The sequence below is a fragment of the Sus scrofa genome, chromosome 8 (assembly GCF_054392235.1).
Source record: "Sus scrofa isolate SSC_HxYL_T2T_F1_AM1 chromosome 8, Sscrofa_HxYL_maternal_Yorkshire_Landrace_v2.0, whole genome shotgun sequence".
Lineage (NCBI taxonomy): Eukaryota > Metazoa > Chordata > Mammalia > Artiodactyla > Suidae > Sus > Sus scrofa.
The window spans coordinates 96807563-97861500 of NC_139390.1; the positions used below are offsets into that span (position 1 = coordinate 96807563).

The 1053938-nt window shown below is 33.7% G+C and overlaps 4 long non-coding RNA genes and 1 pseudogene across 17 annotated transcripts; 2 read left to right on the top strand and 3 right to left on the bottom strand.

The window, feature by feature from the left end:
• Positions 1–2241: 2241 nt before the first annotated feature.
• On the bottom strand, positions 2242–60705 carry LOC110262156 (uncharacterized). Of its 4 annotated transcripts, none has more exons than XR_014812972.1 (3): positions 60540–60705; positions 60111–60217; positions 2242–5171 (listed from the first exon to the last, which is right to left on the bottom strand). It is a non-coding gene; the product is annotated as an uncharacterized LOC110262156 (long non-coding RNA). The 4 variants fall into 4 exon arrangements; XR_014812970.1 differs by having other exon boundaries at positions 60111–60460; XR_014812971.1 differs by lacking the exon at positions 2242–5171 and adding an exon at positions 39050–41522.
• A 16318-nt stretch (positions 60706–77023) lies between these two features.
• On the bottom strand, positions 77024–331724 carry LOC146400953 (uncharacterized). 6 transcript variants are annotated; one of them, XR_014812973.1, is made up of 7 exons: positions 331357–331724; positions 283290–283374; positions 225147–225317; positions 108748–108867; positions 84323–84496; positions 80651–80815; positions 77024–79962 (listed from the first exon to the last, which is right to left on the bottom strand). It is a non-coding gene; the product is annotated as an uncharacterized LOC146400953 (long non-coding RNA). The 6 variants fall into 6 exon arrangements; XR_014812978.1 differs by lacking the exons at positions 77024–79962; positions 80651–80815; positions 84323–84496; positions 108748–108867 and adding exons at positions 188628–189999; positions 192862–192938; positions 227240–227298; XR_014812976.1 differs by lacking the exons at positions 77024–79962; positions 80651–80815; positions 84323–84496 and adding an exon at positions 102507–106765.
• A 136-nt stretch (positions 331725–331860) lies between these two features.
• LOC102163618 (uncharacterized) lies at positions 331861–832952 on the top strand. Of its 6 annotated transcripts, XR_014812954.1 has the most exons (26): positions 331861–331974; positions 362009–362086; positions 362942–363019; positions 363121–363217; positions 366741–366845; positions 402092–403348; positions 413814–414296; positions 417025–417089; positions 418792–418824; positions 418922–419039; positions 425099–425391; positions 427951–428038; positions 428812–428857; positions 440359–440496; positions 487528–487710; positions 488707–488924; positions 495934–496180; positions 517896–518046; positions 561958–562029; positions 633510–633627; positions 680173–680211; positions 695234–695312; positions 706214–706406; positions 761204–761271; positions 808391–808442; positions 832466–832952. It is a non-coding gene; the product is annotated as an uncharacterized LOC102163618 (long non-coding RNA). The 6 variants fall into 6 exon arrangements; XR_014812955.1 differs by lacking the exons at positions 362942–363019; positions 363121–363217; positions 428812–428857; ... (5 more) ...; positions 808391–808442; positions 832466–832952 and adding exons at positions 410237–410306; positions 513012–513117; positions 567727–567781; positions 569086–569206 and having other exon boundaries at positions 413814–413837; positions 414183–414296; XR_014812956.1 differs by lacking the exons at positions 331861–331974; positions 362009–362086; positions 362942–363019; ... (9 more) ...; positions 808391–808442; positions 832466–832952 and adding exons at positions 513012–513117; positions 752346–756488 and having other exon boundaries at positions 416195–417089; positions 440355–440496.
• Positions 478310–478852, top strand: LOC100627728 (translationally-controlled tumor protein-like; annotated as a pseudogene).
• Positions 832953–871433: 38481 nt separating the features above from the next.
• Positions 871434–913933, bottom strand: LOC110262157 (uncharacterized). Its single transcript, XR_014812979.1, has 3 exons — positions 913853–913933; positions 910870–910954; positions 871434–873559 (listed from the first exon to the last, which is right to left on the bottom strand). It is a non-coding gene; the product is annotated as an uncharacterized LOC110262157 (long non-coding RNA).
• Positions 913934–1053938: the final 140005 nt, after the last annotated feature.

A 1053938-nucleotide genomic window follows, 5' to 3' on the forward strand; every position in this document is an offset into this window, starting at 1 on the left:
CAGGCTAGGGGTCCAATCGGAGCTGTAGCCACCGGCCTACGCCAGAGCCACAGCAACGCGGATCCGAGCCGCGTCTGCAACCTACATCACAGCTCATGGCAACGCCGGATCGTTTACCCACTGGGCAAGGGCAGGGACCGAACCCGCAACCTCATGGTTCCTAGTTGGATTCGTTAACCACTGCGCCACGACGGGAACTCCTCTGTCTCTTTTTTCATTCAGCCATCAGAGGCAGCTGAAGCCATTGCTGTGCCTGTGGAATTTTCACAGCAAAGTATATGAAAGTGAAATACATTATCCATGCGTTTTCGTGACTTTCAGTGAGTCTTTTTTATCCCTAAAACCTCCAGGAGATATGCCAAGATCTTTCAGTGTATTCTCTACTCCTTTCCTCTGGAATCACCAGGGCCAGCCTAATCATGCATGCAGCGCAAAAAAAACTTATGGGTTGAGAGGTCAATCTCACCTTCCTACAAGCATCACCATGCCCTAAACATGCTTTTCTTGGAACCTAACCAGATAAAGGAGAATAATTCTACTTTACATGATGTAATTTATAAGAAGGTGCTCAACTATTATTAAGTAATGGGAACTTTAAAGTTTTGAACAGAATAGTGACATAACCAAAAGCATAGTTTAAAAATATTAATTATCTCTAGTATTTCTACTTACACTTTTCTAAATCAATAAACTCAACCTGTTTTTGGGTGAAGAGTAGCAGTTTGTTATTTTTGGTTGATTGTTGGGTGATAGTGAACTATGAGATATAAAAACAGCAGAAGTGGTACAACACAGGAGAAAATTCTGTGACCGGACATCTTATTTTCTGAAGAGGATGAAAGTATTTATTTTCATGTCTGTTTTAATTTCTGGTTTAATATAGTTGCATTCATCTAAATGTTGTGACTTGCTACAATATCTTCCTTTTTCGGAGCCATTGGATTTTGCAAGATTTTATTTGCCAGAGGTTAGATTTTTTAATGTTTTAATTATATTTGCTAAAATATTCTATTTTATATGAACATTATTGAATTGACTCGCTTTCTAAGATTATTAGCTTTGTCTGTAATCCTGCATTAAAACCTTTTGATTTTAATCTCCAGAAAGCTTGAAAAATAATCAATAAAAGCAAGAACTCTTATGGCTTGGGTTTAAATCCTTTTTATTATAATTGAATTAGTTCCCCTATCTTGGCCCAGACAAGCCTTTGTAATTTTCTGTTACAAAGCTTTCAAAAGTGGTTTGCATTATGTAATCAGAGAGATAAGAAATAAAAAAGACTCTTTACTTTAACAATATTTTTAAAAAGCACCACTGATTTAGCCTATAATACACTGTTGACAAAATAAATTAATGACAATGAGAATGGCTGGTCTGAAAAGAGTGATTGCTGAGCTTTCATTTAAATTTAAATTTAGACAGAAATAGCTAAAATAGTCTTGTTGCCTAAAATTACCTTGTTCAAGTCTTTCCCTTTAGAAAGAATATTTGCAAATCAAACAGATGAGTTTTTGCAGCTCAAATAGATGAGTCCTCTTCTTTGAAAATTTCTCATTATTATAACAAGATGATACTGTATTTAAACAAAGCAATGGAATCCCACTTTTCTGTTTTTTACTTGATGATGGAAAATTCACTATTGTATGCTTCTCCAGACTTCAAAAGTTGGTAGAAAAACTAAATTAGCCCCAAGAAAATCAGGTTAAAAGTGGTATTTTTTTGGATCTATCTGTGCCCGACAGCGAACGCTATGTCAGGTTGGACTTAAATTGGATATTACAATCTCCACGGATTTTTCTCTAATTCTCAATTTTTTTTTTTTTTTTTTTTTTTTTGGTCTTTTAGGGCTGCACCCGCAGCATATGGAAGTTCCTAGACTAGGGGTCGAATTGGAGCTGTAGCCACCTGCCTATACCACAGCCACAGCAACGGGGGATATGAGCTGCATTTGCCCTCTACACCACAGCTCAGAGAAACGCTGGATCCTTAACCCACAGAGAGAGGCCAGGGATGGAACCTGCATGCTCATGGATGCTTATCACGTTTGTTTCTGCTGAGCCACAAAGGGAACTCTTCTAATTCTCAATTTCCTGACCAACTACATAGTGAGAGGGTTGAGTCAGGCTATTACACAGCCTTGGAGGAAGTTCTACCTGCAAGATGCAGAAAGATGCACATATACAAACATTATGAGCCAAAGAGTTAATATTTGGGGAATAAGATGGACACAGGCAGTGATCATGAATTTTCATAGATGTTTTACTGGGGGGAAAAAAATGTTACCTACCACTTTTCAGACACATTAGATAAGAAAAAAGGCCTTGGAAAAATCCCTCTATTCAAGTTAATGCAATTTGCTAACAATCTTTTATGGACCAGACCTGTATGGTTATTTTAAAAATCCAAAGTCAATGAAGTTAATACATGCCCTCTAAGTATCAAAATGGGTTGAAACAGTCAGAGAGGTTTATTTCATAACATAGAATTGAACTGAGCATTGAAGGAGAGAAAGATATGAGCAAGAATCTGACTAGAGGAGTGCAGCGGGCCCCTCTGTGGCTCTCTGCCTAAACCCCTATCAGTAGATGCAAGTAGACATGTGGAAATTGAACATGTTAGGAGAACAATGAAAAGAGTAGCTTTTAGGGAAAAGCATTCATCCTGGAGAAGTATGGATAATGTGGTTAAATATGTCCAGTGGAGAAAAGACCTCAGGATGCTTTAGTCAGGCATGAGACAGAAGGAAGAATGCTGGTGCCTATATCATGTATCAACACATTCTGAGGCTCTGCAATGGTTCAAATGCATAGTGAGAAACAAAGGTGAATCATCTCATTTCATGTCCTACTACCTAATAGAATAAGAATTGTTATTATTTCATTTTATTAGTGAGGAACAAGAGTCTTGGGCATAGGTAAGTATTTTCCGAAGGTGTAATGTTAGTATATGGTCAGGTATGAGCTCAAGATACTGTCTAACTCACCACTTAGAATTATACTTTGGACACATGGTCGATAGTCTTTGGCACATGGTAGACATTCCATCAACAGTAGTTTTCTTGTTATAATTAATGCCATTATCACTATTACTCCATTGCTACTTAGTGATGCTTAGTGGCAAAACAAGAAACAAAGTTTTCTGTCTAATATCCTCTCCACAGAATGAATTTCCACTAGCAACAAATACAGTTCTCTACAATCAAGACTGCTCCTATGTAAAGCTACAATAATTTTAATACATTTTTCACATATTATAGGAAATACAAATTACATAGAGGGTGTTATATAAAAATTATTATATCGACCATGTTATTACCTACATTTAAAAAAAGAAAACTATAACCTTTACCGAGTACTTATCAAATACAAGGCACTGTGATAAGTACTTCATATGCATGTTCTATCCTTCTAATAGCATTGTATCCTATTCTTTTACAATGACAACTAAGAAAGATTTAAATTCTCTCCAATATTATATTGCTAATAAAGGAATAAACTGAGGTTTAGTAAAATTACATATATGGCCTAAATTAACATAGCTATAAAGTGAATTAGGATACTGAGGCACAGAGACGAAGTAACTTCTCAAGGTAGAGAGAACAAATAGAAAACATAGCTAGAATTCAAACTGCTAATAACCTGGGAGATTTGATGGTGAGAATAATAACAAAAATAATCAAATGAATGGCCTTAGAGTCATGAAACTAACAGGAAAGTTGTTGGGGCAGTTTTAAATCCAATAATCAAACAAATAACCATAAAATTACATCACAATAGTAGAAAGAAGAGAACTATGGTTCTGTGAGATGTTTCGGTGGGGGTGTACACTTAATCAGTAAGGTCAGGGGAGGAAAGGGTGAGTCAGTTTTGAGGGAACAAATAAAATAGGCAAATGGCTGGGAAGGAGATTTGATGTTTCCAGTTCTCAACTTCGGAAAAGAACTTGAACTGAGAATGTTTAGTTTGTTCCATCCCACCATAATAGTCTGCCATTATTTGAGTTAAAAAGAAAAAGAACTCATGTTGTTCCAGAAATGGGATAACTAAGTGGAATTAAAGCCAGTGGAGCATTTCTTTGTTCAATATGATGTAACACATTTTTGTCCCCAGGTGAGTTCCTATTTAGCAAAATACAAATTTGTCAGATTACGAGTCTGTACAATTTGCCAAAATATATATTAAAAGAACTATATCCAGAAAGTGTGTCTCTACTTTCAGGGTTAGACAGGGAAGCTTCTTCAAACTGTATTTTCAGGAGGGATTTAACAAGATATCAGTCAGAAACTGGTCAGAAGAACACCAAGAACCCACTCTTGACATTTCATGCACAGAAATTTAATGAATGAGTTGGGTGACAAAATTTTCGGAAAAGATGGAGGGGTTAAAAAAAGGCCTAGGGTGGTCTTACCCAAAGACCAGGAAATGTATGAAAGAAGGCCTTACTACTGTTTCAGGAGGCCATAGACATCTGCAAATGAGATCAAGGTTTTTTTTCACTGTCACGGCAGAGGAGCCAAAGCAGTCAGTGAAGGTTTTAGAAGTAGAATGAAGTTGTCTTTGCTCCAGCTCTCCAACACTGCACTGGAGGTTCCCACTGGGAGCCAACAGGACACTGCTGGCAAAAGATTGTACCCTTTTCCATGTCCCTGATATTTAGGTTAGCAATAGCACTGATTATTAACAATTTCCACTGAAAACACCTGTAGTCTAAAAGCAGAGATGTTCTTAAGGAACAGATCTTCTACTCATCATAAAACTAAAGTTTCATATGATTCAACATTATTTTTATAAATTAGCAACAAGGAAGATTTTTGTGACATAATGGTATTTCAACCATGTTGGTAGGCATTTATCTACTTATGATACCCTAAATTGGACTAGGCTGAGCTTGTAAGTTTTTCTCCTTGTTTTGCTTACAGCTGCAGTCATCTGATGAATTGATTTGTGCTACATGATCCAAGGTAGCCATACACATGTCTGGCAGTTAACTGGGTAGGTTGGCTGGGACACTTGTTCTCCATGTGGTTTCTATATCAGGATAGCTCTGGAACCTCATACTTTGCAGGTGAGAATATAAAATGATACAGCCACTTCAAAAAAAGTTTGACAGTTTCTTGAAATGATATACATACATTTACTACACAACAAACCAATCCCATCTTTAGGATCCACCTAAAAGAAATGAAAACGTGTATCTACATAAATATCTTTATGGGAATGTTTTTAGCAGCATTACTCACGAAAACGAAAAGACCAGAAATAACTCAAATGTTCATCTATTGAATAGATAAACAAATGTGATATATCCAGACAATGAAATACTATTCAGCAATTAAGAGAAATAAAGACATCGACAAACTTTAAAAACAAATTTATGAAAGAAGCCTGACATGAAATACCACTTATTGTATGATTGCATTTATATGAAAAAAAAATTCTCAGATACATAAAATAGGTTAGCAGATTCTTGTAGCTGAGGTGGGAACAAAAAATAAGTGCAAACAGGCAAAAATATCTTCTTAAATGATTAAATATTTAAAATTGACTTTAGTTCTGGTTGCACAACCCTAAATTTGTCATTATACTCATAAAACCAGTGAATTTTTGGTGTGTAAACCATATCTAAATAAATCTGTTTAAAATGGTTTAAAAGTTAAAAGACTGGTTTGAAAAAAAATCAAAATTCATTCTAAGAAGATTTAAATAATTTGATTTAGTATTTAATAGGATTCAGTTAGGCCTTTTACATACCATGAAAACTGAAAAAAAGTAACTTTAATTTTCTTACTATCACATAAGGGAGTGAATGTATAAAGCTGTGTGATTATAATGGCTAGATTGAGCCAATCTTAAAACATGAGGAATCACTGCTGCAGGGGTCTACTTAACGGCATTTCATAGGAAATGTCAAGGTCCCTATGGTGTGTGAACAGTTGGAAACCTTCTCGGATTTAAAGTAGTTCTTCCCACTACAATGTAATCAGAGTCTTGGCATTGTTACAGAAAGCAGCCATCTGGGGACTAAGGTGCAAGAGGGTGAACAACATTAATTGGTCTGTTTTATTGGTTGGAATTAGAGCAACCATCTATGATGAAGCTCCAAACAGATATGTGGGATAAAATAGAATGGGATTCTGAAGGGAGGATTTAGGCTGGTTTGTTAAGATTATCTTAAACTCTAAGAATTAAGGGTTATACTACACATACACACAAACACACGCACATGCACACTCATGAAAGCAATACATCGTTAGTTTGGAAGAAAAATCTTTCAATATTTTTATAACACACTAATTTAGAGAAGTCTTCTAGAGTTACTGTTACATACTCTCCTAGACCAGGTAAACTGATTGTGGTGTCAAGATTCTACTGCCTAAAGCAAGAAAATTGAAGAAAGCAGTGCAATTACCAACTTCGTCTTAGGGAGTCCTATTTCCTCCAGATCTATTATACTAATAGGGAGCTAAGTATTCAGTTTGTGCCATAGGCAGTAATGTTTGTTGTAAGCTTGTGCTTATGCTGTGCAACATGTCAGGCATACAGAGACAGTATACTTGATGCTTTTCTTTTTTTTAAACCAAGATATTTATGGCAAAGCATGTATCTATTTCTTATAGTTTTCATCTGAACTAAATTGCTAGTCATCAATTTAGTGAAAACAGTGAAACCAATAGTTCATGCTGTCACATCCAAGTATTGAACTGTAGTAAGATTATTTCAGTCATGTTTTGTAGAACTACCCAAAATCAGCCAGAACTTAAACATAACATATAAAACATCCCATCAAATATTTGACAGAAATATTTTGAATAAAATAACCTAATTTTCTTTAAAGTATTTTATCAAGTTGAGACTACCAAAATTTCACCTTTAAAGGTAAATCGTCTTTCATTTTAATACAATTTAAGAATTCTCTCTTCATTGGCTGTTTTTGCTTCATTATGAACAAAAACAAAATACAATTTTAGATTGTGACTGAAATAGCATATACAATGTGAAATACAAAGACAGAAGGGAATTTTTTAAAGTTAAAATTCAAAAGGTATTTTAGAAATAGAGCTAGAAATACACTAGAGAGTTGGATGCATTCACTTAGAATCATTTTGCGGAGACCTTCAAAAGTACCGAGCCTCTATTCATATTCTATAGCAATTAAACAAGAACTCCTAAAAGTATGACCTAGGCATTAGAATATTACAAATATTGTCAGAAGGATTATGATGTGCTAATTGGGTCCAGACTCACTCAATCTAGATCATACTGTATATAACAACTTAGAATGACACAGCAAACTAGACTTAATTTATGTACATTTTACCTTGTAAATCTTATTATCTTTAATGCTTACTTCTTTGCATATTTTGATATATTGCATTGCCTTTTTATAGGTAACTATTACCTATTTTCATGATGGGTATTTTGAGATATCACCCTACCTGACATTTCAACAAGAGGCTATGAGGCTGATGATATATTTCTTTCATCTTTCAAAAATCTAAGTTTAAATTTTATGACATTGACAGCAGTAATTCAATTTTGTGACAGAAATAAAATATAATTTGGGAAATATTACTTATTTCATTCAAAAACATTTATACAACACTTAGTTCTACTTCTAAAGATACAGAGATGAATGGGACAAGTTTCCACATCTACTTTTTATTCTTGATGTGACATAGTGCCAAATTGGAAATGGTTGGAACACTACCAGCAGGAACTCAGGGAAAGACATTTATAGAGAAACAGCCAAAGCAAAACAAGGACATTATTTGATGAAGCTGTTATAGTTTGGGGGAAAGTCAGGTTGACTATTTGTGATTGGTTCTCCTTAGATTTTCATTTCTTAACCTTGAGTCATTTACCTTGAGTCATTTACTGGCTTAGGTTTTATTTTACTTATGAAGGCTACAAAGGCATTAAACCCACATCAACCCATGTCAATCTAAAGGCCTCTTTGTTGAATTAATTTAACAGTGTGTGACTAGGGAAAGCCCATCTGAGAAGGTCCTATTTGATCAAAGTAGGTTAACTATTCTACTTCAAAAAACTACTATTCAAAAGAACTATCCAGGAGTTACTGCTTGGTGCAACAGGTTGCATCTTGAGAGCCCTGGGACACAGGTTTGTTCCCTCAGCCTGGCACAGTGGGTTAAGGAAGAAGCATTGCCACGGCTGTGGCATAATTTGCAACTGCAGATCTGATTCCTGGCCTGGGAACTCCATATGCCATGGGGTGGCAAAAAACAAAAAGCAAAATAGCTATCTGGTAAATTCTGAGTCTCTCTGTGTAGCTTCAGGTATCCATTGATCTGGCAACTATATTCATGTATTATTATTAACAACCACAATATGTACTTTGATTGCCATTGTCTTGGTCAAAATAATAGCAATCTTTCAGAAAATGAATTTCACTAGTATTTTAAAATATCTTTGACATCAAGACAAAGCTATTTTGATGGATTCTAAGCAACATGTTAATAGGAAGTTAGAGTCTTTGTGCTGATCCGAAAATTATAGACCATGGTAAGCTTCAATTTGCCTTCCATACCTTTCAATCCTACTGCAGAGTAGAATGGCATTAGCCTAATTTCCTTATGCCCTTTCAATGGGCAGTTTTCAAACAGTGGTAGTAAACAGTGAGGAATATGGGAGAGATGATGAAGTGAAGACTGAAATATAGTCATTCATATTTAAGCAGTTATCCTATTCCATGAAATCTCCCTAAAAATATGTAGCCTATGCTAGTCTTAGGTGGTATAGTTTGTGCTAAAAGTAAAATGGAAAATTGTGCTGTCATATTATGTCCTTACATTCTTATGAAAACAACTATATTAACACACACTGATATGTTCAAATTTGCATAATACAAATTTGTAGAACACAAGGATACATGATCCATCTAATTCAAAATATAGAGATTACATTTTCTCCCTATTTTCCAAATGATTTATTTTCAAATAATTTACTTGGTGTCTTTTCTTATAAATTACAGAGATAAATCAGACAACTTTGAAAATTTAGCATAATTTAACTTTCCAATTTAAGGTTCTAATAATTTATGCTTTGAGCAAGTAACATGGTATAACAAGCTGCAGTCTTCAAAATAAAATGCAAATTTTTCTATAATAATTAAATATTTAAGAGAGAGGAAGGACCATAATAACTATTGCTAAATTTTTTTGAGGTGGATATTTTTGAATCAACAGAAGGGTAATGTTTAGATCATGTCAGTAAAAAAGGTAAGTATACATAGACAGACATGAAATAGTTTAATAAAATAATTTTTTAAAAAAATAGTGGAATAAAAGGAAATTGGCTACTTGTGAGCAAGCTGATTTAGAAGGTGGGAGAGGGGAGGGAAATTAGGTCCATGTTTGAATGTATTCCATGTTTGGATGAGTCCATGTGCAAATGACCAAGGCAGAAAAAAATTCAGGCTGAAATTTGAGGGAAATGTGGTATTTTGTGATTTGAGTGTTTGAGTTAAAGACAAAAAATGAAGTCTGCAGTGTTACAAAAGCAAAGAGTAGACATTGAGAATGATGTGCCTCTCATCATTAGGAAATGGGAGAAATAATAACTCCTCAAAGAAAAGGGACAGGATAGTCTTTGAAGCAGGGGAGAACAAGGATAATTTGCTGCTGGAAAAACCTAGGAGGAGAGGGTTTCATGAATGTTGTGGCAGTTAAAAATGCACCCAAAAAGCAAAAGGAGAAAAACAATCAGAAAAATTAGCTACTTCAAAAGTTATTTAAGTGACATCAATCATTTATGTGTTGCTATGTAAGAAACACAAAATTAATTTTGTATAGTAAATTCAGCCTGCCTTATTCTTAATATTTTATTTCAAATAACTATATACAATAGGATAATTCATAACCCATATTATAACATGTCCTGTGATAATGATTTTTCCTTTTTGGAACACATTTCTAAGAACTAACTTAAAAAAAAAAAGGGGGTAGTTCCATTTGTGGCTCACTGGAAACAAATCTGACTGGTATCCATGAGGATGATGCAGGTTCCATCCCTGGCCTTGCCCAGTGGGTTAAGGACCCGGAGTTGCTGTGAGCTGTGGTGTAGGTCACAGATATGGCTCTGATGCCACATTGCTGTGGGTGTGGTGTAGGCCATAGGCAACAGCTCTGATTCGACCCCTAGCCTGGAAACCTCCATATGCCACAAGTGAGGACCTTAAAAAAAAAAAAAATCACTAACTTAATTACCAAAAGATTTCCAAGAAAGGACAAACATCTAGGTAAGGTATAAAGGGAGGGAAGAGCCAGCGTATTGATAACTTTGTTCTTCATCTTCTCCTTCTGAAACATTACAAAGTAAATTACCTATATTTTTACAAATTAAATATATTATCAAGATTTATGAAATCTCTATTATTGTATATGCATAACCAGTAGTTATTACATAGTACAGAATATGATTAAATGTGAATAAATAGTTGAGTTTGGGTCAATATCTCACAAGATTTTTAATCAAATTAAAGAAGTTACTATCAGAATTTGGAAAAAGTCCCTGTATCTAATGGCTGGGAAAATGGAGCCTAAGCAGAGGCATGAACTTTAATTGCCAAGAATAAAATGCTTATTTTATCTACTATGTCAATTATTAATGGCACAATATAATGCTAAACGAATTTCTCCTCTCCAACCCACCTTTGGCTTTGGATTCAGATGTGAATTACCTATAAACTTGAATGAAGCCATAGATAAAATTCCCATTAGTTATAAGTTTCTTCCCAAATCATAACCCTCATCTACCATAGAATAACCAGTTAATATGCCAGCAAATCACTGTATAATTATGTTTATAACTTCAATCTAATTGCAGTGGTGACAGACTTAATTGGCAAAGAAATTACTACATGGTTTATTTCTAAGAAAATTTCAGTGGTGGCAATTCACTGTCAATGACAAACACAAGCATCAAATTCTGATTTACTTCTGAAAGTTAAAAAGTAATATTTAATTAAAATATGATCTGAAAAAATCCATTAATTTGAATATTTATTATGAGTCTGCTGTATTTCATGAGCTCTTAGTAGTATTTAAAAATAAGCATGAAAAAAAAATTCACCTTCAGAACCTGTTTTCAAGGAGCCCACTGTCTAGTGCATTCTCTGCATGCAGCTCTGCTGAGAGGCTAACAGTGGCCAGTAGCATACAAATTTTGAGGTAAAATTTTTTCACTGGGCATGAGAATTAAATTGATGTAAGAGAGATCAACAAGAGGAAAACTTGCATACATTTAAAAAAATTTATTATTAAATATAGTTGATTTACAATGTGCCAATTTCTGCAGAACAGCAAAGTGATTGGGTCATACATATACATACATTCTTTTTTTTGTATTATTTTCCATCGTGGTTTATCTCAGGAGATTGAATATAGTTCCCTGTGCTATATAGAAGGACCCTGTTGTTTATCCATTCTAAATATAAGAGTTTGCACCTAGCATACATGTTTTACTTGACATGTGAACTTGAGAATGAACCATATGGAATGAAGACCCAAAGAAATAGCAAAACATGCTTGCTTTTGTATTGGGTTGAACAAACAGAGTCCATGGTGGAGAAGTAAGTAATCTAGTGAGGAAGATAAGGATGATAATTCTAGAAAAATCTGTTCATATAGAATTCTCTTAATCTCAACTTAAGGTCCTTGATAAGAATATTATTTTCCTTCTGATATACGGAAGGCATCTTCCATAGGGGGTTTTTCCTCCTGCTTTCAGGAAGGAAAAGAGGAGAGTCAGTGTGTTTCCTGCACCTGCTGGGTTCTCTCTTTAAGTGTCTTTGCTCATAATTTTTATGTCAAAGAGGCATTATTTGGGGGTAACATTCTGAATTCAGCCATCATAATTTCGTTCCATCTAACAAAGTAGAAAGGAAGAATAAATAATTGTGCCTTCTTTGTCAGGGATTTTTTTTTTTTTTTTATAACAGCCTATCTCCATACAGCCATTTGGACACTATTTAACCATACGCCTTCAGCTCTATAATCTTTAACCACACATCTACATGGATGTTGGAAAATAGCATATTTATTCAGGCAACCCAATCCAAGATAAAACCCTGGGTTACCTTCTCAAAGAATAGAAGGTACAGTGACTACTAGAGACAATGAGCAGTCTCTGCTTTGTTTTCTAATGCAAACTACATTTGAGGACTATGAGTCCCAAGAGAAAAGAGCTTGACAGAGTAAAGGAATGAGGAAGCAAAGAGCCATTGTTGCATTAGCAATTCTTTTGATCTTTTTGACATTTGACATTCGAAATGATATTTAATGTCCTTAAAAGACACCAACATTAAATTTTATTTCCTGAGAATCTATTCAACTCAATATCATGCTGACAACATGGAGAAGAGTCTTTCTCCAAGCATGCAGATTCCTGGTGATGTAAGAATCACCTGAGTTCCCTGATAAAAAATTCACATACCTCATCCCCTCCTGTGGAACTACTAAACATGAATCTTTCAAGGCAGGGCAAGCTCTCGAGGTGACTTTTACATATAATTTTTTAAAGAATAAAAGAACTAAGGGAGTCTCTGGGCAAGATGAGCATGAAAACTTTGGATTCTAGAATTTTGTTAATTATACTCCAAAAAAAAAAAATTAGTGAATGTCATTCATTCCTTCATAATCTGGTTTTACAGATATATTATATACAGAAAATAGGATATGGGTGTTCATGGTAACTATCAATTTACCTTGCTCTAAGGGAAAATGTATTCAATAATTTCAGTTTCCTGAAGTACTAAAAGATGTTTACCTTTAAAAATAACAATATGTGAAAGATAACTCACTTATGAGAAATGGAAGTGGCTAGTGCATGATACAGAACATAAATTTATCAGTTTTCCATATGCCTTCACTAAAATCTAAGGTCTAAGTAGTTTTGAATGTATCTCACCTCTGTGAGCTTGTAACAGAAATTTGAGAAATATAAAGGTTACACCCAAAGTGTTCCTAGAATACTAGATAATTGCATTGTTAGAAAAATCTACCCTTTCACCTCCATATTTGGATTCACCTAGGTTTTTTGAAATGGCGTCTTTCTAAGCTGTACATTTGCCTTAAAAAGATGCACTGCTAGCCCAACTGCCTTTTAAGATAAGGCCAAAATGGACACCTTGAAGCTGCTGGTGCCAGCAACATGAACATCCTAATTGAGTGCCTTTGTTCCTTTTCCCCAATGAGACAGGTGAGGTTTTGTTGATGTATACATGCACATAAAGCCATTTAGGCTCATTTATAGCAATTGTTAGAGGCAGGTATTTGTGAAATACTGTTGATAATATTTAAATATAATTTATCTCATGCCACAGATGACCACAGTCCTTGTGGAATCCTTTTAATCATTACATTGACTTAGCTTTTTATTCATTCCTCTTGCTAGACTAGATTTCTTTTCATTCCTATAGCTAGACTAGACTTCTTTGATAGTAATTTCAAATTCCATTTAGGGAATAATACCAAGGGGTATGACCAAGATGAATAAGACTTCCTATTTATACTCTGAAGAGGTTGTATTTGGATGTGGCTTTGAATGAAGAACATGTTTCCAGAGAGTTACTAAGTCATGGGGTACATTTATAATGAAACTTTATAAAGTTCTTAAGTAAAACAAACATTTCAAAATCATTATGAAATTTAACTTGATTTTTTTCCCCTTTTGAGCAAATAGTCTCTGCTGTGAAAGGAATGAAAACCTCACTTTTATTCTATGTATCTGTTACCGTAACTTTTATCTGGATGAGAAGAATAAGTGATAATTCTACAGAAATAGACTTCTAACATAACCAGTCTACTAGGTAAATATTTGTGCAAGGGTGGAATCAGAAACCAACAGAGTAATCAGGTGAAATAGTCAGTAAACAACTTTAGCTTCACCATGTGGTATCTCCCACTGGTATGTTATTCACAAGAACTGTCAAAATAGGGACAGTTTAGGAGGTGGGACCAAGACAGCAGAGGGGTAGGATGTGGAACTCACCTTCTCCCACAAATACATCAAAAGAAATCATAAAAAACCCAAAAAGAGACTACTGTAAGCAACTATAGGCCAATACAATGAACAACCTAGAAGAAACGGACAAATTCTTACAAAGATACTACCTTCCAAGATTGAACCAGTGAGAAATAGGAAGTATTAATAGACCAATCACAAGTACTGAAATTTAAACTGTGATTAAAAACTTCCAAAAAAACAGAGTGGGATCAAGAAGGCAAAGGAGTAGGATGTGGAACACCTTCTCCCACAAACACAACCCCCCAAAAAACTACATGTAGAATGATTCTCATAGAACATCTACTGAACACTGGAAGAAGACCTAAGACTTCCAAAAAGGGTGAGAAACCCTCCACACAACTGGGTAGAACAAAAGGAGAGAAAAGAGAGAGAGAAAGAGAAAAAAGGAATGAAGGCAGGACAGAACTCCTGAGAGGGAATTGTGAAAGAGGAAAGGAATCAGCTAGGATGGAGGGGGATCCTCAAAGCCTCAAAGAAAAGCACACCAGCTTATCTGAGGAGAGCAAAGCAGGAGACACACAGACCATTGATACCATCACCTAGCATACCATAGTGGGAGTTCCTCAGGTGGAGTCTAAGTGCTGAGGCTTGGGCTTCCGAGGTAAGTCCCAAGGAGAGGACTAAAGTTGGCTGTGGAAACAGCCTGGAGGGGCCAGGTAGTAGTGCATCACAGCCAAGGAAGGGTGGGAGGAGGCCTGAGACCTCCAGGGAAGCAAAGTGCCATTGTTGGAGAGTGTGAGATGAGGGAATGTGGGACTGTCTTAGAAACTTCTTTCTCTGCACATGCCCTGACTCTCAGGTGGCATGGTGCCTCTCGTGTGGGATATGAAAGCAGGTTCAAACCACTGCATCCATCTTGGACTCCAGAGGTGGGCATTTCCCACCAGAACTTCAGGTTCTCTGAGCAGGCACCTTTGACCATGCAACCAGGTGCATGCAGCCTGCCACCTCCACATCCTCAGGAGTCACCACCACTGCCAAAGGCCTGGTAATCAGGTGCTACCTGCAGGCACCACTCATTGCCCCCACCTCCGTGGAAGTGCATGCAGACCATAAACCCACATACCCACTATCAAGGGGATAGCCACTTTATATGTGGGAGCATCCCTGGGCTTACGTGAGGGTTGATTTTGACTCTTGAGTAATCATACAAACCAAAATAAACCATCACGTAAGCCCAGGGATGTTCCCACATACAAAGTGCCCTCCAAGATTATAGTAAACAATTGTTTCCCCTAAACTCATCAAGTAAGAAAAATATATGCAAAATAAAGATGCACAGGAACCATTCCAGTTAAAAGAACAAGAGAATCCCCATGAAGGAGCAAATGATAAAACAGACCACTGCAGTCTAACAGACACCAACCTCAAAAAGAAGGTAATTAAAATACTGAAGAAATTAAGAATGGCTCTCAACCATAATATAGATTAATTTAAAAAGGAATTAGAAACTGTAAGGAGAAGCCAAGAAAAATTAGAAAATACATTTGCCAAGATGGCAGCTGAGCTAATGGCACTGAACAGCAGAACGGATAATCCAGAGAATGAAGAAGACACTTGGAAGATAGAATAATGGAAATCACCCAATCAGGACAATAGACAAAAAGCCAAATTAAAACAAAATGAAAGACATGTAAGAGATCTATGGGATAATATAAAACATGCTGATCTATGCTTAATAAGGATCCCAGAGGTGAAGAAACATAAAAGGGGATTAAAAATATCTTTGAAGAGATTATGGCTGAAAACATTCCAAATCTAAATAAGGAAACAGATACTTAGATACAGGAAGCACAGAAGGTTCCAAACAAGATGAACCCAAACAAACCTATACCAAGACATAGCAAAAATGTCTAAGTTAAAGAGTGAATTCCAAAGACAGCAAGAGAAAAACAAAGATTTAATTATAAGGGAACTCCCATAAGGCTATTGGCTAATCTCTCTACAGAAATGCTACAGACCAGAAGAAAAGTGGCAGGATACATCTGAAGTTCTAAAAGGGGAAAGCTTGCGATCAAGAATACTCTACCAGTAATATTATCATTTGAAATAGAAGGATAAAGAATTTCTCAGAAAAGCAAAATCTAAAAGAATAGAGTAATACTAAACCTACCCTAGAAGAAATATTGAAAGGTCTAATATAGGATGTAAGGATAAAAGATAGAGGAAATCACAGTTGGAAAATAATCACTTAAATAAGCCAGTATACAGATAAAACAAAAACAAAACCTATTTTTGCAGGTGATAAACACAAGGAATAGCAAAAGGATAAACATGAAGTTGTAAAATAGGACATCAAAATCAAAATGTGGGGACAGAGAGTAAGAAAATCTAGACTCTTTTAAAAAAATGTGTTTGAGTCTATACAACTATCAGTCTAAATCAAGCAGATATTGGGAAGAGGACACAAGCATAAAATAAATCATGTAACCTCCCCAATAACAAAGAAAAGGAGAGGAACAAAGCAGAACCATAGACTCAGCTAGAAAAGAAGTTTTAAAATGACAATAAAAATATCAATAATTACCTTAAATGTCAATGGATTGAATGCTCTAATCAAAAGACACAGATTGGCAGACTGGATAAAAAAAATAAGAGCCTACAATATGCTGCCTACAAGAGAATCACCTTAGGACACACATAAACTGAAAGTGAAGGGATGGAAAAAGATCTTTCATGTGAATGGCAATGATAGGAAAGTGGGAGTCACAATATTCTTTTCAGACAAAATAGACTTGTAAACAAAGGCCATAAAGATAGACACTATTTAATGATAAAGAGATCAATTCAAGAGGAGATATTATACTTATCGACACCTATGCACATAATATAGGAGCACCTAAATACATAAAACAAACAGATATAAAAGGAGAAATTGATGGGAATACAATAATAGGAGATTTTAAAACCCTACTCACATCAATGGACAAATCCTCTAGATAGAAAATCAGTAAGGCAACAAAGATCCTAAATAGCATGATAGAACAGTTAGACTTAATTGATATTTTCAGGGTATTACATCCAAAAAAACCAGAATATATATATATATATATTTTCAAGCAGACATGGAACATTCTCTAGGATTGACTACATACTGGGCACAAAACTAACCTCAACAAATTTAAGGGTATAAAGATTATTTCAAGCACTTTCTCGGACCACAGTGGCATGAAACTAGAAATCAACTACAGGAAAAGAAATGAGAAAAAGCTGACTACATGGACACTAAACAACATGGTATTAAAAAACCCATGAGCCAATGAAGAAATCAAAAGGCAAATTGAAAATATGTCAAGACAAACAACAATGAAAACACAACCATACAAAGTCTATGGGATTCAGCAAGATCAGTTCTTAGGGGGGTGTTCATAGTGAGATAAGCCTTCCTCCAAAATCAAGAAAAGACTCAAATCAACAACCTAATCTACCTCCTAAAATAATTAGAAAAATAACAAACAAAATCTAAAGTCATCAGAAGAAAGGTAATAATGAATATTAGAGAGGAAATAGAGATTTAAATAAGAAAAAAATTGATGAAACCAAGAGATGGCTTTTTGAAAGGGTAAACAAAATTGACAAACCTCTTGCCAAGCTCACTAAGAAGAAAGGTGAGAGAGCCCAAATTAACAAAATAAGAAATGAAAAGATCGGAGTTCCTGTTGTGGCACAGTGGTTACTGAATCTGACTAGGAACCATGAGGTTGCAGGTTCGATCCCTTGTCTTGCTCAGTGGGTTGAGGATCCAGCATTGCCCTGAGCTGGGTTGTAGGTCAGAGATGCCGCTTGGATCTGGTGTTGCTGTGACTCTAGTGTAGGCTGGTGTCTACAGCTCCAATTAGACCATTAGCCTGGAAACCTCCATATGCCATAGGAGCAGCCCTAGAAAAGGCAAAAAGACAAAAAGAAAAAAAAAAAAGAAAAAAATAAATCTTCATGAATACTACAGAAATATAAAAAAAGAATACTATGACTATCTCAAAGAAATAGACAACTTTGTAGAAACACATAGCCTATCAAAATTGAATCAAGAATAGATAATTTGAACAGAGCAATCTGTAGAAAAGAAACCGAATATGTAATTAATGATAATAATAAAAAGCTCCCTGCAAATGTCCAGGACCAGATGGCTTTACAGACAAATTCTACCCAACATACAAAGAAGAAATTATAGCTATTCTTAAATTTTTTCAAAAGATTGAAGAATAAGAAACCCAGAGATATCTATGAAGCTACCATCACCCTAATACCAAAAGCAAAGATACTACCAACAAAGAAAATTATAGGCAATATATTTGATGAATATAGATAAAAAATTCTCAACAAAATTTAGAAAACAGAATCTACATATAAGTGATCATACACCACAACCAAGTGGATTCATTGTAAGTTCAGAGAATCGTTCAACATACACAATCAATCACTGTCTTACACCACATTAAAATAAAGTCAAAAATCACATGATAATCTCAATAGAAGGACAAAAAAATCATTTAACAAAATTCAACATGTATTTATGATAAAAACTCTTACCAAAGTGGTTGTAGAAGGAACATATATCAACATAATAAAAGCTACTTATAACAAACCCACAGCCAATATAATACTCAATGTAGAAAAATTGAAATCCTCCCCACTAAGATCTGGAATAAGACAAGGATGCCCAGTTTCACTAGTTTTATGCAATGTAGTATTGGAAGGTCCAGACACAGCAATAATACCAAGAAAAAAAAAAAGAAATAAAAGGTGTCCTAATTGGAAGAGAAGAGGTAAAATTTTCACTACATGCAGATAACATGATATTATATATATAAAACCTTAAGGACTCCACACAAAAACAACTCCAACTGATAAATTAATTCATCAAAGTAGCACGATAAAGATTAACATTCATAAATCAGATGCATTTATATATACTAAAAATGTGATATTAGAAAAGGAATATTAAAAAATACCTTTTAAAATCACACCAAAAAAACCAAACCAAAACAAAACAAACACACAAAAAAACCCTAGGCATAAACCTGACCAAGGAGCTGAAAGACTTATATTCTGAGATCTATAAAATATTAATCAAGAAAATTAAAGAGGATTCAAATAAACAGAAAGGTATCCCATGTTCCTAGATCTGAAGAATCAGTATTGTTAAAATGGCCATAGTACCCAAAGAAATCTACAGATTTAATGCAAACCCTATCAAATTACCCATAACATTTGTCATAGAATCATAACAAATAATCCAAAAATTTATATGGCATCATAAAACACCCAGAATTGCCAAAGTAATCCTGGGGTGGGGGGCAGGCAGCATAACTCTCCTAGAATTGAGACAATATTACAAAGCTATAGAAACTAAAACAGTGAGGTATTGGTACAAAAATAGACATACAGAACAGAATAGAGGAGCCCAGGAAAAAACCCAGACACCTATGGTCAATTAATCTTTGACAAAGGAGACAAGAATATAAAATGGGAAATAGTCTCTTCAGCAAGTGGTACTGGAAAAACTGGACAGCTGCATATAAATCAATGAAATTAGGACACACCCTCACACCATGAACAAAAATAACTTCAAAATGGCTGAAAGACAATTAAACATGACACCATAAAACTCCTAGAAGAGATATAGGCAAAATATTCTGATATAAATATACAAATGTTTTCTTAGGTCAGTCTCCCAAGGCAATAGAAATAAAAACAAAAATAAACAAATGGGACCTAATCAAACTTACAAGCTTTTGTACAGCAAAGGAAACCATTAAAAAACAAACAAACAAAAAACCCCAAAAGATTGGATTTCCTGCTGTGGTACAGTGGGATTAGTGGCATCTCAGGTGTGCCAGGATGTAGGTGCGATCCCCAGCTGGCCCAGTGGTTTAAGGAATCCAGCATTGCTGCAGTTGCATCAGAGGCCACAGCAGCGTCTTTGATCTTTTCCCTTGCCCAGGGAACTCCATATGCTTCAGGACAGCCAAGGCGGGGTGGGGGGGGGGGAGACCTACAGAATGAGAGAAAATAGTTGATTTGCAAATAATTAAACCAACAAGGGCTTAACCTCCAAAATATACAAACAACCCATACAACTCAAAAATAACCAAACAAAATTAAAAATTGGGCAGAAAACTGGATGGCCAGTAGGCACATGAAAAGATGTTCAGCATCACTATTTATTAGAGAAATGTGAATAAAAACTACAATGAGGTACCAATTCACACCAATCAGAATGGCCATCATAGTAAGTCTCCAAAGAAATGCTGGAGAGGGCATAAAGAAAAGGGAATCCTCCTACACTCTCGGTGGGAATGTAAATTGGTATAACTGCTATGGACAACAGTATGGAGGTTCCTCAGAAAACTAAATACAGAACTCTCATATGATCCAGGAAACCCACTCCTGGGTATATATCTGGACAAAACTATATTCAAAAAGATACATGCACCCATGCACCCCTTTGTTCATAGCAGCACTATTCACAATAGCTAAGACATGGAAACAACCTAAATGTCCATGAACAGATAAATGGATAAAAAAGATGTGGTACACATACATAATGGAATACTACTCCACAAAAAAGAATGAAATAAAAATGCCACTTACAGCAATGCCACTAGAAAATCTATTAAGTGAAGTAATTCAGAAAGAGAAAGATGAACACTCTGTTATCACATATATACGGAATGTAAAATATGGCACAAAGTACCTATCTACAAAACAGAAGCTTATTCATGGACAAAGAGACTAGATTTGTGTTTGTCAAGAGGGAGGGAGGAGATAATGAGATGGACTTGGACTTTGGGGTTAGTAGATGCAAACTATTACATTTATAATCGATAAAAAATAAGGTCCTATTGTATAGTACAGGGAACTGTATCCAGTCTCTTGGAATAGATCATGGTGGATAGTTATATTAAAAAAGAATGTATGTGTGTGTATGACTGAGTCACTTTGCTGTAACAGCAGAAACTGACACAACATTGTAAATCAACTATATTTTAAAAAGTGACAGTTCAAGAAAGATTCCAGCATGTTCAGAAGGCAGCTACCTCATTTTTATTTTCATCCAGAGATATTCCCACCAAAAACATATGAGAATATAAGATAGTCAGAAAAGAAGGAAAAATGGACTTCATTATACAGGCAAAACAAAACAAAAACAAACCTCGATTCTTAATGGAAATGTGCCTCATTTGCTTTCCATGATGTATGTTCTGAGAGAATTCATTTTATATCACATTTTAAAAAGTTTTAAAAAGTTTTTAAAATGTAGACAGGAAAATTACTAATGCTTCAATAAGGTTATAAATTAAGTTTTCAGCAAATATTTATCAATCCACTGATCATATGAAAATATCCTTACCTTGTTACAAAAGGATGCCTATGCAAAGAACTCTAAGAGGCAAACAGGAAATTCAGAGATAAGAGATTCTAACCCATCTCTTGAAAACTACTTTGACTTATTTAAATTTCAATTGATCATTGCAGATATAGTGTTAGTTCCCTCAACAACCTGAACAATGAGTTGCAAGAGGAATTCAGCAAAACCCTAGAAAGAATATCTTTAACTGACACATTATTTAAATACCATACATTTCCTCTGATAAATAATAGGCCCTAAATGAAGTCATTGTGCCAAGTCCTACGGCTGCAAGTCAAGACCTAATGTTACCCTGATCTCCTAGGAATGTTAACTTTAACCAATTATCTGGTCATCATTAGTGAGATAATCTGTAAGGTAGACTCTGTCCCTATAGGGAGGTGACTTTGAAACAATCTATCTCTTGTTAGAAATTTCTTTTTCCCACCCCCTTATGCCTATAAAAGCCTTCCAGTCTGTACAGCTCCTTGAGCTCTTTCCTGTTTGCTAGATCGGATGCTGCCCAATTAAGGAATCATTGAATAAAGCCAATTATATCTTTACCTTCATTCCGTTTAACTTTTTTTAAACACAAATATTTTTGGCATCTCTCATGATTATTATTGTTGTATCTATCTCACATATAGACTAAATTTTCTTAAGAATACCCAAATGGATTGTTTTCTGTTCCTTAACTATTCTTTAATGCATAGTATATGTAAGAGAATCTTAAAATATTTTCTTGAATTAAGATAATCCAGGAGTTCCCGTCGTGGCTCAGTGGTTAATGAATCCGACTAGGAACCATGAGGTTGCGGCTTCCATCCCTGGCCTTGCTCAGTGGGTTAAGGATTCGGTGTTGCTGTGAGCTGTGGTGTAGGTTGCAGACGTGGCTCGGGTCCCGCGTTGCTGTGCCTCTGGTGTAGGCCGGTGGCTACAGCTCCAATTCGACCCCTAGCCTGGGAACCTCCATATGCCGTGGGAGTGGCCCTCAAAAAGCAGAAAGACAAAAGATAATCCAGATCCTGAAGTAATGAAAATATTGTTCAGAAGCTTAGCTTCTCGTTTGTAAATAACTGTCAAACTTCTTGACTCACTATTCATTCAGAGTTAATTATTTGTTTTGAGTAATGGGATTAACATTTTATCAGCACAAGTTATAGAATACTGTATTCAATGGACATTTTCAATTTCAAAATAAATCTTTTCATGGTATGCAAATGAGTCCAGCTGCATACTTTTAAAACTAATTTTTAATGGATATTAAATGTACATTTCTTACAGGAATGGTTTTTTGCTTTTAAGTATAGCTAGTAATAATTTTACCATTATAAATCACCTGCCATGTATCAGGCATACTTCCAAACTCTTTATAAATATCATTATTAATGTTAGGTCATATATACCTCTCTGGTCTACCCTCTTGAGGCTATAGAAAGGCATAGGTGTTCATTTCTAAATTTTAGAACAGAATTTGCTGCTATGTCACCAGAACATCTGGTATCTAAACCATATGGATTATTTAAAATAAAAAAAACCAAAACATGTGTATTTCAGCCATGCATTAAAGGATTTAACTATTAATTATTTACAATTAAGACATAGAAAGAAGCCCTAATTATTTATCTGGCTATTTATTCTTGATATTTTCCAATCCACATACCTAAAACGAGTTAATATCCCTTACAGGCTCAGCTATATCCAAGATTCTGAAATAAATCCCTTTCCTAATCCTGAGAGATTTAATTTGTTCTACTTCAGATGACTGACATTTTAGCACTTGAAACTGGTGTTCTAATTTCTGTTACTATATTAAGTTTTGTAAGAACAACAAAAATCATTTTAGTTCTCTATAGAAATACTTTTACTCAGTTGAATTAATCTTACATTTTCAATATCTACAAGCTTCCACTAAAGAAAATATCTAATTGTTTTGTCAAACATAATGAAAAACTTTTGCCTATTATCCTCCTGTGCCCTTTATATAAGAATGCCCTCTGTGTCCATTATATAAGAATCACAAAGAACATTTTATCGCTATTCAGAGCTGAATTGTGTTGCATTTTATTTGATAACATAAGCTAAATGTAATAAGGTGTTTATTTTTCCCCATAGAAAAGAATTTATTTTTCCTTATTTATTGACTCTACAAACACCAGTTACTTCATAATAGTTCCTACTATGTGCCAGGAACTATAGTAGTCACTTGAGAAGCAATCGAAATAACAGATACAGACCATTCTCTCATAACTGTGGTGTAGTATAATACATAAAAATAGAATGTAAAAGTTCCATGGGTGAAAATTTATAAATGTGTAAGTTAATAGAGGCTCAGATATCTTTACAGTCTTGTGGGCAGGGAGGAGCTCTTGATTAATATAAGGCAGATATGTAAAAAAGGAAAGTTAAGTAGGAAAATGAGAGAGTAGAGAAACAATAGAAAAGTCTTTTAAGCAGAAGAAACAATATAAAAAAAGAAATATAACATTTTCGGGTAAATTTATGAAATACTATCTTTCCCGCTCTGGTATACAGGGGCTTCATGTAGACCAGTTAGAAGATAAGTCAATTGTAAGAATGAGGAGAAGAAGGTGTGATGGCTACTTGAACTAGCATAGTGACAACGGAAAGGAAATAAAATTGTTTTTAGCAGAATTTTGAAGATAAACAGACCTGACTTAGTGAGAAATAGAATATAATATGTGAGGGCAAGTAAGTGTGACTTCTCAGTATCTTTCATATTTATAGAAATGAATAGTGGTATCAATCGCTGAGATTAAAAAAAAAACAACACTGGAGGAGACACAGTTAATTTTCTTGGGGAGGAAGACATGGGGAAGAGACTGAGTTTATTTGGAATATGTTCAATTTGAGGTAACATTGGCCTTTAACATATTTTTTCATTGCCGTGTGACATATGGAAGTTCCCAGGCTAGGGGTCAAATCAGAACTGCAGCTGCCAGCCTATGTCACAGCCATAGCAATGCCAGATCCAAGCCATAGCTTGCAGCAATGCCAAATCCCTAACCCACTGAGCAAAGCCAGTGATCGAACATGCATCCTCATGGACCCTAGTCGGATTCTTAACCCACTGCACCATGGCAAGAACACCCTATTTAACATATTTTTAATACTATACTTTTTGTGAAGAAAAGTGTTAGTTCTTTTAGGTATTAAGTGGACAATTAGATATATGAGTCTGGAGCTCAACAAAGAAGTTTAAAAATAAATTTGCAAACAATTTGTCTAACATGGTATAAAGATAACAATGGAAGCTGTAACATAAATGAGATGAAAGTAAGAAAAGATACTATGAGTTTTGAGGAACTCCTGTGTTGAAAGGGATGATGATGATCCTGGAAAAGAGAGCATGAAACAGGATCCAGACACAGCATAACAAGATAAATACAGCTTGAGTGGCAAAAATCCAAGGAAAATGTTTTGAAAAGGAAGGAATTCACCAGACATTTAAGAAGCCTAAAAATATGCTTCCAAATTAACCTCCAGAAGGTCCTGAGTAATTAGAGTAAGTGTTGTTTTGATGGAATGATTGGAGCACAAGACAGTTGAATAGGGTTGAGGAGTTTAAAAAAAAAAAAAAAGTTAGCATATGTCAACCACTCTAAAGAAATTTCATTGTGAAGGAAAGAACTGATGTGGTAGTTTTGGAGGTTATGTATGGTCCAATAGATTATTTTAAAGATAGTTTGACAAGCATGCTTCATTGCCCATTGAAAAGTTTTATTATAAAGTAAGTAGCTGACAAAATAGATAGGATTACTGATGGTTAGAGAAACCATTAATGAGGCTCTGAATGGTATGTGTAGTGCTTCAATATGTCCAGTGCCTTTTCTGCAGTAGGACATATGACCATGTTTGGAAATGGAGAAAACAGATGATCAAGCTTTAGAATTCATCCTTGAGTGCAGTAAGAATAAAAAAGTAACCAAGGTTTAGGATATTTGCGTGAGAATTATTAAATAATGAACCATGGAGCAAAGACTGAATATGGAAAGGAAAATGGTGAGGGCAATGAATGGAGATTGGAAATATAGAACAGTTGAGAGTCACATGAGATCAAAGAGTGTATGGATGGAAGTAATTCACAAGTGAACTGATAAGGTTGGTATAAAGAGCACTATTATGAGAAGCAAAGGTGACTGGTGGGAGCAATACTGGGTGGAACAACATCTAGATGATAATGTAGAATTATGTGGTTGAGGAAGGAGAGGAGAAAAATCATTGGAGATGAAGAGATTAAAGAACAGAGGCTGAATGTTGGAATGGTCATCTATATGGAAAGTGGGGTCACCCAGAATATTGACAATAATTGGGGTAAAGAAGAATACTGAAGTTAGATGCTAACATGTTACAAATAATAGCAAGAAGAGGAGTATTGGGTAGTATAGCATAAGAACACATGCCTAAAATTGCAGAATATTTACAAGATTAGTGAGTACCGATCTGGAACTTATAAGGAATAAATGGAACATCAAGCAAAACAAAATTGAAGTGCATGTGGGGTGAGTGAATAGTCTACCAGGTGGGGTTATAGATGAAAGTAGTCCTCAAGGAAGGGGACATGCTTCAGGTGAGGCATGAAACACTTAACATTAATATTGCTTAGTGAGTAGTGTTCCAGAATGTATAGTGGATAGAATATGTGAGCCTTGTCCCTGTAGGATTTTGAACCACTGAATGGAATGGAATGGAAAATGGATTGTAACTTCTATTTAAATTTTATGCCTACTACCAAAATCTCGTACCTTCCCCATATCTTACCCTCGTAAGATGGACTGCAAATTCATCTCAAAAGGTTAATTCGATATTCTTATTGCCCTTCACCTAAACTTTATATTCTTCTAAACTTTGTATGTTCTACTTTTGAATTTTTAAGTTACTTTCCACCTCCCAATTCAAGTGCCTGACCTCCTTGGAGGAGGGATTCAGCCTTTGCTGTCTTGGTATCAAGCATATATTGACTTAAGCATATTTTTCTCCAACTTGGAGTCCTTAATAGTGACTGAGGTATATCATAGGTTAAGCAACCTTCTTGAAGCAATAGTGCCTTGCCATTCCAGACTCAGATGTACATGGGGCTTATGTGTTGTATGACCCATGAGTAGCACTCCCTCTGGCTACATCACGTGTACAAAGTCCATAATGTCTCGGCTTAGAATTCTGACAAGTTCTAGGTTTCAGCCTTGGCATATCCTTTGTTTGAGATAATTCAGAAAATTGTCTACATCTAGACAGAATTAATAAACAACATACTATAATAACAGTGCTTAAGAGTTCCTGTTGTGGTTCAGTGGGTTAAGAACCTGACATAGTGTCTACAAGGAGACAGGTTTGATCCCTGGCCTCACTCAGTGGGTTAAGGATCTAGCATTGCTGCAAGTTGTGGCATAGTTTGCAAATATAGCTTAGATCCGGTGTTGCTGCAGCTGTGTTGTAGGCTGGCAGCTGCAGCTCTGATTCTATCCCTAGCCTGGGAACTTCCATGCACCGCAGGTGTGGACCTAAAAAAAAAAAAAAAAATAGTAATAGTATTTAACATTCTAGAAGCCAGGCAATACCATAGGCATTCCTTTTGAATACCATTAACCCCATTTTACAAAGAGGAAATGAGATTTAAGAGCATAAAGTTGGTGTTTTCCACTGTTCTATCTGGATTATTCAATTGAGTACTGAGCCAGGCAATGTTAGGTCCCATGAGTACCACAAAATATTGACTGTGATAATCAGGCTTTTTGTTTTGTTTTTCTTTCTTATACTTAACAGAGGTAAAGACAATTGCTCAATGTGGTAGCAAACCCTTACTTGCTGCTTACAAGCATATTTCCTCTTCCATTATTTCAAAAATTGTTGATTATTTTATGAATACATCAGATACTATATTTGGGTACTATAAGACTGGAGCAAGTTAAAACCCAGATGAAATCATCTGTGCATATTCATGATCACTTCTCATTACTGGAAGCTGCCCATCACTGTATTTTCAAACACATCAGCTCGAAACATTTGGTATTTGCATAAATAGTGTTCATCATGAAAGCATTCGCATTGTGTTTGAAGGTGAAATAAGTGCAATAAATGCATCTGTTTTAACATTATGATCCTTTAATTTATGTTAATTTCAAGATATAAAACAGTATCTTATGCATCTGAAAAATCTGTATAAGGTTGTAATTTTAATTTATCAGTGAGTGTTTTTACATTAATTAAATATGTGCAGGTTTTTAAAATAGAGATTAAAATATGAAAAGAGATCAGGCTATTTACAATCTAATTAGCTCAAAATTGATGAGTAATATAAATGCATAATTACTCTGGTTTGACTGTGACAAACTTGAAAGGGAGATTATGGAATTAATAACAAAAAAAGTGCTAAAATCTTTGTAATTAAAGTCAAATCAAGAGGAATTTCCTGACTTTATTATATAATGATTTTTATTTTTTTCTGTTATAGCTGGTTTACAGTGTTCTGTCAATTTTCTACTGTATAGCATGGTGACCCAGTTACACATAAATGTATACATTTTTTCTCACATTATCATGCTCCATCACAAGTGACTAGACATAGTTCCCAGTGCTACACAGCAGGATCTCATTGCTAATCCATTCCAAAGGCAATAGTATGCATCCTGACTTTTTTTTTTTTGTCTTTTCAGTCCTTTTAGGGCTGCACCCATGGCATATGGAGGTTCCCAGGCTAGGGGTTGAATTGGAACTGTAGCCGCTGGCCTATACCACAGCCACAGCAACTTCAGGTCCAAGCCGAGTCTGCGACCTACACCACTACTCATGGCAATGCAGGACCCTTAACCCACTGAGCAAGGCCAGGGATCAAACCCACAAACTCATGGTTCCTAGTTGGATTCATTTCCGCTGCACCACGATGGGAACTCCTGACATTTTTAATATATTCTTCCATACCGTATTTTCTGGAAAGTTTCCTATCCCATACTGGTGAACAAAAAACAGAGTGAAACATGGTTTTACTTCCTATAGAATTCTTGGAAAAACAAAAAACAAAAAAAAAACCTATAGCAAAATACTTACAAAGTAGATAAATAAAAATTTTTATATTACCTCAATTGCTATGTCCTTTGCTCACCTTCTCTCCTTATCTTTTTCTTTCACTCTGATCTGGAAGTTGTATATTTCATTGCCCATTATCCCTAATACTTAGTATGCATTTTCTAAAAATAGCATATTCTTTTATATAACTATAGTGCAATTATGAACATGTAATACAACTATAATACTTTTACCCAAATTGCTCTCCATTCCATTTTGCCAATTGCTCCAATGATGTCCTGTGTAGCAATTTTTTTTTCCTCCAGTAAAGAATGCAGTATTGGAGGTTCCCACCATGGCACAGCAGAAACGAATCTGACTAGGAACTAGGGGTTGCGGGTTTGATCCCTGGCCTCGCTCAGTGGGTTAAGGATCTGGTGTTGCCATGAGCTGTGGTGTAGGTCACAGATGCAGCTCAGATGGGGCATTGCTGTGGCTCTGGCCTAGGCTAGCAGCTATAGCTTCCATTAGACCCCTAACCTGGGAACCTCCATATGCTGTGTGTGGTTCTAAAAAGCAAAAAAAACCCAAAAAATCCAGAATAAAGGAATCAGTTTAGTATATTGAGTTGTCATTTCAGTCTCCTTATATATGAAAAAAAGTTAGCTTTTCTTTGAATTTTATGAATTGATATTATTGAAAATTATCACCCCTGTGGTTGTTGTTTTAACTTTTTTTTTATTATGTCTTGCTTCCTTATGATTAGATGCAGGTTTTATAGTCCTAGCCTGGATATTCTACATTTTGTCCCCCTTAGTGTAAGTATCACAGCTGGAGTCACACAATGTCCATCTGCCCTTTGTTGATAATGTTTTTATCACACTGTAAATGTGTTATCTCATATGTTCACTATAAACATGGTCCTCAGACTATGGGCAAATACACCCTAAGGTCCTATGATGAGCACATGGGGTGACCAATGATAAATTTTCTAGGGATATACAATAGCACTTGTTGTCTGCCAGAAACTGCACAAACATCTGACAAAAACTGCCAGAAATTAGCTTGAGGTGAGCTTAGAGTTAAATTAGATCATCCTATGTTATTTCAAAGATGTTATGACATTGCAAACCGAAGTATTTGATACTCACTCTGATGAAACCAAGAACACACACAAAAATAGAAGCAATGCAGATGGTCAGTGTCCAATCTGATTCCAAATTTGAAAATTTGTTCAGTGCCCCAAATGTAAATATATTCCATTAGATTATTTAGGAATGAAAATAAAATGGCTTTTAAAAAACGTATTTGTGGAGTTCCTGTCAAGGTACAGAGCAAACAAATCTGACTAGGAACCATGAGGATGCAGGTTCGATCCCTGGCCTTGCTCAGTGGGTTAAGGATCCAGCGTTGCTTTGCGTTGTGGTGTAGGTCACAGATGTGGCTTGGATCTGGTGTTGCTGTGGCTCTGGCATATGCTGGCAGCTGCAGCTCCAACCAGACCCCTAGCCTGGGAATCTGCATGTGCTGTGGGTGTGACCCTAAAAAGACAAAAAAAAACCCCCAAAACCAAAACATGTTTGTGGGGTTTTTTTAATGGTTATTAAGTCTTTTGGATGTAACTGTTATTCAATTGTTTGAATCTCTTTAATAAACAGAACTGTTTGGCATTTCTTTGAATCAGGAGAATTATTAAAAGATTTCTCAGACATTTTATTAATTTTTGTAAAGTTCTCCACTGTATGGTTACTGCTTTTTTCCATTATAATAGGCAATCTATGCTAATCTATACTAAGGTACTCACTTTTACCTTCGATATTTAACACATGGTGAGACACTTTAAGGTCCTACCAACATGCACCAGTGATGATTAGGGTTAATTTTACTTCCATCATTGCTTCCAAAATTAATTTTCCACACTTAGCCTTTTTACTGAGTCTACTTTTTCTTCCTATTCATCAGTATATCTCTCCATCTAGTCGGCATTTGTTAAAAGTATGATCTCATGAATTATATCTTATTTCAAATTTTATAATTCATCACTTGTCTTAATTATTTTGTTCATCAAATTGCCCCAGATTTTACCATTAGAAGCCTATTCAAGGTGGTGCCTGTGTCATTGTGACATGCACTTTTATTTTTTAAGTGCTTCTTTAACTTCTGGCATGGTAAGAGATGTCCTAGTGTCATCTTGTACTTCCCTCAACCAGCCCTTCAATTAGCTGTTTCTCCAAGCAATCTAATTCATGTACTTGAAATGTTCATGCAAATGCATATTTTAGAAGTCCATCCATATAAACATCTCCAATTCAACATGGCCAACAGTTTTCTTTAAACCTTTCAATATTTGAACATTTTCTTCCCAAGTAAGGTCAGTGACTCCTAATCCATCAAAATATTTATCTTCTAAATGAAAAAAATACTCCATTTGCACTTCAAGTAATTATTTCCACTTGGCTATCTTATTCTTTTGAAATGCAGTTAGGTTAATTTAGTTTTTAGTTTTTTTCCCTCCTTTCCATTCTTATTACAGTGTGAAAAAATATCAATGGTATCACATGCTTCCAGAAGTCAGTACTTTATAAAGATTATTTATAGAAGTGTCATACTTATACACTTTCCTAACCCCACCTCCTGTTAGTGACATCATTTTTTGGAGCTTTATCCTTTTTGTGCTTCTTTTCACAGAGACAAGCAGAAATATGATTGCTATTTTCTATTTCTCCTTACAGCAATTGTAGCATATTATGTATTTTATTTTGCAATTGTTTCTCACATAAAAATATCTACTAGAAATTATTATATTTCAGTTCACTGATACTTCTTCATTCTTACAGTTGTGTAACATACTTATGTATCATGATTTGTTCAATTATCTTCTGTATTTGGACATAAAATAAAAATTTTTAAAAAATTATTTATTTTTTTATTTTTTGCTTTTTAAGGCTGCTTCTTTGGTGTATGGAAGTTCCCAGGCTGGGGGTGAATCAGAGCTGGAGCTGCTGGCCAACAACACAGCATCTTGGGATCCAAGCCGCATCTGTGACCTACACTGCAGCTCATGCAACTCCAGAGTGTAAGCCAGGGATAGAACCTGTATTCTCATGGGTACTAGTAGGGTTCATAACCTGCTGAGCCACAAAGGGAACTCTCAATACAGGTAATTCTTAATGGTACAGTTAGTAAACTTGTACATATGTTTTTTTCTTTTTTTTTTTTTCCACCATTGGGGAGTGTAATTCAATATATTTTCCTAGAAGTAGAATTGGTGGCTCCAAAGGTAAATACATAATTTTGTAGAGTATTTCCAAAATCTACCCCTTTAGGTATATCATTTTGTATTACCAAAGAATGAGACTATTTCCCCAACTTTACCAGACAACTAAATTTATCTTTCCATTTTCTTGGCTTTGCATTGTCTACATTTAAATTTTTAGTCATCTTATTTACTTCTAAAATAATTGTTTCTTGTACAGGACATAGAGTTAGTTTTACATTATGTTGCAATTTGAGATATCTTTAAATAGGCAAATTAAGTTCAGTTTCCCATTAAAAGTTTAATTTTCAGTAGATTATATTTTATACTAGGGACTTCTGTGCTATTTGATTCATAGTTATTCATAAATATTATATCAATTTTGAAAAGATCGTTTTTAGCATTATACATTATCCTTCATTATCTTACTTATTGCTTTGGTTCTGAATTTTATTTTATCTGCTTTCAGGATTATAATCTCAGTTTCTTTGTTGTAAATTTGTCAGAGAAGTTGGCCTCAATTCTGTACTATATGCCTTCACAGGAATAAATAAAGATACTGATTAAAAAACTAAATACACATGGTAAAATTGCAAGTTATGATTAAAGAGAAATGAAGATAAGATTTTTCACAAACAGAAGAGGGAAATTTAGGGATGTAAATAGAAACCCTCAACACATCTGAAAATTGTTGAGAGAAAGTAACAGCCTGAGAGTATAGGAAATTAAAGCAAAAATACAATGGCAGAAGTAAAACTCAAGATATAAATTATCACAATAAATTCAAATGTTATCTACTTCCAGTTAGATACATGCAATTGGACAGTACAAGTGCAGAATATTGAAAATGCATTTGAAATAATGATACCATCAACCTAAAAGAATCCTATACATATGTAGACTGTTATATCAAAACCTCATGGGAAATTTAAACCAAGATAACAATAGACACAGACATGAAAAAGAAAAAAGCAAACCAAATACAATACTAAATATAGGCATCAAATCCTAAGAGGAAAAAAATAATCTAAAATAACAAATCTAAAACAGTTAAGAAAATGTCAGTAAGTACATACATGTTAATAGTTACATTGAATGTAAATAAAGTAAATGCTCCAGCCAAAAAACATAGACTGGCTGAATGAATATGAAACCCAAGACCCATCTATATGCTGTCCACAAGAGACCCACTTCAGATCTAGGGACACATACAGACTGAAAGTGAGGAGGTGGGAAAAGGTATTCCATGCAAATGGAAATCAAAAGAAAGTTGGAGTAACAATACTCATACCAGACAAAATAGACTTTAAAATAAAGATGGTTACAAAAGACAAAGAGGGACACTATGTAATGATCAAAATATCAATCCAGAAAAAGATAACAATTGCAAATATATATGCACCCAACATAGGGGCACCACAATATATAAGGCAAATGCTAACAACCATAAAAGTAGATAACAACAACAACACAGTAAGAGTGGGGAGCTTTAACACCCCACTTGCATCAATGGACAGATCAAATAGACAGAAAATCAACAAGGAAACATAGGCCTTAAATGACACACTAGACCAGATAGACATAGATGTTATATTAGAATATTCTGTCTGAAAGCTGGAGAATATACATTCTTCTCAGGTGCATGTGGAATATTCTCCAGGATAGATCACATCTTGGATGACAAAACAAGCCTAAGTAAATTTAAGAAAATTTTCTAACATCTTTTCCAACCACAATTCTAGAGACTATAAATCAGCTACAAGGAAAGAAACCAGCAAAACCCCCAAACACCTGGAGGTAAAATAATATTCTACTCAACAATGGATCAATGAAGAAATTAAAGATAAATAAAAATATACCTAGAGACAAAGGACAATGAAAACATGATGATGCAGAAGCTATGGGACACATCAAAAGCTGTTCTATGAGGGAAGTTTATAGTAATATAATCTAACCTCAGGAAACAAGAAAAGATCACAAATAAACAACCAAACATTAAACCTAAAGCAACTAGAGAAAGAAGAAAAAAAAAACAAAGTCCAAAGGTAGTAGAAGGAAAGAAATCATAAACAGAGCAGAAATAAATTAGAGACAAAGCAATAGAGAAGATGATAAAACTAAAATGTAGTTCTTTGTAAAGATCAACAAAATCAATAAACCTTTATTCAGACCCATCAAGAGAAAAAGGAGACCTCATATCAGTAAAATTAGAAATGAAAAACAAGTTACATTTAGAGAAATATTTAGAGAAAAGTTAATATCTATTCATCTGAAATTATTCCAAAAAAACTGCAGAGAAAGGAACACTCCCAAGCTCATTCTATGTGGCCACCATCACCCTGATATCAAAGCCAAAGATACTGCACACACAAAACAAAGTTACATGCCATCATCACTGTTAAACATAGACACAAAAATTCTCAACAAAAAAATTAGCAAACTGAATCCAAAAATACATTGAAAGGATCATACATCATCATCAAGTGACATTATTCCTATATACTAACAACAACAAAAAAAAATTAAGCAAACAATCCCATTTACCATCATATCAAAAAGAATAGGATACCTATGATAAACCTAACTAAAGAGACAAAAGACCAGTATAAGAAAACTATAGACAAGGATGACAGAAATTAATGAGAACAGATAAAGACATAGCATAATCTTGAATTGGAAGAATCAATATTGTCAAGATGAGTATACTATCCAGGGCAATTTATAGATTCAACGTAATTGTTATCAAATTACCAAAAGCATTTTTCATAGAACTAGAACCAAAAAAAAAAAAAAACTTAAGTTGTATGGAAACACCTCAGACCCTGAATAGCCAAAGCAATATTGAAAACAAACAAACAAACAAACAGAACTGGAGGAATCATTCTCCCTGACTCCAAACTAGCTACTGTCATCAAAACAGTATGGTACAGGCACCAAAACAGAAATATTGATCAATGGTACAGGATAGAAAGCCCAGATATAAACCTATGTACCTATGGGCAAGTAATCTATGACAAAGGAGACAAAAATATACAATGGAGAAAAGATAGTCTCTTCAATAAGTGGTGTTGGGAAAACTGGACAGCTACATGTAAAAGAATAAAATTAGAACATTCTTGAACATCCTCTAACACTGTTCATGAAAATAAACTCAAAATGGATTAAAGAAATAAATATAAGGCTGGACACTATAAAACTCCTTAGAGGAAAACATAGGGCAGAACACTCTCTGATATAAACTGCAGTGATAGCTTTTTTTTTTTTTGGTCTTTTTGCCTTTTCTAGGGCTGCTCCCATGGCACATGGAGGTTCCCAGGCTAGGGGTCTAATCAGAGCTGAAGCCACCAGCCTACACCACAGCCACAGCAATGACAGATCCGAGCCTCATGTGCGACCTACACCACAGCTCAGGGAGATGCCGGATCCTTAACCCACTGAGCAAGGCCAGGGATGGAACCCGCAACTTCATGGTTCCTAGTCGGATTCATTAACCACTGGGCCACAATGGGAACTCCAGTGATATCTTTTTTTATCCACTTCTAGAATGATGAACATGAATCAACAAATTGGATCAAATTGAGCTAATTTGATTGAGCTTAAGGAAACCATAAATAAAAGACAACTCTTACAATGGGAGAAAATCTTTACAAATGAAGAGATGAAAAAGAGGTTGACTCCAAAATACACAGATATCTCACATCTTTATATATATAGATAGATACAATCAACAAATGGGTAGAAGATCGAAATAGACATTTCTCCAAAGGTGCTCAATATCACTATTAGAGAAATGCAAACAAAACTATAATGAGGTATCACCTCACACCAGTCAGAATGGCCATCATCACGAAGTCATAAATACTGAGAAGGTAGGGAGAAAAGGAACCCTCCTACTCTGTTGGTGAGAATATAAATTAGTACAAATATTATGGAGAATGACATGGAGGCTCCTTAAAAAACTAAATATAGAACTACCACATAATTCTGCAATTCCTCTCCTGGGCATGTATCTGGATAAAACCATAATTCAAAAAGATATATGCACCCCAATGTTCATTGCAGCACCACTTACAATAGCCAAGACATGGAAGCAACCTAAAAGTCCACTGACAGAGGAATGGATAAAAAACATCTGGATGTTTATATGGTAGAATATTAGTCATAAAAAGAATGAACTAATTCCATTTGCAGCAACATGGATGGGCTTAGAGATTATCATATTAAGTGAAATAAGTCAGACAGAAAAAGACAAATATCATATGTTATCACTTACATATGGAAAATAATAAAATGATACAAATGAACTTACTTACAAAACAGAAACAAACTCACAGATTTCAAAATCAAACTTATAGTTACCAAAGGAAAACTGTTGGGGGGGGGAAATTGGGAGGATGTGTTTAACACATACACACTACTGTATATAAAATAGATAACTATCAAAGACCTATGTATAGCACAGGGAGGTCTACTCAATGTTCTGTTAATCTATTTGGAGAAAAGTAATGGATACATGTAATTGTATAACTGATTCACTTTGCTGTACACCTGAAACTAGTACAACATTGTAAATCAACTCTATGTCAATAAGATAAAAAATAGCAATGTCACATTTCCCCCTCTCTAGCTCCCTTGCTGTCTTCTTCTAGCTTTTCCTGTAATATCAGGAATAAAGCAAGGATGCCTATTTTCACAACTTCTGTTCCACAAAGTATTGGGAACCCTAGCCAGAGCAATCAGGAAAAGGAAAAAAAGGCATCCAAATAGCCAAATAGGAACAGGAATATGGGAGATTTTGCTTGCAGTGTGTACGTGCACACAAAACACTTGTTACAACTAAAAAAAAAAAAAAATCAATTAAGTGAAGATGTAGCATACAAAATTAACATAAAATTCAGTAGCATTTATATATACTAACAATTGACAAGCCAAAAAGGAAACTAAGAAAACAATTCCATTTATAATAGCATAAAGAATAAAAATAATTAGTAATAAATGTAACAAAGAAGGTGAAAAACTTGTACACTGAAAACTACAAAATGTTGCTCAAAGAAATGAAATTAATCACAAATAAATGGAAGACATCCAGTATACAGTCATTAAGAGACTTAACATTAAGATATCGATGCTACCCAAAGCAATCTACAGATTCAACAGAATCCCTATCAAAACCCCATTGTCATTTTTTGCAGAAATATAAAAAAATTCTCAAAATTTATATAAGATTGAGGGGCTCATTATAAACCATTTTGAAAAAGAACAAATTTGGAGAACGCACCACACAATTTAAATAAAAATATACTATGAAGCTACAGAAATCAGAACAGTTTGGTGTTGGTGAAGATAGACCGTTAAAACAACAGAATGAAATAGAATCCAGGGATAAACTCTTGTGTATTTGGTCAAAATATCTTCAACAAGGTTGCAATCACTATTCAATGAGGAAAAAAGTTTCTTCAGCAAATAGTTCTGGGCAAATTGGGTATCCATGTGCAAAAAATGAAGCTGGATACTTATTACACTAAATACAAAAATGAACTCAATATAAATTAACATGATCAACGTTAAACGCACCAACATCTGTATTACAGGGGTGCCAGAAAGAGAAGAGAGAGAGAAGGGGACAGAAAAAATATTCTAAGAGATAATAGCTGAAAATTTCCCTGACATGGGAACGGAACCCCTCACTCAAATCCAGGAAGCACAACGAGTACCATATAAAATAAACCCAAGGAGGAACACACTGAGACACATATTAAATCAAACTAACCAAAATTAAAGACAAAGAGAAAATCTTGAAAGCAGCTAGGGAAAAGAAACAAGTAACATACAAGGGAACCCCAATAAGGTTATCGGCAGATTTTTCAGCAGAAACTCTGCAGGCCAGAAGGGAATGGCATGATATACTTAACGTGATGAAAGGAAAAAACCTCCAACCAAGATTACTTTACCCAGCAAGGCTTTCATTCAGATTTAAAAGAGAAATCAAAACCTTCACAGATAGCAAAAGTTGAGAGAATTCAGCAACACTAAACCAGCCTTACAACAAATACTAAAGGAACTTCTCTAGGCAGAAAGGAAAAGACAGCAACAGGAAACAAAAATTCCACAAATGACAAGGCTCACCAGTAAAGGTATATATACACTAAAGATACGAAATCATCCATGCACAATTGTACCACCAAAATTAGAAATCGTGAGAAGAGGTGGGTACAAATGCAGGACACTGGAGATGAACTTGCAATTAAGAAAACAACTTAAAACAATCTCATATACATATAGACTCTTATATCAAAACTTCAGAGTAACTGCAAACCAAAAATCTACAATTGATACCAAACAAGGAATCTCTGGAGAAGAAATATATCTCATAGTAAATAAGTGCATAATCCACCATGTAGGGGGTCATTTGACATCATTCTTGGAATGCTGAAGTCTTCTTAGAACTGATTCTGATTTCTTCTCCATCAAAGAATTTATGATAATTATAATTAAATAATGCAACTGTACAATTAAATTATACAGTTCTACAATTGTAGTATTAATAATCATTTCTCTCCATGGTACAATGTAAGGTCTATAATGTCTTGTTTATCACATCACCTAGAATGGTGTAATGCCTATATTGAAGAATCAATAAGATGTAACAGATTGTGAGGACATATTTATATAGTTACACTGTTTTTTAACCAATTTATTCATTTCATATTTTACTTATTTTCAGAGGGTATATTATTTTTGTTATTCTTACCAGTTGTTATTCTTATTATGCTATATAAAATATTTAATGGTATATAAGGCTTTCTTCTTTATAAATTTTAGTTGCATAATATACACAATATAATGCTAATTTTTAAAGAAAAATTGAAATGTAATAGATAATACTAAATAGTAAGGATGAAAGCCCTACAGGATGGGATGGAGTATAGAATAAATTTCCTATTTGTCTCAGCATATTTTTCATTCCACTTCTCCAGAGGGAGTCGCTTAATCTGTTTCTTAAAATCCATGATATAATAATCTGTGTGAATGTAATTGTGTTTAAATGTATGTATTTTATTCTGAAAAAAATAAATAAAAATTATCATAAATGTATGAGATCAAAATATAAAATTCTTAGAGGAATATATAGAGGGAATTTTCATGATACTGGTTTTGATAGTGATTTCTTAGATATGACACCAATGGCACATGCAACAAAAGCAGACATAGACATGAAACTACATCAAACTCTAAAAACTTTTGTTCAAATGACTTTAGCAACAGATTGAATAGCTACTTAGGGAATGTTCAAATCTGCAAATTATATCTGATAAGGGATTAATATTACATAAACAACACTTGAAACTTTTACCTATTTAAAAATGGGCAAAAGACAGATATTTCTCCAAAGACGATATACAAATTGCCACCAATGCATATGGAAAGCAGCCCAACATCGCTTTTTAATCACATAAATGCAAATCAAAACCATAGAGATATTACCTGATATCCATTAGGATGGCTACTATAAAAAAAAAGAAAGAAAGAAAACAAGCATTGGTGAGGATGTGGAGGAATTGCAACACTTATGCACCATTGGTGAGATTGTAAAATGGTGCAACCACTATGGAAAACATTATGGAGTTTCCTCAAAAAATTAAAAATAGCACCACCATGTGATTCAGCAATCCTACTTCTGGATGCACATTCAAAAGAACTGAAAGCTGGATATTGAAGAAATATTTGTATGTTCATATATACAGCAGCTCTATTCACAATAGTTATGAGATGGTTCCAATCAAGATACCCATTAACGGGGGAATGGGAAAACAAATTGTGGTATACATAGGAAATTGAATTATTCTTGGTTACAAGCTACAGCATGGATGAACCTTGAGACCATTATGCCAATTGAAATAAGATAATCACTAAAGAAAGAGTGCTATATTATTCTGCTTTTATATGGTAAATAAAGTAGCCAAATTCAAAGAATCAGAAAGTAGGATTGTGATTACTGGGGGCTGTGGGTTGGGGGAAAAGATTAACTGTTTAATATGTGTCAATTTTTAGATTTTTAATGTGAAAAAGTTCTAAAGATCTTTTCCACAACAATATGAATATACTTAACACTGTTAAACTGTGTACTTAAAAATGGTTAAGATTATAAATATTAATATAAAAGATATCAGGAAATCCTTTAAGGACCACTACACATTGATATCAAACAAATACGACTCTAATGAAATATGTATTATTAGAGGCAAAAGAATATACGTACAATAATTGAAAATAATCACTCAAATAAATATATATGCATACATATTCATTCCAGCACTATTCACATATCCAAAAGGTGGAAAGAGCTCAAATGTGCATCTCTGGACCAATGGATAAACATGATATATACATACAATGTAACTGAATAAAATATGCAGAATGATACATGATACAATATGGATAAGCCTCCAAAATGTTATTTTAAGTGCAGTAAGCCAGACAAAAAGGTCATACATTCTATGATTCAATTTACATGAAGTATCTGAGATAGATAAATCCATAGATGCAGAACTCAGACTGGTAATTGCTTGGGCTGGAAGGTGGGGAAGGAAAATGGGAAGAAACTTAATAGGTAAAGGGATTAATCAGGCAGTGCTTGAAACAGTCTTCATCTATAGAGTTGGTAGTTGTTCAACATTGTGCATGTATTACACCTCATAAACTTTGTCATGAATTTCATCTCAATAAACTTAAAAAATGGAAACAACCAAACACTGAATACATAAATGTTTTATAGGATTTCTTACCAAATTATAAAGAGATAAATTCAAACTTATACAAACTATTCTAGGGAATATTTCTTTTTTTAAGGCTAGTAAATTTGAAAGCAGATGAAAAGATGAGAGTGAAAGGAGAGATATATATTAGGAAGCTTTTGTGAGACCACAGTTCTCTCACAAGACCTATGGCAGCAGAAAAAGAGGTGCCAAAAATTTGGTGTATTTTGGAAACACAGTCAATAGGAAGTGCTGATTGACTTCATGAAACATGAAAATAGCTTTCAAGGCTATCTCTTGGTTTTTAATGTGTATAAACTTTTGGGTGAGACAAGCTTCAGGAAAAACCCTTTGATATTTTTAAGATCAAGCTAATAGTTAACTACTTCCCTCTTAAACTTGTTATTGTAAAATAGTAATGCCATTAACTCTGATTCTACATGTAAGTGTAGGATTTCCCTTTAGAACAAATGCAAATTAAAGCCTAGAAGTCTGGAATACAAAGGTCCCTTTTACTCCACCTGCCTTATCAATAGAATTTTAATCATTGAGAAAAAAATACAGGAAACCCTCAAAATATAAAATAAACAAAAGCATTCATCTTTTTAAGGTTGGATTTAATTTGATAGTTGAAAATTTGCTGATGACCTACAGCTTTAATAGTTCTAATTAATATTTGCTAAGAACAGCAGACCAGTCTTGATTAGATTTGTTTTTAGTTTCTTAGAAATGCCTAATAAAGAGCATTACTAGAGTAACACAGGAGCAAATATAGACATTTTTAGTCTAAGTTAAATATATTTATTCAATATACTTTTTGTGATTTCAAAAAATCACATAATTATAATCAAAGTAATAATCTTTGGTAGCATAGCTTCTGGCTTAATGAGGTAAACTTGTATATTTCATCCATGCCAAAACAAGTTCTGTGTTTTAACATCAAAGTCCTATATAAATAAGCAGGTGAAGTTTTGTACTTTGTAACTTTTCTTTTAATCACTCAAAAACTGGGCAAACCATCCAAGACAGCTGGCAGTAACAGCACTTAATTTTTTTTGCAGGGGCTACTTCCCCCTCTTCTGTTCTTTGTGCTATGATGAAAAGGAGACATGATTTTTGAGTTAAATTTCTCTTGAGTTAAAATGTTCACACCTCGGAGACCCATAGAAATACATATGCTCCCCTACCCAAGTAAATATTCATCTGTTTCAACATAAAGGCTGTGTCTTCTTTTTCTATCTTCCCCATGCCCCACTTCCTGCCCTTGTTTGGGAATACATTTGGGGCTTAGAATTTTTTACAAGTAATTTGTCCTCTCTTACTCTCTTGATCTCTCCCTCTCTCATTCAGAATCTTATTCAAATTGGAAAAGCTGAGACAATGAGACACAATTAGTCTTCTACAGCAGCTGCTCCATCATTACAGAGCAATAACTGTGTTTCTTTTTGTCTGTGGCATGATCCAAATGGTGCCCTTCACTCCATCTATGCAAAACTGCAATCGACAATAGCCAATTCTCAATGAGCACTGAATGTAGCAACATTTTTCATTGAAATGATTATATTGCTCTTCCCTGATCTAAGTGTTTCTGTATATAGCAATCTAAAACTATCTTGCTGTCTTTATAACAGAGTAATTCAAGATTTAAAGTAATAATATTATTTCAAAATTTTGAAAACTTTTTGACATGTGGAACCACTGTAATTTCTACATCACCACACCTCCTTACCCTCAGTTATACACAAACAACTTTTCTTCATATACATGGTTTTAAACCATTTATTAACACAGCTACTATGTGCCAGGTTCTATTCTAGGTACTGGGATTTTGACATTAAACAAGATAAAGCTCTATTTTAAAGGAAGTTGTGTTCTGATGGAGTTGAAAAAGATTAACCAAGTAAAACAACCAGTGAAATCTGCAAGCCCTACAAATAAAAGAAATAGATCTTAAATAAAAATCACCTAAAGAATAAGTATTACATAGTGTCTTTAGAACTACTCTTTGATAAGGTTGATAGTTGAATCATTAAGCCAAAGAAAGAAGTATATCACATTTAATTTGAAGAAATTTATTTATTTATTTATTCTTTTTGCCATTTCTTGGGCCGCTCCTGCAGCATATGGAGGTTCCCAGGCTAGGGGTCTAATCAGAGCTGTAGCTGCCAGCCTACACCAGAGCCACAGCAACGCGGGATCCGAGCCATGTCTGCGACCTACACCAAAGCTCATGGCAATGCCGGATCTTTAACCCACTGAGCAAGGCCAGGGATCGAACCCGCAACCTCATGGTTCCTAGTCGGATTCGTTAACCACTGAGCCACGATGGGAACTCCCCAAATTTATTTTTTTTAAAGTCCAAATCTTTTAGCATATGAAGGAGCTTAGCAGGTTGAAGGGAAGGTAAGACTAGTGTGGTTAAGGCATAAGACAAAGGTAATAGTATAATAAGCTTAGAGAAGTCAAGGGTCAGACGCTATAGGCCTGGCAATGGGGTATGTGCAGGTACCATTGGGTAAGATGGTGATTGTTGGGGTAGTTGTAAAGTTTGTACAAGGGGATTAGAAATAGTAACCAAATGTTGCTGGATACAATGAAACAAAAAATAATGGAATAAATCTTGTTTACTAATTACAATCTATAACATTTATGAATATTCAAATGTATAAAACCTGGCCATATTATCATCTGATAGAATAGTGAGAACATTAATATCACAAAAAGCTCATTGCATCACGTAAGCTTGTCTTACTGTCTTGCAGCACGTCAAGAAAAGTAATTATATGTCTATATAATAGGGAAGAACAAATCTGACTCTCTATCAGCACTATTGTTGTCTATGCTTAGTCATGCTGGCGCCACACCTTTTTTTGTGAAAGAATGTTGCCTGCAGTCTGAAATATAGAGGATAGCCTATTCTCAATGCTCTGACCTTTAAGAATCCATCCTCATAAAGATAAAAAGTTGCAGAACAAAAACAGCATTGCTCCTACTGGAGGTCCACAGGAACATGGTGACCTAACCTATGTGGACAGATGCAAAAAGGAAGGAATCTGACACTAAGAAGTTTGTAACAACTAACCACACTCCTCCCTCATCTTGCCTTTAAAAGGACTTTGCTGAAACCCTTCAAGGAGTTCAGGGCTTTTTTAGGGAAAAAAGCCAGTCTCCTTACATGGTCCTGCAATAAACCTTTCTCTGTTCCAAACTCTGATGTTTGGGCATTGTTCAGCCTCACACAAACTTTCATTTGTTAACATCTACAGATGACAAAAGTAAATACAATTGGCCTTTGACCAATGAGGTTTGAACTGCACGGGGATCCACTTATACAGGGATATTTTTCAATAGTAGATGCTATAGAACTACACGGTCCATGTTTGGTTGAACATACACATATGGAGGAACTGAAAAGATGGAGGTCCAACTATAAGTTTTATATGAAATAACCCACCCTCACATGGTTCAGGGGTCAATCGCACATGAAATGAAAAGTATCAGTACCCCTAGCTTGATATTTTCTAATTATACACAATATATAAATATATATTATTAATATATAATGTTTAACATTATATAGCATATGTTAAGTTTTATGCTCCAAAGCAGCTTTAGAACCCATTTCCTGTAATGATATAAGGATAATTTGTGCTTCTAGGAAGTCTTTAAGATTCCATAAGACAGAATTTCAGTGAGCAGCTTATACAGATTTATTACATTTATGGAATACATAAAATCAAGCTACATATTGTATGGAAACATCTTTTAAACATTTATGATGGTAATGATAAAATATGATTTATTTTAATCTAAAATGCATATGATACTATAAAGTCATTATTTCAATAAGCAATAATCAAACTTTATTATAGCAAGCCACTCTTTAGAAATAATAAACTTGTAAAAATAAAAAAATAGAAAAGAGCATCAATATCTCCATAATGAAAAATGGAGAATGTTATTTATTTAGAAGCAAATTAAAAAATCAAAGTATTTAACAGCACTTGTAGGAAAGCTTATGTGTTAAAATTTCCAGATAAAATATAGTTGTATATATTTCTGATGCTATCCCACTGAGGGTTTGGCTGGTATGGTGATTAAAATCAAGAAAGGCTTTGTTAAATGAGTGGTCATTGATTTGCTTTTTAACATCAGGTTAGATTTAGACATACATTATTTCAGAGAGGACATTTATAGGAACAAAGTCATGGAAACAGAAATGAGAGCACAAACTGAAAAATAGAGCAATGCAGTTCATTCGTTTATGATACACAGTGTGAGTGGGGTATACATTACAAAAAGTATCTAAGAATCATTATCTTCAACACTTTGCAAAATAGAATTAACCCTTATTTCCTGACTCCTTATCTCCTTTCTCTATTCATTCCTCCTCCTCCTCGCTACTTTATTTTCCCACATATCTGATTATTTAAAAGAATATCACAATATTCAATAATATGTATGATCTTTAATGTTGTTGTTCTCCTGTAATTACAGTTCTTAATTGCCTTATAAGCATTTCCTTATAAGTGCTTATGAATGTATTTGCCAGGGTAAACAAATAAGTACATAGGTTTATTTAATTCTCCTGTGCATTGAGCTAAGAATTAAATTAAGGATGATCTATATTGCCAGGCACCCATGACCCAATCTGAAATTAATCAGAGATTCTTTGTATCAGGGGAATCTAAGGCACAAGAGCTATATTTATGCTAATTTTTGTTAATATGGCTGGAAGGCATCCGAATATAATAGAACACAGAGCAGCCTTGAAGTCATTAGAATTCATTTCTACACTTTACCAAAGATCATTCATACTATACAACACTAAAAAATTCCTTTTGTCTCCTGACCATATAGTATGAACATCTTTGTGGGTCAGCAATTATACTTAACTTGATTCCAACAGTTGCCTTGGACTTAACTGTGTATTGGTACAGGATGTATACAAAACATTTTCCATTGTCTACTTATGTTTTTATACTTAAGTTGATTTTAATGTTGTATGCTATTAAAAACTGATATAACAAGCATCTGTTGATATTCTTCCTTGAACACATATGAATATCTGTACATTTAAACTTGTTATTGACAAGTTATATTTTAGTAATTTATTATCCTAACATTTGAAGTCAAGGACCTGGGAAGTTGTAAAACATTAACTGTCCTTCTATTTTTATTACTATTCCATGGTCCCATGTCAAATATCTACATTGGGTCATTTATTAAAAAGAAGTGCTTGGAGCATTGACTATATTTTTTTTGGTGTGGGTGCATATATTTTATAATTCCAACAATAAGAGGTTGTGTATAGAATCATATTAGTTCTACCATAAACTGTTATAATTTCAATCCCCAAATATAGTAGGTGTTTTATCTAATTTAATGTATATTGATATTTTATAAAATTGTACTGGAGTATAGTTGACTTATGATGTACACTTTTCAGGTGTACAGCAAGTTGAAACCATGTATACATATAAATATATCCATTGTTTTCTCCAATATAGGTTATTTCAAACTATTGAGTAGATTTTCCTGTGCTATATGCTAGGTTATCATTAATCATCTACTCTGTTTGGAATATACATGTCTATTATGTTGTCTATTCAATGGTGTATTTATTTTAGAATATAATAAAACTTCAAGAATAACATTCGGCCATAAAAAAGAATGAAATCTTCCCATTTGTGACAACATGAGTGGACTTTGAAAGTATTATACTAAGTGAAATAAACCAGACAGAAAGATAAGTTACATATGATTTATTTCATTTATATGTGAAATCTAAATATAAAAAACACAAACTCCCACAAACCCCAGAAAACTAAATATAGCTCATAGATACAGGAACAGATTGATATCTGATAGAGGAGGCAGGAGTTAAGGGGTGGAAAAATGGGTAAAGGTAGGCAAAAGGTACAAACTTCCAGTTAGTATAAATAAATCATGGGGGTATAATGTACACCAAGGTGACTATAGTTAATGACACTATATTGCATATTTGAAAGTTGCTCTCAGAGTAAAATTTAAAAGTTCTCAGCACAAAAAATTATTAACTAGGTATGATGATGGATGTTAACTAGACTTACAGTGATGATAATTTTTCAATATATACTAATACAGAATCATTATGTTGTGTATCTGAAACTTTGTGTCATACATCAATACCTCAATAAGACTGTAAAGATCACTATTTCAAATACATAATTCCTGCTCAAAGTCACATCTGTTCAATTAACATTTCTGATCGATTTTTTTCTAGGCAATTGATAACAAAGATACTCTTTTCATCATAAATCTGTAATAAGTTAATACAAAGTTAATTCTAAAGGGAATAAGCACACGTTATCATTTAGTACAGAAATATGTCCCAGTCAGAAAGACCAGCACAACCATCTACCCATTCACTTAAGCAAAAAAAAACAAGGACTACACATTTTCTGCTTCTTCCATCTACCCAAAGCTGATAATGAACCAGGACACACTGGTACTACAAAGCAGCTCCTTTCTGTTTTGCAGATTCAACATTCAATTTAATTGACTGGTACTTATGCTGTGTGGGTTTTTAAATACTAGGAATATTGTACCTGATTACATTTCAGTCCATATATAATCAATCTCCAAGAATGCTAATTTCCACCTCATAAGCCTCTTGCAGTATATCTATTTCTCTCCATCTTCACATAAAGATGCATGCAAATATTCTAAAACAGGACAGTACCATTTCTATGAATACAAAAATAAATCCAAATTCCTAAATCAAAGATCTTGCAAATATTTGAAGGTTTTAACTCTTAAGGCGAAGTCCAAGTTCATTTACATTACACAAAGCATTTTTTTTCTCATATGATGTAGTGGAGCCAACGTACTACGTTGTGATCTTGGTTCCAGAATTTTTAAATTTTTGCTTTGGGGCAAAAGATTTAGTAGTTCTTTAAGTTTCTTTCTTTTCCTTCCTTCCTTCCCTCCTTCTGTTGCACCCCTGGCATATACAAGTTCCCAGGCTAGGGCTCCAATCAGAGCTATAGCCTCTGGCCTAGATCACTACCACGTCAATGCCACAAAGCAAGACCAGGGATTGAACATGTATCCTCACGGTTGCTAGTCAGACTCATTTTTGCTGAGCCACAGTGGGAACTTTGCTTTTTCTATCTATGAAGTATGTATGAAGTTTCTATCCATGAAGTAGGTATTATTATCTATTGTATAGATATTTTAAAGATTTTGGCATATTCCTCAGTTTTTAAATAAAAGTATATCTCCATAATCTATCACCATCAGTCATCATAGTCATCATCAAACCTCAGTATTACAAATAGTTCCCACCCCATTGTAACTTCATCTGGTGCTAATCTACAAATTGAAATATAGATACTGATATCAATATTTAAATGCTCAGATAATCCCTCATTCTAGTTTTAAGTGCCCATCTCTTGGAACTCTTACTTTACCATACAAGGGCACTGGAGGTAGAAAATTCAGTTTAATCTTCTGTCGTGAGACATGTTTCTACAATATTTTTTTAGTCTATTTGCTGAAAGCTCCATCTTGTCCTGCTTTACTTTACCCCATTTTCCTGCTTGAAAAACAGTCACAGTGCTGGTGAATGACTTAAAAGCTTAAGAACAAAGACCTAAAGGCATAAGTTATTCATATGGTCAGCTGAAAGAGGACATAATGTATTGGTCTAGGCATGCCAGACCTGTGCAGATTGGCACGTCGTTTGCACAGCATATGTCCTCTTAAGAGAAAGAAACCTCATGGTCCCAAGTGGTTTATGAGCGGTTGTTAGAATATGCATTAGCAAAGAGAACCAAGGTGCAAACCTAGGCACGCAGGGGTGCCGCAGACAGGCATGTCCTTTGAGGAAGCACAGTGATGATTCTCTAGATGCTGTGCATAGTTAATGCCAAGCTTCCTCAAATGCTACTGATTGTTAAAAAAACAAAAAAATAAAAAAACAACCCCCCCCATATCCTGCACCTATAGCCCCCTCCTCACTTGATGTACTCCCAAAGAGCACAATAAAAGCAGTGTGATTTCTTGAGGCAGCACTCTTGGTCCCTGAGATCTTGAGTCCCCTGTTCACACCTTTAATTAAGATAAATGTCTCTGTCTTGCTTTATATTAACTTTTCCCTTAAGTTCCACAGCACCCGTTCTTCAGCCCTAACCTCCTGAGCTAGCCTCGGCAATCTACCATTCTCATGATATAATTTTGTTCCCAGTTCTCAACATAGTTTGCCTCATAGTTGTAGGAAATGAATGCGTCCGCCATCCAAGCCCTCCTGTTCTCAAGGCATGCTTTATAGGGTCATGTGAACATATAATTCTCTTCGTAAAAAATAAGTTTTATTGTAGTTGATTTACAAGGTTGTGATAATTTCTGCTGTACAATAAAGTGACCCAATCATACATATACACATATACATTCTCTTTTTCCACATAGATTATCACAGAATACTGGGTAGAGTTTGCTGTGCTACACAGCAGGTCCCTACCAGCCAATAATTTTATACACCTCAGTGTGCATATGCCAATCCAAAGCCCCTTTATTTGACCCCTTAGTAGGCAGATATACACCATCTTTAAATATTACACTCATGTCATTCAAGTTAGAGCTCCTGCATAAACCAAAGCTTCCCTTTCAATATGTGGCTCATTCTAATCTACTGCAGGAGATGTTACAGCATTACAGGAGTTTTCACCATTTCACTGACCATTTGCTCTTGTTTCAATCTGATTAATGAAAGATCCAGTTTGAGATTAATTTTTTAAATGTCTCATTTTTGTATTCATGCCTTTTTTTAAATAAAAATTTTATTTCTATTTTGTGGATGTAAAAACTAGCGTATTGAAATGGCACCATCTGGTTAGTTTATAAAGTTGCAGAGCTTGGAACAGGACACAGGCTCCCTCATAGTGGCCTTGGTTTTCAGTTTCATACATTGGTGGCTAGAATTTATAACCCTCAGAGAACAGGGGTAGCAAACATATATCCAGACACAGGTATGAGGCTTGCTCACATGCTTTTTGTAATATATACTTTCATGTGAAGGATTTATAGGAGAGGAAATATATAGTGTTGAGATGGGATCATACTTAGAACATAACGTAGGGTGAAAATTAAAAAGTGGGGTGAAAATTAAAAAGTGGTAGCATTAATAAGGTTTGGATTTTAACATGAGCACCTCACAAGTTTGGAAAAGATAGGTCTGATAAAAAAACTCAATGAACATAAAGAAACTCAATGAACATACTGTTAAGAGAATGGGAGCCAAAGTTTCATGTTGAGTGAATAGATTGCACATTTTATTGCTTGTGTCTTATGTCTGACAGTGAAATAGGTGAAGTGTGTCTTTGTACTTATAGAATTGTCAGTATATACATTCTACATGCCTTTAACTTTACAGAGAATGTAAGCATTATCAGTGAGTTCGTAGAAGCTTAAGAAATGGGGGAAAATGTAAAAAGAATATTGCCACTTAATATTCAGCCAAAATACAGCCTTTCCAGACTTTTTGGGGAATACTTTAAGAGCAGTTTCAGGTTCACAAAAATATTAAGAGAAGGTACAAAGACTTCCCAGATATGGATGCTGATTTGTTGATAGATTGGGTGGTAGAAAGACAGATCATTAAATAATTATTGAATGCTTATTTATATATTCTCAATTCATTATGAGGCAAATGCATCAGCTAAGAGTAAGGAAGAGTTCAAGGTGTGTTGGAGTAGTCAAGAAAAATGTGAAACAGTCACTTAGGAAAATGAATATGACAGGAAGTAAAATAGCCTTATCAAGAATATGTTTAAGATTAAAAAATAGGGAGTTCCCGTCGTGGCTCAGTGGTTAACGAATCCGACTAGGAACCATGAGGTTGCGAGTTCGATCCCTGGCCTTGCTCAGTGGGTTAAGGACCCGGCATTGCCGTGAGCTGTGGTGTAGGTTGCAGACGTGGCTCGGATCCTGCGTTGCTGTGGCTCTGGTGTAGGCCAGCGGCTATAGCTCCGATTAGACCCCTAGCCTGGGAACCCCCATATGCCGCGGGAAGCGGCCCAAAAAACTGGCGAAAAGACCAAAAAAAAAAAAAGAAAGAAAAAAAAGAATAAAAAATATATCTCATATTCTGCAATTTAAAATGCGATCTATCAGTGCCATCATCATCAGAAACAAACCAGAGTTTCTGTACATGCATCATAAATATTTGTAAAAAAATTCATGAAAATGTGGGTATGTGTGAAATGGCGGGGGAGAGAGAGAAGGAGTGAAGATTATAATCTGGAGCATTTTTGAAATACAAGATATCCTTGAGTGGTAAAATTAGAAGTTAGCCTTACTTTTTTCTTTATCTACTTTTGGATTCCTTTGATATTTGAAAATGAGAAGTACTTTACAATAAATATGGGTGAGAGAAGGAGAGGAAGAGAGAGCTTTCTCAATGCTTCTGTGCAATCCTCCATCACAGATTTAGTATCAGACACATTTCCCTTCCTGATATACAAATTATTTCAAGCATGTTGTCAAATTATTTCAAGCTTTCACATACGATGGGACGAGGTCAAATCTACTATAGCGAAAGTGTCCAGTCACTTGCTCATCTGGACTTGAAAGTTTCACCACCGTATCTTTTGGAGTTGTTTTCAGCTTTAATCATGAGTTTGTGGTGATTTCTACCAGCACAGGGTGTATACAATTTTTAGAAGTATTAATTTGTATTTCCTGAGACCTGTGGAAGTTACTTTATGAAATAGTTTTCAAATATTCCATATTTCCATACATAGAGAATACTAGGTATTTTGTTCATTCATTTGTTTCATCTCCATTGTATTGGTCTTTCTGAAAATGATTTTATATTTTTTAATATAAGTAAAATTCCTATAGTTTAAATGAAGTTATTACTTTAATGAATAGATCTTTGAAACAGCCATTATTTTACATTTTTTTTCATAAATAAACCTAAAGTTATATGGAGGAGCCTAGAATATTTTGGATCATATGAAAAATACTAATACTTAAAAATTATTTTGCAAAATAATGACAGTAACTAATCATTTATATATGTAGATAGATATTATATATAGATTTATAGGGAGATATAACTAGTCACATATATATGTAGACATAGATCCTTTTCCATATACTCCTACTTTATTTTCATGTAGAAAAAACTTATATTGATTTGATTTTTAATAGTTAATTATTAAGAATGTATTTTAAGCAAACAATAAGAACAAAAGATCTCTTTTAAGAGGTTTGTCTGAATAAAGATTAAGCATTTGAACAGGGGAGGTCAAGAAAACATGATATATATTTTAGTAGCTAGGTGAATAACTTCCCAATCTCTTCAATTTTTCCCTTTCCTTTTTTCCCCCACCATACTACTTCACAGCCTTAAAAATATGCTAAACTAATTTAGAGAGCATAATCTTATTGTTTAGATGTTAAATATACAAAGCTTATTTTCATTATCACTACCAAAATCTAAAAAAATTTAAAATCTGCCCTCAGTTGCATTCAGTAGATAATAGTTCAAAGTCGCAAAGAATTAGTGAGGAAGTTTCTTGGAAGAGGAATATTTAAATAAGGAGGTAGAGGAGATAGATGTGTCTGTTATTTCAACCACAGTTGATTCTATCACGTCATTAAAATATGCTTTACTCAAGTTGAACATTCTTTTAAAAGCATTATTTTAATATGCCAAAAGAACTATCCCTTTATAAATTTATACAATGATCTTTGTTTGCATATCAGCATAAATGATAAAGTGAATATAAAAAAAGACTACTGATTGGTATCCAGGACAGCAAGACTATTACTGGAGTCTATATAAATCATCTCTCCTAAACTACTGTATGACTTGGAGCTATAGTCAACTTGATAAAAGCTAATTTGGAGAAAAGGCATTTTATATGTGTCCTTGATGCTATAACTGTTACTCTATTCATCACAAAATAATAATGACAGTGTTTTGAATATGTGGAAATCCATGAATAATGAATTTTGGTCTCACCTTTTTATAGTATCTTAAAAAGATGAACATGTAACATTTTTCCTGATCTTATTTGGGGACTTTTCCTTATGGAGTGCATGGTCTATCCAATCCATATATCACATATTTTAAAACATTGTATTTGTACCTTTTAAATAATTTTATGATGAGTTAATCAAAATTATTATTCCTTTATATTTTTATCCTTTGGTATTCGCTACAAAATTAGCCATTATATAGGCATAAACTTTAATTCACTCTCAATTAAAATTTTAAAATATTCATTCATTATCTGATAAAGCAGTCAAATTGCTTAGTTATTGTCAGTGAATCCCCAAAAGGAATTCTCGTGGAACAACAAATGGGTTTTGGGGTATATTCAGTTTCCTGGCAACAAAGGCAGATACTTAAAATTATTCTGGTTTCCAATCTTATTCACCTATTTTTCCTGCCTATTTTCTAAAAACAATGTTGCTTTTTCTGGAGACAGGAAACCCAAAAGGTAAAACAAAGGCCACATGTACAGGTGAATGAAATAATTAAAAGAACTAGGTTTTATTTATTTTTTGCTTTCTAGGGCCACACCTGAGGCATATGGAAGTTTCCAGGCCAGGGATTGAGTTGAAGCCACAGCTGCCTGCCTGCACCACAGCCACAGAAACATGGATCTGAGCCATGCTGGCGACCTACACCACAGTTCATGGAAAAGCTTGATCCTCAACCCAGTGAGCAAGGCTAGGGGTCAAACCCACATTCTCATGGATACTAGTCAGGTTCATAACCTGCTGAGCCACAGCGGGAACTCTAAGAATAGGTTCCACATTGTGGCACTGTGTCTAGTATGCCATTTCCTATCTCTGATGTCTTAATCCATTCTCATGGATACTAGTCAGGTTCATAACCTGCTGAGCCACAGCGGGAACTCTAAGAATAGGTGCCACATTGTGGCACTGTGTCTAGTATGCCATTTCCTATCTCTGATGTCTTAATTATATAAAACAATTAAATGCTTTTAATAACCACAAATCTGTCAGTTTATAACCCAAGTCATTCCTAACTGGTATATTTCAATATTTGACTTGATCTTAAAACAACATATAAGAATTTCCTCCATAATCCAAACTGACCACTCGCAGGATTGACTCTGCAGAATGCTGAAGTAGGAGGTCACATGATTATTGGGCAAACTGTCAAGTTACTATGAGTTTCACATTCTCGCATGAGCAAGAGTACAGGGATTGTTCCTACCGATTAGCTGTGTGCTACTTCAGTAAGAAATGTCCCACAGATGCCTTGAATCAGGTTTAAGATTACCAGAGGCAAAAGTAAAAACTTAAGACATGAAAAGTAGAAAGGCAGTTCTTCATACCTAAAGAAACTCAGTGACCAAGCAGCTGAAAAACATTCAGCCATATGGATGGGCAGTAAGTGAGCTCTCCTGTGATGGTCAGGTTATTTTCACTTGAAATCCATGAAATGCCAAAAGCACTCCAATGTCAAGTCAAGCTGACCATAGCAATAAAATAGAATTTTTCTTGAAACTTATTTCACTCTTTCCACACTAATTTTAGATGATTAAATGAGGGAGTGTATTAGTTTCCTAATGTTACTAAAAATTACTATAAACTTAGAAATTTAAGATGACACAAATTTATTATCTTATTGTTTGCAGGTGAGAAGTTTGACATGCATCTCACTGAGCTAAAATTAAACTGTTGCAGAACTGTTTTTCTTTCTGGAGGCTATAGGGGAGAATTTGCTTCTTTGCATTTTGTAGCCTCTAGAGTTCTAGTGCATTTCTTGGCACATGACCCCTTTTCCATCTTTAAAGCCAGAAAAAGTGGGTTTTTCTGACCCTTACTCAACATTTCCCTGTCCCCCCCATTCCCTAACCTGCAAATCTCTACCTCTAAGATTTTTACAATGCAATTACAATTGAACCTCATAAAATACATTATAAAGCAGTAAATTAAACCTTGGGAAAAAAATTTAAGGCCTATATGATTGACTTTTTTTAAATACATTTTATTTAACTATCCTTATCAAGTGCACATTAAGCCTAACATTAGTTATTTGCAAGTATGCATTTTGTATATTTGTGCAAGTACTATATTCATATAAAGACAAAGCCATAGCTTAAAAATTTCAAACATTTCCTTTCACAGAAACTTATATTAGAATCTGTTTTTATGGTGTAATAGATATTTGGGAAAAAATGTTTCTACCTTTTTAAGAGGTTACAATAAGGTAAAATGGGCTTGAAATATATAGGAACTCTATTTTCAAAACATTCTAAAATCTGACTATAGGAAAATTTTAAAAAAGCTTATTAAAAAGAAAATGCAAAAAAAAATCAGTGAGGTAAATATGCAAGTATCTATATAGAAGTGGGTTTAATAAAATATTAAGTAAACTTTAGGAGAAGGTAATTTGTGATTTGGTATTCAAATACTTATCAAAGTGTTTTAAATGCAATTTCTTAAATTTTAAAGAATGATTCTTTGAAAGAAATTGAGTTTGCTTCTATTATTTTAATGCCTTGTTATAATTTCCCACTGGACTCTATTAGATAGAACACTTGATGTTTAAACTTTAGTTCTAATGCACAAAGTTCAATGAGCTGAAGAATGGGAATATCTAGAGACAGTAGTCAAGATTATTTTTCCTATTCACAAATGGTGGTTATATGAATGTCTCTAAATCAGTGACTGAAAATAATAAACATGTAATGATTCAGAACATGATATGTCATAAATGCACTCTTACAAATTAGATTTTTTTGAATTTGACTTTGTTGCAATGACTGATTAATTATGTGTCTAGGCACAGATTTTTTCATAAAACAATTAAAATGTTTATATAATTGACTACATAATTAACTAATGACTGTCAATTAATTATTGGCTAATAAGTGGTGCTGAGTATTGTACCAATTTTAGCAAATTATGTTTAATGAATATGTATGCATTACTTACTCTTTAGAAGTCTCGCATTCTTCTGCACAAGAGACTAACACTTCAAAAACTGGAGAAAATGCCACATTAGATCACTCATTAGAAACTAACAACTATAGAACAATAAAGTGGTACTCTAGCCATGTGAATCAAGATGAATATAGAATGGAATAAGATTCATGAAATAGGTTAGGAATTTAGATTAATCCTGAAAGAAAATATTAGAAAAAATAAAAAGATGAAAAGAATAATGATAGGGAAGAGAAAGAATGTAGAACATGTAACAGTGATACACAACAGAAATTAAAAGCATACATTTGGATTAATAAAAATATGTTTTGGGAACAGCATATGAAGTTCCTGGCCAGGGATCAGATCTGAGCTGCAGTTGCCACCTAAGCTGCAGCTGCTGCAAAGTTAGATCTTTATCCCACTGTACAGAGCCAGGGATGGAACTTGCGTCCCCTGCTCCCAAGATGCTGCCAATCCCATTTTGCCACAGCAAGAAATCCAAGAAAAATACGTTTTGACTGTTATTAATATAAAGAGAATTGTGAGGAATAAGAATGATTAGGTAATATGAGGCCATAGAGTAGTCCTGAGTTGATTCAATAAAATAGATAAAAGCAATAGAAATATTGTTAGAAGTGCTATGGTGGTGTCTTTACATAAAATGTGCAAAGTATTAATCTCCATTGTAACGACTTGGTCACTGTATAATATATCTGAAGAGAAATAGGATATTTCAGCTAAGCTATCATTTCAAGTGAGTCAATTTTGTAAAAATCTTATGAAATTAATATTACAGTGTTAACTGTCATTTCTTTCTTTAAGTGAATGGAACTTGGTATTTGTGATTCTTCTAATTTGCATTATGTTTCCATGTAAAACAACCTAACATTAAAAAGTTAATAAAAGCACATAATTGTTACATATTTAAAAAATTCTCTATTATATATAAAGCCAATATTTAAATTTTTATGAGCATTAAAATCACCACGGGACTATTTAATATTTACTGATTTATAAACAGACCGAGAGTCACTTTAGTATGAATTCTGGATGAAATCCTGAATTACCTCAAAAGCCTTTCAAGGGGAGTTCCCGTCGTGGCGCAGTGGTTAACAAATCCGACTAGGAACCATGAGGTTGCGGGTTCGGTCCCTGCCCTTGCTCAGTGGGTTAACAATCCGGCGTTGCCGTGAGCTGTGGTGTAGGTTGCAGACACGGCTCAGATCCCGCGTTGCTGTGGCTCTGGCGTAGGCCGGTGGCTACAGCTCCGATTCAACCCCTAGCCTGGGAACCTCCATATGCCGCGGGAGCGGCCCAAGAAATAGCAACAACAACAACAACAACAACAACAAAAAAAAGGACAAAAAAGACAAAAAAAAAAAAAAAAAAAAAAAGCCTTTCAAGGGACTGCGGTAAGGGATCAAATGACCAAAATGCATAGGTAGTTTCTGTCTAGAATACAGAAAATTGGAAAGAATATCATTCCCCACTTTGAAACAAAATCAGAGTAACATAAAGTTAGTGCTTTTCTTGAAGTCATCAAAATGCTTGAGTTCTAGGACAAACATTTGCCTCAATTCCAGGAAGAAACAAGCTTTCAGGTAGAGACCATATTCACTTCTACACAGTGTGGTCAACAGTGATGTAAGGCACCATCCAGGAGGGAGAGAAGTCAGCTGAAGTTTAGACAAAATGCTAAAAGCTAAGTATGGGACACTATGACATCATGCAACTGCTTACAATTCCTCACAAAAGGACTCTGCATCTTCTTCTCCTTAAATGCCCATTTGGTATTCAGGAAAAAAGTCAGGGGAAAAGCAACTGACCATAGCCTGCTTCCATGGAATAGGTATGTGGGGGTGATTGGCTACAACAGCAGCAGCAAAGGTGCATCACCTCAGCCCAGCCTGGATGTTTCCTCACAGGAGGAGAGGAGATACAAACAACTCTGCTGCACACTAGGTCCATCCTACAACAACATCGTAAGCACACTGCAAGTAGCCTGAATAATCAACAAAATGCAGACCTAGCCTGATTTCTGCCTGGATTGATTCCAATCTACCCCCCATCCCAGTTAATGATCGGGCCGAAGTGAAAGACAGGTGCCGGGTATAGGCTGTGTTTGGTGAGGAAGAACTGAGTATTGATAAATAAGTATACTGTTAGTAGGAAATTCATTGTAGTTATTTATATTTAAATTTTAAAAGTAGTTTAAACAACTGAATATATGAATTTTATTTTTGTACTTATTAGAGAGTCTGGATTCAGACATTCACACCAAAATCTTTGGTCACCTTCATTTTTAGAATGCCTCTAAAGCATCACTCCAGGTATTGCTACATATAAATATCTAAGCTACTTCATATTGACCAGCCTAGCTAGTAGATTTTAAATGAATGAGAACAAACTGGTAATACATTACAGTACGTTTAGAAAATTAGTTCTAAATATTGTCCTATCTTCCTAGTATAGACCTTGCCTTTTTCTGCCAAATGTGTGTGGTGTGTGGGTTGGCGGACGGGGAGAGGGTTAGGAAGATGGCTGGTAAGAAATTTCAAAAAGTCATTTTACTCATTCACTACTAAAAAAAATATAGTTATTCCTATATTGGTTTTTGAAAGCATGTAAACACACTATTAATCAAAAGTTGTGTTCTTATGGGTTTAAAGCAGCCATATGAATGAGACCATGCCTTATACATTTACATTACTAATTCTGTAGTGAATCTTCATTAAAGTATGTTATATTGCTCAACTATGCTCTGACACACAGTGGAACTCCCTTCAATATACAAGGACTAGTATTATTTGATGCATTACTCCATCAGGTGTTTACTAAAAAAAATGTGACATTTACCAGGGAACTTTGATATCAAAGATACATCAGTTCCTTGTATTTGCAAAGATGAAGGTAAGCACCAGAACAAAAAGCCTTAGGCAAGTGTGATAGGTTATCTGCTCTAATTACAATCAGTATTTAGTGGTTCTCATTTCAGAATAGGTACAATGTCTAATTTATTGGCAAGAGTGTAGGTGCTAATTTTTCTTGTAAATGAAAAGAACAAGTGTTTTTGAATTAAATCAAGCAGCTGCTTCACAGTCAGTAATACTAATAGCCACCAACAAAACTCCAAGACATTACTCTAAATTGTTTAATGAACTGCTTTTAATAAGTAGTAAACTATAACCTCGATGCCCTCAAAATGCTGGACTGGGGCTTAGTTATTCAACTTTAATTGACCTCTCAGTGGCTCCCTGCATTTATTATAGTAGGGCAGAGCTGAGCTTTAAAAGCAACATTGCACAGAATTATTTATCAGTATATTTTAAATACCTGAATTCTGGCTATCTGATTGGCATTTGTATTTATAATCTGTTATATGTTTAGGTATTTTTTGCTATTCTGTCTAGGATTTTTTTTTTTTTTTTTTTTTTTGCTGTATGTTTAACTATAAAGGACACTGCTAGCCTACTCATTTTTGTCTATTCATTGTTCCCTAAATAACATCCTCAGTTGCTAAAGTGATAGACAATGATACAAAACAGTTAAACAAAAAAAACCCCTCAATTTTAATAGATAACTGGACACTTCACACCTTGGAAACTGTACAGAAAACTGTTCAGAACTTAATTTTATAATCTGGAAAATATTGAAAAGTTTTGATGTCAGCCTATGTTTTTATATTAGGACGCTTTCCTTCTTTTTGAAAATATTAAGATCCAGATACTGAGTCTAAAATGACTAGGACTACATGTCACAATCTTGTGTCATTATCAGAACTACTAACCACCCTTGCTTGCTTTCAAGCATTGATTTGAAAATTCCAATTTCAAATAGGATTCAAAAATACTCTGAATACATAAATACAATGTATGCTAGCATCTCTCCCATCACAACTGTTTTTGGAGGGTCTTCCAGTAAAGTTTGGAAACTCCATCTTTCATGTGTCTTTCATAACAAGAAGTCTGTAATTTCTATGCGGCATCCATGACGAAACAGTACATTTAAAACAAGTCTAATACCTGTTATCACCATATTTAAAATTAAATCTGAGCAATAAATAGGTATAATCATAACACTGAGTACCATTAGTATAAATTCCATCTACAAAACATGCAGAATTTTGGATGAAACTATCAGCTAAACACAAGAAGTGTATAATTTATATTAAGTCTAAAATTTTTCTTACTATTTTTTCTGTCCAGAAATTACACAGTAAAGGAATTGAGGCACAGAGACAGAAATACATTTTAATTGCAGACCCAAAATAGTCACCTGAAAACTATTACTGCAGATTTATCAGAGAAGATCCTCCCAGGCATTCTTACCAGCCATCAGGTGACTTCCATTACATGAAAAACGCTAAAGCTTGGAATTGTTTTGGTTTTTCTTCCAGTGGTTACAAAAATAAAAGGGCTAAAAGCAATTCAGTATTTATGATAACATTTAAAGATGCACATGAGGAAAAGATTAAGTCAACTCTAATATATTAATATAGTGTAATAAATAACTAAAACAGTGTTCAAGCAATAAACATACAAAGATTTTGCTAAAATTGTTTAACTACCACAAGGTCATCAAGATTTATAATGTGGCTATTACTTAAAAACTTATTGTTTACAGGGCAGTAGGCCGACTGAATGTTAGATGTGTGTGTGTTTTTATGACTTAGTAACAAATTACCACAAATGTAATAGCTTAATACAGCAAAAAATTCTTACCTCACCATTTCTGTTGGTCAAAAGACTGGTACCGCATGGCTGGTCTGCTCAGAGTTAACACAAATCTGATTCAGAGGAGTCCCTCCGGCTGAGTTCTTCTGGAGGTTCTGGGAGAAGTCAGATTCCATTCCATGTTTAATTTCAAAGCATTTATATTTCAAGAAAAATTCAGTATTTTTACAGGTTTAGGACTGTGGTCTCTGGTTTCCTTTCTGACTGATAGCTGGGGCTGCTCCCCAGTCCAACATTCCACCAGCATCACTTGCTGCAAGGCCTTCTTCATCTCCAAGCCAGAAACGGTGCATCAAGTCAGAAAGTGTACATCAAGTTCTCATTACTCTGATTCAGACCTAGAATTTGTGTGATTAGTTAACACCCACATGGACAATTCTGTTCTTGTTTATCAGTGATTTCATAACTTAATTGTACCTGTGGAATTGCTGCTCAGGAGTGTTGCTTAAATTCGGCCTCTGCACACCAGCAAAAAACTGAATCATGGAGACAGAGTTTTGGGTGAAGTAGAAACGAACAGCTTCATTTCTCTGCCAGATTCAGGAAACCACAGCAGGCCAGCGCCGTATAAACTGTGCCCCCCACTCTGAGGCGGTAGTGAGGAGTCTTATAGTGTTCATGGAGTGGGGTGTGGTTAGCTCATGGGCATTCTTCTGATTGGTTGGTGGTGAATTAATTGGAAGTCAGCATCATCAACCTTCTGGTTTCAGTTGGTTTGAGGTCTATTTGTTTGTGGGCATTTAGTTAACATCTTTTACCTGATGAGAATTTCAGTCTGCAAAACAGCTTGAAAACACATGGCCCAGAGTATTATCTATGTAGTTCTTGAGGAAGAACTAAAGTCCTTGACTTTGTTGAATGACTAAAGTATTATTTTGTCTTGCTTGACTGTTTTCCTTTCTTTGGGCATTTTCTCACTTCTATGATTAAATTTATTTTTTGACTGAGCTTTTTCTGTAGACAAAAGGCAGGTGGAAGATGTAGGTGGAGGTCTATCCTGCGAAGGCCCCATTGAGTCCTGCTCAGTAATAGGAGTACCTAGATTACTATTTAATTGAATAATTGAGAGAAGATGTGTATACACCAAGAGTCTGGGCAATACTGTATTTGAGAACATCTTAGAAGTCTGTCTATAGATAACAGCTCCATTTCTCACAGAATGAATTCTTTCTGGGGAAATAATTAAGTAAATCTACTTAAGAAATTGTTCTGATGTCAGGAAGGAGGATAAAGAAACCAGTCATCCCTATGTGGAAACTATATTTTTTTATATTTAAGAAATAACAAGAAATCTCTTGAACTGATGGGAACTGAGGAGTGGATAGAAGAGGAAAGTAGTTGCTTGGACTATGGATTTAGGTCCTGGTTAGGATTTGCGAGGTTTTCAAATTTAAAAAAGGAATTTATTTTTAATTGTCTTTCTCTGATCTAGTGGGTACATCAGTGGTGTCTCAATGTGTTTTCAATTTACATCTCCCTCATGACCAACTATGTAAAATGTCTGTTTATATCATTATTAGCTATTTACATATGCTCTTTTGAGAAGGATCTGTCCATGTCTTTTTTTCCACTTTTTAAAACAATGGAAATATTTTTTCTTTATTGTCAAGTTATAACAGATTTTTGTGAATATAATTTGCCAAACATGTTTTGCTGATAGTCTCCCCAGATTAATTTGCCTTCCTTAACGCTGTGTTTAACAAGTAAAGTTATTTTTTATTTTGATGAAATGTGTTTCTGCCATGCTTTGATTGTATGGTTAATTTCTTTCTGTGGCCTAAGAAATCTTTGCCAATAAGAGCTGCACTTTCTATTCTCTTTCCATAATTAAATAATACTCCTCTCCTCATATTTATTTCTCAATGCCACACCCATCTCTTCAGCAGTGCCCTGGAGTGCCTGATACAATTTTTATAAAGAACATCAGCTTTCAAAAATGCTCCCCAAATGATTATCTTTAGGCAGCTTCTGATCTTACACATGCCCAAATTACCATGGAATAAAGTTATTATGAGTCATGCTGACTTCTTGGAAAGGGGAGAGGAAAATTAATCCCATGGAGACAAAAAACCACAATAGTTATCTCAGCACATTATCCTGACCTGCTATTCCTCTGGAATATATTTGCATGTAGGAAAGAAACTGTATTTCCCATCATTCCATCTTGGTGTTTTACTTTCCCCCAACATGCCACCATGAGATGTGGAACTTTTTGTCTCTTTGTCTCAGCCTTCTCACATTGGTCAGGCTCTCTATCAATGGGTGACCACATGTCCTATTTGCCTAGAACACTCCTTGTTTATACTTTTTGTTCTATCAATCTGTATGGATTAGCTTTTTGTTACCATTTTACATTTTTGTATTTTAATTATTAATATTAGCAATAATCAGGGATGAGTTTGGTAGATTGTTACTTTGTCCATTAGAGTTCTTCCATGGTCTTAGCTGTTAACATATGAAATGACTGTGCCCTGTGCCAAATTCTCATTTTAATACACAGTCAAATATGAATAACTACCAGCAATATGCCCTCTCTTTTCCCAACTCTTCGCATAATTATCTAGCCCTTCTCTTTTAAGGATAGCTTGGAAACTGGATGATAAAATTAATTAAAGAGGGCACATGTGAGTAGGGTTAACTAATTCTTTCTGGTTATGGCAGGAGTCAGGTTAAATGTGATTGTTACATCTTGCAATTTGATAAAACAGCCAGGTGTGTCATCGTTCATGATGAGTTATTTTTTTTTTAACATGGAAGATATAGACAGGCTATTAGTCAGTGGTGTCTGTAGAAAACACAGGACAATAATAACTTTTGTAAATCACATAGAGGAAATTAAGGCTGATCAGAGTATAGAACATAGAGAGCTCATGTTAGAATTTTTAAAATTTTATTGGTGTAAAATCTCACCTTTATATACTTTTTTCACTTTGTAACACATTAAAAGTTATAAAATATATGCCTTTTAAAATACTAATCTTAAAAGAAAAATGTTCAATTAATAAGTAGTGAATTTCCATTTCTTAGGAATATTAATATTTGATGATGTGTGTGTAATCTGCAAAGTAAATGGAAAGAAAGCCTTCATCATTGACTATGTGGAAACCAGAAGAAACAAATCTTAGAAGATGCCTGGCCCACTTCTTGAAAGTAATCTTCATATTAGAAATTCTATGCCTACCGAAGATAATTTAAAACATTCAGCTGCGAAAAGTACATACATACACCTGCTATTCTATAAAACCTTTTTTTAGGTCAAAATATTCCTCTAAAACTGTGGCACTAATTTTCAAATCAAAATTTTCTCCTTGCAAATACTAAAAGTGAAACAATATTTGTATTACGTCAACTCCTTTAGAAGACAAAAATGCAAATGTTAAATGATGTTCAATTTAAGCCATGTCATCAGATGCTTCAAATAGAAAATCAGTTACTTTCAATGATGATTTGAGTTATTCACCTACCTTACAGAATCAAACCAAAATATTCGGAAGTTCATTCTATCAATATGTAACATATTAAATTCTTATAAATGTGATTGAAAATAATTTCAATTTTGAAGGATATGTTAATGTGCAATCATCAAAAGCAATGCTAGAGAAACTTTAAAATACAGACCAGAGGAGTTCCCACTGTGTCACAATGGGATAGGTGGCATTTTGGGAATGCCGGTACACAGGTTTGACCCCTGCCCCCAAGCAGTGGATTAAGGATTCAGTGTTGCTGCAACTTCAGCCTAAGTTGCAACAGCTGCTCAGATTCTCAGATCCAATCCCTGGCCTGGTCTATGGAACTCATATACTGTAGATGGCCAAAAAGGAAAAAAAAAAAATACAGACCAGAAATTTCAAGAGAGAAAGAAACAAATAAATTGAGATAAAAATATGTGTTGCAGTTTTTTGTTTTTGTTTTGTCTTTATTTTGCCATTTCTTGGGCCACTCCCGCGGCATATGGAGGTTCCCAGGTTAGGGGCCAAATTGGAGCTGTAGCCGCTGGCCTACGTGGGATCCGAGCTGCATCTGCAACCTACACCACAGCTCATGGCAACGCCGGATCCTTAACCCACTGGGCAAGGCCAGGGATAGAACCCGCAACCTCATGGTTCCTAGTTGGATTCGTTAACCACTGAGCCATGACAGGAACTCCCTGTTTTGTTTTATTTTTAATTTGGAATTTTATAAATTCACCTTGGTAAGTAACTTATTATTAAACAGTATGATTTGTTGATGAAGATTCTGTATTTAATTGATTGTTTTATTGTATAGTAGAATAAAATGGAATTTAGAAAGGTTTTGATTTTATAATAAAAATTTTATAAAATATTCTAAAGAATCATCAATATTATATGATTTGTTTTATTATAATACTATTTGTCCAAGAAAGCTGCTCTGAAATGAGGCAAAAATAAATTTGTGAAAATAATTTACTTGAAATATAAGTAAATTTCAATAAAAATAGAAATTGAGAATATCTTTTACTTTCAGAATTTTCTCTAAGCTTACCAGAGACTTTAGCTACTGTAGAGTGATGTTCCAATTAAAATAGTATTATGGTATAGAGTGTGGCTTATTAAAATGTCCAAGAATATTAAGTTTATTATTCATTAAATATAACTTTGGAGATATTATAGGTAATTTTGACAAAATTAAAAAATAATAAGACTTTACAAAAAAATAAGTTCTAGAAAAAATATAAATAATAAGATATTAAATGCCGAAATGGTGAAGAAGTTTCTGTTACAGGAATATATTTCAGGAAAAATTTCCTACTAAGTTACTTTAAATGGAAAAAATGATTTCATATCTATTTTGTATACTGATAAATCATTTTATTTTTAAATATAATTTAAGTAAACCTATTCTAATTATTATCAATAAAATATAACCTACTTATTGGCCAATAAACTAGTACTTCAAAATTTAGTTATTAATTATTCTTAGCATACCCTTTCCATCTCAAAATCATCCAAACTTGCCTTCCGGTATCTCACACAAGGTTTTGTTTTGTTTTGTTTTGTTTTTTGTCTTTTTAGGACCTCATCTGCAGCATGTGGAGGTTCCCAGGTTAGGGGTCAAATTGGAGCTACAGTTGCTGGGCCTATACCACAGCCACAGCAATGTGGGATCCAAGCTGTGTCTTCTACCTACACCATAACTCATGGCAACGCCGGATCCTTAACCCACTGAGGGAAGCCAGGGATCAAACCTGCATCCTCATGGATACTAGTCTGATTAGCTTTCACTAAGCCATGATGGTAACTCCTCACACAAAATTAGGGTTATAATTTCCTCATGCTCTCCAAGAAAGAAAAAGTGAACTCTTTTCCTAAGTTTGAGAGACAATGTTTCTTAGAGTGTCTTTTTCCTTTGGAAATGAGCTCAGCTATCCAAGTTTCTAAACATTGGACAGACTCCACTCTGAGTTTACATAGATGTTGTATCATTTCTCAACCTTGACATGAGCCTGAAGATGATGAGCTTGGTGGAAATTCCATGTGGATGAGTCATGTGAATTGGTTTTTCAACTCATCTCCATCAATGTCCACATGGTGCTTCAAGTTGTCATTTCTGAGGTTTCCACTGGGGGATGTTTCTGGCTCTGCCCGTAATCTCAGGGCCAGCAATATTATAGAAAAACTCTTCTGATGCTTGTTGAAACAGTAGGGAAGGGAGTTCCTATTGTGGCACAGTGGATTACAAACCCAACTAGTATCAGTGAAGATGTGGGTTCAGTCCTGGGCCTCAAAGAAGGAGGAGGGATTAGGCTCTATTTTGAGTAGGTCAAAGACTCATTGGGGCAAAGACAATGAACAAAATGAGGGGGTCAAGGAGATGGAAAATTAGACATCAAAGATAGGATTCTTACTAAACCAACTAACTTAACCAAGGACTTATATATCAAGTGTGAGGAATAAGGAATTTGAACAGATGTCAAAGATGATCAGACATCAAAGGTAGCATTCTTTCTAAAATAAATTAGTGGAATTCTTGCTAAAACTGGTCTAGGCATGCCAAAGACAGAGGGGAGCTAAGCGAGGCCTAGTTGGGAAGTGGGCTCAGAGAAGCCTGCCTACATTTTTGTTAAGGAGCAAAGTTAATACATTACTAAGTGATACTGGAAAAAAACAGAGAGGCAAAGAACACATTAAAAAGATAGATCACATATGTTTTTAATCCTTGCCAGACCAAAGACAAAATAGTTATAAATCAAATAATTTTAAAATAGAAAATTATTTTCAGGATACTTTATTAGACATAGATATAATAAGTAGTATATTCTAATTTACTGAGAAGTGATACATTTAAAACTGAATATTTCAAATTACTGAATTTATGATTCAGAAATACTTAAAAACCCATCATTATGATAGGTAAAGGAAATGTGATTTCAAAATAACTATATACCAGCTCTATTTCTAATTAAAGCACTAAATGATTATGTGCTGGTGGTCACATTTCCCTAAAACTGTATGCAAAAAATTGTATATTTTGCAATGCCAAAAATATAAATCAGTGAAATAACACTATTTTCATCACTTAATGCTAAAATAGTAAATCATATTTATTTTAACTGTTAAATATTGAAACCAGCGTGCTTATTATGGAAGAATTTCATCATTTTTAAAATGGAGTGATGAGAGACCTTTATTAGTATCCATCTTCTCCAGGCATAAGAACTTCAGAGTCATAATGGCATGCCCTACAATGTGCTTCCAAGCAGCAGACTGCATTCCCAACATGCCATCTGATGAGGGTTGAGATAAGGACATAAGACAGACGTGGAAAACAATTGCTCATGCTACACCCCCATCAGATTCGTGGAAAACAATTGGCTACATCAAGCAAATTTCTTCATTTCCTCTCTTTCCTTGGTATGAAATATTCTCTTTTCCTTTCTTTCTCCCACCCTCCACTTTTTTTTTTTCCTGGTTGTTGAATAGCTTTTCATAATGGGAAAACCAACATATAAAGTATTTATATAAAATTTATCTCCCACATTTTTCCCCTCTCAAATACATGCCTTTCTTCTTCACAGGTTTGCCCAAAATGTTAATCAACATCGCTTAGAGTTTTAACAGAATATTATGGATGTGACACACAAGATTACCTCAAGTAGCAAAACTTAAATCTCCTTTGAAAGTGATATTCACTCTCTCTTATTTTTACCTCACCTCAAATAATCATTTACAATTTCCAGAGGTTTCACTCAAGGAGAGTACATAAATTGGAGAAGAAAGAACCCTGAAACAAATAAAGATTATTATTACTTCCCATATTCACAGTATCTAAATGCAAATCTTTCCTTTGCAAAGGGTTTATACATTCACTTGCATTAAAGTATGAATGACTGATCAGTCTAAATTTTTGCTATAACCCGATAACTACATTTAATGAGCTCAGAATTTTATCCAAAAATGATTCTTAGAACATGAGGCATTGATGAATAGGGTGAATAGATTTATGGTGCTTTTTTGTGGATTGAAAACAGGGGTCTTTTGGAGGCTTTTAAAATAACATTATGCACATACTTATCTATTCATAATACTGACATTGTTTGGAAATGGAGTAATTGGTCTCCTAATGGAATTTGCATTGAGAAATACATTCCACATTAATATTTGTCTTTTAGGTCAATATATAATACTTTTCAGGTAACCATATCAAGAATTATTGTATGTCATTTTTTGCAAAATGAATTTTTTAGGGATGTACCTTTGTAATATGTAATAGTCAAAGGAGAAATGAATCCTTAATCATTAATAAATTGTGTGTGCTTTCTATAGATTTTGATGTCCAATTGCCTAACTAAACAAGTACATGTGTAAAAAAATTAAAATTATCCTGCCAGTGCTACTGATCATTACTGAATTAATGTTATCACATGGAAATTGAGTAAATACTTCCATTGGATTTCTTTTTCACTCTTTAGTTAACTTGTTATCTAATAGGAATAATTATTAAAATAGAAACCTATTTTTGTTACCATTTTCTACTTTTAAATTTTTTAATGAGAAATAGGAATTTGAAGATATTTTGGCTGAATTACTTCTATTATTTCACTATTATTTTGGGAAATTTGATGATTTTTTTTTTAATTTTCCTTTAGGATTTGAATTTATAGGTAAGATTTCACCTGAAGGCATAAAGCCTTTAACAAATTTAATTTTAGAGCGAGTAGTCATGCCCTTTTTCTCTGACATATTATGAATTTTCACATCTTTGTGAAAATGATTATGAATGCATGCCTACATATCCTGTGTTTCCAACTTCCAAATTCAAATCAATAAGAGGCCTAATTGTTCTAACACAAGGAGTTCTGCTACCTCAAAATAGGAAGTTAGCAGAATGACCACTGGGGCTATTGGGAGATTGCAGTCCAGATAATGGAAGGCAGTAATATCACAATTAATTGTGACTTTAAAATGAAAAGAGAGTTGGTTTGGGTCTCATTGTTAGTTAGATGGTGAAAAGTTGCAAGATTCAGTGAGTAACACGGACACTTCCTTGATATCTGACTGATTATAAAGCCAGAGTCTGCTTACGCACCTTAGAGAAGAAATGGCAACTAGGTTTCACCTTTTTCCTAAGTGGTTCTCAAGTGCTTTCTCCCTTTCCTTCCTCTCTCTCTCAATCAGTCATCTACCACTTATCTATCTTTTCTATTTATTTCTACCTGTGCTGACGTGTTGCCTGTGATACTGTCAATGATAAACACAACAGAGCATTAAAGGGGTGAAACCGATTTTATCTAGTAACTGCTAACAGTAAGGGAAAGAGCTGAGGCTCCATTCTGATTTCTGCAAAAGTGACTAGAAACTTCACAGGGAGAACGAGGGAGGGGAAGTTTGGGTCTTCGTAGAGTTAGAAAGGTGAAAAAGTACAAAGGTTGGTCAGTGTAAATGTGCTTAGGCCCATTGTGTGTGCTGGCTGGCAGTTATCCAAGCCAGGATTCTATCCTCCCACAGAGACTGGGATGCAGAGACCTTCTTTTCAATGATTATGTTTCAAAAGAATGATTTCCAGGTCCTGGAGGGAGAGGCTTCTGGTTGCAAGAAACACATACTCAAAATTTCAAGCCCTTTTTTGTAAATATTCTAAGAACGGAGGTTGGGAGTTATCATGACAGTTGGCTAGAACAAATGGCTACAATAGTCAGTTTTCCTGGCAATGCTGGGCTTTCTCAGGCAGGCAGTTTAATGAGGGGCTACTGTGTCATCTTAGGGACCCAGCCTCCTGCAGCTGGGAGCCTTGTTAGAGTCTGATGAAGTGTCTTGGTACAAGGGTTTGGACAGAGCTGTTAGGTGCTCAGAGTTCTGCAATTTTCAACCTTTCTGATTCTCTTATTTCAAATATAGAAGGTAGTATATTCCCTAATTTCTGTCTGCCTCAATGTATATGTAAAAAAGAAAAGTGTTGATTGGAATTTTATTAAGAAGAAAAGTCTATTGTCCACAGGTTTATCTGAAATTTGGTCCATTTATAATCATACATTTTCTGGAATATCTAAACCTAACTCTTAGCCTATGATTATATCTAGAAATCAGTGCAGTCAGACACATGGCCTTTCCTTATCCATTTCAGTGAGGTATATTGGGGGCAATATTTTAATTTTCAGATTTTTAACTCACAATTTATATAAATGTATATGTGTGTTTAAATATGTTTAATGTAATTATGGCTAATAATATTAAATCATCATGTGATATGTTGCATACTAAAATTTGCATTTAGAGAATAGTTTCCCCTTTCATTTAAATTTTAATAACAGTGAGTATAAAGTATAATAATCAGACTAACAGGAACACATCATTACTATACATAGAATTTATAGTCTTGCTTTATTATTTTTAAAGATAATCTAGTCACTTTAATTTTTTTACATTCTGATGCTTCTTTTTTAAATTATAGTTGATTTACAATGTTGTGTCAATTTTTGCTAAACAGCAAAGTGACACAGTCATATATATTCATCTACATATGTCTGTCTGTGTATATACCCAAAAAAAAACCATTCCCTTTCTTATAGTCTTACATTATGCTCTATCCCAAGAGAATCCAGTCACTTTAAATGTTAATTCTAAAACTTAACTTTTAAAACTTATAAAAGGAATGATGTCATTGATTAGTCAAGTAGATTTTGTATGGGAAAGATTCACTTATCATTTTAGTATTTTGAGATATTGACCTGTGATGTCCATTTCAGAGAAATATTCTATAGCTATAGATTGGATAACATGGAAAATAAAAATAATATTTAAAAATTAACTTAGCTGGTGCTGAATGTGAACTTTGGATTAGATTAGAAAATATGATCTCATCTATTCAGTGAACTTTCCATTTGGGAGGGCTTTTCTTACCTTGGCTGGCTAGAATAGCTCTCACCAAATCCTCCTTAGGTTAGCATCTCTTCCAGATGCTGCCACAAATCTCTTACTGCTTCATATTTTTCCTTGATACTGATTGTTTCTCACTTACTCATCAGCCTGTCCTAGATTTAGTCAGCAAATCCATGTTTGTGTTTCATCTGTTCACCACTTTCTTCATAATTATTTACTTTATGAAATGTTGTTACTCTGATGTGATGGGTGGCATTATTGTACAGTTTTAATACAAAGGTTATCCTATAGGATTTCTATGCAAATCATTTCATAATGCATTCTATTTTCTCATTATAGTCTTTATTGAATAATTAATTCATCCCTTTTAAAGCATGATGACAAATATCTTTTGCTTTTTGGCAGGCTAGCAGGCAGTGAGAACAATGTGAGTCAAATTCTACATAATGCCTCTGATTCATTAGAATTTAGCATTGTGAATAGTATGATTCTAAGTGTTCTGCATTGCTGTTTTACTCATTACATCTGTAACTTTGGCAAACTCATCCTTAATGTTATACCAAAGAATGAGAATACAGTGTATTGATATTATCAAAACAAAAACAAAAACAAACAAACCAAGGAATGAGGATTAGTGCTCTAAACTAAGGTAGTTAACTGGAGAGTTTGCTTTATAATCTAGAAATATCACTTAAAAGACTATATCAATTTGAAAAACCATAAGTATAATGCTGTTTTCTATGTTAGATAAATATTATAATGTGCAATTTGATATCTTCTTACTTTTTAATAAAAAATCATATAATTAAAACATTCTTTGTGGAGTTCCCGTCATGGTGCAGCAGAAATGAATCCGACTAGGAACCATGAGGTTGTGGGTTCCATCTCTGGCCTTGCTCAAGTGGGTTAAAGATCTGGTGTTGCTGTGAGCTGTGGTGTAGGTCACAGACGTGACTAGGATCCCATGTTGCTGTGGCTCTGGCCTAGGCTGGCAGCTACAGCTCCGATTAGACCCCTAGCCTGGGAACCTCCACGTGCTGTGGGCGCAGCCCTAAAAGGAAAAAAGACCAAAAAAAAAAAAAAATTCTTTGTATTTTTCAACCTTGTTCTTTTAAAAAATTTCAGTGTTATATCTTTGTGTAATAATTTGTAAAGAGTAATGTCTAATGGATGTAATAGCTATACATACACACATGACTATAGCCTTTATCTCACACATGAACATTAGGTACGAATACATGATATGAATTATACATACTGAACTGGGTTGTCCATTGTTAAATACTTTTCATTGGTTTGAAATCATTTGTGCGTTATACATGCTTTATAATAGTGGTTCCCACAGTGTTTTCTGGGGTTCTAAAGGGATTTTGAACTCTTTTGTGGCTTAGTGAGGCCAAAACTATTAATTTCCTTATCATACCTTGACATAATTTACCTTTATCACTCTCATTCTCTTACAAATGCCCATTTTCAGATGCTGCATCATATGTGACATCACAGTGGTTTAAATGCAAAAGTGGAGATGAGAGTTTATCTGACTTCTCGTAAGCCAGATATCAGAGAAGATTTGTAAAAATACGAAGTCATGTCACTCTTCTAAATTTTTTGCTATCTACATCATTATAGTTATTTTTCATTAACTTGTAAGAGGTTTGTTGTTTTTAACAGATTAATACATAAGTGGTTTTAAATTTCTCAGTTTTTATTTCTAGAGCAGTAAATATTAGTCACACAAAGAAAAGCTCTTTGGCAGATTTGATAAATTTTAAGATAAAAAAGAGGTCTTGAAACTAAAAGTTTATGAAAGCTGATTGAGAAGACAACATGGAAACTTATTTTTTAATGTTTCAATTTTCTTTTAATACCTAAAGAAATGCACATGATTTAGTTGTAGTTCACAAATAATTTTTTCTTGCTGATTCTAATATTTGGCTCAGTCAGGAAGAACATGGAGTGCTTTCTTTCGGATTTGAAGTCGGCTCTAGATTTGACCGGTGTTGTGAAAAGTAAGTCTGGTTTGTAGCAAACAATCTGTTTCCATAGCCCCTATCTCCATCATGAATGCAAGAATTCAGGCTTTTCTGAATATCAGTATTCCCATTACTAAATATTTTCTTTTTAAAGAGTAAGACATGACATATTTTTTTTAAAGTGCTTCTATTTTAATCAGCAAACTTAAATATACTCCATGGCATTAAACTCAGAAAGCAACCTGACTAAATATTCTGATTATATTTTCTAAGTTTAAAATATGGAGTATTCACTATTGATTATTCATACATAGCAGAAATACTGGCTACTCACACATATACTATAAATGGCAGATTTATATATTCACAGAATCTTGAATTTTCCCTATTTTCTGACTAATTAAAAGTAATTGAAAGCGGGGAGTTCCTGCCGTGGCTCAGTGGTTAACGAATCCGACTAGGAACCAGGAGGTTGTGGGTTGGATCCTTGGCCTTGCTCAGTGGGTTCAGGATCCGGCGTTGCAGACGTGGCTTGGATCCCATGTTGCTGTGCCTCTGGCGTAGGCCAGAGGCTGCAGCTCCAATTCGACCCCTAGCCTGGGAACCTCCATATGCTGCGGGAGCAGCCCCAGAAATGGCAAAAAGACCAAAAAAAAAAAAAAAGGTAATTGAAAGCCATTAACTAAGCAATTTATTCTGATGATAACCTCCTATGGAATTGCATTTTTTTTTTTTAACTGGCCCTTTCAAATCAGAATAGTAAGTAATTCAAGAGTAACTGGTTATGAGAAAGAGATACAGTGTAAGTACTTTTCCTTTAAGCATTAATAACATCAATTAAAATAGAGTTTACGGTCTTTTAAAATGTTTAACATTAAAAAAATCCTAGGCAAAACAAAAAAAGGACAGCTGGGAATATGATTAAATACTGATAACAGTAGGTGTTGGGGACATCTGGAGTTGCTAAGTGATGCATGAATTCTTTTCTTGTGACGTCTTCCACTCTGGACATTGAGGAAAGTGTTGAGTTTCACTGGAAATTAAAAAACCATGAAACTTGCATCTTATATAATTGGTTCATTTGCTCACCATTTGATATCGAATTCTATGATACAGAATTTTGCTCGAGATAAAGAGTGCTGGTTGATATAAATGAAGTATAAATAAGCATTGTATAAATATTTATCGATTATCTAAGTATAGAAGTTATGTTTAACATATAAGTAATATTTATTAAGATTAAGCACACACATGTACCTGTTAAGATATATATGCACATTAAAACTGAATTCAAGTGAGGTTATTTTTAAAAACTTGATCATGATTTTTTTTTCCTATTTTAAGTATGTAACATGCTTATGTTATAAAAATGATATAAACTTTCTTATGTGACAATTTCACTTTTCTTTATAACACTCATGTCCTGTGTTTGAAAAATAAATATCCTAATAAGCTTTCTTCTAATGCTATTTTGGTTTCCTTATTCCAGCCACAAGAGCTATATTGTCTCCCATAAGTGAAGGAATAAACAGAGAAAGAAATTAGAAAACACATTAGTTTCTATCATATGTCTTATATTGTGCCTGATAATTCTCTTTTAAGTAAATCAGATTACGGAAATTACATTTACATATGGATCAGAAAAGAGACACAAACTTCTGACTTTACAGATGGGTGTTTTTCTTAATTATACGGATAACAGTTTAGAAATAACTAATTGGTCATGCCTGACAAGTAATAGCAGTTTTTCCAAGATAAACAAATGTTCACATTTTTCATACTTAATCAGAGACTTTATGTGCAAAAATGACCAAATGTATCATCTATTCTAAGCCTCCTGTGTTGTTTTGTAATAAACGACCATCTGTACTTTGATTTGACTGAGTTCGTCTGCGTGTGATGACCAGAGAATTTGATTACATGGCAGATGGTTTTGGGAGAAGAACTTGTCTTTTTAGAAGTAAGCAGACAAGCACTTCTCAATATTTTGTACATAGTCTCCCAACTGGCATCTGCTACTTTTGACGCAAAGGTAAGATCCAAGATATCACTACCTTGATGTCATTCCTTTTGCTTTCTTAAATCATAAAAAATATGAGGAAGAGCTTGGACCTAAATAGCTACTGTCACAGGCATGCATTTGTCAGAATGTGCTTATAAATTAGGGCAAACAAAAGTGTGTGTCCATGTTCTTGAGTTTGGTAATTATTAATGTGGGAACTTATGTCTGATTCTGCTTCTCAGTCACCAGAAAATACTTTGCATTCTCTTAGGTATTTACATTGTCCTTGCTGCTGACCCTCTTGTCAGACACTTTCTAATGCAAGACTAGATTAGAGTGAGAAATTGTTTAGTCAATTAAAGATATATTCATTTAATAAAATCATATATGCTTTGGCACAGTATCTTGACATATTTGAAGCTGACATATAATCCTTACCTTTGTGCTTTCTAGTTATCTTAGGCAGGAAGAACAGACTCACTACATTTTACAAGAAGCTAAGGCTTTGAGAGATTGAGTTACTTCCTAAAACCATCATTTACTAACTAGCAGAGCTGTAACTACAACTCAGGATAAAAAGAATTACTGTTTATTCTTCTATGCTTCTCTCCCACCAGGTGATGGTCTTTTGGATGAAGAAATTGGTGTGTGACTTTTGTTCATTTCAGTTCCTAGCAGGTGCTTTATAAAAGCAAAAGCTAAAATGCCGAAGTTTTACTCATTTCAAAGGTGATATTTTCATGTCCTAAAATAAAATTTTAGATTGCTCTGAAGATTTGTGGAGGGTGTCCTCGTGGAAATGCTGCTGGTCTAGAAGACCATTTCCCTTCCTCTGAGTTGTGTTCTAAATCTTGAGAGGCCAGCATTGAGGATCTGATATAAATGTGAACGTATTTTATCAATAAATAATCAATTTAAAGAAACAGAACTGTGTACCAGTTTGATTCAATGCCAAAATAAGACTATTTCAACAAAATCTAGGCTTTTTAGACATTAGAATATTAGGGTGCTTATATATACCTCAGATAATGGTTAAAACATCTGATTTATTGGGGATATTAATTAACAAACAGCCTAGAGAGTTTAAGATGTATGTAAATGTATAACATTTTAAAGTACATTAAAAGTTATTGAAGATAAAAGATTAAGGCTTCATATCAGGAGGTGAGTCTTAAATTCATATTTTATCCTCTTTATCAATATAATAAATGAGACAATTGAAAAATATGAAAATAGAAATTAAACCATGTGATCACTACAAGTAAGTAATGTGTCAAAGATGATCACAATTTTAATCACATTTACAAGTCTTAAAGCAGTTGGAACAAGAGTAACAAAATAGAGCAAAGATTAAAAAACAGAGAGAGGTAAGCTGAGATGGTTGATTTATTTTCCCTTAAAAACACTGACAATATAAGAATAACAAACCAAAAACAACATAAACCATCAGCAAGTTACATAATACTTACTGCAGTGATTAAGTTGGATAAAGAACTAACCAGAGTTTAATTGATGTACTCAGAGGATGCAGCTGTAGTTTTCACTCCAAACTGTGTAGTTCCCTCTGTGCACTGGTGTCTGCCATATAAGTGCCCAACTCAGGTATTGTGGTGATTAAAAAAAAAAAAAAAAAAAGCCAGACAAAGCAGTCCTATCTCATCACAGTAACCAGAGATAGAAGAACAGATTCTAGATGCTGAGTAGAGTGAAAAATTCATAAATTCTTATACTGTGATATTGTTGCCAAAACAGCTGCTGTCCCCCAGCACTGAATAGAAATGCGGAGACAGAGTTTTGGGTGAAAGAGAAAAAAATAGCTTTTATTGCTTTGCCAGGCAAATGAGGCTACAGCAGGTTAATGCCATAAAGACTGTGCGCCGCCCCCCCCCCCTCCCCCCCCGCCCCGAGGAAGAATTGAAGGGAGTTTTAATCTAAGAGAACAATAGGTTTTCAAATAAGGTTCAGGATTGGGTCAGACATGCACTCTTTTTAATTCGGGGGAATTTTAGTCATCCAACCTGGCATCAGTATATCTCAGCATGATCCGGATGGTGGTCTTCAGGATTATTGCCTAGAATAACTGCAAAAAGCATTTTGATCATAGATTAGAACAAACTAGGAACATTTCTGAAAAACACCACCTGCTAATAATCTTTAACCCACAGGCAGTTGTGCTCAGGGTGCCTAATTTTAATTTATAGGTGATTGTGTTTAGGAATCAATCAAATGAGGGGGAAGCACAAGGAAGGGCCCCCAGCTGCCCAATGTTAAAGTATTCATTTCTAAAAGAAGCATAAGGAATATAACTTTTCTCTTAGGTGTATAAGATGCCTACGTCATTATATGTATCCCTTGGTGGGCAGAACCATGATTTTGCCCCAAGGCTGCACTGCTGTTGCTTGACTGTTCCTCCCTTGCCTTTGCATGCCCTCCCTTCCTCAATCAGCAACTATCTGAACCTGCCCTGTGGAACTCAAAAAAGGCCATGGAGGCTGAATGAGGCCCATTTCCTAAAAATAAGAAAGGGGTGAAACAGAAAGCCTTTTGTGCCCAGGAGCCCCACAGGAACCTGCTCAGTTACCATAACAATTTTTTTTTTTTTTACTTTCTCAGTTAAAGGCTATTGTCACTCAACCAGTCTGTTCTCTACACAGTATGAGGAAAAGACCACATATTCAGGCAAATCTCACAGAAAGAAGGGAGCCCATCCAGAGAAGCCCTGGCAGTCTCAGGTAGGTACTTGCTGTTCTTTGTCTCATTGAGCAAACATAAAGATCTAAATCATAAGATAAAACTGAGCAAATCTTTAATAGGATTTTAGAAAAATATAACATAGAAACAAGAAAAAAAGGGCTATCATAGAAACAAGGGTAATTTCCCTGAGCTGATTTTGGATCTAAATGTTCTACTTCGTGTTGAGTAAAAATATTAGAGGAAAAAAAAAGGGACACATAGGTACATAAAAACAAGGTTACTTGAATATGCTGTTTTGGCAAAGTGACCATAACAAGGATTACAAAGAAAATAGCTATATTAATGAAACTATTATGTTCTATATCTATAGTATTTATACAGCAAAAAAACTGACAGACTGTAATATGCATGCTTATGAACTCCAATATATTAATCCTCATTAATCTAACTGAGTTTGAAAGATATTATGTTCAATTACATACTTATTAAATTTTGAAATCTAGATGGAATAGAGTTTGAAGAAATAAATGAATTATGCAAATATGCATAAAATTATCTTAGAAAGGCTAAATTAGCCAATACATGTGAAATAGGAAAAAAAACTAAACCCACAAAAAACTAAAATGCCCAAGTATCTCAAAAGTCTTTTAATCCACAAAGGTATATGCATAAATATTTTCTGTAAAAACTGAAGTAAAATCAAGCACAAAATGATTTATTTTCCTCTAAAAATTTCCAATGCAGAGGTAAAAGTTATAAAACTTCTAAATCCATTTTATCTTATTGTTATATAAAGAGATAGTTTATATGCAATGCAAACCCTGAACCAATTTTGCTTATCAGCATGAAAACAATCATTCCAAAAAAAAAAAATAAATGTGAATCACCAATGGTATGGCATTGCAATAATTAATGAAGTATGATATTATATTTAGTTATTGATTCTACACTGCACTTTTTCCTTTATTTTTTTAGCCAATTGGATCAACTCTATTTTGGTTGTTCTCCTACCTCTCAAGTATAGTATACATCAATATTCAATCATTAGAGATTTTTCCTAGGTTGATCTCTATTTTCTCATGGTATTAAAATCTAATGTCTTAATTTTCCATATTTACCTCTAGAGTTGCTATTCCTATCCCCTTCTCCCATGCAGCTCCATTTGACATATCACAGACAGATTAGTTGTTCTAGAAAGTTTTTTGCCCATGGCACTTCTCTACATCAAAAATTTTCTACGTTTCTCATTTGTTTTAAAAACAAAACCCAGGATCCTTAGCTTAACGATCAAACTCTTTTTTAATGTAGCCATTATTAGCAAACTTATCTTTCCATATGCTTTTGTAAAAAATATTTACTCATCCAAGCCGACTTATTTCTGCTCCTCATCTGCTTCTCACTCATATGACACTCTCCTCATCTGCCTACAAGTTCCTTCTCACTAGATAGTTACCCTCTTTTGCATTTCCATTTTATAATTTCAACTTCAAGCCCAAGTTGATAGTTGATTCCCTCTAAAATCTTCCTAAATTACCAACTTCTTTATGACATTCTCTTCTAATTTTTTCATTAATAATATGCAAATGCAGATAAGTTTTGGATCATAAAATTTGCCTAATTAGTTATTGAATGCATGCACACAAGATTTTGAAGGTATAAAATTAATCTCCATCCATAAAATGACTCAAGTAAAAGTAAAGGAAAATCATAAGCAAAGGGAAGGTGTAGAGATGTTTTGGTTGTCATGGCAATATATACTTAGAAACAACGGCCTATAAAATACTTCTTAGTAGATTAAAGAGGAAAAAGAAATGAAGTAAAATGAGGATAGCAGAATCTATTCAGAAGAAACATTTACAATGCATGTGACTGCTATTTAGACCTGATAAAGCAGAATCAAATATGGTATTTGAATATTAGTAGATAATTCTGAAGCATCCAAATATACAATAATTACTTTCATTTCATTCCTTTAAAGAAATTATCTCAGCAATATTAATATTTTGGATGGATAATTCTTTGTTGGTAGGCACTCTCTTGTGCCCTGTGGAATGGTAGGTACCATCCATGCCTCTACCCACTAGTTGCCAATAGCATCACTCCCCTCATTTCCAGTACAGTTGTGACAACCGAATATGTTTCTTGAAATTGCCAAATGTTCTTTGGAGGAAAAAAAAATGACCATGTTTGAAAACTATTGCTTCAAGAGGAGTTCCCAGTCGCTCAGTGAGTTAAGAAACCTACTTGGTGTCCAAGTAGATTTGACTCCTGGCCCCACTCAGTGGGTTAAGAATACAGCATTACCTGTGTAGCTCACAGACACAGTTCATATCTGGCGTTGCTATGGCTGTGACATAGCCTGGGAATGCCAAGCCCAGGAACTTCCGTTTGCCACAGGTGCAGCCATAAAAAGAAAAAAAAAAAAAAAGAAAAAAAGAAAACTATTGCTTTAAAGAATTTTTAGGAGTAAGATACAGAAGGGGGGTTTGTTTTTCTAAAATTCCTTTGGTTCATTTGCTTAGGTAATAGCTATTATGGTAATAAAATGGTATAGGGCATTCTTTAGTACTTTTCATCACTTCGAAAGAGAAATTTAAACTGTAAAAAATTAAATAGCAAAATTTTATACCATATCTTATGTCCTATAACAGATCATGTGATTATCACAGAAACTGAAAGCAACAACGTTTCTACATTTTTAAAGTCATATTCTTGCTTTGATATTGGGTGTCAATGATCTATTTTTAATTATTTCACTTATCTGTTTTGTATATAAATTCTTTTCCTGTATGGTTTAAACTCAAGTCCAAATTTATATTTCTGAGGGGTATTTCCTGTAACAAAATGAATATAGAGAATTGCATTTTGTATCATCTCATAGAGGGAAAATTATTACAAATGGTAGGAATAGCTTATGCCTTTTCTAGGCTTAACAGGGCAAATCTCCCTTTGACACAAAACAGAGGAAATTCTTTTCTCGATCCTTATTTTCCAAGTCTACACAGCTATTTTAGGAGACCTCAAAAAGATTTACTATTAGCTAGAAGGGATGTTTAGCCCTTTGGGGGTAATTTGGGTTAGATTAAGGTACATGACTTCAACTGAAAATCCCATATCTTCTTGTGTCAAAAAAAATGTTAAGAAGAAATCTTTTATATTCATACCACAGGCACCAAAGAAACATGATGTGGAAAAAACTCCCTGTCATAAGACTCCATATTAATTTGATGTACTGAATCCCAGAGTACTAGCATAGGGCATAGTAACCTGTGAGTTAACAGCAGTGCCCTTCCGTTCTATGATATTTCATATCCAATTAAGGGCAAAAGATGCAGTAATTATAGCAAAATTTCCACATGCTTATAAAGAAGCTCCCCTCAAACTTGTGAAGTTGTAGAGAAGCTAAAACATGTGTTTCCTTTCCTTTTGTAATTGTCTTTCATTTTCAACTATGAATTTTACTGGACCCCTTCATTTTTCTCCTACTTCCAAAAACCCAGTTTTCTAGTATGTTTTTCTTACCTGAAAACTGTCTTGAATTCTACACCATTACACTTGACAAGCTTAAATTCTTTCTCTGCCATACAGTATCTTGATGTAATACATATTTATTGGTGCATCAAAATAAGCATTTTATAAATAATAAACTATAACTATGGTAAGGCTAGAATGACAGTTAAATTCAGCCTGAAAAAAAAAATAAGGATGAAAAGTTAAAATAAATTGGGCTTAGAAAAGTTACCTTAAGTAGTGATGGTTACACTTGCTCTTTTGTATGATTTCTAATGAAGTATAATATGGAAGTTCTAAGGGGATACAGTGCTAAGAAATGTTTAAAGATCATATACATAGTGCCTTATTTTATAAATTAGGAAAAATCTCCAGAGATATATAATTATTGTGCAAATGTTGCAGTGACTTTCAGTTGTGTATATCAATTTGGATAGGCTAGAGTCTCCCAAAATTCAATCAAACACTAACTATAAGCTTCATGAAGATATTTTCTAGATATTATTAAAGTTCATAATCAGTTGACTTCGAGTGAAGGAGATCATCCTAGAAAATATGAATGGCTCTTATACAACCAATTTAAAGGCCTTACAAACAGAACAGTGGTTTCCACTCATGCTGAGAATTTCATCTTGCCTTTCCTAATGGCCTACTCTGGATTTGGAGCTTGTCTCCACAATCACATACATTGATTCCATCTAATAACTTTGCATTAACAGTTTATAAATAAATGCAGGGGCCTTCTACTTTAGTTAAATTTCTGGGAGTTCACTGGTATGAGCCTGTTATATATCCTTTCTAGGGTAAAAGATAAGATATTGCATTTGGCCCAATTGAAAAAGAGACTTTGAGCTCAGTGTGCTTCTTTGGATTTTGGAGGCAACGTATGCTTTTCTGGCCCATTACTAAGTGCCCTGAACATTTGCTACTTTATAGTCAAAAGAAAGGAAGGTTCTGTGGCAGTGGCAAGTTTCCATGAATTCTGTTCTGCCACTTGAGTCATATGATCCAGCAGATGAAATAGTGCTTTAGGTGTGCGCTCCAGATTGAGATGTTGAATTGAGCCTTTGACAGGCACTTACAGGTAAATCACAGAGAGGATTCTTAGGATTTTGGAGAAAAGTGCTATCTTCCTTGGCAGATAACTACTATCTCTTTGAGAAGCACCTCTTGGTCTGCTCCTGGGTTTTAGTAGAAAATGAATGCTTGAGCTTCAGCCACCAAGTTACAATGCAAACTGAACTGTCCATCATAAACTGAGTATTTTCTGACCCTCCACACCATAAAGTTGGGCATTTTCAGCAGCACTCTAGTTTTTTTTCTTTTTATTTATTTATTTTTGGGGGTTAAAAAATTATTGGAGTATTGTTGACTGTTGACTTGCAAAGTTGTGTTAATTTCAGGTGTACATCAAAGTAAATTAGTTATATATATATATTCATATATCCATTCTTTTAGATTCTTTTCCCACATAGGTTGTATTGACTTAAAAAAAAAAAAGCCAAAACCTAAAAGTTGATGTTGGGAACAATTAACTCATACTAAGAATGATCAGCCTAGCCTAGTAACATTAGGAAATTAATCTGGGCCCGCTATGAACAATGCCTTCATATTACTACTTTTAGAGATAGTGGCTGGTATGGAACAGACTGGGTGAGATGACTGGAGATTCACTGAGTCACACCTAACAGAATTCACTAAATTTCTAGTATTAATTTATGGCCTTGGCTACTGCCAGGATGGAGAGGGAGATGTACTCTAGGATTCCCTTGGACTCAAGGCCATTTTCATAACAATCTAAAGATGACCCCAACCAGTATACCATTGGTAGGAGCCAAATGGGTCAAGAGTTCTGTATTCAGCTAGTATGATAATTTAGCAGCTATTTTTGTACCTTAAATAGGATTGGAACATGTAATCAGCCATATCAAAGACTTACTGAAATTCACTCAACAGATTTTATATGATAGTAATCAGACTTAATATTAGCCTACTGAATTCTAAGGTCTCTATGCTACTTTAAGTGACCCAGTCCCTAGTCTTAATGACATCTTCAAACACTGGTTTGATGTAAGAAGATCTTGGCTTAACTATTTACTTATAACTCTATTAATGTTATTAGCTATATTGTTTGTATTTTGACTGTTTTATAAGATTACTGTTTCTTGTATTACCATATGTATAACTGTGCCTCCAAAAAAATAATTATTCCTAGGTAATTAATATTTATGACTTGAATAAATTGATCAAATATATAGTTTTTTACCAGATAAATGATTGCAATAGCATTCTAGTATCAAATGGAAATGATATCTATTATTGAATAGAGCAAGGCCTGAAGAAAAGTTACGTAAAGAAGTGGTACAAATGTTCATAGCTCCTATACCTGCTTTTTACCTACTCTTTCTCAGCCCATACCACAGCCTGGGTAGTTTCCTATAATTAGTTGGCTGAGGAAGAGAAAACTCAGAAATGTTTTATAGAGGGTCCTTGTATGGCATGTAGATACCACCTGAAGGTGGGCAGCTGTAGTGCTCCAGGCCCTTCCTGAGACATCTCTAAAGGACAGTGGTGATAGGAAATATTCCCAGTTGGCAGAGCTTCAACCAGTGCAGCTGGTTGTGCATTTTGCTTGGAAGGAATAAGTGCCAGAGGTATGAGTATATATTGATTTATGGGCTCTGGCCAAAGATTCGATTGAATAGTCAAGGACTAGGAAGGAATGTAATAGGGAAACTGGTGACAGGAAGGTGCTGGGAAGAGCTATGTGGATGGACTTGCTGAATGGGCAACATTATAAACATATTTGTGTCCCATATGAATGAGCATCAAAAGGTGATCTCTACAGAGGAGGATTTTAATAATGAAGCGGATAGGATGACATATAAGCAGATACCAGTTAGCCTCTTTCCTCTCCTGCTATTGCTCAGTGAATTTATGAACAAAGTGGGCATGGTAGCAAGGATGGGGATAATTCATAGCTCAGCAACATGGCCTTCATTTCACTAAAGAGAACTGGCTATAGCCGCATCTGGATGCCCATTGCCAGCAGGACAGACCAACAGCACTACTTCCCCGTTATGGCACTGCTTCCCAGGGTGATCAGTCTGCTACCTGTTGGCAGATTAATTGCCCTGAACCATTTTTCTCATGGAAGGGGTAGCGCTGTGTTCTGTGTGACACTTATTCTGAATATGGATTTATCTGCCTTGCCCACAATGCTTCTGTCAAAATTACCAGTGGATGCATAGAATGCCTAGTGGTATTCCAAATAGCGTTATTTCTTTTATTTTTATATTTATAGGAACATTGCTTTGATTTATCTATGTATGTATTTTTTACTTAATTTTATTAGAGTATAGCTGACTTACAATGTTGTGTTAGTTTTAGTTGTACAACAAAGTGAATCAGTCGTACATATAAATATATTGTTTCTTTTTTCTCATATAGGTTATTACAAACTATTAAGCAGATTTTCCTTTACTATACAATTGGTTCCTGTTAATCATCTATTTTATACAATAAATTGTACATGTTATCCCCAGCCTCCCAATTCTTCCTTCCCCTCCATGGTTTTAGCTATGGTAAATATAATATTAGTTTTGAAAATAAGGTCTTTTGTATCATTTTTATTAATTCACATATAAGTGATATCATATAATTGTCTTTCTCTGTCAGACTTACCTCACACAGTATGATAATCTCTAGGTCCATACATGTTGCTGCAAATGGCATTGTTTCATTCTTTTTTATGGGTGAATAATATTTTCATTGTATATGTGTACCACATCCTCTTTATTCGTTCCTCTGTCAATGGACATTTAGGTAGCTTCCATGACTTGGCAAATAGCATTGTTTCTGGATCAATGAAGTAATGACCATTGATTAGTTTAGCAATGGGTCCATGTCCACTGTATTTATCACTTATACTATGTCCCCTATCCTCTAGTATCAGTTGGCTTGACAGAACAGAGCTGTGGCCTTTTGAAGATTCAGTTACAGTCTCAGATGGGTGATAATACCTCCATGAGGCTGTATATACTCTAAATTAATGATCAATAAATCAAAATTTTTTTCCATAGACAGTATCATGTCTAGTAATGAAGGGGTGGAAATGGGAGGGGTATCACTTGCTACTACTACTAGCAAAATATTTACTTTCTGTCTTATGACTTCATGCTTTGCTGGTTTAGATGTCTTAGTCCAAAGGGAGAAATGCTTCTACCAGGAAGCAAAACAATGATCCCATTGAACTAGAAGTTGAAAATGTCACTGTCTGTTTTGTTTTCCTAATATCTCTGAAACAACAGGCAAAGAAAGAAGTTCTGTACTGACTGGAATGTTTGATCCTGATCATCAAAGGGAAACTGGTTTGTACAAATTTCAATTTCCATTATACAATGGAAGTAAGAAATAATATGGGTGGAATACAGGAGATCCCGAACGCATTTCCTAGCATTGCCAGTCTTGTGATTAAATTAATGGGAAATTACAATAACCAAACTAAGGTAGGACTACTAATGGCCCAGACATATTTGCAAGTAATATTTGGCCACCTCAACAGGCAAAGAACCATGAGCAGCTGAGGTGCTGGAATTGTAGTAGAAATATGGTTATAAATATTAGCTATAAACTTATGAATAATTGTAGAAATGAGTACTATAATATTTTAATTGTTCCTTATTTTTTATGGATATGTTTGTGTATAGATTAGTAGAGTTATATTAAGCAATGTTTTCTTTTTCTTCCTATTTATTTTTAATCATCCATCATAAGATATATTAATAATAACTAACTTTACATCACAGTATTTAAGACAAAGGATATCAAAGAAAAGTGCAACATGACCCATTGACTGTGCATCCTCTTCCAGGGAAATGGTTGGTGCCTTTTTTGTTGTGCACAGGATAGCTGTATTACGTTACCCGGAAAATATGACTTTGTGGTTGGTTTTATTTGGAGAGTGAATATACTTTAAGAAATGTGTCTGGGTGCCAAGGTTGAGATATATTGGACTTCAATGGCCAATTTTATGTGTTAATTTGGCTAGACTATGGTACCCAGTTATTTATTCAGTCAAACACTAATTTAGATGTTGCTGTGAGGATATTTGTAGATGTGGTTAACATTTATGATCAGTTGACTTTAAGCAAAGGAGATTATCCTAAGGTGATCTGGGCAAGACTTTAATTACTTAGTTGAAAGGACTTAGAACAGAACTGAAGTTTCCTGGAAAAAATTCTGTGTACTGCATCTTTAATTCAGCCTGACAGCTCCTCTTTTTCCCTTCCTTTCCCAAGATTTTGGACTTGCCTAGGCAGCTCTCACAATCATGTACACTAACTCCTCATAATCATATAACCCCTTCAAATATAAATACTACTAATTCTGTTTCTCTGGTTGAATCTTACATAAAATGTCTCTTCAATGTTTGGTGGCACATGAAGGACTAATATAACACAGGAATATCATGAAATTAACCAAAATATTATTTCATAGAAAAAAATATTAGACTGAGTTACAGAGATCAATTTTCTGTGTGCTTGCTCATTTAAGTTCGTTATAATTATTTTATACCAGAAAACCCCCACTAATTCATAGATCAAAACAAAATAAAATAAACCTCAGCTAGTTACTTTGCTTTAAAAAGTGTTTCTAGAAAGGTGTCACATTTTACTGAATTATGGCAACTGAGGATTATTTGGAAAAAAATCCATGCAAGCTAAGTGACAATCTTCAGTGGTTAGGAAAAAAAGTGAACCACTAAAAGGTAGCACACATAACACTAAGAATGATAACTATGTAATATCACTTCTGAGATTAAAAAAAAAGACAATAGCCTGAGAATAAGAATTAAAACTTGAAAGAATAACACAAACAATATTTTGAATATCTATGGCACTTGTATGAAAAAAAGAACTGATGGGCTGATATGCATGGTCACGTGCCCACATTTATTGATGCCCATTAATCTCATTCAGTTTGAAGGATATCAAACCAAGAACATCTCAAGAAAGAAATGCTAATCTCCTGACAGTCTGTGCATTTTCTGAAATTTTATATTAATCAACAGAGGAATTTGCAAAATGCAATTCCATCTGCTCTTCTGATCACAATTCAATATGGAAATAAGAGAAAAAAAGAAAGTAAAGAAATTGAACCAGAGTAATAAATAGAAACAAGGTATCATCCCCAGAAACAACAAATACATCTTGAAAAGCAATACACTGATTCTTTTTATACACTGTTCCTTTTTTTTTTCTTAAAAAATGTGAAAACCGAACCAAATGATTTGCTTTATGCACCTGGCACCAGACACAATTAGTCATTTTTCAGTATCCTTGGGAAAGCACAGCTTTTCTCATGGATGTAAATGCTTTCAAATCATTCCAATAAAAGGTACCTCTGTCCTGTAGCATTCCTTTTTGAGACCATGTATTTGGAGCACTTAGATAAAACTAAATTCCCTATGCTCAGAGTGTGATTACAGCTGCTGTGTATAGGCTGAGAGCAGAGAGCACAGGACCCTGGACATCAGTCTGAGCCTTGTGATGTGCTCTGAGTTAACAAGCAGAAGCCCAGGTAATGCTTCTAGATTTCACAGACTGGTTGGTAGAGATGGAAATCATTCAACAAATTGGGCTGCCTTCATTCTCAGTCATTTCCAACAATAGCGTTAGGCTGCAGACCCAACTGAACTGAGTTGCTAATTAAGTTACTAACAAATGGGAACTTTCAGGAACCTAGGTTGTCTGGACTAAAATAGGGGAAAATCTTATGAAATTAGAGAAGCTTCTTTCCAAATGATAAAAATAGAATTTTTTTGGTCTCTGCTGTCTCTGAATTATGAAAATAGCATTCCCAGTTTCATGCATTATCTACAATGTAGCACATTTTACTCAAGTTCCTTGTTGTTAGTACAACCTTGAAACTAAATTTTGGCTGTTCTTCTTCTTTTTTTTTTTTAATGTGTATACTTCAATTGTAACAATCTTCAGAGGAAAGCAGTCTTTGAAATCTAAGATCATATTCATATAGACAAGCTGTTTCTACTTCTTCCAAAGTTAAGTATAATGTTATAATCAATAATAGAACAAGTGGTTTGTGCCTGATTACCACAGAAAAAGTGATATGTTAGCTGACATATCTCACAAAATAAATCTCATAACACTTTATTAATCTAAAGCAAAAAAAAAAAAAGGGAAGGTGAAAGTTGTTATGTAAAGCAGTAATGGAGGGGAAACAAAATAAAAAGAGAATGTGATAAAATATTTGAAATTTAGACGTACCAGGGCAGATCTTCACAAACTACATTCTCAAAATTACACTAAAATTTGTACTTTAATATTTCTTCTAGCTTTCTCCCAAAGGGACAGGTAGACATTTACCAGGGTGATTTTGCTTTGGAAGAAAGAAAAATAATCAGATTATTTGGGGATACCCTCTCTCCACAAAGAAGGGGTATCCTCAAACAGAACATGCAAAATCACACTGTGGGAGATTCACAATGTCCAGTGGCTTATTAAAGGCTCTGATAAGTTCTGTAATTAAAAAAATATAAAATGAAAGAAACCATCAACCAAACTGTGCTTTAGTTTGGTTAAGTCTGTGAACCTCAAACTTATGTGACTACTTATGTGATATCCTTTTTTTTTAAATGAAGACCTATTTCATCAAAACAAAATATTATTCTGAGCATTTTTTTGAGGAGAGGTTCACTAGATCATTTATTTCATATTCTAGATTTATTCAGAAAAAAATCAATTTTTTTAAGATTATTATCATATTTGTTTGGAAATCCCTCAAATCCAACACAATTGTCTCTGTCCCTCCTTTGCCAATTGAGCCCTAACCAGTTTCTGTAGAAATTCACAATATATAACACATAAATTTATTATTTTATATGACATTATTTTTCAAAGGCTATTTTATACCATTTCATACCTGTCCCTTCTCTCTCAAGGCTGGTAAATTTGATTCTTCTTGCACTGAGAAAATGGGAGAAATAAAAATAGATCTACTCATCTTTCCATTAACAAATCTATTAGTCTATCTGTAGTCAATATCCTAATTTCCTATGTATTATAAACAATAAGATTGCGAAAATGCTTCCAGTTTGAAAACAAACAAAACCCTCTTTGGTTCACCAAATCTTCACATAACTGGTTGTTACCACATCCATGTTTGCCTGTTCTTTTTCAGCATAGTCAAATTCTAATTTTGACTGAGTAGTTTGATACTATGGAGAAATTACTACTACTGCTGATGTTACCAAAACTTTCACTACTGGCCAACCCCAATGATCAATTTTAACCAACATTATACTTGAAGTTAAGAACCATTTTATGCAATACACCATACCTTTTTTCATGAAAACTTTTCTCTGTCGATTGCCAAACAGAAACCTCTACTGAATTTCTTTCTTCTTAGTGAATCCCTTCAGTCTAATTAATGACTCCTCCAATTCCCAAAGTCTACATGCTCACTCTCAGATCTTCTCTCTTTTGAGTTGACTACACACAGTCCTATGGATTTGAAGATGTTTTATACACTGACGATCCTCAAATGTATATGCTGAATTTATAATTTTGTATTTCTGCTTCTAAGCATCTTCATTTAAACATGAATTTGGCATGTAAAACCTAACATAGGTAAAATGGATTTCCTGGCTCAAAAACCTGCTCCTCCAATATTCCCTGTATCAGTGGGTGATACCAAAACCCCAGGATTTATCCTTGATCTCTCTCATTCTCTGAAATTATACATGCAGTCCATCAACCATCTTTTTGCTCAGCCATCTCTAAGTTGGTTGCTTACTGTCTGTAAGAATAACCATAAGCTTTCAAATATGATTTCTAATTACTTACACTGTTACAAGTCCAAACCATCATCATATCTTTTCCAAATTACTTAAAAAACTTATTAACAAAGTGGTCTCTGGGATTTCACCTGATTTATTTCCTATATTCTACACAGAATCCAAAGTAGCCTTTTAGAAACATAAATCAAATCATATCCTATCATACTAAAAACCCTCCAGTGGCTTCTTATCAGAGTAAAATCCAAATTCTCTAGTTTACAAGGCAGTGCTTAATATGACAACTGCTTAGGTCTCTGGCCTTGTCTCCTACTTTTTGTTTTACTAATATTCTGATTCAGCCTTTCTGGCCTTGCTACTCTTAAACACACTTAATTCATTTCCATCCACACATCTTGTCAGTTATTAATTTTTTCAGCAAGGATATCTTTCTCCACATCTCTATTTGACTGGTCCCTTTACATTATTCTTGTCCATTTTCTTTTGTCATCATCTCAGAAAGGTGATATCTTCTCGCCAGCTAACTTCCCCCTTCCCTTCACTCTTTATTCCTACATCCTGCTTTAATTTTGGGTACTCCATTTCTCATTAACCTGAATATATAATTTAGACTTAGGAATGTGTTTATTTCATTTAGCCTCCACTATAATGGAAACTGGATACTAATCTGCTAGTTTCTTTCCTGTCTTATCATTGGGTAATACCTGTCGCAAAATAGATTCTCAGAATATTTATTGAATCAAATGCTTCCTTTGTCACATGCATTGTGCTGTATGCTTATGTTATAAATGAATGTTCAGCATAAATTGGCATAACATTGTAAATCAACTATACTTTAATAAAAAAATTATAAGTGAATGAAATATGGTCCCTGAAGGAGCTCATACCTAGCAGGGAATCCTGGCGGGAATATAGTTAATTATATAATTTTCTCTTTTTATTTTACTTAAAATTTTAGCCTAGTAAAACACTGTCATGTTATATTGGTTTTTGCTTTAAACATTTTAAAGCCTTAGTTAGTAAATAATGAATTATGAGGTCATATAGGATTAGGATAATTGCTAACAGTCATAACTTATTTGGTTAGTATAATTATAATTATTTTAAATTTATTTTTTAAATATTCTTATTTTAAGATTCTTCTCTGTTTCAAGACCTCTGCATCATGGTGTTTCAAAAATTATAGAAATATGCTCTGAATTTGCATTTTATGAAGAAAAAAGCCATTTAAAACATTTGCCTAAAGTAACAAATTCTATTATACTTTTTGTCACAATGTTATAAAAAATGAGAAGGCAAATAATAATTAAATGCTGCCTATGGAAGTGAAGCTGAGTTTCACATATTAGACAATGGGGCTCTTGAAGGGAAGTCAGGGGTTGGTGTTACAAGCAGGATGAACACAAACTAGCAGACATCCTTTGTGCTTCACCTGTATCTGTGTGGTACTAGTGTTTGTATACTTCAAATATATCACTTCATTATAGGAAATGGATAAATATTTCTAAATACACTTAGGTATGATAAACATGGTATGGGTTTATAGGATTAGACTTATTTGTGTCAGATGGGTCTAGAGAAAAACTATTAACTTCTGAATTCAGACACTAAAATTTGCATTTTTGTAGACATCTCTGTCCTTGGACCTCTATCAACTCCCTTAATGATCTCATCTAATTTCACACCTTTAAATGTCTCCTATCTGCTGCTGATTTTCTCATTTTCATTTCCAATGCAGACATCTCCTTAGCAGTCACCAGCATGTATGTTCAATGGCTTACTGAAGCTCTCCACCTGAATGTCTAAAACTTAATATGTATAAATCTAAGTCCTCTCCAAATTCTGCTGGCCCTGTACCTTCAGTCTCCCTGATCTCAATAATGGAAATGCATTCTTTGTAGTTGTTTGTCCCCCAAAGCCATCACTCCTCTTCCTCTCTCACACCTAATATCCATTTGTTAGGAAATACTTCTAGCCGCCTGGAATCCAGTGACTTCTCACCAACTCTCCCTTTCCCCCTTGTTTAAGGCACTGTCACCTCTTGCTGGAGTTTTTGTTGAGTCTCTATAATATTTTTCTCTTCTTCTAGACTCATAATAGACTTGTTCCTCTCTATTTCCTTTGAAGTTAGACATAACTGTGTTACATTCTTTGGCTAATAAACTGTAAATAGCTGTGACAATAGAAGCTTTAAGAGCTGATATATGTTTTCCACATCTCCTTCTCCTAACTTATCTATTGTTGAAGGCACCGAGACAGAGCTTCTGCCTGTTTGAGCTCTTTAATGACCATGATGAGCAGAAAACCCTTGTAAACTTGAGTTGAAAATGCATGTGTGAGATATAAAATTTATTGAGGTAATTCACTGAGGTGATAGGATTATTTGGTACTTCAGTATACAGGATTATTGCAACTAGGATAGATTTTTAACCAGAGCACATGCCTCCACACAGACTTCTCTTAGAAGTGCGGCTATGAATGGATAAAGATGTATTGTATACATATACACAATGAAATATTACTCATCCCTAAAAATCATGCATTAATACCATTTGAAGCAACATGGATGGACCTAGAGATTTTCATACCAAGTGAAGGAAGTCAGATAGAGAAAGACAAATATTATATTGATATCACTTACATGTGGAATCTAAAAAAATGATACAAATGAACTTATTTACAAACAGAAACAGACTCACAAACATAGAAAACAAACTTATGGTTACCAAAGGGGAGAGGGAAGGATAAATTAGGAGTTTAGGATTAAAATATACACACTATTATATATAAAATAAACAACAAGGATCTACTATACAGCACAGGGAAATATACTCAATATCTTATAATAATTTGTAAGGGAAAATAATCTAAAAGTGAATACATATTTATATATCAAATATATCTGAATCACTTTATTATGTACCTGAAACTAACACATTATAAATTAAGTATATTTCAATAAAAATGATAAAAAAGAAATGTAGCTAGAGCAAACATGATACAATGAAAACTAAGACTTGTCACTCTTCTGCTTAGAACCCACTCATGACTCCTTATTTCTTATTAATTAGAATATGGTTGGAACATTAATAAAGCTGTGATTCCCAAATAGGAAAAATAGTATAAGCATCTCTGTGTAGGTGAATGTCTGCTTATTAAAGAAATGTGTGTTGAAAGATACATTTTAGAAAATATCTCTTTGCCCATATTGAGTGATACTAAAAATCAGGGCCTTACCATGGGAGCGTTAGAGGATATTATTATGCATGATCTGAGAAAATAATTGAGAAAAAGTAGTGCTGAAAAGATAGCATAAGGAGTGAAAATTGACTCACAAATAATATAAGTAGAATAAGCATAACCTATCTTATCAATTGTGAATTTATCTTATTAATCAATATTGATTATGATTAATACAAATTAAGTATTTCAAATTCTACACAGCTAATACTTCCAGACCATCTGTCACTGCTTACAGTATTCTCGTTAAAGCCTTGTGTAAAGAAACCACATTTAGATGGTTATATGATCTTCCAATTTTTTTAGTATCTCCAATTTCTCTTTTCTTTTGAGAGGAAGTGTATAGTTATTGGGAGAATTGTTGGCACGCACATCAGATGGTAAGTGGAAATAATAACCTATCCTTAGGTGGAACATGTCATTCAATCCTTAGTTGTCTCTAGGTGTTTCTTAGACTAGGGAAAATATTTAGTGCAGAAAAAAAATTGGATATTCCCCTTTTCCTTCATAAAATCAAAATCATTTTCTAAAAATGTATGACACTATTATGAACTGAATGTTTATGTGCCTCCCAAATTCATATGTTAAAATTCTAACCTCCAATGTAATGATATTAGACGATGGGGCCCTTGGGAGATAATTAGGTCAAGGGTGAAGCCCTCATAAATGGGATCAGTCCCCTTATAAAAGATACATAGAGAGCTCTCTCACTCCTTGGACTGAGTAAGGACACAGAGTCATGTGGTCTATGGCACTTTTGGTGTAGCAGTCTGAATGAACTAAGACAGACACTTTTGAAAATGTTAAGGTAAATTATTCAGGTTCTATAAATAAACTACTTAAACATTAGTTCCATGTTGTATTGACCAACATATAATCTTTTAATTATAGATTATCAATATGAGACCCAATTAGCAAACTCTTTAACCAATGGTAATGACATCAAATTTCAGTGTCAAAATTATGAATAGCACCCAAATTTAATGGACTTCTAGTGCACAATTTACCATTTTTTTGTACTGGCTCTTAAAATTTATTAAGACAAAAAAAACTTGTGGTTTTGTATGAAAAGCCTTATTTTTACTAACACTATTAATAGACATCTTTTAAAAACCAAGTTTATTGTTATCTAATAGAATTTTAGAGCTAAAGGTGATTTTTTTTTTTTTATTACCAAGATGAATGCACATAGTCTCAGAAGCCACTTAGGCCACCAATCATTATACAATGGACACTAAAACTTTAAGATATGTAATTTCAACCCCAATTTTATAGAACTACTCAGTAAACCTTAAGAAAATAAAGACATTCACTAACCAGTTTCCACAAATTACATAATTGCTGAAAGCTAGGATTTAATTTGGAAATTAATTACTAAACCATGAAATATAACATAACTTACATTTATGGTTAATTATTAAAATTTTAGTTAAAACCATTAAAGATAAGTAACTAATAATCACTTTTTTCTGTCTTGAAGATGTATGTACAGTTAAACCAAGAAAAGAATTTGTCATGATGTATCTGTAAATTTAACTAGTCTCATACAAATTATTGAACATGTTGGCTTATTTATTTATGTTAATTTTAGAGCAACATATGTTTATAGAGAAATATTCCAGTAATAATATTTCAAAATAAGGTAACTTGCTTTCAGTTAAATAGAACTATGGGGAAGAACACATTTTCCATTCACATAAACTGATCCAAAATGGAAAAAAATTTCAAGATAATAAAAGTAAATTTTTAATTGTGATAGTTTTGTGACTTTCCTTTTAGCAAAAGAAACTGAGAGATTAAAAAGAAAGTAGAAATATATTCTTATTCTGTTATTTTTTTTGCATATGCAACCTCTTTTGTAAAATTTATAGAGGAGAATTTTCTTCTATTTGCCTATTACTTGGTTTCTCAGAGCTGGCAACCAAGAATTCATGAATGTTGTTTAAACTTACCTATTATTCATATAATGCTGTCCTATATATTAATTAGGGTAATTTGCGATTTAATCAGAAATCTTCCCTACAATGGTAGCTACAAAATAGTCATGAACATGTATTTATTTAATAGAGGAAAAGAAATGCTATTCTAATAGATTTCTTCCCTCCCCAACAACTCCTGAAATCTGATCCTTTTATTCTCTCAGCAGAGGTAAGAAAAAAATAACAATGTTTCAATTCATTGCCTCAATTTTTGTCTCCTTTATTTGGGGCCTTTCATACTTTTTGCCTTCTTTGGTTTTAACTGAACATTTTCTTATTCCACTTTTCTCCTTCTAGTATCTATTGTAGTTCTCTTTTAAAATTGTCATGGTTGCCCTGATACTTGCAATATATATTTTGACTAATCCAAGCCCATTTTTCAAATCACACTATACCACTTCACAGGCAGTACAAGTGCCTTATAACAAAATATTTCACTTTCATCTCTCTCACCCCTTATAGCCTTGCTGTTATTCATTTCACTTATCCATAAGGTATAATCAACAAATATATTGTTGCTATTATTTTTTGAACAATGTTATCTCATAGATTAATTATCAGAAGAATAAGGTGTTATTTTACTTATATTTGTTCCTGTCTAAAGCTCTTCCTTTCTTAATATAGACCTGAGTTTTAGACCTTTATCATTTTCCTTCTCTCTGTAGAATTTCTTTTAAGATTTCTTGCAAGGCAAGTCTCTTGGTAACAAATTCCCTCAGTTTTTTTTTGTCTGGAAAATAGTCTATTCTTAAAGCTTAAGTTTTAAAGGATAACATTGCTGGATACTGAATTCTAAGCTGGTAGGGTTATTTTTTCTTTTTAAAAATGCTTTAAATTTGCTCAGTTCTTGCTTGCATGTTTTCTGAAGAGAAGTCTGATAAAATTCTTATTCTTGTTCCTTTATAGGAAAGGTATTTTATTCCTTTCAAAATTTTTTTTTGTCTTTGATTTCTCACCTAGCTATGTTTAAATACGATACACCTAGGAGTTCCCATCCTGACTCGGTAGAAATGAATGTATCTATGAGGATGCAGGTTCAATCCTTGGCCTGGCTCAGTGGGTAAAGGAACCAGTGTTGCCATGAGCTATGGTGTAGTTTACAGACATGGCTTGGATCTGGCTCTGCTGTGGCTGTGGTGTAGGCCAGCAGCTATAGCTCCGATTCGACCCCTAGCCTGGGAACCTCCATATGCTGCCGATATGGCCCCCAAAAAAGACAAAAGAAAAGAAAAGAAAAGAAATACGATCTACCTAGCCGTAGATATTTTGGTAGCTCTGCTTCTTGGTGCTCTCTGAGACCACTAATTTGTGGCTTGGTATCTATTATGTTCCTGTCTCTTCTCTTTCTGGTATTCCCATCTCCCATACTGTACCCTTTTTATAATTTTCTCACAGTGCTTGGATATTATATTAAGCCATATCTGTTAGTTGTGTTTTTTTTTCTTTGCATTTGGTTTTGGAAGTTGCTATTAACATACCTTAAAGCTACTGATTCTTTTTTCCACCTTCCATGTTCATGGTACTGATGAACCCAACAAAGTCATTTTCATTTCTATTACAGTGTTTTTCATTTCTAGTATTTACTTTCCTTTTTACATTTCCATCCCCCTGCTTAGCTTATCCCTTTGCTTGCTTATTATCCACTAATCCATTCAAGCCCTTAGGATAGTAATCAATAGTTATTTTATTATATTTTTATCTTTTCAGGGCCACATCCATGGCATATGGATGTTACAAGGCTAGGGGTCAAATTGGAGCTGTAGCTGCTGGCCTACACCACAGACACAGCAATGTGAGATCTGAACTGCCTCTGATCTACACCACAGCTCATGGCAACACCAGATCCTTAACCCACTGATCAGGGGCAGGAATCAAACCAGCATGGATTCTAGTCAGATTCGTCACTGCCAAGCCGTAGTAGGAAATCTCTCAGTTATTTTAAATTTTTGATCTTATATTAAAAAATTTCTGTCATGTCAGTGTCTGGTTCTGATGGTTGGTTTGTCTCCTCAGACTTTGACTGCTGCCTTTTAGCATACCTTATAATGTTATGTTGAAAACCAGACATGATATGTATCAGGTTAGAAAAAATGAAGTAGATATGCTTTTAGAGTGAGGTTGTATGTTTATCTGGCTAGCAACAATACTGTGGTTACTGTTTGCTATAGCTGTTGTCTCAAATGCTAAAATTTCCTTCAGTGTTCTTTTCAATCCACACCCCATCCCACCATTGTCTTTAGGTATGCTTCAAATAGGATTTGAGGCTTGACCTTCCTTTAGGTGTCATTTCTTTTATTATATAGGAGCTTTATCATCATAAGATGGTGAGGGAAGGGAGTGGGATAGGAAGCATTCTCCCCAATCCTGCAAATAGTCTTTTAGTGAGTCTCAATTGGGTATTTTCTATGTCAGTTGGGTTTTATTAAAATCCCAGTTGATTAGGTTCTGATAAAATAGTTCCTCTTGAGGGCAAGTCTTATGAAAGGGAACAGAGAGCTCTGGGTGTATTTTAAAATGATTCCCCAATACAATTTTTTTTCTACTATACAACATGGTGACAAAAAAATTAAAACAAATAAATAAATAAAACAATTCCTTTTCTCTTCCCTCTGTTGGAAATGTGAAGGGATTTTTCTCTGATCTTCAAAATGAGAACCAGGTAGGGATGCTACAGGAAAAATTAATACATATGGGAAAGATCCCCTTAGGATGGTTTCCCTGTGGAGTTTTAAAATCTAAAATTATTCTACTCTGAACTTCTGGCAATTGGTCAATTACAGTTTAAAGTCTTCCTTTAATATTGACCTCCTTTAATACTTCCTTCAATACTGGCTTACACTGTGGTTTTCCACCCCTGACCTGCTTCAGTTAAGCTGTGACTTTTCTGTAACTGCCTGTTTGTCTCCAGTTTGGGGGGACACTGAGTTTGCCCTGTGACCTCAATGCTGTTATGCATCTAGGAAGAGTTGTTGATTTTCAGTTTATTCAGCTTTTTTCTTGTTGTGAGGAATGCAGTTATGACCTCTAAGCTCTTCACAAGTCTAACTGGAAACTGAGACGTTTTAACAATATTTTGACTATTTCCTTTGAGCAGAAATCTTTCATTAATTTATGGAGATGGAGGTAACACAATACATGAGAAGGAAGAACATTGTCTAAGATGACTAGAGCTGTGGTCATAAGATTGTGTGTCAACTCAGGAAGGTCAGTACATATCCAGGTCCACATTTAAACTCAGGGAAGTCACATTATGTATACTTTATTATTCTGAAGGCCATGGGGAAACCACTGAAATGTCTTTAGAACTGTAGTGACAAAATTCAAATGCCCTTGTTATGAAAATCACTTTGCAAACCATACAGAGCATTAATTCCTAAATGTTTTTTGGAAGATTATGATGATGAAAACTAGAGACGAATCATCTAGGGAGTTTGTTAAAAAAAAAAACAAAACATTTTGTGGGCCTACTCCTGTTGAACTTTATGTGTTGTATTTGTGCTTATGGATCTATGATTAAATAGTACTTTCCAATGCATGTATTTTTTTTCTGTACCATCTGTATTGCTAACACTATTTACATATTTATTTTCTCCATCCTCCCTAATAGATGGTATGTTTTTTTTGGGGGGGGGGGAGTATTAAAGTATTATCCTTCTTTCTTCAGCATGTAGATTTTATATTTTTTGAAAATATAAAATAAATTGTAAGAATATTTATATAAGTTAATATGAGTGGTAATTAGTAGCCTTTCCTCTGTTGTCCAGAGAGAAATCTAGGAACTTGGTATTTGAGAGCTCAGTGAATGTGGTAGTTGTTCTGAAATAGACAAAGAAAGGATATTTACCCAGACAGGCCAGCATAATAGAAAGAGGTCATACAATTTTCTGGCCAGAGGAGGTGTATGGAATGAAAAGTGTAAGAACTCAAACTAAGTTCATTCCCTTTTGCATCACTGGGGTGGTGGAGAAATCCTCATATCTCCATCCAAGTAGCATGTGGTTAGGGTTGCCTTACCTGGGATCTCCTATTTCCGTACATAAATAGATGAGTACTTATGAAATGATCCTATATATCTCACCTAATTTCCCCTTAAAAAACAAAACTCAACAGTGCTTAGAGTTTAGCATTAGTATTCTGATAGACATAGAAGGGCACTTTCCTTAAGGTCATTTGATACACAGTTAGAGAGCTTAGGAATTTCTTCCACCTTTAGGATTTTGAAACCTCTTACTTCTGCAGTTTTTATTCTTTCTATTGTCTGAAATGTTTGGATCCTCCCAAAATTCATATGTTGAAATCCTAACTTTCTAAGGTGATGTTATTAGATTGTGGAGCTTTTGAGAGATGCTTAAGTCATGAGGGTGGATCACAGATTAATGCCATGAGTACCTTATAAATGAGGCTCCAGAGAGATCACTGACTTCTTTTACATGTGAAAATATGATGAGAAGTCTGTGATGCTCACTTAAACACGCTGATATCTTGATCTATACTTCCAGCTTCCATACTGTGAGCAATAAATTTCTATTGATTGCAAGCTCCTGAGTTACAGTATTTTGATATAGCAGCCTAAATGTAATATGACATATACTTTGTGTGCCCTGGCCATAGTTAAAATGCTCCTAATGTCATTGAGGTATTATAGATGAATAAAATCTCAATCTATATTAATGGCTTGCTTCAATAATAAGAGGAAATTTTCCCAAGGGCATATGCTAGTGATGGGACTTTCTTTTTGAGCTAGTTAAGTTCCCTGACTTTGAAGCTGACCACGCTCCTATGTTAATTAGTTATAAAATACTTAATACATTACTTTTGAAGATTGCAATAACATTCTAAGTCAAAAAATATTACTCTTAGAGAGTATTAGAATATTCTGATTTCTTGATGGAAATAGCTTTTTTTGAGGAATGTTGCATACGAATGAAAAATTGAACCAATTTAAATTGTCAAAAATGGGAGTCATATTTGAGTGAAAAAATAAGTAAAGCATTTTTATATTTTAATCCATTGTAAATAAATATGTACATTATTATCCACTGTAAATCAATCTGAGATTACGATTCAGAGAATATGAATCAGAGTTATGTTCTAATGCTGAATGGAATCATCATATTTATTGGCAACATAATACTTATAATGTAAAATTCATTAATTTGTCCCTAAATTAATTGAGAATAAAAATACAATTACAGTTTTTAATGTAAATAAATGTTTTGTCTTACCTCTAAATTTTCTACTATTTTATAGCAGTTTGAATTGTTTAATAATGAGTCTTGCTAATAATATTTTGACTAATGATGAGACTCAGTATTTTTTGTGATTTCTGTGGTTTTCCATAAAAGAATCAAAATAAGCAATTCTATTTTTAGTATAAATATTTACTCCCTCAATAACAAGATTTTTAAAAAATTTTTGAAATAAATTCCATGTAGCTACTTTTTATTCAATCATTATGTTGAACAGATTGCACTGAGACTAAAAAAATTCATATTTATACCAACCATCAATTGAGATTTTAAACCAAGAGTAAGGATATTGTTTTCAATAAAAATCTTAGAATAAGTTTTTTAAAAAAATATGTTGCATTTATTTCTTTTATCTCCTGAAAGTGTCAGCAAACAGTCTGCAATACAGCAAAGCAATTGGAAAAACTCCAAGAATATGCAAGTAAACATTTTTTCAGAGCAGGGTTTTAATTAGCTAACACACAAGAATTCCTTCTAAAAGCATCTTGCATAACTTAAGAGATTTTCTCTTAAAGCATACTCATTCCTGCAGGTAGAGATCTGCCTATAGGTGTTTATCTGCCTGTCTTCAATAAATATGAAAGAAAATTAAGGCATTTTTTTTTCTAGCAAAATATATTAACCTGCTCTTACCTGAAAGAAAGAAAGTCTTAAAGCATATGTACCTGCAGATGGGAATGCACTGGCAAGATTTTTATGCTGAAGGCCAGTATCAGTAAAATAGACTAGACGTAATATTCATATTAAATAGCAGAGCTCTGACTTCCAACTCAACTAGCAACATTTGGTTGGGAAAGGTTGTCCATTTTTTACTCCTACTCATAAAAGCTAGGGCTTGCTTTTCAAAATCATGTTGTAAATTACTTAGGAGAGAAGTGCTCTGTGATTTTACTCTTGAAACATTCATATCTCAACATAAAATATTAGGATATCTTTAACTGGATATGGAGCTGGCTGGCCCCAACAGGGAAGTGGGGAGTCAATAGGAGAGAGCTACGGCAGAAAAGCAAATTGAATTGAAGGGGAATAGAAGCTGGTTCTAGGAGATACTCTACTTTTATACTTTGGCTTAAGGTCCTCTTTTTCTTTCCTCTCCTCTCCTCTCTTCTTCTCTCCCTCCCTTCCCCTCCTCTCCTCTCCTCTCCCCTCTTCTCTCCTTTCCTCTCCTCCCCTCTCCCCTCTTCTCTCCTCTCCTCTTCTCCCCTCCCCTTCCCTTCCTTTCTCCTACAAGTCATCTGGGCATTCATGTTGCAGTCTGCTAGACTGAATTTTGGCTGAGGCAACTCTGATTCTTATTTTTCTAGAACTAGTGAGCTTCCAAATATATGTACTTCCACAGAGAAGTCTAAAGTGTAAGAAAGAAAACTCTACCACATGAACACCTTTCAAGCAATTATAAATGCCTATGCTACATCACCTGGCAACCACTGGCTAAATCAAATTGCATGTATACCTGTGTGTTTGTGTGTGTTGTTGTTGTTGCTGTTGTTGTTTCTCTGTCTCAGTTTCTGTCTTTATTTTTTTCTCTCTTATATGTAAAAATGAGAGAAAGAAATGTAAAAATTCGTTTTATAGTTATAGACATCAAGTTGCTTAGAGAATTTTACGCTGTGTGTAATGTTTCTATGACTTTCTTGTACCTGTTTCCTAGGGCTGTCTAATTTAGGGGGTCATTAAAAAATGAAAATTCAGGGCTTCTTTTCCAAAATTATTAAGAATTACAAGATGATGACAAAAGGGCATTAAAACAAAATGTGGAGCATAATATGACTGCACAGGCTGTGCACCCAGGAAGCTGGCCCCATTCCTAGAACATATATACATGATATTTCATTGGATTAATCTAGAAATGGATTTAGTGGGTTGTAGACTTATTAGATAATGCCAAAATATTTTCCAAAGTGGTTATAAAAATATACATGCTTATATGCAATATATAAGATTTGCTGTGGCTAACACTTGGTACTATCGGAGTCTGAAATCAGAAAGCCATGGATCACTGGAAGAGTGGTCAACCTCCTCCTTTTCAAGTCTTTCCTATTTCTGTAAATGTCATTTTCATTCTCCCAATTACAATTTTCAATTTCTCATTTCCTATAGTGTGTTATTTACCTAGGTAAATAAACTCAGCCACTATGGTAAACAGTATAGAGATTCTTTGAGAAATTAAAAATAAAACTACCATATGATCAAACAATTCCACTCCCAAGTATTTATTTGAAGAAAATGGAAACAGTAATTCAAAAGGTAATTCTCCTCTATGTTCATTGCTGAATTATCTACAAGATATAAAATCAATCTGAACGCCCATCAATGGAGGATGGACAAAGATGTGATATATATGAATATTAATAAGCCATAAAAAAGAAAGAAATCTTTCCATTTGTGACAATATGGATGGACCAAGAGGGTATTATACTAAGTGAAACAAGTCAAATAGAGAAAGACATACACTGTATAATGTCTCTTTATATGTGGATTCTAAAAAACAAAACAAATGAACAAACATCAAACAATTATAGATAAAGAGAACAAACAGGTGGGTGCCAGAGGAGAGATAGTGGGGAGAGGAAAGAAATAGATTTTTTTTTTGGTCTTTTTAGGGCTGCACTAACAGCATATGGAGGTTCTCAGGCTAGGGGTAAAATTGGAGCTATAGCTGCTAGAGCAACACCAGCTACAAGCTGTATCTCTGACCTACACCAGAGCTCATGGCAATGCTGGATCCTAAACCCACTGAGTGAGGACAGGGATTGAACCTATGTCTTCATGGATGCTAGTCAGATTTGTTTCCCCTGAACCATGATGGGAACTTCAGAAATAGATTTTAAGAGGTCAAACTTCAGTTGCAAAACAAATGTTATGGGTACGAAATGCACAGTGTGGGGAATATAGTCAAAAACTCTGTAATATCTTTGGCGACAGACTGTAACAAGGCTTATTGTGGTGATCATTTTGAAATGTATAGAAACATGGAATCACTATGTTGGGTAACGGGAACTTACAAAGTATTGTAGGTCACTTATAACCTCAAAATCAACCATCCAACCAAAAAACTTATTTGAAAAAAGAGATCAGATTCCTGGTTACCAGAGGCAAGGGGGTATGGGGAGGGGGAAATTGGATAAAGGCATTCGAAAGTACAATCTACTTAAAAGATAAATAAGCAATAGGGATGTAAAGTACAACATGAGAGATATAATTAACCCTCCCATATGTTATGTATGAAAATTATTAAGAGGGTAAATCTTGAGTTCTCATTACAAGGATTTTTTCCTTTTCTTTAATTTTGTATCAACATAAGATGATATTTACTAAACTTGTAATAATCATTTCAGGATGTTTGTAAGTTAAATCATTATGCAGTACACCTAAGATTTATACAATGCTATATGATAATTATATCTGAGTAAAACTGGAAAATAAAATACTGGCACTATTTAAATTATAGTTTTCCCCGACAAACTTTTAATTCTATTTTCTTCTTCTCATAGCACATTTACTGACATTATACATATTGCTTTTTACTTGTTTGTTGTCTGTGACAACTCTAAAACAATTTATGTACTATGCTGTCTTATAGCACAGAGAACTATTACTAGTCACTTGTGATGGAACATGATGGAGGATAATGTGAGAAAAAGAATATATATATATATACACATATATATGTATGTATGACTGGGTCACTTTGCTATACAGTAGAAATTGACAGAACACTGTAAATCAACTATAACAGAAAAAACTAAAAATCTTAAAAAATATGTACTATGATGATTTTTTAAATCTTTTGTTTGTTGCTATATATATATAGCTCCTGCAAAGATGTTTAGTACATACTAATAGCTCAATAAACGATCACTGAGTGAATGAACTAATAAATGCATATGTAGTTAGTCAATTAGCTTAAAATATAGATACTTAAGAATATATAATTATGTAGAATAGATGGTATGATGGAATTCAGAAATGGCTCCAGTCCTTTATTACCTTAATCACATCCTTTGCAGTGTGATTTTGTGATGTCTACAATTCTAACTCCAGTTTTAGGTATGCAATTTTCTCTGGTCAATAGGATACCAGCAAATTTTTACACAAGCAAGACAAAAAGTATTTCTGTGATTGAATTTGCTTTTTCTTATGCCATCTACCTTTTATATGATAATACATGTGAGCTAGCTTGATGTGAAAACATTTGGAATAAAACTGGTTGCCTCAGTTGCTTCTGTTGAAGTCATCCTATGTCAAACAAGAATTAGCTGGTGCTATATATGCAAGCTAATCTAATTAATATCAGCAGATCTGCCTTACTGAAATATTGCTGATTATAGAAGTATGGAAAAAGACAAATCAGATCAGGCAAGCCCAGCCCAGATCTACTGAATTTTATTGACTATTGAACTAAATAACTGCTTGATGCTGTACGTCACTTCTCAATGAAGCTCCAAGCTGAAGTTTCTTTACATGCTGTTAGTAATCCCTTCAAATAGCATGAAGTTTGTTCCTTATAGAATCCAAGAAATAATGCCACTTGACGTGGCTGTCTGAGGACATTTATCTCGTGGAATACTAAGAATACCATTTCATGTCTATGAAATGTCATTCACATAGTGTGGCCATTCTAGAATTCTCAAATGAGCTCAAGTCTCTATACACTAGGGAACTGGATTACTAATTTAAATTTTATTGAAACTCATCATCTAAATCTTTGAATTGCTCACATGCCTGGATTCTTTACATATAAGCCTCTGTAATTAATTACAAGTCATTCCCACACTGCTTAGTGCAGTGACACATCTTTTGAATTATTTTTACCCTTTGAAATTCTTCACAATGCCATCTACAACTACCATTTATTAACTAATAACTCTCCTAGTTTCTTAACAATATTTTCAATAATCATTAGTATTCCCAAACACATCTGATAACTATTTTGTCCAAATTTCTGCTTCACATGTACATTTTTCAAATGGAAGTTTTTCATCCCCCATGCTATACAGGTATGAGTTCAATTTAAGGTCTCTTCTTCCCTCATTTGGAAGCTAGTCCAAAAATATCTCAAGAGGTGAAAGAAAGGAAACTGATTTGAGGATTTATGGTGATCAGAGGGTGGGTCCTGCATGACGATTCCCTATGTACTCTGTATGGTGCTTACATGATTAAACTTTCCCACAAAGTCAAAGGAAGAGGTACCCAGAATTCTTTATTAGCTAGGCAGATGTGAGATAGAAAGAAAGAGAGAGGGGTGCAGCCTAAAATCTGGCAGTTTAACATCACTAAAGGGTCAGACCCTTTGTCACATCTACTACTGCTGCTCATTATTATCTGCTTGGTGTTCTATTCCCCATAATATTCAGAATGTTTGCATTCATTACAAATGTCACAAGTCTTCATCTGCTCTTTTAACTTACTCCTGATTTTGAGAAATCTGAAGTTATAACATGGAGACCCTTTAAAGATCTTGCTCCCTCTGGCTCCTAAATACATCTACTTGCCTTCATTGTTGCTTTTTCTTTCCTTGTTCACCTTGCCTCTGATTGCAGCCCCTTTCACACTCTCAAATCAGGGACCCGATTTGATTATCTCACCTGTCCTGTCGGTAATTATAAGAAGTAGATTTTTAAACTTTCACTTGAAGCATAAGAAAAATAGAAAATCCATAACTGGTGTTTGTAAACCACTGGCAATATCAATTAGGAAATTCTTCTATATTATCTTTAATTCTATTCTTGACCTGACATTGATTTATATGTGTGGTTTGAGATTGGGTCAATTTTTAGATGACAGAGCTCTTAGTTGCTACAAAAATACATAAATAGAATGGGAAAAAAGGAAATGACTGTTACAAAAAGGAATGAAAAGATATAATGAGATGGTAACTTTTGATTTAAATCATGATTCCTCAGGAGATAGTTGGCAACAAATAAGGATGGAGCCAAGAACTCGAAATAGTGAGAATCATTTTCCTGACTCTGTGTGAGAATCATTTCATTCATTCTATGTGCTATCAGAGGGAAGAGTATTATCAGAAGAGATGGTCATAGAATGAATCAAAGGGCAAAATAACTATCACAGACTATAAAGGAAATAATAGGCAAATGTGCAAAACTTGGGAGAGACTTCTATATGGGAAAACCGAATGAAGAAGACTTCTTGAAAGAATGGTAAATATAGTCAATTGCATGAAATGACTGACTGACCTATTAAACCAAGCCAAAATATGAATAAGGAAAAAACTATGTGAAGAAAATCCAGATAATGACAGAGAATGAAAGAGTTTAAATGTATAAAATCCAAATTATATGTTTTACATGTTACAAAATATAACATTTATTGATATTTATCTAAATCATATTTGAGAAATTCTGATTGGTATGGACTGTATTAGAAACAAGAGCAGCAGAAACACTATGAAGACCTCTAATGTTATTGTCCAGGCATGAAAAGATTGTCGTCTGTCAAGGATAATGGTTAAGAAGTGGAAAATAAAAACTGGGAAGAAATTCGGGAGGATAGAAGTATTTGGTTTATTTAAGGTATTGAAGTGGTAGGCGAGAAAAAAAAGAAACAAGTATTTTGGAGTGAAAATGATCTTTTTAACTTTTGGATAAGTCACAGATGAACCTGAATATAGAATTGTGACAGGAAGATATCTGGGCTAGAGGCAGCTTTTGGAATTGGCTCTTGATAGATATGCAGTCAGAGTGCACAGATTCTCTAAGGGCCTTATTAAAAGATATATCAACATAGGGCAGAGACTGAACTTACCGAGGTGTTCACAAAGCATGGAGTCCTGAAAACTCCAGTGAGATGATAGAGCAGTCAATGTTGTCAGATAATGCTAAGAATATTTTTTTAAAAGAATGGAAAATCAGATGATTTTCAAAGGGTAATAACTGATTTATTAATATACTCATAAATTTAAGTTTGTATTAATTTTTTAATTGAAAAATATTATTCTGGTTTAGCCCCTGCCCTCATGGAGCACGTGTAATAAATGGAAGATTAATATATAAACAAATATTATAAAATACTGTCTTGGAGTATTTCCTTGTGCTTTGTATTGAAATTAATAAATTGCTAATTTAAAAAGAAATATTTAAGATAAATCTACATAATTTCATTTTACTTATTTGAAATTTACACTTTCAGATAACCATTCTCATATTTATTGTAGCTATTTGTGATAATAAAATCAGACCCAGTGTAAATTGAAAATTTATAGCTGACTTATGTACTTAGGAATAAATTTTCACTTAGGAGTTTTTTGAATAGTGATACCATCTTAGTAATAACTAGACATATAATAAATCACAGCAAATCTTATTGTTTCAAAAATAAAAAAGAGAATGTTGATAATTTAAACAATAAAGAATGTGATTACAAAACAGGAAATTATTGTGTTGGCCACCCTTTAAGTTACTGATGTTACAAAAGTTCTGGGCATTAAATGGCAATAATAGACGGCAATTTTTAATTTCAATGCATGTCACAAATGATAATTCTCAATATATAAAATTAATATTTTCATACATTTCTCAGCATTCCAGTTTCAAATAGGAAGTGATACTTTGTCTTTATTTTGATGGCAAAAAGCAAGAGGTGTTTTGTTTTTGTTTTTATTTTTTTAATTACCTGATAGTGTGCACATACTTATAGAAATATGGATTACAATTTAGAATTTCTTAATAAGAAATACATTGCACATATTTTCATGGAAAGGTGATAAAGACAAAGTATTATAAACTATGGGAGCAATGAAATTAAGATGATAAATACAGAATTTGTTTTCTTAGGAAATAAACCATTGAATGACGTAAATTCTAGCCATCATTTTCTCTTCCCTGAATACCTCTTGTTATTAATCCACATATTAAAAATATTCATTTAAAATTAAATTCTATTATCTTCTTTCCAATTTACTATCTACAAACTTCAGAATTATCAGAAATATGAAAACTGCACCTTAGTTATCCCCAGTAATTTTAAAAAAATGTTTGCTTAGAAATATCAAATAATAAAATACATTTTAATATCTTAATATAAATATATAGATGCAAAAATATATAGGATATGGTATTATTTTGCTAGATAAAGATTAGAATTTATGAAATTGTTCTCTACCTTCAACTATTTACTTGCAGTATTAGTGGTAATTGCATAATTATTTTTGCTCTATAATTTAAGTGAGGTGTAAGGAACTTAAGGAAAATTAAGCAATACTAAATTGAAAGTATTTCACTAAATGGATTGAGGACAATAATTTGATTTATCCAGTCTCTGATTTTTTAATGCAGATTCTTCAACACTCAACTATATTCTGTGTCAATACATGACCTTTCTACTCCCATTTTCTTCAAAGTATTATTTTAGAAATTACTTTTCTAAAATTACTTTTCGTAGTGTATTTTTCTTATGTGTATTTCTTTTCCTCACACCGAGTTCTGTTTTCTATGGTTTACAAAGTATTATGCTGCCAAAATAAGCTGATGTTTTGATGTATAAAAGAGTCTTTCATCATTAAAAATAATTTGTTATTGACTCCAAGGGAAGCATTAGAATAGGGGATAAAAAAAGGATAAGGAATATATTAAAGATAATTTCCCATCTGACTGTACTAAAAGTGTGCAAGCTAGCTTCTGCAAGTTAGAAGTTTTTTGGGTTCAAGTGTGATGGCTCACAGTCAAAATGGTGGCAAAGGAGTTTATGCATGTAAGAAACTCTGATGTTCCTTTGTGAAATTTTTGCCCTACTTTGTAAGAAGTCTGAATTCTTCACCATACCTAAAATAGGGTGTGCAAGCTCCAAAGCAAGTTCTCTTACCTTAGTCCAAGTTTCGTAGAACTCTACCTCTTCTATTTTTCATGGATTGTAATTTGGTGGTATAATTCTCTTTCTCTTCATTTTGTTTCTCTCTGTGTTTCAGTGTTTCTCTCTCTCTCTCTGGAAAAGTTTAAAATACCTTTAAGGATGTGGAACAACCAGAACCTTGTTACATTGATGGTGGCTTCATAATTTGACGTAATCACTTTGGAACAAATGTTTGGAAGGACATACTTTCAAACATTAAAGATAGGTACTTTAAATGAGCTAACTAATCTAAACTACTGCTAGATATACAACAAAAAAATGCATGTATCTAAAAAAAGGAGTCTCTGATGTATAACAAAAATGTACAAAAATGTTCATAGATGATTATTTTAATAGGCAAAAACTAGACACAACCTAATATCCATCAACATTAGATTGGTAATTTTATTTTATATTTTTTACAGAGGAATACTACTCAGCAATGCTGGCACACATAAAAGCGAATACGAACATAATATTCATAAAGTATTCTGTATGATTATATCCACGTGGAGTCAGAAACAGGCATCACTAATCTATGGTGATAGCAGTCAGAAGAATGGTTACTTTAGGGCTAACACTAACATATGTCAAGGAGCCTGCCAGGAGAGTAGGGATATTGTATAACCTGATCTGTTATATAAAGCCATATGCACATTAAAATACAACAATTAGTATGCTAAAGATTTGTGGATTTTACTATAAAAAAGATACATTTTGTATAAAGTCAATCAAAACTGCACTAATTTGGACTATAACCTCAGAAAATTGCAGGTCCTTTAGATAAGTCAATACATATAGCATGGTCTCAGAATAAAATATTTGTTTTCAATCCCCCCTCTTCTTTTGAAGATCTATAATGGCTATAATTTATAAATCTGATGAAGTTTTCAGATTCAAAACTCATCTGAAGTCAAGTTTTCCAGTGTGGTGACACTATGACTAGCATACTTTTTCTGCTTTGTGTTCTTTCACTCATGCAAATGTCCATTCTATTAAAATCCGATTTTTCTTACAATGGAGAGAGTGCCTCCTACAGCAGAAATCACTCATAACTGGCTCAGGGGAAACAATTTATTTATACTTCTAAATGTATGTTTAGAAGTGACCATATGGTGACCAAGAGAAAACTGTTAACAGTTCGAAGCCATTGGTCAACTGTGCCATATTCTCTGGTTTTATCAATGTCTGAAATATGCTCTATTGCTTTTCTCGCACTGGATCACTCTTATGTACCTGGGCACTAATCAATCACAATATATTGTTCTGATAACAAGTACACACCCATACACTTTCTACCTTTAACTCTCTCTGTTTAGAAGAAAAAATAAGGATAAGGTGTAATTGGGGGCCATGTAAATGCACTCTGAAATATATTCCCCAAATATATTTGCCTCATTTCTGTTTCTTTTCTTATAAACATTGTCTGTTGCCCTGACATTCTATTTGGCATAGTCTGTTTATGCCAAGGTAGCTGGGTTACAATGAGAAAATAATGTAGTACTGCTATACTTTATTTTAGGATCTTTGTAAGAGCTGGGTTAGAAGCATCTATCAGAAAGGTTCAAATTTAATATCAAGATTTGAGAGGTTGACTGAGGTTTAGTCATTAGTAAATACCACAGGCTTTTCTGCAAATACTTTTTATTCTGATGTTGGCACCATTACTTAAAATGGGATTACATAACCAAAGCCAAGAGTGCTCCTTAGTTCATCCTTTTATTGTTGTACCTAATAATAATCCTCATTTTCTTGTTATGACAAAAAGCTTTTCTAGGTTGAAGAAAATGCATATTATATTATGCATTTAATGACATATTATATTCATAATGTATTTTTTAAAAAAGGATTCCACTGAGAAGCTGAACATTTTCAGGTGTTTTACCAAAAATAAAATAGTAATAAAACAAGATATTTCAAACCTATTTTTAAAATGACTGCAATTGTGAGAAGCCTCTCCCCTACAGACACACCTCCCCAAATCACTTGTATAAATTATAGCCATTATAGATCTTCAAAAGAAGAGGGGGGATTGAAATCAATAATTTTTCTCCTAGATGTTATTAAAATAATGTAGGGAAGTCCACCAGCTGCCTACAGAAATAGAAATACATTTATTTTTACTTAGGTTCATTCATGACATTTAACTTAGGTGGTTAATATCTTAAAGCATAAAATAATTTTGTTTTTGTGTAAAATTTCCACACAGATTGCTTTAATCTTTAAAATATCATTTAAAACATTTCTTACGATGTTAACTTACGCATATATAATACATAAATTAAGGAATATTAATTTAATATTCTAGGACTTTGTTTTGAAAAAGCATGTAAGTTTGACAAATCCAAAGAGGTACCTTTAAAAGTTGGAGTTCCTGGTATGTCACAGTGGGCCAATAATCTGGCTTGTCTCTGTGGAGGTGCTGGTTTGATTTGGCATTGCATAGGTTACAGCCCCAGCTCGGATTTGATCCCTGCTCTGGGAAATTCTATATGCCATAGATGTGTCAAAAAGAGGGAAAAAATCAATAATATACATAATGAATCAGATCCTTCTTTTTTTTCTTTCTTTTTTTTTTTTTTTTTTTTTTTTTTTTTTGCCTTTTTAGGGTTATACCCTCAGCACATGGATGTTCCCAGGCTAGGGGTCCAATCGGACCTATAGCCGCCAGCCTGCACCTCAGCCACAGTAACATCACATCCGAGTTGCAACTGCATCCTACACCACAGCTCACGGCAATGCTGGATCCTTAACCCACTGAGTGAGGCCAGGGATTGAACCTGCAAACTCATGGTTCCTAGTTGGATTCGTTTCCACTATGCCACGATGGGAATTCCAGATCCTTCCTTTCTTTCTTTCCTTTTCTTTCTTCCTTTATTTAATAAGCCTTACTGTGTATTTGCTCAGAGTGAGGCACTGGATATGAAATGATAAAGCATGGCTGATATCTTTGGGAAGATCATAGTCTAGTAAGGGAGCTCTAATGAAGTGTACAATAGAAATCACATTGCCACAGGAATACTTTTCTTACCCAGTTACAAACACAAAATTTCTAGAGAGAACAAACCATCTTTAGAAAAATTTCTCAAAATAATTTGTCTACATTTCTTCCACAAAATACAACATTAGCTAGCACAATTGTAAATATCGACCAAAGGAAATTATAAATATATCATTCAAAAATCTGTGCTAAAAATGACTGGAAACCTGGAACAATAGGAATAATGAAGTCATGTGGGAAAGTTGGCAGTCAGGGGTATCTATGAGACTATTGGGTAGTCTTATAAATATCTGGATACTATAAAAATATCTATTTTTATGAAGAAATAGAAAAATTTTTGCTTCAATGACATTTGTCTATACAAGATGTGATTTAATAAATTTTTATTATTTCTTTATAAAGTCACTAGGTTCTTTCTCTGAGGTAAATATTTTTAAGACTAATATAGTCACAGAGACTAACAAAAAATGTGAAATCTTTCATGCTGTCTTTGGTTGTGTTGCTCATTAAGTTATAATTTTTCTTATTATTAAGATATGAAAAGCCTATCTTAAAATCTGAACACTATATTACTTGAGAGTGAATCTATCAAAGGGCATGACCTGAGAGTCTATGCTGATAATTTTCACATAAGGCCTGGAAATGACAAGCTATTTTTATACACTGTTTATGTACATTACTTTGGATATTTTTAAGGTTGATGGACATATTGTCCATTAACTATTCTGGTTACCATATTAACTGTATCTTAAAGTTTAAGATTCTGAGATTTATTAAATAGCTACATCAATTTAGATAATCATTTTACCATAGAGATAGACATATAGATCAATGGAACAGAACAGAGGATCTGGAAATTGACCCATGCAAACATGGTCAACTTATTATTTTTTTTCTTTTTATGGCTGCACCTGCAGCATATGGAAGTTCCCAGGCCAGGAGTCTAATTGGAGCTACAGCTGTGGCCTATGCCACAGCAGCACTGGATCCTAGCTGCATCTGTGACCTATACTGCAGCTTATATCAATGCTGGATTCTTAACATACAGAGTAAGACTAGGGATCGAATCTGCATCTCACAGAGACAACATGGGATTCTTAACCCACTGAGCTACAATAGGAATTCCCTAATTTTTTTATTAGAATTATTTTTTAGAGTAGTTTTAGGCTCTCAATAAAATTTGGTGCAAAGTACAGAAAATTTCTATGTACAACCTGATTCTGTACATGCACAGCCTCCCTCCCTCTCACCATCTTCCAGGAGAGTGATACTTTTGCAACAATCAATTGGGACATATGATTATCACTCAAAGTTGACAATTTGCATTAGGGTTCACTTGCAATGATATATATTCTATGGGTTTTGATAAATGAATAATGGCAATGTAACCATTATTTTAGTATTATGCAGAAATTTTCACTGCCCTATAAGTCCTATGGTGATCTGTCCAACATATTTTTGATAAAAATACAAAAGCAGTTCAACTCAGGAGGGAAAGTCTTTAAAATAAATGGTACTGGATCGGAGTTCCCATTGTGGCTCAGTGGTTAATGTATCCGACTAGAAATCATGAGGTTGCGGGTTCGATCCCTGGCCTTGCTCAGTGGGTTAAGGATCTGGCATTGCCGCGAGCTGTAGTGTAGGTTGCAGAAGCGGCTGGGATCCCGCATGGCTGTGGCTCTGGCATAAGCTGGCAGCAACAGCTCTGATTAGACCCCTAGCCTGGGAACCTCCATATGCCATGGGTGTTGCCCTAGAAAAAGGCAAAAAGACAAAATAAATAAATAAAATAAAATAAATGGTACTGGATCAGTTGAATATCCACAGACAAATAAAATAAACTTGATCTAAACTTCTCACACACACACACACGTCAAAATGAATTGTGGAATTAAATATAAGATAAAAATTTTGAACTTTCAAAAGAAAGCGAAGGAGAGAATATCTTTAGGAATGAAGACTTAGAGAACAGTTCTTATACTTGATATCAAAAGCTAGATCATTAAAAAATCAATATATTGGACTTTATTAAAAACAAAAGAAAACAAGATTTGCTCTGCAAAATACCTTGCAAAGAGAAAGTATTTATAAATTGCATCTCTGATGTGGGCCTCATGTCTTGAATATATAAAGAATTCTCTCAGAACTCAAAAGTAAAAACAAAAAATCCAAGCTGAATAATGGGCAAATGATATGAAGAAACATTCTACTGAAGGGGATATGTGAATGGCAAATAAGCACAGGAAAAGACACTAAACATTTCTCTACATTCTCACCAACATTTGGTATTGCAGTTTCTTTCTTTTTTTTTTTTTTTTTGAGTTTGTTCTAATAGGTATGTATGATATCCATTAGGGAATTGCAAATCAAAACCACAAGGAAATATCATACATACCTATTAGAACAGTTCTGAAAAGCCAAAAAGCAATGGCAATACGAAATGTTGAAAAGAACATGGAGAAACTGAATCTCTTATACATTGGTGTTGGGAATGCAAAATGATAAAGACATTCTGGAAAATATTTGTAGTTTCTGTAAAAAATAAAATATAAATGTATTGCATGGCTGGTCTTTTAGGACTTTAATTCTAGAAAAATTAAGTTATATCCACACAAAAACCTGTAAATGTTTCTTCATACAAATTTTATTAGTAATAGCCAAAAACTGAAAACAATCAAATTTTCCTACTATAGGCGAACTGTTAAGCAAGCTAGTATATTCATCCCATGAACTATTACTTACTAAAGAAGACCAAATTACTGTTTTTCTTTTTGCTTTTCAGGCTGCACCTGCAGCATATGGGAGTTCCCAGGCTAGGGGGCAAATTGGCGCTGCAGCTGCTGGCCTACACCACAGCCATAGCATTATGAGATCACAGTTGTGTCTGTGACCTACACCACAGCTCATTCAATGCTGGATCCTTAGCCCACTGAGCAGGGTGAGGGATTGAACCTGTATCTTCATGGATACTAATTGGGTTTGTTTGCACTGAGCCACAATGGGAACATGAAGACTGAATTATTATTACACATAATAACTTGAAGGGATCTCAGGAGAATTATGCTGAGTATAAAAAGCCAATCTCAAAAGTTTAAATACTGTATGATTCCATTCTTATAACATTTTCCAAATGACAAAATTATAGAGATGGAGAACTAATCAGTCATTCCAGGGTTTAGGGACAGTAAGGTAAGAGGACAGACGTGACTATGAAATGTGAGCATAAGAGATCTTTGCAATGATGAAATAGTTCTGCATCTTGATTGTAGTGATGGTCACAGAAATCTACACATCTGATAAAATGACTTAGAACTAGTTATACACATTGTACAAATATCAGTTTCCTGGTTTTGATATTGCACTACAGTGAGACATAACCATTGGAGGAAACCGAGTGAAGAGTACATGAGTGTCTCTGAAACTTCCTATGTATCTAAAATTATTTTAAAATATAAACTAAAAAATTAAAAGTAATTAATTTTAACCCAATATCCAAAATATTATTTTATTGTATGATCTAGATAAAAAGTATCAACTGAAAAAACAACTTCCCACATTATATTTAAGTCTATTTTTTAGGTTTTTATTTTTTCCATCATAGTTGATTTACACTATGTCAATTTCTGCTGTACAGTAAAGAGACCCAGTCATGCATACATACACACATGCATATATATATATTCTTTTTCTCATATTATCCTCTATCATGTTCCATCACAAGTGACTAGATATGGTTCCCTGTGCTATACAGCAGGATCTTATCCACTCCAAATGCAATAGTTATTAAGCCCAAACTCCCAGTCCATCCCACTTCATCCTCATCCCCCTCAGCAACAAGTCTGTTCTCCAAGTTCATGAGTTTGTTTGTTTTCTGTAGAAAGGTTCTTTTGTGCTGTAGTTTAGATTCCAGATATAAGAGATAGCATATGGTATTTATCTTTCTCTTTCTGACTTACTTCACTTAGTATGTCAGTCTCTAGTTCCAACCATGTTGCAGCAAATGCCATTATTTTGTTCTTTTTTATGGCTGAGTAGTATTTCATTGTGTATGTATACCACATCTTCTTAATTCATTCATCTGTCAGTGGACATTTAGGTTGTTTCCATGTCTTGGCTATTGTGAATAGTGCTGTAATGAACACACAGGTGTATGTATCTTTTTCAAAGAAAGTTTTGTCTGGATATATGCATGGGAGTGGGATTTCTGGGTCATATGGTAGTTCTATATTTAGTTTTCTGAGGTACCTCCATACTGTTTTCCATAGTGGCTTTATTAGTTTACATTTCCACCAAGAGTGTAGGAGGGTTCCCTTTTCTCCACACCATCTCCAGCATTTGTTTTTTGTGGGCTTATTAATGATGGCCATTCTGACTGGTGTGGGTGGTACCTCATTGTAGTTTTGATTTGCACTTCTCTAATAATTAGTGATGTTGAACATTTTTTCATGTGCGTGGTGGCCATCTGTATGTCTTCTTTGGAGAAATGTCTATTCAGGTCTTCTGCCCATTTTTCAATTGGGTTGTTGGGCTTTTTTGCTGTTGAGTTTTCTAAGTTGTTTGTATATTTTAGAGATTAAGCCCTTCTCAGTTGCATCATTTAAAACTATTTTCCCCCATTCCATAGGCTGTCTTTGGGTTAAGTCTATTTTTCATCTCCTTCACTCTATTAGTCTGCGTGTGGATACTCTCACTAATACCACACTGTCTTGATTATTGTAGATTGGTAGTACAGTTTGTGATCAGGTAGTGATAGGTCTTCAGCTATAGGTGGACCTTTTAATAATTTGATCAGAAAACTTTAAAATACTCAAGAAGATTTATTATATCTCCTCAAGCATATTCTGTACCAAAGACTTCAATTTTACATTTTTTTCTATTTTCTATCTCTGATTTCATCTAACCAATTTGTCCAAAATAGCTCATTACAAGTTCTATTATGAGACTAAATGGCACATTTACATATTTCAGTAATAGAATAAAAAAAAGTTGATAATAAAATTATAATAATGAATATATTCACCAAATTTTAAGACAAACTATTTCTAATTATCATACATATAAGCAAAGGTTAATGTGAAAAAAAGAAGTTAAAGAAAACTCCGTATCCATATTATCTTTCCTCTTGTGAGTTATATTTAAAGAAATGTGGGCAATGTGGTCATATGTACCCTGAAACACCATTGTGATATTGCTTAGTACAAATTGATATTTAGTATCATATATGTAAATTTTGAATATTATCCAAGAGAGTGTAATCACTAAAGTCCCCAAAGAATTCAATGTATTGGACCTATAATGTACTCACAAGAGGATAATTAAAATAATTTTCAATTTCTTTTGAATTTAAGTTTAAAAAATACATCAAATACATTGAGTATTTTATAAACACTCAAATATAAATTTTGAGTAAACTAATCTGATGTAAAAATTCATGTGTGAATGCCAAAATAATAGTAAGAAATGGGATTATTTTGTTTTCTTTCCTGGCTATCTCCCTTTTCAACTTCCAGTGACCAGAGACTCATGGTTGTGATGGATTGTGATAAAATTTCCTGCCTTTGAGAATGTTCACCACATAGTTATGGAGCTCCATAATTATAAATTAAAATAGATTTATGACATCATTAAAATTATAGTACCCTTTAAATATATTTGCTAACGTCTTTGAAATTCTTTCTTCTGATGAGGTAGAAAGCTAAAGGAACAACACTTGCAATGTGGTAGAGGATGGTTTTACCACAACGAAACAAAAACAAAGATGATACTGAGCCCATTGATCTTGGAATGTTACACATTTGTGTATTGAAGATGCTGTGTATGACAGTTTTGACAAATATTTGAATAATTATTCAATACTCTTATTATTTCATTTATATTTAGATCACTGGAAGATAAGAGAACCCATAGGTAAAGACTCACAAATAAGCCCAACTAACTTTTGACCAAGGTACTAAAGCACAATTCAGTGGAGGAGGAAGAGTAATTATTTCAACAAATAGTGTGAAAGCAATTAGACATCCACAGACCAAGAAAAATGAAACAAAATTTTGACCTAAACCTCACTCCTTATACAAACATAGACTCAAAATGAATCACTGACTCATGTGTAAAATATAAAATTAAACATTTTAGAAATAAATATATAAAATATTTAGCCTGAAGTTAGGTTAAGAGTTGGTAGAACTGGCATCAAAACATGACACATACAGAAAAAAAGATAAATTAGACCTCGTCAAAATTAAATTTTTGCTCTTCAAAAGACCACTTGAAGAGATTGAAAAGACATACTAGAAATTGGAGAAAATATTCTCAAGCCACATATCTGACAATGGTCTTATATTTAGAATATATACAGAGCTCTCAAAATTCAATGTAAAAAAAGATACAATTAAAAATGGTCAAAAGACAAGAACAAATATTTCACTGGAAAAAATATACAGAAGGAAAATGTTCAACATCATTAACTATTTAAAAAATGCCATTTCAAAGCTCAGTGAATGAGATGACTACACACTTTTCACAAAGGCAAAAAAATGATAATACATATGTGTGTGCATATACATATGTGTTTGTGTGTGTGCATATATATATATATATATATATATATTCCTCTTCTCTATATATAGATATATGTAGAGAGAGAGATTGAACCGGGGAGAGACAGAGAGATAAAGCAAGGGTAGTAAAATGTTAATTGGGGAATCTGGGTAAAGAGTAGTTAGGATTTTCTTTAATGTTTCTCCTAAAATTTAAGAACTATTTCAAAGTAAAAATTTACAAATATTAAAAACAAAACAAGACAAAACACTGGTGAGGATGCAGAGAAACTTGATCACTCATACATTGCTGGTAGGTATGTACAATGGTGTACAGCTACTAAGGAAAAATCTATGACAGTTTCTTACAAAACTAATCATGTAGCTCCCATAGTTCTGAGTAGTTTTACTCTTGTACATTTATCCCATAGAAATAAAAACTTATATCAACTCAATACCCGGAAATAACTCAAATGTCCTTTAATTAGTAAATGTTAAGCATTTGTGATACATTCAAATCATGAAATGCTACTCAGCGATAATTTTATTTTATTTTTTAATTTTTTTTTTTTTTTTTTGTCTTTTTGCTATTTCTTGGGCCGCTCCCGTAGCATATGGAGGTTCCCAGGTTAGGGGTCTAATCAGAGCTATAGCTGCCAGCCTACGACAGAGCCACAGCAATGCCAGATCTGAGCTGCGTCTGCGACCTACACCACAGTTCACAGCAATACCGGATCGTTAACCCACTGAGCAAGGGCAGGGACCGAACCCGCAACCTCACAGTTCCTAGTCGGATTCGTTAACCGCTGCGCCACGACGGGAACTCCACTCAGTGATAATTTTAAAAAAACAACTATTAATACATGCAATACATTGAATGACTCTCGGAATTATGTTTTAAGTGAAAAAGCCAATTTCAAAATATTATACTAAATGATTTCATTAATGCAACATTCTTGAAATGACAAAACTATAAAATGGAAAACAGAGTAAGGAGATTGGTGGGGCAGGGTTCATGTTGTTACTATGAAAGATAGCACAAAGAATTCTTGTAATGCAACTTTTCTGTATCATGACTTTGGTGGTAATCACAGGAATGCACATAAGTGATAAAATTACATGGAACTAAACATGTGCACGTGCACATGTGCATACATACATACACTCACACAGGAGTGAGGACATGTGAAACCAGTGAAAGCTAAATCAGGTCTGTGAATTATACCAGTGTCAGTTTATTAGCTGTAATATTATAATATAATTGTGCAAGATACCAATATTGAGGAACACTGGGTGGAGAAAGTATTTGACCCTTATTATTTCATACAAACGCATTTGAATCTAAAGTCATCTCAAGGAAAAAAATTTAAAGGCAGATGGAAATTAAAATTAGAAAAGTAAGAATCAGTGTATCTATTAAATATGTTATATATCTGGTCTTTTCAAATGTTTAGAAAAGATTTTTTAATATAATTTTTTTAATTTTAAGGTTAATTTAAAATGTTAATACAATTTTTCTCAATATATTACTATTAATTCTAGATAAAAAACTTCAGTCTAAGACACATATTTTTCCAACTGTTCTTTTTAAACTTAAACATACTGTAGTGTATTTCCTACTAGGTTATTTGTTTACACCACAAGACTGCTTTCAATGCATGATATTATTTGATATAATTTAATATAGAAATACAGAAATTTGATAAAAGTGTCAAAATATTAGGTCCTATACATAACAACATTTTTGTATTTATAATATAATTGCCTTTTTTCAAATATATAAAGAAACCATTAAAGTAGCAAACATGGCAAGTTTTAGAAAATTCAAAATATATTCTAAATTAACATAATGTTATAATATTCAGAATTTTAATTAATAGGAGCTATAATATAGAAATGAATATTAGAAAGTGATCATTTAAAACTTCAATTATTGAATGGATGTTCATAAAACTTTTTAGAAAGTGTCCATTAACAATTAAATAATAACTTCCTGGAGTTTCCGTCATGGTTCAGTGGTTAATGAATATGACTAGGCACCATGAGGTTGCGAGTTCGATCCCTAGCCTTGCTCAGTAGGTTAAGGATCCGGCGTTGCTGTGAGCTGTGGGGTAGGTTGCAGACGCAGCTCAGATCCCGCGTTGCTGTGGCTCTGGCATAGGCTGGTGGCTACAGCTCCGATTTGACCCCTAGCCTGGGAACCTCCATATGCCTCGGGAATGGCCCAAGAAATTGCAAAAAAAGAAACACACACAAAAAACAATTAAATAATAACTTCCTTTTGTCACTCTGTATGCAAAAATGTCTCTTCTTAAATGAAATGAAATTGTATGCTAAATTCTGGAAGGTAAAGCCTCTTTGCAACCCAATATCCAGGGCTTACTGCAGTGTCTGCATGTGGTTGTCACATAATTAGTATTTGTTACAAATGAGTGAACAAACAGATGTACATATTTAGGTTCATCCTTACTGAATATTTGAGATCTTCTACAGATTTTCCAAAAAAACAATCTCCAATATATTAACTATATTTCAGTTATTCCTTGTCCTCTTTTAAACTAACCATTCTTTTTACTTGTATCTAGTTTAAACCTTTATTTGTAAGATAGTTGCATTTTCTTCTACAGATGATACAGGTGGACAAGTAATGCTATTTGTGTTTTAATTTACTATTTATTGACAATTACCTCGCATTTAGTTGCACTAACAGAAAATGCAAGTAAATCATCTTAAACAAGAGGATTTATTGGGTCATCCAACTGAAAGGGCTAGATGTATTTTGGAAACAGACATAGTTTGATCTGGAATCTGACTTCATTTTCCTCCATTTCTCAGCACCTGCCCCCCATGTGGATACTGGCTTCATACTCAGTTTTGATCCTCATAGTTGAAGATGTCTAGAGAAAGCATTTACTTTCACTACAAAAGAACAAATTTCAATGCTTTGTGCTTATTGTGCCACTGTTCATCCAATGTGTGTTATCTATGGAATGACATGGAGTAATTAGATGGGTTCTAGTTACCTTAAAAATCTGACTGGCTCAGATCCCGAGTGATTGGGACCCCACATCATTCTTAAAAATCAATGTGTAACTAATTCTGCCTAACTAATTGCATGTTGTATTTATAAGGAGGGAGTTTAGGAGTGATAGTTATAATGGCATTTGCTGGATGTTTTCTATCTGTTTCTCAATCAGAGAGACAAAGTGAGCCATGAATTTGGGGCAGATCATTGGTGTGATTTGGTTGCCGCGTTATAGCTCTAATCCTTGAGCACTTGCTTGGATAATGGGGTTTTCTCTGTGAAGAGTTAAGAAGATATAAACAAAAAAGAAAAAGGAAAAAAAATGATATGATTGAAAGTACTGTGTACCTCAGTTGCTGATGCTGTCAGGATTTTGTGAAGAATATGATACTTTTGTTTATGAATATTTGATACTTTATATGAAATTGTACATTGAGACAGTACATGGAGACTCTTAGAGCAAATGAAGAATAAACCTAGCAGAGACTGAAAAAGTAAATGCTCAATTCATCTGGGTTTCAAAAATAAGCACTCAAATTTCAATAAGATATGATATTCCTCCTGATTCCAACTATTCCCCTGCTAAGAAATGTAAGTACAAATTGCAATAAAAATTGAGGATATGGAGTTCCTGTTGTGGCTCAGTGGTTAACAAATCCGACTAGGAACCATGAGGTTGTGGGTTCAATCCCTGGCCTTGCTCAGTGGGTTAAGGATCCCACGTTGCTGTGGCTCTGGTGTACGCTGGCAGCTATAGCTCCAATTAGACCCTAGCCTGGGAACCTCCATATGCCGCAAAAGCGGCCCTAGAAATGGCAAAATGACAAAAAAAAAAATTGAGGATATACATTTTGGAATAGCTACAGAAACAATAATGCTTTTATGATGCCTGGTATAAAATATTTAAATAATTGCTCATATTAGAAAATATCATGAAGCTAGAGCAGGGTCTAAGAACCAAACTGAACATTTAAAAAGGTAAGGAATTGGAGTCATAATTTAAATTATGTCTCAAGTGGTAATGACACATTCATTCTCAGAAATGAGAATGAATGTGTTATTAAGAGGGAGAAAAGTCAGAAGGCACCAAAGAGGTCAGAGAAACCAAATGGCTAAAGAGACATTTAACCTCGAAAAATTCCAGAGATGCAATTTGTTTTTGACAAGTTTCAGTGAAAAGACATATTGTGAATAATGACATCTGTCAGATGATATGTATTTTTTAAGTGGACTGAACATATGCCTCAGAAAGATTTTCTCCTTCCATCGCCCAAATGAAGTTCTCAGTTCTCTTTGTCTCAGCTGACAAACTGTTTCTAAGATGTTTATGAAAATAATAGCTGAAAGTTCTTTGAAAAATAATAATTGAATGTTGCTACTGGATTTCAAAACTTCCTATAAATCTATAGTATACTAATGGTGAAAGGATAGACAAATCTACTAATGGAACAGAGGGGCATCCGGAAAAAACTTACATTAATATGGTAATTTTTTAAACTAATGTGCTAGGCTAATTTAATGGGGAAAGTTTAAATTTTCCATCAAGTTATAATAGGTAAATTGAATATCTGACATTATTTTAAAAAAAAGTCAAACAATGTGGACCAGCATCTCATAACATCCAAAAAATTAAGTTCAGATTGATCATATAGCTAAATGTATATTACAGAGATTTCAGAAAAAAAATATAAGGTAATGTCTTAGGATAAAGGTACTAAATAATACAAGAAACAGAAATAATGAATTTGACCTTATCAAAACTAAAAACTGTTTTTCAAAAGATACTTTTAATTTTAATAAAAGAAAAGAAACTCCATAGCCTATGGTAATGTATTAAAACATCTGCCATATAAAGAAATGATAAAAAACTGTACTCAGAATAGTGTATCTATATCTATATGTATCTTAAAAACTTCAATAAAATGATAGTCCAGTAAACATACAGAATTACTTGGGAAAAAAGACTTTAAAAAAGAAAGTGAATGTATAAATGACTCATGAAAAGACACCTGACATGGTTAGTCTCCAAGGTAATGAAAATTAAAGCCATGATAAGATACAACTGCAAATCCCCAAGAATTAATGCCAAGTATTTAGAGGATGTAAGAATATAAAATTATACAAATTTGGAAAAGAGCTTGACATTTACTCATAAAGATACATATATACCTAAAAATGACCCAGGATTTCCATTTCTAAGCACTTACTCCAAAGGAATGAAAATATATGTACAGAAATGTTCACAGCAGCCTTAAGCATAATCACTAAAACCGAAAAGACTGTTCTTCTTTAGGTAATGGATATATTTATACAATGGGATACCACCTACCAATTAAAAAGAGCAAATTACTGCTTTTCTAAAAGTATAAATAAAGAACACAGTTTAGTTGAGTGACAGAAGCCTGCCATCCAATAAAATGTACAGTGTGTGTTTTCTAGTTAATATTAAGCCTTGAACAGACAGAACTAAGATTTGATGAAGAGTATAAAACCAGTGATCTTGCTGGGTTGAGGAGTAGAGAGAGATATCAATGGTAGTTGAGAAATTTGGGGGATAAGAGATTTCTGTATCTTGATTGTGGTGGTGCTTAAATAAAGACGTATTTATCAATACACATTGATCTGTACACTTATATTTTATGAAAGACATAGCTCAATGAATTGATTACAATAAGACAAGCAAAAAATTATTTTATGAACACTTAGACTTCGTGAATTACAGAGCTGCCATTCTGTATCAAAGACTAGCCTAACAGAGTCTTACAAAACCTAAACAAATTGGGAAGCTTGAAAACAATGAGGGTTAGAAAAAAAAAAAGATTTCACTCAATTTATAAGAACTTTAAAAATATTTTCCAACGTTTTAATTTTATGAAAGAGTTTTAGAAGCTTGTAGGATATTGTTGTTGGCAGATAGAAGCAGAAGAAAAAAGCATATGCATAGGATGCATCTTTGCTTTATAAATCATTTTGGATTTGAAAACATACAGGATATATTAATAAGAATGTTGACATCTTTTGAGTATTAAGATAGAGCCAATTTTTTTTTTACTTCAAATGTGTCATGCTTGACCAAGGATAAGTGAACTCTCTAGCTAAATAATCAAGTTTAGTTTGAAATTATGACCATGTAACAATTATGAATTTTGTTAAATGTCTTCTTTCAGATAGACATCTCTTCCTCCATCTTTCATTCTCACTCATCCTCTTTTCCTCTTTTTACCAATAGTATAAATTCTTATCCATAAATCTGTGTTTTCTTTTTATATATAATACCATGCTGTTATTTTTTAAATGAAAAGTGATTCATTGTTACAAAGTATAACATTTCTTGTTTATGTTCCTGGAAATTGATTTTTGTTATAAGGATTTTGTCCTGTTTTCTTCCTGACAAGGCAAGGCTTACAGATGCAAATACCTATAAGCACATATCTTGAGAAAAGTTTCTGCCTCTGGGCAGATGTCCCAGCAGCTCTGCTCTATGTACAGTTAATGGACCATATCATAAAGACACATATGCTGCTAGACAATAAAAACTGATGGGTGTACAAATGTTTGCAATATTTAGGTAGAATTTCAGTCACATGTATTGTGACCCTGGCCATCTGGGAACAACTTAAAATATGTATACAGATTATTTTTGTAAACATATTTTGCTTTTTTGATGAAAGGTAGGTATGTTTTCAGCAGGAAAGTTATTCAAAAATACACAGTCTGCTTCCCTTAAGCACTACCAATATAATTTGCATTTAAGTTGATTATGCGCAGTCTTGAGCAATAGATTCTAAAAGCTACAACGTTTTGATTGAAATTAAAAATAGCTTTAATTTTATTTTGGTGCTGTGTGTGTGTGTGTGTGTGTATGATTTTAGAATGTCATATTTTATCTGAGAATACACTATTTTTTATTAGAACATTTTGAAGCTAATGATATTGTGAGAAACACCAGTTATTATATAACTACTGCACAATGTGTTTTTATAACTAAATGAATAAAGATGTAATATTTGAAGGTATGGCATAAACAAACACTGTGCTCTCTTATTCTATGCTATGAAGGATGTTTATTTTTAAGGCTGTCACTTTTGAATTCCACTGAATCTCAACAAAACAAAACCATTGAAGGGATACTCTTTCTTCACAATTGTTAGTATCTGCTCAAAAGCTATGTCTTCCATCATATTTAAACAAAACTGTCACTTTGTAAAATTAGACTATTAATTTTCACAAGGCATGAATCTCAACCTTCATGGTACTTTTTCAATATAATCATTAAGAGAAAGTTCATGAATACTTAATGAAAAAGAGGCATTTGCATCATATAAATACCTTCAGTCTCCTGTTCTGTATGCAGTAGTTGCACTACCATCTGTCAAAGGTTTCAGTTGACTGAAGTTAAAGCAATAAATTAATACAGTAAAAGATGCTACCAACAGTTTTAAACCAATTAAAATACTTGAGGCAGGCTCAATGCATGTTAAAATGTTATGTCTGCTTCTGCCATTAACCATGTATAGAAGAATTATAATAAGCCAACAACAGCTGAAGGAAAGTTAGTAGGAGTCAAGGGTGCTTTTCACTGTGGGCACTTCTAGCAAAGACTCACAAAATTAAAAAGTCAATCCTGGCATGTGCCCGCCCCACTCACTATACCTTCCCTACATCTCAGGCAAAAGTGAAACTTACTATTATTTTTATTAAACATGTGAATACCTTTGTATTTCAATTGACATAGTTTGATATTTCATGTCTCTGAAAAATTACTACTAAATGGGATCTATTAGTGGAAAACTAAAACTTAATTTCCCAAATTTCCAGCTATCACTATTGGACTAAAGAGAAGACAGAGTATGGCCACCAAATAACTTTGAAAAAAAGTAGTTTTTCCCCAATTTATTTATTGTTTTTTTTAAGGTACTTTTTATTTTTAATGTAGATGGATAAAAGAAAACAAGTGAAGATTTTATAAAATCCTTTTGATATATATGAGATACCAATAAGATCACAAGATTGGAAAAGCAACAAGATTCTTATGTTTCATATATGAGATAGTAAATATTATCTCCAATTACAATTTTCATTCTTTGCAAACATGAAAAACAAGATTGTAACTTCACGTTTCTCAGGCTGGTAATATGTACCCTAAATTCTGATTATTAAATAAAATGAATGAGTTTTAATGGTGGGAGTTCAGTTCTATAATTTCTCTGAGAGTTGTGGGTTTTTTGATGGCTATTTGTCCTCATTATCGTAATTTAACTATAATTATTCTTAAATCCCAATTTGTTGATTCAGTCTTTTAATTGTGTTGGCAGTTTTAGAGACACTAATATAAATTAAAATAATTGGCAATTCCTATCTATTTATCTGTCTGTCTATCTATCTATCTATCTATCTATCTATCATCTCCTTACCTACCGATCATCTATCGATTATCTATCTATATGGGCAGACCTTAGAAATACTGCATGTTTGGTTCCAGACCACCACAGTAAAGTCAATATCATAATAAAGTAAGTGTAGTCTGCTAGGTGTGCAGCAGCATTATGTCTAAAAAACAGTATTCATATCTTTATTAAAAATACTTTATTGCTACAAAATGTTAACCATTATCCTCATATTTTTTCTGGTGGAAGGTTTTGAATTTTGTTGATGGCTGCTGACTGATCAGGGTGGTGGTTGCTGGAGGTTGGGGTGGCTGTGGCAATTTCTTAAAATTAGACAATAATGAAGTTTGCTACATTAATCACAAATGATTCTTCTGTATTATGCAAAGCTGTTTTAGCCATAGTAGAATGTCTTACAAGATTGGAGTCAATCCTTTCCAAATCTACCACTGTTTTATCAACTAAGTTTAGGTCATATTCTAAATCCTGCATTGTCATTTCAACAATCTTCATTGCATCTTCATCAGGAATAGGTTCCATCTCAAGAAACTGTTTTCTTTGCTCACTAAAAAGCAACTCCTCATCCTTTAAAGTTGGATCATGAGACTGCAATAATTCAGTCACATCTTCAGGATCCATGCATGATTCTAATTCTCTTGTTATATCCACTACACCTGCAGTTAGTTCCCCCACTGACTCTTGAACCCCCTCAAAGTCATCTATGAGGGTTGGAATCAGCTCCTTCTAAACTCTTAATGTTGATATTTTGACCTCTTCCCATGAATCACAGATGTTGATGGCATCTAGAATGGTGAATCCTTTCCAGAAGGTTTTCAATTGACTTTGTCTAGATCCATCAGAGGAAGCACGATCTATGGCAGCTATAGTTTTATGAAATGTATCTGTTAAATAATAAGAGTTGAAAATTCAAAGGCTTATTGATTCATGGGTTTTAACATTTTGGTTGTGTTAGCAGCAGAGGCAAAAACATTAATCATGTTGTACATCTACATCAGGGCTCTTGGGTGACCATGTGCACTGTCAACTAGCAGTAATATTTTGAAAGGAATTTTTTTTTCTGAGCAGTATGTCTCAATAGTGGGCTTAAACTATTCAGTAAACCATGATATCAACAGTCATGCTTTCCTGTTCCAGTCATAGAGCACAAGTGGAGTAGATTTAGCGTAATTCTTAAATGCCTTAGTGTTTTTGGAATGGTAAATAAACATTGGCTTCAACTTAAAATTATCAGTGGCATTAGCCTCTAAAAAGAGAGTCAGCCTGTCCTTTGAAGCTTGAAGCCTGTCACTGACTTTTCCTCTCTAGCTGAGAAAGTTCTAGGTGTTATCTTCTTCCAAGAGAAGGTCATTATATCTACAATGAAAATGGGTTGTTTAGTTTAATTATCTCACTTAGATCTCTTGGATAGCTTGCTATTTCTCCATGTGCTGCTTCACCTTACACTCATACAGAGATGTCTTTTTGGATTTCCCATTGTGGCACAGCAGAAAAAAATCCGACTAGGAACCATGAAGTTGCAGATTTGATCCCTGGCCTTGTTCAGTGGGTTAAGGATACAGCATTGCCATGAGCTGCAGTGTAGGTCACAGATGTGGTTCAGATACCACTTTGCTATGGCTATGGCATAGGCTGGTAGCTATAGCTCTGATTCAACCCCTAACCTGGGAACATCCACATGCTGCTAGTGTGGCCCTAAAAAGCCAAAAAAAGTCTTCTTTCTTTAAACCTCATGAACCAACCTTTGCTAACTTCAAATTTCTTCTATAGCATCCTCACCTCTATCAGCCTTCACAGAACTGAAGAGAGTTAGGGACTTACTTTGGATTAATCTTTGGCTTAAGTGAATGTTAGTAAGTTTGATCTTCTATTCAGACCACTAAAATTTTCTCCACATCAAAAATAAGGCTGTTTAGCTTTCTTACCATTAGTGTGTTCACCACAGTAGCATTTTTAATTTACTTCAAGAAGTTTACTTTTGTATGCACAGCTTGGATAATGGGACAGGAGGCTGAGCTTTTGGCTTGTCTCATCTTCTGAAAAGAATTCCACACTAAGCTTAATCTTCCCTAGCTTTTAATGTAAGTGAGGGACATGTAACACTTCTTCATACTTAAACACTTAGAGGTCATTGTACAATTATTAATTTACCTAATTTCAACATTGCTGTGTCTCAGAGAATAGGGAGGCATAAGGAAAGGGAGAGAAAAGCTGGTCAGTGGAGCATTCAGAACACACACAATATTTATTGATTAAGATCATCATCTCAGGAGTTCCTGTTGTGGCTCAGTGGTTAACGAATCTGACTAGGAACCATAAGGTTGTGGGTTCAATCCCTGGCCTTGCTCAGTGGATTGAGAATCCGGCATTGCTGAGATCTGTGGTGTAGGTTGCAGACGTGGCTTGGATCCCACGATGCTGTGGCTGTGGCATAGGCTGGCAGCTACAGCTCCAATTCAACCCCTAGCCTGGGAACCTACCTATGCTGCAGGTGCGGCCCTAGAAAAAGGCAAAAAGACAAAAAAAAAAAAAAAAAAAAAGATCACCATCTCATAGAGTTTTGGTTTTCCCCCAAACAATTATGGTAGCAACATCAGATATCACTGATGACAGATCACTGTAAGAAATAAAATAAGTTAGAAGTATTGGGATAATTAGATTGTGGGGGCATAATTAATGTGGTTGAGTAAGACGTAGTGCCCATGTTCTCTCAAAAACATGTCAAAAAAAATCTATATGTGGGGAGGTGGGATTAAGATGGTGGAATAGAAGGACTGGAGCTCAACGTCTCTCCTAAAAACAACAAAATTCACAACTAAAGGATGAGAAATCTTCAACCAAATGGACTGTAAACCTTAAAGAAGACATCCTACTCCAGAAGACAAAGAGGAGCCCACATCAAGAGATACAAGATATAAAACTTATGCAAGAAGAGATGTAAAATACAACAAATGAAATAAAAAATTCATTAGAAGCAGCCAACAGAAGAATACAGGAGGCAGAAGAACGAATAAGCAAGGTGAGGGATAGACTAGTGAAAATCATTGATGCAGAACAGAAAAGAGAAGAAAGATTGAAAAGAAATGAAGAGAGTCTCAGAGAACTCTGGGACAATATTGAACACACCAACATCTGTATTACAGGGGTGCCAGAAAGAGAATAGAGAGAGAAGGGGACAGAAAAAATATTCTAAGAGATAATAGCTGAAAACTTCCCTAACATGGGAAAGGAACCACTCACTCAAATCAAGTAAGCACAACGAGTACCATATAAAATAAACCCAAGGAGGAATATCCCAAGACACATGTTAATCAAACTGACCAAAATTAAAGACAAAGAGAAAATCTTGAAAGCAGCTAGGGAAAAGAAACAAGTAACATACAAAGGAACCCCAATAAGGTTATTGGAAGATTTTTCAGCAGAAACTCTGCAGGCCAGAAGAGAGTGGCATGATATACTTAATGTGATGAAAGGAAAAAACCTCCAACCAAGATTACTTTACCCAGCAAGGCTCTCATTCAGATTTGAAGGAGAAATCAAAGCCTTCTCAGATAAGCAAAAGCTGAGAGAATTCAGCAACACTAAACCAGCCTTACAACAAATACTAAAGGAACTTCTCTAGGCAGAAAAAAAAAAGACAGCATCAGGAAACAAAAATACCACAAATGACAAGGCTCATCAGTAAAGGTATATATACAGTAAAGATATGAAATCACCCATGCACAATTATACCACCAATCAGAAATCATCAGAAGAGGTAGGTACAAATGCAGGACACTGAAGATGCACTTGCAATTAAGAGAACAACAACTTAAAACAATCTCATATACATATAGAATCTTATACCAAAACTTCAGAGTAACTGCAAACCAAAAATCTACAACTGATACACACACACACACACACACACACACACACACACACTCAAAAGCCTCAAATACAACACTAGAGATAGTCATCAAACCACAAGAGGAGTGAACAAGAGAAGAAGGGAAGAAAAAAGATCAACAAAAACAAATCCAAAGCAATTAATAAAATGGCAATAAGAACATAAATATCAATAATTACCTTAATTATTAATGGACTAAACAAAAGTCATAGACTGGCTGAATGCATACAAAAACAAGACCCATATATATGCTGTCTTCAAGAGACCCACTTCACTTCTAGGGACACATACAAATTGAAAGTGAGAGGATGGAAATAAATATTTCATGCAAACAGGGCTCAAAAGAAAGCTGGAGTAGTAATACTCATATCAGACAAAATAGACTTTAAATTGAAGAATATTTTAAGGGACAAAGAAGGTCATTACATAATGATCAAAGGATCAATCCAAGAAGAAGATATAATAATTTTAAATATCTATGCACCCAACATAGGTTCACCACAATATGTAAGGCAACTGTTAACAACCTTAAAAGGACAAATTGACAATAATACAATCATAGTGGGGGACTTTAACACCCTGCTTACAGCAAAGGAGAGATCATCCAGACAGAAAATCAATAAGTTAACACAGGCCCTGAATGAAGCATTAAACAAGATGGACTTAATAGATATTTATAGCATATTCCATGCAAAAGCAACAGAATACACACTCTTCTCAAGTGCACATGGAACATTCTCTAAAATTGATCACATCCTGGGCTACAAATCAAACCTCGGTAAATTTAAGAAAATTGAAATCATATAAAACATATTTTCCGACCACAACACTATACACCTGGAAATCAACCACAAGAATAAAACTGCAAAAAACACAAACACGTGGAGACTAAACAACATGCTACTAAACAACCAGTGGATCACTGAAGAAATCAGAGGAAACTAAAAAATACCTAGAAGCAAATGACAACAGAGATAAAACACTCCAAAACCTATGGGATGCAGCAAAAGCCCTTCTAAGAGGAAAGTTTATAGCAATACAAGCCCACCTCAGAAAACAAGCAAAAGCTCAAATAAACAAGCTAACATTACATCTAAAGCAGCTCGAGACAGAAGAACAGACAAGACCTAAAGTTAGTAGAAGGAAAGAAATGATAAAGATCAGAGCAGAAATCAATGAACTAGAAACAAAGAAAACCATAGAAAAGATCAATGAAACAAAAAGCTGGCTCTTTGAAAAGATCAACAAAATTGATAAACCCCTGCCAGATGTATCAAGCAAAAAAGAGAGAGGACTCAAAACAATAAAATTAGAAATGAAAAAGGAGAGGTAGCAACGGACATCATAGAAATACAGAGGATCATAACAGACTGCCATATGCAGCTATACACCAATAAAACGGAAAACCTAGAAGAAATGGACAAATTCTTAGAAGAGTACAATCTTCCAAGACTAAACCAAGATGAAATAGAAAAGATGAATGGATGAATCACAGGAACTAAAATTGAAACTGTGATTAAAAAACTCCCAACAAACAAAAGTCCAGGGCCAGATGGCTTCACAGGCAAATTCTTTCAAACATTTAGAGAAGAGGTAACACTTCTGAAACTATTCCAAAAAATTGCAGAGGAAGGGACACTCCCAAACTCATTCTATGAGGCCACCATCACCCTGATACCAAAACTAGACAAAGATACCACAAAAAAAGAAAACTACAGGCCAATTTCACTGATGAACATAGATGCAAACATTCTCAACAAAATACTAGCAAAACACATCCAACAATACATTAAAAGGATTGTACATCATAGTCAAGTGGGATTTAAACCAGGGATGCAAGGGTTCTTCAATATCTGCAAATCCAAGAGTGTGATACACCACATTAACAAACTGAAGAATAAAAACCACATGATCCTCTCAATAGATGCGGAAAAAGCCTTTGACAAAATCCAACACCCATTTCTGATAAAAACCCTTCAGAAAGTGGGCATAGTGGGAACCTACCTCAACATGATAAAGACCATATATGACAAACCCGAAGCTAACATCATTCTCAATGGTGAAAGCTGAAGAATTCCTGCTGAGATCAGGAAGAAGACAAGGATATCCTCTCTCGCCACTACTCTTCAAAGTAGTTTTGGAAGTCCTAGCCACAGCAATCAGAGAAGAAGAAGAAATAAAAGGAATCCAAATTGGAAAGGAAGAAGTAAAACTATCACTATTTGCAGATGACATGACACTATACCTAGAGAATCGTAAAGACTCTACCAGAAAAGTGTTAGAGCTCATCCACGAATTTGGCAAAGTTATGGGATACAAAATCAATACACAGAAATTGATGGCATTTCTACACACTAGCAATGAAAGATCAGAAAGAGAAATTAGGGAAGCAATCCCACTTACCATCGCATCAAAAGAATAAAATACCTAGGAGTAAACCTACCTAAAGAAACAAAAGACCTGTACTCTGAAAACTACAAGCCACTGATGAAAGAAATCAAAGATGACACAAATAGATGGAAAGATATATACCATGCCTGTGGACTGGAAGAGTTGATATTATCAAAATTACTATACTACCCAAAGAAACCTACAGATTCAATGCAATCCCTATCAAATTACCAAGGACATTTTTCACAGAACTCAAACAAAATTGTTTGAATCTGTTTGGAAGCACAAAAGACCCAGAATAGCCAAAGACATCCTGAAAAAGAAAAATGGAGCTGGAGGAATCAGGCTCCCTGACTTAAGACTATACTACAAGGCAACAATCATCAAAACCATATGGTACTAGCACAAAGACAGAAATATAGATCAGTGGAACAGGACAGAAGGCCCAGAATTAAACCCATGTACCTACAGCCAACTAATCTATGACAAAGGAGGCAAGAATATACAATGGAGAAAGGACAGCTTGTTCAATAAGTGGTGCTGGGAAAACTGGACAGCCACATGGAAAAGATTGAAATTGGAGTACTCCCTAACACCATACACAAAAATAAACTCAACATGGATTAAAGACCTAGATATAAGACCAGACACTATCAAACTCCTAGAGGAAAACATAGGCCAAACACTCTCTGACATAAACGACAGCAACATCTTCTCAGATCCACCTCTTAGACTAATGACAATACAACAAAAATAAATGAATGGGACTTAATTAAACTTCAAAGTTTTTGCACATCAAAGGAAACCCTAAACAAAACGAAAAGACAACCCACAGAATGGGAGAAAATCTTTGCAATGAATCAACTGACAAGGGATTAATCTCCAAAATTTACAAACACCTCCTGCAGCTCCATTACAAAAAAAACAAACAACCCCATCAAGAAATGGTCAGAATATCTAAACAGACATTTCTCCAAAGAAGACAAACAGATTGCCAAAAAACACATGAAAAAATGTTCAACATCACCAATTATTAGAGAATGCAAATCAAGACCACTATGAGGTACCACCTTACACCAGCCAGAATGGCCATCATCAAAACATCTACAAACAATAAGTGCTAGAGAGGGTGTGGAGAAAAAAGAACCCTAGTACATTGCTGGTGGGATTGTAAATTGGTGCAACCACTGTGGAAAACAGTATGGAGATGCCTCAGAAAACTAAAAATGGAATTACCATTTGATCCAGCAATCCCACTCCTGGGCATCTATCCAGAGTAAACCATGACTCACAAAGACACATGTACTCCAATGTTCATAGCAGCACTATTTTCAATTGCCAAGATATGGAAACAACCAAAATGCCCATCAACATAGGAGTGGATCAAGAAGATGAGGTACATATATATGCACAATGGAATATTACTCAGCCATTAAAAGGAAAGAAATACTGGCATTTTTAGCAACATGGATGGACCTATAAATTATCATGCTAAGTGAAGTCAGCCATACAATGAGACACCAACATCAAATGCTTTCATTGACATGTGGAAACTGAAAAAAAAGTACAGACAGAAATTCTTTGCAGAGCAGATGCTGACTCACAGACATTGAAAACCTTATGGTCTCCGGAGGAGACAGTTTGGGGAGTGGGGGGATGTGCTTGGGTTGTGGGATGGAAATCCTGTGAAATTGGATTGAGATGACCATTATACAACTACAGATGTGATAAATTCATTTGAGTAATAAAAAAAATCTATATGTGGAACGATTCATGCAGAACATCTACTGAATGCTGGCAGAAGACCTTAAGCCTACAAAGGGTGGCGGGGGGGAACCTTCCACATATATGGGTATAACAAAAAGAAAAAAAAAAATTGAGAGAGAGAGAAGAGAAAAAAATGAATCAAGATTGGACTGGCACTCCTAAGAAGGAACTGTGAAAGAGGAAAGGAATCTGCACCCTGGGAGGCCACCTAACTGACAAGGAGCTCAGCCAGAGACAGAGAGGGAACTTCAAAGCATTGGAGAAAAGCATAGCTGCTGGACTGAGGAGGGCAAAGCAGAGAGAAAGAGCTGCACAAACCATTGGAAACACCACCTCTGAACACCACAGCCTGAGATGCTTGGGTGGGGACTGGGCACCAAGGCTCAGGCTCTGGAGGTCAGTTCTAGGGAAAGGACTAGGGTTGGCTGTGTGGAGAGATCCTGAGGGCTAGGGAGTTGTGTGCCAAGGGCTGGGGAGTAGAGCACAACAAATACTCTTTAGAGTATATTTGAACCTATGTGACTATCAGGCTAAAGGAAGCAGATATAGGAAGGTGTTAACATACTTGAAAAACAGGGCAACCACAAATCGAAACCAAACCTTACATTCACAAAATTAAAAAGAAGAGGACACAAGCATAAAATAAAAGGAAATCATCCAAAAAAAGAAACAAAGGAGAAACACAGAGTCAACTGGAAAACAAGATTTAAAATGGCAATAAATACATTTTATCAATAATTTCCTTAAATGTCAATGGACTGAATGCACCAATCAAAAGACATAGAGTGGCAGACTGGATTAAAAGAAAAAAAAAAAAAAAAACAAGAATCTATAATATGCAGCCTGCAAAAGACTCACTTTAGGGCAAAGAAACATAAAAATTGAAAGTGAGGGGATAGAAAAAGATATTTCATGCAAATGGAAAAGACAGAAAAGCAGCAATTGCAATACTCAGACAAAATAGACTTTAAAACAAAGGCCATGAAGAAAGACAAAGAAGGATACTATTTAAAGATAAAAGGATCAGTTCAAAGAGAAAATTACACTCATCGATATACATGCCACTAATATAGGAGGACCCAAATACATACATCTGATGCTAACAGCCATAAAAGTAGAAACTGATGGGAATACAATATGAGTAGGAGACTTTAGCACCCCATTCACATCAATGGACATATCCCCTAGCCAGAAAATCAATAAGGCAACAGAGATCCTAAATGACACAATAGAACAGTTAGACTTAATTGATATTTGCAGGACATTACATCCCAAAAAATCTAAAATACACATTCTTTTCAAGTGCACATGGAACATTCTCAGGTTTTGACAACATACTGGGGCACAGAACTAACCTCAACAAATCTAGGAGTATAAAAATTATGTCAAGCATCTTCTCTGACCACAATTGCATGAAACTAGAAATAAACCACAGGAAAAGAAATGAGAAAAAACTGACTACATGGACACTTAGCAACATGCTACTAAAAAAACCTAATAGGTCAATGAGGAAATCAAAAGGGAAATTAAAAAATACCTTGACACAAATGATAATTAAAACACAACTATTCAAAATCTATGGGATGCTGCAAAAGCAGTTCTTAGAGGGAAGTTCATAGCTATACAGACCTGCCTCAAAAAAGAAGAAAAATCTTAAATCAACAGCTTAATATACTACCTAAGAGAATTACAAAGGAAGAGCAACAAAAAAAGCTAAAGTCAGTAGAAGGAAGGAAATCATAAAGATTGGAGAGGAAATCAATAAAAGAGAGATTCAAAAAAATTGAAAATAGGAAATCAACAAAACTAAGAGCTGGTTCTTTGAAAGGGTAAACAAAATTGACAAACCTCTGGCCAGACTCTCCAAGAAGAGACAAAGAACCCAAATAAAGAAAATGATATATAAAAAAGGTGAAATCTCAATGGATACTGCAGAAATGAAAGAAAGAAAGAAAGAAAGAAAGAAAAAAAGAAAGAAAGAAAGAAAGAAAGAAAGAAAGAAAAAAAGAAAGAAAGAAAGAAAGAAAGACAGAAAGAAAAATACTATGAACAATTATATGCCAACAAAATTGACAATCTAGAAGAAATGGATGACTTTCTAAAGACACACAGCCCACCAAAACTGAATCAAGAAGAAACAGATCAACTGAACAGACTGATGACTAGAAACAAAATTGAATATTTAATAAAAACATTTCCTGCAAACAAAAGTCCAGCATCAGATGGGTTCACAGGTGAATTCTACCAAATATACAAAGAACTTAAACCCATCCTTTTTAAACTTTTCCAAAACGTTAAGAGGAAGGAACAATCCCAAAGACATTCTATGAAACTACCATCACTCTAATGCAAACACCAGGCAAGGATACTACCAAAAAAGGAAATTATATGCCAATAGCTTCAATGAATATAGATGCAAAAATGGGCAGAAATGTAAACAGACAATTCTGCAAAGAAGACATACAGATGGCCAAAAAACACATGAAAAGATGTTCAACATCACTCATTATTAGAGAAATGCAAATCAAGACCACTATGAGTGACCACCTTACACTGGCCAGCATGACCATCATCAAAATGTCTATAAGCGATAAACACTGGAGAGGGTAAGGAGAAAAGGGAACCTTTTTACACTGTTGGTGGGAATGTAAATTGGTGCAACCACTGTGGAAAACAGTATGGAGATTCCTCAGAAAAATAAAAATGGAATTACCATTTGATCCAGCAATCCCACTTCTGGGCCTCTATCTAGAGAAAACCATGACTCAAAAAGACACATGTACTCCAGTGTTCACTGCAGCACTCTTTTCAATAGCCATGACATGGAAACAACCTAAATGTTCATCGACAGAGGAGTGGATCAAGAAGATGTGGTACATATACACAATGGAATATTACTCAGCCATTAAAAGGAATGAAATAACAGCATTTGCAGCAAAATGGGTGGACCTAGAAATTATCCTGCTAAGTGAAGTCATTCACACAATGACACAGCAACATTAAATGCTCTCACTTACATGTGGAGTCTTAAAAAAGGACACAATGGACTTCTTTGCAGAACAGATACTGACTCACAGACTTTGAAAAACTTATGTTTTCCAAATGAGACATGTTAGGGGGTTGGGGGAAGCACTGGGGGTTTGGGATGAAATGCTATAAAATTGGGTTGTGATGATCATTGTACAACTATAAATGTAATAAAATTCATTGAGTAATAAAAAAAAATTCTCAACAAAATTTTAGCCAACTGAATCCAACAACATCTAAAATAGATCATACATCACAACCAAACGGGATTCATCCCAAGTTCAAGGATGGTTCAACATATACAAATCAATCACCATCTAGAATATTAACAAGAGAAAGGTAAAAAAAATTATACATGCCCATCTCAATAGATGCAGAAAGAGCATTTGACAAAATCCAACATCCATTCATCATAAAAATTCTTACCAAAGTGGGTATAGAGGGAACATATCTTAACATAATAAAAGCCACTTATGACAAACCCACAGCCAATATAATACTCAATGGAGAAACACTGAATGCCTTCCCACTAAAATCTGGGAGAAGACAAGGATGCCCACTCTCACCACTTTTATTCAACATAGTATTAGAAGTCCTAGCCACAGCAATCAGAAAAACAAAAGAAATAAAAGGTATCCAAATTGGAAGAGAAGAGGTAGAATTGTCACTCTATGCAGAGGACATGATACTATATATAGAAAACCCTAAGGACTCTACACAAAAACTACTTGAACTGATCAGCGAATTCAGGAAAGTAGCAGAATACAATACTAACATTCAGAAATCAGTTGCATTTCTGTATACTAACAATGATATATTAGAAAAGGAATATTTTAAAAAATACTTTTTTAAAGTAGCAGTCCAAAAATTAAATACCTAGAAATAAACCTGACCAAGGAAGTGAAAGACTTATATGCTGAGAATTAGAAAAGATTAATCAAGGAAATTAAAGAGGATTCAAATGAATGCAAAGATACTCTATGCTCCTGGATTGGAAGAATTAATATTGTTAAAATGGCATACTACCCAAAGCAATCTACAGAGCAAATGTTGTAAAAATAGACTCAATAGACTTGCTTGACACAAGGTTGCCACAAAACTTTAATTTGTGTAAAACAGAATATCTGCAAAGTGCAATAAAGTGAAGCACAATAAAATGATGGATGTCTGATACAGATTGATTCAAATGTCAAGTGGCTCTGAAAACATGCCTAGGCCAGTTGCTTGCAGGCTTCCCCACCTGAGTAGTAGAGTATCGTGAAGAATCCCACCGCAGTCATGTGCACACAGAACCAAAACAAGGGGTGAGTAGTAGAAACTCCACCAAAACATAGGAACTACTATCTTCTCTCCAAAATGGGGAAATATTATTCTGGGAAGATAAAACAATGTCAACTGCAACTTTAATTTGTAGTCCTCTTTTCTGCTCACCTTGTTTTTAATTTCTTAAGTTTATCTCAACATATGATTAATTTGGCCAAAACCACACTATTACATTTCTATTACTGAGTGAAACAGACAAGATGGCATCACACCCCTATGACAACTCATAAGATGAGGACCAGTACTGGGGCCACACTGCTGATAATGGTTCTGTAGTATCTATTACAATCAGAATAACTGGCAAATATAAATAATATCTACTATTTATTGAGAGCTATGTTCCACATATTTTTATAACCATTTTATTATTATAAAAATTTTTATATTGATTAAGATCTCTGGAGAAAGAATGATTTGGGTTTGAATGGTCCTTAGATGGAAGCTTAACATTCTAAGCTTTTATTTTCTTATAGAGATTATAGCAGAACATATTTCATTTCCTTGTGATGATATTTAAATGAAAAAAATACATAAATAAATTATGCATAATATCTGGTATCAGCTGAGGTCTCAATAAATGTTAGCTATTCATTAATGTTGGATATGAATCCAAGGTTTTTTATGACTGTGTTGCTTGTTCATTGTCACATTGTTTATTTGACATGTCACATTGTCAAAGATAACATGGTTTAAACCCTGTTTCTTCAACTTCAGAATCCTTATTTTGATGACATTGCATCATTTTTCTCCAGGTCCCCATTATTAATACAATGGCTTTTCTCTTACATATTAAAAGTCACAGAATTTTTATACAAAAGAGACAGTAGAATGCATACAGCTTAGATGTTTACATATGATGACATTATAGCCAGAGAACATTTAGTTCCATGTGAAATATCACAAAATTGTATGGTATTTGTAATACCATATGATATCACTTATAACTGGAATCTAATATCCAGCACAAATGAACATCTCCTCAGAAAAGAAAATCATGGACTTGGAGAAGAGACTTGTGGCTGCCTGATGGGAGGGGGAGGGAGTGGGAGGGATCGGGAGCTTGGGCTTATCAGACACAACTTAGAATAGATTTACAAGGAGATCCTGCTGAATAGCATTGAGAACTATGTCTAGATACTCATGTTGCAACAGAAGAAAGGGTGGGGGAAAAACTGTAATTGTAATGTATACATGTAAGGATAACCTGACCCCCTTGCTGTACAGTGGGAAAATTAAAAAAAAAAAAAAAAAAAAAAAAAGAAATATCACAAAATTGGTTAATGGCCTAGTTGAAACTAGAGGTTAGTCCCCTTGACTCCCAATTCAGGGCTTTAAAATGAGGTTATGTTGAAAGAATGAGGAGAAAGTACATAATACAAATGTGACTTCTCTATCATCATGGTAACATGAAAAAGAATACCAGAGACTCACCACCAATTTTGGAAAAAGCATACGTCCAGTAATATGAAATTATCAACTCCCTCCATAATAAAGGTCATTCATCATTTTCCTGAATTTTTCCAACATTTTTGTCTTAAAAATTGTTTGCCACATATATATTTATCTACTTAATATTTAGTTTTGCTTATTTTTCTTCTTTTTCTTTTTTTTTTTTTAATGGATGCATGAAAGGCATATGGAAGTTCCCAGGCTAGGAGTCAAATCAGAGCTGTAGCTGTGGTCTACACCACAGCCATGGCAACACTGGATCCAAGCTGCATCTGCAACCTATGTGGCAGCTCGTGACCATGCCAGATCCTTTACCCATTGAACCAGGCCAGGGATCAAATCCACATACTCAATAGAGACAGCATCAGGTTCTTAATCTGCTGAGCCACTGTGGGAAATCCTAGTTTTGCTTGCTTTCAAACCTTATAAATTTGTATCAAACTACTAAATATTACTAATCTATTACATTTACATAGAATCAGATACATTACCCCTACATTTGGAACATAGTATATATAGGGAAAAAAGCTTATTAAAAGAGCTCTCTTTAATTGATGCTTCTTGTATTTGTCACTCCTTGAGCATCTGTCAAGTGCCAGAATCAGTCAGGAAGAGAGGACTAAGATATTTCTCTATACCAAGAGTATCTTAAGATACTAAGATATTTCTCTATACCAAGGAAGATGAATATAACTCCTTAAATATGACAACCTACTTTATGGAAATATCCTATTGGTTAGGAAAAATAACCATGAGTACCAACTAAATGGAAACAGGTTCCTTGAGTGAAAAGTGAGGGTCTATTAAAAATAAAATATAGGCAGTGTGACTGTTTTATCTGGATACTGGTTTGATCAAGAAACACAGGCAGAACGTTAAAGCCATTGAAATCTCCCTGGTAACACACCTGAAGAAGAGTAGAATTATGCTTTCAAACAGTTTGTGACCCCCATGACATGCTCTTTACTATTTATCCTTTAGACTCAGCCCTATGCCCCCTACCAAATCCTCTGCTTTTCAATCTCATATCAATTTTCATATTAAATTTGTCAACATTGCTTATTCATTTTAGATAATCAAATAACAAAATAATATGAATAATATGTTTTTTTTCTCTATTTCACTACATTTATTTTGTTCTTTGTTTCTTTTTTTTGGCTGTGCCCATGCTCCTGAAAGTTCCTGGGGCAGGGATAGAACTGCACCACATTAGTGGCCTGAGCCACTGCAGTGACAATGCTGGATCCTTAACCCATTTGCACAAGGAAACTCCTCGATTTCATTGCATTTAATCATATATAGTGAAATCAAAACTGCAAAAGATATGCAAGTATAATATCACTAATAAAAATAATTGTTTTATTTCCCTAAACTTTTAGCTTCACATAGAGGAAGCCCTCATCAGGGTCAGCTGGATAACTACATGTATTCACACATGCTACTCCCACCCCTGCCTGGGTTATTTACTCCCATTCAAATATGCTTTACTAACTCTTCAAAACTTCAGTCCAAGCACCACCTTCTCTGGAAAGCCCACCTGATCTGAGTCAGAGAGAATCCCTTCCTCTGTGTATCCAAAGCACCTATTCACACCACTGCCATGAGTCCTAATTATTTTGGACCAGCATCAAAAGAGAGTTGCCTGCAACAGCTTTAAAGACATACACTAGGTCTTACTCATCCACTCTCAGCATGAAGCAGACTATCTTGTAGATGAAGATACATTTGACTGAAAGAATGAACTAGTGGGGATAGTTTGTTAGCAACTCACCAAGAGGGGAGTTTCTATATAACAAGGGTCATGTGTCTCTTTTTCTTGTCTTTCCCAGATTTTGCTAATAATCCAAATGCTTCTTAGCTGTTTGGATTAGATTACCAGTTTATAAACCATGAGGGCCCACATTAGGAATTAGGAATTTGCCCCAAGATTAGTATCTTCAAATAGCACACACATTATATGGATATCCAAGCTTTTCTTTGAGTTTAGCAATAATGCTTTTACGATATGAGCTATATTTTGCTTCTATTATCCTCTGTGACTATTGAGCATATCTTGTTATCCTTTGTCCACATTTGGCAAAACTCATGGCCAACATGGCAAAAATTTACCATACTTTAAATAAAAATAGAATTAATACAATGGGGTATGGCAGCCCTCCACTAAGAGACAATAATCAAATGACATAAATTCGATATTTGGAGGGGGGTACACCCATGGCATATGGAGGTTCCTAGGCCAGGGACTGAATCTGAGCTGCTTCAGCAACCTATGCCACAGCCACAGCAATGCCAGATCCTTAACCCACTGTGCTGGGCAATGAGAGAACAGGCAATGCCACAGAGATAAACTGGATCATTAACCCACTGAGCCACAGCAGGAACTCCAGACTTGATATTTTATTTTATTTAATTATTTATTTTTGCCATTTCTTGGGTTACTCCTGTGGCATATGAGGTTCCCAGGCTAGGGGTCGAATCGGAGCTGTAGCCACCGGCCTATGCCAGAGCCACAGCAATGCAGGATCCGAGCCGCGTCTGCGACCTACACCACAGCTCATGGCAACGCCAGATCCTTAACCCACTGAGCAAGGCCAGGGATCAAACCCGCAACCTCATGGTTCCTAGTCAGATTCGCTAACCACTGAGCCACAGTGGGAACTCCAGACTTGATATTTTAAAGTTTGTGATTATTAAATTGGGAGAAGAAGCTGTTAATGTTTTTTTTTTTTTTCTTATCATTACTCATCCTCTTTATATAAAGCATAATATTCTGTACCTACATTTCAATTAAAAGTCTCCTATAATGGAGTTCCCGTCGTGATGCAGTGGTTAACAAATCCGACTAGGAACCATGAGGTTGAGGGTTCGGTCAGTGCCCTTGCTCAGTGGGTTAACGATCCGGCGTTGTGGTGTAGGTTGCAGATGTGGCTCGGATCCCGCGTTGCTGTGGCTCTGGCGTAGGCTAGCGGCTACAGCTCCAATTCGACCCCTCGCCTAGGAATCTCCATATGCCGCGGGAGCTGCTCAAAGAAATAGCAAAAAGACAAAAAAAAAAAAAAAGTCTCCTATAATGACATCCCTAACATTAAATGTGTGAAATAATTATGTACATAAGTTATTTTTAAAAAGAATAAAAAGTGCTTTACAGATCAGGAAATAAAAGTTTAATCACAATCTCACATTTTTAAAGTTAGAAAAACATTATTTTAATTTCAAATAAAGACATTCCATTGAATGCTAAATGATTGACATTATGCAAATTAGATATAGACCACTATAATAGTGCTTCACACAGGTGTACTATATTTCAAACTACCGTCAGAATAATCTACTCAATTCATATTTGATAAGCATAGAAAACTGTATTGCAAGCTTGCCATGCTTCAAGATTTATCACTAAAAAGCTATCTTTAAAGCATTTCTGGGTTGCAAATTAATTATAATGAAAGCACCCTTATGAAGTTATTATTTTCAGTGCATTTTCTTTGCAGAGTGGTTTTACACATAGTCATGTTTTTAGGCATCATCAGCAGACACATACTTTGATTGCCAAAGAATGAGTAAAACAAATAGAAGAGCCAATTATATTTGGAATAGAATTGGAATTAAGTACAGAAAATTAACATATATTTTATGGTGTGTGTGTAGATTTTGCTAGTACCATAATATTCTTGATAATAGTGATTACTATAATATTTATTGAAAGTGTATTGAATGTTATAGGCATTGTGATTAAGAAAAGATAGACCTGAATTTTCTTAGTGTTTTTCAAGTTACTTAAAAACCATTTGTGTTTGAGTTCCCACTGTGTAGCAGTGGGTTAGGGCTCTGGCATTGTCTCTGTGGTGGCTGAGGTTACTGCTGAGGCATGGGTTCAGTTCCTGGCTGGTGCAATATGTTAAGGATCAGGTGTTGCCACCCCTGTGGCTTAGGTTGCAGCTGCATCTCAGGTTTGATCCTAGGCCTGGGAACTTCCATGGGCCATTGATGTGGCCATAAATAAAATAAATAAATAAATAAATAAACTAAAAAAACTATTTGTGTCTTTTTTCACTAATGATGCATATCAAGGCTGCACATTTGGAGACAGATTGATAGAACAGGTCAAGATATAGATTAGATTAGATAGATAGATAGATAGTCTCACTTTGCCTTGTGAATATATTTAAATTTCCTAGGATGAGAAATATACACATGCTTTTTATAATGTATTTCTCATCAGTATACACCAATATACTAAGTATGCATTAGGGAAGATGAATTGTTCTCTGATAATTCATTTTACTCTACAGTGTAGGTATAAAAACACAATGCTAATACATGGATGGGAGGCATACTTTACTATTTTTGTTTTTTTTTTTCTGCTTTGAAGTAAATATACTAAAATAATCATAAGTGTGTTATAACAAAATACATGTAATATCCATTTGTTTGACCACAACTGTAAGAAAATACCCCAAAATAAGACACTAATAAAGCTTCTTTATTACTTGTATCATTTTTATATTATTGCCTAACAAAACCCTCTCACACTTAGCGGCCTGTAAAACAAACTTGCTTTTTATACAATTCTGTGGGTTGGGAATTTGGTCAGAGGTCAATAGAGATAGCTTTCTCTGCTTCAGGAAATGTGGGCAAAGCTTACCCACAGTCAGATGGCAGGTTGGCTGAGTGCTATCTTGTCCAGATTTCTTTATTTATAGGTGTGTCATTTGACCGAGACTGTTAACTGAAGTACCAAAACATTCTCTACCTGACCTCTCCACAGCTAGCTCAGGACTCATCATACAGTCCCTGAATTTCAAAACAAGTGTCAATGAATGAGGGTATCAAGGCTTTACATATGTCACAGTTTCTAATGTCCCATTGGTCAAAATAAGCTAAATGACCAAGCTTAGAGTCAATATGAAAAGAGACTACACAATGATCAGGATAACCATTAGGCATAATTCATTGCTAGATATTAATGTAATAACATACCATAGAATGTGGCTCTAATGATTCCTAACATTACATCATGAAAAACATACATAGCCCCTTCTAAGATATCTGAAATCTCAAATGGTCATTAAGTCTAATTTCTATGATCTCAGGATTTGGATTACATCAGGTTTCAGATGAAGTTTCTTGATATAATTCCTTGAGTATTTCTCCTCTTTATACATAGACTTTATAATTAAAACAAAAAGATACTTTTAGACATCCCACATGAAAAGTTAAGACAGGGATAAAGTAACAGATTTTTTTTTTTTACATTCTATTCAAAAACTGGATATAATGAAATGCACATAGGAACACTGGATCACAGCAATTTTAAAATTCAGCCATACACACATTTTTAGGTCTCTTGTTCTAAAGACAGAAAACATTCTCAGATTAGGGCTCAGCTAATTTTTTTTTTTTTTTTTTTTGGTGGAACTCCTTATCTAATTGTTCTCCATGATTCTTAGATCTGCTGTTTGAACTGTTGGTTCTGTTCTCTGAGGGATTTTTTTCTTTTCCATAAACAATGGGCTGTGTTCACAGCTGAACAACTTTCATGATGTTCCTTATCATAGACACTTGGAAAAGCAGAGGACTTTTTTTTTTTCTTCACTTTGAATCATCTCAGTCCCTTAAAGTCTAGTCTTTAGGTGATCTTTTAAAATAAAAGTATCTTAGGAGTTCCCATTGTGGCTCAGTGGGTTAAGAACTTGACATAGTATTCATGAAGATGCAGGTTCAATCCCTACCTTGCTCAGTGAGTGAAGGATCCAGTGCTGCTGCGGCATAGGTCCCAGATGCACCTTGGATCCAGTATTGCTGTGGCTGTGGTGTAGCCCAGCAGCTCCAGCTCCAATTTGACCCCTAGCCTGGGAACTTCTATTTTCCACAGATGTGGGCCTAAAATAAATAAATAAATAAATAAATAAATAAATAAATAAATAAATAAAATTATCTTAAACTCTTTGGGTGTTACCCATGAATCTTACTGATATTTACTCCATAAATAAATAAATAAATAAATAAATAAATACAATAAAATAAAATAAAATTATCTTAAACTCTTTGGATGTTATCCATGAATCTTACTGATATTTACTCCATGATTCAAAAGTCACTTTCATAATTCTTTTTAAGACAATCTTTTTCTACTTTGGGTTTGTCAGGCTACTGAAAAATTGAACACAGATTCTTATAAATGCTTTTTTATAAATGAGAAACACCAACTTGAAAATTTCCAGGGTCTTATGAAAGGGTGTTATAGTTTCAAACCTCAGATCATTTCTTACTTTGAGAATGGATAAGCTAGGTAAAAGGTACACACAATTTTATTTTCTAATCCACTATGTACTGAGTTTTCAGTTTCCTCTAAATTCTGCATATAAAGTGAATACCTACATTTTTTTAGTAATTCTTGAATGTAGTGCTATATCACAACTGGAAACTCATAATTTATATTTCAACATTTTTTCCTAGAAATTAACCTAGCCTGATCCACAATATCTTTAGGTTATTATTACTATTTTTTAATCTTCTGGGTTACTGAGGTGATACTATTTACCTTTCTTTCTTCTACTACATGAGTCTCCTTTCTATCAGGCTCCAAAAGTGGTTTCACAACTTCTTTCTGGTTTTATCTAGACATTATAAACTGCCTTCTCATGTATTTACAGTGTTGAATGATATATATTTTTTAAGATGACAGGACAGAATTTCTAAAGAGTTTGAATGTGCAAGAAGAATATAAGTGAAGGTGAAAAAGCTTCCAGTTTTCTATAATACACTGATAATATTGTGGTGGATTTGTATCAAGTCAACTTAGCTAAGATGGAACCATATTTCTCAGACTTTCCTTCCCTGCCTACTTCTGGGTTAGCATGAGCCATGAGAGATATTTTCCATAGAAGTCTGAAGGAATAAATGAAGTAATGGCCATCTTCTTCTTGTGCTCAAAAACTTTGCAGTGGGCACAGACTGTTGTAGTAATCATGCATGTCAATACTTATCTGTTGGCTGGCCTGGTGAGCTTGGACTAGTAGGTAGGCCCATAGCAGTTCCAGCTCCTGTTGAATCTCTCATTTTAGTTTCTCTAGGCCAGGTATGTATTTAATTCCATAATGAAGGGAGATTGCTTTTCTTGCAGACAACCCATCCTCCAATTGGAGATTTGGAGGTGGTGAGACAGTATACTAAGTTCCAGTACATCCTCATGGTTTATAGTTCAGACTCACAGCTTTCTGCCTGTCTCCACTTTCATTTTACCTCCATTTCCCTTTCTGACTGCCTATCCATCAGACCTCAGTCTCCAGCACTGGAAACAGAAACAGCAGTCTCACATAGACTGTATGTCCCCCAAATTGTGAAAGGTGAAAAAAATCCTTATAATAAATTAGAGATAGTAGATATGTTAATAGACTGACAACCCTTATAATAAATTACAGATAAAATTTATGTAGACAGATATAGATATTTATAATGCATATATATGTAGAAAGAAATAGATTATTAAATACTTATTTTTAATGCATCCTAACTGTATTTCTATCCTGATCATAACTTGTTACAATTATTAACTGGATAGCAAATGCAAGAGGAGGTTTGGTTAGTAGAAGAGAATTACTGAGTATGGTTTTTAACGTGCTATTTTCAGTTGCCTGGAATGGATCCAGGGAAAGATCAACATTAGATCTGAATCTTAGACTATAAGGCTGGGCTGGAGTTAAATATTTAGAAGTAGACAGCATATCAGCTATAGTGGTAGCCATTGGTATAAATGGAACTTGAGAAAAACTGAGGGCAAAAAAACTATAAGTTAATACTAACAGTTAAAAAGGAAAAAGAGAGAAACCCACAAGAGACAGAGAAGGAATGAAGAAATTAAAAGAGTAGCATTCTGTAAGTCAAAAAAGGAAAGCAGTTAGGGAAGAAGATCATACACAGCAGAGTATAATATCACAGTTGTGCCAAGTAAAATCAGAACTAACGTAATCCATGGATTGGACAGTTTGAGGGACATTGCTCACTTTGGCAATACTAGCTTCAAGGAAATTGCAAAGTAAAGTCCCCAGTGGATTAGCCCAAATAATAAATGGGAAATTGGAAAAGTGCTAATGATATGTAGAATCCTTGGAAGTATAGGTATGAAGGAGGAGGAATAATAATACTTAGCTAGAGGGCATTTTGAAATTAGGGTTTTTATTTGTTTGTGTTCAAGATGAGATTGAACTAAAGGCAAAAACCCATGGAAATAGAGGTGGTAAATGGATGAGGATAATTAAATCTAATTTTCAAATGGATATAAACCCAGATCTAAATTATTTAACAAACTTGGGGTAAATGTATACTGAGTTAAATTGATGAAAGAATTAAGGTTAGATTTGCTGCAGATAAGTTTATAAAGGTGTGAAAAAAAAAACTGAGGAAAAAGTTGGAGGATTTCAACTTTTTCATCTTTTTAGTGGTTTGAATAGTATTTCCTGAAAAGATAAGACCAAGTCCTAATTCCTGGTCCCTGTGAATATGACCTTATTTAGAAATAGGGTCTTTGCATGTTACCGAGTTAACGTAAGCTCATAAGGTGCTATGATGTTGGAGACCACATTTCTGAGTCTCTTTGTAATTAGGTGTGAGCATGATACTAACTATGGCAAATAAAAAAATCAGAGTGATGTGTGTAATCCCTGAGTGCACATTTGTAATGATATCCTTTGTCTTCTACTTCCTCCCTCTTACCTTTCCTTCAGGCTGGGATGTGAACATGACAGTGGGAGCAGCATCTTCTGTGCACCTGTGGACAGCACCTCCAGGGATGAGAGAGCAACAAAATGGAAGGAATTGGGATTCCTGTGTGACAGGTGATATAGAAGCCTCTACTGAGACAAACTACCACCACGGCCTTTTCCATAAGAGACCAATAACATTCTATTGTATTTGTGCCACTTCATTAAAGAATATTTTTGTGACAACAAAATTATAGCTCACAAAATAATGAGCTATTTAAACATTTGTTGAATTATATTCCTAAATAATATGTGAAACAATTGACTCTGATCTCTTGAAAATTCAGGAATTTATGCCTATGTTGGAAATTATTTCTAATCAAATTTATAACTACATTTTTTTGAGTAGCAGAAACACAGACAATTTAAAGACTGGAAGTCACAAACCTGCTGAAAAGTTAATGTGGATCACTGCTTCAGACAATTTCTTAAACAAAAAGACATGGCTTCAAATTAGATGGTGGAATTCTTTTAGAAAACAGGAATCAGAGAAAGGCAAGGGTGGTAACAAATTAAGTAGAAGGTGGTAATACATTACTATTGTGAAAAAGGTCAATGTTATTCTCAAACGTATACACCAAGTAGTTTCTTGTAATGGAAGGGATTTAATTTTTGTGAAAACAGCCTTGTTCCAAGGACATCAAAAGCTCACTATGATACATTATCGTTCTGTTGAAGGAGATAAAATAAACCTCAAAAGAGGAATATAATTCTAGGTTTAAGAAAACATACTTGCTATATTTATAATAGATCCATTATACAATTATCATATTCAAACCTATCAAATATATTTTCCTTGCTTAAAAGAATCCTTATTTTTATCATATATGTAAATATTGTCAATAAAACCCTGATTTCTAAGGAAAAAAATAGTATCTAGTTTACTTGTGACATCAAAATTACATACTTACTAGATGTTTACCATCAAACAATCAATGTGGCCAAATATTAGAATGAAATTAAGGATACAGGACAATCTTAGTATTTTATACTATACAAAGGAAAAAAGCATTAAATGGAAATTGTTGAAAATGCTTATTACAAAACCAAGTATGAGTACTCTTAGAGAAACTTGAATTGAATCCTAATAGGGCTTAGATTTCAGAGGAATATTGAATGAGGTTACTTGTATATACAACAAGTGGGGAAGGAAGATGATTAGCTAATAATTTACCCACAGTCCTTCCTTTCCCTACCCCAACTACACATGCACTCACAACAGAGAGAGAAGGGGTACTCTTTTCCATATCCATTAGAGATTTGTCATGAATCTTTCTTTCTCATTTGAAAGAAGCATTTGTGTAGATGACCTCATGCACCAACACAGGCAAGAAATAGCTTCTCCATCTCCCTGTACAATCCTCCTGCTGAGAATCTGAACAGGATTGCTGTCCATTTACCCCAGGGGAGTTTCCTTGTTAAAAATATATTGCCTCAGTGCAAAAACTGTCAAGTAATACTTTTTTTTTTTTTAACAAACAATATATACTCTACACATATCCTGCAAGCCTAGAATCTTTCTTGGAGAGTTCTAAGTGGTGGCAAAAACTAATTGAAGCAGTACTAGTTTCATTTCCCATATGCACTCTGCTCGAGTTTCCATTGCTTTCTCTGATGCTCCTTTCCTTATACTACTATCATTTACTCCTCAAAGTAAATGGAATGACTTAAATTGCATGCCTCACTTCACAGCCAAAATACTACCTTCCACAAAACTAGAGAATTCTATAGTCTTTGCTCTTTTAACTAGAGGATGAGCTGGTCATATCTGCCATTAATGTGGGAAAATTGAAGCAAGCGGGGTTGAGAACATCATGGCACCTATAGCATGGGGCAGGTTGCTAGAACACCATTGAAAACTGGGAGAATTGCATACAAACTGATTTATTTATTTACAGTTTATCTCACCAGAATATTTAAAACATATTATATGGTGTTTGGAGGTAAGAAGAGAACAGGGGATAAGACTGGGCACAGTCTGGTCTGGTATTCTCCCTTAGAGGGCCCAGTGCCAGAAAATGAATTCTTTCTAGACAGATGGGCTAGGAAAATCTTTTTTAGTACCTCCACTCCTTTCTTTTATCCAGGTATTTGTGAACCACACATTTTTGGATTTTTTTCTTGCTTGTTTTGAATATGTATTTGGAAATGTTTTAAATAGCATATTTAATTTGAATGGAAACTTAGAGGACACAAACATTAAGACCAGCATCATGCTCAAACTTTCCTGGCAGTTATTCTTCTGTGCAACTCTTTAGTGTACACTAATCTGCTTTCCCTTAATGCTGCTGCATAGACAGGCCGTGCAGATACTTCTAGACTCAGCACAAAAAACCAATGACACTGGCAACTTGCAATATTATTTTCCTCCAGATTGGGTTAGATGCATGTCACTTACATCCACAGATAGTATGTACACCTCTGTCATAGCAGTACTTCCCAGGGGTTGCAATTATCATTTTATTTCTCAGTCTTCATTATTGAATTGCAGGTTTCTTTCTAATCTCAGAAAACAGCAAAAGTGTTGGACCCTCCGCGTCCTCAGCAAATTTTTATCAGATAATTGAATAAACTACTTATTTTACAGGTATTAAATTGTGGCTCCTATTGATTTGAGGGCTCATCATTATTAAGTTACTTGCAAAGTCAAAACATATCATCTATCTCCTGGGCCAAATTTTTTATCATTTCAAATTATGTCCACTCAAAATCAGTTATGTTCTCCTTCAACTTCCTTATGCTGTATTAACAGCTCTTTATGGCTAGGAGTATCTTGATCAAGTAAATCTCTAGCTGGGGAAGTTAAGTGCATAAAGAGCAACTGCTTAAAAAAATACTTGCTTTTTGTTTTATTTCTCAGTTATTTTCTACAGCAACTGTTTATAAGTCTGTGCTCACTTGCTCTGTCACATCTGTAGGAAATGGCAGGCAGGAAAAAAGGTGCAAACTACATTTCTCAGTTTGGTGCACAGCATTCTGATTAGACAGCATTGAGGTGCACTTTGGCTCTGTCATAGCAAAGCCTGGGAAATGCCTCAAGAGAATTATTAGTGCAAAAGTATTAATGAATTAAACATCTGCCAATTTCTCAGTCTTTCTCTTTCTGATTCATAAAAAGATTACAGAGTATAGAACTTAAAGAGGTTTACTTTTTTCCTCCTAAGACTCTTTTTCTTACCCCCCCAAGATGGATATTTTTATATTCAACCAGCCAGAAATATGAGCTTTTCTGATAAAGCTGTTATCTTCAGTATAGAATGAATTTTAGGACAAAAAAAAAGAGATCCTTTAGAATAATCCTTCTTTTAGGTATATGGCAATTGAGGCTTGGAAACAGGAAGCCATGTGCTCATGATCATACTACAAATTAGGGGCAAATATAATTCTGTGTTTCTGCTGTTAAGCCAAAGTTCTTTTCACTATAATAGTTCATAATTTCATAAAAATAAAATTACCATATATTTTTAAGAATTTTTTATGAAAAAATTTGAAAGTTATTACTGTGTTCATACTATGACAATATGAAAATTAGAAATTTAAGTTAGTGGTTATAACTTAATTTAGGATGAATAACATATTTTTGATATTTTTCCAAATAACATATATAAAAATATGAAAATTAGAAATATAAGTTAGTGGTTCTAACTTAATGTTGGATAAAAACCATATTTTTTACTTTGTTTCAAAAATGTAAAAAATAGGAGGTCTCATTGTACCTCAGTGGAAATGAATCTGACTAGCATCCACGAGGACTCAGGTTTGATCCCTGGCCTTGTTCAGTGGGTTAAGGATCTGGCATTGTCATGAGCTGTGGTGTAGGTCACAAACAGCTCAATCCTGTGTTTCTGTGGCTTGTGGTATAGGCTGGCAGCTGCGGCTTCAATTCAACCCCTAGCCTAGGAAACTCCATACAAGCAGGGGCAGGCCTAAAAAGAAAAAAAAAAGTTTTTAATGTAAAAAATAAAATAGGTAGAATTCAGTTTATCATTTCAATCTCCATAATTATTTCTACTTTTGTCATGTAGTCAGTTATGATGCATAAGCAACTCCGTTTGTAATTTTCAAGTTTTATCTGATCTGCCCCACACAACAAAGTTAGTTTTATTTTGTTGGTTGTTTCATAAAAAGCATTTTTCAATGTACATGGGAAATACTTCCCCTAATCTAAGATAGTGAAATCTTTTCACATCAGATTGAATGTTTTGATGCAAACTCAGAGTTCTGCAGAGAGGTTAAACCTAAAACGTTAGCATTGAGAATTCTATCACACAATGTACACCGTCTTGCATAATTTAAGCAGTGAATTACTTTTCTAGGACTACCATAATAAAGTACTACAGATCGGGTGGCTTAAACAACAGAAATATATTTCTTCATAGTTCTGGAGGCTGGAAATCCAACATCAAGGGATCAGCAGGTTTGGTTTCTTCCGAGGCTGCTCTCCTTGGCTTGCAGATGGCCACTTTCTCCTATGCCCTCACAAGGTCTTTCCTCTGTGTACATGCACCCCTGGTTCTCTTTGTGTGTCTAAAGTTCCTCTTTTCATAAGGACATAAATGAGTTTGAATTAAGCTCTATCCTAAAGGCCTCAGTCTTAATATAATCACCCCTTTCAATGCTTTGTTTCTAAATACAGTCACATCCTGAGATACTGGGGTTAGAACTTCAATGTAGGTTTTGGTAGGGGACAAAATAGGCAGCACATATTTCTAGTTGATATTACAAACTAAATTCTGCAGTGTTAAGAGGCAACAATACTATGGAAAGCACACTGATTTAAGAGTTAGTAGTTCTGAGTATTAGATCTATATATCTCCATCTACTCTTGCACAAGTCAAACTCTTTCTATGCTTTAATAACCACAATAGCAAAATGAAAAGATAGGGCCAAAAAATTCTCATGGTCCATCTCACTAAAGTTCAATGATCCATGAAATTTTTAAGTATGTAAAAATTCATTTTGATTTCATACTACCTCTGATATTTTCCATAATATGAAATAATGAAGTTCCAATTTCTCAAGGTTCCTAGGCTATCTTTTAAAGTAAGAACATAACTCTTTCCACTTTGTTGCCTTCAAAGTTTTTCTATCAGGACTGTGTTAAAAATGCAAAATGAATTTTTAACAGAGCATTGACACTTGCATTGTTAATGTGCCTTCAGGCATGTAATTAGCTGAGAAGTTTAATCTTTTATATTCCAAAGTTTGATCAGAATGCATAAGCTCAGAAAAGCTATAAAGTATTGACCAGCATCTTTGATAAAAAAAAAGTTCTAAGAAAGCACTTGAAGGTACTTTCTATAAATTCAAACGTTCCTTGTTGCTTCTTAATAAGTATATTGAATATAATATGATGATTTTTTCTGTTTATATATCAACCAGAAACAAAAATGTCTACTCTTTTTCCTATTTTAGATTTTTGAGAGATCGGTTTTGCTTATGAATATTTGAAAAGTCACGTGTACCTTTCTGATAAATAAATGATTTATTCTTTGGATGATTCACTTTTAACAAAGCATATCCAATTAAGGAAAATAAAAAAGTCTTCCAGGTGAATATATAAAATGAAATTATAATCTAGGTAATTTAAATAAATTAATGTTACCCATTTGTTTATGCTGAGTAAATATGAACACACATTTATTTCTGTGGCATTCAATTTCATGTTTGAACACAACATTTATTTGATATGAGATTAAGAGCAGACATTAGGATTGCACTGGAACCTGGTAGTCTGGTTGTGTAAGGAACACAAAAAGGAAATTTCCATAAGAATCAAAAACATATTTAAGTTGGAGAGAATCAGAGAATTAACCACATCAGATTGGAGTTAATTTTCTTTCTTTTGAAGCACTTGTGCATAGGTATATACTTGAATTGTTCAGAAGCTTTCTCTTTAATTACTTTTATATCCACTCATTGTTCAACAGAGAGTAGGTGGTAAGTAAATCTTGTTAATTAAAAGTTGCACAGGCCTCAGAAGAAAATCAGATTTATACAGTGCTTCTGCTTTAGGGGAAATGTGAGATTAATTCTGGTGTGAGTATGTAGTAGTCAGGTAGGAGAGGCTAAAGTGTGGAATAGAATAATGCAGACCATGACATTGAGACATAATATTATCACAATTTAAAGTAAACAGTAGTGACGAGAGAATTAGGAAAAATAACTCTCTTGGGAAAAGGTCATTCCTATTGCTGAGATAATCCTGATATCATTATTTCAAAAATATTTTATAATGATAGTTGATTTACACCATGTTTTCAGAAAGCACCTATCCATAGATTAATGAAATACTACAATTAATTACTTTACAAGTGAACTTTTTGGGATCTAGTTGGAGACAGAAATGAAGAAAGGTGATCTGGTTCTGTTTCTCTGCTCTCATAATATTGTATACAGAGCATTAATATGGTGGAGACTGATTACATCCTATTTCATATTTATCTATGGGTATAATCATCTTATTCACAACTTTGTGAGTTTTTTTAGCCATGACTTTATCTCATTTGTATTTGTATTACACACAGCACCATTCATTTTTCCAACAAATATTTATTGCGTCTTCACTATGTGCCAATTATGCGACTATTCAAAATAAAAGAATGGAAATGTACTCTTTCTGGCATCAGTGAACACTGTAATCCTGTGGTCCATGGACAGACAGACACACACACACACAAACACACATGCATGCACACACACATACTATACTATTACCAATACTTGATGGATTTAAAAAGGAGTAGGAGTATTACAAAATGTATGCAAGGATCACTCTGGAAGTCAGATAAGGGTATCTAGCTGTAGAGTGCTTCACATGAGATTAGAAAGATGAATAGGATTTTATGTTTTGGAGAATGGAGGACAAAATTTGCAAAGCATGACATCTGTGAGAATCACCAGTGTTTGCAAGTTACAGAAATTTTATTTTAGAAAACTCACATGTGAGTCCTAGGGTATATTATCTCAGGAGAGGTGATTTATAAAAGGAACGATGGGAGAGGGCCATCAGGAAGAAAAAACATAGGGGGTGCGGTTGATCAGTAGAAAAGGAAACCAATCATAGAAGGATATTGTATCATGACAGAGTGTTTGCAGTTTATAATAGAAGAAAGACTCATTGAAGAAATTTAGCAGGGGAGTGCCTTAATAAACATTATATATCAGTAAGATTTTTTCGCAAATAAAAAATAAACTCTTGAAAGTCACAGAAGTTATTTTGGAAACATCTGAAAATGATTAGAATATCAATGATTCCAAAATAACAGGGAACAGTGGAATCATCTAAGGTTATCCTTTAACCACCAACTCAAAGGTCTACTCCAGACTTTTAAATTAAATTAACTGGGAATGGTCCTGTGTATCTGCATTTTAGCAGGCACTGCCAGGTTATTCTCATGTAAGTGGGAGCTGAAACATATCTTGATAATATGGCTTTACAGACAGCTCTCAGTGTTACTTCAGTAGACCAAATCAGGTATAAGGGGAAGTTGGTTTAAAATCTGGCTCCTGAGATTAATTATGATAATAATACATAAGTGTATCTTTGTGTACAACACATGTGTGTGAAGGTGGGTTGCCTCCAAACCTTTAAAAATACTATCCTATTTTATCCACCCAGAATGCAATGATGAATGCAGGTGAAGTATATTTTCCTATTTTAAATGAGAGAACTAAGACTATAGCAGAGAGGTGACTTATTTCAGTTACACTGAAAGTAAGAGGTAGAGGAAAAACCCAAACTAAATCCACATGATTCCCTTGGTCATTGTAATTTCTTCTCCTATTCACTCTAATTCAGGGGCTATTTAGGAGACACCAATAAGATTATTCATATTTTGGATTCTCATAAATAAAATGATAGTTCAGGAGTTCCTGCTGTGGTACATCAGAATCAGTGGCATCTCTGGAGTCCTGGGATGCAGGTTTGACCCCTGGCCCAGCACAATGGGATAGGGATCCAGTATTGTTGCAACTGTGGAGTAGGTTGCAACCGCGGTTTGGATCTGTTCCCTGGCCCTAGAATACATATGCTGCAGAGTTGCCAAAAAAGAAAAAAGAAAAAAGAAAAAAAAAAAAAAAGATGGTTCCAATGTGATTCTCAACTGGAGGTGGTTCTGCCCCAAAGGGGATATTTGGCCATGTGTTTCACTATCACTGCTTTGGGCTTGGAAGTGCTACTGATACACAGTGAGGAATACTGCTAAACAACCTACAGCGTACAGGACAACACTCTACCCCCAGCACCAAAAATGATCTGGGCCAAAATATGAATAGCACAGAGGCTGAGAAGTCCTGATTTAGATTAATTACATACTCAAGTTCATTCTAGCTCTAAAATTCAATGACTATTCAATTACTTATGCCTCCAATGCAACAAACAGAACAGATTTGAGAAGTTGTCAGAGCTGTAAGTCTTGAATTTCTCTTTTGTCTAAATACTGCCAGTAGTTTGGTTCTCTTATGTTTCATCCTGATAACTTTTGGACTCAATAGTTTTTTTGGTTTGTATCATCCTTTATGTAAAGAGGACATTAACATTCACTGATTTCCTACTATGTGTCGGGCACTTTCTTTCTTTCTTCCTTTCTTTCTTTCTTTCTTTCTTTCTTTCTTTCTTTCTTTCTTTCTTTCTTTCTTTCTTTCTTTCTTTCTTTCTTTCTTTCTTTTCTTTCTCTCTCTCTCTCTCTCTCTCTCTCTCTCTCTCTCTCTCTTTCTTTCTTTCTTTGTCTTTCTGTCTTTTCTAGGGCTGCTCCCACGGCATATGGAGATTCCCAGGCTAGGGGTCTAATCGGAGCTGTAGCCGCCAGCCTGCGCCAGAGCCACAGCAAGGAGGGATCCCAGTTGTGCCTGAGACCTATACCACAGCTTATGGCAATGCTGGATCCTTAACCCACTGAGCAAGGTCAGGGATGGAAACCACAACCTCATGGTTCCTAGTCAGATTCGTTAACCACTGAGCCACAACGGGAACTCAATTTTTTTTTTTTTGTCCGGGCAATTTCACTATGTTGACTTATTGGATCCTTGAAACAGATATTTTTAAAGCCACTGCCCTTCTTGTATATAATTAGTCCCATAACACTGAACTTAGAAATAATTGTTTGATTTTCCTTGGCAAAGAAATTAGCTAATTATTCTTTTCTACATATCTTTTTAATAGAAGGATCTGGTTAAACAGTCTGAACCTCAGCACCAGTTCATGCTGTGCAGGCTCTCTACCATGCTGTTGAGACTTACAGGGAGAAAGGCAGATCAGTGTATGATTCATAGGACTCAGCATGAACATTGCACAGAAGAAGACAAAGCTAAAGTCCTTTTCATTTTTATGAGACACTATCAGTAGCAAGCAAAGGGCTTGGTTGGCCAGTGAGAGGAGTCAGCAGATTTAGCCTATAAAACAAGTATTTATAACTCCAATCTTGTCACTAATTAACTACGTGATTTGGGGAAATTCAGTATCTTCAACTGTAGAGTATATGGTTGGAACAGAACTTTTCTAGTGTCCTTTTCAGCTTTTTAAAATAAATTTTGCTTTTGTATATCACTCATTTGGAATTCACTTGAAAAGTCTCATATTTATTTGGAAACCTCCCTTATAGAACTTAGAAAAAGGTATATGTGTGTGATGTTTGTTTAGATTTCCCACAAGTGTGGAAAGGTGTATTTTAAGATTCAAAAAATTGAGTCTATTTTCTGGTCTGAAAATATTTTCCTCCGAGGTGTTCCAGCTTCAGTGGAAATATTGTCAAGTTTTTAAATAATTTTTTTTTTTATTTTTTTTTTTGGCCACGCCTGGGATATGTGGAAGTTCCCAGACCAGGGATCAAACCTGCATCACAGCAGCAATCCCAGCCACTGCAGTGACAACACCAGATCGTTAAACCACTGTACCATGAAAGAATTCCTTTAAATAATAATTTTAAGTAAAAGTTTTAATTAGAGCTAGAGAATAAAGCATATATTTAACAGGAAAAAGAGAGATTGACTTGGTATAGAAACATATACTTGGAGTTCCTGTTGTGACTCGACAGGTAAAGAATCTGACTAGTATCCATGAGGATGCAGGTTTGATCCCTGGTCTCGCTCAGGGAGTTAAGGTTTTGGCGTTGGTTTCCATGAACTGTGATGAAGGTCACAGACTCGGCTTGGATCCCACGTTGCTATGCTGGTGTAGGCCAGTAGCTGCAGCTCTGATTGGACCCCTAGGCTGGGAACTTCCATATGCCGCAGGGGCAGTCATAGAAAGCCAAAAAACAAAACAAAACAAAACAAAAAACAACAGCAAAAATCATATACTTGAATATAACTCCATTAGGAAAAGACCAAATCCAAAGAAACTAGGATTTCCAGAGATTTTTCTAATCTGTCCCTCTATAGATGCTTTTGGTAATTGTCTGTCCATGCAAGTATGTTGAAAGGATTAAAATAGGAAAAAAATGGAAAGATTGTATTTTTATGACAAATTCAACAGCTTTTGCTTACCTTATGGAGAGAAGGTATTGTGTTTTGATTAGTTTCTCTTTCTCTGCTCCTTCAACCAGCTGGAGCCTCAGCTATGATTTTAAAATGTAACTTTATTTGGAAGAAGGATCTTTGAAGATGTAATTAAGGATCTTGAGATGATATACTAAATTTAGGATGAATGTTAATCAAATGACTGATGTTCTTATAAGAAGAGGAGGGGATCCAGGCGTACAGAGAAGATCATTTTAATGTGGAAATAGGCAGAGATTGGAGTTATGCTACCACAAGCCCAAAGCCACTTGGGGCTATCAGAAAATGAATAGGAAAGCATGAAGTCTCTCCTAGAGTTTTCAAAGGGAGTATTGTCTCTCTGACACCTGGATTTCAGACTGCTATTTTACAGAACTATGGGAGAGCAGATGTTTATCTTTTTAGACCACTTAGCTTGTGATACACTACTATGGGAGCCCTAGAAAACTAATACATGTTTTGGTACTTAGAAGTGGGGTGCTTCTTTACCAAATACTTTTAAATTTGGAAATTTCTGTGAAACTGCATAATGAGTAGAGACTGCAAATACTGAGGCTCACGATAGAGAAAGCTTTGGTTGCCTTGAAGAGACTATTGGTGAAAATGTGGACATAAAAGCACTTCTGTTGAGGTCTCAGAAGAAAAGGAGAAACATGTTATGTGACACAATAGAAAAGGTAATTGCTGTTATAAAGGAGCACAAAATATATTGACTGAATTGTGTATTACTGTTGGGAAAAAAGCAGACCTTGTTAGCAATGAACTTGAGTATTTAGCTGAGGACATTTACAAGCGAAGTGTTGAAGCTGTAGTCTGGTTTCTCTTTGCTGTTACCATAAAACATTGAGATGAACGAGATAAATCAAGGAAGAAACTCTTACGCCAAAACTTGATGTTTTGGAAAATTTTTAGTCTATACTTATCTCAAAAGATGCTCAATCATACTTTGGAGAGAGTGCCAAAGATGAGGACAATCTGTTGCTGAAGATATTAGGTATGTGACTTATGGATCTAATAAGTCACCAGCAGAAGACAAGAACAGAGATGCAGTTGCCCAGAAAGGATCTATTGAAAACTCTTGTGTCTAAAGGCTCATATGGATCCCCTTGACATACATGGGCAATGAAAAAGGTTCTTGAGAATATCAATCCCGCAGAAACACTGCAAATGGACAATACCCAGACTTGATTTAGATGATGTGATTTGGAACTTTGTGAGTTAAGAATGTTGAGATGAGATGTTTTACTTAGAGAATTTTTTGCTGAAATGAACTGACTTGATAATGTTGGGATGGAATGAATGTTTTGCATGTGGAATGAATATAAATTTTGGAGGAACAGAGTGTGGACTACCTTAAATTGTACCTCCTTAAATTCATGTCCAGTCACCCAGTCTGTGGTAGTTTGCTATGCAAATTTGTTGATAGAAGGACACAGGAAAGGTCTGCAGAAAGATTGTCTGAGTTTATGGATCTTTATGGTGTCCCACACCATACACACCTTTTGGATACTACTCTTCACCATTCCCCATCTATCCCAAATAGGCAACATTCCTCTCAATAAAAATAACAGGACTTAGATTCACTTTTTTTCTTTTGCATCTTTTTTAGGGCCACACCTGCTGCATATTGAAGTTACAAACTCTAGATGTCAAATCAGAGCTGCAGCTGGCATGCCTATGCCACAGCCATAGCAGCACAGGATCTGAGCTGCATCTGCAACCTACACCACAGCTCACGGAAATGTCAAATCCTTAACCCACTGAGCAAGGCCAAGAATTGAATCCACATCTTCATGAATACTAGTTGAGTTCATAACCAACTGAGCCACAATGAGAACTCCCTAGATTTACTTTTGAGTTGGTAAATGGTGGAAGACTGTCCTAATGAAGACCACACATGGTGCTAACTTGTTACAGATAGTCAAAATTCAATGCTGGCTCCCAACAGAGCATAAGCAACGTGTGGAGTATAGTCAAAAATATAAAGTTTTGCAGGAGCAGATTTTTTTAATATTTTAGTCTTAGCTGAAATTTTAAAGAATAAGAGTTAACAAAAGACTCACAAAGAATTGTTCATGGCACATTATGCTTAATAACTGGTAATTTTTAATGTTTATAACTTATGTTCATTTCTCCACCTCAAGAAAGTTGAAATCATTCTCAATTCCTAACTTAAAATAATTACTTAAAAATGGTACACATCTTGGAGTTCCCATCATGGCTCAGTGGAAATGAATCTGACTAGAATCTATGAGTATGCAGGTTCGATCCCTGGTCTCGCTGAGTGGATTAAGGATCTGGCCTTGCTGTGAGCTTCGGTGTAGGTTGCAGATGCGGCTTGAATCTGATGTCGCTGTGGCTGTGGCATAGGCCTGTGGCTACAACTCTGATTCAACCCCTAGCCTGGGAACTTATATATGCTGTGGATATGGCCCTAAAAAGCAAAAAAAAAAAAAAAAAAAAAAAAAGGTACATAAGGTACATATCTTCTTTGATTACTTCTGTAGATGCTCACCTAGTTCTCAGATAATACAGCATAGAACTGAATACTTAGTATACCTGATGAGTAATTCTGAAAAAAACAATCATTTATTCTTCGAGTATACAGTTTCTTAAACTGTCTTTCATATGTATTTAAAGCAACAGGTAAATGCATATTTTTTTCCCCTTTACAATTGTTTTCTTTGTGCTTTCCCGGGTAGCTGAAGGAAGCTAAAAATATTCCCTTTTTAGCTCATGCAGAACAACTACAGGCTGTTCTGGGACAGAAAACAAATAATGAAATAGATGTGAAAAAAAGAGTTCCAAAGCACAGAAAGAGCCAAAATAAAGAAAATCATAAAAGCAAAGTATATTGTATAACCAGTACTGTGAATAATAATTCTCAGTACGCTGAGAATAGAGTATACTTCTTTATTCCTTCAAGAAATCTTGGTGTCATTAAAAATCAGGAGATCCTGAGGCTAGCTTTGCATATGTCTTAAATCAACAATAAAATATAAGGTAACTTACTGACATAGTGGCTCTTATTTTTTCATTAATTGGCAATAGAGAACAGGTATTTAGGTAGATTATGTAATGAATAACTGACCAATATTTTTTAACATTTTATTCTATTTTCAAATAATCACTTGAAATAAACTGTATGAAAAGATACAGCCTGTTATAGATAGACACAAATAAAAAGTGAATCATGAATATTACTATATACATATTTAGTTCCTTATTCCAGAACTTAAAATGTCTTTTCAAACACATTTCTTGGCTCTTATCTCATGCCAACTCTTGCTAACTAGGAGGCATTTTAATTACTTACCTGCATATAGAAAGTGAAAGTTTGTTATTACAAATATGTACCTCTTTCTGAACAACTTGAAGGCCATAACAATTGTAAATATAAATTATTCAACTACTTATCCCATTTTGAAACATTTCATAGTATGTTAATAAAGATAGAGAAATGTATGAATACAATTTAACTGTAAGATAGATAGACAAATAGATATTGATGCCTTCATGACTGGAAGTAGAAAAATCAAACTTGGTATTGGTCAAGGTAACTATAAACAAAAATAAGAGGGAAGAATATTTCTGTCTTCATGACTCCTCTTCCTCCCTGTAAAGTCTTGCTTCTCAGCTAGTTTTGTATTGTTTTGAAAGTTTTATGTTTTCTTCTTAATGGAAATACAGACTCAATATGTGTTAGAATCTGTAACAATTCCAATAATGCTAATGTAAAAAGTAGATAAATTCCTATCATTAGTAAAGTATTATTTCATAGAGGTTCAGTTCATAAAACTGACATGTATTAATTAGTTGAATTATTTGATATTCTAACTGTGGGTAAAAGTTAGATTCTGGGTGACGTTTGAAGTTTCTAGCCAGGAGCATTTATTGCAAACATGAAAGTTATTTTGAGGTTTTATGTTTGTATCAATATTAAATATGTGTATGCCCTCATGTATAGATATACATATCAACATATACATATATACACATATGTATATAGATATACACATACTTATATCTTGGGGACTTAAGCATAAATCTCAAGTATGTGCAAGAGATTTGCTTGTGATTTAGTTGAGGATGAGATTTCCAAAAGTGGTGAGTATTCTTACCTGAACATTTTATTTCATTTAAAATTATACACATTTCTAAAATTTAAATGATGGACAATGGAGGGTTAACTTTTGGGAAGTCTGTCTCAGATTTGTGAAAGCTGCTATAAAATGAACTACTCTTTCTTCTTTTCTAAAGTTTTTGTCAGTTAGATTTTTACTTTAGATGGTTTTTACATAACTTTCCATTGATTTATTTGCCAAAATTGAGAAGTTGTATGACTTAACAATACTACATGTATTTTTGTTAACCTGATTTTGGGCACGGGATTTGCTCAAAATGGCTTGTGGCTTAAAAACTGAGCTGGAACATGACATTCTTAACATAAAAAATTAAAAATATTTGAAAAATCAGTAATTCATCTATGCAAATGGTTTTCAATAAATAAAATCCTTTGTAAATAACTATGTAATTGTCTTAGTACTATCTGATGTTCTCTCAACCAGTTTGGTTGAAATTAATTAATTAATTAATTTATTTATTTTTTATTGTTATTCCCCCAGTGCACTTTTTTTTTCCCCACTGTACAGCATGGGGACTCATTTACACATACATGTATACATATTTTTTCTCCCATTGTCGTGCTCCGTTCTAGTCATAGTTGACATTTAATTACATAATATTCATGGGAACTTTAGAATGTATACCATCCAAACCAGCAAAATATTCAACATGGATTCCACTGATAAAACACAGCCTGCATGATTTAGAGGTGCACTTGTTCTGCAATTTTTCAGCAACAAGAAATTATAGACTAAGTAGGAGGTTTTGGCTTTGGTCAAAATACAGCATAGGACATATCTATAATTGGAAAAATTACTAATAGATTATGAAATAAAATAAAACAAATGTAAAAAGAAAAGAAAATTTATAGCTCAGCAGTGGTATAGTAGGCAATTTGAAAGGGAAATCAGTAGATTAGATTTCATTTTAGATTGGATAGATATAAATAAATATGTGTATGAATGCATATATTCACATACACACATGTATGTGCAGAGGAACCAAGAATATGGTGGGCTGAATATAAATTATACAAGGCTTTTTGAGTGTGTGGATAGTCAGTGCCCATTAATCCCGTATTATTCAAGAATGAACTGTATTTACAAACTAGCCAAACTTTGAGTGATACATATCTTAGCTCTCTGAAGTGCATTTCATTCATGAAATATTGAAACATTATTAGTATAATTTAGCAATGTGAATATAAGGCATATATTCTCCTGATGTCCATCATTGGGAAATTCACACACACACACACACACACACACACAATTTTTACCCCACTTACTATATTAGGGTAAAAAAAAAAAATTAGCTTCACTTATCATAACATTCTGGAGCAATAAATTTGGATTAAGCACAGATATCTAAGTGTTCAAAGGACTTAATTTATGTGTATACTTTAAAACATTTCTTTAGTACTGTTCTACTAATTTTTCCCTGCTATATTATATTTTAATTTTTTGAGTTAAAAAGTTATATGTTATACATATCAATAGTGATATCAATAAATTGGTGCTTAAATCTTCAAATTAATCAGAAAAAAATTAAGAGTTCTTGTTTGAAGTTACTAAGCAGTAAGATGCATTCCTGATAGTATAGATAGATCTCAATTACTCAGAATTGATTCTCCAGGTTGCAGATATTTCAATTCCTTTGCTCCTCCTTTTGCCAGTTCTTTTATTTGTCTGTTTCTAATTTTACTAGTTTTTTAACTTCATCACAATGTGGGACTGTATAAATTGAAGTAGCATATACCTGTAATACTTGAGAATTTCATTAAGTAGAGTGGAACAACTATTGATGCTGACTGAATGTCTTAGGAGAATGAATTATTACTGACATCTCTTTTTCATATTTCTCAAAAATCAGGTCTATTACTTTTTTGCAAAAATGTGCTCCCAATATAAACAGTATTTAGGTATAATTCCTAAAATTAGAGATTCAAATTTTTCAAATTAAGAATTTTAAGAGTTCTTTAGCCCATGCACCCTGGTTACACTTTCCATCAATTATTTGCTAATAAAGATAAAGGTGCTTTTATTACTATTCTAATAAGGTTTTGTTCATTATTTCCAATAAGTTAAAATTCTATATACTTACATTTTATTGGAAAATTAGAAGGGACTAATGACAGCTCCCCAAAATTAACTATGGCAAATCTTCATTTGCTACTTAAATCCATTAACATTTGGGAGATAAAATGATTGAGTGGTGATTCACTTCCTATAATGACAGTGACTAAGAAAATAAACACATCTATAAATAAGCATACATTTTTTACTTGTATTATAATTTTATTACAAAAGTAAGTATTGGAAATAATATATTTAAATTAGTTTATGTTTATGAATAGAAATATTAAATAATTTGATATATTATCTTTCATAGAATAATTATCATCAGATTGTTTTTTTGTACGTGTCCCCTTTATACTATCTGCAATTAACCTAACAATAACCAGAATAGGGATTTGTACTTTTCCTAATTAGAAGCCTGGTCCTATGAGCAGGTAGAAAAATATGAAAGTTTTGAGACTCATACTGAAAATAATATGGACATATTTATTAATGAAAATTTAACTGAGATATGAAATACCCTACTCAACAGATTCCTTAGTCAGAATGTGGTATAATCAAACTGCACATGCTAAAAATGTTTGACTTTGGGTTAAACAAGATAACTTTAAAGTGTTTTATACCTGTATCTGAGCAAGGGAGTAATACAAACAGACTTTTCAGGGAACTGATTGTGGTCTAGATCTCTGGAGAATAAAGTATAGTGGTTTCTGGAAAAAAACGAATAAAATGTATGTGGGTGAAAAATTTTGGATCCCAGTGGGGGTCGTTCCAAAATGCATAAACAAGAGATGACTGGCAGACACAGGTAGCTTTTTTTTTTTCACAAATGGAGAGGACAGTAATTGTTGAATAAAATGTTCCTCTTTTCTTTGTTTATTAAGCAGACCTGCCTCTGAATTTGGCCTTGAGGTGGGCTCTGCAACAACACTCAAGGCAAGAATTAGCAAAACATTTCTTTTTCAGAGCAAAATCTCTAAGCAGGAAGCAACACACATTATTAGGGAATTTTTCAAATAAGCATGAGGCTAGGCAGTTCAGGTTAAGTTTGTTTGAAGTCTTAGCCTGTTATTCCCCTCAATGAACTGATAACTTGCTTGGAATTACAGAAATAGATATACTGCCACTTCCTTTTTAAACTGAATGCTAATGTATTCTGCCTGCTGGAGTAACATTCGAAACCATCCACAAAATGAGCTATCAACCCATTTCAAAAACAGTTTGAAATCTACTCTGAATAATTTTCTACAAAATATAAATGCAAAATCATATGGCTGCCAGGAACTTCCAAAGGTCATTTAACTTTCTAGCTTGTACATATTCCAAACAGAAATGAACATGTCTCATTCTTCATCAGTTTACTCAAGAGCATCAATGGATAAAACTCATTTCTACTATAAATTTCTTTTGTCCAATGAGTCAGGGAGAATAATAGAGTTGACTATTCATTTTAAAATATTTTTATTTGATGTGATAAATGCCAATTTTGAAATGACTACAACATGATATGAGACTGCTTTGAAAGGAAACAATTCTATCTGAGAATTGGCCTAAGTTTCACAAATTTGTTAGCTGGATCTTGGCAGATGTTACCATTTACCGGGAAATGGGGTACTTTTCAAAAGGAAAAAATTGGGGTAGCAGTCTTGTTTTATTGCTATTTGACAGTAATGCCACAAAGGGATCCATCCCACTCTCTGCAATATATGGAATTTTTATTTTTATGGAAATTAGTTGGACACTTGCTCTATGGTTACACGCATGTACCTGAACATAACATCATAGACTTTCCCTAACCCATTTCTTCCATTTCTACTGTGGCCAGATAATTATTTCAAAATTTCATTTTTTATCACTTCTCTTTCTCCTTTGACACTTCCTCCACAATCCACACTCCCAACTTACAACTTCACTTTCTGTTTCACGGAAAAAATAGAAGCAATCAGAGGATAGCAGATTAACTTGTACTGATATAACAAATTACCTCCCACTTCTGCTTCCATATATGCCACTCTTTTTTCCTGTTGAAATGTATTAGCAGACCATGTTCCTAACTAAGGCCACTCCAAACAGCTGTTCATGGGTCACATTCCTGTTAATTGCTCAAGGACATTTCTTAAGGTGCTCTCCTCATTGCTTTGTCTTATATCATCATTTCTCTCTTTGTAATATTTCTTTTAGAATGCATATATCATTTAACCATATAAATAAATGGCCTATTTTTCTCTCATCTTATTAAAAGTGACTAAACCTTATTGCCTCATTTATTTATAGGCAAAGTTGAGACTATGGTGATGCAAATGACTGACTCATCTTGAGCACCAAATTTAAAGGAGTGCCAAAAAGCTTAGTAACAGAGTTAAAATTATTTCAATATTTAAAAAAAAATCATGCAAAAAAACCCATGGTAAACAAAATACCTAATTATAAATAAAAACAGAATCAGTATTATCAATTTTTATTTTTGCCTTGAGCCTCAATATGGTTAGGAATGGCATTGGTGCCAGGGCACAATCCTCTTTGACCTTGTTTATTTTCTGTCTATGCACTCCTTACATAATCTTAATCTCTCTTGGTTTAATAAAGCATCTATATTTGTGAGTGGCAAGATTATATCTGCAGCCAAAATTATTCCTCTGAAATATTGTATATCTAACTGCATATTCAACATCTCAACTTTGATGAATGAACATATAATCATAATAATTATTTTTTTATATTTTAAGTCAGTTTATTATTACTTATGTTATTAATTTTTTATTTCAACACATTCCATTTGGAGTTAGCTAATGAAATGTATTATGATTTGATACACAGGAAACCCATGGCAATAGATCACTGAAACAAGTTTAAAGTGATCTGAAATGGTATAGCCACTATGAAAACTGGTATAGCCACTATGAAGAACAGTGTGGAGGTTTTTTAAGAAACTAAAAATGGAACGACCATATGATCCTACAATCCCACTCCTGGGCATATATCCAAAGAAAACTCTAATGTGAAAAGATATATTCACCCCAATGTTCATAGCAGCACTGTTTACAGTAGCCAAGACATGGAAGCAACCTAAGTGTCCATCAACAGATAAATAGATAAAGATGTGGTATATATATATTCTAATACTATTCATCCATAAAAAAAGAACAAAATAATGACGTTTGCAGCAACATGGATGGAGTTAGAGATTATCATACTAAGTGAAGTGAGCCACACGAAGACAAGTATAATACGATACCACTCATATAAGAAATCAAAAAAAAAGATACAAATGAATTTATTTACAAAACTAAAATAGACTCGAAGACATAGGAAACAAATTTATAGTTTCTAAAGAAGAGGAGGAGAGAGTGTTTAGGAGATTGGGATTAAAATATACACACTAACATATATAAAATAGATAGACAGTAGGGACCTACTGTACAGCACAGGGACATATACTCAGTATCTTATAATACTCTGTGATGGATGGTAATGAAAAACAAAAGAATATACACATTTATATACACATGTGTAACTGAATCCCTTTACTGTATACCTGAAAATTAGTTTATTCACAATAAGAATAATGGATCAATGGAAGAAAATAGGCACATTTTCCCAAAAATAAATAAACAGGCACTCAGTTTCTGTCAGAGTGGGCATTTCAAAGTGGGAAAAGGAGAAATCATTAAATGAATCATGAAAAAAAGATTGCTTAACTCTGTGGCAAAAATTATATGTAATCACTGAAATTAAATGTTTTTAGTAAAGAACACCGTAAGATACCACTAGGCTAATAACTGTACATTTTGTATATAACTAATTATTCAGGGAGGTGATTATGTAATATAGTATAGTAAAATTTTTTGGTAATATACACAATGTAGGCAAAGCTGTATATTCAATTTCATTAATTATGCCTTCTCCATTCTCCTTGAAGAAGAAAAGAAAAAGTGTGCTTTGGTGTCTATTTGCAGCTTACTATATTTAATAAATGTTTGGAAAATTTGGAGTTTGGTGAATACTCCGCATAGAACCTACGGTAGTCATGATAACAGAGATTTCAGTTATAATGAAAAAAACAAAAACAAAACCACAGGAGTTCCCTTCACAGAGCAGCAGAAATGAATCCGACTAGGAACCATGAGGTTGTGGTTTTAATCCCTGGCCTCGCTCAGTGGGTTAGGACCTTGCGTTGCCATGAGCTGTGGTGTAGGTCACAGACTTGGCTCAGATCTGGTGTTGCTGTGGCTCTAGCATAGGCTGGCAGCAACAGCTCCAATTAGACCCCTAGCCTGGGAACCTCCATATGCTGCAGGTGTGGACCTAAAAAGACAAAAACCAAACCAAACCAAAACAAAACAAAAAAACCACAGAAAATGAATAAGTTGATCAAGGGTAAGTTCTGATGAGGAAAATCTAAAGTAATTGACCTTGGTAAACTAATTGAGGACACTATAGATAATTCAATAAATGTAAATATGAATATGAATACAGAGGTAAAAAGTGGTAACTAATTCTTGCCATATGGTTACAATTATGCTGGCATATTCTTAAAGTTTTCAAATACATGATGATTTTCAAAGCACTCTAGTAGCTGGACCTATACATCAATACTACTAATAGATAAAACAGAATGTTACTTTAGATTATAATTTTGACTTCATCTATGTTAATACCATAAAACAGATGTCCTAGCAGTAAGAAGCAAAACACTGGCCCAGTCATTGACTGAAAGCAAGAAGTGTTCTTTATGGAGAGAGGGGTAAAGTGTTAGATATAGGATAAGTAACCTTTCCATTGATGCTACTCATTCTTATATAAAAAGCACGTCTTTGCAGCAACATGGATGGAAATAAGAGCCTCTCATACTAAGTGAAGTAAGTCAGAAAGAGAAAGAAAAATTCCAATATCTCAGTTATATCTAGAATCTAATATATGGCACTAATGAACCTTTCCACAGAAAAGAAACTCATGGACTTGGAGAATAGACTAGTGGTTGCCAAGGTGGAGCGGGCAGGAGTGGAATGGACTGGGGATCTTGGGTTAATAGATGGAAGCTATTGCATTTGACATGGATAAGCAATGAGATCCCTGCTGTACAGCACTGGGAACTATATCTGGTCACTTGTGATGAAACATGATGAAGGATAATGTGAGAAAAAGAATGTGTGTGTGTATGTGTGTGTGTGTGTGTGTGTGTGTGTGTGTGACTGGATCACTATGCTGTAGAGTAGAAAATTGAAGAACACTGTAAACCAGCTATAACAGAAAAATATACAAATCATTTAAAAAAGCACATCTAAATATTTTCTTCAAATATTTGTCTCTTCTCCACACTTTTAAGGACAATGAATATATCATTCCATATTTTTCATTTGTTCCACTACCTACTTCAACTGAAAGAACTTTTAAAAATATTCTTTATGTTGTGTTTTTTGCATCTTGAAGTTCAAAATATGTCACTTTTCTGGAGTTCTCCCCCAGCAAGACTTGATTTTGCTGGCTTCACCTAAAGGTATAAATTTTAGGCAAATTCATTTGCTTGCTCTGAATATTTTTTTACAGTTTTTCTATGCTTCCAGTATCATTTTCTTCCTTTGATTTTTGTGCCATAGCTTGCTACACTCTGGTTTCCATATCTTTCTTGCTCTATCATCATTACAGCCTCAGTTATAATTACTTCTAAAACACAAGTCCCTATAGTTATCCTTGAAATACTGCAGTAGTATTCTTTTTTTTTATTATTTTGTATCAAGTCCAAATACTTTTTTGTGCCTTATTATGAAAAGAACTCTACCTAAATAGCAATTTTCACCACTTAAAATCTTTTTCATCTCACTCCCAGCTACTACCATCTCATACCCATGTTGTGTTGTTGACATTGTCGAAGCTATTTCAGTTTTTATAACATTTCTTATTTATCTGCCCTCTTAAAATTTTTGTATATTGCATTATCTCTCCAAGGAAAATTATCACTTCTTTTTCTGTTCATTTTTCGCTTCAACTTTACATACTTGCCATGTCTTCTGCATGTCTACTCTTCATTTGCCCAGTATTATCGTCTTCACATATTTTATTCCATCACATATCATTACTGATTAAGTAATAACAATGCACTTTGTATCTTATTATTATCATTTATTCATCTGGTTTCACCATTATACAGAGAGAGAGATGAAGATAATGTGTACTTTCATTTTATCATCATTGAACATAGTGCCTGAAAAATTGTGTGTTTAATAAACATTTGCTGAACGCTGTTAAATGGAAAGGATAAATTTTAAAATATGTTTGTCACAGAGAGTTATGAGCGATATGTCTGCAATAAATTATTAATACTTTGTATCTAACTCTGAGGACACAGCTTTAATTTAATCAAAATATGCTAATCAGTAGTCAAGATAGGATACAACAAGGTCTCTATAATGATACAGAGAACTCATAGGACTCTTAAGTGGATCCAGGTGCATAAAGCCCTTAGTGATCACTTACTATTGTTCCAAATGAACTCTCTACAGTGTTATATTTTACTTTTTCCTATAGATTAAAATTCATTCCCTGTGGTTAAATTCATAGGTCGGCCTCATTGTTACGAGAGTGGAGATAACTTCTATTTTCCAGGTCTGTCATCACACTAATTCTGGTGATGTTCATCTGCTATCTACACTTCTGCATTAGCTTTGTTATTGGTTCCTCACTGTCTTGCAGAAATATAAATCTGATCCTGTTACAGATCCCTGCTTAAAAATAGCTCTAGCTGTTCTGTCTCATAGAATGTCGTCCATTTCCTTCAGACATTTCCTGCACATCCACTTCAGAATGTGCAATTGTATGCCCATGTGCTTGTGTAATTTATTAAAGTCTCCACAGCTAGACTTTAAGCTCTATCAGAACAAAAGCCTCATCTATATGACAACTCTATGCCCAGCAATCAACACATAGTAGGTGCTCAATAAATGCCATTAAATTAATTTACTGGATAAATTAATCTTAATCTCTATTCCCAGCAAAGTCCTAGCATGATGAAAGTTCTCCATATCTTTGGGTAAATAAAATAAATCCACTTTTATAAGGTACATCAGCCAATAGTCAGGAAGTTCAAAGTGATGCTAAAGAATGTTCCATTCTATTCTCACTCCCCCGAAGCCACTTCCCAAGAAAGGATGTTTAATAATAATGCTAAGCATCTAAAACTGGTGGCTGTGGGAGTTCTGGCAGCTCTCACTGTGAACTGCAGTTTGACTACCCTGGGTTCCTGGTGCAAGACTAATTCTACAGATAGTTCTAGTAGAAGATTTTTCAGAACCAGTTCATATCAAAGGTTCTATGTTTGTTGTCAAAAATTGAAGACTATTTCTCACTGAGACATCTATTTTTGACTCCTTCACCAAAAGAATTTATAGCAACATAGGGATAAATATACATATTTTCAGTTGCTAACAAACCTAGTTTTCCTTGATTTTCATGAGGGCAACATCTGCACTTGAGAATAGTGATTAATTTGCTGCTCGCATCTTCACTCATCAAGATCAGATCAACACTAACCATGTATTTAAAAGGAAAGATTTTAAAGAATTTAATATTTTAAGTGCAAATTATCCCTTTGCATAGGGTAAAATATAAAAATCTTAATAGTATATTATATGTTAAAGCAAGTTAAAATTGTTCTGTACATGTAGTACGGATAATTGAGCTGCTGACAAAATACCTGAATGAAATCACTGAAAACAATGAAAATACATTGGAATATTTTCCTTTTAAAATCACCTATGTTTTTCCATGATAGCACTGAATTATTTTGTATGATAAAAGCTCTTCCTCCATTTGGCTTCAGGAAAAATCCATTTGATAGTTGTTTGGACTATTACTGTGTGTCCTTGAAGACTTTTCTAAACACATTTGGCCATCTGGTTATTCCTTGGTTATTATTAAAGGGCGAAGTCTATTTTGTCTCTGGTACCATATTATAATCTTTATATTATAGGACTTAGATAGGGATGTGCTTTAAGGTGAGGGTAATTCACTTATCTTGCACCTTAAATTTTTATACCCCACCCTTTTCTCTTTTCTCACTTATTCCAGCTAGACTTCCTCAAAACAGAGGAACTGTATTCTGTCTTTTAGTCCACAAACTTTCTCTCTCCCATCTTCATAGAAAGAAGTTGGCCTTTTGTAGTCAGTGGCTGTAGTTTAAATCCAAGCTCTAGAATATAGTTTTACCTTGGAAAGCTGCTTTAAACTATATATATATTTCTGCTTCCTCTTTTCTAACTGGGATACTGATGTCTACCCAGAGGTTGTCGTGAGATCTAGATGATAGTATATATAAATCAACTAATGTAAAAACTATCATAGAGTAAGAGCAAATGGATAGAAATGGTTTTTAATCTTATTTTTTTAGGTGACAACATTTTTCAGACTATCATATAAAGTTTCTATAAGCTCACTCTTAAATCTACCCTGAGGACTTCACTAAGTTTCCACTATTAATCCATGTTGGATCTTCCAAAACAGACCTGTGCAAGGCCATTTTAAATCTCTGTGGATTGGTTTCTCTGGGCTCTGATACTCCATCTGGTTAGTTACCTCCATCTTTAAACCTCTAGCATTTTTTTCTCCTTTTAAAATTTTAATGTTCTCATCATTCTATACTTTAAAGTTAAGAGGACTACATAGACAAAGTAATACTTCTTGTGGGGAGCTGAAAAGATACAAGGAGCCAAGGAAGGGAGCTTGCCTGAACGGTGCAAAACCGAGGGCAGGCTCCTAATCAGAAAAAGGGGGCTGCCTAAACGGTGCAAGCCGAAGGTGGGCTTCTGGTCAGGATAGAAGCCTGCCTGTACAGTGAAAAACCGAGGGCAGACAGAGGCCTGCCTATATGGTGAAAAACCGAGGACAGGCTGAGAGGCCTGCTTGTACCGTGCAATCTGAGGGCAGCCTCAGGTTACATGGCTCTCATGTTGATGTTGATGGGGAAGAATTGGGGCTATCATGGGAAAACAATTTCCATGTTTGCGCTGGAGAACATGGATTGTTTCTCAGGTGACGTAGTCTTTCCTGTTGTTTTGTTATTCAGTTTTCCTCAGTCTTTCCTGATTATTTGCTTATTATTCTTATTTCCCATTCTTATTTTCCTGCGGTGATTTGTGATTTAACAAAATTACAATAATAATATAATAAGAATGTCATCCTAAAAGACTTTCCCCTATTTAAATCCAACCTAATTAAAACATAGTGTTTATCTACTAACTAGTTATACAGTAAACTTTAGAGTTAGGATTTTAATGAGGTTTATAGAAGTTACACTAATATTATTCATGATCAAAAGAAACCTAGCTGTGAGTTTTGTCCTTGATTTTAGAAACTACTATAGCAGCTAGCTAAGTTGATTTGTATTTTCTCATGCTGTTTCCCTGCCAAGGACACTTTGCAGATAGACACTAGTCTGAAGATAAGATTTTTTGTGTCTATAACTTCTTCAGCTTGTGGGAATTGGCTGGCCATGAGATGGTTTGTGCTGAGTCTCCTCTTTCCCACATGATATGTTGTGCCTGTTTGTCCTTGAATTGTACTCATTAAATTTAGTTAAACTGGAGATTTTAAAACATAATGTATTGCTACTGTACCATGTGATCAAAAAACAAAGCCTAATAATTAACCAATGTACTTTTAACACTATGATGTAATCTGTAGTGAAAAACTGTCTATATAATCAACCACTTATGCCAATAAAATTTGAGCAGTCCAGCGCCAAAGAAGGGACAAAGAGGCTGTCTCCATTACAAAAGCTGACGCTGTTCATCTCCTCTCCCTGGCTGCTAGGGAGCTGGTTGTTGGAGCTGGACTCCGGCAACTTCTCCCATGCAAACTGCCTTTTAGCATGCAATAGCCCATGCCATAATCCCAGGTATTCATTTTCACATAAACACTTTGAATTACACATTAAAAATTTAGGGACAAACAAGGACACCTCCTAATTATCTCAAAATAGGAGAAAGTTGTGGTTTTATTCTCAGTACAATTTTACTTTTTTCCCCTTGCAACAGAGAGAAAGAGTAAAATAAAAAGAGTCCATCATAAAATTAAAAGAAATTGGTTGTAATAATGCTTGGCTTTTAAATCTAGGGAAATAGCAATGAAGAATCACAGTAATCAAATTTGGCCTGAATCAAGCTTTGTGTAATTAGTACATTACACATAATGATAATGATCTTGTATTTTATTTAATTTTATTTATTTATTTATAAATGACTACCATACTGCACCTGGATGCTGTGCAATAATTAAAATAATTTAAAAAGTAAAAAATGAGTTAAACTAAAAAGGCACACCAATTTCCCAGACTGAAAAACTAAACTAAACTATTTAAAAGACAGAACTCTTATTTTCAGCTTACACTGGGCTAAGAATTATGGTACATCAATTTATTTCCAAGTTAGAGTGATGTTCACATACATAAAGATTTCACTAATAATTCTATTTAAAGAGTCAAAATTCTAAGTATTAGCAAATTTTATCCCTAAGAATGTGATTATAGGAAAATCATAATAAAGAAACACATTCCTGAGTGTTTTAAAAGTAACTCTATTAATCAAATGTATTTTCAGGACCCGCTAAATAAAAGGCTAGGGTCTCAAGAATACAGAGATCTTTTTCATCTGGTATATGTTTCTTGACTTTTGGATACTTAAACTCTTGTAAGAAAGATAAGTACATTAAAAATTTACATGTCAGAATAACACAGATGGTGCTAGAAAACTATGAAATGACTGCATATTTATAGGAGGAAAACATTGCCTGCTTGGATATAAGAACAAAAAGTTTGTGTTTTTCAATGAGAATGAAGTAAATCTTACATAATAGCTAGTATTCAAATATCATTATACACTGTATAAGATAAAATAATGATTAGAATAGGGCAAGAAGGGAGAGATTACAATCCATAATAAAATATAAAATTGGATTTTGTATATAACAGTATACAGATAATATACTATTAAAATTCATAACAAAAAATATTGTAACTGACTTTAAAGTGGTGATCCCATTCATTTGTATCATATCTTATATGTCTTATTTTTTATATTTTTCAAATCCGGTCTTTTTTACCTAGAGAAGCAAATAAACCTCTGAGGTTAGTGATTCTTAGAGAAGGATCACAGATGTCTTCTGGGGCAACAGCACTGTAAAAAATTTCTCTGATGAAGGATCCTGGTATAAAAGCTTTTAGGACAGAAACAACATTGAAAACCACTGGTGTAAAAAAAACAGTTCATACACTATTTAAATGACAAGGCACCCAAAGTGTTAATAGGGAATAAAAAACATTTATTCCAGCAATTGTTTCCTTACTTTGTTCTCAAATTATTTTTCAAAGCCAAGTCAAATTTGCTATTGTAGATTTATATAATTGTCATGTTTGTAAATTTTTCAAACATGGTTGAATTGCTTGAATTAAAACCTAAAAATAGTTTTGTCTCTTCCACTAGTTTTTGACTTTTGCTACTTCTGATTCTTGTTCATCATTTTAAAAATGCAAGCAAAAATGAAATCCAAAGTGAGCAGAAGAAAAGAAATAAAGCAAAAATTAATGAAATTCAAAACAAGAAATCAATAGAAAAAAATCTGCAAAACCAAAAGATGATTCTTTAAAAAATAAATCTTAACCAGGCTAAGAAAAGGACAGAGGACACAAATTAAAAATATCATAAATAAAAGAGGGGGAATTACTATAGGTCATGTGGAAATTAAAAGTATGATAAAGGAATACCATGAACTATGCTATGCCCACTAATTTGATAACCTACATGAAATGGACCAGTTGCTCAAAAGACACAATTTGCCACAATTCACACAGGAAGAAAATAGATAATTCAAATAGACCTGTACCTATTTTAAAAATTGAATCAATAATTCATAACTTTCCAAAACAGAAAGCACCAGGCCAAGAGGGGTTCACTGATGAATTCTATCAAACATTTAAGGAAAAATTATACCAATACCCTATAATCTCTTTCAGATGATAGAAGCAGAAGGAATACTTACTAAGTCATTCTATGAGGTCAGCATTTCCCTAATACCAAAACCAGACAAAGACATTTGAAGAAAATTATAGACCAATATCTCCTATGAACATAAAGGCAAAAACTTCAAAAAAAAAATGGTAAAAAATTGAATCCAGAAACATAGTCAAAAGAATTATATACCACAGCCAACTGGGTTTTACCCAGATATGCAAAGCTAGTAATACATTCAAAAATCAATTAATATAATCAATCTTATCCCTAGAATAAAAAAGAAATTCACATGATCATATTAGTTGCAGAAAAAGCATTTGACAAAATTCAATGTGATAAACCTCTAAGGATATTAGGGATAGTGGGAGACCTTCTAAACCAGATAAAGAACATATATAAAAAATCTAAAAGTAACATAATACTTTTAATATTTTTTGTTAATTCAATAAGACAAGAACAAGAGGTTAAAAGTATACATATTGGTAAGAAAGGCATAAAACTGTCCTTGTTCACAGATGACATTACCATCTATGTAGAAAATTTGAAAGAATGTTGTATCCTGCTAAGTTGCCCATTTTATTAGGTCTAAAAATGAAAAGTTACATGTAAAAAAATGAAAATACTGTCTAACACCATTACTAAAAGTAAACTCAAAGTCAATTAAAAACTTAAATATAAGACTGGACACTATAAAACTCTTAGAGGAAGATGTAGGCTGAACACTGTCTAACATAAACCTCAGCAATATCTTCTCAGATTCATCTCCTAGAGAATTACTACTAAAGTACTTTCTCACTTTCCCTTTTATTTCCTCTTTGATCTATTAATTATGTAGAAATAATTTTTAATTTCCACATATATTTAAGTTTCCCCAATGTCTTTCTGTTATTAATTTCTAATTTCATTTCATGTGGTCAGAGAACATTCTTTGTATTATTTCTGTGCTTTTAAATTTACTGAGATCCACTTATGTCATAGCATATTGCCTATCCTGGTGAATGTTCCATGTGTATTTGAAAATTATTTATATGGCACTGTTGTTAAGAAGAATGTTATGTAGATGTCTGTTAGGCCCAGTTGACTTATAATGTTGTTCATATCTTTTATCTGCCTTTTGAAGTTCTGCTAAGTATTTCTATCCATTATTGAATATTGAGGGTATAGAATGCTTCAACCATTATTGTTGAATTTTCTATTTCTCCATTAATTTGTTAGTTTTTGCTTTCTGATTTTTATATTCTGTTGTTATATGCATATGTTTCTAATTGTCATATCTTCAGGATGGAGGGACACAAATTATTTTAAAATGCCACTTTTTCTTTTTTCCTTTTTAGGGCTGCCCCTGCAGCATATGGAAGTTCCCAGGTTAGGGGTCAAATTGAAGCTGCAGCTTCCAGCTTACATCACAGCCACAGCAAGCCAAATTGGAGCAACATCTGTTACTATGTCACAACTTGTGGCAGTGCCAGATCCTTAACCCACTGAGAGAGGCCAGGGATTGAACCACCTGCCTCCTCATGGACAATAGTCAGGTTCTTAACCCACTGAACCACAACAGGAACTCCCAAACTCTATTTCTATTAACATTTTTATAAGACCATTTTTTTTCAAATATTAGCATAGCCACTCCAGCTTTGTTGTGCTTGCTCTTTGCATGGTATATCTTTTTCCATATTTATACATTCAGTCCTGTAAACAACATATATTCGGACAATATATTTTATTTAGTCTGATAATCTCTGCCTTTTGACTATGTTGTTTAAATCCATTCAAGTGTAAGACTATTATTCACATGGTGGGAGTTAAAATATTTGCTATTTTATTCTTGTTTTCTGTATAGGTCATGTCTTTTATACTAGTTATACTTTACCCTTATCTTTGGCATTCAATGCATATTTTCTAATGCAGAATATTGAGTTTTGTATTATATTTTTATTTTTTAGTGATTGCTATAGTGATTGTTGCATATATCTTAACATAACAGAATCATTTTCAAGTTTACACTAACTTACTCCAATAAGATAGCAAAACATTACTTCTGTATACTTCTATTTCCTTTCTGTATAATTCTATTTCTTTTTCCTCTTTCTTGTGGTACTATTTATATTATACACATATATATTATAAAACTAAAAGATACATTGTTATAGATATTATATAATTTTATGATGTTTAAAGAAGATGAAGGAACAAAAGAAAATATATATTTATAGCTTTTATTATATTAACTTCCTATTTATCATTTCTAATTCTCTTTATGTCTATGGATTCAAGTCATTATCTTCAGTAATTTCTTTAGGCCAAAATAGCTTTGCTCCCACTCATTTCCTTTGCACTCTTATTGGGTAATATTCTATATCCATATGTTATAGACCCCCATATATATTGTATACATTTTTTTTTTGTTTTTGTTTTTGTCTTTTTGCCAATTTTTGGGCCACTCCCATGGCATATGGAAGTTCCCAGGCTAGGGGTCAAATCGGAGCCATAGCCGCCGGCCTATGCCAGAGCCACAGCAATGTGGGATCCAAGCCACGTCTACAACCTACACCACAGCTCATAGCAACGCCAGATCCTTAACCCACTGAGCAAGGCCAGGGATCGAACCCTCAACCTCATGGTTCCTAGTCAGATTCGTTAACCACTGAGCCACGATGGGAACTCCAGTATACATATTGTTTTATGTGATTGTTCTTAAAACTCATTGGGAGAAGAAAGGAGAAGAAATATGTATTTAATTGTCCTTATAAATGCATAATTACCTTTACTGATGCTCTTTGTTTTGTCTGTGGATTCATATTGCTGTCTGGAGTCAATTGCTATGAGTCTGAATAAATTTCTTTGGTGTTTTTGTAGTTGGGTGAGCTAAAAGCAAACACTCACTTTCATTTATCTGGGACTTTATTTTTAAAAGATAACTATGCTGGATTAGGATTCTAGATTGATAGTTTTTTGGGTTTTTTTTTTTTCACTTCAAATATATTTCCTCACTGCCCTTGGACCACTATTATTTCTGATGAGAGGTTAGCTACTAATATTTTGGGGATTACTTTGTAAAGGTAGTAGTTTCTTTTTACTGTTATCAAGATCTTCCTTTTTCTTTGACTTTTAGCATTTTAACTTTGATGTTTCCCTTTGTTTATCTTTTTGTATTTATCCTATTTGGAGGTCACTGTGCTTACTGAGTTAATGTGAAGATTAATATTATTTTACTAAATTTTAAAAGTTTTCTTAAATTGACAGAACACTGTAAACCAGCTATAATGGAAAAAATTAATTATATATCAAAAAAGTTTTCTTTGAATTTTTATCCTTTTATTCTCTCCTCTCCTTTTTATATTCTCATGTATGTTTAAGCCTTCAAAGCTATTTCCTATTTCTCTTAGGCTCTACTCATTTTTAAAAACTCTTTGGTTCACTATTCTCCAGATATACAAACTCTTTTAATCAATCTTCAAGCTTGCTTGGTCTTTTTTTTTTTTTTTTACATGTTCAAATCTACTGCTGAACACTTTTAGTGACTTTTCCATTTTAATTATTGTATTTTTAATTCTAAAATTTTCATTTGTTTCTTTTTAAATAACTTGTATTTCTCTACGAATATTTTCTGTCAGTGGAGCATTTTCCTCATATCCTCCTTTACTTGTTTAATGACAGTTTCCTTTAGTCATTTGAACATATTTATAACGAATATTTTGAAATCTTGTGTGTTAACTCTGTTATCTGGTGACTGTCACAGGCAGTGTCTGTTGCCTGCTTTCCCCCCTGTGTATGAGTCATTCTTTTCTGTTTGTTAATTATCTCAGGATTTTTTGCTAGAAATTTTAGGTAATATATCATTGGAACTTTTGGCAAAGCCACCCTCAGAGGCTTACTATTCTTATTTTCTTGTTAAATTTTTAATTACCATATGAATTATTAGTGGATCTACCTTTCCCACCATCCCTTGGGGCATTAAGCCTCTGATGTTGCTAATGGTTTGTGGACTTGGATATGTCCACTATCATCCTGGAAAGACAGTGCTTTTCTTAGGACTTATTTCTTTTCCTGACCACAAACTATCATTATATTCCACAACTTAATTTAAGTTGGTGTCTGATTGTTATATTTCTTTCAATAATAATTAGAGGCACAGATTACTCTACCAACAAACCCAATCAAACTCAGACTTTGAAAAAATAGTCCCTAAAGTCGGTGTTTGAGATTTTTTTCTCACCCTTAGTAAGTCTCTTCCCATCTGTCTCTTTCCTTGTGTCTCTCCTGTAATCTAGCTGGCCTACACTTTAGCCTATATCATCAACACATGTATCAATTTGGTCTCAGTTGCCTTTAAACATAACCTTAACAATCCTTTGTTTTGAACTATTCCACACTCTTGTAAATGAAGAGTGTGGAAACTTTGGGAAAAGTTTAAAAGATTTCTGTTGTAAGTTCTGCTTCTCTCCCCAGGAAAACTCTCTGAGCTATAACTCTTGAGCTATGGGCAGGGGTACAATGACATGCTTTACTCTGAGTGACAACCCCACTTTAGGAGCTGGGTGTAAGACTGAAGATAGTTGTCTTAGATCTTCCCATCTTTTGGCTCATGGCTTGAAACTACCACCTTACAGGCCAGAAATTTTGAAAATTAATGCTGAAGTTATAGTTGATATATTGCCAGCACTCTAACTAGCTTGGATGTGTGAAGCCCAAACAGATCAGAGGGATTATAATACAAGTGAGATTATAATTCTTCAACCACACTCAGTTCTCCAGCATAGAAAATGATAAGATAACATAAGTACAGTGTTTACTTACTTTAAAAATGCTAGTATTATATTTTTATATGTCCCTTTTGAATTATGTAAGGCTGCATTATTGTCATTATACACATTATTACTATTATTTGTTTTACCTTTTTTAGGACCACAGCTGAGGCATATGGTGGTTTCCAGGCTAAGGGTCAAATCAGAACCATAGCTGCCAGCCACAGCCACAGTCACAGCCACAGCCACAGCCACAGCCACAGCAACACAGGATATGAGCCACATCTGCAACCTACACCACAGCTCATGGCAATGCCAGATCCTTAACCCACTGAGCAAGGCCAGGGATCAAACCTGCAACCTCATGGTTCCCAGTCAGATTCGTTTCCACTGTACCACAATAGGAATTCCGAAACCGATACTGAGTTTTAAATTGCTTTGCTTGTTTCCCAGAATTAGTAAATGACAGAGTCAGAATTCAAATATAATCCATCTATTTACAAGTCCTTTATTCTTTTCAGTAAAACTTGCTACTTTTGGACAACTGTTGAACAATCTAAGCACTTTTTAAGAATGAAGAGTGATATCAATTTCATGTGTAGTCTTAAAAGATAAAATCTTTGCTTGTGAAGAAGGGGAGACATAAAATATCATTTGGTTCAAACATATTAGAGGTATAGAACAATAAACTTCTAAATATCTACTGGCTCTAATGTTCTAAGACCAGCTTAAATGACAAACTTTGAATTTCACAGTACTCCTCCAATTTAAATAATTAATAGATATTTGAGAGTTGGAAATTATAGAAATGATGTCTCCATCCCTTCCAGTTTAAGATCAATGTCCCTACTTTTGTACTCATTCTACATCTAAATAGTTTCATACTATAAATTTCTGATTGATTTAGAAAGCAGCACAAGCCCCTGCACTTAACATATTGCCCAATCAATTGCAATAAATGAAGCTATATATGAAATAAAATTTACCAACTGGTGCACTGATATTTGGTGGGCAAACGAAATTAAGGTAGAATGGATATATCAAAACAATCTCAGGAGCCATCTGACCCATTCCCATTTGAGATCCTGGAACACTCACTTACCCATACGGAAAAATCCTTATAACTCTGAGAAAGGGAACATTGAGAACAAATCTATTAAAATGGTCTCAAATGCTCTTCCCACTCCATACTCCTCCCTTTCACATACACATCCTTTGAAAGCCATCTGAATATAGAGAAAAGAATCAATAGTGATCTTAACTTTTGGATCTATATTACAGACTTTGTCTTGATGTCATCCCCAGCACCAACACAAACAGGAGAGCTGACCGAATACAAAATGTATTTTGAGTGAAACAGTGAGTTTCAAGTTTGAGAAAAGTGAGTCATTGAGAAAGGAATCTGCAAGAATTTGTATGGAATACCTGCCAAATGATCCATAATAGCAACCCTTTGTTAGTTATTTTTTAGATCATAAATTAAGAATTTTCTTTTTAATCTATTGATCAATAAATGTTGAAGTGGTCTGTTTGGGGACAGGAGCACTACAAATATTGGCCAAATACAAATAAAAAAAATTTAAAGTTAGACCTATATATGAATAGAAGGCTTTATTTTTTCCTTGCTTTGTGAGCTAATATTTCTATATTATTTGGTGATATGCTAGTGTACATGGTTAATAGAAGCGATATTTCTAAAGAAACAATTTATAAAAGATATAAAAATAGGAAAACACTGCAAGGTATTGAAATAGGAAAAAACTTGAAAATAAAATAAGATAAATCATGGATATGGATGACAGATATGTGTGTGTGTCTGGGAAAGGAAACACAGTTAACCTGTAATTGATGGACAGAAAACACTGACAAAGTCAGTATCAAATTGTGTGGAGATCAGAACCTGTTATTCAGTTCTTGTAATAGAATACCTTTTTTTTTTCCATACAATTTTGGAAGTTGCTAATAGAAGATAAAGAAATAATTCCCAAGAAAGGATATCCTCCTTCTTTTCTTGCTTTTCCTTCCTTCCTCACATTCTTTTCCAGAGAGTGTGTTAGGCATACAGTCTCAATCCTTGAGGAAAGTTTGATAGGGTGTGTGTGTGTGTGTGTGTGTGTGTGTGTGTGTGTGTGTGTGTGTGTGTGTGTGTGTGTGTGTGTAGGGGCTGCTTAATTACAATACAGAATAAATGTTTTTATAAAGCACAGAGGGAGAGTAATTAGCTCTTCCTTAGGAAGTCAGAAAATGCTTCCTTCATTAAAGAGGTGATCAAATGTACTCAATAGCTGAATTTAAATTAATAGCAATCATAATACTTAGCACTCTCACACTCAATTGCCTCTTTCCATCTTCTACTTATATATACTATTTATGAGATCCTCACAGAAGCACATAATATCTTGTTCAAGGCCACATGCATGGCTTGTAATGGGAGCAGAACCAGGCACCAGGTGCCCAAACTTAGTTCAACAGCACAACTTTTGGTTTACCACAAGGACGAAAAGTTTATGCACTATTCAACTACAACTAAAAGTTCTCAATTAGAAGTAATTAGGAATAATTAGGTAACATACATTTTCAAACACAAAATGTGGATGTGGAAAGAAATGATGTTAATCCATCTTATTGTATTTTCCATTTAACAAGGTGTTTTTCCCGTATGTAGGTGATAGTTGTTTATTAGTAGGAGCTGTACTATTGAGCAAGATGTCAGAAAATCATTATTCTAGCAGCTGGAAATTCACTTGAATTGGAGTTTGTCCAGAGAAAACAGTATACTAAATAATGACCTAATCTTTCCCACATAAATTCAGTGTACTAGGCTAGAAAAATGATTATTTCCTAAATTAAGAGTCAGGAAAAATATGAATTCTATACCTGCCATAAATTAACCTAGTGTAATTTTTTTTTAGAGATAACGGATAGTAATTTATATCACTTATTTTTTACTAGTAGAAAATAAAATTCCTAGTTTATAAATTCCTTTATATTTAAACCGAAACAAGTTTAAGAGAGATTATATAAGAAGATAATTCACTTATAAAATATATACAAACTAAATTCAATTTATTTAGGCCAATGTCAAGATATATACTATGTTTGCTTATTTATAGCATCTAATGCTGTAAACAACACACTAAAAGTGGTAACTACTCACTATTTCCATAGCACTGCCCAATTGCTTAAAATAATGTCAAGTTTTTGACTACTTGACAAAAGCATTTCAACACCTTCTTTATTATTACTACACATCCAATAAGAATGTGGATTAAAAATGAGCAAAAATATATTCGGTTAAATTTAGAGTATACTGTTCAGTATTTTATGAGAGCAATAAAAAATAAGTTTTTACTATTCTCTAAAGTATTGTACAAAGTACACTAAATTCTTCTTTAAAAGCCCAACAATCTTAATTTTATTATTGACTTAATACATTTTTCAGCAGAATCATGGTTGTGTGTATGTTGTGATACATGATAAAATTTCAGTTTTCTAGGGAATATCTCACCCCACAAATAATCTGTTCCCTTTTACTTTTTCCCTTTCCTAACTTCCTGATAGCATCAATTCTAATAATCATTACAGTAATCATTACTTTGTTTAAGCTGGATATTTTGCAATGAAGCTGTTGTGTCTACTCTGCTCTTCCCCACTTCTTGGTGCAGTAATGGTGTCAATTAACTTCTGATTTCAATTGCTTGAGGTCTTAAGCCCCAGATTCACGCAGATACCAGGAGAATAGGTTTTCAGTGTCTTTTGTAGTAACAGAGTGGCAAAACAGTCATTGCTGAATGGTAGCTGGCCTTGGTTAACTGTAAACTCTGTGGAGATGCTAGTGCACATTACCTACTGCCATCATCATTGACATGATAATTGCTTTAATCATTTCTTTCCTTTGTCTTCAGTGGTAATAATAATTATCTTTGTCCTTCCTAATCTATGCCAGAGATTATAGAGATTACTTTAATGAAGTATTACTATATCTAGGATGAAAATTATTCAAGAATCTATTTTAGTCACAGAGCTCACAAAGAAAGAAATGGTGTATTAGTCAGGATCCTCCAGAGAAACAGAAATATAATAGATGGATGGAGAGATATATAGATAGACAGATATACAGACAGACATGGAGAGATTTATTATAAGGTAATGTCTCACATTATTGTGGGTGGTATCGATTTTAAATTCTGTAGAGCAAGTTCACCAGCTGGAAAAGAATTGATGTTGCTCTTAAGACTTTCAACTCATTGGAAGAGACTCAACCACATTATGACATGAAATCTGCTTTACTTAAAATCTACTGATTGTAAATGTTAATCATACCTACACGATAATTTCATAGCAACATCTAGATTAGAATTTGACCAAACAATAAGTACCACAGCCTAGCTTAAATGACACATAACATTAACCAATACACATGGTATTTTTTCTGTTCCTTATCCCATCTCTTTGTCTTAAATCTGCATTATATATCATAGTTCAGATCTCTAGATGATGCAAAATGTTATGAGTGCTTAAGAACAGTCTTATTATTAATATTTAAAATCAGTAACATTACAAATTACACAATATATACAGAATAAAAATTACATATATGTGAGTTGTATTATTAATATTTCAAAATCTGCATTCATAAGGGCTATGTGCCAGTTTCCTTTGCTGGTAATATCTTTGTTTGCTTTGGGCGTCATGGTAAGGCTATTTCTAGAGTGAATTGGGAGGCATTTCATTCTCTCTGACTTTTGAGATTTTTTTTTGGTAGAATTGGTAATATTTCTTCTTTAAATTTGTGTTAGCATTCACCATCTGTCCTTTGAGATTTCTTCCTAAAAGTTTTTTTCCCTATAAATTCAAGGGTTTTTTTGCATACTTACTATGATATTAAAGTTATGTCTTTTTTCTTGAGTGGATTTTGATAATTTGAATCAAGGAATTTGTAGATTTTAGCTGTTCTTGAATTCTTGACAAAGTTTTTCATAATAGTTACATAGTTCATTTTTATTATCTACATGGCCTGAGGTGGTGCCACTTCTCTTGTTCCTAAATACCAGTCTTTTGAATCTTCCTCAATTTTTTTTAATAATAAGTCTTGCTAAAGATTTATCAATACTATTTTTCCTCAAAGAACTTGCTTTTAGTTTCATTGCTTTTCACTATTTTCTGTTTTGTTTTGCCTTGATTTCTGCTTAGGACTTTATTACTTACTTTCTTCTAATTACTTCGTGTTTAACTTGCTCTTCTTTCCCTGATATCTTGATTTGAGACTTTTCCTTTTTAAACATACACATACAGGGCTAGAAATTTTTCCACTAAGTCCTGATTTGAATTTCACAAATTCAAATATGTTGAATATCCAGTTCTCATATGAATTTTTCTTTGTTCCACAAGTTATTTATAAGTGTGTTAGTTTTCAAATAGCTGATATTTCTATTAATGACTTCTAATTTTATTCTATTGTATGACTCAAATCCTCTTAAATTTTGGAATCATTTTTATGTTCCAGAATATGGTCTGTCTTAATAAATATTAGAGTTCTGGAGTTCCCGTCGTGGCGCAGTGGTTAACGAATCCGACTAGGAACCATGAGGTTGTAGGTTCAATACCTGGCCTTGCTCAGTGGGTTAAGGACCTGGCGTTGCCATGAGCTGTGGTGTAGGTTGCAGACGCGGCTAAGATCCCACATTGCTGTGGTTCTGGTGTAGGCTGGTGGCTACAGCTCCAATTCGACCCCTAGCCTGAGAAACGCCATAGGCTGTGGGAGCGGCCCAAGAAATGGCAAAAAGACAAAAAAAAAATAAAATAAAATAAAAATAAGAAAATAAATATTAGAGTTTCTTTTGATTGAATTTTCTCTTTATTACGGGTTGCACAACTTGAATTTTCTCAAGTCAGATAATTTGTTTTTTATTCTCACTGAAGTACATTCTTCAATAATTCTTACAGTGAAAGTCTGTGAGTGACAAATTCTTCTAGCATGTTGCTATGTCTTTTTGTCTGTTTTCGCACCCACGGCACGTGGAGGTTCCCAAGCTAGAGGTCTAATTGAAGCTGTAGCTGCCAGCCTACACCACAGCCATAGCAACACCAGATCCAAGATGTGTCTGCAACCTACACCACAGCTCACAGCAACGCTGGATCCTTAACCCACTGAGCAAAGCCAGGGATAGAACTGGCAACCTCACGGTTTCCAGTTGGATTCATTTCCACTGCGCCACGATGGGAACTCCAAGTTAGATAACTGCTGATGTGGTTCCAGACATTGTAAATTTCTCCTTGTGGGCTGCTGGATATGTTTTGTATTCCTACAAGTATTCTTAGCTTTCTTCTGTTATGCAATTAAACTACTTAGTTTTGTTTGGTCTTTCTGTATCTTATTTTCAAGATTTTTTTACTTAGAACAATAACATTACTCACTTTACAGCTAATTATTTCTAACTTATGAAGAAAGGTCTTTCTGAACACTCTAACTAATATGTCAGTCACTAGGAAATGTCTTTGTCTCCTCACGTTGCCATAACAAAATACCATCAAGTGGGTACTCAAATGACAGAAATTTATTTCCTTCGGGTAGTGGAGGCTAGAAGTCCATGATAATAGTGCTGGCATGAGCAGGCACTGGTAAGGGCCCTCTTTTTTAGCTTGCAGATGACCACCTTCTTCTTGTGTCCTTACATGGCAGAGAAAGAAGGAGGGCAAACTCTCTTCTATCTTTTTTATGAGGGCACTAAATTAATCAGACAAGAGTCCTACCCTCATGAACTCATCTAACCATAATTAATTCACAAATTCCATCATGTTGGGAGTAAGGACTTCAATGTACAAATTTGGGGGAAACACAAATGCTCATTCCATAGAAGTACTTTTTCCAGCCTTTCTTGTGAGAAGTGACAATGCTCTTGATTATGTATGAGCACTGGTTACTACTATTTCTAATCCTCTTCAATGGTTATTACCCCGGTCTCTGATGATTTCTTCATGGGTATAGGCTGTTCTTCACAGGTATAGGCTGATCAGTATTGCATTGAAAATTCAAGGATGACCATCTGGAAATCTCAGATTCTCATTCTGAAGCGCTCTCCTCTCCAGAACTCTCTGATGAGAACCTTCATGGTCTTGGTCTCCCAAAATTTAAGCTTCTTTTCCTCAAAACAGAAAGTCCATTGGACTCCGCTGGGGCACCCTTTCTGAACTGCATCCTGAAAGCTGTCAAATCAGAAAGGTGGGGCAATTAGAGAGCTCATTTTGTATTTTTCCTATCTCTCAGAAATCATTATCTTCCATTGCTTGATGTCCAATGTGTTGAAGATATTTCTTTAATAAATTTTACTTTTTTTTTTTGAGAGATGTCGGGATTTTTTTATTTTTAATGGAGAAGAGTAAATCTCGTACCTATTTCTCTATTTTCACTATAAGTGATTGTTTCAATTATTTAAATAATAAAATAACCTTATTATTTAATGATTGCTTAAGTAATATTCTAAATAACTCAAATACAACCAGAAAGTACAAAAAAGAAGTTCAATTGGAATTCCTACTCTGAGAATTACTCACTTACTATCACATTAACATATTTTGGCTTTCCATTCATGTATAAAGTTAAGTGAGAGTTCCTGTCATGGCTCAGCAGAAACAAATCTGACTAGCATCCATGAGTCCCTGGCCTCACTCAGTTCGTTAAGGATCTGGCACTGCTGTGAGCTGTGGTGCAGGTCACAAATGGGGCTTGGATCTGGCACTGCAGTGCCTTTGGTGTAGGCCACAAATGGGGCTTGGATCTGGCATTGCTGTGGCTGTGGTGTAGGCCAGTGGCAGTAGCTCCAACTCAACCACCAACCTGGGAACCTCCATATGACGTGGGTGCGGCCCTTAAAAGACACACACACACACACAAATTTAAATGTGTATGTGTGTGTGTGTACATATAAAAATTACTTTACATAAATAGAGTTTTTAATTTTTGATTTATAGTCATGGAATTGATCTTCTATAATCTTCTGGGCTATGTTTTCCACATTCAAAACATATTATGAACATCTTCAGAGTTATAGCTTGAACTCATTTTTATGATTTTATTTATTTGTTTTATGATATTACATGGAGCACGATTACGAAGTGAAATTATACAGTTTTTCCTGTACTGATGGGTATTTACTTTTTAAAATTCTTGACTCAAGCTAAATATGAAGCAATAATCATTATTTTACAAGTATTCTTTTAAAAGGGGATTTTTTAAAACAATAAAGTCTGAGAAACAGCTGTGGGCCACTCCATTATTGAAGCTATTCTAAGGATTTTTTTCTTTTATTCTGAATCAAATAAAATACTGTTAGAAGAAAATCTACACAGTCTAGCTATGAGTTCTTGTCCTATGGTTGGTTTCTTTAAAAGGAAAAGTTCACTGAAAAAAGTTTCTAGATGATGGATTTAAGGGAAAATTCTATCAAAATTGCCATGTTTGAGGAGTTCCTATCATGGCTCAGGGGTAATGAGCCCAACTAGTATCCATGAGGATGCAGGTTTGGTCCCTGGCCTTGCTCAGTGGGTTAATGATCTGGCATTGCTGTGAGCTGTAGAGTAGGTTGCAGACACAGCTTGGATCCTGCATCTCTGTGGCTATGGCATAGCCCACAGCTGCAGCTCCAATTCGACCCCTAGCCTGGGAACTTCTATATGCCATGGTGTGGCCCTAAAAAGAAAAAAAAAATACTATAGCTACACATTATAAAGCATCTCCCTCAGCTACAGAAGACAGTAACTAAGACTCTGAACTATTCGGAAATTCTGGTTTGTTTAGGCAGTCGAACTCTGTTGAGTGGAGGTACAGAAAAACATGACAGGTAGGTGATTCCTTGGGTTTCCGGAGTGCCCTAAGGAACCAAGGTTGAAATTGTCACTTGGCAAGTGTCAGTTTTGCAGCAACTCAATAAATTAGATGGAACAGTGATTTCATAGAAGAGATTGAGTCCAATCTGGATTCCTGCCTTCCTTTACTTGCTCTATCCTACAAAATTTAGGGAACTAAATATATTCAGTGTCTTAGAGCATACTGTAGGCAGTTTGTCAATGACTAGTCCAGTGTTGTCAAGCCTTTCTGCATTACTTCTCATGGCCACTCTAAAACCTTGCACCACCAAGCTCATGGTCACAGCCCATGGCATCAGTTGTGACCCAGGGATCCTGGCTCACTGATTTGCTTAGGAATGGTGATGTCAATACTCTATGTATACTTGAAGAATATCGGTAATCTGACAACTTAATGTTAATTTTTCAAATTCACATACAGTAGACTTCACAAAGAATTAACATTATTATACTAAATAGTATTATATTTAGGAAAATCACAAGAAAAATAAACCATATAATTCACCATTTGAAGGTTATCTGATAGACTGCTCTGGTTATTATTGCTGTATAAGTAATTGCCACCAAACCTAAGTGCTTCAGACAATCATTTTATATTGCTCATGATTTTGTGGGGCAGGAATTTGGAAGGGTCTCAGCAAGGCTCAAGAGGAAGGATATCCAATTGTCTTCCTCTCATGTCTGAAAGCTGATAATGGCTACTGACTGCTATATGTGGCACTCAGTATGCTCCTCTAAGGGGAGTTAGGCTTTATACAGTGCAGTTCCATTCTCTTAGAGAAAAAAATCTTTAGACAACAAGTTGGAAGCAGCAGTGTCTTTCTCTGATCTAGCCTTGCTAGTCTCATACCATCACTTCTGCTAAACTCTGTTGTTCAAAGAGGTCACAAGGTCTGCCAAGGCGGGAGAGATTTCAGCATTTGATGTAGAGTGGGAAGATCACATTAAAAAATATATATATATTTATACACTGCTGTGGCTGTGGCTGTGGCCGGCAGCTGTAGCTCCGATTCGACCCCTAGCCTGGGAACCTCCATATGCTGCAGATGCGGCAGCCCCCCAAAGAAAGGCCAAAAAAAAATGTGATATGAGAGATAAAATTATGGTTATATTTATTACTAAATTGAGCTAATTTTATCATTATCACTCCAAGAATGACAGAAATCATCATTCATTATTAGAGTATTGATTTAGGTACATTACCCCTACACAGCTTATATGGCAGACAGTGATGTCTTCAAAACACCAATCCATAGATCCACATATACTATATGATGAATCTGGATGTAGAAGAAACTAACATTAGGACAAATTACAGGGTAGTTCTTCAGGCTATAGGTTTGAACATACAGTAGATGAAAGCAAACAAACTTGATATTTGTGTCTAAAGCATACAGTAGCAAATATTGCTCATAAACCCATAATATTTAAAGCATTTCTATTCAAAATAACTTATACTTACCTAGCTTGAATTTATTTATTTATTTACAGTCTCAAGGTTTAGCATAATGGAATTTTATTTCATTACTCAGTGAATTTTATTACATTTATAGGTGTAAAACAATCATCACAACCAAATTTTATAGCATTTCCATCCCAAACCTCCAGTGCATCCCCTCACCCCTAAGCTGTCTCATTTGGAAAACATAAGTTTATAAGTCTGTGAATCAGTATCTGTTCTGCAACGAAGTTCATTGTGTCCTTTTTTTAGATTCCACATTTAAGTGATAGCATTTGATGTTAGTGTGTCATTGTCTGACTTCACTTAACATGATAATTTCTAGGACCATCCGTGTTGCTGCAAATGCAGTCATTTCTTTCCTTTTAATGGCTGAGTAGTATTACATTGTGCATATGTACCTCATCTTCTTTATCCGCTCCTCTGTGAATGGACATTTAGGTTGTTTCCATGTCTTGGCTATTGTATATAGTGCTGCAATGAACACTGGAGTACATGTATCTTTTTGAGTCATGGTTTTCTCTGGATAGATGCCCAGGCATGAGACTGCTCAATCAAATGATAATTTTGTTTTTAGTTTTCTGAGGAACCTCTATACTATTTTCCACAGTGGCTGCACCAATTTACATTCCCACCAACAGAGTAATAGGGTTCCCTTTTCTCCACACCCTCTCCAGGGGATTTATTGTTTATAAACTTTTTGATGATGGCCATTCTTACTGGTGTAAGATGGTACCTCACAGTAGTTTTCATTTGCATTTCTCTAATAATTAGTGATGTTGAACATTTTTTCATGTGTTTTTTGGCAATCTGTATGTCTTCTTTAGAGAATTGTTTGTTTAGATCCTCTGCCCATTTTTTGATTGGGTTGTTTGTTTTTTTTGGTATTGAGTGGTAGGAGGTGTTTATAAATTTTGGAGATTGATCCCTTGTCAGTTGATTCATTTGCAAAGATTTTTTTCCCATTCTGTAGGCTGTCTTTTTGTTTTGCTTAAGGTTTCCTTTGCTGTGCATAAACTTTTAAGTTTAATTAAGTCCCATTTGTTTATTTATTTTTTTCTTATTTCTTTACTCTAGGAGGTAGATCTGAGAAGATTTGCTGTCAGAGAGTGTTTGGCCTGTTTTCCTCTAAGAGTTTTATAGTATCTGGTCTTATATCTAGGTCTTTAATCCATTTTAAGTTTATTTTTGTGAATAGTGTTAGGAAGTGTTCTAATTTCATTCTTTTACATGTGGCTGTCCAGTTTTCCCAGCACCACTTATTGAATGGGCTGTCTTTTCTCCATTGTATATTCTTGCCTACTTTGTCATAGATTAGTTGACTGTAGGTGTGTGGGTTTAATTCTGGGCTTTCTATCCTGTTCCACTTATCTATGTTTCTGTCTTTGAGCCCGTTTAATACAGTTTTGATGACTGTAGCTTTGTAGTATAGTCTAGAGTCAGGGAGTTTGATTCCTCCAGCTCCATTTTTCTTTCTCAGGATGTCTTTGGCTATTCTGGGTCTTTGCGCTTCCAAACAAACTTTAAAATATTTTGTTCTACTTCTGAGAATTCTACCAAATTCACTGATGAATTCTAATTGTTCACTGGTAGCATTTTTAGGATTTTCTAGGTATAGTATCATGTCATCTGCATCTTCTTCCTTTCCATTTTGGATTCCTTTTATCTTTTTTTTCTTCACTGATTGCCATGGCTAGGACTTCCAAATCTATGTTTTTGAACCCTCCTGATTATTCAAACTATTCAACTCACTGAACCCAGGCACATGTCAATTGAATCTAAAACCTCCATTGTAGAAAAAAGATGTAGAGAATGTTATAGCCTTTTTATAGATTCTCTACTGGGATCTAGTCTTATTAAAGGAACATTTTTCATTGCTTGCCTAATGTGGGAAATATATTAAGAATTTAAAATATCTGAACCACTCTCTAATATCTTCTAAGGGATCTTGACTAATTTAAAAGAAATTTCAATCATAATTAGAACTCCAACAGAAGTAGAAAACGCAGAACAGGCACTGGGTTTTCAGCTAGATGCATAAATATTTCCTAGAAGAACACTGCTCTATCTTGCTGGCTATCCCCCACCAACTCTTTTAGAGAATAAGTGGGATGATAAGGATAATCTTCTACAGAAATAAATCTTTTTTTTAAGTGTGGCAATATTCCAAAGTTCAATATAGGTAGAATTTACTTAAGAATTTTGACAATATATTATTTAATTCTCACAATAACTTATGTGGTAGATATTATTATAATTATTTAACAAATTATAAAATTGAAGACCAGAAAAATTAAATATCTTTCCCTCATGTACAGTTACTCTGTGAGAACCCAGTATATGAAAATAAGCAGTATGTCCATAGACCATCCCACATAACTTGTCACTGGTGGTTGCTGCCTCCCACTCAATCTAACTGTCTTAAAACTTCGTTAGAAAAACCTCAGCTTCTGCTTTTACCTGTGCTTTATCTCTTCTTTAGACAGTTGGCCACCAAATTTCTCAGTCTCCAATTAATTAGACTGTAGTCATTTGAGAGCAAATATATTTGCAGTTGAAGACACATTCTAGAAGAAAAAAAATCCTTGTACTGTGCTTTTGCAAATAGGAATTCAATTGGGAGAGAACTATTTTAGTTTAGTTCTTAATGGAAAATGCATTGTCATATGTTATAAAGAGTTAAAATTTATATAAAAATCTATGCCTGTATGGTATGTAAGGGGCATATTGTTCCACATTATTTTGTCTCATATTTATTTGGGGGGTTTAGTCTGCACACATGACCTACTGACACCATTGATATAAGAGACTATAGACTACACTGGAGCAGATCTAAGAAGTCATAGTTATGACCACGGAATAGAGGGCAAAAAGCACTGCCATTTGTATCTTAGGGAGTAATTCAAGTTGGGTTTGCCTGGTAGCAAATTCTGAGATATTAGGACTTATAATGTTTGTTAGGGAATGCCCTTTGAGTCACTATCTGTGGATAGAAAGAGAAGAAAACAAGAGTGGTCAGAGAAAATTGTTGATGTGTGATGACATGTCAAAGGAAGCCGAGATGGACCTAATACAGAGCTTGGAAGCTGGAATGGATAATGACTCAGAATTGAGACAAGAGGTGAATCTTTATAATTATGCTCACCTTCTAATTCCTTGAAATTCAACAGGCATTGAATTTGGGCTGCCCTAGGAAGGGAACCTGACTTTGGACTAAATTATTCTCTTCATTCAAGGCAAAACCCAAAGCAAGCCGATGGTTAAATTCCATTTGCCAATAGCACAAAGTACCTGGATAAGTAAGTCCTTTATATTTGAAGTAGGATCTAGGCAGTTTATCACAGACTAACCTAAGAAGACAATGGTTAGGACAGGAAAGAAGCTGCTTATACACACTGTTTGATAAAGGATAGCCTGAGGCACAAACTAGTAACAGACATCACCTTAGCCCTTGGGGACTGGAACCAAAATTCTGATAAAGTGGACTGGTAATGTGAAAGACAAAAGGAGGCAAATACATTGCATGATTTACAAGATAAAAGTCCCAACTACAGACTTTTAAGAGAAAACTATTAAGTTGAATCAGCTCAACTGGAATATGGCAGTTCTTCCAAAGTGTGACTATGAGATGGATAGATGTGAGCAGTGATGTGTATTGAGCTACGGCAAACTGAATACAAGACTATAATGTTTTCTGCTTATTTGGGGTTATTCTTTGAGTTACATGTAGCAGGAAAGTGTCTGTTAGATGAGGTTTATCATCTCTCCCAAATAGGAGAGCAGCTTTAGTCAAGAACAAGATTCTGTCTTAAGTTTTCCTAGATTAAATAGGCTGAAATAAATGTCAAATTCTAATGGTCCTCTTGAACCTTTACTATTTTTGTCTTAAAATTATCAGAACAAACAGGTTATGTTATTTGAAGACTATTATAGCAAGCATTGACTTAGGTATTTATTATTAATCAAGAAAAAGACATCCTAACACAGAATTCAAAATGATCTTACTGAAGTTGATTTAAATTGAATATTGAGATATATCTCCTGCAATTCAAGGTTATGTGAGTTCCTTTCAATATGACACTGCCATAGAAAAGGGGGAAATACACATTTATCTTTTGTTTTCACACAATATATAAAATGATTCAGTTGAAGAACTTTTGATTAAATAGCTAAAACAGAATACTACCTGAATCAAACATAAATTAGTTGAAAGAAAAATGAAGATTTCTTACTTATAATAAAGATTAAAATTTAAATATATAAAATTACTCTACTGCTTGTATTCTAATATAACATAGAGAGACATTTCATTACATTTTCAGATTAGAAATTACAGGGTTTCCGGTTTTACATTAATGGGTATAAACTATATCACCAGATTGAATGTCACCAGTCACTTCCTCATCTTTGGAAACTTTGCAGTGCCAAAATTGGGAAATTTTAATTAAGTCAAACGTTCTTTTCATATGTAGTTTTCAATAATGATAATCTCTCATTTAATAATTTAATAGTTCCAAGACAATTTGGGGGCATTCTTTCTATTCATTGAATATTTTATCCTGACCCAAATAATGAAGAATTTTTAAAATATAGGGATCCTGTCATTGCTACTTCTAATAGAATATACTCCAGTAAGAAATAAATTATTTCTCATACAATATCCAGGAAGTATGGGAGATTTATTTGCTAATATATACTATTATATCACTAAAGAATTATATCATTATATACATATAATGATATAATTATAATTTAATATATAATTATGTCATGGCTCTTCTTAGAACACTGTATATTTCTTTTAGATATTCTGACAAGAATGCACAATATATTGAGTGTATTTTGCTATTTTCCAAACTGCTTAGGGTTAATATTAATTATTAATATTAAGAAGCAAAAATACTATCCATTTTATTTGGCTCACTAGAAAGACTGTAGAATCAGAAATCACATACTTCTGATCCTACCACTAACCACCTTTGTTTAAACATTGGAAAATCAGGATAGATCTTAGAAAATACATTTAAAATTGGGCTTTGTCCTGGATATTCTAGCAGTGTGCCCTTTACTCTGAGTGCATTAGAGACATGAATTGATGGTGCTACAAGTCCTCCACTCTTGGTCTCCCTTTAACCAGAAAAATATTCCCATATATTTTTAATAACATGAGATTCTGAAGGTTATTCCTTTTGAAGAAAGGTCTCTAATATTGGCAGGAAAAAGCCATAATGTGGTTGTATGTTTTCCAGAAAAAAAAAAAATAGACTAATTTAGAGAGGTTTAGAGAAGGGAGAATCTTTAGTGATTTCATTTAATAATTTCCACTCATAAAGAGTCATCAGACTCAATGGAAATTTTCATAAAAAACCATATATCCCAGGTCTTCTTCCTAGAAATCATAGCTCAGACTGAATTTGGAGCTAGAAAAACCCCCTTGACAAACTTTGGTTGATCATAACAACTGATCTAGTCTTGTCCCTAGTTTTAGAGATGATAAAATTAACAATCAGAAAAGAAATGAGGAGTTCCCATTGTGGCTCAGTGGTAAGGAACCCAACTAATATCCATGATGACAAAGGTTCGATCCCTGACCTTGCTCAGTGGCTTAAGAATAGTGTTGCCATAAGCCACAGTGTAGGTCACAGAAATGGCTTGGATCTGGCATCGCTGTGGCTGTGGCACAGGCTGACAGCTGCAGCTCTGATTCTATCTCTAGCCTGGGAATTTCCATATGCCACACATGTGGTCTGAAAAAAAAAAAAGGAAAAAAAAAAAGAAAAGAAATGATACTTAGGTGACCATCTCTTGCCCCCAAGCCTGTGCTACAAAATGTAGAATTTTCTCTTCATATTTGATTATAGTACATATAAAATGAATATGTTAATTTTTCACAAGTTATATAGATGCTTCAGTATTGCCAGATGTAGATTTTATGAAGTAGTTTTATAATATTCTTGATATGCATCTAGTGCAAGAGCACCATCCATGTACAACTCTTGGATGCCCTCAGGGTGTTTTTGACATTCCAGAATTTGGTCCCCTTCCACTTTCCCCTATTGCTATATGCCGACATCAACTTCTATGAAACAACATAAAATCCGTAGAGAGAAGACAAGTGTAGGCTTCTAAAAGACCTATCCATATAAACTTACAATATCTGCCATTTTTTCTGCCCTCAGATTTTCAAATATGTTTATATTCAGTATTGCATTTTCCAGAAAAACTTCATGGGGTACATTGACACAAATTTAAAGGTACAATAGCAAAAGGCATGTAATTGTGTGTGTATGTGTATTTTCCTTCTTTTGGAAGATGATAGATAGATAGACTAGATAGATATCTTCCTTCTTTTGGACAGGTAATAAGTGCAAGTGCTCATAGATACATTGTAGGAAGATCAGAGGTTGTGACTTTGTGGTGTGACAAGCAGGGTTTTCAAAAAATGATTCTGAGCATAGTATGGTTTGCTAAGAAATTGGAGACATTCTTCTACTTAGGGAGACTGTACCTAAGTATTTACAGGACTGAAGACTTCATACTCCTGGCTAGAGGAATTACAACTCTTTAGATTATGGGAATCTGGTTTTTGGATACCTTTTGTATACAGCAGGTACTTAAACTCCAAATACTTAGTACCCCAGAAGTCTTTTTTTTTTTTTTTTTTTGGTTTCCCAACTGGAATGGCTTTCATACCTGTCCTAAATGGAGGGAGAAAAACAAGAGAAACCATTCATCCATTACAATGTAAAACTCACTGTAGGTCAAATAGATGGCTCATTTATGATGCTAATAAAAGAATTGGCAACCACATGCCTCTTTACCTCTTCCTGATCCTTTAATGCTAAGTAGATCCATTGATCCATGCCAAATGACAAAGTTAAATTCACCCCAAAGTCTATTGTTAGACAGCTGCCTCTACAAAGGAATCATCTTTCCTAGACAGATGTATTTAACTTTCTCACCCTTTAGTACATATGAGAAAAAGGACTTGAACTTTCAGAAGAACAAAATGGCATGGGGAAATTCTCTCTTCTCTTTAACTTAGAACATAATCTCCCACCAGTTCCTATGCAGCAATCTATTTCATGCTCTATAATTAGATTTTCCTTTGTCAGTTCTTTGGAAAATCTGACACTTTTTCACAAGAGAAAGTCTACCTTCTTCTACTAGTAAACTGTAGCAACAAAGTCTTGAGTCAGAATCAAAAGATGGTCTTCTGTTCAGGCTCAGTTTTCTTGAGTGACTAGAATGGAGATGTGTAAAGATTTTGGAGAGTAAGAAATTCTGTGCTCTCTCTCTGTTTCCCTAATAGCAAAAACAACATTTTCTTCATTTAATGATTTCCTTCTAATTACTAAAGAACCAAAGAAACCTTACTCAATTGATGATTAAACTTTCTCTACAGTTAATAACCTCCCCCCTTTTTTTTTTCCCTGAATGAGTGTATTGGCTTTGACTTTTGCAGTGTCACTATTTAATTTTCATGGTTAATTGCAAATATAAAAATAAATACCATTGTCTATTATTTAAACAAATCAGGCTGTTGGACATTCTGGGGCAGCAGTTAACAAGCAGATGGTAGACAATACATCATTTTTACTCTTGTGAGTCTGTATGAATGAACTCTGCAAACTCTGACCTTGGCCATCGCTTTTTCCATAGGCCTCATTGAACATAAGCCAAGAAGAAAGAGTATTAATTCAAGTATATGAACCAGTAACAATTCAGTCCCCGAGTTTAGTCCCTCTTTGGTCTTCTGGGTTCATCAAAATCAGGACACTCTCTAAGGTTAACACACCTAGAGACAGGGCAGCCCCTCCTAGAGAACCCCTTTGTGAGTCTCCCTGTTAGAGATCTCCTGTTAGAGATTTAAGAAAACCTGTCTCAATTCCAGGATGCCAGTTGACAGAGGTTTTTTTCAATTGATCTCATTGAATATAGCAGAGAATAAAACTCAAGATTTTTTGCATCCCCCCAAGATCCTGGGAGAATTCTGAGTCTCCAGTTCATCCTCTATAATTCAGAAGCTATGTCACATTTCTACTATGTTAAACTTAGATAAATCAGGCCATTTAACATTAAAGTAAGCATCAGAATACTTGTTTGGAATCATGCTGTCTTAGCCATTAACTAGATGTATAATTTTAGAAATCACTGAATGTCCTTTACATATCCTACTCATTTGTAAAATAAGAGAACTAAATATTATTACTAACTAAAGGTTCATGTTAGGCCCAATATTATTACTAATATCCATTTTAAATCTAATATTACCACTCATATCTCAATAATCCATCAATGATTTCATAGGTTCAGCCTATCCATATTTCCCATCCATAATTGTAACAGTATCTTAAGAGTCACCTGCTCTAGCTTTCTCCCTTTCCAATCTGTTATCACAGCGAAGTCAGAACTATTTCTATCGGGCAATTCTGATTATTCCATTTTCCTTGAAAATATTCGTTAAGTCGTTGGTTAAGTTTTTTAGTCTCCAGAGGTAATCAATCTCCAAATTCCTTGCTAATCAATGCCTGATTATATTCACAGACAAATTGCTCAGTGATTACATCATCTCTCTGTCCCTTGCTCATGGTCTTTGAGGCAGCTTCTGATTGTACTAAGAATGTATTTGTCCTTTACCCTTTATTTGCCTAAGTTACACACTTTCTAGGGATTCATTTCAATGACTATTTCCTATTGGGAATAATGGACTTCTCTAAAACCTTTCAAGTTGGAGTTTGGAAGTCCCCCCCCCCCTTTTAACATTGAGCATTATTTTTATTTTTTCTTAAAGTTTTATTGAGATATAATTGACATACGGCACTTTTAAGCTTAAGGTGCACAGCATAATGACTTGACATACATATATTGTGAAATGATTACAGCAATACATTTAGTTAGTATCCATCACCTCATATCATTAACATTTTTTTAGGATTTACTTTCTTACAAACTATCACATACACAGCACAACAGTGTTAACTATAGACATCAAGTTGTACAGTGTACTCACAGGGCTTATTTATCTTCCATTCCACACTATACACCATATTTTCTTTTTTTTTTCAGCTTACTTTTATATTTATTATTTTTTATGGAAATATGATAACTCACAAAGGTATATCAGTTTTAGGTGTACAACACAGCCTACAAAATGATTACCAGGATGAGTCTAGTGTATGATATTCCTATGGCCTCATGGCTTCCTCCCAGGGATCACTACCCTGGGCCTTCACCCTCTGCCCTCTGTGACATCCTGGTTTTCCTCATAATTTGCAGACCCCAAATTTTAAACTCAAGAAACAACTTAAGATTATATGCTGTCATACATAGTGACTTATATTCTGTTTCATTGGTTTACTAAATAATAATAATACAAAAAAACCAAATATGAATAAATTTAGAGATGGACCAATTAAATATGCCAAATGTGTCTTCAAGAACTTCTATAATAAAACATACAACTGGACTTCCCCTTGTGGCACAGGAGAAACAAATGTGACTAGTATCCATGAGGATGCACCTTGCTCAGTGGATTGGGAAGCTGGCGTTGCCTTTGCCGTGAGCTGTTGCATAGGTTGCAGAGGAGTCTTGGATACCACATTGATGTGGCTGTGGCATAAGTTGGCTGTAGCTCTGATTATATCCCTAGCCTGGGAACTTCCATATGTTTCAGGTGCAGCTCTAAAAAGCAAACAAAAACAAAAACATGCAATTATCTCTTAGATAGAAGACTGAAGGGTGGAAAAATCAGCCTTACCAAGGGCTCAATGCATAATAGAACTTTATCTCCCTGATTCAAAATAATTTCAAGATAAATAGCACAATGTTGCCAGTACAACTACAGGTCCAAATGTGGTTTAATTTAATTCTCAGCAGTAAGTCCTCTAAGTTCATCCAAAAGGACAACAAAGCAGATTCCCATGAAACCAACACTTTTAAAAGGACTTGGTCATTTTTTAAAGAGGTTACATCTAGCTATAGCCAAACTCACATTCCCATACTAAAATAATTCAAATTATTCTAAAGGTGGCTAAATCACAGAGTAGAATTTGAAATTAACTTTTAAATGTTCATTTTCACCAGTGATCACCTGCTACTATATATGCAATAAAACCTATTTCCTAAAATCAAAGGACAGCATACTGAGAGGTAAAACTGGAGTATTAACTCATCTATAACACCGAATTCTACAGACTATGAACAGCAAATTAAATTTGTGTTTAAGGTCAGAATAATAAGGAACTTTTTATTTTTGAGAAAATTCAGTTATTAGTATTTGTATTGTTAGTAGTTACATGTAGGTTTTCTTTAAAGGCTTTTTTTTTTTTTTTCTTTTGAATAATGTTTACACCTGAGAAGACCTTATGGTTTGGTTTCTGAGTGGTTTAAGCGCAAACAAGTACAAGTGATTTTCATTATTCTGATGCAAGATTGAAAGTGGACATTTCATGTTAAATTTTTCCATTTAACTTCTTTTGAATAAAAGGAAGTTTGGGTAGAAGTCTGATGGAATGTTATGCTGTGATTTTTTTGTTTAGCTACTATTATGGTTTAATTGAAAGAATAAAGATTTTGAGGTCAATAACACATGACTTTAACTCTTTCCACTACTTACTATTTATGAAAATTTGGGCAAACTACTTCCTTTTTCATAAATGCCACATCATCTTTTGGAAAGTAATAAAAGACTTACTGTAATTTATATTGTTAAAAGACATAATGTGTGGATAAGCCTAATACAAAGTAGCTCTTTAAATGTTAACCTACCACAGTAAGTTCCTCTTTGATTATGACCTTTAAATTCATCCAATTCTATCCTTTCAATTTGCAAGTAAGTTAACTTCAGACCAATGAATTATATTCAGCCAGCAAAAATTCATAATACACAAAATGTGGTTAAAAAAACAACTGAGTACCTAGGAACCACTGTCCTTGGGAAAAATGATTAGGTAGGGTAAAATTATTTTGATTTAAGGATAGTCATACTGTGCTGAAACCATTATAACATAATTCAATTTTTTTTTCATTTTCACTTTCCTCATCTATCTAATGTTCCTAATAAATAGTAACTTTCTTATGATTTCCATGATAACATACCTTAATATGAATAGCATAAATAAATGAGTAAATAATATAGAAAATTTTACTTGAATTTAATTAAAGCAATGGCAAAATGATAAAAAAGAAAAAACTTGGTGCAAAAAGTTTTCAATCACATGATTTATACCCCTACTTAAAAACATTTAGTTGGCACCTAATCCTGGTGTTTTGATTTCACTTGAGAAAAATTATGATAAAATTTCTTTTTAGGTTAGAACCTCATTTCATCTTTACCCTTCATTATTGGTATACTTTTCGCATTATTATAAAGGTCAGCAGAACCCACAGAGTGAAAGGAAATTAATGGATTTTGAATCAGGGCAAAAAACATTGAACTTTACTCAGAATTCTATAGTGGCCCTTTTTAGTATAGTGTTTCAGGAAAGAACTTGCTAGTGAAATTTGCAGAAGAACTCATGTAAATAAGGGAAAGTACTTTTTATGAAGTGGGTTTTAAACATTAGCTTTCTCTTCTCTGTAGTTCTATGTTGAGATAAGAGTTGTTAACTCTCTCACTCACTCACATATTCTCTCATATGCATATTCTACAAAAAGAAAATATGGTCACTATGTCTAGACATTCACTCTTAAACAGACAGAAACACATGCATATATATGTATCTATACATATATACACACATATGCGATACATATATATCAGATATAGATGCTCCATTATTTGTTTATCTTAGGAGAAGATAACACTTTTTATTTGTGCAACATGTTGTAGTGTTCAGTGAAAGTAAAGTCTATCTTCAACCACGACGTCAATTATTTTGACAAGAATGTCAGTTAATTATAAACTATTTATATCATTCATTGATTCTATTTAAATACTCTTAGCTGTGTTATACACCACCTGCACCACTTTCTCACAATCTTTGTATATTCATATTAACACTATTTTTTAAAGTTCAGTGTATTATAAACATTGATTTTTTCTTTTCATCTTTTTCTCTTGTATCATTACATTTCTAAAAGGGAAACATTAATGGAAAAATGCAATTTAAAATGCACATGTGGAGTTCCCGTTGTGGCGCAGTGGTTAACAAATCTGACTAGGAACCATGAGGTTGCGGGTTCAATCCCTACCCTTGCTCAGTGGGTTAACGATCTGGCGTTGCCGTGAGCTGTGGTGTAGGTTGCAGACGCAGCTCGGATCCCGCGTTGCTGTGGCTCTGGCGTAGGCCGGTGGCTACAGCTCCGATTCGACCCCTAGCCTGGGAATCTCCATATGCTGCGGGAGCGGCCCAAGAAATAGCAAAAAGACAAAATAAATAAATAAATAAATAAAATAAAATAAAATGCACATGTGCTCTTTAGTTTTTCTTAAAAATATTTCATGCTAAAAAGTACCAAATATGACATTTATTTTCTATAAAACAACTGCAGAAGTCAATATTTTATTGCTAAAAGCCACAAATCTTGTATGCATAAATTTGGTGAGACTCTTGTGTTTAAAATCCCTATATGATTTTTAAAAAGTAATATTCTCTAAAATAAATATAATATTAAATAAGTTTAAAAATGCCTGGAACTATTGTTCAATAAGAAGACTTTAGATAGCTTTCTACATTTTTTCTTAGAATTTCAAAATTGATCCAGTCTATCAATACGCATAGACTAAAATGTTGATTCCATAAAAATTTTTACATTAAATTATAATTTAATAGCAGTTAGGTATTACTTTGCACCTTAATCTTATTTTAAGTGAAAACATGTAAATTTACCTACAGTTTTTGCAGATCATTATCTCTAAATTAGAGATGCAAAACTTATACTGAATATTCTAAGGGCAAAAAAACTTAATTTGTTTATTAGTACTTCTTATTTATTTTTTCAGAAGTGTAATACAAATTCCACAGACATAATTAAAAGAAACTGTAAATTTGGTCCCACTGCTCTTTTAAGATATTATTTCTATGCTTACTTAAATTCAAAGTATGTGTTGCAATACCAATTTCTTCATCATTAGCACTTAATGGCTAAATATACACTTGATTTGGATTAGTGACATGGATGAAAAAGTTTTCTTTAAACGTGTGTTTAGTTTACTGCCTGAACTTTAATATCTTTAGAGACACACATACATAAACATTCTTTTGATCTTTCTGTATCAGGTAAAGGGAGAGAATATATAATTTTTCTACTTAAAATATTTATAATTCCTTGACAGCTACTAAAGTTGACAGGATATTAACAAAAACTATTAAATTGCATTGTATAGCCAGTGTTTTAACAAGGATAATATTATAGGTTCTAGATAATTTAAAAATATAACAGAAAAAATGGTCATCTATGTGAATTTATAATCAAGGAACCAAAAAAAAAAAAAAAGTGAATCCACATTACTCCTGGTTTTCTCTAAGCTCTCAAGCTACTTTTTCATGATGTTATTTTGCCACCATCCTTTACAATGCTAGGGTCACTTTTTTTTTTTAATCAAACCACAATACTAAGATGAAATGGGCAGTTTTACATTGCTGCTATTTTTTGGATAATCATTAAAGCTTTTCATTTGCCTATGATACTTCAGCTGAATTATATAATTTTGGGGATAAATTGGCATAATGGCCTCCTCATTAGCTGTTGCTAAGTGATATGATTAGTGAGTCTCATCTCAGTCTTGATGTCAGCATTCATTAACAGATTTTTTCATGACTGATTCCAATTTATGTACAGCCACAAGTTGGCTATAATTTTGCATGGGCAAATATCTCACAATCAAAGACACAAATATTTAGGGATAAATATCTTTTTCAAGTTTTGGGAATGAATATAAATTTATTGTCATTTATATTACAATGAAGGATACAAAGTATTATAATTAGTTTACCTTTTTTTCGCAAATAATAGCCTCAGCATATTTTATTTTACTTCTTTCAACTCATTTATTTTACCAGCATTATATTTCCTTAACTTGTCAAAATTTTATTTTTTTATACCTTAAAGTTATAACATCTGAAATAAATAATAATAATTAACTAGAGTCTATAATCATTAAGATAAAAATAAATTCAAATTAATCAATGCATTTATGTTTGAGAGATTTTTGCAATTTCTTTTTTTTTTTTTTGTCTTTTTGTCTTTTTGGGGCTGCTCCTGTGGCATATGGAGGTTCCCAGGCTAGGGGTCTAATCAAAGCTGTAACTGCCAGCCTACGCCAGAGCCACAGCATTGCAGGACCTGGTCTGTCTGCGACCTACACTACAGCTCACGGCATAGACCCCTAACCCACTAAGCGAGGGCAGGGATTGAGCCCACATCCTCATGGTTCCTAGTTGGATTTGTTAACCGCTGATTCACAACAGGAGCTCCTATCTTTGAAATGTTTTGACAAATATATAAGTTTACTATTATCCCTAATCAGCCAGAATAGTAAACAAGAGTAAGAAGTTAATACCAATATTAAGTTTAAAATTTCTAAATGGCCTAAAGTACGCATACACACTTTTGAGTTTTTTTTGTTATGATATTGATTTTTGCTTTCTGCTATAATTTAGCCAAGGTTTAATTAGAATTTGAACACAATAAATTAGCTGATAATTTAATTATGTGGTCACACTAAATACGCTAACTCTGAAAATGCCATGAAATGTATAAATATATACATTTTTATAAATCAAGTTAACATTAAAGGCTATTGGATGAAATCTCCTAGTGATCAGAAACTGTAAAAATTAGACCAACCATGAAAATTACCTGCTGGAAGAAATCGGAAAGCCAAAAATTATATCTTTAAAAACACAAAAGGGGAAAATAGAATGATTACCTAAAATGAGAAGAAAAATTAGACATGAGGCTCACACTTGGAGCCCCTCTTCTGCTGCTGCCTGCTCAGGAGAGATTTCTGAGAAGCTGATGGAGTATTACTTTTTCTGTGACTAAAGGGAGATATTAAAGAACAGAAACAAATATAAACAGTCTTGGAGGTGAAACAACACATCTATTTTAAGATATTGAGTTAAAATCATTTGAACAATATCAAAATCAACAACAGGAAACAGCAACATGAATGAAAGTAGAGACTCTCATACTGAGTGAAGTAAGTCAGAAAGAGAAAGACAAATACCATATGCTATCACTTATATCTAGACTCTAATATATGGCACAAATGAAACTTTCCACAGAAAAGAAAATCATGGACTTGGAGAATAGACCTGTGGTTGCCAAGAGGGAGGGCGACGAGGGGGATGGATTGGGAGCTTGGTGTTAATAGACTATTGTCTTTGGAATGGATTAGCAATGAAATCCTGCTATGTAGCATTGGGAACTATGCCTAGGCACTTATGATGGAGCATGATAATGTCAGAAAAAAGAAGGTATACATGTATGTGTAACTGGGTCACCATGCTGTACAGTAGAACAAAAAAATGTATCAGGTGAAAAAAAAATCAAGAAACCCCTCAAAAACAGCAACAAATTCAAATTATACTAGATTTTGATAAAGTAAAGGTGAATGTTTTAATCTCTAGTTAACCATTTAAAGAATATGGTTATGGTTATAATGTATGGTTATAATATCAGAAAAAAATTTAAAATGGAATAACAAAGCATGATTAAAATGAGAGCCAAAGAGAAAAGAATTAAAAAAAAAAAGATTGTGAAAAAATGAAGACCAGATCTTAAGACAATATTTGCAAAAAAGTATATCAATTTTATATTAAATGTGTTATAGTTTACTTTAGAATATAAAGATTACTATACTGGTTTAACACTAACAAAATTAAATTAAGTTTCATGGGAAAGGGTAAGTCATAAGTGTATGAATTAGCTAGCAAATTAGGTGAGGAAGGAAGAAAAGGCACTATAGGATATTATTTGATGTTGATATTGCTCCTCTTTCCTCTAGTGTTCATAGTATGTTCCCTTTTCTGTAATGCAGGAACTTTGTAAGAATACATTCTTTATGGAACAAATGTGGTTCTTCACTATCTCATTTACTCTATCACAGATATGAATTAGCAGGATAAAATTTCACAAAGTTCAAAGTGCATTCTAAGATAGTCTAACATAAAGTCTAGTTTATGTCATATATGTGTAAATTTACATTAGTGTACTAAGATCATCTTATAAAGTAATATAATAAAAAAGGAATGTATGAGTGCAGCTAAAACAGAGATGCAATAAAGACTTGACATTGTTGATTCAGTCTCATCCTTAAAAATGAGTTACTATCTGTATTCACAAAGATAGAAACATCATATTGTTGCTATAAATATGCAAATAAAAGTTTATCACATAACATGTTTGATAGTGTCATTGTATACTCTGGGTCATAGAGTTAATACCAGTAGGTATTTGTTTATTTTATGAGGTCTCATGAGGCTTCCAAATAAACCTGTGAGGCCAGTCAGTTGGAAATAAAGGAAATAAAATAGCAGAGTAGAAAAAGTTTATACAATAAGGATATTATAATACAGAAACAATACTTCCATTGCCCAATCAAATTTGTGAAGTATTCAAAGATATCAAAAGACTTATAAATCCAATTACTTGCAGTTACTATGAATATTATGTCCTTGTCTCACAGTTATAATGTATCCATATGCTAAACTGTATCAGTTTCTAATATTTTAAACATATTATTACATATATCTTTTTACTTTTGTTCGCATACAATGTATATTGGATTGATTTTTTTTTTTTTTCTGCTTTTCACGGCCACACTCACTGTGTATAGAAGTTCCCAGGCTGTGGGTCGAATTGGACCTACAGCTGCTGGCGTTCACCACAACCATAACAACGCCAGATTGGCAACACTAGATCCTTAACCCACTGAGCAAGACCAGGGATCAAACCTGCATCCTAATGGATACTAGTCAGATTTGTTTCCCCTGATCCATGATGGGAACTCCCTGGATTGAAAGATTTTGAAAGTTGTTTTAAAAGTTAGACAGTAAATTATCTCTTCATAAGATGATTTTAAGCACATAGAGAAGATTCATACAGTCCATATTTTAAATATGATCCATAGGAAGATAAAATCACAGGACTAATCATAATTGTATGTTCAAGTCATTACAAAATCTATCAGTCCAGGGAGTAACTATGATACTATGTTGGGTTCTTAACCAGCTGAGCCACAAAGGGAACTCCTATATGTTTATTTTTAATTTATTATCAAATTGATCATTGCATTTTCATTGATTTTTTTTTAAGGTCAGTGTGAATGAAAGTATACAAAATAACTATGTAGGTGATAGAAACATAGCAAAAGAATAGCATAGATACCATACTTGAAATTACAGACTTGAAATTACATGAAAATTACTGTAACAAAACTGTTAAAGAAAATTTAGATTGCTCTTATCAGAACTGCTGGAAGCTACTTTCATCACACTGGTTAAAGACAGACCAATTAAGAAAATGCAAAGTTGTTAGATGTTAGATAAAGAAAATTCTTCTGATCTAATAAACACATTTCAAGATAATGGTATTCAGATTTGAGGTTTCTGAAAAAGGAAACATTTGCTCAATGGACACAGGAACTAAACTACTTACTACCACCAAATTAATCTCAGAAGAGAAAATCTTGTTTATGTTGATTCATTCTGTCCTTCACATCTTGTCACTTTACTTGTGAAAAGAGGAATAATGTGAAGATAAGCTCTTATGTCAAAATATATCATGAAAGTGTAGAAGAGAGGCTGAGCGAAGAATTAAAAACTCTGGAACAAAATCATCAATTTTATGTATGTGTAGATTAGTGTAGGTGGAACATCATCACATCTGGAAGAGGAGCATTGTAAACGAAGGGGAAACCAGCGTTGAGACCAACTATCTGGATGGCGGGAGAAAAAGTAATTATTCTTAGACTATTAATTGTCTGGGACTTTCTATTCCAATTTTATTAAACTGAAAAATATGGCAATTTTAACCTATATGTATCAGTTCTCTTTTTTTACCTATTCATTAATGAGTCTCAACTTAATAAGACTGCATTATTAATGCAATGTACATACTTCTGGCTTAAGATATATATAAATATATAATTTGCCACTATTTTATAATTATTTACCAAAAATAATTTAAATATGAATAATTTTATATTGAATCAATGTCTTTTTCTAAAAGATAATATAAATACTTTCCTATTTGATATAAAACAATGTTTGGTTACTTGTCTTACATAAACGTATGGGGAAATAAGATTCTATATTACTCAGCTTAGCATGGAATTAATTGCTTCTCAAAATCCAGTTAACACTTTCTTAAAATCTAAGAAAGTCAATGGCTAAATGTATAAAATCTTTTGGGCATCTTTATGCTGAATAAATATGTCTTTATTGCCATTTTATTTATTTGACATTTCATTTAACATTCATCTCCAAGATTATCTTTCTTTAGCTAAGAGAATAATCTGATAACTTTTGTTACCTTCAGTTGTGGAACAAAATGACTATGGGATGGAGTAAGAATGATGTATACATACAATGCTATATTATAATAATATAGTATAGTATATTGTAGTACAGTACATGGCACCATGTGATTTAGTGGTATGATTATGATGATTATATTTATTTCATTTTACTCAAAGTATAACTCATTAGTTTCTTCTTATGGCTCTCTGTCACTATCTGTGCACTTTATTCTCATGTTCTTTGAAACCTGGAAGATATGTAATTGTTCTCTTATTTTTGTTACCCATTTTATATCAATGATTGCCTCCACATGTACGCACATATTCCTTTCTCTATAAGAGGCTCAAAAACTTAAAGGTGAAAATGGATCTTTTTGTTTACCACTTACTTGTGAAGAAGTATGATAGGTACTTCACATGCCAATATTTTTCTGTAGCTATAAAACTGAGTAGTTAGGGATACAGTATCCATTAGAGAAAAGTGAAGAAAATCATTTTAACATATTGCCTCTAATATTAAGGCTGCCCAGATAACTGATTACACAGAAACACATACACACATTAATAGGATACCCAGTACTATTCATATAATTACATGAGTTGTGGATTCAGTGATAAATGGTTAAGGAATGATAAAAAATCAGTATTTTCTTGTTTGAGTTTTCATTTCTTAATTATTCATGAGGGTAAGTTAGTTTTTTTGTTTGTTTTATTAACTGTGCTCTGTAACTTGTGTATTTATGTCTTTTGTAAATTTTTAAATTGAGATAATCCTCTTCTGTAGTTTTTATTTATAGGGAGTCAAATTAGTATTATAAATACTACTCTCTTTTCTCAATACTAGGGATGATTCCTTCTACCAGCAGTGGTTGACCTCTATACCTTAGTATTGGCTTTTTTGTCTTACAGTCATATATTCCTTCCTAGTTAACAATGCACTAGTATAATGCATTTTTTCTTTCAAATAATTGGTGTGACCTCTTACTCCTATTTGATTGATATAGACATGTTTCTAGATTGACATATTGATAAATGTCTCTCCTCTCTCTTCAAATCTATTGAATTATCTAACAAATTCTCTTGTGCTATTCTTATATTTGATGGCCAGCTTTATTGTGATTTTCACGTGGACAAATGACTTTACCAATCCATAATCAATTGCTGATTTTTATCCTGTTTCCTCAACATATTCTTGAAAGCATATAAAACCACAATAAACACTGCATTTTTTTAAAAGCAGCAAAATAATTTTTCCTTATCCATTCTTTCAGTGTCAGCAGTGTCACAGTAGTAACTTCTGTCACCATATGAGATGAAACTCTTCACCAAAACACCCAAAATAAAATTCAAGATAAAGGAGCTGCAGTGAAGGGAGTAGGATATGATGCAGAACACACGATTCATAAGGGAAAGAATATTATACAACCAATATATAAAGAAACAAAATGATTTCAATGATAATGAAATCAAGAAAAACTTTGGCAAGTTGGTGGGCATCAGAATCAACTATACGTAAAAGTAAGGGCTGGAAGAGATTGGGTAGGCATTTACCATTGCAGACATGTATTATGACACTACTACTTTAATTTTAGGTGCAAAATGGAGCTTTACAATAAGGAAAAAGACCACAAGTTCTATTTGAAAATGTTTTGTGTGAGAGGTGTATTGAACCTTCAAGCAGAAATGTTAATTTGGCTTTTAAACATAGGTTTCTGGGGCGCATGACAGAGGTCAAAATTGTATATACACATTCCATCAAGTAGTTAACAAAGCATAGTTATACAAAATGACCATAAATAACATATAATGCATTTCTGATATTGATTTCCAATGCCTTGCCAGAAAGAAACTCTTAGCTTGGTTCTGCTCCAGTGTAGGTAGAATCTGTCTTTCTTTGCTTATACTTGGCAGTTTTCTTCCTAGGTATCCTATACTATTTTCATTTATATCAGCTTTTGAATCTTTGTTTCTTTGAGACAGAACAACTGTTGTACTTGTTTAAAGAGAAAAAAATAATTTTGAGAAGTAGAACTAATAGCTTTAGTCGAAGATCTTTCTTCTGATAATACAGTATTAAAACTTTTACTGAGTTTTAGATTTTATTTTTTTTTATAGGACCAGCTTGTCTCCTTTATGCTTCTGGGTTTTCCTCTGTGCTAAATTACAGAGTAAGATTATGAACCTATCTAGGGTAGGAGAAAGCAACTTTTTGACTGAATCTTAACTGAAAAGCAATTCCTGTTATTGACCAGGAATATGGAGGTAACAATATTTTATCTCTTTTATTATTTAAATTCCATGCATGCAGCCATCTTGTATTTTGCTATGTAATCACTTCACATAGTGAAATGTGGGTTCTATTACCCACAAATCCAGGGCAAATATCTCTCGGTGGTAGTTATGCAAATTTACATGGTGATGGTAAACTTGTAGAACTCATTTCCCATTACTAGTGACCACAGTTTAAATATTCAGAGAGCCTGTTTTACTTCCAGGTCTTGAAAGAGGCACTCTAAAAAGATTTCTTGAGGATGTAGGAGAGTTAATAGGCTCTCTAATAAAAAAGATGTGTTATTTCCTAATAACAGCTTACTGAAAAGAGTCAATAGCTTTGGTTTATCAGGTTTTTATCAGTTGAAATTCCTTAGTCATAAGTTAAAAGTTAAAAATCTTGGACCTAATTATGAAATACAGACATGCACACATCCTAACTCCACTGCAAAGACACAATTTTGTACTTGTCTATTTAGTTACCATCAGGTATAAATAAAGTGCTTTCTTTCCACTTTCATTAATCAGGATTTTTAAAAATTGGCAATAAACAACTAAGCTTATTATGTCTTGGCTAATTTTCCTTGAAAACAAGATTGTGTACGCAAACACATGCTGCATTTGAAAAATTGATTCACAGCTGCAAATAGGGACTTAGTGCCTATGAGTTCTTTGTATTTGTCAAAATAAAATAAGGAAAATCAAATGATATAGTGTTTGTTGTGATTACATTTATTTTATTAATATAATTCATTAAAATAAATATGAGTATAAATCCTGTTAATTAGGGTGTCCCTTTTTTTTTTTTTTTTTTTTCTTTTAGGGCCTTACCCAGGGCACATGGAAATTCCTAGGCTAGGGGTCCAGTCAGAGCTACAGGTGCTGGCCTACACCACAGCCACAGAAATGCAGGATCCCAGCCACGTCTGCAACCTACACCACAGCTCAGGCAATGCCGGATCCTTAACACACTGAGCGAGGCCAGGGATCTAACCCACAACCTCATGGTTCCCAGTCGGATTCGCTTCCGCTGCGCCACGATGGGCATTCATTTTCATTTTTCATTTTAAGTCAAATAATTACAAATCAAAGATTTTATTGAGTAGAGCACACTGTAATTTTCATTCATTAAACAGATGCTACAGTGGGTTCATGAGAATCTTTAGTGAAACATGGTCCTTCTATGTGTATAAATGAAAGTATGAATGAAAATATTGTCATGACCATCAGAGTAATGGGTATAGATGCCTGGATAAAATAGATACAGCACATTTGTATCTTTGTAACTTTCAAAAAAAAAATTTTTTTTTCCCCCTTGCCAGAGCTGCACCAGCGACACATGGAGATTCCCAGGCTAGGGGCTCAATTGGAGCCATAGCTCTCAGCCCACACCACAGTCACAGCAACATCAGATCCCAGCCGCGTCTGCGACTCACACCATAGCTCACGGCAACACCGGATCCCCAACCCACTGAGTGGGGCCACGGATAGAACCAGCAACCTCAAGGTTACCAGTCGGATTCATCTCCACTGCACCATGACGGGAATCCCTAACTTAAAAAATTTTGGTCTTGAATTGAAATTGTTTTGAAATGTGTTGATTTATTTCTTTCTGATTTTGAATAGCTGGTCATTGCAATATTCTGTTGAAAATAATAGGAAGCTTTTAATTCATCAGACTGTCCTTGTGATAAGAAAGACACCCTTTCTTTTTATTAAAGATAACCTCTTAAAATATTACTCACTATTATTTGGTATCATTTATCTGCTCTGTTCAGTGTTCTGACAATTCTGGCATTTTCCGCAATATTCATGCTACTTTTCACTAAGGTGGGATGTTGAAGAGAAAGGTACTAGTTGTCTAGTTTTGATTCATAAAAAATTAAAAAAAAATTATCACGTCTAAAACTTTATTTCATAATAGATTTCAAATTATTTTAAGGGTTATCTCTAGAATTGAAGAATGAAGCAATAACATTGTGTCATTAATTTCAAATCATATTTGTAAGTGGAGAATGTCTAGTAGTTTTTAAGAAATAATTTACTTCGGGAGTTCCCATCGTGGCGCAGTGGTTAACGAATCCGACTAGGAACCGTGAGGTTGCGGGTTCGGTCCCTGCCCTTGCTCAGTGGGTTAACGATCCGGTGTTGCTGTGAGCTGTGGTGTAGGTTGCAGACGCGGCTCGGATCCCGCGTTGCTGTGGCTCTGGTGTAGGCTGGCAGCTACAGCTCCGATTAGACCCCTAGCCTGGGAACCTCCACATGCCGCGGGAGCGGCCCAAAGAAATAGCAAAAAAAAAAGACAAAAAAAAAAAATTTATTCAAAACATCCTATTAAAATCCTTTATTTGTTGAATAAGACAAATAAACATTAGCTAAATTTCTTTTAAACATGAGTTGGTTATAGAAATTATACTTAATGTAATGAAAGAATATTAGAATATTATAATTTGCCCCAAAAGGCTTTTTACAAATGTGAAGATATTTAAACCTGTTTTATTTAAAATATATAAAATATATTAGAAATATTTAGAAATATTTATAGAAATATATTAGAAATATTTTATATATCTGTCCTATTTAGAAATATATTAGAAATATTTTAGAATTAGAAATGTATTAGAAATATTTTATATATCTGTCCTATTTTAAATATGTGCTCTTCAAATTTGATGATTATACTTAAACTGTGTTAATAAATAGGCTAGTAAATTCTCCTTAACTCTCCAAATAGTCACTTTTCTGTGTTTTGTCTTTGTAAATCACTACAAATGTTGTTAAAATTTTTGTCTTGATTTTGGTAAAAATGTCAATTATGTTCTGTGCTTATTAGGAATCAGTTACATCAACAGATGCTAAATTGTGGAGTTCTCAGTAGAGGAGTAAAGGCTAAGATGAACTCTAACATCTGAACTTGTTAAGGATCTAAAAGGTGGAGCATATACGGGAGGGCCATATAGTTACAAAAAAGGATTTTTTTTAAAGCATCTAAAAGCCATAGTCTAATATTTTTACTTAAAAATTAATCACATTGGAATTCCCACTCTAGTGCAATGGTATTGATGATGTCTCTGTAGCGGTGGGGATGTTTGATCCCTGGCCTCACTCACTGGGTTAAGGATCTGGCATTGCCACAGCTGTACAGTAGGCTGCACCTTCAGCTTGGACTGGATCCCTGGCCCAGACACTTCATATGCTGTTGAACAGCCAAAAAAAAAAAAAAAAAAAAAGGAATATTATAAACATTTGAAAAATATAAGAAAACTGGAAATACAGGGGAAATCTCCAACTCTATAGCACTATATAGCAGTTGCAAATGTTTTAACATATCAAAAAAAATTTTATTCCAATAACTGTCAGAAAAATAAATGTCCTGACCTCAATGGCTTTGTCTCAGGCAACATGTTAATTTGTTAGTTTTGCTGTAGAGAAAGAACACACTTATTTCACAAAAACCATATTTTATAAATGCATGAATTAGCTACACTGTGAATTATCTACATGTGTTGAGAACTCTCCTTCAGCAGTAGGACATCTGATTACAGACATCACATCATCTTAAAAGATTTAATTAATGGTGACTTTGGTAGGTAGAATTCTAAAAGATCTTAGGGGAATCTTGTAAAATCCCCTACCATTTTCGAGTGTGGATAGCCCTCTGGATCTGATCTCACTTCTGTGATTATGTAACATTATAAGCAGAGCTGGCTTTAAGAAAGCAAGATTATCTGGATGGGCCTAGTATAATTCTATGAGCCTTTTAAAAGCAGAGGGTTTTCTTCTACTGGAGGCAAAATAAATAAGTAAATCATCATTTTGTGGAAAATAAGATATTTTGAAGCCACTTGATTAATATTACATCCTTGTGTAACTATTATAACTCAAGTTGCCTGTGTAGAACATTTTGTCATTTATAGCATGCAGTTATAGTATTAGAGCTCATAAATGTTTATGATATCTAATTTGTATTTCCCAAAGGACCTAGTAAAAATCTACAAAAGTAGCTGATGATTATATTTCTGTCAAGTTATTATGAAATAAATATAACAAGTATTTTTTGAAATGTGAATGTTTATATATAATATAGACTACATATACTTCCAGAATAATCTTGATACAAATTTTTAAGTTTAAAATATTTAGAATTATATGCTATATAAGATAAACTCATATAAAGGATACATGTGTTTATATACATGTGAGTATAAATATATATGTATCTATATTTTAGATGAAAAATATATATGCCTTTAATTAATTTTCTCATCTTTTCTGTCTATAATTTCCTGTTGAGGATTGATGTTCCTGTCTCTCACTAAATACTGCCAGCTTGACAGACTCCTATTCTGTTCCCTTTCTGTTGATATGATATACAGTGGCATTCAGTAGCTCGTAGCCACAAGATTGATGATTCTGTTATTCAGGATTTTTTGGAAGCTTTTAGGTTATATGGTAAATGGGAAGGACAAATCCACCCAGTCTATTACCTCAGTACATGTTTTAATAACTATAAAAGTCATCATATTCTCCAAGAGGCCATGTTCTTTTACAGAGGCTGATTTGACAAGCTGCAGAGAATTTTCTATGATGTCTGGATTTCTGCTTTCAAGCACTGAGGTGGACTTTTAATAGTTTAAATAGTTTTTTTTTTTCCCTTTCCTTAGTATGTTTAAGATCAATCTATTTCTAAACTGTTAATATTTTATTTTGTGAATCCTATTCCATTATAAATATTTCTCTACTTTCAGAGATTTTTTTAATATTTTCTATACATATGTATAATAGTTTATGATAATTACTATCATGTTACTCTTTCATTCCAAAAACCCTTGACTTGATATTGAAGTGATAGCAATGAACTTGAGATTCCCTGATTTATTGCTTTTTAATCTGTGTTTCTTCCTACATTCAAAAATAGGTTTAGGAGTCTGAGATATTATACTAGCACATATAATATTCATTTTCCTATTTTGGCTTTCTTCTACTCTTTGTTACATCATTTTCTGAATTAGATCTTATACCTTTCTCCTCCTTTCTTTGCTCAATGTTATAACAGTGCTACAAACTTATTTATGTCCTGATTATCACAATTATATTTCCCAAATTATCAAATGCTATTTGTTTGGTTCATCATATACGTACTGATTACAGGTTCAAAAATCTTTGCTCTATATGGCATCAATACAGAACAAGAGTCAGCTTTAATTATTATTATTATTATTGTTATTAAATATCTAGAATTCTTTACAAGTTATTCTCCCATTTATTTTTTATTATTCTTGAACAACATTATCTTCTAGTCAGTCCACTTTGGCTACCTCTCATACCAATAAAATTTCTTTGCTGTTGCCTTCTTCTCTCCATTACTTGCCCTTCGTCTTGATGTTCTCTAACCTTTTGTACATGTTACCTATCCAAATAGTAGGCAGTCAGCAAAAGCAAGCATCATACATAATATCTCATTTCTTTAGGAATTGATTGTTTCATGTTAATTCATGCACCCAAATGTCTCCTTATTTCTTATTTCTAAAATCAATGTATTACATATTATGTTTTACTGCCTAAGACATACGTGGCCTTTATGTATTATATATTTATTTCATGTTATAAATTTTATCCCAAGTCTCTATTACTCCCTTCCTTCCACCCCATCAATAAATGAGAGCTTAAGAAAACCATCTATATATTGTGGGTGTGCCTCTGTTACCAGAACAAAGCAAGGGGAAATCGCATATTCTGAAATAAATATCAAACCAATTTTCTCCTAAATAAAGCATGACTTTATTCATGATATATTGATCTTCCTAATTTTTTCCATTGAGACTTTTCTGCATTTTTAATTTGAAATTTAGACAAAAATTTTGGGGTGGGTTCAATACCTTTCATTCCATAATAGAAGAAACTTTGCTACAACTAGATGATAATGGGAAAATATATGATAAAAACATTTACAATTTTTGGTAATAAAATTAATAGGGACTTTAAAGTGAGATTAACCATGGGTTTTAAAGAAATAATACTTATTGCATAGATACTGTGTCAAGTTTAATCAAAGAACAGACTAATCTTTTTAAAAGCCTTTACCCTATAAAGTCTATATACTGTGGTGAATTTTATAAAGTTTACTAGAAATAATAAAAATCAATAAAATTATCCTCTTGGAGGGCTATCACCTAATTCACAAATGGTGACATAGTTAAAGATGTTGAACACTATTTGAATTGAATCAGAGCAGTTCCAAGAATGTCTTCTCTGATTCAAAATCTTTATTCTAAAAAATGATTAAGATGTTTTACAGAAACAACCATGAAAATTAAGAGTCGTCAAATAAGGTATTATTAATTCTGAAGTTTAATAATAATATTTTTGTTTAACAGTTCTGTCTCAAAGAAACAACACTAAATTGAAGCAACAAAAAGGTTTTTTGGTATTTTACTTTGCTATTGCTCCAGTTAAGTTTATAAATTCCTTGAGATGGTATTTTTTAAACAAAAATGTTCCTATCTTGAGAATATGATTAGTTTCCCTGGGGATATTAAGGATCATTGATTGGGAAACTCATAGTTTATTTTGGTCTAATGAGTAACAGAGATACAGTAAATATTAGATTAACTGCCTGTGGTTTCAAATAAAAATATAACATCTTAATTTATGGACATTAATTTCATTTTTGATCTAAAATATAAAAATTATATTTATTAGAAAAATAAAAGGTATGAGGACAGGAGTAGTTAAGGTGGTCAGAGCATGTAAATAGCTCTACCTTAGGGAAGATAATATATCCAGCGCCACTAACTTTCAGAATATTAATTGCTGATAAATGTTCATGAATTTATGTGTCAGATTCATGTACTTGTTTGAACATGCACAAATTATTCATTATTCAACTGCCAATAATTATGTTGCAGATTTTTCATTCTATACTTCTGCATATTATGTAAACTAACCAATTTGAGGTCTTGTCATTGATTCAGAATTCTCCATTTAAATATAAGGAAAGTAGTTACTATAATATTTGTAATACACTTATTCTTTATTTTCAAAGTGAGGAAGAATGGAAGATGTATTAGAAGATTTGTATGCAATCAGTGATAAATATGAATAAATTTAAATTTTTCCTGTGTGGACAAAATTATTTAAAATTTGTATTTTTCCTCATTCAATAGCATTTACACGGTTATTATGAATGCTTAGAGGGCAGATATTGAAAAAAGGATGTTCATTTACATATATAGGAAAAAACAATCCTTTAAACTACTAGGAATACTTGTTATACATTTTGCTTCCACACATACCAAAAATTGTTTAAATTATCCTATTATTTTAAAAACCTCTTATGTATAATTAAGTGTTTAAACAAAAAAGAGTTTGGAAATGGATAAAAATAAATATATCAGTATTTATGCTTGCTTTGTCAGTCACATATAATAGTAGATATAAACTTAATAAGAATTACTCACATTTATAACATCATTTTAGCAAGTGCATTGTTCACAATGTATAAACTACCTAAAAGGCTTTTTTATTGAGGGGGTAGTATTGTTTTTATACATTGTGAAAGACAGAAGTCTTTGGGAATCTGAATTTGAAACTCTCTAGGAACCACAGAACTGACCAATCTGATGACCTCTGTTCAGAAGAACTCTGCTAAAGAGAATAGTGCTATTCTACATCATTAAATTATAGCCACATGCTCATAAAGGTTTTATTCTACATGCTTTGAAACAGCAGAGTCACATACCATATAGTGAAGGTATATCTTTGATTAGTCTCTATTTTTCCTATCTTTAGCCTCCTCAAACAGAAGCCTGGTGACCTCTGGTCCCTTCTATGGTAACTACTGTTCTAATAAAAGCAAATGCATATCAAGGAAAGCTATATGAAGTACAGTTCCCTGTGTTTTCATTAAAGACACTGAATGTTAAAAAGTCATAAAATTTTATTTATGGACTAATTACACATAGAACAGGTATTTATTTTGTATTAAAATACTTTGAAAAGCACTTCTTATGTTATTCCATTGCCTCCCATGTTAAAAGACATAAAGGAATATAAGCTTCTTAATTAGCAGATTTTGTTTTTAAAATAGGTTGCCAAGTAGAATATGCACCATCTAACAATTAATATTTATTTTTCACTTTCCCAATTACAATAAAAATTCCTCGAGGGCAAAGAATTATTCTCTCTTGCTTTCACAGTATTTCTAATACAGTGTATGCAAACTATTTCTGAATTAAGTAATTAATTCCATTATGCTAATATGTGCTTCTGATATTTACATGATAGTGTTACATAAAACCTTATTCTGTCAAACTTCACAAGTGCTATGGTATGAATGTTTATGTCCCCCCAAAAATGTATATGTTGAAATCCTAATACCCAATGTGGTAATATTGGAAGGTGAGACCTTTGAGAGGCCATCATACTGTGAGAAAGCCCCAAAAAATTACATGGAGGGACTTACATAGTGAGGGCTGGAGACATGGAAGATTGCCCAACCTCTTGGTTGACAGCCAGCATGAATTTACCAGCCTTGTGAGTGTCTAACATTGGAAATGGCTATTTCAGTCCTAGTGTGATAAGCTATCACACTGATGCTTCATGAAGCAGAGTTAAGACAATACTGGGTCTCACCCAAATTGAAGATTTGTGAATAAAATAAAACTAACAATTTTGTTGTAAGCCACTATATTTTGGAGAAACACAGCAATGGGTTGTCGACACCTTTATCACATCACCTTCATAATCCACTATTATGACTGCCTGGTTTTGGTGACATGTTAATTACATGATGAGATTAGTATGTTTAGAATTACTATTTATTAATGCCAGTAATGGATCTAATTTCATTTTCTTTAATGTAGTCACCTATTAAATGGCTACAAGTACTTTTGAGGAAAGTTAGGGAAAGAATCAAAATATAGACTATTGGTTGCATTGCCGGAGAGATCCCGCTTTCCCTTTAACTGAGGGATTCTGGGAATGCAAACCAGCTTGCATCTGAAACAATTAACAAGCCATAAATCCTCTATGTCAAGTCACATTCAGTATCTATTCATCAGATCTAGACTTTATCCATCAATATATGCCAAGAGATTTCTTAATAAATTGCCCGTCCATAAAAATACTTCACTCATTCATTTATCCTTGATTTGCTGTGGTACTGAGTCCAGGATTATCTGTGAATGTTAAGCACTATCACCAACCTCTGTAATACTCGAATCCAGCAATCTCATTGAGGTAAGAGCAACAAATCTCCATGTCAACATCTTCTACTATCTACTCTGAAGGCAGCCATCACAGAGATTTCCAAGGATGCTCAACTACATATCTATCAATACCCCGATTAAAGACATACCCGCTGTACCTCTCAGATTTAAGGTGAAGAAGTGGCTAAGCAATCTGTACATTCTACAAGTCCATGTCCCTAATCTCTAGACTCCTTCCTTTGCATTATTCAAGGAAGTCCTGACAGTTCATCCTCATAGACCAACATCGAATATTTAGTCCAAGCTTTACAACCAAACTGGCAGAACGTTAATGCCACTTTGAAGTGCTCATGCCAATATGCTAATATTAATTCTGGATGAATAAATCCATACTGTTAAGTTGTTAAGTTACAACTTGAGGCAGACAGCTGTCCACAATCCTGTGACACTCTCTACCTTCTCCATAGTTAGCCTATGAGAGTTTCTTTAAAACCAGCAAGGAAAAGCTCTTGTGTTCCAGTGGGCTAACTTGAATTTTCTCAAAACACAACCTAATCAAAGGTAACACCCTGTCATCTTGGTCAAATATTATTGTTTTAGACACAAATCACAGCTACCTTCCACATTCAAAGGGAGAGAATTTTATATAACTGAGTCCTAGGGGGTCACCTTAGGGTGTGGTTGCCATAATATTTGTCAATGAAAGGTTCTCCTCTTATCTAGAGTATAAGTCCCATGAAATAAAGAACCTTGACAAAAACAAAATAAATTCAACAATATACTATAGTCTTACAGATTGTATTATGTGTGTGTGTTTTATATCAATGTGGACATTAAATTTGTAATTATATAGACATTTGAGGAAAACTGAAGTGTATGATTTTCTGGGAGAATAATGTATGGAGTTTTGTCTCTTTTTTAAATCATTATGTGTTGATAATATATAAAACACAAGAACAAAAATGAAAATCTGATTATAATAGCAGTTACCGATTTCTATCAAATTTTATCTGATATGAGTTCCAACATTATATATCTCTCTAGCTCCTGACATAAACTTGATTTCAATCCTAAAAAATCACATATTTTAGCAGAAGTTTAAAATAGTTATCTTCCAGTTAGAATGCAGGCAGTGATGGATGCAAGTTGGTTCCCTTGAGACCTTGTTAGAGAAAATCACTCATATGTTCAGTGAGCATTTGAACAAATGGACCTGCTGTTCTACCTAATGCTAGTGCAATTCCTTGATATATGACCACTTTGTGTGGCAACTGATACTGTCATTTAGTTCAGAATCACATTTCTAAACTCAAGTCATAAAAGCTACATATTAATGCTTCCTTAAGAGGTTATCACAAATAAGGCAAATTAATAATTCTGGTCCAGGCAGTTAGTCAATTAAAAATAAATGCATGTCCATTGTTGAGGAAATTAAGATAGTATTCCATATACATTTTTTTTTGTATTAAAGCATTGTGGAAAACTCTTGTTGAGTATGCCTGCTGATGGAGTATATTTGTTAGGCAACAAGTATTTCATTAGAGGACTCTGCTGCTGTAGGTAGGATGGTTTAACCAGCAGAAAGCATGAATCTGCTTATGGCTTGTATAAAGCCACCAACAGTAACTTTAATCTGGACTCCATGACTTAAAGCATTTAATTTGATTTTTATCAACAAAATTCTGAAGACTTCAGGTGGTATCTTTGCAGATTATGCTTAGAGGTTGTTTAGGCATTTAATACAAAAGCTAAAAATAAATATTAATATACATTTATAACAATACACAATTTCCCTAATGGAATTCATTTAATGGATTCAAATTACAGTTAATCTGATCTGAAAGGAAAAGTTTTCCAAAATGTATTTTAAAGATACTCTCTGGCTATTTAATACCACATTCAGCATTCAAAAGGAATCATAGAATAATTTAATTTTTTTCACATGAAAAAAAGAGAATAACAACTGAATAATCCAGAGACTTAAAACATTTTAAAAACTAACTGTGTTTGGCATTAAAATTTGATTTATTAACTTAATTTAAATAAGTATTATTTGAATTCTAGGAATTGAGTACATTACCATAGATTGAAGTCAAAGCTGATGAAGAAATTGCCTTTGTATTAACTGATGCGCTGTTTTTCTCTCACAATCAGAACATTGCCGTTATTGTCACAAACGTGGACACTCCAGTGGGTTCAATTGGTTTTAAAAACCTCTCATAAATGTACTCATCCAATAGATTTCAGTAACCTATAATATTAACAAATAAGTAGTTATAAAATTGTAAAATATAAAATAATCATGAGGCAAACAGACAAATATGACTAATGTCATTATTTAGAATATTACATACACATTTTTCAACCTGATTTTTCTAAATTTCTAATTTAATAAAAAAGAAACATGATTATTCAATAATAAAAATTATTAAGTACTATTTGAATATTAAGGTACATATGTAATTTAGGAGATTTACATATATTTAAATAGTGCATGTGACTATATAAGTATAAAACTTACACATATTTAAATGTAATAAAATAGAATGAGTAATGTATTGAGAACATCAATTACATTACATTTGTCTCATTATCATTACTTTTACTGTACCCCTATTACTGATGTTTATTACAATTCCTGCCATGGTGCCATGATGTTGGGACATGTTTCTCATAGTTCATTATATTCCATCTCTCTTCCTTATCCAACTTACATACATGTTATGCAGAATATTTTTATCTGACAATTTGATGCATTCATAAAAATATCCCAGGAAAAGTAGACAAGGAAAATATTTAAACTTCATTATCAGTGTAGAAGGTATGACACTTCAAGTTATAATGTGGCTAGGTAGAGATTCAACTAAAAAAACTTAAATTACTTTACATACTAAATTAATAGTATTTTGAAACAAAAAACTGATAACTCTGGAAGTTGAGATTACAGAACAGGTTTCTGATTAGAAAGAAATGGACCCCAAAATATGGTGGGGTGGCTGAGGCCAGTAAGAAAGGGAGCCAGGGAGAATTTACTGATAAAGGAGAAAGTCCAAGAAGTTTTCAGGGAAGGCACAAGATTGAGAATAAGCTTTATCAGAACTTTTATGGTTCAAGGAAGCAAACACTGTTTATTGCAATCAAGTATGTAGTAAAGAAAATGGTTGTCAGGTAAATTATTACTTAAAACCTTGAAGTTACATAATTTATATAAGATACCATAGCTAAAGAAATAATGCAAGATTTATAAATTAGAATGTAAATCTCTAATCCTTCCAACATTCCCGAAGTGAATGATGTTAGGAGCACGGTATCCATTTCTGTAATTTTCTATTTTTATATATGTATGCACAAAACAATTTAAAATATATATTTTTTTATTATTGGTTGTTTTAGAAAATATAAATGAATCATGTTTCAGGTCCACTACTGCACATCTGAAACTCTTGGGACTATATATGTTTCAGTATAAAGAATTTTTATTCAGATTTCAGAAGGGTGGTGTAATGCTGGTAATGACCAGTTCAGATAACTGGTCAGAGTTTGCGCAGTATACCTTAATCAAACACATCAATATATCTGCAGTAAAGCATATGGAAATCCACACTAAGTAAAGTAAAACAATATTAGGAAGAAACTTGTATCAGTTCAGGCTAAATTTAGATGCCAAACGAGTTTAAAACAAATTACATTACTGGAAAAAATTCAATTTTCTGAACTTTGCAGGGGAGAGTTTCTGAAATGCAAGTAAGACATTGTGAACCTATAAGATGTACAGTCAGCTCTTTTGTATGTGCAGGTTCTGTGCATCTGCAGATTCAGCCAACTGCAATAAAAATTATTTGGGGAAAAATTTTAGAAAGTTCTAAAAAGCAAAACATGAATTTTCAGAGGCAACTCTTTATATAGTATTTACATTGCATTTACAACAATTCACATATGGTATTTACACTGTATTAGGAACTATAAATAATCTAGAAGTGATTTGAAGTATGATGGAGGATATGCTAGATTATATGCTAATACTACTACAAATACCCATTTTATATGAGGGACTTAGGTGTGATTAGATTTTGGTGTCTAGGGGAATGCACGGGAGTGAGAGTGATGTTCTGGAACCAATTCCCTGAAAGATACCAAGGGACAATTGCATTACTCTCAACTGGCTTTTCTTACACAATGAATTATGGAAAATCCTTCAGCCTGGGAAGCTCCATACGCTGTGGGAAGCGGCCCTAGAAAAAGCAAAAAGACAAAAAAAAAAAAGTTATTTATACTACATGACATAAAAAATGATACAATGCCACATAATGTTCATAAAAGAATTCTATTTGTGAATTCATTTCATAAAATAAATGATAGCATTAGTGAGTCGAAATAATTTTAGAGAAGCTTTCATTAGGAAATATGATTGAAGATTTCATGTTATTAATCCAAGTTTTTATTGTGAAATAATCTCTTCTTTAAAGAGGATATTAAACTAAATATAAAACTTTTCATCAGCCATTTAAAGAGGAAGAACTTACATTAACAGGGCAGGTTTTTTTTTCCCATCAACTTTATGGGTTATAGTTTATAGTAATAAACACATATTGGAATTCCTATCCTGGTGCAGCAGAAATGAATCCGACTAGGAACCATGAGGTTGTACGTTCAATCCCTGGTCTCATTGGGTTAAGGATCTGGTGTTAAGGATCTGGTGTTAAGGATCTGGTGTTGCTGTGACCTGTGATCCAACTCAAGCTTGGATCCTGAGTTGCTGTGGATGTGGGGTAGGCTGGCAGCTGTAGCTCCGATTAGATCCCTAGCCTGGGAACCTCCATATGCCATAGGTGCGGCCCTAAAAAGCAAAAAAATAAATAAAAATAAAAATAAAGAACACATTAAAAAAACAAACAAACACATGTTAAGTGCATATTTTGATAAATTTTGACAACTGTATTTATCCACTTAATCATTAACAAAATCAAGATATATCAAGTTCTCTTGTATCCCTTTTCACTAAAATTCCCCACCTCTACCCTGGGCCACCACTGATCTTTGTTCACAAGACCATTTTTTAATGCCATTATTGGATAGTTCATGTGAAAGGCATTGTATTTTCTCTTCCATTGCATTGCTCTAAATACTTTGTTAAACAATATCAGATATCAATCACTATAGTTGGTTTTTTGACATGGTGAGACACAATTCATTGCAGTATATTTTTGCTATTTAATTGCATTTGATGCTTTAGAAAGGTCATAAGTAGATGAGATACTTATACACTGAAAAACAAATAACAATTTCTTAAAACATTTTTTCTTCAAAGTGAAGTATAGGCAGCATGACATTTCAACTTGTGACAAAATGAATTCTTAAACTTTCACAAATGTCCCAATCTCAGTAAAACAGATTTCAAAAATGGTAAGAGTTTTCTTTTTTTTTTTATAACTTTGTCCCAAATCTCAATAGAACAAAGCCAGAATAATGGGTTGTTTTCACTTCATTTTCTGATTATATTATATAACTGTTTTCTAGCATTTCCACTAAGATATTAACTAGAGGAGAACCTGCTGACTGTAAAAAGCAAGCAAAGTTATTCCATTTTTAACGGCAAAAATGGAAACCTTTATAATGATGAAATAGTGCTCTCAATGTTACTATTTCCAGTGAATGACCTGGTCCAGTGCATTGAAATTTTAGAAGTACATCTTAAAACACTGTACTCAGTATATTAGCCTTTTTCATGAGGTAAGGGTGGTTGTAAAATTTAATAGCAACCTTTTCAAAATATAAAAATATTATTTTAAATAATTCTCTATAATCACATTAATTAAATCATTACATAACAAAGATATTTCATAAAGCTTCAATTACTTTCTATTTTACGCAAAAATTTATAAGTCCTAAGTGAGTGGATGATAAAATTTAGAAGGTTCATCTCTAAAACTTGGCAAGATAAAACAAATCATTTCTTTGTATGTCTGAATTACTCTCTTAGACAAAGTCAATTTATGGTAAATTGAAAATATATGACTTATAAAAGAAATCCTCATTGTTAAGTCTCAAATAATATGATAAAGTGACAAATTTTAAATGTTTCATGAATATAACAGGAATAATTTTAAAATACTTTTGAAGTATTTGGCAATCTCTTGTTCAACATAGTGGGAGTAAGTAGCATTAATCCCTCAAGTGGAAAGAACTACTTATAACTACCTAAACACATTTGAGTTTCAAAGTTGATTTGTCTGAGTCTCTAGAGAGTCAAGGGTCTTAAAAACTAGACTTGGTTACCTATGAAAGCAAAGTTTGAAATTTTGAGTAAAGAGCTTAACATAAGCAATAACTTAGGAAAGACAGAGGAGGCATGTAGGAAAATTTTTTTATCAGACTGAATTTTTTTAATCAGACTGAAGGGGACTCAGAACCTTTCAGCTAGAGAGTTAAAAGAGTGGACTCAAAAAAGGGGAATCATCAGTCTTCCCATTTTCTATATTTAGTGGATTGAAATACGGTAGGAAAGGGAGAGAGAAAAATCTCAGGTGATTTCAATAAAAGTCAAAGAAAGTCTGTCTCCACCTTTTAAGACTAGGACATAGTTTACTGTGTTTGATGGACCAACTTTACCTAGGAAAAGCAAAGTAAAATTGGCAATTTGATCAGTCAAAGAACCTAATACTTCAGGTTCTTCAGGTAGGTCAATTCCAGTAAAATACAAAATGTCCTGGAATTTTCCACGTGTTCTCCAGTCACAGATATAAAATATCACTGACATTTAAGAGTCAATGAACCTGTGATCAGTTTCTGTGGTAAGAAGACAGTGATCACACAGCACAATTTATGACATATAAGGTCTAGATCTGGGATTAAATAAAGGGTGCAACTGAAATTGAGAGGGTGAGAAATCTCTATTAGCTTCAAGTGAGTACTCCATTGGGTCATAGCAAAGTGAAGAGATCGCCAAGACTTGGTAATGCTAAAAAGACTGAACATGAATTACACTAGCCTCAGGTATTTAGTGACAGAGTCAGTAAGGGAAGAGGTTGCTGCCCAATCAGTGAAATGAGTGAAATGAGTGAAATTAATAAATATTTATTTATAAGCATCAACATAAGTACAAAGCATCCAAATGCACTATGGAAATTTATCCTTTTTTAAAACATTTATTTACTTTTTAAATTTTATGCCTGTCATCATTTAGAGGTACTTTCAGTAAATAGTAAATAGTTAATTGCTTATTGAAAAATACACTTCATATATAATTTTCATATATGGATAGTGCATTGATTTCACAGCTTGTGTCTAACTGTATGAAAATATAATGTATCAGGTTTATATCATTAATTGATACAAAATCATGTTAGACAGTTCTGCTAAGAAATCCTTCTTGCAACAGGTCCAAACGTTATTGAAAATATAGTAATCATTCAGATATACGAAGTGCTGAATTCTTCTTTGAATTTAAATAGCATATTTATGAGAATTCTCTAAATAAACTAAACTGCACACATAGTTAAATCAGTTTTTACAAATGTCATTGGATAGAACCAATGATTAAATTACTTATTTCTTCTTTAATATAAATTATGAAGACATGGTTTGTAATTCTCTATGCAGCAATCTCATACCTGAACATCTTGTAATAAGACATACTGACAACTTTTTGTTCTGCAAACTTCCTTAGAAGACAGAGATAGTGCTTCCATACAGAACAGAAAGCAGGGTTTTGTTTTTTGTTTGTTTTGCATGATGTAAAGAAAACATCTCTCTTAGAGACAAATACTAGGGAAATTTTGTGATTCATTACAAAAAATTTGTGGTTTTCCTAAGCTTGACATTCCTTAGCCAGGGAATAAATCCCCTTGAACATTATCCTTGTAGGTCCACCTGAATCATGAGAGCCCCATGGGGAACCAGGGCAAACATGAAGACAGATGTAGTGCCACAAATTCTTGGTCTGATTCAGAATTCTCATGTCTTCTACCTGCATCTTGGAAACATGCTAGGCTAACTTACAAGCATGCAGGCAAGATACAATCTCAAATCCTTCACAGTTCTTGACTAGGCACAACACTAGGCTCTAGGAAGACATAATTTGGACCAGAAATGCATGATTCCCAATGTCCAATAAGTTTATTATCCAATTTAAAGAGATAAGCACATATGTCTATGGGTCACACGGTGTCACGAGACATGTTTCTACAATATTTTCTTAGCCTCTTTGCTGAAAACTCCATATTGTCCTGCTTTACTTTATCCCATCTTCCTGCTTTACTTTATCCCATCTTTCTGCTTAAAAAATGGTCAGTGCTGGTAAATGACTTAAGCTTGAGAACAAAGACCTAAAGGCATAAGTTATTCATAGGGTCAGCTGAATGAGGACGTAATGTGTTGGTCTAGGCACACCGGACCTGTGCAGATTGGCACGCTGTTTGCACAAGCATGATATGTCTTCTAAGGAATAAGAGAAAGAGGAACCTCATGGCCAAGTGGTTTATGAGTGGTCCTTAGCAGAATATGCATTAGCAAAAGAGAACCAAGGTGCAAACCTAGGCATGGAGGGTTGCCACAGATAGGCATGCCATTTGAGAAGGCACAGTGAGGAGTCTCTGGAATGCTATGCATAGATAGCTAACTCAAATGCTAATTATTATGTGCCTAAAGGTCAGAGTAAAAGCTTAACCTTCTACCAGCTAAGTGACTTTTAAAATAATAGAACTTATAAAGTAATAAACAAACCCTATAACTTCCACCCATAGCCCCCTCCTCACTTGAGGTAATCCTAAAGAGCACAATAAAAGCACGTGTGGTTTCTAGAGGTGGTGCTCTCGGTCCCTGAGACCTTGAGTCCCCCGGTTCCCACCTTTACTGAAGATAAATGTCTCTGTGTCTTGTTTTATATTAACTTTTTTCCTTAAGTTTCACAGCACCCATTCTTCAGCCCCATCCTGTTGCGCTGGTCTTGGCAACACAGGAGAGACACATCTGTACAGCAGCCTGAGGAATGTGGCATGTCTAGTGGTCTACTCTGCATTCCACATAAATTCGGCCTAACAATAAGAGAAAAAGAAGCAGGACTGGCAATGATGAGATAATGAGGACATCAGTGTTAAGACCTAATAAGGAGATAAAGATCATTATCTAACGTTTAGGACATATTTCAATGTGCAAAGGACTGATTTTACTGTAGGAGATCCTAGCTCAGTTTACTTTTCATTCCATAGTTGGTGACAGAAAGGAGAATATGAGTTTTGACCCTCTAGGTTACTTGTATTGTTCTTAAGTAGTATGTGATAAACTTTCCACAACTTACATGAGCAAAGACAAATAAAATAAAGCATGCCATGAAAGGGCATTGTGTTAAGAAGGACATTAAAATATAAAAATTGATCTTGCTGAAAAAAAAAAACAAGGTCTGTTATTGAATCAAGAATTATAACACATCCTCAAAAGAAAGCAGGCAGAAATAATTTGATGAGCAAAAGAAACCATAGGCTGAACATGCACTGCTGTCAAAAGGGGTAAAATTTAACTTGGGAGAAATTTAACTGTTCCAGGCAGTAGTCAACAATGACCCTTTGCTGAGGCAGAAACAATGAATATGAGTGGGATTGCTGGGTCATATGGTAGTTCTAGGTATAGTTTTCCAAGGTACCTCCATACTGAACTCCATAGTGGTGATACTGAGTACTCGTTTTTACCTGGTTTCCCAGCTTCCTTTCCCTCTCTTTATAGTGTGCCTCATGCAACAAACTTTTTCACACTCATCATTAGTTGTATCTGATTGAAACATAAAGTAGTCAATGCTCATTGTTAAATGGATGCTTAAATGCTTAAAAAAATACTAACAAATACAGAGCAGAAACATAATAGCTTATTATATGTAACAATACATAACATTAAAATTTTAAACAATGAAAAAGTGACATCAAATTCAAGAAACCAAAGGACAGATCTGGTATAAGAGAACTAACAGAACAGGGAAGATGCTATTTAAAGAAAATAATTTTCTCAGAAGTTTGATAGGATATATCATCCACAAAGTAAGTAAAGATTGTAAGTTATGTAATATACCAATAATTCCAACAAAGATTAGCACATCTGAAAATGAAATAGTGGTACACATAAATTAACATGTCATTGGCTGAACATATGAATTAAAATAATTAAAAATTCAATTACTTAGGGAGATGATCAAGCTAAGAAAGTGTAAAAATGCAGTGACAAATGTCAGAGTGAAGAACTATGAGAGAAAATGTAAAAAAAAGCCCAAATCCACCCAAACTGGTGAATATTCTAGAATTCTCCACAACAGAAGTTTTAGGCTGAGAAAATTGAGAAATTGGAGGAAAATAAAAGATAAAAAATAAAAACACTTTTCAAGAATTACAAAATAAACACATCCTTAAAGAGACTGGAGAATGTCAAGCAAGATTGCTTAAAATAAAATAATTAAAATAAAAAAAAACAATGATCAACTCATTTGATGGAAATAAACAAAATGGAAGACTCTCCTTACTAGATTATAATACATATTATAATCAAAACACTGATTGTCTTGTCTAACATTTATCTCATGCACTTTTAACTAAACACTGTGCTTAGTTTCACTTATCACAGTAATTTCTCAGTATGGTGTTGAAACTGCATATATTTTTTTCAAACATACTTTTAAATCTAATAAGCCAATACTCTCATTTTCAATTTTCTGTTAATAAGAAGAGAGAGAAGGAATAAAAAGAGAAGACAAAAACAATTTTTTCAAGATTGTCATTGTAACATGACTGGATAGATAATTTTCTTTTCTAATGCTTCTAGTTTCTGCAGAACTTCTGTGTCAGTTTAATAGTCTTGTTTTTAACTTCTGTATTGTAAGTAGTAACTATTCTTTCCCAATCTCTGCTATTTAATACGCTTTCTACATATCTTGCAAAAGCAAAAGGCATATATCCATTTTTTGAAGCATACATGACAAGATGCACACCATTACATGAAAAGAATGTATTCTATTTTTCAGAAACAAATATGTACACTATGTTAAACTTCTGTCAATTATTTTTTGAATTTTTATGTAATTGAGAGAATAAAATATGATATAGATTGACATTATTTTATATAAGTAAAAACAAACATTCCTACCTCATTTAAAATGTTACAAGCATCATTTTAATTACTATATATTATTGTAATAGTGAATTTCATAATGTTTAATGATAATTCTTAAAATTTATGTTTTCATTGTTATGTATAATGCTACAATGAATGTCTGTATGATGTTATATCTTTTTAAAATGTTATTAAAACTGTCACAAGTGGGATAATTACTGGATTAAAAGATGAAAACTTATTATAGACTTCTGATATACATTGCTAAATTGTTTTCCAAGAAGCTTTAACAATTTACAATGCTCCAGATATTTTATAGTTATATTTGTTTAAGTGTACAATGTCTAACACTGGATATTCTTTTATTACAAAAACTCTTTCAAGTATATCAATAAAAATGCATATCCTGGTTTTAAGTTTTATTCCTCTCATTATCAGTGAGCTTGCTGCATCACAAATATTTGTTGGCAATTTTCATACACTTTTGTACATTCTTCAATTTAGTGATTTAGTTTGAGTTTGGAGTCAAATAGATGTAGGCTTTCCACAGCTCCTTACTAATTATGTCACTTTGGAGACTTAATTAACTTTCATAAACCTCATTACACAATGGGGGCATAATGGAGGATGTTGTGTAATATTGAAGTTACAGAGTTTTTGGAAAAGTGTCACACAATGATGAAATAACAGACTCTATAATGGAACATTCACTGGTGTTTTATGGTGGGTATAGAACCAACAGCACATTCAACAGTATTTGGCTTTAGAGATTCCAGCAACTGTACCAAGAGTCACCTATACTGAAGGGCTGTCAAAATGGAAAGCAAAGTGGCAGGTCTTACTGATAAACCCAGCTATGCTTCATAATACCTGTAATCAAAACAAGGAAGTGACCAAGAAAAGGGGGTGGAAGTCATCAGGGAAAATACTATGAGTTATTTTCTTCCTCTGCTCCACAGTTCAACTATTTTTTTACTCCTGAACTCAATGGGCCCACCCTTTTGCTATCTTAGACGAGAGTACATTGAGAGAATTATTGAGAGAGTCTGGAGTTTGTCCCTGGAAGTTTATAATTTGTGAGAAAGGAGAGAAAACTATCTGTGTCCTATATGATTTCTTAAGTCAGAGAAGCCTCTCCAGAGTAGAGAGGTACTAAGGAATCTTTGCATAGGTTGTCACAAAGATGGTTGATTGAACTACATCTCAATTTCCTGCAGACTTTAAAAACACTGAGGGTGACTTCAGTGGTGGCTGCCACATCTCACAGGAGGTGTCATGAGGCTATTGAGTTAGCTGCAGGGTTAAGTGAGGCATCTCTCTAACAAGGAAAAGCATTGTGACCCAGAGTATTCTTAGTGATTGAAAGGGCTGGGATAAATCAAAACACAATTTTTTTTTTTTAAAGTAAGAAAACACTAGCTGACAAAGGAGGAACAAATTGCAAATGTTTCTTCATTCATTTATAATAGTGGACCAGTTGCCTCTGCTTCATCTCTATCAGCTACTCTCCCCAGCCTCCCAAAACCTGAAGTTAGAGGAAGTGGAAAGGCAGGGAGATATTTTGAACAAAATTGCTTCCTTGAACTTTGTTTCAAAGTGTTAGAAGTGAAGACTAAAAGAGGAGTTTAGTCACTGTTCTCACTTCAGGTATCCAAGGCCAGAAATTAAACCTGCTCTTGGAGAGGGGAGAAAATAAGGTTGAGTGTGAGATTTTATGTTTAAACTCAACTGAAGCTTAATAACTAAGTGACCAGAAATCAGTGGAATCTGCTAACGATGTCATTAAAGGTTTTGAAAAGGAGCATTACAGAATATTTAAGGTCATTTTTGATAAAAAATGCATTGATTAGAATTTATTTCAACTGAATTTATTTGCTCAGGAAGTCAATGTTGTATTTAATGTTCTAAAAGGAGTTACCAATATGAAACAAATGCTAAACATATCCTTTTGTTGGTTATAGCATTACAAGTATTGTGTGTGTGTGTGTATTTTGTCTTTTTTTACTCAGTTTAATGATTTATACCATTTCATAAATCTGTCCCAGTCTAAGTTATCAAATGTGTTGACATAAGTTTGTTAATTTTTCTATATTTCTTTTAATTTATGTTGAATTGGTATTTGTCACATTGGCTGCTCATATCCATATTTCAAAATCTCTGCGTTTCCTATCACTACTGTAACAAATTACCATAATTTAATGGCTCAAAACAGTATCAATTTATTACCTTATGGCTCTAGAAGTCAGAATTCCTAAAATCAAGGTGTCAGCAGGGCTGTACCCCTTCTTGAGGTTCAAAAGCGTACCTGAGTTCATGCCTTTTTTAGCTCCTAGAGGTTACCTGCATACCTTGGTTTTTGAACTCTTCTTCATGGCCGGCAATATAGCACCTTCAATATCTTTCTCTTTCTCTCCCATCTCTCTCTTACCTCTGCTTCTGTTGTTGATCTCCTTCTCTAATTCAGACCCTTCTTTCTTCCTTTTAGGATCCTTGACTATACAAGGCTACCCAGATAATCCAACATAATCTTTCAATCTTAATGTCCTTAAATTAATCACTTTTGCAAGGTGTCTTTTCTTATTCAATATCTTGCAATAACCTACAATGGAGAATAACCTAAAATTTATATATATTTGCTGTTTGCCTGACACTCTTATAACATTGTAAGTTAACTATATTTCAATAAAATTGTAAAGAAATAAAAAAGAAAAGCATAGCACTGGGATACAAAAGAAAAAAAAGTAAAAGCCTATTAGACATTCAGAAAAAAAAAGAAAGAAAGGTATGGAACTGAGTAATGAGTTAGAGAACAGGTCTTACATCTTCAGTAGAAACTTGAATATTTAATGAGTAGGGGAGGATAGGTTTCAACGAAAATTGAGAAAAAATATGTGGAGCGGTAAAATACGGGAAGCTGTATATGACAGGCAAAATCACTGTAGGCCTCATATCTCTGCCCCATTGTTACTCCTATTGTTATGTGTCACCATAAGGCAGAAGTAATGGATGAGAGTCTCTTGTTTACATTATCTTATATATCAAAATGGAAAGAATTTTTCAGATATGATAAGTGTTCTTCATAATCAGTTAACTATATGAAATCAAAAGGGAAATTATTCTGGGTGGTCCTGGCCTCATCATGAGCATACTGCAAAAGGGACCCATTTAACTGATGGCCTCAAAGAAGCAAGCAGCCATATAATGAATTGCTTATGGAAAAGAGCAGCCTTTGGGAGCTAAGGGCCTCAGTCCTATACCAACAAAGAAACTAATTCTGCCAACAACCTAGAAACTTATTTAGAGCTTCAAAAAGGAGCTCTAGATGATGAGCTCCTGATGATGACACACTCTTATCCACAACTTGACAGACTATAGACAGTTGGCGAGAGATGATTTATTTTAAGCTTGTCAATATTTTTCTTTTTCTTTTCTTTTTTAACACAAGAGGGCTGGAAATGTTTAAAGCCTCTTTAAAGATTTAATTGAGGAGAGACCAAAGAGTAAGGTGATTCCCACAAGAGCTTCAATTCCATCTTAAATCTTTTCTTATTAGAGCTAACATTTTCAGTGATTATTCACTTAAATGTAAGCCTCTGAGCATAAAATTTTAAAAATATAAAATAAGCTTCTATTTATCTTTCTTATAGGAAAGTGTGATTTTATATACTTTTGCATTTGATACATTTACAAGAACCAAATTTTGTTTAAATGTCTATCATGATGAATTAGTTTTTTAATCTTTTATTTGTAGCTCTTTCAACTGATGATATCACAAAAATGATGCATTGCCCTGTATCCAGGGTGATCTGAAATACATTTTTAGAAATTCAAATATTTTAATCAATGCATGATACATTTTTTCTCTCAGCTATTGGTAACTCTGATAAAGGGAAAAACCTTACTTGAAGCAATTACTTATTTTTGAAAAGAGGAATGTGTAAAGTATAATTCCTAAGGAATTTATCATATATTCAATAGCAAGCATTTGGACATTAGTAACATGACAAGGCAATTACCTATATGTTAAGAGTTATTTAAGGTATTACGAGATTAAAATACACTTTTATACACTGAACCTACAGGCCTCAAGTATTTAAATTTCACATGTAATGAGAAATATATTTTGAGCCTTCAAGCATATTTTCCCTCTGGTAATTACTTGTATAAAAAATAATCATTTGCATGACAGAAATTTCTGTATCCTGTAATACATGGTGATTTGTAATAATTTAGAAATTTACTGTAGTCATAAGAATAAAATAATGACATTTGGTATTTTTGTTATAATAAATATCTATGTTTATATAAAAGAGAATTAAAAAAAGAAAGACAATTCCTAGAATTTCATCTTATCAAAGTGATATTATGGGAAGGAATGTGAATAATCTTTATAAATGTGTGCTAATATACATGCATATTAAGTAACTAGAGAAAACTTTGTGAAATAAACTTACTTAAAAAATATAAAATAAAACTTGAAAAATACATAGAGCTGTTGTGTGAGCTTATAAAGATACTGGGATAGAATGGACAATGACTATTGCTTTAATGTTTTTTTTTTTTTTTTAATTTTAGGCTTCACATAATGTCACTAGAAATCTGATATGTTTCTTCCACCTAATTAATTGTTAGGTGTCATGTATCTTTCTTATTAAAAATTCTAGTGTTTTGCATATCAGCAGAATATGAAAAAAGTTATGCCTCACTGTACTGTTTAATGTTACATGCCATAAACTCCGAAAAGAGGGTTGGAACGTACCCTTATGATGATATTTGTTGAAGTAGGAAATATTATAAAATAAGACCCAATAAGGGACATGTCACAGTTTGATGTCATTAATATTCAGATAAACATAAGCAGAAATATTCTTGGAACTGACTGAAGATGCTTATTCCACAGCTTATTATGTGGAATAAGCACAATGGGCTCCCAAAGACATATTCTTAAGTTGCTGGGGTTTCTTTTGCTTTTTTTTTTTAATGAAATGAATGCTTACTGTGGTATATGGCATGAACCAGTGGGGACCTGCTGTACAGCACAGGGAACTCTACCCATTAGTCTGTGATAATCTATATGGGAAAAGAATCTGAAAAAGAATGGATATTTGTACATGTATAACTGAATCACTTTGTTGTACAGCAGAAATTATCACAACATTGTAAGTCAACTCTACTTCAATAAAGCTTTAAAAAATGAAAAAAATAAATAAAATGAATGGTGAAGTGTCCCTCAAGTTATGTGAGAGTCAGAACGACCTATATATGATTATTAATACTTTTTAACACACCCACACACAGCAACTGGTTAAGCTGGTTTCCGCAGAGATAGGTCTATCTAATATCAGGCTTTAATATGAGGGTTAATTCTAGTTTATTAGAATCCCTAGAAATACAGAAATATTTTAAATTCAAGCAATTATAATCCATGAGTTGTAGCAGAGCTACCACTAGAAATACAAAAATATTATTTTCAAAATTTCAGAACTTTTTATAGCAAAACTACAGTTATTAGTAATAAAATATCAGTTATTAGTAATAAAATAAAGCACAAAATTATTACAGATATGGAATTTGTTAATTTATCTAGTGTCCTTATCTTTTGTCAATATAAATACCAGATGCTCCATTGTGTTTAGTCAATATATTTATTTTTAGTATATGCAATAAAAAAGAAAACTTTTTTTTATATTGATGTCACTATTTACAGATGAATGATAAAGGTGTGGACTTGGTCTGGCTGGCTGGGAATGAGTCAGCATTCTTACCAGCTGGTGACCTTGAATTAGAAAATCTCTCATTGTCTCAGTTTTTTAAATGTTAAGTTGGATATAATGATAGTGTATAATTTACAGAATTGTTGTGAGTAACGAATGCTTTAATATATGTGAAGTACTTAGAACTGAGCCTGGAAGGTACTGAGTGCTTTAAAGATATTGGCTCCAAGTAACAAGGCTAGTGAAAGTATTTCCTTCCTTAGGCAATAAAGAATGCTTTATCCACATTTGAATTGTCTAAGTATTCTCCATGTCATGATCACAGATGCATAAATTAAAAATTAAAAATATTTAAGAAGTACCTAAGATATACTAGATTCAGATTTGAGAGGTGAAAAGCTTTCAAAACTATTAATATTTTTGGACTGGCAAACCATGATTTTCCTGTATCTATTCAACATTAATTATGTGGAACTTTATTTCTGAGGAATGCTTCAAAAACATTTAGCAGGTGTTTTAGTGGTACATGTTCACATTAAAAAAAAAAAATTTAGCATATAAATGCAATACAAAATTAACTGAATAAATAAGTAGCCAAATTAGTAGTTCCCACTGTGGTGCAATGGGATCAGCAGCATCTTGGGAGTGCTGGGATGCAGGTTTGATCCCTGACTCAGCACAGTGGGGTAAGGATCTGGCCTTGTCACAGCTGCAACATAAGTCAAAACTGTGGCTGGGATCTGATCCCTGGCCTGGGAAATCCATATGCCAAGGGGTGGCTAAAAAAGAAAAAAAAAGAAAAAGAAAAGCTAAATTAATCAAACAGTAAATATGACAATATATAAGAACTTTAAAAGAATATGTATATTTCTCCATGCTAGTAAAACTAAATTAACAAAAAAATTTTGTATAATTTTGTTTTGCCTCAAGCACAGATTTTTAGTAAAGGTTCTCATTTTTACCATTTCTGAAATCTATCATTGATCTGATGTTTAGCCCTGAGATGAGTGTAAATTTCAAAGAACTTAACGCTCAGAAGCTTGGATGGCAATAGTAAGAACTGAAGAAGAAAATTTATAAAACCAAAAGTGTATCAGCATTATGGACCTTTGCAGCCATTAACAGACTGAACTGATTTGAATTCTAAATAGAAATTTTTAAAAAGGGACTCAAACATATATATGTAGGAAGCAGTTTTCTTTGCTCAGACTCACACCGTGTGGAGCAGCCCTCTCTCAGGGAAGCAGCAATCATCTTCTAATGTAGACATACACAACTCAATGCATTTTAATAACTCTTTCCTCAAAATGTTGAATTTTATGAGTTGAGTAGTTTTTTCATTTTGTTTTGCTTTCTTTCATATTATACTTTGCTATTTATTATGTTTGCATGCTGATGTAATTACGAAAAAAAATTTCAATACAGTACATGGAGTGTTTAGAACAGTTCTGAGAACGTTTTGCTATAACTATTACAACAAATCACTTTTGTGTTGATTTTTTGTTTGTAATTTAGAAGAACACAATTTGAAATCTGAAACCACTGGGATAAAATTAGATGCTCTATGTATGTTAAACTTGCATACTCTTTTTAAAGATAAAACATTTATTGAAGAAATTTGCTCTTAGGTGGGACAAACTTAAATGTTAATGCATCAAAGAAAACCCTGTTTTTTCTTGACTAACATGCATTTATATTTCTTCTTCTTAATGTTTCTCAGTTTCTTCTGAGGCACAGCATCCTCTTTCACAATAAAGTAAGTGGATGTGGACTGATATGACCCTGTGCTCCAGAATTACACACAAGCTTTAGCTTGGCCACTTATACCACATATTCCTAGTCATATTGACTGTTCATGGTTGCACATGTTACAAACCAAACACATTTACTGGAAGTATTTGGAGGAAGGTTTTTTGTTTCTGGCATTGCTAAGATGGAGCTCTTGGTTACAATGTGAAGAGGGCATGGTTTCAAAATAAAACCACTTTAAAAGAAGATAAAGGTGAATGTTGGGGAGATTAAACGGGAAAGTTTTCTGATGTCATTCTTCATGTGGATCTGTCCATGTCAAAGATTAGAGTGCACCTTTTCAGTTAGGTCACCTTTATAGTTATGTAAACAAATCAGTTCTCTTTAGTTTTAGCCAATTTAAGCTAATTTATAATCTAATTAATCTTAACATATATTTATATATATGCCTTTCCTTTTTGGGGGGGCCTTTTTTTTTTTTTTTTTTTTTTTAGGGCCGCACCCACAGCATATGGAAGTTTCTGGGCTAGGGATTGAATCAGAGCTTCAGCTGCTGGAGTATGCCTCAGCCACAGCAACATAGGATCCGAGGTCCATCTGTGAACTATGTTACAGCTTATGGCAACTCCAGATCTTTAACCCAGTAAGTGAGGTCAGGGATCAAACATGCATCCTCACGGATAATAGTCAGGTTCTACTGAGCCAAAATGGGAACTCCTTTTCTTTTTTTTTTTAATTGCAGTAAAGTATGCATACAATATATCATATTAATCTTTTTTTTTTTTTTTTTTTTGCTTTTGCTTTTTTTTAGGGTTGCACCTGCGGCATATATGAGTTCCCAGGTTAAGGACTGAATCCAAGCTACAGCTGTTGGCCTATGCCATAACCACAACAACACAGGATCCAAGCTATGTCTGAGACCTACACCACAGTTCACAGCAATGCCACATCCTTAACCCAATGAGTGAGACCAGGGATTGAACTCTTATCCTCATGGATACCAGCTGGACTTGTAACCTGCTGAGCCACAATGGGAACTCCCTCATCTTAATCATTTTTAAGTATATAGTGGAACTAAATATATTGACACTGTTGTGAAACAGTCACCACCATCCATGCCAATAAAGCTTTCATGTTGTAAAACTGAAGTTCTATACCTATTAAAATTTCTTTGTAGTGAAACAGAGATTCCATAAAACATTAAAATTCAAGAATGTTCGGGCCGTATGTTAATTACATGGACAAACTGATGTAACATGCTTTTTCTCCTTTCTTTGAAAAAGTCTATTATAATTTAAATAATAAAGCAAATGCAATAACTTATCCATACTCCATGACTTCTTCCCTTATTTTGGAAATATCTGAGGTAATTTCTCTTAGAAAAAAAATCACAGAAGAAATTAACTGGCATTGAAATATCAATTCTGTTAACTCGTGAAAGCCTAGACAGAACTAAATCTCATAAATTAATCACTCATGATTAAAAATTATTTTTTTTCTTTTTCTTTTTTTACTTCTTAGGGGCACAACTGCATATGGAAATTCCTCGGCTAGGGGTCTAATTGGAGCTACAGCTGCCAACCTACGCCACAGCCATAGCAATGCCAGATCTGAGCCGTCTCTGTGACCACAGTCCATGGCAATGCAGCATCCTTAACCCACTGAGCAAGGCCAGGGATTGAACCCACATACTCATGGATCCTACTCGATTCGTTAACCACTGAGTCACAAAGAGAACTCCCTATTTTTTAAAATCAGATATACAATAGGGTCACCAACAACATTCATATATTAATATTCATCCTTTTTTGAGCCTTTAAACATTTTTCCAAAACCTCCTATTTTGCTTCAAATAGAAATGCTTCGTTTTCCCTACAGCATCTGAAGGTGAATGAGTTTCAAACCTTCATTCTAAAAAGAAATCCTTCTACAATCTTGTTATGAATGTAAATTGGTATAGCCACTATGGGAAATAGTATGGTTTCCTTTAAAAAAAACTAAAATTAAGAGTTACCACATTATCCTGGAGTTCCCGTTGTGGCGCAATGGTTGATGAATCTGACTGGGAACCATGAGGTTGTGGGTTCGATCCCTGGCCTTGCTCGGTAGGTTGGGGATCTGGCGTTGCCCTGAGCTGTGGTGTAGGCTGCAGACGCGGCTCGGATCCCTCATTGCTGTGGCTTTGGCGTGGGCTGTTTACTACAGCTCTGATTAGACCCCCTAGCCTGGGAACCTCCACGTGCCGCAGGAGCGGCCCTAGGAAAGGCAAAAAGACAAAAAACAAACAAACAAACAAACAAAAAGAGTTACCACATTATCCTGCAATCTCAGTCCTGGGCATATATCCAGAAAACTCGAAAGATGCATATATGCCAATGTTCACTGCATCACTGCAGCACTATTTACAGTAGCCAAGACATGGGCACATCCTAAATGTCCACTGATAGATAAATAAACAACTGCGTTTGTTCCTGGAACTTGAGTGACCTGCCATGAGAACAGTATGCCCCAGGGACTGTGTACCCTTAAACTTGGGCTACAAAATGAAACAGATATGAACTCAATGCAGTTTTGAAAAGAGCAAAACCACACTGCTGACTGAAGCACAGCCATCTACCCAATTTGCTCAACTACAGTGACTATCCTGCAGAAACTGCATGAGATAAATATTGTTGTTAAGTCACTGAGGTTTGAAGAAGCTTTTTAAACAGCAGTATTGTGACAAGAATGGGCTTATATAGATATTAAGACTCAGAGGCAAAAAATAAAATATTTAACCTAGGCTTTGGATTGACAATAGACAGAAAGGAAACTCATGGGAAAAATTATTTATAGCATTTATAGAGAATAACAGCAGGTTGTAAATGAGGTAGGGTTTCTCTGGTACAACCTCTAGGCAGAATTTTTTCCTCAAAAAACACAACTTTTAATTCTTAAGTTCCTCAGCTGAGTGGATAAGACCTACCTATATTGTGGCAGGTAATCTCTTCAAGGCAATTGATTGTAAATACCAATTGTATTTATAAAAGACTATGGCAAAATCTAGAATATTGTTTGCCCAAATGATTAGACCAAACACTCAATATATCCCGGCCAGGTTGACATAAAATTTTATCATCACAGTAACTATAACTAAAGAAAGAAAGAAGTATGTCTTGAAAAGGACTGTGGTTGTGATCTTCTGGACATGGAGTTGACTGGGATGAAAAGCATTTTAACTTTAAAAATTAACTCTACACATAAACTGAATAAAGGAGAATGATTATGTGATAACATCAATGATTTAGAGAAATAAAATTGTTCAATAAAATTCATTGCCCATATTATATAAAATAATTTCTGTTAGTTAAAATAGTTTTAAGTTTTGACATTGGCCTGCAGCTTTCTTTCTTCCAATATCCTTTTCAGCTTTTGGTATCATCATTTGGTTACCAAAAAAATGCATTGATGGTATTGTTAATATACCCACTTTCTGGAGGAATTCCTGTAATTTTGAAATTATTTTGTAAAGTTTTGTTAGAATTCTCTGTTGAAGCCATAATGCCTATAGTTTTCATTGTGGAAAGGGTTTTATTGAAACCTTCACATTTTTGCATAGTTAAATAGATTTTCTATTTAACTTTTTTTCAGGTCTCTAAGTTGTATTTTTTAGTAATTTATGAAATTTAAATGTTCATTTTTTGATGATTTTTCATAATAATTTATTGGCATTTAACATCTGCAGGATTATAAAGATGTCTTCTTTTATCTAACGATGATTACTGGACCTTCATTTTAAATTTTCATTAATATCAGCAGAGTTAAGATTTCAATAATCTTTATAGAAAATCAATTTTGACTTTATTATATCTATTTTATGTGTGTTTTTAATTTCTCTTTATTATTCTTTCTTCCATTTTCTATGGAGTACTCTTTTTTTTGTTTGCTTCTAGAAGTATATCCTTAGGTTTTTTGTACTGTGCCTTTCTTCTACTATAATATATTCATGGCTGTAAAACTTCTCTCTGAAAATGGCTTAATTTGCTTAACACAATTTTGGTTTGTAGTATTTTCCTTATCACTCAGTCTAAACTGTGTTCTAATTTCCAGAGATTTTCTTCACTGGCCCATGAGAATTTATTTTAAATATTACTTATATGTCATGAATGTATTCTATATTAGTTTGTAAACATAAGGGAATTCTGTAGGTATCTTTTAATTATGGATTTCTAGCTTTGTCTATGTGACAATTGCCCCTTTTTGCTTTATCTAATAACTGTATTACTGAAAGTATAAATGTTTAGAATTGTTATATACTCTTGGTGAGAAGATCCTATTATCACTATCGCACATCGCTATTTATCTATAGTAATGCTCATTGGCTAAAAGCCCTTCTTATTGGTTATTAACAAAGCCATACTAGTAGTTTTACTATAGTTATTATGCTGATTTTTGTTTATTTATCAGTTATCTGTTGCTAAACAACAATTTATTGCAAAATGTAGTTGCTTAAAAACAACAATAGGAATTTACTATTTTTAGTTTCAGTAAGGGAGAAGCTTAGCTGATACTAAGGTTATTTGAAAGCTTGACTGTGGCTGCAAATCTTTTTCAAAAGTGATTCTCTAACATAGTTGGAATGCTGCCATGACCCTTGTTAGAAGGCCTCAGTTTCAGCTCAAATTTGCCTTTCTACAGGTTGCTCATGACATGAAGCCTGCCTTTCTCCAGAGAGAGAAATGTGGAAACCTCAATATATTTTATGGCCTAGACTCTGATACACTGACATTGCCTCAGGATTCTCCAGACAATGCAAATCAGTTGTATTCTATATGATGATACTGTACTACAAAATTCTGTGAGTATCAGGAGGTGAGAACGGTTGTGGCTTATCTTAGTGGTTGTCTACCACATGTAGTCTATGTTGTTCCATCATTCTACTTCCAAACTATGTTCTTCCATTTTAAAAAAAGATTTTTCTTATGAATAACATAGTTTTACCCCAGAAGTCTATTTTTCTTTAAATTTTAGCATTTGTCAATTTACATTTAATATAATTTCAGATTTACATTAGCATAATTCTGCCAACTTACTGGGGGTAATTTATTTGTCTTATTTTTTTAAATATTTATTTTTTCTGTCTTTCTTTTCAGATTGATATGTTGATTACTCTATATTGCCCCCTATATTAGCTGGACAATTTTGTGTTGTGTGTGTGTTCAACATTTTATTTTTAATGTTGCTGTTAAGAATACATAATCCTTGGTTAAGTAAATTGTAATCTTTGATCTTTTATCCTTTTCCTAAATGACACAAAGTCTTTTTTAAAATTTTTTAAAATTCTGTTTACAAGACTTTTAAAATTCATCAATTATTTTGGTGGTTTTAATCCTAACATATGCATTTGTTATTTTATCCAGTAAACATTCTCTTAGATTAGCCCATATATTTACCTTCTTCAAACCTTCCATTTATCTCTGTGCTACCATAGGGATTATTCTTTTTTCCCTAAATTATACCATTTAATAATTCTTTTTGTCTGTGCCTGTTGGTGATAAATTCTCCAAACTTCTCTCTCTCTAAAACATTTTTTCCACTTACATTATCATAAAATATTTTACACTGAGTTTACATTTAAAAGTTGGCAATTTCATTTCTTTAGATTTTGAAAGCATCATTCCATTATGTTCTGACTTCTTTTTTTTTTTTTTTTTTTCTATTTCTATTATTCATGTGGCAGCTGGAAATCTAATTATAGCTCCTGGTTATTCATGAGATTTTTTCAATGTTTTCACTTTTCAGCACTTTTATTCTGATGTGCATTATAATGGCATTTGTACATTGTGGTGAGTCTTCCTTTGAAGTATGGGCCTAAAGAGCCCATTTTTAGGAACTCCTATGGATTTGTGTCCATTGTTTCCTATAACTCCTGATTTGGATCATTGTGCATTTGCCTAGTTCAGTTTGACTGAGTGACTGAATTGTTATATAAGAAAGTACGGAACAATGAGAGGCATAGTATTATATAATTTTTCTCAAGAAAGGATTTACATTTGTTCCCTGGGATCTTTATTTGAATTTCAGAAATTAAGATTTAAAGTTAAACTTAATTCCCCTCAAGGGTTGTCTACTTCTAGCAATATATGATTTCTAAGTGTAGCAGTCAAACCAAAAATAAGAGAAATTAAGATAGTCCTACTTACTTTGACATATTCTTCCTGAAATTGTCTGTGATTTGGGTCTATGTCTCAAAGGCAGCTTTCACCTTTTTATCCTAATAGACATCTCTTTGAGAATTGATAGAACTATTCAGGGAAAAAGATAACTCAAAATTCCTGACTACACTATCATTTTTTTGATCTTATGAGACTTTATCTTGCATTTTTTTCACTATTTAATTGAGTCTTTGCCTCTATGTGTTTGTACATACATATAATTTTTCAGCTTTTCTTTTGGCCATATGCCCTGAGAGCATGGTTGTTAGAATGACATAACCTTATATTATCCCACTTAATTTACTAAAGAAATACACAGATGTCTCATATAGGTTGCTTTATATTACCAATGTTTTCTTTTAAATAAATATGCTTACTCCTTCTCATTTAACATATACATATATAGAAATTATCAAATTAAATGTTTTTCCTAATTTTTAAAAAATAAAATTAGAAATACAAATTGGAAAATTTCAGATGCAGGACTCATAGGTTTTATTTTTAAAGTAAAAATATATTGTGATTTAACTCAACTACTTATTTAAATAACTTTAAAAGGTGACTACAACTATCCAAGGACTTTTTACCAAAAATTTGTATGACTGTATTAAGACATGATGAAACACTTTATACTATTATACTATAATATCATTAAGGTTAAAAACATTTTTTATGATATTATGTTCCTTCTCCCAACTACCACAAAACTCATCCTTTTTCTCCAAATTCAATTATTAATCAATAAAAATAATTAACAATATCTTAGTGGTAGATTTAAAACTTTATTACATTACTTAACATTAACTCTTCTGTCATAGATTTTGGCTGCATATCTAATTATTATGGAATCTTAACACATTTATACTAGAAAAACATAGTGTACATAAATTCATGTACATATTGAAATGTATTTAGTTATCAATACCATCCATTTCAGAGAACACTACATTTTTTCCCTATTTTTTCCATTATCACAGTAAACTATGGATATATAAAAACAAACATTTATTAACTAATGTGTTAGCAACATCACACATCAAATTCTTTATAATTACTAATTAATCCAATCCAATCCAAATGGAGTGCTTTTTTAAAAAGAAAGGAAAATATGGATCTTTTGGTCAAAACATGTTTTCTTCTTTAATGTGCCTGTTAAAAAATAGAACCAGCAGAAGCTGTTTCTCAGTAACATTTGGTGAATTAAATTTTAATGATGAATTATGATATGCACAATCTAGCACATTAGGTATGATATGAAGCTTGTTATTTGATTAAAGTAAAATATTTTTCTTTTCTAAAATAAAATTTTTGATTTACATTTATCTAATAATTAGAGATGGGCATCTTTTCATGTGCCTGTTAGCTATCTGTATGTTTTCTTTGGAGAAATATCTATTTTGGTCTTCTACCCATTTTTTGATTGTATTTCTGTTTTTTTCAATTAAGCTGTATAAGCTACTTGTATCTTTTGGAAAGTAATCCATTGTTAGTTGTGTTGTTTGCAAATATTTTCTCCCATCCTTATGTAATTTTTCATTTTATTTATGGTTTACTTTGCTATGCAAAAGATTTTAAGTTTAATAGGCTTCATTTGCTTATTTTTGCTTTTGTTTCCACTACTCCAGGAGATGGATTGAAAATACATTGCTGTGATTTATGTCAGTGAGTTTTTCCTATGTTTTCTTCAAGTATTTTTGTAGTATCTGGTCTTACATTTAGGTTTTTAATCAATTTTGAGTTTATTTCTGTGTATGGTATTAGAGAATGTTCTAATTTCATTATTTTTAGCTGTCCAGTTTTCCCAGCACCGCTATTGAAGAGGTTGTCTTTTCTCCATTGTATACTCTTGCCTCCTTTGTTGTAGTTTAATTGACTGTAACTGCATGTGTTTATTTCTGGGCTTTCCATCTTATTCTATTGATCTATGCATCTGTTTCTGTGCCAGTACCATACAGTTCTGATGATTGTATCTTTTTAGTATAGTCTTAAGTCAAGGAGCATGATTCTTCCAGCTCTGTTCTTTTTTGTCAAGATTGTTTTGGGTATTTGAAGTCTTTTGTGTTTCCACACAAATTTTTTTTTTATTCTAGTTTTGTGAAAAATGTCATTGGTAGTTTCACAGGGGTTGCATTGAATCTGTAGACTGCCTTGGTACCAACTCACACTGGTCAGAATGGCCATCATCAAAACGTCTACAAATAACAAATGCTATAGAAGGTGTGGAGAAAAGGTAACCCTCCTTCACTGTTGGTGGGGATGCAAACTGGAATAGCCACTATGTAAAATAATATGAAGTTTCCTTAAAAAACTAGCAATAGAGTTACCATATGATCAAACGATCCTACTCCTTGGCATCTATCCAGAAAGCACTCATTTGAAGATACATGAACCCCAATGCTCACTGAAGCACTATTTACAATAGGCAAGATATGGAAGCAACCTAAATGTCCACTGACAGAGGAATGGATAAAGAAGATGTGGGGGATACACCTGTGCATACACACACACACACACACACACACACACACAAACACACAATGGAATATTACTCAGTCACAAAAAAGAATGAAATAGTGCTACCTGCAGCACCTTTAGTGTATCATACTAAGTTAAGTAAGTCAGATATTATATGATATCACTTATACAAGGAATCTAATAAAAAAGATGAAATGAATTTACTTACAAAACAGAAACAGGCCCACAAACATAGAAAGCAAACTTATGATTACCAAAGTGAAGAGGGGTGAGGGATAAATTGGGAGTTTAGGATTAACATTATTATACGTCAAATAGATAAATAGCAAGGGCCTACTGTATAGCATAGGGAGCTATACTCAAAATCTTGCAATAAACTATAATGGAAAAGGAGCTGCAAAAGAATATATATTTGTGTGTGTAACTGAATCACTTTGCTATATACCAGAAACATTGTAAATCAACTGCACTGCAATAAAAATAAAATTAAATTAAAATTAAATGTTTTAATTAAAAAAAATAAAATATATATTTTGAAGAACAACATCCCAACCTACTTAAGTATCATTTAGTTTCACTGTACATATGTGGTCAGCATAAAATGACATTTCTACTGCAAATATCCTTGGTAAGGCATTCTGGCTAGAAATTGCTAGAAGGAAATATTGCCGGAAGTATAGAATGTCAGCACAGTAAAATTGTCTCACATTATGGATTACAAATGTTTCTCTCTCTACCTCTATTTATTCACTTGTGATTGGAAACATAGATTTTCTAAATGTATAAAATATGAATGAATTTATGGATCAAGTCTAGAAGTTTGATTATTACTGTGTGTGCAAGCTTCACTTCAAAGAAGAGAACCAAAATTTGTCCATGCAAGCTGGTATAATGATGTCTTGAAGCAAAGAGCTATTTTCATAGCACATTACATAATAGACTAGGTGTGAAATTAGTTTTATGGTGAATGGATATCCTGAAGGTTGTTAGCTTTTTATTATGTACAGCTCTTTGTACACTGGATGCATTAGCATTTCTTCTTAGAGATAAAAAAATTAATATGTTTAAATGAACAAATAACTCTTAAAGTGCACTCACCATTTCTAGGTACCCAAACCCTAATTCTGCTTTTATTTTAAGCTATAACTCAAAGAGAGATTTGCTCCTGTTTCAGCAATACATGTACTTTGTATAATTTAAGGAATGAAAGAAATTAAGAAAGACCACACTTTCCAATGTGTAGGCTATGGAATTTAATTTTGTTTGTTTGCTTGTTTTTATTCAAAGATGACAATAGGCTATGTAAACTGTAAGACTGTATTTCTTTTACAGTTTCATACATGTTAGATAATTGGTAAAACTGTGTTTAAAAGTATAAATGTAGCCAATCCCAGTATTTATAATGTGTGGGTTTTGTAAACATTTAGCACACAGCTATTAGAATTAAGTATTTAAAATTCTATGATACCCTTACAGTGTAAGATGGTATTATATTCCTAAATTTTATCTTCAAAACAATCCATTTATTAAAAAAATCAAACTCTGATTGGAAAGAAAGGAATCTCTAAAGAGATTACTTAGGTTTATACCATCATGTATATATACACTACTGAAATACAAGCCATTAACTTAAATCCAGCTCTCATTCCTCTTCAATGTCATTCAGGTAAATTTTCCTGTAAATAAGTCACATATATGGTCAGAAAATTTTTTTTTTTCTGAAGCAGTTTTATAATGCATAATAGTTACAATCTTTTCAACTATCTTACCAGGAGATTTAGAAAGTTTGGATACACAAAATATATTTTATTTCACCCCAGATAACCAGAGAGTTATTCCAATCCACTCCCAGATATCTGTTTTCATTCATTTAAAAACATCCTTTATCACATTAGGTATCATCAACCCAAAAATACACACAGAAGGAATAACTAAAGCTCATGTAATTCTTAATTTGTATCCATCAACTGGAATACACACTTTAGATAAATTGTCTATTTTTGTCACCAAAAATAGAAATAGGCTCTATAAATAATTTGAATTTACATATAAGACAACTGAGGCCTAATGCAATCAAGTAACTGGCCAAAAATTACATGAACACCACGTGTTAGGAGAAGATACAAAAAATTTTATAGGCTGTATTATATTGATATGAGTATAAACTCAAAGTGGAAAGTCCAACAGAAAAGATAGTAGTAAAGAAATACATAGGACAGTTAATAAAAAGGCAAAAGTAAGATTCATTGCACGTTAAGATTTTTTTTTTTACATTTTTTGAATGAGATTTTATTTCTACTTGAAATAGGCACTTAAAAAATTGTAATTTTTTTTTAGGGCCACACCCAAGGCATATGGAGGTGCCCAGGCTAGGGGTCAAATCTGAGCTGCAGTTGTTGGTCTATACCACAGCCACAGCAATGAAGGATCTGAGTTGCTTCTGTGACCCATACTCAGCTCATGGCAAAGCTGGATGCTTTAACCCACTGAGCGAGGCCAGGGATTGAACCTGTGTCCTCATGGATAATAGGTTTGTTACTGCTGAGCCTCAACAGGAATTCCAAAATAATTCACTTTAAGTATCATGCAACTAAATGATAATAACAATAAGTGTAATATTCACAAATACGTAAAGGTATATTTAAGAGGGTCAGCTAAATACTATTTACATAACCAGCTTTTTTTACATAGTTTGAGAGCAATGTTACTTATAAGTCCCCAAAGCAAAAATTTAATCATTTGTATTATCTGAAATGCATTTTTATATATGCAGTATTCACCAAAGTAATATATCTGAATTATCCTGAAATGCTTTAAAGTATAACAGCATGAAAAAGCTATCCATATTTAAAAATTTTTTAGGATACTATTAGTATCAAATACAGAATATGATCACTTTTCAGCGTTCCTACTTGACTTCCAAGTGCTCCTATCTATCAACAATAAACTAAGAAATGAGTGACTGTGTAAAATTTATGTAGACTGTTGGCCCTCAATCATTTTTCTAACCCTTCAGTTGTACCAGTTAATTTAATTTGCTTGCAAGCTACAGAAACCAGCTTTGTCCAATTGAAGCCAAAGGAGATTCACTGGAAATATATGGGATATATCTTAAGAAAGCAGGCTTTAAGAGAGGGCCATTCATCTAAGTATTAAGAGCTTAGCAAATTCCTACTTTGAGTGCCTCTGATAGAATTGTTGTTTCTCAGAGGGAGAGAGAGGATAAGGGTACTTACTGATTAAAATTCCATGAACACTGTGTACCATAAGGAAGAGGTATTTTGCCAGATGAAAAAATCAGGGTATTAAGAAAGGAAAGGTTAGTACCCACACATGTTAGACGATATGTCTATTCATTTAACTGTAGCTTTTTTTTTTTCAAAATAGTTTTCCTACTTAAAACTAGCACAGCTAGTCTATTATGAGGCATTTCTCATTCATTGTACATTTCACAACAAGAAAATCATCTTTAAAATGAATAGCTATGAGGGATGTCAAATTACGTCTTCTCAGTTAAATAACCATTTTTGAATACTTATTTCAATGAAATTTTAATGCTTACTGAGATTTTTAATAGGATTTAATTGTGATGTTCAACATATTGAATTTCAGAGCCATAAATCCTGAGATCTAGCATTCTTTTTGTGTGTGTGAATTTGAAACTCCATACTTCACTATCATATTTATGAGCACACTTTGGGTACAGATCTGATTTCTTATTCTATATTCTTATTCTCTAATATGTTCTTAATTTCCTTTCCTGTTAAAACATATTTCAGTAATTAAAAGTATATATATGTATATATAATATATACTAGTTATGTATTCAGTCAATTCAACAATAAAAGAGAATGTGAACAACTTGGATATCAGATTTAAGGAATGTAATATAAATTAGATATAATGGCCAAAGCTAGCTTCTAGGTTTCACTTAGACTATATCCCTGTGAATGTCAAAAGAGTATATCAATATAAGAATCAATAACCTTTTTGCTGAAATATATAGAAATTGCAAAACATATAGATTATAATTACTGCACATTGTACTCATTTCTAGGGAAGAGCAGGTTAAATATTTTCATGACTTCACAAATTTAGTGATCTATTGTGTGAGAAAAATCTACACTTGATATCATGTATCATTCCTAGCTGAAGTCTTAGCAGTAACATGCAGTATACAGGGTGAAATAGATTTTAAGACTGTACAATTGATAAATATTCATTTGGAAGTTACCACATTTGGGATGAACTATTTTAAATAATGTGAGGTTCAGTGTTTAATTTACTCATTTAATCAGATAACTTAAGGTGACAATTTCCATATTATTACCTTATTTCAGCTTCCATTTTTATAAGAAAAATGGTCTAAACAAAATGTAAAGCTTTGATACTCAAATAGAAGAAAGATAACAACTATAAACTTTCTTTTATTAAGTTGAGAATATCTGAAATTAATACAATAATTCTGCTTCATTTACCTGGCATCATTGGCGGATAAGCTATTTCACAAACATGAATTATCCAGATGACTAAAATTCTCTGCTGCTAACTGAAACTTTTTACTATAACTGTTCTATTAGAAATCTTTCAGTAACTTATGACACACTTTTCTGACTCATTTTATAGTACAGTGACTATAATTCAGCCTTCTCTTGTTGATTCAGTCATTTTAAATGTTATTCATTTATTCATCAAACATTTACTGAATACCCACTAATTCAAAATCTACAAAGTACTGGGACTAGAAGGATGGATCGCAAACATAAATTATATGCTGAAAGTCACTGGATCACAGAAACTAAAATTGTTCTCCTTTCTTTTATAATTGGCCCTCTTATGAGGAAGAGTTTGGATTTTTCCTTTAGATTTTTTCAAGGATCTGAATAGTTTCTCCTCAATTTTAGCATAAACAAAAACACTACCTTTTTTTTACCATTTAAAAAAATTATTGAAGAATGGTTGATTTACAGTGTATTAATTTCCACTATAAAGCACAGTGACATATATATATCACATATATATAATATATACCATATATATCACATATCACATATATCATATATATCACACATATCATACACATCATATATATCATACACATCATATATACCACACATATCACATACATAATATATATAATATATATCACACATCACATATGTCAAATATATCACATATATGATATATATCACATATATACATATATATAACATATGATATATATATCACATACACATCATACATATGATATATATCATATATACATCATATATATATATTCTTTTTCATATTCTTTTCCATTACAATTTATCAAGGATATTGAATATAATTCCATGTGCTATATAGAAGGACTTTGTTGTTTATCCATTCTACCATTCTATATATAATAGTTTGTATCTGCTAATCCCAAACTCCCAATCCTTCCCTCCCCCTACTCTTGGCAACCACAAGTCTATTCTCTATGTCTATGAATCTGTTTCTGTTTTGTGGATAAGTTCATTTGTGAGTATTTTAGATTCCACATATAATTGATATGGTATTTGTCTTTCTCTTTTGTCTATGAATCTGTTTCTGTTTTGTGGATAAGTTCATTTGTGAGTATTTTAGATTCCACATATAATTGATATGGTATTTGTCTTTCTCTTTTGTGAAGTAAGTCAAAAAGAGAAAAACACTACTTTTTAAAATCTATTTTGCAATGGCTTCTCCCTGAGAGCTGAAATTCCATCTTGATCCCACATCTAGGATACTTTTGCAGTTTCCATGACCTAGATTATGGAAACATTATTTTATAAATGTTGTCATGAAATTAAAATGTTAAGAATTAGCATGTTGTGTAGATTTATTTTCCCTTCTTTTAGATTTCCCATTAACTCTTAATTCAGGAATTCTGTGTTTCTAAGGGATCTTCTCTAGTATTATTATTATTATTATTATTTTTTTTTGTCTTTTTGCTATTTCTTGGGCTGCTCCCGCGGCATATGGAGGTTCCCCGGCTAGGGGTCGAATCGGAGCTGTAGCCACCGGCCTACGCCAGAGCCACAGCAACGCAGGATCTGAGCCACGTCTGCAACCTACACCACAGCTCATGGCAACGCCGGATCGTTAACCCACTGAGCAAGGGCAGGGACCGAACCCGCAACCTCATGGTTCCTAGTCGGATTCGTTAACCACTGCGCAACCACGGGAACTCCATCTGTATTATTTAAATGAGTGATTATTCCTTGTTCTGCCAAATCATATGAGTAATCTTCACTTTGTACCTTGTCAAGAACAGGGTAATTAAACATTTGGCATTCCGTCACATCTCTTTTTTTATGAGCCTTTCTACAATGGAAAGTTCTAAAAGCTCAAAGATTCCAAGAATCCCTTACAGTTAGTGCTATGTATGGGTAAGTTCAGTCCCAAACAATTGCATGCACCAGCATAAACTGTGGAGACATTGCTTTGGACTTTTTGTGTTGTTTTTATTTTTATTTTTTTACATACACATATATATACAATTTTTGGGGTTGTCATCCAGTGTCTGGTTTCTGATTTTTCCAGTTGAGGGAGAGGTCATTGCAACAGCAATGACCCTTTGGTTCTAGGTAGTTACAAGGTGGTATTTCCTGACTCTAACTTTCTGCGTACTATACCTCAACTAAGGTGTTATCTGACATCTGTATTCCATTGGTAGCCCCTCTTCTAGCCCCTAGTCTAGTAGGTTTATTTTTATTTACTTTGTATTTATGTATTTTAAAAGTTCTATTATATTTGGTTCATTCATATACTTCAGATGGATAAAATAACTTGAATTGCAGCTTTAATTCAAAGTAGAAGTTACTAAAAAGTAAAAAAAACATTGGGAAAATACTCTCCTAGGAAAGGAGTAGCTTATTGAATGGTAGGCACAAGGGGTAAAGAAATGAAATTTTGAAATGTAAGGCAGAGATTTTCAGAATAACTTTCAGTTCATCAGTTCATGTAAAATTCTGAAAGGCTTAGGCCTCACTCTGCTGGTGAAATTGGAAACTCTATTCTAGTAGAAAGCAAAAAGAAAATTCATGAACACGGAGAAAATGATGACTACAGACTGCAAAATAGCTTTAGGTAATAGGAAAAATCAAGGTAATAGGACCCCGATTAAAAACTATATTTGAAGTTTTGATTGGACACATGCTTACAAATCTACCTAAGTTTTTTTTTTTTAACCTCTATTTATTCTTAAAAAAATAAAAAATAAAGGACTCTTTTATTCCCAATTGAACTTGACCAAAACTGAAGTAACATCAGTTTCCTGGGTCCTTTAGTAAGTAGGATCAGGGATTAAATTCTGTATCCTTAGAAAAACTAAATTCACTAAAAGAATCAATTGCAATCATAATAGACTCATCAAAATCCATGGTAAATGTCCATAAAAATAAGTCAGTTTGAAGTTTAGAGAATATAGAAATGCTTGCACATTGATCAGAGATAATGACCTTATTGGAAGCCAAAGGACACTGGTGTTTGTTGAGAAAGTAATGTCTAGGGAGTTCTGAGTTCTTCCTGAGAACTGTCCATTTTGAAATTTTAAGACTTTAGTAGTAGAGATACTTAAAGGGGTTTTATTTTGTTTTACTTTTGGGCTTCTTTTTTTTCCCTTTTGTCTTTTGTGTTTTTAGGGCCGCACCCACAGCATATGGAGGTTTCCAGGCTAGGGGTCTAATTGGAGCGCTTGCTGCCGGCCTACACCAGAGGCACAGCAATGCCAGATCTGAGTCATGTCTGTGACCTACATCACAGCTCATGGCAGTATCGGATCCTTAATCCACTGAGCAAGGCCAGGGATTGAACCCACAACCTCATGGTTCCTAGTCGGATTTGTTTTCGCTGTATCACAATGGGAACTCCTTGTTTGTATTTTTTTTAAATCAAGTTTAAGTTTCTTTTTGGTATTTGAAAGCAATCTGTGAGGTAACCTAAGACCTTTCATTTCTTTCTGTTACATTTTTGCTCAATTAACAATAAAACACACAGATAAATGTGATGTGGTAGAAAATGTAAATATGCACAGAAATGGCTAAGTTTGCATCTGTTTCAGGGCTGTACATATTTAATGAGTACAACTTGATAAATGTGGAGATAAGTATACACCCATTGAAGCATTACCACCATTAAGGCCATAAACATATCTATCACCTCCTAAAGTTTCCTCCTGCTCCTTTTATAATTACTATTATTTCGTGTGCAACAACTTTTAACATAAAATCTACCCTCTTGCAAATGTTAAGTATGTAATACTTAACTGGGGTTTTATGTACAAGTCTTCAGTTAATAAATTTGTATTACAATATTCTTGTCAGAGATACTCCTCACATCAATTTTTTTTTCATAATGCTTTCAATTAAATGGCATAAATGAGAAAATGTTCCATATAATTCCTCCTTGGAAAATAATATCTCATATGAAACTCTGAATACTGTACTCCATAGTCTGCACTGATTCATTGCTTTTGCTTATAATTCTTGTAAGTATCATTTGACTGGGGCAGAGACTTGATTTGAATTCAGGAAGATTACATTGAAAGTGGAAGCCTAGAAATAAAAGCTCAGAGTTTAATTAAACTCATGGATTAGGGATGAGGATGAGGTTATTAAACAAATGTGAATGTGTTACTGAATGTCTCTTTGAATTTGGTTCAATCAGTGAGCTTGTTTTCTAAGATGTTTTACTGTAATTGGCAATAGAGATTTGGAAAAAGCAATGTTAAAGGAAAGATATAAATGAGAAACAATCCAAAGACTCAGAGCCAATAGTCAATAATACAGTTCAGAATGAAAGAAAAAAAAGTACCTGTTGAAAAATAAATTTAAAAGAGTGATATTTTGCTGGTACATGTCAAGAACATTTCCACTCTGCTCAAAGCTACATATTAGTATGCAGAGCAGCTGGGGGTAAAGTTTTATCTCAATGTCTTGTGATTTATCCACATATGAGATATAGATAGTTGGAATATGCCAGAAATTAAAGCAATATGAAAGGATCCATATATAAAGCAGATATCAAAGTGTGGATTATTACTGACATATGCAGAGGGAAGAGAAAATTGAAGATGTAGGAAGTTACAAGCCAGGGGAATATGACATATTATTGTGTTTGAATATTTTTTATGTCACCATACAAATTTTATATCTACCTTTCTATGAGGATGCATTTAATAAAAAAATTTGTAAATATCTGACAATCCATTCAAATCTAAATTATAAAATAATATTTAAAGTTAAATTCTAAATATTTTGTGAAAGCTTTACAAAGAATAAGTATTTTATAGAAGTACTATAATCATATTATCCAATATCTTCTTATTAATCTGATAAATCTTATATTTTAGCAGAGATCATCATGATCCATTTTAGGGATAACTAACAATTATGAAAAACTGTACAAATTATTTTCTGTATGTGTCTTAAAGCTGCAAATATTTTTGCATTCCCTTACAATTTATATACTGTTGTCATCTATCCTCAGGCTAGTTTAGATCATGAGTAAAATATAAACTAAATCTAACGACATATGCACAAAGATATGAGGGTTGATTCTAGTTGTAGCGACTATAATCTTACATCAGACAGTGCCTGGGTCCTTAGCTTTATTTATTATCAATTTTATTGAAAGGCAACCTTCAGGGAAGTAATTCACATTGAGGTTAAAATTTGCTGGCCTTAATGTCTTGGGAATTCTGAGCATTGTTAAATTACTATTTTATTTTAAATAATCAGTGTCATTTAATCTATTTGTTTAGAATTTTCCAAATGGAGTTAATTTTTCTGGGGAATCTTTGGAATTCCCACTATGGTACGGTGGATTAAGAATCCAACTGCAGCAGCTTGGGTTGCTGTGGAGGCATGGTTTCGATCCCTGGGTTAAAGGATTTTGTGCTGCTTCGGCTACAGCTTGGATTCAGTTCCTAGCTTGGAAACTTCCATATGCCATGGGTACAGCCATAAAACAAACAAACAAACAAAAAAGACAAATATTATGAGGAAACTTATGTTCATACTTTTTAAAAAAACAGTGGATTTTCTTGCATCCATCTTTATTTACTGGACTGGTATTTTACCATATCATTGGGTAAGAAAGAAAAAAATCCCTTAAGTCATTAAAACATGTATGAGAAATATTATTTCATATGTACTTATGAAGAATTAAACTGCCATTTTTTAAAAAGTTTTTGGTTTTTTGCATTTCTGACAAAAGGAAGGAAAATACTATTCACTCTAGGGATAGCTAAATTTTATATATATTCAGATATGCTGTAGGCTGTATCATATTCTGTAAATGAAGAATACTGTGTAGGAAGTGTGTGATTTAGCAGGCAAAAATTCATTCTTTGCATCAGCTAATTTAAGTGGTGTGCGTGTATGTACATGTGTGTGTGTTTGTATGTATCCATTTATCATACATCCATTGCATGGCTCTTTCATGCTAAACACAGTATCTTCTGTTGAGGGGCTTATTGTTTAGTAAAGGCAGCAGAAAAATAAACAGGCAATTTTATAGGAATGAGATTAAAGCTATAATGAGGAGAGATGAAGGGAAAAAATTAATAGGTTAAAGGAATGAAGATTTGACTGGAGCAATATCAGCTGCATGAAACACTCAAGAATAAGTAGCCAGGTGAAGGATGCTAGAGAGAGGGGTTTGAGAAGCGACAGCTTTTAGAAAACCTTTACAAATAACATTTTTAATAAAGACAAACTAATAGCAGCTTTGTTTAAAGTTAAAAACATATTTTGATGATACCAGTAAGCTATTAATTATCTCCAGATTAATTTAAATTTATCGATGACTTAAAGACATTTTCGTTTTTTGATCTCTATCATTAAAATGCCTGAGTATTTAAGTTCCTTGCCTTGTTTAGCAACGCATTTTCAAGGTGTGCATTGCATTTTGCTGCTCTGGCATCAGCACAATAGCAAGACTGAATCAATCTGAAAGTCGTGATGTTTTTGTTTCTTTCATCTTGCGGGGTCAAATAATAACTATATCTAGGATTCATTATAGTTATAGTTTCATTAATGTCATTTTCATATCTATTATTCATTAGATTTGAATTAGATTTGTCATTGCAGTTGGGTGTTTTATATTTTATCTTCTGTTGCAGGCACTTAATTTTTTGACTGTTTTTGTTTGTTTCAGACACTTCAAGTCTGCACATAACTAGAGATAATTTATGATTTACCATTCAAACCAGTACACTTTGGAGAAGAAAAAAGGCAGTATTAATAACTCATCTATGGTTACAGGTGTTCTGTTAGACTGTCTGAGGGTAAAGCTACATCATGGTATTTCCCAACTTTAAGTAATAGTCTATATGAAATATTCAATCCTCACTTTATATATATGGACTTTAAATAAACTTTAAAAGAACGTATGCTTAAAAAAATAAAATAAAAGAATGTATGCTTATGCTATTACATAATTAAATGATTTCCAACTCTTATTAATCAAAGTAGATTTTGTTTTTAAATCTATAAAAAGTGCCCTTAAAACAGAAAGAGATTTGAATAAACATAATTACTATAGTTTATTAATATGAAAGTGGTAAAACTAAATCTTTTGGGGTTTATTTGGCTTTAAGAGAATATGTTTTATACATAAATTAGTATTTGAATCTTAGATTCACAACTGCTTAGCAGTGTGCTCTGGAGAAAATGCTTAAAGTATATGATGCCAAATTCTTCATTTGTAGAAGGACGACAGCAAAGCCTGCCTTGTTGTTATTAAATGAAAGATCAAGAAATATAAAACAATGTACATGGTGCCTTCCTCATTATGGATGTGCAATATATATTACTTTATTTCCTTCCAATCATAAACGTTAAACTGACAGAGGTTTTGGTTTTTTGCTTTTTAGGGCCTCGCCCACGGCATATGGAGGTTCCCAGGCTAAGGGTCAAAACGGAGCTATAGCTGCTGGCCTACGCCACAGCCATGGCAACACAGGATCCAAACTGTGTCTGCAACCTACACCACAGCCCACGACAACACCGTATCATTAACCCACTGAGCGAGGCCAGGGATTGAACCTGCAACCGCATGGTTCCTAGTCGGATTCGTCTCTGCTGCGCCATGATGGGAACTCTGTGACAGAGATTTTAAGACCAAAATATTGATAAATTACATGAGATAATTTTGCTTTATGTTTTTATGTTATTTTCATGTAGATTTTTATAGACTTGTAAACAATAACATTATTATTTGAAAGATATACAAAGTGGTTCTTCACTTGTTCTGTTTCACCTTTATTCTTATTTTCATTTATCAATTTGTTGGACAACTTTTGCAAAGGTATTTTTACCCTTGAATTGCCAGATGAATTTCTCCCATAATTAAATATTACTTGCTTGAAAGTGCATGGATTCATTTGTAGAAACACAATAATAAAATCCCCCTTCTAACTGAAGAATATATGAGATTAAAAATCAGGGTTTGCTTTTAAAAAGGAATCAGATTTCTTTCAGGAAACATATGGTGGAAAAATCATATGAACCCCAAAACCAATGTAAATATTTTATTTTTCAGTGATAGTGATGCTCCATTTCCAAAAATAGTTTCTTAAAAAAATAACCTGCATTATACACCTAGTCAGGCTTTGGAGATGGTAACTAACAACCTTATTAATTATAACTATATTCAGTACTTTATGAAAAGTGAAAAAAAAACTTTTTTATAATTCTCTTCCCAATGTAAAGAGATAATGACTTGCCTATTATCAAGTTATTTTATATGCCTTTCTGAAATGAACTTCTTATTTTCCAAAATTTAAGTTTTGTACAGCATGTCTTGGATGAACATGCAAAGTCATAAAATTTGGCTACTCCAGGAAAGAATGATAATTAATACATCATAGTTTTTAGATGCAATTGACATTAAAAGGAAATGATTTATCATCAACATTATGATAATCAGTATATGTTTAAATTAAACCTACTGTTCTTCAGCATGAAAATGAAAGCCAGTGTAGTTAAATTCTGACATTGGGTATATATTGCTTTTCTTTATAGTTGTTTTTTTTTTTAAAGGTAGGTTTCTGAAGTTTCTAAACCTAAATGAAATCTTTTTAATCTCTTTATTCTTGGAAGCTATAGCTATTTTATAATCTTGCATAACAGTCATCTAATCACCCTATCTTGTTTCTCCCCTTGTTGAGCAGTTCTAATGTCTTATTTATTTGGTGATGCTGTACATAGCTGGATCATTCACTAAGAAATTATGTGCTATGTTCTCTAATCTAAATTAGTTTTCATATTCTTGAGCCCAATAATATAACTGAAATTGTGTTTCCTTTTCTACAGGAACATCTGTTTGCAGAGCCAGAGATAGAATTCCTGAGAAATAAGATGGCAGTTCTCCAATTACTGCTTGTTTTTGATTGGGGAAAGCTGACATGATTTAAGGTATATGATGGACTAAGGATGTGGAGATAGTGAGAGACTGATGACAATGTTTATTTGTGAGAAGAATTAATCTTCAGAGGAAAAAGCTGAGAGAATCCACTATATGACATCAGGGTGGATAGGATATCGTAGATCACATGAGTACAAAGTTCACATAAAAGGAAATAAGCAGAGTTTTATGAAAGTTTGGGAGAAATATTCTATTCTAGGTTTGGGTGAGGTCAAGAAAGAGTTAATTCAAACAGTTTTTAAAATTGGATAGGAGTCAGTGGGTAAAGATTAAGAGGCAGAATATTCTAGGTAGTGGGAATAAGGTAAGCAAAAGAGTAAAGGTAAAGAGTGTGGGGCCTGGTTGGCACAATGGCAAAATCTTCAGTGTGAGGGATGGCAGGATAACACAAGAATGAGATTCATCTTGAACACTTAATAATTTTATTTTTGAACTTGTGTATGATTGAAGTCTGATGGGACAATGGAGCACATTCCTTGCCATTCTATCCACAATAGCCTTAGCACTGCCTCACGAACACAGACTTCCAGTGAACCCACAGTGTGTGAGAGTTCAAGCAATCTCAAAGCAAGCTTAAGGTAAGAAAGTTAACAATACCTGACTGAGTAAATGGGGCACTGAAGGCCCCTAGAGAACACATTTTTCATCTGAACCAGAAATTTCTTTGAATACAGAAAGAAGTCAGTGGCATTTTATGAAACAACTAAGAAACCTTGGGGTATTATTTTTATCTGTGGAATGTCTAGTACCTAACTTAAGTTGAGAGTGAAGTAAAGAAAAAAGGTATAGATAGAATATGCATGGATCAAGAAGTGAAATGTAAACATCTCAGGTAATTTTGCACAGTGTTTCTACTCTTCTGATAAGAACAAAGTATATATACAAGTACTAGCTATAAGATACAAATCGTGTAAATTCAGTGATTCTACATATGAGATAAATGCTCATATAGTTGCATTTAAAACACATGACATTTCACTCTGTAAAGATGTTCAGCAAATTTAGAACACTAAGTAGAAAACACATACACATACACACACGATGACAAGTCAAGAATGAGATAGTGGAAAAAAAGAAAAAAAAAAAACATGTTTTATATTTTAGCACTTTAACACTTGAATTTGCAGTAGGTTCGGTAAATTATGTAGCCCAGTCTGCTTGCACAACAAACATATACTTATAACCACTGTAGACTAAACATCAGGCCTGTTCTTATAAATTCAGGAATATGTAAATTTCTCAGAACCAACACAAGGCACTGGAGTGGGAAGGGATTAACACTACTTGCCGAAATTGAATTTCGTTCCAACTAGATAATGACTGGATCTCAAGGCAGGTTTCATTTAATGTTGGAAGAAATATTTGTTCCAAGCACCTGTGGTTTTGGGTATTTTTCCCAGTAGGCTTTAACCTTCTTGAATGCTAAAAAGATATTTCTCTCTTCTTAACCTATATTTCTAAGCAAATGCTCCTGGAGCTCTTTACCCTTTGTGCGGTTCACTGGTTCCCAGTATGTTATAAAGAGTGCGCAGGCTTATCAGACACAACCTAGAATAGATTTACAAGGAGATCCTGCTGAATAGCATTGAGAACTATGTCTAGATACTCATGTTGCAACAGAAGAAAGGGTGGGGGAAAAACTGTAATTGCAATGTATACATGTAAGGATAACCTGACCCCCTTGCAGTACAGTGGGAAAAAAAAAATGTTCTATAACAAAAAATTGAAAGCAAACAAGAAATATTATAAATTAGTACCAGCTTTCTAAAGAGCACTGAGAAGTCCTATTAATGCATACATTTAAACCGTCAATTTCATATCTAGAAATCATGAACTTGAGTCAAAATTTTTCTTGTATTTATCGTATTATTTTTATGGTAGTAAAAAAATGCAAATAATGTAAATGTTCAACTCAGATACTAATTAAATAAAACTTCATCCTTAAAAAAAAAAAAAAGAGTGCCCAGGAATATACCTCTCTTCCATAGATACAAGTTAACCAATGACTGGTAGGTGGGGGACTATTAACACTCTAACTTCTTTGCAACTGATTGCCTCCAGATATTAGCCGCAATACCTTCAGAGATTCCCTGTGCAGTTGAGGTGAAATTATTCCCTTTGTGATGTTAGATCACTTATACTTGCGTGGCTCTTTCCTTGTTCCTGACTCACTTTCCCATTATTCTATTGATTGTTTTTGGAAAATATCCTACTAAATTCCTTTCACACAAATCTTTTCCTCAGTCTTCTTAAAAGGAAAGTCAACTTAAGACTCTCAGAGAAGTTAAAATACTTGACAAGAATTAAAGGAAACTGATATTTACCAAATTCAATTGAAAGTCGTATGTGTGAGGATGCATAAAATTCTCTATACGATTAAGTAGTCTATCATTATAAGTTTTCTTATGAACACTGTGAATAACAGGAAATCTAATCATTTAAAGTGGTTCATTTTATATCAGAGTTCATTGTGAATGCATGGGCTAAATTAACAAATTATTTAGGTCTCATTTTCAATTATCCCATATCCCATGCATATAACCTTACTTTTTATGTTATTAGTGAATACGAATGAGTTCTTTGTGTAATTCTGAAGAAAATGTAGGCCATTATTATTCAAAGGCTTCATATAATTAGTCACATTTAGCCATAAATAGAATAATTTAACATCCACATTCCATTTTTAACAGTTTGTCTCTTTTATAATGTTCACTCTATATAATACAAATTTGTAGTATCTTTGAAGAGTGAAATGAATATTGAGATGAGCAACTATATAAACATCTTATGACAGAAAATAAGTTTAGGCATGAAGAAGGAAACAAAATGAGAACAATCAATTGAAATTATTTTAAAATTCAATACTAGAATTACTTGACTGGAAATTTATTCGATAATTTTAAGTGGCTTTATTTTGAGAAATGCTAGCACTGCAACTGGATATCAGTCAAATAATCAAACTGTTTCTCAGAAATCCAGATTATGAATCTTAAGTGATCTATATTGAATTTTAAGTTTATGTTGTTGTCATCATGTCATTTGAGAAGACTAAAATTGTAATGCTTTGGCAGCTTTACATAGCATATTAAATTTTTTTTCTCTTGTAAAGTAACAGTCACTACTGAGTACTTTTTATGAGTGTATATTCATATTTGTAAGAGGAGGGAATGAGAATAATTGAGAGCACACAGAGAATATACTTTGAAAGTTACCAAAAAGTTCTAAATTTTTATGTGAGTGTCTCCACATTTTTCCAATTCAAAAAATACAGAAACGTGTAATATGGTCACATAAACACACTTCATAAAGCATTTTAAGGATAAAATATTTTTAAATATAATTATTTTGTGAATATGTCTATTCTGATATATATTTCTTTTAGCAACATGAGTTCAGAGATCATTCCTCTATTTTTTTCCTACTTTTATCATAGAGTTTAGCCCAAGATCTATAAAATTGGCTTAATTAACAAAGTAAGGGCTATTTCAGGTCTTGAGTGTTTTGCTCAAATTTTAAAAAAGTCATCCCAGTGATACGTAGGAAAATAGGTATCATTTTCATACATTCACTTATTTAACAGATTTTTATTAAACATCTAATACATTCCAGGAGCTGCTCTAGTGAATAATGGTTAATTCTCCTGAATGATGAGAAATAAAAGGGGTTTCAAAAATGGCATGATTAGTGAGGGGCCATGCTATTCTTCCTAATTCCCAAATTTATTTTTAATCCATAATAAAAACGAATTAAATTTTATTCCCTTAGCTCTAAGTCTTACTAGTTTTTAGCACTTTAAATACTATAAATTCTTTATAAGATACTTTAAATACTATAAATTCTTTATAAGATAAAATATAAAGCATATAGTGAATAATATAATGCTTTACTCATTTAAGACTAGAAGGTGAAAAACATTACCAGGAAATTAACAGAATTAAAATGGAAAATAGGGTGTTCCTACTGGGGGTCAGAAGGTTATGAACCTGACTAGTATCCATGAGGATGTGGGTTCAGTCCCTGGGCCTGCTCAGAGGGTTAAAGATCTGGCGTTGCCATGAGCTGTGGTGTAGGTTGCAGATGTGGCTTGGATCTGGCTGTGGCATAGGCCTGCAGCTGCACTCTGTTTTGACCCCTAGCCTGGGAACTTCCATAATGCTACATGTACAGCCCCAAAAAGAAAAAAAGAAAAAAAAAAAGAAAGGAAAAAAGGGGGTAGTTTATATCACAGGTAAACTTTAATCAATTTGCCACTTGGCCTGTGTGCAGCTCTTCCTTTTCCAAGGTTGTAGTGTGTTTCTTTGTATGTGTGTATGTAGGGCAAGAAAACTATTCAACTGTAATGTAAAATATATTTTATATATTTAAATTTTGTTGATATCAACTCATCTCATTTGATCATTTGCTGATATATGAGTTAGAAGTTAAACATGGTAAACAACCTTAGTATTATATAACACATATTATCTTTTCCCTATAGATCTGAATGTTTTCCACAATGTGTGAAGCATATCTTATACTTTTCTATTAAGTAATATGGTTAGTAAACAAGTAAAACCATTAAAAAAAAATGACCTTTAAGAGTTTCCAACAGCTTTAATTCATTGGCAGTACAATTTATTTAACCTTTTAGAAAGTAGTCATTTTTGACAGTGACTTGACTTGACTTCTGAAAGTTATACAATCAGTATGTTAGAAAATGTACTTTTTATGTATTCATAAGCTAGTCTACACAGTGCAAGTTTTTAGGTTATAGTCGATTTAAAATCTGGACCAAATCACAGCTTATGTATATAATATTCATTAAAATATATATACAATATTTACATCGTGTGTTATACTGTTGGTACATACATATGTATACATATGTTATTCATGTTACATATATTTTCTTTTTTTTTTATAATGATGATAACAATCTAATCTCACAGGATTTCCATTGCACAGCCCAGGCACATCCCCCCACCCCCCAAACTGTCTCCTCCAGAGACGATAAGTTTTTCAATGTCTGTGAGTCAGCATCTGTTCTGCAAAGAAGTTCTGTCTGTCCTTTTTTCAGATTCCATATGTCAGTGAAAGCATTTGATGGTGGTGTCTCATTGTATGGCTGACTTTACTTAGCATGATAGTTTCTAGGTCCATCCATGTTGCTAAAAATGCTGGTATTTCGTTCTTTTTAATAGCTAAGTAATATTCCATTGTGTATATGTACCACATTTTCTTGATCCACTGCTCTGTCAATGGACATTTAGGTTGTTTCCATGTCTTGGCTATTGTAAATAGTGCTGCAATGAGCATTAGAGTACATGTGTCTTTGCGAGTTGTGGTTTTCTCTGGATAGATGCCCAGGAGTGGGATTGCTGGAGCAAATGGTAGTTCTATGTGTAGTTTTCTGAGGAATCTCCACACTGCTTTCCACAGTGGTTGCACCAATTTACAATCCCACCAACAGTGTACTAAGGTTCCTTTTTCTCCACACCCTCTCCAGCACTTATTGTTTGTAGACTTCTGGATGATGGCCATGCTGGCTGGTGTAAGGTAGTACCTCATAGTGGTTGTGATTTGCATTTCTCTAATAATGAGTGATGTTGAACATCTTTTCATGTGTTTCTTGGCCATCTGTATGTCTTCTTGGAGAAGTGTCTGTTTAGACCTTTTGCCCATTTTTGGATGGGGTTGTTTGTTTTTTTGGTATGGAGCTGCAGAAGTTGTTTATAAATTTTGGAGATTAATCCCTTGTCAGTCAATTCACTTGCAAAGATTTTCTCCCATTTTGTGGGTTGTCTTTTTGTGTTGTTTAGGGTTTCCTTTGCTGTGAAGAAACTCTGAAGTTTGATTAGATCCCATTTGTTTATTTTTCTTTTTATTGTCAATACTCTGATAGGTGGATCTGAGAAGATGTTGCTGTTGTTTATGTCAGAGAGTGTTTGGCCTATGTTTTCCTCTAGGAGTTTGATAGTGTCTGGTGTTATATCTAGGTCTTTAATCCATTTGGAGTTTATTTTTGTGTATGGTGTTAGGGAGTGTTCTAATTTCATTCTTTTCCATGTGGCTGTCCAGTTTTCCCAGCACCACTTATTGAACAAGCTGTCCTTCCTCCATTGTATAGTCTTGCCTCCTTTGTCATATATTAGTTGGCTGTAAGTGCATGGGTTTAATTCTGGGCTTTCTATCCTGTTCCACTGATCTATATTTCTGTCTTTGTGCCAGTACTGTGCAGCAAATGAAAACGAAGATACGACACTACAAAACCTATGGGATGCAGCAAAAGCCCTTCTAAGAGGAAAGTTTACAGCAATACAAGCCCACCTCAGGAAACAAGAAAAAGCTCAAATAAACAAGCTAACTTTACATCTCAAGCAGCTCGAGACAGAAGAACAGACAAGACCTAAAGTTAGTAAAAGAAAGAAATCATAAAGATCAGAGCAGAAATCAATGAAATAGAAACAAAGAAAACCATAGAAAAGATCAATGAAATGAAAAGCTGGTTCTTTGAAAAGATCAACAAAACTGATAAACCCCTAGCCAGACTTATCAAGCAAAAAAGAGAGAGGACTCAAATCAATAAAATTAGAAATGAAAAAGGAGAAGTAACAATGGACACCACAGAAATACAAAGGATCATAAGAGACTACTATATGCAACTATATGCCAATAAAATGGAAAACCTAGAAGAAATGGACAAATTCTTAGAAAAGTACAATCTTCCAAGACTAAACCAAGATGAAATAGAAAAGATGCGTGGACCAATCACAAGAACTGAAATTGAAACTGTGATTAAATATCTTCCAACAAACAAAAGTCCAGGACCAGATGGCTTCACAGGCAAATTCTAGCAAACATTTAGAGAAGAGCTAACACCTCTCCTTCTGAAACTATTTCAAACCTGCAGGGGAAGGGATACTCCCAAACTCATTCTATGAGGCCACCGTCACCCTGGTACCAAAACCAGACAAAGACTCCACAAAAAAAGAAAACTACAGGCCAATTTCACTGATGAACATCGATGCAAACATCCTCAACAAAATACTAGCAAACCACATCCAACAATACATTAAAAGGATTGTACATCATAATCAAGTGGGATTTAAACCAGGGATGCAAGAGTTCTTCAATATCTGCAAATCCATCAGTGTGATACACCACATTAACAAACTGAAGAATAAAAACCATACGATCCTCTCAATAGACGTGAAACAAGCCTTTGACAAAATCCAACACCCATTTCTGATAAAAACCCTTCAGAAAGTGGGCATAACGGGAACCTACCTCAACATGATAAAGGCCATATAGGAAAAACCCACAGTGAACATCATTCTCAATGGTGAAAAGCTGAAAGAATTCCCGCTGAGATCAGGAACAAGACAAGGATGTCCGATCTCACCACTACTCTTCAACATAGTTCTGGAAGTCCTAGCCACAGCAATCAGAGAAGTAAAAGAAATAAAAGGAATCCAAATTGGAAAGAAAGAAGTAAAACTATCCCTATTTGCAGATGACATGATACTATACCTAGAGAATCCTAAAGACTCTACCAGAAAACCGTTAGAGCTTATCTACAAATTTGGCAAAGTTGCAGGATACAAAATCAATACACAGAAATTGATAGCATTTCTATATACTAACAATGAAAAAGCAGAAAAGGAAATTAGGGAAGCAATCCCGTTTACCATCGCATCCAAAAGAATAAAATACCTAGGAGTAAACCTACCTAAAGAGACAAAAGACCTGTACTCTGAAAACTACAGGCCACTGATTAAAGAAATCAAAGATGACACTAATAGATGGAAAGATATACCATCGTGGATTGGAAGAGTTAATATTATCAAAATGACTATACTGCTCAAGGCAATCTACAGATTCAATGCAATCCCTATCAAATTACCAAGGACATTTTTCACAGAACTTGAACAAAATATTTTAAAGTTTGTTTGGAAGTACAAAAGACCCAGAATAGCCAAAGACATCCTGAAAAAGAAAAATGGAGCTGGAGGAATCAGGCTCCCGGACTTCAGACTATACTACAAAGCAACAGTCATCAAAACTACATATATTTTCTTATTGTAGTGCACAAACATATACAATAAGAAAATATTATATAAGCATAAAAACATAAATATAATTACCTACTATATAAAATAAATACAATGATAAAAATATGTATCATATAGATAAATTTACATGTAAATATAGTTTTCTTATTAAAAAATACCTGTATTTTCTACCATAGACTGTGAACTCCTCAGTCAAGGACCATGTCTTATTTCTATGTTAATTTCCACAATACAACACTATATCCAGCTTTAATAGGAACTTACTAAATGTTCAAAGAACTTATAAAATTTGAACTGTCACGTCAGTTAGCTTATATATTTTTATATAATACATGAGGAGAGCAGTGATTTCAAGGGGTTTAGATGATAGTAAGAAGAGTTTTAAAAAGTCCATGGTGAAAAACTTGAGGGTAATGCATATCAGGTTTTAAAAAATAATGATACATTTATAATATCTCCTAGATATATTTAGAATATATTTTACCTCAAAGAAATAATTAGCATTTAAAGTGTATAATGTATATGTAATTAATATATACTTATATCTTTATGTAGTCCATATAAAACCGGCATAGTGAAATATTGAAAAAATACATGATTTACCTATGTGAGTGGCAATTTGATAGATATTGAAAATGTTTTTTAATTTGGATAATAATTTTAAAAGCTATCAGCATAATCCAAAAAATGTCTGTAGCTTTAATATTTACTTTGATGTACTTAGATGATCCATATTTTTCTCCACTTTGTTAATATTTTCCCCTAATATTTAAAATAATTAAAATATATCATAAATAGTACAAAAGTGACAGGAGATATTTTCTCCTTAAGTCCTTCTATAATTTTGACATATGACTTAAATTATTAAATTAATCATAAATATTCTTTCAAGTTGCATTTTACCTGATTTTTTTTAATGCTCCAGAATTACTGCATATGGTAAAGATGACTGAAATCTTCGATGTTTAAGATGATTTTTATTTCTGTATTTGCCTCAGGTTGCACTTTAAGCTTATCATTAAATTGTGTTTGAACATCTGTACTATTGATTTTTTAATGCAGAAAATTGATATTGCACTCATGAGGAAGGGAAGGGGAAAAGAGGAATCTAAGACATATATACTCTAAGCAAAAATGTCCCATGATTCCTCCTCAATATTATAGGATGATTATAATCAGCACTTTAGAACAAAGTGCCATTCTCTTTATTTATCATCCTTTTATTTATTTATTTATTTTTTGTCTTTTTGCCTTTTCTAGGGCTGCTTCCCAAGGCATATGGAGGTTCCCAGGCTAGGGGGCTAATCAGAGCTGTAGCTGCTAGCCTATGCCAGAGCCACAGCAACGCGGGATCTCAGCTGCGTCTGCGACCTACACCACAGCTCACGGCAACACCGGATCCTTAACCCACTGAGCAAGGGCAGGGATCAAACCTTCAACCTCATGGTTCCTAGTCAGATTCGTTAGGAACTGTGCCACGACAGGAACTCCTCTTTATCATCCTAATGGAAATAATTATTTTAAAAAATAAATATCAACTTTTAAAATTATTCCAAAATATATGAAATAATTCTTTCTGTATTTACTCTTCTCACTATTTTAAATATCATTCATTGAAATATTTCAAATATCATTAGTTTAAATCATCAGTTATCAATGGAACACGTTTTATTACATTTGCTACTTTTTAAAATATAAATTTAATATGAGTAATTTTAAAACAATAAGATTGGAAATTACTAGAGGATGTCATAGTAGAGAAGCAAAATATTTTTAAATGCAGTTGGTACAACTCATCCTCTTTTCCTCTGTAACAGGTGGGTGGACTGTTCTAGTTTAACCTTTGCTCCACCATCACTCAATGCTCACCTGGCACTTGAGATATTAATTAGACTCAGTCAGAATTAGTCTTTTCCTACCTAGACTTCAGATAGTTAACATCAATTTGGTTTGAAATGCGTTAGACCTAAACAATTCTGAACATTTAGCATCATGTTCAGAATTTTCATTGATTTATCTTACAGTGTAGCCATCACTTTTCCCACTGAATTACTTCATCTCTCAAAGTTATACTGTCTTTTCCATTTGTATTTACTTTCCAAGGGACTCTTGGCATTCTTCTGAAGAAACTCATGTCAAATCTTGCCTTTTCTTATAATGTCTTGCTATTTCTCTCTCCACAGAGAGTCTACAAGCTTTGGAGGCAGGGACTGATAATAGGTCTGACTATACAGTGAAAGATGAGGAAATAATATGTATCAAATTTGTCAAAGAGATAAAGCAAGTCTATTTAGCACATACAAATAATACAAACACACACGTACAACTGCCAAATTTAAAAAGTAGACATGCATAATAAGGACATTGTTTCAGGAGGAATTCCATTAGGGTTTACAAACAGAAAACTAGATATTGAAACAAGGATATTAACATAGGTTTCTATCTATTTTAAACCATGCAAAGATACACTTCAACAAAATTACATCTCCTTAATTTCCAGAACATAAAACAATTTACTTTAAAAAGTCTGTTTTGTTAATCATACAAGTTACCCTCTCAGTAATTCTTTGACCAGAATCATTGAAATAACTGTAGAAGAAATTTCTACAGTGATTATTAAACAATATCAAAATGAAGTTATTTCTGCTCATGTTTTTCTTTATTCAGTCATCATTTACTAACCATGAATTTGCATAAAGTTGCATGTCAAACTTCTACTGGTTGAACACCTACTATGTGTAGCAAGATGTGCATGCTAAGTGCTGTACTTGAATGACAGAAAAGCAAAACCCAAAATTTCTTACAATCTAATAGAGATATACACATATGTACATATACAGAGAAAGATGTGTGAATATTAAAACATGCAACACATACGTAAATACATTTAGATATGTATATACAAATGAATTTAAGTGGAATACACTTTGGAACTCAAGAAAGGCCACCTCGAAATATTTAAGATGAGAATTAAAGAATGAATAGAACTCAGCCAGACACAGATTTGGGAGCTGGGAAGAGACCTGGTCTACCTCTTATCTCAAAGAAACTGTAAAATTAATAATACTCACAAGTTTCAAGTGTTGGAAACCATTTTTGGCAACTATATTGATCTCTTTCTAAATAAATGAAGACATTATTAAAGAAAATAGTGCTCATAAATGCTGTCAGAAGAATATTAGAAACCTTAGCTTTATGTTAAGTATAAATCAATCCTTTCAACACTTATATCTTCCAAAAATCTCCAAGGCAACACAAATCCATCAAAAGTAATAGTGTCAGTGAATGCCTGGAGGGCAGCCATTTTATTTTGTAGTCCCAAGGAGGAAACTGCAAGTGTGTAAGAGAAATCTGACTTACTCAGCACTGACAAAATAAGACCAATAAAAGTTATACATCTTCATGCTCTATTTCAGATGACTAAATTTCTCTGGCTTCAAGCTCTTAGTAGGTTTAACCAGATGTGTCAATGCTCTTTTCGCCTGCTGTTTCTGGCAGACATTTTATTGCTGCTCCAGATGTTCAGTTTTTCTGGCTGTGTCCATCATACACAGCATGGGTCTCAAAACTATGGATCATTTTATACTAATGACTGTGTTATCTGTTCGTTTGAATTTCAGATATTTAATTCATTGCTTTAAATAGCACCTAAGCTTTATTCATGAATAAAAGGAAGCTTGAGGAGATGAAAGGGACAGAATTATACAAATAAATTGTAAGAAACGTGCATCAGTCCACAATTATAATATGTTAGTGCTGGAGAAAATTTAGAGACAGTCTAATGAGAATCTTCTTATATAATATAGATAAGTGTCTCATGCCAGATTAGCAAAGTGTTGGATAGTTGAAACAAGATTAAACCAAGTTTGTGGGGATGTGCCCCATCCCACAACAAGTGTATGACTCAGGGGTTAACAAACTATGGCCTGTGGACCAAAAACACTTCTGCCTGAATTTGTATGTGCACTTTTTGTTTTGTTTTGTTTTGTCTTTTTGCCATTTCTTGGGCCGCTCCTGCGGCATATGGAGCTTCCCAGGTGAGGGGTCGAATCGGAGCTGTAGCCGCCGGCCTTCGCCAGAGCCACAGCAAAGCGGGACCCGAGCCGCGTCTGTGACCCACACCACAGCTCACGGCAACGCCGGGTCCCCAACCCACTGAGCAAGGCCAGGGATTGAACCCGCAACCCCAGGGCTCCTGGTCGGATTCGCTAACCACTGCGCCACGAAAGGAACTCCTGTATGTGCATTTTTTGATTGGAGCACAAGCGTGCCTATTTATATCCATGTCTTACCTATTTTCTAAGGTTCTTTTCAATGACAGTTTGAGTAGTTGTGACAGCAGCTAAATGGCCTGAAAATCCTAAAATATTTACTAATAGTCCTTCACAGAAAAAGTTTGCTGATCCCTGATCTAACTCATAATTCTTATATAAATAATTGTGCTCAATATCAGCTTTCCCCAAAATTGTTTGAAATATGTTGTGGTCAGAGTAATTGCTTTCAATTTTCATGATTATTATAAAATCACAAACTGTTATGGTTGGAAAGGGCTATATAGGACATTTAGTTCAACTTCCACTCAATGAAAAATACCTTTATTTCATTTCTGAAGATGCTCATTTAGGCTTTGCTTAAATAATTCTTCTAAAGGGAATTAGAGTACCTCCTAGAGCAGCATATTGTATGGATGGACAACACTTAGTTGGAATAAATTTCTGTGTTTTGAATCAGCTCTGACATTTGTAAATTTTACTGATTATAGTCTAGTCTGCACAAATATCAGTGAACATGCACACTGGCTCTATATGACAGTCTTTCAAGTGATATAACTTTTTACATGAGAAATCACAGTAATCCTGCTATTCCTTGGGAAACATAATCCATTCACTCTCACTGTCAGTCCACTTAACATCCTGATCATGTTCCCTGGATCCTCTCTAGCTGGCAAGATTTGTACTTTAAATGTAGTACCCAGAATTGGAAAGAGCCCAGCTCTGTACAATATGTAGACCCTATCAGTGATATTCGACAAATTATATCCTAATATTCCTGTATTATGGTGATAATACATTTTCCATGGTAGTATTTTAAAATTAAAGTGACTTAGAGTATCCTCTGTGCTCAGACCACTGATATATAAACATAGTAGGCATTCAGCCAGAACAAGGTCTTACTCTAGCTTCCCCCTTTCTTTTTAGGAATTAGTTTGCATATAAAAAAATAATAATTAGAACATTTGCCTTGTTCCAAAGTAGCTCGTATTCTATTAGGGAATGTTAATACCTAACCAAATAATTACAATATAGCAAAGTAAATTCTCTATTATGAGGTTCTAGAAAACATAGGAAATTGGTTTTAAAATACAAAGATTCAGATGAGTTTTATGGAACAGTTTTGTTTTAAAGATCTATGATCTTTCAGAAGTTCCTAAAATAGGTAGCTTAAAAATTCATTTTGTAAAGTATTTCAGAAGAAAAAATCAGTTTTTTATGTCTTGTTCAATAAATATTGTATTGCCTCTGGGGTCTAATGAAAATTGTATATTATAATCATTTGTTTGATGACAGTGTAAGTGCAGCTTAAGATGTAGAATGGCTTTTTGATGTGGCTTCCAGCAGCTTGTGAACTCATTCTTACAATAATTAAATACCTTTTAAAGTGATAATAGCTCTTATAGTGATTATAGTTTTTCTTTAGACAAGTAAAGTTATTTGCTGAGTATCCAGGACCTTCAAAAAGCTAATGAATTTTTCAAATATATTAAACATATTTTAAGATTTATGTTCCTTAGTGAAAGGAATGGCTCTGGTAGCAAATCACTTTCTTATTATTTAACAATTACCATTTCCTCAGTTCTATTTTTTTCTTTTACTTTTTAAACATTTTAAATTATTAAAAAATACTAAGTATATTTATATGTAATAGTTAATCCACTTACAAAGGTGGAATCCTATAAGGTTGCTGAGTGCTTTTATATGTAACAATTATATTCAGGGGATGGAAGAAAGTGAGTAGGAGACAAGGAGAAAGGGAGCATAGTAAGTGGAAATTCCAATTTTATTTCAAAAACTGTTGATTGTTTTGCATGTTTGATAACACCTGACCAAATCATGAATCTTTTCTATTTACTGATAGAATTTTTTATAATATTCACTATGGAGTGGAAACTTCCCCCAATCAAACAGTAATATTGGCTGTGTGTGAGGAAAAAAAATAGGTAAAATCCTATAAATTATTGTTATAGCATAAAGAGTAGTTATCCAGCCAAAAAATAAATTATTAATTTTCTATGTTTCATTGAAAAGAAATCCTGCTTTTATTTCAGGAATTTTATAAAGTTATGCATTATTTTAAGAAAGAAACTAAACTGAAAAGATTGGAGGAATTTTAGATTTTACTGAAGTTATATTAAGCAGGACTCATAAGAGTAAGGCTATGGATGTCTTCCATGGAGCTCAACTATGCATTTTGATGAGTACTTATTTAGAATAGAGAAATTTTGTGTCCTTTTCTTATTTTAACTTTCCTCAAAGTACTTCCACTTTTATTTTCCTCTACATATCATAAAAAGGTGGCATTATTAGCAAAGATTTAATCTGTCACAGGTTTTTTTTTTTAATGCCTCTAATATATTGTTATTTATCCATAAGAGCTTTTCCTGACAGTTCCTTTTAAGCTGATATCTGGTAACATCTCATTGGACAAAGTGGCTTTAACTAAATCACCTAGTTTCTCTGTCATGTCCAACTTCAATAGAACAGATAAAAGCCTGAAGTGAATTAGTTCTATATATCAAAATATCATACGCACTGGGAAGTCAGTAGATATTATTTTCTCTTCTTCTGGGAAAGAAAGAAAGAGAGATAATATATACATTTTACTTTTATTCTTAGATATTTTCTGTCATCCTAAGATCACTTAATCACAGCTGGAGAAGATACTCAATAGATTTAGCAATCTTCATGGCATAGAAACTGACCAATCAGATTGAATGTGTTTCCATCAACCAAACTTAATGTCAACAGAAAAACAAAACAAAACAAAAACTTGTTATATGCTATAGCCAAACTAGCTAAATAAGAGCCCTGCCCCTAATCTAGGAATCCCATTTAAAATCCTGATTTAGGAAAAAGATGAAAGCCATGCAGTCTAACATTACATAACATTCCCTAAATAAAGAAGGAAAATAGATAGCCGTATTAACATTTCCAAAAGCTGGAAATAAGGAAATCGTACTCCAGGTTTGAGCCCTTTATTCAGAACACCAAATTTCTTGCTGAACAAAAAACAGATTTGATGACAAAAAACAAACAAACAAAAAAAAACAAAATCAAACAAACAAACACATTTAACGTGTACAGAAGGACAACGAACAATTAGAATATATACTGGAAGAATTCTGAAGCAGGAGTTAATGACTGTCTTCATGGCAGATAATATACTTCTAATAATTGGATTATAAGAATGTCTGGGATGTTTCAAAAGAGTATTTTAAGCAACTGAGAAAGTTAATGTGAGCCTTGGGGCCTAAGAGCAATAGCTATATATCTATATCTGTATCTATAACTATATCTGTATCTATCTATCTCTATCTCTACACAGTTGTCACTTGAACAGTGGAGCTCAGGGACACTGTCCTCTGTGCAGTTGAAATTCCCTGTATAACTTTAAGTGGACCCTCCTACCCATGATTCCGTATTCATGGGATTCAACAAAGCAGAGATTTTGTAGTACTATAGTAGTATTTAGTGAAAAAAGTCCAAGTATAAGTAGACCAACACAATCCAAACCCATGTTGTTCAAGAATCGGCTGTACTAAAAATCACAATGGCTGTAAAAATACCAGTCATATTCTCAGAGTTTATTACAATACTTAATTCTCACGATCACAACTGAGAGCTAGATAATAAGAATTTACAGGTAAAATACGAATCATAAAGAAGGCAAGTGACTTTACCATGTGTTACCATGGCCACACAATGGTGTCAGAGATATAATTTAATTCCCTATTATTCATACTCTAAAGTGAGAAGAAAAATTATTCCAACTAATTTTCCAGTTTTAATAATGTATTTATTTCTCACCCATGGAAAATTAAATTTAAAATTAGCTTGTAAGATTGGAAAGGCATTAACTTTTATACTAATAATGTTCACTTTTGAATTACAGGATCAATGGCATCTTGTGTTTCTTATGCATCCTTTTTTTAAAAATTTTTTTTTGCTCTTTTTAGGGCTGTACCTGCAGCATGTGGAAGTTCCCAGGCTAGGGGTTGAATAGGAGCTATAGCTGCCAGCTTACACCACAGCCACAGCAACATGGGATCCAAGCTGCATCTGCGACCTACACCACAGCTCACAGCAAGGTCGGATCCTTAACCCACTCAGTGAGGCCAAGGATCGAATCTGTGTCCTCATGGATACTAGTCAGGTTCGTTACCACTGAGCCACACAGGAACTCCTCCTGTATTTTTTCAAGTATTCTAAATGGATGCCATTTTTACTAACCATGAATACAAAATATATAAAATTTGAAGTTGCTTCAAAAGGGAGACAAAGAAAGAATATGTTGGTTATATATCCATTATTGAGACCAATAACAATAGTTATGTTCAAATAAAAAATATCACTCCTTCCTTTATTCTGAGTCATGGAACTAAATCTTATCCATTCTCACATTAAAATAACTACAATTATTATTTATTTGAGGAAAACTTTGGCCAATTTTAGAGTACTGTCTTATTAAGAAATAATTCATATTTGGCTTTTTGTAAGTGAATAAATCAACAACATGATTTTAAAAATATAGTTTAAGGTCATTTGTTTTGTCTTGAACTCGATGAAATTATTTTAAGCCAAGTACCTTTGTCAAAATCTATTGTCCATATGTATGTGGATCTATTTCTTGACTCCCAATATTGTTCTATTTATGTATATGAACGACTTTACATCAATGCCATGATTCTTATTTTCTGTCAAATTATATTAATTATTATATTAATTATAAAAACAGGTACTGAAAGTCATTCAACTTTGTCTTTCTTAGTCAACATTATTTGGCTATTCAAGTTCTTTGTAATTTATACAAATTTTAGAATTAGACTTTTGTTTTCTACAAAAGTCCTACTGAGATTTTGATTTCTGTAACACTGAATCGATACAAAAAAATTTTGCATGAATGAACATTTTAATAATATTAATAATATTTTAACAATAATAAAAAGCCATGATTCAGATATTTATTCAATTCTAACAAGAATGATTTTGGATGTACACACATGGGTGTACATGTTTGGACATGTTTTGATAAATTTTTATCTATTTGATAAAATTTTATCTATTTTTTTTATCTAATAATAAAAAAAATAAAAAATCCTCAAATTTATTTTATGGATAAAAAAAAAAATTTTTATCTAGGAATTTTATGTTTTGATGATAGTTTTCATTGCTTTTATTCATTTTTAGTTTCCATCTATTTGTTATAAGTATATAAATAAACTCAAAATGGATTAAAGACCTAGATATAAGACCAGATACTATAAAACTCTTAGAGGAAAACATAGGCCAAACACTCTCTGGTATAAACTACAGATACATCTTCTCAGATCCACCTCCTAGAGTAATGACAATAAGAACAAAAATAAACAAATGGGGCTTAATTAAAAGTTTCTGCACAGCAAAGGAAACCGTAAAGAAAATGAAAAGGTAACCCACAGAATGGAGAAAATCTTTGCAAATGAATTGACTGACAAGGGATTAATCTCCAAAATTTATAAATACCTCCTACTACTCAATACCAAAAAACAAACAACCCCATCAAAAAATGGGTGCAAGATCTAAACAGACAATTCTCTAAAGAAGACACACAGATGGACAAAAAACAAATGAAAATATGTTCAACATCACTCATTATTAGTGAAATGCAAATCAAAACCACTATGAGATACCACCTTACATGGGCCAGAATGCCCATCATCAAAATGTCTACAAATAACAAGTGCTACAGAGGGTGTGGAGAAAAAAATAACCCTATTACACTGGTCATGGGATTGCAAATTGGTGCAACCACTGTGGAAAACAGTATGGAGATTCCTCGGAAAACTAAAAACAGAATTACCATTTGATCCAGCAATCCCTCTCCTGGGCATCTATCCAGAGAAAACCATGACTCAAAAAGACACATGTACTCCAATGTTCATTGGAGCACTATATATAATAACCAAGATGTGGGGAGTTCTCACCGTGGCTCAGTGGTTAGCAAATCCGACTAGGAACCATGAGGTTGTAGGTTTGATACCTGGCCTTGCTCAGTGGGTTAAGGATTTGGTGTTGCCATGAGCTGTGGTGTAGGTCACAGATGTGGCTTGGATCCTGCATTGCTGTGGCTCTGGCGTAGACCAGTGGCTATAGCTCTGATTCGACCGCTAGCCTGGGAACATCCATATGCCGCAGGAGCAGCCCTAGAAAAGGCAAAAAGACCAAAAAAAAAAAAAAAAAAAAAAAAAATCAAGATGTGGAAACAACCTAAATGTCCATCAACAGAGTAGTGGATAGAGAAGATGTGGTACATATACACAATGGAATATTATTCAGCCATTAAAGAAATAAATAATGCCATTTGCAGCAACATGGATGGACCTAGAAATTATCATGCTGAGTGAAGTCAGTCAGACAGTGAGACAGCAACATCAAATGCTGCCATCTACATATGGAATCTAAAAAAGGAACACAATGAACTTCTTTGCTGAACAGATACTGACTCACAGACTTTGAAAAACTCATGGTTTCCAAATGAGACAGGTTGGGGGGTGGGAGGATGCACTGAGGGTTTGGGATGGAAATGCTGTAAAATTTGCTTGTGATGATTGTTGCACACCTATAAGTGTAATAAACTTCATTAAGTAATTAAAAAAGAAATTAACACAACATTATAATCAACTATATGCCAATAAAATAAAACATTTAAAATATAGTAAAAATTATATAAATATGTAATTGATTTTGTATATTAAGTCTACTTGTATTCTGAAACTTGCAAAAATTGATTAATAATTTTAATGTCTTTTGATAGATTCTTAAGGACTTCCTATTTAGACACAAGTTTCTTCATAGTGGCACTATTGACATTTTGGGCAGGGTAAGTCTTCGTTGGGACAAGCTGTCCTGTGTATCGTAGTGTTCAGCGGCACCACTAGCCTGTGCCTACTAGTTGCCAGTAAACACCCATCAATTGTCACAAGAAAATTCAATCAAAAATATCTCCAGATATTGCCAAATGTCCTGGGTGGTGGCAGAGGGAGGGATCTCTCCTGAGAACCACTGATGTAGACAATTTCATTTCTGTAAATAAACCACTTGAATAAAGATACCATATATTTTAGTTCACGTCTGCTATAAACCCAACAATACGTCATTATTACTGCTATAACCAATAAATTATTTATTATAAATTTTAGACAGTTTTTGGAAAAAGAAAGAGAAAGAGTTGAGTGAGAGAGATTCATGATGTATTTACTCACCTTTTGACCACTTCTGGGAACTTCTAATTCTTTTAATGTAGATGCAAATATCCACTTAGTATCATATTCCTTCTGCTTGAAGAGCCTGCCAGAGACAGATTATTTTGGTTTCTATCCAGTATTAAAACCCCTTCTTGATTGTTTAGGTTAAGAATTTGATACAATATGGCAACACTTTAAATGATGAGATAATATATTCGGTAGCACTTCTCTAGTGCATTTTTTTAACTACTATGTGTTACCTAACATGTGCATTAAGAGGATGCTATTTTTTTTTCTAGAAGGAGTTAGGCACTTACATTTCATGGGTGTTAAAAGTGAGAATTATAATAGAAGCAGCATTGTTTGTTCTTATTTTAGTAATGAATTTAGATAACTAACAAGACAAAAATTATTTTAAAGAACATCCACCCTTTCTGCATATGGTGACTGCAGATGGCCAGCCAGTGGGCACAATCAAATTTGAGCTGTAGTTTCAAAGAAGCCTTTTGAACTTCCGTCCTCACATAGAATGCATTTCTTCATTCCAGCTCTCTTATATTGAGAGAATATTGGCATTGGAAAGTTAAAATCAGTTTCCTTTCTAGAATCCCATTAAAGGAAAAAACAAAGATAACTTTGATCTGTGGAGTTTTCAAAACAGTAAAATTGTGGTTGCTTTAAGAGCTGAAAGCAAAAGACTCTAAGGCTTAAGGCAGTGGATTGCTGGTTTACTCAAAATGATGAATTGTTAATTAGTATTTACATTTGACCTGTGCATGCTCCCTGTGTTCCTGGAGATATAGTGGGAGGGAAACCTTCAGTTAAGGGTGAAAATTGTTCTATAGACAGAATGAGGGCTCAGAATTATTTTATTTAAATAAAGTGGAAGTAATATGTATACTTTGGTCTTTTGTGGATTGTTTTGTTTTTATTTCATGGATTCTAGTTAAACATCTACTTACCGTTGTGAAAAAAAAGAAGGAATGTAAATAAATAAATGAATGAATAAATAAATATGGCTAGAACTATCAATGAAAATTCATGCTTCCTTTATATTTTATTCTATAAGGGAGAGAAAGCTTTGGTAAGATCAGTTATGATTTAGATAACATATGTTCATGTTGAGTGGTGTTAAGATATTTTCAAGTGCTGTGTATATGGGCTCAATTAGTTTTTAACATTTTGGTAATTTTACATGGCAAATTTATCTCTTGCATGTAAAATATATGTTCTCTACTAATACAGAAATATTGCTCTGGTATTAAAATTTTATCTAGTTTGCAATTGTCTGCTTTGACTTTGGAGAAGTACCCAGCTAAGAGGTACAAGCAGGTGTGGAACACGTACATTTACTTGATGCTTCAACATAGACAACACGCTACAGATTATAATCCTATTAAATAAACCATTTAAAAACATTGAAAATCAATACCACCAAAACATAGTAGGTATTATATGTTCCATTAAACACTTGGATTTTATCAACTGGATTTCATAAAAATTGTGAGACATGACACATCTAGTTCAGCCTTCACTCTCTACTCATTAAGCAATGTGAGCACTGAATTATATGATGAGAAATTTGTGCTACTTGCACATTAAACTTATCTCTCATTATTGTTAACATGGATTCTCTTGGTTTTGTAAATCAAAAAAGTATTAGCTATAAAGGTAAAACCGTTTGTTTCTTCCTGGAATATAATCCACTGTTTCCCTTCCATTTCCTGGTTTTCAGACCTAATACCCAGTTTATAATTCTCTTTACAATAGGCTCTATTTTCAATCTGCCAGAATTTGGGGACTTATCAAGGTCAAATTTTGCAAGCAAAAATTTAGTTGCACGTTTCAATAATGCTTACAAAAGTGATAAGCTATCTGCTCCAGTACACTTGTGTTTCTCCAATCTGATGTGGCACTCAACAGCAACAACTTTTTCTACAGTTACAGATGGCCTCGTAGGATATGGTGCATTAACTCCTTCAGTTTATTTAGTAACAAAATGATGGGAGAGAAGAAAAAGTGAGGATATTATTACTGTTATACTTACATGTGCTATGTGTAAAGTATTTCAAGAGTTATTTATATAAGAAGTATGAATCAAAATAAAAAAGTAATATTGAAAATGGTTTTTAAATTTGAAGACTTAAAACATGTTAAATGAAAATAATTCAAATGTGAACAGACTATTGACTACCACAAACTTTTCATCTTTTTCTGAGATGACTTGTGTGACTTTGTCTACCCTTATATTCCTATGGGCCTTTTAACATGGATCATGAGGAAAGATCTCAAAATACTGGTAGTGGGAACCTACTTGAAATATAATACCTGGCAAAAGTTGTCTTTAGTTTCATAATTTCAAAACAGACAATACATATGTGAGTTATTGGGTAGAAAGAAGAAACTAGTACCATGATCTGATGTTTAAAATAGTCCTGAGTTCAGAAAATATGAATGCAAACCTTTAGAAGTATGAATGAGAATCCTTAAAAACAATCTTGCAACTTTCATTTTGGTTCCTTCTTTTCATATTAAAGTGTGTCAAGTGAAAAAAAAAAAAAAACTTCACCAGGAACCCTTAACTCCAAAATCTGAGGTTTATAGGGGACCTTCTATTTTATCTCTGTCAAATCTTCCTAGGAAAAAATATGTCATATAGCTGTCCAGACCTGTGGTCATCTTATTGGGAGTTACTAGCTTTAGTATCCACAGATTAAAATTTGACACATCTGTAATTGTCCTTTTATTCATCTTTCACTCAATCTCAGTTTTCATTGCTTTAACTTCTAAGAACTTCTTGTTTCCATGGAAGAAACTAGTCTCCCTTTGACATGACATTTTACCCCAAACTGGCCATATTAAAAGTAAAGGCCATCATATACCCTTCAGTTTTTTTTCCCCATTAATAATTGAGAGTTCCATTCCATTTTCCCCTGTGTAATACTTTCCTCAAATTTGAAGTCTATTTCTTCTACAAGGTACTGTTTTAAGCTTTGAGTCATTATCAAATACCATTAAAATTAAGTTAAAATTTAAAATAACAACCTTTTTTAAGAGAGTAACTGGCATTTTGTCATTTTCATAATTATATTTCTTACATTTTATGAATCATTAATTAGGGTAGCCTCAAAAAGTGCTTTAAAATCTAGTATCTATGAAATAGGGAAGTAGGTCAGATAAGCCAGAAGGTGAGTTAAATGAGAAAAGCACTTAAAGAAATTCAAAATAAAAGAGCAAAATAATAGTATCATAAGAATGGGAAAATCCATCTTTTAAAATTAACATAAAGAGTAATACTAACAGCAGACTCAGGAAAATCTAATCTATTGATTGCTAAAATATGAACTGAGTGAATCTGTCTCAGCATGGGAGGAGAGAAGGAAGAGCTTATAAACCAAGGATTTTAAGTCTTAGCAATATATGTTTCTTACGGAAATACACAAATCCATACATTATTGGCACTATTTACTCTTCCTAAAATAGTTTCATTAAGAGTAAAGCTGAAATGCACTCACAAAAAGCACAAAAGTAGTATAAAAGTGTGACTTTATAATTAGAAAACAATGCAGAAATAAAAGAGTACAATACGCTCCACATCCCTGTAGATATTTCCATGCTGCTCTACTAAAAGAGACATCACCTGAGGCTTAGCCAGGGTGGAAAGATGAAATTTTAAATTATTATTATTTTGTTAATGTTATTTTATATCCCTCCCTAAATGTAGATTTTTATAATGGCATTCTATGATGAGGAAACAAGTGGTGACTTGGTTTCATAATATGAAGAGCATGTCATATATTTTTCCTCAAGTTAAAATAGAACTTTCTGAATAGTTCCCTTTATTACATGTGAAGTATTTTCTTAATTATTAAAACTAATTTTAAAGTCTAAATAGGATTGTATATAGTTGTAACAACTAAGAATACAAATTTTAACAATTAAAAATTAAGCTAACCCCTACTAACTAGTGAAGTAAATAATCACAGTGTTAAAAAAACAGGTTGACAAAGCAGGTAGATGATAGGAGTAAGGCTTCTTTATTGTCTCATATGAGAAACATTACATGTAATGAATTAAGACAAAAATTAAGTATTTTTCTGCATTGCATCTGTAAGCTAACACAAGTGAGTAATTGGGTCTCTTACTCCATTTAAGTTATGACAGTAATATGATTTGGCAAGCAGGCAAAGCAAAGCATAATTTTTCTTTGCCCAGAGGCTATTGTTTTTAAACAAATGTTATTTCCCAAGGCTTTACATTTATTTAATTTAAAATTACTAAATCTTTGATTTAAAAATTAGTGTCAGATAAACATTGAAATTATCAATATATGATTTTCAATCAAGACAATAGTTGAGGTCAAGGAAAGTCACAAAGGATTCATAAAGAAGTTGAAATAGAGCAGATTCTTGGTGCAATTAGTGTCCAATTTTCAGGTTATGTTTGATCCCGGTTAGTTTGTTAAGCAAGAAATTTCACATTCCACTTAATTTGGGGCCATGGTTTTAGATCATATATTTAGTATTAAATAGAAAACAATGATCCTTCAAATAATTAAAAGTTTTACCTCATATTTTCAATTTTATGATTAATCAAGTGTTAAAAATCAATTCTAGAGATTGCCTTAAGAATTCCTGAGATGCCATACACATTTCAAAAGGACCAAAATATGTGAATATTTTACAAAAGAACTATCTTCACTAGCAGACTGTTTAGGAAAAATATGTGTCACATTCCAATAATCCACTGACTCATCTTTTCTAATGCATGATCTCTTGTGGGTCAAGATCTTGATCAAGTTTTTTGAATCGCAAATGTCTTAGGAATCTTAAGATATTGATAGATGAATGTAAGAATTTTCTCAATCCTCAGGCTGTTCTATGAATCTCAGGTTCTATTCTCTTTGTGTGTCGATTACACTCTGAGATTTTACCCAGATAAATAGAATTTTAAGGAGACACTTGCCTATCAGGCAGCATCGGAGATTTTCACACAGTATAAGGACAGCCATTATTTTAACACGGGTTGGACCAATGAAGCCTTTTTTTCAGCTCTGAAAGGTGTACTGGTCTTTGTTTTCCCAGGGCATTTTTATTTTTTTTTATTACACAATAAGGAATATGTTACCAAAGCCCTCCTAGGAGAGAACTTCCACAGTGCACATTGCAATTTACTAATGTTGCAGAATTCACAGAGCAGAATGATTTTTTAACTAAAGTAAGAAAGAACAGACTAAAATACAAAAGTCAACATTAGAAGATATCACCTAAAGTAAGTATGGTTTTTATGAATTCTGGGTCATAATAAAAAAAATTATCCTTAAAGTTGCCAGTAGAAAAACAGAGACAAAAGTAAAGCCATCAATTTAGAACATGTACTGAAGCGATCTAGAATATATGCTGAGAAGAACTTCTCACCGCAATCAAGGGTGCATACACACACACACAAACACAAAATGATACAAAACTATCTAACAAATCACAATTGAAAGAATTAAATTAACTTTCAATGAGTATCTACCTGCTAGGGATCATGCTAGATGCTTTCATGTAGTCATCATAGTCATCTGAAACGTATTATGCAATCTATGGGCATGCCCCCCCGAACATGCCTAATCTCATCTCACAAATTGCTTCCAGTATTTAAGAATGAGGCAGAGATTCAGATAGTTTATGCAGGTCCCAGGCTTCCTAATTTTCCAAGTTGGGACTTGAACCCAGGGGTGGCTCCACTTCCCTTATCATACTAGTCTGACATCCACAGCATTTATTTTCTGCCAAGAGCTTTTGTTTTTTTTGGCCGCCAGCCCACAAATGCCTCTAATCTGTGCCTAATCAGTTGGTGGCCACCAGGATCACTGTCTTAAGATGCCTTGCCTCTCCCAGCAGATGCCTCTGTTTTAATGAAACAAAGTTTACACTTATCATATTTTTTTACTAAGAAACATATGATTTTCAGTGATAATAATTAATAGTACAATTGTTTTTTAAAGTTCAAGTAATATCATTACACAGTGAATTAAATATCTGCAAAGTACTTAGAAAATTGCCTGGCACCTAATATATTAACAATAAAGTTTTCTTCCTATGCAGTCTTTTACACGTAATAAATTCAGGTTAAAAAAAAATAAGTAGTTTTCTGTCTGTTAACTATAACAAACACAGGAAGTAACAGGACTTATTATCCATTTCAAATTTTGATAATACGATCTGGAGAAAAGGCTTTTTCTTCTTGTTCCAGTAGCTATTGTCTTTACATATTACCCATTTTAAAATGGCTTATGCATACTTCAAACTGGAGTTTTACCTAGTCTTTAGTTAAGAAAAAGAAACATTTGAATGAAATCTGAAGTGAAACCCAAAAGACAAGTATCATATTAAACTCAGAATTTCCCTTTATTAATTAGAGAATTGTTCTTTGACTAAATTTTTGCATTGTCTTCTATCAACAGGATAATCCATATACATGCCCCAGGAGGAAATTTTTTTCCTTAGGCAAATAGACATCTAACTAGATAGAAGGGCCACCCCAGGGTGGGATTTCAAGCTGCTGGACACCTTATCTCTTTGCCTAAATATCCATTTAAATCAGAGGCTCCTTGAGAACAAGGATGGTTTCTTATCATCTATGTATATTAGAACTAGATTATACTTTTAAAGAATTTTGAAATAAAGTAGCCAGTTATTACTGTCCCTGATATCACAAACACTTCTTCAATCCTATCAGTCCTATCAATTCAAAATTTTAATGTAAACAGATACAGCAAAATCAATAGAGTATTTTACACGCATAATTTTAAAAAGTCATCTGTATGTCTATATGTGTATATACATATATACATAAACATGTATATATATATGCAATCTGATTTCATTCTACTTAGATTAAACTACAATCAAATTGCAACTTTAGTTTAAATTATGAGAGTCATCACTATAGATGTGGGCATATCAGGGTGATTGCTCTGATTCTGCTATTAAGGGAAATGGCACCTGCTCTAATTCAGAGAAGTATCAGGTAAGAGCAGAAAGGGGATCCACCACGTGGTGGTAATTAGCACCTGAGGAAGGCAATCAGATAGGCTGCATTCTAACCTCAGCGAGATTGAATTTAGGGCAACACTGTCTAGCTCCTCGCTTCTGCATTCAATCCACCCATTTTCTTGAATAGAAGGTGTTTTTCTATTCCCTTTAATCAGATCTCTCATTTTTAGAAAGAATGCAGGTAAAAAGCAATTCAGAACATGTTTGATATATAAGGGAAATACTTGTGAATTAAACTGAGCTTAAAATCTGCTCAATTTGGTCCCTGAAATGTAACTCTTCTGTTATTTATTCTCCATGTTTCCTGCCTCTTGGAGGTTTTTTTTTTTTTTTTTTTTTTTTTTTTTTTTTTTTTTTTTTTACCTCGTCTTCCTTGAAAACTACAATGAAGATATCAGGGAATATGACCACCTTGGGAGATGATTTTTCAAGTTGATTTCTTGCTTATTGCTGATAGTCCAAGGGTAATTTTATCTCAAATATTCACGGTCATTTTTCCAATCTGTGAGTATTCTGACAATGCAATTCTCACAAAAATATAGTCACTTCTTATTAATTTTATTGAAATTAGCTCAATGTGCTAATTATATATCATATTTATCAGTTCTTTATGGTCATAATTCTTGCTTTTGCTATATTTTTATTGAAACTAGGCACTCTCTCAAATTAACTATAGGTACCTTAAGAGGATCTTAAGGAAGAACCACATAATTTTCCCATTTTACCTAAGCATATTTTCAATTTAATAGATTTACCGGTTGCCTCAACCTTTAAAGGACATTTAATCTCTAACGAACTCCAGGTCTCTAATATTTGCATGCAGGATTTTTGAGGAATATTCTCAGATCTGGCATTGCTGTGGCTGTAGCATAGGCCAGTGGCTACAGCTCCAATTCATTCCCTAGCCTGGGAACCTCCATATGCCACAGGTACAGCCCTAAAAAGACAAAAAAATAAATAAATTTAAAAATTAAAAAAAATTAAAATCAGGGTAATATTCTCCCAACCACAGTAACCATCACCACTGTCACTTCAAATATTTTATTCATCCATCATGATCAAAAGCCTTCTCCTTTACAGTTCATGCCATTTGGATAGTATGCCATCATCTCCTCTTCCTAATGCTGTCACCTTTGAACTTAGAGTTTTTATCTTGAGTTGAACCAAACACTTTGATAATTGGTCTAAAGTCTTCCTTCACAATTTGGCACCTGTGTGTGTGAAATAATCATAACATGGCAAACTATGACCTTTCTGATGAATTCCTCTTCTCCCTGCCAGCTCATCCATTTTCTCCCATGGTTAAATTCTTAAAGCAACTTCCTAGTCTCAGGGAGTTAACTATATAATTTGTATAAAAGAAGAAACAGAAGCCATCACATAGGATGTTCTCCAGCTTTCAAAAACTAGGTGAGATCCATCACGTACTTCCTCTTTCCCTTACAAAAAGAGAAACTGCTGCTCTCCTAAGACCAAAACAAAATTTGCTCATGTAATAAACTTGCTCTAATTTCAAATCTGTATAACACACACACAATTTTACACTTATCTTTTTCTCCGCTTCATTTACAGCACACCTAATTCTACCTACTTCCATGCTTCTATTCAGATCATGCCTACTAAACTATTTTTTGGCCAAGAGGCTCAAGGTCCCTAAAGCCAAGATATGTTTACCATTCCTAAACTTTTTTCTTTTTTTTTTAACTCTCAAGTGCATTTAACACTATTGTCCAGTATTGTTTTTGGAAATACTGTTATTGAATTTTGTATTATCATACTCTACAAATTTCCTCCTATCTTCTCAATCTACTTTGTGTTCTCTCCCTTCCTGTCCTGGCCATTAAATATTGGAGTATTTCAGTGATTAGTTCTAGGTACTTTTCTCTGCTTTCTCATATGCTCCCTACAGGAAATATAAAACAATCTGTAACTTGACTGCTTACTGATATCAAATTTCTAATAAAGATATTTTACCTCTAGTCCCGAATTGATGTCTGAGTTTTGTATAAACCCGTCTACCTAGACAAACTATTAGAGTATTTCACAATCCTCTTGATTCTCATTCTATCCCCAGCCAGTACTGGCTCTCTTCCAAAGTCTTCCATAACATTGAATTTTACTACCGTGCATGCTGTCAAGTTTAGCTATATATTTAGGATGATCTTTACATTGATATTATTTACCACTTTACATTTTAAATTCTCTGTAAATACCATTACATATTACGTATACATATTTCAAAGCCTAAGTATATATAGTATTTGTAAATATTTATGTCTGGTGTTGGAATTATATGATTTTTAAAACCTTATGTAAATATCTGAATTTAAAATGTTATCTACTGTTATATTACTTTTACAACAAAAAATATTTTAAAACATAATGGAAAGTGAAATTTAGAAGTTTTTTATTTTAAAGAGAAAGAATTGTAGCTTTCAAAATCTATGTATCTATGTTGAAGTTTAATAAGTAGTTTTACATGAGATATATTTAATAAATCTTTTTTTCTTTATTTTTTAAAGATCTTTAGCAGTACTGGAAAGTTTAAGGACAACAATAGTTATAGTAGATAATTTTGGAAAAGAAAAAGGATTGTACTATTATAAAACAATATTTATGTACCATAAATATAGTTTATGTAAAATACTGATCAACTGGTCATATTTTTGAATGTGTGGAGTGGGACATTTTATTACTCCTTACATTTTTCAGAAGTACAGTGTGTATATATATATATATATTCACACATACACACACACATATATATATATATAATATTTAATTGCTCTGGAGATTCATGGCTCTCTTTCTCTGAAATATAGTCAGCAACTCATGGAGAAAGATTTTCATTAATTGAATTATTAGTCACTCTAAGTAACTGAAAAATTATTCAATAAGTATTTATGAAAATTGAAATCATAGTAAAATTGTTAGCAGTATATGCATACTCTGAACTTGGTTGTGTATTGGATGGCGGTTGATGTTTTTTATTCCACTCTTCATCAGAAGAGACAGAAAATTACTGCTGCCAAGAAAATAATCCATTTTCATTGGGCCTTCCTTATTTCCCCTGTATCTGTGAAATATATTTTGAAAATCTAAAACAATTTGTTTTATGCAAAGGCAAAGTATGAATGTTGTTGCTTTGATTGCTTAATGAGATGCCTCTGCAAAGGGACCACTAGACTATCAATAATATTCTGCATTCTAAGACTCAACGACAAAGCAGAAATACAAGTTTCTTATTTTTCTGAGGCTAAAAAATTGTATTTACTTCTCCTATAATCCAGTAGAGATTTGCCTTTGCCAATATTTATTCTATATAGATATATTTTTAATGTTAAGTCTCCTTTCAATGGTCTATAATTTTTCAACCTAATGATCATTTGGCATATGCCATAGTTTGTGTGTAATGAGAATGTATATTACTTAATCCAGTATTCTATAAACAAATTGTTACTTTTTCCCAAACCACAATACAATTCTAAACAATATAATAGGAAGGATCATAATACAATTAAATAATAACTTTAAGAAACTAATGGAATTTTAATTACACCATTAAGAATTATTTTGCAGGAAGCTTTCTAGATTAATCTGTCAATCAACTTCTTAAAAAAAAATGAGAACAATAAGAAGGTTGAGATTTACTTAGGCTCAATATGTGGCACATAAATTTTTGGAAGCTAAAAACTTTCCCAGGCAGATTTAATGTATAGATGCATCTATGCATGTATCTTCATACATATGAATTAATTTTTGAACATACATTATTATATGATTATAGATTATCTTTAACCAAATTATACTAATTAGTCATTTTTTTATTTCATTACATAGGTGGGAATATATCAAGTGAATTATAAAAAGTATGATTTAAAATACTCATATTTTTAATTTATACTTTATTAACTATAAAAATCTCACCATATCTTAAAACTTAATCATTGCAACATATATATACACAAACACACACACACATAACCATCATAAGTTTTTTTCTGTTACTGTTATTACATGAACTATTTTTAAATATCTTTGTTATAATATAGACTCATGAAGTACTGCAGGGCTAAAAATAGGAAAAAAAAATATACTATGTACATGAAGCTAGTTGTAAATTTAAGAGATGCAGTGATTAAAGTATGTTTCTCAGAACAAAAATCCCCTGAGATGTACTTAGAGAAATATAGTTTTAATATCAAAATGCTTCAGAGAAATGTTTCTCAGAATAAGTAAGAATGCAGACCATCATATCAAATATGTATCACAGATATTTAGGAGGTATGACAACTATAGTTTGGTGTCTGATTGATTGTCTATGGTGGTTCTTAGATGATTGGCTTGAGCAAAATGACACAAAAAATTTTTGTCTATGAATGAAGAAGAGAGGAGATAAATGCTGGAGTGGAGAGGAGGGAAGGGTTAGAAGGATAAGATAAAATGCATTCTTTAGAAAATGTACATTCTTGAACATTATTGCTTTATGTCAAATCCAAGAGAAAGAGACCATACCAGAAATTCTGACATTATTCATATCATTAAATATCAAACATAGATTAAATACTACTAAAAAAGTCAAATAATCCCTGTTCCTAGTCTAGATTTTGTCAAATTTTAAGTTATACTATCATATTAAATTTACTTTGCAATTAAATGATTAGCTACATAATTAATGGATACAACAGGGACCCTTACAACATCTAGACTTCACCCAATCTTCTCTATTTAAATATTCATGGCACCAATAATTGTTTTAATAAATTTTAACCAATTATAATAAATACAGACCAGTATCCCAAAATACTATATTTTCCACCCCATGTGTGCCCCTCATCACATTTTTTTAATCCCTTTATTATTTTTTTTCTACTGTACAGCCTGGTGACCCAGTTACACATACATGTATATATTCTTTTTTCTCACATTACATGTTCCATCATAAGTGACTAGACAAGAGTTCCCAGTGCTTCACAGCAGGATCCCACTGCAAATCCATCCCAAAGTCAACAGTCTCCATTTATTAAGCCCAAGCTCCCAGTCCATCCCACTCCCTCCCCTTCCCCCTTGGCAACCACAAGTCTATTTCCCAAGTCCATGATTTTCTTTTCTGTGGAAAGGTTCATTTGTGCCATATATTAGATTCCAGATATGTGATATACGGTATTTGCCTTTCTCTTTCTGACTTACTTCACTCAGGATGAGAGTCTCTAGTTCCATCCATGTTGCTGCAAATGGCATTATTTCATTCTTTTTTATGGCTGAGTAGTATTCCATTGTGTACATATACCACGTCTTCCTCATCCAATCATCTATCAGTGGATATTTGGGTTGATTCCATGTCTTGGTTATTGTGAAGAGTGCTGCAGTGAACATGCGGGTGCATGTGTCTTTTTTAAGTAGAGTTTTGTCTGGATATATGTCTAAGAGTGGGATTGTTGGATCAGATGGTAGTTCTAGGTATACTTTTCTAAGATACCTCCATATTGTTCTCCACAGTGGTTGTACCAGCTCACATTCCCACCAACAGTGCAGGAGGGTTCCCTTTTCTCCACATCCCCTCCAGCTTTTGTTATTTGTGGGTTTATTAATGATGGCCATTCTGACTGGTGTAAGGTGGTATCATGGTAGTTTGATTGGCATTTCTCTGATAATCAGTGATGTTGAGTATTGTTTTAAGTGCATGTTGACCATCTGTATATCTTCCTTGGGGAAATGTCTCTATTCAGGTCTCTTGCACATTTTTCAATGGCATAACTCTCCCAGACTTCAGGCAATATTACAAAGCCACATCAAGACAGTGTGGTACTGGTACCAAAACAGACATAAAGATGAATGGAAGAGAATAGAGAATGCAGAAATAAACCCAGACATCTATGGTCCATTAATCTTTGACAAAGGGGGCAAGAACATAAAGTGGGAAAAAGACAGTCTTTTCAGCAAGAATTGCTGAGAAACCTGGAGAGCTACATACAAATCAATGAAACTAGAACACACACTTATGCCATGCACAAAAATAAACTCAAAGTGGCTTAAAGACTTAAATATAAGACAAGACACCATAAAACTCCTGGAAGGGAACATACACAAAACATTCTCTGACATCAACCTTACAAATGTATTCTCAGGTCAGTCTCCCAAAGCAACAGAAATAAAAGCAAAAATAAACCAATGGGACCTAATCAAACTGACAAGCTTTTGCACAGCAAAGGAAACCAAAAAGAAAACAAAAAGACAACTTACAGAATGAGAGAAAATCATTTCAAATGATGCAACTGATAAGGGCCTAATCTCTAAAATATACTAACAACTTATACAACTCTACAGCAAAAAAGCCAACAACTCATCACATTTTTCAAAATGACATTATCAAAGCATTACCATGGCAGTAACTATAGATATTATAAAATTATTATAAAAAGAAATACAGGAGTCTCACTGTGTCTCAGTGGTAACGAACCTGACTAGTATCCATGAGGAAGTGGGTTATCTCTGGCCTCACTCAGTGGGTTAAGGATCTGACATTGCCATGAGATGTGGTGTATGTCACAGAGGCAGCTCTGATCCTGTATTTCTGTGGCTGGGCATAGACTGGCAGCTGTAGCTCTGATTTGACCCCTAGCCTGGGAACTTCCATATGCCACAGATGTTGTCCTAAAAAGCAAAAACAAACAAACAAAAAACAAACAAAAAGAAATACAAGGGGCAAATTCAGAAGAACAAATGACTTCCATATATTGTATTAACCAGGATTAAAATAACCCATCCACAGACACGATAAAGGGAAAAAAAATTTTATAAATAAAAATTTAGGAAACCATGTAGTCTGAGGAAAAGAAGGAAAGAAAAGCTATCAGGGATCTGTTTTGTTCCCAGGGTCCACTTCATTTGGGGTAAGATCTTCCAGGGACTTCTAGTAATAAAAATACTCTTTGGGATTGAGTACAGAACTTTATATATTATAAGCACAAAATTTTAGCTACATAAACATTTCACCAAAATCAGTCAGAACCAGGAACAATAGAATTTAATTACCCCTCTGGCAGAAACACTTGCAGCTATAAAAAACTTGGGGGAAATAAACTGAAAACCACCCCTACTCCAAAGACTACCTATACTCTGACCACTTGCTAACCAGTGAAGAACAAAAACAATAAATGCATGTGTTTTAACAATGTATAAAAGTTGTTTGCTCCTGAGTACATCTGCAAACATGGAAATATTCTGACATGATGTTTGTTAGTACAATATTTAAAAATAGAACAAGCAGTGTGAAAGTAAGACCCTGGGACATATAAAGAAGGCAAGCAAGGTTTTCCTGTCTTCTTTACTCAGCCTCTCTATTCCAGCTTCTGGAACTGTTGTGAGAGCATGACTCTTTCCCTCACTCAAACTCCCAGAAGAAAAGGATAACCTTTTCTCCTTTTATTATATCTAATCACCTGAAATGGTATCTCACATGTAGAAGACAATAGATGAACCTTTGTCCAGTCAGGCAGAAGGTAATGCATTTAGAAAATACTAGGAATGAGTTAGGAATGAATAATGAGATTCAGGATGAGTTAAGATATAGGAAAATCTAGTGTTAATTATGATGCACAATGTGAACTTAAAACTCTTAATGTAAACTTAACACAAATTTTAAACATCCAAAATCTAAACAGAAAAGTTGTTTGTCAGACATAATGTTTGCCATGATACCATAAAAACTGTAAAAGATCTTGCATCTATCTGATCATAGTCTTCTAATTTATAAAAAGTCAATCCTACTAGGTGTATATGTGTAGAAAACCTCTCTTATGATCCCAAGAACCCTTCACTACGTATACATGAATCAAGAGAATATTTTAAACTTCCTGTATAATACTATATAATCTATTTATGTTTTAATCTATATTCTAAGATATTTGACTACAAAACAATAGAATAGCTTATATTTTTAATAGATGTGTTTGTAATATTTACAAAACAAAAACACTTTGCACATTATAAAATAGAATGCTTCTAAGTAACTTTTTAAAAACTGAAACATATAGTTTTCATTTCTCATGTCTGTTCAAAATGTCAGTGCATAAATAACTCATTCTATAGAAAACATAAAATTAAATTATATAAACACCAATATAAACATTTTATGCATGTGTTAAATCTAATATTTTCACATTAAATTAAAGTTAAAAATTAAATGAAAAATTAATAATTTTAAAAATTACTGATTAATAAGTCTAAATATTAATTTGAGATTCATTTTTCAATTTTTCCATATAAACTATTTTAAAATCATTTCAAAGTTTAATTTTACCATCAAAGGACAATGACAAAATAGCATGGAGACATTAACGTGTATAAACGAAAGAATGCATAAAAATCTCCATAGCTAGAACCAGGAAACAAGATATAGCTAAGCCTTTATTTTGATAATGACAGTCTAATCATCATTGTTATTATGAACAGGGACATAGACTACACACTGTGTAGTTTAAGAATATTATACTTTAATCTTGATATGTAGTCATTAGCATAACCCTACTAAAGAACACAGTAAGATTTGGATAAATTGTATTTTAGGAATATCACTTCGGTTTCCTTCATTCAGGGAATTTATTATTCATGGAACATGATTTGGAGCTTCTGTGGTATTTGTAAAGCAGTTGGCATATATTTGAAATAAGTTGCCGAGTTTCTTACTCTAATTCTGACAAGCAAGGCTTATGGAAATAAAGAGCCATATGCATACACACACACACACACACACACACACACACACATATATTCCCCACATTAATTGGCTAATTGGAGATTAATTTATGTTAAAAAAGACATTTTAAAGCAACTAGATGAATTTGGAGGAGAGTATCAATTATTCAAATGGTAATATGAATACATTTAATTAAAATTTTAAACACACAAAGTTCTAAATAGTGAGGTCTGATAATCATAGGAGGTAGAGTAAATAATCTCCAGGAATAATTCCTTTAACCATTTGTGTTAAACAATTTCCATTCGACAGAGATCTTCTTCACATTGCTTTCCATACTCAGATTATTAAGGACAAGATAAATTGGAGCTGAGTATCTTTCAAATTTGGGATACTAAGCATTCCTTTACTGTAGACACTGGATATTTATAGGTTTTGGATACAAATTGGATTTTGTCAATTAGATGCATTTGTAAAAGTTTTGGAAGGTAGAAGTGACACAGAGGAATTTTTTGGTTTTGTCTGTTTCCTGCTGGCAAGCAAGGTTTTGGAGTCATTGGGGTTTTCTGTAGCAGTGTTTTGGTATTCAATTTTTATTGGTTTTATGACCCCTGAGAGTGTTCAGGAGACAGCAGCTTCCAGATCTTGAGATTACAGCTACTGTAATGTGCTCCCAAAGTCTGTAGCACCAGGGGTTGCTCTTGACTCCCACCTCCCCTATAACCCAGCTTCTGTGGAAGGAGGTATTTGCAGTACTGCTGTGGGAGTCATTGCTGAAAACCAGACAAAAACCAGTTTCCCATCCCTTCCAGTGATTTTGTAAAAAACTAAATTCATTTGTGTTTCAAATACTTACAGCAGTTTTTATTTCCTAAAAATAAATACTGATGATTCTGACATAGTTTAATTAATAGGAAAAACTAGACTCTAAGGAGGCTTGATAGGCAGTTGAGACTGCTCAGTCAGTGCAGAGAATGCCTTTCACAGACTTTTACCAAAGCACAAAGATTTTTTGCCTTCTCTGTTCCATATACTTCTATATAGTCCTAACTTACATCCCTCATGGCTTCATCATTTTCTATTCCATATGTAAGTGCCATCAGATTTGTTTTATAAAGTCATGAAATAAAATTCATTTATAGGTTTAACATTGAATGAAAGAGCTAAATCAACATACTAATCATGATGGTCAAATGATTATTTTAATTTGATTTATTTCTTTATTTGGTTTTTCAAAAGGCATAACTATCACATATGAAACAACCACAGAGTCACTAATAAGTGACAAAGATAGAGAAAACCATTTCATACATCCAGAAACAATGTGAGAGAAATCACTTCAGCTGGTGGGTAAAACCCATATACTGGAATGTGTCTGAGTCAATTTTGGCTGCTATAACAAAATACCATAGACTGGGTGGCTTATCAACAATTGAAATTTACTTTTCACAGTTCTGGAGCCTGAAAAATCTGAGATCAAGGTGCCAGCATGGTCAGGTTCTGGCGAGATCCTTCTTTCAATTTGCAGATTACTGACCTCTCCTAATATTCTCACAAGGTAGAGAGTAGTGAGAGGAAGCAAGCTCTCTCTTGACTCATAAGTGTACTAACCTCATATACAAGGACGCCAATCTCATGACGTCATCTAATCCTAATTATCTACATCTCATCTCCTAACACCATCACATTGGGGGAGGGTTTAAACATAGGAATTTGGGGGGATATATAAACATTATGTCCATAACAGGATATGAACTACCTCAGGGAAATTTATTTTCCTTCTGTTATTCAATTCTGTATACTTAAAACCCTGAAATGAATGTGGTATGAAATAGTACTTAGTTATTAGTTGAACACAAAATGACAATTTGGTGACATTCTCTTAGAGCATTGTTATTCTCTTAAAGGATTTCTAAGGATATTGCCAGGCCAGGATAAATAGAGCAGCCATTGCTAAACAAGCATAGAATATTCTTGGCTACTGCTTGAGACCTGATGAAATCAGAATATTTGCACCTGGGTCTTAGAAAGCTATATTTTAAAAAATGGTGGAGTCTGAATATTTATCATTATAATGAAGCTTATACATACTGGGTCTTTCATCACCACTATCATCTTCATTTCTAAAAAGTAAAATTCCTCAAATAACCAGTTTTCTAGTCTTTCCAATGATTTTGTAAAAACCTGAATTCATTAGAGTTTTCAATAGCTAAAGGGTGGGAAGAAGTGACATTCCTAATCTCTCTATTCATTTCCCCTCAGGCTTGTCTTTAGCTCCTTCCTCCATGAAACTTAATTTTCAAGCCATAGATAGGACAAATATATCATTGGTTCTCCTCTTTCATAGGCTTATGTCTGCATAGTCTTATTTTTTAACTTGTAGTTTCTCCCTTTATATTTAAAAATGACATGTTCTGCTAAGCCATAGACCATAATGCTCATGAAAGCACTTTTACTACCAACAAATTTAGTAAAAATACAAACTTCAAATCCACAGTACTTTTAAGTTTCATGTATCTGCTAAAAGGCAGATATAAACAACTTATAAAACTCAACAACAAAAAACAAACAACCCAATTGAAAAATGGACAGAAAACCGGAATAGACATTTCTCTAAAGATGGAGATGGCCAACAGGCACATGAACAAATGCTCAACATCACTAATTATTAGAGAAATGCAAATCAAAACTACTATGAGGTACCACCTCACACTGGTCAGAATGGCCATCATGAGCAAGTCAACAAATAACAAATGCTGGAGAGGGTATGGAGAAAAGAGCACCTTCCTATAGTGTTGGTGGGAATGTAATTTGGTACAACCACTATGGAAAAGAGTATGGAGGTACACTAGAAAACTAAATATAGAACTACCATATGACCTAGCAATCCAACTCCTAGGCATATACCTGGACAAAACTGTCCTTGAAAAAGATACATGTACCCATATGTTCATTGCAACACTAGTCACAATAGCCAAGACATTGAAACAATCTAAATGTCCATCAACAGATGAATGGATGAATAAGATGTGGTATATATACACAATGGAATAATATTCAGCCATAAAAAAAGAAAATAATGCCACTTGGAGCAACACGGAATGGGTTAGAGACTCTCACACTAAGTGAAGTAAGTCAGAAAGAGAAAGACAAATACCATATGGTACCACTTATATCTGGAATCTAATATATGGCACAAATGTGCATTTCTATCTATAGAAAAGAAACAAACTCATGGACTTGGAGAACAGACTTGTGGTTGCTGAGGAAGAGAGGGAGGAACTAGGTTGGAGTAGAAATTTGGTGTTAGTAGATGTAAAATATTACATGTGGAGTGGATAAGCAATGAGATCTTGCTGTATAGTACAGGGAACTATATCTAGTCACTTGAGATGAAACATGACAGGATAAAATGGGTCACTTTGCTGTACAGCAGAAATCGACAGAACAAGGTAAATCAGCTATAATAGAAAAAAAAAAACCTAAAAAAAAAAGATACAGTGCCATGCAATACCAAATACATTTTCTGAAAATATGATCATTAGTTAATAATTTATTTAAAAATATGCAAATGTAATGCTTATAAAACTTCTATAGAAATTTATTAATATCATGATGTTTTCCAGTAGTGAAATTTCATTTGCTTGATTGGTTTTATGTACATGTGTGGCTCTGGTTTTCAAGAAGTATACAGTGAATGCAAGAATAATTACAATACAATGGGAAATTTAAGTAACTTCCTTTTTAAATATAAGCTTGTCAAATTTCTAATACATTGTGAAATATGTATAAATCTAGGTTTTAATTTCTGAAGTTTCAATAGAACTTGCATCATAAATTCAGTGTATATATATATATATATGTATATGTATATATATATGTATAACTGGTCATATATATATGTATAACTGGGTCACTTTGTTTTACAGCAGAAATTGGCAGAACACTGTAAATCAACTATTATAAAAATAAATTTAAAAATTCAACAGAAAACTAAATACCTTATACTTTATCCTGAGTATGTGAGTTAATGGCATAGGTAAAAATATTTTGGTCCCCTAACAGATTGGAACAAAAGTTATAGAAACACATAATTAAAAATTTGTAGCTTTAAATAAATAAATAAATAACATATACAACCCAATCAAAAATGAGCAGATGATCTATATAGACTTTTTACCAAAGAAGACAGATGGCCAATAACAGAGGAAAAGATGCTTAACATCACTAATTTTTAGAGAAATTCAAATCAAAACTACAGTGAGGTATCACCTCACACCAGTTAGAATGGCCATCATTAATAAATCTATAAACAATAAATGCTGGAGAGGGTGTAGACACTCGTACACTACTGATAGGAATATAAATTGGTTCAACTATTATGGAGGACAGTATGGAGGTTCTTAAAAAACTAAATATAGATTTTCCGTAGGATCCAACAATCCCACTCCTGGGCATGTATCTAGAGAAAACCATAATTCAAAATATGCATGCATTCCAATGTTCACCACAGCACTATTTACAATAGCCAAGACATGGAAGCACCCTATTTAAATATCCATTAACAGAGGAATGATAAAGAAGATATCTTACATATATACAATGTAAGATATCTCAGCCATAAAAAGAATGAAATAATGCCATTTGCGGCAACATGGATAGACTGAGGGATTATCATACTGAGTGAAGTAACTCAAAGACAAATATTATATGATATCACTTATATGTGTATATGTGGAATCTAAGACAAATGATACCAAAAAAAACCCGCTTATTTATAAAACAGAAACAAACTCATAGATTTCAAAACCAATCTTATGGTTAACATATGGAAAACATTGTGAGGTGGGAGGAACTAGAAGTACAGGAATAACATATACACACGATTGAATTAAACAGATAATTAACAAGACCCTGCTGCATGGCACAGGGAAATCTACTAAATAGTTCGTAATAACCTAATGGGAAAAAAGAATGGATATATGTATATGAATAACCAATTCACTTTGCTATATACCTGAAACTAATACAACATTGTAGGTGAACTATACATCAATAAATATTTTAAAAAAAGAAGGAAATATATGAACTTTAAACTTGTAATTTCCTTAAAGTTTGAGGTGATGCCTTTTGGAAATTTTCGCAATAACTGTGGATTGTGATTTTTTATTCTATTTTATGATGAATCTTCTTAATAAAATGGAAAAGAGAACTGGAAAAAATACATTTGCCAAATGACACATTTCAAATTTAAAAACATTTCAAAAAAAAAAAAAAGCTTGATTGTTCTAAGGAAGGAAATTAAAACATCTCAGATAACATCAGATCTCTAATCTGGTTCTAAGGCAAAAAATATATACGTACACAGTGACCTTAGTGACAGAGAAAGCAAGTACATATCATGGCAACCGCAGCTGCCAACATCCTCTATTTTAATAAATTTTCCGCTCCCAATTTCTCTTTCATCCCTTATTATTATATTGTTGAGGATTTTATCAATGTTGTTCATTGTTTGCCCCTTTACTGATGATACTGCATGGTTAATTACATCAATGGTGCCTTTACTTTAAAAGCTAAGGATATTATATCTGTAAGGTTTTTTTGCATCAGCTTGTATAAGTTATTAGGTTACAAATGATAATCAAGAAAATAGGTCAATTTTTGCAAAAATGGAAAATAATCCACATAATTACATTCAAAATGATAATATATTCAGAGATTGAATGAGGCATGATCAGAGAGCAAGGGGATGTATTATATGTATTTAAAGCCATGTGCATTTTCTTAACATTTTCATGTTATTTTAAGCCAGTTCTTATAGTCTACATTTTGTACTCTTAAGTTGTAAAACTATGTTAATTATTTTCCTTTACTTTTGAAAGTGATGGTTCACATGTGGTTTCTTTTACACTTTGGCTTTCCAAATTGGAAATGATCTGAAGGGAGCAGAGCTGTGGTATCATATGGCAGGTTGAATGACCTGGTGTAAAATAATGGAAGCTGGCAATGAGAAATCACCAGAGACTCTGCTACCTGAAGGGAGAGACATTGCAATAATCTGGCAGGGCTTTAAGTTATGGGCAATAAAGTTTACACCAGAGCCAAATGAAAATATTTTTACTACGTTCTTTGGAATGTATGACAGGGTTCCTTCGATGAATTTTTCTTTAAAGTCTTGAGAACAGCTGGCCCCAGCAGTGCATTCCTGCCTGGAGCAGCATGATTCCTGGCAGCATTTACCTTGGCATATATGAATTGCTCTGAGTGGTCATTACATCCAAATTTAATTCAATATAATAAGAAACTGGATAGTAGGCAAAATTTTAATATTCAAAAGAAAATATACACAATTTAACTTGAACATTTATTGTGGGGTTTTTATTTTGTTTTTTTTTTTAGGTCTGCACTCACATCATATGGAATTTCCCAGGCTAATCAGAGTTACATATACCAGCCTATACCACAGCCACAGCAACACCAGATCTGAGCTGTTTGGGACCTACGTCACAGCTCATGGCAATGCCAGATTCTTAACGGGGACAGGGATCGAACCCACATCTTCCTGGATACTAGTCAGGTTCATTACTGCTGAGCCACAAAGGAAACTCCTATTGTGTCTTTTAAAGGTTGTTAAAAAATGGTACTGTATATATTTTAAAGTTTAGAGATTTGCCAGTAATTACTATCAGGATAATTTATGTTAATCAATTCACATATTTTATAACATAATAATCACTATTTGAGAAATTAAAATTTTTAAATGTAAAAAACTATATTAAAGGACTAAATTAATTATCCTCTTAGATACTGGATACTGTTCTTTTTAAATAAGCAAATCAATGCCTTCAGTAGATGAAATGTATCTACTTACCTATCACTACTTGTTATGTTCTACCTAATGTGGAAATAAGGTTTTATATGTATTAGGAAACTCACTTTAATATTTATGCATGTGATCTCCTTTTTTTAAAATTCTTGGTAAAGAAGAAAGGTGATGGGGGTAATAGAAAGGCCACTGAATTTATGGAAGAAAAAGAAGTAGTAAGAATTATTTTTATTCTTAATCTTTTAAACTTTGGAACAGATATACCATTAAAAATAAAAATATGGAAAAAACTCAAAACCTTCATATCTTATACCATAAGTTATCACAAAAAATATGATTGATGTTCAAATGTTACTATAATTGGTACCCAGAACTTGCAAATAAAATTATACATGTAAATGATCTATCATATACCATGGAAATTTTAAAGTTGAAAATAATGTGTTTCCTAAATTGAGGTCAATTTATAACTGGCAACTGACTGTTCACACCCTGATTTCAAATATATGCCTGCTCAACTCACAAAAATTTCTGTCAAAATTTAAAATTAGAAGCAGTAAATAACACATCATGAATTCATAATAGGGTAACACAGTTGGAAGGCTAAATTTTTATCTAAAAAAAAAGACTGTAAAGGTCTTATATTTGTTATAAGCACATTCACATTTTTTAAATTTAGGAAAATGTCACTTTTAAATTAATATTGTAAAGGACTATATGTCAAGGACAGTGATACTGAACATTTATAGAAATGACAGAGTGCATTGATTGCTTCTCTCTCCCTCCCTCCCTCCACCTCTCTCTTTTTATTTCTGCCTATCTCTCTCTATTTCTCTACCTCTCTTTTTATCTTCTTTGGAAACTACACAAGATAAATAGAAAATAAAATTAGGTATTAAAATATGTTAATCTTTTTCAAGTGAACTATTTTTTCAAAAATAGGTAATAAAGTCTCTTAGGTAAGTTTGAAGTAAACATAATTAAATACTACCATATAGTCACTGGAGATTGAAATTACTCAGTTTGGTCTTTCAATAATAGAATACTCCTAAAAAAATTTCGAAAAATGCCATTCTTCCTGTCAATGCAAAACTTTGCACCAGAAAATGTTACACAGGTAAGGAAGGTTTTATTCAAGGCTATTGTAATAAGAAAGAAAGGCAGAACTCAGAATCAACTCTACTGAAACAAAAGGTGGTAAGAATTGCTGGATTAAATGGTATTTTGAATTTTAATTTTTTAAGGAACCTCCATACTGTTTTCTATAAGGAGGCTGCAGTAAAAGAGAAATCATAGGCTGTGTTTGCTAATTGGCTTTACTTAATAGACAACTAAATTTTCTCATATTTTCATAACAGGAGGCATTTTTACAACTTAAGAGTAAGATGCCTGCTAATGTTAGGTCTCTACCCTTTTACAAAAAATAGAAATTTGAGGCATAATCTTTATAGATGATTGCATTTTAAAGGGATGGCCCTCAGGTTCTTAAGAAAGATATTCCTGGGTTTTAAAGCTGAGGAGAGGCTGGGAAAAGATTTGCATAGCTGAAGAGGAGAGAAAGAAATTTCAGTTTCTGTAAATTCTCTAAGAAAAGGAGATCAGAGACCAAGAGAAAGGAAGAAACTTGCTTTAAGTGTAGTCAATGGTACTATTAAGGCTTTCTTGGTCATTTCAAACTGTTTTTAACTTTTTTTTTCTTTTTTGTCTTTTTAGGGCCGCACCCACAGCATATGGAGGTTCCCAGGCTAGAGGTCAAATGGGAGCTACAGCTGCCAGCCTATGCCAGAGCCACCACAACTCAAGATCCCAGCTGAGTCTGTGACCTACACCACAGCTCAAGGCAACACCGGATCCTTAACCCACTGAGCGAGGCCAAGGATCAAACCCTCAACCTCATGGTTCCACGTTGGATTCATTTCCACTGTGCCATGACAGGAACTCCTGATTTTAACATTTTTAAAGCAAATTTCTTATTTAATTAAAATTATCTAGTATATTTTTCATAAAGATTTAGTCATTAACAAGACTGTAATTGTTTTTTTTGTTTGTTTGTTTGTTTTTTTGCAGTGTGAAAGATTAAATGTGGGCATTTCAGCATCTATTTTAGAACCTATAGATGTAAACTATTTATGTTTTACTTTTTGTGGGAATCACAAATCCCCTGAATCAGTTAAAGTGTACTTAGTCCAACTTATTATTCTGCCAGAAAAAAATAAAATTAAAAAAAAATCAGTTTAAATATTTTCAAACTTTAATTTGTTCATACATTTTTTTTTTAATGTCATGTTCTTGTCATAATTTGTTTAGTTCTTCCAATGCATTAAACTACCTCTTGCCTCTGAACCTCTACACAGGGCTACCCCTAGAATGTGACCTGCTCAATAAAATATTTTTTATGGGACCCTTTCCTATATAAACAATTTGAGCCACCCCAAATCAGTATATTTCTGGATTTCATTTTTACACCATCCTACAAAAAAAAAAAAAAAACAATTTGTACAGGACAATATAGTGATTTGTTCACCAGGCTGCCCTTTGAGAACTTGGACCAGCCTCTGGCTAGTGAACTAACCCCATAAGCAGGAGATCTAGAGCTCTTTAGGACATATGAGTGACCCAGGAACAAGAAAAACAGAGAGACCCCAGGGAAGAGACACAGAGCTCACGTGAGTACTTATCCAGGAGAACCTACAGACCCCCAGGGTTCTAAGAACTTAGACTATTTTTAGGAAGGCACATTTAATCTTGGGTAGCTGCTTTTCTAAAAGCAGGTTGCCTCTGCATGCCCTTTCCACTACAGGGAGGCTATTCTCCAGTCACTTAGCCAAATCCCATTACATCTCAACCTTCAGCTTATGTTCCATAAGATTCTCCTGACTCTGCTAACTAGAATCACTCTCCCTTTTTTCTCTCTTTTATAAAATTGTTCCCTTCTCTTTCACATGGTTAAGCATACTTACATTTAAATAACAATCTTTGCAATTGTTTACCATATATCTTCTCAATATGTTGTAACTATAATGAGTTAGATCTGTCCTTGGCACTCCGAACTCTACCCCATTCTCTAGTACACAGCTTAAACCCTGTAATACAGGACATACTTCTTTATGAATGAACAGTCTTAAATTTTTTCCACCCCTATGTTAAAAAATTCTACATGGTTCCTATATTAGTCCTTGTCCTAATTATATTATTTCATGATCGATTGATCTTAATATATAGACCTTTAAAATTCATTTAGCCTGAACTAATTTCAAACTTCTAGTTATTTACCCATCCTTACACTGTTTTTGACTAAGTCAATATGTAGAAAAAAATTATAATTATAGCTAATAATAGTATAAAATCTGTTCACTATTACACATTTTACTTTCTCATGTTAAAAGCAATTTGGATAAATAGAATAATTATTATTTTGAGGAGGTGTATAATGAAGATAACAAATTATGCTATTACTTGTCAAAGGTAATACGCTTTGTAAGTACAGAGTCAGGTTCCTACCACATGCTGTTTACTACCCAGCTTGCATCTTTATGTTATCTTAGTATATCTTAAAATGCTACAGAAATCTTAAAATGCTACAGAAGCACCAAGAAATTTCCAGAGATTCCTTTACTCAACACATTTGTTTGATGCATATGGAGTAGCAGGCTTAATATAATAACAATAAACAGTACCATGTACTCAGTAGTTAGGAAACATTCTAGATGGAAAGATAAACCAATTAATAGATCATGTCTATAAAAACAGACAAAGAAATATCCATAGAATAGTTTGGAAGTCTAAAGAGAAGTTAGCAAATCTAATTGGAATGGAAAATAATTCATAAACTCTATCTTAAAAGATGAGAAGGATTTAGGCATATGAAAGAATGGGCAAAGAGGTACACAAATGCAAAAAAAAATGCCTACAAGTAAAAAAGAGATTGGAATGCTAATATGTAAATATAATTACTTTTCAATTTTCTTATACTAGGAAAAATTTACCATCATGCTTATGATATACATAATAAATGGACGAGATGGGTGCAATTTGAATCTTAAAGTTTAAGATAAATTTACCTAAGTAGAGGAGCATTAAAGAAGGGTGAGCATGTACAGAACATTTTTATGTGGTACTACTGACTAGTTGACTAGTTAGGCAACATGGACTTATTTAATTGACAGAATGATTTAAAGAAAGAGATGCTCTAGAAATACTATATACACTTACATTGTATTAAATAGTTTGAGTTAAGGAGACTAGCTACTGGTACTACAAAATTATGAGTTTATTGGTCTTCATATTGGATTGGAACAAGCAAATGTAATTCAGTGAAGATTCATCAATCCATGCATTGATAAACATTAAAATTACACCATGTGAACTTAGAACTTTAGAGAGATAATTGATATTGAATTCCCAAGGTAATCAAGGTATATAATGGAATATGAAAATACGCATATTTCAAAGAAATTAGGGGTATAATATTTCTTCATATAAGTGTTGACAATTCATGAAGAAATAAATTATACAATGACTATATTCCAGGAAAGCATTTTTTTGAATTTTGTATAAAGATTAAATTAAAATGAAATATAAATGTATATGTTAGTGTAAAACAGGATACTGAAAGAAAAAGTTCTGGAATTCTGTATAAGCTAACTACCAAAAGACATTTTCTCTAGCTAACTTGTTAGGATCCAAGATAGAGGAGCAGAACTTGATAAACTCAGCTCTCAAAATTTAAGGAAATGGAAACATGGAAGAACAAAGTATTTTATATTTTCTAAACAAAACAGGAGGAACTTTACATTTCAATGAAGATTAAATTGAGTATTTGAAAAGATTGAAACTGTGGATAATTCATAATTATCTATCCTCAAGGGAAATAATGGATCCATCTTTTGAAAATACTAGCATAATTTTATCATGAAATCTTACAATTTTTATTGAACATATTTTTGGCTTTGAAAATATATGATGCTGTCTGCACCTCTAAAAACAAAATATTGTAGGTAGAACAGGGAGAAGGCACCTGGAATAGTCCAGGCATGAGAGGTGGTAGTTTCTCTCTGAGAAAATTTTGCCAAGTGACTAAAGGCTCAGGAGAAATGAAATGGGTGGGAGGGATGTCTGGAGATTGCCAATCTTACTTAATTCTAAACCTGCTTATTTCTATTATGTAGTTTACATGTGCTTTTCCACATTAATCATCCTCTATCAACAGGTGCTGAATTTATGTTTTCATTTATTCAACATTGTTTTTATAAAGTAGCAATTATTGTGCACCAAATGTTGAAAAAATGACAGAATGATTTTTGAAAGGTAGGTAGGGAGCAGGGGAAAAGGAATATATTTCCAAGAATATTACTATAAAAAGGAGCCTCTGAATTTTGTAGAGTACCCATTGGATTATTTGTGGGCAAGCTATTATTTTAGCAGTTTCAGGTTCTTAATAAAGGAAAGAAATACAGGTATATTTTTTAAATGGGAGAAAAATACCATGTGTCAATTTCTGTTGGTATTATGTGAATTTATGATGTAATGTTAAATATTATTCTCAATAATAAAATATAAAGGAAAACCAGTAAATGCTTCTTTTTCATAAACCTTTACTGTACTAGCTTATGACAATTATACTTATAAAATTGTATTGAATTCACCATTCTCTTTTTTTCTGCTCCTCTGGCAATACATAGTGCTAATAATTTTTCTAAGTCTTTCAAGGTACTGCTTAGTTTGAAATCATTTTAATTTCTATCTGCCATGCTGAAATTGTAATAAATGATCTATGAACTATTATTTATTCTGAGAACCAAATAGTTCATCTGGTTCAGCATTTTAATGCTTAGCTGGATTCAGTCTCTTACTGGAATATATTTCAATATAACTATAAAAAGTGACAACATATCACCTCTGTAAATCTAATTATTTCAACAGATATCACATGAAATTGAAACTCACTAAAAGATGAAAACTGAGATAAATTTTAAAAATACTAAAAACTTTAATTTAAAAATTTTGCTCCTTTACCTTCCAATTGTGAATTTAAATTCTTCTGCCATCATTTTCTATATACTACTTAATTTTGGCATTTCATTATCAGTAGTAATAAACTGCTATCTTAGAAGCATAAATAAAATATACTGTTAAAAATTGCCTTAATGAGTACAAATGAGACTAATCTATTTACTATACCTACTTTTATACTGAAATTATAAATTTTAGAATAATTAATTTAGTGGTTCAAAAGATATCAAAAGTAGAATAATCTAACAAAGAAATACATCAAAGATAGATATTACCTAAAGAAATTATTTTCCTATATTTTCATATTTTTGGAGGTAAACCAAGTGCTTTCAATTTACAAGGTTTTCAATTAATGGTAAACTAATTAATGGTTCACTGTACCAATAGACTGTTTTCTATGTGCATTCATTAACAGTCATTACATGCAAACATAAACAACCTTTACTCTTATACTCTTACAGGTAACATATATGAATTGCTTATTATAAAGTATAAGTTTATTTTTTTATAATCTAAAGGTAAAAATAAATCAGACTATTACTTCACTTTATCTTGGTAATAATTTCCTAGCCCCAGGAAAAAAGATATCTGAACTATATAGAACTATTTTTTTTGGGGGGGGGTGGGTCCCAACTGTGGCATATGGAAGTTCCTAGGCTCGGGGTTGAGTCAGAGCTGCAGCTGCAGGCCTATACCAAAGCCACAGCAATACCATACCCAAGCCACATTTGCCTTCTTACGCTGCAGCTCATGGCAACATCAGATCCTTAACTCACTGAGCAAGGCCAGGAATTGAACCTGCATCCTCATGAATACTAGTCAATTTCTTAACCCTCTGAGCCACAATGGGAATTCCTATAGGAATTATTTTTTGTTAAGCTCTGAGCACTTGAATCCTGGTAATTTCAAAGAATGATAACAATGTGACTCTACATTGCTATGCCAAGATATTGATATAATAAGATTTACTTAATACGTTTTATTTCTATAACAACACTGCTAAAATTGGTTTTACATATTCTCAAAATGCAATGCTCCTCTTTTTTTTTTTTTTTTTTTTTGGCTTTTTTCTAGGGCTGCATGTGCAGCATATGGAGGTTCCCAGGCTAGGGGTTTAATTAGAGCTGTAGCCACCAGCCTACACCAGAGCCACAGCAACAGCAATGCTCCTCTTTCTAATTTAAGTCACTACCTAATGCAGGGCTTGGTCTTGAGTTGTGTGTTGTTTTTACCCTTCTCTTTTCCCCATAAACATAGGCCCATTCCTAGAATTTCTCATCTTTATTATATTTCTCCAAGATGACTCTTTTCAGATTTGGATGACAATTTTCAGAAATTCTCATTCATTCCTGGTGGTAATGAAAAAAATGGTACAGCCAATTTGGAAAATTGTTTGGGATATTTCTTACAAATCTAGGCACACACTTACCATAAAATCCAGGATTAACACTACTAGATATCTATTCAGATGAGTTTAAAAATATTTATGCAGTGACCTGCACAAATGTTTATAGTAGCCTTATTCATAATTGCAAAATTTGGAAACTACCAAAATGCCTTTTAATAAGTGAATGGATAAATATTTATACAGTATATTATTCTTTTGTGATAAACAGAAGTAAACTATCAAACCATGAGAAGATATGAAGGAAAAAGTACATGCATATTACAAAGTGAAAGAAGCCAGTCTGAAAAGGGTACATACTCTTGATTTCAACTAATGAAAATCCGTAAAGGCAAAACTCTAGAAACAGTAAAAAAACAAAAACAAACAAACAAAAAACACTAGCAATTGCCAAGGCTTCAGAAGGGTGGGAGATAAGTAAGTGGAGCACAAGGGTCTTTCGGCAGTGAAACAATTGTAAATGACACTGTAATGGTACATACATTACATTATACATTTGTCAAAATTTATATAATTGTAAAACATACTGTGATCTTTAGTTAGTAATAATGTATTATCAATTCATCCACTGCTACAAATGTAAGGCAAGATGTTATCAATAGGACAAAATCTATGATGTAAAGAGGGTGGATATGGAAACTCTACTTCAGATTTTTTTCTATCATTCTAAAACTGTCTTCAAATAGTTTATTAAATATAAACATATCAATTATAGTGATATTTTGTTATCTTGTTATCTTTAATTACAATGCTATAGGAATAGATATAACTTTATATAAGATTTTTTAGGGAAATGGTTGGATTAGTGACTTCTTGGCACTAAGTACTGTCAATGGGGCAGTCAAACTGGGATCAGTAAAACCTGGTAGAAACCAGTCCAGGTGACTCACTTATATGCATGGTCTGGCTCAGTGGAGGCTTCATGCCTCAATTCTCTTTCAGGTTAAGTCTATCACTATAGCTTCCCCAGAACTTAGTGGTTGCTTTCCTACAGCAAGGATCTGAAAGTTGACAGAACTTCTGAATGCCTTCCTTGGAGTTAACTAAAATTAAATTTGCTTTCAGTCATCAAGACAGTTACTGAAATAACCTAAATTAAAACTCAACTTTTTAAATTTTCTGTCTTTTTAGGGCCATACTAACAGCATATTTAAGTTCCCAGGCTAGAGGTCAAATGGGAGCTACAGCTGCTGGCCTACACCACAGCCACAGCAATATGGGATCTGAGCCACATCTGTGACCTATACCACAGCTCACAGCAATGCCAGATCCTTAACCCACTTAGCAAGGCCAGGGATTGAACCTGCATCCTCATGCATGATAGCCAGATTCGTTTCCACTGAGTCAAAACTCAATTTCTTAATTGAAGGAATGAGATGGGTGTGCAGGAAGACACATAATTGATTGGACTATATTGGAAGACCTGTTACCATCACAATGTGCCGTTGGTACAACAATTGAGATTATTTAAAAATCTATTTCACCTCTTCTAAGCGGCATGAACATGACTACCGAGAACTATGAAGGGACCTGGGATTTTACCTTATTTGCAATCTAACGAATTCACCTATCACAATTATTTTTTTCCTGTCACATTTTTATGGATACTGGAAAAAGACTTGTTATAAGAAAAAAGGATGATTTAATACTCTTATCAATAGCATTAACTTGGGGTATCATCATTTTTTCTGTTTTTAAGTCCTAACTTCTTCAGGGTAACATTACTTAGGACAAGATAATGTCGGCACACTCAGTGGTTTGCATTACTGATCCATACCCAAGGCCAAGGGCTTAACACTTTTTGAGAAAGCAGCAAACATCCTATAAATAGCAGACAATCCAGCCCAGTCTCTTCCCCACATTCTCACCTCCAGGAATTAAGAAGCTACAAACAAGTTCTGCTGTGGTTGTCTTCACCTTCCTAGCTGCTTATGTATCTACAAAAACTTCTTAGTATAAGGAGACATGTAAGTCATGTCCCCTGGCACACTCAAAATTATGCACACGGATGCTCAAGCCCATGGCAGACTGCTTCTCCCAATATGGCTGAATCTATTATTTTAGTATTTGCTTAATTTATAGATGTTTCTGTGGTACAAAGAGGTTTTGAATTTGCTTCAGATCCAAAAAAGCTTTGCTTCGAAGAGATTTTGTATTTTAATTTACTGAATTTAATTATCAGATTGAAGTTCATTGGACCACCTTAATGTTGTGATTTGGGCATGTTTTAATGCCCAAATCTAAGCAAAGTATGATACTCATCACTCGGCACTTAAATTTATGATAATTAATTTTTCTTGCTCTCTTCCTAGGCAGGGGGCAGTTTTATTATGTATTGTCAGAAAGGTCATTTGGAATCATACATTTACCAGAGGTAGAACTCCTATTAGACTTTGCACCTAGCCTCAAAGTTCTATCTCCTTTTTTTCATGCCCTGTGAGATGTAAACACCAAATTTCAATTTCACTGATTTTACCAGTACCCTCAGAGATAAGTAAGCTGCTTATCTTTCTTAGTTCTCAACTTCACTGATTTACTTATTTTATTAGTTTGTCTAACAATTATTTAATATTTTGCTAGCTTATTTAAAAGTACATTTCTTTTAAATCTTTTAGTCGTCAAAGGGAGAGTCATTTCAAGTCTCCCATATATCATAATATTGGAAATGAAGGCCTTACTTTCCTTATTGTAATAAGATATTATAACATAGAAAGCCTAAAGAACTTCTCATGACAGCGTGAGATTTAAGACAAGAGATTTTATCGTTTTTTCACTTCGCCTGTTATAACTTACATAAGTGATCCCATGAGAATGGAACAATATTAATTTTATTTTATCCTGCTCTGTTGCTGACAGTTTAGCAAGGCCATGCATTAATAGACAAAGGAAGTATTATAATGTGGCATGTGGCCAACAATATTCCTGGACTTCTTTCACAGAATTGTCCAGAGTTCCTTGGCATAACTTCATAATTGTCTGATCATTTTTCTCCTATAGCACAGGCTGTTCAGCAGTTAGAATGTGTGTTTAAGCACCTGTAGGAAAATAAGGCGCTAGGATAATGGGAAAATCAAATCATTTATTTTAACATTGGAACAAAATTTAGTAAGAATTTTCTTAAAAATCTTCTATCTATTACAGTTATTTTAGGGGGAAGAGAGAGATGTCTTTAAAAATTTAGTCTCCAAGCTCTTTGGTGTTGAACACATGGATTCAGAAATGGAGTAACTGGAGTCTGAGAACTTGGGTTGATGGTTGACTTATAGTATGCTATCAAAATAGTAAATGATTTCCCTTTGGAAAGCTTTACAACAACAAGTCCAACAATGAACACCTCAAAGTCAATGCTACGCAATGAGTTGAGAAATACCTCAAAACAAACAAACAAACAAAAAAAAAAAACACTCAGTCTACCCTCTCCAACTCAATACTTTTCCCACTTGTGCAGAAGGTAAGAGCATTAGCTCACCCTCTTTTAAGATATGGATTTAGCACGAGATTGGACTTCTTTGACAACTGCATTATTATGGCAGAAAGAAATTTCTTCTCTAATTATAGTCCTAACTACAGAGAGGGGGAGGAGGATCTCTATTAGCTATGAAAAATAAGGAAGTTCCATCAGTGCATCTAAAAGTTCCAAGGGAGTTCCCATTGTAGCACAGCGAAAACAAATCCGACTAGGAATCATGAGGATGTGGGTTTGATCCCTGGCCTCGCTCAGAGGGTTAAGGATCTGGCGTTGCTGTGAGCTGTGGTTTAGGTCACAGATGCGGTCAGATCTGGTATTGCTGTGGCTGTGGCGTAGGCTGGCAGCAACAGCTTCAATTAGACCCCTAGCCTGTGAACCTCCGTATGCTGCAGGTGTGGCCCTAAAAGGACAAAAGACTAAATAAATAAATAAATAAAATTTAAAAATAAAAGTTCCAAGAAACAACTGTAAGAAGAGACTTCCTAATCTAAATCTTCTGGAGAAACACATGGAAGAACTAGATTATGTATCCAAAGCCCAGGCATGCTAGATAAGATTATCCAAGATTAGAAGAGATAAATCAAAAAATAATGTTTTGTATTTAAATAATATTCATGTTTCCTTTCAGTATTGTATCACCTAGTTTTATTTTATAGAAATATATGAGAATTGGTTGTTTTCATTTTTCTGTGAAATTATATACTTAATCACCATATGTGAGCCAAAGAATATTAGCTCTAACTCAGTAACTGTCAAAGCTGTTCACTTTTGAACAAGACAATTAACCCAATTTTCTTCAAAAGCACATGGTGTTTAAGATGGGAGTGTTTGAGATCTCAACAAAAAGGCTTGGGATCTTTGATTCATGCCTTATGAGCAAAAAATATAAACTCTTTGAAGCACAGTTTTCTTACATTTAAAATGTGAATAAAAATTCCTACCTAATAGTTTTGTTGTAGGTACTTCTTATAGTAATATGCAAATACTTAGTAAAGTTAAACACAAATTAAGAGCTCAGTAAATAGTAGCTGAGATACTTTAATATTTAAATTATTATTAATATCTATCCAATAGTTTTTTGGAAGGGCAAAGAAATGTATTTTTTGAGGTATACCTCACAATTTCTAAAAACAAAATTAGTTTCTTTCCTTTTATTATCCTAGTCTGTCTACATTTATCAGTAACAATATATTATCCTCTATAATAAGCAAAAAAAACAAGAATAGGTTAAATCAGGAAAAACATTATTTAAATGAAATGTATTTGATTTGTTTTAGGTGGAATCTTATATTATTGCATACATTAGGACCAATTCTATTGGTTCATTTTGTTGAGTCACAGAAAACTTAGGTAACTTGTACATATGTACAAAATTAATATGTGGAAGATGTGGGGGACAAACCTGGAAAGATTGCTTACAGAGCTTGCATCATTAAACCAAAGTGTTATAGCTCTCTTGGCTTACAAGCATCCAAATTGAGGAAGTAAATTATAATGAAATCTCTCGTAGACAGAACACAGTCATTAGCATGTTCATGTCAATCTGGCTTAAAAAAAACTTCCGCTAATTCATTTGCATATTTTTGCTTCCTCCAGAATTTTGTAAGTTCCTCTCATTATTCTTGAATAATTTCTTGATGGTGAAAAACAACTTTTAAATTTATATATATATCTATCTATCACAATTCCACAAGATTAAATGTATAGCTATTATTGCAAGACATTTCTAGGTGAGATATTTAGTCATATCGTTAAATATTTTCTAGATCAGTAATGGAAACTAATCTATGTACTATTTAATGATTAAGTTGCTTCTGGTGTAAAAGACCTTATGTAAAATTGCCTTTTTGTGAATACTATTTTTGAGGATTGCTATTTAATAAAATTAGTGACTAGTGCATATATAATATATGCATATAAGCACATGCTTCATTCATTAAGTGATACTAATAATGATCAAGGTTGAGATACGATACAATGTGTCTAGCAAAAAACTGTGGAAAGAAATTTCTTGAAAAGTTACTTCACAATTAACTTCTTTGGTACTATGTACTACCATAATTTTGCTGTTTGGTAATGTTACAAAAAATTAAAACTGATCGTATTTCCAACACATTAGAAGCACTTCAGTAAGCCATGGTAGGACAAGGGCAGCCCACTGGCCATAAAAAATGGCAAGAATTATCATATGGAACTCATTAATGTACTCTTATCTCCACAAAACATTTAATGAGTTCGTATATACTGTGTCATTGAGACTGACTAATTGAGTAACCAAGAATGATAAGGCAAAATGCAAGATTTTAGAAAAATACAAGGGTTGTGAAAACATATTTTTTACTTTGTTTTAAATTTTTTGTTTATTCTAGTGATCCCAATAGCTAATTTATTACTGATATGAAATATCTTGTGATCTTTACCTTTAAAGACAAGAGCTAACTATTTGCATCTTTCTGGGACAGTTTGATTAGCTTGTTCCATTAGAGCAGGAAGTGTCTCTCAGATTTTTATATCATAACTGGAGAAATTCAACGTACAATCCAAAAACTGGTAAAATATTATTCACTTTTTTTTGTTGTTGTTATAGCTTTTTAAAAAATATTTCTCACTGAGATATTAGTATAGTTGTTCACATTCTCAAAATTTTTTCTGATGTAAATACTGAGAAATTCCTTTATGGTCAGAAAATGGTTTCTCGGTGAGATAACCTTGCATTTGTTTTAAGCTAGGGAACTTGCTTCTTAGCTTACTCAGGAGATAATAAACAAAGATTTGCATAGGCTAAGCCATCTTGAGGAAATTTATGAAAGTCTAGGGGTAAGCATCTGTTTACTTCCTCTATATACAGATAAGTGATTATGTTTTTTTTTTTTGAAAGGTATTTTTTAATGTAAGTAAAACGAATTTCTAAGTTGGGGATAGGAAATTACTCCAAATTTACAAAATCCTTAAAATATGAAATTTTGAAAAATTATTTGTTTTTTTGCTATTTTAAATAATGATAATTAACATGTTTAATATTGTGCTATTTAACTTAGTATAGCCATTATCAATAAAAAGTAAATACATTTTATACTTGTACATTATGTTTCAAAAACAAAAAATTACTGAGTTCAAAGCACATAGAAGTTATTCTAGGATTAACTTTCTTGGGTGAAATAAATAAATATGGTGGTGAAGCCACAAAGAATACTTTAATGACTACAGACAGACAATGTGGTTGAAATACAAGTGAGCTGACAAGTTCTCTTTCTCTTCTTTCAGTTGCTAGTTAGATATCAAAGGCTCAGGAAACTTCCAATAGATGCAAACTATTACATTTAGAATGGATAAGCAACGAGGTCCTATTGTATCATGCTATATCCAATGTCTTGGGATAGGCCATGATGAATATATATATTTATATATGACTGGGTCACTTTACTGTACAACAGAAATTGACACAATATTGCAAATCAACTATATCTTAATTTTTAAAAAGTTTAAAAAATTAAATATTTTTTAAAAAGGCTTAGTAAACTTCCAGCTGAGAACAAGTATAATTATTTATAAATGTCAACTCATGAGATGGGAAGAATCCCAGAAGGGGAAAACCGAGATATTACAGATTTAGAAAGTCTTCTTTGAAAGGAAATATTAGTAATAAAAAAATACTACTTGATAGCTGATTTTTTTAAGGAATTTAAGAAGTTGCTTCATTCTCATTTTGAATTTAATAAAGCAACTTGATAAATATATTCTTGATATTTTAATATATGAAAATTTGTTAAAGTTTTGAAGCTCAGATCAGAACATTCTAACATCAGAAGGTGATGTGATTTCTTATTTATATTTAATTTTGATGGAATGATATTTGACCATCTCTAAATTAATATTGAATTTAATGAGTGCCCATTCCATGAATTGGGCAATCTAGAAAAGTATAAGTACAGTTTTGGCTTCCAAAGGCTTAAAATTTAGGTGGGGAAACAATATAAATGTCAAACAAAATTTTAGAAAAGGAGACCTGATTAAAATTAAAAGATATTTATTTGAGGTTGGCTGGATTCAAGAAGTACTTGAATTGTGTTCTATTGGACTACACAAGTGGAAGGGGGGTTGTAAAATGGCAAAAAACACAATTTTACAGTTAGTTATATGGATTTTTATCAAGAATTATAATTGGAGCTGGCAAAAAGTAACGATGCTTGTTAAGTAAGAATCATTCAGGGCCCAAAATGATCGCATTGTTCCAGAGGGAGATCTTGAGACCAAATGGTTGCAGCTGGCAGGTGTGATTCTGAATACAGTTGGTGGTATCCTACAGTTCAAAGAAAATTCAGGTTTTCAGTGGGCAGATACATATCTGAGACCCAATATATAATGCCACTCAACTCCATTTTTGTATGCCTAAATGATGGTTATTCCGTTATAATTTTAATATGTCATAAATAGACAGGAAGGAAAAGAAAAAAAATAAAAAGAGCTAAAATATGTTACAGTTCAAATACATTATGAATTAATAAAGGAAGATTTTTTAGAGACATTTTTAAAACAATTTTGATATCAAAATACTGCTGAAAAATAATCCTGTTTTGAGGAAAAGAATCAGAGATGATCTCTAGAAAACAAAGACTATAAACACTTTATTTTGACTTTTTTGAATTTTATCAGTGGCAAAATATTACTTTTGAACAAAATTTAACATGAATCAATTTGAGAACCACTGCACCTATACAATGAAGGCTCATGTTTTCCATTAAAGTACCTCTAAAAAAATCTTGTTGCTTAGGGATAAAAAAATTAACAGAAGGAAAAAAGAAGTGAATGGTCATATTGACTTTGAGTCTTTCAAACATTTGATATATCATAGTATTTGTGTGACAGCCAGTTCTATTAAGAGGCTCTTGAAAATTTGAATTCAGTTTAATTAGTCATGATAGTGCAATTTTGGGTACATTCCAAAAAATAAATAAATAAATAAAGCAGAAGGGCTATTCAAATTAATTGTAGATCTTCCCTCAAAGTAAGAAATATGTATAGAAGATCAAGAGATATTTTTGTATGCAGACAATAAATATTTATGTATTAAATAAATAATTACATTGATATGTGCTTCTGCCATTTACATATTTGGACACAAACTTTTATTCTGTCCACCTTAGACTTTGTTTAGCAAGTTCTGTGGTCTAAATGTTTGTGTCCCCTCAAAATTCATATTTTGGAACCATAAAGTGATAGTAGGGGGCTTTGGAGAGGTTATTATGTTATAAAGGCCGAACCATCATGAATGGAATTAATGCCCTTATAAAAATGGCACAAGAAATTTTTGATATAAAAGTCAGCAGCCTGATGAGATGAGAGCCATCACAAGAATTGGACCATATGGCACAATCATTGAACTTCTAGACTCCAGAACTGTGAGAAATAAATTTCTGTTATTTATCAGCCACTCAATTTGTGGTATTTTGTTATAGCAGCCCAAGCATGCTAGGACATTAAGTGATCTACAGATTCAATGTGAATGCCATCAAAACCCCGATGTCCTTAGTTATAGATGTAGGGAAAAAAAAAATCTCAAAATTACTGTGAACTACAAAAGCCCCAGAATAGCCACAGCAATTTTGAAAAAGAAGACCAAATCTGGAGACATCTCATTTCCTGATTTCAAATATATTACAAAACTACCAAAATTAAAACAGTATGGTACTGGAAAAGAGACATATATACAGACCAATGGAACAAAATAGAAATCCCAGGAATAAAGCCTCATATATACAATCGAATAACTTTCCACATGGGTGCCAAGAATACACAATAAGGAAAGAACCCTCTCTTGAACAGATGATGTTAGCAAAACTAGACATTCGCAAGTCATGTTCTGAATTTGGACTCGATCTTACACTATATTGAAAAAGTCAACACAAAATGGATTAAAGGTCTAGTTGTAAATGGTTAAAAAAATATATTGTTCTATTTTTTCAGTGACTCATCACGTAGCAATGCTAAATAAGTTGGTAAAACAATGAAAAACCACCATGAACGGATGCTCAACATCATTAATTACTGGAAAAATGCAAATCAAAACTAAAATGTGGTATTACTTCACATCAGTAAGAATGGCCATCATCAAAATTCTGCAAAAAATAAATGCTGGAGAGTGTAGGGAAAAGGTAACTCTCCTAAAATTTTGGGAATGGAAAGTGGTGCAACCACTATGGAGAACAGTATGGAAGTTTCTTCAAACATGAAATATCAAGTGACCACAAAATCCAGCAATCCCACCCCTGGGCATATGTCCAGATAATACCATAATTTTAAAATATACCTGCATCCCAAAGTTCACTGTAGCACTATTTACAATAGCCAAGATGTGGAAGCAACCTAAATGTCCATCAACAGAGGAATGGATAAAGATGCAACACATACACACAATGAAATATTATTCAGCTATAAAAAATAATGAAATAATGCCATTTGCAGCACATGGATAGATAGACATAGAGATAATCATACTGAGTGAAGTAAGTCAGACAGAGAAAGACAAATACCATATGATATCACATATGTGGAATCTAATAAAAATGATACAATAGAACTTATAAAACAGAAATGAACAAAATCAAACATTATTAAAATAGAGGAAAACTTGGGGACAAGGGATAAATTAGAAGGATGGGAATACATACTACCACATGTAGAGTAGATAACTAAAAAGGACCTACTATATAGCACAGGTAAATGTACACAATAGTCTGTATAACATATATGAGAAAAGATAATGGATATATGTATATGTATAACTGATTCACATTGTTTTATATGTAACTAATACAACATTATAAATCAACTACACCCCAATAAAATTTTTAAAAAAGAGACACAGATGGTGATATGTGTGGGAGAAAAATATAGCCTAAAATTTGCAGTTTATGATAGAGATATAAATTTTATTGAATGCTATTTCAGCACATACGTACAAAATAATGATTTTATCCTATATGTGTTAATGTTATAAATTATATGAATACCTTCTAATATTTAATGATAATTAGTTTTAGGAATAAACTGCTGTGATAGTGTGTTATTCTTTATTATTTTTGGGTTCTATTAGTTGACATTTTATTTTAAAATTTTGTCTAATTCATAATTAAAATTGGTGTGGAGATTTTATTGTGTAATTTTTGTCATGTTACCGTCAATATTTTATATACTTAAATAATATTCTTTTTCATTTTTATTTTTATTAAACTATAGCTGATTTACAATGTTCTGTCAATTTCTGTTGTATAGTATAGTGACCCAGTCATACGTATAGATATACCTTTTCTCATATTATCTTCCATCATGTTCTAGTACAAGAGATTGGATATAGTTCCCTGTGCTCTAGAGCAGGACCTCTTTGCTTATCCACTCTAAATGTAATAATTTGCATCTAAAAACCCCAAACTCTCAGTCTACCCCACTCCCTCCCCACCCCTTGGCAACCACAAGTCTGTTCTTCATGTCTGAGTCTGTTTCTATTTGTAGATAGGTTCATGCCATATTTTAGATTCCCCACATAAGTGATATCACATAGTATTTGTCTTTATCTTTCTGAGTTACTTCACTTTAGTAAAACAAAATTTCTAGTTCCATCCATGCAGCTGCAAATGGCATTATTTTATTCTTTTTTTATGGCCGAATAGTATTCCATTGTGTATACATAGCACATCTTCTTAATCCACTCATGTGTCAATGAACATTTAAGTTGTTTCCATGTCTTGGTCGTTGTGAATAGTGCTGCTATGAACATAGGGGTGCACGTGTATTTTTGAATGAAAGTTTTGTCTGGATATATGCCTAGGAGTAGGACTGCTGGATCATATGGTAGTTTTATATTCAGTGTGCTGAGGTACCTCCATAATGTTTTCCACAGTGGTTGTACCAATTTACATTCCCACCAATGGTGTTGGAGAGTTCTCTTTTCTCCACACTCTCTTCACCATTTGTTATTTGTTGACTTGTTAATGATGACCATTCTGAATAGTGTAAGGTGGTACCTCATAGTAGTTTTGATTTGCATTTTTTCATATGCCTGCTGGCCATGTGTGGGTCTTCTTTGGAGAAATGTCAATTTAGGCCTTCTGCCCATTATTCAATTGGGTTTTTGTTTTTTGTTGTTGTTGAGTTGTATGAGGTGTTTGTATATTTTAGAGATTAAGCCCTTATCATTTGTATCATTTGCAACTATTTTCTCCCATTCTGCAAGTTATCTTTACATTTTTTAAAATTGTTTCCTTTCCTGTGCAAAAAAAGAAATGAAATAAAAATTATGCAGATTGGAAGAGAAGAGGTAAAATTGTCCCTGTATGCAGATGACATGATTCTATATAGAGAAAACCTTAGGGGTTCCCCACAAAAATTACTTGAACTGGTCAATGAATTCAGCAAAGTAGAAGGATACAAGATTAACATTCAGAAGTCAGTTGTATTTCTATATACTAATAATGAAATATTAGAAAAGGAACATAAAATACAATACTTTTTAAAACTGCATTCCCTAAAATTACACACCTAGGAAGAAACCTGACCAAGGAGGTGAAAGACATATACACTGAGAACTGTAAAACATTAGTCAAGGAAATTAAAGAGGATTCAAAGAAATGAAGATATTCCATGCTCCTGGACTGGAAAAATTAATATTATTAAAATGGCCATACTATCCAAAGCAATTTACATATTTAATCCAATCCCTATCAAATAACCCATGAAATTTTTCATAGAACTAGAACAAACAATCCAAAAATTTATATGGAACCAGAATTGTCAAAGCAATCCTGGGGGTGGGGGGAGGCAAGCAGGAGAAATAACTCTCCCAAACTTCAGACAATATTACAAAGCTACAGTAATCAAGTCAGTGTGGTTGGTGCTGGTACAAAAACAGACATACAGACCAACGAACAGATTAGAGAACCCAGAAACAAACCCAGACACCTATGGTCAATTAGTTTTAGACAAAGGAGGCAAGCATATAAAATGAGATAGTCTTTTCAGCAAGTGGTGCTGGGAAAACTGGAAGCTGCATGTAAATCAATGAAACTAGAACACACCCTCATGCCATGAACAAAACTAAACTGAAAATGGCTTGAAGATTTAAACATAAGACAAGACACCATAAAACTCCTAGAAGAGAACATAGGCAAACCATTCTCTGACATAAATGTACAAATGTTTTCTTAGGTCATTCTCCCAAGGCAATAGAAATAAAAACAAAAATAAACCAATGGGACCTAATCAAAATGAAAACTTTTTCTTTTTGTTCATTATTAGAGAATTGCAACTGTTTCATTTCTTCTCTTTGTACAGTGTTTTTGAATTTCTTTTTTATTCAGTTTTAGTTTAGGCACACTCAATAGAAAGTGATTCCTGAATTTTAGGACTCAGAATTCACATTTAAGGAATCACTTTTATTCACAAATTCTTATAAATTTTCTGTATTTATTTTATATTTTATATATATCATGTATAATGTCATATATAAGTATATATTATATATTTATTCTTGGTGCTTGTTCTTTTGATCTTATTGTCTGAGAAGAGTGAATTAAAATTATTATGTTTCTGTTTATTAATCTTATTTCTTGAAATACTATGCTTTATGATAATAGGTATTAGATAATTTGGTTTGTAAATATTCATAATCTAAGGTCTCCCTACATATTACTTTTTAGCTTTGTGGCTTTCTTTAAACCTGCATTTCACCTCATTTGATGGACTACTGATTAGATAATAATGGTGTATCAATATCAGTTTCCTGGTGTTAATTGTTCTGTGATTATTTATGAGACTATCATCCTAGAATATACACTTAGAGATATTTAAAGTCACATTAAAGAGTCACATTTTCTACAAATTACCCTCAATGTTTAGACGTAATCTTCACATATATATTATTATTATTGATTGTTGTATAACTAGATGATAGGTAGATAGATACATAGATAAAAGTATGATAAAGCAAATAAACTAAAAATGTAAATAATATGTAAATGTGGATAAAGGACATAAGGTACTTTTTTGGTAGTATACTTAGAACTTTTCTGTAACTTCTACATCATGTTTAATAAAACAAACCACAAGGGAGGCTTTGGCATTTGCTGCAGTTTATTATGCTTGTGAACCGAAGCCTTCTTATCTTTCCTTGACACTGATGCTTTTGCTGTCTTGCCAGCCCTTTGGGTATTTATTACATCATACTCCAAAAATGTGAAGTTAAAAGTCTGATTTATAACAGTGGCAGTTGAAACTAGTAGCTATTTAAGTGAAATACTGAAATATTATTTAATAATCAAATTATATTCTGCTATACTCCCTTTAAATATTATCACCATTTCAGAGTTTAATATTATAATGGGTTATTTTTTAATCAATCTCTTTATGAACTAAAATACCTTTAAAGAGTGTTTTTTTTATACAATAAAATTATACATGTTAGTATGAGGCTAAACTATCTTAGAAAAGAATAAGATTGGCAAATCAATGTAGTATTGTTTCATACATTATTTGGTACAAAAATATGATTTATTATTAGTATTTTTCCTCACCATTTGGGACCCCAGTTTAATAATAAAGAGCCATTGTTAACTTCCCTTATTTATCCTTGCCTCATACAAGCAAAATTAAGTAGATTTACTAAATATCTGAATAGATAAAACCAAAGATTTGATCACAGAGTAGGAAAAGGATCATGAAGAATTACAAAGTTCAAAAGGAGGAGGAGAAACATGTAGCCACAAATATTTGCCCAGTTTTTCTGAGGGTATTTCTTAATGTTAGCTAGTCCTCTGAAATAAAGTGATTTAAATATATGGTAGGGAAAAAAAAAAACTTAAAATTATAATTATAGGCAAAATTGTCTAACATGGCAATTTAATTTGTACCAACAGTCTTTGTTCACTAATAAATCACACATAGAATAGAAAGTATTTGTTTGTGAAGATTTAACTTCAATCCTTAGATACTGTAATGTGCTTTTTGCTACTTGACTTCAGAAATTATACTGAGAAAAATGTCACTGATTGAATTTTGCAATGTATTTTTGAAAATAAACTCAGTATACTTGTACATTTTCTCATACCAAAGTTATTTTTCTTACATAATTAATCATGCAAATAATAACATGGATAGAAAATTTATATTTTTGTTCACAGTTTTACAGTAAACAGAAGTATATTTTTGACTAAACATGATTTTATGTTTCAAAAATCATGAATTTTCATTACTGCAATGAGAAAATAAGAAAAAAATTGAATTGGAGTCTTCCAAATATTGCATTATTTTAGCACTGATTTAAAATATTCAAGGTCATATGATAAAGGATACATTACATTCTACACACATACAAACTTCTGGAAAATAATTTTTTAAAAAGAGTAAAATTTTTAAAAGTATGTAAATCCTTCTATGAAAAATGAAATTATTGACCTACTTAAAACAAACACTTTACTGACAAAATAAAAAGTCTTTGTATATAAAATTGTAAAGCCTTTTCTTGTTTCTTTTTCTAATGTAATTTTCAAATATATTTCCATACACTGACTTTAGCCGGCCTGACTTACTTAGAAAGGCTTATAAATGGAAATTGCAGTACATCTTTATTGAACAAATAAAAGCACCCTGGATGAATTATTTTTTTCAATCAAAAAATTCAGGGAACTCCCAGAGAACAAGAGAAGTACTTTTCTTGAACAAACCTTCATTTAACATTGCCTTTTAAAGACCAGAGGGATACTCTTTCCAATAATACAGGTAGATAATAAAATACAAATAGAAATATCACTCCAAGCTGTAACAAAATATAGCAGCATGGAGTTATGTTGTTTTCATATACCTTACAGAAAGTCAAAGTCCACTAATTTCAATTTTTTCAAAGACTTAGTAAAAATCAACAAAGTCTGTTTAAGTTGATCTCCTCTATATTACCTCCCACAATCATCACAAACTATAGTTTTCTAGACTCTAGATTTGAAGAACAGAATTCTGCAACATATATACTTATAAGTTGAGAAATAAAATTAACTGACAATTCATAGCCTATCAAATGGATCTTTTTTAAATCTGTTGGTTTTTCTATACTTTATACAAAGCTATAATTTCTGTGCAAAGATAATGAATATATGTGTGTGTGTGTGTGCACGCACACGCAATGCAATGCTTATTGTGTAATTTTATGTATTGTGAAAACATCACAATATATATAATATTTAGAAGCAGAAACTCAGCCATTCATATTGAGACAAGAAAATATTATAGCTAAATACAAAGTTGCCAAAGTCCATAGTAAAGATCAATGTAAAAATATTATCGGTGAAACAGAAGTTTGTATATAAGATTTAGAGGTCAGCTTTATAATGTCAGGCAGAGTTCAGGAGAAATTATGAACAAATGCAAACAGAGAGAAGACAGAAATCAAGGGGGATAACAGTGTTTCCACCTACAGATATCTGATACCTCTGTATTAGAAAGTAGAATAAATGTAACAGAAAATACAAATAAGCAAACCCCCCACAGCGATTACAACAGAAAATCTATGAGTTAATTAAAAATGTACTCTGCTTTTAAGAAATATCTGGCATTGGAACAAGGAGAGAGCAGATTTTGCACCTTACAACCAGAGGTCAAGGCAGGGCATATTGGCCTCTGCAGGGGAGGAGGCAACAGGGCACCCTAAAGACTTACAGGAGAAGCATAGGACACAATCAGAGGCTAGGGAGGTGGCGCACCTTCCGCTAATGCTGCCATTACCTTTAAGCTCTTTAAACCTGAGATGATATTGCAGGGAGAAGAAAGTAATAACAACCTAACTCCAGAAACTATTACTTCATTGGTAACATTACTGTACACAAAATTGGATGTAAAATATTATAAAGAGTAGTGAGAAATTTTGAATGATATGAGTCAGAGATGGGTAAGAACATATGAATTTCAGAAGAGGAATTCCACTGAGAGAAATAATATTGTTTCCACATAGTAACCTTGCACTCCTCTGTTCTATTTTTCTTTGTTGTTGGTCTTTTAAAACTAAAAGGCCAAAATAGCTTTTAGAGCTATCTATATAACTATTCAAGGACATATTATATTTACTGTTTACATTTATGTATGCACTTAAAGAATATGAACTATTTCGGAGTTCCCGTTGTGGCTCAGCCAGTTAAGAATCTGACTAGTATTCATGAGGATTCAGGTTCATTCCCTGGCCTTTCTCATCTGGTGTCACTGCAAGCTGTGGCATAGGTCACAGAGGTGGCTTAGATCTTGTGTTGCAGTGGCTCCAGCATAGGCCAGTAGCTCCAATTCGACCCCTAGCCCAGGAATTTCCATATGCTGCTTGTGCGGCCCTAAAAAGAAATGCATGTGTAGACATATATGTATGTATATATAGTTATAGAAATATATACAGTATACATACATAAAACTAAATAGTGGGAGAATAGGTACCCTTGACATTTGGAATTATGATTGAAAAGTGAAGGAAGGCTTGAGTGCTGTGGCATCTTTCTTTCTTTCTTTTTTCTCTCTGAAGCTCATTCTTGAAAGTTTTGTAAATTGATAATAATCTTTTTCACTTATGTGTAATAATATTTTTCAAACAAAATAACTTCCAACTTAGTTCTTTGAGATATACTTATTTTTCATATGCATTTCTAGCAGTTCCCTGATAAATCAATTCAGCATACCCTAAGTCTGGAGGTGTTGTCTTATTTTCACATTAGGTTTGCTTAATCCATCACTGATACATTTATATAAGAGCTCACCCATGTCTTTCATTTTTTATAGCAATTCATCTTACATTTATAGACTATCAAATATGGAAATTAATTGAGAATGTCTTGTAGGCATCTCTTTTTTCTATAAGGCAGAGAGAAGAATTTATATCCATATACTATTTTAGCAATAACTTTCTGAGATGGCTAATGAAATATAAATTATTTTTGAAAATTCTTATATTCTCACTTTTGTGATCTAAGTGGCTTTTTTCCTCTGTGACTAATATTTGTTTAATAAGATGAAGAAACATCTGTCTCATTTTGATTTTGTTTTCTGATATAAAATGGAAGTTTCAAATACATTAAATAGAACTGATGAACTGGTGAAATTATTGCTGAATAAGAGGACTTGCTGAAGCTCCCCTTAAATCTTGTGCTGCTACTATAAAATTAAAAAAAGAAAAGTGGAGATATGGACATGTTTAGTGAACAGCAGCCAGTGACTTTTGGAACAAATGTTTTAGGAGGAGAAGGATGCATTTAAGAAGGAATAAAGGCATCGGAGCCAAAAAAAAAAAAAAAAAGGTGTGTGGTGTGAAAAAGTATCCTGCTACAGAACATCTATATTCTAGGTAAGATGCAATCCATATCACATTACACATATGTTAGAGCTAAAAAAAAAGTTTGAGGAAAACCACATAAGCCAGTCATAAGAAGGAATGAAATTCAGAGTGCTGGGTAGAATTTAATTTGGGGTTTGCACAGCGAGAGGGAGACAAAAGATAAGAACTTGACCTGTTTATGATGGTGAATTGGAAATGAGATTCCTGAATGAAGTCAGAGCTCCAAAAATATATCTTAAGAAGAGGCTTAAGAATTAAAAAAAAAAAAAAAAATCTACTTACCTAGCAGAGCAGGTGAGGAGAATCTTTCCTGCTTCAACTTCAGCAGTAGATGAGGAAAACGTCTCTGAGAAAGTGTAAGTGTTGTTTTACACTCACATGGTGTTCTGACAGAAATTTCACGATCTCTGTGATCCAGGAATCCACAAACAAACTAACATATGAGGGGCTCTGAGGTGGTGGTCTTTTAAGGCAAAACGCGAAAACGAGCCCATGTGCTCTTTAAGGAAAAGTCCCTCCATTATGTTTCATCAGGATTTCCATACAGAATGGTGAGCTTTATTCTGCCATGAAAGAATGGAGAGGTACAAGCTCCTGCCTTAGGCAACAGGCTCTCCCATGTTTGTGGGCAGGGCTGCTTTATAGAGTTCTGTCAGCAGGGACGGAGCAGAATTCTCACGAGATTACTCGGGGGTAACGCTTGCTGCAGATTGCTGGGGCTGGCGTGGGTGCAGGCGTGGGCGCAGGCGCGGCATCTCCACACCGCCCCTCCTCCGGAGCTGAGGCGTCCGCCCAGCCATTTTGCACTAGGAACTCGGTCTGAAATTCCGGGAGGAGGCCTCTGCGTGCGGCACCCTGTGATCCAGTGAAACTAGACTAAGCACAAACCGAGAAATGAAGGTTAGACTTTATTACTCAGATTCTATTTTTATTTCCTGGGAATTGTTAATGGGCTTTGCCGGTAGCAGTTGTTGGGTCACAACCTCAGGAGCTTCCCAACATACTGTGAAAATCGCTTGCAGACTGGGAGCACAGGGCGAGACTGAAGGAAGAGGTGGGCCACTCCACACTGGTAGGGGGCAGGTTTCTTAAGCAAGGGACCCTACTTGGGAGGCTTGTCTTGAGTGGCCTCTAGATAAGAGAGATCTCTGCACTCACCTTCCAGAATCTGACAAGTTTCTACCAAGGCTTTCACTGCATCTCCTGTATAACCAGATGGTCTCTACTTCTTTAGCCTTAATCTCAAGGCTTGAGCAGCTTTGATGAGGGGAAAACAGGTGGACTACACATTCCAAGGACTAGGGAGGGCGTGAGTTTCCTCCAGTTGCCTGGGTCCAGTTCAATGGATTCAGGATGGGTGGTCTGATTGGGACTTGTGCAGATTGATTTGTTTATTAGTCCCTCCTAAACGAGTGACATTTTTTTTATTTTATTATTTTAATTTTTGCTTTTTAGGGCTGCACTGGCAGCATAGGGAAGTTCCCAGGCTAGGGGTTGAATAGGAGCTATAGGGGCCAGCCTACACCACAGCACAGCAATGCCAGCTCTGAGCCACGTCTATGATCTACACCACAGCTTAGGGAAACACTGGATCCCCCCACCCACTGAGCAAGGCCAGGGACTGAATCCGCACCCTCAGGAGTACTAATCAGATTCATTTCTGCTGAGCCATGATGGGAACTCCAAGGAGTGACATTTTTTAAATGATTTTTATTTTTTCCCTGTTATAGTTGGTTTACAGTGTTCTGTCAATTTTCTACTGTACTTCAGGGAGTGACATTTTTTGTTTGAAATACATGTATTTTGTTTTGCTGTTGAAGCAACTTTGTTACTTTTAAAGAGATTGGTTTTATTTTTATTTTATTTGCTGATTCTTGGTCACTAATCTTGAAAATTAATAGCAGATACCTACTTATTTGAGATTTTCCTGATAAAACTGTATTATTTTGTTTTGCATTTGCAGAAAGCATAAAATTGATATTTTTGAGGTAATTATGATATTCATATATGCAGAAATGAGTAATTACACATGTCAGAAAGATGAGAAAGAAGAGTGTAGATAATTGTTATAGTGTCCTTTGAAGATGTCCCTATGAAATCATTTCCTTCTCGTTTGGGATAAGGATTTTAAAAACTCCTAGAATTTCACCTGATGCTTTCCTGATAATAAGGATCTGTCATTAGAATAGTTAGTTATCATTTTAGTAAGAAAATATCTAGCATGTGTAGATATTTTCAGTGGATGCACCTGTCTTATAAGTGTCTTCTAAAGAAAATGAAAAGGACACCACTTCAGGGATCTTTTGGTTGAAATATTTTTTCCAATTATCTGTGTCAGCACAGAGAGAAATAATGTTAATTCTGACCTAAAGATATGGTTCAAGAATCTTTTCTTCATGCACTCTCACTTAGAATTCTTATTGATTTTTTTTTTAAGTGAAGGCCACTTAGCAAAGATTTCCTCCAGTAAGTTCGTATCTTTTTTTTTTCCCCAAGTGTTCAAATTCTTGTTACATCTTCTCTGTTAGTAATATTGCAAATACAGGTAAATGGCATTGTTGCTCTTGTCCTCATTATCACTGTAGATTTTAAAAAACAATCTAGCAGAAGTGCAAGTTTCCAAGTTAACTGTCAATTATATTCTTACTGTACAGAAAGAGCATCTGGCTTTCTAAATTCCTGATTATAGTCTTAATCCTCAGATGAATGTTTTAAAATACATTAAAGTTTCATAATCTTGAACAGAATATTAAATGTAGATACAATATCAATTTGTAATTTCTTATACAAAAAGCTTTTTGTGGGGAAAAGAAACAGTTTTTTTTTTATTTATAGAGAATCATTGTTACATGAAAAATGCATGGAAATACTAACTTTGGAATGACAACTTACATACGCTCTAAGATTTCCCAGATATAATAGAACCTACAAATGCCATTTCTTTTGCATCTGTAAACATGAGGCCATATGTTGAAGCTGACTATTCTAGTAAATTAAAACATTACAAAACCCAGAGGGCAATTACAAAATCTTTGTCAAAAGTCATAAAAACTAGCATACTCTCTAATTCTCCAAAAAATAAAAATGTGCATAAAAATACAGGTCTAAGATATTTCATAGTATCACTAACAAAAGTAATATTTGGAAATCAATAGGAAATGATTACATATGAATTTTAACACATCTGAATGACAGAGTGTATACTTTGTTTAACATTACCTTAATTTATTTTGTCTAAGTACATTTATTGGCATAAAATAGCAACATGATACATTGTGTATAAAATGTTACAAAATAACATGTAAAGAAAAATGTTCCTTAGCATTTCTGTATTCAAAATATAGAGTGTTATATGTAAAATATATTTTCAGAAGTAGCATTATTATTGATTTTAATCTTCCTTTTCATTTATATGTGTTTATGAATTTACAGTGGGTTAAAATAAGATGCAGTAATAATGAAAATAATCATTATTATTACTGTTATATTAATGGTAAGCACACAGTTTCAGTGCTCTTCCCAGTCATTTTTATGAAATGTGCATGGATAAAAAAATAGTATTTTTTATAAGATCCTTAGCTAAATTGTAATCTGAACATCAACATAGGGCAAGGTGGAAATTTCTCTTACCTTTTCATAATTCTATTGAGATTAATTAAATACATACTTCAGGCAAGATATTAATATTGAGTTTATAAAATACCTCAAAATAAAATATTTTCAAATCTTAAAATGATAAAGTTGAGCTTATGTGTATAAATACACACAAACACACACATACACACATATATAGCTTTTTAGGGCTGCACCTGCAGCATATAGAAGTTTCCAGGCTAGGGTTCAAATTGGAGCTCTAGCAGCTGGCCTACACAATAGCCATAGCAACGCCAGATCCAAGCTGCATCTGAGACCTACACCACAGCTTATGGCAACACCAGATTCTTAAACTACTGAGTAAAACCAGGGATTGAACCCACATCCTCACGGATACTAGTCAGGTTTATTACCACTGTGCCTCGACAGGAAGTCCTAAACATATGTTTTTAATATCAAATTTTTAGTTTACAATGGTCACACCTAGCTGCTGACTGAGATTTTTAAAAGATTGTTCACATTCTGAGAGTCTAAGTTGGTATGAAACTGTCTGTAGAGATAGGTGGTACCAAATCATAGGAGAGTATTACATAGGTTTTTCTCTGATTGACAGAAACTGTTTTTATCTTTATGAAGTAGGATTTTGCCATGTCAATTTTTTAAAACAGTTTTGCAAGGGTGAAATTTTACCATAGTTTATCAGTCTTTCCTTTTCTTTAATTGAATAGTATAACGATAAAGGTAACTATGATAACAATAATTAAAATATGAATAATTTCCACCAAAATGAGATAATTATAATGAATATTTTTATTGTCCACATATATACTACTCTATTAGTTCTAATAACTCATCTTTAGTAAAGTAACACCATCCAAACAATAATACTGGAGCATTTTTATGCACTTTCAAGGTTAATTGTTGCCCTAAATCCATAAAATATGTCAGGACATATTCCTATATTTTAACACAGTGGTCATAATTATCAACTACCTTCTCGGTTAACAAATATTTTTGGGGCACAAAAAATATTCCTTCAAAAACCTGCAAAATCAGAGTGCTCACAGTATTTTAAAGTATTTTGGGATGGCAGGTTCATAAATATTCTGAGATGCTATGCAAAATTTGTGTTTTATATGGGTATAGGATTTTTTCAGGAATATGTCATTCTTCAAGATAAAAAAGACAAAAATTAGTAAAAAGGCAAGGGTGTTTCTTCTGACCACTCTTTTTCAACAAAGAAGTAGAAGACCTAGGAAATCCAGCAAGAAAATAAAGAAAAAAAGTATGTAAATTGGGAAAAATTGGTATTGGCAAAGAATGGACAGATTAATGAGACCAGAATAATAGAATAGAGAGACCAGAAATTGACCTGAGTAAATATAGTGAACTGATCTTTGAAAAAGGAGTAAAGGCAGTACAATGGAAAAAAGATCATCTCTTCAGCAAATGGTACTAGAACAACTGAATGACCACACTCAAAAAAATGAATCTAGATATAAACTTTATAGTCTTCACAAAAATAATAACTCAAAGTGGATAATAGACCCTAAATATAAACCACAAAACTTTATAACTTCTAGAAGATAACATAGAAGAAACCTTAGATGGCCTTTGGTGTGGTAGTACCTTTTTTAGATAAAACACCAAAGGCACAATCCATGAAAGCAATAATTGATAAGCTGGACTTCATTAAATTGTAAATGTCTACTCTGTGAAAGATTCTGTCAGTAAAATGAGAAAAGCAATTAACACAGTGGGAGAAAATATTTGCCAAAGACACATATGATAAAAGACCATTGCCCAAAATATACAAAGAATACTTAAAAGTCAATAATAATAAAACAAACAACCAATTCAAAATAGCCCAAAAATCTGAACAGACACACACCAAGGAAGATACACAAATTGCAAATAAACATATAGGAAAATACTCCACATATCAGAGAAATGCAGTATAAAACCCCTGTGACATATTACTGCATACTTAACTTGAGTGGCAAGAATCTGGAACACCGACAGAAAATGCTGGAGAGAAGGTAGAAGAGGAACTCTCATAGACTTCTAGTAGAAATACAAAATAGTACAGCTACTTTGGAACACAATTTGACAGTTTCTTATACAACTAAACATTTTTATTGTATGATCCAACACCACCAATCCTTGGTATTTACGTGACTTGAAAACTTACATCCATACAAAAATCTTCACATGGATGTTTACAGTAGTCTTATTCATAATTGCCAAAACTTAAACAGACCCTGTATTTTATACATATATATATATATAAACAGTATATAATGGTATCATATATATGTATAAATTTATCATATATAAACATACTGCCAAATTCTTGCCATTTTGAACATAAAAAAACATTTCTACATATGTAACATCTAACAGAAATCATAATACACAGTAGGTGCCTAACACATTAAAAAAAGTTATCGCACTTAATCTGCGGCAGGTATACCAGTGCTGTCATAGAAGGTGATCTTACTCAGTACACATCCCTGGGAAGTTAATAATTATTAACATCATTCTCTACTTTATCTCCAGTATGGAATGAACTTAACATCAGTTATTGCTGTGCTCTCCCAACAGTTTCCTCCAGTACTGGAAGATAGTAATGTTCAAAATCTTCACAGCTTCCTCTTTTAAAATATGTGCTATGAAACCCAGTGAATATATTTAAAATTTGAACAATATAAGCAACATAAACACATAACTTTAAAATTACAATTAAAAAAACTTCAAATTGTATGTCTATACGTAAAAATAATTCATCTAACTATAATATTCCATGTCTGACAATCATAGAATCTTAAAGTTGTATGGATTTCAGAGTAATTATTGCTCATTACCTCATTCATATAGATACAAAGCCAATAAGATTAAATGAAGTCCTCAAGATCGCATAGCTCATTAGAACATGATCTTTGACCTACATCATTTGGCTCTTTGATGAATAATGTTTCAAAGTCAAACTATTTTGTAGCACTAAGTAATTGTTCTCATTTCATTTTCTATAATTGAATTATATCCAAACATTTCTAATTTATCATAAATAAACTAGATATGCCCAACAAATTATTTATATAAAAATTACAGTAGAGCATAATAGTATATGTTACGTACAATGTGATTACATGCATTTCATTTGTATTATATTTCTTCCTATGTTGTTCTATCACTCTGTTATGAGATTGAAAGCTCTAAAGTTAAAGGTAACTTATCAAGAAGTTAAGCATCTTTATTACATCTATTACAGACAGTGATTCTTTAGAACTGGACTTATTAAAGAGAATAGTCATTGGAAGCCATTATGTAGAATCTGCTTTTCCCATGTTGAAACTTATGTAAAATTATTATTTTTCACAGTAAAAGCAATATTATAGCCTAGAGTTTCAATTTACTAAATAAATAAATAAATAATTTTCAATATATCTATCAGATGTGATGGATAGATTTACATTAAAATGATTCATTAAGGGAAAAACTTCTGATGGCTGAGGAAGGCAAATTAAAATGGATAATAAAAAAATAAATTGCCGCTACAGGTATAGTAACCTGATAAAGCTTCCATAGAGAAATATGGCAGTCTAGGTGACTTAAAACATAGAAATTTATTTTCTTACCATTCTGGAGGCTAACAGACTGAGATCAAGTTGCCAGCACCTTTGATTTTCCCTGAGATTCTCTCTCCTTGGCTTGCCAGACACCACCCTTCTTGCTATATCCTCACATGACCCTTTCTCTGTGTTCCAGCCTCCTGATGTCTCTTTCTGTATGTCCTAATTTCCTCTTCTATAAGGGCACAAGTCATATTGAATTAGGCCCACCCTAAAGATTTTGTTTTAGCTTAATTAAATTTTAAAAAGTCCCCTTTCCATATACAGTCATATTCAAAGTTACTGGAAGCTTAGGATTTCTGAATACACAATTCAGTCTATAACAACTAGTAAAATTGTTCTTTATAATACAGATGAGAAAAAATGTATCCTGTATAATAAAAATAAAATGTACAATATTATCTAGTATTATCCAGGTTATTTTAAATCTAAGTTAGCCTTATTTTTAAAATTTTTTTTTATGTTAAAAAACCAGCAGGTGCATATGGAAATAAGAAAGTTATTCCAGAAATAAAAAGCTTGTAGCATTGACCCATTTTCTAAAACGTTTAACCTGAAAATGCCAGTGTATCATTAATTACATTCAGCTCAATGGCAGAACCATAAAGGCTGTAGAAAATGATAAGGACTTTGGAATTTCCACTACTGCTTTTGATATAAATTAAACTGTTAAGCAAGGAAGCATTTCAAAGTTATATTTTTTCAAGCAAACAAAAGAAGTGATAAATTTTTGTATTGTATCTGATATTGTCAGAGAACAAAAAAAATGACCTGGAAACTGGAAAAACTGAATAACTAGAAACTGAATAACTTTTATCATATTTCTTTTGGCACATTTTTCAATACGGCATTTCAGAGATAGGTTTGTTTCCTGTTACACTGCTTGACCTAACCCAGATCATAATGCATAAGAATGTTAGTATTTCAAAAGTGCTTTGAATTTCAGATAATATATTGGAAAAAAGTAAAATTTTTAAAAGATGGTCACCTTTTGATATGTTTCACCAGTAATCCTATATTTATTTAATCAATAGCCTAAATATTATTCAAATAAGTTCATATCTGAACACTTCTTGTTTCTCCCACTGTTGTGACTATTCCTAAATATAAAATTACGGAAACATTTTTGAGCTTCAGGTGAAGAATAGTTGCTCATTTTATAATAAATATGAAAATATGTTACCATTTGATATTTGATATTTTATTTTTATTAAAGCATAGTTGATTTACAATGTTGTGCCAATTTCTGTATTACTCTTTGATATTTTAAAATCAATATAATTTTTATGAAGTAGAAAAATGTATAATCATCAGATTGTATTTATTGGCTTGTAACTTATATTTCAGTAAAATCACTTCTCTATAACTTTCTAAATGTTTATTGGGACATCATTTTCAAATGATGCATTAATCATTTGATTCTGTAGAAAAGTCATAGTAAAATTGTCTTTATAAAAATATATTCTGCTAAACAGTTTAATGGACCTTATATGACTTCAATAATTCTCATGAAAGTGAAGTAAAAAAATTACTATTGCCTTATGTTGATAAAATATATTTTGGTGAAATTATCTACTCAGTTCTCAGGAATCTATAAGAGTAATGATTCTTGGAGTTCCCGTCTTGGTGCAGCAGAAACAAACCCGACTGGGAACCATGAGGTTGCATGTTCGATCCCTGGTTTTGCTCAGTGGGTTAAGGATCCGGCGTTGCTGTGAGCTGTGGTGTAGGTCGCAGATGTGGCTCAGATCTGGTGTTGCTGTGGCTCTGGTGTAGGCTGGCAGCTAGAGCTCCAATTAGACCCCTTGTCTGGGAACCTCCATATGCCTCAGGTGCAGCCCTAAAAAAGACAGAAAAAAAAAAGAGTAATGATTCTTTTGGAGAAGCAATTGTGATCTCTGCTGCCTTGGTTTATTGTTTTAAGATGTTTTAAGAAAAAGTACCAGTATTTTGTAGGAATTTAGTTCTGTCATTTTCGAAGTACCACTCTGTGTACAGTTTTGTATTTTTTAAAATTAAAGCATAGTTGATTTATAGTGTTATGTCAATTTCTGCTGTATAGCATAGTGACCCAGTTATACATATACATGCATTATTTTTCTCATACTATCTTCCATCATGTTCTGCTCCAAGAGATTGAACATTGTTCCTTGTGCTGTACAGTAGGACCTCATTGCTTATCCATTCTAAATGTGATAGTTTGCATCCACCAACCCCAGACTCCCAGTCCATCACACTTCCTCCCCCGTCCCCCTTGGCAACCACATCTAGCTTCCATGTCTATGAGTCTGTTTCTATTCTATAGATAGGATCATTCGTGCCATATTTTAGATTCCACATACAAGTGATATCATATATTTGTCTTTCTCTTTGTGACTTTGTTCACTTAGTATGAGCTGCATTCATGTTGTTACAAATGGCATTATTTGGTTCTTTTTTATGGCTGAATAGTGTTCCAAAGTGTACATGTACCACATCTTTTTAATCCATTCATCTGATGTTGGACATTTAAGTTGATTCCATGTCTTGGCTGTGTGAGACCAGCTCAGCAGGTCAGTGCTGAAGAAGAGGTGCTGTGAAACTTAAGAAAAAGTTAACATAAAACAAACACAGAGACATTTATCGTAATTAAAGGTGGGAACTGGGGGACCTCAAGGTCTCAGGGACCTCCAGTGCTGACTCAAGAAACCACATTGTTTTTATTGTGCTCTTTAGGATTATGTCAAGTGAGGAGGGGGTTGTAGATGCAGGATATAGTTCTTTTATTATTTTAAAAGTCACATAGCTGGTTAGGCTTTTACTCTAACCTTTATGCATTTAACACTCATTAGCATTGAGGAAGCCTGGTGTTAGCTGTCTGTGCATAGCATCTAGAGAATCATCATGCTTCTGCAGATGGCGTGCCTATCTGCCTATCTGCAGCAACCCGGCATGCCTAGGTTTGTACCTCTTCTCTGCTGATGCATATCCCACTAACAACCCCTGGGGCCATGAGGATCCTCTTTCTCTTATTTTAACAGGACATATCATGCTGTGTAAATGGCATGCCTAGACCAATTTACCAGCACTATGACTGTTTTTCAAGCAGGAATATGGGGTAAAGTAAAGCAAGACAAGAAGGAGTTTTCAGCATAGAAAAAAGAAGCAAAGAGGCTAAGAAAAGATTGTAGAAACATGTCTCCCGATATGGCTATTGTGAATAGTGCTGCTATGAACTTAGGAGTGTATGTATCTTTTTGAATGAAAGTTTTGTACAGATATATGCCTAAGCATGGAATTGCTGGATCGTATGGTAGTTCTATATTGAGTTTTCAGAGGTACCACCATACTGTTTTCCATAGTGGATGTACCAATTTATGCTCCCACCAACAGCGTAGGAGAGTTCCGTTTTCTCCACACCCTATCCAGCATTTGTTATTTGTCGACATGTTAATGATGGCCATTCTGACCGGTGTTAGGTGATTTGGTATCTCATCGTAGTTTTGATTTGCATTTTTATAATAATTAGTGATGCTGAACATTTTTTCATGTGCCTACTGGCCACCCATATTTCTTTGGAGAAATGTCTATTTGGGTCTTCTGTCCATTTTTCGATTGGGTTGTTTGGTTTTTTTTTTTTGTTGCTGAGCTATTTGGTTTTTTTTTTTTTGTATGAGCTCTTTGTATATTTTGGAGATTAGGCCCTTGGCTTTTGCATCATTTGCAAAGATTTTTCTCCCATTCTGTGGGTTGTCTTTTTTTTTTTCCGTAGAAAATACTGGATATTAGAATTTTCTCCATATGTTTTATCATATTATAATTTGGGAATAAGTTTCTTTTTTCTTGAGTTATTTCATTTATTTCTGTGGTTTGCCTTTAAAGTAACAAGATGATTTTGTTAAACAGAAAGAAATTGATCTCATAATGTTAAAACCATATTCCGTAGCAGACTAGTCACTATTAGGACTTGATGCTGTAACTATCTGAATCTTAAGTCTAATGCAGATTTGTGAATAATAATAAACATTTTGTTATCCTCTCCATCAATAATTCATTCTACAATAAGAGAATACTAAAGGTATACACATGAATAGTTAAAATTTTTTGTTAACAATATTGTTTCAGAAGAAAAATCATTATCACATGTATTCAGATAAAGGCAACTATCTGTATGTAAATGAAATCTCACATTTTTTTTCTCTCTGTCTTGTGCTCATTACCTTTTGTCTCGTTATTCTTCAGATTTTATTTTCAGTTATTTACCCAATTTCAATTTGTTTTTCCTCACAGATTCTGTTTCCCTCAGAGAAAATATGTTATCTTGGCATATTTCCCCTGTGTGTCTCTGGCAGGTTTTCTTGCTGTCTCATTTGGGGAATCTAGTTTTTCCCCTGGGCTTCCACTTCCTCATTACACTTTGCCAAGATTTTCTGTACTCTTCCTCTCCTCCTCTCACAGGAGAAACTGCTTTTTAACCTATTTTCTTTTGTTTAACTCTAAACAACTGTGAACCAAATGTTTTTTTAGCCATGTTTAAATATACAAATAAGAATATCAACTTTGAGATCATAGGGAGTAGAGTTTCAATAGTCCACTCCAACATGTGACTTAGTACTTGTCACTTGGGAGAATTCTCCATCAGTTTGAGATGATGAAATGCTTCCTCATCCTTCCTACTACATTCTAGTGTCTTCCTGAGAAAACCCCAAAACATAATCTCACATTTGTTTTTGAGTGTATATGTGTCAGTTTGTTTATATGAAAGGTACACATATCTCAAGGATAAACATTTCATCTCAGAGGCCAACACAATCCAACACACAAATAGAGAAATTATTCACATAGTTAAGCAAAAGCATTATAATTTGCTTCTGTCACTTGAGAATACTTACAAGGTTCATAGGAGGTCAAAGAAATAGTCTCTGAAATCATTTAGAATGTTCTCTAAATGGGCTTCTTGTAATTGTAAATAGCAGTTCCAATCTTGGACATTTTCAGCAAAATCATAAGATGAGCTCACATCCATGGAAAAATAAACACATCTTGGAGGTTTGTCAGAAATCAGAGGACTTCATAGAACTAAAAATGGGAAGTATAGGAATCTGCCTCAAAAAGAGTAATTTGATCCAATACTGAAACTCTCATTCTCCAAGATCCATCTGATTTCCACACAGATCAAGGATGTGGGTTGAATGAACATATGAAAAGATTCACCTGCTCTGCATCTCAATCTTGCACAATCTTTGAAATCCCTATAGTAGCACAGTATTACCTTTCATTGACTATTTTAATCAATAGTGGAAGTATGATGACTTCTAATTGGCCTTTACTGCCAATAGTTTTTACTCTTTGGATCAGGGATTTGTCAGTTTCTGGGTATATTTATTTCAATTATGCATTACAAAATTGGGAAATAACCACAGATGGTATTCAGGATCCCACACTAAGCTGGACCCAAATCAAACTTTTTTGATTGCCTGATTTTTTTTTTTTTTGTCTTTTTAGGGCCACACTAGCAGCATATGGAGATGCCCAGGCAAGGCGGGGAGGGGGTCCAATCTGTAGCCGCTGCCATACATCATGGCCACAAGCATTGTGAGTTCCAAGGTGCATCTGTGAGCCATGCTGGGAACCCCACTGATTGCCTGACTTCTATAAGCCTCTACTCTGAATGGTGGACTCTAGTGACATCTGGGGTCTCAGTTTAGAATCAACATCGGGTATCCCCAAATATTCTGATTGTTTTCTCTTTCCCAATACACAACCATCCTGGTAAATTGTGTCAGATCCTTCAGGGGAAAGCCAAGAAAAGATTTATAAATTTTGTCAGTGAAGAAAGTACTTATTCAAGAGGACTAGGCTTCCTCTTCATTCAAGGATATCTGTGCTAGAGTTCCCTGGTGGTAAAATGGGCTAAGGATCCAGCGTTGTCACTGTTGTAATTTGGGTTGCTTATGTGGCATGGGTTCAGTCCTGGACCTGGAATTTCACATGCCATGGGCATGGCCAAAAAATTAAAAAGAAGAAGAAAAAAGAATCTATGTGGTGTAAATTGCCTTAAATCTAGGAATATTTTGAGGGACTATGACTCTCCATTGTAGTAATTTTGTCATACTTTTCAATGGCTCTTCTAGGGACATCATGATCGTTTTAGCTAACATCCCCTTCTGCAGTTCAAATCATTATGGCTACTGTTTGTACATACTTAACATTAAAGTAATCACAACTACCTTATCTTTAACAGTTAAGTGTTACCTTTTGACCCTCACCATTCTGGTGCTGATCCTGATTTGAATTCAAAGAGTCAGGTACTTCAATGACAGATCTTTCACTATGATTTCTGGCCCACAGACAAGAACTCACACAAAGTTTTGAGAATATAGGGCTAGAGACTCCCCTTACACATTTGTTTACCAGAAACTTCTTAAAGCAGTAGTCTCTGGACTTTTCCAAGGGACATAGTTTGGAGGTATTGCATGGTAATCTATTCTAACATTCAAATGCCTCTAATCTCTGGATAACATTATTAATTGTATACCTTAAGAATTTTCAGCACTTTAGTATCATTTAGTATGAGTTGCCTTTGAGTCTAGGTTTAACTCAAAAAACAAAAGTGTTCAAGAATTTCCATTCATCTTAGATAACTTTTTAAACCTCTAAGGTCTTTTAGTGTATCCCTGTCAATGACACAGCCTGATAAAACGTTGTACTTCTTTCATCCTAACACAATACTCATGGGATCCCTTCCAAAACATTTTTCCACATTTTTATTGATGTAATTTCACATAATATTGACATTTAGGAGTGTATCTGGCCTTCTTGTGAGTCACACTCTTTACCTTTCCTTCTTGGACATAGTAGTACTTGAGTCTGGTTCTAGATCTGGAGACAGTAAGGAGCTGTAGGAATGGATCCTGAAGATGACCAGAAGTCTCCTACCAGACCATTGCCCCAGGTAAGGCAATTAAAGCTTTTTCAGGCAAATGAGAGACTGCATTCCTCAAAGAATCAGAAGGAATTTGGGAGTTCAGCATCTCCAGCTTTCTGAGATTCTGCCCATATGCCACCATTCCAATTTCGAGGGTCCCATTAATTCCCTATCTTTATAATAATGGACCTTTTGAAGCTATGCATTTCATTTTTGTTGTAATTCAGCTACTAACAGTATTTAGACCCTAGGTTTGTTTTTCAGAAATAGCAGCCCTATGGCTACTGAAAAAAAAAAAAAAAAAAAAAAAAAAAGATTATTTTGTCAGGATCATGGAAGCTTTTTTTTTTTTTTCCCCTGTATTTTTGCAATTTCTAGAGCTGCTTCTGCAGCATATGGAGTTTCCCAGGCTCGGGGTCTAATAGGAACTGTAGCTGCTGGCCTACACCAGGGCCACAGCAATGTGGGATCCGAGCCACATCTGCAACCTGCACCACAGGTCACTGCAACGCCAGATCCTTAACCCAGGAAGCGAGGCCAGGGATTGAACCTGCAACTTCATGGTTCCTAGTCAGATTTGTTAACCGCTGAGCCACAAGGGGAACTCTGCTTTCTTGTTCTTTATTCAAGCCTTTAACCTTGAAGTTTAAAGCACTAAGCTTAGGATTTTCTTTCTCTAAGTTCTTAACTGCACTTAGAAACAACAAATGGTATTATATTCAATATTTTAACCAAATTGTTTTATGGCGGTGACTGTTTGTTTACCCAAAGTTTTACTTTAAATGATATTTATTTATAATTGAGAAGTTATATATCACTACTGTTTACTCTAATTTTGTTGCCTAATCATCCTGCTTCACCACTGGCACATTTCTTGAGCACAATTTTATGTCATTATAAAATTATTTACAAATTCAGGATGAATATACAAACGGCAAAAGCTAATATCCAATTACTCTATGTCTGAAAAAGAAAAGCTCATTAGTGAGGAGAATATCCTACCAAAATGATGAAAAATAAAATTATGAACTCTTCATTCTATTTCTCACATATTTCACATTTAAATCTTTTTTGACTGGTATTTCAAGATTGGAAAATGAAATAAACTACTCACAAATTATGATTTGATATGTAAGCATGTAGGAATTGGCACTTGAAAACTTAGTTCTACCTAATCAGTGGAATTTGATAGAATTATAAATCCTGAACTCTTTTTCCGTGATGATCATTATAATTATAGGGTTTCTAAAACTAGCAGTACATTGAAAGGAATTTCACAAGTATTTCCGGACAACATAGTAAACTCAGGCAACTCATAGACACCTAGATGGTGATAGGTCAGTGATAATTGATTATGCCTTTCTACCTCCAAAAAATGAAACAAGCAAACAAACAAAACCCTCAGTTTTGATTCCTTCTTCAGAGTATTAACTACTAGTTAATTACAAATTAATTACTATAGGCTGTGATGACTTCATCACAGTTGTCCTTCATTGTTCTATACAAACACAAATCCACATGTAGTTATGGGTCTGATTTAATGGACATGAAAGTAAACTGTTTAATCTGAAGTTAGGCAAGTCATGTTGTAAAGGTGCCAACTGAAAAACTTAAAGCACTCTGAGTATACTTTCTTTAATAATATTTTTATAATATATTCAATCATTTATTGTGTTACCTTCTACCAATGAGAGATTTACATTGGAAGTTAGGTCTTGTTCAGTTTCTGCACTTCAATTAATTTTTTATTAAACTCATCACTGCTGTTTTCCTCAATGTTTTACTAGATTTTTGAAGACTGTCCAAATGGCTGAATGCATAATAAATCTTATATTCAAACACATTTCACATAGATAATTATACTACCTTATAGACTATGTTCTTCCCAAACCAAAGAAAATTTCAGGTTATTCTCAGAGTTGATTATTATTATATTTCTGAACTTTAAAGACTATATTATCTACTGCTATTGAGGTTACAATTCCAATCTTTGATTAGAATTTTGATAAAAGGAGCTATAATAATCTTTAGTTACTTTTGCAATCATACAAAAATTGTGAAAATTGGAGTTCCCAATGTGGCACAGTGGATTAAGAATCTGACTGCAGTGGCTCAGGTCCCTGAGGAGGTGCAGGTTCAATCTCTGGTTCGGCTCAGTGGGTTAAAAGATCTAGCATTGCTGCAGCTGTGGCTTGGATTCAACCCCTGGCCCAGGAGGTTCCATATGCTGCAGGTGCAGCCACAGAAAAAAAAAAAAGTTGTGAAAATGTACATTATTTTAATATTTAAGCTTTGCCTTCTGTTGTTTCAGCCATCCAGCATAGGTTGTTGTTATTACTAATGAACTCTTTTTCCTGGAATGAAAAGTAAAGTATATTTCCTAAATTGTAACAATGTAAAAACTGAAAAAAAAAACCATTAAAAACTAGAAAGTGAATGGTCTCTGTGATCCAAATCTCCTCCTATCTGCAAGCTGTGAATATAGATTGTGTTATTTAACTATATAACCAGTAGGCATCTAACCCTTTTGCCATATTCAAAAAAAATGCAGTTCAGTGTGCAGAGGTACAGCTGGAGGCTTAAATTCTGTCATTTGAATTATATTTACCTTCAAGCCTCAAATCAAATAATTCAAGATGCCACTGTTATTGATATTTCCTCTTTTAAAATGTTTCTTTTGGTTTTTTTGTTGAAGATACATACTTCTAAATACTTTAAAAATAGTCACACTTGCAAAAAGTCCTCTGAGAATCTTCTCAGTGTGTGCAACATCCAGCATTGTTCGGTTGAAACTAGGACAAAATTTCATTGATTGTTGTTTGTTTTAAATTTTTATGCAAGCAGTTGGATGTTACAGAATACCTTACATACAAATGAGTCCACTCCTAATAGAAACCAAGAATTCTATCAATCAAAGGGTAGGGTGAAAGGGAAAGATTTCATATGCGTTGGTTACCCTCAACTGGATTATATAGTAAGTAGTTGCAGAATGTGAGAGGAAGTAATAACAGCCTGAATAGAAACCAGTGTTAGGTAACAGAGTTATTTGTGACATTATCAGTGAATGGCAGTCAACATATTGGATAATGTCATGAATAAAATGTTTATGTAGACTTTCTGTTATTTTTTTCCAAGTCTCTCAAACAAGCTACATGGAATTATGTTATAAAGTTATCTTACTGCATTTTTAAAAAAAGCAGTTCTTGAGAAAAAAATTTTAAAGTAAGCTATTTCATTTTCTTAAAATCCATAAAGGTGAGTAAATATGCCAAATGAATACATGTATTTTCTTAACATTACAAAATATATATTAATAGAAATTTCAAACATGAATATACGATGACTTTATTAAATTTAGTGGTATACAAGAAAAAGAAAATTGTGAATTTCACTTTAAAGTAAGGATTTATGTTATTATATACTTAAATAATAAATGAATTATAAAATTAATTCATTTATGTAATTGAACTAAATATGTAGTTAATTGAAAACAAAATGTGAAGATTTTCAAGGAAAAGTCATTATCATACAAGTAAAAAGCACTAAAAGTATTTTTAGAAAATATAAATAAAATTGGTATATTCTTTAAATTTTAACCTAGAAAGAGGCTTTCTGTAGAGGATTACCATTCAAAGGACAATAGAAAAGATCCTGAACAGAGACTAGCACATAAGCTATATAGAAGGAGGAATAAAACCTGTCAAGGAAGTTTTCAGGTACATTGAACCAGGGCGTTGTGAACTTCATATGTAACTGCAAGATGCCTGTTGATAAAAGTGGTCTTAGTGTCCACCATCTATTATAATTAGAAGGTATTCTTTTTTATTTGCCATATATTATTCCTTTGTTTCCATCTTTTTCTTTTTTTGTTATAAGCTAGCCTCCAATTGGCAAAAACCTGTTGTTTGTGGGCTGAGTTAGAACTTGGTAAATAGAAAGTAAGGTTAACTCTCTGAGAAACAATAGGAGGAGATGAAACCTCATATCCCCCCTCCCCCAGCCCCTGCCAGGAAAGCTGAGTTCTTCATTATGTTACTCTACATGTCTCTTCCATTCAATTATTTACTGTTAGAACTTCTGAGATATGGAAGTTAAATTTAAATGCTTGAATAAAGTTCATGTTATTGTCAAACAGAGGCATGAATATAAACATTGAAAACATACTGCATTTCAGTATAACTGAACTGTAAGATGTTAACACCATTAACAGTAAATCATGAAATCCAAAAGCATGCTGATAAATAAAATGGTAATATTTATGTTTGCCTCATAAATTGATCTACATAACCTCGTTTTTTTAATTTCCTCAAAACACATAGTAATAAATTTTCTACTTAGCAAAATGAGAGATTTGCCAAGGATATAGAATTGAATAAAACACTACCTTGTTTTGTTTTGTCTTTTTTCTTTTAATGGAGGTTTCCTGGCTAACGGTACAATCCAAGCTGTAGCTGCTGGCCTACATCACAGAGCACCTTAGGGCAGTGCCAGATCCTTAACCCACTGAGTGAGATCAGGGATCAAACCCACATCCTCATGGACACTATGTCGGGTTCTCAACCTGCTGAGCCATGACAGGAACTCCGCTTTCCCTTTTTTTTTAATGCAATAGTCTATAATAAAGAGGCAGATATGCTTTAAAATAATTCTTTTTAATAAATTATAAGAGGATAGCAAGGCTATACACTAGATAAAGTGTGATGAACAAGAGGAAGTGATCAGCTCTGGGGCAGGTCTGGGCAGTGGTCTTCAGATCTTTATTTATTTATTTGAAATAAACTGTAAATAAATAAATAAATAAAATAAAATCTATTTGAATACCTTCAAATGTTAATGGTGGTTATCGCATGGTGGAGGGAGAGCTTACAGATGATTTTGTTGTTATTTTATATGATATTTCTAAATGTTTGGTGTGAGTTTTATAATCTGAAAAGATCACAGTGTTGCCAATGACATGACCATGGAGATTTCGGTTAGGTAACAACCACAAGGCCCCAGTTGTTTACCTTGGTTTGGCCTGCGCCCCTCTACCAGCAGTGGTTGGATGTTGGCTGCCCCTTCCCTTTGACTGTTGTATGGCTGTGTCATTATGGCTACTTTAACTGGGCTCCAAACTCAGTCTGGACTTTGGCCCAGGAGACTGGAGCGAGCTCCAAAGTCATTAGCATCTCTAAAGGCAACTTCCAAGGCACCACAGTCTGTCCTCCTCTGCCCAGGCCCCTGAGCAGAGTTGGAGCATCACTACACCACTTACTCAACTATGTAGTAATTTGGATAAATAAACAATAATTTTTTTTGAGAAGATTGAATGAAAAGAGCAAAAACAGATGAAGTATTATTTAAAAGGAGACATTTAAGATGAATTTTGCAGGATAAGTCTAAGCAGTGGGATTAAGGGAAATGGGAGCAAAGAACCTGAATTTGGGGCCATCTAATACTTGGGTGCCAGTTCTTCCAAAATTTTAACTAATTTGGTAGTTTTCATCAGTACTGAATAGGTAATCATTGTTTTATATATATATATATATGTGTATATATATATATATATATATATATATATATTATCCATACTGATTCCTAATGGCATAAGGACTTCAACATATAAGAGAAATCAAGTTAGAAACCAAAAATTGCAAAGAAGATTTATAAGAGCCTTTGAATTATTTGCCAAGAAAATATGATTCAGTTAAACTAAAAATAGTTGAAAATGATTCTCATTTTTTAGATATATATGATCTTAAGTATATTGGTATGATATAGAAATGAATCTGTTCATAACTGATTAAAACCAGAATTCAAATAATTGCAGTCAAATAATTTTTTTCAAGATCTGTGGTAGTTAGTGTTTAGTTTAATAATAGATGCAGAGCTGGTAAAGGTAAAAGAAATTCTTGCTGGGATTCCCATCGTGGCTCAGTGGAAATGTATTTGACTAGCGTCCATGAGGATGCAGGTTCAATCCCTGGCCTCAGTCAACAGGTTAAGGATACAGTGTTGCCCTGAGCTGTGGTATAGGTTGCAGATGTGGCTCAGATCCTTTGTTGCTCTGGCTGTGGTGTAGGCCAGTGGCTACTGCTCCAATTCAACCCCTAGCCTGGGACTTAAATATGCTGCAGGTGTGGTCCTAAAAAGATGAAACAAAAACAACAACAACAACAAAAAATTTCTGCTATCCTGAGACTTAGTTATATTGGAAAATTATAGAAATTAGCTATTTTAATAAAAACTATTAAATATGTTTTATAAATGCTACCAAAGATAACAATATGTTGTTTTGAGTGTATATAATATAGAGGCCTAGCTAATCCTGTGTAGATAGAAATGGTTGCTCAAGGAAGTCTTGATGGATAAGACTCATAAGGAAAGAGAAAGCTGGATAATAGAGACCTGTAACAGTGTGCTGTTTTTGCAAAGGTCTTTGGGTAGAAAGATGCTTAAGGCTATTTGAGGATCTGATTGGGTTTGTTCTTTAGGAAGATTATAGAGAATCTAATACCTCAGTCAGAAATAGTACTTAACCAGCAAGACAAAATAGCTCAACCAAGAGTCACCTTAAATTATTTGATATTATCTTTCTTGACAAGTGCCCTTGAAATTGCCGCTCCTAGAGCTCAAATATTGTAGTCAGGAAAAGAATTTTGAGAACCACTTTTTAAACTTTAGCTCCTGAGTTGAAGAATACATTTTGCATAGATAAGCTACATTTTACTTTATTTTGCATGATAAATGTATTAATTATTTATTAATTTGTATTTAAATATCATATAAAGTTTGTATCTTAATTCATAAGAGAAAATATTGAAACTGACTTCTTTTTCTTTATTAAATATTAAAATTTCAATTTTAAAAATGGGAAATATTTTACTTCATAGGTTGAATTTAAGTGTAATTATAAAGTAGTGTTTTTATGACTTCTCCTTAATTGTCATTTTTACTGATTTTGTAATAGGTAGCTTAAAAAACCATCAGTGCAAATTATACACTTAATATTTTGAAACAATGTGTTTTTAAGATAAATTGATTTCTGAGTATTCTTTATTTTCTAAGTTCTCTTTATGCATTAGAATTTTGGCAAGTATTCTTTTATGAAATTCTGATCCAATAGATTAAAATTTAGCATTTCCAAACTCTGTTTATTTCTTTTTCAACCACTAATTCTGTAAGGTAAGCTTACCTCAGAAATTATATAATCTGGTACAACCACTATGTAAAATAGTATGGAGGTAACTTAGAAAACTGTATGCAGAACTGTCATATGACCCAGCAATCCCACTCTTAGGCATATATCAAAACTTTCCTGGAAAAATGTGCATGCACCCATGTATTCACTGTGGCACTATTCAAAATAGCCAAGACATGGAAACAACCTAAATGTCCATTGACAGCTGAATGGGTTAAGCAGATGTGGTATACATACACAATGGAATACTACTCAGCCATGAAAAGAACAAAATAATGCCATTTGCAGCAATGTGGACGGAACTAGAGACTCTCATGCTAAGTGAACTAAGTCAGAAAGAGAAAAACAAATACCATATGATATCACTTATATTTGGAATCTAATATATGGCACAAATGAACCTTTCCACAGAAAAGAAACTCATGGACACAGAGAACAGAATTCTGGTTGCCAAGGGGGAGGGGGAGTGAGTGGGATGGACTGGGAGTTTGGGGTTAATAGATGCAAACTATTGCCTTTGGAATGGATAAACAATGATATCCTGCTGTATAGCACTGGGAACTACATCTAGTCACTTATGATGGAGCATGATATTGTGAGAAAACAGAGTGTATATGCATATGTGTGACTGGGTCACTTTGCTGTAAAATTGAAAATTGACAGAAAACTGTAAATCAGTTTTAATGGAAAAAAATCATTAAAAATAAAAGATAAAGAAATTATATAATCTTAGGCATTTCAAAACTCTAGAAAACAATATGATTGGTATTTTTAAGTTGAAGAAAAATAGGCTAGGCTACCTCAAATAAAGACAAGATGGACTATTAATACAGTCAGCAGGGTCATTTAGTCTTTGTAGTACAGTTTATCTTATTCTTTGCTTTATTAAAAAAAACTTCTTTGGACAAATTAAAATTCAAAGTCCATCAGGCCAATTATATTAGACTTTTTATTTGTTACTTTAGGTTAAATTTCCCACTTGTAAATTAAATATTAAGTTGGTCCACACATTGCTGTCCTAGTTTAGCCCCATGTTATCTAATAATATTTAAAGAAAGAAAATCATGGTATAATATAATTTACATTTCAGCACAGTTATATCCTAAATATTAAAAAGTAAATAGCTTTTACTTTCAGACTTTAAATTTTGAAATCAAGTGCAGTAAATTACAGGAAGATGCAAAGGGTCATTCACTATTGCTGGTTAAAATATGCATGGATAGGAAAATCTTATGCCTTTTTAAAATTACTTCATTAACCAATGTCAGTTATTCTTTGGTATTATTGTATGTAAAGTGAGATTTAACATGATAAAAATAGTACTTCTAGCATTTGGCAAAATTACTGAATAATAAAAGTATAAAACATAATTATTCAGGATATAAACCTGATTACTAATTTTAAAATAGCAAATAGTAAAATATTCAAAACTATCCTGTGTTCATAATCCATATCTCTGTAAAGTACCACCTTTCAACCTGTAATAAATTTACCAAAAACATTATGATTTCTGTGAAATCAATTCTAAATTTGACTATTTGTTATACTATTTTATATTTTTAAATTTAATTTGGACATTGGTCCTCCTAACAAGTGAAGAAAGCTGTGTTTCTAAGTATATATATATATACATATATATATACACACACATACACACATACATATATATTTTTATATATATATATGTATATATATTTGTCTTTTGCCTTTTTAGGGCCGCACCTGTGGCATATGGAGGTTCCCAGGCTATGGTTTTAATTGGGGCTCTAGCTGCCGGCCTACGTCGGAGCCACAGCAGCGCCATACCTGAGCCATGCCTGCAACCTACACCGTAGCTTACAGCAACACCAGATCCTTAACCCACTGAGTGAGGCCAGAGATTGAACCCACAATTCCTAGTCGGATCATTTCCACTGCACCACCACAGAAACTCCTCAAAGTATATTTAACAAAATATATGTAAGCAACACAAATAAATTCATTTGGCAGAGTTTCTCCTTGACATTTAACCCATAAACAGTAATAAAATATCAGCATATTAATCATCTGCTGTTTATGAGTGTTATTAATGAATTTACCTGATAAGAGTAATTATATGCTTACATATGTCAGGAATATGTGTGTGCGCATGTTAGTGTGTTTCTGGATGTACACAAGACTGTCTTAGAAGCTGTTTCAAAATCAAATTAGTGTCAGCAGCCCTTTCTAGGAAACATGATCTGCAACCTGTTTCACAACTAATCATATGTTTGTATTGGAAACATTCTGCTCTATCTAGAAAAATGATCTACTTCAAAATAGAGTTAAGCACAGTGATTACATAATATCTTTTTTTAAAATTAGGAATTTATGGAATTCCCGTTGTGACTCAGTGGTAATGAACCCAACTAGGATCCATGAGGATGCAGGTTCAATCCCTGTCCTCACTCAGTGGGGAAAGGATCCGGCGTTGCCATGAGCTGTGGTGTAGGTCGCAGACACGGCTCGGACCCTGAGTTGCTGTGGCTCTGGTGTAGGCCAGCGGCTACAGCTCCGATTGGACCCCCCCAGCCTGGGAACCTGCATATGCTGTGGGTGCGGCCCTAGAAAAGACAAAAAGACAAAAAAATAAAAAATAAGAAATAAAAATAAATGAAATTAAGAATTTATTTTTTAGATAGTTTTATGTTCACAGCAAAGTTAAGTGGTGGTTAAAGAGACCTTCCACATCCGTCAAGCCCCCCACACTTATAGCCTCCCTCGTTATTGATATCTCATACCACAAAGGCACATTTCTTATACTTAATGCACCTACACTGACTGACTGTAATCACCTAAAATCCATAGTTTACATTAAGGTTCACTCAATGTTGTACATTCTGTGGATTTGGCTAAATGTATAATGACATGTTTCCGTCATTACGGTATGAGGCAGAGTGTTTTCACTGACCTAAGAATTCTCTATGCTCCATCTGTTCATTCCTAACCCCCAATCCTGGTAACCACTGAACTCTTAACTCTTCTCATGGTTTTATTTTTCTAGTATATCATACATATAGTTGGAATCACAGTGTATGTAGCCACTTCAGTTTGACTTCTTTCACTGGGTATGCAACTAAATCTTCTCCATGTCTTTACATGGCTTGATAGCTCATTTCTTTTTAGCAATGAATAATATCCCATAACCTGCATGTACTACACTTTTATCCATTCACCTACTGAAGGACATCTTGATTACCTCCAAGTTTTGACAGTTATGAATAATGCTGCTATAAATATCCATGAGCAATTTTTTTTGTGTGTGCAGATATGTTTTTGACTCGTGTAAATACCAAGGAGTGCAATTGTTATATGGTAAAAGTATATTTAGTCTTGGAAGAAACTGCAAAACTGCTTTCCAAAGTAATTATGCTACTTTTCATTCCCACTGGCAATGGATGTGAGTTTCTGTTGCTTCACATCCTCTCCAGCATTTGGTGTTATGAGTATTCCAGATTTCAACCATTCCAATAGATGTATAGTGATATGTAACTGTACTTCAATTTGCCTTTCACTAATGACATATGATGTGGAGCATCTTTTCATGTTTATTTGCTGTCTTCTTTGGTGAGTATCTGTTCAGATCTTTGGTCCATTTTTAGTTGGTTTGTTTGTTTTCTTACTATAGAGTTTTAAGTGTCCCTTGTATATTTTGGATAATGATCCTTTATCAGATGTGTCTTCTGTAAATATTTTCTCCCAGTATGTGTATTTCTTTCTAATTTTGTCGACAATATATTTCATAAAAAATTTTTAATTTCAATTTTAATGGGTCTAGTTTATCAGTTATTTCTTTCATGGATTGTACCTTTGGTTTTGCATCTCAAAGATCTTTGCCATACCCAAAGTCATCTATGTTTTCTCCTATGTTATCTCTTGAAAGTTTTATGCTTTTGTGTGTTACATTAGGTGTGTAATCATTTTAGGTTAATGTTTGTGGAGGATGTAAGGTCTGTGTCTAGGCTAATTTTTTTGAATGTGCACGTTTAGTTGTTCCAGCACTATTTGTTGAAAAGATTCTTTTCCCTCCATGGTATTTTTTTTTTCTCTGTCATTGACTATATTAATGAGAATCAATTTCTGGGCTCTATTCTGTTCTATTGATATATCTATTCCTTCAGCTATACCATACTGTCTTAATTACTGTAGCTTTATAGTAAGTCTTGCTGTCAGTACTCAAATTTCTATTTTCCTTAAATATCGTGTTCACTCTTTTAGCTCTGGATCTTTTGCTTCTCCACTTTAAACTTTAAAATTAGTTTGCTGATACCCACAAAACACATCACTGGAATTCTGATTTGGATTTCACTGAACAAGATCAAGTTTAGGAATGATGGTTTAAAACATTTGAGTCTTCCTATCTATAAACATGAGATATCTCTCCATTTATTGTTATGATTTCTTTTATTAGAATTCTGTAGTTTATCTTACATAGACTTTGTACTTATTTTGTTAGACTTGTGATGAAATACCTTTTTTTGCATGCTAATGTACATGGTCATGTGTTTTTAGTTTCAAGTTCTGTTTGTTTATTGCTGGTATATAGGAAAGTGGTTGAATTTTGTATATTAACCTTGGATCCTGCTACCTTGTTATAACCATTGTTGGTTTCAGGACTAATTTATTTTTATTATGAAATCCCAAATGCAGATGATTGTTTACTTATTCTAGTAAGTTAAGAAGACAGTATTTGGCATCTAGAGTTCTCTGGATTTACAGCTTCCTTTAAAGAAAATATAAAGGGAACTGAAAAGTACTACATTAAAATGCTTATTCTTAGCCAGATATTACTGAAGCCAGCTATAGAACTAGTTCAGTACTACATTTCTTGGTTGCTTTAACATATAACAGTGTTTGTCTTATGTAACCAGTGAATCAATTGAAAACCAATGCAATATTATAAAGATTAGAATAAACTTCTAAAATTAAAATACAATATTACAAACCAATCAAAATATAATGAAGTAAACAAAATATAATGAAGTAATAGAACTGGACACATTTCAATGATGAACTCTCAATTTTTGCCACATTTTTCATAGAGAAATTACACTCTCTAGTTCAAGTTCTAATTCAAGTTCCAGGTAAATAAACTTTAGGTGGAATGAATTAAAATAGAGGTTTTCAGATTTGGGGGGGAAGATATGAACTGAGGGCTTAGCATTGCATACATTTAGTTTATCTATTGTGCTTTTATCTTGTTATCTTGCTGTGGTTTTATATTAAAATCCTGTAGGCTTCAACCTGCTGCTGTCATTATTGTAGATTTGACGGTGTAGGTGACAGTCTGGTTTTAAGCACAATGTAAACATAAAGCAAAATAGGAAAATATGAGCATAGGCTAATAAGGCTAATTCAAGTGTAAAGTAACTTTCCCATATATCTATTGGTCTTAGAGTATGTCATATTTGTGCAATCACTTTCTAGAATTATTATTTAATAAATTAATTATGATTAACAAATAATACTAAAACACACTGTTATATCCCACGGGAAAAAGTAGCATTTAAACACTTGCATTTAAATTTTTTCCATTAATGGAAAAGACAGGATTTTTTTAAACTGAGGGCATGTCTCTTTTTTAACTTACACATTTATATGTGCTTTTTGAAGGTCTGATTTTATTTCTTCTATAGGCTATTATTATTCCTTTCTTATTCCTTTCTTCTATGAAAAAAGAAAAATATTTTGTAACTATAATTTACCCACTACTGAGATTTGTAGCTTACTTTTATATCATTATTGATGTTTATATTTGCTTGGAGATCAAATGTACTCATGTATAATTATTATACTTTTATGAAAATAAATTTAAAAAATGATACTTCCTAGCCTGAAAATAATTTATAATTCAATTTAAATATCTCTCAGAGATGCTAGTAGGAAGGCTTTTCTATGACCACAGATAATGTAGAAAAAAATAATGCGAAGTATAAAGAAAAATATTGATTTGCATAATGAGTAACTGATTCAATAAACTATATTGTGCTCATTAAAATTTAAAATATTAAGAAATAAGAGCTGTGTAATTCAGGCAACTGAAGATTGGCACTCTCATAAAATATTTCCAACTAAATTGCTTGGGAAGTTAACTATAAATATGAATTGTGGCATGAACATGTAGGTTTGGAAATTACAGCTGAAAGGTGATAGGTCCTTTAAATTAAAATCTGCCTGAGTTGAATGTTATAGACTGTTACCATTCATTTTATTGACTGAAATACTTTCACAATAACAAAATATATAACATATGTTGAACAAGTTATTGGACCAACATTCACATTGAACAGAAAATTTTCAGGAAATTTTATATGTGTGTCTAATTCATCACATATAAAAGTTGGATTTTAAAAAGGGGGTGACTTCCCTGGTGGCTCAGCCAGGTAAGGATCTAGTGTTGTCACTGCTGTGGCTCAGGTAGACAGTGTGGCCCTGGTTCCATGCCTGGCTCAGGAACTTCCACATGCTGTGGGTATGGCCAAAAAAAAAGTTAGATTATTAGAATACCAATGAATTTCGGAAGTAGTCATTAAGCACTGAATTTAAAATTTACCAGAGGATGGAGAGGAATTTACGGTCTATAAAAATATAACAACCAAAACTGGAGCGACCCATAAAATAGAAATTTAAATTAAATAATACAGGAGTTCCCATTGTGGCCCAGTGGAAACAAATCCAACTAGGAACCATGAGGTTGCAGGTTCGATCCCTAGCCTCTCTCAGTGGCTTAAGGATCAGGAGTTGCAGTGAGCTGTGGTGTAGGTCGCAGACGTGGCTTGGATCCCACTTTGCTGTGGCTCTGGCATAGGCCGGTGGCTACAGCTTCGATTAGACCCCTAGGCTGGGAACTTCCATATGCCACAGGTGTGGCCCTAAAAAGGACAAAAGACAAAAAAATAAATAAATAAAAAATATTATGTGTGTTTAATCAAATTGTTAGTAATAATAACAAAAGTACATATTTTTTGACAGTGAATTTTAGATTTTCTTAAATAAGTTGATAAAATGGCATGTAATAATTTTTTCTAATGAAAAATCCAAAAATCTAATAAATAAGAACTAGAACGAGTAGCCACAGGCCAACTATTGCTTGATTTCAAGGCATGTCGGTAAAGAGATATATCTAACCTATAACGTACTGAGACTTTCTTTATGTCCTCCTCAAAGTACTAGCAAATGATACAATATAGTTAAAATGAGGTTTAAAAATCAGCATGTATATCAAATGAAATTAATAACAAATACAGTCATCTACGGAAATTATTCTAGTCTTTTGGCTATTCAAATTTTAAATAACAAAATGCTTAACTTCAAATTAATTTGGAATTGCCTTATTATTGAATTTTAGCTTCTATTTAGTACTTGTTTTAGTTCCAAAAGTTAGGCCAAGAAGCAAGGTATTTAAATTGGACTGGTCTTAAACAAAGTTTTGTTGTATTCTGTATAATCTGATATTTAATCAGTTACTTTCCATATATTTATTTTAAATTTCTTTATGTTCTTCTGTTGAAAATATATGATTTATTAAGGTAATAATTCATACTGGAATCTCTCCTAATAAGAAATAAATCCATTAAGAATATCCAATCTAAGCTTATAATTAATATTTTAGATACTTTCATTTTAGTTAAATTTATAGATCCTTCATTAAATCCAATACATTAATTGAACAAATCCAATCCAATATTTTAGTGGAATAAATTCATCAAATGCTGGTCTGTGGTGCAAATTTCAGAAGTGACAAAGTCTAACTTTGTATTTTCTCCTTGGAACCTTCAAATACAAGGGAAGCAATACCTTAGATTAGTTTTCATTACTTCATAAGTAGGAAGAACAATTTGCTTCAACCTGACACTAATGGAAGAGAACGTCTGTATTTTTTAAGTGAGAATATAAGAATAAATGATATTGGTGATACATATAAAACATTGTGTTAGGAATTTATTTTGGAATTAAGTATCATTTTTAAAAAGCAAAGTACTGTATTGAAAAAGCATGTTCTAATGATTTGTTAGGCCAAATTAATACATTTTTATCACAATATTTAGACTTTTTTCTCACGATAGTGGAATGACCCATCTATACTGGTCTTCATTCACCATTTGGAGGCCAATGAAAAGGAAATAGTATAATAACTGAGGTAAATAATACTAAGAAACGTTTGGTTAGTTGTGCATTGTAATTATAGATAAACTTTTACTTGGAAAAAAAAAAGATAGTGTTTAGAAGTTTGTATGTTTAAACTACCTTTTTTTTTCTTCCCCAGCTGAAGTATCTATTACGATAACATGTATTATTATGTACACTTTTGGTCTCTGTTTCAATGGTTTATTTTTTTCTTCTCTCTAAAATAACATTCCTATTATAAAAGAAGCTCTAGTTATAGTTATTTTCCTTTCTTCTCCCAAATCTTATTTAATGATTTAGGGCACTTAGAAAAATATGTATGTAAATAGACCTTTATATTTCAATGGATTTGTTTACATTAAAACTTACCTACTTACATTAAAAAAAATGTAAAAAATCACCATAAAAAGATAGTAAAGAACTCTGCATAAACTAATATGTACTATAAATAGTCTTTTAGATAATAATTTTGATGCATTAAAAAATTAATCCCTATTAAACTTATTAACATTCCAAAATAATAGTTTTTACTTATTTATTTTACATTTTAGAATTTAAGATAATTATGGGCTTTTCAAAAATATTTTAAAATTTAATTTAAAAATTATGTTGGCCTAAGACTTAATTATATTTTTTTCAATTTAAGTATGTCATTTCTGTATTATAATGGAAATTTTAAGAGATAAAATCACCAACATTGATTTTCTGCATTAGAAGATGGTAATGAACTCTTTATGTACACAATTCTTCTTTTGTAGTCATTCTACCTAAATTCTGAAAAAGATGTATAATATTGATCAATTTCAAACTTTTACTTCATTGTGAGCTATATATCTCCCATATCATTTAGAGATACATATTAATGGTGTGTGTGTGTGTGTGTGCATGTGTGTGTGTGAGTATAAACATATATGTATGCATGTATATACACACACACATTGAGAAATTCAAAGATATTTACAGTGATTTTTGCTATCTGTTCAAATTTAAAATTTTTGTATGTTCTTTTGATTTCTATTAAGAATAACCAATCACTACCAACACAGCACTTAAAGCGACACATATTTATCTCACTATTTCTAAAGGTAAGGCAATGAGACATGGATTAGCTGAATCCTTTGCTCAAAGTTTTACCAGAAGTACATCAGTGTGTTAGCTGGGGCTGTGATCTCATCTAATGTTTGTGCACCTCAAGCTCATTTAGTTTTTGGCAAAATAATTTCTCTGCAGTTATAGGACTGAAGTCTCCTTTTTTTTCCCCTAACTGCTGCTGTGAGTTACTCTCAGCTCCTAGACCTAGCTACTTGACTGTCTCACCACAAGGCAGCTTACTTCTTTAAAGACAGGAGAGGACTCTCTCTCCTGCCTGGTATAATGGACAGGAGTCTTTGTGATATAATAATGAGGGTGACTACACCATCATCTTTGCCACAAATGGTAATAATCAAAGAAATGTCTATTTCATTATATTCACAGGTTGTCTTCATATTCAAGAAGAGGAAATTATGCATATCATGTACCCTAGAGGAGAGAAATCCCGGAGGCCACCTCAAGGTACACCTATTTATATGGCTGGAGATATCTTTTTGCATAGAACCTGAGGAAAATGGCTAAGTTAATGAGATAATCTTTTAAAACCTTCCTGAAAATATTTCAAACCATTTTATAGATACCATTTTATACTATATTTGGCTGTATTATTGCACATTTGTCTATTAATCATCTACACAAAAGAAAATGAGTGATAGTTGATAGTTGGGGCTACCTGAAGTTACCCTATTTTTCATGGATTCTACAGTGCAAGATCAAGTGAATTCAAGAGAACAGATGAATAGGGTTATTTTCCCTTGCTTTTTGTAAAAATGAAAATGCTTTCCAAAATTCCTATGGCAGATTCTGACTGTGTCTTTTTCTAAGCCCTCTATAATGGAGTCGATTTAAAATTCTTTTGTGGCATCAAATCCCAGCTGCCTGAAACCACCTGCCTTTATAGAAGAAGAGAGCTTAAGTGAATGAGAAGATACCTGAAAGGAATGTTTTGTTATGAAAATGCCAATAATTTTAATGTAAAATGATTTAAAGCTATCCACCCAATGGTATCATATAGAGCATGTGAAAATTTTTAAAAAGACAACTAGAAAGTGCTTATTAATATGTAGATACTTTTAATTCATGCTATTTCAAGGGTAAAGCATCATATATTTCTATTTTGTATTGCCTTTTTAAGGGGATAGTAATTATAGTTTCATTATGACAAAAATTGACTAAAAATATGCTGCTATCAAAATAAGCCTAGTTATTAAGTATATATAATATAATTAAAATAGGATAATAGGTTAAAAGCACCATCCGTAGTAAGTATAATGATCACTACTGCTATTTCTAGTTATAGAATATCTTTTTTTTCAGAGTTAATGTCCTGATTCAGTAAGAAATGACCAGAGAACTCCAAAACAATTTGAGGCATAGAATTGTAAAATTCAACAGGTTAGTAAAATGTAAAAGCTGCATGAAAGTTTATAGATTTTAAAAACCAAATTAATTTAGTAATCCAAAAATCTACTTGTTCTCCATGTCCCTTTATTTAGGTACTATGAAGATAGGTAATGAGAGAGAGAGAGAGAGAGACAAAGAAAAAGTTTGAGAAAATAATCATGTGTTTGCATACCTAATTTTGGAATTCAGGTGAGATGGGACAGTACACATAATTTCCACTAAAGTAGCACAAGTTTATTTTGAATGTCTTTGCATATTTTGATATGTTATACCCTTCGTAAACAAAGTATTGTTTGAGTTTATTATTCTGTTCTTCAGACAGCATTGTGTTATACATGATCAAAAAGTATCTCATTAGAAGAGTGACAGTGCTTTGCATTAGTTGTACTCAAGCCTCCTTGGGCATTATACCAAACAAAAAGCAGATGACAGTTGGTGTCAACTCTAAACAGCTTAGGGCAAACTATTTTCTCAAAACCTATGTAATTTAATTGAAATGCAATATTTCATGAATATTAGAAAACTAGGCTTTATTAAAAATGGCAAGGAAAAGTGAATGCATGACTGTTTAGAGTAACAAGCAATACAAATTTATTCATTGGGCACATCACTGAATTATTTAAAACTCAGCCTAACCACAAGGTCATGGAATAATTTTGGCAAGTAGACATTTTGCATGATGCATTTCCATAATTCCCCTGCATCTATAAAGTTGATCACAACTTTAGCATGGAGACATTTTCCTTGTAGTTAGAGAGACAGATTAAGTCTTTGATTCAAAATTAGAGTCAAAGCAAATTATTAACATTTGACATAGAAAAATTATATATATGTGAAAGTCCTAATTTCATGATAGCTTTATATTATTTTATGCTATAATGTTACTAGCAATCCTAAGACTTATAAACAAAGTAAAAAAATTGAAATCCCTTTAACTCTTAATTTTAAATTTACCCCAAAATAAAAGTGATACATAGAATAAATTCTCAGATCAAACTTTCAAACAAAAGACTTTAAAAATAGTCTTTTAGTTAAGTAACTGAAGTAATAATTACAATTCTTCATTTCTGTTGCAGTAGTTTTGACTTAGATCATGTTCTTTTGATTGTAACTTACTGTTTCCTCTCTGCCCACATTACCCATCTGTTCTTACATGGTGCTACTTTTTCCATTAGAGCCTTTTGATATTAATGATAGTTACTTTAAATTCCTGGCCTGGTACTCCCAACATTTCAGACATATCTGTATCTGGGCTCTGATAAAATAGTTTCTTTTGAGGGCAGGTCTTTTTAAGAAAAAGAACAAAATGCTCCAGGTTTGCTTCAGAACAGCTATTTTCCTCCTACCTTTGCTGAAAACAAAAGGGGATTTTTCTCTGATTTCAATCTGAGAACCTGGTAGGGTTCCTGGAGGTAAAACTCCCAAAAGTCTGAGGAACTCCCCTAAGACTGGATGCCCTATGGAGTTTTTAACCTCTCAAACTTATTCACAGTGGATCTCCAACAATTCATCAACTACAGATTATATATTCAACCACATACTTGTTTCCATGGAGATTTCTGTTTCTAGGATTCTGCTGTGGTAAATTGTTATTCCTTGTATCTGGCTGTTGTCTCTCCAATTTTGGCAGGAGGAGTGGTTTGTACTGTGACTCCATTTCCTGATGAATCATAGAAATGTTGATTTCTAGTTTTTTCGACTTTTCTTTGTGTGAATGGAAGTGATGACCTGTAAATTCCTTACATGCCAGACTGGAAACCACCAGCAATGTTTTTAACTTTTTAAAATTTATTTTCCCTCCTCTTAGCTGAGACATCAATGCTAGAAGGGATGGGGATTGACTAATTGTCCTTCTGACCATTCAGATATTCAGATATGGTTCTGATAAAGCAGTTTCCCTAGAAGTGTTGGCATTTCTTATGGAGAATGTTCTAGAAGTGTTTCAGAATGATCACTTTTGCTGGAAATGTGAGGAGAGTACTCTTAGACCTCCAGCATGAGACCTCCACCTTGAGAAAGTGTGGGGGAACCTTGAGATTGGGACCAAGAGTTCCTTATTCTGAAACTAGTCCACACTCAGCTTCCAGAAAGTCATTAAATTACCATTTAAGTGTTTCAATCAGTGTATGGCTCCAGCACTTCTGATTCAAGTAGGATCATCTCAACTGTGATTCTCAGTATTACTTGTCTCCAGATTTTATAGTGGGATTTTGCCTTGTGATCTCAAGCCTCTAAGCACTAAGAAAAACCACAGACTTTAGTTGGTTCTGTTTTCATTTTGTTATAAAGATGGGGGTAATAATTTTCAAGCTCTTTATATTTTAAAGCTGAAACTACAGGTATACATTTGTAGGTAATTTATATTAGATTCCTGAGCACTTCCCATTTATGTCCTTTAACAGTGCCTTCCTGGCTTTTTCATATTTTGTTATTCATTTTTAAGTTCTTCACACCAACTAAATTAGTTATAATGAAATACATAAATAGTTTCAAATTGTTTTTTGGTTTTGAAGTGAATCTGTGTGCAAACTATTACATTTAGAATGGATAAACAATGGAATCCTACTGTACAGCACAGGGAACTATATCCAATCTCTTGGATTAGAACATGATGGAAAATAGTATTAAAAAAAGAATGTATATATATGTCTGACTGGGTCACATTGCTGTACAGCAGAAATTGAAGGAAATTGTAAATCAACTGTACTTTAATCAAACACCATTAAAAAAGAAAACAAAAACAATGACTCTGAAAATATTTGCTTATAATTTAGGATCAGCCTTTATATCAGTGTCTCTATTACAGGATTATCATGCATAACAAGTATTCAGAATAGTTATCTTACAAAGTATATATGTATATTTGTTGTCCATAAGTTGCAATTACCACTGTACTATATGCATATATTTTGCACGTATATATACCTAAATACACATAAATATATATTTTAAAAATTTTATGACATTTGTGTATTATATATTCTGAAAATCTAGTATTTAAACTATTCATTGTAAGCTAAATATCATATATTGTCCAACAATATCAGTGTGTTATTGAGGCTGCCCTTTCTAATAAACAGCTGTCTAGGTATACTTACATGGAGTTTGAAGGAACATACTTAGCTGCAGTATTTTTAAAAAGCAATATAAATTAATAATAATATACATATTTATTTGTAAAAATATTGAAAACTTCGCATGGTGATAAGTATTTACTTGCCTAAAATATAAGATAAGATGATGAAGATATTCAGAACATGTCACCCCAAAATATGTCAACATGTCATGTTGATTATCTTGACCTAAAGGCACTTGAGGAATTACAGATGTAAGAAAACCCTCCTTTTCTTCATGAAAGAAACCTCTCATATGAATATTGCCTTACTTGTATAGGAAGGAAGGGAGATACTATCATTACCAGAGATGGGGTATTGGGGCTGAGAAGTCAATTCAAACAAACCTTGTTAAACCTACCTTTATCTTCCTAGTTACTACTCTAAACTTTACTACCCCTACCCCAAACACGTTTGTCTTGTAATTTCTCCTCAAATTTATTATTCTTTGTTGGTGATGCTATGTAACCTGAAATTCTAAGCCACTATTTTGAGTTACTTTTGGTTTAGGTTTCTTCTGTGTGGGGTGTGTTGGCTGCATATAGTGATGAACTGAACTTTTTAAAAAAATTTTTTGTTAACCTGTCTTTCTGTTATAGGGGTCTCAGCCAAGAACTCAAAAAGGTAGTGGAAAATTATTTTTCTTCTCTACAAGGGAAAATCCACAAAGGTGGGCAGAGAACCAGAGACAAGTTTGCCTTGAGGTAAGTTACAAAATCTGCTTTACCCTTTGGTTTTCTTTGCTTTATAGACTTCTGGGAATAAAGAGCAAGTCCCCAAACCAGAAAAAGATCAAATAAGAGACAAAACCCTAATAACTGAAATCCCAAAGGTGTATCCACTCTGGAAGTAAACAAGTCCTACCTCAGTCTTAAGAGACTGCAATGCAAGTGTTATTGCATAGGCATGGAGTTAAATTAATTATCTTTGTGAGGTTATCATCATAAACATGTCCTCATATTAATTTGCAACATAAATTCAAATTTTCTCTGTTATGGAAAAATAAAAATAAGACAAAAGAACACCAAGCCATGAATTTAATTAAAATGATTTTGGGCTAGTGGTCACCTAGTGCCTGAAAGATGCAAACACCTATCCATTCTGGAGGAATAATGTATTATTGAAGGCTTGAAATAATTTTCACAGACACTTTTCCATTGAAAGTCATACATGCAAAAGTCTGTATATTCATGTATGTGTCCGTTGTCTATAAGTGAGGAGGGAGTACAGGTGATGGAAAGGGACATGATGTTACACAACAAGAAAGATGTGTATATTATCTAAAATGGAAAAAATCAGGAAATAATAAAATCACATGCATAGAGAACACACTGAATGAGCTAAATTGAATGTAATCAACTCAGAGGGGAAAAAAAGGCTATTTTCTCTTTGTATTTCTCCCTATATATGTTGAAGGTTATTTCTTCTTCACCACTCTAAAAAGAATTCTTTGGCAAGTCTCACAATTTTTGTGTAAAGTATCATCAGTTTCATCCACTGGAAGGGTCTACTCTGTTAACAAATGTCCACTCCAGTATCATAATCATATAACTCTATACTCTTGTTTACTTTAACTCTTATCTCCTCTTCCAAGGCATCTTAAAGCTATAAATCTTTGGTAGGAGTGAAGTGATGCAACAATTGACTTTCAGTCTCATGATTGTACCTCCTTACTATCCTTGCATTCTGTCCTCTTCTCCATAATGCACCTTAGGGCTCTATTCCAGACTATTGTCATCTCTGGCCTGAAACTGTAAACCATTTTTCTTACCTCAAGTTTAACCCCCTTGAACTCATTCTCTGTGATACATCCAGGGAAAATTATTATCTAAAGTCTTTTTCTTTGGGAAATAGGAGTGCATCTTACGGACAAAAGTGAAGGGGAAAGTGGTAGGTCCAGGAATGAAAAGAACCAAGAAGGTTTAAAATGAGCAAAGAAGGTTGAAAAAAAAAAAAAGTAGCAGGGAGTGGAAATGAATAAAGGATGAGTCAACGACCCCCTCTCAGAAACCTATCCAGAACACAAATGCCCTGAAAAAAATCTAGGTTACTTACTTGGTTATAGTAAGGTGACTCACACCCTAGGGAAAATTAAGGGACATTTTAATCAGGAGAAGTCAGGAGGGGCTTAAGGAAGGATTTTAAATAGGGGACCATTTTTTAATTTGAAGGAATGTTAGTTTGATAGTTGGGTATCAATCTTTATTCAAGGGCAGTGATTTTAAAGCATGGTGAGGTTTGCCATTGATAAAGAAGCAGGGATCATTGTAAAATGAGGGTGGTATGCATTGGGTGGAGAGAGCCTTTTGGTGATTGTACCTGTGCATGCCAATCTTCATGTTAGATTGCTCACAGGGCCAGTTTCTGTTTCTTTCAAAGGAAAAGAGAAAGAAGGTTTGACCAGAAGCATTAATCACCTAATTGATCTATAGATCATAAATTTACAGTGTCACAATTCTGTCTGCATTTATAATAGAGGCAAAATATTGAAAAATCTTTGATTAATCTTAAACAGATGTTTTTGTCAACTAAGATCACTGAATTGAATGGATCAAAAGAACTTACAGTACTGACAAGATTTAGGTAGATCAATGATATACTAAACATATTTATCAAACATAGAAGAAAATGAAGACAGGAGGAATCGTAGCAGAAACACAAAAAGGTTTGAGTTCTTTGGAAATTTGGCAATACATACAGCAGCAAAAATGATGCTGTGCAGGAATGGAAAAACAGCATTAATATTTTACAAATGGGAACACTCTGGGTGCTGACTAGGTCTGTGCTATAGCTGTGCTAAGGGTGGGAGCGGGGCATGCGTTGAGGAAGGTGAATTGCACATGAGATGATATCTAGTCATGTTCAGGTTACCCAGATTGTTCTTAATATGGAAAAAGCGGATATAAGCCCAGTGCTTATTGATTTAATGAATGAAAAAGAATGAAGGGGATCTAAGTACAAGTATAATGATGAAAATAAAATTGAGAAATTTTATTTTCTTAAGTCTAAAGAAAAATGAAAAGTATTGGCAACATATGATCCTGGGCCAGGCAAAAAGAACATTAGTGGGACAACTGGCAAAAGTGAAATAAAATCTGTATATTATATATAATAGTATTTTATCAAGGTTAATGTGATATGTATTACTGAACTGTGATCATTAACGGGAATGTCTTTTCAAAAAAAAAAAAAAGCGCCATTAAATAGGCAGTTATTCCAATTTAAAGGAGTAACACATTTACAACTTACTCTCACACAAGTGTGTGCACATACATTCATAAAATACATAGGTCGAATATGCATGATATTTGTAAGTGTTTTGTTTTTAATTTTTCCAAATATATTATGAATTTAAAATATGTCAGAATAAAGATGTAAAAAACCTGAAGAGTACCTGGTGTGTAGCATGCTAGCTTGGAGCCTCAAATTCACAGATTCACTTCCATAAGTGTGAAGAAGTCATATACAAACAACTCATACAACTCAACAACAAGAAAACAAACAACCCAATGGAAAAATGGGCAGAAGACCTGAATAGATGGTTCTCCAGAGAAGATACAGAGATGGCCAATAGGCACATGAAAAAATGCTGAACATCACTAATTATCAGAGAAATGCAAATCAGAACTACAGTGAGGTACTACATCACACTGGTCAGAATGGCCATCATTAGTAAATCTTCAAATAACAAATGCTAGAGAGGGGTGGAGAAAAGGGAACCCTCCTACACTGTTGGTGGAAGTATAAATTGGTACAACCACTATGGAAAACAGCATGGAGATACCTCAGAAAACTAAATATAGAACTACCTGAGTTCCCATCATGGCTCAGTGGAAATGAATCTGACTAGCATCCATGAGGATGCAGGTTCAATTCCTGGCCTCGCTCAGTGGGTTAAGGATCTGGCATTACTGTGAGGTTGGTAAAGGTCACAGATGTGGCTTGGATCCTGCTATAGGCTAGCAGCTATACTCCAATTCGACCCCTAGTCTGGGAACCTCCTAATGCCTTGGGTGTGGCCCTAAAAAGAGAAAAAAAAAAAAAAAGAATTACCATATGATCCAGGAATCCCACTCTTGCGTATATATATATCAAGAAAAAACTATCATCGAAAAAGATACGTGCACCCCCATGTTCATTGCAAAACTATTCACAATAGCAAAGACATGGAAACAAGCTAAATGTCCATAGACAGATGAATGGATGAAGATGATGCGGTACATATGTACAATGGAATGCTATTCAGACATAAAAAAGAACAAAATAATGCCATTTGTTGCAACATGGATGAAACTAGAGACTCATACTAAGTGAAGTAACTCAGAAAATATAAATACCATATTATATCATATATCTGGAATATAATATATATGGCACAAATGAACCTATCTATAGAAAATAAACTCATGGACCTGGAGAACAGACTGTGATTGCCGAAAGGGAGAAGGAGGGAGTGGGATGGACTGGGAATTTGGGGTTAGTATATGCAAACTATTGCATTTGGAGTGGATAAGCCATGAGATCCTGCTCTTTAGCCCAGGGAACTATATCTAATCACTTGTGATGAAACATGATGGTGGATAATGTGAGAAAATAAATGTATATATATGTATAACTGAGTCACTTTGCCATACAGCAGAAATTGACAGAACATTGTAAATCAACCATAATAAAAAATTAAAAATAAAAAAACGAAGTCATGATTTAGAAAGAGCACCATGAGAGCAGGAGTCAAAAAGGATGCTTACATTGCTTCCTGACTCCTAATTTTGTAGGGTGTGGGAAATGAACAACCTCCATTTGAGAAGCTTAGATGAAGTACTGTATTCAGGAAAATTGTAAACTAAATTATTTATTATTATTGGAATAGAGACTAGTTTCTCAAGTAAAGATTCTTATTTATGACTACATTGATTTTTTTCCAGTTAGTATTGAAATTAAAGATACATTATGTAGTTATTTTTTCTGTGTGAACCTAAGTGGCTCCTATTGGGACTGGGCATAGATCCTTGGCCTCATTAGGAAAATATACTAACCAAATGAGCCAAATGCCCAGATCCAGTCAACCTGCACTCCCACAAACTGAGTGATTAACAATGTGGAACTGCAGAACAGAAATTGATAAATTAGTGAAGTAGATCCCAGTTTGGAAATCATAACCCAGTAAAACTAAAATAAATATATACTGATCTCAACCGAAATAGCTATATTCTTTTCCAATTAATTTAGTTTTCCATCTAAGTTTTATGAATTCAATGTCATGATGACTATGAAATATTATGAAGATGAAACAAAATGTATTTTATTTTATTTATTTTTTTTATAAATTTTTTTATTTTCCCACTGTACAGCAAAGGGGTCAGGTTATCCTTACATGTATACATTGCAATTACAGTTTTTCCCCCACCCTTTCTTCTGTTGCAACATGGGTATCTAGACAAAATTCTCAATGCTATTCAGCAGGATCTCCTTGTAAATCTATTCTAAGTTGTGTCTGATAAGCCCAAGCTCCCGATCCCTCCCACTCCCTCCCCCTCCCATCAGGCAACCACAAGTCTCTTCTCCAAGTCCATGATTTTCTTTTCTGAGGAGATGTTCATTTGTGCTGGATATTAGATTCCAGTTATAAGTGATATCATATGGTATTTGTCTTTGTCTTTCTGGCTCATTTCACTCAGGATGAGATTCTCTAGTTCCATCCATGTTGCTGCAAATGGCATTATGTCATTCTTTTTTATGGCTGAGTAGTATTCCATTGTGTATATATACCACCTCTTCCGAATCCAATCATCTGTTGATGGACATTTGGGTTGTTTCCATGTCCTGGCTATTGTGAATAGTGTTGCAATGAACATGCGGGTGCACGTGTCTCTTTTAAGTAGAGTTTTCTCCAGATAGATGCCCAAGAGTGGGATTGCAGGGTCATATGGAAGTTCTATGTATAGATTTCTAAGGTATCACCAAACTGTACTCCATAGTGGCTGTACCAGTTTACATTCCCACCAACAGTGCAGGAGGGTTCCCTTTTCTCCACAACCCCATCCAGCACTTGTTATTTGTGAACTCATTAATGATGGCCATTCTGACTGGTGTGAGGTGATACCTCATGGTAGTTTTGATTTGCATTTCTCTTATAATCAGCAATGTTGAGTATTTTTTCATGTGTTTGTTGGCCATCTGTATATCTCCTTTGGAGAAATGTCTATTCAAGTCTTTTGCCCATTTTTCCATTGATTGGTTTTTTTGCTTTTGGGTTGTATAAGTTGTTTATATATTCTAGAGATTAAGCCCTTGTCAGTTGCATCATTTGAAACTATTTTCTCCCATTCTGTAAGTTGTCTTTTTGTTTTCTTTCGTATATTTAAGTCTTTCAGCCATTTTGAGTGTATTTTTGTGCATGGTGTGAGGGTGTGTTCTAGTTTCATTGCTTTGCATGCAGCTGTCCAGCTGTCCATTGTTTCCCAGCAATGCTTGCTGAATAGACTTTCTTTTTCCCATTTTATGTTCTTGCCTCCCTTGTCAAAGATTAATTGACCATAGGTGTTTATTTATTTATTTATTCAGGGTTTATTTCCGGATTCTCTATTCTGTTCCATTGGTCTGTCTGTCTGTTTTGATACCAGTACCACACTGTTTTGATGACTGTGGCTTTGTAGTATTTCTTGAAGTCTGGGAGAGTTATGCCTCCTGCTTGGTTTTTGTTTCTCAGGATTGCTTTGGCAATTCTGGGTCTTTTTGGTTCCATATAAATGTTTGGATTGTTTGTTCTAGTTCTGTGAAAAAATGTCATGGGTAATTTGATAGGGATTGCATTGAATCTGTAGATTGCTTTGGGTAGTATGGCCATTTTTACAATATTGATTTTTCTAATCCGTGACCATGGAGTATCTTTCCATTTCTTTACATCTTCTTTGATTTCTTTGATTAATGTTTTATCGTTCTCGGCATATAGGTCCTTTACCTCCGTGGCAAGGTGCATTCCGAGGTATTTGATTTTGTGAGGTGCAATTTTAAAAGGTATCGTGTTTTTGTATTCCTTTTCTAATATTTCATTGCTGGTATACAGAAATGCACCTGACTTCTGAATGTTAACCTTATATCCTGCTACTTTGCTGAATTTATTAATCAGTTCAAGTAGTTTTAGGGTTGAGTCCTTAGCGTTTTCTAGGTATAGTATCATGTCATCTGCATACAGTGACAGTTTTATCTCTTCTCTTCCTATATGGATGCCTTTTATTTCTTTTGTTTGTCTAATTGCTGTGGCTAGGACTTCCAAAACTATGTTGAAGAGCAGTGGTGAGAGTGGGCATCCCTGTCTTGTTCCAGATTTGAGTGAGAAGGCTTTCAGTTTTTCCCCATTGAGTATTATATTTGCTGTGGGTTCATCATAAATGGCTTTGATTATATTCAGGAATGTTCCCTCTATACCCACTTTGGCGAGGGTCTTGATCATGAATGGATGTTGAACTTTGTCAAATGCTTTTTCTGCGTCTATTAAGATGATCATATGATTTCTGACTTTTTTTTGGTTAATGTGGTGTATGATGCTGATTGATTTGTGTATGTTGAACCATCCTTGTGAACCTGGGATGAACCCAACCTGGTCATGGTGTATAATTTTTTTGGTATGTTGTTGGATTCGGTTGGCTAAGATTTTGTTGAGAATTTTTGCATCTATATTCATCAATGATATTGGCCGATAGTTTTCTTTGTTGGTGGTATCTCTGTCTGGTTTTGGAATGAGGGTGATGGTGGCCTCGTAGAATGTCTTTGGGAGTATTCCTTCTTCTTCAACCTTTTGAAAGAGTTTAAGGAAGATGGGCACCAATTCCTCTTTATATGTTTGATAAAATTCACCTGTGAAGCCATCTGGTCCTGGACTTTTATTTGTAGGGAGTGATTTTATGACCTCTTCAATTTCATTTCTAGTGATTGGTCTGTTCAGTTGGTCTGTTTCTACTTGATTCAGTTTTGGCAGGCTGTGAGATTCTAGGAAATTGTCCATTTCTTCCAGATTGTCAAACTTGTTGCCGTATAGTTGTTCATAGTATTCTCTTATGGTTTTTTGTATTTCTGCTGAATCCGTTGTGATTTCTCCTTTTTCATTTCTAATTTTGGTTATTTGGGTTCTTTCTCTCCTCTTTTTAGTGCGTCTGGCCAGGGGTTTGTCAATTTTGTTCACCTTTTCAAAGAACCAGCTCTTGGTTTTATTAATTTTCTCTATTGTTTTTTGAGTCTCTATTTTATTGATTTCTTCTTTGATATTTATAATTTCCTTCCTTCTGCTGACTTTAGGTCTTTTTTGTTCTTCTTTTTCTATTTCCTTTAGGTGGAGGGTTAAGTTGTCAATTTGGGATCTTTCTTCTTTTTTGAGAAAGGCCTGTGTTGCTATAAATTTCCCTCTGAGCACTGCTTTTGCAGCATCCCATAGATTTTGAGAGGTTGTGTCTTCATTATCATTTGTTTCAAGGTATTTTTAAATTTTCTTCTTGATTTCCTCATTGACCCATTGGTTTTTTAGTAGCATGTTGTTTAGTCTCCATGTAGTAGGTTTTTTCTCTTTCCTTTTCCCATGGTTGGTTTCTAATTTCATGGCATTGTGCTCAGAGAAAATACTTGAGATAATTTCTATGCTCCTAAATTTATTGAGATTAGCTTTGTGTCCCAATATGTGGTCGATTCTTGAGAATGTTCCATGAGCATTTGAGAAGAATGTGTATTCTGCTTTTTTTGGATATAGTGTCCTGAAGATGTCAATTAAGTCTAACTTTTCTATTGTTTCCTTTAGGATCTCTGTTGCTTTATTGGTTTTCTGTCTAGAGGATCTGTCCATTGATGTGAGGGGGGTATTAAGGTCTCCTACTATGATTGTATTCTCATCAATATCTCCCTTTATGTCTGTTAATATTTGTTGTATGTATTTGGGCGCTCCTATATTTGGGGCATATATGTTGACGATAGTAAATAACATCCTCTCCTTGGATGGATACCTTAATCATTAAGTAATGTCCTTCTTTGTCTTTCTTTATGTCTTTTGTTTTAAAATCTATTTTGTCTGATATGAGCATTGTGACTCCTGCTTTTCTGTCTTGTCTATTGGCATGAAATATTTTTCCCCACCCTTTCACTTTCAATGTATATGTATCTTTTGTCCTAAGGTGAGTTTCTTGTAGGCAGCATATTGAAGGTTTTTGCCTTTTTATCCACTCAGCCACTCTGTGTCTTTTGATTGGGGCATTCAGCCCATTGACATTTAAGGTGTTAATTGATAGATGATTATTTATTGCCATTTGCACCTCGTGTTCCAGTTGATTCTATTGTTGTCCATTGTTCCTTTTTTTTTTTTTTTTTTGTTGGATGGTCTCCTGTTACTATCTGCTTGAGTGTATTTTTTTTTTCATTTTTTGCAAATGCAATATTTGCTTTTGGCTTGTGGTTACCCTGTTTTTTAAGTATGCTAACCCCTTCCCATAATTGTGTGTTTTAGCCTGATGGTCCTGTAAGTTTAGAGAGTTTGTAGAGTTTAGGTTCCTCTGCCAGCAATTGGTTGCTGTTCTGTGCGAGTCATTTATTCTGTAGATGTGCTTTTTTTTGTTGTGTTTGTGGGAGAGGGCGAGCGTGTCCCCCTACTCCTCCGCCATCTTGTCCTCCCCCCCCCAAAATGTATTTTAAATGCTTTTCCTGCTTATTTTTACTCTGCATCAACTATTTTTAAGGACAAAATTTAAATTTAATCTTATGTAAAAGGCAATGAAATAAATTTAGAAATAGTGCAAACTCCATATTTGTCTAAATATAGGGAACTTAGTAATTAATAGAAATATTTAACCATTTATATTTATTTTTAAGTGCAATTATGTGGAGTTAGATGATGTGTTTATATGGAGTTAGGACACTTGACCATTTTCTAACATTCAGTAAAGTATTCCTGTGGCATAGATCAAATTATTAACTTTTAAATTACTTGTTAAAGAATGCTTTGTTTGTAAGTGAGAAACCCAAATTGTTTTTACAGTTTTATGCGCTGTGTCTTGTGGCTTCTCCTTTATGAATGGTAACATGTTATCAAGTGGTATCTTAGACAAAATTATTAGGTGACTATTAAAATTGTCTTAGATTTCAAGTATATTGATGTACCTTAAAGGACATGCTATATAAAAGATGTATTCTATGATTCCTAAAATGTATCAGTCAGGTTCCCAACTGGAGACAGATGACATTTGCAAATTAAGATAATCTGAAGAAGTTTTTTTATATAAGGATTCGCTGAAGGGTACAAGTGAGGTGTAGTGGAACTTTAAATGTCAGTGCAGATTCCAGCACTAGCATAAATGGAAAAATGAAGGAAGGGTGGGGTTATAGATTATACAGGAAAGAAATGGCTTTGAGGATTTGTAGTCAAGGAATATAGCCAATCTGTGTTGACTCTACTGAAAAGGAGTTTGAGGATAATTTTTCTAACTTATCTCTCTTTTGTACTTCATATTTCCTACTTGGAATTCTTCATTGCTACAACTCAACCAAAAGGCAGAGTGCATGGGAGTTGTATAGACATAAGCCCACATGTATTATTGTCTTGGGTCAAGAGCAGGACTGGCAAAGCAGGGAATGGATGCAGAGAAGCAAGCAAAAAAAGCTATATTTAGATGTTTGCATTGGCTGCAACAAACATTGATGAACCACACAGTAAGAATCATTTGAGCTAAGTTTGATATTTATTTGCAGATAAAAACAATCAGTATATGTGCACATGAAGAACAGAGTGAAAAGGAAAAGTTCAACTACCTGTTTTCATTTATATCTTAAATCATAACTGTCTTAGTCCACTGGGGCTGCTCTATTGAAATACCATAGATTTGGTTGTTTAGAAACAACAGAAATTTTTTGCTCATAGTTCTGAAGACTGGAAAGTCCAAACACAAGACAAAATTGGCAGACAAAAATTGGCAAATTTGGTGTCTAACGAGAGCTCAATTCCTGGTTAATATATGGCTGTCTTTCAGCTGTGTCCTCACTTGGCAGAAGCAGGAAAGGCACTCTCTGCAATCTCTTTTATAATCCCATTCATTAGGGTGCTGCTCTCCTGACCCAATCACCTCTTCTAGAACCCACCTCCAAATAACATCACAATGGGGACAGTTCTTGACCTATGAATATTGGAAAATACGAATATTCACTCTATAGCAATAACTAAACAACAAATGCATTCTAAAAGATAAATGGTGTAATAGACAAATACAAGTTTCAGTTATCTGGGCTGGAGTGTTGGGGGCCTGTGTGAAGTCTTTCACAGTTTGCATACAAAGGATGTGTGTGTGTGCACACGTGTGTTTGTAAGTACATATTCTGTATAATCCACACTTTGCACCATGCATAATATATATTTGCACTGATTGTCACACAATACTCAAGAAACAAGATTTCTAAACAATGCATTCCAGAGAACCATAGTAATTAATCCTCCAAGATAAGGTCATTATTCCAAGTATTCCAGTTAGGGCTGGTTGTATTTGTTAACCTGAAGCTATAGCTATAGGTATTAGCAGTTTGATATAGGACAGAGACAGTCACTCTTTTCTGTAACTACATTCTAGAGTTTACAAATCTATAAGTTAAAAAAGCATAAGAGAGCATTCTCATTATATATTTTTCTATAATTGGTATTATATTAGGTTATAGATGCCTCAGTTTGGGAAACCAAGGAAGAAAATATATTTATTACTGTATATACTTTATATTACCTAAACTAAAACTCAATTTTATATGATATCTATAGCAATTGTGGCCCTAATTTTGTTTTGCAATATTTATATGCAGCATTCAATTACCCAAGGTGAGAACACTGCAATTAATTAAAATTTAAGTATTTAGTTCATATAAAGAATTGCACACATCATGTATCTATTTTTAAATAGATTATACTATAGAAAGAATTATTGATAAGTCACCTTCTAAAAAAATTCAAATATGCTCCCCTTTGACTGTTCTAATCAGCCCACAAGAGGAAAAAAGGGAATATGTGAGGGATTCCCAGAAATGAGTGTGAAGATGAATGGTAGTCAAAATGGAAAAATATATAGAAGTTTCAGGAGAATGTTGAAAATGTACTTATTTAATACTTCAGGAAATATTTTTATTTCTATAATTCAAATTATATTTATATATCTACTAGCCAACAATAAATATTCAGAAAACAGAGGACAAATGATAAACAAATCTGTTGTGTATATTAGGAGATTGTATCGCAGAAATATTTTCATTATTTTGTGCTTTAAAAAACCAAGATCATAAGTAAATACATACTATAATATTATTTGAAAAATACCTAATTTCTCATTGGCTCACATCTATCATAGACCATATGACGCCATAATGATTAGGTATTTTTTAAAGAAAAGATAACAAAGGAAATAAATATTAACTAACAGATTTCTAATAAAAGAGTTTATAAATGCAAGTTTATACAGCTAGAAGTGATTTCTGAATGTAAGAATGAGAGCATTAGAAGTTATTCCATATTTAGGGAGTGAGAAAACATTACATATGTATCATGAGTTTTTAAAAATCATTAAAATCATTTACCTGAAACAAATCTTAATAGACTTTATTAATTGGCTTTGGTTGGTTAGTTTGTTGTAATTTCATGAGCTGGTAAATCCCCTTTAGAAGCTGGTGATTTGCCTAACCTTTCAGCTTTTTTTATTATCTTTTCACACATAGTTTGAAGGGAAGGTTCTTTCACAATGTACCTATTTACATTGGCTCTGGTAATTATCTTTATTATTATTAGTCTTATTTATTTTGTGTGTTTTCTGATTGCATTTTGTTACTATTACATAGATCTGTTTATTTTCTTATTTCCACCATATCTTACTTTCATTATTTTTTTAAATAAAATATACCTTGTCTGGAGATTTCAAAAATTTAGTAGCTTTTTGTGTTTTTTTGTAATGGTAATTATTGCAGGAATCTTAAGCCAGAACAAAACCAAAATGGAGGTTGTAAAATAATGTAATTACTTAAAAGTGGGTTAGTCTTGAGATATCTTCTCTGGGATACTTGTAGGTACCATTAGATGATGTCCTTACACAGTAGTAGAGAAAAATCCTGGTCAAAGAGAGTCCTCTCCTTCGAAATTCTTCCAGGGTTTGGACTTTGCATACCATTACCTCTGTAGCAAAAAACCCAAAGCAAAAAACCAAAAAGCCTTCCTGCTTAACTGGGAGCTTTTTCTTCATCCTCTTATTTTATTTTGACAAATAATAACCTTTAAAGAAATTCAAAGGAGTTTCAGGAGTTCCCGTCATGGTTCAGAGGTTAATGAACCCGACTAGTATCCATGAGGATGTGGGTTTGATCCCTGGCCTTGCTCAGTGGGTTAAGGATCCGGCGTTGCCATGAGCTGTAGTGTGTGTTTCAGATGTTGCTCAGATCCTGCATTGCTGTGGCTGTGGCGTAGGCCAGCAGCTACAGCTCCGATTCAACCCCTAGCCTGGGAACTTCCATATGCCGTGGGTGCAGCCCTAAAAAAACAAAAAGTGTTTCGTGCTTTAGAGGCAGAAAGGAAAAAAAAAAAATGAGAAAGTAGATTAACTTCTATAGGAAGAAACATATTAATACAGCAGGAAAGAAAAGGAATATGTTATCTGAAGAAAAATAGAGTTTGGTACATGTAGGAAGTTGATAGCATATATTATCAATGAAAGCAACAGTTTTTTCTCTCTTCTTAAAGATGATCTACCCAGATTGTGGGATCACTCATAAATATCAGAAATGCGGTGATCCCTCTTCCCATGCCAGGGTTGCAGAAATGCATTCAAGATGCTATAGTTTAGAGGTTGAATTGGATTTGGGCAGAAGCTTATTAGTTTTTATGGCACTATTAGAACTAATACCAAATTACAGATGGGAAAAAAAATCATGGTTTTATCTAGGAGTGTAGGAATATTAAATACTGTTTGTGTGTATTAATAGGAAAATACATCCGAGCTGCAAAGAATCTCTTTAGAAAGGGTACTTGAGATATAGCCATTTCGATATTGGGGGTCATTCAGTACCAACTTTCATTTTATCTAATAAATAGTCCAGTGCTCTAGCTGGAACTATACAATAGTTCTATAGATTTTTGCATTTTGGCTGCCGTTCATCCTCACACTCATTTCTGGGAATCCCTCATATATTCCCTTTTTTCCTCTTGAGAGTTGATTAGAATAGTCAAAGGAGAGCATACTTGAATTTCATTAGAAGATGACTGATCAATAATTCTCTCTTTCTATAGTATAATCTATTTATAGTTTAGACTATAAATAGTTCTTATCAAAATAAGAACTTGAAAAATAAATATTCTCGTAGATATTTTACCTATATAAGTTTTTGAAGACTTTACTGTAATTTTAAATTGTGAATTTATGAAAAAATACAAATATAAAATATATATATAGCCTTGCAATTATATTTCATTATTTAATATTAATTATTTTTATAAAAATAGGAAATTAAATTTCCACAGTTTTCTTCAAATATGAATATTTCAGTCAATGATATAAATGTTAACTGTTGTATGAATTATATATAGATTACAATAAATCATATGTACATATAATTTTCTGCATATAAGGGAAAAATATTCCCTAATGTTCTGATAAAAGAAATCCTTAAAAAAAATCACATTTGAGGTCTAATCAACCTCCTTTTGAATAGCTTATTTCACAAAAAATTAACGAAAGTCTCAAACCTATTTATAATCTCCAGTCAAATCTTTGGATAACACCTGAATGGGATGTCATGGAGTTCAGTGGAAAAATACATCTCAAAACATGAATAAGTTGAATAGAAATTTAACAGCTACTTAATGCAAGAGACACAACTAGTAGTTTGAATGTCTTCAACATAGAGGGCCTTGGGAAACAGATGATTCTTTCCAGTGAAATCATAGCAGAACTTTGAGTAAGTGAAGACTGCCTTAAAAATCTATGAGTTCAATGGAAGAGAAAGGACAAAACTGAAACAGACCCACTCTAAAGCTCTAAGTTCAAGACTCTACAAAGTAAAGGTGAACAGCCCAAAGTCTCACTGACTACTGGAACAGAAATCAGTTATCTTCCCTGAAAGATGAGAGAAGCAAGAGTCAACAATACATCACCCAAAATGTCCAATAAGCCATAAAAATGACTAGAAATATGATGGAGTAGGAAAATATGACTCCTGGACAAAGGAAAGTAAATAAACACAGGTTCCAAGATGAACCAGGCATAGAAATTAGCAGGCAGAGGTTTTAAAGCAGTTATTGTAAATATATTCAGATGCCCAAAGAAAATCTTAGTAAGTTAAGAAATACTTTGAAACAATAAGACTGAAGCTTTAAGAAATTAAAATTTATTGAATTGTACTAATAGGATATTGAGGATGACAAGATCAGCTCAGTGACCTTAGAGACAGAGCAATAGAAAATATCTAATGTAAAATGCAGAGAGAAAATTATGTTAAAAAAATGCATAAGTTGGATGTCAGTAACCAGTAGATCTAATACATGTGTAATTAGAGTCCTAGCAAAGAAGAGAGAAAAATAGGAGAAAGAGAAATAAATAAATATATATTTGAAGAAATAATGAGAAAGATGTCCAAAACATGAAGGAAAACACAAATATACTGATTAATGTAGTTCAGAAATCCTAAAGCAGACTAAATTAAAATAAAATCACACCCAGACATATTATAATTAAATTGCTTAAAAGAAGAGATAATAATAAATATCTTAAAAGCATCTAAAGAAAAAGTGTCACATTAAATACAGAAGAATAAAGATAAAAAAATAACAGTGGAATTCTCCAGAATCAAAAACAAAATAATGCTAGTACACAGTGGACCAGTGTCTTTAAGGCACATAGAAGAGAAGCAAACAAACAAGCAAAACACAGAAATTGCTGTGAGAAATATTCAGAGAGATACATATGATTTCAGATGGAACTTATCAAAGGATAGAATGAATAGATAGATAAGTACATTGGATAAATGAGAAAGACTAACTTAATGTTTTTTCTGTGATTAGTTTAATATTCAGCTAATAATTAATGCAAAAATAGAACATTTTATGGTTAGGTTTATAGTATATGTAGATATCAAAACATGGCCATAGCACAACAAAATTGAGGTAAATGAAGTACTATTATTACAAGGTGCTTACATTTTGCGTAAAGTGCTGAAATATTAACTCTATACTCTGATAAATTAAGGATATATAAAATAATTCCAAAAGCAAAAACAAAATAGGTACTGAATGGTATAGCAAAAAGGAATTTAAATGGAATGTTAAAAAATAATTGATCTAAATACCAGAGAAGGAAGGCAAGGTGATAACAGAAACAGAAAAATAAGTGAACACATAAATATAGATAGATAATAGGATAGTGGTAATATAAGTCCGATTACATTGCAATTACATCAGATAGAAATAAGAATTAACGATTCAATTAAAAGTTACATATTGTAAGTCTGAATTTTAAAATAATAATAATCATTTAAGCCAGGCATAATTATTATTTTCACTAAGAGATATGCACTTTAAATATAAAGTAATAAATGGTTTTAAAGTAAAAATGATATAAATTCCATGCAAACATTAAACACAAGAAAGCTAGTGTGTCTAGTAAAATAAACTTCAAGGCAAACCATATCATGAGGACTAGAGAGGGACATACAGTTAAAAAAGAAAACCTTCTGAGGACTATTTTTCAATCGAGCCTTATCAACAATTATCAGTCACATATTCAGAGTATCTATTATTCCCGTACCAGAAAATGTTTCCTGATCTAGGATTTGTATGGATTCTGTATTTTAAAGTATCTGATGTTCAAACTGTCATTATTCAAAATACCCGTTTGAGCTTGAGCTGTGTAGTTTTTAGCTGCCATTTATTTGTAGGTCAATGTCATAAAAGATAAGAGGTAATATTAATGCTACATGACAGATACTAGAGAATTCTTGTTCTGATCTGCACAAGCTCTTATGGAACAATGGGAAATCAGAGAAAGAACAAGAGGTCATCTGCAGCCAAACCTGGTCAGGAAGATATAGAATCTTTTCATCTTTCTTTTTGTTCCCTCTATCCTGCTTTCTTCTTTCAATTGGAAGTAGTATTGTGAATAGATTCAGCAGAAAATAAATGAAGCTATCAAAAATTATTTTTTTTTTCAGAATCATTCCCTGAATTTCAGGACAGACATTAGTATATGAGCTAAGGTATATCAGAAGACACTAGGAAACTAAAGTATTAATAAACTTTAATGTGAAATCATTGATGTGATGAGGCTGGAATATGTGCACCCTTTTACATAGTGAAGATCTGCTAGACAAATTGTTACCTCTTGCTATTCCCAAAACTAGTCTTTTCAAAGAGCAGAGAAAGATACATTTATCTATCCTAAACCATGTAAGAAACAGCCTCTTCATAACATCCAGTAATATCCAGTAATCCTAAAATATTTATTTGAGTTCTTACCTTTAAAAGAAAAAATTGCTCTTTGAACAGATTATATATGTATATGCATACACATTCACACCATATGTATAATATTAATACAATCAGTACAGTCATCTTCTTCATACTTGGTAATATGAATTTATTGGTTAGAGTGACTCTGAAATAAAAGAATAAAGTGATGTATTCTCTAAGATACAAAGAAAACTAGAGTAACAGATTATGAGTGTTGGCTGTTCAAATACAAGTTTAAATGTTTGCCAGAGGTTGGGGAAATCACGTCAACAAGATTTAAAATTACTGTCACATTTTCAAACTGAACAGTTGAAAATATTTAAGGATTGAATTTTCTTGTTTTATGGAAGAAATATAGCTGTATACCATTAAACATTAACATTTGTCTAACTAATATAGAGTTTCTTTCCTTCGCTGTATTTGAAAATAATAATTTTAAGTTCATAACTTAAAAGAAAAGTTTATATTTAAAAATAATGTTCCAAACAGTGTAAAATATGCCACCTAAAAAATAGCTAATAATTGTTTTGAATCAGTTGTGAAAATAAAATTCCAGATTCTGTTGTTAATGAATTTTATCTTTAAAAAAATTTTTAATAAGAGTATAGTTGATTTATAATGTTTCTTAAATTTCTGTAGTACAGCAAAGTGATCCAGTCACCACTTTCCCCTGACAAAACAAGTCTGATCTCCATGTCCCTGAGTCTGTTTCTGTTTTATAGATAGGATCACTTGTGCCATATGTTAGATTCCACATAAAATAATTAGCTATAGTCTTCCAGTATGCTATGTACGTGGTTGAATCTGTAACATTACTTTGAATCAGACTGATAAAACATTTTAATATATTGCTTAATTCAAAATATTACCTGGAGTTCCCATTGTGGCTCCTTGGAAATGAATCTGACTAGTAACCATGAGTTTGTGTGTTCGATCCCTGGCCTCATTCAGTGGGTTAAGGCTCCTGCGTTGCCTTGAGCTGTGGTGTAGTTTGCAGACGCAGCTCAGCTCCTGCACTGCTGTGGCTGTGGCATAGGCCGGCAGCTGTAGCTCTGATTAGACCCCTAGCCTAGGAACCTCCATATGCCACGGGTAGAGCCCTAAAAAGAAAAAAAAGAAAGAAAGAAAAGAAGAAAAAAAAATTCCCTAATTTACTTAATTTTTTGAAATATATAATCAGATCCAGTGATTTTACTTTCATTAAACAATGCATTGTTTAACACACTTCTGTTTTGTTTTCTTTTTTTTTTTTTTTTTTTTTTTTTTCTGCCTCCTTTGCAGCATATGGAAATTCCCAGACCAGGGGTCGATTCGGAGCTGCAGCTGCTAGCCTATGCCACGGCCAGGGCAACATTGGATCCCAGCCACATCTGCAGCCTATCCCACAGATTATGGCAATTCCAGAACCCTAATTCACTGAGCAAGTCTGGGGAATGGCCCTGCATTTTCATGGTGACTACGTAGGGTTCTAACCCACTGAAACACAATGGGAACCCCAGAGTTTTCTTTCTTGACTAAGGTTCATTATGGTAAAAATATTGAAGATGTTGTGGGCACTTACTGCGTGAAGCATGTGCCCACAAATCTACTGAGGTCAGGGTAGAAAAGACTACAGTGAAGGCACGGATGGACTTAATTAGAACACAAGTGATACAGACCAGAAATCCAAAGAGATGAAGCATGCATCACCCTCCAGAGTGAGTATTAACATAACCTACACCCCATTTTTTCCCATGAGGAAACATGAGTGATGTTCTGTGGAATACCTAAACGTAATGGACTATGGAGCATCCACATACAGGGTTCATGTCTGCAAAGAGGGATACGGACAAGAATCTGAGTCCTTGTCATGATTAGTTACCTTTGGGTAAGTCATGTCCTTCACATTCAGTACCTTAAGTACTTTTACACATGTTGGCAGGGTTAGGAATAATGAAGATAAGGTGACCTGCAGAAGACATTCAAAAAGGCAGAAATTCATTGTTATTATCATATTCATTTCACAAGGTAGTGAGAAATGTATCTAATGGGGAAAAATAATAAATAGATATATTTGTATTTCAACAAGTTAAATGTTAGACCATTCCTTCTCAATCCTATCAGAACCAGTCCCACATACATTGCAATGAGTCTCTTATTGTGTAATGATGACTAGAGAAACTGTAACCTAACTTCACAGACAGCTATAAAAGTAATGTAATGCTCTAACTGTATTATTAAATGAATATAAAAATGAATTTAAAATTAAAAATAATATATGCCTCAATAATCAAATTCTTGGCCATACCTTTGGTAGAAGACTCAATGAAAAAGCCCAAGACCTTTGCATTATATTAATATAGAAAATTGCAACTTATAAATGTAGTTCAATAGTAAGAGTAGCACACCATTGGTTATGTGGATTTTGGAAATTATTTAATAATATTATTTATTATATTAAAAATATTATTTTCTCTCCTTGCATAATTGTCAAATAATTGGAAAATTACATTAATAAAAGGTGCTCCCAAAAACATCGGGTTTATGAAAAAAATTATAGTTCTAGGTTGAAATCTTTTTAAGTAATTTTTTATCTTATGTAAATATGTAAATATATATCAGATCACCTTAGTATGTGCTGACAAAAGTCCATTTTTGGAATGGTGTGGCCTTGGCCGATTTTTATTAAATGCCAATGGCTCCTCATTCCCCTACGACACTGAAAAGTCCTACAGATTTCCAAATGCCTCACTGGATAGAATTTTCCATCCCTAAGGTAGTCCATTTTGGATAATTCCCACCATGATAACTTAGCAAAGAAAACCTTCTTTTTATTGTTTGAGCTTCCTCAATAAAGGGATATTGAGGGAGTTCCACATCAGGTTAAGGACAGCATTGTCACTGCTGTGGCTTGGGACACTGCTCTGGCTTGGCATGGGTTTGATCCAGGGCCCAGGAACATCCACATGCCACGGGTGTGGCAAAAAAAAAAAAAAAAAAAGAAAAAAGAAAAGAAAAAGAAAAAAAAGAGAAAAAGGAAATAAAAAATATATATAAAAAAATAATGACACCATAGGGAACTATATCTACCCCCTTGTGATGGAACATGATAGAGGATAATGTGAGATAAAGAATGTGTGTGTGTATATATATGTGTATATATACATGACAGTCACTTTGCTGTACAGCATAAATTGACAGAACATTATAAATCAACTGTAATTAAAAATTTTACCAAAAAATGACACCAAGATTTAAAATAATAATAAAAAATAAAGGGATATTGAAATGAAGCTGGACCTTGGTAAGCATCTACATACCATGGGATTCAGATTTTGTAATGTGTTTCTTTTTCTTTTTCTTCCTTTTTTTCTCTCCTTTCATTGTTTTTTTCCCCTTGCTTTCAAGAGGTACTTATAATACATTTACCATATATAAAACACTATCCTGGTGATAGAACCATGAATGAGTAAATCACACTCCTTGTAAAGCTTTTTCAAATGAGGAGGGTAGAAATGAAAAGGAGTAACTCAAACAAAGGGCTTGTATGTGTGAAATAAAAGTTAAAATATTAAATATGAGCACTTGAATAGAAGAGCAGGATCTGAGGGTAAAATGGGGACTGGAAGAAGAGAATATAAAAGAAGTTTGAGTTGAGAGAGGCTGATTAGGCTGGTGACTGTTCTACATGGGAAAGTTATGACTGATATCTCTGAGAAAGCACCATTTGAAAATACTTATATGAGACAGTGAGAAGATATTTGAGAAGAGTTTCTCTGGTGAAGACAATGTCAAGAGCAAAGTTCCTATGTGAAGTGCATGCAGGACACTGTAGAAGTTTAGAACTTACTCTAACTTCGATGAATAGCTGTAGGAGAGTTTTGTACTTTAAAAGGATCACTCTATAAGAACTCCCTGAAATGAGAGATTGCATGATTGAGGCTGTATTTTGAAGGTAAAACTGACAGTATTTGATGATGGATTGAAGCAGTAGAAGGAAGATAATCAAAGATTTTCATGTTTGGCAATGAGCCCTGGATGAACAGTGGTGCAATTTACTATGATACAAAGGATAGGGAGGAGCAAGCTGGCACTGGGACATGGTAGAATTTAAAGCAAGGCATTTGGAGACATTATATCTGAATTTACTCTTAGATTCACAAATAAAAATCAAGAAGGAGGTAAGGGCAAGTAGAATATATGAATTTCGAGCTCAGGAGAGAGCCATGAGTAGAGAAATAAACATATTTGTCAGCAGCAGCTTGTCTATGTCATGTGGAACTTAAATGAAGATAGAGTAGAAATTAGTGAAGGGCTTTGAATGCAAAAAATGTTATTTTAAGAAACAATTAATAAAGAATTCAAATTTTTAAAGCATACAAAATTACTAAATATTTTATGATTTTGTTAAACAAGTATTTATCACTATCTAAACAGTATTAGTTTCTGTCATTGAAATATATTTCTACAAAATTATGTGGAAAGAAACCTGCACAAAGGAGATAAAAACGCCTCTCTGTTGATAGGATTTTAAGCTAAGCTTATTGTTGTCATTTGTTCTTTCACCTAGAAGACATGCATGATTTTTTTAAATTGGCAAATATACCATTTGTAAAATTGTGCATTAAAGGCATTAATTTGCTAGCAGTGTACAGGATAAATTAGCATCAACTAGGGGCAGTGTGAGACACTAGTTAGAACATTATTTGGAAGGTATTTGCATCAATGTATCTTGCAATAAAATAGAAAAAGCTCCCAGTTAAGCAGGAAGGCTTTTTGTTTTTTTTGCTTTGGGTTTTTTGTTTTGTTTTTTGTTGTCAAATTTAAATAAATTATATCTTGAAGAAAATCCCCATACAATCTTGAATTTTGATGTAAATAAATACAGTACTGGCCCTTGATACCTCTGTGTTTTGCCTTGCATATTGGCACACTAAATAAAAACCCTGACTAAACACATTTATTCTGCCCTTTCACACATGCAAATATGTCATTAAAAGTGACATATATATATAACTATGTTGATTGATATCAATTAAATTCAGGATGACAATGTTGAAAAAAGCCCATAAAGATACCCAGGCAGAGGTACACTGTAGAACTTGTTCAGTCGCCTCCTCACCCCACCCCACCCCCAACTATGGGAGTATTTCGTATCTGCTTCTTTATTTGTCAAACCTCCTATATATTCACACCTACTTACACTAAGGTAGTGGCCCCACTTCCTCCTCCACTGTCAAAATAGAAGCAGTAAAAAAAAGAGTCTACACATTTCCATTGCCTCATGTTCCTACTTACCAGTATCTTAAGATAATGTCCCCCAGCATATCATCATACTTCATCTATCCATGATTCTGCCTAAGTTAAATAATTTGTTTTTCACACACTATGTCCCCTTTATACTTTGTACTTCAGTACAGAGCCCCAGGAATACTTTTGGGATCTCTTAGTCAAAATTATTTTCTACATGTGGGCAGTTTCCATCATTATAAAAACATAATGTTACTGTTGCATCTTTAAAAAACATTATTGTTTTAAATTCCAGCTGTCACAGCAGTTCCCATTTGTTGTAAAATTCTAAGAAAAAATTGTCCTTGTAAACATCCTCAAATTCTCACATTTTTTTCTCCCTTAAATCCAATCCAGCTGAAAGTTTGCTCCTAGTATTCCACATAAATATCCCCAATGATTTCTACATTGTCAAATTCCTGTCCATTTTTTCTTCTTAATTTAATTGATCTATCAGTATTTGACACAGCTGACATTCTCAACCTTGATGCACTACTTCTTTTGGATGTCAGGATACCACTCTGTCCTGTTTTTTTCTCTCTCACTGTTAGATCCTTCTCAGTAATCTTTACTGGTTCCTACTTTTTCTCCACCCCCTTAACATAGGCGCAACCCAGTCCTTGGTCTATCTATCCTGGCTTTGAATGCCATGTATTTGCTGCCAACTGTCATTCTTATTTCCTGCTTAGGTCTTTTTTTCTGAATTCCAGGCTCAGATATATAACTACCTTTGTTACATCCCCATATTTCATTGCTATCTCAAAATCAGCATGTCAAGGAGTTCCCATCGTGGCTTGATCCCTGGCCTTGCTCAACGGTTAAGGATCCAGCGTTGCATGAACTGTGGTGTAGGTTGCAGACTTGGCTCGGATCTGGGCGTTGCTGTGGCTGTGGTGTAGGCTGGCGGCTATAGCTTCGATTAGACCCCGAGCCTGGGAACCTCCATATTATGTGATTGCGGCCCTAGAAAAGGCAAAAAGACACACACACACACACACACACACACACACACACACACACACACACACACACACACACACACGTCAGCATGTCAAAACTAATGCACCACTTCCAAAATATCTACTCCTCCTACATTCTTTTCTATCTCAGTATTCAAGGGTAGGGGTACTCCTGATTATATTCCTAGTTGTTTGTGCCAAAAACTTTTAGACAATTTACTCCCCTTTCCCTCATCATGTTTCTTATCCAATGCCACTCAAAGATATCTATAGTTACCACTTCTCTCTACTTCCATTTCTATCATTAGGGTCTGAACAGTTTCATCTCTGGACTCTATTCACCACTAGGTAGTCTTTCTTCCTTCCTTCCCTTCTTCCTTCCTTCTTCCTACCTTCTTTCTTTCTTGCTTGCTTTCTTGCTTCCCCTCCTTCCTCCTCCTTTTGTCAAATAAACAATTAGTGAAGTTGATTTGAAATGTAAATCAGTCCTGCAGTGACATCTTATTTTATTAAGGGTGAAAACACAAATCCTTACAAGGACCTCTAAGACCAACCAAAACTGGTTCTCCATTACTTTCCTGACCTTGTCTGCCACTCCCCTCTCACACACAGTCCTTGAGCTATTATTCCTCTTTTCTCTTTGGCAAATGCTTTAGGTGTACTCCTAGCTTCACTCCTTGGCTCCTGTTCCTTCTGCTTGGAATTCTCCACTCTGGATATCAAATGGCCACCCTCCTTATATGCTATGGATTATTACTGAAATATTATTTTCTCAAGGATATTCTTCTTAAGCATGCCCTGATTAACCTATTTAAAATTGCAACCACATCTTCCCCCAGAACTCATAAACCTATTCTATTCTGCTTAAAAAAAAAAAGTTTTTCTCCAGCATTTAAGAATGTTCTAAGAGTACAGTCAAGCCTCATTTTTAGAGAATTTTTATATTTGAGATTTCATCTACTCCCAAAAATGTATTGTAACCCTACCCAAGTCATATACATGGTCCTCTTGAACATATGCAAAGAGATAGGAAATTGGGGTCACTTGGCATGCAAGTTCCTACTGAAGTTAATAATACTACACTCAGACCGTTGATTTCAGCTTTCATTCTGTAAACAAGTACACTTCTGGAAAGTATTTTAGTGCCAGATTTTTCATATTTTTGTGTATTTTTGTGATGATTTTCCTGCTTTAAATTGCCCTGAACTATAGTGCAGAAGTGCTTTCTAGTGTACTGAAGTGTTGGTATGCTGTCGTGTGCCTTATGGAGAAAATTTGTGTTAGATAATACTGTTAGTTTTCAGGCTTGAATTATGGTGCTGTTGGCCAAGGGTTTAGTGTAAGTGAATCAACAGTGTATATTGAATAAGGTGTCCTTAAACAGAAATACACGTAAAACAGACTATGTATTGATCAATTGACAGAAATATGACAGAGGCTCACAGGACCCTAACTCTAGGAACAATGATTAAGTATTCACTAATTCAGTCTTCCCAGTGATTTTTTTAGAGTTAACCACATTGATTAATAAGAATTCTTTGTATTTTTTTTTTACTGAATAGAATGTAAACTCCTTGATGCTAAGTACATAAAATATCTAGCATTATTTAGTTTCATAATGTATTTAATTTTAAATTTATAAAAACAAATAATGTATACACATATTCACAGGCACACAGCAAAGAAAGCCTATAAAATTATATTAGTCATAGTTATTATCAGCAGGTTACAATGTAAATATGCTCAAAATAAATTGTGTGGTGGTTGAATGTATGGTATAATTCACAAATTCTGATTTATTGAACATATATGGTAATATATGAAGAGGCTAGTATGATTATCTATCTATGAAATTTTCTATCAATCAAGCATTGCCTGGCATATAATGTGTGCCCAATATTTTTTTACAGAAGAAAAGAATAAATTTGTTGTTTTTCAGTCTCACTAGGACAGGAGTAAAGACTTAATTTCATGAAAAAAAAAAGCCTGTTATTTTGTTATGCTTTAATAAATTCACAGCATTTCAAAGGAATAAAAGTAAAAACAAAATGAAAGTACTGCCTTATCACTTGTCTTTCAAAACAAGCTTCAGCATATCTAATCAAAATGCTTCTCTTCTCATAGTATTAACAAATAGTGTTCTAAAATAATCCAATAACTGTTCTCAACAGCAGACATGCTACAAAGAAAATATCTCCATAATATCTTTTTAGAGTGCTGAAAAATTAATCAAAAAATTTGTAGGCTGTTGCAATGACAAGTACATTAATCTCTAAGCAGCTACATTGATATTTCAAATAATATATTTTCTAAATATCTTTCCATGATGTTATACATTTATCTTTTTAAAAAGTCTTTTTGTTGTCCTTAAGCAAAGAAGAAATAAACTGTTTTAATGGACTAACAAAGAACATTCAGGGAAATGCCACAGGGACCTCACATATCAAATATATCAAATTTCAAAGACCACATTCCTAGTCAAAAATATAATGCATAGCATGAAATATGTAATTCGTTGCCAGCTAGGTACTATTTTCTTTGAAAATAAAATATTCTTTAAATGTTCCAGGATATAAACCAGAATGTATAGCTCTGAAAGTAAAAGTTTAATGGACTTAGTATATTCCATAATGGCCATTAGTCAATTATTAACTTTCACACCACTCGCATAACACAATTGGTCCTAAATTTAAACAGTACTTTTCACATTCTCTTCTATTCTTTTTCTACTAGAGGAGTTTTATTATCAATTCCCTTACATAACTCATGGAAAAATATTGCATGCTAATTTATATTGATCGTCTAGTAACATGTACCATTTTGATTAATTTCTCAGAGTTCCTTTTATTATAAAAAGGAAAAGTATTTTTTACATATAAAGAAGGTTATACATAATTTTATTTCATGGTATGTTTAAAGAGCAAGGATTTTTTTATTTATTCTTTACTAATAAGAAAGTACAATTTAGTTAAAATTCACATAAAATTTAATATGTCCTGAGAGAGATGAGATTTTTTTTTTTCTCTTTAGTGTGGCACCCGTGGCATATGGAGGTTCCCAGGCTAGGGGTCCAATTGGAGCTGCAGCTGCAGGCTACATCAGAGATGCGTCTGTGACCTACACCATAGCTCTCGGCAATGCTGGATTCATATCCCAGTGAGGGAGGCCAGGGATCGAACCCGCAACCTCATGGTTTCTAGTCTGATTCGTTTCTGCTGTGCCATGATGGGAACTCCAGAAATAAATTTTTAATGTATATTAACCATTGAATTAAAATAGAATCTAGATTAACTATTAATTGATCCCAAACAGGTATATTTTCTTTATTTAGTAAATTTATTTGTCCTTTATTTTGGATCTAGGAAAGACTTACAACTGACCAAATAGCTGGCAGTTTTCATGACTGAACAGGTTATTGGCAGGGTAGGCAGGATGTCTACGTTACCCACCATTCTGACATCATGCTTGTCCATATTAACTTATGTATGAATCATGAAGCATGTATTTAATGCCTATTGTTTCAATAACTTGTGTGACACTCTAAGACATCTCAAGCACTTAGAAAAGTTAAAAATTAATCATCCATCCAATGTTTTTCAAAATTAGTTAACTGTATATTTAAAAGATAAATTTATTATCCCTTTGCCAATATTTCCAAAATTATATTGTTGTATTTAATTTACTAAATAAATTGTGCTTTCAGTTCACCCAGGTTGTCATTTGTATGTAGAGAGCCATCTGTGCTTACTTTTCCCTTGTCTCCATTTATTCTTTTTGTTGTTGTTGTTGTTTGATTTTTTAGGCCCACACCTGGAAGTTCCCAGGCTAGGGGTCAAATCGGAGCTGCAGCTGCTGGCCTATGCCACAACCACAGCAATGCAGGATCTGAGCCACATCTACAACCTATACCACAGCTCATAGCAATGCTGGATCCTTAATCCACTGAGCGAGGCCAGGGATCAAATCCATATCCTCCTGGATACTAGTCGAGATTGTAATGCTGGAAATCACTTATACTTCCCTAATTTTTGATAAAAATAACCCTTGTCATTTTTCTTTCAGTTTAGGGACAATTATTGATTTGATACATACATTTTATGTTATACTAAGACATGTAATATATAATATATAAAACAACTGATAAAGTAATTCAATATATAAATCTATTCATAGAATTTTAAAAGTATGACAACATAATTTTGTATGCAAATATACCAAGTCTTATATATTTTAAACTTTGTATCAAATAAAAAATAGAAGTTGTAGCATGAAATATTCATCAAAACATTTCAATACTTTTAAACTTTTATTGATCACCAGAAATTGTTGATTTAATCTTTTGACACAACTTATCATTGGCTAAATGAGCTATAATGTGATCAAGAGAAAAGCACCAGACTTTTCCAAAATCTTCCTTATTAAGTTGACGCTAAAGATTCTTCAGGTGCCTGAGAGGAGGTTTATGTCCCTGAAACAGGGTGCCACTGGCTTGTAACAAGTAGTCTTTTCCCGTGAAATTTCTTTTCCATTAGAGAGAAGAAATTATTTTGGCTGACAGAAGCTGACTTATTCAAATAGGGCTCCTCTTCACAGATTTATTAGCTGTCACGGGCTAAAGATTTCTTGTTACTTGCTAGGGTCCATATTATAAAGACAAAATAAAAATAAGATCTAATTGACTCTTTTCCCCAAGACTACTTGATATTGCATAGGGACTACTGCCTCATATTTTGGGAAGTTTTTTTCAAATATTACAAATCATTAGGAATAGGCCATCAGACAAACATTTGTCTGCTACCATGGATCTCAGTAAATTCTCCAGAGATAATCTGCATCAAATCAAGCTTTCCACTTAGGCATTACATCAAAAATTTGCATAATATATTTCTTTCAACTTAGCATGGTAGGTCCCCCTTTCCCCCCAAAGCTTTGAACCTTAGGCAACTCCAGAAAACTGAAATAAATAAGATGTCTACAGCAGGATCTCTACCTTTAATGTCAAATTTAAGAAAAAAGAAAAAAAAATCCTTAGATTTTCAGTGGAACTCTTCTGGTATATTATATGGGTTATATACCTCAACATTCTTGCCTTTACCAGCAAAATATCAACCCGACCTATAAAGTATTCCAAAATTTCTGTTTACTTATATTTTTTTAATGGCCTCACCCATGGCATATGGAAGTTCCTGGGCCAGGTATTGAATCCAAGCAGCAGCTGTGACTTATGCCACAGCTGTGGCAACACCAGATCCTTTAACCCACTTTGTGTTACCAGGGATTGAACTCAGGCCTCCTCCGTGCCAGAGCCAGTGCAGTAAGATTCTTAACCAACTGCACCACAGTGGGAACTCGCCAAAATTTTAAAACTTTTTATTGGATAGTTTATGTTATTTAGCAAATGCCTTTGGAAATATACTGGTTAATACACAAGTATTTAATTTTAATTAAATTTTAACATACAAGTCTTAGACACATAGTATTATACTAATAGATGTCATAATGATTGTATTCATGAAATAAAACCTATATAATAATAGTATATCATTCACTTACATTTTAAAATATTTAATTTAGACATAGATTTAAATGTATAACCAGATGTCCTTCCTTTTTTACCCTGCCTCCCTTTTTTCCTGACTTCCTTCCTTCTCATTCCATAAAATTTGAGTTAGGAATAAATTAGGCTTTTGTTACTGAATTAAGAATATTTATACTTTTTTTTCCTCTTCTCTGAGACAATTCGTGCACAAAATACTTTTGTTCTTTGAAAGGCTGACCCATTAAACTTTGGGAAAATACATCAATCATTTGTCAAGATAGACTTTTTAAAGTACATTGGTTATATTTCTATTTATTCATGTTTATCACTTTATGAATATATAATGCTGGTTTAGTGTATCATTCAAAGTTTGGACCATAAGTAATTATTGTAGTAGATGCTGTTACATTTGTGCCAAATGCTAGAGCTAGAAGTTCATAGGGCAGGCAGTCAAGAAGAGAAGATGGATGTAAAGTAGGTAGAACATACAAGCTTGTGTCCCAGAAGATGAACTAAAACCTGTGTAAGTTTTATCACTCTTACTTTTTCAGTATGAGTGTCCTGCAGAAGCAATTTGCTCTTCATCCTAGAGCTTTGCACACAGACACACACAGACCCAACACATACATGTGCTTTCACAGAGAGACATAGACACATTCACCTGACCTAGAGGACAGAGAAGATGGAAGAGAATCTAGGGGAGGATAGAGCAGTTGCAGGGCTGACCACTGCCTAACACCAACAAAGTGAGACAGCAGGTAAACAATAATGTATGCTAACTATGAAATGACTGGCTTTTTTTTTTTTTTTTTTTTTTTTTTGTCTTTTTAAGGTTGCACCTGCAACATGTGGAAGTTCCCAGGCTAGGGGTTGAATCAGAGTTGTATCTGCTGGCCTACACCACAGCCACAGCAACATCAGATATGAGCTGTGTCTGTGACCTACACAACAGCTCATGGCAACACCAGATCCTTAATCCACTGAGCGAGGCCAGGGATCGAACTTACGTCCTCATGGATACTAGTCAGATTCATTTACGCTGAGCCACAACAGAAACTCCATGACTGGCTTTACTTCCAGACTCCAAATCTCCCAAAAAATAATCTGTATATTTCAGCTACTGCAGGGTATAAATTTTAGCTACTGCAGTAGCTAAAATATGCAGATTAGTTCCCACATTGGTAGGAAGTAAACCAAGGGAGCACGCACATCTGCACTAGTGGAAACATCAGGTAAGACTAAGACAGGTAAATTATCTGGACCTGCAACAGATAGGAAATAATCTGTACAAGGAGGCCCTGCTGTCCTAGAACTGTATTCTCACTCTCTGCCCCCAGCCTCTTCCCTTACCTTCTTATCTCCACTTCTCCACTTTCCTCCCCATGAGAGCTATGCTGACCTCCTTGCTTTTCCTGGAGCTATTCTCTGATTGGGCAATTTGTATTGTTGTCCTTTCTATGGGAATATTCTCACCCCGGATATTCTGAAGTTCCCTCGTCATTTCCTTTGGACCTTTTCCATGAGTCTCTCTGCCTGATATTTTGGCTGAGAGTAAAACATTTCTATATCTGCATTTCCTAATCTGCATTTGTAATACACTTTTTCTTTATAATATTGATCACCATCTAGCATAGTGTACATTTTTATTTACCTTGTCTACTATCCATCTCCACTTATTAAACTCAATGAGAATAATATTTTAGCCTATTTTTAATTCCTTTCTCTACACTGATTTCTATAAGACAGGCTAGCACTTAGTATTTGAGTAATATTTTTGTTGTTGAATGAATATATGGCTTGACGGCATGCAAACTATAATTTCTAATACCAGTGATCGTTCATGAATTTAACTTTAGTAAATAATTATTTTCTGCGAAAGCAGGAATTGGAAGCACTTCAGTCACTGTGCATTATTTGTATGAATAAAGTAGCTTAAACAAATTATAACCAGGTTTACTTACATATTTAGATCTGTAAGCTCATGTGGTGTGTGAGGGTGTAGTGAAATTCAATATTCTGTATTCTAAAGAATTACATATAATTAAAGTCTGTGTAATTGTTTTGACAGGAATTTCTTTTTAATTTTATGTTATTGGACAATGGCTTTTGTGCATACCTGTATACTTGCAATTTCCTTATTCTATTTTTAATTTCATTGCAGTTATCTTATTATTCATAATGTAAATATTTATGCCACCATTTATACTCACTTTAGCGTAAAGGTTTTTTGTTTTGTTTTTTTTTTTTGTATGCAGCAGTGCAGCACTATTTAACCAATACTGTTTGCTCTTTATTCTTTATCATACAGTATACAGAAATTATTTGACATTCAGGATAAGACTGAAAATCCAATCAACCTCATTAGTAGCCTTGTATTTTGAAATTTTTTATCAAAATGAATTACTCTCAAATGCACACCTGCCTATCTTAAACACTTTGCTGAAAATGTGTGTGTGTGTGTGTTTTCAAGAATTTATAAAGCTGAGGTTAATCTGTGATGGTTCCCTAACTAATATTCTACCACATATGTATTTCATAGCTAATTCTACTGAATTTGATTTCTGATTACATCTTTAGATGTAATGCTGAATATAAAAAATGGAAGATAAAATAATTGGAGGAGATAATATACAAAAGTCTACTTACATATAATAATATGAAATAACTATGAATATAATAAATATATCTTTCTCTTTCAAGAACTGGATAATATTAATTAAAGTATGTTAAAAGATATGACCAAATTTGGTTTCACTTAAGATTGCTTTTATTGTGAGATAGAGAAAATCCTATTTTTTTAATTCAGATACACAGAGTGGCAAGAACTAAAGCAGTTATATAATCTCATCCCTTTGCCTGTACAGCACTCCATTAAATTTTTATTGTTTTAAACAATATCTTTACCTCTATCCTCAAGCTATCTTTTCTCATTTTAACATGAAGGAAAAAATACCTAGCTAACAATACTGGGAAGAAGTTATTAACTGAGAATGTAATAGGGCATCTTTCTATGTTTCCTACAGAGACATGTACAATGAAAGCAAAATCAATTGTGAGATACTAAAGCATTGTTCTACAACTCCATAATTTCTGAAGATTTGTTGTTTATTTGTTTTCAGAGGCAAGTTCAGTAATGTGTTCTCTGAGAAACAGGAGTGCAGGGCTGTAATTATGCTTGAATAAAGTTAGTTTTGTGGAATGAGATTTGCCTAAAGACAAACTGATAGAAATCAACTTTAGAAAGGAAGGAAATATATTTTTAAAGAAGGAATTAGAGGAGCAGAATTTTATTTAAATAAGTATAACTTACTAGGAAGAAATAAAAAGGAAACGATATCAATGATAAGTAGACTATAGTATATGATTGAATGGAATCTGAAAAATAAATTGATTCAGGACTGTTGTGTTTCATCTTGAGAAGATGAAAGTCTATATGGAGAAGGTAAGATAAGGAGTAACAACTTTCCAATAACATGGTTGCAAATTACTTTTTTCATCCCCCAAATGAAGATGTTTTCCCCAAAGGTGTGTAGTTATTATTTATTCATTCATTAAGGTGTACACACAACAAGCATTTGCTGTCAGCTAACGGTATGCCCGGTGCTGAGTTATGTGTTGGCCATAAAAAAAGGAATAAAACTTCCTGCTTTTGTGCCAAATAGTGGGGAGAGTGATAGAAAAAAACATATCAACAAATGAAGGGAGAACACTTCACATGTGATAATGTGTGCTATATATGTCAGGCAAAAAGAGAATCATGAAGCGAGTTGAACAAAAGCTTTTCTCATTTGTTGAATTGTAAATTTACACATATGTATGTTATATAACATTAAATATATATAACTTTATACCAGTGTGTATATGTTGATACCAATATACTGACATATATGTTTTTATATTCATTAAATTGATCACATCAGCTAGTTTTTATAGTGATCATTATAGCATAGGATAAAAAACACTAGAGATGAGAGACATCGAGAATTAAGAATTTAGTATTTCAAGCAAAGTCACCAGCTTTTTCTGTACAGGTCCAGATACTTTACAGAAAAAAAAAGAATTTTTTTGCAAATATCCAACTCTGCCTTTATAAGAGCTAAACCAGCTATATATAATATAAAAATTAATGGGTGTGGCAATATTCCAGTGAAACTTTACAAAAACATGTGGAACAAACCGTTATAATTTTTGAGGTATGGTTTAAGAGTTGTGTTCCCTCTCAAATAACTCCCTATTTCTTGGCAACATGATATGCCTACAAACACTTTATATAAAAACGTATTCCCTAGAGTTCTTCAGGAACACATAACAACTATGAATTCAGATATCATGCCCATGTGAAAATTTTTGTTTCTGAATTCTTAAGAAGTTTTACCCTGGTGCACAGTTTGAAACAAGGATATTTTCTTGACATTCTCTTTTGTAGGATGGATTATTCTTTAGTCTACACTTATTCTAAGAGAAAAGCCATTAGGTCACTCACCTTTATTTGTTAAGGCTTCTATCAGATTTCCCATAAAATCACACCTCAGGCTTTGATTTTTCCTGCATGGTAGCATAAATTGAAGATCACATTCAAAAGGATTTAGCAAATAACCCTTCTTGACTTTCTGGATTTATTTGACTTTGTTTTTGGTCTCTAAGAATTTTTTTTATTATTACATTTTCTATCTCAATGCATTTCATGAGATGCTTTTATTTTTATATGGTTTCCTGGCACTTTTAGGTTTCTTTGCTATATATATTTGGGTGTATCATTGTTTTATAGCAGTGTTGATCAATATTCCTTCCCATTACACTTTATTTGAAGTAGTTTTTATTTTCATTATCTTATATTGCTGTCTTCATAAAAATCTTCTAACTGATTAAATCACTCCAAATACCACTTTTCAAAATTAACTTTTCACTCATCTGAAGCTTAAACAAATTTCTATAAATTACAACCTCATATTCACCCCTACTTCGCAAAATACTGTCTGTTATGGGTTGCATTGTTTTCTTCTCCAGAATATGTTGAATTACCTCTGAATGTGATGTTATTTGAAAATAGGGTCATTGTAGGTGTAATTAGTTAAGAGAGGTCATATTGGAATATATGGGGCTGTTAATGCAATACTTATAGAGACACAGACACACAGGGAGAAGAATGCCATGTGATAATGGAGGCAGAGGTTGGAATAATGTGTCTATAAGCCAAGGAATGTAAAGACTCTTTGGTAACTGTCAGAAACTAGGGGAGAAAAACCCGGGACAGGTTGTCCTTCTGAGCACCTCAAAAGGAATCAGCATCGCACCACCTTGTATTGGATTTCTAGCATCCGACTATGAGAAAATAATTTTCGTTGTTTTAAGCCAACTGGTTTGTGGAAATTTGTTAAGGCAGCCCTAGGAAACTAAATACTTGCCAAACCTAATTTCCAGCTATATTCTTTCAGAGATTATGAAAAAAACATCTAAACAATTCTCTCATCTTCTGAAATACACATTATAAGTAAGCTATTTTTTGACTTTCTTTCCTTGTAGTTTCAATTTTTACCAGTTTGTTTTCCCTCAGCCAATCCATTCTGCCATAATATCTTCCTCATCTATTTAACATGACACTGATTGCTTCTTTTCCTAAACTACATCATACATTTTTTCTCAGAATTCTTCATATATATATATACACACACACATAAACGTAATTTTTCATATTCATATTGTATTTTTATACTTCACACAGTATAGTACTGTACTAGACTCATTCAATATATTTAACTTATTTAATTTTATTTAATGTGAGCACATGTCTGTAAAGTGACTCTCTGAACTTTTGGTAAATTAAGCCCCAAATAAAATACATTAGACATTTTCCAAATAAAAGATTGCCCCTCTGTTAGGAATGCAAATAATAATAGTTCAAATTTAATTTTGCAAACTGCACTTCAAATATCTGAAAACAAAAAATGACTTCCTCATTTCAACACTTCCAGCGTCTAACAACAGGTGGTTAGAGGCAGCATTTATTCTTTTTTCCTACCTATTGTGTGTGCTCTGGCACTGTTTGTCTCAAGCCACAGAATTCTTCTCAGATTTTAACTAAGACTAAGCTATAAATAGTAAAATATTTTTTGAATATGCATAATCTTTGAAGAAGGCTGCATGTTTGTAACTTTATTATGACTGTTTAAGTATTTAAATTTAATGCTAGATGAGATTTTTTTTTAAAAGAGCATTCTAAGGCATTAGCACTGTCTCATTAATGTGTGACAAAATCTAATTGAATTTTTAATATCTACCTGAAATATATTTGATTTTTAAAGTTTATAAATTTAATTTTGTGGTGTTGTTTATTGAATAAAGCTGTTGTTTAGTTCTTTAAAATACCTTAGGTCTAAGATTCCATTCCTTGATTTTTTTTGTTTTAAATATTATACATGATTATTGAGACCCAAATAAGTTATTTGTCCATGATTACACAGATATCCAGTGAGAAAATAAATCATTAGTTTCAGTATTCCAACTACTTATGTTTTCTTTCTTGGTCGCCAACATATTTCATTAAATAATATATATTTGTGTGTATCTACAGTTTGTTTAGCACTATTCTGAAAGCTGAATAGCTGTTTGAGTATTAATTATCTCCAGGTTTTGTTGTGTTGTGCTTTGTATTTTTCCAAATTCTTAATTTTGCTTTTCACTTTTTCTCTCAAGGTAGTGTATCTAATATACCTCTGAAAATCCCAAGGCAAGAAGTTCCTGTCCACTGTTCTACAAGGGATAAAATCCTGTGTTTGGTGGTGAGTGATGTTGACTTTAGGCTCAGAGCAAGATGAGGTACAATCTCTCCTCAGCCTCCTCTGTTTCATTCCATGGGTACCTGCCTGACTGATTACGTACTCTGAATGGATACCTGACCAAAAAAAATTTCAGGGCAGTTCAATGTTTTATGCCTCTGATACTGCAATTCATCCTGAGGTCTTATTCCAAAAATTAAAAAAATATTATTTCCAGGTCATTGGAACTTAAAATTCTGAAACAGTTAAAACAAAAAGGACAAAGAAAATAAATACTAATATTCTAAAAAGCTCTTCCACAAAGGATTTAGATAGTAGTCTAAACTGAATAGTCAATGAATGTTAACAAACTAAGATTTATTGAATTATATTTAAGATTGTGTTGTATCTTTATTTAATTTGATTGTACTATAGGTTTTAACAGGTATGTAAATATTAAAACAAGATATGCATTGTGAAATTGAGTAGGCTAATGGATTGATCATTTTGCCCTACCAAATTATTTCATATTATGTTTGCCCTCATCTCAGCAGAAACACACACATACATCCTACCTATACACAGACACACTTGATGTGTTTCATAAAAGCCTTGAGTCAGAGCATGCAGAACAAATAAAAATCCCTGTTTTTTTCTTAAATCCTGGGGACACTGTAAAATTTATTAAACTTCATTATACTTCAATATGTTGTTTGTTGCAGATTCTTCAAGATTTGAAGGAAAAGGTGATGAACATTTATTAAATCAGTTCACTGAGCACTGAGCAATGGCTTAAGGGAAGGTGAACTTGACCTGAAAGACAGTTTTAAAATTATGACCAATTTGTTTTCTGTCTCAACCCATCTTTGTACTATCACGTGATATGACATTATGCAATATGAAGAATTATTAAAAATAGCTTTAATATTAAGGAATTTTCTATCTCAGCACATAATGCAAGAAAAAATATAATTTAGCACATACCTATGTCCTTTGTATTAAAAAATTGCAGTTACTACCTATGTATATGATGTGATACAAAAATCAACTCATGTGCATAGTGTGACTGAAAACATTCAATGTGTGAGATTCAGTCATCAGCTGCCATCTTGTATATAAACTTAATCTGTCTAGTGGTTAGCCTTTATTTTCAGACCCTGAAGTTACATCAGAGACACTATCTTCTGCCAAAAAGGTAATGTCACTTGAATTTAAAATGAATATGACATATCTGGTTATTACATGGATATTTTATCTGACAGTTGCTACTACCGAATTGTGAAATGACTGTGTGTTGATTTTGGTTTATGAGAAAAACATCATATAGTTGTCATGTTTGTCTTTAGTTGTGCAGTGGCTTTGAACTTGTTATTTTTATAAGTTTCGTGTTAAATCATATTAAGTTTTGCTATGCATCATTTTATATTTCAAAGTGATTCCACATATATTCATAATAAACCCTTAACTTAGATCATATTATATCAAATCTAAGACTACTGTGAAGCCTAATGAGTTTGTAGGGACCCAAGCCATATTATAAAATGAAAACCTGGGATCAGAGAGAATTAGAAACATCAATAACTATCACTTACCAGAATTTCCCATTAGAATATTTTATGAGTGTTGCAAACTAAAGCTTGAGCTGGGCCCAGACTTCTAAACAAATGGATTTGTTCTAGGGAATGAGGCATGACCAGTACATTCCTTAAATATACAGACATATAATGGGACACTTTAGATTGTGTCAGTAAGAAATGAGGAAAAGTATTGCAAGAAATAGAGAAAATAAGGTTTAGCTAGGTAACCATATAGGATGTGGGTGTTGAAATGAACCCCAAGAGAGGGAACTCGAAAGAAACATAAATTAACATGTGCAATGGGTAAGAAAAACAAGACAGTAGGAGAAATGGTATAATTTACTGAGCTGAAAATTACTAAGGACTCAACAGAGATCCCCTTAAGTTAGTTAAATTTAATACAGAAAAAAAATTCTAAATACATAAATCCATGAATCTGAACCTATCTGCGTGCACCTGGCTTTTTTTTCATTTTAAAGGATTCTATCATGAATAGGATATGCTGGATTGAAAATAATTTTGCTGTGGTCCAAAAATAGGCAGAGACTCTCACTCAAAACAAATGTTATTTAATTGATGGAGTTTACTTCATTTTTGTTTAACATACAAAAACTAATTGCTGATAGAACCCTAGTTTTATAATTCTGATATGTTACTTTAGGTACACTCTCTCTGTTTCACACTATTTCACCAAAACATGACAATACTAATTGTTTGACTCCACTGCAGGGGTTATTTTCCTCAGTTTTGTAATTCCGATTAATAATATTGTTTTAAAATGCAGATGTTACAAAATAACTATCAAAACTATGGTCATTTTTTGTAGCTGCAATAATCAGAGGTTTAAAAAGGAGATTAGATTGACAAATGATTAGTAATTCCTCCACTTGACCCAAAGCACATATGTTTAACTATATCTTGCTAGGACAATCGACTCAGTAGCATTTCATGAAAGGCAATTTCTGTATATTTTTATATGAGGCATACTGGGAATGGTAAATGGGTTCATTCTATCCCTCCTAGATTTTGGGTGTCTGATTCAGATGAATCAGATGATTAAAATGTTCTGTAGTTGAAACTATTTTGAAGCTACCTGTGGAAAAATTTAAGAAGAGCATCACTCATGAACCAGTTATACAAAAATTATTTTGGAACCCACTGCATTTGCCCATAAGAGTACATCTTGAAAAGAATTCAGGGTGGGAAAAAACAAAAAAGAATGAGGCACTTTGCGCTTTGGATAAATGGGCACCTATATAGTTAGATGTATATCTCAGGAAGAATATCCATGACCCCAGATTATTGTATCTTCCCATATGGTCATTAACATGAGATCTCTGTTCTTTGTAGTTAGCAGTAATTTTTAACTAAGATGCAAGATGGACTACATATGTTTCCCAGCCAAAAAAATTATATATACACTGGTTCCTTCCTATCTCTTCAGAGCAGTTCCTTAGAGATACCCAAGAGGCTATAGCCCTCAGTAAAACCTGTAAAAAATAAACTCACAACTCTCATGCTCTGTGTTTTTCTTTGATATGCCATTTTAAATTGAGAATACATAAAATGATGTTTGGATATCTATTTTTTTTTTTTTCAGGGCTGTAGTTGCAACATATGGAAGTTTCCAGGCTAGGGGTCCAATGAGAGCTGCAGCTGATGGTCTATGCCACAGCCACAGCAACACAGGATCCGAGCCACGTCTGCAACCTACACCACAGCTTATGGCAAGGCTGGATCCTTAACCCGCTGAACAAGGTCAGAGGTCAAACCCATGTCCTCATGGATGCTAGTCAGGTTTGTTATTGCTCAGCCACAATGGGAACTCCCATGGATGTCTTAATATAATCTTTTGTTGCCTTATCTGTATGCTGAGAAGATATCTGCAATTTATGAGATCGTTCAGCCATATTATATAATAAAATATATTTATTTCATAATTGTCTTTGAACAGAGAAAATAGGATTTTTGTTTGTTTGTTTGTTTGTTTGCTTTTTAGGGCTACACCTGCAGCATATGGAGGTTCCCAGGCTAGGGGTCTAATTGGAGCTACAGCTGCCAGCCTACCCTATAGCCACAGCAACACAGGATCTGAGCCATGTCTGCCACCACACCACAGCTCATGGCAATGCCAGATCCTTAACCCACTGAGCAAGGCCAGGGATCGAACCCATAACCTCATGAGTTAGGGTTTTTGGGGTTTTGTTTCATTCTGTTTTTCTTGTTTAAGTAAAAGCAGAGAACTTCAGACATAAAGGTTAGGAACATGTACCCCCAAACCACTTTAGTGGTTACCTGCAAAGTAGAAAGTAGAAGAGAAATCAAAAAACTCCCAACTCTTGGCACCACACTCTCTTTTTTTGTATATTGGCTCATTACTGATGAGGAAAGTACTTTTATTATACTTATTTTAAACATGAGGAAGCTGAGATATAAATTCATGCAGCAAATAATTATTATAATCAGGACTCAAACTAAGGCAGTGTTTCTAAAAATTCTCTGAATTTTATTGCAATGCAGTGTGTAATCTAAAATTAGAAAATTAAAAAAAAAATCAGTAACTAAATATTTGAAAAACATATCAACAATCATGAAAAGTAAAGCCTCAAGTATATTGGCTTTAGGAAACCACTTAAATGCTACACTGAAACAACTGAGAATATCGTAAGGACATGATATATGTACATATATATGATATATGTACATATATATAATATATGTGCATACACATACACACATTTGCACACTCAAGAGTTTTACATATATATGTATACATGTACACATTAATTTCACACATGCACAGACACACATATAAATGAGGAATCCGATATCTTTAAAGAATAACTGATACAGATCTTCTTAGACAACTGATGTCCTCTTCATTATAGGTTTCATTAAAACCTAAATAGTTTAGTGCAAATTGAATTTAACATAATTATGAAGTAGCAAATTCGCACCATGGTAGTTTTAACTTTTCAAAAGTATTCAAATTAGAAATCTAAAGCAAACAGATATTCACTTTAAAAATAAGGAGAATGTCTGCATTTGTGTTTAAGACTTCATTGTCAGTGCAGGTCTTCCTCCTCCTTTGTGGGAAATGAATGAAGAAACATGGAATTTCTTTCATGATTGCTAAATACATATGCATACATACATATGTAAACAAATTGCAAGGTGGCAAAGGATAATAGGGAAATCAGTTCCTCTGGATAACATAATAGCCTAAAATACAGTCTTTAAGGAAGTGTCTCAGAGGAAAGCATATTATTAAAAATAAAACAGCAGATTCAGTACAATGATTTCATTTGTTGACAGCAAAATCACTGGTACTGTGGATATCACCTTCTTTCCCCCACCATCAACCCATCAAGTTTTGAATAGCTATTAGTTACTAGTAGTTATCTAGTAATCTACAAAATCTACAAAAGTGGCCTAAAAATGAGTTTTTCACCACATGGCATTATTTAGTAGAAGAATATCCAATATCTCTATATAGGTACATAATCTACATGAACATCAAGGAAAAAAAAATTAAAAGGCTTAATTCTCTCTGTTGAAAATAAGGGAGGATATTTTGCCCCCTTCCTTTCCTTGGAGTGTTTACTTTAGAAATTGTATATTCTCAATGGAAACATTTTTGCTGAGAAACATCAACTTTTCATCCCACAAAATTTGGACCTCCAGTGCTTTTTAAATAATTAATTTAAATAAGTACTTGGTTTGTACTCGATATTTGGATTAAATTGCTAAGTATTTTTATTGCAAAAATATGAATTAGACCTATAAAACAGAATAACAATTGCTTCCTTTCTCCCTCAACTTCTTAGTGATACCACTTATATTGTTTTTTAGCTTAACTGTGATGTTAAAATGCTCTTATATCTTTCCTGGGTCAAGACAGGGAGCACTGAAGCAGAGAAAAAGGGAGAGGTTTCCACAATCCAGCTGTGCTCTACTGCTCAATGCATTTGACATACTTCATGATGAATGAGGGATACAGACTACTGTACACAGCCTTACTGCAAACAGGTTTAGTTACATCAGTGAATGTTTGAAATTGTGGCTGTTTGCAAGTTTGAAATCCATGTAACTAGATAAAACAATTTCCAAAACCAAAATCAAAGTTCACTTTGCCCTATAACTGTTACCAATATTGATATTTATAAACTTTCGGTGAAAAATATACGGCCTTTTAAGAAAATTACTTCTTTAATTTGACCTAAAATCAACACCGCAGCACAACTCTGATGTTATTATTAATAAAATTATCAGAGTACATCTAGAGTTAATCTTCCTTATGTTTTCTGTCATGGAGAATTGGCAAAATAATTAATAACTTAATTATGAAACAATACACAGGTTTTGAAGAAGGTGATCTATTAACTTCAGTATAGCCTAGTGGTGTTAAGTAACCGTGAAACTGAGCAGTCATTTAACCTTTCTAACCTTCAGAGTCTACAACTGTGAAATCAAAGGAGTAACAGTACTTTTCTTTTTTCACCCTGATGTTCCTTTCTTTATTCAATCATTTTTATTGTTTTCTTTCCACTGAAAATCAAATAAGATGCTATATTGACAGCAACCTGTAAAATTTCAAGTATTATACAGGCACTGTTACTCACATTTATCCCCTTTCCAAGACAATTGGTACTTAAAGACTAACACCCATTCTTGTTTCTTTTGCAAGTACTTCAGATTTTCAGTGTTTAGTAGTTCTAGACTTTTTTCAGAACTTTATTGGCTCTAAGAGTTTGACAGGAGACTGACCCAAGAAAGAGAAATGTAGAACAGTCTGCATTTTATTACTGCTAAAAGAGCTTGCTTAAAAGCAGTTTGGGTTCCCCTTTTTGGCTCTACCGTCAAATACCTTTCCTATCCTTCCTAACTTGTCTATTCCTTCTTATGTTAAAAACTTGGGTGTTTTTTCTGTTATAATCCAATATCTTGCCTATAGGCAAGAGTTTACACATTAATGCACGATAGGACATACTAGGCATGAAACAGTGCAATTAAAATTAGAGACAGTCATCTGAGCCACTCCAGGAAATTGCTTAAGTCTCTTTTATATACAGAGACATATGGAGATGAAATCTTAATATGGCACATAAATCCTCAAGTAAGTTTGAACATATACAAAGTCAGTCCAAAGTCCCCAATCATATAGGTAGAGATGTTGCCCACAGACATGAGGAATGAGAATAAACTTGTGAGCAGTTTGTTGAACAATCAGCTTTAAAATTGCTTCAGTGAATCTTTACATGTATCAATTTTATTTGTGCAGATATTCATCTTTCCCAAAAGCAGTGAGAAAGGTAACAGTAATAAAAAAAGGTGAAATATAAATTAAAACAGAATATCAGTAGAAGATATACATACACTTATCTCCTAAGGAGAGAAAGGAAAACCACACTAATACTCCATAACTGAGTTTATGATTGTTTACTCAGTTTTAAAGCTGTCAAGAGGATAGGGTGAAGCACAGTCACTTGTAGAACTTCCATCATCTGAAAGGAAAAGAACATTAGTTCCTTAGGGGAAGTAGGTTATACCTTGCATACTTCTACCAAAACCAAAACAAAACAAACTTAAAACTTCACCTGGGGTTTTTCTAAAGAGGCCAGAATGATTGTTTGTTTGTTTGTTTGTTTGTTTCCTATAATCACCTTACAGATAATGAAGTCACAGATTTGAAATAGCTAGATTATACAACTTTTTTAGATAATGACCAAGGGTTTAATATTAAAATAAAGCTCAGAAAGCTTATGTTTGTGTGGTGTGGATTTTAGGGATAGCCAGAAAATACCTAGAGGAGTGGCCAGATTGGCTATCATCCAAACCATTTGACCAAGATAATTTCTCTAATCCTATATATTTATTGAGACTGAAGAACGATGCAAAATAATATATTCTCACTTGAGAGCACTGACTTTCTGACATACTGATGGAAGGTTCATTCATATGCATTAAAATTCAAACAATGAATAAATACAATCAAGTATTTCTCAAGAATTGATGGCTGGTTCAATTTAGACTCATTGAAGGTACAAAGCAGTTGCTGAAGATCATGACAAGCTTTATTTTAAGTACAAATTTCTTTTGTAAATGCAGATTTAATTAGGTTAGCATCAAAACTCAGGAAAGTCATTTCATAATATGCGTATTTCTTCTTGATAACTCAGATTTCAAGACAAATATTATAATTTCTAAACAAAAATAACCAAATCTCTCTACCAAGCTTGTAATTTTGTTTATCACCAAAAGTATGATAATCAGATAAAGAAATATTTAAAGTAGTGCTTTTTCAAAAAGCTATATAAACTACAGGTATTCTGTAGGAACAGCTTACACCTAATTTATTAAATGGTATTTCTGGTCTTGCATACTCCCGAAATAATGAAGACGACAAATTATTTCTAATATAGACAAGAGTAGCATGATCCCCAAATTTAGAAATAAATCATTGTAGCAGAGTCTATTAATACGTCATCATTTCCACTCTTTCCTAGATTGTATATCCTGGCTTCCCTTCTTGTTAGATATGGTCATGTGATTGAATTCTTTTCAAGTAAGGTGAATGTAAGTAACTGATACCTCTCCTACCCCTGGCCCATAAAAACAGCTTTTGCTCATGACCCTCTGTGTCCTTTTCCCTCTGCCAGCTGAAAATTATTGCCGAGGGCTATCTGGGAGGACATGTGTCTCTGATATCTTATTACTGAATTACTGTTAGAACAGAACACTTCCACAAACCTGCATCTGCCTTGATCTAAATACCTGAATGAGGAATAAAAGTCTTTTGTGTGGAAATGTTGCACACATAAGAGTGTATTTATTCCTGATGTTAGCCTTTTTAAGTCTATTAATATTAAGCACAATATCATGCTTCTTTTTGAGATGGATTTTACGTCTTTGTATATCTATGTAACTGTGAAAGCCAGTCTTTAAATTTTGTTTACACGTGTAGTAGTTTCATTGCAGCTTATGTTCTCCACTTTCTTAGAACTCAGATGTTATCCCTCTTTATGTTTCAACCGCTCTGGTTGTCTTTCTGTTCCGCATACATTCTGGGCTCGTTTCTGCTTTAGAGCTCCTGCACTAAATTTTCCCTCTTCGATTTTTTTTTCCTTTCCCTTCTTTTTGCGTGATGATTTTCTTCTCATCTTTTGTGTGTTAGTTCAAATATCATCATTTCTGGAAACTTATTGCTCACTAATGGAGACCACCTACCAAACTTCCAAACCCTGTTAGTCTGCATATCATGATAGGTACTTTGTTTCTATATTGATTTTGTTTTGGCTCTTGTATGTATGAATGTGTATGTGTTTTTCTCCCTCCTGTAAATTTAGCTTTCAATATGCTAAAGACTTTGTCTTTTTTACTGCCCACTTTGTCTTCAGTGACTTGGATGGTTAATTCCTGGTACATAATAGTAGTTCAGTAAATACATTTTTAATTCACTGTGAACTTTGTTCAAAGATAGATGAATTGTTAAAGCCAGTAGATGCTCAATGAATATTTGTAGTGTGGTCCTGGGAAGATAAAGAAACAAATATTGACTCTGGCTGCAATCCCATAAAAGTTTTATGGGTGCCTATTTAACGTTTCCTAAAAATTTAAATGAATCTATAGTGCTTTACATATACCATAACCTCATAGTTAATAGAGTTCTGCTTCCTTTGAAGAAAGTAATTAAAATGTGACTTATTCATTGATTTTCTTACGTTTCAATGAGCTTTTTTAGTATTACTGAATTTTGAAATTAATGGAACTGTAAAAAAAAATTTAGCTTATCTAAAAACAAAAATGATGGGCGTTCCCGTTGCAGCACAGCAGAAACAAATCTGACTGGTATCCATGAGAATGCGGGTTCTACCCCGGCCTCATTCAGTGGGACGAGGATCCAGCCTTGCCGTGAGCTGTGGTATAGATGTGGCTTGGATCCTGCGTTGCTGTGGCTGTGGTGTAAACCAGCAACTGTAGCTCTGATTCTACCCCTATCCTGGGAACTTCCATATGCCACAGGTTTGGCCCTAAAAAGCAAAAAGAAAACAAACAAGAAAAATGACGTCTTTTATTCAAACCTGATAATTAAATCATCCATACCCTTAGGAAAATCTATAAAGTTGCATTTAATATATATTATATATTGTTGCATAAATGGTTTATGGAATGAATGACAGTGCAGTGTTGAGCATGAGGACAGTTTAAATCTGATTTATTTACAATTGCTTCATATTTACTAGTTTAAATGAAATTATATTATTCATAAGACAACAATTTTAAACTACAAAGCATATATTTAGAAAATCAGTTTTCTTTTATTTAAGTAATACATGTGTTAAGAATGTTTTAAAGAGATCAAAAAATGACGAAGATGATTTCCTTAAAAAGGTATAGAAAGGGAGTTCCCGTTGTGACTCAGCTGGTTAAGAATCTGACTAGGATCCATATGGATTCCAATTCAATCCCTGGCCTCACTCAGTGTGTTAAGGATCCAGCATTGCCACAAGCTGCAGCACTGGTCGCAGATGTGGCTTGCATCCTGCATTGCTATGGCTGAGTTGTAGGTTGGCAGCTGAAGCTCCAGTTCAATACTTAGTCTAGGAACTTCCATATGCCACAGTGCGGCCCTAAAAAAAAAAAAAAAAAAAAAAGTGGAGACAGTCAATAAGGTCATTAAGTGTTTCCTTTAATGTAGATTTTATTTCTATTTTTTTGCAACAATACAAGAAACCAAGAGATACACACTTCAATAACACTTGTTTTATGTGAAAAGATACTGTTTTACCACCGTCTACTTTTTTTTCACATATTTAAAATAATTATATATCTATATATCTATATCTATCTTCTCAAATTGAAATATATACTGGGGAAAAATATATAGATTCCTTCACTCAAGGAAGTTACAGCTGACTTAATGAAACTATTGAATAGACAGGATAACATACGTAATTAATGAAATATGGTATTTATATGTTATTGAGGATGTGAAGACTATGGACCAATATATGCATTTGGGTTATTGAGAAAGATTTTACAGTAATTGACATGATTCTATCAATGAGAACTATTATAAATCCTTTTTTGAGAAAGAAAAATTTATCAGAAATACGTCTCCCTTTTCAAAATTACTACCGTTTATTAAGGTAATCTATTTTGAAGCACTATTTTTGAACTTAAAAGTATTTTTTTTAATTCAGGTAAATTACTTAGCTTCCTTATTGAGCTGAAAAAAGAATTCATAACCAAATGAAGAATATAGATTCACCAATCAGTTTAAGAAAAATTCTCAAGAAGATTGTTTTATTAAACTCTTTTCTCTATCATAATTGATACATTTCGCTATTTCTATTCCTGTGTTTACTTTTCATTCAATAAAAATGAATAAGAACTTTTGTTGACTAGTTTTATTAGAGACTGACTTGTCTAAATTGTAAATGTTTATATTTTTATGAATTTCGTAGCTGGTAAAATAAATTTTGAGTTATAGAAACATAATAAACCATGGAAAACACAGTAAATAGTGAGTTTATAAATGTGAACATTGTTACTCACTTCAAATATAAATGAACTTAAAATGATTTTTTTCAGATATTAGCACCTTAAATTGAATTAGTTTCTCCCAGATATTATTAAAAACCCCAAAGTGATTTATGGTATTTAAAAGAGCTGCTCTCTCCTGTATTCATTCTGTTTTAGTAAAAATAGAAGAACTTTAGGAAGTTTCAAAATCTATTTATGAATTTATGTTTATTTAAGTGCTTACTTGTTTTCTAGTAGCCCCTTTCTCCAAAGAGCTCATAGATTAATGTGGAAATAGATACAATGTTAAGGACAATTCAGTACCTTAAAAGTTTTAAAAGGAGTATGTTTAACATCTAATGGCTGGATCTTAAAGAAGTATCTAATTCTGCTCATTTTTTTTTCTGAATTTATGATAATATTCTTTTATTGACTTTTACGAACATCTTTAGTGAAGGGAGCTGAATGCCCCTTATAGGCTTGCAAATGGGGACACATTAATGAATATGAAAATAACTTTCATCATTAGTTTTGCCTCTTTTTTCTCTTTCTTTCCAGAGCTTGAGTAACTCAACTGCTTTGGTAGGTATATATTCTTCTTGGTTTACATAATGACTGAAGAACTGAGATTTGACCTTATTTTTTTTACAGCAAAAGTTAATTCATTTTTTGATTGTCTGACCCTCCCTGAGGAAACAATGTTAGAAACTCTTTTCCTACTTTTCTTCTCTATCCCTAGTCGCCAATAATGAATTTATTCTTATAACTGATTTTGACTTGCATTCACTCATTCTTGTGACTAAAATGCATAATATCCAGTAAGTCTCAAAAATGTACCTTATTTTTTTACTTTGTGCTTTGGCAACCTTCCTCATGGGCATTGATGGCTGGTTATACTGTTTTGATAACATTTTGATTTGTTCCAAGAATTATCATCCTACACCAAAATGTAGCACTTTTGTCAAGGTCCCCAAGGTCCTGAAGATAGGAATAGTACACATTCTTCAAAAAGACTGAAGTATTCTCCCAGAAACTACTAAGGTATGAACTATCTAGTTTATATTGTCTGCTTGATCAGGACCATATTCATATATTGTGTGGCCCAGAATTTCCACTGTAATTCTTCCTAATTCTTTGAGATGTCTTCTTGCTTTGCTTGACTTCCTATTATAGAAGATGTACCTAAAAATTGAATAGATTTATGGCAGCCATTATACAATGTGTTAATTTATACACTGAATATTTATTATCACAAGTCTTTGGGTCTGTTATTCCTTTGGTTAGAATTTGTATGAAATACACAATCCTTAAAATGAAATTGTCTCAAGAGTTACCAACATGGCAGAATAGGAAATCCCTGAACTCACCTCCTCCCACAGCATACCCAAATTCTAACTATTTATAAAGCAACTGTTTATAAGAATAATCTGAAGACCAGCAGAAAATATTCTCTGCATATGAACATATAAAGAAGAAACCCGAGGGATACGGGTAGGAGAGGTAGAGAGGTAATGTAGTCAAGACCCACACCTCTGGTAGATGACCCCAAAATGGGAGGATATTCACAAGTGCAGAGGTTCTCTTAACAGAGCAAGGGTCCAAGCCCTACACTGGGCTCCGTAGCCCAGAGGTCTTGCACTGGAAAGATGAGCCCCCAGAATGTACAGCTTTGAAGGTAAGTAGGCTTGTGTTTGGGACAGCCAGAGGACACTCTTAAAGAATGCACAAAATCTCACACACTCTGAGGTCTAGCAGAGAGGTGGAAATTTGAAAGAAGCCTGAGTCAGACTGACTGACTATTCTTGAAGAGACTCCAGGAGAGGCAGAAAGCAATGGAGCCTCCTCCTGGGGATATAGATGCAGACAACAGCCATTCGGGGGAGCTCATTCTACTATAAGGATACTCCCCTAGCCTATTAGTTCCAGAGGCTCATGGACTCACCAGTGGGTGAACACGAGCACAAGCCCTCCTCCCCTAAAGCCCTGCAGCCACTTGTACCAGGACCTGACCCTTCCCATAAGTGTGATGATAGCTATTGCAAGAGGTACACTCTGATAGCCAGATGGGTCAGGGGCAAGCCCTGTATACCACTGTGCCCACAGTAGTTGGCCCTGCCATAACAGATAGGCCTAGACAGCCTTTAGAGAGGGCACCTGTGGTGATCAGAGATGAGTATGCTTCTGGGCCCCATAGGACACCTCCTATATAAAGTCACTTCTCTAAGACTGAGAGAGGTAAGGCACAAGACCCAACCTAATAGCAGAAATAAACACAGAGAATTAGGCCAAAAAAGTAACAAGACAAAATCCAGAGGAAGAACTAAACAAAATAGAGATAAGCAGTCTACTCATAAAATGTTCATGGTAGTGATCATAAAGATGGTCAGTGAACTTGAGAGAAGAATGGATGAACACAGAGAGAACTTTAGCAAAGAGTTGTAAAATATAAAGAGGAACCAAAGAATAAAATAACTGAAAAAATAGGTACTAAAGGAGTCAACAGCATATTAGATTATGTAGAGAAACAGATCAGCAAATTGAAGGACAGTGTAGAGGAAATCAGTTAAGCTGAACAAAAAAAAAAATAATTTTAACAATGAGGATAATTTAAGAGAACTCTGGAACAACATTCAAACTATGGAGAGGAAGAAGAGACAGGGTGACAGGGAACTTACTTGAAGAAATAATAACTAAAAACTTCCCCAGTGCATTTCCCTGTGCTGTACAATATATTCTTACTGATTATTCATTTTATACATAGTGGTTTGTATCTCTTTATCCCACACTTCTCTCTCCTGTCCTCACCCCACTGGTAACCACGAGTTTGTTCGCTATATCTGTAAGTCTGTTACTGTTTTGTTATATACATTCACTTGTTTTATTTTTAAGATTCCACATATAAGTGGTGGCATTGAATATTTGTCTTTCCTGTCTAATTTATTTCACTTGGCATAAAACTCTCTAGGCCCATCCATGTTGTTGCAAATGGCATAATTTCATGATTTTATTACTAAATAAAATTCCATCGTATATAGATATCACACCTTCTTTATCCATTCATATGTCTGTGGGCAGTTAGGTTGCTTTTATATCTTGGCTGCTGTAAGTAATGCTGTTATGAACATTGGAGTGAATGTATCTTTTCAAATTAGTGTTTTCATTTGTATTCCTGGATCATGTGGTAGTTCTATTTTTAATTTTGGGGGGAAACACCATACAGTTTTCCATTGCGGCTACACCAATTCATAATCCCACCAACAGCATACTAGAGCTCTCTTTCCCCCATTTCCTCACCAGCATTTGTTGTTCTTAGACTTTTGGTGATAGCCATTTTCTTAGGTGTGAGGGGATACCTCATGGTGGTTTTGATTTGTATTTCTCTGATGATTAGTGATGTGGGGCATTTTCTTAAACATGCCTGTTGGTCACCTGTATTTCTGCTACGTCTATTCAGATCTTTGTCTCATTTTCTAATAGAGTACTTTTGAGTTCTTTTGAGTTTTCTACAATAGTTCATCATATCTTAGAAAAATTATGATTCTTTTTTGTCTTTTCTAATCTTTAGGCCATTCATTTATTTTGCTTATTTCATTATGCTAATTAGGAATATTATCACAGTGTTTAAAATAAGCTATGATTGTGAAGACCCTTGTATTATTCATTACTTTAAAAGTATTTTCCCAGAATTTTGCAATTTTTTTAAGATTGGTATTGTGCAGTGAGTCTTGTAGGTAATCATCATATTACAGAAGTTTTCTTTGTTTGCTAGGTTTTTAAAGATTTTCTTAATACTGGGAAGACACATCAGACTTTGATGATATTTGAGTCTGCCAGGTCTGTTTTTTATTACATTTACTATGTTAATGCATTAAATGGTATTTATTTATTTCATTTATTTACCTACCCTTGTCCATTCCCAGGATAAAATCAACTTTTAACTTTGAATTAACTATTACTTAGATTGCTAGAATGTAGCATTAATAGTTTATTAAAGATATTGTACTTTTTGTTGAGGAAGAAATTGACCATAATATTCCTTGATAAAGTTTCTATCTCCTTTAGATATAAAGGGAATCTGGCACAATTAAATGAGATGGTTCGTATACCCTCTTAAACATTATCTTGAAAATCTTGGCTACCTTTAGAATGATATGTTCCAGGAACAATATGCCGCATTTTGTTTTAAAAATCACCTGGGCCTTGTGTTTTTCTTGTGAGTTTTATTAAGAATATTTCCATTTATTTAGAGTTTGTAGGGTTATCCAGGTTTTCTGTGATATAACACGCAAGATATACTTTTTTTAGAAATTTATGTGTCTTTTCCTCTTTGTTTCTTGCTCAATCTAGCCAGAGAATTTTCTATTTTATTTTTTTCAAAGATCAAATCTTGCATTTATTGTTTTTCTCTATAGTATGTCCATTTTCTATTCTTTGCTTTCTAATCTTATCTGCTTTCACCTTCATACTGTCTTCCTTGGGTGAATTATTTTGTGTCTGCAAAACATCATTCAGTATACCAACTCACTTTTTGGTAATAAAAATTTCAAATACAATAAAAATACTTTTATTTTGAAAAATTCTGTCCTTAGCTCAAATTTGTATTTTTATACCTAATAGTACTTGCCAATTAGTGAGATTAGTAATTGTATTATATATTTTATTCAATTAAATAATTATATATTTATTTAAATTATTGCTCTCAGGTATTTTATGGTCTTATCTATTGGCTTTTACTAACAAGGCTATATAATTACTCCCTTTAAGTATAAACATGTCATGTTAGGCATGTGTTCTGATCTGCCAGGATAGTTTTGGATTACGAGCCTTTCATCTAAAGTATTACTCTTTGTTATCTGTAAATTGATTACAATGTTCTTTAAGTTACTGATAAAAATTAAATAGTATAAAAGCAAAGGAGGCAATCTTAAAGATATCTGTGAAATTACATTAATTCCTTGATTTTATTTTTTTATGTATGGTCACTCATCTCATTAACATTACTCATATCTCAACTTTCCATTGATAAGTTTCTTAAAATTGGGTTGTGATGATCATCGTACAACTATAAATGTAATAAAATTCATTGAGTAATTAAAAACAAAATAAAACAAAATTAAGCACCTAACTAATTGTAAGAAATAATGGTGTAAATAATAAACTTAATGAAACCAATAAAAAGAACTTAAAGGAAAAAAAATTCAGAGCTGGTGTTCAAGTAGTATTTTTTAAGAAAAGCCAGTGTAATGGCATATGTTTGTGTGTGCATGAGATGGGAGAAAGTGTTAATAAACATTGAGAATTGTTATTTTAAAACTATCGGAATTATTAAACACCAACATTGTTCTTTACAATTAGATATTAGAGGAAAAGTTGGTAGTTCATAACTTGGTTAAAATTTTGTCTAGTCCTTTTATGACATTTGAAGGATAGTATGTATCATTTACAAATGACAATTATCCTTCTTTACCTATATCATGCTCATTCTTTCATTTCTTCTCTACTCAATTATTATGTATCTTACTTTGCATTTCTTCAGATACATCTGTGAGTACTACTAATGAAGGTCAAGGTCAGTCATATTCCTGGGGAGAGATGCAGTGAAAGAAAGAACTGTCCACGTGCTCTGCTGGTGTGACGTTCTGACCTCGAACTACTTGTTCACATAGGCACTTGCAGAACTCTTGCAACTAAATGACTGGAAAAAATTATTAATTCAGGTCAAAGAAGAGAAACAAATTATTCAAATGAAGGAAAAAGAACAAACTTTATTACAGGCCCAAGCAGGTACCATCTGTTTGTTGAGTGTGTGTTTAACGAGGCTTTGGAATATTTTTTATTGAAATGTAGTTGATGTACAACAGTATATAAGTTAGGGGTGTCCAATATAGTGATTCCCAAGTTTTATTTTTTATTTTATTTTATTTTTTGCTTTTTAGGGTTGAACTTGCGGCATATGGAGGTTTCCAGGCTAGGATCCAGTTGAAGCTACAGCTGCTGGCCTATGCCACTGCCACAGCAATGCAGGATTCAGCCCATGTCTATGACCTACACCACAGCTCATGGCAACACCAGATCCTTAACCCACTGAGCAAGACCAGGGATCGAAGCTGCAACCTCATGGTTCCTAGTCGAATTCATTTCTGCTGCTACACCATACAAGTTTTAAATGTTATACTCCACCTGTAGTTACTATAAGATATTTGCTAAATTTCCTGTGTTATACAATATATCCTTGTAGCTTATTTTATACGTAATGGTCTGTACCACTTAATTCCCTATACCTATGAGGCTTCAAAGTATTTTAAATGCAGACATGTTGAAGGCAAATGTAATTTATTCCAGTGAAATAGCTGATTATTGATATAATGCAATTATTTTCTTAGTATTTATTAAAATATATAATTTTTCAAAATTAGTAAACTCTAGTCTCTTCATTTCTTATTTAAACATAAATGTGGATAGTAATGAGAAATGTTTAAGAACGTCTATCACTACCAGTAAAATGAAAACTTCCTTACTTGTAAATATGATCCTTTAATGTTGTTAGCAAATTTCCCCAAGGTTGAATCTGTATTTACACATTTCAAAATATAACTTTGACTAATTTAAATGAGCAGAATAACATGCACTCACCTACAATAAACTGACATTAAATAGCAACACTAGGAACAAGGCGTAATAGCTTGTGCTTCTAATCACAAAAGTCTTGACCCTAATGACCAAGAGCACTTCAATTAAGTTTCATTGCTCTTCATTAAATTTCCTCAATATGTGTCTGATGTGATTGTTTTTGCTCTCACAAGAGAATGGGACTTTTGATAAGGGTTAGAGGTAACTTTGGATTTTATATTATTTAATTCTAATGGGAAATCTCTTCAGAGATTTTAGAATCAACTATTCAGTAGTATCCTTTTTTCTAATTTGAATTATTATTGCTTCCTATCTTTGCACAGAATACATAATTAATTTTATTGTTCATTTTATTCTCTATGCTAGATGTTCTTTTATAACATAGGAATGAAAAATGATTGTTTTTGTAGCAAAAACAGAGGATGAGAAACAGCAGCAACCTAAATTAATAAGGTTATATTCACACTGCCTTTCACACCTTTTGAAGATCTTTATGTTAAAGTGTTAAGTGGCTCATTTAATAGAAAAATATATTTATTTCATACATATCAAAAGATGTGAGTCTTAGGTAAAATATATCCAGGGGGCATAAGCTACTGGCGAAGAGATATTATTCTATATATTACTTGTACAGCAGAGAGACCAGGTGATTGAGATTTGAAAGACCAGCATATTCCTGCCAGGTAGAGGGAAAATGTCAGCAGCAAGAAGAGAAAATAAACAACCAGTGTGGATGAGAGTGACATGAAAACATATATACACACACACAAACAAACATGTGCACACACACACACACACACACACACACACACACACACACATCCAAACACTGAGAAGTAATGTGCATCTTGGTAAATAAAATTTTTAGATGATATGGCACAATATCAGGTGTCAGAAGACAGGAGCAAAAAAACATTAGCCTCTTCTGAGGAATCCGAAATAATTAAGATGGTAATTGGCTGTGTTGCTCATTGTTGCTAGGTCATAGAAACAAGTTCATATGATTCTACTAGTGAGTGCAAGCAGGGAAAAGAGTTTTTATTAAATAAAATATGATCTGTTGTTTAGCCAGGTACATGAAATATAAACCAGGAAAGACGTAGGGAGATATAAAATATTGATACATAGAGATGAAATTAAGTGAAAGTTCATATGATTACTATTTATACACTGCATTTTACCTGCTATATAGTTTTATTTTTACCTAAAAATAGTTTTAAGGCTTATTTATGTTGATATGAATAGGTCTAGTTCACAGTTGTTCAGAGTACAGATAAATTTAGTAAAATATAATGAAATGCAAGAGGATATTAAACACAAATTTAGAAATTTAAGCACCTATGTAGAAGAGGAATACAATCAGTAAAGATTTAACTCTAAATTCTATTTGTTAATAGTGGTGTTAGGGTATTTTTATATTCTTTATACTTTCTTTATATCTGAAATGTTTCAAAATAAATTAAAACTTTCTCCAAAATTTTGACCAGACAGCTAACAGATTAATGGTAATGGTACACATCATAGTTATTTGAGGATGGGGATGGAGCAGGAATGCCATAAGGTACAATTTGAGAAGAGTCTGATATTAGAACTGAAAGCACTGAAGCATGGACGCATTATACTTCTGCCCCTACTGAGTGTGTAAATATATATAGATATATATAGATAGATAGATATATAGATATATAGATAGATAGATAGATCGATAGATAGATAGATAGATAGATACAGTATGTTTTACCTTCTGTCTCAGCCAGAAGGAAAATCTCTTTCCATAATAAAACATTCTTTAACTGTGAGGGATCAATACTAATGGATCTTAAATATTAGTATTGTATATATCTTAGTTTTTCTTACACCAAAACTTCTTACACAGCCTTCTCACGATTTTTCAGGTGCAGCTGTGTCTGTATTTGTATAGTCATTGCACATATAAAAGTCCATACTAAGTGACGGTTTGTATGGGTATGTGTGTATAAACATACATACTTCCATCCATGTTCAGTTCTACATGTGTTTGATTTATATATCCTCCTAAATTATCTGCTGTCATTCTTTTTTGCCAATTATTTCTAGTAAATAGAGGCCCAGAATAGAATGTTACTATGTTTTTTAGTCCATAGTATACAATAGATTATGGGGGGATTCTTAATATTGTAATATACTATAATGTTGTTTATGTAATTGGCAGTCAGTAAGGACAATTCATGTGTGATGGAAATAACAGTTAACCTTAATCAGATCAAGGTTTAAGTTCTTCCATTATCTGTGTAATTTTGGAAATGTCTATTAACCTTCTTGATCTTTATTTTTTGAACCTGTGAAAGAAAGATACTCAACTCAAAAACCTTGAAGCCTCCTTATGGTGGTGAACATTTTGTGGTCAGTTCTTATCAGTAAAGATGACTGAAAAGAAAAATAATAAAGCTGAAGGAGATAGAAAGATTTACTTAGCATATGATATTGAGGTAGCATTCTTAATTTTCCCTGGTATCCCTCCTTATATAGTTACTGAATTGAAATTCATGGAGTTTATATACAAAAATACAGTTTTTGGTTAAAGTCAAATAAACTTCCAAACTCCAATATCCAAAGTTAACAGTGCATGTCTTTTGATTTTAAAATGTACTGTTGAAGGAAGCACAAATGTTCCTTTTGAAGTATGAGATACAATATTTAAATAAATTTTTCATCAGCCAATTTGCAGCTGTGAAATCAGTTAGTTAGTCACATAAAAGCTATGCTATATATTAGAACTGCCTTTACTAAAGCCAGCCTAAGTGAAAGAAACAATGAGAAATTGAGTGTGAAAACCTTAGAGAAAAAATATGTCAGTACAGGAACTATCTGCTTAAACTTTAGTCTAAACTGTGAAAAATTTATTTTCCTGTCTCCATAATATTGCATGTACATGTGTCCAAAATTTCTGGATGCTTAATACTTTAAATGCTTCTGAAAAAATGAACTTAATTGAAAGTCATCAAGGAATTTGCCATCTGTTTGCAGAGCAGCAATGTCAAGGCAAAGTGCTAGCCTATGGTACATGTCTAAAACCCTAACAGAAATGTACAAGGCACATATGCTTGCAATTGTGATTTTAAAATCAGAAGCCAATTAGTGTACTCACTGTCTCCAAACTTGATCTGGATCCGCTTTACTTACAAATACAGCAGCTGCAGTTTCAAGACTCAAAAATGATAATTTAAGGTAGAACCTAGTACTTGTTCTTGCTAATACTCAGCACGTTAATTGCCATCCACGACTCTTAAGAATCAAATCTCTCTTAAAGCATTAGTCATTGGTTTGGATTTTTTCCTAGTTTGGAAACTTCACTCCAGTTATTTAGGTTCTCTAAGCATCACTTTATTTATGTCTATTTAGAGTTTTTGAAAGAATTAACTTATACGAAGTATTGAGATTTTCTCAGCGTATATTGTAAACTCAATAAAAGATCACTATTTGTATCATTGATATTATTACTCATCTGGTCTAGGTCATATATCATTTAGAAAAAACAATAAGCTAATTATTAGAATTCCATGAAATTGAAATCTGTGTCATGCACTTAACTTAGTACTAACTTTCAGTAACTAATTTAAACCTAGAAATTACTTTAGGAAATATGAATTGCTAGCAATCCCATCTGAGATGAGGCAACTGAGGTTTAGGGTATGCATAAATTTTTCAAGATCTTGCAGCTAGAACACACTGAAGCTAGAATTAAATCTTGTGTTTTATAGCCTCCAGGGCTTGTTCTCAAAAAGTATTAAATAAACTGCCATAAAAGTAGAATACTACTTTAGAAATTTAGTCATTGAAAAGATTGGTGTTAAATTGTTTTCAATTATTTCTCTGGTGGGAATTTAACTGTGTCTAGGTTTTACATTTTTACTGGGTGCTTTCTTCACTCAGTGAGATAGTTCTTAGAAATCTCATCCTCCCCTATATTCCCACTCTCCCAGTGGTTTTGTTTTGAGCAGCACAAGCAAATCTCCCATTATCTCAAGAGTCTAAAGCTAGTGCTAAACTCAGAACCCAACCTCACTTATCCTTTGAAATATCCTGTCTTTCTCTTCTGGTCCTTAGCCCTGTTTATGACTGAAAATTAGACCTAGGTCTTAGGTCTTAAAATTAGCTCTTAAAATTTTTAGGTCTTAAAATTAGCTCTTAGGACTAAGAGTTTCTTAAGAAAATAGGAAACGGATAGTAATCAATGTTTACATCTCCATAAGGATAAGAATTGACCTTCAGGTATAGTAGAATGAAAATAGCTATCACAGAGAGGTTTCTAGTAAATACATGTGGATGAAACTTTAATACAATGAATAAAACCAAAATCAGTATAAATTAAATATTCAGTTTAAATGTGCTAACATCCCATTACACATGCCCTAAATCAAATCTGCAATAAAAGTTTTCAGATTAATGATTAAAATCAATCATATTATTGTATTATAATTCTCTGGATTAAAATACATTTTAATATAAACATTTGAAAGAAATAAATGTCATTCTCTTTGACTTTATGCTTATGTTTTCGATTTATACTTGAAAGTTTGAAAACAGAGAAATAAATTATGTGGCTGCTTCACATTAGTGTGAAAACTCCTCTGACACTGTAAAAATAACAACAGCATTAAGTTACTTAAATAATTTGTGGTGTTTGAAGAAAGCTCATTAGCACCTTGTAAATTTTCACATAGCCTGTGTTATAACATCATTTCCAGAAGAGCTATCATAGCACAAAAACAAATCCCATGTGCAATTAATAACTGAAAGATTCATTGAATGATTTTGAATAGACGACACTACATAATAAAGAATAAATTCTCAACATGCCATGTAGGGCTGACACATTAATATGTTACACTAGTAGAAGTTATTCCTGCCTTGACTTTTTAAAAATGTGTCCACCCACTTGAAAGATTATCTCTTTACTATAGTTTCTGCAATTTACTAGACAATGCTATTGAAAATAAACTCATATTATTTTATGGTTTTGATCACTTTCCTTCAAAATTTCCATGCATTATATTCCTGAAAATATGGATTTTGCTTTTTTATTCTTATATACAAATACTATAAAAGAATATTTCAGAATTCAGTGTATCCTATCAGTAGTATTGAGATTTAATATTCAACAGATAAGCTTTTGAGTAAGAGAAAGAACCTCTTTGACTCACGTAACTGCACTTTTACTCCTGTAACCATAGGCTAAGCAGAACTTCCGCCGTAGAAATTAAGACACAGCTGACTGGAGAAGATGATGTGTATGATGTGTACCCAGCTCTAAGAAGACCCTTACCTTAGGAACTAGTAAAGAGACAACAGAATTTATCCCTGCTACAACCATTACTTCTGCCACAAATCTAGCTCTCCAGTTCTCACCATCAAACTTCATGGAAACATAACTATTGGGGAAGAAAAGGAGTCAAAACTGAGAGTCACTGACACCATTATTGTAAACAGGGGAATGAACTTGGAAAGGCTACTCCCATGCACACAGGTAAGGGGGCCTCGAACGTGTTAATTCATAGAGAACTGAGGTAGTGAACTATCAGCCCTTCCTGGGCACTTGCTGAACTGCAGAATCCTCAGGACTACCCTTCCACTACTTTTTCTGCTTGATGAAAGAAATCATGTGTATATGCAGTTTGAGGGTGTAAGTGATAAAAGAGACTAATGACCTCTAATCCATTTTAAGGGGATTTTAGATCCAGAAGTGGTTAAGTAAAAAATGTCTCTAGAAAATTATATAGGAGAATATTAACCTGACAACGAGTAAAGATACTTAATCTTAAAAAGTGCTAACCGTGAAGAGTGCTATGTTGTATCACAGTAATTAAAATATGTACATGAAACACACACATATATGAAAAGATTAAAGAGGCAAACCACATGGTGGAAGAATGTATTTGTAATACATAAAGCTGGTACAAATTTTTATGCAGAATATATAAAAAACTGCCACAAACCAATGAGAAAACAGACAATTCAATAGAAATGAGTAGACAAAACTTTAAGAGAATTATATTGGCAGAAAGTGTGCCAGCTTTAACCAAAAGAGACAGAGTAAAAACTCAAAAGAGGTTTTTGGAAATTCAAACTTTTACAGAGAGAAAGTAGGCTAAGAAAATGACTCAGGTGCAAACAAGGGTTATTCTGCTAGAAATAGGGAGGATGACTTGAGGTGAAATCAAGAATTCTGAAATCCATAAGGCAGAGCCAAGAATCATGGAAAATCATTTAATGATAAGTGTATTACTGAAACTCAAGGAAATTCAACATTGACCTTGCAGGATTTTAAAAATACTGAGGAATATTTATTCCTGGGTACTGCATACCACTCACCTCCTTTTGTAAAGGAATGTCTGTAGTTGTATCCTAGACTGTCTCCTTTGTTATACTGTGTGTATTTGTATTGAGAAAAACAGAAAAGTTTTCTTTTCGATATATAGGTCTTCAGGTTGAGAAGAATTATACTTAAGGAGTTACACATAAAATTTAATGTGAATAATAGATTCTAGAATCTTCACAGAATGACACTTTTCAGAGTAGGGGAAGAGAGGGAGTTTATTTTGCATATGCAAGGTTCATCAGTGTTTGGTAATTAAAGGGAACAAGACTGTAGCCAGCCTTTGAGATGGCTTTCAATGGCCTGTTGTTCAGGCCATTGGTATTCCCCTCCCACACTGAGTAGGGCAGATTTAAGTGACTAATAGGATGTCTTACTGCAGGAATGAAGAGTGCAACTAGTCATTTTTTTTTTTTTTACAAAAATGCTGAATTACTTCTATAATAAAAAAAAAAAAATGAGAGCCATGGAGAGGATTTTTTTAAGAGGATTTCTTTGGATAGAGTGATGCTGTGAAATCTTACCCTTCCCCACTGGCAAGATACATCCTCTCACAAAAGAGAAGGTTCTTAAGGAGGTCACTTGAAGAACTCAGTACAAAGACAGTGAAGTTTAGAGTACAAAGCGAACTGGTATCTAAGTTATGAATAATAATCAAAATGGTATGAGATAAACAAAATAGGGGTATAATTTAGAAATACCTGTTTTCAGTCAGAGCAGGGCTGTTAAGGTTTTTCCATGGATTGAATGTAGGCCATAATACAAACACACCAAATAATTGTAGTATTGATTTAGGACCTCTCCAAGAGAGCCTTCCTAAGTGAAAACAAATCATAGCAGGGAGAAACAGAGGTATGTCTGGATTCTGAGTAGCTGGGGAAGTAAGGAATGGACAATCAAAACAGAGACACGCTGGAGTTCCCTAGTGGCTCTGTGTGTTAAGGATCCAGTGTAGTCACTGCTGTGGTTGTGGTTACTGCTGTGGTGTGGCTTTGATCCCTGGCCTGAGGTACTTCTGCATGCCACTGAAAGGACCAAATGGAGATGCACTCATCTTCATGAAGGAAATTGTAGGTTAAATATTACCAGCATTGTGGAATAGCTGGTGAAGGGGAAGCATATCCATCAGAGACAAATTGAAATGCTCTCCCAATCCAATAAGTACTTTTTTTTCTTTTCACCTGTGGCATGTGGAAGTTCCCAGGCTAGGGGTTGAATGGGAGCTACAACTGCTGGCCTATCTCACAGCCACAGCAACCTAAGATCCGAGCCATGTCTGCTCTCTCTACACAACAGTTCGCAGCAAAGCCAGATCCTTAACCCACTGAGCAAGGCCAGGGATCGAACCCGTGTCCTCATGGAAACTAGTTGGGTTCATTACCACTCAGCCACAATAGTAACTCCTTCAGTAAATACTGATAAAAGTTCTGGCCCCAGTTCATGACAGTATCAGCCAGACGAGAAATTGACTGCCTCACTGACTCTCTTCTTACATACGATCTCTGGAAGAGTGAAACTCTTTGGTTAACAAGAATAACTCCAGTCATATAACTTTCCTGGACAGCAAGCTTCTTCTCTACAACATCCTGTTTTGAGTGAGGAGAGTCCATTTTAATTCATATTTGGAATTTTTAATATTTTAATATTATAGTTGTTTTCAAAGTAGCTATAGTATTTTGTTTGTTATTTTTTTGTTTTGTTTTGTTTTAGCTTCAGTGATAGGAAAATTCATGAGGTGCACCTAAGATTTCATCCAGCAGCAGAGGAAATCCAGTACCCATTGGTTATGTTTTAAAAGGTAATCAAGGACCAAAATAAAATTGTTTTATGATAATGTTCTTACAACTGTGTCTCTTCAAAGTACTAGTTCAAATGACATCTTTCTCTATATGAGCTAATAGGATTCATTGGAAATCAAATATTTCAGATTTCCAGATTTCCTTTACATATATATCCATCTCCCATTTCTTCTCCCCATACTCACCTCATCACAGAATTACAAATTCCTTTAGACAAAAGATAAAATAATAAAATAAAATATAAGAATAAAGTAAAATTCAAGTTTATCTCATGGGGAGCAACTTAGATAACAAGGCTTTCAAATGGGCTGTGTATGGCAGGTTTTTCATTTTTTTTTCCCTCACCATTTGATTCTGTAGTTTACACACTCTGAATTTGCATTGGCTATACCAATGTGACATAAACCATTTCTACATTATGTGGAACAAATGAAACATTCAATTGTTCCAGGTTCATCTTGGCTGTGTTCATTGATAAGAAGGAAAATTTTGTCTGTTTCTTACTTTCTGCCAGATATGGTTTTAAGGGCTTTACGTGGATCAATACATTTATTTTTTATAGGGTTGTCGCTATGTGGTAGGTACTATTAGTCATTCTGTAGTTAAGAAAATTGAGGAACACAGCCTTAAGTCACTTAGAGTCTACAGGTAATATGTGACAGAAATCAAATATAAACCCAGGTACTGTGGCTCTGTAGGCTGTGTCCTTATCTACTGCATTGTATCACCTGTAAGTCTAAAATTGTACTTTACGTATTTTCTTTTATCCAAGCTATTTCTTAAAAAGAAGACAGAAGATAGAATTTTATCAGATTCAGGTAATTATAATAATCATAATAAGCAAGAATATAAATTATTGTTTTTATTTCTCAAGTTCAGATCTTTAAAATATGCCTGAATTTTTAAATTACTTATAAATAATATATCTTTAGGTGTTTGGAAAAGTATGCTTATACTTCTACAGTCATTGACTGAATATTAATTATGAATCACTGTGTTTTAAGACTATTTAATCATAAATCATTTTACTGAAGATTAAAAATGGCAAAATATAAACATTTTAGAAGAATTCAAAATTGTCTCTCTTTTAGAGTATTTATTTTTATTCATTTTTCCTCTTTCTCACACAGCACTTACATCTATGCTAGCTCCATTCATTTCAAATGAGTATGTTTCTTATGAGTGGATGGAGACTTAGAAGCATCACTCTCAGATTTATGTCATGCAAAGTTTTGATCTATGTAAAGAAAAATTTTCATTAAATCTTCAATAAAAGAGTGACATTAATATATAAGATAGGTCTTTGTTCTCACGAGAATGTAAAAACTTAAAATTTTTACAAAGATAAAATAACTTCTATAAAATTGACTTTAAAAAAAAAACAGAAAAACTTCAGCATGTGTTGTGTGTAATGTAGAAAATGAAATGAAGCAGTACCATGAGGTTCCTAGAATTGACGTTCCTGACATTCCTCTTCCCAAGCTCTTTAATTTCTATTACAATATTTACAGCCATACCAGAAGTGTAGAGAAGGGAAATCTATTGTAAAATGTTCACTCAGCCCATGGACTATGTAACTCGAATTATTACCCTCAGAACAAGTTCAGAAAGAGAAAGGGCCAAGGATGAAAGACACATTGAACTAGATTACTTTTCTGTCCCTAATTCTAAGTTGTACTGACTACACTGAAACAAGAATGGGGATCCAATTATTCACTTTCATTGAACCAGTCAGAATGAGCCTCCCATTGATTTTTGCAGTATTTAGTCGCTCAAGGAAAATAATTCTGAGGAATGATGACTGTAAACAAACATGTTATCAAAAAACGTGTCCTGTGAATTATTTTTGCATTATGCAGAGAAATAACAATCTGAATTTCAAGATTCTTAATCATGGTCTTAATGAAACACAGAAGTCAAAAGGAAAGAGACTAATGTACTCTAAGAATAAACCAAGAAAATAAAAATTAAACCAAAAATATTATGACAATAAATAAGCATCCCTTAATATACAAAGATTGTGAGACATTCTTAAAAATAAAATATGTAGAGATTATAAGAAAATATCTTATAAATGACACAAAGCAGAAACATTTTTAGAAAAAAGGTAATTTGATATAACAGAAAGCAAAATAAATAAGTGGGGAATGGTAGATCTTTTTTGACTGAAAGGATTATTGTAAGATAAAATTTTATAACACTGAAACTAAGCCTTGATAACAATTCTTTAGGCATAAAAGTTAATCTATGAGGTTGTGAGAGGAGTACTATTTAGTGTCTATTCATAGCACACAGTTCCAATGTCCTTGCATTCAAGTCTGTCAGCTTTGGTTGATAAAAAGTAACAATTGGCTAGACTGTGAGAGCAATACCCAAGATTGATCTCATTCTTTTAGAATAGAACTCCTCCATTCTTTACCAGTTTTCAGTGTTTCTTTGGTTTGGGGAAATATATACAGGTTGCCTTTCAGAGAGTGGTAAGTTCAAAAGCATTCCACTCTCTCCCACAGCATCAGTCCATAGTGAACAGGAGAAAAGCCATCTCATGTCTCTAAATGCTAGAAATGTTGCAAAGCCTACCCCCTCCCAAGCCACTAACTAGAGACCCACTGTGTTAGGGACTTGATATGAATAAAATACACAAAACCTTGAATCAAGAAGTCTTGTTTGTAGCACATGGAAAGGACTTTAGCATTAATTGAGAGAGAAATGTCCTTCTCCTCATTAGGGGTACTGTTGGTGCCTATTAGAGCCTGAAAAACATGTCTCTAATCAAAGAAAAGACTGACAAGCTTATTTGACAGCAGCTTGAAAGTGTTTCATTGGTTTATAAGATTCATAGAATATATTGGGTAAAAGGGAAAATAGAGGAGCTTCTTGGGCAAAACAAGACTTTGTTATTCTCAACCAAAGGACATTGGAATTTTTGAAAAAAGTAGAAAGACCAATGTGAGAATTGAGGATAACAGAGGCAGAATATGTCTGAAAGTGAGTTGTTGGAATCACAAGATGAAAATCATGACAATATCAAAAAGTCTGAAAATTTAATACATACTCTCAAATTCCTACTTTACCAATTTTTTAGACTTCTCTACAATAACTGAGCATGCATTAACATGATAAATATTAATAAAAAGATGTATAATGTTAATGTTATTTTTATTCATGTATAATTCACAAAATTTTGGTATGCCAAAAAGGGTGTGATAGTGAGCTATGTAAGGGTATGTACTGAGTAGGCTACACAGCACAAGCTTCTCTCTTGATTTTCTCAAGTTAAATTTAAAAATTCTTGTCAGATGCACTATCAAAATATTGAAACTGTTTAGAAGATTTGGTAAACAGAAGGCCAATCATGCCTGTTAATATCTGCCCAAATGAACTGAAAACATGTTCACATGAAACCCAACATGCTGACGTTTATAGCAGTTTTATTCATAATTGCCAAAACTTCAAATGAGCCAACACATCTTTCAATAGGTAAATGGATAAACAAAAGTACCATACAATGGAATATTATTCAGTGATAAAAAGGAGCATTAAGCATTTTCAGAACATAAAGGAATCTTTAATGCATTTTGCTAATTAAAAGAAGCTAATCTGAAAAGGCTATATACATACTGTGTTTTCCATCTATATAACACAGAGAAAACTGAGGAGATAGTAAAAAGATCAGTGATTTCTGGAAGTTCAAGGGAGGGAAGAGGAGAAAACAAGATGAGGCATAGAGAACATTTAAGGTGTGAAAGTATCCTGTATGATACTGTAATGGACACATGTCATTAAAAAAAAAAAAAAGAAAACTTACAGAATATATAATACAAAGGTGAACCTCAATATATGGATTTTTGTTAATAGTTTTGTAACAATATTGACTCATTAACAAAAACAAATATACCACTCTAATGCAGGGTATTAAGGATAGAGGAATCAGTGGGGAAGGAAAAGGTCAAAGTATATGGGAACTTCCTACATTCAGCTCAATTTACTGAGTTTTGTGGCAAACCTAAAGCTGCTTTTAAAAATGTATTTATTGGGAATTCCCATTGTGGTGCAGCAGAAAAGACTCCGACTAGGAACCATGAGGTTGTGGGTTTAATCCCTGGCCTCGCTCAATGGGTTAAGGATCCCGCATTGCCGTGAGCTGTGGTGTAGGTCACAGACGCGGATGGGATCTGGTGTTGCTGTGGCTCTGGCATAGGCCGGTGGCTACAGCTCCGATTGGACCCCTAGCCTGCGAACCTGCATATGCCATGGTTGCGGGCCTAAAAAAAAAAAAAAAAAAAAGGGGACAAAAAGACAAATACACATATATATTTACTTAAAAAATATGTATTTATTAAAAAACAAAATAAAACAAAACCTCTGTGTATAATGGTTCTGGCCTGGATTTCTAAAACACTGCTTGGGAGGCAGCAGAAACTAAAAGGTCAAAACCAAACTAAACATTGGCAAATTCAAAAGAGACTTCTGAATCCTAAATATGATAGGAAAAAAACTTTTGGAGCCATCCACCATGTGGATGGATAGTCTCACTCACTATTTGGACCAAACACTCATGAGCTGTGGAGCTCTCCTCACCCCACTCTCAACCTACCCTCCTCACACACCCCTGTACCCACATGGGGTGTGCACACACACTTGATCTCCAGGATTACATCAGACCTTTACCTCCTCACAATACCCTTTGGAGAGGGCATTATGTCAAGAATGATGAAAGTTAAGTTTTAGCGTATGTCAGGAAAGTAAGAGGACTCAAAAATGAAAATGTGTTTTCAATAAAAAGTAAAGAAATCCTGAACTGGAGCACTGAGATTCTTACCTCATTTCAAGCTTTTATGGATATGTATGAAATCAAACTCTATTTCCTTAACCAGAGCAAGTTGTGCTCAACAATTAACTGCAGTTTGAGTCTATATACACACTTACATGGAGTCAGGATGCTAAGACAGGTGCAATAGGAGAATCAATGGGCTTTTTACTCAGAACACTCTCCTCATGACAAAAATAGAAAGACACTTCTAAATATGTGACAGTATGCATTAAGGCAACATGCATTAATTATTTTGCACTACATGTGTATGAATGCATGTGTGTGTGTGTGTGTGTGTGTGTGCTGAATTTCTCATGACGGCATAATTATATGTGACATGTTCATAATTACACTTGCTTGTGTACCCCACTCCTCTTCTACTATACTCTTTTTCATTTGTTGGCCTCCTTTATAGAATTGCCCTTCATTCATCAGAGCAGACCTAATCCCAGTTTCTGTGCTTCCTCCGAAGTTTGCCACAGTCTCTGTTAATGAAAATAACAAACTGTTGTATTTACCTGTTAAAATATTACAATATCCATTAGAATATGAAAGTCTTAAGGATGGGAGCTTTATCCTCTGTCTTGTAACACTAGTTTCAAAAAGCAGTTTAAAAAGTATACATCTGATGTGTGTATGTTTCTTGGTGTGAGACAAGGCATTTCGAGTCATCAGACCAAGTGTTTCTTAAAATATTCCTTTGAGGAAGATGTTTGCCAGCTTTATGACACAGAAATAGGAACCCAAAGAAATTGTGACATATACATAATCACAACACTAGGAATACTGAATTAAGTCATGTCCAATCCAGAGCATATTTTTGTTGAAAAAGAGAAAAAATTATTGATTAACAGCACCAATAGTAGTGAAAAATATACAAACACAGACATATGCAAATATATTTCAGGGAAATAACATAGGTGGCAACTTTTAAAACTTAATTAGGGAGTAGAAAATATTAATACTGGGAAACTAATATCACTGCCATAAAATTACATATATTTCATAATCTATAAGTAAAATCGTTACTCTTATTTGTTGTATAGGTGCTATTCACCTATTGTTCAAAATTTTGAAAAAAAATTATAATGTAGAAAGTGTAGTACTATGTAGAACATAGATTTAAAAAATCACATCTACACACAATTCTATATCTTGATCTTAATAATATTTTCAGAAGCTTTCTAATTATAACAAATATTTTTGGAAAACATTTTCATGACGTAGCAATAATTATAATGATGATACAAATAACTGGTATTAATGATAGCCTATTTTTTGCCAGACTTAGAGCTAAGTGTTTTATATATACTATTCTTACGTAGGATTTTAAAAATTGAGGTATAATTGACATATAATATGATATTAGTTTCAGTTGTATAACATAATGATTTGATATTTGTATACACTTTGAATTGATCACTACAATAAGTCTAGTTATCATCTGTCACCATACATAGTTACAATTCTTTTCTTGTGATGAGAACTTTTAGGATTTACTCTCTTATCAACTTTCAAATATGCAATACTGTATTATGAACAATAGTCACCATGCTGTATGTTTCATTCCAGTAATAGCAGTTTTAATATTTTGATATATCAACTTCCCCTAACTGAGAAGCAGCCTTGTATAATTGTTGGGAGTCTGGATCACTTCATAAGGATAGCTAGACTTCATGTCTTAGAACTTTCAGTTCAAGTAAATTAAACTCTGTGCAATTCAGCTTTCTCAGATTTGAAATAGAAGTAGGTATCTCAAAGAGTTGTTAGCATTAAATGAGCTAATACATTTAAATCACTTAGAGAGTACCAAGGACAAAATAACTCACTTAAAAGAATTATAAGTCTGTGTTTTTGCCATAATGAATAATGCACACCAATATACAATAAAATAGTTTAATGCACATTTTATATCTACTCTATATATAGTGCTGAGAATGGAATCACTAGAAGAGATATTTTGCATATTTTCATGGCCTTTGATTTATACCACCAAAGTTCTTTCTCAAATTTATGCTCCGGTAATTTCCATTCAGCATAAATAAAACATACTGAAATGTTCTCTTTTTTTCTTATCAGAATTATTAAACTCTGTGATTTTGTTTCAAAATCAATAGCTTAAAAATAGTCTATTAGCATTTTAAAATTTTACCTATTTTCCTAGTAAAGTCCTAGTGAATTGCTCATCAGTTTGAATAAGTATTTTATATGTTAAGACTATTACACTTCTTTGGTTTATTGTATTTTTTTTTCACTTTGACACATTTTGTCGTATGGCTAGAAGAAAGTTTTAATTTTTTTCTGTAGTCAAAATGGTTAACATTTAACATTTTCATTGTGATTTTTTTATTTTAATACCATACCATGTGATAAAATATACCACATAAATATAGTAAATATGGTATATAATATGATACCACATTCAGTGTAACATATTTGCATATAATTTCATCTGGATATATACATATATATTACACTGACTCCATTCTAACAATATAATTTGGAGCACTATATATTCTTCAACATTTTGCAAATTCAGCACCAACATATTACAGAAAAAATACATTACAAAATAATATAATTGAATATATAAAATCATGAAATGGAGATTTCACTTTCACAAATTCCCATCAAAATAGGAACCTTTAAAACATTCTTACACAAAAAAAGCAAGTTAACTCTGAAAGCATTTTCATTTTTGAGGTTTTTCTGTGTGAAAACATACCCTAGCCTATTCATTTTGATCCCATGAGAACTGCAGTTTTGGTAAATATAGACTTTCTTATGTGAGTAAACCACTGCCTTTGTGGGGGTCACATTTTGTAGGTTATCTCTTTTGGATTAAGCAGATATGCTAACATGAGTGTTTGAAGTAGCTGGATTTAGTGGACAGTTGTCAGCCCAAATAAGGGAAATATACTGCATATCTGAAAACTTTTAAAATGTAATCTTGCAACCATAAGAAGGAAAACATTTAATTAAAACATTCTTGTTTCTCTTGGAGCCCAAGTAAATATTAGCGGGGCCACCTGCACTAGGAGGTTTCTGCTTCTGTGGTGCAGCTGCAATACAACATGTTTAAAACATAAATCCATTAGATGCTTCATTCAAACTCATAATCAGTATTTATTAAGAGTTAGTCTTTAAGGGTAGTTTTACTCAGTTTTCTTAACCACTTTAAGCAGTTTTTAGTCTTTAAGGGTAGTTTTACTCAGTTTTCTTAACCAATTTAAGCAGTTTTGTTTTTTGTTCTTGTTTATGAAATTGTGTTTTGTTTCTTACCCCCAGAGAATTAATCTTATTTCTATAAATTAGCTAAAAATAGGTCATTCCCTAAAAAGAAAAAACATTTTATATATGTAAATGACAAATAATTTAAGTGTTTTTCTTCAGTACCACTGCCAGCTATAGTACCTAGGTTAGAATTCAGTACCAGCCTTATTCAAAAAGGAGACATTTAAAATATACATAGAACATAAGTCTCAGGAAATTGTGCATTTAAAAGTCAGTATTTAATACTATATGAAAAACAAAGATTTGAGGGGCCATATTAGCTGTCTCTGGCATTTAATTTAAGTGAGACATTTAATTGCTTAAAATATTTTTATACTTTTCTGAATAAAAAGCAATTATGAATATACCATTAATCCTAGAGTCATACATTTTTCATATTTGATATTGTAATATCTCAGGTTTTTAAAAGCCATAGGAATATGCTGACTCCTAAAAAAGGCTCAAATTTCTATTGGGGTATTTTTTTGCTTATTCATGAATCATACCTTAATTTGTTATGAATATCAAAAAAAGGAAAGAAAAGAAAATGATAGCTCAATAGGAACTAAAAACTCCTCCTTGTGTATATTTCCCAATAATTTCTTCACTTTTCTCAAATCTTTGGTATATAAAGAAAGATTTGTGGAGGAATGGATCTTTGCCAATAGAGATTATAACTTTAATACTCATAAAAAGTATATCTTGAAGTCTGCCAGTCCATCATGAGCATTGAGGTCTATGCTAATGGTGATATATGCCATGCCATTTTTATTTGAGTAATAAAATGTTTCCTATTTATACAACACATAAGAAAATTTAAAATGTCGTGATATTTAAAATAAAATAATATTTTTAAAGTCAGTGTATTGTAATAAAGTGATCAGTTCTTTGGACAGATTCTGCACCTTATAGGAATGAGATTTTCGATAGAGAAGGAAATGTAAGTCAACTGCTATATTATATTCACCTGTTCACACATTGGTTAATACTATTTGAAAACCTACCATGTACTGGCCCTGTTTTATGTATTTGGAATACATTAGTGAAACAAAACAAGGACCCCTTTGTTTTTGGAATTTACATTTTCGAATGAAGGAAAAAATAATGTTAGGCATGTAAGTTGGTGCATGTGCTAGAATACATTAAATATTGCTAGTAGTACTTAGATATTGTGACACATCAGAAAATAGGTAAACCATTCTTTATCCTCATGACTTAGTAATTAAAAGAGGATAGAAAAGAGTAACTTTTTTCTCTACAATATTTTTTTTTATTTCTTAAAGTTTTATTGAAATATAATTGTTTTACAATGTTGTAATTTCTGCTATACAACAAGGAGTTTCAGTTATACATGCACATACATTCTTTTTTAGATTCTTTTCCCATACAGATTCTCAAAGAATATTGGATAGAGATCCCTGTGCTATACAGCAAGTCCCCATAATGAATTAAAGAACTGTTCAATAAAACACTATCTGAGAATTATTTGTAAGTGTCCTAGTGTGATTTGGTGCAAGATATGCTTTTTCAGTTTAATAGAGTCCATTTTAATATATGTGATTAACACATTTTAGACATATGTCCATGTATTATAAGGCAAAAAATTACAATATAGTTCTCAGTAGATTCAAAATATTGATCAAACATATAGTTGATTGCTACTAAGAAAATACATTTATGAAAAATCTGTGACTAACCGGCATCAGAGAAAAGCTAAAACAGTATGCTACAACTTTTTCAGGATAAAAGATAAATCATATTTAATGAAAGATTTTCTGTAAGAATCATATTCTTTATGCAGCACTCTGCACATAGTTGTATTATATTTCCTGTGTTAAATGTTTCCACTTTCACTGTTAGCACAGAATAGTTCTGTGTTATTACTCCAAAAATTCTTAACTATAACTGAATATTAGATGTTTGCTTGGGCTTAATTTTTAAACATATGGAAGAAGCCCTCCCCACAGTGATTTTTCTTTATGGACCTGAGTTGGACCTGTGTGTAGGTACATTTACAAGCTCCCTAGTGGATTAAAGTGTGTAAGTTTGTGAACCATGAAAGTTGTTTGTCTTCTACTGTTCATTTTTCTCTTCAATTTCTATATCAGTTTTGGTTATCATAATCATACCAATTCTTTATAGTGTTCTATTCAATTTGATTTCTCCCATAATTCAATATTAGCATTTATTTTGAGTTTTCCAAGAGTTTTAAAAATAATTTGATCAATTTGTGTGATTGATCAGACTTGTGAGTAGGTAAATATACCTTAAACATGATTATAACTATACTGTGGTTATCAAAGTCTTGTCTGGGTGGCCTCTTAGGGGTCCTTGAGACCCTTTCAGTGGTTCATCAAGATCAAAAAACTATTAAGCAAAATAGAGATATATGCCTTTTTCACTTAGATTCTCTCATGGATATAAGTAGAAATTTGTAGAAACTATGTAACATTTTTAAAATTTTTCAAAATACAATTTGAATTAATTATACATTATGGAATATTTTCAGTTTAAAACAGTATAACAATAACTTCCATCATGTTCCAGTAATGTATCCTGAGAAAAAATAATTGGTATATGGTGTCTTATATCACAATAGTTTGAATGTGGAACCAGACGTAAGAATTTAGTTGTCTCCTAATCAGCCAGCCATTACAAGTATTCCCCAAAAGGTACAAGTAGGACACAAAGGTATCGCACTGTCACTGAACTATTTGGGAAAATATAGCTAATGATCAGAAAATATCTAGTAATTTTTATTAACATATGAGTTTATTTTTGTTATTGTTAATGAAATAATTATTACTAAATGAAGTAGTATACCTCTACATGTGAAGGTGAAAGTGGTTTTTATCTTTGGTAAACATTGGTATCACTCCTATTACAATTCCTAATACTTAACATTGTGAGCACTCACTTGCCTGCCTTGCTAAGTAATTTTATTAATTTTGTCTTTTCTACTACTGCCACTCTCAATTAATCAATTAACTCAAAATACCAAAGTACATATTAAACATTTTAAATATATTAAATATATATACATGTATATATATACACATATATATGTATTTAAAAGGAATCTCACATCTATAGCACTGAGACTTCCTAAGATTATAGTTTGAAACATTAAATATGATAAACATAATGAATTATGCTGTAAACAACTTTTGCAATGTGAAATGGTGAGGGAGAAGGCCATGGCATACTTATTTTTAGATTTTAAAAACTTCTATTCAGTCAGTTTCAGGGCTTGCAAGTGTATGTCATCTTTCTGGCAAGCTTCAGGTTGTAAACTGGACCTACAACCAAGTAAAAGTTACAGTGGAAGTTAAATTAATTATAATGTGTCTGTGTCATAGACACCAACAGAATTTAATATTATTGAGGACTGTTGTAAGCATTGCCTGCTTCTTTATCCTCAAATATAAAAGTCAAAAGTAGAACTATGAAGTATATAAAATACAGCAGCAAAAGCACAATTGAATTTTCAAAGTACTGTTGGCTTAAAAAAATGATAAGTAATACACAGTCCCAAGAGTGACTCCTAAGGTAAACTGTGGACTTTGAGTAATTATGATGTGTCATTGTAGGTTCATCAGTTATAATAAATATGCCATTCTGGTCATTGATAATGAGAAAAACTATGCGTGTGTTTGGGCAGTGTGTATATGGGAAATATCTATACCTTCCTCTTAAATTTGTTATCCAAAACTGCTATAAAAATACTATTTTTAAAGTGATAAATATAATTAACAATAGTTTTGGTAATGAAATAGTCTTATTTTATCTTTTCATTGAGATGTCTCTTTACTTCAGGAAAATATTATTTTAATTGAAATTTCCAGAACATTTGCTAATATCTCAAGAATATTGCCATAGGTAATTATATATATTTAGCAAAATCAGGCTAAAAATGCATATTTAATAAATTTACTGATGTTTTTTATTCATAAAAAACTAAAATATATAAATGAAAGCATATATCCAACACAGAGATGAGAGATTTTCATCTTTGAATAGAATACAGGTTCCACCTTAAAATAAAAATAATGTGAAAAATTAAAAGAAAGCTCATACATGACATAGAACTTCAATTCCTTTACACTGAAATATGACATTGTTGAATATACCGAAAAATCTGTCAATTACTTTTCTTTGAAATATAGATTGCATAAGGGAATGAAAGCATTGCTAACACTGAATCAAATTTCTATCCAAAATTCCATGAGGCAGAGAGCTGTGATTCCACTCAGTCAATGAATCCTGATACTGAAGGAGGCACAGAAATGATGGGAAAACTGAAATCAACTGTCAGGAAGATGCAATTGATCAGAATCTGTTAATAAACGAAGTCAACTGCTCTTCTTTCTGGTATGTGCCCCCAAGTATGTCACAAAAAATTGTACTTTATCTTTGCTCTGTGGGACTTCAGAAGGTGGTTTGTGTTTCTCTATATCCTACCATGATATGGTAATATTAAAAGTATAGAAAGTTTACTTGAATTTTCATCAGATGAATCCAAGGCAAATTGGGTGCAGTCTATTAGCCATATTTGACTGATAGTGAAATCAAGAAATTAGTAGTTTAAATACCTTGGTGAAAAGTCACAGGGCTAGGAAAGGTAGTCCTAAGACTAGAGACCCAGTATTTATTCTATGTTCTTTAAAAAAGTTTTTCTTTCTTTTTGTTTCTCTTTTTAGGGCCATACCCATGGCATATGGAGGTTCCCAGGATAGGGGTCCAGTTGGAGCTTTAGCCACCGGCCTACACCTCAACCACAGCAATGCAGGATCCAAGCCAAGTCTGTGACCTACACCACAGCTCACCACAACCTCAGATCCTTAACCTACTGAATGAGGCCAGGGATCAAAACCATGTCCTCATGGAAGCTAGTCATGTTCATTAACCATAGGGCCATGATGGGAACGCATAAAAAAGTTTCTTTAATTGTAAGTTTTATAAAAGCAGCTAGCAGTTACAGGGTGCTTATTTTATGGCAGTGCTCACACTGCACTAAGTCATCTATTTGCTAAGTAACTTCTGTCTCAAAAAAATTCTATGTGCCGATGAGAAATCTGAGGGATATGTTCACAGCTACCAAGTATTAGTAGATATTAAATTCGATGTGAGTGGTGGTCCATCTAATGGGCAATGGGGAGGAAGACATTCTGATCAACAAATTCAAAATGTTTTTAAAAGAGCATAAATTCTCTGATAATAAAACATTAAAAGGATGCAAATAAACAATGTGAAAGTAGATGGTACTCTAAGGAAATGCAATAAAGAGGCATTCTGAGAAAAATTTTTCTTCATTCATGTTGTGCATTGTAAAAACGTTTGGTTTTTAGTTTCTCTTTCCTTTCTATCCTTTCCACATCCCCTGCTCTTCCCTTCGCTACTTACTGCTTTTCCACTGCTACAATAGCTGAGGACACAACTTCTTATCCCAAAGTAATTGCTTACTCCAAGTAGATACTTAATAAGTGGGTAAAATGAGGTTTTGAAAATATTAACTAGGCATCATCTCACAATTTAATTGATTCATTTATTAAATAGCTATTTATTCAAGGCATTATACTATACACTATAAGTAAACAGAAGTGGCTTTCCTCTGATGAAGTTTATTAAATATAAGTGTAAAATTTAGCTTTTATCTCTAAATTTATTTAACTTTGTGATTATTTCCTTTTTTAACCCATTTCCCATTCCCTATTGCCCTCCATAAACTGTTAGTGATTTATTTTGATGATATTCTGTCAAGGATAATACAACCAGGCCTGTATTATCTTCTATGACTTGATTCAGTTTTATGGAAAGGGATTAGAAAATGTTTAGTGTTTCATTCAGATGGTTACTTTTCAAAAATACTTATCAAAAAGTAGAAGTTCCATCTGGGGATAAAATCCTGAGAATGAGTAGAAAGTTTTTTTGTGTCTTTGTTTTAAAGTGCTAATGTGCATTAAGTCTAAATTGGTACCCTTGGAGAACAATATAGAAAAATGAAATAAAGGCAAACGTAACTTAGTAAGTTAATCATTCATTTCAAAAGTAATAAAATTCTTCATAAATAAAGGTGTAGGGTTTTATTTCTAATTGTATATTAATCATAAGGAAATTTTTCCAATATTTAAATTTTGTTTAAAAAATATAAATTATCTCTTGATATGAACTAAAATATCCTTTTTACAAAATAATAATTTTATACTGGATATACTGGATATAACAAAATAATAATTTTATACTGGATATAACAATGATTATCCAGTTATTATTGAGACTTCGCTATGAGAAATTTAAGATATTTTATATGTAAAAAGCAAATAGATTAATTTTATATATTAAAATTTTTTTAATATATTTTTAAAGTATAAGAATTTTTAAAATATGGTTTGTGTATGAAAAAGGAAATTAAAACTTTATAAATATTATTACACATTAATAAAAGATAAAAACTATTACCTAGGAGTTCCTGGTGTGGCACAGTGGTTAACGAATCTGACTAGGAACCATGAGGTTGTGGGTTCGATTCCTGGCTTTGCTCAGTGGGTTAAGGATCTGGCATTGCCCTGAGCTGTGGTATAGGTTGCAGACACGGCTCGGATCCCACACTGCTATGGCTCTGGTATAGGCAGGCAGCTACAGCTCCGATTGGACCCCTAGCCCGGGAACCTCCATATGACGCAGGAGCAGCCCTAGAAAAGGCAAAAAGACAAAAAAAAAAAAAAAAAGTATTACGTAAAATATCCTTGAAATAACACTGTCGTCTGGCATCTTATCTCCACTCCCCATCCTTCCCAGTTTTTACTAAAGCAGATTTTTCAAATTATAATTTCCCATCCACAGGATATAAAATCACTTTAGTTGGTCACCATATAGATGTAAAGTGAACAGAAATTTCAAGAATGTGGAGTTCCTATCATGGCTCAGCAGTAATGAACCTGACTAGTGTACATGAGGATGCAGTTTCGATCCCTGGCCTCTCTCAGTGGGTTAAGGATCTGGCATTGCTGGCAGCTGAAGCTCTGATTCAACCCCTATCCTGGGAACTTCCATATGCCACAGGTGTGGCCCTAAAAAGACCAAAAAAAAAAAAAAATTCAAGAATGCAAAATAGATTTAGTTTTAGTTTGTAATTTGTTTTCTTTGATTTTTTAAAAAAAATTTCCTTTTATGGCCACTCCTGGATATTCCCAGGACAGGTGTCAAATAGGAGCTCCTGGCCTTTGCTATAGCAAAAGGGGATCTGGGCCATATCTACAACCTACACAGCCATTTGTGGCAATCTGGATCCTTAACCCACTGAGCAAGGCCAGAGATCAAACTGCATCCTTACAGAGACAATGTTGGGTCCTTAACCTGCTGAGCCATAATGGGAACTCCTCCTTTGATATTATTATATGTGTTTGTATTCTGAGCTGTGGTATAATATCTTTTTCTTACTGTTAATACAAGTTAATACATGTTTGAGAATCCCTACTCTTGAATCTGAAAAATCTGCCTGCATTTCTTCTCTAAAACATTTGTGATCAATTTTGAATGAAAATCCCTCATTCTTTCACCCATTTTCTTTTCTGAAAATTCTTGAATCAGTGACTGTAGGATTAGGTACACACTGCAATGCTCTCTACCATTTTTCAAATAGAAATCCCAGGCTTTTAGTGTGGAAAGAAAGACATAAAAATATGCTTTGGTTTCTTCTACTACTGAATCACAGAGAATAAAGGTCTCACTTTCTACTTTGTTTTTTGTTTTTTTGTTTGTTTGTTGTTTTTTTAATTTTTATTTATTTTTTGTCTTTTTTTTTGCCTTTTCTTGGGCCGCTCCCGCAGCATATGGGAGGTTCCTAGGCTAGGGGTCTAATCAGAGCTGTAGCTGCCAGCCTACACCAGAGCCACTGCAACGCGGGATCCCAGCCACATCTGTGACGTACACCACAGCTCATGGCAACGCCAGATCCTTAACCCACTGAGCAAGGGCAGGGATCGAACCCGCAACCTCATGGTTCCTAGTCGGATTTGTTAACCACTGCGCCACGATGGGAACTCCCTCACTTTCTACTTTGGATCTCACTTCCTTCACTATATATTTCTTTTGAGAAAATGGGAGGGGTTATGCACCGCTCTCCATAAGCAACATTTTCCAGGTATCTGCCTGAAGATATTGCCAGTGGAGATTTTCTTAAGAAATTCCCACAATTAAATACACTAGGAGAGAAAACCTAAAGCATCCCCTTTCACACTTCATATGCACCCATTGTTTCTAGACAAGTAAGAATTATGGTATAAAATATTTCACCTACACCACCCCATACCCCCCCACTCCAAGCAGAAGTTATGACAGAAAAGTGGCACAGGTAAGGGATTGGAAAGAGTATAAAGCCCCATTTGGTCTTGGAGACATGGTAAAGGAGGCAAAAAGAAATACAAGGTGAGATTATAACAGGAAACTGAAGTGAAAAAATGCAGTCCTGACCATGATGAAAGATCAAAGGTATCTTCTGAGAAAACACAGGATTCATACTATATATGAGCTGAATTGAATACAGATCTCTCATTGAAAATCACAACCTCAGAACATTCTATGGACAGATATCAGTAAGTGTAGTGATTAATTTGCAATTTATTTCTAAATGCTTATTTGAAAGGAAGGATTTTAAACTGATGTTTTACATTAGAATAACAAAATAGAAGAACATAGTAACTATTGGAAATGTGATATTCACCCATTATTACCTCTTCCATACATTGTCTATTTGGAATCCTCCTATTTTAATCTAACAGATTCATTAGCTTTTTTTTTTTTAAACTTATGCAGTTATAAGTTGTATATCAATTTTAAATTGTATTTTTTTTGGCTCAGTTTTAAAAAAAGTGAAAATAGAAGCAGAGTAAAAGAATTCTATGACAAAAAAAAAAAAAAAAAAAAAAAAAGATAGAGAAAATCTCTCTGGTATTTTGTCAGCTTGGCATTCAGTAATCCTTAGGGGAAGCTTGACTTCTGAATTCAACTTAATAGAAAAGCCCCTATGAACCCTGTCATGGGAATAACTATTACAGAATTTGACACAAGTGTAGACAAGCAGGATCATTGCAGCAGAAAATCCTATAGCAATAAAACAAAATTTTTCTTGACACAAGAAATCTAAGTTTGGCGATTATCAATTAGGCAGCTAGAGAAAGCTGATGGGACAGTAAGCTTGAAGTATAATTCTCCAAAGTTGCGGGAGAAGGAAAATATTTCCATTCCTGTGAGTAATTTGAATCATATATAAGAAAAATTATTATTAGACTACTAGGATCATTATTTCAGCTTTTCAGCTTACTAGAACAATCATTTTTTGTGATGAAATACATGATGAGTTAGAAAAACAATATACTTTTAAAGCATGTTGTTATATCTAGATAATGTATTATAAAACAATAGACAATAAAAATTCATTTTTTATTTGCCTTTTTAGGGCTGCACCTGCAGCAGATGGAGATGCCCAGGCTAGGGGTCGAATCAGAGCTGTAGTGTCTGGCCTACACCACAGCCACAGCAATACCAGATCCAAGCCACATCTACAATGATAGATCCTTTAACCCACTGAGTGAAGACAGGGATCAAACCTGCATCCTCATGGATGCTAGTCAGATTCGTTTGCACTGAGCCACGACAGGAACGCCAATAAAACAATTTACAGCAGTTTTAAACAATGTTAATGGCACAAATATCCTGCATAGAACTTATAGACTGGTTCAAAAATATCTTTTAGATATGAGGAAATTAAAATGTTGAAAATATTGCTCTGTGACACATATAGGTAATGATTAAACTATCAATTCTTCTTATGTCTAATGCAGCAGAAAACCAGTATCATGCTAAGATCTATATTGACAAAATAAATTGTTTACATGTAAGAAAGAAAATCCTATCACACTATAGGCAAATTGAAAGCAAATTTCTAGAATTAAAGTCTTACACTGTTAATAAATAAAATCTCTAAGATTTTACTTGGCATAGAAGCTAATGAGTTGGTCCGTCCCAGAATCATGGATTCTGGCAGAAGACCTGAGACATCTGTGTCAAGGAAAAAGGGGTTTTCTTAGTTAAAACAATAGAAGTAGCTATGGAATCAGCAGTTTTTTAAAAGATACCCTTTTCTATGCCCCAGTATCCACAGAATGAAACCAAAATTGCCAAGCGACACATGCACACAGAGTTGGCTAGAGTACAGGAGAGGGACTTGAAGCAAGTATGTTGGTCCATTGCTTAGAAAGGAGACACTCCATTCTAAGGCTGTCCACTATCTATATATTATTGAAAAGATAGAAAAAAATAGCCAATCCACTTCTGTTTGCAAAATGTGTAGAACTACGGAGACCCATTTATTTGGTAGTATATTATTTATGTTGAATAATTAATGAAAATAGAAGTTTTGCCTTTAATATGTCCCACACTATTGGTCAAATCAGAGCTGTAGCCACTGGACTGTACCACAACCTCAGCAACATCAGATCCAAGCAGCGTCTGTGACCTTCACCACAGCTCAGGACAACACCAGATCCATAATCCACTGAGCGAGGCCTCATGGATACTAGTCAGATTCATTTCCACTGAGCCATTATGGGAACTCCTTAAGATATTTTTTTAATATAATATCATCAAATTTTAAAGCAAAGAGTATACTGTGCATTTGCTTTTGTATTACATATATATTTGTACTTACTACATAAAGATAATAAGATTTTTTTACTCCTGGAGATCCAATTTTTATTTCTTTGTAGGTTATATTAATGCTCAACAACACATGTGTGCTAATAAAAAATTACCCATTATATTGTGTTCCACTAGTGAAAATTAATGATCAACATTTTAGGAAATTTCTACTCAATTCTATGTAAATTCTAATCCTTAACCTAATATTTTTTATAACTTATTCATAAGGAATTTCTATATTGGTAATAAATAAAATATGTTATTTCATTGACTCTTGACATAACTGTTCCAGTTACAGGATATCATCATCATCATCATCATTTAACCTCTGAAGGAAATGAGGGACAATTTCCATATTTTCTATTTCTTCATCCCTAGTAAGTTGGCAAGTTAGAGGTAGTAGGATCTAATCCAGAAAGGCTAGTCCATATCCCATAATCTTTAAATTATGTAATTGATCATCCAAGCTTATTCTCTTAATTAGAATTTGTCATTTTGAAGTTCCCTGTTGGCCTAGTGGTTAAGGACTTGGCATTGTCACTGCTGTGGTTGTCTCTGCTGTGGTCTGGATTCATTCCCTGACCCAGGAACTTCCATGTGCCATGGATGGGAAAAAAAAAAAAAATTGTCATTTTATGCTAAATCTCAATCTGATACAACTTCCAACAAACATAAAACTGCCCAAAAATTTATTTTAGGGCAGACAAAAAAATAAAAGACTTAAAAACACCGATAGTAGAATATATATCAAAAAGCCAAAAGAGAAATTTTAAGTTTTGTTGACTTTAATATCAAATTAGTTTTTAGGTTGTTTAAAATGTTATGGCATATCTGAGTTCCTCCTCTCCCTTAGAAGGGAATCTTTTCTATAAAATTTTCTCTAGCCCTCTTTTTGCCACTGATACATCTTTCTCAAAAGAGTTCACCTCTTTTTGCAAATAGTGACATTATTTCTTGAATAATAATTACTCTGTGTGCTTCTTAACCTCAAAATATTATCAAAAATAACATTCTGAGTAAGCATTACCACACACTATGAAAAAGAGAGATACCATTTAAAATCTTTGACAGCTTTTAAACTAAATTCAACCTTTCATAATATTTATAAACTTTCCAATTTTTTCAATATATTTGTTTAGAAAGATTAACACTTCAAAAAATGAACAGGTAGAGCTTAGCACTATTTTCCTACTCATAAACATCTGACCACTAAAATAAATAGAAATCTGTATTATTGAGGCAGTATTAAATAGGAAGAAAAAAAAAAAAAAAAAGGCCCATGAAAGCATTTCCTTTTCCCTTACCTAAGAGGCACATAGATGTTTTCCACACATTTCTAATAATGCTTGTGTACTCTTTTCCTTCAGCTTGATTTTCATGAATTTCTTCCTAAAGAAATGAGAGAATAGGCATAAAAGAAACAGTTTAAACAAAGAATCAGCATAGGGAAAGATGAAAAAGCCATGGAGAAAAATCTGACAGGAACTGCTGTTAAAAAGTGTCTAAGCTGTCAGAGCTGACAGCGTTGAGAATCCCTGTGGAGTGCTGTATCCTCAGGAATGTCTAATAAAGGTGATGCTGTTGGGCTTATCAAAATTGTTGGGCTTTTCCCCTTGGCAGTAAGCCAAGTTAATGCACCTTTTTACACTGTGTATTAACTTTATTTTACTAAATTATAAATGGTATTATACATAGGAAATAAGGTATACAGTGCCTGTGAACAGGGAGAAAATACAAATAAAATAAATACTAAGTTGCTCTTCACTCAGCTGAAAAAATAGAATATGATCGATACCTTTGAAGTTATTTATATTTACCAGACCCCCCTAAAGTAATATAGCAGGAAGATAACTCTAGAAAAAGAGTTGTAGCATTTGTCGATCTAGCTCCATCTAATTCTATTATTTACTTAAAAAATGTCAAGGTCATAGGTTTGGAATTGAAGTAAGTTAGTATTAATACATCTTTAAAAGGTATGACAAAACCTTTGCTAAATGGAAGGTAATAATTCAATAAACCACAATATGGAGGCTCTAAGTTAGCATGGAGTAACTGTTCCATTGGACCATAATTTGTATATGAAATATAACTCTTTCCTGAGCAAAAGAGATACAAATATTATATCTGCAGGCCTAGCTCTGCTGACACCATATTTAGTAAAAGAAGGCATTGAAGGTAACTTCCTTTAATGTGAAGAGCATGGACAACATGCTCTGTGTCAGCTGTTTCCGTTGCACCTATGCATCTTTGTATTGCCCAAACTCTAAAATGGCTATTCTGTGGAGCTAAGTAAATGTTTCAACTCCGGAGATTGTTTTGAGGTATTGACAGAAGAAGGAAAAGTACAAAAATTAAAGTTGTGGATTCACTACTCTTTGTGCTAAGAAAAAGCCTACTCTATGAAAAGCAGATACTCTGCCCAAACTATTAAGTATAATATAAGAGTATAGTGTTCTAGAGTCTAGATATAGATGTACACAAACAAAAGAGAAGATGATGTGACGATGGAGGCAAAGGTTGGAATGATGCAGCCACAAGACAAGGATTGCCAGCAGAAGTTGAAAGAAGCAAGAACTCCTGCAGAGCCTCCAGATTGAGGGCAGTTCTAGTGCACTCTGTTTTGGCCCACTGATACTGATTGTGGAATTTGGCACTCCAAGGACTGTGAGGTAATGTATTTCTATTGTTTTTAAGCTACCAAGTTTGTGGTAATTGGTTACAGTAGCCACAAGAAACTAAAGCACTTTTTTTTTTTTTTTTTTTTTTTTGCTTCTCATCACATGCCATCAAGGTATGCTATTTTTGAACATTTCAATACATAAAATGAGGATTTTAATACATTTTTACCATTTTAATACCAATTCACCTCTAGGCCTGAGGGAAACTCTCAATTTATATATACACTTGTCATTAGTTAACACCTAACTAAAACGATTTAAATTTTCTTTGATTTTATAAAGCAATCAAAATTTGTGTATTAAAGATTTGATTATAATAAAATAAAAATAAAAGACAAAGGGTACATTTTCTTATCAATAAATAGTCACAGGTACTCTAGATTTTTGCTCTTCTGGCATGGCATCATGTGTTGATATAAGGAATTAGGCATGTAGGACTCTCTAACCAGTTTGACTGATGAATGATCATGTTTTTGTTCAAAGAAAGAAATCATAAAGAACAATCAGTGAGTTGCATAGAAATTAACCTTGTTTGAAGTTCTGCTTCATTTTCATAGTTTATAAGATATATTTGGAGTAAATAAAGTTTTCTATCAAAACAAATCCCCAGGCCAAAATAAAAAACAGTGTTTACTTGTCAGGGAAGACATCCATTCCTATGAGAAAAACTGCTGAATTTTCAGTGTGCTTGATTGTACTATTTTCAGATCACACATTGACAAGCATTTTGCCCTGAAGATGGTATGGTCAAGCCTGTTTAAAATTCATAGATATTTTCTCCTTACCAAGATGAATAGCTCAGCTTTTAACACTTTATATAGGTTAAAGCACCCCTCCCCAAATTTTAAATGTTCCTGGCACCCTTCTTATCATGTAACCTGAATAATTTTGACAACATTTCCTACTTAACCAGAATCTCATTACTACTGACCAAGGTATAGCATTTAATTTAAGATTTGAGGACTGTGCTGGTCTCTTGCACATAACTTTCACTTTCCTGTAAACTTGTGGACTGGAATTCATTGATCAAAAGGTAATTTTTTTATACTTCCCTGTAAATACATACATTACAAAATATTGATCTAGAATATTGATTTTTAAGAATTCAAATTGTATTGTTATGAAGTTTAAGCCCTTCATCACATAGGTAACGTTGTCTTCCAAACTTATAAGTGCTTTAAAATTTAACATGGAAAATGCTGTTGTAAGAAGTATCGTTTAGCTGATTTTGCTGACTCTAAGGAAAGGTAGACACTTTTTCTGCCTTTATTTATGAAAGAGGAGTCAATATGTTTAGATATAACAGGACTTGTCTTTTTGAAGATTATTAAATTTTATGATGCAAACTTTTGGTTTACACTCTGGAAATAGAACTTTATAGACCATATAGATTTAACTGTTTATTAATAAGTGTATACATATACATCTACTAAAGGATATTCAGCAAAGTACTACAATGAATTTTTTTAATATATAAAGGAAAAGGTAAGAATCAATATAGTTTAAAGAAGAGATGAAAACCCCAATATTTACATGTTTAGCATAAATGATTAGAGTCCAGGGTGGAACTGTGAGGACTGCAGGGATCATTTTTCATTTACTGTGAGCTGCCTATTGTGCCATGCAGAAAAAAAGTCCAGATTCTCCAAGTAAAGACAACATTCCTATTTTAAAATTAAATAACATTATTGTGTTAGTTTCCTATTACTATATGAGAAATTAGCACACAACCTAGTGCCTTGAATAACACACAGGCATTAGTTATCAGTTCTGTAGGTAAGAAATAAGTTGACTCATGCAAAGTTCTCTGCTTATGGTATCATAAGACTGAAATCAAGGTGCTGATGAGACTTGGCTCTTATCTCGAGGCTCTGGGAGAGAATCTGTATCAAAACGTGTTTAAGTTTTTGATAGAATTCCTTTCCTTGTAATTATGGTATGCAGTTCTTGTTTCCTTGCTAGATGTCAGCTTGGGACTGTACTCGGCATGCAGTGGCTATCTGCTTTCCTCATAATATGACCCCCAGCATCTGTAAGTGAGCAACAGCTGGTCAAATCCTTCTTTCTGACTTCCCCTGAATGGAATCTCCCTGACTTCTCCATCTGCCAGCCAGAGAAAATTAGAATGTTTAACATTCCTTCATGTGTTTAGTTTGTACCCACCCAGAGAATCTCCCTATGAGATTAGTGACCTTAATTACATCTGAAAAACTCACCTCTGGAAAAATCTCTTTTGCCATTTAAGGTAACATACAATCATAGCTGTGATAACTATCATATTTCAGTCTTGTGGATTAAGTGGAAAATTTGAGGAGGGGGAATGCTGTTTCAGATTTCTGCCAACATCACAATTCCCTAGGACATTTTGTGCATCAAAACAACACACTTTTTGTGGAATGTGAGGTATAACTTAAATCTCTGAGAGCAGAATTTTTGCCCTTGTCTAACCTTAGTTACTCTTGTAAGTTGCCCTGATACCTATTACTATTCTTCTGGGATCTTACATTGTTCTTGATCAGCATCATTCTCTCTTTACAATGTTTGCAGTGTTTTCAGCATTTACAATGTTGTCTGGCTGCTTTAACTTTCCACTTAATGAGCTTACAATCTTTAAACGTTAAAACGTCTAATCATCACTTTTGTTTCTTAAGTATGCATATTTTTAATGCTACTCTGTGATAAATATTTAAATATTACTCTGTGATATGTGCTATAAAGAGTAGGCTGCCTGGACTTTTGGAAATTCTGGAAATAGCTATTTCCTGTTTCTTTGTTTTCCCAGTGTTCTTTCTGCAAAAGAAATAATTATTTTATTTCTGTTTTCTGCCATGTTGGTCTTTCTTCCAGAGCAACTAGGAGTTTTACTTGCGTTTTGACATGAAAGGTCACTTCTGATTTAAGAATTAAGTGAAAATAGATTCCTTTCTCCCACAACCCCTCACAACCTTCACCATCTGTTGGTGACCTTGTTTTCTATTTCTCAGAAAAAAAAAGAAAAACAAGAATCCATCAGTTGGGAAACCCCTAAACTTGCTATCAGCAAGTTTCTCTGTCTCTCCCTATATTCCCTACTTAGAATGAATGACTCTTGTGTGTCAGGTACTGTTCAAGTCCATGAATATAAAACTGTGGCCAAAATATTACCCTCTCTCACTGTTTCAAGGGTTGCAGAAGACAGCTGACAATAAATAAATAAATTCTGTTTGTATAACGTCAAGTTAGAGAAATATATGGAGAGAAAAGATAATAAAGTAGGAAGAGAAAGGTAATAGTTCATGGTGAGGTGAGGAGGGTTGTTCTTTTAAATTTGGTGTCAAGAAAGTGCTCTTCAAGAGTAATAATTGGGAGAATTCTTGGGTAGATTATTATTGAGCAAGTGTCTAGTTGGTCTTTCCATCATCGAGTCATTCTTCTGAATAGCAGAGAGAATGATTCTTCTAAACCCTAAACTATTTCTCTATTTAAAATTTTCAAGAACATACCTGGTCCTTTCCATATAAAATTTCAACCCTTTAAAATATTATATATAATCATTCATGATCTTATCACTTTGCTTGATGAATAATTTTACAACCTCCTATTCCTTCCCTGGTAGCACCAATTAAAATAAATGTTTTCTGTTGAAAGTATATGTTTATTCCTGAGGTATATTAGAAATATTATAAAATTATTCTGAGTAGGCCAAATGAATCATTGTATATTTATATACGTATGTAATTAAATGGGTATTTATATTTACTTATAGATAGTTCTAATTCAGCAGATATATAATTGTTTACATTACTATACTTAAAGCTCTTTATATGCTAAAAGTTAAGTATGCATTTGTTTCAAACTATATACTAAATACAGTAGAGAAAATAGATTAAACTCAAGTGTACTTTTAAATATTCTGTGTTAAAAATATGAACACGGAAAGCTGATTTCAATATTTTTCACTATCAAATTAACAATATGAATTTGACCCCTTTTAGATCAAATAGAGGAGAGTATATTACTAACATTAAAAAAAAAAGCCATCATTATGATTTGGCTTTATCTTCAAGGCAAGTGCATGCTGGACTTTGGAGGACAAAGTTAAAATCTGGAGTACTTTATAATGCATCAAAAAACATATTGGGATTTATTTCATCAGAGACATTGCTCTTGTCTACAAGAAACAAGCATAGCTGAGCTTATTCTATTACAGTCCTGAAATAAATCGTTGTGACCCACATAACTTAAATTCCCTTTCAGAAATGTGCGTAATTTCTCAAGGGATCTTGTGAAAAGCTGCAAAGTGCCAAACAGCATTATATGTCTAGATGATAATGTCTATAGATTCATCCAGAAAAAATATGATACAGATATGATGAGAAGGGAATAATAATAATGGCAAATAATAATAATTATGGGAAAATACCAAATATGGAAATGAAGAAATTTAAATAAAATGGACAGCATTGCACCATTAAACTCTTTAACAGTATTTAAAAAAAAATAACCTCTGTTATTTCTCTTCTCTCCTTGAAGAATGTCTATTAGAAAGATATTAAGATTCCTGGATATGTCATTAGTGTCACTTAATAATTGACTCATATATTTCCTCTTTTTCTCCCTTTATATCCTGCGTTTTGGGGAAATTTTTAATTCCATTTTTCCAGTGAATAACATTGTGTATTTTGGAGACTAAGCCCTCATTGATTGAGTTGTTTGAAAATATATTCTCCCATTCTATAGGTTGTCTTTTTGTTTCATTTATGGTTTTCTGTGTCTGTTCTATTATTTAATCTAATTACTAGTCCAGTTTAAAAATTGGCATTATGTAAACCTAACCAAGGAGGTGAAAGACTTATATACTGAGATTTGTAAAATATTCATCAAGGAAATTAAAGAAGATTCAAAGAAATGAACAGATATTCCATGCTCTTGGATGGGAAGAATAAATATTGCTAAAATTGCTGTACTACCAAAAGCAATTTAGAGATTTAAAGCCATTCCTATCAAATTGCCTATGACATGTTTTCACATAACTAGAACAAATAATCCAAAAATTTGTATGTACCATTAAAGACCCAGAATTTGTAAAGCAGTCCTGAAGACAAAAAATAAGGCAAAAGGCATAACTCTCCCAGACTTAAGACAATACTTCAAAGCTATAGTAATCAAAACGGTATGGTACTGGTACAAAAACAGACGTATGGATCAATGGAACAAAATAGGGAGCTCAGAAATAAACACAGACACCTAAGGTCAATTAATCTTTAACGAAGAAGGCAAAAATATAAAATGGGAAAAATTCTCTTCAGAATGTGTTACTGGAAAAACTGGACAGCTGCATGTAAATCGATGAAACTAAAACACACCCTCATACCATGCAAAAATAAACTCAAAATGGCTTAAAGACTTAAACATAACACATGACACCATAAAACTCCTAGAAGAGAACATAGGCAAAACATTCCCTGACACCAACTGTACAAATGTTCTCTTAAGTCAATCTCCTAAGACAATAGAAATACAAACAAAAATAAGCCAATGAAACCTAAAAAACATACAGGTTTTGCACAGCAAAGGAGACCATAAACAAAACAAAAAGACAACATACAGAATGGAAGAAAATATTTGCAAGTGGTGCAACCAGTAAGGACTTAATCTCCAAATTACATAAACAACTCATACAACTCAAGAGCAAAGAAAGAAAGAAAGGACAAACACAATCAAAAAATGGGAAGAAGACCTAAATAGATATTTCTCCAAAGAAGACATATGGGTGGCCAGCAGGCACATGAAAAAATGCTCAACATCACTAATTACCAGAGAAATGCAAATCAAAACTATAATGAGGTACCACCTCACCCCACTCAGAATGGCCATCATTAAAAAGTCTACAACTAACAAATGCTGGAGAGGGTGTGGAGGAAATGGGAATCCTCCTAAACCATTAGTGAGAATGTAAACTGGTACAATCACTATGGAAAATAGTATGGAGATTCCTCAGAAAACTAAATATAGAACTACTATAAGCTTCAGCATATATCCACACAAAACTATAATTCAAAAAGATGCATTCACCCCTATGTTCATGGAAGCACTATTCCCAATAGCTGAGACATGGAAACAACCTAAATGTCCATGGACCGATGAATGTATTAAAAAGAAGTGGTACATATAGAATGGAATACTATTCAGCCATAAAAAAGAACAAAATAATGCCATTTGCAGCAACATGGATACAACTAGAGATCCTCATACTAAGTGAAGTAAGTCAGAAAGAGAAGAGCAAATAACATATATCATTTGTATCATTTAAAGAGACAGCAAATACCATGTAACATCACAAATGAACCTATCTACAAAACGTATGCCAAATAAAAACAATATATATTCCTTTTCTTTGATTATTGTATTTATCATATTTGGCAAAAAATGTAGTATTTCAATTATCTAAGAAAAATATTTAAACATTTAACAAAAATGATAATTTTTGAAATATTTACAATAAAAATTTAAGAAGGCTGTTAAATATAAAGCAGTAATATAATAATATTAATAATATAGTATGCATTTTTTCTTAGGCAACAACAATTAGTTGCAAGAGATTTCCCTAGACTATAGAGCATTCAAATATGAGTCAGACAAATCCCCGGTTATAACTAGTTCATGACTTAGGAAGTAAATTATTCATTGAAATAATGATATTATATAGGGTGTTGGATTATAAGAGAATATCCTTGAAATACAAAGAAAAGATAGATTAATTTAACCATAGAGAATTGGAATGTCAGGTGGACTTGATAGTGTCAGTTTAGCTCAAGTTTGACAAACTATAAAATATTTTCTAGGACTATAAAGTACATCAGTTATAGAAAATGACTTAAGTAAAGATTGAATTGTGGAAATGCAATTCCTATCCATAAAAAGTAGTTCAGGGTGAATGAGTGTAGAATTTGTGAAATGAGAGTGGAGAGAGAAGGCCAATTAGATTATAATCAGTTCCTATGGGGCAGAGAAGAAAAGAATGGTGGTGAGAAAGTAGAGGCTGAATAAGCAGGAACTGATGGAGACCTCAGGAAAACCATAGACCATGCTCTGGAGTGAGGGATCAACAAGGCAAGTTAAGAAAGCCTCAATAGTTTACATATTTGCATATGCAGCTGCCAAAAGACTACTGGTCATTATAAATGGCTATAAAGTTAATTTAAGGAAACAAAGAAAAATCAACTCATTATTAGGAGTAATTCTATAAAAATCTCTTTGGGAAGATGTTTTTTTGATAGCTTTTCCTAATCCGGGAGAGATAGGGAATAAAATACAGATAAAAATAGAAAAGATTATGGTTAGATAGATGAAAAAGATCTTTGGAAAACATCAGAAACTTTTCATCATTATAACTTGTTAAAGTGGAAGCTGATGGAAAAGTGATATATTTTAAAAGTCTATCAAAAATGTTTTCCTAATGTTTCATAATGTTTATCAGCAATTCCCAGCAATCTGTATCAGCAAAGTATAAACATGAAGATATCACAATCATCTTTAAAAGCTTGGAATAACTCACTGATTTTTGTTTTATTTGACACTAAATCATGAAGTTTATTTTAACATTAGTAGTGCCAAGCTTTTCTGCAGGCAGATGAGATAGTATTATGTATTTAATGATATCTTGACAGTATATTGATGATTGTGTAGCAACATTTATATGGCGAGATAAGCATTTTTAATCTGCTGTCAGAGTAAACCAGTTGAAGAAAAATGTGTTTGAATGTTCCACTGTTACTTTCTATGTCTTTGACATCAAGCTTCTGAACAGCGGAATTCAGTGACTTATAGCCTGCTTTATTTTAGATGTTTGTAAAGAAATATATGATTCAGTTAAGTTTTCCAAGGCTTATTTCTATAGGTAAAATACATTATATATTGCTGGATGTCTGCTGACACAAATATGAAATCATAGTTACGGTCCATTCTTACTTACACATACCAGCTCTTTTGTTTTTTTAAAAGGATTTTATATTTTAGAGCTGTCTGAGGTTCACAAGAAAATTGAGCTGAAGGTATAGAGATTTCCATGTACCCTCTACCTCTGCCCATGCATAACTTCTCCCATTATCCACATCCCCCACCAGAATGGTCATTTGGTACAAGTGATAAACCTGCACTGACACATTCAACCAGAGTCCATAGTTTACTTAGGGCTCTCTCTTCATATTGTACATTCCATAGGTTTAACAAATGTATAGTGACATGTATCTACCATTATAGTATCTCACAGAGTACTTTTACTGCCCTCAATATCCCTTCCTCCACCTCTTCATGTCTCTCTCCCCTGTATTAGCTCCCTTTAAATAGTGTCAAAAATAACATAATCTTTCATACAGCAGTAGTACAAAAGTGAAAAAGTACAATGGATAAAATAAACAAATGATAGCCATTCTTATGAAATCTGTGAATTAGTGAAAGTGTATCTTAACAAATGTTAATGAATAATATTTTATAGATCAACATATCGTGATGATCTCATGCTTTATTAAAATGGCAGTCCTAGAATTGTAACTCTTTGCCACCATTCTTATTGCAGAACTATGAATATGTAGAATGCAATCTGAAATAATGATAGCATATATACAATAGTATATGCCATTACCATTTTAACAGTAGTACCAGAATTTCAGATATTTCTCTTGTGTTAGTGAATGAACAAGTCATTTGAAGCATCAGAACAGTTAACTCAACTGCAAACAATGTTGACATTTATTTTATTTTGAAAATGAGTATTTATTTTAATGTAGATTAGAATTAATTTTCATTTCTGTTTTAGCCATCCATAAAGCCATGTATGAAATATGGTAATAAGAACATGGTAGTAACTCAATGTCATATAATCTGTCTCAAACAGATATTGTTTATTTAAGTATTTTTTTTTAAACATTGCCATTGGAACATAAAGCTGTCATGAGATGAATTTTCCTCAAATTTTCATCATAGTTTTTTCAAACACCAGAGTTAAAAAAACTGCTATTTTTTGTATTCTTTTAGGCCTCACTGAATTCCACAAAGTAGTGCATGTGTATGTGTGTGTATGTATGTATATATGTGTGTGTGTGTGTATATATGTATATGTGTGTATATATATATAATCTGAAAGAGAAATGTAGACACAAAATTAAATATGTAGAGCAAAGGGTAAATTTTGTTCTGAGTCCTGTTCAGTGTAAAATTTGAGCAATGATGTTTGATTCTCTTCCTTTAAATTTTTAAAGCAAAACATAAATTCTGATAATTTATAAGATTAAAGTTAAATAAAATGAAAATCATGCCAATTCAAAGAGGGACCTTGAAAGAGTATCTAATCAACTTTGTTCTCTCTCTGTTTCACACTAGCACAGGTCACAAGCATCTTGCATGTGACTATTATTTGTCTTCCACTTTTCACAAAGTCTTGCACACATACATAGGATCTTCTCTACACAGAAGTTTAGTTCTTTAAGAATGAGCATATGCCATTTCTTCCCAGCAAAACCAAACCCTTAGGATAAAATCTGAACTTCTTACTCTATCTAGTGTATCCACATATTACTTGGGTATTGAAGGTCGCTATGGCTCATCTAACAGTTGTCTGATCTCTTCTCCATCCAGTTAACACTGACATTTCTACCGTTCTTGAACACTCACAAAGGCTCTTAAATCAAAGACCTGATACTTGCTATTCCAGAAACATGAAACTCTCTTAATTCTGATATGTGAAGTCTTGCTTTCTTGTCTCACATCTGAAGGGTCATATGTCTTATGAACCTGCATTTTTGAAAAGCAACCTCATTTGAGTTTTGTACAAATGTCACCTTCTCATTGAAGGCTTTGCTGACTCCCTTCCGCTCCAGCTTCCTTGATTTATTTTTCTCCATGGCATTCACTCCTTCTAATATATTATTTCATTTATTGTTTTGTTTTTGCCTGTCTCTTCCTAGAATAAAAGGTCTTTGAGAATGAAAGCAGGAAATTTTGTCTCCTTTGTTCAGCACTCTATCTCTAGTGCCTAAAACAGTGTAGGACACCTTGCAGGTGCTCAAGAAATTTACTAAATGAAAAAGTAAATATGATTTCAAAAAAGCAACCTCTCTCTTTTTCTAGTCTATCTCTACCCTAGTTAAGTTTTCTATATAGCATTTATTATCTGTCATTGTATATTTATTGATTTTATGTCTCTTCACTGGAATTAAGCCTGGTAAGGTAAGGTGCTGTTTTTGTCTACTTTGAGGGAAACACTGGATATAACATCGTATCCAGGACATATTGGGAAGTCAATAAAATTTTGGCCAATAAATGGAAAAGTTAGTAATTAACATAAAAGTATAGTTTTTTCCTTGTCACCCATAAACTGAATTTACCAAAGGACTCTTCTAAGGGTAATACAATGTCATTCAATATCTACAACAATTTACCTAAATGGTAGAATAATCCAGTTTCTAGAACTGTTTAGGGTTTAAAAATGTAATTAAGACATAATTTCAAAGCATAATTCAGGAAAAGCCCTTTTGTGGTAACACATGAGGGAAGGACATGCAAAACAACGTGATCTAAACTGCAGCCTTATGCAATTCCACCTTGGTCCTTGCATAATAAATTAGAAGAATGAAATTAGAACCCTCTCTAGCCCCATACAAAAAATAAACTCAAAATGGATTAAAATCTAAATATAAGTCCAGATACTAGAAAACACTTCAAGGAAAACATAGGCCAAACATTCTCTGACATAAACCACAGCACTATTTTTTTGGATCTACCTCCTAGACTAATAAAAATAAGTTTAAACCAGTGGGACCTGATTAAATATAAAAGCTTTTGCACAGCAAAGGAAACAATAAACAAAATGAAAAGACAACCCAGAGAATGGGAGAAAATAGTTGCAAATGAAGCAACGGACAAGGGATTAATCTCCAAAATATACAAAAAATACTTGCACAGCTGAATATAAAAAACAAAACCAAAAAAAAAAAAAAGAAGGGAAAACAATCAAAAAGTAGGCAGAAGATCTAAATAGACATTTTTCCAGAGGATACATACAGATGGCCAAAAAAAACAAACAAACAAACAAACAAAAAAAAACTGCATGAAAAATGCTCAATATCACTAGTTACAAGAGAAACGCAAATCGAAACTATGATGAAGTACCATCTTAGAATGGTCATCATCAAAAAGTTTCTAAACAATAAATGCTGGAGAGGCTGTGGAGAATAGTGAACACTCCTTTGCTGGTGGGAATGTAAATTGCTAAACCACTATGGAAAATAATAAGGAGGTTACTCAAAAAACTGAAAATAGAAATACTATATGATCCAGCATTCTTGCTCCTAGGCATCTATCCAGAGAAAACCACAATTTGAAAACATACACACACCTGAGTGTTCATTGCAGCACTATTTAAAATAACCAAGACCTAGAAGAGGCCTATTTAAATGTCCATCAACAGAAAAATGGATAAAGAAGATGTGGTACATATATACAATGGAATATTATTCAGTCATAAAAAAAATGAAGTAATACCATTTGAAGCAACATGGATGGATCTAGAGGTTATCCTGCTAAGTGAAGTAAGTCAAATAGAGAAAGACAAACATCATATGATATCACATACATGGAATATAAAAAACTAAACAAATGAACTCATTTATAGAACAGAAACAGACTTACACACTTTTTAAACAAACATATGGTTACCAAAGGTGACAGGTGTTGGGGGAGGGATGGATTGGGGTTTTGAGACTGGCATATGCACATGAAGATGTATGGAATGCTTGGCCAGCAAGGATGTGGTGTACAGTAGAGGGCCCTCTACCTGACATGTAATCATCTATAAGGTAAAATAATCTGAAAAAAAATGGATATGTGTATATGTATAACTGAATCACTTTGTTGTACAGCAGTAATTTTCACAACATTGTAAATCAACTATACTTCAGTAAAACTTTAAAAAATGGAAAAAATAAGTTATCTAACAATAACAACCAAAAGAATAGTTGGTGATTCCCTTCATCACCATCCATAAATTTCTTTCTAAGGGGATTTTTATCAAAATTTGGCAATAAAAATCTGAGGCTACATTTTATGCAAGGACTTGGAAACTTTAAATATAATATTAAACCCACTCCAAGAAGAAAATAAATTATAAATCTCATAAATATGTAATATTTAAAATTTTTCTATAGTTTTGAAGTTTTAAATTCAAACTTGAAAATGCTTGCTATCTTTCTAATTGTTTATTATGGTTGAGAGTATTCCCTATAGATGTTAGCTGACTTTTTAACAGCAACGACATTTCTGGATGAAAGACAAATATTAAAAAGATACAGAAGTGTAGAGGCACTGTAGACATTACTTTATTCCATGTTGGCAACTGCTTCAGAATTTTAAATTTAATATTAAAAGTCCCTTAAGATTCTATATAAATGTAGTCTCTAAATATCTTAGTAGAGATGTTAATTATTTCAAAATTTGATTATTAAAGTTAATATAAAACTTAAAATTATGGATTTTATAAAAAATATTTCTCTTTCCACTCTGCACTTACACATTTTTTCATGATTCTTTTTTTTTTTTTTTCTTTTTACCATTTCTTGGGCCGCTCCTACGGCATATGGAGGTTCCCAGGCTAGGGGTCGAATCGGAGCTGTAGCCTCCGGCCTACACCAGAGCCACAGCAACATGGGATCCGAGCCGCGTCTGCAACCTACACCACAGCTCACAGCAACGCTTGATTGTTAACCCACTGATTAAGGGCAGGGACCGAACCCGCAACCTCATGGTTCCTAGTTGGATTCGTTAACCACTGCGCCACGACGGGAACTCCTCATGATTCTTTTTAAATATTGCAAAGCTTTGAAGGTCAGCATAATATTTATTATGCTCTAATTTTCTTATTGTGGGGAGTAAAGAAGAAAGATGTTATTTTTTTCCAAGTGGCCCCGTTTCTGGTTTGGCCAAAGTAAAGAATATAAAGCTTTGGAATTTATTCTGACAGTTAAAATGATTATGCTTTTAAATCTTTATTAGATAAGAAAGTTTTCCTTAAAGTAGGTTATTTATTTTATAAAATAATCAATGTTACAATAATCCATCAATATTTAATGATGGATTCCAATGATCTAAAGAAACAGAAAAGTAATGGTAATATGTGCTGAAGACATCATGGATTAAATCATGGCTTTAAATCTCTAGTCTAAACCATCACAATACTAACTTGATGTTTTGTTAGTGTGTTACTTTTAAGTAGTATTATTTTTAGTTAAGAAAAATACTGAAAATGATTGTATTAACATTTTGTTATATTTTAAAGAGCAGTTTTGTTTGTATTATACATTAAATGTAACAGCAGTTTCTTGAGATGTATTTCAAAAAGGAAGTGGTAATATGCATACTGTATTCCTCATTTTGGATAGTCATCTATACATTAACATGTTAACTGTTACAAAAAATGAAATACTGAAAGCAGACAACCCACTTTACATTTCATAAAAGTTGTTATCTTCATTGGAATGCAAACTGGGAAATGGAGACTAAGAGAGTCTCTCACATACATTTTTTTTTTGAAATGTTCAGTTTCCCATTGAATAATGCAAATATTGGGGATGTGTTAACTCTCCACTCACTGGAGAATCTGTGTATAATTTTACATTGACTTTCTATGTTCAGAGTTCTGCATCCACAAATTCAACCAACTTCAAACCAGGTAGTACCATAGTATGTATTTGTTTTTAAAAATGCATATAAGTGGACCTGTGCAGTTCAAACCCATGTACAACAGTTCAAGGGTCAACTGCATGTACACACACTCATTATACTTGCTGAATTCCTTCTCTCTTAAAAATTAAAACTAAATAAAATTGCTTTCTGGAGTTGCTATTGTGACTCAAAAGTAACAAACCCAACTAGTATCCATAAGGATGTATGTTCAATCCCTGGCCTTGCTCAGTGGGTTAAAGATTTGGCATTGCCATGAGCTGTGATGTAAGTCACAGATGCAGCTTGGATCTGGCATTGCTGTGGCTGTGGCTTAGGCTGGCAGTTGCAGCTCTATTTCAACCCCTAGCCTAGAACTTCTTTATGACACAGATGCAGCCCCAAAAAGCAAGAAATAAAAATAAAAATTAAAAAAAACCTAAAAAGTAAAATAAAGTTGTCTTCTAATAGAGATTATATTTGAAATGTATAGCTAACAGTAAGAACAGCTACTTCTTAAAGAAAATTCAGTATGTATTAGATATAAAGCAAAGCTCTTAAAATGTGTATCATGGTTTAATATCTTTACAGATCTAGCAAATGGAGGAGCTGAGGCTTCAAAAGGTACACCCATTGGTGGAGACTGGATTAGTTGATATGAAATTATTATTTCAAAATGCTACAATATGTGGTCTCTAAGATTGCAGGTTAATCCATTAATGTATCAAAGTTTATTGAGTGCTTACTATGTACCATGTACTGTTCTAAGTGCTGGTGAAATAGCAGACACTAGCTTAAAATCTAATAATAAAACTGTAAACAAAATAAACAAAAACAAAAACAAAAAAAACCCACTAGCTTTTGTGGAGCTTAGTGGGGATAAATATAAATTACAATGAATAAATTCATTGTAGAATATTTTAAGAAATAATAGAAGCTCTGGAAAAGAATAAAGCTTGGTCAATGGGGATTAGAAATGAGAAGTGAAGGGTATGAGTGGGAGGGTTGTAATTTTGACATAGGAAACATTTTTCTAATTTATAGAATGGGAAACTAGAGGTCATGAGTCATTCAGTTTTACTTTTATTATTATATTTCTTATTCTGATAGTTATCTAATTTGTGAATCAAAGAAACAAAATTCATTGTTACTTATTTTTTACTAGTAATATATATAAATTCCCAATTTTAAACATTTTTAAGTGCACAGTTCAGTCATGTTAAATACATTCACATTGTTGTGTAACCATCACCACTATCCATCTCTAGAACATTTTTTATCAGAATACTTTTATTATCACACAAATTCTGTGTCCATTAAACAATAATGGCCTATTTGCTGTATCTTCAGCATGTGGTAACAACTATTTTACTTTCTGTGTCTGTGAATTTGGCCTATCCTAGTTACCTCATATAAGTGGAATCATAAAATATTTTACTTTTGTATGTGGCTTATTTTGTTTAGCATAATATCATCAAGTTTCAGGTATGTTGTAGCATGTATCAGAATTTCATTCCTTTTTAAGCCTGCAGATGTTTTGCTTTTTTTTTTTTTGGCAACCCCAAAAATGGATTTCCCAGGGCTGGGAATCAGATCTGAGCAACTGTTGTGACCTAAGCTGCAGGTGCAGCTGAAGCAACACCAGATCCTTTAACCACTGTCTGGGCTGTTGATCAAACCTGTGTCCTGACCTTGTAGAGATGCTGCCAATCCCTTTGAGATACTGTGGGAACTACTAAGCCTGAAAATTTTTCGTGGTGATTTTCTTTTTTATTTTCTTCTAAGAGTTTTTTAGTTTTAGATATTATGTTTAGGGATTTGCTCTTTTATTAGTTAATTAGTAAGAGTCCAACTTTATTCTTTTGAATAATATATCCAGTTTTCTTAGCAACAGTTGACTGTCTTTTCCTTTTTTAGTTGACACCCTTGTCAAAAATCATGCAGTTGTGTTATGTGGGGATTTATATCTGGGTTCTCTATTCCATTCCATTCATCTTCACATTTGTCTTTATGCCAGTACCACACTCTTTGTATCACTGTAGCTTTGTAGTACGTTTGGAAATCAAGAAGTGTGATTGATTTCACTAACTTTGTTTTTCCTTTTCAAGATTATTTTGGTTATTCAGTGTAACTTGAAATTCTATATAAATTTTGGAATAAGCTTTTCTGTATTGAGATTTTGATAGGGATTACATTGAATCAAAAATTGCTTTGGGTAATTCTGACATCTTGACAGTATAGTCTTCTAGTTCATGGGCATGGAATGGCTTTCCATTTATTTTTACACTTAATTACTTTCATCGATGTTTTGCAGTTTTCAGCAGACAAGTCATTTACTTCCTTAATTAAATTTATTTCTAAGTAGTGTGCTCCTTTTGATGTTCTTGTAGGAGGAATTTTCTTAATTTTATATTGTTTTAATTTTATATATTTTTTTTGTATTTTCACTGTTTGTATAGAAACGCAACTGACTTTTGAGGGCTGATGTTGTATCCTGAAACTTGTTGATTTCATTCCTTATGTCTAACAGTTGTGTCCATGCATGTGCATGCATGTGTAATTATTAGGTTTTTTATCTATAAAACCATATCATCTAAGAAAAGATATGATTTTGTTTCTTTCTTTCCAAAGTTGATGCTTTTATTTATTTTTCTTGCCTAATTTGTCTTTTAGAAATTTCCAATTTTAATTGTCATGAAGTTCTTGAGGAAATCATGACTCAAATGCTTCCTTTGTTTTGAAAGATGCCCAAGAGCCCTGAATCAGACATTTATGGATATGTTCAATGGGCAGGTATTTTCTGAGGGTCCTAAAGATAAAAATGATGGAAGATGTCAGAGAGGTTCAGATGGGGGAATAAGGACTTGTACCTGAGAGGCCAGCTTAGTCCAGTGGAAAGTTATGCCTGATGACCCTCTTCTGTGAAGCTCCACAACCCCAAGCTCTGTGATACTATAAGATCAAGAACACTGCCAATATGATCCCAAGAATTCTGTGGTGGAAATTTCCTGTGGAAAGTCTTTTCACACAAAAGAGATGGATTTTTGCTATTAAGATAGAGGGAAAAGTTTACTTTTGATTGGAGGTTAAGAAAAGGATGGAAGAGGCTGTTGCAGTAAGTCCATTGGCAACCTGTGACTAACAGAACCACTGTGATTTTAGAAGCATCTGTGATAAGAGTGTCTCCCAGATCTGGAATACACCTATTATGAGCACTTACCCATGCTGTTAAGAACCAGAGATTCCTAGAGGGAATAACTGGACAGCAGCATCCCCCCCAAAAAAATAAATAAATAAAAATAAAAATTTAAAAAAAAAAGCTTCTTGGTGATTAAGTAGGTGTAGATTCCAAGCATTCAGAACTAAATAATTCAATTAAATGTGAACAATTTGTAAGCATTATGATGTAAGCAAATAAAGACCAGGACATACAGTTTAAGTTTACAAAGAGAGGCATTCTTAAGAAGGAAGTATAACCATTTTTTTTTCCCACAAAAAACTGAAAAATGCCCTAAATCTCTGTGATAGTTAATTTTATGTATCAACTTGGCTGGACAATAGTACTTAGGTTTTTGGTCAAATGTTATTCTGGATATTTCTGTGAGGTTGTTTTTTGTGTGAGTCTTTGAGAAAAGCAGATAACCCTCCAGAATGTGGTTGGACCTCACCCAATCATTGCAAACCTGCATAGAACAAAAGACAGACTTTTTCCAAGCAAGAGGGAATTCTGCCAACAGACAGACTTCAGAATGAAATGCAATGGTTGCACTTCCCTGAGTTTCAGCCTAACAGCCTGTCCTGTAAATTTTGGATTCTGCCTCAGTAATTGCATTTGCCAATTCCTTAAAATTAATCTTTCTGTATATACACGTCCTATTGGTTCTGTTTCTCTGGAGATCCCTGACTAACACAAGCTCCAAATCTGGACTGGAGTCAAAGTGGACAACATGACAGCTATTTCAGGGAAAATAGTAAATGCAGAGATTAATTTTGGGAGGCGTGGTGATGTTAATGTAAAGAGCAAGAGGTAATAGTAGTAAACTCAGATTAAGGTGAGAAGGGATAGAAGGCTGTGTAATGTTGGCTATTGCTGCCGCAGGAGACTAATGAGTGAACTTGTGGTAGTACTACTCAGTTTAAGATATAGGGAAAAATCAGTATCATACATAAAGCAGTGTTATCAAATAAAATAGAATAGGAACTTGCAAATTTGTTACAGCTGGAAAATGAATAAGTTTATTAAATGCACAGCAGATAAGTTCTCCTATATAAAAAAAAAGATATTAACAGGAGAAATAAAATGATGAGAAACAAAGGGTACATCCAGAAGATCCAAAATGAATATGACATAAATTCTGGAAAGAAAGCACAGTGGAGATGAAAGAAAATAATTATCAAGGTAAAATTAAAAATACAAATTAATGATCTGAAAACCCCCACAAACCTACAAAATGAGAGTCTACAAATTAAAAGACATTTATTGAAAATAACAAATCCTCCTCTGTACAACTTCCTCACCACCATTTACACACATGCTCAGTGCTAGAATTTGCTGACAATTTTATTTTTAATTTTAAGTATAAAGGAAAAATCTATAAAGGTAAATATTCACATAATGACATATTTTGTATTGAGATAGTCACATTTATATATAGAATTAATAATATATACTGACTCCAGAATCTAAATATTTCTATAGTAGTGTTTTAAAAATTGTATTGTTTTTTATTTGTCTAGTTATAACTACAAATATATTTATTTATCTATCTTTGCAGTTTATTAGTCATTCTGGGAGTTCCCATCATGGCTCAGTAGAAACAAATATGACTAGTATCCATGAGAACACAGGTTCAATCCCAGCCTCCCTCAGTGAGTTAAGGATCCAGCATTGCTGTGAGCTGTGGTGTACGTAGCATATGCACCTCAGATCTGGCATTGCCGTGGCTGTATCATATGCTGGCAGCAATAGCTCCAATTGGACCCCTAGCCTGGGAACCTCCATATGCCATGAGTGCAGCCCTAAAAAAAAGGCAAAAAAAAAACCCAAAACAAACCCAGTCATTCTATTTCACTTTATTTTTCTTTTCTATTAAATTCCTGAAAATTATAATGATATTTAGCATTTAGTAAATATATATATGTATATATATATATCACACCCAAGAATAATCAATATAGGCAATATTCATGAATATTGTCCCCTAAGCAGATAGAAAGGACCTATTTAATTTCTTGTTATACTTTTCAGTATTACTTACTTATTATTTAACATTTTCTTATTATTTTACTTATTATTACTTACTTTTTTATTTTAAGCATTTGTCATTTGTAAAAAGACAGTTAAGTCATTATTCTATGGGAAAAACGCCTTATTAGATAAAACCAAAATTTTACTCAGAAGTTTTACTTAAATTTCAAAAAACAGGGCTTTAACAATTCCAAAAGAAAAGGCTAAGTCTGAAACTTGAGAAGTTAATTTTTAAAGTAACAAAGTAGTCATAATAAAAACATAAATGATAATATGATACATAAATATCATAATAAATTATTTAAAGTACAACAAAATAGCAAATATAAAACAAATCCTACCACTGTGTCTAAAAGAGACAAATTTTCTCTAAGAAATCATAAACCTAAAATGTAATAACTATAGGAAACATTAAAAACAAGCCATGTGCTAATTTCTTCCCAAAAAACTAAAAAAAGTCAGTGATTTTAATGATTCAAGAGTATAGTCTTTGGAGTTCCCGTGGTGGCGCAGTGGTTAACGAATCCGACTAGGAACCATGAGGTCGCGGGTTCGATCCCTGCGCTTGCTCAGTGGGTTAAAGATCCGGCGTTGCCGTGAACTGTGGTGTAGGTCGCAGACGCGGCTCGGATCCCACGTTGCTGTGGCTCTAGCGTAGGCTGGTGGCTACGGCTCCGATTAGACCCCTAGCCTGGGAACCTCCATATGCCGCGAGAGCGGCCCAAGATATGGCAAAAAGACAAAAAAAAAAAAAAAAAAAAAAAAAAAGAGTATAGTCTTTGATATTTTTAATGTATAAATCAATCCTGAAGTCAAATTTTAACAGTGACAAATCATAATAGAAGGAAGGAAAGCATTCTTTTCATTTTAACATAGCATAACTACTTCCAAAACCTGTCATATACTGTGGAGACAGATAAATAGACGAGTTACAGAGAAATACCCTAAAATTTTTCAGTGTATATGGAACTACTAGTTCCCATATGATCTATTTATATAATTCTTTACAAGATCAACAGAGAAAAATAGCATGATTATCTTAAGAGGTACTTTCAGTGACGGTCATATCTGTTCTGTGAAGCCAGCTACTTACTGGCATTAGTAACGATTTCTGTGACGATGCTAAAGGAAACGTCATTTTGTGGAATTTTCAGATAAGAGTGAATAGAGAAAAGTTTGTAATAAGTGAATAAAATGATTTTTCTACATTGTTAACATAAAGTTGGATCAGTGAAAATATTAAAGTCAAAACTAAGATCTAAAGCTCACTTAGGCAAATCATGTCAGGTAAGAATGATCTGATCTGGGGTATAGCAAGGATTTTTTTTTTTTTCTCTCCTGAAATGGTATTCCATTTCCAGTTGAGACCTCCTCAGAATGACCTTTATTGCCCATATTTCCCAGCATTCTGTTCACAACCACTTAGGTTTTACCAAGAAGCCTGAGGCTTTCTCTATAGCTCTCCTCCTCTGTTTCTCACCCTATATGGCAATCACCTTTTACATTTTATTTGTGGCATTGTAGGCTTTTCCTGCATGCATCTCAAAACTCTCCCATTCTCTGCCCATCACCCAGTTCCAATGCTGCTTCCATGTTTTTGGGCCTCTGTTACAGCACCTCCACTTTTTGACACCAATTTTCTGTCTTAGTCTGTTTGGGCTGCTACAATAAAATACCACAAACTGGCTAGTTATAAACAGAAATTTATTTCTCACAGTTCTGGAGGCTGGGAATTCCAAAAGTCAAGGCTGCAGCATGGTCACATTCTAGTGAGGGCCCTCTTCCTTGTTCATAATTGTTCATAACTGTTCATCTCTTTACTTGGAGAAAATAGGTTAGCAAGTTCTCAGGGCCCCTTTTATAAGGGCACTAATCCCATTCACGAGGGGTCTACCCTCATGACCCAGGCACCTCCCAAATGCCTTACCCCTTTATCCCATCCTATCACATTGAACATTAGGATCTCAACATATGAATTTGGGGGAGACAGAAACACTCAGACCATAGTACACAGTGAATGTATCACAAGTCATCACTCCCTTGTCCTAATGATGGAGTTATTGTTGTTTTCAAACTGAGACATCTGTGAATTATACAGTTATAAACATTCTAGGTCATTTCTCCTATTTTGTGTAAGAAATTGCTGGTTCCTCAAGTATACAAATGTAAAAATTAGTAGATAATGCCAAAAAATTCCCCAAAGTACCTATATCAATTGACACTCTTACTACTTTTCATGAGAGTTATCTTTTTCTACTTTTGGTATTTCCAAGCTTTTTATTTGGATATTCTGGTGTATATAAAGTTATAGCTCATTGTAATTAATTTGCATTTCCTTGGTGACCAATGAAGTTGAGCACCATTATCATACCTTTACTGACCATTTGCTCATGTCTTTTGTTCATTTTTTTTCTGTTGTTTTCCCCTTTATTGATTTATAGGTGTTCCTAAAGAGGCTGGATTATATTTTGTGCACACATTCTTTTACATTTATTTATATATAAAAATATATTCTCCAAAATATACTTCTTACTTTTATACTCTAATGTCTTTAAATAGGAAAAGCTTTACTGAGATATAATTTATATAATATGCAATTCACGTTTTTAAAGTGCACAATACAATTTTTTGTAGCATATTCAGAGTTCTGAACCATTACAACCTAATTTTAGAATACTTACATCTCAAGAAACTTCTTATCCATTAATAGTCACTCCTCATCTACCCATCCCAGAAGTCTTAGGCAACACAAATCTATTTTCTGTCTCTACAGATTTGCTTTTTCTGAACATTTTATATAAAAGGAATAATAAAACAAGTGATCCTTTTTTTATTGGCTTCTTTTGTTTAGCATAATGCTTTCTGGGTTCATTCATATTGCTAATGTATCAGTATTTTATTGCTTTTAATTGCCAAATGGTATTAATTGTATGCCTTTGCCAGTTTATTTATCCACTCATCAGTTGATGGTCATTTGAGTAATATATGATTTTTGGCTATTATGAATAATGTTATTATGAACATCTATGCCCACATATTTTTGTGAATATATAATTTCATTTCTCTCAGGTTAAACTTTTAACTCTCACTTTTTGAAGAATTGCCAAACTCTTTTGAAGAGTAAGTGCACAGTTTTGCATCTCTACTAACAATATATAAGATTCATATCCTTCTCAACAGTGATATTTTGCTAATGCATTCCTGGTAGGTGAGAAGTGGTATTACACTTTGATTTCAGTTTGCATTGTGCTAATGACTAATGATCATCAGCAACTTTGTATGTTCCTATTATATACCCTTTTTGGAGAAATGTCTATTTGTATCATTCCTCATATTTCTTTGTTAATTTTTATAATAGTTAATTTACAATGTTCTGTCAATTTCTGCTGTACAGTAAAGTGACCCAATCATACATATATACACATTCATTTATCATATTTAATTAGGCTATTTATCTTTTTATTTTCGAGTTATAAGAATTTTTATAAATACTGGTTACTTACTTCTTATCAGATAATGTTATTATCTTCTTCCACTCTGGGAGCTATTTTTCAGTTTTTGGTGGTACCGTTTGCAACAAAGAAGTCTTTAATCCTGATAAAGCCCATTATATATATTTATATATAGCATACACATATATAATGTGTATATTTGTTTTGCTTTTGTGTTTTTTTTCCAAGAAGACTTTGCCTAAGGTCAAAAATATATACTCCTATGTTTTGCTCTAAGATTTTTATAGACTTAGTCCTTACTTTTCTGTGATCCATTTTGAGTTATTTTTTTGTGTAGGGTGTAATTTAAAGGTCCAAATCTATTCTTTTGCATGTAGATATCCAGTTGTTCCAGAATCATTTCTGAAAAAAGGTTATTCTCATTCATTAAAATGTCTTGGCACCTTATCAGAAATCGACTGTCCATAGAAGTAAGGATTTATTTCTAGACTTTCAACTCTATTACATTAATCTACAGGTTTGTTCTTATGTCACACAGCCTTAAATACTGCAGCTGTGCAGTAAGCTTAAAATCAGAAGTGTGAGGCTCCAATTTTGTTTTTCTTTTTCAAGGTTGTTTGTGCTATTCTATGTTTATTGCATTTCCATATTAATTTTAGGGTGAGCTAGAGATTTTCTGCAAAATTGGCACATATTTTAATATGGCTGTTATTGAATCTGTAGTAATTCGGGATATATTGCCATTTTATAACATTGTCCTCTGATAAACATAGAACGTCTATTTATTTAGATCTTTTTTTTTCATTTCTTTCAATAATACTTTCTAGTTTTCTGTGTAAAGTTTTAGACTTCTTTTGTTAAATTTATTCTTAAATATTGTATTTTTAGTGCCATTGGATATAGAATTGTTTTCTTTATGTTTAGCTTTTTCATATAAATAGCTTTTTGTATATACATTATGTATCCTACAAGATCCTTCTTTGAAACCACAATTCTACATATCCAAATCTGGACATCATATCCAGAGCTTATGCCCAATTTATTGCATGTATTATTAGTAGAGTTTCTTTTTGTGTGTCTTCAGTAAGTTAGCTATTTTGAGTTTATCGCTTATATAATAGGACATATGTATCTGCATATGTAAATTAATGATGAAAATAGAAGTGTGAATGAAAAAATAGAAAAAGGGAACCATGAATTAGTTGACAACCTGAGGAACAGTCTTACATGTCTCAACTGTAAACATTCTAGCTTACGTCTTCCATTCTTAGCATCAACTACTTCCTCTAGTCAAATGATTCTGTAAGCTAGATTACATAAAAATAATAAGTTGATTTTTAAGTTTTCTATATCATTACAAAATAAATCAAGGAGGCTGACAAATACATAACCTATATTTTAGTTACTTATTTCTCCTTCAGAGCTCACATTCCACTGATTTATTTTTGGGACAAGTTGGGACTCTGTTCTTCTCCTGATTTGCTCGAAGAAATGGCTCTCCCAACTCTGACTGACCTACTTGGTGCTGCTCATTACACCAGTGATGATACTATCTTGAATCCTGAAATAAAATCCACTCCACAGGTTGTCATAACTCCTTCCACAATAGAGCAGCTGATACTGAATATGTGAAAGCCCAGAGTTGCTCGTTGCTGTATTGTTCAGACTCTTTAGTCCCACAAAATGAATGCACAAGAATGTTCTAATGTATAATATTTTACTAAAGGTTTAAATAATGATATACATTATACAGAACAAGATTGTAGTCATCATATTTTAAAAATATACTATGCCATACCTCAGAAGTGAAATCTTTTATAGGAATCAAATTTCCTAATTTAGCTATCTTAACCTAAGTTGTATATTCTCCCTGGGTGATTATCTTCTTTTAAACTCTGCCACTAATAATCATGACTTTTGACCTCTGTAGATAAAAATTGAGCTCATCTCAGGATTATCTCCCTATCATTGAGTCTATGTTACTCAGTATAGATTAAAGAATAAAGAGGTTCAAATTAAATGATGCTTGATAGCTTTTGGTATAAAAGAGAGGGTCATAACGGAGGGTCAAGCTATTTTCACTCCCTTCAGTGTCTACTCATCTTTGGTACAGAGCAGGAAAGAAAAGATCTAGAGAAGGACAATGCACATTTCCTCCTTAGCAAGGAGTTTTTGGGAAATGAATGACCTGATCAGACATCCATCCCTTGGCACACAGTAGTGGTAATTACAAAATAAAATGCTTTTATCAAGTTATACAAGTATCTATTTAGATCATTTATAGAAAACCAACCTAAACTTAGATTAATGGAGTAGGTAAGAAGGGGGTAGTCACATAGGCTGTGTGATTAATGGAGAATAAAATGAGGATATTTCAAGACCAAAGTGTCTCCTTTATAGGTGTTATCTATGCACTTAATTTAAAAACTTGTCTATTTTTCCCCAAGTTAAAAGAATGCAGAGGAAAAAGATGGATTTTTGAGGGAGCTTCAGCATACTTTTTGGGGATTTTCCAGGAAAAAACATATTACATCTGTTCATGATACATTCCTTCAACTTTTGAATTAGTAGTAAAGCTTTATACAGGGTGAGATCTATAATTTTCCCGAGTTAACTTTAACAAATCAACTCTTTTTGCCAACACACAGAGATGCGTTTCCCATTTTTCATGTTTCTTTGAGTTAATGTTAAGTCAGCTGTAAACTCAGATGTACCCTCTCTAAGAATAAACAGAGTTCCATGATATTCTAAACCCAGTAAAGCAGAGAAAGGATAGCAACTTTGTTTAGAGATACTTGAGTTAAAGCACATACACAATCATCCTCTTACCTGAGAAATCCTAGCACTTGATTGTAATGGATACTGGCAACAGTAGTGGTGTCAGAAGGAGTAAATATATATTTGTTATATTAATAAAGACAGATTCTAGATTTTAAAGTTGGCCTCAAGACAAGTCTGGGGACCATAATTAGTCTACTCTAACCTGTGGTGCCTCAGATAGCTGCTGGTGAACTGAATTAACATCTCTTGCTTTGTTATTACAGCATAAACATGGAATGATTTTTAACATAATAGGTATTCGAGTTTAGTGCTATTTAATTAGTGTATACACTTGCATTTGATTAAACAGAAAAATTTAATCTGAACCAATACACTACTAAGGGCCCTTGAATAGTTGAAAATACAAGATCACTAGCCAGAGAAAAAGAGTATCACCTTCTAGATATATTCATGATAAGACAATTTTAAGAATTGGTGGGTGTATCAGGCAGTGCATAGTATGACAAGTAACAACATCTATATAATCTCTAAACACAATATCAAGCACCAGTATCTTTCCCATGCTTTTTGCCAATTTGTGTGCTTTCCTTCCTGCAATGTAAAATTCTATAAACATTTCTATTGACTCTGTGACATTTATAGGAATAACAAAATTAAATCAAATAGCTTTGAGAGTTTAGGGGTAATAAAGCAACTATCCATTTGTTGGGCTCTTGACAACTCCTTTTAAAGGATAATAGTAGAGTTTTTAAAATTAGTAATATGACAAGACAAACATCTTTCATACAAGCCATTCTTTTGTTAGATATTTCATTATACCTAGTGCATATATAATTTTAAAGAATGCATTTGTAGAAGTAGATATATTACAAAAGATACTTAGAATTATGTCAGTGGGTATAAGAACCTATTCCAGTTGTGATGCATTATCATTAGAAATTCTTGTAAAAATGTATACATCATCCACGTGATAGTTGAATAGAATTGCAGATATTTTCTCAACTGATTACATTAACATAGTTAATAGAGGACTTCCTTTGTGGCTCACAGCATAACTATTCAGTGTTGCTTCTACAATGGCTGTGGCTCATCCCCTGGCTTAGGAACTTCCATATACTGCAGGTGTGGACTCATTTTTTTTTTTTTTTAGCAAAAACGTAGTTAATATAAACTTCAGGTTTTTTTCTGTTGGTGGAATCCAGATAGGTACTCAATTAGAATTTCAGGTATTTTTTTCACTTAGCATTACAATGATTTATATCTTTTGCTTTATTTCCCAGTGAGCCATCAGTAATCCAGCCACAGATTTGTGGACTATTTCTGAAGAAATACATTTTCATATAAATGAAACAGAATTCTTTAAAAGCTATAATAAATATTTCTGATATTCCTGGCCTCGCTCAGTGGGTTAAGGGTCCGGCTTTGCTGTGGCTATAGTGTAGGCTGGCAGCTACAGCTCCGATTAGACCCCTCACCTAAGGACCTCCAAGTGCCACATGTGCAGACCTAGAAAAGACAAAAAAAAAAAAAAAAAAAAAAAAAAAAAAAGTCATGTATGTAAATAGAAAATGCAGTAGTTAGTATTACGGTCCTAATTTTGCATAAGAAGATTAAAACAAAAGAGGATAAATTCCCTCAAATCACATGTGTAATAGCCAGGATTTGAATCCATGGCTACTTCTCCTAGAGTCTAGAGTTTTAACCATTATACAATACAGCTTCTGCATGAAATTTGCCTAACATATTCCTCATTTCAGTAATAGAATTTTTCTGTGCAACATTACCTTTTATTGGTTACTTATTATTCATGATAACACCTTCTTCTAAACTTTGTTTCCCAAAGTTCTGTCCAAAATTCCATTTTTTAAAGTGCTTTTTAATCCATCATAATGAATAAAGTACAGATCAAATACTCTGAATTTTGTTAGAATATTAACCTTCCAATTATAATACAAAGTTTTCCATCAAATCCTGTAGTGCCTAAGGTAGTTATTTCAAGCAATAGCAGATCTGAGTCAGGTGATCTAAAGCATCTTGAGAACATGCCATGTAAGTCTTTAAAGAATATTGTCAACAGACTGTGAAAGTTATACATTCATACATTCTGGAGAAGACACAGGGTGATTGGCCATGTTTATTGGTTGACAGCTGAAGGACAGTAAATTATATTTAATGCTATTCTAGAAAAACATAGCTCTGGAAATTTTGGTAGGAACAATGGAGATTCCTACCATAGAAATATGCTTGTCTGGGAATATTGCATACAACATATGGTCATTTCTATAAAAATAAAAGAATAGAAAATGCATAGACTCTGGCACATAATAAATATTCAATATATGTTAGCTACTCTGATAATGATGGTATACAAATAAAATTTGAATCTTTTTTCAAGTGTCTAAATTGTTCCAAGTAATACATTAAATCTGTAGAGAAATTTTGGAGATGATTGTGATTTTTGTGCTGGGTTATAGCTGTTTTCTTCTGTGTTGAAAGTCATATCTTGTCTTGCCATACAACCTTTGCAAAAGGTGGGCCTTGATAGCTGAGCTTCATATATGGTCAATATAATGATGCCTCTTTATTCTCATATATTTCCTACCTTCCAATTAAGTGGAACAAATGCATTTGTATGAAAGGTTTTTAACTGGAAACAAAACAATAAGTCCTTCCTTGCTTGTATATATAAAATATTTCAATACATTAAGCTTAACTTCTAAACATAATAGCTATATTATCTTAGAAAACATGTCAAAATTGGAAGAGAGGGGAGTTCCGTCGTGGCTCAGTAGTTAGCGAATCCGACTAGGAACCATGAGGTTGCGGGTTCGATCCCTGCCCTTGCTCAGTGGGTTAAAGGATCCAGCATTGCCGTGAGCTGTGGTGTACGTTGCAGATGCGGCTCGGATCCCGCGTTGCTGTGGCTCTGGCATAGGCCAGTGGCTACAGCTCCGATTCAACCCCTAACCTGGGAACCGCCATATCCCGCGGGAGCGGCCCAAGAAATGGCAAAAAGACAAAAAAATAAAAATAAAAAAAGAATAAAGAAATTGGAAGAGAAACTGGGAAGGATTCCAATGTTTCTTGAGTTCTGCTCTGTGCCAGATGACTTTCATAAGTTGATATGTTCTATCCTAACAGCAGTTTTACATTATAGTTACTCCTATTTTTGACATTAAAAAAAGGACAAGGAGTTCCCGTCGTGGCGTAGTGGTTAACGAATCCGACTAGGAACCATGAGGTTGAGGGTTCGATCCCTGCCCTTGCTCAGTGAGTTAACGATCTGGCGTAGCCCTGAGCTGTGGTGTAGGTTGCAGACGCGGCTTGGATCCTGCGCTGCTGTGGCTCTGGCGTAGGTTGGCAGCTACAGCTCCGATTCGACCCCTAGCCTGGAAACCTCCATATGCCGCAGGAGCGGCCCAAGAAATGGCAAAAAGACAAAAAAAAAAAAAAAAAAAAAGGACAAGATTAACTATTGCTTTTTAGCATTTATAATTGCCTATTGAAAATTAGTTTTCAGCTTTTCTGACCACTTCTCCCTCCCCCCTGAGTGCCACCCCAGCTGCACTGCTGTTGCTCTAAGCTCCCAGCTCCTGCTAAGCTAACGCCGTGGTCGTCTGCCTCCAGCCACCACCATGAGTGTCTACCAGGACCTCATCAGCCATGATGAGATGTTTTCCAACATCTATAAGATCCGGGAGATTGCGGACGGGCTGTGTCTGGAGGTGGAGAGGAAGATGGTCAGTAGAGTAGAGGGTAACACTGATGACTCGCTCATTGGTGGAAATGCCTACGCTGGAGGTCCCAGGGCCAAGGTACGAAAGCACAGTAATCACTGGTGTCGATATTGTTATGAACTACCACCTGCAGGAAACCAGCTTCACAAAGGAAGCCTATAAGAAGTACATCAAAGATTACATGAAGTCAATCAAAGGGAGAAACTTGAAGAACAGAGCCAAGAAAGAGTAAAACCTTTTATGACAGGAGCTAGAGAACAAATCAAGCACATCCTTGCTAATTTCAAAAACTATCAGTTTTTTATTGGTAAAAATAGGAATCCAGATGGCATGATTGCTCTGCTGGGCCACCGTGAAGATGATGTGACTCCGTATATGATTTTCTTTAAGGATGGCTTAGAAATGGAAAAATGTTAACAAATTTGTCTGTTACTTTGGATCTATTGCCTGTCATCATAACTGGCTGGCCGCTGTTTTTCATCCACAAAACACCAGGACTTAGACAAATGGGACTGATGGCATCTTGAGCTTGTTATTTTGACATTGATTTTTTTTTTTTTTTTTTGAAGCAAGGGCATTGTTTTTGCAGGAAAACAAAACAAAACATGTCATGTAGGTTGTCTAAAAATAAAATGCATTTAAACTCATTTGAGAATGCCCCTTAGTTTAATATGTAATATCTAAATCATGCTGTGTAGCCTTCCTGGAGAAGCTAGAACCTTGTTGTAGACCACAACTGGAAAGTATAAGGCCATCTTCAGATAACTTCTGCAGTTGAAAGCCACTTCCTGGACTTGGAATATAAACAAGAATCAAAATATTTGAGTCGAAGGGAAAAACCATGCTCAGAGCAGTGCCAACAGCTGAAGTGGATTCTTTACACTTTCATCACCTACAAATGGAAGAGATTAACCAAAAGAATAAAAAGACTAATACAGTTGCAAAAACAAAAATTAGTTTTCACTCTCACCATTTAAAGAACCATAAGAAATGGTACATGGTCTGTTTGTATATTTTCCCAGAAACTTACATAGTGTTTTCCACGTGTAGGAAGTCTAAATATATTTATATATGGACTGAATGGATAAAAGTCATGTGGCAGAATAAAAATTTAAACCTAAGTTTATGCTCATTTCGATAATTACTGGAAGTCAAAACTTTATGGGCTTGAGATGAAATCAGTTAAACATGCAATGCGAGTGGATATTTTCTATGGTTTTGATCAGTGAAATGATAAGCTGATACTGTTCATTCCATAAATTCTCCACTCCCTTGTAAAATTACAGCTGCCAGCATAAAACTTAGTATCACTATCTCCAAAGTCTACATGCCGTCATTCTCTTTTTCTTAGTAAGTTAGATTTCTAGGAAACTAATTCTGGGATTCTGAGATTTTTGCTTTGAAGGTTAGTTGAAATGTTCTCTAGGGAAAAAAAAAAATCTGTGAAGGTTTAATGAAGCAACCAGAGGGAGAAGATGAACTGTGATAGAGTTGCATCTAAAAGGAGCTCTGGATCAGTTGGGATACTCTTGCAGGGTGACCTCAGTTGTGAAAAGGGTTCTGTGGGTTTTTACAATCTACTATCTACAAAAATCATTTGCTGTGAGTTGTCTCCAAGAGGGGAGCATGACCTTTGGAGAGGTGGCTCGCTTGGGCAGAGGATAACTCCTGGAGAGGGATTTGACTAGAATGAAGTCTATGTGCCATAACACAGCATAAACATGGATTTTTCGTAACCTGTTAAATGATAAAATTTGTTGATCATATCAGCAAGTCCAGTGGAAATAATGTAAACTCTTAGGGCATAGGCAGATATCACTATTTCTGGGCAGTTCTTATAAGAAGTGCAGACAAAGAAAAATGCCTCATCATCTCATTGTGGGAAAGAGTTTATGTAGCTGCCTGGGTTATGTATATGATAATCTCTCAAAAGAGTGCTTGACAGTTTCCAGGAAACATTTCTCAACTTAATTGCTAGCAGTTGACCAAGGAAGCATCCTCACTAAAGTGGAAGCTGAGTGGTCTGTTGGTGATGATACCAGACTTAGATCCAGAACACTGCCTCTTGTGTTTTGTCTTTGCTACAAGGTCCCTAATTCCTATTCTGTAATTTAGCATTTCTTTCCCTATACTCTGTGTACTCTATGTACTGCTCACAATCTAATAATTCTTATTGTTGCTATTAATAATAATAGTAATGAGTAAAACCATCAAAAATATGTGACTAGAAATTTTCCAAATGATTTTCACATGTAAGAAGATGTTAATTGGAACAAAGCTAAGCTGCTATAACAAAAGACTTCAAATTATAGCCGCACAAAGTGAGTTTATTTTTCTCTTGTGTAATGGTGAGTATATCAGTGTTCACCACCTCAGAAATGTTTCTGGTCTTCATAGCTATTCAAAAGGTTAGCTTCTTTCTAAGGCATTGCTCTACCATACCTGAGAGATTAGTCATTGCTGTATGATTGACGTTCCATTGCCATTATCTCCTCACAACTGAAAGAGGTATGGGTGGAGGATTTACTCCTGAGGTCATTTCCAGGCCAGAAATGGCACCTATCACTTCTGCACAAATTCCATTGGCAGATAATTATTTGCTCATAATTAACTGCAAAGGAATCTTGAATTGCCTAACTTGGCAGAAATGTATCTGGCTATAATTGTAATGAAAGACACAAAACTGATTTGTGTGGAAGGCGAGCAACTCGACTGGCAAATTCACTAATAGCTTTTCTAATTTCATTTTCTGCACTTTTTCTTCTCTTTACCCAAGCTCAAAATAAATGTTTTCTAGTTTCTAAGAGAAAACACATTCTCTTCAAATGATAATTACCACAAATACTTTTCTCTGGATCTCATCCTTGGTATTTCCATCATGAGAAGAGTATTGGGAAACCAAAATCAGACTCCTGTTTCATGCTCTCTGTGACTTTATTCTGAATTAGTGATTCAAGTTTTTAAATGAGAGAGAGAGTAGTAAGAAGAAAGAGGTTGAGACAAATGGCAAAAAATATCAGTATTACAAGTGTATTTTCCTGCTATAAAACTCCATGAGTTCCCAAGATTAGAGATGTAGTCCATTCAACCAGTGATTTTAACCAAGAGTGTGGAAAGAAGAAAATGATGGGAGAGAGGCTCCTACCAGTAACCCGCAAACTACCTCTCTGCAACCCAAGAAAATTGAGTGTCTCCCATTCTGACTCCTGCTTCTTTCCCTTTTATTAATTTATCTTTGGCTTGACTAAACTTACACATATGGAATTCTCTTTATTAGAACATCAAATCCATAATTCATAAAAAGAATTAACTTTGCTTAAGTCTGTATTCCATGACTGGGAAAATATTAATTTAGACCTTCTTATCACTCTCTATGAGCTTGTTCCAGTGATTGAAAGTATTCAAGTTAACTTTAGATAATAGGAGAGATCTTGGAGACCTTTCAGCTAAGCGTCTTCATTTGAAACATAGCACAAAGTGTTAAATAGTTTGCGCAATATCACATACCTTATTTATTTGGGGTGAGGACTGGATTCTTAGTCTACTGACTCATTCTTATATTCATCCTAGTAGAATTCACTGCCTTTCCATTCTCTTCCTCTCCTCTTTTTCAACATGATTATCCTTGTCACTACTTTATAACCATCTGACATTTTAATTAACTTTTCTAAGATCAGAATCCAGAAACTGATAAGTACTCCTTTTTCTTTTTTCCCTGTTAGTCTGTTTTAAAGTGGCATTTCATGAAGTATGTTCAGCTCAACTCTAGCCTTGTAGAAATGTACTGTGTAAAATATATTTCTAGGGAATTAGTTTGAGAAATGTTGTGCATTCTGACTTCTCTGAGATGTATAATAGGCAATAGTGCAACACACGCTCTATGAAATAAAACTTTGAAATAGAAATTGGTTTAACTTTGCTCATGTAACTATTTTCAAATTTATATACACAATCTCGTTCCCCGTCTGCTTATCCTGCTCAACTGCTCTGTGCACTATTTGGGAGAGTTGCCTTGGAGTCATGTCCCATTACTCTTAGAAAGTTTCTCATATTGAAAGAATGATCAATTTGGGAATAATGTTTCAGATATTGAGACTTCCAGATAGAAGCTGTGGTCAGAATTTAAGATGTCTGTTGAAGACATAAATCATTGATTGAATAAAAAATTTTATGTCTTCTAACAACAACTACTAAATCAGAATATCTGGGTTTAGGCCTATTAATATTTTGTTAAGCTCCACAGATGATTGTGATTAACATGTCTGAGAAATGATACTTGGCAATACGTAATTTTCTCTATTTTAATTAGAAATATATTTTTAACCAATTAGTTAATTTTAATATGAATTAAAATGATCCTTTTCAACTTAAAATTCTAAATGGATAAACACCTATTAACAAACCAGATGTCTTTGTTTGTAATAGATAGAAAAATATTTTGTCAGTGTTTCTCATATTTTATTCAACATTTTTTTTTCTCTTTCATGCCATTTTAGCATGTTATTTCTAAAACATAAGTACAATTCATATTCCTGATTGATATTCACTATGTTTGAAGACTAAACTGCTTAACCGGATCCTTTCATTATCTGATGAGCCTCTCCCTCTCTAACTTCCTCTTTTGTCCCATCCTTCTTTAATCAGTTTCACTGCTTCTGTAATAGGTAGTTTCTTTCAGTTTTTCTGATGAAATATTTTCTTTCTCTTTTACCCCATTGGAATACAGTTTTTATTTTTAATTTAACAAATAGTAACAGCGAATTAAATCTGCATATTTTTATGTGATACAACAAACAAGTATATCAACATACATGCTTTAGAGATAAACCAACAAAGCAAAAAGTGAAATAACTTGTAAACTATGTAAATGTAATTTATTTTAAAATTTAGCATATTTAAATATGCATTGATTGATAACAATGTTGAAAAGTTTATGTGATATTTGAATAAATTAGGCTTTGGTATTCTGTTTCGGTGTCTTAAAACCTGAAATATTTTAATGTGATTTTATCTATATTTTCCTCAAGGCGTCTTCTGTTGGTTTATCTACTCATGCTGAAAAGTGAATTTGAAATAAGAAATGTTACCATAGCATATACTCAAGATTTCAATCACATATATCTTTATTTTCCCCTAGAGCATCTATCATATAAATAATGCTGTGGTAAAAACAGAAAAAAAATTAAATAAAACAATAAATATTGAAGCTTTGTTGTTTGTATTTTGAAATTTTATTTACATATAGAGTAAATAGAATTAATATTTTTCAGCTTTCAAATCCAATTAAGGCTGAGAAACTATGAAGCCAGTGATTATTTCCTTCTATGTGTTTCTAGATAAAAGTTGTTTCATGAAGCACATTTACACATTTACTATATCTTTTAAGGAATATAAGGTTAACTTATTCTAAAACTTGTCCAATGTCTGATATCTTAGATACTTTTTAAAGAGCAACAAGGCTGGTGGAAAAGATTTTATTTATTCAAATGTCATTTCTGAGTGCACATAAGATCAAAACTTACGAAAATCATTTACTGAGAATTTATAGCTGGAGATGCTTTAAAGTTAAAGGATGATCAAATAAGTCTTCAGGCACAAACATTAAATTACCTGAAGAGTTTTTGTCCACCATTATTTTCAATTCAAGGTAAAAACTTGTCATTGCTGAGTCATAAGCCTACCACCCAATCTTCTCTTCATTTATAATAACCTTAGGAGTAAAATCAAATGTCAGTTACAATTTAGGTAAAATTTAAAAGACTTTTCTTGGAGCTCCCATTGTGGTTCAGTGGAAATGAATCTGACTAGTATCCATGAGGATACAGGTTCCATCCTTGGTCTTGCTCAGTGGGTTAAGGATCCAGTATTGCCCTTAGCTATGGTATAGGTTGCTGATGTGGCTTAGATCTGGAATTGCTGTGGCATGGGCAAGTGGCTATAGCTCCAATTTGACCCCTAGCCTGGTGACTTCCATATGCTGTGGTGTGGCCCTAAAAAGACAAAATAAAAAACAAAAAAAAAATAAAGATATTTATTATGTAAAGGATGTAGAAATTTTCTCTCTCTCTCTCTCTTTTATGTTCACACCTGTGGCACATGGAAGTTCTCGGGCCAGGGGTCTAATTGGAGCCACAACTGTAGGTCTACACCACAGCCAGATTGAAGCTGCATCTGTGACCTACACTGTAACTTGTTGCAATACCAGATCCTTAACCCCCTGAGCAAGGCCAAGGATTGAACCCACATCCTCATGGAGACTATGTTGCATTCTTAACCCACTGAGCCACAATGGGAACTCCCAGAGAAATTCTTACCAAGACCATTTTTGAAAGAGGCTTAATTATAATCCAAGTTTTTCTGTTACATTTCAAATTAAAATGAGTCTCAACTTAATTTAACTTTCCTGATCAAAATAATTTTCTTTTTACCCTTCCATCTAAACACTTCTTTATTAATCTATAAGATGCAGCTTATTTCTGTCTTCCCATTGTCTATCTGTGTCAGCCGTATTAGACTCACTGACCTCTTAATTTCTATATTCAGTAGTCATATTGCATATGAAGTACACTCAGCTTTTAAAACTCTCCTTTTATTTCATGTTCTTAATCTTCTACCTCCAACTATTAAGGAGGAGTTTTAATGATAGCAATTGTGTCTCTGATCTTTCTCTAATCCTAAAGCTACCTAATAGAACTAAATAAGTGGCAGACACGTGGCATGATGATTGGGAATGTAATGCAAACAATACTTTTATAGTGAGCATCTGAAAAATAACTATGGGTTGCAATAAACCTACTGCCTTTTACATGCTTTAAAATTCTAGGTAATTTTTCTCATTCTTATTTTATTTTTCTATTTATCTTTTCTATGACATCACTGTAATTCAGACAAACATATCCATTTGTTTGATCAACAACATCCAAGGCTAAAGAATTTGCTGAAATCTTGATTTATATACTTCAAATTGGGTAAATATGTCAATAGAACATATTTTATATTATCTATATTATGATGCAAATATAAGGAAATACAAAATATAGCCATTAGAATTAGTTCTTTTTAATTGCTCCTTTTGCCTTTTGTGCTTTTTCTCTCAAATTACTTCATGTATTAAAATATTATGTCAGTTAGGCTGTATTTGTTAAGAAGCAGGTAATTAGCTTGTGTTAGTATTGTGATCAATTTGAACCAATGTACATTTAGATTAGAACAAAATAATGTGATAATTAGGTAGCATCAGGTTTGATTAAATATGTGCCTATTTAAGTAAATAAAATAGTTCATGTAGCTCATTTATTTTTGTGATTTCTAGGGATTCTATGATATAGAATTGGCAATCATCTTGAGCCTTTTTGTTCTCTTCAGATATTTTTAAATTATGCAGTGATTTAATTTAGCTGCCTTTGATAACTATATCCTGGAACTATGTATACATACTTCATATTCACCATTTAATCTCAAATAACAAATATGTGTGTATCTGTAGTTTGAAGGGGTGAGCAGGAAAAAAAAAATTACAACTTGAATGAAATTGGTTTATGTTTCCTAGAAATTTTATAAATAGTGATTTTAGTCATATATAATGAACCAAATTCTTCTGAGAAGGAGTGTTATTTTTTTGGAAATGAGTTCTTGGGGAGGCATCTCTTCGGTCACTAGAGTACTATTTAGTTCAATAGAATAATAACACTAAATGAGTGTACTCTCCTAAAGAGTGGATGTGCTTTCTTAAACATTTCATTTTTCATGGTATGCATGGTATATGTGGAGAGTGAGTCATTCACCTCTGATGGTTTGAAGTTTTCCAATAAATATATAACCCTATGTTTTGTGTTGGTCACAGCCTACTAATAGGATGCTATCGACTAGGAGTGCCTGAGGGTGCTCGCTAAGCCCCTTTACTACTTGCAGGAAGTCCCCAAGCCCCTATAGACATTTCCCTACCTGGAGCAAATATTATGGCTGGACCAACCCTTATGGCTTTTATAGTGACTGCAAGACGTACCTTAACAACAACCATTTAGGGACTTGGAAAAAATAAGGTTCATTATTTATAAGTCCTGGAAGGTACACAACACACCTGGGGCCACACAGTGTGGTTACAGATAAAGAGAGAAGATTGTGGACCTGCCTTTACTGGGATAAAGGATGGGGTATCTAGGGTTCCTGAATTTATTACTGATAGGAGAATTAAAAACATGAAACAGGAATTCTATACAGAGGTCTATACAGAGGTCACAGCTAGGTCACCCAGGGCTATCTATAAAGGGGAACTTCTTAGGTGGGGTGGCCAGGATCTTTATCTAATTTAGGAACTGGGAATGTGTTTATTTAAGATGAATAATTTGAAATGGATGCTTTGGCAATCCAAAGCTTAATGTCAAGCACTTACATATAAAGAGAGAGAGCTAATTGTCAGGCACTTACACTGTGCTTTTTGGGTGCCTAAAATTCTTTTAGTAATATAAAACTTCCTTCAACCTCTACAAAGATATGTTTCCTAATGTAAATATCTTTGCAACAGATAGTACATTGAAAGTGCATGAGTAAATGTAAATGATATATCAAATGGGCTTATGAGCACATTTTCTTAGTAGAGGTGATGGAAAAGGGAGAGGTAGAGAGATCACGAGAACCTCAAATACTTGAAGGACAAAATAAAGGAGACCCATGTAAAGAACATACCGTAAAGGAGTTGAATTCATTAAAGATCTATCACTCCAGTTTAAAATGTTATCTTTGGTAGAGGAAATAATGTAATTAAAGTTTGGAGAAATAATAAAAATGACTTATCTTTCAGAGAATTGGTGAAGCTAATAATCATTTTTTATCACTGTAGTTGTATTTTTTAGTGTCGACTGTATGCCAGTACTATGCTTTGTGTTTTGAATAAATTATGTAATTAAATTCTATGGCATTCCTGGCTATAGGTCTTAATACTATTTTTACTATATCGATAAACATACTGGCCTTTAGGGTTCTCAGAAAACATATATTATTATTTAGTAAATGGCATAGCAGCAGTGCAAAATAGGTAGGACTAATTTCAAAGATATACTCTTTACTTACTATGCAAGTAAACACTTCCTTTTTTTTTTTCTTTTTTCTTTTTCTAGCCACACCTATGGCTCCTGGGCCAGGGATTGAATCTGAGCTGAGGCTGCAAACTAGGCCACAGCTGTGACAACACCAGATCCTTTAACCTACTGGGCCAGGCCAGGGATCAAATCTGTACTTCCACAGCGATCTGAGCTGCTGCATTTGGATTCTTAATGCACTGTGCCACAGTAAGAACTACAGTAAGCACTTTTTAAGAATAGTTTTTATGGGACATTTAGAAAAATGTATAAAAAGGGATGTTGTAAAACCTTCACATATCCTTTATGAAGTAACAAAAGTGAAGAGGATACAGTCACTAAATATTCTTCTAGGAATGTGAATCGTCATCAGCATACTATCCTTCAGTATGTCCCAAATCACATATTGGTTTTTAGACTCTAAAAGCCAAGTATGCATAATCCTGCACTAGGCCCCTGGGGATAAAGCTTTTCTGAGATCCTGGTGTTCTGCATATATGAAGAGACTGTCCTCCAGAATAGAAATCCAAGTTGTTACCAAAGGTCATTCTTTTCTGTAAGATAACAACAAAAGTGTTATCTGACTTTTGGATAAAATACAAATAGAAATGTTCTAAAGAAAACAAAAACAGGTGTGTTACTTATGGTTTTGTAACTATGTTATTTTCAGGTAAAAACTGAAGTCCTGAATCCCTTTCCCAACTAATTAAAAATGGCTGCTAGAAAGCTAAAATCCATTCCAAGCTTTGTAACACCAGTCTTAAAGAAATTCTTTAACCTCCCATGTCAGATCATAGCTCTCTTTCAGGAGATGGAGCTGTGATTGTATTGAAATGACCCAGATCAAAAACGGCCAGCCGACAAGAAGGGTAGAGCTTGGATTTGTCTTTTGTCACTTCCTCTGTGAAGGACAAGTCCTATTTATTTGATCACAATACATGTAGGTTGAGTTTCCTCAAAAACAGATTTTGAAGCTAGTATTTGCATTAAAAATGTTTCTTGGAGAGGGATTTGGGGGAAAAAAAATTGTGAAGGAGCAGGAAAGAAGGCCTACACAGATGGAGAAGTTGAAAGTAAGCAAGGATTCCCATCCAGCAATGCCTAAAATTAAAACATGGCTGATAGGCCTTTAACCTAAAAGGACTAATCATTAGATGAAGGCCACACGGAAGAGGTTGAGGGGAAGGTCATCCTGAACAAGGTAGCTTTCTCTTACAGAGTGTAACTGAATGCAAGTTGGACCACTCACTGCTCCAAAGCCAGTATATCAAGGGGCAAGCTTCAGTAGGGAAGAAAGGTACTTTATTCAGAAAAGCTGGAAATCTGGAGAGATGGTGGACTTCTGTCCAGAGACCAAATCCCAAGATTCTGCTCAACCATGACAAGTTGTAAAGGCCAAAAGGGGAAACAATCTCAGTTAATCATTAAGGCAGGAGGTAAGAGTCTTTGTCATTTTTCATTGCACCAGAACTGCTGACTTCTGATCTTCCCTGAGGCACTATCTTGCTTGAGGTGGTCCATCTGCAGATTTACTGAGGGGACTGGGTGTAGAGGGTCAGCAATTATTTAACTGCTTAATTCTTCATTCTTATTCCTTCTAGTCCAGGAAAGGAATCAACAGGTTAGTTGGTAAGCTGTTGTGTATATTTAAAAAAGCAGAAATCAGGATTAAGTTAAATGTTACCTGATGATCTCATCCTTATGATTAAGGTCTAAGAGAAAGAGGGATGAGAAAACAGATAAGGCAAAGGAGCTGCTTATCAGAGGATAGTCTTAGGGCAACTCTCAGCTGTGAGATATCAGCAGCCAACACTCCACCACCCAAGGAAAGGCCTTCTGAAAAGCAATCTGTATGGTCCACCTAAGTACTCGCAACAATGAAGAACTACCAGGTGTGTGTGAGTGTGTGCGTGTGTGTTTGGGATGGGTTTATATAAAGATCTAATAGTATCTATTGGAACCCTATCCATTATTTTTAAAAGCTGCTTCTGTTGTCATATTCCAGTTGATTTAGACTGAAAAGATGACATACATAAAAGTAAAAGTAATTTACAGTGAGCATGGCTACCAAATAAACATTGAAAAATCAAATCTCTGAGTTTGTACCAAAATGGCTCAGTATTGCCAAATAATGGGGTTTGTGGATTATTTGTTATCATAGGTCCCTTGACTGTATCTGCAGTTTTAATTTCCCTGAGGTGAGTTCTTCCAAATCTTGCTAAAGTTCAGGTTGTGCAAAGTGTGCTGGCTGCCCTGAGGCAAAGGGTGAAAGAGGTGAACTGAATATGAAAATGTCTACAGTCGTCAGTTTCGCTGCTTATCAGTCTCTCTTGGAAAAAAAAAAAAAAAAGCAGAAAACAACAATTGCTGAGGCTCAGCAGTTAAACTGAGGAATCAGCCATATTCGGATGTAGAGTAAATTATATTCTGGGATTTGGGTAGATATGCTAATTAATGGCTGTCTTAAAGTATCTCCATTCCTTTCTCCCCCAAGGCATTTCACCTATTCAGTTTATCTTTTCAGTAATGTCTATGAAATAAGTTTTATTCAAAATGAAAAATATTGTACCTATCATTGGCTCCAGACCAAAGGGATTTTTTAAAATGTCTTAGCCATCTCATACATGTCTGTTTATAGAAGACAGAAAACATACCTACACTCATGATTTTTTTCAGGAATGACTAGTTTTATTTTCTCATATTACAATTGCAAATCCCCCCATAGTCTTTAAACATACCCATACTATTGGAACTGAGAGCACTAACAGCCTGAACCTAGCCGGAACACAGACTGGGATTTGAACCCATGTGCTGGGACTCAAACCCAGCCGAAGCCAGACTGGGATTTAAACCCACAGTTTTTTGTTTGTTTGTTTGTTTTTGTCTTTTTTGTCATTTTAGGGCCACACCTGCAGCTTATGGATCTTCCCAGGCTAGGGGTTGCACTGGAGCTACAGCAGCCGGCCTACACCACAGCCACAGCAACACAAGATCCAAGCCGAATCTGCAACCTACACCACAGCTCACGGCAACACCAGATCCTTAACCCACTGAGCAAGGCCAGGGATCAAACCTGCAGTCATGGTTCCTAGTCAGATTCATTTCCCCTGAGGCGCTACGGGAATTCCAAACCCTCAGTTTTAAATTCAAATCGCTCACCCAGTGTCTGGACTCACTGAGGTTCAGATTCTTCATGCCTCTGTGCAGAAGGAATTCATCGAGAGACAAAGTGATAGGCAAGAAATAGATTTATTAGGATAGGATGCTTGTGAGAGATGCATGGGGGGACTCTACATTCAGGTGGGCTACAGTTTTATCATCCAAGGGGAGTGGGAGTGGGAGTGGGAAAGAACCTCTCTTCTTTCTTTGAGCAGTAGCTCCTCCTTAGTCTCCAAAAGGTGTTTTATTCAAATCACCATCACCAAAGGGCAGTCCTCAAACTCCTGCCCAAGGTCTAAATCTGAATTCAGGCCTCATCCCATCCCCCACCCAATGACCTGAGGCAATTCTCACACCTCCACTAGTTAAGCAGGTCTGTCTTGTTCTGATGGCCTTGAACTTACAGTGGTTTCCCAACATCCTCTAGGTTTTGCTCTTATCTATTGTCCCTTATTGGGACTTTTACAACTATCTGTGCCTACTCCATCCCTATCAGTATCAACGAAATCACAATGCCCAATGTAGTTAATTTACATTACCATTCTGTACATTGGAATACTTCATGCATGAATGTAGAGCAAATGTATGAACCATATTTTTTATATTCATATACATTACTCTGTGCTGAAGAACATCTGTAATATCCATGTCAGCAGTGGGAAGCACAATATCTTGGACAGAAGAGACATAATAATTATTGAAGAGATAACACTAGATCAAAACTTTCAAGAGAAAATAGAATGAGTCATACAATAAATTCCTTGTAAAAAAAGTAAAATTTTCCTAACCATTAATTTTAGGGAGATACTTAGCTCTGCCTATCTGTTAATAGGAAATAGCTTAACATTTTATAATTTTTAAATGTGTTAAGTTTTGGATAGACACATAACAAAACCATTTTGCCTCTGTGTATATTCCCATCACTTCAAAAAAATGGACTTCTAGAGATCTCATTGAATCTTATGACTAGGATTTGTTAAACTCCACAGTAGAACTCACTGCTGTGTTCTGGATTTAATTTTCTTGAAGGGAGTGTTTGTGACAGCTTAGGGGCTTGCTAGTTGTAAATTAATTCCAAAAGGTTGGCATCTCAGTGACATGGAAACAATAACTTCAGAAAAACATGGTCATAGACAATGACATCCTAAAACTGTAAACCATGCAAATACATCAGCAGGAATAAAAAGATACATAGGGGAGGCCAAAAGAAGGAAATGTACTAAGAAAAGACTACCGGGGCCAACTGTGATGGCCAAGGAGAATTATAGTGGACACTAAATTTAAAGATGACATTGTAAGCATATATATGTGTGTGTGTGTATGTGTATTTTCAAAATAGTTTACTTAAAATAATATTGTAGTATTTTTATAAGTATTGAGAAGTAAACATACAGGAGTTCCTGTTGTAGTTCAATGTTAATGAACCTGACTAGTGTCCCTGGCCCTGCTCAGTGGGTTGTGCCCGCAGCCTCTACATGGAGTAAAACATGAGCCACCAGAGCTGACCCGCAGCACCCCTGAGTGCTCAGGGTGGAAACTGGGAGTGAGAAAACTGGAAGAACAGGTCTTCAGATGTCACATATTTTTAGGAGAAGATTTTATGAGCCCAGTTCTTGCATCTTCCATGAAAATCCTTCAGTGATGACTAATGTCCGTGATTAGTAGTAACTTTCACAAGACCAGCAGCAAACTTCTGTAAAATGGGTGTGTGACTTCATGCACCTCCCACTTCACCTTTATTACTTGTATTATTACTTGCCCTTTCTTCTTATGGGCAGTATTTCAGATCTATCCTGGGCTATAGTTAAGCAACAAAACAGAAGATGTCTTGGTCATCTGTGAGAACAGCCACTCACAAGGATGGGCCTGTGAGCCCTATGAGAACTCAGGAAAGAAAGACTGGCCCACAGCTGAAATGCATAACTAAGCAGTGATTTGAGTAACCCCAGACCTTTACATCTTCCCATAGAAACTGTTTTTCTGTAAATCTGGTTATCTCTAAATCTTTTGTTCCTACTGCTTTCCCTTTGTTGCAAAAAGTCATATATCCTAGCTTTCCCCCCTTCTTGGAGTGATTTCTCAGGGCTACCTGAGATGCTGTTTCTCAGGCTTAAGTCTTTTTTTTTTTTTTTTTTTTTTTTTTTGGTCTTTTTGCCATTTCTAGGGCCGCTTCTGCAGCATATGGAGGTTCCCAGGCTAGGGGTCGAATCGGAGCTGTAGCCTCTGGCCTACACCAGAGCCACAGCAACCCAAGATCCAAGCCACGTCTGCAACCTACACCACAGCTCACGGCAACGCCGGATCCTTAACCCACTGAGCAAGGCCAGGGATCGAACCCGCAACCACATGGTTCTTAGTCGGATTCGTTAACCACTGAGCCACGACGGAAACTCCTTAGGCTTGTCTTAATTTTGCCCCAAATAAAATCTAACTTTCAGCTTTCAGGTTGTGCATTTTTTTAGGTTGACAGGGTTAAGGATTGGGCATTGCGGTGGCTGTGGCATAGGCCAGCAGTTGCAGCTCCAATTCGACCCGTAGCCTGGGAACTTCCATATGCCATAGGTGTAGCCCTTAAAAAAAAGACAAATATATTACTTTAAAAATTACTGTTTTCCTTTCACAGACATAGATCCATTGACATATTTTTTTCCTTTATGATAAACGTTAAATATTTGCGCATACCCATATTTTTAGGTATTGGCTCCGATATCAGTTTTATGTATTATATATTTAAATGAAAAGTACTTTAGATTCTCTAAATGGTGCCAAAAACCCCAAGAAAAATAAAGAAAATCTGTGTGATATACATTTGAAAATATTCATTTATCTGGTGTTATACAACCAATCATCTAAATATTTTTGATATTTTCAATAGACACATTTTGTTGATTCAAATAGTCTTAATATATTAATATTATTTTAATACCTTGAAGAAGTCATAGGTTAAATGGAAAAATATGCATACATATGTTTTATAGATTTGGCTTCCCAAACTATTATTTTTTCACAGAGAAAAAAGTATTTTATAATTTATTAAGCTTTACTTAGAGTGAAAATGTAAGATACACATAAAATTCTAAAAGCTCAAGAGAGGATTTGGAAAAAGATATATGTATTCAACTAATTATGTCATTTCAAAAGTCTGCAACACTGATTGTCCTACTATCATGTAGAGAAAATTTACATTTGTCATATGTTGGGATGGGCTACCGACAAAGGCTTCAGTCATGCAGAAAGCTGTTTTCAAATTTCCATTAGGAAAAAAAATGCAGGCACCATTTACATGATAAATTACTCCTAGACAAGAATCTTAGCTGACTACCCAAGTGCTTGATTCTGTTATCACTGATTTGTCCTTCAGTCTTTAAGAGAATGAAAATGAAGGACTTATAACTAATTGTGCCAGGAAACAGAGCTAATTTCCTTATACTGCCAAAAAAAAATGCATTGTAAGCCATTAAACTTGATAGCAAATAATTTCATGTGCAATAACAAAGTATTATTAATGTCTTTATTGTCCTACAAAGTGTCTTGATTGCTGTTCTTAAGTAAATTTCCTTCTGAAAAGTTCTGCAGATTTTCCTAAAGAACAATGAAAAACATAGGTTTCAGTTAATAAAGTTTAAAAAATTATGCAGGAACATTAAATTTTTTTCATTTCAATTTAGAAATCAAAATTCTTTTTCTATAGGATAAACACAGTTTACCAGCATATATTTTAACCCTTTATTTAAAGATATATGTATAAAACATTTAACTGTTACTTTCCTATGGTTTAACCTGATTAATCATCAGTGAAATGAAAATTGAAATCACAGTGTGAATCTATTTTACATGTGCCAGGTTGTGAATCTATTTTATATGTGCCAAATTGGGAAAAGTTAAAACTTAAGTAAAGATAATATATTCTGAGTAGTACAGAACACTGGGGCTTCTCATCCACTGTTGGTGAGAGAAACCATTTAAAAAATGTTTTGGCAAGCTAAAATGGGGTAATTTATTCAGGGACAGAATGGAGACAAGTCAATGCAGGCACATAAAGGAAACTTAACCTACCTTACAGAAATCTACAGCTCTTTTCAGAAATCGGAGGACACCAGCCACTCCCCAAACTCCAACTCTGTTCAAGACACCTGTGGACTTTCTTGTTCCTGTGACTCAGCTACCCAGCTATCCAAATAAGTAGGAAGACCATTAGGCAACCAACCAGCTAAAAAAGTCTTCTGTATTTACTCCATAAAAATCCCTTAACCTGTGAGCAGTTCCGAACTCATTGCTCTTGTAGCCTGGATTTTCTCGGTGTGCAGATCAAGACCCTTGCCATAACCTCATGTTTCTGCTTTGTTTTATTCTCTGTGGAGAGTTTGGTTCTTGACAGCATTAATCAGTGCAGTTATATGTGACTTAACCATAATTATTTCCCTAGAAAGGGAACCTAAAGAATCTCTGGAGCATATGTAGAAGGAGATTTGAAATATAAAGTGTGTTTTTGTGTGTCTGTTTTTTAATATTGGGCTGTGGCTATAGAGTTTTTGTGTTGATTTCTCTTTAAACTAGTCAGATAATTTTCACATACATAGCATATGTATAACACATGTAACAACACAGGCATTTTATTTTCCTTAACTTTTCGTTTTTCCTTTATGCTAGAAATCCGGTTTACTGTAATCTTCCCAGTGAAAACAAGGGTAACTGGCCTCCAGGAATTCTCTCATCTGTAAAAGTGTCCTTGATTAGAGGGGAATAAGGCAAGACACTATACACCTCTGCTTTAAAGTTTTAAACAATAACCATTTTTATTTTTAAAATACCATCTGCTTTAGATGTTGAATATATTTACACTCTTTATTACTTAATGCAAGCATAAGTATTTATGATGGGTTGTATTGCAACATTAACATTATTTGAAATTTTGTTAATACACTGAGAGAGAAGTTTCTGTAAAGAAATTTGCCTACATCCATTCCTATATCTTAATTTTATCCCTATCTATTATGCCCACCACAACCTTGCTTCATGATTGTTTTTCTAGAAGCTAAAGTGAAATGGCACAGCCCCTGACATACATACTGGTAAAAACAACTTCTTTCCCAGAATCTTTTCAGCTAGGTTAATTTGTCTAAAAGGTTCTCCTTTATAAGGAAATAGAGTCAAAGATCTCTTATTCATGAATGTTCCTATCTCTACCTTCCTTCAGATATACTTATTGTGAATTATACATACAACCTACTCAGGATGTCTATCTCAAAGGCAAATATAACTGAGTGATATCCTTTCTCTACATAGATAACTCCAACTTTACTTATATGATCTCCATTTATCATCTGTGCTGTTTGACCTGTGACAACAACATCCACCGGGTGACAGCCTGTATTCTTAAGGAGTTTGGATAGTATCAAGTTTCCTTATTCCTGAAGACCTATGGTGGAGAGAGGGAGCATTCCCTGGAATACTGCTACCCTGCTTCTAAGATGGTATCTATTACCCATGAGCGACGTCTTCATCATAGCTTCACTGGGTTATTATATAGCAGGTAAACAGCAATACACTTCTCAGTATTTTTTCAGTCATTAATTTGTTACTTTTTAAATATTTATTGGCTTTGCCTGTGTGATATCCTGTGTGCATTTTTTCCCTATGTTCTTTTCTTCCTCTCTTCTCTCTTTTTCTTTCTTTCTTTCTTGTTCTCTTGCATCCTTGTTTACTGTAATTCTACCTATTTCTCTATTCAATTAAATTCATTGTTTTCATAATTTTTGTGGTTCAGTTCTTTATATATTTATTACTGTATTACTTTGGGTTCTATAGGGAAATAGAAATGTGTGTGTATATATATGTAATTGCTTTTGAATTTGAAAAAATTATGTGTATAATTATATATATATATGTAATTACTATATACTATAAGAAATTAGCTAATGGGATTATGGAAGCTGAGAAGTTCAAGATCAGATGGAAAGCTGGAGACCTGGGAGAGCCAATGGTATAATTCAGTCAGAATCTTAATCTGAAGGCAGAAGACAACAAGGCAGAGAGAAATAATTATTTCTTACCCAGGCTTTTATTCTATCTCGACCTTCAACAGGTTGGATGAGGCCCACCTACACTGGGGAGGACAATCTCTTTTACATATTCAAATTAGTTATTTAGATGATCATTATTCATTCAAATGTTAATTATTCACATGCAAATTCAAATTGCTTATTCAAATATTAATTTCCTTCAGGAACACCCTTACAGACAAACCCAGAATATATTTTAACTAACTATCTGGGCATCTAGTGACCCAGTCAGTTTGACATATAGAATTTTACCATCACAGCTATAACATCTGACTCATAAAAGGTGAAATACTTTCCTTGCTCTCTTTTTTAGCTTTTAACTTTCAGCTTTTAACTTTATGTTGCTTTTTGCCCAAAAGTAATTTATTTTTTAATCTAATAAAATATTTCAGCTATTACTTTATGACTTCTCTAATTGCATTCCTTGCTTAAGAATATCATAAATTCTAACTACAGTTTTGGATTAGCTCTGCATATTCTGTCAGTGCAGTTACATATTATAAAACTAGAGAGTTGTAATTTGGAATTTATTAAACTGTGTTGCATATTATTTTTCTTATTCCCCAATCCCTTTACTTTCTTTTTATTGTTTTTCCTACTGTCCCATTAAGGTGAACATGGATATTGTTCACTCTTTGAGAAAGACTTCGAGCTAACCTGGGTTTTAGCTAAGTATATTGAGTACTCAAAAAAATGGAGAAATTTACTCTTATAAATAAAAGTAAAATATAAGCTTTTATTATATTTGCTACTAAAGAATAATGTTCAATGAGTACTTCTTAACTGGTGATTTATGAAGACACTGGGGCTTGTAATGATTTGAAAATATGCCACAGGCCAATTACTGTACATACTCTTATGGCATTCACCAAGCTACAGTAAATGCAGGTTATTATAATTTCTTTCCAGTAAATGAAGTCCTGATAAATTCTAGTAACATTCTCTTTTCTAAATAGCCTTCATTATTATCATATGCATAAGATATAAACAATTGAAATCAGATTTATTTTGTAGTCTGTCCTTTTTAATAAATCCAGAATAAAAGCTATAGCCAAACTCAATACACAAGCATGTCAATATTTTAATATATATTTAGAGTCAGCAAAACAGTGATTTTGTTATAAAAATATGACAGAAGTCTTTAACACTGTGACCACTGGCATTCAGAGCAATTAGATATTCTCCTTAGTTTTACTGGCTAAAACAATAGAGTATTTTTTTCTCCATTGCTCAGCCTGAGTCCTTACTCTATTGTGCTTAGGAAAAGACAACTATAAAGAAATAAAAAGTTGGGCCTTCGCATTGTTTGGTTATGGTACATATGTTAATATATTACTGAAATAGAACTAGGAATGTAGTTGTGAATTAATTTTTCTGAAGAACAACTGTTTATTTTTTTCTCCCTTTATGCTTTCCCTAAGTTTTCACCCCATTGCCTAAAAAATTAAGGGACCATTCAGCTCTATAACTTGCATGTTAAGGAAATTCTGTACACCTCTCATTTTATTTCTCACTAAATAACTTTATAATACTTATGATTGCAATAAGCAAAAGTATCCAAATACATGATTCTATTCATTGCTTTTCTGTCTTTGCTCTTTGTGTATTACAAGTAACATGGCAATGAACTTTTATATACAAGTTTCTGGGTATACAAATATTTTTATCTTGGATATATACATAGAAGTGCAATTGCTTCTGATGTGGTAAATCTCTGCTTAATATTTCAAGAAGTTGCCAAACTATTTTCCAAATAAGCTACACCACTTTATATACCCATCAACAATATATGAATATTCTGGTTTCTCCATATACTTGCCTACACTTTTTATTGACTTCACTTTTTTAAAAACATTATTATTATTATTTTTTTTTTTGGCAACACGTGCAGCATATGGAAGCTCTCAGGCTAGGAATCAAATCTGAGCTGGAGCTGTGATCTACACCACAGCTTCAGCAATGCTGGATCCTTAGCCCAGCCTATAGAAACTAGCTGGATCATTAACCCACTGCACCACAGTGGGAACTCTTATCTTACTTTAAAAATGTATATTTTATTTTTTACTACAGATTTAGATTCACAACAAAATTGAGGAGGTACAGAGATTTCTCATATCCCCTTTCCTCTACACATGCATAGCCTATCGCATTATCAGCATTTCACAGCTGAGTGAAACATTTAGTACAGTTGGTGAATATACATTGACAGATCATTATTACCGAAACACCATAGTTTACATTAGGGTTCACTCTTGGTGTTTTACATTCTATAGCTTTGGACAAATATGTAATTACATTTATCTATCATTACAGTATCATATGGATTATTTTCCCTGTTCTAAAAATTGTGCTCTGCCTATTCATCCCTTCCCACTCTCCAACCCCCAATTCCTGGCAACCAATGATCCTTTTTACTGTTTTATTGGCTTGCCTACTCAAGGATATTGAAATCCTACAGTTTGTAGCCTTTTTACATAGGCATCGTTCACTTACTAATATGCATTTAAGGTTCCTCTATGTCTTTTCATAACTTTAATTCATTTCTTTTTATCATTGAATAATATTATATTGTCTGGATTTATGACAGTTTATTTTTCACCTACCGAAGGACATCTTGATTGCTTCCAAGTTTTGGTGATTATGAATAAAGTTCTTATAAATATTTGTGTGCAGGTTTTATGTGGACATAAATTTCCAACTCCTTTGGGTAAATACGAAGGAAAGGAGAAGGATTGCTGATTGTGTGGTAATAGTATGTTTTCTTTTAAAAGAAACAACAAATTCTCTTCCAAAGTGGCTATACCTTTTTGCATTAGCACCAGCAGTAAATGAAAGTTACTCTTGCTCCATGGACTTGCCCACATCTGGTAGTCAGTGTTCTGGATTGGACCATTGGAATTGTGTATAGTGACATAACCTAATGTGTTAATTTGCATTTCCCTAATGACTTGTGTGACAGTTTAAGTACAAACATTCTAATAGGTGTGAAGTGGTATCTCATTAGGTTTGAATATACCTTTTCCTAAAGATTACTGATTCTGAATATTTTTTCATGAGTTTTTGGCCATTTGTATGTATGTCAACTTTTATGAAATGAAATGACTGTACAGATTTTCATGCCAATATTTATTTGTGTTATTCACATTGTTGAGTTGTAAGATTTATTTATATATTCTGGATATAAGTCCTTTGTAGCCTATATGATTGCAAATATTTTCTGCCAATGTATAGCTTGCCTTTCCACTTTCTTTAAGATGTCATATGAAAACAAAAAGTATTTTGATGAAATCTAATTTATCAATTTTTAATTTTATTTCTTGCCATGTTCATGTAATACCTAAGAAATATTTGCTTAAGCCCAATTCAAGAGGATTTAATCTGAATCTTAAAAGCACAGACTTCCTTATAGTTTTAGAGTTTTATCACTTATATTTAGGTATATGATTTATTCTGAGTTAATCTTTTTGTGCAGTGTGAAGTCTAAATTCATCCTTTTGAATTGCATAGCCAGTTGTCTTAAGATGATTTATTTAAAAGACTATTCTGTCCTCATTAATTATTTTTGCGATCTTTGTTGAAAATCAATTGATCATGTATGAAATAATTTATTTTAGAATTCTCAACTGTGCTTTACAAATCTACATATCTTTTCTTATGTCATAGCTACATTGTCTTCATAACTGTTGCTTTGCACTATATTTTCAACCCAGGAAGTACATTTGTTCTTATTTTTAAGATTGTCTAGGTAATTGAATCTTTCAGATTTCCATATTACTTTACAGTAAATTTGCCAATTTCTACAAAATATATTAAAGGCAATTTGGGTATATAATCATTGAATAGGTTAACTTAAGAATTACTGCCATTTTAAAAATATTGTGTCTTCCTAACCTTGTTTATAAAGGTTTTCCAGTTTACTTTTATTAGCTCTTGCTTTATTTTCTTTAAACCTTGTTTTATAGTTTCCAGCATCAAATAATTGCACTTTAGTTAACACTATTCCTGAAAATTTTATTTTTAATGCTAGTGTAGAGATTTTCTTGGTTCTACTAAAATTTGTATTTAATATTTTAACTTGAGACTGGTGGAACACATAGTTGTGTGTGTGTGTCAAAGAGTATAATATATTCCTTATTATTTTCTCTGTACAAGATCATGTTGTCAGTGTTTAAATCAGTTTACTTTTTCCTTTTCAATTTTCCATATTTTATTTCTTGCTCTTTTTTTTCTTTCTGGTCCAAATATTGGAAGATACCTTCCATAGCATATTGAGTGCATGTGCTGAATGGGCAGAATAATGTTGAAGATCTTAAAAGAAATATATTTAGTCTTTCATCATTAAGTATCAAGTCAGTTGTAGGATTTGGGGGGTAAATTTTCAATATCAAGTTGAGGTATTTACCTTTCATTTCTAGTGAATTTTTTTTAAATCATAGATGGGTTTTGAATTTTGTAAGTTTTTTTATGTATCTATTGAGATGAAATTTGTTCTATGTCTTTTATTCTATTGCATGATATATTACATAATTGGTTTTAGGGGATTTTAAACCAACTTTCCCATCTGAAGATATAATTCACTTGTCATGGTATATAATCCTTTTTTATATGTTGCTGGATTAATTTAGCTAGTATTTTGTTGACAATTTTTGAAATGGTAATCATGAGGGATTTGGATTGTAAGTTTCTTGATTTGTAATATTTTTGTCTAATTTGAAGTCTAGGTAACACTGGCCCTATAGAATGAGCTAAGAAAGTGGTCTCTCCTGCTATATTTTGTGGCACAGTTTGGGGAGTATTGATATTATTTTTTCTGAAATGTTATTCTTGTAAATTATCCTTTAGGAGCAATGAATTTTCTCAGGATTTGGTATTTGTGACTATCTTCAATTCACTTTCATTTTTGAGGGATAATTTTTCCACATATAACGTTCATGGTTGATAGTTTTCTTGTTTGGTTTGCTTTCTTTGTTTTTGTTTTGTTTTGTTTTGTTTTGTAAACTAACTTTGTTTTGTAAACTAACTTTATTTAATTGTACTTCCTTCTGGCCTTCATCATTTTTGATGAGAAGTTAGCTTTTATAATTTATGTGATTCACCTGCATATGGTCCATCAATTTTTACTTGCTGCTTTGAAGATTTTCTTTTTGTCACTGTATTTCAAGTGATTGACTATGTGTGTCTCTGACTATCTTTGGTTTAATCTACTTAGAGTTTGCTGAGATTCTTAGATAAGTAGACTAATGTGTTTAATAAAATTTGGAAAGATTTTAGCCATTATTTTTTTCAAACTTTTTTTCCGTCCTTTTTTTTTCTTTTCTTTTCTCTTTTTGCTTTCTTGTCCTCCTTTTACATGTGTGATGATCTACTTCTTGGTGCTTCACAGGTTTTTGAGTCATCATGTCTCTTCATTTTTCAGGTTTTTAGACTCTGATATCTATTGATCTTTCTTCACATTTTCTGGTGTTTTCTTATGCCAGTTAAATCTACTATTGATCTTCTCTAGAAATTTTTTTTTTCATTTTAGTTATTGTACTTGTCAACTCTAGAATTTAATATAATTAAATTATATAACACATTTATTTATTGAGATTTGTATCTTATTAATCATCATCATATTCTTTAATTCCTTAAAATTAAGTCTCTTTAATTCTTTGAACATATGCATACTGGATGCTTTGAAGTCTCTTTCCACTAAATTCATCATTTAGGTCTGGCTTCCTCGGGATTGTCCCAGGTGTTCCTAGCTTGGTGGGCAGCCAGTGATTGGTCAAAGGTTGTGTTTAAACCCTGAGTCATAAGACTCTGACCCTTCGGATTAGATCTTTGTAGCTTTTGGAATACTTTCTTTTTTTTTTTTTTGTCTATTTAGGGTCATACCTGTGGTATATGAAGGTTCCCACACTAGGGGTCGAATCAAAGCTGTATCTACTGGCCTATGCCACAGCCATAGCAATATCTGATCTGAGCAGCATCTGTGACCTACGCCACAGATCATAGCAATGCCAGATCCTTAACCCACTGAGTGAGGCCAGGGATCGAACCTGCATCCTCATGGAGGATACAAGTCAGATTAGTTTCTGCTGAGCCATGATGGGAACCCCAGGAATACTTTCAATTTAGGAGATATTAAAAGTCTGTCTACATTTAGCCAGAAGCAGTTACTCACAATTTTTTTCTGGTGTCTCCTAAACAGGCACAACAATGCACATGTGTGCAGACTTCCAGACAAACATGTTGGGATTTGATGTTAGGAGAACTGTATCTATTCCCATCTCTCTCTTAAATTTCTGGACAGTCTGCCATTTCTTTTGCCCACACCTGCATCACAGTGATATCAGCTGTTTCAAACTGTTCACCACTGTGGGTTCTACATGTTGTCCTTAGAAATGGATTTTTCTGTGCTCTCTTCTACATAACATCAAATACTCCAGGTGGGTCCAGCAATACAATTTCCTCAACATAGATCTGGTGATGAGGATAATGTGAAATCTCTACCCTCACAGCCGCAGAATAGAACCTCTGTGCACTGGACCTACATCTGCATGTAGGAGGAAGTAGAAAAGAAATTACTGCTTTTTGTGTCCTTTCCTTCTTTCCCAGAGCAGATTCACTGTGACAGAGAGGTAAAGTTATAACATGATGGTAGAAACTGAGAGCACAACCTAACATCCTCAACTAGTTACCAGGAAATAGAAAGGAGCAGCCCCTCGCTTACATATCATAGATTCCAATTGTTTTGACTGAAAATCAGTACATTTTCTTGTCAAGAAATGTTAAACTTCTTGTATTCTCTAGTCAATTTCCAGAGATTTTTAAATGCTTGTTTTTGATTATTTTGTCCACTTTCATTGTTGCTTTATTCTAGAGGGAATTTCTTGAGCTCCTTACACAGAACATTTCAGAAGTTCACCCATATATTACTTTTTAATAATAAAAGTGCTATTTGGGAGAAAATATCCTTATAAGCATCAATGTAGAACATTATTTGAAACTAAACCGGTAGAAGAAAACTGAGTGAAAGCACAATTATTTTAACTTTAAAAGTTTTCAAAGAGTATTATACTCTTCAATTAATTATTAAAGTTTAGAGACCATACAGTTATTTTACAACATATAAAGACTGAGAACATCTCATAAAAAAATTAAAGACATGCCCTAACAATAGTTGAATTACAATAATAAATTCAATGCTATCCATTTGAGAATGGTTAGATAAATAAGACACAAAGGGAACATAGATTACTACTTGTCTTAGAGATTTACACATAATCATTACAAACCCTATTCCAGGTCTGTGAAATATTCAATATTTTTCTCTGAAATTTACTACTTATTTTCCTTGCATATATGCCACCCATAAATGCTTAATGTCACTCACACATCCTCATCTTATCTCTCTACAATGAAATCAAATATGGGATATATTCAATTTATTTCGCTTACCTATAGGCCTGCCATGTGAGGTAAAATTTTATTGGAAATCTGGTGCATAACAGTGAAATACATTACATTAAAGCATAGCAGAAAAGTTAAAAGATATAAAAGACTTCGGCTATCTTCAACACGTGTAATTGCACAACATAAAATATCTCTCTAAAAGTGAAATGTAAATCCAGAAATGTATAAACAAAAGAGAAATGACCAATGGAAAGAATATTTTAAAAGTTTTAAGCAACAAGCATTAAGCAATATAAGGCATTATATGAATAAAGTTAGAATAAAGAAAAAAAGAGACCCATTATAAAGATTATGTGTCTACAATGGAATATCTAAATATAAAAATCAAAACTTTTTAAAAGGAAAAATAGAAATTGAATCATAACCTACATGGGAGACTTTCATAATCTGTTTTGATGTATGTAGTGTACAGAAAAGAAGTGCTCTATGGATGATTTTGTAATAATTTATATGCCTAAGACAACAAAATGTCTTAATTTTTATTTTGGAGTTCTCACCATGGATTAGCAGAAAGGAATCTGACTAGTTTCTATAAGGATGCAGGTCTGGTCCCTAGCCTCAAAGAGTGGGTTAAGTACCCGGTGTTACTGTGAGCTATGGTGTAGGTTGCAGACATGGCTCTGATCCTGCATTGCTGTGACTATAGCTTAGGCTGGCAGCTGTAGCTCTGATTTAACCCCTAGCCTGGGAACTTTCACATGCCTTGGGTGTGGCCCTAAAAAGCAAAAAAAAAAAAGAAAAAATTTTTATCTTATTCTCAACACTTTAAGGCAATGGCCAATGTGACCTTAATAAAACACGAAGATAATCTAATATTTAGCCTGAGAATATGTCTCAGGTGCATTCATTTTTAGTGATTTTTGTCTAGTCATTATAGATTTAGGATTTATAAAGACATTAATTATTTTATGAAATTGTGAAAAGCATTCATTTTTATTTTATTAATTTTAGAATATTTTGTTTATTTTTCTTTTGATCTGCACCACGCAGAAAAAGTAAAGGAGCTATTAAGATTATGTTCTATGTCAGTGATTTGGTCTCTTGTGAATAGACTTCTCCAAGGCTAGGAGCTCCCAGTTATTCACCCATTGACTCATATGTAAAAGGAAGTAGGAAAGCGTGCTTCTACATTGCCAAAATATTTCCCACTGCCAGGAGTACACAGCCAGTGGTACCGAAGAAACCATAGGGTAGTGCTTGAAAGATAATTCAGAATATGTCCTTTCTACATTCTGATGTGTATGCTGATATTTCCAAACACAAAAAAAATCACAAGATTGAAATACATGTAAAAATTAAGTTTTTCATATAGGATTTAATTTTTGAAGTTTTTAAAATGCATTGTGTTTGCCCATTCCCAAAAGGAGGTTACTAGGATCCTAGTGAGGGAAGCGTAAACTCTTTTTTTTTTTTCTTTTATTTTCCCACTGTACAGCAAGGGGGTCAAGTTATCCTTAGATGTATACATTGCAGTTACAGTTTTTTCCCCCACCCTTTCTTCTGTTGCGACATGAGTATCTAGACATAGTTCTCAATGCTATTCAGCAGGATCTCCTTGTAAATCTATTCTAGGTTGTGTCTGATAAGCCCAAGCTCCCGATCCCTCCCATTCCCTCCCCCTCCCATCAGGCAACCACAAGTCTCTTCTCCAAGTCCATGATTTTCTTTTCTGAGGAGATGTTCATTTGTGCTGGATATTAGATTCCAGTTATAAGTGATATCATATGGTATTTGTCTTTGTCTTTCTGGCTCATTTCACTCAGTATGAGATTCTCTAGTTCCATCCATGTTGCTGCAAATGGCATTATATCATCCTTTTTTATGGCTGAGTAGTATTCCATTGTGTATATATACCACCTCTTCTGAATCCAATCATCTGTCGATGGACATTTGGGTTGTTTCCACATCCTGGCTATTGTGAATAGTGTTGCAATGAACATGCGGGTGCATGTGTCTCTTTTAAGAAGAGCTTTGTCCGGATAGATGCCCAAGAGTGGGATTGCGGGGTCATATGGAAGTTCTATGTATAGATTTCTAAGGTATCTCAAAACTGTTCTCCACAGTGGCTGTACCAGTTTACATTCCCACCAGCAGTGCAGGAGGGTTCCCTTTTCTCCACAGCCCCTCCAGCACTTGTTATTTGTGGATTTATTAATGATGGCCATTCTGACTGGTGTGAGGTGGTATCTCATGGTAGTTTTGATTTGCATTTCTCTTATAATCAGCAATGATGAGCATTTTTTCATGTGTTTGTTGGCCATCTGTATATCTTCTTTGGAGAAATGTCTATTCAGGTCTTTTGCCCATTTTTCCATTGATTGATTGGTTTTTTTGCTGTTGGGTTGTATAAGTTGCTTATATATTCTAGAGATTAAGCCCTTGTCAGTTGCATCATTTGAAACTATTTTCTCCCATTCTGTAAGTTGTCTTTTTGTTTTCTTTTGGGTTTCCTTTGCTGTGCAAAAGCTTTTCAGTTTGATGAGGTCCTATGGGTTTATTTTTGCTCTAATTTCTATTGCTTTGGGAGACTGCCCTGAGAAAATATTCATGATGTTGATGTCAGAGAGTGTTTTGCCTATGTTTTCTTCTAGGAGTTTGATGGTATCCTGTCGTATATTTAAGTCTTTCAGCCATTTGGAGTTTATTTTTGTGCATGGTGTGAGGGTGTGTTCTAGTTTCATTGCTTTGCATGCAGCTGTCCAGGTTTCCCAGCAATGCTTGCTGAATAGACTTTCCTTTTCCCATTTGATGTTCCTGCCTCCCTTGTCAAAGATTAATTGACCATAGGTGTCAGGGTTTATTTCCGGGTTCTCTATTCTGTTCCATTGGTCTGTCTGTCTGTTTTGATACCAGTACCACACTGTTTTGATGACTGTGGCTTTGTAGTATTTCTTGAAGTCTGGGAGAGTTATGCCTCCTGCTTGGTTTTTGTTTCTCAGGATTGCTTTGGCGATTCTGGGTCTTTTGTGGTTCCATATAAATGTTTGGATTATTTGTTCTAGTTCTGTGAAAAATGTCATGGGTAATTTGATAGGGATTGCATTGAATCTGTAGATTGCTTTGGGTAGTATGGCCATTTTCACAATATTGATTTTTCCAATCCAGGAACATGGAATATCTTTCCATTTCTTTACATCTTCTTTGATTTCTTTGATTAAAGTTTTATAGTTCTCGGCATATAGGTCCTTTACCTCTTTGGTCAGGTGTATTCCGAGGTATTTGATTTTGTGAGGTACAATTTTAAAAGGTATCGTATTTTTGTATTCCTTTTCTAATGTTTCATTGCTGGTATACAGAAATGCAACTGACGTCTGAATGTTAATCTTATATCCTGCCACTTTGCTGAATTGATTAATCAGTTCAAGGAGTTTTGGGGTTGAGTCCTTAGGGTTTTCTATGTATAGTATCACGTCATCTGCATACAGTGACAGTTTTATCTCTTCTCTTCCTATATGGATGCCTTTTATTTCTTTTGTTTGTCTAATTGCTGTGGCTAGGACTTCCAAAACTAGGAAACATAAATTCTTAAAATAAGTAAATTTAGAAAGAAAATCCATTTAAAAATATACATGAACTTATAAGATCAATTCAACAATAGGGAACAAAGACAAAACCCTTATGGAAAAATGAGATGTCAGGAACATGATAAAATCAACACACTTTCAAAACAATTTGGATTATCATAGTGTATAATTTAAGGTAGCCCAAGCTTCATGTGTAGTAAAAGTCATGTATATAGTATATAGTAAGTTCATTAACTTAGAATTACTGGGTTATTTGAACTGAGAAGCATGTTTATTAATACTTCTTTACAGAAGTAAGTACAATTTTTACACCTTAAATTTCAGTACTGAGGAAGTAAGCATTTCAAAAGTTGTGACGAAATTGCTAAGGAGGAGGAAGGGGCTTCTGGATCTGAAAAGCACTACAGAAACTCTACCGGACTGGGTCACAGCAAAGCTTCCAAATGCCATTTTTAATATGTAGGAGTGGCAGTTCTAGGATCCTTCTGTGATCCCTGAAGGTAACTCAGCAGAGAAGAGATTAAGAACACTGGAATCAAGAACTGAGGCTGGACTAGGTGTTAGTGACTGGCCTGTTCTTATACCCCTGGTTTACTCCATACCAACCATACTCAACCCCCTCTGTTTCTCAGATATGCCAGGCAAGCTCAAACCTATGGCTTTACACTGGCTGTTCCCATGCCTGGAATATTCTTCCCCCCATATATCTGTTGGTTCAGTTTTATTCTGCCTCCAAGTCTTTGCTCAAATCCCATCTTCATGTTGACTTCCCTGTAGAATCCTGCAGCCTGCTTCCTACCCGTACCAGGGGACCTACTTTGCTTTACCCCACCATCCCGTACATTTTAGATTTATAATATGCTTTCCTCGTGATATAATTGTGTCTTTGCAGTGAACAATTTACTTACTATTTTTATTGCTGCCTGTTTGTTTCTACCCTCTAGGATATATGCATCCTGATGTCAAGTAACTTAGTTTTGTCAACTGAGGTTTACCATGTAGAACAGAGTCTGACACATGATAGGTACTTGGCAGATATTTTTTGAATGAAGGAATAATGAGCACATGTTAGGAACTGAATTCTAAACAACACAGTAAGCCACCAGTAGTATAATTGTGTAGATCAATGTACAAATATTATTATAAATGGGCTTTTTATTCCTTAGTTTTTATTTATCCAAGCATTAGTGGAAACTATATTCAGGAAAAATTTTAATTTCATCCCGGTTCAAATTCATTCTCACCCTTTTTTAGTTTTCTAATATTTTCCTTTATCCTTACCTCAAATATTTATTCTAAATAATTTATATCTCTCATATCAGTAAATCAAAGATCTTGAAAGGTAGGTATCCTCAATGGAGTTTTATAAGTTGGTTATTTATGTAAAAGTTTTATTCTGCTCTAATGTGTATAAGTGTTAGAGAAGATTTGTCAAAATTAAGAAAGAAAAAAGTCTGCTATATACTCACCTCCCCTAAAGCATTATAAGGGTTTTATTGATTCTGTGGCATTAGGTGGGACAAAAATAATTTGTGTTGATCAATAACTGAATAAATTTCCTTCTTACTAATTCTATTTTGGATATTTTTAGTCTCTTTTCTAACATCCTGTGGACTGTTTGCCAAATCATCCATACCCACCCTCTCCAAAAGTCCTTTTCTTTGTTTAGTATATGAGATGAAACACTGAGGTATTGCTATCTACTTGTGAATTCTGATATATGATATGAAGACATAGCATTGTTCCTCACTAGGACAGTTAACAACATTGGGCATAAACTTTTGACTCTAATTGTTTTGTCCTGTGGCTTAGGTTAAGTCACTTAATTCATCATTTTTTCTGTTTTGCTTTCCTCATTTTTAACTGAAAGAAAATTAACCCAACTCATCTTTAAGACCTTTCCATTTATCCAGCCTTCTCTAATTCCAGCATTCCTTTAAATATATGAAATGCACCCTGGTAACATTGTCTTCTCTAAGGCCTCATTCAGTCTTTACTGGTCAGCAGACCCCATACCTGATCACCCTTATTCACAGGATGTTGTCTTTTTAACTCATGTACACAGACTCAGAAAGCAATTTCCTCTATAGTATTACAAATAGCAGGCACACAGACAAACCAATCTACCTACTAATTTAATTAAAATAAGTTGCCATAATAATATCTTCAAATATTTTCATATCTAAAATTTTCCAAATCTATAAATTTCACCTGAACTAAACCAACATGAAGATCTGAAAGATCCAAATCCTAAGAATCTAAGACTTTAAATCACAAGTGTAAGGAGGCATATATGTATGTGTGTGCACATAGGTGATATGTATGCCACACATATTTATAGCTAGTTTCTATTTTGAAGTTTGAGTAGTAAGTTTTATTTATATATCATACATTGCCATTTATATTATCACATATTTATCTAAGAAATAAGGGAGTCTAACTGCAAACTCTTCACTTAATAATGCTAATTATCTAGATATGTCAGCCTCTGGCACTTTCATCTGTGCAAACCAGCTATCAGTAGTAAACTACAAATTGCAAGACTTTCTGTTAAAATTAAATTGTGCATTTATTTGTTTTAATCTTTGGATATTAAAGCAGTCTACTCCACTATTGATTAAAAGTAAACATTTAAAATTACTGTGGTTGGCATAGAAATGACATAATATTTATAGAACATAATAATGGAAAGACTTTAGGTAGCTTATAATTGTAGCCAAGACATTTTATAATGTGTTGATTATATTTTAATCTATTGTGGTGAAAATGGCATTTTAAAATGACTTAATATGTTTGTTTGTTTCATTAACTTTCTTTGATTTCAGAAAAATGTCCAAGATCTAAGAGATAATTTATCCCTTTTTCTTTAAATTATAATTTGTAAAAAATAAACTAAATATAGCTTAAACAATATTAAAATTAAGATATTAAACCGTGTTATTATATATTCAAACTAATTTCTGTGACTTTTGCCGTAGGTTGGAGAAATATGTCTATATATATATATATATATATATATATATATATGGTATTGTGTATATTGTTATACACACACACACACACACACACACACACACACACACACTGTTCTTTGGCAGGCTCAAAAGACCATCCTGCTAGGTGGGCTCCTAATATTTATTTTTGAACTAGATGTTTTATTTATGAACAATAGTTATAATCTTTTCTTTCTCTTGCAATGTGCTGTATGATGTTAGATAATGTGATCAAAAGGACATGATTAAGGACTGACCCCCCCCAGCTGGACCCAGGCAATCGGAGGCTCCCTCCTCTGTCCTTTGAATGTACACTCTGTCTACTGTTCCCACACTGGGAGCTGTTCTAAGGACACAGCCTCGGGATAGCAAGGCACTGGTGAGACCATCTGGACTGAATATGTGATTGAACATAATTGGGGTCTGCTTTTAACTTTTAAGATTCTGGCAGGCATGTCTGAAGATCTGCTCATCTGTGGTCTCTCAAGATAAAGAGCTCCTTATAAGTAAGCTACCACCTGCCAATCTGGAGTGGTCTGCCTCTTTCTTTCTTTTGTCCTTCCTTCCATGTATGATGTCAGTTTGTGAACAGATGCATGGGTTTGCTTGAACATTGTATGGACCTTTTTTAAATTTCTATTCTTGCCAGAAGCAAAAAGAAAACATATTATTCCTGACACATCAAAAACTAATAATATGTTTGGAGACAAAATAATGTATGAGTTGCTCTTCAAATTTATGTTAATAAATTAACGTTTGCTAATTCTGTTTCATTTCTTGTGGACTTTATATTAGATCATACAACATAGGATCCTCAAGTTAGGAACATCATTAAGTAATTTATCTTAAATATAATAATTAATCCTATCTTCGGGGTCAAAAATATAAACTATGTTTTTAAAGTTTATGTATTTTGAAGTTTTACTAGAATCCAAACATTAAAGTGACAAAAAAGAAATAGAATCAAAACAGAAATAGCAAAATCAAAGCAACACAATAAGGATGGCATGATAAAGAATCAAAATAAAATGAAATGTCATGAGGAGGTGAATGAGTTACAGAATCTGACACAATAGGTTAAAAATTTACTCAAATTATGATGTTATAAATATTTTCACTTGGGACAAATTATGGTGTATTTTACATATTTGTAAAATTACTGTAATTTGCTGGTAATTGTCTTGATGCAAAATAAGATTAAATTAAATCAAACATTGGGTTCTGCCTATAGTTCCAAGATTGGCTCGTAAGCTAGGAAAATCTGTAAATAGATAAAATTAAAAATTATTAGTTAAATGGTCTTTTAATTTCAGCTCCAAGATGTAAAAAGTCTAGAGGTTGTCATTAGCAAATGTTGGACAAACTCAAAATCAATTTTTCTTGGATCCATCCAAGAATTGAGGTTGCCTGGCCAACTGCCATCCCAATATTTGGAGAGATCAAGCACACCCAGAGAGAGAGAGCAACCAAGATCTGCTTACCTGAAGCCAACACTGCTGTTTCTGATAATTGCCTGCGTTGAAGTTGGCGTATGTACCCTACCCAGAATATTAAATGCTATCACACATCCATTTTCAAGTTTGAGTGTTCATCAACTCATCCTAACATAAAAGGAGCAGGAGACCCAAATATCAATACAATCACAGTCTGCATTTTCTGAATAGTTTCCTGATCAGCAAAATTTTAGCCATGGTGAAAATCTTTATACCAGAGATTCACATCCTGTAGCCTAAGTTCATCTGTCTTTGGATGGAAAAGAGAAGGATATACAAAAATATAGCTGGAATTGGCCTGTTGTTGCCAAGAGCTAATCTGCCATTCACACCTAGGTAATTTCGGCTAGTTTTTGTGTTGTACTGAATATAAAAATTATCAGAATACAAACAATAGATAAGATCACTCTTTGATCTTGATGAGTTGAGACAAAAACAAGACAGCTCCATAGTCATGGAGTGAACTCATATAAAATAACTGAACTTATATAAAAATGAACTAAAATAAGGACCAAATATTCACCTATCTTGACTAGTATAAATGGCCATTGCTTCTTCACCAATTAAATTTCATTGGTCTGTGGTTTCCCTTACATAATTATCCACACTTCATTCCTATCATTTCCTAAATACAGCTTATTTAGATCTCCAATCATAGAATTACCACCACTTCCAGATAACATCTATTCCAGAGCAAAGCACCGCTTTCTTTATATCTCCTCCAGATCTAATAATACCTCCTAACAAGGACCCCTGTAGTTCTCCATGATGTTTGTTTTCTTTCATTGCAATGAGTTAATAGTCAACTTTTTAAAACTATATGTGTGTTCACAGTGATCGTCAGCTAAAGAGAATTGACACCTGGAATAAGAAAGATTTTACTTCGACATGAATAACCAGCTATTATTTCATTGAAAAGAAGCCATCTTCCAATATGAATGTAATTATAATTTTCATTTCAATTGTAGTCTTTCCTTAAAGTTACCTACAAGTCTTTTCTTTAAAATTTTATGTCTCCAAGAAGTCCGCATGTGTGGTTTGGTCATCCTGCCCATACCCAGAGATCCCAAAAAGACTGGCTGCCTGGTTGAGCCCGGAGTGCGGCACATGCGTGCCCAGTTGCAGTTCACTTGCAGCACACCTGCCCTCAGGCATCCAAATTTTTAGGCCTTTGTGCACAGGAGCCACCCCAGTCCAGAAGGCTGCTTTCTTTGCATGTTGGTTCCTCACACTGCACTCCAGATGCAGAGCTTAGTAGGTCCTTTGAGCCAGACCTCTTATGGCCCTGTGGCAGGAAGATACACAGGGTGTCCTTGGGAGTTGATTTTCCCAAGTTTCTCTAAAGAGTGGACTCCATGGCACAGCCCACATTGGCAGAGCTAAGGAGTTCCCTTGAGATCTGGTTGCAGGGGAACAAAATTCTATGTAGCAGAGGTCTGGACTTTTAACAGGGCTGTGTTCCTCTCCACAAAAATCCCAACTGTGGCCCAGTAGAGCCCTACATTGCCAGGAACCAGGAACAGACCCCATGGAACTTGGATGCTTAGTCATGTACCTTTACATTTTAGAATGGGTTTTCATTATTTCGCTCTATTTTTATCATCTTCCTTATTTAACTTATCCTTATACCCTGCACAATCTTTCAAAATTCACCTCTTCTTGTTTTTTAATTTTTCTTCAAATAACAAAAATGCATTTGGTATCTCTAATATTAATTTAACTAAGCTTTATAAATTTAGATACATTTCAATACTTCCTTTTTATCTTCTGCTCCATTAAATTTGTTTTCAGTCTTTGTATCTCTTTCTGTTGCTTCCTCATTTTCCTCCTTTCTCTGCAACCTGCAGATGTTAATTCTACTCATTATGTGTTTATTTTATTCTTTTGAGAATCTTAACCATTGCCTTTTTTGATTTTTTTTTTCTTAGAGAAAATCAGAATAAAAATGTTTGTGTGTTCTTTCTCTAAGTCTTCAGAATGGAATTTCTACTTCCACTGGTCCACTAGTCCTTTTCAATTTTTATTTCATATGTTATTTTTATTCTGTAAAATTTACCCTGGTGCATGTCTGTCAAGAAAGTATGAAAAGTTTTCCTTAAGTGTGTTCATTGATTAGTGTATGATGGTTGAATTTTCTTTTCATGGTTGTAGTGTGTAGATTCTGATATAATTTGGGGGGTATGTGATATTTTATACTCTGGTTATGCTATGTTAAATTTGGCTCCTGACCTACATCAGCTCTCTGTTTCTGTGAAGATTCAGAAAAGATTGATTATTTGAAATGCTCTGTGCTCTCGGCATGCATTCTATCAGAGGCTTTGTCATCATACTAATATTCTTCCTAATTGAACTCTGTATGTTAGCATTGAACCTTAAAAAATGCATGCTTCATCACCACCATTTCTCCTCATTTCCTGGTTTGTGTGTTCTGGGCAGTTTTAACCCTCTACAACGTGTGTGTGTGTGCGCGTGTGTGTGTGTGTGTGCGTGTGTGTGTGCGCGCACACGCACGCACCTCATTGGAAGAAGAATGGTAGGTATGTCTCTCAATCAATTGATTTAAGGCTAATTCACCAAAATGCAACTGACCCAAAGTCAGTTCACTGAGTGGTATTATTCAGTAAATATCCAATTTTTTAACAACACTTTTGCTAAGTAAACAAAGCTTTCTTCATATTATTTGCATGAAGGCTTATAGCAGTTCATGAAAAAAATGTATTTTCAAAGTACATATGTAAAATGTTTTTTCTGGCTATATATTTGATGCTTTGATTTTATAAAAATTGCCTAAATTTAGTGCTCTTGTATGTTTTTAAAAAGTTATTATAGAATGAACAGTTTCAAAGTCACAATAAAGAGTTGAGTGAAAGCGTAGTAACAGTAGATAGAATTATGAATAGGTATTACAGCACATTGAGTAGGTAAATGCAGTGTGTAACTTCATAGTAGGGTTTGTCCTTTGGATACTATCTTTTTCTACGTGTCCAAGCACTCCTCTCCCTTACTGTCCATTAATTTTCCCTAAAGTAAAGAACAACACTTGATTTTTTTTTTCCCATCTTCTCTACACTGAAATATAAGCTTTCTAAAACAGGGGCTTTTTTTGTTCCCTGCTGAGTTCCTAATGCCCAGAAATAGTATGTGCTTAACAATAAAAATATCTGTGGTAGATAGTGATTCCAGTATGGATTCACTTTTCCCTCAGCACACCCTCTGTAGGAGAATGATACTTCCTTACTTTCTGATATTGGATTTAGTCACATGATTTGCATTGGCCCAAAGAATGTGAATAGATGTTTGGCTGGTCCATTCTAAAAGAGGTTTTAACTAATCCATGGGCCAGTGAACAAGGATACATATTTTTTGTGGTTAGTCAGTGAATTGGAGATTGTTTATTACATGGAATTATCACAGTAAAACATAAGAAATACTATAATTCATACATATAATGCTTCCTATAACCCAGATGCTATTCATAGTACATTACATACTATACACACACATACACTTCAACCCGTTAGTGAGGTAGATGCTATTACAAGCTAAGTTTTAAAAATGAGAAGTCTGAGGCACAGAGTTTAAGTAACATACTGAAGTTCATACATACTACCCTTTGTAGAGTTAATATCTGAACTAAGACTTTTGGCTCTGGAATTAGGGCTGTCAGATTTAGTAAACAAAAATTTCAGGATGTTAGTTCATTTGAATTTCATCTAAATGGTGGATAACTTGGGGGTTTTTGTTAGTATGTTTGTTCCAAACATTGTAAAGTTGTCTGGATTTTATCTGTAATCTTATCCAAAGTCCTTTCTCTTATCCACAATGTGGTATTATTATAAATACATATATGTTCTATTTAGTCCTTCTAAGCTGCTATAACAGAATACCACAGACTGGATATCTTATAAACAATGGCAATGTATTTTTCATAGTTCTGTAGCCTGGTAGGTTTGAGATCAAGATTCTGGTATATTCAGTGTTTAATGAGGTGCAATTTCCTGGTTCATCTGCTCATTTTGTCCTTACATGGTGGAAGGGACAAGGGAGCTCTGTGCAACCTCTTTTATAAGGGCGTTAATCTCACTCAGGAGAGTTCCACTCACATGAAATAATGACCTTCTGAAGACCTTATCTCCAAATATCTTCACACTGGGGATTACGTTTCAACATATGAATTTTAAGGGGACATAAACATTTAGTCTATAGCCTATTCCCCCTCACCCCCAAAAAAATTCTGGCAAAGTCTCCCAACTGATACCTATGTAGTACTTTCCCATATAGAAAGAGATAATAATAATTATTCAAGAGGTTTTTTTTGCATTTGCAAATTCAAGTTATTTAGTAATTCAAAATCAGATATAAAAGAAAAAAAATACCCAATTATTTTAGAGGCAAAAAAGTGCTCAAGAAAAAACATGTGATTGTAATAAATTTATATTGTTATTAACTTTTTTTCTGACGTTGGATAACTGTGTGCAACTAATAGGTTAGGTCTGAGTATAATTTTATGTAGTACATTTGCAGAAGTAAATCTCACTAAGTAATTCATAACTATTTATACTATAATCACTGCCTATAAACCAAAAAATGAACACACATAATTCACGTTATTGTTTCATCCAAAAAAAATTTTTTTTGGCTATACCTGCAACATGTGGAAGTTCTAGGGCCAGGGATCAAACCTGAGTCACAGCAGCAACCTGAGCTGCCACAATGACAATGCCAGATCCTTAACCTGTCTGTGATGCAAGTGAACTCTCAAAAATGTTTTTTAAAAAGTATTTTCTATAGGCAAGGTTCTATTTCATATGCTGAAACCATATCTTCCTGTTCTCAGAGAGTTCTAAAACAATAGTCATATTACATACCTTCAAAGACTTGTCTTGGAAAAAAAAGTGTGCGTGCATATCTAATTATGTTAAAATGTATCATATGGTAAAAGAAGTATTTTCAGAGAAATTTGGAAAATGGGGCAGAACTAATAGTCTTAATTATTTAGAAAACACTTTACTGATTAGTTGATCTTTGAATTTTATGTTTAAGGTGCAGTAGGTGTTAGCAAGCAGACACAGTTGGTTTTCAGAAGTATAGAGAAGTTATACAGCATAAAATTGTTACCAAATGAAAGTTTGTGTGCCTGATGCCCAGTGAGGCCAAATAAACCAAACCATTGGAGTCTGGAGCAGAGATAGGTTTATTGCAGGGCTAAGGAAAGAGAGCAAGTGATTAATTTTTTTAAAAAATCAGAACTCCCAAAGGTTTTGGTTTAGAAAATTTTATAGGCAAAATTTGGGCTCAGAACTGCAGGGCTGTGGCTTTCTGTGATTTCTGGATGGTCAGGTAATAGGCAGTGCTTCAGGAATCTTGAGCTCAGTCTGAAGTTACGGTCCTATACCTGAATTAGGGCCTTAGTTCATACAGAAGAACTCAAGATATTGTTATGTTTATCCCTTGATGAGCAGGAACCAGGATCCTGCCTTAATCGTCACACTATTTTTTCTTTCTTTTGTTATACCCAGTAATGTGGAATGTTTCTTACTCTTTTTCGAAATCTGAGTTCTTATGCCAGCGTTCAGTGGATGTTCAGTGCTAATTGTTCTATATGTTATTTTTCTTTTTACATGTTTGTGGGAGAAGGTGAGTACCATGTCTTACTCTTCACCATCTTGATCCTGCTTGATTCCCACCTCTGCACTATTGTTTCTTGATTGCTGATAGGATTAAATCTGTGGCCACAAGTTTTCTGAAGACACCAATAATCTCATTAAAGACTATGAGGACGCCCAATGATTTGCAGCTGTGGATGAATCTCTGCGTGAGGAAACTCAGTAGACCAAGCATTATGATTCCTCAGACAACTTCTGGGAAGGTAATAATTTAAGAATTTTTATACCATCCTTATGGAAAATTATACATAAGGAAAAAAATTTCTTCTAAAATAATTTTTAAAACTCAGTTTCTAACAGTTCGGGAGTTCCTCAAAAAGCTAAAAACAGAATTGTCATATGACTTAACAGTTCAACTCCTCAGCATATATCCAAAAAGATTGAAAACAGAGGAACAGACACTAGTACACACAGTACATCATATAATTCACAATAACCAAAAGGTGAAAACAATCCAAATATCCATCAACAAATGAGTGTATAAACAAAGTGTGGCATATACTACAATGAATGAAAAACTATTCATCCTGAAAAAAAATGAGGTTCTGATACATGCTACGACATGACAAACCTTGAAAACATTATGCTAATGAAATAAGCCAGACACACAAAAGGATAAATAGCATAAGATTCCACTTAGATGAAATATAAAGAATAGGCAAATTGATAGAAACAGAAAGTAGATTTGAATTTTTCAAGAGTTGAAGAAGAGGAAAATGGGGAGTTATAACAGTGCTTACAGTTTCTATTTGAACTCATCGAAAAGTTTGGAAAGAGCGATGATGCTTGTGAATGTAATTAATGGCACTTAATTGCAAGCTTCAATAAAGTTAAAATGGCAAGTTTAATGGTATATATTATTTTAATTGTTTAAATAAAACAATTTAAAAATAAACTCAGTTTCTGGGAAAAAAATTATTGCCCGAGTTTTGCAGTTCTGTATACCTAATATTATGTACAGATGTTTTGCATAAATTACTAAAAGTAAGATATTGCAAAAACCTGGTTTTGCTACCTTAGCCTTGGATTGTTAAATGTTTTTTTTCTTAATGATGGTCAGCGTTATTTTTGGAAAAGAAAATAACCTTGAGTTATGTCTGTCACATCTGAAACTAAGCCAGAGCACTGGTACTACTAAAATTTAGGAGCCCTAGAACCCAATAGAACCATTTGTTTTATGGATTTATTCATTTAGAATTATGGATTCCCCTATTCTTTTATTAGTATCTACTTTTTTTGTAAGTTTGTTAGTTTTTTATTTGGATAAACAAAATCAAGCCAAATTGAGTTTTTGTATCCTTCTCTGGTTTTCCTGGAACAGATTAATGACCTTTTAAAATATCATGAAAAGGATGATACAGATCATTTTAACTACAAGTAAAAGATAAATCCTACAAGGCTTCCTCCTCCAAAAAAAAGAGGAAGAAGAAAGGAAACTACTTATTTTTAATTTGTGGCTTCATTGCAGAAAAAAAGATATATATGCTTACCTTAATAAAAACCATGATCATGTTTTGGTAGATACATATCTATAATCCTTTATTCCTAATTCCAAATCTGAAAACTACAAAAATGAACATTTTTTCTCTGTAAACTTATACAGATTCATTCAGTGTGAATCTTCATGTGTTTTACTGCGGAAATATTTATGGATCTGATTAAAGCTTGCTGGTCCAGTCCCTCCTGTAATAATATTCAACATCTGTTACATTTACTGTATTACGTTTTTAAAATCTGCAAAGTTCCAAAACACATTTGTCCCAGGGGTATTGGGTAAGGAGCTGTGGATTTATGCCTAAATTTAGGCCAGGAGAGAAAGGGTAATAAAATGCTATCCCAGCCCTAACTTTGCCACCTTTTCTGCCTGGAGTCAAAATTGCAACATGAGATAAAATTAAGGAAAAAAAAAAAAGAATAAGCAACACCCTATTTGTAAAGGGATAGGTAGGTACTTAGGTAGATATAAACATTTAAATGATTTTTTTCTAGAGGTGATGGGAGGCACCATAATTCCTTATGATATTATGTGTCATTCTTATATTTGTGCTTTGGAAGGAAAATGTCAAATTTATTCTTGTATCTCATTGCTTTCCCTCTGTGAAGATGTGAATCCCGGAAGGTAAGTGTTAAGTTTGCCGAGGGAGGAATGCCCAAGGCCAAGTGGGTAAAGCAAGAGAGATTTATTAAGGCGTCAGAGGCGGGTGGGCTGAGGCTCAAGATGGCGCCAGCCCTGACTGTGAGGAGATGCTACACTTATAAAGGATCTGTGGCGCGGACCTGTGGCTGGAGTTTATGATGGGAACTTGTGGCCCCAACAATGAAGTAAGAAGAGGGGAAGGTCAAGGGAGGGGTAGAGGGTTGAGTCCCATGACAGAGGGCAATTTATCCTTATAGGTGGTTAATCTATGCAGGCAGTTGTTTTCCATAGTCCGTTGTTTCTTGCTGCTTCAATTTGACCCTCCATATTCCGGAAAAGGGTGTAGATCTTGTGCTAGGCCATACCCCTGTCTGCAGAATGGGGGGTGGGGAGTCTGTCTCCATCTTCCTAGAAACATATCAATAAGGCATACAGGAGTCTTCCTAATTATATCAGCTTATTCTGAATACAGTTTAATGATGAAAAAGATACTTCTTCAATTGATAAGCATATTTTAATTCTGCAAAGACTGGAATATTCTATGTGATATCACTAAGAGGAATAAAGGCTTTTCATGTAGAGGTAAAGTATAACCAGTGATGTGGCTAGATGAATGCATTCCTGGGGTGGTATCCCTTCTAGAGTATATAGTATTAGCTGTCCTGTGCTGTTGAGATTTCTCAGGTACTCCTAACGTGGGTATTGATTTTATCATGGGTGTTAAAAGGTGAGGATGAAAAATCATCACTCTGAGTAAATGTGAAATATCCTTTTGATTATTTTAAATATTCAGTTGCTTGGATTCAGTCAAAGAAGAGGGTGAAAAAAAATACTCTTACCTCCCATTCACATTTTATGAAAACTTTAAAGGAAAAATGAAAAATTATATATTCATTTAGAGTACTTCGCATAGAATAAATAATGAATGAATAATAAGTAAATTAGATACATCTTCCTTAAATATATTTACGAGTTATGCATTTTAAAATGTAGTTACAGTCTTTGGGTTGATCATGTAGTATAAAGACATTTCTTATCCACTCCCTTCTCTGAAACAAATTGAAAACCAGAATATCATGGAAAACTAAAGGAATAAGTTAGCTTCAGTGAAACTAGAATGCATCTCAGATTCCAAATTTTGAACTAAGAAGAGTACTTTAAATACAATTCTTTGTATTTAATATTACAATGCTTACTCTGATTCAGGTACTTTTTTGGCATTTGTGAAATATGTGGGTGGGAGGAGAAAAGCAGGTAAAGATTCCTACACTCGCAAAGGTTGCGTTTTATTAGAAGCTAGACCAATAATGAACAATAAGCATTAAAAATAAGTAAATTATATAAAATAAAGAAATAAAGATGTGAAACAGAGGGAAAATGTAGCAGGGTAAAACTGGATGAAGAATTCCTAATGGTGTCAAGGAGAAATTTTACCTGACAGTTAAATAGTCAAGGAAGACTTTATTCAAGACTATTGCTGGCCATCACATCCTCAATAGTAGAGGCAGATTGAACTAAATTATGCTGAAACAAAAAGTAGGAGAGTTTTTAAGAGCTAAGATGAGCTAGTGGAAAAGTGCTGGAGGATATAACAGGGGATCTTGGTCAAAGTGATTAAGCCGTCTGTGTTTGCTAATTGGCACTGATTGAAGTTAGGTTCCTACTCCCCTACGGAGACTGTTAGATAGAGGCACTATCTTTCTTGATCATTATATTTCAAGAAGATAATGGTTCCCAGGTCCTTGAGAAAGATATTCCTGCATTATAAAACTAACAAGAAGCTGGGTGAAAATACACATCTCAAAGGGGCAGAGAAAGAATTTACAAATGTAAGATTTCTAAAGTAAATGCTCAAAGGAAAGGGAAGTAAGAGCCTCCAGTTAAAAAGAAAGTCCAATGTTTAATCAAGCTGAGGAGGACTTTAAGACCATCTTGGTCAGTGGTGGAGAGGTGGGATCCAGGTTGTAAACAAAACTAACAGGAGAAACACTGACAAGAATATAAATACATGACCCCAGAAGAGAGGTCTCATCACCTGTGGCAGGGAAATTTGGAAAACATCTGTAATAAAGATGCCTTTGGGGTCTGCTTGCTCTCCCTGTCCTGCCTGCCCTTACGCTTTATGATAAGCAAACCAGAAGCTCTGGGAGACTTGGCTTCAGACAAGGATGAACAATAGTGAAGAAATAGCAAGGGCCATGTGTATAGACACTACAAAAAGAAACTGCTTGCAAGCAGTTTTTAAGCCCTTCAACTGAAAATAGAAAAAATGAAAGAATAAAAAAAGAGGACTTTAACATGAATTTACAGAGATCAAAATAAAAACAAAAGTTCCAAATGCAGAGTTATACTTGGAGAGAACTATAATTAATATCAGAGTTAAGAAAAGATATTGTAACCATGGGGGGGGGGAAGTGCTATAAGGAGTTTCCCTTGTGGCTCAGTGGTAATGAACCTGACTAGTATCCATGAGGATGAGGGTTTGATCCCTGGCCCCGCTTAGTGGGTTCAGGATCCAGGATTGCCATGAGCTGTGGTGTAGGTCACAGATACAGCTCAGTTCTGTCATTGATGTGGCTGTGGTGTAGGCCAGCAGCTATAGCTCCGATTCAGCCTCTAGCCTGGAAACTTCCATATGCTGCAGGTGCTGCCCTAAAAAGTAAAACAAACAAAAACAGTGCTATAAAAAAGGAAAGGGAAGTATTTCAGGAAATAAATAATTCCTAAAAACGAATTCTGATATTAATACTTTTGAAAAATCACAATAATAATTGAAAATAGGCGGGTAAAATGAAGATATTTTCAGCCATAGGAAATGCTTCATACTTCTGTTCATTTAAAACTGATGAAGGAAGTGTTTTATTGAAAGATAGAAGAAGAACTTGTATATTTATATGATTCAGAGAAAAAAGTTCAGAAAAGAGTCAAGAGCATTTCTTAGGGGAAAACATATTTTTATGTTCAAATATGTGTCTGCGGAATTGTGGCTATATACATACTGAAGAGTAATTTAACCATATATTTTGATTAAAGTCTTTTGAGTGGTTTAGAAGAGTATAATTGTTTTCTTCAAGTGAAGGTTAAAGTTTAAAAAAGTTACATCCTCATTTAACATATTAGAAAAAATATATGTCTATAAAATGGATACATGTGTATTACTCTAAAATGTATTTATTTTTAAAAACACATTATTCTACAAATGTATTTATTTTTAAAATAAAAATGTATACTAGTCTACAAATTTTTTATTTTTTAAAAAAGTAAAAGAGCAGACACATTGTTCAAGATGAATTTTTTCCTTGTTTCTAATTTTTAAGTATATTGCAATGAATTCTGCCTTAAATTCCTGAATATTCTATCCAAAGTTCTAATTTTACTTAATGATTCCACACATTCCCACACACTTCCTACATTTTTTAGTATTGCTCCAAAATTTAAAAAAAAAAATATGTGGAGTAATCATCCCTAACTTTTTGATCCAGCTGGCTCCAGTACCATACAACCTTTAAAAATTTATAAAGAATTTATACTCATGTAGAGTGTCACTGTCAGTATGTGAAATCTGTGAGACAGAATAAGTCATACAGCATGTTCATTCATTGAAGTTGGCTTACAAAGACCTAAATACATAAAGTAATTTTTAACTGTAATGAAGCCAGCCGACTAATATTGCACAATGCAAAAATCTATGCAGAAACTATGTGCCCTCAGTGACTTTATATGTACTCCTTAAAGAGTGTGCATGCAATGAACCCAACTATATATATGTCCATATTTCCTTTGATTAGCATGAATTTTAATTCCCTCATAAATGATAACATTGCTATTTTACTTAGCTAAAGTGTTCATTGAGCAAAGTAGTTGGATCTGCAAAAGAATATATACTCTCCAGGATGACAGATTCCCCCGTTTTCAGAAAGCAGAGCTCTCTTATGAAACATTTTGTAAACCAAAATGATAAAAAACAAAGAAGTGATTACCTCAGGCCACATGTTGATAATAGATGCGTAAAATAAATATGTTTTTTTAAAATTTTTATTATGATTGATTTACAATTTTCTGTCAATTTCTGCTGTACAGCAAAGTGACCCAGTCATACATATACACATGTAATTTTTTCACACATTATCCTCCATCATGTTACATAACAACTGATTAAATGTATAATTCCTTGTGCTTTACAGCAGGATCTCATTGCCTGTTCTCTTCTAATGCATGTAAAGACCCCAGACTCCCAATCCAACCCACTTCCTCTCTCTCCCTCCAGTAAACACAAGTCTGTCATCTTTTCTGTTTTGTAAATAGATCATTTGTGCCATATTTTGGATTCCACATATAAGTGATAACATATAGTACCTGTCTTTGTCTTTCTGACTTACCTCACTCAGTATGAGAGTTCTAGTTATATCCATGTTGCTGCAAATGGCATTATTTTGTCCTTTTTATGGCTGAGTAGTATTCTATTGTGTATATGTACCAAATCTTCCTAATCCATTTGTCTGCCAATGGACATTTAAGTTGTTTCCATGTCTTGGCCTTTGTGAACAGTGCTGTGATGAACATACTGGTGCACGTATCTTTTTCAAGGAAAGTTTTTTCTGGATATATGCCCAGGAGTGGGATTGCTGGGTCATATGATAGTTCTATCTTTAGTTTTCTCATGTATTTCCACACCGTTTTCCAAAGTGGTTTTACCAATTTACATTCCTACCAACAGTGTAGGAGTGTTCTCTTTTCTCAACATCCTCTCCAGCATTTGTTATTTTTTGATTTGTTAATGATGGCCACTCTAACTCCTGTGAGATGGTACCTCAATGTGGTTTTGATTTGCATTTCTCTAATAATTAGTGATGTTGACCATTTTTTCATGTGCCTATTGGCCATCTGTTTATCTTTGGACAAATGTCTGTTTAGTTCTGTCCATTTTTCAATTTTTTTTTTTTTTTTGGTGAGTTGTATGAGTTGTTTGTATGTTTTTGAGATTAAACCTTCATTGGCTGGTTCATTTGCGAAAATTTTCTCCCATTCTGTGGGTTGTCTTTTCATTTTTTTTAAATGATTTTTATTTTTTTCCATTATACCTGGTTTACAGTGTTCTGTCAGTTTTCTACTGTACAGCATAGTGACCCAGTTACACATACATGTATACCTTCTTTTTCTCACATTACATGTTCCATCATAAGTGATTAGACATAGTTTCCATGGATAAACAGTAGGATCTCATTGCTAATCCATTCCAAAGGAAATAGTTTGCATCTGTTAACCCCAAGCACCCCATCCATCCCACTCCCTCCCCCTCCCCATTGGCAACCACAAGTCTATTCTCTAAGTCCATGATTTTCTTTTCTGTGGAAAGGCTCACTTGTGCCGTATATTAGATTCCAGATATAAGTGATATCATATGGTATTTGTCTTTCTCTTTGTGACTTACTTCCCTCAGGATGAGAGTCTGTAGTTCCATTCATGTTGCTGCAAATGGCACTATTTTGTTACTTTTTATGGCTGAGTAGTATTCCAGTGTGTGTGTGTGTGTGTGTGTGTGTGTGTGTGTGTATGACAATTTCTCATTCAATCATCTGTCCATGGACATCTGGGTTGTTTCCATGTCTCGGCTATTGTGAATAGTGTTGCAATGAACATGCGGGTGCATGTGTCTTTTTTAAGGCAAGTTTTGTCTGGATATATGCCCAAGAGTGGGATTGCTGGGTCATATGGTAGTTCTATGTATAGATTTCTAAGGTACTTCCATACTGTTCTCCGTAGTGGTTGTACTAGCTCACATTCCCACCAATAGTGCAGGAGGGTTCCCTTTTCTCCACACCCCCTCCAGCACTTGTTATTTGTGGACTTATTAATGATGGCCATTCTGACTGGTGTGAGGTGGTATCTCATGGTAGTTTTGACTTCCATTTCTCTAATAATCAGTGATATTGAACATTTTTTCATGTGCTTGTGGGCCATCTGAGCATCTTCCTTGGAGAAATGTCTATTCAGGTCTTTTGTCCAATTTTCCATTGGATTGTTGGTTTTTTTTTTTTTTACTGTTGAGTTGTATATGTTGTTTGCATATTTTAGAGATTAAGCCCTTGTCAGTTGCATCATTTGAAACTATTTTCTCCCATTCCGTAAGTTGTCTTTTTGTTTTCTTGTTGCTGTCCTTTGCTATGCAAAAGCTTGTCAGTTTTATTAGGTCCCATTGGTTTATTTTTGCTTTTATTTCTGTTGCTTTAGGAGACTGACCTGAGAAAATATTTGTAAGGTTGATGTCAGAGAATGTTCTGCCTATGTTCTCTTCTAGGAGTTTGATGGTATCTTGTCTTATATTTAAGTCTTTTAGTCATTTTGAGTTTATTTTTGTGTATGGTGTGAGGGTGTGTTCTGGTTTCATTGCTTTGCATGCAGCTGTCCAGTTTTCCCAGCAATTTCTGCTATAAATAGACTTTCTTTTTCCCATTTTATGCTCTTTCCTCCTTCGTCAAAGATTAATTGACCATAGATGTCTGGGTTTATTTCTAGATTTTCTACTCTGTTCCATTGGTCTGTCTATCTGTTTTGGTACCAGTACACACTGTCTTGATGACTGTGGCTTTGTAATATTGCCTGAAGTCTGATAGAGAGCGATGCCTCCTGCTTGGTTTTTGTTTCTCAGGATTGCTTTGGCAATTCTGGGTCTTTTGTGGTTCCATATCAATTTTTGGATTGTTTGTTCTAGTTCTGTGAAAAATGTGGTGGGTAATTTGATAGGGAGTCATTGAATCTGAAGATTTCTTTGGGTAGTATGGCCATTTTTGCAATATTAATTTTTCCAATCCAGGAGCATGGAATATCTTTCCATTTCTTTATATCCTCTTTAACGTCCTTGATGAATGTTTCATAATACTCAGCATATAAGTCTTTTACCTCCTTGGTCAAGTTCATTCACAGGTATTTGATTTTTTGGGGGTGCGATTTTAAAAGGTATGTTTGTACTCCTTCTCTAATATTTCATTGTCAGTATACAGAAATGTGACTGATTTCTGAATGTTAATCTTATATCCTGCTACTTTGCTGAATTTGTTGATTAGTTCAAGTAGTTTTTGGGTTGAGTCCTTAGGGTTTTCTATATATAGGATCATGTCATCCGTATCCAGTGACAGTTTTACCTCTTCTCTTCCTATTTGAATGCCTTTTATTTCTTTTGTTTGTCTGATTGCTGTGGCTAGGACTTCCAACACTACGTTGAATAACAATGTTGAACCTGGGCATTCTTGTCTTGTTCCAGATTTTAATGGGAAGGCTTTCAGCTTTTCTCCATTGAGTATTTTATTTGCTATGGATTTGTCATAAATGGCTTTGATTATATTAAGGTATGTTCCCTCTATACCCACTTTGGTAAGAGTTTTTATCATGAATAGATGTTGGACTTTGTCAAATATTTTTTATGCATCTATTGAGATGATCATGTGGTTTTTGACTTTTGTTAATGTGGTGTATGACGTTGATTGATTTGCATATATTGAACCATCCTTGTGCACCTGGGATGAATCCCACCTGGTCGTGGTGTATGATCTTTTTTATATGTTGTTGGATTCAATTGGCTAAAATTTTGTTAAGAATTTTTCCGTCTGTATTCATCAAAGATACTGGCTTATAGTTTTGTTTTTTGGTGGTATCCTTGTCTGGTTTTGGAATTAGGGTGATGGTGGCATCCTAGAATGTCTTTGGGAGTGTTTCTTCTTCAAACTTTTGAAAACATTTAAGGAGAATGGGTATAAATTCCTCTTTGTATGTTTGGTGGAATTCACCTGTGAAGCCATCTGGTCCCAGACTTTTATTTGTAGGGAGTGTTTTTATGACATATTCAATCTCATTGCTAGTGATTGGTCTGTTCCATTGATTTATTTCTTCTTGATTCAGTTTTGGCAGGTTGTAAGTCTCTAGAAGGTTGTCCATTTCTTCTAGGCTGTCAAATTTGTTAGCAAACAATTTTTCACAGTATTCTATCATGATTTTTTGTATTTCTGTAGTACCTGTTGTGACTTTTCCTTTTTCATTTCTTATTTTGTTTATTTGGGTTTTTTCTCTCCTCTTCTTGGTGAGTCTAGCCAGAGGTTTGTCAATTTTGTTTAGCTTTTCAAAGAATAAGCTCTTGGTTTTATTGATTTTTCCTGTTTTTTTAAATCTCTATTTCATTGATTTCCTCTCTGATTTTTTGTCTTTTTGCCTTTTCTAGGGCTGCACCATAGCATATGGAGGTTCCCAGGCTAGGGGTCTAATCAGAGCTGTAGCTGCTGGTCTACACCAGAGTCGCAGTAGTGCAGGATCCGAGCCACATCTGTGACATACACCACAGCTCACAGCAAAGCTGGATCCTGAACCCACTGAGCAAGGCCAGGGATTGAACCTGCAACCTCATGGTTCCTAGTCGGATTTGTTAATCACTGAGCCACAATGGGAACTCCTCTCTGTGATCTTTATGATTTGTTTCCTTCTGTTGACTTTGGGTTTTGTTTTTTCTTCTTTTTCTAATTCATTTAGGTAGTGGGTTAAGTTGTCAATTTGAGATTTTTCTTCTTTTTTGAGGAAGGCCTGTATTGCTATGAATTTCCCTCTGAGCACTGCTTTGCAGCATTCAATAAATGGCTGTGTCTTCATTATCATTCATTTCAAGGTATTTTTTAATTTCCTTCTTGATTTCCTCATTGACCCATTATTTTTTTTAGTAGCACGTGTTTAGTCTCCATGTAGTCCAGAAGGGAGTGGCAAGATACATTTAAAGTGCTAAAAGGAAAGAATTTGCAACCTAGAATACTCTATCCAGAAAGAATATCATTTAAAATAGAAGGGGAAATAAAGAATTTCTCCAACAATCAAAAGCTAAAAGAGTACAACAATACTAAACCCATTCTAAAAGAAATACTGAAAGGGCTTCTCTAAATTAAAAAAAAAAAAAGAATTAAATGGAGGAAACCATAATTGGAAAGCAGTCAGTTAAATAAGCCAGAATACAGATCTAAACATGAAGATGTTAAACAACAACAACAATAAAAGATATCAAAATCATACAATGTGGGGAAGGAAAGTAAGAAAATATAGATTTTTTTTTTTAATTTTAATGATGTGTTTGAGCCTATATGGCTCTCAGGCTAAAGCAAGCAGGTATAGGAAGGGGTTAACATACTTAAAAAACAGGGCAACCACAATTTAAAACCAAACATTACATTCACAAAAACTGAAGAGAAAAGTACTCAAGCATACATCCAACCCAAAAAGGAAAAGAAGAATAGAGAAACAAAGAATCAACTGGAGTCAAGGTTTAAAGTGGCAATAAATACATATCTATCAATAATCACCGTAAATGTCAATGGACTGAATGCTCCAATCAAAAGGCACAGAGTGGCAGATTGGATAAAAAATCAAAAACCTTCAATCTTCTGTCTACAAGAAACTCACTTTAGGGCAAAAAACACATATAGATTGTCTTTTCATTTTTTGAATGGTTTCCTTTGCTGTGCAGTAGCTTTTATGTTTAATTAGCTCACATTGGTTTGTGTCTTTATTGTCTTAATTCTAGGAGATGGATCAAACAAGATGGTGTTGTGATTCACTTCAAGGACCATTTTGCCTATGTTTTCTTCTAGGAGTTTTACAGTATCTAGCTTTACGTTTAGGTCTTTGATCCACTTTGAGCTTATTTTTTTGTATGGTGTTAGAAAATGTTCTAATTTCATTCTCTTACATGCAGTTGTCTGTTTTTCCAGCACCATTTATTAAAGAGACATTTTTCCTCCCCTGTAGGTTCTTGCCTCCCTTGCTGTAGATTAATTGGCCATAGGTGTTTGGGTTTATTTCTGCCCTTTCTATCCTGTTCCATTGATCCATATTTCTGTTTTTGTGCCAGTACTATACTGTTTTGATGATGTAGCTTTATAGTAGAGTCTGAAGTCAGGGAGCTTGATTCATCCAGTTCCATTTTTGTTTTCAATATTGCTTTGGCTACTCAAGGTCTTTTGTGTTTCCATATAAATTTTAAAACATTTGTTCTAATTCTGGAAAGAATATCGTTGGTAATTTGATAGGGATTGCATTAAATCTTTAGATTGCCTTGGGTAATATTGTCATTTTGACTATACAGATTCTTCCAATCCAAGAGCATGCTATATTCTTCCATCAAGTTGTGTCTTCTTTGATTTCTTTCATCAGTGTCTTACAGTTTTCAGAGTACAATCTTTGTCTCTTTAGTTAGGTTTTGTCCTACGTATTTTATTCTTTTTGATGCAATGGTAAATGGGATGGTTTCCCCAATATCTCTTTCTGATCTTTCATTTTAGTATATTGAAATGCAGTTGATTTCTGTGTATTAATTTTCTATCCTGGGACTTTACTAAATTCATTAATGAGCTCTGATAGTTTTCTGGTAGTGTCTTTAGGATTTTCTAGGTATAGAATCAAGTGATAGTTTTACTTCTTTTTTCAATTTGGATAGTTTTACGTCATTTTCCAATTTGGATTCCTTTTACTTCTTTTTCTGCTCAATTCTCATGGCTAGGACTTCCAAGTCTATGTTGAATAATACTGGTGAATGAGGAAATCCTTGTCTTTTTCCTGATCTTAGTGGAAATGCCTTCAGTTTTCCACCATTGAAAATAATGTTAGCTGTGGGTTTTTCATAAATGGCTTTTATTACATTGAGGTAGTTCTCTTCTGTGCCCACTATCTGGAGAATTTTTATCAGGAATGGGTGTTGAATATTGTCAAAAGCTTTTCTGCATCTATTGAGATATCATATGGTTTTTATTTTTCAGTCTATTGATGTGTTGTATCATATTGATAGATTTGCGGATATTGAAGAATTCTTGCATTCTTGGGATAAATCCCACTTGATCATGGCATATGATCTTAATATATATTTGTATGTGGTTTGCTAATATTTTGTTGAGGATTTTTGCATCTATATTCATCAGTGATATTGGCCTGTAATTTTCTTCTTTTAATTTTTTTTGGTAATTTTCTTTTTTTGTGGTATCTTTGCCTGGTTTTGGTATCAGAGTTATGGTGGCATTATAGAATGAGCTTGGGAGTATTCCTTCCTCTGCAATTTTCTGGAAAAGTTTCAGAATAAGTGGTGTTATCTCTTCTCTGAATGTTTGGTAGAACTTAGCTCTGGAGACATTATGTCCTGGACTTTTGTTTTTTGGAAGTTTTTAAATCGCATTTTCAATTTCAGCACTTGTTATTGGTCAATTCATATTTTCTATTTCTTCCTGGTTCAGTCTTGGTAGGTTGTACCTTTCTAAGAATCTGTCCATTTCTTCTAGGTTGTCCAATTTATTAGCATACTTTACTCAGAGCGGTCTCTCATGATCCTTTGTATATGCAGTGTCAGTTGTAACTTCTCTTTTTCCATTTCTAATTTTATTAATTTAAACCCTCTCCCTTTTTTCTTGGTGAGTTTGGCTAATGGTTTTATTTATTTATTTATTTATTTATTTATTTAATCTTTTCAAAAGACCAACTTTTGGTTTCATTGATCTTCTAGGTTGTTTTCTTTGTTATTAACTTCTGCTCTAATCTTTATTATTTCTTTCCTTCTGTTAATTTTTGTCCTTGTCCTTCCTTCTCTACATTTTCAGGTGTAAGGTTAGGTTGTTTATTTGACTTTTTTCTTCTTTCCTGAGATAAGGTTGTATTGCTGTAAACTTCCTTCTCTCTCAGAACTGCTTTTGCTATGTCCCATAGATTTTGGATTGTTTTATCTTCATTGTCATTTGTCTCTATGTATCTTTTAATTTCCTCTTTGCTTTCTTCAATGATCCATTGGTTGTTTAGTAGCATATTGTTTACTGTCCATGAATTTGTGTTTCTTGTAGTTAATTTCTAGTCTCATAGGATTGTGATCAGAGAAAATGCTTGAATTAATTTCAAATTAAAAAAAATTATAAAGTCTTGATCTGTGGCCCAAGATGTGATGTATCCTGGAGAATATTCTGTGTGCACTTGGGAAAAACATATATTATGCTTGTTTGGGGTGAAAAATTGTATAGATATCAGTTAAGTCTATTTGGTCTCGTGTATCATTTAAGGCATGTATTTCCTTATTGATTTTCTGTCTGGATGATCTGTTCATTACTAGAAGTGGTGTGTTAAAGTCCCCCACTATTACTGTGTTCCTGTCAATTTTTATGGCTATTGGTAGTTGCCTTATATATTGTGCTACTCCTATGTTGGGTGCATATATGTTTAAAATTGTTATTTCTTCTTCTTGTATTGATCCTTTTATTATTATGTAATGTTTTTGTTTGTCTCTTTTGACCTTTATTTTAAAATCGATTTTGTCTGATATGAGTATTGCTATACCTGTTTTTCTATAATTTTCATTTGCATGTAATATTTTCTCCATCCTCTCACTTTAAGTCTGTATTTGTCCTTAAATCTGAAGTGGGTCACCTGTAGGCAGCATATATATGGGTCTTGCTTTTTAATCCATTCAGCTAGTCTTTTTCTTTTAGATGGAACGTTTAATCCATTTGCATTCAATGTAATTGTGGGTAAGTATGTACTTATTGTCATTTACTTAATTTTTTTTTTTTGGATTGCTATTTTGAATCTTTTTTTTTCTTCCTTTCCTCTTTTTGTTGTCTTTTCTTGTGATTTACTGATTATGTTTAGTGTTACGTTTCGCTTGGCTTTTCTTTTTCATGTGTGTGACAGTTATAGTTATTTGACTAGTGGTTCCCCTTATATTTTGTTATGTCCATCTACATGGGTACAGAATTATTTCTGCTTGCTGGTCTCTTAATTTCAAGTGCATTTTCAGCGTTCTACATTTGTCCTCTCTTCTCATTCTTGCTAGTTTATATATAATTGTCAATGGGTGATTTCCTACTTTTAAATTATCTTTTCCTTTACCAGAGAGCATTTTCATTTGTAATATTCTTGCTTGGAATTACAGCTTTCCTTTTTCTACTTAGAGAAATTTCTGTAGTAGTTGATGTAGAGCTGGTTTGAAGGTGCTGAATTCTCTTAGCTTTTGCTTGTCTGTGAAGCTGTTGATCTCTCCATTAAATTTGACTGAGAGCTTTGCTGTGTAGAGTATTCTTGGTTCTAGGTTGATCCTCCTCATCACACCAAATATATTTTCCACTTCCTCTGGCTTGTAGAGTTTCTGCTGAGAGATCAGCTGTTATCCTTTTGAGAATTCCCTTATATGTGATTTGTTGCTTTTCCCTTGTGGCTATTAATATTTTTTCTTTGAACTTAATTTTTGTCATTTTGATTAGTATGTGTATTTCTGTATTTATTCTGGGGTTTATTGTGTATGGAATTCCCTGTGCTTCCTCCACTTGAGGGAGTGTTTTCTTTCCCTTATTTGGGAAATTTTCAATTATACTCTCTTCAAATATTTTCTCTGGCCCTTTCCCTCTCTCTTCTCCTTCTGGAATCCCTATTATGTGAATGTTGGTACATTTAATGTTATCTCAGAGACCTCTTAGACTCTCCTCAGCCTTTTTCTTATTCTTTTTTTCTTTATTCTTTTCTGTAGCAGTGATTTCCACCACTCTTCCACCTCACTTATTCATTCTTCTGTCTCCATTAACCTATTTGTTCCTTCTAGATCACATTTCATTTCATCTATTGAACTATTCATTTTGCTCTATAAATCCTCTAGCTCTTTGTTAAACATTTCTTTTAAGTTCTTGATCTGTGTTTCCATTATTTTTCTATGATCTTGGATCATCTTTGCTATCATCACTCTTCATTCTTTTCCAGGTAGACTCCTTATCATTTAGAGGGTTTTTTGTGTGTGTGTGTGTGTGTGTGTGTTTGTCTTGTTCCTTTGTGTGAAAGCTGCTGCTTCTTTGTTGGTTTAACTGCTTCAGACCATATGTTTAGAGTTCTTCCTCTGTTTTTGGCTTATCTCTTTGCTGGTTGAGTAACTTCTCAGGGAGCAGGAATTTTTCTTCTTTCCTTCTGCCTCTAGGGAGAGCAGATCCCATCCCATTTCCTTTCACTTATTTTTCCTTATTCTTCTTTTTCTTATATCTTATCTGTTTTTGTAATATTTTTCTTGTTCTGTCATAATCTTGAGGTCTTTTGGCAGTTTTTCACAAATTTTCTGTGAGAATAGTCCCACATATAGTTGTATTTTCAATTTATATGTGGTAATAGATGAGCATTACATCCTGCCACTCTGCCATCGTAGACCTCCTCTGCCTAAAATAAATAAATTGAGGTAAAACACAGATACTCATAGATACAGGTCAAAGCTATGGTTTGATGCTGAGATGCTGAATGTTGTTCTCAGGCAAAAAGTTTTGTAGTGTCACTCTCACAGCACAGGGTGCCAACTGACTCTATAATGACTTGTGTACAACAGGTGTGTCATTAGATGGTGGGCTGAGTTGGGCCTTTTGGGATATGAGGCAAGGGGTAGCTCAGGTGGTCCTGTGGCAGCTGGCCAGCTGTTAGTTGTGGCTATGTCCTTGCCTACCTAGTTGTCTCTCTTTGGGCATTCCAGGACTGATATAGACTAGTGTATGGGGCTGAATCCTGACAATAAGAAGCTAGAGGGAGAATATCAAATTGATGCTTACAAGCACCACTGTCCCAATGGTGGTGTGATCTCCCCAAAATGGTTGCTGCCAAAATCCAAGTCCCCAGAGTGATTTTCAGTTTCTCCTACCTCTCTGTGAGACTCCTCAAGGTCAGCAAGTGGTCCTGATCTAGGCTCCTTTATTTCTATTTTTTCCTCTAATTCTATTTTTATTAAAGTATAGTTGATTTTCAATGTTGTGCCAATTTCTGCTGTACAGCAAAGTGACTTTGTTATAAATTATTTTTTAATATTTTTTTCCATTATGGTCTATACCAGGAGATTGGGTCTCTAGTTCCCTGTCTTATGCAGTAAGACCTTGTTGTTTATCCATTCTAAATGTAATTACTTGGCTCCTTTCAAATCATTGCTTCTGTCCTTGGTCTCAGAGCATGTTCAATGGCATCTGTGCCTTTGAAGGATGGAGCTCTGTATCCCAAAGCCCTCTGGCTCTCTTGAAGTAAGCCCCATTGGCTTTCAAAGCCAAATGTTGTGGGGGCTTGTTTTTCCAGTGAATCCTGGGCTGGGGAGCACAATATGGTTCTTGGCCCCCTTGCTCCTTGGGGAGGATCTCTGCAATTGTGATTATCCTCTTTTTTTGTGGGTTGTGTACTCACATATATGGGTCTTGACTGTTCTGGGTCTCTGTTCCTCCTCTCTGTCTCATATTGACTCCTTATTTATATCTTTAGATTTAGAAGATTTTTTTGTGTTTTTCTTCAGGGAAATTTCATGGATAGTTGCTCTGTGAATAGTTGCAATTTTGGTATGCCCGTGGGAGGAGGTGAGCTCAGGGTCTTCCTACTCTGCCATCTTGGCTGCTCCACATATTTCATTGTCCTTATATAAAGATCATCAATAAGTATGATTGTTGCTAATGAACATCTCAGATTGTAACAAGAACATCAGAGTACATTTAGTGTTAATGCCGTATAAGGGTGAAAATAAATTTTGTGAATTTCTATATTTTTAATGTATAATTCGAGAATAGGATATTTAGGGTATTTTTCTGAAATGGAGGGGAAAAAGAAACAGTGGTCCAATCCAATCCAATGATCCCACACAGTAAAATACACAATTTATTTTGACTTTCTTCTAAAAATAATACAACTGTGATGGGATATTTGTGAATTATTTAGATTGTCCTACAAAAATAACAAAATAATCCTTCAAATTTTTACTGACCAAAAAGGATCTTACTAGGTATCATATAAATTAATTGATAAAGAAAATTTGATATGTGAAAATTTGGACCCATTATAATTATTTTTCTTTATTTATGCTTTTTTCCATATGCATTTCTTAAACATAAATAAATTGATATTTATCTTCTATTCTAAAAAAGATAAATATAAGTACCTCTCAGGGCAGTGGAAACAAGAGATTTATATTTTTGCTAAACATATATAATAATTCGACCAAATCCAGCTATTCCTCTTTGTGTCTTATTTTGAATCTTAGTAAATTAAGTAAAAATATATACTAGGGAGTTGTTTACAATTACATAATAATAATATATTATAACTGTAGACCTAATATATATTCAAATGTTTTGTTTACAGTCTAAACTAATATTACTAATTAACAATTTTTTGGGACACATTTTTCCATATTGCTATATTTCCCCAGAGGAAGTTTTGTATCTCTTTTCTGGAAGTGAGGGTGTGATCAACCTCTCTTTTGTTGTTGTTGTTATTGCTGATAGGAGAAGAGGCATATGTAGTCTTTAATACATTATTCTGTGTTTGTAGTAATAGCCTTGCATTGTGACATCTACCACCTTACAGTACAAAGAAGGTAATATCATTGTGGGCACAGGAGTAAAAAAAGGTACAAAAAATATCTCTCAATTACCATCTTCAGAAGGAAAAACAAGGATGAGGCAAATATGATCTTGAAAAGTAAACAGTTAGAAAGGTTTTATTTTTAGTGTGGGGATTAAATGCAAGGACTCTGGAACCAGACTGCCTGAGTTTATGTTCTTAAGTCCAACTCTTATTTAATGTGTGATCATAGTAAGTCACCATATCTTTGTTGTTTCCCTTTCTTTAAATGTAAATAATAATAATAATGCCAGTAGTAATTTAAGCATCTGTTTGTTTGTGGTGCCATGTAGAACCACTTTGAATTTGAAGCCAAAAAAAAAAAAAATCTGTGATACTGATTTTTGCCTGTATTTTAAATGCTGATATTTTATTTATCTTGAATTTTGGATTTTTTTTTTGTCTTTTTTTTTTTTTTTGTCTCTTTGTCTTTTTGTCTTTTTTAGGGCCACACCTGTGGCATATAGAGGTTCCCAGGCTAGGGATCAAGTCACAGCCGCAGCAACGCAGAATCCATACCATGTCTGTGACCTACACCACAGCTCATGGCAATGCCGGATCCTTTACCTGCTGAGCAAGGCTAGGGATTGAACCTGCATCCTCATGGATGCCAGATTCTTTTCCACTGAGCCAAGAACGGAACTCCCAAATATTGCTATTTTAAATAATTCATCAGTAAACAAGTTTTTGTTATTTCCCTAGATTTCACACCAATTTGTAGAATTACTTTGATAAAGGATTTGGAAGTTTTAAGATCTTTAATATGTATTGGTTTATTGCCCAGCAGAAAATGTAGGTCCCACCAAAAGTTTATAAAGTGTGTTTTTCCTTGGTTCTTTGCAAAATAGTTCTTACATAAAATGTCTTAATTTGTTGGAAAAATATCAATTTCAATTTATGTGTTTACTGTATTTTTCTTTAAGTTTCTTTTCTATTTAATAGATTGGCTTATTTCTATTTTTTTCCTCCCTGTGCTCTTTCATATTTAAACACTTTTAAAAGTCTTAGACCTGTAAAATGCCTTAGTTCAACAAGATAATATTTATTTATTTATTGTGAAATTTTATTTTATTTTTTTACAAAATAAAATACGTATATTTAAACACAATTACTTTCACACAGATTATTATATCATGGATCTTAAGAAACAGATTAAGTGACTCCTTCTGGAGAAGTGGAATGGAAAAATATGCTGAGACAAATAGGAAGTTTATTCTATACTCCATCCCATCCTGTATGGCTTTCATCTTTACTATTTAGTATTATCTATTACATTTCAATTTTTCTTTAAAAATTAGCATTATATTAAAAATGTGTATATTATGCAACTAAAATTTATAAAGAAGAAAGCCTTATATACCATTAAATATTTTATGTAGCATAATAAAAAGAATAACTTAACTGGTAAGAATAACAAAAATAATACACCCTCTGAAAATAAGTAAAATATAAAATGCATAAATTGGTTAAAAAACAGTGTAACTATATAAATATGTCCTCACAATTTGTTACATCTTATTGATTCTTCAATATAGGCATTACATCATTCTAGGTGATGTGATAAACAAGACATTATAGACCTTACATTGTACCATGGAGAGAAATGGTTATTAATAATACAATTGTAGAACTGTATTATTTAATTGTACAGTTGCATTCTTTAATTATAATTATCATAAATTCTTTGATGGGGAGGAAATCAGAATCAGTTCTAAGAAGACTTCAGCATTCCAAGAATGATGTCACATGACCCCCTTCATGGTGGATTATGTGCTTATTTACTATGGGATATATTTCTTCTTCAGAGACTCCTTGTTTGTGTATCAATTGTAGATTTTTAGTTTGCAGTTATTCTGAAGTTTTGATGAGTCTATATGGATATGAGATTGTTTTAACTTGTTCTCTTAATTGCAAGTTCATCTCCAGGGTCCTGCATTTGTACCCACCTCTTCTCATGATTTCTGATTTTGGTGGTATAATTGTGCATGAATGATTTAATATCTTTACTGTATATATAACTTTACTGGTGAGCCTTGTCATTTGTGGAATTTTTGTTTCCTGTTGCTGTCTTTTCTTTTCTGCCTAGAGAAGTTCCTTTAGTATTTGTTGTAAGACTGGTTTAGTGTTGCTGAATTCTCTTAGCTTTTGCTTATCTGTGAAGCTTTTGATTTCTCCTTCAAATCTGAATGAGAGCCTTGCTGGGTAAAGTAATATTGGTTGGAGGTTTTTTCTTTTCTTCATGTTAAGTATATCATGCCACTACCTACTGGCCTGCAGAGTTTCTGCTGAAAAATCTGCCGATAACCTTATTGCGGTTCTCTTGTATGTTACTTGTTTCTTTTCCCTAGCTACTTTCAAGATTTTCTCTTTGTCTTTAATTTTGGTTAGTTTGATTAATATGTGTCTCAGCGTATTTTATATGCTACTGTTGTGCTTCCTGGATTTGAATGAGTGCTTCCTTTCCCATGTGAGGGAAGTTTTCAGCTATTATCTATTGGAATATTTTTTCTGTCCCCTTCTCTCTCTCTTCTCCTTCTGGCACCCCTATAATACGGATGTTTATGCATTTAACATTGTCCCAGAGTTCTCTGAGACTCTCTTCATTTGCGTTCAATCTTTTTTCTCTTTTCTGTTCTGCATCTATAATTTCCACTAATCGGTCCTTCACGTTGCTTATTCATTCTTCTGCCTCCTGTATTCTGCTGTTAGCTGCTTCTAGTGAATTTTTTATTTCAGTTATTGTATTTTGCATCTCTTCTTGTTTAAGTTTTATATCTTGTATCTCTTTGCTCAGTGTTTCCTGTAAGTTATCCATCTTTGCTTCCAGTTTATTTCCAATGTCTTGCATCATCTTCAGCATCAACAATCTAAAGTCTTTTTCCTAGAGGCTAAGAATCTCTTCCTTGCTTAGCTGTTTTTCTGGGGTTTTTTCTTTCTCCCTCATCTGAGTTATAGTCCTCTGTCTTTTCATTTTTATAGGTTTTTGGTGTGGTGACCTTTTTACAGATAATAGAGTTGTAGCCTCTCTCACTTCTGGTGTCTGCTCCTCTTGTGGCTGAAGTCTGTATGGGGGCTTGCTGTAGGCTTCCTGATGGGAGGGGCTGATGCCTGCCCACTGGTAGGTGGAGCTGATTCTAATCCCTCAGGTGGGTGGGGCTTAGTCTCTGGATGGGATCAGGGGCAGCTGTGCACCTGAGGCTCTTTAGGTAGCCTGTTTACTGAGGGGCAGGGCTGTAATCCCACCTGGATTGTTGTTTGCCCTGAGGCTTCTCAGCACTGACTGACCAGATTTTCCCAAAATGGCCACCTCCAGAGAAAGGCAGCTCTGAATATTCCCAAGAGCTTTGCCTTCAATGTCCTTCCCTCACAACAAGCCACATTCATCCCTGTTTTCCCAGGAGTTCTCCAAGAACTGCAGTCAGGTTTGACCCAGATTCCTATGGAGACCTCACTCTGCCCTGGGATCCAGTGCATGTGGAAGTCCCTGTGCGCCTTTTAAGAATGGGGTCTCCGTTTCCCCCAGTCCTGTGGAACTCCTGTGCAGAAGCCCCACTGGCCTTCCATGCCAGATGCTCCAGGGGCTCTTTCTCCTAGTGCCAGATGCCTGCACATGAGGGTTTGATGTGGGGCTCAGAATTTGCACTCCTGTAGGTGAATCTCTGTGAACCAGTTAGTTTTCAGTCTGTGGAGCTTCCCACCCAGGAGGTATGGGGTTGTTTATATTGTGGAATCGCCCCTCCTACCTCTTGATGTGTCCTCCTCTTTTTCTTCTGATGTAGGGTATATTTTTTAAGGTTTCCAGTCCATCTGGGTGGATATTTCTCAGCTTTTAGTTGTGAATTTTGTTGTTTTTAGGAGAGAAGTTGAGCTCCAGTCCTTCTAGTCTGTCATCTTCAAGATAATATTTATTAAGTGCAAAAGCATCAACCTAATAACAAACATCTTTTGAAGCCCCTGGGAGTACCTATCCATCAGTCATATGAAGGTGGTAGAGCAGGAGAAGTGCTCCAAGCAGCAGTTAACAGATTATGAGCACATTGACACTATAACCCAAAGAAGTAAAAATACTGACTCTGTTTTTCAGTATTTCTCAAATTGTGTTGCCAAACTATCAGCCTTAGAATTTACAGACTCATCTGGTGCTCATGACCCAAATCAAAAGTCAAGGAACTCATGCTAGACTTTGTGAATCAAACATTTGTAAGCACGGCACACATATATTTTAATTTTACAAAATCTCTCAGAAAATCGGATGCATGCTAAGTTTTAAAAACTACTTTAATAGTAGATACATTTGTAGGCTGAGATGCATCATTAAATAAGTAACTAATGGTAATAGCTAAGTAGTATTTTTGGAATAATTTCAGTAGATTCAATATATTAGACCACAATCAAATATGTGATATGGTTTCCTTTTGAATGCATTTGTAGAAAGAGGCCTTTGATGGTAATGCAACTCAAAAAATTACACAATGGGAAATTATGTGATTAAAGGAATATTAATTATGCAATCAAATAAGCACCATAAAATGTATCTATATTAAAATGCATAAGGGGATTATTTATTTACAATTATCTTGGTATAATTATACTATTTTTCTATGTGAAATTATCTGCAACGGTTGAGAATCACAGATTTCCTTTGATATAAAGAGGCATTATTAGGAGTTCCTATCATGGCCCAGTAGAAAGGAATTTGACTAGTATCTATGAGGATGCTGATTTGATCCCTGGCCTCATTCAGTGGTTTAAATATCCTGCGTTGTCATGAGCTGTGATGTAGGTCTCAGATGCAGCTCGGATCTGGAGTTGCTGTGATTGTGGTATAGGCCAGCGACTGCATCTCTAATTCAGCCCCTACGCTGGGAACCTCCATATGCCACAGGTGTGGCCCTAAAAAAGAGAGAGGAAAAAAAAGAGGAAATACTAGAAAATTCAAAGCAGAAGCATTTAGGAAAGGACTTAGAAAAGTAGGAAAAGACGTGGAAATTTTTTTTAAAACAGGAAATAGCATGTGAGTAATATCAATATTTTCTTCTATATTTTTAGAGCCTCTTAGAGAATTACTATGGACAGTTTACAGTGATGAGCTTAATTCCCATACGCAAAGGTAGAATGATTATGGTCAGGTTAGCTTTTTATTATAAAGTCAGTAACTACACAAAACTAGAAAATCTTGTTGATCATTTTGTATAAGCAGGTTTTTATAAGACTGTATTTTGACCCCTTGTTTTATGAACGTAGTTTACTGGTTTAGGTCTATTACAAACTATAATAATAGTCATAATGGCATATTGAAATCATCTAAACAATTTTTTGATAACAGTATTTATGAAAAAGATAAAGAATTAATAAAAATGCTAAAATTATAATTTCAGAGCAAATAAACATTTTACTAAAGTACTAGATTATATTTTGACTCTATTTTATCTTCATTGTCTTAAAATACAATCTGCTACTTTGAGTTCTGACGCCTTGTAGTCTTACTTAGCATTTTGGCATTGTATTTAAGATAAAAGTTTTTAAAATTATTACTGTATTGCTCTATGATCCCCAAGTTACAAAATCTCAAATAATTACCACATATGAATGATTTTTTTATCTAAAGTTTAAAAAAATACACTTTTTGCAACTTTCATACTTGTTAGTCAATTATTTTATATAGAAAAAAATAAAAACAATGACATAGGTATTAATGTTCTGTGCTCTGTGAGTAGAAACCAGGAATATCAATAGAAAGTTGCATTATTAAACATTAAAATATCCATGGCAAAGAAATGTTATCTAAAAAAATTTTTTAATCAGTGAAATAAAATTTTTAATATTTTCTTACACCAGTTCTTACCCAATGATTCCCTCATATACTAGCATGACCATAGAATCCCCTATGACAAACATACTTATGCTCAGATGGATTTTAAGCACATGTCTTGAGTTGACCAAGAAAGGAGCTTGCCACACTTGTCCAACTATAAACTTCCTCTATTACCATAATTTTAAGAAAACAATTTTTTTTGCAGTGATTATGTTAAGAAGGATGGGAATGTCCTAAATTATTATACTCATTTTTTTCTGTATTGTATCTCTATTTGTGACCTCTAAATTAGCCCATATGTTGCTTTTATTTTGTTCTACATCAACAGCAGTTTCTACAGCATTACCATGTTTCTCATTCTATTGTTGTCTTCATCATCCTAACATGAAGGGTTTTTAAAAATCTGTTTTCCATCTGCGCCATAAAATCTTTAAAATTTTTCTCATTCTCTGCCCTCTCTGTCCAACTCTGTCTCTCTCTCCCTGTTCCCCCTCTCTCAATTAAACCATCAGTACTAGGTTTGGGACATATTGTTTGCTTATCCAGCAAATATTTATTGACTGCTTACCACTGTTTTAGGTGCTAGAAATATATCTATAGAAATATAGACCCATATATTCATGGATTTTATAATGTATAAGGAGATAAGCAAAAGCATTAAGAAAAATATGTTGCCATGTGCTTCAAAGATAAATTCTAAAAGGGAAGAAATAAAGGGAATACTATAGATGGAAGGGGAGTTTTGGTTTAACTTAGGGAAGGCCTCTTTTATAGGGAGGTAGCTATAATATAAACACAAGTGTTGCAGCATCACACAACTCTAGAGAGCATCATTCACACTGTAATCTACAAGAATAATGCCTTCTGAATTGTGCTGGCCACAAGCTCTGCAGCCCTCAGTAGTGCTGGTAAAGACCTAAAGGAGTTAGAGGGGGAAAGACATGCTGGTATCTGGGGAAGAGAATTCTAGGCAGAAGATACACATACCTTTAAGACAGAAGCATGTTTAGGTATTTGCATATCATCAAAGAGATCAATATGCCTGAGAAGTTTTCAATGAATATTTGGATACAATTTAAATATTATCCACAGTCAATTATGTTGGTTATATATTGTTCCAATTTGACATTTCTAAGGTCCTAAAACACTAAAAAGGAAATTATTCTTAGTTTACCTTTTTTGTATTATATAACTCAAAATTTTTCACAGTTGAATATTTACTGTCACAAAGTTTCATTTTTGAAATAAAATATAACTAGACAAAATAAATACTGATGGTGAACAAATACCATGTATAGATTGGCATTTATATAGTATTCCTTTTAGTACATGAGAACCAAATTCTGCAGATTAATATTTATTGTGTGATCTGTGTGAAGAAGTTGCACAACACATGGTGAATTAGTTTAGGCATGCTGAAATAATAAGAACACACACTTTGTTAATATTAGTGACTTTGGATTTCTTTCTAGATATTTACATTGTGAAGAAACTTATTAAAAATTTTTCCATGTTGTGAAAGAATGCCCATACTCAGAAAAAATCCAAAAGCATCTGCATAGTGGTTGAAAAATAGAGCAGTAGTTACTTTTGAGTTGATGCCATGCTTCTTCCCATCTGGGACTCTTAGCTCAATCAAAACAAAAGGGATGTTTTGGAGAGAGAATAAAAGAAGTCTTCTGAGCTTTTGCAGATACAGTGTCTGTTTTAACCCTTTTCAAGTTTTTCAAGTTTTAGATCTCTCCTCCCCCAACCTAAGAATGTTCTAGGGAAATTGGAATTCTTTGTTCCAGTCTCAGAATTTTCTGTTTTCCAAAGAATGCTTTAAATGTTAACAACACAAACTAAGCCAGCAATTTTAAAGCAAAAATAACAGCCAGCCTCTCTAGCCTACACTTTGGGATATTAAATTCTAAGTGTATTGTGAGCAACTCATTTCAGCAACCAATTACTGCTTCAAAGACACAAGGAAGACTAAGTAAGAAAGTATCATCCACCTCACATTTCTGAAGTATATGTGCTCTGTGTGAGCCAAGCCCCATGAAGCGTTGAACCAAACAACCCCAGCAGGTTCCTATCCTCTTGGTTATTCAGCATTAATTTCTTAATGCCTGGTTGGGCTTGCTGATGAGTGGCCTCTATCTCTCAGGTATTCTGCAACATTGATTTCCAGCCTTGGAGTGAATTATTTGTTCGTTTTCTCTTTGCATGATTTAACACAGTTGGATTGCTATGAAGAGAAGGGGAGGAAAAGAAAGCTCTTGAATAGATGTGCCCTACTTGAGTCTTCTGTTTAGTAATACTGATGTGAATGTACATGTTTTTTAAAAGACTGCAAACATTTCTTCTCGCTACAGAGTTCTAATATTTTGCATTTACCTACCAAATGCTTATAATTAAACATCTTCATTCCCCCCATATGCAATTTACAATTAAAATCACTCTAATAAAGTATTTTCAGTGGATATAATAGATCTGTCCAAACAAATACTATTTTTTAAATTTACTAGCAGAAATGTCTTATTAATGTATTTTTCCAAAATATTTCTGAAGCCAGTTCAAATGTTCTTTTGCATGTTTGCTATTTTATAATTAGTGGAATTGCTTTGAGTGAAATTGTCATCTTTTCAATTTCTTTTGTATTCCTTTTACTAATATAACACTAAGTGAATGCTGTAAATTTTTGGTTACTATATCTGAACAGCATTTATGCATCAATAAGTGTTTTAATATCTGAAAAATTGCCATATATACAATTTTTTAGAAGTGAAAACAGTACACACAAAAAACAGCATCTGAGTCATTGCCCCTTGTATTATGAATGTTCATATTTTCATCATCCAGTCATCTTATCTTTACCAATGTTACAAAATTTTGCAACTAAAAATAAAGTTATTCAGAATTTCCCACCATGGTATAATGCATTAAAGTCCTACTGGACCCACTGAGATCACTGTGGAGGTGCGCTTTCAATCCCATGCCTGATGCAGTGGGTTAAAGGATCAGGTCACTGAGACTAGGGTTCAATCCCTGGCCCAGGACGTCAATATGCTGCAGATACAGCCATTTAATAAATAAATAAATATCCATTATACACTTTAAAAATGATCTGTGCTCAATATTGTACGTAAATTACTGTCTATACTGACATATACAAACATACAAATATATATCTAAAAATCTTCTTAAAGAGATATAGAAAAAAGATTAGTTCTGAAAGAAACTCTTTACTGGAGGATACATGAATTTTTATATCAATATTCAACTAGTTACTTTCCCAATGTCTCTCCAAATATAATTCTACTTTCAAATATGTCAAAAAAATCATTAAATGGAAATGTATACTTCTGAGCACCAGAAAGAGTATAGTGAGACTTAGCTTATATTTTAGAGTCAGAGAATATAGAGTCTACAGATTCAGATAATAAGAGCTTCTAGTTAAACAAAAATTAAATTTTCATAATGGCTTCAGACATGTGTCCCCATATTGGAATATTCATCAAAAAATGTACTAATATTTCATTCTAAAGTCAGTGTCAAAATATTTTTAACTGAATCAGTTTCAAAATGTTCCTGATATACCAATTCAAAAAATTCACATGTTGTCATGAAGAGATAGAAATTGAATATAATTGGATATTATGCTGAGAATATCAAATCCATCACATACTCAATTGGTCAGTGAATTCTTTTGAATTTTCATGCAGTATTGTAGTAGTCAAAAGATGGAAGAAAGACTTTGTCTTCTGGTGAACAGTCTAAAATTAATTCTTAGTCTTAAAGCAGAGAAAAATATTGTGAACTATTAAAAAGACCAACATATATAAGATTAAGATGTCGAAAGCCTCTGCATATTTGACCATTTTAATTAATTTTGCATATTTTATATCACTTAAATGGCAAGTATGCAAACATGTTTAAATTAGTATGAATTTTAAATGGCCAATTGACATATTTAGGCAGAGTTCCTTTTTCCTCCAAAATATTGGTCAGTACACTTCTGAATTCATATCACAACACAGATTTTCTCATAATGATTAGATCATTGACATTAACAACAGCAACAACATTATCAAGAATAAGAAGCCACTAAAACTAGAAGCACCTTTGTGCTTTTCTGTCTGTGAAGGACATGTTTGCATGGGTGCAGAGATGAAAGAGAACGAAGCTCATAAACAAATCCATCATAGCACAGTATCATAATTATAAACTTATTAAAATGAATTTTGTCTTTAATGGTCAGTCAGTATGCCAAAGAGTAATTCTAATTATCCTGTAAATTGTTTGCATCTGTGACTAATCCTACTGTAATACATCTTTGCCAATCAACTCACACCATTTCTAAATACTGCTTATTTATATCTTTGGCATTTTTCAATGTGATTTTACACTGGGTATATACATATTTCTTCTTTATAATTTTTTTTTTACCTTCCTTACATACATATCTATTGTTTTCCTACTGAGAAATCACACAGGATTTTAAGCGTATTTTTATAACCAGTGAAATAAAGTCGTGTTCTGCTTTGTTTACTCTTGTTTGTAGCTTTGGAAGCATAAGTAGAGACCACTTATACGTATCCAAACTATAATTAAAACATCTATTAAAATGGTAGATATTTGAACATTGTTAAATCAGCATGTCAAGGAATTGAACAACTCAAAGTTCTGAAATTTATCATCCTCTACAATACTTGGCAATGCTTTTTTGGAAGAGAAAGGCATATTTTTAGATTAGCTCTCTAAGGTCCATTGCAAACCTGAAATTCAAAAAAAGGAAAAGCAAATTTCATTATTAATAAAGAAACAAAAGCTTCCTGCGGGTACTTCTGCTTTCAAAAGAGGAACAGAAGGATAGTTTTGTACTAGGCAAGACAAATCTCTAAGTGTTCTCCTAGGCCTATAAAGAATAACGGGAAAAGAAGCCGCACTCTTCAAACTTGCTATTTGCTAAGAGAAAGATACATATTTTAAAATTTCTGCCATTTTTTGGTATTACTAATGTAAAAGTAGAGAAATAAACCATAGTTAAGCTTCCTAATAATTTAATGTTTGGGTTATGTAAAGAAAGGTCCAGAATTATGTGTGACTGAAAGGAAAGAGAGACTAGAATAAATTAGTAAAGCTAGGAAGAACTTTCTACTTCTGACACAACCAAAGTGAAACAGTTGAAAAGAACAAACAAAAGAAATTCCAAGTCAGACGTATCCAGTTGGTAGGGCCATGAGACTTTTAAGAACAAGCTCATATATAATTCAATTTTACTTTATTTTTTTAAAGTTTATTTATTTATTTTTTAATTTATGGCCATACCTGCAGCATATGGAAGTTCCCAGGCAAGGGATCATATCCAAGCTACAGCAGCCACCTATGCCACAGCTGTGGCAATGCTGTGTATCCTTAATCCACTGCACCAAGCCAGGGATTGAACATGCACCTCCACAGCAACCCAAGTCATTGCAGTTGGATTCATAACCCACTGCACCACAGTGGGAACTCCCATTCAATTTTATACTTTTAAAATCAGTTGTTTATGATAATATAACCCTTGCATTCAGCCAGGGCAAGTCATTAGCAAGGCTTTCACAGAGAATAAGCATTGGAAGTTATTTTGGAAGAACAGGGAGGTTTCCAATGGCACAAAGGGTGGTTTCCAATGGCACAAAAGATTTAGTACATCTGGAAGTAATCTACAGTAAGCATGGAATATTCGCTAGAAGTAGAAAATTAAAGTAGCAGTCACTCTGTGAAATAAAATTACTCTGACCATCCTTGAGAAATGAAATATGGACTTTCATTTAAAAAGTAAAGGAAGCAGTCTCAGGACAATGGCAAAAATGAGGGGAGTGATATTGTTCTATAATTTTTTAGTTTGCCTTGAGAACAAATAAACATTTTTTGTTTCTATCATGAATAATTTGTGTAGAGATTCACCAAGAAGCTGCTCCCAAGCTTTCAAACTTGGGTGTGCTGGTATTTCCCAGTTATATATTCTTTGTTACAATATTATGGACTAAGGCTGTAGAATGGCTGTAAAAGAAATTTCAACCCTAGACAACGTTTATAGTTAAGACAGTTGTAACTAGCAATGATCTCAAATAGTAAAGAGTTGTCTTTGAGATCTAATTCTATAACCTCTTCTCTAGCCATGGTCTCCAATGCTACTCTGCTTTTGCCAAACTGACTCTTTTCTTAAATCACAAGAATATGCACACTGCCACTTATGACTGCATGTTGTTGAACAAAGCAAATCACAAGGTCAAGCTTCTACAGTTGTGCAAATGCATCCTTGGTGAACAACTATTTAATCTACCTTCCAACAGAATATGGGTTTGGGGGTTTCCTTTTAAGAGTGTATAGCATATGCATCTTATTGGTATATTTGATTCTGTGTATCCCTGAAAGTTGAAATTTCAGGAGGAACTCTCATACCATTAACTTACTCTCAAGACCTATTCAGACTGACCAGGGCTATTTATTTAACTGCTTTTAGGGAGAAAATTTTTGCTTAATTGTTGTCATAATTTGTATTGTCTATGCTAACAATACAAAATACTTCTAACTACAAATTTTCATGTGAGTATACTTAATATCTATCTCTAAATGGTTACTATGACTTTGTTTACCCTTTTCCTAAAAGAAAGATCCTGTTCATGTTTTTGTAAGAAAATTTTCACTCATAGGCTAATATTTGCATTCATCTTACTATAAATTAGGGTGATTACAAAGAGCTTTCAGAAATATCTTATTCAGGAGTTCCCATCATGGCTCAGCTGTTAATGAATCTGACTAACATCCATAAGGATGCAGCTTTGATCCCTGGCCTTGCTCAGTGGGTTAAGGATCCGGCATTGCCATGAGCTGTGGTGTAGGTTGCAGACGTGGCTCAGATCCTGCATTGCTATGGCTGTGGTGTAGGCCAGCAGCTACAGCTCCAATTCAACCCCTAGCCTGGGAATCTCCATATGCCATGGATGTGGCCCTAAAAAAAAAGAAAAAAAAAAAAAGAAAAAGAAATACTTTATTCAAATAAAAATATATAAATTTAATTCATACCATTAAAGCAAGTTATTATTACAAAAAAATATATATTGTTATATATATATATGCTTAGGATGATAGGGGTTGCCACGGTCAGCAAATCACATATCTGGATTTACTTCTGTTCCCCAAACTAAATTTTTGACTTTATGTAAGGCAACATAAAATTCTCAACAGTTAGTTGTCTTCATTTACATAATTGTAGCAAAAATATCTATTTTATGTTACTGATATGAAATAGAAAAAAAGATGTAAAGTTCTTAGCGCAGTGCCTGACACAGGTCAATGTTGCTGATGGCTTGCCTGGTCATGGTAATTATAACAATTAGCATTTATTGATTCCTTAATTTTTAGGTACTCTGCTATGCAACTTATGTTAGTTTCATTTATACATCACATCACCTCTCTTTTCAATAAAACAAACAAAAATGCTTTGGTAAGTATTAGTATTATCCCCATATAAAGAAATAGGCACAACAGAGTTAATTGACCAAGTTTACACAGTCATATAGTATTTTAAGTGGATTCCCTGATAGACCTCATTAGAATTTCTCCAAGGCATAGTGTATGAATATTTAGTTCAGGAACAGCCAGTATGATACTTTGTGTCCTTGCATATATCAGTAAATTAGCCAAGGAGTGCTTATTCATTTAGCCTACAAGTGAAAGTTTTCTCAACCCACACCTCTAGGCAGCCACTACCAATTAATCAGAGTTTGCATTTAATTTGAAGTATGTTTATCATCTGGCTCTAAAGGATATAATTCTGTTAATTAACACAATTGTATAATGAGTAACTAGCCCACTAGCTCCAACCAAACCCACTTGCACCCTGCATTTAGTCTAGTTCCAGGTGGGATTTTACAATTAAATTTTGTTTAGAGTGGTAAAAGAAGGAACCAACTTGGTCATGAATAAGTGCAATGGGATCATTGCTTTCATATTTTAAAATAATGCTCTCTAGTTATTGATTTTAGGTGGAGCTGATAGACCTCATGATCACCTTTGAATTAGGAAGATTTCTGATGGAAAAAAAAAGTTCAAACTTTTTTTAAAAGTAGATTATTTATGGAATTATTCTGTACTAATTAAAAGGACTAGAAGTAAAAAGTAAGTTAATAATGTCTGTTTCCAAAAAATAAGATATTTTTTTTGCAGACAATCAGATAATTCTGGGTGGAAAGCGTGACTTGCCAAAGGTTGCAGAGGAAATGAGTCTATGTTATCTATCAAGGCAACTCTGACAACAGCATCCTTTTGGGCAATTTTTTTTCCTATTTGTTCCACTTTAGCCCCACTTCTTCGGTTCGTTTACCGAATAAGCTACTTACATCTAAACTAGCTGCTCTTTTAGGAGAATGCAAACTAAATCAAAGGGTTGTATATATACTTGAGTAACCAGTGAGTCTTCTTTTTTCATTTTCTACTCAAGAACAAAATGAAAATGTTTATACCTTATTATCACAATTTTGTTTTCTAGTTTCTATCTCAAATTTGTATACCAATAAATACATGTAAATTATTTTTTCTAATAGAAAAAATATCTTCATTTAAATACGTGATATGCTAAAAATGGAATATATTGGGATGCATTTATATATAATCTCATTTCTCCACCTTTTGCCAGCCCTCCATATGCTTACTTGATCTATTGAAGCATCAATAGCTACATGGCCTGTATTTGAACCTTCTTCTGTGCCCTAAAGCACAGAATAATTTCATACAACAGCAAACATGTTTGTGGTGTTCTAAAGATGTTTTTTTCAATAGACAACTTTTCAGAGAAAACACGTTTGGCTTCCATATGTCTTAGAAGGGAATTGCCATCGGTTGGTCAATTTCTACCATTGGTCATGTATAGTAACAACAAACATGTGCAGAGAACATAGTACATTATTCTTTTTTTTTTTTTTTTTTGTCTTTTTTTTGCTATTTCTTTGGGCCGCTTCCGCGGCATATGGAGGCTCCCAGGCTAGGGGTCTAATTGGAGCTGTAGCCACAGGCCTACGCCAGAGCCACAGCAACGTGGGATCCGAGCCGCATCTGCAACCTACACCACAGCTCACAGCAACGCCGGATCGTTAACCCACTGAGCAAGGGCAGGGACCGAACCCGCAACCTCATCGTTCCTAGTTGAATTCGTTAACCACTGCGCCACGACGGGAACTCCATAGTACATTATTCTACATCAGTAGTTGCCTGGCTATGGTCCATGGACTATAATCTGGCCCAGGACTATTTTTGGAATAAGTTTTATTGGTATACAGCCCCAGCCATTTGATTATATATTGTCAATGGCCGCTTTCGCATTGCAAGGGCAGAAATGGGTAGCTATGCCAGACAGTGTGGCATGAAAACTAAACATATTTATTATCCAGGCTTTTAAAGAAAAAGTTAGCTGACCGCTGTTCTACACTATAACTCTGAAATCTCTTTTGCTACTCATTTTGCTCCTACCAGTCAATTTTTATGTTTTCTTGTAGGGAGTTGAGGATTTATGTCTTATTATCTAGTTGTAAAACATAAACATCACCTTATATTTAATAATAACTTTCCAGGATGGAAACATTTGAAACATGTATGAAACAGAGGATATTCCAAGACAGGTGTAAACTGTGGCTGCTTAAGTATCTTTGCAAGTTTCACTATCCTTGTTTCAGCAATTCTGTGTGTGTTCTGCGTGTGTTCTGCTGAGATCTCTCAAAAGAGAACTTGCTTTTCAGAGTATCTAGCTGACCTGCTATATATGCTACATATATGGGATCCCACACAGCATGCAAGCCAAGTCTATGTTCTCTTGCGTCAGTGGCTGAAATCATTTGGGCATAGAATGGGCTTCCTCTATTGATAATCTTTGCTCTGGGACTCCTCTTCAGGTTGGATGGGTATTCCTAAGAATCTCACTGCAATCTGAGTCTCTTCCTGTCGAGCCCTCTTTACCTCCCTCCACTCTTTTACAGGAGCCAAATGGGCATTGTTTTCTGAAAGCTCTCTGGCCAACTCTGCTCTTTTCCTCCTTTACCTACAAAAGCCTTATCTCCCAGCAAATATCTTGCATGTGTAATTCTATCTTGGCATCTATTTTTGGAGAACCCAGTTTTATATACCTGCTCTCTTCTTGGTTCCATTTGTTATATGTTCTTATTCTACTTGAAACAAACAAATGAAAACAAAAGGAAAGTTAAAAATGATATCAAAGTAAAGTGTATCTGGAGAGTGACAGTTTCTGAAAATTATCAGAGTATAACTTGGAAAATCTGTTGGGAGAGAATTTGTATTAGTCTCTTGTGTTTCTACACGTCTTGTAAGCAGAGATTTAACTCTGCCTTGTTTTTCTGAACTACTTTGCAAGGTTGAAAATATGGATAGTTTCTTCATGTAGGGCAGACAGCAGATTTGATTGCTCTTCAGGATAGTACAGATAATCTGTCTCTCCCTTCTGGGGCAAACATTAGGCAGATTTTTAGTAGATTCTATCAAAGATTGGGGTTTCCTTAGTTTATATTGCTCAGTTGTAATCCAAACCACTGGTATGGGCAGAATCCACCTGGGTCACTCCACATTGCCCCACAGGACAGAGAGAACAAGGGGAACTGATGCAGACATGCTGCGCATGTCATATGCTGTGCCATGCATAATAAAATCTTTTGTCTCTGACCTAGGAGCCTCTTCTGCCTCCCTGAAACTATGACAGCCTAACTTGTTAGCACACAAATGGCAAAATCTCAAAACCTTGCCATTTCTTGAAAAAGTCTGATCAAGAAATTTAGTTAAGAGGTTAAAAAAAATTTTGGAAAATTAATGAATGTGAAATAAATAATCATCAGGTCCTTTTGCCAAATAAAAGTTTTGCTAGCTTACTTCTGTGATAAGGTAAATACTATTTTTTTTTTTTTTTTTTGCAAATTAGAATTTAAAGTTGAGTATACTTGTGAAAACTACTTTGGGTCACTACTTGAGAATTCAGGAAGGAAAGAAAAAGCATTTGCCAGCAAACCAATAAAGACATCATTTAGTTGGGATTGCAAAATATTTTTATCAAGCATTATGCCCACTGATTTAGATAAATAGATCACTTCAGTATTTTTATTCCTTCAAAATCCACACCATTACTTTAGATGGAAGCAGATTTCTGGTCTAAATTATAGCTCTATCAGGCATGGGAGAAATGAATGACAGGACTAAACATCTCCTGCAGAAGTCTCCTCAATTACCCTTCAGCAGTCTAGCTGTCTGTATGTTCAGCTCATGTTCAGCTATGATGATTATTTTATGCTAATAAAGTAATATTATGTAGTTTTTACCAAGACAGGAATAAGCAAAATGAGCCTGGAGAGGACTCTACAGCTGTGTGGATTGACTGTATATGGTCCTTGGGGGATGTGATTATCAGACGACTGAATCATCATTAGGATAATTAGTGTACTTGGCAACTGCATTAGTGGAATTATTATCATTGCTCACAGTTTGTCAGTGCAGCATTTTTTGATTTGGTCAGATTCATTTTTACAAGTGCAACTGACCACATGAATGAAATCAAGAGAAGAAAATACTTTTTGTTATTACTATTCAGTCAGTTACAGAACTATAAATAAAAAGTGAATATATTTAAGCCTAAAGGATTATATTTTTCTGAAATTAAATGGTTATCTTGTAGCTGTCCTAGATGTAAACAGATAATTAAAACAAAATATATTACTGTTTAGGAACAGATTATTTAAGTTAATTTTCAGTACTCATTGTGGGTCAGTTCTTAAAATATAAATGCTGAGGCCATTCTTACATATCTGTCTTGGTTTTCATTTTCTCTGATGCTCTTTGGGCCTGCCATGACTATTCACAAGTGGCTTCCACTCTGTAGATTCCATTTGGGAAGAAATCATACTTTGAAAAAGCACAAAAGAAGTATTCACATGTAGTTAGTGCTCAGTGATGCCATATTTATTTGTTTGTTAGATAAGCTGAATTTCTGATTAAGATTAACTGATCTCTGATAATTCTGATGACCCAACCACAAGGGAGCACTGACTGTTCAGGTTTGGCAAAGTTATCTATTCTACCCTAGAGAATGACAGCTTTGGTCCACATGATGTTTATGATTCTTTTCATTGGAGTGAATCTTGGTCCTATTTGTCAGCAATTTTGCTTCCTTCATGGTATTGATTGGGCAAGTACATACTATATGGAAGTCAGTCTTTTCAAGTTCTCTTTTCACCAAGTTTTTCTAACTTTGCTTGATAGGAAAGTGAAGGCCCAAGTGTTTGACTTACTTCCAGAGTATGAAACATTGCGGGAAGTCTTACTATTTTTATTGTGTATATTTATTATTATTTTTGTTGTGTACATTTGGGTCTGACATTGTTTTAGGGACCCCCTTTTCCTCCATTTCATTCATTTCTTTTGTCTCCATAAGAGTAGTCACTCTTGGCAAAAGTCAGAGTTGGAGTTCCCATCAAGGTGCAGCAGAAATGAATCCAACTAGGAACCATGGTGTTGCAGGTTCGATCCCTGGCCTTGCTCAGTGGGTTAAGGATCTGGCATACTGTGAGCTGTGGTGTAGGTCATAGATGCAGCTCAGATCTGATATTGTTGTGGCTGTGGCATAGATCAGAAGCTTTAGCTCTGATTCAACCCCTAGCCTGGGAACCTCCATATGCTGTGGGTGTGGCCATAAAAAAAAAACAACCAAAAGTCATAGAGCTGATTTCTGTTCAAGAATGGAGGAAATGGGAGAGTTCTCCATTGTGGCTCTGTGGTACTGAAACCAACTAGTATCGATTAGGACATGGGCTCAGTCCCTGGCCTTGCTCAGTGAATTAAGGATCTGGTGTTACTGTGAGATGTAGTGTAGGGTGCAAATCCATATCAGATCCTGTGTTGTGCCTGTGGCTTAGGCCATCAGCTGCACCTCTAATTTGACCCCTAGCCTGGGATCTTCCATATGCCCTGGGTGCTACCCTAAAAAGACATAGTAAGTAAGTAAGTAAATAAATAAATAAAATACAGGGAATGGAAAGAAGCTCCTTGATATTGGTCTTGGCAGTGATTTCTTTGCATATGACACCAAAAGCAAAAACACTGAAAGCAAAAATCAACAAATGGGACTATATCAAACTTAAGTTTCTGCACAGCAAAAGAAACAATGAACAGAATTAGAAAGCAGCCTACAAAATGAGACAAAGCTTTTGAAAACCATATTTCAGCTAAGGGATTAATAACCAAAATATATAAAACACTTATACAATTTAATAACAACAAAAATGCAATTAAAACATGAGCAAAGCAACTAAAAAGATATTTCCAAAGAAGACATCCAAATGGCCAACAGTTACATGAAAAAATACTCATCACTAATCATCAAGGAAATGCATTACAAAAACAAGATATCACCTTTTACCTGTGAGAATGGCTATCAAGAAGACAAGATATTAAGAATGTGTAAGGATGTGGAAAAAAAGAATACTTATACGCTGTTGGTATGAATGTAAACTGGTGCAGCCACTGTGGAAAACAGTATGATGTTTCCTCAAGAATTATAATAGAACCATCATATGGTCCAGCAATTTCACTTCTGGGTATGCACTCAAAAAAAAAAAAAAAAAAAAAAAAGGACAATCACATATCTAAGAGATAATGGCATTCCCTTCCCATGTTTATTGCAGCATTTTTTTTTTACAATACTCAAGATATGGTAACAACTAAATGCCCATCAATAAAGAGATCAAAGGATAAAGATGTGGGTGTGTATATATTTGACCTTTAAACAAAGTGGAGTTAAAGACACCAACCCTCCCAACAGTGGAAAAACAGAATATAACTAACTTTACAGTTCTCTGTTTCCATAGTTCCATATCCTCAGATTCAACCAAACTTGGATTATGTAATATGTACATACTTAGTGAAAGAAGACAGCTTATAAATTGATCCAGGCAATTAACCCCATGTATATATATACACATACACATTGGAATATTATTCAACCATAAGAAAGAAAGACATCCTGCCTTTGCAAATAATATGGATGGACCTTGAATATATAAGTGAGCTAAGTCAGACAGAGAAACAAACATACTGTATGATATCACTTATATGTATAATCTACAAATGTCAAATTCATAAAAACAGAAAATTGTGGTTACCAGGAGATGGGGGTAAATGCATAGGACAGATGTGGTTTAAGTGTGCAGACTTGGCAATGAGTGATAAATAAATCCTAAATGCACGGTATCATGAATATAGAGAACAATATTGTATTATAATCACCAAACTTGCTAATACTCTAGAACAACGATTTCAACCACTAAAAAGGAATTACAATTATATAATTTAATAGAGGTTCTAATGATCACTACAATGGTAATCACATTGCAATATATTAATATATCAAATTAACATGCAGTACATCTTATGTTTATATAATGTTGCATATCAAATATATTTTAAAAAATGAATTAGGGGAATCTTACAATGGGACACAGGAATATCAGAACTCACTCCTCAAACTTGCTGCCCTTTTTATGAAAGATAAAAAATAATTTATTGGATTTTCTCCTTTAAAAGGCAAGCCAGGATGTGTACTTTGAAAAATACTTAAATTTTATCCACCAAATAAGAATCACAACCCACCAATGTATAAAAGGTAAATATTTAGAGAACAAATTCAGACATGTATAAAAGCTTGTAATAAGAAATTACATTTTTACTTATATTTATTTATTTTTAGAATTTAAATTTCTATTATTTATTATTAAAAGGGAATTTATGTTACTATATATCAATGCAAAATTTCCCTGCTCCATCTTAGCCTGCAACAGACAAACTAAAATAACAGGCATAACATATCAATTTTCTATTGTTGCTGTTTCAAATTATCACAAATTTGGTGGCTTGAACAGTACAAATCTGTAGGTTAGAGGTCCAACAGAGTCTACCTGGGTTCAAATCAAGGCTTCTCTGGGCTCCCTTTTGGGTTCTGAAGGAAAGTCGTCTTCCTTGCCTTTTCCAGCTTCTAGAAGTATTCACATTCTTTGGCTCATGATCCTCTTGCTCCATCATCTTTATGTAGCCTTCTCTTTGTCTTCTGGAGTAGGATATCTTTTTGATAGTTTGCAGTCTATTTGGTCGAAAGTTATTCAGCATTTGGTCATACTGTTATTGCTTTTGTGAGAGAAGGTGAACTCCAGTCCTTCTCTTCTGCCATCTTAATGAGAAATTATATTTTTAGACGTAAGAAAAGTTAAAAGCAAATGAAACACTGAAAAAAAATATTTAAAATATAATCCACAGATGACAAGCGTTGCAACTCATAATAGAATGGATTTGAAAGTGAACATATAATTCTGTGCTCCCACACACAGCAAAAGTGTACATCCCTAAAGAAGACTTTCCCTGTTTCTTCAGGCATTATTGAAATACAGCACATTTTTACCTTCTCTTTTTAACTTCATCTCCTTAATTCTGTCATTCTTTATAAATATCTCTGTGCTAACAGCTTTCATAATACTCAATTTATTGCACACAATAAGAGCTTACTAAAGTGAAAAGAAATTAAAGAGCATTTAATAAACAACTACACAAGTATAAATAACTCTGATTGATTCAGTTCTACATAAATTAATACTGGCTTTGAAAATCTAACTGTAGCTAAAGCCCAGATATTTTCTCAGCACAAACTATTTTAGTAGGCATATCAATATTAAAGGGTAAATGATTTGAAAATTATACTGACCAAGTCACTGCAGGCTACTAAATATTCTACTCAGAATATCTACGTGTTTCATTCTAAACCTTTCATTCTTGTTATCATTAAGAGTCTGCTATTCAAGAAAAGTGTCTTTTCATTAGAGGAATTATTCCTCTTGATAAATTCCTCTTGTACTTCAGATACTTGGGCACTGTAATTTTTATTTTACCTAATCTTTTCTTTACTGTAACTGTTATGTGTGATGGATGAGGTTAGACTTTTTTCTTTGCCTTTAAGTCCAAATGGATCTAGACATGAGTAGCTTAAATGTACAAGATATATTTCCCTATGTTATATTATATACTGCATTAGAATGCAAGTACAATGAATTTCACAAACTCATTGTTTAATTGTAAAATATAATTTAGGGATAACACATCTATACATTCTGTTAGTTTATCTTAATTCAGATCTCATTGATAATTGTGCTTGAATTTGTTGCACATTTTTTTCCATTTTGTTCTTCTAAGAATTCTTTAATATCTGAAAAGGCTCAAAATACCTTGACATTTCTGCTAATTCCCTTGTCTGTCCTTGAGTGATTGAGCTCTTCATACTATAGCTCTCCCAAAAGGCAAAACTCTGTCATCACTGAATTCTTCCCACCCATAGACAAAGACAACAATATGCATCTGTATCTGAAACCTAGACTCCTAATTATAGAAACCAAAGCCCTTACTTTTTAAAAAAAAATGCATGTTATTTCTAAAGTGCCATTTTGTTAAATATTTGAACCACATTCAGGTTCACAATTGATATAATTTTAGGCTTACTTTGCAGATAGAGAAAATCTTAGAGTTAATATCATGTAGCATTTATGTTGCTTATCTACTCAGAGCCAGATATTATATACATTATTTATTTATTCCTCATGTAGTAAAGTGTTATTATATCCCCTTATTCAGCTCAGAGATATAAATTATATAATTTATGGTAATGCCACTAAAATTGATAGAAGTGGAATTTAATCTTATTTCTGAAATCATTGTCCATTTTGTGTAGATATTTTGATATTAAACACCTACATGCTAATATTTTACAATATGTTTTGATATCCAGAAGAATGTACCTGGCAGACCTCAATTACAGGGAGTGTTATTGATCAAGGGTCCCAATCACTGGACCCTGAAACCCACTGAGACATTGTCACCAAGGCATCCCAGTCTAAGAATAAGCATGCCAGGGATACCAAGGGGAATCCATTCCTAGGAGACACAAGTCTTTTCTGATGGCTGATCTTGGCTTGAATACTCCTCAGTGCCTTATTTGACCTTTCTTAGACTGCATAGCAACCTAGGACACATTCACCTCATTTTCTCTTCCTTTTCTTTTCACTGGGTGTGTTTGCTTTGCAGTCTTGAGGTGGCTCTCACAGGCATTTTCCCTAGTAAAATCCTTGCACATTAAAAAAAAAAAAAAAAAGTAGGAATCCATTTCCATGAAACTTTAAATGTTCTAGTGATCAGGAGTGTACTAAGATATCCCCTCCAAAGTAAAATATGCTAAATCTTGCATCCCCCATCATAGAGATTGCCTGGTGGGCCTTTTTATGGTTCTAAAACTCCCAAGTCAAAACTTAAAACTGTGTGACAGTCTAGGAGGATTCTTCCTAAATGTATTCCTCTCTTCCACTTGGTATCATGCTGAGACCAGCTCAGCAGGATGGGGCTGAAGAACGGGTGCTATGGAACTTAAGGGAAAAAAAGTTAACATAAAACAAGATACAGAGACATTAATCTTAAGTAAAGGTGGGAACCCCCGGGACTCAAGGTCTCAGGGACCAAGAGCCCTGCCTCAAGAAATCACACTGCTTTTATTGTGCTCTTGAGGATTACGTCAAGAGAAAAGGGGGCTGTAGGTGCAGGATATAGGTATTTTTTTTATTATTTTATAAGTTCTTTTATTATTTTAAAAGTCACTTAGCTGGTAGATGGTTCAACTTTTACTCTAAACTTTAGGCATTTAAGAATCATTAGCATTTGAGTTAGCTATCTATGCATAGCATTTCAGAGAATCCTCACTGTGCCTCTGCAAAGGGCATGCCTATTTTCGGCAACCCTGTGTGCCTAGGTTTGCACCTTGGTTCTCTCTGCTAATGCATATTCTGTTAACAACCACTCATAAACCACTTGGCCATGAGGTTCCTCTTTCTCTTATTCTTTAGAGGACATATCATGCTTGTGCAAATGGCGTGCCAATCTGCACAGGTCCCGTGTGCCTAGACTAATGTATTGTGTCCTCATTCAGCTGACCCTGTGAATAACCCATGCCTTTAGGTCTTTGTTCTTAAGCTTAAGTCATTTACCATCACTGTGACTGTTTCTCAAGCAGGAAGACAGGACAAAGTAAGGAAGGACAAGATGGTGTTATCAGCAAAGAGGCTAAGAAAATATTATAAAAACATGTCTCGCAACAGTATCACAACTGTGTCTGAGGCTCTCTTAGATTTACCTCTTTCCTAATATGCCTCACATAGGCATTTCTCCAATTTGAAACCTGTGCATTTTAATCCTGTCTTGGCATCTGCTTCTTAGAAGACCCTGACGTACATATATGTTAATTAAAAACTATTTAAACTGTATGACTTTTACTGATGAAATGATTAGACTAGGCAGTATAGGATTAATTTTACTGATAAAAGCAATTTCCTATTTCATAATGCTGATTACAATTTGTTATGAATTAGTTAAGCCAGATCACTAAATCTTGAAAATGACAGATTAATGGAAATTCTGTTTGCTACAAATATAACTACCAATTAAAAACATTGTTACTAAGTAATCTATATAAAATTAAAATTATGAGAACTGTAAACTGTAAAATTTCTAAGTGGAAAAGTAAAGGAAATAGAATTTTTTAAAATATGGAGGCCAAGTCAACTCACTAGAAATAATTAGAGAATTAATAAAAAGGTCAAGAGACAATTTGTTGGCTAACAGTTCATTTATTAACTTTCATTCCTGGCTAGTATGCAGTGAGATGGACATTCTCATAATATTTATCAGATTGTACTTTCTTGTTAATAATTTTAAAGTATTTATTAAAAACTATAAAGGTTCATATCATTTATCTCACCTGCTTTTTTTCTTTGAAAACCCTTCAAAATTAATTTAAAATGCTCATCTGAGTTTATATAAGTAGGTATGTAGCACTAAGTATAATCAAAATATTAAAAACAAAATAGATGTTTCTCAGGTAAAATGTATTGTTTGCAACAAATTGTCAAGTGTAAATTCCATCTGGGCTTCTGGGTATGAGGATCTTATCTATATTTATTTACAATAGGACTACATAAACTGGCACAGTGCCTGAATTTTTATAAGCATTCAATAAATATTTACGGAATAAATTTACAAATTTATAAATTATTAATGACCAATTAATGCACATGTGATAATATAAATGGAAATAAGTAATAGAAAGTGGTATAAACTATGACTGCTTTATATTTAAGCATATATATATACACGCACACATATATACACACACACACACACACACATATATACATGTGACATGCAGTAACCAAAAGTCATTACTTCTAAGTTAATAACCTTAGTTTCTAATATATGGATTATTTCTTATAATTTCCTTTGCACTAGTCAGAATTTCTTTTTTTTAAAGCAAAATTGTGTTATCTTAAGTTGGAAAATAAAGTATTGGAAAGGGATAAGTTAAAGAAAAGCTTTGAGACACAACTTTTGGCAGACAATAAGGAACAAAGAAACAGTCTGCTTAGAATACCAACATTGGTTCCTTTGTCAATGACAGAAATTCCTTAACCTAAGCTCCTGCAAAAAAACCTTTAATCTTGCCAGAGCCCCAAACATAAATGTCCTAATACCAAGGGCTGTTCACAATATGACTTAAAATCCACTAATTCACTGTATTGATATTCCTTCTGTACTGGTCTTCAAGGTTTGTCATAATAATATATCAGACGATTGGGTGGCTTAAACAACTGAAATTTATTTTTTTCACAGTTCTGGAGGCTAGAGGTCTAAGATCAACATTACGGAAGATTTTGTTTCTCCTGAGGCCTCTCTCCTTGACTTGTAAGTAGTCATCATCTCACTGTGTCTTTACATGGCTTTTTATCTCTTCACATGGCTTTTTATCTCTGCATCCTCTCTCTTTTATAATGATATCAGTTCTACACACATGACCTCATTGAACCTAAATTATCTCCTTAAAATCTGTATCTCCAAATACAGCAACACTGGGTGTTAGGACTTCAACATAAGAATTTAGAGGGGGACACGATTCACCCCACGATACTTTCCAACTTCTCTTTTGTGTGATTCTCTATATAATCAAAGTTATTAATTCTTTGATAATGGAGCTTCACAATTATGTGTGAAAGTAGACCTCTTAAAAGTTTTAACCCAAATTTCCTTTCCTAACTTCAGTTCAAACATAACAAAAAGATTTTATCTGTCTATCCATACTTCCAAACTTCAACTTGAGATTTTTGCATATATGACTCACTTTGTTTCTCAGCAATGACTTAATTTTGTATGTAAATTTTGGAGGCCCTGATGGTTTATTTGACCCTAATGTATTTTAGAGCACTGTATCATTTTGTATTTAAAAAAATTTGAGGAGATGTTGGAAAAAACAAACATTATTTCACTTCTAAGACGTTGTTGCCCTTGAGGATGAGAGATTTGAATGAGGGAAAAGCTAAGGAGTTGATCATAGTCTAATACTGTCTGCAAATTCATGTTGGTCTGTATATTCTATTAAAATTCAGAACTTTAGGCTATATCTTACTATATTATAAGGGCAAAACGGCCTTCTCAGAGTAATTTAATATTCTGAATTCTAGCATAATGAGCACATATTAGTATGCTATTGTGCTATTGATTTCTTCATGTTTTTAGGTCATCTAACAGGATACATCATAAAGAAATAGTCATCAAAATTGCTATGTACATATATATGTATATATAAAGACAAATAGGTGGGTGATAGAAAAATGGGAAAAATTTTTTTTAAGCAGGAATTTTGAAAATTAAGAACTCATATGCAAATCATATGTTACCACTAAACAGAAGAACACTCTAGCTGTCATTCTACTCAGTTTAATAGCATGATTCCCCACCCCCACCCCCACACTGGCCCTTTTATAACCTGTGAGAATAATTAAAAGAACCATTGAATAAATATTTCAAAGTAATATATATATTTGCCTCCTCTATATTATCTCCTGTTCATCCTTACCCAATAAACTAATGAAAACCAAATCCAAGTTAGAAAGCAGCCTAAGTATATGTTTCAAAAAGAAAGCACATGTATATCCAAAATACTTCTTTAAGTGTGTGCAAAAAGATAATTTTTATATGGCTCTTCAAAATAAGCTAAATATAAAGTATAAAAATTACAGAGTAGCAAGTCCAGCAATGTTATTTCCTCTTTATACAAGAGAAAACTAATAGAATAAAAGGAGAGTATCTCAGAGTTCTCCTCTGGTACAGCAGGTTAAGTCTTCAGCATTTTCACTACAGAGGCTTGGGTTACAGCTGTGGCACAGGTTCAATCCCAGGCTGGGAACTTTCACATGCCACAGGCATGGCAGAAAGAAAAGAAAGAAAGGAAGGAAGGAAGGAAAAAAGGAAAGAAGGAAGGAAAGAAGGAAAGAAGGAAAGAAGGAAAGAAGGAAAGAAAGGAAAGAAGGAAAGAAAAGAAGTAGAAAATTTCTCTAAAGTAATCAAACTCTTAAATACAAGGTAGAAATTTTGGTAGAGATGTTCAGGGAAAATGAACCAAAATGAAAAATGAGAAAAAAGAATGTATACATATATGTTTAACTGGGTCACCATGTTGTACAAGAAAATGTATTGGGGAAATAAAAAAAATAAAAATATAAAAAAGAAAAATAATATTGATTAGAGTAGAATTTTTTTTCAAGGAAAATCTGGAAGTTAAAAGTAGATCAGTTGGACATGTCAAGTGAAACATAATTACTATATAACCAGCTATTTATCTTATAAAAGTAAAAACATGCTCACATAAAAATTGGGCATGAATATAGCTTCACAATCACTGTAAAACTACTCACAATCTTTTAACTAATGAGTGAGTAGACAAACAAATGATGGCATATCTATACAATGGAATAATAACCAGCAAGAAAAAGTAATAAATTATTGATAAACCCAGTATCAGAGGGGGGTGGGAAGGAATATTGTTGCATGCTAACTTGACAAAAAGTAGAAATACTTCCCTAGTTATTCTAATGAAAATTTCTAAGAGGCACTGGTTTGCTTCATTTACAACATCCAGTGGTTAAAATAATCCAGTCTTCTAAATAAGATAATGACAAAATCTCTGTTTTTACAGTTTATATTTGGTGAGAACTAAGGTATGTTAGCAATTAATCACAATATAAAAATTATGTCTTTTATTTTATAAAAATAATTTGAAACTGAGACTGATACTCATATAAGCATGATAACAAATAACTTTAAAATTACAATCTTTTAATAATTTCCCTGTTTTTATATTATAATCCATATCATTATAATACTCTTAACATTCTTTTAGTAATTCTCATAAAATATCATCATACTTTTGAAGAGTTAGTTATTTGAATTCCATAATTCAATGTGACACCATTGTATTGAGTATTGATATAAAGTTGTTATTGTTGTTGAGGAGTTACCATTGCGGTGCAGCGGAAATGAATCCGACTAGAAACCATGATGTTGCAGGTTCGATCCCTGGCCTTGCTCAGTGGTTTAAGGATCTGGCATTGTGAGCTGTGGTGTAGGTCACAGACATGGCTCAGATTTGGGGTTGCTGTGGCTGTGGTGTAGGCCGGCAGCTACAGCTCCAATTAGACCCCTAGCCTTGGAACCTACATATGCCATGGGTGCGGTCCTCAAAAGACAAAAGACAAAAAAATAAATAAATAAAATAAAATAGTTACTGAGATTTTAGGCTCAGGAAACAAAAACCCTGATGTGAAACCTGCCTTTGGCTTTACAATATAGTATGTTGCCCTAAAAATATAAATTCCTAGAGCTTAGTTCCCTTATAAAACATGAGTTACATATTTTAGAAAAGGAAAAACTATAGGAACAGAGATCATTATGCATTACAGTCATGTGAATTGATCAGGTTGTAAAGTTAAATAGCTCCTATGTGTAAAACAGCACATTTCTTGGCAGATAATAAATTCTCAGTTATTATGATTGTTCACAAACACAGCTATTTTCAATAAATTAAAATATGAATAAATTCCCTAAAATTATTAAAATCTTATTATTTCATCAATAATAATATATCACCTACAATTAAAAACATTCAATAACCTTTTATCTTATACTTAAGTATGCAATTTATGTATGTGACAATTGAATGTGTTTTACCATGTATTTATTTGCATCAATGAGCTGAGAGTAATTATTTCAAATATTACAGTGCTCCATGGAGAAAACATACATGAACTTCATAAGTTTTATTATTTATTATTAAAAACATTTTTATTATTGTTTTGAAAATGTAAGGATTGGTATTTTGTTCTGTACCACTAGAGGCCATCATACCCTTTCTTAAACAAATAAGTACATATGCAAATCAAAAACCTAATTTGAGAGTGAGTCATTTATAAATAGTCTAGAAGAATTCATATATTATGTAACAGAATGGACCCCCTGCAGATTCATGGTGGATCGCTCTAGTCTACTCCACTACTCAACATAACTTGATTTGATTGATAGCTCTAACTGAAGGCAACTTGATTTTCTAGTAGAAAGACTAACTCTTGTTATTGCAAATTCAAATAAATAAAGTAAAAATAGCATGAGAGTATTTCACAATTAACCAAAGTTTTGTAATGGAAATTATTTTTGTTTGCTTTCTCTGTAATTTAATTTTGAAGGATAATATTCTAATCAAATGAATGAAAAACATTAGAATTCTTGAAATATATTACCTAGCATTTGAAGTGATGATAACATATTATGGCATTTATTTCTCTTAGGGAAAAATGTGTGAGATATTTTTAAAGAAATACATAATAATATCATGCATATGAGAAGGGAAAAAAAGTATGAAAATACTGAAATAATTCCAAAAGTTAGCATGTGGCTCTATCATAAAATTTTCATCTTATTTTTAATTTTAGTGAACTTAGATTTTATGGTTTGCATAATCTCTCAAGCTGTTTTTCTGAATGTAGGATGCAAAATCAGAAAGTTTATTGCTATTATACTTTTATCATTAGGTGATCTTCGAGAGCTAATCTAGGAGTTATGTAAATAAATTATTTTCTATTTTTTTTCCTGTGTTTTTGTCTTTTTAGGGCCACACCCACAGCATATGGAGGTTCCCAAGCTAGGGGTCTAATAGGAGCTGTAGCCACCCAGCCTATGCCAGGGCCACAGCAATGCATGATCCAAATCGCCTTAACCCACTGAGCAAGGCCAGGGATCAAACCCTCAATCTCATGGTTCCTAGTCGGATTTGTTAACCACTGAGCCATGATAGGAACTCCTTATTCTCATGACATATTATTTTTTTGTATTATGCAATTAACTCTTCCCAAAAATACTAATGGGAAAATAATACTAAAAGCAATATTCGTATTAACAGAATATGTATAGAGTGTGTTTTGAAGATCAGGTTTAAGAATTAAACTATAAAATAACTTTTATAACAATTACAGCTATCTTCTGAGCATTATCTATATTATTCCCAAAGTATAAAAATCATTTGAAATCATGCTATTATTTTTAGCAATTAAAGAGTAGTGTTATACCTCAATGACCCCAATAAAGTGATACAGAAAAATTAGTTATCTCCACTGTAATTTTACATCTAATTTTTTGTAGAACCACAGCTGTAAAATAGCATTGCAGCACTCTTAGATTATTAAAAAAGAGGTAAGAGATTTTCATAGGCAAAAGGACTTGGTCTTTAATTCAGGAAAATATACCAAACCAGTTAAAAACAGAAGCTGAGTCACATGTTTTGGGGATACATGACATATCGAAAAAGCCGTATCTGTGCTGATGGGGAAAGCTCAATTATAAGTCATTTTACAGCCCAGATTAACAAGACTAATGTGTTATTTTAGTAGCTTGTAGATAAAACTTTTCTAAATGAAATCAATGATTGTCTATAATGGTACATCTGTTCATTAAAACTGAAGAAATGTAATTTCTTATGATTTCACTGAGTTTGACAATAAGTCTAAACCCTAGATGTTAGGAAGCACTGTGGTACATCATGTTGGTTGATTTGCAGATGCTGAACCATGCTTGCATTCCTGAAATAAATCCCACTTTATTATGGTGTTTCATTCTTTTATTATAGTTGAGTTTGGTTTACTAGTATTTTGTTGAGGATTTTTGTATCTATATTTATAAGATTTATTGGACTGTAATTTTCTCTTAGTGTCCTATCTTAGTTTTTTCATCAGAATAATACTAACCTCATAAAATAAGCTTGGAAGTCTTCCCTCCTCTTCTATCTTTAGAAGAGTTTGAGAGATTTGGTGTTAAATGTTCTCTTAACATATTGTGGAATTCACGAGTGAAGCCATATAATGCTGAACTTTTCATTTGGGGGAGTCTTCTGTCTTTCTTTCTTGCTTGCTTGCTTTTTAGGGCCACACCTGTGTCATATGGAAGTTCCCAGACTAGGGGGTCAAATCAGAGCTGCAGCTGCTGGCCTATGTTGCACCCATAGCAATGCAAGATCCCAGCTTCATCTATGACCTATGCTTCTGCTTGTGGCAATGACAGATCACCAACCCACTGAGCAAGGCCAGGGATCAAGCCCGCATCCTCACAAAAACTGGTAAGTAACCTTCTGAGACACAGCAGGAACTCTTTTTTTATGGGAGAGAGGTTTCTGATTACTAATTCAATCTTTTTTCTGGTAATTGGTGTTCAGAATTTCTAATTCTTAATGATTAAGTTTGGTAGGTCATTTGTTTCTAGGAATTAATCCATTTCTTCTAGGTTATCTAACTTGTTGGTGTATAATTATTCATGATAGTCAATGTTCTTTTGTATTTCTGTGGTATCAGTTGTAATGTCTCCCTTTTCATTTCTAATATTATTTACCTGAGTTCTCGCCTTTGTTTTCTTAATAAGTCTAGCTAAAGATTTGTCTATTTTGTTTAAAAAAAAAACCCAGGGCTTTGAGTTCCCTCATGGCTCAGTGGGTTAAGGATCTGGTATTGTCACTGCTATGGCTCTGGTTAGAGCTGCAGTGCAGGTTTGATCCCTAGTATAGGAACTTCTGCATGATGCAGGTATGGCAAAAGAAACAAACAACAACAACAAAAAAACAGGTCTTAGTTTCACTGATCTTTTCTATTGGTTTTCTATTTTCTATTTCATTTATTTCTGCTCAGATTTTATTATTTTCATTTTTCTACTAAATTTATTCTTGTAGTTTTCTTTTTCTAGTTCCTTGAGGGGTAAACTTGGATTGTTTATTTGAGCTCCTTCTTTTTTCTTAATCTAGGCATATATAGCTGGAAATTTCCCTGCCAGAATTTTTTTGCTGCATTCCATAAGTTCTGGTAGGCTGTATTTCCATTTTCTTTTTTCTCAATATATTTTCTTGATTTCTTTTGATTTATTCTTTAAATCATTGGTTGTTTAGTAGCATGCTGTTTAGTCCCCATATTTTGTGAATTTTCTAGTTTTCTTCTTGTAATTGATTTCTAGTTTGATACCATTATGCTTACAAAAGAACTTGATATTTCAATATTCTTAACTTTATCAAGACTTACTTTGTAGCTTAACACGTGATCTGTCCTTGAGAATGTTCGATATGTGCTTCAGAAGAATCTATATTCTCATGCTGTTAGGTAGAATGTTCTGTAAATGTGTGTTTTCTTGTTAATTTTCTATCTGAATGATTTATCCATTATTGAAACACCCCTACTAATACTGCTGTATTAGTATTGAAGTCCCCTACTAATACTGCTGTGTATTTCTCCCTTCAGATCTGTTAATATTTGCTTTACATATTTCTGTGCTTCTATGTTGAATGCATACATTTTTGCAACTGTTATATCTTGTTGGATTAACATCTTTTTGTACTGACCTCTTTATCATTATATAATTATTATTCCTTCTTTTAATTAGACTTTTATATCAACGATGGCTCCAAATAACAAAATCAACTCCATGATAGCTCTGAATAGTAAAATCACATTGCATATCTTATAGAATTTGTATGGCTCAAATAAACATCACTTTTTCCTACTCTAATACAATAGTCTTTATTATACAGTACTATATTTTATGTAGCTGTAATGAATTAATTCAATATGTAAGATACTTTGAAGTTATTTAAACTTAAATTATGCTTTAAACTTTGTATTTGTAGTACTGAGCCAATCAATTGTAACTATAATGTACTAATTAAATATGTGCAGTAAAGATACCAAGGAATAATTTTAATTTGGAAATTTGTTGAAAATTAGATAAAAAGTAAAATTAAACAAAGCTAATAGTTTTAACACAAAAAAGAGCCTTACATATATTAAAAAGCAAACTTTATACCACTAAAACTAGCTCTTGACATAGATATAAACAGGTGGACCATTTCCTCAAATGCTTTTTAAAAACTATCTTCAAGTGTATGCACATATGTTTCTGGTTTGTATCCTGGAGATTTTTTTCTAAAATGATCAAAGTAGTACTTCAGAATTGTATTATTTCTTATATACAATCTAATTTAAATGTCTGTGCTTTGAAGTAAGAACTTAAAGTTAGGCATTCCTGTTGTGGCTCAGTGGGTTAAGAACCCATCTAGTATCCATGAGGATGCAGGTTCAATCCCCGGCCTTTCTCAGTGGGTTAAGTACCTAGTGTTGCTGCAATCTGTGGCTTAGATCTGGTGTTGCTGTGCACCTTTGGTTGGACCTCTGTCCTGGGAACTTCCACATGCCACAGGGGTGCCCCTAAAAAAAAAAAAAAAAAAAAATTAAAATTAACATAACTTGTTTTTAATTTTTGCTATATATAAATACTCCTTGTTATTACTAAATAAGTACTTATAACTTAGCATAGGGTCTGTGTCAGTACATTTATAATCTAATAACAAAGATATATATCTTAGGAAGTTTTTTTTACAACTCTTTTACATGACTAATGAATAGATTTTCACAAATCGAAAGATTTGTGTAGATAGCATTTTGTCATACTTTTAAGCAAATTTTGATCACCACAATTGAACTCTTTTTTGATTCTGAAGTGAATCTGAGATATCCAAATGGAGAGAGAGAGAGAGAAAGTATGAAAAAAACTCATATGTAAACGTGTTTACCTTTACTGATATGTAAATGTGCTTTTTCTATTGAGGTCTATTTATTTTTTCATTGTTCTCTATATTTTACAACACTGTAATTTTTGATACTGTTGTTAAAGTGAAAACACAATTTAGAAAAGTTTCATGTGATAACATGATGTATTGATGCTTAAGTAATTGCTATTTGCCTTGAATTTTAATTTCAATTGTAAAATATTTCTCATATTTTTAAATGTTATAACACAAAATAGTCTTGTTGGCTAATAAAAATCTAAGATATGTTTATCTTAAAATATTAACACTGTGTAGTGTGCTATAAAGTAAATGCTGTCTTCCTTATTTAGCACCTTTGATTTAGCAAGTAGTTTCCTTATACATTCATATATTCAAGATTATTTTAAAATGCCATTCATGAGGTCACTTTCCTAGCTCTATAAAAAGAGATATAACTCTTGAGGATATATATGTGATCAGTAGTGTGTACATTTTGGAGTTCCCATTGTGGCACAGTGGAAACAAATCCGACTAGTTACCATGAGGTTGTGGGTTCGATCCCTCATCTCACTCAGTGGGTCAAGGATCTGGAATTGCCCTGAGCTATGGTGTAGATTGCAGACATGGCTGGGCTGGGATCCTGTTCTCCTGTGGCTATTGCATAGGCAGGCAGCTGTAGCTCTGATTGAACCCCTAGCCTGGGAACCTCCATGTGCTGCAAGTGCAGCCTAAAAATAAAAAAAAAAAAAAAATAGTGTGTACATTTTAAGAATAAGGAGATTTTAATTCTTGGAAAATGGGTTATTTCACTTTACATGTCAGTATGATCTTCTTCACATATTTTTTTACACATTGATATTTCATTTTCTTGCTAGATAATCTAAATTAGCTTAATGGGGATTCTACTTGGAAAACTACTAGCTGAAACTTTTAAGATCCAGATCCAACTAGACCAAACAAAGTAACTACAGCAAGAAAGGCAAACAATAAGGCAAGTACTGAAAGATAAAGAGAAGAAAATATACATATATTTAAGCAGTTAAATGAAAAAAAAATCAAAGTAAAAGCAACTTAAATTTTAATTTTAACTATAATTAACATTTTTTAAAACCAGAAAAAAAGCAGAAAGTTGATTCATGAATGCTGTCTGTAAAAATTACCAATTAATAACACATATAAACTAACCCATTCAGTCAGCAAATTATTTACTGCATGCTACATTTAAGTCAATAATATTTCAATGATTTTGCATCGTAAAATTTGCCTTCAATTACTACATGGAGTATGAATTGTATCCATTTTTCCCTTCACTTTTCCCTTTATTTTAGTGGAAAATGGGTATACATAAACACTTTGCTCTGCTGAATTTTTCTGTTCAAATAAATAGTTTAGACTGTTGATCTAGATGATCATGATTTTTACAAAACTCTCACATTTATTCTGTGAGTCAAGTTGCCAATTATCTTTTAAAAATGTCTGAAAGTCTCTTCCCTTCCCACTCTTATACTTTATTTCTCTTCAGAGAACTGGAATAATTGTTTATTTTTGACCTAACTTGATATAAGGCTTCAGGAGATTTTTCTCAATATTTTCTCAATATTAGGAAATAAATCTGATTTCATCAATTGGCCCAACTGAAATATGGTTAAAGTCAATGGTATCTTCCAAAGAAGTAATTAAAAATGTTCAATAGCAATTGTATTGATTTCTGCCAGCATCTTTAGCCATGTATATGACTTTGTGTAGTCATTTCAACATATTTCTCTGAGTTACATAGCCCCAAGTATAAAGAGTAGATAATATTTTTTAGTAATATTACAGAATTTTCTAATCTAGTCAGGTATGATTCCAGATGGAAAAAGAAATGACCTAGTCACCATCTGTTGCAAGCCTTGTCATTCATTATCTCGGGGGTGGAGTGGTCTATGCTCTTTTATGGATTTGTCTACATGACAGCAAACTAACACTTAGGAAATTAATTAACATGAACATATGGAAGTGGGTGTTAGTTTCATAACATACAAACTGGTTCAGTTTTACAAAGTGTTTCACCCAAATATTTCTTCCAGTGAAGATAAAACAGGCTCCTGGAATCATTTGGAAACTTGAAGGAAAATATGCATTAGTGCTTCAGACTCATTGATTTTGATGGAAAATTATACATCTACTTGGAAATCTTTTCTATTTTAGAGGTTATCTATAATTTTCTATTATAGAGGTTATCTATAATTAGAGGATATCTATAATTTTCTATTATAGAGGTTATCTATAATTACTCAGATTTACTTTTATAGACCAACTCTCAATTCTTATATTAATACATTTATTTATGGCAAATAATCTAGTTTAAATTTTGCTTCTATTTATTTTAGAGTCAAAGCTGTTAAACTGTATTAAATAAAACATTTTAAATTAGTGATATAACTATGAGATATGTTTACAGCTGCATGGTGAGATTGATAAATGTGGAAGTTATAAAACTATTACAGAATATCATTTAATTGGACACTAGTTATGCCTATACAACAGTTCAATCCAATTTATTCACAAACCTTCCTTTAAACATATTTGTGGGAGCCAATCAGTACTTTACCTCTGCATGAATATAGGCTATATTCAACCACAATGATCTATGGTCTGTTCACAGCAAGTTTCATGACAAGAACTGCACTAGCATGGTATTATTTTCAGAGAGATTTCAGAGATTTGTATGTAAAATATAACATTTTAAAATAGGATGTAAATTGATAGAGATAAATGCATTTTTTAAAATTTTTTACTATCTTCAAATATCCGTGTATTAGTTCAAATGTACTCTTTTTAATGTATTTTCATTTGAAGATAGAAAAGAGTTTTTCTTAAGTGGATACTTTGTCTCAGAAATAATATATTTTAACTTCACCATTAGAAAAAATGTTTTATTAAATTCTAAAATCTTTACTTTTTAATGCATTTAAGGAAAGACATAAACAAGCTTTAAAAAAACTTTTTGACACTTGCTTATTTTTATAGAGGCCAGAATCTATGTAATATACAAGAATAGTTTGTTTGCTAGAACTACCAAAAATGTGATTAGTTTAAAATTATTTAACCTGAGTTGTTTTGTAGCGCATGCTGTGTTGTATGTATAACAATACTGTAATTATGCTTACATAATATTTAGTATATCATACAAAATTAATGTTAACTATTTATGCATGACTAGCATAATTATAGCAAATTGCTACCCCAAAATAATTTTTCAGAAACAAATTCACTCTTGACATAACCAGTGACACAAGGAGCCTTTAACAAAGGTTCAACTCCATAATCATTTTCTGTGAAAAAGAAGATATACATATATATGTAACAAAATGGAAGTGGAGGTTCCACTATAAAATTCAAATTTCATTTGTACATTTACCAAGGAAAGAATAAATAAAGTTGTTGAGGAAGCACTTATTGCATATAGAAACCCTCGTGATTATATAGCTATAATGTGATGGACTACAGGGTGCCAAACCCCGGGGCTTCCGCTTGTCCTAGACTGAGCATGGCTGAAGAGACTTGGGGAATTTGTAACTTCAGTCTGCAGTCAGACAGCGTGTACATCAATCTACATTAGAGTTACATGCGTATCTTCTATCTCACTCTCTTCTACCCTCACCTTGTTATATACATATATGGGCATGTATATACCATCCTTTATTATTAAGCATATATTTCTGCTGCACTTTTAAAGTCATTTTGTTTGAAATAAATTTTTATTATTTAGCTCTATTTTAGATTTACAGACAAATTGAAAAGATAGTATGGAAAGTTTCCATCTACTTCACACCGTTTCCCCTATTGTTAATATCTTATATCAGTATAGCATATTTATTATAATTATGAGCCAATATTGCTATATTATTATTAACTAAAGCCCATACTTTATTCAGATTTCCTTTATTTTTGCCTAATATCTTTTTTCTTTTCCAAGTTTCCATCCAGGATACCTCATACTTATAGTTATTCACATCTCTTTGTGTCAGCTATACTTGGCTGTGACAGTTACTCAAATTTCCCTTCCTTTTGATAATGTTGACAGTATTGAGAAATACTAATCTAATATTTTGTAGGATAGCCCTATAGTAGAATTGGCTTGCTATTTTTCTCATATTTAGCCTAGGATTATAGGTCTTTAGGAGAAAAAAATCACAAAGAAAAAAATCCCATTTTTTTTGCCAATATTTTTTTTATTTTTTTATTTCCCCAATACATTATTTTTTTTTCTACTGTACAGTATGGTGACCCAGTTACACATACATGTATACATTTTTTCCCTCACATTATCATCCTCCATCATAAGTGACTAGACATGGTTTCCAGTGCTATACAGCAGGATCTCATTATTAATCCATTCCAAAGGCAATTTTTATCACCTCATATTAAGAGTAAATACTATCAACATGATTTTCACTACTTATGTTAACTTTGATCACCTGTCTGAGGTAATTTTTGACAGATTTCTCCACTGTGAAGTCAATTTACTCCACATCTTCCTCTGGAAAGTTAAATATTCCCTTTCTAAAGTATAATTTTTAGAAGGAAATTACTCTGTGTAGCCCACATTTATGAAATGAGAAGTTATGTTCTGCTTCCTTAAAGGTAGGTTATCTAGATAAATTATTTAGAATCCTTCCACATGGGAGATTTTGTCTCTTTGCTCTGATTATTTATTCAATCATTTATTTATATCAATGGGAATTCATGGGTATTCATTTTATCTTTGGGTTATAAATGAATACTAATTTATGTCTTTGGTTGGTCAGATCATTCTGGCTGCAGACATCAACAGTTCTATTCAGTTGTCTGTTTTATGACCTTTTGACTTGATCCTGTCTATGTAGAATAATCATGAGTCCATAGTGATATAAGGAAATCAAATTGATAGATGCAAACTATTGCACTAATCACTTTGGATGATTATAATCTGTCAATGATAGTTTATTTATATAAAAAGTGTACCATTTTTTACCATTTTTGTGGATAAGGTTGTTAATGTCAGAGGTTATACATGTGTGGAGGCAGGAAGTGTGCAGAAATTCTCTGTACCTTATACTCAATTTTATTGTAAACCTAAAATTTTTCTTTAAAAAGTAAAATCTATATAAAACAATGATGAAATGACTGGAAAGCACACTTTGCTGAGAAAAATCATTTTATTAGAAAGTGCTAAAACTTGCAATTTTAGGGACCTTTACCTCACAAACATAATAGGAAATGCCGGTATTAATTATGTTACTAATGCTCCAGATATTCAATGTCTGACTGAGGTCCTTTGATAAGCAGTAATGATAATAATAGGTGAATGATCTTTTCAATTTTAGAGTCACTAGTGACAGATAAAATGTGAAAAATTAATGATCTATTTCAGTGAGTACCTAATTTATCATGATTATTTATTTAAATTCATGTTTGATAATGTAATTAGGATATAATAAAAAGTTTATTTTTGTTAGGTTTTTAAATTGGTAGTAAGTAGGAATTATAGGAACGAAAGATTATTATTATTTTATCTTTGTTAACTTTACCTTAAAATAACTGATGCTTTGACTATTTAGATACAATATATACTTATATATTATACATAATATCAACCTATATTATATATTTTTTATTTCCAAAGCCAATGCTAAGAAACACTATCATTTGTGAATAGTTTAAAAGTATGTTTGTATTTTCCCAATAATATCTTAACACCAATGATCGATTGAATTGCTTACCTGAAAGTCATTTTAATAATTTTATTTTCTCAAAAAATTGACACTCCAATATAATGTTATTGAGAATATGAGTACCATGATGAGATAAGTTGTATTGTAAAAGGCTACTACTGATACTGATAAAATATAAAGATAATCAACCTTACCTTAGCTACCATAGCTCTTCAGAAATTATTCTATCTTTAAAGAAAGATGGCTAAAGCAAAATTTAAAAATATTTTTCAAGTTTTAGATTATTATAATTTTGTATTTTTTTTCTTTTTACTGATCTTTTAGGCTTAAATTCTTCCTTTAAAATTCATGATGAAAAAAGTAGAAATTAATTTGAAAGAACTTTGGTGTCATTTTTAGCTAAAATAATAATTTCCTTGAGCTTAATAAAATTGTTTAAAATGCTCAAAATATTACTAGGCATATCATTTAAAGAACTCAGATGAATCTTTAAAGCACTAATCTTATGAGATTTGCAAAATTAACTTCGTAATTACTGTGTCACAAAACACAGTGCTGACAGGCATTTTCCAACTGAATGAAGCTCTCTTTAAAGCAATGAAAGCTATGCACAGCAGAACATCAGTAAATAATTTTGACATCACCAAAACTTGCTTGTATGATTGCATCAGAAAATAAACATTCAAAATTTCATATAAACTCCATAAAATGTATATATTTCCTGACTCAGATATTCCACTGAAATATCTACAGTAATTAAATCAAGTTTATTATATGTGCTTTGAATAAAAAAAAATTTCATGTCCTTTTTGAAATTTATTTTATTTGTATTTGAATTATGACATTAAAACTGTCTTTAGATACATTTTGTTTATATTGATTAGTGTATTACTTTTTATTTATTAAGCAGATGACACATAAGCAATTATAGTTCAATGAGACTTTGCTTATTACTCTGTAATAAACTTGAAGCAAGCAAAAGATTATAAGTTGAAAAATGTATACTACATTTTACGATATTAATGTTTTTATTGTTTACTACAAAAGTACCCACTTTTCCTATATCATTTTACAGTACTACTTATCTTAAAAATGTCATAACAGAATAACTATTTTCCTATTTATAATCCTGATTTCAATCTTATATATTAAAATAGGGAATCTAATATCATGACATGAAAATAACATAAATTTTAAAAACTAGTCATGAAATGGGGTTCAGATTGGGTTATTGAAGTGAAATCAAGTGATTCAACATTATTCTGCAGACTCAACTTATTTTACCCTGTTGGATTTTTGATGTTTTGAAATAAACTATAATTCTGCCACATAATTTTTTCACTGTCCATGTCATTCCTAATCAACAAGTTTGACTTTGCATTTTAGTAATGGTTATTAGCATATATAATATCTTTAAAATAACCTTTAGTTAAAGTTCTGATATGAGCTCTGTAGATGCTTTATGTGATCCTGAAAAGTATGATTAATATCAGGGGATTCAAATAAGACTCTGATGGGTAATTACCATGAGAACACCTTAAATAAGTTATTCTATCCTGACTCACATCAGAAAAATCCAAGTATACCCCATCTTTCACTAAACGCTCAGGACATTTGTGGAATGTGCCTGTCGAATTTAAAATGACAAAACATTTTTAATAAAACTTTAATTCCTCAGACTTTTCCATTACTCTTTGGAATTTACAGACCTAAACTTTCATAATTGGTATAATAATGATTAGAGGTATGTGGTTGAAAACTGAGGCAGCACAGGGTTAGTGTGGGCACATAATATGATCTTTCATGAATTAAAAAATAATTATAATTTCTTATGTAAAAATGATTGCTAAAACATCATGTTGTTGTTCTTAAGTCCAGAACCTGCAAATTCAAAAAAAGCATGTGGGAACAGTTATATTTTTAAAGGGAGGGGAAAAGACAGATGAACATTGTTTTTTTTAACGTTGTGATCATATATGCATCCTCTCAGTGTGTGGTTCTCCCTACATTTTATAAAATGAAGTTCATTTTGACATATGCCTTCCGCTAGGCAATAATTACCTCTAGGCATGTTTTGTTTAGAAGAAACAGCTACACAATGAATAGAATGAACTGTAGAATTAACTAATTTTAAAATATTCTTCTGTTGTAATTCTTCTCTTTTCTAAAATCCTTCTATTTTTTGAATAAGTGCTAACAGATGCAAAGTTGCAAAGGAATGTTCTTCAAATAGATTTATGCAAAATTTCTGCGACGGAAACAGTAATTCATCTACTTAGAGAAACTTTTTTATTAGTTAGGATTTAAAATGTGTTGTTTGGAGTGAGCCCTTTCAGGAACGAGAAAGGGAGCAAGAAATCAGGAAGACTTCTACAAAGTCAGAAAACATGACTTAAGGAATGAGATAGGAGAAAATGAGATAGGAGAAAAATTAATTAATGAGATAGGAGAAAAATTGCAGGTGCAGAATCAGTAGACAAAAAAATCATGTAGTTTCTCCATCTCCACAACATCCGATGAAGTGATGTGCTGGGGCCACAGTCTCAGCTGCTGTTGGCTGTGGAGGAACTCCATGTGAGTCTGTGGGTGTCTTTTTTTTTTTTCTTTTTTTCTTTTTTTCTTTTTTTAGGAGTGCACTTGTGGCATTTGGAAGTTTCCAGGCTAGGGGTTGAATGGGAGCTGCAGCTACCAGCCTCCGCCACAGCCACAGCAAAGTGGGATCCAAGCCTTGTCTGCAACCTACACCACAGCTCCTGTAATACTGGATCCCCAGTCCACTGATTGAGGCCAGGGATTAAACCCACATCCTCATGGATACTAGTTGGATTTTTTCTGCTACACCACAACGGGAACTCCCTGTGGGTCTCTTTCTTGGTGAAAAGTGGCCTGCATGACAGCTTTGTGCCTTGTGTAAGGGTTGTGAGCTACATCTGGGAAGATGTAGTGTTGTTCTACTTCTTCTCTCCCCCAGAGGGGAAGATACATTGACTCTTCAGGCACTACCTGGGCTGCAGGGGAGCTGATGCACACCAAAGCAAATTAGGCAGCCTTTATGTCTAGTCATATTAATCCATGCTAGAGCTACCTGGAATCAACCTTCTCAGAAGTCTCCCACCAGAGACCCAAGTTAGGAGTGGGCCAGGAACTTCTTTGCAGAATCTCCTGTTTGCTTTGCTGAGAAATACACTAAGCACTATGTCTTTTTAGCTTTCCCAAATCTCTCTCTGTGCCTTTCATGTCCCCCTGTCTTGAAAAGTCTTTTTTTTTTCCAAAAATTTTGACGAAATGCTAACATTTCACATGTACTTAATAGAAAAAGAAAAAAAAAGTTAGCAAGCAAATCCCAAAGTTGAATTATTTTTCCTCTGATAGAATAAGTCAATATACTTGCTATGTTAGAGAAGTAAGAAGTCAGAGAAAATCTAGTCTGGTCTAATGACTAAGTTAAAAAGAAATGAAGACCTCATGCATCACCTTCCTCAGAAAAGTAAGAGATAGTCCTGAAATCCATATCGTTTTTATTACAGGCCCAGTATTTTCCCCTGACTCTCAAAAAGTTCTAGGATAACATTATAAAGAACTATTAGCAGTTTCCAATGGGGAGTGCCAGGAAGGGAGAAGGAAAAATAGAGGGATGGGGAATAAGAGGTACAAATTATTTAGTATAAAATAACTTATAAGGATACATTGTACAACACAGGAAATACCTAATATTTTTTAATAACTAAAAGTGGAGGATAAACTTTAAAAATTCTGGATCACTATATTAATACTTAGAGTATAAAATACTTTATATCAACTATATATCCATAAGAAATGTTTGACAGTATGCTAATAAAATATTTTTATATTTATTTTTTTAATTTAAGTATAGTTTATTTGCAGTGTTTCAGGTGTACAACAAAGTGATTTAGTTTTATGTATATATATGTATTTATAAATATATATATATGTATATATATATACTTTTCCAGACTCTTTTCCATTATACATATTATAAGATATTGAATACAGTTCCCTGTGCTATACAGTAGAACCTTGTTGTTTATATATATAGTAGTTTGTATCTGTTAATTCCAAATTCCTAATTTACCCCTTCTCTCTTTCTCCTTTGGTAACCATATGTTTATTTTCTATGCCTGTGGGTCTGTTTGTTTTATAAATAAGTTCTTTTGAGTCTTTTTTTTTTTTTTTTTTTTTTTTTTTTTTTTTTTTGCTTTTTTAGGGCTGCATCTGTAGCATAGGGAAGCTTCCAAGCTTGGGGTTAAATTGGACATGCAACGAACAGCCTACACCACAGCCACAGCAGTGTCAGATCCAAGCTGCGTCTATGGCCTACGCCATAGCTTATGGCAACTCCAGATCTTTAACCCACTGAGCAAGCTCGGGAATTGAACCCACAACCTCATGGATGCTAGTCAGGTTCATTACCACTGAGCCACAATGGGGACTCCTGAGTCATTTTTAGATTTGACATATATCATATGATATTTGTCTTTATCTGACTCACTTCACTTAGTATGTAACCTCTAGGTCCCTCTATGTTGTTGCAAATGGCATCATTTCATTCTTTTTATGGTTGGGTAGTATTCCACTATTTATATGTACCACATCTTCTTTAGCCAGTCATCTATCAATGGACATTTATGTTGCTTCCGTGTCTTGGCTATTGTAAATAGTGTTGTGGTGAATATTGATTGGGGTGCATGTATCTTTTTGCCTTTTCTGGATATGTGCTCATGAGTGGGATCACAGGATCATACGGTAACTCAATTTTTAGTTTTTAAAGGAATCATACTCTTATCCATAATGGCTGCACAAATTTACATTCCTACCAATAGCATGAGAGGGTTCCCTTTTCTCCACACCTTCTCCAGCATTTGTTATTTGTAGACTTAAATTTTTTTAAAAAGTTCTAGGGTCCTATAGACTATACAGATCCTCAGGTTGTAAATCTTTGAAAACATTTACATATGAATTTTCAGCTAAATATATTCCACAGGTGAGTATACTTAAAAAACACTTGAGGAATGCAATTCAAAGTTATATATAGCATTCTGCAGTTAATCTCAGAAAATGGCAACAGAATCCTATGCAACATGACCAAAACAATGGAAAAAATGGAAAAATCATAGTCATCAAAGGAAATACTTTTTCCTCTTTTGAGAAATCAAAAGTCTAAAGCATCCATTGGCATGGGAGTCTTGAATGTGTTCACCCTGTTATTAATAGTAAATAATGAAAAATCCATTCTTACCTATAAAATCACAAATGTATGAACCTTAGCATTAAGTACAAAATACTAAAATTACAAAGAGAACAAGATTAACTCACAATACATATTTTCTCACACTATCTTTAAAATCTCATGATATATTTGATTTTCCATATTTGAGAAATGACCTATCAAATATTTTTTTATTTTAATAAAGTAAAAACTAAAATATATAAATATATTAGCAGTAAAATACACACTTCACATTTTCACTCCTTGGAAAGACTTTTTGGTTTCACTGTTCAACATATTCATAATTTTCTTATTACTACTAAAATCCACTTAAATCCATAATTGTCTCATTTGAACTCAGCATGGTTACCATTTAAGGGCTTTTTAAAGGTGTCCATACTGCTCTAGTGCATAATAAGCTGTTTGCAATTTTGTGATAACATGATGAGACACTCACTTGAGCCTAGAATGATTAAATCTTAGCTCAGTATGAATGTTGTATTGGTGCTTTGTATTTCACGCTTTGAAAAGAAGAAACAATAAATTAAAATAGCACTTGAAACCTAATATATCATTTCAGATTTCAAAGCACAGGTGCTCTGTGTGCCTTAAATATGAAGCGCTAACTGAAAGTTTATTTCATCTCAAGAAAGTCATGTGATTAAAACATGTCATTAATTAGGACATTATAACTGTTACTTGGTTTAATCTTAAATAATTTATTGGTTATTCAGTTAAGTATATTTGAAATGTTAGGTGTAGTACCAGAGTACTTTAAATTAGTTTTTTAATGGAGTTTCAAAGGAAATATATTATTAAAACATAATGTAGTTAATGAAATGTAATAGTAAATAAAGCAAGAACTTTGTGTTAACATATCTGACTAACTATAGCTACATATTGGCATCATTTTATTATTCTACATTTTAAAGTAATTTTAATTTTTCACTACAATGTGATTTTCAAGTCAAATTTTAAAATCGATTTTATTTAATCAATGACTAAAATAAATTCTTTCTTCATACAATAACTATTTAGAGGATAGAAAAGATGGGGAATGGGAAAAAACATATTCCACTACCACTACTTGTTTGACAACTTTTAGTTTGTAGTTGGCTTATGTTTCTTGAGTAAATACTTTTACGGAATGGCAATATCTAAAAAAAACCCAAATAACATTATTTTAGTACTGTGTAAAGTTGTCATACAAAGGAAAAATTGGAGTTCATTATTTAATATTTTTCTTTTAGATCATTAAAATGGAAAGTAAATGGAAAAATCTATTTAGGCTACTTCCTTTATCTGGACCTTGTTCATGGTGTGACTCAGTGTATAACTTAAAAAAGATAAAAATCACCTCAGGAGGCTTACTTAACCCAAAAGATTGTTTTAGAAGCACTGAATATGAAAAGACACTTTCAAGATAATAAATTTTATGCAGTATACATGTAAAAAATTTCAGCCTGTCAAAACAAAAGTGTAATCTTCTGTTTTAAGATAGTCAGCACATCAGTTATTTGGCATAATTTTATTCTGCATAATACATCTTTTTTTCTCCTTTAATTGCCTTATGTTTATATTTTCATAACTCATAATTTGCTCCTCCTCCCCTTGTCTTATCAGTTTTTAGTACATATAACTGTACATTTCTTACTTATGTGACATGTAAAGTGGTAAAATTAGTCAGCAGGGGAATCTTACTATATAGATAGTTAATACTTGTGCTTCTAAACTATACGTAATCAAGTGATATTTTATGATACACATACAAATAGTATAGGGATATGATTTAAAGTAATCTATAACCTAAAATTTCTGAAGGTTAAGGATGTTTAAATGGAAAGAATACCCATATATTTTAATGGAAAAAATTTAGATATTGGAGTTCCTGTTGTGGCACAGTGGAAACAATCCAACTAGGAACCATGAGGTTGCAGGTTTGAACCCTGGTCTTGCTCAGTAGTTTAAGGATCTGGCATTGCCGTGAGCTGTGGTGTAGGTCACAGATGTGGCTCAGGTCTGGGGTTGCTGTGGCTCTGGCATAGGCTGGCAGCAACAGCTCAGATTGGACCCCTAGGCTGGGAACCTCCATATGCAGGGGGTGTGGCCCTAAAAGGACAAAAGACAAAAAAAAAAAAAATTAAGATAAATAGCGGTAACTAACTAATTCTTCCTTTTCCTTCTGTTAAATGCAACATTAAAATACTTTTGAAAATTATTGAATGAGACTATGTACATTTCATTCAATGTGTGAATAAAAGATGCTTCACTTAAATTTCCTTTGCAGTTTCAAAAATGTTTATAATGGTCTTCATTCTAAACTAGAGATCATATTGATTAAGTAGCTGTTTGATATTAATACTAGAACTATAAAAGTTTTAATCTTTCAAATACATAATTTGTACCATAACTTAAAAGCCAAAAGGAAAATAAAGTTTAGCTAACATTCTTTCAAAATAGATTAGTAGCAAAAATGAGATGTTTTATTATGGAATTGATTATATTTTATCAGGGTGTTTTGCAATCTTGCTTTCATTAAAATCTGTTGACAGTATAAAACAAACAAACATGTCATTATTTCTGAAAACACTAACCCCAACAAATCCGTCAATATGTTCCAAGCACAAAGAGCCTTTTCAGGTATCACTTAAAGTTTTTTTTATAAGGAAAGTAAAATTAAAAGCAAAACCAACATTTCAGGTGCCCTAACACATTTCTTGTTTAAGTATATTGTATGTAGAATGATTGTTATTTTCATGAGAGAACACTTCTTATGGTATATGAATAATATTTAAAGTGAAATATATTATGAAATTACTTCAGACTCATAAAAAGTTAAAGCTTTTTTCATATGTTTGAAAACGATTTATATTTGTAAAAGATTTATATACAGCAGTTTAGATCTGATATGTTCCAGTGACATCACAAATAAAGTAAGATCATTTTTAACTACATGCCTCATTATTCTGTTTAATTTTAATTCATGGTTAGTATGAGTTTCATAATGTGTAGCATAAAGAATTAAACCTTATACAACATATCAGATGTAAAACAGTATTTTTCCTCATTACATTATAGTTTATATGCACATTTTATTTCCTGATTAATAGAGAACCAAAATTCCTATGCATAATTTCTGCATACTATCTACAATTGTAATATTAAAAACTGACAATTCTATTTTATGGCTAAAGTAAAATATAATTCGGTCATACCAATGGGAATGAATATAACTATAGATATATTTTCAGGTGATTTTGGAAGGGATAGAATTACATAAGTCATACTAAAATATAACTATTTCTAAATTTGTATTAAGAAATACATTCTTTTTGTTATACTTAAATATGTATAAATATATCAATAAGCCAACTTTTCCATCCAAAATGAGATGCCTCCTCCAGTCAAGTTTTAATGGTTGGCTTCAAAATTGTGTTTTCCTTTTTGATATTCTACAGTTCCTGAAATTAAAAGGAGTGAAAACAGAAATGGGAGACTAAAAAGTTAAAAGATAACCTTTAAGTTTTTTGTAAAATAGGAGACATAAAACACTAAAAAGGAGGAGTTAAGGGGGAAGGTGAAGTAGGAAATAATGTTGTTACAGAAATGAAAATAATTAAGAAGTTCAAGTTGGAGAAAATGGTCATCAGTGCCAAACACTAAAGAGAGATGAAGTAACATGTGACTCAAAATGTGACATTGGGAGTTCCCGTCATGGCGCAGTGGTTAATGAATCCGAGTAGGAGCCATGAGGTTGCGGGTTCAATCCCTGCCCTTGCTTAGTGGGTTAAGGATCCAGTGTTGCTGTGAGCTGTAGTGTAGGTTGCAGACGCGGCTCAGATCCTGCGTTGCTGTGGCTGTGGCTCCGATTCCACCCCTAGCCTGGGAACCTCCATATGCTGCAGGAGCGGCCCTAGTAAAGGCAAAAAAAAAAGAAAAAAAAAAATAGTGACATTGTATTTATTTTGAAAGTAATCAGTACCAATTGTAAGATAAATCAGGTTATTATTTGGCTTTATTATTCTTAGAAAAATGGGATCTAAAACCAGAAAGAAACCAGTTTTAATCTGCCACCTCACTTCAGTTTAATTTTATTCTCTTATCAGGAAGCAGAGGCATTTAATAGTTTTCTTACATATGTACATAATTTTAAATTAGCATTTATCCAGTTTTTCAAAATGGAATTCCACTTAATGTAAGAAAGCACAGACAAAGATATGTTACTGTTAATAATAACTTACCATTTGTATGTTGTATATACATTAAAAAAATAGATGCAATTTATTTTTTTTTTTTGTCTTTTGCCATTTCTTGGGCCGCTCCCGCGGCATATGGAGGTTCCCAAGCTAGGGGTCTAAAAGAAGCTGTAGCCACCGGCCTACACCAGAGCCACAGCATCACGGGATCTGAACCGTGTCTGCAACCTACACCACAGCCCACAGCAATGCCGGTTCATTAACTCACTGAGCAAGGCCAGGGATCGAACCCAAACTTCATGGTTCCTAGTCAGATTCATTAACCACTGAGCCACGATGGGAACTCCAAACTAGCAGCATTTTAGAATGAGACTCCTTGCAGTTACTGTACTTCCCATATTTCAATCACCTAATAATCTCAATTCATGAAAACTAAGCTCTCTAGGTGTAAGATTCAGAAGTAGTAAGCTGAGTGGCCCTACCCATAATACAATGAATATGTTAAATCCCTCTTCTGACAGGTTTCCTTACTGTGCTTACTCATGGTCTACCTTACTTCATTGTTGATTTCACCTTAGTTCTAAAATGACCTTATTTTGAATTTGCAAAATGACTTATTCTTGTCATTGATGATCACATTGGCTTGTTCCTTCCCCAATAAATTTCTAAAACTTCATGATTTCAGCCCACAAAGTACAAAGGTAGTTTCTTCCTAAATATATGTCCTCATTTGTAATACTACTTGAATTGGCAGTTTTATATACTAAATGGCTTAAGTTTTATGAAATCCTGAACTAAGAGTCAAGATCTTGATTAAAATAAATGAATGTATTTATGAATAGATAAATGAATGTAAAAATGCAAATTTCTGTGCATTAAATAGATATTATTATGATATTATTTATGTGCTCAATTTGCATGCATTAAATAGAAACCCATTTTTTCCAATTAAGCTATAGTATTAATGTTTCATCTCTATCATGTCGAGTATTTAGAGAATTAATGTTGATGGGAACCTATTTTATAACAGGCTATACATATAAATACATATTAAATTTTTTTAAATGAACAAAGATATTTGGGTATTGTATTAAACTACTTTTACTGTTTAACTAGAGTTGCAGGTTTGAAGGACTAAGGCAATTCATTTTATTATTTCATTAATTTTATAGTTTGGATGTAGTATTATAATACTTATCTACAAAATCAAATGAGTTTTTGCTTCCTTATTGTTTTGGTTATTAATTGTTATGTAGCAAACTATCCACAAAATTTTTGAATTAAAATAACAGTCACTCTATTATATTTCATAATTTTATGGATCAAGAAATTGAGCAGAGCTCAGCTGGACAATTTTGCTCCTCATAGGAAAAGCTAGATTCACCTCATGGTAATCAGCTGGTGCCTGGTGTGGTCTGGAGAGTTGAAGACAAATTAATTCTCATGTCCAGTGTCTTGGTGGAAACAATTGAATGGTTAGGCTCAGTAGGGACACTCTGTCTCTTGTGTAATCTCAGGGCCTCTATGTACATTTTCTCCAGGGTACTCAGACCTCTAATAAAGCTTCTCAGGGATACATGAGTGAGCTTTCCAAGAGGGCTATGGAGAGACAGCAAGATTCTGATGCCTGAAGTCCCCAAATATCTTACCTACCATATTCAGTTGACCAAGCAAATCCCTACTCAAACTCTGATTCAAGAGAAAGAAATAGATCCTGCTTCTTGATGGAGAAATGACATACATGTTTAAGAAGGGAAAGGTCTGATGGCAGTCTTTTTGGAAACATTGCCATAATCAGTTACCCACAGCAAAAAACCTGTAATAGTCACAGTCCAATTAGTCTAAGATTCCATGAAGATTATCCTAAAACCTTATTTTATTTTCGTGTCTAAAACTATGCACATATTTTAACAGTTTTGTTATATATGCATATACATATTATATTCAGCAAATCTATTAATAGAAAATTTCCCATAAACACATTATTGCAATTTTCTCCTAAAGAACAGACTTAAAATTTAGCCCACATAAAATAAATGATATTATTTACGTGCTCAATTTCTATTTGCAGCCAAAACTCATTCTTTGTTATCTGTACTTCTGTTCTCCATCTCTTTGGGACACAGATGGCTCAAGTTTCAGGGACAAAAATTTTAATTTTTTTTCATAAACAAATGTGAGCAAATTTGGAATTAAGTCTGGAACAGCAAAAAGTTATTTTTTTCCATCTTTTCAAGTACTAAGTCCAAAAATATTTTTGGCCACTGAAAATATGTCGAGGATGGTTAGAACATGACTGGAGTGCCTTCCTAAAACTCCTCTCTCTGTTTGCTTTTCAAAGTTTATCGCATTCCCCATAGTGTTAGCTTTCATTTGCTGTGTTCTTCAGTATTTTCAGCTAAGGGTCTTAGAATTTCTTTTATTGATACTGTTTCAAGCAGACCTCATTTTACAGTTAATATAATTTTCATTTTTTTCAGGTGAAGCAAAATATTGGGTAATTCTAGAGTACTTCTCCATCAATAAATTGCATGTGAGGAAAAATCATACCATAAACAATTATTTTAGAGTTCATTGATCTTGGACCCTTGATTAAATCAGAGATCTACCACTTAGTAACATTGCAAATTTTAGTTTAAATACTAGGGTCCTTAGTTGTGTGGAAAAAAAAAATGCTAATATCAACAGGATTACTTTAATAAAAATATTTATTTTAATATATTTCCATTGTATCATTGTACTACTTGGATAAATCCACCTTGATCAATATGATTTTTTTTTAACTTTAAGAGTGAATTCAATATGCAACATTTAAAAAAAATTTTTACCCATGCATCTGAGTGAGATTGTCCTAGTCAGGATTGGTAGCAAATTTATATAAGACTTGTAAAAAGATGGGAGCTATTTCCTCCTTTTGTATTATCTTCAAATGCTTGAATAATATTGAAATTATTCATATGCTCAAATATGTAATAGAATTTAACAGAATCCTTCCTTTGTCCCAAGTTTTATTTGTGGATGTTACTTACTGATCCCTTTCTAATGATTATTGTAATTTTTAGGGTTTTTAAATCTTCTATTTTTCATCTCAGTAATATTTTTAAAGAAAATAATCAATTTTATACATAAGTAATTTCTAAAAAGTATTGAATTAAAATATTTCAATGGATTATAGTTTTATGGTTAAGTTGTTCATACATACAAAATAGAAATGTACAAATAATCATCATTTAAAGAATAATAATAAAATAAGCAGCACGAGTCCTATCACCCAGTTAAAGAAAAGGAGGATCGGAGTTCCCGTCGTGGCGCAGTGGTTAACGAATCCGACTAGGAACCATGAGGTTGCGGGTTCGGTCCCTGCCCTTGCTCAGTGGGTTAACGATCCGGCGTTGCCGTGAGCTGTGGTGTAGGTTGCAGACGCGGCTCGGATCCCGCGTTGCTGTGGCTCTGGCGTAGGCCGGTGGCTACAGCTCCGATTCAACCCCTAGCCTGGGAACCTCCATATGCCGCGGGAGCGGCCCAAGAAATAGCAACAATAACAACAACAACAACCAAAAAAAAGACAAAAGACAAAAAAAAAAAAAAAAAAAAAAAAGAAAAGGAGGATTACCAAAATCTAGGAGCTACTTTATTGCCATTCTTAACTCACATGGTTTTCTCCCTAAAATCATAAAATGTATTATAAATATTGAGATCATATTGCTTTATGTTGTTTTATATTATTAGCACATATGTATGTAACATGTAATTATATAAAATTAACAATGGTTTAACTTTCTCTCATTTTGGACTTTTCATAATTGAAATTATATAGTTTGTATGAAGCCCATTATATTGTACAAAATTAGTTTTGATTGTGTGATATTAATGCAGATTGATTTATGATGATTTGTATTTCTGTGCATAATTTATTTCACTGATGAATAATATTCCATTTTGACAGCCCTATAGTTTACTATTCCACCATTACCATGCTCTTTTTTCATTTACCTACTGTGAGGAATAATGCATCTAAACATATTTGTATATTTATCCCTGTATATGTATATGGATATGTTTATCAATGTATATATCAAAGTGTTTTTCTAGGATATATAGAAGAAAGGAACTATTGATGATAGATTGTGCCTCTATTAAACTTTATATTTCCTAATAGTATATAACAGTTTACATTCCCATCTTTATACCAGTAAACTTGCCTATTCCCTCACATTTTCTGGAACAACTATAGTGTCTTAACTTCAATTTTTTTGTGTGATTCTTATATCTATGTAGTGGTATCTTGCTCTTATTTTAATTGTTTTATTAATTACTAATCCAGCTAAGAGTATTCCTGAGAAATGCCTGTATACATAATTTAGCCCCCCCATAAGAATTAAATTTTATTCTTACTGATTTATATATTCTCCTAAATATTCTGGGTTACAGTCCTTCTTTTCCAGGCATTATTATCTTCTCTGTGTTTGTGGTTTGTCTTTTAGTCTTTTTATGAAATATTGGATAAACTGAGAAAACTATTATAAATTTTAACAAGGTAAAATGTATTTATATGTGTCAGCTTGCATATGTATTGCAGCAGAAAGATAATCTCTGTTGTAAAGTAATAAAGTTATTCTTAAATAAATTTTCCTAAAAGACTTACAATTTATTTCACACTTAACACATTCATCTATCTGGATATGGGTGATTTTTATGAAGCAGGGATCAATTTCCACCTCTTGGAGTTCCCACTGTGGCTCAGCAGAAACGAATCCTGCTAGGAACCATGAGGTTGCGGACTCAATCCCTGGACTCGATCTCAAGGAAAATTTCTATTGGAATTTATGTATTTTAGTAAATTTGATGTACTTACAATACTGGGCCTCTCTTTCCATAAGCACAGTTTGTCTTTTCTAAATAAAATGTGTTAAGTATTTTAATGAAATTATACTTTCCTAACTCCTAAATTATTTTTGTGAAATATGGTTTTAACATTTTAAAATCACAGATGCTATTTTTATTGTATTCAGTAATTTAAGAAATGTACTAGGTGCTCAAAGGTTTATTTCATCACTATTTCCTCATACATCTCAGAACTTTCTTCTTAGATCATTTTCTCTTTGTAAAGTATATCCTAGTAGTTAATTTAGTTAAATGTTGTTGGAATATCCTCTGCACTCTGATCTATTTTTGAATGATAATGTACCAGAATTAAGTTCTGTTTCATGAAGCATTTTGAAGTTACTTCACTGTCTTGTGTGTTTCAGTGCTGCTGCTTATTTGACTGCGACCAGTTGAGCTGATACTTCTTTGCAAATCAATGGTCCTTTCCACCTAAGTGCTTTTAAAATGCTCTTTCTCTTTTGTATTTAGCAATTTTCCTATATTGAATGAAGTTATGGCTTTCTCAGTGGCATAGTGGTAAACTAACTCTCCAGATAAAAACCTTTGACCTGTAATGTTAGTCGATTTCCATTGTGTAAATCATTCTACCATGGCCAATTCAAGTTACCAATCTTTCAAAGATCAGCTGGAGCATCCCTGAGTATTTAACAAATGATTCTTGTAGGATAATATGGACTACTTCCAGCACCTGTAATGTGGCAATTTACTCACTTAATCTGAGGCTTCATGAATTTCATCAATTTTGGAAAATCCTCTATATCTATCTGTTTTTAATCTGTCGAATCCTGAAACTTGGATTAGGTGTATATTATACCTTTTCATTCTGTCCTTCACATCTCCAATACTCCTCCCCTTTAACAATTTTCTGTGTTGCATTTTGAATGATATATTTGGATTTATCCTCCCATAAATACATTTTTAAATTTATCTTATTTCATTTTCAGTCCCTGAAAATCTTATGCCAATTTTTATTTGCTTTTCTTAGATGACTTTCCATAATAAACAATTATATATTTTAATTCACAATTTAGTGTACAGTGTACAACTTTGTGGCATTTAGTGCTTTTGCAGTGTTGTGGAACCATCAGTTCTTATTTAGTTTCAAAATTTTTCACTATTGTAGAAAAACACCCTGTCAGTTAATCAGTTCATTCTTTATCCTCCTCTCCATACTCTGCTAATCACTAATCTACTTTGTAAATCCATGAATTTGCCAATTCTGAATATTTAATGTAAAAGTAATCATGCAATACATGGACCTTTCATGTCTGGCTTCCTTCGCTTTGCATCATGTTTATGAGGTTCATCCAAGTTGTACAATGTATCAGTATGTTATACATTTTCATGGCTGCATAATACTCCATTGTATGAGTACCCATAATTTTTTTATCCATTTATCTCTTTTTGGAAAATTTTTTTGCAACCAATATCTGGCTATTGTGAATAATGTTGCATGAATATTTCTTTTCTTTTCTTTCGTTTTTTTTGGCTGCACCTGCAGCATGCAGAAGTTCCCAGGCCAGGGATTGAATACATGCCACAGCTGTAACCAGAGCTACAGCATGGACAACACTGGATCCTTAATCCACTGTGCCACAAGGGAACTCTGCTATGAACATTTCTGAATATCCATCTGAGTATCTGTTTTCATTTCTATTGGGCATATACCCAGGAATGGAATTGCTGGATCATTTGGTAATTCTTGCTGTAATTTTCCAGAAACCACCAAATTGTTTTCCATAACAGTAGCACCATTTTACATTCTTCCCATCAAGTCAAGAAGGTTTCTGTTTATCCCCATTCTTACAAATTGCCATATTAATAATATTAAAGTCTTCCTATTGGAGTGAAGTGGAATCTTATCCTGGTCTTGATTTAGATTTCTTTAATGGTCTTTTTTTTTATTTCTTTTAATGGATACACATATGGCATATGGAAGTTCCCAGACCAGGGCTTGTATCAGAACTACAGCTGAGACCTATAACACAGCCCTGGCAACACCAGATCCAAGCCACATCTGTGACCTCTCTGCAGCTTGTGTCAATGCAGGATCCTTAACCCACGTCCTTATACCAATGATCGAACCTGCATCCTCAGAGATAATGTCACGTGACTCACTGAGCCACAACAGGAACTCTATATTTTTTTTTATTTAAATGGCCACACCTATGTATATCTTGGGCCAGGGATTGAATCCAAACCACAGTTGCAGCAACACCAGATCCTTTAACCCACTGGACTGAACCAGGATTTGAACCCCAGTGTCCTCAGGGACCCAAGATGCTGCAGTCAGATACCTAATCTACTGTGCCATGGTGGAAACTCCCCTTAAAGATCATCTTTTCATGGGTTTGTTGGCCATTGGCATATCTTCTTTGGAGAAATATCAAAGTCATTTGCTCATTTTAAAAATTAGATTGTCTTCTTTACTGACAAGTTTTAAGAATTTTTAAAATATTCTGGATACTGAACTCATGAGATTTATAATTGCAAATGTATATATTTTTTCCATTCTGTAGGTTTTATTTTCACTTTCTTGATAATGTCTACTTTAGGCTGAATGTTTGTGTCCCCCCCAAAATTCATACATTAAAGGTTAGTCTCTAGTGTATTGGTATTTGTAGGTGGGGCCCTTGGGAAGGAATTTGGTCATGAGAGAAGAAGCTAATGAATAATACTAATGCCTTTATAAAAGACAGCCCGTAGAGTTTCTCTTCCTCATTCAGCCTTCAGCTGTGTGGACACAGCAAGAAGATGAATGCCTGTGAACAAGGAAACAGTGTTTCATCAGAAAACCAATCCATTGGAGCTTTTATCTTAGACTCCTCAACGTCTGGAACTGTAATAAATTTCTGATGTTTATAAGCTATGCAGTATTCTGTTTTTTGGGGTTTTTTTGATTTGTTTTTTTGTCTTTTTTTGTCTTTTTAAGGCCTCTCCCACGGCATATGGAGGTTCCCAGGCTGGGAGTCTAATCAGAGCTGTAGCTGCTAGCCTATGCCAGAGCCACAGCAACTGGGGATATGAGCCATGTCTGTGACCTACACAACAGCTCACAGCAACGCCGGATCCTTAACCCAGGAGCGAAGCTAGGGATTGAACCCACAACTTCACGGTTCCTAGTTGGATTCATTAACCACTGTGCCACGATGGGAACTCCTCTGGTTTTCTTTTAATTTTTAAAAATATTATTTGAGTATACTTGACTTACAAAGTTTTCTTTCAGGTGTACAGCAAAGTGAATCAGTTTCACATACACATCTATCCATTCCTTTTTGGATTCTTTTCCCACATAGGTTCTCACACAGTATCTAGTAGATTTCCCTGTGAGATACTGTAGGTCCAAGTCACCTGTTTACTATTTATTTTATGTAGTGTGTATATGTAAATCCCAATTTCCTAATTTATTCCTTCTTGCCCATGTTTCCCTTTTGGTAACCATAAATTTAATTTTAAACTCTTGTAGTCTGTTTCTGTTTTGCAAGTTCTTTTTTGTATCATTTTTATTAGGTTCCACATAAGAGTGATTTAACATGATGTTTGTATTTCTCCATCTGACTTACTTCTCTCAGTATGCTAATTTCTACATCCATCCATGTTCCTGCAAATGGCATTTTTTTTTTATGGCTGAGTAATATTTTGTGGTATATATATATTACATCTTCTTTATCCATTCCTCTGTTGATGGACATTTTGGTCGCCCCCATGTCTTGGCTATTGCAAATAGTGCTGCAGTGACCATTAGGGTGCATGTATCTTTTTCAATTATGATTTTCCCTGGATGTGTTTCCAGGAGTGAGATTGCTGGCTCATATGGTAGTTCTATTTTTAGTTTCTAAGGAATCTCCATACTCTTCTCCATAGTGGTTGTACCAGCTTAAATTCCTACCAAAAGTATAGGAGAGTTCCCCTTTCTCCACACTCTCTCCAGCATTTATTTTTAATAGACTCTTTGATGATGGCCATTCTACCTATTTGAGTTGATACTTCATTTTAGCTTTGATTTGCATTGCTCTAAAAATTAGTGATGTCTCCATATGTCTTCATTGGAGAAATGTCTACTTAGATCTTCTGACCATTTTTTTAATTGAGTTGTTTTTTTGATATAAAGCTGTATGGGATATTTGTGTATTTTGGAGATTAATCTCTTGTCAGTTACTTAATTTGCGAAGTTTTTTTTCCTATCTGTGGGTTGTCTTTTCATTCTGTTTATGGTTTTCTTTGCTATACAAAAGCTTTTAATTTAATTAGGTCCCACTGGTTTATTTTTGTTTTTATTTTCATCATTCCAGGAGGTAGATAGAAAAAGATATAGCTGTGATTTATGTCAAAGAATGCTCTATGTTTTCCTCTAGTTTTATAGTATCTGGCCTTACATTTAGGTCCTTAATCAATTTTGAGTTTATTTTTGTGTATGTTAAGAGAATGTTCTTTTTTTTTTTTTGATCTTTTTGCTTTTTCTACAGCCACTCCCGTGGCATATGGAGGTTCCCAGGCTAGGGGTCGAATCTGAGTTGTAGCCACCGGCTTACGCCAGAGCCACAGCAACTCAGGATCCAAGCCGTGTCTGCGACCCTCACCACAGCTCACAACGCCGGATCCTTAACCCACTGAGTGAGGCCATGGATCGAACCCGTGACCTCATGGTTCCTAGTTGGATTTTTTAACCATTGAGCCACGATGGGAACTCCTAATGAATGTTCTAATTTTGTTCTTTTACAGGTAGCTGTCCAGTTTTCCCAGCACCACTTATTGTAGAGATTATCTTTCTTCCATTGTCTGTTTGTGCCTTCTTTTTCATAGATTAATTGATCATAGGTGTGTGGATGTATTTCTGGGCTTTCTATGCATTTCAGTGATCTGTATTTCTATTTGTGTACCAGTACCAACTTTACCAAATTCACTGATGAGCTCTAACATTTTTCTGGTAGCATCTCTAGGATTTTCTATATATAGTATCACATTGTCTACAAATAATGAGTTTTACTTCTGCTTTTCCAAGTTGGATTCCTTTTATTTATTTTTTTTCCTTCTCTGATTTCCATGGCTAAGGCTTTCAAAACTATGTTGAATAACAGTGGTGAGAGTGGACATCACTGTCTTGTTCCAGATTTAGAATGAAGTTAGCTGTGAGAATGAATGAAGTTAGCTGTGAGTTTGTCATATATGACCTTTATGATGCTAAGCTAAGTTCCTTCTATATCCACTTTCTGGACAGTTTTTAATCAGAAGTGTCTGCTGGTTTTTGTTAAAAGCTTTTTCTGTACCTATTGAGATGATCATATGGTTTTTATTTTTCAGTTTGTTGGTATGATGTATCACATTGATTGATTGTAGATATTGAAAAACCCCTGCATCTATGATAAATCCCACTTGATCATGGTGTATGATCTTTTTAATATACTGTTGGATTCAGTTTGTTCATACTTTGCTGAGGATTTTTGTGTCTATGTTCACCAGTGATAACTGGCCTATAATCTTCCTTTTTTGTGGTGTCTTTGTCTCATTTGTGTATCAGAGTTATGGTGGCCTCTTAGAATGAGCTTGGGAGTGTCCTTCCTCTGAAATTTTTTGGAAGATTTTCACAAGAATAGGTATAAACTCTTCTCTGAGGGTTTGATAGAATTTGACTGTGAAGTCATCTGGTCCTGGACTTTTTTTTTTGGAAGTTTTTAAATCAGTTTCATGGATTCCTGTTATTTCTTTCTCATGCCTAACTGCTCTTACTAGAACTTCTAAAACAATGTTGGAAAGCAGATATTTTTGTCTTTTCTTGATCTTAGAGGGGAAGCTGTCAGTATTTCACAATTGAGTTTGATGTTAAATGTGAGTTTTTCATAAGTGCCATAATCATGTTAAGGAAATTCCATCCATCCCTGGTTTTCTGAGTGTTTTTATCATTAAAGGTGTTGAATTTTGTCAGATGCTTTTTCTGCATCTATTGAGATACTCATGTACTTTTTTCTCCTTCATTCTATTAGTGTATTTTATCAATTTGATTGATTTTATTTTATTGAACCATTATTTCACATCTGGGATTAAACCTCCCGTGATTAAAAGGTATATCTCTTTCAATGTATTATTAAAATTGGCATGCTAATCTTTTGCAACTATATTCATAAGAGATATTAGCCTGTAGTTTTCTTCTCCTGTCTTTCTTTCAGTGGCTTTGATATCAAGGTAATTCATACAATGGATTAGGAAGTGTTCCTCTATCTTCAATTTTTTTTTTTTTTTTTTTGGTCTTTTTGCTATTTCTTTGGGCCGCTCCGTATGTTAAGAGAATGTTCTCTTTTTTTTTTTTTTTGATCTTTTTGCTTTTTCTACAGCCACTCCCGTGGCATATGGAGGTTCCCAGGCTAGGGGTCGAATCGGAGCTGTAGCCACTGGCCTACGCCAGAGCCACAGCAACGCAGGATCCGAGCCGCGTCTGCGAGCTACACCACAGCTCACGGATCGTTAACCCACTGAGCAAGGGCAGGGACCGAACCCGCAACCTTATGGTTCCTAGTCGGATTCGTTAACCACTGCACCACGACGGGAACTCCTTCAATTTTTTTTTGAAAGAATTCAAGCAGGATTGATTTAATTCTTGTTATGTGTTTGAAGGAACTCACCAGTGAAGCTAACTGATACTATGCTTTTATTTATTGGGAGGTTTTTGCTTACTGATTCAATTTCTTACTAAAGGTCTGTTGAGATTTTGTACTTATTTTGATTCAGTTTTGATAATTTTGGGTTTCTAGGAATTTTTCCATTTCTTCTAGATTATCCAAATTGTTATCACACAGTGTTTTGTAACAGTGTCCTATTATTCATGGTATTTGTATAACATCACTATTTTTTCCAATTTTACTCTTGATTTTTGTTTTTTACTTTTTAACTATATTTTTCCTTAGTTTAACTAATATTTGATAATTAGGAATTATCAGTAATTGGGCTGAGGAAGCCCAATTACTAATTAAAGAGTAACTGTATTAAACATGCTCAAAGAGCTGTGGTAATAATAGAAAATGAACTGAAAAAACAGGAAAATTATATGGATTATTAATAAAGAAATTACAAAAGGAAACTAAATAGATATTATAAAGTTGAAAATTACAATATCAGACCTCAGAGAAGATCACAAGAAGGAGTCAGCAGCAAATTTAAGCAGGAACAAGAAAAAAAATCAACAACATTAAATATAAGACAGTTGAAATTATACACTATAGTGGCAAACATTTTAAAAGAATGAATAAAAACTGAATCTAAAGGAACTATAGGATATTATCAAGCACACCAATATATGCTTTTCTGTTATTTAGAACCTATTAATTTTCTACTCTATTTCTATTCATGCATAAGAAATGATTGCTGGATGAGAGTTCCTAGCTCTATTCTCTGCACTTTTAATATTTATGATTACTTTCCTTTCAATCACAGAAATACGTACACATTCAAAACAGATGTTATAGGAAATAGAAAAAAAATTCAATAATCTTCTGATAAGAAGGAATAGTATATAATTTTTCTATTGTACAAGTGTCAGGTCTGGTAGCAGAGGATGGTTTAGCATGTCAGGTCTCTCTGTATTATTTCTCTGATTTTGTCCCAGATGCAACAAAGATTTGGAGGTGCCATCAGTCTGGCTGGGGTTGTTCCACCTGGGAAGTGCTGCAGCGGCAATGGGAAAGCGCCAGTGGTCTCGCTGTGCAGGGATAGAGGCAGGTGGTCTCTCCAGGCAGGAGCGTCTCTGGATGCGATCCCACCTTATTTCCAAAGTTACAGCTCTTTTGATAGGATAGTCTTAATGGGCCATTCCCAGTCAGTTTCTCTGAGCAATCAAAAAACGCTCCAGCCACCGGTTACCTCTTGATCACAATTAGGAACCAAGTTCCTAGCAGTGTACAGCAGATTTTATTTACTCTCTCAGAGAGAGCAGGCAGTCCTAGGGAAGGGACTGGCCCTGGCTGCAACTTGGCCTTTTCTTATATCTCCGTACAGAGAACATATTTGGGACACCAATTCTCCTGCCCCAGGCCCATCAATTTTCCTGCCCCAGTACCCCTGCTCAGTGCAAAAGAACTGAGTGTTGTTTGATCTCTGTATGGAGGGGTACATTTGATCCTCTGATGGCTTCTGGGCAGGGATGAACTATTTGCATGGAGAACAGGTTATATAGAGGGAGGGTGAGAAATGGGCAACATTGCTTCCCCGGTAGGGAGTGAGCAGACTGCTCAAGGTGGGGGAAGGGCATTACAATGAGATATGGCCAAAGGCTTTTGGGTTTAATCTCCTTGAAGAGGACTTGAAGCCTACAATACAAGTAAACCTAAATATTCATGATCAAACAAATAACCTGAATAATTTTTCAATATTTATTTATTAAAACTATTCAATGAAGATAAATTTCTGAGGTAAGAATCTAATATAATTAACATTATATGGCAAGGCCTATATATGTAATTAATTTATTATTAATAAATTTTAATTGTTAGTAACACACATTTGACATTTAACATATAAGCTACCATGCTATTTATATCAATTAACTCATTTATCTAATGTCAATTAGCAGTTAAAAATTAATTATGATGAAATCAATTTGCTATAGACAACTATTTAAATGTTAATGTGTCAAATTTTTTGCAATTATAAGGCAAGTATGCAATTTAGTCAAATGAACATTTATTATTTATATTACGTGTGAAATAACCAATAGCAAAGTCATTTTCTGAATATATATGGATCAGTAGCAAAAGTTGTTTTAACAAATTTTATGTCTATTTTAAGGAATCTACTAATAAATAACATTTCAGAACTTCTTTTTAATTATCCACTATGTACTATGCTTTTATTACTGTAATTATGTTAAGAATATTTAGAATAACAGTAAAAAATAGTAATACAGAGCCAGAGATAAGTTTACCTAGAAATCAGTTAATGAGAAACAGAATTTAGGATTTAACTTGTAATCTTTTTACTCTGTTTATTAATAGCCTAGATAACAGCTGCTCGATATTGAGATTGGCATTGCATTGAAACTGTTTCCACTGCAGCAACTGATAAGAACCCTAACTCAGACTGGCTTAGATGAAAAAGCATATGTGTTGTCTTACATAAAACATAATGTTGCCTGTGTTCAAGGAATAGCACAGCATCAGAAGATTAGGAACTTCTCTCTCTCTCTCTCCCTCTCACATCTTGGTCCGGTTTTCCTCTAGGTTCACATCACTGCTAGGCAGGCTCTCAACCTGATAGCTGTTTCCTAACTCAAGCTTAAATTTTTCTGGGTTAAAAACTGTGCATTTCCTTCTCTAATTAATTAAATTTTTTCACATAGAGTTTCATTAATGTGGATTAGGTCATATGACCATCTCTGAACAAAAAAATTATGGTCAGTGAATAAAATAAAACACTCATAAATACTTATGAGAGCTAAGTCATATGCCTATTCCCAGTGATCTCTGAAAAACCTTAAATTAAAAAAAAAAAACACAAAAATGAGGAGAAAATGAAAAAGGAAAGAAGAGGAGAAAAACAAAGCAACATGTAAAATATCTCCTGCCAATCATAAAACCAAATTATTTATTTCCTTCTGTATTATATCTTTTGTCCCATGTATTAATTGGTTTATAACTCACATTGTAAACATGAATACCAATCAAGAAGTGTGTTCAGGAATATTTTAAACACTTTTTCCAGAAAAAAGAAAAGACTCTGGGCAAGCAAAAACCACAGATATCCACTGTGAGAACATATCTCTCCTAGGCATTTCTAAAGCCATAATCCAGGAGAAAGAAAACTCAGCTCTAAATTGAAACAATATAGAAATACCCCATAGACTAATAAGACTCAGTTGCAGGCAGAAAACACTGTGCCACCTGGCAGTTTGTGATTGTGTCATAAAAGTTGTAGGAGAAAAGCATATATAAATATATACTTTATTTTTTCCTATAGTAGAGAAATAGACTTCTAGACATCTAAATATCACAATGAAATAAATTAAACCAAAGAATACCTATAAATAGGGGAAATGTTTAGTAAAATGTTGGTATAAATAGTAGGTAGAATACTGCTAAAAGATCTGGATTGTATTAGATCCATTCCAGACAGATATCCTCAAAATTATTTGTCGAAATTAAAGCAGGGTACAGAAAACTTACAACTAAATAACATTTGCATGAAACAAAACATAAGCATATGATATAATTTGTACAGTGATGCAATTGGTTAGAAGATTTGTTGCCTCTGGGAGGAAAACAAAAGAGGAGACTAGGACAAATGGAAGTGATCAGATAACATCTGTACCATGTGGAATATTCTACTTTTTCAGAAGAACAATTTTTTTTCTTCTTCTTTTTATGGCTGCACCTGTGGCATATGGAAGTTCCTGGGCTAGGAGTTGAATTGGAACTGCAGCTGCCAGCCTATGCCATAGCCATAGCAGTGCCAGATCCAAGCCACATCTGCAAACTATGCTGCACCTTGTGACAAGCCAGATCCTTAACCCACTGAACAAAGCCAAAGATTGGAACTGCTTGCAGGTCACTACGGTTGCATGGTTTGATCCCTGGCTGGGGAACTTCCACATCCCCTGGGCACTACCAAAAAGAAAAAAAAAAAAAGAATAAAACCTTAGGGAAACTCAGACTATATGAAAGTGAAAGTGGTGGGAAGAGGACACAGAAAAGGTAAGAGATCAAGGTAGAGAGGTAGAGAGACAGGAAGAAGTGGATACAAGAGATGCAAGGAGTAAGATCCAAGAAAGTGGTCCACAGTGACTTACATTCTAGAGGAGGAAATCTGTGAGAACTGAAGATCCAGGACACCAAGGCAAGAAATTGAAGTAACCATGACATGACAAGTCACATTACTGGCATTTTAATTAGAAAGGCGGAAAGTGAGATAGTTTAATATTAAGATAATTTTAATTTCCTATACAATACTTCACATATGCCAGTTATTGGCCTTTGACTTATATATATTTAATCCTTCCACAGTGAACATTGGGAGGTTGGCACTATTATTATCACTGTTTTTAAACATGTTTTAGACAAAGATACAGCAAGACCAAGTAACTTTCATAAGGTCTTGGAGATAGCGCTGGTGCCACATAGGATCAGTGTTTATCACTATGTTATACTGGAAGATGTCAAATGCTAATTGAGATAACTCTTTAATTGGAGTTGGAGGAACATAAATTCTAATTACAGACGAAAGAATTTTGTCTTAGTTTTATTTGTTTTTGTGAAGGAGAATTTGGTTTTGGTCATGGTAGGCTAAAGAAATGATTCAAAGGAAAAAAAAGGGGATCCAGAACATTTGAGTAAAATCTAGGATGTAGGATAGGAGAAGAAATAAAGGTTGTAAGTAGTGCTATAGTGCTATTGGTTTTCTAGAAGTGGAAGAATAAGTTTTGAGGTAAGACAAGGGAGTAGGAGATTCATGTAATCATGAGCCCTATAAAGAGGAACTGAAGGTTTTCACTGCTACCTTCTTCACAAAATGGAGCGCAAATTTGTCAGCAGTGAATGAGGGGAAAAGGTTGAGGTGAATGGTTCATATTTAAAATTTGAAAAATATCTATGAGAGCCAATTAGAGATTATTGTCATTTGTTAAGAATAAAACCTTTGGATTGAATAGCAATGAATGTATAATGAAATCAATCAGCCTGCTTTTGTTATTTTTGCCAGTATCCATCCAGAATACTACAGTGTTAATCTTATAAGAATATTCAGTGAGAAACAAAAAATAGACTAAGTGTATTAAACGAAAAGGATGTCATTTTCAGTAATTTGTAGGTTTTTATGCAAATGATATTATTTTCATCTTATATGGTATCTCTTGTTTTACTGCATTATTCAGTCTTTGCATTCTGCCATATTATTTAAACTAAACACATCTTAGTTTCTTAATGCTCTGTAACGTATTTTAGCAAGATGGAATTAAAAATTAACCTTGCAAATAAAACAGTTGAAGTTTTATCTTTATAATAATGTGTTTTGATGTAGTAAGGAAATAGATTTACATTTTCATATATATTTTTGGAAATATTAAAAAGAAAGATATTATTAAAATTGATTTTTCTTATAAATTTCTTTTTGAAATAATTTAGTTACATTGAAAGTTAAATAATATTTTTATACTGCTGTATTTTTCAAAATCCTTCAGGAAAGCTTCACTAATACATGCAACCCTAAAGCAAATTTATATCTAGGAAATTGAAGATATTGCATGCATATGATAGTTCAAAGTAAGAATACTTATCATTAATTAAGGATTATTATAACTTTAAAAATGTGTATCAGAAAACAAGATATAGAATATCAGGTTATAAGCTATCTGTAGGATTGCATTAAACCTCATCTCACAAATTTATTATTATGCATCACATACAAATTATACTAAAAATGGCCAACAATGTAATATATTGACATATGGATTGATACATAATTTTTTGATAAAGTATCAAATTGAGGAAATAGAAATTTTATAAGTATACAAATACTTAAACACTTTATCTGAGAAATAATATTAATTAGATAAACATTTGTACATTTTAGCCACTAAACAAAATATTTAACTCTGAACTTTCTGTTCATATAATATGCTTGCCAGTGAAGTTCTGTCCATCTCCATGGCAGAGAAATTGTACAAATATTTATCTTCAAATAAACTTAAATACACACACACACACACACACACACACACACGCTGCTTCCCGACTGCTTTCATGCCACAACCAGATTACATTAAACTGGGCAAGCCAAGTTATTGGCTACTCACCTATTCTTGCCATCCCAGCCATCTCCTGCTAATACTGTGTGTACCTGACATTTCATTTATTTACTTATTTATTCTCTTAGCAATCATTTCCATGTTAAAACTAGATGCTAGGTGCTATTAATTCAATACTAAGTAAAAATACAGAGACTTTGACTGAAAACCAGAGTCTATGATAAAATAACTCTAGCCAGCAATTAGAAAATGGCAGGCTTTCTGTAAATGCTTTGCATACAGTAATTTAGGTATCATCATAGTAAGCCTCTGAGTTGTATTCTATTATCATTGTTTTACACTTGAGATAAAATAAGTACAGTAACTTGCTAGCCTTACAGTACCAGGAGATGGTAAAGAGGGAAAGTGGGTTGAGGCAGCAAAAATTTTCAATGGTTCCACAAAAATATACTTTTCACCCTTTTTTTAATGTCTTCCTTCTGCCTAGGTTGATCTCTTATATCCTCATACAGTCATTCTCAGCCTTTATATTGTAGGCTCAATACATATTAGTAAAATGAATGAAATATGTTATATCTGCATATAAACATGAAATGAATTACCTATTCTAGGCAGTGTCTCAGGCTCTCTCTAAGATTGCATTTCCTTTCTGTCCCAAAGGACCCTAATAATTTGGGTCCAAACACGTAATCCTCCAATGCATGGGTCTTGGAACTTCTTTAAACATTTTTCCTATCAGTACAATAAACTTTGAGCATACCCATCTGTGTGTACATATAAATTACATGCATGTTAAAACTGTAATGTAAATGCAATAATTTTTAAAGACTGAGATAAAGTTGAAATTCTTAAAAAACATATATTTAAATGATTTGAGGATTGTGAAGCTTGATGTCATCATAAACTAATTCTCAAAGGCAAAGTGCACTTGGAATGAGGTTCATTAACAATAGTGGACATGTTTTATATCAAAAAGTTTTCTGAATTCTTTGAGTTTCAGATCCCAATAGATCACCAGTCCTTTCACCTTATAGAAAAGACTGATTATGAACCCATTGTCCTCTTTTCTTAGATATTATTATCTTCAACCCAGAGTTTTAAGATTTAAAGTTTTTTTTTTTTTTTTTTTTTTTCTTTTTTTTGTCTTTTTGCCTTTCTTGAGCCACTCTGGCAGCACACGGAGGTTCCCAGGCTAGGGGTCTAATCAGAGCCACAGCAACTCGGGATCCAAGCCTCATCTGCAACCTACACCATAGCTCACGGCAATGCCGGATCCTTAACCCAAGAAGCAAAGGTAGGGATCGAACCCGCAACCTCATGGTTCCTAGTCAGATTCGTTAACCACTGAGCCATGAGGGGAACTCCAAAGGTTTAAAGTTTTATAAAAATCTTTAAAATCACCTTTGCCTTTTATGGAGTTTGCTTTCATCTAATTGAAAATAGATAGTTGGGAGCTCCCCTTGTGATTTAGTGGAAATAAATCTGACTAGTATCCATAAGGATGCAGGTTCAATCCCTGGCCTCGCTCAGTGGTTTAAGGATCCAGCATTGCCATGAGCTGTGCTATGGGTCACAGACATGGAAGATCCGAAGTTGCTATGACTGTGGTGTAGGCTGGGCAGCTATAGCTCTGATTTGACACCTAGCCCAGAAACTTCCATATGCTGCAGGTGTGGCCCAACAAAGCAAAGCAAAAAAAAAAAAAAAAAAAGGTGTAGTGTATGCTGTACGCTAGTATGCTTATATGGGTGATGCCATTGTGCCATTGTCAAATCTTCACTGAGGAATTCTCATTCTTCTCTCAAATTAGCCTGAGTATCTCCTGAAACATGATTATTTGAAATTCAGGTCATTTTCAGAAATCTGTGTATTAAACTTTGAAAAGTTTAGTTTATTTTTTATTTGAAAATTACTAGAAATACAAATTGTTTTCTTTTGCATCCTAAAGGCTCAGCTTGCACATCCCCTGGTATGTACATGCTGCTTTGAAGTCCAAAACATCAGGAAAGCACACTTAGAAGTCTGTAGTCATGGATTGTTAGGCCCATTTCTACATTTTCTGGGCAGCATTTTCATTTTGCCAGTGAAGGAAACGAGGGAGATTAATTGACCTAGTCTGTGTTAAAAAAAAAAACTCTTTGCTTACGGTGTTCATGTTCTGTACTTTTGGGGTCTGTGGGCTACATTCTGACAAAAGCTTTTATCATGACTATCTGTCCTCATCCCTTGGGTCTGAATTTATTAACTTGTCTGTTTTACTACTTAACTTTTTGAGTTCCTGACCCTGGCACACCTGTTGGTCTGTGTGGAAATCCAAATACTCAGGTGGAGGGTATGGTGGTAGACTAGCTCTCTACCACTGTAACTCATGAAATATTTCACCCTTTTTTTTAACAGCCATTTTGGTGCTTTTCTTTTGTACCTATGGTTTAAAAAGATTAATAGTTTAAAAAACTCTCTTTATATATTGTCACAGAAAAAAATTCTAAAATGTTTATAAGCTGGCTTAAATCCTTGGATTTACAGGGTATTCCATTCAGGGCAATACAATTTAGACTTGGGGAGCTATATAAAGAATTTAATGATATCATAATTGCATTACCAAGAAGTATTCCTTCATAAAAACTAAAGCTAGAGTTATTTTTATTAAATAATCAAAGTATAATTAAATGTAAAATTTCTAAATATTAGCAACAAATTGTTTGACCTATTTACTTAGCGTATGTGTGTGTATAGTTTGTATATATACTCATATAAAATACTAATGTCTGTGTAAATAAATCAAGTAATACAATTTAAATCATACATATATACATGTATGCATATGTACACATACATAGTTATATGAATATAGATATATATGAAGTATATAAGAAATATGAATATATAGAGAGTGTATTTTCATATTTTAGGTTAATATGGCTTTTCAATAATTATTCTGCTCAACACCTCATGATCAGGTCTCTTGTTAGTATATCTAATATAGCAAAGATGTACTCATCTTTTACCTGGACTGGATCCTACTTGTCTGAATTCGGTAAGCCAGATGGTTTATCCTGGCCTTCAAGAAATGAATATAATCCAAAAATGAGTAGAAGAAAAGATGTAAGATAAAAAGCAAGGTATAGATCTGAGCTGGATTTTTTTTTTGGGGGGGGGAACCAGAAAATATGTTTTGTATATTTATATGGGGATATGGCTTTCAGGGTGGATTAGCCTGTTAAAATAATGGAGTCGGGGAAGAAGGCCTTTTCTAAAATACAGCATGGCTATAAGCAAAGCCTCTTTCAGGGACTTCTTTTCCTGCTACCTGCCTCTTTATCCACTGCTTTTCGTTTTGTTGGTTGTATCTCCTATGAGCTTCCTTAATTGAATCATTTCACTGTTCTCTGTCTCTAAATCTTAAATATCCATGGTGACAACAGATTCTATTCTATCAAGCTCATGTTTATGAACAACTTCCACGCTTTCCATAAGTACTTTTTGAAAGTCTATATATCTCAGGAATGTACTGTAAATATTTTATGTATTTTATTTTCTTCAAGAGGTAAACTCCTACTGAATCCATTGTTAAAAGTAAAAGGATGCCCACTCTCACCACTATTATTCAACATAGTATTGGAAGTCTCTAGCCACAGGAATAGGACAAACAAAGGAAATAAAAGGCATCCAAATAGGAAGAGAAGAGGTAAAACTGTCACTGGATGCAGATGACATGATTCTATATATAGAAAACCCTAAAGACTCAACCCAAAAACTACTTGAACTAATCAACAAATTCAGCAAAGTAGCAGGATATAAGATTAACATTAAGAAATCAGTCACATTTCTGTATACTAACAATGAAATATTAGAAAAGGAGTACAAACATGCAATGCCTTTTAAAATTACACCCCCAAAAATCAAATACCTGGGAATATACCTGACCAAGGAGGTAAAAGATTTTATGTGCTGAGAACTATAAGACTTTATCAAGGAAATCATAGAGGATCAAAGAAATGGAAAGCTATTCTATGCTCCTGGGTTGGAAAAATTAATATTATAAAAATGGCCATACTACCCAAAGCAATCTTCAGATTCAGTGCAATCCCTATCAAATTACCCACCACATTTTTCACAGAACTAGAACAAACAATCCAAAAATTGATATGGAACCACAAAAGACCCAGAATTGCCAAAGCAAGCCTGACGAACAAAAACCAAGCAGGAGGCATAACTCTCCAGGACTTTAGGCAATATTACAAAGCCACAGTCATCAAGACAGTATGGTACTGGTACCGAAACAGACAGACAGACCAATGGAACAGAGTAGAGAATCCAGAAATAAACCCAGACACCTATGGTCAATTAATCTTTGACAAAGGAGGCAGGAACATAAAATGGGAAAAGGACAGTTTATTCAGTAAGAATTGCTGGGAAAACTGGACAGCTGCACATAAATCAGTGAAACCAAGAACACACCCTCACACCATGCACAAAAATCAACTCAAAATGGCTAAAAGACTTAAATATAAGACAAGACACCATCAAACTTCTGGAAGAGAACATAGGCAAAACACTCTCTTACATCAACCTTACAAATGTTTTCTCAGGTGAGTCTCCCAAAACAGAAATAAAAGCAAAAATAAACCAATGGGACCTAAGCAAACTGACAAGCTTTTGCACAGCAAAGGAAACCAACAAGAAAACAAAAAGACAACTTACAGAATGGAAGATGATGCAACTGACAAGGGCCTAATCGCTAAAATATACAAACAACTTATACAACTCAACAGCAAAAAACCAACAACCCAATTGAAAAATGGGCAAAGGACCTGAAGAGACATTCTTCAAGGAAGATATACAGATAGGCCAACAAGTACTTGAAACAATGCTCAACATCACTGATTATTAGAGAAATGCAAGCCAAAACTACCATGAGAAACCACCTCACACCAGTCAGAATGGCCATCATTAATAAGTTCACAAATAACAAGTGCTAGAGAGGGTGTGGATAAATGGGAACCCTCCTGCACTGTTGGTGGCAATGTAAGCTGGTACAACCACTATGGAGAACAGTATGGAGGTGTCTTAGAGAACTACACATAGGACTCCCGTGTGGTCCTGCAATCCCACTCTTGGGCATATATCCAGACAAAACCTTACTTAAAAAAGACACATGCACCCACATATTCTTTGCAGCACTATTCACAATAGTCTAGACATAGAATCCATACAAATGTACACTGATAGATGATTGGATTAGGAAGATGTGGTATATATATACAATGCAATACTACTTGGCTATAAAAATGAACAAAACAATGACATTTGCAGCAACATGGATGGAACCAGAGACTCTCAACCTGAGTGAAGTAAGTCAGAAAGAGAAAGACAAATACAAATACTCATCCTGAGTGAAGTAAGTCAGAAAGAGAAAGACAAATACTTTTATCTGGAATCTAATATATGGCATAAAGAAACCTTTCCACAGAAAAGAAAATCATGGACTTGGAGAATAGACTTGTGGTTGCCAAGGGGGAAGGGGATGAAGTGGGAGGAACTGGGAGCTTGGGGGAGATAGATACAGAATGTAGCCTTCAGGATGGATTAGCAATGGGATCGTACTGTGTAGCATTGGAAATTCTGTCTAGTCACTTATGATGAAACACTTAATGTGAGAAAAAAGAATGTATACATATATGTGTAACTGGGTCACCATGCTGTACAGTAGGAAAAATATATATAAATAAATGATAAAAAAGTAAAATGAGCCATATGTTTTTTTTTTATGTTGGAAAACAAAGAAACATTGTGGTTTCACAACTATGATTTTACCTTCATAATATTCTTCAATGGAAATTTTTACTTCTACAAATCAATCTCACAACTTAGAGTTTTGGTTGCAATAGACAGTGTTGGCAAGTCATTCCTATGCTGGGGGATTTTATTTTGAAAGAGCTAAAAGATGTGTGTGTGTGTGGGGGGGTAAAATCATAAAGCTATACAGGAAGCTATGAAATATGGAAACAGATCACAAAATATGGGGAAAAAAAAGAAGCTGAAAAGAAGGAAATGGAGAACTTACCCAAACACTATTGAAGCAGCTGAAATGGAGTAAGTCTCCATTGGCCTTAAAGTGTGGATGGTTTGTGCATAAGAGCTGTGTTTCTGAGACCAGGGGACTAGGTCTCAAATGTCAAGTAATCAAAACCTCAGACAAGATTCAAATATTTGGTTTAAGGGAGAAACAGATAAACATAAGGCCTGAACAGAGGTAAGACAACTTTATTAGAAAATCAGTGAAACTCGAAGGAATATAGACCTTAAAACAATTTTTAGTGAACAATAAATTACAAATCTAATTACAGATTCAAGATGCCAATTTGCTCACTCTTTGATTATACTATAGTAGCTTAAAGATCACTTATATAGTATTACCATAACTTTATGAAAATAATCTCATTCCTTCAACAGTATCTTTTTAAAGATCTTTTTAAATTAACAAAAACCCTTCATACTACTTAAATTCATATGTCTAATTCACCAGGACCTCTAGACACATACCTAGAAAAGGAATGGAATATGGACTATAATTACTTTATATCTAGTCATTCTTAATTGTAAGATCGAAGAGAAATTTTTCTTATAAAGATTTTATCACCAATATATTTCATGAGATCAATAATTCTTGCATCCAGTGCATGTTTCACATATAAGTTTGAAGTGTTTCTCTGTGCCCTGAAACTTTCATGGATTTAGAATCCATTTAGTAAACAAAAACTTGTTTTGGTGAGCTCTGGGTCATGTACTGGGAATTTCTATGTTGAACATGCTAGACGTGCTACCTGCCATAAAGGAACTTAGAAACTACTGGGGGAATTGCTTCTATTTCTGAAGTAAAAAGGCACTTATAATACAGGACGCTGCCAGGGCTCATAGCTCCCAGGAAGCCCATTTGGTGGTTAATAATGTCATCTGGCAGGAAGTAGTGTCTAAAATAAGATTAATCTAAGATGAGGAAGTTAGGAGGGATGATAGGTTAGGAGAAGATGAGAATGTTCCTAGTAGAAGTAAGAGTCAGAGCAATATTGCTTATATGTGGAATCTAAAAAATATGACAAACTAGTGAATATAACAAAAAAAGGAAGCAGGCTCTAGATACAGAGAACAAACTAGTGGTTACCAGGGGAGAGAGGAAAGAAGAGAGGGAAAATACAGGGGGAGGGAATTAAGAGGTACAAATTTATTATGTATGAAATAAACTATAAGGATATATTGTAGCACAGGGAATATAGCCAACATTTTTCATAACTATAATTGGAGTATAAACTTTAAAAATTGTGAATCACTGTATTGTACACCTGTAACTTATAAAATATTGTACAGCAACTATAGCTCAATTAAAAAAAAAGTTTGTAGCAAAAGCAAAGTTTACAAAGGAACTTAAAGTTTTGCCTGGGTGAAGTAGAAAGAATGTAATGAAGAATTTTCTAATCATACATATTGAGATATCTTGTAGGTACTTAGATATTTCTTCCTGGAAAAAACTGAACTGGAAGGAAACATTTGTCACTCATCAGCAAATAGATGGTAACTGAGTAATGTGTGTAGGAATATTTTTGCATGGGTGCTATAGAGAATAAGACTTAGGGTGAAATATACACAATACCAATTTTACATTTGATTTTCCGGTACAATTTGTTTGAAATTTAATTTTGATAATGAGACTATATTGCTAACATTCAAGTATGAATTCAAACATTTTCTTTTATGCTACTATTGATAGGTCCATAGTCCCACAATTTAATAAAGATAACTTTACCTCATTATACTAAAAATATAGTGGGCTTAGCAAATAGGCATGAATTCTAAATAAATTTTGTTTGATACTGTATATTTTTCACTAAGGATTTTTTTTTTTTTGTCTTTTTGCTATTTCTTTTGGGCTGCTCCCGCGGCATATGTAGGTTCCCAGGCTAGGGGTCGAATCGGAGCTGTAGCCCCTGGCCTATGCCAGAGCCACAGCAACTCAGGATCCGAGCCACATCTGCAACCTACACCACAGCTCACGGCAATGCCGGATCCTTAACCCACTGATCAAGGGCAGGGACTGAACCTGCAACCTCATGGCTCCTAGTCGGATTCATTAACCACTGCGCCACGATGGGAACTCCAGGATGTTTTAAAATTAAACAAAAGTTGTTTTAGTTTAGCAAGATATTAGTAGTTTTGATAAAAGTAAATAGGAATATCTAAATTTCGGCTTCAAACTCATCTTGCAAAATGACAGGGTAATTTCTTTAGCCTGAATCATTCATGTAATTGCTTCATCTCTTCAATTTACCTGTGTAGAAATAGCTCTAGTTTCTCTGTGTGCTAGAGATCTAAGGATTAAGCCAAAGCCTCTTTCCAATTCCAGAAATCTCTAGATACAAATATAGTTTCATTGTATCTATTAGTTTAGTGAAACAGTTTGATTGTTATAAATGTATCAAATATATTATTGTGAAAAAAGTGCACCCCACTGCTATAAAGCTAAGGAATAATATTAAATCTTCAAATCCACAAAGCTTTGTGTCCAGCATATTAAAAGTATGTTTCATCTGTACTCTTGGGTTTTTTTTTTTTTTTGGAAATGAAAAATATTATGACACAACTAAAATTAGATACATTCAATTGTAAAGATTCAAAACCTAATAAAGGCCAAATAATATGGTGAAGAATCAAAGAACATTTTTTTTCTACTCCAAATAAAAAAGGTAGACAAAATAAGCAGCAAGTAATAATTCAGGTTTTTAAAAAATAGTATGGTTACTAACATAGAGGTTAAGGCATATGCATCTAAAATAATATACTTGTTCATGCTTTATTCTATAAAGAAGAATATAGAATAGATATATATATTTTTTTTTTAGGGCCACACTTGCAACCTATGGAGGTCCCCAGGCTAGGGGGTGAATTGGAGCTACAGTTGCTGGCCACAGCCACAGCAGTAGGATCTGAACCACATATGTGACCTACAGCACAGATCATGGCAATGCTGGATCCTCAGCCCACTTAGCGAGGCCAGGGATTGAACCTGCAACCTCATGGTTACTAGACAGATTCCTTTATGCACGTGCCATAATGGGAACTCCCCAGAATATATATTTTTAAATTTAAGATTTTTAAAAATTTTTATTGGAATATAGTTGATTTTATTTGAGTACAGTATAGTAATATTGTTTTAGTTTCAGGTGTACATCAGAGTGAATCTGTTATACATATACATATATCCATTCTTTTTTCCTATAAAAATTATTACAAACTATTGAGTAGATTTCAGTATGTTATACAGTAGGTTCTTATTAATTATCTGCTTTATATAGTGGTGTGTATATGTTTTTCCTATCCTCCTAATTCTTCCCTCCCCATATAGTTTCCCCTATGGTAACCATATGTTTAATTTTGAAATATCTGTGTTTGTTTCTGTTTTATAATTAGGTATTTTTGTATCATTTTTTACAAGATTCCACATATAAGTGATAAGATATGATATTTGTCTCTCTCTGACTTACTTAACTTAAATTTAGACTAGGTTTAGGTTGCTCCAGAAATACTCAGGTCTATATTTATAACAACCTGAGTATATTAGTAAATATCATAACATGATGTAGGATAGATTTTAATTTTCTATGTAATTATATAGGAGTAAATAGAGAAGTGCCATTTCTTTATGTGCAAATTTTAAAATTCATATAATTGGAGAATATTTGAGTAAAAATAGTATTCATTATTTTGTGCCCATACATTGTACTATACTGGAATTAAAATTTTTAATATTATTTATAGGAAGTTATACATCTAAGTATTAATAATACATTTTTCTTAGATAACATTATCTTGAGCATTTTATTAGTGAAATAAATATATGGCAGTTCTAAAATGTATTTTAATTTCATATCATAGTGGCACATTAGGAAAAAAAGCTGCATGTAGTTAATCAAACAATCAAGTTTGATTCATTGAATACAATTTAAAGAGTCCCTAATTTTAAAAACAAATTGTGTAACTAGACTCTTGAAAGAAATGTCTTTTTTAAATTCCTAAGGGAAGTTGTACACTGAGCAACTGTATTTCCCATTTCTCCTATGTATTTTATTGATCAAATAATAAAAGAGTACATAAATTTGGTTTTAGTATAGGTTTCCTCAAAGTTATAAAGTTTATCACTAGATTTAGTAATAAACTTCAAAGTACTAGAGGTATAGAGAGATATCATACACAAACTCTAAAAGAGTCTAAAGTTCAAACTTTTATTTTACTCTTTATTTATAGTTGTCACAGAAATAAGTATAGTCGTTCTGGTGGTATCTAAAAGTGTCATGGAGAAATATCGAAAATAAGTTATTTATACTTTCAAAAATATTCACGCTGCAACATACTTATGTATGAAACTTTAAGTAATACTGTAGATATAATAGTTAAGACTGTTGGCGGCAGAGGACTCTAATGTGTATATGTATGTGTGTGTGTATATATATGTATATATACACACATAAAGCAAAGTCCTTTATCATGACAAAATGTATAAGAATGAAGTTTTATAAGTTTCAGAATTCTTTAAAGTAAAAAGGATGCTTCTGAGGTCTTGTTCACAAGATATTATTCACAATGGTTTAACAAAATAGGTATTATTTATGGTTGAGTATTTAAACCAAATTATCATATTTTCATTAACTGCATTTATAATTTCCTCAACAATAGATTTAGGTTAATTTATTGAGTTTGCAATGTTTTCCCCTTTCTTCAGATTTCACAGTTAGCACCACTGAAGGCAAAACTGAGACTAGGGAAGAAGTACAGGGATTTCATATAGGGTATGTTACATGCCAAAATTTTCATAAATTAATTGCTTTTCAGTCATTTTGCTCTTATCTCTTCCATAAAAAGATGGAAACTTAATTTCACTTTTGTCTTTCACATAAACCACCCAGGTCTTTATAGTCTAGATTTAATATTTTGTTATTTTATTTTACATGGAAATGTAAGCATTGTATCAAATTTTTAAAAATTTATTGTTTACATTTTAAACTGCGCATTAAATATTTAACATAGATAGTTTCATTCAATCTCCACTATAGCCTAACATCATACTTTCCCCATTCAAAATGAGAAAACTCAGACTTATAAATTTTATAAGATTTAACTACAGTTATTCTCCAAAGAAGCTATAAAGATAGCCAACAATCACGTGAAAAAAATTCTCAACATCACTAATTATTACAGAAATTCAAATTAAAACTACTATGAGGTACCACTCCACACCTGTCAGAATAGCCATCGTTAATAAGCCAACAAATAACAAATGCTGGAGAGGGTTTTGAGAAAAGGGATTACTCCACTGTCAGTGGGAATGTAAATTGGTACAGCCACTTTGGAAAACAGTATGGAGGTACCTCAGATAACTAAATATAGAACTACCATATGACCCAGCAATCCCACTCTTGGGCATATATCTGGACAAAAACTTTCATTTGAAAAAGATACATGCACCTGTATGTTCTTTGCGGCTCTATTCACAATAGCCAAGACGTGGAAACAATCTAAATGTCTATCGACAGATGAATGAATTAAGATGTGGTGTATATACACAATGAAATACTACTCCGCCCTAAAAAAGAACAAAATAATGCCATTTACAGCAACATGAATGGAACTAGAGACTCTCATACTAAGTAAAGTAAGTCAGAAAGAGAAAGACAAATACCATATGATATCACATATCTAGAATTTAATATATGGGACAAATGAACCTTTCCACAGAAAAGAAACTCATGGATATGGAGAACAGACTTTTGATTGCTAAGGGGGAGGGAATGGAATGGACTGGGATTTTGGGGTTAATAGATGCAAACTATTGCATTTGGAGTGGAAAAACAATGAAATCCTGCTGTATAGCCATGGGAGCTATATCTAGTCACTTGTGATGGAACATGATAGAGGATAATGTGAGAAAAAGAAGACACACACACACACACACACACACACACACACACACACACACACACACACATATATGGCTGGGCCACCTTGGTATATAGTAGAAATTGACAGAACACTATAAAACAACTATAATATAAAAAATAAAAATCATATATATGTACACATATATATATAAACATTTTTCTTAAAACAGTATGTTCAAAAGCAAAAAATAAAACAAAAACAAAGTTATACTGCTTCCTTCTTATCAACTTCATCATTTTATTTATCTTCATCATTTTGATGAAAGAAATTAGATAATATATATGTGTTTTCATGATGCAGTGAAGTGTATTTTTAAACACAAAATGCATGCTTATTCCTGCAAATGGCTAAATTTAGAATTTTGGAAATAGATTAGTTCTTTTGACATCTTTCTTGTTTTTAAGAGAAACGCTGATAAAGTACTATGAGAGAGAAACTTCCATTGTGAAAATAAGATAACTTCTTGAAAAACAGAGTATTTGGACTGAGTCTAAAAGATGGTAATGAAAGAGAAGAGGGTTGTATATAAGTGTATGTCTAAATATGAGAGTTAAACAACTGTGAGGACTGAGAGTATCCAGCTGAGTGACAGACTTGGGTCCAGAGTTTTCATTAATCTTCATTGCAATTCAAGAGCATGATGTTGTGGTTGAAGGGAAAGTGTCAGGATATATAAACCAGGGAGAATACTGGTAAGTAATGGGAAAGTCACAGTCAGGAGGTTCCTAGCAGTCTGTTCCAGTGTTCCATCAACTGGGCTGCATTGTAGCAGATTCCTTACACAGAGGACAGCCAAACCAAACAGAGCTCATTTCAACATAGAATAATCATGTTTCTATAATAGGAATTTAGTAATAGGGTTAAATCTTAAGGCAACAGTGAATGAAATACCAAAGACACATGAAGCTAAATTCATCTTTGAAAGAGTTTCCTTTGAGCCTTCAAATGTCTTCTGCTCACATCTCCTTCACCAGAATTGACTACTGCCAGCTGCAAGGGGGTGAAAATGAGTATTTCAACTGGCCAAATTACTTCCTTAAAAGATATTAGATTTCTTTTATAAGAAAGAAGCATCAAAAAAGATACAAGCAGTTTCTCCTACATTGGGATATGAAGGACCTTAACAGTTCGGAAGAGGAATGAGAAAAGAAATATAATTCATAATATTAGAAAAACCCTGAAGTATGGCAAGTCAGCCATCCTCATTTAAATGCTCCAGTAGCATTTAAAGCTAATAAAACCTAAGTTTCAGGTTCCTCACTTATATAGTAACTTCCAAGGCCTTAGGGAGCTTAGTAATGTTTTCTCATGATCAAATATTTTTATAAAATTTGCAAAATTACAAATATTTTGTAATTTATATAATTGGTTGAAAATATTTAATCTTTCTATCACAATTTTTTTCTCTTAAACTTCCTTTTGTAAAGGGTGGCATTTTTAGTATTAAGCAAAGGAAAATTTTTGTAAAAAACATGCCATAGCAAAAATGTTTTGGTACATCTTAATAAAACACTAGGAAATTATACACTCCTAAGTGTTTGTTATAAAAGAATACTTATTTAGTCCCTTTTGAAATTATTATATGATCAAATCAGGAGAAAATAATTATTTAAAGTGGAATAAGGAGTAATAAAGAAAAGCAATGGCATCAATAGATATTTGGAAATCTGGTAAATTGTTATGTATAAAATAGTTAAGAAGCAGCAATTTACTAGGTGGAAGAGAAAATTATTTAAAAGATGTTAACAAGAAAACTTGAATTATTTGATAAATAACTATAAAAGAAATTCATCAATAAAAATCTGGAAAAGCAGATTTAATTTTCTTGCTGACTTTATAGAAATTCAAAATTGATGAAGTTTACATGAAACTGTAAAACATTGTAATGAAAACACTGACAACAAACTGGTTATTAAAACTAAAACAGTAAGACTTGCCATTAAATAAGAAAACTCAAAATGCCTGAAATCTTATGCCTGACATGTGAAAGGAGCTTGATTTTTCCTAAATTTCACAACATTACTAAACACTTACCAATTATGACTTACAAAGACAATAAAGAATGTGAATACACTCATTTAATAAAAATCAAATTTTGAATAGTAGAGGCAAAAGAGTTGTGATTTTTTTATTAAAAAATCAGGAAATACTTGTCTTATTAGGAAACTTTCAGAGAGTATGTAGCTAAAAGTAAATGTTGAAAAAAAGAAAAGGGTATTAGATAATGTATCAACTGTGAATGTTGGTTCTGCTCCTAATTCCTGCAGAGTGATGGGTACTATATGTAATCTTTCTGAGCCTCAGTTTGAGTGGGACAGTATTTGTTTTAATTAGCCTTCAACTGCTGTCATTGCCGTGGGTGTATTGTTCTGTGACAATTGTATAAGGGAATATATATGCATAAATATTAATTATAATATAGATAAATATATATTAAAAAACATAGCTCAGTGGTATCTATCATGAGCAGTGGTGTTCTAAATGACAGTATATTACATATGTGTATTAAAAGTAGGACCTCTAATCTTATGCTCAATGCCATTTCTCATTTCACTGACTGTTGTACAGTGCCTGGGACTTGTGTACCTTTTTGAGCGCATCAGCTACTAAGTCCTCGATGGGGATCACAGCTCACTGATGGCAGGTATTCAAGTTCATACTGATTCCTATTTTCATAATGTACCTTTGAGGGCACTGGTTCAGGAGGGTGGCCATTCACTCCTGTCTTATGCTATGTGTAGGTCAAGTTCGAGACTGTGTTGCTATAAGAACTTCATAGACTCTCATATCATGTTCAGCAACTGAAGAACAATAAGTCATTGCTAACAGCTGAGGAGAAATAGTTGTTGTTCATTAAAACCTTAGAAACACAGGCTCTGTGATATTTTAAGGACATTGTTAGGTATTTTATCTAAAGAAATCTAAATAAGGGGAGTTTTCATAATTTGTTAAATATAAATAAAAATATAATAAATATGATAAGCCCAACTATACATCCTTGCTATGAGGGGCAGGATGAAGGAGAAAAGATCTGAATTAGCCAGGTGCTGAGCTCTGTGGTATTTTTGGCACTTACTCTACATTAAGTAGGAGTAACAACATGACTGATTGTACTTTATTTTTCCACAAGTGTTTGTAAAATATTTATTTGCATAAAAATTAATTTCAGTTATCAGTAAGACATTATTAATATTTATTGATCAATTTGAAAAAGAATTGCAATTTTCACTGTAGGTGACTAAATAATGTAAAACATTTATTTATTTAACTAACATTAAATAATCTATGCCATAAACCATAGTATATTCAGAGGATACAAAACAGATTAAATAGGAATTCATCTTCCATTAATGTATTATTTGGTATGTTGTGATCATTTTAAAGCATACCAAAAACAGATGTAGTCTACTTTGCACTCCTTTTTGTACTTTTTGTATTCCTTTTTTTTTTTCTTAATGACTGCACCCATGCACCTGAGGTATATGGAAATTCCTGGGGTAGGGATTAAATCCAAGCCATAGCTGCAGCAATGCTGACCCTTTAACCCATTGCACTGGGCCAGGGAATCAAACCTGCACCTCCACAGTGACCTGAGCTGCTGCAGTCAGATTCTTAACCCACTGTGCCATACCAGGAACTCCAACTTTGTATTCTTTTAATGAGCAGTTATTTCCTAAAGGTAATTTTTTGATCTCTAAATTCTATTACAATTGTCAGATTTTATCCAGATTTTTTTGTACAATACATATAAAATTTTAAGGTAAGTCCATCTTTAGTGAAAGAAAACGATAAAAAAAAAAAAAAGTGACAGCTAAGAGACATGAATACAAAGAAAAATGAAACTATGCCCGGAATCTGTTTTTGTGTGCTTGATATATTTACCTGCTTGTGATTTCAAACTCTTGCCAGTGTTTCCAATTTCATTCATTTGAGATTTGGTACAAACAGAAATTTTAAATTGTCTGAAGTAAAAGTTTCTTCAAATGTTGAGTAACAGTCAAAGCCCAAATGAAGGAGTGATTTCTTTTGCACTTCCTGGTGACTTTCACATGGGTGGAACATTTTACGATCTTAGGAGGGAAAGAGATATGTGTAAATCTCAAGAAGACCAGTGACCTTAAAGTAGTTAGAAATCCGGTGTCAGTAGCATTATGTTAAGGTTGTCGTAGTTAGTAAGTAATATACAGGACATTCTATTAAACTTGAGTTGAAAATAAACAACAGATAACTTTTAGCATTGGGATGTCCCAGGCAATGTTGGGGCATCCTTATACTAAAACAGGATTTGTTGTTCGGTAAAATTCAAAGATATCTGGATGTCTTATGTTTTATCTGGCAACCTAATCATGTTTCATTTAGAAATTTCAGATCCTGGACTCCCAAAAGTTCTTTCACCAAAGAATTACATATTCCAAAATTGGTAATAACATTAATGAAAATACTTACAACACTATTACCCCATGATGCATTTTTAAGTCACATGTTCATTATATCCTTCTATGAATATTGCTATCACTTCCCACAGTATGGTGAGGAAACCATGAAAAAAAGAGCTATGGAATTTACCAAAAGTCTTAGTGCAATCAATATTGTAGGGACACTCAATATATCCAGTAGCTTTGAACAGGGGAGGGATTCAGAGAACTAATCAGGAAATCTGACCCCAGAGGCTACTCATATGAGGCACTGCTTAAGCATGGAGGACCTGTGAGTTGAGCAAAAGGCCAATTCAAACACCTAAGTGATGAGAGAGGACCCTTCCCTAAAGCTTAGAACTTCCTGTCATCCTAACATTAGGACATAGCTAGAGAACTCATCCATAAATGCTAGAAATTTAGTACTATGAACTATTTACCTAGTTTTGGAGGATGCACTTTCTGAAGTCATCATCAGTTCCTTGTCAATGAATTGTCTCCAGATAACATATGATTGTGGAATCTCAGCAGGCGCTCTTGATGTTAGATATCTCATTGAGTTGTGAAAATAATTAATTTAAAATGACTGCAGACACTGGAATGCTGGACAAATGGAAGACAGTCAATAGAAGAAAGTGGAAAGTATAGCATTGTTTGAATCTAACAAGTGTCATTTCTCTGAGATTCCTAAAGGATTATCAGAATCATCTATCACATTTCCCCCCTGGATGGTGTTTGGACTGTAGTTATCTTATGTGAGAACTTTCTGTATTACCTCATATTGAATTGGAACTTTTGTCACCAAATAAGAATCAAAGAATGAACAGTTGAGGGAGAGAAAATACATGGCTCTAAATACATACATACACCAATGAAAACCCTTGTTAGTTTAAATCTATTTAGGCTTATAAGAATGTAAAAATATTAAAATCTCTGGATTTAAAATATATACCTCTAGTGTAAATTGATGTAGGATAATATTTAGGAAGATTTTTTTAAGAGGATCAAAAATGGGCAGTTAGAGAAATGAATGATTGCAATGTAACAACAATTGTGATGTAATATACATAATAAACCCATGACATTAAAATATTTACCCTTTAGATTCAAATTCAATTTAAAACATTTTAATGTATATGATATGGTTTACAAAAGAGAGCAAAAGCATGGAAACATTATCTTAGAATTTTCATGAAGGCGCTGGTTTAGAATATCCTTTGTTTAATAATCTCTGATATTGTTTCTCAATTTTTCACTAAAGTATTAACAAAGTATTAATAAAAGCAGACAAAAGATGTCAGTCTGTAGAAATATTTAACATTTTAGTCTATGTAGAGATAGTTCTCACAGCCTAAAATAAATGAACAAAAGGCTTCAATAAGTGATTTGCTTATGCTTCGATGACTTTTTTCCAGACATAATATAATGAGAGTTAATTCTCTCTCTATTGGCCACATGGCTACCAAAAATGTAGACCTATTTTATTTCTAATCTCCTCAGTTTGGACTGCATTATTGTATATCACTCTCTCCCCACACTCAACCAGTGCTACTATTTTTATATCTATTCAGAATTCAAAGAAATCAGTGATTTAAAATAGTGTGGAAAAATCAACTCTGGAAATGAAATTTCTATTAGTAAACTTTTAAGAAAAAGAGTCCTGAGCCCACAGAGGAATGAATCTTAGAGTTATAGATTCATATGTGTTTGACTAGTTCAGAGGGTCAGCCATTAAAAAACTTTAGACATAGAAAAAAATTCTAAAGGAATTTACTGAATAAATTCTTGCTAAGTATTGGAAATTAGTCTAGAACTTATTCACTACAAATTTCCTTTCAGCTATAGATGAGAAAATCACATTTAAACAGTACTAAAATATAAAGTGAGCGTAGCAAATATCTGAAAGGTTTTAAAGCACAGTAATAATTATATACAATTGTTTTTGTATTCTGGAGATTAAGCCCTGTCAGTTGCATCTCTTGAAAACTATATTCTTGGAGTTCCCATCGTGGTTCAGTGGTTAACGAATCCGACTAGGAACCATGAGGTTGCGGGTTCGATCCCTGGCCTTGCTCAGTGGGTTAAAGGATCCGGCGTTGCCGTGAGCTGTGGTGTAGGTTGCAGACGCGGCTCGGATCCCAAGTTGCTGTGGCTCTGGCGTAGGCCAGTGGCTATGGCTCCATTTTGACCCGTAGCCTGGGAACCTCCATATGCTGTAGGAGTGGCCCAGGAAATGGCAAAAAAAGACAGAAGAAAAAAAAAAAAAGAAAGAAAACTATATTCTCCCATTTGTAGGTTGTCTTAGGTTATGGGTTTTTTTGTTTGTTTGTTTGTTTTTTAATGGTTTCCTTTGCTGTGCAAAAGCTTGTCAGTTTGACTAGGTCCCACTGGTTTATTTTTGCTTTTATTTCTGTTGTTCTGGGAGACTGACGTGAGAAAACATTTGTAAGGTTGATGTCAGAGAATGTTTTGCCTATCTTCTCTTCCAGGAGTTTTATGGTGTCTTGTCTTATGTTTAAGTCTTTAAGCCATTTGAGTTCATTGTTGTACATGGTGTGAAGGTGTGCTCTAGCTTCACTGATTTACACACAGCTCTCCAGTTTTCCCAGTACCACAGGCTGAAAACACTGTCTTTCCAATTTTATATCTTTGCTTCATTTCGTAAAGATTAACTGAACAGTGTCTGGGATTATTTCTGGGTTTTCTGTTCTGTTCATTTGGTCTGTATGTCTGTTTTGGTACCAGTACCACACTATCTTGATTACTGTAGCTTTGTAATATTGTCTGAAGTCATGTTGTTGTTTTTTTTTCCTGCCTCAGGATTGCTTTGGCAATTCTGTGTCTTTTATGGTTCCATATAAATTTTTGGATTATTTGTTCTAGTTCTGTGAAAAATGTTATAGGCAATTTGAAAGGGATGGCATTGAATCTTTAGATTGCTTTTGGTAATATGGCCATTTTAATGATATTAATTCTTCCAGTCCAGGCATGTGGGCTATCTTTCCATTTCTTTGAATCCTTTTTAATTTCCTTGATTAATGTTTTATAGTTCTCAAAATGTTAAGTCTTTCACCTCCTTGGTCAGGTTTATTCCTAGGTATTTAATTTTTGGGGGTATGATTTTAAAAATGTATTATATTTTTATATTCCTTTCCTAATATTTCATTATTAGTATATAAAAATGCAACCAATTTCTGAATATTAATCTTGTATCCTACTACTTTGTTCAGTTCATTGATCAGTTAGAGTAGTTTTTGTGTGGAGTCCTTAGGGTTTTCTATATAAGTATCATGTCATCTGCATAAAGTGCCAATTTCACCTCTTCTCTTAAAATTTGAATACCTTTTATTTATTTTGTTTGTTTTATTGCTGTGGCTAGGACTTTCAATACTATGTTGAATAAAAGTAGTGAGAGTGAGCATCCTTGTCTTGTTCCAGATTTTAGTTGGAAGGCTTTTAGCTTCTCTTCATTTAGTATTATATTGGCTGTGGGTTTGTCATAAATGGCTCATACAACTCAACAGCAAAAAAAATAAACAACTCAATTGAAAGATGGGCAGAAGACCCGAATATACATTTCTCTAAAGAAGACATATGGATGGCTAACAGGCACATGAAAAAATGCTCAACATCGCTAATTATTAGAGAAATGTGAATAAAAACTACAAAGAGGTACCAATTCACACCAGTCAGAATGGCCACCATTAATAAGTCCACCAATAACAAATGCTGGAGAGGGTGTGGGGAAAAGGGAACATTCCTGTCTGTGGGAATATAAATTGGTACAACCACTATGTAAAACAGTATGGAGGTACTTCAGAAAACTAAATATGGAACTACTACATGACCCAGCAATCCCACTCCTGGGCATATACCCACACAAATATTTCACTGAAAAATATACGTGCATCTCTATGTTCATTCCAGAATTATTCATAATAACCAAGACATGGAGACATCCTCAATGTCCACCAATAGATGAATGGATGAAGAAGATGTGTATGTATATACACAATGGTATACTTTCTCAGCTATAAAAAAGAACAAAATAATGCCATTTGCAGCAGCATGGATGGAACTAGAGACTCTCATACTAAGTGAAGTAAGTCAGAAAGAGAAAGACGAACACCATATGATATCACTTATATCTGGAATCTAAAATAGGACACAAATGAACCTGTATAGAAAAGAAACAAACTCATGGACATGGAGAATAGACTTGTGGTTTTCAAGGGGGAGGGCGAGGGAGTGGAATGGACTGGGAGTTTGGGGTTAGTAGATGCAAACTTTTGCATTTGGAGTGAATAAGCAATGAGATCCTGCTATGTAGCACAGGAAATATACATCTAATCACTTGTGATGGAACATGATGGAGGATAATGTGAAAAAAAGAATGTATATAAATGTATAACTAGGTTACTTTGTTGTACAACAGAAATTGAAGGAACATTGTAAATATAGTATGATAAAAAAATTAAAAATAATAAATGAGAACCCAGGTCAAGCAATATAGTATTACTCCTTAGAAGCCCCTGATACATTGTTTTTCGCCTGGATCTCTTGAGATAGCTTAGTCTTTGCACTTTCATAATATATTTACCTTGGAAAATTTGTGATTTTCTTTGAAATTATTTTCATTTATAGATCAAATTGAGAAGAAAAAGCTAATATAATAATGGTATTATTCTTCCTAGAAATATGTTTCTATTTATTTCTGTTTATAAAAGTCATTTTTAATGGCTTTTAATGAGGGAAAATATGTACTCATTATATTCATTATAAAGGTTGTGCATTTCATTTTCTTATTTTTTCTATATCGTATAGATTTTATGATTATTTTAAAAATATTCAGGATTCTAGAAGTTCCCATGTAGTGCAGCAGATTAAGGTCACAGCTTTGCTGCAAATGTGGCACAGCTTGCATTCAATCCCTGGACTGAGAATTTCCACATGCTGTGAGTATAGCCAAAAAAAAAAGAAAAAAAAGATGACAATTGCACAAACCCCTTTGCTGTCTATAAATATGGAGCTGATTCAACTTATTATAGCACATCATGGAATAATATAAAATTATAAAAGAAATTTCAAACTATCTTGGTATACTGTTGAAGAAAGATCTCTAAAATAACATTACGTGAAACAATGAAGAGCAGATTTAATGATATGCTATTATTTTGTGAAAATATTTATGTAATTTTTTTCCTTTTTTATGTAAAATATACCTATGTTACCTCCAGAGAGAGAAACTGAGTGACTTTAAAACAGGGTTGAGAGAGAATCTTTTCACTATACTTTTTCCGTGCTTCCTAATTTTTGAACATACGGATATTTTCCCTATACAAAGTATGTTTTTGTCCAATTAAGCTTCTGTTGAAATTATTTTTTAAAAATTCAAAGATGAGTAAATAATAAGCTGAAATAAAGGAGAACATAATTATATAAAACATCTGCATCAAGAAAAGAAAAATATTTATGGAAAAATTGAAACCCTACTGGAGCAGCAGAGAACAGAATTAATAGTGTAAAATAATATAGGAGGGATATAAAGGACGCATTTTTTGTACTGTTTTAAAAGTCTGAAAGGGCAAAGTGATAGAAAAGGTAAAACATAACAACTGTTGAAGGTAGAAACTAGAAATATAAACTAAAATTTGTGGACATTCACAATTGTAACCAGTTATTATCCAAATTTTTTCATATTCTCCTAAAATTGACAATGAGGATTCAAAGCTGAGGAAAAATACTCACTGCTTATCCCATATCTATGAGAAAGCTGCCAGGAAGCCATTAAGAAGCAGATACAGAGGGCTCTGTCAGGGTCTATTACAATGTCTTCCATTGAATTCCTAAGCCATCACCCCTATCTTCTATATACATAGGACACTGCAGTGGGGCTTGTTGAAGAACATTTTTGGAATTGTGTCACTGGCCCAGTTGGAAAGGTTATTGAGCTAACTTTTCAGACATGTGAGCATGGCTACTTTCCAAGAGAAACATGTGAAGAGATTAAAGTTGACTTGAAGAATGAAGCCCAGCAGTTCATTTCACAGTTGGAAGTCTACTTACTCAACAGCATTGATTAGCTGCTCTATACCTATTGGACAGGCTGGAGAGATAACTGAAGAGAGATAACAGGATAAAAGGATAATTTGCATTGGAATGTCCTGCTTTCTCACTTATTGTCACAGCAAAGATGCAAATTTCCTCATGGGTTTAGAGATACTGCAGAAGACGACCTAACTGAGTTATCTTGCTGGTTACCCAATTCAGGAAGATGGCCTCCTTTGTGAAAGGGGAGAATAAGCAGTAGAATTAGGCCTAGATTTTTCTATTTCAGGGAATTGTGCTGTTTTACGACCCTGTGGTGTCACCTGAGAGAGAATTTGAATACCTGCTGTTCAGAAGACATTGACTGACAAGTGTTAACTAGGAATACAAGAATAACAATCAAGAATATAACAAAATCCAAGTTAAGTGAAATAGAATTTGATTTTGTAATTGAGACCTTGAGAAAGGAGGGCATATAGGTTTTCCTGAGGCAGTCTGTACACATCTCCCTCCGACACTTAAAAGGATTGGACAAGGTGGACTGAAAGGTGGAAATAAAGCCCCATTCATATCTCCAAGTCCCCAAGATTATACATGTAGCTGGAGCTTGGTAGGAGGAGACAGGAGGGACTGATTTTGAATAGAACATGAATTTGGCATTTTAAAGTATTTCGTCATTGAATGTAATCAAAAAGTGTGCCATCTGCCTAAAATAGCTCTAGGGGTCAGCAATTAACATTCTGGAGAGCATGCTTGAAAGCAGTCATTAGAGAAATATAAAACTATTTCAAGTGTGTATTCCAATAAGTTTAGACTGCTAAATAAATTAGCTACCCAAGGAAGCAATAGGAACAATTGGAGCAGAAAGGGTAATACAACCATGCCTGAAGAGAATAATTCAGACTTGAAAAAATCAAATCACAAGTTTACTTTGTTGCAAAGGTCTGGGATTTCCTAAAAAACAGTGTACAGTGGTAGAGATGTGCCTTTGGGTTGTCATAAGCCATGGATATGGATATGAAGCCACCTAAGAGAAACTTCAGGTGAGAAACAAAAAGAGTTAGAGAAGGTGGATTAAACACAGAAAATATTTGGTAGAGACCATCTCTGGGTAGTCGAATCTATGAAACTGACAAAACTTTACCTTGTGGTGTGTAAGCAAACTGTTAAAACTAAAATTTTGTTATCTGAAATTTTTAAAGCCCCACAGCTAAAAATCTTGAAAGCTAAATATCTTGCATTCCAGATGTCACCTGAGGGAACAAATCTGCTTATATTATCTTGTGTGAAGATGCTCAGTCAGTGTATTTGAAAAAATAGAGTGACAGTTACGGAAGTTTGAAGTCTGGTTCACAATTTTAGGAAGGGACTCTGCTCTGCCTTTTGACTTCCTTCTTCATCTTATCCCCCTGTTGTAGATACCACGTTAAGGGAGGCTCTCAGAGAATCAACTGCAGAGAGGAAGTTTTTGTCAGGAAGAAGAAACTATCACGACCAGACTTATGTGACTATCTGTGTGAGGAATATCCACTTGATGATTTTCTCTCTATTCCTATGTAGGGACAGGAAAGAAACCTTTTAAGAAATTTCAGGGCATAGAAAAGAGGCAGCAGGGCAGAGGAAACTGTCCCAGGCAAAAGGACAGTATGAGATAAATGTTAAATGAACAAGGTTACGTTAGAAGCTAATATGTAAATGATGGGGAGGTGCACAAAAAGATTCAAAACATCTCTTTCATATCCGACAATCATGCAGTGAGGATCCCCTGAACCCGTTCTGGGTGTTTTGTTGGGAAGGACATAGGCCTAGAAGAACTGCAGCCATTTTGTACCTTAAGAAAAGACAGTTTGAGAATGAAACTAAAACTTAGAAAAAGTGTAAGAGCATTAAAAAAAAAAAAAAAGAAAGAAAGAAAGAAGGAAAGTAGAGGCCCTGCAAAACAAATAAATGAAACAAAACAAACAACAACAAACATCACACAAGAACCTTCCTAAAGCCAATGATGTACTGGTCAGAGTGGAAGGAAAAATGCCCTGGTTTGCAGCCTTTACCATTATCCTAAGTATAAGTACTCTTATTGCTAATTTCAAGATACCAACTTGATGTTCCAGAATATGGAGTTGGAAAGAGATGAGAACAAAGCTATCTCACTAGCTGATAAGAGCTGCTTCCAACACATCACTGCTTCATGATAATTAAAAAATATATGAAAAATACCACTCAAAACTGAGAAAGTTCTGAGAATGACAGTGATACTATTGTTGATTTTGATGAGATGCAAGGCCTAAATTTGGGCTTTCCAGGCAAAATGAGATATTTTACTATCTGAAGGAGGACAGTTTGAGTTGTGTGCTGTGATGATAATTACAGAAAATATCTTCATTGATATTTATAATTATGTAAGCTAAATGCAGCTATATTTCATCTGGTATGACTGTAAATACAGTGTAGTAAAGATAAGAGTTGAGAACTTAGATGTGAATCTCTTAATAGGAGATTTCAAAAATTACTTTTCTTTTGCACTGAAATATTTTCTAAAGTAAAGATCATACACTGGTAGTCCTGTAGATCACTTATCAAATAGATATGTTCCCTATGGTCAATAAAGTGTTAAAAAATTTAAATATATATTTATTGCTGTACCTTTATTAAGCACATGTATTATAGGAAGCTCAAAGATCAGATACTACTGCTTGTTATATCTGCTAATTTTCTCTTACCGTAGATTTGATTTCTTGAATGTTTTATAATTTTGGATTATAAGCTAATCTTACCTATGGAAAACCTGTCCCTCCAGAGGCAGTTTGCTTTTGCTACTGCCTGAATTCTAGGCATATCACTGGACTGGGATCCCATTTTATACTGTTTCTGGCAGAAGAGTTTCTGATCCCAACATGAATCCCAATTTTTATGTTTATTGTTATAAATTGTAAGGGGCAATTTCAAGATCAGAGCTGACAAAATAGTACAGGGAAAATGCAGCAGAAATTTACATACTTCTTCTCTAGGTTTTGTTTTCTTCTTCCTTTTAATTAGGGTTGTGATTTTTAAAAATTCATTTTTCACTTGCTAAATGATACTTTGACTCCTTTATTTTCTTTCAATGTCAGAATAATAATTAAAAAAAAAACCTGGCCAGGCTAAAATTAGCTATGCATTTTTTAATTTATAACGCATCTTTCATTCACATATAATCAACAACAGTGAATATCAATGATGTTGTTACATATCCACAAAGGCCATTCAGCTTATATTTAAGAAGAAAAAAGCCAGAATGAGTTGCTCCCACCCTGACAATAAGAAAAAAATCTGTAAAATCATAATCCATAATTTTCTTTAATCCATCAGTTCACTGAGATCACGGAGCACTCAGCCTGGAGTGTAAGAAAAGACAAGTGCTTACAATGAAAGAGAGAATAAGACAAAGAACAAAAGGAAGATAGGGCCACCATATAAGTAAAGTGAAATTCAACTAAAATTTTTGACAAATTGCTAAGGGCTGAGTGTGTGCTAGCACACAAGGAGAGTCTGTGTCTACTTGTAGGTTCTTTTCCATGGTCATTTACAAAGTGCTCATAAGAAAGACTGAAAGCAAGACAAGATCCAAGAAAGAGCTTTAATTTGTGAATTATATACAAATGAACCTGATTCAGTCATGCAAGAGGGGTGCAGCAGCTGCTATAGGAAAAGCGCAAAGCTCTACCTGATACTTTTCCTCTAGGGAACTGAAGATTTGAGAAGCTATGGGAGGGCAGCAAACTGTCACACACAGAGCAAGGACAATATTCACCATGGAAAAGAAGAGGAAAGCCACCCCTAACATTCAAGGAGGAGCAGAGAACCATATTGGGCCCAGACCCATAGGAGCTATCCCATCCCTAGGGAAGGGATAGGATCATTGAAAAATTTCTCATCCTGAGACCCAAGAGATGTTTAAGACTGAGATGATATGGGACACCAAAGGACACCCCCTCTCACCACCCATTACCAAGCTAGCAAGCATTGCGTAAAGAGCAAGAAAATATAACTGTGGCAGGGACGAATGTGTGGAGGGGGACTCACTCGAAGGAAAAGATAGACGGCAAGGTGTAAAACTGTGGGAGGAGCAGATATTGAAAAAAAAAAAAAAAATTGGAAAACCAGTCTTTGGCCTGAGCACAAGGAAACACTAGAGGGATTTTAATCAGAAGCATTAAAAGTTACAAAATCCACAATAAAATAGAAGCACAATTGGACTCCCACAAACTAAGGCTTAGCAGAGAAGAGTTATAACAGTTTGCAGGAAAAACATATTTGTCTCAAGTGTCCTACATGTGATGTCTGCATCTCAACTAAACGTTAAGAAATAAAAATGCACATATACTCCCAAAAGACAAAAACATGGAGTTCCTGTTGTGACTCAGTGGGTTAGGAACCCAACTAGTATTCATGAGAATGCAGTTCCATCCCTGGTCTTGCTCTGTGGGTTGAGATCCAGTGTTGTCACAAGCTGCAGTGTAGGTCTCAGAGGTGGCTAAGATCCTGTGTTGCTGTGGCTATGGTATAGGCAGCAGCTGCAGCTCTGATTTGGCCCCTAGCTTGGGAACTTCCATATGCCACAGGTGTGGCCCTAAAAAGAAAAGAACAAACAAACAAAAAAGACAAAAACTCTGTCCAGAGAGATAAAACAATCCACAGAATCAAAGCCAGTATAGCCCAGGTGTTGGAGATAACTGGGAGAAATTTTAAAACTATGATTTATATGTTAAAGGCATTGCATGATCTGATAGTGAATTTCAAGCAGAGATGTAACATTTAAGAAAGAGTCAAATTGAAATGCTAAAAAAATGTGCCAACAGAGAAGAGTAACTTTGATGTATTCATGAGTAGACCCTAACCAAAGAAAGAATTACTGAATTTAAATATAGGTCAATATAAATTACCAAAACTGAAAACCAAAGAGAAATAAGAGTCAAATGACTGAAAAAAACACAAATTGCAAAGGATGATGGGCTGCAGGACAAATCCTAATGACTTAACAAATGTGGGTTTGGAATCCAAGAAGGGCAGAAGAAATCCAAGAAAAAGAGACACAGAATGGGCAGAAAAATTTTGAAGAGATAAAGATGGAAAATTTTCCAAAAAACAAAATAGAAAAATGTCAACCACACAAATTCAAAAAGTTAGAGAATATCAGGCTTGATAGATAACAAACACATCTCCATGTATAATATACAAAGTACTTAAAATCTAAATTAGTTATTTACGTATATATATATATATGTCCATACACACACACACATTGAAAGAGGCTAGAGAGAAAAGCAACATCCTAGAGGAAAAGAATAACAATTATAAAAATTATAAACAAAGTGAAAGAAAAGATTATGTCTCTTATTATCTAACACATAACCTCAGTGAAACGAATTTTACAGTTTTTCTTTAAAAACATAAATTGCTCAAAAGAGAGATTTATAATCATTTTTTTCTGGCATTATGGTATCTTCAGTGATTTTACCAGCTAGTTGAGATTGAGCCTATGCTAGAGAGGAGATAAAATACCTCCTAGTAAAAAATAATAAATCTACAAAATTCTGATATATTTTCCTATAACCTTAAACCAATTTTTAGTGTGTACTCTCTGACATGTATATGAAGCAATTATACATATAATCACAAGAACTCCTGTAAAACAGCAGATTAAGTTGATAGCATAATTTCTATTCTATAAAGACTAAGCTCAGAGAAATAAAACAAGGACACAGCCCCAAACCATAAGTGGCAAAGGAAGGATTTATTTCCTGGCTTTACCTGTAACATAATCTTGCTCCCCTTCTGCTTGTGAAAACTTCTACAAAAAAAAATATTGTTATGGGTTTTTTATTTCAATGTATATCTTAAGATAAATACATTATTATAATAGGCAATTTTAAGGAATATTTTCCCTTTTTTGAATTATTTTTTAAATTGAAGCATAGTTGATTTATAATATTGTATTAGTTTCAGGTATATAGCATAGTGCTTCAGTATTTTTGCAGATTACATGCCATTATAAGTTATTACAAGGTAATGGCTACAATACCCTGTGCTATACAATATATCCAATATTGCTGGTTATCTATTTTACACATACTTGTTTGTATCTGTTAATTCCATACCCCCGATTTGTTCCTCCTCCCTTCCCCCTCCCCTTTGGTATTATCAATATATAATTTGGACTATGTTTCCCACTGATGCTCTTATAAATCTGTGCAATTAACAACTATGAAAACAAGTTACAAAAATAATTTTCAAAAACACAAACCATCCTAAATTCATACCGCTTTGGATCACTTCCCATCTGGATGTTGTGGAAGTGGCTGTCCATCGGGCACTAGTCCTTTCTGAGTTTAGGATGGCCTCTATGTGTGTATGTCAGATAACATATGCTCTGCAGCACATGAAGTTTCTGCAGAATTATAAAGAGCTCCTTAGAGGTGGCATAACTTACTTTGTTCCTATTACTTGGTTAAAATTTTGGGGTTCACAATTACCATCCTAGAATCAGCACTCCAAATAAATTAAAAGAAAAATCTTGTCACAGATATTTGCATTTAAAAATATTCCATTAGTGATACTTTTTTATTACATGATGAAACACAGTGGCAATTTTAATTATAATATTTAGATATTCCCCCAAATAATGGAACATTAATTATAATTTGAAATGAAGTAAAGAAATAAGAGTTATATTTAGAAACAATGGAAACTGCTGAGTGATGCATCTAAAATTTCAGCATTATATGTAGATGAAAGTATTTCCCACTTTTTTAAAACTTAACTTCTCATTATCTTTGCAAATGTAATAGAACATTAAATTATATTGAGTGAATAGAGTATGAAACATTTTCATAAGGATATGAAATGTTGCCAGTTGTGTACATGATAGGTTACTTATCATTTCAAAAAGTGGAAAATAACATTTTTCAAATATATAATTAAGAAATAAAGTTAGTATATAATATTGGATATAATATATATGCAATTAATATTTTAAAACATTTATTTAATACTCTGTGCCAGTTACTAGAAAACCATTACTTAGGTATTAGTTGAAATCCTTCTGAGACCCTGAGGGGTAGAAATTACTATACCCATTTTATTGATAAAGGAACTGAAGAGGCTATGAAACCTGTAAACTTTTCCAATACACCCAGGATGTAAAGGAGTTACATGTGTAATCCTAAATCCTTTAAACATGTATATATATTGGAAAGATATCTAGGAACATGGAAATATCACACTAGCATACAAATTACTAAATTTTATAAGAGGATATATTTTTATATAATAGGTGTGTGTATATACATATAGTTAGGAGAGCAGCCGCTTATGTTGTAGATTCAATAACATCTTTCCTCTGATACCTATTTCATCCCATGCTAATTATATCTTAATATGTTGGGTTTACAGATGATTTTCCTTATCCATTTGTACACCCTTAGAGTATTTTTTAAAACTCTGTGATGATGAGCATGTGTTACTATATAATCATTAAAATAAGCATGTTTACAATGAGATCCCATGCATCATGATTTAATTGTCTCTATAATTCATCATAATTATCAGACTTGGATTATTATTCATTTTAGAATCACTTTTTTAGCCTTCAAATTGAAAAAAAAAAAAAAATCCTTAAGCGTAGCATTGCTCTGAATACAATTAAGTGACGGCCAGTTAGAAAATCATGAGAACATATGGGACCAAAGGGCTGAATTTCAGTGAACTCTTTTCATTAACTTTTAGGCTTAAACTATGGCATTGACTAATTATGCCATGCAATTCAATTGCAAATATGCCTGGAAGAAGAGACCTTGATGCCTCAGTCCTCAAAAACACTACCGAAAAGCTTACTCTAAGCTTTAGCTTTATGTATGAGTTAGTAATAGCATATCAATCTGAAAGACAGGAAGTGCTCTAATTTAGATAGATTTCACATTTCATTATAAAAATACTTTTAAAATTGTATTTGTACTTTTTTTCTTAAAGAAAATCTTTGAAGTTTTAAGAGATGCTGCACTTTACATCATCATTACCATTGTTATTATTTACTGTAGATGAATTCCGGTGAAATATAAAAGAGAAGATACCCAGAATCTCAGTGGAGAATCTTTCAGCCAGAAGCAGGAAAAACTGTCTGCCGTTTTCACAAGATTATTTCACATAAGTTTCATGGTAGGTATAAATTCAAACAGTAACATGAAAATATGGTAGTTTTGTTATTCTGGACTGTCTGTCATCCCTTCCTTAGGGATTTGCCTTTGCCTTATTCTTGTCCCAAACACAGTGGAAGCAGCCAAGTAAGGCTGAAGCTATTATACTATATGTACTATAATTTGAATCTTATCCGAAGAGGCAAAGAGACCCAAAGGAATTGGCCTTAACAATCAAATGAAAGTCCTCTCCTACTTAAGATTCTCAGGAAGTACCCTGACTTCTGTTTGGCCCTAAATTGCTTATTTTTTCTCTTCCATTGATTCTGAGCTAAATGTGCCATCCTTTTTTATCTTACCAGATTAGTCTATGTTTGCTTCTATTTTGCAAATACATTGTCTGAATTATTTCATATTCAACTGTATATATAACATAAACTCACACACACACACACACACACACACACACACACACACACACACACACAAAACAAACACACAGGGCAGGATTTTTCTCTAGGGTACATGAAAAATCGAATTATTACAAAGCAACAATTAACTCACAGTATATAGTATAGATTATAACAATCACGTTGCCCTGTGCTAAAATAGAGATTGAGTTGGACATCTAGTAGAAAATCCATCAGAGTGTAGGTCATAAAGAACTGCTCCAAAGAAAAGAGTGATATACACTAATAATTAAACTCTATCAAATTTTATCCATTGTTATGTTGTAATTATTGACCAGTTAGCTAGTGTTTCTATAAATTCTTCATTTTTGGAAAATGCCAATGACATGATTATACTTGTGAATGTAATAAAATTTAGACAAAATATAGAACAAGTCTGTGAAAACATTGCTCTTTCAGCAATTCAGGCTCTCCCTCTGTTTTTAGTTTTTCTCTGACAAACTCCCTTTGACGTTTGGCTTTTAAGAACTGCTTGTCTTGACTAAACAAACACACTGGAGTACCAGATATTTCTAATAAATTCTTAACAATAATATGTCTGATTTAATTACACTTTTAGCATTCCACAAGCGAGTCTTTAATTCTTATAAAATAAGTCAAGACTTTACTATTGTGCCATTTTCAACTTATTTGGATTTCATCTGCAACAGTAAAAGACTTTTTTCAATAAAAGTCATTGCCATTTTCCTTATTCAGTTTATAATTCTAGCTTAAAAAGGTATTTCTATTGGATTTTTCTACTTGATAAAAATAGAAGATTTATAATTAGTCTGTTTCAAAGAATAAACACATCTATAATAAATTAACAATTTATGTAAATTTGATTTTGCCATTTTCATAAAATAAAATTCAGTATTTAAAAAAAATTCGGTATCTTTAAAAGATGACAAAAATGTTATTTTCACTTATCTTTTTCAGAAAATTGACAAATACTACAAACATTTTATCAACAATATTGTACACATACTAAATTGTATTACTAAATTGCAAGCTTATTAAATTACTAATTTTAATACTTTAAGCACAAACATGTAGGAAAATAGGATATTACTAGATCATAAATCCTATCTGTGAAATGATTTCTTATAGAAGAGTTATTCCATGTAGCGATGGAAATACATGAATTTGTAGATATTTGGAAATTTTATTTTTTTTCTTAAAAGTGCTTTTGATAAAACATCTCAGTTAAAGGGATAAATATTTTAAAATATTGCAAATAAATACTGATTATGAAAAACATTTTTGTTTTTAATTTTGAATATTATTAAAATGAAAACATTTTATCAAATAATTTAAAAATAAGAAAAATTATGTATTAAAACAAACTGTTCTTTCAAGGTGTTTTCAAGAAGGCATACATGTAGATCTAGATTGTGCATTTTTATTTTTATTTTTCATTTTTTATTTTTTCTTTTAATGATTTTAATTTTTTCAATTTTATTTGGTTTACAGTATTCTGTTAATTTTCTACTATACAGCAAAATGGTTTACATTGTTATGTCAATTTTCTACTGTACAGCAAAGTGACCCAGCCACACACACACGCACACACACACACACACACACACATATACACACACATTCTTAGATATATATATATATACCTTCTTTTATATATATATATACATACATACATATATACATTATTTTTCTCACATTATCCTCCACTATATCCCATCACAAGTGGCTAGATATGGTTCCCTGTGCTATACAGCAGGATCTCATTGCTTATCCATTCCAAATGGAATAGTTTGCATCTACTAACCCCAGATGCCCCGTCCATCCTATTCCCACCCCCTCCCCCTTGGCAACCACAAGTCTGTTCTCCATGTCCGTGAGTCTCTTTTCTGTGGAAAGGTTCATTGCGCCATGTATTAGATTCAGATATAAGTGATATCATGTGGTATTTTTCTCTTTCTGACCCACTTCACTTAGTATGAGAGTCTCTAGTTCTACTTATGTTGCTGCAGATGGGATTATTTTGTTCTTTTTTATGGCTTAGTAGTATTCCATTGTGTATATATACCACATATTCTTAATCCATTCATCTGTCTATGGACATTTAGGTTGTTTCCATGTCTTGGCTGTAGTGGATAGTGCTGCAGTGAACATATGGGTGCATATGAAAAAGACAAATACCTTTTTTAAAACAAGTGGTCACAAACAATTCGCATGTGGGTGCATGTGTGTGTGTGTTTTGGGGTGGGGTAATTAAATAGCGTATGAAAAAAATTTATGGTCCTATAAGAAAATTAATAATACAATTGATGAGGCAAATATGCATTAAATGCCTAATGGCAGCAGCAGATTAATATGTCATTGAATATACTATTTAACATACTTATCTCAGAAACATACAAATTAATCAATACTTGATTCATAATATGTTATTGTCATTGTACTTTGCATAGATGGATTTTAGCTTTTATATGTGATTAATTAATATATTCATTCATTTTTAATTGTGTGATGAAGACTTCTGAACCCAAGGCCTACAGCATTACTAATAGCTTATATTAGCCTGTGCTTTCCACCATCTGTCCTAAATTATCTATTATTTGTTTCCTTGATTTATGTGTAATATTTTAGTATTTACCTAGCTATCTATCAATCATATAATTATTTAATTATTTATTTTTGCTAGCTATTGGACATTATTCAGATAATTTCATATTATATGTAATCATTTGTGATTTACTTTTTATATTCAATGTTATGTTACAAAGATCCATCTGTCTATCTATTTATCTATCTATCTAACTTTATTTTGTTGTGGTAAGAATTCTTAACTTGATACCCTTCCTCTTAACAAATGTTTAAGTGTATAACACATTATTGTTGACCATAGGTACAAAGTTGTACAACAGAGATCTCTAGGACTTATTCGTCTTGCTTAACTCATCCATATATTTTACATGGTGTCAGCTTATAAACATCATTTCTGTATATCATTCACTGCATGAATATATTACTTTGTATTTGTTCTTTCTCCTATCAATGATACTTTGGTTTCAATTTTTTTTTCAAATAAAAACTGTGTCGATAAAACATAGTCACATACTTTATAATGCACGCGTATACAATTATGTCTCTAGGTGTCCATAAGCAGATACTGTTGAGTCCTGCAGCTGGAAATATTTCAACGGTACAATGACAGTAACACTGTTTTCCAAAATGATTCTAGAAAGAGATCTTATTCACATTCTCTCCAATATTGAGTATTTTCAGCTTACTGAACTTTTACAAAGTGAATGAATATTAAATATTTTATTGTTAAACAATATTCAATTCTCATTTTCCTAATTTGAAAATATGAAGCTAGGGAATTTATTCTTGGTGCTTTATTTTCTCTTCTTTGTGATGGCAGTTTCTGTTTTTGCCCATTGTTCTGTTGGTGAACAGTAATATAGGACCCCTTCCAATATTCTTAATACAAATTCTTTGTCAATTATATATTTGAAAAATATGCATGAGTAGTTTCAAACTTTGATGTGCAACATGTTTCTTAAATAAACGCAGACATTAACCGTGAAGGAGATAAATTGAAGTGCAGGAGAAAAAAGAAATTCTGTTTACCAAGACAATTTAAAAAGGTAAAATGTAGGAATTCCCATTGTGGAGCAGTGGATAACGAATCCGACTAGGAACCATGAGGTTGCGGGTTTGATCCCTGGCATTGATCAGTGGGTTAAGGATCCGGTGTTGCCGTGAGCTGTGGTGTAGGTTGTAGACATGGTTCGGATCCCGTGTTGCTGTGGCTCTGGTGTAGGCTGGTGGCTACAGCTCCAATTAGACCCCTAGCCTGGGAACTCCATATGCCGTGGGAGCGGCCCTAGAAAAGGCAAAAAGACAAAAAAAAAAAAAAAAAAAAAAAAGGTAAAATGTAGAGAGAGTTTTGGGGGGCTTAGTGGTTAAGGACCCAGCGTTGTCACTGCTGTGGCTCGAGTTTGATCTCTGGCCAAGGAACTTTCAGATGCTGTGAGTGTGGCCAAAATAAATTAATAAAATAAATAAAATGTAAAAGTGAAAAGGTAAGCTTTATACTGTGATATAGTATTTTCCATGTATGTGATTAACAAACCATGTGTATCAAGACTATTAGAAAGACTTCCTGAACTATCTTGAGAAGTGGTAGGAAAGTTAAATGTAAGTCCCTGCGAGAAAGGCAGAACTGATGTGACACATTGAAATCCTTCACCACAGTTTGGATTCATGGCATATTTATGGGGAAAAAGGCTCACATTTTTATTATTGTATATGGAAAGTAAAACAAAAAAAAAGAGTGGAGTTTCTGCCTGTCGATGGAACTCACAAATAATGCCAATAAAAGGAAGAGAAGATGGTTTTAAAGGGATGATAATAAGTTCAGTTTTAGACATATTGATTTTTCTATACACTAAGGGGCATTCAAGGGAAGATGCAGGATGATATTTGGATAAAATTGAAGTTATTATTGATTTGTGGGCTGGTGGAGAGATACAGCTAAATTTATAGCAGTTGTAGAGTTTGCCTAGGCCAACTAGGGTGAATGTTTATGGTAAAAGCAGAAAGACACAAACAAACATGAGAAAGAATGCTGAGGAACAAAAACACTTCTCAGCAAAAAAAAAAAATTTAGTAGAACTCATGAGAACATTTGAAGAGAGAGCAGGAGAGTTGCAATGTTAGAAAAGCCAGAGGGAGGATAAATGTCATAAGCATATATCCAGCAGTATCACCAGTGCAAAAAAAACTGTATGTTTCTACTAGTTTAGCCATGAGTAGGGGGTCTGTACCCTTAATAAATCACCTGCAATTTCAGTTGGTTAAGAATATGCTCATTCTCAGAGGTGAAGGGATTGTAATTGTTTCACTTGTTAAAGTCTTTAAAAGAGTAAATATGCATAGTATATTAAGTCTTTTTTCAGAGAAATGTGAAAAAATAGGATTCTCTGACTTTCAACTTTTCCTGAATTTGTTTCAAATTATTAATTCTGATTCTGAAAAGTTATTTTAATATAGGTAAGTATGATGATGGTGATTTTAAAAGCATATAACTTTATTTTAATAATATACACATAAATAATTAATGCAGTGTAAATATCTTAGCTGAATTATTTTCTCTGCTTACTTAGAACTCTTTATGTAGTTAGGTAGCAAACAGAGGAATAGACAATCTATTTATTATTAACAAATTGTGCAGTCCCAGCATTTTGAGATTCTAATTTAAATTCATAGGAATAAATAACAGCTATTTATAGTTTCAAATAGGAGAAGTAATAACTTCATAGGTTCAGCTGAATATTTGTTTGGATTATTCTGCAACCCTACTTATTACTTGAGAATTAGTATAAAATAATGATAGTGGAATTTATTTTTTCATTTAACAAATATTTACTAAGCACCCACTTGTGTTCTAGGCACTGTCCTACTTCCAGGGTTAAAATTATGAACAAGGAAAAAATCCTTCCTGGCATTTATAATCTTATGTTGGATAGAGATAAGAGAGAAACACACTTATACATGCACATATTCACACTCACATCTGAACATGTACATGCGCTCATAGACTTACATATACATGTTCTGTGACACATGCCATAAAGAAAATAAAGTAAGACAAGAGAAAAATGAATGATGTGAGTTCATGGTAAGACTGAGATTGCCTTTGTGAAGATAGAGCATTTGAGTAGAATATTGAGGAAGTGAGAAGAATGTTTGAGGGAATGGAGATAGACTTTCAAAAGTCTCAAGACGGAAACAAACTTTACCTGTTTGAGAACTGCCAAAGCAATCAAAATTTTTAAAGCACAATGAACAAGAGCAGGAGCCGAAGGAGATGACATCATTATGGTAGGTGGGAGGATGTTACTAGAGACAACCATGGAAGGATTGTAAAGATGTGATTATATTTTTATTGTGAAGTGCTTTATAGCATAGTATGGGAATTAAATTTAGAGAAGGTGATTACTGGGGAGGTTTGCAAACCTCTAGGCAAAGTTTTATGGCTTAAATGAGTGTGGCTGTGGTGTCAGTAGCAAAAAGTGGTAAGGTTTAGAAAATATTGAAGTTAGAATAATAGCATCTTCTAATAGACTGGAGGTAGGTGTGGTGAAGGATTCCTAGATGTTTGGGTAAGGATGATGCCATTTACAATTATGTGTTAATTTAGATAATAAATGTTTTTAAGAGAACTATCAAGTGTCTGTTTTAGACATATTAATTCTTACATATTATATTCCTAGGGATATGTTGTTACATTTCAGTGGTTAATTGAACAGCCTCAATCTTAATATTTTCACACTATGTTAAATTTTTCTCACATGTGTTAGACGATCAGTACAGAGCTTTGCCCACGCAGGTTGAAGCAGACACCATCTTTTACACTCACAGAATTTTTTAAATTTACATTATTGTATTCGTTTCAGATGTACAGCAAAGTGAATCAGTATCCATTTTTTATTCCCATATATGTTGTTACAAACTATTGAGTAGATTTTCCTGTGCTACACAGTAGGTTCTCGTTAATCATCTATTTTATACAGTAGTGTGGATGTGTTATTCCCATCCTCCCGATTCTTCCTTCCCCAGGTGGTTTCACCTGTGTTAACCATAATATTGGTTTTGAAATCTGTGAGTTTGTGTTTGTTTTTTAAATAAGTTCTTTTCTATCACTCTTATTAGGTTCCATGTATAAGTTATATCATGGGATATTTGTCTTTCTCTGTATGACTTACTTCACTTAGTATGATAATCTCTAGTTCCATTCACATTGCTGCAAATGGCATTACTTCATTCTTTTTTATGGCTGAGTATATATGTACCACATCTACTCCACTGTATATACATACCACATCTTCTTTATCCATTCCTGTGTTGGTGGACATTTAGGTTGCTTCCATGTCTCGGCTATTATAAATAGTGCTGCAATGAACAGTGGGGTGCGTGTATCTTTTCGAATTATAGTTTTTCTCTGTATATATGCCCAGGAGTGAGAATTGCTGGATTGTACAGTAGTTTTATACTTAGTCTTTTAAAGGACTCTCCCTACTATTTTCCGTAGTTGTTGTACCAATTTACATTCCAACCAATAGTGTAGAAGGGTTTCCCTTTCTCCACACCTTCTCTAGCATTTATTGTTCTCTGAGCAGAGGAAATAAATACATGGAGATTTTATTCTTTCTTCTGTGCTTAGTCTTTAAAAGTCACATGCAAATCTTCTCTCTGACCATTGGCTGAAAGTACTCATATAGGCTTGCCAAAATGCAAATGGATAGGGAGTATAGTCTTCCATGTGTTCAGGCGATAGACACTAGGGATTCATTAGTAATATTTACTACAGATGCTTTTTAAGTATACACACAGAGGAATTGAAATGAACTCGATTAGTATCCATGAGGATGTAGGTTTAATCCCTGGCCCCACTCAGTCGATGAAGGATCTGGCATTGCTGTGGCTGTGGCATAGGCTAGCAGCTGCAGCTCTGATTCAAACCCTAAACTGGGAACTTCCATATGACGCAGGTGCAGCCCTAAAAAGCAAAAAAAAAAAAAAAAAAAAGGTTTACACATGGAATTATATAGTATGAAATTGGATGAAAAAGTTTTGAGCAAGGGTGTGGTTAAAGCTAGAGATATGAAGTGTAAAATAATAGCATATAAATATTTTTTCCTTGATAACTTTAGCATGTGTTCATTTATTATTTTTTATTTTTGCATGTACACATTCTATTTTCTCACATTATCATACTCCATCATAAGTGGCTATACATAGTCCCCAGTGCCACACAGCAGGATCTCATTGCTAATCCATTCCAAAGGAAATAGTTTGCATCCATTAACCCCAAGCTCCCCATCCATCCCACTCCCTTCTCCTCCCCCATGGCAACTACAGTTCTATTCTCCAAGTCCATGATTTTCTTTTCTGTGAATATTATTAAATATAGGGTATTAGGAAACTATCCAAGGGTAGCAAATGTAGATAGAAAAGAGGAGCAAAGACTCATTTCCAGGTACTCTCTCCTTTAAAGCTGAAAAAAGAAAAACAAATTTCCAAATTAGACAGAAACCCAGCTGGTGAGGAGCTGGTGAAATATAAGGAAAACTAGAAGTCTCTGGAATCCCAGAAACTATATGAATAGAGAATATCAAAGAGGAGAACATAATTAATAGCATCAACTACTGCCTGCGTTCAAAAATTGAAGATATGTTACAGCAAGTTGGAGATAACTAAGGGCAGTGATAATGGGCAGTTCAGTAGAGGGTTTGGGAAGAAAGACAGATATAGTGTGTTCAAGAGAGAATGTGAGGTAAAGAAGTGAAAGAACCAGTAGGGACAAATGTGTCAGAGGATGTAAAGTAATAAAAATTGCCTGGAATCTGCTATAAAGACTCAAAAAATGTAGGTGTTTTTATTATTAATAGTGTTATTTAAGTGTGTTATTTTAAAGGTTAGGGAGAATCACAGCAGTAGCTAAAAAGGGATATGAAGTATAGGATATTTTATCCTTTTTTTTTTTTTTTGTAGGAAAATTCTAAGCATATTTGTGTCCTAACAGAAAAGGCCAATAAAGTATAAAAATAGATTATTATGATAGATATGAGATAATTGCAGTAAAAAATAAATTTAAATAAGTGAGGGAGGATAAGTATCATCCAGTACACAATTGGAGGGACTAACTTTAGGAGGAAACAGAAAATTCATCAGTTTAATAAGAAGGTATGTGAAATATACCGATAAAGTTGTAGTGGGTTATAAGATGTTTTAGATTATATTCATTTAAATGAAAGTTTTTAAAGGTATGTTAACAAATTTAAAATATAGGAAAATGTGATTTTTTAAGTTTAAATTAGTATTTTTTTGTTCTACTCATATTTAACCATACTAGGCCAAAAGTAAAATAAGAAGAACTTGGAATCTAAACAGCACTCAAATTTACTAAGAACACTGATTGAAAGAGGGAAGGAAAAAGGAGTCTAGAATGCTGCAAGTGGGCAACTATAGAGGTGGACAATGGTTTCTTGGGTAAATATAGAAAGTCAATCATGGGGAGATAAAGGAAAAAGAAAAATGGCAGCATCAATGAATTTATGGTTATTAGTAGCAACTGTGTCTGGAATATAAAATATCTAATTTTATGGAAGCATAGAAAAGGCATTTAGAATTTAAAAGTTCAAGAAACTGAGAGGCCAGTGTTGAATATTTTTTTAAATTGATAGGATGGTGAAGTCACTTATTGTTAGATAGCATATTTTAAAATGTTAATAGTTGCTATAGTCTGAATGTTTGCATCTGCTCAAAAGTTCATACCTTGAAATTCTAAGTCCCAACAGTGCTGATATTAATAGGTGGGCCTTTTGGGAGATGATTAATCCCCAAAACAGTTAGATTAGTGCTTTAATCTCATTATAAAAAAGATCCCACAGAGCTCCTTAGTCCTTTCCTTCACCGGAGGATATAAAGAGAAGCCTGAAACCCAGAAGAGAGCCCTGGTTCATCTGTGCTGACATCAACATCTTGGAACTTCTTGCCCCTAGAACTGTGAGAAATTCATTTCTGTTGTTTATAAGCCACACAGTCTGTGGTATTTTGTTGTAGCCGCTTGAACTGCAGTTTGAATTAAGGCAGTAGAGATGGAGAATAAGGCATAGAACGAACGGGAGTGGAACCCTAACTAATGATAAATACCCTGTGGATTGGTAGATAGCAACAGAATGTGGGTGAATCATGTACTCGGATGGCTTGTCTTTCAGTGCAACCGGGTTTTATTTTGATGGCGGGAGGAAAAAATGGAGCATGCTACTATGAGCAACGAGATGTCTACTTTCATTCCAGGTCTTGTGTTAATTTACCTTTAGGGAAGTTAAAAGAGGTAATTCCAAAGGGAAGTTCAGGAGAGAGCCAAGCTCACCAAGGATGAGAAAGAAAAGAAACCATTATGAGAAGTAAAAGGTGATTTTGTTAATGAGATACTGTAAATTAAAAAATGCATGTGTGAAATATTTTTGGTGACAACTTGAATTGGCTAATGATTTATAAAGAGTTGTGTAATACTAAGATTATAGATAATGAGTACTCACCTGAAAGACTTGGGCTTCTAATTTCAAATAAAGAAAATGGAATGAGGATAAAGAGTGAATTACAACTTACATGCTTTGTGGAATTTTGTGGTAAAAATTCTGAGGGTGTCCTCTTTTTTAGACAGGTGAAGTCTGACTAGTGATAAAGTAGAGGAAGCTGGGGTCTGTTGGAGAAATATATAGAGGTTTTATTCGGCCTTGCTATGGGAACAGTGCTCATAATCCTGCCAACACCCTGTCTCCTTCCAGGGTTGTAGAAGATTTCCCAAATTTTAAATCCAACTGCTTCCATCTCCTACCTTTAAGCTTATGCATCTTATGCTCTTTTTCTGGCACAGCCTTGCATATTCTCTGAAGTGTGCATTTGTACTGGCTTCTTAACATGATTATTCAAGAAAGAAAATGAATTATGTTAGCCAATCAATGTTTATCTCTTCCCAAATCACCCTGTTGCATGTACCTGTGCGTGAACTTTGTATCTCCTTTGTCCTGAAGTAACTTGTTTATAACTGCTTTTTAATAAATATCTATTAAATGTTTGAATGCTTCTTTTCCCTAATCACTTAACATTTGTACAGCAAGCCAGAATATCTGAGTTGTGAACATGAATAATAAAATGGGCTATATGGTAGCCAAGGGAATTAAAACATGTGATGTGGAAAGTCATTGCCAAGACAGAAAGACCATCATATGTCAAAAAAATATAGATTTTTTCTTATGTAAGCAAAAAAGTAATGTCAGGTTGGAAGTGGCAGCTTTATGCTCCTTTGGGTATAACACAAGTTCTCTAAAGAATTTTGAATCGTCTTTAGAAATATCTCCTAGTTTATTGCCTTCCCCAAGGAGTAAGGTTTATGTAGCATTTTGGTAATAAGAGATATTTTATAATTGAATGTGTTTTAATGAATATAAAATTGCGGTTTAGAAAATAATGAAGAACAGCCCCCACAAATGCTAATGATGCTTAGTTGTATTCTTCCCAGGGGCTCAGAAGATTTCAATCTTTTTTTAATAATTAGTTAGTTTGTTCTTTACTCGTGTCATATAAATTAAAGTAGATATAGTACATATTTTCACTCATAACTTTTGGTACTTGCAGCTATTATTTTAAACTCACATACTAATGTATTATAGAATAAAAATAGTTTAAATTTTAAAATATCACCCAAATATTTTAATTGACAAAAAAATTTTTCATGAGACCACTCACACACAACTTAGTATAGTAATTTGAAGTGTCCTTTTTCACACAAAATCTACAAGTGTACATTTTCTTTCCAAAAATTAATTGGCAATGTATAAAATGTTAGCTTAAGGACTGAATGGCATAGAAAAATAGGAACGAAGAATCTTAATTGTTACTGTATTGAGTTTATGGTTAGCCAGTAGGCTTTGGCACACCTCTGTCAATTGACACAGTACCGAAATAGTTTAGTAGAGGAGAGAAATAGTCACTCACAGGGCTGAGTCCTCATCCCTCCTTCCAAAGAGGCCCCAACCACCCCAAATCCTACCAAAGGATACCCCAACTTTCAAACAAACTTGCCCCGTTAGGTCACTCATTCATGTGCTCTAGGGTTAGGCTAGCTTTGATTCCTATTGGTTAGTCTCATGAAAACTTTTGAATATTATCATTAATTATATGGAACATGTATCAGAGAAAACCAAAATGACATTTGAGTCCCATGATCACTGTTGTTTTCCTATAGATTCTAATAGCACTATTAAAATTTCTCTATTATGTCCAGAAGAGACTCTTCATTAACTTGATGTTACTGACGTCAAGGCTTTGTACTGTATATCATATCTAACACTCCTTTCTAATGAGTACAATGTCACAGAGTTTATAGAATCAGGAAGCAGATGGAAAATTCTGTGATTAAGATAATGGAATGAAGAGATCCCTTTTCTTTGTTTTCTCAGAGTTTATGAGAAAAAGCTGCCAAGTGCAAGATCAAATCAGAGTGTAGAAAGAAACCTAAAGAGAATGTCTCATGGTGTAGTTGTCTGCTTCCAAGTGGATATCCTCAAACGTTTGCCTAGAACAGTATATTTTTGTGTGTATGGTGTGGGGACAGAAGCTTTTTTCACCCCATTTTGTATCCTAGTAAACAGGGAGATGGGGGAAAAATACATAACTCATGTCACTTTGTAAACATTTTATTATTTCCTTGCTTGATATTTCTACTGTTAACCAAAAGAAATTCAAACAGATGTCCCTATAGGACATTGTGTTTTAGGATTAGAAAAGCTTACTCTAAAATTTGTAAGAAGTTTATAAATAAAATATTTAAGAAAAAGTCGGAAAGTTATGAAAAAGTAAGGGTAATTAATTTATTAAGGATTATTTGTCCTTTCAATTATTAAAACATGTAAGTTAGTTGTAAGACTATCTGATATCTCATGTGCCAGGTTAAGTGCCAAGTTCTTTTTATGGCAACTGTCCTTAAGGGTTATCTCTGTTTGAATGGATGATTTGGGATCATGTAATAACTCCAGGTCCAGTTAGTGAGCCACTAGTAAAAATAAAAGAGAGATGCTGTTTTCTGAGTAGATGTTGTATGGTTTGAGTATGGTATTTTACCAGAAAAGAATTTGAGATATCAGCTCACAATTTTGCTATGTTATTGTTCAATAAATATTATTTTGCATTCTGAATAAGAGGAATTATATGTCAAAATATCCATGCATACACTACTGAACTTAAAATTCAAAATCCATGTTCTCTTCCCAATTCAGAATTCCTATTGCCATTTTTTTTTCCTCAAGCAGAGGAAAAAGGCAATCTTTAATTGAGGTATATCATTTAAACATTTTTTTTTTTTTTTTACATTTTAAACCCTATATAGATATATCTTAAGAAATACATTAAACATTTAGTGAAACCTTATGTAACTGGAACAGGGCTCTGGAAATTCTTTTGGAAATTGTGTTTTTCTCCCCTCAAAAATTATTTGGGCTATATACATATTGATATGTGTGCCTCTATTTCATTAATTTTGCTGTTATATTTCATTGTATCCATTCCTCTGTTGCTGAAGACTTGTAAGAATTTCCCTAATATTCACTCTTAGGAGTAAAACAAAATTATTTTAGTAGTAATAAAATAAATGATGCTTTCAAATTCAATAGATCTTGTCTAAAAGTTGTCAAAACTGGCTATACTAAATCACATTCGTATTAGCAGTTTATGAGCATTCCCATTATTGTAGAAACAAACTGTGCCACAAACACTATTTTCAGGTTTTTAAAGAACCATCCATGTCTTGGGTGTAAAATTTTATCTCTATAGTTTCAAATTTTATTTTCCTCATTTGATATCATGATTCATTTCACATATTTATTGATTAGTTTTTCCCTATATATATCTTTGTCATATCTTTTATCTGTTTTTCTATCATATTTAACCTATTGATTTATAGATGTTCTTTATATATTTTATGTGAATTAAATATATATATATTTATCATTATTAGCACCAATCTTCTGCGATATATTTTTCCTAAATGTAACTATCTTTACTCTTCTATGGTGTCTTTTGATACCCATGGTTTATAATTTAATGTTGCCAAAGTTTAGATATCTTTCTATTATTAATACTTTTTATAAAGATATTCCCTTATAATTTACTTGTATAATATATATAATGCTTTTTATATTAAGGCATATGTCCAATAGAAACTGACTTTTCTGTATGGTGTGATATAGGGATTTTTTTTCACATGAATAATTAAACATTTCTAAATTGTTGACCAGGTATCCCTTACCCATTGCTGTGCAATACTACTTCACTTGCATGTTAAGCCCCTGTTGGGGCCTGGCTTTATGGGCTTTTTATTCTGTTCTGCTGATCTACTTGTTCATAAGTAAAGCAGCACCACATGCCCGTTATTGCTGTAGCTCTTAAGAATAATTAGGATCCTCTTTTGGACTTTACAGTTTGTGTTGAAGGAGACAATTCTTAACCAATCAGCTTAGTTTGGGTTTCTGGGTATGTTTGCTGGTAATGTCCTTGGGAAAGTAGAGCCTGCTATTATGGCCTATTTTGCAGCAAGGCAACAGTTCAATCTCTGAGGATGGGAATGTGGAGGGCGTGTCATTGGCTGAGAACATTTGGATAGGACTGCTGGCTTGGTTATCTCCTCAAGTGAGGCTAAAGAAGGGGCTGTATAGCTGCTTGAGTTCTCTAGTCAGGCTTACTAGGTGATTGGGACTGGGTACTATTATCACTAGTAGATGGGGCTATGAATTAACTTCTCTACTCTCACTAGGCAGCAGGATGAGGTCCACACCCCATACAGCTCATTGTTTGGGGACTCATGTTAATCCAGACTATGCACTGTATTTCCTGGTCAGATGAGGCTAGCAGTTTTGCTCTGCAGATGGGGCACTCTCTGTTCAAGTGCCACTGCATATAGGGCTGTTGATTGGAAAATGCAGCTTCCTGTGTTCTCTGGGTAGTTTCCTTGATCAGATAGGCTGAAGGCTGTATTCAGCAATGAATAACACTGTGAATTAAATTCCCTACCTGGGCATAGCAAACGAAGCAAGTGGTAAAGCCAGTAAAATTTTTTGTTGTCTTAACTCAAGCTGACCTCAACCTAAAGTTTCCCGACTGAACAGGCCCTTTGGCTTTGCACCACAAACTCAGATCTGCCCACCTCTGTTTGCTGTGTCTTGGCCTAAGCACCACTGGGCTGCACAGCTTTCAGAGGTCATCATCAGCCCTTCTAGGAAAATGGGACTGAAGACACTCTGCATATAGGGTGGGCAGAAATTCAGCTCCTTGCCTGGGCATGGCCAAATCCTTCATTTGAAGATCCTAATAAGGTAGATCTACACCCCACTAAGTTTCTTGGTTAGAGTGTACCCCTAGCTTGGTTCTGCAGATGAGCAAAACCTCTGATTGGGATTACCCCTTGGGCACTGCAGGTGTGGACTCAGTCTTGCTGGTTTTTACAAGCCCCTCTTCCCCCTTCATCACAATCAGATGAAGAGAGCACAATTAGCATGATATGTGCAAAAGATACTGACCTTGGCAGTGTAGTTTGGATGTGAGATCGCAGGAGAATATGGCAAATACTAAGCAGGGAGAGGAAGGCAGGGGTCGGATCATGTATGGGTTTAAGGTGGGCTGTCCACATAATTCACAGCTCCCATGGGTAATTCTGAACAAGAGGCACAAGCCATGACTGTCTTAGGTTGTCCAGGTCAAATTGCTGCACTTACTACAGACAAGATATAGAGTTTGTATTTTACCCTAAGTGTGATTGAAAAGCTTCTGAATATTCTCTGTGGAGGGTTTATGTGAACTTATTTAGTATCTAAAAGACCACTCTGGTGTTCCATTCATTTATTTTATACTCTGGAACTGAATATGTAGAAAAAGACCTGAGGAAATAGAAGAGGAAACACCAAGGGCAATCGAGAAGCCCAGGAGGCCATTCAAGAGGGAGAAGATGACTATTCAGGTAAAGAGGATCACTGCTGATTACTTGCAGATTTGGAAGTGTTAAGAATCTTTAGGAGTAGCAAGTAGTAAATTTATTTTAGTAATGAAATAAATATTTTCATGTGTGTTTTTTTCAATTATAGATAATATTTACCAAGCTAAATTATTTTAGCAGGTTATATACTCAAGGTTAATAAAGTTAATTTTTTTAAGATACAATATTTTTCTTCAGATTAAAATTATAATCTTTGCAAATTAAGTCATATATTAACTATGACCTTTATATGGTATAATATAATTTTTATTTTTTTTTTTTTTGTATGAACTCATAAGAAGTTAAGGATACTGATACACTGCAAATAGTGTGAATTCTGGAGTTAAGATAAACTATTTAAATTGTGTCTCTGGTCACTTGCAGCTATGTAATTTTACATAGTCTCTAACATTTTTGACCTCAGTTTATTGTATTTAATCTATAGCTATATAAACTGGAATGTGGTTAAGAGGATTTAAAGAGCTAACAGATTTAAAGAACAAAATGTAGAGATTGTTTCATCCTAAACACCCCAGAAAATGGTAACTTTATCATCATCTTCATCATTATCTTCATCATCATCGTTACTATTCATTGAGATCTGGACCATGATATTTATGTCAGCACCAAATTTTGAAAATTGCATAGTTTATTCACCCAAGTAAATGAATGGGATTCTTATACAAGTATCTACCAACTCAGCTTCTTGAAGGCTCCTAAAAATAAAATTTAGTAATTTTAAAATTTAAATCAGAGCTGTAAATGTAGAAGAAAATTCCAAACAAAAATTTTCTTTAAGATATTTTTAAAGGAAAAAAGTATGTGACCATAATGATCTTGCCTATTTTTCTTTTAAATTTCTAAGTGCTAGTAGAGAGAGTGAGGAGAGTGGGCACAAAAGAAAAAATGGTGATGAGCAATATTATTATATTTGTTCCTGTTATTATTACTAACATTATAAATAGATTGTTTAAAAACATTTCCATATTTCTTATTGTAGTGAATATTAAATTCAGTAAAGCAGTATTTATATTAATTGTTTTGATTATTTCAATTAATTATTATTTACTTAATTAAATAAGATTTATTAACATTAAATAATATCAATAAATAGTATTAATATAAACAATATTAATGAATTAATAATTAGTTATTTATTAATTATTTACTTTTATAAATATAATAATTAATATTATATTTAATAATAATTCAACTATTTTATTGGACAGAATATGTAATCATAGAGATTATTTTATTTGCTCAGGATTTTGCAGTAAATTAATGGTAGAAATTGATAACAGTGTATATTATACAGTCTCACTCAAATTCTTTGAGCTGTTAAGTCACAAAAGCCATCCATGTAATAAGGGTTGGCTTCTTTATAAAATTTTGCATATTTAAAAAAATACTTCATCAACTCCCTTTATATATATTTTCTTATTTTATACCATCATATTTCTATTTCTACTGTATTTAAATAATAGTACTTTCTTTTCATCTCACTTTTGTCCCCTATCTGTAATACTTCAAAGCATATCAAGAATTAGGCCTGATAGGAATGTTCTAATGCCTGTATGACTGAAAACCTGGTGATGTAGCATTCTTGTGAAATTATTTTTAATCTTAAAAAAAAATTGGGTTTCTTAATTTTTCAGCTTAATATGGAAACTGCAAAGTAATATGTTAACACACGTGTATATACACAAATATATAGGGAGATATGCAAATATATGTCAGATTACATAAGGCACATAGATTACTAGTTAATAGCATAGACATCATTTATATTAATATTCATTTTAAAAGATAGTTACATTTGACCACTATATGTCTAGCTTTAATTTACTCATTGAAAAACAGATCACTGTTTCTGTGGACCATTCAGATTTTATGGGACAAATACATATAAATACATACACTCTGTGCTCTTTTATTCCCATATTTGTCATCGAGTATGTACTCAGGAATCAATTTATATTTTTGAAAATCCTAATTTTTTTTTTTTCTTTTTAGAGCTGCACTTGCAGCATATGGAGGTTCCCAGGCTAGGGGTCTAATCAGAGCTACATCTGAAGGCCTATCTCACAGCCATAGCAATGCCAGCTCCGAGCCGCATCTGCAACCTACACCACAGCTCACAGCAGCGCTGGATCCTTAACCCACTGAGTGGGGCCAGAGAGCGAACCCGTAACCTTATGGTTCCTAGTTGGATTCGTTTCTATTGCGCCATGAAGGGAATTCCGAAAATCCTTAATATTCTGAATGTACATGTTCATATAGCCTCCACCTCATCTCATTTTTTAATATTTTAAGTTCACTGTGATTGTATTTTTAAAATCAATGATCATGTATGATTTCATCATGGAAACTTAAATTGATATGTTTCATAGTTTTTAATACATTTCAAATGTTAAACAGAAAAAATAAAATCTAAATAACCATTTTTAGAAATATCATTGTTATCATTATCAGAAAAAGAGTTGCTCTGGAAAAAATAAAATATAGCATATATTTACACTAGAAAATACATAATTGAAATTCCATATTGTAATTAAAATATTGATTAAATTTGTGAACTACTAGAGCATTAAAATACTGAAATGTACTGTGTTTAAAACTATTAATAATACTCTATTTTTAAATTCCGTGGCATTATGCAAAAAAGCATTTTAATTCAAAGTTAGGATATTGCTTTTTCAAGATCGAACTGGTCAAGACCTTATCCTCGTGGAGATAGTGTATTAATAGAGCATGACTTAAAGAGCACATAGTACAGATTCTTTCATGGTTCTGAATAGCCTCATTTAAAAATTTTTTTTTCAAATTTAACTGTCTTCTATTATATATATTGAGATTTTTTCTCAAATTGAGGGTGAAAATTGGTTTATAATAATGATATCTCTTTTAACCTTAAAACAATATTAAAGTAATTTTTAACACATCACTTAGGCATCTGTCATGATAATAATATTATTTTTTCTCTCACACTGCCTAAAAGTTAACTTTAACTTTCATATCTCAATTTTTTATTATTTTTAAAATGGAAAAGGGTGAGGGATAAACTGTATAAGTGAAAAGATACCTTTTAGAAGTTTTGAAAAATAATATGAATTTAAAGTGTTTGGCAAATCTTTCTCTGAATAAAATTAAAAAATTATTTTAAAGTGCAAACTATCATAAACAAAATGCTAACTAAAACACAAAATGTAACACAATTCAGCTGCATTTATATAATTAATTCAATGGCAAGTTATATGACCTAGTTTCATGTGTGCAATTAGCAGTTCAACTAAATCTCTTTCTCTGAATTCTGGAAATATGTTGGTGCCCATGAGAACCAGCGGGGTACTGTCTATTTTAAGTTTGCCTTAATAGCAGGTTATGATCAGCTTTAGGGTATTTTTATTCATTTAGTAATTTATCAATTTTTGAGAACAGTAAAACTGGGTCTAATGCATGGCATAAATCACAACCTCATTTCAAATTTGTAGTAAATAATAGGCAAGGGATAAAAATGATTTTTTTTTCTTTTCTCTTAAATTCCTAAGTTAAACTTAACTGGTGAAGAAGCATAGACTAAATGACCTGTTTTCTATAAATGAAAAATAATCACTTTCTTTTAATTTATTTTTATGATAGAAGGGTTATGTAGTTTTCTGCTGTAGCAGTATGAGGTTAAGGGAGAAGATTTATACCAGTACCCAGTCCTTTGTCTCATATATTAAGTATCTCAGTTGGATACTTAAAGAGAAATAGGTGAGATTTTAAATTTTGGTCTTAAGTGTTTAATAACTTAGAAATATTCAAAACATCTGAATTGGTCACAGTATTTAAACAAGGAAATTGGAAAATAGATAGGGTAAAGCATATTTCTCAACTCTCTTTGTTACTACAATTCTATTTAGTAGGTTTTTATCAAAAATGTTAATGTAGTTTTCAGGATTTTTGTAAACCAGATCCACATCTTTCTGTAATAAAACAAATTGGCAACAATTTTACATTTTAATAGTATGTTTTCAAATCTTAAAAATTTTGCATCTGATATTTTCCTCCTAACACATAAAACAGGTATTTTTACACAAAGTGCAGTTGATTTATATTAAAGAAACTTTATAATTATTTAAATATGTTATTTGTTACAGTCATAAATGCACTCAAATAGTTTACTTATGTTTTACCTTAATAACTAAGTTATTCCATACTTTTTCTTCATAAATGAAATAATGAATATGTTTCTTCTGTGGCATTAAACACTATCAGAGTGCTGGCTAAAATTATTTATTTTTAGAAATTTTGCTACCTCATAAAACTAATTGATGGTTTGTTTATATTTATTAAGGCTAATTAAGTAGACAAATGTTAATTCATTCAGTAGTGAATCATTTCTCCCTCAATGGTTTATAATCGTTTTAGTACTTTACAACTGGAGGGTAATTTTTTTTTTTCCATTTTTCAAAGGCCATTGTGATCATCAAAAGTACACTTATTGAATAGTTTGATTTAGCTCCTCAGAAACATACATTCTCTTCTCAGCCACTCAACATTTTAAGACATAAAACAAATTCAAGCACAGATGTTGCATTTAAGCTTCCCTCTTATTCTCTCAAATTTTGTAGTTTCCTAGTTTGATATTTTGTGGATGTCAGGCATCTAACATTCCCACCCCTACCCTAAGACTTAACTTTTCTATCCATGTCTTCTTGAAGGGAGGGTGTGTCTACTATCCACAGCATAATGGACCAAATACAGTTGCACAGCCCTGCTTCTACTACCTGAGGGCCAGATACGTTATTGTGCTCAGCCATCTGAGCACACATCTCTCTCCCACATACCCACACATATGTCAGGAGTTACTGAAGAGAGGATGCGTGGATGTTATAGGCTGTGAGCAAATGTTTCTGTGACTGGTCTTTGATATAGTTCCCGCTGCCCAGACTTTAGAGCATTCTTAACTTCTATATTTTTACCAAGCCCACACCTCAAAACAATTATCCATCTGGGACTCTGTGTTAAATCCCAAGTGAATTCTACTTTTCCTAAGGAGCCTGAGTTACTTAATGTTATATTTTACTAGTTTACCAATAAGTGCCTTTTTGACTTGTATTTTTCCCATATTTTATGTTTAATACTGAGACATAATTTTTCTCTTATGCCGTTTTATCTCTTTGGAATTTGAATTTTTAGGAAAAAATATAGTCCTGATTCTGCAATGTTTTGAGGAACAAAAAAACTTCTGTAGATAACATTATATTGAAAGGAAAAAATATAATTATTTCCCCTAAGTTCTGAAACAAGAAAACAATGTCCATTTCATGACTTCTATTCAACATTGTGCTGAGATCTAGTCATTGCAATCAGGCAATAAAATGAAATACATAAAGTCAACTAGTTCGGAAACAAATAAGTAAAACTTTTTATCTGTAGACATGATCAGCTATGCAAATAATCTTCCCTTCATGATATTCTGCCTTATAAATTTCTGAGTTGCATAGCCAGTCCCACAATTGCATAAGTCATTTTCTTGTATTAAATCTACATACAGTTGAATCTTGAACAACTTGAATTTAAACTGTGCAAGTCCACTTATTTGTGGATTTATTTTCACAGATACTGCAATACTATAGGATCTCTAAATGGGTTGAATTTGCAGATGCAGAACCACAGATAAAATTTTACTGTCTCTGATTCTCTGTATGAACACTGACTGATATAGACATAAAACTCCTTTGACATCTGTATTACTACTTTATTTATTGTAATATGTTCTAATTAAATAGGATTCCTATGATAGTCAACAGCAGTTCCAAAGATTACTTTTTATTATACTCTCATAATCTACTGATACATTAATGAATTTCCTCATTTAATGCATATTTTCTAGGATTTAGTAGACTACCAAGAACTCAGACTTCATCTGGAATTGGGGTAAAATTGAAAAGTTTTGAGTATTTTAAACACTGGTAATTCTACTTTTCTAATTATACTCAGATTCCACAGTGATATGATTAGCATAGGTGCCAACTTTTATCAAAGAATCTGACAGAAGATGGCATGCAAACTTCTTGATTTGATCGAGGGCAGAGAAGAATATATCAAGGAATTTCAAAATAAGAGTACATGTAATTAGAAATCTTGACAATGATGGCTGGATTATTACTTATTTTATTTTCTGGCCACACCCACAGCATGTGGAAGTTCCTGGGTCAGGGATTAAACTTTCAACATCAGTGACCCAAGTTGCTACAGTGACAGTTCCAGACCATTAACCCACTGCACCACAAAAAACTCCTAGTCATTTTAAGATCAGTTCCTTTTTATTTATTTTTTATCATTTATATATATATATATTTTTTTTTCTACTGTACAGCATGGTGACCCAGTTACACATACATGTATACATTCTTTTTTCTCACATTATGTGTTCCATCATAAGTGACTAGACCGAGTTCTCAGTGCTACACAGCAGGATCCCATTGCTAAACCATCCCAAAGGCAACATTCTGCATCTATTTACCCCAAGCTCCCAGTCCCTCCCACTCCCCCCCCTTTTCGCCTTGGTAACCACAGGTCTATTCTCCAAGTCCATGATTTTCTTTTCTGTGGAAAGTTTCCTTTGTGCCATATAATAGATTCCAGATATAAGTGATATCATATGTATTTGTTTTTCTCTTTCTGGCTTACTTCACTCAGGATGAGGGTCTCTAGTTCCATCCATGTTGCTGCAAATGGCATTATTTTGGATTAGGAATATGTGGTATATATACACAATGGCATACTACTCGGCCATAAAAAACATCAGTTCCTTTTTAAAGGTAGTTCTTTGTCTCCTCTAAAATGAACAAAAGGCTTATATATTTTGTTCTGAAAAAATCCTTAGATAACTTTTTAAAAATGATATATGAGGAAGATATATCATTTTTCTTAGATGACCTTTTAAAAATGATATATGAGGAATATAATACGATTCTCCAGATTGGACCAAACTTTTGGGGTCCCCATTATATTCAAAATTCTGTAATAAATATTGTGAAGATATCAGAATATATTTATAATGCAAGGTATAGTATAAAGTGATTGTTTTCTCAGAAAGTAGTTATCTGTTTTAATGTAGTTGTTATTACTGAGGTGTGTAATCAGTTATACATTCATGAATGTCCACACTTATGAATATTAACTGCCAAAATCTCTATTACTTTTTACATCAGATGTGGATTTAAAGTCTATATGCAATAAATTTAATAAAATCTCTACAGAACTTAAATCATCATCCACTAATTCACGCAAAATTATACACTGTACATATAAACTTTCTAATCAGACATATAGATTAAATCCAAGTCAGTATTTTGCAAATTCTATTTTATAAACTAAATAATAAATGTCATTATCTATATCATATTAATATAAACTTAAATCACACTGAAAAATGTATAAACTTCAAATGAGTCAAATGATCACAAAAAAGCTCGTGATTTTCAAAGCTTCTAACAGCATCATTAAAATGGATAAGATGTAGTACAAAGCAAACTTTTAAAATGTTTTCACAATTATGTATAAAACAATGCCTGGGTAATTATGAAATGTCACAATTAATCTAAATGTTTAGTTTTCATACGACATTAATAATTACAAAAAGCCTAAATTAGGCTGGATACAACTTGTTATTCTGAATAACTTATTAAGAAACAAGCAATACATGGAAAGAAGCAGGAGTAAGAAGTATTTAAACATCTGTCCTAATCACATTTTACCAGTTTCCTTTTACTTCATAGAGTTATATGTCCTGATAAAACCTATGTTGGAATTATGACAACAAGGAAGTAAATTACCTATGTGATGTTATCTGAAGAAGCATTAAATGCTCTATCAGATCTAAGCCTTACCCATTACCAGCCTCCCCAGAAGCTTTTTTTTTTTTTTTTAGCATTTAAAAAATTTTTTAAATGGAAAAGACAAATACAGAAACTTACTTTTAAAATCATAAAATTAACTAGGGGAGGAAAGGATACTGAACTAATCTTCTTCCATTTAACAGGGCACCTCAGATTAACTTATTAAATTGGGAAATTGCTAGTTTTGAAAGTTAGGAGAAGGTGAGACAGTTAATGTCTTGAGGAAGGTAAACAAATAAGGTGAGTTTGATCATGAGGCAGAACAAGTGTCAAAACTTTGTACTGCTTGAAGTATGCTGATGGGAAAATTAAATGGAGCAAACTGGATAGGAGACACTTAGTATGTTTTATATACTCTGCCAGCCTATTGATGCCCTAAGTTCCATAGTGGACTCAGACCTTACTCTAACATCTATCACTAAAGAACAAATGTCAGGCAAAAGGCATGAATATATGAAAGTCCAAATTCTGACAGTTTCTCAAATACAATAAATAAATGATAAATATTTCATTTTATATATTACTTTTTAATACTAATCTTTCTTCCTGGAGCAATATTAATTTAATTTATGAAAAAAAATTTAAGCCATCTACTTCTTCTGGTAAAGGTTAAACAGTTTCTTGTCAAATAAAAGCATGCTGTTTCTTAAATAAAAGGGCAGATTTGTTAATATAACTTGGATTTATTTGCACATATGTCTTAAGTCTTACTACATGATTAGATGAGATGACCTTTATGTCCATCAAATTCTAAGATTTTATGATTTATGATTAAATAGCTTCCATTTATTTCTATACAATAGGAAATGTGATATATCACCAAAAATTTTAATTAAGTAGTTCTTGTCTAATCATAGAGATTTCCATGCAAAGGACACACTCATAAATAAGAATAACAGGCTTTTTTGTGATCATGCTAATGGGTAGCATGGTTGGTACTTTAGGTACCAGGGTCAGAAGTTTGCAAACTAATTGGAAGAATAGGTGAAAGACTCAAGACAGGCATGTTGAGATGGAGCAAGAATTCATCATTCTTTTCCTTTTATTAGTTCTGTAACTTATGGCATATCTTCTTATAGAAAAGGACTTTATAAATATTAAAGAAAATATTTTAGGAGTTCCCATTGTGGCTCTGCAATGACAAACCCCACTAGTATCCATGAAGATATGGGTTTGATCCCTGGCCTCACTGTGTGTTAAGGATCTGGTGTTGCCATAAGCTGTGGTGTAGGTCACAGGCACAGCTCAGAACCGTGTCGCTATGACTGTGGTGTAGGCCAATTCTGATTCAACCCCTGGACTGGGAACTTCCATATGTCACAAGTGCTGCCTTAAAAAGCAAGAAAAAAAATTATATGGCTCATCACTTCACCAATTATAAGTTTTGGAAAAATTTGAACATTTTTACTCTTAAAGATTTTAATCATTTTATGCTTGCATTCATGTTCTAGAAGTATGTATAAATAATTTTTCTATACTTCTGTTCCCTTTTAGCTCCTGTCCATGTAATACTATAGGGGGAAAAAGGCCTTTTCTAGAAAAAAAATATGGTAGAGGACATGAAAGAAACATCCTTCCTGGGTTTCTAGACTTCTAATATTCTTGACCATATGCAGTTGATGTGCGAATCTTTCAGCTTTCTACCTTGTGCCTTGTTTAAAGTTTTCAATCAAAGTAATCATATACTTGTATAAGATCTAGAGAAAGAAACTCTGGAAATTGCAAATACATACTTAGTGTTTAGTTGATAGAAGTTAATGGAGAAATGGAATCAGTGTTCATTTAAAGGATTTTTTTTTTTTAAACCTGTCTTCAATTCTTCAGTTAATCTTCTTATCATTTTAGTGGCCTGTCCCTCTCTGTCTCTTTTTCTTCATATTTAGTAATTAAATGTACAGGAATATTTCTTATAAAAAATGATTATCTAGAATCAAGTTTTACACTTAATATTTAGTAGCTTCCCTTGTGAACTCCATTGTTTTTGTGAGGTTTGGTCCCTTTCAAATTATATTGCATTAATTAATAGAACCTTCAAGATAACCAAAAGGAGCTTCTAAAAGCTAGGACTTAAAGAGGAAACCTTTTTACAGTTGGTGCAAGGAATTTTCAAAATTTAATTTATGCAACACAGTGCTGTTTATATACAGCTCAGACTGAATAATATTAAAATAGTGTATTGACTTTTTTAGACAGTCCATAATATTTCAATCTGATTACTAAATAGGCCACTTAGAATATGATAGCTACTTGTTAATCATCATGTAGCAAATTTTTAAACATATTTGTCACGTTTAATGTGAAATTAAAAATATTTTTCTGAGGTATATATAAATCAGAAAAGATAATTATTGATTACATAAACTAATTTAATCACAAAGGCACTGCAGACTCATGAGATATTAGCATTCCATAACTGTCTTCTGTGATTATTGCACTGAGTTGGGAAGACAGTGATTCTTATAAAATTATTGTATGTTCTGAATTCCTGATGTTAAATTGTAATAGACAGAGGCCACAATCATGAAGTATATCTCCTAACTGTATTATCTTGCCCTTAATAACACTGAAAACCAACGGTCATTTCTATTTACTTCGTCCGAGAGATGTTCAATGATTCATGATTTTCAATTGCAATCTAGATCAGTGTAATCAGAATGTTTGATCATTTTATGTGTTCTTCATCTGTTGAATTACATGATCCACAATTTCATCTCCATAACAAGTCACATAATTTCTCTATAGCATGTAGTGCTGTCAAACACGATGTTTGTTTGATTTCCCCTCTAAATTGTGAGTTCCGTATTAGATTTTTGTCTGTTCTGTTCACTATTGTGGCTCAAGCCCTAGATGAGTCCAGATATTAAGTGTGTCCAAAAAGCATCTGTTGAGTGAGTGAACAAGAAATACTAGTTTCCAGGAAATAATTTTATTTGCATATTTTACATCCAGAGATGTGTTTATTCATCCCTACCCTTTGTATGATAAATGTTTCCTCTTGACACATGACAAAATTGAACAAATACTAAAGCAATTCAGTGCTTTTATCCACCACCTTGAACATTATACAGATTTGGAGAAGAGTAAAATTTACTTCTATTCCTGGCAAATTTAGACACACCCCACATTTCTTCTTACACAATAAATTGTTCAAGTAAAATTCATTACACTTAGTTATTTTCTAAGTAGTAACATGAAATGCTTAAAGCTAGAGTTGACTTAATTTCAGCAAATAAGTTTTATTTTAATAACCCAGATAATTAAGCAAACATTTTTCTCAGGGTTTATTTAATATTGGAACTGAATTTATATGTTTAGAGGAATTTTAACTTTATATAATAAGAACTGGCTATTTAGACAGTTTGGAGGATAAATATAGATTTGTGTTTTCACAGGCACCTCATGTATATACTGTGATTTTGATGATCAACACTAAATAAGATTTTGAATTGTTTTATGTTCATAGTGGGCCTAGTAAAATGTTTAAATTCGCATGCAAATTTTTACTTAAAATACATAAATTATGTTGATTTCATTATATATTTATTTAAGAAACTTATCTGTTCAAGCTCAATCTTTTTTGTGTTTCCTGATAGTGAAACATAAAACAAAACGATAACCTTGTGGGGTTCTAATGAACCAACGCAGGCAAGGCAAAAACTAATTCTAACAAGACTTTTAGCTCAAGTTTCCTTCATTTACACTTTTTATCCTTTATCAAATATTTATTGAACTTCATCAAGTGTCAAACACTAGTCTAATCATTAGGAATTCAGCAAATGCAATTAATAATCTTATGAGAAAATAAATATGACAAATAAATGTATAATATTTGGCCATAGTGGGTGCTATAAAATAGAGTAAAACGGTACTGACTGGACTTCAGTATGTAAGTAGATTTAATGGATGGGAAAGAGAAGTCCATTGAAAAGTTACTTAGACATCTTGGAAGATAATTACAAGTAGAGGCAACAGCAAATTCAAAATCTTTCATAGGGAATAAAGGGAGTTCCCGTCGTGGCGCAGTGGTTAACGAATCCGACTAGGAACCGTGAGGTGGCGGGTTCGGTCCCTGCCCTTGCTCAGTGGGTTAATGATCCGGTGTTGCCGTGAGCTGCGGTGTAGATTGCAGACGCGGCTCAGATCCCGCGTTGCTGTAGCTTTGGTGTAGTCCAGTGGCTACAGCTCCGATTAGACCCCTAGCCTGGGAACCTCCATATGCCGCGGGAGCGGCCCAAGAAATAGCAAAAAAAAAAAAATCTTTTATAGGGGAATAAAGGCCAAGGCATAAGGAATTTTGCTCTTTTCAAGGACAGAAAGGACGGTGTGGCTGGAGAGTGTTAATTCCAGCAGGAGAATGGTAGAAGGTGAAGTGGGAGAGAAGGCAGGGACAAATTCTTATAAAGCGTGCTGAGTGTTGTCTAAAAAAGATACCCAAGGGCTACACAGAACTTCTTGTCCCTAATCTCACTCTAGCACTTCCATAATCAACAAATTACATTGATATTTTTCTCTAAAGTACAAATATATTGACTTTTAATTGTAGCTGACTTCGTAAAATTATATACTGCATGGATACTAAACATAAAACATATAGATAGGTGTCATATCATTTCATCAAAATTATTTCCAGTGATTTAAAAAATAGCAGGTTTTCCACATCTCAGAGTAATAATGCTGTTCACTGCACATTCTAAGTTAACAGCAACACTGGCTATGGTTTTAGATATCACAATGTCTGAATTTCTAAAGGGCTTTGTATTGCTGGACTGTAAATGGCAATCCACATAAACTTGTCTATGTAAGAAAACAAAGATTCAGAGGTGGATAGTGGTCAGTTACACAAAAAGAATTAGTGAGTACCTCTCCCTCCCCACCCCCTCCCCACCACCACCCTGCACCCTGACCTTCCCCATCATAATCTTGGAATTGGCTTTAAAAGTAGGGAGGATACATGTGTCCTTGAGAATTCAGAGTTTCATCTAAAAAGGAAAAAAAAAAAATGGGTAGTGCTTATTTCTTCTCACATAAACATGTTTCAAGATGCAAAATTTACTGGACTATCCAACATCCAACATACACACAAACCAAATGGCCACCACAGGCACTCAGAGAAGTAAAGGATGCACCCTGTCTTTCCTGAGACTCTTTGAAGACTCTGGTAGTCAATGGTGGCCTGAAATGGCAGCAGTATCTGCGACAGGGAAATGGTCAGTTGCGGTTGGTGTGATGCAGGTGAGAGACAAAGGAACATATGGCTGCTCCTTTGTAGTCCTCAGCAATAAAGAGCCAGCTGCATGAGAGTACTGCGAGAAAAAGCCAAATATATCTCACACACTGTGCACAGGCAGGTCTCGGTGTAAATACCACCCAACTGGCTCTAAATCAGGCTGGAACCCCAGGCTGGCACTGCCCTATTTCTGTTAATGAGCCCTAAATTGTGTAATCAGAATCCTGCTTTTAGTACCTACTCCCAGGCAGAGTCACACCCTTTGAAAAGAAGCAGGACAGATGACCAGTTTAAGAGAGAGCTTAATACACTTGAAGAAAAGCCTTGATATTGAAATAATTGGGCAATTGGAACAGTTGACAGCAACTGGAATTTTAATACAAGGTTAGGCTTAGCAGTCATTGGTCAGGATTGAGAAAATCAGGTTTTCTCCAGAAGTGTTCCCCAAGATTAAATTCAGTGCAAGGAATTTATTTGAGAGGTGAAATGAGAGGAATGGAGAAGTGAGAAGGGTACATTATCCTGCCAGCTGCCAGTGGGAACGACTGGAGGCCACTGGAGACATTGAGGAAACACATGGCAGAATTATTTCATATGATGGATGAAAGAGCTGGACCAGCCCTGTCAGTTCTGTCTGAGTGTGAGGGAGGGGGTGTTTATTCTACAGAATGTATAGCCTGCTGCATGGGTGTTAAAGTTGGAACTAGGGGCAACAGAGCCCAGATACAAAGCAATGCTGCTGGCATTTGGAAGTCAAGCTAGTGTCCCTCAAGTGCTGAGGCTGTGGTTGGGGCGCTGCCAGTGCATTGGACCAGAAATGGCATAGGAAAAGTTTTGGTCCAATACTGAGACAGACATATGTAACCAAAAATAAAATAATTTCAGGTATGCACTATTTAACCGTAACTGCCTAATCATACTTGTTGTACGTATTGTTGTGACTAATTAGATTCTAGTTTTAAGTGGGGAAACTTATTATGAACCAAATATGTGCCTGGCATGCTACTGAAAAAATTACTCCATTTATTTCCACTATAATTCTTAGGACATTATTGTCCATATTCAAAAGAAGAATTCAGGTTCAGAAAAGCTAACTTTAAAAAAAAAAAAAACTATTGGAACATGGATGATTTACAGTGTTGTATTTGTTAGTTTCAGGTGTACTGTAAAGTGAATTTCACTTTACATAAAGTGAAATATATATATATCTCCAGTCTTTTTCAGATTATTTTCCCACATAGGTTATTACAGAATATTGAGTAGAGTTGCCTATGTTATATAGTAGGTCCTTCTTACATATCTATTTCATACATAGTCATGTGTATATGTCAGTCTCAAACTCCTAATTTATCCCTTTCCCCTAGGTTTCCTCTTTGGTAACCATAAGTTTGATTTTGAGATTCATGAGTCTATTTCTGTTTTGTAAATACATTCATTTGTATCATTTTAAAATTAGATTCCACATATAAGTGATATTGTATGATATATATCTTTCTCTGTCTTACATACTTCACTTAGTATGATAATCTCTAGGTCCATCCATTTGCTGCAAATGGCATTATTTCATTCTTTTTAGGGCTGAATTATATTCCATTCAATATATGTACCACATCTTCTTTGTTTATTCCTCTGTTGATGGACATTTTGGTTGCTTTCTCGTCTTGGCTATTGTAAATAGTGCTGCAATGAACGTTGGGGTACATGAATCTTTTCAAATTAAGGTTTGTTTCAGGATATCTTCCCAGGAGTGGGATTGCTGTATCATATGATGGTTTTCTATTTTTAGTTTTTTAAGGAATCTCCACAGTGTTCTCCATAGCAGTTCTACCAATTTATATTTCCTCCAACAGTGTAGGAGAGTTCCCTTTTCTCCACACCCTCTCTAGCATTTATTGTTTATAGACATTTTGATGATGGCCATTCTGACTTGTGTGAGGTGATAACTCATTGTAGTTTTGATTTGCATTTCCTTAATAATTAGTGATATTGAGCTTCTTTTCACAGGCTTCTCGGCCATTTGTATGTCTTTGGAAAAATGTCTACTTAGATCTTTTTCCCATTTTTGAGTGTTCTGTTTCGATTTTCTTCTCAGAGTTATAAAAAGTTATAAAAGTTATATAAAGTTATATAAAAGTTATAAAAAGCATCTTGTCTTAGATTTAGGACTTTAATCTATTTTGAATTTATTTTCATGTATGGTATTAGAGAATGTTTTAATTTCATTCTTTTACAGGCAGCTGTTCAGTTTTCCCAACACCACTTATTGAAGTGACTGTCTTTTCAAATTTCATGTGTCTAGTACATGATAAATATGGGATTCTTTTTAGTGTGCAATGCTATATTTGGCACCTAGCTAATAAGTAAAGATATAACAAAATGATCAACAAGAATGAGTGAAAAACAGAAAAAAGGTGTTTTAAAATATGGACATTGCACAGCATTCCCACTGTGGCACAGTGGACTAAGAATCTTACTGCATGGAGTTCCTGTTGTGGTTCACTGTTTTAAGACTCCTATATATTGTCCCTGAGAATACAGGTGTGATCCCTGGCTTCGCTCATTGGGTTAAAGAATCCAGCATTGCTATAGCAGCAGTGTAGTTCGCAGCTGGGGCTAGGATTCAATCTCCGCCCCAGGAATTTCTGTGTGCCACAGGTACAGTCTTAAAAAGTTAAAAAATATATGAACATTGCAATTAAAATACTTTAAATAGATATAATATTTTTGAAATGTTCTCATTTATGTGAAATAACATTAAATTCCCCAAGCCATAGTGATTTCAGATTTTAACCATGTTTGTATCCAAATATGCTGGCTAGAATAGCCTATTCTCAAGTAAATCTTCTCATTTGGGGGATTTTTTTTTTTTTTTTTTTTTTTTTAGTGAGTAATTTCTTTACTTTTTTGTCTTTTTAGGGCCACACCTGCAGCATATGGAGGTTCCCAGGATAGGGGTCTAATCAGAGCTACAGCAGCCAACCACAACCACAACAATGCGGGATCCAAGCCTTGTCTGTCACCTACACCACAGCTCACAGCGACGCCAGATCCTTAACCCACTGAGCCAGGCCAGGGATCGAATCTGCATCCTCATAGATACTAGTCAGATTCATTTCCACTGAGCCATGATGGGAACCCTGGATTTTTTGTTTTAATATCTGCACGCTGCTCAGTGGAAGCCTATCTCTCTCCAATGTGAAAACTTTGCTTCTCTCTGAATACGTACCCCAAAGTCTACCTTCATCTCCAGCTCCATTGAGCAGCAAAACTCTGCTCCAGGATGTCATTTTGTCATGCGCCAAACATGGAAACAAGAGAAAGGAAATCCAGTTGTCTGCATGTAAGGAGTACATCTACTGTTTTCATTCCATACCTCTCCTGACTTAACTGTCTCTTCTCTCTATCCCATTCTTTTATTTTTCTCTTGATTTTTTAAGAGGAATATCTGCACTTTAAATATTGACTGTGCCTTTTTTGTGTTGATTTTTTTCATATTTCTTCCTTTATATACTTACAACACTTCATAATGTCAGAGCATGAAAAAGGATTTATTATACTATATTTAATAATGTTTTACATCTCAGAAGCCTGACCAAAGATATGATAAAACAACACTTTCAATAATTAAATGATAATAAAAATCTTACTGTACTTAATAGTCTTAAGTACTGGAGTTTCCATCATGGTGCAGTGGAATCAAATCCAACTAAAAACCATGAGGTTGTGGATTCGATCCCTGGCCTCACTCACTGGGTTAAGGATACAGCATTGCGGTGAGCTGTGCTGTAGGTCGCATACGCAGCTCCTATCTGGCGTTGCTGTGACTGTGGCGTAGGCCAGCGGCCAGAGCTCCGATTAGACCCTTAGCCTGGGAACCTCCATATGCTGCAGGTGCGGCCCTAAAAAGACAAAAGGCAAAAAATTTTAAAAATTAAAAAAAAAAATTTCAAGTACTGAGTACTATGTGTTTATGCACAAAGTAGCTGGTATAATTTAATAATTTCATAATTTGTTATTATTCTTATGAAAGATCAATGGTATATCATAATCCTATTTCCTGTACATGGCCTTATCATCCTGAACAGTAGAGAGGGATATTGAAATGATTTGAAGAGTAAAACTAAGCTTTAGCATACAAATATTATAATCCTATATGCCATTTAAAAAACAATATCCATAACTCTGTTAATCATAAAATACATACATTGATTTAAAAAAAAGAAATGGGGATAAAAGAAATGTAATTGGCTAATTATCACATTTCAGGTGATAAACATAGGCACAACTACCTGCTATCTCAATCATTATAATAATTCTATAATATAGGTATAATTACACCTGTATTAGAGAGAAGAATCTGAACTTCTGAAGGTTAAATTAACGAAGGAATAGGAATTATGCAAAGATTTCTTTGTAACTCTGGAAAATAGAAGGAGATTTATAAATATCTTCAGAGATCTCAGTGATACTTCTTAATACTAAATGTCAATCTGTTTTTTCTAAACGTGGGTAACAAAACTAGAGGATGACAATTAGAAGATCACACCTGATACATACAATTACTGAATGAATAAAAGCTGGAATCAAGAAAACTAGAAAACCTATTCTATCTTAAAAGAGAGTGAAAGGACAAATTAAGGAAGAGAGGGAGGAATGAATGGACAAAGAGGGAGGGAAAAATAAAGAAATTTTGCCAAATGAGATATACGAAATGCCATGATGGGAGTACAAAATGTCTTAACTCGTTAGTAGCCAATATGCTTGAGATTAAAACAAAGTGCTATATGCTGTTTAAAAGAGCCACATCTTGGAGTTCATCATGGCTCAGTGGTTAATGAACCCAACTAGTATCCATGAAGATGCAGGTTCGATCCCTGGCCTTACTCAGTGGGTTAAGTATCCAGTGTTTCTGTGAGCTGTGGTATAGGCCACAGATGCAGCTTGGATCTGGTGTTGCTGTGGCATAGGGTGGCAGCTGTAGCTCTGATTTGATCCCTAGCTGGGAATTTCCATATGCCACAGGCGAGGCCCTAAAAAGACAAAAGACCAAAAAAAAAAAAAAAATGGCCACATCTCAAAGTAAAAATGTTAAAATGATAAATGATAAAATTTTGATAAAATAAATTGTTGTTCAGAATGTAGAAAAATTTTAATATATCCAACATCATGGTGGTTTATATTTTAAGCCACCTCAAAAATGTTTTGTAAATTGAAAATGAATAGAACATAAAATATATGAATAATTTAAAATCTGTGTTCATAATTAACAAGGCCAACCACATATATTATGCATTACTCAGCAAATTAGAAATACACATTTTCAAGTATTTAAAATTGATTAATTTTAATTAATGCCCCAAATTTTCAATATGAAGTCTAAATTATATTCTAATAATACTATAAATTAAGATTTAAAGGAAAAATATTTCAAAATATATATGTGATGTTGAGCAACTTTGAGGTTGTTTCTAAGTACTAAGTAAGATTCCTTAAGTAATTTATTGCACTTGTGTCTAAAAATTAGGTATAAATATGCTCAGTGCAACAGTGAAAACAACCCAGATATTTGTCATATGTGAGAGTGTGAATAAATTATATGCTATTTAGGCTATAGATATAAAATCTACTGTATAGAATACTATTTTACAATTTAAAACAATTTTAGAGAGATAGAAACAGTTTTAGAGAGATCTGCAAAGCGAATATTAAAAATATCACAGATACATATGTTTATTTCCTCTTATGTAAACCTTGTGTAAATGACATTGATATATTTTGGGGTTATCTATAATAAACATGTTGAAACAGGATGAAGATACACAGATACCAGAGTTCATGGTACTTTTCCCTGGGGGACAGAGGAGGTAGTGGAAAGGAAACTTTCACATTTATCTGTATTTCCACGTCTGTAGAATCTCTTACAACAAAATGATGTGTGTATTATTTAGTAATTAAAAATCTAAAACACATATACATGCACCACATAGATGTATAATTGCCAGCTACTTGGTAAAGACTGACAACACTAGAGTTACTTAATGGTACTCATCAACTCATTTGGATATCACATAATTTATTTATTTATTTTCTTTTTAGAGTGGCACCTGTGGCGTATGAAGTTCCCTGGCTATGGGTTGAATCAGAGCTGTATCAGCAGGCGTATGCCAGAGTCACAACCACAGCAACACCAGATCCAAGCCACTTTTGCGACCTACACCACCACTCACAGCAATGCTGGATCCTTATCCAACTGAGTGAGGCCAAGGATCAAATCCACATCCTCATGGATACTAGTCAGGTTAACTACTGCCATGCCACAACAGGAACTTCTCATATAATTTATTATAACAAAATTGTTTCTTTGGGAGAGTATTTTTATTTTTATAATCACTTTTACCGCTCCTTTTTTTCTATTTTCATTTCAAATTCAAAAGAAAAGCAGATCTAAATATGCTGCTTATTATTGCTGGAAAAGATAATAGAAATCTAAAGCATCATGTGATCAAAATAGGCCATTATTTTAGCTTCAGGGATGATTGGCAGGGGCAGAAATGTGGTCATCAATAGAGGAGTTAAGTGTGGACTGGGTGGTGAGAGAACTAGGAAGAAATACTCTTTCGTTTGAAGCAGTGGAGAGGAGAAACTCAGATATAGAAATGGTCCTCGAGATTCTCTTGTGGCACAGCGGGTTAAGGATTCAGGCTTTGTCACTGCAGTAGCTTGTATCACTGCTGTGGTATAAGTTTGATTCCTGGCTCAGGAACTTTCATATGCTGCAGGCATGGCCAAAACCAAACCAAACCAAACCAAAACAAACAGACAAACAAAAAACAAAACAAAAAGAACTGGTTCTCAAACTAGATCATTTCAGCCTTTGAAGGTTGATGGATACAGCATGATTTTTACCTTCTATAACACAGATTCTAGACAGGGCTTCTGTAACATAATGGGGTTCTTACGAGTATTATCTCTACGTGTTGGAGATCATTGTGAAAAATGTTCATAGCCCCTATGAGGTACAGTGAGGTAAGAATTATACTACTGCCTAAATGAATGACCAGACCCTTCATTACCCTGGAAATTACCTGCAGAACAGCTCATGACCCAATCCCTGCTTTATGAATTATTTCACAGAGAACATCATTTTTACCTCTTCTAAATCTTCCACTGTATGTTCTTACACCACAGAGACACCTATATTAACTATAGCCTCACAGAAAAAAAACAATTTTATATGTGTTAATTTACTCTTGTTTTCTAAAGCCAGGTTAGGAAGTTCTCATTACAATTTAAATTTTAGGAATTCACCTAAATCAATGGTTACCATCATGAACAAATAATTTCACTTGACTATTTCCAAGAGTTTGATAAACATCTTAGAATAAGACTATTGGTCTATATTTTGTTTACAGTAAGTTGGACGTTAAGATTTCTTTACTTTTTAAAATTTAGTTCCACATTTTCACTCTCATACATGTATACTTCTAAAAGATATATCAGTTATTTATAGAATTTTAATGAACTGTAAAATAGGTCACATATGTTCCTTTTCAATCAAATATATTTAACCTAATTTCATGGCAAATATTTATCCAAAATAATACATACTGACTTATTAAATATAATCAAGATTTATAATATGTCAATGAATATTGAATTTTTAAGCCTAGAGTGTTTTCTGCCCAGTGGGTTTAGTTCTTATTGAGGACAGTCATAAATAACTTTAAAATATTCCAGTGTGATAAGAAGGAGCTGTAGATTAGGTCATTGTGGAATTATAGTTCCCTTGCTTAATGATTGTAGAAAATTGCCTGGCAATTGAACAAAGAGAAAGAGGGCGATGTGGAGAATGCTGGCTAATTAAACCAATAATTGCTTCTTGTTGTGTACCCAGATAATGTGCCCCTGATAATTTTAAGTGAAGTCTTGAAGCAGTCTTCTTGAATGAAATGCTGTGCTGGTTATAGCTCTACTATATGTAATTCTCCTTGTGCTTAGATGGTGGCCTATTTCTCAGAGTTCTTTTCACAGCTTGATTAAAAGAAAGAAAAAAACGAACAATGGCATGGAAGACTCTTGTATTAGAAATGTTTATGTCAGATAATATCTTTGTATTGATATTTTCATTCCTTATAATCTATTCATGTCATGCAATATATATAAAATTGGCAATTAATTGCTCTAAAGATGCCACATTCATGTAATTTTCTGGGAAGAATTCTAGACATTAAAATGTGTTGATCTCCAAAATCCTACTGTATTAAGCACAACACATTTTATATACTTGACCCTATATAATAAAAAATTAGCAACAAAATATTAAGACTTTCATTTTATAAATATCTTTAATTAATTTGTTTATCATGTAAGATCATTAATACTGATTCTAAGCCTATATCATTCAACAATTCTGGGTTAGATATAGTACATTGGTGTCCTCAGGAAACTAAATTCAATTTTTTTACAAAATATTATTATTTAATATGTATATTTTTATAGCAAACTTTTTGATTTCCTATAATAACCACATTTTTACCATCTATGGAACTAAAATAGAACCAAAATTACTTTTTAAAATGTCTCATATAAGGGAAAGTAAAATGATGTGGGATTCATTGGATACTATATATAGTAATTCTTAGCTTTTTGATATTTCACTATGGATTGTAAACCTTTACTATTATCTACTTGGTTACCATGTCATTTTCTTTCTTAATAGTTCATTTCCTGCCACCTTTCAAGAATGAACACTAACACTGAGGTTTCAGCATTCATACTTATCAATATTTACTTGTTTTCTGGATTTTATAAAGATAAGTGCTTACATGAGTAAAGTGAGATGTTCTAAATGTAATTATTTGTACATAAAAATCAAATGTTTTATACAAAATTAATATATCTCTAGGTTTTAGGGGCTTCCGAAAATAAGGAGTGTCCCATATTTGGTAATGTAATTTTGTTAAAAATCAGAGTTACTTCAGAATATACCGTATTTAGATAGTAAACATTTAAATGCTATATGTACCCCAGCATCAATAAATGTCACATGGGAATACTAATTGTGAATATTTCTAAACTATCCATATTTTTATTCTTTCTTCTCTAAAAAATTCTGAAAATCCAAATATTTAATCTTTATCCATAAATGAATTACAATATGTTTTTTTCAGTCATTTGAGAACTTTTCTGGAAAAACATGTAGAAGGAAGTAATCATATCATCTTTGTTTAGTACCTTGCTTGACATAGTTTCATGAATATAAATACTTACTAAATGGTTTGGGGGCATATTGCATAAGATGATCTATAAGTTTATGTCATTCCATGTTTTATTCAGCTATATGTGGACAATATCAAAAAAGAATTTTTAAAGGGATAAACTGGAAACTATAACAATTTATATATTAAATCTAAATTCTTAAAACTTTTCATCAATTGGATGTTAAATAGAACATTAAATAAATGATATTAGAACAATTCATTTTAGAACTATAGGAAATATTAGATGATTTAATAATATCCTTGGTGTCAAATTAAAATCATGAAAACAGGGAACCCTGTCTCATTCTGAGGGCTTACTTTTGATCCTTGTTTTGCCATTGTTTTTCATACACAAAGGCATCTCCTGAAGCCTACTGCTTTTAACACAAAAAATAATCTTCCTTGTTACAATAAATTGGCCTATAATACAATACTATACTGTGCTCATCCATTTTGCTCCAATGCTATCTAAGAGGGACAAATAAATATAGTTTCATTCTATCTACCAGTTATTTGAAAGGCTTTTGAATTTATTGAAGAAACCATTCTAATTCGAAAGACATGCTGTACCTGTTAGAATTAAAATACACACACACACACACACACACACACACACATGCACATACACATTTGTTTGCTTCCAATTGCTTATTAGTAGAAATTAAACGAATTTAACATAAAGCCTGAATAAATGATTTTTCATGTTTGTGGTGGTGTTTTTAATGTTTTTACCAGGTTAATGTATCAAAAAAACATGTAGGAGTTCCTATTGTGGCTCAGCGAATTAAGAATAAAACAATGTCCAATGAGGATGTGAGTTCAATCCCTGGCCTCCACAGCAGATTAAGGATCCAGCATTGCCACAAGCTGCAGTGTGGGTCACAGATGCAGCTAGGATCTGGTGTTGCCGTAGCTGTGGTATAGGCTTGCAGCTGCAGTTCCAATTCAACCCCTAGCCTGGGAATTTCCATATACCACAGATATACCTCTAAAAATAAAGTAGATAAATGAATAAATAAATAAATAAATAAATAAATAAATAAATAAATAAGCAAGCTTGTAATACTGAATAAGTGACAGAAATCTAAAACATTTCCTACAGTATACTATTTGTTCCTTTTATTTTTATGCAGACATTGCCTAAAAGCTTTGCAGTTTTTGTTATTTACTCTCTACCTTTTTATGACAGAAAGCCTTTCTTCATTATGCTTCAATTATGCTTACATGAGACCAATATTTCTAAGCATGTTTTTCAAAATATTCTATCACCACCTACTTTTTTTTTTTGATGAAGCATTTTACAAGCAAGGTCGGTGCTTCCTAAGAAGTTAATAGGTTTCTCTATAAATGTCTTAATTCTTTAGGAATCATAGGATATTACAACCAGAGAATAATTTAATATCATTTAAGCTCAATTCTTAAATTTTAGAGATTCATAAGATTGTAACTTTGTAAAGCTTTTGTTTAACTGTAACATAGATAGGGATTTAACTTTCCTAATTCACTTATATAGTAGGTTATTATACTATGTTCCTTTATCAATATGCAAATTTTCGCTTTTTTAAAATTTTTTTGGGGGGCTGCAACTGGTGGCATATGGAAGTTCCTAGGCTAGGGGTCCAATTACAGGTACAGCTGACAGCTTACGCCATAGCAACATGGGATCCTAGCCATATCTCTGACCTACGCCACAGCTCATGGCAACGCCAGATCCTTGACCCACTCAGCAAGGCCAGTGATGGAACCTGAAACTTCATGGATCCTAGTCTGGTTCATTAACCACTGAGCCACAAAGGGAACTCCCACAAATATCCCCTTTTTATGATAGCATTTCACTGGTCTAATCTAACCACAGGTTACATCTTGATACTGTACACTCAGCACAGAACTGAAGACAAAGGTTTAGTATTTTCCTAACAGCCTACAATTCAGTCAGAAAAATAGACATTCCATGGTGAGTTCCCATAAAGAAAATTCTTGCAACCTATTTTTTTACAGTAATTATCCTGAAAATTCATGTGAAATATTTTAACAAATTGGTTATCATAAAGAATCAGTGTTTTAAAGTGTGTGATGCAGTTGGAGTTTTTGCAACTGACATATATGCATCTCTAAGTTGTAAAATAAAATTTCAGAGAGAAATACCCTCAATATGCTTGAGTTTGCAGAAATTCACACAGTGAAACACAGTTTGGCCAAAATAACTTATTTCTGTTTGTTCTCTGTCTTTACAAAAATTTTTGATATAAAACCATCTGTTTAAAACGTGTAAAAATAGTCTTCCAATGCGTGTAATTCTAAGCATCGTAAATTACGATGCCAAAACTCTGCAGTGTTGTGCTGATATAGATGATTCTCGATGATGAATGAATATACAGAAAGACAAAGTATGCCTGTTGTGAGTGAATAATTGTATATCATTAGTGTTTTATATACAAATCATCCTACTCTCTCATTTCAATTCTAATTTATACAATAATCATTTTGGCTTACATCAGAGTGTTTAAGATTACCAAAACCACAAGAAGCATTGCTCCATTTATAACACAAAAGCTCAGTATAATGAAATATTAAATCAATGTCAGGAGAAATTAAAAGAACACTGTACCTGAGAAAATAAATTTTACTTAACATATTATTAGGTTAAATATTTTTCATATTAACAAACCAATATATAGCATATTAATGGTATAAAAACAAATGACAGTGATTATAATTCGCTATTTAAAAAAGAAGACATCAATATTATATCTAGGGAGTAGCAAAAGTATGCAATATGATATAAAAGTCAAAGTGCTAAGCAAAATCCTTTTAATATATGAATATACATTTAATAATACACCTATGTCAATGTCAGATATTTGTCTTACCCAGAAAATAAAATAAGAAAAAGCAAAAAGACAACCCACTTAATGGGAGAAAATATTTGCAAATGACGTGACTGGCAAGGACTTAATCTTTAAAACATACAAACAACTTATACAACTCAACAACAACAACAAAAAACAAGCAACCCAACCAAAAAATGGGCAGAAGACCTAAATAGACATTTCTCCAAATAAGAGCTATAGATGGCCAGTAGGCACATGAAAAGATTCTCAACATCACTAATTGATAAGTGCAAATCAAAACTATAATGAGAAACTACCTCATACCTGTCAGAATGACCATCATTAAAAAGTCTACAAATAACAAATGTTGAAGAAGATATAGAGAAAAGGGAACCCTCCTACACTTTTGGTGGGTGGGAATGTAAGTTGATCCAACCACTACAGAAAACAGTGTCGAGGTTCCTCAGGAAACTAAAGGTAGAACTATGTATGATCCATCAATCCCGCTCCTGGGAATATATCTAGACAAAACTATATATATATATAATTCAAAAAATATGTGCACACCTATGTTCATAGGAGCACTATTCACATTAGCCAAGACATGAAAGCACCCTAAATATCCATCAACAAGATTAAGAAATTGATTAAGTGGATAAAGAAAATATGGTACATATATACAGTAGAATATTAGTCATAAAAAGAACAATATAACGCCATTTGCCACAATATGGTTGAAACTAGAGATTCTCATAAGTGAAGTGAGTCAGAAAGAGGACAAATGCCATATGATATAACTTATATGTGAAATCTAAAATATGGCACAAATGAACCTAGCTACAAAACAGAAACACACTCATAGACATAGAGAACAGACTTGTGGTTGCCAAGGGGTAAGGAGAGGGAATGGGATGGACTGGGAGTTTGGGGTTGGTAGATGTAAGCTATTATGCTTAGTATGGATAAACAACAAGGTCCTACAGTATAACACAGGGAACTATATCCAATCTCCTGGGATACACCATGATGGAAAAGAATATAAAAAAGAACATATATATATATATGTATGTATATATATATATATATATATATATATATATATATACATACATATATATATATATATGTCCACAAAATTGTAAATCAACTATAATTTTAAAAATTAAAAAATAAAATTTAGAGGAACAAACAAAACAATCCAAATTAAGAACACAGACATTAGTAATTAGTGCTTCTGAGAAGCTCAAAAGCCAGTCATAATACATTCATGGCAGAAGCTCATCCATATTAAGTCATAAGAAAAAGAACCCTTCGTGAGTCATATACTGTCATCCTTTGCTGTGAGGTAGAATTGCTCAGTGGTGTCCTACAGGGACACTGTGTGGAATCCTGGCTCTTCTAACTTCCAGTTGTGTGTTCTTGCCTAATCACCCAGTCTCTCTGTTCTTCATATGTTAAATGGAAATTTAATACGATCAGTCTTATAGGACTATTGGATAAATTAAATGAGTTAATATAAGAATGATCATTAATCTTATAGTTAGTTTATTCCTAAATAGTGTTTTCTTTCCTAGTGGCATAACGTTAAATAGAGTTATCCTCTCTTGGATTTTAATAAGCCTCCTCTTTCCATCTCAGTATTACAACATATGTTCTTCATTTACTAGAGAAGTTGGGTATATTTGTAAATATTTCAAATATGGAAAAGCTAAAGACTTGACAGCACATGTTATTTTCTGTGTAAGATATGGAATATAAATATTATCTTTAATTTGCAGCAATATACATATATTTTAATTCAGTTAAAATGAAAATAGCTGTCATAACAAACATAGATTATTTTAGTAAAGATAAAGAACATTAAGTAACAGCAAAATAGCAATCCTGAATCCTGTCTTTAAAAAAGATAAACATCTATGAGAAAAAAATTTAAAGTAATGAAAAGTTTGAAAATAAGCAACCAACAGAACTGTAGCAAATACAAACAAAAATCAGCATGAAAACCAAGTGTCAGAGAGAGTAAAACAGGTCATAATATTGAGAGATCAAAATATAGTATTGTATAATTATCAAACATATCTTGTAATATATACCACTATGATAAAAAGTTATACTGAAAATAAAATAGTACAGATTATTCTTTTTTGTCAGTATTGCTAAGCACAGGACAATAAAGTTGTGCTCCTCCTGCTTAAATAATAAAAATTGAATTTTAACATTTTCTAAATTACATTGGATTCTATTGTTTAAAATATGAGTAGAAGAACATGATGTGATGGACTCTTACTCAGAATGCTATAAAACTGGTAAGCAGTATCAAAGTTCTATGAGGGCAGCGTAAGTAAGAAATGGTGTTCTATAAGGCAATACAAAATTCTCAAAACTTATGCTTACAAAATTATTTGGGAGCCAGATTTAACAAAATAATAAAACTGACAGAATTTGATCTCACCTTAAAGATTTTTGTGATAATTTATAAATTTTTCATAAAAATATTCTTAAATAAATGCAACTTAATAATTTCCCATTTTCCCTCTATCCTTTCATCCTTCTCTGAGCATCAGTCATAAGACCCATCAATTATATCTTTTAAATATTTTCCCCTTTCTCTTTATCCTAACTTCTATCATCTTAGATTAGGCCAAATCATCTTCTAAACCAATCACAGAGATAAAGACATGACACTAGTATTTCTGCTATTCTAGATTTTTAATCTATAGCCACCTACTATGTTGATACAAAGTAAATAAATGTTTAACTATGGGGAAAAAAAACAAACCTTCCATTCTTCCCCTCCAAATTGCTTTACCCTGTTCCCCATCTCAGTAATTGGCAACTCCATCCTTTAATTCCCTGAGACCAAAATCCTTGAAATCTCATTGATTAGACATTTCTTGCCTTACCCTACATCCAATCCAACAGCAATTTCTGCTGACTCTCTTTAAAATATATCTAGAATGCAAATATTTCATCTCTATGTCTGAGTTCTGAGCCATCTTCCTCTCCCATCTGGATTAATGTATTAGTTCCTTATTTGCCTCTGTGTATTCTATTGTTAAAACATTCAACAAGAATGGTATTTTAAAAATAAATTTCTAAGTCATGTTGCAACTCTTCCCAAATCCCTGCCATGCTGTCTCTCTCTCTCTCTTTCTATCTCTCTGTCTCTCATAACAAAACCTCAGATCCACTCACTCCAACCAAAGAGTGACATTTGTATTCATGAACATATCAAGAAGTTTCCATTTACCAATTAGAGGTCAATGTTCCAGGTTTTCCTTCTGCCTAGAATTATTTTCTCACAGCTATCACATGAATAACTCCCTCATTCCCTTCAGTTATTTACTCAAATATCAAATTCTCAATGAACATCCTAAGACTCTGTTTACAGCACCTTGACATGACTGACCAGCACTAATTGAGTCCATTTGCTATATGTGTAGGTTCATATTGGTGCTCTCATTTCGTTTATTCTTTCTAGCCAATTTCAATGCAGTTTCTTCCATTTTTGCCTAGTTACATGAATTTAAAAATTTCATCACCGCAAGTAGCAGACAATGACATCGTGGTTAGGAGCTTTGAAGTCTAATTGCTTGTGTTCAAGACACTGGCTTTCAGATGACATCTGTGTGATGTGGGAGAGTTAATATACCTGTATGTGCCTCAGTTTCCTCATCTCCAAAATAGGGATGATAATAGTACCTATTTCATGTCCTGATGTCAAGATTTACTTCCTGTCGTGGCTTAGTGGTTAACAAACCCAACTAGGAACATCAGGTTGTGGGTTCGGTCCCTGGCCTTGCTCAGCGGGTTAAAGATCCAGCGTTGCCATGAGCTGTGGTGTAGGTTGCAGATGCGGCTCAGATCTGTCATTGCTGTGCCTCTGGCATAGGCTGGTGGCTACAGCTCCAATTAGAACCCTAGCCTGGAAACCTGCATATCCCACGGGAGTGGCCCTAGAAAAGGGAGAAAGACAAAAAAAAATACTTAATTTATAAATGTATGGTACTTAGAACAATACCTGGTCTATGGTTGGGTCTCAACTCATATTAACTTTTTATATTAAAAAATAAATATAACATGATAATAAAATTTCATGTACTTTAGTGGGGTTGATTGGTGATAAAATTTCCAAATATTAAGGATTTCTCAATTTTAAAATTTAAACCATATAGCTTTATTTAAAAAAAGAAAGACTGTTCTAAATTTTTTGTATTTCCTGTACTGGAAACTATGTCAATATTTTGCTACCTAGCAGACTTAATATGAAAGACAAGAAAATTATTCTAAAATTCTTCTGCTCTTACTAGCAAAGTTTATTACATATATTATTGTCTTACATTGTCAATTGTGTTTACTTTGTGTGAGCTATCTACAATTCAGTAATTTCTCACTGTAGCCTGATTCCAAATACGGAATATAGATAACCAATATTTAAATATAATTGTGTGATTATTATTTGCTGTAATTATGCTACCACATTTAATTAAAATATCATTACTTAAACTATTATATATAGAATGGATAAACAACAAGGTCCTACTGTAAAGCACAAGGAACTATATTCAATATCCTGCAATAAACCATAATGGGAAAGAATATATGTATATAAACTGAATTCACTTTGCTATACAGCAGAAACTAACACAATGATGTAAGTCAACCATACTTCAGTAAAATAGATTTTAAAAATAAATATATAAATATCATTTACATATATATATATAAATTAAAAATAGGAGTTCCTGTGGTGGTTCAATGGTAACAAACCCAACTAGTATCCATGAAGATGCGGGTTGATCCCTGGCCTGACTCACTGGGTCAAGGATCCAGCATTGCCATGAGCTGTGGTGTAGGTCACAGACTCGGCTCAGATGTAGAGTTGTTGTGGCTGTGGTTGTGGCCTGTGGCTACAACACCCATTCTATCCCTAGCCTGGAAACTTCCATATGCTGCAGATATGGCCCTTAAAAACTGTATACACACACACACACACACACACACATGTTGTGTGTATAAATGTATATTTGCTTAAATGAGGCTCAATTAAAAAAAACAAGATTTTATTAATACTGCTTTACTTCATCTGGGTAATAATCATCTTATTTTTAATTTTTGTTTCTTGGTTCCTGCATCCTCCTCCTCTTTTGATTACTTTGTCACTTTGTTGAACTAATTTAAATATTTCTTTCTAATTGAAAATATGTGTGTGTGTGTATCTGCTTTAAAGGCCAATATGCTTTTATTGGCTCTTAGACTTAGACTAGTTTAAGACTAGGAATATTTTTTTTTCTTAATATTTGAAAGTATTGTTCCATTACATTTTAGAATGTTGTGTTGCAGATGGAAAGTCTACAATCAGTCAGATGTTTTTCTGTGAAGGTAGGATGAGTATTTTTATGTTTTTATTTTTCTTTCCATTCTGAAAGCTTTACAAAATATTTTAAAATGTTACTTGGTTTGTACTGAACGTGGATCTGATTTCAATCTCAAATATTGGATCTCAGGTGGAATTAATTCTCTCAGGTATTCTGTGTTCTGTAATGAAAGATCTACTGCAATAATATTCCTTTGCCCCTTTTTCTCTAATTAGTTTGTATTGACTGCAGGTTCAGAATTTCTTAGCTCTCTTCTATCAGTGGAATGAAACATATTTTTAAACAGAAAGTCAAGCTGCACTCATAAAAATTATTTTGACACTTTCACATAAAATATTATTGCCTGAAGAACAGAGGAATAAAAATCACTATAAACTGTTTTACAGAAAAATTGTGTGTTAGTATAATCCACCTGGTCAAACACAATTAAGACATAATCTGTAATATGTTAACATAATTTATCTCCAAGTTTGAAGTTATGCAAACTTACAAAGAGGTCATAAATTCTTTCCCTTATCCTAAGACAAATAAGATAGAAAACATAATTATGAAAGAGTGATGAGTAGAGGAGTGGTTTTCTAAGTGATGCAAAATTTCCTGTGGAAAAAAACAAGAATGAACATTAGACCCATTAAAATCTGATCAATAATTTGTTCTCAGTAATGTGTTGCTAAAATCTATTTATTCCTGACCGCTTATTCATGTTCATGCTTCCCCCCCACACACACATACACAATAAAGTAGGAATTGTTGGAGAGTGCATACTATATGTAAGTCCTATATTAGTGACTTATTTCTCTTATATCCATTTTGCAATTTAGTAAAATAGATTATACTCTAGATTCACTAAGGTCAGATAGTTTGGGATTTGACTTTAAGCTCTAGTACTTAAAGCTTTACACCTTGATCTGTTTAAACTCACAGTCTGACATCTTTAGAATGCAGAGTGAGGAAAATGACTCCTTACCACAAGCGGCAATGCTAAAATGAAATACTCTTCATAAAAACCTTTGCATTTAGTGGTTATTCCATAAATATTCATTCTCTCCATCCTCTTTCACCTGCTTCCTCTCTACATCTGCTGGGCTAATCCAATGGAAATTTTGACTGTCTTTGAAACATCTTTTCTCTTTTTCAGTTTATTAATTTACTTCTTTTAGTTTATTTTTCTTTAGTAATTTTTATTTACTTTTATGAAATGAAAGAGGCACAAGCATGATGTTAGCTTTTTAAATGAACTTGGAGATGTATGTGTCTGGTGGCTGAAGTTGTGGGTAAGTATAATTGCAGAAAACTTCCGGATGATGATGAGATCTCAAGTGCAGTCAGTACCTAGAGATGTTGTTTAGCAATTAGAATCAGGAGATGCTATTAGGATGTGTATTAATAAAATGTTTGTATATCCTCAATGTCTCACTTTTTAGTTATTTAAGGAAGCCATGAAATAAAAATGCTAAATTGGCAAACTGCAGCATTTAGTGATCTAATACAGGATTGTGAGCTAAGGATTTAAATTAGAGCATTCTTCTTTGTCTCCATACAAACACTATTAATCTGAAAGAAATAAGTTTAGCTTCTCTTAGGTTAAACTCTTAGACCTGAAAACTATTATAAATTGCTCTTCATGCTCCTCAACATGTTACTTTCATCTTTTTTCTTTACTGAATGGACAGTTTATTTAATTTTGTTTCTTTTAAATGTATAATGTATATGTATAATGTATGAGGAGGGTCTGTGAAATTATTTTTAAATATGCAGAAAAATGACAAAGGCAAATATTTATAAATACATACTATGAGCTGGTAATCTTATATGTAGTCTCTCTGAGAAGTAGGTACTATAATTGTCCCTATTTTAATATGAGGGATGTCTGCTTCTGAGAGCCTAAGTTACTTCCTCAAAGCCACACACTTGACAAATGGTGTGGTGGGAACAAAGAGCAGACCAGACGATTGCATGGCTTTGATAATTTCTAGTTTAATATTCTGCTAATAAAAAGGTGCTTGATAGTCATTTTCAGAATATATGGACCTTTCTTGGCCTTGACATAGAGCAGGAAGGAAAATGTGTTACTTGACTCTGAATGGGCCAGTGTCACCATGTGCAAATTGTGTAACTATAGAAAAAATAAAAATAAAAAAAGAGAGAGAGGTGCTTTTCTCTACAAATGAAAAAATCAATTGCTGGAGTTTTTATTTCCGAAATTTTATTCCAGTAACAAATATGACAACGGTCTTTCTAATATTCAACTTTCAAATTAGTATTTCACCTTGAGTTTTTAATATATATCACACCTTTGATATGTCTAAAGCAGAAATGCTAATGCATTTCCCGGTAAAGCGACCTCTCTCTTACTTTTCCCTACCTGAGTAAACTTCACTATTATTTGTCCAGTAGGCCTGGCTTGAATTACATTTTTGATTTTTTTCCTCATTACCTCAGCAAGTTCTGTTGGCTGTAAATATTGTAAATATGATCACATATCATGATCCCATCTTAGACATCACAGTCTAAGACATCATCATCATTTTTACCTGGATTGTTAAAATTACCTAGTCTTATTTTTTCTCTACCACCTCTTACCTAGTCTATTTTTTCTCTACCTAGTGTTATTGTTTCTCGAAATTATCTCTTACCTAGTCTTATTTTTTTCTCTGTAGGTTGAATAGTGCTCCCTCCCCCAATATATCTCCACCAGGAAACTCAGAATGCAACCATTTTTTGGAAATAGTTTATTTTCATATAAAATTGGTTAAGGATTTATAAATTAAATCTTTCTGGATTTAGGACTCCAGTGATAGATGTCCTTGGGAAAAGCGGAGAGGACACAGAGAAACACAAAGGGAAGAAGGCAATGTGAAGGTAGAGGTAGAGATTAACATGAAGGATCTGTAAGCCAAGGATATCAAAGATGGCAGGCAATACCAAAAGCTGGAAGCGAGGCATGAGAAAGTTTGTCCTTCAAAACCTCCACAGTAGTCAACCTGCTGACGTCTTGATTTTGGATTTTTAGCCTCCTGAACTGTGAGACAATAAATTTCTGTTCTGTTAAGCCACTCAAGTTATAGTAATTTTTTATGCAGCTCTAGAAACTAATACAGTACCACTCCACTCTCATTTCTTCACTAAACACCCTAAGTGCTTAAAACAACAACAGCAAACATGATATTACTTTCCTTCTCAAGTCCTTCTAGGTTAAGCCATCATATTTAGAGCAAATACTTAGTGCTGGTCATGACCTACATTTCCTACAGAATCTGGTCCCTAGCTTCCTTTTTGACTTTAATACCCCCTCCTATCTCTGCTTACTGTCTTAAGAAACAACAATCAGAAAAGTGATTACATAGTAGATATTTAATAAAATAAATTCATTTGATTGACCAATTCATTAATTTAACATTAATCATTGAATATAATTAATGATTTATTGAATCAAGATAAATGAAGATTTTAGTTCAAAATGAAAAATGGCCTAGCTTATCATATCTTTGTCTCTAAATGAATAGGTGTAAGAAAAAAAGCAGATACCATCTGAAGACTTTTCTGAAATGTTATGCTGTTATTTCACCTGTAAGATTGCTCATATTATTTGTGTTTGGCTCTGACGTACATTAAATATTACTTTTAGAAGCTTTGCCAAAGTACCAGGATAATTCCCTTCCCTTTGCAAAGATCGCTTTAATAATTTGGTATTATATAAAACATGATATGAATATCCATAACAAAAAGAAATAGATACCAGTCCAAAGAGTTTTTAGTTTACATTAAATTTTATTTAAGATTATTTTTTATTTTCTACTAAATGTAATATTAAATCATAGTCAAATATTACCTAAATTGGTTTACCTTTTAATTTAAAAAATAGAGCATTTCTGTCATACAACCTGGAGTGAGGAAGGAGCAAAAATACATTTTGCTTATGTTGTATGAGTACTTCTATGTTATATGACTGTGATTAGTAATTCCTTCTCAAGTGAGGAAATGGTCTAATACCCTCTTTTATAATCTAGATGACTGAAGTTATGACATTTCATTGAAGCTTTTCTCCTTTGGGACCCAAATGGTCAACTTTACCTTTTACCTGACTGAGCCATTACAAAATAACCAAGTATGTGTATCTATCACCCCCACCCAGAGATTAAGGCATAACATTTTTGAGGCACATAGTATATTTCTACTTACCATTTTCTTTTGTGATGACTTAAATAAATCATCTCTTGTGATAATACTGTAAGAATCTTGCAGTGGCAAAATTTGGAAATACTGAGCCTATCAAACACGTTGTCCCAGGGAAAGATCAAAAACCCTAACATTGGCAGTGTGGAAGAACTGGGATTCAAAGAAGATTGTATGTAAAAAAAAAAAAAAAAAATTGTTGTTTAACAGTGCAATCCCTAGCAACATTAAACAACTAAGTGTCATCATGTGGTTTCCAGGGAATGAGCAAAGTTAAAACATTTACACTTTAGTCTCTTGCTTTTCACTGAGTCTCCTACTTGGTGATATGGAGCCAAAATCCCTGTCAATCATAAAATGTCCTTCATTCTTCTTTCCTGTTTATGAGTATTATCTTCCTCATCATCGTGATCAAATATATTGATAAAATAGTTTATGGTTGTAAGCCTCATTTTTTCCACTTTTCATCATTCAATACAATTTTACTTCCACCATTAGCTTTCAACAGAAAATTTTCTACAAAACTCATCAATGATCTCTTACATCAAAGTTAAATTTTATAGATTCACATCCTTCTCTATTTAATTGCATTGTTTTATCTCCACCCAGTATTCTCTCACTCTTCACACTGTTCCCTGCTTTGTTGTCTCTTTCCTTCCTTTGCCTATGTCTTTCTTTCTCCTCTGTCCCTGATTATATTTCCTCAGGCTACTGAAAATATTCCTCACCCTCTGCTCATTTCTTAAACTTTGGTAACATTCTGTATTCATAATCTTTACTCCAGCTATAAATTTTGAAAGGTCATTTCATACATACACAGACTAGATTATAAATCATATTTTACATTTTCATTAGAATAATTGTTTAAATAGGCATTTTCATAAAGAATAATTTTGTAAATAGGCCTGTGAGCCCCCACCCACACACAAACCTAAGAGAAGCTTCTCCTTGGAAGGGCCCCTTTGCATTGTTTACATTTCAGTGTTTAGGAGAGTGCATGCACATAACCATTTTTTAAAATATAGGTAGACAGGTTAATAAAGATAAAGCTATTTTTCTGTATATTTTTCTTTATCAACCTACACTTAAAATATCTATGAATTTCTTTATTATTCCTTCTCTACTTCTGTAAGCTAAGCAAGACTAATTGCCAAGGAGAATAGAATTCAGGGCGCAAATAAAGAGTTGATTATAATAAAAAGCATAGAATTTCAGCAGAATAAAAAAAAAAGTGGTGCAGAGAATGTGATAGTACAAAGGGTGTAGGATTGATAGTTTTCAATGTCACCTTGCGTGTTTAATAATTTATAGGAATAGGAATATTGAGTAGAGTGAGGTCTTAATTTAGGATATTTGAGAATGAGGTAGTTTGGAGTTGAGATTTAGGTGGTAGAGAAGTTATTGGTAATAACAATATCTAGCATATAACCTCCAACCCCACCACCCCCTTGCCCTCGAGCATACACACATGCCTATTCCTACCTGAGTCTAAAGAATGGCCACTCCATCCTAGAGTTGCTGGGACCAGAAACAGAGTCATTCTTACCTCTTTCTTTTGCATCCCATATCTTACCTGGACTGAAAATCCCATCACCTCTGCTAACTAAATATGTCCAGCAACACTTGACTCCTCATCATCAACACTGCTTTCACTTGTTTCCAAGGCACTGTCTCTTCTTCTTAAAAGTAGCCTCCTAACTCATTTTCCTTCCATTTCTGCCCCCCACCCCAATGCTTATACTATACACAAGAATGCAAGTGTTATTTCATTACTGTGTTATTGTGTTATTTTGACTCAAAACTTCCAGTGGCTTTCTATCCCATTCAGAGAAAGTAAGATCCTTTGACAACTGTGTATGAAGTTCTAGAAGATCTCAATCCTGTATTATCTCTATGACCACACTTCCCCTTCCACACACTGCTCCAGCCAGTTCTTTGTCTTCCTAGAGCGCTACATACATGCTTCTGCCTCAAAGTCTTTGTACTTGTTGCTTCTTCTGCTTGGAATGTTCTGTGAGATATCTGATGGCTTACTCTTTTGCTTCTTTTAGGTCTTTGCTCAAATTTTACCTTTTCAGTGAGCTCTTCCCTATTAAAAATTCCACCTTGAGGTTCCTGTCGTGATGTGGCAGAAACGAATCCAACTAGGAACCAGGAGATTGGTTCAATCTCTGGCCTTGCTCAGTGGGTTAAGGATCTGGCATTGCTGTGAGCTGTGGTATAGGTCACAAAGGTGGTTCAGATCCTGCGTTGCTGTGGGTGTGTGTCTGTGGTGTAGGCCAGCGGCTACAGCTCTGATTCAACCCCTTGCCTGAGACCTTCCACATGCTGTGGGTGCAGCCCTAAAAAGACAGAAAACAAATAAAACAAATAAATAAATAAATAAAAATTCCACTTCATCTTGCTCCTTTATCAGGACTCTATGTACCTCATATCTGCTTTGATTATTGTCATAGCATTTCCTCACTGTCTGACAGACTCTGTACTTCACTTTTATTTATTTTTGCCTCTTCCTCTCTGTGATACAGAAGGTAAGATTTACAAGAGAAGAATATCTGTTGTGTTCAGGTAGAAGTGCTTGACACATAGGCATTCCATACTGTTGGCTGAGTAAATAATAAAATTGATAAATAAAAACTAGTAGACATTCTTATTGATGGCTAGGTCTATACAGTAAATGTCTCTAAATATCATGGAACTCTTTTAAACAATCTGGGTACAATGTTTCAAATCTGGGAGCACAATTAGTAAAGATCAGATGAAAAAAAATGTTACTTACATCTTTAATACTGCAGCAGATTTTAGGTGCCTACCTGTATAAGTTTGCTCTTAGTTTAATTTTGGCTTCATTTAGGGTGAAACATTGGAGAAAGCATTGATAGATATTTGTATATGTTGTCCAAAACAAAATTTTTAGGTGTGTTATTTCAGATCCTCTTAGAAATAAATATCACATTAGGATTAAATATGCAAAAATTGCATTAAGAGAAGTATCTGTGAGAGAAACTGGGAAGAGTACCTGGAGAGCCTGGGAGAGCCATGAGGCCAATTAAGTTGGTCACCAAGAAAGGGAGGAAGGAAGGAAGGGAAGAGAAAAGGAGGGAAGATTAAGTGAAAGCATCTTAGAGTGCCATCAGCTGCAAAGTAATTTTAGCAAGGCCATTAGGAAATTCATAAGACCAAGACATCCCTCAGAGGAGTCCTACTTCTGCCAAGCTCAGATGTGCCAAGTGCCATGGTATCCCTGCTGGCTAAGGCATCAACAGGCAACAGACTATGGGAAACTGTCTCAGCCTTCAGTGTCAACGTAGATTCCAGAGAGCAACAGCCGTGGCTTTTGATCAGTAAACTCAACTACCTTTAGAGATGTAAGAAGCATAGTCTCTTTTAAAATTGCACCCAAAAGATATAATACCTGGGAATAAACCTGACCAAGGAGGTGAAAGGCTTATATGCTCAGAAGTATAAAACATAAATCAAGTAAATTAAAGGTTTGAACAAGTAGAAAGATATTCCATGCTTCTGGGTTGGAAAAATTAATATTGTAAAAATGGCCATAGTACCCAAAGCAATCTTTAGAGTCAATGCAATCCCTATCAAATTACCCATGACATTTTTCAAAGAACTGGAACAAACAATCCAAAAATTATATGGAACCACAAAAGACCCAAAATTGCCAAAGCAATCCTGAGGAACAAAAACCAAGCAGGAGGTGTAACTCTCCCAAAGAGCAGGCAATATTACAAAGCCATAGTCATCAAGACAGTGTGGTACTGGTACCAAAACAGACAGACAGACCAATGGAACATAATAGAGAACCCAGAAATAAACCCAGACACCTGCAGTCAATTAATCTTTTTAAAATGGGAAGAAGACAGTCTTTTCAGCAAGTATTGCTGGGAAACCTGGACAGCTGCATGCAAATCAATGAAACTAGAACACACCCTCACGCCATGCACAAAAATGTACCTTATTTTTTACTTTGTTTTTTGGCAACATTCCTCTCATGCACTGATGGCTGGTTATACTGTTTTAATAACATTTTGATTTATTCCAAGAATTATCATCCTACACCAAAGTGTAGCACTCTTGTGAAGTTCCCCAGTTCCTGAAGATAAGAATTGTATGACCACTATGGAAAACAGTATGGATGTTTTAGAAAACTATACATAGAACTGTAATATGACACAGAAATCCTCTCTTGGGCATGTACTCAGACAAAGCTTTCCTTGAAAAAGACACATGTACCCACATGTTCATTGCAGCACTATTCACAATAGCCAAGACATAGATACAACCCAAATGTCCATCAACAGATGATTGGATTAAGAAGATGTGGTATAGATACATAATGGAATATTACTCAGCCATAAAAATGAACAAAATAATGCCATTTGCAGCAACATGGTTGGGACTAGAAACTCTCATACTAAGTGAAGTAAGTCACAAAGAGAAAGACAAATACCATATGATATCATTTATATCTGGAATCTAATATACATTACAAATGAACCTTTCCACAGAAAAGAAACTCATGTACACGGAGAACACACTTGTGGTTGCCAAGGAGGAAGAGGAAGGAGTGGGATGGTCTGGGAATTTGGGGCTAATAGATGCAAACTATTGTTTTGGAATGCATAAGCAATGAGATCCTGTTGTATAGCACTGGGAACTATGTGTATTCACTTATAATGGAGCATGATAATATGAGAAAAATGAATGTATACATGTATGTGAAACTGGGTCACCTTGCTGTATAGCAGAAAATTGACAGAACACTGTAAACCAGCTATAATTGAAAAAATAAAAATCATTATAAAAAAAGAAGCATAGTCCTATAGCCACCACGTTTGGTCAAATCTTTGAGATTACTTTATATTATGTAACCTTTTAGAAATTCTCATCTGTAGTCACTACTCATGAACAGGAAAATTCATATGCAGCAAATAGCCTTAAAATAGTCAATTAAATAGACTTATGCTTTGTGAATATTTTAGTGCCTCTTTGCTTGCATTATATTTTTGTGTTTTTTTGGTTGTAACTATATGCAAGTCTAGTAAAAGAAAAACTAGACACTATTTTGAGGGACTCTTTGGAATTACCTGAATATTCTTATCTGTAAGAAAATGATGTAAACTGTCCCAAGATGTGTCAACATGATATAAAATTATGGAGGCAGATATATATTTACATTGGGGAATCTCCCTCACTTATTAAAAAAAAAGAGTTTATACTCAAGTAGAATTATATAATGCATGGGAATTTTGAAATGATTTTGATTTTGAAATGATTTTGATTCCTATTCTGCTTTAAGGGATTGTAAATAATGAAAAATATTTTCTAAGTGATTATAATTTAATAGGGTTCTGTTTTCAAAAATAAAAAAAGGTGTGATCATAATTCTCTGATTCATGGGTATGTTTTCCATTTGCTTTCACTGCGTTGATTTGCAAAGCATGTGCATTTTGATGTATAATTTTTTTGAACTTAAATTTATAAATTCAACCCTTTAAAAATATTAATTCACTAAAAAAGAGAAATCTCAAGTAGGGAAGGGAAAACTTTGTAGCTTCCTAATAACATTGTTTTTTTGTACCAAAGCATTGACCTGAATTTACATCTTTTATCTAGTAGCTAAAATTCGCTCTGCTGGTAGGAACAGCCATTATATTCTTACCACAGCAATGCTATTCACCCATGCAGAATCTTAGAGAGCCCTTGAATCAGACTGCCCCACAGTATCTATATTTAACCAGCTTCTCAAGAACAAGCTATACCATTTCTTATAAGAATGCCTGATTGTTGCCTAAAGATAAACTAACACAATAGGAGGCAGCTTTTTGTAACACAATACCTCACTTACCGGAGAAAAAGAGGATTGCAAAAAAAAACCCCACCTTTTTTTAAAAAATTTAACTAATCCGAAATTCCATTAAAGTATTTATATTAACAATCTGTCATTTACTTTTGTATTATGAAGACACTATGGCCTATTTAACTTAGTGATTTAAGCCGCAAAATGATCATCTCATGTGTGTAGTAATCAACCTGGAAAAATATTCTGAAATAATTAAAGTTATAGGCTTCTCATTCCAGCTCTGCAGAATGTGAATGAATTGGTCATTTTTTAAGCCTCTTATAGATGCTAATTTGAATCTATTAAAACAAGATCCTAGGCCTTGGTATTCATTTATATTGAGATTTCACATATTTTTCTCATCCTCTTTCTCTCTACGGTGACACACACAATGGTTTTCACACTGATACAAACACAAAATCTCTGAGGAAGCTTCTCTCAATGCAATTTGGTCGCTAGTCCATGACAATCATCTGTATCCTGCCACAAGACTAGTTTCAGGGGAGAAGGGCAGTATTTTCCAAAGTGTGAGCTATGGGAACACAATTTCCTACACCAGAAACTCCACAGGGTCTTGTTAAAAATACAGGTTTCTTGAAGTCACTTCACATATACTAAGAAAGGAATCATGGCATCATCGAGGAATTATCACTTTAAGCCATTAACCCAAGTAAATATTTTGCTCAAGAAAGGTTGAGCTCCACTGACGTAAGGTCTGAATTCAATGTTTAGATAGTCGATTAAAATTTTCAAAACATTTCAAAATATGAATTATTTGGTTAGTTGTTAGTATGGCACCAATAATGCTAAAATGTCATTAGAATATTTTATATATATATTACTATGCATTGGTGACTCCTTTGTAATTTGAACAGCCATAGTTTAAATGCTGTCTTTCTCGAACATATTACCTCTGAGAATATGCAGTGATACAATTTTTAAATGTAAAATATTTGTTTCAGAGAAATTCATTGCAAACTTGTTGATATTTGGGGGGGAGTCGTTTGGTAAATTTATCACTATTTTTGCAAAGTTTGGAGAAAGAGAAGTATTCTACTGATTGATGAGGAATATAGCAGACTCCACATTTGGCTTAGCTGCCACCAACAAATTTTTTCTCCATGTCATCTATAATAGAGTCGCACTATGTAATAATTTAATCATTTTTGCCTCATTTAAAATATCATTAAAAATTAAATTTTAATAATTTCCAGATTTAAATAATCAAAGACAAATATTTTAACACACCATTGTTAAATTATTTACTAATGGATGTAATTTCATTTTTTTTAGTTAGGTTTGTTTTTTGTTTTTTTTTTTTTTTCTGGATAGCTAAACTATCCCTGTAACTGCTATTTGTGTAAATGAGTACTTAGGGATTTCAGCAAATCAAAACTCATTACAAAGAAAAATCAAACACAGTATTTGGGTCAGTTGCTTGCATTTCATGGTGGTGCTTTGTTTAAGGGATAGCACTCTCCACATGTATGTTTTCAAGAATTGATGGGGCTTCTATAGGTCCCACCATCACCTTTACTCCCATTTAACATGAACATAAAATAACCTAAGAGTTATGTGCAGACATGTGAATAACTAAAAAGCATTTCCAAACACACTCAGCCAATTTCCCCTTATATTCTTAGAGTAATACCTAGCAATGTTGAGCAGGAAGCAATGTGTAAAATGTGTTAAATTCTTTCATGATTTTGGATTCCAGAAGTACTTTGAAAAGACTGAGAAGTTGAATGAGATATCTTAAATCACAATCATGAATAGAAAAATCTATGACAGATATGCTTTGTAAAAAATATGTTGTGTGGATGAACTAACATTCTTTGAGAATTGTGCCAGGTACTGAGTTGTTCCAGGCGTGTATATATCATCCCACTAAACCTTATTAAAGAAACACAAATGCACATACTGTACTAAAACATTTCACCAAGAAAAATAACTTCTAAAATAATCTGTTCATTAATGCACTGATCCATGAATTATTTGGTCTCTGTTAAACTTACCTAAAATATTTACATAATAATAATATAGCAAAAATGAAAGTAAAATTATTTTTTATTTTTATAATGATTTTTATTTTTTGGACTATAGCTGGTTTACAGTGTTCTATCAATTCTCCCCTGTTCAGCAAGTTGACCCAGTCACACACATATATATACATTCTTTTTTCTCACATATCATGCTCCATCATAAATGACTAGATATAGTTCCCAGTGCTATACAACAGGATCTCATTGCTTATCCATTCCAAAGGCAATAGTTTGCATCTAATTATTATCCTCAAATTCCCGATCCATCCCACTCCCTTCCCCTCCCCCTTGGCAACCACGAGTCTGTTCTCCATGTCCATTTACACACATATTATCTGTAAATATATCTCCATAGATGCAAAGACATATAGAATTTAGTTAATGACTTTTTTAAAGCTCCATTGGGTTATAAGAATCTGGAACAATTCTTCAATGAAACATACCACGGAATCAAAATATAAATAGTTCAATTGTACCCCCAAATAAGCAAACTTGGATGTTTTTAAATTGTAAATAAATGTCTCCAATAAAAAATTTTGTCTTGGAGTTTCCATCATGGCTCAGTGGTTAATGAATCCGACTAGGAACCATGAGGTTGAGGGTTCAATCCCTGGCCTTGCTCAGGGATTAAGGATCCAGCATTGCCCTGAGCTGTAGTGTAGGGGGCAGATGAGGCTCAGATCCCACATTGCTATGGCCCTGGCATAGGCCAGTTGCTACAGCTCCGATTAGATCCCTAGCTTGGGAACCTCCATATGCTTTGGGTGCGGCACTAGAAAAGACAAAAAAAAAAAAATAGAAATCTTGTCTTAACACAGTAACACAAAAATGATCATAGACATTGACATAATGACTATTATGATAGTTTAATCCATTTTTCTGCTTTGAACAGTCTGTCTGTAACACATAAACATATCTATACAGTTTCAATAAAAAATGTAAGTATTACAAATATTAAAAGGCAGACATAGTCATCTGACATTGATTGCCTATATTAAATTTTTAACGTCTAGTATTCTACTTAATAAACACATAAACTAAATTAGCCTTAATATTATTTTAATAATTTTAATAAATCATATTAGAGACACACAAGAACTTGAATAAAATAATAGTACCAATTAAAATACAGGGGGATATTTGGGCAGGAAAATCAGGATAACCAATGACTTTAATATAGTTAACTTTTAAATCACTTAAAATTCATTCATTCATTTATTTAAAAATTCTCATTGAGTGCCTATTGTATACTTTACACTTTTCTAGATGCTAAGGATAGAGTAGTCAACAAAATAGATCAAATATCTATTTTCATTATTCCATGGAACATACATTCTAGTTCGGGGCCAGTGTAATTTTAAAATACTTTAAAATTAACTAGTAGGAGATCCTGTTGTGGCTCAGTGGGTTAAGGACCTGACTTTGCATCTGTGAGGAAGCAGGTTCAATGCCTGGCCTTGCTCAATTGGTTAAGGATCTGGTGTTGCTGCAAGCTGGAGCATAGTTCACAGATGTGGCTCAGATCTGGTGTTGCTGGGGCTGTGGCATAGGCTGGCAGCTGTAGCTCCAAATCGACCCATAGCCTGAGAACTTCCATATGCTGTGGGTACAAACTTATAAAGAAAAACAAAAAAAAAATAGAATTAGTAAATATGGAATATGTTAGGTGATCAGAAGTGTTTTAGTCTGGAGGTGCATCATGATAACTCTAGATTCGATTATTAATTATTATGTTTTCAGTAATTTTGCAAGCTGTTTCAAGTTTCAACCACCACTAGTAGCTTAAATAAGTTTTAATGAGAATATTTTACATTATAGTGATTTGCAATTGGCAAATCTACATATCAGGAAGCTCTCTTTGCTTTCCCCCACATTTACCACTGGAAACAGATGTACTGGGTAGGGGTGGATATTAAGTGAAATAAGAGAGTTTTGCAAACATTCTTCAATAAAAACCCTAACAAAATTTTTCTCTCTTCTCAGTCTGTCATATGATCACATTAATTGTGATTCTGCTGTGTGTGTGTGTGTGTGTGTGTGTGTGCATATACAACTAGTGTGATGAGGAAGAATAGTATAGTTATTAAAACCAAGTACTGAAGAAAGTTTTCCTAAGGTTTTAATTTGAATTTCTTTCCCTTTAACTTACTATTTTGTCTGTAAATTTCTATAGTCTTATCTGTGAAATGGGGGTATAAATATAAACCACTGCAAAAGTTGGCTTGTAGTGATTTAGGGAAACAAAGTAGTTAACTAATTGTTAAATACAAGTTAAATATTATCATCCTCATTAATGCTATTATTATTTAAATTATTACTCTTATTAATAGCAAGAAAACAATTGTGTATTTGAAAGTTACTAATAATATATCTTAAAAGTTCTCATCACAAGAAAAAAATTGCAAGTATGTAAGGTAATTCATGTTAACTAAACTTACTGGGGTAAACAGAAGTTTATATACATATGTATACATATAATATATACACCTTAAATCATTATGTTGTACACTTTAAATTAATACAATTTTATATGACAATTACATCTTATTGAAACTGGAAAAAATAGCCAAAAACACATGTTCAAGGATACGGATTGATTTTTCTACTGTTGCCAAGAGCTATCAAATTTCCTTGGCTCCTTTTTTCCTGAATAAATATAAGAACATAAAATTTAATTTTAATAATTAATAATTTAGTAATTTATTTGATGCCACTATGGTCAAGCCATTCAAGGTGGCTTGTCTCTTGCATCCCCTGCCCAACCAGTGCCTGCTTCACCTATACCCTATTCACTCACTGAACTTCCTAAGTACTTGCCCCCACCCCAGATGGTGATTATTCTTACCAAAGGGACATGGAGGCACATGCTCCTCTGCTGGTTTCCCTGGTAACTAATGAGCCAACCTGATGTCAATTCCCCCTATAACTGGCAATCTCCCCCTTCCCCTTAGGTGTGAAGGCTGCCTCCATATCCTGCCTGCCTTCAGCCATACACAGTGGGGTGTTTCTCCAGGACCGTGCTTCTGATGTGTAAGTTCTCCCATCAATTAAACCACTGATGGCTTTGTTGACTCTAGACTTTTTCTTTGGTCTTAACGCAGGACAAGCACAGGCTTTGCAGGCCTGCTAGGTGCAGCCCAACAGGCACCATGCAAAGTGATTTACATCATTAACTCATTTAATTATTACAACTTACCCAAAAGATAAGCATTAATGTTATCTTAATCTTACAGATGAAGAAACTGAGCTTAGAAACATTAAGTCAATATCTAGTCTCTTGAGAATCCTAAAGCAGTCCTGAGGGATTTCAAATCCCGTGCTCTAACAATCTGCATGGAATGTTGGTTCAGACATTTAGTTGCAATAGTACTTGGTAATATTTCCTTTAAAAATTAGAAATATTGATTATTGGACTTAGAGCAGAAAATAAATGAAATTAAAAATATTTTTAGTATTTTTCATCTATTAAAATTTTCTAAATTTGTGGGTGTAAAATATTCAGTATACGTAGCAAAAATTTTGTATTGTGTATTAATGAATATTTACCAAAGGATAAGGAACTTATTACATTATATAAATATTTCAAATGTATTCTAGATCTGACCTAAATTCAGAAATGTTTTAAGTAAAAAAGAATTTTAAGGACAATATTAGATTGATTGGCGTGATTGCCAAAGCTTTGCTTTCCTTCATACCACTTGCCATCTGCCTCTACATGGAATGACTCTTGAGCTGCAGCTGCTGACCCTCAACACCCCCTGAAAGGAGCTTAGGGTGGAGATCAGGAGTGAGGCACTCTGTGTTCTGGGAAAACTAGCAGAACAAGTCTTCAGATAGTTAGGTATTTTCAGGAAAAGATTTTATGAGCCCAATTCTTACATCTCTTATCTAGAAAAGCACTTAAATTCTTCATGGTGATGTCTGCTCCTTGTGACTAGCAGTAATCTTCAGGAGACCAGCAGCAAACTTCTATAAAACTTATGCGTAGTTACATGTACCTCCCCCTTCACCAAAATCACACGTATACTGACCTTCCCCTTTCACCAAAATCACAAGTATACTGACCTTCCCCTCTGCATGTTTGGAGAAGTATTTCAGAGCTCTCTGGAATTCTGCCTCCTGGGCTATCATCTTTACTTTGCCCAAATAAAACTTCACTCATAACTTTCAGGTTGTACATATTTTTTTAAATCCACAATATTCTTTCTATTTCAAGAAAATTAGCAGTACTCTTAATCCCTCAAAGAATGTAGCCTTAATTTAGACTGAAGACATTATTTTTAAAATGTTTGCACTTAAAATTTCTAGATTTTAAAATACACACAAACAGAAAAATACCATATAAATCACTTCTTAAATATCTTAAATTCAAATGTGTATTTCACAAATCACCCTACTCTATAGGTGGGTTTTTTAAGACCAGCTGCATTTTGTCATATAACATTTTAAGAAAATACTCAAAAAGTTCAGAAGACGTTACAGTAAAATTTACTAATTTTTATACATTACACCTTGTTTTTTTAGATATATACACATAGAAACCCTTGTGCAAAGTCACACAGAACTTTACTATTTACCGTAGATTTGAAAGATGATATTTTTCATATTGAATTATTCATAAAATCCTAAGGCCAATTTATACATGAAAGAAAAGAAAAATATAACTCTTGCTCATAAATCTTTATTTATGGACAGAAATCTAAAATATTTATAATTGCTATGTTATGGCAAGTTTCTGTCACATGATGTATTAACTTGCAATCAGACTCTTAAATAGAGAGGTCCTGTGGTGGTAAATAAATCACAAATATTTGGTTTCGAGAAAACCTCTTGGGAGTAATCATATTTACAACAGTGGCAGTGAGGGTGAGGGGTCCCAACCCCACTAGAGTTTTTAATGAGAATATATTAGAATTTGTCTTTGTGTGGTAGCCCCGCCACCACTCCCTGTCCTTAAAATGATATCTCATTGTAAGTCATTAGTATAGATAGACAGATTTAACACTTGAAACTCCACAAAATATGGCGGTGATTTATATCACTAATGTGTATGAATTCCTTCATGAATTGAGGTCCAAGAAAAATTGTGGTTCTTGGAGCTCCTGTTGTGACTAAGTGGTTAACGAATCCGACTAGGAACCATGAGGTTGTGGGTTCAATCCCTGGCCATGAGGTTGTGGGTTAAGGCTCTGGCGTTGTCGTGAGCTTTGGCGTAGGCTGCAGACTCAGCTCAGATCCTGAGTTGCTTTGGCTCTGGCGTAGGCTGGCGACTACAGCTCCGATTAGACCCCTAGCCTGGGAATCTCCATATGCTGTGGGAGCAGCCCTAGAAAAGGCAAAAAGACAAAAAAAAAAAAAAATTGCGGTTCTTTATTTTTTAAAATATTTTAATATATTTAAAGTCTCAGTAGTTCTATAACTTACTTGCTGTGTGATCTTGGGCAAGTTGTTTTACCTCTCTGTGCCTCAATTCCATAATTTTTATAACAAAAACAATCATAGTCATCACTGTATAAGAATATTGTAAAGATTAATTATTTAATACATGGAAAGAATTCAGAAAAACTATTTTTGCAAAAAAATATGCACTGAATAAACATTCGCTATTTACTCATCAATGGTAGACCAACTTGCCAGAATCCATTCCCTCGCTACCAGCTTTGGACTAAGCTCATGGGTTTATGATGCTTAGATATTATTTGTCAAGTTTCCACAGATTCTCTTCACAGATTCTCCTACAATTGTGGGTGGAGAATAGTAGTCAGGTCTAGTTTTTTGTTTCTCAAAAACCTTCCCCCTGCTTTCAAAGCTTTGCATTTTTCTAACCTTTCTATAGTTTCTCAATTATTTGCTCTGCTATATAATATTTACAATATTATCTATTTTAAATTATTAAGAAAGCTATGTAAATTGTGAGAATGTATTACATCTACAGTTTTCAAAAATACAGTATAGTTATAATACTTTTCAAGAAGATAATTCATAATTACAAAGGAAGCGCTAAAGAGGTAAAATGTTAATAATGAATTGTCTGTATACGGCAGTATAGTTGTTCACACTAACTCTGTTAAATGTTGTATGCAAGTGCTTTTTTAATAGAGGTAATATCCTAGAGACATTGGTTTATAAATAACATAAATATAGTCCATTTTCATTTCCTCAGCCTTTGAGAAACATGATTTTTACAGTTCTTCACAATGTGAAGATAATAGAATACCTTTGAATATTTTATCACGGGTAACCAGTTTCTTTTTCTTGAAAGATGAAAATTACTAACCCACAGAGAGTGTTCAGGAATGAATTTTTACCATTGTTCTTGTCTTAAATTCCTTCGCTCCTCATGAACCAACTGCACAGAAGTGTGATGACTCTGGTCTGCTTCTTAGAAGCCCCCTATTCTTAATCTCCAATCAAATTCTGTTGTTGGTCTATCTGTCTTGCCATGTTCCCTCCTCCAAGAGAAACTTCCCAAACTATAATGGGAATTATTTGGAGTTCTTTGTTGAAAGACCAGGTAGCTTTTAGCATATCTTCACAGTGATGACAATCATTGAAATGGGTGTCACACTGGGTGAGATGCTTTCTGATTATAGACACCATTTTTGTCTCTATTATCTCTCCCTTTTCCCCAACCAAGTTCCTTCCTCCTCATGAATCCCATCAGTTCCTTTATCACTCTTCGTCTCTTAAAAACTAAGCTTTCCAAATGTTGCCCAGAAGCTACAAGTAGCCCTCTTCTAATCACCTGCTCAGTCACTTGGGCATGATGGAGACAGTGGTTATCATTCCACAGTTAATGCAAAAGTATGTTCTCAGGAGTTTCCATTGTGACTCAGCAGGTTACAAGCTTGATTAGTATCCATGAGGATATGGGTTTGATCCTTGGCTTGGCTCAGTGGTTTAAGGATCTGGCATTGCCATGAGCTGTGGTATAGGTCACAGATGCAGCTCAGATCCCACATTGCTGTGGCTGTGGTGTAGTCCAGCACCTGCAGTTCTGATTCTACCCCTAGCCTGGGAACTTCTATATGCCCCAGGTAACACTGTTAAAAAAAGAAAAGAAAAGAAAAGAAAAGAAAAGAAAAAGTGGCTGGAGTTCCTGTCATGGCTCAGTGGTTAACAAATTCTTCTAGGAACCATGAAGTTGAAGGTTTGATCCCTGGCTTTGCTCAGTGGGTTAAGGATCCAGTGTTGCCCTGAGCTGTGGTGTAGGTTGCAGATGTGACTCAGATCCTGCTAGCCGTGGCTGTGGTATAGGCTGGCAGGTACAGCTCCGATTAGACCCCTAGCCTGGGAACCTCCATATGCCGCAGGTGTCGCCCTAAAAAACAACAAAACGGTGGGTACTTAAAGATAACTTCTGTCTCTTTAACTGATAATAAATTTTCTTAGTTTTTCCTTTAAGGATAAGCATACTTTGCTAAGGTAAACAAATTAATTTCTCTTGAGAAAAGCAAACAACCAGACCATCCCCCCAAACTGCAGGTTAATTATACATGAGGAATAAAGTTCATTTTCCCCCATCACCTTGGCTTTGGCATTGGCCCTTCTGAAACAAAAAATTTCATGTAATCATGTGGAAGAGTGGTTATTGGACCCTTCCTAAACTCAGCTCCATTTCAAGAGTCTCTGCTGTCTGTAATTGGTTCTCCTCTTTTATCCTGGAAGTGTGGTCCAAATTTAATTCAGTTCTTTTTATTTCATCTTTGCCTTGTTGATGAGGTGGAACAGGTAAAGGAGGAATATATACAAACTACAAAATTAAAAATATGATTAAGAAAACATTCATTTTATACAGCTTGTATACATACTGTTTTTAACTCACAAACCCTCAAAGACATTCTTAAGAACTGTGTGCAGTTAGAAATCATTTGCTTCATGACAAAGACTGTTAAAATCTTCTGAGGCTTGACATGATTGAGATTTCATGTAAAAATATAGTTAAAAAAAATCAAATGCAGAGAACTTCATGTCAGTTCATACCAAATAAAATATGTAAACATACAATTCTTGGTTTTATACGTGGCAAAGATAATTAAAGTTAAATAGACTTTGCTTATTTATTTATTTTAAAATGGGAATGGAGTATATAACTCATCCTCATAAGTAGTGCAAGAGATTAGACAGGCCATGAACCTAGGAATAAAATATCTTCTTTACATGTACTTCAGAAACACAGCAGAGCTCTCTTTAAGACAAAGACTACCTTCAGTGTGAGAATGTTAAATGGGATTTAGACACATTAATTTCTGGTTTACTTTTATATTCAGTGAATCCACAAGTCTTCCCCACATGAAATAATCAAGATCTCAAATTGATTTCTTCTCATTTTCCTAGTCTTCCAATTTGTGTCTTCCTCCATATTCCTTTTTCTAAACTTACTGTAGTTATTATTGACTCAATTTGATCTCTTATAAATTACCTTTGAAGCTAATAAACAGTTTTTTTGTCAATATATCATAGATTTTTTTTCTGTCTGGGGTTGAAGATAATCTGTAGGTATTGATAAACAATTTTCAAACATTTCAAAAATTGTAATGTAATGCCCAGGAAGGAAAATACTCTATGTTGTCTCTATACTTAACACAAACACACATACCCACACATCAAATGTATGTCTGTACGTGGGTGTATGTACATGTGTGTATGTTTGTGTACACGCATATATTAACTAAAACAAAAAAGTAAAGAACCCATGTTCACTCTTATATCTTCTTTGTTTTTTAATCAAATAGACTACAGAAGTCTATTTGACTTCTGTTGTTTGGGAAAAAAAATGCATAACCTAAAATTTGAGATTTACATTTTGTTTTGGGCCTTACTAAGGACTATAGCCCAGAAATAGCCTCTTGGATATATCTGAGAAACTATTCCAAAGATGTAAGGAAGAAGCCAAGATACGTAGAAAATTTTTTTGGGGGGGGTGTGGAAACACATGTAGTTGGACATGAAAATATTATTGCTAATTACCAAAAAAAGACATCTCAAGTTAATGATTTTAGTGCTTTTTCTGTATATAAGATGCAAAAATGTAAGAGTTTGAGCTTATTGAATTTATTCATTTGATATAGACCTTAACTATTTAATGAATAAATTTAAAGTCACTGATTCCAAGTTCTTGTTGAACACTTAAATATTTAAACAGAAATTAACATTTCTGATCAATGCACAAAGCTTCGAGGCAGGGAAAGTAGGGATTGCAGTAGCTGATGGCTTCATGACTGAAACATCCTTTGTTTATTGAAATGGCAGGCAAAATTCTTGGTCCATGCATATCTAGTCTAATATATTCTTTTACATTCTGTATTTTTAAAAAAATATTGACCAGAATTCAGTACTTCAATTGTATAACCTATTTGTCACAACCTATTTTGAAAAACCACTATTAGTGGTCAAATATGGTAGAGAGAGAGAAAATGTTAATTTCTGTTTAAATATTAAGTGGGTTCAACAAAAACTTGGAGTCAGTAATTTGAAATTCTCTTAGGATGATATGTAAAGGAATGAATATTATAAAATAATAAATACCATAAAAAATCAGTACATAAATTTTTAAACATCACACCAATATAACAAAAGTAAAAATATGCAATATTTTCATCTTACAAAACAAATAAAAACTAGAGTACACCATTTTATGAAAATATAGTTATAAGGTTAGTTATTAATAAGAGGTGGGAAAATTTTACAATTTTGTTAACATATTTCTCTTACTGTGAAGAGTCCTTAAGCAGCTGTTTTGGCCACCAGATTAGGTTATATAGAAAAGTAGAGCCTCTTTTCAAGCCAAGGCCTAAGATTATTTTCCTCTGATCCAAACTCCTTCCTCAACACATATTTAAGCCACTCTGGACATTATACTCTAGTGACATGAAAACAGGTGAATGATTCTGAATTCATTGCTTCCTAGACCATTATGATATTGACAACTAATTTAGAAAAATATTTTGACAATAAAATAAGATACTGACTTGTAAAAGTGTTGCGAAGAAGTTAGACTTCAGAAAGAATAGTACATCAAGAAACTGAAAAAACAAATAGGAAAACAAAGAAACATGGACATTTTGTTGTAGCATTATTTGTAATGACCAAGTTATGGAAACAACCTAAGTGTCTGTGGAGATTAATGGATGAAGAAGTTGTGGTATATACACACAATGGCAGAATATTATTCAGCTTTTAAAAAGAAGGGAATCCTGATATTTCTAAGAATATAGATAAAACAGGAAGGCATTATGCTAAGTGAAATAAGATGGCGATTGGGGGAAATAGGGAGAAGTTGACAAAAATATACAAAGTTTCAGCTATAAAATGAATAAGATCTGATGCTCTAATTAATAATATGGTGACTATAGTTTATAACACCATATTGTATAGTTGAAATTTGCTGAGGTTAGAACTTAAATGTTTGTTGCCAAACCCCAGTTTGTGTGCCAGATGCATGGTTAAGCCAAACAAACCAAAATGTTTGAGTTTGGAGCAGAAAAAGGTTTATTGCAGGATCATGCAAGGAGAACATGTGGCTAGTGCTCAAAAGACCTGGTTGTCAAGGAAGAGTTTCTTTAGGCAAAATATGAGGGTAGGACTGTAGGGTGTGTGAACTTTTTCTGACTGGTTGGTGGTGAGCTAAAAATGGTGTTCCAAGAATCTCAATCATCAGCCTGCTAGTTCCAACCAGTATGGAGTCCACATGCTTGTGCTCAGCCTGAAGTTTCCATTCTCCACCTGGTAGAAGAATTCAGAGGTATGTATTAGATTGCTATGCACATCCCCTAGGAGGAACCAGGACCTTGCCGCATCACTGCACTATTATTTCTTGAACAACTTTTCCTTTGTTTCTGCATTCCCTAAATCCTTTATTTATTAACTGCTTGAATGTGACCTTTGGAGCTCAGAGAAGTCTAGGAAGCTGAAGACTTTTTCCTACAGCAAGAAATGAGGGATACAATAAGGTTTTTGTGCCTGGGAGGATCCCACAGTGTCCTGCTGTGTTTCTTGTTCTCACCAAAACATATGAACAAAGAAAGGTAAATATGTTAGGTGATGGATATGTTAACTTGATGGGGAGAATCCTTTGACGATGCATGTGTATATCAAATCATCACACTGTATACCTTAAATATTTTATAAATGTATTAGTTATAGCTCTATAAAGTAAAAAAGAAACCAGCACACGCATGCACGCGCGTGCACACACACACACACACACACACACACACACACACCCAAGGTATTAAAGAAATTACAGGTTTCTAAGTTTACCTGTAATTGAAATTGTAATTATTCTCTTTGTGATGAAAAAAAAAACTCAGAATTTAGTATTATGAAAGAAATAAAATCACTCTGGGAATCAATAACTTATGGGAAATCTTCCAAGTTTTATGTTTTTAGTAAGACTAATCCTAGATAGAAGAATCTAGTTATTTTTAGTTTATCTTAGCGTAACTTTGTTTTCTGACTTTGGAATGTGATGAGTATGCTTATTTTGGGCAGATTGAAGTTTTTCCCACTTGTCTGAACTACCTGGACTAGGGGGCGCTCCTGCTTCCAGGCTCATTTTTGCACACAATGTGTCCAAGCTCTTTACCATTAATGGGAGGTTGTGGAAGTGGTTACTGAGCAGGGCTGCTAAGCAGAATATTGCTAAGTGGATATTTGAAGACAGAAGGGTTACCTGCCATTGGCTGCCTGTATTCCTGGAATTCCTAAGGTTCCTGCACAGCACTTGGACTCAGTCCTGAAATCCAGCTTTACTGTTACACAGGAGGCACCTGGACTTCCCTCTTCCTTCCTCATTTGAGTCCTCCCTCCTCAGCACAACCCAAACAAGTTTCATTGATCCTCTTCTGTGTTCTTCTACATTTCTCTCTCATTTCAAAAGATTTAAACAAAAATTGTTATTTTCTTGAAACAGGACATCCACTGTTATGAGTGAAAAAAATTATTTATGAATTTATATTTCCTCAAAGGACACTTTAACCAGGACATCTTCATCATTATTATTTTTAAACATGTTTACTTTCCTCTAACATGCTCTTCAAAATACATTTCTCCTTCTCCCCCAGTTATTTTGCTATATTGCTACAGTAAAGTGTTTTCTTTTCTTTTTTCCCTTGCAATATATATACTCTGTGTCCATGGCCTTGATCTCTAGTAGGGTTATTCATTCTTTCTGAATTTGTTTTATATTTCCTCCACAACAGTAAATGTAATTTCCAAATTAAAATCCCAGTCAAGATCAGATTTCCTTCTTCCTCTCTATATATTCAGAAATGTGCAGAAATATGACTACCCTGATTATTTTCTGAGTTCTCACTTCTCAATATGCCATTTCCAATCTCTTTTTAGTTCAGAGCCATAATACATATATCATGTGTGTTATACTTTAAAAATACATTTTAGTTTATTTTATTCATTTAGATAAGACTTCCCCCCTCAGCCACAATTGTTTTCAAAGAGTATATCTTAACCTCAATGTATTTTAACGTTAAATGCTCTCAAATGAAATGTCTTGAGGAGTCTGTATAAATCAGTATAAGTCACTGCAAGAATCTCTAAAAGGTGTAAATAAAATTCATATTAATATTTATGTACATCAAGTACGTCATAAAATTTAATAAAAGTCGTGATAAAAATAACTGTCATAAAGGAAGATGCTCTAATACTCAACAGATTTTTATTTACGGATTTATAGAGCAGTGAAACCCAATGGGCAGATAGTCAATATAAATATATTTTATTACATCGTCTTTTTAGCAGATTTGTTGCTAGACAATACATTTATATTTACTGATAGTACTAAAACGAAATGGATAAATAGAATGTGAAGACATTTTAACAAGTTTTATTGCTTTATATAACATTTGGAACTTTAAAGTTGTACCATTTTATGAGTACTGAGCTCAAATTTCCCCTACAGCATTGTAAATATTAAACAAAGTTCTTAAAATCACGCACAGAAATTAATGCTTATTGGTTATTGAAATATAATATTTGAAAACAGTAATTAAAGAAGATATTGGTATTCTTACAACCACTTATGAATCTTATTTCTTATTTTTTAATATTGACTTACATTTGATTCTTATGCAATTATTTTAGAACCTTAAAATTATAACCTTAGATTTTAGATGGTTATGAAAAAATATGGAATAATGATGGCTAGCGCTTCCTGATAGTCATATTATAACTCTCAATCTCTCCCTCTCTCTCTCTCTCTATATATATATATATATACATATGAGATTTTCAACATAGGCAAATGCCTTTTCCAAAATTTGGGGTGAGAATGTGGAATAGCAGACAAGAATTTTAAGTTTACTCAACTCTTGAATTTTTTTGGAATAAGATACTGATGGAAAAGAATAGTGAGAAAGAGAAATCAGAAGAAAACAAAATAAAACAGGTTCTAGTTCCTTTTGCCTCCCCAACCCAGAAAACATGAGTAACTCATTTATATGTGAGAGACAATAAGATTTACCTACTAGCACTAGAATTGCAGCAAGGACCCAAATCAGAGGACAAGGGCCCTTAATATTCAGACCCTAAAAAGAGGAGTCAAGGAGGTTCCAAAAAAGTAGAGCCATTTCCCCACCCAACCCCAACTGCCCACCTCCTAGGTTGTTATCCACCATGCTGCCAACTGCCTATCCTGTCCTTCCTGTCCTCCTTGTGTCAAGCCCCTAAGCAAGAGCAAAAGACATCTTTGTGTTTAATGACTTAAAGAACAGAGTATATTTATTATGTCAGAAAGATTAAAAATAATAGCAATAGTGAAACTACTTTATCATTGATCTGCTGCATATTATTATGTATTAGGGGAAAAAAATCCCTCATTAAAAACATTTTGAAGGAATCGTAGGGGAAAAGTTAGTTCATGATTACACCTTACAAGTAATCTTCTAGAACCTGATACACATGTCCTCCTACAGGGAACACACAGCATCCAGAGAAGCAATATAAGCATCCCAGAAGGAAACTGACAGCACTGCAGATGAGACAAGGAGACAGCCCCTGGGCACCAGCACTGTATGGCTGCTCATGTTTGCAAGAGGAGTTCTGTAGTGCCTTTTACCCATTCTGGACTATACCATGGGATCAGAGACCAGGAAGTCTCAGAGCCAGGTAAGATGCCCCTCCATTTTAGAGGAGGCTGTGCTGGGGAGACTGAGTAAATAAATTCTGAAACATATTTAAGATTGAAATTTTAAACTGGACTGGACTAAGTTTTAATAAACAACATAACCAAAAAATAATGGAATTTAAATACTTAAGAGGACCATACTTCTTGGTGCAAATGAAAGGTTGACATTAGCATAAGAAAGAACGGTTTATAGAAAATGGCATTTTTATGATACTTCACTAAGTTGAAACTACCTAATAAACTGATTATATACATTTTGAGCTTCAGAATTCAAAGTGATTGAATAGATGTCTCTCTGATTAAAATTTCTTTGAATATCATGTATGTCTCTACTCAAAACAAAAATGAAAGTTAAAACTTTCATATCTGGAGGTAAACTTCCCCTGATGTTTTGCATTTACACATTTCTTTTGACTTAAATAATGATGTTTGCTTTAGCTATTTAAGTAGAGTATTGCCCTTCCTCAAATGGAAAAAAAAAAAAAAAGGGAGATTTATGACCCTCCACATATCATAAGCTAGTTCACTTCAACTTTGATTATAATTTGTAACAGCTAAAATTTTAAGTAAATATTTTATTGTACTTCTCCAAATTTATTTTTGAAGCAGTGTTTTGTGAGGATTATTTCTAGTTTTGAATTGTTCTGTCTGATACAACTTGCTTCAGCTTATTTGCAATCAATTTTATTGAATTGCTGAACCATCTAGATATGTTATGTTTGACTATAGCTAGACAGTGTCTTTGTTGAAAAACCATATTTTTAAAGTATTACTTACTGTTTTCCCAAGAAAAAGCAATGCCATTTATATGATATATATGAAATAATATAAGCCAAAGTTACAAGCCTTAAGTTATACTAGACATTTTACTACCCTCAAGACATCTTATTTTTGATTCACTGTTTTCATTAAGTTCCCTTTTCAACAATAGTGTTTAACTTTAATGCTATTTATTTTTACTTCTGTTTGCTCTGAAGGGATTCAATTCTAGTTGGTACCTAGCATATAGTCATCTGACAGGTTTTTTTTTTAAACTTTACAGAATATGAGGTTATTTTCTTTCCATTCTATCTTGATGAAAAGTAAACCTAAGTATATTTTATCATCCAGAAATTTTTATAAAAATATATTGGGGAAGAAAAGTGTGGTATACAGAAATGTCAATGTACCATTTCATTATATATGAAATTATTAGAACAAAATATTCAATATATACAAAAATTATCTCTGTTTATTCATAAGTAAGAGTAGTGAACTAGACTGATTAAAAGTTTCATTACCTTATTAAATAATAAATTGAAATTATTTTTGCTTAAAACACTTTATTTCTCTGCGTAAGATTATTTTCTACAAATATAGCATATATATTTCAAGTATATTCCTTGTATGTTTAGAATAAAGAAGCCATATTAAAATGCATGTTAAGTGAAAATATGTTTCAATTTAAAATAACAATATAGTTTGGGGAAAATATTGTATTTTAAGTAATAGCAATTCTACATCCTTTATTCCTGTTCATATTTTATAAAAGCTAATTATAACTTAAAATGAGCAATTGATGAGACCAGATGATTGATTGCTATGATAAAATAAACTCTATTCAGAAATTAGGATGACATTCTCAGGTCCTTAATATTCAGTTCTTGGACTCATTTCTTAAAAAGCACTTGTGAGTAATTTGCAGGTATAGGGAGCAAAAGAAAGGATCACCAATATAATTTTATTGTTATAGCTGGTAAGGTAGATACTCTGAATTGCTGGCCCAACAGAGACATTACAAACTCTTGCTAGCAGAAAAGTGTATATAATAAATTTTTAATGTGGGGGTGGGGTGGGAGCATGGGTATTCAAAAGCTGGAAATAGCTCCTGCTTTCTAGTTATTCAAAATTGTCTTTAGCCCCTTTGGTAGATCCTGGTGATTAAACTTGAGAGGAATTATACTAGAGAATCTAGGAAGGATTTTGTCTTCATATAAAAGAAATGGACTTCCAGGGAGACAGTAGGCAACTGGAGTTCACCTTGGGGACGTAAATGCTTCCAGCAGCCATTATTGGAAATATCTTTTATCAGGACACTGGTGCTGGGAAGCACCACTTTGGAATCCTCCCTTTAGCCTAATAGCTCCAGAACCAGTCCAGCCATCAGCCTGTCAGCACCAGTAATAGGGCGCCTCAGACCCTGCAGCTAGCTGGTCTGGGACACAGCCCTACTAATCAGTAGGCCTACTGCTTTAGGAATCTTGGAACCTCCAGCCACTCCAGGACTAGCCCTAGAATACCCTAGGGATCTGTAGCCAGAAAACCCAGATCCCAGCTCTGACCATCACCAGCTCTAAGACCTGCCGGGCTCAGACCTCACTCATCAGGGCACTGATGCCAGCTCTGGAACCCTCAGGTCCCTGCAGCCAGTGACCCCAGGACCAGGCTCTGCCCATGAGCCAGCTGACACTAGTCCCCAGGTCCCTTGGGCACTGGTCATGTCCAAAAGAGAGCTAACACAAGCCCCAGGAGGACCACAGCCCATAAGACTTATGTGTCAGGACCTGGCCCCACTCACCAGCAGTCCAACACCAAACTGCAGAGCTCTGCAGCCAGAGACCTCCAAACATGTCTCTGCCCAACATCAGGCCAATACTGCCTCCAAGATACCCTGGCCCCTTTAGCCAGCCACCCCATGGTCTGCCGTCATTCACCAGCGGGCTCACACCAACTTAGGGACAATTCAGACCTCACAGCCAGCCATGTCAGGAACTAGACCCTCCCATCAGCAGACTAACACTAGATTTTGTGCTCCTGGCTCCACGACTAGTCAACCCTGGACTTGGCTTCAACCACAGATGGGCCAGCATTAACCCCAGGATCTGACAGAACTCTGAAGCCAGTGGCCTCACCACAAGGAAGGGCCTGACAGCCATTCAGAACAAAGGCCAGTCATGCCTACCAGAGCACACACAGTAGTCATACAAGTAAATAAATAAGATAATCCAAAGTGGGAAGGAAGAAGGAAAACTGTCAATATTCACAGACAATATGATACTATATATAGAAGATCCTAAAGATGCCACCATAAAACTACTAAAGCTCATCAACAAATTCAGTAAAGTTGCAGGATACAAAATTAATATATATAAATCTATTGCATTTTTATACACTAATGATGAACTATCAGAAACAGAAATTAAGATGAGCCCAGTCATAATTGCATCAAAAATAATAAAATACCTAGGAATAAATCTAAGTAAGGAGGTAAAAACTCTCAGGAAACTATAAGATGCTGATGAAAAAAAACCTGAAGATGGGACAAGCAGATGGAAAGATAGAACGTGTCCACAGATTGGAAGATTTAGTATTGTTAAGATGACCATACTACAGAAGGCAATTATAGATTACATGAGCCCTATCAAAATACTGAAGATATTTTTCACAGAGTTGGAGCAAATAATCCTAAAATTTGTATGAAAATACAAAAGGCTCTAATTAGCAAAAATATTCCTGAGAAAGAAGACAAAGCTAGAGATATAATGCACTGTGACTTCAAACTGTAATACAAAGCCACTGTAATCAAATCAGTATGGTATTGTACAAAAACAAACATACAGATAAATGGAACCAGGCAGACCAGAAATGTAGCCTCTTATATTAGCCATTAATCTATGACAAAGGAAGCAAGAAAATACAATAAAGACGGCCTCTTCTATAAATGGTATTGGGAAAACTAGACAACTATTTGCAAAAGAATAAAACTGGACTACTTTTTTATGCCATGCACAAAAATAAATTCAAAATGGATTAAATAATTAAACTGAGAAAATAAAATTTAAAGAATTAAGCATAGACAGTTTTCTCTTTGAAACTGATTTTTAGCAATATTTTTTGAATATGTCTCCTTGGGCAAAAGGAAACCAAGCAAAAGTAAATAAATTGGACTATAACAACTAAAAAGCTTTCTGCACATTGAAGGAAAGTATCAGCAAAATAAAAAAGCCGCCTACTGAATGGTAGAAGTTATTTACAAATAATTTATCTGATAAGGGGTTAATCAAGATATACAAAGCACTTATAATTCAATGTCCCCCCAAAACCCCAAACAACCCGATTAAAAAATAGGTAGAGGATCTGAATATACATTTTTCCAAAGAAGACCTAAAAATGTCCAACCGGCACATGAAAACATGCTCAACATCACTAATCATCAGCAACTAAGCAAATCAAAATCACCATAATATATCACCTTGTACCTGTCAGAATGGCTATTATCAAAAGACAACAAATAACAAGTGCTGGTGAGGATGTGCAGAAAAGGGACCCTCCTTCAGTGTTGATAGGGATGTGAATTTGTATAGCAAGTCTGGAAAACTGTATGGTCAAGAAATTAAAAATAGAACTACCTTATGATCCAGAAACTCCACTCCTAGGTATTTATTCAAAGAAAATTATAACAGTATTTTGAAAAAAATTGGGGCACTGCTATGTTTATCGCAGCATTATTTACAATAGCTAAGATAACAAAGCAACCTAAGTGCCATCAATAGTATGGATAAAGATGATGTGGGAGATATATATATATATGTGTGTGTGTGTATATATATATATACACACACATATATATACAGGAATATTATTAAACCATAAAAAGTATAAAATCTTGTCATTTAAGCCATGATTGGACTTAGATTGGACTTATTTGATCTATTATGTTCAGCCTATTATGCTGAATGAAATAAATCTGACAGAGAAAGACAAGTACAATATGATTTCATTTATATGTGGAATCTAAAGAACATTGAACAAATATAACAAAACAGAAAAAGGATCATAGATTTAGAGAAAAACATGTGGTTTCCTCAGGGGAAGAGCAGGAAGGGAGAAGAGAAGTAGATGAGGGAGATTAAGAGGTATGAGCTTCCATTTGCAAAATAAATTAGTCACAGGTATAATATGTACATTTTACAGGTGTGAAATATACAAAAATGTACATTAATAATTATGTAATATATTCCTATGGTGACAGATGGTAACTAGACTTATCGTGATGATCATTTTGAAATGTATGGAAATGTTGAGGCATTATGTTTTACAACATGAACTAACATAGTGTTGTAGGTCAAGTACCCTTCAAAATGCAAACAAACAAGCAAAAAAACCCCACATAGAATATTTAATCAGATTTGTGATTGCCAGAGGTAGTGGATGAGAAGAGGGGAATTGGATAGAGGCAAAAGTTAGAAACCATCCAGTTGTAAAAAAATAAGCGTAGGGATATAATATACAACATGATATATATAATTAACATTATTATATGGTACATATGAAAGTTCAAGAGAGGAAGTCCTAAGAATTCTCGTCACATGGAAATAATTTTTTCCTATAGCTTTAATTTTGTATCTATATGAGATGATTGATGTTCACTAAATTTATAATTTATTATTATTATTATTTCATGTTTGTAAATCAAATCAGTAGTTGGACACTTTAAAGTTACACAGTTCTATATATCAATTATATCTCGATAAAACTGGAAGACAAAAATTTCTTAAAAAGATTGATTAAAAAAAAGAAGCGATGGAGTTCCTGCTGTGACACAGTGGGTTAAGAATCTGCTTGCAGCATCTCAGGTCACCGTGGAAGTACAGGTCCCATACCCTACCAGCACAGTGTCGTAAATGATCCAGTGTTGCCGCAGATGTGGTGTAAGTTGCAGCTTTGACTCAGATTTGATCCCTGGCTCTGGAACATCCATATGCCACAGATGCGGCCATATTTTTTTTTTTTTTTAAAGTAGATAAATTGATGCTACCACCATTTCTTCATTTCTATACAGCAGAATTTTGCCTGCAGTTACAAAAGCTATAGAATAAACATGAAGAATGAATGTGAAAAACAAAAGTCAATATGTTACATGTGCCAAATACTTAGAATGAATCAGTCTTTAGTTGCTTCCTCAAAATTTCAACTGAAAAAAGCAGAACGATCTTGATCATGATTGCCATGAAATTTGAGGGCAACTACAATGGGATAACTAGTAAGAAAAGGCAATATTTCTTTGAGTTGAACTGTGTCCCCCAAAATAGTATGTTCGGTTACTATCTTAGTACATTCAAGCTGATATAGCATAATACCATAAACTAGGTGAAATATGGGAATAAAGAAAGAAAAAAATTCGTTCTTTCTTTTTTTCTTTTCTTTTTTTTTTTTTTTTTTTTTTTTTTTTTGGTCCATGCCCACAGCAGGAATTTGGAAGTTCCCAGGGCAGTGACCCAAGAAACAAGACATTGCAGTGACAATGCCAGATACTTAACTTGCTGCATTCAAGAAGACTCTGAAAAACATTATTTCTTAATGTTCTAGAGGCTTTAAGTCCAAGATGACAGGGCCACTGGATTCAGTGTCTTGTGAGAGCCCACTTCATAAATCATCAGTGGCCCTATTTTGGCTGTGTTCTCACATGGCAGGAGCAAGGGATCTCTGCCTGGTCCCTTTATAAGAGCACTAATCCGGCTTATAAGAGCACCACCTCATGATCTAACCACTTACCAAAAGTCCCACCTCCAAGTACAATTACAATGAAGATTAGGTTTCAGCATATGAATTATGAGAGGATACCTTCAGTTATAGCAAGTCCTAAACCCCAGTACCTCAGAATGTGACTTTATTTCAAGATACTTTACATATAGAGATAATCAAGTTAAAATGAAGTCATTAGAGTAAGCCCTAATCCAGTACGCCTGGTGTATTTATAAAAGGGGACACTTTGGACATCAACACAGACAGGCAAACCTGAAGAACTCATGTGAAGACTCAAGTTATGCTTCCACAAGCCAAGGAACCACCAAACACCAGGAGAGACCTGGAAAATATCCTCTAGGGAGCATGGGCTTACCCATGCCTTGATTTTCTGGTCCCCAGAACTGTGAGACAATATATTTCTATTGTTCTAAGCCTCCCAGTTTTTGGTAATTTGTAACTGAAACATAGGAAACTAATGCAATATTTAAGTATTAAAAGTACAATAATTTTTATTTAATCAAATAATAGGTAAGGTGAAAAGTATTTTCAAAAAATCTTACTAGTGGAATTCCCATTGCGGTGCAGCAGAAACAAATCTGACTAGGAACCATGAAGTTGCGGGTTTGACCGCTGGCCTCTCTCAGTGGGTTAAGGATCTATCATAGCCATAAGCTGTGATGTAGATTGCAGATGCGGCTCAGATCTGGCGTTGCTGTGGCTGTGGCATAGGCCGGCAGCTGTAGCTCCAATTAGACCCCTAGCCTGGGATCCTCCACATGCCGCCAGTGCAGCCCTAAAAAGACAGAAGACAAAAAAAAAATTTTTATTAGAAAAAATTATCTCATTGGGCATATTATTCCATATATAATGAGGGTAATAGATATAATAAACTTTCTAAATGAGTGCTCACATTAATTCTCAAGTCTTATGACAGTAATAGAAAATCAGCATTTGTTCATTAGATTCCCAGAGACATAGATATCAATATAATATATTTGAATTTCAGTCCATTCACAGTCCATTCACAAACTTTAGATCAGTTTGCTTTGATGTTTTTATAATGCAATCACCTAATCTAGTCTTGATCCATGCTTTCTTATTCATTTGGCGTAATGATATCATATGATTTATCTTCTGAATAAGGTGATACTTTTCTCAAATTGTATATGAATCACAGATTGCTTTCTTCAGCAGAGGGAAATGTGAGTTCATTTCCTGCCAAACAAAGTAACTGCCTAAAAAAGGAAGAAACATATTAAGAATGTGGAAGATTTACTTTTTATAAAAAAGGATATGGCATTAAAGGCCTTTTTGCTATGAAGTTTGAAAAGGCAAAGGTCTAATGTTCTATTCAAGGATGACAGGCTAACAGTTAAACAAATAGTGAAGATATCTTTTCTGTTCAACCTTACCTAGAATAAATTCTGGGGGAGTTTAACAACAAATCACGTGATTCTATATAAATCAAAATTTTGTACACAGAATATTTTAAGTGAGTTTTCTTGCCAGTGAAAAATTCTACTATATCATATTAATATAGTAAGCATATTAAATTAATAGATATGGTTGCAAATGAATTATTAAATTATAGCAAATGAAAGCTAAATAATCAGAACAGATATATTCCAAAATTGGGATAATCAAAACTACAATGATATTCATAAAAAATTTAAGGATTTTACTAATTGGCTATATGCTATTTTGAACTGTACAGAAGAGAAAAAAATGGCTGAACCCTCAAAGGCTTTTACTTCCCTTTTAAATTTTTTATGTCCATTATAGTTGTTACCAGGCAGATCCCACAGAATACAACATAGCATAAACAAGACTTTGTGATTAAATAAAGTTAGAAATGCAGTGTACAACACCATGCACTGAAAATTCACAAAACATATAAGCATATTAAAAGCAAGGAAATATTCTACAATGAAAACTTCTGAAACTTCATTTAACCCTGAGTTTTTCAAACTTGCTCTGTTAGGAAATGCTTGTTTTCATGAAATACCTATCAATATATTACTAAGAACTGCTTCCCAAAATTTGAGAATATGATATATAAAACTTTAAGAAACTGGAGTCTTAAAAAAGTTCTTTGTATTGAGTAATAACAGATCATCCCTATGTTTTACCAAAAAAAAAAAAAAAAAAAAAAACACCCAAAAACACCCTTAAAGTGATGCATTCCATTCAATAAGAAAAGAATTGGATAGATATTTCCATAGTATATTCTAGGAAAGGGATAAGCAATCTTTTTCAGTAAATGGCCAAAGAGGAAATATTTTAGACTGTAGTGGGAGTTAATCAATTGTCACAACAACTCAACTTTGCCATAGATGATATATGTACATGAATGTATATGCTAAGTTCTATTAAAACTTTATTTGTGGACAGAAAAAATTGAATTTCATATCATTTTTATGTCAGTAAATTTTAATCTTATTTTTTTCAACCATTTAAAAAAATTCTTAGCTCATGGATAGTACAAAAAGTGGTAAAAGGTGAACAATATGCAGGCTGTATTTCGCCAACTCTTATCCTAGAATTTTGTGTGTGTGCGTGTGTGTTATTATTCTGCATATGATAAAATGCTTCAAGGCAGTGTCAAAGGATGTGTTTGATTATCATCTTTTTTTTTAATTTTATTATTTTTTCCTTCTGTGAAGCATGGGGATCAAGTTACTCTAACATGTAAACATTTTTTTCCCCACCCTTGGTTCTGTTGCAATATGAGTATCTAAACATAGTTCTCAATGCTACTCAGCAGGATCTCCTTGTAAAATCTAAGATGTATCTGATAACTCCAAGTTCCCGATCCCTCCCACTCCCTCCCTCTCCCATCGGGCAGCCTCAAGTCTATTCCCCAAGTCCAAGATTTTCTTCTCTGTGGAGAGGTTCATTTGTGCTGGATATTAGATTCTAGTTATAAGTGATATCATATGGTATTTGTCTTTCTCTTTCTGCCTCATTTCACTCAGTATGAGAGTCTCTAGTTCCATCCATGTTGCTATAAATGGCATTATGTCATTCTTTTTCATGGCTGAGTAGTATTCCATTGTGCATATATACCACTCTTCCAAAGCCAGTCATCTGTTGATGGACATTTATTTGGGTTGTTTCCATGTCCTGGCTATTGTGAATAGTGCTGCAATGAACATGCGGGTGCATGTGTCTCTTTTAAGTAGAGCTTTGTCCGGATAGATGCCCAAGAGTGGGATTGCGAGGTCATAGGGAAGTTCTATGTATAGATTTCTAATGTATCTCCAAACTGTTCTCCATAGTGGCTATACCAGTTTACATTCCCACCAACAGTGTAGGAGGGTTCCCTTTTCTCCACACCCCCATCCAGCATTTGCTATTTGTGGACTTATTAATGATGGCCATTCTGACTGGTGTGAGGTGATATCTCATGGTAGGTTTGATTTGCATTTCTCTTACAATCAGCGATGTTGAGCATTTTTTCATGTGTTTGCTGGCCATCTGTATATCTTCCTTGGAGAACAGTCTATTCAGGTTTTTTGCCCATTTTTCCATTGATTGATTGGCTTTGTTGCTGTTGAGTTGTATAAGTTGCTTATATATTCTAGAGATTAAGCCCTTGTCTGTTGCATCATTTGAAACTATTTTCTCCCATTCTGTTAAGTTGTCTTTTTGTTTTGTTGTTGGTTTCCTTTGCTGTGCAAAAGCTTTTCAGTTTGACTAGGTCCCATTGGTTTATTTTTGCTCTTATTTCTATTGCTTTGGGAGACTGACCTGAGAAAATATTCATGATGTGGATGTCAGAGAGTGTTTTGCCTATGTTCTTTTCTAGGAGTTTGATGGTGACCTGTCTTATATTTGTCTTTCAGCCATCTTGAGTTTATTTTTGTGCATGGTGTGAGGGTGTGTTCTAGTTTCATTGGTTTGTATGCAGCTGTCCAGGTTTCCCAGCAATGCTTGCTGAATAAAGTGTCTTTTTCCCATTTTTTGTTCTTGCCTCCCTTGTCAAAGATTAATTGACCATAGGTGTCAGGGTTTATTTCTGGGTTCTATATCTGTTCCATTGGTCTGTCTGTCTGTTTTGATACCAGTACCACAATGTTTAGATGACTGTGGCTTTGTAATATTGCTTGAAGTCTGGGAAAGTTATGCCTCCTGCTTGGTTTCTGTATCTCAGGATTGCTCTGGCAATTCTGGGTCTTTTGTTGTTCCATATAAATGTTTGGATTGTTTGTTGTAGTTCTGTGAAAAATGTCATGGGTAATTTGATAGGGATTGCATTGAATCTGTAGATTGCTTTGGGTAGTATGGCCATTTTACAATATTGATTTTTCCAATTCATGACCATGGAGTATCTTTCCATTTCTTTACATCTTCTTTGATTTCTTTGATTAAAGTTTTATAGTTCTTGGCATGTAGGCCCTTTACCTCCTTGGTCAGGTGTATTCCGAGGTATTTGATTTGTGACGTGCAATTTTAAAAGGTATCGTATTTTTGTATTCCTTTTCTAATATGTCATTGTTAGTATAGAGAAATGTGACTGACTACTGCATGTTAATCTTATATCCTGCTACTTTGCCAAATTTATTAATCAGTTCAAGAGGTTTTGGTTTGAGCCCTTAGGGTTTTCTATGTATAGTATCATGTCGTCTGCATACAGTGACAGTTTCATCTCTTCTCTTCCTATATGGATGCCTTTTATTTCTTTTGTTTGTCTAATTGCTGTGGCTAGGACTTCCAAAAATATTTTGAATAGCAGTGGTGAGAGTAGGCATCCCTGTATTGTTCCCGATTTGAGTGAGAAGGCTTTCAGTTTTTCCCCATTGAGTATTATATTTGCTGTGGGTTTGTCATAAATAGCTTTATGTTCAGGAATGTTCCCTCTATACCCACTTTGGCGAGGGTCTTGATCATGAATGGGTGTTGGACTTTGTCAAATGCTTTTTCTGCGTCTATTGAGATGATCATATGATTTTTGACTTTTTTTTTTTGTTAATGTGGTGTATGATGCTGATTGATTTGCATATGTTGAACCATCCTTGTGAACCTGGGATGAACCCAACCTGGTCATGGTGTATGATTTTTTTGATATGTTGTTGGTTTTGTTTGGCTAAGATTTTGTTTAGAATTTTTAAATCTATATTCATCAAAGACATTGGCCGATAGTTTTCTTTTTTGGTGGTATCTTTGTCTGGTTTTGGAATGAGGGTGATGGTGGCATCATAGAATGTCTTTGGGAGTATTCCTTCTTCTTCAACCTTTTGAAAGAGTTTAAGGAGGATGGGCACCAGATCCTCTTTATTGTTTGATAGAATTCACCTGTGAAGCCATCTGGTCCTGGACTTTTATTTGTAGGGAGTGTTTTTATGACTTCTTCAATTTTATTTCTAGTGATCGGTCCATTCACTTGGTCTGTTTCTGGTTGATTCAGTTTTGGCAGGCTGTAAGATTCTAGAAAATTGTCCATTTCTTCCAGATTGTCAAACTTGTTGCCGAAGAGTTGTTCATAGTATTCTCTTAGGGTTTTTTGTATTTCTGTGGTATTGGTTGTGATTTCTCCATTTTCATTTCTAATTTTGTTTATTTGAGTTCTTTCTCTCCTCTTCTTAGTGAGTCTAACCAGGGGTTTGTCAATTTTGTTTACCTTTTCAAAGAGCCAGCTCTGAGTTTTATTAATTTTCTCTATTGTTTTTTGAATCTCTATCTTATTGATTTCTTCTTTGATCTTTATAATTTCCTTCCTTCTGCTGACTTTAGGTCTTTTTTGTTCTTCTTTTTCTAATTCGTTTAGGTGGAGGGTTAAGTTGTCCATTTGGGATCTTTCTTCTTTTTTGAGGAAGGCCTGTATTGCTATGAATTTCCGTCTGAGCACTGCTTTTGCAGTGTCCCATAGATTTTGAGAGGTTGTATCTTCATTATCATTTGTTTCAAGGTATTTTTTAATCTCCTTCTTGATTTCCTCATTGACCTACTGGGTTTTTAGTAGCATGTTGTTTAGTCTCCAGGTAGTAGTTTTTTTCTCATTTATTTTCCTGTGGTTGATTTCTAATTTCATGGCGTTGTGGTCAGAGAAGATACTTGAGATAATTTCTATGCTCCTAAATTTGTTGAGGTTAGCTTTGTGTCCCAATATGTGGTCGATTCTTGAGAATGTTCCATATGCATTTGAGAAGAATGTGTATTCTGATTTTTTTGGATGTAGTGTCCTGAAGATATCAATTAAGTCTAACTTTTCTATTGTTTCCTTTAGGATCTCTGTTGCTTTATTGGTTTTCTGTCTAGAGGATCTGTCCATTGGTGTGAGTGGGGTATTAAAGTCTCCTACTATGATTGTATTCCCATTGATTTCTCCCTTAACGTCTGCTAATATTTGTTGTGTGTATCTGGGTGCTCCTGTATTTGGGGCATATATGTTGACAATAGTAACATCCTCTCCTTGGATGGATCCCTTAATCATTAAATAGTGTCCTTCTTTGTCTTTCTTTATGTCTTTTGTGTTAAAGTCTATTTTGCCTGATATGAGTATTGCAACTCCTGCTTTCCTGTCATGTCTATTGGCATGAAATATTTTTTCCCACCCCTTCACTTTCAATCTATATGTATCCTTTGTCTTGAGGTGAGTTTCTTGTAGGCAGCATATTGAAGGTTTTTGCCTTTTTATCCACTCAGCCAGTCTGTGTCTTTTGATTGGAGCATTCAGTCCATTGACATTTAAGGTGATAATTGATAGATGATTATTTATTTCCATCTTAAATGATATTCTTGCTGGATAGAGTATTCTAGGTTGCATATTTTTTTCCTTTTAGCACTTTAAATATCTCTTGCCATTCCCTCCTGGCCTGTAGTGTTTCTGTAGAGAAATCAGCTGATAACCTTATGGCAGTTCCTTATAGGTAACATTCTGCTTTTCTCTTGCTACCTTTAGGATCCTCTCTTTATCACTAACTTTTGCCATTTTTATTATAATGTGTCTTGGTGTGGGTCTATTTGGGTTCAACTAATTTGGGGCCCTCTGTGCTTCCTGTATCTTGAACTCAGTATCCCTTAGATTTGGGAAGTTTCCAGTGATAATTTCTTCAGATATATTTTCCGTCCCCTTATCTTTTTCTACTCCTTCTGGAATTCCTATTATGCATAGATTGGCCTGCTTTATATTATGCCATAGGTCTCTTATATTGCTTTCATGTTTTTTCATTTGGTTTTCTGTCTGCTGACCTGATTGGGTGATTTCCATTATTCTATCTTCCACATCACTGATTCATTCTTCTGCATTATTTTTTTCTGGTTTTTACTGCCCTTAGTTCAGTTTGTATCTCTGCAAATGAATGTTCTAGTTTTTCTTGGCTCCTCCTTATATTTTCTAGTTCCTTTCTGAGGGTGTCTGCATATCTTCTCTTAATTCCTTCAGTATTTTCACTGTTTCTCTTTTGAACTCCAGGTCTGTCAGACCACAGAGATCTGTTTCATTTTTGACTGCTTTAGGTGAGTTTTCCTGTTGGTTTTACTGGGGGTGGTTTCTCAGCTTCTTCATCTTGCTTGTTGTTTTCTTTTTCCTGGTGGAGTTGTATTCTCCGGGGCCAGGCAGTGTTTGCCTTGTCACTGTCGTGGAATGCTTCCTGAGGGCTGGCATTGTGGATCAGTCTTCTTTGAGGCAGCATGGCTTTTCAAGAGGGTGTACGGGGCTGATAGAGTCTCTCTGAAGCAAAGGAGGACCTCTTGGGGCAGACAGGACTGGGAGGTCCCCACCATGATGGAAGCAGGTTTCACTTGGCTGGGCAGAGCTTGCTCTGGTGTTTTTGAGCTGTGGGGCTCTTCTAGGGGGCTGGCAGTGCTGGGCAGCTGTTCCACGGGAGTGCAGCACCCCCCAAGGGCTGTAGCGGCTAGTTGGGCTGCTGAGAACCCAAGAAGCTCTTCCCCAGGGCAGCCCGACTTGGAAGAACTGCCTGAGAATGTAGGCAGATTTTTCACAGCCCGGTTGAGCTTGTTGTATCTTTTCTAGGCTGCAGGCCTTTTCCCAGGGGCTGGCGGTGTTTGGTGCTGCTCCATGGGGGTGTAGCCCCTCCAGAGGGCAAGCAGACCAGGGCAGGGAAAGCCCCTGAAGTGGTAGGCTTCCAGCAATTGTTGAGGCCAGCCCTCCCGGATGGCAGGCAGCCCCATGTCTGGTGCATGTCTGAGGGGTAGGGGGAGGGGGAATGCATTGGGAAGCACAGCTTTCCAATAGCTGGTGGGCCAATGAGCTCTCTGTGGTGTGGGGAGTATTCTATGGGGGCCCACTCCTTCTTCTCTCCCCTCCTCAACACTAGCCCCTTGGCTCTCCTGCAGATCCAGCTCTTCTCCCAGGTTCCCTCTGATATGGTTTTCCACTTCCCAGCCCTTAGGGTATTGCTCCGTCCCCCCGCAACACTCTGCTTTCTAGTCTCCCAGGCAGTCTCTGCCCTGTCAAACCTGACAGACCAGTTCCTAGACCCCCCCAAGCAGTTTCCGCACTGCCCACCCAGCCCATTCCCAGGGACTAAGCTCCAGAGTGGAGGTCTTGGTGCCCAGCCCCGACCCAAGCGTTTTGATTTTTGGTGTCTGTGCCTGTAGTTCAGATGATCTGTTCAGTTCTCGCTCTGCTTTTCAGAACTCCAACTTACTGCTGCACTCTTCTCTGCATCTGGAGATTCCTCCGATTAGGTTGATCTTTCGGTGGAGTAGGTAACTTTCCAGAGTGTGGGATCCCTTTCTCCTCCACAGTTCCCTTTCAGGAGCACCTGTCCAGTTTGGATTCACCTTCTCTCACTCTCCTCTTTTCTCTTGTTTTACCCAGTTATGTCATGGAATTCTTGCCATTATTGGAGCTTAGGTTCTTCTGCCAGTGATTGATTGCTGTTCTGTGCGAGTCGTTTAACCCATAGATGTGTTTTTTTGTGTGTGTGTTTGTGGGAGAGGGTGAGCGTGTCCCCCTATTCTTCTGCCATCTTGCCTCCGTCTCCCTTATCCTAGAATTTTAACCCAGTGGATTTTATATCCTATTTATTTGTGCCTTTGAGAAAGGAATGGAACATTCTTCCATTCAGGCTTAGATTATTTGGGACAAAAGTTCATCTTCCTTTAGGAAGAACGAAGAAGAAAAATAGGAAAAGGAAAAGAATAATATGTGATATATAAATCTATATTCAAATCTTAATTTTGCTATGCCATACTTTTGAAATTATAGTATAGTTTAATGGATTGCCTATTCTATGCTAGGTATATATTTGGACAAGATCTCATTTTCTTAACATGTGTGCAATCTCATGATTTATGAAAAATAATACATTGTACCATGGAAAACAAAAGCAAAGGAAATATAATCTGTGACTTTATTATAATCATTTAAAATTATGAGAACAGCTACTTATTACATGTTAGAAAAATCAGTGTGGAAAAAATGCATTAATTAAATTATAAAACCTGTGTATTTTTCTGGGACTTGATGCTTTATCTCTACCTTATGTTTTAAAAATAATCCAATTTGGAAACTCCATAGGCTGGTGGCTACAGCTCTGATTAGACCCCTAGCCTGGAAATCTCCATATGCTGCGAGAGCAGCCCTAGAAAAGGCAAAAAGACAAAAAAAAAAAAAAAAAGAAAGAAAAAAAAGAAAACTCCTTTGTAGTGTGTTCATTAATTGCTCTATAGTATTCCAGTATTTATCCTTTCTCTATTTATTTATCCTTCCTCTATTATTAGGACTTGTTTTGGGTTTTTTTGGTGTTAATATTCACAATATTTCTATGAACATTTTGTACATGGATTCCAGTATATCTATGCAAAAGTTCCTCAAACGTGTGTAGCTAATAATGAGACTAAAGGAAATGCATACAATCCTTGCCTGCATTGGAAGAAATTTAAAATAAAAGTAGGAGTTCCCATCATGGCTCAGTGATTAACGAATCCGACTAGGAACCATGAAGTTTCGGGTTTGATCCCTGGCCTTGCTCAGTGGGTTAAGGATACAGCATTGCTGCAAGCTGTGGTGTAGGTTGCAGACATGGCTCGGATCCCACCTTGCTATGGCTCTGGCATAGGCTGGTGACTACAGCTCCGATTAGATCCCTAGCCTGGGAACCTCCATATGCTGCCGGAGAGGCCTAAGAAATGGCAAAAAGACAAAATAAAATAAAATAAAATAAAAGTTTACCATAATTGTATGAAGTTATACTGACAAGATTAGCAAATGCATCTATTTCCTTGTAGCTCACTCACTAACAATCAATTTTTTCAGAATTCATAGTTTTAATAGTCTCTCTCTACATATATACTTTATTCTTTCATCATATATATATGCACTGCATCATATATATATATATATATATAGAGAGAGAGAGAGAGAGAGGCATTTCCTAAGTTCTAGGCACAGCTCTACATAGAGATCTTACCAGCTTTTTTTCATATGAACAACATTGTAATGAGACATGAACCATCCTTAACCATTTTAATAGAAGTACCAGACTAAAATAAAATTTCAGTGGGGAGAGAGTGCTTAGCAATATCAGAAAGCTCTAGGCCCAGAAAGATGAAGTCTGAAAAGAACCCCTTGGCTTTGGCAACAAAATTTTGTTGATCTTTGTCGAAGCCTTTTGATGAGAGTGAAACCAGATTGTAGGGGGCTAAAGAAGGAGTGGAAGGGAGAAAGTGAGCATGTAGCTGAAACTTTGAAGTAAAGCCATGGGGAAGAAGAAGTAAGAAAATAGACTTTGGCGGGGGTGCGGGGTGGGGAAGGGTTGGGTCTATTTGTCTCTTGATTGAGGTATGGTTCACTTATAGTGTTTTACACTTATAAGCAGCTATATAACCAATACCCAGATCGACATATAAAAAAATATTGCCGGCAGCCAAGAGAACTTCTACTGCTCCTTTGTAGTCCATACCACCTCAAAGGGTAACCATTATCCCAAAACTTTATCACCGTAATTATTTTTTGCCTTGTATTTTTTTAAACTTCATATTAATAGAATAATCAAAATGCATACATTTTGTCTTATTTAACTCCCTATTGTTTGCATGATTTGTCTATGTACCAAGTGTAAGAATTGTGTCCTTTTTTACTTACCAGACTAGTCTTTATTTTTACAACAGTTTTGGTATGCAAAAAAATCGAACATTTAGTATAGATTGTTCTCTTTTTACTCTCCTGTCTCTCCCCACCCCGACCAACATACGGTTTTCCTTTTTGTTAACACTTTACTTTAGTATGGTACACTTGTTACAATTAATGAACCAATGTTGATATGTTATTATTAACTAAATTCTGTGGCTTATTCATAATTTCTTACTCTTGGTCTAATGTCCTTTTTCTGTTCCAAGATCCCAACAGGACACTACATTATATTTAGTTGTCATGTCTTGTTGGTCTCTTCTTGACTGTAACAAATTCTCAAACTTTCCTCTTCTTTGGAGTGGATTATCTACATCACTGATTTGGAATTCTTCTGAATAGGGCATTTTTCTCTCCCATTCCATTTATTAATTTATTCAGTCATTTATTAATATCAGGATAGACTCATGACATCATTTTTTTTATTTTGGGTTATAATCCAGTGCTTCTTATTTTGTTGTTCAAATTGTTCTGGCTTTGGTCACTGGAAGTTCTTTTAGTTGGTTTTCATGCCCTTTAACATATTTCCATCACTGATATTTTGTTTGTTTAAAAGTTTGTTTTTTTAAAGATATTATTTATCTGTGTTAGAAGATGCTGCAGGCTAATCTTGCATATTTCTTGTCCTAGTCCTAGAATCACCCATTTCTCCCAAGAGTGCTGTTCCTTTTATTGGATAATGGTATTAGACGCTATCTTTAAGGCATGCTCATGGCTGTTGGTTGTCATTTCTTTTAGATTCTCTCTTAGTTGACGGAGCAAGGGAATATACGTGTGTACAATAACTCATGTATATATACATATTTGTAAATGTGTTAATATATAACAATCTGTATCTAAAGTTAAATATGGACTCTTACAAATGTCTTCAGCTCTAATATATTACCCTATGAAAAATTCTAGCTTTTTCCCCTTGCTTTTCTATAAATCCCCACTCAGCAGTGGGAATCCTGATTCTTAATATCTGCCCTTGATTTATTTAATTGTTCATTTTCAGCATACCATGTACATTAATGTCTGGATTGTTGACTCATAAGGCCATGGAGAACAACTTTATCCAGTAAAGTATGGTGTTTGTCTACATTTCCTTTTGTCTTTACTCTTACTGACTCCATTTACTTCGAAAGCTAATTATGTCAGCATGTTGCTTTCTGACCCCTTTGGTGAGGTTGTCCCATATACTTATAGCATGGTTAGATTCTCTTGTCCTAGTCTACATACTTCCCTGGGATCCTCTAACCTCCTAAATGATTTTTTTTTAAATTTCATATATTGAGTGTCACTCTTTATGTTGTAAAGTTCTGTTGGTATTTGGAAGTTAATAATATCATGCATCCATAATTATATCATACAAATTAGTTATATACCTTAAAATCCCATATATTCCAAACTTCATCTCTCCCTCCCTCCCTTTTCCTGAATCTCTTGCAACCACTGCTTCTATAGTTTTGCTGTTTTTTTTGTTTTGTTTTGTTTTGTTTTTTCTTTACTGATTCTATAGTCTTGCTTTTATCAGAATGTCCTGTAGTTGGAGTCATACCTGAAGTACACTTTTTCATACTGGCTACTTTCAATACAAGTATGCATTTAAGGTTCATCTATATTTTGACCTGGCTTTATAGCTCATTTCTTTTATTTCTCAATGATAATTTATTATATGGATATATTACAATATTTTAAACATTTATCTACTAGAAGACATCTTGGTTGCTTCCAGTTTTGAGCAATTATGGAAGAAGTTGGTACATTCATTCTAATTTTAAGGAGTTCCAGTTGTGGCACAGTGGAAACCAATCCAAATAGGAACCATGAGGTTGCAGATTTGATCCCTGGCCTCGCTCAGTGGGTTAAGGACCCAGCATGGCCATGAGCTGTGGTGTACGTCGCAGACACTGCTTGGATCTGGTATTGCTGTGGCTGTGGAATAGGCAGGCAGATAGAGCTCAGAATCAACCCCTAGCCTGGGAACCTCCATATGCCACAGGTGTGGCCCTAAAAAAGACAAAAAAAAAAAAAATTAGGAGCCATTTTAGTTTTAGGTTTTTTTTGTGTGTGTGGACGTAAGTTTTCAATTCAGTTGGGTAAATACCTAAGAGTTTGTTTATTGGGTCATATGATGAGACTATATTTAGCTTTGTAATTATTTTCCAAAGCATCTGTAAAATTTTGCATTCCTAATAGCAATGAATTAATGTTCCTGTTGTTCTGAAACCTCAGTAGCATTTAATTGTCAGTTTTTTGGATTTTAGCCATTCTAACAGGTATGTAGTGGTATCTCTGGTTTAATTTGCAATTACCTAATAATGAAGGATGAACATATTTTTGTGTTTTTGCTATATGTATGTATATATATAATATATATATATATATAATTTGGTGAGATTTCACTCATTTTTAAATTCTGTTGTATTTTTTCTATTGCTAAGTTTTAAGAGCTCTCTGTATAGTTTGGATACACATCCTTTATCAGATGTATATCTTACAAATTTTTTTGTCTTATGCTCCCAGATAAAGGCTGCCTTCCCTCTCTAAATGTACTTAAGGAACAAGAAGGACTCAATAGATATTTCCCTAAACAAAATGGTCTATTCCAAATGACTGTAACATCTATCACTGGATATAAAATGGGGGCAACCATTTAATATGTATGTACAGGAACTAACAGAAGTGGGGGAAGAAAATGTTTAAAATAAGTATTGATAAAAATCTTTATACTGAATGCACCATTCAAGTGTTTTTTGAGGGACAGAAAACACAGCTCTTTGGGGAGAAATGTTACAGGCTTAGTTTTTAAGAAGATAATAGATCTATGTGAATATGTTTACTTGGTATTTACATAAAAGTAGGGAAGCTCAGAATGTGATAATTTAGAAATGTACATTAAGTAATCATCCCTTTATAGGTGAAATTTTTAACTCCCTTTTAAAATTTTTGAAATCTTAGTTTACATCATGTCTTAAATTTCTTCTCAGGTCTACTTAAAAAAAGAATAAAAAATTAAAGCTTCTCAAACATCTTCATTCACTTTTTTAACTTATATTCTATTTTCCATGGAATATAAGTTAAAAAACATCACAGAAATTGAGTCCCTCTTTTTTTTTTACTCATTTTGATAATTTTCATATTATGAATCGTAATAGCATTCTATTTTTAAATATTTCTTTTTCACAAAGTAATACTCTTTTCATAAAGACTTATATGTATACTGGCATATTCATTTGAGCCAAAAGGGAATTATATCAATTTGTACTTAGTTTAGATAATTATTTCATTTACTTTAGGCTTATTATTTTTGAGTATAGAATGTGCATCATCCAAGAAAAAGTTAAAGCTCATGAAATTCAATTATCATTTGAGCTTCAGATATGCTGCAGCTACTGGATTGAAGCTGTTTTCTATTTTATGTGTGTGTGTTTAACTTTGAATTTCATAGAGAGAAAATACTAGCTTAGTACATGTTAATTCTCTTTGTCTTGTTTTCCTAATGATAATTTCCTCAAGGAACACATAGAAAAATGCTGGCATTTCACAATATAAATAATACAATAAAATGAGAGATATAAAATAAAGCTACAGCAGTATTTTTGAAAATGGATGCTATCTTTATGCACTGTACCATATTAAGTACCAACCCCTTGATTTGACAAAGAGAATTTTAATATAGGAAATACAAGAAAAATTATATTCAGTCCCTTTTCCACTGCATTTAGGGGTTCTCAAATGCCCTCAGATATGTTTTATTTGGCTAGGAAAGTAATTGTGTGATTCGTTTTATTATTGCTATAAACAGGTTGAGACTGTATATCCAAGACCTCCAATGGTTTGAGCCTTCTTTTTATCTCTGTGAATTTTTCAGGCATAAACTTTGTCTTTTTGACTCCTAGAAAATTGGAAGAAATGTCCCCAAGTCCCACTTGGGAAGTTTTCATTTTAAACCTCCTCTATATTAACTTAAGTCTTTTTTTTTTTTTTTTAAGAAGTACATTTTTAAGAAGAAATGTACTTTTATAAAATTAAGATTTTGGTTATATTCTATCTTTCACCATTAATTAAAGCATTTTTTCTTATTTTCTATTATCTTTATATTGCCTCTTTCTTTGCAATTTCTTATATTGAAATGAATCATGCAAATATTTTCTTAGCAACTTCTTACCCTTCTCTCTACTATATTGTATTTTTACTTCCTTTAATGAAATTGCCAACCCCTCTAAGTTAAAAATTTACTCCCATTTTTTTCCCATTCCATGGGTTTTGGTGGTATATTATGGTGCTCTCATAACACCAACACAAATCTTTGACACATGGAAACATTAACAAGTTTTGTTTTTATATAACTTGAATTATAATGAAAAATTTTATTTAAAATCCATAAACAAGAAAGGTTAGAATAAGCAATTTATAATTTACCTATTTACCATGTCACTGATGTGACTGGTATAATATAGGCTAAAGATGCAGCTTCTACCTGTGCTTCCTGCCCAATGATATTTTACCATCCATGAAACATTAAATGTACAATGAATACAACCTAGCACTTTTCCTCTCACTCATTATAAACAAGTCTATTAAATTAGAACAAAAAACCTCCTTTACAACTATATCCTCCTTTGCACACCCAGTTTCCCTTCAGAGCTAACCCCAACCTTGTTCTACAGAGGGCAGGTAAAATTACATACCTGACACCATTCCACACCTCAGTCAAGGTTGTTTATAAGAGAGGTGCCAGATTCAATCTGAGTAATTCTATCTCATGGGAGTATGAAGTCACTAGATAAATAAAATGGGTTTGAATGCTGTGGGTTCTACACAAAAAAAAAAATCATATAGACTTAGGGTCTAAAGCTATAATTTTGGTAAAACTGGAATAGGCAGGTTCATTGGCCAAGAAGTTATGCAGAGAAAACTAAAGGAAACAAACTTGCAGAGAGAATGAGAACAAGCAAGCAAATTTTCTTTCTAATCTACTTCCTTCCCAGTCTAAATGTTTCATGAGAGTTACTTGTAATTCCTTCCCATATTTGGAGTGGATATTTATTAATTACTATAAATTCTCTAGTAAGAAAGATATCTGACAAAACAAAACTGTCTGAAATAGGTAATCACAATGCTTAATTAGTTTGAAATTGATAGGCACAATTGAAAATGAGTAATAACACTTTGGAAAAAATTGATATAGATAACGATTATTAGAGTTTGTTCCATAACTCTAGTCCTGAAATATGTCCTTCCTGAAAGACTGGGCATTTGCTTAAATCAATTATGAAATATTCCATAGTCTATGTCACTCCTAGAGACTGTAAAAGGGACTAGCACTGACATGATGGGAGAGTTATCAGTTGGGAAAACTCTTTTTACCTTCAGTCATCACCTCTTTTTCTTTCTTTTTGGCCATGTATTTCATAAAATTCAGGGAATTTTGACTAGGTAACAAACCACAGAACTTGCCAAAACTGCTCTCAGAAAAACATTGTTCTGATGCTTACTGAGATCTGAAGCAAATAGCATGAAAACAGGAGTTATCCTAAACCATGGTTTAGCTTAAAGTCAAAGACAAGTGCCTAACTAAAATTGCAAGGATATGTACTTACCTTCTCCTCATCCTATAAAGACCTTGCTGAATTTGGTAATTGTTTGCAGTTATTTTCATTTTTTTTAATTTTGTGTATTCCTTATGGCTTCTAAGTGTCATCAAAAAAAAAATAAGCCTTTATTTATTTCCCAAAATGATGCTACACATAAAGATAGACATTTTAATGATGAAGGGTATTTAAGTGAGTTAAATGGTTTAATAGTAAAAGGGTTATCTTTTAGTAAAATGATAAAATAAAATGACATTTTATGAAAAATATACACAACTTTGGTGGACAACACATTATCCTTGCTTTTTAAATATTTTCAATTATGTTTAACAACTTGTGATATGCTGCTAATATGTACAAAAAGAAATCCTAAATGTGTGTAGTCCTTTTTATTACTTTAAACAAAACAAAAAATATCAAGAAATGATTTTATTCAAAAATTAGAAACTAAAGAAAATACTTACAGAAGTTAAGTAATTTGAGAAATAGACAGTTGCAAATAGATCTATTTCCTATACTGAATCAGAGATAAAAACATTATCATCTATGATTCCATCATAGGAAACCAAAGAGTCGACTTGCTAGATAATTCTAATAGTTTCTAAGTAGACTTAAAGTTATTCCTTTTTAGGGTACTATATTTTGTTCTACAAAATGCAGTTCCACTGAAGAGCAACAATGGGTGATAAGGACACTCCAAAGGTGAAGAGTAACAGTCTCCCCTCTCCCTCACTGCCCCATGGTATGTTGCCCTGTTGTAAAAATGCGAATTGTCTTTTCCCATCAGGTCACTTTTTATGGGGTCTCTCTTTGAGAAAGACTGATTCCTAGGCCTGATGTCAGGCCTGAGCATGTGACCTGCTTTGGGCAGTAAAGAGTGAAGCCAAATGTGCACTTTGAGCTGAAGCCTCAGCACATAGTTGGCCCTCATGTTCCTTCTCACTCTGCTGTTTTTCATAAAAAAAGTTGCTGCCTTAGCTCTAGGCCTAGCCTGCAGGTGATGTGAGGCAGAGCTGACACTTAACCACAGCCAATTTTTGTTGGTATACCACTAAGACTGTGAGCTTAAACTACAACAACCTGGAGTAGGGAAATCCCCACGCCACTTAATTATTTTTGTCTTAGCAGCAATTAGTTTATGAATCCAGATCTGATTCCATTCAGGAACTCTGCAGGAAGCCCTCTGGGAGGATTTCGTTGTTCCAGTTAGGAAACTCTGAAGATAAGAGAAATAAGTTCCCTTTCCTTTTTCTGATTCTTGATGTAGAGCCTGGAACTACCCTAGCTGTCTCACAATGATCCCAGAGGAAGCTAACACCCAGAAAATCCTAGAAAACCAGAAACAGAGCCCCAATTTGCTGGCCCTGTGGTCCATTTTATCTCTAGATATATTTGAAGTAAAATAGTCAATCCTTTTATTTTTAAGGCCAATTCGATTTCAGTTTGACATTTTTTTCTTAGAGTACAATATGAGAATTACATGTATTCTAACTACAGTAATAGAAATTTTTATAAGTGTGCAATAGAATACATCTTTAAAATGTCACTTTTAGGTCTATCGTAATATGTCATAATGTAAAAATAACAAAAAAACTATTTTCACAAAATACCACTTTACATCAGTCCTTATGGTTGAGGGTCTCTCGTTTCCATTGTAATTGGGTGCGTAAAATCTAATAACTACGAGAAAGCAGCTTTCAGAGAAGCTTAGCAGCATTGCCAGATAATTTACTTCTGAAAATAATGTGCAAAGTCACTACGTCTTTCTTTCTTTTTGTTCTGTTTTGAGGTAAATCACTTTAAAGGTGTTCCTATTTCATAATCAGAGCATTAAGGATTTTGTTGGTGGAACTCTTTGTGAGGATTTTCAATTTTGCAGCAGCTTAAAAGTGATTGGCAATGAGTCTTGCAGAACCCTACAGCTCTGAGAATATACAGGGTTGCACTTGGCAGAGATAGATGCTATACTTCAAAAAATTTCATGAGTTAAAAATGCAAATTAGCATAACAGTTTTCTGACTTCAAATTAATTTAACAAGTTGTTGAATAATCAAAAAACAGATAAAGTGAACTTTTTTTTAAAAAGCACAAAATTTATCTAAATTATATATGGCTTCTTATACAACATCTAATTTGTTTTATATTTATATCACACATGGTTGCTAGTGAAGTTTGTGTTTGCATTTTATATACTCACACATCCCCTATGGGAGAGTGAAACATGAGTAATTTGGGCATTCTTAAAGACCTTGGAGAAATACAATGTAGTTCTTTATGAAAGGATGCTTGTTCCAATTTATTTGGAAATGGGTTGCAAGGAATAGAGTGCTAAGAAAAGGCACCTTAGAGGCAATTAGCACCAGTCATCAGCAGCCTAGGGAGCCTCCAGAGGAAAAGAGTGTGCTGTTCACTGAGAATAAACTATGATTATGACTGTCCTAGTCCATAACCATGAAGCTTCAATGTCAATTTCAAGGGTGTGTAGAGTGTGTTCTCAGAAGGCCTTATGTGTGACTTAATATCCCACTGTTGCCATCTTGAAATTCTTAACACTTTTTGTCCGTGGGGCCCCACATTTTCGCTTGTACTGGGCCTCTAAAACTTTGTAGCTAGTCCTGCCCAACATTGACATGCTTACATTTTAAAATGTAATGCTCAAGCAATATCATCAAAGATAATATTTTATGGTCCAAAGGGTAAAAGAGGTTATACATTCAGTACACTCCATTAAGTGAGACACAGGTTAATTAATGTGATGTGAACTTTTTTTTTTTTTTTTTTTTTTGTCTTTTTGCCATTTCTTGGGCCACTCCCGCGGCATATGGAGGTTCCCATGCTAGGCATCGAATCAGAGCTGTAGCCACTGGCCTACACCAGAGCCATAGCAACGCGGGATCCGAGCCGCGTCTGCAACCTACACCACAGCTCACAGCAACGCCGGATCGTTAACCCACTGAGCAAGGGCAGAGATCGAACCCACAATCTCATGGTTTCTAGTCGGATTCATTAACCACTGTGCCATGACGGGAACTCCAATAATGTGTGATGTGAACTTTTAAAAAAGCATCTATTGCATGTTCTTAGATGCCATTCTGGTCAAGAGGATTTATAGGTTTACAAAAGGTATCCTGATTTTCTTTTTTTCCTGTCACACATATTTACAGTAATAAACTTACTTTTTTTTGATACAGAGATCTTCTTTACTCAAGAAAAGATTTTTAGTAAGCATTTTTATTAACTAAATATTTATTAGATTTTTTTGTATTAATGTGTTAAGGTTACCATAACAAAATACCACAGATTGAATACTTTAAACCACAGAAATTTATTTTCTCACAGTTTTGGAGGCTGGAAGTCCAAGGTCAAGGTGCTGGCAGGTTTGGTTTCTCCTGAGACCACTCTCCTTGGCGTACAGATGGCTGCCTTCTAGCTATGTCCTCATACAATCTTTCCTCTGTGTGCAAGGGGCCTTGGTCTCTCTCTGTGTGTCCAAACTTCCCCTTACTATAAGGACACCTGTCAGAGTGAATTAGAGCACACACTAATGGCTTCATTTTAACTAAATTTCCCCCTTAAGAGCCTAATTTCCCAAAACAGTCACATTCTAAGGTATGGGGTGCGGACTTCAACATATGAGTTTATCTGGGTGGTTGTGGGCTGTCACAGTCAGCTCATAACTACTTCTGTGTGGCAAATACTTTTGTATGTCCTAGAAATAGAAAGAGAATAATAGTGGAAATTGACCTATAAAATAATCATGGCTACAAAAAGTTTAAATGCTCTCTGAGGTGGGCAGGCAGTGGAGGAAATAATTCTTTTTCTTGGTATATCTAAACAAGATGATTCCTGAAGATGGATGAATACAAATGCTTGGAATAGAAAAAGCATCCATATAGTAGAATTTACAGGAGAAAAAACAGAGTGTGAAAATGTTTGAGCTTTTAAATGAGTGGCATTAGAACCTCTCTGATTAAAAATATCCTGCTCAAATATATGTATAAATATAATGAGATGAAAAACAGGTAAGGAATAAAACCTAAGTTAAAGTCATAATTTATTCTAAATTTATTGGGAAATAGGAGATTACATGCTGTGTACTCAGAGCAATCTAAATTCACAATGAATTGCTTCCACTCAGTAGTGTAAAGTTGCACAAATATTTGAATATCTATGAAACTTGATTTTCTTTCTTGAATAAAGCAAACCAGTAGTACTCTGGCAAAGGTGCCACTCCTTTCCAATGTCCTTTCTCCTACTTATTCAGTAAGAAGGACTTTATTTTTTATGATAAATAATCACTGCCCAAGTAAAACACTACTTTCTCTAGTTCTCTTGCAGCTAGTCTGCTCCATGTTTAAGATTCAGCTGTTCCTCTGAAAGTGCTTTGTGCAGTTTCCTGGAAGAGCTCTTAAAGGAGAGCCTGTGCTCTTCACCTCTGCTTCCAACTTAAAGCATAAAGCAGATATGATGGCTAGTACTCCAGTAGTCATCTTGGACCATGAGGATGAAAAGCCATATTTTAGAAGTCATACAGTGGATAACTGAAGTAAGGGGGATCCTTAAACAACAGGGTTGAACAGTTCAGATCCATTTTTGGGCAGATTTTTTCCAATAGTAATTACTACACTACAACATGATTGACAGCTGGCTGAATTCGTGGATGCAGGACTGTAGATTTGGAGGAAACTTAGATACAGAGGGCATTATGAATTATGTGGGGATTTTTCATGGTGCAGAGTGTTGGTACTTCAAGTGTTTGTTGGTCTAAAGCTGTTCAAGGGTCAATTATAGTTTAAGACTGATAGAGTTTTTTTGGTGACAATCCACAATAATACATTTGGCTTGTGTACTTCTACACTTCTTTTCTGTGTAAGAAACATAATTTTTATTTGTAGTAAGGCTCTGTTATTTTGCATTTTCAAATGTTTCAGTAGTATTGAATCTGTTTGGGGGCTCACAGTGTTGTTACAAGGGCGCATTAATAATAAAAAAAAATGGCTAGTACACAACAAGTTCATTTAGTGTCCTTATTGGTAAAAGGGGCCATCAACTTCTGATCTTTTTTGAAAGTGGGATAAAAGCATGATAGTAAATCAGTTAAAGAAAAAAAGCTTTTGTAATTTTCAAAAATATATACAAGTGGGAAAGAGGGGACAAAGATACATTTAGAATATCTCAGAGTCTAAGATATAAAAATCTAGAATAACATATCTTTCAATGGATCACTTAAGAGGTGAGCTATTGCAACCAGATGATGTGGAAATAAGTAAGTCAGTTGTTAAGCAAGCAAAAATTAAATGCGGAAGCTGAATGGACAAAGGAGGGGAAATACTCAGAAGGAACCAGTAAAAACTTTTACTCCTCAGGCAGAAGGAACAAAGATCAGGTCAGGGAAACAATAGCATCAAGACCAAAAGTATCCATTTCAAATTCAAATTTTGTAAATAGGTTTATGTAATTTAGACTATTACAGGGACTTGAGGCCTATAACAAGAAGACGTCATATTTAAGAAACAGTAAATGGAGTTCCCATTGTGGCTCAGTGCTTAATCAATCTAACTAGCGTCCTTGAGGATGCAGGTTCGATCCTTGGCCTCTATCAGTGTGTTAAGGATCCCGTGTTGCTGTAAGCTGTGGTATAGGTCACAAACATGGATCGGATTCCATGTTGCTATGACTGTGGCATAGGCTGGCAGCTGCCAGTTTGACCCCTACCTAGCCTAGGAACCTCCATATGCCATGGGTGTGACCCTAAAAAGCAACAAAAACAACAACAACAACAACAACAAAAGTAAATGTTTTTTAGTCAAGTTGTTTTTTAAAATATTTATATTCATGATTTTCTAACTAAATAATAGTTCCTTTTTGGTGATCCAATATTATGGAAGCTCTCTAATTATCATCTTCATTACACCTTGATTAATTAATATGACAAAAGTAATACTCTCTGTTTGATTAGAAACTCAAGATGAATTTTGTTTTATATGTATTTCTTTAGATGCCTGGGTAATTTACTGTTAATAAATAACTCCTAGATTGCCCTAGAAATAATCCACAAACAACTCACAAAATTGTTGATAGAATCAAGAGAGACAGTGAACTTAGTAAGCTGGAAAGTACTAAAGCAAGTTAAAATACCCTATTACTGCCTCTCTTTCTGAAATGCATTATCCTCATTGTAACAACTGACTAGTCCAATCCGTGGGATGTTCATGATTGTCAAACTAGTCAATGCTTATTAAAGTGCCATGAAATAGTATGAGATGCTATGCAAATGCTTGGAATGTTTTAAAATATGTTGACTATGATTTATTATAGTAAAATATATATCAATAATATTTGTTTTTTAATGCATTATGTTAAATTAACCCAGCTTGAAAAGATAGAATGTGAACTAATCTATTCAGTGATAATGATTTATAAGATTTAGAGTAAAATGCAAATACTAATACAGTATTACTATTAGCCTTTGGTTAAAATGAGAGATTTTATCAACCAACCAAAAAAAAAGGGATATACTTTTTCTTTCTTTCTTTCTTTCTTTCTTTCTTTCTTTCTTTCTTTCTTTCTTTCTTTCTTTCTTTCTCTTTCCTCCCTCCCTCGCTCCCTCCCTCCCTCCCTCCCTCCTTCCTTCCTTCCTTCCTTCCTTCCTTCCTTCCTTCTTTCTTTCTTTCTTTCTTTCTTTCTCTCTTTCTTTCTTTCTTTCTTTCTTTCTTTCGCTTTTTAGGGCCACACTTTCAGCATATGGCTAGAGTGGAATCTGGAATCAGAGCTACAGCTGCTGGCCTATACCACAGTCACAGCGACACCAAATCCCAGCCACGTATGCGACCTACACAATAGCTCACAGTATTGTGGATCTTTATCCCACTGAGCAAGGCCAGGGGTTGTACCTACATCCTCATGGATACTAGTCAGGTTTGTTTCTGCTAAGCCGCAGAAGGAAATTCTAAAAGCGATTTTCTATCATTCGTCAAAGGAAAAAACTGATTACATTTTCTGTACTTACTGAACAAAAGAAGGAATCATTGAGAAATTATTAGCAAAACAAGCAGGAAGATTACCCTCTGCCCATTAGTAATAGGTAAAAGGGATATTTCACCAAAATAGTTCCATATTTGAGAACTCTTTAGGAAAATGAAATGGAAAAAAATCAAGACATAACATCAATAAACTTCATAAAGCTATGATTCTACACAACAACTATTAAAATAATTTTCAGAAATGCGAAGGACACAAAAATTAGATCAATTGGACCTCAACAAAAATAAGTTATGTGCTTCAAAAAAAAGCCGTGAAGAAAGTAAAAGGACAACCCTCAAACTTAAAGAAAATATTTGTAAATTGTAAATATGCTAAGGTATTTGTATCTAAATCATAATAAAGATTCTTACAACTAAACAATAAAAACAAAAATAACAATTTTTTTGAAGGGGTAAATGATTCAAGTAGCTATTTCTGCAAAGAAGAAACACAAATGACCAATAAGCACATGAAAGGACGCTCAACATCTGGAGCCTCAGGGAAATGTAAGTCAAAACCACAATGAGAAAACATTTCCCACCCACTAGAATGACTGTAGTCAAAAAGGCAGATAGTAACAAGCCCTGAAGAGGATATAGAGAAATAGGAACCCTGTTGGAATTAAAAAATAATAATAATAAAGTAGGTAAGATTAAAATTCTAAGCATTCAGTGAAAATAAAACAAGAGGGTGATCTTATTTAAATGTGAAACATTAGTAGAAATACTCAATTTTAAATGGCTCTTTCTAGGAAAAAAGAATTGGCAGCAGTTTGGAAAAAAAAAAAAAAGAACGGTTTCAATTTGAAAAATAAGATAAATAGTGGAAATGATACATGATGAGTATTCAAACTAAAGATTAACATCCTCCCCAAAAAAATGCAGGATCAGAAAGGGAACATATTTAAGGCCTATGCAGTAGAAATTAAAGGAGAATCAATTCAGATTACTCCTATCTGGAGAAGAGGGATTTGAAAGGAGTTAGGCAGTTGTTGATAGAATGTTGGTTTACTGAGATGAACTGTTGGTAACAGGCATCTGTACATTTGGTGAGACTCTATAAGGTAAACTTCAGGAACATGGTAACAAAGATACTGGCAGGATACTGTTGTTCCAGTTTATTAAATGGATGTTTTTAAATTGAACTTTCCAGCCGTCATTTTCAATAAATGCTCATTTGCAAGAAAGCATTGTTTTTCTAAAACTGTCTCATCTTTAGCCAAATAGAATATTGGTGGATTCATAGCTTCACAATCTATCCAGTCTTTCTGCCTGCTTCTTGGTTATATGTCAATGGCTCAGACCTAAAAATGGAATAATAACTAATGAATCATCTTGACAGGTAGAAACACATACAGTGATTTATAATGGTATTTGTTTATGACAAATTCTTTCCAGATTTGTCCCTTACTCAGTTGTTTTGATTGAGTGTCAAATTTCATGAAGAAAAACAGCACTGCTTAAAAACATTAAGTTCCTTTGTACAGAATGTTGTCATCCAGTACTTTGTTACATAACTCAAAATATCTAGAATTTATATTACTTACATCTTGATTAAGAGGTACAGTTCAAGAAACTACCTTCAAAGAAAAGGCACTAATACTTTTTTTAGTTTATTAATATATCATAGTAACTAAGAAAAATGGAGTATTTGATCATGCTACAACTACTATAGTATAATTAAATTTGAAGTACTTTGGACTTGAGTGTTATTAGTACTAAACAAAGATGTTGTTCTTCACACTTTCCAGGTACCAAATGAAATAAATAATGAGATAGGCACATAAGGGACATCCTAAGAATATGCTTATGTTAACGAGAAATCCTTGTTTGACAAAAACTCATCTTAAACTAAATTAAGCAATAAAAAGGAGAGTCGAGTGGCTCAGCAAAACTAACCCATAAAAAGGTAGAGCTGAATAACACTCAGGTTCGAGTGACTGAGAGGCTGTGAGCAGTTACAGGATTTCTTCTTTGTTTCTTATCTATGTTGTTCTATGTTATTTTATCATCTTTCTCTCCTATAGTTCAGTCCTGTTTTACATGTGAAACAAGGGCAACTGGTAGTAAGCCAGCTTAGGGGCCCAAAGTCAAGTGCTTTCTCTTGAAGCATTGATATAAAATTCTGAGGATTGACTCTGATTACCTTTGTAGGAGTCATGATATTCAGCCTGTGTCAATCATTGTGGGTTATAAAGTTCAGTCAGAATAGATTATATGGAATTCATCTGAAAAGGCAAGAGACCCAGAAAAAGAAAGTAAAATTGGAGGACTTATGTTTCCTAGTTGCATCACTTATTACAAAGCTACAGTAATGAAGACAGTATGGTACTGGCATATGGACAGACATATGATCAGTGGTATAGCATTGAGAGCCAAAAAAGGAGCCCTTACATTTATAGTCAGCTGATTTTCAACAAAGATGTTAAGAAAATTCAATAGGAAGGAAATTGTCTTTTCAACAAATTATGCTGATACAATTGGTTTCCACATGCAAAAAAAAAAAATAGGTAGAAATTGAAATTGTACTTTATTACATATGTCATTTGTGGCACTAAAAAGAAAAAAAAAGGAGTTTCCACTGTGGCTCAGCAGTAATGAACCTGGCTAGTATCCATTAGTTTGTAGGTTTGATCCCTGGCCCTGATCAGTGGGTTGAGGATGCAACATTACTATGGGTTCCAGTGTAGGTCACAGATGCGATTTGAATCTGTCATTGCTGTGCTGTGGTATAAGCCAGCAGCTGTAGCTCTGATTCAACCCCTAGCCTGGGAACTTCCATATGCTATGGGTGTGGCCCTAAAATAAAAAAAATGAAGTACTTTACACTATACAAAAAAATTTAACTCAAATTGGATGGCAGACCAAATATAAAAGCTAAAACTATAATTCTTAGAAGAAAATATAGACGTGAATATTTATGATCTTGGGTTTAGCGATTCTTTCTTAAATATGACACAAATAGTGCAAGCAATAATAGAAAAGAATGAGACAATAGAATTTATCAAAAAGAAATATGTTTTCTCTTTAAAATCCACCATCCAGAAAGTTAGAGAGTGGAAAGATGACCCACAGACTGGGAGAATATAACATATAACATATTATAATATATATTATGCCCCCCAAGTCAAAAAAAACAACAGCTTTAAAATTTTCATTGGGAAGACAACAAAAACCACAAATTAGAGCCATGGAGGTAAAATACAAACAAAATGGAAAACATTCTTTTGTCAAAGTCTCCCCCTTTTAAATGCCACTTTACTGTGGAAGTCCCCCCCCCCCCCGGGACAAAAAGAAGATTAAACACTATTTCTTTAATCATTTTGGAGTCTCCAACTCTTGCTAAATGGGAAATACAAAATTTGCTAATCAATAAACAAAAAAAGCAGTAAAAAATCACTGGTAAAGCTCCACATTGCCAATAAAAGACGGTAAGGGTGGGGGAAGATAACTAGAAACTGGTGGCAAACTGAAACAAAGGATGAAGCCTTTGATGCTTTTTCTAAACTTCTGTCCTAAAGTAATGTTTTTCAGTATTTTTCAAAATAAAGATTACGATGAATTTGACTGCTCATTTCAGTTTATCTTTTCCTGTTTCTCTCCACTTTCAAGACTTAAGAGGGAAACAATGTTCTGTCTGATGTCTGTCATGTGATATATATATATCATAATTTAGTATATCCAGATTCAAATAACTCTTACAACTTAATACAAAAGTCAGCTCAAAGAAAAGAGGGCAAAAGATCCCAAGAAACATTTTTCTAAAGAAGATATGCCATGGCCAATATGCACATGAAGAAGATACTCAATTAGCAAAACGAAAATCAAAATCACAATGAGGTATGACTTCACATGCACCAAGAAGGCTGAAATAAAAGGAAACCAATGGCTGGTGTTGGCAAGACTGTGGAGAAATCAGAACCCTCATACACTGTTGAAGGGAGTATAAAATGATTCTGCTCCATTAGAAAACAATCAGAATGGTAAACATTTTCTTGTCACAAGACTCAGCAATTTTACTTCTAGTCATATATATAAGAGAAATAAAGAATGGGTCCACACGGAGATTTACACATGAGTTTCCACAGCAGCATTATTCATTATAGCCAAAAAGCAGAAACAACCCAAATACCCATCAAGTGATGAATAAACGAAAGATAGTATACTTGTATAATGGAATAATAGTAATCAATAAAAAGCAATGAAATATTGATACATGTTACATGGGTGATCTTAAAAAACATTATGCTAAGTGAATGAAGTCAGTACATGCAAAAAACCCCACATAATTTATAATTCCAATTGTATAAAATTAAAAAAATATATATAAATAGTGATGGTTTCCTAGGGATTTAAGCATATTTTTTAGAGTGATGGAAATGGTGTGTAAATTTAGATTATTGTAATGATTGAGATTTTTCATTCAGTATTACAATAATACATCCACTGAATGATTCATTTATTCATGAATTCCACAAATATTATGGGATATCTACCATGTTTCTGGCATTATGTCAGGATCTGGGTCATGAACAAAACACACTTAGCCCTTTACCTCATGATGTTTATAGCTGTCTCTTAAGGGATAAATAAAAAGATACTGTATTTGTTTAGCCAGAGAGGCTTGACTTTCAGCAAAGGATTTTTGTTAAGTAGTATCTCAAGGAGGCCAACACTACTTACAATAAAGTTGTAATAATAATTATATATGTGTATGTATGTGTGTGTATATGTGTGTATATATATATATAATCATAATAAGCCTTTAATAATAAACATATATTCAAAGTAATAGTATATATTCCCAAATTTATATATTCCCAATCAAATAATTTTAACTTCAGAATTCTATCTCTTTTGGGACTTGGATTGGTGTTTGCATCTGATTCTGATTAAAAATTGGATTAAAATTTACATTTGCAATAATTTTATTTTTATCGGTATCTTTTTGTAAAATATGTATTGAATGTCTGCAAATAGTACTTAATGTGATATAAGTGAACATTTTAACTTTATCATTCGAGCATCTAGTATAATATTATGACATCTATATGTTTTTTTCTGTATTTTTTTAATTGAAGAAATGAATGACCTGCCTACTAGACATAATTTTGACTCTTAACACTGATGAAATTATTTATTATTAAAGCAGTGAACTAAGGTCTCCTCAGATCTTCATGCCTATGGCTACATATCCACGAAAAAAGTGAAATCTAATCTAGGAAGTAAATTAGTTGTTTCAAGGTTCCAAGAGAAAGTAGCTTTGTTCTTTCATTTCATGATCCTTGCAGAGTTCTCTTCTCAAATAATACCACAGGAGGTCCCATTATGTGGACAGATTCCTTTTTGAGCAATGCCCTAGGCATTGGATAATTGCTCATAAGATAAAGATCCACATTATGACCACTACATAAATCTTTTGTGTAATGTTTTACAAATTATATTTTTGTGCTTTATTATCTTTAAGCACCCTATGGATATTTTTCAAAACCCTTACCTCCCCTTATATTTTCTGGTATCTAAAATATATAAAGGCTTCTCTGTTGGATGTCCTCTATACAATTCTCATTTAAAAATATTTTCCAGTCCTTGTTTTGATTTATTTCAAGTCACCTATGTATCAAATGACAAACCAGTTGGTTGCTGACCTTTATAAATTCACAGAGCTTTAAGAGAAAACTGCAGGGAACCTGTCCAAAATATAGCTCATTTTATTATAAAACTGCAGCAGTTTTCTTCTGCAAACAATTTGTAAGACTGCAAGCATTTTCAAAACCATTGTATAACTGGAATATGTACTATTTTGTTAATATATATATTTTTTATATATTCCATATATCCTTCTTCTACTTTTATATGACTATTTATGTATTTACATGTATTTATGTGTATTTATCTATATGTAAATGAAAATATACAAAAGCAATATTGTTCGTTGATAAACCATATTAAAATGAACGTAGGTAGTGACATCCTAAACTTGAAAAAGTATTTTGTTTAAGAAACAAAATGAAGAGAACGAAGTGACTTCCAGAATGACGAGATAAGCATCTCTTTCAGAGATGTGATCCGTTTTCTTACGAAAATAATGTAAATACTGGCAAAATGACTAAAAATAAACATTTCAGAAATTTGTGAATTGACTGAACAATAGGAAAAGATAACGAATCACTGATCATGCTATAACATGGATGAAGCTTCAAAGTATGATGCTTTGTGATAGCCAGCCCCTAATGAAACCACATGTGTTATGGTTCCATTTACATAAAACGTCCAGAACAGACAACTTTATTGAGACAGTAACTTATTGGATTCCTGGAGCTATGGGTTGGGAATGGGTATGAGAATGTGAAATGTCTGCTAATGAATATAAAGTTTCATTTCAGAATGTTGAAAATGTCTCAAAAGTAGATTTCGGTGGTAGTTGCACATCTTCATGAATAAAATTTTTAGAAATTATACTGTATATTTTATATAAGTGTGCTATATCCTATATAAATTTTATCACAATAAAACTGTTAAAACAAAAGGAAAAAGCAAAATGACAATCCTATACTAGCAGGACTTTTAGAACTCTATCATATCAGGAAATGATATGCGTATGCATATGGACATGCATATGAATATTCCAACTTTGCAATATAGAATGGACTGCCTATTGCAATGTAGTCTCATTTCTATAGTAACTATTTATATTCATTTGATATTAATCCTTTGATAGATGAACCTATTCGTACTTTCTTCTTCCCTTGGTAGCCCTAATGTCAAAAAGGCACTGATTTTGTTGTTGTTTTAGTCTCGACCTGAACTGTATTGTGGTGCTCTCATTTCTGTAGTTACCTACCTCAAACCTATTCACCACTGAGATTCTTTTGAAATAATGCTTATAAAGATGGTATTTTCAGCAGAACTTATATATAAACTACTATTTTATTTCTATTCCTAGGCAATAAAAGGAGTAAAAGAGAATTATGGAATTATAGAATCTTAAGGAACAATATTTTATACTCCAGATACAGACATTTTTATACAATATATATATATCATTAGGCTATGTTACATGGTTGGTTTAAGAAGATCACAACCACACACACAAAGCTTTGAATACAGTGTCAAAGTGCTGTTCGACTAGATAATTTTTAAGCTAAAGAAAAAGTATGCTAGGCTTAAATGTGTTTATAAAAAGAATGGATTAAAAAAAATTGAAATGCTTTTGTCCTTGTGGATTCAATAATTATCTAAATGTACCGAAATGAGTTGTGACTCTCAAAAAAGTATATAGTAGTTTACCAAATATATTTGAACAGAGAAACCTCTCTCATAAACATCAATATTCATAGATGTTATAAAGTACACTTTCAGAAACTTTGAAGAAATAATTTTCTTAGTAAGTCATGTAAGAATTCAGGAGTTGTAAATTCCTTAGTATCTAAGAAGAAGTCTATGATTTCATCACTTCAGTTTAATGCTAATACTATATTTGACTTTGCTTTATTTAATTTTACTTGTATAAGTTAATACATGTACATTATTTTATTGATGTATAAATACAAAGTAAACTGGTAAAACAAAGCATGAAACAGCAAATTTCACCTTGTCTTTACCTTTTATTTGTTTATTCCTACTACTCGATAACAACTACTAGCAATTATTTTAGCTCTTTACTTTTATATTTCTAAAATGCAAGTTATATACCTATCCTGTTTTTCTTTTTTCTAAAATTTGGTTATTTATATTGACCTTTCTAGTTCTTATTTTCACACTTACATGCACACAGTTCTTCTATCTCTACTCTGTGATTATTGTTATTTCTGAATATGTAGTCAAATAAATATCCACTGCTTATATTATTATGACTATGCAAATTCTTCTTATTACTGAGCTACATAGTAAAATAAGATTGCATTTTCTTTCTTATAGATCTTTTTGCTCATATCATAGTTAATGATTGTATTTGGGGAGGTGTTTGTGTGTTGCTTATTTATCTGTACACTATTTCCCTGTTCATTCAAAATTTTAAGCTGAGCTGGAAAATTTCTCTCAATGTATTTAAACATCCAGTATTCCATAAATCCTTCTTATCCTTTTGTCAATCCTCATTATTTCTCTAGAACTGCCAGGTTGGTAAGCATTTGGTCTGGCTTTCTGATTTTGTAGGAAATAGTTTTACAAATTGTTTTGCCCAATATGTGTCAAGCATTTTCCAAAGAGGAATTTAGGGACCCAAGCTCCTCTATCTTTGGTGCTATTGTCTTTAATTATATGGCCTGCAAAGTCATTCTTAAATGAAAACTGAGAAGGGAAAATCACTTAACAGGAAGTGTTTTCTAAGCCAAAAAGTGTGGTGTATCATTTGTAGCTACATTCTGTTTGGTACAACCCAGTTATACAGTCCAGCCAAACTACAAGAGGGTAGGGAAATACATTAGAAGTGGTCCAGGAAATGGTAGGAAAACAGATCTGAGCAGAGCACCAGCCTCTTTGCCATCCTGAATTTCAATGATAAAAAAAAGAACAATACAAGCATTCTAGAAAATTAATCAAGTAATTTAAAAGGTGATTGTGAGGAAGACTTGATCTTCTTCAATTCTGTAATTTAAATCAGAACACAGTGAAAAAACATCTGTAGAGTCTGACGTATAAGAGACTGGGATACAAGAATTTCATAATAAACTGAAACTAAATTGGAAACCAAAACCCATTTTCAAGCACACAAAGACTCCAAACTCTTTGATTTGCTCTTTTGGCAAAAATTCATTTGAAGATGCATACTAACTAAAGATGAATTAAAATAAGGAATTCACAAAATGGGAGACCAAAAGTAAGAAATAAAACACTGACAATGTTGGTACCAGTTAAATGTGTAATTAAATTAATGAGTGTTATATAGTTATTAACTAATGACTTTGTTTTACTTAATTAAATATAATAATATCACTTTGAAAATAATAAACTCAGCTTGGATTTGATACCTGGCCCCATGAATTTTGGCATGCTGTAGGAATGGTCAAATAATAATAATATTGATAATAATAATAAACTTAGATTAAAAATCATGGAAAAATATGAACAAACATGTTAAAAATTGTGAAAGACAGAAAGCAAGCTGTGATGGTATACCATTTTTCTTATCATTCACATGGGATCAATAGATTGAATTTCCACCTTTGTCAAAAACATAGATTTAAGCTTACTATATGATGTTAAAAATGTTAGCACTTACAGAACTACTGCAAACTATGTGTTTAGTAAATCAGGCTGTGTTTTAAAAACAAAAAAGATGTATACGTAACATACAATATAGAAAGCTATTAAAATATATTTAATAAAGGAAATAGAAAGCTATTATCAATAAAGAATAAATATTATAATTCAGATCATATACCTCAAAGTCAGTTAAACCAATTAAACATGTTCCACTTTTAACAGGTAAAAATAAACTCATAATATTAAACACACATACACACACACACAGAAATGGAACTGAGAGCCATGCTTAGAACAAAGGGCCTCAAAAAGCTGAAATTGAATAATGGGCAATATTCAACCCTGAAATGCAAAAGCAAGGGAAACTAATCATTTTAAAATATGAAATTATTGAATTAAAAGATAAGTGAATGTTTATCAGAACAAAGAAGGTAGCTTTATAATGATAGAAAATCGAATAGACTGTGAATGTAACTGTTTTTCTGGTTACCTGATAAATACTATCTATAAAATGTATATATAAATAGTATCAAATTTACATGAAAGAAAACTTAAATGAAATAAAAGGTTAAAAAAAAGCCAGTCAATTTTAATTTGCCTCTTTCAATGTATGACAGATTGAGAAATATAAAACAGTGAGACCATAAAGTGCCCATTTGTTTTTTCCCTATACATTTTTTTTTAGTTCTCACACTGTGTTCATTACTGTCTATGTCAGGATGATGCAGTAAGCATTTTATTTCATGGAGCATATTGTCTAACTGGGGAGATGAACATTAGTGAAATAAATGACAAATTGCCGGTATACTTTCAAAATCGTATAAGAGCCACAGAGGAGTGGAATGTGGTTAAATGAGAACAGATAACAAAAGCATCTGACTCAGAATACAGAGTCTCACAGGTGCTTTTGTTTATATCTGTAAGATGAATAGTAACTAAAGGCAAGAGATGAAGACTCTTTGCAGTCAGAAAGAAAAGACCTGTGAGCATAAGTTCCACATCTGAAACAAATGTACAAATATATCCAAGGAACAAACAAATAAATCCAAGGAGCTGATGAAAGGCTGGAGTCAAAAGAGTCATCAGATAAGGCAGCAAGGTGAGCAAGAAACAGTATTCAGGGCCTCACAGCTCTTGTTAAATTCATTTTTCCTTTATCCTCAGAGCCATGAAGAACTTGAGGAAGGAAGAGTGATGCTCTACTTTGCATGTTGAAAAGATCACTGAATAATAGCTAGTTGGGAGAAGGTCATGATGTGTGCAGAGACTTAAGTAGGAGGACAACATAATAGTGCAGTGAATGATGAGATATGACTTCTCAATAAAGATGAAGAGATATGGACACAAATTAGACCTTCTTTTAGTGTAATTGACAATGCATTGTGTTTTGGAGGCAAAGGAGAGATGCCTGTCAAAGAATGGAGACTATAGTAATCTGTTTTTGCAACTCAGAGATCTACATCAAACACTGTGGATCTGTCCTAGAAGCTCCCATCTATCTGGCAGAGTGAAAGGCTCTGCTAAGAGCTGAGAACATGCAGGAAGTGGACTGAATTTGATTTGGTCCACTTAGACAACATAGAAAGTGTAAAAAGGGAAATAAATACCTAAAATAATGTGGTAAAGAGTAAATAAACAACTAAGTATAACAGAAAAGAAAATCAAGAATTGGAATTAATTTTGTACAAGAATTTAGTATATCATAAATATGTAATTTCAAAACAATAAGCAAGATGGCATATTTAAATAGCAAAACTCCCATAATTAGTTAAGAAATTCATTTGCTGAGAGAAGAAGCATTGAGATACTTGTACTAGTGTAATTTCATTACACTTTTAAATACAAGAAAAAAAATTCCCCACAATTATTTGGAAAAAAATGTCTACAAAATAAAGTTTTCTTTATATGGGAAAGGTCTTTGTGAGCAAGGCACTTAGAAATTAGAAGGAAGACTTTTTCTTTTTCTTTTTTTCTTTTTTTTTTAGGGCTGTACCCACAGCATATGGAAGTTCCAAAGTTAGGGGTCAAATTGGAGCTACAGCTACTGGCCTACCCCACAGCCATAGCAATGAAGTCTCTATGCCACACATGCGACCTACACCACAGATTGCTTGTGGCAACACCGGATCTATAACCCACCGAATGAGGCCAGGGATAGAGCCTGATACTAGATTCGTTACCATCGAGGCACGATGGAAACTCTTGAAGGAAGATTTTAATACATAAGAAATACTTAAAAATATATATATACAGAGGTTCTGTAACAAATAACAAATATAGAGATCTAATGGAAAATCTAATTACTTTAATAATAATGTAATTTTTTCAAAAAACATCAAAATAATTAAAATACAATTAAAAATAAAATCATAAATATATATATATATCTCCTCAAAATTTTTTTGAAAAATAGTGACTTGGCTAGCTATCTTTTGAAAATTATATATGAACAATTTAGCAATGCAGATTGTGTATTACAGTGGAAGGTGGAAAATACTTAGGGCAGCATGAATATTTTCATAGAAATTTCATGGGTTTTCTAGCCAAAGAGACACATTTCCAGGCGGTTTGATTGTAATTTCTGTGAAACCAATAATTATACATGTGTGCCTGTATAACTTATTTGACACTCATCTCTGTAGTAGAATATGTAAAGAGTTTTATAAGTAAACATTTCACTTGCTTAAAAAATTAATTCAGTGTGTATGTAGCTGAAAATACCATAAGCATTTCACACCTCTAACTTTAGCTGAGGGTGTGATACAGGAAAGAACTCAAAATGATGACTGAAGATTTAGGAGGAAAAAAAATGGTTATTAGGAGATCTGGCTCCTTTTCCTCAATTTATCTTTTTGTAACCTTGGCAAAGTATTTATCTTCAGTTCCAACAATAATCTTGCAAGATGAAGGATCAAAATACACTTTTTTTTCCTAAAGTCACCAGCTGTAGCAAAGCTCAATAATTTTCTGGAGTTACTTAGGGCCTGTGTGACTTAAGCACCTGCTGCTAACCTACAATTTGGGGTTCTTTCTCATGATTCTTCCAGTTTCCAGAAGTTGATAGAATTTTTTTCTTTGATTTTTTTTTAATTTTAAACTTCTGTTGTGTGTTTTTAGCCTGCAATATTCAAAATTATTTGTAAATTAATAATAGTCTACAGGGAGACCATGCTATGTAGGTTAAAATTCCATCAGTTGGAGTTTGGCTAAGTGGGTTAAGAACACAACATAGTCTCCATGAGTATGCAGGTTCAATCCCTGGCCTTGCTCAGTGGGTTAAGGTACTGGCATTGCTGCAAGGTGCACTATAGTTTGCAGATATGGCTTGGATCTGGTGTGGCTATGGCTGTGGCGTGGCTGTAGCAGCTGTAGCTCTGATTTGACCCCTAGCCTGAGAACTTATGTTAGGTAGAATAGGACAGGGACCCGGACCTGGGTGATTCAAAACAGGCCATTTATTGTTACCAAAAACAGGGGGCCTGTGATCAAACAGTGAAGATATATGCAGGTACCAGAGCAATGCTCTTTGGAATATCTCCGTATAACCTTTTCCCATGCAAATAAGGCAACCTCACCCAGGACCAATCAGAGGATCAAAATGTGGGGGGTTGGGCCAGGTAATAAGTGGGCTTGGGGCAAGAGAATAGGGGTCCACAAACAGGGACACAACATAGGGATATAAGGAAAAACACAGTTTCAGCCAGGGCCAGTCCCTACCTGGGGGAGCCCTCTCTGAGGGCATAAATAAAACTTGCTGTACACTGCTACTTGACTCTTGATTGCAGTCAAGATTGCGACCTCTGAAGCAACCAGAAGGAATGTTTTTCTGCTTGGGACAGTGGACCTGAACAGCTCATTAAAAGAGCTCATGTCAGAGCTGGCACACTGCCGTGTCAATTTCAGGGGAAATTCCCTTCAACCCAGAACTGCTGCCATTCTGAGCTGATCTCTCCTGCCTGAAGAGACAACTTGCCTCCATCCCTGGGAGGCGAGACTACTAGGTCTATTCTGGCACTGCCGCAGTACCTCCCAGCTGGAACAACCTCCTGTCAGACCACCTGCCTCCATCCTTGGGCCACAAAGCCCACTGGCTCTGTCCTGACACTGTTAACGTGCTTCTCAGCCTGCACCTCCAAATCCTTATTTTGTGTAAGCAAGGACCAAGAGAGAGATACTGAGCAGATGAATCTGACATTTCCATAGGCCACACATGTGGCCATAAAGAAAAACAAAAAAATTCCGTCATGGGAATTCACACTGTGGCTCAGCGGTAATGAACCCAAACAGTAACCATAAGGATGTGGGTTCGATCCCTGGCCTCACTCAGTAGCATTCATATACAGCATTGCTGTGAGCTGTGGTATAGGTTGCAGACATGGCTTGGATCCTGTGTTGCTGTGGCTGTGGTGTAAACCAGCAGCTGCAACTCCAATTTGACCCTTAGCCTGGCAACTTCCATATGCCGAATGTGCGGTCCTAAACAAACAAGCAAACAAAAAAAAACAATGCCCCAACATGATTCTCTTTTGACAGCCATTGCAAAAATTCATACACACTGGGAAAACAAGGGCAACAGCCAAGTAGAACCCAGAGCAGGCCTGCTGGAGCAGTGGTCATTGAAAGCAACCCCAGGATGCATAAATGGTCTCAGGTTCCAAGCCCCCTCTCTGCCCATCATTCCAAAGGAGCATACAGGAGTGTAGCTGAGCTAGGCTACTAAGCCTTTGGAGGAGGGACTCTTAGATGTTGGGATGAATGCTTAGGTTACATGAAAAGTGGAGCAATGCACCAGCTCCTCCCCTATTTTGACCTGACAAATGGATATATTGGCAATACTTTGTGGAAAAGCCTTGGCCTGTGCTCTATCACATAGCTCAGTGATTGTGGTTTAAGTATGAGCCCTTCAGCCACAACTCATTTCCAAGGAATTTTCAGAAGAACAGCTCCTTTGTGTGTTTGCCCATATGCACATTGGACTTTCAAAATGTGTATCATGGACACATGTGTAGCCACACTATGTATGCAAGCATAGTGTTGTATGTTGGGGTAGGAGGGGTAACTAGGAAACTGAAACTTTCCCTTCATCCTTAGAGACACTGGAGGTAAAAATGGTTTTCTCTGAGAACTTGAGGTCTTTTTAGAGGTAATTCTTAATTCCAACAAGGACACTGCAATTACCTTATCGTAGCTATTAGGTTAGGGGCCTATTAGTTGTGTCTTCATGTCTATTCCAACATCACTTTCAACCACCCATTTCTCATTCATTTTACTTGCAGCCACACTCACTTTCCTCTTCTTTTTCTTCCTCCAGTTTGCTCTTTAAAACTCCGAAACTTGAAAAACTCTTTGTACCATCTTCATGTGCTTCCTTCTGCTTGTCATTTAATTTTTACCTCATATGTCAGCTTCACAGGAAATCCCTGCCAGTCTCTCCAACCTCTCATGTTCTTCATTGTGCTTTTTGCTATCTGAAATAATCTTCAATACTTATACATTTTATATCTCACCTCGAAAAATAGTCATTTCATGAGGAAAGGGATGATGCTCATTGTTTCATCCCAGAAGAGTGCTAAGTCTCAGTAGTTCTTCAATGTATTATTTATCATCTGAACTCAGAGAAAGTTTTCAAGGGCACACTGAGGGGCTGGGCCTCAAAAGAAGATGGGATGACCTCAACTGAACCTACATAGTGGGGATCTTTACCAGCCAAGAAATACTAGACAGCATGAGGGTGACAGCTGTCACCCAATTTTGGAACCCACAGGAGGCCAGCACGACTAGCTAGTGAACATAAAGGAAAAGGGGTCTAGTGCAGAGCCTTGGGATAATTGGAGAACGTCCACCCTTCCAACTTCCTTTAGGGGGAGGCAAAGTGGGAGCTGAGGGGATCAGGAGCAGAGGTTACAGCAGGAGGAGCCAGTGGAGACATCAATTTTCTTTCCTAGCCAAAGAAGTAAATTAATAATAAAACTGTTCTCAAAACAGAGAAGTTTTTCAGTTATTATCTTCTAAGTTCACTAAGCAATGCAAGAACTATTATTTTAGTTATAGTTTTTTTTTCCTTCTCTTGGTGATCTTTAAAACAACATTAAAAAATCAATTTAAACAAAAATATTCAAGCAGCTGAACATAGATAGCCATATACTCTCTTATTTCCAGTTAAAATTAGTGGAAGTAATTAATTGCTAGGTAAGAATTATATATTTACATCATCATTTTTTAAATCACCATTTGATTATTAAAGTTCCTAAATGTGGCACAGTGCACTTAACATTTTGGTAGCATCTTTGGAAGATAGCATTTTTATATTTATGGCTATTCAATGAATCCCTGATCAACCAAAGCTAGGTTGTATTAGCCAAAAAACACTAAAAAGCAAAATTATTGTAATGTAATTAGGAGAAATTCCAAATACTTAGTTTGCATATTAAGTATCATTTTAGTGCAAATTATAAGGTTTTACCTTTTAAACAGGATTGTCTCTGATTCAGTTTTATTTATTTACAGAATCCTGTGAGTAATTAACTGAGCAAATTTTGCAACCGTCAAATTTGGGGAAGAAAATGCAACAGAAGAGAGAAGAAAGAAAAGACTAAGAGCCAAGTTGATTAAAGAAAAGCAGCTTGAAACAGAAGCTGAATATTATGGTTCCTTACAGCAACAATTTCATATTTGGTTAAAAATTTTGGAAATGCCATTTCTATCATTCTTAAATAACCTGTTTGCTTTCTATGAAGATATAAAATAAAGATCGCCTTTATTCAGGTACCTTGGGAATGGAAACCATGTTAGTCTTTTCAGCATTTAGTACCTAGGGTGCCTAGCCTGTAATATATATCCAAATATATTTATGGAACTAATTTAAAAAAAAACTCTTGAATGAATGGATAATTAAAGAAAGAAAAGGAAATCCAGAAAGTATTGGAAAGACAAATACTTTTCTTCATCTCAATTTATCAAATTTCCAGTGCCATAAATCAGCCAATCTAGATAATAGGACACCCTTATGGATGTTCCATGGAACAATTATTTTATTATCTAGGATTTTGTAATCCAGCATTTCTATTTGTTTGATCAGAAGAGATGCTATGTATGAGCTTTGTACTTTATTTTAATACTCTATTTAACATAAATAAGATGATATTTACTTAGTAAGAATCGAAATGGCATGCCTTAAAAATAAGAGGATTTGCTAAAAGCTTCATTGATCTTGAGTCCAATATCTGGCTACATGTCCTGGCTCTCCCAATTAACTCATTATGTGTCCTTTGATAATATTTTATCATTCTGAGCCTCAGACTCCTCATCTCTAAAACAGGAAAACAAATACGAACTACTTAAGAGGGCTGTTGTAGGAATGCATGTGATAATACTGAAAAAATAAATAAATATGATACATATATATGTGTGTATATCAGGAGTTTAAATACAAAATAGTCTTGTTGCTCATTTTAAATGTCCATGTGTGAGATAGAGTTGATTAATGAATATTTGGCTTTTAAAAATTATAAACTTATAGACATTTCCATTCATGTTTCATTTAAGTGGTAAAAAACTTTTAAAAAGTGTGATGATTCTTAGATCATTATTTTCTTCCTAATTTCTCCATTCGTAAGTGTTAAAATAATGTGAACCTTCAAATGTCTAATGTGAGGGAACAGGTATAGTATTTAAAAGTAAGAATATGGTCTAAAAATCATACTGTTAAAAATTTATCTAAAATGCTGTCATGAAATGAAAAATTACTTTTACAAATCCTGTGGTTCAGTAGGATTTGTAGAGGTAATGTATCTTCAAATAATACTTTGAATGAATTACACCCAAATAAATCTTAATATAGTGTAGACATGAAAGAATAAAACTGCATCCCAATTAAAAGAACATTTTTATTTTTTTTTAATTTTTTTTGTCTTTATAGGGCAGCATCTGCTGCATATGGCGGTTCCCAGGCTAGGGGTCAAATCAGAGCTGTGGCTGCCGGCCTATACCACAACAATGTGGGATTCCAGCTGTGTCTATGACCTACACAACACCATATTGCAAGGCCAGATCCTTAACCCACTGAGAAAGACCAGGGTTCATATCAGCATCCTCATGGATGCTAGTCAGATTCGTTTTGGCTGAGCCACCATGGGAACTCCAAAAGAACATTTAATTGTAGAATGGGTAAAACACCACTTTCAAAAATTTTTTATTTTTGAAAAACTTAATTCAAAGTTCTAAAATAGCCCCACTTCTCAAATGTGATGATTTTTCTTCTTTAGAAGTTTATTTGCTTTGCACATCAAGTGTCCAGTCACCCTAGTTTTACAGTCACAAGGACCTCATAGGACCCACTGCACATTAAATGGTTGTAATTGGTCTGTTCCTGTATGTATCCTAAATTCCTATTTGATCTAAACTATATACTTCATCTAAAAAATTAATCTTAACAGTGCATACTTATTATTGTTGTAGTCTCAGCGTCAATGTCCTTTATTTTGTATTATAAACTAAAAATTTAATAATTGTAGTATAGGTGATAGACTTACTTTAAATTTCGGTCTTGTTCAAACCTCACTTTATAATTCATTCATTTCAGTTATTGTACTCCGTGTCTGTAGCTGTTCTTTACATTTTCTAACTCTTAAAAAATTTTAACTTCTCACACTGCATCCATTCTCCTCCTAAGTCTTTGATGATCTTTATGATCATTCCTCTGAACCCCTTCTGAAATAGACTGCCTATCTTCACTTCACCTAGTTCTTCTTCTGGGGTTTTATCTTGTTCTTTTATCTGAAACATGTTCCTCTGCTTCCTCATTTTGTCTAGATTGCTATTTGTATTTTTAGGTATGTGGTAGATGAGTTACATTTCTCAACCTTGGAGAAGTGGCCTTCTATAGGAGACATTCTGTATGTCCCAGCAGCACACTCCCCTCTGGCCACCCAAGCTATACACTCTAGGGTTTCCCCTTAAGAAGGCTGTGATTATGAGCTGACTATGTGGATGGTCTTGTTGGATCCTAGTCCAGCTGGTTGTCAGTCCCTGCCTTGTGTGGATGCTTCTGGCTGCTGCTATTTAGTATGACCTGGTCACAAAGTAGCTGGTTGCAAATCCTAGGGGGCCCTTGGGGCTAAATGCTGGCTCACTGATGGGTTGAGTCAGCCTCCTAAACACTGGAGATGTTGCCCACATGCTCTCAGGTGAAGCCAGATACTGGCAGGCGGAGCTAGTTCCTTCATTATGTCTTTAGGTGTAGAATGCCTTTTCTGATAGAACTTCACCATAGGCTTTCACCTCTGGTCTAGGCCGTCAACTAGTTCACAGTCTAAATTAGAAGCAGAAAGGCTAAAATTAAAGATTACAATAGAAATTTAAAAGGCACACAAGTTTATGCTTAAAGCAATAGTCTTCATATATGAAAGAAAATGAGCTGTGACCTGGGTCTTACAGGATGACGGGCATTCTCCACATGGATAAGAAGGGCATTTGCATGCCAGGGGTGGGAGACATACTGTGGAAGACATATGCAGGCATATGTTCCATGTCAGAGTAAATGTCAAATATGGTATGAACTGAGAGCAGAGGAGGGTTAGGAGAACCACCGGGTGCCATGACATAAAGGTCTTTATGATCCATGCAAAAATACATGCTACACAGAACAGTAAACTGGCAAAGTCTCAAGATACTAGCAAAAGAAATGAAAAATGTTTGTATTTTTATTTTCCTTTTTTAAAAAATTAACAATCAAGAAATACTTTATTATTACTCAATTGGCAACAGAGTGGATGGTTTGATCTACAAGTGAGATAAAAGTAAGACAAGGCAACTGTTCAAATAAGAAATTGAGGCAATTGCAAGGGAGATAAAAGGAAAGTAATAGGATATAGAGCAATTTAGGCTGTAAAATTAAAAGGATGTATTACATCAATTCTCTATAGGATTCTCTGTGAAAGCTTGGGAAGGGTCTTGAGTTGCTCGGAGGTTTCTAGTTTGAATGGATATTTGTATCAGGAATATAGAATAAAGATGTTTTGGAAAGATGATAATTAGTTAGATTTTGAGTTTGGGAACCTTACATTTCTAGAGTAGATAAGCATGCAAATGTCAAATACATAGCAGGAAACAAGTTTTGGAGCTTAGGAGAAATAAAATAAGAAAAAAGTTGGAGATTTTGGAATAATGGTCTATACGTATATTATATACAAAGCTGTTATGTCACACATAGAAACTAATAATTGTGATTACTAAAAAAAATACCATCACCCTCTATTTAGCATGGACTGATAAATTATCCCCACGAAAGAGCTATTTTACTTTAACAAATCATTTAGGTTGAAAAATAGGTGATGATTATTGAATTTTATCTGAGCCTGCTGTTTCTGGAAAGTAGTGATGGTCAGGAAATGCCCTTACCCGTTTGCATTCTGGAAAATAGCTAACAGAAGGACCATCCTGTCCTGGTATGTTCTGTAAATTAACTACTTTCACCCTTCAAATAAGCATAGTTCTTCATCATTCATTATTACTCCCATAAGACTCACTGATGACTCCCTTGTTTATCTGCTCTATAAACCCCAGTCCTTCCTCATTTTCTTTGAAATGATACTTAATATCAAGAGTGCTGCCTAGTGTAACAGTCTGAATAAAGTCATCTCCTTAATTGTTTGATGTTTTTCATCTTTTACACAGCAGACAGTCAATAGTGATTAATTCCCACAGAAAATAATGAATCGGGATCCACCTCCTAGTTTACCCATTTATTAGCCATGTAGCACTCAGAAATTATTTTCTTTCTTTCTTTTTTCTTTTTGTCTTTTTGTCTTATTAGGGCCATACCCATGGCATATGGAGGTTCCCAGCCTATGAGTCAAATCAGGGCTGTAGCTGCAGCCTATGCCACAGCCACAGCAATGCCAGATCTGAGCCGTGTCTGCGACCTACACCGCAGCTCATGGCAACACTGGATCCTTAATCCACTGAGTGAGGCCAGGGATCAAACCCATAATCTCATGGTTCCTAGTTGGATTCATTTCTGCTGCACCACAACGGGAACTCCTGGAAATTATTTTCTTTATTTCTGAATGTTTTTACCTGAAAATGGAGTTTTTACATGCTTCATGTTTAATGTTTATTTTGAGATTTCAAGTCAAATCATCTACACTAGAGAGCATGAGTAAATCCTCCTCAAAAGAGGAGCATATTATGTCCAAGCCAGTTTCTATGCGGTAATAAGACAGAAAATAAGACATCCCCATTCCATCAATTTTGAAATTTCAAAATCTAATTTTAATCTTTGCTTCCTCCATTCATTAATCACTCATTTTTAATGTCACCATATCATGTTCATTCTTCAGTTCATTTTCAGACCTAAGGCAACAAATCTTCGTAAAGTGCTCATAATTTTTGGTTTATCAAATTAGCCTTCTAACTGCTATTTCTACTGGAAATAGCACCCCCATCCCTATCTATCTTCACATTGTTCCCAAAGATGATTTTATTTAAATGGTAATGCAAGTTTGTCACTCTCCTGCTATGTATTTTTATGTCCATTAACACTTAGGAAAAAGTTGACAGTCCTTAACATAGCATTAAGCCTTTCATGATCTGGTCAATATTAACATATTTAACTTCAATTTTCACTGTCTCTATGCCCATCCTGTCTAGTTCTGCAAACCTAATCAATCAATCCTATACTATAATCATAATAAACCACTCTTGAGTTAAGTGAAAATTCTTATAAGTCTGATTTTACAAAGGAAGGAAACAGTCCTTTCCAATATACAACTAGCTAACTCTTATTGGTCCTGAAAATTTTGCAAGAATAAATTACTCCTCTCCATTTACACACTTATCAAAATGTACTGTTATTTTTTTTGTTTGTTTCTTCCTCCCAATAGACCAAATGTAGAACATTTGCTTTATGTATATTTAAACACATATTTGATTATTAACATTTGCTTTACGTATATTTAAACACATATCTGATTATTAACACACCTAGTTGATTATCACAAATAGATGCAATCTGTATAAGGAAAGATGTCATGATCTAAAATAACAGGCTAAGCAGAATAAACCTTGATCTATCTTCCATTAATCAATAAGTAAATTATCGAGTTAATATTTTTGACTGAATAAGATATTGAGAAAACACCACCAAAATCCTTTACTACATATATGAATATTAGTCACTATGTAAGAAAACATTCAAATATTTGTTTTGTTTTTAGCCTACATGCAGAAATTGCATATGTTTTTAATTTATGTAAATAAAATTACATTCTCTGTTTGTCTGCACCGTGTCACGTAAAAGACACCAAATGGATTTAACTAAATTTGGAGGCCATAGTTGATATTCTCTGACTTAAACTATATATTGAATTAATTACTCAGAATCCAGCTGTTGAATATATGAATAGAAACACACATTTATGTCATCATGATTGTCCTGAGAACAACAGCAGCTATTCATTTGACGTATGTTCAGTAACCATCTACCCTATGAGGCAACATATCATACAAGTTCTTAGCAGGCTTCTGCTAAGTTCTACAGACTTTCAGTTCAAAACTCAAATCGCCCATTTACCAGCTTTGCAGCCTCCACAATTTGGTTGCCTTCTTTTTGCCCCCAATTCCTCATTTTAAAAATGATAATAATACCCACACTCAATTTATATGGATTTATTGTGTAGGCTACATAAAATTATATAGCTACAGTGGAGAACACAGTTTCAATGGAGAAGAAACTTTGTATTTTATTACAAGTTAACCGCTAAAGGGGTGTTGCCTATAAGCTTAAATTATACATAATGGGCTATCTCTGGGAACCCTGCCTCCCAGGTAATGAGCATTAAGCTAAAATACCTTTTTTAGCTCACAAGAAACATCCTGACCCAGCCCACCTGTGAATGACTGCAGGCAGGGAGAATTCAACACATCCCTTAAGAGGCTGACCGGAACCAGGAAACGCAAGAAGCCTGAATTCTAACTCAGTCAGGATTGTTCTTTGGGATGCTAGTTCACAATATTTGTCTGCTGGCTTTCTGAATGAAGTCACTGTTCCTGGCTCTGAAAACTCCTTTCTTGACTTATTGGCCTGTCCTGCAATGAACAGTGTGAGTTTGGACTTCAAAACATAGTTACTTATTGTTATTTTTGGCTTGGAATGTTCTAGGGGATGGGTATCCTGAAAAAAAGTCCATCCCTCATTTACTATATCCCTAAAGTAAGGTCAGACAGTAATAACATGTTTGAATATACTCATGCAATATTTTAATGCTGAAAAAGAGAACAGAGTTCTATGGAAGCTTATACTAAGGTAAGAGATAATTAAATTCCAAAAATGCTCCTCTGAGGAAAATCTGAATGACCTGAGAATTTTATGTGATGATGAGAGAAGGAAAAACATTCCACAGAGAGGGGACACCATGAGTAAAGTTACTGTAGTGGGAGGGAGACAGATGAAAACTAAAGACTCGAGTGACTGGTGGGGAGAGAGCAAAGGGAAAGTATGGTACTGGATGAGGTTAGAGAAATAAGAGCCAAAAAAATGCCATTTTCATCAGGGAAGTGTGCCAAGATCAGATTTGATTTATTTGAATGATTAATCTCACTTCACTGTGGAAAATGGATTATAAAATGGCCAGAGGGAATATTGATAACCCATTTAGAAGGTTATTGCAATAGTCCAGGAGAGAAATGGAAATTTGGGGATTAGATCACAGGTACTAATTATGGAAATAAATGAATGGGTTGAAGAGATATTTAGGAGGCAAAATTTATTATCTGTTAATGAATTGTACTTGGAAGAATAGAGGGAACAATCTTAAGTGATGCAGGCAGTAAAAAAAAAATTGCTACAAGAAAAGATGTCGCTTCCTTTCTAAAGTATAAATTTAAGTACTGGTATAGTTTTACCCATATGTTTAAATAAGAGAATTAAAATGTATTCTTCTTATATGAACTTTGAGATGTAGGACACAGGTTTTCACATAGAGAATATATTTGATTATTTTAGTCATGAAATTAAAAAGCTTGAAAATCAATTATCTAAACATGAAAGGAATGGCAATGTTTTTGATACACAAAAAGAACCAAAAGGCATTAATTACATTATCAGTGGCATTCAAATATGGATGGAAGCATATGAATGTAAATATCTGACTTAATTCTTTTAATAGTAGCTATGCCAATCATCATCATGATTCTGACTCAGAATAATGCTTTTTCCAATTCATTTTAATGCAGAGTGATTTTCATTAAAAGGATATAATGGTTTGAGAAGTAAGTGATCTTACACAGCTAATGTAAGTTTTGCAGCCCACTAAAAAAGCCTACGTATATCAACTGGAAAAAGTTAACCCATCCACATTTATGTCTCATACTAAATATAAATTCAGTCTAAATGTGGTATATTTAATAAATAATGAATATGTAACATTAGGGTAATAATTTATAATTGAACATTGTACTTTCACATTATTTATGTCAAAACAGTATCATAAATAGATATTTTTATGTAAGTGTAAAGATTAAAGAATAAAGGATCAACGAGAATTAAAACCTCCAAAATCGAAGACAAAATCGAAGAGAATATTGTCCCTTGAAACTAAGCCTTCTGGTTTAGATTATTATTATTAACTTTGCTGTACCAAACTAGAACAAGTGATATCAACAGGAAATTGTAGGCTGTCTGTAAAAATCCAAGTGAAAATGCAAATAAAAATATAAGTTCAGGAGTTCCCGTCGTGGCACAGTGGTTAAGGAATCCAACTAGGAACCATGAGGTTGAGAGTTCGGTCCCTGCCCTTGCTCGGTGGGTTGATGATCCGGCGTTGCCATGAGCTGTGGTGTAGGTTGCAGACGCGGCTCGGATCCCGCGTTGCTGTGGCTCTGGCGTAGGCCAGTGGCTACAGCTCTGATTCGACCCCTAGCCTGGGAACCTCCATATGCCACGAGAGCGGCCCAAAGAAATGGCAAAAAGACCAAAAAAAAAAAAAAAATATATATATATATATATATATATATATATATATATAAAAGTTCATGATTGTTTACAAGGCTAACAAATGCATGACGCTATTTAATCTTAGACATCACTACTTAATGATCATATTCTCTTCTGCTAAACCTGAAAGAAGCTGTGTGCCCACAACTTTTCTTGTTGCAATTTTGTTGGCAACTATTATTGGAGGGGAGTTGGTGAGGATGGAGTTTGTCTTCTGAACCTCAAAGAAGGTTGAGAAAATTTCAAGTACTGCATAAATTTCATCTTTGCTCAATTCTTAGAATTTTAATTAATTTGTTTTGATTTGAATGATTAAGGGCAATTTAATGAGATTTAGATGAATCTTTCATTTTTTTTCCATTTTATTTAACAGAAAGAAGAACACCAAACTGATAAAGATCCTGATCTCATCTAACATTATGCAGTGTTGCAGCAGCAAAGGTAAGACTTGCACTCAGTTCTATTTGACATAGGAATGATTCTGTAATTTGCTTCTTACTTCAGCTACAGGAGGAGCAGAAGAGTAAGAGAACAACCACAGCAGTTCTGCAGTATGTCTTTTGGATGGTTCTTTACACCTAGTAACATTGCTTCATACCAGAAGTGTGTAGACCATGGACTTGGCAATATTCACCATAGTTCATCCCAAATAATGCAGAACTGATGCTAAGGGTAGTATATTCAAACAAAAACAGAAAGTTTGCTATGTTCTAATAAGACAAAGAATACCTATACTTCTCAGTTACAAATAATATGATTTCCCTTGCTTGCATTTTATTTAGAGTAATGGGCAGGTTAACTTTACTGCAAATTTTAATAGAATATAAGATAAATGAAATCTTAAACATTTAATGCCACTAAACTGCTCTTCAGTACTGCTTTTTTCATTTACTGCTCTGTGAATATATTTCAGGTTAAAAAGAAATAGTTATTTTTCAGTTCACTTTTTTGTTAGTAATACCTTTCAGGGCTTGGCTTAGTTCCAAGAATCAAAATTAATTCTAAGAATCTTTAAATGTTTTCTACAACTAGATCAAGTTTATAGAGGTATCCATGACTAGTGCCTCATGTATGTTTAGTGAAACACAAACATAGAGATTGTGTTTCCTTGTGTACCATTTACAAAAAAAATGAGTGTGAGACAGTAGGCCAATTGAAGATCAAAAAATTATTTCATAATGCTAGAATTATAAATCAATACTTAAAAAATTCTATTTCAGCACTCATAATCTAAATTTGCTTGTCTTCTTTCCCTTTCCCAAATGATTTTTAATTGCTGGTAAAAGGAAATTTGAGAGTTGCCACATTGCACTTCCTTTCATGTCTTTAAAATTGTGTTGTATATAGTTGCATTGTTGTTACCATTATTAGCATTATTACTCATGCATTGCAATAACTTGTTTGATGCAAGCACATACGCAATGACCAGTGACTTTTAATCTAGGAGAATAAGAAATACAAATGCAAATACTCAAAGCAATATAGTTCATATTTTGTATTCAAAAATAGTACTGCTGATGATGTTAGTGTGCATGTCCACATCAGTAAAATTAGGGGTAAAATTACATTGTGTGAACTATTCGCCTTTCCAAAGAACACTGTCCTTTATGAGAAAAAAAAAAAAAAGAAGTCAGTATCAATAAAGAATGGCTGAGTGGGCAGTATTGAACAACAGAGGGGCTGTTTTCAGAGAGGGAATCTACCATGCGCAGAGAAACTCATTGATGAGGCTGTATCAAAGATGAAAAAGTAATCAACTGCAGAGTATCACTACCTGGCCAGAATTGTCAACTGGAAAATTGTAGACCATTCTCTTTGTGTAAGTGGCAGGGGCAGAAGTGGAAAATATGCTGGTTACCACAAGATTAAATGACTCCTATTCTCTTACTATAGTCCAAGAGGGTTTGAAATCCACTGGGAGACTGAGTTAACCAAAAAGGGACTAGTGGAGCTGAAAACTCAGAGAATCCAAATTCTTATATAGTTTAGTATTTTAAAGAAATAACTGATTGTCTCCCCACCTCATGTCACCATTAATTTTTAATTTTAATTAATTTTTAATTTTAATTAATTTTATTAATTTTAATAATAATTTAATAATAATTAATTAATTTAATTAATTTTAATTAATTTTTAATTTTAATTAATTTGATGTGGCCTGTACTATTTCATATTATGTAATTCTGGGGGTAAAATTCATGGGCATAATAGAAATATAGAATGTACTGTTTTATCTTCGTCATCATTAATTCTTATAGGACTGGCCACCATTTTTCAAAGTTCACTCCCAACCCCATTTCTAATCTATACTCAGTGGTGTTGTAATGACATTCACAATCAGCCTTCTTAGACACTGAATGATAGTCACTCTTTTCCTTCTCTTCTGCTCTTGTAGCTTGAGGGGACCTAATGCCAAGGTCCACAGTGCTCACATAGATGGGTCTTATATGCTACAGTTGCTGCTGCTCCTAAAGAGAGGCTGTATAGCCAAATACTGACTTGAAGTTGAGCTAATTTGTTAAAACCAATCCCCAAATCTATGTCACTGTTAAACTGAGCTCTCTGTTAATAAACTCATACAGTATTGTGTACTTCTTCATACACCCAGCTTCTCAATGAAAGAATTGTAATCATTATGTTTCACTCACTCCTTTCACATCATTAGAATAAAATAAAAATACTTTAGCAATTCATAGAGTTCTTCAAGAATTTCTGCCTAGCTCTTCAGTCTAAGTTCTGGCTAATTGTATTTAACAGGATAAACATACTAAACAGCTTTTAAGTTCCCTTATATACCATTTTCTTTAAGTTTTTAAAGGCGGTTATTTTACTAAAAACATCTTCTCAACTGTTTTTGTGCTGTATCTTTCAACATATTTTATTTTTAGCATTGTTTTAGGTATATAGAAAAATTGGGAATATAGAGAGTTCCCATTATCCAATAGCATTTTTTTAAAAAATTAAAATGCTAAAAATACAAAAATGAAAGCCATAATCTTGTGAATCTTCACCATTCAGGATTAACCCATATTGATATTTTATTTTTTCTTTAGACTTTTTAAAAAGAAAAGTAATTCTAGTTTCTGCTTTTTTCGTTAAGTAGGATACAACATCAACAATTATTTAAGCAATTTAGAAAATACAAATTCAAAAGTAAAACATAAAATAACACTCAAAATTGTAGTAAAAGTGACCAGCCTTAACATTAATTGGACTTCACTCTATGTTTTTACTTCCAATGTAGTAGATACTAGCCATGTATGACTATTGAGTACTTGAGTTGTGGCTAGATAAAGTGAAAAATTGAATATCTAATTTTATTTAATGTCAATTTTTTTTGAAGTGCAGTTGATAGTTGATTTACAATACTGTGTTAGTTTCAGGTGTACAGCAAAGTGATTCAGTTACACACACACACACACACACACACACACACACACGTTCTTTTTCAGAGTCTTTTCACTTATAGGTTATTACAAAATATTGTGTATTACTCCCTGAGCTATACAGTAAGACCTTTTTGGTTATCTACTTTTATACTAGTATGTATATGTTGATTCTAAACTTCTGATTTTTTCTTCCTTCCTTCCTTTCCACTTTGATAACCAGAAGTTTTTGGGTTTTGTTTTTTGTTTTTTCTTTCAGGTCTGTGAATCTCTTTCTGTGTGAATAAGTTCATTTGTATCTTTTTTTTAAGATTCTATATATAAGTAATATCATACGATATTTGTCTTTCTAACTTACTTCACATAGTATGATAATCTCTAGATCTATCCATGTTGCTCCAAATAGCATTATTTCATTCTTTTTATGGTGAACGATTATATATTATCATACACACACACACACACACACACACACCTACACACCACCACATGTTCTTAATCCATTCATCTGTCAATGGGCATTTAGGTTCCTTTGATGTCTTGGCTATTGTAAATAGCGCTGCAATGAATATTGGAGTGCATGGATCTTTTCAAATTATAAGTTTCTCTGAATAAGCCCAGGAATGAGATTGCTGGCTCATATGGTAGTTCTATTTTTCAGTCTTTTAAGGAAACTCCACATTGTTCTCCATATTTGCTATATTTATATTCTAATTTATATTCCCACCAATAGTGTAGGAGGGTTCCCTGTTCTCCACAACCTCTTCAGAATTTATTGTAGAATTTTTGATGATGGCCATTCTGACTAAAGTGAGGTGATAAATCATTGTAGCTTTGATTTGCATTTCTTTAGTAATTAGCAAAGATGAACATTTTTTACATATGCCTGTTGACCATCTGCATGTCTTCTTTGGAGAAATTTCTATTTACATATTCTTCTCACTTTTTGATTGGGTTGTTTGTTTTTGTTTTGTTTTTTGATATTGAGCTATATGAATTTTTTATATGTTTTGGAAATTAATTCCTTGTCCATAGCATTTTATATTTTGCAAAAATTTTCTCCCATTCTGCAGGTTTTTTATGTTTATGGTTTCCTTTGCTATGGAAAAAATTTTACATTTAATTAGGTCCCATTTGTTTATTTTTGTTTTTATTTTCATTGCTCTTAAAGACAGATTAAAAAAAATATATTGCTATGATTTATATCAGAGAGTGTTCTGCCTGTGTTTTCCTTTAGGAATTTTATAATATCGGCTCTTACACCTAGGTTTTAGTCCATTTTGAGTTTATTTTTGTATATGGTGTTAGAGAATGTTTTATTTTCATTAATTGTAATTTTAATTTAATAGCTAAATGTGGCTATCCCTACAGACATAGACATTATTCAGTGTATAAACTCAGATGAAAGCAAGGAAACACTTCTAAAAAATGTTGTCAATGTTATTTCGAATATTATAGCATAAACTTTGTTTGATAAAATGAAAAGTAGAAAATTATTGGTATTAAAATAATGTTTGCTAAATAAAGAATACCGCTTTCTGACAGATCTCACTAAGGTTACTGACATTTGAAAGGCATTAAGGTGTTATAGTCATTACAGTTCTTGTAAGCATTGTGGTTTAATTGACTCTTTACTAAGAAAAATGATGATAAATAGCAATTGCCTAATTCCCCAACCTCCTCTGTCCTCACTATCCATTTTGCTTAGTTATGTTATTATTGTGACATTAACCAAGTTCATATAATTTAAATTCCATTTTATATCAGAAGTAAATTTTCAGTAGCATCATTATTTCTGAATAAATGTAATGCTTATAACTAGTAATTTTTATCACCATTTTTCTAAGTGTTTTAATTCAATCTTGATTGGATAATAGTTTTACCAAGAATGATTAACAGGTATTATGTTCCTTCATTTAAAAGACAATAGCTGAGAATGTCTGTTTGTCGCTCTCATTTTTAAATAACATTTAAGTAAACAGTTCTAAAGATCCATTACTTTATAAACAGCCCTAAAACTTAGTGGCTAAACAACCCTAAAACTTAGGGGCTGAAAACAGTAAACATTCTTTCCTTACCATTCTGCGGACCTGCAATATCTGGGGTTTCACTGAGATGATGGTAACTCCTGAGGCTGGAATACCTAAAATGATTATTCATTCACATATCTCTTGATTCACATATCACTTGATCTCTTTCTCTCTGAGGTAGCCTATACTCCTTCATTTCAGCAGAACACTTGAAGAGAGAACAAGTAGTAATGTCAACACTTCTTTAGGCTAAGTTTAAATCTGATACAGCATCACTTGCCTTCTTGCTCAAAAGAGTGATGGTAGACTCCACCTAGAGGAACTAGCATTTGTACACAGGGAAGGGATTGAGATATACTAATTTTACAGATGCTCTCATGTATACTCCTAATCTCCTGTCACATTTTTCTTCAAATGTCTAGGCCTTCTCATGTATTATTTCATTGTATGAGGTTAAGAAAGTGTAAGTCAAACTGAATCCTTCTATCATTCCATGCCCCTCATACACATCCATTGCATTTCTTTTATTTTTTTTTTAGTATATGTATTTGACGAATTAGTCTTTGATCCTTAAAAATCAATAGGTCAATTAGTATAGCTAATTCTACTTATTCTGGAACTCTGAGTACTTCTGCTGTCTGCAAATTTGTTATTTCCTTACATATTGGAAAGTTTCCTGCATTATATCTTTGAATAGATTTCTATTCCATTCATTGATTCCCTAACTCAGGGCATCAACTATTAGTAAGACGATATCTCTAAATTCTTTATACTTTTTGTCTTTTTCATATGTATGTTATTATTATCTTAATCTGGTCCTATATGATTCAATTATAGGAATATTTTCTTTTTTTTATTACTCAATGGATTTACTACATTTATAGTTGTACAATGATCATCACAATCCAGTTTTATAGGATTTCCATCCCACAACCCCAGCTCACGCCCCCACCCCTAGAACTGTCTTCTTTGGAAACCATAAGTTTTTCAAAGTCTGTGAGTCAGTATCTGTTCTGCAAAGAAGTTCATTCTGTCCTTTTTTCAGATTCCACATGTCAGTGAAAGTATTTGATGTTGGTGTCTCATTGTATGACTGACTTCACTTAGCATGATAATTTCTAGGTCCATTCAGGTCGCTAAAAATGCCAGTATTTCATTCCTTTTAATGGCTGAGTAATATCCCATTGTGGTGGTATTTTCAATTTATTCATTAATAGCACAATCATGCTCTTTTGGCCCTCTATTCTATTTGCAATCCCCTCCTTATTTCACTCTGCTGTTTTATCATTTCCTCTTATTGCTCTTCATATTAAGATTGTGTTCTAATTATGTCATTCTTTGTATCATGCATTGATGTAGAATTATCTTCTCTATATTGAAATGTATTTTCATCTAGTTTTCATTATTTATTTATTGTAGGCAGGGTAGTTTACTTTATTGCTGTGGAATGTGTGCATTACTGCCAAACTATTTATATTCATCACATTCAGGTTTACCTCTTCCCTTAAATATTTGAGAACATCTCTATTGTTTCTCAAGGTGTTATTTAAGAACACTTATTTCTATTCTATCAATTTTCTGTTGCCTGAAGGAATAGCAGAGGAGAAATTTGGGTCAAGTAGTGTGCTCTATTCTTCAGTTCTGCTTTCCCTTCTGATATTTTTGTTAAGGTTTTTATATAAGTGGTCATACTAATTATTTGGTAGATAGGTGAATAATTTCTTGCGGGAGAGTCTGGGCTTAAAATCATTGCATCATTTCATTCTGCAACTATGGAATCTCCTCCATTGTCCACATTCTCTGTTGTCTTCTTTCACTAGGTCTCCTTTGAGATTTTTCTACTTTTCCTATGTAAAGATAATATGAACACACTTTACTCCTTAGACTTTAGATTTATCAGCTATATAAGTAAGAATTCTGAGTGTTGTGTTGACTTACTAGTACAGGTTCTGATGTATGGAAACAGACTAGAGTTCTTCCTCTCTTCTGTATTCTCAGCTATACAATCTTCTATTTCTTTACTTGTTAAGCTGGAATAATATCCATTTTCTTGTACAGCTGCTATTAATTAGCTATTGGGGGAAGAGAAAGGCAATCCTATAGGAAATTTTAATTCATTATTTTAATCCAGAAAAATTTCTCCCTCTATTAGCTAAGGAACTTTGGACTAACTTTAAAAAATAGTGTTACATCAGATTCTGCTTAATCTGGATTGCAGAGCCCCTTTATCTTCCCACAGTACAGCCAACCACTGATTTCATATTTGTTTATCTATCTCACTCTGAATATCGTGTGGCCTATGTCCTATTTGTCTTTGCCAATGCCGACTATGTAATTAAAATTTAGAGTATGATAGTTTTTTTTTTCTCTCTCTCTCTCTCTTTCATTTGATCTCTTCCTACCTATCAAGGGGGTGAAAAAAAAAATGGGATGACTGATGGTATGGCGGTGTTTGACTCTGTCCCACCACTCTGCTTCTGAGGTCTTCCCTTGGAATTAAGTCATGTGCCTTACATTTTTGTTTTCCAAAGATGGTGGGACATTCCCATATGACTAATAAGCTTTCCTCACAAAAGCCTGGAGACATACCCTTTATACAAATTTTGGAGTTTATAAAAAATATTCAAATCTTAAATAAATATAGTTAACTTTCAAGCTGAGATCATTATATTATATACATATACATATCTTTTTCTGAATAAAGAATTTAAATTGAAGAGTCTTTATAAAGTAAGCTTCAAAGCATTGCTAGGAATTATAATAATCACCCATTATAATTACTTGTCATTATAATATTAAAATTATATTATATTATAATTAATCACCCATTAATATGGTTTTCATTGCCTCTAGTGCAAAGACCCTAGTGGTAGCAAACAGAAAGAAAGAGGTAACAAATAACATCAACTTCTCTATTCTTTTTTTTTGCCTTTTTGTCTTTTTAGGGCTGCACCTGCAGCATATGGAGGTTCCCAGGCTAGGGGTCTAATCAGAGCTGTAGCTGCCAACCACCTAGCCAGAGCCACAGCAATGCCAGATCCCAGCCGCGTCTGTGACCTACAACACAGCTCATGGCAACACTGGATCCTTAACCCACTGAGCGAGGCCAGGGATTGAACCCTGCAACATCATGGTTCCTAGTGGGATTCCTTACTGATGCACCACGATGGAAACTTCAACTTCTCTATTCTTTAAATTGGATTCCAAGTTTCCTGTCTGTGTACCAGTCCTGATATGAATGAATCATGCCTCTGTTTGATTATTTTGACCTACTTTTTTCAGCATCACACCCTCAACTCCAGGCTAGATTCTCCCTTCCCCATGTGAAAACCACTCTAGATTTTTTTCACTCTTTCTACCTATCACATATATCTAAGCAAAAATCTATCAGCTGCAGCTGTTTCCAATCAGAATAGTTGCACATTTATTAAGAGAGAGGTTGCTTTCACACACGTAAATGTGTAGCAGTTAGATATAATCTTTGCTCTGCTGACTGGGGAAAAAAAAGACAAAAAGCTTTTTGCACAGTTTTAGTGCTTTGGCTATAACTATGCACATATAAGATGTCAGACAAAATCACCCTTGTAAGTAACAATAAATGGGTCTGAATCATTTTATTAACCTTTTTTTTCTCTTGCCGTTTATTGGAAAAGTGACCTTTCCAAAGCTGTTTAATTCATTTAAGTTATTATAACTTGGAACAATACTTGGGAAAGAGAGGCATTTTATTACTATTTATTACTATAAGATTTTCCTGTTAACAATCAAAGCACTTCTCAGGATAAATTGTATATGGAAAAATGCTGTAACTGACAGTCTTCTTATTTCCTATCTCTGTTATACTAGTAAATAATACTTATATATTCCATGATCCTAATATCCTAATCTTTCAAAATCATAAAATCAGAAGTGACCTTAGAAATAATCTAATCTAAATGCCTTATTCTTTAATTAAATGAATTGATATCCAAATAATTAACTAGATCAAGTGATTTGGTCTTATAAGATCACAAAGCTGCTTAATAAAGTATTAAGACTAGAACATGAATTATCCAATTTTCCACTCCTGTTTTCTCTCCACTAAGTTAAGTCACCTTCTAAAACCCTCAGGTTAGAAAATGCTTAACTTTATTCCTATGGAATAATCATAAAGAACATAGACTCTGGCCTCTTACTTGGTGTGTGACTTTGGAGGAGGAGTTTGTCAACCACCCTGTGACATAATTTCCTCATTAGTGAAGGGGACAGAAATTAATCTTTTAACTTAAAAGATAAGAAAAATCAATTGTAGTGACAGTGTATTTTAATATGCTTTAATGAAACTTTTCCATATATCTCTAGATATATCAACCTCTTACTTAATTTTAGCCAATTTTAGCCATGATTTTATTTCACAATTAAAATATCAGTTAAACAACGAAAGCACTCTCATTCAGTTGTCATAAGACCTATAAAGTTATATTCACCTGGAATAATTTTATTTCATCTGTCCCTTTTCTTACATCCATCCATTTATTTATTTATTTATTTTGCTTTTTAGTGCCACACCCATGGCATATGGAGGTTCCCAGACTAGGGGTCTAATTGGAGCTACAGCTGCCGGCCTACGCCAGAGCCACAGCAACACCAGATCGGAGCTGTGTCTTCGACCCACACCACAGCTCATGGCAATGCCAGATCCTTAACCCACTGAGTGGAGCCAGGGATCGAACCCTCAGCCTCATGGTTCCTAGTTGGATTTGTTCCCGCTGCACCACAACAGTAATTCCCATTTATTATTTATTGAATTTACAGCCACATCTGTGGCATAGAAGTTCCCTGATGAAGGGTGGAATGAGAGCTGCACCTGAGGCCTACACTACAGCAACACCAGATCCAAGCTGAATCTGTGATCTATTATCACAGCTTGTGGCAATGCTGGATCCTTAACACATTATGCAAGGCAAGAGATAGAACCCATATTCTCACTCTCTCTCTCTTTTTTTTTTTTTTTTTTTTTTGTCTTTTTGTCTTTTTAGGGCCATGCCCATGACATAGGGAGGTTCCTGGGCTAAGGGTCTAATCAGAGCTGTAGCTGCTGGCCTATGCCACAGCCTCAGCAATGCCAGATCCAAGCCAGGTCTGTGAACTACACCACAGCTCAGGGCAACGTCAGATCCTTGACACACTGAGGGAGGCCAGGGATCAAACCCGAAACCCATGGTTCCTAGTCAGATTCATTTCTGCTGCATCATGATGGGAACTCCAGAACCCATATTCTCATAGAGATATCAATCAGGTCTTTAACCCAGTGAGCCACAATAGGTACTCCCCTTATCTTACACTTATTTATTTATTTTATGATTTTTATTTTTTTCCATTATAGTTGATTTCAGTGTTCTGTTAATTTCTACCATACAGCAAAGTGACCCAGTCATATCATATATATATACACACTCACATTATCCTCCATCACGTTCCATCACAGGTGACTGGATAACATTGCCCATGCTATACAGAATGATCTTATTTCTTATCCATTCCAAATGCAATAGTTTGCATCTATTAACCTCAGACTCCCAGTACATCCCGCTCCTTCCCCTCCCCCTTGGCAACCACAAGTCTATTCTCCAAGTTCATGAATTTCTTTTCTGTGGAAAGTTTCATGTGTGCCATATATTAGATTCAAAAGCAATATCATATGGGATTTTTCTTTGTCTTTATGACTCACTTCACTTAGTATGAGAGTCTCTAGTTCATCCATGTTGCTGCAACATGGATTATTGTTATTTTATTTTATTTTTTTGTCATTTTGCCGTTTTCTGGGGCTGCTCCAATGGCATATTGAGGTTCCCAGACTAGGGGTCTAATCGGAGCTGTAGCTGCCAGCCTACTCCAGAGCCAGAGCAACACGGGATCCAAGCCACGTCTGCAACCTACACCACACTCACGGCAATGCCGGATCGTTAACCCACTGAGCAAGGCCAGGGATCGAACCCGCAATCTCATGGTTCCTAGTTGGATTCGTTAACCATTGTGCCATGACGGGAACTCCTATTTTGTTCTTTTTTATGACTGAATGGTATTCCCTTGTGTGTATATACCACATCTTCTTAATTCATTCATCTGTCAGTGGACATTTAGGTTGCTTCCATGTCTTGGCTATTGTGAATAGTGCTGCAATGAACATGTGGATGCATGTATTTTTTTCAAGGAATGTTTTATCTGGGTATATGCCCAAGAATGGGATTGCTGGGTCATATGATAGTTCTATATTTAGTTTTCTGAGGTACCTCCATAATGTTTTCCATAGTGGTTGTACCAATTTACATTCCCACCAGCAGTGTAGGAGTGATCCTTTTTCTCCACACCCTCTCCAGCATTTTTTATTTGTTGACTTGTTAATGATGGCCATTCTAACAGGTGTGAGGGTGTGAGGTGGTATCTCATAGTAGTTTTGATTTGCATTTCTCTAATTATAAGTGATGTTGAGCATTTTTTCATGTGTTTGTTGGCCATCTTCTTTGGATAAATGTCTATTCAGGTCTTTTGCCCATTTTTCCATTAGGTTGTTGGCTTTTTGCTGTTGAGTTGTATGAGTTGTTTACACATTTTAGAGAATAAGCCCTTGTCAGTGCATTGTTTGAAACATCTTGTCTGATTCTGTTGGTTTCTTTCTTTCTTTTTATTTATTTTTTTTTGTTGTTTTGTGGTTTCATTTTTTGTGCAAAAGCTTGTCAGTTCGATTAGGACTCATTGGTTTATTTTTGCTTTTATTTTTATTGCCTTTGGAGACTGGCCTGAGAAAACATTTGTAAAGTTGATGTCAAAGAATATTTTGCCTATATTCTCTTATAGGAGTTAGATGGTGTCTTCTCTTATGTTTAAGTCTTTAAGGCACTTTGGGTTGATTTTTGTTCATGGTGTGAGGGTGTGTTCCAGTTTCGTTGATTTACATGTAGCTATCCAGTTTTCCCAGCACCACTTAATGAAAAGACCATCTTTTCCTCATTCTATATTCTTGCTTCCTTTGTTGAAGATTAATTGACCCTAGGTGTCTGAATTTATTTCTGGATTCTTTATTCTGTTGCATTTGGTTTTTGTATGTCTATTTTGGTACAAGTAGCACACTGTCGTGATTACCATAGCTTTGTAATACTGCCTGAAGTCTGGAAGTGTTTTGCCTCTGGCTTGTTTTTTGTTCCTCAGGATTGCTTTGACAATTCTGGATCTTGTATGGTTACATATACATTTTTGGATTGTTTGTTTTCGTTCTGTGGAAAATGTCATGAGTGATTTGATAGGGATTGCATTGAATCTGTAGATTGCGTTGGGTAGTATGGTCATTTTTAAGATACTAAGTCTTCAAACAAGGAGTATGGAATGTATTTCCATTTCTTTGAATCCTCCTTAATTTCCTTAATTAATGTTTGATAGTTCTCAGCATATGTGTCTTTCATCTCCTTGGTCAGGTTTATTCCTAGGTATTTAATTTTGGGGGGTGCAATTTTAAAAGGTATTTTTGTATTGCTTTTCTAATATTTCATTGTTAGTGTGAATATATGCAACTGATTTCTTAAAGTGTCATGTATACTTCTGCTTTGCTGAATTCATTGATCAGTTTGAGTAATTTTCCTGTGGAGTCCTTAGGGTTTTCTATACATAGTATCATGTCATCTGCATAGAGTACCAGTTTTACCTCTTCTCTTCCAAATTTGGATACATTTTATTTCTTTTGTTTGTTGGTTTGCTGTAGCTAGTTGGAATATAATGTTGGATTTTAGTGGAATGGCTTTCAGCTTCTCTTCATTGAGTATTACATTTGCTGTTGGTTTGTCATAAATAGCTTTTATTATGTTCCTCTATACCCACTTTGGTAAGAGTTTTTATCATGAATGGATGTTGGACATTGTCAAATGCTTTTTCTGCATCTCTCGAGGTGATTATGTGGTTTTTTTCGACTTTTTTTTGTTAATGTGGGGTATGATGTTGATTAATTTGCATATGTGCACCATCCTTATGAACCTGGGATGAATCACACTTGGTCATAATGTATGATCTTTTTTATACATTGTTGGATTTAGTTGGATAAATTTTTTTTGAGGATTTTTGAATTTATATTCATCAAAGATATTGGCCTATAATTTTCTTTTCTGGTAGTATCTTTGTCTGGTTTTGGTATTAGGGTAATGGTGGCTTCATAGAATGTCTTTGTGAGTGTTCCTTCTTCAATCTTTTGGAAAATTTTAAGAATGATAGGTATAAATTCTTCTGTGTATATTTGGCAGAATTCATCTGTGAAGCCATCTTTTCCTGGACTTTTTTTTTTGTAGGGAGTTTTTTTTTTTTAATTATATATTCAATTTCATTTCTAGTGATTGGTCTGTTCAGCTGATCTATTTCTTGATTCAGTTTTGGTAGGCAGTAAGTCTCTAGAAAGTTGTCCATTTCTTGTAGATTGTCAAATTTGTTTACATATAATTGTTCATAATATTCTCTTTTATTTGTTTTATTTTGTATTTCTGCAGTATTCATTGAGATTTCCCCTTTTTCATTTCTTATTTGTTTACTTGGTTTTTTTCTCTCCTCTTCTTGGTGAGTCTGGCTAGAGGTTTGTCTACCTTTTCAAAGAACCAGCTCTTGGTTTTATTGATTTTTTTCCTATTGTGTTTTTAATCTCTATTTTATTGATTTCCTCTCTGATCTTTATGATTCCCTTCCTTCTGTGACCTGAGGATTTGTTTTGTTCTTTTTTCCTTTCATTAAGGTGATGGGTTAAGTTGCCGATTTGTGATTTTTTTTCTTCTCTTTTGAGGAAGGCCTGTATCACATTGAATTTCCCTCTAAGCACTGCTTTTGAAGCATCCCATAGATTTTGAATGGTTGTGTTTTCATTACCATTTGTCTTGAGGTATTTTTTAATTTCCCTTTTGGTTTCTTCATTGACCTATTGGTTTTTTAGTAGCATGTTATTTAGTCTCCATGTAGTCATTTTTTTCTCATTTCTTTTCCTATGGTTGATTTCTGGTTTTGTGCCATGGTGGTCAGAGAAGAAACTTGAAATAACTTCTCTACTCTTAAATTTCTTCAGGTTAGTTTTGTGCCCCAGTATGTGGTCAATCCTTGAGAATGTTCCATGTGCACCTGAAAAGAATGTATATTCTAACTTTGGGAGATGTAATGTCTTGAAAATTCAATTAAGTATAACCTTTCTATTGTGTCATTCAGGATCTCTGTGGCCTTCTTAATTTCCTGTCTACAGGACCTATCCAGGGATGTGAGTGGAATGTTAAAATCTCCTCCTATTATTGTATTCCCATAAATTTTTCCTTTTATGTCTGTTACTATTTGTTATATGTATCTGGGTGCACCTATATTAAGGGCATATATATTGATGATTGTAATATCCTCTTCTTGAATGGATCCTTTTATCATTAAGTAATGTCCTTCTTTGTCTTTCTTTATGGCCTTCATTCTATAGTCTGTTTTGTCTGATATGAGCATTGCAATCTCTGCTTTCCTATCTTGCTCATTGGCATGAAATATCTTTTCCATTCCCTCACTTTCAATCTATTTTTCCTTTGCCCTAAGGTGAGTCTCTTGGAGACAGCATATTGTAAGCTCTTACTTTTTTATCCAATCTGCCACTCTATGTCTTTTGAATGGAGCATTCAGTCCATTGACATTTAAGGTAATTATTGATAAATATGTATTGACATTTTAAACCTTGTTTTCCAGTTGATTCTATGCTTCTCCTTTGTTCCTTTCATTTTTTGGTTGGATGATTTCCTTTTATTATATTCTTGTGCCCTTTTCTTTTTAGTTTTTGTGATTGTGATAGTTGGTTTTGATTTGTGGTCTCCCTGTTTTCCAGGTATTTTAACCCCTTCCTATATATTCTTGCTTTGGCCTGATAGACATGAAGACTCAAAAACATCTAAAAAAAAATGAGTCTAGATTTTCTTACTTTCCTTTCCCACATTTTTTTTTTTGAAGTCCTTTTTTTAACATCATCATGTTTGTCCTTTTGATGTTCCTTGTGTTTATCATCACTTTCACAATAGTTTTCTTTCTTTTTTTCCCTTTAGATCTGTATACTTGCTTATTTAAATAATTGCTTTCTAATTGTGATTTCCCCATCCTATTTCTTTTTATTTTTTATTTAGAGAATCATTTTCAGTACTTCCTATTGAATGGGTTTAGTATGGCTGTACTCTTTCAGCTTTTGTTTATTAGAGAAATTCTTTATTTCTCCTTCTATTTTAAATAATGTTCTTGCCAGGTGGGGTATTCTAGTCTGCAAATTTTTCCCTTTTAGAACTTTGGATATATCCTGCAGCTCTCTTTGGCCTGTAGTGTTTCTGTAGAGAAATCAACTGATAGCCTTATGGGGGTTCCCTTATAATTGATGATTTGTGTTTCTCTTGCTGCCTTTAGAATCCTCTCTTTATCATTAACTTTTGCCATTTTTATTACAATATGTCTTGGTATAGGCCTGTTTGGGTTTGGCTTGTTTGGGGCCCTCTGTGCTTCCTACATCTTGATATCTGTTTCCTTTAGATTTGGAAGTTTTCAGACATAATTTCTTCAAATATATTTTCAATCCTCCTTTCTTTTTCTTCTCCTTCTGGAATTCTTATTATGTATAGATTGGACCATTTTATATTGTCCCATAGATCTCTTATTTTGCTTTCATGTTTTTTTTTTTTTTAATTTGGTCTTCTGTCTGCTGTCCTGAATGGGTAATTTCCATTATTCTGTATTCCAAGTCATTAATTTGCTCTTCTGCATTATTCATTCTGCCCTTTATTGCCTTTTACTTGGTTTGTTTCTCTGCAAATGAATTTTATAATTTTTCTTGGTTCCTCCTTATATTTTATATTTCCTTTCTAAAGTAATCTGCATTTATATTTATATATGCTCTTAATTCCTTCAGTTGTTTCACTATCTCCCTCTTGAATTCAGTTGCCATTAGATTACAAAGGTCTGTGTCATTGTTTGTTGCTTCAGGTAAATTCTCCTGTTATTTAACTGGGAATGGTTCCTGAGCTTTATTTTGTTTATATTTTTCTTATTCTATGAGTTTAGGGAAACTAACTGCTATAGTTTTGGAGGGCAATTTCTATGCAAGAGTGGCCTTTCTTATTTTGTGGGGGGTACTGTTTAGTTTTGGTGTAGGAGTTTGGTTATTTGCTGCCTCTTTTTTTTTTTTTTTTTTTAGCGTGAGCAGGCTGCCATCCACTGAATATGTCTCCAGAGAGAAGGAGGCATTGGCCAGGGTTTGTAATCTTGGCCTGGTTGCTGGGCTCTTGAAAGTAGCAAGGACCTGCCAAAAGGTTGCCGGGCCCTGGAAAGTGGTGCTGAGCCTCAGGAAGATTTAGGCTGTGCTCAGAATATTTGGCAGTGGCAGTGGCAGGGTGTGTGAGTTCCCAAGGAAGTGAGAGCAACAATGGGTGGTGTTTGGTCACAATGCCCTTTTCTGTGATAACTTCTGAAGTGATTGTGGCCACAAATAGTGCCTGTTCATGGTCCCCTAGTGGTGGCGGGCCATGCACACATCTGGAGTCAAAGATAACTGTGGTGGATTGCCCCTACCACCTATACACCATGCAGAGGGCATCCTGTCCCACTTCACCTATGCAAGAGGTGCTACACAGACTACTCCTAATTGCAGGGTTCTGGAAAGTGACAGTGATCAGGCGTGTGTGGGAGCTCCCTAGAACATTTATCATTGGCACCAGCAGGGCGGGTATGTTCCCAAGGGAGTGAGAACTACAGCAGGTAGTGCTCATTTGCAGTGTCCTCTATTTTGCTGATTTCTGAGGTGACTGTGACTGCAGGTGGTGCCTGTCACAGATCCCTGGTGGTGGCAGGCCATGCCCCCCTCTAGTTTCTGAGATGACTGCTGTGGTTTGCCCCTGCTGCCAGTGGATTATGCAAAAGGCACTGTGTCATGCTTAGCCGCTCCCAACCCCTGCCCTTGGCTCACACAAGAGGTTCCTGGCCACACTTAGCCTGCACAAGATGTGCCCAGTCTCCCATAGCCTGAGTGATTGGCCTCTTGCCACCTGTAGCCTGTGCCAGAGGTGCCTCACCCCTGAGATTTTGAACATGCTCAGGGAAAGAGATTCCTATGGTGATCATCCTCTCTTCTTCTTGTCCTCCCCAACAATGGCACCTTACTTCTCCTGCAGGACCAGACCTCCTCCTGTGTTCCTTCAGCTGTGGTGTTCTCCTCCCCAGCCCATGGCACCACTCCCTAACCCCTCAGGCTGTCTCCACACACCCAACCCTAGTCCTCTCCCTGGAGCTTACCTCCAGAGCCTGAGTATAAGCACCCAGCCACCATCTGAACATCTCAGGCTGTGGTGTCCATGGCTGTGGTGCACATAATCTGTGGTGCACATAATCCTTAGTCCAGCTGCTGCACTTTTCTTGGCAACTTTGAGGTCCCTCTGTCTCAGCTGATCTCTCCATCTGTTAGGTGGCTTCCCTGGGTGTGGGTTCCTTTTCTATTTTACAGCTCCTTCTCAGGAGTGATAGTCCTGTCCTGATTCCTTTTCTCTCTTTCTCTCTTTTTTTTTTCTTCTTCTTTTGTTCTACCCGGCTATGTGGAGGGTTTCTTGCCCTTTTCGGACGTTTAAGTTCTTCCAGTGTTCGGATGATTCTGTATGAATTTTTCTACATGTACTTGCATTTTTTTTTAATGTGTCTGTGGGAGAAGATGAGCACAGCATCTTACTCCACCATCTTGATCCTTCCCCTTCTCTTTTGCATAGTCTTGGCTCCTTTGTCAAATATTGATAGGCTGCAGGTATTTGGTTTTATTTCTGGACCCTATTCTGTTCCATTTGTCCATATGTCTATTTTTGTGCCAGTATCATGCCATTTTGATTACTGTAGCTCTGAAGAACTGTCTGAAGTCTGTTTGATTTAGTCCTCCTTCTTCATGTTTTATCAGGATAGCTTTGGCAATTCTGTTTTGTTTTGTTTTTAAGATCCCATAGAAACTTTAGGATTATTTGTTCTAGTTTCATGAAAAATATCATGGGAATTTTGATAGAGATTTCATTATATCTATAGATTGCTTTGGGTAGTATGGCCATTTTAACATATTAATTCTTCTAATCCAGGAGCATAGATATCTTTCATTTATTTGAATCATCTTTAGTTTTTTGACTATGTTTTATAGTTCTCTGCATATAAGTCTTTCACCTCCTTGGTCAGGTATATTCCTATATATATACATATATATATACATATATATATATATATATATATATATATATATATATGTGTGTGTGTGTGTGTGTGATTTTCAAAGGCCTTTTTTACATTCTATTATTTCTATTATTTCTGATAGTTCATTGTTATTACAGAGAAATGCAATCAATTCCTGTGTTTTAAACTTGTATCCTGCTACCTTGCTGAGTTCATTTGGTAATTCTAGCAGTTTTGGGGTTGAGTCCTTAGAGTTTTCTAAATATAGTATCACGTTATCTTTATATGATGACAATTTTACCTCGTCCCTTCCAATTTGGATACGTTTATTTCTTTTTCTTGTCTAATAGCTGTAACTAAAACTTCCAGTACTGTGTTAAATAAAAGTGGTAAGAGTGGGCATCCTTGTCTTGTTCCAAATTTTAGCAGGAAGGCTTTAACTTTTCACTGTGGAGTATTATACTGACTGTGGGTTTGTCATAAATAGCTTTTATCATGTCAATAAATGTTCTCTCTATGCCCACTTTGTTAAGAGTTTTTATCATGTGGATGTTGAATTTTATCATGTGCTTATTCTGTATCTTTTGAGGTAGTCATGTGGTTTTTTTACTTTACTTTTTTAATGTAGTGTGTGAAGATGATTGATTTGCATATGTTGAATCATCCTTGTAAACTTGGAGTGAATACCATTTGTTCATGGTTTAAGATTTCTTTCATATGCTGTTGGATTCTGTTCACTAATTTTTTTGTGAATTTTTGCATTGACATTTATCAAAACTATATAATCGTATTGGCTCAAACACATTTTGAAAAAAAAATCTATACTTTCTTATTCTCTTACCCCACATTTTTTGATTATAATGTCCTCTCTTTACATCTTCATGTTTATCCTTTTGCTGTTCATTGCTGTTATCATTTTCACATAATTTTTAAAAATTTACTTATTTATTTTTAATGTGTACCAGCTTATTTAAATGAGTTATTTTCCAATTGTGATTTTTCTCTTTTCTGTGTATTCTTGCTTCTTTTCTATTCAGAAATAATCTTTCAACCTTTCAATATTTCCTTTAGAGTACATTTAATATTTCTGTATTCTTTTAGTTTTAGCTTTTCTGAGAAGTTTTTTTTTTTTTTCCTTAACCTCTCCTATTCTAAATGATAGTCTTGCTGGATAGATTATCATAGGTTGCAGATTTTTCCTTTTCTGGACTTCCAATATATTTTGCCACTCCCTTATGTCCTGCAATGTTTCTGTAGAGAAATCAGCAGATTAGCCTTATGGGGATTTCCTGTAATTAAGTTGTTTTTTTTTTTTTTTTCCTATTATTGCCTTTAGAATTTTCTCTGTCTTTTACTTTGCCATTTTAATTATAATATATCTTGGTGTAGGTTTGTTTGGGTTCATCTTGTTTGTTAATCTGTGTCCTTCCTGTCATATATACCTGTTTCCTTCTTTAGGTTTGGGAAGTTTTCAGCCATAATTTCTTCAAATATATATTTGATGCCCTTTTCTTTTTCTTCTCCTTATGGAATCCCTATTATCATAGATTGGAATGTTTTATATTATCCCATAATTCTCTTATGTTTCTTTCTTTCTTCCTTTTTTAATTTGGCTTTCTTGTAGCTGTTCTGATATGTGATTTACATTATTTTACCTGCTGGATCATTTATTCATTCTTCTGCATTATTCATAATGCTATTCATTGCCTTTAGCTCAGCTTTCCTCTCAGCAAATGAGTTACCTGATTTTTTTTGTCTCTTCCTTATAGTTTCTATTTCCTTTTTAGTAATTTGCATTTCTGTGAATATCATTTCTTAATTCCTTCAGTATTTTCATTATCTCTTTTTGAACTTGGTGTCTATTAGAGTGAAGAGGTCAGTTTATTGTTTATTCTTCCAGTGGAATTCTCTTATTCTTTAACTGGGAATGGTTCTTCTGCTTCTTTCATTTTATTTTATTTATATCTCTCACTCTGTGAGTTGAGGAGAAATGATTATCTACTGTGGTCTTGGAGTGCCTAGACCAGCTCAGCAGGATGGGGCTGAAGAAAGGGTGCTATGGAACTTAAGGAAAGAAAGTTAACATAAAACAAGACACAGAGACATTTATCTTAAGTAAAGGTGGGAACTGGGGGGGACTCAAGGTCTCAGGGACCAAGAGCCCTGCCTCAAGAAACCACACTGCTGTTATTGCACTCTTGAGGATTACGTCAAGTGAAAAAAGGGGTTGTAGGTGCAGGATATAGGTTTTTTTGTAATTATTTTATAAGTTTTTTTATTATTTTAAAAGTCACTTAGCTGGTAGATGGTTAAACTTTTTACTCTAAACTATAGGCATTTAAGAATCACTGGCATTTGAGTTAGCTATCTATGCATAGCATTTCAGAGAATCCTCAAGTCATTTACCGTCATGTGACCATTTCTCAAGCAGGAAGATGGGACAAAGTAAGGAAGGCCAAGATGGAGTTTTCAGCAGAGAGGCTAAGAAAATATTATAAAAACATGTCTCACAACATTGGAGGACTTTTTATGTGGGAGCATCTCTGTAGCTTGTATGGGATTAATATTTTTGGTTTGAGGACTGTTTTTAGTATACATGCTTGCTGCATCTTTTCTCAGCCTGTATTGGCCTTTATCCTTTAGGGGGTTTGCAGACAGTGTCTGTTTTCTATTGCTCAAGCCTACGGTAGAGATGGGGATCTTGTTTTATTTTTTTGTTTGTTTGTTTGTTTTTTCCATCCATTCAGCCTCTCTACATCTTTTGAGTGGTGAATTCATTCAATTTGCATTCAAAATAATTACTGATAGGAATGGAGTTATTGTTGCCATTTTGTTAATTGTTTTCTGTCTTGTAGTTCTTTTGTTTCTCATTTCGTCTTTTAGATTTTTTTGTCTTTTGTTAGGTTTTTTTTAATGTATATTGACACATTTTGATTCTTTTCTCATTTTCTTTTGTGGATATTTTATAAATATTTTCTTTATGTTCACCATGAGGCTTACATAAAATGTTATAATAAAAGCAATATATTTTAAGATAATAACTTCATGTATAATTATATACAAAAACACCACACTATTACTTATCCCTCTCCATACTTAGTTATACATATCCCAAATTACATCATTTTATATGTGTATTCACTAACATATAATTATAGATTGTTTTCATTTTTGTCAATTAACATATCTGTATTAAAAGTGATTTGTGCAGTAACATTACAGTATTACAATATTTTATTTGTGTGTGTTTACTTTTTCATTGAGATTTATACTTTGAAATGTTTTCATATTGGTATTTAACTACACTTTCTTTCAACTTGCTTGACTTCTTTTAGCATTTCTTGTAAAAAATATCTAGTGGCAATAAACTCTCCCAATTTATATGTAACTGAAAAGTGATATCTCATATTCATTTTTGAAGAACAGTTTTCCTAGTTAAAGTATTCGTGCTTCACAGAGGCTTTTTGTTTGTTTAATTGTTTGTTTTTTTTGCTGTTATTTCCTTTCAGCACATTGAATTTCCCATTCTATTTACCTCTGGCCTGGTAGATTTTGTTCAGAAATTTGCTGATAGTCTTATAGGATGTCTTTATCTGCTTGATCTTTTGCATAGATTGAGTAGAGTATAAACAACAAAAATGCATTTTTCACATTGAGAGGTTGGAAAGACAGATAAAGGCAGAAGAAATGAAGGATGTCCCTGGGGTCTTTTTTATAAGGGCTCACATACCATCTGTGAGTGCTTTACCATCATTATCAACCACCTCCCAAAGGCATCACCTCTGAATATCATCACTTAGAGAATTAGGATTTCAACATATAAATTATGGGGTGACAAATAGTTAATTTAACACATGGGGGTTCCCTTATAACTGATAATGCTTTTTTACTACTTTCAAAATTCATTGTCTTTGATTTTTGAAAATTTGCCTATAATATGTACTGGTGGGGATTTCATTAGTATAATATTTTGATGTTATTACACAACTATCAATTTCCTTTGGTGATTGGTTTTATTCTATTTTTTTAATTTAAATTTTTAATTTATTTTATTTTTTAAATTAAGCATAGTTGATTTACAATGTCATGTTAGTTTCAGTTGTGCAGCATAGAAATTAAGTTATAAATAAATTTGTATATTTATATATACATTTTATGTATTTTTTATGTAGGTCATTACAAGATATAGATATAATACCTTGTGCTCTACAGTAGATTTTTCTTGGTTATCCATAATATGTATGGTAGTATTTATATGTAAATCCCAATCTCCTAATTTATCTCCCTCTTCTCCTTCCCCTTTGGTAACCATAAATTTGTTTTCTATATCTGTGTGTCTCCTTCTTTTGGAAATGAATACATTTGTATCATTTTTTGAACCCACATTAAAGCAGTATTACACAATATTTATCTTTATTTTACTTCACTTAGTATGGTAATCTCTAGATCCATCCATGTTGCTACAAATGTCATGATTTCATTCTTTTATAAGGTTAAGTAATATACCATTGTATATATACCCCACCTTCTTTATACATTCTTCTGTCAATGGACATTTAGGTTGCTTCCATGCCTTGCTTATTGGAAATAGTCCTGCCATTAACTCTGGGGTGTATGTAGCTTTTTTAATTGTGGGTTGCCCTAGATATATGCCCAGGAGTGGGATTGCTTGCTTATATATTAGTTCTATTATTAGTTTTTTAAGGAAACTCCATACTCTTTTCTGTATTGGCTGTACCAATTCACCTTCCCAGCAACAGTGTAAGAGGATTCCTTTTCTTCCAAATTCTCTTCAGAGTGTATTATTTGTAGATTTCTTTGATGATGGCTATTCTGATCAATGTGAGGTGATAGCTCATGGTAGATTTGATTTACATTTCACTAATAATTTATAATGTTGAGGATTTTTTTTTCATGTGCTTTTTGGCCACTTGTCTGTCTTCTTTGGAGAAATGTCTACTTAGCTCTTCTGACCATTTTTAAAAGTTTTTTAAAAGTTTTATTGAAGTACAGTTGATTTATAATGTTGTGATAATTTCTACTCTGTAACAAATTGATTCAATTACACATATGCATGTGTATTCTTCTTCATATTCTTTTCCCACATGGATTATCACAGATTATTGGGTAGAGTTCCCTGTGCTATATGGCAGGTCTCCATTGGCCAATCATTCTATATACCACAGTGTACATATGCCAATCTCAAATCCCCAATCCATCTCTTCCACCTACCATTTCTCTAATAATTAGTGATGATGAATTTTTTTCTTGCTTTTTGGCTAACTATATGTTTTCTTTGGAGAAATGTCTATTTAAATCTTCTACACATTTTTTGATGGGTTGTTTGTTTTTTTGACTTTGAGCTTCACGAACTGTTTATTTATTTTGGAAGATTAATCCATTTTTGGTTGTTTAATTTGCAAATATTTTCTGTCATTCTGTTGGTTGTCTTTTCATTTTGTTTATGGCTTCCACTGCTGTGCAAAAACTTGTAAGTTTAATTAGGTCCCTTTTGTTTATTTTTGTTTTTATTTCCATTAATCTAGGAGGTGGATCTGAAAAGATAATTACTGAGGTTTATATCACAGAGTGTTCTGCCTATGTTTTCCTCTAAAAATGTTATAGTATCTGGTCTTATATTTAGGCCTTTAAACCATTTTGAGTTTATTTTTGTGTTTGGTTCTAGAGAGTGTTCTAATTTCATTTTTTACATGTAACTATCCAGTTTTACAAATGCCAGTTACTGAAGAGACTCTTTTCTCTATTGTATATTCTTGCAACCTTTGTCATAGATTACTTGAACATAGGTGTGTGTATTTATTTCTAGGATTTATATCCTATTATATTGATCCATATTTCAGCTTTTGAGCCAGTACCATACTGTTTTAATGACCGTAGCTTTGTAGTATGATCTGATGTGAGGAAATCTGATTTTTCCAGCTTTGTTTTTTTGTTTTGTTTTGTTTTGTTTTTTTTTTCTCAGGATGCTTTTGGCTCTTTGTTATCTTCTGTGTTTCCATGAAAATTAAAAAAAAAATTTTTATAGTTGTGTGAAAAATGCCATTGATAATTTCATAAGAATTGAATTAAATCTGTAGATTGCCTTGGAAAGTATAGTTATTTTGACCATGTTGATTCTTCCAAACCAAGAGACTAGTATATCTTTCCATCTGTGTCATCTTCAATTTCTTTCAATGGCATCTTGTTTTCTGAGTATAAGTCTTTTGCTTCCTTAAGTAGGTTTATTTCTAGATATTTTATTCTTTTTTTAATTCTTTTTGTCTTTTTATGTCTGCAACTGTGGCATATGGAATTTCCTGGGATAGGGGCCACAGCCACACTGGATCTCAGCCACATCTGCAGCCTACTCCACAGATTGCAGCAATGCTACATCCTTAACCCATTAAGTGAGGCCAGGGATTGAACCCACATCCTCACAGAGACAGCATCAGGTCCTTAACCCACTGAGCTACAATGGGAACTCCAAAATTTTATTCTTTTGGGTGAGGTGGTAAATGGGCTTTCCCCCCTTAATTTCTATTTCTGATCTTTTGTTATTAGTGTATAGAAATGTAAGTGATTTCGGTATTAATTTTGTGTCCTGCAACACTACTGAATCCATTGATGAGCCCTGGTAGTTTTCTGGTAGTATCTTTAAGATCTTCTATGTATAGTATTATGTCATTTGCAACTAGAGACACTTTTACTTCTTTTCCAATTTGAATTCCTTTTATTTATTTTTCTTCTCTGATTGCCATAGCTAAGACTTAAAAAATATATTGAATAAAAGCAGTGAGAGTGGACATCCTTGTCTTGTTCCTGATCTTAGTGGAATTTCTTTAAGCTTTTCACCACTGTGATGTTAGCTGTGTGTTTGTCATATACGGCCTTTACTATGTTGAAATATGTTCCCTCTATGCCCACCTTCTGCAGTTTTTATGTTAGATGGGTATTGAATCTTATCAAGCACTTTTTATGCATCTATTGAGATGATCATATGTTTTTCTTCAGTTTGTTAATGTGGTATATTACATTGATTGAGGATATAAAAAATCCTTTTCATAACTGGGATAAATCCTACTTCATCATGACATATTCTTTTAATGTACTGTTGGTTTTGGTTTGCTGGTTTTTGTTAAGGATTTTTACATCTATGTTTATCAGCGATATTGGCTTGTGATTTTATTTTTTGTGATATATTTTTAGGTTTTCATATCAGGGTTGTGGTGGCCTCAAAGAATAAATTTGAAAGTGTTCCTTCCTCCACAATTTTTGAAATAGTTTAAGGAGATAGCTGTTAATTCTTATCTAAATGTTTGATAGAATTTTTTGTGAAGACATCTTGTCTTGGATTTTTTTCTTGGGAATATTTAAATCACAGATTGAATTTCAGTAGTTGTAATTAGTCTGCTCATATTTTTTATTTCTTTCTGATTGAGTTTGAGAAATTGTTCCTTTATAAGAATTTGCACATTTCTTCTAGGATATCTATTTTATTGGCATATAATTGATTGCAATATTCAATTTTGGTCCTTTGTATTTCTGTGATATCAACTGTAACTTCCTTTCATTTCTAATTTTATTGATTTAAGAGCTCTCCTCTTTTTCTTGATGAGTCTGGCTAAAGATTTACCAATTTTGTTCACATTTTTAGAGAATGAGATTTTAGTTTCTTTGATCTTTTATTTTGTTTTCTTCATCTCAATTTCATTTATTTCTGCTCTAATTTCTTTCCTTTTATTGACTTTGGGTTTTGTTTTCTTTTCCTAGTTACTCTATATATAAAGTTAGGTTGCTTATTTGCTATTTTTCTTATTTGCTGAGGTAAGATTGTATTACTATAAACTTCCCTCTTAGAACTGCTATTGCTGCATCCCATGAGTTTTAGATTTTTGCCTTTCATTTTCATTTGTCTCTAGGGTTTTTTTTAAAAACTCCTCTTCAATTTCTCAGTTACTATTTGTTTAGTTGCATATTGTGTAGGCTCCATATTTTTGTTTTTGTTTTGTTTGTTTGTTTTTATTGTGGTTGATTTCTAATCTCATAGCATTGTGGTCACAAACAGTACTTGATATGCTTTGAGTTTTCTTAAATTTAGGCTTGCTTTGTGGCCCAGAATCTGGTATATCCTAGAGAATGTTCCCTGTGTGCTTGAATAGAATGTGTATTTTGATGTTTTGGGATGGGATGCTTTATAAATATCAATTAAGCCCATCCGGCCTTCAGCATCATTTAGGTCCTGTGTTTCCTTATTGGTCTTCTGTTTGGATGATCTGTACATTGATGTAAGTGAAGTTTTAATGTGCCCCACAATTATTACTTTACTGTCAATTACTCCTTCTATGAATATCATCATTTGTCTTATATATTGAGTTGCTCCTATGTTGGGGGCATATATATTTATAATCATTATATTCTTCTTGGAGTCATCCCTTGATCTTATGCATTGTCCTTGTTTGTCTCTTTTAACAGTCTTTATTTTAAAATCTACATTGTCTGATATGAGTATTGCTAGGCCAGCTTTCTTTTGATTCCTATTTGCATGGAATCCTTTTTTTGTCCATCCCCATATTTTCAGTCTGTACATGTCCCTAGATTTGAAGTAGTTCTCTGGTTTATACCATATATAGGTCTTTTTTTTATTCTTTCAGCCAGTCTATGTCTTTTTGATAGAGTATTTAATCTGTTTATATTTAAGGTACTTATCAATATGTGGTTCCTACTACAATTTTATTAATTGTTGTAGATTTATTTCTGCAGGTCTTTTTTTCTTCCTTTCCTCTTCTCTTCTGTTGTGAGTGGATATCTTTAGTGAAGCATTTGGATTCCTTTTCCCTTTTTTTGGTAATATATATATAGGTTTTTATGCCCACATCCACAGCACATGGAGGTTCTCAGGCTAGTGGTCAAATTGGAGCTGTAGCTGCTGGCCTACACCACAGCCACAGCAACATCAGATCTGAGCCACATCTGCAACCTATACCATAGCCCACAACAATGGTGGAACCTTAATCCACTTAGAAAGGCCGGGGATTAAACCTGTGTCCTCATGGATACTAGTCAGGTTCATTAACTTCTGAGCCACAACAGTAACTCCTGTTCATATATTTATTATAGATTTTTCATTTACAGCTACCATGAGGGTTTGATATAGCAGTCTATATATGTACATGATTGTTTTAAGTTGCTGGTTTCTTAATTTCCATTGCATTTCAAATATCCTGCATTTGTATTCTCATGATAACTGGCTTTCATAAGATATTTTGTGTGAATAATTTCCTATCTATAGTTTATTTTTGCCTTTACAGTTGTGTTTTCCTATTTTTTAAATTGTTTTTCTAGTTGTTGCCTTTTCTTTTCCACTTAGAGAATTTCCATTAGAATTTGCGTATAGCTAGTTTTGTGATTCTGAATTTTACCCTTTGCTTGCCTGCAAAACTTTTGATTTCTCTGTCAAATCTGAAGAGAGTCTTGCTGGGTGGAGTATTCTTTGTTGTAGATTTTCCCTTTTCATTACCATAAATATGTTGTAGCACTTCCTTCTGGCCTGCAGAGTTTCTGATGAAAAATCAGCTGATAAACTTATGGGGAATCTCTTGTACATTATTTGTTTCTTTTCACTTTTTGCTTTTAATAGTTTATTTTTGTCTTTAGACTTATCAATTTGAGTAATATGTGTCTCTGTGTGATCTTCCTTGGTATTATACTGTAAGGAAATCTCTGCTCTTCATGTTCTTGGATGAATGTTTCCTATTCCACGGTAGGTAAGTTTTCAGCTATAATCTCTTCAAATATTTTTCTCAGGCCTTCTCTCTCTCTTCCTCTTTCTGAAACCCCTATAATAAGAATGTTGATATGTTTAATGTTGTCCCAGGTGTTTCTTAAACAGTCATCATTTCTTTTCATTCTTTCTTATTCTTCTCTATGGCAATTCCACCACTATGTTTTCCTGCTCACAAATTTATTCTTCTGCCTCATTTCTTCTGCTATTAATTCCTTCTAGTTTATTTTTATTTTCAGTTCTGTAGTCTTCAACTCTGGGTGTTTTTTTATGTTTTCTGACTCCTTGTAACTTCTCACACCATACATCCATTCTTTTCCTGAGTTCTTGAATCATATTTATGATCATTACTCTGAACACTTTTTTGGGTAGATTGCCTGTCTTCACTTCACATAATTGTTCTTTTCTGGTTTTGTCTTGTTCCTTCATCTGGAACGTATTCCTTTGCCATGTCATTTTGTTTAAATTTCTCTTTGTATTTTTTTTTTTGTAAATAGTAGCTTAATTACATTTCTCAACCTTGGAGAGGTTGCTCTATGTAGGGGATATTGTATATGTTCCTGAGGTACACTACTCTCTCATCACCCAAAGGCTAAGGACCAGCTGGTCTCAAGGTAGGTTTTGAACTTGTTTGCAGACTGACTTCCACAGGTGGCATGATTGGAGTTTTCTTGCTTCTAATGTATTGCTCCTGGTGGGTGAGACTGGTCTAGAGGCTATTGCAGGCTTCCTAACAAGAGGGAACCAGTTCCAACCCTATGGTAAGTGGAGCTGGGTCTTGGCCCTCTGATGGGCAAGTCCATGTCAAGGGGCATGTTTAGAGTTGGTTGTGAGATCAGAAAGTCTCTATCAAGCATGTCTGCTTATGGATGGGGCTGTGTTCCCATCCTGTTGGTTGTTTGGCCTGAGCCATCCCAACATTGTAGCCTACACAGTGTTGGTTGGGACCAGGACTTGGTATTAAGTACCTGAGATGTCTGCTTCCAGCCAGAGTTCATGTAGGTCACTTCTATTTCCACCATCAGGTTTTATTATCCCAGATAGAACCACAGCCATCCCTGTATCCTCAGGATACCCTTCAAGATGAGCAGATAGGTCTGGCCCAGGTTCCTATGGAGTCACTGCTTTCACCCTGGATCCCAGTGCATGTGAAAAATAGAAACTCCGTTTCCCCCAATCCTATGGAGCTCTTCTAATCAAACCCACTGGCCTTCAAATCCAGGTGCTCTGGAGGATTCTCCTGATGCCAGACCCCTAGGGTAGGAAGCCCATGGTGGGGCTCAGTGCTCTTACTTCTGTGGAAGAACTTCTATGAAATAATTATTCTCCAGTTTGTGGGTTTCTCATCCAGGTGGTATGGGATTTGATTTTATCAGGAGGGTATCCCCTTGTATTATCTCATGTTTTTTTTTTTTTTTTTATGTCTTTTGGATGTAGATTATCTTCTACTTTTTTGGTAGATTTCAGTCTTTTTTTTAAAAAATTTATGGGTTTTTAGTGGTTAGTTGTAATTTCTGTGTGTTAGGGAAAGGAAGTGAGCACAAGGTCCTTCTGCTGTACACTTTTTCTTGATCCTTGTTTTCTAAATAGTCTTTTAAATAACCAGAAAAAGCGATGTATCTTAGACATACTCTGATTGAGGAATGAACATTGAGAGTTAAATATGTCTGGGCCTAGATCTTTCATAGAAGGTCTAATTATGCATATAAAATCCATTGCTAATAAAGGAATAATAATGATGAATATGGTTCTACTGTATAACTCCCCGAATTAGTATCCTCCTGCCAGCTGTTTGTTTCTAATTGATTTAGATAATTCTTATTTAGTCATAAAATAAAGGATCTATCCATCATTTACTTATCTACCACTTGGGAGAGTTACTTATTTTTTTCAAATTATCCAAGTTAGGAGATTCTGTTGTGGCTCAGCAGTTAATGAACCCAATTAGTATCCATAAGGACGCAGGTTTGATCCCTGGCCTTACTAAGCGGTTTAAGGATCCTGAGTTGCCATGAGCTGTGGTGTAGGTCGCAGATGTGGCTTGGATCCAACGTTGCTGTGGCTGTGGCATAGGCCAGTGGATACAGCTCTGATTTGACCCCTAGCCTAGGAACTTCCATAAAAAGACAGACAAAAAAAAGAAAGTGTCCAAGTTATATTTGATCATAACCCTCTTAGTCCAAAGGCTTAGTCCAAACTACTGTCATGTATAAACTTAGTTAAAATGTAACATCTATCACGGAATTCACTGATTGAAATGTTTAGAGCACTAAGCCCAGGGAAAAATTCTTAGAATATACTCTGACTCCATGTTTAATTTTGAACCAATTACTATAAATGAAATGACCTTCACCTTTTTTTAAACACCACACCATGGAAACATGATTGAATTAGATTTTTATTAATGAGTGAACATATTTAGGACAAGTCTGGCTTTTTCTGATCATGGTTCCTTCTTAAACAAAATTATCAGCTACTCTCAATGAAGTAAATATATTATCAAATTATGAAATGTTTGAAGGGCTTTTTTCTTTTCATGGTATCTATATAGCACTGGCTAATGGAAGTTTAAGAAATTGACTTTATACATGTTCAAGGAGCTGGCTGAAATTGCCTTTTCCTGGTTTAGGTCAGACTACTTCTCAAAATCTTTGCTTTTCTTGTTTTTCTCTATAAAAACAAGATTGTCCTTGGCTGGTAATACCATATGGTAAACAGAGAGCCTATTTAGAAATGTAATTTCTTTCTCAGAGGGAGAGTACAAACACAATGCCGTACACTTCCTTTTCACAAAATTGAGCACATTAAATTATTTTCCAGGAAGCCTAACATGTGAAAACATATATTCTATAATTATTTTTCTCCCTACAATCGGGAAAAATATGTATAAAATAATCATTATAAACAAGATTTGGAATAGCTCTGAAGATAGATATTAATTTTAGCTATACATGTTGAAGTTTAATGAAATCTTACACAGAGTAACAGTTTTTGAAGCTCTTTAAAGAACACATGAAATCCTCTTAAAAACCTTTAACAGATTTGAATTTATTTATATCTAGTAAACTTTTATTTTCTTAATTTCCCTGCAATGTTTTTTTTCTTTTATTAGTACTGAATTTGTTTCCTTTTCTCCAATTTTCATTGAAAATATATAGAATTTTAGCCACTTTTTTGATAAATTGCCAAACTGGAAAAACTAGAAATCATATAATCTTGCTTCAATGTCAAAATGCATCTTGATATTCAATTACCCAATTTATGAGTACAGTTCAAAACATAAATCATGCTTTAATCATATGGTAAGATTTATATTTCTCCATGACTTTATGTAAATTGAAATTAGTTTCCCTAGTCTACAGATGAAGAAATTGGACTTATAATTTTAGGTGCAATGTAATTGGTTGAGACCAAAACATTGTTCAGTCATGGCTTATTAAAACTGTGTGCTAATCGTATTCCTTAAATGGCCAGAACTTTGACCTCATAGATAAAATCAAAGATGACTACTACAGACACTTGAAGCCAGAGAAAGTAAACTCATTAAAATTAAATGGTAAATAAAATAAAGCTAGAAGTTTGCATGTATTTGAAATTGAGACAATATATCCACATAGCATAGCTTTCTCCATAAAAATATCAAGATAATTTTTCTGAAATTATGGTTCGTATAACAAATATTTTATGTTCTAATATATGGAAATGTTTCCCCAGTTGTTAACCTCAATTCTGCCTTTCAAAATATTAAATAATATTCTTCCTAAAGTTACTCTAAAATTTCCAGAAATGCTTGAACCCACTATCTTTTTGTCTGTGTAGTGTTTGAGAAAAAGATTTTCAAATTCCTAATAATGTTCAAGTTATCTGCAGAGACAACTCTAAATTAGTAGGTAAATGGAATCAATTGTAATCTGAGTTTCATAGATAGCCTTGCTATTTCTGGTTTTCTCTACCATGGACTGTTCCTGAGTATTATTTCTGAGTTTTTTTCATGAAACAGAGCATTTTCCAGACAGTTCTACCAATGCTCAGGTAGAGGAACATTCTTCCTTTCCACTTAAAGCAATGTAGAGACATTTACATATAATATGATTTTCCTCCCCATCTAGAGGAAGAAGCAAGCTTTTAGAATAAGAATAAACTTATACACTATACACATCAAAATTAAGCTCTGGGCAATATATCATTAATATAAAACATTAAGAAATATTTGTTTTGCCTCTGATGTGTTTTTTCTTTCTCAGAATCTTTGAAACAGACAGGAAAAAGTTATAATTAAAACTGCATTTATTGAACACCAACATATGCTAATTCTGAATTTATTCCCATTGCATCCTAATTAAAATACCTCTTTTATCTTCAAAGGGAGATGAAATCAGAGAAAAGGAAAGAGTAATAAAATATTGAATACATCATATTGGCATTCTATTGAATTATTTTTAATGCAAAGAGGAATAGTTAATGGTAATGAATGTTTAAGAAGGAAACATTAGGTCTTTCTGAATTTTTTCTTTAGGTTTTAGTTTCTGCCCTGTGAAATTCATTACTAGTTTATATTTTTTTGGATTATATCCTAGAAGGGTCTGGTGTAGGCTTATGTAATATTTTCAGCTGTCAGCCTTAACACAAGACATAATTTGTTACTGGCAGGAAATCTACAACCAGAATTTTAACTATATTCACAAAAGCATCAATGACAGCAGTCAAATGTTTCAGTAAAACTTCGCTAATAGCAGTTAATTTTCAGCAGTATTTAATTAAGCTGATAATAAGAAAGAAGCACAGAAGTTTACTGTAGGGTGAAGAATTTTAGTTTCAGAAGCAAAAGTGCTATGATACTGACTTCAACACTAGATTGATCGATAAACATCAGTGAAAAATTTAATATACATAAAATTCTTTTAATTTTCCTTTAGTCCAAAGTGAGTTTAGGCTAAATTCAAATGATATTTTTTTTCTTTTGCCAATTATTTTTCAATGTATAATATCAAGAGCAAGACAATTTTAAAATAGTGAAAACCAGGTTGTGATGAAGAGGCATGTGTAGCCAGTGCAGACATATTGCTGGGTTCTTGCCTTCACTGGGGTTTGTTCGTTTTTTTCAGTGACCACGTTCAAATTAAGAACTCACCTGATTTACTGAAGGTTTGGCATCATTTAATTGTGCCTTCCCCTATTCAGAAGATGTTCTCTACTAATCTCACTTTGCATAACACCCCCATTGACACTTTCTTTCTCATTATAACATCAACTAACTGATAATGTTCTTTATAATCCCCCCCATCATTTATGCAGGCAGTACTATTCAACATTTACTCCATGATTTTAAATTTAATGAGTGTTAGTGAGAGATCTCATTATCAAAGAAAATTACACTGCAATGTCATGATACTTTATTAGTCCACATCTATTTCTCTTTCTTCATTTCCTTATCAAAGAGGGATCTGATGTCATTTTTCAATACAGATCATCTCTGAATGGCTAGGTGATTACATAATGGACTTGCTTTGGTTGTTTTTTCTTCTCAGTTAATTCCTTTGAAATATTGCTAATGTATTCTGCTTTTTCCTCACTCACAAATATATTCCATCAACAGGATTTAATGATTATGTATTCTGCAGAGCTTGTCCCTGTTGCTGTGGAAAAAAGGATGAGCAAAATCATTAAAACAAATACTCTCAGTTAGGAATCTAGTTTTCTTTTTTCTGATATGTAAAATTTTAGATGTTTTAATCTGATAATGTAAAACTTATGTAGGTTGATATGTTTAAAGTAGATTTTTTAAAATAAATATAGGCAATAGTAGGAGTTATAGAACAATTAGAATTTTTGGATATTTCATTTAATTACAGATAATGCTATATCTCAGAGACTAGGAGGACATATGTTATATCCTGGAAAAAAATCAACCCCCCTCCTTTTGATATTTCTTCTGGGAGACTTTTCTGCAACATATATGACAATAAAGCTCTATCTTTTTGAGTTAACTTGAGGTGTTTAATACATGCTTTTATATTTTCTATTACTTTATGAAATAAATAAAAGCACCAAAGGTATTGCAAAACACATTTTTACTTATCTCAGTTACATTTATTGTAAATGCTCAGAGATATTTTTTGAGAGTTGGGGTACTAGTCATGTGGCTAATATAATGTGTTCTATAAAAATCCCAGTGACAACTGGATAATGTTTAGCAATGTTGTACATCATTTCATGTGTCTGTAGGCCATCTGTATGTCTTCTTTAGGAAAATGTCTATTCCAGTTATTCTGCCTATTTTTAAACAGTTTTATAATATATTTTTTATATTAGAGTGTACTTGATTGACTATGCTGTGTTGGTTTCAGGTGTACCTCAAAGTGATTCAGTCATACATATACATCTATCTATTCTTTTTCAGATTCTTTTCCCATAAGTTATACACAATATTAAGTAGAGTTCCCTGCGCTATACAGTAGGTCCTTGGTGATTATTTTATATATAGTAGTGTGTGTAGGTTAATCCCAAACTTCTAATTTATCTCTTCCCCCTTGCCTTTGGTAGCTATAAATTTGTTTTTGAAGTCTGTGTGTCAGTTTCTGTTTCTTAAATAAGTTAATTTGATATCATTTTTATTAGATCCCACATAAAAGTGATAACATATGATGCTTGTATTTCTCTGTCTAATTTCATTTAGTATGATTATCTCTAAGTCTACCCATGTTGCTGCAAAGGCATTATTTCATTCTTTTTTATGGCTAAGTAATATTGCATTGTATATATACCACATCTTCTTTATCCATTTCTCTGTTGATGGACATTTGAGTTGCTTCCATGTCTTGGCTATTGTAAATAGTACTGTAATGAACATTGGAGTGCATATATATTTTCAAATTATGGTTTTATCCGGATAGACACCCAAAAGTGGGATTGTTGGATCTTATGGTAGTTCTATATTTAGTTTTTTGAGGAAGCTTCATACTGTTCTCCATAGTGGTTGTACTAATTTACATTCCCATTGACAGGGTAGGAAAGTTCCCTTTTTTTACACCCTCTCCAACTTTTATTGTTTGTAGATATTTTTGATGATGGTGATTCTGACTGGTGTGAGGTGGTACCTCATTGTAGTTTTGATTTGAATTTCTTTAATAATCAGTGATGTTAAGCATCTTTTCACATGCTTTTTGGTCATATGTTTTCTTTGGAGAAATTTCTATTTAGATATTCTACAATTTTTTGATGGGTAAGTTTTTCGATATAGAGCTGCAAGAGTTGTTTGCATATTTTGGCAATTAATCCCTTGTTTGTTTCTTTGTTTGCAAATATTTTCTCTCATTCTATGGATTGTCTTTGCATTTTGTTTACAGTTTCCTTTACTGTAAAAAAGATTTAAAGTTTAATTAGATCCTGGATTTTTTGTTTGCTTGTTTTTGTTTTGCTTTTACGTTTATTACTCTAGGAGGTGAACCAAACAAGATAGTGCTGTGATTTACATCACAGCATGTTCTGATTTACATCAAAGTGTGTTCTGCCTGTTTTCCTTTAGGGGTTTTATAGTATCTGGCCTTAAATTTAGCTTTTTAATCCATATTGAGTTTATTTTTGTGTATGATATTTAGAGAATGTTCTAATTTCATTCTTTTGCATGTAGCCATCCAGTTTTCCTAGCACCACATATTGAAGTGACAGTCTTTTCTCGATGTACATTCTTGCAACATTTGTCATTGATTAATAGATCATAGATGTGTGGGTTTATGTCTAGGCTTTTTATCTATCTGTTCCACTGTTCTATATTTCTTTTGTGTCAGTACCATTCTCTTTAGATGACTGTAGTTTTGTAGTATAGTCTGAAGTCAGGGAACCAAATCCTCCAGCTTTGTTTTTCTTTCTCAGAATTGCTTTGGCTATTAGGGGTCTTTTGTGTTTCCATACAAACTAAATTTTTTTTCTTTTAAGTCTGTGAACAATTGGTTATTTTTTGATATTGGTAATTTGATAGGGATTGCATTGAATCTGTAAATTACCTTGGGTAAAATAGTCATTTTGAGAATATTGATATTTCCAAATCAAGAACATGGTCTATTTTTCCATCTGTGTCATCTTCAATTCCTTTTATTAGTGTCATAATTTGTAGAGTATAGGTCTTTTGCTTCTTTAGGTAGGTTTATTTTTAGGTATTTTATTCTCTTTGATGTGATGGTAAATGGGATTAATTTCCCTAATTCCTCTTTCTGAACTTTCATTTTTAGTGTATAGAAATGAAGATATTTCTATGTATTCATTTTTATATTCTGCAACTTTACTAAATTCATTGATGAGCTCTAGTAGTTTTCTGGTAGCTGTTTTAGGATTTTACATGTATAATATATCACCTGTAAACTTTTTTTTTATACTGAGTTGTATGTGGTATTTATAGCTTTTAGATATTAACCCTATCAGTCATATCATTAAATTTTTTTTCTCCCATTCAGTAGGTTGCCTTTTCCACTTTTTCAGTGGTTTATTGTACTATGCAAAAGCTTTATATTTTAATTAGGTCTAATTTTCTTTATTTTTTGCTTTTATTATTTTACCTTAGGAGAGGTATCTCCCCCCCAACAACAAAAAAAATTGCCATGATGTGTCAAAGAGTCTTCTGCCTAATTTTTTCTGTAGGAGTTTTATGATTTCAAGTTATCACTAAGGCCTTTAATCCATTTTGGGTTTATTTTTATATATGGTGTGAGAAAATTTTCTAATCTCATTCTTTTGTGTGTAGCTATTCATCAGAGAAATGTAAATCAAACCACAGTGATGTATCACCTCATCCTGTTAGAATAGCTATCATGAAAAAATCTACATATAATAAATATTGGTGAGGATGTGGAGAAAAAGGAATCCTTGCACTCTTGGTGGGAAAGTAAATTAGTACAGCCACTATGAAAAAGAATATGTTGCTTCCTCAAGAAGCTAAAAATAGATGTAACATGTGAGTCAGCAGTTTTACACTGTATATATCCAGAAAAAATAAAATAATAATTTGTAAAGATACATGCACCCCAATATTCAAAGCAGCCTTATTTATACCAGCCAATATGTGGATGCAACCTAAATGTTCATCCACAGACAAATGGATAAAGAACATGGCATATATAGGCATGTATACAACAGAATATTAATCATAAAAAGAATGAAATTCTACCATTGGAAGCAATGCAGAGTATTATGTTTTGTGAAATAAGTTATATAGAGAAAGATGAATACTCTGTTAATACTTGTATGTTGAATTCAAAATCTAATACAATGAAAATATGTAACAATGAAAAATAGACTCGCAGATGTAGAAAACAAATTAATCATTACCAGGGGGTTACAAGTGGCAAGGGGTTAAAATAGGGGTATGGGTTTATTAGATACAAACTATTTATAAAATAGATAAGCAACAAGGATGTGTTATACAAAAGAGGGAAGAATAGCCTTTGTTTTTTAATACCTTTCAATGGAATATAATCTATAAAAATATTGAAATGCTGTTGTACACCTGAAACTAATATTTGTAAATCAACTATACTTGACATCTTTAAAAAAAAAGCCAAAAAATTATGTAATGATTGGAATTGAAAGTCTTGATATATTTCTAAAATACATTGAAATGTTTTTTATATTTATCCTATTTATATTATGGAGTTATTTATTAACATAATAAACAGGTACTGGAGTTCTTGTTGTGGTTCAGCAGGTTAAGAACCTAACATACTGTCCATGAGATATGGGTTCAATCCCTGGCCTCCCTCAGGGGGTTAAGGATTTGGCATTGCCTTAAGCTGTGGCACAGGTCACAGATGTGTCTTAGAACCCTTGTTGTTGCGGCTGTTGCACAGGCTGGTAGCTGCAGCTCCAATTCAGTCCCTAGCCCAGGAACTTGCATATGCTGCAGGTGTGGCCCTAAAAAGAAAAAGATAAAATAAACAGGTACTAAATAGGTAATATATCCTCACCTTGTACTGTATATCTTGGGCTAAATTTCTCTTCCCTTGGACATCTGAACTTATGTTTCTATTTATTAGCAATCAATGTCATAGAAAATAACTATTATAAAATACTGATTTTATTTTCATTGCAGGCAAAAGTTCTAACATATTTCATTTCTCTTCCCATTGTGAATATCTGTGTGTTTTATTTACCTAATAAATTTGAGGTTCAGAAAAATTTTCAATAGTACTAAGATCAGGTCTTTCTTTTCATTAGCACTGATTGGCACCCACCCTGACCTTTCACTATATTAAAGAAAGAAGTTTTTCTTCAAGAAAAAAAAAATATTTTTTTTTGGAATGCCAATTCAGATATTCTGGTAGGTGTTTTCTCTTAGCTCATTGTGATATAAGTAAGACTTATTTCTTCACTAAGTAAGTAGTAATAGTATATTTTATGGGCTTATATATCCATTTAGTTTCCCACAGAATTTTGTTGTAGACTAGCTCCTTTCCTTATTCTACATCCTTTTCCTGTGGTATTGTCATCATTGTTTCCAACATATCCTTTAAAGAAAATATTTTGTTTCCCATTTTGGGCACCTGCACATCAGTACAATACCTGGCACAGGGCCAGTTACATACAAAATTTAAATAACTGTATGTTGAGTTGAGCTTCCAAAATATGAAATGCATTAAAGGTATTGAGGTAGGTCACTTATTTAATCACTTTGGCAAAGAAAATTAGTGTGCTAATTATGAGATAAATAATAGTCAAGTAAATTTTTTAAGACAGAGAACACCTGTGTTAAGAAATGAATTTAGCAGGCATTATTATTAAAGGAAATCAAATCCACTTAAAACCTAAGAAATCTAATCAATGCCATCCAAACTATTATGTCCAGGCTAATTGTTATTTGCCAGTTGGTGATTTTATTCACTACACAATATCTGAAATTTTATTAGGGCTTTAATATGTATTTACAAGTCCACATGATATCATGAAGTTTATTAAGATATTATTGATACTGTACCTTAAGTACAATTCTGAGTCCAATATTTTTTAAAAATAGTATGTCCAGTAAAGTAAGTCAAAGTAGAAAAATAAACATTATTTTTGATTAGAAACACAAAGGGGGAACAATGGGAAATTAAAATTGATACCATCTTCACACACAAAAAATCATTTTCTTAATGATTAATTTTCCCAGTGAATTATTGTAGTATTTATGTATCTAAATTATCTGCCTGCTATTCTCACTTCTGTCTCCCACTAATCAGCTATTGTGGTCATGCATAACAGTTGTGGGAAGTATAAACACGCAAACAATTCTATAAATTTATCATTAATGAACACATATGTATTACTAATGACTGTTAATACTAAAATTACTTTATATATAATAATGAAGTGTGTAATAGTGTATATGTATATTTATTTATATATTTATTGTACATAATAGTATATTTTATTTGTATATAATATATATTAATGTATACAAATAGGAGTTCCCGTCATGGCTCAGTGGTTAACGAATCCTACTAGGAACCATGAGGTTGCAGGTTCAGTCCCTGGCCTTGCTCAGTGGGTTAAGGATCCAGCGTTGCCGTGAGCTGTGGTGTAGGTTGCAGACGCAGCTCGGATCCTGCGTTGCTGTGGCCCTGGTGTAGGCTGGTGGCTGCACCTCTGATTAGATCCCTAGCCTGCGAACTTCCATATACTGCTGGTGCAGCCCTAGAAAAAGACAAAAAAAAAAAAGTATACAAATACCCATGTGCATACATATGCATAATTATATATGAAATACATAATCAACAAATACATGTATTTCAAAACAAGGAAGACTATAAGCAGTTCTCATTTCTTTGTCATGCATTTATCAAAATTTGGTATTATTTCTGTGTTCCATCACAGTTTCAGTTTCCCTTTGTACTCAGCCTGCCCTCAATCACTTTAAAATTATTTGACTTATCACATAAACAAAATGTTTACTGCTGAAGTATCTATGCATTAGTGGTCCTGTTTTGAGTTGTCATTTTCCACAACCTTTAATTACTGGCAATGGAAGTACTAAGAAGCAACTCACAGCATCTCCCTGCATTTCATACTTACTAATACTTAGTAAGAAGAACCATTTTATATATTGCCCTTTAATTTCTAGATCTGTGGCTGAATGGCATATATTATATGCACTATGTATGTATAAAATATCAGAATATAAAACATACTTCATAAAAGAGCCCACAAATTTCATACAGTATCATCACAGGAGGGCTGGCTTTGTAATTGATTCTTCCGCGGGCTATTCCAATGGTAAATGAAGCCAGCTGCTTCAGGATGACTGGAGTGTGGCAAGAGCAGTGAATTTCATGGGCATGAGAACACTGACATACTTTTTCTTTGTGAAATTAGTTACTTGGTCATAAATGATTCTATGTGATATCCTAGAAGATAAATGTCCCTTAAACTACAGATGCTATTGCTAGTAGAAGCATTTTAGGCAAGAAATGCTAACCAAACTAAAAATTTACTATTTATTCCAGTCAGGGCCAACTGCTGTTCCTTCCATGACGGAAGGGATGAAATATTTGGTGGCTGGCTTGTTCCTAAGTATAGCAATTATGTCAGGAGATCCGTGTTAATCTTTCTTTTTGGTACCTAAAAGCTCTTTTCATTCACTAACTTCATCCCTTACTTCTTAGGCTCATTGAAGAAGGGATAGAGAGAATAGTAAAAGAGGGTATACTAAATTATATAAGAGTGAATAGTAAAGAGGGTATTCATAATCAAAATGGGTTATCCTCTGCAGTGGTTGCCTTAGAGGAAACCATGTGAACATTCACACATTCAGAAATATCCTCAATTTCCTAGCTTATTTTCAGAGATCTAAACATATATCATCCCCAGATCTCTTTATCAAATTTTTTTACATTATTTCTTCTTTGAACTCCTAGACAAACTTTTGGCTACTTTTATAAGTCCATTGTAGATCTTTACTTCTAGCCATCTTGCCATTTAGGAAAGGGGTACCGCTGAGGGAACTTTAAGAAAGTCTGTCAACTGATTAGGACTTCTTTTTGCTAAAGGCTTTCTGAGCCATTCTTGAGTGAAGCTGTAATGCCACACAATTCACATTAAATTCATGACAACATAGTATTTTAAGTCACAGGTAAACTAAGCCTTCACTTTTTCTTCTTTCATCAATGAGTCCTAATAACCTCAAATTAAGGTTATAGGTGTGAGTTATAAAGGAAGTCAATTGTAGCTGGAGTTGTGTTATGAGATTATAAGAAGTGTCTCTTCGAACTTATTTGTGCGTTCAGAAACTGCTCAGTACCGATCTGATATATACTAATTTTATGTGATTTTTGTGTGTAGTGTACACAAAAGTTATGATTTGATTCATGAGACTTGTGTTTACAATACATAGGAAATTTTTTCTCACATACAAATCAAGTAAAGTTTAAGAATGTTGCCAATTTATTTCACTTTCAGGATCAGTTGGTAACTGCCAAAGATCTGTTTGTTTCAAATCATTCTGATTACTTCTTCAGGCTGCTTTCCATCATGGTAACCACTCATGTGTCTGGTGGTTATTTGCTATGTTATGACCCACGTTGCTCCAGAATCTCACCCTTGCCCACTTAATTCAGAAAACCTGTTTCAATAGCTGTGTCAGAGACATTTTAGATAGATGGTATGCCTACATAAAATATTAAGGCAAGAGATAATGTATTTAAGGAAGTAAAACTTTTCTACTTATACGTTAAATCATTATGTTAAAAGTACATAGAAAGAGTGAAGGGACATGATGCTAGACAGCAGACATGAACATATCTTGAAGAGCCTCATGTGCTAGATTGAATCCTGTTTCAGAGTTCTCAAATTTTAGAAACATATGTGTGCCCTTGATGCCAGATCCAGTAAGAAAAACTACGTTCTTGTTTTTCAGCACAGAATTAAAGGAATCTCATGAAATATATATTGCGGGGAAGAAACAAAATACTTTGTGAAATAATTTATGCTAATTTACATAAGAACAGCTATTTACCTAGGTCCAAGAATTATAGGAATATATACATTTCAATATTTTTGTGGTTTTTATTTGTTGGAGCAAAATGCATATTTCTTAGAATTTTAATAAATTTGTAGCTCTCCAAGGAAACAAAATCATAAACAAATATTGGCAGTATCAAGTATTTGATAAGTGGATATCTCAACATATTCAGTTCAAAACACTTTGTAAATTACTTCACTATTCATTGACTATACTTCAGTAACAAGAAAAATTGAGCTTTTATTTTAACATTCCTGGCATATAGGGATTACATTTTACACATGTATCAAGAACAGCAATTATGCAACTGTCTCCATGCAAACAGTAATGGAAAAAAACAATAGTCAAATTCGCTAAACCATTGTTTATTTTGAAAATAGCCATTTGCTATTGCTTGACTGACAGCCATTTTCATGTAATTAGCTGCTCAATTAAGCACAATGTGTTTTTATTCAAATTGGTTCCAAGTAAAAGAACAGTAAAAACAATACATTTCAGGAAGACAGAAGACATAGTCTAACAGAACATAAGAACTATAATATAGGTTAATATTTAGTATTCATAATTTATACTGATGTAAGTGCCTTGTCTTATGATATTCTATATCCATAATGTTTCGTATATTAGAGAAATATTGAATAGTTTGCTATCTCCTACGTTACTGCATTTTATGCATCTAGAAGCATATTTCAAGGAGTATTTTTACTAAAAGTCATTGATGATACCATTTGCCTCAGATTTATGTTTTGGTTAAATTCACTTTTGACCTAATATTTCCAACACTATTTGCTCAACTTTACTGACAAAAATGTTTAAATGCACTGCATTTTTTTGAAATACTACCATTTAAACAAAATTCTTATTTGATTAGTGGCTCCTAATATTTTTGAGATTATACTGGTGTGTATGTGCAAGCATCAGTGGTTTACTCCCTTCTTGATTACAAGTGCAACTATAAAATGGAATGAAATAAGTATGGAAGATTACCAATTGCTGTTGGCATCCAACTCTATGCTTAAAGATGTTTTCATTTATTATCAAATTATTACATCCTGCTAACATTTAAAATGAGAGGCAATGACAAATGAAATGGGAGAATTTATTACTAAGAAGTGGCAGGCTGCCCCTACTGGTTAGAAATCATGCTTGTACTTATTGGAAGTCCAAGATGATTATTGCACTTAATTTGCTACAAGTGGAAAAATTCGCATGCTATCATTGCTTCCACCCATGCTTCTTGATGGTGATTTTAAATCATAAAACAAGGTTTTCAAGTAATAGAACAGTTATAATAATTTGCTTGAATTTTTTTCAAGCTTGTGCACTGTGATTTGGTTTACCTTTACTGGGCAAGTTGTCCTTGTTTTTAGGTTTTGCAGCTATTGATACCATAGTCAACAAGTCAATGGTATATAATGTTATCTTGATTTTAGTGGAATATTCCATAAGTAAATATTTTTACCAAGAAAATTGTCCAATTTTCTCTTCATAATTCAAAATGTATTCTTTACACAAAACAACATTTACTAGAATTGTTTCAGTTAATGTTTGGCCAACAGGGACTTGCTGTATTGCACAGAGAACTCTACCCAATATTCTGTGATAATCTATGTGGGAAAAGATTCTGAAAGAGAAAGGATGTGTATACATGTATAACTGAATCACTTTGTTGAATAGCAGAAATTATCACAACATTGTAAATCAACTATACTTTAATAAAACTTCAAATACTACAAATAAATACTTCAAAACTGTCAAAATTTAAAAAGTGAATTAACGAGATTAATTCTAAAAAATTCTAGTTGAAGTTTGAGGTAGTTTTTTATAATAAGGGGTATTATCTGATTGTATATATTTTACCTCATGGATAGATTTTTATACAGAAGTTTCTATGCTTATATTTTCTTGCTTATACATAACTTTAGGAATAGTTTTTTTAATAATTTAATTTCCCATTAATTCTATTCATTGTTCTGGAATTATTTATCTAACAAATATGTATCTATCTCTTTATATGTACCAGTAACTGTTAAGTGCTTTACAAATATTAACAGATTTAATATTCCACCCATTTTCATTATCCTGCAAAATTTGGTCCCATTGATTATTTTCTAATTTGCAAATGTTTATTTATTTTCCTTCTATTTGGAATCTTTTTCTATTTTCATATCAAAAAACAAACAGTTGGTATATTCCACAGCTCAATTGTCTTGCACTGACCACTACTTCATGTGTTTTTTCACTTGAATATTTACAAAGATTTATGCTTAAAGAGTTGAGAATCCTAATAATTAGAATAATTTGTTTTATATGCCTAGAAAATTGCTGCTCTGGTTTAGTCAAGAAAATAAAACACTTTTATCTTTTTTAATTTTTATTGAAATATATTTGATTTATAAAGTTGTGTTAGTTTTAGGTATACAACAAAGTGATTCAGTTATACACACACACATATATTCTTTCTTGAATATTCTTTACTATAGGTTATTGTAAGATATTAGGTATAGTTCCTTGTGCTGTACAGTAGATCCTTCCTGATTATCGTTTTCTATATAGTAGTGTGTATAGGTTAATCCCATACTCCTAATTTATCTCATCCCCATCTCCCCTTTGGTAATGACAAATTTGTTTTTGAAGTTTGTGAGTCTGTTTCTAATTTGGGATAAGTTCATTTGTATCATTTAGTTAGATTCCAAATATAAGTAATATCATATGATGTTTGTCTTTCTCTGGCTTACTTTAGTTAGCATGATAATCTCTAGGTCTGTCCGTGTTGCTGCAAATGACATTTTTTCATTCTATTTATGGCTGAGTAATATTCCATTGTGTATATATACATATTTCTTTTTTGTTGTTGTTGTTTTGAGAGTGCTAGTAAAATAAACTGATAACTAGGGAGTTCCCGTCAATGGTGCAGTGGAAATAAATCCAACTAGGAACCGTGAGGTTGCAGGTTGGATCCCTGGCCTCACTCTTTGGGCTGGGGATCTGGCATTGATGTTGGCTGTGGTTTAGGTTTCAGATCTGGCTCTGATCTGGCTTTGCTGTGGCTGTGGTGCAGGCTAGAGGCTGTAGCTCTGATTCAACCCCTCGCCTGATGTGGGTGAGGCCCCAAAAAGACAAATAAAATAAAATAAACTGATTACTAGAAAAATTAGTTAATAACAATTTAATTTCAAAAATAGCTAACCAGTCATAATTTGAATTTTTTCTTTACATGCAAGTATGCATATGTGCATATGCATACATGTACATATATGGATAATACATGTATGTTTTTTAAAGTTAGTGGATAATATATCAAAAATGTACATATTAAAATTACATATTTATACAGGATTAAGTTGTATTAGGCTAACCAACTCCACATCAAATAATTAAATATTATAATCATATATTACATGTATATTATTTTGTATTATAAGTATCTCACACACACACACACATACACACACACATGCACACACACACACAAAACAGGATTATAAATATAAGGCAAGTGTTACAGCATGTTTAAATAAGATTCCCTTCCATTTTTATTTTTTCTATAGGGAAACAAATTGTTTCTCTTAAGGGAGAATAAACAGATGTACCACCTAGTAAGATTACAGAAAGCACATTAGATGTTAGCTCATTAGTAAGACTTAATTAACTAAATGTATACAGGATGTTTATTATTACTAAGAAGTTCTTCTTATATACTAATTTCCAAACACAATGATAGATATCATTTTAATAATTTGAGTAATTTTAAAATAGTGTTCTATATTTTAGTCAATTTACTGGAAAAATACAAATTTCAACACTGTTCTGAAACAGCTTCATTCTGGTACATATGATAAGCAGTTTTTTGAAAAAAAGCTTTGCCAATCAGAGGTGGTATCCAAAAACACACACATGATATTCCAAGCTATTAGTAAATACATACTCTAAATATAACTTTTAGTTATAAAATTATTTTAAAAGTTTCAAGATTTTAATTATTTAAAGTTTTTCTAACCAATGTCAAATGAGTAAAGAATGGGAATAAGACATAGGGGCAGTCTTTACTGATTTAAATGATTAAATGATGAAATGATCAATGATTTTTGATTCCTCAATATTCTTTGTCTTATTCCTAGGAATCAGTTATTTATAATATTTTTTTCTTTTAATATTTGAGTAAATTATTTTGACATAATTCAAACTAAACTGATATTGAATATTAGCACAATCTAAAGTAAAATAGTCCAAAATTCATTAGAACTAGTATATAACATATAATTTTAACAGCTTAGCAGCCTAAAGTACTGAGAATACTTAAAAATTTTTATCTAAAGAAGATTCCTCTACAATTTCCAGAAATAATACTAGTTTGTCACAAAAATATTTAATATTTTAAAGTGACATATATGTTTACATATATAGATATACTTTCTTCTCTATCATTTTTAAACTCCCACATGCTTATTTTGATCAAAGCAAAACCATTAGATGCAGATGTTTAATAATCTCGTATACTGGGTTACCATAGAAGTTAAGGTGGAATAAAATATCTCACCTTCATTAACTCCATTGATCACTCTGAAGTACTTATTTCTAATAAATAAATACATACAAAAAAGTAGAAATATAAGATGGAACTCAAGATTGTCTCTATTGAAATCATGCCTAGATTTCTTTGCTATTTTATTAAAATTCTTAATTTTATCAAAAATGATTATTTTTGGCTATCAATAGCTGCTAACAAACCATCCCAAATTTTGAACTTTTAAATGATTTATTATTTCTCATGATTCTGGGGTTGGTGGGTAGTTTCTTTTTTGCTTTCAGCTAGGCTGGGGGCAACCTCAGCTGGAAGGATAGCCAATGTGATTGGGTCTCTTTATCCCTGTCTATTAGACCTTTTTCATCCTTGGTTCTTCATGGTAAGATAGACATAGGGTGGTGTTGCAAATGGGTACAAAGTGAAATTTTGAAACTTCTTGAGACCTAGGCTCTTAAACTCATGCAATGTCACATTATTGGCCAAAGCAAGTTACAATGATAGCTCAGATTCAAGGGACAGGGAAATAGATTTCACTTACTGTGGGTAGGTCTGCAAAGAAATTGTGGCCATATTTAATGTACTCCTGTAAAACTAGGTTTTATTGTGGTAATACTACCTCTTCACTTTTACTTCTCTTTATGTCTGAAGGTTGAAATCTGAGAGAGAGGCCCACTGCTGCCAAAATAACTGTGTGATATTGGTGAGTTAATAACCTTCTCCAATTCAATTTTCATATCTGCAGCACTATAGATATTAGCTATATACATCTCCTTGAGTTATTTTGTAAATGAATGAAGATAATGCACAGAGTGCCTATCTCAGCACCTAGCATACCTGCGCTAGATAATGGTCCTTAGCTATTTCTAATAGCCTTTCTTTCAGTTCTCAAGAAATTGTACTCATAAAACAAACATGTTATGAACTATATGTTTGTCTTTACCTGGCATGTAGAAGGCCTTCTAATAGAAGGAAAATATTTATAAATTAATGTTAATGTTTAAACATTAAGTGCGCTTTTCCAATTTGCTTAATAAAATCAACTAATATTTACTAAGTACAAATGCATTGTTTACTTACACATTTTAAATATGAACCTGCTTGAGTCTTACCCTCCATCAATATAATCTTCAGAGTAATGAACTCATCACCTGTAGGCTCATCTCTACCCTGTGCTGTATCTTTACCCCAAACCCTGTGATCAAGAATGTTGTGGCATTAAATTTAGGACCATCAAACCATTGCCTCTCTGGTTCTACTACTTAATGATTAATTCCATTACTGTGGATAAGTCTGACTAAATTCTATCATGTTCTTATAGACCCAACTCCCAAAGATTAAGCCTCTAGATTATTCAGATTGTCAGTAATTATATACTAGTATACTTTCTCATCTAAACCTACTTTAATTTTTTTTTTTTAAAAAAGGACCACGAAGGTGTTCCCATCATGGCTCAGCTGTAATGAATCTGACCAGTATCCATCCGTGGCCTCATTCAGTGGGTTAAGGATCTGGCATTGCCATGAGCTATGGTGTGTAGGTCACAGAGGCAGCTTGGATCTCATGTTGCTGTGGTTATGGCATAGGCCAACAGCTACAGCTCCAATTTGACCCCTAGCCTGGGAAGATCCATATGTCATGGGTGCAAAGCTTAGGAAAAAAAGGAAAAAAAAAGGGATCACCAAATCTGCACGCCTACATACAGGTATAGTCTTTGACTGTCTGGTAAACTTCTATTTTTATTTTTTAAGAAAAAGCTTAGATATTAAGTTTTGGGATGCCTTCTTCAGATTTTTTTAGTTTCCCACTCCTAACACTTTCAACAAATACCACACAAGGAACTTGAGTATTTCAGAATCAATGCTATAGTAGTTGTTTTTCAACTGCCTATTTAGAGACTATATAACACCATTTAATAAATCTGCTTTCTTCACTGTGATAATTTGTTTATAGAAATATAATTTTATTTACCTTAAATCAACATTTCTTGGTCTAAAACTTTTTGCAAACTATAAGCTTAATGAAGGATTAAAGAAATAATGGTTCTATTAGCATTTCATTTATCATTTTAAATGTTGTTAGGTAAAACTTCTAGTTTAATCAATATCTACTAGAAATTAGACTTTTTTTGAGTAGGAAATACTTTATCATTCCCCAATTCCAATAATGGAATATTTGAGAAAACAAAATGAGAGTTAAACTAATTTGACTATCCTAAAGGAATCCAATTGCTTTGTTCTAACCATTGCTGAGTAATTAAGACATATTTATTGTTGCTAAGTAGTGAACTAAAGGTGCATTTTTATTTCAAAAATGTATTTTGAAATTTATAATATAAGCCATCAGTTCCAATTTAAAGTAAAACTATTGTATATATGCAAAAGTATAACTTTTGTGGTAGAAATCAGGAATTATTCATTCCCCCCCAAAATATATTAATTCATCTCCACTCACTCTGATGTGCTAGGAAATTGTTTTTTACAGAAGTATGAAATTCTAAATCACATGATACAGATAATGTGGTAGTGAATTAGAGTGCACAAAATAAAATACTCACATGTTTAATATTTCAGAATAAACAATCTAAATATGCTCATTATACTCAAGGATATTCAAATGTCCTAACTAGCATAAAACTAATCTATGCGAAGACTAAATGAAAAATAAAAAAATAAATCATATGCAAAATTGGAAGGGATTAATAATACTTAATTTTAACCATTTGGGTTCATTAATACATATATTTTTAACAAAATAAATTTGAAAAACAATGTTACATGCAACAATTTGGATAGATTTCACAAACATTATGCTGAGGGAAAGTAGTTGGACGTAAAAAGTACAGAATACATAATTCCATTACATGAATTTATATAGATGAAACTAATCAGTGATTAAAATTTAAAAAATTATTTTTCTTTTTCTTATTTTTTGGGGTGGGGCACACCTAGAACATATGGAATTTGCCATGCTAAGGGTCTAGTTGGAGCTGCCATCCTATACCACAGCCACAGCAATGCCCAGATTCAAACCACATCTGCAACCTATGCTGCAGTTTGCAGCTACACTGGATCCTTAACCCAATAAGCCAACCCACATCCTCATGGATACCAGTTGGGTTCTTAACCCGCTGAGCCACAACAGGAACTCCATGAAAAAAATTTTAAACTATTTCACAGCCAAGAGGTATGAGGCATAAAGAAATGGCATGTAGGGGTGAATGAATTCACTGGTTAGAGGGAATATTATGGTTTAGCGCAAGAAAAATTATATATTAATAGGGATAGTATTCACATAAGTGAATCCATTTGTATAATTAAACAGATATGCATATTTTATCATACAGATATGTATATAAACAAAAAGCATATAAAATAACTTATGAAGGGTTAGAAGTAAGGTAAAATTATAGGAGGTACAAGAATGGAAAATACTGATAATTATAGATGGTTGATGGGTATGTGTGGGTTTTATTAAGTTATTTTTATATGTCCAAGTTTTTATATAAACTTGAAAATGTTTTTAAAATTAAATATTTAATTAAATATACACATGTTGACTTTTACTCCCCACTCTGAGACACTGCCCAAGCTTCGAGAAATGGTGTTGTCCCTCTTTGAGGTAGGTAATAGACTTTGTCTTATCAAAAGTTTGTGTTAGTAATGTTTGGGAGGCCAGTACTGACATGATGCATCATAGGTATATAGTGAGTACTGTTTTCTTCCCTGCAGGCAAATAATTATAATCTGACTGGGAATATGGTTTTAATTTTTTTTAATTGTTATAAATTAAAACCCAGTAACAGCCTTTAAGACTATTCACAAAATCCAGGATTTGAGTAAAAGGTATGTTGTTGGGAAATTAAAGCATTTTAAGTATCCCATCCTGAAGCACTGGAGGAAATGACATATTTAAAAAAAAAAGTATATAAAATCTGAAAGTAAAATACTGGAATTGAACATTTAATTTTGTAAAAATAAACATCAAGAAGGAAAAATAATCTAAAAATTTACTATCCTCATAAAGGGAAGTTTTCCCAAAGATAACAATTATATAATTGTGATAATGTAATTATGCTATATAGTTATTGATAAAATAATTAGGAAATATGACAGTTTGAAAATACAAGCAGAAAATTAATAAATATAAGTCAATTATTATCAGAATAAAGAACAAGGAAAACAAAAACAGTAATGAACATGGTAGATTTTAATCTGATTATGACCATGATTGCAGTGAATATTGGTGGCCTAAATATACTAATTAAAAGACAAAGGTTGTCAGAGTATACATCACAAGGTATTGCCTAACTATATGTTGTCTACAGGAAACCTACTTTAAGTATAATGATACATATAGATTAAAAGTAAATAGAGAAAAATATACCAAGACCACACTAATCATAAGAAAGCAGGAATAACTCTATTACTTTCAAAAAGAGCAGATTTCAAATAAAGGTAATCAGGGGTGAGGAAGAATATTACATAATAATAAAGTGGCCAATTATCCAAGAAGATGTAATACTTTTTTAAAAAAATCAGTTTATGATTTTCATCTAGGTAAAAATTGATAGGCACTGACATACACAAATTTAAAATTTTCCTTTCAATGAGTTTTGAAAAGTGTATACACCCTTGTAATGCCAATCACATGGAGGTAACTGATAACTCTGTTTTTTCTTAACAAGACGTAATTATTAATGTGCATATGCCTAAAACAGAGTGCCATACTACATGAGGCAAAAACTAATAGACTACAAGGAGAAATTGATGAATCCACTATCACAATTGGAACGTCAGTACCCCTCTAGCAGACATGGACAGATCCAAGAGGCAGAAACTCAGCAATGATGTAGTTCAACTCAACAATCTCATCAATCAGTTGGATGGAATTGAAATCTATAGACTACTTCACCCAATGACAGCAGAACACTTATTCTTCTCAACCTCATCCAAAACATTCACCAAGATAGACTATATAATATACCATAAAACACAGTAATCCTTTGAAAAGATTAGCAACATAGGCTATCTATGCTCAGACCACAATGTAAGCTAAAAATCAGAAAGATAACTGAAAGATTCTAGAATATGTGGGTAATAAACAACACACTATTAAAATGACACATGTATCCAAAAAATTTAAAGGGAAATTAAAAAAATATTTTAATTAAATGAAAATAAAAATATAAATTTATTAAAACTTGTGGGGTTCAATGAACAATTAAGCCAAGACTAATTAGACTCAAGAGTTAATAAATGTTTAGTACTATATACCACTTAGATTTTACAGTCCTTTACCATGCAGCTTTATTACAGTAGCAGATATCAGATACATACAGCACATTGCTAAGTCCTGCATTTAAGTGTTAAAAATCCTGGAAATCTCTAAAATCATGTATAAATAAATTGTCTTTAACACACTGCTTCTAAAGGACCACTTTTATCTGTCAGGCATATTTTTCTTCAGTCTGAAATCTCTCCATTTATTTTTATGTCTGCCTAACTTTCTTTCTACCCAATTTTTTATCTCTCTTACATACAAGAAGCCAATGCAGAATTTAAATCATTATTTTCTCTACAACTTGACTTTTCTTGCACTTTCTCTTTAAGAAATTTATGTGGAGATTTAGACATTTGAAAGTTTCTCTAAGAAAGTAAAACTATATATAAATATACATTTAGTGAAAGCTTTATGTTCTTTTCATTTCACAATACTATAAATAAAGAAAAAAACATATTTTACTCAGTTCTAAAATGAGTAAGATTTAGTATGGCAGAAGGCATTCTATTGCTTGTGGAGGTTATCTAAGCATTCGATATACTAGCTGTAACAGCTACAGCTTGATAATTGTGTATATAATACCTGTGTTTGCCCTAAACATTATTTGTATATCATTCATTCTATCTGAAAATAGTTTTATAATATATTAAATTTTCATAATATATCTTCTCAGAAGTGTAATTAAGTAGTTTTAATTTGTGAAAATTAGGCCATAAACCTGCTATAATAAATATATTTAATAAAATTTAATACATACACTTTGTAGGGATAAGTATCATTTTCATTAATTTTAAATAACCTATCTAGTCTTATATCTAAAATGGCCTGGTGTTCTACCAGTTTAGGATCTTCATTGCCACTATAAATGTGTGACTGTATGGTATGTTAAGTATTACATTTCAGTAAAGCTGTTAAAAACATCTTGGGGTAGGGGGAACTGCTGTAGCTCTTGTCATTGCCATGGCACGGGTTCATTCCCTGGTCTAGGAACTTCTGCATGTGGCAGGTGTGGCCAAAAATAAAAATTAAATGCCCTTTATTATTTATCTTTTTGCTTTGTTATAGAAACAAATCCCTTCTCCTGCCTTAGTTTCTGTATATTGAAGGAAAAGAGTCACTTTTATAGCAAAATAATAGTGATTGTAATAGCATTCATTTATACCATTATGGACCATTGTGTTGGAGATCTGCACCTATTACATAACATTTTTATTGTACTTCATCTTATTTTGAATCAACAATTAAGATTCTGTATTAACTCTAAATAATTTCTATATAGCTTTTGAAGTGAATATAGTTTAAATATATTATGTAATGTATTATTTTAATCAATTTAAAACAAACGAAAAAGGTTAGTTTTAATATTCATTCAGAGCACTAACTCCTAAATCTTCAACTATAAGGATATAAAGAATTTCTGTAACTGCAATATTTCTATTTAACATTGAAGAATTAACCTTGTAAAAAAAAACTGTCAATTTTGCATCTTACATTTCCATATAGCCTCATATTTATTTTAAACAGAGAAATTGGCATGTAAAGAACATAAGTTGATAGTAGCATGCACCATGAAATAAATGCAATTGGAGAATACAATTTGCCTTTGGATTCTCTTGCCTAAGCTTTTCTAGTTATAGTGTTTCCACAACATCTGAATTTACTCTGATCTGCCCAATTGCATCTCTTACCTGTTGTAGGAAATTTTTGGATCTCAGCAAGTTCTCATCTATTGCAATGGAATTCAAAATATTGTGAAACATATTAAGAAAGATAAATGGTTTCAATAGGCCTTCTGTGCCAAAACCTGTACCATTTTGCTAATTTTCAGGACCAGAACTATGTATTTTGTATATTTTGACAATAAATGAGATAACTATTTATAGGTTATATATGCTATACAGAGATTCAATATACTTCTGATGTTTAGAAGAGAGATCCAGACTCACTTTTGGAACATGTGGAGAGTTTGTTATTTGCTATCACCTCTCACCCCAAAGATTTACCAGCTTTTTTTCTGATGTTCTTTTTACTCTGTCTTTTATTAAAATAACATATTTAAGCAAGAGATCAGATCTTTTAAAACAAAATTTACAGTAATTCAAATACTCTTAAAAGATACTTGCAAATATTTCCTAATTGTCCTGTTTTTCATGTTTTTCATGGGTTGGGACATATATCTAAGAAAATAAATTCATAGGTTGAAGCCATAACTCCTCTTACCTCAGAAAGTGATTGTATTTAGGGATAGGGACTTTAATAGTGATTCAGTTAAAAAGCACTTAAGTTAAATTAGGTCATTAGGGTGGACCGTATTTCAGTTTGGTGCCTTTATAAGAAGAAGAAATTTAAACACAGATTCCAGGGGTACCCTTGCACAGAAGTGTGGCCAAGTCAGGACACAGCAAGTCAATAGGAGAGGGCTTAGGAAAAACCCCAAACTGCTAATACCCTGAATTTGGACTTCTAGTCTTCAGAACTATGAGAAAACAAATTTCTATTTAAGCCACCCAGTCTGTGGTACTTTGTTATGGCAATCCTAGCACACTCAGACAGATATATATTTCTCCTTTAAATAAAACAACTTTGACTGCAACTTCATGGTAACTTATAATTCTAAGATTCTTCCACCTCTAAGAGGCTTTTATTAGAATTTTAACATGTAGGATTATATTTAATTAATTCTTGCACTCTCAAGATAATCAATTCTTCCATAGAGTGGGGGAATATTAGATCAGGTCCTAAAGATGAATATTTCTTTAGCATTGGTGAATATCCTATCCTTTTTATTAATACTTTTTTATATCTCACAAGAACATCACCGTTGTCATTGTTCCAGATATCATATTCAGGATATTGTATTTTTAAGCAAAATGATAAGGAATATTACCAAACACAATAAAATATAAAGAGTACTTGAACTACATTATTAGTGATAAGATTAAAAACATGGCAAATATTTAGTTATAGGTGACCAACACTTAAAAAGGTAATTCAAATCCTAAATCCTTCATGTTATTCCCAGTAAGAATGCAAGATCTAAAAATTTGTTTCAGGTAAAATATAATTACATATTTCAAATCATTTATTTTAAGAAATACTGTCCCATATTAGTATTAAAATTTCAGAATAATATTAGTGGAGATTGTAATAATATTCTTTAGCAACTTCCATGACTTCTACAGAGTTTTGAAAAAACTCAGAAGGGTAAAGTAAGTGAAGCAGCATTATTCATCACTTCTGCTTAATCAGGACAAATTCGACACATTTTATTTCACATTTCTGTCTATTCCTAACAGCACAGGAATTGTGGTTATAAATTTTCTCACTTGATTGACAGTTTTAGTAGTTTTCATCTATGTAGTAAGTTGTCTGTCTTTTGTTGGAATTGATTCTGTGCAGAAAAAGAACCTTATTCATCTAGATTTGCAATGGTGGTAAATGACAAAACTATCATTTAGATTAATGCACTTTTAAATATTCTAACTTGAATTATAAAACACTTTACTCTAGAAGGTATTTTAGAAGTAGGCAGTTAAATTATTTATCCTCTGAATAATAGACCCTTTATTTATCCTCCAAATAATACACCCTATATGTTAGAAGCAGATGGATTTCTAACCTGTATTTATTTTTTCAATTTGTTTAACTTCTCCTTTGAAATTAAACCAAAACAATTTACAATTTTAGATACTCAAATTTTTCCAGTCAAGGGTCATTCTTAGGTTTAACCTTTCCTAATGGACAAAAATTTCTTTTCATTTAGTTATATTTACTTGATGACAATTCTAATTTCAAATCGTAATCTGGACAAATCAATTTTTTTGCTTACATATCTTTGCTCAGTTTCTGCATCAAGTCTTCTTATAGGTCAGTCAATCAAACAATATCCAGATACTTACATAGGTTAGAATAATATGTTACTGCCAAACTTAAGACCATTGCTTGGCATCTAAACTGTGAAATATTTTGATGGCATCAAGGAGACTTGGTTTTTGTATGCTCTTGACGACCTAGATAGTGATTTCCATCTGAATGGCAAATTAGTTAGAGGTTTTAAATATAGAACAATTATTCTGTTGCACTATATTCAATAGTACAATATTCTATTTCAGCCAATTAGGATAGTCAGAAGAACAAAGCTCCCCTCTGGAGACAAAATTTAAATTATTTTTGCTATTCTCTTGTTGAGTAAAGCAGAGTTGCTCACACAAGAAAGTATTATGTTTAAAATAATTATATAGAGGAATATTTGCAGTAATATTTAGTAAATACAGATTAAGATTATAAATTCTCACTTGCTTCTAAGAAATTGTCAAAAAGAAAATGTTACAAAAATACAATCAATTTTAAATAGGTAATATTTTTAAATTAAAAATGAAATTTAGAAGAAAATATACTTTCTGAAAAAATAAGAGCCATGGCGTTAGTTAATGCTATGTTGCTAATAGTGTTACTATGTTTATAATATTCTCACTTATGAAAATCAATATTTACACACCTAAACTTTTATTTTCCTCCCCATAGAAACCTATTTTTTCTTTGAATATATCATTTAAAAGTCCCAATTCTATAAGCATAACTGAGCAATTTCGAACTTAATGTTTTTGTTTTATTTCAAATATGTGGCTGCAAATAAACTTTAGAATCTGAATGACCTTTCTCTTAAATAAATACCAACATATGACTATCTCTTTTACTACATTTGATTACTTTTAGAGGTAGTTCCCAAAACTCTTATACAAAACTGCCTAAAACAAATTAAAAATCTATATAGTTCTGCCACATTGCAAAAGATTAAAATAAGACAAAATTATGTTGTGATACTGAGATTGTTTTAAAGGCAGCAATTTTAGTTACAACCTTGAATAAATGAATTCACCAGATGTACTGTGTGAGTGTGTAGTGAAAATGGATGATATTATAAAACAGTCTAGTCAGGTCAGTTTCTTGGTATATTTTTCATCTCTTTTAGACTCCCTCAGTTGCTAATCTGATTATGTAGCCTCTGAAATTGACAGATATGAATGTAGCGCAATTCAAACTTCATGTGCTCTTTCTTGTTAAGTGACATTGATGGATAAGTAAACAATAATACTTTTACTCACTACTTCATTTAAGCACCCTACATATACTTAAGTATTCTTAGCCACTGGTTTTCCTTAATATATTCTGAACTCTTGGTGACTAAATATTTCAATTAACTTCTTTCACTGAGGAATATATTCTACCTCATATACTGTTATATTAGAATATTCTGACAAAACTAGTTTACTTTTTATTTTCACATGAACAAAATTATCCATGTATTGTGGAATTTCAAGTTGAGATTTATGATGGCAAAGGAGTAGGACATGGAAATCTCCTCCCAAAAATAATAAAAAAAACTACATATAAAACAGTTTTCACAAAACATCTACTGAACACTGACAGACGACCTCAGACTTCTTCATAACTAGGTAGGAAGAAAGGAAAAAAAAAATGAAGATATAAAAAGTGAGTAGGACACCCTGGGAGGCTCCCTGACTGCGAGGCAGATCAGCTGGAGCACAGGGGACCTTCAAAGCCTCTGTGAAAAGCATAGCACCCAGTCTAAGGAGAGCAAAGTAGAGAGAGAGCCACACAGATGATCAGTCCTTCTGTCCAGAAAACCCCAGGCTAAATCACTGCTCTGCTGGTGCTGAGGCTTAGGCTCTGGAGGTCAGGCCCAGGGAGAAAACTAGGATTGGCTTTGTGGAAACAGCCTCAGTAGGCCACGGTGTGGTGCACCAGAGCCAATGGAATGCTGGAGGAAGCCTGGGCCTGCCAGAGATACAAGGTACTATTGTTGGGAAGTGCAAGAGGAGGAATGCCTTAGGAACTTTTTTCTGTGCATGTAGGCTCTCAGTCAGCTGGATTCCACTTGCACAGGCTATGGGGGTGGGTGAAAGCCATAGCAGCCATCTCAGACTACAGAGGTAGATGTGGCCCTTGCCACCAAACACCCCATGAACAGGCACCACTGGTCTTCACCACCTCCCTGGTATTTGCCACTTCTGCCAAGAGTCCTGCAACTGGGTGCTACCTACTTCCCTCCAGGGACTGCCACCACCACCACCCCTGAAAAGGGTCTTGTGACTAGGTCCATTCCCCACCCTTACTTCTCTAAGGGTTGCTGCCACTACCAAGGGCCCTTCACCTGGGTGCTAACTGCCAACCCAACTTCCTTGGGAGCACACACAGACCTTTACCTGCACACCCTCATCAAGGGGATAACAGCCCATGTATACTGAGGTAAGAGACAGCAAGCAACCAAACCAAAAGCAGCCCTCACACTAAAAAAAAGAAAACCCACACAAGCTACTCCAGGATGCTCCTGCTTATAAATAGCCCTCCAAGGCTACAAGTAGATATTTTTTTTCCCCATAAACTCAAAGAGTAAGAGAAATATAAGTAAAACTAAGAAGTAAAGGACTCATTCCCAGTTAAAAGAATAGGAGAAATCCCCTGAAGGAGTAAACAATGAAACAGACCAATTTGATCTAATAGACACTGAGTTAGAAAAGAAGGTAAAGAAAATACTGAAGGAATTAAGAAATGCTAGACAAAAATGCAGATGACTGTGAAAGGAACTAGAAACTATAAGGAGGAGCCAAGAAAAATTAGAAAACTCATTTGCTAATATGAAATCAGAGCTAAAGTCAATGAACAGCACAAGAATAATGCAGGGGAACAAATAAGTGACTTGGACTATAGGGTAATTAAAATCACCCAATCAGGACAGCAGATAGAAAGCCAAATGAAAAAAAAAAAATAAAAGCCATATAATAGATATATGGTATAATATAAAGCATGTCAATATATGCATAATAGGGATTTCAAAAGGAGAATAGAAAAGGGGATTGAAAATGTATTTGAAGAAATTATGGCTGAAAACTTCCCAAATCTAAAGAAAGAAACAGATATCCAGGCACAGGAAGCACAGATGATCCCAAACAAGATGAACCTAAACAGACCTACACTAAGACATATTAAAATAAAAATGGCAAATGCTAAAGGTAAAGATAGGATTCTAAAGGCAACAAGAGAAAAACAAAGATTAATTACAAGTGAAACACATAAGACTATCTGCTGATTTCTCTATAGAGACATTGCAGGCCAGAGGGTACAGCAAGATCTATTCAAATTTCTGAAAGTTAAAAATATGTAGCTTGGAATACTGTACCCAGAAAAATTATCTTTTTGAATAGGAGGAAAAATAATGAATTTCTTAAAGAATCAAAAACTAAAAAAATATAGCAATACTAAACCTATCCTAAAAGAAATATTGAAAGGTCTCCTCTAAAGAGAAAAGCAGCAAGAAGACATAGGAAAGAGGAAATCACATTTGGAAAGTATTCACTTAAATAAGCCAGTATACAGAGCAAAAAAGAAAAAAAAAACCTATTTGTGAAAGCAATGATAAACACAAGGAACAGAAAAAGGAAAAACATGAAGTTGTAAAAACATGACTTAAGTGTGGAGAAATATAGTAAGAAAATGTAAACAGATGCAGAATGTTGTCTTTGGGATGGATTAGCTGTGAGATCCTGCTGTGTAGCACTGGGAACTCTGTCTAGTCACTTAAAGTGTAACATGTAATGTGAGAAAAAAGAATGTACACATGTAAGTGTAACTGGGTCACCATACTGTACAGTAGAAAAAAAAAATGTATATATATATATAAATAAATGATAAAAAAAAGAAAATGTAGACTTTTTTAGAATGTTTTTGAGCCTATATGACTGTGAGTCTAAAAAAAGCAGATGTATGAAGGCATTAGCATACTTGAAAAACAGGGCAACCACATATCAAAAACATACAACAGATTCACAAAAAAACAAAAATAAGAACACATAAGGTGACATTTAGATACATCACTCCCATGAGTAGAATTTTCATACTGCAATGAATTATAACCTATGCCTTATTCCTGTAATAATAGCAATATTTCACATATATTTTATTATGGTTTTATTTGTATAATATATCTCTGTATTAGCAACTGAAGTGTGGAATCCTTTATCCTGATCACTCAGTAAATAATTTCATTTAGCTATAATCTGACAATTCCTAGCTATTAAGTAAAATACTATTCTTGGACATTAAATAAAATAGTATAATTAAGTACTTGAACACCAAGGAGCAGATTGCTAAACTATCAGTTTGCCCTGTTGAATATTATTCTTTGTATGCTATGTTCACATTTCAAAGGTGAGTAAATTGTAAAATATTCATAATATCTAATACTGATTTGACTACTGCTTTCACTGCTACAAAATATAGCAGGGTCCCCTCTGTCAGAAATCTGGTTAACTTTGACCAGAGACAGTTCTGATTCTTTTTTGGGTCCCAGCACAAAGCATACAAGAGCACCCACAACAAACAAGATCTTACAATGAAGATAGAATATCACTAACTTTTTTACTCTGTTCGTGTTTATGTCATTTATATAAAATTCCTTAATTTATCAAGGCCACTCTGATTCCTATCTGCCCCCCTCCTTCAGTTTTGAAGTTTACATTTGAACCTTTTAACATCATCCAGCTTACATTTTTGAATTTCCTCTGTTGCATATAAGGAATCCCATGACACTGGTTCTTTAATTAAATGTACTATCAATAAGGAAAGGGCATTTTCTCACCAGCCCCATTTTAAAACTTCTAGGGAGGAATTTGTATTAATATGGCTTAGATTATCTTTATATCCTTGGCCTAAAATATTGCAGAGACTATACTAAACTGTGGATAGATTCTCTCACCCCTCGTGAGGGTGCTGTAATAAGCAGCTCCACCTGAAACTTCTGTAAGGAGTGGAGAAAGAAAAGTTGTTCAAAGAAAGGAAGCTATATTTAAGAAATGTAAGTTAAATGGAGTTGAATAGACCAAAACATATTTCTTTGCTACAGTATTCATCTATAATTTTATGTTAAAAAGTTATTAGAGATGATAAATGCCTTACTTTAAAGATGAGTGTCATTCTTAAATATATGTAATTCATATAATTTCTAAAATGTGGATTTAATTAAGGGAAGAAGCTACTATGCATTTGGTGATATTATTAGATGGTACTTTTTAAATATCATGTTTTCTTCTAAAATTGTATATAGTTTAGTTTCGTTTTTCTTTTTCTTTTTTTTTTTTTTTTTTTTGGCTTTTTAGGGTGGAACCTGTGACATATGGAAGTTCCCAGGCTAGGGATTGAATTGGAGCTACAGCTACCATCCTACACTGCAGCCACAGCAGTGAGGGATCCTTAACCCACTGAGTGAGGCCAGGGATTGAACCCGTGTCCTCATGGATATTAGTCGATTTTGTTAACCGCTGAGCCACGACAGGAACTACCTAGTTTACTTTTTCATCAACTAAAATTATATATAGTTTAATCTTTTGCAGATGTTAATACCTCCTAAGATCCATGCTGTTCACTTTATATGTATTATATTATGTAACCATAACAGAAAATTATGAGCACGTGAAATAGACGCTGACATTGATTTTTTAAATACATACAGTGAAATATAAACACCATATCAATTTGATGCCAATTATCATTCACTTAAAAATAATAAAATTTTTCATTAATAGTTGATTATTTTCATTTTCCCCTTAAATCATGTTTTTATTTTTCTCCACAGAATTTAATTCTACTCTTTGATATTTGATTGAAAGTCCTATCAACCACTATGTTGTAATTCTCTGAAACACACAAAAACATACCTAAGTTGCAATTCATGTTTAATTTTGCTACCAGATTTAACTTTATAGTAACTATGAATTTAATTATTCAAATATGTATGCATATACTGCCAATTTGTATAAATGATTATTTAATACAAGTATAAATGTTATTCTAAATGCATATCTTAATGAGAATAAATGGTGACAGATATGGTACCTAAATTAAAAGAGGCATCAGTATTTACCACTCTGTCATTTAATGACCTGAAGTTTTTGCACCCAAGTTCAATACAAGGAAGTAAGATTTCTTCCGTATTAGTAAGGAATAGTAGTAAGAAGTTTGAATTTATCTTTTAAGGTGTAAGAAAGGTTATTGTAAAACAGAAGATAAGAAAGGAAAATAAATAGGTGAACTTAATCACAGGAACCCATTTTCTCAGCCAGACCAGTTTTCAGAAAGAGTACATCAAGGGATCAGCATTGGAAACTGCTTTCTTTGCAAAAATTCCTGGTTGAATTTCCCTTCAAATGACTTCATGTTTCCCTAGGGTTACCTGGCATGAGGACTGCTATTATAATCATCTCAATTTGTCAGATGAGGAAATAGGTAGAATTTAAGAAAATTTCCCAAAGATACTCGTTTGAGCATTTGAACATTTTAATTCAACATTTAAATTAGCATATCTGACCCCTTATCCATTCATGTACCTAACCACTTAAATACATTAACTCCCACACAACTACTTGTAAAACTATTAATGTTTCTATAACACAGAATCATTATTAAGAGTTAAAGGAGGAGGAGGCAAGATGGCAGAAGAGTAGGGGGACACGCTCACCCTCTCCCACAAACACAACAACAAAAAAACATATCTATAGGATAAACGACTCGCACAGAACAGCAACCAATCGCTGGCAGAAGAACCTAAGCTCCGATAAGGGCAAGAATTCCGTGACATTACTAGGTAAAACAAGAGAAAAGAGGAGAGTGAGAGAAGGTGAATCCAAGCTGGATGGACACTCCTGAAAGGGAACTGCGGAGGAGAAAGGGATCCCACACCCTGGAAAGTCACCTAGATCAACAGAAAGATCAACCCAACTGGAGGAATCTCCAGATGCAGAGAAGAGTGCAGCAGTAAGTTGGAGTTCTGAAAAGCAGAGCGAGAACCAAACAGATCATCTGAACTACAGGCACAGTCACCAAAAATTGAGACGCCTGGGTGGGGGCTGGGCACTGAGACCTTGGCTCCAGAGGTTAGTCCCCAGGAAAGGCCTGGGGGGCGGGATGGAACGGAGACTGCTTGAGAGGTCTAGAAACTGGTTTGTCAAGTTTGAAGGGGCAGAGACTGCCTGGGAGACTAGAAAGCGGAGTGTTGCAGGGGGAGGGAGAAATATGCTAAGGGCGGGGAAGTGGAAAGTCACATCAGAGGGAACCTGGGAGAAGAGCCGGGTCTGTGACAGTGTTGCAGAGGGGAGAGAAGAAGGGGTGGGCCCCCATAAAATTCTCCCCATGCCACAGCGAGCTTACCAGCCTGCTAGCTATCAGAAAGTTGTGCTTCCCAGTGCATTCCGCCCCCACCCCTGCCCCCCCAACCCATTACGTACACGCCAGACCTGGGGCTGCCTGCCATCTGGGAGGGCTGGCCTCAACAATTGCCAGAAGCCTACCACTGCAGGGGCTGTAGCTGCCCTGGCCTGCTTGCCCTTTGGAGGGGCCACACCCCCGCAGAGCAGCACCAAACACCAACAGCCCCCAGGAAAAGGCCTGCAGCCCAGAAAAGCTAGAACAAGCTTGGCCAGGCCGTGAAAAGATCTGCCAAATTCTTGGAAAGGCATTGAGTCTGGCTGCCCTGGGGAAGAGCCTCTGGGGTTTGCAGCGGCCCAGCTAGCTGCTCCCTCCCTTGGGGGGTGCTGCACTCCCGAGGAATAGCTGCTCAGCACCCCAGCCCACTGGAGGAGCCCCTGCAGCCCAGAAAAAGCTAAAACAAGCTTGGCCAGGCAGTGAAAAGATCTGCCAAATTCTTGGAAAGGCCTTGAGTCCAGTTGCCCTGGGGAAGAGCCTCTGGGGTTTGCAGTGGCCCAGCTAGCTTCTCCCTCCCTCAGGGGGTGCAGCACTCCTGTGGAACAGCTCCCGAGGATCGGCAGCACCCTGCAAGAGCCCCTGCAGCCCAAAAAAGCTAGAACAAGCTTGGTCAGGCTGTATGTAAAGATCTGCCTACATTCTCAGAGAGTACTTCTGAGTCAGGCTGCCCTGGGGAAGAGCCTCTTGGGTTCTCACTGATCCAGATAGCTGCTCCAACCCTGGCGGGGGCACTGCACTCCTGAAGAACAGCTGCCTGGCACTGCCAGCCCCTTGAAAGAGCCCCACAGGCAAAAAAACCAGAGCAAGCACTGCCTGGCCAAGTGAAAACTGCTTCCATCACAGTGGGGACCTCCCAGTCCTGTCTGCTCTCAGGAAGAACTCCTTTGCTTCAGAGAGACCCTGTTAACCCTGCCAACACTCCAGAAAAGCCACACTGCCTCAAAAAAAGACTGACCAACACCACCTGCCCTCAGGAAACATTCCACGGCAGTGACAAGGCAAACACTGCCTGGCCACGGAGAGTACAACTCCACTGGGAAAAAGAAAACAACAAGCAAGATGAAGAAGCTGAGAAACCACCCCCAGTTAAACCAACAGGAAAACTCACCTAAAGCAGTTAACAATGAAACAGATCTCTGTGGTCTGACAGACCTGGAGTTCAAAAGAGAAACAGTGAAAATACTGAAGGAATTAAGAGAAGATATGAACAGTAATGCAGATACCCTCAGAAAGGAACTAGAAAATATAAGGAGGAGCCAAGAAAAACTAGAACATTCATTTGCAGAGATACAAACTGAACTAAGGGCAGTAAAAACCAGAAAAAATAATGCAGAAGAATGAATCAGTGATGTGGAAGATAGAATAATGGAAATCACCCAATCAGGTCAGCAGACAGAAAACCAAATGAAAAAACATGAAAGCAATATAAGAGACCTATGGCATAATATAAAGCGGGCCAATCTATGCATAATAGGAATTCCAGAAGGAGTAGAAAAAGATAAGGGGACGGAAAATATATCTGAAGAAATTATCACTGGAAACTTCCCAAATCTAAAGGATACTGAGTTCAAGATACAGGAAGCACAGAGAGCCCCAAACAAGTTGAACCCAAATAGACCCACACCAAGACACATTATAGTAAAAATGGCAAAAGTTAGTGATAAAGAGAGGATCCTAAAGGTAGCAAGAGAAAAGCAGAATGATACCTACAAGGGAACCCCCATAAGATTATCAGCTGATTTCTCTACAGAAACACTACAGGCCAGGAGGGAATGGCAAGAGATATTTAAAGTGCTAAAAGGAAAAAAAATGCAACCTAGAATACTCTATCCAGCAAGAATGTCATTGAAAATAAAAGGGGAAAAATTTTTTTTTCAAAAAAAAAAGCTAAAAGAATATAATAATACAAAACCCAGGCTAAAAGAAATAATGAAAGGGATTCTTTAAACCAAAAAGAAAGGAAGGAAAGAAAGGGAGGAAAAAGGAAAAAAAAAAAAAGAAGAGGAAGAACTAGGATTGAGGAAACCACAATCAGAGAGCAGTCACTCACATAAGCCAGAATACATATTTAATCATGAACATGTTTCAAACAAAATAAAATTAAAAAGAAAAAAAAACCGTCATCAAAATCATAAAATGTGGGCAAGGGATTTTTGGAAATAAATAGACACCTTTTTTTTTGTTTCTCTTCTTAATTTTAATATAGTAATGAAGTGTTTGAACCTACAGGACCATCAGGCTAAAACACACAATTATAGGAAGGGGTTAGCATAATTAAGGGGTTAAAAACATACAGCCAAAAACAAACACTGAATTCACATAAAATGGAAAACAAAACACTAAAAAAAAGAAAACAGATAATAACTGGAGACCATCCAACCAAAAACAGAGAGGAAGAATGGAGAACCATAGAAACAACTGGAACATGAAGTTCAAAATGGAAATAAATAATCATCTATCAATTATCACCTTAAATGTCAATGGACTGAATGCTCCAATCAAAAGACACAGACTGGCTGAGTGGATAAAAAGGCAAAAACCTTCAATATGCTGCCTACAAGAAACTCACCTCAAGACAAAGGATACATATAGATTGAAAGTGAAGGGGTGGGAAAAAATATTTCATGCCAATAGACATGACAGGAAAGCAGGAGTTGCAATACTCAGACAAAATAGACTTTAACACAAAAGACATAAAGAAAGACAAAGAAGGACACAACTTAATGATTAAGGTATCCATCCAAGGAGAGGATGCTACTATCGTCAACATATATGCCCCAAATACAGGAGCACTCAGATACATACAACAAATATTAACAGACGTAAAGGGAGAAATCAATGGGAATACAATCATAGTTGGAGACATTAATACCCCACTCACACCAATGGACAGATCCTCTAGACAGAAACTAATACAGCAACAGAGATCCTAAAGGAAACAATAGAAAAGTTAGACTTAATTGACATCTTCAGGACACTACATCCAAAAAAATCAGAATACACATTCTTCTCAAATGCACATGGAACATTCTCAAGAATCGACCACATATTGGGACACAAAGCTAACCTCAACAAATTTAGGAGCATAGAAATTATCTCAAGTATCTTCTCTGACCACAATGCCATGAAATTAGAAATCAACCATGGGAAAAGAAATGTGAAAAAAACTACTACATGGAGACTAAACAACATGCTACTAAAAAACCAGTGGGTCAATGAGGAAATCAAGAAGGAAATTTAAAAATACCTTGAAACAAATGATAATGAAGACACAACCTCTCAAAATCTATGGGATGCTGCGAAAGCAGTGCTCAGAGGGAAATTTATAGCAATACAGGCCTTTCTCAAAAAAGAAGAAAGATCCCAAATTGACAACTTAACCCTCCACCTAAACAAATTAGAAAAAGAAGAACAAAAAAGACCTAAAGTCAGCAGAAGGAAGGAAATTATAAAGATCAAAGAAGAAATCAATAAAATAGAGATTCAAAAAACAATAGAGAAAATTAATAAAACTCAGAGCTGGCTCTTTGAAAAGGTGAACAAAATTGACAAACCCCTGGCCAGACTCACTAAAAAGAGGAGAGAAAGAACCCAAATAACCAAAATTAGAAATGAAAATGGAGAAATCACAACGGATACAGCAGAAATACAAAAAACCCTAAGAGAATACTATGAACACCTATATGCCAACAAATTTGACAATCTGGAAGAAATGGACAATTTTCTAGAATCTTACAGCCTGCCAAAACTGAATCAAGAAGAAACACACCAAGTGAATGGACCGATCACTAGAAATGAAATTGAAGAAGTCATAAAAACACTCCCTACAAATAAAAGTCCAGGACCAGATGGCTTCACAGGTGAATTTTATCAAACATATAAAGACGAATTGGTGCCCATTCTCCTTAAACTCTTTCAAAAGTTTGAGGAAGAAGGAAAACTCCCAAAGACATTCTATGATGCCACCATCACCCTTATTCCAAAACCAGACAATGATAACACCAAAAAAGAAAACTATCGGCCAATGTCTTTGATGAATATAGACGCAAAAATTCTCAACAAAATCTTAGCCAACCGAATCCAACAACACATCAAAAATATTATACACCATGACCAGGTAGGGTTCATCCCAGGTTCACAAGGATGGCTCAACATACGCAAATCAATCATACACCACATTAACAAAAAAAAAGTCAAAAATCATATGATCATCTCAATAGACGCAGAAAAAGCATTTGACAAAGTCCAACATCCATTCATGATCAAGACCCTCGCCAAAGTGGGTATAGAGGGAACAATTGTGAACAAAATCAAAGCCATTTATGACAAACCCACAGCAAATATAATACTCAATGGGGAAGAAATGAAAGCCTTCTCACTCAAATCTGGAACAAGACACGGATGCCTACTCTCACCAATGCTATTCAACAAAGTTTTGGAAGGCCTAGCCACAGCAATTAGGCAAACAAAAGAAATAAAAGGCATCCATATAGGAAGAGAAGAGATACAACTGTCACTGTACACAGATGATAGTAAACATAGAAAACCCTAAGGACTCAACCCCAAAACTACTTGAACTGATTAATAAATTCAGCAAAGTAGCAGGATATAAGAATAACATTCAGAAGTCAGTTGCATTTCTGTATGCTAGCAATGAAATATTAGAAAAGGAATACAAAAATACAATACCTTTTAAAATTGCACCTCAAAAAATCAAATACTTCAGAATACACCTAACCAAGGAGGAAAAAGATTTTATATGCCAAGAACTATAAAACTTTAATCAATGAAATCAAAGAAGATGTAAAGAAATGGAAAGATATTCCATGTTCCTGGATTGGGAAAATCAATATTGTAAAAATGGCCATACTACCAAAGCAATCTACAGATTCAATGCAATCCCTATCAAAGCACCCATGACATTTTTCACAGAACTACAACAAACAATCCAAACATTTATATGGAACAAAAAAACCCCAGAATTGCCAGAGCAATCCTGAGAAACAAAAACCAAGCAGGAGGCATAACTCTCCCAGACTTCAAGAAATATTACAAAGCAAAAGCCATCAAAACAGTGTGGTATTGGCATCAAAACAGACATACAGACCAATGGAACAGAATAGAGAACCCAGAAATAAACCCTGACACCTATGGTCAATTAATCTTTGACAAGGGAGGCAAGAACATAAAATGGGAAAAAGAAAGTCTATTCAGCAGGCATTGCTGGGAAACCTGGACAGCTGTATGCAAAGCAATGAAACTAGAACACACCCTCACACCATGCACCAAAATAAACTCAAGTTCGCTGAAAGACAAATATAAGACAGGACACCATCAAACTCCTAGAAGAGAACATAAGCAAAACACTCTCTGACATCAACATCATGAATATTTTCTCAGGTCAGTCTCCCAAAGCAATAGAAATAAGAGCAAAAATAAACCCATGGGACCTAATCAAACTGAAAAGCTTTTGCACAGCAAAGGAAACCCAAAAGAAAACAAAAAGACAACTTACAGAATGGGCAAAATAGTTTCAAATGATGCAACGGACAAGGGCTTAATCTCTAGAATATATAAGCAACTTATACAACTCAACAGCAAAAAAGCCAATCAACCAATGGAAAAATGGGCAAAAGACCTGAATAGACTGTTCTCCAAGGAAGATATACAGATGGCCAGCAAACACATGAAAAAATGCTCAACATCGCTGATTGTAAGAGAAATGCAAATCAAACCTACCATGAGATATCACCTCACACCAGTCAGAATGGCCATCATTAATAAGTCCACAAATAACAAGTGCTGGATGGGGTTGTGGAGAAAAGGGAACCCTCCTGCACTGTTGGTTGGAATGTAAACTGGTATAGCCACTGTGGAGAACAGTTTGGAGATACCTTAGAAATCTATACATAGAACTTCCCTATAACCTCGCAATCCCACTCTTGGGCATATATCTGGACAAAGCTCTACTTAAAACAGACACATGCACCCGCATGTTCATTGCAGCACTATTCACAATAGCCAGGACATGGAAACAACCCAAATAAATGTCCATCAACAGATAACTGGCTTTGGAAGAGTGGTATATATACACAATGGAATACTACTCAGCCATGAAAAAAGAATGACATAATGCCATTTGCAGCAACATGGATGGAACTAGAGACTCTCATACTGAGTGAAATGAGTCAGAAAGACAAAGGCAAATACCATATGATATCACTTATAACTGGAATTGAATATGCAACACAAATGAACATCTCCTCAGAAAAGAAAATCATGGACTTGGAAAATAGATTTGTGGCTGCCCGATGGGAGAGTGAGGGAGTGGGAGGGATCAGGAGCTTGGGCTTATCAGACACAACTTAGAATAGATTTACAAGGAGATCCTGCTGAGTAGCATTGAGAACTATGTTTAGATACTCATTTTGCAACAGAACAAATGGTGGGGGGAGGAAAAATGTATACATGTAAGAATAAGTTGATCCCCTGCTGTACAGTGTGAAAAAAATTAATTAAAAATAAATAAATAAATAAAAAAGAGTTAAAGGACTTTTATTGCTACTATTATTCATCAATAATTTGATAAATAACACTTCACACCTTGCTCATAACAGAGAATAGTGGAATAATGGGAACTAAATTTCAGAGAGGTGAGAGGTGTGCCAATCAAAATGAGTCCATCACTCTTCATCAAGAATATTTCCTTTTGTCATTAAACAATAACAATGAAAAATGCACATGCACAAACACACATAACACTTGCATTCTTTATCCAAAATGCCATATAGGAAAGGGAGTGTGCCTATGTGTGTGAACATGCATAAGGTCCCGTATCTAAGGAGAAAGACGACAGGAAGATTTAGATGAGGAACTGTCTTTAAATGTTCACTTTAAGACTTTTTGCCTCAATATTTTTCTATAACAGAAACTATAGTATTCACAGTAGCCATTTTGATTTCTGGTCTGGGTAGCCAAGTTGTTTCATAAATCTGCATGAGTATACTAACTGAAAAGTGCAAGACCTTGTAGCTCTGTGGTCATTGAACACTCCCTGGAAGACCATTAATGTGAAGAGTGAGGTAATTAAAGCTGTGGTTCCATGGCCAAAGGTTAAATTCCCCAAAGCCCTGAGGATTATTAATGAGTAGCTGGGCAAAGTAAAAGTGTAACACTGAAACTGAGACAAGAGGCAAAGAGAACCAGAAATATGCCAGATTAATATTTCAGCATTACTATAGCCAGGAGATTTATCAAATGGTTGGAAAATGCAGGCTTTAGGCATGTGAGGTAACAAGGAACATGACAAAGACTGCAAGAACCTACAAACATGAATACAGATATAAATGAATAGTAAGAATAGCACAATAGATGTATTTATTCAACAGAAACTTATTGAAGATTACTGTGGACAAAGCACCAAGGAGAGGCTCATACTGCAAAATCAGTCAAGATATTCAGTCATTCTAAGAGTGAATGAATCAGAGTGAAAAACGATCAGGCAGCTCCAGGACACTGGACAATATGGTTTAGCTAGGATTAAAATAAACTAACAACAACAACAACAAATTATGCACCTTTTGTGGGAAAAAAAACTAACAACAACAACAAATTATGCACCTTTTGTGGGAAGTATGTTTATTTTTGGTGACATTTCAGGAGTTTTAGGATGAGTTAAATTAGATATAAGAGAGCCAAATGGTCTTTCTCTGTGAGATCTGCATGCAAAACTCATTCATGACATGAATGAGAAATTTCAAGTAGTCTGATATGACTGGAGTAAAAATGCATTGTGTTGAAATGGTGGACTGGGTTAATTAAATTAGTTACTCAAATGGTAGATTTTATTATTCTATTAACCTATTATTGAGGATTAGACATCTGTTTTAGATGTGGGTCAATGATTAATACAGTTTTGTACACCATATCCAAAGAGTTAAGTTGTTTCTCCAATCACTCCTCATCCCCATAAAACTTACAGATGTATACTGAACCAACATACTTCTTTTTTGTTTCCAAAATCCATATTTAAAATACGTGTGTGTGTGTGTGTTTGTGTGTGTGTGTGTGTGTGTGTGTAGTGATTACCTGGACTTGTGTCAATTACAGTAGATTTAATTCATTCATCTCTTATTTACCTGCTCTTTTTTTTTTCCCTTTATCTAGTTAAGAAGACAAAATAGAAGAAAGCCAAATTCAGATTGCAAGTATAAATATTTTTCACATTCATTCTTTTGGACAAGAAAAAAAGTAGATAAAGAGAATAGTCATGAAAGATAGCCTTGCAGTTCTTGCTTTGGGATGAGACAGAATAAAGCTGCCACGTCCAACCCCATGGTCTCTTTGAAATGGCAATAGAGATTTGCAAAGGGAATGCTTTCATAATAGCCAAGAATCTGAAAAAAGACCTAAGGTGAACAAAGCTCTTCCTGGGTCTCTGAAGTACTCAGCATTCCAGATCAGGACGAAAGATATGTATGGATATGAATGAATGTATGCATTTATATTTATATTCAAGAATAAGTCTAAGGAAGGCTACAGAACATGTAGAAGTTGGTCTTTCAGGCTGAGCCTATAGACTACTGTATGAAATACCTACATCAATTCTAAAAGAAAATGAAAGTGTATCATGGAATAAAATTGAAGGAATGTCTATGAAACAGCTGGACTGGTTACCTCCTCCCTTTTTGTCCTTTTCTGCCCTCCTTTCATCTATAAAAGGAATATTTATCAGTGTGTATTCTTTTCTCCATGGTAAGCAGAACTGCTCAGACTCTGCAGAGGATTAGGCTTTCTGCAATGGATATTGTTTTCTTGGTGTAAAGCCCTTCTTATTTTTTACATGACTGCAAGCAGAGGCCATTACTTTTTCACTGTAAAATGATGCTTGCTAATCCACATACTCTGTGAACATACACAAATTATCACCTACTTTGACTACTCCATGGGAAAAATAGGCCTGCCCAACTGAGGAGGAAACTCACCACCTACTGTACAAAGATTTGAATACAAAAAAAAAAAAAAAAAAAAATCAAGATTCATCAGCCTTTTGGGGGAAACTAATAGCTCAAAAAGTGACCAGAAAGAAGTGTTCCCTTTGTGGCTCAGCAGTTAACAAACCTGACTAGGATTCATAAGGACACAGGTTTGATCCCTGACCTCGCTCAGTGGGTCAAGGTTCTGGTGTTGCCATGAGAGCTGTGGTGTAGGTCCCAGATGTGGCTCAGATCCTGCATTGCTATGGCTGTGGTGTAGGCCAGCAGCTGTAGCTCTGATTTGACCCCTAGCTTGGGAATTTCCATATGTCGCAGATGAGGCAATAAAAAGGTAAAGGAAAAAAAAAAAGAGCAGAAGGAGAAAAAAAAATCTAAGGAAAAGAACATTTAAATACAATTACATTTGATACCTCTGGTGAGATTAGACATTTTTCCCTGGGGGGGGGAGATTACCTCTATACTACATCAAAAAGAAAAACCATCTTTCAAAATAAAAATCTGATTATGGAAAAAAATAGAATAATCCTATTTCTCTGTCTTTATACTTGTGTCCATAAAATTCTCCAAAGTCACATAAATGGAGAATATTTTTAAAAACTCAAAACATATTCTAGTAAGTTTTGAAATTCATAAATTATTTTATATACTTCTAATTACTGTGAAAATAAATTATTATTCAATAAATTGTGCTATCAAAAAACTGTTTGGTATTTATCCCATACTATATATTTAAATAAATCTATATTATAATAATAATGATAATACATAAGTTAAAAGGAACGTAAAAATGAGGATAAACTATACTTTAATATTTATGTGATAGTGGAAGGAGAATTTCTTTTAAACTACAAATGTAGCCAGAATTGTAGAGTAATGAATAAAAATTTTTAAGTAAAAGTTTAAAATTTTCTTTAAAGTAATAAGGAAAGAAGCCAAAATTTAGCTTAGAAAAACACTGCAATATTTTATGAAAAAATAGACATTTATAACAAGAAAATGATTAATATCATGATACATGGATTTTTTAAAATAAAATATCAATAAGAAAAAGGCTAATACTATAAAAGAAAAAATTTTAAAAAGAAAAAGTCAGTCACCCCCCAGATCCCATGCCAATCTTACTTTAGTAGCTAGCATATATTGCACTTTTTCTGGTAATGAAATATATTTTTCCTTGGGTACTTTCCCCTTGTCCTATTATCCTCTCATATGTTTTTAATCTTACTTATGATTCAGAAAAAAAGCTGTAATTATATACATCAGTTAGATGAAACCCTTTTCGAATGGTTATTTTCTATTGAAGAATATCAATCCAACAATGTAATTAAAAAGAAGTTTGACATAAATTTTTTTCTTATTTTTTCCCTTAAAGCTTTTCAAATTCCAAAATATGTTAGCCTTAAAAAAATTCTAAACTAACATCTCAGGTATTCAATTTTCAGAAGTTTTTTTCCCCTTTCAACTTCCTTTTGGCAACTTTTATTTTTAAAGTCTTTTAAATCACCCTGCACATTTTAAAACGTGTAAGCAAAAGGATTTAGAGCTGTCATTCGGAAATGTCATGTCTGTTGTCAGTGGTTCATGAATAATTGACACTGAGATTACCTAGGGAAATTTACAATTAGCCTCCTCATTAACATAAGAACGAACACTAGGCTGCTCAGAGGATGCTAGATTTTAACTTAGGTATTTACTCAAGAGATAAAAAAGTTTATAATAGGATCTCTAATGAAAAATTCATTAGTTCAATTTGATATCCCAAGGGTTTCCAAGTTACTTCATGAATCAGTCATTGAGAAAACCAAGAGTACATATTCAGTTATTAATTTATATTTAACTAACTGTAAAAGTCCAAATAACAAGAGATCAATCTACAGGTAACTTATGATAAAATGATTTCAACAGCAGTGATGCAAAATAAATACCATATAGATCATTGCTAATCTTGTTGATTACTCAGAGTTGAAAATTAAGTTCTAAGAAATGTACATAATATTAATAATATGATATCTAAATATTTATTTGTAATTGTTCTGGAATGAATTTTAAATATATAAAACTCATTCAGATAATAATAAACAACTTTATGACTCTGTTCTCTTTAAGGCTGATGTTTAAATCTCAGAAGTTATCAACTATACTTCAATAAAAAGTTAAACAATTATTACAAGAGCATTAATAAAATTAAAAAAACACTGATTTTTGTCCAAATACAGTAATGAGAGGGAAAAAAAAACAAAACAAAATGGGTAATGTTCAATAATATGCACATAAAAGTACAAAAGTCTCTTCCCACTCATTTGTACATAGATATATTCATTAGGTAGACCACTTTGGAGGTGTCTTTAAAGATGCACACATTTTAGGTTCAGTTATAAGCAGCAAGGATTTTAAAGTATTATTTTTTAGTTCAATTTTGGAATTGAAATTATGGAGAGTGAAATAAGACACTAAAGATGTTAGAAAATATTACAATACAATTTTTAAAATTCTAAAGAAATGTCTGTATAGAGTATAGGGGGAGGCATTTCTGGAGACGTCCTACTCTATATAACATGTGTTGTGGCAATATGTCATTCAGACAAAATCACACATACACATGAAGAAATTATCAAGAGGAAAAAAAAATTCATTTCACTTGAAGTGTTTTGTTTTAAAATTACAAGAAGTACTAGGAATCAAGAGATCCTTTTGGGACTGAATAAAGTGGCCAAAAAAAAAGGAAAAAAAAAAGCCAAAACAACAGGGATCAAGTAACTAAGTTTTAACCTGTCCATTGTTATCCATTTCTAACATTGTTTCACATGATATGTCATTTCCTGATTCCAAGAGAATATGGAGTAAAATTAATAAAAGTTCTCTAGAGAAACAGAACCAATAGTGTATGTGTATATCCATGTACTGTACATATATATGTAATACAAAAAAACATATTATAGAAGTTCTGTTGTGGGACAGTGGGTTAAGATTCTGCAGCCACTAGTGTTGCTGTGAAGGCATGGGTTTGATCCCTGGGTTAAAGGATCCAGTGACATAGCAGCTGTGTCACAGTTTGCAGCTATGGCTCAGATTCATCCTGGCCTAGGAAACTCCATTTGCTGTGGGTGTTGGCATGAAAAAATATTATATATGTACATATATTTATGTATATTTATATATACTTTTTTATTTTTTAGGGTGGCACCTGTGGTATAAAGAAGTTCCTAGGCTAGGGGTCAAATTGGAGCTATAGCTGCTGGCCTACACCACAGCCACAGCAACACCAGATCTGAGCATCATGTGCAACCTATACCACAGCTCACAGCAATGCCAGATCCTTAACCCACTGATCAGGGCCAGTAATCAAAACCTGCATCCTCACGGGTTGAGGATGGGTTCATTTCTGCTGAACCACAACGGGAACTCCAAAAATATATGTTTTAATGAGACTTCTTAGAAGTCTTATTAGGATGCACTATAAAACACAAATATTTTGTAAATTAGTTTTGTGAAAGGTAAAATATTGTCTTTTGTTAAAGGTAAAATGTTATATAATTTAGAAATTTCAAGAGTCCTGTATTTGAACTCTGTTCATAGCTTTTTTTTTTAACAGTTTATACAAACTGCTAGAAATTGGAACAACTTCCTACATTAAGCTGAGATAAGTATGACTATAGCCCTTTCCCTTCCATTTATGTGTATTTATGACAGTAGGTATAAATAGCCTGGAAGTACATATATACCATAACAGCCAGATTATGGACATTCAATAACTATTATATGGAATGTAGATAAAAATTAAAAGGGATTAATTTCCTAGAAAAAAAATTAAAACAGGTATTCAAAAAATACCCCCCCCCACAAGATGGCAGAGGAGTTGGAAATAAAATACACTTTCTCCAACTAATACATCAAAAAATATCTACATGTGGAACAATTCTCACAAAACAGCTACTGAACACTGTCAGAAGATCTCAGATTTCCAAAAGGCAGGAAAACCTCCACGTAACTGGGTAGGACAAAAGAAAAAACAAAAAAAAAAAAAAGAGAGAGAGAAAGGAATTAGGACCTGTGCCCCCAGGAGGGAGCTGTGAAAGTGGAAATGTTTCTACACACTGGGAAGGCACTTCACTGGCAGGGAGACCTGCCTGGACAGAAGGGAAGTTTCAGAGCCTCAGAGGAGATTGCAGCACCAGTTTGCAGAGGCAAAACCAGAGAAAGATCTGCACAGTCAGTTGGTGGCACTACCCAGCACACCCGAGACTGAGTCACTTGTCCACTGAAGCAGGCAGGGGTTGGATGTTGAGGCTAAGGTTTCAGAGGTAAGAACCAGAAAAGGGATGGGGGGTTGGCTGCCTGGTGACAGCCTAATGGGCTAGGGTGTGGTACACCATAACCAAGGAAATGCAGGAAGAAGCCTGGGCGCACCAGACAGGCAGGGCACCATTACTTGGGGGCACAAGTGGGGAGGGGTGGGACCACCAGAGGTGCTTCTTCCTCCAAGTTTGTGTTCTCAGGCTGCAAGACACTACTTGCATATACTCCTGGTGGGGGTGCAAGCCGTCTCTGTTATCTCAGACTCCAACTGCCTCCACCTAGGGTCTAATAAGCATGTGACAGTCATGGCTCCTACCTTCCCAGGAATCCACTGACAGTCATGGCTGAGCACCTCTGCACCTCTGGGAACATACTTGAGGCCTGCTGCCACTGCTGTCACCAGTGAGGTTCCCATTAATGGGCACTGATCTCTGCCTTCACTTTCCCTGGAGCATGCATAGCTAACAGCTACCCCCAAAGGCCCTGTGACTGGTATCGGCTGCTGGCCTCTATTAGGGTCCAGAAGAAGTTACACAAGCCATTGCCACCTCTCTTGTGGACTACATTCCTATCCTCTGCCCAGCTCTGGGTACATGCATGAGCTGCTACCAATACCAAGAACTCTAAGACTGGACAGTAGTTGCCGCATCTGGATACCTACTATCATGGAGATAGCATCCAGCATAGGTTGAGGAAAGAGATCACAGGCACCCATGCTAAAAACAGTCCTGGAACTAAGGAGGAAGAGCTGAAATTTCTCCTCCTAGCTGTGGTAACTGTAGATTTACACTTCTACTGCCAGCCTTATAAATTCAGAGCTGGTGGAATATCCAAATGGATGAGTGCTTCCACACCTGAGATGAATCTGGTTTTTGCTGCTGTGGGCTTTATGGGCACATACATGTTTGGGTTGGGCCAGAAGAGAGTCTGAACTGCCTCCATATTTCCCACAGTGGGTCCAGGAGCACAAAACTGTCTCTCAGCTTTATCCAGTAGTGTACCATAAGAGAATAACTGTAATTCATAATTCAGCATCATCAGCTGGAAATCTCACTTAGGTGGCAGAGTATATGCCTATATGTCTATCACTCTATCTATATCTACCTTTTCTCAATTCTCCTTTTACTTCTTTACTAATCCATTATTCCTAAATTAAAGCACTGAGGCCTTTCTAGACTCTTTGCCCTCAAAAAGACATAAAGCAGAGAAAAAAAAAATGTACTCTGAGATTTTATTTCTATAAGCTTTGATTCTCAATGTAAACTGAGAAGACATGAGGTTTAAAAATTGGGGCATTTTCAGCTATTATAGCTTCTATCATCCCTGGCACTGTAATGACCTCAAAACTATAATGGCTTCAAAGATCAAGTTCAATCTATTTCTTTTTTGTTGTTGTTATTGTCTTTTTAAAGCCACACCCACAGCATATGGAAATGCTCAGGCTAAGGGTCAAATCAGAGCTGCAGCTGCCAGACTACACCACAGCCAGATCCAAGCTGCTTCTTCAAACTTCACCATAGCTCACAGCAATGCTGGATTCTTAACCTGCTGAGTGAGGTCAGGAATTGAACCTGCATCCTCATGTATACTAGTTGAGTTCATTACTGCTGAGCCACAGTAGAAACTCCAAGCAAAACCTTCACAAATATGGCAAAGGAAACACTTGCTTAAGTCAAGGAAGCTTAGAATCCCATACACAAGGAGAAGCACACCAATGTAAATATGAATTAAGCGAACAAAAATTAAATGCAAAAAAAATATTAAAAAGAAACAAGGGAAAAGCAAAAAACATACATAGGAACCCCCATAAGGTTGTCAGCTGATTTTTCAAAAGAAACTCTGCAAGCTAGAAGGGAGTGGCATTATATAATTAAAGTGATGAAAGGGAAAATTCTGCAATACTCTACCCAGCAAGGCTCTTATCGAGATTTCATGGAGAAATCAAAACTTCATATCCAAGAAAAAACTAAAAGAATTCAGCACCACCAAACCAGCTTTATGACAAATTCTAAAGAAACCTCTCTAGTCTGAAAAAAAGTAGGAAATCATCCACAGATAAATATGGTATCACAACTAGCAATTATGAGGAGAGTACAAATGAAGAATATTGGAAAGGCATTTGAAATTAAGTAACCAGCAACTTAGAACAATTTTTTATAAATATAGAATGCTATATCAAAACCTTATAGAAATAACAAACCAAAGAACTACAATAGACACACTTATAAAAAAGAAAAATCAGCTTAAATACAACACTAAAAATAGTCATCAAATCACAAGAGAAGAGAACAAAAGAGGAAGGGAAGAAAAGTCCAACAAAAACAATACCAAAACAGTTAAGAAAATGGCAATAGGAGTTTTTCTGTCATGGCTCAGTGGTTAGGGAACCTGACTAGCATCCACGAGGATGTGGGTTCAATCCCTGGCCTTGCTCAGTGGATTAAGGACTTGGCATTGCCATGAGCAGTTGTATAGGTTGCAGACAGGGCTTGGATTCCACGTTGCTGTGGCTGTGGTGAAGGCCAGCAGCTGCAGCTCCTTTTCGACCCCTAGCCTGGGAACATCCATATGCCATGGCTGCAGTCCTACAAGAGACAATATATATATATAGAAAAAATAAAAGGCAATAGATGCATACCTAATTATAACTACCTTGAATGAAAAGGGATTAAATGCTCCAACAAAAAGATATAGACTAGTTGATGGATACAAAAACAAGACCTTTATATATGCTATCTATAAGAGACCCACTTCAGACTTAGGGGGGAACTACAGACTGAAAGTGAGAGGATGGAAGAAGGTATTGCGTGCAAATGGAAATCAAAACAAAGCTGGAGTAGTGATACTCCTATCAGACAAAATAGACTTAAAAATAGTCACAAGAGAAAAGAAGGACACTACATAATGATCGTGGGAAAAATCAAAGAAGAAGATATAACAATTACAAATATATATGTACCCAACATAGGAGCACAACAATATAAAAGGCAAATACTAACAGCCATAAAAGGAGAACTCAACTATAACACAATAATAGTGTGTGAACTTTAACCCTTTTGGTAGCAGACAGATAAACAAACAGAAAGTCAATTAAAAAAAAAAAACCCACAGGCCTTAAATGACATATTAGATCAGGTTGACTTAATTAGTATTTATAGAACATTTCATCTGAAAGCAAAATATACTTTCTTCTCAAGTACACATGGAACATTCTCCATGATAGATCACATCTTGGGCCACAAAAATCCTCATAAATTTAAGAAAATTCAACTCACATCAAGCATTTTTTCTGGCCACAATGTCACCACTGTAAGACTGGAAATCAACCACAATAAAAAACTGCAAAAAATACAAACACATGGAGACTAAACAATATGATACTAAGCAACCAATGGATCACTGAGGAAATCAAAGAAGAAATAAGAAAATACATAGAGACAAATGACAGCGATGATACAATGATCTAAAACCTATGGGATGCAGCAAAAGCAATTCTGAACTTCAAACTTATAGCAATAAAATCTCACCTCAGGAAACAAGAAAATTCTCATATAAAAACCCAACTTTATACTTAAAGCAAGTAGAGAAGAAGAACAAACAAAACCCAAAGTTAGTAGAATGAAAGAAATCATAGAGATCAGAACAGAAATACATGAGATAGAGACAGAACAATAGAAAAGATCAATGAAATTAAAGTTGGTTTTTCTAAAAGATAAATACTTATTAAAAAATAGGGCACAAATCAATAAAATTAGAAATGAAAAAGGATGAATTACAATGGACAACAGAGTAATCCTAATCATAAGAGACTACTCCAAGCAACTATATGCCAGTAATATATACCATATAGAAAGATACAGTGTTATAAGTCTGAACCAGAAAGAAATAGAAAATATAAATAGAACAATCACAAGTTCTTAAATTGAAACCGTGATTTTAAAACTTTCAGCAAACAAAAGTCCAAGACTAGACAGCTTTACAGGTGAATTCCATCAAACATTAAAAGAAGAGGTAACACCTGTTCTTCTGAAACTCTTCCAAAAATTGCAGAGGAAGGATCACTCCCAAACTCATTTTATGAGGCCACCATATCCCTGACACCAAAACTAAAGACACGGAGTTCCCGTCGTGGCGCAGTGGTTAACGAATCCGACTAGGAACCATGAGGTTGCGGGTTCGGTCCCTGCCCTTGCTCAGTGGGTTAACAATCCGGCGTTGCCTTGAGCTGTGGTGTAGGTTGCAGACGCGGCTCGGATCCCGCGTTGCTGTGGCTCTGGCATAGGCCGGTGGCTACAGCTCTGATTCAACCCCTAGCCTGGGAACCTCCATATGCCGGGGGAGCGGCCCAAGAAATAGCAACAACAACAACAACAACAAAAGACAAAAAAAAAACAAAAAACTAAAGACACCACACACACACACAAAAACTACATACCAGTATCATTGATGAATACACACGCAAAAATCCTCAACAAAATATTAGCCAATCAAATACAACAATACATTAAAAGGATCACACACCCTAAGTAGGATTTATCCCAGGGATGCAAAGATTCTTAAATATGCAAATCGATCAATGTGCTATACCACATTAACAAACTGAAGAACAGAAACCCTATGTTCCTCTTAATAGATTCAGAAAAAAATCTTTTAACAAAATTCAACATAAATTTTTGATAAAAACCTCTCTAGAAAGTGGGCATAGAGGAAGCCTACCTCAACATAATAAAGGCCATATATCACAAACTCACTGCCAGCATCATTCTTAATGGTGAAAAACTGAAAGCATTTCTGCTAAGATCGGGAACAAGACAAGGGTGTCTACTTTCACAAATTTTATTCAACATAATATTGGAAGTCCTAGGCATAGCAATCAGAGCACTTTCTTAAAAAAAAAAAAAGCAACCCAAATTGATTGGAAAATAAGTAAAACTGTCAAGCTGTCATTGTTTGCAGACAACATGATACTGTAAACAGAAAAACCTAAGAATACTACCAGAGAACTACTAGGTCTCATCAATGAATTTGGTAAAGTTGCCGGATACAAAACCAAAACACATAAATCTCTTGTATTCTTATACACTAACAATGTAGGACTGGGCAGAAAAATAAAGGAAACAATCCCATTTACTAGTGCATCAAAGAAATTAAAAAAACCTAGAAATAAAGATATCTAATGAATAAAAGATCTGTACTCCCAAAACTATAAGACACAGTTGAAAGAAAGTGAAGATAACACAAACAAATGGAAAGATGTACCATGCTCTTGGATTGGAAGAATCAACACTGTCAAAATGGCTATACTACCCAAGGCCATCTACAGATTCAGTACAATCCCTATCAAACTACCAATGGCATTGTTCACTGAACTAAAAAGAAGAAAATAAAATTTGTGTGGAAACACAAAAGACCCTGAATCTTGGGAAAGAAAAACAGCTGGAGAAATCAGCCTCCCTAACTTGAGACCACAAAGCTACAGTCATCAAAATAATATGGTAATAGCACAAAAACTACAATATAGATCAGTGAAACAGCATATAAAGCCGACAAATAAACCCATGCATCTCTGGTCAATTAATCTGCAACAAAGGAGGCAAGATTTACAAGGGGGAAAAGATGGCTTCTTCAATAAATGGATTTTGGGAAAACTGGGCAGCTACAGGTAAAGCATGAAATTAGAACATTCTCTTACACTATGAACAAAATAAACACAAAGTGGATTAAAAACCTAAATATAAGGCCATATATTATAAAATTCTTAGAGGAAAATATAGGCAGAACACTCTTTGACATAATTTGCAGCAATGCTTTTTGGATCCACCTCCCACTACAATGAAAATAAAATCAAAATAAACAAATGGGACCTAACTAAAATGCTTTTTCAATGCAAAGGAAACCACAAATAAAATGAAAAGAAAATTCACAGAATGGAAGAAAATCTTTGTAAACAAAGGAAACAAGGGGTTAAAAGATCTAAATAGACATATTTTTCTAGGATGACAGAGAAATGAGTGAAGAACACATGAAAAAATGCTCAACATCACAAATTATTATAGAAATGCAAATCAAAACGACAGTAAGATATCACCTCACAGAGATCAGAATGGCCATCATCAAAAATTCTACAAACAATAAATGCTGGAGATGGTGTAGAAAAAAGAGACCCCTCCTACACTACTGGTGGGAAGTAGGTTGGTGCAGCCACTGCGGAGAGCAGTGTTGAGGTTCCTTAATAAACTAAAGATAGAACCATATGATCCAGTGCATATACTTGGAGAAAACCCTAATTAAAAATGATACATGCAGTCAATGTTCATTGCCACATTATTTACAGTGGCCAAAACATCAAAGCAACCTAAATGTCCATCAACAAAAGAATGGATAAAGAAGATGTCAGACTTAGATACAATGAAATATTACCTGGCCATAAAAATGAAATAATGCCATTTGAAGCAACAGAGATGGATCTGGAAATTATCATACTAAATGAAGTATGTCAGACAGAGAAAGACAAATATCATACGAGATCATTAATGTATTAATTCTAACAAAAATGATAAAAAAATAACTAATTCAAAAAAATATAAACAGACACAAAAGATTTTGAAACCAAGCTTATGGTTACCAAAGGGGAAGCATGGGGTGAGGAATGGATTGGGAGGTTGGGCATAGCATACGCATACTACTATGTACAAAATTGATCAGTGACAAGTAACTACCATACAGCTTGGGGAAATTTACCCAATACTCTGTGATAGCCTACTGGGGGAAAGAATCTGAAAAAGAATGGGTATATATGTATATGTATGGCTGACACACTTTGCTATGCACCTGAAACTAATACAGCATTGTATATTGCCTATACGCCAATACAATTTATTAAAAAATTATTACGGACACAGATTTTTAAAAAACATTATTAGATCACAAAAGTGTATATATATATATATATATACACATATAAAATATATACACATTATATAAAATATATGTTGTCTATATATTTTAGATACATATGCATACATGTGTATCTAGAGAGCCAAGCAGTCATATAAAATTAACAATCACATTTAATATAGAAATATCTGTAGACCTCTTTTCAGTTTATTCCTCACCTCCTTATCTAATTCTGCATTTCATTTTATATGGCACCATAAGTTGACAAACTTCAAAAGGAATTTTAGTTGGTATTTAATATTATTGTTGTCCTTTAAGACTGGAAATAAAATCTTAAGTTCAGTCACAGAAAGGAAATTTCCATAGATGAAGACATTGCTAGTTACTATTAAGAGCCATCATGGATCTTTCTATTCAAAGTTCTCACAAGATGTATTTTTCCAAATAAAAAATGTATTTTAAAAATTAAAAGTACTGAAATTTGAAGAAATAACTGTAAACTTCAAATTAGGCACAACTGTGTTGAGACAACAACACTGTATTCACCCAGTTGTCAAAATTTGTAATTTTTTCTAAGCAAATCATGCCACTTATGATACCTCACTTATTCCTTGGTTATAAATTTGTTCAGTGTGATTGTTGGAGCATTTAAATGTGGTGACATGGGGGCTATGTATTTGAACACTTTCTTTCAATCTTGAGAATGTGATAGATTTAAAATCCTCCTGTTCTTACCCTTTATTAGACAAAAGCTGTGTTTTAGGTTACTCAAGTAACAAGTCACATCATTTTTTCCCTATATGAGATAATTTGTATCTGAAATACAAATCATACAAATTCTGCTTTGAGAGCCCCACTCCTCTACTAGAGCTTCTCAATTGAGAATGTAAACACTTGCTTTATAATTTGGAACTAATTAAATCAGCCTAAACCAGAAAGTCTGATTATTTACCATAATTTTGTTCTATTAACTAAATAGGAGCTATAGTCACCATAATTTTGTTCTGTTAACTAAATAGGAGCTATAGATCAACACATTTACTTTCAACCAGTATTTATCTCTTTAGGTCTAAATCCAGAGGCAAAAATATCCCTTAAGATCTGCATTATAAATGTACCCTTAAGTGGTGTTACTTTTACTCTTTATTTTTTCCTTTGGATAGATAAAGAAGCTTAAAAAACATACCAGTAACTTTATTTAAAAATTTTTTTTAAGTATAGATGTTCCTGTATTTATCCAACTACATTTTGCCAGTAATTCTTGAATAAATTGAAGTTTTATTTGGAGTTTCCTGATACAGATAAAATCCAAGGGATTACATTTAGCAGCATTATTCTGTTGATTACTACCACCTTCCAATATTAATTATCAGTTGTATATTAAGTGTCATATTCATTAACTTGAGGTTTATTAACTAAAATTTCCTGATAATTGTTTTGGACTTCACTGAATAAGTTTTTGCATTATTATCATTTTTTTAAGTTGGCTGGGGTTATTTTAAAATACATATGCAGAATTAATTACCATAAACTATTTTAAAACTTTAACTTTAGATTAAAATAAATATGTAATTTAGTAGTTTTATTTAGTGTTATTTATACTATTACTTACTCTAGGTTACATTTTATGATCTAAAATTTTCTTCTGCCATCAACATTGTTCAAACTGTCACCAGTCCTCACCTGGGTGATTGCAGAAGTTTCTTACTCTGAGCCAATAATTTTCCCCCATAATAGATAATTATATTAAGAAACCATAAATAGATCATGTAATGTCCTTAAATTTCGTTAATGTTTTTTATGCATTTAGTGGAACTATACTTATAATTAAACCGTAATCCTTAGCAGGGCTTACATGCCTCAACCCCTGTTTATTTTTCTAACCCTACATCAAACAATAGTCCCTTGATTAATACACAAGTGTATAGGTCTCCCTTTTTGTTACTGGAGCAATCCATGGTTATTTTTAGCTTAAATATTTCTTGTTGTTACTTCTGCTTCAGAAGTATAAACTCTTTGCCAAGTCCTTCTTTTCCCTTTACCTAAGTTTACCACCTTCTGCCCTATTATGATTCCCATATCTATTCCAGACACTCACATTTTCTAGCAGGTTCATTCTTTGAAAATATCACATAATCAGGAGTTTCCATCATGGCTCAGGAGAAATGAGTCTGACTAGCATCCGTGAGGACACAGATTTGATCCCTGGCCTAACTCAGTGGGTTAAGTATCCAGTGTTGCCATGAGCTCTTGTGTAGTTTGCAGACATGGCTCAGATCTAACATTGCTGTAGCTGTGGCATAGGACAGAGGCTACAGCTTCAATTCGACCCCTAGCCTGAGAGCCTCCATATGCTGCAGGTGCAGCCCTAAAAAGACAGACAGAAAGAAAGAAAGGAAGGAAGAAAGAAATACCACATTATCATTTAATTGCATACAAGATTATTTTTCATTCTGCCTTAAAGACAGTAAGTTCTATGACTTTGCTACCCTCATTTCTGTATATTTAGAGCCTAGCACAGTGCTTCAGATACAGTGTAAGTCCTTAGAAGTATTTCTTAGAAAAATAAAATTAAATTGCTGAAATGATATTTCATAAATTTCAATAATTCTAGATTTTGATTTATTTCTAAGTATATTTGGTAGAACAATTTATTTCATGTAGTTAAAAGAAATGATGGTAATTAAAATAATGCTTTTTATGCATTTAGTGGAACTTGAGTTACCATTATTGAGCATTAAATTGGACTCATATTTGTGGAAGCCAAAACAAACTAGAGAAATGTTATGTTTTTTGTCTCTTATTAGTGGACAAAAGCATGCCAATTCATCATAAGAAGTACTTGTCTTACTTCAAGTAAAATTTGATAGAAATTGCCATGTCAGTGATTACCAAAGTAGCACAATAAACAAAATGTTCAACAATGTTTTCCAGAAAAAGCAGACAGCTTTCATATCACTAATACAGATAATAAAAGCATGGCATGGAAGATTAAAAACAACTTACTAAACAATTCTAGGGGGATAGGAAACTAAGAAGGTTGAAAAATAATTCAATAAATACTTATGTTTATTAAATGCTTAAGTACTGCAGTAAACAAAAGTTGACAGGAGTTCCCGTCCTGGCGCAGTGGTTAACGAATCCAACTAGGAACCATGAGGTTGCGGGTTCGATCCCTGCCCTTGCTCAGTGGGTTAACGATCCGGCGTTGCCATGAGCTGTGGTGTAGGTTGCAGACGCGGCTCGGATCCCGTGTTGCTGTGGCTCTGGCGTAGGCCGGTGGCTATAGCTCTGATTTGACCCCTAGCCTGGGAACCTCCATATGCCGCTGGAGCGGCCCAAGAAATGGCAAAAAGACCAAAAAAAAAAAAAAAAAAAAAAAAAAAAAAAAAGTTGACAAAGTTATTCTTCTCCCGACACCTCAGTGGAAAAATCAAGATCAAATTATTGGGGCAGAGGGTATTAATTCACTTACCGCTTTTCCACCTTCAGTGAAAAATCAGTGTCATCATCATTTTGTTAAGTTTATTTTTTAACCCTATGAAGTTTGGGGCTAATAGAAAATAAAGCTTTAATAAGCATGGAAAAAAATAAAGAATACCAAGATCTGTACTTACATTATCAGTTTCAACTCGAAAACGCAGATATTTGATAATTATGAGTTATGGTATAAGCTTCTATACCACAATTCTGTTTTACCTAGGCCATAATCTCAGTAAGAGTATCTTGAAATCTATTCTCATTAATTATTTGCTCTGTATTAGTCAACTCTAGCCACAATAAGCCTACATAGAAAACCTCTCTAAAAGAAGTGGCATGCAAATCAAGCTTTGATTTCTCACTCTCGTGCATGTGGTTTGGCTGGAGTTAAGGTCATCTAAGGCTATGATTAATTCTTGACCATGAGTTTGGTTCAGGTCTGTTCCTTTTATTTCTCATTCTTCTGGGAGCAGTAGGTTTCCTGGGGCATGGTCTCTCACAGCAAAGGCGGAAATTGAACAGGGCAAGCCCAAACACATATATACACTTCAAGCCTCGCCTTCCATTTCTTCTATCAATCCATTTGACAAAGCAAGTCATGTGGCCAAAGTTCATTAAGGCAAGAGTAAGGGAAAAAACATTTGTGGCAAAATGATCTAATTTACCACAAAACCTAATAGCCCAGCTAATGGACTGTTGCAAATATTTCATGTACCTTACAATCTATATTGCCCTGTTCATATAGTTCCTATTACTTCAATAAGCTAACAAGTTTATGAGTATCTGGGCAGCCTAAAATGTGTAACATTTCCTAAGTCATAAATAAGCCTTCAGAGAATTCATTTTTGCTTCCTAAAAGATGTATTATTTAAAAATTTTATTTTGAGATGTTCAGATAAACACACAGTTTAATATTGTAAAAATGGCCTACTACCCAAAGCGATCTACAGATTCAATGCAATCCCTATCAAATTACCCATGACATTTTTCACAGAACTACAACAAATAATCCAAAAATTTATGTGGAACCACAAAACACCCAGAATTGCCAAAGCAATTCTGAGGAACAAAAACCAAGCAGGAGGCATAACTCTCCCAGACTTCAAGAAATATTACAAAGCCACAGTCATCAAGACAGTGTAGTACTGGTACCAAAACAGACATACAGACCAATGGAACATAATAGAGAACCCAGAAATAAACCCAGACACCTATGGTCAATTAATCTTTGACAAAGGGGGCAAGAACATACAATGGGAACAAGACAGTCTATTCAGCAAGAATTGCTGAGAAACCTGGGCAGCTGCCTGCAAATCAATGAAACTAGAACACACCCTCACACCATGCACAAAAATAAACTCAAAATGGCTGAAAAATGTAAATATAAGACAAGACACCATCAAACTCCTGGAAGAGAACATAGGCAAAACATTTTCTGACATCAACCTATGAATATTTTCTCAGTTCAGTCTCCCAAAGCAACAGAAATAAAAAGCAAAAATAAACCAATGGGACCTAATCAAATTGACAAGCTTTTTCAAGCAAAGGAAACCAAAAAGACAACTTAACAGAATGGGAGAAAATAGTTTCAAATGTTGCAAGTGACAAGGGCTTAATCTCTAAAATATACAAACAATTTATTCAACTCAACAGCAAAAAGGCCAACAACCTAATGGAAAGATGGGCAAAAGACCTGAATAGACATTTCTCTGAGAAAGAGATACAGATGGCCAACAAGTACTTGAAACAATGCTCAACATCCCTGATTATTAGAGAAATGCAAATCAAAATGACCATGAGATACTACCTCACACCAGTCAAAATGGCCATCATTAATAAGTCCACAAATGTCAAATGCTGGAAGGGGTGTGGAGAAAAGGGAACCCTCCTGCACTGTTGGTGGGAGTGTAAGTTGGTACAACCACTATGGAGAACAGTATGGAGGTACCTTAGTAAACTACATAGAACTACCATGTGACCCAGCAATCCCACTCTTTGGCATATATCCAGACAAAACATTTTTTCAAAAAGACACATGCACCCTCATGTTCATCGCAACATTATTCAAAATAGCCAAGACATGGAAACAACCCAAATGTCCATCAACAGATGATTGGATTAGGAAGATGTGGTTTATATACACAGTGGAATACTACTCAGCCATAAAAATGAACAAAATAATGCCATTTGCAGCAACATGGATGGAACTAGAGACTCTCATACTGAGTAAAGTAAGTCAGAAAGAGAAAGACAAATACCATGTGATATCACTTATATCTGGAATCTAATATACATCACAAATGATCCTTTCCACAGAAAAGAAAATCATGGACTTGGAGAATAGACTTGTGGTTGCCAAGGGGAGGGGGAGGAGTGGGATGGATGGGGTGCTTGAGGTTAATAGATGCAGACTATTGCCTTTGGAATGGATTAGCAATGAGATCCTGCTGTGTAGCACTGGGAACTATGTCTGGTCACTTATGATGGATCATGATAATGTGAGAAAAAAGTAGGTATACATGTATGTGTAACTGGGTCACCTTGCTGTACAGTAGAAAACTGACAGAACACTGTAAACCAGCTATATTGGGAAAAAATAAAAATCATTATATAAAAAGAAACAATCAAAAAGATATTCTTAAAAATTTCAATATAACATTGTAATGCAAAACAATGGAAATAAATGCAATGTTTGTTAGTAGGGAATTGTTTACATGTAAGTCATAAGCTAAATAATGAAATATAGTGCAACAAATGTAAAGCTATATTATGGAACAGATATGCAACATATTATTAAGCTAAAAATAAAAATCTGCTTGTAAAATAGAAAAAAAATAAAAAATAAAAAATAATCTAAAAATTTTAAAGAAAACCAAAGTTGTAGGAAACAATAAAGATTTCACATAACTTCACCTATTTTCTCCCAATGGTATCATCTTGCAAAACTACAGCACAATATCACAAATGACACTGATACTACCCAACATTATTCAGATTCCACTAGTTTTATGTGCATTCATGTGTATTATGTGTCTATGTGTGTTCATGCAATTTTATGTGTAGATTCATATAAACACACAGCAAGATACAGAATAGTTTCATCACAGCAATCTATTGTGATACATTTGTATAGTCACAGCCAACTTGTTCCTTACCAACTCCTGGCAACTATTAATTGGATCTCCATTTCTATAATTTTATTTAAGAATGCTTTATATATTTATAAATGGACTTATGTAGTATACAGCCTTTAAAATTGGCATTTTTCCACTTGGAATAATTCCCTTGAGATCTATCCAAGTTGTTATATGTATCAATAATTTGTTCCTTTTTATTGCTGGATAGCATTCCATGGATTATATGTCAGTCTGTTTAACCATTCACCTGTAAAAGGACAAAAGTGTCTACAGTTTTGACTATTGTAAATCTACTATTAACATCAATTATACAGGTTTTATGTTAACATACTTTTTTGTTTCTCTAGGATAAATGCTCAATAGAACAACTCCTGGGTCAAATGGAAAACACTTATTTAGTTTTGTCAGAAATTTCCAGATTATTTTTCCAGAATAGCTATACCATTTCATATTATTATCAGGAATGTGTGAGTGATCCAGATTCTTTAACAACCCAATATTTTAAAATGTGCTGAGATCATGAGCCATTATTATCCAAAATATGGGTAAAGTTTCAGTTTAACACTCATTTTATAGAAATTGAAATATTATGCCTTTTTTTGGAAAATATCTCAAACAGGGCTTTAACAGTGTTCAGGTAGTAGGAAATTTCGCACAAAACTCAAGAACACTGCACTTTAATTCTATCCTCTTAAAACTATAATGTTGCCTTTTAATGTAAGGAATTATATGTTTAATTATATGTTTCATTGCATAAAATAATGAGATTAAGTGGTTTCACATGGTTATACACACAGAACCTGATAATTTGAGGTAACTGGGATATAATAGGTTTAACTAATCCATGTGCATTTTGAGAAACTATATCTCCAAAAGGCATGGCTCTATAGTTGATATTAAGTAAAGAAAACACAAACTAGGCTATATATTTAATGTTAAAACCCTTAAATCAATCTGTTCTCTCAGTTGAATGATTGTTGTAGTATGGGCATCTAGCTTTGATATAACAATCAAAGAATCATGTTTTGTCACTTCTCTCATATAGCAAAATACAAGTTTGTATAGTCTTCATGTATTGGATAGAAAAGTAACATAATTGCTTTTAAAAAGTATAGAATACACCATTGCCTCAGGCTGAGCAAAACCTATTTCTCATCTTCAGACCTTAATTTTGTTCAGCAAACCAAATCTTGACTCCTGGATTTGTTTTCTAACACCAGTTTACCTCATTTGGTTTTTATCTGATGGCAACCTATAGTCTCTATGATGCAGTCTAAATTTCTAGCCAATTCTGTTTTCAAAAATTTTTTATTCTGTATTAAGATAGCTAGAATACCTCATTTTTCTTTTGCCCTTCATGTATTAACGAAGTCCTCACAGGGAACAATATTCAATATCCTGTAAACCATAATGGAAAAGAATATGAAAAGTAATGTGTGTGTGTGTGTGTGTGTGTGTGTGTGTGTGTGTATGTGTATGTGTACAGACACAAATATATATATATACACACACACATTTATTTATTTATGTATAATCTGAATCACTTTGCTGTACAGCAGAAGCTAACACAACATTGTAAATCAATTATATTCAATAAAACTTAAAAAAAAAAAACACAAAAAGTCCTCAAATCTCAATTCCATTAAAAAGGGATTTTAGAATCTATAGTAAGGAAGTTTAATTCCTCCCTAAATTTAGTTGTGACCTAGGATTGGGTACAGTATGCTTACAGAAGTGAGCTTTTTACATGTAATTGACTAATTGTCAATTCATTGCTTAGTTCATCATTTTATCAGTGTAAGGTTTTATTGAATGTTTCACCACTTTCAAGTGAAAAATGCAGATTGGCAGATCAGAAGACTTTTGGACATTTTCCTATTCTGAACCAATGGTTCAGGCTACAGTCTCCTAAATTATTCATAAGGGAGATTAGAAGATATGACTTTTAGTAGCCATTAATCAACAGCCTTCCTGGAGTAACTTGCCAGCAGTAGCATTATAATGTTTACTATCAGATATATTCCTAGGTTGGTAACCTGGGCCTTATCAAAGGAAATGAAAAATTCCAAGGAACAGTAAATTTGACCTTTAAAGCAGAATGTTTTCCTCAAGAGAATTACACAAAACTAATCAACCAATATTACCCTTACTTTTTTAAAAAGAGGCTTTTTTTCCATATGTATGTTTCTCCTTCCTTGGCCCTGTCCCTGGGTCAGTGGCACACTTTCAGTTGCCTTAAAACAATAACGAGGCAAACACACAAGGATTCTTTTAGTTTAGCAAAAATAAGCTCATAATAAAAATTAAATGTGACAGTAAAATATATGGCTTAGAAAAATAAGCATCCAAGTCCCCTTTTTACTACCGAAATTCTGATAATGACATTTTGGCTGTGCCATTAATAGCTTCAGCATAGCTAAAAGAATAATATTATTAATATGTAAACATAACTGTAACATAATTAGAGGTAAGGATTGTTACATCAGACCATGATTATAAAGAAATTGACAATAATTCTAGTATTTGCACATCATGTTTATCTGAACAGCATACATATATGCCAAGAAAAAGAAAATCTATTTATAAGAATGCTTTAGCAAATTGCAAATTTGGCAAACTATGGAAGAGGTAGATTTATTCTCCTTTATTTTAGTAATTTTCTGTATGTGTGTGTAATTCATTATGTCACATCCCCTTCCATCTTTTACTAGTTTTTTTCTCTGAATATTACTTGTCTGGGGCTAGGTTAAAGGTTAATCTGAAAGACATAGTCTAGTCCCTGAAATCTTTCCAAGACATAGTTATCTGCTCCCATCATCATGTATCCTTTGTTCATTGTTGAAACTGAAGATATGCCTTCAGAATCAAATTCAAAAGACGAAAATGGCTTTACACAGCAGGTATACTAGTAAAGTTGTTTAAAAATTGTTCCTTAAGAGGATAATGGAGATAAGGTGAGTGAAACTGTTAACCTAGCAATCAGAAGAAGGTACAATTCCCACTTTATAGTTTGTAAAAGGAAAATAACTTTTTAAAAAACCTGATTTTTAAAGTGATGTTTTTAGAAGACTAATCAACATTCTCATACTGACCTCAATCTGTAAGAAGGTGACAGGTTTTTATTGGGAAAGGAGATTTCTCCCACTATTAAAAAAAAAAGGTGCCAATGATATTAACTAATTGTTATATAGAGGAACTTAGATGGCAAGGGATGAAGAAAGAAATTCATCACAAGCATTGGGATAAGGGCCTCAGGGAAAATTGGTGTTATCTAGAATTAAAATATCTAATCCACAAAGATAATTTGTATTGGTCATTTAAATTGACCCAAAGTTATAACAACACTTTTTGAATGGGTCCAATCTATCCAGACAGGAGGTCTTGTAAAACGTCTTGTACAAATCCTTGACCTGCCCCTGTATTATGTTATCCTTGAATGCAAAAAAAAAGAGGGAGGGGAGAAGTAAGCCTGTATTCACTTGATACTATTAACTTAGGATAAATTTCTAAAAAGAGATGTGCCAAAGGGAATTAATACATCTAAGGATTTTGCCAACAGTATTCTCAAAAAATGTACCTTAATTTGTGATCCCCTTTCAATATAGAAACATTACTGGGGAGAGTTTCCTGCTCCACTGAGTAAGTTAAGTTCTAAGGTAATTAGTCATCAAAGAACGATAAAAGATAGTTTTGATTTGCTTATCATAAGAATCTTGGTAGTGCTCCAGGATAGACAATTGCCAACTGTTTATGTCTCTGCTACTCCACTTTTTTTTTTTTTTTTTTGTTTAGGAGAACAGATAACATTTCTCACTTCTGTTTATAAAGCTGGGTGAATGGCAAAAGCTGAACCAATCAGAATATCCAATTTTTCAAAATTTATGAACAAGGAAAATACAACCCAGTCCGATCATACACCTTCACCAGATTCCTTCACCCTTTCACCAAAGCTAGAAGAAATACTTATTCCTCTCCCATTATGAAAGACTGAAAGAGATTCAACCACAGAACTGCTCGTAGTCTCATTTTTCAGTAAAATATAGAAATCTCAGTTTCAGCAGAACAGATGGAAGCTATGAAGTAGACATATGCCAACATGAAATACAGAGATGGAAAGTGAGAACAAGAACAAGAGCAAAAGGGAGGGAGAGGGAAACATGGTTTCAGTGAATGGATGCAGTCATTTCAAGGCCAACATGTTTCCTAATTTTTCCAGTCTGGTAGCAGGAAAGGGTGCGTACCAGTGTTTTTTGTTTTTGTTTTTATTTTAAACTTTCTGTATTGGTCTGTTGATGGGTTCCTCCAAAAATAATTCTAAAAATCATTCTTTTCTTTAATGAGTATGATTTCCTACATAATTATTACTTGCTATTTAGGTTTGGAAAATACACATATACATGTTAGGAGTTTAGGTTTGTAGCACCAATTTTATATTTTAATGTAAGTTTTCTCCTTTCTTTTTGAAATAATGCAAAAGTTCTGTTTTCAAGTTTTATTTCTTAGCATAAACAAAATTCTAGATTAATTCACATTTTCTTCAACATTTTAAATCATGGTACATTTTAATAAAAATCTTGGAAACGCTATCAATGAAGTATGTGCATTATGTCACTAAAATATGAAAAATATAAAAGTGTTTTTGTTTTGTCGTATTGCATTTTTGGTTTGAAGCAGTTGGCTATCTGGAGCACCAGAAATGGGTTTCACCTGGAAAACATGTAGGAACTTCAATGTCATCTCAATGAAATCAGGACATCCATGAAGCTTGAGAAACAGTGACTCTACACCATATTGTTAACTAGATATTACACTTGATCTTTAGATGTTCATTATAGAATTATATCAGATTTAACTATAAGAATATGTCTTGGCTTCCAAAAATTTCCCCATGACAAAATTTAGATATACAGATCTGAACTGGTGTTATATGGCAGAGTAAACAATATATTTCCTTTGAAGCATCAATTTTTTAAAGGGATAGGAATAATTTTGAACTTATGTGAACTTAAAAGATTCTATTTTTGACTCAGATATATGAGTCTTGATGGTTTGGCTGAAAGTCTACAGGGACTATTTTGATAATTATGTCTTTTTATTGAATATCTTCAGTTTATATAACTTTTGATTTTGCAAATGTCTATTAGTTTATATACATGTGATTATGCATTGCTGCCTTCCCATTCCAGTAAATTTTTTGTTAACATATGATTTTTGGAGAAAAACTGGCTTTGTTATTATTTTTAATTTATATTTTGATGTATATTTAAATGTAAATTTTTTAAGGTAAAATATACTTAAGAATATTTGAAATATTAAAATATACTTAAAAGAAGAAGTTTCAATGTATATCAACAATAAAGTGTTTAAGGAAAATGTAAAATATCCTGAAATATTTGTGAGGTTTGACAGACATACTCTGTTTTCCATACCACCCTGACAATGAAGATTATTATTGTATGACTTCAATTACAGTTATTAAATGAGTAGTAAGTAATAAACACTATAATAGTATAAAAGGTTTTCGCATTCTTTCGAATGATTTTTTTTTTTTAATTGGCAGACACAAATGATCTAATCTTGGTATGTGTTCCGAGTAAGAGACAGCTTAGAAAAAGAAAGTTCTGAAAATATTATTCTTACAGTAATATTTTACAGTGATTGCTAGCATTTCCTTTCAACTGAAGGGAGGACAGTGAGTTAAGCAACACAGGAACATCAAAATCACCGGATCCAACAAAAATTGTTTAAAGCTTCCTTGAAGATTAATCTAACTGCCTTGAATAGTGAGTCTAAGATCATGACACTTTTGATGGAATTTTCTATGCAGAGATGTCAGATCTTTGGGTCAGTACAGTAACCAAGTCAATATCAAGAAACATCATTAAAATATGTAACTAAAGGCAATAAAATCTATTTTATTAATTCTTGGGTAAAGTGAAAACAGTGTTATTTTTAAAACAGAAGGCTCAGATAAGTATTTAGCCATATTACTTTTTGCTGTATACTTTGAAGAAGATATTTCTGAAGGATACATCTAAAAATCATGTTAATTTTTCAAGTGCTAATAATCAAAACTTACAAGAAATTTTTATTTTAATGAATTCAGCAGAACTCTTTTGTCTCTTTGCTATTTCATCTTTCTGGGATCCCTTTATCATCTATTTGCTGTTTTATCTTTCTAGGACCCCCTTTCATCTGTTTTTGTAGTCCCTGAATTCCTTTTGGGAAATACCTTTCTTCTCTTCCAGGGTATGTGGAAAGTTTTTCCAATGAGGATGTCTTACAACTTCCTGGCTTAAATAAGCTATTCAGATATATTCTCCTGTAAACTTAAGTAAAATTCTATTTGTTTCCTGTGGAAGTGGTACCAAATTAGAACAAACTGGTGGCTTAAAACAACAACTAATTCTCTCAAAGTTATGGGTCATCAGTCCAAAATCAAGGTGTCACCGGAGTTGTACTCTCTTCAAAAGCTCTTAAAAAAAAATCAAATTCTACTAAACCTATGTGCTACAGGTTATAGAGTACAAAGAACAATAAAGTTGCAGCAAATGCAACAATTTAAATTTTCTAAGCCAAGCAATGACAAAAACAAAAATTGACCCTGTTTGGGCTGACTGTGACTAGGAAAGTACTCAGAGTGAAAATAATGGCACATTTTTCACCAGAATAGGGTTGGTTGGATATTGACAGTGTAGAAGGGAGTGGAGTTATACACCAGTTGTTCTATCCTTCCAGGTGTGCTTGGGAGGCAAGGAGATGAATGAAATCTTAAATTAGCGCACCCAGAGTGCCAGTGCTCTTTTTTTTTTTTTTTTTTGATATAGACAGAAGTATTCCTGCTGCTAATATAGACTTCCCCACTAAACATCATAATTCTTTTTCAGCCCGTACTATTTCCTTTGCATAGAAAAAATTACCTATACACGAAGGTAACTTAGGCATTATACTGTCATGATTTAACTTTTTATCAATCACACATGTGCTAATTAGACACACAAGTATTGTAGTAAGTGTATAAAAATCTATATAAAAAAAAAAACCTTCATTTTTTTCCTTCCCCATGTCTAATTGTTTAGCTTTTTGTTAGAAATTCTCCATATATTTCTAATATTTATGCAATTTTGCTTTCCTCCTTGGAACCAAAGAACACTAGCTTAAACTAAAAATAAATATATATATATGAGAGAAAGGAGGAGGGAAGGAAAGGATTGTTCTCAATGCTCCACCAGATCTCTGAGCATGTTTTGCACCAAAATTTTCTCTATTGATTCTTGTTTGCTTGTTCAAAAGGGTAATGAATGTGAATAATGCATTTATTAAAATTAAGTACATATATTTTTAATCAACAATTCCCCTTTATAGAATATAACCATTAAATAATATGAATGTTCATTAATAGGGAACACTTTAACAAGTTGTATTATATTAACTATGGAATGGTGAACAGGAATAAAAAGAATGAATCATATTTTATACACTGAATAATTTGCATAAGCATGGAGAAAGGATGTTTAAAGATACATAGACTGTTCATAGTGTTTAGCTTTGAAGTGAAATGACAAGATGTAGGTTTGGAAATGACTTAAAAACCATCAACCATAAGTAGTGTACATTTTTAATTGGTTACAGTAAGGACACATTTTGATAAAATTAAAACAATCCATTATAAAGCATCTAAAAGGCGAATATTTGTAGTAGATCTATTTTATGTGAATGCCTTCCAGATTTATATTAGAAATTTATTGAGAATACTAAAAATATATATCCAATTAATAACAAGTTTTGATTGTATGTTTGTCATTCATTTATAAGATTATCTGGAGGAAATGACTTTTTGAATTGGTAACAATTTTCATATTTGTATGTCAATAAAGAGAGGAGGCTACATAATTATGTAGGCAGAATAATGGTTTCCAAAGATGTCTGAATCCCAATCCCAAGAAGCTATGAGTACAGTTGCCCTTATAAGGCAAAAGGGGCTTTAAAAATTTGAGTAAGCCAAGTATCTCAAGATGGGAGATTATTCTAGATTACCAAAATGGGGCCAATATAATCACATGAGTTATTAAAATTGTAGCCTAAGAGCCAAGGGGTGCAGTCTATAGAAACTGAAATAGGCAGAGAAATGAGTTCTCTCCTACAGTCTCCAAAAAGAAACCGTGACCTTCGAAAGTCTTGATTTTCAGCCTGAGACCTACGCCAGACTCCTAACATACAGAACTCCAACACAGTATATTTGTGCTGCCTTTTTTTTTTTTTTTGTATAATGATTTTTATTTTTTTCCATTATAGCTGGTTTACAGTGTTCTCTGTCATTTTTCTACTGTATAGCATGGTGACCCAGTTTACACATACATGTATACATTATTTTTTCTCACATTATCATGCTCCATCATAGGTGACCAGACACAATTCCCAGTGCTTTAAATCATTCAATTTATGATAATTCATTGTGGTAGCTATAGAAAACGAATGCAATTTCTAAAATCGCTTTCAAAAATATTTTAGTAGAAAAATCCTTGCCTTTTTCCAGCTTAAAATTGTCTTTTCTGGAGGAGAGGACAAGATGGTGGAGGAGTAGGGGGACACGCTCGCCCTCTCCCACAAACACAACAAAAAAAGCACATCTACAGAATAAATGACTCACACAGAACAGCAACCAATTGCTGGCGAGGAACCTAAACTCCAATAATGGCAAGAAGTTCGTGACATTACTGGGCAGAACGGGAGAAAAGAGGAGAGTGAGAGAAGGTGAATCCGAGCGGGACAGGCGCTCCCGAAAGGGAACTGCGGAGGAGAAAGGGATCCCGCACCCTGCAAAGTCACCTACACAGGGGAAAGATCAAATGAACAGGAGGAATCTCCAGATGCAGAGAAGAGTGTAGCAGTAAGCTGGAGTACGGAAAAGCCGTTCAAGAACTGAACGGACCATCTGAACTACGGGCACAGTCACCAAAAATTGAGATGCCTGGGTGGGGGCTGGGCACCGAATCCTCGGCTCCAGAGGTTAGTCCCTGAGAAAGGGCTGGGGGACGCCTGGGTGGGGGCTGGGCACCAAGACCTCAGCTCCAGAGGTTAGTCCCCGGGCTGGGGGGGGCGGGACGGAGCGGAAACTGCTTTGGAGGTCTAGAAACCATTTGACGGGGCAGAGACTGCCTGGGAGACTAGAAAACAAAGCTGTCGCAGAGGAAGGGAGCAATACTCTAGGGGCGGGGAAGTGGAAAGCTGCATCAGAGGGAACCTGGGAGAAGAGCCTGGTCTGCACCCGTGCTGGGGAGGGGAGAGAAGAAGGGGTGGGTCCCCATAGAATACCCCCCATGCCACAGCAAGCTTACAGGCCCGCTAGCTAGCTAAAAGCTGTGCTTCCCAGTGCATCCACTCCCCCCACCCCCACCACCCCCTACACTCTCGCCGAACCTGGGGCTGCCTGCCATCCAGGAGGGCTGGTCTCAACAATTGCCTGAAGCCTACCACCGCAGGGGCTGTCCCTGCACAAGCCAGCTTGCCCTTTGGAGGGGCTACACTTCCGCAGAGCAGCACCAAACACCACCAGCCCCCGAGAAAAGGCCTGCAGCCCAGAAAAGCTAGAACAAGACTAGCCAGGCCATGAATAGACCTGCCTAATTCTCGGATGGTTTTTCTGAGTCAGGCTGCCCTGGGGAGGAGCATCTTGGATTTCCAGCGGCCCTGCTACCCGCCCAAGCCCCCAGGGGGTGCCCCACTCCCACAGAATAGCTGCTCAGCACCACCAGCCCCCTGGAAGAGCCCCTGCAGCCCAGAAAAGCTGCAACAAGCTCGGCCAGACTGTGAAAAGATCTGCCTACATTCTCAGGCCGTCCTTCTGAGTTGGGCTGCCCTAGGGAAGAGCCTCTTAGGTTCTCACTGACCCAGATAGTTTCTCCAGCCCCCAGGGGGTGCTGCACTCCTGAGGAACAGCTGCCCAACACCGCCAACCCCCTTCAAGAACCCCACAGCCTAAAAACACCAGAGCAAGCTCTGCATGGCCAAGTGAAATCTGCTACCATCGTGGTGCGGACCTCCCAGTCCTGTCTGCCCTCAGGAAGACCTCCTTTGCTTCAAAGAAACACTGTTAGCCCCATCAACACTCCAGAAAAGCCACACTGCCTCAAAAAAGACTGACCAACAACACCAGCCCTCAGAAAATATTCCACGGCAGTGACAAGGCAAACACTGCCCGATAATGGAGAGTATAACATACTCAGGAGAAAGAAAACAACAAGCAAGATGAAGAAGCTGAGAAACCACCCCCAGTCAAACCAACAGGAGAACTCACCTAAAACAGTCAGCAATGAAACAGATCTCTGCAGTCAGACAGATCTGGAGTTCAAAAGAGAAATAGTGAAAATACTGAAGGAATTAAGAGAAGATATGAACAGTAATGCAGATACCCTCAGAAAGGAAATAGAAAATATAAGGAGGAGCCAAGAAAAACTAGAACATTCATTTGCAGAGATGCAAACTGAACTAAGGGCAGTAAAAACCAGAATGAATAATGCAGAAGAATGAATCAGTGATATGGAAGATAGAATAATGGAAATCACTCAATCCGGTCAGCAGACAGAAAACCAAATGAAAAAACATGAAAGCAATGTAAGAGACCTATGGCATAATATAAAGCGGGCCAATCTACGCATAATAGGAATTCCAGAAGAAGTAGAAAAAGATAAGGGAATGGAAAATATATTTGAAGAAATTGTCGATGGAAACGTCCCAAATCTAAAGGATACTGGGTTCAAGATACAAGAAGCACAGAGGGCCCCAAACAAACTGAACCCAAACAGACCCACACCAAGACACATCATAATAAAAATGGCAAAAGTTAGTGATAAAGAGAGGATCCTAAAGGCAGCAAGGGAAAAGCAGAATGATACCTACAAGGGAACCCCCATAAGGTTATCAGCTAATTTCTCTACAAAAAACACTACAGGCCAGGAGGGAATGGCAAGAGATATTTAAAGTGCTAAAAGGAAAAAATATGCAACCTAGAATACTCTATCCAGCAAGAATATCATTTAAAATAGAAGGGGAAATAAAAATTTTTTCCAACAAACAAAAACTTAAAGAATACAGCAACACAAAACCCAGGTTAAAGGAAATATTTAAACCAATAAGAAAGGAAGGAAAGGGAAGAAAAAAGAAAAGGAAAAAAAAAAGAAGAAGAGGAAGAACTAGGACTGAGGAAACCGCAATCAGAGAGCAGTCACTCAAATAAGCCTTATAACAGATTTAATAATGAACATGCTTCAAACAAAATAAAATTAAAAAGAAAAAAATAAAAAAGAGTCATCAAAACCATAAAATGTGGGCAAGGGATGTTAGGAAGTAAATAATCCTTTTTGTTTGTTTGTATATTTCTCTTCTTAATTTTAATATAGTAATGAAGTGTTTGAACTTAAAGGACCATCAGGCTAAAACACACAATTATAGGAAGGGGTTAGCATACTTAAAAAACAGGGCAACCACAAGCCAAAACCAAACACTGCATTTGCAAAAAATGGAAAAAAAAATACACTCAAGCAGATAATAACAGGAGACCATCCAACCAAAAAAAAAAAAAAAAGAAGAAAGGAAGAATGGAGAACCATAGAATCAACTGGAACACGAGGTTCAAATGGCAATAAATAATCATCTATCAATTATCACCTTAAATATCAATGGACTGAACGCCCCAATCAAAAGACACAGAGTGGCTGAGTGGATAAAAAGGCAAAAACCTTCAATATGCTGCCTACAAGAAACTCACCTCAGGACAAAAGATACATATAGATTGAAAGTGAAAGGGTGGGGAAAAATATTTCACGCCAATAGACATGACAGGAAAGCAGGAATCGCAATGCTCATATCAGACAAAATAGATTTTAAAACAAAAGACATAAAGAAAGACAAAGAAGGACACAACTTAATGATTAAGGTATCCATCCAAGGAGAGGATGCTACTATCGTCAACATATATGCCCCAAATACAGGAGCACCCAGATACATACAACAAATATTAACAGACATAAAGGGAGATATTGATGAGAATACAATCATAGTTGGAGACATTAATACCCCACTCACACCAATGGACAGATCCTCTAGACAGAAAACCAATACAGCAACAGAGATCCTAAATGAAACAATAGAAAACTTAGACTTAATTGATATCTTCAGGACACTACATCCAAAAAAAGCAGAATACACATTCTTCTCAAATGCTCATGGAACATTCTCAAGAATCGACCACATATTGGGACACAAAGCTAACCTCAGTAAATTTAGGAGCATAGAAATTATCTCAAGTATCTTCTCTGACCACAGTGCCATGAAATTAGAAATCAACCATGGGAAAAGGAAAGAGAAAAAACCTACTACATGGAGACTAAACAACATGCTACTAAAAAACCAATGGGTCAATGAGGAAATCAAGAAGGAAATTTAAAAATACCTTGAAACAAATGATAATGAAGACACAACCTCTCAAAATCTATGGAATGCTGCGAAAGCAGTGCTCAGAGGGGAATTCATAGCAATACAGGCCTTTCTCAAAAAAGAAGAAAGATCCCAAATGGACAACTTAACCCTCCACCTAAACAAATTAGAAAAAGAAGAACAAAAAAGACCTAAAGTCAGCAGAAGGAAGGAAATTATAAAGGTCAAAGAAGAAATCAGTAAAATAGAGATTCAAAAAACAATAGAGAAAATTAATAAAACTCAGAGCTGGCTCTTTGAAAAGGTGAACAAAATTGACAAACCCCTGGCCAGACGCACTAAAAAGAGGAGAGAAAGAACTCAAATAACCAAAATTAGAAATGAAAATGGAGAAATCACAACGGATACAGCAGAAATACAAAAAACCCTAAGAGAATACTATGAACACCTATATGCCAACAAATTTGACAATCTGGAAGAAATGGACAATTTTCTAGAATCTTACAGCCTGCCAAAACTGAACCAAGTAGAAACAGACCAACTGAACAGACCAATCACTAGAAATGAAATTGAAGAGGTCATAAAATCACTCCCTACAAATAAAAGTCCAGGACCAGATGGCTTCACAGGTGAATTTTATCAAACATATAAAGAGGAATTGGTGCCCATCCTCCTTAAACTCTTTCAAAAGGTTGAAGAAGAAGGAATACTCCCAAAGACATTCTATGATGCCAACATTACCCTCATTCCCAAACCAGACAGAGATACCACCAAAAAAGAAAACTATCGGCCAATGTCTTTGATGAATATAGATGCAAAAATTCTCAACAAAATCTTAGCCAACCGAATCCAACAACATGCCAAAAAAATTATACACCATGACCAGGTTGGGTTCATCCCAGGTTCACAAGGATGGTTCAACATATGCAAATCAATCAACATCATACACCACATTAACAAAAAAAAAAAGTCAAAAATCATATGATCATCTCAATAGACGCAGAAAAAGCATTTGACAAAGTCCAACATCCATTCATGATCAAGACCCTCGCCAAAGTGGGTATAGAGGGAACAATTGTGAACAAAATCAAAGCCATTTATGACAAACCCACAGCAAATATAATACTCAATGGGGAAGAAATGAAAGCCTTCTCACTCAAATCTGGAACAAGACACGGATGCCTACTCTCACCAATGCTATTCAACAAAGTTTTGGAAGGCCTAGCCACAGCAATTAGGCAAACAAAAGAAATAAAAGGCATCCATATAGGAAGAGAAGAGATACAACTGTCACTGTACACAGATGACATGATAGTAAACATAGAAAACCCTAAGGACTCAACCCCAAAACTACTTGAACTGATTAATAAATTCAGCAAAGTAGCAGGATATAAGAATAACATTCAGAAGTCAGTTGAATTTCTGTATACCAGCAATGAAATATTAGAAAAGGAATACAAAAATACAATACCTTTTAAAATTGTACCTCACAAAATCAAATACCTCGGAATACACCTGACCAAGGAGGTAAAGGACCTATATGCCGAGAACTATAAAACTTTAATCAAAGAAATCAAAGAAGATGTAAAGAAATGGAAAGATATTCCATGTTCCTGAATTGGGAAAATGAATATTGTAAAAATGGCCATACCACCCAAAGCAATCTACAGATTCAATGCAATCCCTATCAAATTACCCACAACATTTTTCACAGAACTAGAACAAACAATCCAAACATTTATATGGAAACACAAAAGACCCAGAATCGCCAAAGCAATCCTGAGAAACAAAAACCAAGCAGGAGGCATAACTCTCCCAGACTTCTAGAAATACTACAAAGCCACAGTCATCAAAACAGTGTGGTACTGGTACCAAAACAGACAGACAGACCAATGGAACAGAATAGAGAATCTGGAAATAAACCCTGACACCTATGGTCAATTAATCTTTGATAAGGGAGGCAAGAACATAAAATGGGAAAAAGAAAGTCTATTCAGCAAGCATTGCTGGGAAACCTGGACAGCAACATGCAAATCAATGAAACTAGAACACACCCTCACACCATGCACAAGAATAAACTCCAAATGGCTGAAAGACTTAAATATACGACAGGACACCATCAAACTCCTAGAAGAAAACATAGGCAAAACACTCTCTGACATCAACCTCATGAATATTTTCTCAGGTCAGTCTCCCAAAGCAATAGAAATTAGAGCACAAATAAACCCATGGGACCTCATCAAACTGAAAAGCTTTTGCACAGCAAAGGAAACCAAAAAGAAAACAAAAAGACAACTTACAGAATGGGAGAAAATAGTGTCAAATGATGCAACTGACAAGGGCTTAATCTCTAGAATATATAAACAACTTATACAACTCAACAGCAAAAAAACCAACCAATCAATGGAAAAATGGGCAAAAGACCTGAATAGACATTTCTCCAAAGAAGATATACAGATGGCCAACAAACAATGAAAAAATGCTCAACATCTCTGATTATAAAAGAGAAATGTAAATCAAAACTACCATGAGATATCACCTCACACCAGTCAGAATGGCCATCATTAATAAATCCACAAATAGCAAATGCTGGAGGGGCTGTGGAGAAAAGGGAACCCTCCTGCACTGTTGGTGGGAATGTCAACTGGTACAGCCACTGTGGAGAACAGTTTGGAGATACCTTAGAAATCTATACATGGAACTTCCATATGACCCTGCAATCCCACTCTTGGGCATCTATCCGGACAAAGCTCTACTTAAAAGAGACACATGCACCCGCATGTTCATTGCAGCACTATTCACAATAGCCAGGACATGGAAACAACCCAAATGTCCATTGTGACAGATGATTGGATTCGGAAGAGGTGGTATATATACACAATGGAATACTACTCAGCCATAAAAAAAGAATGACATAATGCCATTTGCAGCAACATGGATGGAACTAGAGACTCTCATCCTGAGTGAAATGAGCCAGAAAGACAAAGACAAATACCATATGATATCACTTATAACTGGAATCTAATATCCAGCACTGTTGCAAGACATGTTTCCTTGAAAACTCCATCTTGTCCTTCTTTACTTTATCCCATCTTCTTGTCTTACTTTATCCCATCTTCCTTCTTGGAGAAACAGTCACAGTGCTGGTAAATGACTTAAGCTTAAGAGCAAAGACCTAAAGGCATAAGTGACTTAAGCTTAAGAACTGTTATGTGCCTAGAGGTCAGAGTAAGAGCTTAACCCTTTACCACCTAAGTGGCTTTTTAAATAGTAAAAGACCTTATATAATAGTAAACAAACCCTGTATCATCCACCCATAGCCACTCCTCACTTGATCTTACAATAAAAGCAGTGTGGTTTCTTGAGGCAGGGCGCTCTTGGTCCCTGAGACCAAGAGCTCCCACCTTTACTTAAGATAAATGTCTCTGTGTCTTGTTTTATGTTAACTATTTTTCCTTAAGTTCCACAGCACCCGTTCTTCAGCCCCATCCTGCTGAGCTGGCCCCGGCACAGCAGAAATGAACATCTCCTCAGAAAAGAAAATCATGGACTTGGAGAAGAGACTTGTGGCTGCCTGATGGGAGGGGGAGGGACTGGGAGGGATCGGGAGCTTGGGCTTATCAGACACAACTTAGAATAGATTTACAAGGAGATCCTGCTGAATAGCACTGAGAACTTTGTCTAGATACTCCTGTTGCAACAGAAGAAAGGGTGGGGGAAAAAATGTAATTGTAATGTATACATGTAAGGATAACCTGACCCCCTTGCTATACAGTGGGAAAATAAAAAAAATTATTAAAAAAAATTGTCTTTTCTACTTTCTTTCTACTTCTATTTGCAGCAAACTTTATGGGATATAACATGTATATTTTTCTTTACTGACCTCAAATTGTACAAATAAAATGCAAATACAATGTATCTTTAAGAATACTGATTCAGACTATTGCCTTTGGAATGGATCACCAATGAGATCCTGCTATGTAGCACTGGAAACTGTGTCTGGTCACTTATGATGGAGCATGATAATGTGAGAAAAAAGGATGTATACATGTATGTGTAACTGGGTCACCATGCCATATAGTAGAAAATTGACAGAGAACACTGTAAACCAGCTATAATGGAAAAAAATAAAAGTCATTATAGAAAAGTATTGATTAACCCATTTATAAGCAAAGCTAATTTTTTAAATTTGTGTAAACATAAATTCCTGTATGGAGAGTTTTAAATCTTGGATTCTTTTATAACAAGGTAAATTATCCTGAGAAGTTAATATACCACTCCAGTGTCCTCATTAACATATAAAATGAACAGTACATTTTGCCAGCTTTGTTGTATACTGCGGACAGTGAATTTGACTTTTAAGTAGTTTGTATTTTTGATATAGTTTAAGCACATGAATGCAAACTTCAAAAATGCAGGTAGTTCATTTATCTTTATTCCTGGTTGCTAGGACAATACCTGGCATGAGTTAGGTAATCAGTAATTAATATGAATAGTTCACTTATTATAATGATCATTATCTGTATAGCTATATACTTATAAGTAGATGCATATAATCTGGAATTTGCAAGAAATACAATAAATACTTGATTATTTTATAATAATTTAATATTTGATATATTTTTTCTATATCTTTATGAAAAATTGGATGATGAGTATTACAACACTAATAGTATTGACTATGCACAAAATTTTAGTCAAGGTTGTATAGAAAGGATAAATGAAAGAATTACTTTAATTTTAGCTTTTTTTTCTAAAGGTCTAGTCATTTAAATTTCCCCCTTTTAAAGAAAATCTTTGTGAAAAAATGTTTCATATATTCAAATACGAAATCATTGTATTAAGAGAAATTTACTATTGTTGCAAAAACTTTTTTAATTTAAATTTTATCTCCATTAAGCTGTCAGAACTATGCTAATATGTTTATTCTAAGGTGGATTTAATTTGATTTTTTTGCTTATCAGTCAATCAAGCAATTATTACCGTACAAAGAAAAGTATGCTTTCAAGTCCTTTCTATATTTATTTTCTTTGTTAGTTATCATAAATTGGGTTACAGGTTAAAACAAGTGTCAAATAAAAAGGAACCTGCCAGGCAATCTTTCATGTTCTTTCCCATCTTCTTATATTGTTGTTTTACTTTCCTTTTCCAGCAATGGGCAGGTAGGTGAACTAAAATTGAACATAGAGAAGAAGCTCTGGAAGAATAGCTAGAGGGATGAGGAGCTGAAGAAGGGGATCCCTTCCCTTCCTGCAGGCACTGCTCTAGGTCATCAAGATGCTAGTGCATCTTTGTTTTGCTCCTTTTTAAGTTTGATGAATTGCCCTCAACTGAGGGCACCTATTGAAACCAAGTAAAAATAATTTTCTTATTAGTGGCTAAAGGCAACTGGTATACTTTACAACTGTCTCCATTATCGGTGCAGTGGTTTTGAAATTCTTTAAGGTTTTATAAGCCTTCTGCATTATACATTAGTACTTGTGCAACAGAAGACTATTTAAAGATCTCATGGAGCACAAAATTTAAAGTTCAACCATTCTGAAGCACTGCAGGGAGTATGGAGAAGAAGGGAAAATGATAAAAGAGAAATGCACAAATTTCAGGTAGAGATAACTTTTAAAATAAGCAGAAAATTTACATTTTACAGTATTTTTAAGTCTCTAAAGCACTTTCTTATTTTATTGTATTACAAATTTGTAAAGTAAGAAAGGGCTTGGGTCATAATACTCATTTAAAATTTATATTTGAATATTGATCATTCACACTGGGAAAGTAAATAACACTGATTCAAATACTGATATCTATTTCAAAGAGTAAATATGTATGAAGAGCAAAAAGTTCCACTCAGACCTTCATAAAGACCTCTATATAGAAGTTTATGTAGAATCTTTCTTTACAGTGAGTTAAAAACAACTCTGCATGGTGTTTTGCAAATATTTAAATGTTTTTCTCAAAAAATTAAATAAATTTCAAAATTCCATTGACATAATTTCTTAGGGTTTTGCACACATTGGAAGAGTGTCCAAATAAACTTATTTCATCAATTTGTTTATAGAAAAAAAGATACCTTAAATCATCCTGAGGAGAAAATGGTCTACTGCATTTAAAACTGAATATTTCGATTCTGACATATTAAAATTTTAAATAAGGAGAGAACATTAGGTTGATAGTATATGAGCTTGGAACAGTTATTTTGTTTCCTCATCAAACAACAATTTCTTCTCTATTGGATTTAAGAAACTTACTTCTTTACAGAGACAATGGGCAACTTTCAGGTTACCTAATTACAGAAAATAGAGGGAGTAAGACATATGGTAATGGGTCTTTAAGGTAGAGAGTCTCAAAATAATTAATTCTATGATTACCTTATAGATAATTATAAAATGATCATTCATAGAATTAATTATAAAAGCATTTATTTTCGTAGCTATTATTTACTTTCAAATCTGCCAATATTTTTCAAAGAAAAAAATCCATGGAGTTATAAAATAAATTGATTGTGTACATAATTCAATTCAATTCAATTATTGTGTACATAATTCAATTTTTTTCAAGTATTCCATTGTGTCTAACTCAGCTCTATCTTAACAAACCTCAAAAATGGGGACAAGTTTTTCATAATCCTTTTCCAAAACATTTTTTCCATATTACATGGTATGTAATGAAAAGAAATAGAGCACAATTTTGAAGACCTATTTTTCTTCTCAATTGTTGATTAAAATCTCTTAGTATTGGTATAGTTTATTAACACTAAGTAATTTATTTTGCATTGTTATTGTAAACATTCTCTGAAGTGAAACAATTATTAAAGAAATTTTAAAGACAAATAGAAAACTTATTGGATGGACTAATGGAGTCAAAAAAGATGGATAAATCCCTACATTTTATATATTTTATTGGCCATATCTCCAGGTCACTTTAATCTTTGCCTGAACTTATCACTATTCTATCTCCAGGAAAACACCTTACTCATCATCCATTTGTATTCTTTTAATTCAATTTAGAGAATTTAGGAATAAATGGTAAAGCTAGATATGACAGTTATGGACTACAAGGGTAGTTTAAAAGTAGATGGCTATGTCAGTTCCTCTCTGTAGGCCCTGCCATTAATATCTAAAAAAAACAATCACCCAAACTACATTGAAAACTCTTTTCTCTGTCTGGGAATACATAATGATGGTATTTCAGTTCTGAAAAATTTTTACCCAGATAATGCCATTTAAGAATCAATGTTGATATTGGTGTATCTTATATGACATGAGTTTTTTTTTTTTTTTTGGTCCTGTTGTTCATGGTCATAAACTCTTATGTTGTATTTTGAATATCCAAAGAACTATATTCCATTTTATTACTAGGGATTAAGCTGTAGAAGTATTCTATACATCAGAGTTTCAATTTATATTGCATTCTACCATGCAAGTTCTGGAGCTGATGGGACATATAACATCATGCAGACTCCATAAGGAGTATCCAGCACTTCCTGGTACATAGCAGACACTAGCTCTTACTTATGCAATGTGTAAAACTATAGATACCATTCAAGATTTGTATTTCTGACATTGTATCTGACATCTACCTTTTGCTGTAGGTTTTATAAGGTTGCCTTATTAACACCAGATAATGAGAGACATCCCTTACCTGCTTAAATGGAGTGACTTGAAAATTCAAATTAACTTAATATTATCTATGCTCATTTGTGAAGTAGACATCAAGAAAAATGGGTATTGACCACCCATATAAGTCATCTCTGAGGAATAATTATAAAGATATGTTTATTCTAGATATGTTAAATGAGGGGAAAAAAGCTATATAAATATATTTCAATTCAATTTCCAAGCATGTTTAGCAAGTCTGCTAGTAAAAAAAATATATACATATATCAAACTGTAGGAATGAGATCAAAACAGAACTAATAATTTAATAGTAAAAAGTTAAATACCAGTATATATGAAATAATAGAAATTAACAGAATAAAACATTTTCATTTGTGCAAATACGTGAAGAAAGAAAACCAAAAAGTAACTGAATACCTTTATATTTCTTCCCAAGTCCTAAATCACCATTATAGAAGTTAGGTATTTTCCTTAATAAAAATATTTTATTTGAAAATGTGGATTCTAATTTCCCTTTCTCACCATCTGTTCCATGGCAAGCTGCCTGGATTACATAGAATTGTGTCTTTCACAGAGCAGAAATCATGCCATGACCTAATTAGCTTTTACAAATTGAGAAACAATAAGCTATATTGCTGCTTTGATGAAAAATATTTTTTTAAAATCCTATATACTTGATGATTATATTTAGCAATTAAATACTACCTTATTTTATTTTATTTTTATAGACTATTTTTACTGTCATCACTGGTGAACAAGACTAAAGAGGGACATGGGAAAGCAAAGATTAAAGAGAGCTTGAAAGAAAAGGGAAGTACAGACAAATAAGAGTTGGAAGGAAAAGTCTAATCCTATTTTAAAAATCACATTTTTTTTTAGAAGTACCATTTTCACTCTCATATAACAAAAAAAAAAAAAAAAGAGCTATGAGAAGGACCATTTAGAAGACAGGTTTAGAACACATGACCAATAAAAACAACGTTTTCTCGTTATGTGAACAAAATTGCATTGACTCTAACTGTAGAAGAGTATTTTAGTTTTTATAGTAATTTCCTAAACTCAACAATAATGAAAAACATACTTTTGAATAGCCCATAAAATAAGGTATATTTTCTTTAATAATCCACTATAAATTTCTTCACAATTTGGAGGCAAGCACAAATCTGTTGTTTCTCATTCTATATTTGATTTGACATTGTATATATGCTTTTTCAGGAACATTATAAAAAAAAAGTGAATAAGAATAAGATCCAAAACATAGAGTGTACCAGAAGAAGAGTTTTGTGAATAAAGGACTAGATTGTTTCTGGGTTGAAAAAGCATATATCATCCTCTTGTAAATCTATTCATTATGTTGACTGTTTTATAACAACTTTTCTGCAATTTATTTGACCATGGATGTCTTTTTTGAATTATAATGCATTGATAGAAAACCCACAGGAGCTCACATGATATAATGCTTTTTTCTAATAAAGTAGGTGTCCTAATGTCATCTTACAGATGGATTATAATTACTGCAAGAAATTATCTCAGTTGGAATTTATCAGTTAAACATTGTGGACCACAATCTATCCTAGATCTATACTCCACCTGCTCCCTGTAGCTCTTAGTGTTGAATTGTATGAACTATAACAATGGACTGTATTGCTCTCTGTGATTCTTCTGACTCATCTCTTTTAAGAACAACCACACATATGAGATAATATGAATAAACCTATTAACTACAAATTACTATGTAATATTGTATTAAGTAATCACATTTGAACTACAATGTTGTTAACCTGTTTCACAAATGCTTGTTGCCCTCCCTCCTCCCACCAATTTGTGATTTGCTCAAGAAATTAGTTTTTGCATTTCCCTAATATTCATAGTGCTTGATCTTTGACAGTGGTATTTATAAATCTAGAAATATTATCTTTATGGGTATGCTTGACTGAAAAATACAACTCAGGTTGAATTTTGGGTAATATCTCTTCACATGTAATATTTTAAAATTGTGGTTGCAGTTGTAATAAAAGGTAAATCCAGTGTTGAAATAATTTCAACATACATGTTAAATTATACATATGTATATATATATATATATACCTATACACACACATATATATATATATATAAAACATTTACACTCACTGTAAGAAAGTCATTTTAATAATAGTAATTGATCTTTTGGATTAGCAGTTAGGATTTCCACATTATTCTTCTATGATAACTCTGAATTCTTTATCCTTCTCCTGGCTGCATTCCAAGGTGAGGAATCCTATTCCCTTAAATCTTTAATGTAGTTTCAATTAGATGTCACATGCTTTTTTTACTTTCAGTCATGTACAGTTGTGTAGTGTTGAGCATTTTATTTCTGAGTATGTCACAGTAATCCCTTTGTTTGGTTTGTCTTTCAGGATATGCCTAAAAAAATATTATAAATCTTGTTAGAAGCTTCCAGATGAGAGATTATGAAACCATGAATGTCAATGTCAGAATCCATTATCAAGTGACTTAAAAGGATTATGTTTATTGTTGATGGGTTTAGCATTTATTGAACCATAGAGGAATTACAGTTTATATAAAATCCCCACTTCATCATCAGTTTGTCAATAAGCAAATGTACTTTTGTTGTCATCAGACTGTATACAATTTTCATTTCTGCTTATATTTTTCATGGTCAGATTAATGATAACATTTCTCCCTACAAGGATTTAGTATTTATGTATAAATTATACGGATGTTTGAGTCAGCAAATCCTTATTCAGATGTTTCAGATGCTGCCCACTGAAGCCTACAGGAAGTACCTTAACTAGTAGTGGAAATTACTCTCAAAGGAGGGGTTTCCTATGCACTACCAGAGTTTACTTGCTAGAAAGTGAAGGTGAGATTTCTCCAGGTTAAAATTAATTCTTCACAGCATTTTTTCACCTGTACAAGACACTTCCATCAGAGCTGCAAATTAAAACCTCAATACTAGGAATCTGCCCTGAAGAATCACTTCCATATAAATTAAATGATATATTTACAGTTTTTTTTTTTAAATTATGGGATCATTTGAAATAGCTAGCCACTGGAAATCCCTTAAATAATCATCTGTTGGTGGCTTGAAGAAAAATATATTTAAGCTACGTGTGAATAAATATAAATAAGAACATATTTAAAAGGAGGTATAATGCAGGCATAAAAATGAAGGTCTTTGCCAACTCATATGCAGTGATTTCCAAGATTTATTTTATATTTATGTATTTTGTTAAGTACAAAAGTAACATGTAATATGTTTATTATGCTGCTTTTTGTGAAATTAAAGAGTGATAGAAGCCTATATACACAATATACCCCCACCTTTAAATCTGGTCCAAATCCTATCTCTAGCACATGGTTCTTATATAATCCTCAGTAAGTTTCTGTCATTCTTTTTCCATAAATTAAAGTGGCTTAAGTAAAAATAATTTAAAAATGATTTTTGTTTTAAAATTCTGGAATATAATGATATTTTGAGGAGAATCTTGGCTAGTATAGAGGCAACCTAGAACTAAGAAAAAGTACAGACAGGATTTTATCCTCAGTATTCTTAGGAGAGCACCAAGGTTACAGGAAAAATAAATTTCTTTTAATTGTATGCAAAATAAATTATTCCAAAAATATTATATATGTCAAATAAATATTAAAATTGATTTTCTATTGTTGAATATTGGAAATCATCATAAGACCTAGCATTTTATTTTCATTTTTTTCCTCCCAAAACATCATATAAGAATGACTAGAATAGGAGTTCCCTTCGTGGCTCAGTGGTTAACGAATCCGACTAGGAACCATGAGGTTGTGGGTTCAATCGCTGGCCTCGCTCAGTGGATTAAAGATCCGGTGTTGCCGTGAGCTGTGGTGTAGGTTGCAGATGCGTCTCGGATCTGGCATTGTTGTGGCTGTGGTGTAGGCTGACAGGAACAGACCCCTAGCCTGGGAATCTCCATATGCTGCAGGTGCAGCCCTGGAAAAAGACAAAAAAAAAAAAAAAAAAAAAAAAAAGAATGACCAAAATAATCAGAATTCTGCAAATTGAGGTAAAGTTTCACATCAATAATACATTTTAAAAGTCATATATTCCTCTTTTATAAGATAATAGAAAACCCACAGAATATAGAGGAGAAAAATCAAATTTTGAGTTTTGAAAGAATTCTTTGGTGATTAAAACTGTTATGCAAACTTCACTCCAGTTTAAGAGAAGCTTAAGATCTATCAGGAATAAGACAAGTCTATAGCTTCAAAGCACGCCATGCAAACCTGAATACCAAGTGGAATGCACAATTGGAAGGAATGACCTTGGCAGAATAAAGGAGTACCTGATTTACCTGTCAATGTGGGTCAAGCCAAGAAACACAAGACACTCTTTTCAATTCCCAGAAGGTTTACTTCTCAAATAATTATTATCACACATCAAAATATGTTTTGCTATAATTGCTGCAAACTAAAATGTGAGTAATAACTTTAGCATAAATGTGCATCTAATCAATATTTTTAAATGAGAAGATTTTCATGTGTAGAGCCATGATTAAAAATCTATTCCTTATTCGTTACTTGTAGCAGACCATTTTCTAAGTGATACAAAGTCATCTTATTCAAATATTACATATTAATTATGTAATATTATCCTTAGTTCACAGATGAGTAAATTAAGTTTTAGGGAATTTAAATAATTCCCAAGGTCAGACAGGCAGTAAATAGAGCCAAAATTCAAATAGTTCATGACTCCAAAACCCAAGTACTTTAAAAAGATTTACTATGCTGAACACATTTATAGCATAATACATCATGGTCTAGCACAAAGGGATAGCCATTTTCTAAAGAACATTAGGAGAAAATTAGTGTTTCCTATTTAAGATTAAAAATTTTATTTTTAATTATAAAGTGTATCTCACACCCCTCCCCTCAGCTGTCTGGGCATATATCAGGAAATTTGTTAACTATTTTTTCTAAAATAAACAAAAATAATTTATTGATAATAATTAAAAATTACCTTAGCAAAATTATACAGATGCAAATTATACATTAACCTAAACGCCTACTCTACATAGAAACTCAAAGATGTAATAAATTTACCTATTTTTCTATAAACTTCCCATTAAGTGTCAGATAATAATGGATAATATATAACGATTTATATAAATTCCTCTTCATTTGGTTCTTTATAAATTCAAGTTCATGTCCTATGTGCTATATAGAATCTTCTATAGCTATCCAGCTCTTCCCCCAAGTACTAATGTCTTTTAGAGTCCTTTGATAAAGGTATGAATAGTCTCTAATCTTTAACTTTATAAAGGTCCACATTTGTCTTTTAATCATAACATCACTCTCTTGAAATAGACTTTATAAAGTCTAGCTTAGAATAAATTTTATTTGTCCAGCTATTCTGTGACTTAAATGTTTGTTTCTTTTCTATTTTTCTTCTGTGATCTGCATTTTTGTCATCCTTCATCAAAGAGAATGGTATTATCCCATTTCATCCAAAAGAAAGGTCATTTGTGTTTTAGGATATGAGCTAAAAATAAAATTCATTTTGTCATGATCCTCTGAGAAAAATCTGTACACCTCCTTACACCTTCCTCAAGTCCAGAGGAGCTTCAGGTGTTGGCTGCTGCCCCTCATTATTAAAGAACTAATATACCATGAGCCTCCCCAAATGACCATCCTCAGTAAAGTCAGAATGTGAATTAACACTAGAGGTGGTGCTTATAAGGGAGTATAAGGAAAGGACTCTCAAATAATAGGCATATATGAGTAACTAATTTGTTAGAAATTATTTAAAGAATCAATACTCGAATAAATTCATGAAATCTTTAGACTCTATGGAAGTACTGCCCCATAAAAACTATCTTTTTTTTTTTAATCTTTTTAGGGCTGTGTCTTTGGCATATGGAAATTCCCAAGTTAGGGGATTAATTGGAGCTACAGCTGCTGGCCTACTCCACAGCCACAATGTCTGTGATCTACACCACAGCTCACAGCAACACCAGATCCTTAACCCACTGAACAAGCCAAGGATCAAATCTGCATCCTCATGGATACTAGTTGGGTTTGTTTTTGCTGAGCCACAACAGGAACTATAAAGCTTTCTGTGGTGATGAGTTGTCCTATAGTATACTCTGTTCATTTGGTAGATACTAACCATGTGTGGTTTCATACATGACTAGAGTGACAGGAATTTCTAATATTATTTAATTATTATTAATTTAAATTTAAATAAAGCATATATGGCTATTGGATATGTTATTGGACAGTGACAACACTAGAGGTTCTTATAAATTACTTCACTAACTCTCAATTTACAGAGGTTATATATTTGTAAGTATTCTGAAAGACTCTGAATTATAGATATATATGGGGTATTAAAAATCTTTATTAAATATGATATTTATTTATTCATTTTCTTACAATGGCTACCTCTGTGGCCATGTATTCTTTAAATAAACATAAGGGGAAATTTCCTTCTAAAACACGTTATAATTTTTACATGAAAAAACACTTTTTTGTGTTTTTATGTATTGCATATGGAAACAAAAATAACAAAAAGTTACCAACAAAATCAGTTTGAAATAATAAACCTGATGTAGGCACTAACACATCTATTAACCATGCTATAATTGTATGCAATTGCAATCACTGAAATTTAATGTCTCTTGTCTTATACTCTCAGGATTTATGCTTCTGATAATAATCAAATATATTGTATATAGATCATGTGTAGCATGCAGACTAATTTTTCATGAATCAAATAAAGAAAGGTTGCCAAAGTGAGAGACAAACATTTGGACCTTAACTCACATTTTCAAAGAAAATGTCAGGATATATTAAACTTACGTGCCTGATCAATAGTAACATTTTTCTCTGTAGATATGTGATACTAATTGATAGCAGACACACATCAGACATAGAGGAGCCAAAAACAACAATTATTATCATAAAAATTCTTTAGAGACAATGGCTTAGGGGGAGCTAATGGAGCAGTTAATGTATTTGCTTGTCACTCCCTCCCTGAGCCAATTTGTAAGATCCCATCTGCTGGGCAGTTGGGATTTGCAGTGTCTTTCTACTAGCCTAAAGGTTAAGGAGAAGAAATAAAAAAAATAAATAAAATCATAAGAATTATGGCTTTTAAGTATGTCAGATCCATGGGTCCAGGAAAACATGAACACAAGTCTATTGCTACTAAGCAGGTATCTCATTCCTCCTTTTGGGGGGAAAATTACTAAAGAATATGCACCAGATCAGGGACAATTACACTAAAAACATCCTTATACATGGAAATAAGGGATATTATGGGTTCAATTGTGCCCCCTGTGTCAATGATGACATCCTAATTCCCAGTACCTCAAAATATAGCCCTATTTGGAAGTAGAGTCTTTAGAGTGTGGCCATTAGAATGGGCCCTAATCCAATATGATTGGGTCCTGATAAAAATGGGGAATTTGGACACAGAAATAGACACAAAGAGAGAAGACAACCTGAATGACAGAGCAAGTGCAAAATGAAGATTCATGTTATGCTGCCATAAATCAAGGTATATCTGAGGCTGCAAGAAGCTGCACAGGGCAAGGAAGTACCCTTTCCCAGCACATTCAGAAGGCACATGTCACTGCCTACACCTTAATAGTGGATTTTAGCCTCCAGAATTCTGAGACAGTAAGTCTTTTGTTATACAGAAGCCCTCAGATACTAATAAAGAAGTCAAGCCCAACTTCCCTATGGCCAAAGAAAAATGTTATACTTTTTGAATAGTAAACAAAACATAAACTAGGTTGTTCAAGATGCAAACATTAAATACTTTTGGAAGCAACTTTATCGAAAGCATATTTCAAACAATTTTCACTAGGAGTTACTTTGATTCTTCTCTTTGCTGTCATGTTTTTATGAAGCTTGCAAAAGGTATAATGGTTGTAGCCTGGTCTCTTGCTTACCCATGAATTAACCACCATGATTACATCTTTACCCTTGGAAATGCTAAAAAGAGTTAGCCTACCAGAATGATAGAGTGTAACTCATTTGTTTGGAGTATTTCAGGTAGAGTTGAATTATGCTGCTCTAGCCTATGGGCGCTTTCTAAAGATGGCAGAACAAGTGGTCCCTACTTAATGACGTCTCATCCAATCAGAGAAACAAGATGGTAAAAATGGAAGGAATAAGAGGAATTATGGCAATTTTAGCAGTCTTTAAGTTTTGAATATTCTCTAATGTCTCACATTCTAAATTATATCCCCTTGACCCCATGTAACTTTCTAGTTCTTGAACCATTTCTCTAGTGCTCTTCATAGTTAAACTAAAAAGACTATTTGCCAGCACATGCTGTCCCCACTTTCAAAATTCCAATTACTATATAATTGAATGCAATCAGGCCTGTGCCATGACAACTATTGAAACTATTTGTCAAAATCACAGTATTGTCAAGTAATCTTTCCTTATGATGGACAATAAAATATGGTAAGATTTAGTTCCCAATTAAATTAACAATCTCATTTCATCCCATTGTATTTCTCATTCCTTCAAATCAAATACACTGGACTCCTATTTGTTTTATCTAACATAAAAAAATTTCTCTTCTGTTTCTAAAATGGACTTCACATGGAGGCTCTTTCTCAGCTTTCAGATTTGGCTCATATGTCAGTCACTGCAGTGAGTCCTTACTAATCAATAGAAAATTGAAGGCCTTTTCTTTCTTCCTTTTCGTCATTGTTCTTTAATCATTTCCTTCCCTTTTACTACAACTTGCAGTTATATATTTGTTTTCTTATTAATATTTTATGACTCCTATTATATTGTAAACCACACAGGTTCAGAATGTACATTCTTTCAAAAAACAATATAACCCTAGTTCTTATCCCATTGGATGGTATATGATATAGTAATATTTATTTATTAAATAGGTATATGCTCTTTTCTTCTAGCTGCCATTAACTTATGTTAGTTCTATCAACTGCCATCTCTGTGTTGCTAAATTACAAATTTCACATTTGGAGGGAAGACAGTTCTATGTAATCTATTATCAAGCTGTGTGGTCAAAGGGTACAGTTCACGTAAAGGGGATGTGACCTACATGTTAGGTTCTTCTGGAGAAAAGAGAAATGTTGCTAGCCAGAAAGTGTCCAAAATGAGTGATAACAAATACAGTTTGGAAATTTTCTACAAGAAAAGATTAAATGTAGGTAAGGACCTACCCCTACCTTTAAAAATGACTATCTGGGAGTTCCCGTTGCGGCGCAGTGGTTAACGAATCCGACTAGGAACCACGAGGTTGCAGGTTCGGTCCCTGCCCTTGCTCAGTGGGTTAACGATCCGGTGTTGCCGTGAGCTCTGGTGTAGGTTGCAGATGTGGCTCGGATCTCGAGTTGCTGTGGCTCTGGCGTAGGCCGGTGGCTAAAGTTCCGATTCGACCCCTAGCCTGGGAACCTCCATATGCCGCTGGAACAGCCCAAGAAATTGCAAAAAGATAAAAAAAAAAAAAAAAAGAGTATCTGATGGAATATTTTTCTGAATATTAAGAATTACATGGTGAATAGAAATAACACTGCCCAAAATATACTGTGCTCATGTTTCAATTAGAAGTGCAAAAAAAGTAACTTTCTTCGCTCTCTAAAGATTTGTATCCTGTTATTGGTGATACAGGTGGAATTCATGAGGGAAGGAGAGGAATAGAACATTTACTTTCACTAATGAAAGGTCATAAAGGATGGAAATGTATCTAAGAGCAAACAGGCTCAGAACACTGCTTGATAGGGAGCAGAACCACCCTTTCTGTTTGCAGTTTCCCTGTAACTAAAGGTTTTTGTTTGTTTGTTTTGTTTGTTTCATGGTCCTTCCACCACCAACATACACAAACTTATATCTAAGTTTATGAGCAAACTCGTGGGACCCAGAGAGCATCCTACTTCCGTTCTTTTCTCTCTCAATCACTCCCTCTACTCACTCACTGGCTGGAAGGATTTTTCTGGCTTTCTCTAAGTTGGTGGATATTCTATTACACATCATAACCTGTACAATAATGATACATAGATAACATAAATATATATATAGTTGCAGACACAGTATGAAACCAGAAATGGTTTCATTTCAAATTCCTATTTTTGAAATTAAAAGCTTAATATTCAATGTTTTTATTGTTATTTCCCCAATATAATTATTTTCTACTGTACAGCATAGTGACCCAGTTACACATACATGTATACATTCTTTTTTTCTCCCATTATATGCTCCGTCATAAGTGACTAGACAAAGTTCTCAGTGCTAAATAGCAGGATCTCATTGTTAATCCATTCCAAAAGCAATAGTTTGCATCCATTAATCCCAAACTCCCAATCGATCCCACTCCCTCCCACTCCCCTTTCCCAGGCAACTACAAGTCTATTTGGCAAGTCCATGACTTTCTTTTCTGTGGAAATGTTCATATGTGCTATGTATTAGATTCCAGATATGTGATATCATGTGGTATCTGTCTTCCTCTTTCTGACTTACTTCACTCAGTATGAGACTCTCTAGATCAATCCATGTTGCTGCAAATGGCATTATTTGGTTCTTTTTTATGGCTGAGTAGTATTCCATTGTGTACATATATACCACATCTTCCTAATCCAATCGTCTGTTGGGGTTGTTTCCATGTCTTGGCTATTGTGAATAGTACTGCAATGAACATGAGGGTGCATGTGTTTTATGAAGGAAAGTTTTGTCCATATATATAATGAAGAGTGGGATTGCTGGATCATACAGTAGTTCTATGTATATTTTTCTAATGTACCTCTATCCTATTCTCCATAGTGGTCGTACCAACTTACATTCCTACCAACAGTGCAGGAGGGTTCCCTTTTCTCCACACCTCCTCTAGAAATTGTTATTTGTGGACTCATTAATGATGGTCAATGTGACTAGTGTGGGGTGATACCTCATAGTAGTTTTGGTTTGCATTTCTCTAATAATCAGGGATGTGCATTTTTTCATGTGCTTGTTGGCCATCTGTATCTCTTCCTTGGAGAAATTTCTTTTCAGGTCTTTTGCCCATTTTTCCATTAGGTTGTTGGCTTTTTTGCTGTTGAGTTGTATAAGTTGTTTGTACATTTTAAAGATAAAGCCCTTGTCACTTGCATCATTTGAAACTCTCTTCTCCCATTCTGTAAGTTGTCTTTTGGGTTTCCTTTGCTGTGCAAAAGCTTGTCAGTTTGATTAAGTCCCATTGGTTTATTTTTTCTTAATACTCAATGTTTTTGTCTCTGCATTCCAATTCTCCCTAAACCAGAGGGTATTTCTAATTGAATGTGAGTACAACATAAAAATATGTAAACCATACATTAATATATTTAAAAGATTTTACCTTTTAGTAAATATGTGCATTGTAGTTTTTAAAAAATTATAAAATTCAAGTTGATTTTTATCTTAATTTTTTCTTTAATATAAAATAGCTTTTTAAAATGTGTTCTATTGCAAGGTAAATAAAAAACATGAATCATTTACTCATTTTCTGTGTTACAATGAACACATCTGTTAGACTATGTTTTGACTACTTACATAGATCCATTCCTTATTGTAACTTGTTTATCCTGAGGGTATATCACTGACACATTTTGTTTTTAAAAGTGTATTTTGTTCAAACATTTTTTGAAAATCTTGCCATAAAGTAAGACTAGAGATATAACAAAATCTAATCAACTTTCTCGACTCTATAGCTTTATCCTCCATTTCCCTACATCTTGAAGGACCTATCCAGTAAGATCAGCTCTAACTGACACTTAACATAATCTAATAACCATTCATGGATCCTTCTGGACAGAAGTTCCCTCTTCTTTCATTGAATTCTTTACTATGCTTTACATTATTCATATGCTTCTTCATCAGCATAGCTTTGCAATATATTTAAATTCTACTCCCATTATTTTAGTAATAACATCTGCATGGAGCAAATGGTTTCATATCCTTCCATAGTGCCTAGCAAATACCACGTACTAAATACATGTTATACTTAATGGATTATATGCTTATTAAGCTACATATTTTAAATCTGTAACATTTTCCATTACATATTAATATGAATAGGAATTGTTTCAAATATGACACCTTTAATTTCTATTTAACTGCAAATTATTATTTCTAAACCTACAGTTATGAAATAGAGTTTTATAATTAAACTTTTACAGTTATCAAATTACTAAAAAAAGATATCAAGTAAATGCAATTGTTGGGATAATTGAGTTTTCAATAAGTAATTGCTAAACATTAAATAAATAAACACTAAATAAATACACTAATATTTAATTATATTTTAGAATGCATTCATTAAACTAGGTTCTAACTTACACTTAAAAATTAAAATAAGTGACAAATAACAGGTTACTTTATCTTCAAAACATCTTTAAGTGTATTATATTTATCTGAAATATGAAAATATGCCACCTGCCTTTGCTTTGTTGGAAACATTATGTATTAAAGAGAGTGAAATAGAAAAATATAATCCAAAATTTTATATTGAATACCTGTGTTGAAAATCTTATATAAGAGAAATTTAACAGGAGTAAAAGCAAAAGGGCAAATTCATAAATAAAAGGCACTTCTAGACCTAGAAGTTATAGTTGGCTTTTAAGATCAGTAATGCAAGGATTTAACCTTGCCACAACTGCATTTCAAGTTACATAATTACATTGTTTGAGTCCACATTTTCACCTTGGTAAGCATAATAAGGCCATGCAGATGCAGGCCAAAACCGGTAATTTCTGCATTCTGCTCTCTCTCACATTGATGATAATAAGATACGGCAGTGGAGCATGCATGAGCCTCCATTTAATTGTCAGTACAGTCTTTCATTTAAACTACAAAATAGTAGTGAACTTACAGATGTGGAAAGCATGCAAAATAGAAACGGTAAGTCTACTACCTTTAAAAACACCTCACGTAGAAAAGGTCACGCATTTAAAATCTGTTTCTAATACCCTCTCAAGAAGTCAAAACCAATAGAAAATACATGACTGGAAAAGATAACTGGACCTTTCTTTAACGAGAATGAAAACAGTTTGCAAAACCATCTTTAAATGAATAAATTTTAAAATTTTGAATATGTAGTATAGAATAATGTGAGAAGTCATTTTAACTTGAAATCAACTTGTACTACTTTATGCAGATTGCCTGTTAGATTCATAAATGTGTGTTAAATAGAACTGGGCTTCATTTTTAGTACAACACTACCAGTAAAACAAGTCTTAAAAGATAAGCTCTTGTTAAAATTAAGAATATAATAATGGCTCTAAATATTTTTTTCTTTAATGGATAATGTATTTCTCTTTCAAAATTCAAGAAGAATAAAAAAGGTTTCCACTTAGAAGTCTTGCACCATTTCTCCCTACTTCCCAAAACATAGAGATAACCTTTTGTTTAAAAAAAATTAATTTCTCATTTAAACTTCAAGAAAATACAAGAGCAAATTTGTCCTTAAAATATCATTAAATACTTTATATATTCTAAACCATTTTATGAAATTATATGGAAATCTGCATACCAACACACATAATATGTCTAGAATGTTACTTAAAAATAAATTAAAGCATTAGGAATAAGGATTAATCTGGTAATACTGGCTTAAGAGCAGGATTTAATAAGTTTCTTTTACTGCCTCCATCCTCTTTATATCCTCAATCTCTAAATACTGGAAAACTCAAGGTTCAGTCTGGGGGCCACTTCTCTTTCTATCTTACTTCTTATGTGATCTCATTTAAATTCTGCTAAGTTACACATTTAGATTGTCTGACAAGGTTTTCCTCATGAAACTTTACATTGGAATAGTTATCAGCATCTTTGAAATGTCCATATTACAAATTTTGGCCTGCACTCAACTAAGCTATATTCTCCTCCCAACCAACACCACCTCTAGCCTCACCCATTTCCATTTGTGCCAGTTCAATTCTTCTTGTTACTTAGGCTCTCATACTTTGCTGTTATCTTGATGCTTTCTTTCTCTCTTGCACCATACCCTTTCTTGCTTTACTTGGCCCCTGTTATTTCTCTGACTTCATCTCTTCCTAGGCTCCCAATATTCAGCCATGCACTTGGCTTCCTGCAGCTCTTGGACTGTAAGCTCATCCCCACCTCAAGGAACTGAATGCAGACATGCCCTCTGCTTGGAATACACCTTCCCTAGACATCTACATAGCAAGCTGTTTCATCTTGGTATGTCTTCATTTAAATTCTGCAGGCTATCTTTATATACATATCCAGAATTTCACTATCTGTCACTATCTTGGCCAAAACCACATTTTCACACATTCGGTGTTATATAATACTCTAGTTAGAATACCATTTCTAACCCTGACTGTCAATTCTTGTATTTTCGACATAGCAATTTCAGTGATTTTTGTTAAGTTATAAATTAGATTAGAATATCAGAATAGAGGTCAACGCTCTTTCTGTGAATTACATAATCTGGCCCTTATTGTTTGTCATTCTGTGACTATGTCAGTCTTGTTTCTCAAACACTCCAGGTATGATTCCTTTCACTTTAGAGTATTTATGATTGCCGTTCACTCTGTCTGAAATTTCTTTCCTCAGTGACATTGGGTGTTTATATATTTTTAATACACACACACATATATATATATATATACATTTTCTGTTTTGAACACTGGAGATTCTCATTATGGCATAACTTTGTCTCTTCTTCCTCAGTGCACAATATTTCCAGTGCCAAGAACAGTGTCTATTAGTTGACAGTCGATAACAATTTTTTGAATCGGGATTTTACATAGAACCTGTGCTTATATGTATATAAGATAAAATATATTTTATTTTTTTCCTTCTTCATGTGTCAGTTTAATAGCCTTATGAGGAGTTATACAACCACAATATATGGAACAGTTACATGTTGTTAAAACTGGTACTTTTAGCATTTCCTAACTGCCATAGTATGGGTAAAATATATTTTATAGTTAATCTGTAAAACTGACAAAACATTTTGCTTTTTTATAAATTTCCATAAATATTATTCACTTGCATTTTGCTAAACCAGTAGGAAAAAGTACAAAAGTCTATTCTGAAAAATCTAGTACTCACATCAAAAAAGAAAAGGCAGATTTCTTTTAACAAGCAAACCCATCAAAGGTTTGTTATCCTAGTGGCTGATTCAAAGGGCTTTAGAACTGAGCCATTGTTATTCTGTATATTTAATTAGCCTTACACTCTATACAAAATTTCCAAAAAAAAGTTTAACTAAAAAATAATATTTGTAAAATATTGCAAAACTGCAGAACTAAGATTCTTCTTCCTTTAATCATTTATGAAAAATAGACTAAAACAATGACCTTTTGTTGTTTATTTTTTTATGTCTTTACAGAAATGCTTTATGGAACACTGACAGAAAAAGAATTTTGAAAAGGTCAGTGACGTATACCAACACTTTTGCTGCATAATTAACAGAACTTTCTTTTTACATCTTGATGGGATATCTTTGCTGCTATTTGGTAATAACAACATGCTAAAATTAAGGAACAGTCTAAATGAAATTATGTTCTGAGACACTATTGATCCTTTTGATCTGTCAACTTGATAACTGAGTTCATTAGAGTCTTACAACTATTTCAATGCTAAATCTTAGCAGCTATTGAAGTAATAATGGTATTAGTATTAATTGAATAAAAATGAGGAAATAAAAGTTTGCAAATTTTTAGAACTATGTTGCGCAGATGTTTATCACTGAGCAGCATAGCCTTTCTCTTCAATTTGTTTTCTCTTCAGATTAGGCAATATCCATGTAAGAAAACTATGACAAGATAAATACATGCAAACACTGATGCATGAACATCCAAGTCACAGTCTGGAGGCCTTAGAATAAATTCAGTGGAAAGAATAATTATGTAGCAGATAAATTCAATAAATGAACATTTAAAGATTAGAACACAGAGCCTAAAAATCTAGACTTTTGGTTACTATTGAGAAAAGAAAAGGCTTGAAAACTGACCCTTTTTCTTTTATGGTGACAAGTGGGTAGAGCTCTGTCTAATTTGGAGTCTCACTGCTCAGTTCACAATAAGCCCTCGCCACACCCCACTAATCTTGCAACAGTGAAAATGTCCATTATTTATCATCTCACCTGCTTTGCTATATTTCTGGAGGTAGATTAAAAAATACATTTTATTCATATATACGTGTATTTTTTGTTTGTTTGTTTTTGTTTTTGTTTTAGGGCCGCACCCATGGCATATGGAGGCTCCCAAGCTAGGGGTCAAATCGGGGCTATACTTGCTGGCTTACACCACAGCCACAGCAATTCCAGATCTAAGCCCCATCTGTTACCTACACCACAGCTCATGGCAATGCCGGATCCCTGATCCACTGAGTGAGGCCAAGGATTGAACTTGCATTCTAGTCAGATTTGTTTCCACTGCACCACAATGGGGACTCCATTTTGCTTATATATTTATTGAAAGAGAATTAGTTAAACAAATGAGACAAAGATAGATATATTAATTAAGCCACAAGTTAAAAAAATTTTTAAATAGAGTTGAGAACTTTTGAGTTTTTATTTGCAAATATGAATTGTAACAGCTTATCACAATATGCAAACAAAAGTGTGCTGTACCAAACAATATAATTTATTTATAAATAAAACAATCATTGTGAGAAACATTATACTATCTAGAAAATAAGTATAATTGAAATTTGTTTCACCAAATAAAGGAGAGAAATTTCAATTAAGATGTTTATAGACATATCTACTTTGAATTTAACATTGTAGTAATTTTTGATATATGTTCAGTATATTTACTCCCTCTTTTCCTGGCCTTCAGTACCAGCAAGTTTACTCCCTGATACTTCTCCCTCAGATAGTAGTGTATGTCTCACTCTGCTATAAGTCCAGGTTTATGGGATTGAGCCTTATGTAATTGAATAGCATTATTTAAAGGATAGTAATAAGCACCATGGCTACAAAGTAAGAAACAAAATAAATAATATGAAAAAATAACCCAAAATATTAAGCTCCAAAAATTTGATAATTCCATGGGCAACAATAAAATCTAGAAAATATTTGTATTACCTGCCCATTACCTCTGCAATACTTTTTTCTGCCCTCCTTCCTTTCTTTCTTTCTTCCCCTCTCTTTCTTCTTTTCTTTTTTTTTAAGGGCTACATATTCAGCATATGGAAGTTCCCAGGCTAACAGCTGAATCAGAGCTGCAGCTGCCAGCCTATGCCACAGCCATAACCATACTGGATCCAAGCCACCTCTGAGACCTACACCACAACTCAAAGAAACCTTGAATCCTTAACTGACTGAATGAGGCTAGGGATTGAACCCATATCCTCATGGATACTAGTAGGGTTCATTACTGCTGAGCCACAATGGGAACTCCATTCACAATTTGTTCCTAATAGTGAATTATTTTAAAATCAGGAAGTAAAGTCTATAATTTAAAAAAATGAAATAACCTTAGACTCATTTTCTACATGTCCAAGTTCTAAAGAATGTATTCTCAAAAATAGAAAACAAATAAAAGAACTTATTTTATAATTAAATGATGTATCTCTACAATAGCCCTTTCATTCTAACTCAAGTAGTATAGAGAGGAGTAATTGAGAGAATGTACAGGAGTCTCTTGTGTTGAGAAGATAGAGGGTACAATTTTGAAAGAGGAAATCTTGCATTTTTAGGGCAGAGTGCCATAGTGGAGGGAACGACATAAAGAAGAGCTCCAGAATAATATTACAGAACATAGATTTGTGCACATCAGCATAAAATTCTAACAAACTTAGAAAAAGAATTATCAGGAAGTAATAAGCTAAATAATTTCCAGAGTTTACAAAGGGCTAGAAGATATTCATGTTTTGACCATACAGACTAGAGAGGTTTTGCTGGATGATGGCAGGATTCAGTAGAAACTGCTGAAGATATGCTGCAGTAATTGGACTAAATTGTCCTTAGTGTAAACTCTGCTTTGGATATACTCTAACCAAACTTAAAAAAAAAAAGTCTCCAATGGTTAAAGCTTAAGGGAAAAACACTCAACTGCCTGCAAAAGTAAACTGGCTCTCCTTAAAGAAAAAGTCCATGCACACACAAATATAATTATTCACAATGTCAGAATCTAATTATATATTACTACACATACAAAGAAACAAGACAATGATAGACAAGCTTTCAAAAACAGCTATAACAAATATGCTCAAGGATATAAAGGAAAACATGAGCATAATGAGGAGAAAAATGAAACATATGCAAAAGAAGCAAATGGATTTTTAGAGTCAAAAATTACACTGTCACATACGTAACATACATTAAATAAGATTAACGTCGGGTCAGTAAATTTGAAGACATAGCTAAGAAAATTCAAAATGGAAACACTAAAGGGAAAAAATATACTAAAAAATAAACATAAGCTCAGTGGTTTAAATATCAATAGAACATGCCTAACATAAGGGAAATTAGAGCCTTTGAGGAACAGAGTTGGGGGAATAAAGAATACATATATTCTTTATACATATAAAAATAATATATAAATAATTATATATAACATATATAAATATATTTGTAAGAAATATATTTATATACATGAATTATATATCATATAATTATATATAAAGTATTTTTAAATATATATATATACTTTTAAATGATGGACTATATTTCCAAATTTTATGCAATCTCATACTTCCTAATATGGTCAAAAAATCTCAAGTTACATGAAGAAAAAAAAATGAAATTATATCCTAATCAAATTACAGTTAAGACATGAATAAGAGAAAAATCTTAAAGAAGTTAGATAGGAAAAAAGACATTAAACACTAAGAAACAAAGATTAATATGATCAAAGTCTTCTTGTTGCAATGAATATAAGACACAAACAACCCCCCTCTAAGAACAACAACAAAAAAACTTTAAAATATTAGGGAAAGGGAGAAGGGACAAACCTTTAATTTAGAATTACAAAGCTGGCAAAAATATTTTGGAAAAAAATCAAGAAAAATAAATACCATTTAAAATAAAACAATTAGAAAGGCAAATTTAAAGTACATATCACTTACTTACTAAAAAATATAAAACAACATTTTTCAGAATGAAATTAAATGATGCTAGGCGGAAATTTAGTACTTTACATAGCAACGAAGTCTAACAGGATTCATAAACGTGAATAAGTATGATTTTTTTTCCCTCTAAATATTTCTTTGATTCTAAAGAAGAAAAAACAACAATGTATTGTATTACTTAAAACACTTCATAGGTAAAATGATTAAACAATAATGCAAAGGACAAGAGGGAAGAATCAAAGAATACTTGTATTAAGGAAGGTATATTAAAGATAAATATTGTAGAGGGAGATCAAGATGGTGGAGTAGGAAGAAACTGAATTTACTTTCACTCATGAACACATCAAAAACACATCCATACGTCGAGCATTTCTCAAAGAAAACATGGTATTAAATTAAATTAAGAAGGTACAGAGATGTGGGGGACAAGAAGAAGTGGAACAAATAGAAACCAAATAGCAAAATGGTAGACTTAAAATCAACCATATCAATAACTGCATTAAATATAAAAAGTTTAAACATAGTTAAATGGTAATGATTGTTGATTGAATAAAAGAAGGAGAAAGAACAGGAATGAAGGGGAGGAGGTAGAGGGGAAGGAGGAGGAAGAAGGAAAAGGAAGAAAGTGGAGTTCCCATTGTGGTTCAATGGTAAGGAACCTGACTAGTATCCATGAAGATATGGGCTCAATCCCTGGATGTGGCTCAGATTTGCCATTATGTGGCTGCGGCTTAGGCTGACAGCTGCAATCTGATTAGATGCCTAGCCTGGGAAACTCCATACACTGCAGGTATGGCCCTAGAAGGGAAAAAAAGGAAAAAGAAAAAAAGGAAGTAGAGAGAAGATAGAAAACCGAATTGTCAACCAGATATGTAAGGTTATAGATATGATATGTTTAAAGAAAGAAGATGAAAAAATGCATACCATGCAAATACTTGTCAAAATAAATTATATCATAATTAGGTGGGCACAAATAAAACAATCTAATTATTTGTAGTAATTATGTTCCACAAAGCTACCACCAACACTGAACTGCTGAATGCACCAATGTCGTAAAGCAAAATTTAATACATAAAAACATACATACAAAAACATGTCACATAGATTATAATCTAAATTCTAAAAATCAACATTTGATTTTTATTTTCTTCATTTTATAAAATAGAAAATGTTCAGAACTGTTAAGAAACCTGACTGAGGCTGTCTAATAAAGTGTCTAGGTTGGGACTCAAAAACCCTATCCAACTATCCTCAGAAATGTTCTTGAGCTACTGCCCTGCTCCCTTCTATCTCCATCCTCTGGTCATCTCCATATGAAAGACGAAACAAGAAAACAGATGTCAGTTATAACTGGTAATGCGGGTATCAGGCAACTCAATTCTTATGAAACCCTGCACATATCTGCCAATGATAAAGAAAACTCTTAAGTATTTATTTTGGGATTTAAAAAAATATTTGAGTATTTTGTAAATACAGAATACACAAATAATTTGGATCAATTGTATTAATAGTTACAAAATGTATTAACAGTTACAAAATTTCTCTTTTTAAAATAATAAAAACACAATTCATTAAGAAGCTATGACATCATTTCAAACTCTTTTCTCCCATTTTGTAGGTTGTCTTTTTAACTATTTTTTTTATGGTTTCCTTTGCTCTGCAAAAGCTTCTCATTTTGCTTAGGTCCCATTGGCTTATTTTTGCTTTTATTTCTGTTGCTTTGGGAGACTGACCTAAGAAAACATTTGTAAAGTTAATGTCAGAGAATGTTTTGTCTATGTTCTCTTATACGACTTTGATGGTGTCTTATCTTAGGTTTAAGTCTTTAAGCCATTTTGAGTTTATTTTTTATCATGGTGGGAGGGTGTGTTCCAGCTTTCCCATCATAACTTTCTGAAAAGACTGTCTTTTTCCCATTTTGTATTCTTGTTTCCTATGTCGAAGATTAATTCACTGTAGGTGTCTGGGTTTATTTGTGGGTTCTTTATTCTATTCCATTGGTCTGTATGTCTATTTTGGTACCAGTACCACACTGTCTTGATTACTGTGGCTTTGTAGTATTGCTTGAAGTCTGCAAGAGTTATGCCTCCTGCTTGGTTTTTGTTCCTCAGGATTGCTGTGGCAATTCTGGGTCTTTTATGGATCCATATACATTTTTGGATTGTTTGTTCTAGTTCTGTGAAAAATGTCATGAGTAATTTGATAAAGAATGCATTGAATCTGTAAATTACTTTGGGTATTATGTCCATTTTTATGTCATTAATTTTTCTAACCCAGAAGCATGGACTATCTTTCCATTTGTTTGACTCCTCTTTAATTTATTTGATTAATGTTTTATAGTTCTCAGCATAAAAGTCTTTCACCACCTTGATCAGGTTTATTCCTAGATATTTAATTTTTTTAGGTGCAATTTTAAAAGGTATTATATTTTTATATTCCTTTTCTAATATTTCATTGTTAGTATACAGAAATGCAACCGATTTCTAAAGGTTAATCTTGTACCCTGTGACTTTGCTCAATTTGTTGATCAGTTCCAGTAGTTTTCCTGTGGAGTCCTTAGGGCTTTCTATATATAGCATCATGTCATCAAGTGACAATTTTACCTCTTCTCTTTCAATTTGAATACCTTTTATTTCTTTTCTTTGTCTGATTGTGGCTACGAGTTCCATACTACGTTGAATAAAAATGGTGAGAGTTGGCGCTCCCATTGTGGCTCAGCCAAATAGGAACCATGGGGTTGTGGGTTGATCCCTGGCCTTGCTCAGTGGGTTAAGGATCTGGCATTGCCATGAGCTGTGGTGTAGGTCAGAGACATGGCTCAGATCCTGTGTTGCTGTGGCTGTGGCGTAGGTGGCTATAGCTCCGATTAGACCCCCTAGCCTGGGAAACTCCATATGCTGTGGGTGCGACCCTAGAAAAGACAAAAAGACAAAAATAATAATAATAATAATAATAAAAAGTTATAAGAGTGGGCATTCATTCCAAATTTTAGGGGGAAGGCTTTCAATTTTTCTCCTTTGAGTATTATATTTGCTGTAGGTTTGTCATAAGTGACTTTAAGTTATGTTCCCTCTATACCCACTTTGGTAAGAGTTTTTATCATGAATGGATGTGGGACTTTGTCAAATACTTTTTCTGCATCTCTTGAGATGATCATGTGGTTTTTGACTTTTATTTGTTAGTGTGGTGTATGACATTGATTGATTTGCATATGTTGAACCATCTTTGTGAAACTGAGATGAATCCCACTTGGTCATGGCATATGATCTTTTTTATATGTTGTTGGATTCGGCTGCCTAAAATTTTATTGAGAATTTTTGCATCTATATTCATCAAATATATTGGTGTATAATTTTTTTGGTGGTATCCTGGTCTGGTTTTAGTATTAGGGTGATTGTGGCTTCACGGAATGTCTTTGGAAGTGTTCCTTCCTTCTCAACCTTTTGAGAAAGTTTAAGGAGGATGGGTATAAGTTCCTCTTTGTATGTTTGGTAGAATTCTCCTGTGAAGCCATCTGGTCCTGGAATTTTGTTTGTAGGGATTGTTTTTATTACATATTCAATTACATTTCTAATGATCGGTCTGTTCAGTTGATTTATTTCATCTTGATTCAGTTTTGGCAGGCTATAAATCCCCAGAAAATCATCCATTTCTTCTAGGTTTTCAACTGACAAGGGCTTAATCTCTAAAATATACAAACAATTTATATATATACAACTCAAGAGCAAAAAAAAAAAAAAAACAAAAACAAAAAAAACAACTACCCATTTGAAAAATGGGCAAAAGATCTGAATAGACATTTCTCCAAATAATATATACAGATGGCCAATAAGCATATAAAAAAAAGGCTCAAAATGACTGATCATTAGAGAAATGCAAATCAAAACTACTATGAGGTACCATCTCACACCCTCACATCTGTCAGAATGGCCATCATTAACAGGTCAACAAATAACAAATGCTGGAGTGGGTGTGAAGAAAAAGGATCATTCCTACACTTTTGATGGGAATGTAAATTGGTACAACTACTGTGGAAAACAGTATGGAGGTACCTCAGAAAACTAAATATAGAACTATCATATAACCCAGCAATCCCACTCTTGGGCATATACCCAGACAAAACTTTCCTTGAAAAAGACACATGCACCTATATGTTCATTGCATCTCTCTTCACAATAGCTAAAACATGGAAACAACCTAAATGTCCATTGACAGATGATTGGATTAAGAAGATGTGGTATATATACACGATGGAATACTACTCAGCCAAAAAAAGAACAAAATAATGCCATTTGCAGCAACATGGACGGAACTAGAGACTCTCATAATAAGTGAAGTAAGTCAGAAAGAGAAACAAATAAATACATGATATCTCTTATATGTGGAACCTAATATACAGCATAAATGAATCTTTCCACAGAAGAGAAACTCATGGATCTGGATAACAGACTTGTGGTTACCAAGGGAGAGGGGGAGGGAGTGTGATGGACTGGGAATCTGGGGTTAATAGATGCAAACTATTGCATTTGGAGTGGATAAGCAATGAGATCCTGCTGTGTAGCACTGGGAACTATGTCTAATCACTTGTGATGGAGGATAATGTGAGAAAAATAATGTACATATATGTGTGTGTGATAGGGTCACTTTGCTATACAGTAGAAAATTGACAGAACACTGTAAACCAACTATAATAGAAAAAATAAAAATCATAAAAAACAGACTAAAGTGATAATTCAAAAAAGAAAATAAAAAAAAGAAGCTATGACAATTCTCAGTGTGCATGCACCTGATAAAGATTCAAATCACATAAAACAAAAATGGAGAGAACCCTTAGGAGAAATATAGCCAATATTATAAATGATAGTTTAAAGACTCTCCTCTTAGTAAGTTATAGAATAATTAAATGGGAATAAATATGAAGATAAAAATCTTGAATAAACCTAGAGCTCAATATGACCTAATCACTGCTTTTTGAACAACTTAATAACAATATGATTATTGTATTGATGCTTATCTCAACTACTTCTTTGATAATAATTAATGGAACTTAATTTTCCTGGAACTGAAAGGCAGTGGAACCCCAGTGGAAATTGGAAAATGATGTTTATTATAAAGTGATGTTTGTTGTTTGTAGACTCAGAGATACCTTCCTCAAATTCATTACTCAGGATATTGATATAAACTTCATGCACAGGAATGGATACATAGGACGCAACAGTCATACAGTACTCTTTTCATGATAAATAACTTATAGAGTTATTTTCTAAACTGAGGTATTCATCTATAAATGTAGGTTATCTTTCTTGGGATTAAAAAAAAAAAAAGAAATGAAACATGAAAGAATGAAAGATCTGCTCGCCCCCCACACCCGTAAACTAACAAAACAAATTCATCAAAATTGTGGTCTGCCTATTTATCTCAGCAGCAAACTAATTAAAAGAGTTGGAGTTCCCGTCGTGGTACAGTAGTGAAAGAATCTGACTAGGAGCCATGAGGTTGAGGGTTCGATCCCTGGCCTTGCTCAGTGGGTTAAGGATCTGGCATTGCTCTGAGCTGTTGTGTAGGTCGCAGATGCGACTCAGATCTGGTGTTGTGGCTGTGGTGTAGGCTGGTGGCTACAGCTCTGATTAGACCCCTAGCCTGGGAACCTCCACATGCTGTGGGAGTGGCTCAAGAAAAGGCAAAAAGACAAAATAAAATAAAATAGTTGAGAAATAAGAGTGCAAAGCAGTAACTAGGGAGAAAGAAGAAGGAGCTAATTTTTAGGTACATTTTATCTGCTTTACTGAAGTCTACTTTGACAGGTATTCTAATTGTATTTTCTTGTTTGTCTGCTAATTTAACATACTTGTTACTGTACCAGTAGTATAATTGTTTCTCTTGTGTGATATGAAATGTGTTAAAAAAAAAAAAAAAAAACTTTGGAAGACTACATTATCTTTAATACCTTTCTACTATATATATATTTTTTTTCCTGGTAAATCCCAGAAAAGTACCTGGGTACCTGAAACCACAGCTAGGTGGTACATTTTTCAGCCTCTCCTACAGCTATGTTAAGACTAATCCCTATGACTACACTCAAATAATGGGATGTGAAAAAAAAATCCATGTAATTTCCTTGGTGCCTTTAATAGGAAAGAATATACATTCCTCTTCTTCCATATTCCCCATTTCCCTTTGACTGAAGACATCACTGGCCATGTGAATCTGAGCAGCACTTGAAGGAAAGTAGAACCACACATCAGGAACAGTCTGAGTACATTATGAATATCCCCCCAGCACCATGGCCTCCTTATTCTGTCCTTGTGTTCAGGAAGGAGAAGAAAATGAATTTTCTATCATTTTTTGGGGTAATTTTTGTCATTATGGCAACAGGGCTAAATCTTTATTATAACAAATGATAAACTACATATTTTTTGCTGGATTCAAATTTTTCCTATAAAAATGCTTATGTTATTAAGCAGTTCAATTTCAGATGAAACCTTATTAGTATGCCTACTATAATTTGTTTTAAATCACATGGTTATTTGTTAAGAACCACAGACTCGTTTTGGAAAGTTATTTAAAACAAATTGGGTGTCTGCACAACTTGTATTGCCTCAACAAATGAGTTTTAACCTTGTAATAACATCGCCTTACTATTTCCAGTGGCATTTTATGATACTTTCTAATATGTTGATCTAATTTTACATTGGTGTTTATAAGAACAAAACCATTTAAAAATATTAAAAATATACTCTTTATGAAGTTTGGTTTTTTATTTGATAATAAATTTGATCCAAAATTATACAGGCTTTTAAAATTCTCTTTAGAAATCCATGCTAACATTTTAACATTTACACTAGATGAAAACAAAAAATATTGGCAAGTATAAAAGACAAACAGGAAGGACAAAATATTTCACTAAGTTCTCAAACTCAAGTATTACTATAACGGCACAGTAATGCTTTTACTTGTTACTTACCGCACAAATGATATTTTTATATGATGACAGCATATCCTAAGAGGTTATTCCTGAGTCATGTCCAGCATTTAATTGCTCATCTTGTCCATTTGGACAGTCATGAGCTTTCTTATCAAATTTAGCTTAAGCTTGTATATTCATGCCAGTAGTTTTTAAATAAAGATCAACTTCTTTATCATTAGGATATTTAAAAGCATAAGGTTGCATGAGATTTTTCACTAGATGTATTTAGAAAACTTTTCTGGAATATTTTTGCAATTTAAATTATTCGCATTAGCCTATAGGTTTTGACTTTAAAAAAATTGATTCTTAGTTATAAAATTAATTCTCATTTTAAAATTTAAAATGTGAGTAGAAAAATTTTTAAATTATGGGTTAAAGATTATTTTACTCTCTACCTACATTAAGCTATATACTATTTAAATTTCATATACCATAATTTTAAGGAATTTAAGTATTTATAAATATAGTTTAAATAGAAAAAAGTTAAAAATGTGCATCTATAATTTCCTGTAAGTAGTGTATACTCACTTCAAATAGGTTTTAGAAAAAAATTTGTTTAAATTCTTATTATTTTTAGATTTTCAAATGGATAAAAATGCTTTAAATCTTTATGATGGATGCTTATATTTTTACTGTTTATTGGGTACCACAATGAATATTTTGTACTTATTATCTTTGGAACAAGTACAAGTATTATTATAGAAAATATTCCTAGAAATTCAATGTTGATGGATATTACCAAAAAATAATGGATAAAAATGTTAAATGAATAATTGCATTTATTTAAAATTTCATCAAACATATAAAAGTGTCCATCCCTGTACCATCATACCTGTACTATCTGGTCAAAATTTTATATTATCATTCCACCTTTTTAGTGTCTTTTTTTGACATAATTACTTTTTCATGTGTTTGTTCATTTGTTCGTTTTTTTTGACACACCCACATGATGTAGAAGTTCCTGGACCAGGGATTGAACCCATGTCACAGTTGCAGCTTGCACCACAACTGTGGCAGTTCCAAATCCTTAATCTGATGACAACAAGGGAACTTCCTGATATAATTACCTTTTAGTTTTTCCCACTTCAATTTCACATTCCGTATGTTACCCTAGCTTTCTAGAATAAATAATTTTTAATGAGTCTAAATCAAATAAAATTTTAACTAACTCTTATAGAATAGGTTCTGCCTAAGTATTTATTTTCCTTTTGATACCAGAAAAACTCAAGCATTAAATATCTTTAAATTAAAAATCTTTAAATATCTTAAATGTTTTTATTTTATTCAAAGATGCTTCTCAAGGCCGAGAAGAGCACCTGGCCTATAGTAGGCATGCTAAAAAACATTTGCTGAGTGAATAAATCGTTTTGTTGAATAATTAGATTATTTTCTGGTTCACTGACGTAAATTTCACCAAAAATGCTTAATTGTGGTTGTTAGTAACTTGCTAGTAACAGTTCATTTATTCTGATTGTTTATTAAAATTATTGAAGGCATTTAAATATTTGTATTTCATCTAGGAACAGACTTAGTATTCTCCCTTAGGTTTTCTTAAGAGATGTTTTCCATTGTACTTTCTGCACAATTAGACATTTTAGTTCTGATTTCCCCTTTGGTAATACTTCCTAATTCCTATGAAGTAACTTATAATTTATTTCTGTTAAGTGGTTACTTAGGAAAAACTTTGGCTTTCATGAAAATGATTTCTGTGACAAGTATTATTATTTTTTTTTTCTAGAATAATTTTATCACCATCAGAATATACAGCCTCTAAATTGCTTTTTTGGTTTTTTTTGTTTTTTTTTTTTTGTTTTTTTGTCTTTTTAGGACCATACCCATGGCATATGGAGGTTCCCAGGCTAGGGGTCTAATCAAAGCTGTAGCTGCCAGCCTTGACAAAACACAGCAGTGCTAGATCCAAGCTGTGTCTGCGACCTACACCACAGCTCATGGCAACGCCGGATCCTTACCTCACTGAGCGAGGCCAGGGATTGAACCCACAACCTCATGGATGCTAGTCGCATTCGTTACCACTGCACCATGATGGGAACTGTAAATTGTTATTTGGAGTAATTTATTAACAATTTATTCTCGGCACATATATGATTATTTTTTATAAGTGGTCCATAAACACACAAAAAATATATTCCTGGGATTGTTAAAAAGGTTGTGCATATATATAACTATGTTTATTGCCTATTTTTACTTCGTTTGGTCACACAGTCCAAAAGATATATAAACATTTTTTTTAATATAACTGCCTGATTATGTTAATGTTGCTTGAAGTTGAAAAAAATAAAATGCTGGATTTCTAGGATTTGGCTATACAAATTTAGGGGCCATTTTTCTTTGTCCATAGACACTACGTGTGTTCCATCTTCTTCCTTAATAATTTTTTAAACTCCATATATTTTCCTGCTTTTTGTCTATGAAATTTTTTGTGACTCCAATTTTATTTTTGCTAAATATTCTCAAGATTTATTTGTTTGTTTTTAATATAACCCCTCATCTAAATCTTTTTCCCTCACTTTTCTTCTTATAAATATAGAGCATGGTTTGCATTTTCAACAATTTGGGGATCTCATTCTCTCTGTAGAGGACAGATGTAGAAGAGTGCTGCCTGGTCACTTTATGAAATAACTGACATACAGAGTTTATTACTTTTGTTTTAATATGTTTTACCTATTTTTTATTTTTTTATAGTTATCCTTTACTTTTCTCACTATACTGGTTATATTCTCAAAATAGAATTCTCAAACATAGTTTGGTTTATATGTTCAAAGAATACTGGGCTGTTTTACTTTCCAGGAAGGAAATGGGCATTAATTATCTATCTATTGTAACATCAGAGTTATCCAAATTATCAACAGTAGTGGTGGGAGTTGCCATTGTGGTGCAATGGAAACAAATCTGACTAATATCCATGAGGATGGGGGTTTCATCCCTAGATTTGCTCAGTGGGTTAAGGATAAGGCTTTTCCGTAAGCTGTGATATAGTTTGCTGATTTGGCTCAGATCCTGTATTGCTGTGGCTGTGGTGGCAGCTGTAGCTCAGATTGAACCCCTAGCCCCTATATGCTGCAAGTACAGCACTAAAACAAAGGAAAAATTAAAAAAAAGGAAAGAAACCCAAATCCAAACACAACAGTAGGGGCATGGGGATAAAGTATAGACGGAGGAAAATGACTTTGGTGGTCAAGGATCTTTGGTAGTTAGTTCTTATGGGGAAAATATAAATTATACTGATTATACTGTCAGATGACTTCTTTTGATTATAACCATGAATGCATGTGAAGAAAAGAATTTCAGGCTATGAATTTCTGACTCCAAAACTCAGATGAAAAATGAGAAGCCATCTGTGACATATTTTGAGGAGTTTTTTGCCTTCTATATTCAAAGGATCAAATCCAGGGTTTAGCTTAACTATTGTGAAGTTAAAATAATAACACTTCCAGGTCTTTTACTCTAAGGTGAATGTCCTAGTGATAAAGGAATATCTAGAATTACATATATTAAGATAAGAACTCTGAACACCTTTTAACCTGCCTTACCAGTGGAGGTGTTAGGTAGGATAGGATAGGAAAATGGACCCTGCTGAGTCAGAACGGGACATTAATCATCACCAAAAACAAGATGCCTGCAATTAAACACACACAGGCACAATGTCAGGTACTCTCATGGGAACTTCCCTCTTACACCTCCCCCATGCATATAAGATACCCTGCCCAAGATCAATCAGAAGATCAAATTTGTCTCATGCAGGGACCAGTCAACACTCAGCCCTCACGCAGGCACAGTGGACTGGCGTGGGCAGAATCAAGTCTTCAGTCTGGTCAACAGCATGAGGCTATAAAGGGAAACCCAATTGTAAAGCAGGGCCAGTCCCTACTGGCAGGGTGGCCTGCTCTCCCTCTGAGTATACTTTCACTTTAATAAACTTGTAACACTTTCACCTTGGCCAACTTGCTTGTGCTTCCTAAAGCCTCCAACTGAGCTGTAAGGCTTTCAAGCTGCAACATTTTCGTTTTAAAGAGCTGGCTTACACTTTCTAACGTGGCTGCCCCTTCAATTCTTTGCCGCGCGCAGAGGTAATGTTCACAGACAACGCAGAACATAGATATAGACAATGTATGAACGGAGGCAGTTTGTAGTGCCTCTTTTGAACATGTTAACTTTCCTCCATATAAAAAGCTCTTTATTGCTTTACCAAGTGTATTTCCCTCTTAAGGGGATTCAGATATTCATAGAGATCCAAATCTACCATTGATCCTGTTTCCAAGAGTCCCAACACGCAGCAGAAGGTCCCGTCACAAAACAGACATGAAGTCGACTCTGGAGGTGGTTAGCCTCAACATAGAAATACATATGGAACTTACTGAAATGTGTCAACAGGAGTCTAGGGAGCTTGTATTCAAATGATTTCTAAGAGTATTGGGTAAAGAAGATGAAAATAAAATCTTGATTTGGGCTACAGATATTGGCATGGGATTCAGGGTTTGATGTACTGGCTAATAAACAAGAGAATAGTAGCTCTGCTAGGTAAACTATTATAATCTGGATTTAAAAGTTACCTCGAATAAATGGTGTATTTTGGTATAATCTATATGAAAGAATCTGAAGCCTCAAGAATGCAGGAAGTCTTGACCATAACTGTTGTACTCAGTCTCATTAGCCACTCCTAACTGTATCCTTTGGGAGGACGTGGAAAAGACACATTTTGCCTAGTCATTAACATATTAATTGTTGAGTGCATGAATGAACATCTGCACTTTGAAAAGCTGTGAAGAGAGTTTACAATTTAGGAAAGATATCATGGTGGCAGAGATTAAAATGAGATTCATTCCATGATATCAGCAGGAATATTGCAAGCCCAAAGTAGAGGACAGGTGGAAATATCAAGTCAGAGAGAAAAGTGGGCATAGCAACCTCAGTAAAATGGAATTATAAGCAAAGTATTTGACCAGCAGAGATTTGTGATGAGACTGAAAAATAATTTCCATTCAGCTGACAGCTAAACTAACAGTTATATTCTCTGTTGAACAGAAAAAAATAATTTGAACATATCAATAATATCAGACAAGATTACCCCATGACCATGATAAAGCAAGACAAAATAATATCTGAACATGAACAAATGCAACTATATTACACAGCTACAAAATAACCAAACATCTCCTGCTTTCATCTAACATGATTGGATACTGCTTCTTTTCTAGTAAAAACTTATTCTGCTTTGGTTCTTACTACTAGACAAAATTTATTAAGACAACCAGTCAATCAGTTGTCTTATCCTCAACTCATTTTTACAAAGATGCTCCATATTTCCTCCAGTATGTTCTCCTTTGCTACAGTGAGGTAATGAATCAAATTTGTTTATTACAGGCATGTTTCTAGCAGTCTTTAGTCATGGGGCTTTATCAGATAGAGTTCCAATAAACTTCAGCTGGAATATTTAACACAGCTGACAAGGTCCCTAAACCTAGAAATATTAAAAAAAAAAAAAAAAAAAAAAAAAAAGGACAACAGCTGGAGATAATTAAGTAAATTTTACTGAATTAATATGTTTCAGAGTATATTAAATAGAATAACTTTAAGGAACTGTATTGCATTTTTTTTTCCGTTAAATATAGATTGACAGGACTTCCTGTTATGGCTCAGTGGAAACAAATCTAAGAACCATGAGGTTGCGGGTTTGATCCCTGGTCTCACTCAGTGGGTTAAGGACCCAGCCTTGCTGTTAGCTGTGGTGTAGGTCTCAGACATGGCTCAGATCTGGCATTGCTGTGGCTCTGGCACAGGCCAGCAGCAACAGCTCCGATAAACCCCTAGCCTGGGAACCTCCATGTGCCATGGGGGCGGGCCTCAAAAGACCAAAAAAAAAAAGATTGACATTAATCCAGTTCTGCAAATAGCAAAAGGGTAAATCCACAGAATTAATCATAACCATGAGACAGTCTTTAGAGATAGCCTGTGATGCTGATTTTTTTTCGTGGCCCTTTCCACCTTTTGGTTGATAGCTTACTAACAGAAAAGTTCTGGTATATAAAAAAATAATTGGCTGGTAGATTGCTTCAGTACATGAATTTTGGCATTTGCCTGAACAGTATTAAGAGACTTTATAAAACCTTTTCTAAATACAGCTCAAAATAAAGTAATAGCTACAATAAAGTAGCTTAATGGATCTGCTTTTGTATCTGCTCCCATAAGGGGCAACAAACAACTAAAATAACAACATTCTTTTTACAGGAAAACTTGCTGACATTAATAAAATGGTCAAAGGGAAATTAATTTACTCATTCCAGATCAGTAAGAAAAAGTAATAGAAATTCATAATCCTCAAGGAATATGAACACACTCTTTTTTTTTTTTTTTTTTTTTTTTTTTGCTATTTCTTTGGGCCGCTCCTGCGGCATATGGAGGTTCCCAGGCTAGGGGTCGGAATTGGAGCTGTAGCTGCCAGAGCCACAGAAACGCGGGATCCGAGCAGTGTCTGCGACCTACACCACAGCTCACAGCAACGCCAGATTGTTAACCCATTGAGCAAGGGCAGGGACTGAACCCGCAACCTCATGGTTCCTAGTCGGATTCGTTAACCACTGCGCCACGACGGGAACTCCTGAACACATTCTAAGTGGAACTCTAGTACCTAAGGCCCACTGATTCTATTACAACAACGAATCATTTTCCAAAAATTCTTTTTATCACTTCCTCTGAGTCATAAGATTGAAGTGACCCTAAAACTATCACCTCAAAAAAACCTGTAATTGTAACTCTTGGCCTTCTCACTTGCCTACCTAAGTTCCTTCTCTGTGATACCACTCCAGAAAATTTAATCAGCAGAAACTTAAGTGGAAATATGTCAGTGAAATCAAAGGTCTTCACAGACTCTTTCTAGAAATTCATGAGGACTCTTCCATACATGAATCATTAGGACATCAACTGGCTCCAAACAGAAAGGATTGAGCTGATTGTGAAATATTTCATTAAAAAGTGGGACTTGTGGTTGCCAAGGGGGAGAGGGAGGGAGTGGGGTGGTTGGGGATCTTGGGGTTAATAGATACAAGCTATTGCCTTTGGAATGGATTAGCAATGAGATCCTGCTGTGTAGCAATGGGAACTTTGTCACTTAGGATGGAACATGATAATGTGTGAAAATAGGATGTATACATGTATGTGTAACTGAGTCACCACGCTGTACAGTAGAAAAAAAAAATGTATTTGGGAATAACTATTAAAAAATAATAATAACTCCTAAAAGAAAATTAAAAAAAAAAAAGGGTACTTAGAATGCTTTCCATTAGAACACTCCTACGTGGCCTGTCAAAAAAGTTTCAACAAGGTATAAATAAGATTGAACTCTTTCATTTTTGGTGCATCCTAACCCAGATGGTCTGTCTTTGGTAGTTCCCATGGCCACACCATTCACTTTTTTTGCACTGGTACATTTTTTTACTCCTCTAGTTTTCACTTTGATCCATGCAATCAGTATTTGTTTATCTCCTGATAGGAGATCAGCAATATTCTTGAACTGAAACACCTCTAGAGTTTACTGAAACTCTATTCCAGTCAGTACTTAATCAATATCTAAGAATTTAACATTCTCTTATGACTCTAATATAATGCATAAAAGGCCTATCCCTAACCTCAAAAAACAATTTCTATTACTCTTTTTGTTAAATACTTTGTATCAGAAAGAAAGACTCAAAAGAGAAATTGAAATTCTGCTGAGAAAAAATTCATTATTTGAAACATAGTATATCCTGCAAAAAAATATAACATCTAATCTTAGAGATTATAAGCTTTTCAAAATTTTCCTAGGTCAATGATCAAAAATTAACTTTGTAAATGACAAAGACTAGCTAAGCATTGCAGATTTTGAGTGCCAAATTTGTCTGAGGACACAACCTCTTTAAATAATCTAATTAATTTTTGTTAAAGAACCACAACTCTATGAAAATAAACAAGAAAAAGACTTGTTGCCTAAAGAAGGCCCTACAACTGATGGCATAAATGGCATATTTGTTTCCTAAAATGATAGAAATATAACCTCTTAAACAAAATTATATTTAACAATAATTATGGAGTGATAATTACAACAATGTATAGAAAAGAAATACAGATAATGATGATCTTCTTTTGCATAAGTTTATGTATATATAATAATGCCACTAAAAATATGAAAACATAAATATAAACAAAATAAAAATTATTATTTCAAAAAGTAATAATTATTCTTTATTGCAAAGGGTAGAAGTCACCTAAAATTTGGTCTATTAAAGTAATACACAGAAATATTAATTTTTTTACAACTTCTACAAATTTATAAATGGCATTTTCACAGTTAATTTTATTTGCACAAGCATGTTTAATAGACAATATAGCCAGAGTAGTCAATCTATCTTCTCTCATGATTGATGGAAATATGTTCTATAAATTTTATTTCTCAAAGATTTCTTTCATATAAAGCAACAGGTACACAAATAGGAAAAATCTCAAACATGGAAATAAGTTTGTTGGTGTCTCTAAGAATTTTATTCAACAATAAATTCCTAAAATTGCAATATTCTCCATGTTTATGTTTCTTTAAAGTAAGAGAAGTTTTCAAATATCTTTATAATTGAATTTTTCTATTAAAGTAGATTCACAAGAAATGATAATAAATTTATTTTTGATTAAAAATTCTAAAATTTCCTTATTCTTCAAAAGTAAGATAAAATGGCTCTGTAATAGTGAACTTTGGCATTCAATTGATTAACTGCTTTAGCACAAGTGTTCAGTGCTTTATGTGAATAATTGAAGCATCCAAATACTAATATTTGAATTTTTTTTCTGAAACTGTAAGTCCATTTGGTTCTAAAGTAAATTTTCCTTTCATTATATGCTGTTTTTATATTGCTAATGATATTCTGAACATTTCTGCACATCATTTCAAGAAACCATGTAAAACTTGTTTCACTCTGTTATCTAAGATTGTCTGGTTATTGAAAAATATTTTGAGACTATTTATCTTCATCTAAACTTCCCCACTGGAGGAAAAAAAATCTCAGAAACAAAAAAAAATTACAATAATACAGAATAAAATTTGAGCTGATCCTCTTGTAGCTACATTTTAAAATATATCAGAAATTGACAGAACATTGTAAATCAGCTATAATTAAGAAATAAAAAAAATATATCAGATGGTACATTAAACACTGAGATGTTCAGAACATACCTTTATTTGAACATAGCCCTATAATGATCACTACTGCTAGTCTGACAAAATATATTCATAGGTATTCCCTACATTTTGCATCAACATTTCTCATTGATTAGGTAAAAACTGAAAATTGATTTTTTTTCCTTGCAAAGTTAAGCAAGGTCACAAAGGAAGAAATATTTTAAAAAAGAACGAACTCCACAAAGAAATAAATGCACTATCATTCTGATTTTGAATCTATTACATAAAAATGGATACGTAATATTACATAGTTGTAATTATTTGTAATCCATGAAGAATACAACTTGATGAACAGAAAAGTACTAAGATGAACTAATTTGAACTTTTTGCATATAATATATATTTTCATAAATACATATCTTTGTTAGGATATCCATCTATATTTATATTTAAACACACATGTATATTTAAATTTATATTGCATTATATATTATATTAACATATTGTGTGTGTATATATATATATATATACACACACACATATATATATATATATCACCACCAAACTACTTAGGGCAAAAAAAAAAAAAAAAAATTTTTTTTTTCCCTAGGAGGGATTTTTATCACTCATATTGTTTATAATTACTAGTTTCTCCCTCTGGAACTTGAAGGCTATACATTTTTTAGTTACAGGATACACTATGCATTTGTGAGCTTCAACTGTGATGCTTGTTCTTTCCCCTTCAAAAGGTAATGTGACTAAATACTGAAAATGACACTCAGTCCTATTACCAAGTATTAGTTTTCCAAAATTGTCTACCTAAGTAGTCTCTACATGTCCTGAACCATGGAAGCTTATTTTCTGATACAGACAAAAAGGAAAAACCTTCTTTAATCATCTGTGGACATGACCATTTAATGTACTGTTAAGAACAAGTATAACTGTACATTTTTAACATACTAATCCTTAAATTTATACATTCTTATTTTTAAAAAATATCACTGCTTTGTACTTCAGTTTCTTTGGAATACTTAAAGTTGAGAATTCTTAGGAAACCCTCTGGGTAGATTAAATTCAGAGGACAGCCGACTCAAGATACTCAGATTACGAAAATTATCTTGAAACAAACACAATTTAAAACAATATATCAAAACTTTGGGGATACAATAAAAGCAGTTATAAAAGGGTTGTTTATAGTGATAAAGGCCTATATTAAGAAAAAATAAACTTCTATCACCAACATAACTTCACACCTTAAGGAATTAGGAGAAGGAAAAACAAAAATTAAGAACAAATGTTAACAGAAAAAAGATTGCAAAGATCACAGCAGAAATGAATTAAATAGAGAATAGAAAATAGAAAAGATGACTAAAACTATGAATTGTTTTTTGAAAGATAAACAAAATTGATAAACAATTGCCTGGACTTACCAAGAAAAAAAAAGAGGACATAAATAACTAAAATTATAAATGAAAAATATAACAACTGACACCACAGAAACACCAAGGATCTAAGAGAATATCATGAACAATTATACATCAACAAATTGGGAAATATAAATATAAATTCCTAGAATCATATAATCCACTAGGATTGAATTATGAAGAAATAAAAAATATGAGCAGAATAATGAATAAGGAGAGTGAATCAGTAGTCAAAAACCCCTTAAAAAGAAAAGCCCAGGACTGAAGAGCTTCACAGGTAAATTCTACCAGACATTTTTAAAAAAAGAATTGATACCAGTCCTTCTCAAACTCTTCCAAAAAACTGAATTTTACAAGGTCGCACTTATTTTTTAAGATCATCACTATGCTGACACCAAAGCCATACAAAAGACATTACAAGAAAACTATCAGCCAATATCCCTGATGAATACACATGCTAATTCTAAACCAAATACTAGCAAATCAAATTTAATAGCATATTTACAGCATCATACACCAAATTCAAAAGCATATTATTGTAATTCAACATTATACCACAATCAAGTGCTATTTATCCCTGACATGAAAGGATAGTTCAATATATGGAAATCAATAAGTGTGATACATTACTTTAACAAGATGAAAGATAAAAATCATATGATCATCTCAATAAATAGAAAAAAAATTGACAAAATTCAACATCCATTAATGACAAAACTCTCAACAAAGTGGGATACCTCATCATAAGAAAGGCCATCTATAACGAACCCATAGACATCTATACTCAAGGGCAAAAGCTAAAGGAATAAGACAAGGGAACCCATTTTTACGACTCTTAATCAGCACAGTATTGTGCTCTGTGTTTCTTGACAGAGCAATCAGACAAGGAAAAGAAATAAAAGGCATCCAGATCATAAAGGAAGAAGTGAAAATGTCTCTATTGGTAGATTACATTATCTTATTTATAGAAAATAATAAAAAAGACTCTACTCCTGACACCAAGAAAAAGGTTATAACAATCAAGTTCAATAAAGTTTAAGGATACAAAAACTAATATATCAAGATCAATTAGTTTGGAAAAATAAGTAAAGGATACAATCATTTACAATGGCATCAAAAATGATAAATACATAGGAATAAATTTAACCAAGGCAGTCAAAATCCATACACTGAAACCTCTAAGACATTGATAAAGAAGTTAATTAAAACACAAATAAATGGAAAGATAGTTATGCCCATGGGTCAGAATAGTTAATATTATTAAAATTTCTATGCTAACCAAAGCCATCTATAGATTCAAATACAATTCCTATCAAAATTTCAAGAGAATTTTTCCACAGAAATAGAAAATAAAATCCTAAAATTAGTATGGAATAACAGAAGATCATGAATAACTAAAGAAATTGAGACAGAACAACACAGCTGGAGGCATCACACTTCCTGATTTCAAACTATGTTACAAAGTTATAGTAAATAAAATGGTGTGACACTGACATAGAGTCCAATGGAACAGAATTGAGAGCTCAGAGATTAACGTGTGTGTGTGTGTGTGTATTTATTTATATATAATCAAGTAATATTTGACAAATGTTCAAAGAATACTCAACTGAGAAAGGATCGTCTATTCAATACATAATGTTTAGAAAACTTGATATTCACAGACAAAAGAGTAAAATTTCAACTCTATTTTATACTATTCACAAAAATTAACTTGAAGTGGATCAGGTACTTAATGCTAAGACATGAAACAGTAAAAGTCCTAAGAAAAACATAAGGGAAAATGCTCCTTGATTTGGCAATGATTTTTTTTTTTGATGTAACATCAAAAGCAGAAGCAACAAAATCAAAAATAAAAAGTTGAACTGCATCAAAATAAAAAGCTTCTGCATAGCAAAATAAACCTTGAACAAATGAAAAGGTAATTACAGAATATAAGAAAATATTTGCAAATCATATGTTTGATAAGGGGTTAATATCCAAAATACATAAGAAACTCATACAATTAGCAAATAAAACAATCTGATTTAAAAAGGGGCAAAAGACCTGAATAGACATTTTCCCAAAGGAACAGCAATTAAAAGGTGCTCAACATCACTAATCAGAGAAATACAACTCAAAACCAAAATAAGATATAATCTCATAACTATTAGAATGGCCTTAACAAAAAGACAAGAAATAACAAATGCTGATGAGGATGTGGCAAAAAGTGAACTCTTGTATACTACTGATCTATTTCTAATATGGAAATATTCTGGGGGGGGGGTCCCTCAAAAATTAAAAATAAAACTACCATATAATTCAAAAATCTCCCTTCTGGGCATTTATTGGACAAATGAAATCACCTTCTTGCAATGATATCTGCACCTCCACATTTATTACAGAATTATTCATAAAGACATGGAAACAACCTAAATGTCCATTGGTGGATCTATGGATAAAGAAAATTCAGTGTGTGTGTGTGTGTGTGTGTGTGTGTGTGTGTGTGGTGTAAATGGAATACACATGATTGAATATTATTCATCCATAAAAAGAAGGAAATTCTGCCATCTTCCACTATGTGGATTAACCTTGATGACATTATGCCAGGTACAATAAGGCCAGACTGAGGAAGAGAAATACTGTACAATCTCATTCATATGTAAAATCCAAAGAACTGAACCATAGTAACAGATAGTAGATTCATCATTGTTTAGAGCTAGTGGGAACTGGGGAAAGTGGGAGATATTGGTCAAAGATACAAACTTATATAAGAAATAAGATATGTAATGTACATCATGGTGATTATAGTTAACGATACTGAATTTTATACTTGAAAGTTGCTAAACATGTAAATCTTAAATGTTCTCACTTAACAATGAAAGGTAATTTATGTGAGGTGAAGGATGTGTTAAATAATCATATATATTTATTATTCATTAAATATTTCACTATATATACATGTATGAAATCTTCACACTGTCCATCTTCTACTTACATAATATGTTAATTATATAGAAATAAAGTCAGTAAAAAAGTTTTTGTATCAAGCACACGATGGGACAAGGCAGATAGCTTTCATGCAAAATGATAACACAATTTTCTGTCGATCTGCTTATTTCCCTTTCATTTGCTACTTATTATAGTTATTATTGTATTTCAGTACCTCTTTGTGATCACTTGGCCTCTGACAGTTGTTTTTACATAACTTTGCCATATTATTCTTCATCTCTTCTGGCTTTCTCTGTCACCTAAGGAAAAGAAAGAAAAGCAGTACTTGTTCAGTTTTTCTCAGATTATAGTTTATGCTCTAAACCTTATTGATGCCCAAATTCTTCATCTTCCATGTGATTCTTATGACACAAAATTAAGTTATTTCTTTCACCACTCATAAAATGTATTTTCTTTGTAGTTTCCTTGTGATATATAAATTATCCTATCATTATTCACCACCTCAACTTTCACTCTCATAAAAATTGGGTTTCACCTCCACCCACAGTCAAGAAAATACTTTCACTGAAATCATATTATAATTGTCAACAGAACACAGCTCACCAGAGGAAACAAATATCAGGGTTATCCTTGCTGTTGTATTCCCTTTGTTCTCTTCAGAGACTTTAGCCTTATTGGTAGATGCTATTTATATCTACTCAGAAAGAAAATCAGCCTGCGTTCCCATACCATTAATTGACTTGCTCTCACAGTAATGAGCAATACCTATAGTCCTAATTATTTTCTGTGCCTACCAGGATACTACATCTTATGTGAAAATGAGGCACAACTTGCCTACTGAATACACATCCATCCTGTGTATTTGGGCAATTTTAAAGCTTTTCATATATCTAAAGACAATTTAATATATTTTCCTGAAAAAGGTATCTCCAGATATTCAAAGTGTGACAACTGTAGTCAGCTCATCTACCCACGGGGTCTGCACCTGAGTTGGTGAAATCCCCAGTTGCAGAATCCTTCTGCAGAAGGTTGATATAGGAGGCTGACTCTACTACACCACTTATAAAAGGGACTTGAGTATCTGTTGATTTTAGTATGTGAGGCTGGGTCCTGGAACCAATCTCATGGATACTTAAGGACAACTCTACCATCTATTCAGGAAAGTTCACAATTTCACTTTTCACAATGTATGCTGAATTTTCAATGATGTAGTAATGCAACTGGAAAAAACAGTCTAAATTTTGTCTCTGATCTTAGAAAAAATCATCAATAATGGTATTTGTTTTGGAGATCCCCCAAATTAATTTACATTGATTAACTGGGTTGTCATAAACTAGCATGTACCCTCTGATTTCTCTTAAAGGAAAAATGTATGCTATATAACATTCTTACTGAATTTTGTAAAATGTGACTTATCTAAAATAGAAGACCAACAAACGATAAAAGATTCAGCTGGGAGTCTGAAGATATTTCCACGACTGAGATTTGTAGTCTAGGTCCTGGCTTCATAGCTCCTTAAGTGGCCAAATAAAGTTTTCTTTTTTTAACTGCATGTAATGTAGCTGGCCAATGCAGCCTGTTCAAAGCAGCAATAATAGTGGGACACCACTGTCATATCAGATAATTTAACATACCATAGAATAAATAGGAAAGACAAATTCTTATCCAAGTGAAGACAACAACCTTTTGATCAACCAAATCTTGAAAAGTGTGTGGATCTGGGCTGAACAGATTAATACTCATTAGTTTGACTTCACCTGCCATTGGCCAAATGAGTGACCGGAAAAGAAAGAAAAAAAGCCCTCAGAGGATCTATTTGGCAACAAGATATCAAGTAATTCCCTTCTACTTGCATTCCTTCCAGTGGAGATAAATACACACACACACACACACATCCCTACACATCTCTACTGGGGTATGTGGACATTGCTCACATTTTATATACTATATATAATACCATAATGAGGTGGCCTCAGACCCATGAAAACATCATACTAGAGTCCCAGTGTGTCTCACCAGAAATGTTACTGCCCTAGGACCTGTGGCTTCTTGGAAGGCCATAGCTTTGTCTCTTGGGCGTGCAGAGTTCACCATCTCATTTTGGCTTTCAGAGGTCCCTCTCCCATTCAGCCTTTGGGGCAGAGGTTCCCTCCCAACCAGGCCAGGCACCATGAGAGAGACACAGAGGTCCTGTGACTCCAAGTTGGGGCAAGGGTCGAGGAGGATTGCAGTTTTCTTGATAGGTAGCATGAGCTAGTCTCCCTAGGGCAAGACTGAGATGAGGTGCTTCAAGCACCTGAGTACCCAGGTGTTCTCATTCCAGGACCACCCTGTCTAGACTTCATAGAATTCTTGAGAAATGCGTTATCTAGCATCTTCTAGGGAGAGCAGTGGCCACAACAGAACCTCATTGGATTTTGCTAATCTCTTGGCTGCCCCTGACAATCAAGACATTCCAGCCCATGGTCTTCTGCCCCATTAGCAGTTCGTGTAGTTACTACCCTTGCACACCTGAAGCCACATAGTGCACCCTGTGGATGCAATTTTGCCTTGTTTGCCTTCCTGGGAAGCCCCATACTCCACCCAGCCAGATCAGGCCTTGCCCTGGCCCACATGTGTCTCCTGCTAAAAAAGTTGTCTGTCCCCCTCTATCCCTGTTAGATCACAACCTATAATTTCCTATCCTTAAAAAACATTTCATGATTCCTTCAATTTTTTTTAATTACCTCAGCAACACAATAAACTTACCTCTCATTGACAACAGTTGTGTTTTTTTTAATCTTTGGCTCCTGCATTTATCAATGTTGATGACTAATTGAGATAATATCCCCGAAAATGTAGTGGATGAATATCCCTGTAAAGTGGTGTTAAACATACATGGGGGAAAATATCCAAGTTTGCAGAAACCTAACAGCTCATACTCACTGCTCAGACCTAAGCCAGTTTATTGACAAGAATATACTCAAGTGGACCTAAGTCTCTGAAATAGAGGCCTAAGATGTAAGCATAATTACATATATTACATTTTTCTAGGAAAATCTGTGGCTATTTTTCTGGATGTATATTCAATAGGAAAGAAATAGCTGTTAGCCTGCACACAGACCTGCAAACTTTGTAAATGCCCAGTCTAGAAACCAAAGAAAGAGCCCAAAGACAGTGAAAGAGATACCAATGGTTCATTGGGTAAAGGATCTTACATGTCTAGAAGAAAAGGGTCCAGGAGAAACATCCCACTGTGTTTGGCAAACGACAAGAAGGACGTATCAATAATCTTGACTACTCGAGGGGAGAGGGAAGCTACAATTTATAGGGGGAATTGACGTCAGTCTGGCTCATCAGTTACCAGGGAAACCAGTGGCTGGGGCAAGGGGTAAGCATACAGGTAGTTACTGATTAAGCCCTATAATTAACACAATTGGATAGTCATGTGAGTGGCATAGGGCGTTGTCAGGGAGGGAAGGAACAGAGAGCAAGAGAACAGCCATCTTGGATAGTCTGAACATACACTGTCATTTTTATATAGGACGCTCTCTGTTATGGGTAATGCAATGATTTTTTTTTTCCTCCCTTAAGAGAAAGATATTTGATGCAGAGGTTATTTTAAATCCTGCCAAGAGGGCTTTTGCCAGAAGTTCTTATCCACTGCCATGATTTCTCATTAAACATCATCTTTGGTGAAGGGATAGATTGTTTGATAAAGAGAGCCTGGTCAAAGAATCACACCCACAGAATATTTTTATCATGTGCTATGTAATCCAAAAGCAGCAGGTTTGACAGAATTATATTATAACCCACAGGATGCTCAGTTATAATGCCGGCTGGCACAAAACAGCTTACAAGATTGAATGCTTGCCTAAATTATTAAGTTTATAACATAACCAGTAGCTATCTTTTCCATAGTCAAAAATACAGATCCACAGACCAAGGGATGTGGGTGGAAATGACCCTTCTTAATCAAATAAAATAATTGATTTCACATGTTTGAAGGTTCTACTGTATAGGGAAAAAAAATGCTTTTACCATGGAACAGGTAATGATCTCATTCACTGGGAAGCTGAGACAAACACTCTGGCCATTTCATGTTGCTTATGCCACCAAACCAATAAGTAAATAAGACGATTGTTATATTGGGTGGCAGCTCGCTAGTCATAATTCCTAAGCAGAAAATGAGCTACCCTGCTCTGTAATGGTACCAAGATGACCATGAATGGAACCCAGAGGATTCATTAGGGCACCCCTCACTGTCTCTTGCCCAGAATCTTTTTCAATGGAATCGTACTGAGACTACATAAAAACAATGCAAATAAGGACACAGATCTTAAGTTGAGGTATTTAGCTAGATAAAGACTCAGGTCCATTTGTTAGTGGCAGAGGGTAAAGGAAACAGAATGTGTGGTAGAAAAAGCAGCTATGAATATCAATTTAAGCTTTATAATCAGTTACAGAAGGTTTTTTAAAATGTTTTTTTCATTCATTTCTTCTCTTTTTATTTATTGCTTTATATGATTGAATGATATTTTTGGTTTCCTTTGAAAATGCAACTCAGCCACCAACACCCCACAGAATAAGGTAGCTCAAGAGAATTTGTGTATACTCTGTTTTAGGGATACAAATTTTCACCCAAATAATGTGACCAAAAACGAGACTGAAGAGAATTACTTGAGAGTCATCCTTTGCTCTCTGCACCCTGTTCTGTAACTGAGAAGCTGAATGTTATTAGCCACACCAATAGATGCCCTTACTTCTCAGCTTATGATTTAGTTTTAACAAAAAAGACATGCTGACTGGAGATCCACAGAACAAAAAGAATGTTAGAAATATTTGGTTCTCTAATTCCTATAAAGTCAGATCTCTTTGCTTTGGTTGTGTCTATCAAAGGGAGAGAGTGCCTGCTTGGTGGCACTCTTCATCTCTCTGCCTCTTTTTTTCTCTTTCTCATCCTCGTCCTTTCCCACTTCCTCTTTCTGGTTTTTCTCCCCTAGTCCTTTAAGTATCAGGGCCAAAATTAACTACTTGTTATTATTATACCCTGGTATTGCATTAGCTTTTGCTTCTTTAAAAAAAAAATTTTTACCCATACCTTTGTAAATGCTTTATTTCCCCTTAAATTATTATACTTCTCTCTTTACCTTCGAACTATTTCAAAATTTCTGAGACTTTCCAGTATAGTTTATAATCCTTTGTTCTAGTTCTTCATTTGGTTTTGCATTTGACACTATCAGTTCTCTTTCAAGAATATTGAACATATACTCAAATTTGCATTTGTATAGTCGACAAATATTTACTAGGCATTTATTACAGGAAAGAAATTGCTTTAGGCACAACAAATACAAAAGTAATCAAAACAGGAGTTCCCGTGGTAGCTCAGTGGTTAATGAACCTGAATAGCATCCATGAGGACGCAGCTTTGATCCTTGGCCTTGCTCAGCGGGTTAAGGATCCAGTGTTGCTCTGTCTGTGGTGTAGGCCAGTGGTTGTAGGTCCAATTCAACCCCTAGCCTGGGAAACTCCATATGCCATGGGTGCAGCCCTAAAAAGACAAAAAAAAAAACAAAAAAAAAATCAAAACATAAAGAATCTAATCCTAAAACATGTATCGGTTCTTTTGACCAGGATCTCTGGATAAAAGGACAAGAAACTAATGCAGGAATCCAGTTCAACATCCATGTCACAGTAAGGAGATAACATTTTTAGAGTGTTACATTAAAGCTGCATGGGATAATAATTTCTAAGTGATTTTTAAGGAATAAAAATCGGTTCTATGATTTGTATCTCCTTTATCTTCTCTTAATTTAAGTTTTTATTGTTATAATAATTTAATATACTAGTTAAGAATTTTATCCAACAATGAATAACAAAATATAGTGTCTTCAGATAGAAATATATTCCTGGAATTCCCATTGTGGTTCAGTGTGTTGAGGACCTGACATAGCCTCCAAGAGGATGTGGGTTCAATCCCTGCCCTCACTCAGTGTGTGAAAGATCTGGTTTTGCCACAAGCTATGGTAGAGGTCACAGATGCAGCTCAGAACTTGTGGCTGTGACTTAGGACCCAGTTGGAGTTGTGGTTGTGACGTAGGACCCAGTTGGAGTTCTGATTTGACCTCTAGCCTGGGAACTTCTATATGCAGCAGGTGCAGCTTAAAAAAAAAAAAAAAAAAAAAAAAAAAAAAAGAAGAAGAAGAAGAAGGAATATATCCTTGTGTTAGGAAGGAAAAAATTCTGAACTGAGTAACCCTGTGTGATAAAATGAACTTGATGATTATTGGGGACCTACTCTTCCTTCACTATCCTAGCATGTGGTTTCTTTTATCAAGGCCAGCTATGTCCAATATGACTGTGAAGCTTAGTCGTGAACCCATGCTACTCTGTGAAATTAAGGAGAGGAGAAAAATAGCAACAGCAACAAAAGCCTTCATTCTACCTGCATCAACTCTCTTTGGGCAGCCTCCTCAGATGCTCTACAGACACTTTTATTTATACATCATTTTCAAGACCTTAGTCATAGGGTCATGTGGCTTTAGGAAGTCTAGGAAATTTACACAGTTTTTTAGTTGGATGTGTGTTAACTCAGAATAAAATTGTGGACCTCCTAAACTGAACACGTACCCATGATTTTTTATGTGTCTTAGACCTGAAGATATGACAATGAACCAAGTAGACAGGATGAATCTGCTTCAATTTTAGGTGAGCTCACCCCGTGGGGGAAAAATAAATTTAAACATTGTATGGAATAAAATTGTGTATGGAAGATTTTATATATGTGTGTTTGTGTATTTGTTTCAGAATATTTGTCCACATACATAAAAGTATACTTTTAAATATATATACATAAATGTATATGTACATGTATATAAACACATGTACATTTTTATAAATATGTTTATTCATGTTCATCTATAATAAGAATTTTATATGATAAATGTGTGTGGCAATTATAAAATGATTGTAGTAACTATTAAGAGCAATGGAGAAAGTAAGAGGAAATGATTAGAAAGTGACTGAAGGGCTGATTTTGTTCAGGCAAGCATGGAGGCCTTTCTGAGGAAATTACATTGAGTTCAGTTATAAATACCAAGAAGGTGGGAATCATGCACAGATTTTGGAGAGGATTTTAAGCCAAAAGTTTAGTGAGTATAGAGGAACTGAATTTGTCCCACTGAAAAGAAATAAAGGCCAGACTGGCTGGAGTTTAGGGAACAGGGATGTGAGAGGAGTGAGATGACATCACAGCAAGGTGGGATAGGCAGACCATGGAGGGGGCTTGTGGAAAATGATAAATATTGGGCATGATGCTGTAGGAAGGTTTCGAGCAGAGGCGTCATTATCTGAGTTATCCTTAAGAAAACCCGAAAGCTTGTACTAACTACTCTGGGTCTATGACAGAAGAACAAGCATGAACAGAGACCATAAGGAGGCAATTGCAGTAGCCCACATCAAGGACACATCAGTAAAAAGAGTTAGGAAACATATATTATCACCTCTAGGACTTTTTCCAGAAATAGGTAGTATACACTTTATTTTCCCCTACATCTTCAAAATGAATATTATTTTACTTAATATTAAAAAACAGTAAGATAAATATTTTCAAGTTTATTTTTTAAGAAATCAAACATACCATTGGGGACCCAGGTTCTTTCTTAAGTTTATATTATTATAAAATATTTTAAAAACACAATGCAAGGAATAATACAGTGTGCACTCAGGTATCCACTGCTCATCTTAATAACTAAAATTTTAAAAATATATTTGAAGACTTTTTAAACATATTTTAATGATATTCTTTAAAAATCAACTGAACAAAAACTATCAAGAATTGTAGTCATGTATATATACAATACATATGCATATGTTAATCATGTATATGTAGTTTATAATATGTGCATTAATTACATATATTTCTAACAAAAATAATGTAGGTATATATATATATATATATATATATATATATATATATATATATAATGCTTTAGGTTATTTTATGCATACAAGAAGCTTCCAGAAAATGGAAGTGGTTACCACCAGTGAGCCAACCAAAGTTTATATTCCCCTTCTCTTGACAAGAAAGTCTCTGCTATTTCAAATAACTAGAACTTGCTACTGAATAGTGACTGAGACATTGTATATATTCTTCCTTTCACCAGTAATAATTTTGTGTAGTTCATACATGAAAATGCATGAGCTATAGCCTTTTTATCCCAACTAATGGCCAGTAATGTTCTAGCAATTTTTAAGAACCAGCTATCCTGATAGATGATAGGTAGATAGATAGATAGATAGATGGGTCACGGGCAGATAACAAGTGTCTTGATATTAAAGATGCATAGCACATGATTCACAAATAATGATAAAATATGAATATATTTTATTGAACATATTAAATAGTAGATTTTTACAAAATATTGCTGTTGATTTCAGCCAAACTCTCATAGCCACAAAGTTTGCATCTAATAAACTGGTGTAGCATTGACATGAAAATTGTTATTTTCCTTATGTTAACAAGAGAAAGTGAAATAATTAAGTATACATTAGAACTTCCTTAGTTTGTTAGCCACATGTGGATTTCTTTGCTGAAAAAGATTATAGTTTGCAAATATTGGAAATATATCCCCTCAAAATTTGTTGTGCCATTCATAATGGAATGGTCACGGACATGAAAGAGCTTTAAAATGAATCTATATTAATGCATTATTCATGTCAAATTCAGGTTTCCAAACTAATATGTTCAGCAACCAGGATGGGACATCCATGAAAAGCATGGAAATAATTCTCTCCAGTGATGGCTCAGATGGGGCCACAGAGAAAAATGTACACGAAGAAGCTTCCAGAAAATGGAAGTGGTTACCACCAGTGAGCCAACCAAAGTTTATATTCCCCTTCTCTCGACAAGAAAGTCTCTGCTATTTCAAATAACTAGAATTTGCTATTGAATAGTGACTGAGACATTTTATTATTTCCATTTCTAAATGGATGTTTTCTGTGGCTACAGAATTGTGTGTGTAGCATACTGCAAGGAGATAATCTGAAGTTCACACATGACCTAAGATCCTGAACTTTGAGCTGTATGCAGCAAATAAAGAAGGTTCTGTATTTTTTCATACAGGAAGTGGGAAGTTTTATATTCTTTAAAAAGAAGAGATGAGTATGCAGAAATAATTGAGAATGGAATGGGTTGGACTATGGAGGTTTCTAGTTGCAACAAAAAACACATTTCATTTTTCTTTGGCAATTAAGCTCTCAAATGTTTTGTAAAGCATATGTTCACACACACACACACACACACACACACACACACACTCCCCAGACTCTCTCCCATTATGCTGCTTGGAACCAGTTTTAGAATGGAAGTATCATAGACCATATGGATAAGGGCAACATCCTAGAGTTGGTTCAACTCTTAAGCACTTAGAGAGAACCTGCCTAATGGGAGGAAGCTGACTCCACAGTGTATATTCCAAAAGTCTTGCCACCTTATTTCAGAAGCAGTGACAGTGAATGCCTGAGGGCAACTGGTCATTAAATGCTGTCTTCAACTTGTCAACCAATCACAGATTTTGTGCTACACTGATATTACCTGGAGGAAACCAGCAAGCTTGTCAAAGGGAACATGGAGAGAAGAAAAACATATTAAAGTTTTTCTCCAATCTGCTACATATACCTCTAAAATCTCTTATCTGTGTTATAGCAACTCAATTCTTCCAAATATACTAACTCAAAACAGCCTTTAATATCCCCAGAGATTTTTCAAGTTTTTGGATTCTGCTGGAGTTCCTGGAATTCATGTTTATTTTCTACTTCTATATTACATTCAGTAATGATTTTGAGGGAAGGAGCTAGCAGCCTGCCAGAGATTGTCACTACCTTAACAGGAACCAGAATAGACAGGTGTACATATTTTCTCTTTCTTAAACAAACAAAAAGGAATTTGCTTAAGAATTCAAAGAAAGGAGATGAGTCTGCCATACTGACACTTCAACTTGAGATTACTTTCATCATAAGGTTTTGAGAGATGTTTCAAATACTGAAATGATCCAACTTGCAGAGGTACCTGATTATCAGTTTGATCAAATAATCCAAATTTCTGTGAGTCTGCTTAGGCCTGAGAATATTATAAATCTGTATGAAAAACAGGACTTTAGATAATATACTAGTAAGTGAGTCATAAAAACCAATAAATATTAAGGCATTTAATAAAGACATTCATATAGTATCACCTGAATTCTGTTATGGTTAATTGAAAAACTATAAGTGCTATGGTTTTTCTGGTTAGTAAAAGACTAATCACTTCAGATATTAAGGTTTCCTAAAAGTTATCTGGACTTTATGAAAACTGAAATATGTGATTTCATTTATTCATGTTTATTTAATATAACTAAAAGCTTAACTCAAATATTAAAATATAATTTAAAAATTAGTTCTTAGTTATATACAATTGTCAAAATTTTATATTGTACTAGTTTTCCATTTTATAAATCCAAAAAGTAGTTTATTACTTCCAAGTTATTTTGGTGCCATATATGCCCAGAAAGAAAGTCTCCCATCTAAGTTAAATATGATCTTTAATAAATGTCTCTAAGTGTTTCTGATGCCTTTGGATTTACCTCACTTGCTCATGGAGAATAAGTATTTCTTCTAATACATGAGAAAAGTAATGGAGTTTTTCTATCATAAGTCTATGAGAGAAATAAAAACTAAATCATCTTGTGAGTGGGTTTTAAATTTGGTAGTCAACAGGTTTTTTTAACATTATTGGGTCAGGATATTTTATTAGATGTTTCCGCCCTTATGTACATGCTTAAAACAAATTCGTCACTACCCTTTCCATCTGAAGACGTTTTACTGACTGTTATTTTAGTGTATATAGCAAGATCCGGTAGGGCCCGAACATTTTTTGTTCGTGAGTTAGTTAACAATACAGTTTTATTCATATTTCTTTTAGCTTCAAATGCATGCTCAATTTCACTGAAATGAATAATTAAGTAAGTAAACTATTTGGCTTCCTGAATTACAAAAGAAAAAATACTATAATGTCTGTTTGTATTTATAACCACTCCAGCAGTCAAGTATTGTACAAGTGTTAAAAAAAAAGTCGTGAATAAATAAAAGTGCATGAATAAATGAGTGTGTTTCAACATGTTTAAAGAGTAGAGAGAATAACTCTTCTATTTTGGATACTGAAAATAATGATGAAGAAGTAGAATAAACAGTTCAATTTTTTAGTTGTAACTTTTAATTATTGTTGCTTTTGTTGTTTTTCTTCCTGTGCTCAGCATCAATAGTGAATATTTAACAGTTGCCAGTCTTGCATCTGGCAGGCTCAATTTTTAAAGAAACTAAAGCTGTCAACTTAATTTTTCATAAAGTGTGGTTATTCTAATAAAGACATCTTAATAACCTTTTTACAGAGAAACTATTTAGTTTAATCCCACTGAATTCTGCTGCATTTCTATACAAGCATGGAACTCACTAGCTCACTCTTTCATCTGTTAAACAGGAGGGCTGACTGCAAAAAGCTGGGGAAACACCAAGGAGGTGAAGGTGAATGAAAAAGGATTACTGTTCTTGAGGTTTATCAAGGAGGGCCTTTATTGCGGTTGAAAGGACTTTTGAAACATCATACCCAAATCTTTACTTCTCTTTAAGATTTTCGGTGCATTTTTTCCATTAATAATGTTCTTATTAATCTCATGTTCCATTTTATTAATCTCATGTTCCAATTACTTGTTTCCAAATCTATACAAAGCTGTATTCAATTGTATGGATTATAAATAAGTTATATTTCTTTCAATCTTATAACAGTGTTACTCTCTTTTTCCACCTGCCTCTCTTCATGGCCTATGAGTTTTCTGTTTTTATTGTTGCTGATGTTTCAAAGATATATATATGTGTGTGTGTGTGTGTGTGTGTGTGTGTGTGTGTAAATATATATATTTACATTCAAGATAAGTGAAAGTGAAAAATTACTGGCTAGGAAATTTTCCAAAACTTGTAAGTTTTTGCCTACTGCTAGGCTTATGGTTAAATTTAGATTCATAAGATTTATTCTTAGGACACATGACCAAAGAGGGGGGCAATGGTCCACCTTTAAGTAAAGGCAGAAATCTGAAATCCTAGAGGCAATTATTATTATTTTGAACACTATTAATTTCTTATGCCTTCAAGATACATGCATCAGGTTTTCCCAAATGTATTCAATTATTTGTGTTACTTTCGGTGTTTAGAAAAAAATAAACTTTACTGAATGCCTCTAATACTGCTTAGTTTATTTATGCAAAATTGAACTTAATTGACTCTTTACAAGAGATTTGTGGTAAGATTCCCCATTTCAACAAATGAAGTAACTGACACACAGAGAAATAAATTAGACAGTTTCTCCGGCTGGAAAAAAAGCTGAACAGAGGATCAAAACCCTTGTGGTGGTAGAGTGAGTCAATGAGAACTACAACTGCCTACGTGCCTTCTAGGCATCAGGAAATGTGATAGCAGGTTTGACATACAGTGCAGTCAACTGGTAATTCCAGTGAGACTGAATTAAAACTCTGGTAAATGTGTTAAATTTATTCACAAATAGAAAAATCTGTCTCAAGAAAATAAAACAGTGCAGCATAGTGTAACTGATAAAAACAAATATAAATGTTCCAGGTCAGGTGCCCGAGTTCCAATCCTGTCTCTGCTTCTCATTTACTGTGTGATTTCCATTTAATTTACCTCTCCCAAATTTAGCCTTTTTATCTTATACTTATTAAATGTTGTACCTATATAAGTTGGTTTATAGAACTAAATGAAAAAGCATATAGCATGGAGTTTATGGCATGTACATGTTCAATAAATATTAATTGCTGCTTTCCTTTATGTTAACTATATTGCAATAAATTAAATGTCTTTTTTAATAAATTTTGTAAAATTAAGTCAAAGAACGAAATGTTAAAAAATACAGTTCTATCAATGTGTAAAAATGACTTGATATACAGGCTCCTAAAATTTTCCTTCAATAGATAAATGATTTATCGAAGTCAGTTCAAAAGAATTTAATGGATCCCTACGTTGTGCCAGGCAGTAAAGCCAAGTAAGAGTATGAGATGGAAAATGTATCATCCTGAATCTCTAAGCAATAATGGATATGTGTGGGAATCAGAAACATCTGAAAACTATTACATCCTATCCTAATAAAAAGACAGGTGCAGCATGAAAAAGAAGCAGGAAGGAGCTATGAAGGATGTGTGTGTGTGTGTGTGTGTGTGTGTGTGAGAAAGAGAGACAGTTAAGTGAAGGATTCAGACGACATGTAATGCCAAAGAAATAGCCCAAAGAAATATAAGGGGATGAGTAAGGAGAGATTGTGTTTAGATAATCCATAAGCATAAAAAGAGGCTTAGGTAACTAACAAGTCCAAGGACCTTTGTTCAGACCACTCATCTCTGAGCTCATCTTTTCCCTGCATGGCCTCATTTTCATGCAGGATTGATAAGATGTGCGAAAATGGTACTAGAAAATCTAGGCTTATATAACTCAAGTTCAAGAAAGAAGAATTATTTATTTCCTAATCATTGGTCACATTACTGAACCAATAAATGTGACACGCCAAATGAAACTTGGAGATTTTCCAAACTTAAATGAGAACCTTATACCTAGTTCTGCAGTATGGCCCAATCAAATTACTTGCATTTAGGGAGAGGAGATGAGTGGTACTCCAAACACAATTGATGATATTGCAAAAAATTTAAATATATGCATGATTGTTTAAAAACCAATGAACCAAAAAATTAAAACAAAATTAAGTCAGGGAGAGTCATTGCTCTTGCATATGCCTAATAGATGAACTTAAAATGGACTGGACCAGAGAGTATTACAAATCTTGAAATAATAGATGCCAGTGATCTGTGAATTCAGACACAATAATGAAGAAGAGAGAAGCTTAAAATTATAGTGAATGGATAAAGATATTTGATGAATAAGAAGATGCAGTCAAAGACCTGGAGTTCAAAAGAGAAATAGTGAAAATACTGAAGGAATTAAGAGAAGATATGAACAGTAATGCAGACACCCTCAGAAAGGAACTAGAAAATATAAAGAGGAGCCAAGAAAAACTAGAACATTCATTTGCAGAGATACAAACTGAACTAAGGGCAGTAAAAACCAGAATGAATCATGCAGAAGAACGAATCAGTGATATGGAAGATAGAATAATGGAAATCACCCAATCAGGTCAGCAGACAGAAAACCAAATCAGAAAACAGGAAAGCAATATAAGAGACCTACGGGATAATATAAAGCAGGCCAATCTATGCATAATAGGAATTCCAGAAGGAATAGAAAAAGATAAGGGGACGGAAAATATATCTGAAGAAATTATCACTGGAAACTTCCCAAATCTAAAGGATACTGAGTTCAAGATACAGGAAGCACAGAGGGCCCCAAATAAGTTGAACACAAATAGACCCACACCAAGACACATTATAGTAAAAATGGCAAAAGTTAGTGATAAAGAGAGGATCCTAAAGGCAGCAAGAGAAAAGCAGAATGTTACCTACAAGGGAACCCCCATAAGATTATCAGCTGATTTCTCTACAGAAACTCTAGAGGCCAGGAGGGAATGGCAAGAGATATTTAAAGTGCTAAAAGGAAAAAATATGCAACCTAGAATACTCTATCCAGCAAGAATATCATTTAAAATAGAAGGGGAAATAAAAATTCTTTCCAACAAACAAAGGCTAAAAAAATACAGCAATACAAAACCCAGGCTAAAAGAAAAACTGACAGGGCTTCTCTAAACCAAAAAGAAAGAGACGAAAAAGAAAAAAAAAAAAAAAAAAAGAAGAGGAAGAACTGGGATTGAGGAAACCACAGTCAGAGAGCAGTCATTCAAATAAGCCAGCATACATATTTAATCATGAACATGTTTCAAACAAAATAAAATTAAAAAGAAAAAAAAAAGAGTCATCAAAATCATAAAATGCAGGCAAGGGATGTTAGGAATCAAATAGACCCTTTTTTTGTTGTTTGCTTGTTTCTCTTCTTAATTTTAATATAGTAATAAAGTGTTTGAACTTACAGGACCATGAGGCTAAAACACACAATTATGGGACGGGGTTAGCATACTTAAAAAACAGGGCAACCACAAGCCAAAACCAAACACTGCATTAGCAAAAAATGGAAAAAAAAAAACCAACTCAAACAGATAATAACTGGAGACCATCCAACCAAAAGAAGAAAGGAAGAATGGAGAACCATAGAATCAACTGGAACATGAAGTTCAAAATGGAAATAAATAATCATCTATCAGTTATCACCTTAAACATCAATGGACTGAATTCTCCAATCAAAAGACACAGACTGGCTGAGTGGATAAAAAGGCAAAAACCTTCAATATGCTGCCTACAAGAAACTCACCTCAGGACAAAGGATACATATAGATTGAAAGTGAAGGGGTGGGAAAAAATATTTCATGCCAATAGACATGACAGGAAAGCAGGAGTTGCAGTACTCATATCAGACAAAATAGACTTTAACACAAAAGACATAAAGAAAGACAAAGAAGGACACTATTTAATGATTAAGGGATCCATCCAAGGAGAGGATGTTACTATCGTCAACATATATGCCCCAAATACAGGAGCACTCAGATACATACAACAAATATTAACAGACGTAAAGGGAGAAATCAATGGGAATACAATCATAGTTGGAGACATTAATACCCCACTCACACCAATGGACAGATCCTCTAGACAGAAACTAATAAAGCAACAGAGATCCTAAAGGAAACAATAGAAAAGTTAGACTTAATTGACATCTTCAGGACACTACATCCAAAAAAAATCAGAATACACATTCTTCTCAAATGCAATGGAACATTCTCAAGAATCGACCACATATTGGGACACAAAGCTAACCTCAACAAATTTAGGAGCATAGAAATTATCTCAAGTATCTTCTCTGACCACAATGCCATGAAATTAAAAATCAACCACGGGAAAAGAAATGAGAAAAAACCTACTACATGGAGACTAAACAACATGCTACTAAAAAACCAGTGGGTCAATGAGGAAATCAAGAAGGAAATTTAAAAATACCTGGAAACAAATGATAATGAAGACACAACCTCTCCAAATCTATGGGATGCTGCGAAAGCAGTGCTCAGAGGGAAATTTATAGCAATACAGGCCTTTCTCAAAAAAGAAGAAAGATCCCAAATTGACAACTTAACCCTCCACCTAAACGAATTAGAAAAAGAAGAATAAAAAAGTCCTAAAGTCAGCAGAAGGAAGGAAATTATAAAGATCAAAGAAGAAATCAATAAAATAGAGATTCAAAGAACAATAGAGAAAATTAATAAAACTAAGATCTGGTTCTTTGAAAAGGTAAACAAAATTGACAAACCCTGGCCAGACTCACTAAAAAGAGGAGAGAAAGAACCCAAATAACCAAAATTATAAATGAAAAAGGAGAAATCACAACGGATACAGCAGAAATACAAAAAACCCTAAGAGAATACTATGAACAACTCTTCGGCAACAAGTTTGACAATCTGGACGAAATGGACAATTTTCTAGAATCTTACAGCCTGCCAAAACTGAATCAAGAAGAAACAGACCAACTGAACAGATCGATCACTAGAAATGAAATTGAAGAAGTCATAAAAACACTCCCTTCAAATAAAAGTCCAGGACCAGATGGCTTCACAGGTGAATTCTATCAAACATATAAAGAGAATCTGGTGCCCATCTTCCTTAAACTCTTTCAAAAGGTTGAAGAAGAAGGAATACTCCCAAAGACATTCTATGATGCCACCATCACCCTCATTCCAAAACTAGACAAAGATACCACCAAAAAAGAAAACTATCGGCCAATGTCTTTGATGAATGTAGATGCAAAAATTCTCAACAAAATCTTAGCCAACTGAATCCAACAACACATCAAAAATATTATACACCATGACCAGGTTGGGTTCATCCCAGGTTCACAAGGATGATTCAACATATGCAAATGAATCAACGTCATATACCACATTAACAAAAAAAAAGTGAAAAATCATATGATCATCTCAATAGACGCAGAAAAAGCATTTGACAAAGTCCAACATCCATTCATGATCAAGACCCTCGCCAAAGTGGGTATAGAGGGAACAATTGTGAACAAAATCAAAGCCATTTATGACAAACCCACAGCAAATATAATACTCAATGGGGAAGAACTGAAAGCCTTCTCACTCAAATCTGGAACAAGACACGGATGCCTACTCTCACCAATGCTATTCAACATAGTTTTGAAAGGCCTAGCCACAGCAATTAGACAAACAAAAGAAATAAAAGACATCCATATAGGAAGAGAAGAGATGAAATTGTCACTGTATGCAGATGACATGATAGTAAACATAGAAAACCCTAAGGACTCAACCCAAAAACTGCTTGAATTGATTAATAAATTCAGCAACATAGCAGGATATAAGATTAACATTCAGAAGTCAGTTGCATTTCTGTATACCAGCAATGAAATATTAGAAAAGGAAAACAAAAATACAATACCTTTTAAAATTGCACCTCAAAAAGTCAAATACTTCGGAATACACCTGACCAAGGAGGTAAAGGACTTATATCCCAAGAACTATAAAACATAATCAAAGAAATCAAAGAAGATGTAAAGAAACGGAAAGATATTCCATGTTCATGGATTGGAAAAATCAATATTGTAAAAATGGCCATACCACCCAAAGCAATCTACAGATTCAATGCAATCCCTATCAAAGCACCCATGACATTTTTTGCAGAACTAGAACAAACAATCCAAACATTTATATGGAACAACAAAAGACCCAGAATTGCCAGAGCAATCCTGAGAAACAGAAATCAAGCAGGGGGAATAATTCTCTCAGATTTCAAAAAAAAATTACAAAGCAAAAGCCATCAAAACAGTGTGGTACTGGCATCAAAACAGACAGACGAATGGAACAGAATAGAGAACCCAGAAATAAACCCTGACACCTATGGTCAATTAATCTTTGACAAGGGAGGCAAGAACATAAAATGGGAAAAAGAAAGTCTATTCAGCAGGCATTGCTGGGAAACCTGGACAGCTGCATGCAAAGCAATGAAATTAGAACACACCCTCACACCATGCACAAAAATCAACTCAAGATGGCTGAAAGTCTTAAATATAAGACGGGATCCACCATCAAACTCCTAGAAGAGAACATAGGCAAAACACTCTCTGACATCAACATCATGAATATTTTCTCAGGTCAGTCTCCCAAAGCAATAGAAATTAGAGCAAAAATAAACCCATGGGACCTCATCAAACTGAAAAGCTTTTGCACAGCAAAGGAAACCAACAACAAAACAAAAAGACAACTTAACATAATGGGAGAAAATAGTGTCAAATGATGCAACGGACAAGGGCTTAATCTCTAGAATATATAAACAACTTGTACAACTCAACAGCAAAAAAGCCAATCAACCAATGGAAAAATGGGCAAAAGACCTGAATAGACTGTTCTCCAAGGAAGATATACAGATGGCCAGCAAACACATGAAAAAATGTTCAACATCACTGATTGTAAGAGAAATGCAAATCAAAACTACCATGAGATACCACCTCACACCAGTCAGAATGGCCATCATTAATAAGTCCACAAATAACAAGTGCTGGATGGGGTTGTGGAGAAAAGGGAACCCTCCTGCACTGTTGGTGGGAATGTAAACTGGTACAGCCACTATGGAGAATGGTTTGGAGATACCTTAGAAATCTATACATAGAACTTCCATATGACCCCGCAATCCCACTCTTGGGCATCTATCCGGACAAAACTCTACTTAAAAGAGACACATGCACCCGCATGTTCATTGCAGCACTATTCACAATAGCCAGGACATGGAAACAACCCAAATGTCCATCGACAGATGATTGGATTTGGAAGAAGTGATCTACATACACAATGGAATACTACTCAGCCATGAAAAAGAATGACATAATGCCATTTGCAGCAACATGGATGGAACTAGAGACTCTCATCCTGAGTGAAATGAGCCAGAAAGACAAAGACAAATACCATATGATATCACTTATAAGTGGAATCTAATATCCAGCACAAATGAACATCTCCTCAGAAAAGAAAATCATGGACTTGGAAAATAGACTTGTGGCTGCCTGATGGGAGAGGGAGGGAGTGGGAGGGATCAGGAGCTTGGGCTTATCAGACACAAGTTAGAATAGATTTACAAGGAGATCCTGCTGAGTAGCATTGAGAACTATGTTTAGATACTCATATTGCAACAGAACAAAGGGTGGGGGAAAAAATATATACATGTAAGAATAACTTGATCCCCATGCTGTGTAGCAGGAAAAAAATTTTAAAAAATTAAAAAAATAAAATAAAAAAAAAGAAGATGAAGTCAAGAATAATTCATAGGAATTCCTATTTTGGCTCAGCAGGTTAAGAACCAGACTAATATCCATGAGGATGTGTGTTTGATCCCTGGCCTTGCTCAGTGGGTTATGGATCCAGCATTGCCTTAAGCTGCACCTTTAAGCTGCAGATGTGGCTTGCATCTGGTGTGACTGTGGCAGCTTCAGCTCTGATTCAGCCCGTAGCCTGGAAAATTTCATATGCATGGCTGTGGCCCTAAAATGACCAAAAAAAAAAAATGTTCCTAGATTTCTAGATGGGCCTGATCTGGACTAAGGAACAAAGAAATGGAGTAGTTGTAGGAAATGAGAGCTTGATATCTCAGAAATTATGCTAAGTGCTTTGTCACATAAATTATTTATATAATATGATGAAAACAGTAGTGAAATAGAGTATTTGGCCTATATGACAGAAAAGTATACTATGCTTTATAAATTTAAAGAATTTTTATAAGGTCCCTCAGTAAGATTGGAGCTAAAACTCACTTCTAGCCCTCTTTCTCTGATAATATAAGAAATATACCTATACTTCCAATGAATATATTTAATATACACAGTGAGTAACAGAGGTATATTTAAATTACCCTGCACAGCACAGAATATTTTGGAAAATTATGTTGAGAGAAGAAAAATAAAATATTGAAACAGCATTTAATGCATAGTAACTTTATTAACAATACCATTTCTTCAATTCAAAAAGGCCATGTTTCTCAATATTGGAAACTTAAAAAAATCTTTGTCTATATATCAATATATATATTCATCAAATTTGCTAGTTTTTGCTTCTTCCACATGTGTGTGTGGATAACTGATGTGTAAAACACTGGTGCATATTTTAATTAAATCAATCTTAACTGAAAATATGTATTTTGGTCATTCTCAACACCCTGCATTGTTTACAAGGATGTGAAATCATAGTTATCATTCCATAATCTTTTCTGAAAAAAAATTTGTGACTAATTCATGGGCAATTCTTACATGGTTCTTCTGACTCTTAAAAATGGAACACCTTGATATTAGTTTTATACTCCTTCTCTTCTCTTCATATTTTAGCTGAAATTGCTTTTAATCAGATGGTCAAACTCCTGACAGATTCATTCTTTCTGGGCCATGTGAGAAGTGTCCAATCCCTGCCAAGCTCCCAAACCAAATCATTTCTTCACCATGATCCACCTAGCCAACACTTCATTTTCTTCAATGGGAAAATGAGATAAAAACACCATCTGTGTCCCCCTGTAAATTAATTCAATTTACTAGATAAGACTGCAGGTTTATTTTAGCAAGATCACTTATTCCTGGACCAGTCAGAAGGGAGTAGGGGTTGACAGGTTTGATAAATTTTGGCATGCTGTCTGTCATTTCTTGGTAAAACATTTCTGAAAATTGAGACATTTCCAGATTAGCATCATACAGTTGTTGTCTCCTAAAATTCTGACCTTACTTATTGGAAACTGTCACTAAATCTCCCAAAGAGTTAGGAGATTATGCTATGATTTACACTAAATTAGTGATTTCATTGTTATTGTTGTTTCTTCTGTTGTTGCTGTTTTTATTCTTTGCCTCTGAATGTCCTAAGAACCACAAAGATAAGGAAGCGTCTTAACTATTCGATAGGCTATTAACTTCTGCTCTTTTAAGCCAAGTAATATCAATTCCTTGTCAAAAATAAGGAAGGTTTTTCAATACTGTTTTTAAATCACTATTATTCCTTAAAAATCACTTAGAAATTATTATCCCATGCAGCCTTAATGTAACACTCTAAAAATGTTATCTCCTTACTGTGACATGGATGTTGAACTGGATTCCTGCATTAGTTTCTTGTCCTTTTATCCAGAGATCCTGGTCAAAAGAACCTCAGTAAAGTTTCTGAATCCCAGTTTTCTTATATCTAAAATAGGTGTATTTTGTATATGCCAATGACTCTTTAGAAAATTAAAATAAAATATGTAAATAAATTATGTGAGGAAATCCATAGTATGGATTTATTTTTATTTAAAACTAGTAGGAAGAGGAATTAGAGTGCTACATTTCTGTATAATGTGTTATATTTTTGACAAATTTTTGTCTGAAGAGGGGACTACTTGTAAAACAATGTATTAGCCACTTTTAATATTTAAAAACAGATGATGATGTTATTGAATAATATCTAAGGATATAAAAAAGATTTATTCATGACAAGGTGGTTTGTGAATGTCCTGGATATTTCCATTGAAAAAATGTGAGTCACTGAAATTATTGAACAATAAATAATGGCAGCAAGATGATATTTACACAAAGAAAAAAATGTTTACACTCTCCTTTTTAAAATAAGGTATTTGGAAATCTTCCCATAGGAATAATTACATATGGTCAGACCATACTTTTTTCATACATTGATAAGCACAATGATAAATTCATTCAATTAATGACAAGATAGGCAGAAATGAGTATTTTTCAATTAAAAAGACTGAACTATAAGTTAACAAAAGGAAGATGGTTGTCTAGCTCTCCTGCTGATTGCAGATACACCTGAAAAGGTTCAGTTGATCATTAGGAGGAAGGACATCCATAGATTAAAATCATAGAAGACTGTTTTACATATTCAACAGCAGTTACCGATCTCCATGAAGTATAGATCGACAACTTGTTGGCTCTTTTTTTTTCTTTTCTTTCTTAAAACATATTTTGTTAAAGCATAGTTGATTTACAATGTTCTGTCAATTTCTTACTCTTAATCCTTGGAGACATCAGTTTGTTTAGAAAGGGATAACCTCTCTGCAACATTTCTCCAATATATTTCATACTGAGAGAGGTAAGTATAAGAAAGGTATTATGGCATAAGGGTCACATTCCTTTGTCCTGGCCTCCTGTCCATATTAAATTTGTTCTAGATTTTAAATTTGCAACTGGATATTTTTATTAGTGGTTATATTAAGTAAGCCAGCATGAATTTAGTAGACTTGTAATCCTTGCAAGGTTATGAGTAGTAATATCAGAGAGGTATTTGTAGTGAATTGATTTCTCATTCTGATATGAATTTACTTTGAAAAAATAATCAGTGATAATCCTTTGCTTTTTGGCTATAATGTAACTAATAGTATTCCATTCATTGTACTCACTGATAAAATAAACATGGACTGCTAAGGAGAACTGGCAGAGTTAATGCTGTTGCCCCTGCTAGCTCTTTGATATAGCAGCCAATTTTTCTGTGGCCTGCATTATGGTTTGTGGGATGTGCAAAGCCTGAGTAATCTAGTGGAAGAACCAATGAGAACATTTGGAATAATAGTTTAGGGTGAATGTGAAATATATGCAGGAAACAGAGGTGAAGAAAGGTAAGAAAGTCTAAATTCATGTGCCATGTTTTATGTTTGTAATAAATTTTTCTATGGATAAATCAAGATTTTTATTTATTTCTTTGATTGACAGCACTATTTTGTTTTGAAATAAACCATTTGAGTGGCACTAAATTAGAATAAAGGGAAGTACATATTTAATTATTAAACTTTTGTTTTTAAGAAAATTGATTTTGAGGGGGACTAACTAACATGGATGTTGAACAGGATTCCTGCATTAGTTTCTAGTCCTTTTACCCAGAGATCCAGGATGTGGTACCCAGGCAGAGTACCAGGACATGAGATGCACCTACTCCCACAAAAACATTGAAAATACCCCTACATGTGGAATTATTCACTCAGAAAATTGGCTAAAAACTGGCAAAAGACCCCAGGATTATGAAAGAGCAAGAAAAACTTCACAAAACCAGATAGGACAAAAGAAAGAAGAAAGAAGAAAAAGAAGTGAAAGGAAATGAGATGGGACCTGCTCTCCCAGGAGGGAGATGAAAAGAGGACTAGTTCCGGTACCCTGGGAAGTTCCCCCACCAGTGAGGAGATCAGCTAAAAATTGAGGAGGAACTCTAGACAAATAGAGTGAAGCAGTTAAAATGGAAACTATCCTCTACAGTCAGTGCTACGGGCAACCGTAGGCAAGTGTGAGCAAGTGCTGGGAACTAAAACTCTGGCCTTAGAGATAAGACCGCAAAAGGGACTGGGACTAGCTACGTGAGAAAAAAGCAGGGTTGGCCATGCTGAAACAGTCTGGAAAGACCAGAGTATAGGGAAATCACAATTGAGAGCATCTAAGTGGAGGCTACCCAGTCAGGCTTAGAAGCTATACACCACTGTTTGGGGGTCTAGAAGGAAGGGGTGGGATCCACTACTACAGCCTTGTTCCCTGTGTATGCTGTCTCAAGCTTCAGGACATTGTCTGCTTCAGCTCAGGGAACCACTTGGCAGGTGTGGCTGCCTAGCAACAGATGGGAAGCAGCCCCACCCTTGGGGCTACAGACTTCTTGGAGCAGATAGAATAACCACCTTGGGGGGGATAATATATGCTCCCAGCTCCTGCTGGTGGCCCCCATGCTAGTGGTGTCCAAACTTCCAGAAGACCTGTCTGTGGTGGCACCTATTCCCTGAGAAAGTAGTAATATTTTCAACCAGGGAAAACACAGGTGCTGAGGCTCTGCCCAGGGGCTTTGCAGGGCCCTCACTAGCCATGCCTGATCTGGGCCAAAAAGAACCAAGAGAGGGATGCCAGTGCCTGCTTCCTGCTGGAGCTGTGGGCTGCCCAACTGAGAAAAGCACAAGCTACAGGGCCCCTGCCAATGGCCCTGCAATGGCCCACATCACTGGCATTCGTTCCATACCAAGAGAGCCATGGGCGGCCCATTAACCCACATTCTGATCCACAGAGGCTACAGAGAGCACTCCTACCAACAGCCAGGCAGGGGGAGGGACTGCTGGAAATACACATCCTACAGCTACAGAGAGAGCCTTTGGCAGGTAGAGAAAATCCCCCACACCTGGGGCTTTATAGAGAAATCACTAGAGTGGCCAAGAAAGAGGAGTGATGGCAGAATGGTAGCACCTGCTCTTACAGCAACAGAGAGCAGTAGAGTGTTGCCAGAAAAGGGAGTGGTGGCAGGATAAACCGCTGACATTGCAAGCTATAGGTAATAGTCCTGGAAGCTACTTGGTAGCAGGAAGTTTTGCAAGAGATACTGCTACCCCTGCATGCTACAAAAGCAATCCTGTGAATGGTGAATCACTGCCACATAACTCACAGGCCTCATCCCAGGTAGCCAATCAGCTCCAGGAGAAGAAATGTGATACAGCTGCTCATAACATATGCTCTGGGTATACCTGATCCGCTACCATCCCTGAGAACACCAAGATGGGGCACCTGCTCTGGCATCTACACACCAACTGTCAAAGGGATGATAAACAGAAAGGTAGACACTGTGACATGACAAAAAAGCAGCTTTTCAGACAAAGGAACAAAACAAAAACATACAAAAACCACCAAATGATGAGATAGGCAATCTACCTGAAAAGGAATTAAGAGTAATGATAGTAAAGATGACCCAAGATCTTGGGAAAAGAAGGGAGATGAGGATCGATAACTTAAAAGAAATATTTAACAAAGAGCTAGAGGATTTGAAGAGCAAAATGAATAGACCAAGAGCCAAAATGAAAAATACTCTAGAAGAAAACAATAGCAAGTTAATGGAGGCAGAAGAATGAATAAGTGAGGTGGGAAACAAGAGTGGTGGAAATTAATGCTACAAGAATAAAGAAAAAATAATTTAAGAAATTGAGGAGAGCCTAAGAGGTCTCTGGGACAATATTAAACATAACAACATTTGCATTATAGGGGTTCAAGAAGGAGAACAGAGAGAGAAAGGGCCAGAGAAAATATTCGAAGAGATTACAGCTGAAAATTTCCCAAATATGGGAAAGAAAACACTCACTCAAGTGGAGGAAGTACAGAGAATTCCATATGAAGTAAACTCAAGAAGAAACACAGCAAAACACAAACTAATCAAACTGATAAAAATTAAGTACAAAGAAAAAGTATTAAAAGCCACAAGGGAAAGCAACAAATCACACATAAGGGAACCTCCATAAGGATATAATTACATTAAATGTAAATGGATTAAATGCTCCAACTAAAAGATAAGACTGGCTGAATGGATTCAAAAACAAGACGTCTACAAGAGACGCACTTCAGATCTAAGGACACATACAGACTTAAAGTAAAGGGATGGAAGAAAATATTACATACAAATGGAAATTATAGAAAAGCAGGAGTAGCAATACTCATATCAGACAAAATAAATTTTAAAAAAGAGTCTCAAGAGTCAAAGGATATTACATAATGATCAAAGGATCAATCCAAGAAGAAGAAATAATAATTGTAAATATATATACACCCAACATAGGAGCAAAGCAATATATAAGGCATTTACTAACAGCCATAAAAGGACAAATTGACATTAATACAATAATAGTGGGGGACTTTAACACTTCACTTATGGCAATGGACAGATCTATCCATCCAGAAAAAACAAGGAAACACAAGCATTAAATGATACATTAGACCAAACAGATTTAACTGATATCTATAGAACTTTTCACCCCAAAGCAGCAGAACATACTTTCTTCTCAAGTGCATATGGAATATTATCCAGGATAGATCACATCTGGGCAACAGATCAAGCCTTGGTAAATTAAAAAAAAAAAATTGAAATTATTTCAAGCATTTTCTCTGACCACAATGCTATGAGACTAGAAATCAACTTCAAGAGAAAACAAACAACCAACCAAAAAAAAAAAAAAAATACAGCAAAAAACACAAACTCATGGAAGCTAAACAATATGCGACTAAACAATCAATGGATCATTAAGAGGGTATTAAAACTTACTTAAAGGCAAATGACAATGAAGATTCCACACTCCAGAAACCTATGGGATACAGCAAAAGCAGTTCTTAGAGGGAAGTTTATAGCCATACAATCTAATTTAAGAAAGAAGAAAACCTCCAATAAACAACCTAAACTTACATCTTAAACATCTAGAGAAAAACAAAGCCCAAAATTAGTAGAAGAAAAGGAGGCATAAAGACCAGAGCAGAAATTAATAACATAGTGACAAAGGAAACAATTGAGAAGATCAACGAAACCAAAAGGTGGTTCTTTAAAAAGACCAGCAAAATTGATAAACCATTAGCCAGACTCATCAAGAAAAAAAGGGAGAGGGTTCAAAGCAATAAAATTAGAAATGAAAACAGAGACGTTATAACTGACACCACAGAAATACAAAGGATCATGAGACTAATCCAAGCAATGATATGCCAATAGAATAGACAATCTAGAAGAAATGGACAAATGCTTACAAAGGTACATCTACCAAGACTGAACAAGGAATAATAGAAAATAGGAATAGACCAATCACGAGTGCTAAAATTATAAATGTGATTAAAACTTTTTTTTTTTTGTCTTTTTTGCCATTTCGTGGGCTGCTCCCATGGCACATGGAGGTTCCCAGGCTAGGAGTTTATCGGAGCTGTAGCTGCCGGCCTACACCAGAGCCATAGCAACACGGAATCCGAGCCACATCTGCGACCTACACCACAGCTCACGGCAACCCCAGATCCTTAACCCACTGAATAAGGCCAGGGATCAAACCCGCAACCTCATCATTCATAGTTGGATTCGTTAACCACTGAGCCACCACAGGAACTCCAAGAAACGTGATTATAAAAATTTGAAAAGGGAGTTCCCACTGTGGCACAGTGGTTAACGAATGCGACTAGGAACCATGAGGTTGCAGGTTCGATCCCTGGACTTGCTCAGTGGGTTAAAGACCCAGCGTTGCTGTGAGTTGTGGTGTAGGTTGCAGACATGGCTCGTATCCTGCGTTGCTATGGCTCTGGTATACGCAGGGGTCTACAGCTCTGATTAGACCCGTAGCCTGGGAACCTCCATATGCCGCAGGAGCGGCCCAAGAAAAAGGCAGAAAAAAAAAAAAAAAAAAAAAAAAAAAAAACTTTGAAAAAACAAAAGTCAAGGATCTGATGGCTTCTCAGCTAAATTATACCAAACATGTAGAGAAGAGTTAACACCTCCTCTTCTGAAAGTTGTTCAAAAAATTGCAGAGGAAGGAACACTCCCAAACACATTCTTTGAAGCCACAATCACCCTGACAATAAAACCAGATGAATCCACCAAAAAAATAAAAAAAAAAAAAGAAAATTACAAGCCAGTATTACCGATGGGCATAGATGCAAAATCCTCAACAAAATATTGGCAAATTCATACAACTATATATATTTATAAGATTATACACCATGATGAAGAATGATTTATCCCAGAGATGCAAAGATTCTTCAATATCCATAGATCTATTAATATGATAGACCACATCAACAGACTGAAAAATAAAACCGTATGATCATCTCAATATATGCAGAAAAAGCTTTAGACAAAATTCAACACCCATTCCTGATAAAATTTCTCCAGAGAGTGGGCATAGAGGGGAACTAACTCAGTGTAATAAAAGTAGTAATGACAAACACATAGCGAACATCATTCTCAATGGTGAAAAGCTGAAAGCATTTCCACTAAGATGAAGAATAAGACAAGATGTCCACTTTTGCCAATATTATTCAACATAGTTTTGGAAATCCTAGCCATTGTAATCAGAAAAGGAAAAGAAATAAAAGCAATCCAAACTGTAAAAAAAAAGTAAAACTATCACTGTTTGCAAATGACATGATACTACACCTAGAAAATCCTAAAGACACTACCAGAAATCTATTTGAGCTCATCAATGAATTTGATATAAAGTCCCAGGATACAAAATTAATACACAGAAATCAATTGCATTTTTACAGCCTAACAATGAAGGATCAGAAAGAGAAATCAGGGAAGCCATCCCATTTATCATCACATCAAAGAGAATAAAATACCTGGGAATAAATCTAACTAAAGAGACAAAAGACTTGTACTCTGAATACTATGACATTTTGATGAAAAAATCAAAGACATAAATAGATGGAAATATATACCATGTTATTGGATTGGAAGAATCAATATTGTCAAAATGACAATACTACCTAATACAATCTATAGATTTAATTCAATCCCCATCAATTTATCAATGACATTCTTCACAGAAGTATAACAAAATATTTTAACATTTTTATGTAAACACAAAAGCAATATTGAAAAGAAAAAATGAAATTGGAAGAATCAGGCTTGCTCACTTCAGATATATTACAAAGCTATAATCATCAAAACAGTATGGTATTGGCACTAAAACAGAAATATGGATCAATGGAACATGATAGAGAGCCCAGAAACAAACCCAAGCACTTGTGGTCAACTAATCTATGACAAAGGAGGAAAGAACATACAGTGGAGAAAATATAGTCTTTTCAATAAATTATGCTGGGGAAATAGGACAATCATATGTAAGAGAATGAAATTAGAACATTTTCTAACACCATACACAAAAATAAACAAAATGGATTAAAGACCTAAATGTAAGGCCAGATACTATAAACTCCTAGATGAAAACACAGGCAGGACACTCTTTGACATAAATCACAGCAACATCTTTTTTGACCCACCTCTTAGAATAAAGACAATAAAGACACTAGTAAACCGAAGGACCTAATTAAACTCAAAAGCTACTGCACAGCAAAGGAAATCATTAAAAAAAAAAAAAAAAGAAAAGGCAACATAAAGAATGGGAGAAAATTTTTGCAAATACTCGACCAACAAAGTTGATCTCCAAAATATACAAACAACTCATACAACTGAACAGCAACAAAAAAAATTAACTCAATTGAAAAATTGGCAAAAGACCTAAATAGACATTTCTCCAAAGAAGACATACAGATTGCCAACAGGCACATGAAAAAAAGTTCAGTATCACTAATAATTAGGAAATGCAAATCAAAACAACAATTAGTTATCACCTCACAACAGTTAGAGTAGCCATCATTAACAAGTCAACAAACAACAAATGCTGGAGGTGGTGTGGAGAAAAGGGAACCATCCTTCACTATTCATGGGAATGTAAATTGGTACAATCAATATGGAAAACAGCATCGAAATACCTCAGAAAACTAAATATAGAAACACCATTTAACCCAGTAATCCCACTCCTGGGCGTATGTCCAGACAAAACTTCCATTGAAAAAGCTACATGCACCTGTATGTTCATTGCAGCACGATTGATGATAGCCGGGACATGGAAGCAACCTAAATGCCCATCAACAGATGAATGAATTAAGAAGCTTAAGCCACTGAGCTTGGTAATTTGTTATAGAAGCAATATATATAAAATATGACTCATCCATAATAAAGGACAAAATAATGCCATTTGCAGCAACATGGATGTAACTAGAGAGTCTAGTACTGAGTGAAGTAAGTCAGAAAGAGAGAGACAGACACCTTACAATATCACTGATATGGTGGAGTCTAGACTCTGGCACAAATGATCTATCTATAAAGCAGAACCAGATCATGGAAATGGAAGACAGGCTTTTGTTTGCCGAGGGGTGGGGGGAACAGGAGGACTGACAGGGAGTTTGGGTTTGGTGGATGCAGACTGTTACATTTGTAACAGATGGGTGATAGGGTACTGCTGTACAGCACAGGAAATTTTATTCAGTCTCTTGGGTAAAAATCTGACAGAAAAAAAAAAAAAGAACAGGTGTGTTTGGGTTGCTGGGTCACATTGCTATACAGCAAAAACTGAAAGAACGTTATAAATCAACTACACTGTAATAAAATTTAAAAAAGAAAATTGATTTTAACATATAATTAATATATAATTTTTATTAGCATTTGTAATCTACAACAGAGGCTCCAATGATATTGATTTTATAAATGTTTAAAGATGCATCAGTGTCTATTCAAAAGTTCCTACTCTTTTATCTTTTATTTTTATTTTTTATTTTTTGTCTTTTTCAGGCTGCACCTGCAGCACATGGAGAGTTCCTAGGCTAGGGGTCCAATCAGCTACAGCTACCGGCCTACACCAGAGCCACAGCAACGCCAGATCCCAGGTTCGTCTGCGACCTATACCATAGCTCACGGCAACGCCGGATCCCCAACCCACTGAACGAACCCACAACCTCATGGTTCCCAGTTGGATTCATTTCCACTGCACCATCATGGGAACTCCAAAAAAGTTCCTACTATTTTAGTGATTGTCTAGAGATCACTGTGTAAAGTGTAAAACTGCTGAAGTGGCACTGAAATATGATTCTGTAAAACATAATTTTTTCCATTTAAATAAAATATAGTTTTAATATGTGTCTGTTTAGCCCTGCCACAGGAAGAGAAGTAGAAATGTTTTATTTGGGGACTGGAGACACAATGCTTATGCAGTTAGCAGAAAAATACTACCTCCAAATGGTCATGTGCTAATGCTAATTCTTGGAATTTTTGAATATTTTGAGTATGTTACTTTATTTGGCAAAAGGAATTTTGCAAATATGATTAAATATCTTAGATCCTTATTGATAACAAAAGGGAGGCAGAAAGATCAGAGTAGAGAGATTTTAAAACACTGTGCTTTTTGTTTCAAAGAGGAAGCAAGGGGCCACAAGCAAAAGAATGCAAACAGCCTGTAGTGAATGGAAGAGACAAAGACATGGATTCTCTGCTAGAGCCCCCAGAAAAAAATGCAATCCCCACAACATCTTGGTTTTTAGCCTAGTCAAGACAATCTTGTATTTCTAACCTTCAAAATTGTAAAATAAAAGGTTGAAATTTTCTTAAGCCACTGTTTGGTAATTTGTCACAGAAGCAATAGGATACTAACAGAGTTTGTGAAAGATCAACAAGGAGAAAGTAGGTTTGGGTAGAGAAATACTTCAAACTGCAATGTAGGTAATACCTCTGGAAAAAAGGTAGTATGTTAGTTTACTCAAGCCACCATTATAAAATACCCAGGCTTGGTGACTTAAACATTAAAAGTTTTTTCGTTTTTCCTCACAATCCTGGAGGCTGTAAATCTAAGGTCAAGGTGCCCATCTGGCCTCTGCGGGCCCTCTCCTCGACTTGCAGATGGCTACCGTCTTGCTTTCTCTTCATGTGGTCATCACTCTTGCACATGTAACCCTTGTATCTCTCTCTCTACTTATAAGGACAATAATCATAAGGATTAGGACCCCACTGTAATGGCTTCGTCTAACTTAATCAACTCCTTAAAGGCTCTGTCTCCAAATACAGTCACCCTCTGATGTATGGAAATGTAGACTTTGACATAGAGATTTGAGGGACATGTTATTAATTCCATAACAGGAAAGAAAGAGAATTGGCAGAGGGTGACACAGATTGCAATGTAAATCTGATGAAGTCCCAGTAAAACCAGTTGTCCAGAATAAAGATTGCCCAATAAATGAGTCTCAGGTTGTTCACAAGTTGTCAGGCCCTAGTATTGCCATTGTATTCAATTACTTGTGGCTTTCCAGACAGAGCAGGGCCTCAGCTCAAATGCTGTAGGAGGTCCCAGATGACACATCTGGAGACTTTTCTCTAACTACATTCCTCCCAGAAAGAGAGGCACTTTTTTTTTTTTTTTTTTTGAAGGCGAATCAAAATGGTACATCTTCATTATTACAGCAATTAATTTTGCTCTTTTTTTCTTCCAGACTTTTCTTGTGCACATTTGAAAAGTGAAACAATAGATCTTAACATCTTGGCATCATTAGCAGAGTAACTGAATGTTGCCAGTTTTATAACATATTATATGACAGATGCTTCAAATACAAAATCAGTTAACTTAATTTCAATAATGGTTTATATTGTTAAGGAATGCTCATAAGGCTTTTGATAGTTCATTCTTCAAAGGTGAAGCTTTTGTTATTATTGTAAATAGATATGTTTATGTAAGCACAGCTAAAACGTTTAACATTGAAGAATAAATTACTTGTCTTTGAGATGATAATTAGAAAACAAATATTAATAGAGCACAGAATCATGATTAAAAAAAAAATCAAACAACTGTTGGAGTTCCCTTCATGGCTCAGTGGTTAATGAACCTGACTAGTATCCATGAGGATACAGGTTCAACCCCTGGCATTGCTCAGTTGGTCAGGGATTCAGTGTTGCCATGATCTGTGGCATAGGTCACGTAGCAGTTCAGATCCTGCATTGCTGTGGCTGTGGTGAAGGCTAGCAGCGGCAGCTCTGATTGCACCCCTAGCCTGGGAATCTCCATAAGCCATGGGTGTGGCCCTAAAAAGACAAAAAACAAACAACAAAGAAAAAACCCTGTTACTAAATTAAGACACCTATTGAACATAAATACACTTGGATTTTTTTTTTTTTTTTTGATCTTTTGTCTTTTAGGGCTACACCCACCACGGTATATGGAGGTTTCTAGACTAGGGGTCTAATCAGAGCTGTTGCTGCCGGCCTAGCCAGAGCCACATCCAACGCCAGATCCATGCCAAGTCTGCTACCTACACCACAGCTCATGGCAATGCTGAATCCTTAACCCACTGAGCTAGGCCAGGGATCGAACTGGCAATCTCATGGTTCCTATTTGGATTTGTTTCTGCTGCACCAAGATGGGGACTCTGGAATTTTTTTGTCATATACACAAATGTGCAACTCTATAAAATATAACATTCTAACAATCAGTGTAGAAGCTACAGTTGTAAAATAAAGACATAGTTTATAAGTAGACATGGTAACTGTACCATAAAATTTGGGGATGAAGCTGAAGTTTTATATAAAAATGTATTTTCTCTTTGCTGCCATCATCAATTGGACTTAAGATATGTTTAAACTTTTGAATAACTATTGTTTAATTAACATGTACATATTACATGATACTGATTTTTAACATTTTCTAGATTTAGAAATTTTATTCAAAATGAATTGGAAAATGTTAAAGAAATACTTAATGTATACAGCACCAAAAATATTTTTTTTAGCTTTTTAGTTTTAGAGAATTGCTATTGTTGGAAACAAAGTTTTCAAACAAGATATTAACATTTATTTACAAAAAAATCAATGATAAAATCTGCAACCATAAGCAAGATTTCCTGTTTAAATTTTACATATATATATATATTTAAATTTGGCAAACATTCAAAATCTCATAAATATAGACAATAATTTTGATGAGTTTTTCATTGTAAAAATTTGTCTTAGAAGTTTTGCTGAATGAAATTAAAGACAATACCTGTGAAAACATCTGGGCTAAAATATTTCTATATTCTATTATTGAAAAAAGGTTTATAACATCTAACAAAATTTATCAGAATTTGCTCTGAGTTCATCTCAATGCCTATGAAGAAGTGGTTTCCTCAGTTAAAAGTATTAAAAAAGTCAAGTGTCAACTGAAGATTGTAGTCAAACTAACCATACGATGTAACTTTGAAGAATATTTCAATTTTTTAAAAGCTTATAAAAATATGGTCTTCCAAAAAATGCCAATTATAATGTACTATAGATAAATATAGAGACTAATTAGACTATAAGATAATATGTGAACATAATAATTCTGCTTATATTTTGTCTCAATATTCAGAAAATTGCTATAAACTAGGTTTTTAATTTTGATTTTGCTTCAGCATATAATACATCCATATGAATGAGATAATTCTAACTTTGAAAATAGTTCACACATAGATACATATTTTCTAAGTCACAGAATACAAATCAACAAATTTGTTTATCAATAAATATTTCAAATATTGTATGTTTTAAATTTAATTGCTCCATTTTGTTCTTAAATGTAGCTCACTATAAGCAATAATGTATATGGGTTTGTCAGGTATAATGGTTCTAAAAGATTTTTTGTGATTATCATGCTTGCAAAATGAAAAAAGGGTCTTAGTAGTCAATTTTATATATAATTAAAAAGAATTTAATGGGAAAAAAGATTTTCTCTTTACCAAACAGTAACAATTGACTGCAGTGACTTAAACATGGTTTCACTGAGTAAGGTAAAGTAGCTAAGACAATAAAAAAAATATGTACGGTTCTAACAAGCAAGGCTTAAAGCAAAAAATGGCAATGGAAAAATAATGTCCCCATTCTTATTTATAAAATGTAAGATAAGGTATTGGTGATCCAGGGCCACTTCAGAAGATTTTAAAATTTGAAAGAAGGTATGTATAGTAATTGTATAGAGTTTGGAGAAGCTTGTTAACAGGGTCCAACTTTGACAAATGGACTCATTCATGGGCTTCTCACTTTAAAAAATCAACTGAGAATCACTGTCAGCAGTAGTCACGTTCCGATCTGAGAGGCGTCACTTCAACTAATGTCTCTGTCACCAGCTACGTCCACCACGTAAGACATCAGGAAATGAAGTGTATCCTTCATTGGGACCAAGTTTAGGGGAATGACTATTTAGTGACTTTATCTACTTGTTCATATGCTTTCAATCATAGCTCTATTTTCTTATGAACAAAAAATAAAACTTAAAGTCAAGAACATTCAATTAAATTGTCCTATGATAGTGGGTTAGCTAAAATTGGAAATGAGTGTGTTTTTTTCTCCCTAAAATTTAATTCTTCTCACCAATTCAGACCTTGAAAATTCTTCTCTGAAGAAAAGAAAGCAAGTAGAAAGAAGACCGGCAATAACAGCAAATAATGTTTAGGCCTTGTTGAAATTAACTCCAGGCTGGATATAACACAGGTACAGAGATGTGTACACTTGGGAGCTGATGCTGCCTGGAAGGGTCATCCTCATAGTGATTACTAAGGAAAAAACAATTATCCAGAGAGTCAGAGTTCTCTGCTGTATTTTTCTACACATCTAGTTACTTTATTAGGCCTAAGCTGCTAGTCCCTGGACTGATAATGTAATTGCATTGCATACATAAACTAGATCATGTTACTTGGTTCATGCATCAGTGTTTCGTGCCATAGAGGGAAAAAGACAGCTTTGTTAGAAAATACACTTTGTTGCATGATCCTTTTACTCAAGATAGGGCAAATTGTGACCATAATAATCAACAAATAATAAATTACAAAAGCCAGAAAGAGTATGTTTTCTGACTTCATGGAGAATTAAGCCAGAATTCAATAACAAAGATAAAGATCTTCACATGTTTTAAAACTAAATGCTGCATATTTTATTAATTCACAAACTTATAAAAGGCCTTAGAAAATATTTTGAACCAAATAATAATGAAAACATGACATATCAAAATTTGTGGGATGTGGTTAAAGTTTTTCTCAAAGAGAAATATTGAACCTTCATTTCATATAATAGAAAAGAGAATAAAAATTGTGTACCACTATAGAAATCACAAAATACCATCAAATTGTACTCAAGAATAATAAAGATAAAAGCATAAATGAGTGATAGAGAAAATAGTACAATAGAATTGATTTTAAGAAGCAAATTTGGAATTTGAGGAGTCTGATAAAATTGAAATACACCTGGAAAAACTGATAAAGAGTGCAAAGATGAAGTCAGAGTAATCAATACCAGAAAAAAAAAATAAGGCAAAGTCACTCTCGATCCTGCAGACATTAAAAGGTAATAAATGGTTCAGGAAAAGCTTATGACAATAAAATTTATATTAAAACAAAATTTCTAGACAAACATAGGTTACCAAACTGACAAAAGAACTGAAAAATCTGCTTTATCCTATATGTATTACAGATATGTGATCCATAAAGATCAGGTCCATCCATGGTACATGAAGCAAATGCCAGATTTTTTCACAAATGAGAGCTTCCAAACATTTAAGGAATCAATATCACCAATCCTACTCAACTCATTTTGAAAATATAATATCGTATATTTTCCAACTTTTTATAAAGACTACATAAACCTTGATATTAAAACCTGACAAATGGAGTTCCCGTCGTGGCGCAGTGGTTAACGAATCCGACTAGGAAACATGAGGTTGCGGGTTCAGACCCTGCGCTTGCTCAGTGGGTTAACGATCCAGCGTTGCCATGAGCTGTGGTGTAGGTTGAAGACGCGGCTCGGGTCCCGCGTTGCTGTGGCTCTGGCGTAGGCCAGTGGCTGCAGCTCCGATTGGACCCCTAGCCTGGGAACCTCCATATGCCGCGGGAGCGGCCCAAGAAATAGCAAAAAGACAAAAAAAAAAAAAAAGACAAAAAAAAAAACAAAAAAAACCAAAAAAAAACCTGACAAAGATTTTATAAATGGAACTGGAAAGGGATTTTTCTCAAGAATATAAATTCAGGAGTTCCTGTCATGGCACAGAAGAAACGAACCAGACTAGGAACCATGAGGTTGCGGGTTGGATCCCTGGCCTTGCTCAGTGGGTTGAGGATCCAGCATTGCCCTGAGCTATGGAGGAGGCCACAGACATGGCTTTGATCTGGAGTTGCTGTAGTTCTGGCATAGGCTGGCAGCAACAGCTCCAATTAGACCCTAGCCTGGGAACCTCCATATGCCGCGGGTACAGCCTTCGAAAGACAAAAAAAAAAAAAGACAAAAAAAGAATATAAATTCATACCATCCACAAAATATTAGCACACTGAATTAAGCAGTGCATATAAAAGTATACTGTAATCAGACAATTTTATATTTATTTTAGGAAAGCAAAGATGAAATGGAATTTGAAGAAAAGAAACAATTTAATAACAGGCTATAATAACAGGTGATGATAATAAAATGAATAAAATGAAATGGGAGGATGTGATCAGATGTGAGGATGTGAGCAGAGCTGCAGTGGGATAGGACAAAATATTAAGTGTGAAATTTAGAAAAAGCCTCTCTGAAAGGTAATGTTAAAGCTAAGGTTGCACTGAGGAAAAGCCCTGGCTACAGGGACATATGGTGGAAGGACATTCTGTGTAAAATACACAGTTCTTGCACAGACCCTTGGAAGAAGAGAAAAAAGTCCATGAGTGTTTTTTTTTCTTCTATTTTCATTTAAACAGATGCAAGCACTAAAAATTATTTCTTTCACTCTCCTCTATCTTCAATTTTCATTAACCTAATGCAATGCGGCTTCCTTACCAGTAATTCCACACACAAAAAAAAAAAATACTCAGGGTTCATTTCCATATCCTCATTTATTACCAACGTATTCTATCTCCCTAGATGATCCCTTTTCTATACATAAGGCCAGTGAAGTGAAGATTCCCATAATCTAAAATTCCTAGATTATCTCCTCAGAGTCAGATTCATCTCTATGACTTCCTACTAAACACCTCAATGATTCATATGCAACTAAAACTCAGAATGTCCTTTACCGAATGTCAATTTTTAAATTGCATTGTGGATGATTTATAATATAGTTTATTAAATAAAATAGTTTCAGGTACAGCAAAAATGATCAAATTGTATATTTTTCAGATTATTTTCCACCATGGGTTATTACAATATTAAATATAGTCCCTTGTGCTATACAGTACATCCTTGTTGATTATCTGCTTTATATATAGGAGTGTATATTTGTTAATCTCATACTCCTAATTTAACCTTCCCTTCCTTTCCCCTTGGTAACCATAGTTTTCTATGTCTGTGGGCCTATTTCTAAGTTTATTTGCATCTTTTTTTTTCCAGATTCCACATGTAAGTGATATGATATTTCTCTCTCTGACTTGCTTCAGTAAGGATCTCTAGGTCCTTCCATGTTGCTACAAATGGCATTATTTCATTCTATTTTTATGGCTAACATTCCATTGTGTGTATACCATTTCTTCTTAAACTAATTAACTGTCAATGAACCCTAGGGTTGTTTCCAAGTCTTGGCTGTTGTAAATAGTGCTGCATGAACATTCAGCTGAATGTATCTTTTCTAATGAGAGTTTTAAACACTATTCATTTGCCATTTCCTATCTTTTTATAAGGCACCACTAATCATTCAGTTTTCCAATTTGTAAGTGTAGACATCATTAATATCTCAGTCTCCAAAACCACATTATTTAATTATGTTATTTCAATAATTATTCAAGTTAGTAATAATAATACTACTTCGTGGAATAATTATTTTCTCATTCTTTCTGACTCTTTCTGTCCTAGTTGAGACCAATATACATTATTTCCTGGCCAATAGACAATCTACCTATTCCAAATAGATCTTTCTTCCATATTAATTATTCACATACTACTCTTTAAAAAATAAAGTCTAATAATGTAACCTCTTCCTTTAGAAGCTGCACAGTGGATCCTTACCACTCTTAGACCATCTAAGTTCTCTAAAACGGCTGATCTGATCTTATCTGATCTTATCTGATTGGTCTGTTCAATTTTCTTTCTAGGTCATTCTTTAAGTACCAGCTTAAAATTCTCCTCCCCTAGAAGGGACATCTGCCATCCTTACATTTCATTGCACCCAGTTCTTCCCTTAGAACAGTCATTTCTCTTCACTGTGCTTTTGCAATTACCTACCTGCTTTCTCTGCTTGGTAGATAAATTTATGACAAAAAGGATTCACTTTGTTTTTACTTACTACTACAAATCAAAGCTTAGTACAGTGCCTGGCACTGGAGTAGGTTCTCAGTGAATAAAGCAATGAGTTAGTGAATAATATAACTAAAACTAATGACTCTACAGTTGATATATTCAACAAAGCAGAAAAAGGTATGTTGCAAATGTATTTTGAAATTTTATTCTTCTCTTAAACATTTCTGAAAGGTTTTGAAATATTTTAAACTTAGAGCTGAGTGTAGAAAATAATAAAATGCTCATATCCTATTTAGATTTAACTCTGCCTTACTTAAGATTTAAAATCAATAAAAATTCTATTATATACTTCAAGTCCTACTGCGACCCATTCACCTCTTTTCCTTTCCACAAGCAGTATATTCGAATTGATGAGTTCCTAACATATCCATACTTTTATGAGTTAATGATATATATTTCTAGCTATAAATTATATAATTCCTTATAAATTGAGCTTTTTAATGTCAGGTGTAATTAAATATATTTCTAAAAGCTTAGCTTAACCCTTTCATGTTTTTGAGATTCTGATTTTAAGAATCAGAACTTAAAATGTCAAACTAATTCATTTTAAATTCTGTATGTTTTCCATTAAGTCCATATATTATAATTACCTCCTGGTCTTTTATTTAAGGATAGTGTTTTATAACTTTAAACAATGAATTAACAACTTGTGTTTTCACTAATACATGCTCAAAGTTTTGTCTAGTTATATGGGTTAAATAAGAATCAATTTATACCTATGCAAATTTTTAACATTCATAAATTGCCATTATAGCCATTTTCTTAATTGTATAGCTCATATACTCCTTGTATTAATGTTTTGCTTTATTTTTCTGCAAAAGTGCTATTAAAAAGTTGAACCAAGATTCAAATTTATGGACTTGACTTTGTAATTCTGTTATAGGCTTTTTTTTTTTTTTATCAATTTGAGAATGTACTTCTAAGTGTATAGAGATTCAGGCTTGGTATATTTTCTCTGGAATTTTTCTTTGCGTGAATAATCATATTGTTTTAAATATTTTCTGTATAAAATCTATTTTGACTGAAAGAAATATTTTTACTTCAGTTTTTTTTGGTTAATTTTGTCTTACATAAAATTTTCTAAAGCTTAGTTTTCAAATTTACATCTTTATACTTTGGTTGTGTCCAAGGGAGCTTTCTTCAACAAATGTTGTAAAAATTAAACTGGGACCAAATGGTCACGTTATGGCTGCATTGTCTTCTTGGATCTCATCCATGCACAGCAGAAAATTGAAGCAGTGAACATGTTAGAAATGTCAGAAAGTGTAAGCAAGTTTATTACAGGGAAAGTTCACTCTCAGAGGGAGACTGGGAGCCTGAGAGTAGGAACTGGCCTCCCTGTAAAGTTGGGTTTCCTTTTATATCCCCATGCTGTGGAAAAGAGTGAATACTTGATTTTTCTTGCCCAGGCCCATTGCATGTGCTTGAGGGCTCAGTGGTTAATTGGTCTCAAGTATATGCCTCATCTGCATGGGGCGTATTCCACCATCTGATTGGTCTCAGAAAAGAAACCTCATCTATACAGGGAATGGGTCAAGTTTCCTGCAAAGAAAGTTCCCTGGGAAGTCTCTTGACATTACGTCTGTGTGTGTTCTTATTGTTTAACTGCAGGCATCCTGTTTCCTGCAGTGATTAATAACCTGTTCTGACTCACCTAGTTCTGGTTCCCTCTTCTATCCTGCTTAAACGAAAGACTTTTTGTGTGTGTGTGAAAGTCCTATAGCACATGTATGTGGAGTCTCCCTATGGGGAAATTTCGCATATACCTGAGTTTCAGGGATTTCTGAGACTTTTGTTAATTTTCCAGCTAAAGGTTTCCACACAATTTGAATGGTGTGAATTCAGATCACTCACTGTAGATCACTATCCTGTGGTTCCAAATTATTCTTAGTGACTCTTTTCCTGTCATGGCCCAAGGAGGTCAGCCCACTCCAGCTGGAAGTCCCTCAGCCCTTTGGAACACATGTTTTTTTGCAGAAAGCTCATTTTCACCCTCACGCTAGCATAGTAATTGGTGTAAGAATCTCGGTTTTTAGGAATGATTTTAGTACCTGTCTGCACTGTTTGAATTTAATAACTGCTAAATACTCTATATCTGAGTTTCTTCTTCATCTGTGGTCACTGGGGATTTTCCTTTCTTAGTTGTAAACTTGTATACATACTGTAAAATATTTTGTTACTTTTACATATTATTTGATTGTCTCATTTGTTTTTGATTTTTAGGGTGACACCTGTGATATATGGAAGTTTCCAGGCTAGGGGTTGAATCAGAGCTGTAGCTGCCAGCCTATACCACAGCTCACAGCAACACCTGATACTCAACTCTGGTGCTTAACCTACTGAGCAAGGCCAGGGATCTAACCCACATCCTCATGGATACCAGCTGGGTTTGTTACTGCTAATCCACAATGGGAACTCCTTTGATTGGGTTTTAAAGATGGCAGAGGTTTGGAAACACATGGCAATAAGGAAGAAAAATAAATTAGTAAGTTATTATTAAAAATTAAATCTGAAAATGGCTTAAAATAGCTAAATATCACAGGATTCTACCTTATAATTGGCATTCCATACATGTGAAAATATTGGAGAAATTATAGAAAAATTCAAGGTGTGAACCATTAGCAATGTGCATTTTGATGTAAACTAATTTGTAATAATGTCAAACTTAGGGAAAGAAAGGAAGCATATCATTTTTTAGGGGATAGAATGTTAGAAAGTCATTTCAAAACTGACTTGGTAGATATAAAATCTAATACAAATATAAGAATAGTAGAAATAATTAATAATTGGTTAAAATATCTACAACATGCTATTAGGGTATGAGGTCAGAGACGTGAAATATCCAAAAAAAAAAAAAAAGCTGTTTTCCTTACCCTGAAAAAGTACAGAATACAAAGCATCATAGAACAGGTGTAAACAAAATGAAATAAGTTATGTGTGTGTGGCTATTAAAAAGGGAGTGGTTAAAGTTAACTGGAAGTCATATAGCAGTTTTCATGAAGTAGAAAGCATTATGCCAGTCCTTTACATTTATTCAGGATTTCTAAATATAGACCCTGATGCTGTCAAAAATGTGTGTTCAATGCATAGGTCATAGGTAATATGATTTCCTATTCAGTCATATTTTCATTTGTCTTTCAAGAGCGATTTGCCTCTGGATTTCATGATGACTAGGATCTTAATGTTCATATGGAAAATTTAAACCTCAAGGAAATCTTACGGACAAAGTTATTTATAAACTATTTTCTCAATGAAGTAAACAATTGGCCTGAAAATATCTAATTAAGGGAAACATGATATTATGCCACAGCTATAAGCTATCTCATTTGCTGTCTTTTTTTTGAGATAGGACTTCCTGAATACAGAGCTAACCATACAGAGTGATGATAATCATTTCTTTTTCTTTAATTGTATTTGTCTTTTTACATTACACTTTAAAAAAATAAAGTTAATAGCATTCTTTTTTACCTCGGTTGTGACATCTTTTTTGATCACAGATAAAATTATTTTTCAGAGATGAATTCACTTACAGATTTCTTTAGACTAATAAGAGTATACTTTGGCAGTTGAGTTCCATAAGGAGGAGGCAAACAGAATTACCTTGTTCTAAGGGATATTATACTACTATTCTCAATGATTTAGCAACTCAACTAACAACCTCTGTGAGAAACAAAACATTTTCTCAAGCACTTTAAATCACACTATTCCAAAATTAATGTGTAAATATTATACTTTCTCAAAAGACATTATTGGCTAATTACAAATCTGGAAAGTTTGCCCCATATAAGTGGATATGTAGAGATGTATATGTTAAATATAACACATTTTAAAGCTGTGTTTTGGGATCAAATTTAAAATAAGCATACTTTTTTATTGTTCATTATTTTCTTAAATTTCCTTGCAAACAGTTAAAAACCCCATTAAGCTCAAAGGTACTATTGTGTAGGTACTATTCAGAGGATAATAAGGTAATTTACATGATATTTATTCTAAGCATTATTACAAATTAAGTTCTGAGGATCACTTCTTTTTTTCAGCTTTATTGAGTATAATTGATAAACAAAATTTAAGATGTTTAATATGTACAAAATTATGATTGGATAGACATATATATTGTGAAAGTGTTTCCCCATCAAGTTAATAAATCCATCACCTTGCATAGCTATAGGTTTTTTGGTTTGTTTTTGTTTAAATGAAATTTTAATTATACTCTCAGCAAATTTTAGTTATAAAGTACAGCATTATCTACTGCGGTCATCATTGTTATACATTAGATCCTCAGATCTTATTCAAGAGGACAACTTTTTGACAAAACCACGGAGAATGTCATCAGTAAAGGGAGTCTCAGCATCTTTGAGATGCCCTATGAATGGCTATCTTCTGTGGGCAGAGGATATGAGTGGAAGATGTTTCTGTTGACACTAATTTCCTGTTCAGTGGTAATTACAGAATTATCATGATTGCTAAAGGCATAAACACAACACTTAACATTTAACAATATAGGCAGTGATTATTTAACCAGGCAGCAGTAGAAAAATGGTATAGAGGTGGCCCTCCCTACCCATGGATGCAGAACCCTTGGATACAGAAGGCCAACTGTCCTTATATAAAAAGGGACTTGAGCATCTACAGGTTTTAGAGTCAGGGGTCTTGGAACAAATGCCCTGCAAATAATGAGGGAGGACTGTAATCAGAATCATCTCACTGACAGAGATTTTGTCAGTAGCTAGTAGATCACATGCTCCCTAAGAAAATGGATTAGCCCATCAATATTGTACTTTATCTATTTAATCAAAAATTCTTCTATGTCCAGTGAAGAGAGAGTTCTGAATTGAGTCATCAGATGGAGTTTTATTCTATTTGAAAATAGAATAAAATTTTATTTATTATAAATAAATATATTTTAAATTCCCATATATTAATTACTCTTATAAACAGAGTACTTTGAAGGAAGAGATAACTGCATATTTGGTTAAAGGACTTTACAAAGACCTCTTAAGTATATATAGCATATCTACTTCCCAGTCATTCCCTAAGAGATCTATTTTGATTTCCTGGAGCAAATTGCACTGGAGAGAAAACCAAATAAATATATGTACATTCTTTTCTGGAGTAATTCAACACTGGCTCTAAACCAACTCTGTTCTCTTGGATCTAGAATGCCATAGCAATTCATTGATCAGAGTGAGGGCTTATGAGGTCAGATGATAAATAGAATTTACTCTGTTTATGAACTCACACTGTGTTTATTTCCCCAGTTTCTGAATGTGTGGTTAGAATATAAATACTCAGATACTGATAAAAATCTTCACTCCTGTAGAGAGAGGGTTATTGGTTGACAGGCTAATTGGAAGCTAATGAATCCCTGAAGGTTTTATAAATGTAGGGTCATTAACAATAGCATCAAAGAAGAAGTAGAAATGGCTGTTATACCCCCATTTATTTCACCTTTTTGACTTGCACAAAAAAGTCTTAGAAAATAAAAAAGGAGAATTTCAAAATTAAGTAGGTGATGATCATATGTACTTTTTAATAAACTTTTATTATTTTATTGCAACAAATTAACATGGCCCCTGGTAGAAATTATGTAGCTTTTGCTCTGTTAAAGATTGTTTTTTTCGTCTTTTTTAATACTCAGAAAACAGAGGAGGTAGTATGCTTTCCTTCAACGGGTACAACAGTAAATTCTTCACTGTTCTGCTTAAGACTATGTGACTCTGCTTCTTGGTCATAATTTAGCCTGCAGATAACTTAGTTAACTATCTTAGCACACCTTACTTGCCGATAGTACCTACCGATTAGGAAGTAGCATTTAGTGGATGCCAGGATATGGGAATAGTATCTTGTAACAATAAAGGCATCTAATAGTTTCCGGCATCTATAGATACAGATGTCGTTTCTGAAGAAAGGACAAGATGCTTCAATTGACTTTCTCTACCGCTGAGTAAGAGACATAATGTTTGGTGTGCTTCCTTGAATTCTAGAGGGAACTGATAGTCTATTTAATTATATTGCTCTGAGACATTTACTAAGTGGCCCCGTTTTCTGTTGCATTGAGAGCAAAAAAAAGACTCTCCAGCTGTCTTGAACTTGATATTTTCAAAGGCTGCTTCCATCTAATCCTTCTGAGTGTGATGTACTTAAATACCTGCTTGATCAGGATGATTCATGAAGCATACCATTGGTGTGGATAGGGAAATCAGAGTGGAAGGTGCTTAAGATTTGGAGCAAATCCTGGCTCTCTTTGCAGTGAACAGCTATAATTCTTAGCTTGTTATTGTGCTGTGGTAGATACGGAACACCTGATGATGAAACAAGTGACTTTAAGTTCTGAATTTCCCAACATAACCTTGGTGTTACTTGATCCAAAATCCATAAAGCCAGTTACACTGAGAGCACTTTCTTACAATTGAATGTATTATATTCAAGACAGATCAGCAGATCTTAACTGTCCTGTGTTTTCACCCCTGCTGCTTCTCTCTGAACCCACTTTTATGGTCCTACTAGGATTTCCCTATAACAATTAACTGAGGAGAAAAATTTTGACCCAGAAGTAGAATGCTGTGAATTTTAGATAGGATAGCTGTGATGAGAATGGGAAAAGAAAATCTTGGCAAATTAAAACTTGAAGTTATGTATTATTTTCCATTTGGCCTGGAATTAGAATACTGGAAATACAAATAGGTGGTCATTCATGGGTGGTATCTATTTGTTCAAAATGATGAGGAATTGGTAAAGAACAAGATTGGAGGACTGGTTACAAAGCAGCTTATGAAGGAGGAATGTGGATAGAGCTTACTAAATGAAAGTGAAAATATTTATGGCCAACGTGAATATTCTATAGAGGAGGTTGTCAATAACTGGAGGAACTAGGAGTTCCCTATCTTAAGGCTATTTATTGATCAGCTTCTTTCCACATCTGTCCCAGCTTTTGTCCAATGAATATAAATTATGGTATCATGGATAGAGGTTGTGCATGGGCTCAACAGCTTGGATTTCCTTAAAATAAGGCATAGCTAATATTTCCATTGATGAGTCACTATTCTGCAAAATGCAGAGAACTGTTATTATGGTACCATATCCTGGGTGAGTCAGCCAGCCATCTAGTAGCACAAAGATTGTATTGGAAATATGTTTTTCAGGGAGAGTTCATTAATTTTTCCTGACTATAATAAATTTTTGTTTAAAAACAATTATTTCTTTTCTGTCCATCAACCTGCAAAAGACATCTATAGTTGATTTACCAAGTATCTTACTTATCATCAAGTTTTCACTTACAATACTTATTCTTCTCAAATAATTCATTTTACCACAAAACAAATAAGGCAGCTAGCATTGTACAGGATTTACTGATACACTGGAAGCAGCTGATCTTAGAGGATGGGAAAACTGCTGAAGAATCAGCTAGTCTCACATAAGTGGGGTGAGGAAACCTGGTACTCGGGGGGTTTTGTTTTACAGGGTGATAGTCTCTATGTCCAGAGTGTATGTTCTGGTACTAAGGGCTGTAATTAATATAATTCTTAAAATTACATAATTTTTATAATTACATAAATATATATAATTATATAAATTTTAAACCATATAAAATAATAATTAAATTAAAAAGTTTACTTCCTGTCTCTTCAACTTTAGCAAATTTTAATAATTTGATACCCAAGGATTTCACGTTTCCACAGGGAATTAAAAATGAGATCACTATTGGCTATACCAGTTTACATTCCCACCAGCAGTGCAGGAGGGTTTGCTTTTCTCCACAACCCCATCCAGCACTTATTTATGGATTTATTAATGATGGCCATTCTGACTGGTGTGAGGTGGTATCTCATGGTAGTTTTTATTTACATTCCTCTTATAAGCAACGATGTTGAGCATTTTTTCATGTGCTTGCTGGCCATCTGTATATCTTCCTTGGAGAACAGTCTATTCAGGTCTTTTGCCCATTTTTCCATTGATTGATTGGCTTTTTTGCTGTTGGGTTGTATAAGTTGCTTATATATTCTAGATATTAAGCCCTTGTCGGTTGCATCATTTGAAACTATTTTCTCCCATTCTGAAAGTTGTCTTTTTGTTATGGAGAATAGTTTGGAGATACCTTAGAAATCTATACATAGAACTTACATATGACCCCGCAATCCCACTCTTGGGCATATATCTGGACAAAACTCTACTTAAAAGAGACACATGCACTATTCACAATAGCCAGGACATGGAAACAACCCAAATGTCCATTGACAGATGATTGGATTCGGAAGATGTGGTATATATACACAATGGAATACTACTCAACCATACAAAAGAATGACATAATGCCATTTGCAGCAACATGGATGGAACTAGAGACTCTCATACTGAGTGAAATGAGTCAGAAAGACAAAGACAAATACCATATGATATCACTTATAACTGGAATCTAATATCCAGCACAAATGAACATCTCCTCAGAAAAGAAAATCATGGACTTGGAGAAAAGACTTGTGGCTGCCTGATGGGAGGGGGAGGGACTGGGAGGGATCGGGAGCTTGGGCTTATCAGACACAAGTTAGAATAGATTTACAAGGAGATCCTGCTGAATAGCATTGAGAACTTTGTGTAGATACTCATGTTGCAATAGAACAAAGGGTGGGGGAAAAAATGTAATTGTAATTTATACATGTAAGGATAAGTTGATCCCCTTGCTGTACAGTGGGAAAATAAAATAAAATAAAATAAAATAAAATAAAATAAAATAAAATAAAATAAAATAAAAAAATGAGATCACCAGACTGAAAACTGAAACTTCCACCAGGCAGTTTTGGAAACCTCATGCCACAGGAACAGTAACTGAAAAGATGGCATTATTCTGTTATTCTGGTGTTTGGTCTTCTAAATCAAAGTTTTTTATGTTTGCTGCAACAAAATAGGGAGAGGGAGTTGTCTTTCTCAAACTCAGTGGATCATCTTAATCACATCTTGGTCCTGCCTTTTGCTTTAGTAGATGAGAATGATTAAAACCGGCATGACAACCAGGAGATCTGAACTATCAGGTATAAAATTTTAAGGAACTCCCCCTCCACCTTTAAATAAAGAACACTGACAAGGTGCAGCACTCAGAAAGGATATAAGGAACATGGGATTGGTAATGACAAATGAACATTGTGAATGCCAACCAAGTCTTAAGTGTACTTAAAGGAATGAGAATATCTGTAGTTATCTGTATTTTCTCTTCTCATTTATAAAAATATAAGTATATAATATATATATATAAATAAAACGTGTATATGTACTATGTGTGTGTGTGTATATATATATATATATATATATATATAGACTGTTTAGACTAATAGAATAAGCCAGAAGTGATAACATGATTTCTGAAATTATAGCATAAAAAAATTATGGAGCATCTTTCTTGTACACTAGAGCATTCATGCTTTGCATCCTGATTTCCTATCCTGTGGACAAGCCTGGACCACATGAACAGGGCACTTTATGGATTTTATTCTACAACAGCTGTCCCACATGCCTGCCATGTGAATGGGGCATCCCGGATATTCAGCCCAGCAGAGTATTGCAACTCTACCTAATATCTGAATACAACTGCATAGAGACCTAAAAAGAACTATGAGAAAAATAAGATGGTGTGTAAAGCCACTAAGCTGTGAGGTACTTTGTTTCTCTACCACAGTAACTGTAACTGGATCGTTACTGGTCCTGTGTTACCACCTGGAGGCAGGGCCCTTCAGTGGGAAGAGTTGACCAATATTTCAATTGGTCACTCCAACACCCTTTAAGCATATGGCGTGTGGACTCACATTTGCTATATTACCTTGCAGCTAAGGCACCAGATATAATTTTGGATTCTGTAATTAGGTTCAATCACGATGCGCTTATTTAAGAATTGAATAACAGAATCAAGGCAGTATAGTTCTAGACTATGATTATAGTGATAACTTCTTAATTTTTCAGAAGACTTTCCAGTTTAGTGGTTTGGGGTTTGTCACAGAAAGGAATTCATTCTGGGGTTTTCAGTATTATTCGCCTCCTGAGTTTGCAGGTTCCCAGCAATGGCTCTTATGGGGGCCTATTTTTATAAGCCTAGAGTCTCAATTTGGTGAGCTATTGCTGCCACTTCTAATTAAACAAGCTAGTTTGGATTCTGTTGCATAAAAATAAGTACATTGAGCTCTTCTTTGGCTTCTTGGGAAGACCAAAAACAAAACAAAACAAAACAAAAGCAAAACAAAAAACAAGTAAATTATCTGGAATACACTAGCCAAAGAAATATTAATTTCCTCCTTTTCCATTACACTCTTGAAGATATTAGTGGCTTCCTTTAATAATTTAGTTTATTTCTGAATACATATTCATTTTTTAACATTTCCTCTATAGAAAAATAGAATTTATGCAACACGTTTTACAAGACAAAAAGCAGAGTTATAATGCACTAGGTTTGTAAAAATTCTGCTCTTCACAAAGTATAATATATAAGAGCAGGATTTATGAATAAATATGCCTATTTCCTGTACTTCTAATAATGTTCTAATAATGCTGGTAACTATAAGATTAGAATCAAAAGAAGTTGCCTTTTCTGTTTAATAAGAATGTCATAACCTCTTTTCATCTTTTATTACTAAGGTTTATCTTTCATAATCATGTTCAATCCTATGGGTACAGGATAAAAAGATTTGAAGTAGCTAGCACAGAGAAAAGTTCATTATGAAAGGGAACTGATTGTCAATATTGGAAAAATAATCTAACAATAGATTATCATCTTGCATTTTAATTTAACTTGGCTAAGTAGACAAACAGGTCTAAGGATCTGCAAATACCTTTAATATTTGAGGAGGAAAAAGAATTTGAAGCTAAAATAATGTTGGCTTTTTGAAGCTGTACACATCCTTTGTGTGTTAAAAATTTATTGATAAAAATCTCTTTTATAATGGAAATTTACCTCCAACTACTTAAAAAAAAAGGCAGGTTTTCCTCATTCTCCAGTGAGAATCAAATCTTTCTTTCAATATTCTAAATTTTACTCTCATTTCTGAGAATTTAGACCATCTGCTATGTATACCATAAAACATAAATATATACAAAACTATTAAAATATTCACATTACCATTTTCTTTGTAGTTTGAAATAATTTTAGTCTCAGATTTGTGATAAGACAGTTGATTGTGCTTTAGTTGTTCACTGAGTGTAATTCTGTAATTACATTTTTCTTTTCAAAGAGTAATTTTTTCTTTTTTAATGAGAAGATATACTATTGCATCTAATCATATATCTTAATAAATCAGCTTATCTCTAAAGAAAAAAATATATCTGAGCTCTTTTTATTTACAAAGTGTGTATGTACAATCACATAGGTAGCCTCTCTATGTAAAGCCCTAAATTTGTCAGCACAGCAGAACTAAGTGAAAAAAGACAACGGCTGACATCAGAAGGGAGCTATTACTGGAAGAGGAAAGAATAGATTCTGCATGAAAATTAATACTGTACCTAAATATTCAATGTGAACAAGCCAATATTCAGTGATAGAAGTAGAAAATATCATTCATTTTTACTCCTGAAATTGAATCCTTTTAACTTTGTTTAGATTTAACTTTGCTGAGAGAAGGTTGGCTTTTTGAACAGAAGCACTAATAATCGCCTGAAAAAATTTTCAATTATAAATTTTGCCATCACATTGAAAATGTTCCACGCCCTGATAATGCTCAATAAATTCATAGATGCTGTCAAGGTGACGCTAAAAATGGCAGATGAAGACAAGCCAGTGTGGCTGGGCTGGGAGTACACACGTGTAGTAAACCAGGTTGGACAGATTGTACTCAGTACATTTTACTAAATGAATCATATGGATCATTGTATTTCAAAATATTTGAAATATTTTACTAGATTGTTTATCAAATTAATATGCATTGACAGCTATTAGGTATAACTTTTCTTTGAAGAGGCATGAAAATGTCTTACATGTATACTAAATTGTATTTATTAATTCATTTGTAATAAGCTAGCCTATCAATCTTGTCTTTGCTATTGTTGAGCAGGAAATATATAAAATAGGAAGACCCTGGAGGCAACTCCATTAAAATGGGTACTAAAAAAACAATGCACTCTGTAATAGTTTTTGTTTGTTTGTTTGTTTTTAATTGGAGCTATAGCCACTGGCCTATGCTAGAGCCACAGCAACGCCAGATCCGAGCTGCGTCTGTGACCTCAGCTCATGGCAACACTGGATCCTTAACCCACTGATTGAGACCAGGGATCGAACCTGCAACCTCATGACTATAATAGTTTTAAAACATGTCAACAATGTATTTGATGCTTCTTCCATTAAAAACTAGAGTCTAATATCTTTCCCCTTGAATATGGGCAGCCTTAGTCATGCTTTTTGCTGAATAGAGAGGGACAAAAGTGGCATTGCTTGTCTTCCCTGACAAGATGATAAAAACCAATACATCTTTAACCTGTCTCTCTCTTCTCTACAGTGTGATGATTTTACTGGAACTCATCTATCACAGTGCAAGGAAGCCAAGAAAACACATGGAATAGTGAGATGTAGGTGCCGTGCCCCAATCCAATCTGATGTTCAGGCTGACAGTCAGCATGAACTTCCAGAGATGGGAGGGTGAGCGTTTGGACTGTTCCAGCCTTCAGGCTTCAAGCTCTCTCAGGTGATACCAGTTGAAGCAGTGATAACCCTGCTGGGTCCTGCCCAAGTTCTAAATGTGTAATGCTGCTTTAAACCAATAGGCATTTTTTTTTTTTTTTTTTTTTGTCTTTTTGCCATTTCTTGGGCCGCTCCCGCGGCATATGGAGGTTCCCAGGCTAGGGGTTGAATCGGAGCTATAGCCGCTGGCCTACGCCAGAGCGACAGCAACACAGGATCTGAGACACGTCTGCAACCTACACCACAGCTCATGGCAAAGCCAGATCCTTAACCCACTAAGCAAGGCCAGGGATCGAACCCGCAACCCCATGGTTCCTAGTCGGATTCGTTAACCACTGAGGCACGATGGGAACTCCAGGCTTTTGTTATGTAGCCCTTCAGAACTGAAACACAAGCTATTACTAGTATTACTTAATACTGTTCGTTTTTTTTTTTCCACCTCGTTCATGCATTAGTTTGAAATATATTCAACAGATATTTATTGCATACCTACCAGATGCTGAGTGCAGTTTGGGTCCTACAGGTGGCATATCAGTGAAGAACAACAACAACAACAAAAAAACCTGCCCTCTTTGAAGTTATGTATTAGAGGCAGAGACAGAAAAGTTATAATGTTCAGCAACCATGAGTGTTGGAAGGAAAAAATTAACATAAGTAGAGAGAGTGTGACAGGGTGATGTCATTTTAGATAAGGTGTTGAAAGGAGTCATCTCTGGGGGTGACATTTCAGAAGTGGCAAGGAAAAAAGCAGGGAGCAAGTGACTTTAATTTGGAATAAAACAGTACAGGCAGAGGAAAGAGAGAATATTTAAGAACAAAGAAGGATATCAGTATGACTGGAGCAGAGCAAACAAGAGGAAGAATAGGTAGAAAAAAGGTTTTGACCATATAATATAGGGATTCCTTGACCATTTTAGCAGACCACCTATATCCAATTAATACATACATTTAGACTTATTCTAAATATAATGGGAAGACTTTATAAGGTTTTAAGCAAGCAACTGGCATAATATTATATAATTTTAAATATTTATGTAAATTTGAGAAAGCAACGGACATAAACATTAAAACTCTGGTTTCTGTGGGAAAAATAGACTCAAGGGATGCAATAAATGCAGTTCAGGCCTCAAAGTAGATCACTGTGATACCCTTGGAAAGATGGAGTAGTAAAGTGGGGGAAGGGAGCTGACAGGCAAGTGAAAGCTGTCAGTGGAAAGTGGATTTTGAATCAAGGGAAAGAGAACAAAAATCACCAGTGGTTGGATGAACCAGTGCAACAATCAGTAAAAATATTAATTGATATTAATGCTAGAATAAAAATTCAATTGTAATTATTTGAACATGATGTAATTGCTTATATAAAAATTCTAAAAGTTAATAACCACCTAAATTGAATGAGATATAAAATTTATTATCCAATTTTGTAGGTGTAGGAATTGAGGCTTAGAAAACTGAGTAATTTGATATAAAGTCACACAAAAGTGGTAGATAAGTTCAGACTAATACAAGTCTTTGGAATCTAGAGGATATAATTTTTCCCTATAACTTCTCATTTCCAAAAACTACAAAGAATATTTCAGTACTACCTCCTCTTAGTCAATTAACTGTAAACAAAAAATACAATCCTAAAAAAAAAAAAAGACAAACTTTAAATCACAACATCTCTGGATGTTGATTTTGCCAGAACATTCAAAAGCCTTAATTTTTTTTTAAATCATTGGCTATTCTTTAATGAGTCTTCTTCTGAAAAATCAACCAGTTAAATGGTACCACCAGCCTCTCCACCTGTTCGGACAACAGGCACAAGGGATTTCTTTTTTTAAATGAGAAACCATTGACATGACCACTGTCACTAATTTTGTATGAAAACCTGTCCATATCTAATGTCTCTCTTCCTTTCCCTCACCCCCACCACACCTCGGTGATAATGCTTATGCATGAGCCCATCCATCTCTCTGTCCACCTCTTTCACCATCCACACAGAGGTCACAGAGCACCTGTGCAGATTGACACTTCACCTTTCCAGGAGCAACGGTGCTTTCTGTTCCTGGTGGAGGATATTCCCATTTTTTGAGCATTAGTTTTTTTTGCATTAACCACAACTTTTTCAAGAACTAACATGGAGTGTGTCTTTCTCTTCTTTCTACCATGACAAATAAAGGCCACACCATAGATCGCTGCGTACATGGTGATAGGATTTCAGTGGATATCATTCTTCTTATAAAATTCAGTTACTAATGCCCTGGGCAAAGATGCAAAGATTCTTTACTTCACTGCCTTAATACCAACAGGAGGGCAGGTGTATCTTTATTTTATTTTTTTAATTTATTTTTTTATTACTCAAATGAATTTATCACATCTGTAGTTGTATAATGATCATTACAATCTGATTTCATAGGATTTCCATCCCACAGCCCAAGCACATCCCCCCACCCCCCAATCAAAAGCCTTAAAATTTTTTTATTTCCCATCAAGTCTACTGTCTATAGCTATGGAATTCTATGAGCTATAGCATAAAGTCTAAACTCAGTAAATTATCAGAAATATATAAGGATTTATATATGTAAACATTTAACACAACACTATTAATTATATTGAAAATAAGCATTTATTAACACTGAGGAGAGTGTTAAACAAATACTAAAAATTAAGCGAAGAAATATTGTGGGCCTACTGGCAGTTCTTGATGTTAAACTTACCGGAAAATTATTGCTTCAGTGTCATTTAAAATCTGACCATAGCCACCATCTCCTCAAATAAAAATATATTCTAAAGTCTACTCATTGAAAATGTTCAAATCTCTTAAAATAGGTAATAATTAGCTGTTGTGAAAATTCTAAAATTGGTATAAATTTTCCCTAAAGATGACTGCTCTTGTGAGGGCTATTTTCTGTACAGACTAATATCAGCACAACCTCCCTACATAAGCCTGGAAAAATTAAAGGTTCTTCTTTTCTAGAAATAAGAACTTAAATAATTATGTCCACCAATAAAGAGATTTGTTAAGTGTGTCAGTCACCCAAACAGCCTAAAATTTCTTTCCTAACTAGCCTGAGATTACAAGTTCCTATCACTCATCTGGATTTGAAAAAACAACATAAATAATTTTATTCCATAAAGCAATTATAATTTGCATAGTAGCTACATTTGAGTTGCAAGGAACAAACAATAAATTTTTTTTTTTTCTTGTAGTCCTCTCTTACTGTGACTGTTTTAATATTAAATTAACTTCTGGAAGCAGGTTAGAGTTTGTGTAAACACAACAGCAATGACGTTCTTGTAGCTTATGAGAAGCTTTGTGTCGAGCCCTAGGAGGTAGACAGAAGGTCATGGGTGTGGGACTAGTACTTCGAAAAGTAAGCAGTAAAAAGAAAGTAGTCTGGAGTTCCCCTTGTAGCTGTGCAGTAAAGAACCCAACTAGTATTCCTGAGTTTGCAGGTTACATCCCTGGCTTCACTCAGTGAGTTAAGGATCCAGCCTTGCCATGAGTTGCCCTGAGGTGTGCAGATGAGTCTCAGATCTGGTGTTGCTGTGGCAGCTGCAACAGATTAGAATTCTAGGTTCAGAACTAACATATGCTGCACTAGCCAATATAAACAAAGAGAATACAGTACAAATAGTTTGAAAAATTTTAAACTTATGAAGCCACAAGCATTTACAAACTCCTTATGTAGTATTTTCTGGGTTCCTATTATACCAATAAAGAATTAAAAAAAAAAAAGTTTTCTCTTCTCCTCACCATCCTTCATTTTGTTAGTATACAATGAACACTTGAGTAGTTGTGCTAAGGCCTCTGCACAATTCTACTAAGAGAAATGTTAAAATCCTGTCTCCATTATGACCTTTAACAAGTATCATCTAGTTTTTGCAATTAATTATTTATAGCAAAGAAAGGTGGGATTCCCAAAGAAATAAAACATTTATTTGTGACCTGGGTGGCATGCAAACATTAACCTTTAACTATATCCCATCTACTCCCATCCCTTGGTTGGCAAACTGACAGAACTTATTACAGAAAGTTTAACACTTTGTGCTTAAGTCTTGTAAATTAAAAAGTTCCATGTAATGACACAATCTTTCAAAACTTATGCTACTTTCTGGGAATATTCTGGATATTTTTAGAATCTGCTGCCATCTTTCTATCTTCTGGTCTGGTAATTAACAACTATATTGTCATGGAATTTTTATTGTCCACACAAGTGAGAGAAAGCCATAGCGTTAATCAATAAAAATATAATTTCAGGAAAGAGTTGAAAAATGTCTACAGAAATTGTTTGCAAGGTCTTAATACCTTAGAAACAGATTTTATCTGGAAATGTGGCCACTTAGAATTGGTTTCTGCATGACAGACAGAAAAACATGAACATAAGGGAAACATGCCCTATCTTTATGTCAAAGAAGGAGGTAGAAACTGAGGAAAATTAAGATGTAACACACATTGTAAGTGGCACAATATGCATCTCTTTACAAAGTATATGGATTTGGTTAAACTCAGTTTTACCTGGGGCAAAAAAAGTAGTGATGAATTCACAGAAAAGATCAAAAGGAGAAAGAAAACATTTAATAGTGTACAATAGGGAAAAATACCTGGAGAGTTCAGAAAGTTTCAAATATTGGACAACGACAAAAAAAAGAGAAGAAATCAGAAGCATTAGATAAAAGATCTTGAGCTTGATTACTTTTGCCCATAAAAGCGTTTGTGAGTTTGAAAAAAATGTTGTTATATTTGGAGCATTGTTTCAGTATTATACCGTTCTACAAAAATCTAATAACTTCTTATTAATCTTGCAAACATCTGCCTGGTCCTCTATTTAAGAGCTAATTTTTAATATTCTTTTGAATTTATTATTTTATTTGTGGCCTTTGGTACTTGACAGCTATGAATAAAAATTAAATTACAACTCTACCTTTTTGAAAGTTCACTATATATGCCTTGGTTATTAAACTGTTTCATAGTCTTTGATATGCTGTATCTGCTTGTCTGATGTAGAATCAAATTCAGGCTGCATCCAACATTTTACTGTGAAAAAAAGAAGTCTTATAATAGTAGGCTTATTCAGAATTTCATGGATTTGAAATTGCTCCTTGTTTACATAAATATTTTGGAAGATGAAGGAATATATATATATATGTATATTACAACTTTCTAAATATACATAACTAATTGCAAGGGTATTTAGATATAAAATTAAAGAATAGAAAATATATGATAAAGATAAATGTACCTGACTGTGAATAAGGACTAAATAACAAATTAATTTAGATTGCATAAGCAGAGCTAGACTTCCAATTTACTAACTCTGTGACTTTGTACAAGTTAGATAATATTCTCTGGCCACAGTTTTCTCATCTATAAAATGAGGATAATATTGTGTGGAGTTATTAATGGCAAAGTGCTTTGGACAATACCTAGCACATGTTAAGAAACTGACAGACATTAATTGAAAATCATCAACATTTTGGACAAGTTTTATTGTTATTTAACTGTAATATTTATAGCACATAATATATAATAAAATTTATATGGCATAGTATGTAAATAATCTTAATATATTCACATATGCAATTATTTGAAGTGGATAACTTACTAAGCTCCCCTGATATTTCATATTTCCCTGTCTTTACCATTTCTAGTGAATTCTATTTCATCACTCAAATTCTAATAATTCCATAATATTTACTTCGAGTGATACTTTATAATTCTCTGATTTATTCTTTGTACTTGCTTTTAGACATGCTACATTTATATTTAATGAGTTGTATCACAGTTTATTTATTAGCTGATTTATATTTTCCTATACATCATGACCCCTTTGAAAGTATGGATATCTTAATATACAGCTTTAAAATTCTAGTGTTCAATAAATATCCTCCCTTACATATTATACATTCTTAAAGTTCTAAAAATGATTAATACATAATATTTATTCCTTCACTGCCTCCAACTTAAGCCCTGAGGCCAGAGTAGTGTTTCATAAATACATACTGTATTGAGGAAAAAAGCAAAACCATATTTCATCCCAGCTAGTTTCCAGTGTATTCCCAAGGGAATAATTATTGCTGGTAAAATGACTGAATCTCTACAGCTATATACTCCTCAGCACACTAAGTGGAGCTCCTGTTGAAGCAGCAGCAGGAAGGCAGGTCGAGCCTGCCTTTTCAAAACACCCAAAACTTTCAGTTTGGGTACAAATTAACAAGGATTTGTTTCCTCCATCATTGGCTTGTAACACCTACACACAGACCCTGGTTATAGGCAAACATGGCACTTGTTAATACTCCACTTTCTGCTACTCTAAAGTAGAGATTTTCAAACTTTTTTCACCATAACCCACAGGGGGGGAAAAAAAACTATTATTTTAGCTGTGAAAAACATACACAAATGAAGCAAAAGTTCAAGAAATATAATTAACTTTGCTATCTCTGATGCACTTTATTTTTTTTCTTTTTTATTATACAAGTTATCATTTCTGTAGTACTCTATACACTTTTCTTTTTTATATTTTTATTTTTGAAATTGTTGGTTCTGAATCATTAAAAACCATCACTCATGGATAGGATGTGCCTGGTATTTTGTAAAACTTTGCTGTGGAAGATGTCATCCTAACTCTGGGATATCACAAAGCCTCCCAACTCCAAATGAAAACCGAGTATGCTATATAGCCTGTATTACCTACATACTAAGTCAAATCAGCACTACCATAACTTCAAATTTTGAGGACAATTTCTCCAACAAGTTTTGCATAATTCATATATTCTCAAAAAGACATGAGGTTAATTTGAAATTCTTTAGAGATTTTTTTAAGAGTTTCCTTTTAACTTGTGAAGCTTGACTTCAGAATTCTGTGTTTGCATAATGCATATTCTAGCATCTTTAGTATTTAATATATTGTTTTTCACTTACATGTTCTGTAGAAACTTTGAAATAAATTATTTTCCTAAATTTTACTATATAGGAAATTTCCTTTTTCATCCTAAAAAGGGTGCTTCAATTGTCCTTTGCACAAAAGTGAAGGGGATTGAACTGCCCTACCTCTCCCTTCTCTCCAGTCTCCAGCCAGGCTGTTATGTCAAACAAAGTCTTTCTTATTATGGTGACTGCATAAAGCCTGGCTGTCCCTGACTGAGAAGCTGCCAATGGAGGGTGAATAGCTAAAGCTCTTTTTTAAGAAAAGATAATTTCTCCCCAGGAGAGCAATGGGTCAGAGAAGTTGCTGGGCAGCAGCAGTGGCTCTGCCCCCAATTTGTCCCAGGCTGTGCTCGCTTTGACTCACTGCCTCCCTCGGAGGGTCCAGATTCACAGGCAAGCTTGCAGTGTCCCAGTAACATCTATTGTGGACAGAGGGAACTGGCTTTTCCCCCACAAATGAGCATGTAGCATTCAGCATATATCTAATTAATCTCACACAGATCTGCCTTTCCTGTGCTAAGAAAGAGGTGTAAAAAATGAAACAAATGATTTAAATAACATGCGTATAAATTAAAATTGTATGCACCCAAGTCACCATTATTATGGAAACTATATTTTACCTATTTTCCTAAAATTTATCAAGTTGCTATGGTAAATGAAACACTAAAAAAAACATGCATATATGAAATCACTGCAAAATGTGTTCCTTTTTCATAATATACTAATTGCCCATAATGAAACATCTAAACTGTTATACTGATTCTTTATTTGTAATGTACTTTAATATAAAATGACATTTATAATAAATTGCAGGAAAATCTCTTCAAACAGGAAGAATTAGGCCAACAATTGTGACATATTTTACTAATGAAGTCAGCATTTTATACATTTGTCAGTTTAATTATTCTAAGTTTTATTAAGGGGACAATTAAATGAAAATGGAAAACTATCCCAAAAAACCCTTTTTATGTTTTATAGTTAAGATTTTAGCAAACACTAGGTTCAAAATTACCAAGTCTTCTTATTTAGAAGTTTCTCTGTGATAATGGTGCACTTGTGAAAAAGGCTGTTACATGTGTTCACAAACTACGTCAGCCTCCTAACTTAAGAAATTCCTAAATTAAAATGCTGATTATCCAAATGAGAGCCCTTTGTTACCAATGAGCCGGAAGTAGCTAAATTCAATTTTACTTTAGTAAAGTTGTATCATTTTTATGTGAGACTCTTTCTTGTATTGCTTAATAATTACTGTTAGTAGTATTTGATACTATGTTTACAATGAATGGCATAAGTCCTGGCTCATAATATATCTCTTTGTAATCAGCGAAAGTAAATATAACTCTTGGGATAAACCAGGTAAGTACCGCCCTGTTATCTGAGCAAAGCAAAGAGGCAGTGACCTACTTTCCTTTCACATTTTGCCTACCAGCAGTATTAAATCAAATGGAACACATTAAAACCATCACGAAAGGCAGACAATAGTTTCTCTCTGATTGCCTGCCTCAGCCTGGTAGCAGTGTGAAAGTTACAAAAGTCATTTGTATCAACTCATTACCATGTCACCTCATTTCATGCCCCTGCTGGATAAGTGGCAATAAGCCCTGTGTTAGCGAATTCCACATTGTCACCATTAGAACAAATCCTAATAGCACCCAGCTGTCGAAGATTACCCTAGACAGTTATTGAGATTTAGGAGGGGCAGCTCGCTACTGATTTAGGACATATTCTTTAGAATGTTCTATCATTTATTCTGGAATGGAGAAATAAAGCTAATTTTATGAAGAGTCCTCATGAATTATTTTTTTCATGTAGGATACTATAATGCTCCCAGTAGAGTGTTCTTCTTGCACTTTAATCCAAGGTAATGATGTTGTTGCATCTTATGTAGGCACTTAAAATACAGCTTAATGCCAAGTCACTGCCAAAACCCCTGTGTGAATTCTGAGGACGTTAAATTAACTGAAAAATTTAATAGTAAAATGAATTCTTTGATGTATTAAAAGTTTTCTCTCTTCTTTCAGTATGACAATGAACAAAGAATTGGTCTTGCTAAATTCTAAGGAAACCGGTTTACAATACATCTAAGAGCTGATCTAAAGGAAGACTTGCACACTGCAATCTGCCCAGTGGGCAGACAGTTTACAGCAAACATAACTATTGTTAGTTTAAGATGTATTTTTACAGCACAGTACCCATTTTGCTGTGTTAATGACTAAAGATCTTATAACTTACCCTGATTTCTACATAGTGGATTTACATCATTTATTAAGTTAGCGAGAGAAAACTAAAGAAAACAAACTTCGTAGATAATTAAACGCATCTTCAGGTTTATTTTCTGCTAAGCCTGTACTCATCTAATATGGAAGCACACAAATGCTACATGTTTGTGCAGTGTGTGGAATACTCCAAATGAGGGGAGTCTTTAAGTTAGATCGAATTTGTACTGTGGCTTTCCGTCAGGATCACCAGAGTGTTGCCTATAATGGCCAGGTAGGATCTGTCTTTTCCAGGTGTTTAAGAAGCTGAGAGAAAGGAAAGAGAGAGAAAGAATTTAGCCACATGTACTTATGTTTGGGTAGTGGTGTGTATGTGCCTGTGTGCTCATGTGTTTGCATTTGTGTAAAAAAAGGAAGGAATTGAGAAAGAGAATGACTAGATTCTACAATCTGCTGAATATGTTCTTATCTGTTAATGTTAACAACTGTAAGAGGTCCTGGCCTTTTGGAAATATCTTCCAATGAGTTCACTCTGCTATTATGATCATTTTCTACATGTGAAAATTTGAAATAATAATAAAAGTTACCTCACAGAGTTTCTTTGATGATTACATTATATAATAAAAACTTAATAAAATTATCTCATATAAGAGTATTATATACAAGTTTTTTTATAATATTAATTCTGGAAAAAAGTCTACATTTATTTATTTACTTTTTTTTTTTTTTTTGGTTTTTAGAGCCTCACCCACGGCACATGGAAGTTCCCAGGCTAGGGATCCAGTGGGAATCTGCAGATGCCAGCCTACACCACAGCCACAGCAACACAGGATCTGAGCCGTGTCTGTGACCTACACAACTCATGGCAATGCTGGATCCTTAACCTAGTAAGTCAGACCAGGGATGGAACCTGCATCCTCATGGACACTAGTTGGGCTTGTTATCACTGAGCCACAATGGGAATGCCAAAAGTCTACATTTAATTGTGAGTGATTTCTGATTATACTACTTCTCATTACTATTTGTGCTTATACATTTGCAAATCAACCTACATTTGATTAATTATAATGGAGTTCCCATTCATGGCTTAGCAGAAACAAATCTGACTAGGAAACATGAGGTTTTGGGTTCCATCCCTGGCCTCACTCAGTGGGTTAAGGATCTGGTATTGCCATGAGCTATGGTGTAGGTCGCAGACGTGGCTCAGATCTGATGTTACTGTGGCTGTGGTGTAAGCCAGCAGCTGCAGGTGGGATTCAACCCCTAGCCTGGGAATCTCCATATGCCAAGGGTACAACCCTAAAAAGCAAACAAAAACAAAAACAAAAAAATTAATTATGATATCCAATTGTACAAAATACCCAGTTTGGGTGCTTTTGTCTTAGGGAACTGAATGCTTGCATAGCATTGGAATGACTGATGACCTTAAATTCCTATATACGCCCATGCTTTTTGTAAAAAAAAAAAAAAGCAAAAAACAAAAGTAAATCTGGTAAATAAATCTATGGATCAAATTTAAGGTAGAAAATTTTGGGCAGGTACATTTTAGTAATCAAATTAGAGACCTATGACACTAAGAATTTTGTCTGAAAAATAGATAGATAAGAAAACCACTGTCTATTCAATCCTTTAATATAAAATATAATGCATACCAATTATGTATGAGGTGTAGAAAATGAGGAGGCAGGATTACTATAACTTCATGGAGGCCCTTTTCCTCACCATGAATTTAAACATGATCCTATCTATTGAAAAACTATGAAAATCAACAACCAGATTAGATCAGATTATAATAACTCAAAATATTCTCAAAAATGGTGTAAGTCCAGAATAAGTTTTGTGGCAGAGATAAAATTTCCATATCGCAAGTCCATTTTATAAACTATTATAATTTGATTTCCTCTTATTAAAATTTACCTATAGAGAAATCATCCATTTTCCAGATAATCTGTCTTTGAATTTTGTTAGTGTTATAGTACATACTTAAAAATAATAAAGTGTTACATATATATCTTAGCAAGCATAACTATGTGTCTCTATTTCAAAAAGAAAAACCTAACATTTATGGGTTGATTCATTAGAATTTTGAGACTGGAGACATTTATACTACTGGTTTATTAAACAACTAAATTCTAACCTGTCAAAATTCCTCAAAAACAGGCTACCGATCTCTGAGATGAGACTCAGATTTTACAAGTGTGAATGTGTGCATGAATCTAGGGATATCATTTTCCATCTAAATTCTATACTATACATTATCAAGTTTCTCGACTTTGTAGAAATTTGACTTACATTGTATATTTTTTTCTTCATCTTTTCCTTTAGTTGTTTCAACACAAATTTATTATCATGGCACTTTGTAAACAGCATTAACAAATTTGTCATATGGGGAAATGCCCATATATACACTTTTATAAAAGTGGCATATGTATATATGCACAAAGATTATGTATCAGAATATTTATTTTGAGAAAAATAGAAAAATAGTTTTTCAAAGTCTTAAAAAAACCTTCTTTTTTTTTTTTTTTTTTTGGCTTTTTAGGGCGAGGCCTGTGGCATATGGAAGTTCCCAGGATAAGGGTTGAATTGTAGCTACACCTGCCAGCCTGTACCACAGCCACAGCAATGCCAGATCTGAGCTGCGTCTGTGAACTATATCACAGCTCATGGCAATGGCAGATTCTTAACTCACTGAGTGAGGCTAGGGATCAAAACCCTCATCCATCCTCGTGGATACTATTTGGGTTCATTACCACTGAGACACAACAGTAACTCCTAAAACCTTAATAATGGCAAACAGTGGACAGGTAGAGTCAGCACTCTTAAAAAGTCTTTAAAAATATTGCTACCTCTACTAAACATTTTCAAAAAATTTTAAAACCTTGTTGTCTTGAACTATGAAACGTTACAAATATGAGAATATTTCTAGAGTCAATTATTCCTCTTTATATTGCATAATAAATATACAATTGCATTCTATGCAGAGTTGCTAAGTCATTTGTGTCATCTGTAGTCTGATAGTATCCTACCATAAGAGGAGTCTTTCTTTGAAAAAAATATTTTTTTTTAGCAGTTAACTTTTTTTCTATTTCTATAGTAATTTCTAATAAGTATGTATTACTTATGGTTCATCTTAAAGAATACACATTATTAAGAACTCTGATCTTTTTCTATCTTTATTTTTGTGTTGCTGCTAACATATGAAACAGAAACTGGGGCTCAACCGTAATCCCATATTTTCTTCATATGATGAAAAGTGAAATATATATTAATCATGGTCTGATAAGTATGTCAAGAATAGGCATGTCAGTTTTTATGTAGTTTAGAGTTCTACAGCTAGAGCAGACATTTACTGTCACAGTCTTTTTTTTTTTTTTTTTTTTTTTTTAAAGTATACCTGGCTATATTTATATCCAAAGGAACAGGTTTTCTTGTAGACCTCACTAAATACACGGCATTAACAAAAGGTTTCCTCATGCATGCATTGCCGTAAATATTACAAACAAATTTAATAAGAATTCACAGAGCTGCCAAGCTTAGGAAAGGATAATTTTAAAACCATACTTTGCGATTGGTATCTTTGACTACTTGCAGAAATAGAAGACCAAATAATTCTATGTCAACAATGAATTGCTCTGTGATCAGAGAGTTTAAAAGTTATTCTAAGGCTAGAAACACACATAGTTCTAATAAAGGAAGTCATGCAAGGAGAGGAATAGAGGTTGTGAATATACAAACTCCTACTGTGGCTATAAGAAGAGTATCAGTTATTTTGGAAGCCTGTTTTGTTTTGTTTTTTACTTTGTTTACAGATAGGTTGTCAATAATGCATGCTCATATAAAAAGGGAAAGACTTTCTTCCTTTTTCCGAATTCTCAGTTTTTGAGGAAATTGCTTCTACCACTTCAGAAAATAACCAAAGGTTATTTGGCATCGATCTATTATTAGATATATTATTAGCAACTTTATCACATGGTAGGCATAAATGAAAAGATGAAGAAGTGATAGACATCTGATTTCCTAGAGAATGAGACTCAGAGTGGGCAATCTGTCACTTGCCAAGCTAAAATATACGCTACACTCTAAAATACTTGTTAATATTAGAAACTCATTTTTATCTTATCCCGAGGGGGTCAAACATCATAACCCAATATCAGAAGCACACATTTCATCACTTAATTCATCACTTTGAATTGTAAATGCCTAACCTTAATTTTATGTAAGGTTTAATTTTTTCTTAGATCAAGAAAAATTGGTACAAGTGAGCAGCAGTAGTATACCAAATATTAATTGAAAATAATTATATACACACACATAGACATCACTCTGAGTTGTGGTTATGGATAACATAGATGGTTTAAAAATTATTTAAGAAGTAAAATCAAAAGGTATGCAGGCTTATTTGATATGAAGTTTAAGATGTGAAGCAACAATTTCAGTCTGCATAATTGGGTGAATGGTGGTATTTTTCATTGAAATAATATTCAAAAAATTTATACTACTGTTTTTTTTCCCCCCTCCTGTACATCAGTTCATCTGTTTTCAGATATTTTCAGATAGGCTCACTCAATTTTTTATGTCTTGTTTTTTTGGTGATATTACAAAGTAATTGCATTTAAATAGAAAACACTAGAAGACACGAAAGCCATTTAAGTACAAGTGGTAAACTAACCATCAGGTAAGAAAGTAGATCCTAGGCAATAAGACAAAAAGGAAAAGATGGGCGGACCCAGGATGGATCCTTGCAGAAAATTTATCACAATTTCAGGATAAGGTAGGATACACTTTTAAAGAAACTCTCAAATCTGCCAGAGAGAAAAATCAAGAAACATGAAGGAAGGCAAAAGAAGGAACTGTTTCAAGGAGGGATTTTGTAAAAGAGTTTAGTGCTTTTGAGAGATCATTTAAAAGTAGAAAAGAAATACAACTTAGTAGAAGAGAGCCACTGATTCTTTTGCAGCAGAGCTGTGTTCTTGGATGGATGGGACAGTAGACACATCTATGTAGAGTGAAGATTGAATTGCAAAATTCAGAGAATAAGTGATAAAATTTCTGAAAATTTTTCTTTATGATAAAGTGTGTTATGATAATTAGAAAAAGATATGAGATCATTAGGTCTCATGTCTATACATGCTTTTCTGTTATATTTTCCATTTTTTTAAGAGGAAATATTTTAGCATATTTGCTTTAGTTATTTATTATTGTATAATCAGCCACCTCAAAATGAAGTAGTTTAAGACAGCAATAATCTATTTTTTTATGTTTTTGTTGTGGATCTTAAGTTGGGCAGGACCTGGCTGAGTGCTTTATGTGTTCCTCATGAGAAATGAACAGGGTCATTCACAAGTATACACAACTGGTGACTGAGCTGGCTTGAAGGTCCAAGAATGATTTACCTTAGGGCTTAAATCCTATGATCCTCCTCATGACCTCTATCTCATCATAGGGTTTAATTTAGGTTCTCCTACAGCTTAGCAGCTAGATCCCAAGAGGGAGTTTTCTAAAAAAAGAAGCTCTGATGTACAAGTGCTTATCAAGCTTCTGCTTGTCTCGTATTTGCTAATGTACCATTGATCAAAGTAAATCACATGCCCATCCCAAGGTTGATGAGAAAGACAGGGGGCATGGTATCTGGTGACACAAAATTCACTTTGAAGACACCAACTTAATAGTCAGCCTCAGTGTTTCAAAGCCAATACACATGAAACCAGAGAGAGGAGGGAGGGAGAGAGGGAGAAAGAAAAAGGGAGGCAGGGAGGGAGAGTGATGTTCATTTTTCAACATTTAAGAAAATGTGGGAAGGTTTGGGTGGATTGGGATCAGGTGGGAAGGAAGGAAAGCTTCTCTGCCATATCAGGAAGGAAGGAAATGAAAATGGATGGAGATATAGATAGGCTCATATCTTTAAACCTGGAAGACATTGTCATTAGATGGTTTCAATTTTCTCTCCAAAGCAGGAGACACAATTGTCAGCTATATGTCAGGGGGGAAAAAAAAGAGGTTGGACATTTCTGAAAAGAAAGGGCTTACAAGGCCATGAAAATTAAGGGAGTAAGCTGGAGTAAGAAACTTAGTTGGGTCAGAGTTCCCCTTGTGACTCAGCAGAGATGAATATGACTAGCATCCATGAGGATGCGGTTTCAATCCCTGGTCTTGTTCAGTGGGTTAAGGATCTGGTGTTGCCATGAGCTGCGGTGTAGGTCAAAGACACAGCTCAGATCCCACATTACTATGGCTTGTGGTATAGGCCAGCAGCTGTGGGTTGTCAGGCAATGTTGAAGAACCATGAGAGGGTGGTGATTATATATTTTAGCAGATGTCAGCCTTCTTGTATTGGTCAGTGTATTTTGCTATAAAATTTTACTAATGATGACCTAAAGAAATAAGATAAAAATGAAGCAATAACTGGGAAAATAAATGATGAAGTATTTGAAGAAATTATCATTTGAATATATAAATACACCTTAACATTTGTTTTAGGAGTTATAGTTTACAACTCTTTACTATTAAACTCTTAACATTGTTCGGTTTCATTAACAACTCAATTGAAATGCTTATGAATTTACCAAAAGCCATATTGCCAAAAGTTTCAAGAAGCAAAAGTCACTCAATGATCTTTACATCACAGCTATCTCCCAGGAATTCAGATAAAAATTCACCCAAACTCCTACTTGCTTTATGGAAAGAGACAATGTAGCTTAATAGATGAGAGTAGAATTCCCAGTAGTGATTGTGAGAGTTGCGTAGTACTGATTGGGTTTTATGCCAGCCTGACAATCATTGATTATTTAACTTTGGGAAAGCTATTTAATCTCCATTTGTCTTTGTTCCTTTATATTTGAATCAGGATTATTATAGTACACAATGTAAGAATTTAATTTAATGAGAGAATATTATAAGGTGCTTAGCTTAGTGCCTGAACATGTAATAATCACACAGTAAATAGTAGATAGATTGTGGTGATTAGTATTAGTAGTGTGCTTAAAACTAAAATTAAAAATCATGGAAAAGAAAATTCATTCATTTATAATATCTTGTTCTATTTCTCTTTTCTCTTATTTTTTCTCCTCATTGCTATATTAAAAAAAATGCCACATTTGTGCACAGAGAAGGTGCAATTTTATTTGGGACTTGACTGGGGAGAGAGATGTGAGAGAGTTGGCTCACAAATTGAGAAGAACAGCAAGCACAATGGTTACAAGAGATGAAAGGATTGAATTTATTTAAATAGTAAGCCTTTAGGCATACATAACAGTGTCTTAAAGTCATTAATTCTATCTTTTGTCTTTTTTTTGTTGTTGTTGTTGTTATTGTTGCTATTTCTTAGGCCGCTCCCGTGGCATATGGAGGTTCCCAGGCTAGGGGTCTAATCAGAGCTGTAGCTGCCAGCCTACGCCAGAGCCACAGCAACGCGGGATCCGAGCCGCGTCTGCAACCTACACCACAGCTCACGGCAACGCCGGATCGTTAACCCACTGAGCAAGGGCAGGGACCGAACCCGCAACCTCATGGTTCCTAGTCGTATTCGTTAACCACTGCGCCACGACGGGAACTCCCAAAGTCATTAATTCTAAATAAGAATTTAGAGGTTAGTAGTATCTGCATTTTTATATCTTAACTTCTTTCACTTAGGTATGTGCCATACATTCTTATGGATCAGGGTTTGTAATCCAGAATCTAATAAGGGGCATTTACAATTAATTTTTAAAGGCAATCATTACTGATTAGTCATAATTTCCTGTGGCAAAATTTTGACTTGTTCAGACGTACACTAGGGAACTGTAAACTGTATAACCACTGAATTATATTCACATGGAATTTCATATTAATATTCACTTATATAGTTTCTGAAGCTAAAAAAATATATAATGATCATACCAATGATAAATATGGGGGAAAATGACCCTGCTTCATAAATTGCTTCTCATGTTTTCCAAAAATACCAAGGAAACTATCAAAACTGATATAACGTATTGCTTATGAGGCAATAAACAAGAATGTATTTTGGAAGATACTCTTAGGTGCCAGAGTAACTATCATGTAACACATTGCTGGAAACCATCGCTGCCTCATCCCCAGGCACCTGCAAGCTTTTGAGAAGGAGTACATGCTACAGTGACTATAAGCCAATTTTCTTTGAATCTAAGCTCTACCACATACCAGCTGTTCAACTTTGGGAAAGTTACTTGCTTTTTGGAGGTCCAAATTTTGTTCTTTACAGATTAAAAAAATAATATATGTGTTCAGGGGGTTATTATAAATGTTTCATAATAAAAAATAATTACCATTAAATTTATTAATACAAATTTGGGAGTCAGGCACAACGTCAAATGCCTCCCATTTTTAATCTGATGAAGAATCATATAGTGAGTTAGGTGTCATTATTACCACCATTTCAAAGATGACCAGCTGGAGCCTAAAAAGCCTAAGTAATTTGCCCAACACATGACACATGGGAAGCATTTCCTAGAGCACCTGGTGCCCTACCCTTTGACAGCAGCCTGTTATTTCCCTTTGTACATTTTTAGTGTCTGCTACATTCCTTTAGGACCAATCAGTGGTAATGGTCATCAAAATAGTTTCCATATTAATGGATAACTTTAAACTTTTCCCTCTTTGCAGAAAATCTCAAGCCCTTCATCCCAACATGTAAAATGAAGTGAGTCAGTTGAAAGGAACTAGATGATATGAACTACAGCCTTAGTTACAGATCATTGAGAAATGCATGCAACAACTGTTTATTGAGCTCTGACTGTATGACAATTAAATGTTAAAACCATTTAAACATCAGAATGCTTAATTTTTGAAAATCAGGATCACAAAAACTTTAAGGCAGTTACCACCATTAAAATCTCCTGTTTCATGTCTACCATTCTGAGTAGGAAGAAAATTGGCCAGGAGTAGAGAGAACTTAATGATGTGTGTGTGTTTCATAACACCAAGTATGTAGATAAAATCAAACATTTTCACATTATTTGATATTTTTTCTGCATCACTTTTAGATAGATAAATGGGGTTGGTTGCTTCTAGGTTTGAAATCAGAGATCATTGATTTTAAATCTCTGTCCTGCTTCAAACACATCACACCCACCTCTAACTCTGGGCTTTTTAACTCAAGAAACAGTAGAGACCTGTAAAGAATTATCTCCAAATAGGTATCAATAAGTATCAAGAAAGTTTCTTTATTTGATATCAAGGTCAATACCATTGGAAGTCAGCACTTAAGTTAAAAATTATGAACGACTTCAGAGGCTGGCAAAGTTGCAAAAACCATACACCAACCTGAATATTATATAACAGAATAGTTATTTATATTTAAAAAGTTAAGTAGTACTGTGTGTTGTATACCTCTTAGCTCAATTCTGTATAACTCTAGGAAAGAAGAATTATTGTCATGCTCTCTATCTAACAGAAAAAGAAAGTGAAGCCTAGAATAGCACATAACTTGTACAAGGCCACATACCTAATAAGGAGGAAAGCCAGGTTCCGAACCCAGGAAGCCGGGTTCCATCTTCATTAGTCTTAACTGCAATCCTCCTCTGTCTATGAAGCAGGGACTGTGACAACTTAGTGAATACGTGCCTGCTTAAAATCATTCCCCTCTCCTCTCTCCTTTTTTTCTTAACTGCACTTGGAAAACAAAAAGTTTGTATTCTTCTGAGCTGTCTCATTTCAATTCCTGATTTAATTAAATTTATGTTTTGATGGTGAAAATAATACATAAAATCAGAAACTGTCTTCTTTTATCTTGAAGGAAAATAACACCTGTTTTGAGTCATTTTTGTCTGGTGTATTTGCAGAAAAGAGACATTACCAATAAGGGAATTTTTCAGGTTTTATGCAAGTTGAATTTTCTGAAAACATAAAACAAAACATTTTGTCTTCAGAGCCTCCAAGATAAGGCAGAATGCTCTTGTTTGAATCAAGCATTTCAATGGAATTTTTTTTTCTGTAACAAATGTGAAATACAGCAGCAAAAGCAATTAATACTCAGTCATATTTCTTTTAATTCATTGGTGAAGTATAGAGAAAGAAGGAAGAAATATAGCAAGAAAGGTTTTCAATCTCAACCAAATTTGTGTGGCCTCCATACACCTCATAAGATCTGCTCCTAGCCAAGCAAATGATCTAATATTAATATCTGTCATACAGAAAGGCAATCTTGTCTTTTAACGATGCCCTTTCTAGCTCTAGAGTTCAATTCTTCCTTCACACATTAAGACGGTGTCAAAAAATTATAATGACTAATGCAAGGTTGAATTTTAGCACTTCTTGTTAAATCCAAGTCTCCGAAGCATGTAGTTTCATTCTCATTTTATAGCAGTTCCCTTTCAGTCACAGAGAAAAAAAGGAACCAGGTTTTACTGGTTTAAAAAATTAAACTTATCTGATAGTCTCCTTGGAAACATATATTCAATTATATAAAATGTTATTCTTAATATATTACATCAGTTTCTAATAAAAAATCAAACATGTCATTTGGTCTGAATGATGTATTACAAAAATTAACTTTTCTTTGCTATTTGCCAAATAAAAATCAATTTCATAAGATTGGCTGCTGGAGACAGAAAAATAAAGACATTATCTCATCCATAAAGTGTTCTCTTTTCCCCCTTTAGAGACCCCAAAGAGAACACTGGTTAAGCATGATGTCTGAGTAAGACATAACTCAGGTTTAGTTTTTAGATTTCTTAAGCTAAATTATTTGCCCCATCTCTACCTACCATATTGTAGGGCACCTTCATGCTCTCTCTTCTGTTACTAAAATTAATGATTAGGGATATTGTCATTAAATTAGGTTTATAGATGAAACGAGACTCGTGAATTACTCTCCTTTCCTAATACCAGCCTTACAATTTTATAGGAACTGAAATAATATACAAGACTAGAGGGACAAACATGTTTGCCCCAACTTATCACCAATGTAATCTTCTCTAGAACACGTCATATATGGAGAACTTAGCTGGATTTATAGTACTTAAACTTTTCTGTATATTTTGTTATAAAATAAATGTTTCTTTTACAGAAATAATAATTATGAGGAAATAGAAATGGGGCTTTCTTGGAGAGTGGAATGCAGGGTTTTAAGGGATTCTAAATTACAAGATAGGCTTTCAATCTCTTTCAACTATGAATAAATAGCAAGGCACGTGGATATCACTGCTTGGAGTCCATTGGTCTCAATAGACATACCTTGAAAAATGGCATATATTCAAAATACCTAGCAAAGTGCAGATTCTGCAAGGTTGAGGGTACACAGACCATGGTTGTCCTGTCTTTGATAGAGCTATGGGCTGATGGAGTGCAAAGCTAGGACTTACTTCTGGCACATGTACATTAATACATATATTTATAAAAGGAAAATTTTAGCTATGCTTTAAATAAGTTATTCTGAGTTTTTTTGTTAATTAAATATCAGACCAGGCCATGGCTTTCCATATTGTATCTTTAAAAGGGTGAAAAACCTAAGAGAAATTGAAAAAGACATATATTTTAAAAAATAGAAGAGAATATATTTCTTGTAGAAATAAAAAATAATTTTGATATGATTAATATTCAAGATATATCTCTATGAATACTAAAGTAGAAAACAACAATTGTTTTTAAAAACTGCAGTGATAAATAGAAAGTGGGCATCATAAAAATATGAAACTATAATTTTCAATTTTAAAATTCCAAGAGGATTTGTTTTATAGTGTTAATGAAGTGATATAATTGTGAAAAGCACTAAAGTACTAATTGAAAAAACTACTTATGTTGAGCTAATAAACACTGAGTTTGAAAGCTTTCAACTCCCTCACTTTTGTTGGAATCAACATGATCCTTTACCTGCAAGTATCTATGCCACACCTATGCAAGGAAATTTAACAACAGGAAAGTCAGGAAGGACAGGCAGATTCAGGAGGGACTGATGAGAAAGGTGTTTTCAAAATAATGAAAATTAATTATGGGGAGTACAGTTATCTGCTAAATAAATTTGAATTTTAACATCCATAATAAGAAGGTTTTTTAAAAAAATATGTCTTGTAAGTATCCAATTTCACCAACTTCAAGTCTTCCTTTCAGCCTCCCAAGAAGATAGCATCAGTTACTTGGGCATAAGAGTCCCTGGTGGGGGGAATATATAAGACTATAAAATAATGTGTGAGACATTTCCATAAAAAATAGGGGGAAAAGAGACCTGTTAAAATTAGTCACTGGGTATCTAAAATAATACTTTCTTCCTGTTCATGACACCAGGTTTTGTTGTGTGTTGCTGCTGCAGTAGACCTATTAGGAGATTCTCATAATGAGACCTCTGCAGGCCTCTCTCCCCCATAGATTCATCGTGTGACAGCTTGTGGAGTTAAATATAACTCCACTGCTTTCTCACTGCAGGGGATTCTTACAGTCAGAGACCTCCCTAGATCCTCCTTCTATAGTGCAGGGAACCTTCCATAGGATAAAACATATAAGGACTTCTTTCGCATACTGTGTAAGGCTATCTTTGGATCTCTTGCTAGCAGGGGAAGAGACAACATTTTGAGACATCTTGCTGAATCTGCTTGGATTTTTCAAGAGCAATCCTTTGGAGATGTGGCTCGGCTAGTTGACAAATATAGTGTAAGTATCCCAAAGTAAAGCATGTCATACTGTTTTCTGCTACAGAATGGGGCAAATACGCCATTATTCTTTACATGGCATACATGCCCTTGACATTTGAAAGCTGTTACTGGTGAATATATATATTCTTTAAATGCAATCTTCCCAGGAAATTATATCTTTCGTTTGCAGCCACTAAACTCAGACTTTTTTTAATTGGTGACTAATGAACACACAAACACTTTTTCTGTGTCCAGTTACTAAATGAATGTGTTAGGAAATCACTAAAAGCTAAAGACTGACTTTACAGTATGTGCATTTCTGACATAAAGGGAGAGAAAGGAAAATACAGGTCATATCCATGAGAATAAAGATCCATCTTCTATAACCAGAGAGTAAAAGTGAATACATGCAGAATAACTGACTCTGCCTGAAAAAGTAAGCAATTTTTCTTCAATGATAAAGAGAAATATTGCATACCTCTTGTCTTTATACTTTTAAAAATTATTAAACGTTCTATATGCAAATGTCTATAGTTATTAAACACGAGGTAAAATATATCTAAATAGTGCTACTGAATTTACTTTGAAATAATTCATTCCATTAGTTTATCCTACCATGTCATCACATTTCAACACAAATATGTATTATTATTTTAGCAAAATTGTTTGATGGGTCCAGGATCACTAATATGTACAGTGAAGCACTTTAGCTGGTCTAGAATATATTTCACAGAATATTTTTAAGTTTTTCATTTCTGTTTATAATCTATACATGATCACAAATGCATTATCCTAAAATAGTTCCTCCCTCTTTTAGGCATTTCTATGCATTTGGTGAAGTTCTAAGTATTCAGATGTTAAAATAATTCACTTGCCAGATAGAGCAAAGTGGCCCAGAAATTCATGACCCATACTCACACATACCCCTGACCGAGGGTCTATGAGTAACAACTAATAATGATATGAAACAGAATTTTTACATCTTTTATTATCATCTATCATTGCTAAATACAAAATGCTGGCTTCTATTAAGCCAGCTACTGAAGCTTTTATCTCTGCTCACCAACTCATTATAATAGCAGATGCTGCTGTGATATTCTATAGCGTCTTTATATGGTTGTCCACACCACAGAGCATTGTACATGATTTTATTAGAGGGAGTGGATCAAGAGCCAAGTGAGACAAATTAAAGTTTCAACAAATACATGAAATACCTCAGTTTTATAACTTGCCCTGTTGTTATAGCAATACACATCTTTAGGACACCTACTCACTTAGAAAAAACATGACAGGCAAGGGCTAGTTTCCCTATTTAAAAATTGCAGAAGGTTATGTATTACTACCCTATGAGTTTACAATATGGCATTGTGAGTAGGGAATTCATAAAAGAAAGGGTGATCCTCAATTTATAAATTTAGAGATGTTCAAATTTCCTTATTATTATGTTGCCTGGTAATACTAAAACTAGGATTTGGTTGCTCTTTTAACTTTACTAAATATGTTAAAAATAGTTTACTCGCTTGGAGTCTTTTTCTAGGAAATTAGAAAAGATGATTATTTTCATTTTACAAAATCAAACACTGATTTCCAGAGAGATTGTATATTTAAGTCCAGAAATTGAGCACAGCCTTTTTGATTCTCTGTACAACCTTCCAAATTTTACAAGAAACCTAAAACTAATTTTAAGATGTATCTTCCAGGAACTACTATGTTTGTTTTATACTCTATAATATTACAGTAAGCTAAAAAGCAATGTCATATAATCTCTGAATAAACTACAGATTTTTCTCTTATTCTGAAAAAAAAGATTCCAAACTTGTATATTACATTTCAGTTCATCTTAGTTACTCATAAAATAAAAGAATTCCATGTTATTAATTATTGGAAAGTAACTGATAAAATATATAATCCAAATTTAAATATTCTTTTCCTACCTATAAATGTATGCATGTGCACATACAATTCCTTTTAAGAACCAAATACAATGTACAAATACAATCTTATATTCACAATTGTCTAGCAATAATACTTGAACAGAATAAATTTGTGACTTGGTATTTCTTTTTCAAGCTTCTTTTAAGTTATAGGTTAAGAATCACACAGATGATTCAGACTAATTTACTTCTCTTTGCACTGATATATGCCGGTTTTGGTATCAAGTTTCCCAAACAAGTTTTCATTTTTTAAATTGCATTGATAATGATAACAGTTGTTAGAAATGAAAATCATATGGATCATTTATGAATTTTCATTTTTATGTCAATATGTTATATGTCTGAGCTTATTTAATCATCAAAAAACCATCCTTAGTAGGTATTATTTATATTTCACTAAAACAAATAAACAAATAGAGACAAAGAGTGTTAGATAAAATCTCCCTGCATAGCTAGTTAGTAAAAAGGCAGAAGGTGAGCAAATCCAGATTAATTGGTGAGAAGCCCATATCTTAAAAAACATGATATTCTGCATCCAGATTTTCAATTCAATAAATTATACAATCTCCTAAAATAGTTTAATATTTACATGTGACAATCAATAGATTATGTTTGTCTTCTCCATTCTCAGGAGAGAATTGAACACAATTTAAAAATACTTGTGTGCTGATCACTGTAAGGAAGGCTAAGAGCACCAAACTTCATTAAACTCATTTAATCATATGGTATTTACATACTTTTAAAAACTGATTCAATAGATTTCCAAAATAGGTCTGGAAAGAAGGCAAAATATTCAGTAGCTACATTACACAGATGATAATATGAGGAGCAAAAAATTAGATGCTATTCCCAAGGTATAAAAGCAAAATTAACAGCAGGTCATTTTTAACACCAACTTCCTCCATGGATAAAACTGTTTTTGTTATAATAAAATTATGTGAGCAATATTTATTATGGTCTGAAAAGAAGAGGAAACATTGCAAATTTTCCTTTTTGAAACTTGTATTTGCAATAGAGCAACCAAAGTTAAGTAAAAATAAAATAAAATTGATGATACAAAAGGAAAAAGTAATCAAAATACCTTCAATCACATTGGTGTATTTCTTAAGAAGAATATAGCTTATTTTGTATCTTTACTATTTTAAACATTAAACATTGATAAAAATCCCAATTTTTCAAAAAAAAACACATAAAATATGCTCAACATCACTAATTATTAGAGAAATTCAATTCAAAACTACAATGACAATCCAAAAATTTATATGGAACCGCAAAAGACCCAGAATTGCCAAAGCAATTCTGAGGAACAAAAACCAAGCAAGAGGCATAACTCTCCCAGACTTCAGGCAAAATTACAGAGCCACAGTCATCAAGACAGTGTGGTACTGGTACCAAAACAGACAGACAGACCAATGGAACAGATTAGCAAGCCCAGAAATAAACCCCGACACCTATGGTCAATTAATGTTTGACAAAGGAGGCAAGAATATAAAAGGGGAAAAACCCAGTCTTTCAACAAGTGGTGCTAGGAAACCTGGACAGCCACATGTGAATCAATGAAACTGGAACACACCTTCACAACATGCACAAAAATAAACTCAAAATAAAAACCTAAATGTAAGACAAGATACCATCAAACTCCCAGAAGAGAACATAGGCAAAACATTCTCTGGCATCAACCATACAAAGATTTTCTTAGGTCAGACTCCCAAGGCAACAGAAATAGAAGCAAAAATAAACCAATGGGACATAATCCAACTGAGAATCTTTTGCACAGCAAAGGAGACCATAAAAAAAAAAAAAAAGAAAAGTTACAGAATAGGAGAAATAGTTTCAAGTGATGCAACTGACAAGGGCTTAATCTCTAAAATATACAAACAACTTATATAATGCAACAGCAAAAATGCCAACAACCGAAACATTAGAAAAGGAATACAAAAATATGATACCTTTTAAAATTGCACCTCACAAAATCAAATACCTCGGAATACACCTGACCAAGGAGGTAAAGGACCTATATGCCGAGAACTATAAAACTTTAATCAAAGAAATCAAAGAAGATGTAAAGAAATGGAAAGATATTCCATGTTCCTGGATTGGGAAAATCAATATTGTAAAAATGGCCATACTACCCAAAGCAATCTACAGATTCAATGCAATCCCTATCAAATTACCCATGACATTTTTCACAGAACTAGAACAAACAATCCAAACATTTATATGGAACAACAAAAGACCCAGAATCGCCAAAGCAATCCTGAGAAACAAAAACCAAGCAGGAGGCATAACTCTCCCAGACTTCTAGAAATACTACAAAGCCACAGTCATCAAAACAGTGTGGTCCTGGTATCAAAACAGACAGACACACCAATGGAACAGAATGGAGAATCCGGAAATAAACCCTGACACCTATGGTCAATTAATCTTTGACAAAGGAGGAAAGAACATAAAATGGGAAAAAGAAAGTCTATTCAGCAAGCATTACTGGGAAACCTGGACAGCTGCATGCAAAGCAATGAAACTAGAACACACCCTCACACCATGCACAAAAATAAACTCCAAATGGCTGAAAGACTTAAATATACGACAGGACACCATCAAACTCCTAGAAGAAAACATAGGCAAAACACTCTCTGATATCAACATTATGAATATTTTCTCAGGTCAGTCTCCCAAAGCAATAGAAATTAGAGCAAAAATAAACCCATGGGACCTCATCAAACTGAAAAGCTTTTGCACAGCAAAGGAAACCAAAAAGAAAACAAAAAGACAACTTACAGAATGGGAGAAAATAGTTTCAAATGATGCAACTGACAAGGGCTTAATCTCTAGAATATATAAACAACTTATACAACCCAACAGCAAAAAAAACCAATCAATCAATGGAAAAATGGGCAAAAGACCTGAATAGACATTTCTCCAAAGAAGATATACAGATGGCCAACAAACACATGAAAAAATGCTCAACATCGCTGATTGTAAGAGAAATGCAAATCAAAACTACCATGAGATACCACCTCACACCAGTCAGAATGGCTATCATTAATAAATCCACAAATAACAAGTGCTGGAGGGGCTGTGGAGAAAAGGGAACCCTCCTGCACTGTTGGTGGGAATGTAAACTGGTACAGCCACTGTGGAGAACAGTTTGGAGATACCTTAGAAATCTATACATAGAACTTCCATATGACCCCACAATCCCACTCTTGGGCATCTATCCGGACAAAACTCTACTTAAAAGAGACACATGCACCCGCATGTTCATTGCAGCACTATTCACAATAGCCAGGACATGGAAACAACCCAAATATCCATCAACAGATGATTGGATTCGGAAGAGGTGGTATATATACACAATGGAATACTACTCAACCATACAAAAGAATGACATAATGCCATTTGCGGCAACATGGATGGAACTAGAGACTCTCATACTGAGTGAAATGAGTCAGAAAGACAAAGACAAATACCATATGATATCCCTTATAACTGGAATCTAATATCCAGCACAAATGAACATCTCCTCAGAAAAGAAAATCATGGACTTGGAGAAAAGACTTGTGGCTGCCTGATGGGAGGGGGAGGGACTGGGAGGGATCGGGAGCTTGGGCTTATCAGACACAAGTTAGAATAGATTTACAAGGAGATCCTGCTGAATAGCATTGAGAACTTTGTCTAGATACTCATGTTGCAACAGAACAAAGGGTGGGGGAAAAAATGTATTTGTAATGTATACATGTAAGGATGAGTTGATCCCCTTGCTGTACAGTGGGAAAATAAAAAAAAAAAAAAAATGCCAACAACCCAATGCAAAAATAGGCAAAAGACCTGAAGAGACATTTCTCCAAAGAAAATATACAAATGTCCAACAAGCACATGAAAAAATGCTCAACATCACTGATTATTAGAGAAACACAAATCAAAACTACTATGACGTACCACCTTACACCAATCAGAATAGCCATAATTAATAAGTCCACAAATAATAAATGCTGGAGAGGGTGTGGAGAAAAGGGAACCCTCCTACACTGCTGGTATGAATGTAAATTGGTACATCCACTATGGAAAACAGTATGGAGGTACCTTATAAAACTAAATATAGAACTACTATATGATTCAGCAATCCCACTCTTGGACATATATGTGGACAAAGCTTTCCTTGAAGAAGATACATGCACCTGCATGTTCATTGCAGCACTATTCACTATGGCCAAAACATGGAAACAACCTAAATGTCCATCAAAAGATGAATGGATTAAGAATATGTGGTATATATACACAATGGAATACTACTCAGCCATAAAAAAGAAAAAAATAATGCCATTTGCAGCAACAAGGATGGAACTAGAGGCTCTCATACTAAATGAAGTCAGAGAAAAACAAATACCATATGATATCACTTATATATGCAATCTAATATATAGCACAAATGAACCTTTCCACAGAAAAGAAACTCATGGACTTGGAGAATAGACTTCTGGTTTCCAAAGAGGAGGGGGGTTAAGAGATGCAAACTATTGCCTTTGGAATGGATAAGCAATGAGATCCTGCTGTATAGCACTGGGAATTATATCTAGTCACTTATGATGGAGCATGATCATGTGAGAAAATAATGCATATATGTATGTGTGACTGGGTCACCTTTCTGTACAGTATAAAATTGACAGAACATTGTAAACCAGCTATGATGGAAAAAATAAAAATCATTAAAAAAAAAAACTACCATGAGATATCACCCCACATCAATCAGAAGGTCTACAAACAATAAATATAGGAAAGTTTATGGAGAAAAGAGAACCCTCTTATACTGTTGGTGGGAATATAAATTGGTATAACCACTATGGATAACAGTATGGAAGTTCCTCAAAAAAGTAAAAATGGAACCCTCATATGATCTGGGAATTTCTTCCTGGGCATATATCAGGAGAAAACCATGTTTTGAAAAGATATATCCACCCTAGTGTTCACTGCAGTGTTAAATACAATCGCCAAGACATGGAGGCTACCAAAATATCCACTGAAGGAGGAATGGGTAAAGATGTGTACTTATATAAATGGAATATTATTCAGCTCTAAAAAAAGAATGGAATAATGCCATTTGCAGCAAATCATGGATGGATCTAGAGATTATCATATTAAGTGAAGTAAATTAGAAAAAGACAAATATCATATGATATCACTTATATATGGAATTTTAAAAAAATGATATAAATGAACCTATTTACAAAACTGAAACAAATTCACAGACTTTGAAAAAAAAATTTATGGTTACCAGACTGGAAACATGGGAGGGTGGGATAGACTGGAGATTTCAGATTGGCATATATACACTACTATATATAAAATAGATAAGTAAAAAGGATCTAACATAAAACGCAGGGAATTCTACTCAATATTCTGTAATAATCTATATGAGAAAAGATTCCAAAAAAGAATGGATATATATGTATTACTGATTCACTTTGCTGTACATCTGAAATTAACACAACATTGCAAATTAACTATACTCCAATAGAATTTAATTTAAAAAGCCCAATTGTCACATAGAATAAGAGAGCTGAAATGTCTTATGTCCAATTAATTTATGCATACAATGTTTATGTTTATTTCAAGACTACTAAAGTACCATAGAGGTTGGAGACATGATATATCCTCAAAGTGAATTTAAATGTTCTAAATTATTGTATATTTACTCTTGAAATAAATGTCTATAGCTGATATTGGTATGTTGGAATGGCTATATAAATGGGAATTCTAGAAATTAACTTTCTTCTAGAATGCAAAGTTTATTTGAGTAATAAACACTACTAATTTGAGATTACATGCACATTATTAAAATTCAACAGTAACCACAGCAGTTACTTACAACTTATATCATTAGAAAAATTTCCCATGGAGAATTCTATTCTCAGAGTTGCTTAGAGTTGTTTACATTATGTGATTACAAATACAGATAGATATTTAGTTGGGGTTATTATTGTTTTTAAATTATCTGCAGATTCTGAACCAACTTACTGTTTGCACCTGGGGTGATAGCTCCTAGCACCCTACTCTTGAGAAGAAAGTGCTTGCATCTAAAAGTAATTATTTGAAAGTATTTAATAAATAACTATGTGCCAGGCAATAATATGAAATGTGAGGAAATGATGATAGACATAGATCTTGAAAGGGACTTTCTGGGGAAGTGTTTTTCTACCTCCCAGAGGGACAATATCTCAACTACATATCTCCAAGGTGACTATGGTCAAAGTAGCTAAGTTTATTGTGTAGCTGCTACATTTAGACATTGAGTTGGGTGTTATCTGCTTTTTGTCATCAAAGGCTCCCAACAATCAATCAACAGGAGGCAGGCTGATCAAAGTAGACAGTCAACAGATGGTACTGAATGAATTACTGCTGCACAGACTTTCTATTTAGTGTCACCAACAATTCATTCTTTAGTAAATCTAAAACTATAAAATTAAAAATGAGTGTCAGTAAATATAATAAAATATGATCTAGTTAACATTTATTGAGTACTAACAGGAGAATTTACCCTGAAATACTGAAGCTTAAGCCTCAGCACCCCTCACTCACACAGGCCTTTTCCAAAGCTCTAGGAAGGACCCAAAAATGTATCAAACAAGCATCTTTCATATTTAAGATTAGACACTACACAAAAAACCTTATAATGCACTGAAACCTTATAGTTCATATATTGAAAGAAAGTTGAAAAAGGTTTCCCAAGTTTTACAATAATCCTAAAAATTTACATGACATTACCAACAATCTGTCAAGAAGCTAAATTTTTTTATAAACTATTAATAATAAAAAAATTGCAATCAATCATGCTAAAGGAATGGGTGAATTATCTTGCTATTTCTAGACAGAAAGTGGTATTCCAAAATCATTGTTATATAAAAAAAGATCAAAGAATACACAACCCCAAAAATTTAGGAAGAAAAGCAATACAGACATAGGTTAAACAGCTGACTGATAATAATGTTATTTTGTTTTGATTTTGTGATGTTTGGGATGTCAGCTTTATAATCACACTTATTTGTGTTTTCTTTCATTTGAAATAAATGCTCACCCTTAAAAATAAATTTAGATATAAATGATGGAAACTTGTTTTGGAAAGAGAAGAAAAAGTTAGAAATAGAATAGAGCACATGTGAAAAGCTCTGAGCTTGGAGTATCTAGAACTTTTTTTTTAAAAGGCTATGATAAACTATATTTCATATTAAAGTGCAAGTGGAAATTATTAAAATACGTTTTATTTTAAAAAGTGGAAGACTGATATTATTTAAATTTGTAGCTTACTGGGAGAAAGAAATTGTCTGTATGCTTTCAATACAATATTATAACTGAACACCAGACTTAGTTGAGTCATATAGTTATTTAATATTCTTAAATTTATTTATAATGTGTTTTTATGAAGTAAAAATAAAAGTAAAAGAACATAAATATTTTTAGAGCCAAAAATAAATGGAGAAAGACCTTTGAGTTATAAGACTAACTTTCCAAGCAGAGGAGTCTATCTATGTCACCTTCTTCCAGGGCATTAGACATTTACTCAGAACTATATGGGAGTTCCCATCATGGTGCAGTGGTTAACGTATCCATGAGGTTGCGGGTTCGGTCCCTGGCCTTGCTCAGTGGGTTGAGGATCTGGCATTGCTGTGAGCTGTGGTGTAGGTTGCAAACGTGGCTCAGATCCCCCTTGCTGCGGCTCTGGCGTAGGCCGGCGGCTACAGCTCCGATTTGACCCCTCGCCTGGGAGCCTCCATAGGCTGCAGGAGTGGCCCTAGAAAAGGCAAAAAAAAGACAAAAAAAAAAAAAAGGAACTATATGCACTTTATCCTATCTGATAGGCTGAGCTTGCAAATATAAGTGAAAAGCAATAGGAAGATTTAAGAAAATAATGACCTTTAAGGGCATGGAAATAAATATTTTAAGAATCATAAAATTGTTTCTTTAATTGAGGCCATGGAAATTCCTGAAATCATCCAGAAATAGTATGCTGAGAAAGACAGAAAATTCTGGATGGGGAGGCAGTCATAAACATGAAAACCCCCAAAATTTAATTCTCTGGCAATTGTGTATCCAGAAGCTGTAGTCAGTGTAGCCTTGAGCTGGTTTACTTCGGTGACATGGTCTCAAATAAAATTTACTTCTCCTCAAATAAATGCCAGTTTTTAGGAAATGACTTTGGGGTTCATAAGGACAAGATGCATCTATTCTTTGTCATACTTCATAGGTGAGTCCTATGGAGAAAGAGATAGAGATAGAAGCTAAAGTGACTATCATCTATGATATGGGATAAGGCAAGTTCTACACATTTCAAAAGAACAAATATGACAGAGATCATGGGAAATAAGAACTTATCTCAATTTTTTAATAAAGAGTAACCTCAGCTCAGTGAACACTGCAGCATTATTTTAGAATCATAAGTGCGTGCAGCACTAGGAGAATTCTGAAACTAATTCAGTATAGGTGCAGCATTGTGTGATATCAACAGAAAAAGTTGTTGGGAAGCATTGCTCTCAAATGCTACTTTGTAAAGACATGGTTTGTATGGAACTTCTATCTTTTCTGGCTGGAATCCTAAACCATTCTGTCTAGAAACAAAATATATATTTTCCTTCTAGGAAAACACTTCCCCGCTTCACTCCATCCTTCCTTGAATGACAAGTCATTCAAAGAGCCCTAGCTTTCCCATATCAGAAATAGTGACTAGATAAGGAGAGTGCCTTTTCCTGAAACAGCTGTTGATACAGGACAAATTATGGGAACTGATATACATCCTGAGACAGATCTCTTTCCTTTGAGAGTTACCCCTGGCACTCCCCTAAGAGTTTTCTTTCTCTACACTTAAATCTTTCCTATAGAACTTAACATCAACTGAAAGAGTGCATACATTTTATCCATTTATTTATTGTTTGTTATTTTCCTTAGCTAGAACTTAAGATCTTCTCTAGATATTATATCTGACACCTGACACTCCTTAAGAGAGTTCACTTCTCTACAGATAATACCCCCCATTTTATCACTATATGAGATAGCGCATATCTTACATAATCATTCATTTAGTGTTTGTCTTACTTTCCCAGAATTTAAGTTCATTTGGGGGAATGGGTTTTATCTTTCTGATCTCTACCTAATCCCCAGTGCCTAATCAGAGTTCTGTCACTTCACACAGCCCAAGCTCCAACATTCCCTTCTTATGTTCTGTCTGAAAGTGTCTGGCACAGAACGATTGCTCATCTTAGTTACCAGGTGCTGAAAAGCTACCTGAAAATAAAGCAAACATATTCGTTGTAAAATTGAGTTATGAGAAACAGAATAAATGAAATGTTCCCAGAAACACTGGGAAGAGCTGAACACAGGCAACTTCATATTGTCCAATTAAAGATACAAGTACAATTGATTTTTTTTTTGACTAAAGTTAGTTAGTCATGAGTTTTGGTCACTTGCACCTAAAGGAATCATCATCATTACAAGAATTATGAAGCATTGGAAGTATTGTGAGTCAAATTTCTAAAGTGTTATACTGATTGAATCAAGGTAGGAATATATGTAGGGATACCCAATCCTTAGTTTGGAGCCTGACAACCTCTATTTTTAGGTAGCAAAGCATCTTGTTAAAATAGGTACTTTTCTGTCTAGAGACTTAGACAATGAGCATATTGAAATTGGAATTAAAAGTGAATTAATAGAACTTTTAAGGATGTCGGATTTTGTTGGCTCCCTCTTGTGGCCATCCTTTAAATATGTAAATCTCAATACAAAAAGTGCAGCCTTCCCAGGCTAGGCCCTTTACTGGTGGAAACAGCACATATGTAAGTCATCAGATAATCATGTACTTTGAAAATTTTTCAAAGCCACATTCTCTGCTCCCCACAGTCTTAGTAGAAGCACAGTCAGAAAGGCAGGAGATCTAGCTGGAGAAAAAACTAGACCACAAAGAACCTTCCTGAAAAAGTAGTGGCAGGATATTATACACCATCATAGCCTATACTAGTCTTCCCCTAAGCAGAAGATAAACAAAGAATACTACGTCCTGAACACTGCTTCCCAGACCCAGAATCTTCAAATGCAAGGTGTAATTTCAAGAGCCAAATATGAAAATAAACATTTGGAGCATGTAACTCAAAGAAATGCTAGTCTACCACAGCTCAGCTTGAAGAAGATGCATTATTAGCCTAAGCTAATGAATTAAGGTCAAATTTTGCAACTATCTGAGGCAATTCACAGGTTAAAGAAACCCTCTTCAAGAGTGATCACGCACAGTTGGCATTGGACAAAAATCATTTCCCAGAAGCAAAGCTGAAAGCAGACTGTCTAACCAATTAACTCATTGCACTATTGTATTTAGGATTCTTAGTTTTTGTTTGTTTGTTCATTTTGCGATGTGGTATATTGATTTCATTTCTCCATTTATGAAAATGGGTTTGGTAATTTTCAATTAATTATATTCCTTATACCAATCTAGGATGTTGTGATGGTCATATAATTTACCACATAGGATAAGCAGCAAAATGGCAAGGAGGTATATCCAGGCCTGATAAAAAGGAATGCATAACATAGAAAGAAAGCCTCTGATTGGAGCTTGGTGCAGTAATTAGGTCTTTTGTTTTAACTCATAGTAAAATAAAAGCACCTATTTGGCTTCATCTTAGAGGTCTCTCTCAAATTCTCTTTTTAATTTTTTTTAAAAAATAATTGATATGGGAGTTCCCTTCATGACACAGTGGTTAACGAATCTGACTAGGAACCATGAGGTTGCGGGTTCAGTCCCTGGCCTTGCTCAGTGGGTTAAAGATCTGGCATTGCTGTGAGCTGTAGTGTAGGTTGCAGACGTGCTTCGGATCCTGCATTGCTGTGGCTCTGGCATAGGTCGGCAGCTACAGCTCCGATTGGACCCCTAGACTGGGAACCTCCATATGCCGCGGGAGCGGCCCTAGAAAAGGCAAAAAAAAAAAAAAAAAAAAAAAAAATTTGGTATGAATGCAGGAAATTATAGACTCTATAGAAGCTTAGTACTACCTATAGCCATCTTCCCATAAAGGGGAAGGGGAACATGCTGAGAATAAAGATAACATGCAAGAAAGAAGAAATTAAAAGATAAACAGAAATAGAATATTAATAACAATATCCTGATGGCATTTGAATAGATCCAACTGAATTTGTCTCCAGCATCATAGTCAGGCTTTTTATTCCTATATGCTAATTTACCCCTTTACTCTTTGCATGAGTTTAAATTGAGTCTCTTAACTGATCAATATAGTCTGTAAGCCAGTAATGTGCACATCTCACTGTCACTGGATTTCATTTTACCTACATACTACCGTGGTCTAGTAGTACTTGCGAACATTAGAAATATGAAGAGATAGAGAAGCCCACACAGAAAGGAGTTATCAATGTTTCTAAATGGTGCTGCTGAGGCTCTAATAGGACTTAAAAACATATGTAAATGGGATTTCTTAGTTTGTTGAGAGAACGTTTTTCATGGAATCAGCATATTAACTCTATCTAGATTAAGTTATATGCTTATTTCACACATGCTCCATAATTTTTTCAGGAATTTCTAACTGTTGCAAACTGAATGATCAGTGAATTCAATTCATTTCAGCTACACTATTTCATCTACCTATTTCTCAGGCTGAGAATTATCACATTGATAGTGGAGTTGACAGTAAGGGATTACTCTCAGATAGTGTCTATGTTGATGCCTTTAGAAGGTCAAGGAGCTTAGATATATGAACTGTAGCCTATCAATTAATATATGTATAATATTTGTTTCATAAACATATAAATTACATGAAGATTTGATTAATACTTAAAAGTCATATGTTTATATTTTTTCAATTTACAGGATTTAAGGGAGTAAATTTACATGAACATGAAATTGAATAACTGTTCAGTTTTCCAATTCATGTTTCAGGATGGATGTTTACTGACATTTCCTTAAATTACAGCAATGAATAGATGATCAGTACTTTATAACTGACAAATAATGACTGATATATATAAATTAAATTTTCTTTCATGTTTTACCTAAGTAGATATTTCAAAATTATAAGTAAATATGAGAATTTTATTTCTGGTGCTCAATATGCTTTCTCTGAAACACTCTTTTGTCATTGGTGAAAATGCAATCTTCTACTATTTAACTTTGTCCAGCATTCTTTTTCATAAATCAGCTAAAGGGAAGAAAATGTTGGATATAAAATGACTCTAGTTGATTTGTAACTCTGGGAAAAAAATAAATGAACTGATTTTAAGGCCCACAATTTCCCATATTAGTTTTTGATCGATGAGGTACTGTGTAAGATTTCCAAAGCATGAGTGCCAAGCGAACTCATTCCTGGCCTATAACACATTCTGCCAAGGCCCAGACTGCCAATCATAGTAGACTGCTACAAATAAATTGTTTTCTTTCCCTTGTATTATAATTATTTTAAATGTTGTCTCCATATATTATTCTATATTTTTATTATTTGCTATTTTAACATCAGTGGATATAATAGGCACTTGAAGAGTAAATACAATCCAATATAAATTTATATTTTCTCCCTGGAAAGGTGAAATTGTTAAAATATTAATTTCCTATCAGATGCCCATTCTATCTATTTTCAGAAACACAATTTAAATTCTATCACAGTCAAGCATTTAGTGGACTGGATGCCAGAGTCAAAATATCATGGCCTCCCACTACTCCACTATTCTTCAATGCTATTTTCACTCACTCTCACAGGGGCTTCTTGGTTCTGTCACTGTGCAAATTATGGCTCACAGTATTTGGACAGTTTATTTTCCTGAAGATGCATTTGCCATTAGTTGAGCCTTTATGAGAGAATAAATTGATGTCATATTTGTGACAGGAAAAAAGTGACTGGTCATTGTTATGGATTACTCAATAATCATTGGTAAGTAGAAAACAAATACAAATGATAGAAATTGTAATTTGTGTCCACACATGACATATAAATGTTCCTTGAGGTAATCTTATGAATCTCTTGTGAAAAACATTAATCATATTTTGCTATTGCTCATTTGTAAGTCTCCAATGTGATTTAAAAAATAAAGTGGGGCTTGTGATGCTTTTGAGTCAAGATTAATATTTTATTATTTCTCCTTTATGAGAAAAGAAAATAATTAAACAATATTTCCTCAGTAAAATTACAATAGTTCTGTGATATGAAGCACACTAGATTGCAATGATATTTCTACATTAAATGGATGTCCAAAAAGTCAAACAAAAATACACAGTATTTTATCAAAAGCAATTAATCTTTTTTCATCCAGAGTATGACATTTCACTATGTAATTGCACAGGAAATTAAAACTCTTTTCATAGATTTAATAATGGATGAGATATGGGTTTTGAAATAATTGTTTTTATTGAGCTTTGTCATTCGAAGGCACAATATGCAAGCTGTGACTTGTAACTTGCACCTCTGTCAGCTCCAAGATGAATTACAGAAAAACAATAAGGGGCTCCATTTGGAGCCCACCAGGACACAAGCAGGTGCCAAAAATTCAAGCAAATATCTAACATTTTTATTTTTACTTTCAAATCAATTTCTCTGCCTACCATATTGTGTTATGCTGCTCTAACACTACACATAACAAGTTCCCACAATGACATTCCTTTATAAACATGTATATCATGCATGATGGTTATCACTTTCTACAAACATTTCTATGCATTGTTTGATGTTTAAATGTATCTAAAAACTTGGAGTGCAATGTTAATCTGATGAAATATCAAAATTCTAACAAATTGTAAAGTAGTGCTTTTATAAATGAGTATAAATGCCAAAGATTTACACATTACATATTCCAAAGGCTAAGGTAGATAGGTAGATCAGTAGATAGATAGATAGATAGGTAGGTAGGTAGGTAGATAGATAGATAGATAGATAGATAGATAATGTTGTGTGTGTGTACATAATCTGTATTTCTTATTCATTTTGAAATATCTGTTCTCTTTCCCATCCTAAATACTTTTTATTTATAGAAAAAGAAATATTTATGAACTAATATGGGGGAGAAAGAGTTGCAGTTCCATTTTGAGAAGAAAATCAAAATTTAGCAAAATGGTGAGAGAGAAGATAGCAATATTCAGTTTTAAAGCTGAATATTCAGCCTAAACTCACATATCTCCTAATAAGGAAATAAAGATTGCTTGCAAGTTCAATTTGGTAGAAATAAGGTAGTGTTTAAAATAAAATAATCTTAAAATCATGAATTCCAACTATAACAATTATTTTGTATGTTGTATGTGTTCAATTAATATTTCTGAATCAAATCCAAATCAGAATGATTTCCCCTTCAAAAATTAGTTTGTATATTTTCTTCAAAACACATTGGAATATATACTTAATTTAGAAACGTCTCAAGTGCATGGCAGAAGCAGATAAAAGAAATTGTCTCTAGAGTATATCTCGAAAGAAAAATATATTTATTTACTACAGAAAAAATGTTCTCATGTTGCCCATTCATGAGATAAAAGAGCCAAAATGTTAATTTTTATGCTTCCAATAAATGATGCAGCTGCAGTCTACAGCATGCTTTTAAAATTCTTAATATTTCTACACATAAGTGGTGATTAGAAAATGCATTATGCAGAAACTTCTGCAGCTACTGATTGCAATAGAGATGGACAGAATCCCAATCTTGGGAAAGAAGAGAAGGGAGAGATAGTAAAAGGAGGAGGAGAATAACATAATAAAATGGAGATTCAGAAGTTGAGATGAAAAGTGAGGGCAAAAAGGAGAAGGAAGCGGGAAGAACAAGAAAAATAAGAGGGAAAATGAGGAAAGGAAGGAAAATGAAAGGACAGAAAGAGGGGAAGAGAGAGAGTTGCAAAGATAGATGATGGCCAGTAATTTTTTAAATAACACATTTTTTATTAACTTCAAAGCCAATGGAAACTGTCAATGACCTACTTAAAATTCCCCTGTAAATAAAATAATTTATACAAGAAGAGGCAACACAACATCATCACTGAAAACAAGGGCTTTTAAGCTTAGTTCCTACTGGTTCTGTCTGGGCAGGTTCCTTATATTTATTGTAATTCAGTTTCTCTAACTTAATAATTGGTTTGATAACATTTGCTCCAACATTACTGCGAAAGAAAGTGACAAAATTCACCATTTAGTGTGATAATCAGTACATAGTAAGTGCCTAGATAAAAAGAGGATAAAATCAGCAAGAAAATATCTATAAATACACTGCATTAAAATGAGGCACAGCATAGTAGAGATAAACAGCAACCGGAGTTGAAAAAGTATTAATTTTAGCACCCACTCTGGTACAACCTCAGGGGTTTTCCTTAGGTTATTCAATGAGTCATTTGAGTTTCCATGTCTGTAAATGGATGGGAGATTGTTTTATAAACTAAAACAATTATTTTAATTCTTATCTCATAATTAAATGGGATATTTAACACCAATGTACAAAAAATGTGTTATTAATATTCTAGGTATTATTCCTTCTAATTTAAAATTAATATTTTTATCTATTTTATATTCTACTTGTTTTATGAGTCTCAATTTATGTTTCTATTCCATTTTATTGAAGTAGATGTACTCCAAATCCAGGTTATTAAAATCTGTTTTTGAACTTATTGATTATGCATTCTAGGGCAAATTATTTAATTTATGCATTTAAATTGTGCATCAATTTCTTCATTTCTAAAATGATGATAAAGTGATATCTACCTCATAATATAAAAATTATATGCACTGGAATTAGAAAAGTGGCTGGAATACAGTGACCACTTGGTAAATATCTGCTTTTATACTTAGCTGTTAATTGCTATTGCTGAAGTCAGTACTGTTGCTCATTGGCGAAGATGATGGAAATAGTCATTGAGTGGAGTCAGAGAAGCTGATAACTTTCAACTGTGCTTAAAATTCAAGCAAGATTATTTTGTGGTTCTGAGGCAGTATTCAGAATACAGAGTGCCAAAGAGGTGGGAGCTGCAATAATAAAAAGCACACAGATTTTGAAATTGGTCACATCTGGATTCTGATTCTGAACCTACCACTTCTAAACATGATACTTGGATTTTACTTAGCTTTTCTAAATCTCATACTCCATTCATGTAAAATGAACACAGTCTTCTCTCATATATCTAAACATTAAATGAACTATATGATATCTAGGACACACTGATATTAGAAAATATTAATCACATTTCTGGATAAAATAGAAAACATAATGTATTTAAAGCATACTATTTGAATGTGAGAGCCAAGGCTTATTCAATTTACTATCAGTAGTTTAATAAAAAGTACTAATAATGGTGATAAAATCGTCTTTGTTATTATTATCTTATTTATCTAAAGCCAATGGAACATCTGTATCCTTGGTTTTGCTGATTAAATCTGGATGTTTCTAGCAGCCTCCATTACTTTATAAATTACAATGTGTAAGAAAAAGGTACCTGTACACACTAGCAAAATGCTTCTTTAATATAGAACTTTTCATCAAACTTTTCCTTTATAAGTCTTATACAATATCTTTATTTTAGGAAGTATGATGAAGATTTATAAATGTTCAAAATATATAAATATAGGTGTCGAAATAATTTTTAAATTTATACATATGCTCCATATTCTAGTTTTATTTTTATAGCAAATTTGAATCATATTTCTGAAAAATAAATTAGTCTAGTGTTGTATCTTCTAAAATTTAGTCTAATAAGTAATAACATTTTTCACTCTAAGAGATAAATTAAAGCTTTTATTTATAAGTATGCTCACGCTTTCCTATGAAATTAAATTGACAAATGTCAACAATGTTTAATAGCCAAGTTTTACTCAACATTAATCTTTGGAGCTTTGAATCTTTTTACCAGTTCAAAGTTTGATGTGAGTGTATTTTTCTTTGCTAGTAGCTAATCATAAAATAAAGGATATTATGGGAAAATTTGTTTAACAAACAAAGTAATGATAGAAGAAATTCAAGTAGTTACTCTATATCTTTATTGACCGTGATTTTTGTAACCAAGTCATAAAATATAGATTTTAAAACAATTACGAAACTGAGCTTCTAACTGTGAAATAGATTCTGTGTTTTCAGTGGTAATCCAATTGATGGCTGTGGCTTATTTTCATTCATAAAATGTAAATGTTTATATTAATTTAGATGAATTACAATACAGAAATATTAAAAGTTAAAACAGTTCACAAACCAAAATAGAAAACTACCAAGATATGTGTGCACAACTAAGTATAATGTGAGATGCATAAAATCCTACAAAATCCAGGTTGACCATGATTCATTTTAAATTTGTATGATGAAACATACTTAATCATAAGTTTAGCATGCTACAGAACTGCCACATATCCTAAAGAATGAGTGATCAGTAAAATAATGCCATAGTGTCTTCTAAGTGGTTTTACAAAAATGTTTCCCCTTAGGATATAATTTGATTCTAAAAATCTTAATAGAAATACAGAAACTGAAATTAGGAGTTCCCGTCCTGGCTCCGTGGTTAACGAATCTGACTAGGAACAATGAGGTTGCAGGTTTGATCCCTGGCCTTGCTCAGTGGGTTGAGGATCTGCGTTGCAGTAGGCTGTGAAGTAGGTCACAGAAGTGGCTCGGATCGCACGTTGCTGTGGCTCTGGTGTAGGCCTGTGGCTGCAGCTCTGATTAGACCCCTAGCCTGGGAACCTCCATATGCCGTGCGTGCGGCCCTAGAAAAAATAAAAACAAAAACACAAAAAAAAGAAACTATAGACTTTACTGCTAGAGAAGTGATTGAAGAAAAAAAAGTGTATTCTTAAAACTTGTATATGCCTTAGTTATTCACTTAAAGTATATCACTTTTATTAATAAATTGGATTTTGAATGCTACCTCATATAATTTTGTAGCAATTTCAGAAATACATGTTGTTAAGTGGTTTTGTTTCACTTACTTTTCAAGCAAAGTGACTTCACAATCATAAACACATGTCATTATAATTCTTAAGAAGCTACCTTTCAGCTTTATAGCTAGAAATTTGAGAGCATTCAGATTTATTTTACTCTTTTGGACCATGAGGATGTTGGGCTAAATAAAATCAAATTTAAATGTTAATAAAGGCAAGAATATTTGTCTTCATATTCTCTCAAGCTTTAAGAAATATTTCTATGTTCAAAGTAAGTAAAATTAAATATGAACATAAAAATTTCCTAGAATCTAATAAATTTGGCAAAAAAAATGAAAAGTATGTTTTAGACTTAATAGGTGTGTTATGGAGAGCAAAGTATTTCACCCACTTCATGAAAGTGTGACAGAAAGCCTTAATAACTAATAAATTAGAAAAAGAAGTAAAATATCATTTTCAAATAAATCCAAAATTTCCATTTCCTAGCCCATGTTTAACGTATTTAGTTATTTAACCTGATAATAAGGAAGTTTTCGTTTGACAGGAGATTTTTTTTTTTTAAGGGCCACACCCATGGCATATGGAAGTTCCCAGACTAAGGGTTAAATCAGAGCTACAGCTGCTGGACTACACAATATCCACAGCATCTTCAACCTACACCATATCTTGCAGCAGTGTCAGTTCCTTAACCCACTGAACAAAGCCAGGTATCAAACCTGCATCCTCACAGAGACAACCTCAGGTCCCTAACTCATTCAGTCACACAAGAACTCCTTGGAAGATTCTTTTCTTAACAGGAAGACAGAGATTTCTGGTATTTATAAATCAAAATAATTTTAACTCTTGATAGCAGAGAAAGAAAGAGATGGAACATTCAGCAATATGAGAATTAAGTTGCAGCATAATTGCAGTTTACATAAGGAACTATACAGATAATTTGTTTTACTTGATTAGCAGTGACTATAAAGGTCAAACTTCTTCCCAGTTTATTACAGAGAATTAATCTAGGATGGAGTAAAACTGTCTGTGGTATTAAATATGCAGAAAGTTAAGAACTGAGATTTCCTAGTTACTGAAGTTTAGTCAAGTAATATTATTTATTTAAGCAAGTATCAAAACAAAATATCTTGGACTGTAAGACTGGTTGAGATTCCATAAGTACATATGAAAATAAAAAAGGTTAAAAGAAAGGGGGCTTTTGTTCTTTTCACACCAGAACAATACACTGATTTTAAAAGGACAGAGTACATGAAGAGGGGAACTCTAGTTTAAAGAACTGTTGACAGAGAAAATGGTTGTGTTAAAGGTTCTAAATGACTCCCTATTTTATAAAACAGACGTGGATAGAGCTGTAAGTGTCATACATTTAAAATAAAATAAGAATCATTTTGTGAGCATCTGATAATAATAGATTATGCCATCTGCTCAGAATAAATATTTTTAAATGAAAATTCTCAAATTGGTGAAAGGGCAACAGAACTGTGACCATGCCAAAAAATAAAAGGAACTGAAAAAAGTACACACAGACTGGAAACTTCTTGTGAGACAAGTGGAGAGAGAAATATATGATGGGTGGATATGTAATAATATTGAGAATTTATAAGAAATTATATTAATAACTATCAATCAGAAGAATCAAGAAACATATACTAGAATGATAATGTATTTAATTAAAGAAATCTATGAAATTTATAAGTATTGTACTAATGTCTGAGTGTCAAGCAGGAGATGAGCTGACCTAAGATTTATCTCTCAAAAGAAGACTTCACAATTAAAGATCATAAAGTAAGTGAACTTGTGCTAACTATTTGTCTCATGGAATCTTTATTTATCAACAGGAGTCATTAGGGAGGTGAAAACACCATGGAATATTTTGATCAACAATGGTAACTACACCATCTTACCTAAAAACTGAACATGGAAGAATTTTATAAAACATTCTTAGCTGTAAATATTTTTGGTGTTACTTAAGCAATGACTTTTAAGGATTGTGAAAACTTAATGGTAGGACTTGCAGGGTTTTATTAATGTAAACATTGAGGTAAGTGATACTTATTAAGATGTAATTCAGCAAAGCATTTCTGCAACAATTTTTTTTTTATCTTGAGACTCATGGGACAAACTTTAGGCAGTCTACAATATTCTGAAATTTCTTGAGGAAAAAAATGAGTGAATAGGTGAATGGTGAGGAGTCACATTCTTCAGTTATCGCTAGATACTCAACAGGGTGTAAAAACTAAAATAGTTAAGATTCCCTGTAAAATAGTAGCTATCAGTAGGCAAAGATTCCTTAGAGAATATCAAGTCTTACAATAACACTATTATAATTCCTATGGGATCCATGTAGTCTCACTCAGACTTGACAAAAGTCCTCTTGAATTTCAAGGCTAGAAGTATACAGAGTATAGGGTGATGATCCAATAATGTAGTAAAGATAGCTCTTATTTGAGAACAATCTCCACTTAAACCAGGTGTCTGGTGCACTGAAGTTTCTAAACATATGTTTATTAATATCTGCCTTTTCTCCCTGGCCAGTATAATCTTTTCTATACAATGATATGTGTGAGTATTTTATAGAATTTTATATTGATGACATGCAGAGTTTAGTAGTTATTCTTTTTGACAGGCTAGATAAATCAACTAATACAGAATAACACAAACAAATACCTGATTTTAAAGAACTTTTTGATCATGTGGATAATTTTCCAAAATTTGTTCATTCAAAAGTTTAGTTTAATAGATGAAGAATGGCATCTGAATCATGGTTCAAATCTAGAGTTATGAAGTGGGGTTTTAAAAAACAAAAACTTGACATGTTCTGACTAATGAAATAAGCCACTATGGATATAGAGAATACAGGAGTGTGGAAAAATAAAGGGTCAGAGGTGAGCTGACTCCAAATCCTTAGTGTTTTTCAGGCCAAAATACACTTATATTTTTCTACTTGCCATGGAAAATTATTGGTAGGTTTTAAACAGAATAATGCAATCTTTATGCCATTCTTTGCTCTATTACACAGTAAGAGTACATTACTTTACATTAAAAAGGTATTCTGGCTACCTTAAGAAGAGTGAACTATATGGGACAGAAAAGAAAGCACAGAGATTGGCTAGATTGATCTAATAGTTCATACAAATTGTGCAGATAATTTGAGCAAGGCAACAGTGCGAATAAACAATGGACACATTTGAAATGTATTTAGAAATAGAGCCAACATATATAGCAGATGAACTGAGGGTATAGGTATAGGGTATTTATATATGATTCGTATATGATGACGTCAATTTACTCAGATGGAGACGATTAAAGAATTCCTTGTTTGGTGAAAATCAGGCATTATCTTTGGATTTGTTAAGTTTTCAAAGTTTTTTTAAATGTCTAGATAAAGATATTAAGTACTCCATTAAGTACATGAGTCTAGAAATCAGTGGAGAGAAGAGTGTTAGAAAATCTTTCAGTATTTTTGTTGGGTGGAGTTTTGGAGAGAAATCCATTTTTGCAGAGAAAAAGTTTCCAAAGACAAGATAGAAGTTTGAATTTCATCTTTTTAAAATGAAGAAGTCAATCAATAACTAAAAGAGTTGGAAATTATTTGAAAGAATGTGTGTATATATGTATATGTATAAAATAGAGACACGAGCAAGAGGTGATAATTATTATAAGTATATACAAAATATATACAAAAGAATAAGAATTTTAAAATAATATCTTCATGATCTTCCCAACCTTCGAATTTCTCTACATAAGCACAGGGTTTAAATTCAATTTAAAACAACAATACATATTTATATATTATGTAATAAATAGATTTATAGAGAACTTTTTATTTTTACAATTGCACCTGTAGCATGTGGAAGTTCCCAGGCTAGGGGTCAAATTGGAGCAGCAGCTGAAGGCCTATGCCACAGCCACAGCAACACCAGATCCAAGCTGCATCTGCAACCTACATTGCAGCTTGCTTGTGGCAACACCAGATACTTAAGCCACTGAGTGAGGCCAGGGATTGAACCTGCATCCTCATGGACACTATGTTGGGTTCTTAACCCACTGAGCCACAACAGGAACCCTGACAAAGAGAACATTTTAAATGCATATTAATTTTATGGTCTCTATTAATGGTTTGCCATATCAATATCTAACAGAGATAGATATCATATTTCACTGTCTCTTTATTACTATTTTGATGTAAAGTGTTAATCCTAAAAGAAGTTATATATTTACATAAAAAATGCATTTTTCTTTTCTTAATCTAAACTATATTCTGGCTACTAGCAATAAAGCTTTAAAATATAATTATTCTTCATCACATTAATACCTAAGTATCTAACATGTATAAGGTAAATAATAGTTTCAGTGGCATTAGCAAACAATTTAGACACTCACATCCTTTTTCCATGATCCCTTCTAAATCACAATTAGCACACGTCTAGAAAAAAGATAAAAAGGTTATCCTCAAAGAAAGGTCCAAACTATAGTCAGAAACTTCCACCTACCACACCATGGCAGCTTCATGAGCTGAGTTAGTGAGCCACAAAATGAGAAGGCTTCAAATAACTACAAAAGGCTGGGGTACAAAAAAGGGTTTATAGATGAGAAAGGAAAAACAGCATGAGGGACTCCAGAGGTGAAACTCACATCAGCTGTAGACTATGCCACAGAAAGAGCATTTAATCGATCGAGGCAGACAGTAGAATTGGAACAATACAAAGAAAATACCTGCTGACTAAGAAAACTAGAGAGAAAAGCAAAATGAAAGGCTCTGCTGCTATTAGTGGACAAAGTGAAGTAAGGTTGAGAGTGCTTTTTCATACTGCTTGTGATCATAATGCAAAGAAAAAGAAAAGTAGCATAATTGGCAAGGTTAACAGCCATCTTGTCCAAGAAGAGAATATTACACAAACATAAAGGTAAAATGATTTAGTTCTCTTTTTTCCTGCCTTTATTTTTTAATTTTATTTTTTTTAATTTTTAAATTTGAGTTCTGCCTTTTTGGAGATAAGTGCAATGGTAGAGGACATCAATTTTATGGTGGAGTTGATTAGAAAGAATAATGAACGAAGTCAATTTTCAACAGAAGTTAAAGAATACTGTTAGGTCTCAAAAAAAGAAAAATTACCTGTTAAATTTTGATAACAAAGATCAAATGCCACTTACATGTAGTGAAAAAAAAGCAGGGAAAATAAGATGAAAAGTAAGGAACCCTAATAAAGTGAGAACTCTGCTTAGGGGAATAAATCATGACTAGATTGGCACAATTTCCAAAAAAATGGTAGAATACAGTGAAATGGTAGATACAGTGAAATATCATGTAAAACAACACATTTTAAATATCTTTAAAGTGCAAACATCTTAATATATTACATAAAGATTGTGATAGTGAGATTCCTAGGTATATTTGTTCTTTGATTTAGTTATTGATGATCCACTAAATATATATTTTGGATCAGTGTTTTATGGCTGCCTGTGGTTATTATCTAGGATTATTTATAATCCTAGAAAATACTGATAATACTGTCAGTGAATCACATTTGAGAAGAGTGTTGACCAGGAAATAGATGCCAAGGTAATAAATTTGAGCTTCATAATTTGTATTAATTTGCATACCCAACATTTAGCAAAATTCTGGCTCAATGAAGACATTACATAAATATTTTGAATAAATTAATGAATGGAATATATTACATCACTGTTTCCACATATGAATCCTAAAGATATAGTCACAGATATAAAATAATATATATAACAAAATGAATTTTGCTCCTATATGCTATCAATAATTAAGAGAACTTGAATTCACAGATGTATGTTTTGTGCTAAAAAGTTTCACCTTGTAATCACCACCACTTAGCTTGGTCTAATTTTCTTGTGAAATTAATTAGACATGAAGTAAATGCATATAAAATTAACCCCAATAAATAACAATGAATTTGAAAGATTTTTTTGTAGTACTGGTAATTTGAGAATAAAATGTCAATGAACTGATTACAATTTTGGGGTACATTTGCAAAAAATTAAAAAGAAAAATTCTAGATTCTGTTTGTTTTTTCTCATTCTAATCTCTTTGTATGATATCTTTAATTTTGTGAAGTTTTTTCACTCCAGTGTGACTTCAATGACTACAAACTGAAATGTGTTTTTTGGATAATGAATTCCATGGGCATAATAAGTACACCTCTATCATTTTGCTATGAAATTTGTTCATTGGGAACATGTACAGAGTATCACAACAATGAAAAATGCATTCAGTAAGGACTCTTAAGATGATGCTGGCAGAATTATTGCCATTAGGGCATGAAATGTTTACTAGAGCAGATGTCAGTACTAGTGAGGACAAATTATTGCTTCTTGCATCATAGAAGACACCCAGTGGAAAGAGTTCAACATAATCGATTTGCACCAGGTGAGTGAATGGTCACATTGGAGAATTTTGCCATAGTAGAGTACAGACTTCTGCTTTTTGCAAGTTTGGCATTCAGCCATGGCAGTATACCAGATCTCAATGAGGGCAAATCTTGTTGAGCTCATACCTAACCTCAAACTGCTACTGTGGTCACTTTGTACATGGATTCCTAGTGTAAGAACAAGAAAAGCTGATAGTAAAGGCAGGCTAATATGCAAAAGATGAATCATATTGCCAGCCTGATGACTGATGGATCCCTCTGCAGTAGAGAACTTTCACAAGGACCACAAATGTCTGCACATTTGGTGTCCATCCTGAGAAACCCAACCACATATCCTTTCATTTTATTCTCTTGTCAAATCTTACAACCACCTTCTTTCTAGTCCCTTATCAATTTGCCAAACCAATAGGCCTGGCACATTATTTAGTATAAATTTTCAACTCTAGTTATTTCTCCTTCCACATAAAATGCGCAACTCGATGATCTGCTAAAATTCTGCCTACGCAAGTATTTCCCTTTACCATTATCCTTCAGGGCCAGCCAGGAGAGGGGAATTAGCAGCCCATTTCTGCCCAATGGAAGGATTTCATACTGACCCATGAAGTATTTCACTTCTTCTTTCAATTGTTTATAGTTAATAGTTCATGGGGCAGTGGTATGGGAGAGGGAAAGGAGGAAGTGTTGTAAGTGTCTGAGTCATCTGCTCAAAACTTGTTTAAACCCTGTTTGTAAACCTTACTTCCAGTTCATAATGTGAGGATGATATTCACACTCAGCTTTGTGGAAGAAAAAGAAATCAGTTCATAATAGGCTTCTTTGATTAAATACCATTTGGGGCCCCCAAGTAAATCACAAAATCACTAACAAGGCACAGGAATGAGACCCAAAGAAATTATTTATCAGCAAAGGAACAAATTATATGTAAACTCCTGGGTTGTGTGGTATGATTCTCCTCTTAAGGATTGTTGATTGGTACTTTGTACTCACCAGAGACAGGTGGCCCACCACTGGATATGCTGCATTTAAGGTCTAAGTAACAGGAAGCTTACACTACAGCCTGCACTTGCTACAAAACTTCTTTGGTTTTTGACACCCCTAGAAATTAGAAACTTCTCAAATTACTGGGTGGTGATTTGAAGAAACCCACCCAGATATGATAGTTTTGCTTTCAAAATCTTGAGAGGCATGCTTAATTAACATCTTATATTTTTCTAATTGGTAGTGGTAAAAGATGCAGCAAGTTATTTTCAAATTTAGAAGCTATCCCTTTTCACCTTAAAGACTGACTCACCAAATGCAACACCAGCATTTCTAGAAGTTTGTGAATAATGCACTATTCAAGCCCTACTGCAGACCTACTGCATCACAATATGCATGCTAACAAAATCCTTAGATGATGTGTATACATGTACATCAGTATTTGAGAAGTACTGCATTTGACCACTAAATGGAATTGCACTATTGTAGAAAACCCCTAAATTTTTAGGTTTTAATTTTCACCCTTAAGCATATATGTGTTTTGCTAATATATCTCAGTTATTTACTACCCCCACTCACCACATCAAAATACAATGGCATTGTTAATGGAGTTGGAAAGAGTGATGTTTAATGGATTGTCCAGATAATCAATAACTCCATGTACCATATTTTGATGGACTAGCATAAGTTGACATAGTTCTAAATTAATATCATAAATATCTCCTTTCCAGTGAATATAAGCTACTTCTGGAACATTTTCAGAGAGTGATGGGATTGCCAAATCAATAGCCCATTCTCACTTGCTCCAAGGTACCAAAACTGGAATATTAGCTGTATCTGGATTTTTTTCATCTCATTAACTCTAAGATGCTCCATAGCTATTTTCCAGCTAAGCAGCAATGTAGCAGCTATCATTACTATCAAATACTGAATATAATACTGCTTTTGCTTTACTCTGCTGATAGGAAAGGTTAGGGCAAGATGTTTTCAAATGATTCTCCCTAACAACAATTAAAATAAAACACTCATGGTACTGGGGATTATACCCGTTGTAGTGTATAATCCCTCTTAGGAAGTAGGGAAAGAGCAGAGGGTTGATGTGGGCCTATTCTTAACATAAGAACTCTAAAACTTCATGGATCACCAGATGTTCACTGGACCATATGCAAAGGTATGAACCATTCAGTATCAACCCAGAGAACCAATGTCTAATAATCACCCACAGCAAGGATATTTACATTTCCCCAGTACAAAGTCAACTGGTATCTGCTAAGTTCCTCTGAGAAAGTCTAAAATAAGGATATATAGTATATATTTAGATCAATAGAGCCAGATCCTTCTTTAATTGAAACTAGGCTATCCTTTAAAAGAGCTTTTGGTTTATGAATTCATCTGGATTTGGAATATTTTGCAAGGCCTTCATTTTGAATTACAATCATCCAATGTGATGCCTACTCATCCACTCTGGAAAGAAAAAAAATCCAATACTATAGACCAAGTTCTGTTTTATTATATTGCACAACTCTTCCTCTATATACTTGCAAGATATAAATTGTTAAGAACATGTTTATTTTATTCACTATTTCTCCCTGGGAAGATCTCGTAATTCGTCTCTTACTTCCAGTCACATAAGTATCTAACCTCTAGTTATAATCCTGGAGGCAATGAGAGGATGAAATGAATAATGAGGAGAATGAGTGATCCATTGGAAGGCAATTGCCTCAGAAGACATCTCCAGAGTTTTCAAGCAGGGAAAGTCTAGTTTCCTTAAAAGTGGATAATGGGGCCAGAAAGAAGAAAAGGAGCAAAAACCCCAATACTGGGAAGGTATTGAGTTATAAACTTAGACTAATTTATTCATGCTTAAATGATTTTGTGGAATGAATAAGGATGTATCAGAGAAATGCGTTTGTTTTTTTCTCCTTGGAAAAAGATGTTCAGAAATATAGAAATATTTTTTAAAAGATTAATATATCTGCAGAAATAATAGACTTGAATATGATATGCTATATTAGTTATACTTCCAAACAAAGTAAGGGAATATCTATATACTGAAATATTTCTCTTCCAAATGTGCTCACTGCATTTTCAAGAATAATAAGATGCTAATTTTCTTTATCAAATAAATAAATTATAATTGGCCATTACCTGAAACAACCATAACATATGCTAAAATAATTCTTTACCAAATAAATAAATTATAATTGGCCATTACCTGAAACAACCATAACATATGCTAAAATAATTATTTTTCAACAAGATGGCTCTATATAAAAAAGTTGAAAATAATTTGAAATCTTACATTGATATTTACACAAATTTATGAATAGGGTTAACATTTAACATGACAGAGTTCTATAAAATAATTGCAGCGTCTTACATATGTATTTTACACACCTTTTCCAGCAATTACGCAGATAAGTTAAAAAAAAAAAGGCAAATAAAACTATATAATACCCATGGCTACAACATAAGAAGAAATGAGACAAGGTTCAAAAGTTTTAATTGTCTCAAATGTCTCAAATGCTTCAATTGACATATAAGGTTTGTAAATAAATACCTGAAACAAACAAGGTCCACTGGAAGCTGGTGGATACTGTGAAAAACAGGAGAGGGCAGATGGTCCAAGCAAAGTTAGGAAAAGCAAAATCATCCCCAGAAAGCAAATCATCTGATGGAAGAAATTCTCATTCACGCACCGGCTTCTAGGAAATCAAGTGAAAGAAGTTTTTAAATTCACAGAAGCAGAGGAAGAACCTTGGGAAAGCACTGTTTCTAAGACAGGAGGGAAGAGGGCAGGAGACAACCATTAAGAACAGGACACAACAAAAACTGGTTAGAACCCAGTAGGTCCAAGATGGCTGAAGATTTAACTCCCAGCTGACCTTGAGCCTCATTGTGCACTCATTTTAAAACAGTAGCATGCTAAGTGACACACCCACATGACAGTTCTGTGGCCAACCATAAAAGGCCAAAAAGTAGACAGGGACCCAATTCCTGGAAATCCCAGCCCTTGCCCCCTCCCAAAGAGTTGGAATAATCCTCCCAATTTTTAGCCTATGAAATTACCCAGTGCATAAAAACTGACCAATTCCACACACCCAGGCCTCTTGCTCACTGAATTGGCCCTCACTCTATGTACCTTTCAGAATAAGGCTGCTTTCCCTCTACTCTGGCTTGCTCTTGAAGTCTTTCCTGAGCAAAGCCAAGGGCCCTCACTTGGCCAGCTATCCCAGGGACTCACTAGAGACTTAGACCACGATCAACCTCTTGTACTCCATTTTCCTGCTACACTTCTACTTTGAGGAAGCAGTTTGGAAAAAGGTGCACCCTATCAAGTCTTGGTATTGATATAAATAAAAGAAAACATGCAAATTATCATTAAAGCAGAAAAGGAGGAAAAGGAAATCTAAAAGACAAGAAGTACAACAGTGCCTTTATACTTTGCACATAATATCTTTTCTATAAATTAAAAAAAAAAAGTTCATTGCATTATCAAGACAAAGTACTTTGAAACTCTGAAATCTAGAAATCTTTCTAACCCCTCAAGTTTTCTATGGAGACAGGAGTTATTGATGACCCAAGAAAACTCCAGTTATTTCAAAATAAAGAAAAAAAACCCAGTCATTGCACATAAAATTCTATTTCTTAATGAAAATTTGAATGAAAATAGTTCATTTAATGAAAGTAATCCTCCCTAAGCAACTATTAATTAGATAATAACGTTAACATAATACTGAACATGGTTACATATTATTTAAAAATATTAGCATTTTTAGGAGGGAATCATTCTAATTTGAAATTTAAATTTACAAAAGAAATGAACAAAAACTTGGAATAGAAACAATATTTGATTAAACAGAAAAAATTGGAGAAAAAATCTCAAAAATTAAGACTAAATACAAGAAATTCAAGAGAATTCAATTTAATTGAGTATAAACTGCAAAAAGAGAATTTTTAAAAATTGTGAAAGCAATGTAAATAGGTAAAATTATTAATTGAAAAGTCATTGAGAAGACAGATATTCATCACATATATAGTTAGTATGCCTGAAAAATAAAACTAAATAATGGTTGAAAACTCTCTGCCTGTCTTATGTGTCTCTCTCTTTTTTTTTTGTCTTTTGTCTTTATAGGGTTGCACCTCTGGCATATGGAGGTTCCCAGGCTGGGGGGGTCTAATCGGAGCTGTAGCCACTGGCCTACACCAGAGCCACAGCAACACTAGATCCGAGCCACGTCTGCAACCACAGCTCACAGCAACGCCGGATCCTTAACCCACCGAGCAAGGCCAGGGATCGAACCGCAACCTAATGGTCCCATTTCCGCTGTACCATGATGGGAATTCTTTATGTGTCTATCTTTTTTTTCTCCCCCCCCTCAATATATATTGGGGGGGGGGGAGAGAAAGAGACAGAGGGAGATATCTTTTCAGTATAAATAGCTATATATTTTTTTCTAAACACCCAGGCTAATTAGTAGTCACAAAATGGAAACATTAGTTTGAAATAAAAATTTCACAAAAATTTCACAAACAATGTACAGCAGCAACAGTGGAGCAATATTTTCAAGAAAATGAGGAAAAGAATGTGTGATCCATATTTTCTATTCAGTCAAGCTGCTTTTCAAGTGTCAATGCTTAAAAAAATCATATTTAATTATAGAACTTAAGTTACAAGCCAGCAATTCCTGGGGAGTCTACAAGAGGATGAGCTTTATTCAAACAAGATATGAATGAAGAATTTTTGGCAAATAATTTGTGATGGACTCTGAATATATATTCTTGTAGATCTAATAGTAAAGCAAAACTTAGGACAGGTAATATAATGTAAACCATATATGTTCTAAGTATTAAATAAATATTTTAAATGAGAAAAAAATCTTATGTTGAAGTAAATTCATATGTGGATGCCAAACAGGCTTTCTTCCTGCGGGGAGAGGTGTCAACTGAAGCTCCACTGGATAGATTCATTTGTATGTGCATGAATGAGAATGATTTTGTATTGTTATTGGTCACTTACAATTCAGAGTTGTAAAATACCTCAAAGGCAACTGATTAATCTGATAACCCCAGAAAGATGAGTTCTATCAATACATTCTTTTTTTTTTTTTTTCATTTGAGATGCCCAGGAATCTTTTTTGTTTATTCTAACTTTCTTAACAGTATTTCCTCCTTTTTATCAAAATAATTCTAAACAAATATTATTTCTGATTGCAAAATAAGGAGGGCTTTATTATGCATGAATTGCATTTTAAATAGGTGCATCAAGAGCACTAATTTACGGAGTTCCTGTCTTGGCTCAGTGGTTAACAAATCCAACTAGGAACCATGAGGTTGTGGGTTCGATCCCTGGCCTTGCTCAGTGGGTTAAAGTCTGGCATTGCCAAGAGCTGTGGTGTAGGTCGCAGACGTGGCTCAGATCCCGCGTTGCTGTGGCTGTGGTGTAGGCTGGCGGCTACAGCTCCGATTGGACCCCTAACCTGGGAACCTCCATATGCCGCGGAAGCAGCCCTAGAAAAGACCAAAAAAAAAAAAACTACTTTTATTACACCAAAAATAGAAAATTATTTTTACTAAAGTTTTACCTAATTTATGCGAATTTGATTCTTCAAAATTTCTAGGTTTGTATAAAAATACTATTTTAATCTTTTAATTGTAACATTTAAATTGCTGAGTACAATTTCCATATTATCTATGAATTTTAGAAATTTAATGTTTATATAAATGTCTATTTTTCACTGTAAGTCCATTAGAACAGTATCCCTTTATTTTAAGATATTATATGGTCCAATTTCTTAATTTTCTCCACTAGTAAGAAAAATACTACATATTTACACTATGAGATGTAAAAGCCCTTCTGAATTACAGACTCACAGACAGAAAGATAACCTACAGATACAATTTTATACATTCAGTGAGTGAGTTAACCGCAGGCACAAAAACACAAATGTTCCCTAATTAAGATATGAAAGAGTTGTTCTTAACAGTGGTCAAAATTTCTGATAGATTTGAGCTCAAATAGGCAGACAGACAAAACAGGTGAATGAACTGGATTCTCTATCACTTCTATCCTTTAAAACATTTACAGAGATCATAAAATGAGTCACTGTCTGTGATTTATTGACCATAAAGTAAGAAAATACATTAAAAAATGAAGTTAGAAAAACAGCAAAATTTGGATTCACCTCAAGAAGTCACGGTGCCTGGGCTTGAGTAGCCCATAGAAGAGGCATTTTCAGCCAACAGTGTTGATCCAGTTCTAGTAGGAGGATGAATCTTTTGGCAATCCTAGTGGGACACTTCCAAAATTGTTAAAAAATAAATTTCCAAAATAAGTAAAATTATGATTCTCATACATACATAAGATGAACTCTTATTAAAGATTTATTTAACTCAATATTAATGAAGGAGCCATGGCGATTTTACTGCCAATTCAAGGGAATTGAAAGAAACACAAATTTATTTTGAGTAAAGTATATTGAAATGAATTTACAAATGAACTAAAAACTTGCTTTTTTCAAGAGTGGGTAGGGAAGGAAGAGAAGAAAATCAATTGACTCTCCACTGAACAGAATTCATGTGCATTTTCAAACCTACAGTTTACAACATTGTAAATCAGTTTAAAGGCAATCAAAATCTAGAATCAGTTAATCTGAAAGAATGACCTCAAAAGAGTGTATAGTAGTCCACTGAAGACACTGAGCAAACTTTTTCTGCTAATTCAAAAATATTTTTACAAGGTATACATAAATAAATAGAAACTGTTCTTGCATGTATCTGACTGATGCTATTGAACAGCCTAGTGTCAATTTAATTCTTAAAACTTTTAAATAGATCTCCGTACAGTGGGTCCAGTTATATGGTTTTGCTTCTTTCACAGAGTTGTCACTGAGCTATTTCGATATGTGATTTTTATTTATATTGTCTTCATTTTTGTTTAAATCCTTTTTTTGTTATTCCCTCTATAGTATCATGCTTTAAAGGTGTTCATTATTTGATTCCTAGTTGTTATATCTTTTAACTTTTTCACTTACTATTTCTTTTTCTGTCTTGTGAAAATTTTGGTAGATTTCTTACTCCTCTCACTCACTGATTTATTCAGCTATATCCATTTAGTGATTTATTCCATTCATTTACCCCATTATTTATTTCAGTTATTACACTTTGCATACCAAGTATTTCCTCTTGGTTCCTTTCTTAGTGATTTTGTGATTTTTCTTCAAACTGCTAATATGTTTATTTATTTCCTTAAATTTATTTTAAACCTTGGACCATCTGATAGAATTGCACTGTTTCCTTGGTTCTTCCCCCCCACCCCCACCCCCCGCCCCCCACCGCAACAAAGCAATGAAATGAAGGGCATGTTGCAAGTTCATTAAAGTGAAAGTGCATCTTCAAAGAGAGTGTGGGGGTGGCCAGAGATTAAAAAAAGAGAGCCCAGGTGCTACAATTGTTTTTATATCCCCAGGCTGTGGACCTGAATGGGGACCTGATTCTTCCAACCCCAGCCCACTCTGCATATGTAAGGACTGAGTGTTGACTAGTCTTTCCATTAGGGCACGTTTGGATCCTCCAATTGGTTTTGGGCAGGATGCCTCATCTGCGTGGGGAACAGGTGATATAGAGTCTGGGTAAGGAGTCCACACACCTTTCCTAGTAGGGAATAGGGAGAAGCTGGCCAGGTTGCTCAAGATGAGGGAGGGGCATTACAAGGAGACATGGCCAGAGGCTATTGGGTTTAATCTCCTTGAAGGGGACTTGAAGCTATAACACATCTATGTCTCTTGATCTCCTCCAATAATACTTCAGACCATATGAACTTGCCTTAACAATCATCTTTCCCTTTTTTAAACCCACCAGTTTCAGCCTTCTGTTTCCAAAGACAATAACAGTGTAGTTGTCCTTGTCTTAAGTCACCCATTTGTATTTTTTCAGGAAATTCAATTAGATCTTTCTTCAAAAATATCCAGAATTTTTGGATTCTATTGTTTTCTCTGAAACAAGATGCTATCGTTTATCCTCAAGATTATTGCAGTAGCTTCCTAACTGGTCCTTGTTTTTTACCATATCTTCCATCAATCTCTTATCAATATAACAACTTACCAGATTCTGTGAAAAAACAGAAATTAGACTATTTTAGTCCTCTTCTTGAATTCAGGTATAATCAGCCAGTGGGGCTGGAAGAGTGGTGGTTTCTCAGCCTGCCCTTACTAACAGTTAAGAGGACTTTTGTGCTGACCTAATATTATCCCTGCTTTGGAAATAGACTAGCGCTGTTGCTACTGGATTTTTGTGATGGGGGCAGAAAATGATTTTCCCAAGGTTACAGGGGGAAGGCTGGAGCAGCACTTAAACACTTTACTGCCATGTGAAAGAGAAATGCCTCTAAAACCCAGGAGCTGGCCTTGCTCTTCTCTTATTGAACATAAATCATTTCATAAAACACTATCATTAAATAAGGCCAGTCAACCCTGATGGATCAAGACAAAAAGACCATAATCACATCTGAACACAGACACAATAAGAACATTGCCCGCACACAAAATATCAAACCTTCACCTCTCCCAGGTAGCAGTAGTGACTTCTACTTTACCAAATTCAGCTTTAGCCTCAATCAAATTTTCTCTTCTTTTAAAATATGACTTACCAAGGCACTCAATCAAATAACCTCATCTGATCCAGAGTAAAGCATCTCTTCCCATATCTGACCCCAAATCATCTAACACAGAACCAGATCTTTTACTAACTCCTTCCTAATACTCCCGTACTGGGTTGCCCTCTGGTTCCCCACGGTACAGTCTTTTTCACAGAGGTTGTCTGACTCGAACTATAGTTTGCTCTTAATGATCTTTGGCTGGAAGGCATTGACACCCACTTCTTTTCATCCTGAAGCTTTAAGACAGTTTTCTAGTCAATAAAGTGCTAGAAAATATTTTAAAATGAGCTCTCAAAAAAAGAAAAAAGAAAAAACCTGATTTACAGTGCTTACTGATTTCCATGGTGTTATTATTTCTACCACAGATAATTTAAAGCTATCAGAGATGTATTTGGCTCTTAAAATCCTTGAAATGCGATTGCTGCCTGACATAAATGGCTACAAGACAGTACTGCACTTAGTCATTGTGTACTCACAGACTGTTTTTTTACATCCCTACCAGTTCTATAGTTTTCCCCAGGGTGAACTGAGGGTCAAGGAAGCAGCATCCTTTGGCTGTTCACCTTTTCCAAGTTAACTACCAAGCCTGAAATTTCATTATTCAAGTGGCCCTGCATGCAGGAGTTTGCAAAATAAAAATCAGCTTAAAAGATACATTGACAATTACTTAAAGAAAAGGAAAGTCTTTTGAACTTAATAGAAAATAACTTCCACAGATAGATCTCATTTTCCGTTCAAGCTTCATAATACCAAATGGCACAGATCATTATGTATGATATTGAAGGCAAATATTTTAAATCTATTTTGGCATTGACTTTCATTAATACTACTTGAGGGCTGTCTTTAAAGGAAGTAATTTTCTCTTAAGGCTCAGACATAATGATGCTTAAATGTCACATGTAAAAGAAAAAGTTAATATTACCTGAATCATTTATAATTTTAATATTCAAACACACCATAAACTGCAAGATACGAGCTGAAATATAAAACGTGTCATCACAAATTGTCTTCCTCTAATGTTCTTAAATCATCTATATTGTAAGATTTTGAAGGCAGACTATTTTTAAACTTAGAACACGTACTGATTGTGTGAACTTAGTTATATAAACTCTCTGTTCCTCAGTTTATTATAAAATACATAATAGGTCTACTCCATAAAGTGATGATGAGGGTTAAAATAATTCATATACGCAAATTGTTTTAAAAAGCCTAGCACATAATAGGAGGTATAAACACGTGACTATGTATGCTTATTATTCTAGGACTTGAGCACACAATTATGCATTCACATATGCAAATTTTATATAATTAGGCATTGTATAACAACAATTTTTTAGAGGAAAATTTATTAGTATTGAAAATTTGCTCTGAGATGTGTACATTTCCAGCACAGAAAATCTTAGAAATAAAGAGTTACAAAATAATGCCATTCACAGAAATGTAAGGGTGTTAGTTATTTGGGAGGAGAGAGTTATATTATTCAATATACTTTAAAATAGAAGTCATAAAAAAGAATAAAATAGTCATTATAACTGTGTTTCAATATTGGTATATTTTGTTTTAGTTGAAATAAAAGCTATTTAAAACTTTAAAAGTATGAAATTACCCTTGCCCTTTGAAGTGGTAGTTTAATGTAAATGTAAGAATTAAAAGGTGACTAACCATGTATTACTTTTTCATATTTGTCAGCTTAATCCAGTTGGGTAGGTTTAGAAATTCTGTCACAGATGTCTGAAATTGTTAAAATTAGCATGTTTTATCTGCAGAATGCAGAGTGTTCATTTACATAAAATTGGTTCATTTCTAACACAATGTAGCTATAAAAATATGTTTTTATAAAATATATTTAAAGTAGTCGAAACACTTTCTGGGAAAATTATTTGAGGGTAAAACTCTTAGCATTTTTGATACATTCACCATGATTTATCCCAGCAGGGCCAAATCCACACTCTTACCAGTTGATGATAGTTATTGAACCCTGTTTTAAAGGAAAAGATTATCATTACTATGAAAACAGAGTGAAGCATTGAGATTTATCAGCAATGTAAGTAATTGGGTTAGGCTGCTTTCAGTGAACACATCTCTATCCATTTTCTATAATATTCATTTCCAAAGTTACCATGGGTTCTTATTATGGGAAACACTACTAATTATTTTGAGCAATGGGGCATTCTGTCATCTGAAAAATAAGTAATTATGTAAACGTCTATTTTTTAGTAAAATATTTTAAAAATAAAAGTGATAAAGAAGCAAACATATGTAATAGATTGATACAGATAAAAGAAACAGAGAAGGAGAGAATAGAAGGGAGGGATTGAAGAAAAACTGGAAAAGAGCAAAGGAAAAGTGAGATTAATTTCAGTTTAAACAATTTATAAGTGGAAATATAATTTTAACAACTAATAGAGAATTAACTCTATGCAGGAATTCTTTCAAAACCTTCAGATATTATGTTCACAAATGGTTTGATTTTACTTTTTAAAACAAAAAATTAGAGTAAGATGTATATGTAAATTTATTCCTATATGAAAGTCTGGGTTATATTCCAAATATAAGATTTTCTGCTTTCAATGCATTTTCTTTTAAGAGTCTATTTGATTATCACCTTGCCTTATAGGTCCCTTTGAAGTAAGCCTCCTTGCCTACGAGCCCTGATGAGGCACAGCCTTACTACCAATAAATTGTGCATATGCTATAGCTACAGTTGATCAGCTCATGAATGGACACTTGACCCAAGGCTGGCCATCATACTTTCATACTTTCAATAAAGCATGAAATTGTTACTGAAGAGAGACCAGATTTGAATAGCTTTGCTGGAACAATAACCTCCAAGGCTATTTTGAGAATTACTCTTAAAAATGTGAATGGGTAAATATGGGTACTATTGCAGATTTAACAGGAAGATTAAACTGCAAAAGTCTTGAGGTAGAAAATGGCATGAGGAACACCCAATAGCTAAAAAATTAACAGATTTGAAGAAGCAGAAGCAAATATACAAAGGAAATACACAGCAAAGGGTGGCCACTTTAGTAGTCAGAAAATAAGTGTACTAAGAGAGATAAGCTCTATATGAGAGGGAGCAATGTTATGTTAATGTTAGAGAATACTGTGGAAAAATCACAAATTTCTGGACTGTAGCCCCTGCCCACTCCTTAATCTCCAGTCCTTGGTTTTCCTTCACTCCACTTAATCGTCATTAAAATGTGATGCATTTTACCAATATGTATGCTGTTTGTCTTCTGGCACCTCCATATAAATCCCATGAGGGCAATTTTGTTGTTTGTTTTTACAAAATCCAGAGTAATGTCTCAAATATAGTAAATTCTCAATAAATATGATAAGACTATGAAGCAGATGAATGAATACCATTCTGATATTAATGGCCCTAAACCTACCTTTGTTTGCATTTATTTGTTTATTTTTACAGAGTCTATTTTTAAGAAGGACCTTAAATTACATAAATAATTTTATATGGCTTCTTCATTGCACACACATCATACATAGCAGTATCTGGATTATTTCCACTTCCCAGAGGAAACCATTTCAAATGTTTTCTTTTTCTTTCTTTTTTTTTTTAATCAGATTGGTCTGTTGTTTATACTCACCTACTTAAATATACTGAAAAACAGTTTCATATTCTTCCTTTATTTGTTTGGCAGTTCTAGGTATTATTTATTGACTTCCAATCACGGATACTCTTTTTACCAGAACTTATTTATTTACTTATCTGCTTTCTATGGAGTAAATATATATTTCAATTCTATTGAACTTTTAGTAAATTTCTAAATTTTGTTCCCAAGAGTTGTTTCTGTTTTCCCAATATTTCTTTAAAAACCACATTGTTAAAAACATGGAGAAATAGTCAGTTTACAAATAAAAATTAAATAAGTGCAAATGGTGGTTTTCAAGATGTATTCTGGTTGGAATGGATGCAGAGATCTGGAGCTGTCATTGCTCAGTATTCCCCTTACTTCCATCAGTGCCTCATGAAGCATTTGATGTCCCTAGGTAACATTACTTGGGTTGGGAAATGAAGATTCTGAAGAAATAATGATATAAACCTACCCAAATAATTTTTTGTAGAATATTTAAAGAAAAAAATCTTTCTTGTGAAATACACATACTCTTCTTTTGGACAGTTAAAACAGTATCAAAACAATTCAGATTTAATAATTTGAGATATCTTTTGAAAACATACAATTAAAAGAAATGTTTGACAATCATACTGTAATTAAAATTAATTTTGTAAGAATGATAGTAAAATTGTAATAACATTACAAAGCTTTTAGATTTGTCACCAAACAGGATGTCAGGCTTCTGTGATTTTTAATAATATCTCAATCCATATACAACACTTTTCATACTCAGGACTTTTTAATATTATCTCTAAATTATAAAATTCTAGACTTTAAGTCCTGATCTTCTATGGTAGAAAAACTGTGAAGAAAGATTTAAATTTATATGTGTGGAGATGATAACAGAGCAGTCCATGTAAGAGGAAAGAAGTCAGTTCTAAGCCCTATAAACTCACCCGACTTAACCAAACATATTATCTTTCATTCATAATTTGAGAAAGATAGTGTGTATATGATATGTGTTTTACACATCATTTTCTTATATGTGAAACTATTAATTGGTATATATAAATAATGATGCAATGAGATAGTAATAGGTATTCCAATGAACAATTCTATATTATTTAAGGTATTCTAAGTATATGTATTCAGGAACCCTATACTAAGTCCTAAAATATGACATTGAAAATAAAGGATATTTATAAGGGTTTGCAAGCTAGCATCCTTCTTTATGAACCCATATGATTATGAAACACAAATAAGGTCTCCTTGGTCCTTTGTCTCAGAAAAAGGACCTGGGCCATACTTGCATTAGCAAAAGTTTTGCAGAGGTTTAGCAACAGAAGAGACCACATTTTGGGTAGGATACAGCATCCCCTGATATTCTTTTTATCAGTGTCCATCCTCCTTCGAAGACACTTGATGTTTTAAGTTATATTTCTTATTTCCTCCTTATAATGTTCTGGTTTAGTTATTTTAGAAAGTAGGGAGTTACTAAAGCAATGTTACATAACTAATGGAGAAAGCAGTCAAATACGAATTTTATTTTTCTAAATATAGTCCAACTAAGAACATTTGGAATATATTACCTTTAAAAAGTTTTTGGATTTTTAGTTCCCTTTGGGGCACAGCAGAAACAAATCCGACTAGGAACAATGAGGTTGTGGGTTTGATCCCTGGCTTCACTAAGTGGGTTAAGGATCTGGCATTGCCATGAGCTGTGGTGTGGGTTGCATATGTGGCTCAAATCTGGCATTGCTGTGGCGGTGGTGTAGGCCAGCAGCTGTAGCTTCGATTGGACCCCTAGCCTGCGAACCTCCATATACCAAGGATGTGGGCCTAAAAAGGAAAAAAATAATAAAAAAAAGTTTTGTATTTTTACTTAATCTATTAGTCTAGATTTATTTAAATTATAACATTTACTATCTGAATAGAATTGTGAAGCTAATTCAGTGGCTATAATGTTAAGCAGGACAGACAATGAGTGTGTATCACTCTGAAAAAGATTTTAGAGATTCGAGTATGTTTTAAACAAACTCAACAAATATTATATCGAATATTTTAAATAAAAATTGGAAAATATTCTGTGAAAGTTTTATCATTGCCTTGAAACATATTCTTTCATTCCAAATTGTAAGTACTTACTCACAGTTATTGAACTGAAAACAATAAAAACTGTTGCTTATCTTGTTTTCAATCAAGTTACTTGAATTTAAACAGTAGCTCTTTTTTGGTTGTCTTTCTATTTGAGCATATTGAGGCCTGGATTAGCTTTAAGAAGAGAGAAAGCATTACTGCCATTAGCATCTCATTAAGATACTCCTGCCAAGAAAACTCAGTGCAGTGATAATGGAGGTAAAATACTCTTGATTACCATTAGAATAAATTATAAAATGGCTTTAGAGATTTCTTTATAAGGGTACACTTAATTTTTTAAGGCTTACTGAAAAAAAGAAAATTTAGAAATTTCAACATGTTATAAAAGTCATGCATAAAGGCTTTTGTGTAATTTGACCTTCATATGAAGAAAACAATTCATGTAAAAATATATCTGCTAACTTTTTCTTAGTTTTGAATAAAAATCTCACTATACTACCACATTGATATAATAGAACAAGAAAAAGAAATCCCTTTTATGTAACTCTCTTTGTAATATTCTCAAATAGTGAATGAAAATACTTATACTGGTTCATATCTACCACTGAAAATGAAAGGACAAAAAAATTGTATACAAAATTGTATACAAATATGTAGAAATCTGTAGGACTTGAATGTACAGAGAAATCATTTCAGTCAGGAAAGAGAAACCTGACCACAAGAAGAAAGGTTAAAATCCAAGCTATGTCAGATGCCTATAGGCATCGCTAGGAGGTGTTTACAGTGAAGCCACCACTGGGAGACATATCATATGCACAAGTGTTGTTAGTGATGGGAACAGTGCAGCTCACGCCTTTTCCTGGGATAAAGGCGGAAGCTGTCACTCAAGTGCAGATAGTCACTCACTTATGAATATGAATATCTAAGTACTCAAAATCTCCAATTTTACAAGACCACCTAGAAATCTCAATTAAGCATAATGCCCAAATTATTAAATGTTATTTCAAAAAACAAATGAGAACCAAACAAATAAAAGAAAAGGGCCTACTGGGAAACCAATTAAAAACCTCTGCACAAGAATGTCTTTTAAAAGAGAATAAGAGGTGCATCTGCCAGGTGGTATTCTAAGGCAGGGTAGATACAATAGCGAACAAAATAAACAAAAATCCCTGATCTGTGGGGTTAAGAGTCTAATGATGAAATAAAAATAATGATAAATAAGAAATAAGATGCATAAATATCAAATATATTAAATGGTGACACATGTAAAGATAAAGGTAAAATAGGGAGGGGGATAAGAAGGACCAGGGGTGTATGAGATTGTGATCTTATAAAGAGTAGTCCAGAAAGAGTGACAGGAATAAAGTTCTGAAGAAATGTGAGGGAGTGAACAATGAACTCCAAGAAGGTGGGGGAGAGAAGATGTATGATAACAATTCAAAGTAGTAATGGGAATGGTTAAATGGACAGACATCCAGGGGGGTGATGGAACTAAAGCAAGGGCATAAGAGTCAGAAACTAGAGAGGACTTGGGCTTTTTTTTTTTTTTTCTTTTAATAAGATGTGAAATCTATTGGAGTGTGGTAAGCAGAGGGATGACATGCTTGGATGAGTTTAAAAGAATTTTTCAGGCTACTGGCCTCAGATTAGATTGAAGAGGAGAAAGGACCAGTTTTGGGGGGATCAGTTAGGAAGCTACAGTAACTATTTAGGTAAGACATGTCAGTGCTTTTGCTTACAAAGGTACCAGTGCAAGTGGTGAGGAGTGAGTGAAAGGAGCGACGAAGGAAAGGATTTGTTGCCAGACTGAATATTTAAAATATTAATTCACATATATAAAACATTGAAGTATATTTTCTATTGTGTGATACACTGATTTAGCAAAACATTACAACTTGAAATCTGGGGTTGCCTTACTGATTAACGCTGTCAGCTAGTTTCATTCTTTAATTTACCTAATAAATAATTCCTGAATATTTAGTATATTTCAGATATTTTAGTTGCAGAAAACTCCATAACCTAAATAAAGTAAATTTACAAAGAAAGTGTTCACATGTTTTTATTCTACTGGAAGAGAAAATAATGGAAAATTCAGTGGACTTACAACTGAGTTGGAGACTGGCAAATATAACCACAAACTTAGAAAGATTGGTAGAATCCTCATAAATTTACTTAAAAATTACAGAGAAAGTATGATGTGTTGATGGGTGTAAATCATTTTCAGCTTCACTTATTCCTCTTAAAATGAGCTATACCAAAAGAGTAGAAAATGGATTATAACTTAAAGGTGTCCCAAGTCTGACTTAAAAGAAAGCCACAAAAAAAAAAAAAAAAAAAAAAAAAGAAAAAAAGAAAGCCGCAGACAATTAAACATGATCCAGTTAAAAATACTATGGAAAACTTCTGACAAAATGACTTTATTTCTACCCGAAAGCTTTACAATCCTTTCAAACTTGTGAGTTCATTGATCTCAGCGTCCTTTTTTCAATGGGGAAAGATTGCAGTACACTTGTCCAGAGTGAATCTAAAAACTTGTAAATCCTTGAGAAAGTATAAAGTCTGCTTTTCTTTTTTCCCTACAGTTTTAGGTTCTGAATGTTTTGATGTTCCTGAATCAAGTTTATGGCTTTGTGAGTTATGAGAACTCTGAGTTGGTTTTCTTAGTGTATTTAGATACAAATACAATCTAGCTATCCATCCATCCATTCAATATTTGTATGCCAACTTTATACCAGGCACTGACTATACACGATTAAGATTCAAGAAAATTTTTTAAATTTATTCCATAATCTGGACATCAGACTGCATTAAAATCAACTATATTACACATGCTGATACCAATTTTTCCAAACCTATACAAGTCACAAACTGAATGTCAGCAAAGATATTCCAGGGGCGTATTGTCACACCTCTCCATCAGTTTCCCTCTGGCCAAAGAAACACACAGCACTTTTTATATGTAGAAATATCAAAGTAAGACTTTTAAAATACTTTTCCAATATAAAACTATTACTGATAATACAAACTCATGTAAATTTTCAGAGAACAATTTGACTTTATATAATAAAACTTGTGTGAAATCTATGATAATCAAGTGACTCAAAAAATCACTTGAAAGAATACAAGTATTATTTTGCTAGAGCTACCATAATAAAGATGCTATGGAGAGGCTTCAAAACCAGAAGCGTATTGTCTCAGAGTTCTAGGGACTAAAAGTTTAAGACACCTAAAAGCAGGATTGGTGCAAATGTCAGTGTATAAATGCAGAGATTATTGCACATAAACATCAAAATGGCTAAAACAGATGAGAATCAGTTTATCTTACATTCATAAAATCTGCTTTTTTATAAAAAGAATATAGGATCACTCAAATGGAAGAGGTATTAGAGGATCGCAGAAGAAGCAGCAGGGTACTTGAGGGGGTTTCAGCAGTTTTGAAAATATATTCAAACTTTCAAATCTTATTCTAAATCTTTGATTTAAAATATTTGTAAGTTGAGATCTAGGAGAACAGATTATTTTCTGCCTATTTTACAAAGTTAGACAGTGAGTTAGGAATTATAGTTCTTGAACCCCAAACTTTCCTATTTATTGGCTAGAATTTTATCTTATTGAAATATAAGAATAGTACTTTATTAAAATTATTACTTTATTTGAATCTTTACATGAGATTATTTTTTTTAATATGCCTATATATTAACTCAAAGTACACTGGCAGATAATGCACTTTTGTGGAAGTAGTATCACCTCTCAAAATTCTTTTCTTTAGACCAGTAAATGGAACTCACTAATTTTCGTATATACAATAAAACTCTACTAAATATTGTAAATTTTTCTGCTATATTTAGAGTAATCTAGAACAAAAAAAAATAAGATTATTTTGTGCCTATTTTACAAAGTTAGTAAAATAAGACGTACATGTATGTTGGGTATGAATTAAGTCCAAAAATAAACTTTAAAATCAATAATATATTAATCATGAGAGAAAAATATCAATGAAAATATAACTTTTTAAAAATTTAAAACTTTACTCAAATTCAATTATATACTGAATAAGATAACTTTGATTCTTCTAATTTTCTTTCCATCAAGTTTGCCACTATTTTTCAATAGGAAAATCTATGTCTATTTAAAATCATGTTTATTCCACTACATTCTCTGCAACCTTTTCATCTATTTCCTTACAAATTTCATTAAAGTACACGAGATGAGCCCAAAATCAGTAAAAGAATGATGTAGATTTTAAAACAATATTAATTTAACATAATTAAAAATAGCTGTGGTTTATTCTAGATCTGTGCAAGTGAACATAGGACAGATAATGTATATTTTAAAGAAAAAGTGTTAGACAAAACTTTATGAAGTGTTGTTTATAAATATCTTTTAATAGTGACTTTAAGCATACAAAGTTTTCCAAAGATTTTTATAGTTTATTCAAATAATTTGTGCACTAAGTCAGTTTTCTTCATACAGTTTATATAGTACTGATTGTTTTAATGCTTTTAAGAGGCGTTAGGTAGGATAAACATTAACTGATGAACCAGTTTCAAAAAAATCTGTCAATAGAAACATGATTGATATTAGTAGAATATTTTGCAATTGTCATTGTAAGAGATTGCTGGCAAATATGCTTGACATCTTTCCCACATTTTAGTTTTTTAAAAATTATACTACAAAACTCTCATATAGCCAAAGATAGTTAATAGTCCATACTGAAGAAAGACATAAAATTGCACCTGATGGATATAAACTAAAACATTACTCTGTATTTCATTGTGAACAATTTTTGAAATGAAGACGTTTGCATTTTTAGTTTTCAAACACACTTTATCTTTTAAAATATACTGAATAACTGGATTTTATTAGCATGCAATAAGAAGATATTTTAAGAAGGCATAGAAGTAATTGACTTGTATTTTAGTAACATCAGATTTAAAAGATTGCATTTTGCTTCTATACTAAAAGCACAATTTCATACAAATAGTAAAGAATCAAAGAGATTTTCCTAACAATCATACTGAATTGTTTGAAAACATTATTGTTATGAAAATTAGTTGTACATTGTGTATAAAGCATTTGAATCTCTATTTTCATAAATGTATACTTTTCTGGATGTTGGATAGCATCTACAAAAGCCAAACAAAAAACAAGAAAAAATTCTGTGTATTTGGGCATCAATATATATATACATTCAACAAATTATAGAGAATTAGTTTGGTAACACTCATAGTTTTGTGTTTTGCATCCAAAACTTCAACCAAGATAGTTCCTTAATCCTAGTTATTGTTGAAATGTCCCTAGAATTGTGTGATGACTTTGGATAATTTCATTATATAAAACTCATAGCATAAGTAGGATGCAGTTGCTGACGTTATCTCTAAGTATCATACAATTTCCTACATTATGGAGTCTATTTTGGGGAGAGGATAGCCCATGAGTAATAATATATATATTTTTATGTGATATCCTTTGTGCTAAATGGATCAGAGTTCAACTTTTAGTAAAGTTACTTGCTAGTTTTGGAACTGTCCTCTAGAATCGCTGAAAATCATTTCTTTCACTTGTAAAACTGGAATAATAATATCTGCTTCTAAATTTACTTGAGGATTACTTAACCAGTGTTTTTAATAAAAGTATTAAAATGGAATGGATAGATAACAATATCGTTAACATAGGGAGTAATTTTCACATTCTTCCCAGATGTGAAATAACATGATCCCTGCCTTCTAAAAAAAAATCATTTTAAGGAGTTCAGTGTGTTAAGAACATAACTAGTATTCATGGGGATGCTGGTTCAATCCCTCCCTGGCCTCACTCAGAGGGTTAAGAATCTGGCATAGCCACAAGCTGCTGCATAGACAGCAGATGCAGCTTGGATCTTGTGTTCCTGTGGCTATGGAGTAAGCCAGCAACTATAGCTCTGATAGGACCCCTAGCCTGGAAACTTCCATATGCTGCAGGTGCAGCCCTAAAAAGAAAAAAAAAATCATCTTAACTAGTTCATTACAGAGATAAGCCATATATATATCCAGACAGCCAGAATCCAGATAGCCAGAAATGCCCCAGCTCCAGAGTGAGTGTCTAGAAAACCAAGGATGTGTCATCTGCCCTAGCCTGGCTCAATTCCTCCTTGCAAATAGACATGGAGGAGCTGTAGAAGCTGCTTCAGTGAATGGTTCTTGGGCAGCTGGTGACCCTGCTTATTTTCACTAGCTGTTATTCTTATTCTATACTTCCATGATTTTGCCTTTTCTTTTTCATCTGCCTTCTCCCTCCTTCATAATATATACATGTATAGCCAAAAGTTTACTTTTGAATCCATGTACTTGTTCTGTAGTGTTTTTAAAATAGGTATTACATCTCAATTGTAAATAAGGTTTTAGATAATTAATTTTACTTGGCATAAAAATTTCTTCCTAAATGTATGATATATAATGAAGGCATTTAACATTAGGCCACTTTTTCTATCTGTTGGTACCACATTTTGCATTTTTAAAGACTTATATTGACTTTCATATATTATTTATTTTCTGAAATCTGAGTAAATACAGTATGATTATTTTTAATTTGGAGTAGTGAAACTAAAAAGGGGAAGAATTTTTCATTATTTAAGATAGAAATTAATAAAGTATGTACATATTGAAGAATTTGGACTTGATTTTCTTTTTCAAAACCTATATAATATACCAAATTCAACTGAGAATGGACACATATACTGTATAATCATCATCAAAGATTGCTCTTGAGCAGTTCCACTAGAGGACATTTTCAAGGCAGCAAACTGATCAAAGAGGTTATTTTCCCTAGATTCTAACACAAAGCAACATCAAATAACTTTGCTTTGCTGGTTTGGTTTTCTTGCATGCTTTGAACTAGAAGTATAATATACTGACTAAGGCTTTGTGTCCTCAAGTAAAATTATGAATCTTTCCTCCAAAATCCACTTGAAGAAACTCATGAATAGTTGAAGGAAACATAGATGAAAATGTTTTTCTTGCTTCTAAGTGACATTTTTGTAATGCTGAATTTTTATAGCTCCAGCCAAGTAATCAAAATACCTCTGGCCTATCTGTATGGATAGGCTATTATTTATATATTATTCAAACAATGTGAGTTTCACATAAAATAAGTGCTTTCCAGTTCTGTAGTCCATTATAGAAAAAAGCTCAACAATAAAGAGCATGTAGAAATATTCCAGAGATCATCTTAATTTTTCACTTAACTGTTCACATATGGAGACATATTTTCTTAGGATTTGATTTTTCTCTATGCAAAATATTGTTGTTTATCTGATTTAAGAAATGTTGTGACTATGAACTATTATTACTAAATTTATTTATGCTAATGAACTTGTGATCATTACAAATGGTTATATTATTATTTATATTTATACTATTTAATTCATTATTTTTAGTGTTAATGTTATCATTACTTATAGTATTAAAACTAGCCATTTTTATGAAAGAGGGAAAAGAATTTTACTTCTCTAATAATAATGACTTGGGAGAGTGTTACAGACATTAGATTGAGAATTATTATTTTCTATGCTAATTTTAAGCACTGGTCTAACAAAAATCAGAAATTAAATTTGCTTCTTTATTTATGCTTCTTTTGAAATAGCCTGAATTTCTATCTTCTTACACAGGGTGTTGAAATTTCATGTGCTAATTTTTAGGCAACACGTTGTGTGGGAATAATAAAAGAAACAGGAATATGTGCATTTCCTACCTTAATTCCCAAATGCAGTTACTTTTTAGGGGTCACTGAGGTTATAATAGGAAAAGCCAAAATAATGTGTTGGAAGGGCATTGCCTTGGCAGTGTCAGGAGCTCTTCTTCATGCGTGGAGTTGTGTAAAGCATAGTTTTTCTTTGCTATAACATATGCTCAGCCATCTTGTGCCCCTAAAAATATTTCTTCAAATTTATTTAGAGCCTTCAAAAAAAAAAAAACCTTAATATATCTCATGAATATATAATATCATCCTTTACATACTATATTTTGGTGCATAATCTGATAATGACTAGACAAAATAAAATGATCAGGAACTCTCAATAAGTCTGTAATTGAACAAAAATATGAATTAATTTTCAAACCAATTATCTATAGCATTAAAGAGCACTGACCATGGTCCTGTAACTCAAATGAAAAGCACAGCTTTCAATGAATTTGTTATCAGATTCTATTAAATTTCTATGTATTTTTCACTTATAGGAAATATCCTTAACACTATTTTACTTTGCACACAAAATCTTTATCTATGTTTCTAAATAATTTACTAATGCTTAAAAACAGCCAGTAAAATCTTTAATTATTACAGTGACATGATTTTTCAGTTCTTTTTTAAAAATATACCATTGGAAATTTTTAGTTTATTTATTGTTTCTAATAGACTAGAGCACAGATTCAGAAAAAAAAAAAAAAAATTATAGACCAAGCTACCTATTCCTTCATTACTCATTCCACAGTGAAATGATTGTTTTAAGTTTCTGGAATGAGCAATGAACAGAACAGACAAAAATTCATCCTAATTTAAAACTTACATTCTAGAATAAGGAAACAGACAATAAAAAGGAAAGTAATTATACATTAAGTAAATGAAAATAACAGCTTTGGAAGTAAAGGGTTTGGAGACTGTCTGGAAAGGGCATAAGTTATTAAATTTTTTTTCCTAATGACCATTGAAAGCAGTGAGGGAGTTATCCAAGAAGGTAGCCAGAGTAAAGATATTACAGAAGATAAAAGCAAATTCGAACACATAGGCTGAAAGCAGTAAAAGAATAAAGAAGCCAGTGTCGAGAGCAGAGTAACCTTAGGCAATAACGGTAGGAGAGAGAAATGATGGGCAGATCTTTTGGGGTTTAATTGCCATTGTAAGGACAATGTTTTTCAGTTTAAGAAGTGTGTGAGGCCAGTAGTGAATTTTAAGCTGTTGAGGAGTAGATTTTGTTATATTTTTATTTTTATTTTTATTTTTTTTGTGTGTTTAAGTCTTTATTCTTTTTTTTTTTTTTTTTTTTTTTATTTTCCCATTGTACAGCATTACCTGGTCTGCTGTACTGTAAACAGACTGGCAAGGCAGGTTAGAAGAAGGACATGCAGTTGGACAGCTCTTTTGAAATTCTATGCAAGATATAATAGTAAGTAGGAGTGTGAAATAGGTGGATGATGGCTGTGTTTGCCAGGTTAGATGTACATTAGAATGTGGAGAAGTGTGAGAAACACTGAAGTCAAGGATGACTCCAAGATTTGGGCAGAGCAACCAAAAAATAGAAGGGTAACTGATTCCAGATTTGAAAGAAGACAGATCAGGTGTTTGGAATTGGACATGTTAAGTGTGAGATGCCTGTGTACTTTTTGCAAGTTAAGTGCCAAGCCTACACTTAGAATACAGTTAAAGCTCAGGGAAGTACAAGCTGAGAATATCATTCAGCTTTCATCAATGCTTAATTGCTATTCAAAACTTGTGGCTCAATGAAATCATTCGGACAATTTGGAATTACATAAGAAAAGGGATCCAAGGACTCCTTTGAGATCAGGGAGATGAAAATTATTGGCCATATAACTGTAACTGCAGCAAATATAGAGACAGAGAATTACTAGGGAGCTGGTAGGACAAACAGTGAATCCGGGTAGCTGAGCCTCATTTTTCCATTAATGGGAAGATTAAATCTCCCTGTGATCTTTGCACATCAGAGTAGTTCACCCTAAAACATGGTCTGAAAGAATACTGAGAAAACCAATATTTCCATTAAAATGAGGATTTTTTTTTAAAAAAGTGTATTATGATATAGATTGTTCTATTTTAAATAATTACTTTTTTGAGGAAGATTCTCTAAATATCTTAAGTAGTAAAGTAATTTTTAAGAAGTAAATTTACTCAAAAAAAAAAAACAAACAAAAGCTGTAACTGGGGATACTTAGCAACTCACAGGGTATAAAGGCTTAAAAACTGAAATACATAAAAACAAGAGAAATATTTATTTTTCCTTGAATCATGCACCTAACCTATGGTGGAGGGGTGTGTCATCATGATTAATAGTCACACTAGACTCTAGCAAAGGAAATCAGGATACCATGACCAAAAAAATATGAATTGGGCAGTGAGATTATTCTTAATTATATCCTTGATAATTTCCTCCCTTTCACTGTCTTATCCCTCTACTTCTAGCACTGCAATACAATGAAAATTAGTACCTCTTCAATTAGAACCAAATTTTTCTCAAATAGTTTCCATCTCACTGATTTTTTTGCTCTACAATAAAAAGTAGTCAGTTTTATCTTCCTATAAAATCTTGTCTATAGCTAATTCCAGTTGTTAATGTAACATTCTAAATTTTCAATAAAAATGTTAAATTTTATTATTTCATTGTCATAGAAAATTTGTTCTGTATTTAGAACAGAAAACTCCACTGTGAACTCTCTGAGTATAACAACAGAATGTTTCTATACTGCCAGTTTTTTTTTTTTTTTTTTTTGCTCATTGGTTTTTCTCTTTAATTGCATTGTCTCTAATACTCTTACCCTCAAATAGCTCATGATTTATAGTTGTTTGATCATGACTAAATCTAAGACTAGTTGGAAGCATTTGTTGAATGTTTTCATCTGAATTTGTGTCATTTTCATCACACCCTTTTCTTTAATGTAGAGATCTGAGTATATTTACATATTAATTTCCATTAATATGCAGGTATGATGGGCAGGAGCAAAGGGCAGAGTAGGAAGGACTCAAATAGCCCAGCCACTTATAAATGTCTGGTTCTAAACTTTCTCTGCTATAGATCTATCAATCATTTCCACTCACATTTATATAAATATTATATTAGCTAAATATTAAATTCATATAAAACTAAAAAGTGTCTGTATAATGCTTTTAATATATAAATAAGATGCACGCCTATGTACTGAAATTAACCCCTTATGAAAGGAGAATTTTCAATGCTGTTAACACTTCTGGGTGCACTTCTAAATACAACCGCTTTCTCTTCTTCAGAGGTAAGCTGTGCTTTAAATTTTGTTTATCATTAATATACCTTCTTAAAAGAGATATATTATTTATGAAATCCTAGGCAATATTTTGTTTAGTTTTACTGATTTATGAACTTAAAATATAATAATATTAGACAATACAATATTTATAAAATGTATTCAATATATCTAGTGTATTACAATATTTATTCTGACATCACTTGCTTGCATTTTTGTTCTCTCAGATACATTTGTGAGATTCACTTTTGTATCTTCAGTTTAGGGCTCAGCAAACTATGGACAATGGAAAAAAAAAAATCCAGAACCTGCTTTTTATTGTTTCCTCATTTTTTTTTTTTTAGCCCATGAAAAAAAAAAACAAAAACAAAAAACTTTTTTATGGCCACACTTGCAGCATATGGAAGTTCCTGGGCCAGCTACTGAATCTGAGCCATAGCCTGACCTACACTGCAGCTGTGGCAACACTGGATCCTTTAATCCACTGGGCTGAGCCAAGGATTAAACCCATGCCTCCACAGCAACCCAAACCACTGCAGTTGGATTCTTAACCCTCAGTGCCATAGTAGGAACTCCTAAACTTTTTTGTTTTTTAATATATTTGAAAGGTTTTTTTTCTCTTTTAAAGAATTATATACAACAGAGAACATATATGTCTCAAAACCTCAAATATTTACACTTTGGCCCTTTACAGAAAAAGTTTGCTACCACCTGCTGTAGTTCATTAATTTTTCATAGTTGTGTAATAATCCATTTTATCAAACAACATAATTTATGTATTCTATGATCTTAGTGGGCCTTTAATTATTTACAGGTTTTTTTCTAAATTTTGCTTTTGTTGCTGTTTTACTATTGTGACATCTTATATATTTCTTAGTGTACATGTAAATGATATTTTAAGATAAAATACAGGGTATTTAACAAGTATTTCCATTTTTACTAGATTCCAACATGATCAAACAAATTATACTCTACTACTAATGTATAAATGTTTTCATTCTTACATGTCCCCACCAATACTTGGAAATGAACTGCTATAAACATACCTCTTTGTGGTTTTTCTTTGCACTTTGCAAATTAATAATGAGATAAAATATGTTTTCACATATCTATTGGGCTGTCATGTGCTCATGTCTCTGAAATGCCTGTTCATTTCTCTTACTCATGATTCTATTAGGTTGTTTGTCTTGAATTATTGTTCTTTCTTTTTTTTTTTTTTTTTTTTTTTTTGATTTTTAGGGCAGCACTTGTGGTATATGGAAGTTCCCAGGCTAAGGGTCAAATCAGAGCCACAGCTGCCAACATACACCACAGTTAACTGTGGCATTGGAGTCACTTCTGTGACCTATACCACAGCTCACAGCAACACTGGATCCCTGACCCACTGAGTGAGGCCAGAGATCAAACTCACATCCTCATGGATACCAGTCAAATTTGTTTCCACTGCTCCATAATGTGAACTCCCTTATTGTTCTTTATACATATTGACTATTTATCCTTTATGAACTATTTTTATTTCAAATATTCTTTTTCTTTTGTGAGTTGTGTTATAAATTTATTATATTTTCTTGATAAACATATATTTTTAATTTGAATATAGTGGAATTCACCAATTATTTCCTTGTGGTTTCATATTTTTTTGCATCTTAGTTAAAAAAGCATTTCCTAACCTAAGAGATATTTATCTATTTTGATTTTCTCAATAAATTTTAATTGAATTTTACATCTAGTATGAAGTAGAAGTCCGGATAATTCTACCTCAGGACCTTTGCTTATACAAGTCTCTCTCTCCCTTGGATGTTCTTACTTTACAATCTCCTATTCTTACTGATATTTTATCTTATTTGCATCAAAGCTTATATAGTAACAATGACAAAAATAATAGCAACTAACATTTATAGAACACTTACTTGGTGGAGGCAGTGTCTAAAACAACTTACATATATTGTTTTCTATCATATACTTTTAAAACCAAATTCGTATCTTTTTTTTTTTTCTCCGCAAATGAAGAACCTCAAGCTTAAAGAGTTTAAATGGATTACCCAGGGCTGCCCAGCTAGTAAACAGAAGAACTAGATATTGAAACTAAGTTTTTCTGTTGATTATGACCATTACATAGGTTGGTTCTTTCATGTAAGGACTCAACCATTAAGAAAAGAAAAAATAATAGGAATGAAATACCATAAATCTAAAAATAATATAATACTGTACAAGAAAACAAAAAGTCTAGAAATGACCAAGATTGTAACATTTTCTTATTCTTATCATACTGATGGTTTTACCAATACCTCAATGAGAGGAATTGGATTTAATAATAGAACTCCAGAGTTTTGCTAAAAAAAATCTTTAGAAAACCACAGTTAATAATATGGGCTTAGTCATAATTTGCTTTTACAAACAACTTTTACAAGCAACTTTCTCTAGTATTTTAATTATATTCTAAACATATTTGTAGTCAAGATTGCACAGGTTAGAAGAGAAGCAGCTTTCAGTGCATTACTCTGGAAAGAGTCAAACTTAACTCTGCTAGGTCATATTAAATTATTTAGATAGAACAAAAAGAGAACACTGGACTAATCCAAAACTGCCAGTTTTCATTAAAATCAGGTTTGCTTAATGGCTCATAAGTTGTATTATAAATAACATTATATTAATGTTATATAGGTTAATATAAATTTTTAAATATTTTAATTTATGAATATAAAAGTTATAAGACTAGTATAAAACTAGTATATGATTTTATTCCATTTGTAGCATTTTATGGTAATAGCTGGGGGTAAATAGTTAGAGGGGGGGGAATGGGTAGATGTGATTCACATCTAAGAAGTAGAAGCCAGTATGCTACTCAATAGGGTACAATGTGCATAAAATATAGCCTCCAACATCAAAGAATTTTCTGGCCCCAAATTTCAATAGTTCTGATGTTGAGAACCCTAGCCCAGATGTAAAACAATGTTTCTGTTGAAATATGATTTATCTAGGCTAAATGAAACATATATATTTGAATATTTATAAAATATACATCTGATGTTGAAATTTTGTAATCATATTGTCTCTTACAGAGAATATTTCCATTTCAAGAACTGTAGAAGAATCATGAAGGGCTCAAATGTCTAAAATACTATGCTTAAATAGTAAAAGAAATGTATGGTCAAGATAAAATCATTTTATGATATAGACAATAAAATAATTTAAAACTGAAAAATATGTGCTTTAAAAAATTAACTTAAAAATTGGCATACATAAAGAGCAAATAATCTAATAAGAGGAGTTGCCATAAATCATTAGCATCATAATTTTGATGGAAAATTCCTGCACAAAAGTTTTCAACTTCTATACTCTTAGAAATAAAGCATATTTCATATAAATATCTCATGTTTCATAAAACATATATCACATGTTTTCAACATTTTAAACATGGTTTTTGTCTCATAAATTGTTCAGCTGTTTTAAAGCATGGCCAGACAATTTCAGTCTTTTACTGCCAGCAACAGAAAGTATTGTATCAGAAAATTAGCATTACTATACTAAAAGCACATGGTTACAAAAGTTTTATTAAGAAATACTAGGTACTAACATATATTGCTCCATTGCCACATTCTGTAATAGGATATTCACTAATTCAAGGACGAAAGAGGCTTCAGGTATCATTGTAGCAAGCAACTATACACTGACATTTCCCTTGTTATAAACATTCTTCCATAGAGATTGTATTTCACATGAAAATGGCAATTATTTTGAAAAATATATATGTGTAATGACCCATCTATCAAATCGTGATGTGTTCAGAGTTCACTGGGTCACAATAATGAAGAAGTGAAGGGGGACTGAGTAGTAGGTCAGGGTACTCCAAACCTGCTCCCCTAGGGATGGATTTCTTTTTATTTGTTGAGATACAACTCTAAAAATTGGAAAATTATTATTTCTGAACATTTTATAACTGTTGGGAATGGACTCAAATGATTAAGAATTTTATCCCTGGCATTCCTTGTCCTTAGCAATTCATTAAACCTATCATTAATTAAACTGACTCCATCATTATGAATCTTTAAAAACAGAATGCAAAAAATTGTTGATTTATTAATTTTCCATGTTTTAGAGGGACTTGTTCTGGATGCAAGGACATAAATGGCTTTGTATCTGCATATGCCTTATTTAAATTTGAGAGATAAGACATAGGACACTAAATTTAAGACTAAGGAAAAAAATAAGAAATGTCATGAAGTAAAAGGAAAAAAATACATTCTAGGTGGACATAATATGAGGCTGGAGAATATCAGCATTATTTAGTTAAAGTTGATAAAAGGAAAGGTAATAGTTGAACAAATTTTGTTTTCTTTTTAGGTCTACACGCATGGAAGTTTCCAGGCTAGAAATTCCTGGGCTAGGAGTTGAGTCAGAGCTCAGCTGACAGTCTATGCCACAGCCACAGCAATGGGGGATCCAAGCTGTGTTTATGACCTATACCGCAGCTCACAGCAACACCAGATCCTTAATTCACTGAGTGAAACCAGGGATCGAACCTGCAACCTCATGGATACTAGTCAGTTTCATTACAGCTGAGCCACAATGGCAACTCCCTTGAACCAAATTTTGATGATGATTAATATTTGGTATTGATGGGAGAAAGAGATGCCTCCTTATAAAATTCAGAAATACAAAATGTATTTAAAGTACAATGAGTAGATAAATTCTGCTGAAACTGAGTAATACTTTGAAAGTTTGATAGTACAGATTTAAAAAGGAGGAAATAAGGACTTGAAATCCATAATTATTGATTATGAGTAATTAAATTATAAATATATTAGAACACCTACAGTTAGCTGCATTGAAATTCAATATTTTATGAAGCATACTCACTCTAATGATTACCTAGGACAACATTGTTATGAAAGTCTCCTGTAATGTTATATCAAAAAAAAAAAAAAAACCCAATCATAGAATGGTCAAATATCTAAATAGACCTTTCTCCAAAGAAGACAGACATATAGCTAAAAAGCACATGAAAATATGCCCAACATCACCAATTATTAGAGAAATGCAGTCAAAGCTATGATGACATATCACTTCACACCAGTTAGAATGGCCATCATCAAAAAGTCTACAAACAATATATGCTGGAGAGCATGTGGAGAAAAGGGAACTCTCTTACACTGTTGGTGGGAATGTACATTAGTGCAAACACTATGGAGAACAATATGGAGTTTCCTTTAAAAAACTAAATCTAGAACTACCATATGATCTAGCAATCCCACTCCTGGGCATCTATCTGAAGAAAACCATAATTCAAAAAGATACATACACATCATTGTCCATGACAGCACAATTTACCATAGCCAAGACATGGGAGCAACCTAAATGTCCATTAACAGAGGAATGGATATAAAGATGTTGCTGCACATATATATAATGGACTATTGCTCAGCCATAAACAAGAACACAATTATGACATTTGCAGCAACACGGATGGACCTAGAGATTATCATGCTAAGTAAAGTAAGTCAGATAGAGAGATAAATATCACATAAGATCACTAATATGTGGAATCTAATAAAAAATGACACAAAATTGTTTACAAAGTAGAAACTGACTCAAAGATTTTTGAAATTAAACTTATGATTACTATAGGGGAAATGTGGAGGGGGAAGAATAGATTAGGTTGAAATTGATATATATAATTAAAATAGATAAGTAATAAGGACCTACTGTATAGGGAAATATATTCAATACTGTGTTATAATCTATATGGGATAAGAATCTGAAAAAGAATGGATATATATGTATATGTATGGCTGATTCACATTTCCGTAAAACTGAAACTTACACAGTATTGTAAGTCAACTACACTACACTCTAATAAAATTTAAAAAAAGAAACTTGAGATATAGGATTTATAGATTACTGAATTATATGGTATTCCCTATCTTATAAATTTTCTAAAGGTATGAGATGCTTAACAATGACAATAGCATCAGTTAGAGAGCACTAATCTTTTGCTTTAAAATTTTCATGGATAAAGAGGACAGACAAAACCAGGGGAGCTACTGCTAAATTCAGCATCAAAGATTATATTCTAAATAAAACACATGCACATTTTTAATATTATTTTTCTATATATGAGAATTTATGATTTTAACTAGACTTTGGAGATAAGGAGTTAACCTTCAGTATCTTTTATTGACCTTAGAAGGTGATGTTATTGTTTTTTGTTCCTCCCAGAACATATTACTTCCTTCCATTTGTCCAGACTCCATACTTTAAGCCAGAGGCACAGTGAAAGGAAGCCTTCACTCCTGTATGTACTAAAAGGTGAAAAAAAAAATTGGAAACAAAAAGTTACAATCATTCTCTTTTAAAGTCGTTTTTAGAAAGAAAAATTTTCCCTCTGTTTGTTAAGCATGCAAATGAGTGATGATGTTAGTACATTGAGAAGAAAATTGGTGAAGGTTAAAGAAGCTGCCCGTACAGTCAAAAGAAAGACCAGAAATGAAGAGAGATTCCTAAGCAGTACTAGTTTCCAGGAAACTCTGCCATTCTCGATGCTTTGATTTCCATTGTTCTTTTGAGGCTATTAAATACTCAGTTCACAGTTTATAAATCTACGTTTTTTGGATGAAGGTTTTACAAGTGCTATTTTTCATCTCATTGTGATTCTCTCCGTTAACTCAAAAATGACATTTTTGACTTATAGATATGTGTACCTCCCTTATAGCCGCATGAATTACATATGTAGAAAAACATGTAGCTAGCAAAGAAGGGAAAATCACCAATTGAGAAAAGAAGAATTTTGTCTTTTTTCTGTTATTTTTAATTTGAACGTGTGTGCATTTTTTTTGTAATGTAATGAAAATAAACAGATTATAGATCACAGAATCAAAGAATATTTAAATCAAAGGCAAGATATTAGGGAGCATTTAGTCTAATTGAATTCTACTCTTCTTCCCCTATATCCTGTTACTATTTACCTTTCAGAGTCCAAAAATAGGTGTTTCATATATGTTGTATAGATTTAAGCTCTCAGTATATTTTGTTTATTTTTGCATATGAAGTCAAATTGTCCCAGCACTAGTTGTTGAAAAAATATTATTTCTCCACTTAAATTGCCTTTGCTTCCTTGTCAAAGATCAGTTGACTATAACTGTATGAATCTATTTCTGTTCCACAGTGTGGACTCTCTACTCTGCTCCATTGATCTATGTGTCTGTTCTTTTGCCAACACCACTCTGTCTTGTTTACTGTAGCTTTATAGTAAGTGTTGTACTTTAGTAGTGTCAATCCTCCAAATCCATTCTTTTTCAATATTGCATTTGCTATTCTGAATCTTCCACTTTTTCACATAAACTTATGAATCTATTTGTTGATATCTACAAAATAGCTTACTGGGATTTTGATCAGTTGTGTTAAAATGTATAGATAGAGTAGGAAAGTATCTCTATCCATATATACAAAATACATCTCCATTTATTTAGATCATCTTTGATTTATTTAATCAGAGTTTTATAGTTTTCTACATATCAATCCTATGTGGGTTTGATTATAGTTATACAGAAAGATCTAATTTGTTAGTACTGTTATAAATGATATTGTGTTTTTAACTTCATATTGTGATTTTGGAATGTTAGCAAAAATGGTTAATAATAATTTAAAATAATAACTTATGGAGTTCCCGTCGTGGCGCAGTGGTTAACGAATCCGACTAGGAACCATGAGGTTGCGGGCTCGGTCCCTGCCCTTGCTCAGTGGGTTAATGATCCGGCGTTGCCGTGAGCTGTGGTGTAGGTTGCAGACGCGGCTCGGATCCGGTGTTGCTGTGGCTCTGGCGTAGGCCAGTAGCTACAGCTCCGATTAGACCCCTAGCCTGGGAACCTCCATATGCCGCGGGAGCAGCCCAAAGAAATAGCAAAAAGACAAAAAAAAAAAAAAATAACTTATTACAAGTGGAAAAATGCAAACAATATGAATAACATAAGGACGAATGATTTTTAGGCAGGTGATGAAAAATATCCCTGATAAAGTAATATTTGTCTCAGTTGGTATATCAATAGGCACTCTGGAATGTCCTAGATGCACAACTGTGAATTCTTACTCTTGGTGGCATGTAAATATGGAACCAGAGTTTCTGGTGTTTCACAATCTTGAAGAGGGTGGGGGTAAGACTGTATGTGGGTGGATAGAGAAGTGGTGTGCATTATGTACAGGGAGGTACAAACCACTGAAGAAACTAGCAATGGCAAGATTCTATTACTGCAAGCCCAAATTATCACTGAAAGGCAAACTCACATTTTTATGTGGCTCTAAAATATCAGAAACTTGGAGAAGCTGTACCTCTAAGAGTAGGCTGTGTTGTTTCCCATTTTGGTTGTGCTAACAATTTTTTGTACCCTTGTTATTGCTCACTCTTTAAATTCAGTACTGGTATACATTATCGTCTTTATGTTGATAACATCACAGTTCCATTTGTGAAACATTTTATAGAGATATATGTCATTAAATGTGAATTGAAAACATATTGCAAAGGTAAAAACACACTAAGAATTGTTAGACATTGGGAGCATTTTTGAATGAGGAAAGAGAGTGACTTTCAAATATTATTTAATATTCTTGCTTAACACTTTTGTTCTTTACAAGAATATAGTGCAAATGGTTTGAACGATCCAAAAAATAATGTGATAAAATTAATGATTTGTATGTTGTTAAGTAAAATAAGATTATATAATAAATTGTAATATGTTATATATTGTATACCTCTTTTCCTTTTTAAAAGTATTGGTCATTTTGAATGGAAGAATCTTATTATGGCTTTAATTTGCTACTTCCTGTTGACTAACAAGATGAGATCTTTTCATGTGTTTGTGCTCATTGCCCATTTCTATAGCCTCTTGTGAAGTGCCTGCTTAAGTCTGTTACACATTTTTTTCTATCAAATTGCCTATCTTTCTCTTACTGACTTACAGGAAGTTTTTATAAAATAAGATATATTTTGCAAATATCCTATCCTACTCTCTGGACTTGTCTTTAACTATCACTTGATATCCTTCAGTGAACACGTATTCTTGATTACAATGGTCCACTTTAATAGCATATTTTACGATTTGCATTGTTTGGACCATATTTAGGAAAACATCTCCAAAAATCTACATCTAATACCATACTTAATGGTAATAAACTAGATGCCTTTTCTCAAAATGCCTTTTCATTTGTTAATTACAGACATCAAAAGTTTTAAATTAATAGTCTGAAAACAAGTCTTTGTGAGACAACTGTTCCATGTAACAACCTATAGGAACATTTATATACATATCTCATGTTGGAAAAACAAAGACCTAATCAAAAAAATATTCTTAAGTTTATTGGGAAAGGCAAAAGAACTAGAGTAGCCAGCACAAGAAAGGAGAACAAAATTGAAGGACTCAATCCAATTACAAAATTTACTATAAAGTTACAGTAATCATAACACCAAGGTATTGAAAAAAAGAACTGTCACATAAATCAATGGAACATATACTACAGCCCAAAAGTAGATCCACACAAACATAATAAAAAATGTAGTCAAAAATAGTTTGTCAAAAAAGCAAAAGTAATTTAATGGAGAAAGAATATTATTTTCAATAAATAGTTCTGGAAAAAAATTTGGATGTCCATACACAAAAGTAAATGAATCTATATATATATATAAATTACAATTTTGACAAAAATTAACTCTAAATGGTTCACAGACCTAAATATAAACACAAAACTATGAAACATATAGAAGAAAACATTGGACAGATACTTTGCGTCTCTGGGATTAATGATGAATTTTCAACTGTATCAGAAATATGAAAGAAAAACTGGATGTTGGATTTAATTAAAATTAAACTGTCTACTCTGTGAAAGAAGAATGGAAAGACAAGATGCAGATTGGCAAACAAAAATATCTGCAAAACACATATTTGATAAAGAACTCGCATCCAAAATAAACAATTCTTAAAACTCAATATTAAGTGATTAAACAATCAATTAACACAGGCAAAATATGTGAACAAACATCTCATTCAAGAATATATACACATGGAGTTCCCGTTGTGGCACAGTGGTTAATGAATCCGACTAGGAACCATGAGGTTGAAGGTTCGATCGCTGGCCTTGCTCTGTGGGTTAAAGTCCGGCATTGCTGTGAGCTGTGGTGTAGGTGGCCGATGCAGCTAGGATGCCATGTTGCTGTGGCTCTGGCGCAGGCCGGCGGCTACAGCTCCGATTCAACCCCTAGCCTGGGAACCTCCATATGCCACGGGAAGTGGCCCTAGAAAAAGTAAAAAAGACAAAAAAAAAAAAAAAAAAAAAAAAGAAGAAGAAGAATATATACACATGGCAACTGGCATATAAAAAGATGCTCAATATCATTTATCTTTAGCAAAGCAGGTGGACCCTCTAGGTCACAGGAAGTACACCGGATTGATTTCAAGGTATTATTTCATTCCTAAGGACTGGAGATGACTGAGCAGAGAAATGATGTGATGTGATTTATACTTTAGATGATCGTTCTAGTTTCTATATGGAAGTTAGATTTATCAAGGTCAAGAGGAAAAGCAGAAAAACTACTTAGGAGGCTGGAAAATATTCAAAGGAGAGCTGATGATGCTTATATAAGAGCAATTAATAGGGGACATGACTAAATGTGCAAAAATTTAGAAAATATATATATATATATTTTTTTCTAAGATGGATGTTGCTGGTGAGAATAAAAGAGGCAAAATAGAAAGGAGAATGACTCCAGATGGCAAATGGCGGTGATATTTCCTGAAGTAGAGACCATGTGGGAGGCAGAAGAATCAGGGATGCATAGCTGCTTTAGTTAAATTTGAGATGCTTATCCCAAATCCAAGGAGATGTCAAACAGACGTTGGAATAAGAAAGTCTGGCATTTGGAGGAGAGCTTGAGGCTGAAGTTATACATTTGGCACACAGAATTTTAAGCCCCAGGACTGGGATATGTATATATAAATGTTTATATCAATATCTATTTATATCAATAGACTTCTTCAGATGTTATCAAAATAATGTGCTATCTTTGACTACTTAATTTTCTGAAGTTTCAAAGATGGATGATCAAGAGTAAATTCTTGAGACAGGTTTTAATGTTTTACTTTCTTTGCATTTATTAAGTCAGCAATCTTTCCCCACAACACCCTGAACATAAAAAGATAGACTATTATATCACAACACTTTGCTCATTTTGTAATCTGCCACTTCTGTACTCAGAACTTATAAGTCAAACTTTTCACTTTTAATTCCTTTCTTAAATCACTAGTTAAATAATGGTTTGCAGATGAATTTTGTTAACATTTTAATTATTGTACACTTTGAAGAATTATGTTTATTTGGTTGGATGGTTGATATATCAGTTAAAGCCAAATTTAAAAAAAAAAAAACTGAACTCTCACTGCTTTAATTAGCAAGTTATTTAATACTGGTAACTTCATGCATACTACTTTATTGCAAGGGTTTGGAGACTGCTATTCAGGATGGGAACCAAGGGAGAAAGAAACCTGTATAACTTTGAGGTCAAGAATACACTTGCAGAAGTTGTGACTCAAAAATTAGGTAGGCATTTCTGTTAGACTTAATACAAATTTATGATAAGAAGACAATTACAACTGGAATAACTACTTGCTAGATTGGACCCCACTTGGAAGAACCAACTCTCGATCAGTCAAGGAGCTCATCGATCAGTCAAGGAGCTCACAAGGGGACACTGCTATTGAAAATACAAGGACTATAACAACTTTGCTAGCAATAACAGGAAATGGAACAGGAAGAAGGGTTCGTTTAATCTTCTGTGTCTAGATCTTTCACAAGTGTGTCAATTTTGAAACCTAATCACACCCAAAATTCTAGCTGCAAGTGAGCCTGAGAAAAAGTTTATTTTCCAGTTTTTTTCCATAAATGCATTGTTGTTTTCGTATTCCCTATTCAGATTTTACTGACAGGGAGATACACCAGAAGAGAAGATAGATGCTGGGTAAGCCATCCCACAATATCTACTACAATTTTATTTTTATTTTTATTGCTTGTAGGTTCTAGTGTAAATAGGGATTATATAGGAGTTTCCATCATGGCCTAGTAGAAACGAATCTGACTAGTATCCATGAGGATGCAGGTTTGATCCCTGGCCTCATTCAGTGAGTTAAGGATCTGGTGTCGCTATGAGTTAAGGATCCGGTGTAGGATGCAGATGTGGCTCGGATCCTGCATTGCTATGGCTGTGGTGTAGTCCAGCAGCTATAGATCCCATTCGACCCCTAGCCTGGAAACCTCCACGTGCCACAGGTGTGGCTCTAAAAAGACAAAAAAAAAAAAAAAACTTATATAATAATGTAAGACAAATATAAATAAACATTGCAGTCATGTGTTAACCCTGGCCAACAATTTGTGTGCATGGATGTCATAACTATAACAACACAGTATTGAAAATTACCATAGTATTAAAAATTCTAGAGACTATTTACAGAAATATTTTAGATAATTACTTATATATATATATATACATACATACATATTTAACCTATGAATATATGTATGTGTGCAAATATGTGTGCATATATATATATAAATATATATATATACAGAATAAGAAATTATTTAAATTTTCCACAGCAGATAGCACAGTATCTGATTGTCAGAGGATGTTCAAAAAACATTTGTGGGATACTTTCAGTGCCATATAGATTTTTAATAAAAGATTGACCCATCATTCCATTTGTTACAAATCTGTTTTTTATTTATAAACTCTTTAGAAATAAACAATGAACACTACTGTTTTGTGAAAGCAGTTGTAAGAAATATGCTTAATTAAATAAATATCCCTTTTAAAGTTTCATCCAATATAAACATTCCAATGCAAACTGCCTGTCTTATTATTTCATGTCTTTATTTTATGCTTTTCATTAATAATTTTGCATGCCAAAATCTACTATTAATGTTCTTTGTAAAACTGATGATTATGGATTTTGCTTCTAGGCAGAATCCTTCTTTTTTCCTCAAATGGTTGCCAAGAAAAATCTAGCTCAAGAGACTATCAAGAGGAAGTACTTGAGAGTTCTTCTCTCTCCTAGATTTGTATAGATTGTTTTTTATATCTGGGGGTAAAGAGGAAAATTAGAATAATTCTTACCTCAATACTACTAATATTAAAATCTCCCGAAATGAGTATTTGTTTGTGATGATTGACAGCATGATTACAGGAGATCTTAAGCAGCCATGATTACATTGTGAATGCTCATGTTTAAATTTTTTCAAGTGTTTTAAACTGCTGATAACCTTCAAAATTAGTGAACAGTTACCAAAAAAGGCATTAGAATATATTTGTAAAAGCGTTAGAATATATTTGTAAGATTGAAAGGCTCTCTAGATTTTTTTTCTGAAATGTATCCCAGTACATTGAATTATTTGATTATACTTAACTACTGAAAAACTTTTAGAAATGTTTCTCTATTATTTTATGATATTTCCTAATAGAAAAAAAAGCAAGTTGCAATATCTTTAAACATCTCTGATGTGTATTAAATACAGCATAAAATATTCAATGGCTAATATAATACATTTTAAAGAGTATTTCAAAGTATTGTATTGCTATTATTTTCAAAATTGCAATTTATTTTTAAGTTATTTAATAGTTTTATCCTGGTTGTCAACAAACAAAATGAATTTATCCTGTGATTCTTCTAATAGTACACCCACATGAAAAAAAAATAAAATTTTGACTTAGCAAAGAAAAAACTGTATGTGCATATGTGCAATGTGTTTATTTACGTAATATGTATATATATATACACATATATATACACACAAACATGTCTCTTAGCAGTTTTCCAGAACTACTAATATCTATTGCAGAAATCCAGGAAACCCGTTTGCCTTGGTGAAAATAAATGGTTTACTGGATTAAGGATCAACTTGAAGTTCACGTCCTGGTGCAGTGGAAATGAATCCTATTAGCATCCGCTCCAACTAGCCTATTAACTAGAAATTGACATACTCCTTAGTGGGTTCACTTCTGTCCCCTTTACCCTGTTATTCCCAGGACTTTGATAGCCAGAGGCATTTCTTCCTCAGGGAGACATTAAGCAGCACCTATAAAAAGTTATTTAGATGCTTACTTACATTTTTTTCCTTGAATTTTCACCTTTGTGTTTTCCTAATAATCCAAACACCTATTTCTTCTTTCCTCTGGTTATTATATTTTTACTCTCACAATTGTAAATACTTGCTATTTTCTTTTTTTTTCTTATTTAAGGTCTTCTAGAATCAAAGTAAACAAAAGCAATTATATGTTTCTAGTATTTTATATCTATTCATATTGAATGTTTTAATTTTGTATATCTATTGATTTAACTTAGATATTTATTGAGGTGATTCTTTGACTCAGAGGGAAAAACAGAATTGCTAAAAAATGAAATATACATTCAATTTATAGTATTTTCTCTGCTTTGGTTGTTTCCACTTACTAACAGCTATATTAATGCTTTTCACTGATTTCTTGAAGAATTTCTTTTCAATGCCCTGCCTGTAATTACTCTTTTTTTTTTTTTTTTTTTTTTTTTTGTCTTTTTGCCTTTTCTATGGCATAGGCATATGGAGGTTCCCAGGATAGGGGTCTAATCAGAGCTGTAGCCACTGGCCTACGCCACAGATACAGCAACTCCAGATCGGAGCCACGTCTGCGACCTACACTCACAGCTCACGGCAATGCTGGTTCATTAACCCACTGAGCGAGGCCAGGGATTGAACCCTCAACCTTATGGTTCCTAGTTGGATTCGTTAACCACTGCGCCATGACAGGAACTCCTGCATATAATTATTCTTTTATCAGTTTAATTTTATCACATTGTCATATGCTGGTTTTGAAAATCAGGAATAAGGCAACATTTGAGTGATGAATGGAAAGATAAGCACTATTTAGATGTGAAAAGGTGAAATGAGAGAATTCTAAGTGGTAGAAAAGCAAAAGCTAAAATATTCAGATCTTAGAACACAGAAAGTTGCTAGTTACTTGGATGTTGTTGAATAGATATAAAGATATTTTCAATGAGATTTAAAGCATTTTTATTTATCTTGTATCTAATTATGAGCTCATTGAGACTTTTTTGAACATGAAAAATGTAATCAAATTAATTTTTAAAAATTATTACTATAAATATGTGCTAAAACATGCCTTGTGAGGGTAAGAATCAAAGCACAAATAGGCTAGTAAATTAATGAAATATTCTTGAGGCAAGTAAAAGAAGCCTAGAATGAGGACAGTGGTGAGAATAAGAAGAGAAGGTGAAAAGTGATGCTGAAGTACCAGGTCTGGATTATCTTAAGAAAACAAAAGTTAAAACAAAAAAGTTTTCTAGAATTCTTTCTACAATTAATTTGAACACATTAATTTTCAAATATATGATGACCTAAAAGTATAGATACAATATAAAACAAGAGCTAGTAAGACAAATGAGACCAAAAAGATCATGATTTAAAAGAAAAATTCACTTTTTTCAATCGACGATCTTCAATAACAGTTTTGTAGTACAGTATAGACACTACATCAGAGATGAACACAAAAAAAGCCTCTTTCTCTGCAGTGCCCATGTCATGGGGATCATATTAGGTGAAATCAAAATAATTAAGAAAATACCATAAATTTGTTGTTTTAACCTATGATAGCTGACCTCATAGGGATTCATATATGGACTTGATTCTATCCATGGGCTCCAGAACCAATAGGTAACATTTATGCAAATAATCAGATATACATTATTCTACTGAGAAGATCCATCTTTTTTGTTTGCCAGTGATGTCAATATTATTACCTTATACCCCCCCAAAAAATTTTAAGATAAGTTAGAACATAATAAAATGAAAGTTTTGAAGACAGTCCTTTGGAGGGTCAACATACCGAATGGAAAAAAAAAAAAAAAAAGACCAGAGAAAGTATGATTAGAAAGGTAAAAGAGGAGTTCCCGTCGTGGCACAGTGGTTAACGAATCCGACTAGGAACCATGAGGTTGCGGGTTCGATCCCTGCCCTTGCTCAGTGGGTTAACGATCCGGCGTTGCCTTGAGCTGTGGTGTAGGTTGCAGACATGGCTCGGATCCCGCGTTGCTGTGGCTCTGGCGTAGGCCGGTGGCTACAGCTCCGATTCGACCCCTAGCCTGGGAACCTCCATATGCCGCGAGAGCGGCCCAAGAAATGGCAAAAAGACAAAAAAAAAAAAAAAAAAGAAAGGTAAAAGAACTTGGATAATTCATTAATACTGAATTCAAGAGGAGATTTTCAAGAAAAAAGGGATTCATATTGGCAAGCACTGCAGAGAGTTCCATGACTTTGAAGATGGAGCAACTACAATTAGCAAAGCAGTTATCTTCTACAGGAATATGAAGAGTAGTGATAAATTAGAGTAAAAAAAATCGAAGTAAAAAAATATTCAAGTGGTCATTATTGGTTCAGATTTAATCTTCCTTCTTCATCACTACGAAGTTATACATTATGTCTTGTCCTTTCTTTTCTTTTCCTTTCTTTTCTTTTTTCCATGGCATGTAAATGTTCCTGGGCCAGGAATCAAACCCTCACCACAGCAGTAACCTGGGCTGCTGTAGTGATAATGCAGGATCCTTAACTTGCTACAGCACAAGGGACCCCTCTATATGTGTTTTGTTTTAAATTCTATCTTGTGACAGTTCCTTTCAATTTTATTTTGGGGGAAGGTTGGTGCCATATCAAAATGAACATCATATTAAGCATGAAGTCCACTGATTTATATTAGATATTTGAGGTTTTATTTCTCTATTTTCTTTTTATTGGAAGAATTGAACTTACTTTTCCATGCAAATAACCTGGCTTTCAAATAAATTTAATAGTGGCTAAAGACTTGAGCCCTGTAGTCTGAACAACTTGGATTCAAAACTCAAAATTGTTATGGTCTGGTTATATGACATTAGGTAGCTTATTTAGTTGTTCTAAACCATTTTTCTCACACATCAAAAGAGAGTAAAAAATATGTATTACATTTGTTCTCCATTAGGATTAAAAATAATAATTCTTGCATTGTTCAATATATATTTGCTATATTTTTAACAGTGTCGTAGTTAGTAATCATTTCCAGTATACTTTAAAATTAATCAGATACTCTTCTATGACATCTTTTCGTTAAGATATCATAAAAGTCTGCTTAGTCTTTCATCTACTACCAAATTGCAATAATCATAGGTCTTCCATATTCTTTCATGTTGTGAGAGATGTATTTTGATAGGTTGGGAAACATTTTCAAACCAACTACAATGTAAGGGTATCTTAGGAGAATGGAGGAGAATCATGCAGGTGGTGTAGTTGCATGTGCTTGGCAACTAGGGTATTGTTTGTATCTCCCTATGGAAGCTGATGTCACCTAGAATAATGGCAGAATTTTCAGTTGGGAAGAAGACTGCGGCAAGTGTGAAGTCTTCACTGAAGGAAAGAAGCTGAAAGTGGGTGCAGAATATGGATGAGAAGGGTCATAGAGATGTGTAGCCAATGATGTAAGCCTCTAAAAAGGAGGTTATTCCAGAGTCGCAAAAGGATGGGAGAGCAGTGATCTAAAAGTCACAGTGTGAGCAAGAACCTGGAGTACTGAGATCAAACTTACAGTTACCAAAGGGGAAATGATGAATAGGGAGGGATAAATTAAGAGGATGTGATTAACATATACACACAACTGTATATAAAACAGATAACTAACCAGAACCTACTGTCTACCACAGGGAAATCTAC